The sequence below is a fragment of the Lissotriton vulgaris genome, chromosome 1_1 (genome assembly GCF_964263255.1).
Source record: "Lissotriton vulgaris chromosome 1_1, aLisVul1.2, whole genome shotgun sequence".
NCBI lineage: Eukaryota > Metazoa > Chordata > Amphibia > Caudata > Salamandridae > Lissotriton > Lissotriton vulgaris.
In genome coordinates, this window is record NC_141685.1 from 1,584,595,965 (window position 1) to 1,585,601,330 (window position 1,005,366).

Here is a 1,005,366-nt window from a genome sequence, read left to right on the forward strand (position 1 = left end):
GTGTGTGGGTGGGGTGGGCTGGGGGTTGGGGGGGGGGGGCTGGGTGCTTGAGCGCGATGCATACTGTGATGGCTACGGTTAAATTTTGTACCTGGAATGTCAGGGGCATGCACACACCCTCACGTAGATACCAGGTGTACTCATACCTTAGGCGACATCAGGTCCAGATTGCACTACTGCAGGAGACACACCTAGTCGCCGCTGAGGTGGCCGCACTTCGCCGTAGGTGGAGGGGGCAGATATACGCCACGACCTTTTCAGCGTTCGCGCGGGGGACCCTGATCTGGGTCAGACCTGGGGTTCCATTCGCACTAACACACAGCAATATCGACACCGAGGGACGCTACGTCTTCATACAGGGCAGACTAGACGGACAGCAAATTGTCATAGCCTCCATATACGCACCCAATGTGGAACAGGGGAAATTCTTCACGCGCTTGTCGGCAGTAATTGCGCCCTGGCCAGACGTACCCTTGATGGTGGGCGGGGATTACAACTGCGTACTAGATGTTTCCCTTGACCGCTCGTCCCCCCCAGCAGCGATCGCCCCAGCGCAAGCGACTTCCAGGGCCCTAACCGATTGGGCGACACAATGGAACCTGCACGATGCCTGGCGAGTCAGGAATCCCACCGCCCGGGTGTATTCCTATTACTCGGGAGCCCATTCTCTGCATGTTAGGTTGGACCGATACATGCTGTCCCGCGACCTGATTTCCTCCGTGACTGACGCTGACTATCTGGGACGGACGCACTCGGACCATAACCCGCACACACTGGTCTATGGATGGCGGCGCCCACGTCCGCCCGTACCCACATGGCGCTTACAGCCGGACCTCCTACTCGACCCGCCATTCCGGGAGGAGATGTCCAGGAGAATCATTCAATATTTTGAAGACAACACCGACTCGACCTCCTCCCCGAGACTTGAGTGGGACGCCTTCAAGGCGGTCACCCGGGGAGGCTGCCTCAGTGTTCAGGCGGGCCTGCGAGGCCAGGTGGAGAGGGATCTGATAAGGGTGGAGGAGGCGCTACTGGATAAAGAACGGGAGGCGACGGGAGGCGATGATTCCCAGCTGATCTCGACCAGGGCAGATCACGCTGCGTTGATGGAGCGCCTAAAGAACATTAACTTCGCGGCCCACTCCGCGCGCACTCACAACGCGGGGGACAAACCTGGCAGACTGCTATCGTGGCTGATACGGCAGGACGCGCAGTCTGCGCCGGTCCTATCGATCCGTACGTCCCAAGGCGTCGAGGTCTACACCCAGACACAGATCCACGAGGCGTTCACGTCACATTACAAGTCCCTGTATAACACACGGCTGCAGGCCACCGTGGTGGAGATCGTGGACTATCTAACGACCCTGCAGCTCCCAACAGCTACTGCTGCCCACCAGGCGGAGCTGGGTGCTGCAATTACCGGTGAGGAACTACGGGACGTGATTTTCTCCCTTTCCAATAGCAAAGCGCCGGGCCCTGACGGGCTCCCGGCAGAGTTCTACAAAGCCTACTCACTGGTGCTAATACCAGAACTGCTGAGAATGTATAAGGCGGCATTGGAAGATGCTGAGCTCCCAGCGTCCCTAAACGAAGCTAACCTGGTCTCTCTGCTGAAACCAGGTAGGGAGGCGACCGAACTTGGCTCATACAGACCATTGGCACTCCTCAACACCGATTATAAAATATTAGCCGCGACGCTCGCCCGGAGACTTGCACCGCTGGTCCCCACGCTGGTGCACGCTGATCAAAATGGCTTTGTGCCCACCAGGAGCACGTCCTACAACCTACGCCGGTTTTTTAAGATCCAACGGTATGCAACCCCTACCTGGCCGCGTTCAGGGTGCATCGTGCTCGATCTGGAAAAAGCGTTCGACTCGGTGGAATGGCCGTATCTCCTCCGAGTCCTTGAGAAATACGAACTAGGCGAAGCCTATATCCAGATGGTGGGGCTCCTCTATCAGGCGCCCGAAGTGCGTGTCCGGACTGGGCGGTTGTTTTCCGACAGGATCCGCATTGGGCGGGGTACCAGACAGGGCTGCCCCCTCTCCCCTATGATATTCGCCCTGGCGATGGAGCCATTGGCGGAACTGCTCCGCACCTCCGGCACCACATGGGGCATCCCACTAGCGGACGGCATACACTCGGTGTCTCTATATGCCGATGATCTACTACTGTATGTCAGAGATCTCACATGCATACCCGAGGCAATCGCGGACATCTTCCGTACATTCGGAGATATGTCGGGGCTCCGTGTTAACTGGGCCAAATCGGGAACCTACGCATTCAGTAGCGAGATGCCGCAATGTGAGGTGCGCATGATGGGGGAGACGCTCCGATGGCACCCGACGGTATTCAGGTACCTAGGGATCTTGATATATCGAGACCCCGTGGATCTCCTGGAGGGTAACCTGGTGAGGGCTATATCCTCACTCACGGCCCAGGTCACGTTCTGGAACTCCCTCCCGCTGAATGTGCCGGCCAGAGTGGCACTGACCAAAATGATACTGCTCCCCCGGCTCCTCTATTATTATGCTAACCTGCCAGTGTATGTGCCAGCGCGCATATTCAGAGGGCTGGAAACTCTCACCAGGCGCCTTATTTGGAACAAAGGGAGACCACGGGTAGCGTTAAAGACTCTATATGCGGCCACGGACGCTGGAGGCTTAGCCGTCCCCAACCAGGAGCTATATTACTTAGCAGCCCAGCTACAATGGGTCGCTTACTGGCTGAGCGGCAAGAACCTGATAGACACGGCCACGGCTGATACCACTCTGTCCCCCGTGCAGGTGCTCACACTCTTCCACCCCCTAACGCAGGGGCGACACCCCACACAAGTCCATGTGGCGATCGCGAAGCGGTGCTTTGCGCGGGCCCTCAGACTTACCAAAGGCACAGTGCCCTACGCTCCGAACCTGCCACTACTGGGAACTCCCTTGGGCACTAGCATACTTTCCTCGACTGCGCTACGCAGCTGGACGGCGGCAGACCTGGACGACCTGAGCGGCCTATATAGCGACGGAGTGCTGCTGCCCTTCGAGACCCTGACCGCAGACACCGAGCTGCCAGTGGGTCAATTCCTGGCACACGCCGGACTCCTACATGAACTGACGAAGGCATGGGGTGACATGAGCCAAGAACCGCCCACTCATCTTCTCATCCAGTACCTGCACGTGATGGGCAATGGGTCTCATATAGTGCACTGGCTGGCACAGGCACTACACACCCATACTCTATTCTCCTCCCAAAGGCTGAGGGGGAAGTGGACGACCGACCGAGGCTCCGACTGGACGGACAAACAATGGACCGCAATATTAGCGGGCGCTAGAAATGTTCCCCGAAACGCGCGATTTAAAACCATCCAATATTATATCATTCATCGAGCATATTTGTCTCCTGACAAACTGAATCGCTATTTCGGACTCACTTCGTCGGCATGTCCCAGATGCGGCCTCCTAGACTCAGACTTCCTGCACGCACTCTGGAACTGCGCCCACCTCGCCTCGTACTGGTCAGCGGTCACTGACACGCTGACGGCGGCCTCGGGCGAAACTCTCCCCAAGACGTGGGAAGTATGCCTACTGGGGCTCTACAGGAGAACCAAGCAGACCAAGCTGCGGGCACGCTTTTGGGACTTAGGCCTCATTACGGCTAAACGCCTCATTACGAAACGGTGGAAAAACGCCAACCCACCGCGCCCTGCAGACTGGCGTCGCTCTTTTGGCAACTGGGCCAGTGCGGAGAGTGTGTCACTACACAGAGAGGAGACCACTGGCCTACGGAAATACCCGATCGCCCAAGACTGGGACGCTACCCTGATCGCGTACCACAGGGCATGCGCCCGGGCCGGTATAGAATGCCAACCTGACGCGGAATAGAAGGGGCCCTGTCGCTTGCTGTCCATATAGGTCACAGAATTTGCCCCCCCCCCCACTGCCGCGTCCCCCCCCTTCCTCCCCCACTGCCGCGCCCCCCCCCCCCTCCCCCCCCTCATTCCCCCCCGCCGCCAGCCCCGACTACCGAGCTCTTGCACACCGAGCGATGTCCCCTGCCGCCCCCCGCCGCTGCCCTTCCCCCCCCCGCTGCCTCCTCCCCCCCCCCGCCTCCACCCCGCGGCCGCAGCGACACCACATCCTCGATCACCCCCGCCCCTGCGCAGCCCGTACAGGGTGCACCACACACGGCTAGGATTCAAGACACACTACCACACGCACATGCACTAGTCCAACAGTTGTTGAAATGTTTCTCCCTCCCCCTCCTCTTTTAATTCCCAGTTATACCTTTTGGTTGACACAGAGACTGTTGATTTTGTACACGCGCTAATGCTCGACACCCCCCTCCCTGTTTCCGTATCATACAATGGCAACTGGGTGTTTTCATGTACAGGCAGCGGAAGCCCAGCGATCCATGTGACGACGGGGGATATGATCCTGCTCCAGCTCGCTACTGTACTGAACAGGGAACATAACTCAATGCAATGACTGTCGGATTTCTTACAGCACCCTGGTCCTAGCGCAGTGCCATGAGCCGCAAGCGCTGCGGCACGAGACATTTCCTAGCACCGCTGCTTGTGAACTAATGCATTACCACTGGCTACTGTTTATTTTCACTCGTATTTAATTGCCATGTCATTCTGTACTGACAGCCGAGTACCGCTTGTAGTAGTGGTTTATTGTTATGACACTGTGTGACTGCTGTTTAACTCATCTGTGAAACTAAATAAAGTTTGGGACCATTGGTCTTCAAAAAAAAAAAAAAAAATGACACTACCTTTCTTGACTTTCACTACTTTTAGAGGCTTGGCAAAAGAACTTTTCCCGTCTCAACTCTCCAGGGTTTGCAAATCCTCACCACCACATCACCAACTTGAACACCTAGTTTCACTACTTTATGCAGAGTATCATAACACGTCTTGGATTATACTTAGTTGAATACCTGATTAGCAAAGTGGTACCACTTTTGGCGTGGGAAGGTTGTAATCAGTTTTTGAACCACATGGACAAATGGCAGAGGTAGGCTCTCTTCCCCACAATACCAGGAATGGTGACATAACTGGCACAGAATGGGGAGTTATTCTGCAGGGCCATATATGGTCCCTGATGGTAAATACAGCCCACTCACTTTGGCTACATCTACACTGTCTTTAAGGTACTTTATTAAATCTTTCAACTTAACCATTGCACTGGGGATCGTATAGTGCAGCTCTTATGAGTTTTATTTCATGGGCCTTGAAATATTTGGACATTACTCCTGAATTTAACTGCCCACCATTGTCATTATTTATTTATTTATCTTTTCTTCTTTTTACTATTGTTGTCCTCATTTACCGCCCATCTCACCTTGAGTGTACTTTCTGATCGTCCGTACCCACACTCAGCGAACTGAGAGGCATAGGCGGGTAAGGGTTTTACCTTTGCCCACCTACCGGTACTAAGACAAGCTAATATGTGCACTCAGAGGTCAGCCGAAATGACTCTGTTTTACAAGCTTCCAAAGCTAGATGGCCTTGTCAAAAAGGCTCCCCGATTGTACCGGAGATGATCCTAACCATTGCCTTAGAGCATTTCAGGCAGCATAATCATCGCACCCAAGAGGGGGGAAAAAAACCCTCTCCAGCTCTCCTCATGATTTCAGAATATTCCAGAAACTTCTCTTCTTTTGGCTGCCATTTCTTGATAGATCCATTTTGGAGATCGCCAGGACTGATGACTGTCATTCTAAAAAGGAAGGAGGGATAAGATCTGTCCATTTTATACAGATTTGTGTCCTAGCCAGGAGCACAACATAAAAAAGTAAAGATCTTGCACGGCCTCTGACATTCTCCTGAAGGCCAAAAAAGACCAGAGGAAAGTCAATAATAATCTGGATTTCAATGAGGTCCGTCATATACTTGCCGAAACTATCCCAAAAAGGAGCCAGCGCCAGACAGTCTTTAAACATATGCAAATCCGAAGCCAAGGCCAAACCGCATTTCTTGCAACATACGGGTGGCTCTTTGTTGATTTTTGAAAGCTTCAACGAGGTGACGTAGCCCCTATGTATGGTTTATAGGTGGTTCCTTTTCAGCCACACGGGCTTTACTATATCATATAATAGATTACAAGAGTCTTGCCACAGGGTATCACACTCTTGGCTTGGCAAAACATTCCCCATAGATCTTGAGCTAGAATAAACTCTCCATCCACTGCCTCCAACTCTGCCTTGTACCAAAAGGAGACTTCTTTCTTAATTCGTGGTCTGGTCACTAGATTAAGCTCTAATTCGGTACCTTCCCCTAATAGGCCGCCCTTAGTAGAATGTAGCTGAGCCTAAACCCAGCTAGCCAGCTGGAGGTACCTGAACCTAGAGAGACCTGACCCTACCCTATCACTCAGATACTTCCAAGTTAATAGTGTTCTATCTACGATCAGATCCCCCCAGACTTCCAACCTGATTACCTTAATGGAGCTGCCAAACTGTCCCTCAGGCATTCTGGACTCCCAGGCGAATCCCATATTGGAGCCAAACTGGAAAAGTAATTCAGAGATACCGACCTCCTCTGATCAGCCCATATTCTGGCCGGGCCCTGTAACACCTTCAGCCTAACTTTCTTAAAAAACTTGACATCACCAAACTTAAGCAAAAAGCCCCCCACCGGAAAATGTGCACCCTGAAGCATTGCTAAAAACATCCCTCCTATCCCAGTATTATCTGGCATTTTTAGAAGCATACAAGCGTGAGATAGTTGGAAGGTCCAGGCATAAAGTTGGATATCAGGCAGAGCCAGGCCCCCCTTCTCCCTACGTCATCTCAGCTTTTTCCAGGCTAGTCACGCATATTTGTACCCCCAACGAATGAATTGATCTCCCTCTGAACTTTATCAATTTGTGCTTTATCAAAGTAAAGTGGGATGCAATTGAAAAGAAATGAGAATTTAGGAAGTATTGACATTTTAGCCAAGTTTGCCCTGCCAATAATCGAGAGAGGCAACAAAGTCCAGGTCTTCATCAACTTCACACACTCTCTTGCAACCGCCATCAAATTAATTTCCGCAATCTTGGCTGTGTCATGAACTATCTTCACCACTAAATATCTCATAGTGGGGCTTATTTGATTCTAATGCTGTGTAGCCCCCTGGTTCAAAACTATTACCTCAGTTTATGCCGCATTGATTTCATACCCTGAGACTAAAACAGAAGTTTTGAGCTTGACTGATGACAGCTGGGAAGGCCCTATCAAGGTCAGCCGTGAATATTAAAATATCATCGGCATACAGGGCTACCTTCCTCTCCCACTCTCCATATCTAAAGGGCTAGATATTATTATCCTCCCTTAATCGTTGAGCAAAAGGTTCAATATACAAATCGAAAAGGAGAGGGGAGAGTGGGCAACCCTGTCTAGTGCCCCTAGATATATCAAAGGGCGCCGTAAGACCGCAGTTTACCAACAACCTAGCTGAAGGGCTCCAATAAATAGATTGTACGATGCGACACAACTTCTCACCAAGATTGAATTCTTTCAAGGCCTCCGACAGGTATAACCAATTTACCCTGTTGAAGGCCTTGGTTGCATCTAGAGTCATTGCTGCCAATGGTACGGTGTATGTGGATGCCAGATCTATTGCCCGTTAAGATCGTAAGTTAGGTGTGATAGCTGGCGGTCCTTCACAAAGCCCTTCTGATCAAAATGCTGGGCATCCCCCACCACTGTACCCAGTCGTGCTGCCATAATAGATGTAAAGATTTTATAATCAGCATTTAACAAAGATATGGGTCTATAAGGCCCACAATTGGATGCCGCCTTCCCTGGTTTCTGTATTAGTACTATAATGGCCTCATTCCAAGAATCTGGCGGGATCAGGCCTTCCTGCAAGATCTGGTTAAAAAGTTTAGTCATTGCAGGGATAACCTGATCCCCTATTACTTTATATTTCTCAGAAGGTAAGCCATCTGGCTCTGCGGCCTTACCCCTCTTAGTTTTAGCATTTGCCTCCCTTACTTCCAGACATTAAATCTCCCTATCCAGATATCTTTATTGCTCAAGGCTGAGAGAGGGAAGCGACATGCTCTCAAGCCACCTCTGGGTGCTCTGGCTATCAGCTTTGCAATCCTCACGGTAAATATTCTGGAAAATGAAGTGAAAAGCATCACGGATTTCCTCATCCGTTACGGAAATACCCCTTTCATCCCTGATCTCTCAGTTGTAGCTTCTCCCTCGGTCAGATTTACATGCCAGCTTCTTCACCACATTCGAAGTATGAAATTTTACTGGCTTCCCACCTTTAGAGAAGCCTGATGTTCAGAATGCTTTCAAGCTGGGATTTCAAATTCCTGATCTTATTAAGCTTCTCCTGTAGGATTTCGGGGGGCATTGGAGCAGACAAATCTACCTCTGCGTCTTTTAACCTATACTCAATATCTGAGATCTCCTCCTTATATATTCTGTTCTTATAACAGGACCTGTTAGTAATTTGTCCCCGTAAGAAGTCTTTCAGAGAATTCCAAGACTGAAGTGATTCGGGCTGTGCCCTCATTCATCAATAGAAACCAAGACACTTCTTGTGAGAGATAGAGTTCTTCTTTCTCCTCCCTCAGTATAGCACGATTAAAAGAACAAGTCCTATTTGGGCCAGGTCTATGGCTTTTGAGAGTCAAAAGAACACCAGAATGATCTGAGAGGTGGGGTGTCAAATATGCTACCCTCTTAACCAAACATCTTAATGAGTAGCTTACCAACACAAAGTCAATACGTGACTGATGTCTATATTTAAAGTCCCGATATGAAACCCCATGCTGCAGCCCAGATTTGTCCCTCCAAATGTCCACTAAAGTGTACCGTTTCATAGCACCCAACAGGTACTTTCGATATTAAAACAGGGCGATTGCTCTGTTAGATGGAGATTTATCCAATACAGGATCCAGAACTATTGGTTCTGGAAAGTCCAGTAAATGTGAAAATATGGTCTTTAAACTAGAGGGGTCATCTTGGTTAGGGCCATAATATCTGGTTAAAATTAAAAGGGTATCCATAACTGAGGTTTTAACAATCACCCACCTACCATTTGGATCTTTCCAATGGGAGAAAACATGGGCCCTAGCTGACTTCTTAAAAATAATTGATACCCCCAGATGTTTGCTGTTTGATTTGTGCTAACATGAGAGCCCACCCAAGAATGGAGTTTTAACAGGGCAGTCATCTCCTCTTTAAGTAGACGAGTTTCCTGGCGGACAATGACCTGTGCCGTGGAGTCTTGTAGATATTGTAAGATCTTGTCTCTCCTTGGCCTCGTGCGCAGGCCATTAATGTTCCAGGAAAGAATCTGCAGAGAAGTCATGTTGGCTTCCCCTTCTCTACCCCGACCAACTGCCGAATGTTAATTATTAACACCCTCAGATCCTTACCTGTACCTTTAATTTTAATTCCAAGTCTGGACAAATCTAAAATAGTAGAAATGAGGATTTTATTAAGAATTTTAACCCTCCTCCTACCCTCTCCCCCTCCCCCGTACCACCCACCCATGGAGAACCCTACCCCCAATCATCCGGACAGAATAGTCCAGATTATGCACCATGAGATTTCCACCCAGAACACCAATTTAAGAAAAAAAAAAGCCCAACCTGGAGTGCAAAACATAAAACCTCTACCTAGGCATCCTGCCTCCCCTAACCTGTCCATAGTGTACCTCTCAATCCCCTTACCCTAAATTCTACTGTAATTGAAAACTTAACATTCACTAAAAAGAAGGGAGGGGGAGTGAAAGGTTGAAACCAAAAATATATAAGAGGAAGATAAAGGAAAGGAAACCCTGGTCTAAACTAACCTGATCTTACTTATCTCTTCATCCTCCCCCTTACTTCCCCCATCTTCTGGGAATTTTCTGAGAAACCCCTACCTACCCTCCCCTGACCCTTTCCTAGATCGGCAAGTACTTAAACTGTTTATATATATATAAATCATCACAAATCTGGGAGTTGATCTAAAAATGATATCACAGACCGTCGACGTATGCATTAAGACGACTGTAAGTTTGCCAGTAGATCCTCAGCCTCCTGTCCCGATCTAACATTGTACATTTTATTTTTAAACATAATCGTCAGGGAGGCAGGAAATTTAAGTTGGGCCACTGCTCCCAGTTTTTTAAAATCATCCAGCTTCCTCCCCATTTCCCATTGTCGGTCAAGAGTGGCTCTAGCCAGATCCGAACGCATCTGGAAAGGAAAATCCTTACCTCTTAGCCTTTTAAGTTTAAGAGAAAGATTGAAAATATTCTCTTTTACTGAGTAAGTATGGAAATTAATAAGGATTTTCCTTGGTTTAGGATGGTTCGGATTGCGTCTAAAGGGGTCCAGGTGAATTTTTGTGATATCTCTGTCCAGCTCCTCGGCAGTGATCTCTAAATCCAGTGATTCCTTCAGGAGGTTTATCATAAAAGATTTTAGATCACTCCCCTCGCTACCCTCTGGGACATTCAGTATCCGTAAGTTATTCCTGCGGAGTTGTTCTCTACAATTTCTAGCCTGTCTCTCAATGCTCTCTCCTCTTTCTTCAAGGCTGCGAAGTCTCCTTTCACGACATTAAGCTGACCAGTTAGTGACCCTACTTCAGATTCCAGCATTTCTGTCCTTGCATTCAGAAGATCCACTTTGTTATCGAATGACTCACAAAAGCTTTTGATCTCCCCTTGATTTGAAGCTGAAACTTCAAAGCCCTTCTTTATATCCAGCCAATGAGGCCATGAGTAATTCTGAGTAGGTGATTGAATGAGCCTCTGTAGCAGAAGCGGAAACTTGAACCAGCTTCGAGGCCATAGCTGGAGCTGGAACTAAAGCTGGAGCCGAGTCCTGAGCCAAAGCCAAAGCTGGAGTATGTACCTCTGAACTTTTAGTCATTGCTCCTCCTCCCACAGTGTTAACAGCAGGACTATGACCCTTAAGTTTATCCTGGAGGTTCCCTGAGGAGACTTCACAAGGGGTCTGACTTTTAGATTCCTCTTCCACCTCCATCCTGTCAGCTCCTGCCGCTAACTCAGAGCTTACAGTGGCACAATCTCCCACCAGCCTATAGGCACCCACATTTGCTATGGGGAGGGCGGGGGTAGCTGTCTCACTTGAATCTAATGATTACTGAAGTCTGACCTCTCCTATCCCCTTCCCAGCTTCCCCCAAACACAATACTTCTCGCAAGACCTTAAAATAAGACCTGAGGGAGGGTGTGATCTTAGGCTTTAAATCTGAGAAGGGGGGACCCTTAGCCTCGCCTTTAGAAAGTTTCTCATTTTTCTTTTTAACCTCTCCTGATAGAAAGGTAGATATACACTTTATACTAACCTTCCCCCCTTTCCTGGTCTTAGCCTTCACCACCGTCCAACCCAACTCCTCACAATCACTACCACACTCAGTGTCCCCAGAGGTAAGACAGCTGGTATCTAGTCTAATACCTGGTCTAGTAACTAACACCCCACTTGGTTTGCTCAACTCCCCCTGGTCAGCTGCTTTTTTAACAGACTTTTTTAGACCTGTGCTTCCTGTCCCTCCTGTGACTCTTACTATTATTTAAAGAAGAATCAATAGGAGAAGGGACAGAGACAGGAGCAGGCACAGAAATACCCCCATCCAGCTGTTCTGACCTCTTTAACCTGCAAACCTTCGTAAGACTAGGTATCCTGATTAAGCTGGACTTGCGTCTTCGCTAGCCCCGACTCCGCTTCATCTGAATTCCGTACCTCCAGAAGCTTGGTCCTCTCCAGGTTGGCCTCTACTACTTCTACCGCTACTCCTTTAATGCCCCCCCTAAGGAGACCGCGTGCTGCCACTCTGCGACTCCTCCTCAACTCCAGGGCTGCAGTCCCCCAACACGTGGAGCCGAGCAGGGAAAAAGAAGAACAAGTGCTGGAGTCCACACAAGCAAAGCTAGGGAAGCTGGGGAAGCTGTCCCTGTCACCCTTTTCTCCTCCAATGCACATCCATGTTGGGCAGGCCTGTCTGATTGTAGAGAAAACCAAACCGAGATAAAGAAAACCAGATAGGAATTGAATTGAAGGCTAAGGCTGACCCCCAACACGCCCGAGCAATGAGGTTCCTTTAGAGTGACAATTTCAGCTGACCTGGTGTGCCCAATGTAGTACCCCTTTGGTTGGAAACGTTTGCAGTAATCAGCACTAACGGTCAATCTATTTTTGGACAATCAGGAGCATACTTCATACAACACCTGGTCATGTTGTTCAATATCTTTAGAAAACACCAACACACCATCTCACATAACTTTCCATGTCTTTAAATAAATAAAACATTACTCCCTTGAAAAAGTTATACAGCTGAGGCGCGACTGAAAGGCATATATTTATATTGATAGACACCAAAAGGTGTCACAAAGGCTATTAGTGGTCTAAATGATTCCACCAGTTCCACTTGATTGTAGGTTCTACGTAAATCAAGAGTGGAAAATACTGCAGCACCATCTAGCATTGACAGAAAATCAATAATCTTTGGAAGTGGATGATTATCTATTATTATGTTACTATTGAGGCCCCTAAGGTCCACACACAAGCTCAAATGTATACTACTCTTCTTCAGTTAGGACCATAGGAGACATTCATTTTGAAAGACTCTGTTTCCTCTATTATGTCTTTCCTTTGTAAAGCTTCCAGCACGGATTCTAATTGTTAGCGAACACTAAAAGGAACATTCCTGAGTTTCTGTTTAACTGACATAGCATTTTCTTTGAGTATGATTTGGTGGGCAAAACCTTTCAATTTGCCAATTCAGATCTCCTGAAGACCTCCAGAAAGGAAGTGATAATATTTGCTCCAAATTTATCTTCAGCGTTCATCACTACTGGCTCTTCAACACAAGCCTTCCCCTTTATTTTTAGTAACTTCTGATCTTGTCATCCCAAGATGCAAACTTCTTTCTTTGCCACTAGAATTTTGCTTTAGCTTGACTTTAGCTTCTGATGCAAGGACTCCTTGGAATGTAGTTCTGTTGTCATCAAATGTCAATGCTCTCACATCAGGCTCATGGTGTGATATTTCTTGAAGAGAATAATGTTTTAAAAGTTGGAATGATTGAAACAGGTGAGCCTGTATCTGACATCATTGTGAGTTCTATATCCCCCACAGAAAGCGTGCAGATAGAAGAAAGAGGAAATTCATCATCAACAGGATCCCTAGACTTTTGTACAACCAACTTAATACTTTTGGCATCTCCTGATACACCACTCCTTCTTCCGCTTCTGGATACTCATTTTCTCTAATATGTGCTATTTTGTTATTTCCGCTCTTATTCTTTTAGTAGCACTTTCTGACAAAGTGTTCTAGATGTGTGCAAACTTAGCACTCCTTTCACTTGCAGAATATCCTCTGAAATTTGTGAGATGAGCGCTACTACCATATGTGCAACCAATGACTCATATGCTTTGTTTATCTTAGTGGGAAAAGTATTGCAGTTAAAAGAGCTTTTATAGCACTCTCCTATTTCGAGCCTTTCATGTCTGGGTTGACATCATTCACCCAGGCCATAGACAGTTTGATAGCTTTAGCACACATAGATTATAGAAGTGGTACCGCTCCAAAGCTGTGCTAATAGTAGGCTTAAAACGCAAGTCCAATCTCAATAGTGTCTCTTCAAATGTGTCATACTCATCATTGCCCTCTGGAGCTTCCAGTTTAGGAAGAGACCAAAAAACCTCTTGTCCGTCTGATCCTAATAAATGTAACAGTACGCTTTTTCTTCTAGCTTTAGGCATTCTTTCAGCTTTGATGGCTGTTAAATAGTTTTGAAATTCTTATTTCGATTTCTTCCATTCTAAAGGGGGATTTCTCTTATTTTGTAGATTATTATTATTATTATAATTATTATTATTATTATTATTATTATTATTATTATTATTATTATTATCATTATTGAATATATTTAGTGTGAGGTAAAATGGTCAATAAACGAGAAAGTTAGGGCTAAAGTAGTTTAAGGAAAGAACTGTGAAGCCTCAGATGAGGAGTACTAGACCCTTAAAGAAGATAAGGTGGAAGATAAAAAGCAGATGGGGGAAGAAATAATTTACGTAGAAAACCAGCCATTTGAATAAAGATGTTTCTTGTTACATGTGAAGGTGGTCCTGGCACTATGAAAGGTGGTGTAATATGGCTGAGTAGAATATAAACTGGCCTAGGTTCTTAGAATTGAATCTGAGAATTCATTTTTTGAAAATGGCGCAGTTGTAGGAGAGTGTGGCCCTGACTAGATGTGCAACATGAAAGGAATAAAGAAGATCTTTTAATAAATTCCACATTTGGTCTGAGTCGTGTCTGAGGACAAGGGTTTCAACAGTAGCATCGAATTATAACTCAAAATAGCCGCACCAGCGGTAAATGCACATCCAATCTAACTCTCAGGCAATATCGTCCATGAGACATGGGCTGTGGTTTGAAATTCACCAAATACTGTGTTGAGTTACAGGACTTTTAGAGATGAGGAACAGTTACATTTGACTTTTCCATTCGTGAATTTGCTGTTTTTGAAACAGCCGATGATCACACATGTGGTGAGCAGTATTCTGTGATTGACGTCTTGCCAAGCTCCCACCAGGTGGATTCACAAACAAGGAATCATCACGTGCTCGCTCAGCTATTGTCAAGATAAAGGTCAAGGGAGGTCAAGTGAGGCCAAGACCACGCTGAACATTTTCACTAGTAATTAATCTGTGTTAAGCAGTGCACTAATGAATAGGAAAACTATTCATCATCATTTGAAGTTAATTCAAGCTGCACAGTGCACAGGACAGCTTACACATTGGTGAATAAAACAGACATGCATTCCCGAGTTACATGAATCACTGTGTTCACCAGCTCTGAAGTAACCGAACTCTGCAACAGCCGTTAGTTGGCACTGAAAGTCTATGTCTGCTGACACGTGCACGTCACGCCTAATCTCACTGGTCAGTCTCACTTTACACATAGAGACAAAAAGATGACTTGACTTTCTAACAGATTAAAAACTGTTCACTTGCACTGGCAGTTAACTGGCACTACTCATCAGTGGCGACCACAATTCAATCTTTTACAGCCCCACTAGCATTTCTGTACAGTCTAGGAGAACCACTCCTATTCTGGGAGGATTAGCACACAGCCTACTTAACCTATTTGGAAGCTGTGGAAGCAAAAAGACCAGTTCAGATATCGATAATGACTCAAACATGGAAAAGGGATCGGATCAGGCGTACAAAAAGGTCATTAAAGCATTGCAAAAAACAAGCATTGTAGTGGTACACAAATGTTTTCTACAGCACAGGTGCCTGGTGAATAGATCAGTATGTTGTAGTCTTATGCATATTGGCAGCAACATGCAAGTTCAAGGACTTAAGTGAAGACATAATAAGAGACCAATTAATCAACAGGAAATCCAGCTCAAGGATTGAAGAGAAATTGCTTTCGATCAAGGAGTCTTCTTTGGAAAAGTCAATTAGAGTGGCCAGGCGCATTGAGGACACTTTTCGATATGTCAAGTAACTGAAAGTAAAAAAAAGAGGTCTTCAAACTCAATCACAAGCCTGCAAAAGCAGAGTTGGAAGAAACACAAGGATAGTGGGTGTGTGTGGTTGCTCGTCTTGTCCTGAGGCGGAAGCCGGGACCAGTTTGTTGAATTTTAAATCTGCTGCTAGCTGTCATTTTAACGCTACTATTGTTCCCATTTGATCATTTTAACCATTGCCTATTTTGCACATTGAGGGCTCGAACCCACGCTACCTCGCCCCATTTGGCCCCGTTTTGGCCGCCATCTTGAACGAGGAGCCCTGCTGTATAAAATCCTCGTTAGCACACAGCGCCACTGATTGCTCGTGGGTGTGTGTGGTTGCTCGCCTTGTTCTGAGGCGGAAGCCGGTACCAGTTTGTTGAATTTTAAATATGCTGCTAGCTGTCATTTTAACGCTACTATTGTTCCCATTTGATCATTTTAACCATTGCCTATTTTGCACACTGAGGGCTCGAACCCACGCTACCTCGCCCCATTTGGCCCCGTTTTGGCCGCCATCTTGAACGAGGAGCAGTGCTGGGCGAGCCGTCTAGTGCTCCGCCCTCCCGCCCTTACCATCATATAATGACACCCTGGCCACGGAAGCGCAGCGGACGAGCGCAGCGGGCGCGCCATAGGCAAGCGCATCTGCGCCCGTCCGCGCCAGTCCGGGCACAGGGGCCAGGAACCCTGGTCAATTTATTACCTATTCACCAAAGGTACTTAGAGAGTTGCAGTCCTCCAACCCTCCACTACCGCCAGGCACGCTTGAGCGTATTGTACACCTGAAGATCTCTCGAAATGCACCGAGCCCATGCATCCGGAGTAATCATGGAGCTACCCGCTCTCGCCTGGAAACATCCCCACAGGTATTAAGCAATGACGCACAGCTTCAGGTGCTCTACCTTAATACTAGCTCCATGGTGAAACACCAGCTAGACCTATTTATCCTGCTCATCACGGATAAACCAGATGTCCTGCTACTAACAGAGACCTGGCTTACCCCGGACTCCCACCCAGATGTCCTGGCGGCCCTCCCCCCGGATTATTATATCCTCAACGTAAATCGACCATCGAGCCGCCCCGGAGGTGGAGTAGCGGCCATCATACACAAAAAGTTTAGATTCCTCACCACTGCGTCGCTAACTCTGCCTGGGGTAGATAATACCGTCATCAGTTTGGAAACTATCGGTGGTGCCCTCACCTTTGTATTACTTTACCGCCTCCCTCAATCGATGCCCTCGTTCCCCTCTCTCTGAGCGAACAGGTAGCTGGCCTACTCACTCATCACTCTAGGATCGCCATATTTGGTGATTTTAATTACTGGTTTGACGATGACCAAGCTGGCCCCCATGCTACTGAACTATTTGAAACTCTGACTAGTCTTAACTTGACTCAGCACATTACCTCACCCACCCATACTAAGGGTCATATTCTTGACCATATTTGGGCTCATAACCTTGCCCTGTCATGTCCAATTATTTCCCCTTGTCCCTGGTCGGACCACCACTTGATAGAGGTCACTATCACAATTAAAGGGAGGATCAAGTCCCCTACCCTTCCTGGTGGATTGTGCCACAAATTGAATTCCTATGACTCCCAGGGGTTCCTTGACTTCGCGGCCAACACCTGCCCCATTATCGACCCTAACTCAGACATCGACTCCATGGAGGGCAGGATAGCCACCTGGCTGCAATCAGCTAGCGACAGGTTTGCCCCTCTTACTAAATTTGCAAACACCAGGCATGGCAATTCTCATTGATGGTTCTCCGAGGAACTCAAAGCACTCAAACTGAAGCTACGCCAATTAGAACGCAATTGGAGGCGTGGTTATTCTAATGCGGATCGCTTAGTGTTCGTGAAGGCCCGCAAAGATTACAAAAACGCAATCACCAAAACTAAGGCTTTACATATCTCTGAAAGAATTGACTCAGCCCGCAACAAATCAAAAGAAGTCTTCAAAATTATGAACGACTTTTCATCAGATCACAGAGTGCTTCCCACTCAGGCCCCAACCCAAGAAACCTGTAATGCGCTCAACACCTTCTTTATCCAGAAAATTGTAGATATTATGAATGCTATCTCTTCTCCCCTCCCTGCCAGCCCACTAGACTCCTCCTCTCTCAATCCCTGCTCCCTTGCCCAGTTTCCAGCCATTACCACCAGTACTCTTTCAGAACTTACTACCCGCATCAAATCAGGATCTCCCAAGGACTGCTGTCCTCCCCCAGTCCTCAGAGCGGTCTTCTCATCCTTACCTGATAGTATTCTTCCCCTCCTGAACGCCTCCCTGAGCACCGGTTCAGTCCCTAGCACGTTCAAGGAGGCCATACTTGTCCCTCTTTTGAAAAAAACGGGTGCCGATCCCGCTAACCCTGCTAATTACCGGCCCATTTCCCTCCTGCCCTACATCTCTAAACTCCTGGAGGCTCATGTGACCACATGCCTGTCGGCATTTATAGAGAGCTCTGGCTTCCTGGAATCTAACCAAAGCTAGCTTCAGGCCAGCGCACTCAACTGAAGCAGTCATCCTGAAAGTTCTCGACACTCTCCGGGAGAATGCTGACAGGGGTCCCCACAGGCTCTGGTCCTCCTGGATCTATCGGCCGCGTTCGACACGGTGGATCATGACATCCTTCTCCACCGTGTCGGACAGGCTGGCATCCGGGGCCCCGCCAGGGAATGGATTAAGTCCTTCCTCTCGGGCAGAGTGCAAACAGTCCACCTAGGCCCCTTCACAGCAACACAGATGCCCACCACTTGTGGAGTACCACAGGGATCCTCCCTTTCACCACTACTGTTTAATTTATACCTCCGGCCGCTAATCCACTCATTGAGAAACTGGAAATGCACTGTCCTCAACTATGCAGATGACATGCAGATCATCTTCCCCTTATACACCCCTGATGCCGCATCTGATTTTCAGGCAGTGATGCTCCACATCCAACAATGGATGGTTTCTAACCAGCTCAAATTAAATCCGGAGAAAACGGAACTCATCCTGCCTGGTATCAGCTCGGCTCACTGGGGCCCACAGTTTTGGCCAAAAGAGCTAGGTACGCTCCCCCCAGCCAGTCAAGCTAGGTAAAAAGCTTGGGCGTCACCATCGATACCGACCTCTCTCTTAAATCCCATGTCGGAGCTACCATTGCGGCCAGCATGTTCCAGCTAAGAAAAATTCGGAAAATCTCTCACCTACTCTCGCACGATGCATTGGTGCAAATTGTCATTTCCCTTGTCCTCTCCCGTCTCGATTTTTCCAACTCTCTTCACTGGGGCATACCTAAGTCCCTGCTTCATTGCCTCCAGATGGTGCAGAACCAGGCTGCAAAGCTTATTTATAAAGCCCCAAAATGGCAGTCAGCAAGGCCCCTTCTGTCCAAATTGCACTGGCTGCCCATTGAACAAAGAGCCGCTTTTAAGATCGGCTGCCTAATCTACAAGGCCCGGCAGTGCACGTGTCCGTCCTTTCTGAAATCTCTTATCACCTCGCACTGTCCAGCCCGTAATCTTCCTTCAGTCCATCTTCACCTCCTAACCACCCCGGTGGTTAAACTTAAGAAACTGGGTGGCCCGGCCGTAGATTCAGCTATCTGGCACCCATATTGTGAAACTCCATTCCCCTAGGAATCAAGACCTCTAACACCCTACTGAGCTTCAGGAAGAGCTTAAAAACCTGGCTCTTCTCGAACTCCAACTAGCCTCTGCCATCACCCACTATCATCTTTATCTCAGCGCCAGGACACCTACGGCACCAGTGCGCTTTATAAGTGTAGCCTAACATTAACATAATCAAAAGTTAGAACATGTTCAAGGGTGTGCAAAAGTGAAGCAAGTGGGTGCAAAGTCAGCATGAATGTTTTATATCCCACCAACAGTAATAAGGGACAGAAGGATAGTGAGTGTGAAGTTGATGACTTTTAGAATTGGGGTCTCTAGTTGGCACAGCTAGGTACTTGTGACAAATAGGGACCCTCTCCTCTAGTCAGGATAGGGGGATTACACTCCTAAAATAACCCCTGCTCACCCCCTTGGTAGCTTGGCACTAACAGCAAGGCTTTATCTCAGAGGCATTGTTAAGCATTTGTGACCACACACAGTAACCCAGTGACAACACTACAAATGGACACCACACAAGGTTGTATATCAAAAATAAGTATATTTTATATAGAGTTATCACAAGACCAATAATGACAAAAATAATCCACAGTACTATTAGAAGTCAAGAGTTCTGGTTGACAAGGCTGAAATCAAGGTTCTATGCGAGTCGGTAGTCCGGACTGGCTACTGTGTTGTTGAAATAACACAGAGTCTAACAAATCCAGCGGACAGCATCGGAACGGACCCACTCAATGTCGACAAACTCAGTCACAGTACCTTTTGCTTGATGCGGCCAGAACGGAAGTGCGAGCCGGTTCGGGTGTTCGTCGCGGTGCAGAAAAGAAAGCGCTGCAGAAAGCGTTGTCCCTCGATGCGGTGCAGGCAGCGGCCAGTTGACAGAGTCGGTGGATCCAAGGCGTTCGTTGCAGGGCGAGACGGTGCTTCGTTCCGGTGCCCCCAGCTTGCGGTGCAGTGACAGAGCCGGAGTTCGGGAGCTGGCGTCGATCAGTCCGGAAAGCGGTGTGAGTCGGGCGGTGCGTCGCGAAGCGTGCCAGGCAGTGCCCAACTCCGGTGCATTCACAGGACTCGAAGTCAGCAGCAGTGACCGCGTCGGTCAGACCAATACAAGTCGGTGTAGCAAGGCGTTGCACTTCGCGGTGTCCACCAGTCGCAGTGCAGGCAATGGCTCGGTGACGGCGTCAGGACGGAGTCGGTGAGCTCAGAGCTTGCGTTGTTCGAGGCGGACGTTGGTCGATGCGGTGCCTACAGGACATCGAGCCGGTCGTGAGATTCGGTTACAGCTCCCTGCCTCTGTAGCCACTGAAACAGCATTTCCAGCAGCAATCCACGAAGGCTGGTGAAGTCTACTGGTCCGGAGACTTCGGTCAGGGGGGCAAGCTCTCTTCCAAGCCCTTGGAGATCCTTCACAAGCTGAAAGTAAAGTACACAAAGTTCTTTCTCCTCTCTTTGGCAGTCAGGCAACCACTGCAGGCCAATCCCCCAAGCAGCACTTCAGCTTGGGAATAGTCTCTCCTCAGTTTCTTCAGGTTCCTCCCCTCAGCAAAGGTTTTGTCTTGTAGTCCAAAAGTGATCTAATTTCTTGAGATCAGGGTCCCAATATTTACACCCCAAAATCCTTTGTTCTCTGAGGGGAGAAGGGCCTGTGCCCAGTCCAAACCAGTTCTGAAGCCCTCTGTTTACCAGACTTCTCCTTTCCTTTCACAGTGCAGGGCAGGAACATCCGAAGCCCAACAGGGGGTGGAGCCAGCATTGTGGAAGGCAAGAACAGCCCTGGAGCATTTTGTTGACAGTCTTCCTTCTCTTCTTTCAGTGTGCAGGGCATAGACATCAGACGCACCACAGGGGGTGGAGCCAGCACAGTGGGGAGGGGGGGGGGGGCGGGCACAGTCCTATTCAGGTCCCAGGTGGAACTCCTCCCTCCCATCTAGATGCAGATTTCTCTATTCACCACTGGGCTGACTCATTCTGTCTCCTGGAATCCCCCAACCCTGTCACTCAAACTCCAGACAAAGGAATACACAACCTCACAGAGGCAGGCTTGAAAGGTTAGGCAAGCAAATACCTACTTTCTAAAAGTGTTATTTGCAAACACAGAATGTTAAAACCCACTTTACTAAAAGATGTATTTTATGATTCTGAGTCCAGGCATACTAAACTCGAATTTCTACCATGTTCTCAGAGTCAGTTAGGATTATAAAATGTAATAATTCTAACAGCCATTTTGGCCTATGGAGAACAGATAGCCTTGCAATAGTGCAAAAAGAAAATGGCTGAAATTCACTATTAGGGCATGCCACACACATCAGGGCTTGTCTTACCTTATACTTACAATGCACCCTGCCCGTGGGCCTACCATAGGGGTGACTGATATGAAGAAAAGGAAAGGTTCAGGGACTGGCAAGTGGGTGCACTTGCCCAGCCAGCATGACAGTACCAGACTGCACGCAGGCTCTGCAACGGCAAACCTTAGACACATTTTACAAGGCCGCTTCTGTGGGTGGCACAACCAGTGCTGCAAGCCCACTAGAAGCATTTGGGTTTACACGCCCTGGGCACACGCAGTGCACTGTACTAGGGTCTGACAAGTAAACAAATCAGCCAATCATGGAGTCACTAATCCATACATCAATTTACAATAGGGAGAGAATATGCACTTTAGCACTGATCAGCAGTGGTAAAGTGCCCAGAGTCATAAAATAGCCAACAACAGGTCAGAAAAAATATAGGAGGGAGGCAAAAAGTTTAGGGATGACCCTGCAAAAAGGGCCAAGTCCAACGATGACATAATAGTGCTGGTAGTGTGAGAAACTGAACCATAACAGAATACGTGAATGAGGTTTATGAGCCATATCTGCCTCCTACTGTTCAGTAGAAGTCTGTGGGAGAAAGGTGCCAATGTGAGCAGATTCCTGTTTTCCTTACACACTTTTTTACAAAACACCTAGGATAGATTTGAAGGGCTAGACCTCTTTATGATAGACATAGAACTGAAGGTTATTGGGGTATGAAGCTACCTGTGATGGGTTACTTTACTATCACTTTATCGTACACATTAATGTACAAAGGCAGGAGGATTGAGCAAAGGTGTCTGTTGTTAAGAATGGGAAAACCTTACTGGGCTGGAGAGAATAACATGTGATGGGTATAGTATTATATCCCAATCATCCAGAGCCGGTGATGGTTTACAGTAAGGGAGAGAGGCGGAAATTAGACTTTCTCAAGTTGTTCAGCAAAAAGTTAGCTTGTTGCAGAAGGTTTACCTATCATATTGTGTTGAAAGAAACAGCGGTGCTAAGAGTTCATACATTGAGGAATGTCCTTCAGATTTTAAGGGAACTGCTAAAAAAGGAATAGGACAGCTTATGAATCGAGAATGTCATAAAACCAAAAGAGGCATTGGAGTGGCTAAGACCAATAATAATAGCACAGAAGATGGAATAAAAATATGTGTGTGTGTGGGTTTAAGAAACTTTAATCAGATTAAATGGGGGACCGGCATCGCTTGCCAAATATTGATGAAATACTGACTAGTGTGAAGGATGCAAAGTACTTTTCAACATCACAGTTACCTAGTGCGTATCACAGGTCTTGTTAGATCCGGGATTCACATTTTTCCTAACTCCAGAGGAGGTGTATCTGTTTATTTGAATGCCATTTGGGCTGGCTTTGGCATCAGCCATTTTCCAATGCTTAATGCAAATGTCACTGGGAAAGTTGGACAAAGCGAATTTTTTTTCAAGACGATGTGTTTGTTTGGGGCTATACTAAAGTAATCATGATGACATGTTGAGTATAGTGCTAAGAGCATTGGAAGATGCTTGCTTGGCTGATAGAATTGATAAGTGCAGATTTGAAGTAAATTAGGTTGAGTATTTGGGGGACATTCTGTCGTGTGACGGAGTCAAACCTAGGCTCAAACTGCTGTAGGCAATATAAAAGGCTCCCAATCCAGGGGATAAGGATCCGTTACACTCCTTTCTTGAGTTGACATAATATTATGGCAATTTTGTGAGCCTTTTTTTTTTAGAGTGAAGGCAGCCTTTAAGGGCATTATTGAAGAAAGGTAAACTGTATGTGTGGTCTGAAGAGTGTCAAAGAGCATTCCTGAACTTTAAACGGAGCAGAATTAATGAAGTTGAATTGGAGTCTTTTGATATGCATGAGTAAATGATTGTGGCCACACAAACAAGTGCGCTGTGCTTAAGTAATCAAAAGGAGGATACAAAATAGTCATTATGTTTGCCTCAAGAACCTTGAAACAAGCTGGATAAACGTATTCAACAATACAAAACGAAGCACTAGTCTGTTGGGGGGGGGATCCAGCACCTCAGGACCTTTGTGTTAGAAACCCCTTTCCTTCTGCGGACTGATCACAAACCCTCGATTGACCCATTTTCAACCAAGGTTAGTTGTAAGGCCAATCCAAGTATTTCCAAATGGAAGAACAGACTGCAAGAATACTCATTCAAAGTGGAATATGTGCTGGGCATTAAAAATATTAATGCTGATTGCCTATCTCGCTTGCCAGTGAGGACAGAAGAGGGTATGGATGATGAGGTGTGGATGTTGGTGCAGATTGCTCTAAGATGTCAGAGAGCGATAACGGAAGAAGAATGGAAGCCTAAGACAACCAAGTGTGAGGTGCTGCCAAAGGTTATGAAATTTATAATGGTGGGATGGTCCACAGATCTAGCTGCTTTAGTTGCTCACAGCAGTATAGAGCACTCTGGTCAGAATTATCAGATGCAGAAGGAATTGTGAGAAGAGGTTATAGATTGGTGGTTCCAGCTGGGTTGCAGAACAGGTTGTTAACTTTGTTGCATGAAGGTCACAGAGGTATGTCCACCATGAAGAGGACGGCAAGAGTTGACTTTTGGAGGCCTTGTATCGACTGACAGATGTAAAGGCATGTAAGGAATTACTTGGCATGTACCTGTAGCGGAAGCATAAGTGTGCAAGTGTGAAGTGAGGAATATTATTAATGTTTTAGGCATACAATCGATTTTGTCAATAAAATTCTTGACGAAGGCAATATCTTGGTCTTTGGTACACATAGTCCACAAATTAGCAAATGTAGGTATTGTAGGTATGGAGACATATTACTTGAAAGCCGAGTTAATCTATCAGTAATCACAGCTGTACATCAACTAAATAAAAACCATAAGAGGAGTTTGGGAATTATTTGAAATCGCAAAGATATCCGGGTTAAATACACTTGTTTCTCGTAATTGCCAATCGTACAGTTTATTCTTGGCTGTAAGTTATTCCATCTTTATCAGTACTTATCGTGAGAGAATATTTTGGCTATGCGTTAACATTAGTATATCTATCAACTTGGAATGAAATTCGACTAGCATTGTTAAAGAGACATGTCACTCTATCATAATTTTAATTACATCAATGTGCTCCTGAAAATGGAGACCCAAACTAATGTGTAACCCCAAGAATAAACATGAAAATTTAAGGTATTGTCACTTGCACAGAGAAAGGTTACAGGTCTTGAAACAACCCGAGTCAAACAGAGTAATATCACTTGTTGCGTTTCATCTCACCAGATACAATCAAGAATATAGAAAAACTACTCAACTCTATTAGCATGCCGTGTCACTACAGGCCTCATAAAACCTGTTTAATCAAAAGTCGGGGTGACTTCGTGGTTTAAGACCCAATATTTAAATAAGAAATACGCAGCTGTGAGAACGAGTGTGGAAAAACCAAAATTTAAATAAGAAACGCGCAGCTGTGAAATCGACTAAGGTAAATGGAGAATTTATCAAGGAAAGAAGGTGGTTGTATCGTTACCTGATTTAAATAATCAATTGGCGTGGTCTGTAAAAAGTGAAAAAGAAGGGGAACAATAGCATTAGACTCTCTCGTCCTTGCGTTTACCTTAAAGACAAGTACTGGGAACCATCATTGTAAAGTTTAAAAATTAAAGACTCACCGGTGAACCGGTGATAATTTCAACCCGGTCCTAATTGGGCTTATAATGGCTGGTATAAGCCTGGAGCTCCAATATTCCAATGTTTCTTTGTTCACAGCTCTGGCTGTGAACAAAGGCTTCAGGGAGGCTGAGGGGATTCCAATCCCCTCATGCTTCTAAAAGGCTTTGTTTTTTTTGTTAGAATATTCTGTCCTCTAGTGACAGAATGTTTTAATAGCCTTATAGCCCTTCGTAGATGGGCTATACCGCTATTAAAGTCCCTCTCCCTTGTTAAAGGCCCTCGCCTTCGGCTCGGGGCCTTTAACGCTGGAGAGGGCCTTTAATAGCCGGTATAGCCCTCTACGGCGGGCTATAAGGCTATAGTATTTTAGGTTTTGACGTAGAACAGCACTGCAAGGAATCTCGCTGCACTGCCCTACATCAAAAGAAAAGGGCATGAATGCACCGTATCCATAAGATACGATGCATTCCTGTACTTTACCCCGGCGCACAAAAGGCTGCCATGCGCCAACGCAAGCACCCTTGCACCATGCTGCAAGGGTGCCTTCATTGTGGGGCTGATTAATTTTGTGCAGGAAAGTACACTTCCTGCACAAAATCAATCAATTAAGGCGAAATACTCTTTCTATGTGTGCTGCAACATGCAGCACACATAGAAAAAGGAAAAACAAGGAGAACTGAAAACATTTCTCGTCGTTGCGCCTCCCTAACACCATCCCTGGGGTGGCGTTAGATTGTGATGCATTCCCAGGTTTACGATTTCTAGTAAATCTAGGAATGAGTCAGATTACATTTGTGGTGCGTGGGAACACCCACAGCAACACCCATGGGTCGCCCCTTTTACGCAGTTTTCTGCGTGTATGGGGCACATATTTACAATGTCAGGAAAAGCCACGTAAAGTGGCTTTATGTGACCGGGTAAATATGCCCGTGCATATTGCGCCACCAGAGCGTTGGAAAAAGTGACATTCTGGTGCCACAACAGGCCTCATAAATGAGGCCCAGGGTGTTTGGGTGTTCCAACGACATCTTTCGTAACACGTACATTTTATGTTTTGTTAGTCATGTTCAAAATAATAGTGCTCGACTCTCCAGAATTAGTATAGGTGTTTGTGTTATTTGAGGGCATTGTTTAATTTGTGGAAAATGGGATGTGTTATATTGTGACCAGGTAGAACGTAAGCTAGACCAGGTTCTTAGAGTTTGAGCCAGAAGAGAAGACGGATATTCTAATGACAATTGGAGGGGAGTGTTGCTCTGGCTGGATGTGAGACAGGAATGGAATAAAGAAGTTCTTTTAAATAACCACACCTTTGGTCCGAGTCATGTCCAGGAAGAAGGATTTTGACAAAAGCGAAATGTGTTCTTTGCCGCATGCCCAAATCAGGTGTTCCTGGACATTAAATGCTTGATAACAATCACGACGAGTTTGAGCAAATGGAGAATCTATATAAAGAAGGTTTTAAGTCTTATAATTATGTATGGATTTATTTGACAAATGAGAACAAATAGATGCCTTCTCGATGGAAGAGGCGATGAAACCTGCAAAAGGTATAAATAAAGCTCCATAAAGCAATGAAATGTTTAATTCAAATGCAATATACTAGTCACAGGGGACAGAGTGATCACCTATGAGCCACATAAGAAAGCTGCTGAACAAGGAACAGCAAAATATTCAGAAGTGGAAAGTGGGAGGCTGGAATGCTGTAGACCAGTTATAGAGGAGAAGGTTTGCTCCGCTCAACGTTTAATCTCAGAATTGATGTTTTCTTTTTACCCTGAAGAGAGACCCTTGCAAAGGACTAGAGAGATCACTAAACAATGTGAAGACAGTTTGCTAGATCTATTAGACACCTTTGACAAGGATTCTTAATAGCACAAAGGAAACTCTGCGTAGTGTTGGAAGGTAAAACATACTTGCATGTGCTGCACATCGAGGTTTGTGTACTAGCGCTTGCTGCACATGGGTTTTTGTTCCGATTCTAGAGGTGAAGGTGTGGGTAATTCACTGTGGGGACAGTCACAGCAGCGGATTTGTGAACGGGTGCAGTTCTTAAGTTCTTGGCGTGTCCACTTATCTGTATTAACTTCAATTGACACTTACCAGAATAGTGTCATCTTTAAATTCAGTGGGGGGCGTGGCCAAGTCCTGTAAGATGGCGGACGTATAGAACCTGAGCTCCTCTGCCTGGCTACATTTCGGGCAGCAGCCCTCCATAAGCTCCCACTGCCCACATTTAGAGTGACCAACTGGCATGGGTGCAAATTCAGGACAGTGAGTCTAAAAAGTCAGGACAAAGGGTCAAAATTCAGGACAAAAATTCAGGACAGAAGGTCAGAATTCAGGACAAAAATTTGGGACCAAATGAACATTTTACCGACACATCAGAGGAGGTCGCGCAATATTACATAAGTAAACAGACAACCAACACAAGTACAAATCAAAATACGTTTATATTAGATTGAGAGAACCTTGCACTGCATCTGTTGTGTGCCGGAGTGAAACTAAAATACCTGTGTTTGCATATTGGATGCACCTGGGAAACATTAGCCAAAATGAGACCATCACCCTCCAGGACTTGGCCCCAGGTGAGGTGACAGAAGCCCATAAACAAAAACAGTTTGCCATGCCCTGGGCTAACGTCATTAGGAGCTGTGGTGGTGATCCGGGGGAGGGGGAGGGGGGTTGGGGCGGGCGGAGGGGTTCTTACCTGAGAAAAGTTTGCAAAAAGAATGGGCAAATGGTGCCTTTCTAAGATTATTTGAGAAAGCAAGAAGGTTAATAAAGCAATTGTGAAAGTGTAGGTATTACATCAATAAGGAGATTTGACGTAGGGAACCGCTTATTTAGTATAACCACATAGCTGTTAGCTTGTCTGACATGGCTGCCCATCTCTCTCTTCCCTGGCTCCTCTCGAGCCCCAGCCTCTATCTTCCCTCCTGCCAAGCCCTACTGTTTTTGTGCTCTCCCTTATCTCCACCTAGTTCCTAGACAGTCAACCCCTTGTGCTGCCTGTGTTCCCTCAGTTCCAGCACATTGTGTATTTGCTAGAAGTCTCCTGTGCTATCGTTTGACACCTTTACAATGCTTGTATGCTACCTTTCCACCTGATGCTCTTTCTGGGCCATCAGCCTCCTGTGCCTACACATAGGTATGCATCCACCTATCACGGCCATGGGCCCACCATTCGCTGTCTCTCCAGGTCATATCCACCACCAACATACATGCATTCACCTCTCCACCCACACCAAGTCTGCATGTATCTGTCCAACAATACAACTGCTTTAATCTCCCCACAACACTGTAGACACCCACAGCTTTGAACTGCCTACTCACCCTTCTTTACACAGCCATCAATCCACACATTCATCCAGCTGTCATATAAAAATGACTGTATGGGCACTTATATGTGTTGTTTGACTGAAAGCATATCTAAATACATTTCTCTGCGCGTTTCTGAGTGTATATGTGCATCTTGGTATTGTCTAGTGCATATGAGGAGCTTAGATGTGTTGTTTCTGTTCATGCAGTATACAACCACGTTACTGAAGAACATTCTACACATAAACCTAAACAAGCTGTACCTATTGGCCTTGCCAGTGTTTATTGGTAGTGTGGCATAAGCAGTAATCCACCCCCCTCTTGTGATGTGTGGTGTTTGTAAGAAAGCAACCAAACAACAATGCTGTTAAAAATAAAGAATTAAAGGAATACAGTCATTTTAATAAAATGGGGAAGGAATGGAGAGTGACAAAAATCACAGGGATAATGCTAAAATATACCTACCTACACAAAAAGAAAACATGTTGCAGGTTACTAGTATGTTTTCCAGTAGATTCATGAGAAGAGTTGGATATTGCTCCCTGCTGTTGGTACGGAAATTATTCCAAGAAGCACACACACTGGTTTAAGATGTCTCCTGTTCTGGCAGAGTGCCAACTTTACATCTGAGGAAATCTCCCAGATGTCATTATAAGCAAAATATAACGTGGCCCAAGTCATCATTATCAAGACAGAGCTCTTCACACGGTTGCCCTCTCCCAAGTACAAAGGAATTCCAGTGCCTTTTATAACTGATCCAAACAGGGCATACCACAGACAAAAAGCATGTGCAATACAATAGGTTTCGCATTTACGCCTATTCACATTGTAAATAACAATGCCTTTTCTTTTTGTTTTCGTTTTAAAACATAAATATAAGGCAGTGTCATTTACAATGCCAATAGCTTAAACTAGCGTAAATGCAAGACCTATTGCATTGCAAATGCTTGTTATTCATACCGCTGCTCTTCCAGTTGTCCACTGAGTAGTAGTTCCACTACACCCTAACAATGCTGAGCGAGTCCGGGGCACAGCATAAACAGGAGTAAAAAAAGCTTCAGTGGCCCCTGATTAACTGAAGCCATTAATGAAACCCCTTAGCCCTAAAGATGAACGTGGCATTGCAGTGGCAGCTGGTAACACTCACTGAGCAATACTGTTGCACACACGATCGATCCGTGAGAAGAGCAGTGAGTGAAAGAGGAGGCCCAGCAAATGCTGTCACTGGCCCATTATCACTCTGTATGTGATAATTAGGCCAACATACAGAATGATAATGGGCCTGATGGCAGCCAGCAGCAGGCCACTGATCACAGTTGGAGCGCGAGCTGGACCCCTGCTGTGACATGCACAGGACTCTCAGACTGCTTGCAGGGGGCGGCTGAAATTACGGACAAAAGGCGTCTGTTTAAGAATCCTTCACGGACAACGGACAAGAGGCCCAAATTACGGGCAGTCCGTGAAATTTACGGACGGTTGGTCACCCTACCCACATTACGACACCCAAAGACGGGCAACTTCCTCCCACGCCCCAGGAAAGCACCATCGAGTGCACAACCACAGCGCGACCAGTGTGCGGTGTCTTGGCCTTATAGACGTGGGGAGGGACCGGAGGAGACCGCAATGCGCATGGAGTGTGGCCGTTGTCTGTTGGGCCAATCCAATCGCGCTCGCATCAGGGGGCGCATCAAGGAGTGTGGGGATTAGGGTAGACCGGGTCCCCCGGCCACATTTTTCACCTTCCCCCATTGGTCCCCCATAGTCTCGCCCATCCCCGGAGGCTGAGGCACGTGACATTACATCGTGTCTGGAGCCTGAGGAGACAGATTCGCAGGTGGGTGCCTTGCTGGGGTCTCCACAGGGTGGCCCCACAAGACTGCCTTGTCCTTCTCTGCATTAGAGTTCACCACTGGCCGGCCCGAGGGAGGGGGCCCAAGCCATGAGACCTGGCACACTCTGCCCCCCCACTGCCTACAGCCTATTATTATGATCATATATGATTTGATAACACGCACTTATCACCCCAACCAGGGTATCTCTGCTGACAGTCAACCCAAGGAAGCTGAAAGCAAAGTGTAACACTTAAAGGAGTCCGTTGGGGAGCCTGATTTCTCTCTTTCAAGCACACGCTGTGTTTGTTACAGAGAGAGAGTTTTGAAATTATCCAGTTTGTAGCACCTGGGATTAGAAGACGGGCTGTTGCTTAATTTAGCAGTAGAATGGTGTGACTTACTAGTGAAGTTTTGATAGATTAACATGATCTTATCTTTAAAGTAATCAGCAAGGGAATCGTACAATTCCTGCATAGCATGAAATGGCTCCGTACAGGCAGGAGGATGGATCTCATTCAATGGTTCTCAGCTCCACCTTTTTCAGGACCTTTTACCCCAAACCCTGGCCAGGGGAAGTGCCCTCAAACCCGCAGCGGACTTTCTTAGTTCCCATAATATCAAATACCATTGGGCCCATCCATTTAGCCTCCTCTTCAGCTGGAAGGGCAGGGCGCACACACTCACAACCCTGGCAGAGGTGGCTTGCATGCTGTAGAATCCGATGGAGGTACCAGTGGTTGGGGAGAGTTCTCCAGCCTGGGTGGAAGACTTGAACCTAGCCCCACCATTTAGTGATCTCAGCTCTTGGAACAACTTTGCAGCCCTTGGAACAACTCCGCTGCTCCTCTGACGATGCAGCCCTGTCTGGTACCTGAAGCTTGTCTGCTTTAGTTCTAGTGGGCTGGGTAGGCTCCTTCCAGATACATGCACTTGCTAACACTGGCTCCAGGTGGGAGGGCTGGGGACCCGGGAATTGTTTGACACAGCCACTGATTCTCTCTTTTCTGTCTCACTTTTGATAGTGAAACCGTCTGCTGGACCTTCTCAGAACTTGACTTCATTAATTTGTTGCTTTGTTTCTCTTTGATCTGTTGTTTATGGACATGATTGCAGTTATTGATTGAGGTTTTGGAGGGAAGAGAGTGTGGGATACACTGAAGTCTTCGGCTGCCCCATTCACTCTTTAGTTTACCGTAGGATCCCACAGCACACAACCCTTGCAAACTAATACTAATCCCCTCAATCTATGGGTCATCATTTACAACGTCAAGGGTATTAACAACCCCTCTAAACAACGCACCATTCTAGGAGAGCTCCAGACAACGGAAGTGTCCACTTGACTACTCAAAGAAACCCATATTCTATGCACTGATACACTTAGACTCTCCACTCACAAGTTCTGTGACGATTCTACTCTCCCAACCCCTACATTTCATGAAGCATGACCACAAATCTGACAAAGAGGGTAGATGGGTAGCACTTAATGGTACATAGGCCAGCCACCAGCCGGCCCCATGTATAGTTTTTGTAGATTTCCCAAATACCAGCCAAGAGGCCTTCCTCTGATCCATGCTGCAAACGATCACAGCTTTCATGCAGGGTTCCCCGATTCTAAGAGAGGACTTTAACTTGGTTCCCAATACACAAGGCAAATCACAACAGTGCCACAGAGGGACCCCTGTCCTGTCCCCAGAGGGCCACCCAAGACTCACAGATATTGGCCTTTTTAATGCCTGGTGCACACCCCTAACGATTGACTACTCTGCAGCCCATCGCACCTAAGCCGAGATAGACATTGTGCTCATAGACATGTGGCTTGAGGTTGATCTCCTCGAGGCTGACCACCTTCCTTTGACTCTCTCCAACGATGACTTTGTGGTGGTGACACTCCAGTGGAACCAATCATCTGGTGTGTCCTGGTGTCTGAATGACCCCCTTCCCCACTACACCGTTAAGACGGATGCAATCAGATCCTATCTCATTGGATATGTGTCCCTCAGTGATACCAGGGACGTAGACAGGATGATTGTCTGAGATGCCCTGAAAGCTGAGGACCAGGGGGCCTTCATCCGAGAGGCCATCGACTCAAAAAGTTGCAAGACTTCACAAGGGACGGTTTGGCTGCATAGTTGGCTGACCTCGAACAACAGCATAAATGCACACCCACGAAAAACGCTGGTGGCAGGCCTTGATGGTCAGGGGCCAACCCCACACCCTGGAGTTGGATAAGGCTAATTACCTCCTCACAAGGCTGGGGGGTTGGTATAATAAGGGGTGTAATAAAACAGGTACCTCGCAACTGGCACACCAAACTCGCTGACTCTTGGAGAAGAGCCGAGACAGTGATGGCACAGTGGACACAGCCTCCCTGGACAAGCTCCAGGCTTTTTGCTGCTCCTACTACTCGCTGTACGCTGCCTCGCGGGCACCCCAGGACCTCTCGCATGCCTACCTTAATTCGGTCTCCCTCCCTCATCTTTCAGCACCTGCTGTGGCATCTCTGAACCACTCGATCTCCCCTAGGAGATCCTGGATGGCATCAGCCAACTTAGGCCCTCCGAGGCCCCCGGCTGCTTGGCTTTACAGCGTTATTTAATAAACAGTATGCCCCTCAACTTCTCCCATCCTGACTGCACTTTTCAACAAACTAACTGATGGCACTGTAACCTCCCGAAGCTTGTCTGAAGTCTCCATTATCTTGAGCTCCAAACTGGGCAAAGATCCCTTACCATGCACTTCCTACCACCCCATCTCCCTGTTTTACCTGGACCTAAAGTCTTAACCAACCATCTGGATAAACTCCTTCCAGACCTGATCCTCCCTGACCAGGACAGCTTTGTTCTACACACTGCGATAAGACCAAGCAGGTCTTGCAGCTTATTGACAATACCAGGAAAAAGGGTAGAGCAGCAGTCTCCTTTCCCTGGATGGTGAAAAGGTGTTTGACAGGGTGGACTGGAAAATGCTCTTTGAGGTGTTACTGAAATATGGCTTGGTACTTCTATTCCAGGGCTGGATATCTGTGCTCTATGCATCACCCACAGCCAGGGTTCGAGCTAACAGACAAGCTTCACCACCCTTGCCTATCTCCCGCAATACCAAATTGGGCAGTCCCATCTCCCCCCCTTCTCTTTGAACTTTTCTTGGAGCTCCTCCTGCAGAAAATCAGAGACCACCCACAGATACAAGGTATCTCCTTCTGTTGTGACACATTTAAGGTATCAGCCTTTACAGATGACCTCCTTCTGATCGTTACCAAGCACCACAGCTCTCTGTAAACGCTTGTCCCCCTCCTCAAGAAATTTCAAATGGTGGCCGGCCTCCAGATCAGCATGACCAAGTCTGAGGGTCTGGTCCTTGTGGACAGGCGGATGGAAAGTGGTGGACTCCCTCAACACTACTACACCCTTATGCTGGACTACGTATCCTGTCTGCAGACCCAGCCTTCAGGTGTGTGGATAACTCAACTTTGATTGCCTCCTCCGCAAGGCTAAAGCCACCATAGCTGCATGGAGAAACCATTCCTTCTTTTGGGTGGGTGGGATGGATAGCTGCATTCAAGATGACCCTACCCCGTGGATTCTTTATTGTAATAATATTGTACTTTACATTACAAAAACCTTAGAAATTCACTAACAAATACAAAGGTTAAAGTGAATGTATAGTTGAGTGAATATGTCAGTTAAACACTTCCATTTTAAACTCAAAACACTAAAATTTACCAGATATATTTATCTCAAGTAACTATAACTCATGGCTGGGGGGGCGGAGCTTGCCGGCGTCCATGAAAGACGTGTGAGCGCTGAGCTCCTCGCCTGAGCCCCGTTAAACTCCATCAAAATTATCCTTTTGGCGCCTAACTAGCTCTAAAAGTTGAAGCGAACTCTCTATCTACGCTCCGGCCTGGCGGGGGGCCTTTCCCCGGTCGAGATTCGGTGTGGTGGTGCTTTGCTGCTTGGAGGACGGCGCTGTGGCGGACCAGGCCGTAATCCGCGGTCTATCTTGAGTGGCTGCCTGTGCTGCGTCACGCTACGTGCGGCTTGCGGTACTGAAGTGGTGCCGGTCTACCTATCCTGCGACCGAACATCTGGTCCTGCCTGGCGATATCACGCCCTGCTTTCGAGCGAAATTGTGGTGAACTGGCATTCGATTGTGCATTCGGAGGGAGCGGAGGTGCTGGTGTTTGCGGTACTACTGGCCCCCGAAGGAAGTTTCTAGCTGGCCGCCAACCTGTTTGGAGATCGCTCTATCTGCCTGTGCCTGGACCCTGCGCGGCCTACGGAAGGCTGTGGGACTGTGGATGTGAGGTGTTTTGGAGTGGTGGTGACCCAACTGCCCGGCTTTGGTGTGGAGTGGTTGCAGGGGAGTGCTCGACGGTGTGTCTCACTGGCGACTGGGCCTACTCGTACTGCTGTGTGATTGGCTGCCATCTTGGTCGCATTTCTTGCTGCGCAACACCTTGTCCTGTGGAGTCTGCTGCCTCAGTGCCTCCTATCTACCCTCCTAACATTTGCTAGTGGTGTATTGCTGGCGGTTGGGCACCTCGACTGGATGTCCACCAGGAACGCTATGGGGAAGGGCGACAAAACCCAGCCCAAACTGACGTTTGATCAGCGGAAAGCGAAGGGTGCTGAAAGACCGGCCCCTGATGCCTCGCCGCGGCCTACTGCCTCCGAAAGCTCACTGTGTGCGGACATTCGTGAAATGCTGGTTTCGATGGAGAAAGGCTTGCAAGACAGCATGGCGACGATTGGCACTAAAATTGATGCATTGACTTACCGGATGGACCGCATGTCCGAGAGAGTCGATAAGCATGCTGAAAGGCTGGATATGGCGGAAAGGCGGCTGACGGAGGCGGAGGAGGCCCAGACGGAATGGGATAAAGACCGCAAGCAGTTCGGAAGGCTACTTCAAGTCATTCAAGACAAGACGGAGGACTTGGAGGCGCGCTCACGGCGCTCCAACGTTCGCATTACTGGGGTGGCGGAGTCTACCAACACTGGTAAAATGGAGCTGTTCGTGGAGAAGCTGCTTCAGACCCTGTTAGGTGAGGAGGTCTTCTCCCCTATGTTCATCGTCGAGAGGGCTCATCGCACTCTGGGGCCGAAGCCGCAACCAGGACTCCCACCGCGGCCGATTATTGCGAAGCTCTTGAACTATCGAGACAGGGATCTGGCGCTTCGGCTGGCGAGGGAGAAAGGAGAATTGCATTTTGAGGGCATGAATATCTCCCTCTATCCGGACTTCACGGCGAGAGTGCAGGAGGAAAGGAAGCGCTTCGCCCCATATAAGAAACAACTGAGAGACCTTGGGCTGGACTATGCTATGTTGTACCCTGCGAGACTCCGAATTAACAGGCAGGGGCATTCACACTTCTTCACCGACCCTGCGGAACTGAAAAAATCCCTGAAGGAGTGGGCTAAGGAACAGCGCAACAGTCCGAGGAGTCAATGAGAGGACGCTGATGCGGCTTCTAACATGGACGGCCAGGGGTAACCTAGTGTATGGTCTGCTTTCTGGGTCGACTGTGCCCTACCGAATTTTTGACTCTTGTACAGACGCTGTGAGCCTACTGTGTCACAATTATGGGGTGAGATCTTTCTAGTTACTCACTGAACTACTAAGAGTGTAATGGGGGTTTGGTGGCGGCACGCTCTGCTGTCTGCCGTTTGCTCTGGGGAGGGCTCTCCCGCGCGCGGGAGTTTCGTTCTTTGATGGTGAGGATTTGAGCTGGTGAGGGCGCCGAATGCTGGTGGGGGGCGGGGTGGTGGAGTAGCTGAGATTTAAGGTCCTAGACCCAATCGTACTGTTGCCTGGCTGGGAACCTCTGCCCCTGCGCTTTCGGCTTTTGGCTCTTTTGAGGGCCCCTTGGGTCTGTAGAGTCGGCTGGTGGTTTCGGGGGGGGGATGGTGGGTGGTGGTGGGACCTGTCTGACCGGGTTGGGGTTGGTCGGCTGTGGGTGGGTGGGTGGTTGTTCTATTCTTCTTTTGTTGACCATGTTGCATACGCCAATTGGGGACTGTTGGGGGGAGGGTTTTGTTCCGCCTACTACAGGACTGTGTCTGCTGTGCCACCTGTGCGAAGTTGATTCACTCACTACTCTGCAATGGTGGACGTTGAGGTTTTAGGGATGAGAGTGGCCCCAACTCTATCAGAATGCTTACTTGGAATGTGAGGGGGCTGAATGATTTCCGTAAACTCCGGAAGGTACTGGCATACTTACAGCGCCACCGGGTTGACCTCGCACTGCTCCAGGAGACCCACTTGCCTCTATCTAGTCCTATGCTGTTGACCAGGGGTCTTGGGGGCGATTGTGTTGCTGCAGGGTTTACTACACTTGCAAGGGGTGTGCTTACGTGGGCTAATCCCAAATCGCACTTGAAATTACAGAAGATTGTTGTGGACCCGGAGGGTCGATATACCATTGCCCGTTGTGTGGGGAAAGGCCACGACTTGTTGGTTGTGAATGTGTATGGCCCCAATTACGACACCCCTTCCTTCTATACCTCGCTAGCGGACCTATGCAGACAGTATGAGGGTTCCAGGTTGCTGTGGGGGGGCGATTTCAATTTTGTGCTGAATCCAGAGCTGGACAGGTCGGCTGGCGCTTCCAAAAGCCCGGCGGCCTCGGCATTACTCATGCAGGCGGAATTGGTGAAGCTTGATTTGTTGGATGTGTGGCGTCATAGACACCCGGGGAAGGGTGGTTTCACTCATTACTCAGCCTATCATAATATACACACGAGAATTGACTATTGGTTTGCCTCCCACTCTCTCCTTAATTCAGTGAATGGATGTGCGGTATTGCCCCGCACGTTATCTGACCATTCGCCACTGCTTCTGCTGCTAGAGGCACCGGCTAGAAGGATTCCCCCGTTCACTTGGAGATTCCCCCCATATTCACTCCTGGATGAGGCTTTCAGAGGGGAATTAACTGAGGATATAGACACTTACTTCACGACTAATGTGGGGTCGGTGGATAGTGTCCAGGTTCTTTGGGATGCGTTCAAGGTGTACATACGTGGGATGACGATGGCCAAACACTCAGGGGTGCTCAAAGCTATCAGGCAGCGATTGAAATACTTGGAAACACAGCTGTCTGATCTGGAGCGACAAACGGGGGGGTGCAGAGGACACTGATACGAGTGAGAGGCTTAAATTCCTGCTGGCGGAATTCCACGATGAGGCGGATAGGGAGATACAACATATGGGGAAGTACGCCCCGGCACGTACATACGGGGAACGGGACCGCCCTGGCTCCCTGTTGGCTAAACTGATGCGTAATAGCAGACCGCCATTGGTGATTGAGGAGTTACTAACATCTAGTGGTGAGGTGGTTACTGAGGAAAGGGATGTCCTGGCGGAATTTCATGCTTATTATACCGAACTGTACAAATCACGGTCAGGTCACCTAGAGGAGGAAATAGACGACTACCTGAGCTATATCCAGATGCCCTTCCTGGCCAATTGGCAGAGAGAATTTCTTATGGCACCGTTCCAGAAAGAGGAGATTTCGGAGGCGCTGGAGGGAATGAGGTCAGGCAGCGCTCCAGGGGCTGATGGGCTTACGGTGGCCTTCTATAAGGCTTTCCAAGACAAACTTATACCACACTTGATGCTGCTTTTTGATGACATTTGCCAACAGGGAAGTATGCCGAAATCTATGAGGGAGGCACTTCTCATTACCATCCCGAAGCCGGGGAAACCCCCAACGAGTGTGGCTCGTATAGGCCGCTCTCCCTGATTAACGTAGACGCCAAACTGTACGCAAAAGTTCTGGCTGCGCGTCTGGCTCTACTTGTCCCAGATTTGGTTGCTCCGGAGCAGGCTGGGTTTGTCCCCGCTCGGAACTTGACGTATAACATCCGTACGGTGCTAGGCACCATTCAACATGTCCGGCAAGAAAATAAGGCTGTTGCTATCTTCCTGGACATGGAAAAAGCCTTTGATTCAGTGGAGTGGCCGTTTATGCTCAGGGTTCGGCGTAAGTATGGGCTGGGCGAACCTTTTTTACAGATGCTAGGGGCCTTGTACTATAAGCCGACTGCACGATTGAAGATAGGGAACTCGGTCACTGCCCCGATTGAGATCAGCAGGGGCACCGGACAGGGTTGCCCCCTCTCCCCGCTTCTGTAAGCCTTAGTGGCGGAACCGCTGGCGTGCGCTATTAGGGAATACCATGGGTTTGAAGGGATCAACTTCCCCACCTATCAGATTGGCATTTCGACGTACACTGACGATACCCTGTTATATGTTCGTGAACCAGAAGAGAACTTGGCGTCTGTCTTGCGGGAAGTGGTGAGGTTTGGAGCCCTGTCTGGATTGCGGGTCAACTGGAACAAGTCTGTAGCGTTGCCTCTGACCCCGGTGACCCTCCCGTTTGACTCGGAGTACCCGCTGCAGTGAACCACGGATTCTATCCGCTACTTGGGGATCCGTGTCCACACTGATCCTGAGATATTGGTGAGCGAGAACTACGGTGTTGCGTACTCTAGACTGGTGGATGATGTGGAGGTGTGGTGCAGGCTTCCGCTGTCCCTGATGGGCAGAATAGCGATAATGAAGATGGTGGTCCTCCCCAGGTTCCTCTTTCTCTTTGCTAATATCCCCGTGGTGCTTTCAAAGGCTTTTTTCCGGCAGCTCACGCAGACGCTCATCAGGCTTGCGTGGGGGGGCAAACAACCGAGGGTTCAATGGCAGACTTTAATGCTCCCCTATGAACGAGGGGGCCTGGGGGCTCCAGATCTGGAGCGGTACTATAGAATAGCGCAGGGGGCTCATCTACACACTTGGATCCATGGGGACCCTGACATCCCGCACGTGAAACTTGAGCGCCTCTTCGCGGATCCCACCCCGCTCCCAGCCACAATATGCTGCCCTGTTGACCGTAGGGTTGAAAATTTAGACTCCATTGCAGCCACGAACCACGCTTGGCATGAGCTAGTCCGCTCCCGGGATAGTGAGCTGCTGGATTCCCCCCTCATGCGTGTGGAATGGGCGGTATGGTTGGCCCCACTGACAGAGAAGGGGTCTTTAAGGCGTTACGGGACTTGGGCATAGAAAAGATGGGGGATTTTTTTCTTGAACGGCACGGTAAAGACGTTGCATCAGGTCCAGCAATCCCACCCTGGGAAGTCGCTGTTGCACGGTTTCCAATATTATCGGGTCCGTAGGGCACTACAGGTGTTGCTGGGCCCGGAAATGTCGGAGCCGCAGGAGGTGCCGTAACTTACATATGTTATCAAGAACCCATCGTCCAGTAAGTTGGTTACGACTCTTAAGAAATTGGGGGACCGGCACAAGCAGTACCCACTCTCCAAGGCCAGATTGGCTTGGCAGTGTGATCTTCAGTTGACGATCTCGGATGAGATGTGGCACTACTGTTGCACGAACACTAGAAAGATTTCCCTTAATAGCAGACATCGTTTGATACATTTTAAGTATCTGCAGCAGGTCTATTACACACCGGAAAGATTGCACAGGTACGGATTGCGGGAGTCGGTGGAGTGCGAGCGGTGCCACTTTCCCTCGGCTGATTTCTTACACATGTCCTGGACTTGCCCTAGTATTCATACATTTTGGCAGGGGGTATTCTCGGAACTTAGTGTAATGTGGGGGACGGAGGTCCTGCCGTGCCCGGCTCTGGCGCTGCTGGGCTGTTCCAAACCACTGCCGGTGGCAGTGCGGCGCTTGGCGGATATTGCGCTGCTGACTGCCAAGCGCCTGGTTGCGTTGTGCTGGATGAGGGGACCAATTCCTACTAAAAGGCGCTGGGAGACGGATTTACTGTATTGCTGTACAAAGTCGGAGGTGTATAATGAACTGCTTCCCCCGAAGAGTCGCCCTAAGGATTTCTGGGGGCTATATAGGGAATATCAGTGTGCCAAGGGGGGTGGAGAGTCAGAACCAGAGGGGGAGGAGCTGGATGAGTTACAGGAGGGAGGGGTGGAGGCGTCAGAGATTGACATACTACACGTTTGACTGTTCTTTTTTGTGAGGTGGTCGCCTGGTTCCTTGTTGCTGTTAGCTGTGATGTGGGGGGTGAGAGTCCCCGGGGAGGTTACACAGGGAAGGTGGTACTCGGTGGCTGCCTTAGTGGGGTCCCTTGCACCCTTGGGCCATGCGTCCTTGGCTATAGGTGCATTGTTAACGTTCAGATTCAGCAGATATAGCAGGTGGGTGGGTGGACACAGGTACGGGTAGGCTGGTTGTTTGGGGGGTAGGGGGTTTGTCAGGATATGGGTTTATTGCACTTTTCTTTAGGTAACTTGTTTAAATGGTTTCGGGACTTCTTCTGCACAGTCACACTAGCTGCAGTGTATTGCACATCACTCCGTGGTCATGGGCGCTGATGCCCGGATTATCCACTCCATTCTTACTACACGGCACAGCTATTCATGTGGAACGCTTTTTCTGTTTGCGCGGCCAGGCCTCCGGGTTGCTGGCACTAAGGCTGTGTGTGATGCTACTGACCGCTGTGATGGATGCTAATTACTGTTGCCGCCGGCCTCCGGGTTGTAGGCGATGAGTGCTGTGTGCTTACATCGAAGGTGCAATAAAGTACAAATTTAATTAAAAAAAACTATAACTCATGGCTTCCTGGCCATACCCCTCCACCTTTCAAAATATGTCATATCTTGCTAACAGATACATTTGGTCGGGCGGCTGCTCCCAGTTGGCGCAAAGATATGTATGAAATACTTTAGGGCCATTGGACTGATCCATACCCCAACCTCATCTTATACTACCACAGCCTTGCAACTTAGGTAAGTGATTGAATGGTTTAGGGTGGAATCTGATAAACAATGGCCAGATCCTGGTAGCTTGACCCTTGGGTGAAGTCCTGTGGTTTCCTTGGGTCATGAGAGGCAGGCTACTGTATATCTCCCATGTCACGCACTCCACACTCATTGTGTGGGACTTTATTGCGCTCACCTCCTTCTCGTCCCCCTTACACCCATAGTGGATAACACAGACTTCACACCTGGCACATCTACAATAAATTGCAGATATGGATATCTAGGGGCTGCTTCCACCTCCAAGACTTTTACGATAGGGACACCCTGAGGTTCTTTGAGGACCTCTGGTTGACCAGGATATAAAAGAGTTTGAATGTTTCCACCACTTGCAAATTTCCTATTCGATCACAAACTCCTTGATTTGGTCAGGCTCACCAGGTCTTTGATACAGGGGCGGCTCCTCCACTACGGTAGAGGAGCATCATCCCACTGCTTGAGAAGCAGATACATAAAATGGTAATAACTTTCCGTTATTACCATTTTATGTTTGGTTGCAGGCGGGTGGTCAGGGCTGCTCTGAGAGCAGGGGAGGGGAGGAGTGGTGTGACTGCCCACCCCAGAGTGCGCAAAAACTGTTTGGTGAGCCCCCTGGGGCCGCCCAAACCAGTCATGCACACTCTGCGTTTTCTTCATGTAGGCTGCATGCAGCCTACATGGAGAAAATGGTCTCCCCATTAGCCCCTGGCTGGTCGGCGTCCCGACCCAATCACAACGCTGCTTGGGCAGCGTTGTGATTGGCTTAGGGGACAGAGGGAGCCTGACTGCCTGCTTCTGCTTTTAGTTCCTGGAGAGTAGGAGAACAGAGAAGACGCAGGATCCGGTATCTGGCTGTCGCAAAGGTAAGTTTAATTATAGTAATTTTTTACATTTAATTAAATTAACCCCCCTCCCCACGCAACCCTACGTCCCCCCCACCTACGAGTCATGCCGGCCGCGACTGTCTTGACTCCATTTAAACATTTCCTACAATGCCTCTCCACTACACAACACTTGGTCTCACAGATATACTCTATGTTCAACAAAACACTTCCCACACATATGTTGTAAATCAACAGCGATTGGGTTAAGCATTAGCAGAAGACATGCTGTGTTTGACCATTATCGTAGCAAATGTACCGACTCCATTTTGTATTTGTAGCGGCCATTTTGTATGCCATACATCGTCATGTGCTCATCATGTGCTTTGTCCTACCTCCTTGTTAACTGCGCCTGAAGTCTGCCCGGCAACAGGCTATATTTAGCATCCCCCGCTTCCAGCATGTCCAGACATGCTCAGTAGGGTCTACGGCCGTTACTAATTACTTCCAGATAGGAATCTGTTTACTAGTTTCCGAAGACTGTTAACTCCGCCCCCTTATCGATTGTGTCTTCCAATATGTCCTTGTATGGTCATGAAACTGCTCTTGTCTTCTGTACCGCCTTCTTTTGAGCCCGCTCATTGTGTATAAAAGGGGCCATGTGCTTTAGTTCGGTGTGCTACTCTATACAATGCTGAAGGGTGTTGTGTGGACAGTAGTACCACCTTTAAAGGTTTAATAAACTTTGCTTTTGTATTTTCCAGTTTCATTGCCAACTTCTTCCTATGGTCTGAGGACTCCGTGCAGAGAAGGGCGAACCCCTTGCACTAAGGAGGCCTAGCTGAGGTTTGCTTACAACAAATTGGCGTCCGACACTTGGGGCTCATCGGCGACTCGGATGCCCGAAGGAGTGGTCGTGACAAAGGATTGGAATCTCGCTGCGGACGCGATCGCATGCCAGAAGAGACCCGAGTCTTGGCATCCAAGGCGTTTTTTTATTTCTTTCCGATCTGACCATCCAGGTGGTGCCAGTCCTCGACTGAGATCTCTTCTGTTGGCTTGCCGTGCAGTGGCTGTTTGGTCGAATTTAGAACTTGGCAGTTGGAATCTGGACGCCCTGTGATTGGTAAGAACCGTTGTATGGTACTTGCCGTGGGTTTTGGAAGGCTGGGATTGGCAAGGCAGTTTTAAGATACGCTTGCTGTGGCAATTTTGGTTTGGTATGACTAGTCAATGATGTGTATGTGTACATATAATATGTGTGTTGCAACACATATAGGCAGGTAATGAGGAGATCTTATCTCTATAATGCGATTTTGATTTGTACGGCACAACGTATTACAGATACCTTAAGTGCTACTTTGATTATAATACTGCATATTTTCCACTAGGTTTGGCATGCCTGCTCTTAGCGCACTTTGTAGGATGTACTGCTTTTGTGGAAATAACCGGTTAAGTCTTGAGGAATCGCAGCCAGCTCCCCTAGAGGGGACGCCTCATAGAGACATGTACCTAAAGTATGGTCTTTCTTCTATAATGTACAGCACATTGTGGAGGAAATACACGCAAAAGGATCCTGAGTTGTGTTAGCCAAAGTATGGGTCGTTTGATATGCGAAAGATTGAGTATGTGGAACAGTGTATGTTCAAACGAAAATCTAGACAAGACATGTTTGAGAGTGTACGAATGTGGGTGAAAGAAGTACGTGAGAGTGAGAAACGTGAGCAAGCGCTGATTGAAAAAGAGCAACGGAAGAATTTGTATGAAAAAGCGCAAGAACTAAGAAAGAAGGAGGCGAAACCATTGGAAGAGAGACAGGAGAAGGAGCACAGATTACAGATATCTGGCCAATATGCTGTTTGACAACCTCTTTATCCTGTCCTTAATAAACCGCAAGATGATTTTTCTTTGTTAGATCGTCCTCCGCCTCCGTATGCTGTTCCGTCTGCTCCATCTGGCGAAGATGAGGATTCTGGCGCGGATAAAACGAAACCTGATACCCGCTCCATGATGTCGGCCGACCGCGCGGCCGAACTTAGAAAGATTGCCCGACAGGCACTTCGGGATACTGTTACTGTTTCTAGTATCTTAAAGACTTTAAAGGGATGGCAGGATAGAGAGCAGATATATTTTACTGAGCATTTTGCAGAAGAAGTTGTTGACATGTTCCGAAAAGTTTCTGACATTCTCGAACCTGATGATGTAGCAACCGATTGTAAGCAACTGCGTGAATGTCTTTTTACTCTCCCCCAGGTGACTGATACGATCAGGCGGCTGTTTAAACTTTGAACTGAGGCGCTTCGTCTACGGGAGGAGAAACGGAAAGCTAACGCAGATGGACGGACGGGATTGGTCGACGGGAAACAATCATCTATTTTTGAAACAGATAAGACCACGATAGTACATGGAAAGCCTATGCGAGAGGCCGTGCCTTTATATGTTCCTCCTAAAGGAACGGGTACAAGTGACGATAAATTTTCTGTAGATGCTAAAGGTTAATTTATTTATAATTGGGTGTATACTCCCTGGAATAAGGCAGATGTTATGGCACTTAAAGCTGCATTGCCTGATCCGCGTAAAAATCCATCTGCTTTCTATGAGGAAGTTGAGGGAGCCATACATTCTTGTACCATGACATTAGCTGACATTGATTTATTTATCGGGCTAATATTGCCGCCTGATATGTGGAGATTCGTGCGCAAAGTTGATGATCGCGCAGCGTATGGGGCATTATGGAAGGAGATAGAAGGGGAAGATGAGGATAGGGAACCAGCGAAAAAACCATGTCAGTTGATGTTGGATCTTCCCGGTGTAATATTAGCTAAGTTGAAAACGATTATTCCCCCTAAAAAGATTGATTGGACTATTTTAGCAGCTTGTAAGCAAAAGGCAGATGAATCACTTTCAGATTTCTTTACGCGTTTCAAGGAAGCTTTTCATGATTTTGGTGGCCAGTCGCTAACGGACGATACGGGCCGACACTTGTTTGTAGATAAGTATGCGACAAATCTATTACCAGGAGTGGCTAGCCGCTTGAAAGCTAGTGAAAGCTCTTGGACTACCTCTTCTCCGGCATCCGTCCTAACGATGGCTCAATATTACGAGCGTCAGGAATTAGAAGCGAAAGGTAGCGAGGATAAAAAGTCTAAAGAATTAAAAACAAAGGTTATGTTATCTCAGGTTTATGGTCCACCTCTTCGAGGTAACATTAGAAGCGGATGAGGATTTTATAGTTCCTTTTACACTCGTTCGAATTTGGCCGTTGATCAATGCACGTATTGTAAGAAATTTGGCCATTGGGCAGATGAGTGTCCGTTGTTGCGCTCACAGCGCTATGTCCGTGGCCGAGGATCAATGAGAAATTGCGTGGGAAACTTAGGACCCAGAGGCACTACGAACGATCGTGCTAGGTTTGATTCTAAGATCCGGGTACAAAATGGGTTCAACACTTTTGATAGGCGCAACCAATACCAGATGTCTGATTATGTGCAGCCTGATTTGCATGATTCTGCTTATGCATAGGATTGCGTAGGATGGGGTAAGGAATCATCAGTTGAAGTTCCAGTAGATCAGAGGGGTCCTATGTTACAGCACATGTTTTGGGTTCTACTGATCAGTTTCTGGTTGATACAGGAGCTACTCGTAGCGCTTTGTCTAAACAATTGGTTCCGAGGGCTCCCCTGTCTGGCTTAACGATTACATCGATAGGGTTCGTTGGAACACCTTCCCTTAGCCCATTGTCACAACCACTTGCATTCCATGTCGATAAGTTTGCTGCTCCATGCCCGTTATTGCTCTCCCCAAATACACCAGACAAAATTGTGGGTCTTGATATGCTCAAGTATTTCAGAGCCACAATAAGATGTTGCCCTGAAGGAGTGCATGTGATTTTGAATGACAATTATCCAGTAACAGACAGTTTGCATTGTTCAAGAGAATACTGCATTAGCCTCCCTACCTAAAACTTTGTGGGCTACTTCAGATACTGATGTGGGGCAGATGGTTATTCCAACGGTGCATATTAGTGTAAAGAAGGGAGCTGTGTTGCCACGTTTGCCTCAATATCGAATTTCACAGGAGGGTGAGGAAGCACTTACACGAATTGTACAAGATCTTATTGAAGTTGGGGTTGTTGAAGAAATTCCATTTAACATTTGTAACAGTCCGATCCTGCCAATTTTGAAGAAAGCTACTGATACTAGGATTTATCGTTTTATAATTGACCTACGGGAGGTTAATAAGATAGTGATGCCACAATATCCAGTGATTTCTGACATCACAAATCTTCTTACTTTAGTTCCACCTACTGCAACTGCGTTCTCTGTTATAGACTTGAAGAACGCTTTCTTTTCGATCCCTATTCATCCTGATAGCCGATATCTGTTCGGTTTCACTTTGAATAATCAATCGTATAGATTTTGTAGAGTTCCTCAAGGCTATACTGAGAGTCCTAGTATTCACAGCCAAGCACTAAAAAGACAGCTTGATTCTTTTGTTCTACCCGAGGGTGTGGCGCTCATACAGTATGTTGATTATATTTTGTTGGCAGCCGATACCCCTGAACAATGTGAGAAGTGTACTCTGTCTTTGCTTTCTTTTCTTGCTTCACATCACCACAAAGTATCGAAAAAGAAACTGCAGTGTTGTAGACCAAAGTTAACCTACTTAGGTCACCGTTTGTCTAAGGAGGGGTGTGCACTCATATCAGATCGCATTCAGGCAATTTTAGACACACCAGAACCTTCCACACAGAAAGAGGTTCGAGCATTTTTAGGTCTTACTTCTTTTTGTAGGCAATGGATATTGGGATTTTCATATATTGTTAAACCCTTGTTAGCGCTTTTGACAAAAGATACTCCAATACCCCTTCCTTGGACAGATGAATGTGAGAATGCTTTTCGACAGTTACGACAAGCCCTTTGTTCAGCACCAGTGTTAGGTACTCCAGATTACACAAAGCTCTTTACATTGTACGTACACAAGAGGGATGGATGTGCATTGTCAGTTTTAGTACAGACACATGGTGATAAGCAACACCCTTGTGCATATTTTTCAGCAGTACTCGATCCTGTTGCTCGAGCGTTGCCTGGTTGTTTTCGCTCGGTTGCAGCAACAGCTGTTTCAATACGTCAGAGTGAAGGAATAGTCTTATCACAGAAGCTGTTGGTGCTGGTACCCCATGCTGTTGATGCCCTTTTGAATCAAACTAAGACGCAGCACTTAACTAGCGCTCGTCTGACAGGATACGAGTTGACGCTGTTAGCTCTTCACATTACACTGAAGAGATGTGCAACACTAAACCCAGCCACGTTGTTGCCATTTCCGACGACTCAGCCTGAGATGCAGGAAACACATGATTGTATTTTCTTGACTGAGGAACAGACAAAGGGTTGTATTGATTTTCAAAATACGTCCCTTCCAGATGTGGATGGAGAATTGTGGGTTGATGGGTCTTGTCCAAAGTTACCGGATGGTACAACTTCAGCCGCATATGCAATTACTACGCTTCACACGATAGTAGAGACAGCTCGCAAACCACAGAAGTCCGCTCAAGCAGCGGAACTAATAGCTTTGACACAAGCGTGTGAGCTTAGTACAGGATTGTGTGTGAACATTTATACAGATAGCCGCAATGCTTTTGGAGTGGCGCATGATTTTGGCCTGCTCTTGAAGGAAAGAGGTTTTCTGACATCACACGGGATGCAGATAATGCACGGAGAACTAGTTCATAGTCTTCTGACTACATTAACATATCCAAAGAAGATAGCTATAGTGAAGTGTAGTGCTCATAAGAAAGTGACTGATAAAGTGGGACAAGAAAATGCTTTTGTAGATCGAGTGGCACATGAGACTGCGATGCAGCCTGACACTACTCCCATGTATGTAGTGAAGTCACAAGCTGAGCGGTGGCACGATGCTAGGAAGGAAGTATTAGAGATACAGAGGACTGCTTCTGACAAAGAACGAGAGCAATGGTCCAAGGATGGAGAGTTGGATGATGAAGGTTGTTGGCGAAACAAACAGATGGACAGATGGAAGTTGACTATAGCTTTTGTACAACCTATGTTTCAGATGGCACATGGGCTAGCACATGTTGGAGCTTCAGCAATAGTGAAATTGCTTACACAAGTTTGGGAGCATCCAGAAACTGCTAGCACAGCTAAGAGAGTAGTACAGTCCTGTATGATCTGTATACATTTAAAAGGAAAAAGAACCGTGCCAGCAAAGTAGTCCCTGGTGGGCGTGTCTGCGTTGTGCTGTGGGCGTGTGCTGGGGGCGTGACAAACGCTGGGGGCGTGTGGTACATTCCGCCCTTCATGCCATGTCTCATATCGTGTGCTAATCCCACCCTGCTCCCTTTAAATACCCCTGCAGTACAACCACCTCAGTAGAAGTAGGTACCGCAGAGAGGCAAATATCAAAACACTCACCTTTCACCAGTTTATCCGACATTGGCAGTGCCACCAGCGTCATAAAGTGGATCGCCCTAGTTTGGGACGTTTTTGCCATTTTAGGAAAATAATAATGCAAGCCTACGGCAGAACCACACATTACTATATGCTTCATTTGCAGAGCAAGTGTAAGTCGGGGTAAGCTTGATACAAACTATGGTACCGGATGGCCAAACAACCCATTTGAGAAAACACCACACAATCTAGTGGGAGGAGAACCTTAGTGGGTCAAAAGCTCAAGTGGTGTTGGTGAAGAGGGTGAAAGGCTGAGCAGGGAATTCGATCCGATCATAGTGGAAGGTGAAGAAGAGGAAGACATTTTTGTTATGCAAATCATCCCTGTCTCTAGCATTGCAGTAGTATCACCCACGTAAGCACCATCACAAAGGAACAAGACTCAGGTCGAGATACCAGGGCAAGAGCAAACAGTGACTGACCTGCTCAGACACACATTAAGCCTATCAACGTTTGCTCTCAAGAAGTCACCTCCATCAGGCACCAGAAAGAACAAAATTCAGGCTTCTATTCCTGGCATGTTTTGGCAGGAGGGGCAGTAGGAACGAACCCCCCAACAGCATGTTTGTAGAATGCGAAGCTGGCTAAAATGTTAGCACTTGACCTCCTCCCTTTTTGTTTTGTGAAAGGGGTGTTTTTTTTAGAATTTGTGGAAGCCATTGCACAAAATGGAAGGTTTACGGATGGTCCTATTTTTCCAGAGTTGTGGTTCCAGCGCTACATCATGATGTGCTGGAACTGCTTAAACAAGCTTTGCAGCAGAGTGCTGTTCACACTATCCCCCTGACGAAAGTCATGTGGACCAGTTGTGAAGCCACTGGTTACATGTCCATCACTGCACACTGGATCTCTTTTTTTGGGAGGGGTTAGAGAAATTATATCTGCAGGTGTTAGCACTGCTGAGATTTTTAATGGCGCTCGGAAGCATGTGACAGTAGCCATGTTCACCATGGAGAAATCCCATACTCCTGCAAACAGCTTGGAAGACTATAACAACAAGGTCTTTGAATGGCTGCGAACAAGAGGGCTTAACATTTAATTTCTTGCCATGGACAATGGCAGTAATATAGATCAGGCCATGGCAGATGGTGGCTATTTCAGGGTCTTGTGTTCGGTGCACTGCATCAACATCACTGTACAGGACTTTCTCAAAATAGAAGACAGAGTCAGCGACTTACTGTCCACCTGCAGAAGAATCTGCACTCATTTCAGTCATTCTTTTAAAGCCCAGAGCAGCTAAGGGTCATTCAATGTGATAATAGAATGCCAGTTAAAGCACTCATAGAAGAGGTGCCAACGCATTGGAAGTCTACTTATTACATGTTGCAACATCTGTTTGAACAGAACAGACTGATCAATGAATATCTCATGCAAAGAAAGGATGCAACTGTGAATGGCATGATCATTGAGATGGACCAATGGGGCCTATTCCAATGCCTGACAGAGATGCTGCTTTTTTAAATTTAGATTTTCACTCTGGAAGTCAGCAAGGAGGACAGCACCAGTAGCCAAGCTAACCAGGTTTGCATATGCTAAAGGAACAGCTAAAGGAGGTGTCTGAAATGTACACAGGTGTGGATGAAACAAAAGATGTGCATGAGATGGTGGAGAGCTTAATCCTTCGCTTATCTGTTAATGCAAGGGTACAAAGAGACATTGTGTCACCAAAACTTTACATCTGTGTCACAATTCTTGTGCCACAGCACAAACCATCATTGGCCACTTTCACTCCTTTTTAAGACGGGGAGGTTAAAAAGTACAAAATGTGGATTGCTGAGCAAGCCAGGGACCTAGAAAAAAGAAAGGCTGGGAATTAGAGGCCTACTCCTCCAGGGCGGCACAGGTTCTGCTGTGCAGCCTTCAACGTCAGAGCTGGAGGGCAGTGCTGTTGGCTCACAGCACCCAAAAACAACAAACCAGCAACAACAGAAACAGGAGCATCAACACCAACATCTGCATATGATTGGTTTTAAATGGCAAGGCTTAAGTTCAGTGCAGAGATGAAGGCAAAATAGGTCAAGCAAGGTGGAGCACCAATGACTTTTGAGAGGATGGTCAAGGCCTATCTGGATGACCCAAAAGAGGTTTATCTTGATCAAAACCCATTGGTGCCAATGGTCAGTGTTCAGCAGGCTGGCAATAAACTAGCTGGCTTGCCGAGTAGCCAGTGTGTCCGCTGAGCATGTGTTCAGTGCAGCTGGTGCAGATGTCACAGTGAGAAGGACCAGTCTTCCACCCCAAAAAGTGGAGAGATTAACCATGATCAAAATGTATCAGCACTTTATAACTCCGAATTACACCATAAAGTATGACAGGCGGAGGATGATTGGTCAGACTCAGTTCATGGTAATCGTGTGTTAACTGATCTACTTCTGGGCGAACCACCTGAGTTTGAGGATGAACTCTACATCCTGACTACTGGGCCTGGGCCACCAACCATAGAACTTTCTCCTTCTATCGTCAAACTGCTTTTATGGCAACAAAAAAAAGATATAGCTAGGGGAACTTTTTTTGTTTGTTTGGTTGTGTTGACTGACTGATGCAGCACCACCGTTTTAGATACATTTTATTGCCGGATTGGAGTTGTACCAGTGTGCAGTGAAGAATCTTCCCCTCCATTTCCCTTAAGGACATTGGAGAGACAAATGTGTGCCTGCCTCCATCCCGTGCCTATCTACCCTTTCTATATTCCCCTAGCCAGACTGCCCCACATTGTTTGATTTTCAAGACTGGCCAATGTGTGTTTCGTGAAACAATTCATTGGAAATGTACCACTGTCATTGCGCTTCAAGTAGAACAGGTAAATGGCATGCACGCACCAAAGGTTGATATATATTATGAGTGATTGTTGTTTGTGATTGTGTTGAAATGATTCATGTGGTGGCAGGCAGTGAGTCTAGGTGTTTGTTTAACAATATATATTAAGCTTAATTGTGTTTGTGATAATTTACAATGTTGGTGGCCTAACAACGGGTGATCATTTTTTTCCTGAAAGTGATTTTTTTCGTTCCCCTTTGACACTTAAAGAGATTTGTTTGCCAGGTCCACGTTGCTTTGTTTTCTGCTTCACACTCTTCAAAGACTCGACAAGTCCCTTTAGCTAACAAACACAAATCTAGTCTAAACAAAAAATGACTCAATGTATCTCTTTTTGTTCATCAACAGCATTGCACTACAGGTCGATCCGTTGCATTTGATTCGGGACTCAGTCAGAACAGAGTTGGGCACGTTACTCTAAGTCAGGAGGATGATGGAAGGACTCAGGGCATGACTACTTCAACAACTGCCACCAGAAAAAGGAAGTCATCAACTTCACAGAAATCAACATTTAGTGATGGTGACTCTAAGAGACCTACTCAACTTTGTGGAGTTGTGGTGAGAGAGGTGTGTTGATTTCACTTGATTTGGGAAATGCAATAATGCTGAGTGTTTATGCTGCTGGCTGGCTAAAATTTTAAACTACGTGGTGGTTGGGTGGGGGGCTATTGTTGTAGGTAACTAGAGACAGACATGCGGTGATCACCACATTATGCACATGCTAGGCTGCATATTATTATTATGAGTAAGTAAAAGGGTTGGGATGAATTTACCCTGGGTTATGCTGGCACTTCGCCTGTTATGGTCTATATTGTAATTACAAAGTGTTTCTAGTTAGCGGGTGCTTAGGATCGAGGCAGTTATCCAATAGACCAATATACAGATTAGCTGATCCTATAAATTTAAACTAGAGCCTAGCACACCACAGTACATATCTCAAAAGATTAATTTGTCACTCAAATTCAACATGAACATTGTGAAAAGGTGTTCTTTTAATGTCATTTAAGGTGTTCTAAACCCAGCCGACACGTGTTTCAACGTTCAGGATGCTTACCCACGACTTCCTCAGGGCTGGAAAAACATATACAAATAATACAGTGTAAGCCCTATATACAGTGGGCACTTCTCACAACATATTAAAACATTTTCAAATGATTATACATACTCATGCACATGACATGTGAGGTGCCTGCCAGTGCAGGTGGCATACTCTCACTTTTAATGGTGGAAATGGAAAGAAAAAACCCAACTAAGAAACCGGAATTCAGTCCAAATTGTGCACCCGAGCAAGATAATCAATGATGGTCGTGTCCGTGAGGCAAACTGTTGAGATATGTACTGTGGTGTGCTAGGCTCTAGTTTAATATTATTATTATGATGAAGAGCATAAAAGCTGAGAGTTTGATCAGCCCTATAGTACATGTGGCCACTTGTGTGTAATTGTTGGTTGTTGTATTGCTCTCACCTAATTAATTGATTGCACATCAGTCATTAAATAAATGATTGCAAAAAGGACTATTCAATCTTCTCTCTTGCACTGCCTAAGAGTTTAACTTCTGTCCTTCTTCTTGATTTGACAGTATAATTTTTGTTTTACAATCAATAGGCTTTCTCTTCTCCTAAACAAAAGGCAAAATCTTCATAGCACTCATGCTTACCCTACCGGACTGCATCAGCCAGGCACCCAAGATTGACATACAATGCAAGAAGAATGCAGATTCATCTCTATATTTGACAATACAGTATCATTTTCTTTTAATAATCGTTTTTTAGAACTGTGTATGTTGTTTGGTTCACTCCTACATGATTTGTATTTACTATTTTTCAAACCTAGGTGACAGAACATTTAGATATATAATAATATAAGAACTTGGGGTCTCTCTGGGGCTGACAGACTGTTTGGGTTGCACTGTATTAATTTAAGTTAACTGTGTAATAATCATTCCTTAATTTCCAATTTCCTCCCTCAAAAGATTGATGATGGCTGGCTGCTTATTGCCAAGATGAATATTGTCTTTGTGTAATGCTTGTCTCTGTCACACATTTCCCCAAATCCCCTTTCCCATCCATTCATCAAACCCCTAACCCTCTCACCCTGGGCTTTGTGATTTATTGAGGTGATGGAAGGACAGCGGGCAGCTGCCGGTGGACTGCGGTGCTGGTGATGAGACTCATAGGCTAGAGGCACCGCGGGCTGGCTGGGGCCCTGGGCAGCGGCCTCCTCTTGGGCCACCAGTCATCGTTACTCATTGCATATCGCCTCCAGCTTCTGCTGGCGCAGCCGGGCTGCTACATCCTGCTGATTTGGATTACCACCACTAACAGCAGGAGTAGTTAGAAAGAAAAAAAAATTGTAAACAATGATCTGTACAAAGCATTTGTTCAAAATTATGTATTAGGTGGCAAAGTAACATTACATTGCTTGTCCCCTAGGGCCATTCGATTTGATGTGATTTGAGTCACAGCCATTACCCACACATGCCTGACACAAAATAAAAGGCAAATGCACTAACTGTCTGAGAAGAATTAAGGCAGAATATAAACATAGCACACCAGTTGAACATGTTTTTATTTTTCTTTCTTTTTAAGGATTTCCTAGTAAAAAAAAAAAACACAAATTTTGTGTGGGGAAAAAAATCAATGACCTCATTAATGAGTAAGGCATTATGCACTATGGAGTACAAGTATTCTTGCTCTTATTGTGCTAAATTAATAGAAGCATGCTAGCTCAGCTGGCAGCCTAGTCATACTCGTCACTAGTCATACTTTGCTACTCTCTGCAGTCTGCACCTGGGACAGCTGTAATAGACAATTATCATATTCCAATGGCCCTGCTCTTCTTCAAAATGCCTTTCAATCTTACCCTCTTTACAAAGCAGATTAATATTGTTACACATCACATATCAATCATGCGGACACCCAGTCTGCCATAAGCAGACGGTCTGAAAAACGATGCACTGAAGTACAGGGAATAGAATAATAGAAGGGATATGGATTGTATTTGACACATCCGTCACAGACTATCCTATCTGTAAAAGTGAAAGCAGTTACTTAGTCCCACTTTACTCCCTGACTTCACCCTCCACCACACTTTACAACGTATTCTTCCAACAAATGCATTTGCTGCAGTAAGGAAAATTAAAGAAAACTTAAATGATTCTACTGCAGGGTAAGTTAGAGGGATTAGGCTGGGTAAGTAGACATTTTACTGATCATCATCATGTGCCTAAGCTTTGATTTCTGAGTCACTGTGGTTGAAAATGTTGAAAGGGAAGAATTTGAACAGGAGTAAAATAAATCAGTTATGGAAGCCATGATAAAATATATCACTTGGCTAGAAAAATGTGGCGCATACAAAGAATGTTTTTCAAATTTTGGTGAGGCTGGAAGGACAGAATTTGGGAAAGAATAAACAAATAAAGTACTGGTAGGAACTGACAGTGTGGGCAATGAGAGGGAAGGAAAACACATTTAGTTCATTTTGCATTGCCATTCATTGAAAACATTTTAAATGCCACATTAACTACTCAAGCAGGCACATTTTGCACAGCTAACACTGCAGTGACAAATTGGACCCTGCAGTGGATAGGTCGTTATGGGTGGCACTGGCAAAATGTCATGGGTAGGGAGGAAGTTGATGATGGGTGGCATACAACAAATATCTGCTGCGCTTAAAAACATACTGTGAGTCAACGGAGTAAACAGAAATACAACCCCAACCCTTTGAATCAAAGCTTTGATAAAAACACTTCCAAACAAGTGAAGTAGGTGAGAATGCCTTTATCCAGAGGTTGAAGAGCTCCCTAGTTTTTATACTCAAGCAATTATCCATTCATTATTACATTGTTCCAGTATTACTCACTCTTGGCTTGGATACACACCATTTAAGCTTTACGTACATTCTCTCATCCCGTCTTTCACCATTGAAAACCATCCACCCATATATTATCCATCCATCCAAACATTGCTCTTAATGCACATTTCATCAACCTCCAGGCATTTACCCGCCCATGCATCCTTTCACCCATTCACCCATCCTGCTTTACCTCACCCAAGCATTCCTTTCACCCAACCAGGCTTCATCCTTTCACCCGTACCCTTTCACCGACCAAGGCAGGCATCCCTTCATGTCGTATATCCTTTACATCTATCCTTCACCCACCCACCCATGCATCGTATCATCCACCTTTATGCATCCTTTCCTTTCACCCAGGTAACTATTCACCCATGCAATCTTTCACTCATAATACATTCCATCTATCATTTCTCCTTCCATCCTTTTTCCCTTTTCTATCAACCTATTGTTGTTAAACTTCATTCACAAGGTCAACCTTTGTCTGCTGCGTTCCAGATAGAAGAGGTCATTAACTACTCAACTCCCGCTGTATCTACTAAAGCAGGAGGTTCACTAGTCAACACCCTTGCAGTGAGTATACATTACTAATTGTCAATCAGCAAGCAATGTGACTTACCACTGCCCGTCCCAGACGCCGCTGGGACCCCCCTTCATCTGTCGCCGCCGCATCCGCTCCACTGGCAGTGGCGCCCTTGCTGCTGGCTCCGGCATTGGTGTTCTGTGCGGCTAGAAAAAACATTACACATTTGATCTTGGATTCCAGATATGCCTCCCCAATTATTATCTTTTTAGCAAAATACAACCACAGTAACAATACATCACTACAGTTCGGTTACAGTAGCTTCCATCAAAACATCATGTTGAGCATTTTGTTGGTTGCCCATGTTTGAAAAGCCAGGTAGTAAAGCCAACCAAAAACATTTGGTAAGGATGGAGGGGCAGAAGTTGCTATGATGAATCCTAGTTAATGAAGCGCAATGAAGAGGTTAAATAATTGATCAACGAAAGACATATGGTCTTGGTTGTCAAATGCAATGAAGCCATCCTCATACTTTCAGCCATCCTGCTCTGTAATCAACTGCTGCTATGCTACAATAATAATAATAATACATACACAACATTGGGGGGGGGGGGGTCACCATGGCCACTCTCTCGTTTTACTGTTTAGCATGAGCAAGAATAAGAAAACCTACTAAAAATACATGTGAATAATACCTTACTTGGGCATGCAATTTTCACAGTGGAGTAGTAGTACCCGACCGAAAATGGGTTCCCTGAGTCTTACAGTACCACCAGTCCACAATATATGTAAGGCAAGAGGGAAGTCTTACTGTCAAAGCTGAAGAAATTAACCTACAGAACAGACAGACTAATACAGACAGTTTGATGTCAAGTACAGCAACTTGAACTATAGAAAACAATAGGATAATGCAGGAATAAGAAGAATTTATGAAACAAACAAATAGAACAAAGAGGAGTTGGAAAAAGATTAGGAGACAGGCACAGCAAAAAGGCAAAATAATTCTAAATGTGGTAGGCTAAAAATTAGGGAAATAATGTTAACAACAGGAGGACTTACTCGAGCCAGCAGAGCCATCTGCCGAGGCACTCGTGGAGGCAGTGGCACCTCCATTTCCATGGTCCACCTCGCTGGCTCCTCCTGGCCCATCCCTCATCTTGCCCCTGGACGCTAATGTAAGAAATACAATAAGATTAGTGGTACGGTTAATAATAATCTCCACAAAATATATTTTGGCAGGGAAAGACAGACATGGTAACATTGAACTTTTCTAAATCATATTTTCTATAGTACTACTAGTATATCAATATAAGCATATATATCATTTCCTAAACCTAACCCTATTCCAAATTTCTTGAACTACATTTTGAAACTACTGGACCAGGTGGACTGGAAACAATGTTCATAGGGGATGTGAGGAAGCGCGGAAATCTAACATGGCTGACGTCTTCGACCAAGCACCAACAAAGGCGAGCGCTCCAGCTCTCCTGAACAATGGATAGGAGACTCGCCATGCGCCTGGGAAGGGCTAGGCAAGAGGCACAAGAAGGTAAATGAGGGAGGAGAAAGACGGCAAAGAGAGACTCTAAAACGAGATGTACGGGAGTACATAGAGTCGATCAGCTGGATACCAGAGCGGCGACCGTGGTTCTTGAGGAGGATTTACCGGTCGGAGTATACAACATCGTTGACCAAGCTACGGGAGCTTCTGAGTGTCCCAGAGACACCGGAGCTGAGGAGCCTGAAGACGGGCGATTGCGCTGTGCCAATCATGGTCCCAGTGACTCGGGATGAGGCGAACACCTTAGATGCCCATACCACTGCCCAGGAGACGGGTCATGGTCAGAGGCACGTACCAAGGAACACGCAGGGTTTTAGGTGGGCCTGGTGGGACACCAAGAACTATCAGGCACATGGGGCAGAGAGAGAAGTGCATGTGGGAGTGCATGTGGATGGGAGGGGAATCCCATCACCAAAAAAGTTGTAGCCACAATTTCCTATTGTATATAAACACCCTGACTGGTGAAGGTGGCAATCTGGTGAACACTCTAGAAAGAGTACCTATTCTAATTCCTTGTTTTAGATTTCTTTTTTTTTTTTTGTTACTGTGTGTTTTAGGAGCCCTGAAAGACGTGACCCTCCCTGAAGGAAAGGAGACCGATCACTAACAACTGAAGCCTTGAGAGACTGATTTGAATCTACTCCCATCCTTTACTATTTTGTTCTCCTTATGTCTAATGAAAATATATGCAACACGAACCAAAACAGTGCATATAGCAACTTCTTATACTACTACAGGGGGCAGTGAGAGGTGTCTTGCATGAAAAAAATAACTACGCGGTGTACACAGGGCAGGGCGGCCATTAGTTGTATGAGTGTGTGATGTGCATTGTTGAAGAGGGGTTCCCGTGTTGGTGTAGTGTGGTGTCAAGCTCATGGAGGTAGACCATCTAGTGACATGAGTTGTAGGAATTGCGACAGAATGGTGTCCGACTCCTGGGATATGGGGCGATTGCGAAGGTGGCAAGCTTTCTCATACGGGAGGTAGTTTCCTTTTCTGTCCCCCATTTATGTACTGTACCCTGCAATGCAGCTAGCGGCAGAGTGGTGGCACCTAGCCATTGTAATTTAAGTGTCTGTTGGGCCAGTAGAACAGCTTACCCGGTGAACCATGTGTGTACGGAGTATTTCTTCCTTCGCTTGAAAATACCACAGGGACAGGATTCACAGGAGGAGCAGTCTATGAGTTCAATGGCCTCATGGAGTGTAGAGTGAATTCCTTGCCTGTAGGTGAGGAGGGCGAGTCAGGACCATAATATGTGTTAGAGATCTGCGTCCCCAGTGTTGCGGGGGGGGGGGGTCATCATAGATCCGATATGGAAAAATAGTGGTTGAGTTTTGCGGGGGTCAAGTATGCACGATGTAGTATATGGAACTGGATATTTTTGAACCTGTCATTTCTTTAGACACTGTGAGGAAAGGCCAAGACCTGCATCCATTCTGCGGCATTCAGTGCCCTTCCCATATCCTCTTCTGACTTAGTGGGTAAGGGCTTCAGGGAGATTCCAGAATGACCCTGGAAAGGAGGTAGTTGTGTTTGGGTGCCCAAATACCTAAACAGTCAAACCACACCAACTAGAGCTCCAACAAGTCACTGAAGAAAGGTTGAGGTGGAACCTGTTCATCTGGATGGGAGAGGCTCATTGTACCTCTGTGTTAAAAGACAACACACTTTCCCAGGAGCGTCCTTAAAACAGAGTATTGTAAGTTCTAAAGAGGAATTAGGACCTCAACCCTTTTCACTCAAAACTGAGTTTGTAGTACAGTGGTCATTTTAATCATATATTTGTATATTATGCTCCAAACTGCACCAGTGGACCTCTACTGATAAGGTGATACACTTGCTTTTTAAGTAGTGCTTCAAATATTTTCACCACATATAACTTTACCAATGTGATGTCAATGGCCAGCACCCCCTACACTGAAAATTCACAATAGAAATAAAATTAATTTCTGGCAGTTAGAAGCTGCTTAAAACGTGTGTGCCATTGTGAGTAAGCCAGGTCATTTTGAAGGTACACTAGAGCCTTCATTGTGTTCCCAAAACCCCTGCCCTGTATAACACATTCTAGTACATCTGTTCCCCTCCTGAAGCACCCATACTCTAGCATAGTTATTCCTACTTTCGAAATGCACAGACCTCCAGTTTATTCACTTCACAGAACAGTCAAGCTATGACCAACACCAAGGGCACCTATGCTCTCCCCAGTCCTTAGGCCCTAAGCCCAAGACCACCAGTTTCTTCTGATACAGATGATGCAGATTTTGGAGGATAGCTTATTGGTAGGGGTAAGTATGCACCTACCCCTAGCAATAAGGCCACCCCCGCAATATAAGGTCTAGACAAGGTCTCAATGCATTAGCCTCTGTCTCAGCCCATGGTAGCTGGCTGCGAGTGGACAGGCTTAACTCAGGAGACAGATATGCAAAGCATTTAAATATGCCAATACATTAAATAAGTAAGACACATCACATAATAAAAATCCCACACCACTATTCTCCTTTCACTGCCGGATGGGCTATTGTTGCTAGGGGGCACTTTCAATTCTGTGGTCTCGGGTAGACTGGACCGCCATCCCCCATGGACATGGGGCCATCCACTCGATGGATGCCAGACTTCCTTGATGCCCTGGTGTTAGCGGATGGCTGGAACACGTACAACCCTGAGAAAATACATCATACCTGACTCTCCGGGGCCCATCACAGCCTTTCCAGACTGGACTATATTTTGGTCCCCAGCCCGCAAATCTCACAAATTTATGAAATCAGACACCTATTCAGGATACATATACTCCTTGATCAGGTAAACGTGGGTAGAATTGTCCCAATCAATCCCTGGTATATCCGTAACCCCAAAATCCATAAGGATCTCATCAAAACGATGGATACCTATTTTGGTGAAAATTAGGGCACAGTGGACTACCCCCAGACAATCTGGGAAGCCTTTAAATCTGTAATCAGGGGTGAGACTGTATCCCTAATTTCTGGACAGAAGAAAGAGCAACACAAAGAGATCTCTGACGTAGAGGACGAGATCTATTGCCTAGAAAGGGAATTGGAAACAATGACCACACCAGAATCGCTCCACTTGCTGTGTCTTAAACAGGATGAATATAGGACACTGGTGACGGAAAAAGCTAAAACCCTGGGGAGAGAGACACTTGGTAAATTATACGACCTGGGAGATAAAGCGGGGAAATTAATAGCCTGGCTTGCTAAAAAGGAGTAGGCGAGCAGATTGGTCCCAATGCTCTGGGACGCTGACAACACGTGCGTAACTGACCCTCAAGAAATTGCAAATTGCTTTGTTAGACACTTTGCTGAGGTATACACCGCTGTGGCATCTTACACCGAAGGAGACTCCTCCAAACTGTTGAGACATAACGCTTCCCACCCTCTCCTTGACAGATCAACAGCTATTAGATAGCACCTTGACGGCAGACGAAATAGTGCAGGCGATTAGATCATTGTACTCAGGGAAAGCCCTTGGCCCTAACGGCATTCCTATCGAATTATATAAACTTAGGCCTGACAATTTAGCCACCTACCTAAAGACCATGGGGCAGATTTATGTTAACTGGCGCATCCCCAGGGATGCGCCCGTTAACGTGCGCCACAGTGCGCCACAGCTCCGCAACCCATGGTGCGCCGCATTTATAATGCACACAAAAAGGAGGTAGGCCCTTGGTGGGGCTGAGGGAGGGCTGGACCCTATATAATTATAACACACAAAAGATTGCCCCCCTCTCAAGTTATTTTAGATTGAGGACCAAATAAACTATTGCATTAAATCTGGTCCGGTATATTTATTTATACCTTTTAATCATCTTCTTTCATACAAAAATTATTTCAAATGGCAGAAAGAGAATACACAAAACAAGCAATTACTAACAAACCTATTAAATGGACAATTGACACAAAACATATCACGAAAATATCAAACAATAAACATCAATATTACATCCAACAATCAATATAAATTGCAGTGCAACAATTTTTCAATATATTAGGTCAATTCAATTATCAAAATTCTTTACATAAACAAAGTTACTACATTCCAAGAGCAAATAGAAACATGTATCACTATTATCCTGAAACACACTAGTTGTTGCAATTGGCTCTTGCTGGGGTAGCCGACGCGTTTCAAGTTCGGACCATAAGTGTCCAAACCATCATCAGGGCTGTGTAATATTCTGTTAGGATGCAGAAAAACGTAGTTTTAATACAACCAATTTGCCTCTATTGTTAAAACTCAACCGTTTGGATAAGAAACAAATGTACCTGTGTGATACTATGTAGTTTAGCCTTTGATCGCTTCTATCACTGGACACAATTCTTTTCTTCAACTATCCAGCGGGGCAACTTATTCCACAAAAAAACAGTCTGAGAAACAAACAACATATTGTCTATATTTACTAAACACAATATTTGGGGGCTTAAAACCACCTAATACTGTTTTTTGGGGGGGTTTCATACCTTAGTCTGCGCTATCTTGCGGTGCACGGAGGGGCGGAGGGATGTCGTTTTCTTATTCTTGTGATCCTAATTGAATGACACATAAGCTGCTTTTAGATACCCCTTGTCTGTAAGTAAGAATGTATAGGTACGTGTGATTACAAAACCCATCCCGTACCTTTAATTCGCGTGATGGTACCATTCAAGGGACTTCGTTTTTTCTTTTTTTCTTTAAATCCTGCCACGTCTACCTGTTTGTATAATACACTTGTAAGTGCCCAGAAAATCTCAGATTCTTATGCCACAAACCGCCTAGCTGTTACAACAGGTTACGCAGATTTTCGTACCTGTGCTTTTGGTATAACGAGGCGTCGCCTCTCGCCTCCCGTCTACCGCCCCGTCCGGGGCTGTAGATGTATCGACCTCGCCTTCTTTTTAGTATTCAGCGGGTTCCGATTAGGGCAACAAATCTCCCGTTCTGTGTGGAGAAAAGCGCATTGTCAGACACTTCGCGTAAAGCGGGTTTTTAAAAGAGGCTCTGCGCTGCCGCGTGTATGTCATTACCTGCTTATGCAGTCCGCTAGTCTTGTATTCTGCTTCTCAATCGCTCCTTGCTCAATTACGAAGCCGGCGGCCATGTTGCCGAACTATAAAAAGGCTTGCTAGTCAAATTAGTGCATTATGGGGATTGTAGTGTATTAAAAATTGGAACGCATGAATCATATATGCGTAAGTGGCAAATGGGGATTATTTGAAAGCCCATAGTATTTAAAAGGTGGAAATCGCAGGGTTGTGTCATTAGGATTCGAACAATGCGGATTTAATACACAACATCACAAATCAAGAGATAGTACTGCAGATTTGCAGATAAAGTGTTTCAATCTTAGCGAGTGCAACCGAGCAGTATGACGCAAAGTCTCAGATTCTTGACAATTCAGACATATTATTCAATCCAGTCATTGTGCAGTTAAATTTCAAGATAAGGTATGCTTCCTTTTCTAGTAGCATCCTATCAAAGTCTGCATGGCGTTGTACGTTACTCATTGTATGGAGGACAGACCACCTGAAGTCAGTTTCACTGTGTGACATCTCGACAAAGTGTTCAACCATAGGGGCTGTGAGTATTTTCTTCTTAATTCTTGACCTGTGTTGTCCTATTCGGAGGTTGACCTGCTGATTTGTTTTGCCTATATAAATTCTTGGACAAGGGCAATTTGGTCCTCAATCTAAAATAACTTGAGAGGGGGGCAATCTTTTGTGCATTTATAATGCGGCGCACCATGGTGCAAAAACGGCACGGATGCGTGACGCATCTGTGCCGGAAATGTGGCGCATCGCTGGAGTTGCGTCACAAGCGCGACGCAGCTCCAGCAAGGCTCGGGGGTGCCCCATCTACACAATGCTTGATCAAGACCTACGCCTGCTTCAAGCAGGCGCAGGGTTTTGACGCAGCATTGCCCTGAAAGTGACTGAGTGAAATCTCATAGATTTCACTCAGCCACTTTCAGGAGGCGTTTCTGTGCAGGAACGCCCCCCGCTGCACAGGAATGCCTCCTTATGGCGCAGGGCTTTACAACGTGACGCATCTCCTAGATGTGTCACGTTGTAAATAGGGCGCATTGTTTGCACCGCAGTTGCGTCAAATTAAGTGACGTAATTGCGGCGCAAGGGCATCATAAATCTGCCCCCATGTTTCAATAAGCAAAGAGATGGGAGAGCTACAAAAGGACCAACGAATAGCCACCATTATAACTATTCATAAGGAAGGTAAACCTAAAACAGACTGTACCTCATATTGACCGATCTGACTCCTTAATGCTGAACCCAAGATTCTCGCCAAGGTTCTGGCCAATCGCTTAGTTAAAATCATAACAAGCCTTGCACACCCGGACCAATCTGGCTTCATACCAGACTGGAACACTGTACTAAACCTGCGCAGAGTCCACAGTGTTTTAGGTAAAGCGGCCACGATACTGGAACCAGCCATTCTTGTGTCCATCGACGCACCCATGGCGTTCGATACTATTGAATGGCCTTATCTCCTAGCTGTGCTCCAAAAAATGGGGTTTGGTCCGGGATTTATTCAATGGGTACACCTCTTGTATAAGATGCCTTTGGCACAAGAGGTGGTTAATAATAAAAAGTCAGACACATTTAGCCTGAGTCTGGGAACCCATCAGGGATGCCACTTTCCCCCCTCCTGTTTGCCTTAGCACTGGAACCGCTGACGGCATGGATCCGAAGAGATCCAGTTATACGAGGTCTGCGTTGGTCTCCCGAATGGGAGGACCACATTTCACTCTACTCAGATGACATACTGCTCTATTTTGCCTCCCCTAGGAAATCCCCGATTGCAGTTCTAGACATATTGGCAATATTCTGCAGATATTCTGGGTTCACGATCAACTGGACCAAGTCCCACCTGTATGTCCTCCAGGAAGACCCACCTACCCTACCCTGAGACTGCCCGATCCAGATCAGTGCCACAGGATTCAAGTACTTAGGAATATTTCTCTCCTTAGATCAGGCGCTCCTCTACGATAGAAAACTGCTTCCCCAGCTATTGAGGTTGAAACAAGATATAGCCAGTTGGAAACCGCTTCCCCTCTCCTTCTTGGGCAAGGCTGCCCTTTTTAAAATGATGTTTCTTCCCCGTTTCCTATATGCCCTGCAAAACTCACTTGATCCAGTACCTATGACAAACTTTAAGGAAATTGAAAGCCTCCAGAGAGATTTATTGTGGAATGGAACGCCACGTATTGCCCTAGGCAAACTCACATTAAATTGGTATGATGGAGGTATTAGCCTCCCGGATATAAAGAAATACTATAGGGCTGCGCGCCTGGCAGCTATCAACCACGGCACCTACGGTAACCCTGACAACCTTGGATATCGTATGGATAGGTGGCTCCTCCCGGGAGGAAATTACAATAGATCCCTCTACTCGAAACCTGTCCGGTTTCACTTAACGGGCCCTACCGGCCATTCAGTAAGCGTGTGGCATGCGGCAAACAGATCCCTCGGATGGGGGAATAGACTGACGTTAGCTACCCCCCTGTGGGACTCTGAGTGACTAGGTAATCAGTGGAAATTGAAGGGCTTTGATAAATGGGACCAGATCGGTTTCTAATAGATTAAAGAAATGTGGGAAAAGGGGGGAGTGAAAACATTTGCTGCTCTCCAACGCCAACACGAGCTAGCTGACACTGAACATTTTCGCTATGCCATGCATTACACTCACTCCTTCCAAAGGGTTCCTCCCCTCCGGAGTGCTCCAAGCTGGAGGATAGGATACTGGATGGCCACCTCCTCGGGAAAACCATCTCACTAATATATAAAAAATGTATACATAACATGGATGATCCTCTTCAAGTTTTACGGAATAAATGGGTGGCAGATGGGATAGAAATGGACGAAGAGGAATGGCAGGAGGCGGTATCCTCTCCCAGAGTGGTAGCAAACCCTGCACGGCTTAGGCTGGTGCAGCTCAAAATCCTGCATACAGTATATATTAGGGGACCCCGATTAATACCGATGCGAAGGTCGGGCCTAGGGGAATGTCAGAGAAGATGCGGACAACAAGTCACCTTTAAGCACTTCATATGGGAATGCGAACATATCCTATCATACTGGAGGGAAATACACAAGGTAATAGGTGCTGTACTTGCAGTTGCTATTTGCCCGGAAGCACGTAGATGTCTCCTCAACATATGGGAACCTACTGACTTGAATGCACACCAAATACAATGGGCCACTCTAGGGTTTATGTTAGCCAAAATGAACATTGCTCAGGCCTGGGGAGCGGCGGCACCGCCCACAGTAGAGGCACGGGAGACAAACCTAGATTGATGCATGTACAGGGAAAAGACAGTGTATGTGGCCGGAGGTTGCCCTAAAAAATGGTCCCGAATATGGAACCCGTGGAACGTGTATTGAAGAGACATATGACTTTCCCCACGTAGTATTGAATTGGATGACCTGCTCACTCCCTGATTTGTCCTTACTGTGTACAATGTGAATGATGATTGTCTTACTCTGTCATGCCTATAGTGATATTTATTTCTTTGTATGACTTACTATATGTCGATGACTGTTAAATAAAAAGATTTATAAAAGAAAAAATCCCACACCAATTTATAAAAATAGGAAATATTTGTATCTTTACAATGACTTCAAAGCAACATAAATCCAATATAAGGAACCAGAGAATTTTTTTTTCAAGATTAACCACTTTATAGTGCTTAAAAACATATAGCACCAACTTGTGACTTATGGTTGCACTTGACCGGTACAAAGTCAAAGTTCGAGGCTGACTGCGATGGAGCCCTGGTTGGATACACTAAGCTGGTGTTACATCCTGTATTAAGGGACAGAATCACTCTCCATGTTAAGTTTGTGACGGGCATGGAGTAAGAGTGGTTCTGGCATGTGTTGTTTGCGAGAGATGAACGGGCCCTTGTATCCTTTTTTTTAGTCTTTGTATTGGGGACTCACTGTTGTTTTGGATGATTCTTGTGGTTCCGCACTCCCTCTCCGACTTGTTTGTCCATAGCAGAAGGAGTGTCATGGCTGCATTGGAGTTACGGAGGGGGAACACGTGATGTGAGAAATGCCATGACACCCGGAAGCAAGGACTATAAGAACTACCGTCCAATCTGAAGACTCAAGACTCCCTTTGCCTGCGAAGATGGTCGAAAAAGCCATGAATGTGACACTATCAGACTATATTGAGAAACATGCTCTTTTGGATGCCACTCAGCGTGGCTTTAGAAAACATTATAGTACAGAACTGGCACTGATCTCAGCGTCTGAACAGATTAGGCATATGATCAATGCAGGGGGTAACGCAGCACTGGTACTGCTAGACATCTCTGCCGCATTTAACACTGTCAATCATAAAACGTTATTAGATTTCCTGGAGAGGATAGGCATCAACGGAAAGACTCTTATCTTACTTAAATAATTCCCGACAGGCTGCAAACAGTTTGTGGCTCTTTTGGAATTTAAGTCACCTAATTTCACACTGCCGTGTGGAGTCCCACAGGGATCATCATTGAGCCCTACCCTCTTTAATATATATGTCGCTCCTCTGGCAAGGCTTATTAGATCTCTGGGTTTCTCTGCAATTTTCTGTGCAGGTGATACCCAGATTGTGGTTTCAGTGCCAGGCTCACCTTCAGAGACAGCAGCAAAGTTTTATAATTACCTTCACCAGGTTGGAGACTGGATGGCCACTAACTGTTTGAAATTAAACTCTGGTAAACTGGAGGTCCTACTCTTTGGCAGCAACACTAATTTGTTGTCCTCTGTGCTGTGGCATGTGGAGCTGGGCATGCTACCAATCTCTGCAAATAAGGTAAAAAACCTGGGAGTAATTTTTGGCTCCAGTGTCTCAATCAATGGCCATGTAAACGAGGTCACCTCTGTATCTTTCTACACTCTAAAATTACTTAGAAAGATTCTTCCATTCATCCCTGTCAATTTACGTAAGTTAGTGGTCTTGGTTCTTGTGCTGTCCAGAGCTGATTACTGCAACAGTCTGTTCATCAACTTTCAAACTAAATGTTTAACCGAGTTGCAGATTGTGCAAAATGCCGTAGCACGCTTGCTGTTGAACATTCCCAAGTTCAAATCTGCCTTTGCGGCGCCAAAAGAATTATACTGGTTACTGGTAAAGAGACGGATTGAGTTCAAGGCTCTTTGTATAGCATTTAAAGCAACTCATGATATAGGACCTGTATTTTTTAAATAGAACGTTCAACTATATACTCCTGCCCTCCACTTACGTTCAGCTCACGCTCACAATCTGATGATCCCCAGGTTCAGGAAAAGCTCCTGGGGTGGGAGAAGCTTCCTGGTCGGCACGGTCAGACTCTGGAATTCGCTTCCCCAGAAGTTAAAAGAAGAGACACCCTTTAGGAAGGCATTGAAGACTTTGCTCTTCAACCTTTGATTCTGGGTGAAGAACCTTCGGCATTTTCTTACATGATGAGCTAGCGCCTTGATACCCTTGGGTAACAATGTTGCGCTTTATACATTTCTTTTTCATTTCATTTTTTTCCATTCATTATTTGAAGAACGTCCTTCGTCATCCTGACACTTTGTTTTGTGATTCAGTTTCCTAGATTGAGGGTGGATTCCAAGCTCGTTGGAGCTTTGTTTTGTTTCCCACTTTGCTTGCCTTGCTGTGAGAGATTTCCTGACCCGGTTTTGTCGTGTGGATCTCTGACATTCCTGTGTTTCTTCCCTGGACTCTCATTTCTCATTCGGATTATTCCCCAGACTATTCTGCAAGTACGGAGCCTCTACATGGTGTCTGCCTGAATCTGCTGCCTTTTTGATCCTGTCATCTGGTTTCTACTAATCCTGCACTAGTAAGCCTGTTCCTTATTTTTTGGGGGGGGTGTTTTTTCTCCTTCCAAATACCTTTTTGGTCAGTGCACTGTGCCCTCTTATTGCCCGTTCCTCTGTTATTGAGCACTCATTCTTCCCTGGGTGTTGCCTACTTCGTGACATTGACAATATGGACTTTTTGCTGATTCCTTGCAGGTTTTTTCCTTTTTTGAGTTCTGAGGTGTCCTTGTTAATCTACACATGCTTATACACCTACCCCCTACATGTGAACAAACAAAACAATGTTCTTTTTTCCTGCTTGATGTCTATCCTATGATTTAATTAGGAGTTGTGTTAGGATTCGTTCCTTTGGATGAAGGGAAACGATTGAACTTACCCTTATTTGAGCTAAGGTGCGTTCTGCATGTTTAGTGTGCTTCAAAGTAATTATTAGGTGAGCACAACGTTTTTCCAAATCGTGAGAATTGGTATGCAAGCATGGTATGCTTTCTAGTCCCTATTCATGTGCGGTGTCCTTTCTATTTAAGGGTAATACACTTGACTCTGAAGTAAAGAATCCTGTTTTGAGCCTCTACCCTGGAAGTGACTATTCTCCACAATAAGAAATCCTTCCTTACTTTTCCAATTTTTTTCTCTCCCCTTTCCCCTGGTGGCTTACCGCTCACAGCTGTTCTCCAGTCAGCGTGGAGAGTTAGCCACAAGGAGAGAGGACAGACTTTTTGGTTAAGTACCTTGTTTTCAGGTGAGTGGGGACTTTGACAACAGGAAGGCCCGGTCAAAATTTTACCTTTGGATTTAGAAACTTTATGGGCGGATTTTCTGATGTCATGCGGTCCCCTCCAAGAAGTTGACTTCGATGCAATGTCTTTGGATTGCTTTTCTATGAGGCCCAAGTCAAATCCTTAAAGTCTGGAGCTCTAGAGTTTTCAGTGGGGCGAACCTTAAATCAAGGCAGGGTCGTGGTTGAAGGTAGTCATCTTAAATCTCAACGTCAGGCCGGTCCACTTATGGAGCTTTTTCCAAAAGTTCCTTCAAAATTCTGAAACTTCTTCCTGAAGTTCATTTTGACGGTTCAAAGTGTCCAAAACACTAATCCAAGGGCCTAGAAGCTCAGACATGGTCCTTGGAAAATTGGATTACAGTTGCTACATTATATATGGCCAAATTATTAGAGATCCACTGGACACATTCCAGGCTGAGGACTTATTGAGGACGTTGGTGCAATGAAGCTCTGTTAACCTGCAGCTTTAAGGGAGTCCACTCCTTAATCCTTTTTAAAGCAAGGCAAAGTCATCAGGGTTGTAGTTCCAAGTGTGCAACAGGAGTAGTCCTTCAGAGAGCAATCCTGTGTGGTGCAGACCAGGGTCCCAGCAGGGAAATCCTTCTTCTTGTAGTTTCAGGCAGCAAAATTGGTTTGCCATGCAGCTCTCACATATTTATTCAATGATTCGTGGCAACGAGCAGGGGGCATCCCTGTTCAATGAGATGCTGGTTTCTATCCAAAGGCATAAAAGTTTACGCCAAAGTGTGGCATTCTTGTCCCACAAAGCACTGCTCTTTAAAATTCAAGATGGAGATTTTCTCTCCTTTGGACTAAGAGCTGGCTACACCATCCTACTAGTGTGGCTCATTTCTATTAACACTCCCCCTCCACCTCCTGCAAATTCCACTCCCAGGCCTGCCATCTGGCTTTGGGTTTACAGGAAGAGGGCCTGGTAGGCATTCCTTATGTTAGTTATGGTATGTTATGTTATGTTATGTTATGTTATGTTATGTTATGTTATGTTAGTTTGGTATTTATAAAGCGCACAGCTACTCCCAGGAGTGTCTCGGCGCTGAGCAAAGAACCACATAACAATCACAGAGAAAAGATCGACATAGACAGAAATCAGAAGACAGATTAGAGTTGGAAAAGCCATGTCTTAGCCTTTTCCTTCATCTCAGAGCAAGAGAAGGCAGGATGCGGCTTGAATCCGTAAACACACATGAACTGGTCACAGACTCCAACCGGCTGGTGGAGATCTAACGTCCTGAAAGAAATTAATTAACTAATTAAGGTAACTTGAACTGATTTGCTCGGACCCCGCCTCTGCAGAGACTTTTTAGCATTCTGCACTTCAGCTACATACTCTGCCCCCCCCCGCCCTTTGTCCTGAAGAAGACCCTTCTAAGACGCATCATTCCCTGCGCTACAATTTGGGTCGAAACGTTGATGCATACAATATGTCTTTACACTGCCCATGTATATAAAGAACAAAATGAATTGACTCTGGGCCATATGTACAAAGTTGTCAAGACGAACCACAATTTTCTCCTCCTGTTCACTGCACTGCATTGTTGTACTGTATATAGTGTGTTTTTCATATCACCACAAGTCACCACAGTCACTTTATTCCCTTTGTGCATAACTAAATATGTATATTGCTTTAGCCTTCAATATTTGATTTGATCTTCAAATATATAAATTGAAATTTCTTTCCGGTGTGTGCTACATTGCTCTTTTACAAAAAACAGTTGAATTGTGATTACAAGCCAATATTGTTTTGAATCTTAAAAGAATATGACACACCCGATAGGACCGCTGTTTATTTTATTTTTTCCTTAGTGTGAGCATATCCTGAACCTGTCTGAGGTCCAAGGGAAGGGGGTTCTATAGACGGGAGGCAACCATCTGGAAAGAACGACCTCCAATCTGAGCAAATGAAACTTTAGGAACAGGAATCAGGAGTTGAGTGGAGGACCACAGAGTACATTGGGGAATGTAATGGAGGAATCTTTGTCTAAGGTAAGGAGCTCCAATCTGATTAAAGGCCTTAAAAACCAGAATCATAGCTTTAAAATGAATTCTTTTCTGAACAGGATGCCAATGCAGGGATGACAGAAGAGGGGATACATGAGTCCTAGGGGCTGCCAGAAAGATGGCCCTAGCTGCCGTATTTTGGATCCCGAAACAAGTCCCAGCTACAGATTGGATCTGGGACTTCATAGAAAGCGTAGCATTTAGTCTGACTCCAAGGTTCTTAACCGTAGTCATGGAAGAATTGCGGGGGGGGGAGAACAGGTTCTGCGGCCACCAGCTATGCCATGTCTCACAGAGGCAGGGGGGCGAACAATATTATCTCTGACTTATCAGGATTACAAACTTGGCCCCCTCTCACAAGTGAACAACAGCTGGGTGTCATCGGCATACAATTGAATCTTAGCCCAGTGTTGTTCAGCCAGAAGTGCAATAGGGGCCAAATATGAATTAAACAGAGTAAGGCTCAAAACAGAGCCCTGCGGGACCCCGACATTCATGGTATGAATAACAGCAGAAAAAGGGGGAGACCATATACTTTGGAGAAGGATACTGAGAAATGACCTGATCCATCTGCTTTGCCACCGACACCGCCCTCCACCAGTCCTTGCACCAGTCTATTGTGGGGCATGGTGTCAAAAGCCGCGGAGGGGTCCGACAGTATCAAGACAGCATTGCCACCTCTGCCTAGTGTGGCTTTTATAGTTTCAGCCACTCCTAATAGGGCTGATTCAGTGCTGAAGTTTGCCCTGAAACCTGACTGACTTGGGTGCAAAAGATGATTGGTCTCGATGTATTCACTCATAATGTAATTGAGATGTTTCTCCAAAACCTTGGGGAAAAAAAGGAAGCAGGAATATAGGAAGATAGTTACCAGCTACGTCGGGGTCAGCATTGTTTTTTTTTTTTAACAAAGGAAGAATTCTGGCATGTTTCCAGCAAAGAGGCATATGTCCTTCCCACAAGGCATTGTTTAGGATCCGGTTCACAGTAGGATTGATCACCTCTGCATTTACCGACAGCACTTTGGCGGGACAGGGGTCTGCTGGAGAGCCCGACTTCAAGGACTTCATAAGATTTAATGATTGGTCCATTGAGATAGCAGGGAACTGCATAAGGGAGAAATCTGAGCTTACAGCAGCACTAGGGATATCTTGATCACCTGCTGGAGCCAACGGTTGTTATTCAAGAGAGTCTTACTGCCCTGCTCTTTTAGGCCCAGTTTGATTTACCCATCCCCCGACCTGGCCTGTTCTTTGCAGCTGCAGAGCTCGCCCTGTCAGGTAACCTCTGCTCTATGCGGCCATAATCACCTCATCAAAGCAGTCTGGCTAACCCTGTTAAGAATGACCACTCAGGAAAGGCTGCTTAAAGGCTGGATTTTGGCTCACAGAAAAGTAAGTCCTATAACTTCTTTTATGTACTAGTTATGATAAATACAGTAACAAGCTGTTGGATTTATCATTGCCAATCTTTTAAGTCTTTGAATGATATTTTTAACCCCTTCCTAGCAATAGTTGCACTTATATAAACTATTCCAATGTTAGCCTATATGGAGCTAGTTATCTACAATGAGAGGGAAACAAAATCAGCAGTTTTTCTCCCACCAGGGCATATAAAACATGTTCTATAGTGTCCCTGTTTGTAGTTACATGGCACCCCACCCATAGCGCACCGAGAGGAGACCTTAGGGGTGACATATGTAAAAATAAGGTAGATTACCCCTTTGGTAGTACTTTTAACACCAAAGTTAAACTTGTATGCAGTTTACTTTTAAAGACAGTCTACAAAGTAGGGCTGCCTTTACAAATGATAGTAGGCACACAGCAGTGCATACTATAGTGAAGGAAAATCTACTGGGCCTCTAAACCCCCCTGCCTGATTACTAGGGACTTTTAGGTAGTTTGAATCCCCCGCCCTATTATATACTTACAGGGACTTACAGGGTCTGTCATTGGCAATTGTAATTATACCTAATTACCATATACCTTTTTTATCAGAGCACTGGCAATGGGTCTGGTGAGCAGAGAATGAAGTGGGAACTGAACCTTCTCGCACACGAAAGTTTGTTAAATTGAAGGTGTAACAATTCAATCAAGTAATTAGGTGCTGCCTGGGTACCTCATTCTGAGTCTTGGAGGTGGAATTGAAACTTAAAATAGCGCCATTCCAGTCGGGAATAGCGGCCCCCGACGCACACTGATAGAAAAAATTCCTTTGAACTTGTGGTTGTCTTTCAAAATGAAGTTTTATTTATAACGTTGAATGATGTAATCTTTAGTCTTTCACATGTTTCATAAATCAAATGTATAATTGGCCCAATGCATTTCGGGCAATGCTGCCCTTCTTCAGGGGAATTGATGTTCTACAAAAAGATAAAACACAACTGTAATATATTCGTAATACATTGCATGTCACAAAACATAACGGTACTGATGGTGTGCTAATGCACCTATATACAGGCATGTTTTGAATGAATTTACATCATTGATCAATGACTTCATGAAACGTAAATACACATTCTCATAAGTATACACAAGATGTTACCTCTCTTCCGGTGATAAATGCTCACACTGCTTAACAACAGTATAAAAAACAGAGTACATAAAAAACAGAGTACATAAAAAAATAACCCAATTTCCTGTCTACAATGTTAGGCAAAACCAGGGTAAAAAACGAAACAACCGGTAACTCTAAGGATATTATATATGCGAGTCTTAAGGAAGAAGTGAGTCAAACATACCTTCCTTTTTGAAGGAAGTGTTGAAGGAAGTGTATAGGTGTTATGGAGTCGGTGCACGTAAACCCAAGACAGCTAACCTGTAGTAAATGAAACGATCTTTTACAAAACGATCTATCAAAAATGTATGTGAAGTCGGTGGTAGCCGAAATAATTGTACCTGGAAATGTAGAAAAGCCACCATCAGGTTAGGGCATGATCTGTGTTGTGCTCGGGTCAATGGATTTAGTTCTGAAAAAAGAACCATATCGGTTCAGTTTTAAGCACCGATATCATAAAAAAGTCGACTCTCGATTCAACGAGATGTGAAGTTGCTAAACACTCACCTAAAGTCTCACCTAAAGTCTGGCGTTTCCTAAACACATCATGGTCTTCCTGCCGTGTGTTCGAAAAAGTGTTTGAAAAAAGTGTTTTGGCGGGGTATTTAAACCGGAGTTGGACGTGTGACCTTCTCGACCCGGAAGTAATGAGTTGAGATGAGAAACTAAAAACGGACACTATGTAGTTTCTAAACGTACTGAATTAGAAAAATAATGAAGGTTGGGAAACAAAGTGTGTGGAGTTTGTGTGAGATGTGTACACTGCCAAAGGCAACAGCTCAGATTTTTTTCAAAAATAATACAATTTTCATAAGTCAAACATATTTTCGAATGTATCACATGTCAAATACTCATAATCAATCAGGAGCACAATCGGTAATGAATACGGTTCCTCTGGTAAGAAGAGGTGAATACCTTACCAAGTCCTTAATAAAACAGCATGTGTATTCATTTTATGTACAGTCCATTCCAACACATTTGCTGTTTTTTTGAACAACGCGTTGTTCAATAAAGTTCAAACAGTGATGTAGCTATTTACAAAAAGCTATTAAGGTCCACACGTTCATTGAGCCCTTTCGGTTGTGCCGTATTCAGGTACGAAATCCAAAATATTTCTCTTCTTAGGAGATGTTGGGTATTGTCTCTGCCTGGTAGAATCGGGACTTGTTCCAACACAAGAAAACGAACTTGACTGGGAGAGTGATTATGGTTGTTAAAATGTGACGCCAGGGGAGATTTTGTTTGCTTGGTTCGAATGTTGCTTTTGTGCTCAATCATGCGTGTTTTTATTTTCCTTTCAGTTTTTCCCACGTAAGCCAAGCCACAAGGGCATTTGATCAGGTAGACTAAGTTCCGACTGTCACAAGTTGCTGTAACTCTTTTTTTGTAGAACATCAATGCCCCTGAAGAAGGGCAGCATTGCCCGAAATGCATTGGGCCAAATATACATTTGATTTATGAAACATGTGAAAGACTAAAGATTACATCATTCAACGTTATAAATAAAACTTCATTTTGAAAGACAACCACAAGTTCAAAGGAATTTTTTCTATCAGTGTGCGTCGGGGGCCGCTATTCCCGACTGGAATGGCGCTATTTTAAGTTTCTGGTGAGCAGAGCCCAGGGCACAGTCAGAGTCAATTACTACCAGTATCAGTCAAACAATCGGGGTGAAAAGGGCCAAAAAGGATGACTTTCTCACAGCTGATTTCAAGAAGTAAGACTTTTTTTAATGCTGCTACAAGAAAAGACTCCACAAAGAACTAAGGCCCACATGCATCGAGCGTTTTTGCATTCGCAAATGGCGCGAATCATAAAAATCGGCCGTTTGCGGATGCAAAAACCTTATTTGGGATGCATCATTTTATTTTCATTTTTCGCAATTTAAGAAATCGCAAATTTTTCGATGTCTTAAATGCTATGCATGATTTTTTTAAATTTGCGAATTCGCAATTAGGAAGGTGAAAATTACCATGAAGTGAACCTTCATGGTAATTTGCAAAAAGTTTCAAAAATGCAAAAAAATGCATTTTTGAAACTTACATTTTACACACACACATGCCCTTGCCGTTCCCATTGGGGCGCCTCTTTTTCAGGCACCGCCGTGGGAAAGGCAAAAAGACCGCCTGCCTGCACAAGTTGAACTCAATCAAGTGGGCGGTCTTTGTGCAGCTTTGGCGCTGCTGCAACGACGGAGAGCTGGCGCAACAGCTCCAAAGTCGTAATCAGGCCCAAAGGTAACAGCAAAGCAGCACAAGATGTTACATGGAGACAAAGAGAGAGTGCCTTCTTTTCTCATAAATAAACAGGCAAGTCCGACCTGCAATAATGTATGACTGTGGACTTTAGTAGAATTATCCTATCTACAAGTGTTACACCAACAATAAGACAAGTGGGTGCAGTATGGGTGAAGGGGTACCAAGCCAGATATAGTTTGTGCTCACTGAAAGAACAGATTGTGAAAGTATGTGGGAAATTTTATCTTTTTCACACACATCCAGTAACCTTCAAAATATCCAGCAATGACTCCTGGTAGTAGAACCCCCCCCCCCCCCCCCCCCCCCCCAGATATTTCTGCTGGTATATGCCAGAGTGGTGCCATAACATGTCAGAGTACTTCCATGGATATACATGACATTGTCAATGTTGATATTTTTGGGAGTTCTTGATACCAATAAAAATAATTGCAATACAGAGTACTTCCAGTATATATACGAGAGCTGCTTGAATATGACTGGGTGCTACAAATTATATGAACTACCAGTATGTCAATGAGCTGTTAATAGTGCCAATACAGGTTTTAGGTTGTGTCAGTTAATAACACATAAAAGTTCATGCAGCAGAAAAGAACACATTAGTTACCTTCTGTAATGTTATTTCAGATGGATACTTTGTAATACTGCAGAATACTCACCTCTTGAATCTCCTCCATGCATCATACTCGATTCAGACACTTTTTTCCACCCTCACACAGGTGGAGACGAAACTGATAGATTGACAGAATTTGCAGTGTACCAAAATGAACTCCGGATGTTCATAAAAGTCGCATGGCCACTGGTAAGGTGGAGGAACCTGCAAGTAGATGGAGTATCAGCCAGAAAGATCATTACAGAATATAAGTACCTTGTTCTTCTGATTGATACTTCTAGCAGCAAATTCCTCACTTCTTGAATTAGTACCTCAGCAATTCCTCCAAGGTGGTGAATATGAGATACAGTCAACCTATTAGGTTCCGCAACACAGTTCTGGCAAAATGACCATCCCTGTGGACTGTAGAGTTGAGAGTATAATGCCTTGTGATTGTATGGAATGAAGCACAGATTGAAGCCCGGTAGAGATCAAGGACATGAACTTCTCTGGACAAAGCCAAAGAAGTGGCCTTTGCCTCGGTGGAATAGGCACTGATGCACTCAGGAGGCTTTTTCTTGGCAAGAGCATAGCAGATTGGGTTGCAAACCATGATCCAGAAGGAAAACCTCTGCTTCTGAATCGCCTTCCCTTTCTTTGTGACAGCATAGCCAAGGAAGATCTGATAGTCAATTCAGTATCCACTGATTCTGTGAAATTGAGGGCCCTACAAGGAGCCAGGTGGTGCAGTCTCTCCTCTTTCAGTGTAAGAGGACCCAGGAAGAATGTCGACAGAGTGATACATTGACCCAAGTAACACAGGATGACCACCTTCAACAGGAAAAAGGATGAACTAACAAAACATGCAGCTTGCTTACACACCAAGCTGAGGTAAAGCAAATCAGAAACAATCTTTAAATTAAGCAGCTGCAAAGGACAACAGGCCTAGGTCCAAAGGGTGGACCCAACAAGTACCTGAGCACAAAGTTAAGGTCCCAAGAAGGCATATCAATGGGAGATGGGAGAAGCAAATGAGTCAGCCTCTTCAGAAAATGCTTAATAATAAGCGACTTAAATGACAGTTGATCTGCCAAACAAAGAAAAGCAGAATGGGCCAATAGCCTTATAAGAGACTACCTCAAAGGCAACACATCAGACAAGCGTGCCTTAAAGCGGTAAACATCTGCTTTTGGGCACCAAGAAACAAAACTGGACCCATGTCCAGAAAAAACATCTTTGGTAGAAAGGCAACGGAATTACAAAATCACATCAACCAAGAAAAGGGCACGGGACAGGTGGAGCAGATGCAGTACAACACCCGCCAAGACCAAATAGCACCATTAAGATGATATGCGCACAATCCTGACACATCTTCCTCAGAACCTAAACAATCAGAGTTTTGGGAGTAAATGGGTATTAAAGCTGGCAGTACCACCTCAGATGGAATACGCATCCCAGGGTTCCCTACTGTGGGAACTGCAGAGTGCACAGCTCTGGGCAATGTGGATTCTCATGAGTGACAAACAGATCCATCAGAGGACTGCCCCAAAGTGCAAGATGGACTGAACCACCTCCAGGTGAAGACGTGATTGGTGATTGCCAATATGGGCTGAATAAGATCTTCAGCCTGCTTGTTCTGGGATCCCACTAGATGGTTCATGACCATCCAGAAGACATTTTGAGCCTGAGATCAAGATCACAGCTTCAAGTTTTCAGGAACAGCGGGCATGAGCTCCCACCACCCTACTTGTTGACATACCACAAAATGGTCCATTTGTCAGTCAGGACTTGGACCAGTCAAACGTGGATGGAAAGGAAGAATGCCTTGAAGGCTGTCCAGAGTACAAGCAGGTTGATATGTGATTTCCGCTCCGAAAAAGCCTTTTATCTCCAATGCATTGAGATTAGACCTGGTCGGAACTCGTTGCATTACAAAAAAACTCTGCGTGATTCCGCAGGATTCGGCAAGCGAGTGGAAGTAGGCATGTTGCGTTGCTCACACTGTGATTTAGTGCTCAGAATTTATTCATGAACCACGTGATATACATAGGGTGCAGCTTCTTGAGTTTATTTTGTAGCCGCTTGAGTAGATTTCTGACTGCCAACGGTCGCGACTTCCTGCACTGGCATAATCTCACACGGTCCTTCTAGTGACGAAAAATGCTCTAGGTGACGCCAAATATCGCTCGCGCTCATCAATTTACCATTGGCGAGCCACACATGAGGGAAAACTCCACCACACAGTGGTTGGCAAAATTGGCTTGTGATGTGGAGTGGCTAAAACTTCACCAACTCCGCCAGCGGAGTGGAATATATCGCCCACCGCTAATTGAGATGACTGTCCAACCAAGGGAGGAGGCATGAATAACCACCATGGCCACTGCTGGTGAAGAACAGAAGGGCTTCCCGTGCATAAACCAACACCAGCCACCACCACAGGTCTTCGGTTGCTACCTGGGAAATCCAAATGCTGCAATAACCCACTGAGGGGTTATGAAGTGAAGAGGCACCCAGGGAGTGCAGAGACTATGTAAATGTAAATGTAAATGTAAATGTAGTTGAGCTTATATAGCGCACAGCTACCCGCAGTGGGTGTCCCGGCGCTTGCTTAGGGAACCCGTCCTGATATTCCCCTGTGTGATAGCCCCAGCGGGTATCCACAAGGTGAAAGTCAGGCATCCCGCCGCGAGGGGCCGTTGTGGAGATTAAGCAAGCTATTGCCCAGAGTCGCAGAGTGTGAACCCGTGAGTCGAGAAGGCACCGGAGCGAGAATTATCGAGTCCGTGGAATTTTTAGCCCAAGACCCGCCGAGGCGGGGAATTGAACCCTGGTCCAGGACCGATCTCAGCTTCCAGGTCTGCCGCCTCTAACCCCTGAGCCACACTTCTCCACTATATGGTCTGGGACCTCAAGGATACTATGAGGACTGCCGGGGAGCCGCACAGTCTGGGCTCAGACTTAAGAACTGTGTACTTAGGGGACGACGGAGAGGCGGTGAGCCTGGTGCCTCCCCCTCCCCCCCTTTTTTTCCTTGCGTACTTCTGCGGTGTGGCCCGCCACCCCCGACTAAAAAAAAAACGATGTTCCTGTGGCATCCGGGATGACTGGCTTGCAGACTTTGGAAGCAGTGTTGGATGGGTCACGCTAATAAACTGCCATTAAGTTCTGCTAGTGGTGCACTGGGGTCGTCTGGGTCCCAGGCTAACGGTGCAAAGCAGGGCGCCGGGCAGTCGGCTGGTAATATGCACTGAGGCTGTGCTGGGGGGCCAAAATAGCAAGACCCTGGTTGTGTGCAGTACCAGAGGTGTGGGGGTGTAGGGGCCCGACAGGCCACAGGAGTTGTTGTACCCCCTGTTAGGCAGCAGATCTCCCTCTCCCCATCCCCCCATTGCTTCAGGGAAGGGCAAAGCCCAGAGAGACGAAGGAGCTGCATAATGACTACAAAAAAGGCCACCGTGCGGCCGTCCAGATAAATATGGATAAATACGCCTACCCAAAGGTGGATGCCCCCACGGAGGAAGCTGAGGACAGGGCACCCCAAAATCCAAAACAAAACAAGAAGAGGGAGGACTTCCCAAACCGACAAGACATAATGTCTGCAATACAGAATGTAAAAACCTCCTTGGAAGGCAAGATCGATATGGTGACCACGGAAATTACTCTAATGTGGGCCGATCTACGAAACATAGGGGCAAAGGTAAAAAAAAGAAGAATGTTTCGCCGCTCTCCACATCGAGACCAAAATGCTTTGAACTCAAGTTGGAGAACTGAAAGAGTTGACAAAAGTGTTGGAAACTAGAATGTAAGATGCCGAGGGACGCTCTAGGCGAAACAATGCCGCACCCTTGGAATACCGGAGAGAGCGGAGGGCCCGGCGGTTGACCTGTTTGTTGAGGACCTAATACTTAAACATCTCCAACCCGACGCCTGTCCAAATACTTCTCAGTGGAGCGTGCCTATGGTGGGCAGGGAACTGTGCCAAGACCAGGAGATCCCTGGCGCCCAATTATAGCCTCATCTTTTATTATAGGGATAGAGATGTTATCATGCAGGCAGGATGCAGTGCCCCCCCCCCCACCCCCGATCACATGGGAAAATAGTACTGTCTTTACTCTCTGGGTCCAGAAAATGAGGCACTCATTCCTGGATATGATGAAGGCTATACAAGAAAAATAACTGAAATATGCAATGCCATTCCCTGCCAGGTTAAGGGTAGTGACTGCCAACAAGACTTGGTTCTTTGAAGCTCCTGAAGAGACATGGTCGGGCCTGGCTGGAAGGGTGGTGCAGGGTCGGTGAAGGGAGAACACCAGGAAGAAGAAACGCAGAGAAATCTGGGACCCATCACAGGAGGCCCCATGGGGACACTGCCCCAGAATGTGTGGGTAGACAGGAGCGAGCAGGGGTCGATCTCCCTAAATGAGCGTCCTCGGGGCACCAATAGAACCACATGCCTGGAAATGGTGATACCGCAGAACACTCTCTATCTGAGGAGTGTCCCCCTGGGACTCACACGTTTTGAGACCCTCAAAGTGCTACAATGAAGAGACACTAAAGGAAACCCGTTGTGGCTGGACATTTCACGGTACACTATCACAAGAGGCAGAGAAGTAATGTTCTTGATGTGGTGGGTTGGCCGATGGTAGGAGACAAGGTTATCACTCCCCAAATGTGAAAAATGTGTTTTGGGCTTGAAGGCGTGCTGCATATTTGGGGAGGCTAGCAGTTTAAAGCCCGTAGTGCAGGAAGGCAGTAAAAGGGGGATTATACTGGGATCAGTTTGAGTTGTTTGACGGTGTTACTGCCACTCAGGTTAATTGTTTTGATGACTTACTGGGACAGATGGCTTGCTGCCCTGTTCACTAGCCTCATGCACTCACAAGTTCTTAAACCCCTGGGATGGGTGTGTCCGACCCTATGCTTATGGGTGATCTACGGGTTGATCAGAAGGGGTCCTCACCCATAGTCAGATTCACACTGCCAGGTACCACATTATCCCTGAATAGAAATAAAAGGTTCAAGATACTTTCCTGGAACGTAAATGGATTGGGGAACAAAATAAAGAGAGGAATAGTCCTTCAACACCTGAAGCGGCATGCACCAGATGTGGTCCTCCTGCAGGAAACACATATCCAGTGAACACATTATGGAGCACTTACTAGATGGGGATACAAATTAATTGCAAATTTGGGCTACACTAGGGACTCTAGGGGAGTTGGTATCTCGATGTGCACTTGTTCCCCTTCACGAACCAAAAGATTATGAGTAACCCACAAGGGATGCTTGGTGACAGTCTCTGGCTGCTGGGAAGGCCAACCCTTCAATATAATCTTGATCTATATCCCTCCCAGGCAGCAGTCCCTGGTGTTGCGGAACAAAGAGGATTGCTCCTGAAACTCCTGGTGGGTATAGTGGTGATTGGGGGGATTGTAAAACGGCTCTGTCTCCGATGCTCGATCCCCACGACAACAGGACCAAGCGGGTACTACAGAGAGCGATTTTCTGTCACCAATGGGTCTACAGGACATTTGGAGAGGTAGTAACCCCAACTTGCAGCAGTACACATATCTCTCTGGAGTACGTGGTAGTTTGTCATGCATAGATTACCTGTACAAGGTAGCTCATTAATGGTGGGTGAAAAAAAGCAAAAGCTCTTGCAGCAAAATACGTTGTAACAGGACCTCCGGGAGCTGGAGACTCTCCCTGTCCTTGACAATGACGCCCAAGCGAGACACCGTCTGGAGTTCAAAAGGGCCGAATTAAGGGCGGTGGTTGAGGAGACAGCGAAAGTCAGATACCAGGTGATACAACATAACCTTTATGAAGTGGGAGATAGAGCAGGCACGCTCTTGGTGTGGCTAGATAAAAGATCACACAAGATGGGTACATGAGGTTAAGGGAAGAGATGGTGTCATAGTTCGGGAAGGGGGACAAATAGCGGACACATTTGCTGACTTCTTTAAGCAACTTTACACTCCAGCCTCCACCACTTCAATTGCAGATTCACAAGAGTTGCTGGCTACTCTCAAGAAGCATTGCCTTAATTCGGGAGACAGTGTCCTACTGGAACAAGACCTGATGAAAGCCGAGATAACTCAGGTGATTAGGGACCTAAAATCCAGTAAAGCTGGGGGCCCCAACAGCCTGCCAATTACGCTGTACAAATCAACCGCTACTAAAATAGCACCCCTTCTAAAACATATATTTAATGAAAGTTGTGATAAAGGGAGGCTCCCAAGAGACCAAAGAATAGCTAACACCGTGGTGATCCAGAAAGAAGGTAAACCCCCCAGTGGATGCGGCTCACATAGGCTTATTCCACTTTTAAACACAACAGTAAAAATCCTGTTCAAATTAATTGCAACTCGCCTGACTCCGGTGATGCATTCTCTAGTCCACCCTGATCAGTCGGGCTTTATGCCAGATCGAAACACAACACTCAATCTCAGGCGGTTGCAGTGGGTTATAGGTAGAGCAGCAACTATCCGAGAAGATGCACTGGTGGTATCCCTAGACACCTGCATGGCGTTTGATACTTTGGAGTGGCCATTTTTATATGCAGTGCTGGAAAGACTGGATCTTGGACTGCAATTCTTGAAATAGATTATGCTTCTGCACTCGGAGCCCTTGGCACAGGTCTCTGTGAATGGGAATGTGTCCAGGGTCTTTACACTTTAGAGAGGGAAAAGACAGGGATGTCCTCTGTCTCCACTACTATTTGCGTTAGAATTGGAACCACTGGCGGTATGGATCCAGGGACTGCGATGGACGCCAGAGTGGGAAGATCAAATATCACTCTACACTGACGACATTTGGTAAACCCTAATGTCACAATCCACAGAATGCTGCAGATATTTAACCTATTCTGCAAGTATTAGGATTACACCATCAACTGGGAGAAGTTGGTGATTTACGTCCTAGCAGGAAACCCTCCCAGACTCCCCAGACAATGTAAGATCCATACAGACACAAACAGGTTCAGGTACTTAGGGATCTATATTACTAGGGATCCCACAAGCTTCTATGAGTAAAATCTAGTGCCCCCATTAGACCGCCTGAAAAAAGACATCCAGCACTGGCGTTTACTGCCACTGTCTCTTTTGGGTAGGGCAGCACTTTTCAAAATGATGGCATTGCCCAGATTTGTGTATGTATGTCATAACACCAGGCTCGCAGGGCGAGGAGGTTCCCTATGAAGAATCATGTCACCTACGGGTGAGTGAGGGAATTTGTCCTATAAAAGCGAATCCCCCTCACACTCCTTTCACTTTTTCTTCTTTTGTCCTGACCCAGAGTGGGCTTTTCGTGTTATTAAAAGGTTTGAATTCCCAGGAGTTGGACAGTGTGTCGAGCGACCTAGCTGTTTACTGATAGGGCAGATGCTGAAGTCAGCCACACAGCTAAAATGAGGTCCATCAATGCCTCATTGAAGCAGAGCCAAGGTTCAACTGAGGATAATGCAGGCTGTAGAATTTCTATGACAATTTAAGCCTTGTTTTTCTCTACAGGTGAAGGCAACTCAAGTACATCTATGGCCTTGTGAAGAACAGTCATAAATGAGACAATTTTGTCAGTGGGAGGCCTAAAGGATATCCGAGGTCCCATTGGGGGAAAGAAGGTTGTCCAACATTGTGATACGCTATGGTTGGCATCTGAATGGGGTTGGAATAAGCTGCAAAAAACAACTCCAGCCTGCCAGAGTTTTCATCATGAGGCAATGGCTTGCAAGGGGACTTCTCCATCAACCTTTTTGCTTTGTATCGGGTTCTGATCAAAATGGCTTATGTGTCTTGCTAGGTTTTGTAACAAATGTAAAGTCACCATCACTGCATGGGTGAAGGAGCCACCACCAAGACCTTTGGTGAAGTAGGAGGTTCAACCAGTGCCATATCAGCAACATGAAGAGTATCTACTTTTGCCAAGAACGGAGCCACCATTGGAAGACTAATCAGTGACTCGGATGGCTCCTTGGGCCCAGAGGCACAACAGAAACAGCTAAGGTGGAGCAGAAGAGGGTCAACATTGCCTGTTTGAAAGCTGCAAACTGAATGGGGTCACTGATAGGGACTGGAAACTCTGTGATAGGAGCAGGATGCGCTTGCTCCAAAGCCATTGCTGGGGACAACTACAGTACCAGGTCTATCTTCATGAAAATAGGGTCTGGAAATTGCATTAAGACTGGGGTCAAGCAACGCTGCCATGAAGCAACCTACCTGAAGAAGTCAAAGTGTGCCTCTTGCTATGCCTTTTGCTCTTTTTCCAGGAGGACCTCTCCTTGTCCTTAGAAGCAGATCTCTTCAAGGAATACTCATTGAAACAAATCCGGAATGGGGCTTGAAGTGAGACCTGCATCTGGAATGGTGCAGAGCCCAACATTCGTACTGTACCATGAAGGAGTTTGCCCTCCCATTCCTTGTGGCCTTAGAAGGCACGAGGCCGCACTTCACACACGGCATGAAGTCAAGCTTGAGTCAAAGGCACCAGAGACAGACAGACATCATGGGGATCTGAGAGTGACTGTTTGTGTTGATAAGGTTTAAACCATGAAATTCCAGGTAGACACCTTTGAAAACCCTGCAAAAGCAGTAATTTGATACAACATATCCAGAGGAAAACAATTCTAGACCAGAACTGAAGGTCATGGAAAGAAAGGAACTAATGTTAGGGTTCTGGAGGGACACTAAAAGCAATGAGGGGTGGATCCCAGAGCCAAGACTACACCAACTATTGGCACAGGAGAGCTATTTCATGTTTCTAGATCCAGTCTGGAACCTCAGGGAGATTCAAGAGGGGAGGAACCCGCAAGTTGACATATCCATCAGAATAAAATAGTATTGGGGATGTTTAATGCACTATCAAAATATATCTGCCAGCAAATAAAATTCCATCTGTGAAGGGAATGGGAGCACACTACATCACCTCCTAACACAGTTCACCCCTTAGCAATACGGTAAATGCAGTACACTTTAAATCCTTACTTGAATGTTTGCTGAAGTGTTTCACCAAGGTTGGTGCAGGTTAGTGCTGTGAATCTCTAGATATGTGCTTCTGGGTATTATCCATCACAAGTAGAGATAAAAAACTAATTTCATCGGGAGATACAGAGAAAGCTGCCACAATCCTCTCAAGTTTCAGTACCTCTCTCTGGCACACAGGTGCATTTCCAAAAGCTCATCAGCTCAATGACTCCAGGAAGCCTTTTCAAATAAAGGGGGATGGAAGCAAACTACTTATCTTCCTAGCACAGTTCACGCCTTAGCATTATGGTAAATGCAGTCCACTTTAAATGCTTACTTGAATTTTTGCTGAAGTGTTTAACCAAAGTTGGTGCAGGTTAGTGCTGTGAATCTCTAGACACATGTTTCTGGATATTATCCGTCCTCAGTAGAGATAAAAACTAATTTCTTCAGGAGTTGCTGGGAAAGCGGACTCATTCCTCTAAGGTCTCAGTACCTCTCTCTGGTGTACAAGTGCAAATACAAAGGCTCGTCAGCTCATTGACTCATGGCAGCCTTTACAAATGAAGGGGGATTGGAGCATTCTGCTTCACCTGCCAGCACAGTCCACCCCTTAGCATTATGCTAAATGCAGTTCACTTTAAATGCTTGCTTGAATTTTTGCTGAACCGTTTCACAAACGTTGGTGCAGGTTAGTGCCCCAGATGATTTTTCTTTGCTCTGTAAAACTGCTGCTGCTCTACTTATGAAGGGCTCAATGCAGAAAGCTGTGTCTAGAGATAGACAGAAATGTCTGCACCAACTTTGGTGAAAAACTCCAGCTACTTGTGAAGTAAGCATGAACTGTGTACTGCATTTACCTGGATGCAAAGGGATGAACTGTGCTGGGATGTGATGCAGTGTGCTCCCAACCCCCATTCTATTTAAAAGGCTCCCTTGAGCCAGCAAGCTGACTAGCTTTGGAGATGCACCTGTGAGTGGTACTGTGAGCTGAGAGGAACTTGGTGGCATTTCCTAGCAACCCCAGATGATTTTTCTTTGCTTTCTAATAATGCTGCTCTCTACTGATGAAGGGATCAACACAGAAACACATATCTAGAGATATACAGCAAAGTCTGCACCAACTTTGGTGAAAAATGCCAGTTATTTTTTTATTAAGCATGAACTGTGTACTACATTTACCAGCATGCCAAGGGGTGAAATGAGCTGGAATGTAGCAGTGTGCTCCCAAGCCCCAGTCTGTTTAAAAGGCTCCCTTTAGCCAGAAAGCTGCTGCTGCTCTCTACTGATGAAGGGCTCAACCGAAAAACGCGTGTCTAGTGATATACATCTATGTCTGCACTAACTTTGGTGAAAAACCCCAGCTAATTTTGAAGTAAGCATGAACTGTCTACTGCATTTACCAGGATACAAAGGGGCGAACTGTGCTGGGATGTGAGGTCGTGTGCTCTCAACCCCCATTCAGTTTAAAAGGCTCCCTTGAGCCAGCAAGCTAACAAGCTTTGGAGACACACCTGTGCCCCTGTGAATGGTACTGTGACTTGAGAGGAACATGGCAGCATTTCAGCAAGCCCAGATGATTTTTCTTTGCTCTCTAATACTGCTGTTCTCTACTGATAAAGGGATCAACCCAGAAACACGTGACTAGAGATATACAGCAATGTCTGCACTAACTTTGGTGAAAAACTCCAGCTAATTTTGAAGTGAGCATGATCTGGGTACTGCATGTACCAAGATGCAAAGGGGCGAACTGTGCTGGGATGTGAGGCAGTGTGCTCCCAACCCGCATCCTATAAAATCCCATCTGTGTTAGGTAACAGTTGATAAATAAAATACAGACAAAATTGGAGTGCTCCTAATGATAAAGTATAGTGACTATTTATAAAGTTTAACTTTAAAAAAAGTAACAATATATATATGTTAAATATTAATGTAAAATTATTTATTTTAAATGTAGAATAAAATAAACAAATGCTGTAGCACAATTTAAAATATATATATATATATCTTTAGTGGCATTTTGAAAGGTATGCATATATTTAACATGTACAGATGGTCATATGGCATGCATATTGCACTTGGTTGTACATATTTTACTTCAGTTTTATACTATAGCACAAAAGCTTCATTTCCGTGAATGTCCAATCTTACAATAGACAATGCATATTTCACTTTGTACTTCAACTTATGTGCACTTTAGGGAGTTACTCGTGCCTATAGTTAAAGATACAATTACATTTTTTCATAGTACTATTAGTGTATAACAAACTATAATACACTTTTTGTGATATGTCTCCTGGTGTCTCCTCTGTTGCAGAGGCTATTCTCTCGCGTGCTTCTCAGTTGGGGTGGGGGTTATCTAAATCAGGATGTTGCGCCCATTGGTAAACTCAATTGTGTACGGGGGGGGGGTTGGAGGGGCTCTTGCGGGCAGTAGTGTATCTAGCCCAGGCACTCCTCTCTAGTTACTTAATGTTCATCTATGTTCTCTTTCTGGCTACTCTGGCCACGAGTTATTATTCCTCATATCCTCTTTTGTAGCTTCCCCGTCCTCCAAGTCAGCTGCATGTCTAATCTCCCAATCTCCCAGCATCTCTATCCATAGTTCTGCTAAAGGTCGTCTACAAATTCCCTGTGTATCTTCCTTTTGTAATGCCCTTAACTCTGCTATGGACCAACTGTCTACATTTTTCTCCTATGTCACTATCGAGGGAGTGGTGTGTGCCTTCCAATGTGGGGCTATCTGTCTCCTCACTAGGATCAACTCTACTATAAATCTGTTCCCTATTTTCCTAGCTTTTGGTCTAGGGAATAGGATTAGTTAGCAGACCTTGATTGTATTCGGGAGAGTGCGGGCTATTATTTACCCAATCGTAGTCAGAATCCTCTCAGCCTTACACATTCCCAAGTCATATGTACAAAACCTGCATCTCCTAGTTCACATCTGGGGCACGTCTGAGTTGCATCCCTATGCATTACGTTCAGTCTGTGGGGTGCCAAGTACACCATGTGTATATTGTTAAACTGGATCGTTTTGAAGTTGGAGTTCCTCTACACTTGCTTCAGGCTCATCATTACTTGATTCCGTTCTTTATCTGTTAGCTTTTCACTATGATCTTCTGCCACGTCCCCCGGTACGATCTTCTGCCACGTCCCCCGGTACAATCTAGTGTTTTTTTTAACTGATTCGAGTAGTGCCCTATATATCAATTTAATTAGGTGTCTAGCCGCCCCTAAGGTTATTAGCACTTGGAGTACTCTGTGTGTTTTTGGTTCCTTTGAACCTCTTCACCCCAGATCTTGGAACGTTTGTGTTAATGAGAGATTGGTCAGAAACTGCCCTATATTGAGACATAAGGTCATCTACGGGTATTAAAAGTCCTATTTGGAATCAATCACTTACTGTTGTGATCTCAGCCGCAGTTCATTCTGAAAGCTGGAGCCTCGAATATGGGGCTAATGGGATTCCGGTGAAGGGTATTTCGGGTGCATAAGGGTGGTCCCCGTTTGTGCTTCAGAGGCATCTCCTTCAGCAATAATACAGTAGTCTGGGGAGCATAATTATTTTTGAAAGTGCAATGCATGCCATCAGTGGTAACCTAAGGGAGTGCCAGGACTTTAGTGACCTAGTTATTGGGTTCAAGTTGCCTTCTCTTAGGTCTTCTAGTTCGTGTAATATTTGTATTCACAGGAACTTAAAGGAGCGAGGGGGCCATGTCAATCCCACAGGGAGGTCTGCCAGGTGTGTATGGTCATTTCTTAATGGGAAGGCATAGGTCTTGGCCTTATTAAGTGTGAGCGCTGCTCGTGCTGCAGGCTCATCCAGCATATTCAGGGCCCATTCTGCTCCCCTGCCTCCATCTTTTAGATATAGTAACAAGTCATTGGCGTAGAGAGAAATTACATGCAATCTGCTTCCCACTTGTATGCACAGGAGGTGTCTTTGTTGCCGAAAGGCTATAGCAAGTGGCTCTATTGCAATTGTAAAAAGCAGCAGGGACAATGGCACCATTATCTAGTGTGTGTGTATGTGTGTATATATATATATATATATATATTATATGGTTCCGAGATCACCCCATTGGTTCTAACCCATGCCGTCAGGTACGTGTATAATATTTTGACACACTTAATCCCTCCCTTCCTAGTCCCATTTGTTTCATCGTGACATCTAGGAAGACCCATCCCACTGAATCAAATGCCTTCTCCAGCTCTACAGATAGGATAAATTTATTTAAGAAAAAGGTAATAAACCAATCAACGCACTGTAAATTAATCACAATGAGTAAACCAATACAATTGATAAATAACAGTGCCCCAATAGGAAAGGGAGTGAAATAGCGTGATGCTGTAAAAGGAGGAAGAAGGTGAAAGGGTAGTAGTCGTGACAAATCAAAATTATCCAATTTCATTCGAAATACAAACACTCTTCAACGGCTTCAGATCCCTGAGCCAAAGTGAGGGATCATCACATATCCCATTTTTCTTAAGATTGTCTATATTGACACTGGTATAGAAATATATCCAAATTAGTGCAGGCGGTGTCAACTGAGGAAAGTAGAAAGTAGCCGTCGACGTTTAGCCCCCACGCTACAATTGTAGGCGTACTTGTTGCCTTACATCGGGGTCTTCATCAGGACAGGGTATATACAGGGTGCACTACAATTTCTGCAGCAAGGAACACCGAAAGTATGTACTATTCTTTACGTTTTCGGTCAGAAAAATATAGGACAACCTGCGGCAGGAAATGGGATCGTGTCAAGGCTGATCGCTCCCAAACGCCGTATCTAATACTTGCGTGAAATTCTCCTTAGTTCCGACCCAGCCTCTTAGTGTCTACAGTCGCCAAAGTAGTGGTTATCCCGTCATGGTAACTGAGGGCTGTGCGTCATATACGATCGCACCCAAACGCCGTATCTAGTACTGGCGTCAGTTCTCCCAAAGCGTGAGAGCAGCCTCTTCGTGTCTGTGTCTGGCAGGGATCTGAAGCTGTTGAAGAGTGTTTGTATTTGGAATGAAATTGGATAATTTGTATTTGTCATGACTACTACCCTTTCACCTTCTTCCTCCTTTCACAGCATCACGCTATTTCACTCCCTTTCCTATTGGGGCACTGTTATTTATCAATTGTATTGGTTTACTCATTGTGATTAATTTACAGTGCGTTGATTGGTTTATTACCTTTTTCTTAAATAAATTTAAATAATGGTACATCAGTTCACAGGGACCCCTCTTTTGTACATCATATAGCACCCAGGTCCCATGTGGAATCCTTTGGGTAACAAAACCCCCTCCCTTATACTACGGATAGGATAAGCGAGTCCGGGTATTGGTTCTGTTTGGGATGATGCATAACATGAAACAGCCTCCTGATGTAGATATGGTCGGCCCAAGCCTCTTTGTATATCTCTTCTAACTTTGGTGTTAATGTCTGAGCATAGACGGAGTAGAATTCTACTGGCAGACCATCTGCTCCAGGTGTCTTCCCTCTGGCTATCTCCTTGCTCTGCAGGGATTTCCAACGTAGTCACCAGACCGCCTAGTCTCTCCTGCCGGTCAGGTGCTAGGGTTTCTAGGGGCAGCGGCGTTAGGTATTCCATTAGGGTCTCCCACCTCTGCCGTCATGGATCACTGTACAGTTCTGCATAGTAAGCTCTAAATGCTTCATTTATCTCTTTAGGGTAATACACTATCGTCTCCTCTGCCAGTGTAATCTAAGTGATGGGGATCTCCCATTTTCAGGGTACACTAACCAAGCGAGCAATCTACCTGCCCTACCCCATTCTATATGTACCCGACTCTCATATTCCCGCACATCCAAACATTTCAATCTCTCCAGTGTTTCGTCATATTTTTGTTTTGTATTGCTTAGTCTTTCCTGTGCATCTACTTCTGTAGTCAGACATGACTCCCATTCATGTGAGTTTGTAGGCTTGTAATTTCCTCTAGGATTTTCCTCCTCATTCCTACTTTTTGGCCATGCAAAGCTTCCCACTCAACTGCCCTGGAATTGGTTGAGCCATGGTTAAACTGAAAGTACTAAGTAATAGCAGTGTGTAGTGATGCGAAGATGGGAATATCTTCTAGGAGGGCCAGGACTAGTCTCCAAATGGGGGTCAGTGTAGGTTCCGGTATGGGATGGACATGAAGTAGCAGTGGGTTGTGGTCAGACAGGGTACGCCCAAGGTATTTCAAGTGGGTAATGATGGGTCCCAGTCGGGTTGAGCAGATAAACATATCTAGTCTGGGAATAGTATGAATGGGAATAGTCTGAATAATCTCGCATGTTCCCATGTTGCAGTCTCCAAATGTCCCCCATATTCCATCCTTCTAACCAAGCCCGGAATCCCTTAGCTACTTTAATTACAGGAGTACCATTTAGTGAGGGGAGTTGGTCTATCCAGTTGGATTTGATCCTGATTTGGTGCATAAATGCTCTCTAGAGTAATCACTTTAGCCATAATTTGACTCTGTATAAAAAAACATACCTGCCTTCCGGGTCTATAATGGCTTTGTCTATCTCAATGGGAGTACCTGCCCTGATCCACAACAATGCCCTCCTCGAGAATACAGAGTATGTGGTGGCATATATGTGACCACGCCATTTACGTCTCAATCGGACACTCTCTTCCAATGTGAGATACTTCTCATGCAACATCGTAATGTGTATTTCTTTGCGTGTGAGGTAATTGTGAAATTTATCATTTGGACATCGACGCCATCCCTCTCACATTCCAGGATATCATTTTTACTTTATAGTAGGTATAATCATGCTCTATGAGGTTCTACCTCTCCCCCCCTTATCTCCCCTGACTAAGTCAGCAGGCAACAATGACAATCACTTGGAGACCACTAAAATTCCCCAACAGGTAACTCCCTCTCTCCAGGGCAGCTTCGCAACGGCTGACCACCCAAACCTGTTAAAACTTAAAACCAATAGTGAAAGATTGTCCCCTCTATCAACACAGTGAGGACTATCTTGTTGGGGGTGTGCAAGGTATTAACCACTGCTTATATCGCCTCTGCCAGCCTCAATTGTCTCTGAAAGGGATAAAGGTCCCCCCTGCTGTGGTTAATCTTTGCCTCACCATCCCCCCCTTGTCAGTAAACCAATTTCCCCATTGTCGGGGTCCTCAATACCTCTAGTATCAGGTTGCCTGCATGTCAGTGCATATCTTGCTTCGGGTAGAAAGAGGTGGTATTGTCTTTTTCATTCTTACCCTTTGCAAGTCTCAACCTGTGTCCAGAGAGGTGTTAAATCATGTTATCAGCTGTTTGTGGAGTCTCATCCGGAAGTACTAGCTTGCTTCTGGCCAGAATCCCCTGACTCAGACTCCTGTGCACTATGCTCTGATGTTTTCCCGGAGCTTCCCTTCTCTGTCTGTTGTGTCAACACCCCCGCCACCGATTGTAGCGCCACCTTTCTTTCGTGCACCTTCTGGGATGCGGAGGGTTTCTGCAATGGAATCCTTCTGGAAGAGTGCCTGAGTCATTTCCGTTGTGGTTTAGGTTTTCTAGAGGCATATTTCGCACCTTGAGATATAGGATCCTTCTTTCCGTTAATCTCTAACCAAGCCCACGTCTTCTTGTGAGTCGTAGAAGTGTGTTTCCCCATCCAGTGTGACTCACAGTTTCACTGGGTACAATAGGGAGTATGTGATTCCTTCCCCTCGTAGTACTTTCTTGGCCTCCAGTAAGGAAGCACCAAAGCTACATAAAGGGGGGTTGATTGTCCCTGAAGCAGCTACGTCTAATAGGGCACCATTGGTCTGCCAGAAAAAACCGGCAGTAACAGTAACAGCTCCAGTGAGTAAAAAGGGGCCGATAGAAGCAAAGTATAGAGGTCCTATTAATCCCCCCCCCCCCCCGATTGCGCTCCATACATGGGGTCTTAACCAATGTGCTACCTCTAGAAAATTCTCTGAATCAGCATCAACATGAATCTCATGTATCCCTTAAAAATAAAAATCTCTTGGCTGCATAAGCAATGAGGTTTCCCACCTGCCTATTCGACCAAATATTAACCACTAGAAGGGTAAGCTGGATTGGCAATGCTAGAAAGACCTGCAGGGGCGATTGTGTTATTGTAAATTTTAAACATCCCCAACACGTCGCAACTGTCCTGCTAAGAGCTGCTTCCTTAAATCAGGATGAGAACAGCGTATGTGCACGTCCACTTGGTTACTTTTACAGTCACCTTAGCAAAGCACCCCCTGATAATTGTGGAGGCAGACCCCTAACACCCATTCACCACTCAGTTTTTGAGGTACCAACGTTAAATAGATGTCAAGCTCTGAGTTCCCTGGATTCAAACGATTGACTCCCTCAGATGTGTGGGCCCCCCCGTGTGAGACTCCAAATAGCCAGGTTATGGTGCCTAACGAGAAGTATATAGATCTGGAACCAAACTTGACGGCTGATATAAACACTGCTAACATAAGCAGGGATACTTTAAATGGAAACCGGAGTGTGGGGGATGGCCCAATTGAAACACCTACACTGAATAACATCAGCACGAGGGGTACTAAAAGTACCAAAGGTATAACAATTATCAGCTGGAATATCGCCGAACTGAAATCTAAGGGTGATGTCTTGGGCTAGACAAACTTTATAAATACCCATGTTATTCTTTGTTTCCAGGAAACTTGGTGTAGGGAAGATATCAATTATGCGGGGTTTGTTTCTTATAACCTGTTGGCACAAGTCTCCACATCGGGGAGAGCAAAAGGTGGCCTTCTGATATTAGTTTCTATCAATCGGCGTATCCTAGTAAAAAGATATCTGACTGTGGGTGCACATGCACAAATTCTCTGGCTTCATGATGACCAAGGCCGTAATATACTGTTAGTAAATTACTATAATAATGTTTTCAACAATTCTAGGACGTTAGTAGTAAACGATTTAGCTAGCGCTGTTGAAAATTTAAGTACTGAAATGAATGTCCCTTTTGATTTTATCTGGGTGGGTGATTTTAACATCCCGTTATGTGAATTGTCAACCCAAAAAGTTTGTGGGGTTACAAATAATGCTGGTACGGATGATCTGCACTTTAAACATAATGCATATGGAGAAATATTAAACACATTTATGAGTTGTTATGATTTAGAAATACTGGGTTTCTCCAAGGATGAAAATGGACAAATCATCCCTACATTTAAGAACCGGCAGACCAGTTCAGTAATCGATCATGTGATCGTTTCCCCTAATATTATTCCCTACTGTGCTTCCCCTAGGATTGAAGTCACTTCTTTAAGTGATCACAATTGTATTATTTTAGAATGTACTATGTGTGGGGGGGGGGGGAGTATTGTGGCGGTAGGAACTACTATCATTAATGTGGAACCTCACAGACCAAACGGAGTAAGATTGAGATGGAAGCGGGAGAAAGCTAAAGATTTAACAAGCTCCATTGTTAAGGAATGCTTTACAGATATCACTCTTATACTCGATAATAACACTGACTCCGAACGGGTTTTATCTGCTTTTAACGATATTAACAGATTAATTAATGTTAGGTTTACCAGACCTAGTAGAGAGCAGCGCAGTAATGGACCGGGGTGGTTTGATCATACATGCACCACCTTACTATCCGAGTTAAAAGGTGCACTCGCTAAAAAGCCAAGGGACACCGATCGAATAATTAAATCCCGACTACAGTACAAGATAGCCTTGAAACGCAGGAAGTGTGAGCTACAGCAGCAGGCCTGGGATTCTCTCAACCAAGCCTCTGAGTCATCTAATAATATACTATTTTGGGCTACGGTTAACTCTCCTTTCCTTAAAGAGGACAATATACCCGAGTTATCCTCTAATGTCCCTAGTGATGACTGGGTCTCACACTTTTCTAAAATGTTTGGCTCAAAAAGTTGTGTGGATACAAACCCTAGTAGGTGGACCATACTACCACTGCATATCTCTGTCAAAGAGGTCCAGCTTGGCATACGTGCTAGCAAGGGGGGGAAGGCCCAGGGACCAGATGGGGTCCCTATTGATGTTTATAAATCAGCCCCAGAGTTGTGGAGCCCCCTTTTGGCCATTGTATTTAACGCTGCAGTCTGTAGTGAGGCCCCAAAAACCTGGGGAGAATCTAATGTTATCCCTATATTCAAGAAGGGCAGCAGGTCAGATGCTAAAAATTACCGCCCTATCTCTCTTCTAGACTCCTCTGTCAAGATCATAAGTAGAGTTATGTTAGTCAGACTAGAAGAATGGGCTGAGCAAGAGAACATTTTGGCCGACAGCCAGTATGGTTTTAGGAAGGGCCGAGGTACACTCGACCAGTGTATAAATCTGGACCTATTGGTTAGTAAATACACCGAAGCCAAATTTGGCTCGTTATACCTCTGCTTTGCAGACTTAAGTAGTGCTTTTGATATGGTCGATCATGCTATATTATGGCCAACTTTGTTACAGCAAGGAGCCCCGGAGGGTATAATCTTTTTTCTGGCCAGGCTGTACGAAAAGCTAGAAACATGTGGGCGCTATGGCACAAAAGGCGAATGTACTCCCAAATTTAGTGTGAATCGGGGGATTCGACAGGGTTTTGTTTTGGCCCCCCCTCCTTTTTATTTTAGTAATTAATGAGGTCAACGTAATTTTAAAGAATGTAAACGCTGATGCCCCCCAGATTAATGGTGTCTCTTTTCCGGTGTTATTATATGCTGATGACGCCGTCTTGCTTTCAAGAACTCCCCTTGGACTACAGCGCCTAATTGATAGATTCTGTAAGTTTATCAAGGATAGAAAATTGTCCATTAATAAGTGGAAAACGCACACTATGACCTGCGGGGCTAAAAGCAAATTTTCTAATGCCTTTTTTATTGAACAAGAAAAGGTGCAACAAGTGGATACATTTTGTTACCTTGGTATAACCTTTTCGAAAGACAGAAAATGGACTAATTAATTTAATAATATAGCAATAAAATGGCTAAAAACGCCTAGGGTTTTTTTAAGATTTGCGGCTAAAGTTGGGAATAGGCGTACCAAGAATATGCATTAAAATTTATCAGGCAAGATGTACCACAATCACATTGTATGGGGCGGGTGTCTAGGGCCATAGATATAATCAAATCTTGCAAATGGAGGAAAACTCCTTTTTTAAAAAGCTTTTGTGTCTACCTCAAACCGCCCCTACTGAGCTGATTCACCGGGAATTGGATATTTATTTCCTAAGTGATCTATTATCCTTAAGGCCACTTATGATTTGGCACTCTATCTGGCTTCAGGAGGAAAAGTCTTTTAACAGATCCAATATAGAGGATTGTCTATTATTGGATAATCATAGGAAAATTCCCTGGCTAAAATATGTTGTTGATTGCTTCTCTGAAATTTTTAATCTTTAATGTTCTGATTGACCCAAGAGCCGCATCTTTAATCCCTAAAGCTGAGCTGAAAAGTAAATTCCTGGCCAGTAGAACTAGGAAGCGGGCATCAGCAAATGGATCAATGTCCACTGTCGTGTTTTACAATAGATATATTACTTCGGAAGGTTTTCCTTCTTATTTATTCATGGTGACTAGGTAATCTCATAAGTTTGTGCTTACAAGACTGAGGTTTGGAGTAGCACATCATTTAGTGGCCCTACCCACCCTCAAGAAACATCCAACAGGGCATGTCTGTGTGATGGTGTACCTAAACAGAGCACTCTGCACTTTTTATTATTCTGTAAACTGTATATTAATTTCCATACTGCCTATTTAAAACCTTTGTTTGTGAAATATGGTATACGTACAGTTAATCAGGCAATGAGTTTATTATGTAAAATGAATTCCGCCGACATTTGTTTTTATACTGCTACTTTTTTAAACCAATCTATTTATGCAAGAAAAAGCATGCTTTTTTAAAAATAATCTGGTCTGTATCTCTTCTGGTATCTGTTTTAACTGTAAATCTGTAATGTTGGTTATCTTATGTGTTTTCTTGTGCTTTTATGGTCATGTTATATGTACCGAATAAAGCTTCATAAATTGAACTGAATTGAAATTGAATTGAAGTTTGTTCAACTGTCTTCATCCTATCTACCAGTTTATGGTTTTCCACCTGTAGTAGTCCCAGGCCAATGGATACTGCCGCAATGTCTTGTTGCAGTGTTGTTTTCGTGTCTGTGATGGTAGCCAATATCTTGTTGAGGTGCTTGTACAATATCTTGTAGGGACTGTTCCATTGGTCCTGGTTCCTCCATGTCTGGTTCTTTGAACACGGAACGGGTCTCCCCCTCCTCCGTGGGTGCGCCTCCCTGTTTCTGCCGCAATTTGCCCATGTTTCGCGGCTCTCTGATCTCTCAGAATCTAGTGGAGCGACTCTCCAGTTTACAGCTTAGGTTCCGATTCCTGTCTGAAGGGTCTTCAGTGTCTTAATCATTTTGATAGGCTATAACTCTGAGAGACCGTTCTATGTCTCGGAGGCGCGCTTGTGGCTGCTCCCCTCCGATGCCCCATCCCTGTCCGTCGCCGGCGCACAATCACTCTATCGGGGCACTCCCAGTGCTTTAAATGGGAAAAAGTAAGTGCAGGTACTCATTAAATTGAGCTAGGGGGGTGGCTAGTAGGCGGAGTTAGAGGCGGAGTGAGACATGCAGATTCAAAAACACTTCAATTGGCCTGTCATTGCCCTGGATAATGGTCTCAAACTTTCCGTATGTGTAAATTAACAGCTAAACCCCCAAATGAGACAAGCCATCAACCCGACTTTTAGCACTTTCAGGCTAATAATCAGTGTGCTCTAGGAGGAGAGACACTCTGGCACTTACACTGGTTGCAAGACAGAACAAAACGTGAGAAATGTATAAATCTAAACAAAACGTGTTAGCTCGTTACACAAAATGAAGGCCAAACACCAAATGATCATGTTTCCTTGTTTAAAAAAAATATATATTTGCAGCTTCTTAATATCATAACAAATCTAATGTTCCTACTTGCTTGCATTTTGCGCAATCCTTAAGTATTCAAGAGTGCACACACAAAAACAAGCATTACACACATTTCTTTTCACATACCTCCTGATTCTGTTCCTCTCTGTTTTCACATCTCTAACCTCGGAAATCCCTCCCGCGCTCACTTCTGTCTCATTTGTAGCTAATTGTGTCCAACTCTTTACCCCAATTGTATCCTATCAATCTCGCACATCACTCTTTCTATTTCTAATCTGCCCTCTCAGCGCCTCTCTACCTCTTTCCATGGATCGCTTCCCTATCTCTATCTGCGCGTAGCCCTTCTGCCTCTCTAGCTTTTCCTTCTTTAAACTCACTGCTCCTCCCCCTCACTCTTCACCTTCACTCACCCCCATTTTCCCGCCTCTCCCCTCGGCCAGGGCCGGAGAGTTTCACCTCCATCAAGGACTGAATGTCCCGGCAGGTGGGCTGGTGGGGGGTCAAGTCACAGGGGCAAGTGAGTCGAGTGAAAGACAGGCCGACCCCAGTGGGAGACTAAGTGGTGAAAATCACTTTTTAGGTCTTGCAAATTGCTTCGGCGAGATTATAGTAAGCGGGAAAGAAAAGTCTACCAAAACGGCTGCGGATCGCATACAGTTCATGTGATCTATGCGCGTGCACAGAGCCAGGCACATAACACACCACCATTTGTCTGTGCCTCGGCATCAGACTTCAAAGGCTGCCACTCCCCCGCCCCCCACGTGCACATCGCGCACCACCATTTGTCTGTGCCCCGGCATCAGACTTCAAAGGCTGCCGCTCCCCCGTCCGCCCCTGCCACAGCAATGCAGAGAGCTTGTTTCTGGATGAAAGTGAAAGCTTACCGTGTTTGTTTACAGTAACCTTGCTCCTCAAATGCTGTTGCTGTGTTGCCATCTCTCTAGGGACACTCAGCTTGAAAACACTCGACTTGCTAGCTGCAATGCTACATCCGCTATGCTTTGCCTCTAGACACGTTGATCCCTCGGAGACTGTGCTGACTCTGCCCCTCCTGATTCTGAAACTGACCAACGCAGTCACCACTCAGTCTCTTCTCTCTGTCTTATGATGTCTGCCCTGCCAACATTTACTTCGGACCCTCACTTCTCCTCACCCTCACACACCCTCGCCCTCACACACCCTCACCCCATCACCCTCACCCCCGTCACCCTCACCCTCCCTCACACACCCTCACCCTCACACACCCTCACTCACCCTCACCCACCCTCCCCCACCCTCACTCACCCTCACAACCTCACACCCTCACCCTCATAACCCTCTCACTCACCCTCACCCCCTCACACCCCCACCCTCACACACCACATCACTCAGGGACACCACCACATCACTCAGGGACACCACCACATCACTCAGGGACACCACCACATCACTCAGAGGCACCACTTGTGTGCAAACGATGAGGTGTTAGGAACGCCCTGTGCAGAACCATAAGTTGAATGAATTTAAATTTCGGGTTCCTCGACACTTTCTTTGGGAATTTGAGGATTCGTTCCCACTCCTTGTCCCTGACTGCTCTCCCTATGTCACCTTCCCACTTGTCTCGCAAAGGTTGTAACGAGGTTGCACTCCCCGTCCTTATACCACTTGTTATCCATTTCGTCAGGTGACTGCCCGATCCCATGAGTTACTGCATTGTGAGCAGTGGGTTCGTGGGTGGTTCGTCTCCATTTGGCACCCATGTCATCGCAACATAGCGTCGCACCCCGGCGTGCAAGAGGAACAGTCCTCCCGGGGTATGATGCGAGCCGCCAAAATCCTCGAAAGACATAACACGGCCGTCCGCAAACAGGTACCCCACTTGCATCACTCCCGCATCATGCCACGCAGGGAGTATCTGATTCGACAGCGGGCCCGTCCCTATTGGAAGTCCCAAGAATGGTATTGTGGGAGCATAAGAGGACGCAGGGGTCGTGTATCTCATCGCCCTCCTCCAGCAGGTAAACTAGAGTCTAAGCAGGGGTGGCGTCAACCTAAGAATCTCCACCCTCGGCAGCAACAGGGTGTGGATGACCCCCTTTGCCCTGTCCGCCTCCGCCATGCCGATTTTGTGCAAATTGCGGCCCGCCAACCAGTAGGCCAGCCACTGCAGTTGACATGCATAACTATATGCCAGCAAATCTGGGACCCCCATACCGCCCGCCGCAGTAGGAAGCTGTATTTTAGCCAGACTAATGCATCTCCGTCCCGACCCCCACACTAGTTCCGTAAGCATAGTATTCAACGTCCTAAACATAGATGCAGGGGGCATGAAGGGCAGGTTCGTGATTCGTGAAGTAATAAATAAGACGGGGTAGTACTACCATCTTAGAGATGGCCACCCGGCCCGCCACCGATAATGGCAATGCGGTCCAGAATTGCACCTTCGATTTCAGCGCTGTTATCGCCCTTCCCAGGTTTCCATCGATCATATCTTTCGCCCCTCTATATACTTGTATCCCCAGGTACCGGAATGTCGTCTCCGCCATCTGAAAAGTGTGTGCAGGGAAGGGTAACTGGGTAGTCGCCCCGGAGGCGTTGAAGCAGAACCCGTAAGACTTAGGCCCGACAATGCCCGGAAGTCCTCAAAGATTCCAGGGATAGGGTCGAGCCCGCCTCTCAGGTCTCGCAGATACAGGATAATGTCGTCCGCATATGCCGACACCACGTGAACTGTCTCGGCTCTCTGTATGCCATTATGGTGTGCTGAAGTCCGAAGCTTACACAACAATGGCTCTAGTGACAATATAAACAATAGTGGGGATAACAGACATCCATGTCTGGTTCCCTTCGCTATTTCTAGTTGTGTCGAGATGCACCTATTCGTGCGAACCCGAGCTGTTGGGCGGGTGTATAACAGCTGGACCCAGGCGGCATACTCGGGCGGTATCCCAAACTTTGCGAACGTTGCAAAATCCCACCTAAGGGAATCAAATGCCTGCTTCAGGTCCAGAGAAACACAGCCCTCCTAAACCCTCAGGCGCTTGCTCATGAAGCATGAGTTGGCTGAGCCTCCGTAAGTTCATGGCCGTACTCCTGCCAGGTACGAAACCGCATTGGTCGGGGTGTATTAGTTGTGGGATGTACTGGGCCAGCCTCGTCGCAAGGACCTTACTCAGTATTTTGTAATCTGTGTTCAGTAAGGACAGAGGCCTAAAATTACCCAGTTGTAAGCCGTCCCTGCCCGGTTTCGGAAGCGATACAATCAACGTCTGTAGGGAAGACTGCGGCAGTCCTTGTGACTTCAGCGCTTCTTGGTATACTACATGCAGGCGTGGGGCAAGTAGGTCGATGTAGGCCCCATAGAACTCGGCAGGGGTTTCATTCCGTGGAAGCGCGCGTATGGCCTGACGTATCTCCGCGACTGTGATAGGGCGTGCCAGGTCCTCACCCTGATGGACCTCTAGCCGTGGTAAGTCGAGCTCCGCCATAAACTCCTCAAATGCCTCTTCTGACAGCTTTCGGTGTGGGCCGTACAGCGTCCCATAATTGTCCCTGAAGGCAGTATTGATGTCTATTTGTGTTGTGACTTGCGTCCCTCCCTGGTCAGTGACCTCTAGTATGGGCCTAAGTACAGGATCATCCCGCACTAGAAGAGCCAGTAAAGGCCCGACCTTTCTGCTTGCCCGTGCTGTCTGCATGTGTATTCCCTATAATCCAGCACACGCAGTTCCTCCAGCAGCTCAGCGTGTTGTATGTGCGCCTCCTGCAGCGGCGTGAAGGGTACGTTCGTACCTGCAGCCTCACTTTCCAGCATAGCCAGGCGGCCCTCCACCTCCCGGAGCCTCTCTAGAACAGTGTGTCTGTCTCATGCCCACCCGTGTGCTCATCGCCTCTCCTCTTATGGACACCTTAAAGGCGTCCCATTCTATCTGCCGGGAACTAGCCGTACCAGCGTTTATGTTAAAGTAACGTGCTATGGCGTTTGCAAGGGTCGCCCGAAAAACAGTGTCCCCGAGCAAATCCAGGGTTAGGCGCCACGTTGGTATAGGCGTCGGGACCCTACCCCACTGTAATGTGACTTCCACCGGGTTATGGTCAGAAAAAGTCTTACCCATATGCTCCGCAGTGACCACCGCCCCCAGTAATGATTTAGCACAGAAGACACGATCTATCCTGGTGTGCAGTCTATGGGGCGGGGAGTAGAAGGTATATTCTCTATTCAGCAAATGTGTGCACCTCCACGCGTCAGCCAATTCCCACCCTTCCGCCCACTGCGCAAGAGCGTCAGCCTGTCTCCTACTCTCAGTGGCCTGTAGTGGTGGGTGTGACCTGTCTAGTGAAATGTCCAAGACTGCATTGAAATCCCCATCTATGAGCCAGTGATAGTCTGACCAGTCTGCCGACACTCCATTAAGGGTAGTTAAAAAGTCCGACTGGCCCGAATTCGGCGCATAAACACTGCCGATCACAACAGGGGAGCCATCCAACATCCCACGAATGAACACTTATCTACCCTCTGAGTCCAGTCTCTTTTCCACCAGCTTAAAGGGAACAGAGTTTCTGAGCCATATAGCCGCCCCTCCCGAAAACACAGAATAAGTAGTAGCAAACAACTGCCCCTTCCACTTCTTAAGCAGCTGTACCCTCTCTGCACTGTTCAGATGAGTTTCCTGAAGGCATGCTACCATGACGTGCTTCCGATTAAGTTGTGCCATAAGTCTATGTCTCTTATGGATTGACCCCATGCCTCGCACGTTCCAGGTGCGTATTTTGTATGTGTTAAGAGCCCCCATTGCGGTCCGTGTCAGGTATTTCCAACAGGCCCCGTACCAGGAAGGTTGTATGCAGCAAATGTAGTGTCCCAAGTGCCATTAAAACATGTAACCTCCTAACTTCGAGGTCACTAAGTGAAAAAACCTGAGGGCCAAACATCATCACCAAACGTGGGCAACAGTTAAACCGGAACATGACTATGCTTTGGGGGGGGTGGTACCCACTTACACTCGCCCGGGACCTGTTGGTTTTACTACAGCGTGCCCTGAGCCAGTGTGTGTCCCCATTCCCTGTCAGCCCACTCTCGTCCCTGTGCAAATCTCATACATTACCAACCAGAGTCTTCTACGGCTACAATCAAAAGTCATTCGCCACTTGGGCAGTAATTTTGGGGAAGAGCTGCAAGCTGGTAGCAGAGCCAGACACCTCTGTGCGGGAGTCCGAGTTGCTGCCCATGTCCGATTTGTTCCTTGTGTCATGGGATGCCAGTGCAGCCTCAGTCAGCAGAGCTATCTCCGGTGTCTTCCGTGCTCGAGCCGACGTTGTCCCACCGCTCGTTGCAGACCCCTTCGCGTGCTCTTCACTCGTGTCAGGCCGCTGCTCCTCTTGGCACGAAGGTCCTCCACCCTGGCCCTCCTCAAGCGGGTCCTGCGTATTCAACGGTGTCAGGGCCACCTCCATCCACTCCGCTGCCTCTTCAGGCGTGTCAAAGAAATCCGATTTGTTGCCATGTATTATTTTGAGGTGGGCCAGGAACAGCAGTGCATACTTCAAGTTTCTGTCCCGCAGTTTGCGCTTCACCCCCAGAAATGTTGACCTGGCCTTCTGCACCGCCGGGGTGAAGTCTGGATATACTGAGATGGTCTTATCCTCGTATCTCAGTGGTGCCTTTTCACTCGCCACTCTCAGGACTGAGTCTTTGTAGTGCAGAAGGCGCGCTATCAACGGTCGTGGCGGTGCACCCGGCCTAGGTGGCTTTGCTGGCATTCTGTGCGCCCTCTCCAGGCTGTATAATGGGGTAAGATCCTGCGGCCCCACGACCTTCTTCAGCCAATCCTCGACAAACTGCGTGGGGTTCCTCCCTTCGGTGCGCTCCGGAATCCCTAAAATATGCACACTGTTGCGGCGGGCCCGCCCTTCCACGTCGTCCATCCTGTCCCAGAGCAGTTTAAGCTGTTTCTCCATATGCTCTATTTTTGTGGAGTGGTCCGTCTGCTGCGGGATCAGGTCGTCCAGCGCGATCTTATGCTCCGTGACCTTTTCGGCTAGCTTGTTGTGGTCTGCCCTCAGGAGCGACAAGCCATTTGCCATGTTGTCCATACGTGTCTCAAGCGCCTCTCTGGATGCCTTTATTTCGGCCAGTATGAGGTCCAGTTTAGCGTCCTGCGTGCCCTTACCCGTCGGCGGCACGATCTCAATGTTTGAGGAGGCCAGTGGGTCGTCCGAGCCAGTGGACTGAAGGTCCGCATTCGCTCCCTGGTCTTGCATCTTGGCCCTGTTCCTCCCCATAGCTCGGGTCGTCAGGATGGCGAAGGTGAGGTCCCACTTGCGCTCCCAATGCCAGCGCTCATAGTGCATGTCCTCGAGTGCCACTCACCCACCAACTGCAGCCACTCCCAATGCTGCTTGTACGCGAGAGAGGACAGGTATAACACAACTCGACAGATCGTGTCTGATCTAATCGTCTGACCCTGCTAGTGCCACAGTCCAGCGCCTGCCAAGTGTTCCGCGGGCCCCCCAAGCGTGTGGCGCTGGTGGTGAAGTGCACAATGGCGGATCTCACCACCGGAGTCTGTCGCGCCACGATAGCCGGGGAATCGGGTGTTCGCGCCTCTCAGTACTCCAGGGACTGGCGCCACATTCAAGCAGTAGGCTGATGATCAGCTCTCCACCACTGGCGTAAGCTCCTGCGTGTCCCCAGCCACTCGTCCAGTCAGGGCACTGCAGGGAAAGCTCTCAGAGGGTCAAAGTGGATCGCACCTGTTCTTGTTGCACTCCTTATGGCACTACAGCAGTATTCCTCAGCGCTCTGATATGCCCACTACTGTCCATGTAACACTCTCGTTACTGGCCGCAGGGAGGGCTGTTCCGATCGCAGCAGAGTAATGGCGGCCGATTTCGTCAAGCCCAAGATGGTGCCTCCAGCCACAGGCAGCGTCACGTACTCCTACCGGCCTGACCATAGAGCACCCTCTCGGCGCCCGCATATACCAGATAGTGTCCTGCGGGGCTCCCGGGCCCATTCTCAGCATCTCCACAGCTCCCCCGCTAGGTCCGTGAGGCCGCTATCTCTTTGTGCGCCGGTGCGCCGAATTTCACGCACTCACGCCCCAATGATATCTCCGGGGCCGGTCTAATGCACCGTGTCGGTGCTTCACACGCCCAGTCCGTGCAGCAAGTTGTGGTATCGGGTGTAGCTTCTGCCAATTACACCGCCGCGGCAGGACACCGCACAACTCCGCCGGCCTCCGCTCACTCTGTGTCCGGCAGATCTCGCCGAGCCCGGCTCCTCCTCCAACTTTACGCCGCGGCTCGCGTCTTGGGACTAGGCCTCTCCGGCGCCGCCGCCACACTCGCCCCCGGGGGAAATCCAGGAGGCACAGCTCGAGTCTTTCCGCTCGCCTCACCCTCAGTTGTCTCGGGGCTTGAGTGGGTGTCCCGTGGGATACGGGGAAGTCAGGATAAATAGCTAATGTTCCGGGTAGAGGACGGAGCTATCTCAGAACGCGTCCGCCATGCTCGGCTCCTGGCCATGCCCTCATAATTCCTTTATCTACATATCCGAATATAGAGCAATTCATAAAGGAATGCAGGGTTAATATTGTCAAGGAACACTTATTCAAACCCTCATTTCTTATTCAAGCACTTATTCAACCCACAATTCCTATCATTCCCTTTCTCTCTCTGTACATGATCCTGATTTTTTTTCCCGTGGTGCTATCATGTACTTCAGTTGCTACACAGCGCTTTGTTGCTTCCGAGTTAGATTTCCACAAAGTAAATATTATTAGAACAGTTTACAAATTCCTTTAATTGGCAGCTATGCCTCCTACTGGAAGGATGTGGCCGTGCTCTCTACACCAATGGATTCAAGCTAGCCTGGCTGATGAAGGGTGATGCCCTGAAACCGGTCCCAGGATGCTTGTTTCCGGTTCAGGGAGGACCTGGCTGGGAAAGTTCGGGCTGGACTATTCCCATAAGGAACAGGGTCAAGACTGATTTGCATATGGCTGGGTCCAAATTGGGGTGGTGTGGTAAGCAAAAGAGTGATGGATTAAACCTAGATCCTTGTGACTTGGGGTGAATGTTTGCATTGTCCAGCATTCCGTCCATCAATTGTTCCTTTTGCCTACTTCTGCTGTCAGCACCCTCACAAGGCCGGCTCTAGGGTGGTGCGACTGGTGCCACCACACAGGGTGCTGACTTCGGACGGCGCAGTGTTTTCACGTATATTTTGATTTCAAAAGCACCTGCTACAGTGTTCCTTACCTCCAGGAAACAATAAAAGTGTCAAATTACCTCCAGTGATTAATGTTCTTCCTTGAGAGGGATCAGAGTTTTGTCTATTGGCAGTTTTCACTTATCATAGGGTAGCACAGAGGGCTAATATGCCTGCTGCAAAGTATGTGTACCATGCAGATCATAAAGTAAAAATGATGCAGCTAGATCAGTGGGTTACTGCTTTTGTCAGAGAGATCCCTTTGTTACTTGCAATTTATAGGTTAAAATCCTAAAATAGAACAGTTAGCTATTAGGTGTCATCTAAGAGCTGCATGCAAACTGCAAGGTATGGGATAGAAAGTTATGATTTTTCCCAATGTCTTTCATCATTCTAATGTTATAAAAAAGTATCATTGGGGTATAAATCAATTCTTATTAGTAAAGACAACCCCCAACGATCGTGTTACGTTTTAAATTCTGAGTTTATGCTTTTTCAGACCAAGCATTCTTAAACTATACTGTCTACCGCGATAGATGACAAGTGTCTCCTTCACCTTGTAGCCTTCTGTCTTATGTAACATTTCCTATACACTGATTTACACATTCATTGTCTCTATGTAATGTGTGTGTAAAGTGCTCTCTGACACCCTACAATGGTATGAGTGGCGCTATGAAACAAAAGAAATGCACAAGAGAGAGGGTTGTTATGGAGACTTTAAGGGTGGTGGTGAGGGAATCCGCGGAGAAAGTCATTGGGGGTGCCAACAAACATTGTTGCACTAAAGCTGGCACTGCACCCTCACTGTGGCTCACCTGGCCAAGAGAGCTGCCATTTCCTGGCGGAGTAAAGATAGATGGTCCCCCTTCTATCTCTTTCAAGTGGTTGGCAGGGGTGGAGGGGTAGTCACACAGGGGAGGGAATAGCCCCTTCAGACAATTTGGAGAACCCAGCGGTCAGATGTTATCGACCTCCAGTGGATTCAGGTGATGGTGTATCCTGCCTATCACTGGTTGCCCATGATGGTCGGAAGGCAAAAAAGAGGCTTGGAGGCAGCAGCTTCCGGGGGACGGGTGGACTGCCCCGACCTCTGGCTCCCCAATCCACACAGGTGCCGGGAAACTTGCATGCCATGGTGGTTGGGAAGGTAGGTATGCATTGTAAACTCCTCCCATGGCTGAAAAAGGAGCAAAAGGTGGACTAGAATTGGCGAGGGGCCATGGAAAGGACCTAACCGTAGTTCTTCTGTCCTTGAAACGCTCCAGCATAGAGTGCACTTTGTCTCCAAAGAGATGGGAACCATCAAAGGGCATGTCCATTAGCTCAGCTTGTTTTTCCCTGAAAAGCATGTCGTCCTCAGCCAGCCGTGTCCCCGTAAGGCCATTGAAGAAGAAACTGCTCCACCTAGCGTGTTGGTAATCTCCAGCCCACATCCAATTGTGAACTTAGCTGTGTATCTCCCATCAGCCATAGCTTGGAGGAGTATGGGCTGGGTCTCCTCTGGGACCATAGGCAGCATCTGCACAACTGAACCCCAAAGTGAGCAGGAAGGCATGCAGTATTCACAGGCCTAAGTGCCGGACTGGTGGAAGAAAACATTTTCTTTCAGAAGGTGTCCAGCCTCTGGGATTCCCTATCCATTGGAGCGGTAGGGTTGGTGGCACCAGGGTTTACTTGGGAGGTGAAGGCTTGGACCACCATGCTCTCTGGGGTAAGCCGCCCTCTTCACGATCTTAGCAAATGAGGCTTCCTCCTCCGTAGCACCGGTAGGAGGAGAGACTAAGCCAGTATTTGAGTAGGTGTCCATTTCACTGGCTTCCACCAATTCCTCACAACGTGTGCTCATTTGGGTGTAGTGACTGATATTCATAAGGGGCCGGTGGCCCCTCCCAATCTTCCCCAAGTCCAACTTCCTAAAAATAGAGCTGGTGCTCTGAACTGGAGGAAATGGCTCCAGTTAGCGCCGGAATCGGCGTTGGCCAACGCCCATCCAGCTCGGTGTCAGAGTCGGGGATTCGAATGAGGGTCCACTTGTGAATCCACGGTGCCAGACTAGTGCCAAGCATGAGCCCACCAGTGAAAGACAAGTAGGGGCCCCATCAAACCCTCTGACTCAAAGGCACTCCAGGGGCAATGGGCCACACAAATATGAGGTGAATGGGCTAAAACAATTCATGTAGTTAGGTGGGGATCGCTCTGCTCCAGGAAACTCTGGGAGGCATGGAGACAGCCCAGGTGCAGGCTCAACCACCAGTCTAGGCCTTGAGTGTCAACCCTGCCTCGTCTCTTTAGATGACTGATGGATGGTGCAAAGTCAAAGAGCTCTTCAACCTCTTTCTGTGAGACTTATCAGAGTGGGAAGACTTTGACGAAGATCAATTGCTGTGCAACCGATCCCGGGACTTTCCTCTTAACCTGGATCAAGAGCATCATGGCTTCGCACGTCGAGCAGCAAGAAGCTTGAGGGATTGCTTACTCAAGGCCTTGGGATGCATGGCACGACAACCAATGTAGGGTTTGGTGTCATGGTCATGCTCAAGACACCAGATGCAGACATGGTGCAGATCTATCACCATCCTTCTTCAGTGACAGGCCCCTCGTGGCTTCAAACCAACTTTCCTAGTGGAAATCTCTGCCACACCAGGAGATAATATTGCAATAGTCTTCGACAAAAGGGTAGAAAAAAGGCCCAAAAGTGACTGGGGTAGCTCTTCTCGGAATCTAAACTGACTAGGGTGGAAATAAAGAACTGACGTCAGCGTGCTGGGGTGGCACCTATATAGGCACCGAGCATGTCACTTCCAGTGTGGACGACGTCGACTACACCACGCAGAGCTGAACACCACCAATTACTGGTGCGCAGGGGTACTGGTCATGAAAATGTTTCTGGATCCAGTCTGATGCATGCAGTTAATTCTAAGATAAGGAATCTGTGGCTAGAAGTCTCTATCAGATACCACCATTCATTATTTATTCAACAAATGTCGGGCCATTCTAATTGTGCAAAGACTATTAACCTTTGTATGAATCAAACTGTAATAAAAGGAAAGTTGAGGTTAAAATCGTTGACTGAGTGATAACTGAGGAATGTGACTGATTAATTTGTTTTGAATAAAAAAAGATATAAAGAAATATTTAGAGAGGGTGATCATAGTGCATCCTCTTGGAAAGTAAGGATTTAACCCTATTGGCAAACTATAAGCAATACGTGTTTATTCTTGACTTCCTTAGTGGGCTTAAGGGCAGTCCCCTGCTTGGCTATGGAGCTCAATGATTCCGAGTATTACTCTTAGGGAGCTTGACAATTATCCAAGCCCACTGTGGGTTCTCCCTGTTAACTGTATTAGGATGCCAAAGCTGAGGTCTGAGGCCAAGAAGGGCACCTAAAGTCCACCCATCTTTTAGAGAGGGGCCACTGCCCTATTTACACTGGCTTTGTGAGACTGGTAGTGGTGACAGCAAAATCAACAATTACGAGTCAGACCTTTTTCCCCATTCCTTTCAGTAGAAGATTTCTGCTGGCTTCCTTTTGTAAAATGTCTGAAAGTCACCTTATCTGGGGTTCTTTACATTCATACATGCAGAGCATGTGTGGATACTGTATGTGTAGATCTGATATCTGTTTATGTTATTGATGAGTGTGAGGTCTATGCATGTGTTTGGCAGAAAGCATTATGGAGTCCATTTTGACTCCAAGAGTGAATCCCAGCCTGTACTGCCAAAGTGTTTTGTGCAAGGCTGTACATATCTTTGGTGGCCTGGAAGCAAGCACATTAGCATTACCTTTTCTCTATCTCCTAGTACAGTGTTCCAATGGGAGCTGAGGTTCAGTGTCAGTCTTTGAAGTTGCAACATATTTCACCTGGAGTACTCTCAGTTGCTCTTTGTGCCTTATCTGCATCCATGATCTGATGATAACCCCCAATACACATTCCACCTAGGCCAGTTGGGACCAGCCCATGAGAGGCTACTGTTGTCCATGGACCATACACACACTCTGTAATTGAAGAAGCTTCCACAACTCCAACATATGCCATTTTTACCACAACTTTGTTCTGGAATCTCTCACTGAAAAAGGAATGACGGAGCAAACCTGTGCATTTGAGAATTACTTTGATTCAGAGATATAGTCTTGTTTGACTGTTAACTTCTTATCAGAATGGGGACAAGACTGAACAGCATCCTATTTAAAGTACTGATGTACTTAACTGCAAGGAGTGAAACCTGATTGCTATGGAAGGCCACATTGTACTGTGCACTAAAAAAAGACAAGCCAGCCTGCCAGTTGAGTTTTTCAGCCATGCTGCCTTTGACACCCTGTGAGGAGTTGAAGTCAGGTGTGAGCGAATCCAGGACACACGATCACATAGAAGTGGGATATACAATAACTTCATTGTAACATTGCCTGCATTACCTGGATTCAGTGGAAGCGTCATTGCCTTAAGTGTCTGTTGTGAGCCTGCTTTGTCTCTGACACGGTCTGTGCTGAATGAGATCCTGTTTGTGCCTTCTGTTGGCTCCAGGATCCTTGAGCCATTACAGTCTCCTTGAGGTAGCTTAATACGGGACTGTAATGGCCGAAAATCAGTAAATTTGCCGTTACCGACCGGTATTTAGCTTTTTCCAATGTAGGTGGCTGGATAAGGATTCAGTAATTTGTAGGGAGAGTGCATTTTTGATTTAAGGATTTGTTATTTACCACCAACTACAAGTTGGTGGTAAATATCAAAAACCTTTAAAAAAGCAATGTTGTGCTTTTTTAAAAGTGCCATGTGGCAGACATACATGTATGCCACATGTGAACACATGCACGATTCAGGGGTGCAACAGGGTGTCAATGTGACACCCTGCCGCCCTTGAATGTATTCCCCCTATTACTGATTCAGTATTTACCGAATCGATAATAGTGAATGGCTTCCCATTCATTCCTATGGGCCTGGAGGCCCATAGGAATGAATGGGAATTACTGAATCGGTAATACCGAATATTACTGAATTGGTAAAATTTACCACATTTTTACCTACATACTATTTACCGATTCTTAAATACCGAATCGGTAAAATTTGGTATTTAAGAATAGGTAAGAAGAGATTACCTACATATGGCCCTTGGTCTACAACCCCTTAGTGGAAAGTCAGAGAGATTCCTGGAGGAAGTCCCCCTGAATTTGCAATAAATAAAATCAGTCAGATCGTTCCAGAGACATTCAACATTAAAACACTAAGTTGACTGTCTCCTGCAGTCCATGCTCATGAACCTGTATGCAACCCTTGTACTGTAAAATTAAAACTCAGCTTTTGGACCCATGGCACCGGATACTGCCCCTTGAGATGTGACCATTTCTTTTACTAAGGCTCTGGTTTGGCCTTTGCACTTTAGAAGAGCTCTTCAGAGTTGCTGAGGTTCTATGACAGGTTCACCCAAATTTCATAAAAATATTTCAACTGCATCTGAAACTAAAATTTGTGTTGTGTAAGCAGAAAGATCTAGTGAACCATTATCGCCTTAGAGCATGTATGGGGTTAAACTGGGCCCACCACTCCTGACACCAGTCAATGACATTAAGGTAACAACAGGGGTTTCCTCCAAACATTTTGTCTGCTTACCTCCCCTTTTAGCTTACTCTTTTTGTTGGCGTTAGGATTCTGAGCATGTTACCACTGCTGACCAGTGCTACAGTGCATGTGCTTCTCACCTAAACTTGGTTACATTTGGTATATCCACTATTGGTGTATTTAATGTATCTGTAAGTCTCTAGTAGAGTGCACTACCTAGGCCCAGGGGCTGTGAATTAAATGCTACTAGTGGGCCTGCAGCACTGATTGTGCCACCCACATAAGTAGCCCTTTAAACATGTCTTGGGTCTGCCACTGCAGAGCCTGTGTCTGCAGCTTTACTGCCACTTTGGCTTGGCATTTAACCATTTAACACCCTTTGCCAAACATTATCTCCCCTTTTATTACACTAACGTCATCCTTAAGGTAGGCCCTAGGTAGCCCATAGGGCAGGGTGCTGTGTAAGTAAAAGGTAGGACATGCACTTTTAGGTGATTACCCCCCCCCCCCCGTAATGGAAAAGAAAGAACCTCTGTTTAACTTCAAAGCCCCTACTTTGAAGTCATCACCCCCTTCAAAGGCACAACTGAGTAGAAGCACTGGGTCTCTGACGCCACCAAATCAGACACTTCAAGACCTGTAAAGAACCTCTGTCAGAAGAACTGCTGTGCTGGTAGAAGGATGGTCACTCTGCGGGCCTGCCCTGCTACCTGCTGCTCTCTGGCCCTGCTGAGGGACAGACGGACTCTGCCTTGAACCCAGAGCGATCTCCAAGGGTTTCTTGGCTTCCCTCCTGTTGCTTGAGACTCAGGGATATAAAAGTATCTACACTTGCTCCTGTGGATGGTCCACGGGAAGTGGAGTGAGATACTTGCTCCAGAGAAATCGATTCATCACCAGTCTGCATGTAGCAGAACCAGCGCATCAACCCTGTTGCGGGAGCAGAATCTGTGCTCGCACTCTGAGCCATTGTACCGCCTCGAAGAACCACGCATTGGAACCAACACATCGCCACCGCTGCAGTGTGTGAAGATTAATGTATCCCCTCGACTGCATGAAGAAACCCAGAACATCACCTATGGAACCAACCCCTCTCAACATCTTCGGAACTAATGCATCAGCACCACTGCATGAAGAAAATCAACAGAATCAACGCATCTCTTGTCTGCATTCCGCTGCTGCCACCAGGATCAAGGTAATGTGTTCAGAGGGCCTGCGTGGCTCTTGTATCTGGCCCTCTCTCCATTGCGGTCGGCCTGAACTCTTAATTTTGACCTGGTCCTGCATGACCAAATAACCCCCATTGGCGCCTATTACTTCTAAGTGCTACAGACATTTGTATTCTTTAACAATTCATATTGCGACTTTTACTCGCTTGATTTTTGTCGTTTTGGTCTTGATTCAATTATAAAACCATTCTCTATTTTTTAACCTTCTGAGTCTTTGTGGTGTTTTCGTTGTGTTACTGTGTGTTGTAAAATACTTTACACATTGCCTCTTAATTTAGGCCCGCTTGCTCAGTGGCAAGCTAACAGAGGGTGAGCACAGGATAATGTATGGTGTGTGACTGGCTTACCCTGACTAGGATTTTGGTCCCTACTTGGACAGGGTGCATACGTCTGCCAGCTAGAGACCCAATTTCTAACAGCATATGATGTTAGATATCGTCCCCAGCCACTACAGTCAGGAGAGGCATCATTGGAAAGGGGAGACTCTCCCTTTTCTGACAGTGCCTCTCCCAGGAATTACATCTGGCCATGGGGGGCATGTGTTTTTGGGGCTGTTAGTCTCCCAATGGCCATAGCACATGCTGGACAATTTTCCCTTCTCTCGGAGGATGGAGTGATTGGCCACTGGCCCCCATTTTTGTTTTCCCTGCTTGCCCCCAGGGGTTTGTGTCTTCAACAGGCAAGCATTTAATTAACAAGGGCATCTTTGGGAAAGGCACAACCACCTCCTTCCAATGGTGCCTCTACCACATGGATTTCGCCTAAGACTCTTGGTTGGGCCTGTGATCACAAAGCAGGAATCGACCACTAGGCCTCCATAGTTTTTTTTTTGGGTGGGGGGGGTGGGGGGGGTTGGCCACCTTTAATTAACAGCCAACGAATCCTTTGCCCTGTTTGCACCCAGGGTCCTTGTGCTACCCCGTGGATGAAAAGTTCAGTATCGGGCACCACTGGAAAGGGGAGTCTGTTGCCTTTCCAAAGTTGCCTCTACTACGACTCCACAATTTATGAGCAGGAATCGACCTCTAGACCATCAGGGTTTGTTATTTGAGGGTGGTCGCCCCCTTACTATAGGAGCTGCCCCCCATTAAATAATATCTTCTATTCCCAGGATGTGGGGAGTATGATAGTGCTTCCCAGCCAACTCCGATCAGCCTGCCCAGGGAAGGGAAAATAACAGCCACCTTTTGGCTTGTCTGCCCCTGAGGGCTTCCACCCTCCCTGACAAACAAAAAAGGGTGTGCCAACTCCTGCAAGGTGAATTTTGCTTAGAATTGGAATCAACTGGAAATTGACACCCTAATTGTTTATTTAATCCTATTTATAATCTGTGCAGTTTTGCATTTCTACTTCTTTTAGTATTGGGATTGTAATTGCATTTCAGATTACCTACCATGTGTGTTGCATGTATTTTCTCTTGTAGGTTGCTTTTTTCTGTATCCCAAGGGCTTTCTTGCTGGAGCTATTCCAGATAGGATTAAATGTTTGGCTGGCTTCCAGCTCCACTCTCTCTTGAATGCATTGCATTCTCACTTTCTACTTACATCACACACACAGAGTACTCTCAAAGACTCAACATTTCTAAGAGTACCTCCATATTCTACCAAGCACAGTGTTTGGGGAGAAAGGTTGTAGATGTACCATTGTAGATGGCGTCTCATTGGACAATGGCTGTCTAGGCTTTAACTCCAATGGAGGAGAGCTCCGAGGCTGATTCTGCTACTGATGCTGCATCTGAGGGGAAGGATCAGAATCTAGAAGTGATTCACATTTGGTGGAGTTCCAACAGGTGCCTCCTCTTCCAGTGTCAGTCAGTCAAATATACTTTTATTTGATTCATTAAAAAAATCATAAAAGGATGGACAACCATCATAAAACACCGTGCTTTAGAATATACATTTTTTTTTAAAACCTAAGAAGGCTTGAGGTTGGTGTCTGAATAAGGAGATACTTATTATTTTAAAAATAATGACTCTTCCAGTGATTCTGAAGAACATGCCCATGTAGCACATCAAGGCAGTTGTAATGTTTCTTTACAGGCACAACATGTGCAGTTGAAAGACACTGGCAGCGTACCCAGCAGGCAGGGACAGCGTGGAGCATGGAAGAGTGCTCACTTTGTGGCCCCATAATAGACAGATATTAATCACTATTGCAATTTCTGTGCCCATTGACTACGTCAAACTTTTTGTGGATGATATGTTCCTGGAGGGAATTATGCTGCAAACAAATTTGTTTGCTGAACAGTATTTGAGGGAGCATAGAGTGCCTCATTCTAGTGCACAGCTACATAGCCATACTTCAACTAAGAAGTTTAGAATCAATCGTTTTTATTACGTGGCATAAGATCAAAGACACAGCTCAACGGCCTACATCCACCGGCCAGCAGAGCGCATTAACATATCCAACTCACAGTGTACAGGTCTACAACCCGGAGGGCGAGCCTTTCACAGATAATGGGATTATTGTGCAAACCATCAGTACAGCTTTACCGGTCGTCTTGTAGGGTTTCGCAACACCTAGAGCAGGCACTTTTTGATTATGTACTGTATGCCAAGGTAACTCTGCATAGGCCCATCGAGTTCGGCCTGCAGTAGAACATTTCTCTGCCAAGCTTTCTGAGATTTATAAACCAGGGAAAAATATAGTAGGTGATGAGTTTTTGATCCTATACAAAGAGTGGCTGTTGTCCAGGCAGTATATATCAAGTAGAAAAGTGTATTACAGCATCGAGGTGTACATGTTTACCTGTTATACATACTGAATGAAAGTGTATACTTGGAAGGATTCTAGTTTAAATCCTACGTGTCGACCTTCCACATTAGGAACTATTCAAAAGATTGTGTGGGTTCCTGTTAATCACACTTTCATAAAAGTTTTAACCTTCATGTGGATAATTTTTATATAGGAGAAAAAGATGTTCACCAAACTACATTGTTGGCACTGTGGCTTGTGGGACAATTTGAAGTCACTGCAAATGATTCCCTCGGCACTTGTTTGTAAGAATCTTGAACAAGCATTTGCAATGCAATAGGTCTCGCAGTTGTGAGAGTTTGAGCTATTGGCATTGTAAATGGCAATACCTTTTATTTACATGTTAGTTTTTAAAACATAAATAAATGGCATTGTCATTTACAATGCCAATAGCTTAATCTCTCGCAAATGCGAGACCTATTGCATTGCAAATGCTTGTTAAAAAAGGGTGTCTCTTATTCTAGGAGGCCCAGGGGTACAGAGGCAGCCTCCTAGAGTACAGAGTTTACCCACTAAAAGTGAAAGGGGTGGGGTTAGCTCTCAATGCCCCCTGGGAGAGGCCCAGGATCCCTTTGCACGGGGCGTTATTCACTAATCACTGCTACAAGAGATGGGTTACCAGCTTCACTGCGTGCCTCCCCCGAGTGCACAAGGACTGGAAGCAACATCTGGGAAACACCGGCTCCTGTTACAGGCACTCCAGCGCAAACCTATCAATCACTCATCACCGCGAGGTGCGCCCACTCTCTGGGCAGCTACTATACCTAGACCCTCACTCCCCCGATACTTCTGTCAGTACCCTCGAAGTTCTCTCAGTAAGCGAGTGTGGGGCCCCAGGAGTGGAGAAGGAGTGTGAGGACACAGGCAGATAGAGCCGGCTACACATGTACAGTCAGAGGGCGCAGGCACAGCAAGGCAGAGCAGCACACGTACAAGTGGACAGAGCAGAGTGAGCAGATACAGGCAGCAAGAACCGAGTGGGAAGGTACAGGCAGGTAAAGCAAAATGCGCAGATACAGGCATAGAGGAGAGCGCAGAGACAAGCAGGCATAGGGGAGAGCGCAGAGACAAGCAGGCAGAGGAGCACGCACAGACAGGCAGAGCAAAACGTGCAGGTACAGGGGAGATTGGGCAGATACAGGCAGGCAGAGGAGAGTGCGCAGACACATACAGGCAGAGGAGAGTGCGCAGATACAGGCAGAGTAGAGTAGCAGTTACTGACAGGCCTAACAGAGTAGCTGAAACAGGCGCACAAAGACTAAGAGCGGGTCTGGCAGAAAGAATGCAAAACGAGCCTTCGCTCAGCTGCCATATGGTGCCGGGGAGAGAGGCCCACAAAGAGAGGTGGGAAAAAAAGCCGAAATCAAACTACCAGCAGATGAAATTGATTTATTTCCAGCATTAAAAAGCAAGGGGTGGGCGGACTGGTGGAACATAAAACCTCTCGCAGGACCGGAAGATGAGACACAGCGAGACAGACGGCGAGAAAAACAAGGTGTACAATCCCGGGCGGAAGTCAGGCAGGCCGGGGGCTGGACGTCAAGACACACCGGAAGCCCGGGCGGGCTCCCGGTGAGAGAGCCTCGCACGCACAGAAGGAAGAGACCGCCGCCGCCTGGAGACGAGTACCGGTGAGTGGGGGCCTTTACTGAGCTGCGAGGGCGGGGGGCGTGTGTGTGCGTGGGGCGGCGGGGGGCTCTGTATGTGTGTGAGCGTGCGTGCGTGTGTGTATGTGTCTTGGAGTCTGTGTGTATGCGTGCGTGTGTGTATGCGTGTGTGATGACTGGGGGGGGGGAGAGAGTGTGTGCGAGCGAGTGTCTGTGTGTGTGTATGCGCATGCATGTGTGTATGTGTGGGGATGTGCACGGCGCGGGAATTCTTGTGGATGTGGACGGAGCCGACGTGCTCGTGCACGAGGTCAAATCCACAAGTTAAAGCGCGTGGCACCCTCTTGTCCTCCTAATCCCCCCGAAGTCGATCACTATAGTTGTCGAGCTGGACTGGAGCATCCTACGGATGCTTACTCCAGCTCGACCTAAAAAGGTCAGAGCAGTGTGCGGTGTTCAATGAACTGCTGGCTTATATAGGCGAGAAGTGGGTGCTATAATTCACAATGAGAGCACTTCTCCGGTTACACTTTAAGATCAGTTGGCAGAAGTGCACAAGTTCATCTAAAATAGCGGAGTCGATAAAACTGACCCACTACTTTGATCATATGATGCAACTTGTAAAACTCGACCATGGTGTATGAAGATGGCTGTCCACCTGATCGATATGGCAACATATAATGCATATATTGTCTACCATCAGAGTACCATGGGAAAACTGATGCCCTTCCTTGACTTTGAGTTGGTCGTTATTGATACTCTTACTGCAGTAGAAGCAGTAGCTACACGTTGCATGATCCACAATTTGCAGACCTCGTTCCAGCAACTTAGAATTGTAAACCATATCACAGATGCACAGCTTGCACTATGCAAGTATAGAGGCAGGAGTAGAAAATACTACCTGCAGTGCCTTTCTTAGCCAAGCCTCTGTATTCCATCTTGCTTCAATTCATTCCACACAAAAGTGAAGTTTTGTGAAATGAAACTGAAAGAAGTGGAGCAGTCCGATTAAGTCTTGGTATGTGATCTTAAATTGCCGCGCAAAGATACATGCCTTACTTCATAGGTACTCACAAACAATTTCCTAGAGGCCACAAAATACTGTCTGTGGCGTCCCAAGAGCTGCAGCGATGCCATCAGGGCGAGGGTCGGGTTGTTGAAAGGTGGTCGTGGCGGGACGCAAAGCAGATGCATGCTAAAGATAAGTTGTGTAGGAAACATTATTTGTTTATTTTCCTTTAGTTTAGTTAACATACAATAAAAGTTTGCCTGTTTCACAGCTTTCTGAATGTTCCTGCTCTGTCACGTGAACTTCAGCCCAGAGCTGCTGTTCACCAGGGGGCTGCAATTAAAGATCAGGAAGGCCACATGCGGCCCTCGAGCGGTACTTAGAGTATCCTTGCCTTACATGGTCCATTACTTGACTTCCATATGCAATTTTTGAAATTCTAATTTTTTAATATTTCTCACCCAAAGAAGTACCATAATCCATAACGGGTTTCCTTCCTAAATTAGATTTGAGCTACGGTGCCAATCTGGACTCCAGATAAACTTTGGTCATACCTGTGGCCTGCTTTTCACTTTCATACTGCGTCATAACGTGGCGAAGGTTCCATCTGCCATAACGGTAGACAAGCCATGTGCCATGTTTTGACAGCATACCATGTCATCAAAATGATGATGTCTGTGGTCTTTCTGGAAATGCTTTTAAGGGAATTTAAGAGTGTGTGTCACAGGATTTTAGCCCACTTTCCAAATGAAGATATGCTGACACTGCCCACGTACTGGGCCACATGACACCCTTCATTTGCCTTACAGTGGAAGGAGTTGGATTTAAGCACAGTGAGGGTGATGAACATGAATGAAAGATAATTCCTGAGACTAAGCAGGCTACAATTGGGAGGCGTTAGAAAAGGTTCACCAGGTACCAACTCAGTATGAGTCAAGGCTACGAGTGAGTCTGAGACATGAATATCTAGTCAAAGCATACCCTGGGCTCGTTTTCATATGCATTTTGAGCTGGTGGAAGGCAGATGGTCAAAGTACGGTTGTGAACTCACATAAGTCATTCTTGTGGCCTGCTTTTCACCTTCATAGTCAGTCATAATAGGACAAATGGGGAAACATCCTTTACAACCCAACTTTTACCACGCAGTGCCCTTACATCGCAACTTTTACAACGCAAACCATTACAACGCATTGCGCTGGGGGGCGCTCTAGGATAGGGATTAGATTTAATTTACTATCCAACACCTTCCCTACTATCCACGGGGACTGGAGTTGGAATAGTAAATTAAACTATTCACTATCCAGCACCCCTCAACACTATGCGTTGTAAAAGCATGCGTGGTAAAAGCATGCGTTGTAATGTCATACATCCGGACAAATGGTATGTCCAATGTAAAACACGCACATTACAGACAATGTGATGTACCTAACGGTGCACAGGACATGTGCCATGTTTTGACAGCTTATCCAGTGGTCAAAACCATAACATCCAAAGTCTTTATGGAAAGGGCTTTTAGGGAACTTTAAGAGAGTCTGCCTCAGGATTTTACCCCACTTTCATATGTTGATATGCTCACACTGTGCAAGAAATAGACTACATTATATACTTGGACACCCTCTGACTACTATACAGTGGAAGGAGTTATTTAGCACAGTGAGTGTTCTAAACATACATGAAAGACAAGTTTCCCTGAGCACAAGCAGGCGGCCATGGAGAAACATTAGGAAATGTCATCTGGCACCCACACATTACAAGTCAGGGCTATTAGTGAGTCAGAGACAAGAAGCGATATTCAAAGCTTATCCTAGGCTCGTTTTCATATGCATTTTGTGTTGGTAGAAGGCAGATGGTCAAAGTAGGATTGTGAACTCACATAGGTCATACTTGTGGGCTGCATTTTATCTTCATACCGCATAATAAATTTCATATGTTCCATCCACGGTATTATAAGCATGTTATAGTCAATGCAATGCTCTCAGCCAGACCCTACAACTCTTAATCTTTCTGGAATTGCTTCTTAGGGAACTGAGGAAAGTTCACTGATGCTTCTTGCCTTAGTTTTTAAATTTAGCTATTCTCACATTGTCTGATAGATGGGTATCTAAGACATCATCTGACACCTGCAACCTACTATCTATCACACTCTGGTATGTTTAGAGCAGGGTGTGTGTTAAAGGCAGAAAAATACAAGAAGTCCTGAGCTATTGCCCTGGGGAAGTGCTAGTAAAGGTTCCCCTGACCCCCGCACAATATTAGTCAAGACCATGAGTGAGACAGAGATAAGAAGTAATAGTCAAGTCTTAGCATAAGCTTGTTTTCATAGGGACCTAGTGCATGTTGAAAACAGATTATCCAAGAAGGAGTGATGAACCTTCAGTGATGATCTTTCTGGCGGATACTCTACCTAACCATAGTTCCTTCATCTTTTGACTAGATTTGGAAACATTTAGAGCAATTCTTCTGCTGGCTGGCAGGTGCCATCATGTGGCTGCATGCCTACATTGTTCTGCTTCAGAATATGAGGGTCAATATGACCTGTAGATTGGGACCTTTTTTAGATGGAAAAGAAGGAGGTGGGGCAGTTAGTGAGGAATCTGTAGTTAAATTCAGTATACTCCAGAAAAATCTTTACTAAAGGTAAGTAAACTTTTCTTCTAATGGATACTTCTAACTGCAGATTTTTCACTTTGTGAATACACACCATAGAAGTACCTCCCAAGGTGGTGGGTCTAAGACCTTGCACAGCATAAAAAGTCCAGCAGGTCCGAGCGGGGAAAATGCCCCTCAAGACAGACCTGATAGTCGAGGCAGTAAGTAGTGCTTCACGAACGTATATTCCAATATCACTGTAGCTGCCTCACATATGTCTAGGACAGGAACTTCGCATTCCAAGGTAATGGTAGGAGCTTAGGCCCTGGTGGGATAAACCCACAAGCCTTCGGGGGGCTGCTTGTGAAACAGCGCAAGCAGACATTATGCAGATACATCAGGAGATGGTCTGTCTGTGCATTGCTTTGCCCTTTGTTCTGGAAAACAAAACTAAGATCTGAACGTCCACTTGGTGTTCCGTGGTGTGATCAATAATGAACCTTACTGCTCTTTTAGGGTCCAAGTGATTAGGTTGATCTTCCTCTTTAGAGGAATGAAGTGGAGCAAAGAATTCCAGAAGCTGGCATGAAAAGGAGTGACTATTTTTGGCAGAAATGAAGCTAAGGCCCTCAAAACCAACTTACCAGGAAAGAGGGTAGTAAAGGTGGATTGAAAGAGACCGAAGTTCACTCACACATCTAGCTGGTGTTTTGCAATGAGAAAGACTGTCTTTGATGTCAGAAGTCTCAAAGGACAACTGTGCAGTGGCTCAAAAGGGATGCACATCACAATATTCAAGTCCCACTGGGCTATGACAAAGGGTTTTGGGGGAACAAATGTTGCAACCCCTTAAAAAATCTCATCACAACAGGTGATTTGAATGAAGAAGGTGTGTCTGGCAACTACACAAAAGCTTTAAGAGATGATAGACAGCCCTTAACCGTGCCCAAGCCAAATCCTTGCTGGGTTAGGAGCAGAACAAACAATACAACTTTAGACAACTTTGCCTGTAATGGTTCAATTTGTTGGGTGCCACACCAATTCACAAAAGAGTCTCGATGACTGGCGTGCAAAGATATTGAGGAGGGCAGCCTCGCTGCCAAGATGACATCAATGTCTGAGGGTGCAGGACGAAGGAGGTCAACTGTTGTTGCTTAATCTTGAAGCATGGCGATATGAAGTGTGCATACCTGGGTACAACACCCTATCCTCCTGCTATGAAAGAAGATCCTACTGAAGTGGCAGCCTCATCGGAGGATAGGTGAAAGGGGATAGGAGCACACGTTTCATCGCCATTACCTTTTTACATATTGGTCAATGTAGAACGATGTTTAGCTCTCAGTACAAAAGTCAAAATATGATTCAGCTAATGCCATATTTTTGTAGTGTGTCTCTAGACATTGGTTTCTGGATTTCTCCTACATCAGTAGAGAAAATGTTAGTAGGTTGCTGGACATGCTGTCATTCAATTTTTCAGGCACAATTCCACTCTGGGCTCGCAGAGGCTTCAAAGCTCGGCGGCTCATGGGAGCCTTTTTAAATAGTGAAAGGGGATAGGAGCACACTGCTGACACGTCTCATTGCCATTGCCTCTTTGCATCTTGGTCAATGTAGTACGATGTTTAGCTCTCAGTACAAAAGTCAAAATATTAATCAGCAAATGCCATATTTTGGTAGCGTGTCTCTAGACATGTGTTTCTGGATTCCTCCGTCATAAGTGGGGAAACTTTAGTAGGTTGCTGGACATGCTGCCACTCAATTTTTCAGGCACAATTCCACTCTGGGCAAGCAGAGGCTCCAAAGCTCGTTGGAGGATAGGTGCTCATGCCCAAGACTTCAGGGTACCACACTCTCTGGTCCCAATCGGGTGCCACCAGGATGGCTTGGGCCTAGTTGTTCCTGATCATCTTCAGAACGTGGAGCAGAAATAGCAATGACAGGAAAGCATGCAAGATTCCCAAGTTCAACTATAGACAGAAAGTGTATCCGAGCAAAACCTGCTTTGGAAACTCCAGCACGCAGTCCTGCTTACATTGCGTGATTTCTGCAGCGGCGAAAAGATTAAACCAGTGTTTTCTCCATTGCTCATAGATAGTATGAGCCACCTCTCAGTGTAACTGCCATTTGTGATTCGCTAGGTGTCTGAGTTTGCATACCCTGGCAATTAAAGATTCATCAAGGTTGTTCACCACCAGAGACAACCCTTGGTGGTCCTGTCACTTCCATAGGTACAGAGCCTCCTGACAAAGGACACAACCCACCCCACCCTGCTTGTTGCAGTATCACATGGTGGTGGTATTGTCATGAGCAACTGCATTAGCCTTCCATCGATGGTGAGTAGGAAGGCCTTCAACACCAAGCAAGCTGCATTCAACTCCAATAGATTGATATGGAGTTGAGTCTCTGCCAGACACCAGAAGCCTCTGATCTTCACCTCTCACATATGGCGTCCCAGACCCAGCAGTGATGCATCCATGATCAATGTCAGCTCTGGATAGGGTAAGGAGAGGGGCCTGCCACTGACCCCTTCTCAGTTCAGCAGACACCAGTAGAGACCTTTCAAAGTCTCAGAAGCTATCTGGATACAATCTAATAGATTTCCCTGATGTTGTGCCCACTGGGATTTGAGGTCCCACTGCAGAGCTCCATCTGCCATCTGGCATGTTTGAACAGCAGGATGTAGGAGGCCAACAATCCCAGCAGTGTCACAGTTGTGTACGCTAAGATCTAGGAGAAAGGCTGAAACATCGGGATAAAAGCCCTAATGTCCTGGACACTCCCTTCCAGGGGAAAGTCATGAAACCATAGCATGTCCAGAATGACCCTGAAGAAAAGGAGCTTCTGTGAAGGAGTCAGGTGGATCTTCAGCACGTTGATTATGGACTGGGTTACTTCTCGCCTAGGGTGAGCCTGCCTTCAGCAGATAGTCGTCGAGGTAGGGGGTAGACTGGTACCCTTAACCACTGAAGGTGAGCTGTGACCACAGCCATTACTTTTGTAAAAACACCTGAGGGGTACTGGTGAAGCCAAAGGGGAGCACTTTCAATTGAAAATGATCCTGGTGCACCGTTAACAACAGGTAGCATCCTGGGCACCCAGGACATGGATATAAAAATAAGGCTCAATATCACCATTCAGTGTCCAGGGTTTTGGGAGGACAGGAGTTGAGCTAGCATAGGCATCTTGAATTTGTCCTTCCCTACAGAAGGCGCTGAGAGGGAAAAGATCTAAAATAGACAAAAGGCCTCCATCCATCTTCAGCACAAGGAAATAGTGGGAATAGCACACATTTCCAACATCCGGGGTCAGAACCCTCTCTTTGGCCAAAAGGGCCAACACTTCTGTCCGCAAGATGGGCAGATGGTCCTCTGTCAGTCATGGGAGTAGTAACTAGCAGCCAAGGAGACAGCTGGCAGTACTGATCTTACAGCATGGTTGGTGGAGGAGTAAATCGATTTACCAAATATCTATTCACGATGTGGTAGGGAGCACATTGGGATTGCCCTTGCTGGTGGAAGCCTTTACCTCCACACTTTCTGGCATTGGATATTATGTTGGGGTGGCATGATATCCAGGTGCAGTGTGATGGCAACAAGCAAGCTGTCTATTAACCGGGACCAGTAGCCTATAAGAGTGTCTGTATGTACTTCACTGAATGGTAATAGAGGCTATGTGGGAAAGTGAGGAAGTTGCAAGACTTCATCAGTATGTCAATTTTTACTTCCATGGTAAGCAAGTGCAAATTCAACACTCAGCTGCCCTTTGCATCACAACAACAAAAGAGGAGCTTTTCTCTGTGGCGGGGCCCAGGGGAGACTCATGGCCAGTATCAGATGAAGTAACAAGCCCACTGACATCCTGAAGCTCTTCATACCAGTTTTCCTCATCATATGGAGGAACAATCAGTGGCGGCAGGCATGTACTGAAAGGAGTGGGCAGGTGACAAAAATAAATAAGAGAGATAAATAAAATTGACTAGCCTTCCTCCGCGACATCCTCCTCCTTAGCTCTTTGATGGAAGACTCCAACGTGGGACTCAGGCAACTCCCCTAACCAATCCTGGCGCTGCTCTCACAGTCATGAGAGCAGTGCCAAGATTGGAGGGAGCGGCCTCACTCAGCGCTCTAAAGAGCACGAAAGGCCGGCACTAGTTAATGAGGCCACGCTCCTCCGCTCAAACGGAGTAGCCTCCCCTGGGAGCAATAAAGTTCCTGTCATCTTAGTTGTCACTATCTGAATCTGTACTGAAAGGAAAGCCCAACGTCTGAGCCATATCCTGTGGCAAGAGAAAAGTAAAAAAAATCTGAGGGATTGCCAAGGGGCTGCTTGCCACTTGGCGCCAGGCGTGACTTCGGTAGAGGTCATGGTGGATTCACCTCAGAGACAGATGGCACTGTGAGCTATACATCATCATCATCTGGCATTGGCGAACAGAAACAGACACCAGAGTCTGCACCAAACCCAATAGGGGTGCAAGGAGAATAGACAACACAGAGGGAAAACCAGTCAGTGGAAGTCCAACTGGAGGCAGCTACAGATCCTTAAGAACCAAAGGTGAGCCAGAGGGATCTGATTATGCAGCATACCTTTCCTGAATGCTTTAAGTTGGTGCAATGTCGCTGATGGACCTGGGAACTCGGGATGCATTGAGACCATACTCAGATCCAGGTCAGATGGAGGTTGGAAATGAAACCGGGAGGCACTCAGAAGTTCAAGAGTGGTTTGCAGGGGCCATTTCCCACTTGGATTTCTTGTGGTTTTTTTCATATTAACTGAAGAACAAGTTACTTACCTTTGGTAATGTCTTATTTGGTAGAGATTATATCTAGGTGCAGATTTATTTACTTTAGGACTATCACCAGGAGTTAGACTGGATCTGGTAATTTTTATGGAAGCAGGCCCCCTGTGTGCCGGTGGGTGGCATTTTTTGACTCCGCATGGCATCGTATGCGTCGTCTGCACTGGAAATGATGTGTAGGGTGCCTATATAGGCACCAATCCAGCATGCCGACCTCAGATTCTTTTTGTGACTTTTCACGGTTGGAGCACGGAGCCGTGACGAATATTGACCACTGGTGTGGAAAACTAGGGGCTAGCCTTGTCCCTAGAAATACGTTCACAGAGTGGGGAGGATGGGTGAGTCGGTGAGGAAGCTGCAGCTAGATAGATGCGCTACCGGATAATGCATTATTTAAGGTCAGTAACTTGTTCATCTGATGAAGTCTTCTAACTGCAGACTTCTTATCTTCTAAACATATCCAAGCAACACCTCCCTAGAGGTGGGTCTGCAAAACTGATTTACACTAGAAAGTCTTGAAGATCCGTCTGAGTAAAGTGCCTGTTTCGACTGACCTAGATGTCCAGGCAGTAATGTTTTGTGAATGTGTATAGAGAAGCCCACATTTCTGTCTGGCAGATATCAAGGACCAGAACTTAGCTCTGGTGGAATTAGCACGCAAACCCTCGTGGGGGTTGCTTTGTGGCCAATGCGCAGATGATCTTAATGCAGAGCACAATCCATCAAGAGATGGTCCATTTCTGCTCAGCCTTTCCCATCTTTCCTCTGACATACTCCACAAAGAGTTAGTCGTCCACCCGGAATCCTCTCATGTGGTCAAGGTAGAACAACAATGATCTTTTTCGGTCTAGTCAGTAAAATCGTTCCTCTTCCTTAGAGGGATGTGGCGGAGCATAAAAAATAGGTAGGGTGATGGACTGGCCTACATGGAAAGGAATGACAACTTTTGCCAGAAAGGAAACTCTAGTGTGAAGAACCAGCTTATCTTGGTAGATGTTCAGCTAAGGAGGCTTAAATGACAAAGTTTGAAGCTCAATGACATCACCACAACGTAGACCATCTTGATATAAGAGGCTGAAAGGACAATTGTGCAATGGCTCAAATATAGCACATAAAAAAATCAGGACCAGATTAGGGTACCACTCAGATATGGTGAAGGATGAAGGTGGAAACATATGTTGCAAACGTTTCAAGAAGCTATGTACAACAGGGGAGTTGAAGTGGGATGGCTCATCTCCGAACCTCAGAAAGGCTGAGATGGCAGAAATATTGCCCTTCAGGGTACCCAGAGTAGGGACCTGCTGGGCAAGAGAAAGGATAAAGAGAAGGACCTGAGAGAAGAAAGCAGAAAGAGGGTCAGTCTGTTTCTCTGCATACCATGCCAAAAATGTTATCCAATGGCACACGTATACAGTCTTGGTGGAGGGGCATCTGGCTGCAAAGATAACAGTGCAGACTTTGGATTGAATGTCGAAAGCTGGCAATTGTTGCCACTAAATATCCACACATGGAGGCAGAGCGTTGACAAGTGCAGGTGGGAATCCTCCCCTGCTGCTGTGACAGAAGAACCTCCCAAAGAGGCAGCCTGATCGGAGGACTGAAGGCCATACTCACCAGCTCGGGTTACCAAAGTCCCCATGGTCAATCCGCAGCCACAAGAATTACTTGGGCCCAGTTGTTCCTGGTCTTCTTGGGAAGTCTGAGCAGGAGTAGTATGGGAGTAAATGCGTACAGCAGCCCTGACTTCCACTCAAGACTAGAGCGTCTCAGAGCGAGAGCTGCCTTGGAAACTCCAGCGCGCAGAACTGCTGACATTGCACGTTCTCAGAGGTGACGAAAAGATCTAACCAAGGCTCTAACCACTGTTGAAAGAGATGCATGACCTCCGGATGGAAATGTCATTTGTGATCCACTAGGCATCTTCGGCTGAGTTTGTTTGCCCTAGCTTTCAGAGAGCCCGCCACATGTTGAACCACCAGCGAAATGCCCTGACTTTCCAGCTATGTCCAGAGACGCAGGGCCTCTTGAAAGAGGATCCAAGACCCCATGTCACCCTGTTTTTTGCAGTACTGCATGACGGTGCTATAGCTATGAACACCCGCACTAGCCTACCCTTGGAAAGGAAACGCTTTTAATGTCAGCCGGCGCGTCCGAAGCTCCTGAAGGTTGTTGTGAAGTCCGGATTCTGCTGGAGACCAGAGACCCTGATCATCACCTCTCCCAGATGACTCCCCCATCCCAGGAGTGATGCATCTGTTATGTTAAGGTAAATTATAAAGTGCGTGTATACCTGAGGGTGTCTTGGCGTCGGCTGAACTTAAGCATGCAGAAGTTGGAATGCCTAGTTTAAAAAAAAAACCAAGTTTTGAGCTCTTTCAAAGGAAAGGAAGGATGAAGTGGCTCTGATGTGGGCAGGGAGGCTGTTCCATAGCTTAGCTGTACTAGCAACAAAGGCTCCCCCCCCCCACCCCCCCAGTTAGCTCTCTGACAGTGGTGATCGTGAGAGTTCTGGACCCCAAAGAACACAAGGGTCTGTTGGGTGTTTGCCACTGGAATGAGCACCTTAGGAATTTAGGTTGTGAATGGTTCAGGTCTTTGTGAACCATGCAGAGGGCCTTTAATTTGACCCAATTGCAGACCGGGAGCCAGTGCAGCTTCTGGATTCCAGGAGCAATAAAGTGGAATATTGGCAGGTTAAGAATCATTATGGCTGCAGAATTATGAACTAACTAAAGACTTCTGACCAGTTCTTCTTTCAGGTTCATGCAGAGGCTGTTACAGTAGTCCAATTTGGAGAGGACTAAGGCAGTGATCACATTCTTCCTGGCCTCCTCAGTTATGTATGTGAGAATTTTCCTGATCATTTTTAGAGTGTGAGAAGAGGAGACCACTTCTGAGACTTGGCATCCAAAATCAAGCTTGTCATCAATAAGGAAACCCAGGTTTTATGCTTTGGTCACAGGTATTAGGGAGGAGGGTGAGCTAATCAGGCCACCAGGCGGGGGGGACCATGAGGGAGAAAATAATCCTACTTCAGTTTTTCCAGCTTTGAGTTTCAGACAGTGTTTTTTCATCCTGAGACTGATCGCTCTCATGCAGTCTTGAAATCGCAAAGGTCCAATAGAGTAATTATTAAAAGCTGAGACTACCAATTGGGTATCATCTGCATGGGAAGTAAGACCTAGTGAAAATGTTTGATAAGTGGGTCCAGTTCAGATAGATATTGAAAAGGATGGAGCTTAATGAGGACCCCTGTGGAGCCCCACAAGGCAGATTAAATGGTGAGGATTCAAATTGGACCATGACCAACGTTTGAGTCCTGTTTGAGAGGAAGGAGGTCAGTAGGGACAGGGCCTTGTCTTTGACCACTATAGTTGCTAGGCGTTTGATAAAAGTATTATGATCCATCCTATCAAAGGCGACTGCTATGCTGAGGAGAATGAGGGTGGCGGATCCCCCATTGTCTAAGGCAGTCATTATATCTGCTGTGGCTGTAATAAGGGCTGTTTCTGTGCTGTGTCCTGGTCTGAAATCAAACAGGTTTGGGTCCAGTAGGTGGTGTTCTTGAATAAATTTGGAGTTTTCGTCATTCATATATTTTTCCACAATTTTGGTGGTGAGGGGAAGACGTGAGATGCTGTTGTAATTATTCGAGTCAGTTTATTTTTTAGGGGGGAGGATGGAAGCTTGTTTCCATTTGGAAGCGAACACCCCTGTGGAGAATATTGTATTAAAAATGGCTGAGAGGTTGGTGGTAATCGATTTTCAGGTGCAAGCTTGAGTATGCTAGGAGAGCAAGGGTCATGTGGAGACCCTGATTTTATGCCAATCAGAAGGAAAGCCACATGATTAGGAGAGATGGGAGAGAATTCGGAAAGAGGATGGTAACCCTGATTTGTCTGAGGTATCTGGTTATTGATGCCCAAAGGATGGGAGTTGTCATATTTTTTGAAGATTTGGATTACTTTGTCTTTAAAAGTGAAGGCTAGGGTGTCACATAACTGTTGGCTATGAATTGCCACATTGTTATTTGGGGTGGCGGTGAGCTTGGTGACCACCTGAAAGATTTCCTTAGTGGAGTTGAAGGTGGTTTCAATCATTTGGTATAGTGATTACTTTTTTCTTTGATATGGAGATTTTTTTTATGTTTGGCTAGAGCTAATTTATAGGAGTGTTTTTCCTGGGCATGGTAATGCTTATGCCAGCACCTTTCCTGCCTTCTGCAGGCTTTTTCTCTAACCTAAGGGCTTCAGAAAACCATGGAGCAGAAGGTTCCTTCCTGTTGGGGTGAGAGAAGTTGGGAGGAATACGTTTAAGAAAGGTGGCGTTAAGCCAGTCCGTATAGAAAGTGGATGCTAACTCAGCATCTGGAGGGAGGATAGGTTGATTATGTGGCAAGAGTTGGGGTAGAATTTTTTTAAATAATTTATTCCAGGCTGTGTGTGTCTTGGATTCAACTGGTTTGGAGTGTCTGTCACCACTGTCAGATCAAGTTGGGGAAGGGAGAGGGGTCAGCGGGAGACCCCATTGCGGTTCGTTAACCACCACTGCATATCGTTTGTAGCACCATCTGAGATTTTGACCATTTCTGAGAGATTCCACTGATGCGCCATCAACTGGAACTTCAGGTCCCACTGCAGAGCCTGCATATGCCAGAGGGCATGTGTCACTAGCAGGAGGCCATGAGGCCCAGCAGCCTCAGAGTCAGTCTCACCGAAATCCAGGATAGAAGCTGAAATATCAGTATCATAACCTGAATAGCCTGGGCTGCAGCCAGTCAGGAGGACTTGCCCGAAACTGCACTATCTCCAGAATAGCTTGTATGAAAGTGAGCATCTGAGAGTTAGTCAGGTGTAACTTGGAACATTGGTAGTGAATCCCAGGGAGTGCAGGAAGTCCGTCGTAGTCTGGAGGTGGGAAACAACAGCTTTGGGAGAGGCTGCTTTCAACAGCCAGTCATGGAGCTAGGGGTAAGCCTGGCACCCCTGATGTCCACAGATGAGCTGCAACCACTTCCATCACCTTGGTTAACACCCAAGGGGGACTGGTAAGGCCAAACTGAAAGTGCTTGTGGCTCACCATGAACCGCAGGTAGCGCCTGTGGGCAGATAGGACAGGAATGTGTAAGTATGAGACCTGCAAGTGTTCTGTAGCCAGGACAGACAGGAATTAAGCAAGCTGGAACATTAAGAGGAATCAGGTCTAAGATAGAACGAAGGCCTCCATCCTTCTCGGGCATCAGAAAGCAGAGGGAATACCAATCACAACCTACTTCAGGAGCAGGGCTCCTCTCTATGGCTCCTTTAGCCAAGGGAGCTGGCACTTCCTGGCGGAGCAAGAAGATATGGTCCCCCATCAAGTCTGTCGCAAGTGGATGGCATGGTTGGAGGCATAGTCACAAAGGGTAGGGAGGCTCTTCAGACAATCTGAAGAACCAAGCAGTCTGATGGTATTAACCTCCAGTGGGACAGGTGATGGCGTATCCTGCCTCCCAATGGGTGCCCATGATGGTAAGAGGGCAAACTAGAGGTGTGGAGGTTGCTGCTGCTGGGGAAGTGGTGTACTGGCCTGACCTCTTGCAGCCTGACCCAAGGGGTTTGTGGGTACCGTGTCTTAGACCACACAGAGGCTGGGAAGCTTGTGTGCTGTGGTGGCTGGGTTGGTAAAGAGTGACGCATCTCAAAGCCCCTTCCGTGGTTACGAAGAAGCGAAAAGCGGAATGGGTTTGGTAAGTGGTAAAGGAAACGCCCAAGGACCTGATAGTAGGCCTGCTCTCCTTGAAGCGCACCAGCACAGAGTGTGCCATGTCTCCAAAGAGACAGGAGCCTTCATAAAGCATGTCCAAAAGCGATGATTTGACATCCTATCAAAAGCCAGTCATTCTCAGCCAGGCATGGCGCCGTAAGGCCACTGTCAGAGAAGCCATTCTGCCTAGCGAGAAAGTGGTATCCAGTACACATCTGATCACGAACTTGGCTGCACCCCCCCCCCCCCCCCTTTAGCAACACCATGAGAAAGTATGATCCGGGCCTCCTTTGGAACTATGGGCAGCACCTGCTCAAACTAGTATCCAAGCACATGGGAGTAACAGCCCAATAGGTATGCGGTGTTCACAGACTACAGTGCCAGGCTGGTGAAAGAACATTTTCTTGCCTAAGGTGTGCAGCCTCTTGGATTTCCTAACTGGTGGGGTAGTAAGGAAAGCGCCAGGATATAAACTTAAGTAGAGGCTTGGACGACCAAGCTCTCAGGGGTAAGGTGCTGCATGAGGTACTGAGGGTCCACTAGGGTGGGTAGATGGCGGAGGGCAATGGTCCTTTTCACAGGAGCCCCTGTTCTGGGCTTGGACCAAGTTCTAAGCAGGTCATCCGTGAGGGCTTCACTGAATGGTAGAAGTGGTTCTGAGAAGGTCACTCCCTGCTGAAGCACCTCTCTCAAGAGGTTAGTCTTAACTATCACTAAGGGTAGGCTAAGGCCAAGGACCTCAGCCGCCCATCTCACCTCCATAGCAAACAACCCTCCCTCCTCAAAAATCACAGTAGGGGGAGAAAGCATGCCAGTATCTGGGAAAATGTCCAGTCCACTCACCTCTGCCAAGTCCTCCCACCAGTCCATGGTGGGCTCTAGGGGCTGGTATTCCTCAGTGTTCAAGGACACCTCACAATCCTACCCAAGTACTAGCCCATAGGAATAAGGTTCAGGCCCTGGCCTGGAAGGCATGTCTCCAGTTGTCGCTGGAGTTGACATTGCGTGACTCCCCTCTGGCTAAGAGCCACAGTCGAGGATGAGAATAGCACTGCCGGTGCCGGAAGTGTTGGCATCAGGACCAGCGCCAAGGAAGGTCGAGATGGTACAACCAGCTGCAGTCCAGTTCTATCTGTGGATCCAAGGTGTCCGACTGTCGCCAGAAGCAAAACCAAGAGCGAGGGACCAGTAGGGATCCCTCCGCCCAAATATGAGGTGCATAGCCTTATAAAACTCTCAAAGTTGGTTGAGGGTCACACCGGCTCCCAGAAACTCAGGGAAGTGCAGAGCCGGCACAGTTGCAGGCTCAATCACAGAGCCAGGCCTCGAATGACGATACTCCCTCATCTTGTCTGAAGACCACAGCGAACAAGGCAACCTCTTCAACTTCTTGTTCTTCATTTTCTTGTAGGATTTACTCGAACACCCATACAACTTTGAGTGCGATGAGGATCTTGGGCTCCGTGACTGATCCCGGGAGCTTCCTCTCGACCGAGATTGAGACCATCCTGGCATCACACGTCGAGCAGCAAGGAGCTTGAGGGACCACTCCTTCATGGCATTGGGGTGCATGGTGCGGTAATCAGCACAGGTCTTCGCGTTGTGGTTGTGCTCCAGGAACCAAAGGCAGGCAGGGTGCAAGTCCGCCACCGACATCTGCTGCAGGGCTTGAAGCCGGACCAGGAGGAGATATCTCAAAAATAGATTTCAACAAAAAGTGAAAGAAGGTTAGTCAAAATTGATTGTGGGTAACTCTCTCCGGATATGCATTGACTGGTCAGGAAAGAAAAAAACTGATGTCAGCACACTAGGGTGGGGCCTATATAGGCACTGCGTACATCACGTCTGGCACATACAATGCCACACAGAGCCAAATGATAACACCTACAGACATGCAGGGGTAATCCTCACGTAAAAGTTTCCAGATCCAGCCTGACGACTGGAGATAATTCTAAGGTAAGAAATCTGCTATAAGTTTCTATCAGATGACTGATCACAATTAACAATCTGCTACGAGAACAACTTAGAAACAGGAATGGGACCTTTGTTTTGTCTTTGACTGGCTGCGGTGTAGAGTTTTCTTTAGTTTGGAAAGGAAGATTCTGGCCTCACAGACTGTATTGCCTTTGGGCTCATCTGGGTGAAGCCGATGCAGGCCCTAAATGCTTGTGGTCTAACCCCAGGCACCATAAACAGACTTTGTGAGGGTCCATCTAAAACATCTGTTGGATACAGTTCCTGGACAGCTTAACCCTTTCGATGCTGATGACTAGCTCAGCTCGTCATCACCCACGGGTGTCGTGTGCTGATGACGAGCTGAGCTCGTCATGGTGCCAGCAAAATTGCAATTTGCAGCACAGCGCAAAAATCACCGCAGCAGCGATGCGGTTAAATCCTGGCGTTTTATGGGGATGACATTTACCATGTACACTGGAAAAATTGTTTAGAAAAAGTCTGGTGAAAGACCAGGAGAAGTTTAAAGGCGCAGAAAGAAAGTAATTGACTTCAGTGCGCATGGGTCGCCCTTACATGTAGCTCTGCTAGTCACTTCCAAAGAAGAACGGCAATGGTGTGAAGCTGGGCGATGGCACATATAGACGCATAGGAGATCTGCTCTAAAAGTTTCCTGATCCAGTCTGATTCCTGGGGAATATTTACAAACAGACAAACCCATAATAGAACTAAATTTCTATAAAATTCTGTCTTTCAAATGTAAGTCAGTGTGCAAGAAAGAACATGCTTGGCACAGTGCTCACTGAATCATGTGATAGATGGATAACCTCTAATTCAGAGCTGCAGAAATAGTTGATATTCCTGACCTCAGTATCCCTGGCACATTAAAAAAATTCTTAGGTTTCTCTCATACCCATTTTTCATTTATTCAATGTTACCATATGAATTAATGCATAGTCCGTACACAATGGAAAAAATAATTAGTTGCTGCTCAGTTGTTGGCTGTAGTTATCGCCTGTTTTTGGAAAACCAACACAAGCTATATATCCCTGCAAGCAAAAGCATCAGATGGACAAACACGTCACTTACCTCCAGTGATTATATTTTTGGTGAATATGCTGTCTAGCTGCACATTCCTCACTTTTAGAATATAGCCTTCTGCAAGACTGGATTTGGGAAACTTCAACAGCAGTGCACTTGCACACCGACAGGTGGAGTAGTGCAGGCTCTGTGTAGGTTTCGTACCACCCTGGATGTTACAAACTGGCCTACATGTAAGTGCCACAGTTGCACGCGGTCAGTTTTCTGACTATTACCTTTTGTGCTTCCTCTGACAGGTAGCATAGAACAATCACTTAACGCTAAGCAAATTGCCCTCAACTGAAATATATTGATATGGAGTTGAGTCTTTGCCTCTGATCTTCAGGGTGCTATCCTCCAATGTGGGGACTTTTTAGATGTTAATGACGTCACTCCACAGAGCGGGGAAGTGGGAGGGCGTGAGGAATCAGTGGTTATATACGAGTAAAAGGGAATCACTAAAGGTAAATAACTTGTTCTACGGATGGACGCTTCTAACTAGAAGTCAAATGCTTAGAATCTCTGGGTACCAGACATTCTTGGCCCAGTCCAGGGCAATAATGGTGACTTGTGCATGGTCTTTCCTGAGCTTATTTAAAATCCAAGTTAGGAGAGGCATCGAGGGTTTTTACATTCCACTCCAGCCAGAATATGTTTCTTAAACATTGCCTTGGAGAAATCTCTTGTTACACAAAATTGCCCAGACTTATCTACAATGCTGAATAGATATAGCCAGTGCTCCCCTCAGTTTTTTAAAATGCCCTGCCCCACCTCTGGTGGTTGGTGGCCAGAAAGATATTCCGTTGTTCCAGCCATCTCCATAGGCACAGAGTATGTTGGCACAGGGCAAAGGGTGACACTTCAACCTGCTTGCTGCAGTACCACATACTGTCTATGAGAACATGCAGCAGCCTCCCTTTGATTGGAGGGCAGAAAGGGCTTGGAGGCCAAACAAATCGCTTAAAGCTCCAGCAGGTTGATGTGGAGCAGTCTCATTCTTCATTTTTGATCTCCCACTCCCATAAGTGACCCACCAAATCCAGCAACGTTTCTTTCACAACTGTGAGCTCTGAGTGAGGAAGGGAGAGCGTCCTGTTGTGGGTCAGACTGGCATCTGACAGACACAATGGCAGATTCTAAGCACTCTCCCTTGACACCCAAATGGAGTCAGATAGGCTGCCCGATGCTGAGGCCACTGGAATTTGAAGTTCCATTGCAGTACTTGCATGTGGCACTCTGCATTGTATACCAGGATGTACAAAGTCAAAATGTCAAGAAGCCAATCCCAATGAGACTCAGGACTGATTTCAAAACATCAGGATCATACCCTGAATGCACTGGTCTCGCTGCAATGGAGGGAATGCCAAGAAACGACAGGAAACTCAGATCGATTCTGGACCTTTGTGGTAGCCAAGATAGGTTCCCGCAGTGAAGTGGGAGGGGTAGAGGGGCCCATGTCCCTTCTCATGTGCTGGAAGAGGGATTTGGGTAAGTGGAGTCCCAGGTTGCCCAAAACCCAGTCCCAGAGCTGGTTGGTTCCCAGAGTGAATTCCAGGAGGGGGGGGGGGCAGTCTGTACTGGAAGGCCATCCTCTGAGGGGGTTCCCAAAGTTTCAAGAGAACTTGGAGGGGGGGGGGGGCTGTAAACAGAGTCCCACTGCTTCTGAGATGTGGGTGTGGAAGCCTAGATGGATGGGGAGGCAGTCCCCAGTGGGAGAAACAGTGGTTCAGGGGCCAGCTCTGAGGTCAGAGCCCCGAAATATGACCCTGGTGATACCTCTTCTGGTTTAAGTGGTCTTCGCGCACAGTCAGATGGGTAGTGGTAAGGAAATCAGTGCCAGGCAGACTTTCACGCAACACATGAAGAATTTGTTACCCTTAGTGGGGGTAGGTGTGCTCCCCAGGAAGTCCTGGCTAGCCAGGCACAGACACATCCACTGGTTGTAGTCCCTGGGTTGGGAGGCCAGGTTCGGGATCTAACTCTGGACCTGGAGGGAAGTTCGACTGCTAGCAGTGTCCCTACCATGTTGTCTTCTGTGGATACCACTCCAGGTGGGAGGATGCAGAACTCTGGAAGGGGATGCAGGGGAGGTAGGACTCGCTCCTGACCTTGGTTCGTCCCGTGGGTGTGGTCCTTGGGTTGGGACACCAGTTGCAGGGTGAAACCCCTGAACTGGTGGAAGAATTGTGTGGGATGGCTGATACCAGCACCCTGACAGTTCTAGTTCTGGGGGTACAACTCTTAGGAGAAGGGTGAGGAACTCCAGAAGGAGGGGTAGAGGGAGGAGAGCCTCGCCAATGACCCCTGGAAGCCCATCAGGGTATTGATTAGTTTACTTTGGCTTTAGGCAGGAAGGGAGTTGTGTTGGAACTGGACCTTTTTTCAGGGTTATCCCCAAACTTTTTGCCTTCCTCTTGTATTTTTTCTGACCTGTTTTTGTTGGTTTTATGACTCGAACCCTTTACTAATGCTGATCAGTGCTAAATTGCATGTCCTCTCTCCTGTAAACTTGGTAAGATAGGTTTACACCTGTTTGGACTATTTAATTTGCCTGTACGTCCCTTGTACAGTGGCATCCCAAATACCCAGGGCCTGCAAATTAAATGCTACTAGTGGGCCTACAGCTCAGCTTGCACCACCCACTGAAGTAGCCTTTCAACCCGGTCTAAGGTCTCTACTGCTGCAGCGCCTGCATAAACAGTTAATGCCACAGTGACGTGGCATTTAAAGTATTTGCCACGTCTGAAACTCTCCATTTACTAAATACAAGTCGCCCCCTAGGTAGCCCTATGAGCAGGGCGTGTTGTGTGGCATGTCCTGGTAGTGAGCCTATTTGGTTTCTCACTGCTGTGATGCTGCTCCTCTCATAGGTTTGCATTGGGAATTCCCCGATATGTGATTCAGTGGCAATTTCTCATAGGAAAGGGGTAGCTTGGCCATGCTTGGAATAGTAGTAATAAATTCTGCTTATTAGTGAAAGTGGATTTGTTATTACTATGTTAGAAATGACACTTTTAAAAGTGGGCATTTCTATGTGATTTGTGCCCTGTCTGGTTGTGAATTCAAAGCCTAGTTTAGACTGACAGGGTCAAGGGATGTGCATTCACTATACCAGGGGTCCCCAAACCGGTCCTGGAGGACTGGATCCATGCCAGATTTTTAAAATAACTACATGTATCTCAATTGGGATATCCCAAAAATCTGGCATGGATCCGGCCCTCCAGGACCGGTTTGAGACCCTTGCTATAGACCGTCACAAGGGGAGTTGAGCTGTGTCCTGCATTTCAAGGGTGACTCATAGTTGGGCAGGACGGGCCTGGTCAGCACTTAGAGTGGTGGGACGAGTCACCTGCACCTGAATAGGGCTGTGCCAGCATTTGACAATGCTGCACCCGCCACCCTGTAGTGTGTCTGGAGCCAGGGGTGAGGATTGAATGGGGTTGTTGTGCTCTTTTAAAGGTTATGTGCCCCCAGAACAAAGACTTTAGGGGTATAAGTACAGGGTCTGTGACCCTGTGATTTTAGACACTGCGTGGGACTTGAACCAGAAGCTGCTGGCTCTACATGCTGCACACTGCCAAGGACTATTGTGTTCTCTACAGTGCCCCGAGGGCACCAGCAGGGACCTACTGGAGTGCTTCTACCCTGGTGTACACTCAGTAGTCTGCCCGGAGCAGAGACGGGCATCCACTCCGGGGATCTTCGTTGTTAGGAATCTCCTGTGTGCCCCAGAGACCGGTGTGTCTCTCTACAGACTTACGGGATTCCCAAACATAGTTTGACCACTCTCCCTGCAGTGGGGGAGAGACCAAGTGAGGGCACCCATAGATGGAGGTGGCCCTCCAAGACGGGGGAGTCTTTCACTAGATCTTGCGCATTGTTCAGTGCGGGTGCTTTGGTAGGGGGCATATACACCTGAGTGCTACCCGTTCCCGGGGCGGAGGCAGGGTGAGATGGAGTGCTGAGTTTTGCACCGGCCCAGAGTACCGTAATCCCTGCAAGAGGCGCCTGAGGTTTCTGCATCCTACATAGTGTCGAATGTAACAAGCCTAATAGATGTGTAAGGGCGCTACGGTCTGTGTTTTTATGATTCACAGGAACGCGCCTTCTTTACCACGATACCTATAATAGGTGCGCCGGTGCTCCTGTACCCTGTAGCCTTGTGTTTATTACCGTAGTATGAGCATTTGAAGCTCAGAAGCACTGAGCTCTATGAACATATGGCGACTGATGTGCAGTGATGGGTCTTTGGTGAATATGTATTTTACTTATAACACGCTTCATGCGTTTATGATTTATGATCATACTGGGTGATGAGGTGTTTATTACAACAGGCTGCAAAGGTGTAATGTTGCCTATGATGTATGTGGACTTGCTCTAACCCAACCTGCATTTTATGCCATGATGTTATGATTAATGTAATTTTAGGCCGTGTAATGACAGACTAAGGAGTATCTTTTCAGGATCTGCTTATTATGTACAGGATGGTATTTTTATGAACCGTGCAACTTATAAATATTTACTTGATGCACTAACTGTGATGTTATGACCATTGCTTAGTAGCAAAGTGATTTATGATCTATGTGAGGTTATGACAATCGTTTCGTTGGCAAAGGGATGTATGTGATTGTGGTCTAATGTGTTGTATGTATAATCCAAAAGCTATTTTATATAACCTTGTGTAGAGTCTCTTTTTGTGGTGCGCCTAGTGTGTCACTGAGGTGCGTGTGTGTTGCGCAAACGCTTTACACATTGCCTCAAGGATAAGCCTGAGTGCTCTGCCAAACTACCAAGGGGGTGAACAGAGGTTATCTTGTGTGTGTAACTCTGTTGCCCTGAATAGAGTAGTGGGTTCTGCCTAGCTTAGGGTCATACCCAAGCCAACCAGAAACCCCATTTCGAACAGTATCCATTAGGGATGCTTGAGGCACACCAAAGCTTCCCTCCTGAGCATAACACTGGTACAAAACACTTTGCCAAGGCAGTCAGTAGGATCCAGGTCTGCACAACATCAGTTCTAGTTTGAGAATTTCTGTTTTTAGTCTCAATAGATGACAACAGCTGAACTAGCAACTCAGTGCTCCCAAGACCACTACTGCAAGCAAGGCACTTTCTTACATTGGTGGCCCATGTAATGATTCAAGCTGCATTTTAGAGGAGCGGTCTAGCCCACTGGCATTTAGTGAATCCAAGCTTAGTGCATGTTAAGATACCATCCTCATTATCATCATCATCAGAGCCATTTGGGCCCTATTTGTCTCTTTCATAGGGTCAGAGTCAGTGCCAAAAAAAGAATGAAGCCTCTGCTGTTAGTTATATCAAATCAAAGGCACCAGGTCAGAGTCAGGTTGCATAATGAACGTATGCACTTTTTAAAAATCTCACAGCACAACATCGGTCAAGCTTGGGCCTACGTCAGTGTGGGGCCCTACTTGGCTTCGGCACCTGATTATGCACTGGCGCCAATGTGAGTTGATATAGGTGTCGATCTTGGAGTTGCTATAGAAGTCGGTACCCATTTCAATAAGGGTCCAGTAGTAGGTCTCAAGGGGAAAGATGGCGTCTGGAGAGGACCCATCAGCTGCAATCTGTAAAGAAGGCCCATGCAGCACCGTGAGCCCAGAAAGTGGCTTACAGGAGGACGTAAAGGCCTCTATATACTGTAGGATCAACAATGAATTGGGAAACTTAGGAGCATCTGGAACAGCTAAAGAATCAGTACCAAAACCATGGACCTCAAAGGGGTGCGATGTTTATCTTGACTCGAGCTTTGTACATGACCTCTTCTTGTGTTTTATGATTTAAATATTCACCTCCCAGTCCGAGATCACCCTGGGGTGCATAAAGGCGTACATGTAGCACAACTAAGAGTTGTGACTGGAGCCCAGACACCAAAGACACATCTAGCGGAGGTCCATCACAGTCATCTTCCTGCAATCTAAGTACATTTTAAAGGCTGCCATTTTCGGCGGGCACAGTATTCCATATTACACCATCTCCGAATTGTGGAGTTGTTGTAAGAATGACAAAAATTGGAAGTGAAGCTCCATATCTGCATTGGAATGCAGTGAAAGTAAAGAACTCGTACTTATATTGGGTCCATTCCGTCATGCCTGTGGAGGTACAAAGCCTATGCAGAGACACATGACACCTCCTGCCAGCGTATAGGAACAATGCTTCTGAAACTCTTGAGATTCAGTCTGGCGCCTGTGGCCATTCTAAAGGTGAGGAATTTGCAGTTGGAAGTTTCTCGCATAAGTTACAGTATAATACTTTTGTAAATTGACTATAGGGGAAAAAAATTATAGAGGAGACTGGTGTCCCATTTCTATTTCTTTCCTAGTTATTTTCATTTTTTTAATTTAAACAATAAATTACTTATGGAAAACAATGAGCAATCTACACAAATGACCCCTTGCTGAATTCCGAAATTTGTTTATTTTTCAGAAATGTATAACTTTCCAGGTTCACTCATGGGTTTCACACCTGTTTCCAATACAAACTCCAGAGAAATACAAACAGCAATAACTACCACTTAATAAAATGCAATAAAGCGCTAGTAAAAAAAGATTTTTTTTTACAGCTCTGCATATTTCTGAAAGCTAGGGAGTCGGTGATCTTAGCACAGCAAACCTTTAGTTGATGCCATTTTTTGAAGGAAAAAAGCATACAATTTATGGCACAGCACTGTTTTCCCTTTTTGTTTCCAAACTACATTTTTGCTATTTTTTCGGTTCCCTCTGGGGGAATCTACAAACTCTGGGTACGTTTTGAGTCCCCAACATATACCTTTTGTAGAAAAATAGGTTTTACTGGTTTAAGAGCGCTCAGCACCAAATACCAAACAAGCACTGGCATAGCCAATAGGTCTTGCTTTTGGTATCTTGTAAGTGGGTAGTTAGCTAGCATAGTTTTTAATAGAAAACTATCTTCTACAAGGGTCAAATGTTACTAAAAATGCAATGATGTGTTGCTGCACAGTAGATGTCCCTTCACAAAGGTTTACTTGTCACTAATGAAGTGAAACTTTTTTCCTCACAGTGTTAACGTGCAAAAAGTGATAAAAGTAATACGGTTCCACATTGCACTGCAACATTTAGTCAACCCCGCTGCATAATCTGTTTCTCCCATGTTGCATAATTCCAGAGGCCCTGATTATAGAGAAGGATGATATAAACAAAGAAGAGAGTGAGTTGGAAGGAAGTAGAGGGGGATTTGAGCGCGACAACAAGGTGAAGTGGAGAGAAAGGATGGTGAAGTCAGAAGACAGGAGGGTGACACCAGCAGAAGGGATGGTGAGGTATAGAACAGATCAAACCTGTACGTTAAAACCTCTATAAATGCACAGGTAAAATTAGTAGTCAGGGCATGGCAATAGGTATGGTATGCAATGGTTGTCTTGGCGTGCACGTGAAGTTGAAAGTCTTGTCCAGAGACGATCATTAAGTCAAGCAGAGCGGCTCTCACAGGCTGCTGGCATTAGCATGAAACGAGCAATGCAGGCGTTTATTTTTTACTTAATAAAATATTGACAATAACGTGTACGTTTGAAGAGCCACATGTGTTTGTGCGCAATGGTAATAATTAGGTGAAATCTTTGGCCAAACTGTATTATCATATAAAAATTACAAAATAATGACGTTAAACTATCATAACATTTGCTACATTATGCTGCATAATTTAGTCAACCCAGGTTCCGCATAATTTGGTGCTCTCTTCTCTCATTATTCCAGTGGCCCTGGTTATGTGTCTTCAGGTTTACATCCCGGAATACAACGTCACTTCCTGGAGTAAGGCGAGTGTCCGATAGGGGTGGGCGGAATTTGCGTAATCGCGTTACGCAAATCTCCGCGAAACTGTAAAAAATCTCTGCGAACACGCAGAAATTCTGCGAACATGCAGAATTGCTTGTTCGCTGTGCTTTTTTACTGTTTACAATCGCTGTTTGCGTGCTCTGGGGGAAATATCTTGCTAACACACATTTGAGAACGCTAACAAGCAAATAATTTCGCGAAGTTGCGTAACGCAGAATTTTGGGCAATTTTGCACTCTCCGCGGAACGTGAAATTACCCAAATTCCGCGAGCGGAACGGAATTTGCCGCCCAGGCCCAGTGCCTGATTGATGGTGGGAAAGTCTCCTACTCATCTCTGCCGCTATCTCTCTTTAAGAAGAAAAGAAAGACCGGTCTGCTTGGCTAAGGAGTGAGTTCTTAGGAGCTGGCTAGGTCTTTTGGCGCTCTTTAAATTGTGAGTCAGTCCCCAGCTGAACACCTACAAGTACAGACACGTTGAAGGTCTACTTCAGAAAAGTGGTGTTTGTTCTAGCCGGTGGTTACAATAGAAGCAGTACTAGAACTGAACTGCCGCGGAGGGAAGGGACAACTCGTTTCTCGAAAATAAAGCAGTGGCTGCAGATCACAAGATCAAAGCCAGTGTTGGGAAGAGTTTATTGATAGTGTGGAAGAGGAAACAAACATCGAGGAAAGAGGCAGCGAAGAACAGCGACGGTGTTCACCGGGCTTGGGATACTTTTTCTCAGATGTGAGTCAATGCAACTGATTCATGCACATCTTTGTGAATAATTACCAAGTGCAATATAAAAATATAAAAAAAGTAGCAAGGACCCCATGGAATGTAGTTGGTGCCCGCACTGAAATGATCCGACGGAAATAAAACGGTATGAAAGTCAGAGGCGCACAGAAACTTACAGCGTGTTATCACACAGGAGGGAGATGTTCAAGATTTTAACATCGGAATTCACCTGGAACTTTGCATCCAGCACATATTCGTTATCAGTTCAATAATGTATTTAAAGTCTCTCCTGTGTGCTATTTACCCAGGTCTTCTGCAGCCACTCTGAGTCAAGCTGGGTTGGTTCATCTGGGCCGGCCTACAGATGCTTAATTATAAAACTGCAGTCATTAGTTCATTGACTGAACTCTTTCGAGTTACAACACGGACTCCGCAGCTTAGCTCCTGATCTACTCAGCAGTTGTACTTTATTTCCTAATATACCAGTGCCTCTGCTGTACTGTAGGGCTGGGGCAGTGTCCCGTTGGCCGTGAGTCAGCAGGGGGTCACTGCAGGCAGGCACTGTCTGCATTGTGATCACTGTGACCTGAAATGTCCAGAGATTATACAGCGCACCAGTACACCTCTGCACATGCCCTCTTCCCCTATACCGGAAATACACGTTGAATCTTCTGACATGTAGTGCAAGTGCTGATAGTAACTTGCCAATAACAGTCTGGCAGCCATGGCACGAGTTGCATATTCTGAACATTGGCGGTGCGACAGCAGTGTACAGTGTGCTGGTAGCATCTCCCGCTGCACACAACACAGGGCGTGTCATACCTGTACCTCAAGATGCAAGCGTAGTCCATACTGTTTGGCTGTCAGTCTCCTGCTAAACGGTATGTTCTTTCTCTTTCACTATTTTACAAAACCAATGCACATAACAAAAGCGCTCCAAGATCATTCCACCCTTCACTTGTATGTGATTAGTTTACCGGACACCGTTCTAAGTTGGATGGGATTTGTTATTTCCATAGTTGCGAGGTTTTGATCGCTGCAGCGATTGGAATTCCTGGAACTTGAGATGAACTTGAAGCCGTCCCCTCATTTGCAGAGGCTCCTCTCTCGTTTCACTAATTAGCAGCTTTGCTGGACACACTGAAGGGCAGCCGGGGTGGATGTGCTGATAGAAGGTAGCTAATTAGCAGCAGTAATTGAAGTCCCGTTGGATGACCACAACATTTAAAAACACGGGAAACACAAGCGGAAAGCAACACGTACAAGCACAAAACAAAACAAGCATCAGGGGAGAGATGGCTGCAGAAAAGGAGCGCGTTCTGGATTTGATGGTGAAGCATTTTGCTTTGTCCCAATAGTCTGTTGTAATTTTTAATGTGTTTGTTGTCTTTTGTGAAGACTGTCCCTTTTCTCTTGCTGCCGAATGCACCTTATGTGCGGCTTTGCTGAGCCGCCCTTTGAATGTGCTAGCATGAAGGGACGCCACTGCTAAATATAAAACAAAACAAGACGGTACCACGGCCGTCCGAATAACAAATGTGCGAGTATTAAGATTTTCATTGCAAACACTGAAATGACTTGTACAATCAACACTATCTTCTAGCTCTCCCGGTGATATATTGGTAGATATAATGCCAACATATATAATGCCGCTTAACCATACAAATTGAAGGGAAATAAAAATAAAAATATTGCAAGAGATAGCTCATACAGGACACAGTAGCAGAGCAACTAAGGATCACAGCAACTCTTATCCTCATACCGGTATATCCCTAGCTTTACCTGCTCTTGTATTTCCGCCATGCTGCAGCTGACAGCAGATCACGTGAGCAAATCAGGAAGAAGGGAAGCTGAGGGACATAGCTTTCGGGCACATGGGAAATGGAGTCCGTGTTGTAACTAGAACTATTGCTTGCACCCTCCGCCCCCTTTTCACACCGTCGCCATCACGCAGACTGAAGAGCTGCTGCAGAGTTAACAGCTTGTACTCTTATCGATGAGTAAACAGGATTTTGTGTGTTTGTACACGGACTCCAATCAGTAAAGAAACGGAATCTTGTGTTTGGAGGTGGAGGGAGGTGGTGGATAAGTCGTAATTCTACCAGCAGAAAATAAGAGAGGCTTTTGTAAACAAGCACAAACAAGCGCGCCTCGCGATTCACTCGCGGGTGCGATAATTGCAGCCAGATGGTGGCTCGCACTCCCGCTAGTGAATCTCCTGACGTGCAGCGTTGCCATTGATGGCAATGGAATGCCTGCACGTGCTTGGCTGAAAAGCCAAAGCGACGGGAAAAGGTCTTATTGCCTTGCAACGCATGCGCGCTGTGAAGGCAAGACCTAAAAAAGGCTCAGGGTATTTTTATGTGTATTACAAGTTTTTAGAAAGTAAAGCACTGAGATGGAGGCAATTAATTTATAAAGAGAAGCTACACAACCTCCTTTAGAAAATCTCACACTACTCTGGTTGACTAGCCTGAAAGAATCATGTGTTACAGAGTCTAGGTTGGGACCCAACGGCACTGTGGCCCTGGACACCAGTGGTAACTGAACGACCTTACAACAGTTATAGCCTAAGAAAATGGGAGTGTTGGTGACTCTCGCATCAGGTTCGCAAGGGAACCTAGACAGACACGGGTGGAGTTTTACTGCCAGTTGAGCGCTTTTCCAGCTACCACTCGACTGAGGAGAATAATCTTTACTGACCACCAGCATGCCACAACAGTTTAAGTAATGAAGGCGCCGGTATCACTGTAAACCATGAGATTTGAAGTTAAGGTATCACTTTAGCCATTATCACACTGATCTTTTGTCTAATACCTGGTTTTCTCTCACTTGTATTTTTCTATTTTATTCTATCCAGCATAATGGTTATGCTTTACATCAATTTCTTAGATCGTTATCACCAATTACAATTTTAGTTTATATACATTTTTTATCCTGCCCATCTTCTCATACATTATTTAAAATCGACGCCTTTCAACACCGACCTTGACATGAAGTCTCATATGTAAGACAAACCGGCAGATATTTAACCTTATTTTCAACATTTGTATTCCAAACGTTCCTTTATTAATGCCTACCCAACATATCCCTCTTTTTGCACCAACGACACCTATTTTGTTTAAATTCCCATGCAAAACAAATGATGTAAACAGCTACATTTTAGATATTAGAGTCAGAGTCCTTTGGTCCTCTTATGATATCAAGGAGGCCGAGGGTCCAGGAGGGGGAATGGACCAGCTTAGCACCCGTAGCCCTTTACTCTTTTGAGTCCTTTGCTGAAGAAGATGGAAAGGCAGGAGGGAAAAGCAGGAGTACTTAAATCGGCCTTGTATTGCTTTGAACTTGGTCTGACGCTTTGCCGGAAAACAGGGAAAAACAATCATAAATACAGGAAGTAATTAGGCTCTGTTAACCTCCGGCATGTACAGAGTGAGGCGTCGATGCTGCATTAGTCCTTGAATCTCATCTTCATTCACTCTTGGCATCCTGTTGCGAGATAGCAATGCACGCAGAGAAACGAAGACTAATCATACATCACCATTCAACACTTCAATACATAAGGCTGGGTAGAGCGTCAAAGCGGTTTCCAAACACATTACTCACTTTATTGTAATGTGAACTATCAAACCATAGGCCTGCTGGGCTCGGTGCCAGTCAACAGAGAAAGGATAACTGACACGGGCAACTAGGCAGCAAGTATAAGTACCACTTTCACAACACACAAATGCAGTTCTGTGGCTGGCCTACAATTAGCGCAGCAGGGGCGGAAATTGTGACTGAGGTCTCCGTGTACAAACTGGTATTTAAATTTACTCTAAAATATTATAGTAATAAATGCGTACACACAATTAAATGGATCCTTAAAATAAACAGGGCAACTTTTAAAAGGGGAATAAGCTTTATGATGAAGGTCCATTAGATTCGGCAAACACAAGAGATTTTAATGACGTGTTCTTATGCAGCCACTTCGTTCTATATTCCCCAGGAATTCCTTAAAATATTAACAAAATCTTCGTCCTTTAAGATGCCAATACTCAAACCCTCGTAGTAATCTTCAAACTGGCAGTAGGACACTTCATGGGGATCATTGCATGCTTCCTTCAGGGTTTCCAGAAGGGCATTTCTGATCTCTTCTTCCGTCGCTGCACCTACAACAATATTTCATAAAAAATCATTCATCTAAGAAATTCTGCGGCCGGTTAATTGGCGTATAAATGCAATTAAAAGCAGATAACAAAAAAATAACATGAGATGGTTCAGAGACATTACAATGAAACAGAAACGCCTGATAGGTACATGGCTTTGCTACATAGCATATTAAAGGCAGCAGCTGAATAAGAGACCACATTGTGGCACATCTTGGGAAACAATGGATGGTGACTCAGTAAACTTTTTTTTCTCTTATTAGTAACTACAGTTCTCTAGCATTGGTATCTTTCATAGAGTCACATGCTTGAATTATTCCCCGACATGAGGCAGGAAACCTTCAATAAACATTCTTAATGCTTTTGCTGGTGGATAATTTAACTGCCAATTCCTAACTTTTGGAACTCTCCCAGCTTTCAGATTGGGTCCGGAAACTCTTCCAGCAACTGCTCATGTGTGCCAAAAGTTGGTACCATTGAACCCCACGGTGACCTTGCCTGCTTCCAGAAGTGATAGCAGGGTGCCATGTGTAGGTGCCACCACTTGCCCCTGTATTCAGCTTACCATAAAGCATTCCACATCTTTAGAGGCGGAGGGAGCATCAATACCAGATTTTGGCCCAATACAGTGTACAGAATTTAACATGGGAGATTATCAAAATCTGAAGTCGGACACCTGAAGTTAAAGATTAGGCAAAATGAGTGAGAGGAATTAGTTTCTGGGTCGATACATTTTAAATATCACTATCTGAGGATGACATCTTAGTGTACCTGACAAACCCAAGAGAATATCTGCAAGCCCTCTTATCAAGATTACAGAATTTTAGCCAATCATAGGCTTTACGCGTATTATTAACAAGTCAGAGACACTATCCATCAGTATGAATGAATGAATGATATTTATTGTTTGGTTACTGAAAACCATTACATAAAACCAAAATACAAAAATAACAACATTACAAAAGTTAAAATCAAGAAAATTACAAAAGTTCAGTTTATCTAATTGCTCCATGGGCCCTGGTGATACATCGGAAAGGGATCATGGGCCGGCAGGAGCCTCTGTAATCAGACCAGTAGAAGTCATCAGCATTGCCCGTGCTTGAAAAATGAACTTTCCAAAGGCCGCCATATGCTTCACCGTGGACAGGGTATAAAGATGGGTAATCCCCTCCTTTGCAGTACATAACCCCTATTGTCTTAGTAATGGCCTAAGATAAAGACTGCGGGCCAAACGCAAGGCCGGGCAGCAGAAGAGGAGGTGGGCCAAAGACTTGCGTTTATACAGGCAAAGCCTGCATTCCCAGACTCCTGAGCTGTCCTGACCGCAAGGATATAGTTCTTTGAGGGACAATGGATGTAGTCTATAAGCCAAGATCTTGTGGAGGGCAGCACGGCCCGCGGCCTGCGTGAGATGATGTTTAGAGGTATGCAGGGTATGCGGAAAACACAGGGTCTCATGCAAATCTTTTCTTCCCAGCGACTTCAGATCCAGTTCCCGTGACCTCGCACGCACTTGTTTATTAATCACATTTTTAATGGCGGAGTATTTGACGTATTCAGGGTTCCATGAATCCATGGCAAGATTGAATTGGACCTTAGCTACTTCGAAGATGGCTGACCAGGGTTCCCTGGCTCTCTGAAGATACCGTTCAAGACTGCCTTTAATGTGTTCTCCTGTGCCGCCGTTGTTAAAAAGTAATATTTACTTAAGGCGGCCAGCTCTTCCAGGTTTTGCCGGTTGAGTGAGAACTCCAGGCGAATGAGGGTGTTTCTAGTGCACCTTGGAAGATGGAAAAGTTTCTTATATGCACTACAGTGAATCTTTTCTAATTCATTACTCAGTTTGCCTGGAAATGCCTGTAGAGCATAGTTGAGTGCGGGCATAAGCTTGGCTTTAAGTACTCTGTTGATGGCCATGGTGGACGGGCTGTATAAAGAGGCTTGCAGCTTGCAAATGGCATAGGTGATGGATTTGCCTTTAGCCTGGATTGACTTAAGATGGGCGCTTGCGCTCCCTGATTCCTGAAAACAAATGCCCAAATAGGTGTACCGCTGCGTGCTTTCCAGCAGGAGATTGCCTAGCCTCCATTTTAGAGATTTTTTCCTTGGGTAATGTCCAAAAATAATTACTTTAGACTTGGTTGGGTTTGCTACTAGCCTGTTTTTATCGTTGTATGCGGCGAGTGCCGTCAACGCCTTTTGTAGCCCCATTCTCGTGTGGTCCAAAAGGACCAAGTCATCAGCATATTGCATAAAGTGAATTTTGAACCCACCAATCTTTGGAGTAGCCAAGGCAGCCCCAGTCAAGGCCTTCTCCATATTCGCTGTGTATAGGTTGAATAATAATGGGGCTAGCACACACCCTTGTTTTAAACCTCTGTCTGTATTGATCTTGGCAGATGCGTGATCCCTAGAAAGTTTAATTCGCACCCATGTTTTTTGGTAAAGGGACTGTATCGCTCTTAACAGAACCGGATTGATGTTCCATTGGGCCAACTTGTGCCACAGAATTGCGCGCTCTACCCCATCAAACGCCGCCGAATAGTCAATAAAGCAGGCGAAGAGGGGAAGACTTTTGCGTGTCCGTGCGCGAAGAAAGAGAGAGCGATGATGTTGTCAACTGTGGCAGACCCAAGTCAAAATCCGGTTTGGCAGAGTGGAAGGATGCCTTCAGCACTCGGCCAGTCTGCGAGGTCCCTCAAGATGGCACTAGCGTAAGCTTTTCCCTCAATATCCAACAAGGCAATCATGCGGTAGATGGAAGGTTCAGTTTTTGGACCTTTTTTATGGATAGGCTGTAAAAGCGAGCCTCTCCATGAATCTGGTACGTCCCCTGGAGCCAGCATTCAGAGTACAGGTGGGTCAGATTTTTAGACCAAAAGTCGATGTTTGCCTTGAATAGATGTCCAGGGAGACCATTAGGACATGGAGCGGCGTTTTGTCTGACGTTTATGATGTTGGCAACAAGCAATTTTCCCGGTGGCGCCATCTTCTCGATGAATGGATCTAGGTTGTCTCCAGCAATAGATGTTTCATTTCGCATGTGAGCCGGGCCATCATTAGTTTAAAGTGCTTTTACATGGGCGACCCAAGTGGAGGCTTCAAGGGAATTTTCTCTATGGTTTGGGCCTCGACCCAGGTTGCATATATACTTCCAAAACTCTTGTGATTTTCCCGGGCTCAGCAAGTCAAAAATTATTAACCATTGTGCTTCGCAATGGGCACGTTTTTCTGCCCAAACCTTCTTTGCATGGCTTTTTTTGACTTCTTGTAATTGGTTCTTGTTTAGACCGGTCCGGTTTTGCGGAAGAGTTTGCGTTGCTTGTTTAGTTTTTTGGCGCTTGTTTTGATTTCAATATTATAACCATATGTAGGTAAAGGGCGCCTGTGCGATGTGCTATTCAAGCTCCCGCGAAGAATCACCGCCAGGGTCTCTGTTGTGGCATTCCAGGTTTCTATGGCGCCCTTTTTCAGTTCATCCATCAGTATCGTTCAGGAAACAGTAACAAGGCTAGAGCTGGCCTCCTCTTTTAAAAGGGGCGCCAAAACTCTAAGATATTTGGCTGTATATATTGCGGCAACCTTACAAAATACATATAGGGCCATCTTTCGCCAGTTTTGAGAAATATTAATATGGGATGTAAAAAGATTGCATCACTTGGCTCAACTTGGCCCTAACATGTCTGGGTCGAATAGCTACAGTCAAAATGACCATCCTATCAAAAAGTATTTTCTTATTTCAACAAGTATGTTTGATGAGTCCCTGGCAGTTCTGGTCCAGTAAGGGCACATTTGCGCTAACTTTACTGGGGAGAGAAAGCTAAGGCTCCCCAGGAAAGGCCAAGGAGGATTGGTGATGCCAAACGTAGAATGGTACTACTAGACTACGAAAAGGATAAACAGAACATCAATAGTGCTTTATCGACTATACTTAAGCGTACCTATCGCTCCGAGTGATCCACTCACTTTACCCCAAAGATAGGTGACATGTTTCAGAAAGGGACTATTGAACGCTTAGAAAAAATGCAAGAGTAATATTAATTACAGGAATCCAAACGCTTTAGATGTATGCAGGCATGTAACTGGGACTTAACCCGAGCGATCAAAGCTACTGACAAATAATCCTCAACTCCAGCAGAACAAATCCAACAAATGCAACTGAAGAAAACACCAAATTTCCAGAATATACTTCATTACTCAGGAAGCAGACACCTGTATAAAACAGAAATTCCTTGTCATTTAATCATTTTTTTAAAAATGATTGTTAAACAAGTTACTTACTTTCGGTATCGCTCTTTTGGTAGGGACTCTATCTAGCCGCACATTCCTCACCTTTTCAAAATTCCCCAGTTGTCAGACTGGATCTATCACCTTTTCTAGCAGTACCTTTACATACTGGAAGGTGGCGCCTTGCAGCTCCACACTGACACAGTTTGCTTTGGAAAAGATGTGCAGGGTCTATATAGGTGCAACTCTCGCGAGCTGTTGTCAGTTGCTTTCTAGACTGCCAACATCCCCAGACAAACATAAAGCAAATTGATACACAATGTGCACATTCTTAGCCTTGGGATCTTATTAATGGATAGAGTCTAATCAAAGAGCAGGGAGGGTCGGTGAGGAATCCGCAGCTAAATAGAGTCACTACCAGAAAGAGCTTAACCGAAGGTAGGAAATTTGCTTTTCTGATAGAGACTTTTAGCCACAGACTTCTCACCTTCTGAATAGATATGAAAGCAGTACCTATTTGGAGCTGAGTGTAAATTTACTAAAACCAGAAAGTATTGCAAAACCAAGCAGGCAGAATGCCTCTCTCAGCGATTTAGACTGTCCAGAAAATAGTGATTTGTGCACAAATGCAGAAACGCCCATGTAGCTGTGTAGCATTAGTCCAGGAAAAGGTCTCCGGAAGCTAATGCAGGGGTAGAAGCTTTGGCCGTAGCAAAATGAGCCCTGAGTAATCCTGGAGGCAGTTTTATATCAGTGCACAGCAGGTCTTTATGCAGAGCAGTATCCAATAAGAGATGGTTCTCTTCTGCACTGCCTTGCCTTTTTTTAGTCCAGAGTACCTCACAAAGAGTTGATCGTCACTAGGTGTTCTTTGGTACAATCAATGTAGAAGCAGAGGGCTCACTTGGGGTCCAAGTGATGGAGTCTCTCCTCCTCTTTAGAAGGGTGAGGTGGAGCACAGAACTCTGGTAGGGTGATGGCTTTATCGACGTGCAGTCATGTCACAACTTTCGGCAGGAAGGAAGCCAGAGTCCACAGCACCCCTACTAGGACGAATGTGGTTTCTGGTGTAGTACGGGTTATACTTTCTCAGTAAAACCTTGCATTTGTTGAACAAGATAAATGTCAAAACTGCCTGGGACTGAGTCCATGCACGCCATCAGAACATGTTGACTAGCTCACAGTGCACCACCTGTACCCCTAACCTAGCAAGCCAACAGGTGGTATGTGCAACCTCAGAACCTGACGACCCTGACTTCCCAAGGAAATTGTCAGAAAGATCTAAAGCCCTTTCGTTTGGTTACTTATGCATGCCAAAGAGAGACACAAGAAATATTTGAACTGGCATGTCAAACATTTAAGCAATAATTAATAGAAGTATACAAAACATAGTAATCTGAACAGTTCAACCACTGTGCTGTTACATGGATTACATGTTTGAATGCAAGTCCATATAATGCTCCTACCTAGCACTCCCTGGGGTGCCTAAAGTGGGTGAATATGCCAGAATCCCTTGGGGTGATCTAACTCCCCAGTTACCTGTTGGCATGTTTCATCTGGGAGCCCATCTTGGTGTAGAGCTGGGAACCATCCTTCTCAGGAGGTAAAAAGCTGGGCTGGAATTCCGTCATGGGGCAACCTCGATAGTGTCAGCGAAATACTCCTCTAACTAAATAAAGGAGTGATATTGTTTATATAATAAACTTCATCCATGTTACCATTATGAAGTCCCAGTCAGGCCGTCATGATTGATTCTATCCTGACAGAGGCGTCATTGAGTGAACAATAACAAACAACATTGTGCGCTGTGAACTTTAGCTTTTGTTCAAAATGTTCAAGGTTTGGATAATATGCCTACGAAGATGCATACATTTAAGCAAAGTTATTTCATGGAACATTAATTAGCCCATACAAGCAAGTGTGAGTCAAATGTCAAAGTTCAAGAAAATATGTCAACTTTAAATGTGAGCCTGTAAAATAGTGGTGTTCTCGCCGGGACCTTATGTGACCATATAACAATGGTTGGCAAAGATATGCATCCTGTCCAAGCAGGAACCACAATCCTAGTCAGGGTAACTCACAAACACACCATAAATTATCCTGAGCTCACACTAGTAGTTTGCCATACAGCAGTGTGGCTTAATTTAAAAGGCAATGTGTAAAGTATTTGTGCAACACTTCAAACAGTAACACAGTGAAAACACCACAAAAAGACTCCACAGCAGGTTAGACAATACACCTTCCTTTTAACAAATGGAACAGGACCGGAAAAACAAAAATCCAATACACAGAACTTGAGATACAAATTTTTGAAGTATAACAAGTAAAATAGTGCTTGGATGCAATACGAGCATTTTTGGGTAGCTGGTCGTGCTGGACCGGGGCAAAGTAAAAAGTTTAGGATGACCGCGATAGAGCACGGGCTGGATACACGGGCCCGCTTAACAAAAATACCTTGACCCTGGTTGCATCGATGAAGATTCGGGTTGCAGCCGAGTGATGTGTAGTGTTCCCCATGCAGTTGGGGTGATGCGTCAATTTTCTCCACGCATCGACGCATCAGTACCAAAGGTGATGCGCCAGTTCCGAGGTGCAGCAGTTTGAAGGTTATGTGTCGATCTTCATACAGTGGCAGTGATGCAATAGTTCTGATGCAGAGGTTCCGACTGCGATGCACTGGTCCTGTTCCCGCAACAGTGACGATGTGTTGATTCTGCTCTTGAAGCAGAGGATGCATCATTTTCACAGGAGTAAACACCTTAGGCCCGCTTCCTAGGGTCCAGAACTAGGGTGGCACCACTTGGAAGGGCAGACTCACAGAGTGCAGAGTTCAGGTGTGGGAGCAGGATGGATGGAAGCCTTTTATGTCCCGGAGTCTTCAAATACGGAGGCAGGCCAGTCACACCTTAAAGTCACTCTGGGATCAAGTGCTGCAGGTTCAGTCCTTCTCACCCAGGCAGGGGAACATCAAGCAACATAGCAAGGCAGGAGTCCAGCAATAGTAGCAGTCCTTCATCAGCACAGCATTCCTTTTTCCTGGCAGTCTTCACAGGTCCAGAAGTGTACTGAAGTCACGGTTGAGTACTTATACCAAGTTGTGCCTTTGAAGTGGGGAAGACTTCAAAGAAAGCTTTGAAGTGCACATTTGTCGCACTTGCTGTCTCGGCTCAAGACTCACTACGGGGGGGTATGCAGACTTTGTGTGTGGACAGGACGCCTGCTATTCAGGACTAAGTATGAGGCAGTGTCCAGCTCCTTCCATCTCCCAGAATGGCCCATCGAGTCACACCTAAGTTACCTTATTGTGCGGTTATCTACAGGGAATACACAAAGCCCAGCGGTCACCCAACCCAGACTGAACAGAGACATGTAGCAGGCACAAAATAGCTAAAGTAAGAAAATGCCAACTTTCTAAAAGTGGCCTTTTTAGAACTTCAATTTAAAATCGGAATTCACCATAAGTTGTGATATTAAATTGTGAGTCCTGAGGCACTAAACTTGAAAAGTCTAATGCTTCATGTTGGACTTGGCCCGCAGGGCAGGTTCACCCCTAGACTTTTTGCCTTATTTGTGACCCTGTGTTAGTGATTTTTCGGTCTCTGCTCACTTTTCCCTGGGTCCCAGAGTGAAAGTGCGTGCGTGTAGTATGGCTGGCCTGCCCTCCCATAGGAATGCATGGGGAATGTGTGTGTCCCTCGTAGTTCCTGATGCGTGGGGAGTGCAGGCTCGAGTTTGGTATGCTTAAACTCGTGAGAGTGAATGCTGCAAGATGGTGTCTGCGGCATGTATGTGTCTAGTTGGGAAGTGCTACTTCTGGACATTGAGATATGTGTGCAGTGAGGGTGCTGGAGCGTGATTGGCTGAAGCTGGCTGGCATGCCAGGCTCCAGGAAGTCTGGATGGGTCTGCCCGGTGGTGAGTGGGAGATTAGCGTGAGTAATGTGTGGGAGGAGTGTACCTGTGTCCTGGATTGGCTGGGTTTTCCCCACACAATGCTGGCTCCGCCCCCCTGTGGTGTGTCTAATGACCCTAGCCTCCCCAGTGAAAGGAATGGGTGGTTGGGCCATCAAGAGTGCTCCAGAACCAGCTGCGACTGGTTTTCCCCCCACCCTGCACATTGTAACAAAGGATTTACTGTATAAAAAGGGGCTGTGTCCCCTTGGAAGATGTTCTACTTTTGAATCCTGCCAGAGGGGGCTTGTGCCGCTGCTGGAGCCAGAAGGACCGCCACTTGGGGAGTCTCCCTGCCTGGAGACCCAGTGTGCTGGCTCTGGCCCAGCCTTGCCCCCCTGCCTGCCTCCAGCCCTGCTGGAGCCCTGTCCTGTCCTCCAGTGCTGGGGAGCACTGAGGACTTCTTGCCTGCAGCCTGAGAGCGCTGCTCTCTGCCCTTCAGCGCTGAAATCGCCTGCCTAGCGCTTGGAGAGCGCTGGATTTTGCCCCTAGCGCTGTGAGCGCTGTACTGTGTCCTGGAGGCGCTTTGGAGCGCCTGCCCTTCGTTGGTAGCGCTGCTAGCGCTTGGTGTGCACAGCCGGTGCCCACCCGGCATCTGATCGCCCCATGTGGCGAGTTGGCGGCGCGGGTGCCACCCCGCTCATTGCCGCGTTGTTTTGGCCCGTTTTATTGATCTACGAGGGAGCCCACTCCTCGGATCATCTGGGAAGCCGCCTGCCTGCCTAAAAGCGAGCCGCCGCGCTGCCCGCGGCGACCCGAAAGTGATTGGGAGTCCGTCCAATCACCGCGCGGCCCGGGAGAGGCCGACCGGAAGTCTCGCCTCCGTCGCCGAGCCGGGAATAGAGAAGCTGCCGGCCGGATCCCCGAGGCTCCCCGAGTGGAGAGGAGAGCCCCGGGACCAGCGGGAGAGACCCGCCTTCGCTGGAGCCCAGCGCGAAGCCGGTGAGTGCGGCAGTGCTGGAGGGAGGGGCGCCGGGACACATTGTCTGTGTCCCCCCCCCCCCCCTTCCTGGTAGCGCGAGATAGCGCTACAGTGCGAAGTGAAGCCACAAGGGCTTCAAGAGAGCATCTCCGCGTTTTTGGAGCCGCGAGGTGCCCCGGGGGCACCAGTCGAGTTAGAATCCAGTGAGGCTCTTGGCAAGCATCATTGCTTTGGGTCCCCAGAGAGGGGGACCCCACAGCCCAGCGAGGCTGCACCTTTTTGTTGCTGGAGCCCTGAGAGGCTCAGCAGCCCCCCCTTACTTGTGTTTGAGAGCCTGAGAGAGGCTCTTTGAGCCCAGAGAGGCTCCAACGTTGCCCTAACTTTCCCTGCTCCAGTTGCCCAGCACTTTGTGGGCAACTGCCACATTTAGGCCCTGACATTGGGACACCGGGACAGTCACAGGTGGTGACTGGTGAGTTTGGCGCAATGGTATTTTCTCTGCACCTCTGAATGTATTGTTTATGCGTCATGTGCCTTTACACCTCTGAATGAATGTCATGCATTGCATCATGTGTTTTGCTTTTACACCCCTACAGGTAGTGTGACATGTAGGTGGTTGTTTTCTCCCTAGTACAGGTGGTGCTAGAGAGGTCCTGTTACCAGTGGTTACTGGTTGTATGCTCTACTTTTATATTGTGTGCTACACTGATTTTATTTCTGAAAGTATTATTTTTAAAAGTGCTGATACCCTTGACAGTGGTCCAGGTGGCCCTGTCCTGTACAAATATCCCTTGTAAATTCCGCCCGTGCCTGTTGGCACAGTGTAACCAGATGTGTGTTTTATCTGATGTATATTTATTATAATACAAAGGCTATTTTTACATAACCTTGTGTGGAGTGTTTCTTTGTGGTGGGCCTTGGGTGTTGTTGCTGGGGTGCGTGCGCAGATACTTAACTTACATCGCCTCCAAGTTTAGCCTTGACTGCTCGCGCCACGTTACCTAGAGGGCGAGTAGGGGTTGCCTTGGTGTGTGACTCCCTTGCCCTGACTTTAGAAATGGCGATCCCTGACTGACCTCGACGCGAGTCTTGGCCGGCCAGGGTCCCGTTTCTAACACTTCACAATTGGGAATTACACTTAAAGGACATAATATGACTATCCCAATGTTATCCTATGGGAGAGATAGGCCTTGCAGTAGTGAAAAAAAATTTGGGGAGTTTTTCACTACCAGTGCATGTACAACATGAAATTACTTGTTCTGCCATTTAAATACATTGCACCCTGCCCTCTTGGTTATCCAGGGCCTTCCTGAGGGGTGATTTATAAGTATAAAAAGGGACTGTTTAGGCCTGGCAAGAGGTCCATCTTACCAGGTCGAATGGCAGTGTAACTGCACAGGCAGGCTTTGTAGTGGTAGACCTGAGCTATGATTAGAGAGCTACTTAAGTGGGTGAAAAAGGAATGCTGCAGGCCCACTAGTAGCATTTACTTTACATGCCCTAGGCCACTGCTTCCCAAACTGTGCGCCGCGGCACCCCGGTGCGCCGTGATTAGAAGTCAGGGGCGACGCGCCGCCGCGCACAATGAAGAAATTGGAGCCTCAGAAACTTGCAGGGCAGGATTTGAAATGCCACCCAAAAAAATGTTTTGGCCGAAGAGCGCACTGCTATACGTGCATCTGTATGAACAATTGAACATGCGTTTAGATGCGTAGTCTTCACATTACTCTGCCCACGCAGCTCAGAGAGGTTCAGTCACGTTGTTCCTGCCCGCAGTGTTGTCCCGTGCCTCGCCTCGTGGGACCCTCTTCCCAGGGAAATCGGTAAGTAAGGGCTTGTAGTGAAAAGCTAATTATGAGGGACAAATCTCACTCCGTTTAGTATTGTGCCTTGCTATGGTTGATAATTGTACTATGGGCATGAGTTTATGATATGACATGAAATCAGGTACAATCTTATGAAATACATTTTTGCATGTACTTATGTCTTATAGCACAACGTTCATGAATGAATCTGTATGCCACAAATACAGGAGGCGGTTTACTCTGTTTTTCCTTCATGAGCAAAGGTGCAGTTTGATCAGTGTTCAACAGGATGCATATATGTCATGTGCCTGTCCAGAAGAAGCATTATTGGAGTGTCTTACGATGAACCCTGAACTAAGCATGGGCGAATTTTGCGAATCTCGCGTTCGCGAATTTTGCGGATTTGCGAACTCGCAATCCGCAAAATCCGCGAATTCTCGCGAATTTGCGGATTTTTTTTTTGTGTGTTTGCGCGGGTTTCTGCCAGTTCGCGAGGGTTTTGTACAATGTCGCAAATTGCGAACTTACCTGTCGGGTCGCAAGTTTCGCGAACTTGTTGTTTCTACGTGTCCAGCCTGTTTGGGACACTCTTCTTCATCACTGCCACTCTCTGTCACCACTGCCACTCTCTGACTACTCATGCCACCCTCTGGCCCACCCATGCCACCCTCTGTTTCATCACAGCACCCTCTGGTTGTCCAGTCAGTGTACATTATTGTGGCAACGCAAGCACACCTTCCCTGCCTCAAGTGACCTGAATTAATTTGGGGCTGATTAATGTGTCACAGAATATTTTTTTAGCTGGCACCTGCTTCCTTAGTGCTTCCTGATTAGTGAACTTTTGCACTTGCTAAGTGCTTTCATTGTTGCAAAATTAGTTACAACACCTGCCCTGCCCCAACTGACAATAATGAATTAGGGGCTGATTAATGGATTTGAACTGCCAGCCTGGCTCCTGCTTGTCTCCCTTAGCTGTAATTCAGGACCTTTGTGGCATATGTGTAACTATTCTGAGGTTCAGAGCAGGGTCACATAATAGTTGCAACTGGCAACTGAACTCTGGAGGGGCCCCTCAGCAAGCACTACAGGAAATGGCTACTAATGATGAGCCTGAACTTTTGAACCTGGTAAGTAGTTTCAGTTTTGATTAGATCGTATTTCTGCAATTTTGCACTTATTCGCGGGGCGCGAAGTTGTACTGGGAAGCCGCGAACTCACGCGAACAGTGCGAGCAGTGCGAGCAAAATCCGCTGCTCGCGGATTTGCGGATTTTGCGGGAGATTCGCGAATCTCGCGGATTGCGAATTTCCCGAAAATCCGCAAAATCCGCGAGCGAAACGGATTTTCCGCCCACACCTACCCTGAACATAAAATCGCCATTATTAAACAACTATTTACTAGACTGCACACCAGCTGCAAGTAATTAGCTTACATGATTTTTTTCCTAAGCACATTTTAGCAATTCCATTTAGAGATAAATAAAACATTTTGCCTGCAATCAATTGATTTTGGTGACATCACAGAAATGGGACTAGGACCCAGGACTGCAGGTTCCAAGGTCAAAATTAAGACCTTTTGTTTCAATGCTAATAAAAAGATGTTTCTCAGATTTTGGTCCCCCAAGCCAAATTCATCTCTTACCTGTTTTGCAACTTCCCTAACCCTTCACTAGAAAAAAGGTGCCTTTCAACATTTACAAAATTGATTTTTGTGATAAAGAAGCTAAAATATAAACACATTTACAAAAAGATATTCTTGCTCGCGAGTGGCAGGTTTAAAGTATGAACTGATGTATTGTGGACTGTAAGTATATTTCTTACTTTCGCCTCTGCAAAGAAACTTACATAAAGAGATATGATTTACTCTTTCCTATTGTCTGTTATGTCTGCTTTCGTCTTCCTCATTGTATCGTTTTTCACTTAACAAGTTTTATCAAACAACTTATCTTTTTATTTTGTTACAAATATGATTATAATTCCTTCATTGCATCCCAATTAAATTAAGGAAGACAACAGGAAGTACTCCCGCGGTTGGGCTTACATCTCACCCACCCGGCTACCAGTGAAAAAATGGTGGGGAGCCACGGCCAACTGCCAATTAGGTCAAGGGAGCCACGGGTTAAAAAAGTTTGGGAACCACTGCCCTAGGCACATGTAATGCACTTTACTAGGGACTTATAAATAAAATAAATATCCAAATTGGGGATGAGCCAATATTAGCATTCTTAAGGGGGAGAGCACAAGCACCTTAGCACTGGTTAGCAGTGGTAAAGTGCACAGAGTGCTAAAGCCAGTATAAACAAGGTCAGAAAAATGGAGAGATGCAAACAAAAAGTTGGGGGAAGACCACCCTAAGGCTGTCAGGTCTAATAGACACAAAGAGCCTGAGGCTCACTCACATGTCGTTGCGAGGTGATGGCATTAAAGAATACAGTCTTGATAAGGCGCTGTCAATTTTCTAAAACCGAGTGCACATTGCATAACTTAGGACCAGATTAAAGTCTCAATGGGGCATAACAAAAGGAGGGAAACATGTTGCAGCCCTTTTAAAATTCGCATCACAACGGTAATTTAAACAAAGATAGCTGATCTGGCAACCAAAAGAAGGCCACAAGGGCCGAAAGATCACTATGAGGAAACAGGCTTTTGCAGGGTTCACCCGACTTTTTGCCCCCATTTTGATTAGAAGGCACTGGTGTAATGGTTATGAAATGCCCTGAGCCCTGTCAATCGGGACTCCGTGTATGTGCTCTGTCCCTTAAAAAGATATATGGTTGATTGGCCTATACCTAGTTGGCATAAGCAAACTTACTTCTAAGTTCCTAGTACATGGTAGTGCTCCCTCAGGGACTGCAGCACATGTTGCGCGAACCTGAGTAAGACAATGTAAAAAGTGAGTTCCAGGCTGTCACTCCAGACTGGTAGAGAAGTGTAAAAACTGCTAACTTCACTTTGCATTTAAGGCACTGGCAAAACCGAAACTCCCCTTTTTAGGTCTCGCTCTCGAGACCTATTGTCGTCGAGATGCCTCTCAAAGGAGACAGACTGGGGCACGCGCCGATTGGGGTCTGTGTACGTGCCCATGAACATGCGCATGTGCACGTCACCGCAAGCTCCACTTTCGTTTTTGTAATGCGCAGCACGCTCTGTCTTGTTCAGGGTTGCCACTTTCTGCCCCCTCAGTTCACTGCATATTACCCTCATGCTGATCCGTATTGTTCACCTTCCAGTTTGCCAAACAATGCTCGTTAAGCTCCCCAACTATCATTCCCTGCTTTTCCCACCAATCTAACTAACCTTTGGACAGTTTTAGGCAGCGGTTGCCAGGGACCCAGTTGAATCGCACAACAAACGTGATGAAATGGTACAGTCTCTCCACTACACATAATGGCGGCTTCATATACACATTCTTATACACAAAGCACCGCCTCTCGCTCCTGCATCCTGCTGTGACCAGCATCTCATCCTGCCGCCTCACCTTCTCCCTCCCCCGGGCCCGCCACCTCGCATACCCTGCTTCAGGGAGTACACCTTCCCCGTCCTTACCACTTCCCCCTGCTCGGCAGACTTGTAGACACAGGTTACGATCTCGTTATGTAGCAGCAGGAAGAGCGCCTCGTTCGCCATCTCTTGCTTGTTAATATGTGTCGCCCACAGCTGCTCAGCTCCCTCCAACATGCACAGAATATCTCCATGCGCTCAAACACAACGTTATGCACGCGCACAGCGACATCAGCAAACTCCGACAACAGGAAATGTGTGCGTTAACGTCTGGCAGCGTAATAGCGCGCCTGTTTCTATTTCCGGAGCACGCGCACAACACCGTTCATACAACTGAACATAAGTGTCTGAGGAATCGACGGCGGGCCCGTAAACAGAATGGCTCGCCTCGCAAGTAAGTGTATTATAGACCATGTTAGCTAAAAGTGTTAATCATTGCGGGGGAAAGTTGGAAATGTTCAAGATGTTTTTATGGAAGGACAGTAATGATTTTTTAACATGTCATACCAAGCACACACACCCTCACCATGGCAAATCTCACCAAGGGACGCTAGATCCCAGTAATTACCATCCCACGACCACGCCTATGGGTAGCCCAGAACGAGAACCAGAACACAGAGGGGGTTTTAAGATCCTGACCTGGAATGTTAATGGTCTAGGCTGTAAAGTAAAGCGAGGCCTGGTCAACAATTATGTGAGGAGCTCAGGGCTGATGTAGTGCTCCTCCAGGAGATACACTTGCAGGAAACAAAATGGGCTTTCCTGGCAAGAGGACAATATAGAGTTCTGGCGCATGCAGGATTTAGCACAGGCTTGCGAGGAGTAGCAATCCTGATTATAAAAAATTCCACCTATGAGAGTGGCGCAGACATGGACTGATCAACAGGGCACATACATAGGGGTACGTGGCGTGTGGGGTGGGCGGGAGTACACTTTTATTTTGGCCTACGCCCCACCCCGGCATTAACTGCCTTCAGTGTGCAGGCAGGCACACTGAAGGGAGTTTCAGACATTATCCTTAGTACATCTGACACAATACAAGTTCTTGGGGGCGACTTCAATGATGTAATGAACCTCGGGATAGACAGGACAGGCAATCGTGACAGGTCGCAGTCTGTGACACCTTTAGCCAAAACCATAACTGCGCTTGGTCTCCTTGATGTGTGGCGCTGGCTTCACCAGGAGGCCAAGGCCTTTTCCTTCTTCTCTGGTGCACACAAAGTGTACTCTCGCCTGGACTATGTCTTTATGGCACCTCTGCCCGGCTGGGCAAGTCAATTTACAATATAGTTTCCATTGTGTCTATATTTACCTTTTGACTATATCCCTCCTTGCATAGGACCGCTGTTGTCTTTACTCATATGTTCCCCGAGGTCATGTGCTGACTCGATTGGGTGCCCTTGTTGTTTTTTATAATTTATGGCACGACAGGCATTACAGGTGACGGATTCAGAGGAGTACTGTGCCCGGGGGGTGTCGGACCATTCACCATTAGTCATAACGGTGGGTAGGAGGTCGAGAGAAGGGCCCAAAATACTTCGACTGTCGGCCTGGGACCTACAAAACCCGGAAAACCCGGAAATCCTGAAGGGCTTACGTGCAGACGTAAAGGTGTACTTGGCCGAAAACGTGGACTCGGTGGAATCCCGGGTAGTCCTTTGGCAGGCACTCAAGGTGGTACTAAGAGATAGGGCACAGTGTAGACTGGCGGAGAACAGGAAAAAATTCCAGAATGAAATACAGGAACTGGAAACCCGCATACTGAAGATGGAAGGAGACCATATAATTTCGAGGGACCCTGGGAAGCTTAGACGCCTTGCAGACCTACACACCCCATATAGACACCTAGTGACAGGGGAGGCAAAGTCGCAGGCACTGGCGACCCTACGCCGTGTGTATGATGTAGGAGATAAATCTGGCAAGTTGTTAGCATGGCTTAGCAGGAAAGAGAGAGATGTTAGATGGGTGGAAAAGGTGCGAGATGGTCAAGGAAGGTGGCGCACACGGACAAAGAGATAGCGAATGTATTTGCAGAGTTATAGCACGTACTATCAAGCACGCGACCTGGGGTCCAAAGAGGAGGCACTGCAATGTATGGCGCCTATTGATATCCCGACTCTAGAAGAGGCGGATCGCTTAGACTTAGAGGGTGACATAACCGAAGAGGAAGTTAGAGTCGCTTTGACCAAGCTTTGGGCGGGGAAGGCCCCAGGCCCGAACGGGTTCCACGCGGAGTTCTTCAAGAAAATGGCGGACCTCCTGACGCGCCACTTAGTGGGCCTCTTCCGGGGGGCCGAAGAGGAGGGTCAATTCCCACTAGACCTCAGACAGGCCACTATTGTCCCAATCCACAAACCAGGGAAACCAGGAGAGGACTGCTCATCCTACCGCCCTATTTCCCTCCTGAATGTGGAGGTGAAGCTGTATGCCACAATTCTTGCTCTCCGCCTCCGACGGGTCATATCGGGTCTGGTCCATCTCGACCAAACGGGGTTTATCCCGGAGAGAGCGACTAGATATAATTTGCGGAGGACTCACAACTGGATCAGAGAGGTGGAGAGCAGAGAGGACCCTCACTGGTTCATGTCTCTGGATGCCGAAAAGGCATTTGATGCTGTTCACTGGCCTTTTCTGGAGGGAGTGATGGAGCGCATGGGATTTGGACCTAAGTACAGACACAAAATAACTCTATTATACATGCACCCGAGTGCCAGAGTTAGGATCAACAGGACTATGTCAAAGGCCTTCCCTATACAACGGGGAACAAGGCAGGGATGCCCCCTCTCTCCCCGTTGTTCGCCCTCACTATAGAAGTGATGGAGTGCGCATTCAGACAGAACGTGGGAATTATGGTTTTTCGGATAGGGGCCGCAGAGGCACAGGAGGAAAAACTGTCCTTATACGCGGACGATGTCCTACTATACATTACGAAACCGGAGACCACGATCCCAGCGCTATTCACTGAAATGGACCAATATGGCACTAAATCTGGATATCAGATCAATTGGCATAAATTGACTCTTTATGACCCCCGAGGTAGGGACAGTTGGCCCTCCTTGCCTGAGACAATGCAGATAACGGGAGAGGGATTTATGTACTTAGGGATCTTTATTACAACGAATAGAGACCTCTCTTATGACCGTAACATTGCCCGAGTCCAGCATAGCTTCAAAATTGATGCTAGCAAGTGGCAGATGCTACCCTTGACGATTCTCGGGCGGGCAGCCATGTTTAAAATGATTTCACTGCCGAGATTTCTATATGCCTTCCAGAACGAATACTTCCCTATGAAGAACACTGTTTTTCGAGACATACACGCGGATCTGCGGTCGTACCTTTGGTTGGGTAAGCACCCTAGGGTAGCACTGGCAACCCTATAGAGGCATCAATACGATGGGGGGATTTCTCTGCCTGATCTAGAAGCCTACTACTGGGCGGAACATCTGGCCCCCATGAATGAATGGCTACACACACCAGCCACACACCCCACTTATGCGCTGGAAAGGCACACCATGGGTACCCACACGTGTCTCCACTACATTTACGGGGGGAAGGGGCAGGCTAGGCTACTACCGGCTACTAAACTTACATTGAGGGCGTGGAATATGGCGCCGAAAGCCATCAGGTGGGAGCACAAATCGACAAAACAGACGCCTTTATGGGACTGCACATGGCTGAAGGAAATCAGCAAGTTAAAAGGGTTTCAGGGATGGGACGCCATAGGCATCTCTACTTTAGGAGACGTAGTCAAAAAGGGGGTACTGTAATCATTCCCGTCGCTTCAGGCGGAATTTGGACTCCACCGGTCCCAATTTTTTAAGTACATGCAATTAAGACATGCCTGGAGAGCAGGAGGGGCTTTATTAGAAGCGCTTCCTGAATACGCGCCTTGCCCTGTTGCAGGAAAGGATCCTTGAAAAGGCAGTATCCCTCACGTATTATAAGACCATTATGAACAACAGACCTAACAGGCTGGAGGGGCTCCGAACCACTTGGGAACAAGAGGTGGGGGACATGGATGACGTAGATTGGGGGTGGTATTGATGCACCCCAAGGAGGTGGCGATTAACTCGCGTCTCCGTCTGATCCAGTTCAAGATCTTGTACAGGGTTTACTTTGATAGAGTAAGATTATATAGAATGGGGAGAATACCTGACCCCAGTTGCCTCCGATGTGGCCAGTGGGGAGACTTCCTGCACACTGTCTGGTCCTGCGCAACCATTCAAATATACTGCGGGGAGGATCCTTGCTGAATTGGGAGAGGTTCTAGAGGCAGACATACCGCCAGACCCAAAGCTCGTACTCCTGGGCATGACTAATGATGTAGATGTACCCAGGCCACAGCTGATCTTCCTAGTGTTAGCCCTGGTGGTGGCCAAGAGAGACATAGCCAGGAAATGGGGGGCGCCAGATGTACCACAACTGGAGGAATGGAGGAGGGAATGGACCTTTACATGGCGGCCGAAAGGGTTGCGTATAAAGCACGAGGGTGCCTGAAGAAATTCAGAAGAGTCTGGGGTAAATGGAGACACTTGATAGAGAACAATAGTATCCAGGCAATAAGGATAATCTGGCAGAAAAGACAGTGTAGTACAATAATATATAAACACAAGTAAAAGAAAGAAAAATAACCATTGATTATAATCACATATAGAAATTTAATACCATTGATATAAATTGATAAAAATGTTACATTATTAAAATTGAACATAAAATGACGTTGAGAGAGAACGGATAAACTAATCTCTTTATCTCAAAAGCAGAGTTGGAAACTGTGATGGCTCCCACTGCTGATTGCTCGGGTCGGTGTCAACGCGTTTCGACACAAAGTGTCTTCATCAGGACCTTATCAGCACCTTATCAGCACATTTCTAAAAATATGGGAAGATAACAGGAAAACTTTTTTTACTTGTGTTTAAATAGATATGTTTCATTAAATCTGATACAATGTACTAACATTTAATGCCAGAGAGACATAATAAATAATACAGCGAAAAAGGACATTCAAGAGAACAAAATAATCAAGTATACAATCATACAGTCTTTAACAGTTTTTTGTACATATTGAATGCTGTTTGAAGACCACTATTTTTTGACACGATCTTACAGTGATCTTGCAGCAAAGACTGGACTATATACATATATGTCAGACATGAAATGGTGCATTCTGGAAAAAATACAAATACCGGAATCTAAAGGAGGCAGTAAAATTCGCAAAAAGAAAGAGGTATACTGGATTTTCACCCTCAATACTTTCCACCAAGGATTGAACCTTGAACTCCCATGGGAAAACGCTATCATATAAGAATATATCAACCTTAGTTGGGCAATAATTACATGTCTTCATAATATTATATGCTGCCAGTTCTGTCCTTTCCCTATCCGTATGTGTTACCCTCTAGAATCCGAATGAAATAGTAAGGTAATGTTTGCCTTTTCGCTAGTGGAATAGTCAAACTCAGTTTGATAAATATTAGATAAATAGTTGTTCAAGCTCTCGTTCCGTGCGTCAATATTCAGATAGGCAATAATGGTTGCGCTTAGACGCATTGGTCCTACGTTTGTGCTAATGCCTGTGATGGGTACTTTCTGTCCGCAATCTAACAGTGTATCCCTTTAAGAAAGGGGAGGCTTTGATCGGAATATCAAATGAGATTGGCGCTATAAATTCACCAATCAGTTGTGTGCTTACATTTCGTCATCTCTGCTACCGACACTATTGCCGCCATTAACCACGCCGAATCACCATCTACTAACAGGTATGCGCCCCGCGGTCCCTCTAACAATGCTGTTTGCAAGTACCTAACCAGGCTCATTCTGATTTCCGTATGTGTAACAAACTAAACGCTCGAATAACGGGCAATTTGAATGAGCGTACATAATTTCTAGTGTAGTCTTTAGGTATCATTTTTAAATGTTCTTTTCCTTTTTAAACCCTGAACAATTTTATTTTTAATGGCACAGACATGAGAATATATCTGCTGATTCTCGCCCCCCCTCTTTTAAGATTTATCGTGTTAGGGAGATATAGAAACATTGAACCAAGATAGTTAATAGAGTGAGTGGTCTCGTGCGCTGGTTTCGAGTTGCAAACCATCTGAATCACGTTTTCGTGTGTTTCGTCAATTACAGAAACCGCGCTTTCCGAGCACGTCTGCCTCGCTTGGAATTGTAGCCGCTTTTGCAACAATGTTACACGTCGACTGACAGCGGACTCACTCGACGTACGTGATTCTCTATCTAACTCATGAATATCAAAGCTGGGTTTATGCAGATATTTTAAGTAAACACGAGTCTCCTCTTTGTTTACTTTTTTATATAAAGGTAATTACACTGGAAAAACACGTGTTACACAATCGATTTTGCCGTACTCTGGAGGCTCACAAGAACACGCTTAGATTAATAGCGGAAGGTAAGCTTTTTTATGGCAGAAACTATCTCGCTTATATAGAGGCACTGTAGGATAAACTTAATTCTATACACTAATTCGATAAACTTAATTCTATACACTATATCGATTCTCCTACAGAGATAATGACTTTTCAAGAGATGAGTATTGAATATTGAAGATTCCTGATTTACTTACAGGACCCAAATATTACATTTACAAAGGTATTTTTTTGATGATATAACAGATATATTAATAACCAGGTGAACTTTGGTTAAATAACCTTTACTGTGAATATCCTATGTTCTTATTTCCCCTCCCTCTAAAGTGGAACAAACTGAGATTTTATGGTCTGCCTTTTAATCGTTTGAACTTATAAACTTTGAAGATTTCGTATGAGAAACAGCTCCAGGTATGCATTGGCTATGAATATAAACTAAAGATGTTTCACGACCAATGGGTTGGATAATTAGAATATAATACATCTCTAATCATGTTTTCATCCTTAATTAATAAAACGGAGTACATAGAATGTCCACCCTTCCCTCTTTTTGCTTAAATAGTTCTTAAATCAGATAGGATTAAATTAGTACATAAATTAGGTAGGACAACAAAACTTAGAATTCCCCCCCCATTGTTTGTCCTGTATAATCCAAGGACCAGAATATATATTAACTATCTATGCTTCTATGTGATTTGTTCACAACTCTTTTCCATAATATGTGTGTATATAGTCCAGTCTTTGCTGCAAGATCACTGTAAGAGCGTGTCAAAAAATAGTGGTCTTCAAACAGCATTCAATATGTACAAAAAACTGTTAAAGACTGTATGATTGTATACTTGATTATTTTGTTCTCTTGAATGTCCTTTTTCGCTGTATTATGTATTATGTCTCTCTGGCATTAAATGTTAGTACATTGTATCAGATTTAATGAAACATATCTATTTAAACACAAGTAAAAAAAGTTTTCCTGTTATCCTCCCATATTTTTAGAAATGTGCTGATAAGGTGCTGATAAGGTCCTGATGAAGACACTTTGTATCGAAATGCATTGACACCGACCCGAGCAATTAGCAGTGGGAGCCATCACAGTTTCCAACTCTGCTTTTGAGATAAAGAGATTAGTTTATCCGTTCTCTCTCAACGTCATTTTATGTTTAATGTTAATAATGTAACATTTTTATCAATTTATATCAATGGTATTACATTTTTATATGTGATTATAATCAATGGTTATTTTGCTTTATTTTACTTGTGTTTATATATTATTGTACTACACTGTCTTTTCTGCCAGATTATCCTTATTGCCTGGATACTATTGTTCTCTATCACTTGTTGTTCCCTGATCCAGGAATTCGACTTCACTCAGGGGGTCCCTGTTTAACACAATAAAGTAAATGGAGACACTACCATGGGATGGATGGAGGACTCTAAAGGGACTCAAACACTTTGCTTCTTGGTTGGTATAGAAGAGGCACAGGTCGTGGGTCATGTACGCATACAGCTGGCAATTTTGGGAACTATATGGACTGAACATTTGAACATTTGCTGGGTAACAGTGTGATCTTAGACCAGGAGGGTGGTGGGTGGGATAAGGGGTTGGGGTCGCGGGGATGCTGCTTGATGCTGACATGCTTGTTGTATATGGCGTTTCTTTGTTGGTAAACAATAAAAATGTTTTTAAAAAAGTGTTAATCATTTTACGCGTTGCTAGTGGCACCACCGGACCAAACCCCACGGGACTGTAGCACATGTGGATCCACTGTACAGCAGTGGCTTGCCGCACCTGCTGCTGAGTTATGTACTGTGCAAGTTTGATGAGTGTTGCACCTCCAGGCCAGGCTCTTACAATGAGCTCGCGTGGCTGCGGTAAATCCCGCGGCTGGCCCTGTCCGGAAATGCAGCTCCCGCTGGCTGCCGGTGGCCATCGCTGTAAAGGAATCTTCATTCAAGTAAGTAAGTATGTGCCAGTAGTAGTAGTAGTCCTCTGGAGTCAGGGGCAACAATGAAAAGCATTGAACACACCTGTACTCGAGTCGCAGCCACACACTTCAGACACCATGATACCTCTCTTACTCTGGCTGAGAACAGATCAACGAATGATGTAACATTTGACTGCTCTGCACTGTCCTAAACGCAATGATTGACTCGTCTTCTACTAATGCCACTGATTTTCCACACAATTAATTGCCGAGCATGCATCATTTACATTAAAAAAAATGACCTTTAATTCATGGTTTGGACAGCAGGGTGCACGCGGCGATCTCAATCTACCACAGGACTTCACAACAGATGAGACCTTCGCCCTGCTCCAACCCCCCATCACGTCCAGGTTAGGCTGAGTTATAGATGCATTTGGGGTGGCATATAATTTGTGGCAAGAGAGTTGACAAAAACTCAGTTGCCAGTGCTTAATGCTGCAGTAGGGAATTTTCAAAACGTACAGTTGAAAAATATTACGGACTCCTTTACACTCTCCGTTTATAATATACTTGTTTCCAATTAGCATAAGCAGTGCATTTTAAATAATGTTGAAACTGGACACACACGTTTTCATTCATTTTTAGGTCGAGCTGTGTTAGAAGGGCGAAGCACTGCACAGCGAAGGCATCTATTGTTAGCGACTTGCCGGGAATGTGAGACAGGGGGATGTGCACGCGCAAGCCCTCGGCGATTTCACTACGTGGGCGCGCACGCCCAGCCTGGCGCCGTGCACATTTCCTGTCTCATATGCTGCTGGGCGGTCGCGCCATCCCTCGCTCAGTTCGTATCATTTCTGGACAGCACAGGCTCCTTCATTTAGAACTACTAGCGTGAATTACATTTTCAGTCATGGCTAACTCGCCGAGATGCTGCTAGTTATGTGGTTCATATTAGCGAGATATAATCTGGGACAGTAAAATGTGCATAAATTGTGTCCTGTTCTTGTGTGTGTGAAGCGTGTCTTTTAAAAATGAAGGGGCAATCCACGCCGGTAAAATATCGTTGCCTAGAGACACCGGGAAATTCCCGCTACGTTCATACACGGAGTGTACCCGCGGCGGCGCGAGATTCACATGACTCGTGTGCAGAGGGTCTGAGCCCCTGGGCCTCCCTGCCCCGAGCAAGCTCTCACACTCTGGGCATTGGTCAGCAGAGGGAAGCTGTTCGGCTTTTCAGCAGACGTGACTCGGGCTATACCCCTCCTCTTCCTCTCGAGTCTCATCTTTCCTATCCCTCCACTCTCGTCCACATCCCTCTTGTACCTTTCTCCTTCTCTTCCACCCCTTTCCTATCTTTCCTCCCGCTCACTTCCTCTCTTCCATATCTCTGCTCCGTATACACCACCGCCCCCTATCTCTTCTACCTCTTCCACAATATCTCCCACACCCCATTTCACCTCTGCCTTTCCTCTTTTCCACTACTCTATTTTTCCATACTCTGCATCCTCTTTTTGTATTGCATAACTTCATTTCCTCCACTTCTCTTCTTCCTTTCCACCACTTCCTTTTTTCCTCCTACTCTTCCTTTCCTGTTCTTTTCCTCCTCCTTCTTTTCCTCCTCTTCCTTTCCTCATCTTCTTTTCGCCCTTTTCCTTTCCTCGTCTTCTCTTCTTCCTTTACTCATCTTATATTCTTTCTTTCCTCATTTACCCTTTCTTAGTATCCCCCCCCCCTGTTAACCGTTATCTGCATCTCCATTTCCTCTCCCTCCATTCATTGCCTCCCTTCTCCTGCCTTCACCCTCTTCCTGTCTCCCTCTCCTCAGTTCCTATTTTCAAAGTAACACGTAGTAATCACCAGGGAAACAGTCACTTGTCGCCTCAGAGCCCCCACATCCTAAAAATCTTCCCACACACTGGAAGGGAGGAGATTCTGGGGTCATCGGTCTAAAGCACTCTTCTAAAAACATTATTTCACACAAACTGTCATCCAGAGACCCAGTACCCCTGATACTCTCCTGCAGCACTCTCACCACAGTGAGACTCGTGTGAAACCAATGACGTGTCAGAGGGAGAATGACACCAAAGGACGAAAGGCAGAGGCTGCCAGCACAGATGTGAACCTATAATATGGAGAGAAAGACACACACACACACACACACACACACACACTCATACATACATACACACACCCACACACACACATACAAACACACCCACACACAAGCACACATACTTACAAACACACAAACAAACCCAAACACATAAACACACACACACATACATACACACGCACGCACACAAAGTCACTGAAAAAAAGGACCAGTTAACACTAGGTATCAATTACATTAAACAATGTTCCATGTGTAGCGCTTAACATAAAAGGCCTTTATAACTGACACCTATTACATTTTTAGGAGCAGAAAAGAATGTTCTTTATCTTCTAAAAGGCAACAAATGAATAGCCCCTGACAACTATCCAACACTGCCTGAACATTCTAGCCATCCAAGCTGCAGAATCGGCTCTTCCCTGTATACTCAACCATATTGTATAATGCTATTAAAACAGACTTTTTAGGTCGATCCTGAGCAGCGCATGTGCTGCTCTTCGAAGCACGCTGTATTCAGGTATGGACTTGTTAAGATAAGCTTGCAGTTTTGTCCTATCGCTGAAGGTTGGTAGGTTGGGGAAGTAGTGTCTGGGGCGTCCTTTAAACAAGCATTTGCAATGCAATAAGTCTCACTTTTGCGAGAGTTTAAGCTATTGGCATTGTAAATGACAATGCCTTTTATTTATGTTTTAAAAACAAAAACACAAATAAAAAGAATTGCCATTTACAATGCCAATAACTCTAACTTTAATATTGCAAGACCTATTGCGTTGCAAATGCTTGTTTATATGCGTTAGTCGCCCCCACAGAAGGCCTATCGAGTCCTAAGGCAGGGTGCAGCATATCAGAAAAGTAGAATATGTTATTAACACCTTCTAGCAGTAAAGACCCACAATAATCATTTTTAATGAGAGAAAAACTGGTAGACTCATTGGCAAGTACAGAGTTACACTCTGACACCTAGGTTCTAACTTCTGAATGGGACTACCAAAGTTGTCACTTCAAGGTATTAAACAGTTACTTACATTAAACCTGACTTGATACCCAGGATGAAATTTATGTAACTGGTTGCCTCATGCAACTTTTAGAAAGTCGCCACTCGGCTGCCCAGTTTTCTAGTGACCATCTACTCAGGCTTGCCATTAGACAGTCTTCGGCCCGTCTGGGGAGACATGTTCACTGTTCACCAGACACGTAAAAATAGACACCTGCCACTGGAGGAGGTGTTATTTCCTTCTGGCAAGAAGCCACATGGGGCGTTGGCCCAAAAGGCATGCTTCAAAAGGAGAAGCTTCCTTTGAAAGGAAAGTAGTCAAAATCACCTCACCAAGACCATGGACCAAGGAGTAGCCACAGGGAAACCCTTTTCGACTGCACAACATATTCAGCATCCTTGAGGATCTTCAGCATCCTAAATACCTTGTATCAGTATCACTCCATAGAAGTCAATGGCAAGGAGCCACTGTGCTGGAACTGGACTAAAGACTGCTTTTCTTGAGGAGCTAACTGTTTCTTTGGATCTTGCTGGTACCCTTGAATAGCTACCTGCCGGAAATGGTCCGCCAATTTAGCTCTAAGTAACCGCATTTCACCTTGACAACGTTTTTTTTAAAAACATTTCTGTAAAATTTATTGAATTGAAAAATGCTTGTTCAATGTTGAGTGAAAAGTCCTGAGTTATTGTTTCTTGTAAATCTCATACCTCTGTAGATCTTTTTATTTTGGTGTACATAAGTTCACAAACATATACTCTATTTTTATAAATTGGTGTCAGATTTCTCGGGTGCTGAGTTTCTTTCTTCTTCCACTGTTTGTGTTCTGTTTAAATGCTTTACACTTGTTTCTTTGTGTAAGCCTGACTGCTTAGAGCCACAGCTACCCAGAGTTGAGCTAAGGTTTAAGAAATTAAACCTGACTGGCCCTAAAGGTGTTGGGATGTGTATAACACAGGGAGCTCACACAACCACATCATATGATACACCCCATTTCCTCCCAATAATCCTTAACTGTGTTCAAAGCAAGGGCAAGAGTCAGAATAAATAACAAAACGCCAGACAGTTTGGCCTGAAGGGGGTCGATCTGGTAAGTTTCAAGACGAAAACCACAATTCTGTCCCAACAAAAGGGGTATACATTTTTTCCAAGGGACGCTGATACGACATCAACGACTTCCGGAGGCAATTCGAAGGTCTGTTACTGACACTGCTCAATCTCCATGCATGAAGGTGGAGGTTGCGAGTCCCGGATGCAGGTTCCTGCCCTGTTGCTGCGACAGCAGGTCCTCACAGAGGGGCAGCCTGATAGGAGGACTTGTTCTTAAACCCAGGAGTACTGGATATCATACTCTGGGGCTTAATCTAGATCGACTAGGATGATCTGGGCCTTGGCCAACCTGATCTTCTTGAGAACTTTGGACAGGAGTGGTATTCACAGAAAAGCATACAGGAGTCTCGAGTTCCACTCGAGGCAGAAGAAGTCACTGAGCGAGAGACGCCTTGGAAACTCCAACACATAGAAGTGCTGACATTGCATGCTCTCAGCAGTGGTGAACAAATGGAGTCAAGGTTCTCCCTATTCGCATAAGAGACGTTGCGCCACCTCTGGGGGTAGCTGCCATTCGTGATCCTCTAGTCATCAACACCTGAGCTTGGCTGCAATGGAATTCAAAGATGCTGCCAGGTGGTTCACCACCAGTAAAATTAGTTGACGGGACAATCATTTCCAAAGACGCAAAGCCTCATGGCAGAGTCCGTAAACCCACCCGCCCTGTATGATGCAGTACCACATGGGGGTTGTGTTGTCTGTGAACACCTGCACCAGCTTCCCCTCGATGGATGGAAGAAAGGCTGTTTATGCTACAAGAATGGCCCTCAAAGGTTGAAACTATGATGACCTGGCCAGAGCTCAGAGGCCTAGGATCTCCACCTCACCCAGTAGGCTAGCCCATGCCAGAAGCGATGCATCGGTCACCACTGTGAGAGCTGGATGGTGGAATGGAGAGGGATCTGTCGCTGATCCAATGGCGGTACAGCAACCCCCACTGCGAATTGTTTGCAGTCCCCTCTGAACTCTGAATGTGGTTAGTGAGGTCCCATTGATGTTGCGCCCACTGGGACGCAGATCCCACTGCAGAGCCCACATATGCCACCTGGCATGCTTGACCAGCAGGATGCAGGAGGCTATCAGTCCCAGCAATGTTAGGGTTGATACCACTGAAATACAGGACAGAGGCTGTCCACACCACCACCCAGTCTCAAGGGATGAGGACAGACAAGACCTAGGCCAGGGTGGAGGAAGGCATTGAGAAGGTGCAAGTCTAATATAGGCCTCCATCCTCTTTGTTATTCCCAAAACTTTCTGCTGCCCAGTCACACAACAGCACCTTTAGACAAAAGGGCGTGCACTTCCTCCTGCAAAAGGGAGAGGAGGCCCTCCATCAATTGCTGAGGGGGAGGGGGGGGGGGGCCAGTGGAAGGTGCAGAGGGGGAAGAAATGAATGGGTGAACATACCTCCTGTGATCTATCTGCAGGACACACTTATCTGAGGTGATCGCCAGTTAACCCGGAAAGAGTTGCCAAATTCTGCCTCTCACCAGGTGGCTGTGCTTCATCAAGTGCATGCTAATAAGGTGGGGCTGCTGGGAGGTGGACTGGGTGGCATGCTAGCCTTGGCCGTATGGGCAGTGGTCACCTTTGCTGTGACTGTAAAAATGGTCCCTTGAGGGAGTTGGACAGGCTGGAAGTAAGGGGTGCCTCCTCCAACACTGCAAAATGTGCATTGGACCTGGTGCAGCTGTAGGAAGAGCGGAGAGGCCCAAAGAGTGAGCAGTATCCCTACTCTATTTAAATCGTTCGAAAGCAATATCAGCCTTTTCCCTCGAAATGGTCATGTCCATCAGAGAGGACTGGACATCGCTAGAGAACCCGGTGGGTTGTAGCCATGCATTACAATGAATAAGAAGACTAGTGCCAGTAGCACACCCTATGGAATAGGTGGTGTCCAAGCCACAATGGATTGTTAACTTCACCACATCACAATGAGCCTCAATTGCTTGGGCCAGGACTGGGTGTTGGTTGTCATACAAACCAGGGAGGACTTGTGCCACTGAATCCCAAAGTAGAAATACAAAACAGAGGTTTGATCCAATAATGCCTAATAAGCGTGGAGTGATCAGGTTATCAAAACATAAATATCAAGAAACCCGACATGGCCATTAATTATTCATTAATCAGAAAGAGCACAAACACATCAATCTCATGTATCAGAGACTTTATCTAATTTTACTTATGTTCAATTCAATATATCTATTGTACTTAGATTACATATCCATCTGGATCATTCAACTGTACAAATTAGACCAATGCACCAACAATAACAGATCACAATACAATCAAATTAATACATAAAACAGAAAAACTAAAATCACTATAAATTGAGCAAACCAAAAATGTGGTCAATATGTCCAGAAGAAATCGCTCCAATACTTTTCTACCCCTTATTGGTGGCATGGGATTGTGGCAAGTACTGTGTATTTCCAAACTCAATAGAGCCCAAATGGTGCTGGTACTTTCTTTTTTTTGAAGGGAGATCAAATATTTTTAGAAATCTTAAACGGTGATTTTATCCTTGAGGTGGAACTTCCTGTCAATTCCCATATGACAGTGCCAACGCGTTTCGACCGCAAAATGAAAAGGGGGATATGTAAATCATTTTGGAGGTCATCAACAGAGTAAGCAAAAACCTTGTTCAGTTTAGGTGTAAATAAAAATGTATATATTAAAAAACAAGTACTGTTTAAAAGAACATGAACTATAAAAACCAAATTCATGCCAAGACACTTGTTCACCCAGGTAGCTTCAGGAAGAAAAATCGTGTGCCAAGTTTATAAAATGTTGTCAGAAACAGAAGACATTGTTGCAGTCCACAGTCACGGTACAGTTGTGGCAAAAGAGACATGATAGGGCAAAAAAAAAAAACACCACAGCAGTTATAGACATGCATATCACCAGTGTATAGACTCAAGAAACATCCTTCAAAAAATGTCATTACAAGGATGTGAGAGGAAACTAACCGTAACCAAACGGTTAAAGATGCGCTCGCGGTGCGTGACCGTTTTTCTGGTTGTCTCAGTATAATGGGCGCCCGAGAACAATTTTCTGGAAATAGTAGGAGCAAGAATTCAGTCTAAAAGTCAAAGACAGAAGAAGCATTTAGGAGAATTTGGGAAGCACCTATTCAATGAGAAGTACAGCGATCTTCTTACTGAGGGGTTCGCTCGTAAAATGGGCGCCCCTTTCCCGGCCGTCTCGGGGATATCAGCACGTCCGCCTGTTTGTGGCTATAAACATGGGTTGGGGAATAATAACGTGTCCAAAAAGTCTGGAGTGAATCTGGAAAAGAAGAACTGAGACATGTGAATGCGTAGTTTGTTTCCGGTTTGAGCGGGAAGAACATGAGACACATAGTCGAGTGGATTTATTGCTACCTCAGTAAGTGGTCTCCTGCATGAAATATTTCTTTTGAGAATTTGAAAATACAGCCCAATGAACGGTATGTATCTCTTTTTGGTGCTGGCCGGTCTATTTTTCCAAAAAACAGTTTCATCATTGACGAACCATTGACGAACCTTCTGTTCTGGTTGTAATGAAAATATCCTTTTTCAGGGGCCGATTTAGTGCCACAAGAGGGCGTGTTACGCCTGCTCTCGTTTATCAATCATATGTTAAAGTACCATTGGAGAGCCTGCGTCCTTGTTCAAGAAATAACTCTACCAGGTCGCAACATGATGGGTTGATAACCTTTCAACCCAACTTATGTTGTTTACACGTCTTTGCCTCCTTGTTCTCAAACACTTACTGAGGTAGCAATAAAACCTTCAACCCACCTCCACTTGACTACATGTCTCATGTTCTTTTGGCTCAAACCGGTAGTGTTAAACCTGGCACCTTGGCGTGAGTCTACCTTCCACTTTTTGCTGATGTGCCTCATCTGTTTTGCTGGTGTTAGCTGCTCAGGGCACTGTGCCACTGCCAATCAGTGCCACAGTGCAAGTGCTCCCTATGAAAAGTGTATATGTGATTGGTTTCCATGATTGGCTTATTTGGTTTACTGTCAGAACCCAGTAAAGTGCACCAGGAGTGCCAGGGCTTGTACCTCCAAAAGCTGCTAGTGGGCTTGCAGCACTGGTTGTGCCACCCACAGAAGCGGCCTGGTAAAATGTCTAAGGTCTGCCATTGCAGAACCTGCTTGCAGTCTGGTACTGTCATGCTGACTGGGCAAGGGCACCCCCTTACCAGTCGCTAAACCTTCCCTTAACTTCATATTAGTCACCCCTATGGTAGCCCCAAGGGCAGGGTGCCTTGTAAGTATAAGGTAGGACAAGCCCTGATGTGTGTGGCATGTCCTAATAGTGAATTACAGCCATTTTCGTTTTTCACTATTGTAAGGATACCTGTTCTCATAGGCCAGAATGGGCTGTTGGAATTGTTACACTCTATAATCCCAACAGGCTCAGAGAATATGGTAGAAAGTCAACGTTAATATGCCTGAACTCAGCATAATAAAATACATCTTTTAGTAAAGTTTATTTTAATATTCTGTGTTTGCAAACACCACTTTTAGAAAGCTGGTGTTTGCTTGCCTAACCATTTCAGCCCGCCTCTGCTCTTATGTGCATCTGCTGTCTGGTTTTTGTGAGTGACAGGGCTGGGGAATTCCAGGAGACAGTCTGGGCTGCCAGGTGGTGAATAGAGAGATTACACCAGGATGGGTGGGAGGAGTGTCCCTTGACTCTGAATAGGGCTGTGCTCTGCCACCTCAATGCTGGCTCCACCCCCTGGGGAGCGTCTGATGTCTCTGCCCAGCACACTGAAAGAAAAGCCAGAGTCTCTAAAACAAAGTGCTCAGGAACTGGGCTGGATTAGGCAAAGGCCCACCTGCCTGAAAGAACAAAAGATTTACAGTATAAAGATAAGAAATCAGATCCTGTTTGACCACAAAGAACCTCTGCCCGACTAGAAGGACCTGGAGAAGATGAAGGAGGAAGACTGTCCCTGACCTAGGGGACTGGCCTGCAGTGGATGCCTTGCTAAAGAAAGGAGAGGAAAAGACTGTGAAAGGCTTTGCAGAACTTGTGCTTTAAACAATCTCCAAGGGCTTGAAACAGAGCTTTCCCCCTGAACAGAGTCCCAGGATCATTGGACTCTCCACTGCTTTCCCTGACGAGTTGCTGGATTTCTGCCTGATCTCCAATGCCGCTGGGCCACGATCTGAAGTGCGCCTCGCTTCCCTCTCTGTGCAGCCTGTGCCTGGCCGCCCCGCCACATGTGACGCAGCTCGGACCTGAGCCGCGTTCGCCCCGTCCCGATGGGCCTCCAACACCCTGCCTCCCTCTCCTCCCTGAGCCGCACTGCTCTCTTCGCCGCCCCCGCCGCTGGGAATTGGACCGGAGTACTGTGCGAGGCAAGGAACGGCCCGTACGCCTGGAGCGTACCCGCCGCCTCTCTCCCCGCTCCGGATTCCCGAGATCGCAACGCACCCAGGCACCGGCCCGTACGTCCCCTACAGGCCGCCTCGTGCCGCATTGCCCGCATCCCCCCAGCAACCCTAACGGAAGGTACGGCGCGTATGCTGTATGAAGCGCCACCGCCTCCCCAACGCCTTGTTCCCTTTGGTGCGGGACTTCAACGCTAACAAGCCGTGACTAGCACCTCACAAAGCGGACTTGGCCACGTGGCGCGAAGGGCTTCACCACACCGCCCGTGCCGGATTCCACCAACAGAAAGGTACTGAGTTCTATTTGCCCTCGCAGCTGAATCGCGGGCCGGACAGAAGCGTCCGCCTTGCGCCCGTGACTCTGCAGCTCAATTTCCCATCGCAGGGCCAACACACATAGCTGCGGATCGCACAGACTGTTCTAAAATGTGCACCGTCCACAGAAATCTTGCCTAGAAAGTAATGTGGCCTATTTTTAAGCGTGATTAGTTCTTGTACTAAGTCTTCTTGATTGCATATATTGTAGCAGGGATTCTGCTCCTACACAGAACTAAGCATAGAGACTTTGAACCTCAGTGAATCAGGGTGTGCCAAAACTCACCTTAGTATCCAAAATCCCCTACCGGACTAGCAATCAGTGTCTCATTGGTTCTTACAAACCCCCAATGTTTAGACAACCCAGAAAATGGACTTAGAGCACCTCAGGTAACGTGGAACACATGAACACTCTTTCGTTATACTAACAAATCAATCCAGAACGTAGAGTAAATGATGACACTTGCAAGTTTGAAATATTTATTTCTAATGCAGTGTTCCCAAGCGCAGTATCTTATCTAATACAAGCAAACATGTTATAAGGAACAAGGTTAGCAGCATAGTTACTATTCCATAAAATACAAAGGGAGAAAGCATGTTAAAATGCTAAAGGGAAAAGGTCTAAATAGAACCTCAGTTTAACCTCCCTTGCTAGTATATTATATCTACAGAAGGTCTCTTTGGGTTTAGAAGGGCGGGCCCATACCTCTGGTCTCGGCAGAAATGGATCACATCATCTCCTGCACCAACTCTCTGCATGCGAATATTCTTCAAGTGTGTAATTCATGCTCTGTGCAGTGCATTATTAATCGCGCCTAAAACCCAGAGCTGGCCGCAGCTGTATATGTTATGTCTAGACTATGCGCTGATCAAACCGAACAACAAGCGCTGTGTTGAAATAACCTTGAAGGCCTCGGCACTCACTGTACAGACATAGCTTACCAAGCAAGGCTGATATTATGAGCAAACATCTTATTCTTGTGTGAAGCAAAATATTCTACTAGGCGAAAAGCTTTAATAACAAAATGTGCCGTGTGCAGAGGCTGCAGAAAAGGAAAATGGCGTTTAAACTTCTAATAAGCTCATGCTAACATAACACAGTGCAAAGGCAAAACCAATCCACATGACAATATAAAATATCTATTTTTACATAAAAACTAGACTGGTGTCCATTTGTGGTAGGTCAATTAATTACTGTGTATAATCATAGATGCTGAACTCATAATGCCCTGAAGTTTAGCCTTGTCTGCTCGCGCCACACAACCAAGAGGGTGAGCAGGGGTTATTCTAAAGAGTAAGTCCCTTGCCCCGACTAGAGGAGAGGGTCCCTGCTTGTCACAAGTTCTTACCTGTGCCAACCAGAGACCCCCAATTCTAACAGGAAGCTTCCAGCAGGCACGTTCTTCAAACACTGCATTCAAACGCTCCAGTTCGTCTTCTCAGATTCACCGCAGACGAATGCAGATCCCGCTTAGTAAGTGCCGTAAAAACATGTCTTAATTTGTGACTCTGCTAAGAGACGTTTTAATGCATGGGCAAAGTGGGCTCTGGCCCAGGGCCCCAGCTTTCCAGGGAGCTCCCTGACAGAGTCAGCTCAGTTCTCCAAAGTTTTGCCCGAATGACATTGAATATTTCTTAAACAGATTGTTTTACATACTGTTTTCCTTTAATCTATTGTTTATGTACCAGGTGTGTGAGTGCCTAGTACAACCATTTTGCAGAGAAATGTTGTGTTTATGTTTCGAAATATATACATAAAAAAGAGTTTTTTTGACATCAAAACAAGGCCTAACATAAGAAATGGGAGGCCATCACAGAGATTATTTGCAGTAATATTGGTGAACTGCTACTGTGTTACAATATTGAAAACACACAAAGATACCTGAATATTAGATGTAAATACATTGCTATGAGGCAGGTGTAAGATATTGATGCAATGGCGTCCTAGAAATGGCTCACTGAGTTCTCCTAGATTTGAATGCGCCACTTCTACAAGGCTTTTTGCGGGGGAATATCCACCCTGCATACATTACACCTGGCGCAGGTATAATGTGGTGCTGGGGTTTACAAAGTGACGCATCTGCCTAGATGCGTCACTTTGTAAATAGGGCGCAACATGGCACATTTTTTACGCAGCCAGTGCATCACACCGGCGGCATAAAAGTGAAGCAAGGCCTCATAAATAATGCCCTTAGAATTTAGACGAGTGTTCCTTTGCACTGTCAGGGACCTAATGAAATGAAATAGTGAATTTAATAAAGCGCGCAGCTACTCAGAGTAGAGAGTGTCCTGGCGCGTGACAGCAGGAGGAAAACGTACGTAAAAGACCCATCAGTTATTAAAAAGCCAGGTTTTTAAGTTCTTCCTGAAAGAGAGAAGGTCTGTGGTTAGTCTAAAAGACTCAGGGAGTCTATTCCACAATTTTGCACCTAGAAAGCTGAGGGATCTGCCTCCAGTGTGGGCACAGCATATTTAAGGCATGATGGCCATGTTGGCATTAGAAGATATTAGGGGTCTATATGTTGTATAGCGATTAACGCTCTTATTTAGGTAGCCGGCTCCTAAGCTATGGAAAGCTTCAAAGAAGATAGTCATCGCTTTTGAAGTCGATCTGTTCTTTTATGCGGAGCCAGTGTAGAGACTTAAGAAAAGGGGTCATACTAGATCTGGGTTTAGGTCTCAGGATGGCTCTGGCCGCTGAGTTTTGTACCACTTGTAGGCGCTGGATAAAGGATTTGGGAAGACCGAGGTACAAGCTGTTGACATAGTCAAACTTTGATGTCACCAGAGCCTGCACCACGTTCTTTCTGCTCTCAAGCAGTAACAGTGGCAGGAATGTTTTTTGCATCCAGAGTATACCAAAGCAAGCACCAGTTAGATTTTGGATTCGAAAGCACATGGAGAGTGCCTGGTCTATGACAATTCCTAAGGTTTTGACTTACTCCTTTTCCGCGGGCAGGGCGGCAGATCTTTTGGCCACTAAGAGCTCCAGTCAGGTGTTTTTGGATTACCAAAGAAAACAACTTCAGTTTTGTCATGATTGCACTTAAGCTGATTGATCTTAAGCCAGTTAAAAACCTTTGTGAGGCAAGACCTAATCATTGCCCTGTCAAAGTTGATTCCTTTTTCACATGTAAAAATCAGCTGAGTGTCATCAGCATAGGAAATAATTTTGGCGCCAGAGATGTAAGGGGGGATAGATATATATTAAAAAGGGTAGGACTGAGAATGGAGCCTTGTGGGACACCTACATTCATGGCCGAAATGGGGGATGAGAAAGGGGGGAGCCAGATGTCCTGAGATCTATTTGCCAAGAAGGATGATATCCATATTAGGGCGGTCCCCCCCCCGGCCGATGTTAGCAAGTCTCTTCAGGAGCCTCTCATGTGGGACCGTATTGAAGGCCGCTGAAAGATTGAGCAGTATCAGAACAGCCTTGCCTCCCTGGTCCAGCTTACCCGTGAGAAATTCAGTCACTTCCAGCAGAGCGGACTCCGTACTGTAGTTAGCCCTAAAACCGGATTGGGACTCTTGAAGGAGTTGCCCATCTTCAATGTGTTTTTGGAGGGCCTTGTTTACATGCTTCTCTAATACTTTGGAGAGGGCCGTAAGAAGGGAGATTGGCCTGTAGTTGGCAGGCTCTGGTGGTTTGGCGTTGGCCTTTTTTATCAGTGGAAGAATCTTGGCATTATTCCATAATTTCGGCATGCTGCCCGAGGAGAGGGAAGCATTAAAGAGCTGGTTTACCGTGGGGTTTATGGTGGGAGCTAATAGTTCAGTATATTCACTGACAATTGTCGGTAGGAGAGACAAACTTAATGCTTTGGAGAAGGGTCAGTGACTCTACAAGCTGAAACTCAGGGTTAAGTTAGTGAAGATGGAGGTTCCAAGAGATGAAATTTGCTATTAGAACTAATGTATAAGGTCAGCTCTTCCTCTGAGATGTTAGTAAAGGCTTGTTGGATCGCAGAGATCTTTTTGTGGAAGAATTTAGCTATTTCCATTTTATTTTTCTGTGCATGCTCCTTTCTTTGTGCTGGCTTTCGGGGTGGTAAAGGATTTAACTATGCTAAAGATTTCCTTACTTCTATTTGGGCATTTTCTATCTTGGTTTGAAAGAAGTTTTTCTTGGCTGCCTTCACGAGAATGTAATGAGCTTTTAAGGTGTCTTTATACACCTTCCTGTCCTCAGGTTGATAGGATTTACGCCATTTCCGTTCCATTTTCTACACTTTCTTTTACTAGATCTGAGGGAATCATTAAAACATGAAGCTGGTGGGGCAGACCTCTTTGAGGAGCAGACAACAACTGGTACTGCTGTACCCATGTTAGTTCGGAGCCTTGAATCTATTGAGAGGACGTCTGAATCGGGACAGCCAGACAGCTCCAGTGAGGATATGAGTGAGGGCATCTGCTAACATCGGGATGGATATTTTATGGAACGTTCTGTAATTAGGGACCCTCTACCCTGCGTTAGCCCGAGGGGCTGTGGCAGAGATGAATTTTAATAGGAGGTGGTCAGACCAGGTAATGGGAAGAGGTAGGTTTACTGATACGTCAAAGTTGTGAAAGATTTGGTCTAGGGTATGGCCCTTCTCATGGGTGGCCAAAAAATAAATGGAAACATGTTGCAGGCCTGCAGCGTCTCCATCAAGGAAATGATTTGAGGGTATTATCCATTGTCCATATGTATATAGAAATCTCCCAGAATGAGGCAGTTTTTGTATTTTAGGTCCTGGGAGGTGGTGGCTGTATTAAGCGAAGTAATACAATTTCCAATTGCTCCGGGAGGTCTGTAAATCAGAAAACTAGCTATGCTTTGATGGGGGATAAGGTCCAGGGGAAGCCTGAGGATTCTGCGCCCTCAATGTTTTCCATCGGGATGGGAGAGCAGAGCAGTCTAGTTTTTGATTGTGAATTATGGCGACACCGCACCCGCCTTCCCACTCGGTTGGTCCCTCCTAATGACTTTATAACCCATAGGGTTGGCCGAGGTGATAGTAGGGTTGGAGCTTAGAGCAACAATTTAAAAGGGTGGCCTTTAAGTCCTCTGTTTTTTTATTTGCGTGGGAGGTTCTTGGGTACGAGTTTCCTGGGCTGGAGAAGAGACCAGTTGCACTTATTGCATCGAAAGTCTACCTCCAAGTTCCAATCAGCCGCTTTACACTGACATAATGGTAGCCGCCTAAGGCCAAGCAGTTTTTCCCTATTGTAATATAGTGGAAGAAACTCACCGGAGGGGAACTGGGCAATATGGCCGGCGCCGGACGCCTCCGGGCGCAGACGGGCTTCCCTTTGGCACGGTAGCAGCGTGCCCGCTGGGTGCGTTCTTTTGCATCGAGAATATATAGGCTAATGCCAATTATGAAAATTGGATCGCTAACGCAGCTGAGGAAGCTGAGGAAGTCAAGTCAAGTCAAGTCATAAAATTTGTATAGCGCACTACATACCCAGAGGGTTCCAAGGCGCTAAGGAAGGGAAGGAGGATTACTTGTCAAATATCCACGTTTTAAGTTGTTTTCTGAATGCTAGGTGGTTCTGGGTAAGGCGAAGGTAAGCGGGGAGTGAGTTCCATGTTTTAGCAGCCAGGTATGAAAAGGATCTACCTCCCATGGTGGTCTTGTTGATGCGAGGTACAGTGGCGAGGGCTTGGCTGGAAGAACGTAGTTGGCGGGAGGGGGTGTAGAAGGATAGTCGTGAGTTGAGGCAATCTGGTCCGATGTCGTAGAGTGATTTGTGTGCGTGGGTAAGCAGTCGGAAAGTGATTCTCTTATTGACGGGTAGCCAGTGGAGGTCTTTCAGGTGACCAGAGATGTGTTCGTTGCGCGGGATGTCTAATATGATTCTGGCTGAGGCATTTTGGATTCGTTGGAGTTTCTTCTGGAGTTTTGCGGTAGTACCTGCGTAGAGGGTGTTTCCGTAGTCCAGTCGGCTCGTGACCAGAGCGTGGGTGACTGTTTTCCTTGTTTCGGCGGGGATCCAGCGAAATGTTTTTCTGAGCATGCGAAGAATGTTGAAGCAGGAAGAGGATACGGCGCTGACTTGTCTGTTCATTGAGAGTGAAGAATCCAGGATGACGCCTAGGTTCCGTGCGTGGTCTGTCGGGATGGGTGCTTTTCCGAGGGCTTCCGGCCACCAGGAGTCGTCCCATGCAGAGGGGGAAGTACCTAAGATGAGGACTTCTGTTTTGTCTGAGTTCAGTTTCAGACGGCTTTGTTTCATCCATTCGGCAACTTCTTTCATTCCTTCGAGTAGGTTAGTTTTGGCGGTGCTGGGGTCATTGGTGAGAGAAAGGATCAGTTGAGTGTCGTCCGCGTAAGAGATGATGTTGAGGTTGTGTTGGCGTGCGATGGCCGCGAGGGGGCTCATGTATACGTTGAAGAGGGTGGGACTGAGTGAGGATCCTTGTGGTACGCCGCAGATGACTTCAGAGGCCTCTGATTTGAATGGTGGGAGGCGGACTCTCTGGGTTCTTCCGGTGAGGAACGAGGTGATCCATTCAAGTGCTTTTCCTTGGATTCCGATGTTATTGAGGCGTTGTAAAAGGGTGCTGTGGCAGACTGTGTCGAATGCTGCAGAGAGGTCAAGGAGGATGAGGGCGACTGTGTCTCCATTGTCCAGTAGAGTTCTAATGTCGTCTGTTGCTGCGATGAGGGCGGTCTCCGTGCTGTGTTTTGCTCGGAATCCAGATTGTGAGGGGTCGAGGGATTTGTTGGCTTCGAGGAAGGCGGCGAGCTGGTTGTTGACAGCTTTCTCTATGACTTTGGCCGGGAATGGAAGAAGCGAGATGGGGCGGTAATTTTTTAGTTCGGTGGGGTCCGCTGTTGGTTTTTTCAGAAGGGCGGTGAGTTCAGCGTGTTTCCAGTCTTCCGGGAAGGTGGCGGAGTTGAAGGAGCTGTTGATGACGTCTCGGAGGTGCGGTGCTATGACGGAGTCTGCTTTGTTGAAGATGTGGTGGGGACATGGGTCTGTGGGGGATCCTGAGTGGATGGAATTCATCAGGCGGATGGTGTCCTCAGTGGAGATTGGGTTCCAGTCGTTAAGGGTGTTCACGGGGGGAAGATGATCAGCAAATGGTAGGGTGGGTTGGATTCCGGGTTGGTTGTCGAAGCTGTTGTGGATGTCTGCAATCTTGTTGTGGAAAAATGAGGCTAGGGAGTCGCAAAGGGTTTGAGAGGGGGTGATGTCGTTGGAGTTGGCTGAGGGATTGGAAAATTCTTTGACGATGTTGAAAAGTTCCTTGCTGTTGTGGGCGTTGTTGTCAAGTCGATCCTTGAATGCTGTTTTCTTGGCTTTTCGGATCAGTTGGTGGTGTATGCGGGTGGCGTTTTTGAAGGCGTCCTTGGTGCTAGTGGTGGGGGCTTTTTTCCAGGCTTTTTCAAGGGAGCGGCAGAGTTTCTTGGACTTCTTGAGATCATCGTTGAACCATGATGCCTTCTTGCTGCCAGGTTTGCTTTGACGTTTTTTCAGTGGTGCTAATGTGTCGGCGGTGTTTGATAACCATAGGGTGAGGTTGGCGGCGGCTTCGTTAGCGTTAGAAGAGAGGGCTGGGGAGTTTCGGAGGAGCGATGCGGAGATTTGGTCCGTGGTGATTTTGTTCCAGTTTCTTTGCAGGGTAGGTTGGAGGTGGATGTTGGGTTTTGGTTTGTTGTAGGTGAAGTGAACGCAGCTGTGGTCAGTCCAGAGGAGATCCGTAGTGTGGCTGAAGGAGACATGATTGCTGGATGTGAGCAGAAGTGAGGAGCCTGGTAGTTGCCCCCGTCCTCCGCATAATCGGTGTAACAGCCGCGGTGGACCAGGACTGGAGGAAAAGTGAGATGCGAATCAGAGCAGCTAAGGAGGTGGAGGCAAACAGAATAAAAGTAAAGTGCAAGTGCGCGTAGGTAGGAGAAAATGTTGAGAAGCAATTCAGCCACACATATACAATTTAAAAAGTATTAAAAACCTAGTAGATGGGCAGGAAACACTAAATCCTACCGCTGTTAGCAGCATGTGTCACTTTAAATTGGAAATATGTAGGCTAATGCCTATGATGCAAACTGGATCGCTAATGCAGCTGAAGAAGCGGAAACGGCGTGGGAAACAGGGGCTCGAATTGGACCATAAATTCAAAGCGGTTATGAACAGGGGCCCCCAAAATATGTTTGGCCCAGGGCCCCCAAAATCCTTAAGTTGTCCCTGCAGTCTCTTAATTTACACGTAATAATTCCTCACCCCGTGTTTACAGCCACAAACAGACGGGGATGCTGATATCCCCGAGACGGTCGGGAAAGGGGTGCCTATTTTACAAGCGATCCCCTCAAAAAGAAGATCGCTGTACTTCTCATTGAATAGGTGCTTCCCAAAATCTCCTAAATGCTTCTTCTGTCTTTAACTTTTATGACTTTTAGACTGAATTCTTGCTCTTACTATTTCCAGATAATTGTTCACGGGCGCCCATTATACTGAGATGACCACAAAAACGGTCACAAGTACCATGTGTGTATCTTTTACAGTTTGGTTTTCTGTTGGTTTCCACACAAATTCTTGTAATGAATTTCTTTGAAGGATGTTTATTGAGTCGATGCACTAGCGATATGCACGTCTATAACTACTGTGGTTTTTGTTTTTTTCCCCATCATGTCTCTTTACCTACAACTGCACTGTGGCTGTGGGCTGTAACAATGTCTTCTGTATCTGACAAAACTTAATAGACTTGGCGCTCAATTTTTCTTCCTGAAGCTACCTGGGTGAACAACAGTCTGGGCATGAATTTTGTTTTTATATTTCATGTTCTTTTAAACAGTACTTGTTTTTTAATATATACAATATCAATTACACCTAGACTGAACAAGTTTTTCCCTTGCCCTGATGATGACCTCCAAAATGATTTACATATCCCCCTTATCATTATGAGGTCGAAATGCGTTCGCACTGTCACATGGAATTTGACTGGAAGTTCCACCTCAAGGATAAATCACTTTTTAAGAAAATATTTGATCTCTCTTCAAAAAAATGAAGTACCAGCACCATTGAGACTGCATTGAGTGTGGGAATTCAAAATACGTTCCACAATGCCATGCCACTAATAAGGGGTAGAACAGTATTGGAGTTATTTCTTCTGGACATATTGATCACATTTTTGGTTTGCTCAGTTGATAGTGATTTTTGTTTTTCTGTACTATGTGTTAATTAGATTGTATTGTGATCTGTTATTGTTGGTGCATTCTTATTAATTGTACAGTTGAATGTTCCAGATGGATATGAATTTAAGTAGAAAGATATATTGACTTGAACGTAAGTAAAATGAGATGAAGTCTCAGATACACGAGATTGATGTGTTCGTATTCTTTCTCATTAATGAATGATTTATGGCCATGTGGGGTTACCGAATCCCAAAGGTCAAAGGAGTAATGTTCTAACAAGTAGAAGGTTGACAGAGCATGAGGCCAGACCGATGGAGGAAAAAAAAAACGCTCGTCAAATGTTTCAATGTGTTTAGATTCCCTATCAGAGGGAGTTGTAGGAAACATGTTTGAGTTAGACCAATTCGTAGAGGCCCGACAATAAGCCTGTTAGGTGAAGGATGCTGCAAGAGAAAAGCATGGTTACTCAGAGCAGGAAGAGGGGGTTTAGAACAAGGTTTGACCCTGGCCTCTGATATACTGGCCATCAGTGCCTCATTAAATGGGAGGAGAGACTCAGCAGAAGTTTGCCCAGGTTGCAGGACTTTGGTAAAAACATTAGTTTTTACCTCCATGGTGGGGAAATGGATGTCAAGAATTAAAGCCACTCTATGCATAACCTTTAAATAGAAAGCAGATTCCTCTATGGCAGGTCTGGGACGTGAAAGAAGAACGGTCTCTGGCCATTAACTTCCTACAAATCCTTTTACCAAGGTGCCATCAGTGTAGGGATGAGGAAACACATCACCATGACCTCAGTCACTAGAATTGGTGGGAAAGAGGGGGGAGTGCAAGGTGGGCTGCCTCCCTTGAAAGGCTGGAATGTCTAGTAAGGAAAGAGGCGCCTCAAATGGATCCAGGCACTACTTTAGTCGAGGTCAGATTGGCACCAACTCAAGTCAGAGAGAAAGATTGGTTTCTCCTCCTCCGGTATTGACATGTGGTTGACAACAGAGTCAGACGCAAGATGAGCTCAGAGGGTCCTATTTGAGCCAATGGAAAACCCGCCGATGGTACTCTAGATGAAGAGGCTCGTGGGTCCTTGGTCCCAGAGGCCTTCCAGAGGTACTCAGTAAGAATCCCAAGAGCCAGAGTATAGTTGCATGTAACTCTTCGACCTGAAGTGGTATCGCCGTCATCTGTGGAAACTCAGGTTGTGCCATTACTAGTTGCGGGATTGGCTCCAAAGCTGGGAGAAGAGTGGTGCTGCCCTCGCACCTGCTCAGACTAATGCGAGGGGCACAAGGGAGTGGAACTCCGCTTCGACTTCTTGTTTTTTATTTTTAGATTTACCTTTGTTCCCAGATGGCATTCAGATTCATTAACACATAATCAGTGCATGCCTTAGAGACATGGCTCGACCGCAACCATACCTGGTGAGGATCCATTGCAGATATTTGCTTCTGACAGCCCCAAAGGGTTTAAAAACCTGTAGGCTTTGGGGATGACATCCCTTGCATGCTGGAAAATATTTTAGGTACAATACCTCTGAGAGACACAGAGGGAGCTCCGGATCCGCATCTGGTAGCATGGAAAGAAAGGAACTCACATCAGCATGCAAAAGTTGCACCTATATAGACCCCTCACGTCCTTTCAGCAGCAGAACAGCATCTGTGCAGAGCCACAAGGCACCGTCTTGTGGTGCACAGAGGTATTATTGGAAAAATGTCTGGATCCAGACGGATACCTTAGGAATTTTCAAAAAGGGAAGAATCTGTGGCTAGAAATCTTTATCACATATTAGATTTTTTTCAAAAGAAGCAATGTGCCTTAATCAATCAAGACTTGTAAAGCACAGCTAATCACCCGTGAGGGTATCCAGGTGCTGAGGATCTTGCTGAGAAGGCTCAGTCGAACAGCCAGGTCTTGAGTTCTTTCCTAAATACCAGTAGCGAGAGTGAGACCCAGAGGTAAAGAGGTAGGTCGTTTCGGGGCTTGGCTGCAAGGTAGGAGAAGGAACGACTCCAGCTTCGCCGTATGAGAGGTTTGAGCAAAGTGAAGGATTCAGGAGTGAAGTTGTCTGAAGTGTTGGTGGAAGTCCAGGCAGTGGTTAGTGTAGGCTGGTCCTTAATAGTGAAGAGCTTTGTAGGTGTGGATCAGTAGCTTGAAGTGGCATCTCTGCTGAATGGGGAGCCAATTGAGCTTTCTGAGGTGGGGATGGTTTGGATCTGCTTGGTGAGGTTGAGGGTGAGTCGGGCCGGCAACTTCTGTATTGTCTGTATTCTCTTCAGGAGGTGCAAGTTGATTCCTGTGTAGAGTGCGTTCCCGAGTCCAGCCGTCTGGTGATTAGGGCTAAGGTGACGGTATGTTTGGGGTTTACCGGGAGCCATTTAAAGATCTTGCGAAGCATGCAAAGAGTGAGTAACCAGGTAGGAGACTGCGTTGATCTGGTTTTTCATGGTGAGTTTGCTGTCCAGGATAATGCAGAGGTTGCATGCATGGTCTGTTGGCTATGTGAGAGTCCTATTCCTGAAGACCACCAGGAGCCGTTCCACTGGGAAGTGTAGTTCCCAAAGATCAGAACTTCAGTTTTTGCTGAATGGATGAGGGACAACTACCTAAAACTCCAATCAGCAATGCTAGTCATATACCCGTGGAAGTTGGCCCTTGTGGCAGATGGCTCTTCTGATAGTGAGAGGATGAGCTGGGTGGGATCGGCGTAGAGATTTGTTTAGGCCATGGGTTCTGACGATGCAGACCAGGGGTTCATTTACGTATTGAACAGGGAGTGGCTGATGAACCTTGAGGGACGCCGCAAATTATGCTTTTGTGTTCGGAGGTGTAGGGAAGCAAGCAGATTCTCTGGATTCTTCCAGTAAGGAAGAATGCAGTCCACCTGAGGGCGTCTCATTGGATTCCGATGGGATAGTCTCTGAATAAAGATTTTGGGGGATATGGTATTGAATGCTGCTGAAAGGTCGAGGAAGATCAAGGCTGCTGTTTCTTCCCAGTGAAGGAGGAGTCGGATGTCATAGGTGGCAGCAGTGTTGAAGGTAGTTTTGGTGCTGTGGTTGACGCGAAATACAGACAAGGAGATGTCCAGGAGGTTGTTGTTCTACAGGTGTTACGTGAGTTGGCGGGTGATAGCAATTTAGAGGACCTTGGCGGGAAAGGGAAGCAGAGAGATGGGGGCAGATTCTTTGAGTTTGCTGGGGTGATCCAGGCAGAGAAGTACTTGACAGCCTGTTCTAGGTTGGTTAAGATGTCCGGGTGGGAGGAGATGACGGTGTTGGTCAATTGACTCTTTGATACTTTGTTCCAACTTTAATGAAAGGTGCTGGGTGTGATGGTGAAGTGGACGATGGCTTGGCCTGCCATGGTGAGTATGGTGATGTGGTTGTACTTGACTCTGTCCCTGGCCATGAAAATGGGGTCGAGTGTGTGTCCTGCGATGTGCGTAGGGTCAGTAACTAGTTGAGTAAGGCAGAGATTGTTAATGCTTTCATGGATGTTGGTGATGCCGGTGTCGTCAGGGTCTTCGCGGCGGAAAATGAGGTCTCCAAGAAGAATGTAGCGCTTGAAGTTGATGGCAAGCGGTGTGATAAATTTGGGGATGGTTTTGAAACCTGGGACGAGACCCAGGACGTCTGTAGGTGAGTGTGCCTCTGATGTTGGTTTTGCCGTTGTTGTGGAGTTGGAACTTGAGATGCTCTATGTATGAGGTTGCGTTGTCCGTGGTGGTGGTGCAGTGTATGGTATCCTTGTATGAAGGCAATTCCACCTTCATGTTTGTTGATGCAGTTTTGGTATGTTATCCTGTAGCTTTAAGGCATTGCTGAATCAATGTCTGGCACCAATGCGGGGTTGAGCCACATCCCGTCAGAGAGAAAGACATCTGGAGTGAGGGAGAAGGTGGTGTCCCAGATCTCGGTGTTTGCAGGGAGATCATGCGTTGAGCAGGAGGCACTACAGATGTTCTGGGCTGGTTGTGGTTTGTGGGGTAGTGGTTGTCATATGAGCGGGTGCTCCAGTGTTGCAGGCGAAAAAGTGTCAGCAGGCAAAAGGTCCTACTGTAGGTTGAGGCGAGGTGAAGCAGCAGTTGTTGCGGGGTCCAGGGCTCTGAGTTCGGTGGTGATGTAGCTTTGCGTGGCAGGAGAGCCAGGTTTCCTATTGCTGGGCGCGGTCCAGGAACAGATGGGTGCATACAAGCTTGCCTTTATGCACAGTTAGAGGGAAGACTGCTTCTTGGGGAAATAGAAGAGAAAGTGGTGTCATGGACCTATACGTCACTTAATAATAACGGGCCCGACACATTGACAAACCTAAGGGTAAGATGGGAAAATTAGGTAGGAAACCTGGACAACATGGACTAAGAGGCAGGCTTTATGCACCAGACGGAAGACTCAATCAAATCTAGACTTGGGCTGATTCAAGATAAGACCCTTCATATGATACCGGCACAGATTTGGCAGGGCAGGCTCCCCTAGTTGTCTGTGATAAGGGTAGAGAGGGGGTCATTCAAACACACACTGTGGGAATACCATAACATTCAACTATACTGGACTGCCATAGTGACAGAACTCAATAAAATAACGGGAGAAACACTGCCACTTGACTCCAAGTATATCCTGTTGGGTATCCCAATGGAGGTGGATGTCCACCAAGCCAAACTCCTGCTTAGTAATTTGGGTCTTGTAGTGGCAAAGTGCTAAGTGGCTAAACACTTGGGTGCCCCAGAACTCCCAACTTTCCGGGAATAGAGAACAAGGATAGATCTCAACATGGCAGCTGAAAAAGCCATCACAAGGCCAGAGGGCCTTTTACAAGGTATGGGGTCCCGGCTAAAAACACTATGGTATAGATATGGGGAACAGTGAGGAACAGACCCACACCACACAGCTTCTGTGACGGGGGATAATCAATGGGGTAATTTTTACCTGCACAGTATTGTTCACTTTGAGCACAATGCTGTTGTACACTTTGAGCTACTGTGCCTCCATTCCCATGTAATTATGTTTTTCTTGTGTGTTTCTATGCATCATGTGTTGTTTGCAAAATACCCTAAAACAAATATGTTTTTTTAAATAAAAAAAAGAAATATAGAGTGCAGGATGAATACAGTATTAATGGCAAATAGGGTACAATGTAGCAGCTAAAGTATTTGCCAGCAATCGATTACGGGTAGTGGTAACACACTGAGAATGCAAAGAAAATTTGTAGCTGGAGGCGATTAGACATATAGCAGAGAGATAGCTGGCACATGGGCCTGTTCCCTGTATAAGGCTATACAATGTGCACAGCAGGCAATATATTACACCAGGTTGGATTAAAGGCATGTCTATGAGGTTTGAAAGTATTTTGCACACAACATAGCAAAATCAATTAGCTATTCATTCAAGACAGGACAACATTTGCAAAGGAATACAGAAACTTGCACATAGTCCCAGCTAATTGCAAGCATTAGCCTTACAAGGTCGAGTAGATATAGGGCATGGGGGCCCATGGGTAACAGTGGGAGACTGAGAACACGTCAGAACATGTATATCAAATGGAAGAATGAATAAAGTAATCACTACTCGGATATTCAATGGCATACTATCTTTGAGTAGGAGGAGGAAGGGCACAGCACATGTTCAGTGAATTGAGGAGGGATGTAAAACCTTATATAGGGACACCTCATACCCTCCCCCACACCAGACTACATGCTATTTGCCTGGCCAAATCAGACAAATGTTGGCCGAATGGTGATAACAAAGGGCCCATAACTCATTTACTATGGAGCTGCCAGAAGCGAAGTAATTTTTGGGATGCGGTTTTAACAACCATCAATGAAGCCTTGGGAGTTCAGCTACCACAAGACCCAGAGACTGTGCTGCTAGTTTGGTTACCTGAGCCCAGGGAACAGACGCATAAACAGAAGGATCTTGTAAATGTCATGCTTCTAGAAGCAAAACCCACAATTTTCTCGAAATGAGGCTCACTCTATCCCACACCTACATGGCTACTATCAAAGGCTGCGGTCCGAGCTCAGTATTGAAAACATATGGATGCTATTAACCCCTTCGACGCTGATGACGAGCTGGGCTCGTCATGGCGTAGCCTCCTCGCACGCTGATGACGAACATGCAATTTACGAAAACTCAGCGCAGGAGCGGAATTCCGCTAGCGCGCATGGAGTTAAAGAGGTAAAAAAGGGTGCTTTAAAGGAAGGGTTTACTACTGGCCTCCTTTAAAAAGACTGTACAGATCTAACATGTCCAAGTACCCTAAGAGCCCTGCAAATTGCACAGCATCCTGACGCAGATACTGAGGGATACTCTATTGGTCAGCAGGGAGAATAGAAAATGAACCAAATGACTAGAAGGGGAAGTTCTTCAGGAGAATCTTTGTTGCCAATGTAGTTCACACGATTTCAACATTTCCACTGTTTTGGGGTGCTTTTGTTATTCATACTGTGTAATCAACATGACACAAAATAAATATTGAGATGGAAAACCCAGAAATCCACTTCACAGAATGGGGAGAAGAGTGGTGAGAAATGTGCAGTTACCTTCGGTGAAGCTTTCTCTGGTGGATACAGTATCTGCGTGTGGATTCCTCACCTTCTGAATTACCCCTTGAGCAGCATTCCACAGAAACTGAGGAATCCACAGGCAGATACTGTATCAACCAGAAAAAGTGTTACCGAAGGTAAGTAACCTGTTCTTGTGATGAATACATCTGCCTGTGGATTCCTCACCTTTTAATTGAATCCTCAAGTAGTCCCGATCCCGGAGGAGGGTGCTTGCCTACCTATACCAAAAAATACTGCCACACAGAATGTGCAAAGTGGCCGTGCCTCCTCATCTCTGAGACTAAGTAGTAATGCTTCGCAAGAGTGTGGTGGGAGACCCAAATAGCTGCCTTGCAAATGTCTACAGCAGGGACACAGCTAGACAAAGCCAAATAAGACGATTTAGCTGTGGTGGAATGAGCTCAAATACCTTCAGGAGGCTAATTCTTGGCAAAGGTGTAGCCAAGCTTGATGCAGAGTATGATTCACCTGGACAGACTGTGAGAATTAAACAAAGAGGTTTGATCTGGTAAGCAAAAAAAGGCCGACAAGGCAGACATGTAGCCTTTAACAGGTGCTACTGCACAAACCTGTTGAGCCAAGGAAACAGTGAAACTCTGACTATCAGATAAATGGGCATGCAAAGGATCAATTGATCTCTCTCCACACCATTTAACAAACTAGGCCCATCTACCAGAATAAATAGGTTTGGTTGAGTGTCTCCTGGCCGATAATATAACATCCACCCCAACCTGTGGGAGAGAGAAAGAACTCAGGTTACCCCGTTCAATCTCCAGGCATGAAGGTGCAGGTTCTAGAGGTGGGGGGTGTAGAACCTGCCCCAGTGTCTACCAAGACCGGAAGAGTGAGCGGAGGGTGAGGTAGGTCTGTGTACCACACTCTCTTTGGCCAATCCGGGGCGATCAGTAGGACTTGGGTCTGGTCTTGGTGAACCTTCGTCAGAACCCAAGGAATCCAGTGCATGGGAGGAAACGCGTAAAGAAACTGAGAGCTCCAATCTAATTGAAATGAGTCCCCTAACGCTCCCCGAATTGGATACTGGAGAATTCAGAATGACGGGCAGTGCACGTTTTTCGGGACTGGCAAATAGGTCCAACCAAAAAAAAAACCAGATCCTGAAAATGTGATGGACTACTTCCAGATGAAGACACAACTCGTGATTGTCCGAGTATTGCCAACTGAGACTGCCCGCACAAACATTCAGCCATTACACAAATCTGATGGTCCTCAGCCCAGGACCAGAGTCACAGAGTCTCTCTGCAGAGACAATACAACCCTACTTCTCCCTGTTTGTTGATGTACCACATGGGTCTGTCAGGTTCTGAACTGTCTGACCATGATGGGAGTGAAGAAAGGCCTTGAGAGCCAAACGTATCGCCCGCAATTCTAGAAGATTGATGTGAAACAATCTTTCCTCTGGAAACCTAAGGCCCTTGACCTCCAGATTCCCCAGATGAGCTCCCTACCCCAGAGTGGAGGCATCCATTATCACTATGGCCACAGGAGAAGGAGGTTGAAATGGCTTCCCTTGGGACAGGTTGCCTGAAACACTCCACCGTGACAGCACCACTGCAGTGTCTCTGGAGATTCTGACCACCTCCTTGAGATCTGTGTTCTGTTGAAACCACTGCCTGTGGAGGCAACACTGGGGTGCCCTCATGTGCAACGTGCATGGTTGACCAATAGTATGCACGAAGCGAACAGACCGAGCAGGCGTAGAACCTTTAGGACTGGAACAGCTGCTCCATCTTTAAACATTGTAATCATAGCCTGGATGTCTACAATCCTGTGAGGAGGCGAGAAAGCACAACTCACAGTAGTGTCCAGTACTGCCCCTATGAACAGGTTGAGCTGAGAGGGCACCAGGTGAGATTTGGGTACATTTATAGAAAAACAGACGTTTTGTTACTTGCAGATGATGCAGCACCATCTCTGGCGACTTTGCTTTGAGCAACCGGTCGTCCATATAGGAGAAAACATGAATTCAGTCTTTCTGAGATGTGCTGCTACTACCATAATCACCTTTGTGAAGACCTGTGGTGCAGATGTCAGACCAAATGGAAGGACCGCAAACTGGTAGTGTTTAGTACCCACCGTAAAACGGAGATACTTCCGATGCGACTTCAGGATGGGAATGTGAAAATACGCATCCTGCAAATCGATCGACACCATCCAGTCCTGCTGCAGCACCAGATGAACGTGAGCCAGGGTCAACATCTTGAACTTCTCCCGCTTGAGGTAAGAATTCAAGATTCTGAGGTCTAGGATCGGTCTCAAATGCCTGTCCTTTTTGGGGATCAGGGAAAACTGGGAGAAGAATCCCTGACCTCTTTCCTGCTCCGGAGCCACCTCTATCACACCTTTCTGCAGCAAAGACAGAACCTCCTGTTGCAGTAGCAACAGATGGTTCTCCGAACACCAACCCTGGCGAGCGGGGAATGGAGAGGGAACTCCAGGAAATTAAGGGAGTAGCCATTTTCTAAGAGATCCAACACCCAGAGATCTGATGTAACAGATCTCCAATTTCGTAGAAAATGGAACACCGACCGCCCACAGGACCAACATGCTCTAAGATGAGGGATCTAGAGCTGCTTCCCTGCAGAACCAGTTGGGGAATAGGAGAATAGGAGAGGAGGACGAGCTGAGCCTCACAGGAAACCTCAACCTTTCCCTATGTATGACCTATACAGTGGATTCGCCTGCTGTTGTTGCTACTGCTGTTGCCGGGGTCAAGATGATGTAGCCTTGCCAAAGCCCCAGGGTTGGGTCTGCAGGCCTAACGATCTAGCAGGGGCCCTACTGTCTTTAAAGCGCTGTAGCGCTGAGTCTGCTTTGGTTCCAAAGAGTCAAGAGCCATCAAAGGGTAAATTCAAAAGGGTGGCTTGCACATCCGGTTAAAAACCAGACCCTCTTATCCAGGTGTGACTCCTAGTTGTCACTGAGGAACCCATCACTCTAGCAACAGAGTCAGCTGTGTCAGGCCCAGACTGACTAATCTGACGGGTTGCAGCTTGAGTGTCCAACAGATCCTCCGCAAAGTGGCCCTGGACATCCTCTGGAACTTCCGAGATCACCTCCTTAGCCGAATCCATCAACGCATGAATGTAGCGACCCAGTAGGCACATTACATTTGTCGATTTTAAAGCAATACTGGCTGATGAAAAAACCTTCTTCGCCTTTTGTGAATTCCTATCTTCAGGTATGGACGGAAAAAAGCTAGTAGACTGTTTAGAAGAGCATGACGCCTGAACTACTCAGAAGTCCTCAGAAGATGTGTGTGTAGATAAAGAGGCCAGATCCCCAGGCGTAACTTTGTACCATCTTGCCTCCGATCTGGACACAGCAGGGGGGGACATGGGCTTTTGCCAAAATTCTAATATGAGCTCCGTCAAAGCCTCATTAAATGAGAGCAGAGGCTCTGTCACAGATGAAGGAGAGTGAAGAACCTCTGTCAGGATGTTTGATTTAATATCCACAGTGGGCAACTGCAAGTCCAGAGGATCAGCTGCCTTCCTGATAATTGGGTGGTAAGAAGAGGCCTCCTGTGAAGGAAGGCCATTAGGAGAAGAGAGTTCCCACTCTGGAGACGTATGTAGTCGACTATCTTCCTGAAGCCCCTCAAACTCAGGCATGGGATTAACATACTCCCCTTCCTCAGCCTCTTCCTGTTGCTCCTGGAATTCTTCCTCCTCCAGAAGCCTCTGTTCCTCCCTTCTTGATTTCAACTTGGGAATCGGCATCAGCAGTGCCAGAGTTGACGGAGGTCCATCAGGGAAAGTTGGAGGCGCCAGAGAATATTCCACCCTTTCCTCCCGAGATTGCACCGGCGTCAGGAACCTCGGCGTCAGGAGAAGCCAACTCTGGATCATTGGCGTTAAAGGTGCCTGGGCATAATAAGGTGGCTAGCCATATTTAAAAGACAGCGGTCCCATGGGGCCAAAAGGTGTACCAGTAGGGTTAGCTGCCCTTGCAAACATGCCATATATCGCATTTAAGAAATGTGAAGGATCTGTACCTGGACCCGGAAATGGTAGGTATGGATCCGGTACTGGCTGCTCAGGAACAGCTTCAGGCTATAAGACTGGTTCTGGCTTTGGCGCCGGGAAGGTCAGAAGCGAAGGCGCACTTCCCTGGGCGTCGGAGAGCCCCTCTGAGTAGCAGAGTGAGCTGGGGTCACTGGAGGTGAAGGGGAAAGTGAGACTTTATCCTTCCTATAATCCCGTAGAGCTGGGGACCCCGACTTCAGCGACTTGCCCTTAGAAGAATGACGTCTGGAGCCATAACACAGCTTCTTCTTGTGCTTCCTCAACGACTTTGATATGTGCTGAGTCGGTGATTTGTACTTCGATCTCATCCTTCTTCGGGCCCCTCTTCTGCATCTTCGCTCTGGCCATGAACAATTGGGCTTTCCTCTCTTTAAGGGCCTTTGGATTCATACACAACAAATATAACTCGACGTCGTGGTCAGACGACAGGCACCAAAGACAATCATCATGAGGGTCTGTGATGGCCATATGACCCCCCGCATTCCCTACAAGGTTTAAAACCAGATCTCTTCTGAGCAGCAATCGCACTGCTACAACTACAGATGAGCCTGTTACAATGAAACACTAAGAAATTGGGAGAGCACCGGAAAATCCGTTACGTAACGACGGTGCGAAAAAAAGGGAACTGACATCAGTACGCGGACGAGGTCTTCTTATGGGTCCAATGGCGTCTCGCGGGGCAGCGGGCGAAGCAGTTCCACTGGAACATCCTTGTCGACGTGGAAGAGCTATGGAGAAAAAAACGCCTGTGGAATGCTGTGCAAGGGGTAATTCAAAAGGTGAGGAATCCACAGGCAGATGTCTCCATCAGAAACATTGGAATCATAGACTGAATATCCTGGACTTGCTGCTCAGGGGGATAAGCCCAAAACTGAACTGTGCCCAGAACAGCTCAGATGCAAAGGAGCATCTGAGAAGGAGTCAGGTGTGACTTCGGCCCGTTTATAGAGAACCCCCAGTGAATGCAGGAGGTCCGCCGTAGTCTGAAGGTGGGAGACGACACCCTTGGGCGAAGACGACTTCAACAGAGGGATAGAGAGGAACTGCTCGGCTTAGGATCGCTGAGGCAGATTTCCCGTTAACTTACATCCTTTTGCGCTGTGTGTTTGTTTTAAAAGAGCAATTTTTAAACCTATTTTTACCTGTTGGGGACTGTGGGATTGTACGGTGGTGCCGCGCATCGATTGGCTTGTTTCCTCCAATCAGAGGCGTGCCAGGGAGGAGCCAGTTGTGCCCCCCAGGTACTTCATGCACGTCTCAGCGCCGGGATGCAGCTGGGAGAATCTGCATTACGGAGAGAACTACTCAACTTCGGATCGCTGAGGCAGATTCCCTGTTAAATTTAATTCTTTTGTGCTGTGTGTTTGTTTTAATTGAGCAATGTTTAAACTTATTTTTACCTCGTGGGGACTGTGGGATTGTACAGCGATGCCGCGTTCTGATTGGCTTGTTTCCTCCAATCAGAGGCACGCCACTTGTGCCCCCCCAGATACTTGATGCCAAAGGCAAGCCCATCAGCACCATCCACGCCTGGACGTCGCCAGAAGCCAGGTATTATGCCCATTTGACCCCCCAGAGGGTAGCCTATACTTGCGAGGCCCTGCTTGCAGCGCAAAGGAACAGCACCTCATGTGGAAACTATAGCGGGTCTCCCACCGCTGGCTCCCTACATTGCAGCCTGTGCAACCTCAGGTTTTATCATTGTTCTAGCATCCAGTTGTGCAGGAAGGGGTACAAAATTGGCTATTTAAACTGCTGCTCGTTAGCCAAGCACCATGCAGAAGTACTTGACTTGCTATCCAATCAGTCTCTTGCTATTTTATTCTTGACTGAGACCTGGCTTTCTCATGACTCTGTGGCTATCCCTGCCCTGGCTATGCCTCCGGGCTACGCCATGAGAAATATGGATAGGAGGTCGGGGAGAGGCAGGGGTATCGCAGTGATTCATAAAGATATCTATCATGTAGCTTTATCCGGGAAACTCTTCAGGACTGCAAAAGCGCTATTTTCAAAATTGCGATATCTGATCATTTTACCCTATCTGGACTACTTATTTACCGTCCTCCAGGGCCGTCCAAATCCTTAGGAGAAGCAGTAGTTAACACTGCCACCACTCTAGCTTTTAAATCAGCAAATTTCACCATTATTGGAGATTTGAATCTCTACCTAGAGTCTCATAATGACCCTGACATTCGCAACTTCTTAGGTGATATGGCAGCATGCCAACTATCTCAACTAGTTCCAGGGCCTACACACGAGGCTGGCCACCTTTTTAACGCTGCTTTTTTCCAATATCCCGCTCCTTGAGGTCCTGCTACCCCTACTTTTGACATGAACTGATCATAATCTTTTTATTGATTCACTTAGGCTCTAAACCCCAGGCACTTCGCACTCCTATACATAAACGACCTTGGCACAAATAAGACCACTCCACTCTTAAGAGACACTCTTGTCACCGTACAACCAGCACTGCCTACCATCATCAAGACCGCAAATGACCATATCAGGGGGTGGGTCAATCAGGCTCTAGACAAATGTGTCCTGGCCAAATGGACTTATCCCAAGAAAGCACGGGCCAATGCCTGGTTTGATGAATCACGCATAACAGCTAGGAAGAACTGCAGTGTCAGAACGCGCCGGGAGACACTCATATAGTTCCAAGGCTAAACTTGAATATAGAACAGCCATTAAAGCCTATATTAAACTGATACGGAAGTCTAGTGCTGCCTACTTCGCCAATAAATTCAAGGCCAGCAATAACCCCTCTAAAACTATTTTCTCTCTGTTAAAGGATATGGTGAAATCCCCTCTGTCACCCGAAATACCATATCATCCAATGCCCAATGTGAGGGAATGGCCACCTACTTTATTAACAAGGTGGAGGGCATCTAGGACAGCTTCTGCTCTAAGAGTGATACTCTGGACTCCTAAAAGATTATCTCACTGGGACTGACACTCACTCCCTTCCTGCTCTTCCCTTAATTATCATCGAAGGCCTCCAGGCCTTGTTTACTAAGATAAAATCTGGGTCTCCAGACGATCCCCTTAAACTGGGAATCTTCCTTAACTTCCAAGACTGCCTCCTACCTAGTTGCCTGAAACTTATCAATCTATCCATATCGTCGGCAGAGTGCCCGCAATCCTGGAAACATGCAAAAGTCATCCCACTATTGAAAAGGCTGTTGCTAGATACTTCTAGACCAGAGAACTACCGTCCGATCTCTTTGCTTTCTTTTCTTAGCTAAAATCACAGAATCCCATGTGAACACCATTCTGACCCAGTACCTGGAATCTTGTTCCCTATTAGATCCATCTCAAAAAACGGGGGCGCCAAGTCAGCTCATTTAGATAACAATTTCCAGCCCTCTGGTTGGCTCGCTCCGGTGCAGGACCGGAAAGGCATGCTGGAACTTGAAGTTTTTACCTCGTGTGTTTTCACCCTTCAGTGGGTTCTACCCTCAATAGTGCATGCATACAGTCATTTCTTTACCCTCCAGTGGGTCAATTTGGAAGGGATTCGATTTCAAATCACGCTGTGGCAACCTGTGGTAAAAACTTCAAGTTCCAGCATGCGTTTCCGGTCCCGCACCGGAGCGAGCCAACCAGAGGGCAGGAAATTGTTATCTAAATGAGCTGACTTGGCGCCCCCGTGATTCTGACTGCAATTAGTGAGCCAGCCCGCGAACAAGGTGCAAGAGCACTGAAACGCGTAGGGCTTTTCTCAAAAGCGGTTTGGAAAAGAAATGCTGTTTTTTTGCTTGATAAAGGACTTTGTCATGAATGATGGGGTCCTGCTTAGTCACGGAGTGCGTCTCCAAGCAAGGGAAAAACTGTTGATACATATATAGATGCAGACCCATCATTTCTGCAATAAAGAGTATGGGCGAGAATGTTTCCCGCTACATTGATTATTTCCTGCAAAGTCACGTCCAAGGTCTTGCTAGCTACATCAAAGACACTGGTGATTTTCTGTCTAAACTTGGCACAATACAATGGCAGACAAACTGGTGTATAATAACACTAGATATCGAATCATTGTATACCTGTATTGAACACTGCAAGGGTATTGAAGCCATCAGACATTACTTGGGGCACAGATCTTGTGAGTACTATGGTCACAATCAAACACTGTGTGACTTGGTGCTGTGGTGCCTCAATAATAACTTTTTCATGTACGGCAAGGATGTCTGGAAACAAATCAGGGGTGTTGCGATGGGATCCTGCTTCTCCCCCAGCTATGCGTGTTTACACATTTGGTGGGAGGAGCGGGATCTCATCGTAACACGGGGCTTCAGCAATGTCAAATATTGGATGCGATTCATTGATGACATTTTTTGCATATGGGAGGGTGATATTTCGAGTGCACACTAGTTTGTTAAAGCTCTCAACACCAACAACAGTAATTTATTTTTCACATCTAATGTCAGCAGACAATCAGCTCAATTTCTAGATATCCAAATTGATATTGAAGGAATCAACATCATGACATTATACCGCAAACCCACTGCTGGCAACAGTATATTGCACGCCAGCAGTGGACACCCCCGTCATGTAATCGAAAGTATACCTTTGGGGGAACTTCTGCGGTTGAAAAGAATCTGCAACAGCACTGAAAAATTTGATGAGGGAGCAATCCTGATGTTGAGACGTCTGAGGGCCAGGGGTTACAGTGAGTCCACGCTTTCCAAAGCAATAATTAAAACCAAGGAAAAATCAAGAGAATCTCTCCTCATGCCCAAGCCCGCTGAAGTCGAGAGTGGTGACCAATCTCCCAGGTTGATTATCCCTTTCAGTCAGCAACAACGTCAGATTAAATCCATCATTAACAAACACTGGTCTATTCTTAAAACTGACGGTGCCTTGTGCTCAAGAGTCACAGACAGACCAATCATCACCTTTAAAAGAGCCTGTAGCATGCACAGCAGGCTGGTGAAGCCAAGTCCAGAGCTGGTCAGTGGCAGTGACTGGCTCAACAGAAAAGGCTTTTACAAATGCAGTTCTTGCCGTGCGTAGAAGTTTGGGCAAAACACCACACACTATGTAAATCCTTTTTCTGGCACCAAAATTGCAATCAAAGGCAACTTCAGCTGCCGCACAGAGTTTGCTGGGTATGTTCTGACTTGCACCTGGGGCTTGTGCTATGTGGGAAGCACGAGGTCGCAGGTGCACGTGAGAATTCTGCAGCATCTCCGGGCAGTCGTAAATCACGACTCAGCCTACCCCGTGGCACAGCATTTTAATTCAACACACGACAGGGATCTGTCGTGCTTGAGTTATTACGTTATAGATGCAGTGCCTTTACAAAGACGAGGTGGAGACAGGGACAAAATGTTGAGAAAGTTGGAAACTCAGATTATCGCGTTGGATAGCAAACAGCCTTATGGGCTAAACGCGACTGAAGATCTTCACAACTTCCTGTAAATATCACCTTTACTTGTCCACTTGTAGTCCATAGTTGGTTTTACATCATAAGTCCTGGTCCTACCCGATAGGTATTTTAGAGTCAAACCTGAACCTATTAACAATAACCCATCAAGCAACACATAGGTACATATGGAGGGTGTACTATGACATCAACACACCAGATCAAGTACTGTATGTGTCAATGGATTTTTTATCTCTCCTCTTGTAAATTTTGTACATAGGTTGTACAATGTATATTTTACATCAGCCCTTATTATTTTTTCACTTCGTTTTTTCCTATTTTTTTCTCACTTATTAATATGCACATGTACAGAAAAGCACATATACTTTGAATTTTAAGTATATATAGTGTAAACAGGTCTTAGTATTTATGATGTATATAATTCAAGAAATCTGAATTTTTAATAAATATTTAGGACATGAGCTTGTGGGTATTAGGGTGGAGTACCACCACACTTATATTAAATGTCACATGATTTGATTGATTCAGGGCGGGAACAATTTTATAAATCTGATTGCTATTCAATATCAACTAGTACTGATTACTCTATATACCGAACGGTATATGCATTCATGCAGCAAAGATAAAGCACCAGTCACTTTATTAGCCCTAGGGGTATCTGCATTTACGCAGTCATGATAATTGTTGAGAATGTCAATGAGATGTGTGCAACGTTTTAAATGGGAATACATTTTTAATGTAAATTTTATTCATTATAAAATTATAAGACAGATTGTAATTTTGAAAACAAGATTGACTTGTTTCATAACTTGCATTGGTTTCAGGCAAAGAGTAATTTTTCAACTGAACATAACGTGAAATATCGTCTGGTTTTGTATTCCATTTTGTAATTTGCACCTTTTCTATGCCTATGATCAATGGTCAAGTGATGCACGTTAGGAGGTGTGGCCCATAGGAGGGGTCAAGGAAACTAAGCATTTAAAAATAACAGGCTGACCGACTAATCAGTGTGTGATCAAGAGTACACGATACTCGGAACGCGTCGCCAGAAAGGTTACTAATAAAACGCAACATCTTGCCTGAAGCCGTGGGGTCTGTCTCCTTCTTTCACCACGCCGAGCGGAGGTTTGGGGATTTTTTTTGTGTATATATATATATATATATATATATATATATATATATATATATATTCACAGAAAAAACCATAGGTTATAGTGGATATATAGTTAGGAATTTGCATTTACAAAACCTTGAAAATTCAATGAAAAAACCATAGGTTATAGGCCATATATAGTTAGGAATTAGCATTTACAAAACCTTATTTTACTCGCATAAAACCATTGAAATTCCATATATAGTTAGCTAACTATAAGCGCTAACTATATATCGCGCACCCGCAATCCACTGCTGATGATGTCACATATTACATCATTCATGACATGGTCAGTGACATCACTGATGACATCACTGATTACAACATCCAGTGACTGTATGTTTCTGTAAAGTTAAAATATGTTTCACATATTGAAGAATGAGTGGATGTATAAGTGTCTGGATGAAGAATTTAGTAGGTGCATGACTGACTGTATGAGTGAGTGATTAAATGTGTCTCACTGAGTACATGGGTTAGTGACTAAACTGTCTTAATTCGTGCATCAGTATGTTTGTTGTTGTGTAAGCTGCTGCATGTGTTGATCAGTAGCTATAAGAGTAGCCATATGGGTTATTGATTGGTTGCCCAAATATTTGAATGGGAGGCTGAGTGTGTGTGTGGGTGGCTGGGAGGTGCGTGACTCTGTGCATAGATGTGTAAGCAGTTGATTCACTAGGAGTATGAGTTCAAGAGTGCATGTGGAAACAGCTATATGAGCGGTTGACTGTGCATGGGTGTGTTGGTGAGTGAATGGATTTCTCATTGCTACATGTGCAAGTAAGTACGTATGTAAAACACAATACATGTGAGAGTTGAGATATATAAATAACTGAACATAAGAGCCAGTGAATGTGTGAGTGGCTGTATCGATCACTGTGAGCTTGTATCAGGGATTATATAAGAGAGTAAATATGTGTTATTATATGTTTGAATAAGTAAGATGTGTATAACTGTATAGTTGAGGAAATGGAGGTGTGATTGATTCTTTGCATGACTGACTAGGTGTGTGAGTAAGTCCATGGATGAGTGACAGTCTGTGAGTGTCTGTTTATACTGAGTGTATGTAAGGTTATATTAGAGTCTGAAGAGGTTCATTGTATTATCACATGAGTGATGTGATCAGTGATGACAAATGAGATGTCATCAGTGATGTCATTTGAGTTGTCATCAGTGATGTCATTTGAGATGTCATCATTGATATCATTTGAGTTGTCATCAGTGATGTCATTTGAGATGTCATCAGTGATGTCATCAGTGATGTCACTGACCATGTCATGAATGATGTAATATGTGACATCATCAGCAGTGGATTGCGGGTGCGCGATATATAGTTAGCGCTTATAGTTAGCTAACTATATATGGAATTTCAATGGTTTTATGCGAGTAAAATAAGGTTTTGTAAATGCTAATTCCTAACTATATATGGCCTATAACCTATGGTTTTTTCATTGAATTTTCAAGGTTTTGTAAATGCAAATTCCTAACTATATATCCACTATAACCTATGGTTTTTTCTGTGAATTTCATTGGTTTTTTAATAGCAAATATGAAAAGCTTTAAAATGTCAAGTACGTGATAGATAAAAACATTTTCGTATTTATGCACGCTGATGTGCTTTGAACGCTGCCCCCCCCCCCCTCCCCTCTTTTGCCTTTGTTAGTACTCTCTCTTTGCAGATACAGAAGGGTAGTTAACGCAGGCCTTTACCCCCGTTGTAATCCGTCGTACCTCCTTGTCTCTCCATTTGATTGATTGTTGTCCAAGCATTTACTGTTTTAGAATTGGTTCTCTTTGGATCATTCTCTATTTACAAACAAGCACAAAGTCGCAATACTCTGTTTAGTCTTTGCAGATAGTGAAAAATCGTGTAAAAAAATAAAAGTAATCGAGCAAAATCAGTAGGCCACTAATTGGATCTCTTTTTGACCTCGCTAAAATAGAAATATTAGGAACAACCCTTCTTGAGAAATACGAAAATAGTGAGATGAACTGAGCTCCACACCATGAGGGCTGCAAGACAGCTCGGCTCCATCACCCATCCCGCACAAAATAATGACAAACCCTATGCAAATATTAAAAATATAGACAACACACCAGCAAAGAAATAGGGTAAAACATTTTATTAAAAAACTATTTACATAACGTTGGTTTATAAGATGATGTCAGTAGTGGACCGATGTGTGAATAGATCGAAAACAGCACAAGGCTCCAAGATCCGGATAGCAAGCTCCTGGATGTTGGGTGCCATAGTTTAGAGTTCTGAATTTCAGCCTTTTTCAATGCCTGTGCTTTGTTGAATCAAAATGGCGGCTTGACACAAAGCTGACTCAAGCGTTGTTACTGATGCTATGCAGACCAAAACTGGTTTTCAGTTTGTACATTTTTCTAGATTTTTCAATCCAAGTTTGGTTGACTTTGTAGAACGATGGCTTCAGATTTTCAACATACGGTGTGGTGGCGCTGACTGGGAGGGGGCGCTTCGCTCCTGCCCCCTCCCCAAGTAAGATTTTCATACGTGAAAGTACGTTAATGGTTTTGGTCCCCGAGATGCTTCGATGTCACTACCATTCTCAAATAGCATAAGTTCTGGATGTTGGGTGCCATAGTTAAGAGTTCTGAGCAGCGCTTGTAACACTGTCTGAAGCTTATTTCCTCCTACTGCAGCTTCACTATTCTCAAAGTAAGTGAGTGTCGTTTGTGGACCTGACTGCATTAGAAAACAATATGATATGTTACCTTCCTAAACAGCTTGACGGAGGCCCCTGAGGGGCGCTGTGATGGCCATGGACTCGGAGAAGACGCTTGGCTCCGACACCCTCCCCAAGTCTTATAGCACTGGTGTAGCCTGAGATCGCCCCCGACATAGGCGGCCGGCTCCCGGGGTCCGGCGGTACTTTTTGCCTTTTGATGACTCTTCAATTCTGGACCTTGTCCCACAATCCGTTTGACCTGAAGACAAGCTGTAGTGAGGCGCCCCTTTATCGTTTTAGTTGCCATTCCGCCCGCTTTTGCTACACTGTGCCTCTTCCGCCATTCAGCTGTTTTCCGCCCGCTCTTGCGACTACAGCGTCTCGCTCACCATGTAGTTGAGATGCGCCCGCTCTAGCGGTGCAGCGATAGGCGGCTGCCACAGGACTCTCAAAATGGCGGCCGGCTCTTCGGTTTTGGGCCTGGTCCACTGAAATGGCCCTGGGACACCTTGGAAGTCGGACGCTTGTCTGCTAGGGCTTGGATCCCATTCTCGAAAAGCGTCCCCTCAGCCGTGAAGATTCTACAAAAGTCTTGGGGGCCTCCGACTCCCGCAGGCTTCTGGTGGGGAGCGGCTGCCATGATTGCTCGTGGAATGGCCACGACGGAGCTACGAGATGGTAGTGGTCTCATGCTGACGCCAGCTTTAGTCTGAAACATCCAGAAACACTGTAGACTACCAATTCGATCAGTTCCGGTAGCGCCCCAACATGACCCGGAAGAGAAGAACTTGCCCTCCCCTCTTTGACTGATGGTTCTTGTTGCCTGTCCCCTCTGTTGACATTTAACGGAACTTTTTGGACTGCTGAAAGGGGTTGTGTTCTGAACGCTGGTTGGTGGAGACATTTAGACTATATTCTTGACCTACGTTGTCGCGTAATGCGTTTTATGACACGCCGCGTTAGCGCACCCGGAAGTGATCCGAGGCGCGGCGCGCAGCGCGTAACGTAAGCATAACAGGTCATGTGACTTGTTAATAAAACTTTTCATTGGTTCATTTTACTTTTGTTAATTTAATGATGAAAAGCTTGGTCATATGACCTAAAAATTACGCTTTTTATTATTTTCGAACAATATTTTTTTTTCAAACATATGTTATAATATTCCAGGCTAATGTACTTTCCCGGAAAATTTACAACTGTCTGGCAAGTAAAATATATTCCTTTTTCGAGAAAAAGGGCGTTTCTTCCTTCCATGACGGAGCCGTTGAGTAAAAGAGATTCGGCCTGCTGTCTTAGTCGCCGATACGCCTGATTATCAGATTCTTATCGATCACTTTATGTTGCAGACATGAAAAACACAACTGCCCTTGACCATTTATCTTTACTGCGTTCCTACATATTATACCTTTTATCCGTCATGTAATTGGACTGCTTTATTTCACTTGCCTTTTACTGATTCGAAAACAGTCACTAAAAGTAAAAACTTTACAAATGAAAATACTACTACCGTGTTTTGTTTTAAAAACCTTTATTGTGAAAATGTCAGTATACAAATACGGGCCTATAACCACGTGGGCCGGCCACGGAGCAAACTCAAATCGTATATGATGAGGAGACATTTACACTGTAGAAGAACGTAACGAGCGGGCCATTAGGTGACAAGAACAAAGGTGTCTAACAGTTGCGGTATCGGTGGACGTACATTTTGTAATTAAAATACGACAGGGCCACTTACAATAACATTTTCTAGATACATTTGCGGGCAAAGAGTTACGAGTCCCATTTATACCGGCGCCATTTTGGGCGAGGCCGGGCAGGTCCAAGATATAGTCAAAATGTCTCCACCAACCATCGGCCAGACCAGAACCCCTTTCGGCCCTTTATGTTACAAGATGATGTCTTCCATTCAGAAAATATTGGTGGCAGCATTTTGAAAGGAAACAGAAACAGCCGTTCTCCTAGTGAGTTTCACATTGTTACATTTAGGAAGAATGTTGAAGAGTAGTATGTGGAAAATCTGAAGCCATTTTTCTACAAACTCTCAATCAGACTTGGATGGAAAAAAAAACCTGAAGAATGTACAAACTGAAAACCAATTTTTGTCTGTATAGCACCAACAGTAACGCTTGAGTCAGCTTTGTGTCAAGCCGCCATTTTCATTCAATCAATAGCGTCCCCCTGCACACATTCAGGGACCTGGTCGTGTCTTCAGATGAAACGCATTGTAGGAAAAGAAGCAGAAAGGAAAAGGAAAAAAGTTCCGCCGGACCTAGTGAAGCTGCAGCAGGTGCAAATAAGCTTCAGACAGTCTTACAAGCACTGCTCAGAACTCTCAACTGAGGCACTCAACATCCAGGACTTGCCATTCGGATCTTGGCGCCTTGTATTTTTGTTTTGTTTTTGATGGAAGGGAAAGAACAAAAAACAGACATTGAAAAAGGCTCAACAGTGCAGGGCGCCTTGTGCTGGTTCCGACCTATTCACACATCGGTCCGCTACTGACATCACCTCATAAACCAACGGGGCACCCCACGCCGACTTTCGGCGCAGCATTGTAGGATGGACACACCAGTGCGGCAATTTGATGGATACCACCTCGGTGCCATCCAGATCTCGGCGCGTTCATTCATTCAATAGCGTCCCCCTGCACACATTCAGGGACCTGGTCGTGTCTTCAGAAGAAACGCATTGTAGGAAAAGAAGCAGAAAGGAAAAAGCAACAAGTTCCGCCGGACCTAGTGAAGCTGCAGCAGGTGCAAATAAGCTTCAGACAGTTCTACAAGCACTGCTCAGAAATCTCAACTGAGGCACTCAACATCCAGGACTTGCCATTCGGATCTTGGCGCCTTGTGCTGGTTCCGACCTATTCACACATCAGTCCACTACTGACATCACCTCATAAGCCAACGGGGCACCCCACGCCGACTTCCGGCGCAGCATTGTAGGATGGCCACACCAGTGCAGCCACTTGCTGGACACCACCTCGGTGCCATCCGGATCTCAGCGCGTTCGAGTCACTGTGCCGGAAGAGTGACCGGAACTCAGCTGAACACGCCGTCTTTCGGCGCAGCATTGTAGGATGGCCACACCAGTACGGCAATTTGCTGGACACCACCTCGGCGCCATCCGGATCTCGGCGCGTTCGAGTCACTGTACCGCAACAGTGACCGCAATTCAGCTGGACACGCCGTCTTTCGGCGCAGCATTGTAGGATGGCCACACCAGTGCGGCAATTTGCTGGACACCACCTCGGTGCCATCCGGATCTCGGCGCGTTGTGCTGCCTTCGGCCTATTCGCACATCGGTCCGCTACTGACGCCGCCTCACGTGCCAACGGATTTTCTACGCTTTTTGTAGCCCTATGTCGCATAACAGGTCATGTGACTTGTTTATAAAACTTTTCATTGGTTCATTTTACTTTTGGTTTCCTAAAGATGGAAGGCTTGGTCATATGACCTAAAAATAACACTTTTCATTGGTTTAGAACATTTTTTTTTCCCAAACGATGAAAGCCCCACCTTGTTTCTGGATCATTCAGACTGAAGCTGGCGTCAGCATGAGAGCACCACCATCTCGTGGCTCCGTCGTGGTCATTCCGCGAGCAATCATGGCAGCCGCTCCCCACCGAAAGCCTGCGGGAGTCGGGAGCCCCCAAGACTTTTATACAATCTTCACGGCTGAGGGGACGCTTTTCGAGAATGGAGCCCAAGCCCTAGCAGGCAAGCATCCGACTTCCAAGGTGTCCCAGGGCCATTTCAGTGGACCAGGCCCAAAACCGAAGAGCCGTCCGCCATTTTAAGAGTCATGTGGCAGCCGCCTATCGCTGCACCGCAAGAGTGGGAACAACTCAACTACATGGTGAGCGAGACGCTGTAGTCGCAAGAGCGGGCGGTAAACAGCTGAATGGCCACCACCTGGGGAGGCCCGTTCACGCCGCCTCCCCCCCCCCCCCCCCCCGGGCCGCCGCACGCCAATTTTCGGAGCAGCATTGTAGGATACCAAAACCAGTGCGGCAGTTTACTGGACATCACCTGGGTGCCTGTCGTACATGTTGTGTCAGCCATGTGACACTGGACACAGACCGCTACTGACGAGGCCTCCCCCCGCACCACCCGGGACGCCCCACGCTGTTTTTCTGTGCTGCATTGTAGGATCCCTAAACCAGTGCGGCACCCAGGCGACATCACCTGGGTGCCGTCCAGAACTCTGCACGTTGTGCTGCCTTGGGACTATTCGCACAACAGACCGCTACTGACGAGGCCTCCCCCCGCCCCACCCGGGACGCCCCACGCCAATTTTCGGAGCAGCATTGTAGGATCCCTAAACCAGTGCGGCACCCAGGCGACATCACCTAGGTGCCGTCCAGAACTCTGCACGTTGTGCTGCCTTGGGACTATTCGCACAAAAGACAGCTTCTAACCATTGTTGCTTTTTGTGTTAATAAATGTTTAAATGTTTTTAGTTTTTGTTCTGTTCATTATCGTTAAAAGTTAATAAAGTTTTATAACCTTACTTTGTTGGAGTGTTATCTATTTTTTGAAAAACGGGTGAATGGGGCCTTGAATCGGGTTATTGTCATGTGTGGGCTTTGGAAGTGTGCTGCTGCAGGATCGGACATTTCAAACTCAAATGCACGTTCTTTTTCTTACCTTTCCGAAGCATGGAGCGCAATAGCAGGCAGAGAAAGGGTGATGCACGTGTTGAACACTACCTGACCTGGCAAGTTGCTGGCAGTGCCCCCCCGCCCGCTCCTGAAAGAGGGCACACACACACCGCCGCCCCGAGTACTTCAGAAATCTTTAAAAGACCATGCGCTTGTTCATGAGGCTTAAATGGTTTATCACCTCTTCTAGAACCCCTACATCGACCCTCTGACGTTTCATGGAAAAATTACCATGTAACACAATACCAAGCCCTATCAGCTGAAACCCCCAAGGAATCGTGGGGCATATTATCAAGGGGGTTTATCTCCGCTTTTTTGGCTTTAAAAACCATGAAAGCGGAGATAAAATTATTTCCCTATTATCAAGCTGTCGCTAACACCAGTTAGTGACACCTAAAAGGAGATAGCGACCATCTTGGGCCCGGCTTTGCATGTCAGTGATACTTATCACTAATGACATGCAAAGTGGCGTGCCAAGATGTTAGCGACTGGAAACAGTCCCTAACATCGCTACCTTCTATTACCAACTTTTGGAGATATTCGCACTAAGCGCGAATATCTCCAAAAGCTAACACCTGCCCTGAGCAGTTCTTAGCCATGTTATCCAATGGGAGGTGGATAACATGGCTAAGAGCATTAGGTCGATAATACATGAATATCGCTGACTTTTCTGCGATAATAGCAAGGTTTATCTGCGATAAAAATCGCCGATGTGCGGCGATAATTTTTGTCTCTAAACAAGTTATAGACAAAAATTATCGCTAGTTGTTAGTAATATGCCCCCGGGTTTTTGCTTGCAGAAATCGGGAGGCGGGAGACTAGCACTGAAATCAGTACTCACACGCCTGAATCAGGAGAATTGGCATGTCTGAATTCTCTACAGCTGGGGCCATAAACTACATCCGCAGGGGTAGGTGATAGCCTGGGACCAGCCTGGCATCTAAAATGGCTGCCGTGCACGACAAAATTGTGGCATTCGAAAAAAGGCAAGATGGCGCAGCCGCTGGAAGAGATATATCAACATATATCAGCCTCCTCAGCCACCCTCAGGAAACATAGGGGATTAGGATATGTCTCCCGCACCCCCTTATACCTAGTACTTTAATTAACGAAGCACAAAATGGCGAATTCCCGTTTCGCTACCAGTTTGCGGCCCAGTTCGCGGCCCGTGAAGCGCTTCTACCGTGAAAAATCTTTTTTTTTTTATTTTCCCCACGGGACCCTTTAATAACCCCAACAACATTCCTAGGGGGTCAAGAGGGGGATACCTTGCCCCCTTTCATTAAATTCCCCCTTAGTTTTTCACCTTTTCTTCTCTCTCGATCCTACCGAGAGACAAGATGGCGGCCGCTCCGGACTGTCACGCAGCAAAAAAAAAAAAAAAGCTCACGCACAGCCGCTGGAAGAGATGTATCAACATATATCAGCCTCCTCACCCACCCTCAGGAAACATAGGGGATTAGGATACGTCTCCCGTACCCACTTATAACTAGTAATTTAATTTACGAAGCACAAAATGGCGAATTCCCGTTTCGCTACCAGTTCGCGGCCGCGCTTCTACCGTGAAAAATCATTTTTTTTTTATTTTCCCCACGGGACCCTTTAATAACCCCAACAACATTCCTAGGAGGTCAAGAGGGGGATACCTTGCCCCCTTTCATTAAATTCCCCCTTCGTTTTCCACCTCTTCTTCTCTCTCGATCCTACCGAGAGACAAGATGGCGTCCGCTCCGGACTGTTTAGAATGTTGACAGACACCGGAGAGCCAATCAGCTTTCTGCGCGCAAAGTTCCGATAAGCGAAAAGTAAGCGGACCGGATCGCTGCCCAGAGCGCTGTTACAGATATATATCTTGGTTTGAACGTTAATTTCTCAAAAACTACTGGAGCACATATATTGAGACCTAGCAAAGGCACATCGGGCTAACAGTCCCTACAATTTTGCCAAGTTTCGTGCAAATCCATTCAGCCGTTCGAGCTAAAAGTGAGTCCAACCGCCCTATGGAAAACTCAATGCAAAAAACGCGTTTTGGGACCCCCCTTTTTTCTCAGCCCCCCCTTGACGAAACCCCACCAAATTTTCAGGAGCTGCTCAGAAACAAAATGTGCCATTTTCCTGAAAATTTCAGCCGATTCCATCCACAAACGCCAAAGTTATTAGACATAGAATTTTCAAAAGTCCCATAGGGAAAAAATTCTAACTATATATACCTACTGGCGAACGCCAGTAGGTAATATATATATATATATATATATATATATATATATATATATATATGTATTTCAATATTTAAAACTTTATTCAAAACTGGTGATGCAGCATTTCTGTGAAAGATTAATATTTCATCACCTTCTTTAGGACAAACGTACGAGTTACTTACCTTCGGTAACGATGTATCTGGTAGAGACGTTGTCTAGCTGCAGATTTCTTAACTTAGAATATCCCCAGGCGTAAGATCTCAGTTGGCAAATACTAGTGCTCTGGATGTGGGGGAGAGCAAGGAGACCACCAGTAGGAGCAGCATGACTCCCCCTGTTACTGACACCCGGAGGAGCAGCAGGCGGCATGGGGCTACCTGCGCCCACACAGCCAGTAACCCAGGACTTCCCTAATGGATGGCAACAATTGGACTGGCCCATTTGGGTTTTTGTGCACTGGCGTAGTGCCAAGATATTAAAACTATGTTGTGTACATACAAGAACTGGCTGTGTCTCCTTACTTACTTAGCAGGAGTTGCGTTTGATCTCTGCCCGTCTTTGTCTCCCATCTGTAGCTGGAGCCACTCCTGCTGTGTTGGGCTCAGTGTGTGCAAATTCATCATCATCATCCTCAATATCTGTGAATTCTACTGCTGTTCCTTTCCTAGTGGCAAGGTTGTGCAGCAAGTTGCAATGATTTTACAGCAGATGAGGGGTGAGTACTGACATGCGCCTCTGCTTTTGTGGAGGCAGCGACACCTGCTTGTTAACCGCTCCCATGCTCATGATGGAGCTGCTCCGTCATGAGCATCGGCTGACCTGTGCTCATGACGGAGCGGTTCCGTCATGGCCCTGCCGCCGCGCCTGCGCGGCGCTGATTTCGCGCCTGCGCGGCGCGTTCTATTGAGCGGGCGGGGCTATGACGGAACCGCTCCGTCACGAGCACAGCTCAACCGCGGCTCGTGACGGAGCGGCTCCATCACGAGCATGCGGCCGCCGCTCGCCCCCCCCAGACCCCCCTAGCGCTGCAGCGGAATTGCCGCCGCAGCGAAGGGGTTAACAGCCCAAAGGTGCGCTCCACAACGTTGCGTGTAGATTTGTGTGCCACGTTGTATCGTCTCTCACTCGGGGTTGATGGGTTCTGGCAGGGAGTGAGGATGAATGAGCGGCCGGCATATGCGCTATCGCCTATGTGGAAAAGAGAGAGCCATTAATCACATGCACAACAACACCTACATCTGCTGTATTTATCAGGGTGTGTCACAGTGTTTTACCTAGCAGGTATCCTTCTCCGAATTCACCCGCTTCCAGGCGTGTGTAGATCCCACTGTTCTGGAAGATGTAGGAGTCGTGGGTGCTTCCAGGGAATTTGGCCACGATGTATGTGATTATGTTGGCAGCATCACAGATTACCTGCACATTTATGGAGTGGGTGGACTTTCTGTTCCTGTAGATGTACTCAGTGGCTGCAGGTGGGCAGATTGGGATGTGTGTGCCATCAATACAGCCGATGACATGTGGGAACTGTGCCATATAGTGAAAGTCAGTCTTGGTCTTCAGCAGTTCTGCATGTGTGTCAGGGAAGCTGATGTAATGATGCATTCTCTGCATCATGGCCCAGCAGGTACTTCCTGAAGAAACGGGACAGGAAGCTCTGGGACACCCCACCTACCACAGCTATCACCCCCTGGTAACTGCCAGATGCAAGTAGGTGTAGGCTACAGAGCACCTGCACATGTGTTGGTATGGCGTGCGCCATTGGTGTTGGGTGCTGCAGGAGTGGATGCAGGTCCCTTATCAAGCCCAGGATGGTGTGGGGGTGTAGCCTGTAACTTTCATGGATCTCTGCCTCAGTAAGTTGGAAGAGTGTGATCCGCTGTCTGTAGACTTTCTCCTCCCGTCTCCGGATCCTCACTCCTGCTGCCTGTAGCCATAGCCGCCTTGCTTTCACATAGAAAGCCGCCATTCTGATCAAACTGTTGCATTTTGGGGCCTGTTTTATGGCCTGCACCTGGTTACCACCTGCTTTCGATCCATGGTAATTACCGACTCTTAAATTCAGAATTTCATGGATTTTTTAATTAACTTCTTTTCCTACATCTCTTTTATCATTTTTAGCGCTTCTTATTTTCCGAATCAGTATTTTCCAAATCGGTATTATCCGATTCGGTATTTATGAATCTGTAGATTCCGATTAGATGATGAGGAATCAGTATTTACCGATTCTTTTTCCCCAAATCGTTCCCTACATCGCGCATGCCTATTCACCGGTCGGTAATGGTGAAATTTACCAAATTTCTCCATTACCATGTAGGTATTTGGCTACCTACATATGGCCCTTATTGATTACATCTGAAGAATCAGCTCCACTTTCAACATAATAATAAATCATCTGGTGATTTGTCCATGAAGGCCGACATGGTATGCCATAAGGACTTACAATATCATGATATGATGGATGAAACATAAACATGTTTTGCTGAAGTTACTGAAAACACTAACACTTTAGCAGAGGTTGCTCAATAATCATCCTTCCCTACCAGTGGGTTCCACACAAGGGGAGAGGAGTTGGCCTAATGGCTAGGGGGGTCGACCTAGAATCTTGGCAATGACGCTGAACATCCTGTGTTTCTGGGCAAATCCCTTAATCTCCCCGTACCTAACAAAAATGAATGTGTGTCCTCATGTAACACAACTGGTGCTATGTAAAGCGCTCTGATACGCAATACAGGGTCAAGTTCGCCCTATATAAAACTTTGTTTAAAAAAAAAAGGGGCTTAGGAGGTTGCATCAGTGGCATTATGCCACTGCTGAGATGGCAGAATTTGTCTTAAGTCAATTTAAAAAACAAATTGGAGAAGTATCTGGAACCCTGTGCTTTGTCCCTATTCAAGTCACAGATGTTCAGATTATGGCAGGATTTCATATGCAACAAAGATCTTCTTCCCACAGATGGTGCAGAACTGGGATCGATCTAGTGGATCTCTATGCCTTCTATTTAAAATCTAATAGGAAACTAGTTTGGCTTTAGCCTGCACAGGAACATTGAATTTCGTGAAGCGCAGACTATCAAGCTGTGGAACATGCATACAACATCTGGCAAAGTGTTATGAGAAATTGGGTCTTTATTAGATCCTTCAGAGGGAATGTGGTTAAGGAGTGCTCTTTGCCTGGTCATGATTGTCAGCATCAGCACCCTCCCCTCATTGACTTTCACCACCATCTGATGAAAAGACATCATCTGTTACATTCATCTTTTACATTAGGATGTTCATAACATGTCCCAGGTAAGAGAGATTGAGGGTCCAGAAAGTCTAATTGACCTGGATCAATCACAGGGTCAGGTTGAGTAGAATAATTTCGGTTGGTACGGTTGCCAACTAAGTCGGTAGAAGCTTTTAGCAGAACCATAGGAGTGAATACTACCTAACTGATTCTCTAGACTCCAGTCAAATCACCCCTTCAGCATTAGATTAAACATAGCACGTGGCTATTCAAATGCATATGCATTTTGTTATGTTACAGAGGGTGGTCAGCCTGGCAGTATGGAATAATTCAAGCATGTGGAGCTACGAAACATCCAGTGCTAGAGACTGATGAAGCAAGCCCCTGGGAGAATGAATTTGAGGTATCTGTGAAACCAGGTAGCACCATTAGGGGGTAGGGAGCACTTTTAGACAGTTGCCAAAAAATAATAAAGACATGACACTGGGTGACTGGTCCATGGCAGCCTATGATGTTAGAATAGTGGGTAACAGGCCAGTTATTACACAATGTCAGAATGGTAAGAGTGGCAAAGAAATCCTGTTGTGTGTTCCAGAAGTACACCCGAAGTCAGTGGACTTACAGGTGATGAGAGATCAGGGACAAATGAGATTATCATGACAGCTCTACTTGGTGATGCACAACCTCCAATGAGCTGCTTTATATAAGTTAAGGAGAACATTGCTAATGTACACATGCTTTAAGTAACTAATCAAGATGGGTTAACTATGTATGCATGTGAAGCTATTGCCAGGCAATACGAGATTGAAATTAAGTCAGCATACCTATCTTAACATAATTTATACTACAGGGTCTGGTACACGAAAAGGATGTTCACACAGTTGAAGTGTCAGAGATGTGCAGTCACCAGGGCACATATCTTACACATGGATTCATATGACAATTTTGTGTTAAGTAAGGTCCACAATCGAATATTGGTTTCCACCCAGTCAGCAGATGGAATTTCCTCATATATTTTCTGGGAAATCAGTTAAACAGTTTTGTAAGCTTCGCTTTTGGTCTGATCACTAAGACAACAGTATTGTCAAGGAAGATGGCTTAATACGCTTTGCCCTTAAGTTGATTCACTTTAATGGTGTTGTGTCAAGAGATTTTTAATACGGAAAACTGTTTTCCTCGAGTTCTGAGCGGACTGTAACAAAAGTGAATTCCGCTTTAGACCATTTGCTCTGATCCTCATATGAGAAACCACCTTCTTTTGGAAAGTAAGGTAAAGGCATGGTGTATCATGGATAAACTGTTCCTTTGGGGGTGATACTAGCAGAGGAACCCAAAGAAGCGGCATAATACAAAGCAGTCATTTACTGGATTAACCTTGCATAAGAGTGGACTCTTACGTTCTATTTCAACATACATCAAAGTATCTGATGAAAGTATTTCAGTGAGCCATGACTTAAAAATAACAAGTTTAACATAAACGTGTTTTTCGAAGGTAGTTATCTGGGAATCTTGTCAACATGATCACTGACACTTAAAATGTTGTCATTGGTATGCGCAAGCATTACCATTGCCATAAATAGCAAGGCATTGTTACCCCTGGGACCACAATCCCACTGTAATGCTACAGGGTACTTTGGTAGATTTAAATGTACTTTTCTAGGCTTTTTGCTAGGCAACCATGATTTGTACGTAACATTAGCGAATAGGCAGATGAAAAAGATTAAAAGAAGTGACAATAGATCCTTCCCCAAAAAAGAACGAGAATATTTATAAATGTGACTTTTTTTAATATCTTAGGCCAATAAAATTCTAACACCGTCTACTGATGTCATCTAGCAACTCTAAGTCATTAATGGAGTTTAGATAAAGTTTAATCTTTGTTGCTGAATACATTTTAAAAGTTGTGTTATAGGAGCAATAATATATTACCTGTATGGACATAATTCGTTTTCACATGTTGGGCAGTTTCAATGTAACATTGGGAAAATTACATAAAATATGCATTTCCAGAAGCGTTTCCTACCTGACAAAACTTGGGGGTGCATTTTTGCACAGTAGAACTTGTTAACATCTATCATAGTCACAGTTCCAGTTTTGTTTGGATCCAACTTCATATATGCCTAATTTAAATAGATAATTCAAAATATTTTATTTTAATTATGAACTCTGGGCATGAATGTAAAGAAAATGCCATGATAACTGTTAACATATTCATGAATAATTACAACAGTTTTGAATTATAACAGAATATCATTTAGGTAATAATAAGTTGCACAGTGTACCAGATACACATCCATATTAAAACAATGATGCTGCATCAATTGATGGATGAATATAACCACCAGTCAGTTATAAGGATTACAGTGCATTTGTACAAATCGCATGCTTATCTGTATCATCAGTTTTTTTACATTTTTATTCCAACACTGCACAACGCATGTTTGTATGCACATAGGACAGAGCGCGATTTTAGCATATGGCTACAGAGCTCCTCTCATTCATGTACCATCCAGGATAGCACAGCATAGAGGATGATAACACTGTTATACATTATGCCATTTCCTTAACCTTTTGGCTGTCATGACAAAGTAGTTGCTAGAGTTTCACATACATGAAGTAATTGTGTTACCCTCTACCAGACTGTTGCATTTGCTATGCTTGATTTATTTATGAATCCTAGCCCATGCCAACTATTGCTTGCACTGCTCACAGCTCACACTTATTTAGCATATGCCACAGACAAAACATCTCTCGAAACATTCACTCACCTGTGACAGAACTAATTGCAAGGCTTTATTGTTTCAAGCTGTAGCTACATGAAACATTCTTGTTTCTACAATGCCTCCTTCCTCTTGTCAGCGGCCATCCATCCTCATTTAGAAATTATGATAAACCACACCTCCTCTCACATCATCAGGTTTGAAGCACCAGACCGCTTCCATTTCCTACACTCTCACAAAAGGTAAAGATATACAGTTTCCTTTAAATGATACCAATGGAAAAGTAAGGATAGAAAAATAGATGAATGGATGAATGTGGCTACTGAAAATATAGGGTCTGTAGCCAGCACTAGAGATCGAGGTTCTAGACTCAAATGATTTGAGTCAATCGATGATGGACACTGTTTAAAGTGAAGCAGATAAATAATTATCCATCCAAACACTTCCACAATCCCATAGAGATAACTTGAATGTTTCGGGATGCAGCGCAAGGATCTAAACCTTTGGCAATTTCATTTGTTCGGAAGATATGCACCGTGTTGCCTCATCCTAGTTTCTGAGGAAGACATGCTTTACTAGCCTCGGCTGATACACAAGAAGCAGCTGCCTTTATTCCCATATAGAGCTGGATTCAGATCGCAGAGGACAGGCTTTACTCAGTCGGGACAACTGAGTAATATTATCGGTCGCCCCAAAGGAGTCCCAGTACCCTCCATTTAGAGATGTCCCTCTGCCCTGCAGACATCTCTTAACATTGGCAGGAACCGCCAGTACAGCGGTTCCTGTCAACGTGCAAAATGTTTGACGGACAGTTCAATCAAACCGGACTTTCCGTCATAAGTTTAACTTGTTTTTGCTTTTTTCACACAAAAAAATCTCAAAGCAAGATTTTCTTTACGAAACTAATAAAACTAATGACCCTCATATGATGGGAGTTGTCTCTCATGGTTTGGGGCTAATTTAGAACATTTTCACTGTCTCTGATCACCAGGTATTTGATCGTGGACGAAAGTGCCCCTTTTTGCATGGTAACCACCCACGTTTTGCCTGACAATGATGGACTTTGACTTCATGTACCCTGGGTCCCTGCCAATCAGGTTCCCAAGACCTGCATTCTTTCCCAAAGCTGTACCTCCATACCCACAATTGGCACATCTTTGGCCACGGGTAAGGCCCTTGTAAAAGGTACCATGGGTACCAATGGCACAGTGACCAGGGAAGTCTTTGTAAATGTAAATGTAAATGTACAGGAATTTATATAGCGCAAATCACCGAGTGGTTTCTAAGCGCTTATTTAGGGAACCCGTCCTGGTATTCCCCTGTGAGATAACCCCGGCAGGGTATCCGCAAGGTGAAAGCCAGGCATCCCGCCGCGAGGGGCCGTTGTGGAGATTAAGCAAGCTATTGCCCAGAGTCGCAGAGTGTGAACCCGTGAATCGAGTAGGCACCAGAGCGAGAATTGTCGAGTCCATGAACATTTTAGGACTCAAGACCCCGCCAAGCCGGGAATTGAACCCTGGTCCCGGGCTGACCTCTGCTTCCAGGTCTGCCTCCTCTAACCAGTGAGCCACACTTCTCCAATTTAAAGGTTGCAACATATATTGTGACACCCTTAGAGACCCTGCACCTTAACACCCACACACTGCCATTGCAGGCTGTGTGTTTTGGTGCAGAGAAAAGTGTAGAGTTGACATGGTACACATCCCTGTGTGCCATGCCTCCAACCCACTGCCTATAACCTATATAAGTCACCCCTCAAGCAGGGTGTACTAGACCACAGATGAAGGTAAAGTTGCATGAGCACTGTAACCCTACAGTGTCTAAGTCCATTCTTAGACATTATAATTGCAGTAAGGCCATAAAGAGTATATGGTCTGGGAGTTGGTCATTACGTACTCCACAGCTCCATAATGGCTTTATTGAATACTAAGAAGTTTGGGAGCAAACCTCTGAGCACATTAAACCCACACTGATGCCAGTGTACAATTTAATGTAAAAAGCACTCAGAGGGCATCTTAGAGATTCCCCCTGCAAAACGACCGCCCTTGGTGTGGTTCCTGAATGGCTGCCCGCCACCACCAGACAGGTTGCTGTACCCCTGTATAGCGGGCCTCCGCTCTCTGGCTCCAGAAAGAAAGACCATCCTGGGCAGAGGTGTCATACCTCCTCCCTCAGGATGGGCTGGGTCGACAAAGGGGAAGTTTCAAAGGCCTGCCACCTGTTAGCTGACCCTGCCTTTTGCTGCCCCCAGCAACTGGCTCCCACCAGTTCTGACCCTCACTTTGGGCTGGAGAATCGGCGGGAAAACTGAGTTAGGAAGAGAGGTGTGCCACCTTTGTCAACCCCACAACTCAATGGGGGAGGCGAGGTGAAACACACATCTCAGTCCCCTCCATCTGGAAGATGAGAGGATACAGCCAACCAGAGAGAGGCTCATGCGCACTTCCACTGGGGGGTGGCATAGGAGGGGCTGTGCTCACCTATTGGTCCCAACCTGCACACCCCTGTAACACCCCTAAATTTATTATTTAGGGGTGACCCTGAACCTTGCCTCCTCCGATACGAGAAGAAGAAAGAAGAAGGACTAAAGAAGCCGTGCTGAAGGGGGAAGAAGAGGACACTAACTGTTTTAGTCCTAGTCCTACCGCTTGTTCCGACTTCAACCTGCACCCAGTGAAACCCCCGTGTGTCCAGCAGCCAGCAGTCATTCAGAGCCAGAGGACCTGCCCTGCCTTCCCCTAAATGACTCTGTCTCCAATGAGCAACAGATTTTTTCAAACTAAAGACTCCAATACACTGCCCGGATCCAGGGGGCTCTGCGGTTCTGCACCACGGCCCGAGTGGCCCAACACCAGGAGGAGGTCTCCCCAGCGATCCTGACCTGGGATCCAGTGATTCCCGACCTGCCTCGACCTTCAACCCAAAGCCTGCAGTCTCTACTTGAGGGGTCCTCCAACCATGATCGGAGCTGGTAAAAAAATCTGACACCTAAAGATACCCCTGAACCCGACACCCCAAGGCCTTGGGTGGCCCAACCAACGGTGTTCATGCATCCCTCAACAACTCAACTTACCTCTCCTGCTGGTGTTCACCCTCAGGAAACCTCCTTGACCGAGCCTGCAGCTTTTCTATCAAACCAGAGACCTCCATTGAAAACCACAGGGCTTCCAACGTCTCCTTGGCTATCTGCATCCAGCAGCCCCCATGCCGCTAGTGGTGCAGCTCCTGTGCTGCTTGTTGGCCCCTGCATTGCTGACCCTAACTGCAGGAGCTTTGCTCCCACAACAGAGTGGCCTGCTCATGAGCAGTCCCTGACCGGAAGCCCCATAGCCCCATTAGCCCCTGCACTATGCGCCCAGCCACACTAGTGCCGCTGGTGGTGCAGCTTGAGTGCCCTCTCGAACCTTGGTTCTAACCCTAAAAAGCTATTTTTGCAGGACGCAAACCTACCTGCAAACCGATAACATTCTTTTCTTCTGTATGAACCCATGTCATGATTTTCTCCCAAATATTTTGTAAGTGTTGAACTAACTTTTGTATTGAAACCAAAGTAACTGCTTTGAACACAAAATTGTCTTACTTACCTTTGTATTGTAGGACCCACGGTGTGATATCTAGACATATCACCCCGAGTAGTTGATGTAACTAAAAAGTAATCCAAAAGTACTCCAAGGTAAATTCAATGTATTTAACTGTTCTAAAAGAAAATACAAACCTGTAACCATTCCAGTTTGAACCACAATAGAATTTTTGTGGGATGTTTTGCATTTGAAAGTATATCCCACTTGCCTGTGCCGAGTCTGGCTTGGTTCTAGAAATAAAACATAAGTATACAATTTTTATACTTACCTAATTGGTTTCTGAGTGTTTGCCATCAGTCCATGCCTGAGTGAATACAATAAATGCTTAAGACATCCTCCTGATAAGCCTAACCGCTCGACTACACTACCACAAAAGTAGCCGTTAGTGATTTAGCCTCTGCTATACCTCTAGGGAGTCACTGGACTCTGTGCATACTATACCTTACTTTGGTATCGTATATATAAAGCCAGCTTCCTACACTTGGCAGTCACAAAGAGCGAATTCTGGCCATTCAGCGCCCACTCTAAATTGGGCGGGAAGTTGAATGGGCGAAACTCCAAATGTCAGTACTGTGTGGGGCTGTCAGAGCAGTATGCCAGTGACCATTCTGGAGTAGCCACCGTCACTGCCAAACAAAGTCTGTGCACCTGTAAATCAGGCAAGCAGACCAAAGATTTGGCTGAAAGGTTACACCATCATAGTTTCAAAGAAGTACCATCTCCGCCAAACTCAAAATTAGGCCTTGTTTGTGTTCTTTTCTCACCACTGAGAAAAACAAAAGGCTCGTCTGGATAAAACTCAAGAAGGGAGACCTTATAGGATGTCTTTATAAACAGGAAATACGTGCTAGTGAATGTCCCTGGATAGGAGTCTGTCAATTGTTCGAGAATGTAGACCAGTTGAAAGCCTCTGCCTTCTCTAAAAACCTACACTGGTGCACAAAGGTGAACTCACCACTAAAAGCAGGAATTGGGAGATAAACAGGTAAGGGAGGGAGAGAAAACCCAGACTGGCATCCCCAATTTTTCAATGTTAATCTTTCTCAAGGGGCAGCACTAGTCTTTATCAAGGGACGGTAGCACTTGGTCTGAATGTTATGTAAAGGGTAGCTATACACAGCTGAAAGACAGAGAAGATGCTAGGCAAAGATTCAGCCAGTAAGCAACAATATAGAAAAGGCGGAATTATGCTTACAGGTTCCAGAAAATGGAGAGCTATTACAAGCCTGAAGCTGACCAGGAGACAAGCAGAAGGCCGCTGGACACTACTACAACACATCTGTTAGGCTCAACAGAGAATAGAAAAAAGAAAGCACAACACAAGACAATACCAGAACAAGTACAAGAAACCAGAGGAACTGAAGAGGGAAGAAAAACAAACATGAGGGAATGCGGTAACAGATGCAAACGTCTATGTGAGCAAAAAAGCCAAAGCAACTACATTGAAATATGATTCCGAAGTGGGTCTAAATATCACTTTATTTCTCTTCACCCAGAACGGGAACCCAACCCAGGAAGTAAATAACTACTGTATACTAAAGTTAGCAGTCTCATGTCCCTGCCCTTCGTAATTTTCACTGAGTCATTCTCCTATTTCCTTGCAACTGCTGTTTCCCTGAGTCCTGACAGTTTTGCTTGAAGTCTCTTCCCCATAAATGCACTCCTCCCAAGCATCAGTGTTGGTTTCAATGAATGTTGCAGGTAAAACCTCTTCACTAAGCTATGGGCATGCACTAATTCTGCTGCCCCCCCAAGACCGTTGTGATAGGTCATAACCCTTACAGGCCACTAGATCTAGCAATTGGCCACAGAGATACAGAAAACAAGTATCGCTTCAACCTCATATTCAAGAGAAGATCCACCAGAATAGATGGAGATTTACTGGAAGCATCAGAGATGATTGGTTTTTACTAAGAATACATGAAATAGAGGTTGCATCTGTCACCGTGAAGGAGTGCTAACTGAAGTGCGTTTTTTCCTGTATATTCCATGATCAAAAAATAGGCACATACGGATCTTGGGAGGAAATTAGCAAGACCCAAGAATGTTTAGGTGCTTAGTGGATATAAAAACGCCATCACCCTTTTGATAATCAGGGATTTTCTGTTGTGTCAGTCTGCAAAGTATTTGTACCTTGCCTATGACTACTAAATGTTGATGAGCAACATTCTGGATTTCATTGAGTCTACTTAGCAAAGTGGTGACAGAGGGCATAGAGGAATATGAAACTTTCTGAGGCAACTTTTGAGGGTGGTAGTCATAAGAACGGAAAAAAAGGAGATCTGCCAAGGGACAAATGTGGTGAGTTGTAGGCAAACTACCAAGTGCAATCAAGAGGTTCCAGACATTTGGGCGGTCCATAAGAAAATATTTTAATTGCTGTTCCAGGGACATGTCCATTTGTTCCATCTCACCATCGGTTTCTAGGTCGTAGCTAGTTGACTTAAAATGACTAGCAGTAGCAAGCACTCTCACCTTGAGTTCAGTCTAAACAAGCAATTGCAATGCAATGGGTCTCGCATTACTGAAAGTTTGAGCTATTGGCATTGCATTATTATTTGCAATGCCAATAGCTCAAACTTTCAGTAAGGTAAGACCTATTGCATTGCAAATGTTATTTTTTCTATGTATTTATTTATTTGGCACTTGCAGCAGCGCTTGCGCTGCCTAGACGAGACCTAAAAACAAGCAGACCGGGTGGGTCAAGCGCGAAAGTGAAACTGTATGCTGGCTTGCCAGCGAAAGCGGGACAGGCGGCGTGCGCGTGGCTGGACGTGCGCGTCCACAGACCACAATCTGCGCGTGCCCCAGCAACACCCGCAAGCAGCGATGATACCCCAGAGGCTGTCCGGCACTTTGAGAACATGCAGCGCAATGTTTTGGAATAGCCCTGCACATACCAGAGGGCAGACGATGTTCCTGTGAGCCCCGCTTCTGCCACCCGTAGAGTTCCTGGAGAAAGCAGAGCAGAGGGCTGAAGGTGGAAGTTCTGAGTGGCGAGCCTGCTGCCACTGTGGTTCTTCCCGCAGGGGAAAGAGGCCGGGTTTCAGGCGTGGCCCTGCCAGCGTGAGGAGAGACTCCTGCAGCCCCATTAATGGAGAGCAACAGCCAGCTACCAAAACAAGCAGACCGGGTGAGTCGAGCGCGAAAGTGAAACTGTACGCTGGTTTGCCAGCGAAAGCGGGATAGGCGATGTGCGCTTGGCTGAACGTGCGCGTCCACAGACCACAATCTGCGTGTGCCCCGGTCTGTCTCCCTTGGGAAGCATCACAGTAACAATAGTTCTCGCTTGTGAGACCTAAAAATTAGAGAATTGAGTTCCTCGGCCTGTGATTATGTCTTCAGGTAACCCATGCAAATGAAAAATTTAAGTGATGAAAATTGCTGCTTATTTAGCTGCCTGGGGAGTTTCTTTACAGGAGATGAAATGTCCTATCTCAGTAAAAAAAAAGTCTATTACAACAAAGATAAGTTAACCCTATGAAACAGGTAAACTTTTAAAACGACACATGGAAATCTTGTTACGCAGTTGAAGTTGTGTGGAAAAAGGTTGCAATACTCCATCTGAGTCATGAGATGGTTTGCTTTTGCCTTCGAACACACACTGCAGTTCTCTACATACTTTTTAACGTGTGATCTTGTTTTTGCCCATAAAATGTCTGTGTTTATTAACAAATGCATCTTTCCCTGTACAGGGAGCCATGCAACCATTTTATAAGATGCTTCTCCATGATCATTCCTCTTTCATGGTTCCTGTAGGAAAGAAGGATCTCCTTTTATGGTTAACTCCACTTTTTGCCTTGTGTCCGTGTGCTTTGACTGTATTTTGCTGGGATCCTGTTAGTTAGGACCCTAGCATCTGTGATCTCTTTCCCTAAATGGCTTGGGTAAGTACTTTTGTACCTCCACAACTGGCTACTAGTGTACCCTTCAAAGTCATTAATCTATGGTACTAAGGTACCCAGGGCATAGGTACACCAGAGGTCTTCCATGGGCTGCCGCATGTATTGTGCCACCCATGGGAATCCTCTTCAACTGACTATAGGCCTGCCATTGCAGCATGTGTGAGTTTGCGCTTGCACGTCTCACGACAGATATACGTTTACTTATATCTGATGTCACTATACTTAAAACCTCTAAGTCACCCCATGGTAGGCCCTTCAGTCATAAGGGTAGGGTGTTGCTTATAAGTGTGAGAGTGCCCCTGCATGAGCAAGATACCCCTACGAACACCAGTCAATTCTTCAGGCTTCGTAAGTGCGGTCAGTCATTTTAAGATTTGTAATGGACATCAGTTAGTAAGAGAAGTCTAACTTTATAATTGATGCGCCGAACCGGTCATGTTGGAGTCATACCCCAACATCGATTTCGGTGCTGGCAGTATGATCCGATGTATCATGTACCCCCTTAGAGGACCACCCTGTACTCCTGGTACAAGCCTTTTAGGGTCTGCCAGCAAGCTAGAGCTGCTGCCGACCACAGACACAAGTCTGCCCTCCTGCTGTTCATCGGCCATGGGTTCTTGAGTAAATCTAGAACGTGGAACTTGGCTCCTTCAGTAGGGTGTTTCCTTGTTTACCTAGCTCCTCTAACTCTTGTGATCCAAGTCCTGCTCTTCGCCTGCAGTTTGTATTCCACTTTTTTTAGTATTTGGTTTGGTCTCTCCCTGGAGTCAGGGTATATTTGTGCTTCTTACCTGATTTCTTTTAGTATTTCCATACGTACTATTGATATCTCTGGCAAAGAAATATACAAATGTGTTAGTGATTAGGTTTGTGTAATAAATAGACATATTTTTCTAAACACTCTGTGGTTCTGCTTCATCTAAATCTACATGGTCGATTAAATGTGGTAAACAACCAGCTTTACACTCCTTTAACGTAAGTCTGAAAGCTGCTCTCCACAGCTACCACTTCGAGGGGTTTCTATGGTAATAAAAGACCACTAAATTCACCATAAGGTTGCCTGGATTGGTGCAAGGTGCATCACTTCTTACAATGTACACCATATACTAAGCCAGGCTCATACAGTTCTTAGATGGGGTTCCTCTGCCATCCGCTGTTTCTGAGATATATTCCTTTTAGATTGTCTGAATAAATGCTAGATATTTTCAGCCTGATTCATCATAGACCCGTTTTGCGAGTCTATAATAGCGATTCATAAGGAATCCCTATTACAGACTCGCAAAACGGGATTCATGTAGGAATCGCAAAAAGATTTGCGATTCCTACACAATCCTTATTTGCGATTAGCAAATTGCTAATCGCAAATAAGATAGCAATTTAAAGGGTGCCAGGGGTGTCCAAAGGACACCCTGTAGCACCCCTTAAATGCAAATTGAAACAGGTGTTGCGCACACACATGTCCAAAGGACATGTGTGTGTGCTACATGCAACTTAGAAAAATGCTTTTAAAAGCATTTTTCTAAGTTTTCGCTACTGCTGGAGCAGCGTGTGGGGCAGTACGGAGGACAACTCGGCCCGAGTTCATTGCACAAAAAAGCAATCAAGCTTTTCCCAATGAGTCATGCAAGTGCATGTACCCTGAGCCAAAAAACACTGTAGGCACACTATAGCCTATAAGTTTTGAAATACACTTAAAATAATTTTAACTTTTTGTTATTAACAAATAAAGTATATTAGAGAAACGTGAGTAAGGTGGGGAAGTTGTGCCCCCGTCCTGAAGAAGGAGCACATGCTCCGAAACATGTCGACGCACACCTGAGGTACTGTCCATAAACACGACAGACAACTTCGCACTTCACTTCTTTTAGTAGTACCAGCCCGGGGTTGTGAATAAAACATTTTCCCAATACACCCACGAGCCAGGTACTTTTTAACTCTTCACTAAATCCCACCACTCAGTTAATATATCCCTTTCACCTACACCACACGCACCACACATAGTCATTACTATCAGTGCTCCTGCGTAGTCGTAGGTCGCAGCACGCCGCATCCCGCTAGAGGGGTGCGAAGACCCCTATGATGAAGCATGGTGCGAAGACCCCTATGATGAAGCATGACACCAAGGGGCCTGTTGCTGTGTGAGGGGTATTTTAAAAACACTGAGTGTTCCCACACCCTGTTGGGCTACACCCCTCCAAGTTACTATAAGTAGGATTCCCCTTGTTTATGCATTTAAGTTTGTAGAGTAAGAATCCTACCTCTGTACTCTACCTCCCCTCTTTTGTTAATTTTCTGCATCTGGTATGATGGCCATTAGCACATTTCATACGAGTTAAATACACAAGATTTTTGTGGTCCGTCCACACTGTCATTTTATGCTGACGCCCTTCCATATGATGGCTCCATTAGGTAAAGACTTGAGGTTCTGTAAATTGCGAATTCGTTCGTGCTCAGCCTCCATTTTGTAGCCGCCGCCATTTTGTGTTGCCCTCACTCAGGCAGCACAGCGAGCGCAATGTTTTTGTCCTTTCTGCATTTACGTGTCAGGTGGCTTCTTCGCTCTTGTTTATTAACGAGTGTCAGGGTCTGGCAGAGTACACTAATTCCTGTCTGAGCCGATTAATCCCCGTCCGGACCATTTGTTGGTTCACACCATTCTTTCCTGTAGGTTATCTTATCTGCTTTCCTTCGCTACACGTCCCATGCATTCTCCTGTTTCACGACTGTCCTTCTAGAGCATACGACTGTGTTTTCTCTACTCGTAAACTGGATTGTGTGGATTCGCTTGTAATTTACTTAAGGGGTCAAGTGACAAACATAACCACGTGAACTTGGTTTACCTAAGACTCAAAGCATTGTCTATAACATTTGCTTATGCCTCATGCTCTTGTTTGTTTGTATTTTGCATCGTATTGTACCTTATATAAGCCTGTGTGCCACGGAGTTAAGTGGCAGTCTCTTTTGAACCTCGTTATATCAACGACTTCTAAGACCACTGTGCTAGCTGCAGCTAATAAATACAATCTTCTACACCAGACGAAGAGTCTGTGTCTCTGTATTTGACAAGGCAGGTGAATTCCGGGGATTTCAGGCATACCCTGCGCCGCCGAGCCTTAGGGCAACGGTTCTCCAACTGGCGCCCAACGTCGGGCGACTTCAGCGGTAGCAGTTGAGCCCGAGGGTCGTGAGGAGCCCCGCAAGAAAATTCCGGAGGAAGCGCACCACGTGATCGACCCCTGTATGTCGAAATTGGATAGAAGGTCTTTTACAGCGCGGCTACTCCTTTCTGACGGCTGCTGACGACTGCTGCCCTGACTGTCGCCCTGCCTTGGACCCTTTAATGACGTTTGGTAAAGCGAGACGATAGACGGACCTTCGCTGGTGTGGGACGATTCTTAGTTAAGTATTTGGTGGGTCGCTCCCACAAACTTTGTTTTGTTCTGTTTTTGGTTTTTATTCAGTTATTGCAATACCTGAAGCCAAGGGGTGAGTACGTTTGAGCTGTTTTTTTAATTCATACCCCTTGTTGTTTGTGAGTAGTCTAGTGAAGTAACGATGCCTGGACTAAGTAAGTTTAAAAGAATTTGTTGTTTAGGTTGAACTAGGGATTCCCAGTTAGAGGATTCATGTCCGATTCCTCCAGTTGGAACTCCCACTTATGAGCTCTATTCGAAACATGGTATTGGTCCCATTACCTTTATTGAGACATCGGTCCGATACACGGCAAATAGTGGAGTTTTAAGATGGCCCCAAAATGGTAGTTTTGACCCCGCCATATTAGATAATTTGGAAGCGATTCTGTTTAAGAAGGAAAGCCCGGCCGGCAATGTTCGACTATGTTCGCCTTTGGCGTAAGGAAGCCAAACAGAAAGAAATTAAGCAAGCGAAAAAAGATAAGAAAAAGCACAAGACATGTCAATTATACAGGCTGTGCAGCAGTTTAAAAATAATTAAGTAGATGGCGCGAATGAGATATTGGAACGACAACATCGCATGGCGATAGATAGATGCTATCCGATGTTGCCTACTTCTCCTTCAGATAAACGTAAGGAATTGGAAGAAGATTCCTTAATGTCTTGTTTATTGAATTCACCTCCGCCCTATGCCCAAACTCCTAATACACCTCCATTACTCCCTCCTGTTGCTCAACAAATGGTTGTTCCATTTCCGGTTGTTCAGCAAATGGCTCAACCTACTAATGCTCCTCTGCCTGCCTCTGCTCCGCCTTCACATTCTGTAATTCAGCCCCCACCATCTCTACAATCCCCTGCTCCTGTTCTTCAGTCGGCTACGTTTCAGTCTCTGTTGCCTTCTACATCTGTAATGCCTCCTATTCTCTTAAGGGATTCTCCTACCTCACAGAGAATAGCAGATGCTGTCTCGAACTTCTTTTCTCCTCTTCTTGGGTCTTTGAATATGTCTCCAGCTTTCTCTAGACGACAATCTTGTTGTCAACTTCCTCTTACGGATGAGAAAGTAGCTTTGGGATCTCTTGCTCGTAAATGGATTGAGAAAGGACTAGAATATAGTACAGAGGACATTATGAGTTCTTTTCATCAGTGGGTGGAGCCCACTCAGATACGTTTTTAACGTAATGTGTCAAACTCTTATTAAGGGATGGGAAGATATGGAGCTAGATTCAGTTCCTTCGGAGCTACTGAAGTTACAAGCTGATTTTGATAAAGGTTTTATTGTAGGACCGCAAGTTGCAGACGCGGTGAATAAACTTGTTGCGTTTCGGGCCATGTTTCTGTCCCTGACTCTCTTTGAGACTGATTCAGGGTATTAGGAATTATCTGATGCGTGAAGTTCCTCCCGTATGGAGAGAAGAGGTAGTTGGTCCACCACAGATACCTGGCCATTTCCAGCGTACATGGGTCCACGAACCTTGGAAAAGGTCTGAAGTATTGGCGCTTAAACAGACTCTTCCGGACCCCCGTAAAAATCCTGCTGGTTATTAGAAAGAATTGTCTCAAACAGTTGAGGCTTGTATTATGAATTTGGCTGATATTGATATGTTGTTTGGGAATGTTGTTCCGCAAGCTTTATGGGCACGAATTCGTAGAGAAAATCATGATGCTGAATTAGGTGGTGATTGGACTGCTATTAGAGCCGCTGATGCAGGTCAAGTGGGTGGTGCGAAGCCCGATGATCTGATTACTGCCTTACCTGGCAGAATAATTGAATTGATGAAGACAATGATGCCTGCGGTGCGAGTAAATTGGGATAAGCTGTCCGCTTGCAAGCAGAAGAAAGACGAAAGCGTTTCGGATTTCTTCACTCGTTTCGAAGAGACGTTTATTGACCATAGTGGTCAGGATCTGATTGTAGAGGGTGGTCAGCGATTGTTTGTGGATAAGTTTGTATATAACTTACTCCCTGAATTATCGAATAAATTAAAGAGTTATGAAAGTGCATGGGCTGTTTCTTCCCCTGCCAAAATATTGGCTACTGCACAGTATTATGAGAATAGAGATAAGGAGGAGAAAGATAGACAAGAGAAGAAAAATAAAGATCTGAAAACGAAGGTTCTTTTGCAGCAGGCTTATCCTCCACGTCCTGCACAGTCTCAGTTTTCCCAACCTCCACAGTTTTAGAAGGTGTTCCAGAAGCCTGAGTCTTTTGTACCGCGATCTTTGGTAGGTCCTAATCAATGTGCGTATTGTAAGGAAGAAGGACATTTTAAGAATAGTTGTCCGGTTTTATTGCAGCGTAATAATGGGATATCTGCTCCACGAGGTTGTGGTAATTTTCCGTCAGGATCTAGAGGTAGAGGACGAGGTGTGTCCTCTCAGGAGCAGCGTTCTTTCCCTCCATCTACTACGAATTTCTTTGACCAGCAGAGAGTCCAGTCTGCGCAGTATTATAATGATGATTATCGTGTTGAAGATAGGATTGAAGATTTCCATACTGAATAGGACAGCCAAGGACGAAGTAAGGGAGTTGTGTCGATTCCAGTAGATCAAAAAGGACCGTATGTTACTGTCAATGCTATGGGTGTTTCAGAGCCGTTTCTTTTGGATACTGGTGCGATGAGAAGTTCTATTATTCATTCTAAACTCCCTGGGGCACCTTTGTCTGGCTTAATAAATACTTCTGTAGGATTTTCTGGCGCCCCAGTTCGTAATCCAGTTTCCTGTCCCTTACCTGTTTCGATTGGTCCCTATGAATTGGATGCTTCCCTTATTCTGACAACGGGTTGTGGTGAGAACTTGTTGGGTCTGGATTTGTTGAAAAGGCTACATGCAACATTGTATTGTTCTCCTTCTGGTGTTCTCCTTCTGGTGTGCATCTTACGTTAGGGAAGAAATTGACATCTTCTATGTATTTATCCCAAGATCAGTTTCCACCTGAGTTGCTCTCTCTTCCTGAAAGTCTTTGGGCTACGGGTCCGAATGATGTGGGTCGTCTTGCGATCCCACCGTATGTTGTCACAGTTAAAGACAAGGTTAGAATGCCACACATTCCCCAGTACCGTATTCCTAGCAATGGTGATAGAGCGCTTCTGGCTATTGTTGATGACTTTATTCAGAAGGGCGTGGTCGAAGAAACGAGAGGCAATGTTTGTAATAGTCCTGTTCTCCCAATTCTTAAGAGAACCGATCCTTCACAGCCCCCTGTTTATCGATTTGTTATTGACCTTAGAGAAGTCAATAAAATTGTTGTACCGCAGTTTCCTGTTGTTCCAGACATTACAGCCTTATTGACGATGATTCCTGCTTCGGCAGCTTGGTTTTCCGTGATAGACCTCAAGAATGCTTTCTTTAGTATTCCTATTGCTGAAGAAAGTAGGGATATTTTTGGTTTCTCACTAGGGGGCCGAAGTTTTCGATTCAAAAGAGCACCTCAAGGTTATTGTGAAAGTCCCTCCATCTATAGCAAGGCTCTTAAGTCACAACTTGATGCTTTTTCCTCATTCAGTATGTGGATGATTTGTTGGTGGCTGCTGATTCGGAAGACGTGTGTAAGAGTGTGACTGTTGCATTGTTGCATCCTTTGTCTGCTTTAAATCATAAGGTGTCGCTCCCTAAGTTGCAATATGCCCGCCAAGAGGTTACCTATTTAGGTCATCTCTTGTCGAAGGAGGGACGGCGATTGACCCCAGAACCTATTCAGACTATTTCTCAGATGTCTGTACCTACTACGCAGAGAGAAGTGCGTGCCTTTTTGGGTATCACTTCCTACTGTAGACAATGGATTCCTAACTTTTCCCTTTTGACCAAACCATTGTTGGCTCTTACGTTGAAAGATACGCCCCATTTGCTCCATTGGACGGATGAATGTCAGAAAAGTTTTGTTGACCTACGTACTGCTATGTGTTCTGTTCCGGTGTTGGGTACCCCAGATTATAGTAAGTCCTTTACACTGCACGTTCACGAGAGAGAGGGTTGTGCATTGTCAGTCTTGACACAGCAATTTGGAGATAAGCAGAGGCCATGCGCCTATTTCTCCGCTACATTAGACCCAGTAGCTAAAGCTTTGCCCAGTTGTCTCAGAGCTACAGCAGCTGCGGCGATTTCTATTAGACAATCTGCTGGATTAGTGTTAGATAACACACTCATTGTTTTGGTTCCACATGCAGTGGATACCCTGTTGAATAGAACAAAAATACAGCATCTCACGAGGGCTCATTTGTCTGGATACAAGCTGACACTTCTAGCGAGTCATGTGCATATCAAAAGATGTAATACATTAAATCCAGCCACACTGTTGCCACTCCCAGATGAGAAAGACGTTCGGGAAAAACATGATTGTTTTCTTCGTACGGAAGAAGAAACGAAGGGCAGGATTGATTTGAAGGATACTCCGCTCAAGGACCCGGATGGAATCCTATGGGTGGACGGTTCTTGTTTCAAGCTTCCAAATGGGGAAACTACTTCTGCTTATGCGGTCACTACATTATGCACAATTGTTGAAACGGCACGTGTCGGACATAATTCAGCCCAAGCAGCTGAATTAATAGCCTTGACTAGAGCGTGTGTGTTGTCGAAGGGAAAGAGAGTGAATGTGTACACAGATAGCCAATATGCTTTTGGCGTTGCACATAGTTTCGGTAGATTATGGAGGGAGAGAGGATTCTTTACCTCTCACGGGACAAAGATTCAGCATGGTCAATTAGTGACTGATCTTCTTGAGTCACTTACTTTACCTACACAGATAGCGATCATAAAGTGCAGTGCACATAAGAAAGTTATAGATGATGTTGGTCGTGGAAATGCGTTTGCAGATGAGGTAGCAAAAACTACAGCTAGAGACGCTACTAGCCGAATGTATGTGGCAGATCCCGCGAATTGGGTTAGGGAAATTGGAATGTGTGAAGACACGATTGAGAGTGTGAAAACGATTCAGGGAGAGGCTACTGAGAAGGAATTGAGTACGTGGAAAGAAAGTACGGGAATGTTAGAGTCGATGGGTTGTTGGACGGAGTTGTCGGAACATCAGCAATGGTTATTACCGGACGCTTACATGTTGCAGGTTATGACTATGGCCCATGGTCCAGCTCACATTAGTGCGAAAGGCATATGTAAGCTTTTGGCTCCTGTGGGGCAGAATGAAGGAATTCTGAAATGTGCTGAGAATGTGGTTAAGCATTGCATTGTTTGTTTAATGCATAACCCAGGAAAGGGTACCCCAACTCCGGCAGGTCATTTTGCTCCCCCGTCATATCCTTTTGAGGTGTTGCAGATCGATTACATTCACATGGATCAATGCAACAACCTCAAGTATGTTCTGGTGGTGGTATGTGCCTTTTCCCGTTGGATAGAGGCCTACCCCATGAAAGATAACACTGCTTTGTCTACTGCTAAGGTGCTACTTAAAGAGTTCTTTCCTAGATTTGGTTTTCCACGAATTGTCTGGAGTGACAATGGAAGTGAATTAGTGGGTCAAATTATGCAGAAAGTGTGTTCTGGTCTTGGTATGAGACAAAAGTTCCATGCGGCAAACCATCCAGTCAGCGGGTTTAGTTGAGTGCTATAATGGTACACTCAAGCTTAAACTAGCTAAGATTCAAGCTAGCACAGGTCTTGCCTGGCCTGATGCCTTGCCCCTAGCTCTTTTGTCGACCAGAACTACTGTACACTCTTGTATGGGACTTAGCCCCTATGAAGTGGTATTCGGACGCCCAGCTAATGTTTGGGGTGTCCCTCGTCCCAGGAAGTACTCGGACATACCATATCCTTTGTTAATTGACTACTTGCATGACTTGAATGAATGAATGAAACGGTTCTTATATTGCGCAAACTTAGCCCAATGGGCGTCAAGGCGCCTAAATCAAATGTAGAAGCTAAGACCCCCCCTCTGCAGCATTCTCTCATTGGTAGGCCCTCTTAAAGAAGCAAGTTTTAAGAGCCTTTTTAAATGACTCTATTGAAGGAAGAGTTTTTATTTCAATTGGAATGGAATTCCAAAGCTGAGGGGCAACCACGGAGAAAGCTCTGGCTCCCCATCTAGCTAGTTTGAAACGGGGCACAACAAGTTGACAGAGTCCCGCAGAGCAAAGGCCTCTTGTAGGGACATAACGCGTGAGAAGAGAGCCCATAGCACTTGAGGGACCTTCTGTCAATGCTCTGTAGGCCAGACACAGAATTTTAAAAGAGATTCTGTGCTGGACAGGAAGCCAATGAAGGTCTTTCCTGGCCGCAGTGGCGGAAGAGGTTTTCGGGAGGGCCAGGACAAAGCGCGCTGCAGCATTCTGCACAATCTGCAGTCGGTGTATAAGGCTTTTGTTGGTTTCCATATACAGAGAGTTGCAATAGTCTAACCTTAAGCCCACCAGGGCGACTGCAACCTGTTTGCGTGCCTGGGGGGAAAGATACCCGCGGATTCGGTTAAGTATCCTGATCACACCCCAGCAGGTGGCCACGGTCCTGTTGACTTGTAGGGACAAAGAAAGCGAGGTGTCAAATATTACACCAAGATTTCTGGCAGATTGGGAGGGAGTGGGGCAGATGCCAAGAGAAAGTGGCCACCACTCACTCGACCAAACATCTTGGTCCTTACCAAAGATCAACACCTCCGTCTTTTCGCCGTTCAGTTTGAGGGAATTTATAGTCATCCAGTCTGCCACATACTGCATGCATACCCTGAAACTGGCGGCAGATGTCCTGACAGAGGAGTGAGCCAGTGACACCATAATTTGGGTGTCATCCGCGTAGGACACCACCTCCATCCCCTGCGATCTAACTAGTCTTGCCAGGGGAGCCACATAGATGTTAAACAGGGTCGGACTTAAGGCCGACCCTTGTGGCACCCCACACTGCAGTGACTTAGCAGGGGAGAGGTGGTTCCCAAGCATCACTCTCTGCTCCCTTTCTAACAAAAAGGAATTGAGGAGGCTCAAGGCCGGTCCCATAACACCAGCTTCCCTAAGCCGAGATGTAAGAATGGCGGGGGACAGGGTGTCGAACGCGGCCGTGAGGTCTAACAGAACCAAAACCGTAGTTTGGCCAGCGTCCACTTTGCGTCGGATGTTATCGACCACACAAGTGAGAGCGGACTCAGTGCTGTGGTGTTTAATGAAACCATGTTGCGTGTTATCAAGGTATTCAGATGAGTCAAGAAAGGAGGACAAATGAAGATTCAGATGCGCCTCGAGCATCTTAGCGGGAGCGAGGACGGGGGGCCAGTAGAAAGCCTGGTGTCATTAGAAAATACCCCGTCAAGTATATGCCCAGCCTTGTGGGTAGGACTGTTCACAAGCTGGGCGAAGTCACATGCTCCTAGAGACTCGACCAATGATATTGTGTCCTAAGAATTGACCTCATCCAGATGAAAATTAAAATCACCCAAAATGGTGAAGGCTGCTTTTCCGAAGTAGGGTTCCAGGATAGTTAGTAATTCTGACTGCTAAACTGAGTGTTATTCGCCAACAGGTACAAAGTGCTTTGCCAGAGGCTTGTACAGACCCAGGTCACACCATCTTGCCCAGCGACTGGGTCTGCGTCAAGAATTTTCAGCCAACTAAGAACTTGGAGCCTCGCTGGTCAGCGCCTAGACAAGTTCTACTTGTCACTCGCACAGCTGTGAAAGTGGTCGGCAAGAAAAATTGGGTTCATGGCATGCACTGTAAGAAAGTGCCTCTGCCATTACCCTTTGATCAGTGGATCCGCAGTGGCATAAGAGAATCTGAATCTGCAGCGATTCCTTGTTTCGTTCCTTTCAGTGACGCTCAATTTTATGGAACCCAGTCTGAGAAAGTTGACGGCGACATTCTTCAAGCCGCTGTGCCTGCTTATCTTCGAACAGACACTACAAATCCAGCGATCTTGTTTAAGGACCAGACTCTGCCGAGCAAAACACGCTACAATCCGAGGTCGAAAGTTGGCCAGAAGAATTGAACACTTTTTGACATTTTCTTTTTTCCCTTTTTCCAAAGACATTTCTTTTTGCTTATGTGATATTTAGTATTAGAAGTGCCATCCGTCTCCGTCGCAGGGTCACGGTAGGTAACCTGGTTTTTGTTCTTTTAGTAAGTGGCTAGTGCCTCAGGATATACAGAAGTGAGTAGCTGAGTGATTGAGGAAGATTGCCGTGAGCGATCTTTTTTTTAGATAAAGAGGGATGGCACAATAATTGTAGGTAGGGAAAATAGGAAGCATGAAATGAGATCGAAGTATTGTAAATTATTGCGTAGTCGTCTTGGCGTAACTTTGTGTGTTTTTATGTTTTTGTGTATTTTATTAGCTTGCGCAGGTTGGATCGTACATGTTCTGCAACAGAAAAATGTTGTTAATTCTACGACTTCTTTGCCTACTCATCTTTCTGTCCTGTCACATAAAATGCATACTCTACCTACGCATGAGCAGATAAGGAGAGCCGAATATAAGAACAATACGTTTGTCCAGCTGTTACACCAGCATCAGTTGGCTATTAATATGACTGATTGTTGGGTGTGCGGACTCATGCCACACAATACACATAAGGGAATGCCATATCTGGTTCTTCCTTTTTCATATGAGGGTTCAGCTTGGGCCTACCTGGCTATGTTTTCGGCTGCATACCACAACAGACTTAGAAGTTCCGTTAAAACTTTTGGGAATGGATTGGATTTTAGCCACAGCTCCTTGATTAAGGGTATATTGGTAATGGCTAAGATCGTAGAGAAGAACAAGATTCCATTAGATGAGAAGAGAGCTTATGAGGGATGGAATGTTACCCATTATGTTTCTAGACTTGGCGACAAAACCGACAGGGTGGGTCTTCTCCAGTTTGGACCGTACCCCATCAAGGTAATTTCTGTCTCCAAGTTAATGGCAAAAAGACTGACAGCAAACAGAGATGTCTCTATACTTACATTTTCTCGTCTCCTGACTTTCCTCCGTTGGTTCCGTCTCAAGGAACATATTTCGTATGTAATGATAGAGCCTATACGTGGCTCTTTTCTAACTTTTTTGGAACTTCTTATATAGCTTTTCTCCTTCACCCTACATATACGGCTCGGTCAGACCATCATAGAATTAGATACAGCCGAGGTATATTTGATGCCAAAGACACGGCAGAACAAGAGGGAGGAGACTTTCTTAAAGGATTTCTTCCCTTTTGGGGTCCAATGGCCAACAGCAGACACATCAGGCAATTGGTTCGCGTGGTTGAGACCACCATCAATGTTACTGCAGGTGCGCTAAGTAATATTACGGCAGAGCTTCAGGCTGACCGTCTTATGACGTTGCAAAATCGAATTGCACTAGACGTGATCTTAGCAGACCGAGGAGGTGTCTGTAGATTGATTGGGTCTAGGTGCTGCATTTATATTCCAGATGATGCTCCGACAATATACCAGGCCATTTCCAGATTGCATACCGTCTCCGAGTCGATTCATCAGGACGAAGGAGATTGGTCTCTTATGGGATGGTTTTGGGGAATATTGTCAACTTGGGGATGGAAGATCCTAACGTTCCTTGGAGCAATTTTAGCCATCATATTCTCTTGTTGTTTGTGTATTCAATGTGGTCCTGCAGTTTGTGGCCCACTGGCTACTCTATGTGTTCCACAGTCCATAACTCCAAAGACAGAGAATATTAGGATGATGGTGCAGCAACAGCTTGAGGATTTTATGAACATTGACGTTGATTCCGACTCAGATTAGCATGAGTTGGTTTGTCTTTGCCTGAGTAATGGCAAAAGGAGTGTCTGAGGTTCTGTAAATTGCGAATTCGTTCGTGCTCAGCCTCCATTTTGTAGCTGCCGCCATTTTGTGATGCCCTCACTAAGGCAGCACGGCGAGCGCGATGTTTTTGTCTTTTCTGCATTTACGTGTCAGGTGGCTTCTTCGCTCTTGTTTATTAACGAGTGTCAGGGTCTAGCCGAGTACACTGATTCCTGTCTGAGCTGATTAATCCCCGTCCGGACCATTTGTTGGTTCATACCATTCTTTCCTGTAGGTTATCTTATCTGCTGTCCTTCGCTACACGTTCCATGCCTTTTCCTGTTTCACAACTGTCCTTCTAGAGCATAGGACTGTGTTTTCTCTACTCGTAAACTGGATTGTGTGGATTTGTTTGTAATTTACTTAAGGGGTCGAGTGACAAACATAACCACGGGAACTTGGGTTACCTAAGACTTAAAGCATTGTCTATAACATTTGCCTATGCCTCATGCTCTTGTGTGTTTGTATTTTGCATTGTATTGTACCGTATATAAGCCTGTGCGCCACGGAGTTAAGTGGCAGTCTCTTTTGAACCTCGTTATATCAACGACTTCTAAGACCACTGTACTAGCTGCAGCTAATAAATACAATCTTTTACGCCAGACGAAGAGTCCATGTCTCTGTATTTGACAAGGCAGGTGAATTCCGGGCATTTCAGGCGTACCCTGCGCCGCCGAGCCTTAAGGCTACGGTTCTCCAGACTTCTAGAATCTCTCTACAATATATGGTGTCATTGTTCTCAGTAGTAAGTAGCTAGAGTTGTCTAATATTAAGCTGGCGGGTCTAAGACATCTGTTTCCATATCTCTCGGCAAAAAAACTGGCACTATAGCAAACAGCAAGAGGCATCAAGGGAAGTTGTTGGATTTCATAATACAGGGGACAACGTGAAAGACTTTAGTAAGCAAAAGGCTTCTTCTTGTCCTGAACTCCATTCAAATTTCACAACTTTCTTATTAATTGCTCAATAGGTCTTGTGAGTGTTAAAACATATTTAACAACTTTAATGTGAAAACTGGCAAAGTGAACATGAATCTCAAACTCAATCACTGTTCTAAGAGTTGGCTACCCAAGAGCTAATCCCAATAGCAGAAAGTTTGCATCCCAAAAATCAGGAATACCATACTTCATACATGCAGTTCTCTGTTTTGGCGCTGAGTGAATGTTTTTACACATGTTTAATTATTTTCTTCACTTGGCTTCAATTTTCCTTGAAAGTGGATGTATATATCAATGTACATACAGAATGCCTCATAAGATGTAGTTCCTAAAGCCTTGACAGGTAGCAGATGCATTACATAGACCACATACCAAAGCAGGGCACCCAGCATGTCCATAGCGAGTACTAAATTTAGTTTTCTATTTGTCTATAGTAAATGATATGCTTCCTTGAGATCTAATTTAGAAAAAAATCCCTACAAATTTCAGATGATCAAGGAGTACAGATACAAAAAGAAGTGAACAACGGTTTCTTATGGTGATAGCATTCAATGTTAAGTAATCAATGAATGGTAAAAATTATCCATTACTTTTTTCACATAAAAAAACAGGTACCCTGCTGCTGATGTAAAATGTTACATGAAACCTTACTCTATGTTTTTATGCAAGTCTTGTCAAAATACTGCATCCTCAGTTTCAATCAGGGAATAGATCTTGCCATGACGAATGGCTTCTCATGATATAATTTGTTCAATCTTATTTTTGAATAGTGTCTGCCTACTTCTTGCTAAAAACGTAAGAGAAGAGCAAGTTACTTACCTTCGGTAACTATCTTTCTGGTGGATACTCTATCAAACTGCAGATTCTTCACCATGTGAATATTCCACAGACATCAGACTGGATCAAGAAACTTTAAAGCAGTTCTTTTACATTCTGTTGGATGGCGTCAGGTGGTGCTGAATTAACATCGTTCTACTCCAAAAGTGATGAGTGGAGCTGTACATAAACACCACCCATGTACTCTGTCAGTTGCTTTCTAGGATGTTTGAGCCCTCAGATGTGGGGCCCCTTAGCAGATTGGCATGACCAGTGTGCAGACCTTTGAAGTTGGAACATTTATAGATGTGAAAAGAGTCCATGTCAAAGAAGGGGGAGGTGAGACGGTCGGTGAAGAATCTGAGGTTAGATAGAGTACCAATCAGAAAGATTGTTACTGTAGGTAAGCAAATATTTCTTCTGATGGATACTTATAACTGCAGATTCCTCACCTTGTGAATAGATACCATAGTAGTACCTCCTAAGGTGGGAAATCTGCTCATAGTAAAAAGTCCTACAGTTTCGAACAGGGAAAAGGGCCATCTCACTGGACGTAGATGTCAACTAGAGGGCTTCATGAACAAGCGAACAGATGCCCATGCAGCTGTCTGATAGATGTACAGTACGGATACTCTACATGTGAGCAACTTTGGCCCTGGTGGAATCAGTCAAGTATCAAACCCATCACTTTTTTTGTATACTTCGTTTGTGTAATTTATGAAATCCCAAAGAGCATGACAATAACAGCCAAGAAGATAGCCAGCATTGGCAGATCTGAGGGCCGGGCTGGTGTCAGAAAAATACATTTCCAAAATGTTTCTAAGTACTTAAATTTGCGATCAGTCAGTGTAGTACAGAAAACATACAGATTAATTTTGCAGGTGGATGCGTATACCACCAGACTCTCTGGTGCCAGGTGTTGAGTGGGATAGGGTGGGTCACAGGGTTCAGGGCGATGTCGAACAAACGGTTGGTTAACTGGCAGACCTATCAGTCGGAAAGGCTGGTCTTGAGGGTCTTCCTTAAGGTCTTGGCTGCAATGTAGGAGAAGGTTCTTCCACCTGTTCAGGCTCTGCGGATGCACAGGATTTCTGCGAGGGCGAGGTTGGCGGATCGGAGGTTTTTATGTGGAAGGAGATTCTCTTGTTGAGGTATTGGGATTCGGTGTTGTGGAGGCATTTGTAGACGTGGGTGAGTATCTTGAAAGTGATTCTCTTCTCAACGGGGAGCCAGTGTAGGTTCCGTAGGTGTTGGGAGGTGCGTTTGTGTCGAGGAATGCCGAGGACGAGTCAGGCTCCGTTCTTATGTATGGTCTGGAGCTTGCGGAGCAGAGACTTGTAGATCCCGGCATAGAGGGCGTTTCTGTAGTCTATTTTGCTGGTTATGACAGCATGGGTGACAGCATTCTTTGATTTGGGGGGCATCCACAAAGGTCTTTTGGAGGATTCGGAGTTGCATCGGCCTTTGCATCATGGCAGCAAAATAGGTGCTATCCTCTGTGGCAGAACTGGAGGGGGGGGGGGGCACAAGACCCGGATCTGGGAAGTATCCAACTTACTGGCATCTTGAAGCTCTTCTTACCAGATTTCTTCACACAGTGATCCCCTTCAATATGGTCATCATTGTCAGAGGCCCTCACGTTCTTTCTGGAGTCCAAGAATGGCAGAAAGGAGCCGATTCACACTTAACAGCTTTTTCCTGGATTTACCAAAGACTTTGACCACAACGATGATCTGCTGTAGGAAAAGGGCCTTTCTTCTTAAATCTCTGCCAGTTGCAGAATGGACTCCTCTTGTGTTTGGCAACTAAAAGTTTGGCCTCACAGTCTTGTGTGGCCATTGGGTTCAACTTGACACAGTCACTGGTCACTGTACATCTTGAAGACGTGGTCCAATCCCAGACAGCACAAACGGACTTCATGAGGGTCTGTCGCAGACACCTGTTTGTGACAGTCAGTACATGGTTTAAACCCTGTAGTTTTAGGGCATTTCTGTTGCACACTGGATACATTTAGAAGAAAGCTGATCATAAGACCAAAAGACAGAAAGAAAGGGTTAAGATGTCAGCGAGCATGGGTGGCACTTGTATGCAGTGCCACTTGTCGCTAAGGAACAACGTCGGGGTAGAGCTACAGGACTCACCCTACTGGCACGCAAGAGAAGTTCATTTCCGGATGCAATCTGACGCCTGAAGAATATTCACAAGGTGAGGAGTCTGAGGTTAGAAGTATCCATCAGAATTTAGTATGGAAGATTATCGGACATCGATGTCTCCATTTTCTATTCACTCCTAGCTGGATATGATTGTGGCACAAACTAACCAAAGGTTGCACATAACCCAATTGATGATTAGTAAGTAAATAGAGAACTCAAGAGTAACCCAATTGAGCTGTGGATGATAAATCCTCGAACCAAGTTGTTCTGAGACTGATCATAGAAGTTGGGGGTATCAGTGAGATTAAATAATATTGTGGCCACATGCCCAGCTTAAATAGCCATCAATACGGTAACAGTCTCTTGAGACAGTGCTAAAAGTCAACTCAGTAACATCAATTCCTTGAAATGCCTCTTTTTCCTTTTTCTCAGTGACAAGAATCAGACATTGAACTTGGGAAAGACTACACGTGAAGCCTCCCAAAGTCACATAATCAACCATAGTATACACTCTGATCAACACTTGTGACGATGTGATCAACACTGGTAAGGAATAATGAGTTGCCCGAACAAAGATGGCTGCCTCCCGCTGAGGCTCTAATTAGCCTGGTTTATCAACCACATATTTTGAACCATTACAGCTTTTTTATGGATATCTCTTGTGCAGAGTTCTGCTCATTTTCCCCAGCGCTACACTTTGGCAGGTTTTGGAGGATGTGTGAGACGATTTAAAGTGATTCCCTTGGTTGCTGATCTCACCAACTGCTCCGCTTCCACATAGCTGAAATTTCTGTCAGGCGGGCGGAGCTCTACTTCCAGAAAGGGCGAGGCTGGAGCCTGGAATCACTCCCATAGTTAGTTTTAGCTGCTGCATTCTTCTCTACTTGGTGAATACCTTTTATTTCTATATCTACATTTTAACTTTGGGAGTAACAAACGCAAAGAAAATATTTTCCCACCACCTGTGAAATTGAAGATTGTTGACTCAAATGAACCTTCTCTGTCTACTGTTAGAAGAATTGTAAGCTGTATGTTTAAATACTGACTTTATTGCATCAGAGGTTAAAAATATTCATAAAGACATGGCTAGTCTCTCAATGAAAATTTTAGATAATTCCATTAAAATCCAAGATAATAAAGCTAAAATTGATAGCTTCACACCTATGGTGGCACATTTTCGCCAATGAGTTTGTTATTGTTTGATTCACAAAACCGCAACCATCCATATAACCTACGTATTTTCAATCTGCCAGAAGACATGGAAGGAGATGATTGTCGGCAATATTTAGAAATACTGCTGCCAGGTCTATTAAAGCTGCAATTTCCTGAGAAATTCGAAATAGACAAAGCGGACAGAATTCCTTCTCACAGAAACCCTCGTCATAGCAAACCACGGCAAATGATATTCAAAGTTTTACGCCATAACCATTTGGTGATGATAAGGAGAGCTGCTAGAGAAATTCCATCTTTAAATGGTAAATGAAAATAAAATCTACACATACCAAGACTTTGCCTAAGAACTGTTCAACTACATAGAGAATTTACTGAAATGAGACTACAGCCACGCTCCTTGGGTTTCAAATATGGTCTCTTCGATCCTTCTACTATGAGAGTCTGGAAAGATGGTGTTTCAAAATCCTTTCAACGACCAGAAGAACTACATGCTTTCTTGGATCAACAATCAACAATGTTCATGGAAACAAAAGCTGCTAATACTTGACTTTATGAATTTATTCATTTTTCTAGATCATTTTTGTAGGTTTTGATTCTCAATCTAACTTACCCTTTTTTCAGTTTAGCTATATGGGTGCTTCTTTTTTGGCGGGCTATTCTTGGTGATGCGTGTATGTGATTCTATCACTCTATTTATGTTTTCATTTTGTCTGATGTACGTTTGTCCTTGTCTTTCCTTTTCTCCTCATTTATCTCATCTAGAGCTACTTTTGATGTGCTATCTTTATTTGGTCTGTCCTTTTCTGTTGGTTTTTCCATTGACATATGGCTAATTTCAATCATATTAAAATTGTCTCCTTAAATATTTGTCAAGTCTTACCAGAATGTAAGTAGCCCAAAATAGAAACACATATGCCACTAACCTCTCGTGTAATAGCCAGCAGAGACCACAGCTTGAAGAGGAGCCTCCCAGTTCCCGTAAATGCAGACCTCCCCGGTGTGAGAAACACAACTAAGGCAGGCTGCACCCCGGGGAAAAGGGAAGGGGACAACATAAGAAAGAACACTGCCGGTATGGCACACGTCCTAGGTTTGGTCTAAGGCGTAGGAATCTTCTTGATGCAGAAGTTACTATAAAGACATAAAGGAGAATTGGTATACAGGGACAACAGAACAGTACACATACACACTTCTCTAGGAACCGGTCACTATGTGCACTTACTCTATGCCCAGCAATGATTGTCTTTATACTGCCCTTATCTGTTCATGGGCGGTACCAAGTATCTCCAAGTAACGGTTCACCGCTGTTAACGTCACAGCTAGAAGATAGGTTCCTGTTATCACAGGAAAGTAGTTGGTGCTTCCACTATTTTGTAGCAAACTTCCTCCGTGAGACCTGTAAATAGTGTCTTTACAGGGGTTGCGTAATAGTTTATGGAATCTTCTAGCAACCTAGTGAGGGCGAAAACGGGAGTACCTTGAAAATGAAAGAATGTCTGAAACGAGTGACATAGGTATCAATAGCGCAGCCGCGCTATCTCCCAGAAGAAAATAAACAAGGAACAATCCTACCTTGGAAGCGGGAAGGAAAGCGTCCACGCAGCGGTTCTGTTTTCCGGCTTCCCTGTCCGGATCCGGTGTCACGAAACAGAGAATGAAGCCTCGGGTCCAAAAGCGGGAAGGAAAGCGTTCGCTCAGCGGGGCAGGGTCCGAGAACCAACAAGCGGGAAATCAGAGGGTGTCCGCTTCGTTGGTTACAGACGTAGAGGAAGGAGAAGGTTCGAGCGGAAAGAAACCTCGGATCCAAAAGCGGGAAGGAAAGCGTCCGCTCAATTTCAGGAGAGGTTCACGAAGACGGAGAGTAAGGCTTCGTCGAGGCCGGAATCAGGAACGATTGACAAGCACCTTCCTCTTCAATGGGAGGTGCTTATATCCGATTTACAGGGAGCCGTTTGCATTTTTCTAACCGCCAGAACCCAGGGCATTCTGGGAGTTGTAGTGTGGTGGTTCCTAGATGTCAAACAACGATGTTCATACACACATGAATACCTATCTGGGGAAGCTTTCCTACCCAGAATCGCTACAATATTAAAGGTTTGAAACATCCCGTTAAATGTGTTAAAATGTTAGATTATTTAGCAAGCCGCAAAGCCTATATTTGTTTTTTAGAGGTGATGCATATTGATATGGTTTTATCATATATGCAGAAAAATGAATTGGTACTATAGTTTCTTCACCTGCAATTAATAAGAAAAATGGAGTGGCTATTCTTTTTTCAATAAAGATAAAATTTTCAGATTTTCAGATACTGAGTACATTTTAAGATACAGAAGGTCGGTATATTATTGTTAAAATTAAGTTGGATACCACACCTATTTACTTAATTAAGGTTTACGGAACAACAAGAGATGATCCCAAATGTTGGTCCTTCTTTACCACGGAACTACTCAAACTAGGTAATGTTCCACTCATTATAGGAGCGGACTTTAATTTAATATAGTGCACATCCTGATCAATCTGGTTTTATAAAACTTATATACTCTGCAAATAATACCAGAGTGTTACTTCACGCTTTTGAGAAAGGATTTAAATCATCAGTACCCTCTGGAGTGTTGGCATTAGATACAGAAAAAGCTTTTGATAAAGTCCATTGGCAATTTTTATTCCAATCATGTTTGATTTTGGTGAGTCATTTATTCGCATGACATTGCTCCATATACCATGCCCTCCACTAGACATTTTATAAATGAACATATTTCTAATCAATTTTTCTTTTTTAGAGCTACAAGACAAGGCTGTCCTTTGTCTCCTTTACTTTTTCTTCTAGTTATAGAATCTCTGCTCACTGCTATTAGAAAATGTGCAGAAATTAATGGTATGAATATTAATGATGTTACTATAAAAACATTAGCTTATGCAGATAATTTTCTTTTGTTCATTAGTGATCCTGAAACATCCCTTCCTCCCTTATTTAAAATAATATCATTATAGTCTCAAATTTCTGGATACAAGTTAAATGCAATGTATATACCTTTAATCTCTCAATAATGAATTACGACAAAAACCCCAGAATTCTTTCCTTTAAATGCATATTGCACGCCTGATATGATATCTATTCAGGATATAATTTGGCAGAGAGACAAAATTAAGTATTTAGGTGTCCCTTTTCCCCATAGTATTATTGAAATATTCAGATTAAATTGTGATGATATTATAACTTATATCAAAGAAAATGTGTCCAAAAGGTATCCTTTACATCTAAGAAAATGTGTCCAAAAGGTATCCTTTACATCTTTCCTGGTGGTGGAAAATTGATTTAATTAAAATGATAATTGCTCACAAAATATTTTATCTTCCTGTTATTTTACCAACTCAATTCCCTAGGTCATTTTATAAAACTATTGATAAGCTTTTTTCTAAATTCATTTAAAATAATAAATCTCCTCACATCAGTTATAATACATTGAAAATGGTAAAATGTAATGGAGGTTTTGGATTACCTGATTTTGTTAATTATCATAAAGCTTTTATATCAAAACAGAGTTCTCTTTGGTTTACTAATTCAAAACTTACTAATACTCCTACATGACTTCTTATAGAGAAAGGGTTAATAGCTCCATTTCCTTCGTCTACTATAACCACATCGCTGCTTGAGAGATTCCTCTGCTGTGCTGGACAGCAATAAAAATGGGTGTGGTCAGGACGAGCTCAGCTCGTCATGAGCACAGGAGCACTGTACTGCATGACGAGCTGAGCTCGTCATGAGCATGGAAGGGGTTAATAACAATGTCTAATACATCACCATTACTTAATAAATCAGTTATTTTAAAATCCACTAAACTGATCTTCCAGGATTTTAACTTATTATTTTAATCTCCTGTCTCCCACAACGCGAAAATATCGTTATGGTATAATCCACAACTAAACCTTTCTAGAACTATACTGTGAGAAGGTGGCCTGATATGCAGTGCTCAATATTCTAGTGAACACTATGTATCAGTCCAGCAATCCTTATTGATGATTGGTTGTAAGTCAACCTTATAGACCAGCTATCCTAGTAGCGTGGATACGAGCAGTCTAAGGCTAAAGACTCGAGAGGGCGTGTTAAGCCAGCTGTTATACCACACATATACCCCTTGAACACCAAGTGAAAGGACACCACACAAGTGTTATTAAAATAAACAGTGTATTTATTAAAATCACAACAGCCATGTACTTTTTATGAGGACAGGGTACTAAGCACAAAACAAAACTCTTACGAAAATACTTAAGTTAGCACAGTATATACAAAAGCCCGAGGGGCACGGAAAACCATATTCTCTGAAAGTGGAATGCGAAATTACTAGCAGGTAAGTACAGTACTAATAGGCTTTGGAATCGCTAGGACTTGACTATAGAATCGTTAGATTACTTCTAGTAGACCCAGGGGACTCGGGTGCAGAGTGTGCACTCTCACGCGTGATGCGGGACAAAGTCTATGGTAGCTAGTAAAGACAAAGTTAGTGTTCTCGGGCGAACCCGACCTGGTAGGAGGAAAACGAAAGTGGATTCTGACCCTTGGATAGTGAGGCTATGCTGGGGCACCGAAATGCCGAAGTTACCTAGCCCAGGGGCTGCAGCTGCATAGGTCTCAAAAGACGTCGGGAATCCTCGTAGACGGACCAGGAGCCTGGAAGAAAGATGCTGGCAGGCGACCAGTGAAGAGAGTTCGAAGTGATCCAAGCCTGGATCTTGAAGATGGATGACACCTGAAAGCAGAGGGGACCAAGTTCGTGACTACTAGCCAGTAGTCAGGTGGCACCAGGAGGGCACCGGATGGTAGTCACCTCAACTAGGTGAGTGGGCGACGCTGTGCTCTGCAGATCTCACGGACCAGGAGGCGTTGTCGGCGACCAGGATGGAGGAGCGAGCTGTCCCACGATGGATGAAGCTGTCGGCGTCGCTGGACCCAGGATTGGGCAACAAAGCCTTGGCTAATTCAAGCCCACGCGGTGGACCTAAAATGGCGTCTTGAGTGGACCAGGAGGGTCCGGGGTGCTCTTCTTTTGGAAGGGAGCAAGGGCCAGTCTGGAGCAACCAGACCAGCAGCAGTGATGTCGTCGGGCGTCGTTCAGAAGGCCACAAGCCAGCGGGCTAGTAGCCAAACAACGCGGTGAGCAGCAAAAAGCAGAAGGGCCCCACGCAGATCGTGGAGATGCTGGGAGGCTGTACTTCGGTGCTGGAGCTGCTCAGGGTCGGGACTTCTCGGACCCCAAAGCACTCACCAGAGGGACACTCGGCGGGCTTGCTGTGAAGAAGTCGTGCAGTCTTGGCGATCGTCGGTCCCTCGAGGTCTCGTCACACTCACGGTTCTCAGCTTGGCTGTAGAGGTGAGTAGAGGTCAGAGGTGCCAGGGAAGCCGGGTCTCGTCGAGCTGTGTCGTCGGATTCCTGAGGAAGGACTTGCAGCAGACCGCAGTGTTCTTAAGATGGTGCCTGCGGATGCAGGGTGACTACTCTTTAGTCACAAGGGAGAATCTTGAAGAAGAAATCTTGAAGTCCTTTCGTAGAAAGTCGTGTCTTGATTCCAAAGATGATCTAATTTGGAAGGGGGCCCGCTCCTAACTTTATACTAGGAAAAGGGGCTGACCCGGCGACTAGGTCCTGCCTATGGGTGGGACTAGGAGGAGGGTGGTTACACCCCTCTCCCATGCCGGACTTCCCCCAGGCCAGGGGCTGGTGTGCCCCTGGAACTGGTTCTGACCGGCCTATGCATAGTGAGCACCGGGGTGCCACTCAGCAGTCACCTTCCTGTAAAGCCCTGCCTACCCAGGATACACAAAACCCTGTCTGGGATGGTGCTAGCACCGCCCCGGACAGGAAACCCTTTGTCCAAGCTCTCCTCGCTGGAAGGACTCTCAGCAGCAGGAGGTCAGACTCGTGTCTGTGGTGGCAGCATCCATTTTGTGGAGCTGAGGCTTCGTTTAACTTTAACCGGGGTTCACAGTCACATACATGTCGTGTCCCTCTAGAAGGGTGGAATGCTAACCCCGTCGCCAGAATTGGCGAGGGGTTAGTATTCCAATTCGTATGACACCTTACTCGACATGTTTTGATAAAGCAATACCAAAGATAGCATATAACCGCGAGGATTATAATGCACTTAAGAGTATATGGTATGCGTTATCATGGAACAGCTATTAGGACTTGGTTCCGCAAGCTGCAAACGGGCTCAGCTCATGCCAGAGCACCATTTCACACGATTCCATGCACTCTGCCTTCAGGATTGTTAAGGCCTGCCATAGGAGTGACTGATAGGAATCTGAGTGTCCATTTTTAGGGTTAAATATAGGTATACTATATCTACAGCAAAGGGTGATTACACGACTTTGCCCCAGCTGTCATGCAGCCAGTTGTGTCAGATTTAGATGGCCATCCAGGGGTGGCATAATACATGCTTCAGCCCCTGGTAGGCCCTGGGTACACCTATGCCCTGAGTTACAGGGTCTGATAAGGTGGCCCAGTTCCAATTGGAAATGTACCTAAGGTACATGGAATCCATTTTAGAGAGAGAGCAGTAGGCCTGGGGTCCTGATTGGCAGGGTCCCAGGTCGACTATGTCAGAAACCAGCTAAAACACATCTCTCAATCGCTGCTTGAGAGATTCCTCTGCTGTGCTGGACAGCAATAAAAACGGGTGTGGTCAGGACGAGCTCAGCTCGTCATGAGCACAGGAGCACTGTACTGCATGACGAGCTGAGCTCGTCATGAGCATGGAAGGGGTTAATAACAATGTCCAATACATCACCATTACTTAATAAATCAGTTATTTTAAAATCCACTAAACTGATCTTCCAGGATTTTAACTTATTATTTTAATCTCCTGTCTCCCACAACTCGAAAATATCGTTATGGTATAATCCACAACTAAACCTTTCTAGAACTATACCATTTTGGAAGCTTGGATATGTAATGGCATTTTTTTCCTTAAAGACATATATCATGATAAAGCCATTCTCTAATTTAAAGAATTGGAACAAAAGTTTGGTTTAGATTTTTCTAATTTTTCCTAATACGAGCTTTTATGAAATTCTATTTTAGACTAATTTTCTTGTAATATTCCCTCAAATAATACTTTTGACTTAGAAGTTTATATTCAAACAGGTATTACCTCACCTCATGCTGTATACTTAATGTATAAGAAGATGTTTAACTTTCAAGAGAGTAATATTAGTATGATTTCTACCGTCTGGAATAAAGAATTATCGCTATCATTATCACAAGATATTTGGCAGAAAATCTGGTTAAAGGGGGTATCAGGATGGCTTCCTGTATTCTTATATCAAACAAATTCTTATATTCTCTTTAACTGTTTATGGACTCCTTAAAAGTTATTTCAAGCTAAGCTTTTACCTTCTTCTATTTGCTGGCATTGTAAATTACATACAGGTTTGTTAAAACATATGCTTTAAGAATGTAACATTATATTTCAATTTTGGATGGAGATTTGGGATGTTATCAAACGTATATTCAATTTTTCTGAAACAATTTCATATACCACTTTTTGATTTGTAAATCTGCTGTTCTTCCTATGAATATGCCAGTTCTAGAATCTAAACTTTTTGATTTTCTAATTTTAACAGCCTTTAAATCTATTACAGCTAACAGGAAAGATTCTTCCTCACTATCAGTACATACATGATGGTCATGGATTGTGTTTACTAGAAGAGGTGCTAGTCTATCTTTATCTGGTGTTACTCATAATATTCTGAGAATTAAGGATTTTGGAAACTTTGTGCACCCGCCATACCTGTGGGAAATGGGACCGCCCGCTAAGGGTGCGGCGGTCCCGTACATCCCATTAGGATGCGCCCACCACACTGGTGGGCGCATCCTGCATTCCCTACATTGTGGCGGGCGGTGCACTCAGCACTGCCCGCCACAATGCCAGGAAGGCATGGTGTGCACTTCCATGCACAACATGGCAGGCACTGCACTGTGCCTGCCATGTTGTGCATGGAACTATAGGTACCCCCCATGTGCACCCCTACCGCCCAGAATCCCTGGGAGCCCAATACGGGCCCCCAATGTCAGAAGCCGCCTGCCTACGCCGCCACGGAAAGGCAGTTCCCTGCCTGCATGGTAATATGGATGGCAGTGTCTACCAGACCCCACCACCATGTAAACTGCTTTACTGCCCGGTAGGCAATCGGGCGGATTGCCTACCGGCGGAAAAACGGCGGACGGTCTTCCCGTCCGCCGGGGTCCCCCCGCCATGGTAATGTGGCGGGGGAAATGCAGAGTGGGCGGAGGTTTTTGGCTGGCGGATCCCCACCGCCATATGGGCGGTGGCGATCCACCCGTTATCCTAATGGGGCCCCTAGTTCGGTGCTCTTTTCTGTGTTGCTGATTTCCTATTATAAAATTCAATATATTGTGAACAAAAAAAGAAAACTGGTAAGGAATAATGTGATCTTTAAGTAACATACACCTCTGTAATTTGCAAGCTTGGCTCAGGTCCGCTCTTCACAAATGAGCAGCCTCATTTCTTGGCTAGAACATCTTTTTGCTAAATATCACTCTATTACACAATAAAAGCAGAGAACTGATTTTCTCCTTCACACAATTTTCCTCAATGGAGACTCCTCCTGGTCTCTCTTATCTCCATCAGGGTTGTTGGGAAATCGAGTCCTGAGACTGACCTTCATTCTAAACTAAGGTACGGAGCTGATTAGACCCTAAGAGAAATCTTGGATAGATTCTTGGCAAATAAATACTAAACTTATGCTACACCACACTTACTTCTTCCCTCGTACTAGACTTAGGTTCGGTACATCGGGGTAGGCGTATTTTAGAAGCACCAGTTGAGTACTTTATAGTCTTTATTTATTTATGTATGTATTTTATGGCTTAGAAACCATACCATGCTTTTACAGTATTTTTTTATAATACTCTTCTTTCTGTATGCATTATACTTTATAGCGAGTATCGCGATTGTAGCAGTTCATTTCTTCTGCATGAGAAAGAAGACTGTTCAATAAATACTTTTCTTGAAAACGCCCATCTCTCTATTTCTCTGCACCTCTGATGAAATGAAGCATGCACGAATGACTGAGTAAAATATCTATCTATTGTTAACACGACTCTGAAGATTAGTTTTATGTTGGGGAAACAAAAGTTGTCATGTTTATGCGGTTGTCTCCTCTGACCTATCTGGCACTCACAATTAAGTTTAATATATTCGATAGAAACCTAGTAGACATAAGTCCCACGTCACATCTATAGGATATATTATTCCAATGCGCAGAGCCTATTGGGAATATAGGAACTAAACTACACACCTGTCCAATGATTTTGTTGTAAATCTCTGTATACACATTACAATTAATACATATATCAGATACAAACTAATCCCATATGAGCAATTTTTGAAAATTAATGCATATATCAATAATCAAAGCAAATACATTAAAAGCAAGTTTAAACCTAATAAGCACTGACGCCAGCAGATATCTGTGACAGATTCCCACCAGGTTTGCCTGTTGTGTCTGGGTCAGGCCGTGACTTTAAGGCCTGAAGAGACTATGCTGCAATCAATCTGAAGGCCATCAGGTTGATTGCCGTGCAAGGTGAAACTTTATGTCGTCAAACGTAAGAAAATGCAGCACCGGGGTGGCACCAAGTCCTGCTCCAAGTCTAAAATCTGATCCTGATCCCATTCCAGGAGTCGTTGGATCTGCTCTAGAGGACGGTCTTCATCGTGCATCAAGTCCTCCAGTAAACACAAAAAACATAAGAAGTCGAAGCAGAGTTCTGCTCCTTCAAGCTATTCCCACTCATCTGATGAAGCGCATAGATGGCGCCAACCACCCCGTTCCCAGAATAAGCCAATTTTGGAGCGGATTTCTCAGCTGTTTCTACCACAACTTGAGTTTCTGCGCAGTTATGCTCTGGGTCTTCAGATCTCTACTGACTCTCTGGACCCCAAGGAGCTGAGTGGCCTTCCACCTGGAATATTGCTGGTGGGTTTGCCCTCGGAGCCATCTGGCCACTCCGAGCCACTTCTGTCCTTTGCTCTAAATCGAACGCAGCCTCCAGCGCCCACATGTATGCCATGCTCGGGTATATCAATACTTACCTTGCTACCCGAAGAGGTGGTCCTAATCGTCCTCTCAGAAGCTGACTCGAAGCCGGTCTGAGTACAACCGACGTAGCAAACCAATACGACAGAAGTTTCTGCACTCACTTTACCACAAGGCAGGGAACATTTTATACAATACCTTTTTGAGACAGACGTTGATAAAGATTACGACCAGGGTGATGATTTTGCTCAGCTCTAAGCTGATGATAATGGGCATGACAATAATGGGCTATACACTTCCCCCTCAGACAGACCTTTTTCCTCCTGTTGGCCCAAGCATGGAAGAATCTCCCTCCAACACAATGGTTACGTGTAGGGCAGCTGAAGTTCTGGACCTCCACCTCCCCATCATGGAGGTACAAAGAAAAGTCTTGACCCAAGTTCTTCAGCCTAGCCAGATTGCTTCTAAGCCTCTTCTTCCCTTCAATGAAGACTTAACGGATACCCTCTTAGGAGCCTGGGCTAAGCCTTGGCCAAACCTCGACTTAACAGGTAGATTGCCAGGCGTCAGCATCCTGCCCCCAGCAGCCCAGCCTTTTTGTCACTGCATTTCTCTCCTGAGTCTTGATGTGCAAGCTTGTACTAGCCGGACCAACCCCAACAATTTCCCTATTGCTGCACCAGACAGTGAATAAAAGAAACACTTATTCTCCTTGGTCCTGCCCTCAAGCAATGACTTTTGTTTGTTGGGCTGTGTTGCCAATGTCCTTTGGGACTCGGTGGCACAAGTCCTTCCCAGTTTTCCAGACCAAATTTGTCCTGTTCTTTAACAGGCGTTTCAAATGGTTGTGATGTGGCCACACTCACAGTTCGTTGTGGCTTGGACACCAGCGACTCAATTGGGCGTGTTATGGGCACCAGTGTTGCTATTCATCAGGGCTGCGATCAACTGGGTTCTAAGGACAAGTCCAGTCCTCTGTGATGCACATGCCGCGTGATGGGACTCGTTTGTTCCGGGACACAGATGACTTTGACATTCAAGGAGAGTAGGGATACTGCTTGTACTCTGGGCATCCATACCCAGCCTAACCAGCAACAATTCCTGCATTCTTTTTGTAGCTTTGGACAAAGCATTAACTGCTGCTACCCTGCTCCCACCCGAGCAAGGAACCCAGCAGTTTTTCAGGAGAGGCTGTGTTGCCCACTAACCCCAAGACCAAGGTCAACGTGCTGCTCAGTCTACCGCTCAGCCCACCACCTTCAGCAGCCTCATGTGCCAAACCTCTTTAGTGCACACTAACAGGGTCAGATGAACCTGGTGAGAAGCAGAAGACACCAAGTCTCTCTGGGTTAGCAAGCGATCACATCGGACAGGTGGGCTCTGCAGATTGTCCATAGAGGTTATGCTTGACCCTTCCTTTCTTCCCTTCTGCTCCTTCCACTGTGTACTCAGGGATTAACGGAGGACCATGTTCCATTTTGCGGCAGGAAGTGCAAGCCCTTTTGGCCAAGTGGGCTGTCGAGAGTTTTCAACTGCCTGAAGGATGGCGCGGTAGCTATTCACACTATTTTCTGGTGTCCAAGAAGGATTAAAGTCCTTCTCCTCCTATAGATCTGGCCCTCTCAATGGCTTCCTCCGGAAGAAGAAGTTCAAAATGCTCTCTCTGGCACAGGACTTGCCCGCTCAGCTCATTATCTACCTTCTGAGGGCCATCTGCTTGGTGCTGAAAGTCTTCCAGCTGTCCATCAAGGGGAGGATGGTGCAGGTGCTCATGGACAACATCAATTACGTGGTACTGCAACTAAAAGGGAGGGGTAGGGTTACGGACCCTGTGCTAGGAGGCCTTACGCCCCTGGGAAGAGCTGGACCACCAAGGGATTTTCCTGGTGGTGAACCTACTGGCAGGTTCAATGAACGCCATGGTGGACAAACTCGGTAGTCGGTGCCTACCTGCATAACTAGTGACAAATACACCCAGAGGCTTAGCTCACTCTGTTCGTCACTGCCAAGAAAACACAATGTTAGCACTTCTGGATTTTGGAGTTTCCAAGGTCTCTCCCACCTCAAGTGGAATTCAGGACCCCTGTATGCCTTTCAGCCAATACCACTCCTGCCCAGAATGCTCAAGATCAGGACCGAGCAAGTCAAAGTCATCCTAGGGCTCCGGATTGGGCACAGAGTATGGTATCCAGAACTCCTGTGCTTGAGTATTTGCCCCTCAATAGGGAGCCTGTATGAGAGGATCTGCTGTTGCAGCTTAAAGTTCGGATTTTCCACACCGGCCTACACAATCTCCCCCCGAAGGTAATTGATGTCATCTTGGCAGCCAGGCATCCCTCAACAAAGACTTATATACCTGTTGATGAGACAAGTTTGAGTTTTGATGCGTCGCATGCCAAATTGACCTCCTCCAGGCCCAATTGTCTTATATCCTGTTTGTTCTCGCTCACCCGGCAAGCTCTTGCGTTGGTCACTGTTAAAGGTTATCTTTCAAACCTTTCAAGCCTTTCTACGATTGCCTGATCAGCCTTCGATAGTTAAATCACCCATTGTGATGAGGTTTTTTAAACGGCGACAGCATATGTTTACCCCTTCTGCTTTTGCAATGGCTTTAGTGGACCTCAATATCGTCCTTACATATTTACTCTATAATCCATTCATGACAATGTACAAGTGACCCCATTCAGCTCCTAACCTTGAAAATGTTGTTACAAGTTGCCATCGTCTCCACACAGCTTGGAAGTGAGCTTCAGACTCTGTGTGTTCATCCATTATACACCACCTTTTTCCCTGGTAAACTGGCTGTGTACTCAGCAGCCTTTCTACTGAAAGTTTTGAGGCCTTCCACATTGGTCAAACTATCTCCCTGCGGGCGTTCTATGGTCCACCTCACCCAACTAAGGAAGAGGAGTAACTTCATCGCTTGGAACGCAATAGAGAGCGCAGCGTATACATCGTTCATACCAAAGACCACAGAGTCTATGGGGTTCATCGGAGGAAAAAAGATAAGGCTGTGCAGAAGCATACCATCTCACACTGGACTGTGCCCTGCATTAAGATCTGCTATGCATTGGCAAAAAGACAGCCTCTGAAGGGCTGTGTGCCCATTTCACCACGGCAGAAGCTCCTACCAAAATGCTGAGATGTGGAATCCCTGTTTCATCTGTCAGGAGGGTATGTGGATGTCACTATTGCCTAGACAGCCAAGTCTGCTGATTTATTTTCCAGCTCAGCCCTGCAGGGCTTTCAAGTTTGAGTCCATTCATAGCCCACCTCCCCTAGGCTGCTGCTTTGGTATCTATTAATAAGGGGTTAGAAATCTCTATCAGAAGAACAAGTCGCTTGCCTTCTGTAACACTCTTTCTGGTAGAGACTCTATCAAGCAGCATGTTTATCATGGACTCTCCTATCCTACCCCTTCTGTGATGAATATTATCTCAAGTCTAGAAATCTGTACACTGGTTTATCAATTTGCTTTTGGTGCTCCATGACTTGGGGCATGGCGCATGGACAGTCAGGAAAGCAACTGACCTCAGCATGCAGGATTGGTACCCAGATAGACCTGCATGTCGCATCCAGAGTGGAACAGTGTCAGTGTTGAGCTACATTCCGCATGTGTCAAGTTCTGGTGTGCAGAGGTACTAGGAAAAAAGTTTCAAGATCCAGTCTGACACCTGAGGAGTAATCAAAAGGTGATGAATCTGCCACTAGGCTAGAGTCTCAACTAGACAGAGTGTTACCAAAGGTTAAGTAACTAGTTCATCAAAACAATAACAATGATCAGCATTATGAGGTTAATGATTTTGATGTGCAAAGTTTTCCTTTCAATGGCTTTGTTCATTAGCAATCCATCTGCCACATTATTTACACAGATGCTGAAAGGTGTGGAGAAGCAACTTTGAAAATAAAGTCAGTGTCATGCTGCTCTTCATGGGGATGCAATGATTTCACTGGTGGTGATACAGGTTACTATATATATTTGAGGTTTTCACAAAATCATATTACCTTTCTCACAAATGCTTTCCGATACTCATTCATTTCACCAATTAAGGCACGAGTGAATTCACCATATTCAATATTATCACAGTTCTCCTCCAAAACGAGCCACAAAGTATCAAAAACCTAGGATTAATTAACATTAAATTGATTAATTTACAATTCACCAAATGAAATTACACTTTATATTCCATTTCACTGGAATGTAACTAGTTGATAAGGATAAATATTTAAAGGACAAAAGGTGTCTTTCTATATCATAGCATGTTACCTGTATCTGCCAGGTTATTACAAACGCATGTTTTGATGTTGAGGATACAGAATTAAGTATGTTTTCTTCTAAACACTGAAGATGATAAATGACATAAAAAACTATTTTTATTAGCAGAAGTGCTGACATTAGTGTGATTTGGGTATTCATGCAGCACTTAGCGAGTAAGCACTCCTTCCATTCACATATTCACTGTTTAAACATGACCTTATTTAAATTTCATACCACAATGGTGAGTACAAACTAGCCCTGTCAACAGTCCTGATGATGAACCCATCAACATTAAATAACCCCTTTTTGACAGGTAAAAACCTCCCTTTTAAATATTAAGTCTCTCCCTATGTAAGCCTTGTATCCCAAAAGGCAGGGTGCATGATATTTAAAAGTTGAACATGTAGAAATGTAATGTTACAGTGACTAGCACTCAAAAGCTCTATTCACTGTAGGAAGGCTGACTGGCCCATAGACAAAGCAACATTAAATACCAATACTCTATCTCGGGAATAGGACTAGGTAGAAAAAAAAATTAAACAACTTTGTAATAGTTATTGTGCAGTTTTTGTACAATAGAAGAACAAGTTACATACCTTCAGTAACTCTTTTTCTGGTGGATACAGTATCTGCCTGTGGATTCCTCACCTTGTGAATATCCCCTGCGTCAGCAACATTCGGAAAATTCTTTTATAGCTCGTCACGCCGACGTGGACGACGTCACAGAAGCACGTGATCGCGCACGGCTCCGCTGATGTCACTGAATCCATAAAAGGACCCCGTTGTCATGATGACATCAGTTCCGCCCCTTTTTCCGTGCCCTCGAGGCACACGGACGGACCGACAACCGTATATATACACAATGTACACAGTACAAAATAATCTAGGTAACCCACACAGAGTGAAAACAATGCAATACAGCAAAAAGAAACAAGACATTGCTTTAAAAAACAACATGCCCAAAAGCAATGGCAACTGTTAAAGGTATACAATGGTGGACAACGGGGAGGTGGGTGGGTCAGTGAGGAATCCACAGTCAGATACAGTATCCACCAGAAAAAGCGTTACCGAAGGTAAGTAACTTGTTCTTCTGATGGATACATCTGCCAGTGGATTCCTCACCTTGTGAATAGATACCCACAGCAGTCCCGCTCCCGGAGGAGGGCGTCCACCCTTCTATACCAAGAAGTCCTGAAGGACGGAACGAGCAATATGTCCGTCCCTCCTCACCTCTGCATCTAAACAATAATGCTTTGCGAAAGTGTAGAAGGAGGCCCAAGTTGCCGCCCTGCAAATGTCCTCCACTTGAACACCTCTAGACAAAGCAAATGTAGACGACTTTGTCCTAGTAGAATGAGCTCTAAAACCTTCAGGAGGTTCCTTACCGGCCAGAGAGTAGCATATCTTGATACACAAGACAATCCATCTAGATAGCGTGCGCTTGTGCACCGTTCTGCCGTTCCTGCAGCCAATGAAACCCACGAAGAGTTGGTCATCAATACGGAACTCCCGAGGAGGAGCTTAGCGAGCATCCAAGATGGTCGCGTGAGCACAGGGCTCCCCGGACCCTCGCCACTCCTCGCGATTTATCCTTAAGATATCCTGATTTCTTGGACAGACTCTCGAAGATGAACCTCGACTGAGTCCATAACTCTTTTCAGAATTGAAATCGGACTTGGGTAACCAAAATTACAGCACTTTGAACTTTTGAGGCCCACCTGGAGGCTGTGCCGGGGACTTGGCGACTTGTGGATCCGGGACGAAGTTGAACAACAACGGCAGTGGGGCCTCCTCGGTGGCCGTACCTCCACTTTTGGTTTCGTTTCCGGATCCTGGCAGGGTCTGATCGAGAGACCGTTTCGCCCAGCTGGGGACCAATTCAGCCTCCATTTAGTGTCAGCACTGCTTCCTCATTTTAGCTCTTTTGAGTCTAATTGTGACTTTCTCTTGGCCGTACGAGCCAGCCCTCGTGGTTTGTTGGCGCCCGGCCTGCCGGCGGCCATTTTCACCAGGTCGCGCGGGCCCCCTCGGGGCGCATCTTCCAGTATGGCGGGCTTGGGTGACGCCGAGAAGCAGAAGACCAAGACGTCTCTTCGTGGGGGACCGGTCCAGACAAACGTTATGGACCGGTACACTCAAGCCAAAGGATCCCCCGGGCTTTCCAGCCGTACCCCGGAGGACGTCAGAGACAACCCTTCTGCTCCTGTTGACTTGTCCCTGCAGGACATTATGGGCGCCATTAACGGCATGAGGGAAATCATCGGCCAGCAGTTTGAGGCTCTGGCTCGTAAAATCGACACAGTCGCCATTGACGTCACTCTGATCAGGGACGACCTGTCTAAAACTAACAAGAAAGTGAAGTCATTGGACTTGAAGACTTCCAGCCTCACGGCTGATGTGTCAGGACTCCAAACCGAACTTGGGAATTTGAAATCGGCCAATGACCTAATGTCCCATCGGCTTGAGGATTTCGAGAACAGGGCAAGACGCAACAACATTCGCGTCATAGGTGTTCCAGAAAATCCCGAGACTCACTCGGTGGACCTCCTGGTCGAAGATCTAATCCTCACCCATCTTGCCCCTTCTGGACTGAGCAAGTTCTTCGCTGTGGAGCGTGCACATCGTGTCCCGGGCGGTTAGCCCAAGCCGGGCGCCCCTCCGAGGCCTAGCATCGCAAAACTTTTTCATTTCAGAGACCGTGATGCGATCTTGCAGGCATCGAGAGTGCATGGCCCGGTGAAATTCGAAAACTCCTCTGTCAATTTTTTCCCGGACTTCACTCAACTTGTCTAGAGATGGGCTTTCAGGGGGTTAAGCGACGTCTCCGGGACCTGGGATTGAAGTACGAAATGCTTTTCCCTACCAGGCTTCGAGTGGAATATGAGGAACTGACCTTCTTTTTCGATCGACCGGACAATGTGAGTGACTGGTTGGATTCCCTGCCTGGCCGAGGCGATCGGACGGAGCACCCTGGCGGTGCCGAGGGTGATGAGCTTACACAGAAGTGACTTTTCGGTCCCTGACCTCCGATCATTGGACGTCGCGCAGCTGGGTGCTATTTCTTTTGTATATGTTGCCTTATGGTAGTCCACTCCTGGGTGGCGGGTAGGGGTTGGCCTCTTTCCTCCTTCGGGGTCTTTTTGTAGAATGGGATTGTTAGGGCGACAGGCACACTGCATTTTGGGGTGGCTTTTTAGTCTACTGCAGGGGTGCAGGGAGGGGGGAGTTATAACAGGTTTTAGTTGGGGGGTGGGAGGGGGTGTTTGTGTTTTCCTTTCTCAAGGCGGCATATTGGTTCTTTCTCTGCTTCTGGTGTCCTGCTCTTTGTGGGGAGACTCATGCAACACTTTTGGGGATGGGGGTAGTGGGTTGAAGTTCATATCTTGGAACGTCAATGGATTGGGGGATCGTATAAAATGGGGTGTTGTACTGCACTATTTACGTTGTTTGTCCCCTGATGTGGTACTCCTGCAGGAGACTCATTTGGTCGGCAATGTGTGTCACGCTATGAATAGGTGGCGTTACCGATTGGTTGCACACTCCGGGTTCACCACTGGTTCTAGAGGGGTTGGTATTTTGGTCCGGTCTTCCCTCCCTCTGGATATAGATAATGTCATTCTTGATGACAGAGGGCGTTACGCCGCCCTCACCGGTAGGTGGGAGGGCAAGACTCTTTCTTTAGTCACAATATATGTTCCCCCAGGACTCCAGACCTCTACTTTCTCGGATGTTGGTCAGATGATGCTGGGGCTCCCTGATAGTCTTCTCCTTATGGGTGGGAACTTTACGTCTGTACTGTCCAGCGATTTGGACAGCCACCCCCCCGGGACCTTCCCGCTTCCCAATTGTGGCTTGGTGGGTTCTTAGACACCTTTGGTCTGGTGGATTGCTGGAGGTTAATGCATCCGACGCTACGTCACTACACCTATCACTCCGGGGCTCATGGGAGTCTCTCCAGGCTAGATTACTTCCTCATGCCCGCTGTCCAGTCCTCCTACGTAGGGGAGGTTAGCCACTTGGCCCGGGGCATTTCGGATCACTCTCCTGTGTGGCTTCTTTACGATACGGGGCTGCACGCTGCGGGGCGGGTCGCCCCTATCAATCCCTGGCATCTGCGCAACCCCAAGACCCGCACCAGCCTCATAAAGTCCCTTGACCACTACTTCCTGGAGAATGAGGGGTCTGTTTTGTCCTCAGTGTCCCTGTGGGAAGCCTTCAAAACTGTTATTCGTGGACACGCCCTATCTTTAATAGCTGAGACCAAGAAAGCTAGGAATGGGGAGGTCGTGAGTCTGGAGGCCGAAATAGTGGAGTTGGAGGTTGACCTCCCCGGGATAGACTCCACGCCCTTAGCTTGAAACGAACAAGTTACTTACCTTCGGTAACGCTTTTTCTGGTAGATACAGTATCTGCCTGTGGATTCCTCACCTTGTGAATATCCCCCTTGCGCCAGCAACGTTCGGAAAATTCTTCGTAGCACGCCGGCGTGGACGACGTCATAGGAGCACGGCATCGCGCGCGACTCCGTCTGACGTCACCGACTCCTCATAAGGCCCCCGTCGGCGTGATGACGTCAGTTCCGCCCTTTTTTCCGTGCCTTCGAGGCCCCTGGACGGACCAACAAGTGCATATATATATATACAATGTACACAGTACATGCAACCAAAAACAAATAAAGTGCAAAACTATACAATTTCAGATATACAAAATCATAAATACATTTGCACACAAACCCAGGTATAGCAGAGTGGACAATGGGGAGGCGGGTGGGTCAGTGAGGAATCCACAGGCAGATACTGTATCTACCAGAAAAAGCGTTACCGAAGGTAAGTAACTTGTGGGGGAGGATAAAAGGATGGAAGGGTAATGGATTGTCCTAGGTGGAAGGGAGTAACCACCTTAGGCAGAAAAGCAGCCCTGGTCCTGAGAACCATTCTTTCAGCATGGATAGACAAGAACGGGGGCTTGGAACTAAGAGCCTGAAGCTCACTTACCCTCCTTGCCGAGGTAATTGCAACCAAGAAGACCGTTTTAAAAGAAAGAAGCCTCATTGGACACTTGTGTTAGGGTTCAAACAGGGAACCCATCAGATAGGTTAACACAAGATTCAAGTCCCAATGAGGCACAATAAAGGGAGAAGGAGGGAACTTATTAGTAAGCCCCTTCAAAAATCTTAATACCACAGGAGATTTAAAAAGAGAGGGCTGATCCGGCAAACAGAGAAATGCCGACAAGGCCGAAAGATAACCTTTAACAGTGGCAACAGCAAACCCTTGCCGTGCCAGAGAAAGAGCAAACAACAAAATATCAGACAAATGAGCCTTTAACGGATCAACATCCCACTCCCTACACCAAGAGACAAACTTAGACCACCTATACGAATAGATGGACTTGGTGGAGTCACGCCTGGCAGAAAGAATGACATCCACCACATCGTGAGGGAGAGAGAAAGAATTCAGATTGCCCCATTCAATCTCCAGGCATGAAGGTGTAATGTCTGGAGGTGGGGGTGTAGAACCTGCCCCTCCATCTGAGAGAGGAGGTCTGCCCTGAAAGGGAGACGGAGCGGCGGGTGAGAGTAGAGGTGGAGAAGATCTGTGTACCACACCCTTCTTGGCCATTCCGGGGCGACCAATATGACTTGGGCCCGGTCTTGGCGAATCTTCCTCAGAACCCGAGGAATCAAGGGTATGGGAGGAAACGCGTAAAGGAGCTGACCTCCCCAGCTCAACTGAAATGCGTCCCAAAATGCTCCTTGCATCGGATACTGGAGACTGCAGAATGACGGGCAGTGAGCATTCTCGCGAGTGGCAAACAGATCCACCCGAGGAGTTCCCCACATCTGAAAGATGTCGTGAACAACCTCCGGGTGAAGTCTCCACTCGTGATCGGCAGAGAACTGCCGACTGAGAACGTCCGCACGTACGTTTAGGACACCGGCCAGGTGATTTGCCATCAAACAAATCTGGTGGTCCTGAACCCAGGACCAGAGACGCAGAGCCTCTTTGCAAAGACACCACGACCCTACTCCTCCCTGCTTGTTGATGTACCACATCGCGGTCGTGTTGTCCGTCAGGACTTGGACCGACCGACCGCGAAGGGAAGGGAGGAAGGCCTTGAGTGCCAGACGTATGGCCCGCAATTCCAGAAGGTTGATGTGAAGCAACCTTTCCTCTGGAGACCAAAGACCCTTGACCTCCAGATCCCCCAGATGAGCACCCCACCCTAGAGTGGACGCATCCGTTATCACTGTGGCAACCGATGGAGGCAGATGGAAAGGCTTTCCTTGTGACAGATTGCCTTCCACGCCCCACCAAGACAGATCCGCTGCAGTTTCTCTGGAGATCTCCACTGACTCCCCGAGATCTCCGTTGTGCTGATACCACTGCCTGCGGAGGCACCACTGGAGTGCCCTCATGTGCCAGCGTGCATGGTTGACCAGGAGAATGCAAGAAGCCATCAGACCGAGCAGGCGAAGGACCTTCAGGACCGGAACAACCGCTCCATTGTGAAATAAAGGAATCATTTCCTGAATGTTGCGAATCCTTTGTGGAGGAGGGAATGCACGACATACAGTAGTGTCCAGTACCGCACCTATGAACAGGTTGCGCTGGGAGGGCACAAGGTGAGATTTGGGCACGTTTATCGAAAAACCCAACCTGAACAACAGCTGCAAAGTCTCTTGCAGGTGATGAAGCACCTTCTCGGGCGACTCCGCTTTGATCAGCCAGTCGTCCAGATACGGGAATACAGGAATCCCCGACCTCCTGAGATGTGCCGCCACCACTGCCATCACCTTGGTGAAAACTCGAGGCGCAGTAGTAAGACCAAACGGAAGGATCGCAAACTGGTAGTGTTGCGATCCCACCGTAAAACGGAGATACTTCCTGTGCGACTTCAGGATTGGGATGTGAAAATACGCATCCTGCAAGTCGATTGACACCATCCAGTCTTCTTCCAACAGCGCTTGAAGAACCGGCGCAAGAGTGAGCATTTTGAATTTCTCCTGCTTGAGATAGAGATTCAAAATCCTGAGGTCCAGGATAGGACGTAACCTGCCATCCTTCTTGGGGATCAGGAAATACCGGGAGTAGCACCCCTGACCCCTTTCCTGCTCTGGAACCACCTCTATCGCACCTTTTTTGAACAAAGCCAGGACTTCTTCCTGCAGGCGAATAAGGTGGTCCTCCGAACAAAAACCCTGGCAAGGAGGGTAATTGGGAGGGAACTCCTGGAAAGGAAGAGCATACCCATTCTCTAGGAGATTGAGAACCCAAAGATCTGATGTAACCGATTCCCAATCCCGTAGAAAATGAGTAAGCCGACCCCCCACCGGAGCCACATGATCCAGAATGGCGGATCTAGGGCTGCTTTGCTGCAGAGGGAGGGGGTTGATTATTAGAGGAAGAGGAGGAGGAGGAGGCCTGGCGTCCACGACCACGGCCCCTTTGCTTTCCTCTGTAGGTTTTATACAGAGGATTCTGACGCTGCTGCTGCTGCTGCTGCTGACCTTGGCTGTAGGAACGAAAATTGGATCTGCCAAATCCCCTGAACTTCCTAGCCGCAGAGCCCCTTGTCTGAAGACCCAAACACTTCGCCGTAGCCCGGCTGTCCTTGAATCTCTCCAGAGCTACGTCAGCCTTCTTACCAAAGAGGCCTGTCCCATCAAATGGCAAGTCCAACAAGGTAGACTGAACATCAGAAGAAAAATCGGAGGACTTAAGCCATGCGGCCCTTCTTGTTGCAACAGTAGAGCCCACAATCCTGGCAACAGAGTCCACCGTGTCCATACCACTCTGTATAACCATACGAGCTGCAGCCTGAGTATCAGCGACTACCTCGTTAAAGTTCTTCCTATCGTCCTCCGGAAGCTTAGAAGAAAGTTGTTTAACAGAGTCCATCAACGCATGAACATACCTCCCCAATAGGCAAGTAGCATTGGTGGATTTCAAGGCCATGCTACCCGAGGAGAAAATCTTTTTAGCAGACTAGTCCAATTTTTTAGAGTCCTTGTCTGCCGGCACCTGAGGGAAAGAGCCCGCAGCCCTGCTGGAACAGGCGGCCTGCACTACCAGACTCTCCGGTGCAGGATGCGAGGAAAGAAATTCAGCGTCATCAGGAGCCACCCTGTAATGCCTTGCCACTGACCTGGAAACCGCAGGAGCAGTCAAAGGTCTCTTCCAAACCTCCTTTATCGGCTCAGTCAATGCCTCCGTAAAAGGAAGTGTAGGCTCCACAATTGAAGAAGGCGAATGCAAAACTTCCGTAAGGATGTTGGGCTTGTATTCAACTGTGGGCAAAGTCAAGCCTAGCAAATCTGCAGCCTTCCTAATAACAACATGATAGGGTGCTAAGTCCTTAGATGGAGTATCTGAAACGGATGGCAAACCCCACTCAGGAGAAAGTTCCAGGCCACTTGCGCTTTGTAGGTCCTCAAAACAATCCCCCTGATCTTGCAACTCTCCTTCCTCAACCTCGGAGTCCATATACTCCTTCTCCTCCAAGAGGCGTTGTGCCCTGCGCCTCGACCATTCCATGCGGACCGAAGTCGATGGATCCGGCAACGACTCCGACGGCGCCGAAGCCGACGTCGAGCGAGGAACTTGAGGACGGGAAGCACCGCGATCCGAATCACCGCAAAGCCGATCCGGAGTCGGCGAAGCCGCGTGCGAAGTCGACGACCTCGGCGGCGCCGCACCGAGCCAAGGAGTACAAGGCGTCGGCATAAAGGGGGCCGGGGCATAAGCCTGGGGCACACCTAAATTAAAAGACAAAGAACCCATGGGACCAACAGGCGCACCAGTGGGGTACATAGCCCTCGAGTAAACACCCAACATGGCGTTTAAAAACTGCGAGGGATCCTGACCTGGACCTGGACCTGGAAAAGGAGGGTACGAACCCAACGGCCGCTCCGAAGGAGGCTGATCCGGTAAAGGTGCACCGTGGCCCTCTTGATCTTCAGACTCCACAACCGGAGTCGGTGCTCGAGGAACCTCTTCTTCATGCACCGAAGAGTGGTGCGACTCCAGATCCTGATCCTGCTCCTGCTCCTGAACTGGAGAGCCCACATGAGATTGAGCTGGAGAAGGAGACACGAAGTCCTTGTGATGTCTTCTTCCTCGAATCCGAAGACTCCTTGCCAGAGTGATGTCTGGAGTGATGTTTACTCCTCTTATGCTTCTTTCTGGAGGCCCGAGGCCGACTTGGATCCGGACCTCGACCTCCCTCTGGACCTCGACCTCTCTCCGGACCTTGATCTCTCTCTCGATCTCGACCTCGCCTTGGTCCTCGAAGCCGACCTCGACTTCGACCGCGACAACTGCCTCGACTTCGAGCGCCTGGACACCGACCTCGAAGACCTTCCGGCTTCTCTTCCCTTCACCTTCGCGAGCAGAAGCTTCGCCTCCCGCTCTCGCAAGGCCTTGGGGTTCATCTTGAAACAGGAACAACAGTTCTTAACATCGTGATCCGATCCAAGACACCACAGACAGTCGGAATGCGGATCGGTGATCGACATCATACGGGCACAGGAACCACATTGTTTGAAACCCGTCTTCCTCGACGACATCCTCGGCGAAGAAGTAAATCTCAACAGAGAAACTGTAACAGTTAAACAGTGATAAGATACAAAAGTATCGCAGAAGATCCCAGAAACCGTTAGCGTTGACGACGCGGAAAAAAGGGAACTGACGTCATCACGCCGACGTGGGCCTTATGAGGAGTCGGTGACGTCAGACGGAGTCGCGCGCGATGCCGTGCTCCTATGAAGTCGTCCACGCCGGCGTGCTACGAAGAATTTTCCGAACGTTGCTGGCGCAAGGGGGATATTCACAAGGTGAGGAATCCACACGGCAGATGTATCTATCAGAAAGTTTGATTATAAATCCCTTGTGACAGATGCTGCCAAGACGATGTACAGGAAACAGCAAGGTAGACTGTATGATGTTGGGGATAAGGCGGGTAAATTGATTGCCTGGCTCGATAAGAAGGAGAGAGCGAATCGTGTGGTCCCTGTGATTCAAAATTCTGACGGTGTGAATGTGACTGACCCTGGCGAGATTGTGGAATGTTTTGCTGACTACTTTCGTGTGGTCTACTCCTCGGTGCCCGACAGAGATGAGGACGACTCTCGTTTATTGCTGAGGGACATCGCGCTGCCCTGCCTGTCTGAAGAGGATCGGGAGTGTATGGAGGCATCGTTGTCGGTCGACGAGATTGCGACTGCGATCCGTTCCCTCCGTTCTGGCAAAGCCATGGGCCCAACTGGCCTGCCTATTGAATTGTACAAATTGCGCCCGGATAAGGTCACACCCTATCTTTGTGATATGTTTACGGATTCGCGTGATCTTGGCTCCCTCCCTTGTGACCAGCGTCAGACTTCTATAGTTGTAATTCCCAAGGAGGGCAAGCCTCTGACCGTTGTGCCTCATACAGGCCTATCTCCCTACTGAATGCTGAGCCGAAGATTCTCGCCAAGGTCCTTGCTAATCGTCTACTCACTGTTATTTGTGAACTGATCCATCCGGATCAATCTGGTTTCATTCCGCACCGGAACACTGCTCTTAATTTGCGGCGCCTACATGGCGTTCTCGCTAGGGCGGAGTTTCTGTCCGAGCTGGCCATCTTGGCTTCATTGGACGCCACGATAGCCTTTGACACGATAGAGTGGCCATATATTTGGGCCACTCTGGAGAAGTTCGGTTTCGGTGCGGGATTTATCAGTTGGGTGAGACTTTTATATACGGATCCGCTGGCTCAGGTTGTTGTAAATGGTATGGTGTCCCAGTCCTTCGCTCTTGGGAGGGGTACTAGGCAGGGGTGTCCGCTGTCCCCCCTGCTCTTTGCTCTTGCCCTAGAACCGCTCGTGGCCTGGCTCCGATGGGAACCATCGATAAGGGGCATTCAGTGGACCACCGATTTTGAAGACCGGGTTTCGTTGTATGCCGACGATATTCTCTTGTATCTCACTTCCCCTCGCAAATCCCTTAATGTCCTATTTGACGTCCTCACTTCTTTTGGCAAAAACTCCGATTTGATCATTAATTGGTCTAAATCGTGTGTGTATGTCATATCCGGCGGCCTTCCTCCCTTGCCGAATAGGTTTCCCATTCAAATTTCACAATCCGGCTTCAAGGACTTGGGGGTCTACGTATTGTTGGACCCGGCTGTCCGCTACGAGCATAATCTCCTTCCTCCTCTCCGTCGCTTGAAGTTGGATGTGGCTCGTTGGCGTAGATTGCCACTGTCGCCACTTGGTCGAGCAGCACTATTTAAAATGATGTCCCTGCCCCGATTCCTCTACGCACTTCAGAACTCTTTTGATATTATTCCGGCGACCTACTTTTGGGAGGTGGAGGGTTTACAGAGGAGACTTGTTTGGGACGGTCGCGCACGCATCGCTCTTGCAAAACTAACTCTCCCCTGGTATGACGGGGGCATCGCGCTCCCGGCCTCCCAGTTGTCCGCAATCAACCATGCTATGTATGCACCCGGTCCGAATCCGGCTTTTGAGATGGATAAATATCTGTCGCCTGGTGGCGACTTCAACAGAGCGCTCTACTCTCGGACGGCGGGGAGGAACCTAACGGGACCCACTAAGATAGCAGTGCGTGTGTGGAAGGATGCCAATGTGGCCATGGGATGGAATGATTGACTGACGCGAGCGACCCCTTTGTTTGCTTCGGAAAGATTGGGATGCCTCTGGACAACGAAAGGTTTTGAGAACTGGGATACGATTGGCATTAGTAGAGTGGGTGATCTTTGGGTGAAAGGTGCGGTCAAATCCTTTGCGGTGCTTCAGAGTGAGTATGAGCTAAGTGAGCGGGAGTTCTTCAGATATGCACAGGTGCGTCACGCTTTGTTGTCGGTCTTCACGGCCGGTACCACGGTCCCTGAATCTTCCCTGCTTGAGGACCGTATACTCGATGGTCATCTGCCCGATAGTATGATTTCCTTGATTTATAAGAAATTAATCAACAATCGGGCGGATCTCCTTGGGCGTCTTAGAGAGGCCTGGACGGGAGACGGGTTGGAATTGGATGACGAGGACTGGCAGTCCGCACTATCCTCCCCGAAAGAGGTCGTCATTCCTGCCCGTCTCCGTCTCGTCCAGCTCAAAATTCTTCACCGTGTGTATGTAACGGGTCCTCGTTTGGTTGCTATGAGTTTTTCCTCGGATGGGTTGTGTAGGCGCGTATGTGGAATGAGTGCACCTTCCTTCATATCCTTTGGGAGTGCCGTGATATCGCGGCGTATTGGCACCGCGTGCATGCTGTAATGGAGTGTGTCACTGGGGTCGCTCTGCTGCCTGAGGCTCGTAGATGTTTGTTGAATGTGTGGGAGCCGAACGACTACAACGTTGCCCAGGCCCGGTGGGCGGCACTTGGGAACATGATTGCCAAAAGGGATATTGCGCAGCTTTGGGGTTCCCAAGGCCTCCCACCGTGTCAGTGTGGAAGGAGAACATGGATTGGTGCATGTTTAGAGAGAAGACGGTATATTTGGCTAGGGGCAAGCCTAGGGCGTGGAGTAAAATTTGGGGCCAGTGGAAGACCTACCGAGAGAACATCTGTGCGCCCCCCTTCGAAGACACTCCGGGTATTTCTCTGTCCCCCTGACCCTGAGGTTCCTAGAATAATGTACTCCTTTGCTGATTGTCCTGACTTCCCCACTACCTCCCCCCCCTGGTCATCTCTATTGTCCTCCTGATTCTCTATCCGGTATGGCAGGTCTCCCCCACCGGAGCTCGACATCTACTAAAATGTTTCTCGCCTTGAGTTTTGTTCTCTTGTTTTTCTCTTTGTTCCTTTTCTAAAAAAATTAAAATATTTATATCCTGCCTACCTCCTGAGTTGTCGAACATGTATCCTGTACTTCTGCTAGACCTCTGGGGATCAGTCGCTGCTTCTTGACGCCAAGTTGTTGATCTACATACTCTAGCGCCCGGCCCCTGTGGTTGTAGGCCCATATCTGTAATGATGTTGTTTTGCACAATAAAGTTTTTCCAAAAAAAAAAAAAAAATACGGAACTCCCTGGTTCTGTCAAGGTAGAAGCTCACCGCCCTCTTAGGGTCCAGACGGTGAAGTCTCTCCTCCTCTTTGGAAGGGGGAGGGGGAGGATAGAAGATAGGGAGGGTAGTGGACTGCCCCAGATGGAAGGGAGTTACCACCTTAGGCAGAAAAGCAGCCCTGGTCCTGAGTGCCATTCTTTCAGCATGAATAGTCAAGAACGGGAGTTATGAACTTAGAGCTTGAAGCTCACTTACCCTCCTTGCCGAGGTAATCGCAATCAGAAAGACCGTTTTAAAAGATAACAACCTCAAGGGACACCTGTGCAAGGGCTCGAAAGGTGAACCCATTAAGAAAGTAAGGACAAGAGTCAAGTCCCATTGAGGCACAATTAAAGGAGGCACAATAAAAGGAGTGGGAGGAAATATATTCATAAGACCCTTTAAGAATCTTAAAACTACAGGTGACTTTAAGGACGGCTGGTCCGGCAAGCAAAGGAATGCCTACAAAGCCGAAAGATAACCTTTCACTGTCGCTACAGCAAATCCTTTCTGAGCCAAAGAGAGTGCAAACTGAAGAATGTCAGACAAACGAGCCTTCAAGGGGTCAATGGACTTCTCTCCACACCATGAGACAAACTTGAACCACCTATAAGAATAGATAGACTTGGTGGAGTACCGCCTGGCTGATAAAATACCATCCACCACGTCAGGTGGGAGAGAAAAATTATTTAGGTTGCCCCATTCAATCTCCAGGCATGAAGGTGTAAGTTCTGGAGGTGGGGGTGTAGAACATGCCCCTGCGACTGCGAGAGGAGGTCTGCCCTGAGAGGGAGACGGAGCGGCGGGCACAGGGAGAGGTGGAGAAGATCTGTGTACCACACCCTTCTTGGCTAATCCGGGGCGATCAATATGACTTGGGCCCGGTTTTGGCGAATCTTCCTCAGAACCCGAGGAATCAAGGGTATGGAAGAAAACGCGTAAAGGAGTTGTGAGCCCCAACTCAACTGAAACGCGTCCCCCAAAGCTCCCTGCATCAGATACTGGATACTGCAGAATGACGGGCAGTGAGCGTTCTCGTGAGTAGCTCCCATCCTCCAAAACTTGCTGGGACAAGAGTCAGTAACCAGGGATCATGGGTCTACACCTGTCACGTACCTTCTCAGTGCTGTGGAAAAAATGATTTTTGGCCCTCAGGATGGGGTGAATGGCCATTCCTGTATCACCTGCCGAGATGGCGAAACACAAATTCAAACATAACGTGCAGAGGATGTGGGAGTTGTCCAGAAACAATCGAGCATGTGGTATGCCTTTGTCCTGCAGCTCAAGACGACCGGAGGAAATTGTTAAAAAACGAATGGAACAAACTTGGTATTCGCACACGCCGTCAGGCTATTCTTGCATCAATGAACCCGGACAATCCACAGCTTAACATCAGGTTCACCAAGTTTGTTACAGTAACAGCAAGAAAATTTACAAACTGCGAGACCCTGTAAGTCATCAATGGTTAACTCATGTTGTATTCTTTCCGATTTGAATAGTCCTCTGTATTACACAAGAATAGCCGACAATGGTCCCGGTAGAATTGACTTGTTCTTCGCGTGCATCTCTGGAATTTGTTGAAACGTTGTATGCAGGGGGCTTACTACATAAACGGACTGTAACCCCAGGACCCCTACCACAAACTATGAACTACACAATCAAAGGTATTAATTGTTAATTCTTAATAGCAAATATCTGCATGTAGTTCGATTAGATGGAAAAATCGGAATGGAGAACCAAGGATTTCAACCTCTTTTAACAATAGGTTTTTAGGATTTTAAATTGTTCCTCTGATGAAATCTTACTTTTTAACCTCATTATGATGGTCCAAATGCAAATATTTTAACAACTATTCATGACACATGTTTTATATTGTTCGCATGTTCACCATTGTAATGATTTTTATTAATCAAACAATAAAGTTTCTACATACTCCAGGTCCACCTGAGGGTTCCCCAGGTCCGAAAGACGGGACTAACGACCTCTGGATTAAGCCTCCACTCGGGGTCGGCTGAGAACTGCAGACTGAGAATGTCCTCACGTTCGTTCAGTACTCCTGCCAGAAGGTTTGCCATCAGACAAATCTGATGGGTCATGAACCCAGGAGCCGAGACGCAGAGCCTCTCTGCAAAGGCAATGCGAACCCACTCCTCCCTGTTTGTTGACATACCACATCGCGGCCGTCTTGTCCGTCAGGACTTCAACCGACGGACCACGAAGGGAAGGAAGGAAGGTCTTGAGCGCTAAACGTATCACCCGCAACTCTAGAAGGTTGATGTGAAGCAACCTTTCCTCTGGAGACCAAAGACCCTTGACCTCCAGATGAGCACCCCACCCTATGGTGGATGCATCATTATCACTGTGGACACCGATGGAGGCAGATGAAAGGGCTTTCCTTGAGACAGATTGCCTTCCATGCTCCACCAAGATAGATCCGCCGCAGCTTCTCTGGAGATCCTCACGGACTCCCTGAAATCACCATTGTGGTGATACCACTGCCTGCGGAGACACCACTGGAGTGCCCTCATGTGCCAGCGTGCATGGTCGACCAACAGAATACAGGAAGCCATCTGACCGAGCAGATGAAGGACCTACAGGACTGGAGCAACCGCTCCATTGTCAAATAAAGGAATCATTTCCTGTATGTCGAGAATCTTTTGTGAAGGAGGGAATGACCGACACACAGTGGTATTCAGTACCGCACCTATGAACTTGTTGCGCTGAGAGGGCACCAGGTGAGATTTGGGCATGTTTATCAAGAAACCCAACCTGTACAACAACTGAGTTGTAATCTGCAGATGATGGAGCACCTTCTCTGCAGACTGTGCTTTGATCAGCCAGTCGCCCAGATAAGGGGAATACTGGTATCCCCAAACTTCTGAGATGGGCCGCCACCACCGCCATTACTTGGTGAAGACTCGAGGTGCAGTAGTAAGACCAAACTGAAGAAACGCAAACTAGTAATATTGTGATCCTACCGTAAAACAGAGATACTTCCGGTGGGACTTCAGGATTAGAATGTGGACATACGCATCCTGCAAGTCGATCAACACCATTCAGTCCTCTTGCTGCAGCGCTTGAAGAACCTGTGCAAGGGTGAGCATCTTGAACTTCTCTTGCTTCAAAAAGAGGTTCAAGATCCTTAGGTCCAGGATTGGACGAAGTCTGCCATCCTTCTTGGGAATCAAGAAATACCTGGAGTAGCATCCCTGACCCCTTTCCTGCTCAGGAACCACCTCTATCGCACCTTTTCTCGGCAACGCCAGGACTTCCTCCTGTAGGAGAAGTAGGTGGTCCTTCGAGCAAAAACCTTGACAATGAGGGTAATTTAGGGGAAAATCCTGAAAGGGAAGAGCATACCCATTTTCTACAAGATTGAGAACCCAAAGGTCTGATGTGACAGATTCCCAATCCTGTAGAAAATGAGTAAGCCAACCCCCTACAGGACCAACATGATCCGGAATGGGGTATCTAGGGCTGCTTTGATGTGGCAAGAGGGGGGTGGAAAGAGGAGGAGGAGGAAGAGGAGGAGGAGGAAGAGGAAGAGGAGGCAGGACGTCCTCGACCACGGGTCCTATTCCTGCCCCTGTACGATTTGTACAGGGAATTCTGCTGCTGCTGCTGTTGTTGTGGCTGCTTGTAAGAATGAAAGGAAGACCTTCCGAAACCTCTGAATCTCTTATTTGAAGATCCTCTGGTTTGTAGGTCCAGAGACCTAGCTGTCGCCTTGCTGTCTTTGAATCTTTCCAAGGCCGCATGTGCCTTCTTGCCAAACAGACCAGATCCATCAAAAGGAAGATCTATCAAAGTCGCCTGTACATCAGGAGAAAATTCAGAAGACTTAAGCCAAGCAGCCCTTCTTGTGGCAACAGAAGAACCCATGACCCTTGCCACAGAGTCAGCCGTATCCGAACCGCTCTGTATTACCTGACGAGCGGCAGCCTGCGTGTCAGCTAGAACCTCACTGACGTTCTGCCTATCCTCTGCAGGTAATTTTGTGACCAACTGCTTCGCAGATTCCATAAGAGCGTGGATATAACGACCCAGAAGGCATGTTGCATTCGTAGATTTTAAAGCCATGCTGGCCGATGAGAAAACCTTCTTTGCTGATTGGTCCAATTTCTTTGACTCCCTATCACTTGGAACCTGAGGAAAGGCACCGGTAGATTTCTTGGAGCAGGCTGCCTGAACCACCAGACTCTCAGGAGAAGAATGTGAAGACAATAAGTCCGGATCCCCAGGAGCAACCCTATATCTCCTTGCCACAGTCCTTGATACTGCAAGAGAAGAAAAGGGCTTCCGCCATATCTCCAAAACTGGCTCAGTAAAAGCCTCGTTAAATGGCAACATTGGTTCTACAACTGATGGAGGGGAATTAAGCACCTCTGTTAAGATGTTAGATTTAAACTCTGCAGAAGGCAAACTCAAATCCAAAAGCTCAGCCGCTTTTCTAATGACCGTGTGATACGGTACAACATCTTTTGAAGGAGCATCAGAAGTCGAAGAAAGCTCCCACTCCGGAGATAATTCGAATCCACTTGCCTCTTTAAGCTCTTCAAAAAAGTCCTCAGACTCTTGTAATTCTCCCTCCTCCATCTCCTCTGCTCGATACCTTTGCTCCTCCAAAAGCCTTTGAGCCTCACGCCTAGACCTCATCCTCGGGATCGGCTTAGATTTTAGCTATAACCAACTCTGCCAGAGCCGGCGTCTAGCTCGGATCCGGAGGAACAGTCTGGAACGTACGAGGTCATGACTGAACCGGAGCCAGAGAAGATGGAATCGGCGTCGAAGACCTCGGCACTGGGAAGTTCCAAGAAGTCGGCATAAAAGGCAAAAATGGTGCCTGTGCATAAGCCTGTGGAACACCAAGATTATAGGCCATTGGACCCATGGGGCCAGAAGGTGCCCCAGAGGGGTACATGGCTCTAAGAATACGCCGTACATCGCATTCTAACAATGCGTAGGGTCTTGCCCCAGGTCTTGAAAGGGAGGGTATGGACCCATAGGCTGCTCCTGTCATGGCACAATAGGAGTGGGGTCAACCGGACCCGAGGGCGGATCCATCGGCGTCAAAGACCCTTCTAGTAATGGAGCTTCAACCTCCTCTCGAGATGGAAAGTGTGACGGCGCCGGAGAAGGATTCGAGACCGGCGCCGGGGGAATGCTCCGGAGAAGGCTCACCTAGCGACCCCGGATTCGATGGAACAGAAGGAGATACATAGTCCTTCCGATGTCAATGCTTCGGAGACTTCGACTTCGGATCAGACTCTCTTCCAGAGGGACGTCGCGACCCATGCTTCTTCTTATGCTTCTTCTTATATCCAGAAGCATGTCCCGAAGTCGACCCCGAAGCAGACCTCGATCTCGAACAGGATCTCGAACGTCTCCTACCTCTCTTCTTCTTTATTTCCGCTACAAGTAGCTTCGCCTCTCTTTCTCGAAGCGCTTTTGGGTTAATTTTCTTACAGCTGGAGCATCCTTGGATGTCGTGGTCAGATGAAAGGCACCAAATGCAGTCCTTGTGCGGATCCGTGATAGACATCAACTTCCCGCATGCCCCACAGGGCTTGAAGCCTGATTTCCTCGATGACATGTCAAAAGGAAACCATATACCTCGAAACAAGTAACAGTAACAAAGTAACACACAAGCTGTTAATCCCAAGAAAAAAACGTTAGCGTCGACGACGTGGAAAAAAGAGGACTGATGTCATCACGCCGACTGGGTCCTTTTATGGATTCAGTGTCGTCAGCGGAGCCACGTGCGATGAAGGCTTCTGTGACGTTGTCCACGTCGGCGTGACGAGCTACGAAAGAATTTTCCGAATGTTGCTGGCGCTGGGGATATTCACAAGGCGAGGAATCCACTGGCAGATGTATACATCAGAATTGTTAATACATTTTAAGGTAAAGCAACTTTGAGCTCAGGTTAATTTAGCCACTTTAAGAGTTCACCCTGAAAAAAGGTTGTGATTATTGCTTGACGTGGGTATTTGCCCACCCCAAATAATGATCCAATTTTTTACAGTGGTCCAGATTTGTCAATTTTTGTAGCAAAATCCTGGTCTGGAGACTGTTGCCAGGGACAGAGAAAATACATTTAGACCATTCTTTAGTTAAATATTTGCTTACAGTACACTGCGTCTGTAGAGCTACTATCATCTCAAGGTCACCATAATCATGGACAAAGTGTAGTAGTCAACAGCTCTCTATTCATACCAATGAGTAAAGATTCTTAGGAACAAACCCAAAGGTCCTGTTCTCTGACATTTAGAAGAGAATTCTACTGAGGCAACGAAACTCTGCTCTCAGTGGAGTGGACAAAGACTGTATTTTCCCAAAAATTAAGTGGGTAAAGTTACTATGAACATTCAGAGATCTACTCCCAGACAGAAAAAACATTACTGAGATGAGTGGTAAATAGGTTTGAATACACTGATACAGCACAGAGTAAACCTAGCTGGAGGCCATAGGAATGCTGAACCAGGCCTGAACAGCAGGCCTGGTGATAAGAGTTCCGATTCACTGCACAAGGTGGGATGTGCCGTTCTACTGTGTGTTGAGGTAATGCGTTTGAAGAGAAAAGTAATCAATTCTTTTCTAACTGCAAGAAGGTTGGGGCTTATTTGATGTTGATAGGGTTTTTTACAGATCCTGGATGTGTAGATGGAGAAGGTCTGTCCTCTGCCTGGTATCTTCTTAGTTGCATTTCTTCAGCTCCAGTCTGCCAACATACTGGCTTCTGACGTGGGACTATTAAACGAAGGTCATTATTTCTAAGGCAGGTATTTAGGAGTACCCTATTGGGTCATACTGGGCAGCATTCGCAGTGATGCAGCTAGCTTTAAAGTTGAAGTAGACATGAATGGGGATCAAATGTAGTCCTTTGAATGTTGGACTGAAGTAAAAATTGAGCAAACCTTTGATTAGGCATGCTACTGAGTGAAGAATGCCTGTCAGGTATGCATAGGTAGCTCAGAGAGGCTATCAAGCACAGTCTTCACAAAAAAGTTGCACTGTTGTTCTTAACTCCATCTGAAAAAGGCAATTTGTCACTTTTTTCAGGAATGAGATCTGGTCAATGCTTTTTTTGCTGATGAGTTCCTTGAAGGAATGGTCAGTGTCAAAGGTGATTTTACATTAGGGGTAAAATGAGAAGCATAAAACTGCATAAGGTTGTGTCGGGCTGACAAGCTTGAAAGAAATGTTACTTACCAGTTCTCAAGCATTGGTATCTTTCCTAGATGTACATACTTGAATCATACCCCATAGTCGGACTGAGAACCCCCGGTAACTTTAAAAAATAGCAGTATATGCATACACTCCCTAACACTGACTAGCAATAAAACTTTTTCCATCCTATTCGCATTATTATACATGAGTCAAACTCCAGCCAATCAGAACTCACCACACCCATGTGTTGACTGAAGTGTTCGACTGCCATATTTTTTACATGGTAAGCTATTCATCTTCTAATTTTGAAAGCCTCATTACAAGGGGAAGTGGGTGGACTGCATGTGAATTTATGTAAGATACAAATGGTGAAGAACTGGAGTTACAGGTAAGTAACATATTTTCTTCTCCAGCATTCAATCTATTAGAGACTCACAAGCTTGAATCCAGGCTAACAGAACATTATTATCTTCCATAATGTGGAAGGCGGTAATGAAGTTTAGCATATACAAACAGATACCTGAGAACCGCATGTCCCATCGCAGCCTCATTGCTGGAATGCATGTCGATACAATAATGCTTTACAAATGTGTGAGTCATTCTCCAAGTTACTGCTTTGCAAATGTTATCAATGAAATTCCTGCAAAGAAAGCTGCTGTTGTTGCCATTGGTCTTGTCGAATATGCTTTTACTTTTCCTAACAATCGCCTTTTTATTGCTGCATGGGCTGCAGTTATACATGCTACAATCACTCTTGCAATCTTCTATTTAAATGCTACATTTCCTTTACTTCCAGATCCAAAAGCTACAGTGAGTGGATCCATATTATTTTTCTCATTTGCTGCAAGCAAATAAAGTTCTAGACTCCTCTTCAGTCTAATGAATGTGAATTCCTTTCAGCTGTCATTACTGGATTCGCGGAAAATGTTGGTGACAATCTTTTGCCTCAAATGAAATGCAGTTGGCACCTCTGGAAAGAATTTTGGATTTGACATCATTGTCACTTTATACTGTGAACAAATCAATACATGGCTCCGTACAACATAAAGCCTGCAGCTCACCAAATCTCCTTGCTGATGTTAATGCTTATGAAAAGTGGTTTTCCACATCAAATGCTCTAGGAATTGGTTTGAAAGGAACCTTCATCAAGACCGCTAGACAATATTTAGCTCCCATTCTGGCGCACGCTTTTGAGCTGGAGGACATTTTCTGAACAATCCTTTCATAAATTCCTTTATAACTGTTGGAGAATATAATAGCACCCGATTTGTTGATCTGAGAAATCTCGCTATTGCAGCTAGGTGCATCTTAACTGACACAAAGGAGTATCCTTACTCAGTTTGATGTAACAGATAAAGTATAGACTTAAATTGTTCCACACTCGTTGGTTCCAAACCTTTACTACATGCCCATAGGACAAAAGACCTCCTTTCAGATTGTACGTTTTGATCATCATCTTAGCTCTTGCCTTTCTTAGAACCTCTCTACATTTTACCAAATTACCAAACCCCAAGTCCCGATGAGCCATACAGACTGTTACATGAAGTAACTGTGAATTGTGGTAAAGTAATCATTTCTTATTCTTTTGAAGCAGTTGACCATCCGGTTTGAACTGCACTGGCTTCTCCACACAACTCCTACAGATCTCAATGCCAATGTTGGTGTGTCCATACAGGAACTACTAAAACCACCTTAAAAATCTCATCTTATGTATTAGCCTCTTAATTAACAGTATTGGAATGCATACCCAATATTCTCTGTCCAGGGGGCGTGTCTTTGGAGGAGAACTTTGAGGTCCGTTTTGAAGGCCTGGGAGGAGGTGGTGGTCCGGAGCTGAGGCAGAAGGGAGTTCCAGATTCTCACCGTTACCTGAAAAGGATTGGGCCATCGATCTTTCCTTCTTGAAAGTGGGAGGTTCAAGCAGTAGATTTTCCGCATTACATGATGGTCTAGAGCCTCCAGAGAGTTTCAGTTTATTCGCCAGGTAGCAAGGAGAGGAGGAGTGCAAGGCTTTGTGGGTGATACAGGCAGTCTTGTAGATAGCTCTAGCCTCGATGGGAAGCCAGCGGAGGGTGTATAACATCGGTGTGATGTGGTCGCTTCTTTTTGCCCCATAAATGAAACGAGCTGCTGAATGGAGAACAGATTTAAGGGGGGCAAGTGGGATTTGGGGAGGCCAGTACGAAGAGAATTGCAGTAGTCCAGTCTGGAGAGGACCAGCGATTGCACCAGGGTTTTAAGGTCCTGCTCCGTGAAGAAGCGACAAATTCTTCAAAGAAGGCGCAGTTGGTATCGAGCAGACTTTGCAATGGAATTGATGTGGGAGATTAGATTGAGTTTTTTGTCGAGTATGACACCAAGGGATTTTGCGCTATCGACAATGATGGGTTTATTGTTAATTAGATTCATCTGATCCATCCATGATTGAACCAGGGGAGGAGAGAGTGAGGAGGAGGAATTCGGTTTTGGAGGGATTCAGAATCAGTTGATGAGTTGACATCCAGTTTTGAATGGAGTCGAGAGTAGAGCTTAGGATGGAGAGATCGTGCGTGGAGGCAACCTTGAGGTAGATTTCAGTGTCGTCTGCATAGAGACTATAGTGGATCCCGGATTTACTTAGGAGATTTCCCAGTGATTCTAAATAGAGATTGAACAATGTGGGTGCAAGTATAGAGTCTTGAGTAACACCTTGACCTACCGCCACAGGAGATGAAAGACTGTTCGCTATTTTGATCATTTGGGATCTATCAGAGAGGAAGGAAGCAAACCATTTAAGCACAGTGCCCTCCATGCCCATTCTCTGTTGAAGAGTGTTGAGGAGGGTGTTGTGATTGACAGTGTCAAAAGGCTGCAGAAAGGTCAAGGAGAATTAGAAGACAGGACGCCCCCCGAATCGAGTATCCTCAGTGCGTCATCAACTACTTGCAGTAGAGCTGTTTCAGTGCTGCAGTTTTGGATGAAGCCGGACTGACAATTGTCAAGAAGATCATTGTCCTTGATATGACGAGAGAGTTGTTTCGCTACACATCTTTCTTTGATCTTCGCAAGAAAGGGTAGGTTAGTGATGGGGCGGAAGTTGTTGAGGTCATTCGCATCAGCAGTGGGGTTTTTAAGCAGAGGGGTGACCTGACCAGTTTTGAAGAAGACAGGAAGGGAGCCTTGACAGAGGGAGAGGTTGACCAGAGTGGTCCAATAGGAATGGCAATGGCACTGACGATGGGGTCCAGAGAATGGTTGGAGGGCTTTGTTTCGAGCATGCACTTGAGAAGGGCATCTTCAGATATGGGGCAAAGTTCTGCCAAATGGCTGAGGATTTGCGCTCCTCTGGAGCGGTAGGATGAGCGACCTGATCCATAAGTGATTTCACTTTTTCATCAAAGAATATAGCGAAATCCACTGCATTCTTTGTAGAATCCTCCAACTTGGAGGTTGGGGGATAGCAGTTCGGAATCTTGATGAGATCGAATAGTTTTTTGGGTCTATTTTTGGCTGAGTCAAGGAGGGTTTTGAAGTGCGACGCTTTCCCAAGGAAGATGTGCTTGTGGTACTTGGATCTTGCTGAACGAAGCGTGGCCAAATTATCGGTGGAGGGCACTTGCCTCCATTGTTTCTCCAAGAATCTTAGCTGCTTCCTTTCTTCATAGAGGGATTTGATGAACCAAGGTGCTGAGGGAGTGTGCCATATCTTTTTGCTTTTGAGTGGAGCGACGTTATTGATTTCGGCTTCAAGGACTGTGAGGCATTGGTAGGTGAGTTTGTCAACATCTAGGTTCGGGTCTAGCCTTGGAAGTGATAACAAAGCTGATTCACAGAGGGGACCGACATCAATATTTTTAGCATCACGGAACCAGGAGGTAGCCCTCTTAGGTTGGCCAAGAGTTACAAAGAGAGAATGGGATGAGGAGGTGGTCAGACCAGTCTACATGAATAGGGGTAGTGATTGAAAGCATGCCTGCTTTAGAAATAACAAGGTCCAGGATTGAGCCCTTAGAGTGTGTTGATTCTGTGCAGTGTTGGATACGATCGTTTGCAGAGAGGAAGGTGGCCAGCGAGTTCGCAGAAGAGCCTTGCGGTAAGCCCCAGTGGAGATTAAAGTCACCCACGAAGGTCTGATTGTCACTTTGCCAGTATTGGTCGCTGATGAAGTCAGTGAGTTCCTCCATAAACGAAGGGCCACTAGGAGGGGGGGGCGGTAATTGCCATGGAATCTACGGGGTGAGCGGTGGTGCAATTGAAGCTCAAGAGAAAGGCATTCAAAGGTGTGGGAGGAGCTGATAGGAGAAGCCTTAAGTTGAAGGGAGTTTGTAAAGATGACTGCAACACCTCCTCCAATGTTGTCAATTCTGTCATTCCTAAATATAGAATAGCATGTGGGTAATAGGAGATCAAACAGAGTTAGAGTTAGCGTTAGCGGTATCGTTGAAACAGGTCTCTGTGAGGAAGAGCATGTCAATATTGTGATGGGTGATGGTATCAGAGATTTCAAGTTTGTTTTTTACTGCAGATCTGCAGTTGTGGAGCAGACAGCGCAGCTCTGTCAAGACTGTTTTGGTGACGGGGGCACTAGGGCTCTGAAGGGTGATCGGGATATTGTCCTTAAGCAGGGGTGCTCAGGAGTGTTTAGGTGGATGCCTGGTTCTGACAGAGGAGATGGTCGGAATAGTGTAGATGGTAGGGTTACTAGGGGATGCAGGTTGAAGAAGTGTGGCGTTCAAGGGCTTGTGTTAGTTAATGAAGTTTGCAGACGACAGGTTGAGCTTGGCTATATTGGGGTGAGGAGGCGAGGTGCATCTCGTGGGAAGTTGGGAAGGAGTAGAGGTGCATGGAAAGGTGGAAATCGTGGAGCTTAAAAGTGAAATGGCAGCTACAAGCTGGGAGATGGAAGTGATAAGAGAGCCTAGTTATTTCCTAGAGAGAGTAAGGCAGAGCACGGAAGGTTGGTGGCACAATGGAAACAGGAGGGGGTGGAATTGGTGGTGGAAGGCAGGGAGAGGTGGGAGAAGACAGGAGGTGAGTTGGGGTATAGGGTCCAAAATTGGGGAAAGGTGGAGGTTGAGAGTGGGAGTTGGTGAATCGGAGGTGAAGGGAGAGTTGTCTTTGTTGGTATTGCAAGAAGGAGAGGAATTAAGGACATGTTTAGGGGGAGATGGGTGCGGAACATGGTGGTAGGAAGAAGGAGGGGGGAGGACTGTGTGGAGTCATTGGAATGTAGGAGGTTTGGGAGGAAAAGAGGTGAGGTGGTTGTAGAGGTGCTGTCAGCTAGGAGAGGTGGCTGTGGGGGAACGGGCATCTGGCAGAGTGAGGGGGGTTGAGAGAAAGGGAAGTTGAGGAAGGAAAGTGGTTGAGGGTGAACTTAAACAATACTTCCACACTAATAAGGGCAGAGTACAATCTCAGAGTACATTATGGGAGGCGAGTACAGCCACAATCCGAGGCTACGCTTAGGGGTTCCTCAAACACAAACATTTAACGCAGGATCAACATCTTTCCCAACTAGAGGCCCAGGCCCTTAGTCTAGAACAGAACACAGCCACGGCGGACGGAAAAGCTGAACGCCGGCAGCTCCATTTGTTAAGGGAAGAGATTAAATACATATCGCTCCAATTTGTCAAATTGTTGTGGAGGTCCTCGGCTGCCCAGTTCTACGGTTGGGGTAACAAAAATGACAAGTTGCTTCACTGGGTTGTTTCCCACCCCCTGGCCTGCTGGATAGTTCCGGAAATCTGAGATACTCAAGAACGTACCTTTCACACCCCGTCGCAATTGCACTAACATTTGCCGAATACTACACTGAGCTCTACTCAGCAGACCATTCACAGACTCTAGATTCTAGCTCATTATTTCTGCAGGATATGCCCTTCAGAGGCTGTCAGAGAGGGAAGTCCAGGGCCTGGATGAGTCCATCACAGGAGAGGAAATTCGAAAAGCAATCTTGTTACTTGCTACCCGTAAGACTCCAGATCTGGATGGCCTCTGAGAAACTCGGATCCCACGACTACACGCTTTACTTGAGGAGGCTCTGGTGAGGGGTAAATGCCCATGGTCGTGGTCATACCCAAAACAGACCCACCGCCGACCTCATGTTCCAACTACTGCCTGATCTCACTTATAAATACTGAAATTAAAATATATGAAACTTTCTCGGTAGGCGTCTTAAACCGGTACTCCATACTCTCATACACTATGATCAATGTGGCTTCGTGTCGCATCGAACCACAAGGCACTGCCTGACCCTTGGTGGTGTCTACCGGTACTTCGCCTTGGGGTGATATGTTTTGGCCTCGAGAACTTGGTCCTACTCCAACACCAGCAGCAAATGTTAAAAGCCTTGGCTTAAAAATTGACCGTGAATTTTCAATGTCTGCCCAGATCTCAACGGTAGTTGGAACCTGCATTGGCCTAATCAGGCAGCTACGTAGGCTAGTTCCCCTTCTCTCCCAGTCCATGCTTCGTACGGTGGTTTCAGCCACAATTATATCACGACTGGACTATGGTAATGTTCTTTATTTGGGCCCACCAAATAATCTGATTAATAGATTGCAGGTTGTCATGAACGACGCGGCACGTCTAATTTTTAAGCTTCCTAGAAGAACTCATGCCTCCCCCTTACTGCTCAAGCTTCACTGGCTTCCCGTGAAACAGAGGGTGGAATTTAAGAGCTTGTGTATAGCACATAAAGCACTATATGGACAAGCTCCTGCCTATATAAAGGATCGTTTGATGCCCTACAACCCTAAACGATCCCTTAGATCTTCCGATGCTCAGCTGCTGGCCTGCCCTCATTTCAAAATGACAACAAAGGGCGGAAGATCCTTCTCCATACAGGTTCCACAGTTGTGGAACAAGTTGCCAGACCTTCTTCGTAAAGAAGCTAATCTTCTGCACTTTAGGAAGCAGCTGAAAACAATCTTGTTTAGAGAAGCCTTGGGCCCCATCTAACTATATGTTAGTCTATTCCCCCTCTGGTTGGTAGAATTGTTGTGTTTTTCTTGGTCTAAAGCGTCTTGAGAACTGTAGGTGAACTAGCGCTATACAAACCAAAGTAACATAACTGTTTGAGACACCTCCATGTAGCTCTTGCTCATTGCCACCTCCTCCCCCGTATTTAGCCCTACTACTACTCGATTATGAAAAGGCCTTTGACACAGTCGACTGGCTATACTTAGTAAATGTGCTGGGGAGAGCAGGCTTCCGCCCGCAATTCAGAAAGCTGGTAAGGGTGCTCTACCAACCCATCAGCCAGGGTCCTCATTAATAGGGCACTCTCAGAGATCTTACCTATCAGGAGAGGAACCCAGCAGGGATGCCCTCTCTCTCTCCTCCTCTTTGCTCTCACAATAGAGCCCTTAGCTTGTCTCATCCGGCGGACACGCTGATACAAGGGCAAGGGCGGCGCTGGCAAGGCCTAAGTGTAGATCGCATTGCTTTGTATGTGGATAACGTCCTGCTCTTCCTTGCCGACCCAGCACGCTCAAGCGCTAGATGCGTTCAGATCCTTCAATCCTTTGGGGAAGTATTGGGCCTGAGACTTAACCCGGCCAAATCCACCTTGGTGCCCCTTCACATTTCACGAGATTTTGTAGATTGGCAAACAACAATCCCCTTAAAATGCATCTCCTTCAAATATCACTGTATCTGGATAGCCCTCCATCCGAAGTTGACCTGGTCCCTCAATGTTAACCCCATGTTTAAACGTACAAAAGACCACCTCCGTCAGTGTCAAACTCTTCCCCTCAATCCCCTCGGTAAGATTGCTCTAGACAAAATGATGGTGCTCACCCGACTCTTTTGCGTGATCCAAAACTTTCCACTCCATCTTCCCTGCAGCAGGTTCTGCGGATTAGATGGCATCATCACGGCCTTCCTATGGGGTAGCTCGAGGTCACAGCTAGCACTTACACACTGTCAGAGGGCTCCATACGACAGAGGGATACGGCTGACGACCTCTTTCTTGTTCTATTTGGCCACCCGTCTTCTGGCGATCCACGATTGGTTTAATGGTGGATGGTCTGATCCGGCCTATCAGCTGAAAGTGGAAAGTCTTGGGTTTCCGCGGGTCCAAGCCATGCTCTTTGGGGCCCCGGTTCCTCATACTCTACTGGCAATAACTCAAACAGCCCTCTTGGCGTGGCGTTCGCCCTGGGGCACTTCGCTGAGATGGCAAAATCAGAGAGGTCGGGACTTTGATGGGATTCCGGAAATGGAACTTGATAAAAATCTCACACGTAGGGGGGTGTATGGAAGGGAGGACATCTGCACTACTTCCAAGACCTACAGCAAGCATATTCCCTATACTCCACCCAGTTCTAAAAGTATATCCAGCTCCGGCATGCCATCGCTCTTCACATTCCTGAGAATACTACAATCCCAGAGTTCAGCCCGTTGAAAGCCAAGCTCCTCATGGATAACCTAGGGAAGGTGGAGTGTCTCAAATCTACCGGTATCTGATAAACAACTCCCCACCCACCGAGATTCTCTCAAGACCTGCTGGGCATAATGGCTCGGCCCTCTGGAGGAAGAGGACTGAAGGGATGCATTGATGGCGCGTCAGGTGCTCTCCATATCTGCCAGGGTTAGTCTAATTTAAATATACTATCTCCATTGCGCCTACCTTACACTGTCTGATTGCACAGAGTGGGCTTCCTTCCAGTCCTAAGATGCCTGCGTTGTGAGGCGGAACCTGCAGATTTCTATCACATGGTCTGGTCCTGTAGCTCCCTCTCAAAATACTGGGCTTCGATAGTAGCTGAACTGAGTAAGACACTGGGCTGGACGATCCCCGTTAATCCTCTTGCCCTTCTCCTAGAGGTGATGGAGGCGATTGAAGACTCCAGAGACCATAAACTGTTCCTATGGACGTCCATCATGGTGGCCAAAAGAGACATTGCAGCCACCTGGAAAGACTCTACATCTCCGTCCATTGCGAAATGGTGTAAAGGAATAGACTGGTGCGCCATCCAAGAAAAATCAGTGTACGAGGCGAGGAATTGTCCAACCAAATATGAGAGCAGAGGGGGCAAATGGCTGGGCTTGGAAACTGAGGATACACTGGCAGTGGTCAGGGGACCTGGAGGTGTAATATGGGTTCAATTTGAGTATATGATTTATGGGCAATGGCTGGGGAAGTGATTATCTATATTGTATGTCACGGTGATGCACTGTTCTATGTTGTTAATTTCAAAACCAATAAAATGGACTATAAAAAAAACAATTTTCTCTGTTCAGTTTATGTAAGCACATTTCCTTGTGTTCCTGGGCAAAACCATCTGCTCTCAAAATTCCTGCATTTCTAATTTTGATCGGTCATAAACATGTCTCAATCTTGTTTTCATGCAATGTTGCTCAGCATGCAGTGTTTTTGAAAGAAAGGTTTTTTATAATGAAATGGATAAGATGTCTCATGTTTTTGCATTGCAATTAGGTTTATAATATTTTGGCTGATGGTGTGTTTATTAATTTTTTATAGATACCCCTGACGAAGGGAAATATCCAGAAATGCATTGGGTGAATTATAAATAAAGTTGTGACATGTGGAAACATCTCCTGTTTATGGATATTCTTTTTGTTAAAGATATTTTTATTGAAAGTACAAGAAGGAAGAGGAAAGGAAGTAAGAAGAAGATAGAAACACAGGAAATGCGACAAGAGCCCTCGCAGGAGCTCATTCTACATGGCAGAGGAAATTAAATATCGCTGAAGATTGGTCCACGCGGCCACCCTAGCCAGGATGAGTCTCAAAGTCCGCCAGCTAACAATGTTGCCCCAAGGGGGGAGTCCATAGAAAGGCATCGGCTCACAGTGGCGCCAGGCAAAAGCCACCCAAGCCAGGGGCTCAGTCGACCAGTCTAATTTGCGCCTCCTCGTTTCTCCGCCAAAAGAAAAACAATGCAGCGAGGTGAAACACAAAGACCCACCACCCATAGAGATAGAAAGAACAAAACACCCTCCCCCCAAAACTCCTTCAACCCTCCATCCCCCCTCCCCCCCAGTGGTGGCAGCTAAGTAACAGGCACACATCCGAACACCCTCTCACACTTGGAACAAATGGAGTGCACGTAAAGTGGGCGGGCAGACCGCCGACGGTAAACCTTGAGAAAGGAAGCGGACTAGTGGGCCCCATCTAAAAACGAAGTTTTTGAAATCTCCTCTGAAAACATCCGCCATACGTTCCATACTCAGCAGTTTCCACAACCTCGCATACCAGAAGAGGGAAAGTGCAGGGGCCTCTTTCTTTTTCCAGGACGCCGCCAGGGTCAGCTTGGCCGCACCAATGCAGAGCCAAAGGATTTGTTTATCCGCTTTGGTCTGATGCTCCAGGAGCGGGTCACGGAGACCCAAGAGGACAAAACCTATCGAGTCAGGAACCGGGTAACCCAGCACATCTTTGATTTGGTACAGTATCTCCTCCCAGTAGGGGCGAATGACAGGGCAGTCCCACCAAATATGGCGAAAATCCCCCAAGAGACCACATCTATCCGATGTGGAGGGAAAAATCCTTTTCAACCGGGCTGGGTAAAGATACCAGTCCAACATCGTTTTCATGTGGGCCTCCCTGAATGGAATGATTAAATCTGTGCAAGTCACGCCAGAGGGGAGTCCACTCCTCGTCAGAGATATCCCGACCCAGGTGCTCTTCCCACAAACTCATATATCTAGGGCGAGGCGCGATAGCCGTAGCAAGCAGAAGGCCATAGAGGAATGAGATCACCCCTCTCATGGACGTGGTGCGGGTGATAAAGGATTCAAAATCTGTGGGAGGCCTTGTCACTGCATCCCGCACCTCCGGTGACAACGCCCAGTGTAGCATTTGGGCATGCCGGTAACGCTTGGACGGTAACACCGCATAGTCACGCATGCAATTATGGAAGGTGAGTGGCTCATATCCATGAAACAAGTGCGTGAGCGCGTGACACCCTCCCGCTCTCCACCCATCAAAGGGGCCCTCCACGAGAGCCGGTGGATAGGCCGGGTTAAAATGTATAGGGGTGAAGGGGGACGGGAAGGAAGTCCACCTCTCATCGCTGGAAACCGAGTCCCAGACCTTCAGGGTGGTACTCGTGGGAGTGCTAATATAGGCGTTCTGATGGCGATCCCCCTTCGCCTTCCAGACCAGGTCCCATATCGACCTCCCCGCCACACTCCTATCCATATGCAACCAGTGCTTCTCCGATCCCATCTGGGTCCACTCGACCAGCACTCGGAGTTGCGCCGCCTTATAATAAAGGTGCATATCTGGGAGGCCGACCCCACCCTTCTTCAAAGGCCTTCGCAGCGTGAGGAAGGAAAGTCTAGCGCGACCCCCTTGCCAAATGTAGTGTAGGATCATGGTCTTGATACGCCTAAAAAAGCCCCCATCCAATGTAATAGGGAGTGCTTGAAAGAGATACAGGAGCTTGGGGAGTATCGTCATTTTGATAGCATGGATGCGGCCCGGCCAAGAAATGAACATGGGCTTCCACCGATTAAGCTCAGTCTGTATCTGGGTCAACAAAGGTGGGAAGTTGGCCGCATACAGAGTGGTGACGGACGAGGTCAGCCGGACCCCGAGGTACTGTATAGAGGAGCTGGCCCACGACAGGGGCGTGAGCGGCCGGATGCGGTCCACCTCAGCAGATGGTAGCGTGAGGTTAAGGATGTAGGACTTGCTAGGATTGACCCGAAAACCCGCCACTGTTTCAAACTGAGAGAGTACCTCCTGTACCCGTGGAAGGGAGCTTCCCGGGTCCGCCAGTGACAGTAGGACGTCATCAGCAAAAAGGGAAATTGTATGTTGCTCTCCCGAAAAGGGGAGACCGCTGATGTCCGGGTCCTCCCGCACCCTAAGAGCTAGGGGTTCAATGTTGAGCGCACAGAGTAGGGGAGATAGGGGACAGCTCTGCCGCGTACCCCGGGAGTGCGCAAAGAAGGGTGAAACATGGCCATTAACCATGACCCTTGATCCAGGACTGTGGTAGTTGGCCCGAAGCATATCCATGAATTTGGGGGAAAAACCATAGGCCGCCAGCGTACCAAAGAGAAAGTTCCAGTCTATTCGGTCGAACGCTTTTTCAGCGTCAAGGCCCACCAAGACCGCCGGGATCTTGAAGCGATTGGCCTTCTCGATCAGGTGAATCAGCCTTCTGGTGTTGTCGTGGGTCTGGCGACCCTTTATGAATCCCGATTGATCGGGATGAATGAGGGCAGGCATAAAGTCCTGGAGCCGTGCAGCCAAGATGGAGGAATATAATTTGGCATCCACATTCAGTAGAGCTATGGGCCGATAGGACTCACACTTCGAGAGGTCCTTCCCGGCTTTAGGGATAATCGAAATCATCGCCTCTGCCATGGAGCCCGTAGTTTGACCCGCCTCCCTCATGCCATTAAAAAGTGTCACCAGGAAGTCACTCAACTCAGAGGCAAAGGTCTGATAGAAGGGTGCCGTGAAGCCATCCGGGCCAGGCGCCTTAAGTGGCTTGAGGGACTTAATTGCGGCCAACACCTCCTCCCTAGTAAAGGGGGCCTCCAAAAGGTCATTCCACTCCTTGGAAACCTGCGGGAGCGGATGAGTCCTCAGGTACTCCTCCTGTTCCTCCGGCACCAGGCTATCCGCCGAGTACAGGGCGGCATAGAATTTGCCGAAGAGCTCCGCCTTGGCCGCGTCTTGGTGCTCCAAGGCGCTGAAGGGCGCCCGGATGTCACCCACATATTCTCTCTCACGCTTATCGCGAAGCTGTCGAGCCAAATGTTTCCCCACTTTATTGTCTTGTGCGTAAGAAAGACGTCAGAAGCGCAGGAGGGTATACTCCGCCCGATTATTATAGTGGGCCCTGAGTTTACCCCGCACTGCCGCAAGCGGACGGAGCGTCCTTCGAGAAGGATTCTGCTTGTGCGCAGTTTCAAGTGTCGTCAGCTCCGCCTCCAGCGCCTCCCTTTCCTCACGCCTAAGTTTGTTCAGGGCGGAGTTCAACGCAATGCACGTGCCCCGTGTCGCCGCCTTAAAAGAGTCCCATTGGGTGAAAACGGAGGTGTCCCCTTCTTTATTAAACTCAAAGAATTCACCATTGGCCGCCCTGAGTGTTGTGCACGACTCCTGATCTTGTGTGAGACAGGGAAGTACCATTTGCGGTGGGGAGACGTCCCTGGGGCCCAAGTCAGGCATACTGCCAGGAGGCTATGATCTGATACAGAGAGCGGGAATATCCTACTTTCCCTCAGGTCCCCCTGTAACGACTGGTTCAGAAAGATGTGATCAAGACGTGAATATGTGTGGTGAACATGGGAGAAGAACGTGTAGTCTCTAGCGTGGGGGTGGAGGGCGCGCCAGCTATCAATGAGACCCAAGCTTTCCATAGCGTCACGCGACTCGGAGGAGAAGAGGCCTGCCTCCGTCCGCTGTTGGTGCGAGCAATCAAGGTCTTTGTCCCAAACCAAATTGAAATCCCCCATCACTACCAAAGCACCCTCCCCAAAATCCCCCACCTCCCGCAAGAAAGCCTCAAGGAACCCATTTTGGCCCGTGTTCGGCGCATAGAGAACCACCCACGTGCAGAGCTTGCCAAGGAGCATTCCCTTCACCATCAGCCATCTACCCTCCTTGTCGCTACGCACACCCATGGGTTGAAATTGCAGTGTAGAGCGGAACAGGAGTGCCACCCCCCGGTGCTTAGTGGCAGCCGAGGACCTGTAAATCAGTGGGTATTGCCTATTCTTAAGCCTGGTTTCGTCCCTACGGGCCAAATGAGTCTCCTGCAGTCCCACCACATCCAGATGATGATCTATAATATATTTCCACACCTTCTGACGCTTTTGGGGGGAATGAAGGCCTTTAACATTCCATGAACCTATCGTGACGGGCATCATTTAGACATTTCCCTCCCCCGCCCGCTCCACATAGTGCACCCTGTAGTGCCAAAAACAGCCCGAACACACCCGCAATCATGTCAAATCCACCGCTACCACCAACGAGCCCATTCCAAAACACCCCCCCCAACCCACAGGAACCCCAAGACGCTATACAGAAAAAACAGTCCCAGAACCGTAAAGAGAAACAACAGACCAAAAGAAGAAGCAGCTGGACATGACCATAAGGGTCGGGGGTAGAAGACCCGGGTAATGCCCCCCTCGAGTTGAGGGTCGGGGTAACCCTCCAGTGGAGCACGGTCCTTTAATGTACCTGAGGTGGTAGAGCCCCTCCGGCCCCACGGGCCGACGTTTGGGGAGCTTAGGCTGCAGAAGAGCTGTCTATCCGGCTCGAATCAGTCACCAAAGCCAACGAGGCAAGGACCTCTCCCCTCTCACTTTGGCTCGCCGAGGGAGTCGGGCCTTCCGCCATACCAAGGCGGCTTACTCTCTGCCATGCTGGGGAGTGGGAACGGTGTCGTCTTCTTGGGGAAGCGCTGGCGCCAGCCGACGCGGCCTCCTCCTCCATGCCCAGAAGGTCCCTGGCAGCCACCAGGGATCGTATTTGCACCAGTCTGTTCTGCCATCTAAAGATGAGCCGAAAGGGGTGGCCCCAGGAGTAGGACACCCCGTGCTCTCGCAGGAAAGCCGTGACTGGGCGGAAGTCCTGCCGCTTCTTTAACGTGGAGGCCGCCAAGTCCTGAAAGAGCTGGGGGCTGTGTCCCCGAAATTGTAGGTTGTTGGTATCCCTGGCTTTTTGTAGGATCCTCTCTTTCAATTGAAAGTCGTGGACACAGACTAAAATGTCCGGCGGCGGCGAGCGCGCGCCACATGGCAGCCCAACTCGATGCAATCTGTCCATGCGGATCTCCGAGAGGTCCGCCTCCGCTAGAATCTACAGGAAAAGGGCCTCCACATACTCCCGCAAGTTTTCACCTTCTCCTTCCCAGGGCACAGCTCGGATTCGAATGTTATTACGGCGGGATCGATTTTCCAAATCTTCGCAGTGGGCTTGAAGGTCCAAATTTTGCTCCCGGAGCCTGAGCATGTCCTGCTGTAACTGGTGGACATCACCAGTAAGGCCCAGATCGTGCTCCTCCAGGGTCGCCACCCGCTCTCCGATGCCGTCCACATCTCGGCGGACCTCGCGCAGATCGGAGGCCAGCTGTGACTTCAGCTCCGTGATGTCGTCCTTGATGGACGCAAAGAGTTCGATCAGGAAGGCCTTCGTGACAGGGCCATCCCCATCTTCCTTCGGAGGGGACTTGCTGGTACCGGGGGGCGATCCAGATGGACCCTTACCAGGACCGTCCTTCCCAGGCCTGTTCATGCGGTTCCTCGTCGTCATGATGGGGAGCCTCGACTAGCCCTCGCGCGCTCCGCGATTGCCAGGAGCGTCCCGGGATATCAGGCCACGCTCCCTCGCACCCCCCGAGACCTTCGTTTCGCCGTCACCGGGAGGCCGGAGCTATCAGAGGACTGCAATCACCGCGCACACTCAATGTTCGTCGAGTCGCCAACGGGCTATAAGGGTTAGGGTCGGATCAGCACCTCCTCTCCTCTCGTCCCTCTGCGCTGTCCAGCAGCCGCCAGACAGGTCGGCGCCTCCCCGCCACCTTCTTCCAGGCGACGTTAGCCAAGATGATCCACAGGGGGTAGATTAAGCTTGTGACGGTCCCAGTCAGGGGGCCCTGTATTGCGATTGTTCTTCTCCGCAAGTCGCTGTGACCCAGGGTCCCCCGGGTAGTGGCAGCCGATGCTCTCCGGGCGATGCAGTGCAGGCCGCGCTAACTTTTGTGCGTCGCCGCCTCATCACCTCGGCTAAGTCCGCCGTTCCTGTTCGTAGCTCGACGGGGAGAGGCTCAAAAGCATTCAGGGCACCTCAGTAACCCCAAGAAAGTCGATTCCGGAGCATAGATCGCCCCAGGACAGCTATACAAGGCGATGAAGGGCTCGAGCGCCGGAGGAGCTCGCAGGCACGTCCTACTCCGTCGCCATCTTGGCCACGCCCCCTTATGGATATTCTTGAATATGATATGGAAAAGGAGTATAATAAATTGATGAAAAATGAAAAAGGTCAAAAGCGATTGACTAAACAAGTGGATGAACTGAAGAATAGAAATATGAAATTGGTTTATTCGATTCATTTGGAACGGACATGGCTGTGCAGCTGGATAGGGATCGTCTTTGAAATATTAAGTTAAATCGTTTGAAGTCTACTTAACATTTGTGTGTATCCATATAACACCTGATCTACCTCTTAGTTGTTCTGTCCTGGAATGTGTTCCACCATCAACAAAAGATTGTTGGAGATCGCCAATCTCCTTACTTGAGAGCAGCATCAATCTCGTTTCTTCTTGTATTTTTGATATAATACATTGTTGTTGTATTGTCTGTCCTGACCAATGACGGCAATCCTTCATTACAGGCAGAAGGAGTTTAGAATCATTCTGACTGCTTGCAGTTTGAATTTGTTGAATAACTGCTGCTCTTCTTTTTATCACAAACCATTACATGCATCATGTGTAGATGCTTTCCCCATTTTACCATAGAAGCATCGAATGCAAGCAGACTTGCGTTTCTTCTGGTTGTGGCGCTTAGTCTTTGAAAACATTCTTACCTTCCACCCACCAAATAAACACCTACCTTCATAAGCAGTGGTATTAGGACTATTTTGTCCCATCCTCTGTTTACATGTTGCCATTGCTTGCTTAACTGTTCCTGAATTAATCTAATCTAAAGCCAACAATTTGGAATGAACTGATTGCATGTACACATAGTACCTAGAAATGCCTCGAGCATCCTCACTGAAACTCTTTCTTTTCATAATAAAGAAGACATCTGCTTCATTCATTGCCTTTTTCCTGAAATGGAAATACCATCCCCTCTGATGTTTCTATCTTCGCACCCAAAAATACAAATCTCTTCTAAGTTGCAGGTTAGATTTCTTCCTAGTGATAGTTAGGCACAACTTGAAAAGCACTTTTTAAAAAATCTTGCTGGTCCTATGTTGTAGAGTGCTTTGTAGGCATGTGTCAGGAGCTTGACGGTGATTTTTCTTGTTGACTGGGAGCCAGTGGAGTTGATGTAAAAGTTACCTTCTGTAACTTGATATCTGGTAGGTACACAACCTAGCCGCAGATTCATTAACTTTTGAATTCTCCCTAGGTGCAAGTTTGGATCGGGAAATTTTTCAGCAGTACCTCTGCGCACAGGGGAACAGCGTTGTACAGCTGTGTGATGAAGTCGACTCCGGTCATGACGTTAGTGTAGCCATATAAGTCCCCTCTGGCGCACGGACTTCAGTTCCTTCTGTAAAACCTCCTGTGCAACAACTCAGATAGAAACTGGTTGTGGAAGCAGTGTGCCAAAAAGATTTCAAAAATCTTTGAAACATTAATAAAGAAGAAACATCAAATGGTATGTTAATACCAGACATGGTTTCTAAAGAAAATCTCCAAAAGAATCAATGAAGCACAGGGCTCCGTGAATCCTTGTGCCTTGGTGAATAAACCTCATGTAGGGGAGGAAAAACCTTGCACTCTATAGCCCATTCATCAGTGGTAATGAGTGACAAGGTAATAGCAAAACAAAACCTATAAAAAAACTTCAAGCAGTTTGTTGAATCATACCACTACGTGACATACTGAAAGTGCCAAACAGTGTATGAAGATACCAAACAAAGACTTTCAAAGAAAGAATAGATAAAACAATACTGCCCACTGCTGTGTAATCCAGTGTGAATAAGAACCCCCCCCCCCCCCAAGCCTACCGACCACACACATTTAGAAATGGATTGGATGGCAGCTTCTATACAACACCTATGTGGACAGGCCAGCTGGTTTGTTGAGTCCCAACATAAGTAGAGATAGTGATCATCAGTATATAAAACCAGTACTGAAAAAAAGTATAGCTCTTACCTCATAGGTCATTCGCAGAGGCGGGAGAAGGGGCAAGGAGTTAATAAATCTGCGGCTACACTGTCTCTACCAGATATCATGTTACCGAGGTAAGTAGGTTTTACATCAGATAGAGACATCCAGCCGCTGATTCCTAAACTTTTGAATTAAATACCATAGCTAACCCCACTGGAGGAGGGTATGTGAACTATTCCTAAAAAAATTCTCCAAGAGAACCAGCCAGTCAAAACCAACAACCAACCAAATGTACTTATGAATAGCAGAACAAGACCTTGGCTCTTAATAGAATCCATGATCCTGGTCACAGAACATATAAATAAATAACAACCATACAGGCCCAAGAGAATCAGCCCTTGAACGAAAAGGGGTAAAATACCCTAAAGAACCAACTGTCAGTTATCAGACATTATCCTCTATCCTCAAGGGAAAGAGAACTCGTTGGCCAATAGGCCAGAATGCAAAACAAAATTCATGTAATCAGCATTCTTTACAACAATAAAGAGATATCAGAGAAAATAACTGTCCTGATAAAATCCAAAGACGGACTCTCAGAACTCATTCCGTTATACCAAGATCAATGAACACCAAAAGAAAGATTAACCATAATACCTCCATGGTATAGAATTCTGTTTGAACAAAATGACCACTCAAAGGTTACATAATGCACTGTAAAGAGACTAAAAGGACACTGAATAGATCTGAATCGGATATACTGATTCATCAATTATGCATGTTGACCAAAGTCGCCTGGACAGCCTCTGAGAAACCCGAAGTTGCCAACCAAGCAAGACACCTTAACGCCACAGCCAATGCCACGGCGCCACCTACAGAGTCCGTACTAGCAGCCTAGTGACCAGCTCTAGTCAAATATCTAATCTCCAAATAGAGGTTATCAAGAAGAGATTGAAACATATTCTTTAGTAAATCCCATAAAGCATGGGAATATCGCCCCAGCACACAAGACGTGTTTGTGGATCTCAAGGCTGAGCTTGCAGAAACAAAGATGTGTTTACCACATACATCACGAATACTAGACTCCTTACCCACAGGAGTCTTACGTATAGAATCTACATCCTGTGATGATCTCCAAACTTGAGCCAGGAATTAGAATATGCCCTCATCTGAGCCATTGATGCCCCGGCTCCCGGAAACATGAGGCGAAGCGGTGTGGAGTTGCATACAGCCCCCTCAACAGTCGAGCAGGAGGAGACATGGGAGACAGAGTCCTCACGCAGTGAAGTCCGAGAATGCCACGACTTCAACCGACCCTTACCTTTTGACTTCCCCAGAGAACAACATCGGCTCCTAGGCTGACCCCGCAAACGCTCTTCCCGGGACAATGAAGACTGATGCTGGGAAGCCTCCGAGGACCTTGACATACGAGCCACCATCAACTTCAAACGCCGCTCCTTTAGCAACTTTGGCTTCAGTTTCTGGCAGGAGCTGCAATCCTCGGTGTAGTGGTGTCTGCCCAAACACCACATACAAATTGCATGCGGGCCCGTCACCGACATATGTCGGCTACATGACCCACAAGGTTTAAAACCCAGAGATATAGACAAAGGCCGACAACAAAATATCGAAACAGGTCAATCAGTCAAATCCGGCTTTATTCAGTTAAAAGTAGTACAACCATAAAAGCATCTTAAAAATAATAATGAACATCTTCACATTTCATCACAGTCGGTACATTGAGACACATAAAGAGTTAAAAATTATTCTATACATGAACGCAATGGGGATGATACAATAAAAGTGAACACAGGAGATAATTTGTACATAAAGTGCCACATGCATAATATATGATACGGCATCAAACTACAACCCTGGACGTCATTAGTCAATATGCGTCCTGTCTTTTTCATAAGCTAGGGCCTCGAGATGTTAGTTATATTATCTTGTTCCAATTGCCATCTGAATGTCAACCGCCACAACATTACAAACTCTGTTGTTTTCTAAATTTCTGATAAAATCAAAAGCAGTATTATAGGTGAACAATATTTCCTTTAAAAATAATGGACGTAAAGTGCTCCTCCTAATATCTCTATAAAATTACAAAATAAGATAAAATGTAAAGTTGTCTAGTCAGATTTTCCATCACAGGGGCACTTTGGGAGATTTTGTTTCCATTTGCTCATGGTTGGGAAGGTTATTAAAAAAATTAGTAATCCCCATTCTTAACCTACTAAGATAAAATATATGTTTTATGTTCAGGACCTGAAGTAGATATCATTATGTCCGTGGTCCAATGGGACTATCGCAGTATGCCCTGGTCAGCTGCTTTGAGTTTGCCTCAACTTCCCTTAGCCATTTCCCCGGTTCTTTGTGCCCGGTTTTTAGTACCTTTTTACTACAGTTAAGAATTTGCGAAGGATTATTAAAATCAATGTTCTCGGTGCATTCTTTTAAAAGGAATTCTTTTACAATGCTCAAGGGTGAGGCAATCCTTAATGATTTCCTGGGTAAATTTGGTTCCCTCCGTACTCCATATCCCATACCAGACAGTGAGACCTGCTATACTAATAAAATCATCGAAATAAGGGGCAGCAAGATCTTTGTGCACACTATATATAGGGGTAGAGTTGGGAAAAGCTAACAATCTTTTCAAAAAGATATTTTCTTGAGTCTGGAGGATAGCATGGTTGGCCGCTTCCCAAAGCACAGCACCATAATAAGTTCCAGTAAGACACTTACTCCTTTAAAGGGTCAACATTTCCCTAATTGGTTTATTCCCCATTTTTTTGAGAAACGAAAAATTGCCTCTGTAGTCCCTGTAAACTTTAATTTACAGTAGTCAATATGGAGTCCCCAATGACCTTTTGCAGTGAATAACAGTCCTAAATATGAAAATGAATGTGTTTCTGCGACAGGGACACTTTTTACATGGTGGGCCCTAGTCTTTGTCTTCCCTTTTCCACACACCATCGTAAATATTTTTTTCAAATTAAGTACCAAATCCTTTTCCTGCATATATTCTGCAAACTTCTCAATTAAGCACTGGAGCCTGTTAGCTGTTCTGGATAAAAGGACTGTGCCATCCGCATAAAGCAAGGTGGGGACGGCACAGATAGCAATTCTCTGGGGAAATCAGCATTTAGCTTTTGCAAACATTTGTCTAATCTGTATATACATAAAGAAAACAGGAGTGGTGCAAGAACACATCTCTGCCTTATTACCCGTGTTACTCTGAAACTGGTGGTACAACCCCCTTCTGTCCCATATCGAACTCTTGTATTCAATTGTTTATACATTTGTGACCGATAAGCAATATCATCACTTGGGGCACCCATGAGAGCCAGGGTTTGCCATAATGTCACATGATTTACTAGGTCGAAAGCACTTGTGAGTTCGACAAAACACCCTTTTTTACAACTATATATTTACTGATTATTAAGTGAAGGTTAATGCACTGCTCAATAGTCCCTATCTCCCTTCTGAATCCATACTGTGTTTTTCTAAGGATTGAGTTTTTCGAGAAGGGAAATGGGGCAATAGCATTTGGTGTCACTACTATCGCCCTTCTTGAAAGTCGGGACTATGATACTTTCTGCCCAAGTTCTCGGCACCAGACCACCTGCTTCAGCATTACAAACTTTGTAAAATTGGGGCTCACAGACCCATATCCGTCTTAAAAAGGTCTACTGGGACCCCAATGGGTCCGGGTGCCTTCCCAGTTACACATCTGTCTAGGGCCAAGGTGACCTCATACAGGGTAATAGGGGCCAAATTAGGGGGATCCAAGGTAATAAAATCTCTATTATTTTTTTATTTTTTTTTATTTTATTGATTTTATGCAAGGAGCAAGCAAGATACAGAGAAGCAAACAAAAAACAAACAAAAGACAATGCATTACAATACAATCCATCACAATAGATCGGCATGAACAGAGTATATATATGTAATAAAGTCAATTACTCAGGAAAAAAAAAAGAATATATGTATGATATAAGTCAGACGTATGGAAACACCAGAGAAAAAAGTAATAGTCTGCAAATCAAGAAAAGAAGGCAGCCAACTTTCATTACTTTAAATCCAATCAGTAATTGGGCCCCAAATTTTTAGCCCTCTGACCCTTTTTCGAATAGTCTTCGTTTTAAATATAGCTACTTCAAGATTATACATAGATAACAGCTGTGCCCTCCAGGAAGTAAATAGAGGAGGTTCAGCAGATAGCCATTCTTTAGTGATACAAGCACGGAAGACCGCCATACATAAAAATAAAAAGGCGGAGCGATCATTTGATCTAGATAGAGCTTCGGGATCAGTGCCAAATAAAACATCCTCCGCTGTCAGGAAAATTGAAGGATCAAAAATTTCTTTCAAAAACTCTCGAATAGATGTTAAAAAACCTGCCAACTGAGGACATGAGAAGAACATGTGTTGCGTGTCTGCTGCAAAACAGCCACATCTGCTACAGCTAGTACCAGTGCCAGTACTCCATTTAGAAACTTTCCTCGGTGTGTAGTACATATCTTAAAGGACCATGTAATGTTGAGCCCGAATCCTACCCGAAATCAGTACATCATTGGCTAGTGAAATCGACGACTGCAGATCGATTGTCTGAAGATTGAGTTTTGCTCTCCATTTCTCTTGACGTTGCTCCAGATTATCTGAGAGTAGGGGAATCAGTTTAGAATAAAAGAAGCCAATTGAAAGCCCCTTTCCCAACCCTTCAAGCAAAGGAAATATCTTAAACCGAGTGTCATATTGACCCAATTGTCCGTAATAGCTGCGGATTTGTAAAAACTTAAAGAAATCCTTCTTTTGTATACCAAATGTATGTTGTAATTCTGTAAAAGACAGTGGTTGGCAATCGTGAAACATGTCTCCGAGGCTAGTGATCCCAAACTGATACCAGTTTCTAGTCACAGCATCACGAAAAATAGGAGGAAGAATTCCCGCTGCCTCGAAAGGAGTATAGCGGTTTATTTGTGGTAGGCCTAGAAACCTCTTAATTTGCTTCCAAATTGAAAATGCTGCTAAAAGAATCTTAAACCTAGTTTTTTTGTAGTAACTTGGTTCAAGTATTTTCAGAAGACATCCATCGGCCTCTTCTCCAATAGCGAATCTATATATAGAGGGATAATGACACGGTAAGGGCCAACACTTTTTGCCAACAACTAAAGGGAAAATAAATTGCAAGGCTGATGCCCAATAATAAAATAGAAAGTATGGGATGCCCCATCCCCCAGAAGATCTAGCGAGCACCATTTTTTAGTAGGCCCTTCTGTTCCTTTTAAAGCCCCACAGAAATCTTGAAGAGATGTTTTCAAGTTTTTTAAAACAGCCAACGGGGAACTCTAATGAAATCGCTCTGAATAAATAAAGAAATTTCGGTAGCACCATCATTTTCAACACATTTGATCTTCCATGTAGTGATAGATGCAGGTGATTGAGACGCTCTGGGGTAGATTGGACTTTATCTAGGACTGGGTTGAAGTTGGTTTCTGGAATATTACTAACTGGAGAGGAGATTTTGATACTGAGATAAGTAGCCTCTCTTGCAAGGACTATACCTGGCGGAGGATGAGCACCCACATACAAAATTTGAGTTTTATTAATATTCAACTTATAGCTGGAAAAATTACCAAATTGCCTTGCAATAGCTTCCACGGCTGATAATGCAGACTGTAAGTCAGTAGTTGTTACCACAATGTCATCAGCATAAGCTAATGCTTTATATTCAACCTCAGCAGTGGTAATAGGTTTCATTTCTCTGCATTCCGTTAGTTTAACCAAAAAATAATCAATATATATGGCAAATATAAGAGGGGAAGATGGGCAACCTTGCCTAGTGCCCCGTAGAATCGGAAAAAAAGCCGACTCGTTCCCAGCAAGGCGTATAGCTGCCATTGGCACCGAGGACATAGTCTGTACTGACTGAAGGAAAGGAGGCCCGAACCCCTTCAGACGATGGACTTCCCAGAGATAAGGCCAGGCAACCCTGTCGAATGCCTTCTCGGCATCCAACAGGGTCACACCTATAGCTGTTTTAGTCACCTCTGCCCAGTCCATTAGGGCAATGACACGACGCACGTGATCCGTCATGTCCCAGCCAGGAATAAACCCATGTTGCAACTGGGAAACTAAAGAAGAAATCAAACCGGAAAGCCGAGTGGCTATGATTTTAGAGTATAGCTTACTGTCAGCGTTTATCAAGGATATTGGTCTGTATGAAGATGGAGAAAGCGAAGACTTATCTTTCTTTAAAAAAATCGTGATTATAGAATTCTGCAACGAGGCGGGAGATATGCCTTCTTGTGCTGTGGTAAAAACTTTCAGCATATAGTCCTTCAAGACTGAGAAAAATATACGAAAAAATTCCATGGGGATCCCATCGGGGCTCACAGCTTTCCCCACGGCCAAAGAAGAAATCGCCTCTTCAAGCTCCTGCACTGTAAATTCCCGCTCTAGCATTTCCCTCTGGGAATTAGTTAGTTTTGAAAATTCGCAATCACCAATAAACTCGGCAACCTCCTCAGCAGTATATAAAGAGTCTTCGTTTAGGTATAAATTACTATAGAATTCTCTAAACGTATCGAAGATTTTTCCCGGTTCAGTATGTGTTAAACCACTAAAGTCTTGTATAGCCTCCACCTTCCTAGCAACAGCCGTCTGTCTTAGCCGTTTGGCCAATAGACGTCCTGAATTTTCGCCCATCTCGTACATTTGCTATTGTGCAACTAATTTCTCGTCTAGAACTTCATCAATTTTAATTCTTTGGACTGTCACCTCCTTCAATTTTTGTTCATAAAGTGGACTTGAATTAATGATGCGGGCTAGAGCTAGTTCTAAAGAGCGTAATTTGGACAATTCCGTAGCTTGTTTGACCCTGATGCTGTGTTGTTTATTTATAGAGATGCTTAACGTCTCCCCCCGCACTCCGGCTTTGAAAGCATCCCAGACAATGCCTATCCGAGCTGAATTTAAGTTGAACTCAAAAAAATCTGGTATCCATTTGACCATGTGTTGTATGTAAGTCTGGTCAACTAATAGCGGACGATCAAAGGTCCATGATCTCTTATTAGAATATAACCCATTATCAATCACTAATTCAAGAATAACCAGGTTATGGTCTGATATTATCCTAGGATAGATGTTGATTTTGGCATTAGTTAGTAATTCTGAGTCAGCAAAGAAATAATCAATACGCACATGCTTTTGGTGGGGAGCTGAATAGAAAGTATACCCAGGCATGCCAGAGTTTTTCAGTGACCAAACATCAACTAAGCCAAGCTCCTTAACCATCCCCCTGGTGGCTTTAAACACCTTGTGCTTTCTACCTGAGTGAACACCATTGTGACGAATATCAAAGTCTGACGGTAAATGGAGATTAAAATCTCCACAGACCACGAGAGGAGCGGGTCAGAAAGCAAGCTCCATGCTGATCTCATTAAGCATTTTCCGGGTCATCAAAATTAGAAGCGTATATAGAACAAATAGTGTAAACAGAAGTATTGACCTTCAATTCAATAATAGCCCACCTTCCATAAGAGTCTGCCTTAGCCCGTTTACACTACCCCCCAACCAAATTTTTTCAAAATCGCAACACCTCTAATAGTTGAGCCTTGCTTTGTAAACACCAAAACTTCAAGCCCTAAATCCCTCAGACAGTTGCCTGGACACACAAAAGCTGAACCGCCATATTTTTTAAGATCAATGCCATAACGCCCCTTTTTTTCCTGTTATTGAGCCCACAGACGTTCCAAGAGCAGATACATATCTTAGATATCTTAGCCATTATCAAAAAAAAGAACAGAAAAGAAAGATAATGGAATTTTATTATTGCAACACCCTGCTTGAATTCTCAAATCCTTAACTACTGTCCATGCCCCCCAAATAGACTACCTCTGCATCTGCTGTTCCTTGCCCCTCTACCCCCAACCCCACCCCACCCTCCCAACCCAGAAATCCCCTTGCTACCCCCCCATCCCCCAACAAACCCACCTCTCTGAGGCTAAGGGACTGAATGGTCCCTCTAGTGATGTAAAGAAAGGTGTGGACGCTCTCCTACAACCCCTGATCCCCCCTGCAGTAACAGTGACTCCTCTATGTACAGTGTTAAGAGTAGGTGCAGAAAAGCAAAAAATGGAGGTGCCACTAAAATATCTGAAAAACAAGACATGAGAAACCTTACAGCGAAAGAAAAGAGAAAGAAAAAAAAATGTGCCCTACATTAGAATAATGATCAGCTGGTTAGACCAGAAACCAAAATGATAGGAATTTTGATAGGCATAGCATGAACACCAGCTGAACATCACAAAGTATTAAAGAACTCCTTTGCCTTGATTTCAGAGGTGAAAAAGAATGTTTTCTCTTTAGCAATGACCTTCAACTTAGCAGGATTTATTAGAAAGGCTTGTGCCCCCTTACTTTGAAAATTGGCAATAAGTTGACGAAGATGCCATCTTTCCTGTACCGTTGCCTGACAATAGTCAGGACGCACGAAAAACTCACAGCCTTTGGCCCTACGTTTACGGTCGGGGCGAGCAAGATCGTATAACTGCTCTCGTAATAAAAAGTTGTTAAGGGAGATAAGAATGGCCCTTGGCTTACTCTCCTCACCCCTATGACCTGGCCGAATCTGAAAAGGGAACCTATGAACTCTTTGCAGCTCCCTCTCCCACTCCCAATCTTTTAGCTCCGGGAACGCTTCTGTACAAAGATCGATAAGATACTGACGTATATTTTGTCCCTCCTCCCCTTCAGGAATACCCAGTATTCGGAGCTTATTCCTCCTAGCCCTGTGTTCCATGTCACTGAGTTTCCAGTTAATGTCGTCTCGCAAAGAATGCAGGGCTGACACCTCAGCTTTGCAGGAGGAAAAATCATCTTCGATAGTAGATATCCTATTTTCAGCCTCCGCCACTCTAGTTGAAAGTTCTGCATTGGTCTTAGCAATCCGCCGAACTGAGTTCTGTAGCTTACGTACTGCACCATGGATACGGAGACTTTCCGCTTTGGTCTTCTCCATATGTGTCATAACAGCCTGATCAATTATAGCGAGAGTATGAGGAATGCTGCTAATTGGATCTTCAGCTGAGGGTATTTTATTCATAGCTGCATCGTTAAGACTAGATTCAGTAATGACCTGTGATGATGGTAGCGCAGCACCAGACACCAAAACAGTTAATACAGAATTATCACCCCCAGGTGAACTCAAAAATTTTCCTCTTCCTCTTTCCCTAAATGACTAGAGCCAGCTAGACTATGGTCGTCAACCCAGTCCAGATCAACCTCCGCATGCTCACCTTCAAACCCTGCATTTTCATCCTCAGCCTCCCTCTCAGAGACCACTGATACATCGGACATGGAAAGGAATTTCCCCCCTGAATCACAAGAGTCCAAATCGTTTGTTATTTCCTTTTCTTTTTCGTGAGAGGGGAGCCCAGTTGGCAACAGCGATAAAGTGACAGTTATAGGATCAGTATGGACAACAGATAAGGCAGGTCAAGGCTACATGGAGCAGTGCCGAAGGCAGTGGGGGGGATGGAGTTCAGTTCTAACACTCTGGCGTCCAAAGGCTGTTCTGGTATTTGCTGGTCTGTTAATTTATCTTCCTTTGGCTGATTCCGTTTCTTGTTTTTATTAAAGATCGATGGGATTATAAGTTTGGGTCCTTGTAAAGACTCATCAGATCCTGCTGAGGAGACGAGAGGAATTGTGGATGTATTCGTCAGATCTGGATTCATCCCGTCCTCCCCACTAGTAACAGTGCAGGAGTCGCCTTCCTTTGCCCTCATTGTTCTCTTCTGGACCCTTGAGATCAGACTCTGTACTTAGTGTTGACCCCCCAGGGGTGTTAGCCGCCGCGTCCGCCCTCGTGGTTGCTCCTTTAACACCTTTAGCACCAGAATTAGAATGAACATTCGTAGCCTTCAGCCTCATCCTTGCAACTGTGACACTCCGCTCCGGGTTTTGCAGGGAACAATCCAGGTGCACACTGGTCCCGGGAGCTGCTTCCCTCACGTTGGCACACTTATCATCAAAATCTCTATTATATGACGGTACAAATATGTTATTATCTGGGTTAAAAACCTGTCCAAAATACTTTATCCCTTCCGAGTGCTGGCCCAATCTCTCAATCTTTACTGCGGAATAGTCTTTAAAATTGGGGCGATTCAATGTTTTCCAGAATAGGTGGGCATCCTTTGTACTAGCCGCTTGAGTTAATTTTTCCCATGCCTGATCTTGTATCTCCCTTTTTCTTCTAGTGAGCGTCTGTTTATATATGATCCTCTGTGTTTTTAAAAGTTCACTATCTCTAGGCCTAACCTTTAGGGAAATTTTTAAACCTTGTTTGGCCTTAGTGCAATGGCAATCAAACCAACTGACATATTTAGAAATCTATCATTGTATTCTTAATTTTTAAGCCCACAGACATTGTAGAGGTAATATTACAGAAAGCCCCAATGATGTGACAGTCAGAAGAATCCTCCTTTTTACAAATCTCAATATCATATTGACAGTTGTACATTAATCTATCTAGAAATTCAACTGAGTTAACACCAGACCATTTAATAGTGATGCCATTCTCTCCTTGGGTTGATATGGTAGGGGCATAAACAAGACCACTCCTGGGGAGTCTCACTGAGTCTAAGAGTTAGGAATAGCGGATGATGATCACTAAAGCAACTTTCTGTCACCTCCATTTTCACTATCTGTCCTCGTCCATATTCTGAGATCAATATGTGATCAATGATTGAGGACTGTCCATTGCCTCGTAAGTTGGTAACTGGGGTTGTCCTTCTGCAGTCGGCTGATCCAATCATTCGAGATTATATTTATGCATAGCCCCGTTAATAGTATCTCCATATAAAATGTGTGGGAAGTGGGAATAATTTTCACTATACTCGTTCCAATACCCATTGTATTTCCCTTCCAGAATATCACATTTCTTACTGTTCAAATTCCCAGCCCAGATAAAAAAGAAGTCACTTCTAATGTGTTTTATAAATAAGTCTAACTTCTTCTAGAGTGACATTATGATTTCTAGTATTATCAAAAACATTGTTGTAAAAATTAATAAGTACAAAACAATTATTATCAAAAGTTAAAAACCACAGGAATTGAAAATATTGTGAGTCAGTATAAACTTTCCCAAGAATTAAAGGGCATGTAACGGAAACTAAAACAACTAGTCCTCCTTTAGCCGTTCCGTTAAGGAGTCGCTGAGGTGTCAACCGTGGAAAAATCATCAATATGAAAAGGTTCCGTGTGCCAGGTTTCTTGCAAACAAATGATGTGACAATTTCAAATTTTTTTTATACCTGCAATATTCCATGTTGCTAACATCACATTTTTGAGTGGTAATACTTCGATCGAGTCTGGTTCTTGATTAGTTAAATCATTGATATTTTCTGCAATAGTAGTAGAACAGGGATTGTATTCTACAACCTGATGTAGTCAGTCTGGATCACTGCATCTTCTAAGAGGTGAAAATCTATTGGTCAATGTAAATGGTATGTGCCAGTCCACTGGGGCTGGTCCGTTTACTGGACCGCTAGAATGTTCTATGCCTGGTTTATACAAGAACCCCAGGGGTACTTCAATAATAGCATCATCTAGAGGTTTTGTTGGCATTGCCCCTCTAGTACGTAGCTCCCCAATCAATGTTCTAACAATTTCTGGGAAGAGAAAAGTTACGACAATGCAGTCCCTTTCACAGAGTTTTGGAGATTTCCCCATCCAGTTTACTCTTCTTACCATAATATTATTTTGGGCAAGAGTATTCGGATTGTAATGACAGTGTCTAGAAAACCAATGTACGACCTTGTTCTTTAAGTGCCCCAGTCCTCTTTAGTCCCATCTATTAACTTTGGCACGTTTTTCAAAATGATTATATGGGGTGTTGCATCAGGTGGTAAATGATGGTTCCTTGATGGTTGAGGAGTGGGAGGAAATGTATCCATATTTGTTTTTTTGGTTATTATCGAATTTGTTCACTTTGCCACTGGATTCAAGCTAGCCTGGCTGATGAAGGGTGTTACCAAGAAACTGGTCCCAGGATGCTTGTTTCCAGTTCAGGGAAGACCTGGCTCGGCAGTTCAGGTCGGACTGTTCCCATAAGGCACAGGGTCAAGGCTGATTTGCATACAGCTGGGTCTGAACTGAGGTGGCGAAGTGAGCTAAACAATGATGATGAATTCAACCCATATCTGTGACTGGGGGTGAGTGTGTGAAAAGTTTCTGCACTCCGTCAATCATCTCCTTGTGCTTGCTCTATTATAGATTTTGTTCCACTAGAAGTCGGCAACACAGAAGGCCTATTACACTTATCCATAGTGTTTTTTTGCTTGGCCGGGTACTGCTGAACCTGATCAGATATCATTAGCTGTAGCCCGTTGGTTGTGTTCCACAACAATACTACCAATTGTGGCCTTCGAATTGTTTGCACCAGAGATTTTTAATGACTCTGTAATTAATTTTGCAATCTGGGCTACATCGCTCTTAATCTTTATTATTTCAGACAATAAGTTCCTTTCAATTGTGTCAATTTTCCCCTGTAACTTCTTAAACAAGGATTCCAGATTTTAGAATAGTCGGGAATTGGTATACTCACTGGGCCCTTACACAGTTTCTTGGGCTGTGGCTGTTTAAGAGGCTCATTTATTGTGGTTTTCGATGGTTGTTTACTTTTTTTTGCAGGGGGAGTTATCAAGTCTGTACTATCTGTTAAGACTGATATTTCCAGTGGTGTGATCGATACACAAGGTTCTTTAGTAGTGTATTGCCTTAACAACGTTGTGCCCTTTGGCGGAGAATTTATATTTAATTCGGACTCCAAAGACTCAGATCTAGTTTCTTCAGTAACTGCAGTTAGGGCTGTCTTTGGAGCTGCTAGGTGCTCTTCTACATTAACAATCTCGCTGTTGATTAGTCCCATTGCAGTTTTTACATAGTTGGTTATTGGGGTGCCTAGTTTAGCATTTTTGTTTCTGATGCATGATGAAGTGGCTGCAAGTTTACATTTTACCATGATTAAAAAGAGAAAAGAAAACCACTTAAAAACTATTAAAATGGCTGTACTAATATGTGATGAGTATATTTCCTCTTACCGTGGCTCAGAAGTTCGTGTTTGGGAGCTTAGAGGAATGGGCCAGCCCTGCCTCGGTCAGCCATGGACTGGCGCAGATGGGCCCGCTCTTTTCCCAGACACACCCCGCACGCGTCCCGCGATGCCGGGGCCCAGACGAAGATTATATGCACCTCCGGGCGCAAGATGCAGGCGTGTGGTGGCGGCGAAATCAGCAAAGAATGCCAGGGCTTGTGGTACTGCCCCCTCCTGCACAGAAATAGGTCCCAGCGCTGCGTGGGCCCAGCCAAAGATTATATGCGCCTCCAGGTGCAGGCTTCAGGCATGTGGTGGCGGCAACGGCCGCAAAGAATGTCGGGGCTTGTGGCCCTGCCCCCTCCTGCACAGAAACCAGTAAAAAAAATAGACCTGAGGAACCGCTTCTTCGGATCTGATTTATAGCACAGAAAAGCAGCAACTGACGTCCGGAGGGGAATTATATGGCTCCACTGACGTCATGACAGGAGTCATCTCGGAGACGTATGACCGCATCCCGCTGCACGCAGAGGTATTGCTGAAATTTTTGCAGATCCAGAATGGCGCCTGGGGAGACTTAAAAAGTCAAGGAATTGGCGGCTAGATGATCTCTATCATATGGAGGTGTTGCTTGATGTGGCTGTGGCAGGGGACCAGTCTGGCGGCGGAATTTTGAACGTTCTGTCGTTTCTTGAGCTGTTTTTGGGTAATGCCGGCATAGAGAGTATTGCCATACTAGAGTCTGCTGGTAATTAGTGTGTGGGTGACAGTCTTTCTAAATTCTGTGGGGATCCATTTAAATGTCTTTCAAAGCAGACGGAGTGTGTAGAAGTAGGCTGAGGAAACTGCGTTGATTTGGTGGTTTATTGAGCGTGATGAGTCCAGTATGATGCAGAGGTTGAGTGTGTGGTCCGTAGGGGTGGCAGGGGGTCCCAGAGCAGCTGGCCACCAGGAGTCATCCCAGGCTGATGGGGTGGGACCCAAGATGAGTACTTCAGTCTTGTCCAAGTTGAGCTTGAGGCATCTGTCTTTCAAACAGGTGGCGAATGCCTTCATTCCGCTGTGGAAGTTGGTTCTGGCGATTGTGTGTTTGTTGGTGAGGGAGAGGATCAGCTGAGTATCGTCGGCGTAAGAGACTATGTTGAGTCCGTGGCTTCTGATGATGTCTGCGAGGGGGCCATGTAGAAGTTTAAGAGGGTGGGGCTCTCAGCAGTTGATCTCTGTAGATTTTGAGAGGAATGAGGGTAGTCTAACTCGCTGTGTCTGGCCGGTGAGGGATGAGTGGATCCAGGCGAGTCCCCTGTCGCGGATGCTGGCATCATGAAGTCTCGTGATTAGGGTGTTTTGAGGGACGGTGTCGAAGGCAGCTGAGAGGTCCAGTAGGATGAGGCTGCGGTCTTGCCCCAGTCGAGGAGGGATCGGATGTCGTCAACGGCAAAGAGGAGTGCGGGCCCCTGCTGTGGTTTGTTTCGGAAGCCGAATTGGGAGGTGTCCAGGGCGTGGATTGCTTTGATGAACTCAGATAGTTGGGCATTAATGGCCTTCTTGATGATCTTGGCTGGGAAGGGGAGGAGGGAGATGGTTCTGAGGTTATTGAGGTCTGTTGGGTCTACAGAAAGCTTCTTCAGCAGGGGGGTGATCTTGGCGTGTTTCCAGTCATCGAGGAAGGTGGGGGTTTCGATGGAGCGGCGAAGCTGGGGATGATGACTGCTCTGTGGAAATTGGTATGGCAAGGATCCGACGGGGCTCCTGTATGGATGGCATTCATGGCCTTAAGTGTGTCTTCTGGTGGGAGCGGGGTCCAGCAGAGCATGGTCTGTTGAGGTGCACTGTGGTTGTGGGTGGTGGTGGCAGGCATAGTGCCAGGGTTTGGGGTGTCGAGGCTGTTGTAGATCTGCCTAATCTTGTGGTGAAAGAAAGTGCTAAGTTTGTTGCAGAGGTTTTGGGAGGGTGGAACATCTGTGGTCTCGCTGCTGGGCCCGGGGAACTCCTGGCAAAGAGTTCTTTGCTGCTGTGTGCGTTGGGGTTGATTCTGTCTTGAAAGTCTGTTTTCTTTGTGGCTTTGAGGAAGAAGTGGTATGAGTTGATGGCGGATTTGAAGGTCGTGTGGGTTTCAGGGGTTTTGTTCCTCTATCTCTTCTTGAGTCATCGGCACAATGGTAGACTCACATGTGTAGCCCGCACTTGCGCACACACACACGTGCTCATATATTCATGTGTAACTAGCCCATAAGCTCTTACCCTAGAAGCAATTTCATCTCAAAACAAACACTGATGGCTAGCACTCGCAATCCATTTAACATGAATTTGGAGTGAGGCTCAGGCAGTAAAACTTGCTTACAGTAGAAGCCCAAAACCTGGGTAGTCAAATACGGAAAATCCAGGGGTGGTAATGGACGATGCATTAATTTTATTATAATTTATTATTTAAATTGTCAACCCGGCACTCAAATCATCTGTCTGTTGGTCTCACATAGGAAGTTCTAACACAGACTAGCACCAGCGTATGGAAATGGATGGCTAATAACTTCCTCAAATTAAACCCATCAAAGACCAAATTATTAATCATACAAAGAGTGAGCTAGAAAAATTGAATCTGCTTGCTGACTGTTGGAAAGTGGAATATTAGTAGGGTTAAATATGTATCTACCACTGGCAATAAGGCCACTAACACAATATAGGGCTCAGAATAGTTCTAAGAAAATTATATACATGCTCAACCCGTGGTAGCTGGGCTGCGAGCAGACAAGCTTACAGGCTTAACTTTCCAAACAAGTGTGTAAAGCATTTAAAAACACCAATTCAATAAATAATTAAGACACAACAAAAATCCAACACCAATTTATAACAATGGGAAATATTTGTATCTTTAAAATGACACCAAAATAAAATAAATCACATGTAGGGACTAGAGATATGATTTTTTAAAGATTAAACACTTTCTGGTGCTTAGAAACGAATAGTGTCACTTCTGGACATTTGACTGGGACAAAGTCAAAGTTTGAGTTCGACCACGATGGAGCCCTGGCCGGATACCCTAAGCGGGAGGCACCAGTCAAGATTTTACTTTGGCACTTAAAAACGTTTCTGGAGCATTTCTCATCAGACATTGTGCAGCCTCCTCCAGCAGTCCAGATTCAGTGAGTGTTCAAAGTGTCCAAAACAAGGGTCTGGAATCTCCAAGATGGTCCTTGAAAGGTTGGGACCAAAATGACCCCAATGCACCTAGACAACACCCTTAAAAGTCCACTGGATACACTCCAGGCAGGGAACTCTTGGTGTAGTTGATGCTGGTTAACCTGTAGCTTGCGTGCAGGGAGCCCGCTCTTTATTCCTCTTGAAACAAGGTACATCCAAGGGGCTGTAGTTCCAGATAATGCAGCAGGCGCAGTCTGTCAGAATCCAGGACCCGATGGTGCAAATCAAGTTTCCAGCTTGGCATCCCTTCTTTATTCCTCTTGAAGCCAGGTACATCCAAAGAGCTGTAGTTCCAGATAATGCAGCAGGTGCAGTCTTTTCAGAGTGCAGGGCCCGATGGTGCAAATCAAGTTTCCAACTTGGCAATTCTTCTTCTCTCAGTTTCAAGCAGCAGAACTGAGAGGCTTCTCCCCCTCTCAGATACGTATTCCAAGTTCTCTGAGTCAATCATAAGGGCACTCCTGTCCAATGAGGAGCTGGGAAACATCCCAGATTCTTCAAAGTGTGGCACTATAGTCTCCCAGAAAACACAAAATCTCAAAAATTCAATATGGCTGATTTTTCAGCAGGCAGGAAGAGCTCACTAAACCAGCCTACAGGATGGCTCATCTACATAATTTCCCTCCCTTTTGCATCTGCCAATTCCTTCTCTAAGCCTGCCATCTGGCTGGTGGCAGCAAGTAGAGGTGTAAATGAAACATGTTTTTCCAGCATGTTCCCTCCTTCTTTAAAGAACATTATTTACTACCCCTCCTCCTGGCTCTGGCATTCCTATGCCCGGCACCTTCTCCTCCCAGAAAGCCTTCCTGATGCCAGAGGTCATTTATCACCTCTTTAAAGCAGCCTCACTAATCCACCTAACTCTGGCTAATCAGGTCAAAGCACTAAAAGGCTGCATTTTGGCTTACAGAGAAGAAAGTCTTAGAACTTCTTGTCAATACATTTTAGGATAAATTCAACAATAGCATATTGTTGGATTTATCAATTCCTTTCTACTGAGTCCTTGAATGGTATTTTATCACACTCCTTTCTTTAAGTATTAATGAATAACTTCTTGCCATGTTAACCTAAGTGGCTGGGAATCTGCAATAGGGAAATTGAACTGGGCAATTTCTCCAGCACCAAGGCTTATAAAACATCTATAAAGACCCTGTATATATCCACAGGACCCCTCACCCCTGGGAACACCTGGAGAGACTTTACCGGTTCTGAATATGTACAAATTTTGCAGATCCTCACTTCACAGGGCTCCTAGCACAAAAGTTGATTTTGGGAAACACAAACACGAACAACACTCCACTACCGACCACCGCCGATAAGCAGACCATCACTTCCTGGGAACCCGCGACCTCAAATGCATCACAGCTACCATGAAGAAACCCCACTCTGAAGCTCCTACAGACCCCTACCCACCACACATCTTCCACAGGGTCGCCACCGTCATCACATCTGAACTGGGGCGCACCATCAATGCATCCATCAGATCCGGCATCTACCCAGACGACTAGAAACGGGTGGAAGTAAAACCCCTCCTCAAGAAACCATCAGAAGACCATACGGACCTGAAAAACTACAAACCCATCTCTCTCCTCCCCTTTGCGGCCAAAGTCACTGAGAGACTCGTAAACACCCAACTAACCACCTTCATAGAAGAAAACTTCATCCTGGACAGGATTCCGCAGCAACCACAGTACCGAGACCGCTCTCCTCGCCGCCACCAACGACATCTGCATGCTACTCAACCAGGGGCACATTGCGACCCTCATCCTTCTAGACTTCTCCGCAGCCTTCGACACTGTTTCACATCGCACCCTAGCAGCCAGACTACACGACGCAGGAATTCAAGGAGCCGGCCTCGACTGGATCCAATCCTTCCTCTTAGAGGATCAGACTCCCTCCCTTCCTCTCCGAACCCATGGAAATCAACTGCGGAGTACCCCAGGGATCTTCGCTCAGCCCCAGGCTCTTCAAAATCTACATGGCCCCCCTCGCCGCCATCATCCAGCAGCATGGGCTCAGCATCGTATCGAACACCAACGACACCCGGCTCATCCTCTCGCTCACAAAGAATCCAGGCTTTTTAAAAAAAAACTTTCTTTATTATTTTATCACAAACAAAAAAAAACATTTAAAAAAATTCAGGATACAATTCTAACAGTTGTCATCACAGTATCCTTAATCATATCATCATGCAATTACAGAAATCAAAAACATATTACATTGCATCACATCGCTGTTACATTTCTTGTCTACCAAATCATCCAATGGTATACATTCGACCCTGTGGGCATCTCATACCAGAGTGCTCAATAACACTTGATGGGTACATCAGTCCGTTGGCACTATCTGCCTATATACAGAACAGGTAAGTCATCAGTTCAAAAGCACTTTGCATGCAGTACACAGCAAGTATTTGCAACTCTTCACAACAAGCCCCTATGACCTGTATACACTATGTTCACAATCGTTTATGGAGGAATTGGTCTCTATGGTGCAGCCAGCTAGGGTGCACGCGGGTGTGCCAACAGGTAATATGTAAGTGGTGACCAAATATCTCTGGGTCTGGAAGCACTGGGCAGCAATTCAGCATAGTTGGTAAGTTGTTCCTGACAGTAAATCATGTCGTCAAGCCAGGTCTTGAACTTGGGCGCCCTTTCCCTGCCCCACCTACAGGCTACTCGTCTTTTGGCCATGAGCAGCTACATATTTGCGATGCGTAACTTGCACATGTTTAACAAACCCCAGCAGGGCCATCAAGGGTGTAGGCTCAATGTGCGTATTTGTCATCAATGTTAAGGCCTCGAAGACATGCCTCCAAAAGTCACTCACCCCTGGGCAATCCCAGGCCAGGTGCAGGAAGTCAGCGTTCGGAGCATGACACCTGTCACACCTGTCTGGTCTCGTAGCTTATATCTGTGCATCCTGGCTGATGTGTAATATAATCTATGCAGGTATTTGTAATGAAGTATATGCAGCATACTGCTAGCCAAAACCCGCTCAGTCTGCGAGCAGCAATATTCCCAATGCTCATCCATCAGGGGGAAGCCCAGCTCCTCACCCCAGCACGCACGGAACGGCGTGGTCAGTACAGTGCGATATATGGACGAAACAAGGCATTTGGCCGTCACATTTGGAGGATTAGGTGTAGTGGTGCAAGAACCCGGGGTTCAGCCGGGGATTCCGGAGCTAGAGACCTGAATCCCTGTCTTAGCCTTATGTATAAGACGACGTCAGACGGGGTCTGCTGTATGTCCTGAAATATACTCTCAGAATCTAAAAACTGCCCATCCCGGTACAAGTCACCCCAGGTACTAATTCCCACTCGATCTTTACAGTTAGGAAATATTGCTTCCTGGAGAAGAGTAATCTCTGGGTGATACGCAAGAAGCAACAGCGGAGAGTAAGTCGTAGGGGTGTTCCGCATTTGTCCAATGCGTCACCACGCTGTAATCGTAGCATTAACAGTGGTTTGTGTCTTCTCCAGTGCACCTGGAACTGCATACAGTGCACCTTCTATCGGTATTGGGTGTGCAAGCCAAAGTTCAGCCGCCACTTGTGGCATATATTTTGGTTGGTTCATCCAGAAGAATCCATAATCGGCCTGCGCGCTAAGATAATAAAGTTCAAAGTCTGGAATTTCAAACACCCCCTTCGGAGAAGGCATTATCAGAACATCCCATTGCAATCTTGGCTGCTTACCTCCCCACACTAGCCGTATCAGCTCCGTTTTAAGATCTGCAAAGAATTGTCTCCCCGGATAATATGGAATAGTCCACTATGCGATTTAGGGCGGTTCCACAATTAAGACGCGTCAGCTCGTCTTTATCCCTGGTAACCCGGATACCTAGGTAACGCAATTCATCATCACACCACTCCAGCGGATAGTCTAGAGAAAATCGCTCGACAGCCGCCGTCAGCAGGAAGAAACAGGACTTTCCCCAATTTATTTGGATCCCAGGCAACTTCCCAAAGACAATTAACTCCAGAAGGAGTGGGTTTAAATTATGTTTGGGGTCTCTGACATATAGAGTGATATCATCGGCATATAACGAGATTAGTTTCTGCCTGATGTTACATCGTAAAGCTTTGTCATTGTGACGTTGCCTCAGCCGTGCCGCTAGTGGTTCCATCGCTAAGGCGAAGAGTAAGGGGGACAGGGGGCACCCTTGTCGGGTACCTCTGGTAATCGGGAAAGCATGAGATGTGTGTCCTTTCATGAGGACCTTAGCACCTGGCTGGTGATACAACAGTCGGATCCAAGACAGAAAAAGTGGTGGGAACCCCATTCTTAACATGACTTCAAAAATATAATCCCAATCGATGGAATCAAAAGCTTTGGTGGCGTCTAGAAAGACGGCCGCCAAAGGTCGGTCTGGGGAAACGTTTTTTAGAATAGTAAAGAGTGTTCTCAGATTGTGGGAAGTGGCCCTTCCTGGGACAAACCACGACTGATCCGGGAGGATCAAGTGTTCCAGCAACAAGCGAAGCCTGTTAGCGACGAGCTTCGCCAAAATGTTGGCATCACAATTGAGGAGAGATAGCGGTCTGTAGGACCCGCATTGTTGTGGCGGTTTCTCCAGTTTCAAAAGAGAGCTAATGAGAGCTTCTCTCATGGACGGCGGAAGGCAGCCCACTTCCAGGGATTCCTCGTAGACTTCGCACAGGATGGGACCCATCAAGTCTATATAGGTTTTGTAAAATTCTATCGGAATGCCATCTGTGCCGGTAGCTCTCCCAGATTGCATTTGCATGATGGCTTCCCTAACCTGGTCTAATTCAAATGGGGCACACAGAAATTCAAGATGCACATCGCTCAGCCATCCCAGGGACACTTCCCCCAGGTATGCCTCGAGGTCCAGGTCATCCTCTCTGGTCGTTGTATATAGCTCGGTATAGTGACGTGTAAAAGCCAGAAGGATGCTCTCGGTGTCTCGACAAGTTACCCCATCTGGACCCTCCAGCTCTACCACATAATTTGAGTAACATGGTTTCCTAATGTGTCCACTAGTGCTCTGCCAGGTCTTTCGCCCTCTCCGTATCGAAGAGCTACCCAGTGTTTGCCTCTAAATCGTGCTTCCCTCTGTGCCACGTCCATGTACTCTGCAAGTGTCTCTCTGAACGTATGTTGTGTAGCCCCATCCGGACCCAACTCTAGCGCTCCCCCTAGTTTCTTAAGCTCTGAAGCCAGCCTACGGAGCGTGTTGGTGATGTCTTTGAGTACCTCAGCTCCTTTAGATAAGCAAAACCCACGGAGCGTAACTTTAAATGCTTCCCATATGGTCTCTACATTCCTTACCGTGCCTTTGTTTTGTTAAAAAAAGTCCCAGATCTCCTCCCTCAATTCCTCCTGGACCACTACATCCAATAGTATACGCACATTTAGTCTTCATGTACACCGTGGAGGGCTAAACTGTGCCGATGAAAGTGTAAGTTTAACTGGTGCGTGGTCCGAGTAGGTCCTAGCTAGGTGCTGCACTTTATGTATAGCTGGACCCAGCCCCTAGATATAATCCAATAATCAAGTCTAGCACACAATGCAGCCTGTGCTGTGTAATTTGTACCTTTGCGTTTCAGGGGATTGGCTTGCCTCCTTGCATCAAGCAATTGGTATTCAGCTAGTGTATTTTGTATAGAAGTGCGCGCTTTGGTACAGTGGTGAGGGGCAGGGTGAGATCTGTCCATGTCTGGGTTATACGTAACATTAACCCCCCCCTTATCCCCCCCCCCCCCAGATGATATGATTGGAGCCTATCGCATTGATCTCAGCCCACAATGAGGTAAAGAACTCTGGGTCGTCTGTATTGGGCCCATACAGCATGCCAGAGTTACTGATTCAGATCCCAGTCACCCCCATGCTAGGCAGTATCTTTCCTGAGCATTACAAAAGGTTCCAACTAAATGGAAGGGCACTTGTTTTTTTAATCAGTATTCTGTACCTCTTGCATAGGATGAATAGCTGGAGAAGCCCCTAGTTCCGCCCACCTACTCGCGAACGTGTTAGTCCTCTGGGGAGTGAAGTGAGTTTCTTGCAGCATAGCTACATGTGTCTGTTGCCTGTCTAAGTATGCCAGGACCTGTCTCTTTTTTCTGGGATCCCCCAGCCCTCTGACGTTCCATGTAACTATATTCAAATGCGCACGGTCAGTGCTAGCCATTGAGCCATTTCTGCAACAAAGTCGGATCTTGCCCCCCGAACGTACTGTCCGGCAACCATATGTGTGCATTGCATATTATTATATTGCATGTCAAGTGGCCCGCCTGTTGCCACAATGTCGATCCTGTCAGCTGGAAAAAACCATTCTCATTACATATGAGATACAAACTCGAAATAACCAGGTCACCTTTGATTCCCTTCCCCACCCACTGAAGGAGCCACAACTTGCCAGAAAAAATATCCCGCACCCCCTTCCATTCTCCCATCTTGAGCATGAACAACCAACAATCCCCGCAAGAATCTGCAGTGATCAACAGTGGGGGATACCCATTGGCGGCGAACCATAGGCTACAGCACAATTACCTCCCTCCCCCAGAGCCCTTCACAGATGATATGCCTGGGCTCTATAGGATAGAGAGTGCCTGGCGTTCTGTGATTCAGCTGAGCATTGCCTACCAGTTACATAGGGTGCGTGTCTCTTAAGGTAGGTCTAACTGTTCCATATCCATCCCCTGGGGTCGCTAGCTTCAAAAACATACTTAAGTGATCAAACAGAAACAACAATAATCAGTGAGAATAAGAGGGACTACTTCACTGTGAGTCATCTTCCGCTCCCGTCGAGAAGGACTGCTGTGACGCTGATGCAGGTCCAGAAGCGTGATTAGTAAGCGTCACATGTTTGAGGAACTCTTCCACCTGCTGTGGTTTGGTAAAGAACTGCTGCTTCCCTTGGTGGGTGACCCGACGTCTTGCAGGATATAACAACGAATAGTCAATCTGAGCAAGCCTCAATTTGCTCTTGACATCTATAAATTTGCGTCTTTCCTCTTGAACAGTAGGGGTGAAGTCCGGGTAAATGGAGAACTTGTTACCATCGTAAGACAATTGTTGTTTGCTTCGTGCCACCCGCAATGCCACATCTCTATCCCTATAGTTCAAAAGTCTCGCAATTATAGCTCGTGGGGTGTTGCCAGGTGGTGGCCTCGGTCCCAGCGAGCGGTGAGCTAGTTCTACTATGAACTGATTGGATAGGGATTCCTCGCCTATCGAAGACAGTAATAGCTGCTCCACATACTCCTCCATCTTGCCCGTGTTGGTCGATTCTGGAATCCCCACTATGCGAATATTATTGCGCCTGCTGCGCGCTTCTAAGTCCTCGTTCTTGGCAGCAATCAATTTCATGAGCTTATCCATCTGAGCAAGTTGCATCATGGCCCTGGCTGTCGTGTCTTCGGTGTCCGATATGCGCCTTTCTGCTTCCGTCAGTCTATCCTCGTGCCCTTCCAATTTATGAGCGATGGCATCCATCCGCGAGGACATTCTAGCTATCTTATCCACAATGGTGGTGAACCCCTGGCGCACCTCTTGTAAGATACTTTGGACATCCGATGCCTAAGTCGCCACGCTCGCCTGTGCTTCTTCTCTCCTGTCGCCATCTTGCTCTTCCTGCGAGCTTTTAGCAGTGCGTCTTGTCGCCTCAAAGTTCAATTTAGGTTGCCTTGTACCTGGCTTGCCCATAGTGCCTCTGGGACACACTTCATCCTTAACCGGTCGGTTCCGCACTGCGCTGCGGCGCTGGTGCCTTCTTTCTTCGAGTTGCTCAGGAGCAGGCATGTATCACAGCAAGAGGAGCAGTATCTTCGCGTACCCCACCTACGAGGTCAAGGCTAAGGGCACCGCAGGCCTTCCAGCCAGCCCTGTGTCAAATACCAGGGCCCATATGTCCCAGCTAATATGCCTTATTTAAATGTTGGGATTAGTTCCCCATGCACTCTTAAGCAGGTCTCCAACTCATCAATGCCTTATGTCTCTAAAATCGCCTTGCACACTCTTAGGGTATTAGCACGAGGAGCTTGAATGTCATTCTTTTGTGCAGTTGTGTCGGAAGGCCACTCCTGTGCCCTTCTGCTACTCTCTTCAGTGCAGGCCTCAGGCTCAAGTCAATGCTGCAAGCGGCCGGGTGGCCTCTTTCGTGCAAGTCTCACACATAGGTGGGCTGTCTCTCAGCCCTGCCCGCCGTCTCACAGCCCAGCACAGCCGACGTCCCTCGCTCCAGGCCACAGTGGTAGTGGCCGCTTCCCTCTCGTGCCCACGTCAGCACTCAGAGGGGGCTCGCCAGAGGGGCATGGATTCTCCGCGCGTATCGCCTCCAGACAGACACAGGGCAGCGCTGCTTCAATGCCGGAAAAGGTGTAATGCGGGCCAACACAGTTTGCTATGAGTGCCAATAACGCGCTTCTAGATGCAGGGTGTCAGCGCATTGCCTTGAGCAAGGACAGCTCGCCACCCCCACTCATTTGCAGCAGCCGCCGGTGGGGTATTCACAATGGCCACCACCAGGGCCGGTGCTAGGCATGGGCAGTGTGGGCAGCTGCCCAGGGCCTCGCACTCAGCTCAGGCACATGGGGGCCACTTTATGTGTGAAAGGTCGCACTTCCTAGTCAGCCCACCTGCTCCTTCAGGGCCCCCTTCCCAAAGCAATCACTCTGCTAATATGTTTTCAAGTGAGGTGTCTCGACTTCGACTTCCCTGCTCACGGCGTGGGGTCATTCATAGAGGTGCAGTCGTGGGGGGTGGGAAAGACTGGGTATAGGAGGTGACAGCAGCAAGGCCAGCAATTATGCCTCCTCACAGGCTAAAGGGCGGGGCAGCACCTCTGTTAAAAACCTGTCTGCCCTTTGTGTATTCTGTTTACCCGGCAACAGAAGGCTCTTTTGTTTTACGGAATAGCTGAACATTAACAAGTTAGGAGAGGTGGCTGAGGGGAGGAGGGAGAATCCAGATCAGACTGGCAGGGCACACGAGGGCAGTGTTTAGCAAAGTGTCTTGCTAATGCTTTGAGGCACAGGGGATGTGTTTTCCATCCCATGGGCCTCAGCCTTGGATCAGGCTACAAGGTCATCTGTGGGGGCCCCTTTCACTGGGACTTGCGAAGCCCAGGGCAAGTAGGCCTCACAGAATTCAATTAGGCTGCAAGGTCCTGGTGTGGGGCCCCCTTTGTACGACCTTGTATCCATTATGTAGTGCTGGGAGGCCCAGGGCAGGAGGGCCCTGTCCTTGGCCTCGCAGCGCTATACTGTGAGATCACTACATTTTATTCCACAGAGGGACTAGTATGTTAGCTTCCCAGAGCATGCCACCAGTGCTAGAATTAGAGGGCTAGAGAGGTAATGCAGCTAAGTGCAAAAAACCTGATAACCACCCAATTCCCCAGCAGGGAGCTCTGTGGCCCCTCTTCTCATGATTGTAGCAGATTAACTGCTCCATGACACACTTTGAGTTCTCCGGCCCACTTATGTCCCAGGGGCTGTGAATGAGTAATTTCTTGTCCATATAATCACTTGTAGGAGATTTCATGATACAGTTTTGACAGCCCATGGCGAGTGCTGCTCCTGGGTCTTGTTTAACAGGGCAGTGAGGGTGCGGTGCTGGGGTAGACAGAAAGGATCTGCTGTAGCTAGACAAGGTTTCTCGTTGTGGAAGAGTGCGACACGCTGTCAGACAGCAGCCACGAAACCTCGCTACCTGCCTTTTCAAATGTAGAAATAGCAAGCATCTTCCTTGATATGATGAGTGACCAAGCACTGATTGAGTCAACTTAATCAGTGCCCCTCCATTGCTCCGGATATCATTGAGGTACTGTTCTGTTTAACTTTTAGCGCCCTGCAAGTAGAAGGCATGCGACTGGCATAAACATGCCCAGCAGGACAAAGAATTGCAAAGATTTATTTTCTATAGTCAAGTTTCTTTTATTTTGCCAAGTATTCTTTTCTTAATTTGCATTCATGCTTTCTTTTGTATTTGCTTGTGGACACTGTTCTCAAAATATAAGGATTATTTTATTGCAAAGCACAACATGTCTTATGTGTATTTTCTGAAATTATGCTTTGACACGTAATTGTGCAGTACACCCCAATCCGCCCCATTCCAATCCACCCCACCCCACTTCACCTCACCTCACCCCACACCAATCCACTCCACTTAATACAATCCACACCAAACCAATCCACCCCACTCCACCACATTCAAATCCTCCCACCCCAATCTGTCCACTCCAATTTACCCCACTCCAATCCACAACAATCTGTCTCTGTCCAATTTACCCCACTCCAACCCACAACAATCTACCCCTCTCCAATTCACCCCACTCCAATCCACTCCTATCCAATCTGCCCTACTCCAATCCACTCCTATCCAATCTGCCACACTCCAATCCACCCCACCTCACTACATTCCACCCCACTCCAGTTCAGTCCACCCCACTCCTGTGCACAACACTCCACTCCAATCCACCCCACCCCATTTAAATCCACCCCTCTCCAGTCCACCCCACCCCATCCCACTCCTGTTCACTCCACTCCACCCCACCCCATTTTAATCCGCCCCACTCCAATCCACCCCAATCAGTCCACCCCACTGCAGTCCAATCCACCTCAATCTGCTCCAATCCACCTCACTCTACCCCAATCTAATCGACCCCACCCCAGTTCAATCCACCCCACAAAATCCAATCACTCCAGCCCACCATATTCCAATTCACCCCAATCCAGTCCAATCCACCCCACTACACCAGTCCAATCCCCCTCCTACCGTACAGTCCAATCCACTCCCTCCAGTCCACTCAAATTCACCCCACTCCAAACCACCCTACTCTAATCCAATCCACCAAAGCCAATCCACCCTACGTCAAACCAATCTAATACACCCTACTCCAATCCACCTCAATCCAATCCAACTCACCCCATTTCAATCCACCTCTCTACAATCCAATCAAGTCCATCCACTTCAATCAACCACACTCCACTCAATCAAACTCACTCCACTCAATCAAACTCACTCTACAGTCCAATCCACCCCTATCTTCCCCACTCCACCCGATTCCAACCCAACCCACTCCACTCTACGGCACTCCACTCTATCGTACTACACTATACGACACTGCACTCTTCCACTAAACTCTACACCCCTCTACTCAACTGTATGACACTGTACTCCCCCCTACTCCACACTGCAACACTATACTACAACAAATCCAGTCTATGACACTTTACTCACACCACTCCATTCAAGGGCACTCTGTGCCACTAACTTTTAACCGTGCTGAACAGCAGCCACGCTAGTGTACAACATGCCAAATACACATTGCCAAAGCCAATTGCTCTCATAGGCGAGACCTATTGGCTTTGCCAGTGCTTGTAAATGGCGATGTTATTCTGAGCCTTTGCCTGTCATTTGAATTACCACTACCATATAAAAGTGTTTCATTCCACTTTTTCTAAGGAGTTGCTATTATACTATATAATGACGCTCAGATAATGGACCCTGCAAGGATGATTGTGCATCACATAGATTCAAACTACTGATCTGTAGTTATACAGCCAGGGTGCAACTCACTCAACTATTCTGCTACCATCTGTGAAGAAAGAGAGGCCTTTGCTTGCCTCCTCTCCAGGCTTTGTTGGTCAACAGATTTACTATCCAATACAATTACTCAATTATTAGCAACCACACACAAGGATCCAGGCCTTGCACTTATTTAGCCTTGTTTGTTGCATGTACAGAGCACAAACACACTTTACGGAGTGGGGGAGAGGAAATGAAAAAAAAAACACACTTACCTGTCTGCCGCTCGCCATCACCGCCGCCTCCTCTCGGTCTTCTTCCCGCTTCCAGGGCAGGAAGCAGGATGCATCCCGCTCCCAGTCTCCTGATGGCCAATCCCAAAGCTACAATGAGCGTTGTGATTGGTCTGAGCACCATGGATCGGCGCTCAGACAGATAATGGGAGTCTGGGCATGTTCTCCATGCAGGCTGTAATGCAGCCTGCAAGGAGAACTTGCAAAGTACGCATTAATGTTAGGCCGGCGCTAATGGCCTGCCAAACGTTCATGTGCACGTTAGGGAGTGCAAAGCACTCCTCCAGTCCCCTGTTTTGTCAGCTGAGCAGCCACGCACCGTCCCTCCCGCAAAGCTGCAGTAATAATGAAAAAATTACATAATAACTTAGCTATTATAATTTTATTTTTCCTTAAGTGACACTGCCTAAAAGCAGTGGGGTGACCCTCCTCCGCCACTGGATGTCGGTTTTTTATGATGTCACTTCTTGTGATGTCACATGCAAATTAGAGGGGTCTCGCATCTTCCATCTCGCCCAGGGTCCCACAATTCCTAGGACCGGCCCTGGCCACCACCGCCACTCAGGCATAGGCAGCTTCAGCGGTTGTATGTTGGAACAACGAGTTCCCCAACCACGACTTCCCTAACAACGAGGTGGTAACCATGAACCCGTCTAACCCACAATTTTTTTTCACACACATTCTTTTACCACGAATTTTCTTTGTAAAGGAATGCGTGTTAAAAAAATGTTTTCCAACTAGTACCCTGACCGGGATACTGTCTGTACAGTCTAAAACTTATGCCTTATTAAATGCCGAAACCGGAAGCTCCTTGAAGCAACTAAATTCTATATTTAGTGTACACAAAATAGACATAAATCTACATTATCATAATTCCTTTATTTAAAACAGGACTACAACTTATATTCATGCAGCACGGGCTCCGTACCATATTTTTCAAAGACTCACCGCACACAGATATGCTCGCATTTCTTTTTGCCATGAGTGGTCCACAACCCCTTTATTAATATCTTTCAGCCGAGCCCAGACTCCAGGCTAGTATTGCTAAGTCATCAAGCCATCATATGACATAATTATATGTTCTCAAGGGCGATATTACTGCTGCCTCACCACAAGTTACAAAACGATGGTACCGCCAGGCCGGCTCAAACAAGCACTTAGATTTTTTTCAAAGAGGTTATTGTTTTTCTCAGCGACTCCTTGTTGTCCAGAAATATTATTTCACTTGCAAATACTGAATGCCTCGCATGTTTCTGTCCATCTTCAACAGTTTTGACCGCGCAGTGCCATCTAGTGGTCATTTTTTACAATGTATCTTGATGACAGAAGGCAGAAGCATCTATTAAGCTTCGGTGTTAACTGAAGTCGTGGTTTAGGCAAGTCGTTAAGATTTTTTGTTGTTCGACTTCGTTGTTCACGTAAGTAGTAATTTAAACTTCGTTGTTAAGGTTGCTTCCCGCTTCATCGCCTCCCACCAGTCTCCTCTCCCTCGCCCTCCGCTGCTATTCTCAATATCGGGCATCTTTCTCTGTAAGCAGCCGGCAGTCAAGTCCCCCGCATTCCTCTTACTGCTGTGCACTTGGACGATGTCCTCTGCTCATCGGTTCTCTCCTATGTAGCATGCAGGTTCTTCCCCGCGAGGCCTCATCAAGATTCGCTTACAGTTGAATGGCTTCTTCATTGATATCTCCGGTTTTTTGGTGTTCTTAAAATTCCGGCTACCATTACCTTTTTGAAACACAGTTATTTTGAAACTGACCTCCGCAGGGCGATTCAGGACGTCCAATTTTGGGATGTATATACCCTATTCTGATACTGAAGGGTTGAATCTTTGACCAAGCATCCTTTTTGCTTTGATCTTCAAGTCATCCTGGTGAAAATCTCATTCTGGATTCATCCAAAAGATTTCCAGCTTTTGACCGAAAGTGACTGTTACAAGGAATAGGACAATCCAGCACGACTACTCCTTTAGAATAAACCGCCCTGAAGAAGTCCCTAGTGGACGAAACGCGTCGGCTGTGCAATCCTTTTTTTCACGTTGTTTGGAATAAATAAGAATCGAAACCAAGGAACTCCACTTTTGTGATTATTAGACTTGCAACTGCTTTTACTGTCTTACATTGTGTTGTGCACCTGTGCGTTTATGTACTCACCAGTGAGGGTCTCAAGGCACTGAGTGGGGAGGGTGTCAAAGAGGCAGGTGTTCAGTAACCCCGGGTGGAGTTTTGCCTACTCTGCGCTCCGTTGAGAACGCGGAGTTCAGGCAAAACTCCGACTCCGTAGAGGAGTTAGCTGGCCCCTCCACCCTCATAATTTAATTATTTTGTTATACATAAATTAGGGAGGGTGGAGGGGAGCGGAGCATAGTTCCATAGAGATTTTTTCCAACTCCATGGTACTCTGCGTAGTGGCACTCCACCAACTCCGCCCAGGCTTAGCCTTGAGGTCCTTCCTGAATTGTGGCAGCGAAGGTGATTGCCTGAGCAGCAGAGGCAGGGAGTTCCAGGTCTTCACAGCAAGGTAGGAGAATGATTTTCCTCCAGCCATGGTCTTGCGGATTTGTGGGATAGTGGCCGGGGCTAGTTAGGCAGAGCAGAGATGTCTGGTGGGAGTGTAGAAGGAGGGTGGTGGTTGAGGTATGCAGGTCCAGCATTTTGTCTGGCTTTGTAGGCATGCACGAGGAGCTTGAAGGTCATTCTTTTGTTGATAGGTAACCAGTGTAGGTCTCTCAGGCTGCGGCATGGGATGTTCAGGATGAGTCTGCCAGAGGCCTACTGGATGTTTTGCAGTTTCTATTGGAGATTCTGGGTGGTGCCGGCATAGAGTGCATTGCTGCGGTCAAGTCTGTTGCTGATGAGTGCATGGGTGACTGTTTTCCTGGACTCGGTGGGGATCCGCTTGTAGATCTTACGAGGTGGAGCGTGTGGAAGCAGGAGAATGAAACGGCTTTGATTTGGCGGTTCACTGAGAGCGAGGAGTCAAGGATGATTGCAAGATTGTGTGCATGGTCTGTGGCTGTGGAGGGGTACCGAACGCCTTGGGCCATCAGGAGTTGTCCCAAGCAGAGGGGGTGGAGCCCAGGAGGAGGTCTTGTCGGAGTTAAACTTGAGGCAACTGTCCTTCATCCAGGTGGCCACTGCCTTCATTCCATTGTGGAAATTTCTCTTGGCGATTGTGGGTTCATCTGTGAGGTAGAGAATCAGCTGGGTGTCGTTGGAGTAGAAGATAGTGTTGAGTCCGGGGCTTCTGACGATAGCGCTAAGCGGGCCATGTAGATGTTGAAGATGGTGGCGCTCAGGGAGGATCGCTGAGGCACTCCATAGCCGATTTCTGTGGGTTCTGAGTTGAACGGTGGAAGTATGACTCTCCGTGTTTGGCCAGAGAGGAAGGAACTGATACATTCTTGGGCTTAGTTGCAGATGCTGGCGTCATGGAGTCCTGCACAGAGGGTGTGGCAGGAGACCGTGACGAAGGCGGCTGAGAGGTCCAGGAGGATGTGGGCAGCCCTTTCCTCTCTGACGAGGAGGGTGCGGATGTTGTTTGTAGTGGCGAGGAGAGCGGTCTCGGTACTGTGGTTGCCTCTGAAGCTTGATTGGGAAAGGTCCAGGATGTGGTTAATTTCGATGAACTTGGAAAGTTGGGCATTGATGGTTTTCTCAATTACTTTGGCCGGGAAGGGGAGGAAAGAGATGGGTCTGTAGTTCTTGAGGTCCGTTGGGTCAGCAGAGGGTTTCTTCAGCAGAGGGTGGATCTCTGCTTGTTTCCAGTCTTCCGGGAAGGTGGCAGACACGATGGAGCTGTTGATGGTGCAGCTTTGTTGAAGATGTGGTGAGGGCAGGGATCCGAGGGGACTCCGGAGTGGATGCTCTTCATGATCCTGAGGGTGTTGTCAGGGGTGAGGGTGGTCCAGTTGGGCAAGGTCTGCTGGGGTCTGGAGCCATTGGGTGCATTGTTTGCTGGAGGGGTGGGTGGGTCTTAAGTTGAGAAGCTGTCATAGATATCCTTGATCTTTCGGTGGAAGAAGGCTGCGAGGTTGTTGCAGAGGTCTTGAGAGAGGGGAAATGTCTGCTCTCTCTGTTCTGGGTTTGGGGAATTCCTTGATGATGGCGAAATGGCTCTTTACTGTTGTGTAAGTTGGTGTTGATGCGTTTCTGGATGGCTGCTTTCTTTGTTGCTCTGATGAGGTGGTGGTGTGCACTGACGGTGTATTTGAAGGCTGCGTTTCTTGAGCCATGTGCAAGTGTGCCTGGAGTCGTGGAAGGCGGGGCAAGTACCAACAGGAGTTTCTGTGAGGATAGCAGAGGGTGTGGTGGCAAACGGTGGGTTTGGTGAAGGAGAAGTGTACGCAGTGGTGGTCCGTCCAGTGTGGCTCGGAGGTGTGGCCGTCAGAGATGTTGATGATTTCAGAGAAGATTGGAGTCGAGCATGTGTCCTGCTGAGAGGGTTGGTGTTGTGATAAGTTGTTTGAGTCTGATGGTGGAGAGGTTCTCCAGAAGGGAGGAGGTGTGGTGGTCGTCAAGGTTGTCCAGGTGAAAACTGAGGTCACTGAGGAGGATGTAGTCCATTGAAGTGAAAGCGTGGTGAGTGATGAAGTCTGCTATGGCCTCGCTGAAAGGGGGGTCTGGGAGGTCTGTAGACGAGGGTGTCACGGAGGGTGGTGTTCGGGTTAGTCTGGATCTGGAAGTGGAGTTGCTCTATTTCGGGTGAGCGGTCATCGGAGATGCTTGTGAGGCAGAGGGTATTTAGTGAATGATGGCGATGCCTCCTCCTTCTCGGTTGATGCAGTGCTCGTGGATGATTCTGTAGCTGTCTGGAATGGCGGTTGCGATATCCAGGCTGAGGTGGGGTTCATCCAGGTTTCTGTAAAAAAGCTGACATCGGGGGAGATGGAGTTGAGCAGATCTCTGCAGCATGTCTTTTGAGGGAGGAGGTGCTGAGTAGGATGCATTTGAGGGGGTAGGGCTCGATGCTTGAGGGTCGTGTGGTTGGTGGCTCTGGTGTGCGGAGGCTGGCGAAGGTGTCGTTGTGGTAGTTGAATGCGCCTCAGTGTCCTTTGGCGATGAGGTGGCAGGTGTTGGAATGTCCAATTTTGAGGGCATGGTAGGTGCTAGAGTCGTATCGGTGGATGGTCTGGGAACCAGGATCCCTGGTTCTGGGTATGGTCCAGGCGCAGACGGACTTGCCTTTGTTGCGGCTGCGCAACGTTTGCCATTAGTGTTGGGAATGACTGGACAGCTGGGAGGCGGGAAAACGGAGCCGGAGGGGAACGGGCCATGGGGGACAAGCAGCGGCAAGGGCACAGAGGGGGGGTGGAGGCACAAAAGAGGGGAAATAAGAGAAAGTGAAGAAAGCGACAACAGATAACAAAATCAAAAGAGAGATAGATAAGAAAAACAAAAAAGCTGAAAACGAAGGTGACAAAAGAGCAGAGGAACAAACAGGCAGAAAGCAGAAAACAGAGGGCAGAGAACAGCAGCAGAGCATGAGATGACCACCAGAGATCAGGGCCCTCGAAAAGGGTCAGGGGACAACAGCTACCACCAGGTGGACCCGTCTGGCGAGGGAAGCAATTGACAAAGTCAGTAAGATTGACTCACAGTGCTGTACCATTCAAAAACAGGATAGGGATTTAGGAGTAGTAGGATTCCAACCGAATGCAGGGCTTAACCCTTTTCTAATATTACACACAAGCTTCCCTTAAGTGTATGGGGTAGAATCAACACTGAACCAATCTATACCAGGTCAAACATCACCTTGAAGCGAACAGTTTTCTAGAGGTTTGTGAAACAGAGGTAGTTGGATGTTGCCGTCACAGTGGGATTTACATATGGGTAAAACAATTGTTGACAATATCCCATATAGTACCACTGATGCTATGCTATGTATGACTGAAAACATTATTTATGGGCTTGAAAAATTGACTTGAACTCTATGTCTTGATCAGAGTCAGTGAGACTCATTAGGAGGCTGTTGAGTAGCCCACCAGTCCTCCGGTTTGGTGGCCTCACATAGTGGGATCTCAATGTCAATTTCATCAAAGTTTAATGCTGAGCAGGCCACCTTATTTTGTACAGCATTTTTTTTGATGTACAGAAACACCCAGCCAAAGTCAAAGGGGGGAAGGGTGAGGGGTGGGAGGATAAACATTTCAAACGGACTTTGCTTTCTGTGCATTGGGCATATTGTTTTCCCTACCCATGTACACCATGTTTATTATGGAGGAGCCTAGCAGGCAAATCACTGGTAGTGGACCTACCCAAAACAAGGCAGGGCTATTGCCACTGTGACCCAGCATTTCTATGGCTAACAGGCTGAAGGCTTTTAAAGGCACAGCCAGCTGAGGTTTTGCCATTGGCAACTTGGTAGTTCCCCCACCTATAAATGACAAAGGAAACTAAGTTAAGCGAGGCAGGAGCCCCACCTATTTCTCTGAAGCTCATTATTTGGCCTCACATCTGCAAAGAACAAGAGGCATTGAAGACCCATGCATTGAGTGCTTTCAAATGAACCCTACATAGACGATTTCCTTCCAGGGCTCACGTATGATAAGAGCACTAGTCTATTTCTGGGACATAGTAGAACAGGAGGTGTGACTGCCACAGGAGCTCTGGTCGTGGATTCCGGATGCACCGGTGACATTGTTAAATATGGAGGGAAAACGGAAATTGGTACCTAACATTTACAAGGTCCTCAGAGCAGATGTCCCTAATCCTGTAGTTCGAATTCAGGCCATATAGGAGTAAGCGTTCGATGATCCTATGTCCATAAAGGACTGGGTTAAAGTTCATGAAGGTGTGAAAATAGTCAGCACAAATGACAGATTTAAATTAATACAATACAATTATGTTCATCATACCCATCTCTCACCAAAAACTTTACATGCTATGTACACCACCCGCAGCGTAAACTGCCGCAGTGTGGGCACACAGAGGTAAATTTTAATCATATTGTTTGATCTTGCCAATCCCTGACCCTCAATTGGGAAGCCATAGTTGAGAACATCAACAGAGCTACTGGGTAGAGCATTCCCTTTACAATGGAGCAAGTACTATTGGGCTTGATTCCCTCTGCCTCCCGAAAAAAACTCAGCAGGAAGTTTATTCTCCTCAGTCTATTACTCGCTAAGTGTCAGTTTTCTATCTGATGGCTGAGCTCGATTCCCTTAAAATATACTGACGGTTTAAGAGATGGTATGGAATGGGCAACTGGGCTGAAGAGACCCATATGAAACATCCATAAAGATGACAAACTAATGGATGACCTGCAGGAGTGGGCAGCTCCGCTCACCGATTTCAAAGAACCCACAGGGTCACCCCCATGGTAGACAACCCTACAAGTGGTGCTGTTGAGAGAAGGGCAGGGGACACAAAACAGACAATTAACTCGTATTACCTATGTAGTGACCCTACACATGGACAGCGGGGAAATAGGGATGGGTTGTTGTTGGAGTTGACTGTTTTATTGATCTTCGATCTTGAAACTAATACGTTGGAATGTTCTACATCCTGATAATGGATTCATATTGTCTTGTCTCCTAACAAATCTTAATAAAGATCATAATAAAATTACAAAAAATAGTAGAACAGCAGGTGCGGTTTTATTTTTTAAAATTTGAGAATCAATAACAATGCAACAGACCAATCAAAAAGAGAGCTCTGGAAGCACTCACTAGATCAAGATGGCCGACCTAGGTTCACCAGAAGGTGAAAGGCTTTCTCTTTTCTTTGTACGCAACTCCTACTCTGTACTGGAATTCCGGTTAGATTTCCAGAACTGGATGCAGCAAAAACATGGTCCACACTTAGGATGAAGACTTGAACATCTAATTGACCAAGTATGGCCAACATGCATTTTATGACAGCTTAGATAGGCTACCACTGCAAATAACTCTTGTACAGAACTGGGGTGCATACTTAGGTCAATATGAGAGACAATGCATTGAAACGAATGGTCACTAATAAAAAACCTGAAAACTTCTGGTGGTCTTCCAAGACTGGGATACTGAGTAGATGTTTTTGCAATGCAATGTGCAATCCAGGTTTCATCCTGGTTGTTGAAGTGGAAGGTACATGTCTAACGTCTGCATATCATGTATAGATTACACATTTAATGTTTACAACCTCCTTTGAACTTTGTTGGAACCAGCACAATTGTACACCAGTTGGAACTTTCATCAGTTCAGTGGTTTCAACTTGCTACTGGGGTCATGATAAAGGGGACTGGTGAAGCTTTTAGGATGGAATAATGTGTCAACCAAGCTAAGCTCCAAAACGTATGACATTTCAGGTGGGCGACATATGGCAGAAATTGAAAGGACGTGTTCGAGGGTCAATAGTGGGCACCTAACATACATTTTATTGCTTCTGCAAACCAATGATTTTCTGTAAACGAAGAGGAAGAAGGAATGCGGCAGATGTCTCATGGGCATCATGTAAATTTGAGGCTGGATTTGGTGTTTCTGTACAACTATTTCCTTAACCTCTATTGATAAAAGAAAGAATAGAAATCACTCTCTAATCTTCCCTGTGCTTCATTTCCTGGACAAGTATCTTCTCTAACATCTTAAGTGATGTTAATTATTGCACTTTAAGTATGACCTTGCAGATTTTAACCTTCTCTAAGAAGTCTTTAGGAATCGCCTGCCTAAGTTTTTCAAGCACACAGATTCACAGACCACAGTTACTTGATTGACATATATGATGAGCATGTAGAAGATTTGTATGAATGTGGTAGGACACTCACCACTGGAGAAAGGCCTCCAACTGGGACACTTCATATGTCTCTTTTATGGGAATGGGAACCCCCAACCCCCGACTAGTATAACTCCTCTATTTAAATCTGTTAGGTGAGCTCTCCTTATAAACACACCTTATAAATGTATGTTCTGCCACTAGCAGTGGTACTACAGACATCTAGTTGCAGGACTTTACTGTTGTGAAGACTGGGGCATAGTGACCCTACTAAATGCTGTAAGAGACCTGAATAGGCAGAGATATACTAAAGTCTGGTAAGAGGGCTATAAGATCTTCCCTCTGACCTCGAGGTTAGAAGGCAAACATAACTGTTTCTTAAGGATTAGACGTTTTGCAAAGACCCCTTGCAGTACACTTCTTTTTCCAGAGGAATCTGAAGGCAATCACTGAATAGATGCTCCTATTCGGAACACAACGGTGGTAACAGTAAACGCAAACTTTGTGAGGGTAAGCAATGTCAAGTCTTTCAAAATGTTCTGCTGTTAACCACTTACAGAAGAAGGAACTGCAGCAAGATGACAACTGGAAATGCTATATGCACAGATTATTTATAATGAAACTGGCACAGTGATACTCAAATTTTAACACACACCTCATTCTGTCTGGCCAGTGATCAAATGGAACTAAAGTGTGAGACACACAAGGGTGGTTAATTGGCAGGACCAGAAGTGTACCGAAAAATCAAACATGAGTTCATAAGCATCATGTACTTTAGGAGTCACATGCTGCAAGCAACACTAGCCGGGTGCCAAAGTCTTTCACAATTTGTGAATGATGTGGGGGCATAAGCAATATCAAAATAGACCCACATGATGTGTAACAATAATAATAATACCACATTTTTCGTGTTCTTGCTCTTTAACTTTCACCCCAGACAGGGAGTGGGGCCTGGAAGCAGGTAGAATTCTAGCAGTGTTTGATAAACTGATGGGGCTTCAGATGCCACTGGAGGTGCACAGTCCTTTCTAGCCCACACAGCACAATGGTTTGTGTAAACATGTGTGATGTTGTGCGCACCAGAAAACTAGCCACATGTACATGCTTCTAATAGGTGTGTCTACACATGGTAGTTAGTTTTAAACCAGCCATAGATTCTTATATACTCTGTAAGTACCTATTTCAATTAGGAAACATCTGCAGAACTGAACCATACGTTACGTCTTTACTTACGGTTTTACTATGTCAGTGTCTCACTAGGAAGCACTTTAAGATGTTTTGAAACAATGGAAATGTTTGTGATTCTTCAAAACTGCATGCAGTCGTGTAATTACTGTGGCTTTCAGAACAATGTCCGTGACAAAAAAAATTGAAAAACATGTTTATGATAAAGAAGGAATTCTATATGAATTCTTTTAAAATATGTGTATTTTCCTACTGCAAAAAATAAGTAGTTCTTGCCCCAGTTTGTTAATTTGGGGATATTAACACCATTTGAGCAAACATCTAACTTCTTTATTTAACGAATGTACCAATCAATAGAGGAAACATGACCAGGTAAAATTTGTACACTTTTTGGTGCTCCTTTATTCTGTACACTGGAAGCAGCGTGTAAAAACATTGTTATGTTGACATCTGCAAATTATGCAGTCAAGCGTGGATTAGGTGGCAAGTGTACTAAATCTATAACTGTGTAAAACACGGAGCAGTGGCTGCATAGTTGTATATATCCACTGTCCCTGCATATAGTCTCGCTACCATTTTGATGTACACTTAGGACATACATTTATAAGAAGCGTAATTGGAATTATGTAGACAAGTGCGCTTTTTATGCAGAATTGATCGATTTGACAGTTCCATCCCACCAGGGTTTATGAACATCATCCCTGGCACAGAATTCAGCTATGGGTATTTCATATGAGGACAACACCACTGATAAATGTACGGGTATATGCTGTTGTAATAGTTCAAATGCCTCTTTTTGAATATGAAACTTGGATTTCAGAGATAATAAACATACCTTTTCAGGAATTTCCAAGTGGAAATATTTCAACGCATTTTTGTATTCTTCCTTGTCCAGAAATACCGCTCCTTTTTTGTCCAGCTGTCGGAAATACTTTCCTAATCCTGTTAAAGTGCGCACACCTCTTTTACTCAGTCTGTCTTTCACTATATCTAAAAATTAAAATTGGAAGACCATAACAAGGTCACAATAGCAACATATTTAAATACCAGCAGTCAAGTAGTAAACGTTCTTTTAAGCAATACAAAGCTTTTTCCCTGGAGAGATGTCCTTACTATAACACTTTGAAAACTATCATCATTGTATTAAAGAGAACAAGAAGAACGTAACTTTCTTCATGCTGACAGGCTTTAAATGCATTTCAAGTATCTGATGTACATTTTCAAACATGTGGCCTTACTCCACTAGCCCTATAATCTAAAAAACAACTCCACAGATGGAAGATGGGACATCATTTTGGGTTAGCCAGTAGTAGTTTACCCTTTGTTGTTGCCTGCAATCATGTGGTTTGCTTGCCAAACCTCCTCAAATCTCTCCCTTTCCCTCCCCTCGCATTTTGCCTTTTTAATTACTGATCATTTAAAAAAGTAGACGGTGTTACTTTCAGCGTTTTGTTACTCTGTTATCCGTCAGTCTATTATAAAAAGTACACGGCTTTCACAGAAGATACAGTTGAGGGGTTTCATTAACTATCAAGTAAATACGATCAAATGCCACGTGAGTTTGATTTTGATATGTTTAGGATTGGATTCATTTTGCAAAGGCCTATTTGTATGCGGTGAACTCCGAGGGGCCATCCAAGAAAGTCAAAAAGTCCTGTCTCAATATGAAAAAATGCATCAATGATGACATCCAGAAGACGCACCTATCAGCTGCGCAGTCTGCTAAGTTCAAATGAGAGTGGGTGAGGAAATTGGTGGGCTTGCTTGCAAATGGCAAATGTGGAATCTAGATGTTAGATAACAAAAGACTTGGTGCAACAGTCTTATCTCAGGACTCAGATAGGACAGCAAGATAAGTGATGCTGTCAAGAACTCTTTCTTCTCAAACATATACACTATCAATTTCAAGCACATACAGAACATGAAGTACCATTCGATAAGATTGGCAATGCCCATCATTGAGTACATAACAGATAACTATGGCTAAAGTTGCTCATTTCCCTTTTGTTGCCTGTTGCCGCTGGACTGATTCCCTGCCATCTTGTCCCCACGAGTGAGTGAGTCTAAAGGAAACTACATTTCCCAAGCGACGTGTTCGCCGCCAACGTCATCGTACGTGTCAGGAGGCGTTCAAATAGCGGCCAGGGCACCCGCAGTGTGTGAGCTTATTTCCTTTTGTTGCCTGTTGCCGCTGGACTGATCCCCTGCCAGTTTGTCCCCGCGAGGGAGTGAGTCTAAAGGAAACTACATTTCCCAAGCTGCCAAGCGGCGTGTGCACCGCCGTCATCGTACACGCCAGGAGACATTCAAATAGCGGCCAGGGCTCCCGCAGCATGGGAGCTCATTTCCTTTTGTTGCCTGTTGCCGCCGGACAGATTCCCTGCCAGTTTGTCCCCACGAGGGAGTGAGTCTAAAGGAAACTACATTTCCCAAGCTGCCAAGTGGCAAGCTCGCCAACGTCATTGTATGCGCCAGGAGGTGCTCCAATAGCGGCCAGAGCTCCCACAGTGTGGGTCACGTGTGCCCTAGACGCACCCGGGCAAAGCCCGGGCCAAGGGCAGGCCCGTCTGCGCCTGTCTGAGACCAAAGGAGGCCAGGCTAGGCCATATCCCTTGTTCTTGCGACTTGAATATCTGATAACCGGTAAGGGGCCTGTTGTATCATAAAAATACTTATTTGAGTGTATTTAGAAAAAATGGGCATGAGAAAAATGACATCAAGCAAAGGGAAGCCTGTGGGCAAAAATGTGCCAATGACTATTTATTTGAAAAGTGTCATGGGCCTCATCAATAATGAGATAGTATAAGTGGAGGAGCAATTGGCAGCTACAAAGACAGCGCTAAATGCAGCCCAAAAGGAGGCAATGCCAGTTTTGGAAGACCACGGCCCTGAATCTGTGTCTGGAGTTCAGGACACAAGTAAAAGTAAGGAGGGTAATAGTCCCAATATTATTAATTTAGACTGCCCGGCTACATTGGGCCCCTGTGTATCGGTACTCCCGCTTGAAATATCTACTGTACCGGACATCTCTGAATTGATTTCTCCACCAGCGAAAAAGAACAAACAGCATATAGTAAATACAAAAATCAGCTCCCAAAAATAAAAATCAGTAAACTAAACAAAAAAAGGGGAAAAAAACTAAACCGGATGTAAAAGGAATCGGGCTTGGAGAACCATCAAATTATATGCAAGGCACTGACACTTTGTTAAAAAAATGACATGACAATATTGAAAGACGAGTAATGACAGAAATCTAACTAGTGCAAAAAGCCATTACCCATCTAACTGAATGGGTCACAAATTTACTGTCCTCAAAAACGTATCAGAAGGTAATGGCTAGTAGTAAGTCGGACAAGAGAACTTAAGTTGGACATATCCCGATAATTGAAATGGAAACGGATCACATTCACCCGACATTGGTGAGCCATATAGAGGAAGCACCCAGAGCATACCCTGCTGCAAAATCAAGGGGCAATTACCTACAAAATAACTTAAAAAATAAATTCAATTCAGCAACAGAAGGACTTCCGCGACCTACGAGGCACAATGAGGTTTCTCTCAATCTACAACCTCAGACTACCCCCTATGTTGTTGTTTTGAAAACGTTCCAAAATTGCCTGACAACTTCACAGAATCTGGGGGATCGTTGAAGAATCGGGTTGTACATTGGTTCACCTAAAATTCTTGTTGTAGTACAAGAACTCTCACCCAGGAAATATGTTAAGAAGAGTGAGGTGGGTGGGTAGAATGGAAAAATCATGCGAAGGGGATTGCGTTGTTGTGAACTTCCGTAGTCCGCAAGTGGTGAGTTCTTGGTTAATAGAAATATCAGCAAAAAATACCTAGGCATTTAATCGCTCTGACAACATTATCACTGATGTTCCGCTTGGCTAATTTTATAGACCAAGAAATGAGCCCCTTTATAGATTGGTAGAGACTACTACAGCACGGTCACACATATGATACAGACCATGCCGAATAGGTCTGCCCCTTTAAGAAATTGCAGTGAGATTGATTGACTGGGTGAGGAAGTAGCACAACTGAAGGATTGTAATCATACCACCACCCCCAACTAGCACTATTGGCATTAATTCAATTAGTTGCCCATTACAGGGATTAATAAAAATTATGTAATGGAACGTTGCAGTTGTTAAAAATAAGCTACACAATAAGGCATGGTTCAAAAGCATACAGAATTGCACATTAATTCTAATGCAAGAAACTTGGCTCACAGAAACATTTTTTATGAATGGTTTTATAAACTAATTTTACTGAAGCAATCCCGTCAAAGGCTGGGAGAGCAAGAGGAGGCTTAGCAGCCCTATCCTTGGTGTCTTCTCCATTGACCCTAAAGAAAAAGTATACAAACTCCCTGTTTTTTCAGTTTTCACTATTTTGTGTCAAAGGAAAGCAGTATATTGTAGTGATACATTTTTACAACAATATCTTTGATAATACGAGACATGGGGTGATTACATCAATAGAAGAGGAGTTGGATGCTTTCCTAAAGGGGATGGGGGGTGAGTATATAAACTAATCTGGGCTGGTAATTTTAATTGTGAACTATGCAAAATCCCAATAGGGAACCAATGTGGTTATGGAGATGACTATGGCGACCGTATCTTTTATTTCCCATATACTTATTACGGTGAAGCAATTAACCATGTCATGCACAAATATAATTTAGAAATGATGGAGCCAGGCGAACACAAGGGAGAAAACGTTACTCAAACATATGAAGGATGAAGGGGCTAGGTCTTCGTCGTGTATTGCGTACAAAACCTTGTGGGCACAAGGTGGTTAACCTGAGCACTCCTATGTGCTGAATAAGCGAAAGGTACTCAATAGGTATGATGATTCAAAGTTTTATTCACTTTGTCACATTCAATTGGTTTGATGTGTAATCACAAATTGTAATCCAAATAGTCTCCATGTAGAAGAAAACGAAGCAAGAGTTTTTATCACATGATAGTGTCCAAAAATTCCATAAGTGGCATCATGTACATAGTTCAAATCCCCAATGCATTTAGAGCTGGTAGCTCTTCGTCAGGGGGTTAATACTGTAAACAAGTAAACAGAAGGTACATCAGTCAGGGGCCGAGTGTAATGGAAAGTAAAAAAACTAATAAGGTCAAGGGTAGAAACCGATGCTGGATAAGAGGGTGTATCAACATGCGGGTGGGAGCCCAAAGAGTTGATAAGGTCGATAGTATTTGAAAAGTAATGGCAAAGCAATCTCCGTGTAAAAAAATGAAACAGCTTAAGAAAAAACGTGAAATAGCGGTTTGAAAATCGTGCATCGAAAAACGTATAAGAGAGATACCAAAGCATGCACCCGAAGATGAGAAAAGAGTGACAAGGCGTCGGAAAACGTATGTGAGAGATACCAAAGCGTGCACCCGAAGATGAGGAAAGAGTGACATGGCGTCATACGGTGGAGACTCAAGGTCCCCATGCAAGCGTTCACACAAGTGAAGTTGTCACAAGAACAATATACATTTTCGGCTATGCAAAAGTAGTGTGATGAACAAAAAGTGCTTACCAAGGATGTCAGGGTTAGTTGGTAGAATTACGGATGAAAGACGCCATCAGGGAAACGCGGTAGTGGTTAGTGACTCGGCGCGTGCGTCTTAATGTGATAAGCGAGTGATAGTAGAAAACGGACTAATTCCGGGAGGGTGCAATGAAAGAAATAGAAAGAGGAGCATCTGCGAGTGAAGACGTAAACAATGTAACGCAGGAATGAAGTAAAAATATGTTAGCGAACGATAGAAGAAAGGAAAGGGAAATTAGAGTAGAAGAGTATGTAGACAAAAGTCAGAGTGCTGAGAGAAAAACCATGGAAAGGTTGATAAATGATAGTAAAAATGATGGTTGAAAAAATATAGTGGAAAAAATATATATATATGAAAAAAATTAATAAGAGATAGAAAGTTATGAAATGTGGAAAAATATGTGGTGTGAAACAATATGAAGGGGTTTACCAAGCGGGTAAAAAGGAAAACAAGTATATACAAGGATCTACAGCAGTATTCAATATGTGAATGAAATGCATATAAATATGCATGCACAAAATATTGAACAACCAACAGACAATGTATCAATCAAGTGTGTAATGCTTTTCAAAGAAAGCTGCTAAACTCCAGACGTTCTTTGAGTCCTTTTGGTACGGTGGTACCAAGATTAAAGATCCAGAATAGTTCTCGTTGAAGTAAATGTTTTTTGGGGTCAATGCCCTCAGGTTTATCAACCACTTCAAGAATAAGAAAGCGAATTTGGCTGTTATTGTGGTTTAACTGGGTGAAGTGAGCGGACACACAAGATCTGAGATTTTTGTTTCTAATGTTACTCCTGTGTTCATTCAAATGAGTCTTTATCTTGCGCTCCGTTTTCCCTACGTAGGGTAATCCGCAGGTGGTGTCACAAGTGGCGTTGGTTTTGAGTGGAATCTGTTTGCCAGAACTGGGATGGTTGATGTTGGTCCCTGGAATGATGTTGTGACAATTGTGACAGGGAATAGTTCCTTTGTATATTGCAGGTTCAATGGTGCGTGGTTTTATTAGTGACCGTAAATTCTTGGAACGTTGGTAAGCAAAAATGGGCATGTCATTGAATAGATTGTTGAAATCAGGTTCTAGTTGTAGTATTTGCCAGTGAGTTTTGATACTTTTTTTGATTAGGTAGCTTTTGGTAGAAAATTTAGAGACAAATACATTGGGTTGTGTATCAGACCTTGTTTTCAATTTGGTTTTCAGTAATGAAGAACGGTCAATGGTGGTCACTCGTTGGTAAGCTGCTGCAATGATTCGTTGTGGGTAACCCCTTTTGGAAAATGTGTTCATGATGTTAGTGCTGTCCTGTGTGAATGAATCTTCGGTAGAAGCTATTCTTTTGGCTCTTAGTAGTTGTGAGTAAGGTAGATGAGTTTTAAGACTGGGTTGGTGAAAGCTGGAGTAATGCAGGTAATTGTTCCGGTCTGTGGGTTTGATGTATATGGATGTTTCAAGTTTGTGATCCTTCATGGTGATATTTACATCCAGGAAAGCTATGTTGGTGTGGTTGAAATGGTGCGTGAATTGAATTCTTTCATTAACGCTGTTAAGATGACTGATAGCAAAAGTCAATTGTTGTTCCTTGCCAGTCCATATTAGGAAAATATCGTCAATGTAACAATAGTAAATTTGAAGATGGTTTTTCCAATGTGGTACAGACAAAATGTGTTCTGTTTCAAAGTCCTGCATAAAGAGATTGGCATATGATGGGCAGCGCAATTGCCCATGGCTACTCCAGAAAGTTGACTGTAAAATTTGTTGCGGTATCTGAAATAGCTGTGCATGAGAGTAAATTCAATGAGTTCCATGAGGAAAACTGGCAGGTCATGAGGTTTGTTGGTTTTGAGTAGCGCCGCCTCCGCGGCCTGAATACCTAGATTGTGGGGGATGGAAGTGTACAGAGAGTTCACGTCTATGGTCCACAGCAAAACAGATGTTTGTGGATCAACGGTAATGGAGCTGAGTTTAGATAGGAAATCTGTAGTATCTTGAAGGTAGCTGGCCATTTGTTTAACAGAAGGTTGTAGATGACGGTCAATGTAGGTGCCGATTGGTTCGTGAATGGAGTTACATGCACTGACAATAGGTCTGAATGGAGGTTTGATCGGATGTTTGTGGATTTTGGGAATCATGTACAGATATGGAATGCTGGGATGGGATTTGATAAGGTAACTGCGATCTTTGGTGGTGATGGTTCCTGTGGATAAGGCTTTGTCAACGAGAATCTGGAGAATGGCGGCATATTCTTTGGTAGGGTCGGAATTAATTTCCATGTAGGCGTTGGCCGCTGTCAAATGTTTATTCACACTATCAAGGTAGAATTGGGTGTCCATGATAACCAAGGAGCCGCCCTTATCTGCAGGGCAGATCATGATGTCTCTATTGGTGGCTAGTTGATTCAAAGCAATTTTTTCATGTCTGGTTAGGTTTTGTTTGTGTAATAAGAGACATGGGGTGATTACATCAATAGAAGAGGAGTTGGATGCTTTCCTAAAGGGGTTGGGGAGTGAGTATATAAACTAATCTGGGCTGGTAATTTTAATTGTGAACTATGCAAAATCCCAATAGGGAACCAATGTGGTTATGGAGATGACTATGGCGACCGTATCTTTCATTTCCCATATACTTATTACGGTGAAGCAATTAACCATGTCATGCACAAATACAATTTAGAAATGATGGAGCCAGGCGAACACAAGGGAGAAAATGTTACTCAAACATATGAAGGATGAAGGGGCTAGGTCTTCGTCGTGTATTGACCATATTTTAATAAAGGAACTGTAGACTCTTGTTGAAAAATGGTATATACAGGCTAGCTTGCTTAGTGTCCACCAACCTTTGCTTTTAATATTGAATTCTAGCTTGAGAAGGCGTGTGTCTGTACAGTAGATATCAAAACACAAGGTGATAATGGGATTTTCATTTAGTGGTCAGGCGTTAATTCCACAGTTTTCATGGAAAATACAGTCCTAAAAAATGACCACCATATAAATATACGTTTTGACAGATCCTCTACTAACGCCAACACTGTAAGTGCATTTCAAAATATTGCTGCTGAAATCTCCAAAGATTTGAAAATTAGAAATAAGAAAAATAGGGATCACTGCCCTAGATGGTTTAATCAGCAGTGCTCCAGATTAAATAAGGATTTAAAGGAAGCATTAAAAGTAAAACCTAGGAACAGTGAAAGAAGCTGCATCCTTCTCAATTGTTATAAACAAGCCTTAAATTCAAGAAAAATAGAAATCCCGGAGACTACTTGGGACAGACTGATCCAAGCGGCCGAGAATAAGGAGTCTATCTTATTTTGGAAAACAATAGACCAACCATCATTCAAAGATAATTCATCTGCCAAGGTAGAAACATTAGTGACTCAGAAGAATGGTTGACACACTTTTGAAAATATCTTTAACCCCACACAAGAAATCACTGAAACGGATGATAATAGTAATTTTATCTTACTGAATATTGGTAAGATGGAATCTATTAATACAGAGGAGATCAAAATTGCTCTAAAGAACAGTGCAAGTGGTAAGGCCGTGGGACCAGACGGGGTGGGGTTCCCATTGATATCTTTAGGTATAAAATTGACTTTTGGTCCTCTACTTTAGATAATTTTTTTAATGCTATTATTGGAGGGGTGCCATCGGCAACCTGGGTGGAAAGTACAATTGTCCCTATTTTTAAAAAAGGTTACAGAGGAAGCGCAAAATGCTATCGACCAATATCCCTCCTTGACTCTACATCTAAACTAATGGGCAGAAATATGCTAGACAGATTGGAATGTTGGGCAAAAGAAAAAAACATCTCAACTGAAGCCCAGTACGGATTTAGAAGGGGTATTGGAACAGTTGAGCAGTGTGTTATTCTCGAGCTGCTAATTGGGAAATATACCATTGTCAAAGAAGGTCAACTCCACCTTTGTTTTGTTTACCTTATCAGCACGTTTGATTTAGTTAATCACGCCAAGTTACGGCAAACGCTGGAAGGGATGGGCGCCCCACACAATATAATTGTTTATCTATCACAGATACATGCTCATCTAATTTCAAGGAAACGCTATGGCACAAATGGGGAATGCACCACACATTTTAGAGTCACTCACGGGGTTAGACAAGGCTGCGTTCTTGCACCCTTTTTATTTTCGTTATATATTAATGGCATCGATCTTTTATTACATAGTTTAAAAGCTGATGCCCCTATTGTTGGCAAACATGGAACTCCAGTATTATTATATGCAGATGATGCAGTCTAATATCTAGGACTGCTAATAGCCTCCAACGTTTGATAAACAATTTCCCAAACTGCATGACTGGAAAAGATCTAAAAATAAATTTGAGTAAAACCCTAGTCATGACTTGTGGGAAAAGTAAAGCTAAGAGTTAAAGTCATCATGTGGAAGGAGCATCCATTGAAAGGACATCTACATTCTCATATTTGGGGATACTTTTTGATGGGAATGGATCATGGAGTACACATATCAATCTATGTAAATTTAAATGTATAAGATCAAGTGAGGCCATCTTTAGATTCTCTAATAAAATAGGTAATAAGCCAGTACGTGAAATCCTTAAGTTATATGGAAGTAAGTGTATTACAGGGGCATGCCATGGTGGAGCACTATGGGGGTATAGCAAATATTCCATCACTACAAACCCTCGAAAAGAAATTTTTAAGAAGGGTGTTATCAGTACCCAATGCAACCACTTCATATATTGCCCATCAGTAGACAGATGTACCGTATATTAGTGATTCGATTAGCATGTCTGCCCTTACACTCTGGCATAGAATCTGGACCAAAGATGAGACAATTTACCAAAGATATAATTCTGGATTGCCTCACACTTGATCATTGCAGGAAAATACAGCGGCTACAATATATTTATAGCCTTTTAATTGAGTACAACGTGGTAATTGATTTTTATGATCCCAAGTCTACTCAGACTTATAGTAAAGGGGAGCTAAAAAGGAGATTATTACATTCTAGGGAATCTATAGGAGATGCTGATTTGAATACAAAATCAAGCGTTAGATCTTATTGTGAAGGCCCACTCTCAGCGGATATCCAGTCACACCTTGTTTTTAAAAGAAACGTACAACATAGATTCTACTTAACAAGGCTAAGGATGTGCACCCTGCACTTCCAGATTGCATTCCCTAGGATGGGTAAGTGGAGTTCTAACCTACCTAACTGCCTGTGTGATGGAAAATCCCCCCAGACCACATTGCATTTTTGACTTTTTTGTAATTTTTATAGGGATATCAGAAAATCAATTTTACGATCCTTATTTATTGCCAGTAGATTGTATACCTACAAATCCGCTTTTTGTCATATTTGTAACTTGGAAAATGTAACAACATGCAATGTGGTTATTCTTTTTATCCAAATGGCAATTAAAAGAAGAAAGGATCTTTCACATTTGGAAATATTGAGATATGAAATTGAATAGGTCTCCTATTTTGATGAATAGCCCACTGTATCTTTATTAATCCAATATATTTTCTGAGTTAAGGTGATAGAGCTATAATATGCAGTAATTTGTGATTCAATCTTTTTATGAATTGTTGTATGTATTTTATTCTTTATTGTTTCTCGTGAGAACATGGTAATAAAATTATTGTGCACTGATTAAATCTTAAATGTTTTTTTCTAGATATTGTTTAGGGTGAAAACCTTTTTATGGGAAACTTCTACTTGAAATGTTAATATGTAAATCATTTTTAAAGTAATGTTATCTTGGAGAAGGGATTTTTGTGTAGAATGCTTTTATAGTTATATACTATATACAGAATAAAGCTTGATTTGATTTGGCTAGAGGATTCCACTGAGGAAGGCAGGGGCCTATTTAATGCACAGGTTTTTCTTGAAACATAAAGAATACGGTATTAATATCCTGCATCATTTTATGCACAGATAAAATACATCATGCTGTAGAGTGCAGGAATATGCCTATAGTGTAGCCTTGATGTAATTTTGAGGCTATAATTGCTCAGTAGAAGCTGGATCAGATTGACTGGCAGATACCAGCCAATTAAGACCTAGCTGGTCCAATCCAACAAATGGCTTATATTGAGCCCATCCGTTTAGCCAGCCTTCTTCCAACAATGTTATGCAGTAAATGCCCATAAGCAGCAAGTCACCAACTAGAAACAACAGGAACTAGATAAGTAGGAATAAGCTTCCATGTTAAAAGGCATCAATATTAAACAGAACGTTCACGTCCACAAGGCATTTTCTGGAAGCCCTTCACAAACTAAAGTTAGAGTCCTGAGCATGGGAGCCCCATTTTCAATGGTGTTTTGAAAGGTCTTGCTAAGCCCCAATGCTGCAATGCCCATGCTAAGTGCATCAACATGATCTGCCATATTAACTCTTTCAAACCTTTTGTACTGCATTGGTATTTGAGCACATATAGAGTAATTTCTGGAAGCAATGCCAGCACCAGTGCAGTATAAAAGAATAAGTGCCAGGGCTCATAGTTTTGCCTAGAGTCCCCCAACTGGTGCTTCCGGTCCAGGAAAGACATGGCTTGGCAGTTCGGGCTGGACTGTTCCCATGAGGCACAGGGTCAAGGCTGATTTGCATATGGCCATGTCTGAACTGGGGTGGTGTGGAGTACAAAAAAACGATGGATTTAGGCCCAGATCTCTGTACTGGGGTGAATGTATGACATTGTTCTGCATTCTGTCAATCAACTGTTGTTTTTGCATCATGATAAATATGTACACAAACCACAACAGAAATAGTGAACCGCTCAGTTCGCCTGATGACCAAGCTACTCACGCTAGGGAACACTCTCTCTGGTGGATACTCTATGTAATCGTACATTTCTCACCTTTAGAATTTAAAGATTTAAACAGCATTGCTCTGTGCCCTGGTTGGTGGCATCATGCAACTCCATGTTGACTTTGTTCTGCACCGGAAGAGACACTAGAGCCGCATATACTGTTGTGTGAATATCCATGTATATCACCACCATCCACCTTTCTACTTGACATCCCACATCTGGTGGATCGTCTGCAACATAACGCTCTGTTTTTGTCCCTGCAAAAAGCTTACTTGAATGGCTTTTCTGGAATGAAGTTGCTACCCGGATGTTGCCGCAGACTGGTGAGCGGAGTCAGAAGCTCTAGAATCTAGCTGATGCTGTGGCCAAGTCGAAGGTGACTCACCTTCATGCTTGCTCCAGGCTTATTGCGGCGGTGATCCCAAGACAGGAAAGGGAGAGCTCCCCACCACCCACCAACGTTGCAGACACCCCGGAGCCGCTGCTGGCGTGAGGGTCCGTGCTGCCCGGGGTTTCGGAGACCGACCACTGTTGTTTAGTCTGGGCTGTTGCCGAAGCCACTGGGTGACTCTCCTTCCTGCCGCTTACCGCACCCGGTTTGTTGCTGCGGCGATCTGCAAGATATGGAGAGCTCCCCACTGGCTCGAGGGCCCGTGCCGCCTTGAGTTTCAGGGATCAAATGCTGATCGGAGCATCAGGCTTGCACCCCTAACGGAGCGCTGGGCAAGTGAGTGACTTCATCATTACACCGAGTCATGGTAGAAGCACAACTGCCGCCCGTGTTCCCTCCGAGGAGTTGAAGAGCAATTTCTACAACGAGGTTTACAGAGAAAGCAGCAATTGTAACGGAGTGTTGTCCTGAATGCCTGCTACTGTAATGGCATTTGGCTTCTCGTCTCATCACTAAGGTATTCCATTTCAGCTGCCGCCTGCCTTATGTTCTTAATGCTCAGGCGCGCACTAGTTTTAAGCTGCCTGACCCTAAGATGGCGTCCACACATGCAGCAATGTACGTGAGTGCTTTGTGAGTGCCCGCTACTAAAATGCCTTTTGACTTCCCTTCTCATCACCAAGCCTACCATGTTCTTAATGCTCAGGCTGCACTAGTGTCTCAAGTTGCCTGACCCTAAGATGTCGTCCACTCAAGTAGCGCTAGGAGTGCTTTCACCTTCCACTGCGGAGCTGCGCGCTGGAATGCTCTAATCCTAACAACTTTTTCTTATATTGCTGCCTAATACTCTTTAGCAGCGTTTTATTACACAACTAATCTCTTCTACTCGACGCTCATGTCGGCAGTGCCTGACCCTAAGATGGCACCCGCGTTTGGGATCCTGCGTCCTAAATAAGTGTTATGTCTCGTTTCGAACTCAGCTTCTTGACTGTCTCTGACTATTGCCGATTCGAAACCTATTGTAATCTAGGAGCACTTCTTGGTAAGGCTGTCGTCCTCACAACGGTGATCTTCATAATTCCAATGCCTGTCCCTAAAATGACGCCCGTGATCAGAACGAACCTCATTTCAGTAAGTGGTATCGCAGTCTGTCAGGCTGTAATCTTGATTTTGGGACAACCACTTCTCCTTTACACCAAATTGGAGGACTCTTCTCTACTCCACCTGTTTCCTTTTAGTCCAGCCTGAAGAGTACTGGTGCCCTCCACAACCATCACACAGCTCTCATACAACTCAGTTTCCTTTGTCACTGCCTACTTTGGTCAGCTGCATATGTTTTCAGTCTGAGGGTTGGCTCCAGCGCCAGAGGCAAGAAAGCTGGGCGACCTTTCTACGACTATCCGATGTGCGCACCCATCTCCTTACCCACTACAGTTATTCACCACCGACCAATGGGCCACAAACGTCACAGCGATAGTGTTAGACCCGTCTAGCCTGCATCACTCACTGTCATTCGCCGCATTCCAGCATAACTATTTGAGACAGAGGATAGAATTCTTCTCGGTACCAACCGGAATCACTCTCACCAGCATGGTATTACCATGCCTGAAAGCTGCAGGATGCAACTCTTTCAACTATTTCTTACCCCCCAACCTATCCAAGTCCGCCTCAAAAACCTTCAAACACAATCTCCTGAGAAGACACCCTGAGACACTGATTTCCGGCCCGTACTTCAACCAGGATAAGGGCACCATTGTCAACGACCTAATATTTTACACCAGGAAAACTGCACCAAAATTATGACTTCTCCCTCGCAATACCTCAGAGCTGACCTCAACATCACAATCTACAAAAACAGCACTAATCTGATACAAGCCCCTTAAAAGGATCTTAAAAAATGTGCTTTACATTTCCCCACCCTAATAGGTCAGATGCTTGCATCTGTGTCTTCCCTTCAGCACAGGACTCAGAGTAGCGTCTCCCCCAAAGCAAATAGTCCACCTCCTATCTAACCACCTCAATCTTCCAATAATTTCATTAGAGTACCACCTACCTCACCAACTCAACCCATCAAAAAGACTACGCCTATTATTACACCTTCAGCTCTTCGTCTCTATCCCACATCCCTCGCGGAAAACGCTCGGACCATCCAGAATTTGCAGGCCCCCCCCAAAGGCCGTCCTACTTCCATGCATAGCACAATAGGTCCTCGACTCACCTCTCCACACAGAACCTCAGCCAGCCGGAGGCTAAACTCAAAGTCTCTCACCAGGATCCCCGACTATTACATTCCAAGCCTTGACTCCTTTTCCCTTTCTCCACTAGTGCACATGTCACTAACAGACCTGGAAGCTGTGAACCTCTGAAAATGGCAGCCTAGCTCAGTGCATAGTTAGCACACCTCTGAATAGATGAACCTCCTACTCTCTACTGAACACTCACTCGCTGAACTCAAACATAGTAATCATGCAGCACCCTGCCCGCATACTAAGCCTCACACTCAACCACTGTCGCTGGCCTATAGACAATACCGCCCTCGCAATCAACTTAACTGTCTATCAGAAGATGAAACCCTAGCTCTTCTTCAATCCTACGAGGAAACCCCTGCCGCCCTGAATCCTTTCTAAGGAAGTCAAACACAAGATTGATACGATCTCAATCAACACGAAAAGATTCACCAGCTTCGTCAACAGAGGGGTAATCAGCAGCAACCTAAAATGAATACCCTTATCCACCCCTACCCACGACTTAACCCTGGGGAACTCTGCTTCTCCGCTCTTAACTGCAGATCAGCAGTGAAGCATGCCTCAGACATTGCCAAACTCATCTTCAGTCAAAAAATTGACGTGGCAATCCTCACGGAACCCTGGCTCAATGAAACTTCCTCACCCTGCATGGACCTTCTGGTGCCTCCAAACTAAAACATTATTAGACTTGACAGACAAATTAAAAGAGGGGGAGATATCGCTTGCATCCATCGTGACGACCTCTCTGTTACCCAGTTCAGCTCCGACCCTCTGGACTCCTGCGAATACTTCGCACTCTCCATAAGTGACGACTCAAAGCACTTATGCAAACTGCACACCTTCTACCACCCACCAGGTAAAAATTACCCATTCATTGACCACCCTACAAAAGTATCCACTGTTCATTTTGAAACTCTGTGAGATTGTCTAACAAAGAACCACTTCCTCTACAAAGGAATTATCAGCAATGCAAAGGCACTTCAATGGGTGCACATGTTTGCCCCTAACCGAGCAAACCTTTATGTAGATCACTTTGAACAACTTTTTATTTTTAACCAGTAACAACCCCTTTGAACTACATGTGAAATTTTGGAAGGGTTATATCGATCATATTTTCATGGTATCGGAAGGACCGATTACCACTCTGGAAGGTTTCTTTAAATATCTTAACACCGAACCCCGTTTCAGGCTCACTAGCAACTATCACACTGACCCAATACATTTTCTATTTCATCACAATAAGACATGCAGAAGATTAGCTGTTCACCAGCCTCTATAGAAAACCCACGAAAAGAAATACATCTCTTAAATACCAAAGCTTTGATCCAAGGGCCCTGTTTGATGGATTACCCTTTAGTCAATTTATCATATTAAGGTATAACTGTTGTGGCGAAGTTGATTATTTCTATGAGCCAAATGTTTTGATAGTTAGGTTACTTGATGGGTCTATCCACGCAAATTCATCAAGGCAGAAATGAATTTAGGCTGGTTCTCCCAGAGGGAGAAACTCCTAAAACAAAAACTCAAGAAGGCTCTAGATAAGATAATGTGTATGATGACTTTCTCTCCCACACTAACTAGGTTGCAAAAAGCAGTAAGAAATACTGGTCTGTCGTTCAGTGATTAAAATGTCATTTGAACTGCATTATTCTCAAATAAAAGGGGTAAGAACCTAAGAGATCACCTTGTGCACTCAGGGGGCAAACAAACCCAGCAAAAACACACACTAGAGGACAGTTCGGGAATGTCAGCAGTAGTGGGACATTTCAAATGTTCCAATTGCTTTCCCTGTATGTTTAGTATAAACACTAAATTGTTTAAGCATGGCACTGTGCATCAAAAGCTGAGGTTTTGGCAATTGAGATTCTTTGAATGGTGTGTATCGCATATTGTGCCCCTGTGAGTTGATTTACATAGGGCAAACAATGCAGCAGGTAAAGAAGCGTATATGCCAAAAGAGAAGTAGAATCAGATGCAGAGTTGCCATCACCCCTCCTTGTGTAAGATGTCAAGTAAGTAACCAGGCCTCACTTCCAGATAGAGGAGGAAACCTTTGAGCAATCCTGCAATGTCTAGAATGGCAATGGTTAGCTAGACCAATGTGTCTATTTCAAAAGGACTGAATTCCATGAATAAACTACATCTCATCTTCCAGTAAATGGACTAAGTGCTCCACCTGTCAAGGTACTCTTCACAATCAGTTCAAGAACATTTGGGGACTATTTCATGGCACATGTTTCGGGGAATCACATTCCCTCATGTAGTATGCATTGATTGGAAACTGATGTACTACACACTGCCTTATTTTTAGAAGTGCTGTCCTTTCTCTGCCCCTTAGATCCATATCCTAAATTGTGAATTTTATTTCTTATTCATTAGTTTGACCTCTACTCCCCAAGTCCTTTACAAATAATTGTGCCCTTTTGTTTACTACTGTACTGCAACTGTGATTTATGGCAAATAGTTTGGGGAATCCCATTCCAGTGTATTATACATTGAATGACTGCTTTAGTTTCTTATTTTCAAAATAACTACATGCAAGTCTTTTCTCTACACACATATCATGAAGGGTGAATTTGTCTTCTCATTCAATAATCCTATTTTTAGCCACACTCTCTTATTCAAGGCACCTTTATCTACAAATATAATTTTTTTCTTTTTATGGATTTCAGTATTATACTAAGAATGGAATGTCCACTCTCGTTGTAAGCCTTGATCTCAAGTGCAGCCATCTTTAAATACTTCAGCTTATCCAAGGCATCAATCTAGTGTGATCGGAAGAGCTGACAGCAACTGTGCTTCCCGCAAATATAGTGGCTGACAGTCAGGGCGGAAAGTAACACCAGGAAAGAACAGTCGTACAAAAGTACCGGTCGGCGCTGGTACCTGCGTCGGTTGACGCTGGTCTGCCTCCATGTCCAAGTCAGAGATGAGGCTGGGGTCGACGCCAGTTGGGGGTACAACCGACGTCAGGTGCATTGTCAGTGAAATCGGCGGAAGGTACCGTGAGGTCGACCGGCACCTATCAGGATCCAGGTCTGAATCCTCTGGGGCCCTCCAGTGCCGGAGCCAAAGCCACTAGCCTCGAAGGCCCAGGGCCCACAGCTGAGTCCGTGGGGCCCAAACACTTCGGTGTTCATGGCCTGACAGTGGGAGCACAACTTCGGGTCATGGTCGAGCTCCAGGCACCAGAGACACACGAGGTGAAGATCTGTGACAGACATCAGCTTGTGACAGGAGTCACGAGGCTTGAAGCCGGTCCGACGATGGGACATTCCTCGGGCATCAGGCGTCGAAGAACTCTAAAAAGATGTCGACAATGTCAAAAAAGTTTTTGTCAAAAAGTGACTAAGGGGAACGCTCTCTCCAGATCTGCACAGGCTGGCGCCGAAAAAGAAAGAACTGGCATTAGGGTGCAGGGGCGGCATCTTAGTTGACATGCAACATCATTCCGGTGACCACGACTCAGACAATGGACGCGGAGTTGACCAACGCAACCTACTGACGCGCCTGGGTACTATAAGAAAAAATTTCTCCGGATCCAGTCTGAAGCCTGGGGGTAATTCGAAGGTAAGGAATTTATAACTACAGTCTCTTTCAGATACCAAACAAAAAATCCTCCTGCTTCTTGGTATAATGAATTCCTAACAAAGAAAATATCCATATGTAGGAAGAATGAGTGGAAAAGGAGAAAATCTAAATTAGCGGAGGATAGAAAATGGCATTAAGGAAATATCTAAAAATATGCAACACTGCAAGACGGACTGACATAGTGGACAGAATCAATTCTGCTAAAATCTCAGCTAAAGAGCTTTTTAAAATTCTAAAAGATTTCACTAATCCGACCGACTGTAGTTCTAGCATCCCAGCATCTCAGACGCTATGCGATGATCTGGGAGCTCATTTTGAACAAAAGATTAATAATATCTATCTCTTTCAAATAATATGGCAGTGACAAAACTAGCCTCCTCCGAAATTTGTGTTAACTCCCAGTCTTCAAACTTGGAGTGTCTTAATTCCGCCATCCCGGATCAAGTTTTGGACAGATTACAGGGGATTAAATCTGGTTACCCGTTTGATCCTGCCGCCCACCCCCTTATGTCATTACTACTCAGGCCCCAATATTCTTGCCCCCATCACAGATCTATGCAATCTCTCTTAAGTTGGCAACTCTTCCATCAAAATAGAAAAAAATCATGGATCAGACCCATTCTTAAAATAGGGTCATTGTAGAAATGTGCATTCCTTATAGGTGTAACTCTGATGCATGCTGGGACATGTAGTATTGATGGATGTTGGAGAGGGAGGTTTCGGGGAGAGGAACGATGTTTTTTGAATAAAACACAAGTGTGGCTCATAATGAAGGGCTTAGCCAGAGCAACAGCACGCATTTAGAGCAGGCTGCAAGGTAAAGCTTAAAAGCAATGAAGGCGCATAAAAGAGTACTTTTAACATGGTCAGCAGCGCTGGGAAAAGTTGAAGTGAAGCCGAAATGAAGTACGGGGTAGCTAGGAATAAGGAGTCACGGTAAGCATATTGTGATTTGAAGAACTGAGAAGTTTAGTTGGTGAGTTAGAAGCATGCAGGGTAGGAGGGGTGAAGGGAGAAATCTGGCGTAGTGACTATGTAGTGGGAAAACACGCAGGGGTGCAATAAGACAGTCTAGGAAGTTGCAGTTCGTATATGCTCTGTACTGAAGTATTGTTCTGGTAAAAAGGTGGGCATACGACCATGATGCATGTTGTGATTGAATTATGAACACATTCGGTAGAGGCTGAAAAAACACGTAGTCTTTACGTTTGGTAATTGGGTGAGAAATACAATATTAATATTGACTGTCTTTTCTGTAAATTTGTATTTATAGATATCCCTGACGAAGGGAACATTCTCGAAATGCATTGGATTTTAATAAATTATCGTGACTGATGGAAACGTCTCACTCTTCTGAATCTTTCCAATGGGAAGCCGAATGAGTAAAATGAATTGAAAATATGGAGTAAATGGTTGAGAAATGTATGGAGTGAATTATTTAAAAGACAAAATAAAGGATTAAAATGAAGACTTTGATTCATTTGATGCACCCATGGCTGTGCATCTTGTACAGGGATCTAACCCGGTTCAGTTTTGTTTCGATGTATTTCAAGTGCACTGGGCGAGGCGCTATCAAGGTTGCACGCTGTTACTGTGATGAAGAAAGTGAGCATTCAAGTAAAGAGGCAAACATTAAGCACAAAAAGGTGTGCATTCCACCACCTAAACTGAAGTACAACACAGAGTCAGCCCTAATGGAGGTCACCAACACATTCAGACTCGTGTTAGACCAGGGGAATTCAGCTATGCTGATTCTCCTTGATCTATCAGCTGCTTTTGATACCATCTCCCACAACATTCTAATTCAAAGATTGGAGAAGATTGGTATCAGTGGCAAAGCTTTGAAATGGGTGGAAAACTCAGAACAAACCCAGTGTACATATGGATTCTTATCACTCAAAGTCCATGGCCCTCGATAAAGGGGTGCCACAGGGATCAATTTTGAGCCCTACTCTCTCTAAAATATATGTGGCTCCCCTTGCAGGCTTATCAGGTCTTGCGGCTTTGACATAATCTCATATGTTGATGACATACAACTGGTCATCACCATGGATTCCAATCCAGAACTTACCAAATTCAAACACTGTTCAAAATTGCATCATTGATGGTTGCCAAACTCCTTCAGCTCAACTCTAGTAAGACGAAGGTCCTACTTCTTGGGAAGGCGCATTCAATCTGGTCTGCCGACTGGTGGCCATCTGAACTTGATCACCCCGACACCCAGAAAATTGGTTAAAAATGTGGGTATCTTTTTGGACGACAATCTCTCTATGTCAAATCCATCTCTGGAACCTGTTTTGGTCTGATGTGCATGCTCAGTAAGGCTTTTCATTGGGCTACTCCAAATGCTGGGAAAACCCTGGTCCAGGAGTTAATAGTGAGCCGCCTGGATTATTGGAATTCCCAGATGGTCGAAATGAATGAAGGCCTTTTCACCAGACTTCAGGTGGTACAGAATATTGCAGCCCGCCTTGTCTATAATCTTCCTCCACAAACCCCATCTGAACCTGTGTTACACTTCCTTTATTGGCTTCCCATTAAAAAACGTGCACTCTTTGTTTTTTTAAGCACCACATGGGAAGGGACCATCTTATCTTAAAAATAAACTGCAGCCCTATATCCCGGCATATTGGTTCAGCTCCAGAGAGCTCCTACTATTATGCCCTAAACGTATCCATGAAGCCAGATATGGTGGCCGCTCCTTTCTTGGCACCAAAATTCTGGAATCAGCTACCCCTGCCCTTTCATTCGTGGTCAGACCTAATCCTTTTCAAGAAACTCCTGAAAACATGGTTGTTTGATCTTAAATCACCTTATTGAACTGTGATCTGCATTTGACGGCCTCAGCGCCAAGAGATCCCCGCGGGGATGATTTGTGTGCTTAACAAATATAATACTATACAATAATATATCATAACAACCCAGTCTATGATGGGCAGACCTCACTTTGGTGGGGACTTATCTCACTCTACCAGATGCATTGCAGCTACAACTACTACCTTTGCAGAGTTGGCCTATAATGAAATCTACGCAGTGGCAACTTGGAGGTTGACTTGTAACTTAATCAAGTATTACTGCCTCAATGCAAAATTCAGAGCAGGAGCAACAATGGGGCTAATGGTACTTCAAAACTGGTTTGAACAACATGAGACTCCTTTCTTTCCTTTCACTGTGTTTCTGATTATGCTTTGCTCATTTTAATTCAAGCAGGAGAATCAGTGAAATATAAAATGCTGGAGAAGAAAAAAGTTACTTACCTGTAACTATTGTTTTCCAGTGTTGGAGTATTTCATAGGTTCAAATGTGGTCATCCTTCCCACTCAGAGGCTCCTGTATGCTCATAATAATGATGAGCTCTGAAAATCTGGCAGTTTGAAGCTTCTGCTGGTGTACAGCTCCAAACCGCTCCACATCATTTAACCTAGTTGGGGTCATAAAATGAGATGGACAGACTACCTAAAGTCGAAGGCTGACATCCATGTTATCAAATGCCTCTATGCCCAGCTAGGTCACTGACTACTGGGGGTTCCAAGCTGACGACAGGGAATCATTCAAGCATGTGCAACTATCAAGATCCAATAATGGATCTCATTCAGAGGAGCACAACTATTAAAACACTGCAATTAATAAGAATTTTTTTAGATGTTCTGAGGAACATAAAAAAATATAAGAACACGTGATTAAGTGAAAAATATGCAAAAGAGAAGTCCTTCCTCCAAACTCAGTAAGACTTTATGCGGATCACTTAAATCGTAAATCAAATGAAATACAAGTAACCAAAATAATTTCTGAACACAGTGGAGATGTGTATATTGTTTCATATTAAGAAATGAGAACCCTGGTAAACATAAGAGGAGAGGAGACTGCTTTGGGTTGAAAAGGTCTTGTTAAACAAATTAGGAAAAGATTCTACATAATCAAGTGTTGAAGCATGAGTGCCAGTGAACAAATTCATCTCTATCTTCCCAGGCACCTCAAGCTGACACATAAATTAAGTTATTTAATAGCATTTGAGGTAGAGCTGTAAGAAACCAGGAGTATTGTGCATTTTCAAGGCCACTTTATGGGCCTCAAAACACCCACCAATATCATCCATAGCTACTAAACTATGGACCAGGTCGTTGAGAATGTGGACCTTTCTACACCCTCTAGGCATATCTGTGTCTTTGCCAACATCTCCATAGTAGTCTATGACACTCCTGACTTTCAGGTCCACTTTTTTCTGTCCCACCTCATTCGGCCAGCTTATTCTCATCCATAGGGAAAGTGGCCAGTTGCAGCCTCAACTCTCTTTAAGCTCTCCTGTCCTCCAACTCTTTAGGGTTCAGACTGAGAAAGTACACTGCTCCTGGCAGGGCACCCCACTCCAGTGGACCCTTCTCTGGTGCTGAGACTATTGGTAGAATATTCTCTCCATCCTATTCTACTTCATCCCTCCCCTTTTGCACATTATCCTGCTCCTGTGATGTAGCATGCAAAACGTGGACCTCTTCCCAGGCTTTGAGCGCTAGCTTCTACTCCAGCTACCTGGAGTATTTTGCTATGTTCAGGCACTCTCTACACACTTTTCAGCTCTGCTACAGTGACACTTTCAAAGTAGCTGAGATAAATCTCCATTCTTGCAAAAATTACAGGTGCAAAATATTAGAAAAGGAATAAAATTAAGGAAAGAAAAAATGGCAAATCAAAAATAAAGGAGAATTTAAAAATCAAAAATTGATTTTGATGTCAGATTATCAAGCGATTTTTGGTTTCACACAAATCACTGAGTGGCAATGCACAAACACAAGTACAGGATCCCACTGCTGAACGCTATTGTAAGTAATTAGTTAAGGGGAGGTGAGAACACACCTCAAATAATAATCACAGTCTTCGTTGCGGTGAATGACAAAGCTCTAAAAAATAAACTGTGCTTAGCCCTCTGGTGGCTTGGCACACAAGCTGTCAGGCTTAAAGTAGATGCAATGTGCAAGGTATTTATGTGGTACTCAAAAAGTAATAAAGTGTCAAAAAAACACAAGAAAAATACCAAACCAATTTAGAAAAACAGAGTGAACTCTAGAAATAAAAAACAAAGAGGTTTGAATTTTTTAAGTTTAAGATTCAAAGTAGCGCCAAAAAGCAATAAGTCAATCACAGTGGTCTGGGCGTGCTACACCTGGCCAAAGTCAAAAGTTAAGGCAGACATCAATGGAGTGTGGGTCAGATACCAGGTATGTTACGGTGAAAAGATTCCCTTCTGACTTAGTCTCTGGGATGGAAGTCAAAAATCCTCAGAGGGGGCAAGACATCAGACTGTGGCCGAAGGGGGCTCAACATTGTCCGATAGCTGCCAGACAAGGTCTCAGTGAAGCCTTTACGGTTTGAAGGGAAAGCTTCAAGCAGGAGCCCATAAAGGTCCCTTGCTGGCCGGATACTTTCCATACCTTTGCCTGGTCAATATTTCTACATTTTACAACGTAGTCACTTTTTTAGAATCTTGGATTCTTGCAGTGGGGCAATGCTGCAGTCTGTAGCCGAAGAAGACTTCACAAAACTGGATACCTTCTTCGCGAAGTCAGCTGGATCATCATTTGCTGCGGAGGAGGAGAACGTAGAGGGAGCAACCTGAATCTTTGGCTATGATAATGGGCAAATCCTTCTTTATAGTCCTTCAAAACAAGTTCTCATGCAACCTCCCCTCTCTCAACTGGGTTTGAAGCCAAGCTGAATAAGACAACAGAGGGATACAGGCCGAGTTGTGAGCTACGTTTGCCAGTGACAGGGTAAGGGCTCTGAAGCTCAGGAAGGGGCTGGCACAACCCCAGACTATCCTGCTCAAGAAAGAAAAACACCTTTTCACATCCAAGCCTCAAGTCCATAGTCTGGGAGTAATAGACATAGCACTGTAGGAGAGCCATTAACAGTCTGGTGACCCTGGACACTTGCAGAAAGGCACATTTGGCTTAGGAAGAAAATGACAGCATTCTAAAAGGGTATTTTTCAAAATAGTAATATAAAATCTAACTTTACCATTAAGTTAAATTTAAAAATACTAATAAATAAGTACTTTAATCCTTTTTCTAGCTGTTCCGAAACCGAAATTATGTATTATAAGGTGCCATGATGAAGTCCAGTGTTTCCTTTGGGAGAGCCAGCCTTGCTACAGTGAAAAATTACTTCAGAGGCATTTCACTATGAGGACATGTAAAGCTTTAGTTATACATGTCCTACTTTTTGAATACCATGCACACTGCACTGTGGCCGCTTGTCAGTATTAAAAAGGAAGCTCAAAATGTATAATTTGCCATGGCGAAATGGTAGTTTATAACTCACCACCCAGGCTTCTGGGGGTGAATATTTGATTGGATCAGCATTCCGTCCATAATTTGTTCTTTTTGCATTTGTTGCCCTAAGTGGACGAGGTATGCCCAGGCGTGGGTCCCTTGCTCACTGTGCCACTGGATTCAAGCTAACCTGGCTGATGAGAGGTGATACCCCGAAACTGGTCCCAGGATGCTTCTTTCAAGTCTATGGAGGACCTGGCCTGACAGTTCGGACTGGACTGGTCCCATGGGGAGCAGGATCAAGACTGATTTGCATATGGCTGGGTCCAAATTGGAGTGACGTGCAACGCAAAATAAAATGGATTAAACCTAGATATGTGACTGGGGGTGAATGTTTGATTTGTTCAGCACTCCATCCATCATTTGTAGTTTTTGCATCCAGGCTGCAATGGCAGATCTGTGGACATGGTTATAGTGCTTCTTTAGTGGGTGGCAAAACAAGTGCTACAATACACTAATAGCATTTAATTTATAGGCCCTGGCTACGTGTTGTACCATATACTAGGGACCTACAAGTAAATTAAATGTGGCAATCACAGATATGACAATTTTATTATGTTTAAAAGAGAGCGCACCCACACTTTACCACTCTTTAGCAGGAGTAAAGTGTGTAGAGTCCTATGCCCAACAAAAATGGGTTCAGCTAGATAAGGCATAAATCTGGGGAATACCATGGAAAAGTTGGTAACTTCCAACAAAAACAATTTCCATATCTTCATCTTTCATACAGGTTTTGTTTTCATCTGTCCTTTCCTCAGACTCTGGTTTTAAGTCTGGTTTCTTATGATATAGCAGGGCAAAGGTTTGGACAGACACACAAGAAGCAGTATGGCCCTCTGCTACTTCCCATGAGAAGACTAAACCTGATGTGTAATTCTCTTAGCCCCTTCTATTGACTCAACATTTGGCTCCGAAACTGGCTCTGAATCAGACAGCTATAGTAACAGCTGAGCAAAACATTCTGGAATAACAAGGAAAGGGTCAGGTGTAATATGGGGTCTACAAGAGGTACATAAGCTGAAAAAGGCACCAGGGACATTGCAGCTTGAGGATTTATTTTAGATAAAAGCTCTTTTAAAACAAAATGTGCAAAAGGATCTCAAAAGCATGCAAATAAGCTGGGCAACACTGAGCGAATCTGAGAAATTATTTGCTTTCATAAACTAAAGTGTTATTGTAGCACATGATGGCTCTATACATCACATGTACATTCTTCAGGCACAAGTAAATAATATGGATTACCCATTCCATGAACCATCAAGGCCCTTAATGAAGTTGAAAGTGACTAGAGGGAATCTCCAATGGAATGGAGTGATATGTTAGATCTCAGTTTTCTAATTTCCATGAATGATTTGGATTTTACTAAAGGAACATTCATATAACAGTGCATTGCACCACACAAACGGGGCTTGAGTACCCATGACAAAAAAAGCAGTATTGCTGCACAACAATATTTGCTCCTCTTAAATATGTTTCACTCGGTCCCAATAGCTTCTTCTATGTATGAATTACCAATTCAATGCACAAAGAAAAACATATATTTTGAAATTCAATGACACTTTCCTTAAATGCCTCCTCCTACATTCGTGCACATTTATGAGTCTGTACAGCTTTAGTCAATTTTCAACATGCACTTTCTCAACATCAAAAGGTCAGCCATGGTACCTCAAAAGACATGGGTTAAACTTGTCTGGCTGTTGGGCAAGACCAACGGGTCAATAGTTTTAGGAAATACCCAAATTACACCAGCATACCTCAAGCAAGCTGTAAATGAAGCTAGCCACCGGTCTTCCCTACTCTCAATAACATGCATGTAACTTGCTACAAAGAATCAACGGGTGTTCTATAAACAAACCGTACAGAAAAACATTATGAGAAAAATATCACAGAAAAAATATGAAAAAGTTCAAAACAGTAAAAAAAAATGAGTATCCTTCAAAAAGTACTGCATTTAGGTTACGATTTCACAAAGTGGGATCTAGATGAAATTGAGAGCTTTCAATTTACATAGAAGGACACGAAGCTAAGGAAATCGGACAGTGGTGGAGAAAATGTAAATGAAGATAATGCTTCCATTCTCACAACAATGCACATATTTTTATAACAGTGGAAGGAAAACGGCGACCAAGAACATAAAGAAAGTTATTGATGATAAAGTAAGGAATCAGTCAAAACCTATGACCATGAAAGAAAAATGTTTACCACTCATAAACAAGCACCATGAAGGTTTAAGCTAGCAATGAATGATGCACATACACTGACCTTGAATTGACAAAATTATATTCCTGTCATCAGTCTCGTCCTGTGAGAGTCCTTGCAGGTTTCCAATAAAGTTTTTTCTGAAAGGGATTATAATTCTGAAATTAATCAATCAATACAGATATGATACTGTATATTCTGAAAGCCAAGCAAAAGCCTTTGTCCATACTGCAATAATGTCTGACACCATTGATTCAGTTTCTCTCTAGATTGTGAGTGACATAAAGCATGGCAAGATAAAGAAGATTGGAGCTCCAGTGAGCTATGTAGCTGGTTTCTTTCCCAATAATTATTCCATTTTGCACGTGTGTGTGTGCGTGCAGAAGGGGTGTTAAGTGCAAAATGCTGGATCTCTGTTTCATGGTCTGAAAATGCCGCTACATGAAAAGGATAAGAAAGTTTTGCAGAACATTACTGTGGAGAATAGTACATCCCTAGTGGGCAGTAGGAAATTAAGTACTGGGAAGGAAACCAGCTAGATAGCTCTCTGAAGCTCCCATCTTCTGTACAATTTCCCTTACCAGCAGTAGTAATCTCAGACAATGTGATGATGGTTCAAGCAAGTTGTACTGAATAAATGCCCAGTTGCACAGGGCGCTCTGCTCACTAGGGCCTGACACCTGCACAGCCATTCTGCCCCCCACTCCAATTGGGAGTCTGCCTACTTAGGCTGTATTTATGTGCAATTGAATATATGTGTGTGATTAGCTCTATTAATTGGTATCCTTGCTGCACTGCCATAGAAAGCATGTCACCCACAGAGACCTGAGTATGAGGCAATTATGATGTTTGCCTTTATTGGACTCTTTGCCAACGTAGGCTTGTTTTCTGTACCTTTGCATTATTGCGACAATAAGTGGGATATATGTTCAATTATATATTGCATTCATACATAACATATGCAAAAAGAACAACTGATGGACAGAATGCAGAACAATGTCATACATTCACCCCAGTACAGAGATCTGGGCCTAAATCCATAGTTTGTTTGCTCACCATGCCATTCCAGTTTGGACCCAGCCATATGCAAATCAGGCTTGACCCTGAGCCCAATGGGAACAGTCCAGCCCGAACTGCCAGGCCAGGTCCTTCCTGGACTGGAAACAAGCATTGGGCTTTTAGCCCTCATCAGCCAGGATAGCTTGAGTCCAGTGGCATGGAGAGCAAGGGACCCATGTCTGGGCATACCCAATCCCACTCGGGGTGACAAATGCAAAAAAGAACAATTGATGGACAGAATGCAGAACAACGTCATTCACCCCAGTACAGAGGTCTGGGCATAAATCCATACTTTTTTTGCTCACCATGCCATTCCAGTTTGGACCCAGCCATATGCCAATCAGGCTTGACCCTGCGCCCAATGGGAACAGTCCAGCCCGAACTGCCAGGCCAGGTCCTGGAAACAAGCATCCTAGGACCGGTTTCGGGCTTTCAGCCCTCATCAGCCAGGATAGCTTGAGCCCAGTGGCATGGAGAGCAAGTGACCCACGTCTGGGAATACCCGTCCCACTCCGGGTGACAAATGCAAAAAGAACAATTGATGGACAGAATGCGTAACAATGTCATGCATTCACCCAAGTACAGAGATATGGGCCTTTTTGCTCACCATGCCATTCCAGTTTGGACCGAGCTATATGCAAATCAAGCTTGACCCTGCGCCTAATGGAAACAGTCCAGCCCGAACTGCAAGGCCAGGTCCTCCCTGGACTGGAAACAAGCACCTACTAAAGGTGGATTTGTTGTTCCTAAAGGGACTACAAGACCCAGCATGCGTCAAGGCAATCACACGTACTTAACATGGCCCACTAAGGGCAGGAAAATATAATAGCATTCAGCTGTACAGGCGAATGGGACTACCTGCGAGAGAGTCATTGAACAGTAACCTTTGAGAAAGAGGCAGAAGCCTCGAAACGCGTAAGGTTTAAATGAATTGTAACCAAGGAACAAGCACGCAAGTTTCTTCTTTTGGGAAAACCGGATGGTTGATTTGCTTTGAGTGCGCCCTCAGACGCTTGGGCACTTTGTTGGAATTTGAATATATATATGTTGCAAACTGATATTGTCAGGGCATTACTGAATGCACAAACTGGTCACTGAACTGGAACTCGCGACGTGGGACTGCCTACATGCCCCATTTTTGTGAACTTCTCGGACTGCAATGCACTGTGGGGACTACATCTACCAGCAACCTTAGCACATGCTGCACACGGATTGGAATATTCAAGCTCCAATTGGAACACAACTAGCAGTACGTTAATGCCCTGTGCAAACCACAAAGACAAAACACAAAGCTGGCAATGATTAAGGCATTCGCCAAAACGCGTCTGCCAGGAATTTTTCTTCCGGATGGTGGTAAATAAATTCCCCTGAAGAAGTTCCAAGCATGTATCGGACCCGTTCTTTATGGAAAGGCGGGACTGGAGTTTGATGTTATTGCAGCAGTCGGCGCTGCATTCCGATGCGCCTCTCAATCTGGAGCTCCGCTGATGGCCAACATCTTTCCTGGTGTGACGTGCTGAATGCACACAGCAGCGTCCCCCACCCCCGCCCAAGAGAGTGTTTTTGGTATCGGGGAGAGAGCAGCAGATTCCTGCTGATTGGGACACCTTCGGGAGACGATCGCCACCATATGTACACGCAACAGAGAGTGGGCGGACTTGCAAGCTGACATTGTCAGGGCATTACTGAATGCACGAACCGGTCAGTGAACCTGAGCTTGCAACGTGGGACTGCCTACATGCCCTGTCTGCGCCTCTGATTTGAATATTCACGCTCCACTGAGAACACAACTAGTAGTATGTTAATGCCCCGTGCAAACCACAAAGACTAAACACAAAGCTGACAATGATTAAGGCATTTATCGAAACGCGCCTGCCAGGTGTTTTTCTTCTGGATGGTGGTAAATAAATTCCCCTGAAGAGGTTCCAAACTTGTGTCGGACCCGTTCTTTAGGAAAAGGCGGGACTGGTGTTTGATGTTACTGCAGCAGTCGGCGCTGCATTCCGATGCGCCTCTCGATCTGGAGCTCCGCTGATGGCCAACATCTTTCCTGGTGCGATGTGCTAAATGCACACAGCGGCACCCCCCCCACCCCCCCGCCCTAGACAGTGTTCATGGTACAATATTTACAAATGCTAGTGGTGCTCTAATTGGTATTCCATCACTCTCTTTGTGCATCATATATAAACATCTAAATCTTGGTTCCCTTCAAGGTAAAAAAGATCTACACCCCACTAACTAAGGTGTCTAATCATTATGGCCCAAATGGACCCAGTGAAAAGGGTGAACAAGTATATAAACCTCGGCACTCTATTCAATTTTGTGTTGATTCATACAATTTTTCCATGCAAGTCAATTTGAAGTACCAGCAGGACATAATATTTTTTCTTGCCACATAAATTTAATATGAGTATAAAACAGAGTTTTGAATCACAAGTTTAAAAGCAGTAACATTGTAATCCAAGAATAGAAAGCTTGATACAATAATCATGCTTTCAAGTGTTGAACCGGCAGCCGACACGTGTTTCGTTTCATAGAAACTTTTTCAAGGCTGCAAATAATGCCATGAGAAAAAAAACATTGTTTATAACCATACAATATAGAACATCAAAGGAAACAGGAAAAGCAAATACTTATTCATATAAAACAACAAAGAGATAAAAAAAATCTACTGTATTGGTACAATGTGAGGACTTGCTTATTTAACCCCTTCGCTGCTCATGACGAGCTCAGCTCGTCATGCAGTACACTGGTCGTGTGCTCATGACGAGCTGAGCTCGTCATGAACAATGGGAAAAATGTAAAATCAGCACATGAGGAAAATCTCCCTAGCAGCGATGGTGTTAAGAAAAAGATAGTAAGAATAGACCAAAAGTCACCCATAGTGAAAGATGCACAAAACATGCAGTGCTCATGACCCAAGATATAAGTATTCCATCAAATAAATAGTTACTAAGTATAGCCCACCAAGTACTGTATAGGCCCCGTCCAAATAAATACCTTCAATAACTAGTCAGGATAAAAGCGAAAAGTTGTATAGGAATGGCCAAGTCTTGTAGTTGGGAGTCGTCTGTCCCTGATAGATTGTCAATAAAAAAAGGAAAAAAGAAGAGAATATTCTAAGCAAGTTCTAGTTTAACAATGGAAAATTATTTAATCATATAAATTAGTGGATTTAAAATGATGAGTATACCTAAAAGCATTAAAGTTCTTTATCGGAACAAAAATCACGTCCCATATTTTTCAATTGAATCCACTAGTGAGTTACCTGTAAATTCAAAAAACCAAAAGGTCAGTTTGTCTACAAGATTTAGTAAAGTGGCCACTTAGGTTTCACGGTTTATGCAATCACACTTGTTGGTGTGAATAGTCTTCTTTAATTTCTTACATTACGTTTAAGTCAGTTTTTCTAAAAAAACTGCGTATTGAGAATTATGTAATATATTCCAACCATTAGACGCATTAACAACTGCCCATTACTATTTCTATAATATCTGCAACAAAGTAATTCGCAATACCTGAAAATTGTTCTGGACAAAATTATTTACCACATCGGTTTTTGTCAGAGAACTAACAAAATATAAATATAGGCAAGCCCAGAGATTCGCCTTTAAAATAGCATGTCTGATAATACAACAATCCTAAGTCAGAAAAACTTACAGTATTAATGGATGAAGCGTCTAGGGCTATAATATGCCCCTAAAAAGTGTAAGAAGAAATAAGTATTAGAAAACAATATTACCAATAAATTGTGTGATATATTAACCCACTACTCAATGTAATTATGATATCCCTATTCTATATACCTATTTGGTAACATTCCTGAGTAAGGACGCTAGCCTGCAGAAACAACTACTGGACCCAAGCCCATATTGTATTAAAGACAGAAAAGAGTCACGTCCCCTAAAAGTAGAAGCCTTAAAACAGTCACTATCTAGTTATTTAAAAAAGATCCCCAAGCTACAAATAAGTAAGTCACAAACCTATTAACCGGTACTGTACTGCTATAAATTATCGACTGGATCGTTACTATGTTACGATCAGATATTCGTGTTATCAAAGCGTATATACATACTAGTCACAAAAAAATCCAAAAAAGTGTTTCATCTATTTTCTTAGCAAAAGCCAAGACGATATTTTCTTTGGCAGTGTATTAAAAAGCAAAAATAGCACTTAAGTAATCCTGAATAACAGCAGTATAAACTGACCTGTAGTGATCATGTCACCCTCACGCCGTGGTCGTTCCGAATGTATTAGACAAACACGACCCCAGTTACCGGCACTCTTTTTGAAGCGTTATCGTCAGTTGTCATGTACAACGTCATATCACAAGGCTTACTCCTTCAATTTTTATTCATTGTAACAGAAAACGGACTATTGTTGCCAGGGTGCTCTCTATTTCAATATGACCACAGCAGCCATTAGTATATGATGTTAGTTCAACAAATTGTGTTGTCTGTGTGTCCCATTGCGATACTTTATCCCTATGTAATATCAATAAATTAGTAAGTACATGTAAGACAACATATCCAATTATCTAAAAACTTATTAAAGAATTACATATCGTGTTTTATACCAATCCTAAATATGTGGGTTTCGCATGTTAGGGTTTTAGTTGCCGACACTAGAGCAATGTTAGAGGCAAGTCTATCAAGTTTTTTTAACCCTATTGATGTTAGTATGTGCTCAATAAATCGAAGGAAGAAAGAACAGGTATTTTTCAACCAAGTTTCATGAAACATTGTAATCAAACCATTGTTTTGTATAGATTACGATATCTTACAATTTTACATTGACATTGTAACATATTATTGGCTATATTACATGCTACACTTATATTGAGTGGTATTATATTCCCAGTTTACACAGCAGAATTCAAAGAGCAGTGCATATCATGTAAGTACAGGTATACATGGCAGCAAGATACCAAGTCAACATAGTTTGAAAATTCCAAACATACACATAATCAGCATTTCCAAAATTCTCTCAGGTAAGGCAGCAGATTTGTTGATTACTACTAATGGCAAAACATTTTTTTTTAATTATTTCTGATATCTCAGTTCAAGAGTTGATATCTTAACGGTCAAAGCCATCTAATCCTTTAGGAAGACAAAAAGCTCCTTGTCGATATTAAAGCCCCTCTCTACCGCACGAAGACTTATAATCCATTGTGCTTCTGCCTTTCTCAATATTAGTGCACTATCTACACCTCTGGCATCAGTTTTCATTTCAGTAATGCCATAGAAGCTCAGACCTGTCAGGGTTCTATTAGGATGGTCACTGTTGAAATGTACAGCTAGAGGGTAACTACAATCATTATTTCTAATGGCCCTCATATGTTCTTGGATTCTCTCCTTTAACGGTCGAATTGTGCTGCCTATATAAATTAGACCACATACACAACCTATACAAGAAACAACTCATCTGGTATTGCAGTAAATGAACTGGCGAATCTGGTAGATTGTGTTGGTGTTATATTTAAATTCCTTCAATTTATTGCATGCAAATTGGCACACATTGCAATGTGCACATTTATAGAATCCATATGGTTTTTTTAGACAGCCAAGTCATGTCAGTTTGTTTAGGGGATACGTAACTTTATGGAAAGGCGGGACTGGTGTTTGATGTTATTGCAGCAGTCGGCGCTGCATTCCGATGCGCCTCTCAATCTGGAGCTCCGCTGATGACCGACATCTTTTCTGGTGTGACACGCTGAATGCACACAGCGGCGCCCTCCCGCCCAAGACAGTGTTCATGGTATCGGGGAGAGAGCAGCTGATTCCTGCTGATTGGGACACCTTCGGGAGACGATTGCCGCCATATGTTTACGCAACAGAGAGTGGGTGGACTCGCAAGCTGACATTGTCAGGGCATTACTGAATGCACAAACTGGTCACTGAACCTGAGCTCCCGACGAGGGACTGCCTACATGCCCTGTTTGTGTGAACTTCTCGGACTGCAATGCACTGTGGGGACTACATCTACCAGCAACCTTAGCACATGCTGCACACAGAGGTGAAAACACCGCGCCTCTGATTGGAATATTCACGCTCCAATGGGAACACAACTAGCAGTAGGTTAATGCCCCGTGCAAACCACAAAGACTAAACACAAAGCTGGCAATGATTAAGGCATTCGCCAAAACGAGTCTGCCAGGTGTTTTTCTTCCAGATGGTGGTAAATACATTCGCCTGAAGAGGTCCCAAGCATGTGTCAGACCCGTTCTTTATGGAAAGGCGGGACTGGTGTTTCATTGATTGATATATATATCTCCTTCCGTATACTCTCTTGCGTATGCCGCTGTTTCACCAAAACGAAGGGCGCGTCGTCTGGCGGACCTCGCAGAAGTTGGTCCGAAATAAATTGCTTCGGCCCCTTGAAACATGGATGACAAAGCTGTGTTTGGGTGCTTTGAATTATTTATTGTCAAACCGCCATTGAACGCCTTTCGGCTGATCCCAGCCTTGCTAACCAATGACGAGGCGGAATTTTCAGCAGTCTTTTAGCTATTTTCAATATCACGTGTAATACTCTAGTGCAAACAATACTGACGACAGACTGGTAGTTTCTTGCATGCAATCCTAATTCTATGCAGTTTGTTATTGTACACATTACATTTTTCATATACATTAACATCGCTCCTTGGGTAAGATTCAGTAATTTACCCCATTATACTATTACAATATTGCTGCTCATTAGTATGGGTAATTCCGTTCATAACATGTGTTTCTATGGTACACCATTATCTACGGATGTAAACATGAATTTCACCATAGTGGATACCCGTTACATTTACTATGATGCTTTGCTGTGTTTTTGCCCATGTGGGCTTACCCAAATAACTGTTGAACCTCGTTTCATGCCCAAGTGGGCTTTGATCCTCAAGGAAAACTATTCTAGCATGCCATTTATCCAGTCATATACAGAAAGGGAGTGCTTTAAATCCATGTTTCGTGACAATGAATATAAATTATTGATGTTATTAAAAATATTTTTGATTTTTTAAATAAATAGAAATTTGAAAAAACGAGGGGGAGGAATGTTATTTATTCTGCTGTGAGAACGGGAAAATTGCATCTGTTACACATGTGTGTCAAAGATGGTTGTGCATGTCTTCTCCAATATTAAGGCCACTTGGGCACATCGTATCGAGCTCTATTATATATCTGGATTCTAACTGCCTTAGGCTTTTTTCTCCGTTTCCTCCCCTGGTGCTTGGTATTACTGCATCCACTACAAAAATATGTAGGCCTTTTGTATCTCTATTGTGATGTTCATCAAAGTGGCGAGCCACTGGGTAGCTTTTGTCACCATGTTTGATGGTACACAAATGTTGTAAAACAAGCTTATGGACTTCCGAGATGTACTGCCCACGTACCGAAGTCCACATGGGCATTGAAGTACATTAACAACGTATTCTGTTTTGCAAGTGAATCTTCCTCCTATTTTCCTAACTTTAGGTACTAGCCCTGATGTGTATGTCTCTGTGTTCTTTGGTTGGAAGAAGAAGTCCCCTTGACTGCTGAGGGTGTCTTTCTGCTAGTTTCTCACCTTTATCTCACTTCTTTCTGCTCGTTTCTCACCTTTATGTTGCCTCTTTCTGCTCATTTCTGAACTTTATTCTGCCTCTTTCAGCTCGTTTTAGGTCTTTACTTTGCCTCTTTTTTCTCTTTTCCCCAGGCCGTAGGGTGTGCCTCAATGCCCCCGTGGTCCCAGCTGACTCCCTGCCACCTGCGGGAGCAGGTATTACTGCTGCATGAAGGGAGCTGCTGGAAAGGGATACCCCTCCATGCAGGAGCTATCTGTTTCATCTCTGTGCCTGCCTGCATGTCTGGGGGCAGGGAAAGATATACAACCTCCGCTTCCAGCTGGCTTGCACACTTTGACAGCTCCTACTCGCTGGAACCGGAGTATTTTGCTTTACCTTGGCGGGAGTTGCCAAAGCTCCCATCATGCGAAGGCAACAGCTATGTGGCATAGCAGGAGACGCCACTGGAGGGTGCCGGCCCAGGGCCACGCATGGCTCCAGGAGTGGGGGGGCATGCAAGCCTCCTCCTTTCATTTGCATGGACCAGCCCCGGGGAGGTGGTGTTCCCCGGGGCTGTGTATGGCCCAGGATGAGGGCCGCACGGACCCCACTCCCTCTTCTTTTTAAAGGAATTTACCCCAGGGAGGTGGTGGTCATTGCGGCAATATTAAGCCCTAGGAGGGGGGGGGGGGGGTGGCGTGCATCCTCTAATTTTTTAAAAATAGAAATGCCCACTGGGACCCAGCCCACCCTAAGGCTCTTACCAAACAAGCACAGGAGCCCACTCTTTTTTTATTTTTGCTGCGGATTTGCAGTTCCATCGCATTTAAACAGCAATTTGTTTTAAGGTTTTTTTTGGCCCTGTTGGATCACAGGGGGACCACAGTTAAGGGGTCAGGGTGTTCCTACCCTGCTGCTTTTCTATTTTTCTGACAATTTTTTTAGGGACTTGGCTGAAACAAAGTCCCAAGATGGCTGGTTGAAATGCTGGCAGCCAATCGCATTTCAACACAGAGGATCCTCAGAGGATAAGGGTCCCTATATAGACAAATGTGGATTTCCCTTAATATTTCCAAAACTACTGAACTGATTTACACCAATTTACAAAAAGGTCGCTTTCTGGACCGACAGCTACCTTACTGACAAATTTTGTGTAATTCTGTTGTGTCTAAAATCCATATGGGAAATTGCATGGGAAAAATGCGGTTTGGGACCCTTGCTTTTTCTTGGTCCCTGCTGGGCCAGTTTGTACCTGAAACCTTTGAGACTGCAGCTGAAGAGAGTGGGAAACAAGTTTTAAAAAGTTTGCAAAGATTCATCAAACAGTGCCAAAGTTATTGGCAAAACAAGAAACGCTCTGTGTATGGAAACTAGGTCCTAACTTTAAGTACTTACTGGTGACACCAATAGGTAACATACATATGTGTGTGTGGGTATATATATATATATTTAGATCACACATAATTATTGTGTCATCCTTATGCTGCTATTGGATATTTTGATATTTGAGCTATTGTTTTTAAATTTTTACACAATAGGACAAATTGGATCTCAACACCTAATATTGTACATAGATGAATTTATTTACCATGTACATATTTGTATGTGTTTCTTTCCCCTGCCAATCTGTGTAATTTAAACATGCTCTATTTTTTCTTAAAATCTGTAAATTTGATTTTATTTAAATGTGTAAATTGTTCGGGTTAAAATTTTGGTGTCCCACTTGGGCACTCTCGCTTTCGATTTGCACAAATGCAGCAAAATACTATGTGTAGTATTTTTTCTATTACTATGACACGATCCAATGCACTGTCACTTTAAAAGTCCCGCTTGATTCTCGCAGTTTGTCATGTGATCAAGCCTCCCTGGAGGCGAAACGCGTCATGGCGGCAGCGCTGGCTATATTGGAATAAATCACCTTTCACCAGCACTTTTTGGGTCGGCTCTTTGTTGCTATGTATCCGGACATCCTGTGTTCTGAGTGACAAGTTTCGCTATATATATATATATATCTATATATCTATATCTATATCTATATCTATATATATATATATATATATATATATCTCTGAAGAACTTGCTGTGAGCAGCCGCTCACCCTCCTTCCGACGCCGGTGCCTGCAGTGGTCACAACACCGCTAAATATATTTCCCACAAGGAAGTCTTCTCCAAGAACTCTGAAAAAACTCCCAGCGGCACACCACAGGACGAGCACAATAGAAATGTATTTTCTCACAAACCAAACAGAACGACGCATTTCGGCGAAGCCTTTGTCAAGTTGAGGACCTGTGCCTAATTGCCCTTAGAAATAAGGGTCAATGTTCATAGACAGTGAGAAAACATTTTCGCTTTACACAACAATCACAATAAATACCACAATTTGTTTCTTCCAAAATTATTTTTCATAGGGGTCACATAAATTGCATTAAATAGCACATATAAATCAAACTGGATGTGAAAAATTAATCACAAAAAAAAATGCAATTATTTCTCAGCGATCTGCACAGAGCGCATGTGAAGTACTCGGTATTCTCTGCTGTGATATGTGAATACGCATTATGAGCGTATCCAAGCTGATATATGCATCAAGTTCCCATTTTTTATAGATATCATGTCTGAACCAATTCATGCATGCGCTGATGCGTTTTATAGTCATTAAAATCCGTTATACAATCAAAGGAGAATAATCACTGCAGACATAAAAGATTTATATATATATATATATGGGGAGAGGGTTATGCGGTGCAGGGATGTAGAGTGTAGTGTTGTAAAGTGGAGTGTCTCAGAGTTGAGTGGCGTACAGTGGAGTGACAAACAGTGGAGTACCAAGTAAAGGGAAAAAGGTACCCCCTATCTCAATTTTTAGCCTCAAGAGCCTCTAGGAAGCCGTATATAAAGAAATATAGATCTGACAAGAGTTCTCTCTTACAGGACATATAGTGGAGTACCATACAGTGGAGTAGCATACAGTAGAGCAGAGTGTTGTGGAGTGATGTACAGTGTTGCAGGCAGGGTGGCATACAGTGATGTAGAATGTAGAGTGGAGTAGAACATTGTAGAGTGCAGTGCCACAGAGTTGAGTACAGTGTTGAAGACTGAAGGGGCACAGAGTGTCAGGGTGAAGTACAGTGTTGTATAGTCCAGTAGAGTGAAGTGGCATATAATCGATTGATGTAGAGCATTGTGGTGTACAGTGTAGTGCTGTACAGTGTTGTGGCGCAGTGTTGTGGTGTACAGTGTCATGGACTAGAGTGGAGTGTTCTAGAGAGGAGTGATGTGTCAGAGTACTCTGGTGTGGCGTGGAGGGGCTTGTCATACTGTAGAGCGGATTGGCGTGTTATGTAGTGTGGTCTCAGTGTGTTAGAGTGAAGGGGCATAGATTGGAGTGGTATGTCAGAGTGTAGTGTTGACTTGGCGTGTCATACAGGGAGTGGCATGTTACAGTAGAGTGGCATGGAGAGTCAAAGTGGATTGGAGAGTCGTACAGTGCAGCAGCATTTTGTAGAGTTAAGTGGCTTGTCAGACTGGAGTGGCCTCTCAGACAGTGGAGTGTACTGCAGGGGCATACAGTGGAGCAGAGTGTGGTGCAGTAGAGTAGAGTGGTGTATCGTACAGTACAGTGGAGGCGAATACCATAGAGTGGAGTGTCACAGAGAGGAGTGTTGTGGAGTGTAATAGAGGAGAGTGGGGGAGAGTATTGTAGAGTGCAGTGTTGCACAGTGTAATGTCGTACAGTGACATGTTGTGGGGTAGAGTAGAGCGGAGTGGCATACAGTGGAGAATAGTGTTGTGGAGTGGCATGTCATACATTGCAGTAGAGTACGGTAGGGTGTAGTGGCCTAGAGCGGTGTAGAATGTAGTGGTGTAGACTAGAGTGGAGTACTGTGCCATACAGCAGAGTGTATTACAGTGTCAGAGTGGCATAGAGCGAGTTGCGTAGAGTACCACAGAATTGCAGAGTGGAGCAGAGTGGCACAGAGAGCAGTAGAGTGTCACAGAGTGGAGTACAGTGTTGTATAGTCCAGACGAGTGGAGTAGCTTAGAGTGGAGTATTGTGTTGTTGCATAGAGTGGAGTGGTGTATCAGAGTATACATATAGTAGAGTGACATGTTATATAGTGTGGTCTTGTAGAGTGTTTTAAAGTGGGGGGCATAGAGAGGAGTGGCGTAGAGTGGAGTGGTATGTAGTAGAGTGGGGTGTCATAGTGGAGTAGCGCAGATTATCAGAGCAGAGTGTCGTACAGTGGAGTGGCATTTTGAAGAGTGGAGTAACGTATCAGAGTTGAGTAGCATGTCGTAAATTGGAGTGATGTGTCATACAGTAAAGTGGCGTATCATACAGTGTTGTGAAGTAAAATAGTGAAGAGTATAGGGGCATACAGTAGAACAGAGTGTGGTAGGTGGAGTGGCATGGAGAGGAGTGGGATGTCATACAGTACAGTGGAGTGGTACACCATAGACTGGAGTGGAGTAGAGTGTTGTAGAGCGGAGTGTCTTTGAAGGGAGTATTGTAGAGTAGGGGAGAGTGTCAGAGTTTAGTGTCAGAGTGTAGTGTCATACAGTGGCGTGTGGTAGAGTGGAGTAGCATAGGATGTCGTGGAGTGGCATAGAGTAGAGTACTGGCGTAGAGTGTAATAGAGTGGAGTGCTGTGTCCTACAGTAGACTATAGCAATGTGGGATGGAGCGGCATGAAAGGAAGTGCATAGAGTGTCATTGAGTAGAGTGGCACACAGTTAATCAGAGTGTTGTAGAATTCCGTCCCATAGAGTAGAGAACAGTGTTGTAGAGTGTAGGGCCTCGAAGTGTTGTAAAGTAAAGCACAGTGTTGTGTAGTCCAACAGAGTGGAGTGGTATACAGTGGAGTGTTGTAGAGTGTTGTGGTGTACAATGCCATGGACGTCAATGTTGTGGAGTACAGTGGCATGGCATAGAGTGGAGTGGTGTAGAATGGGAAGGCGTAGAGCAGAGGGCCATACAGTGGAACAGGTAGAGTGTCGTAGAGTGTAGCACAGTGGAGGGGCGTAGAGTGGAGTATAGTGTTGTAGAGTGTGGTGGAGTAGCATGCCGTAGAGTGGAGTGGCGTATCAGATTGGAATGTTGTGTTGTAGAATGGAGTGGTGTGTCAGAGTTTTGCATGGAGTGTTGTGTCAGAGTTTTGCAGAGTGGAGTAGTGTGGCATACAGTGGAGAGGAATAGTGTGTTATAGAATGGCGTATAGTGTAGTGGTGTGTCATGCAGTTCAGTGTGGTCACATGTTATAGAGAGGCGTGTCATAAAGTGTCTTGGAGTGGAGGAGCATAGAGTGAAGTGGGATGTTGTAGAGAGGAGGAATATAGAGTGGGATGTTGCAGAGTGGAGCGGAGTGGAGTGGCGTAGTGTAGCATGTGGTAAAGTGGAGTAGCATGTTGTCGAGGGGTGCTGTGTCAGAGTGGAGTGCACAGTCAGAGTGGAGTGGTATGTTCTAGAATAGCGTAGAATGGAGTGGTATGTTATAGAGTGGTTTGTGGTACAGTGTCTTAGAGTTGAGGGGCATAGAGTTGAACGGTATAGAGTGAAGTGGGATGTCCTACTGTAGAGTGGTGTACAGTGCAGAGGCATGGCATAGAGTGGCGTGTCGTAGGGGTGGAGTGGCATGTTGTAGGGTGCCATAGAGTGGAGAGGACGCAGAGTGCCTTAAAGTGAAGTACAATATCATATAGTCCAGCAGAGTGGAGTGGCATACTGTGGTGTGGGGTAGAGTGCTGTATCCGAGTATCGTGGTGTAGAGTGTTTTGCTGTACAGTGCTTTGGTATATTGTGTTGTGGCGTACAGTGCCAGGGCAGTGGGTGGCGTGGAGCAGAGTGGCATATAGTGGAGGGGAATAGAGTAGAGTAGAGTGTAATGCAATGGCATGCGGTATAGTTGTGGTAGAGTGGAGTGGAGTGGGTTGTGGTAGAGTGAAGTAGCGTGTTGTAGAGTGGAGGGGCGTGACAGAGTGGAGTGGCATAGAGAGGCATGGCATAGAGAGGAGTGGCATAGATTGGACTGTCAGAGTGAAGTGGCATGTTTTAGAGTGGAATGGCATGGAGTGGAGTGGCATACTATATGGAGGCTTGTGGTACAGTGTCTTAGAGTTGAGGAGCATAGAGTTGAATAACGGAATGAAATGAGATGTCAGAGTAGAGTGATGTACAATGGAGTGGCAAGGAGAGTGGCGTGTGCTAGAGTGGAATGGCGTGTGCTAGAGTGGCATGTCAGAGTGGAGACACGTGTCAGAGTGGAGTGGCATTCCGCATCCGAGTGTTGTAAAGTGGTGTACAGTGGAGGGTCATGGAGTGGCTTAAAGTGTAATGGTGTGTCATACAGTAGAGCATAGTGGCATGAGATTGCATGCTGTACAGGGTCTTACAGTGGATGGGCATTGAATAGAGTAGTGTAGTGTGAAGGGGAATATTGTAGAGTGGTGTAGGGTTGTGAGTTGTAGAGTGCACAGGCATTTTGTAGACAGGAACGGCATAGAGTGGGATAGGGTGTCATACAGCAGAGTGGAGTGACATGTTATAGAGTGGGGTACAATGTCTTACAGTGGAGGGGCATATAGTGAAGTGAGATGTTGTAGAGTGGCGAGTCGCGTAGTGGAGCGGTGTGTCAGAGTGAATGGTACTGTCATGGAGTGGTGTTTCATACAGTAGAGTGGTGTATAGTGGAGGGAAATTGAATGAAGTAGATTATTCTGGAGTGCCATACAGTGGAGTGTCATGTGGTAGAGTGGAGTGGGGTGTGGTACAGTGAGGTGGTATGTCAGAATGAAGTGGCATTTTGTAGAATGAAGTGGCATGGTGTGTCAGACAGAGTAGAGTGGCGTGCCAGACTCTAGTTTAAACAGACGTAGTGGAATATTGGGTGAAAGGTTTCAGATTAAATTTGTCGGGATTATAGATTATGGGGTGGAAAGGTTCATTTTTGGCAGTGTACCTAAAGTGGTTCAGTATTTTTACAGGTAAAAGGTACAAAAACGTAGTGATATATTGTGCTGCAGTATACTGCAGCAATTTTGTGGTATAACGCAGTACTTAGCAATGACAAACCAGTATGATTAGGGCAAAACCTTATCAAATTTAAAGGCAGCCATGTTATTTTTACCACACTTAGTCTGTGTTGTGGGATGTGAAGGGAAATATAGTGTATTTCTGTTTTAGAAGTTTATAGGTAGCAATAGTGCACTTTAGCGAAGTCTGTAAAGATAGGTTAGATATTGTTTTCATACCTAACTATAATGTCCCTTCAACCTTTGGTTTGTTCAGTGAATTTCTATACCTTTTTTTTCTTTTTTTTTTTTTTACAGTAAAGTAAGATTTTCCTACCATACCCAACTTTGCCAATTCAACTGCCCCTGGGCAAATCGGGTTGGCTGCAAAGCCTGGTCTGTGACCAGGTTCTACATCCAGTCGGCCCCCTGCTTGGGAATGGCCGCAACCCCATGCGGCCGGCCAACCTGTGTGTATGGATTGCAGCGAGAGCTTAGATGTGTGTGTCTGTGAGAATGCAAGTGTGTAGGGAGTGTTGTGTGTATGCGTATTGACTCTGTGTGGATGATCGCTGTGTGGGTCAATGCGTGCAAGTGTCTGGGTTTTCAAATGAGAAGGTGTCTGAGTGTTTTGTACCTTTATGGGGATGTGGGTGTCTGTATTGGGAGGGGGTTGTATGTGTCTGTGAGTATGCAAACCTGTCTGTTCCAAATACTGCAAAACCTCCATGCAACCTCATGGCGGGCCGTACTCAGAGTCGCAGTTTTACTGTGGTACAGTGTTACAGCAGACAAAAAAAAATATTATTTCAATTTTTGATATTAAGGGGATCACTCTGAGACCCATCCCTGTCAACGCCCAGGTGGTCAAAGTACTCCCTACCGTGCCCCATTTATGCTTTATTTTTTATTTGTTTTAAAGATGTTGGGTCCTAATCCCAAAGTCCTAAAATGGCAGCAGAAACATTTCTCTTTATGTTGTGGCCAGTCAATCACACTACGAGTTCTGACCTTGTGGCACTGCGGTACTCCGCTGCAGTACCGCAGGATTACCGCAGCATGAATTATCTATACATTATTAACTTTAATTTCTCACAAACTACTGAACAGGTTTACAATGTTATCCAACGAGGGATAGGAGACCTCTGGTTGGTGGCTGCTGATGAGCAGGCCACTTGGTTGTGGGAGCAAAGCTCCTGGACTTTAGCTCAGGGCAAATGGGGAAACAGAGTAGCACCAGAGGTGCACCATCACAGGAGACACAGTCTTTGTGGTTGAAGGCAGGCAGGTCCTCCGGGGTTTTCGAGGTTGCTGGCTGCAGGACACATGGGATTTCGCAGGAGGAGGTTCAAGGTGGCAAGAGGGCAGTAGGGCTGGGGCCAAGTCAGTGGGCATCTTTCTCTTGTTAGCTTTGGCACGGCTGTTAGGTCCTTCCCTGTGAATCTCTGTTTCCCCTCCTAATTTCTCCCTGGCTCTGTGCTCAAACCTGTATGTTGAGCAATCCACCCCCAGGTCCCATTTTGTGTTAGCAAGTGAGCGCTCCCCCTTACCCCCTAGCAACAGGGATAATCTACATCAGAGAGTGAACAGAGGGTGCTCTGAGACAGCAGTAATCTGCTGCGAGCTGTTTAAGATGTCTTTTATAGGGATTGAGGACTGTTTTATTGCCTAGGAGAGTGAGTAAAGTTTGATACAAACAGTATTGTTAGAGGACAACGTTTATTAGGCCATTACCTGCATAAGTTCAAAGTGTGGATTGAGTCGGTCTGTCTCCTAGGAGATTCTGAATTGAGGAGCAGCTTCCAACTCCCTGGCCAGAAAACCTTGTCTGAGGTCGCTGGGACCTTGTATAGTCTGCTATTGTTAGGTACATGTGTGCACTGGTTTGTGGTTGTATCTTGTGTTTCTATTGGATTAGGGTTAGTGTTCTCATTGGTTGGTTTTTTGAGGGTTCTCATTGGTTTCTGGGTCTGTGACTCAATCAATGGAGGGTTGGGATTAGGGTTAGGGTTAGGGTTAGGATTTCTATTGGAAGTAGGGACTAGGGCTTCTTGTGTGATTGGTTGCTGGGACTAGAGTTGGGGCTAGGGCTAGGGTTAGGCTTTCTATTGTAAGTAGCGATTAGGGCTTCTATGTGATTGGTTGCTAGATTAGGAGTGTGACTAAGACTAGGTTTGGGCTTTTTATTAGAAGTAGGGACTAGGGTTTCCTGTGTGGTTGGTTGCTGGGATTAGGCTTGGGCTAGGGCTAGGGTCTCTATTGGATGTAGAGATTAGGGTTTTGAACTTGATTGAGTGCTTGGACTAGGGCTATGATTGGCTGTAAGGTCCTGGTCTCCTATTGGTTCTAGATATTAGGGCTGGTGTTGTGAATGGACAGTGTTAGGGCTGCGGTTCCCATTGGCTAAAGAGGTCACCTAATTACTAGGGCTATAAAAGGCCAAGGCTTAGTGAGTTTCAGCCCGGGTGTTGAAGCTAAGGGCGAAGAGGACAAGGGCAGTTGCCTTTTGAGCCTGTTCGAGACTGGACGGGACTAGGGCCAGAAATGCTGCCCATTTTCTCATGCAGGAATACCAACCCCACACACCCACATCCACAAACAGACTAACACATTCACACCAAATGTACACCACCCGCTTACTACTAACAAACCCTATGAACAAATCAATGTACCAGCATACACTACAAAACCACATCTATACACCCTTCTATTCCAGCTACCACACATTTCCACCATCACCTACAAACAGTACACAACTCTGTCCTATACCCAAACCAATCCACTCATCACTAACACAACCAAAATCCATACCATACTTAACTACAACCCACCCAGACACACACTCCCCCACTCTAATTACTCCTAACAGACCACCTTTTATCATTAACAAGCCCATACTCAGCATTCCATCATTCGTCCAACCAACACCCTCCTCTTCATTCTACTACAATACCACAAGAACACAACATTTACATGCCACAGCACCACACATTTTAACTCTTGCAGCAAACAGGTCTAAAACAAACAGTCCTAAATCTACTTCATACCCTCCTGCACACAACTTACACTCTACTCACAAACACATCGCCGCCCCCTTTACCTTAGAACTTCAACTCACAAACAATACTATACAAACAAATCTACCTGATAAAACAAATACACCAGCACCCCTTTTCCCTACTCATCAAAAACAAAAATCATGCACATCAGCAAAATAAAATCTCTCAAACACATCTCATAATACTTGCAGTCACAAAATACAATCATACACCCAACTTTCAAACTACACAAATGAACAAACTCCAATGTCAAGTTCTTTTTTTTTTTTAAACCTTTATTGGAAGACAAGCAGGAGACAGCAGTGGCGCATATACAAAGCATAAACAAATTCAGGGACAGTGCAATGCAGCAGTTGACAAGAGAATTTCAGGTGCCATGTCCAGGTATAGTGCAGTGCAGACAATTATGAACACAGAACACCTGTAAGCTATCAGAGTATAATACATCTGCTCAGAACAGTCATTGGTCTCGGGAGCACGGAACCAACGCAAATACCCGCCAACGAGGGGCAACAGCATCAACACAGTGGTCTCTTAACCATAGCTCAGCATGTGCTTGGTTGGGGAACCCCCATCACCACCCCAAAAGAGCAGTCATTGGCCCAACATCTTCCCCCCAGCGGCAGTACAGTGTAACCCACACAATCAGCATAGCAGTAGAATATAGAAACATCTCCAGTCGCTGCGGTACCCGGTGTCCGGTAGGTATAAGTGCATTCCAGCAAACGTCACACCGCTAACCAACCCCTACCCGATCCTCACTCTCCGATTCAGAATCCTGTACAGCCCTAGTAAGTAGGTACACCTGCAACGGGCTCCAAAAATCTCTAGGCCTACAGCGCACAGGCATCATGTCGGCATACACATTGTACTGGTCCTGACAATAAATGACATCATCCAGCCAGTCCTTGAACCGTGGCACCCTGCCCCGACCCCAACAGCAGGCCACTCGCCGTTTTGCCAACAATAAAGCCACGTCCACAAATCTACGATAAAGTGCCGGCACTTCCTTAGTATAGCCTAATAGCAGGACCACAGGGTCGAACAATACCCCATCCTCAGTCATGACCTGAAGGGCGTCATGGACCTGCACCCAGTATTCTAAAACGGCCCGCAATCCCATGCCAGGTGAAGAAAATCGGCGCCCGCCGCCCGGCAACGAGCACATCTATCGTCCTCCGCCAACCAGAATCTAAGTTTCCTGGCTGGAGTGTAATAGAATCTTTGTATGAATTTATAGTGTATGATTTTCAAACGGCAACTAGAAGAGATATTGGCAGTCACACCACAACAGTACGCCCATTGCTCATCAGAGATAGAGATTCCGAGCTCAGCGTTCCATTGTTCACGTACCCGACTAGCCGGTGTAACCCGTTGCCTCCTGATGGCTCCATACAATTTAGAAACTAAATGACGCCCATCGGAAACCAACATCACGTGGAGCGGTAAAGCTACGTCCGGCTCCTTGGGGAACTCAGGCAGTAGTGTCCGCAGGCCTTGTCGTAAACGAACATAATAAAACATCTCCAAAGGGGAATACTCCACACCCCCAAAAAACTGGTCACGGGTACGAAAGGTGCCCTCGCAAAAAAGGCCCCCCCACATAAGTGTCCCAAGACGCCTGCACATACGCTGAAACCCTGTCTCCTGCAATAAGGACAGTGCAGGATGATACGCTAGAGGCAGTGCGGGCGAGTAGAGGAACGCAAGACCCAGGGTCTTCGCAACCCATTTCCAAGCATCAACCGTGCACGTTACCGTAGTCTGGTGTGTATCCACATCACCAACATTACCCATTACCATGCCCTCCAATGGGAGAGGATGAGCGACCCATTGTTCAGCAGCAATTTGAGGCATAAACGGTGTGGGACGCATCCAGTGGTATGCATAGTGTGCTTGAGCGCTCACATAATAAAGTTCAAAATCAGGAACGTCAAAGCCACCATTGACATAGGGCAACGTTAAGGTAGCCCACGCCAATCTTGGTTGTTTACCCCCCCAGAACAGACGAATCAGCTCCGAGCAGAGACGTTTAAAAAAATACGCTCCAGGGTGATACGGAATATTCTGAAACAGGTATAAGAAGCGGGGCAAGACCACCATTTTTATCAGGGACGCTCTACCTGCCATGGACAGAGGTAAAGACATACATCTCGTAATGTTATCCGCCAGTTTAGTGATAGCGACGCCATAATTGAGCCTAATAGTCTCCTCCCTGCACAGAGATATCTCAATACCAAGATACCGTAGCTCTGAATCACACCACTCCAGGGGGTAGTCCAGCGGGAATCGATGAACCGCTGCAGTGAGCGGAAAGAATTGGGATTTCTGCCAATTAATATGTACTCCAGAAATACCTCCGAAGGCAACAAGCTCTCGCAAGAGCGCGTTCAGATTCGCCTGCGGATCTCTCACATATAGCGTAACATCATCCGCATACAAAGAGATTCCTATTTGGCGCTGAAAACAATTAAACGCACTCTGCTGATGTAATTGGCGAATCCGACATGCAAGAGGCTCTATGGCAATGGCAAATAGGAGGGGAGAAAGTGGACATCCCTGCCTGGTCCCCCTGGTGATTGGAAATTGGGGGGAGAGCACACCATTCACGACCACCCTCGCCACCGGTTCAGTGTACAGCAATTTGACCCAGGAGATAAAGATCTGAGGAAACCCCATTCTACATAAAACATCTATCAGGTAACCCCATTCTACTGAATCAAACGCTTTCGTAGCGTCCAAGAAAACGGCGGCTACCGGGAGCTCCGGAGCTATCGTCGGGATCAGAGAGAACAGTGTTCGAAGATTATGAGATGTCGCCCGGCCAGGTACAAACCCGGACTGATCAGGTAAGACGATAACGGACATAAGTTCCGAGAGCCGCGTCGCCAACACTTTCGCCAGTATCTTAACATCAGAGTTAAGCAATGAAAGAGGCCTGTAGGACCCCACGTCCAGGGGATCCTTATCTGGTTTAAGTAACGAGGTGATAGCGACTTCCCTCATAGACCCCGGTAACTTCCCCACCTCAAGGGACTCCTCAAAGACCTCCCGGAGAACTGGAGCCATAATATCCACATAGCATTTATAAAATTCGGCGGGGAGGCCATCCAGCCCGTAGCCTTCCCGTTATTCAGAGACATGATGGCACTTCTGATCTCCTCCACCTCAAGGGGCCTACCTAGGAACGCCCTATGATCGTCCGATAGCCAGCAGAGCGCCAGATCATCCAGAAATCCCCCATACCTCACATCACCCGATTGCTGTGTAGTGTATAACTGTACGTAGTGGTGCATAAATGTCTCCTGTATCTCCTTCGTGTCTCTACAACGTGTGCCATCCGGCAAGACCAGCTCTAACACATCCAAACTATACCTCTGATGTCTCGTGAGTGTGGCAAGTACTTTCCCAGGCCTCTCACCCTCGCAGTACCTCCGCGCTGTCCAATATTTCCCCCTGTGCTTCGCCTCCCTGGCCGCCTCCTCCTCCTCGTACTCTGACAGTTTGACCCTGAACTGGTGCATGAGGTCAGGATCAGAGCCAGCCTGCATCCTGCGCTCCAGCTGTTTTAAGTCAGCCTCTAATCCTGCGAGAGTGCGAACAACAGTCCTAAGCACCCCACAGCTCTTAGATATAGTGACACCCCGAATTGTAACCTTAAATGCCTCCCATATCATCTCCACACTATCTACAGAGCCTCTATTCCGTGGAAAAAAAGCCTCCACTTCGTCACCAAGTTCCGACTTAAAAATGGGATCCAACAGGGCAGAAGGGAAGAGCCGCCAGGGTGGCCACGGTCTGTGCAGCCCCGGCATCGATAACATAACCTTAACCAGATGCGAGCCTGTGCCGTAAAGTGCGTGCCCTCTCTATCCGTCGGGTGAGCATATCTCCAACTATCAATCAGGCCTGCTTCCTCCACAATGCCCTGCAAGACATCCCTGGCTTGTACATTGTACTGTGAGCTCCCCTCCGACCTGTCCTCCAGAGCCCGCACTGCTAAATTGAAATGGCCCCCCACACAATGTGTGAGGCTTCCACAGCAAGGACATGACCCCAAAGTGTAAGAAAAAAAGCAGGTGTATCAACATTCGGGGCGTAACAGTTCACAAAGAGTACATTGACCTGCCCAAGCCTCCCCCACAATAACACATATCTCCCTTCAGGGTCCACCCGTGTCCCCAGCTCCTGAAATGAAAGTGACTTCTTGATCAATATAACAGCCCCACGTGCGTACGAGGAGTATGATGAAAACTTCCTCACTGCGGCCCACTTCCCTCCAAACGTAGGTTCAGGCGTACATCGCAGGTGCGTTTCCTGCAGTAAAGTTATCTGTATTGCATGTCTATCCAGATATTGTAGTACATTCCGACATTTCCTGGCATCATTAAGCCCACGTACATTCCAAGACAAGATCGATATCCTATCCACAACATTAGCTGACATCACCCATGATCAATGTGAAACGGGGCAAGCGTAAGCACTGCACAATCCCTCATCCTCAATTCCAAGCAGTGGGCAGTCAACGTCGCACACACCATCCCCCCTGCCAACCCCACACCACATTCATCCCTGCTATCTTCCATCCACAGAACCAGAAACCACCCTCCCATCCCAAAACAACAACAACCGTGCAACAGGCACGCAGTCAGCCCAGAAAACAACGCGCGTCCCACACATCGTGTCCCACCAGCAAAAACAATGACCGCATCAGGGGGGGCTCTCCCCCGTCCAACCCCCCCTCGCAGCAATGGTAAAAATGAGCGGGAAAATCAGGCCCCCCTCCATGTGCAAGAAAACAATGCAGGCCCGATACGGCCGAGGACAAAGCAGAACAGCAAGCCCAGGACATCGCCATGACAGCAGTGTCGCTGCAGTCAACATCACCCCAACCACAAATATCAAGTGGAACACGCACTGCCAGCGCAGCGTCCCCCCCCCCCCACCCACCTGACCAACCCCAACCTGTCAGGACCCCTAGTCACCCTCCCCCCCCTCCCTCCATCCATCCATCCAACCAACAAGTCAGTCGCACAAAAAAACTCAGCAACAGTGGGGCATTCCCGGTGGGGTGCCCACCAGAGGTGCACATAACCACCCCCTCACACCACGCCGTACTCCTTACCACAGGGCGTATACACGGCCCAGGCGCAGTGTGGGGGTGGGTGCCCGGAGCGTATCAACATCATCAACCATCGCCCCCTCAGTGACCCTCAATAGCGGCCACTCGGACCAATCCGGTGACCTTCACATCAATCCCCAACAGTACAAGGCCGGGAGAGTCCAGGCCCCCAGAGCAGCCATCCAAATGTCCGTGCAAGGCGTGCACCGCAGCCTCCGTGCCGAGAGAAACGGATTCAAGGGTCCTCCTCCTCCCCCGCCGAGCGGTGGCCGTCTCGGTCCTCCACATCCTGCCGGTCGTTCGCAGTCCGCTCCCTCCTGAGGCGCTTCACAAAGTCCTCTGCCTGTTGCGGAGTCGTGAAAAAATGCTGCTTTGCTTGATGGGTCACCCTCAGCTTCGCAGGATATAGCAAAGCATAGTCTACCTGCAGTTCTCTAAGTTTTTTCTTAACCGCCAGGAATTTACGCCGTTGCTCCTGTACCATCGGAGTGAAGTCCGGGTATATGGTGAAGCCGACCCCTTCAAAGGAGAGCGTACGGGTAGAGCGAGCTGCCCGAAGCGCCGCGTCCCGGTCACGATAGTTCAGGAGGCGCGCAATGATAGGGCGCGGTGCACCCGTTCCACAATGAATTGCGTAGAGAACGCCTCCGCTCCAATCGCGCCAACCAGGAGTCTCTCTACGTACGTCTCCATCTTCCCCACATTCGTCGTCTCCGGCACACCTACCACGCGTACATTATTACGCCGACTTCTTACCTCCAACTCCTCATTCTTAGCGGCTATTACCCGCAGGATATTGTCCATTCTCGCCAGTTGAGTAGTGTGAGCGGCTGTAGTATCGTCATGATCCGAGATGCGCTGCTATGCAGTGGTGAGGCGCTCCTCATGCACATCAAGTTTTTGCACAACCGCATCCATGCGCGAGGATAATTTGTCCACTTTATCCACAATAGTGGCAAAGCCTTGCCGCATTTCCTGCATCATCTGCTGGAAGTCCGGGGTGGCAGGCTGCGGAACAGCGTCAGTGACAGGTGGGGGGGGGGGTAGCGAACTCCCAGCCTCCTGTGCTAGACGAGCACCCCTCCTGGCTGCCGTAGAATCAAAGGACAGCTTAGGCTGTTTATTGTCAGGTTTCCCCATAGTATCACTCACACAGAGTACGGCAGCTCCCACAAAAGTGCACAAGGAGGGGCAAAGGGAATGCAGGGTCAAAAGCCACGGACTCTAAACGGTGTGTTTCACCAGCCAACACACGCAACACATCCAAGTCCCAGAAAGGGTTGTAGCGATCAGCGAACCACTCAATATCGTGGCGTACTACTGAAACCAACCCCCCCCCCCCCGGCAGTCCCAGAGGCAGCCGCTCCTGAAGCAGTAGAGGATAGCCCTTAGAACAGTAGGCGAAATAAGCTCGAGGGAGCACAGCAGTAGCCCATCAGATCGCCTAATAGCGCAGGAAGGTAAACGCCACTTAGGGGCTGCATCAGAGGGTGTTGCGTATGAACCAGCACCAGCGATGTCTCCAAAAGTAGCAGAACAGTACACCCAGGACCATGCAGCATGCGATTCAAAGCAGGAGGCAGCAATCAACAGTACAGGCAGGTGGGCATGGAGCCACCATGCACAAGTAAAGCTGCCGCGCATCAACAGCAAGCGCCAGCGATCGTGGCCGGCTCCGCCATCCAACAGCTGCTGTGGTGAAAATGGCGCCAAGTGAAGACCAGGCAGCGCCTCAGCATTGCGGCCGGCAACCTCCTTCAACACCCGGACCTCACACTGGCCCCACCGCTGCACGTATCAGCCAGCTCCCCAGCGGACACAGGAGTACCACAGGCGGGGGCACGAGCAGGCGCGGACACCCCGCCACTCCCGCCTGCGCTATGGCCGCCACTTACTTCGGTACGCAGGACGGCATCTTCCTCACGCTCCACCTCCGGAGCCCAGCGCGGTACCTGCTCCAGCGCCCCTCGCAAGCCTTCACAGGAAACGAGCACCGGCCACAGCCGCCCACTGCGGCAGAGCATCCAGCCGCGAAAAGTCTCTGAGGGGGAGGGGGTAGGGCCTCCACTCCACGTGTGGCGCCGCGGTCTAGAGTAGGCAGGGACGCCGGACCATGGAGCACCAATCCTCCAGCGTGTCCGGCGGGGAAAACTTCAGGCCTCCGTATCTCCGGCCAGCAAGCTCCGATCTCCACAGGAGCTGGACCGAGTGCAGGTGGCAGCTCCCCCAGCTAGAATCCAGGGTCAGAGTAGGGATCATCGACAGTGGAAAGGATCAGTGGACGGATGAAGGCTCCGGGCGGCAGGAGCCTCACAGAAGTGCAGCCTTGCTGCAGTGCGCCCTCTAGCGCCCCCCCCAACTCCAATGCCAAGTTTTCTCTCTTCCACCACACCTAACACACATACAACAATACAGCAACTGTCTTCCAACCACCCTCTTATCCATTGGACAATTTGGAACCTCACTGCATAACCCACATGCTGAACTACAACCACTGACTCATACACCTTCCACGTTACACTTATGAAAACAATATAAACAACTTTGCTTCTCCATGTCTACTGCACAACAAGGTTACACCACAAAAACAACACAGCACACCAACTCACTCTCAAACACCGCCCCCCACCTACGCATGCAGACGTATCAAAATACCTTCTTAGCCTGCTGGACGAGGAACACATTACAGAAGAAAACAAGTTACTTACCTGTAACTTTAGTTCTCCAGTATTGGTATCTTTCATAGATTCACATGCCTGAATCATTCCCCGTCGTCGAGACGGGAGTCTCCGGTATATAAAAAAGCAGTGCTTAGTAGTATAGCAAACTGAAAAGAGGCCTAGGCCCATTTCCCTTTTGCAACCCATAGCCTTTGTTATGTAAAAAAGGCCCAAACTTTTCCCTGAACCAATCAGAGCTCCTCACCCTCTAGAACACTCCTGAGAGAACCTTCTGCCCCTCAGATTTTTCGCGCACTTGTGCATATAACACACTTCTTGTGCTAAATCCGAGGTGAGCCTCTCAGGGGAGGAGGGTGGGTGCATGTGAATCTATGAAAGATACCAATACTGGAGAACTAAAGTTACAGGTAAGTAACTTGTTTTCTTACTCCAGTATTGGATCTTTCATAGATTCACATGCCTGAATCAGAATAGCGAGCAGTGAAAAAACAAAGCACATTTTCCTGATACATTACATAATCATGCAATACCATTAGAAAATGAGGCATAATCTCATATACACATATACATACTTATATAAAATGTGACTTTGTAAACAAGAGATTATGGATGGAGGGATGTAAGAAAGGCTCACCGTTACTGGATGGTATTCCGCAGTACCGCCTCTCCCACTGCCGCATCCGATTCTGCGGCTGCCTCCAAGCAGTAGCGCCTGGTGACGGTGTGCGTAGATGCCCAGGTTGCTGCTCGGCAGATATCCTGGATTGGCACTCCTCCAAACAGTGCAGTGGATGTGGCCACCGCCCTCGTGGAATGGGCACGGACTCGTGCATTTAAAGGCTTTCCAGCATCGTGATGACAGTAGACAATCTCACTGGAAATCCATCTGGCAATTCCCCTCTTTGACAGAGGGAAACCTTTCCTGGGTGCGCTGAAGGCGACGAATAACTGGGAAGACTTGCGGAACGCCTTAGTTTCTTTCAAGTTAAATTTCATACATCTCTAAACGTCCAGCGAGTGCAATACTCGTTCTGCCACTGTCGATGGATGAGGAAAGAAACGTTTCAACACCAATGGTTCGTTCAAATGAAAATCAGTTGGCACCTTCGGAATGAACTTCGGGTTTGTCCTGAGAATCATTCTATCCTCCTGAAACTGTAAGAAAGGCTCCTGAATCGTGAGCGCTTGTAGTTCACCTACTCTTCTCGCTGAAGTCAATGCACTGATAAGAGCAACTTTCCAGGACAAGAACTTCAGGTCTGCCCAGTGTATCGGCTCAAACGGTGGTTTCATCAATTGAGAAAGTATAACACTCAGATTCCATAATGGTGGTGGGGAGGCTTTACTGAAGGAAAGACTCTAAATATCCCCTTCATAAATTGTTTGATAGTCCTTGAGGACCATAAAGATGGGCCTGATGATGACCTCCTGTAGCGGGATAACGCAGCCAAATGCCCCTTGATGGAGGCGTGTGCTAATCGTGACTTTGCTAACAGCAGAATGTAAGGTATAATTTGATGAGGTGCAGCAGTAAGATTATGAACATCATGTCTTTTACACCACTGACAAAACCTCTTCCATATCATCCTGTAGGTTTTGTTCGTACTCTCCGCTCTGGCCTTGGACAGGATCTCCCTACATTTGTGTGATATGTTCAGATGGCTAAACTCATAGTGTTTAGGAGAAAGGCTGCTAATCGCAAAGATTTTGGGTCCGGATGGAGCACTTGCCCCTTGGACCTTGTTAGAAGCGATGGAATAAGGCGCAACCGAATTTGACGGTCCTCTGACAGCAGCAGTTCCGTGAACCAGTGTTGTCCGGGCCACCACGGTGCTACTAGGATCAGCCTGCACGGCTCTTTCTTGATCTTCACCAGTACGCGGGTGGGAAGAGGAATTGGAGGAAAACCATAGGCCAAGATGCCGGACCATGCCATGGAAAACGCATTCCCTCAAGATCCCTTCTGGGGAAACCAGCTTGCGAAGTACTGGCATTTTCTGTTTTCCCTTGTAGCGAAGAGGTCTACTATCGGTGTTCCCCATCTTCGAAAGACGCTGTCCAGGATCCCCTGGTCTAGCTCCCATTAGTGGCAGGACAATGTTAGCCTGCTGAGAGTATCCACCTTGACGTTTTGATCCCCCGGGAGGTGGTCTGCTGCCAATGATATTCCTTGCTGAAGAGCCCATTCCCATATCTCCTGGGCTTCCTGAGACCGGGAGAGAGATCTCGTTCCCCCTTGCATGTTCACATAATGTATTGCCGTAGTGTTGTCTGTTCTTACCAACACCGGCGAACCTCTTATCCTTGGCAGAAAAGCCAGTAATGCCAAGCGGATCATTCTGAGCTCCAGCAGATTTATGTGTAACTGCAGCTCCTGTGCCTTCCAACGACCGCTGACTTGAAGGTCCTGAAGGAAAACTCCCCATCTTTCTAACGACGCATCCGTCGTTACCACTAGCGGAGCCGCTCTTGCCAGAAACGTCAGTCCTTGAGACACATTAGCTTTTTGTGTCCACCACTTTGCTGCCTGTATCATCACTAGTGCCACCCGTATTGCATCGTCGAAGGATCCCTCCTCCTGATGCCATTGAAGATCGATCTGTTTCTGCCATAGTCTCATCCTTAGCTTGTAGCAAGGTACCAGGGGAATACAAGAGGACATCGTGCCCAGCAAGGATTTGTACCTGCGGACTGAAAGAGACTTTCTTTTTACCAACTCTTGGAAGAGGGACACAATCCTCAGTTGTCTTTCCTCGGAGGGAAACGCTTTGTTGCATTCCGTGTCCAATATTGCCCCCAGAAATGTCGCTGGAGTCAGACACTATATAAAGATTAATGGTCCTCCGGCTACTGCCAATCGAAGATACAGTTTAAAGGAAGGATGAAGGGGAAGTGAAAAATAAGCATCCTGTAAGCCTAGAGTGGTAATATGATCCCTTGGGTTTAAGAGTAGCCGAATGTCTAGGGACAGACTTTAGAAAAAATTGCTTCTTATGGTAAGTATTCAGAACTCTCGGGCCTAGAATAGGGCGCTATTGCAGGGCATTCTTCCGAACTGGGAAGAAACACAGGAGTAAAAAACCTTTTTGTTTTTGGAAGATCGGCACTGGTTCTATTGCTCCCTTTCGGAGCATTGTCCGAATCTCCAAACGCATCTGAGTTAGATGTTTTTAGTCTCTTGACTTGTCTGCAGTGTTGGAAGGAGGGAATTGAGGAAAACTGAAGAGTGTGTGAATTTTAGTATATTGAAGCCCATCTGTCTGCTATCTTCTGTCCACAATATAGATGGGAAGCAACTCTCCCACCCATGAAACTCATGGAGAGGAAAAGCAACATGCAGCCAGATCCTGGAGGTTGTCATTGTCTTTAACCAATTTTTTTTTTTTTTTTTTTTTTTTTCTGATGAACTCCTAGTCCTCTAGGAGCAGACTTTGTATAGTTCCTTGTTTGTTGTAACTCCTATTGTTGACAATATGGTTGTGATGATGAGGAATAACAGGGGTTATCTTCCCTTGTTGATAACTCCCTTTGTAGGATGATTGGCCTCCTTTCCAGTCGCCTCGGAAAGGCACCTAACGGTATCATAGTGTACCCAGGGTATTGGTATTCCCTTTGATACCTTGAAATGCCTCATCCACCTGTTTCCCAATAAACCTTCTCCATCGAAAAGGAGATTCAGGATCCTAATTTTGGACTTCTGGTCTTAAGGCAGTCGACCTTAACCACGTCTGACTCGTTAGCACCGTCGCTCGCCTCATGTCTAATGTTCTCTAGGAAGAGATCCAGGTTAGGCGCCATATTGCACCATATATGCTTGTATTAACTGCCCAGAATAGCAAGGGCATTATCTGCTTAGCCTAAGAGAACAGACATGGATGAGAATCTCTGTCTTGCGTTGTCCAAGCATCTCCCCTCCCTGTTCGGAGGTGTTGATATAGGTGCAGAGGGATTCTTAGATTCCTGTTGCGCCACTTGCTAATACACGAAATAAGATTTTGGATGGTTTTGAATGGCTACATGAAATCGTATAAGAAGCAATCCGTTCGTATTGTCGACATAGGAAGCTAGAATCTCTCGCAGCTGTTTCCATTATATTATGGAATCTGCGGAGAATCCACCCGTCCTGGTGAGGGAGATGCGGGAGATGGATTCAAGCAATCATCCCATTTTTTGTTGGGATCTGTTATTTCTCCCTCTTCCTGGTCATCCTCATCTGTGGTGACCGGATTCTGGTGGTGTATTATTCGAGGAGTTGCCAGCCTACCTTCTTGTTGTGACGCCCTGTTTCTAACTGGAATTGTAGGGATGGGATTTCCTGAGCAGCTGGTGCCGGCGGAAACCTCTTTCCATAGTCTGCCAGCATAAACTGCAGATCTATCATCATGAAGCATGGCATTCCAACCATTCCTTCCTGGCACTCATGGAGATAGTGCTGTTGCTGTGGTACTCCCCATATCACTCCTCACAGTCCTTCTTCTCATACTTCACATGTAATTGTGAGGGACTAATAGCGTATTCCAAAAGGTTCTTTTCCTATGAATCCTGCTCTTGAAGCAGTTGCTGATGATTTCTAATCTTGGAATTTTCCTCGGCGAGCCCGTTGAGGAGATTGTCATCGTCGACACCAGGTATAAAGAGCTATCCGTCGTCGACGACATAGTCACCGTTGCTGGTGACCTCGTCCTCGACATAGTCGTCGTCGCTGCTGTCTCGTAGACGACCACCGTCGTCGACGGCCATCGTAGACAGCCATCGTAGACGACCACCGTCGTCGACGACCCTCGTAGACGACCACCGTCGTAGACGACCCTCGTAGACGACCCTCGTAGACGACCACCGTCGTAGACGACCACCGTCGTCGACGGCCATCGTAGACAGCCATCGTAGACGACCACCGTCGTCGACGACCCTCGTAGACGACCACCGTCGTCGACGACCCTCGTAGACGACCACCGTCGTCGACGGCCATCGTAGACAGCCATCGTCGTCGACGGCCATCGTGGACGACCACCGTCGTCGACGGCCATCGTAGACGACCGCCATCGTAGACGACCATCATAGACAGCCATCGTCGACGACCACCATCGTCGACGACCATCGTAGACAACCACCGTCGTCGACGACCATCGTAGACGGCCACCGTCGTCGACGACCATTGTAGACGACACCGTCGTCGACGGCCATTGTAGATGACACCGTCGTAGACGACCACTGTCGTCGACGACCCTCGTAGACGACCACCGTCGTCGACGGCCATCGTAGACAGCCATCGTAGACAACCACTGTCGTCGACGACGATCGTAGACGACCACTGTCGTAGACGACCACCGTCGTAGACGACCACCGTCGTAGACGATGCCGCCGTTGACGGAGAGGCTGCCTTAGTCTTTACCTCAGAGGTATAAAAGACTGCTTCATGAAGGGTTCTTTGACCAGAGGAAGTGATTTTGACGGCTCAGAAGTCGTCTTTTTAACATGATCTTACCCCAAAAGCATGTCCTTTCTTCTCCTTTTCCACAGAGTGAGGAGATTTTGAAGGACTGCGCCCATAAGACCCATGAGTGGTCTTTTTGAGGGCCTTCTCAGGACGTTCCCCTGAGGAATGAGTTTGAGGAGATTTTTATCTCTTATGAGATCTCCTACATGTTGAGGACGCCGCCTCATCACTGTCACTGGGGAAAACCTCCTTTCTGGCCTTAGCGTTTGACACCCTATTAAAAGGCGCCCTCCACGACCTCTCAGAACTTACTTGAAAAAATGCGATATATCTTGCGGTCTGTGGCCTGCGGGTATAGACAGTAAATTTAGTCAGTGTGAGGTTCATCGGTGTAGTGCAACCTCTTGGAACAAGTTGTACAGGCTCTAAATGATCCTTTCTTCTCCTTTCCAGACATTCCTTAAAGAATGTATTTGAAGATAATCCATAGTAGAACAGAATCCAGAAGAATTCCTAAGAACAAAGTTCTTTAAAGAAGTTAAAAAACACAGAGTTTGAGCAGAGCTCAAAGGAGACTCCCTAGCACAACGTGCGGTAGAAAAATCTGAGGGGCAGAAGGTTCTCTCAGGAGTGTTCTAGAGGGTGAGGAGCTCTGATTGGTTCAGGGAAAAGTTTGGGCCTTTTTTACATAACAAAGGCTATGGGTTGCAAAAGGGAAATGGGCCTAGGCCTCTTTTCAGTTTGCTATACTACTAAGCACTGCTTTTTTATATACCGGAGACTCCCGTCTCGACGACGGGGAATGATTCAGGCATGTGAATCTATGAAAGATCCAATACTGGAGTAACAGATACATCATTACTATCCTCATACAGCTAATACCAGCACTAAAAACACACCTGCTACTACTAACCCATTCAATACCGATCACTCTTCTACAAAACAAAGTCTCGTTGGCAGCAAAACACATTCTCTAAACTGTCTACTAATAAATGCTCAATCGCTCTCTAAAAACAAACATCACATCTACCACCTTCTCACCGATGCAAAACCAGACACACTATTCATGGGTGGGAGATGATATGGCTCCAGTCTTGCATGAAGCCATTCCCCTAGGCTATCAAACGATCACCCAAAATCGTATAGGCATAAAAGGAAGTGGTCTAGATGTTGTGTTTAAGCAAACATTACATATCACTAAAGATGACAACATCTCCATAAAGAATTGTAAGGCTCTTCTAACAAGATGCAATCCTACACCGTCCTCCTGCTGTAACTTCCTGCTCCTTAAAACCTCCACCTAGCATGGCGATATTCCCAGACGCACTTCTAGACACAGTTTCAAACCTGATAACAATACACTCTAACCTATGTGTATTGGGTGACCTCAACGTTTGGTTTGACAAACCCAATATGACCCATCCAAAAACATTCACAGGCCTAGACACACTGAACCTGCATCAGATTGTCCACAAACCCGCACACATCGCTGGACATATCCTAGATGTAATGTTTGATAATACCGAACTAGTTACCTTCAAACACTAACTTCGGTCACATGGTCAGACCACCATTTGCTTGCTTTCAAACATAAAACCACACTAAGCGACTCACCTAAAACCACCTTAGGTGCATCCACCTATCGACCGTGGAATAAACTCAATTTGGAACACTTCGAAACAAAACTAACATCCAGTACAGATCTGGAAACAATACATTCTGTTAAAAAACGATATGACTGGCTACAGGAAGCTTTTGATATCCTGATACCACTCAAAACCAAACAGAACAAAAGAAAACAAGTACCTTGGAGAAATACAGAGATAAAAGACATAAAAGTACAAATTGGAAAGCTGCAACATGCCTGGCTCAAAACAAAAAACAAACAAGACAAACTTCACCTACAGAAAATTAAAAGATTATACAAGTCGGGTATCAAAAAAGCAAAGAAAAAGTACTATACAGACAGAATTCAAAATGCTAAATGTGCAAATAAAGAATTCTATAAAATACTCAATCAAATTCGTAAACCAAATTGCCTAGAAGGAACTCATCCCATTACTCAAGATTTCACTGACAAACTGGCAAATCATTGCATAGACAAAGCAGACACGTTGGACTCGTACTTAAAACAGAGACAAAGCACAAGCACAAACACTTTTACAAAACAACAATCCAAGAATACTCTAACTCAGGCTCTACGTTCCTTCCAACTCATTTCACTCAATTAATTTAGGGACCTGGTCAAATCAAGCAGACCTGCCAGCAGCCCTTCTGATCCATGCCAACCACAAACCTTCAAGTGTATTCTTCCAACAACCTCTGCTGCAACCGCAGTAAGAAGAATCATCAACGATTCTTTAACTACCAGAATATTTCCATAAGAACTCAAAAAGTCATACATACACCCTTTACAGAAAAAAAAACTTGGACCTGCTGAACCCTGACAACTACAGACCCATTACTAATTGACCTTTCCTGGGCAAACTGATAGAAAGAGCAGTGTTTGCTCACATGTCACAATTCATTGAAGAGAATACCATACTTTCAGACTTCCAAACAGGATTTCATCCAGAAAAAGGCACAGAATCTGCCCTCCTTGCCATCTGGGATGACTTGAAGAATACAGTTGACCACAACGGGGTTGCTGCACTACTCCTCTTGGACCTCTCAGCAGCCTTTGACACAGTTGACCATGACACTCTAATACAAAGACTCTACGAAGCCGGCATAGAGGGGACTGCTTTAGACTGGATCACGTCCTACCTTCGAAGCAGAACTAATGTCATCCATACCCCACCTTTCTCATCCAAACTGGACTCTACAAAAGCTGGAGTCCCTCAAGGCTCTATCATCTCAAGCCATGCATTTCAACATTTACAGGAAGTCATTACGGGTACTGATCAATCAATTTCAACTCATGTGCTATAACTATGCAGATGACACGCAAATACTCCTTCAACTAGAATGCCCCAAAGACAGTGGAGACTCGCCAATTTTAAGTCGTCTCAGAGCCATGGATCAATGGAGGACTTGGAGCCTTCTTAAATTGAATGTTCCAAAATGGAAATACTCACGTGTGGAGATTGGAAACATTATGACCTGCTTGCCGCCTGGCTTGATGAACTGGGATCCCCGCCTAATGTATCAAAGAAAGTAAGAAACCTCGGCATGACCATGGACTCCAAGCTATCGATGAATGCCCAAGTGGACAAACTAGCAAGATAAAGTTTGTTACTATAAAAACTCTGTGACAAATCTTCCCCCATTTGGGATTCCCACACAAGGTCCAAGCTATCATCTCCCTTGTTCTGTCCAAACTTGATTACGCCAATGGCCTTTACCACGGATCACCTTTAACAACTATAAAAAGACTACAACGGATTCATAACTCGACTGCCAGACTACTCTTGCATATCAAACCACGAGACCACATCTCCACTACCTTGAAAGCCCTGCATTGGTTACCGGTTGCCAGAAGATCCACGTTCAAGCTGCTTTGTGTCACCCACAAAGTCATACATGGAATGGGACAGCTCTTCATCAGGAATAAAATCACTTAACACATTCATCATAAGAAGCTCCGCTCTAGAGTGGCACCTCGTCTCATAATCCCAAGATACAAGAAAAAACCATGGGTGGCACATCTTTCTCTGTTCAAGCAGCCAAAATATGTAACTCTTTACCCCCCTAACATAAGATCCACCGACAACCACCTTTATCTTCATAAAACTACTCAAGAATTGGCTCTTCCCCACATAAGCACCATACACAAACAGAAATATACGCATATCCCTCTGTATATAAGCATTTCTTGAACTATAGTTATGTACCTAAATCTGTGTATTGCTTTGTATTACCATGTAGAATAATTATGTTTAAAAATAAATGAATAAATGTTTAAGTACAACACTTCAAAACCAGAGTTTATCAAATGCATCTTTAATCTACTTATACTTACTCCCTTTATGCATCTATATACTTTCCATGTACTTGGATCTATAGATGTATTACTTTCCTACAAAAGAAAATAATAATATTTTATGCACTACCCTATTTCTGACCCTATACCTCTATCAATATCTTTAATCTACATATACTTACTTCCTTTATGAATCTATACACTTTCCATGTACTTATGGATCTATATTTTTATTACTTTCTTCTAATTTAGCATATCTAATGCACTACCCTATTTTCACCCTATACCTCTCTCAATATATCTTCTACCTCAACTCTCTGACTCCTCTCAAACCTCTTTCTACTACTCTTTTCAATGCACTAGCCTATTTCTCACCATATACCCCCTATCATATCCACTACCTCCACTCTCTCATTCATCCCAAACCCCATATCACTACTATGATAACCAAAATAGCCCTTTCTAGACTCTCCCTTACTCCACCCCTCCTTGCACCACCTGACACCTTTTTTACTCTACTAATCCCACAAAACAAGCCTTTCTTAACTCTTCCCTCTGACTCTTCCCCTCAACATCCCTTTTTACTTATCCCAACCCTTTCACTACTGCTATGGCCTCCAAAAAAAAAAAAAAAATAAGTCTAAAGCCTTCACTTCACTCTTTTATCCCTCCACTATCCTCTCCAATCGAAATACCTGACTAACATTTCCACTCCTCAAATTTCATATTTCACTATACTAATTCGCCACTAATCCTGTATGGCTTCTGGAGTAGCGTGCTACTCCCTGCAAAAGCGCTGCAACAGGGGTAACAAGCGCAAAGTTAACTAAAAACTAACAGTGCTGAAGAAGTTCTGTAGTCTTGTGTGTATGCAAACCTTTGTCCCTCTTTTATACCTCTACTACCCTTCTCAATCCAAATAACTGACTAACATCCACCACTCAAATTACTTTTATTTTTCACTATACTAATTAAACACTAATCATTTAATGGATTCTGGAGTAGCGTGCTACTCGCCAAGAAAGTCCTTCAACACCTGAATAGGGGTAACAAGCGCTATATAAATGCTAACCTTTTTTCCCTCTTCTATCCCTCCGCTATCCTTCTCAATCCACATAACAGACTAATATCCACCACTCAACTTTCATATTTCACTATATTAATTCACCATTAATCCTTTATGGGTTCTAGAGTAGCATGCTACTAAGCGATTTAACACCCCATCGGTGGTAACAAGCGCTATATAAATGCAAACCTTTCTCACTCTTCTATCCCTCCGCTATCCTTCTGAATCCAAATAACTGACTAACCTATCCACCACTCAAATTACTCAAATTACTTTCATATTTCACTATACTAACTCAACACTAATCCTTTATGAGATCCAGAAAAATCGCTTCGACGCCTCATCAGGGATAGCAAGCGCTATATAAATGCAATTACAATTAATCACATAAGAGCACGTTTTCTGGGTAAATATATAACTTTCTGACAAAATTGGTCTAATTCTGTTCAGCTGTTTTTGTTGAAGCGCTGTTCAAAATTCCTATGGGAAATTGTATCGGGAAAACAGGTTTTGGGATCCCGCCCCCTATTTCTCATATGTAACTTCCGAACTTTTTAGGAAGAAGCAGAGGTGGATGAATGTTTTTTTGGAAAGTTTGGTTAAGAGTCTCAAACGCCACCAAAGTTATTAAACTCTCCTAGACCTTGACTGCTGTGATGCTAAGAAATTAATGAGTCCAGCAATTTTGACTTTTCTGCATGAGCTCCAAAAAGAGAAATCCCTGAAGTCAGGCCAAAAAAGATCTTTGTGAAATATCATGCTGTATACTTCTTTTACCCATAGTATCAAAATCATGGGGAGTAACAGTTAGTGAGACCCTTAATGAATCTCATGACTATGGAGACTTAAACAAAAAGGGTTGTTTTGGTAAGCAAAGAAAGGCTGACAGGGCAGACAGGTAGCCATTACCAGGTGCTACTGCACAACCCTGTTGGGCCAAGGAAAGAGCAAAACTCAGAATATCAGATTAATGGGGCTGCAAAGGATCAATTGATCTCTCTCCAAACCATTTAACAAACTGGGCCCACCTAGAAGAATAAAAAGATTTGGTTCAGTGTCTCCTGGCCGATAAAATAACATCCACCACATCCGGTGGGGGAGAGAAAGAACTCATGTTGCCGTTCAATCTCCAGGCACAAAGGTGCAGGCTCTGAAGGTGGGGTTGTAGAACCTGCCCCTGCGACAGGAGGTCTACCCTGACAGTGAGACGGAGCGGAGGTTGCAATGTGAGGTGAAGTAGGTCTGGGTGCCACACCCTTCTTGGCCAATCCGAGGGGATCAATGTGACTGGGCCCTGTCTTGGCAAACTTTCCTCAGAATCTGAGGAATCAAGGGTATGGAGGGAGAAGAAAATTCTTTATTGTATAGTTAATTAAAACTGTTACAATATACCAAGTAATAAAACCACATTCCTTTATGCACTATATACATAAAATACAGATTATAGAACTACCATTAATAGAAAAATTTAAAAAAAAGCTACAGGGGACTTCCTATTTAAATTAATAACTTGTGTAAAGTAGTTTATAGATTTTAAATCAGCCCAAGCAGTTCGCAGTATCAGAGTTCAAAAGTTCGGGTTCGTATGACCTTTAAGCAAATTTTCAAAGTTGATAACAAATTTAATGATTCTACAAATGAATTGAGGATCTTCTAAGTCCAGCACATTTAGTATCGCTGAACGGCATGTACGAACACCTTTTGCGTTGAACTTTTCCCTAAGTAGACTCGGACGATCTTGCTCTAGCATTGGGCAAATGCAAATCAGGTGGATTATATCTTGCACTATCTTGTTACAATCCTTCGGGCCAGGAGACCTCCAGCCTGGCTGATCGGCGTTTGTTGGTAATTTTCCCATACGTAGCTTCAAATACTTTATTTTTAAGTGTGAAGGGAAAGCGAGTCCTAAATAAGCAGCTGGAGCCGGTCTTTTATCGGAGGGTATTATTATCCAAGCATGCGCACGACGTCTTAATGTCAATTTGTCTTCAACCAAAGAGTACATATTGGCTGCTTTTTTTACAAGCTGCTTGAATGCTGATGCTGGTAATTTCTTTTGCCAAACAGATGTCAACTCTGTGCTTGTCAGGGAAGACTTTAGGTACTTTGCATAGTAAGATTTTGGGTTGTTTTGTAGGGCCTTCCAAATGGCAGAATTAATTTCTATGTCGCAATTGTGCCAGATGTTGTACCAAAATTTGATTGACTCATATTTTTTGTGCAGTGTTTGAGACTGGAGTCCAAATTCGAGGCGTACCTGTGAGGGTGAGGCGTCACATGGTAAACTGAATACGCGTTTGTACACTCTTGTGTGGATTTTATCTAGTAACGGAGCACTTCTTCCATTGTGTACCACACTACTGTATGCTATTGTTGGTAGTAACTTAGCTTTAATAACTGTAAGAAGGGGAGTAAACAAAGGGCCTTTTAACTGTTTGATAGGCTGCAGAATGCATGCAATAGAGCTGCTCCCCTCTTTTTGATGGCCTCGAAGTGCGACGAGAATGTAAACCGTTTGTCCAAATGTATCCCCAGATATTTTTAACTGTCCACTACTTCCAAGTTCATGTTGTTAATTGTAAAATTCCGCTGTTTAGAACGACGATGAGTTATAATCATGACCTTTGTTTTTGTGCTGTTTATTTCCATCAGATTAGTTTTGGTGTATCCGGCCAGCTCTTGCATGAGGCGTTGCAGCCCTATTTTCGTTTGACTGAGGAGGAGAATATCGTCTGCGTAGAATAAATGCGTGAGGGCCAAAGTTCCTAGCCGTGGAGGATGTGCGTTGACCCTGTCTAACCTTGGCGTCAGATCCGCCATAAATAGATTAAAAAGGTAAGGGGCCAAAACGCAGCCTTGTTTCAATCCTTCACTGGTTGCGATGTGAGGTGAAGTAGGTCTGGGTGCCACACCCTTCTTGGCCAATCCGAGGGGATCAATGTGACTGGGCCCTGTCTTGGCAAACTTTCCTCAGAATCTGAGGAATCAAGGGTATGGAGGGAGAAGAAAATTCTTTATTGTATAGTTAATTAAAACTGTTACAATATACCAAGTAATAAAACCACATTCCTTTATGCACTATATACATAAAATACAGATTATAGAACTACCATTAATAGAAAAATTTAAAAAAAAGCTACAGGGGACTTCCTATTTAAATTAATAACTTGTGTAAAGTAGTTTATAGATTTTAAATCAGCCCAAGCAGTTCGCAGTATCAGAGTTCAAAAGTTCGGGTTCGTATGACCTTTAAGCAAATTTTCAAAGTTGATAACAAATTTAATGATTCTACAAATGAATTGAGGATCTTCTAAGTCCAGCACATTTAGTATCGCTGAACGGCATGTACGAACACCTTTTGCGTTGAACTTTTCCCTAAGTAGACTCGGACGATCTTGCTCTAGCATTGGGCAAATGCAAATCAGGTGGATTATATCTTGCACTATCTTGTTACAATCCTTCGGGCCAGGAGACCTCCAGCCTGGCTGATCGGCGTTTGTTGGTAATTTTCCCATACGTAGCTTCAAATACTTTATTTTTAAGTGTGAAGGGAAAGCGAGTCCTAAATAAGCAGCTGGAGCCGGTCTTTTATCGGAGGGTATTATCATCCAAGCATGCGCACGACGTCTTAATGTCAATTTGTCTTCAACCAAAGAGTACATATTGGCTGCTTTTTTTACAAGCTGCTTGAATGCTGATGCTGGTAATTTCTTTTGCCAAACAGATGTCAACTCTGTGCTTGTCAGGGAAGACTTTAGGTACTTTGCATAGTAAGATTTTGGGTTGTTTTGTAGGGCCTTCCAAATGGCAGAATTAATTTCTATGTCGCAATTGTGCCAGATGTTGTACCAAAATTTGATTGACTCATATTTTTTGTGCAGTGTTTGAGACTGGAGTCCAAATTCGAGGCGTACCTGTGAGGGTGAGGCGTCACATGGTAAACTGAATACGCGTTTGTACACTCTTGTGTGGATTTTATCTAGTAACGGAGCACTTCTTCCATTGTGTACCACACGACCGTATGCTATTGTTGGTAGTAACTTAGCTTTAATAACTGTAAGAAGGGGAGTAAACAAAGGGCCTTTTAACTGTTTGATAGGCTGCAGAATGCATGCAATAGAGCTGCTCCCCTCTTTTTGATGGCCTCGAAGTGCGACGAGAATGTAAACCGTTTGTCCAAATGTATCCCCAGATATTTTTAACTGTCCACTACTTCCAAGTTCATGTTGTTAATTGTAAAATTCCGCTGTTTAGAACGACGATGAGTTATAATCATGACCTTTGTTTTTGTGCTGTTTATTTCCATCAGATTAGTTTTGGTGTATCCGGCCAGCTCTTGCATGAGGCGTTGCAGCCCTATTTTCGTTTGACTGAGGAGGAGAATATCGTCTGCGTAGAATAAATGCTTGAGGGCCAAAGTTCCTAGCCGTGGAGGATGTGCGTTGACCCTGTCTAACCTTGGCGTCAGATCCGCCATAAATAGATTAAAAAGGTAAGGGGCCAAAACGCAGCCTTGTTTCAATCCTTCACTGGTTGCGATCTTCCTTGTTAACCTTTGGCCATTGTCGATCTTAACCTGCATCCAGGTGTTGGTATAAAGGTCCATAATTGGGTTTAGGATCGTGTCCGGCAGGCCCTGTTGCTTTAATTTGGCCCATAATGTCTGACGACTTACACTGTCAAAGGCCGCCTTAAAGTCCACAAAGCATAGATATAGAGCATGATGGTTTTGTAGGCTTTTTTCGGCAATCAGACTTATTGCCATGACGTTTGCCACTGTGCCTATTCCACATCGAAACCCCGACTGGTTTACAGGGATTTTGTTATTTTCGTCGGACCATTTTACCAGATCGGCTAGAACCAACGAGGCATAATATTTAGCCTCTGCGTCTATCAGCGCGATCAGGCGATAGTTTGCCGGGTCCTTACGATCCCCGCCCTTATATATCGGGTTAATGATCGCACCTCTCCAGCTTTCCGGAATACTACTGGCAACATTGATCATCCGGAACAAGTTGTTAAGATTGCTGGCTCAAAAATGTGGATCTTGCTTGTAAATTGCCTGAGGAACACCATTCGGTCCTGGGGCACTGTCTTGCCTACTTTTCTTTATAATTCGCAATAATTCCATTTCTGTTTTATCTTGAGTGGTTTGGCCCCAGTCTTCGTTTTTCCTATCCAGTAAATATCTCGAGTCGGTGACAATTACAGCAGTTGATCGTTGTGTCATGGGGTTTATTGAGAATGTATCAATTAGATGTTGGACCCATGCCTTCTCTGAAACGCAAGTCATGCTTATGATATTTGAGGTTCTATTCATTGAGTTTATCTGTGACCAGAATGCTCTAGTGTCAGATTTGTTTGCATCATATACTATTTTCGTACAGAAATCAATGTCCGCATTTTTTTTTTCAATCCAGTTTTGTTTCTTGTATAATTTCTTTAGAGAGCGTACATCCTGCCATAATTTGGAATGGGAGTTATGACCTTGAGCTCTCCTCAAGGACTGTCTCAAGCGTCTTCTCAAGGCACATGATGCTTGACTGAGATGGATGTTGTTGTTGCCTTTCTGCATCCTTTTAGTGTTAATTCCTACTTTTGGTAATTTATTCAGAAAGGTGGTCCAGGTTTGAACGGTCGGTTGGTTTTCTGGGGAGAGCATTAACATTAGATTTTTTGCGTCTGAAGCTATTTGTGGTAGTGTGGCAGACGTCTACCTTAAACGTTTCAAATTTATCGCCGAGGTTTCCCATGCTATTATGGTGGCCTCCGGGTGTTTCTGAGGAGTTATTTTACCTTCGATGTGCTGGGCAGAATGATCGCTATTAGGTGTATATTTGATTTCGAACTTCGTGGTTAACCCAAGGAGGGGAAGAGCGACGATGGTGTAGTCCAAGATTGAGCTCGAACTGGGGCCAATGTGAGTGCAGTTGGCAGGTCTATCCGGATTTATTCTCTCGTTTAACACGCGCATGCCTAACTGCTCAAGGTCCCACATTAGTTGCCGACCCATTTTATCCATTTGTTTAGCCAACGGTATTATCTGCGTTTCTACTGCCAATATTTAATTAGCAGTAATGATGTTTTCTTCCTCTTCGGGGGCATGTAATAATTCGGAATTAAAGTCTCCTGTGAGAATTGTTTCCCAGGTAGGATGTTCGAAGGGAAGTTCAGCTATGGCAATGCTGACTTTTTTAAAAAGCTCTTGTTTTGTTGTTCTTTTCAGATGCGCATATATGTTAATTAGTATGATTATATCTATATCAGCGGATGGGCCCATTTCCAGTTTTATTATTTGCATGTCTGGGGTGGTCGTCGTTAGTTGAGTAGACTTGATTTTTAGTGCCGTGGAGATATAAACTGTCAGACCCCCCTTGGCTCGTCCATGTAGCTGGGTTCGAATTGCACTAACGTGATGACCTATTCTACCAGGCACTTCAACAGGTGTAGTTAGCCATGTTTCTTGTAATACAATTATTTCATTCGAGTCCCAGAACTCAGTCTTGCCTTTATCACTTAAAATATCTTTTGCTCCAGCGATGTTCCAGGATAAAATTGTTATGGGGCGTGATCAGTTTTGTCGCCCAGAATCTGGTTTCATTTCTCTCTGGTACCACTGTGCGTTCTGTGCTGGTGATCAGATTTTAGATTTTCCGCGCCCATGGCACCAGGCAACACTGAGTATATGATGTCTTTCTACTGTAATTTTTTCTGGGCGGGAATGCGTAAGGAAGCTGAGCGCACCAATCTAACTGAAACACATCCTCCAACGCTCCCCGCATCCGATACTGGAGACTGCAGAACGACGGGCAGTGGGTATTCTCGTGAGTGGCAAACAGGTCCAACCGAGGAACCCCCACATCCTGAAAATGTGATGGACCACCTCTGGGGGAATTGCCACTCGTGATCAACCGAGTATTGCCGACTGAGACTGGGCACGCACATTCAGATGATTAGCAACTAAACAAATATGATGGTCTTGACCCCAGGACCAGAGTCGCAGAGCCTCTCTGCAGAGACAATACAACCCTACTCCTCCCTGTTCGTTTATGTATCACATAGCGGGAGTGTTGTCCGTCTGGACCTGAACTGACTGACCGCGAAGGGAGGGAAGAAAGGTTTTGAGAGCCAAAAAGTATCACCCGCAATTCTAGAAGATTGATGTTAAACAATGTTTCCTCTGGAGACCAACGGCCCTTGACCTCCAGATCTCCCAGAGTGGAGGCATCCATTATCACTGTGGCCACTGGAGAAGGAGGTTGAAATGTCTTCCCTTGAGACAAATTGCCTGGAACACTCCACCATGACAGCTTTGCTGCAGTGTCTCTGGAGATGCTGATCACCGCCCTGAGATCTCCGTTGTGTTGGAACCACTGCCTGCAGAGGCACCACTGGAGGGCCAGCATGTGTCAGCGTGCATAGCTGACCAACAGTATGCAGGAAGCAAACAGACCAAGCAGGCATAGAACCTTCAGGACTGGAACAGCCGCTCCATCTTGAAACATTGGAATCATAGCCTGGATGTCTAGAATCCTCTGAGGAGGCGGGAAAGCACGACTCAAAGCAGTGTCCAGTACTGGCCCTATGAACAGGTTGTGCTGAGAGGGCACTACAAAAATTGGGAGTCTAGAGGGAAAGACAAATAGAACTAGGACGCCCTCCACTCTGAAAGCTAATAAACAACACAAGTCCTAGTTCTCATGGCAATATTCATTTGCTGCACTGTAAACATCCATAGTAGAAATTCGTTATCTAAGGGACCTCTATAGTCTCAAGAAAGTCCTAAGATGTTTCAATCTATTGCCTCTTTAAAACAACAACCGCTCTGATTGATACAGACAGGACAGCACAGACAAAAAATGTGTGAAAAGCGAGATGGCACCTCACGGGCGCACCACCAATGGGACCCCTGGTTGGTACTCACCAGGATGGCCCTGTTCTCATCATCGGTGCCATCAAGCTAAAACCAAAAAACGTGTCTCGACCCTCAAAAATAAAGAGACAGTGAATGGTGCAGTGGACACAACTTATATGTGACAAAACTAACGACATATAACATATAAGTCACTGAGCAACTGGGACCATAAACTTTACTTTTATTCCCTTCTCTGTTGCACAACAGTGAACACACATATACTAAAAAAGGAGAGAGTAAATACTACCTATCGATTCACTCTCTACTTACAGCCGACATGTTTCATTGCCTTGGTTTCTATCAGGCAATTTCTTCAGGGCAATACACTTTAAATGCCACTGCAAGAGACACTGAAGCTTGGGTGTCTGCTTGCAGTTTTGAACCTCATACCAGTGAAGAATTTATGCTAAAAATCGGAATCCAGCTCCCTTAGGTGAGCATGGTCCATACTCCCCGTTCGAGCAAGTCACGGTATCAGAGTAGCGGTCGGCGTCCTCTCAACCCTCGAGCCAACGGGGAGTATGGACCATGCTCACCTAAGGGAGCTGGATTCCGATTTTTAGCATAAATTCTTCACTGGTATGAGGTTCAAAACTGCAAGCAGGCACCCAAGCTTCAGTGTCTCTTGCAGTGGCATTTAAAGTGTATTGCCCTGAAGAAATTGCCTGATAGAAACCAAGGCAATGAAACATGTCGGCTGTAAGTAGAGAGTGAATCGATAGGTAGTATTTACTCTCTCCTTTTTTAGTATATGTGTGTTCACTGTTGTGCAACAGAGAAGGGAATAAAAGTAAAGTTTATGGTCCCAGTTGCTCAGTGACTTATATGTTATATGTCGTTAGTTTTGTCACATATAAGTTGTGTCCACTGCACCATTCACTGTCTCTTTATTTTTGAGGGTCGAGACACGTTTTTTGGTTTTAGCTTGATGGCACCGATGATGAGAACAGGGCCATCCTGGTGAGTACCAACCAGGGGTCCCATTGGTGGTGCGCCCGTGAGGTGCCATCTCGCTTTTCACACATTTTTTGTCTGTGCTGTCCTGTCTGTATCAATCAGAGCGGTTGTTGTTTTAAAGAGGCAATAGATTGAAACATCTTAGGACTTTCTTGAGACTATAGAGGTCCCTTAGATAACGAATTTCTACTATGGATGTTTACAGTGCAGCAAATGAATATTGCCATGAGAACTAGGACTTGTGTTGTTTATGTGCTGAGAGGGCACCAGGTGGGATTTGAGTACATTTATCAAAAAAGCCAAGTCGAACAACAGCTGCGTTGTCACTTGCAGATGGCGTAGCACCATTTCTGACGACTTTGCTTCGAGCAGCCAGTCGTCCAGATAGGGGAAAACAGTAATCCATGACCTCCTGAGAAGGGTCCCTACCACTGCCATCACCTTAGGAAAGAACCATGGTGCAGATGTAAGACCGAACGGAAGGACCGCAAACTGGTAAGGCTGAGATCCCATCGTAAAACAGAAATACTTCCGATGCGACGTCAGGATGGGAATGTGCATCCTTTAGATCGATTGACCCCATCCAGTCTTCTTGCTGCAGCGCCAGAAGAACCTGAGCTAGGGTCAACATCTTGAATTTCTGCTGGCTGAGGTAATATAATAATTCAAGATCTTGAGGTCTAGGATCGGCCTCAATCACCTGTCATTTTTGGGGATAATGAAATACCGGTGATTAGCATCCCTGACCCCATTCCTCCTACGGAACCACCTCTATTGCACCTTTCTGTAGCAAAGTTGGAACCTCTTGTCGCAGGAACAACAGACGGTCCTCCAAAGACCAACCCTGATGAGGGGGTAAAGGAGGGGGAAACTACTGGAAAGGAAGGGCGTATACATTATCTACAAGATCCAAAACCCAGAAATTTCCAATTTCGGAGAAAATGGGACACCTGACCTCCCACAGGTCGAACATGCTCTGAGAGGAGGGATCTAGAGCTGCTTCCCTGCAGAACCAGGTGGGGGAGCAGGAGAGGAGGAAGAGACTTGTTGGTGATCTGAGCCGTGCAGGCGACCTCTACTTTTCCCTCTGTGTGATATATACAGTGAGTTCACCTGCTGTTGTAGCTGCTGCTGCCGGGCCCGAAATGGAGTAGCCTTTCCAAAGTACAGAAATCTTTGGCAACCAAAGCACCTAGGTTGAACCAGCAGATCTAGTGATCTAGCGGTGGCCCAACTGTCTTTAAAGCACTGAAGCACTGATTCGGCCTTGGTTCCAAAAATACAAGAGCCATCAAAAGGTAAATCTAAAAGGGTGGCCTGAACATCAGGATAGAAACCAGACCCTCTCAGCCAGGCGTGCCTCCTAGTTGCCACTGAGGAACCCACCACCCTAGCAACAGTCAGCTGTGTCAAGCCCAGATTGAATAACCTGAAAGGCTGCAGCTTGAGCGTCCGACAGCACCTCCGCAAAGTGGCCCTGAACATCCTCTGGGAGCTTAGGGATCACCTCCTTAGCTGAATCCATCAACACATGGATGTAGCAACCCGGTTGGAATGTTGCATTTGCCGACTTTAAAGCCATAATGGCCGATAAAAATACCTTTTCGCCGATTGTTCCTTGATTTTTGAATCCCTATCTCTAAGTGTCGTCGGAAAAGAGCCAGAAGATTGTTTCAAAGAGCATGACGCCTGAACCACCAAGCTCTCAGGACAAGGGAGCGTAGGTAAAAAGCTGATCCCAAGGCGCAACTTTGTACCGCCTTGCCACAGATCTGGACACATCTGGGGCAGACATAAGCTTTTGCCATACTTCTACCATGGGCTCAGCCAAAGCCTCATTAAATATGAGCAGAGGCTCTATCACCAATAAAGGACAGTGAAGGTGCCTGGGTATAATGAGGCGGTAAGCCCATGTAGAAAGGCAGCGGTCCCATGGGACCAACAGGCACACCAGAGGGTTAGCCGCCCTGGCAAGCATGCCATACATTGCATTTAAGAAAAGGATCCGTACCTGGAGCTGGAAAAGGTGGGTACAGATCTGGTACTGCCTCCTCAGTAACAGCAGAGGGTGTAAGTCTGGATCTGGCTGCGGCGCCGGAAACAATGGAGCTGGGGGTGGAGTGGCCAGAGACAAAGGCGTTGCTTCCTTGGGCATCGGAGAGCCCCTCGGAGTCGAAGAATGAGCCGTAGTCACCTAAGGTGAAGGGGAAGGTGAGACTTCATTCTTCCTGCAACGCCGTAAAGCTGGGGACCCCGATTTCGGTGACTTGTCCTTAGAAGAGTGATGTCTGTATGACGACGCTGCTTCTTCTTGTGCTTCCTCAACGACTTCGAGGTGTGGGGAGCCAGTGACTTGGACTTCAATATTGTCCTTCTCCGGCCTCTCTTTTGCTTCTTCACCCTGGCCACAAACAGTTTAGCTTCCCTCTCCTTGAGGGCCTTCAGGTTCATATGCCCACAAAAAGAACATCCCTCGACATTGTGGTCATACGACAGTCACAAAAGACAACCATCTTGGGGGTCGGTAATGGCCATATGACCCCAGCATTACCTCCAAGGTTTAAACCCAGACTTTTTCTGAGCAGCCATCACGCTGCTACAATTACAGATGACTGTAACAATGTTAAACTACTTAGAAATGAAGAGTCTTAGAAAAACCATTACACATTGACGATGCAAAAAAAGGGAACTGATGCCAGCACCCCGACAAGGTATTCCCTATGGCTATGATGTCACGCAGAGTCGCAAGCGGAGCCGTTTCATTGTGATATCCTCGTCCACATGGGATAGCTATGAAAAAAATTCTGTGGAATGCTGCGCAAGGGGTAATTCAAAAGGTGAGTAATCTACAGGCAGATGTATCCATTCGAAATGTACTGTGCAAAGGTGCAACACAAGGAAGGGGGGCATGAGTTTTGAGGATTAGGTAATCACACCTCTTAGAAAGGCCTCAACCAGGTCTGCAGTAGTTCCATGCGAACATTACCCAAAAGAGTGGGATAAAACTCTGACATGCACTGAATCGCCACTTGACACCGGTCTGAGAGGCTGCCTCCCAAACAGCTATAATTGTTACCTGAGATACTGATGTACCAACTAGAGTACCCTTTGATGACTATCTACATTATTGTGTTGTTTTTTAGAAATACTTTTAAGTCTATAAGTAAAAACACTGGCTGGACATTGATTATTATAGGATATTGGATGTTCTATGAAGATCTGAATCTCTAACCCAGGGTAGCATCAAAACTTCCAGCTATTCAGCAGACAGTAGCTCACCACACACTGAATGTGCATTCGTGTGGCTGAGATGCTACAGCTGTATTTTTTCAGGAGTAAGTGCTTTCACACAACCAGAGCTTAGAGCAGCATGGTAAGAGTAAGAAAGACATTTGATGTAACCTCTAATGTAGGAGGGGCTATGAAATACTGCTCAATAGGGCTAAAACTAGGGGTTGTGCCCAACCAAGATGGCCGACAACACATCTTGAGCTGAGGCTCCTCAAGCTCCTGGAAGAGCCTCATGCTTCCGGAAATTCTGTGTGGTGGGGCGAGAGTCACAGAGGAGCATCTGATGACCATACTGTTGTAGAGAAATGGCAAAATCAACATCTCCTGGAGGCTATTAGGCAATGGGGCTTGCCCGTGGGGCCTCCACTTAAGATGGCTAGCAGGCCACGCTGATGGCTGTTTGAGATGTCTGTGCCTCCAATAAGTCCCAGAGCTGCTACTGGTGACTCGGACAGCTTTAGAATGGGCGGTCGCTCATTTGCTTATCTAGCTCCATCGCTGTGGAATTCTCTTCCTCTCCCCCTGCGTACTTAACTTAGCTACCTCAAGTTCCGCAGGAATGTAAAAACTTGGTTATTTATCCAATAGACCTCCCTTTTCTAGTCTAATCTTGCCGGTGCTCTGCCCTCAACCTGTTCTTAGCGCCGGGAAACCTCTGGGTAGCTGTGCGCTCTATAAACTTAAATATAATAATAATAATAATAATAGAGCTGCCCCTGGTGTATGCGGAGGGGGCATGATCAGTGACAGTTGATTGCTGAAGCTGGACGAAAGAACGGTACCAGCAAAGAAGAGGAATTTAGTCCTTACAATGAATGAGCCAGGAGTAGCTTTGATGTGGAGCAGGGTCGCAGATTGAAGAAGGGCTGCAACAGTTGCAAAGGGAAGCCCCTGCCCTGGCATTGACCTGGAGAGACTTTCCTGGTTTGCCTCCTCTGTAAGCAGTCAGCCTGCAGAGAAAACGGGGCACACAGTTGACACTGGATTGTCTTGCCAATTAATGCAGGTCAGGCAGACATAATCGGAGAAGTGCAGTCACGAGTCTACATTTGCTTGGGGTGACCTCTTACAAATGTGGGGGAGGGCAGGTGAGAGGGGGACATTGCTGAGATGAGCTGGGGCTTCTCTCCTTCATGCGTCCCAGCCTTCCCCCTTCTCTGTACATCCCTGCAATACAGTGAGCTCCGGATGCTGCTCTGATGCTCCCCGGAAAGTGGCACCAGCAAAAGGATGAGCCTGTTACATATTTAGACAGTGACAAGTTCTTGGCCCCCTCAATAAAGAACATTGAGACCCAATGAGACCGAGTGGTGGGCCTAGGCACTATACACTTTCAAAATGCTAAATGTAACTGAGTTATTCCACACAATGGTGGACAGTAGGGAGGAGAAAAGCTAAATGATAAGTGGTCTCTGGGCCCCAATCCCTTCACAGGCAGTTTGAATTGCGGCGGCTGGGCTCAATCACCCAGGCCATGGAAGAGAATTTATCCCTGGGAAAGAATAAAAGCCAAAAGAGTAGCAGCAGAACCTTCTGAATGTGCAACACAAGCTTAAGCCGAGATAGTTTGGTCCCAGGACATGCAGGAAATCAGGCATCAGGTGAATCCAGAGATCACATAAATCCAAGAGGATTCGGAGATCCTAAGGAGAGCCAGAGATGCACGTATAATCAAAACTTCCTCTCTGCTCAGAAACTGAGATTTTGGCCAACCTGAACAATTAACTCTCAGTCAGTATCAGTAGAATATTTATCAGAAAGGACGCATATACAGTCAGCTATAACCAGCTCAGGTGGTGGACTACAAATATCCTGGAATTGGTTGCCATACACTCCTACTCCGATGTGCGCAGGTTGACTGTAACATGGGGCACAACATATCATTTAAAGCTTCCCACAAACTAAGATGGACCAATTTACGTGGGCTGGACAAGGGCATAAGCGAAAGAAAGATAGTAGAGAAGACTTATCCCCGTCAGTTGCACCAGGACCATCTGGTACTCCAATCCTGGCAGCCATCAAAGATTTCAAGCAAGAATTTGAAATGAAAATGGCCACTGAGGTAAACCTTATGAGAGATGACCAAGGGAAAGTTAAGGAGTGTTATGTACAAACGGAGAAGAATGTAAGCAATCTGACCAAGGGTAGTGGAAGGACTTCAGGCCATATAAATCATGGCAAAATATCTAGAAAAGAGACTTGAAGATGTGAAGGCTAGTTGCAGAAGTGTAATCTTCACTTTGTAGGATTCCCAGAGCAAATGAGAGATGCCTCAGAACTCTTCCTTGAAAATCGGATAAAGAATGTAATGGCCCCTAATAATTGGATGATTTTTTTGTCATTGAAAGAGCCTATAGGGCATTGACCTCCTCGCCCCTGTGCCAGTCCTCAGCTGGGATCATCGTCGAGAGACTTGGCCCCAAAAACACTCAACTACAGGGACAGAGATGGCATTCTGCAATGGATCCTGCGACAAGGGAATCATTGGCTTGAAAGCCATGCCATCAGATCATTTCCAGAATGTACAAGAAAAGGGTAGGCCCAAAGAAAATCTTTCCTACCAATAAAAATAAATTAAGAAACTTAAATGAGAAAATGCCTCTTTTTTCATGATCACACCCATTTTTTGGGGCTGATGCTGTTGGATTTTTAGACTCTTTGCTCTCACACTTGCTAACTAGGCCCCAGTGCATGTGCTTTGACACTTAAACCCTTGTCAAACTGTTTAAAAATTATGATTTGCACATTTAACTTACCTATAAGTCCATAATATATGGTACTCAGTAGACTCAAAGGCTGTGAGTTAAATGTAATTAGTGGACTGCAGCCCCTATTGTGTCACCACTAAAGTGACAATACAAAACATGTCTTCAGGCCTGCCCCTGAAGTCTGAGTACAGTTTTAAAACTGCAAATTCGACCTGGCAAAATAAACTATTTGCCAGGTCCACACCTTTATTTGTAGGCCTCGCACCTAGCGTTGCAGTGTGCAGCACTGCACGCGCAGCCCGAGACATCTAGTAGGTAAAAATGGGGTTTCAGAAGCTGACCTAGAAATGTCACACGCACGAGCGTGCCCCTTTCCTTTTGGGGCACGCTATTGGGATTTGCGTGCGTGTTTTTACCAAGAGAGCACGCAATAGGCCAAAGGCGGGGGGTTTGCTCCACCCAAGGCCTATTTGTGTCTATTAATCGCACTTTGCTGACATGTGTTTTCAATTATCATGCCCAGACACGGACGCAATAACTGAAAACACATGTCTCGCTGTGGCGCGCGTTTGCAAGAGCGATCACTTTCAATGCTGCTTTCTCCATTTTCTCACTCTGTTCCACAACTGGCGTCTGAAATCGTCCCTGCGGAGCTCAGGTAATGTTTGTCCTGAAGTGTGTGAGTGAGTTGTTGTAACTGACAATACGGGCCTCTGACCGAGTAACGTGATGCGTGGGTCACAGTGTGCCTGATGGGAATTCAAGTGGCCTTTAGCTTGTTTGTTCTGCGACGTCACTGAGAAAGGAGTGTTATCGAGTTTTCTGTCATGTATTGCATTTTGTACAAACCCAGGCCAACTTGTGCGGTGAGTGAATCTAAGGCACAGCTTGTTTAGTTTGGGGTGATGTGTTACAGGTATTGTGTGCTGGGCATGTTCAGGGGTCTGCGCCTGCGTCATATCAATTGAGCCGCGCCTGTGATTTTTGTGAAAAAAACCCCCAGAGGATTTTGCAAATTTTCACACATTATCTGGAAAGTAGATGCGTATGGACCTCATTACGAGTCTTATTTTAACCCGCCCCCTCCAGAACTTTCAAGTTCCACGGAAACTCCAGGAACAAACGAGGCATCATGACCAGAATGACTGGTTCCCCTGGTCATTCCTTATTTGCAAGGAACCCTCGGGGTCTCACTTGTGATCGGCCACCCGTGACGTCACCAGTACCCGCCGTATGGGCACCACCGTGGAGGCGGTGTTACTTGCTGGGGTTGCGTGGCATTCATAAATAGGCCTTGTGCTGAATGCCTGGGATGTGTGCAAAGTGTTCTATCTAAGATTCTGTTGTAGGTGATTGGAAGCCACGTGAGACAGTTTGGTATATAGCATACATTGGCTGTGTTTGATGTAAGGAAGCGCTGTGCCTAATGTGTTCCGCTGGACCTTTCCCATTTGTTCTGTACCATTACATGCTGTTAAGTGGCAGCGTTTGGTTTTACCACATGTACACTTATTCACCTACATAGTGCAGATTCAACCAGACTGACCCACTGTAGGGGCCTGTGTGTGACCTCCTGGTCACTGGTTCAAATCCCGAGGGGTCCACTCATCCTTCTGAGGTCGATAAAATGAGCACCATTGAGTTGGGTAACAATAAACATCTGGCGTTCAGCGCCAAGATACCCTTATGGGTGAACGTGTGTTCACAGATAGATATGTTATGTTTGATAGGTTAATGCCCTGACAGAACAAGACTCACTGATCATGCCTGGGTGGTATCACCCACATATGAACATATGGCGTACAGGGGCCATACTTCTAATACATTTCAGAGGAGTTAATATACCCCTGCAAGGAGTACTGTTGTCACGTGACTGGCAGGTCATAAACCGTACGCCAGCCCTGTAGAGGGTACCATGACCAGTCACGTGCGGTGCATGGAGTGCGCCGTCTTCTGTAGAGAGCGGTGCAGGCTTTCACAAAGTTTCTGCTGTTTGCAACTCACTAAACACTTGTCAAGGAGGTGCACGGACAGTTAACACAACAGCACACCATGGAATGTGTTTGTTTTATTTAACTTTGAATGGTATTCTGGGATTGTTTTTAGCTAACCCACCAGGAAATGATGGAAAGTGCTTAAGGTTGACCTTTGGGATCTGCCCCACCCCTACAAACCACCTCCACCTTCCCCAGCATTACTCCCCGTACAGCGCCCCTCATCCCTACCTGTGCAGCACATCAACCCCTGGTCCACGGTCTCCTCTGCGCCACCGTGGACGCCGCGGTCACCCCCCTCCACTGGCCCCGCAAGGATGAAGGCCCCCAGTGAAACCCGACCAGGGCTAGAACCGCCATCAAAGACACCTGCGGCTTCAGAGTCCTCTCCCCATGAGAGTGCGCCAGTCCGGCAATCACCCAAGGCGGAGGAACGAGCACCCTCCCCCAACGTCTGTTTTCAGCAACAAGACCCCCCCGCCCCTCTGACAGCAGCGCAATCTGAGGCGCGCCCTCCCCGTGCGCCCCCCACTACTCCAGGACCAGCACGTCTTCTCTTTCCCTCCCCTCCCTCCTCCACCCCCACCCCACTCTCTCTGCTGATCCTCCGCTCCCTCAAGTGCTGTGTGAGGTGCAACGGCAACAGCTTGGTATTTAATTATTAATATATTTTTACTCCGTGAACTCGTGAGACTGCGAGTCACCATCACTGACAGTTTGCAAATGTTCCCGTTGCACAAATCATGTTCCACAGTGTAACTGTTGACACTGAGTGCAATTTTGCCGTAGAGCCCTGATGAACGATAATGTCAAAATAATCACATCACATTGGCCATTTCGTTAGGGAGATAGAAACGACCAAACAGTAAAATTTCATTTTGCCTGGTGCTCCAAAATTCATTCTTCTGGCTCTAGTTGAGGAGCAAGGCAAACGAAGGATGACTGGGGAAGGGTACTTGTCAATTGCATTTGTTTTATGGTTTTCTGTTATCTGCGGAGGTATGCTTAACTAAGGTTCAGGCAGAGATCACCAAGGCATCTGCTTTCCAGGCCCTCACGCGTGTCTTCTCTTCCCCTCCCCTCCCTCCTCCACCCTCACCCCACTCTCTCTGCTGTTCCTCCGCTCCCTCAAGTAGTAGATGATGGATTATGTGGCAGATGCTGCAAATCTACAAATATGCAAAAAAATGCAGCTGTCGCTCAATCCTAGTATAATGCCCTTCTTGAATAGGCTGCATTAGTAGTTACCCGCATAAAGTACTGTTATGAAAATGAAGTCACTGGAGGAGATGCCGTTTGTGTTGCTAGTTGTGAATTCAAAAGGCGTATACAGAAACTGCAGAGCAAATGGCCAGTACTTTTGTTACAGCTTTAAAAAAAGCCTATGCATTCACAGATACTTTTTTGGATAGTTGATAGCATAAGGTCTATCGTGAGTTAAAGATTGCGTGCATTAGCTTTCAGGGTCACACAGATCTTATGTTACCAGTATTTGTATAGGGCACATTTTGCCTCGCGCATGGGCCTCATGGCACTTTTGACGGTTCTGTGAATTTCTCCATTGTTCTGGAGTTTCCATCACAGCAGTCTGTTTTTTTTTAGCTTGTGGTGATGTGTTACAGGTATTGTGTGCTGGGCATGTTCCGGGGTCGGTACGGTTTACCATTCTCATTTGGCCCATATTCACACATCTCCTTTTATTTTCATAATACATAATACACTACACTCTATAGGTCTCCATTACAAAAAATTCGAGCTATTAGTGTTGCATTATTATTTGCTACGCCAAAAACTCAAACTTTTACTAATGTGAGACCTATTGCATCGCAAATGCTTGGTAATAATTATAACATATCCCTAAGGTAAGCCCTAATTTACTATATGGCAGGGTGAGTGGTATTTAAAAAGTCAGACATATGTACCTAAGTTTTACATGTGTTGGTAGTGAAAAATCTCTTAAGTTGTTTTTTACTGTGGCAAGACTACATCCCCATAGAAAAGCACAGGGTTACATTAGAACACCTTATCATGTATACCTTCAATTTAGGAAGGAATGCGTTACTTATCTCTAACTGCAGTTATCCAGTATTGGTATCTTTCATGGATTCACATGCCTGAATCATTCCCCGTCGTCGGGATGGGAGTTCCCGGTACATAAGTAAAGTAATGTCCCAGTAGACATAGAGAGTAATAGGCCTAAGGTCTCACATGAGTAACATATCCAGGTCCTTTTGTAATAAGGACCAAACTCTTAGAGAACAGCCAATCAGCTTTCACCACCCTCTAGAACCTTCCTGGAAGGAGCTCTAGTCCCTCAGATTTTTGTAAGCACAGTGCTATATAGAGGTGCAACTGAGAGTACTAGGTGAGTTCTTCCAGGAGAGGCGGGTGGGTTGCATGTGAATCTATGAAAGATACCAATATTGGATAACTGCAGTTACAGGTAAGTAACGCATTCCTTATTATTATTATTAAAAATTTTTATAGAGCGCGTAGTCACCCTGAGGTATCCCAGCGCTAAAAATCCCTACACCAGTGGGGGCGGGGGTGAAAGGAAGGGGAGAGCAAATTTAAAACAGAAGCAATTATAAACAGAAGTAATTTCAGGTAGAGGTGGTTGAAAGTTGTTAAGGGAATAAGTGGGTTTTGAGCCGTTTCCTGAATCGCAGGTAGTTCGATTCTTTCCTCAGGTCTCGAGGGAGGGCGTATCCAGTATTAGGGTTTTCTTTCATAAATTCACATGCCTGAATCAGAATAGAAAGCAATGATAAGCACATTTTGTTTCGTACAGAATGCACAAATTCACCAGATAATAGAAAATGGAAAGCAATAAATTGCAAGTATAGTAAAAATCATAGAAATGACAGGGAAATGTCTGTCTGAAAAGAAAAGGTTATTGGGAAGGAAGGAAGGCTCACCTCTATCAAAATAGATGACGTAACATCGTCTGTCCCACTGCAGCATCCTTCATAAGTTCCGTATCCAAACAGTAATGCTTGGTAAATGTATGCAGCGTCTTCTATATTGCCGCTCTGCAAATGTCTGTGATAGGCACATCTGCAAAGAGTGCCATAGAAGTAGAAACTGCCCTAGTGGAATGGGAACGAATTCTCGATTGTAAAGGTTGGCCAGCTTGCTGGTGACAGGAGACAATAGCACCAGAGATCCATCTAGAAATATTTTGTTTAGTAAGTGGAAAACCTTTCCTAGGTAAACTGTAAGCCACAAAGAGTTGGTTGGATTTGCGGAACGCTGGTCTCCTGTCAAGGTAGAATTTAAGGAAGCGTTTCAGATCTAATGAATGTAGAGCTCTCTCGGCTGTTGTTTGAGATTTGGAAAGACGGTCTTAAAAACAATAGGTTCATTAAGGTGAAAGTCCAACTGGACTTTGGGTACACATTTTGAATTAGTCCTAAGAATTACCCTATTGTTCTTGAATTGGAGAAATGGTTCCTGTATTGTGAATGCGTGAAACTCAGTTACTCGTCTTGCAGATGCAAGGGCTAGAAGAATTGCAATCTTCCAGGAGAGGAACCTGAGGTCCGCTCTGTGTATCGGCTCAAAAGGATGTCTCATAAATTGAGCAAGGACTGTGTTGAGTTGCCATGTTGGAGGTGGGGACTTTACGGGAAGGAAAGTCCTAAATAGACTGATAAAACAATTTCTCAAAGGCCTATGTGACCAAAGAGACGGTCCTGTAGAAGATCTCCTGAAACGGGATATCGCTGCCAGGTGAACTTTAATGGAGGCGTGAGCGAGACCTGAGGTTGCTAGATGGAGAAGATATGGTAACATTTTTCTGGAGAGGAAGTGAGGGGATGCACCTTAGCAGATCTACACCAGATACAGAATCTTTCCCATTTGAAGGAATAAGTCCTGTTTGTACTATCCGCTCAAGCCCGAGCAAGAGCTGCTCTACAGTCTGGAGGAATGTTTAGACCATGACATTCTTGGAACTCAGGAGCCAGGCCGATAATTTGAGAGATGCTGATCTGGGTGTTAGACTTGCTTCTGATCCATTGTGAGGAGAGATGGAAATGGCTTCAACGGAATTGGAGGTTGCAGGGAAAGAAGATGGAGCTCCGTGAACCAATGTTGGCGAGGCCATGTTGGAGCTATTAAGATTAGCATGCAGGGCTCTGCCTTCATCTTCCTGAGGACCCTAGAAATTAGGGGAATCGGTGGAAAGGAATAGGCTAATGCATCGAACCATGCTATTGAAAATGCATTCCCCAGAGATCCCCGTTGGGGATGCCAGCTTGTGAAGTGTTGGCATTTGTCATTGTGCTGGGTGGCAAGCAGATCCAACAGTGGTTTGCCCCATTGAGAGAAGATGCTATTGAGAGTATGCTGTTTCAATTCCCACTCGTGGCAGGTTGTCTGCAGTCTGCTTAGTGAATCTGCCAAAGTATTGTCTTTTTCAGGAACATACTAAGCTCTCAGGGAAATTTTGTGCTGAAGCGACAAGTTCCAGATTTTTTGAGATTCTTGAGAGAGTGATTGTGAACGAATTCCTCTGTATGTTCAGGAAGTGCATCGTCTTAGTGTTGTCTGTTCGGACGAGCACTAGGGAACCTTTGATCCTGGGAAGGAACACCAGGAGGGCTAGATAAACTGCTCTCAGCTCCAGGAGGTTTATGTGCAGGTTCCGTTCTGAAGATGACAACTTTCCGCTGATCTGTGGCTCTTGAAGGAAGGCTCCCCAACCTTCTAGAGATGCATCCATGGTTATCACTTGGGGAGAGGCTTGAGATAGAAAAGGTAGGCCTCAAGAGATATTTTGTGGAAGAGTCCACCAGTGTAGAGTAACGACCATCTGAGAAGTCACCTGTATGATGTAGTTGAAGGATCCGTTGACCTTAATCCACTGAGTGGAGAGAGACTCCTGGAGAGTTCGCATAGGGAGGCGACAGTAGGGAATTAGAAGAATGCAGGATGACATAATTCCGAGGAGGGATTTGAATAGGCGCACTGAAAGTGATTTTCTTTCCTTATGCGCTCTGCTAATTGTATACGTTTTTGTTGTCGCTCCTGAGACGGGAAAACTTTTTTCAGGACAGCTCCCAGAAATGTTATTCATTGAGAAGGCTGTAAGACTGATTTGTCTGGGTTGAGGCTGAGACCCAATTGTTTGAAAAGCCGTAGAGAGGCTCTGGAAGATCTCCTCGCGCTGTCGAGAGAGGGTGCCTTGACGAACCAGTTGTCGAGATAAGGAAAGACTTGGTGATGTTGCTGTCTGGGGTATGCAGCCACTGGAGAGAGACATTTTGTGAAGATGCGTAGGACTGACTTGAGTCTAAAGGGCAGGACCTGGAACTGGTAATGTCTGATGGCCACAGCGAACCTCAGGAATTTTTTGTGTCTGTGGATAGGAATATGAAAATAGGCATCTTGGAGATCCAAGGACTCCATGTAGTCGTTCGCATTGAGAAGTTGCAGGACTTCCTGATTGGTGACCATGCAAAAAGAATTTGTTTAGGCTTCTCAAATCTAGTATTGGTCTCCATTTGTTCTCCTGTTTGCGTACCAAGAAGAATCAGGAGTAAAAATCTTGTCCTCTTTGACGAACTACAACCTGTTCTATAGCTCCCTTCTGGATCATTGATGATATTTCCAGGAGTAAAAGGGGTAAATGCTTGTGATCCAAAGGTTGAGGAGGTGTTTGTGGAGGAGTTTGCACAAACTCCAGCGAATGTCCAAATGGCACTAGTTGGAGAACTCAACGGTCTGTTGTTATTTGTTTCCAATTCTGTAGATAGTGGGATACTTTTCCCTCTACTTTGGAAGGCGGAGAGGAAATGAAGATTGGCAGTAGAGAGAAGTCATTGGCGTTGGGTGGAATCCTTCTGTCGTCCGGCTCTTCCACGAAAGGAAGACTTGTTGTATGAAGTCTGTGCTTGTTGCCTCTGCTGAAATTGTAGCCTGTATTGTTGGTTTGAGGAGGAGTAAGAAGATCTATACTGCTGGTAGCCTCCTCTGTTGCAATATTGCCCTCTACCCCATGAGCCTCGAAAAGGGGTACTTTTATATTGAAGGGTACCCAAAGCTCTGGCTGTGTCTGTATCCTTCTTTATTCCTTGAAGGGCTTCATCAATATGAGTGCCAAAGAGGAGTTGACCATCATAGGGCATGTCCAGAATTTTTGTCTGGATCTCAGGCCGGAATGTTGTTGCCTTAAGCCAACCCTGGCGTCGTAGGACCGCCACCTCTACCAGTTGGCGGAAACCAGTAGATGCGTTGTCCATCGCAACAATCGATAATTTCTGAAGCTGATCTTCTGCCCTCTAATAGTACTTTCCTTGCCTCCTCTTTAGACTCTTGCGGCAGGGTCTCTAGATAAGGTGCAATGTCTGACCACATCTGCCTGTTGTAGCGCCCCAATTACGCCAACGAGTTAGACGCTCGCACCGTTAATGCCGATATGAAAGAAAAACATTTTCCAATATTGTCTAAGCATCTGCCCTCTTTATCCGGAGGAGCTGAAAGTGGAGCAGAAGGGTTTTTTGACCTCCGCTGAGCTGCCTGAGTAATCACTGAATCAGGCTTGGGATGGTCTATAAGGCAGGCTGGAGCATTGTCTGGAGCTCTATATTTCTTGTCCAGTTTTAGCAAGACTGGGGGTACTGTGGAAGGATTTTGCATTATTTTGATGCATTGATACCAGATATAATCTATGATAGGCATAGATCTTACCGACTTCTTGAAAGGTTCCTTGAAGTCATAAAGGAAACAGTCCTGTTGGTGAGAAGGCATATGAAGTTGGAAGCACCTTGCCGCTCTTTCCAGGAGATTATGGAAGCCTCCGATATCTTCTGGAGGCGAGTCCACTTGAGGAGGCAACGATGATGCTGGAAGAGGGATAACAGTCGTCCCATTCGTCATGATGTGACTGAGTATCCTGAATTTCCCCTTCCTCTTGTTGTTCCTCCTCCTCATCATCTGTAGAGGGGGGAGGTGACACAGATAAGTCAATGGTAAGAGGCGGTGGAGGTGGTGGTAGAACTTGCGCCCTCGGAGGTGGAGAGAGAACTGGAGCAGGAGACTGGGCAGAGGTAGGGAACCTCTTTTTGTAGTCTGAAATCATAAATTGCAGGTCAGAGACCAGGGCTGAAGGAAGACAAACCATCTGTGGCTGCTGATGATGGCTTTCGTCCTGATTATATGTCTGTTCTCCATATCTTCTTCGTCTCAGAATCCTCCTGATATTTGACATTAAGTTCAGAGGGACTTCTTGCAGCCCTAAACATGCTGTCCTGGTCCGAATCCTCATCCTCGTCCAAAAGATGAGATGGAAGTAATGATTGGACCCTGCTGGGTGATGTAAGGGAAGGCAACAGCCTTTGCTTTGTAAATTTCTGTTGAAAATATGTTATTTGCACCTTTGCTTTAGGCGTCGTCGACGAGGCCATCGTCGGTATATTCGTTGTCAACGAAGAATCAAATGAGGAAACTTGTCGACGATGTCGTCGACGACGGTATAGTCTTCGTCGATGTGCGTATCAGCGATGACGAACCACTCGTCGCTGTGCTCGTCGTCGAGTGCTATCTTTGATGTTGACAACGATTTCTTGATCTTAATTTTGAACGTTGACGACAGAGGGGTATGTGTCGTCGACTATGACATCGACAAGATGGATGCCGACGAGACCGAGATTGTAGAAACGGTTGTCGACGACGTCACTCCCAATAGCTGTACAAGGAGATCTAGTCGTCGTTGAGGCGATCAACGAGATGGTAGTCAACAGGGCTGAAGAAGGCTTTTTAAAAGAGTGTATTATCCTCGGCGGAGGAGTCAGAGGGCTAGAAGCTGGTTTCTGCGAACCTTAAAGGAGAGGAGACTCCCTGGTTGGTAAATTCCTAGGTTTTGAAGCCTCTGAAGACTTTTTCTGAGTCTTCTTTTGAGGGTGCTGCGAAGAAGGACCTGGACCGTTTTAGAGGAGGATTTTGATGAGTTCTCACTCTCCTCAGAGGACAAGAGGTCTTCTTTGTCCTTAAGTCTCTGCAGCCAAGATTAAAGCCTTCCCTCACGGTCTTTAAGTGTTTTAGTAGAAAGGGTACGACATACCTTGCAGTCCTTAGGTGATTGGTCTGGATAAAGGCAGTAAAGGCAGTCCTTATGCTGGTCATCGATATGTAACCTCTTCTTTTTGCAGGTACCACAGGGCCTAAAAAGGCCTATTTTAGGAGTGTCTGACATGAAGACAGATAGGACTTCACTCAGACAAAGATAATCCTGAAGAATCCAAGAAACAAGGAAAACCTGAGCAGAGCTCAGTGGAGCACGACGTGCGGTAGAAAATCTGAGGGACTAGACCTCCTTCCAGGAAGGTTCCAGAGGGTGGTGATAGCTGATTGGCTGTTCTCTAACAGTTTGGTCCTTATTACAAAAGGACCTGGATATGTTTCTAATGTGAGGCCTTAGGCCTATTACTCTCTATGTCTAATGGGACATTACTTTACTTATGTACCGGGGACTCCCATCCCGACGACGGGGAATGATTCAGGCATGTGAACTTATGAAAGATACCCTAATACTGGATAATAGCTAGAACTATGATTCAATGACTCAAACTAATAGTAATTTAAAAACAAATCTAATGGTCAGGATGGGTATTAAATTACTATGTTAACAATGCCACAGGGCACCCCTGGGATCTTTTTCCCCATTGGTTATGGAGTGGTCAAGAGTATACCCCACTCACAGGCTGGCACTGGACATACATTTAGAACCCTCAGTACCCCCTTCAGAACACGTCTGGACTTGTGGAAGACAGAAGAAGAACTGGGTCTGCAGTTGAACCTGTGGAGAGAGACTCCAAGGGCTGGCCCTGCTCCCACTTGTACCTAGGACAAAGAAGACGACTGCAAGGGACAGTTAGCTGACCTCCTGTTAAGCTACAGGGAAACAACAAGCTACTAGAAGCCCTTTTTCTGAAGAGTCAAGACAGCCAGTTTTAAATAGAGCTGCTCTAAACTCTGATGGCAGAGTGTTGCCCTCCAAGTGCTATTCCTGAGATCCTGGGACTTTCGCTTGTGTCAAAGTGTACTCTTTCTAACATCCTGAGAAATCTGCAACTTAGAAACTTTTAGCTTCAAAGACATCCAGAGGGCAGGGACATACTTGCAATTCGACAAAGGTTTGCTTGCAGCTGGGCCAAGCAGTCAGGTACTCTGAGTTTTTCCACTGCAGCAAATCCTTTCTAGGGGATGTCATGCAAAGGGTACCTGTCCTAGTGAAGCCCTGTTCGGCTACAACTTGCAGCCTTGCCCATCTGTAGGAATCAGAGCTCCGAAAAAGTGGCTACGTCCGAAGATAGAAATCTTCACCGGGACAAGGTGGCAAAAATATCTGAACAGCAAGGGATGTTCTTTGGGCATGAATTTTGATTTTCTCCCCTTCAGCAGCTTTACAGGGACTTAGTCTTATGGGACCATCTAGGCCACAGCCTGCTGCCTTGCCACGCTAAGGATTTTTTACTTCAATTTCAGAGAAAGTAAAACTTCCAACAGGGTCGAGCCTGGTCCCTTTAGCTATCCAGTGCTCCATCACGGTCTGCCTTAAGTTTCAACTTTCACCCAGTCTAGCATGAACAGTTGCCTACTGTAAGGAAATGCCTCTTTTTGTAAGGTCACTCCTAAAGTTTTGGACTGATGCTACTGGTTTCTCGACTCAGAGTGCAATTAGGCCTGCTAATCAGAGAGTGCCAGTGCTCTGAACCTTAAACCTATGTTTGTTTGTCCTATACTCTATTGTCATAGGCTAACATATTCATAATTTCCTGATAAATAGTACCAGGATTACCCAGGGCCTGTAAGTTAAGGTTTCCCCTCAGGGACTGCAGTACAGATGTCATCCTGAGTAGGACAAGGCAAAAAGTGTCTCCTAGCCAATGCAGACTGGTAGACCAGTACAACTGCTAACTCAAATTTGCCGTTTAAAACAGCAGCAAAGCCCAAACTACCTTTTTTATTTAATGTATGTAAGCCACCTGTTCAGCAGGCCTATCAAGTCCTAAGGCGGGGTGCAGCGTATTAAATATAAGAACATGTGTGTTACATGTTCTGACAGTAAAAACTCGGAGTTGTCATTTTTACTGTGAGAGAAACTGGTAGTCCCTTTGCCCAGTACTGACAACTCAGCTGTGCTAACTTCTGAATGGGACTACTAAAGTTGGTACATTTAGCCCATATTGATGCTAGAGTCCAAATTAAGGTAACTTGTTACCACATGCAACTTTTAGAAAGTTGCCACTCTTTTGCTCAAGTTTTTTGAGCGGCCACTTGCAGATGCTGGTCATGAGACAGCATTTTGTCCACCTTGGAAGACATGTCAACGGCTCCCAGGGCAGGTAACAAAAGAGGCATGCCTCTGGAGAAGGTGTTACCTCCTCCTGGAAGAAAAGCAACACTGGGTGCTAGTCCAAAAGGCAAGCTTCAAAGGGCAGCCTTTAAAGGACAAATAGTAACCATACTCAAGAGGGGTTGCTCTTTTGTCTTAGTAGACAGACAGGGAGGGGGACACACCGGCCAAACTTTTTTTTCATGGGTGTGTAGCCCTCAGGTAACCATACTTCTAAGTTGGGCGACGAGTTCCACACCGCAAGAGAAGAGTTCTGCCATCTTATGAGTGGACAGAATAAAGCAGTCTGAGATAGCTAGATGCAACTATAAAAGAGTGTCCAGCTCAGTCACTTTTGCTCATGTGATTTGTAATCTGTACCCTTTTTAGAATACAGTCTTTTATGTAAATTTACACCTGATTAAGTATACACCTGTGTTGAATTGTATATCTCTGTTGACTTTTTTTGCATTTGATTCGCTGCATAATTTATTAATTTATTTTTGACATTGGTTGTGAATAGGCCACTATTTGGGATTATTTAATTCATGTTTTGAAATTACAGAAAGCTCAGATCTCAAAAAGAATGCCTTGAGGGCATCTTTACCTGAACTTTCAAAAAGTGGCATCTAAAGAATTGTAATCTGACTACACCATTAGTTAGGATTTTAAATTTGGATTCCGGAGACACCAGACATGAACTCGTTATCTCTTCACAATTGGATATTACGCTTATAAATTGGAATAACACAACTCCAAGGTGGTCCTATGTGAGAGATAGGCCTTAATACAGTGCAAAAAAAATGAGTTTTTCACTACCAGGAAATGTCAAGCAAAAGTACATGTCCTACTTTTTATATACATTGCACTCTGACATCTGGGCTATTCAGGGTCTACCCTAGGGGTGACATTTGTATTAAAAGGAAGCTTTGGGCCTGGCAAAAAGATTTATTTTGCCAGTTTGAAATGGTAGTTTAAAGCTGCACACACAGACTCTGCAATGGCAGGCATGAGACATATTTAAAGGGCTACTTAAGTGGGAGTCACAATGAATGCTGCTGATCCCTTAGTAGCATTTAATTTACAGGCCCTGGACACAAGTAATGCCAATTTACTAGAGACTTATAAGTAAATTAAATATAGCAATTAGGGACAAGCCAATTTTACCTTGTTTTCAGGAGAGATTACATGTACTTTTAGCACTGGTAAGCAGTGGTAAAGTGCTCAGGCTCTGAAGGCCAGCAAAAATGGAGGAGGAAGGCAAAATGTTGGGGGGGAAGACCACCCTAAGGCTGACATGTCTAACAGAGCCTTAAAGAAGGGCATGGGAAACCTTGCTTTTCCGGCACAATCTAAGAGAACAGAAGACCTGCCAGACCCCTTATCACAAGGGGACTGGAGCAGAGCCTGTGCACAGGTATGAGAGGTGTATAGCAATGTTTAGTTCAAACTTACACATTTCTACATACTGCACTGCACCTATTTCACACCAACAAGGCTTCCCAAAAGTTATATGGCTAGGCCCAAAGTATGTCCACAATTTGGGTTAGTGGTTTCTGGACATCATTTGGGGCTACACCATGGTGGAGGGAAATAGTTCAGAGAGTGAGGGAGGTGTCAGGCATTATAAATAGAGACATCAGTCAGGGACTGCATCTTGGATGTTATCCCCGCCCCCTTCAATTTGCTGCACTGAAGTTGTTGCTGGCAAACAGAAAAACTGCAATACAATGATTGTCCAATAATGGACCCACTGTACAGGCATGGATTAGGCACATAATCACAAAATAGTAGGTCAAGGCAACAAAGTCCAACACCAGTTACAGTGACTTGTTGTAGCTACAGTGTTGGAATTAAGCTTAGGTGCAAAGAACCCAAGACGCGACCCTCATACATCCCGAAGAGGGTGGGTACACCCACCCGTCACAATTTTTGAACCAGAAGGGGTAGTTTCTTACCTGTAACTCCAGTTCTGAAGTAGGGGTATCTCTGTTATAGTCATAATCTAGTGAATAGTCCCGCTCATGTGCGGGGACCCCGGAGCAATCAAAAATAATCTCTTAAGCTGTCTTTTTGTGCAGTCCTGCATAAACACTTAAGAGAGAATTTAAAGACAAATAATGCAGCCTATACCTGCTAGGCTACACTGTCCAGTACTTCAACTAGATATTCCACCACTACCACATTCAGCACTGCCTGCCAAGTTTCCTTCATAGAGAAACTTCCCCTTTTACCAAGAAAGCCTCTGGAATGATAGAGAGGAAGGGGTGGACAGACAAGCCCTATAGGCTGCCATTATGTGGCTCAAAAAGGGATACTGTGCCTTTAAGAAAACTTTCTAGAACTCTCAGTATCCCAGAATGCATAGCAGGTCCCCTCCACTTTCAGTTCTTCTTGGAGGCGTATAAAGCTAGACCTGTAGCATTCAGTACATGAACATCTTTCTCCACCGGGGAGGAGGGCGGGCGCTTATGACTAGAACAGAGATACCCCTACTACAGAACTGGAGTTACAGGTAAGAAACTACTCCTTCTGTAGTAGGGGATCTCTGTGTATAGTCATAATCTAGTGAATAGAATGGAAAGCCCATCCCCAACTCCAAAGCGGTGGTGGAGAAAAAGAAAAAACAACACGACTACTGTGCGAACAGATTTCGCAACGAAGCCTGCCCAACCTGAGCATCTGCCCTGGCATCAGAGTCCAGACAGTAATGCTTAGCAATAGTATGGACTGACTTCCAAGTAGCAGCCCTGCAGATCTCTGGAATGGGAACATTACGGAGCAAAGCTGTCGTAGCCGCTTTGCCCCTGGTGGAATGAGCCTTAGGCTTACCTCCTAAGGTTCTGTTAGCCGTTTGGTAACATAACTGGATACAGGACACAATCCACCTAGAGATGGACTGTTTAGAGGAAGCAAGACCAGTCCTGACTGAGCCATAGTTGATAAACAATTGGTCTGACCTACGAATAGCCTTGGTTTTATCCAAATAGAATTTCAACACCCTTCGGACATCCAGGGAATGAAGAGCTCTTTCCGCTGGAGTGGAAGGATTCTGAAAAAAAGTAGGCAAAGTTATAGTCTGGTTAACATGGAAATCAGAAATAATCTTAGGAAGAAATTTAGGGTGAGTACGCATCACAACCTTAGCAGCATGAAATACAGTATAAGGTTCTTGGCAACACAATGCCTGAATTTCACTCACCCTGCGGGCTGATGTAATGGCCACGAGGAACGCCGCCTTCCAGGACAGGTGCTGTAGCGAAGCCTTATGAATAGGTTCAAAAGGTTCCTTCATCAGTCTGGACAGCACCACATTCAATTCCCATGAAGGGGAAGGAAGACTAACAGGAGGAAACACTTTCTTCAAGCCTTCCAAAAAATCCTTTATCACTGGAATCTGGAAAAAGGAAGTCTGCGAAGGGCTTTTCCTGTAGGCAGTCAGAGCATCTAGATAGACCTTAATGGATTGAAAATGAAGGCCCGACTGCGCCAAATGCAAAAGGTATGGAAGGATGACATCTTCCTTACATGTCGTCGGATCATAGTTCTTGGACTTGCACCAGATGCAGAATCTCTTCCACTTGCAAGCATAGGAAGTCCTAGTGGAAGGTCTCTTAGCCTCCTTCAGTATGTCCATACAATCTGCGGGAAGATTCAAATGGCCATATTGCACTATCTCAGGAGTCATGCTGCCAAACTCAAAGACGGTGTACCATTTGCCCACCGAATTTCGTGAGAAGGTCCGGCCCACACGGCAGCCGTATGTGCGGAAGGAGAGACCGGTGAAGCAGGTCCATGAACCACCACTGTCTGGGCCATTCCGGGGCAATTAGGATCATCCGCGCCCTGGACTGGAACAGCTTGATGAGCACCGCCGGAATCAGGGGAATGGGTGGAAAAGCGTACAGAAAGCTGTTCGACCAGTTGATCCAAAGCGCATTCCCCAGCGTTCCCTGCTGATTATACCTGGATGCGAAGTCTGGGCATTAGCGGTTTTCGGCGGTGGCGAACAGATCCACGTCTGGAGTGCCCCACCTGGCGAAGACGTCTCCGAGTACTTCGTCATTTATGACCCATTCGTGGTTTTCCTGAATCAGTCTGCTCAGTGCGTCCGCCTGAACATTCTGCACACCTGGCAGATGGGTAGCCGTTATCGTCAGTCCTCTGGCTAGCAGCCTGTGCCAGATCGCCTGCGCCTGCTACGACAGTGTGTGCGATCTCGGACCCCCCTGCTTGTTGAGGTAATACATCGTGGTCGTATTGTCTGTCTGTACAAGCAGAGAGTTGGTCTGAAAAGACGGTTGAAAGGCCTTCAGTGCCAAGTGAACAGCTCTGAGTTCCAGGAAATTGATATGATACGTGGACTCCGTCGGAGACCACTGTCCTTGTATCTGTAACTCTCCGGAATGCGCTCCCCAGCCCTGGAGAGAAGCATCCGTCACGATGGTCTGAGTGGGAATGTCCTTGTGGAAGGGAACCCCTTTGAGGAGGTTCTCCGCTGAACACCACCATTTCAGAAACTGTAGAGTATGCAGAGACAGTCGTATCTTGTCATCCCAGTTCCCTCGCCTCTGGTCCCACTGATCCTCCAGACACTCCTGCAGTGGTCTCATGTGTAGCCGTGCGTGTGGCGTGAGGAAGATACAAGAGGCCATCGACCCCAGTAGAGAAGACACCGTCCTCACTGTTGTAGATGGAACTGTCATAAGAGCCTGAGCCTTCCGAAGGAGTGATAACCGTCTCTCCTCCGAAGGAGACACGCTTGCTGACAGCGTATTGATAGAGGCTCCCAAGTACTGTAGGCACTGGACCGGAGTTGGGACAGACTTGGACATGTTGCTGTGCAACCCCAGCTTGTTCAAGAGAACGGACGTCTTCTGGAAGTGTCCTTGAGCTTCCGAGAAGGAGGATGCCTTGATCAACCAATCATCCAGGTACGGGTAGACAAACACCTTGTTCTTTCTCAGGTGTGCCGCTACCACTGCCATGCATTTTGAAAAGGTCCTGGGCGCAGACTTCAGCCCGAACGGTAGTACTGTGTATTGGTAGTGATTGGCACTGACTTGGAATCGCAGGAACTTCCGATGTTTCTGTGCAATGGGCACATGGAAGTATGCATCCTGTAGGTCTATCGCAGTGGTTCTCAAACTTTTTTGACCCGTGGCTCCCTTGACCTACTTGGCAGTTGGCCGTGGCTCCCCACCATTTATTTTACCGGTGGGCGGGAGGGGGAGGGGGGGTGTAAGCACGACCTCGGGAGTACTTCCTGTCAGTTTCCTAAGGTAATTAGGATGCAATTAAGGTATTATAATCATATTTGTAACAAAATAAAAAAATAATAGTGGCAGGCTTGTGGCAGGTGTCTTCTTCTAGCTCACGACCAAGAAGGCATCTTTGGAATGAGTGAGCATCCTTTGGTAAAATGGCCTGTATCCCAGAGTAGGGGGAATGTTAATGGGATAGATCCCTGGCTCCGAGTGACAACTGACTGTGACGCCCGTACTACTGGAATTAAGATGTTTTTTTCTCTTTTTCACCTTGTCACCCCTAATTAGCAAGCCATAAATCTAACGCGCTGGACCACCGTTCACGTACACTCTCCAGCCTGCAGCCATGTCCTTGAAGTAAGGGCCAGACGATGGACCATTGTTTACATCTTTCAGAACTCTTATATATGATTAGTTACATTTTTAGCGTGTAAATTCAGTCAAGTTTCTTTTTTTATACCAGTCATGATACTAGCCTTTGTATCCACACCCCCTTTCTTCAGGTGCAGTCATTTTCAGACATTGAGGCACCTAAAAGCTCGTCTGGTCCTACCCGAGTAAAATGAGTTAGGGGGGTGTGTATGAGGCAGCTCTGCTAACAGTTTGCACATGGAGCTGAATCAGAAGGAGGCACTCGCCTTTCATTATTTATTTAAAAGCTACAGACTCCTATTGCACCCAGGCCTAAAAGTTGAGTTTTTGAAGCCTCACAACTTCCACCAGTTAAAGATGTAAAACAACACCCATTACAAACTCCTCAGGACACTTGATGATAGAGGTAGAGGTGAACTGTCAGATTTTAGTTGTCAAACAGAATTCAAAGGCTCAAACAACACAACAATGAAATGAAACAACTTGAAGGGACCGACAGTCCCAGATGCAACATATTGAGAGTATGGAAAAAATGTATTAGCATAGAAATAGAAGAGAGACCTGTCTTTCAAGTTGAATTTACATTCACCATCAAGAAATTTCGGACTATGTAAAAGGATAATAAAAGCATCATGATGCCTTGGATGTCATTTAGGGGTCACCAGAAGCCGTAGCTGCGAGCCCTGTCTTGCCCTTTGCAACCCCTGCCACTGCCTTTTCAACCCCTGGCCTAAATAGGTGGCAAAGTCAGTGCCTGAAATACAGAAGCATTAAACAACAGGGGGTGGTGATGGACAGTTTCTGAATTAAGCAGAATACTCTCACCCAGTCAAAAGATCAGGGCTTAATCCAACACCGTTTTTTAGCTCACTGCACCATCCCAGCTCAGAACCTGGCTATATGCAGATTAGTCTGTCCCTGGCCCAGTGCATCATGGGAACAGGGCAGACCAAACTACCAAGCCAATTCTTTCACTGGGAAGGAAACAAGCTTCCGGGGACCGGTTTCTGGCATTTCAGCCGTCTTCGGCCCGACTTGCTTGAATCCTGATGGTGCAATGAGCAAGGGACTCACGTCTGAGTATACCCTTCCACGCTTATGGTGGACAAAATAATTAAACAACAGGGGGTGGTGATGGACAGAGTTTCTGAATTAAGCAGAATACTCTCACCCAGTCAAGAGATCAGGGCTTAATCCAACACCGTTTTATTAATCAAATGCCATCCCGATCTTCGCACAACCTCCGTTTTACACCCGTATGTAAAACCGAGGTTGTGCGAAGATCGGGATGGCGTTTGAATAATAATTGTTCTGTAAAAAGGCGGGCTCCACGGAGTGAGTGTTAAAGATTAACTCGCGCTCGCTGGACATATGGGAACATTTAGTGTTAGGATTTGCATTGCTGGCAGTTGTTGCGGGGAGGATGCCACTGAGGGCTGCACTGGGCAGCTGTTCAATAAACTTCACTTTCCCACAACGTGAGTGCGGCGCCCCTGGCACCTCATAATGGCGCACCGGGGTGCTGCGGCACACAGTTTGGGAACCACGGGTCTATCGCACACAGCCAGTCTCCCCTTTGCAGTTGAGGGTAAATCTGATGCAAAACCTTTCCCTGCGAATCAAATTGTTTGCTTGTCGCAAATCCAGAATGGGCCTGAACTCGTTCTTGTCTTTCTTGCGTACTGAGGTGGCGGAGGCGGAGTCGGTGGAAGACTATGATGATGAGGAGGAGGTGGCGGTGGCGTCGGAGGTGGCGTCGGAATCTGAGGGGGCGAATCCTTTGGCAACGGAGGCGGTGGTGAAGGCGACCTCGGTTTAGGGGGCGAGTATACCACAGAGTAGACAGAGCCTGGAGATTTCTCCACTCTCCTCTTCTTCCTCGCCTGACCTGACTGGAGAGACCGAGAGGTTGGGCCCCCTGTCTGTGAACGACGTCGCCGCCGTACCCCTGGAGGAGCTTCTGGTGTCAGAATGTCTCCTGGAGGACGATGCCTTCCTATTAGGCTCCGAGCGCCTCTTCAGCGTCGAGGAACGCCTTTGCGGCGCATATGATCGGCGTCTCGACGTCGATGATCTAGGTCTCGACATCGGAGTTCTCCTTCCTGACGTCGAAGATCGTCGCAACTTCGAAGCTCTACGTCTTGACGTCGATGATCTTCTCGACGTCGACAATCACTTCTTGGACGTCGAATCGACGTCGACCGGCGTTGTCGCCTCGACGGCGAGCGCCGCCGCCGCTGTGACCTCTCTCGACGTCGATGACTCGACGACGACAATGAATCTGCATTTGACGTCGACCTCGACGGAGGTCTCGTCGTCAGTCCCCTCGACGTCGAACGTCGACGCCACTTCGACCCAGAGCCTTGGGGAGACGGGGAACAGACCGTGGTCATTCCTCTTGACACCGACGTCGAGGCTATCGATGTCGACGGAGACCAGTGGCGTTTTCTGGCCAACTTCTCACTGGGGAGCCCCCCAGAGGCATCAGCACGGGCATATGAAGCAGTTCCAGCATGCCCAGACCCACCTTGACCTTTCTGTCTTCTTTGCTCCAGTCCTTGGAGCCTGATCTTCTGTCTTTCCTTCAGGGTCCTGGAGGAGAAAGTCTGGCAGATCTCACACTCCTCAGGAACATGTGCAGAAGGGAGACACAGGATACACACCTTGTGTGGATCAGACTTGGCCTTCTTCCTAGAGCACTCAGGGCATTTATCAAATAAGGGCAGGCATATTTGATAAATGAGGGCTCAGAATTACCAGAAAAGCACCAGTAATTAAAGAAGGCACAAAAACACGTCGAGTGAACACACTAACACTTTAAAAGGGCAAAAATAATTAAATAAACCCTAAAAAAGGAGAGCTCAATGCCCTAGGGTCCTGCTAAAGAACTGAAAGTGGAGGGGACCTGCTGTGCATTCTGGGATACTGAGAGTTCTAGAAAGTTTTCTGAAAGGCACGGTATCCCTTTTTGACCCACATAATGGCAGCCTATGGGGCTTGTCTGACCACCCCTTCCTCTCTATCATTCCAGAGGCTTTCTTGGTAAAAGGGGAAGTTTCTCTATGAAGGAAACTTGGCAGGCTGTGCTGAATATGGTAGTGGTGGAATATCTAGTTGAAGTACTGGACAGTGTAGCCTAGCAGGTATAGGCTGCATTATTTGTCTCTAAATTCTCTCTTAAGTGTTGATGCAGGACTGCACAAAAAGAAAGCTTAAGAGATTATTTTTGATTGCTCCCGGGTCCCCGCACATGAGCGGGACTATTCACTAGATTATGACTATACACAGAGATCCCCTACTACAGAAATGGTCTTGCACTCTAGAAACAACAAAATAGGTGTGTAGTAGCAGCTATTAGTGTCTAAAGTTCAAACACAAATATGGAATTATAAAGTACAGTAGTAGATGTAATTTGATTTCAGACAACGATTGCTTTTATTCTTTTATTTCTTGACAAATTTCGTAAAAACACATCACGCTATTTACAAGACTGCTGATGCGTTTCGTCCCCCTTGGGACTTTTTCAGGGCTTGATAAGTAAAAGACATAAATCGCGTATTCCCTACAATGTAGCAAATTGTTGATAGATCAAGTAGGTGGATATAGGTGTCTCCCTAAGGTATTCCAAGTGGCGTCCGGTTCGGAAAAATTAAAGGATTAGGCACATGTCAGAACAGATATTCAGAGACAAGACTCAGGAGGAAGGAAGGGCTCATGATCGAACGATAAGGGTGGACGTATTGCAGGAGTTGGTAAATCTCACAATGGTAGAGTCAACCACATAGGGCCTTAGTGCAACCAAATCGACCTTAAAGGTAGAAATACCTGAAATGCGGAATGAAGGACCCCGAATTGGCAGGGAGGCACATTTGAACCTTAATATGGTAGAGGATGAATGGTTTACATGCTACTAATTATTGTATCCAGATTTATAAAGTTGAGGACATTGATGTTCGCAGTGGCTTGCAATACACTGATAACTTGCTATAGGAATGAACATCAAAAGCAAAAAATTTGATTTTGACATTTTCAGCCCTGCTGCCGGTTTTGCGTTTTTTAGGGCCATTTGCAAGACAAGGTTTGTACCGGCCATCTGGAAAATTTAATGAAATGAAATGAAGATTAAAACAAATAATGGTAAAACTGAAATTAGTGTTATGCAGAGGCCTGCAATGCAAGTTGGAGACATAGTTTCAGGAAATGGGAACAGTAGGTGAGCACAGGTCAGTATGCAATCTACAGTCAATGAAAGATGTTCTAAGATCTGCTCATACTACATCCTTTACACAAATAGAAGGCAGCACATTTTGCGCTGGAGCTACACTTAGGTGTGCAATCCAAATGGCACTTACCCAATACATGTTGAATATTCACGTATTATTTTTGTGAATTAGCACATGTGCAAATGTGCTTTTTTCACACAATTGTCACACTTGCAGATTTTTAATAAAACATTTGCGATTCTGGTGCCAGCTTTTGTAGTCTTAAACTCCACAGAATCTTCAGTTTGCAGGAAAATTAAGTAGATCTTTAGCACATTTATTTTTCACTGCTGAAATTCTTCTTACAACTGGTGTAGTACCTGCAGAGATGGTTTTCTGAAAGCAACCTTTTGTGAACTTTTGCTGAAGCTGGACTTGCTGCTTGGCAACAAGTACAAGAGAAGAAATCAGTATCCCAAGGAGCTTTGTGGAATGTTTAGACTCAGCCTGTTCAGAACATCATGTAGAAAGGATACTCTTCAAAAGGATCAATGATTCAAGAAGGCAAACATGGTTCCGATTTATGGCCTGGTGATTAGATGTAGCGCCTGTTAGGGTTTTGGAAATGGGCAGGTAGATTGTTCTACCTCATGTAGAATTCCCAGCATAGGTTCTGCTTGATAATCCTTTGTAAACTGCTTTGCAACATAGATGAACTATCTAAAAGCACCCTTAAAGCACATTACCAGCGATTCAAGATGTTAAATATGCCTGTTCTAGATAACAGGGGATATGCAATGTGCCTTACCGAAATCCCTAAACTTACCATTATCAAGCTTTGGGCATTCAGCTGGGGGCATTGGATACCACATTCCCAACCAGTCCCAGTGGAGCGTCATTGTTTCACCAAACTGAGGTTCGATGATTTGACTTGGTTGGTAAGGATTTAGGACAGAGACTAGACTCATGATAGATGGACCAAAGAAAACATTACTGAGTTTGCTCTACTTGATCAGGATGGCAAATCAGAATTCAGGCTCTTAGTAGTTTCCCAACATAACCTATAAATATAAGCACTTGCACAATTAAACAGATAAAATCAAGCTTGCTTGCTAACATCACTACTGATACCTATTCTACTTCTAAAACCCTAGGTGAATATTCAATACGCACGGAACTCTAAAAGAGAGCTCTACTTTTAAATCAACCCACAGCACTTAGTTACATTTGGCCTGTGACTCGGATTCTAACAGTCTCAACTTTATATAATGCTGCAGTTGAATCATACAGTGAATGACAGATAATGTGATTTGTTCATTTACTAAATATCTGATCAGTTGACAGGCATACGTCCAGAAAGTGATTGTGTGCAAATCGCTCTTGATAAAGACACTTTCTGTGGCATTGATTACAGTAGCTTCATTAAATAACATACATCCTCAAACTTATCAGCATGAATTCTAACATACCAAAGTTACCAGTAGCTGTAGTTACGCAATCTTAGGACGTTCATAATAGTCTTGTCATCAGTATTTTAATAGACTAAAGAAAAGCCACCAGGACAGCTTTCTGGGTTCAGAAATGGTTTGTGGACCTAAGAGAGCATATGGACCTTGGGTTCCTACCAATCAGGCATAATTAGACGTTATTTTTTTAAACCTTTTTTTAAAAGTTTAAGTGCTGAGTCACCGAAATGTATCACAGCACTTGTCAAAAATTGACTGATGTGCACACCAAATAAATGTACATTGTCACCAACTGCAAAATATTTATCCACTTACCTAAATAAACAGGCTTAGATAGCCCTTCTGAATTTTAACAGATTAGCGTATTCACTAAATTGGATTGAAAGCTCACAATTTGGGCGCCAGGACTGAAAAAGATTTGCCTCCTAAGGTAGCCCGTACAAAGGTAGCAACACCTAAAAGCCCCAGCCCAGTCTGTAGTAACATTCTCTGTGGGTGATATGAAACAACATGATCTTGTTTAACAGTCATAAAAATGTTATGGACAAGGAAAAGCATCTTAAATTTCACTCTCTCTGCTACTGGCAACCAGTGAAGTTTCTTCAAATCTACCGAAGCTGTTTGTTTCAAATTCTAAATCAGCCGAACTGCAGCATCCTGGACTAGTTGTAATTTCCTAAGCAATTTCTGTGGAAGACCTGGGTATATCGCATTTCAATAGTCCAGCCTGGTAGAAACAAATAGATTCACAATTTGGATTTCACTATCAATTTGGAAGAATGTTTGGGTATCAGCAGCCTACATAATCACGGAAAAAGCAGATGCTTCGATCACTCAAGTCGCGGTAGTACGCAGGTATTCAATAAAAGAAGGTAAAGTACTAATTACTGGGGGAAGCCACAGTTTGTTTTGCAGCGATTAAAAGTTATATGGTTGATCTGTGCATTTGTTAGATCAGTGTTTACCTGCGTTGTAAGTCCATACAAGTGAGCCTGAATATTAAGTCACTGACGAACAACAGGCTACTTTGGGTGAAATGTAACTGCCTATTCTACAGTCCACCATCAAAACACAACTCAACTCCCCAATACCGAACAATTGTGAGCATGCCTTATAACACCCCTACCCAGAGATCCTGTTATGATCAATTAGCCCTTTGTCAATGTGCCAGGCTACAAGCTCAATAATATTATGAATGGGCCAAACAGGTGCACCCCTTTGTGTCATCTTTGCCTATAGGGTGTATGTTTTCAAATGATGCTGGTGACTCATTTGATGCACAGTGTAGTAGTGCCATACCACCTGTTACAACATGATCAACAACATTGTGAAAGTCGCTATACAGCGACCCACTCACATTCCTTGCCTGCAGTAGATCACACTTAGGGCAAAAAGTGTTACAGCAAACAAATAATGGATAGAATGCTGACAATGCAAACATTCTCCACCAGTCAAAAGATATGGGTTAAATCCACTGTTCTTTTGCCCACTACGCCACCCCAGTTTGGAACCAGCCATATGCAAATCAGTCTTGACTCTGTGCCCCATGGGAACAGTCCAGACCGAACTGCCAGGCCAGGTCCTCCCTGGACCGGAAACAAGATTTCTGGGACCGGTTTCAGGGTATGTCACCCTTCATCAGCCAGGCTAGCATGAATCCAGTGGCACAGTGAGCAAGGGACCCACGTCTGGGCATACCCATCTCACTTAGGGGGAAAAGTGTTACAGCAAACAAATGATGGACAGAATGCTGACAATGCAAACATTCTCCCCCAGTCAAAGGATCAGGGTTAAATCCATCGTTCTTTTGCCCACTACGCCACCCCAGTTTGGACCCAGCCATATGCAAATCAGTCTTGACCCTGTGCCCCATGGTAACAGTCCAGACTGAACTGCCAGGTCAGGTGAATGTATGACATTGTTCTGCATTCTGTCCATCAATTATTCTTTTTGCATTTGTCACCCCGAGTGGGACGGGTATGCCCAGACGTGGGTCCTGTGCGCTCCATGCCACTGGAGTCAAGCTATCCTGGCTGATGAGGGCTGAAAGCCCGAAACCAGTCCTAGGATGCATGTTTCCAGTCTAGGGAGGACCTGGCCCGGCAGTTCGGACTGGACTGTTCCCATTGGGCGCAGGGTCAAGACTGATTTGCATATGGCTGGGTCCAAACTAGAATGGCATGGTGAGCACAAAAATGATGGATTTAGGCCCAGATCTCTGTACTGGGGTGAATGTATGACAATGTTCTGTATTCTGTCCATCAATTGTTCTTTTTGCATTTGTCACTTCGAGTGAGATGGGTATGCCCAGACGTTGGTCCTGTGCTCTCCATGACACTGGAGTCAAGCTATCCCGGCTGATGAGGGCTGGAAGCCCGAAACCGGTCCTAGGATGCTTGTTTCCAGTACAGGGAGAACCTGGCCTGGCTGTTTGGGCTGGACTTTTCCCATTGGGCGCAGGGTCAAGACTGATTTGCATATGGCTGGGTCCAAACTGGAATGGCAAGGTGAGCAAAAAAATGATGGATTTAGGCCCAGTTCTCTGTACTGGGGTGAATGTATGACAATGTTCTGCATTCTCTCCAACAATTGTTCTTTTTGCATTTGTCACCCCAAGTGGGATGGGTATGCCCAGACGTGGGTCATGTGCGCTCCATGCCACTGGAGTCAAGCTATCCTGGCTGATGAGGGCTGAAGGGCCGAAACCGGTCCTAGGATGCATGTTTTCAGTCCAGGGAGGACCTGGCCTGGCAGTTCGAGCTGGACTGTTCCCATTGGGCACAGGGTCAAGAATGCTTTCCATATGGCTGGGTATAAACTAGAATGGCGAGGAAAAAAATTATGGATTTAGGCCCAGATCTCTGTACTGGGGTGAATGTATGACATTGTTCTGCATTCTGTCCATCAATTGTTCTTTTTGCAGTTAATTCACCACACAGAGGATGTTACTTTCTTCTGCCCAATTAATTTAATTATCATGGCAAATTGTTATCAATGTATGAACACTAAGGTATATCATAACAAGAGCTTACTGTTACTCAGGTCTTGCTTATAAGCCTTTTTCTGAACCAGGACAAGGAAATAATCTTAAATGATTCAAAGAAAAATGCTTGGCTCTGCCCGAAATTGCAGGAAACATTATAGCCACTATAGAGGTCGACCCTCAGATAAAGGCTCTAGAGATTTGTTCAATCACTTGTCCAGGCCAATGCAACATAGTATTTTTGTACCTACACATTTAATCAAATATTAATGTTGAAATATGCCTTTTTGAAGTATTTTAGCAATTACATGTTAAGGAGTCTACTGTATTCTCCTATGTACTGAAGAGAAATGTGAAACATAGACAGCATTTGAATTCATCAGTAACAGTCTCAGCGGTATAGTAGAAGGGGAACTGTTGGAATGTTATCATTGATGAGAATCCATTACAGCTAGAACTGCATAGTGCGACAGGCAGTCACATAGCGAGAAGAGATGTGAATAAGAGACCAAATGCCCAGATGGGTAGGACAGTCTGCAGGGCATTGAGATGTTGAATGACTGGGTAGCAAATTGTATATGCAATGCTGATTAATAAATGCTAATAAAATATGCTTTAAAAAAATCTCAGAATGGGTTACTTTAGTGTACCCCATTCTCTAAGCCATCAACTTCCAGTTTTTTTAACCTTAATTGTAGCAATTGAAATTAGTGTTTCACTTTGTTAAAAAAGTTTAAGAGACTGGCTTTTTTTGGGAAATCAGTTCTGGTCTTCCTAGTATGAAGAAGTAATACATCTGCTTGTCTCATTGTTCATAACTTTCCTCCCCTAGATAGTCAAAAGCACCATACCAGGTGGGAAATGCCATGGATCTAGAAGCCAATATTCTAATTATAAACTGGTTGTTCATTAGGTTGTTTCTGGCATCTTCCTAGCTGCAACCACTTTACTAGTTACTCTACTCTTCCTCTTCTTCCGAGTCAGATACTGTAACTCTGGCTCCCTATTACCTGACAGATATAAACACCAGGAGACACACTGCTCTGTGACTCAGCTTTGCGTCTGGAGTTTTCAACACCTGTGCAAATGACAGACCATCATTATCCAATTTCTCATCGACTATAAACCTCCAGCAACAATCAAATATGTAATAACTGATGCTTCAAGTTCCCTTAGAGGAAACATGTCCACCAGCAACCCTCGATGGCTGTCCATAAATATCTCAAAAGATTCATACACTGATATGTTTGAAGCTATTTACTTCAATGAGTTATCTGATTTCATTCTCTCTGCTGTCGGACCTGTTGGCAATAAGAACCAGTTCTAGTTAAGGGTAGAGTTGAGAGCCAGTAAAAAAACACCAACACTATCTAGATCTGCAAACCTGTCATTACAATATTCATCATCTCATTTAACATATGCTACATTTATAGGGTCTAAGAAAAAATACTCACTTAAGGTAATCCAAAGCTTCTTCATCAACACTTACAATACGAATAGTTAGAACATTTTGTTTCTTAACACTTTCTGAAAGGCTAACATGATCAACAGTCGAAAAGGTCAGATTTGAACCCTGCGTGGGATATCAAAGTAAAAACAAATAAATGTAAGAAAATGTTACAAAGCTGAACACTATCATTTCTTCACAATCCTTATAGATTTACTTTTTTTATTGTTATAAAAATATTTTTTCGATGCTTTTAAAAAATATTTCCATGCTTACATAATCGGGGAAGGAAATACAGGGGAGGAGAGCACAGACAGTAAAAAGAAATTTTAATCAACAGTTCATTAGAGATCAACATCCATAACGATAGTAGATCAATTAATGTTTAATATTAATTAGTACGAAAAAGAGCACAGGTGTACATAGTTCATATATGTTGAATATAACAGCTGAAAATGCAAATGAGTGAAATGCCCAGGGGGTTATAACAAACAGTACCAAAACCTGGCTTCAACATCGCCACATTCTTAAAGTTCTAGATACATGCCTTTGCATGAATTCTAAAGTTCTTAAAAGGTCACACAGCAAATAGTAAATCATGTTAAACAGTTCATAGAAGAACAGTTCAGTGCCTGCAACCCAGACAGAGACATTTTGGATAAGATAAATTACATATATGCAGGATTCATAACTTAATAGGCATACAAATACTGAGACAAACATCAAGTGCCAAAAAGTGCAATGCCCATGTTATCAAAAACTGATATCCATGTCTTAAAATGTCTTTTAAAATACTATAAAAGTGCAATTGCTTGAGGTATAAACTGTTTTAACCATACAGATATCTGGTTATGTAAACCTTCCAGCAATATCCTACGAGGGGTCCATCCCTTCAATCAACTTTTAGACTGGCCTGCTGGTGGGAATTTGTCCCTTCTGAAAGGGGCCCCCAGATTTTCTTTCCGTTCCTCCTGGCCTTCCTTCCATTACACTCATAAAGCTTGGTCTCCACGTTAAAAACTGAGAAGAAGCTCCCTTGTCACTGTACTTGTTTTGCAGTTTGACCATATAAATCTAGAGGCCAAAGCACCCATTGTTTTAAACCATAAGTTTTCAAACTAACGGGATAATGCGGAAGAGATATAGCACCTTCGGCAGGAATAGCATTTTCACAATATTGCACCAACCACGATGGATAGATGAAGGTTATTCCATCTCCCACAATCGTGTTTTGCTTTTCTGATTATTGAGGAAAAATTGGTCTTAGCCAACTGATCAAGTTTTGCACAGATACCAATATCTAGACATACCGCCTGCTCAACCACCTGCGAATCCTGAGTGATAATTCACAGCTTCACCACCAATTGCGTCATATGGCTATTCAGTGAGTTCCCCTGAAAAAATGCCCAAGTTGGAGGCATCCTCCTCCACTACCAGCAGGGTGGCATCCAGATGTGCAGCTTCTACTGCAATGTTGTCGGCATAGGCTAAGAGTTTTATCTCAGAGTCGCGACATCCTACTTATGATATGCTGGATTAGCCTCTAGACTATGAATGAAGGGGTCAATATAGAACGCGGATAGCAGGGGAGAGCAAGGGCACCCATGTCTCATTCCTCTTTCAATATGGATTGGCTCAGATTGACCTCCCATCATTTGTAGCCGGGCCACAGGTTTGTAGCACAGTGCCTGCACTGCGTTAATATCAAATATCCCTAATCCAAAGGAGCCCATGAGTTTCCATAGATATTCCCACGTGACCATGGTGAATGCTTTTTCGGCATTCACCAGGGGCACTACCATGGGATCATTTGCATCATCAGCTGAGTCAAAGAGTTTTATCACCCGACGAATATGGTCGGCGGTATCCATCAGCTTCTCTGTTGTACCGATCCTCTCTCCCTCCAACCTTCACCGTGACTACACCCTTTTCTGCCCCTACCCTGCTGCTCCACCTACTGTGACCTACCCAAACCCCTGTTACCCAGACTCTCCTCCCCCTCTTCCCCCCATGGCCCACCCCATCCCCTTCCTGACCCCGCACCACTTTCCCGCCACCAACCACACCGGCCTTTGGCTCTTGTGTGTGCACCTGCAAGCTTTCCCAGCTCCCAATGTATATACCCAAGTGTTAGAACTAGCTATTTCTGGTTGGCTAAGGCTGACGCCAAAGCTAGGCAGAAACCACCATTCTAGTCAGGGCAAGGGAGTCACACGCCAAGATAACCCCAGCTCACCCCCTTGGTAGCTTGGCACGAGCAGACAGGCTTATCCCGGAGGCAATGTGTAAAGCATTTGCGCACGCACACAACAGCAACAACATCCTAGGCACACCACAAAAGGAACTCCACACAAGGTTATATAAAGATAACTTTTGTATTGTCAAAACACATCAGATAGAAATCACACATGTACATTGTGCAAACTGGCACGGGCAATATTCACAAGGGATTATTTACAGGACAGAGCCACATGGGCCACTGTCAGAATCAACACTTTTAGAACTAGAAATACTGTTAGAAATAGCACTTTGTAGATCGTAGAACAATGAGAAGTTTCACACATGATGCATAGAACATTCAGAGGTGTAGGAAAGACACATGATGTATAAACATACATTCAGCGGTGTAAGGAACAAGGCACATGACGCATCAAAACACATTCAGAGGTACCGGAGAAACACATGATGCCTAAAACATTCAGAGGTGTAAGCGAAGAAAAAACACATGATGCATAAAAACATTCAGAGGTGTCACAGGAAAACACATGATGCATAGATCACATTGAGAGGTGTCACAGGCATAATGGCATGGCACATTACGCATAACTCACATTTGGGCCTAACCAGTAAAAACTACAGTAGGCAATCTCTCACTAGTCTAAAGACATTAGACTCTACCCCTAAGCATAACTCACACTTAGGGGCGTAACTCACATAGTAAAATAAACTCTCACTAGCATAAACCTCCATAGGTAAACTAACTTCATAATCACATTGCGCAAACATCACCTTAGCAATTACTATCAAAACATAAAAATCACATTGCGCAGAAATCACATACCAGCCCCTGGCCAACTGGCCATCCAACAAGGGGACTCAAAAAGCCCTGTGTTCAGAATGTCAGGGCGTGCTGCCAAAGCAGCGCAAGTCATGGGTGCGCTACCGGCACAAACCTAAACGTTGCAGCTGCCCACTAATTGCTGGGCAGCTGGGAACAGTCACAAGGCCTAAACGTTGCAGCTGGCACTAAGTGCTGCGCAGCTGTAGAAGGCCTGGCACCACTGTGCCATCTCTGTCCCACACAGGGACTCACTCACATTGCGCCGAAACGGTGCAGCTGCCCACTAATTACTGGGCAGCTGAGACATGAGTAAAACTGTGGCAGGGCCCTCACTGGCCCTAGGTACAGCACTGCGCCAACATGTAGGAGCTACACAGGCTCTGGGAATTAATGGGGGCGAGGGAGCCATCTAGCTCCTTAAGGCAAACATGCCCTTGAGCCTCTCAAGCTCCTTAAAACAAATATGGCCCCCTTAGAGCTTCGTGGGCTCTAACAACACAAATATGCTGCCTCACGACGATGGAGCCCCTCACTGGGGAATCAACAACTAATGGCCATCGTGGGAGCCACGGGGCTCTGAAAAAAAACATGCCCCAGCTCTGGAGCCCTCTGGGCCCTTTTATCAATACTGGTTACGTTGGAGCGGGCCACTGCAGGACGGGGCGCTCAGGAGCACACGTCGCCCTGGGCCCTGATCAGGCGCCATCTACATTCCCCACGGAGCCCCCTCAGCCCTTCCTCACTCACCGGGCTGATCGCTGGGGGGCTTCTCTTCACGGGGATAGCGGCACCTCTCGCGACAGTCTCCTCTTCACCCGGGCCCCCTCCTGGGACCCGGGGCTTTACAGTCAACCGCATGCGGGGCTACCACCAGCACACAGGAGTCCTGCCCTGACAAATGCGTCGCCCTTCACTGCACTTCCGGGGCTCCCTCTATCGCATGGGAGCCCCGCACCACTCGCCCTGCGTCCTCTCCCCTCGGTGGCGGCCCCGGGGCTCTCCATGACTCACCGGAGCCCCGGGCCGCGAGAGACCAGCTGCTTCTTCCTCCGGCTGGCGGCGGGCGGGCGGGCCTTCCCGTCAGGCCGCGCCGTGATTGGCCGGCCGTGCAGACACTTCTGGGTCGTCGCAGGCAGGGCGGCGCCCGGCGGGGAGAACAAAGCAGCAAATGTCGGGTGGGCACCGGCCGAAAAGATAAATAAAGCGCTCCCTGCGCTATCGAGAAAATAAAGCGCTCCCCGCGCTATTGGGCATAACTAGAGCGCTCCCAGCGCTAAAGGACATGAAAGCGCTCCCAGGCGCTTAGAAGGAAAGTATAGCGCTCCCAGGCGCCTTGAGGAAAATCCAGCGCTCCCAAGCGCTTAGAGAAGCAAAAGGTCCAGCCACAAGGTCCTTCAGGAGTCCAGGGGCTGGGCAGGGCCCAGGGAGGCAAGCCTTCCCCTGGGTCCAAGCAGCAGCACGCCCCTGGCAGGATTCAAGTCAGAAACATGAACATTTTGTAAGGGGACACAGCCCCTTTTTATACTGTAAAATCCTTTGTCTAGCAGGGTGCAGGCAATGTGAGAACCAGCTACAACTGGTTATAGGGAACTCCTTTCACAGGCCAGGTTAGGGACATCAGACGCACCACAGGGGGTGGAGCCAGCATTGTGTGGGGAAAGCCCAGCCCTATTCAGGGCCAGGTGCACCCTTCTCCTCACATCAATATGCTAATCACTCCATTCACCACCGGGGCTGACTCTCCCAGACTCTTGGAGCCAGGCTCACCAGCCAATCACACGCCAGACACAAATTACACAAATATGCCAACTTCTAAAAGTGGCACTTCTACACTAGACACAATCATGCCGCATATATCATTGCACAGCATTCAATCTCACGAGTTCGCACATACCAAACTCGACCCTGCACTCCCCAAACATAAGGAACTACCATGGGCATACATATTCCCAATTCAATCCTATGGGAGGGCAGGTCACTCACCACACATACAGAGAGCTCACGCACCTTACACAGTACCACAGTGAAAAAGTGCGCAGAGGCCTAAAATCACGAACACCAGGTTTCAGAAACAGGCTAGGAAAAAGCAAATAGTTTTGGGGTGAACCTGCCAAAAGAGCCGGGTCCAACACCAAGCATGTATCAATTAGAGGAGAAAACAAAAAGGGGAGACAACCCCTTAAGTCCTAAGGGTTCTCAATAGACAGAAGGGGAAACCGAGCAGAAATCAATCCCAATAAAAAACGGAACCCCTCTCTGTTACAGTTCTTTGCAGGTCCAGTCTAGTGCCTGGAGAGTATTCTAAAGAAATATATTTGATTGAGTGTGTCAGATGGTGTTTGGAGCTGAAGAGAGAAGTCAGATGATTTTTGGAGCTGAAGAAAGCAGTCAGAAGCAGTTACTTGTCAGAAGGAGTTGTGATCAGTTGGAGCAGGCAGTTAACAGCTGGAGTTTGGAGTGATGCCTTTTGGAAGAGACTGAAGTTATATCGTGGATTAGTCTGTGGGAGAAGCTGGAGTGAGTTGGACATTGGAGCTGGAACAATCAGACAGAGTGAAGAAGCTAGTGGAGCGAACGGTTATCAGAGCGGCAGAAAATATATCATTAGACTGAAGTTGAAAGGTGAAGACAGTTGGTAGGGGAGAGGAATCCAGTGCAGAGTGATCAGCGCAGGCGTGTGTCAAAGAGTGCAGGGGAGAATCTGAGATGAGCCATGGCACAGACGAGAGAGGAACCCAGATGACAGCTAGAACAAGACTTCATACTAATCAGGTGATATCTGTCCTGTTATATTAGTGTATATATATATATATATATATATATATATATATATATATATATATATATATATATATGACGATGAGGACCACTCGGTACTAAGTGATCACAGGACACAGCAGGGATGATTGAGGGAGCCCTTTATTCACTGGAAGTTGCGCAGCATGATGCATTTCGGCGTTACCGCCTTCCTCAGACGCCGCTCACAACAGGTAAGGTGCCTTCTATCCCCTTGAAAGTTCTACGGTGCTCCCTAAGTAGGAAGCACAGCTGACCCTGCTCGATTGGATACAGCTGTAGTCAGGTCCGAGACCACAGCTCCCAGAATGCAGTATCCTGACGGTTGCAAAAGCAGGGTTCAACAGTGTGCGCTGTAAATACCGTGTCAAGGGGAGCCGAATGGCGGCAGGCATCTTTCCAAAATTACAATGTCCGGGTTCCCTCAAGTCCCCACACGCCCCATCCACGATTGCAGGACACGTCGGGCCACGGAGAGGTCTGTGTTCAGTCTTCTCCCCCGTGTAGTTCACGGTCCGCACCCAGCAGAAACACCCTGTGTGTCCCGGTCTCATGGAGGCCCTAGGTATTCAATACCTTGATGAAGCAGAGTTTGTTGCCAGAAAGCTCCCAGGGCTATACATACATTAATCTTGTCTTTTATTTCCTAGGCTGGATTCCCTACTGTATTGTTATACTGATTTATCCCTTTTCTTTCAGCGGTGTGCAGTCTGTTATAATCCATTTCCCTTTTTAGCTATCTACAGTTCCTGTCAGCTATATGTGGATGTGTTAGTAATCTGAGCTTTCTTGTTAATAAAGAGACCCCGCAGATCTGTGTATTCTTTAGATGTGTCTATTCCCCTTTATTCTTCAGGCTATGTCTAGATTGCTAGTTATTGTGTTGTTATAATTTGAATAAAGGAACCCCAGTTCTTAGTGAACAGCTGTGCAAGTGTTATTATTATTGATAAGACTAACCTTTCTTCTAGCCAGATGCTGTAATGGTAACTGATGGATCAAAAGGGAGAAGGAGCGCCTAAATCAAGGAATAACCTTTGCATATAGTAACCCCAGTTCTTAGTGAACCATTGTGTAATTGTTGTTTTCTTATAATAAAGTTAACCTTTCTTCTAGTCAGATGCTGTTATGTGGACGGATGCGCCTCCCGTCTGGGTAAATGGTAACTGAGCAAGGGAGTAGAGGAGCACTTAAATTAGGAAATAACCTTTGCATATTGTAATTTGGCCATTCTTGTGTACCACATAAAATATAATGAGGCATCCCCAGTAGATATTAGGTATATAGAGAAACTTCCCAACAGAGAGAGAGAGAGCTGAAGGTATTCATAGGACAGTGATCGTCGTTGTGTAGCGGCGTTAATGAGAGCATTGATTGTGATCAATGTGTATACCCACAAGATTGTGGCTTGAGAGAGCACTGATTGTGGTCAGTGTGTAATGAGATCGCCGCTAGGGAAAGTGGCGTTAATGAGAGCATTGACTGTGGTCAATGTGTACACCCACAGGATTGTGGCTTGCGTGAGTACTGATTGTGATCAGTGTGTAATGAGATCGCCGCTAGGGAAAGTGGTGCTAATGAGAGCATTGACTGTGGTCAATGTGTATACCCACAGGATTGTGGCTTGCGTGAGCACTGATTGTGATCAGTGTGTAATGGTAAGTAATCAGAACTGCCCCCTTCACTATGAGTAGGAGGGTAGCATAGTCTGGGTCTGAGTTGCCGTGAGACTATAAGGTATGAGTGTGGTGTAGAGCATGGAAGTCTTTAGTAATCAGTGAGTATTCCTACTAATCCTATAGATTTAGTGGTGTTTTCGATGATATGAGCTTGTATATTGCTAATTCCCCATCCTCAAGTAGGTACCCAGGTGCCTGGATAAATAGGTCCTGATGAGGGAGATGGTTACGTTTCGGCTGGATTGGTGGTGTCTTGGTGAGCTGATTCTATCTGGTCCGAAAATCCGGTCGTTACACATGCACATGGAGATTTCAGACGCAAACCATTTGTAGCAGGTAAACATGCACAAATAATAGGAAACCATGCACTTTTGGACTAGGAGACATAAGATATGACAAGTAAGCTATCTCAAATGGGTCTCTCAAAGTCGAAAAAAGGTCAACTGAAACACGTAGAAATACTTTGGGTCTGGGAGAGATAGAGACAGGCAGAGTGGGTTAAGGATACATGAAACACTCTCTAGGATAAGATAAGTCATGTATAATCATTGCACACACAGTTTTGAGAAAGGTTGGAACGGCAGACCAGCCCATTTATGCCCACAGCGTTTGTAGAATCCTCAATGTGCAAGACGCAGTCAGCATGGCAAACGTGAAAACACAAACGTTGAGGAAAGTTTAAAGAGCAAACCACACCATAGAAGCACCAAAACAGAGAACCCCAGACCAGCAAAAAGCAGTCTGTCTTCCGTGATGCCAATTATTAAGTTGCTAAGAAATCATGTATAAACAAACACTGAACAATGGAAAAACAGCATAACACACAAGGAAAATTAACATTTAAAATTCATTACTTAATCAACAATTTGGTACATATAAAGATGGTATCTTCGACGCGCGTTTCGACACAGACGTCACACACGTCTGTGTCGAAACGCGTGTCGAAGATGCCATCTTTATATGTACCAAATTGTTGATTATGTAATTCATTTTAAATGTATAAATGAAAGTCAGCAACTGCTGTTTTTAACTGCTAATATCATCATCTGAAACAATTAAAATGTATAATATTTTTATAATTTTTGTCTGAACTCTTTCTTCACATTGCTTTTGTCACATATTGCCTGGGATTGTTAATTTTCCTTGTATGTTTTACCCTGTCCCAGGAATTGTATCCAATTACAGGGGGTCCTTGATATTTGCAAGAAAACAGCATAACACAACATAAAACATACACACATTCCTAAAAAATCTACTGATGTTGAGCCAAAGATGACATGCTTTAGAATACAACACTTACAACGTAGATATCTCTCAGTTCATACTGCTTTCCTTTTCGCCTTCCACACCGATGACTATAAATGCCCTTCTGGATAATAGGTAGTGCGCTTGTTCTTTGGGAAAAGTTAAGATGTGCAAAAGTTAAGCTCAATAATATACAAAACAGATCTATTTGTTAAATGCAATGTTTTTTGCGAATTCTTCTACTTGCCTATTTTTTCCAAATTGTCTATATTCATAAACAGTTAGTGACCCGTCATATGCAAAAAAGAATCCAATGAGCTCTTTACATGCATCCCGTCCATTCCTGCAAAAAAGTTAAATGGTATTATTACTATGTTTTCTTATCCACAAGCAAATGTTTGATCTATGACTTTACAAGAGGTATGATTAACTGATTTCAATATTTGCAGAAAATCTGTTCAAGGCTAATGACAAAAGAAGAAAAGGTTAATGCGATACAAACGGGCGCAGGACAAGTGCCTGTGCTACCCGCAAACATAACGCATTTAAATGTAGACAGATAAAACACTTGGCGAATTTCGGCCTTTGCGAATGCGAATTAGCTAAATGCTATGTATGTAACATGTTTGATGCAAAATAAGGAATCGCAAAATTTGCTATTTCTTATTTTGCGATTGCACTTAAGGAATCACAAATTTTGCGATTCCTTAAATGCAATGTATCAAAGAAAAAATATTCCAAAAATGTCATTAAGGATTCGCAAATTACCACCAACTTCTAGTTGGTGGTAAGTTGCGAATTCTTTTAAAAAAGCTTTTTTCAAAAAACCCAAAGGTGCCATATGACGCTCATACATGCCCTTAGGGCATGTATGTGCGCCATATGCCCCCAAATGTCATTTTCAGGGGTGCAGCAGGGTGTTCTTGTGACACACCTGCACCCTTGAAAATATTCCTAATTTGCGATTAGCAAATTGCTAATCGCAAATTCCCCCTTCATTCCTATGGGCCTCCTGGCCCATAGAAATGAATGGATAATTTGCGATTAGCTATTTGCTAATCGCAAATTAGGAATGGTAAGGAATCGCTATGAAACAGCGATTTTGTACATACATACCGTTTTGCGAATTCCAAATAGCGATTCTTAAAATTCGCTATTTGGAATTCGCAAAACGGAACTATGATACATATGGCCCTTGAAATCAAAACTCTGACTGAATAATGAATAATTACGGAGGGAAACAAAAGTTACTTATCTGTAATCTAATATTTTGTCTTGTATTGGAGCAGAACTCATGTTTATTCCAGAATGTTCATAACAAATGAGTCTCTATAGGTCTTCTTAAGTTTCCGGATCTTTTATTCCCCTGCCATAAAAACGTAACACTCACACCAAATGCACTGCTCTTGACCTCACACTGGTGGAGTTACATTTCATCTTACCATTGACACTATGAATGATATCTCTATGATTCTGTTATTTACTGGCATAAGCATTGTGATTGGCATGCCTATATCCATTCAGAGATGATGTTTAACCAGGTTTATCCAGGCAAAATGCCAGAGTCTCCAGGCATATGTGTACAGCCATGTTTAGCCAAGGAACATGCCAAACCCCACAGCTGGTTGAACAAAATGTGCTCGAAGTAAATGAAACACATCTTACATCTGGAATGTAAGGGCAAAAATTGTCTCCTTTACATATCTGCTTTACTAAGTGATGGTTCCTATATTATTGACGTCCTCGTGATGATGTTAAACTATCCATATTCTTATCTATGTGTTATATGTTCTTAATAGGCTTACTCTCCCCTCCGCGAGCCTTATTAGGCTCCAGGGACCCCATACCCTGGGTCTGGGCGTTTTTTTAAAAAGAGGAGGTGTGCAGCCCAGCCCCCCTCCTAGAGCCTTCATAGGCCGTTGGGACCCCATCCCCTGCAGTGCCCCTTTCCTCGAGTCTATTATTGCCCTGGGACCCCATCCCCCGGGGCCTCCATTAATAATAGGTGGGTGTCCCCCCGGTGTCCCCCCAGGACACCCACTAAATCCCATGTTGGGGGCTGTGGTGCCAGCTGGTTCCACGCAGGGCACGGGAGCCGATATTGCTCACCACACAGAGGATGCTGCTACGAACTATTGTGTCCCAGTGTTGGGCTTCCTGGGACATACTAAGTGTGCTGGCCACGAGAAATGGGGTCCTATAAAGGCTTGGGGGGGTTGCATGGCCCCCCTCCCTTTTAATCAAAGTTACACTCTGGGGAATGGGGTCCCCAGGGTCTACGTAGGGTCATCTGTTTAACAAAATCGACTCCAGGGGAACAAATACCTGAGGACACCACTGAGCACCCCCTCCACTCAAATATTCCTGGCCCCGGTGGACAGGGTCCCCAAGGACCTAAATTGGGGCTAGGGAGGGGGGCCCATCCGATGCCGCCTCGGCCCATATACGTACATTACAGAAAGAAGCTACAGTTATTGGTGAATTAAATTGCCCTTCCATTTATCTTTGCCCCCACCCCCCAAACGAATCTACTAAAAGCCGGACATTGTTTCAAACGTAACCGTGCTAGTGGTTGACCCTTCTCTGCCTTGTTTATAGTCTGACCACTTAGCCATTCCCAGTCAGGTCCCCTTGCACAAAGCTCATCTCTGTGCAGAAGTTTAGATCAAGGAAATGGGCCAAAGCTTCTTCATCTAGTTTTACTAATGCCTTGGTCACACATTCTCCTAAACTCGACAACTGTGTCCTTACTGCTAATTTACAAGTTGGTGACTGGATTTCTGGAGCTCTGAATCGTATTGCACCCATAGTTGAGAGGGTAGCAGGCAGAACTAAACCCTCAGCGGACTGGTTTATGGACGAATTAGCCATGCTTAAAATTAATTGTGAGCATATTTGGCACTGAGACGGTGATCAGGCTAGTAAGGCTAAATACCGTTCAGCCTTATAATCTTATCATAGTTGCATTAGTCATGTGCAATGGGAATCGTAAAATTGAACTGGCTCAAAACTCTTCTAGAGAGATTTTTTCTATTGTCAAGACTTTATCCTTGATGGATTGAGTTTCCACTGCTATTCCCCCTTCGGAGGACAGCTGCAACACTCTCGCTGAATATTTCTCTGACAAAGAAGCAGAGATTTATTCTTCTCTCCCAGAGGCAGTTAGAAATGCCCCCTGCCTGAATGTCTGGTTCGAGCCTTCTCTAACACAACAGAAATTCACTTTTCCCTCCTAAAATATATATATATATATATCGTGGCATATAATCAATCTACAAAATACCCTGGGGGCCTTAACCAAGACAAGGAATTGAGTGTACATTTGCATGACCACTGATCTTTACTTTGTTACCTAAGCAAGTTTAGAAAATTCAGATGTATTATGTTCAAGGTTTTCTAAATATAGAGTGCGTAGGTAACAACTGAATATATGTTTGATGAGGATATAGCATGTTACAACGCGTGCTATTACCACGCAATAGGTGACAACGCAGTTGTTACAACGACCGCGCAGTTACCATGCGTGGCTTTAAATCGTGAGTTATTTCTACGACTTGCGCTAGGAGGCGCGCTGGATTTAGGAATAGTAAAAATTACTATTCCTACTCCTGTTAGCGCAACAGCAGGGAAGGTGTTGGATTTTAAATCCAACACATTCCCTGGTCTTGCACACCTCCTAGCGCAAGTCATAGAAACGACTTGCGATGTAAAGCCACGCGTGGTAACAACCGCGTATTTACCTACCTGCGTGGGAATAGCAGGTTGTAAATGCTGTTTCCCAATTGAAGAACAGTTGTGTGATATTTATGCAGAATCAGTTTTTAATCATAACCATTACACTAATGTATGGTTGTTTTCTTTCTCTTTTTTTTTAATCACAGGAGGAAAGGATGGGGAAGATTCTGGTGTGAATTTGTGGTTCTCCCCTATCCTTGTCTTTGGCATCACGGAAAAGAGTGATGCAGGATGAACTCGTTACATAGTACAGATAAGAGAACCCTTTGTTCCTAATACCGCAATTTGTGTTCTATTCTGTATATATTATTATGTAGAAGTGATTGTAATGGGGATAGAAATGCACTTGGTGATAAACAGCTTGTTATATGTTTTGTACTTCACAATGTTTATTTCTAGTTTGGGTGAGAATCTGGGGACAGTCTTCAACAGTAAGTGCATGAACTAGATGGTTTATTGGCCACGAACAGCATAATATATGGCACTATGTCAATATCAGAACCTACTTCTTATCCAGAATAAGAATGCAAACAGTAATATTATAAACAGAACACTATGTCAGAAAAAGACATCAATATGTGTTAATGTTGGCTACAGTGAAGAAACTGTGTGAAGACTCAATAGCATTCCAAAATGGCCACCATGATAATGGAAAAAACAGGACTACCTCGATTAAGTCTGTTTTCTGTTTCTTGCTTTGTGTATTACACATTATATATGTTGGTCTGTCCCACAGCTCAGTGAGCAAGCCTGCTGTGTCAGGTGAAATTCGTTATCGACTGAAAATTAAACAACTAGTGGTGGAAAAAACCTCTTTGTGCCCGTTTATATACACTCAAAAACTTTTTCAAAACTGATGCTGCCGCGTTTCTGTTAAAGATTCATATTTCATCACCTTCTTTAGGACAAACGTACGAGTTACTTACCTTCGGTAACGATGTATCTGGTAGAGACGTTGTCTAGTCGCAGATTCCTTAACTTAGAATATCCCCAGGGGTGAGACTGGATCCGAAATTGTTTTGCAGCAGCACCTCTGCATGCCGGGGGACAGCGCCACACGACCCCGTCCTGACATTGTCTACGTACGTGACGTGAGCGAGGTCATATGAGTCCCTCTCGGCGCGCTGACGTCAGTTTTCTTTGGAGAAACCTTTCGGCAGCACAACGAGGAGCCACCAACCAAAAACTGTCAAAGTATGGGAACAGTGTGCGAGGGATGAAAAATCTGTGAATAAAGAAGGAGGATGTGGAAGACACCATCTTAAAGACAGAATTAGACACTGCCTACACGTATTAGTGGAAACTGTGAGAAAGAGCCCCGCAAGCTAAGCGAAGATCCCTCCCCGAGTGCAACAAGGGAAGAACATCTCAACAGACAGAAATAGACTGATAGTGCCATGTGGAATTGTGCTGTCCACTAAGAACGGAGCACAGAAAGAACAACAGTCCACTGTAGGAAAGAATGAAAAAACTGGCCTTTCCCTCTAAAAACAGAGGTAGGAAACAGAGCACAACTGACCGTCAAAGAGGATGACCTTGAGGAGACCAGGACCCCGAGGTAGTAGAGAAGATGGAAGGAAGGGAAGGGATCTGGAGAGGAAAACAAATCTTGTGAATCAAAGGCACCATATAACAGAAAGGAAGCCCCTCAGCAGAAGTTAACTGTATAAGAAAGCACCCAGGGGAGTGCAACAATCTGAACCTCCTTGAGATATAACCCAATGGCAACTGAAGAGGCCAGTGGAGAACACCACCAGACATGGTCCTCGCAGAACGGGGAGGCTGGGTGGGCATTAAGGAATCTGCGGCTAGACAACGTCTCTACCAGATACATCGTTACCGAAGGTAAGTAACTCGTACATCTGATAGAGACATCTAGCCGCACATTCCTTAACTTAGAATAGATACTACAGCCATACCCCAAAAGGGAGGCGGGTCTGCGACAACAACAGAAAGCACCAAGCATCTGATCCGGCAATAGAGTGACGGATAAAGGGGAAAGCTGTGGCAGAAAAGCCAGACAGCAACCCAAGTAGCTCAAAGAGCAGAAATAACAGGATAGAAGTTATCCGAAAAACATGCTAGAATGGCGCCATACCATACCCGTATAATAAATGACATGTAGAACGGCATGAGCCCGATACCAGAGCAAGAAAGAGAGAGGAAGAAGGACCATTGTCAGCTCAATGCAAAAACAATTGATGGACAGAATGCAGAACAATGTCATACATTCACCCCAGTACAGAGATCTGGGCCTAAATCCATCGTTTTTTTTGCACTCCACACCACCCCAGTTCAGACATGGCCATATGCAAATCAGCCTTGACCCTGTGCCTCATGGGAACAGTCCAGCCCGAACTGCCAAGCCATGTCTTTCCTGGACCAGAATCAAGCATGCTAGCACCGGTTTCTGGCTATCAGCCGTCTTCAGCCAGGATAGCTTGACTCCAGTGGTGTGGAGAGCATGGGACTCACGTCTGAGCATACCCATGGCACACAATGAGTGCACTGACCCAAGCTCGAAATTAACTTGAAGAGATGCAACCAGCGCCTAACAGACTAGCCTATTGAAGGAAGCTGAAGGAGCCGGTGTCAAGAGCTCAAAGGCAAGAGCTAGAACCTGAGCAATGCATTAGGAATAGCCAGCGGGACAAGAAACACGCCAAGTGCACACCCAACCCCAAAAAGGGTAATGAGGGGCAATTAGCTTCAATCCCCAACCCACTGAAGCAGGTAGAAATATGCAGCAGGTAAACAGCCATAGAGACCTTAAAGTGGATTACACAGGAAGTGTAAGAGTGCCCGACCAGGCAGCATGAAGCCAAAGTGAGAAAAACCCACAATGTAGGCTTGGAGGTAGTAGTCAATGACCACTGCCATGAGAAAAACTGTCCCACAGGCGTAGCTTTGTAACAAGAGTAGGTGATAATTTGGAAAAAGGGCATATCTGAAGGGAGGTGCCAAAAACACCAAGTTAACTAATGGTAGCAAGAGTCTCAGAATCTGAGACCAACACTCCAGAAAAGACACGTCACTCGTCGAACACCAAAAAGGGAGCATATATCAATTTGGGAAATAACTCCAGTAAGCGGAAGCAAGGATGCCCTTATGGCAACTTGCAACACCTCAGAAAAGCTCCCCCACACATGGAGATATTGGTCCAGACCTCACAGCCTCAACAAGAAGTGGCGACGTAGGAAGAGGATACCTAGGCAACCTGCATGTATACATAAATGTAGAAGCATATAATTATGTAGAAACAGAACTAGCCAGGAGCATAAACATGCCCATACAGGATCATACCTAGTGCAGTAAGAGTAGGTAGGAGCCATTTTTGAAGAGGAGACCATGAAACCTCCCGAGGAGGCGGATCACCAGGGCGTAAGCAAATGGCACCAGGGAAAAACATAGAACACCATACAGCGGACCACCAAGCGTCGCATGGAGCCCACAGGATCTCCAGGCCCAGGTGAGATAAGCAAGGCTATATAATAGCGTACAAATAAGCCAGGCCAAAAGAACGCAGTAACGAACCGAACCCGTGAACAGAGTTCGGAGCCGTAATGACATTACCGAGCTGAGCTACCGGCTGAATACCACAGTCAGAGGACACAGCAACCTATGGAACACATCCACAGAAGGCCACCAGGCAGCTGAAAGATAAACGCATCCAAGGGATGCCAATAAAAGGGTAAGTACCCTTGACCACAGAAAAAAGAAGACATAAGACTCGCTGCCCATGTTAAACACAGAGGGCATCTAAAAGAAGCGAAATGAAAAAGTACCACCACAGAAGGCAGGCCTAAAAGGACCTAAGTGGGAGGACGAAAGCCCGCCAGAAGCCGGTGAACCGCAGATTCGGCGTGAGCATTAAGCAGAAAAACCCCCATCAAAGGGTAAGTGGACCAGTTGCTCCCGGATATTTTCAGGGAAGACACTATCTCGCAACCAAGCCTGACACCTTAAGGCAACAGAACCCGTCATGGCTCGGCCCAAAGAATCTGCAGTATCTAAGAATTGTGAATTCGGCAAGGTTGCAGCCATCCCAGACGAGGTAAAGGAGATCAACGCAAGCACCTTCAGAGGTGGTAGGAAGCAAAGACTCTGCCGGACCCAGGTACCCAAAAGGGTATCATATAGGGAAGCCTCAAAAGGCGAAAGCGGCTCCGCATTTCTGGACCCAAGGTGGAGGACCTCAAGCAAAGAGTCCAGAGACAAAGGGGCAGAGCGGGGTCGCACATTTAAAATGCGGGTGGCTAATGAGACCACTCTCAAAAAAGCCGCAACAGCCTCAGTAGCCCTCCGTACAGGGGACAATAGCTAATCAGTGGGGGAGGGTTGTAAGCTGGCCCTCCCAAGACACTGAGGGTGCGCCCAATGCCCCATGGAAGAATGAGGATCCTGACGGGGCTTCTGTGGAGGTGAACAGCCTGCCAGATCTGGGAGCTCCTGAGGAGGCTCCACAAATTCCAAGGGGCGCACTGGTAACACTAGCTTCTGTGGCTCTCTTCAGAGGCCTCTATAGAAGAGTCCAGATCTCGGCATCGACACAGCGCCAATACAACGTGCGTCGGCGCCGATCGTGCCTCGTCAGACCAACTTGGCAGCATCTGGCTTGTCCAGTGCAGAAATTATGACAAGCTCCCTCTCTGAAGGAGAGGGCACCGGGCCAGTGAGGCAAGCTTCCGGCGCTGCTCCGGTGCCGGCTCCGCCTCATCCAGAACAGGCTTCGAGTCCGTAGAAAGGAGCAGAACCGAGGAGGTGCTCCGGACAGGCGGCCGCCTGCCTGGAAGTCTGGGGTGTGCTCAAGTCAGGGCCATGAGCACCGGCAACCACCTGTGGCGCCACGGGGAGCCCCGTGGGGCTATGCGGCGCGGCAGAGGTGCTATGGGTGTAAGAGGGGGACCAAGCTAGGCCGTGCCCTAATGACTCCATGTGGACCGTAGAGGGGGACCCAACCGGGCCGCGCCCTAACAACACCACATCTCTGATGTTCCTGGGATGCAAAGTCTCACGTGGTGCTGGGGGCAAACCCGCCGGCGAGTCCGTCGGAGACCCCACAAGAAGCGGAGGTCCCGAGGACGCCCCAGGAACGGGAGAGGACCCAAGAGAGACCTGCAAAGCCGTAGCATATGCCTCCATTTGGGAGAGAACCGCCCCCACACCGATAGATGGGGGACGACCGTTGGGAGCGCATGTCTGGGAACCTGTGCCCCTGACAACAAAAGAAGGTGAGGTCGAAGACCTAGGCGACAAGCGCTTCGACTTACCAAGTGGAGAATGACGGCCCGGATCCCAGAGGGCAATCGGCGGCTGAACCGAACAGTAGAGGCGCCTGCCATCGAGGAGGAGGCCGGGGGCAAGACGACTCCGACCGGGACAGCCGTGCCGAGAGAAGCTTCATACGGCGCTCCCGCCAAGACTTCTGTTTCAGACTCTGGCAGGCTTCACAGTCCGTGGAGTCATGGTGCTGGTCCAGACACCACATACAAATAAGATGCAGGTCCATCACGGACATCTGCCGTGAACAGGTATTACAAGATTTAAAGCCCGAAGGCATTCCACACTGGTCCCGACGTGACGCGTCGAAAAGGAGGCCTGAAAAAAGGCCAGAGGAACCGCTCACTCCGGATCAGCGTTGCACGCGGAAAAGAAGGAAACTGACAACTGAGCGCCAGGAGGGACTTATACGACCTCGCTGACATCACGTACGTGGACGACGTCAGGGCGGGGTCTTGTGGTGATGTCCCACGGCGCGCAGACGTGCTGCTGCATAAACTTTCCGGATCCAGTCTCACACTTGGGGATATTCTAAGTTAAGGAATCTGCGGCTACATGTCCCTATCAGATAAAATGTTATCAAACAATTATCACTATAAAACAAAAAATGGATAAAATGGAATAGTACTTAAAATTCAAAATACAAGACATTTAATTAGTATGTTCACTTGTTTTTACAGGATTATATAAAAACTTATATTAATAATTCTTTTAAAATTATTGCCCAAATTGCTGTGAGGTAAATAAACAGCAATGAAAAAATTATATTCAGCAATATTATTAAAAAGTTGTTAAACTAAGGTGGTCCTCCTATATTACCATCTCTGCTAATTGACATCCCTAAACATATTATAGTTGCATACTGAACATACCTTTTCAAATAAATTATTTTCCGAAAGAAAAAAGGGGGAATGCCTATGAAACCCCACGTGCATGTAAAGCCCGCAAAGACTGTGATGAGGACACTGAAATATCAAGTTCTTTTGAGAACATGTGGCATGTGTTCCAAATTTTTTTATCTGTTGCACAAATATTAAAAACACTGAATTTAGTCGTGCCCATAGTGTATTATTGGCTTACATTGTAAAAAGAAAAACAGAGCTTACTTTAAAATATAATTATACGTTGATTTATATAGTCCATTAAATTGGTCTTCATGAAATAGCCCCGATTTTGGTACTGTAAAGTTCCTTTCCCTATCCATAGAAAATGAAATAAGGAAGCAGGGTATTGTTTATCTCCAGAATGTCAATATTCTGTACTAAGAACCAGTATTATGTCTAACCTCTTATACTGTAGGTGACTGAAACCTACGGATTATTCATTAATGTCCCCGATCCTTTAGGTTCAATTTAATTGATTTGCCTTGGGTACAAAATGTGATTCTAAAATGAGGATAAAAATACTATTTAAAAAACTGTTTAGAAAAAAAGAAGACACTGTTTTTGTGAACAGCCTTTCTGATAACCATTTAGTATGTATAAATTCGTAAAAATGAATGACAACTAAACTAGTTGTCCGGATAACTTCAAGATCCTTAATGGAGCTTGGGACCAGTAGCACAAGTTAATTACCTTGGGTAATGATATATCTGTAAGAGACATTAGTTAGTGATAGATTCCTTACCTTAGAATTACCCCCAGGCGTCGACTGGATACTAAAAGTTTTCATCAGCAGTACCCCTGCGCGTCGGAAGGTGGCATTGTGCGGCTCCGCGTCCGTCGTAATCGCAGGGATGACGTTGTGGCAGCTACATAGAAGCCGCCCTCGCGCCCTGACGTCAGTTCTGTACAGGACTTTCTGCGCCAGGAACCCAGAGCCATGCAAGATACTGACCACTGGTGCTTTGAAACTAGGGCCCTGAAAGGGATGACCTTAACCCTAGAAATCAGTTCGCAGAATGGGGAGGATGGGTTGGGCGGTAAGGAATCTATCACTAACTAATGTCTCTTACAGATATATTGTTGCCGAAAGTAAGGAACTTGCGCATCTGAAAGAGACACGTTAGTGATAGATTCCTTACCTTAGAATAGATACCCCAGCAATACCAACCCCAGTGGTGGGTGGGTCTGCTAACCAAGATCACACCAGAAAGTCACAGAGAACAGAACAGCCAAAGATGCCGTCTCTCAGGACTTGGCTGTCAAGGCAATAATGCTTAGTGAAAGTGTGCAGCAAGGCCGACATGGCTGCCTGACAGATGTTTTGCAGGGGGACACCACGTGCAGATGCAGTAGTAGCTGCTGTCAACCTGGTAGAATGAGTGCGTAGCCCCACCGGAGGTTCCTTTTTAGCCAGAGAATAACAGGATTTTATACACAAGACGACCCAGTGGTAGATAGACCTCTTGTGTACAGCCCGGCCCTTTTTGGCACATACATACCAACAAACAGCGGGTCATTCACCCGGAACTGTTGTATGAGATTCAGGTAAAATGAGAGAGCAAGTTTTGGGTCCAGACGGTGGACCATCTCTTCCTCTCTGGAAGGGTGCAGAGGCGGAAAGAAAGTTGGCAAGGTGATTGTTTGCCCGATGTTGACGGCAGTAACAACCTTTGGCAAGAAGGAAGGACGAGTGGGGAGCACAACCTTGTCCGGATGAACAGACAGAAAAGGAGGTTTACAGGAAAGAGCATGGAGCTCATTCATGCGCCTGGCAGAAGTGATGGCAACCAGGAAAACAGTCTTTAAAGTAAGTAAACCAAGAGGACAGTTGTAAAGCGCCTCAAAAGGAACACACATTAAATAAGTAAGAACCAGATTCAAGTCCCACTGTGGCATCGAAAATGGAATAAGAGGGAAAAGGTGAGTAACGCCTTTGAGAAATCTATTTACGACAGGGGACTTGAAAAGAGAGGGCTGATCAGGGAGCCTGAGAAAGGTCTACATTGCTGAAACGTAGCCCGTAATAGACCCCAGATCAGAGCCCTGCCGAGCAAAAGAAAGAAGGAACAAAAGGACTTCTGAAAGAGGGGCAGAAAGGGGAGCTACAGTCTTTGCTGTGCACCATGCCACAAATTTGTTCCACCTGCAGGCGTATATCGATTTAGTGGAGGGATGCCTGGCTGCCAGAATGATATCACAGACTTCAGGAGGAAAGTCAAATGGAATCAACCGTTGCCGCTCAATCTCCACGCAAGGAGGTGGAGGCTGGAGAGGTTCAGGTGGAGGACCGTCCCTTGCTGCTGTGACAGAAGATCCTCCCGAAGAGGCAGTCGGATCGGGGGATTCACGCTCATACTGAGTAGCTCGAGATGCCAAACTCTTCGAACCCAGTCCGGGGCCACAAGAGTGACTTGGACCCGATCGCTTCTTATCTTCTTCAGCACTCTGGGTAGAATTGGTATAGGCGGAAAGGCATACAATAGACCGCAACTCCACTTGTGACAAAAAGCGTCGCCAAGCGAGTGCCGCCTTGGAAATTCCAAAGTGCAGAACTGCTGACATTGCGCGTTCTCTTCGGTGGCGAATAGTCTAACCAAGGCTCTCCCCACTGTTGAAACAGACCTTCCGCCACCTCCGAGTGAAGACAACATTCGTGATCCATCATGCACCTGATGCTGAGTTTGTCCGCCCTGGCGTGCAAAGTGTTGAACCACCAAGGAAATGCCTTGACGTTCCAGCCATATCCAGAGACAGAGAGCCTCCTGACTAGGGCCCACGACCCCACCCCGCCTTGCTTGTTGCAGTACCACATGGCAGTGGTTTTGTCTGAACACCAGCACTACTCTTCCCTTGACAGACGGAAGGAATGCCTTCAGTGCAAGTAGGATCGCCCGGAGCTCCAGAAGGTTGATATGGATCCTCGACTCCGCTGGACGCCAGAGGACTCTGATCTCCGGCTCTCCCATGTAGCTGCCACATCCCAGGAGGGAAGCATCCGTCACCACTGGGTGCTCCGGTTGGGGAAGGGAGAGGGATCTGCTGCTGACCCAATGCTGGTTCGTGAGCCACCACTGCAAGTGTTGTGCAGTGCCCTCCGAGATCTGGACGTACTCGGACAGATCCCCCTGATGCTGCGCCCCCTGGAACTTCAGGTCCCACTGCAGAGCCAGCATATGCCATCTGGCATAATTGGTCAGCAGTTTGCAGGAGGCCCAGCAGCCTCAAGGTCATCCTGATCAAAACCCAGGACAAGGGCCCAATGATCGGAATCATAGACCGAATATCCGGGACTCGCTGTTCAGGAGGATAAACCTGAAACTGCTCCGTGTCCAGAACCGCTCCGATGAAGAGGAACTTCTGAGAGGCAATTAGGTGCGACTTTGGCACGTTGATGGAGAACCCCAGCAAATGCATGAGGTAGGCCGTAGTCTGGAGGTGGGAGACGACTGCCTGGGGCGAGCCCGCCTTCAACATCCAGTTGTCGAGATAGGGGAAGACTCAAACCCATGACCTGCGCAGATGAGCTGCGACCACCGCCATCACTTTCGTGAACACCCGAGGGGCGCTGGTAATGCCAAAAGGGAGCACGGTGAACAAAGTGCTCGTGGCCTACTGTGAACCGCAGGTAACGCACTGTGGGGAGCCTCTACTGCCTTACGCAACACCACTAAATAAGTACCACCGTCCTCCGTAGCCATGGTAGAAGGAGACAGTGTGCCAGGTTCTGGTGAGAAATCCAGTTCACCCGCGTCCCCCAAATCCTCTGCCCAGTCCAGGTCTAATTGGCATTTGGCTGCAAGAGGGTCTTCAGACCCCTCCCAGTCCTCCCCGAAAGCGCCGGCAGGGTCCGACGGCACAAAGAGGCGGGCCATGGCTGACAGAAATTCCTGCAGCTGGGCTGGAGTCGCAGATGGACCCAGGAAAGGGGGGGTAGGCCGACGGTGACTGCGGGGGAGGCACCACCCGCACCCTGAGCCGTGTCGCGGGACAGGCTAGGGGAAGACGTAGAGCGACGTCGGTTCTTTGACTTCTTGTGCTTCGTCTTACCTGACCCCAAGAGCGAAGACTTTGTCGAACGATGATGACGGCTCCGCGACCAGTCCCTTGACCTCCTACAGGACCGGGACCTTGAACGGCGCAGAGCCGACTCCCGGGTCTCAAGCAACTTTCGGGACCGCTCCCGCAATGTTTTCGAGGCCATGGTCCGGCAGTCAGGGCACGATGCAAGGTTGAGGTCGCACCCCAGGCAGTAGAGATACTTGCGGTGCTGGTCCGTCACCGACATCATGCGGGGAAAAACCTCACAAGACTTGAAACCAGGAATCCCTATACACCAGGAGTCAAAGACTCGAATGTACAGAGACAAAATTCCAAAAAAACTCAGTCAAAAATTGACTGGGGGTACCGCTCTCTCTGGATCTGCGCTTGCTGGCGCGGAAAAAGAAAGAACTAACTTCAGCGCGTGAGGGCGGCGTCTAAGTAGCTGCTGCGACGTCATTCCGGCGATTACAACGCCTACGACGGACGCAGAGCCGCACAACGCCACCTTCCGACGCACAGGGGTACTGCTGACGAAAACTTTCCGGATCCAGTCTGACACCTGGGAGTAATTCTAAGGTGAGGTATCGATCACCAACGTGTCTCTTTCAGATCCATAAAATAATACGGTCACATCCCTAACACTAATCCACTAATTGGGCTTCTCACATAAATATACTTTATCACAGTGCTCCTTATATATATGTATTGTTCATAACCACAGGAGGTCTCTAATCCGATAATGGTAAGTATCAAGTAGCCCAATGGTTGTTGCAGTGAAAAAAAATCTAGAGTTAAAAAGTGCAGATATTCAAAACTCTCTACTTTAATTTCTTACCATTTGTCTTATGATGCTCCGCACATAATTTGTTTGTCCTGAAGGTGATGAAAAATTCATCTTTCACCAACAGTTTTGAATAAAGATTTAAATATTGAAATGTGGATTTTTTTATCCAAATTGTGATAATTAGACCTGATGGTCAAAGTTATTATCAATGAATATCAACAATATAAATATGCACATTTTATAATGTATTTATGTTTATGATTTTAATAATGTTTATGCATTTCTTATGTATTTTTGAATACGGTTATTGTAACCATAAGAATTAACATATTGTGCTTTTAATTAATATCTTTTTTAATGACAAAAAAAGTAAAAATATATATATCAACATATAATTTTGTTTTATGTTCAACGTTTTCTTGATGTACTGCATTGCAGCATGTTTATGTTCACTTGTTTTCAAACAGATAACCGTTTTTTTCTGCCCCTTTTATTATAAAAAAACGTTTTATATATAGAATATATTTTGGGAGGGAAAAGGGAATTTCTGTTGGGTTAGATTTGGTACTACCCTGTCCCTTTTTTCTTTATTAGGGTGACTCTCCTGTGCTTTTGATTCGAGCCTTCTACAGACTCTGATAGATTGATTCTATTTAAACCTATTGAGTTCTCTGATCTACAGTCTTGCAAGTCATCAGTCAAGTCTGGCACTCTTCTCGATCCGGCTGCTCCCGGTATTCTGGAGAGTGGAATGGATGATGTTCTCCCTGTATCTAGAGATCTTCTCAATAATTCTTTCACAGTGGCCCGGGTTCCTCTGAGCTGGAAGCACCCTTCAGTGATCCCACTGCTTAAAAAGTCTTCTCTGTATTTCTCTAAACCAGAGAATTATAGGCTGCTTCCTTTTCTGTCAAAAGTGGCAGAAAAGTAGATTAATCAGCAGCTCTCAGGTTCTTTTGAGAAAAAGAATCTTGTGCACAGAACTCAGTCGGGCTTTCACCCTTGGAAAAGTACGGAGTCTGCTATTCTTCTCACCTAAGAGTCCATTCACCAGGTTATGGCTAGAGGAGACCCTGCAGCATTTTTGCTTCCTTTGACACCGTATCTCCAAGCTGCTTACATGAGCAGCTGTGGAGCTAAGGGGTCGGCAATAGGGCCCTAAAATGGCTGGTGGGCATCCTTCTTGCAGGGCCATACTTTTCAGGTTCTACAGAAGCCTCTTCGATCACAGGTTGTTCCACTGGCACAGGACTCCTCACTGAGCTCTACCTTATTTAATATCTACCTGAGCCCCTGGCTAAGGTCATCAAGCATCAAGCATCACAGCTTTGAGAATATATGGTAAACTGATTGTCACCTTATCTCAGAATTGTGCTTGTGGGGCTACCTCATTGAGGGCCTGTCTGTCAGTGGCGGCCAAATGGATGGACCTCAACTGATGGAAATTAAATGCAGGAATGACTGACGTACTCATCCTGGGCAATCAGCCTACCATTTGGTCTCCAGATTGGTGGCCAGCACCACTTGGCTCTTTTCCATCACCAAAACCTAGGGTTAAAAACCTAGGCATTTGGCCTAATGAAAATCTTACCTTTGATGGCCAATTTACGTCCTTGGCAGGCAAGTCCTTTGGGATACTCAAATCTCTGAGAAACGTCATTGGTCTCCTACTAGTATCTGCTCAAAAGACAGTGATCCAAGCCTTTGTTGTCTCTCAGCTGGATTACTGTACCATCTTATATCATCTCTCAGTCGTGGCTTATTAGACTTCAATGGTTACAGAATTCTGCAGCTCAGCTGCTATTACATCTTTCTAAGAGGTCTTCCATCGGCTCAGCAATTCTCAAAAAGATTCTTGCTTTTAAAGTTCTCCTCTATTGTTACATAATTTTCAGGAAGAGTGGTGCGTCTATCTGAATCTTCTCATTGCACCTTATTCTCCTTTGAGACATCTTAGGTCTTCTGAGGCCTTGTTACCTTAGGTTCCAAGAGTGAAGAATGTTCGCATGGGTGGGAGGTCTCTTTCTTGCACTCAAGTTATGGAACTCTCTTCCTCTTCAGCTGAGGCAATACAAAACAGAACTCCTGTTGTGGAAACATCTAAAAACCTGGATCTTTAAACAGGTGTCTGTTTTCCTCAGGTTATCTATGATTTCTGTCTGGAGCTTGACCTACCAGCACTGGGATACCCCTGTCGGAGTAGCTATGTGCTTTATAAGCTTCTTTATTATTATTATTCAAAATATGAAGCTAAACCAGATAAACATTAGCCAACGTTTTTGTGGGTTCATCAAACAGTGCCGAAATTATTAGATGAACATTTCTTTCAAACACAAATGGTATCCCTCTCCCAAACAGGCCTGCATGAAATTGAGAAAAGTGAGTGTAGGCTAAACATGCTAAGCCAAATTCAAAATTAAAAGGGTTTTCACCCACCCATACCATACCCCCACCCTCACATCTGCACAAAACTTGAAATACATGCACTCACTGTAACTTGCTGAGTGATATATTTACTGCAGGTTAATCACAAAGTCTTAGTTATAACCAATTTAAAATGTTATCGCCCCCTCTTTAACACAGGACATTGACCCCAATGGCTTCGTACAACACTTGTGGAAAGAGACTGCAGTCTCTTAGGGATCCGTATCTGATCAAAGTGGTGACACACAAAGTTGTATCTAGGGTTGTATCAGGATCGACAAATTTACAATTTCAACAAGGTATATCAATATCTGGCATTTTAAAACATGATTTCAATTCAACAAAAGAGAATGTTGGGACAAAAAGGTTTATCTAAACATTTCTCCAGAGTTTATTGTGTATTTCTGTTACAAATCATTAAAAAATTCACATTTATTAAAAAACATTTTCATAAATTAAAAAACAATATGACAATTCCACAATGAAAAATATGTCGACGCGGCGTTTCGGTGATATAGATGGTCACCTTCTTCAGGACAATTTTTCAAATTTAAAACCACTGAATAGATTGCTACGAAGTCGCTTTGGTCAATGGCCGATTTCGAAATCTGGCATTTGTTCCATCCTTTCTTGTTATTATGAAGGTGGTTCAAAATGTCAGTAGGTTATTTCTTTTCTTCTGTTAATTTACAGACCCACTGGGTGAGTTCTCAATCCTCACTTCCAAGTTCCTGTCTTTCTCCTAAGAAGGACGGCAGTTTACTGTTCACTACACCATATCGGATTCTCTTGCTGGCATTTTCCGTATTTGCAGTAAAGTTATTCACAGGCTTCAACGTTAATTAGACTGCACTGTTCCTTGTAGCGGTAACTTGTTTCCTTTGCAGTTCTTTCCGCAGATGAAGACCTCCCGGACCGTCCTTCAGGGCTGTATCAGATACGGATCCCTAAGAGACTGCAGTCTCTTTCCATAAGTACATGAAAAGGGATTCCTTATATTTGTCTTACAGTAATTAACCCCTCCCTTTTCATACAAGGGTTTCTCCTTCAAAGCTTTTTCATTGGTACAACACTTGACATACCAACCAAAAACCAACCTTTCCAAGTATCTGCCAAATTTGAAAAAATTCACCACACATTGCCTGTTAGACCTTACATCCTTGGTGTTGTATTCCCCCAAACATTTTGCCTTCACTCACCTTGTGTTGCTGATTTTATTTTTGTTGGCTTTAGGACTCGTGTTCTCTCCTTCAAACATGGTAAAATTGGCTTACACCCAATTGCCACATTTAATTTACTTTGTAAGTCCTTAGTAAATAGCGCGACAGGTACCCATGGTCTGTAAAAGTAATGCTACTAGTAGTCGTGGAGAATTCATTGTGCTACACACTGAAATAGCCTTCTAAAATGGATCTCGAGCATTCCACTGCAGCCTGAAGTGTTATATTAAACTATCATTTCAACATGGAAAAAAATAAACCTTTTTCCGGGCTTAAACTTTCCTTTTTAATGCATATTAGTCACCCCTAAGGGAAGACTCTAAAGGCTCATAAGGCCGGCTGCATCATATTTTTAAAAAAGGACATACGTACTTAAGTTTTACATATCTTGGTAGAGAAAAATCCCTAAAGCTGTTTTCATTACGGTAGGGCCTATAAATTATTTATTAAGCGATCAATTTTAATTGGGAGCACTACAGGTATGCTACATACACTCAAATTATTGTTACTTCATCAGCATCTTACATGGTAAAGTCAGATTTTAAGTCATAATTCTGACTTTTATAAAGTTAGCATTTTCTTGTACTAGCCTGCAGTGCCTTCTGCCTGTATCCTGGGTTGCATGACTGTGAATAACACTCCTGTTGGGGTTTGTGAATTTCTTCCAGAGAGTGACACAAAAGGGGATTAGGTGTGGAGAGGCTGGGCAACCCTAACAGAATGGCTGGGGCAGTCCTGCATGCAGCCCCACTTACATTTCAAAAGTTTTCTATTGTTGCGCACACAAAGGAACCTGGAACTAGTCTTTTGTCATGTCTGACATCTTAGAGCCTTGAAAAGGATAAAGGAAGAAATTTCCAGAACAAGTTGTGGAAGTTGTATAGCTAATCCCCCACAATTCAAAGGTTGGCACCAGTAATAAATATTGGACCTCCAGAGCCACTTTTAGTTCACTCCAGGACCTCTAGACATTTCGGAAGAAGAAAGCTCTTGTTTACCACAAGACTGCCCTCCTGCTTGAGGCTAGCCTAGTTTCCCAGAGGACTTCCCTGCTGCTACCAGAAGACTGCAACAGACAGCAGCATGGCAGTCCCCAGAGGACTGCCATGCTGCTACCCGAGGATTGCCATGCTGCAACCCGAGGATTGCCCTGCTGCTACCAAAGGATTGCCCTGCTGATTGAGGACTGCCTTGACCCCCAGAGGGCTGTCCTGCTGCTCAACGGCTTCCCTGCTGCTCGAGGTCTGCCCTGCTCTTTGGAAATAAAGACCGAACCTTTTCTCTTCATCCAGGAGACCTAAGTGACTCCAAGGGTCAGCTGGCTGATCTATCTGAGCTACAGGGACACAACATGCTTCAGAAGCCTTTCTGTGACTGCCCAGATGAACTGCTGCACTGGATTTGCCTGCCCCTACTCAAACCCTGCTGATCTATGCTACAGTTTAACCCTGATCCCCAAGAGTTGTCTTCCCAAGTCATGGACTCTTGGATGGCATCAGAGTGCACTCTTCTACAAGAAAATCTTTAAGGTTTGGCCCTTTACAACCGTGAGTGGGGTCGTTCGCCCAAAAACTCTGGCACTTGCGACAACTACGAACGCAAAGCTCCAGTGAATCTGACTCTTTGTACTACAGCGACTGTCAGCGATGACGGTAACGCCAATTCGCGCAACAGTTAAGACAGCCAGCAGTGACTGCCAACATGGTGCTCCAGCAATAACCTCCTGCGATACACTTTGTGCTACAGTGTAGACAGCCCAAGCCGCCTGGCCTGCCCTTCCTACTACAGTGACTATCATCTGCAAAGTTCTCCATGCTCCTCGCGAACTACTCCACCGCAAACAGAACCCTTTGCGTCTGAGTTGAGAAGGTACACAAAAGAAATTCTTTACCCAGCACTGCCTTCGATACATTATCCTAGGCTGCTGCTTGCACCCAAGTACCTTTAACATAACCTAAAGAATGTATAAATAATCGCAGGAAAAATAGCTTTGTGTATCAAACATATTTTCCTTTTTTAAGATTTTTTTAACGGAAAAAAATGTCATGTTAAAAAAAAAGGTATTTAAAAAAGAAATCATTTTACCTGGAAATAATTCTACCATCAAAGCGCAGTTTGTTTGAAAGCATATTTTCCGTTATGGCCGCACTAGTCTTTATCCTGCAAAAGGAGAAATTTCATATATTAGCTAAGCACATTTATGGAATAATATCAAGATACTACTGCTCAAACATTCTGTGCTGTTAGATAACCCTTACACCAATGTTCCTCCTCAAATACCCAGAGCTCTTATGTTCATATGTATGATCAAATGCATGTAGCAGATGTAAAACATGCTACCTAAATCAATTAAAAAGAAATTTACCTTTTTGTACTTTTATATAAAACTGACATAACACATCCACAAATCTGAGCACTTTTGAGATTACTCTGCAGGGTAGCCACCCTTCTGCATTCTCCCCATAAGTCACTGGATAAAATTCCCTTGCCACTGTAAATCCTCCACCAATGCTTGTCTTCATGCTATGTAGCCAATAACTGCTTGTAGATCCCTCAAATTCATCAATGGAGGTTGCATGAAAAATGTTTAAAAATGACCAGCCACTTAGATCATTTCGACCTACAGCTTTGTGTCAACGTCACAGATATCAAAATAGGTGCAGAGAAAAAGCATGGCCTAGACCAATCACAATAAGAACAAGCATTGGCATAGCCAATAGGTCTCGCCTTTGAGACCTTATAAGTGTTTAGTTATCCAGCACAGTATCCTTGGTGCAACAACATCAACGGTTTCATCGCTAAATACTTATAAGATCCCAAAGGCGAGACTTATTGGCTATGCCAATGCTTGTTTGCTCTTTCCATTTGTGCTGCATTCTGGAGCACACATAGAAAGAGGAAACACCTCTCAGGAGTGTTTTTGTGCAGTAAGGTGCCCCTAGCTGCACAAACAAAATCCTGCCTACGCTGGCACTAGGCTGCAGAAACGACACCAGCACAGGCAAAAATGTCAGGAAAGCGTTTAAATACGGTACATCTCTGCGTTTTCACTTTGGCATAGGGCAATGCAGCAAAGTGCCTTGCTGCGCTGCCCTATGCCAAAATGCTATAAATTTGGCCCATGGTGCTTTCCAAACTGTATGCATGTCCTACAGTGCTTCGACGACATGGATGACGACACAAATGATGTTGAATGAAGAGAATAATCAATTAGGTAACCAATTGGAAAGCATTTTAACAGTTAACGCCAAGGTGTCACAATTCATTTGTTACAGATGTCACAAATCTATTCTGCAACAGCATCAATGACATATTCATGAGAGCGTTGCTTGCACTTAATTGGTTAAAAAGCTGTCTATTAATTTTAATTGCCTTAATAAATAAAGAAATTGTTTACAGAAATCTACCAGGTGATCAACTCGCAGAGGAGATTCAGAAACAACCATAATAAGGCACATCTAGTGACCACATGGCAACGTTTTGGCTGGAAGCCCCTGATGTCAGACTGCCTCTGAAACTGAAGTGAGGACCGAGTGGTTGGCATAGCTCTTATAATATATTGTCTTCTGTCAGTCATACTCATGAAGATGGCGCCCCAGCTCATCATAGGATAGCAGACCTGCAGCTGCCAATCAACGACGGCATTTGAGGATAAATACTGAACATGCAACAACAAGGGTGACAGCAAAGAACAGCAGATTCAAGTTTTAAAATTGAAATACAAGGATTAATGTGTTAATAGATGAGCAGTTATGTTTTTCGTGAAATAAATGAAAGCATCACTAATTTTCTACTGTGGCATAATTTAGAGAGGCAACCAAAGTTTTTTGAACCTCTCTTAAAATAAACAATAAAAACGCAAAGCAATGTTTAATACATGTGTTAATAACACGATGAAAGTTGGTGAGTAGGAGACAAATGCAGAAGTTTGTGATACATGCCTAATACTACAGCAAAGCTACAACAATAGCAGACCAGAAATAAAAACAAGGATAAGGGACGAGGCAGGGGATGACGACGAAGGAAAGAAAATGAAGGAATTAATAGAGGAGCAGAATGGATGACAAAGAAAGAAGTGCGACGAAAAGATGAAAGGCAAAGGGATATAAAAAGAAGGAGCTTGAGAAACAGGGCAAACATTATAAAAGAGGGAAATAAGATAGAGGGAGAATAGAGATAAGGGAGAGAAAGAAGGAAGCAGGGAAAGAAACGGGGTATTTAAATCACCAGAGAGTAAAGGCAGTGGATTGAGCGAAACAGTATGAGATGGCGGGTGGAGAGGGAAGAGGGGTGGGGACTGGAAGTCCAGATACAGCAAATCGGCTCAGATAAGTGAAGAGAAAGCTCCCCGGGGACGGGCTAGCGCCAGCCTGATTGCAAGCAGCACCGAGAGAACAGAAAAGGCTGCGGAGTCAGAGACACCTCCGTGTCGGGCCAGCCGAGGCCGAGCACAGAGGGGGCTGGCAGGGACTGTGTTCAGCCTGGTGCTGAGCAGGTGAAGAGGCTTGGCTTGGATGGTGGGCATATGAGGGGGGGGGGGGGGGGGGGGGGGGGGAGCCTGGGCTACTGCTGTGCCTAAGCAAACCTGGCCAGGCGACACGAGCTGCTGAATAGGCTCCAGACAGTAAGGGTTTACATTAGGGCGCGCTGGCATCTACGAGCGTTTGACACATGAAGTCAGTCAAGAAGAAAAAAATGGTGCTTAATAGAAGGAGGGAGAAAGTAGGCAACAAAAATAATTGTTACGGTCATGGAGCGATTGAAACTAAGTTTTTTAAAAAAAGGATACAGCGTCCCGCGAGTGGTGCGCTGTAAGTTTACCAAGACGTACAGCCGCGACCGGGAGTTGTGTGTGAGCGCGCGCACAAAAGGGAAAGTAATCCACAGCAGAAGTGAAAGTGATCGCAAACCCACATGGCCGCTGCGTGCGTGAACGCAAGCTTGAGGCCAGCAAAAGCCTCTCTGGTAGCACTTTGAAAACGCCCTTACTAAATGTCTCGCAGAGCAGCGCATGCGCTGACTCAGCAAGACCTAAAAATGGTACTTACCTAATAAGTATCTGTTCATGGTATGCTGTGCTGTAGATTTACATGCTGCGTATTATCGTGTCAGCTGGGCCTGGATGTGTGCAATTGTTTTTCTTCTAAGAAAATCTTTCAAGTAACGAGATGCTGCAACTACCCCTCTTGCCAATGGTCATTAACTCCATTGTCGGATTGTTTTCCTGCACAGCAGGTCAGGATGGAAACTGGAACGTAGCTTTTTATAGAGAGATGAACGTGAAAAGAAAGAGGAAAATGAAATAGAAAGGTAATTGTAACAGCTACAGGAGTAGAGGAGGGTGGGTGCATGTGAATCTACATCACTACATGCCACAAACAGATGCTTGCTGGGCAAGTAACATTTTCCATTCGAGGCATGTGTGGCTGTAGATACACATGATGTGCATAGGCTGTACAGCAGTCTTCCCATAAAAAGCGATGGCTAGCCAGTGGATGTTACAGTGGTTTGAAAAAGTGTACGTAGAGCTGCCTGGCCAACACTGGCTTGTTGTCGGGCTAGTACAGCTACACACCAATGATTTGTATGTGGTAGGGACCATGTAGCTGCTTTACAGATGGTCATCTATAGGAAGGCCGAGCGGCTCCTTCGGCCCCCACCCAAACCACCCCCCTGAGTGGAGTGGCTCTGAAAGAAATGGGCAGGATCCTTTCCTCTTTAGCATAGCATGTCGGGATATATTTAAAAATCTGTCTTGCAATGCCTGATTTAGAAAGGACCTTCCATTTGTGGGCTTTAAAGAAAGCAACAAAAAGCTGTTGTGTTTTCCTAAAGGGCTTAGTTCTGTAAATAATGTACATGCGGGCTTGTTTAATATATAAGGCCCTGAGAGCCCATTCCACAACTGAGTCAGGTTGAGGGAGAAAAACAGGAATGTGGAACTGTGAGACCACCTTTGGGAGAAATTTGGAGTTGGAAACCATTAGTGCTACTTTCCAAGAGAGAAACTGGAGAGGGGGCAGTAATAAAGGAGTTTGAAAATAGGGTGCGTAACTCTTGTTAACAGAACGTTAAGGTTCAATGGCTGGACCCAAAGAGGTTTGTCTCTTTCAAGACCCTCCATAGAGGCTTTGATAACAGGGATGCTAAAGAGAGAAATGTGTTGCCCGTTCTAAAAGTAGGCTGCTACAGCAGTCAGGTGTAGTTGGTAGCAGACGATATCTTGCATCTTTACTTGAGTCTCCTGAGGCGGAAGCCGGGAGTTACGCTAGAGAAAATTGTACTTTTCTGCTTTTTAAAACTGTGACTAATTGCTTTTAAATCACTTTGCGCCCACTCCCAAGCACCTACCTGAGACTCCCCAAACAGCCGATATTAACGCTGTAAGGGGTCAGGAATCACTCGCACGCCGCCATTACCGGCCGCGAGGAGCCACGGACACGCCCACCCCGTTTGGCCACGCCCACCACTCACCAAGCACATAAAGCGCGCCCTGAATGATAGAGCTGCACTTTACTTGAGTCTCCTGAGGCGGAAGCCGGGAGTTACGCTAGAGAAAATTGTACTTTTCTGCTTTTTAAAACTGTGACTAATTGCTTTTAAATTACTTTGCGCCCACTCCCCAGCACCTACCTGAGACTCCTCAAACAGCCGATATTAACGGTGTAAGGGGTCACGAATCACTCGCACGCCGCCATTATCGGCCGCGAGGAGCCACGGACACGCCCACCCCGTTTGGCCACGCCCACCACTCGCCAAGCACATAAAGCGCGCCCTGAATGATAGAGCTGCACTTTACTTGAGTCTCCTGAGGCGGAAGCCGGGAGTTACGCTAGAGAAAATTGTACTTTTCTGCTTTTTAAAACTGTGACTAATTGCTTTTATGTCACTTTGCGCCCACTCCCCAGCACCTACCTGAGACTCCCCAAACAGCCGATATTAACGCTGTAAGGGGTCAGGAATCACTCGCACGCCGCCATTACCGGCCGCGAGGAGCCACGGACACGCCCACTCCGTTTGGCCACGCCCACCACTCGCCAAGCTCATAAAGCGCGCCCTGAATGATAGAGCTGCACTTTACTTGAGTCTCCTGAGGCAGAAGCCGGGAGTTACGCTAGAGAAAATTGTACTTTTCTGCTTTTTAAAACTGTGACTAATTGCTTTTAAATCACTTTGCGCCCACTCCCCAGCACCTACCTGAGACTCCCCAAACAGCCGATATTAACGCTGTAAGGGGTCAGGAATCACTCGCACGCCGCCATTACCGGCCGCGAGGAGCCACGGACACGCCCACCCCGTTTGGCCACGACCACCACTCTAACGCCCGAGGACCGCCTATAAATCATGTGTCAGTTCAGGCAGCACAGCGGACGGGCGCAGCCGGCCCCAGGCCCTACCACTATGCCCATTTCTGCCAGGAAATGCCGGTCTTACTCTTGCGACAAGCTTCTAGCCTTAAACACCCAGAAACACCCATCCTGCACGCACACCCTGACGGATGACAACCCGTTTACCAGGTGCAGCCTCTGCAATCCTGCCGGCCCGGATCCGGCACCCAGTGGACTCCAACTAGGCCTACTCAACTGCAGGTCGCTCGTGAAGCACGCGCATGAAATTAACCTCCTGATCGCAAACCACGCTACTGATATCCTGTTTCTTACTGAAACTTGGCTCACTCCCTGCAACGGCCCTGACATAGTCTTGGCACTCCCTCCCGGATACCTTATATGCTCACTGAATAGACCAGAGGGTAGAGGAGGTGGACTAGCCATAATTTACAAGGACGTCTTCACCTGCAGAATCTCGGACGGCAACGTCAAGGGATGTGAAAGCTGTCACTTTGCCATCCAAATCTCCCCAGTGACTTCGCTGTCGGGAATGCTGGTATACCGCCCCCCTGGCCACCTGGCTGAGTTTCCTAGCAAACTCATCGATCAGATCACTACTGAGTGCACGTCTTCCCCCAACTATCTTCTATTGGGGGACCTCAATGTCCACTTCCTGGACCCGGTCGACAAGCAGGCGATAGAACTGCTACAGGACATCACCTCCACCGGCCTTGACCTAAAAAACCCACACGCCACTCATGAAAGAGGGCAACTACTCGACCCCATATTTACAAACATCCAAAACCTGAAAACCCTTGATCACGTCCCTCTCCCTTGGACCGACCACTTTCTGGTCCCCTTGGAATGGGCCATCAACATTCCGCCTCCTCAACCCCCCAAAATCAGAACCCATACAAGACGATGGCATAAACTGGTCCCAGACGAATGGGAAGCCAAATTAAGGGAAAATGTCCCCCTCCCCGCTCAAGACACCATAGCCGCGGATATGGAATTCAATACGTGGGTCACCCAATCTCTGGATGTCATCCTTCCGAAAACCAGCACTCTGAAACGTATTAAGAAAGTCAACCCGTCCCCCTGGTATACCCCCGAACTCAACCTTTTGCGAAAGGAATGCAAGAGGAACGAACGCCTTTGGAGGAAGGAAAAAACAGCAGAGAAAAAAAGACATTTCGTACCTCCGTAAATGCCTACAAAAGGGAACTACGTAACACCAAAATCGCATTCTATGAAGGGAGAATCAAAAACGCCGCCTGCTCGGCCCACGAAACCTTTGCCGTTCTCAAGGAACTCCTTCACGCCCCTGACCCCCCCCGTCAAACCACTGGACCCCAAAGCAGCGGAAAGCAAATGCACTAATCTCGCCACCTTCTTTGACGGGAAATACAAAAAATTCTCTCGGCCATTCCCCCCTCTGAACCTAGTCACATGGATCGGGATCCTGCCATTCATCCCATCCATCTCTCCCATCCGCCTGACAACCCCTCACCCTCGCCTTCCCTGAACGCCTTTGGTCCAGTCTCCACGGAAGAGGTTGCGGCAACATTGGCCTCAATCAAAAGTGGGTCCCCCCTCGACCCCGTCCCCCTCCGCTTCCTGAAAAAAGTGACCAGCACCATCACCCCCCCCCCTCACGGCATTGATCAACTCCTCCCTCTCGCAGGGCCTAGCCCCCCCCAGCTGGAAAGCGGCAGCGGTCAAAGGCCTACTAAAAAAAACCTCTCTAGACCCACAGGATCTCTCCAACTATAGACCTATCTCCCTTCTCCCAGGAAATAGTAAGATCACGGAGAAGTTAGTGAATAAACAACTCTCACTATTCCTGGAGAACAACAACCTACTAGGGGTCTCCCAGACAGGGTTCCGTCCAGGCCAGGGCACTGACATCGCCCTCCTGGCAGCAGTGGAGAAGGCCAGAAGCATTCTGGACACGGGAGGATCAGTGGCAGTGATCCTCCTGGACCTCAGTGCGGCCTTCGACACTGTGGACCATCTCACCCTAATCCAACGACTGGGAGATCTCGTAAGGGGTACGGCCCTGAAGTGGCTAAAATCCTTTCTAGCAGGCCATTCCTTCCAAGTCTGGGAGAACGACAGCCACTCACCCGTTATCCCCCTCCGCTGTGGAGTACCGCAGGGCTCATCCCTGAGCCCAACGTTATTTAACGTGTACATGGCCCCACTGGAGAAACTGGTCAGTCCGTTCGGCGTATCAATCATCAACTACGCCGACGATACCCAGCTGGTGGTAACCCTCTCACACCCTCACCATTCCCCCTCTGACCTCCACAGTTGTCTCACGGAAGTCCACAGTTGGATGAACTCCTCCTCACTAAAACTAAACGGTTCAAAGACCGAGATATTGATGCTCGACACAAAGGGCCCTCCCTGCCGCCACACCTCTGGCCCAACTGCTTGGGTGACCCCCCTGCTCCCGAGAAAGAGGTCAAGAGCTTAGGCGTATGGATTGAAAACGACCTGAGCTTCAGAACACAGGCAAAAAAGACGGCAGGAATATGCTTCGGACTCCTCAGAGCCTGCAGAAAGATCTTCCCCTTGCTTCCTGCGAACGCCAAGAAACTCCTGATTCAGGGACTCATCCTGGCAAGATTGGACTACTGCAACGCAATCTATCTGGGAGCTCCCGAAGCCACCCTCAACACCTTGCAGAAAGTTCAAAACGCCGCCGCCCGCCTACTCACTGGCACACCTGCAAGATCTTCGGCAAAGCCAGCTCTCAAGTCTCTCCACTGGCTCCCAGTCAGAGAGAGGGTCGCCTTCAAGGCTCTCTGTCTGGCCTACAAGACCCTCAACAACAATGGCCCTCCCCTCCTCAAGGAATTCATCATCCCCTACAAAGCGGAAAGGGCCCTCCGGTCCAGCGGAGAAAACTTCATCACAGTCCCCAGAGTTAAAAAAGCCAGGTCCGGTGGCCGCCGCTTCTCGGTCCACACGGCCAAACACTGGAACAACCTCCCACGCAGACTGAGAACAGAACCCAATCTCCTCCAGTTCAGGAAATCACTAAAGACCCTTCTCTTTCCTCACCCATAACTCCCTCCTTTGCTGAACCCCCCTTGAGATTCAGGTCTAGCGCTGGGATGCTCTAGGGTTACTACGCGCTCTACAAAACCTTTAAATAAATAATAAAAAATCTTGACTGCTAAGGTGTAAATTTGTTTGGAACTACAATAGTAGGCATATCTCTTCCACTAGGCAGCGTGACAGGTATGAGTAGTTGGCTGCGACTCTCTTTTAAGAGTATTCATGCATTCGGTGGAAGATTAGGGTACCCAAATTCTAGAGCTTCAGGAGCCAAATCACCAGATTGAGAGACTGAGGTCCATATGCCTGATTTCCCCATTGTTCTACGTGAGAAGGTCCGGCCTTTTGGGGAGTCTTGGGTGGAACCACTGAGAGTTTGAGGAGGGTGGTGAACTAAGGTTGGCGTGCCCAGATGGGTGCCACCAGGATGGGGTGAGAGATCTGCCGAAGCCTCCAAACCACAAACGAAAGTAGTGGTAGAGAAAGAAACATGTAACAAATATCCTTGACCATATAATCAATAGTGCATTTTCCCTAGACTGTGGGTGTGGGAACCCCCCCCACCCGGGTGATGCTTGGGCATTTGGCTGCGGCCGTGGTGAAAAGGTGTATCTCTGGGAGCTCTCAACGCTGGAAGTACTGGAGGAGAACTTGCAGGTGGAGTTCCCACTTGTGGACTAGTTGCTGCATCCTGCTGAGGTTGTCAGCAAAGTCGTTGTTCACTACCGGCATGTATTCCGCTAATAAATGGCTCTTGTCTAAGAGGGCCCATCATGAGATCTGGCGCCCCTTTGACCACGGAGATAATAAATGTCTGTCATGTTGTCTGTCTTGATGAGGACTACTTTGCAAAAGAAATGGGAAAGGAAAGCTTTCAACTCAAGGTGAATAGCTATTCCAGGTAATTGATGTGGAGACTCTATTGTCAGGTTTCCTCCTAGCTTTAGACAGTCAAATGCTATAAGTGTGCACCCCAATCCGTAAGGGAAGCGTTAGTTGTTATTGTGCTCTGTGGAACTGGGTCGAGAAAAGGAATCCCTTGCAACAGGTTGTTGGTGTTTGACCATTGATGAGAGTGATGTCATGGGCAGCTGATCAACACTAGATTGTCCTATTGATTCTCTTCTTGGGAGCAGACCACTGGTGCACCAAGAACTCCTGCAAAGGCCGCATATGTGATCAGGCTTCAGGTACTATGGCAATGCAAGAGGCCACCAAGCTGAGGAGGCCCCATAACTGCCCAGTGGCTTGGTGGTCTGGTTGAAAAAGAGGGATTGGTGTCTGAAAAGTCTGTATAATGGAAGCATGTGGTTAAGCCATGCCAACTTCTGATTTGAGGATTGCCCCCCAGGTAGGGTTGTATCTGGAGGGGTTAGAGGTGGGATTTTGTAGCACTGACAGTAACACCTAGTCGGTGAAGAAGGTTTATTTGGAGAGGAGTGTGCTCGCAACAAGTTTGGCAGGTGGCACTTTAGACAACCAGACAGGGGGACACCCTGTCTAGGCAGATGAGCAGCTACCACGAGAGGCACTCAGTGAATACCCTGGGTGCCGTAGTGACCCGGAAGGGAGCACCTTGAAATAGAAATGTTTTCTGCTGACTACTAACCTGCGATACTGGAAATGTGCCTGGTGTATTGGTATATGAAAGTGTCTTCTATGTAAAGAGCTGCCATCAAGTCACCTTGCTGTGGCAGCTGGATGACATCCTGAAGATTAACCATATGGAAGTGCTCTAAATGGATGCATTTGATTAGGTGCCTGAGGTCTAGAATGGGCCGGAGAGAACTGTCTTCATTTGAGAATGAGAAAGTACATAGAATATACTCCTGTGCCCCTGCTGATGGTAAGGGACTTTTCCATAGCTCGCTTGAGAAGGAGTGCTTTGACCTGTTCCCTGGGTTGCTTTGATGTACTTGGGACAGTTTGTGTTTGTGAGATGGAATGGTAGGTGGTGTGGAAGTGAGCTCCAGACAATAACCATGCAGGACAACATCCAACACCCTCTGGTCGGAGGAGAGGTACTGCCAAGCGGGAAAGAACCTTTGCAGGAGACCCCCGACAATTGTTAAATAATCTTTGGGGAAGGATAGGCAAGCCAGGGTTTTGGGAGAGCTACTTTTGCCTCTACCTTTTGATTTGTTGACTCTGTAGGACCCTCAAAAATAGCCTAGAAGAGAGTACTGTTGGGTGTGTGACCACTGGTACGAGTTAGAAGTCTCAGGGGAGGTGGTATTTGAGCCTCCACAGTAGAGGGTGCGGCAAAAAGAGCCGAGAAGAGTTGATGTTTGAAGGGCATCCATGGATGTTACAGTTTCTATATCCTTCTATATCGTTTTCAACAGCTGGTCAACCTAGTGTCCGATCAGGTGTTGCCCTTCAAAGGGCAGGTTGAGCAAATTCTACTGTACTTCCAACTTGAACCCAGAGATATGGAGACAGGCATGTCTGTGCAAGAGGACACTGGAGTTGACACCTAACCCTTGCAGCAGTATCCACAGCATCTAATGCGCAGTGCCTGGTGGTGATCTGCTTTCCTCAGAAACAATTTCATAACTACTTTTCCTGTGGTCCTCTGGGAGATAATGGAACAGCTCCTCCACTTCATCTTAATGGGCATGGACCTACCTATAAATTAGCCCAATTGAACTGACAATCCGCCAATGGCTGGCCGACTGCACAATTACCCCCTCACCTGTAGCATTTATTGGTTTACTCTCTTTATCTGGTGGAGAGGCATCACAATAGTCTGAGAATTAGCCCTTTTACAGGTGGTAGTGACCACTAGTGAGCCGAGTGGAAGCTGACCACAGATGTACTGAGGGTCAGTAGGGGAAGCTTTATATTTTTTGTCCATCCTTGGAGTAACAACTCTGGTGTGGATAGGGTCATAAAAGATGGGTGAGATGTGATTGAGCATGCCTTTAAGCTTGGGGAGGACAAGGTCTCGTAAAGGAAGACGTTCTCTAAAGACTCCGTTTGGAGATCCACCTTGTGGAAGGCGGCAGCGTACCAATAAGTTCATGGTAGGAGGTGGAATAATCAGGAGGGGAGAGGTGGGTCGGGCACAGGTAGGAATCTATGTTTCCTGGTGGTTCAGCTTCAGAAGTGTCCTAGGAATCCCCCTGCGGAGGAGGGTCGAATGTATCCACTCCTCCCTGTCCTCCAGGTCTGAATGAGGTGATCCCTGAGGTGTATAGGGAACAGACTTACCCAGTGAAATGGGTGGGGAAGAGTGACAGGTAAGGGGCTTGTAGGCATGTCCACTTTCCTGGGCCGCTTTGATTAAGGTGGCATAACCATGGTTTCCTCGAAAGACAGTTGCCATTTGAACCGTTAAGCCGCAGATCCCGGTGGGCGGGTTAGTATCCAGACCGTGAGGGGATGTATCATGAGGTCCGGGCGTCAATTTCCCTCTGAACTTTATGGGGCATCGTCTTGACTGTCCCCAAACCATGTCCAGACTTGCTGGTTGGCACCGATAATCTCTGCTCTGACACAGATTTCGACTATGATGCTGAAGTTATCATCTCCAACAGTTGGCTTGACTCTGAGACAGGAGCTACGGGTGCTAAAGCAGTTGGTCTCAATGATTTCTTTGGCAAAAGCTGGAGCTGGGAGTTGCATCCAAAGATGGTGGGCAGTGCCGACCATGGCCCGAGGGCAGTGACGGCCAAGCAGTCTGTCTCTGTTGCTTCAGAGTAGCTGGACAAACCTTTGGAAGGGGTTGCTCAGCATAGGACCAGTGAGTGTCGAGGTGGTGGGAGAGGGGTACTGTACTCACGACTGGCTGCACTGGTGGAAGATATTTAATCTACAGATCAGAGATGGAACTGTTGTCGGGGGAGAAAGTCTCTTCATCTGCGGCTGATGTGTATTGATGGTGTTCCCCCCTCAATGTCATTGAGGTCAAAAAGGTCCAGGGTGTTATCTCTGCTTATTTGTGATATCTTGCTATCGAGCCTAGCGATCATGGAATATTTTCTTTGAACTGAAGGAGCAGCAGGTGTCACAAGCAACCTTGTAGTGCTCAGGAGACAGACGCAAATTACATACCTGATCGGTTCGAGGATATTTCGAGTGACAGCAAGGATAATAGCGAAAAGCCACCCATTCCACCACCAGGAGGACATGGTGGGGGGTGGGGGAGGGCAGTTGGAGACAGAAGGAGGCCCAAAGAGAAAAGGCTCACGTAGGCCCAAGGTTGACGGATAGATTCCAGTTGAAGCAGAAATTGTCAACTTGAAATGAAGGGGAAAAAGAAATACGATCGAAAACAATACCAACGGAGGGAAGAAGCCTGTGTAAACCAAAACAGTGCACCACGACAGTGTCGAACAGGAGAATGTGAGCACACCCCAAACCAGACGGCAAAAAAACAAGCATTGGCAAAGCCAATAGGTCTCGCCTTTGGGACATTATAAGTGTTTCGCTATGTAGCACAAACGAATGATCAATGTACATCACGTTCCCGATCTTACGTGGCCTCGGAGTTCAGAGACGCGTCTGGGTGACTGCCTGGACTGTCTAGCGACTCTGCCTCCAGTCTCCACAGTAAATAAACCCTTCACAGACTGGCATTAGACCGAAGCTTAGTAGCAAAAGTTCACAAGAAACACACAGACCTCAACTAATGTTAGCCTGCGCGTTGCAGCTTGTAAGAAGGGGGCTAGGGTGTCGTCGTCTAAGTATAGAGTGAACGACCCTATGTTAAAAGCAAATATCACTTCAAGCTTGTATGTTGTTTTGTATGTTTTGTATTGCAGACTTATGGAGCGCGAACTCGAACCGAAGTTATTGGGGCGCTTTACATGAGCACCAGTTACGTTACACAATTTCAGTTGTGCACCGATGGCAGAAACACAAAAGAGCATGTTTGCCTTTCTTGAATGCAGCTCTCACACTTTTGTTACCCCGCACACTGGTATGTGCTGCAGCATGTCTCATGCACCCTTCTATATTGATGAGGGCACAATATTATCAATAGGTACAAACAAACAAATAAACACATTACATTCTTAAGAAAAAGCTTGTTTTTTACAGTACAAAGTAAAGTGACAATACCTTGTTGGTATTTGGTAAAGGAGAATACGCTGAATCACCTTTGTTTACAACACACCCTCAAGAAAGCCATTGTAGTCGCTGGATTCAGTAGTGGTCCGCACAGCATTGGCGCAAAGTTACCAACTGTTGGGGAGCAGAAACTCTCCCAATGGCTGCAGGAAGGGTAGGCAAAGCAGACATGTAGCCAGAGAAGAGGAGACAGGGGTTGCACTTACTTCTACGCTGTCGCCGTTCCTTGAAGGGCTGCCCACTGCAGATGTATTCCAAGCAGTTCAAACTAATAAAAACCGAAGGAACGAGTCGCACTTGCATAGTAACCCTGTGCACGGATCTCCCTCCAGTGCGCTGTAAGGCGGCGCAGGTCCCTCCTGTCGTGTGCACCCCCGGTCCCCTCGGCAGGTCAGGCTGAGTCCATCAGGGTTAGCAGGGGCAAGGCAAAGGTAGGGAAGGAAGCCCAGGGAGTGTCAGCGAGCACCATGCTGCTCTGAGCTCAGGGGGGTCCAGGGCACTGGGTGCGGGACCAGTGTGGTTCTGTGTCATCGGGTGTAGCGACCATCTGGACGCACTCAGAAGAACTGATATGGCCAGGGACTGCCGGAGGACTCCCACCCTTCCGTTAACCAACTTTATTAACCAGGACATGAGAGGGATATGTTTGGAGGCGGGGGGGTCGTACACCCCCCCGGCCGTATTTATTAAAACATACAAATAAATCAAAATTTGAAATAAACAATATTTACACAATTACGCAGAAAACGTTCCATGACATTCTTTTACAATTGATATATACAGATATCAGATGGCTAACCTTAACATACTTCTAGTACAAGGTATTTCCTATCCGAATCGAACGTATCAGTCACATTATACAATATTTCTTTTCTGCGTATCCTATTTGGGCCTACGGCAAGGTCACTAACTGTTGTCAGATCCTTATCACTTAAACCACGCCCTCCTGTCGGAGAGCGCATGGGCACAGGGCCCCGTTTACCGTGGGGGTACTCCCCCCCCTCTCCCCCCCCCCGGTTACCCAGTACGCCCTATTAACCACACCCTTCCGTCGAAGTGCGCATGCGCAGAGGGCCCTCTTACCCTGAGGGTACTTCCGCCCCCCGGTTACCCCCGTACGCTCTATTAACTCCATTAAAAGGGGCCCTTGCATCTCTGCGCCGTTTACTGGCGTCATTGTGCACGTACGGGGTGGCCAACCAGCCTAGAGAAAGAGTGACTCTCTCCTCCCCAGCACCCATGTAGCCAACAGGCTGTAACGGCCCCTGGAGTTTTAGGAGAGACCACTTGTCCCTCCCTTTGGGATACCCTATTCAAGAATGGCTCTGCCCCCTAAGGACCTTAAATTAACTGCTCACCAATCACGACCTTACCGCCTGACCAAGGAATAGCAATAAATACGACGATTGAGGACCTGTAAACGAGGGTAAAGTTCTAAGGAACAAAAACGTATTAGTCAGAAACTCTTGTCATCTATAAACATTTGTAACGAAACTGTGCAAACCTTCAAAAGACACAATACCCATCATCTGCTTCAGGGGATGGTGGGTGGGGAAAAAGAAATTACAGCCTCCTAGAGGCTGGAGGGGCAGGCCGTGGCGCGCGGAGACAGAGAGTCAGACTCCTGCGCTCCACGGCCTTTTAACCCCTCATCTGCAAGGCCGGATCTAACCGGCCTGGCCTTTGTTCCATAGTGACCTGGAAGTGATTTAATCACTTCTGGGTCACTAGGGGACCTGGGGTCCAATCCACGTTGAGGCGCCATGTGTCATCGAGTGCAGCCACCATCTGGACGCACTCAGAAGAACTGAGGTTTCGCTGCAAAGTGGGGCGGGGGCGAACACGACTCCATGGAACCTCCGCTCGGTCTGTCCCCTGAAACGCTGACTCCAGGGATAGCCACTCAATCCACTTTCGCAGAGACTCGAGGCTGGTAGGAACGAGGGGCACTCCTCGTGCTAAGGCCAGACGCAAAGGGGAGGGGGCAACGAGGTGGCTGCAAGGGGCGCTCAGAGGGAGGTATGCCCAACACTACCGGTGGTTTCTGCTGTCCAGGAGACTATCTTTCAGAGAGTAAAACTTGCGACCAAAGCTCACTCCAAGAGGGCAATTTGACCAGAGTGTGGTAAACTTTACAGATCTATTAAAAGGTGGGATCCGAGAAGGGGGGTGGGGGAGTAGTACCCCAGCATCTCTCTGACAGTGCTGGTGGTGAGAAGGAGTTGTGCTTCAAAGCTTCGATCAGGTAGTTTTTGTGATGGGGAGAGAGGCGTGTTCCACAATGACTCCATGCTTCACAGTGGTAGTGTTGGGGGGTCAGCTGGGTTGCACCTCTGCCGGTATGGGAGGTGAAGTGAACCTGTACCCCAGAGCGTCGTCTGGAAATATTAGACAGAGGGTAAAATATGTCCCAGTGCTTCGTCCTGGCAATGTTAGAGGTGAGAGGGAACTGTATCTCTACCTCTCCTAGGCAAACCCAGACGTGGGCTGGTACCCCACTCTAAGGAATGAAGGTGTCGCACTGTGTTGGTACTGTGGACTGCTTCGCACTGATTTATCTACAGAAAGCAATTCAGCTTCTCCCTTTTTTCGCACTCTCTCTCTGAGGAGGTGCACAGAAAGTTTGCCAGTCTCAGTCGTTCTCCCATAAGCTTCCCTGCTGCTGCGAGAAGGGGGTCTGATGCAGGGCACACGTTTCCTTTGTCTCTCGCCAAACCCACCTCTCATCTGCGTAAAAAAATACAAGCATCAATCTCTTATCTTTATGGGGCCACGTGTTTCTAATTAGAAACACATGGCCCCAAAAGATAATAAAGTGCTTTGCGACAGCAGCAAAGCAGGCAACCGAGACCGGATCGGAGGAGAAAGGGCGTCAACAAAAAACCCTAATTTCCAGTGGCAGGCCACCGTTTAGCATAAACGGTGACGCAAGCCAATAGAAATGAGGGGCGGAGCTTCCAGTCCCTTTCTGAAAACGTTCTCATCCACAAAATCTTTTGCAGAGCGAGCATCGATTTGCGCTGCAACACCAGGCGAGACCTAACAATTAACAATGCAGTCAATGACCATTCTCATTACCAGGAAGCAGAGGAGTCCCATTACCTAGTGACTCAAAATTCTTTCTTCGAAGAAAAGCAACTTGCACACATCAAGCTCAAACACCAGATGGCAGGATTATACAAAGCATGTTTATCTTCGGACACACATGCCTCAAACTTTATTTTTCCAAACTTTACATCCTCAGATCCAAATTAGAGGATAACCCATCAATTAAGTGTCCAGATATGCTTACAATTAGTTCTCCGGAAGGAGTGGCTGGCAGTTAATGATGGCAGTTACCTCTGCCTAGTTACCGCAGCTGAGCCCTGTGCACCTGTTAAATCTAAAACTTTTTTGATAGCCCTTGCCCAACAAAACAGCTGAAAATCATGGAAGCGGCCCTCCATGTCAGTCGGTTGCCAATTTCACTGGCAGATGTCAAATTTAGGTCTGGGGAAACTGCAGTCCTCTGGCAAAGCAAACAGTATGTGCAGGGCCATAAAAATCAGCCCCTCGCTACTTCCTAAAGAGGTAGATGTGGGGTCTGCTGAGGGAGAATCCCTTTTTAGTCTAACAACAACAGTAGGCTAATTGAAAGAATGTTCTGTTATACTCAGGTCTCTGCTTTGTATGGGGAACCAGAGACAGCAGTAGAAGTAGTGATTACTAAATTATGCAAGGACTCCTGAAAAGATCCTCATTCTAGCCCATGTCAAATTCCTAAATTAAATTAAAAACTACAATTTAACTGAAATTATGGTTATGATGGTTATGATTTTCAGTCAAAGAATACTGAAACTGTCTAACCCTTTGCTGGCCCTGCTGGGTGGAAGCAGTCATACACACCTTGGACCAGGTATAGCTGGACAGCGACCTGAAACCTTCCAATCAATTGAATGAGGAATTTGGCCTCCACCCATGACAGGCCTGCTAGTACCTACAACTGCGGTGTTGCCTGGGTCCCCAGCATGGTCCTTACAACCCTCGACGGTGGTGGAATCTTGTTTATGTGCGGCCGGCATCAGAGCGTGATGTCTGGGCTTCACAGCACATTCATAAACCACCTCTTTTCACAACCCTTCTCCAGCAACCTGCATACCAAGTGGCAGGGCCGTCTTCAGATTACCATTGAGGAAAAGGGCTGACCTCCTACCATATTCGAACTGCTGGAGGTGTTCGGCTTCCCAATGCAACCTCACCCATATCCTATGTGATTGCCCTTCAATCAAGTCCTTTTGGGCTTATGTAGGTGACACACTGAGGGCATCCTCTCCAGCTCCCCTTTACTCCCTTCGTTATCCTCCTACATGATCTCAAAGGCTCCACCGACAGCAGCACCGCCAAGCCAAGCTCTGCATCATTCGCCAAGTGGCGTTCGCCGTACCCCCTTCGCAGGAAGCCTGGATGGTGGCAATGATACAGACGGCGTGCCATCAACGCATCATCTATGGTATGCAGGACCAGGCCGAGGTGTTCACTCAGAACTGGGCGCCCTTCCTCCAAGATGCTCCCTAACGTTGATCGCACTGACACCGCCTCCCCATTCCAGACATGCGCAGAAGGTAACCCGACCCCCAACGCAGTTGTATAGGCTACTTCCTTCCAACCTTGGTTGGGATCCCAGCCACCATACCTGCCCCAACCTCCCTCACTTACCCCTCCTCAATCAATCAATCAATCAATCAAAGCATTTATATAGCGCACTACTCACCCAGAGGGTCTCAAGGCGCTAGGGGAGGGGGGTCCGCTACTGCTCGAACAGCCAGGTCTTGAGTTGCTTCCTGAAGGCGAGGTGGTCCTGGGTCAGGCGGAGGTTGGTCAGGAGGGAGTTCCATGTCTTGGCGGCGAGGTAGGAGAAGGACCGTCCCCCTGTGGTGGCTCTTCGGATGCGGGGGACGGCGGCGAGGGCGTGGCCAGTCGATCGAAGCTGGCGTTTGGGAGCGTAGAAGTTGAGGCGGCTGTTGAGGTATCCTGGGCCTTGGTTGTGTAGGGCTTTGTGTGCGTGGGTGAGGAGTCGGAAGGTGATTCTCTTGTTGAGCGGGAGCCAGTGCAGGTCTCTCAGGTGTCCGGAGATGTGGCTGCGACGGGGGATGTCCAGGATGAGTCGTGCTGAGGCGTTCTGGATCCGCTGGAGTCTCTTCTGGAGTTTGGTGGTGGTTCCGGCGTAGAGGGAGTTGCCGTAGACCAGACGGCTAGTGACGAGGGCCTGGGTGACCGTCTTCCTGGTCTCGGTGGGGATCCACCGGAAGATCTTACGTAGCATGCGCAGGATGTTGAAGCACGACGAGGAGACGGCGTTGACTTGTCTGGTCATGGAGAGGGAGGAGTCCAGGATGAAGCCCAGGTTGTGTGCGTGGTCTGTTGGTTTGGGTGCGCTGCCTAGGGCGGGGGGCCACCAGGAGTCGTCCCAGGCGGAGGGTGAGGATCCCAGGATGAGGACTTCCGTCTTGTCAGAGTTCAGTTTCAGGCGGCTGTTCTTCATCCATTCGGCTACCTCTTTCATCCCTTCGTGAAGGTTGGCTCTGGCGGTGGCGGGGTCGTTGGTGAGGGAGAGAATCAGCTGGGTGTCGTCGGCGTAGGAGATGATGTTGAGGTTGTGCTGGCGTGCGATGTCTGCGAGGGGGCTCATGTAGACGTTGAAGAGGGTTGGACTGAGCGAGGAGCCTTGAGGAACGCCGCAGATGACACCGGTGGCTTCAGATCTGAACGGGGGGAGGCGGACTCTCTGTGTCCTTCCGGCAAGGAAGGAGATGATCCACTCCAGTGCCTTCTCCTGGATTCCGACGTTGCTGAGTCGCTGCACTAGTGTACGGTGGCAGACAGTGTCGAAGGCCGCGGAGAGGTCTAAGAGGATGAGGGCTGCTGTTTCTCCGTTGTCAAGCAGTGCTCGGATGTCATCGGTGGTGATCAGCGCAGTCTCGGTGCTGTGGTTGGCCCGGAAGCCAGACTGCCAGAGGTCTAGGGATCCGTTCGTCTCGAGGAAGGCGGCCAGCTGCTTGTTGACGGTCTTCTCGATGGCTTTTGCAGGAAACGGGAGCAGCGAGATGGGGCGGTAGTTCTTGAGGTCGGTGGGGTCGGCTGATGGCTTCTTTAGTAGAGCGCTGAGTTCGGCGGGCTTCCAGCTCTCCGGGAAGGTAGCGGTGTCGAAGGAGGTGTTGATGATGTCCCGCAGGTGGGGTGCGATGACAGCGTCGGCCTTGTTGGAGACGTGGTGAGGGCAGGGGTCGGTAGGAGATTCGGAGTGGATGGAGTTCATCGTGCGGACGGTGTCTTCGGTGCTGATCGGGGTCCAGGCGCGGAGGGTGGTGTTGGGGGGCGGTGGTTCGGTCGTGGCGTGCGTCGGTTGAGTGCTGTAGCTGTCGTGTATGTCCGCGATCTTGTTGTGGAAGTAGGAGGCGAGGGAGTTGCAGAGGTCTTGCGAAGGGGTGATGTCGTTGTTTACGGCGTTGGGGTTGGAGAGCTCTTTAACGATGTTGAAGAGTTCCTTGCTGTTGTGTGCATTGTTGTCCAGTCGTTCCTTGAATGCGGTTTTCTTGGTGGCGTGGATGAGTTGGTGGTGTTTTCGGGTGGCGAGCTTGAGGGCAGTCATGTTGTCCGGTGTTGGGTCTCTGCGCCAGGTTCTCTTGAGGGCTCGGCAGTTCTTCTTGGAGCTCTTGAGTTCGTCGGTGAACCATGGGGCTTTCTTGCTACCGGGTCTGCTAGGCGGGGTCTTCAGAGGGGCGAGGTCGTCTGCGCAGTTGCTGATCCACTTCGCAAGGTTGGTGGCCGCCTGGCTTGGGTTCGTTGCGCTGGTGGGAGGGTTCATGCTCAGGGAGGTTGCGAGCTGGTCGGCTGTGATCTTGTTCCAGCTTCTGCGTGCAACCTGTTGCTGGTGGTGGTGGATCGTGGTCCTTCTGAAGCTGAAGTGGACGCAGCTGTGGTCCGTCCAGTGGAGTCCGGTGGCGTGGCTGAAGGCGATGTCCTTGCTGGATGAGAAGACGGGGTCGAGTGTGTGTCCGGCGTAGTGGGTGGGGGTGGTGACCAGCTGCTTGAGTCCCAGGTTTGTGAGGTTGTCCAGCAGGGTGGTGGTGTTGCGGTCGTTGTTATTCTCCAGGTGGAAGTTGAGGTCCCCGAGGAGGATGTAGTCAGCGGAGAGGAGGGCGTGCGGGCTGATGAAGTCGGCGATGTCTTTGCTGAATTGTGTGCGTGGTCCCGGTGGTCTGTAGAGGAGGGTGCCTCTGAGGGTGGTCTTGGGGTTGATGTGGACCTGGAAGTGCAGGTGCTCGGCGGGTGCGAGGGTGTCGTCGGTTTTGGTCGTGATGCGGATGGTGTTCCTGTGGATGATGGCGATGCCTCCTCCGGTCTGGTTGATTCGGTCCCTTCGGATGATCTTGTAGCCGTCTGGGATGGCGATGTCGGGCGCTGAAAAGGCGTTCCTCCAGGTTTCCATGAGGAAGGCGACGTCTGGTGTAGTTGTGTCGAGCATGTTCCAGAGCTCGACGGCGTGTCTGTGGACGGAGCGGGTGTTGAGCAGGATGCACTTCAGGTGGCTGCTGCTGTTGCTCGTCTTGGTCTTGGTTGGTGCTGGAGTAGTGCAGGTCCGGATGCAGGTGAACTTGCAGGAGTTGCAGCAGAAGGGTCCGTGGGTGCGTCTCGGGGTGGCTCGGTAGCATCCTGGGATTCGGCCTGCGTTGAGTGCGTTGAGGGTGGCGGCGTCGTACGTCCGGCGGGTGGGCTGGGGTCTGCGGGGGGCCAGGGGTCCAGGCGCGGACAGGCGCAGACGGGCTTACCTTTGGCGCACCTTCGGCGCTCAGTCGGCGCTCCCGCTGCACGCGTCCGCTGCGCGGTCGCTCTGGGGGCGTCATAAGAAGGGGGACGGGAGGGCGGGTCAGCTGGGCGGCGGGAGCGGCTCGGCCAATGGGCCGGGGGGTGGGCGGGGCCTGTGGCGAGCTGCAGCGGGAAACTGGCGAGCGGGCGGCTCTGCTGTGGCTGGGCCGCTCGGGGGGCCAGGGGGGCGTCGGCGGCGGAAAAAGGCGGCTCTTCACCCCTCTTCATCGCCCTGAGCCATTTTCCCCTCTCTCTCCATCTCTATGTCCCCTCCTCCATCCCTATCCCTCTGACCCCACCTTCTCCTTTTCTCCCCCCTTGCTGGGCACGCTGATGTACGGATCCTCCCCTCTCTGCAGGGATCTCCGACATCATACATCTGCACACTCATGTGTGCCCCCCTTTTTTCAGGAACCCTGTACGCACCAAAGAAACGGTGGCCTAGGACCCCCCGGTCAGCTCCCCAGACCCCCATGAGCCCCCCCCTAACTGCTACACCTCCCCCCGTGGCAGCATTTTTTTCTTGGTAAGAGCCTGTGGTCCACCTCACCTTGTGGCATAGACAGCCTTCCTCCTCTCCGGCCTGCTCTCTCCCCCCACCTGCTCTGCGTGGAGATCCTCCCCAGACACCTACTCCTTTCTCCCTCCCCCTCACCTCCAGAGGCATCACAGCACATGGGCCTCAACGCTGATTGTATTAGGAGAAATGCTTAGGCCCACTACAATGCTGCCGTCGCCCGGGGTCCGGCACACAGCTATAGGGCGAAAGGTCAGATACTCTGTCTCCACTGGTGACCTGCACACTTCCTCTTACACTCCTGCCGCTCCTTCCCCATCCCGTCTTTCTTCCATTCCTGCCCCTCCCCCATTTCTTTCTTTCTGTACCATTCAATGTTGTTCACTACTGCCTTTATGGCATTGAAATCCTGTTGTACGCTTTTACTCCAATGAAAAATAAAAACACAAAAAAAAAGAATACGGAAATGGAACAGCTCTTGGTAGCTAGGCACCCCTGACTCACCCCCAATAAAATGCCCATGACATCACACAAGATGTCACATAACACCTCATCAATGACATCACTATGTCTGTGCAATGACTGCTTTGTTTGCTCTTTACTGATATTGCTTTGTTTGCTATTAACTGATATTGCTTTGTTATTTACTTTTGTTTATTGTAATAAAGTATTACCTAACCTTTAGTTCAGCTTGGGGTCTACTCTCCGCGTATGGACATAACCCACAGTGCATGACCTTGGCATGTGCACAGAAGGGTCTGGATGAAGGGAATAGCTTTGGCTAGATCAAGCACACCTTTGATCAAGAACAACATGGAATAAGTGAAAGTTACTATCCTCCTATGAGGATATACCCCATTGAGTAGTGGGGATTATGGTCATGGCCATGTAACTGTGCTGTTTCACAAAAAATAGAACATGCATTTCTGTAATAGAACAAGATTATCTAGCATATTCACTATTTGATCCCATTCCTGCACATATACCTGACTTAAAAGATAGGTACCTTAAAAATAAACTAGCTCTTCCATGGTATAGTAGAAAAACCAGTATGTTCACCTTATCCATGAGTCCAAAAGTATGAGACTTATATGCGCAAGTCCTGAGCCAATCAGGCATTTATGCAATGTATGGGTTGCAGACATGTTGAAGTCAGTTCTGTGTACCTAAGAGACCCTTATGTATAATTGAAATGTGGCTGCTCGTACGCCTCTCCTGAGTGCAAGTAAGTGCTATAATTAAGACCAATTTTAGTCCCAAGCCGCTCATGGATGAATACTTAGAGAAAGCAAAACTGCTAACTAAGAAAGCTGATCGCCCCTTCATCATGCACTAGCTATACCCATGGAAATTAAATAAGTTATACCATGTGAAATCGTTGAATTAATTAAACCACTTAGGACATCTGAAATCTTATTTTTGCCAGAACACTGTGCATGGTACAGTGGTGAGTAATAGTTAATATAGTGTGGCGCGTGAGGTGACAAGACAGTGTGCGGAGGTACGCAAGTGATACTAATTCAAAAGTAATGCGTAAGTATAAATGTGAGTTATAATTATGACATAGTAATTTGAAAGTGGCTTGTAAATGATGAATTTAACATGTGACTATAACTTTTGAATTTCTAATGTTTGTGCAGTTTGAGTTGGGTTTGTATAACAAACCTAAATAAAGCTTTCCTAATTAGAATGTATCTTAAACCTTTGTTTTTTTGTCTGAATTTTAATGCTTTTTATAATGTTAGTAACAAATTTGTAATATACTTATAGTTTAGTCTTATGGAGAGGAGGGTTATTAACTGGCGTGTGGTACAATATGGTGGAGGATAGTGCAGTAAAGTCTACTGTGGTACAGTATATTGGGGTATAGTGGAGTGGTGTAAACTGGAATGAGGTAAAATGGGGTGGCGTACACTGGAATGACATACAGAGGAGTGGCACTGGGTGGGGTTGCACACAGTAAAGTGGTGTGTAGAGTGAACTTGGTTATGGCAGAGTGGCGTATATTGGAGTGTCGTAGTGTCGTGGCAGGCAGTGCAGTAGGATACTGTGGGATACCATTCAGGGGATTGTGCTAAAGTGGAGTTATGTCCTTCAAAAACTGTAGAGTGTATTTGCGTACAATGCACTAGAGTACAACGAAGTGCTATGCACTGGAGTGCTGTACAGCATAGGGCATATATTGGAATATCGTGTACTGAAATAGGGTGCAGTTGAGTGATGTTCAGTGGAGTGCTGTACACTGGAATAGTGTACATTTGAGTGTAGTACAGAGGAGTGCCATACATTAGAGTGGGGTACAGTTCAGTGGTGTACAGTGGGCGTACGTAAAGTCAATTGTGGTATAGGGTAGTGTTGTAAAGTAAAAATGCCTACGGTGGAGTGTTGTATATTGGAGTGTCAAAGTGCAATAATGCAGAGCAGAATAGCATACACTACAGCGGGGTAAAGTATAATAAAATTGAGTGCACTAGCGTAAAGTTGAATAGCATTAAGTGTAGTGACATACAGTGAAGTAGAGTAGAGTTGAGTAGAGTTCAGTGTAATAAGGTAGAATGTAGTGCTGTTAAGTGTTCAGCATGTAGGGTGCCCTACACTTCAATAGGGTTAATTATAGACACGTAGAGTCTAGTCATGTACAGTGAAGTGTTGTTCAGTTGAGTTGCACAGAATGTAGGCTTGTAGTGAAATAGCAGAAAGTGGGTTGTGGTGCAGTCCAGTGGTGTATACTGTATTACGTTACAATGGAGTAGTGTAGAGTTGAGTAGCGTACAGTGGAATAGTGTGCACTCCAGTAATGTAACATCAAGTCAAATAGTAAAAGTAATGTTAAAGTTATATAAAACGTAGTTACATATTCTGCTATGGTATATCTTAAGTTCACGGTATACAGCGATACATGGAGCTGAAAACTGTTTATGTGATTAGTTGATTGCTGTGTGTACAAAAGGTAAAAATTAGCCATGTACTTTTTATCACAATTTTGCATTATTGTAAGGTCAGCGTTTCACAGCATTTTGGGCTACGGTCTTATATGTAGTATGAGGCTTTATTGCTATTAACAACCTACTAGAACTTCATCAAAGTGGTAATAGGTTTCATTTTTTTGTTTCAAAATTTGCATACATTATCGACATCAGGATTTTAACCTACTTTGTCCCTTCATAACTTTGCTCCCATTTCAGAAATGTCCGCCACATTTTTCCAACCTGTTGCACCTGTTTTAATGTGGAGGAGTAAAAGCTTTCCAGGGTTTGATCAAAGGACTGCAAAGAAAAACCAAAAAGGGGATCCCAAAATGTTCTTACATTCAATGTATTTTACATACACTTTTGCAGTTAGGATAGCGCGAAAACCTTTCTTCGGGTTTTGTTAAAGTTTGGCAGGATTATGGTGCGCACATGAATATTTTTTGTAGTGCAGGTACGTATTTTAACTATTTTATACGTTTTAAGGTATTTAAACTTAGTGATATCTGTTCTTGCTGTACTTTACAAAAATGTGGGGGGATCTCACAATATTACCACAATATATCGTGATCATAAGTCATGAGCTGATTGGCTAATCATTTGGTTTACAAAAGCTAAAGGCAGCTGTGCTGTTTTTAGGTACACTTTTCCCGTTTTCTGCGTTACACCTTACAAAGTAGGTAAGTATTAGATTTAGTATGTTTCACCTATCATCACTTTAGTTAATAGGTAGAGCAAAATATTGGTAAGTTTTGATATATTATTATTTTTTTAAATTCAGAGTAGCATGATTGTAACATCCGGTTCTTCAATGAGTCCACGAAGGCAGATGAAGTAAAATGGTCTTCTTTATTACTCAATAATACACAGCACAGTCCCAACACATTAGCCTAGATCAGAGGTATCAGCACACCTGCCTAACCTCAAATCCTTAGCTGTAATCCCCCCGTATATTCCATGACAAAACAAGTGACCACGGAAACAGAATGCAAACAAGTAGAATACAACACAACACATTTTCCCCTTTTCCACAAAGAAAAACAAAACACAAAGAAACACAAATGATAACATTAATTGTATGTTATACTTAACATAATAGGGAGCACGTTTCCTTCTTTGGCTCTACACAAGGATTAGAATCTGCAATAACACGATTGCTATCTTGTAACAAACAGGAATTTGAAAATGCAGAATCAGATACCGAACCATTTTCATTACCAGTATCCTGAAGAACTGTCGAGCCACCACCGGTGTTTTGAGGAGACAATTCAACCGAATGACTGGAAGAAAAACCATCTGGTAAAGAAGAACCAGAGTACGTGCAAGGCGTATCATATACACTGCTTTTTTGAGCATTGTTCTTCACTAAAACCACACTCCTTTTACTCCACCATTTTCAACCAAAACTGCATGTCTGGACACTTGTCTCTGAGGATAAAACTTACACTTATGACTTTTAACTCCAACTGGTCTTTTAACTTTGATAAAATCCCCCACTGAAAGTTGTATATCTTTTGCTTTCTTGTTAATGTCATAAAATTGTTTCATTTTAGATTGTGCCTTTTCAACAGAGTCATGTAATTGTTTGACATCAGGTAACTTGTCAGAACATTTTATTTGCTCCAAAATCCAATTTGGACTGAGTTTAGAAGAACCAAAATGCCCTTTGAGCAGCACAAAAGGAGGAACCCCAGTCACAGAGTGTGGAGTATTGTGGTAACTCCACAATCTTTCTTGAACAGCTTTTTGAACTGATTCACCATGAACAGAAGCTAATTGAATGGTATCTTTCAGCATTCTGTTCACTTTCTTTACCATACCATTTCCTTGGTGACTATAGAGAGCCCCATGTTGGTTGAAAATGTTTCCATGGCATGAGACTCAAACTGTACTCCAGTATCTGACACTAATTACTTAGGAATACCTTCTCTACAAAACAAATCATTCAGCATATTGATTACTGAAATGGTAGAAGGTTCAGATAGAAACCTACATTCCACCCATTTTGAGAAGTAATCAACCATGACCAAAGCAAATCTCATGTTAGATTTGAGATTGTACATTGGCCCAATAAAATCTACCCCCAAGTTTTCCCAAGGTCCCTTGGGAAAGTCAACAGGATGAAGAGGAGTGTTACGAACCTTTAATGATTGATCAGCTTCAGAACAACTGATACAACGCCCTACAAAATTTGATAACACGCCCTACAAAATTCTCCACTTCAACATCCATTCCTGGCCACCAATAGTATAGACGCAACCGTTTTTTAGCACTAGTTATACCTAGGTGACCTTGATGAGCAAAATTGATCAAACTTAACTTAAGCTCACTAGGAGGAATTAACAAACTTCCCCTCATAATGAAATCATTTTCGATGGTGGAATCATCTTTTACTTTGTAAAATTGGTGCAAACCTTCATCCAAGTTGCTTTCATCAAGCCAACCATTGATAATATGAGTCTTAATCAAATTCTGTAAATTATCACGTTTGACACAATCCAACGATTCTGGGCTACTGATTGCTCCATTTAAAACAAATAAACCATCTACAAAACCAACAACACACTCAGGATCATCACTAAAAGAAGTATAATTCTCATCATGTATGGGACATCTACAAAGAAAATCAGCACAAGCATTTTTCCCCACGGAATAAGTTTGTTTAAAAAATTGAATTAAAAAATCCTTGAAATGGGGCATGACTAGCAGCCGACGGTGATGGCCGCAGCCTAGGGAGGCTCCGTACTCCCAATACCGATCCCACAGATCCGTCCATTGACCCGCTGGATTCCCCGACCCAGCCCGGGCGCTGTGGCAGTGGGGGAGGTGCTGGACCGAGCGACCCGGTCCCGGAGAGTGAAAGCTGATCTCCGGGTCTGTACAGACTGAGGGCGGCTCTGTGGCCTGGCATGGCAGGCAAGGCCGGGGCCTCGAGAGTGAAGCCCGTCCGTGGACGTCTGCTGCCGCGCGGAGTCATGAGCTCCACCACACCGCGAAGAGGCCGTTACCTAGCTGATGCCATAACCTGATCCCGATCTCTTCAAGGGTCCGACGACGCTCTTGTGAGTGCCTCACCAGCCCCTCATTGCATCCGGGACCTGGAGGAGGCCTGCTGACGGCCGCGCGGCGGCCATTACAGATACGCCCGGCCCGCGCAAATTAAAGTAGCCCCTTACAAGATTCAGCGCTGCACAGCGCCCAGGACCCGCAAGACTAGCACACCCCGGCCTGGCCAGACTTCAATAATTTCGGCCGCTTTCTGGGGTGCCAGGAGTGAAAAGAACGTGAGGCCTGGTTTCTCATGTGGACCCGGGACCTCGAGTTGGCTGGTGGCCCGCAAACTGCATAGGTGGTGCTGGGGACGAGGAGGAGAGTGTCGGCCCGGCTCTGGGCTCTACTTTCCGCAGCTGAGATAGATTGGCGGCACCGCGAGGGGATGCCCTGAATTACCCCCTGCTTGGGAGCTGCTAATTAAGGTTGGCGTGCATAGAAGGCGACAGGTGACTTGTTGGGTGGAAACTCCTGAAATACCGCAGTGGAACAGACAGGATAGAGCTCCATCCCAACCTTGGCTGTCGCTGAGGGACATTAATGCTAGACGCCATCCCACTATTTGGAGAAGTACAATGTTGTGACCGTATCCCCAGAATCATCTTTTCCGAACACAGCCATGCTCTCTGTGAGTGCCCACCAGAACTCTTTAGTGTACACACGCTGCTGAACACGATGAGTGGTAGAAACACCAAAAGTTCCACCCAGGCGAAACTTGATCAAATCACATGTGCGAAGACACAGATGAAGACGCCCGACAAGGGGACCACATCCTCCCAGGGCGGAGCGGGCGGAGACGAACAGGAGGTCACCCTACGCCACATTATGGCAGCCTTGAATAAAGTGGACTCTCGTATAGAAACCCTTGCAGTGGATCTATCATTAATCAGGGCTGACTTCGGTAAATTAACAGCGAGGCTGACGGATGTCGAAACTGTCTCCGAAACTCTAACCACTGATACCACTACTCTTCAAAAACAGGTGAACCACCTTCTGGCTGAAAACAGACTAATGGCTGCCAAACTGGAGGACCAGGAAGGTCGCTCCAGATGAAATAACATTCGCCTTATAGGTGTGCCGGAGCGGACCGGGGGGGCCGGCCCTTGACCTCTTCGTGGAAGAGCTTATAACAAACCACCTGCAACCTAAGGGCTTGTCAAACTATTTCTCTGTGGAACGCACGCACCGGGTTCCTGGTGGTAGAATAAAGCCTGGGGCGCCACCACGGCCAATTTTGGGCCGTATTTTCAACTTTAGGGACAGGGATGTGATACTACAGGTCGCACGCACAGCCCCCCTGCTGAAAATAGACGACGCCACCGTGACGATCTTTCCTGACTACACTGCTGCTGTCACAAAGCAGCGGCGAGGCTTCCTGGACATCAAAAAGACGCTTCGAGAACAAGGTATCAAGTACTCAATGCTCTTTCCGGCCAAATTGAGGGTGGAGGATGCAGGTAAAACACATTTTTTCCTCACTCCGGATGAAGCGCTGGAATGGCTTGAGGGATGGCGGAAAGTTGAACGTTCTGGTAGACACCAGGACACTGGAAACTGGAACCATGACTGTGAGATGAATGACACACGTGAGTGACATTGATGCTCTAACTGTTTTTCACAGGTACTGTTTCCATCACGTCGGAGAGGTGGCTGTGAGTATCAGTGTGATGAGGACGAAAGGCTACGAAGAATCCGCTGGGGCCTGATCTTCCTGAATCAGACATGTTAGAGACATTTTTTTGCTTCTAATGTTATGGTTATTGACCTGCTCTTGCAGGCTTGATGACTCTTGATTGATCTATCCATGTGTTACAGTACAATAGATATATTCTTCCGTGAGATAACGTTTCGGGTCTGACAAGGGGGATGGTGGGGGGTATCCATGAACCTAATGATCGTGTTGGGGTCGGGGGTTTCGGATGCTCTCACCCCTGTTCAATGTATAATGGGATGGGCTTTAAGCACTCTGCTCAGTTGGGGAGGCGGGCAGTTCTGAATCCGTCAGGCAGGGAGGGGGGGGGGGGGGGAGTACTGTTCTCGCAGATTTGTTTTTCTTTGTTTGCATTGTTTACAAGGGCGGATATGACAAACCCAGAAATAGCTGTCAATTCAGAGCTGCAAGGTGCTGCTGTGTTCACAATGCTGCACTTTTCCTATGTCACAGATGGCTACCCATGATCACCATGACACCGCGCAACAATTGACTCCGTACTCCCCGGGGCTTCCTTTGATCTTACTCACTTGGAACATGCGAGGTCTGGGGGACAAGGTAAAGAGGGGCCTGGTGCTGCAGTTCATAAGACGTTGTGCCCCTGCAGTGGCATTACTACAAGAGACGCACCTGGTGGGCTCCAAGTGTAAAGCTTTAGATAGGTGGGGTTATAAAAAGGTGGCGCACTCTGAATTCTCGTCCGGGTCTAGAGGTGTGGGTATACTCATCAAAAAACAGTTCCCGTTAATAATCCAGCAGACGAGGGTGGATGACCAGGGCCGCTTTGCGGCCATCACATGCCAATGGGAGGGAAAGTTATTTAATATAGTCTCAGCTTACATTCCACCCTCCCTACACAAGATAGCACACCCAGCCCTCACAACGTTTTTGTTGGCTCTGCCGGCGGCAGGGATTGTGATTGGGGGTGACTTTAACGACATAGTGGATGGTACACTGGACAGACACCCTCTAGACCGGGTGTATCGGATGGTCATCGTATATGCTGTTTCCTCGGTGCCCTGGGCCTCACAGACACCTGGAGTTCAAGCACCCGGGTGCACACCAATACACTTTTCAGTCTGGGGTACATGGTAGCCTCACACGCATTGATTATTTTCTGGCTTCTGCAGGGACCCTGGGAGGGGTGACTGGAGTGGATATCCGCCCTAGAGGAATATCTGATCACTCACCGATATTGCCGACGTACTCACTCCAACAAACTGTAAGACGATGCGTCTTCCCCATACATCCACACTATTTACTACTACCCGAAGTGCTTAAGAGTATCATTGGTGCCTCAAAACATTTTTTTCATGACAATGAGTCTTCGGTGCGTACCCCAGTATTTCGTGGGAGGCCTTTAAAACGGTGATGCGAGTACATACAATAGCGTCTATTACAGGGCACAGACGGCAGAAACGGGCAGAATTAGAGAAGTTAGTGGCAGATCTAGAGGAGGCGACCCTACAACATGCAGAATCCCCTACACACCAAACTTCCCAAAGGCTACGTATCGCACAGTGTAAATGCGTAGCGTATCAGAGAGAGATGGTTATGACTAGACTGCAGGTTACTCGACATAAACTGTACGTATTGGGGGATAAGGCCGGTAAACTGCTGGCCTGGTTAGATAAAAAAGAGAAGTAGAACAATTGCCCAGTTATCGACTCATAGCGCGATAGTAGATACGCTGGCCGACCACTTCGAACACATACGCCTCCGTCCCGGTGTTTACGGTCGACGAGGCCCATGACTACATTAAAGATTTAACTATGCCCAAACTTACACCGGAAACGGCTTTGATCCTTGACACTGACTTTACGATTGAGGAACTTCAGACAGCTGTCGGCTCATTAGCTTCTGGTAAGGCAGTGGGGCCCAACGGGTTCCCCGTTGAATTTTATAAAAAAACAATAGATTTGACGGCCCCCTATCTTCTGAATATGTTTCCAGACAGTCTTGAGACTGGCGTATTACCACACGATCAACGGCTGGCCACCATAATAGCGATCCTTAAGCCCGGAAAACCCCCTGAACATTGTAGTTCATATCGCCCGATCTCGTTGATCAACGACAAAGCTAAAATTCTTGCCAAACTTTTGGCGCTACGACTAAGCCCCTATCTGTCGTTACTGATACACCCTGACCAGTCCGGGTTCATGCCACACAGGAGCATGGTCTTCAACCTCAGACGGTTGCAGGCAGTCATGGCCAGCTGATCCTCTCATTAGACGCCATTATGGCATTTGGCGTGGTAGAATGGCCATATCTACTTGCTGCTCTGCGCCATTTGGGCTTCGGACCAAAATGTTTTGCCTGGGTCAGTCTGCTATATACCAAACCAATGGCTCATGTGGTGGCCAACGGACACATTTCACGAGACGCGACAAGGATGTCCATTATCCCCCTTATTATTTGCGTTTGCCTTGGAACCATTGGCGGCATGGATAAGGTGGGAACAATCCATCCGTGGGCTGCGCTGGACTGATACTTAGGAGGATCGCATATCACTCTATGCAGATGACATGCTCCTATACTTTACCTCTCCTAGAAAATCGATCCTAGAACTTCTGAACATATGCGATCTGTCTGGATACACTATTAATTGGTCTAAATCTGTGCTATACGTGTTGCGAGGCCCACCGCCGCTCCTGCCCTCGGACTGCCCGCTGCGAATTACAGATGAAGCCTTTAAATACCTTGGTATCTATGCTACGCCTGACCCCGAGGACTTCTATTTGAAGAATTTGAAACCTCCGCTAGAGCGTTTCAAACGTGATGCCCTGGTTTGGCGTAGCCTCCCCCTCACACTGCTGGGCAGGGCTGCACTTTAAAAAATGATGATGCTGCCCCGCTTTCTTTATATCCTTAAGAACACCCCATTCCCAGTCCCACAGACCTACTTTAAGGCAATAGCAGCTGAGGCCTCGGGCTTGATATGGGGAAACATGCCAGCGCGCATCGCCCAAGACAAGCTGGTGCGTGGCTGGTACGATGGAGGGATAGCTCTTCTGAATGTGCAGGTATACTACTGGGCAGCCCACCTTAAAATCATCAACTATTGGCTGCACACCTCGCAGGATGAAGCGGCATATCGGGGGGATAGACATGAGCTTGGGGAGAATGGATTAATGACCGCATTATACAGCAAGCGTAGGCCCCTCTCCTTAGTCGGCCCTACTGCCCACATGATCCACATATGGTACCGGGCACAGGCGCGCTTGCACTGTTTGGGAACCATCACACAAATGACACGACTCTAGGACTCCCACAGAGGCGCCTGCGTAACAGCAAGGGATTCACCAATTGGGACAACATTGGAATTACCACGGTTGGAGATCTTTGGAGAAAGGGTGCTGTAGTGGACTTCTCCTATCTGGAGACACAATAGGACATGGCGCAGACAGAAAAGTTTAGGTACATGCAAATTAGACACACACTTCAGGCGAACCTCGCACCGGGCACGGACCTACCAGAGGCCAACCCATTAGAGGACAGACTGAACATATGGTTGAGAGGGCGACGTCGTTCACTTATCGTAAGTTAATTAATAACATGCTAGATCCGACGCTTAAGCTCCGACAAAAATGGTCCCAAGATGTAGGTGACTTTGATGATTCAGAATGGCAGGAGGCGCTGTCTTCCCCGCGGGAGACGGCCATGCCTACGAGGCTCAGATTGGTCCAACCAAGTATTACACCGCACCTACTACACTAGGACGACACTCCAAGCCATAGGGAAAGCCCAAGACAAATACTGTTTACGGAATTGTGGGGAGGAAGGTACATTTTTCCATACACTGTGGGAATGTCCTCTTGTGGCTGCATACTGGTTCAAGGTGATGCGCACTATCTCCCAAGCTGTAGAGGTCTCCCTACTGCCTGAACCCAGAAGATGTCTGTTAAATGTGTGGGAGCCCAACAACCTCACTCATCGGGAACAAGATTGAGCCATGCTCGGTATGGCCTTTGCTAAATGCAACATTGCTAGGCTGTGGGGGTCAGGCGATGCACCTACACTCCGGTGTACGGACATGGACGAGGCGATAACTGAGAAGACGGTCTTTATGCACCGTGGATGTCCACGAAAATGGGTGCGGGTGTGGGGAGCATGGAATAAGTTCCGAGGTTATATTTGTGAACCACCTGAAGTTGAAACGAATGATGTGTCCCCTTGATATGACTGCTTTCCCCCAGGGTTCGATTCACGAGTCGAAAGTAGCATGTATTGTGTATGAGAAAAGGGGTAAGATAAGCGTTGTACTATCTAAAGCACTGTTCGTAGCCAATCATGATTGTATTTGTCTATGTACTGTTTGCCCCGATTTTCAATTCAATAAAAAAAAAAAAAAAAAAATTAAAATCCTTGAAAGTAGTCTTACCAATCTGGGACTGACCTTATCTTGATCTTTTCTGGATAATAGGAAAACTAGAGTTTTTTGTGTTCAGTAACCAAAAAAATCTTCTACCCCAAAGAAACGTTTCAAAATGTTTATTAGCCCACAGACAGGCTAGAGCCTCCCTTTCAATGGTGCTATATTGGCATTCTGTTTGAGATAAGGTTCTAGAGGTAAAACCCACTGTATGCTCAACACCTTCTACCAATTGGGTAAGAACTGCGCCTATCCCAACTCCACTGGCATCTGCAGTAACAATAGATTGTACATTATCCCTGAAAGAGTGTAAAGCAGGAGCATTCACAATAAGATTTTTTAAATTACTGAAAGCTGCAGATTCAGTTTCCTTCCAAGTACATTGTTCACCATTCCTAAGTAATTTCCTTAAAGGTTCAGTTTGAAAAGCAAACTTATCAATGAACCGTGAATAGTATTCACATACTCCCAGAAAAGATCTCAATTGATCTTTGTTCTCCGGATAAGGACTTTCAACAATGACTTTGACCAGGTCAGACTTGGGTTAAATACCAGACTCAGAAATGTGATGATCTAGATAATCAATGTCTTTGACTAAAAATTTACATTTTTCTTTTTTAACTGTAAAGCCATTAGACTCTAGTATTTGTAATACATTAAACAACTTTTCTAAATGTTCCTCAGTATTTTTTGAAAACACAAGAATATCATCCTGATAAGCACGAACATTTTTGCAATCATCAAACAACTTATAGATTTGTTTCTGAAATACAGAAGCAGCCGATGCCAGGCCGAAAGGCATTCGCAAAAATCTGAAAGCACCAAAAGGAGTGTTAAAAGCTGCGAGGAAGCGGGAATCTTCAGCAAGCTTCGAGGCACGAATAGATTTTAGCACCTCCCAACTGGGCTAACATTTCTTAGATTTTGGGCAAAGGAAAACAGTTAACTAAGATGTTATTGTTCAAAGATCTTAGATCAATGCAAAGTCCGATGTCCTTAGAATCTTTCTTCTTCACGACAACAATCAGAGAAATCCACTCAGATGAATTGATTGGCTCTATGACCTTATCAGAGCAAAGATTCTCCAAATGTTGTTTTAGCTGATCTCTGATGTATAGTGGAAAATTCCTTACTTTGTGGATGATAGGAACAGCATTGTTCTTTAAAATTATTTTGTGTTCAAAATCATGCACCAAACCTAATTTATCATTAAATAAGGAATCATGTTTAAGCAGTAGCTGTTGTAAAGAAAGATTTACATCTGGTATATCCACTAGAGGAATAGGACATGAAGTACCTGGCCTTAAAACCATGCCTAAGATGTTGTATCCTTTTTTCGCCACTTATACCTTAGTAAAAATTACTCTGTCTTTAAATTTGACACTGTCGAGAAAAAACCCTAACATGCCGATATTATGACCCCCAAAAGAAATAGAGCGAATGTCTGGAGGAGAAAGTTGGATTGAATTCCAATGCAAACACATCAGTGACAAAAGTAACCAGAGAACCAGATTCTACAGTTACCTGAATTTCCACATCACCAATGGTTACATTACATAAAAGACCCCCATCATTTAAATCAGAATCAATTGAAAGGACAATCTTCTTAAAACTTTTAACAGTAAAAATATTATTTTCAGAAGAATCCTCTACATTTTCAAGGGTCGCTATTTTCTGAGGAATCTTACACAATCTTGAAGTGACCATATTTTTTACAGTTAATACAAAGTTTACCAAGAGCAGGACAATTCTTAGCGTTAGCTAAATGTGTAAGAGATCCACATCTGTAACAAGCACTTTTTACTGTATTTGGGTTTAGAAAACAGATTTAGGTTTAGTTCCAATTGCATTAACTGGTTCAGCCACAGGATCGATTTTAGATTTGTTTAATTCTCTCTGTGCAACAACTGATCTTTCAATGCCTCTGGCTAATTCATGAGTGTCAATTAAGGATGGATTCCTACAACAAAGTAATCTTTCTTGTACTTTTTTTTTAAACAATTGACGATTACCTGGTCTCTTGGGTAGGAATCAATATTACCATCAAATTCACAGGTAGCAATTAAAACTCTTAGTTCAGCTACAAAAATGTCAATGGATTCGAACTCCAAATGACGTCTGGTTTAAAATTTGTTTCTCTCCACTACCACGCTGGTGTCATCCTTAAAATGATTGGCAAGCCTGCAAACTGCCTCTTTATAAACATCCCAATCAGTTTCATCAGATCGAGTAACCAGTGGCAAGTGATCAAAAATAGGTTAACCTTCAGATCTGAGATTATTGTGCAGGAGAGCTAATTTCCTAACAGGCTCACATTTTGCTCCATCCAGAGCTATTATATAGCTTGCAAAACCTTGAAACCATTGCTTCCATTTTGTTTTAGGTATACCTGGTTCAGGTAAGAAATGTGGAGGACATGTAAAATGTTGCATGTTGGATGATATACAGGAGGATGGTATTAGTAAAAATAAGCAAAATGTTGTTCAGAGAAAAATCGAAAATTAGCACTTAGAATGCATGACTGCCCCTCCAACTTAAAACTAATGAGCCAGAAAAATATAAAGTTTATCTTTAAGCTGTGACACACTTGAATAGTAGACACTCTGAAAATAGGTGTGCGTGTCACCAGTTGAAAGTATGACATAATCTCTCAGATGCGAATTAATAAAATCAGGTGTGCGCATCACAGATTTCCATCACACCATGAAAGTTGCAGTGAAACTGAATTTAATCAGAGGTGTGCGCATCACTTATCTTCATAAATAAAGGTATGCACAATTAAATCTCAGCAAACTTGACTGGTGTTGCCGTCCCCACGCAGAGAATGCCGAAAAGTTGATGCCTGAACTCAAAATGGCGGCACGTTGCATGACCTCGCTTCACTCAGACGTGAATCGTGACGTGAGCAATGCTGGAACTCGGGGAGTAGAGAATGGCCAGAGAGGAAAAGAATCTTCAGTGAGGAAGATTCCGAATAGCGCATGCAGGTATGGGCGCTCGCAACAGTGGCAGTTGAAGAGATGGCAGGCCTAAGTGAAAATATTTCAAAGAAAAATATTTATATACGACCTGTCGCCTTCTGGTAAAGTCGCTTCAGCACCTCAGTCCACACAGTAAAGAACGCTGAACATCACATGTGTAAACATCCATGAACCTAACTCCCAAAGCAGTTAGAAAAATGTTGTAAGGTGTACAATGAGATCCCAATTGTCGCCAATTGTAACATCAGGTTCTTTAATGAGTCCACGAAGGCAGATGAAGTAAATCTGTCTTCTTGATTACTCAATAGTAAACAGCACAGTCCCAACACATCAACCTAGATCAGAAGTATCAGCACAACTGCCTAACCTCAAATCCTTAGCTGGAATCCCCCCGCACATGACAAAACAAGTGACCATGGAAACACAATGCAAACAAGTAGAATACAACAATGGTACTACCACTGTAGCCCACATTTTTTTTCAGTTAAAAAAAAAATCTATATTTTGGGGATTTTCAATAAAGCAATACAACACAGCATTCAGTGCATATCAACTCTGCAGTTCAATAACCCTCCAACCCATCTACCACTCACCCAACTCTGCTCAGGAAGTAACAATATTCCATACACCAAGCCTGCAAGCAAGAAATTGTATACAAAATAGTCATCCACACAAGGTGTCCCCATCAACAGTACCGGTATTTCTGTTCCGATGAGTCCACAGACCATTTCTAACCAGAGTCCGAATCCAGAGACCCACTTGTATTAAAGTTACAGGGGCTTTCTCATCAATGTGGGAAATGCGTATATAATGTTCCTCAGCAGTTTCCTATTCCAAAACATTACATATCCACAGTTCTACACTCGGTACCCAGCTCTCAATGCAACCCACAGCAACTCTGCTCTTCCCTAGAAGAAGCGTAAATTGTAGAAATTTTTAAGAAACCTTAAGTCAGCTAGGTTTTCATTATAATCTCCAGCAAGCATACCGTAGGCGTCCAGGGAGTTTCAATCCCTGTGCCTTCCCATACTCTGGGGAACCCCCTGCTCCAGAATTTCAGAACTTACGCATAGGAGCCAGGGGAAGAAAACTCACATCATACTCCACACAACAAACTCATTGCATTGACTTAAAAGGATTGTATCCTCTGCAGCCCTATGTAGGTTTGATGAAAGTAATTAAAGAGCAGCAAATTGAATCTAGGATTACAGGAGACTCTCTGCACCAAGCTGCATGCAAGGACCCAGTTTTCATCCTCAAATGGTTCACTTACATCCCCCTCCCATGTTGCCCTACTACGGTATGGAGATGCAGCGGTATCCTCCCTAAGTTCCCTATAGAAAAAAGTGACAAGATGTCTACCCTCCCCCCATCTAATTGGCCTCCGAGCATGTGAGGCAGGTGGTGCAGCCGGATACGTATTCCATATTTCCCTGACCATGTTTTCCAACTTGGCGTAGTGGAGAAACTGCTGCTGCGCCACCTAAATCGATATTTCTATTTTATGCCCTTGTACGGTTATAATCAATAATATCCCTATAATGGCATAAGTATCATATCAATATTTAGTTGTAGCCCATGCAGTCACATTAAGAAAGGCTACTTCCCCGAACTACTAGAAAGCACAACGAGTTCTCTAAACAAACCAAACCTCCAGCAACCTGGGAAATCCCCGTTTGCTTTTGTTTTGATTTCGTCTTAGAACTCCTGTGAGGCACTCTAAGAACGGCCTGTTCTTAGTGACATCTTTATTGACGTCTTATGTCCAACCTTACGTCAAACCCGGCACCTTTCAGGTATAAATATACCAACGTTGCCTTAAGCAAACACACGGTGGTGGTTTTGGAGCCGAGCAGCTATCTACTTGCCAGAGAGCCCAGCTGATGCGAGAGCCCACGTGCGCTGCCCCTCCCTTTTGACACACTGAGAGAGATGCTGTCTTTCCTCCTGCCGAGAAATCCAGCTCCGGTGTTCTCAGCCGCCTTCGCGGGCCACTGGGATATCGAGTCCTGAAAGAGAGATACCAGACCTCCTGCATTCTATTACCCAGGTACGGAGCTGACTAAACCCTTAAAGAGAATTCTTGAGTCAGATTCTTGGCAAAACCAACTTAACTTAAACTGCTACTTACTTACTCCTTCCCACGTATTAGCAATAGGTCAGGTACACCGGGGTAGGCGTATTTAGAAGCACCAGTTGAGTACGTTAGTCAATGTATATATGTATGTATATATTTTATCCATTTTAAAGTATCTTATAGCTAAGAAACCATATCAATGCTTTTACAGTATTATTTCATAATACTCCTTTTACTGTACGCACTTTACTTTACATTAAGTATTGCAATTATGGCAATTCATTTCTCTTGCATGAGAAAGAAGACTGCTCAATAAATTACACCTTTAATTGAAAACGCCCGTCTCTCTTTTCTCTGCACTCTGGTGAAACTAAGTACGTACGATTGACTGAGTGAAATAGCTGTCTATTGTTTTCACACAACTCTAGAGATACACTCTTATTCTGAGGGAGCAAAGTTGTCATGTTATATGGTTGTCAGAAGCTAATCCCTTCTTGTCTATCCAGGGAGGTTAAACTCCTCCTCGTTTATTCGAGAAAGTTTCTAGTGACCTCTGAGCTAGCTGGCAAACCTTAAGTCTAATATAGTCAGTAGAGACCTAGTCGACCTCAGTCCTGCGTCTACACTGCTGAATATATTATTCCAATGCGCAGAGCCTATTGGGAATATAGGAACTACACTACAGAGTCCTGTGCGTTTTTAAATGTAATGAAATGTTTCCCCAGGAAAAGCTCACCGCCAGGTGGCATCCCCCCTCTTTCCACCTCGCCATGGACATGTTCCGTTCTATGGTTGTGAAGGATTCAAGATCCTGGATACACAGTTCTCTGTCGAAGGAGACCCTACATAATCATTTTTGACCGCCTGTTCCCAGACCCTAGCTGTGTTCCTCACCAAATAGGGAACAAATTCATCCAAGCCTCATAAGCAGACATAGTAAGGTGCTCTCATCATTCGTACCCTTCAATAATCGCTTCTCCCAGTTGTCAGTCTGTGACAAAGAGAGCCGGCCGATAAAACAAATCCCAGACAACTGTTCCTACCCCTGCGTCACCTTCTGTTCATTCTCCACAGGACGAGTGGAGCTGGGATACCACTCCGATAATGTTACCCAGCCAGGAAGAAAATATGGACGGTGCCTTTAACTGGGTGTTCCAGGACGATGAAACCACTCCCCCTCACGACGTAAGCACAACACTATTGGTTAAGAAGAAGGAAGAAGATGAAACAGGGTGTGACGACACCGGAGGAGTGAAAGAGGAAGGCGTTTTCACAGCGTTTGGAGTTAACTACCAGGGACGAGAAGCAGAAGAGAGCGAGGCGAAAAGAAGACTGGCTCCGGGAGAAGGCCTGACACTGCCTGGAGGCCAACGTCACCACGAGCCGTTGAGCCACGTTCCCGGAGGAGCGTGGCTGAACCAGGTACGAGCCAGGTTCACGGGCTGGGTAAGGAGGCGGGGAGGCCCTGTGGGGTAGTAGCGTGAATAGCAGGGCACCTCTCCCGCGTTGTTCCCTCCTTAACACTTCCTTTGTTTCCCCCCTCCTCATACACCAACCCTCACCTGTGTCCCTACACCGTGCACGGTCAAGCAAAGAACATAATTTACACATACACAAGTGCATCGTGGTGACCCTCGCACCTCCCGATTCCTTGGGTACAAAAACAGTAGTTTGAGGACAGCGTCTCTGACACAATCTCTCTCTTTCTCCTATGTAACTGGCTGAAGGCAACTACACCTGGCTGTAAAGAAAAGCAACAAGGAAAGTCACGAGGGAGTAAATGAAATCAGGACTCTACCGCCGCCACCTATCCAGCTCAGCAGACCAGAGAAAGACTGAGTAGTCTCGCCAGAAAAGTGTTTAAGAAAATAAAACCCTATCTAACACGACCAGGTCTCCGGTCCCTTACTTCTACCCTGCCACACAGTCTCAGTCAACCATCGAACAGCATGCTGGAGATGTGCCACATAATAAAAAAGCTGCAGGTCCGGCAGTACTAAACCGCCCTCCTCCATGTCTCTTTTCAATATTGCTAAGGCAACGCGACTGCGCCGGCCTGCCCATACCAGAGGAATCAGTAAACTATTTAGGCGCTGAAAGAAGTCCCTTCTGAGGGGAAACAATGAGTTCTGGATAAGATATAGACAACAGGTGAGAAACATCACCTTGGCAATGGCTGCATGTCAATCACCGACAAAGGCAGTGTCTTCCAGAGGCAATAGACCCAGCCAAACATATCCGCACTCTGTCCACACTGAGGCGTCTGTTTATGTCCCCCATGTGTGAAACCCACAGCGTCAAATAGCGAAAGCCTATTCTTTTCCAATGGATCCCAAGGTCAGGTAAGTGGTTGGGCATCGTGCTTGGGCATCACCGAAACCAATCTCTCAAATGAGAACAATAACGTCTTATCAATATTGACTTGCAGGCCAGAGACGCAACCAAACACCCTCATAAACTCAATCAGCCACAGAACCGATTCAATGGGTGTGTGAAGATAAATGAGCGCATCATCTGCATATAAATAAATATGTTTACGTCCACCGACCTGATCCCACCCCCACGCCAGCACGAACAGCATCCCTAGGTCATCGGACTTCCTCTCTTCACCCACAGGATCCGCTAACCATTGACGACCCGGAACCCGACAAACCGGAAACCGGAAGTGAAGTCCCTACTGGTGACCCGGAACCCGAACCATCCGGAAGCGGAAATGCGTCAACTACGCTCCAGCAGGAACATAGAAAAGACGGGATAGCAGTCAAGACCTCGTTCAGCCCAGCGGACTCGTGGCAGGAGAAAGCGAACGGCGCGGAACCCCCGACGGAGAGCGGAAGACTAGAGGAGATCGTAGAGAAGGCGGAAAGCGGAGAGGAGAAGGAGGAAGAAGACCTGTGGTCGGAGGACTGGTGGCGACCTCCGGAGGTGGCTGGAGAGCGGCCGCAACTCGGATGAGAGTTGCGGCGGGGCATGTGAGTACACTCTATCCTTTCTCCGTGTCCCTTTGTAAATATAGTGTAAATACCTGTAAAACCTGTATATAGAGCGTCACGAGCACCCTGCACTGTCCGTATAGATAAACGAAGTATCACGAGCACCTTGTATATATCACTATCCTTGCACTGACCCGGACACCCCAGCCACTATACCCCTCCCGCTTGCATTCGACCTTATCCCCCTATACCCTTCCCACCTCCCACACGTTTCCTTTCCTGGCCAACTCACTCCCGGTGAAGGCGACAGTACTCGGTAGTCCTCATCGGACTGGACTAACCCCAATTTGTTCTCTCTCTTACATATCTCCGAGGAGACCCATCACCCAACCGTCACCTGATGACAACAACCTACAGAGTACCCGGGACAAGACGTCAACCCTACAACAGAACCCACCCGTCACGACATTCTCTCCGGACTTCCTCCCCTATACCTCTGTGGAACACTACTGTCTGTGCCTTACCTGTGAATAAAATCCGAAACCATAGCTCACTACATCCGGCCTCCCAGCCTGTTATTCCGGTCCGCTCAACCCACAACTCCACAGGTGGTGTCAGAAGTGGGATCCGCCGGAAGCATGGAGGCCGCGGTTAAACAGCTAGCGGAGAGCCAGAAGGTGCTTGGAAAAATGATGGAGCGGTTCCTCAAGACCGCCGAGGATGACCGTGGCCAACTCCACGATGTCCTTAAAGGACAGGGGACTGCTCAGGACCAAGCCCTCGAGAAACTGACCACCGTCATGGGGCAACAAAGGCCCACCACCTCCTTACCCTCAGTAGTCCTCCAAAAATATGTGTCGGGTGAAGACCCCGACTATTTTTTCACAAATTTTGAGCGCTTGGCGCAGGCTGCTGCATGGCCTGCCGATCGCTGGAGCCACTACCTTGGTCCACTGTTAACAGGTGAACTACAGGCCGCCTATCAGCAGGCCAATATCCAGGGAGTGACCCCCTACCAAGACGTCAAAACCTGCATTCTTGAGAGACTGGGAATCGACGACGAAACGTACAGGGTTCGTTTGCGTCAGGCCAAAGAGGGCCCCCAAGAAACGCCACGTGCTCTCTCCTTTCGGATACAGGACTTGGCAAACAGATGGCTAAAACCGGCCACCGCCACGAAGGAAGAGATCCTTGCAAAGATATATTTGGAACAGTACCTGGCGTCTCTTCATCCAGCCACCCAGAAATGGGTGAGACAACACGCCCGCCTGACTTTGGACAGCGCGGTGGAAATAGCCAGTGCCTACAGTAGAGCCCAAGAGTCCCAACGAGTCAAAGAAGACCAACATCCACGCATTCCCCATGGCAACCACTCACGGCCCCAAAGACCACCAACCCCGGTCAGAAGACCTGATCCCGTTCCCCTGATGCCATACCCAGTCTTGCCTCGACCTCCCCCACCCGGTCCACAGTGTTATCACCGCGGAGGATACGGACACATAGCCCGGGTGTGTCCTCAAAAGGAGGAGCCCATGGACATAGGGATGGCACGGAACTATGTATGCCTCACCAACGAAGTCACCCCACCACCTTTTCGCTGCCCCGTGAGAATTGATGGACACTGTATGATGGCCTTGGCGGACACGGGGTGTAGACATAGCGTCCTAAGACCCCAGGAACTACCCCATCCTGTCGGACCCCATACTGGGACTGTTGCTATAAAATGTGTTCACGGCGACACCAAGAGCTATCCAACGGCCCAAGTAAGGGTACAACAAAACGCAGAGATGGGTAGCATGTTAACAGTCGGGCTGGTTCCTAATCTCCCTGAACAAGCCATATTAGGCAGCGATTATAGCGGTCTTCCCCACCTACTGAAAGACACTACAGACTCCCTAAAGAAATGGTGGGCGGAGGCCCCGTTTCCCCATGGATCTCCGACCACGGACTCTCCCTCAAAACCCGGAAAGACTAAGAAACAAAAGAAAAGAGAAAAGAGAACATTTACAGGTGCATTCCCTGCTCATGTCGATGATCATCCTTGGGAAACGGACCGCGAATTCCGAGCTGCCCAGCAAGAGGATCCCGTATTACAGGAAGCATGGAATCGTGCCCTGGACAATGAGGACCCACTGCACGTAGGTCCTTACTTCTTTCGCAAACATGGACTCCTCTATAGAAAAGGGGGGCCCCAGGACCCCACACAGTTAGTTATCCCCGGACTGTTTCGGGACAAAGTCCTATACCTGGCCCACAGTCATTTGCTGGGAGGACATTTCAGTGATCTAAAAACCGGCCAAACTATCCTCGAAAAGTTCTACTGGCCGGGCGTTCATGGCCAGATAAAGCAATACTGTAGGGAGTGTCCAGTATGCCAGAGAAATAGCCGGTATCGACCCCCCGAGTGCCTCTCCAACCCCTTCCTCTTATTGATGTCCCTTTTTCCCGAGTGGGTATGGACCTGATAGGACCCCTGTTACCCTCTAGGTCGGGTTGTAGGTACGCCTTGGTGTTAGTAGATTACGCCACAAGGTTCCCGGAGGCCATCCCTTTGAAACAGCCCACTACACAAAACATCGCTAAAGCCCTTATCTCCATCTTCAGTAGGGTAGGGTTCCCTCGTGAGATCCTAACAGATCAGGGTACGCCTTTCGTGTCCTCCCTCATGCGTCAAGTATGCGCCAATTTGGGTATCAAACAGATAAGGACTTCGGCCTATCACCCCCAGACAGACGGGTTGGTGGAGAGATATAACGCCACCCTAAAAGCCACCCTGAAAAAGCTCCTGGGCCTTGAAAGTAAAAGGTGGGAGGAGATGCTTCCCCTCGCCCTCTTCGCCATTCGGTGCAAAGTGCAAAGCAGCACTGGGTATTCCCCATATGAATTGTTATATGGACGTGCCCCGAGGACCCTGTTAGACATGGCTCGCGAGGCATGGGAAGCTGAGCCAGACCGTACCCGCCCTCTCCCCGAGTATGTTGATAACCTCCGAACCCACTTGACCCAAATCAGAGAAATAGTGCGGCAGAATCTGACAGCTTCGCAGGTCACTCAAAAGCAGCAGTATAATAAAGGAACTAAGGCCCGTTCTTTCAACCCAGGAGACCTGGTGTTGTTACTCCTGCCATCCTCCGACCATAAACTGTTGGGACATTGGCAGGGCCCCTTCCCTATCTTGAGACAAGTGACTCCCGTCACCTATGAACTGGAGTTGGATGCCAACCGAAGTGTCACCCAGATCTACCACGTCAATCTGTTAAAGAAGTGGGAGGGACCCCTCCCTGTCCTGACAGGCTCACTCTCTCTGCCCTTTGAGGGCTGTATAGACCCTGACCTCCCTGAAATCAACAAACAGGACCTTAAACGGGCCTTGTCCTCGGTCCAAGCAGTGTTTTCCTCCCTACCCGGACACTCCACCATAGTGGAACACGCAATCCACACAGAAGCAGGGAAAATCGTGCGACAAAGGCCCTACCGGATCCCTGAAGCACGCCGAGCAGTTATAAAAGATGAGACCACCCAAATGTTGAAGATGGGTATAATCGAACCATCTAACAGCAGTTGGAATTCCCCAATCATGTTAGTACCCAAACCTGATGGCTCCACCCGTTTCTGCATAGATTTCAGGGAGGTGAATAAAATCTCGGCTTTCGACTCCTATCCCCTGCCTCGAGTGGACGAGATGGTGGAACGGATAGGCAAAGCTAAATATATCAGTACCCTTGACTTGTGTAAAGGGTACTGGCAGATCCCTTTAAAACCGGAAGACAAACCTAAAACAGCATTTTCAACCCCTGAGGGTTTGTTCCAATTTAAAGTGATGCCCTTCGGGCTCCATGGGGCCCCGCCGACATTTCAAATGGCTATGAACCTGGTCTTACGACCCCATGCCAGCTTTGCCGGGGCGTACTTAGATGACATAGTCATATACAGCGACAGCTGGGAACAACACCTGCTCCATTTACAGGCAGTGGTGCACTCCCTGGGTAGTCATGGTTTCACCATTAACCCCGCCAAGACGACCTTGGCGGCCCAAAGTGTGAAGTATCTGGGGTATCTCTTAGGGGAGGGGGTCATTCGTCCCCAAAATAATAAGATACAAGCCATACACTCTATACCCTTCCCTCACACAAAGAGAGAACTCCGTGCCTTTCTCGGATTACTAGGGTATTACAGGAGGTTTATTCCCCGGTTCTCCCAGATAGCCGCTCCCTTGATGGACCTTTTGAAAAAGACCGCCAGAACCGAAGAGAAGTTGCAACAACCTGGAGTTCTGGACTTTTTGGTTCCGTCCAGAGGTGTCAGGGAACAACACCCAAAGACCCCGGAGTTCCACCTGCCTTGGTGCACAAATGAACAGAAACACGGGCTTCTCGATGGTGGCGTCAAAGACCAAAGGTTTATTACTGCAGGGACACAGAAGTCACAGAAACTACGCATGGGCAGTAACTAGGAGCCTGTTCGAATTGTACAAAGAGGGTTGCTCCTTATATACTAAATTTTGGCCTTTAGGCGAATTCTTCACATGTTAGTACATTCCCAAACCTTTGTGTCATGATCAATAAATATTTGGCGTACACAGGAATCGTCGACAATATCTGATGTCAAAACATTACGAACGAGGGGTTCCCACTTTTCCATCATAATCCCATGTCAACTTTTCATTCAAGACCCGGACCGCCTCATCGTAAATTTCGTTACCTCCCCCTAATAAAGGCCCAGAAGGAAAGGAGCAGAGCCAGGTGCAGAAGATAGAAAAGCAGGATAAGGGATGTTTGTGGGTTGTAAATGGGCAAGGCTACCGGCTTCGGCCGCCTAATCGTGATCAGGACAATGGACACGAAGACCAGTTTAGCTGGACTGGCCTCGGGCAGAGGAGGCAGCCTTTGTCGAGTCATGCAGCTACAGCGTGATCTGGTTTAAGGTGTACGTGTCATGAAAAAGGTGAATCTCCGGCTAAGGCTACGTGTCCTTAATCGAAATGAAGTGATCAGAGGTTATTGCGTATGTGAGGGCAAGTAACACAAAATGGCGGCCATGATCTAAGATGGATGCCGTGGGTAGATCAGAAAATGTGTTTATAAAAGGAGTGCTCTTGCTCGTAGCGTAGCGAAAACACCAGGATATGCTAAATGGATCATTTGCGGTTCGCTGATACCAATATTATGTATTTCCGACAATATTGAAAACACGGGTTCAAATCGTCACAGAACCTCAGACCCTCCTTTTGCCCTTACATAGGCAATTACTCAGTCTATGTCAGAGTCTAATTCTATGTTCATCAGGTCAGTGACATGCTGTTGTATCATCATCCTTTCTCGTGCCTTTTCTCCAAACGCAGGTGGTTTCCTAAAACAAGTCGCAGTACACAGACTACACAGAGCAGGACCACACTGGATAATCAGGCAACATGAGAACAGGAATACTAAGATGACACCAATGACCATTAGAACCTTCCATCCCCACGTCGAGATCAGAGTCCAAAACCACTCCATGAAGGACCAGTTACCCTTATCTACGTGAATAGAGTCGGAAATTTTGTGTAGCTTCGAGATCGCCTCATAGACTGTTGGAGCATTATTAGGAATAAAGACACAGCAGCTCGATTGGATCATTCTGCATACCCCACCTCGATCTGCAAGTATAACGTCTAGAACCATACGGTTCTGCAACGTCATGAGTCTATCCGCCTGAAGCTCAGCTGTCAAATTGCTAAGGGCACCAGCAGTTTCGGTAATAGTAGATTCAACTACCCGTGTTAGCTGACGTATGTTTCTACTATTGGCCATAGGCCCCCAGAACGGAAGGAAGCCTTTGAAGAAGTCTCCAGCTTCCTGACCAGCAGTATCTTCCTTGCTGAAGACACCTCTCGCTACTCTGGTTCTGTGGTAATCAGATGAAGCAGTGTATGTCGGAGGCAACAATCGAGCAATATAGCATGATCCTGAAAAGTCGGCAGGCAACCATGTATAAGCTCTATCTCGACAGATGAAATAGGTACCCCTAGCAGTAAGAAAGGCAGGGGAAGAGTTAGCCGGAAACACATAAGTCTCTACGCACTCACTCCTCCCTAGCTGAGCTCTCGGATTCCTCCCATTCCCTTGCAAACAGACCTGACCTCGGTGAGGTACGACCCAGATTGGAGTTGAGCTTTTACGCTTGCTTTCTCCTAAACTAAGGCGATACTCTGAAGTATTCCAACTTAAATACACTCGCAATTCGTCTCTAGGGTATGATGGAGTATTATTGACGTCCTTGACCATGTCAATAATTCCCTGGACTAAAGCTTTGTTGGCAGAGTTATATTTAGTGGAACGTGGTGGACGCGGAGGATAGGTTTCAAGGGCATAAGCAAAGATGGTTTGAAGGGCCTGAAATGATCCATTGTAGCTGAAAGGCAAAACCAGATAGGGAATACCTTTATCCATAGTGTGGGGTATCAAGCCACACACCCAGCAGTCTGTAGTGTTAACTACCAGTTGGTGTTGGTGCAAGAGCTGTACAAAAGTGTTGTTAATGAACTCTGAGCGTCGGGCTTGCTCATGTTCGGGAAACAAATGAAAAGAATGTATAGAAGAAACAGTAGAAGTAGCAGGATCAAGGGGAGGTACTGTAGTAACTGGCACAAAAATCAAATTTATACTGAAGACGATTCCACCCACCAACGTTATCAAAATAATCAAGAATGTAATGACACATTGCATCAAAAAGCATTTGCTATGAAGAATTCTATAAAGTCTGTTTCTGCGAACATAAATCACATTTTCTCGTTGCAGCGCAGGAAGCTCCATCTTCTACAATCCGCTCGCGACCACTGATGATGTGTACGTAGATGAAAATGCCTCTATCAGCTCTGGGAGTTCCCAGAACCAACAGAAAGATCGACCTTGTGTCAGACCCCTGCAAATTCAACTAGGCACACAGCCACGACCCTACGGCTACCCAGACGGCAAGGCAATTTAAAAATAATAAAACAAATAGCAAACTTCCTGGCTGAAGGCAAAAGTTCAAAATTTCAAAATATCACAATAGGCAGTTGCCTGCTTTATTTGTCCATTTTACGGTTTCGTAAGTTATATCTCTGCTTCGCAGGTACTGTCTGATCAGCAAATAACGTTTCACTGGTGGCTGTTGCAGTGTTCAAGTTCGCAGATGACAGAGTTCTTTCTGATGCAGGGGACAAATGTTCAGTGTTTAAAAGAGTCTTTTCTGGAGGAGAGTCAGAGCTTGGAGTGTCAGTGATCAATTCGGCATCGCTGAAAGGGATGAATTTTGGCGTGCTTTCAAATTCGGAGGAACCAATTCCCTTCTTCACCCAGTCGTCGTAAGGAAGTGGCAAAGGCACACGCTTTACATGGGATGCATGCACCCAGTGCTTGCGTCCAGCCACACGAACCGCTGTCCTCGTTGCCAGTAGGATTTGGAAGGGGCCGACAAATCCCGGCTGAAGGTTCTTCGTCCTCGCAAAGTTTCTGATAACAACAAACTCGCCTGGTTTCAGCTGATGCCCTGGACTCTCCGGAGGTTTTGGCAAAGCATCGAAAACCTGTTGGTGAATAAGACTCAATTTAGCAGTCAAGTCGTAAAGGTAGTCTATCAACATAGGATATTCTAGAGAACAAAACTTTTTAGGCCTTGGCACACCCCAAATATTTGCCGGGCGGCCAAAAACGATTTCGTAAGGGCTAAGCCCCACTCTAGAATGTACCGTTGCTCTCGTGGATAACAAAGCCAAAGGAAGTGCGTCCGGCCAGGCTAAACCTGTGGATGCCTGTATTTTAGCCAGTTTTAGCTTAAGGGTGCCATTATAACCCTCCACTAAACCAGCAGACTGGGGATGGTTCGCACTGTGGAATTTTTGTTTCAGCCCTAGACCAGCACACACACTCTGCATAACTTTCCCTATAAACTCACTTCCGTTATCTGACCATACAATCCGTGGCATTCCATACCTAGGGAAATATTCTTTGAGAAGAATCTTGGCAGTTGATAGGGCAGTATTGTCCTTTAGTGGATATGCTTCGATCCACCTGGAAAAAGCACAAACTACCACTAGGACATATTTTAAATTATTACAGCGATCCATGTGAATGAAATCTAACTGAATCACTTCAAAGGGACAGGAAGGAGGAGCGAAATGACCAGCTGGAGTTGGAGTTCCCTTGCCAGGATTATGCATCAGGCATACCATACAATTTTTCACCACTCGTTCTGCACACTTACTAATCCCATCATTCTTCCAGACGGGAGCCAACATCTTACAAATTCCTTTAGAACTTATATGCGCTACTCCATGCGCCATTGTCACCACTGCAAGCACATACGCGTCAGGCAACATCCATCGCTGCTGTTCTGTCAAATCAATCCAACATCCATTCGAATCCAACTTGCCCATACTTTCTCTCCATACACGTTTTTCCTCCTCAGTTGCTTCTTTCTGAATCTCTTTCACACTTTCCATAGTATCCTCACACATTCCAGAGTCAGCAATCCATCTTGCAGACGTAGCAACATACATTCTGCTCATCGTGTCTCTAGCTGTCTGTTTAGCGATTTCATCAGCAAAAGCATTCCCACGACCAACATCATCCGTGATTGCTTTATGAGCACTGCACTTTACAATCGCAACTTCAGTCGGCAAGGTTAGAGATTCCAACAAGTCGTTAACTAGCTGACCATGTTGGATCTTAGTCCCATGGGACGTAATGAAACCTCTTTCTCTCCACAAGCGGCCAAAACTATGGGCCACGCCAAATGCGTACTGACTATCTGTAAAGACATTCACTCTCTTTCCCTTAGCTAAAACACACGCTCTTGTTAGAGCTATTAATTCTGCAGCTTGGGCAGAATTCTGACTCACTCTTGCAGTCTCCACAATCGTCTTCAAAGTCGTTACTGCATAAGCAGCAGTCACATCACCATTCTCCAATTTAAAACATGACCCGTCCACATACAGCGTACCATCTGGATCGGATAACGGAGTATCCTTTAGGTCGATGCGTCCTTTTGTCTCTTCCTCCGTTTTAAAACAACAATCATGTGGCTCGGAATCACTCAACTCTTGATCAGTCGGCAACAGCGTTGCTGGATTCAATACATTACATCTTTTGATCTGAATATGACTCGCTAGTAATGTCAGCTCGTAACCAGATAGTCTCGCACTGGTAAGGTGTTGTGTCTTCGTTCGATTCATGAGTGTATCCACTGCATGAGGAACCATGACTACTAGCATGTTGTTCATCACCAAACCAGCAGATTGACGAATGGAAGCCGCAGCTGCCGCTGTAGCTCTCAAACAACTAGGTAACGCTCTAGCTACTGGATCTAATGTTGATGAAAAATACGCACAAGGGCGTTGTTTGTCACCAAACTTCTGTGTCAGAACACTCAACGCGCAACCTTCTCTCTCGTGAACATAGAGCGTGAATGGCTTACTGTAATCAGGTGTACCCAATACAGGAGCTGAACACAATGCTTTTCGTAACTCAGAAAAACTTTCTTGACATTCATCAGACCATGGCACCGGACTCGGAACATTTTTCCCAGTCAAAGCTACCAACGGTTTTGCTAAAAGAGAAAAATTTGGGATCCACTGTCTACAGTAAGAGGTAATACCTAAAAAGGCACGTACTTCTCTCTGCGTGCGAGGAACGCTCATCTGTGTAATTGCTTTTATTCTTTCTGGGGTCAACTTCCTTCCCTCCTTTGACAAGAGATGACCTAGGTAGGTCACTTCTTGGCAGCAGTACTGCATTTTGGAAGGTGATACCTTGTGATTCAAATTGGACAAATGATGTAATAACGAAATCGTAGCTGCTTTGCAAGTTTCCTTGTCATCGGCAGCCACTAGAAGATCGTCTACATATTGTACTAGAGCGGAACCAGGAGGAAGGACAAAGGAATCTAACTGGCTTTTTAATGCTTGACTGTAAATAGATGGGCTTTCACAATAGCCTTGTGGAGCGTGTTTAAATCTGAAACTGCGACCCCCTAGACAGAAGCCGAAAATATCTCTGCTTTCCTCGGCTATTGGAATGCTGAAAAAGGCATTTTTCAAGTCAATGACTGAAAACCAAGTGGCTGTAGCAGGAATTAGTGTTAACAAGGCAGTAATGTCTGGTACTACAGGAAACTGCGGGACCACAATCTTATTAACTTCTCTAAGGTCAATGACAAACCTATAAACTGGAGGCTTTGTAGGATCAGTTCGTTTCAAAATCGGTAGTACAGGACTGTTACAGACATTTCCTCTCGTTTCTTCAATCACACCTTTCTTAATCAAATCTTGCACAATCAATAGAAGTGCACGTTCACCTTCACTAGATATTTTATATTGAGGAATTCTTGGAAATTTTACATTCGCTTTTAAAGTTACTACATACGGTGGTATTTCTAAAAGGCCTACATCGTTAGGACCAGTCGCCCAAAGAGAATCAGGGAGTGAACGTAGCTCTGGCGGGAGTGCATCCATTGACAAGTACATCGGAGAAGTGATATTTTTACCCAACGTGAGCTGTACTCCTTCCGGAGAACAGTACAATGTCGCATATAGTCGTTTTAACAAATCTAAACCAAGCAGATTTTCATTACAACCTGTCGTCAAAATCAGGGGTGCTTTCAATTGACACGGTCCAACAGAAATAGACAAAGGACCAGATATCGGGTTGTAAACAGGGGCGCCTGAAAAACCTACAGAAACATTTGTTGAGCCAGACAAAGGTGCGCCAGGGAGTTTCGCATGAATGATAGAACTTTTTGCGGCACCAGTATCCAACAGAAACGGTTCGACTACACCTGATGTTGCTACTGCGACATAAGGCCCACTCTGATCCACTGGAACTGATACTACTCCCTCTCTCTGTCTATGGCTGTCCTAGTACCCATTTTGCTGAAATCCCTCATCCACTTCACAATAATCTTCAACAAGATATTGTTGAGATCTATTTTGCTGAGTAGACTGTCCATTTCGTTGATCAAAGTGATTTGAAGGACGATCATTCGTTTGTGGAGGCATAGCACCTCGCCCTCGACCTCTAGAATTTTGCACAAAACCACCACGACCTCTCTGAGCTGCTGCTGCATTATTCTGTGCTAAGATCGGACATTCATTCTTGTAGTGACCCTCTTTCTTGACAGTACGCACATTGGTTCCACTGATATTGAGGCCTCGATGTACTATAGTCTGTTCTTTGATACGAACCCTGTTGCGTATTAGTCTGATTCGTGCGAGGCGGATACGCCTGCTGTAAAAGAACTTTAGTTTTTAAATCCTTCGTTTTCTTCTCTGATTTCTCCTTTTCTTCTTTATCCCTGTTTTCGTAGTACTGTGCAGTCGCAAGTATTTGCGCTGTTGTGGACACAGCCCACGCACTCTCTGAATCTTTCAGTTTATTGCATAATTCAGGTAACAAATTATGCACAAATTTATCGACAAACAGTCTTTGCCCTCCTTCTGTGCTCATGTCCTGACCACTATGATCTACAAAAGTCTCTTCAAACCTCGTGAAGAAGTCGGAGACACTTTCGTCTTTCTTCTGCCTGCATGCTGATAACTTGTCCCAATTAACACGCAATGCGGGCATCAGAGTCTTCATTAAATCAATTATTCTACCTGGAAGATTAGCAATTAGAGGTTCGGGTTTTGCACCACCTACTTGCTGACCATCCGCTGCAGTGATAGCTGCCCAATCACCACCTAAGGCAACTTGATGATCCTCTCTACGAATTTTAGCCCATACTGGTTGCGGAACTACGTTGCCAAATAACATATCGATGTCCGCTAAGTTCATTATACAAGCCTCGACTGTCTGTGTTAATTCCTTGTAATATCCAGCAGGATTCTTACGCGGATCTGGCAAGGCCTGCTTCACTGCTAGCACTTCAGCTCGCTTCCACGGAATGTGTATCCACACCCTTTGGAATTGCGCTGGAGCGGCTGCAATATTATTCGGTGCGTCAGCTTGCACAGCTTCACGCCAAATTGGAGGAACCTCCCTCATTGGATATTGGCGACTTAGCTTCGTCTTGCTTTTCTCCAAATCTCTTGGTGAACGAAGTGATGGATCATTCCTATAACTTAAAATCAGTTCCATTGCTTCTTCTATATTATCACCCACTATCATTCCAGCAGCAAAGTCTTTCTGAACCTTAATTAAGTCTTCTAAATTTGATTCAACATCGTCTTCTTCTATTTCTTCACGTAACAACGAGCACATCTCGTCAAAGACGTACCGTTGCGTTGGTTCTTTCCACTGCATAAACGTATCTAGCACATCTCTCGTACTATATCTTCTATTCTTCGAAATCCATCTGAGAGCCGTGGAATCTAGAATTCCCCGTTCCTCAGTACTCGGAAGCTGACTACGTCTCTGAACAGCGTCAGGAGTAGGAGTCTTGATTAAAGTTTTATAGAAAGGAGACAGAATGTTAGATACAGAATCAGTGATTCTTCGACGAACAGAAAGTGGAGTCAACATACTCGCAGATGCAGAAAACACAGTAGAGGTAGGAACAGATAACGGAACAGTAGAAGTATCAAGGAAGATAGTTTGTGGAACAGTAGGTGTAAGCGAGACAGATACAGGTATAGAAGTCGGCAATCCAGGAGGAGGAGGAGGAGCCGTAGGAACATTTACATTGACCATAGGAGGTACAGGAGCTTGATTCTGAGGGACAGGAGCAGGAACACCAGGTTGTCCAGCAACCGGCAATTGTACATTCGGTAAAGGTGGAGCCGTGGCACCTTGTGCATACGGTGGAGGTGACCGTAACAAATAAGATAGCAGAGGATCGTTCTCGGAGTCCTCTAGTATCTTAGCTGTTTTCGATGGCAAGGCTGGATAGCACTTGTCAATCGCTAAATTGTGCTCTCTAATGGCCACCTCTATGGCTTTCTCACACTCGTTAGCTTGCAACTGCTTAGAGGGTTGCTCCAGAGTTAACTCTTCTTGCTCTTTTCGTTCTTTTTTTAACCTTTTCATTTCTCTCTGTTTGGATTCTTTTCGCCAGAAACGGAAAGAATCAAACATTGCCGGCCGGACTTTCTTCCTAAACAATTTCGCTTCTAAATTATCGAGAATTTCGGTTTCAAAACTACCATGTAGTGGCCAACTAAGGACACCATCTTTTTTAGTGTAACGGACCCACACCTCATTATAAGATATAGGACCCACACCATATTTACAATACAAGTCATACAGGGGAGTCCCAATCGGAGGAACCAGACATGAGTCCTCCAATCGTGAGTCACTGTTGCAACTAAAACAAGACAACATACAGTTTTTCCGACTTACCATTTTCAGTCCGGAACACAAAACAAACAAAACACGAAACAAATATGTGCACTCGAACCAAGAACTTAGGCCTACCAAAACGAACTGATGTATCGATACCCAAACTAAACCAAATAGATTATCGTAACCAGAACAACCAGTGATAATCTTACGAAACCAAACCAAACCAAGAACCGATCAAGGATTTTAGCAACCCTCACAAAGTAACCAGCTAGCTATCACTAAATACTTAACTGAGGCACTGAAGACGTCACCAAGGAGAAACCCGTCACGTTTCGCTGTACTAAGGACTGCACCTCGGGTCCAAGACAGGGCGACGGTCAAGGCAACGGCCCACTGCAGCCGTCCTGAACGGGAACTCTCGTGGAAGAGAACGTCGGGCCACTTTTGCGATATGCCGGGATCGATGAAGTGGGGCGCCTCCCTCAGGAATCTTCACACGAAGCTTCTCGAACTCTTCAGGCTTTTGGACCGGTACCGAATGACGTCGCCCCACGTTGGGCACCAATTGGAGTTCTGGACTTTTTGGTTCCGTCCAGAGGTGTCAGGGAACAACACCCAAAGACCCCGGAGTTCCACCTGCCTTGGTGCACAAATGAACATAAACACGGGCTTCTCGATGGTGGCGTCAAAGACCAAAGGTTTATTACTGCAGGGACACAGAAGTCACAGAAACTACGCATGGGCAGTAACTAGGAGCCTGTTCGAATTGTACAAAGAGGGTTGCTCCTTATATACTAAATTTTGGCCTTTAGGCGAATTCTTCACATGTTAGTACATTCCCAAACCTTTGTGTCATGATCAATAAATATTTGGCGTACACAGGAATCGTCGACAATATCTGATGTCAAAACATTACGAACGAGGGGTTCCCACTTTTCCATCATAATCCCATGTCAACTTTTCATTCAAGACCCGGACCGCCTCATCGTAAATTTCGTTACCTCCCCCTAATAAAGGCCCAGAAGGAAAGGAGCAGAGCCAGGTGCAGAAGATAGAAAAGCAGGATAAGGGATGTTTGTGGGTTGTAAATGGGCAAGGCTACCGGCTTCGGCCGCCTAATCGTGATCAGGACAATGGACACGAAGACCAGTTTAGCTGGACTGGCCTCGGGCAGAGGAGGCAGCCTTTGTCGAGTCATGCAGCTACAGCGTGATCTGGTTTAAGGTGTACGTGTCATGAAAAAGGTGAATCTCCGGCTAAGGCTACGTGTCCTTAATGGAAATGAAGTGATCAGAGGTTATTGCGTATGTGAGGGCAAGTAACACAAAATGGCGGCCATGATCTAAGATGGATGCCGTGGGTAGATCAGAAAATGTGTTTATAAAAGGAGTGCTCTTGCTCGTAGCGTAGCGAAAACACCAGGATATGCTAAATGGATCATTTGCGGTTCGCTGATACCAATATTATGTATTTCCGACAATATTGAAAACACGGGTTCAAATCGTCACAGAACCTCAAACCCACTCCTCTCCTGCTGCAGGCCTTCAATCTCCTCAAGCAATCCCTGTTGTCGGAACCCGTGTTGATCAGTCCGGACTATTCCCGACCTTTCATCCTGCAGACTGACGCCTCCGATCAGGGTTTGGGGGCGGTCCTGTCCCAGAAAGATGAAAAAGGGGTCGAAAAACCGGTCCTGTATATCAGTCGGAAGCTCTTTCAGCGGGAGCAAAACTATGCAGTCGTGGAGAAAGAGGCTCTGGCGATTAAATGGGCAGTGGACAGTCTCAGGTATTATTTAGAGGGCCGGGAATTTGTCCTATACACGGACCATGCACCACTTGAGTGGATGGCACGCAATCGGGGCCACAACGACAGGGTTCTTAGGTGGTTCCTATCGTTACAGCCATTTCGTTTCAAAACGCTACATCGAAAAGGACTAGACCAGGGCAATGCTGATTACCTCTCACGTTATCCAGCACCCTCCACCCCTACTAGTAAGACAGCTAGGGAAAGGGGATGTGGAAAATCAGGGGTCCCTACCTCATCAGAAGGGCGGAACCGACAGGGGTCTCCCACCCCCACGCCAGCAGGAACAGCATCCCTAGGTCATCGGACTTCCTCTCTTCACCCACAGGATCCGCTAACCATTGACGACCCGGAACCCGACAAACCGGAAACCGGAAGTGAAGTCCCTACTGGTGACCCGGAACCCGAACCATCCGGAAGCGGAAATGCGTCAACTACGCTCCAGCAGGAACATAGAAAAGACGGGAGAGCAGTCAAGACCTCGTTCAGCCCAGCGGACTCGTGGCAGGAGAAAGCGAACGGCGCGGAACCCCCGACGGAGAGCGGAAGACTAGAGGAGATCGTAGAGAAGGCAGAAAGCGGAGAGGAGAAGGAGGAAGAAGACCTGTGGTCGGAGGACTGGTGGCGACCTCCGGAGGTGGCTGGAGAGCGGCCGCAACTCGGATGAGAGTTGCGGCGGGGCACGTGAGTACACTCTATCCTTTCTCCTTGTCCCTTTGTAAATATAGTGTAAATACCTGTAAAACCTGTATATAGAGCGTCACGAGCACCCTGCACTGTCCGTATAGATAAACGAAGTATCACGAGCACCTTGTATATATCACTATCCTTGCACTGACCCGGACACCCCAGCCACTATACCCCTCCCGCTTGCATTCGACCTTATCCCCCTATACCCTTCCCACCTCCCACACGTTTCCTTTCCTGGCCAACTCACTCCCGGTGAAGGTGACAGTACTCGGTAGTCCTCATCGGACTGGACTAACCCCAATTTGTTCTCTCTCTTACATATCTCCGAGGAGACCCATCACCCGACCGTCACCTGATGACAACAACCTACAGAGTACCCGGGACAAGACGTCAACCCTACAACAGAACCCACCCGTCACGACATTCTCTCCGGACTTCCTCCCCTATACCTCTGTGGAACACTACTGTCTGTGCCTTACCTGTGAATAAAATCCGAAACCATAGCTCACTACATCCGGCCTCCCAGCCTGTTATTCCGGTCCGCTCAACCCACAACTCCACACTTGCACAATACAATCACAATGGGCTCCACAGCCAGGACAAACAAGAGAGGCGAGGGAAGGCAGCCCTGCCTGGTGCAACTACCCAGAACTCAGAAAGCTTACCGCCCCCACCTGCAGTCTCACCTCGGGGTCCGTCTCAAACAGTTGTATCTAACCCAGAAACATAATGCCGAATCCCATCACCCCAAGTACTGCCATGAGGTAAGGCCAGCTAACAGTATTGAAAGCCTTCTCTAGGTCTAACAGCACTAAGGTCATATCACAGTCACTGCTATCGATTTCATGCAAGACATACGTCAGTCTCTGGAGATTATGGTTTTTACTACCAGTAGGCATAAAGGCTCATCACGCAACCGGTTCGCATGTATTTTACAGAGTACCTTACATCGGAGTTGATCATATTCAGGGGATGATCAGAAGACTGATTCTCATCGGGACCCACCGGCTTCAACATGAGACAGATGACACCCTCGTACATAGGAGAAGGCAGGACCTCAGCCGCCCTCGTTCCAAGAACACCTCCAACAATTTCTCCATCGGTTCCACGGAACATCTCTGTAGGAATATAGTAGAAAGGTAGGCCCCCCAGGTGCCTTTGACGCATTAAGCTGCTTGAGTGCAAGCCTTAGTTCCTCCCAAGTGACAGCTGACTCTAGTCATCCCCCAGCCTGTTATACCGCCTTAATGTGCTCTACCAGGACCCAAAGTACCTCCTGATGCCTTGTCACGTATCGACCACCAGGAGCCACAAAGCACAAAATAGTCAGGATCTCACATTCCCGTTTTAATATTCAGGTTAGCATCTCCCTCCCTATGCATACGCCTACAATAGTCAGTTAGAGTGTGATGGTCTGGGGATTCCTAATTTTCACCCGAGCTGCGCTGGATAGCCAGTATGTTTGTACGTGCCTCTTCTGATAATGCTTCCCCCACCTCGAGCGCACCCTATCTAGTTTCGCCAGCTGTGACGTCCGCAAGCAATTGCCACTGCACCCCACAAGTAACGTCTATGTAAATACCGCGAACTACTGCCTTAAGTGCATCCCATTCCGTGGCTCAGGATGCAGCGCTGCCCCAGTTACCCTCCAAATATTCATGTACAACCTTTGCCAAAGTAGATCCGAGGGCAAGCGCCAAATCCGCACCACATGTGACCTCCGTCCAAGAAGGGGCACGGCTAAAGAGCCGTTGAGGACGGACGCGTGAGCCAGGAGCTCCGCGCCGACCCCACCGATTATCCTGTGCTGGGAGACGGTGGTAGCCTACCGAGGGCCTGGGACAACATTTACTGACCTTGTGAGCCCCAGGCGGGGGTTATAGAAGGGATCAAATCTCAACTGGCGGCTGGAGGCTGAGCGAAACGGGGAGCCCGGCCCGCACGCCTTCAATATGTCACTGGAAGCAGCGGTTCAGCGCCAGTAAAGCGGACGGAGGATGGAACTGAAAAGAACCCCGGTGGTCGAGGGAGCCCTGTTGAGTGTGTTGGATTGTACCCACCTCTGTCCCCTGTGCAAGTTGAGCGAGGGCTGCAGAGTCACGAAGGCTGGCTTGGCTGTGAAGGGGCTCGAAAGAGCGGCGGAATGCAGTGAGGAGAAGAGGGGTGGAACTAGCGGCCCGCGGCAGCACTGGCGGATATCGTGGGGGGGCGGTTGGCCCCTCTCGTATCCGGGATCCGATTTGTTGTCTTTGCTGGGGGTACCGAGAATGGACTTGGCCGCCATTTTGGCTGATCTGGCGAGTGGCAGTCTCCGCAACTGGGCTAAAGCCTAGCGGCGGCTGCAGTGGTGGGTCTCCACTGAGTGCGTCTGGCCAAAGCCCCCTCTGTTGCCGGCGGAACCCTCGGAGTGCGACCAGAGCGGGGGCAGCAGAGCCGCCTATGCTGGGAGTGCTGGCTTGACCGCGGGGTGCCCAAGAGTGCAGGAGCCACGGAGATAAGAAGAGTGAGCGGAGGAGCAACCTGTGGCAGCCCTGGGAAGCAGTGCCTCCATTATTTGAGACCCGGTTGGCTGCCCTTGCTGTAGGCGCTGCGAGCGGGCTTGGATGCCATTTTGGCTGCACCAGAGGCCGGTGAGCACCGCAATTGGGGACAAGTGGCAGCGTATCGCCAGCGGAGGTCGGGGTGGCCCTCCGAGGCCATCGCATAAGGGGGTACACATATTTCTGGTGTGAAGCTGCGGGAAGAAGCGCCGCGAACCCCCTATCACTGCAAGATTTAAATGGCTGGCTTAGGGTCACAAGGTGAGTGACACTATCGGGCAGAGCCTTGGCTGAGAAACGCTGCCCTCAGACTGTAGATCTTACTGCCCTGCCTCACTGGTGAAGAAGAGTGGACCGCTGGAGGGGGAGTTGCCGACTGGAGGTGCCCTATAGATCGCTCATACACTGCGGGTCCCTTTCAACAGCCTGGACTGTTGAAAACACTGGGGACTGGGGGCTACCTAGAAGAGGAAAAGTGATTCCCCTGAGCTAGCCAATTATAGGCAGGAACTGAAGGAAATTCTTGCTCTGCCCACGATACAGAACATCCCGTGGTTTAAATATCTAAAAACTGAGTTTGCCCGGCTGGGTCTCCCTACCCTCTGGAGTGACCCTGAAATGGCCTGCCAAGGTTTGTCTCGCAAAGACTTGGTGGCAACCTTTTATGCTTGTAATCTTGCATCCCATACTCAGGGTATACGCCCAGACTCCCTGGTTAACACCTTTCTTGGGGTGAAAGACTTTTACAAGTTTGAACCAGTCTTTGATGATATTTTCCCGAATTTGGCCAGGAAATTATACTTCCAATGGCGGTATGGCACCCTTCCGCTTAGAGCATTAACAAGTAAATGGAAGCTCCACACCCTGGAAAATTGTCCTGGCTGCAATTGCGGGCTTGAAGACAAATTGCATTTAGTCTTCTTCTGCCCCGCCCACAGTGCGGCTAGAAGATTCTGGATAATTCCACTATGTAAGAACCTAGGGTTTGTTAAATGCACTGAGGCCTTTAGAATTCTCAAGACTGATCTCTCAAAAGCAACTGTTTTTGCGATGGCCAAATTCCTTGAAGCAGTATGGCACAAGAGACGGCTTTTAACTTCCAGGATATCCCATCCCTGATCAGATCATGTACTACTGAGTGTGCAACCCTTTTCCATTGGACACTTTTTTAAATAGAATTTAAATTTTATATAAAATTGTCCTGTTTTTTACTTAAATAGATTGTCCAATAACTAAACTAGTGGTCTATTTATTGTTTTTATACTATAGGATGCTATGTATTGGGGCACTTTCTTCTTTTACTTGTATGCTATTTCGCTACTGTTATAAAACGGATGTCGAATCTTGGTTGTATGTAATTTTATGTTTATCTTTTATGGAAATTGCCGAAATAAAGATTAATGAAAGGAAAAAGGAAAAGTGATCCTCTGATTAATATATGCTTGAAGGGTGACCTGCCATTAGCGTTGACTGGGATAGGCCGTGTGCATCGCAAGCTCTCCCTGAAGCTCAGGGCTGACCTTGGCAGATTGCAGGGTTCCCCATAAGGTCGAGCTGGTGGCGGGGCCACTGAACGCCATGGGGAAACCAAGAGGAGTATCTCCGGACCCTGAAGATTCAGCGGCGGATCACGGGAAATAGGAGGCCACGGAATCGCAACCCGAGGCCGTGATGCAGCAGCAAGAGGACCTAATATTGAAGGCCATTACTGGCATAAGGAACGGCCTACAGCAGGACATTGCGCATGTGGCACTAGGCCTGAGCCTCCTTCGAACGGAACATGCTAAATTGACTGATCGGGTGAAGCATTCAGAAATGACGCTGGACGTTCTGGAACCGGCCCAGAAGACACTGGTGGCTCAGGTTGGGGATGTCACACATCGACTGCAAGCCCTGGAACGGAGAGCTGGTGATGCCAAAACCGCAGGAACAACATAAGGGTGGTGGAGCTGCCGGAAGGAGTGCAAGGGGCCAATATGGTGGACTATTTGGAGGACTGGTTGAGAAGTGAAGTCGCAACGGAAGACCTGTCTCCATTCTACATTCTGGAGAGAGCTCATCGGGTACCAGCACGTCCGCTGGCGCCCGGAAGGCCCACTAGGCCGTTGGTGGCGCGACTACTTTATTATAAAGATAGAGACCTGCTGCTGCACAAAGCCCGATCAGCAGGCCCCTACAAGGTGAAAAATGGCAATGTGTCACTTTTCCAAGAATACACCCTTGAAGTACAATGACGTTGGGCTTCTTTCTTGGCGGTCAAGAAGGCACTGCGAAATGAGGAACTGCAGTATTCGTTGATGTTCCCCGCGAGCCTGAGAATAATTCTGGACGGTAAAACGCATTTTATTGATAGTCCTGAGGAGGCATGGGCCTGGCTGGAGTCTTATCAAACAGGAACGGGAGAAGCAGGGCGCCGTATGACACCGACTACGGAAGGACCGTGCCCTCGCAGATCGCAGCGTGTCAGACGGCGTCGTCCTGGCTTAAGGGGGCCCACAGTAACCCAAACGGAGTTGGAGATATCAGTAGCGCTGCATGCCATGTCTGAAATTTCCCAAGAAAGGTTTCTCAATCGGTGATTGCCACGGAATCGGGGAAGGGCTCGGAGGGGACTGAATCGGATGGGACTGAGACGGGAAGTGTCCCTCTGCCGCATGTAACACCTGGGACAGCGGACGAGATTGCTGATGCTTAATGTTGTAAGGGACTGATTAGACAGCTTCTTAACAAGACCTCGTCTGGTTGCTCCGCTCTCCACATTGGAGTACTCTTGCAATGGTTTTATAGTGGTAATAGTGGCTGTCAGGTACTTATGATACCTGGGAATTGTACTGTGACGGCTCTCACAGTGATGCGGCCCCCTGAACCAACGGGCTTAGCAATTAATGGGGGTATGGCGCCCGATAGTGGCAACACTACAGGTCTGGTCTTCTTGGCTTTTGGCTGCCTCCCCTGTCATTTGGGTTTGTTGTTCCTCGGTAGCCACTAGAGGAAACAGTTTGGTTGTTAGTTTGGATGGGAACTAGAGTTTTAATGCCTGTTCTGGGGCGGGGGTTAGGGGTTGTGTTGGGGTAGTTGGGTCCACCGGTGTGTCCAGATGGAGAGTGCAGTCATTCTAGGATACCAACTGCAATATGGGGACATTATGTGACAAAGTGCATGCCATGGAATGTTAGGTGGTTGTATACTATGCCGAGATGGCACAGCGTCCACGCTTATTTAGTAAGGAGGGGGATTCAGATTGCTTTTCTCCAGGAAACACATATTAGCCTTGTAGAAGAGTTGGCATTGCAGCACCGCTGGAGAGGGCAAATTTATTGCACAACACACTCCGCATTTGCACGGGGCGCGTTGGTATGGTTTAGGACTGGGGTCCCTTTTCAGCCAACACAGCATTTAGTGGACCCAGAGGGGAGGTTTTTGGTAGTAGGGGGTCGCCTTAATGGTAAAGATGTGGCATTATGTCGCATGTATGCACCTAATATGGATAAGGCAGCATTTTTTTCATCTCTCAGGGAAGTTAGCACCTCATTTGACTGACCCGGTAATTATGGGTGGAGAGCCGGACTGAGAACCAAAACCAGCCCTGGCAAAGTGCTCGGCAGGCCCCTGGGGGAGGGGGGGGGAGGGGGAGTGCGGCCGATTTTGTTACAGGGCCGATTATGCTGCATAAACGGCCCTGTAATAAAAACAGCCCCCAGGGGCCCAAAACCGGCCCCCACCTTTGCGGCGCACCGAGGGATTGCCCAGTGCCCACAACGGCCAGTCCGGCCCTGGCGCCCATACACAAAATCTCCAAGGCTAGAGAAGACTGGCAAATAGATGGGGGCTGATAGATACATGGTGCACGCAACACAAGGGGGAATGGGATTATTCCTTTTTTTCTGCGCTACATGAATTACATATGGGCCTGGATGCGATATTATGCACCCCAGATATACATGCGAAGGTGGGACACAGTGAATATCTCACAAGAGCACTTTCGGATCACAACCAGTTATTGTTGAGAATCCAGTGGGCGCGGGAGCGGCCTGTGGTGCCGACCTGGAGATTGCGACTGGAGGCACTGGAGGATCAGGTCTTCCGGGAAGAGGTTGGGACAGGAATACCTCAATACTTTACTGAAAATGAGGGCATGGCTTCGTCGATGGCAATTGAATGGGACGCTTTTAAAGTGGTAGTGAGAGGACTGTGTATAACTAAAATGGTGGGGGTACGGACGACGTTATTACAGGAAGTAGATGCGGCGGAGCAGCATTTGCAGGCAGCAGAAAGGGCCCAAAAGCCCAAAAGAGCAGGGAGAGTTGTCTGATGCCAGGGAAGCGGTGGCTGTACAGGTAGAGAGGCTGTGCTGTTTCGACCATAAAAAATACTTGGTGCATGCGCACGCGGAGCAAGATAAAGCAAGCACTCTGCTGGCATGGTTGGCCAACTCGACTCCCCGTGGTTCGACTATACTAGAACTGGAGTCCCCGACAGGAGCCCCCGTGTACACCCATCAGGGGATTAACGGGCTGTTTTTGGAATACTACGCAGAGTTGTATCGGAGCAAGCTACGGGTTAGCAGGGACTCCATAGGGGAGTTCCTGGCAGATATGGGGCTGCTGCAGCTAGAAAAGATGCAGGCCGACTTACTTGGATAGGAGATTACACTGGGCGGAATTCAGAGTGCAATGATTAAACATATGTTGCATAACAAAACGCCTGGAACAGATGGATTGTCAATCGAGTTTTACTCAGCGTATGTTGACCTATTGGCTCCTAAGTTACTAGTTTTTAACAAAGCAAAAAAGGTTGGAGTACTGCCAAAGTCCACACTAGAGACTGTTATTATTCCGCTGTTGAAACCTGGGGAAAGCACTTCTGATAAGGCGGATTATCGCCCCTTATACTTGCTTACGTCCGTTTATAAAATTCTGAGTAGAATTCTTGCCACTCGATTGCTTCCATATATGGTGCAACTGGTCCATCAAGACCAGGTGGGATTTATTCCGACTCGGAATACGGCTACCAGCATGCGGCGCCTGCTCCGTATATTGGGGGAGGATTTGTGTTCTACTGCCTCCGCTGCAATTGTATCAGTAGACATTGAGAAGGCGTTTGATAGCCTTGAATGGCCATACTTGTGCCGGGTTATATGCCACGTTTGGTTTCGGCGAACCTTTTGTGGGGTGGACAGAAATTTTATACAAAGCGGCACCGGCTCGGGTTCGGATGGGGGCTGTGATCTCCTCCTCTTATGTAGTAGGGCACGGGACAAAACAGGGGTTCCCGTTATCCCCCTTGCTATTCACACTGGCCATAGCGCCGTTAGCGGCGCATACTAGACTGGGAAGGCGAAATACTGGGCTTGACTTGCGCAGGGATGCACAGTATATCTCACTTTATGCCGATGATTTACTTAGGTTCTTAGCTAATACAAAGGAGGCATTGGATGGCGCAACTACACTCCTTTGTGAGTTTGGTAGGGTTTCTGGACTTGGGGTGAACTGGGCGAAGACTTGCCTGTTCCCGGCCGCCCCGTCGGACGCAGGTCTCTCTCACACCAATAGCATAAGGTGGAAACATCAGTGTTTGATTCATTTGGGCACCCACATCTACCATGCACCCACAGATTTGTTAGACAACAATATCGTCAGAGCTGTACGAGGACTGCGAGGTAGCCTGGCATTTTGGGGCACCTTGCCGCTTTCGGTGGCTGAGCAAGTGGCGCTATTCTAAATGGTAGCACTTCCCCGCTTGTTGTACTACTTCAGGACATTGCCGATTTGGATCCCAGGATCGATTTTTCTGCAGCTTCGCTCAATGGTTGGGGAGGTTCTGTGTGTGAACGGCAGAAGGCAGGTGGCTCTAGATATGCTGATACGCCGGAGAGCGGATGGGGGATTAGCGGAATTCGAATTATACTATTTGGCGGCCCAACTGCAATGGCTTACTCAAGGAGAGGCGTTGGAGTTTTGGGGTACAGACGGCCCTGGGGGACACTGGATTCAGAGACACATACTGTCCTCTATTATTCTTCAGCAACAGCTACGTATCGGGACGCTACCTGGCAAGGTGCGGACAATGCGGCTGTGCTGGCACCGGAGCCAGCGTCGAGCTGGATTTACCTGCCAATATGCCCCGGAGATACGTTTGTCTATGTGTGAAGCCCTCCCGCATGGGGGGGATTGGGCCGCGCCTACCAAGTGGGAGACACTGGAGATTCAAGTAGTGGGGGACTTATATGAAGATGGCGCCTTATTACCCTATCAGGCACTGCGGGATAGGTATGGACTTCCTCTGGGTGATTACTTGCTACATTCGGCCCTAGTTGCTGCAATACAGCGACATTGGAGTGGGGGACTATTGGAACCAAGGAGGGCCGCGGTGTTTCAGTACGTAGTGATGGCAGCAGGAACCTTCATAGCAAATACATGTTTATACAGACGCATGATAGGTGAGGCAATTGAACCACTGCGCGACCTTCAACGAAAGTGGGAGGGAGATCTGGGTAAGACATGGCTCAGCTAGTTAGAAGAGCATGGAAAAGTATCGGAAATGCAAGATTCCAACTGGCTCACTTCTTTATATTACACAGGGAGTTCCTCACTCCTGCCAGAATTAATAAGTATTTTAACAAAGAGACAGAGAGGTGTCCACACTGTCATCTAGAGGGGGTGGAGTTTAACCACATGATGTGGGATTGTCTACACTTCGGAACATATTGGGAAGAAGTGGTCAAGCTGTGAGGTTACGGAATGACTAATAGAACCTGACATGAGTACCTGCTTACTTCACTGGTTCCCCCACATGACTAAAACGAAGGTAACAAGCAAGTTTCTGGATTTGGGATTGTTGCTGGCAAAATGAGATATCACAGCACACTGGGGGGCCGCACGAGGCCCCAATGTCAAGAGTTGGAATGCGGAATTAACTAAAAGGGCAACGAGCAAAAGCATAGTCTGGCTTCAAGCTGCCAAGCAAGCCTATAATGATAAGGAGCTAGAGGTCGCAAGGGCTTGGGAGGCCCTGGTTGTGCAGCTGCATGAGCCCGAGGAAAGTTCGGATGCAGCTTGAGCTTGAATGCACAAGCGGTGTTGCCCTGAATCCCAGGGACAATATGAAATCCACAGTAAAAGATGCTAAATGGCTAGAGTAGCAGAGCGATTGGGGACTAACATGTACTTCTCTAACATTCTCATGTCGTACAACGCTGAAAACAATGTCGCACTGTATCCTACAGAGTGACTTAGTCAGACACACCAGGGGACGAGGGTGGGCGGGGGGGGTGGTATGCGGGCTAGCCTATTTTTGTTGTTATAATACTCAGTTGGGGTCGCAGTCACACCCCGATTTCTAGTCAATGTGAGCCCTTAATGGATCGTATGTTGTACTGGCGGTATATGAGTAGTTGGTACTAATTTGAAGGGTGTATACAGGTTCCACTGGCTTACGAAGATGAAGCATAGTAGAATCTTTATTTGATGTGGGTTGTGGACTTGTTGGCTACTGAGCAACTTTTATTCTGTATTATCTGCTTGCTGTTGGGGTGAAAAGGTAATAAAAACAATAAAAATGGGACCTCTGTCCCAGCGGAAGCTCAACAATACTGGCGCATTATTGGACAAAAATCTCCTCAAGATGTTCCACCATATGAATCATCTCTGAATCCACTACCACAAACAACTGTCGATACAATCAACTGTAGGTGTCATGTGTCAATGAACAGCATGTAAATTCATTCATACTCAGATAAAGTGTGCACCAGATATCTATAAGTGAAGAAAAATAAATTCGATATAATATAATGTTGGCCTAATGTATCCAATATATATTCGTATTACCTTGAGAAACCCCTTGTAAATACATTCGAACCATGCATACGTTAAAATCGGGGCCTTGACTGGACAAACGCCATTTTGGTTTCATCTCCTTGTCTCTCTTTCTTGCGTTAGGAAAACACGTGACCTGCCTCTGTGTAGAAGCCTGAGAGGTCGGTCTGGGCTATGAACGGACCCCTGGTATCTAACTTGGGAAACTCAAGGTCACATCTGTCTTTCTTGTAGGAAGAGCACATTCTTGCAGGAGCCATGCCTGTACTCCCGTGCCCCAGAACTAAAGGGAGGCACCTTCACTGATCTCACTGACCTACCCCCCGGAATAGTTAGAGCTGAGTTTTGAATCAATCAATAGTGCCTTATATGGGTTTTCCTGTTGGCTTCACAAGAAGTGGTACTTTTCCATGTACGGGGTTTTCATGAGGTATGCTGAAAGTATATATGCACTGTTTTGAATGTAAGCCAGCAGTCTCCACTGCGCACCTATGAGACTGAGGGCGAGAGGGTGGCTCCCCTATATAGGGCTCTTTTGCAAAATATACGATTGAATCTTCTCCATTGCCGACTGACTTATGATTGGTAAATGAGGTATATGGGCTATTGGTAAGTATAGCTCCGTAGGATAAAATTTCAGTACTTCAGTTGGGGACTCCGCGATAGGGTTGTCCCCTCCTGTAAACAGGAGTAGAAGGGACAGGGAGGGGTTCTGGTCGAGTGGGTGGATTGAAAAAGGATCCTAATTGAGACACCAGTTTGTGATACAAAAAGAAATTCCACTCTTGAGCCCAGTGACCTTCCCAGCTGCTAAATAACCCTTCGCCTGAGTCCTTCGGGCTTAACCCAGAACAGCTGACCAAGTTGGTCTATAAGGAGACGGCAGTGGAGAACACGCAATCAGACCTGAGTGCACCAGGTGAGTGAATTGTATTGTTTGTATTTTGGAAGTCTTTGAAAACAAGCACTTTGACTGCACGGCAGATGCCTCACGGACTTGGCGATTCATTGAGACAACATCGGACGCCTTAGTGTTGCATGGGGGGTGCTCACTCGGCGGGGTCCTCTTCGGAAAAGCCCTAGGAGCAACTGGGTAAGCTTGGGTTCTGGAGCTACGCGCCCAGCCGCCCGGCCCAACCAGCACAGGACTATGGGATGGTCTGTAGGAGGGTCTGTGGTTCGCCTGTCTGATGATCTCAGAGCAGTCTTTGGACTGTCTCTTTTGTGAATTGTATGGTCTGGAATCTGGTGTGATCGATTCCCCGAACAGGAGTCGACGGGCTCTGTTCGATTCAGAAGACATGTCATTTTGTATTTTGGAAATCGTTGCTTTGTATCAAGAACTGTGATGGATTTGCATTTATCGACCTAATATTATAAAATTCTATGTACAAGTGGCAAGTGAGACGGTATGATTTAGAAGTGAATGAGTGTGAAACAAGTGGACGCGTCCATGTGAGTAAGTCTAGTTGAATGGTATGAGCTATTGAATTAATAAAAATGCCGCGTTTTAGTAAGTTATGTTTTGGATGTTGCTGTTATCGGAGTGGACAGCATACACTAAAGATAATTCGGATCTGCAATGGCCTTTAACGTGGTCCTTTGATGAAAGAAAAATGTATTATTTACAAAATAAATTGTTTATGAAGAAGAGCAGTCAATCATTGTTCGAATCCTTGAAGCTATGGTTAAAGGAGGCGAAACGACGGCAAATAAGAGAAGAAAATTTGGGGAAAATTAAAGCAGGGCATACCGTTACCCAAAAAGCTGTAGCGTATGAAAAAGAAAAAGTAGAGAAAAATATTGAACAAACGAATAGACAATTTCGACTGCAAACAGATAAGAGCAATGTGACCCGAACCGAGGCTGAAGATGAAATAGAGGATTTATTAGAAGCACGTCCACCACCTCCATATGCCACCAAGGGTTTGTATCCTCCTCAAGGTCCAATAACCAATTTACTCCACCGCCGTTGCTCGGTATGTCACTTTTTACATTACAAATTCAGAGAAGATAGAGATGAAGGATATGTGGGAGAAGACTTCTGCAGAAAAGAGTATCCAAGAGATTGTACTGTTGTATTTCTATCTAGGACCCTAATTCGATATTCCCGATTCATGCCCTTATGTGGTTATAATTGATAATATCCTTATAAAGGCATAAGAATCATATCCATATTTAGTAATAGCCCATGCAGTCCAAAACACTGCAAGGCTACTCCCATAGACTCCTAGAAAGCACAACGCGTTCTTTAAACAAACCATGCCTCCAGCAGCCCAGGAAAACCCCCTGCTTTTGTTTTGATTTGCACAAGAACTCCTGGAGTCCAGAAAGAACTGTTAGTTCTTAGTGACATCTTATGTCCAACCTTACGTCAAACCCGGCACCTTTTAGGTATAAATATACCAACGTTGCCTTAAGCAAACACACAGTGGTGTGGAACAGAGCGGCTATCTACTTATCCGAAGCCCAGCGGATTCGAGAGCCAGAGGAAGCCGCCCCTCCCTTTTTGACGCGCTGAAGAAGCTGCCTTTCCTTACGCCGAGAAAATCCAACTCCGGTGTTACCAAGTTACCCTTGCGGGTTGCTGGGAGATTGAGTCCTGAGAAGCGAGATACAAGACCTCCTTCATTCTATAACCAAGGTATGGAGCCGATTAAAACCTTAGAGAGAATTCTTGATTCCGATACTGGGCAAAAAACTTAACTTTAACTTAAAACTGCTACTTACTTACTCCTTCCCACGTATTAGGCTTAGGTCAGGTACACTGGGGTAGGCATATCTAGAAACACCAGTTGAGTTTGTTAGTCAATGTTTTTATGTATGTATATATTTTATCCATTTTAAGTATCATATGGCTAAGAAACCATATCAATGCTTTTACAGTATTATTTCATAATACTATTTTTACTGTACGCACTTTACTTTACAATAAGTATTGCAATTGTGGCAATTCATTTCTCTTGCATGAGAAAGAAGACTGCTCAATAAAATAACACCTTTTTATTGAAAACGCCCGTCTCTCTATTTCTCTGCAATCTGGTGGAACTAAGCATGCACGACTGACTGAGTGAAATAGTTGTCTATTATTTTCACACGACTCTGGAGATACACTCTTTATTCTGGGGGAGCAAAGTTGTCATGTTATATGTTTGTCAGAAGATAATCCCTTCTTGTCTAAATCAGGACGGGTAACCCTTTCCTGAACATTCGAGAAAGTTTCTAGTGACCTCTGAGCTAGCTGGCAAAACTAATTAAGTCTAACATAGTCAGTAGAGACCTAGATGACCTCAGTCCTACGTCTACACTGCTGTTTATGTTATTCCAATGCGCAGAGCCTATTGGGAATATAGGAACTACACTACAGTACAGTAGCTTCAGTTTGAAAATGCTTTCCCATTGGGAGATGGGCTCCTATGAGTGTTGTGATTGGGTTAGCTCAGACAGTTTGTTCTGAAAGTCAAGGGAATTGTTAGGGTAAGTCTAGGCCTTGCAAGCATGTGCAAAGGGTAAATAGGGAGCTGAAGTCTTTCCCAGAAATTCAGTATCTGGCAGAATTTGATCCACAAAGCAGAGATATTGTCAAGTCAACTGTGTTGGATATGTACTATCCCAGAAGAAGTCAACACCTGAATATCATGTGCCCATATGAAGTACTTCAACACTACAGATTGTAAAGGAATGTAATATAAAACATAGAGGCATGGAACTATGCAGTAATTGGATGTGATGTTTTATTGGTGAAACACAGAAAACTTAAATACAATTAACCACAGAAAACTGAGTTGCCAAACTGCAGACAGAAGAGTGTTTTTCTATTTGGATCTTCTCCAACTTTTCAAACTTTGGCGTGCTGAATTGGAACTTCTTGGAGACTACAACTGCTAAGAAGACTCCTTCAAAGCTGTAAAATACATAATTCAGTGTCCAGTTTTTTCAAACTATTTGCAAATGTTAAGAGATTTAACAGGAAGAAACCATTGCTGCTGAGATAGCTAAAGAAAGTTCACAAAACAGCCAAAGTTCTAGACTACTGAACCAAGATCCACTTGGACAACTAGTTATTCAAAATGAAGCAGCTATAGACATGTCCGACAAGGAGCCCAGCCTGGCTTCCCCACGGTTGCATTACAGAAGTAAATAACAGGAGACGACCCGGATGCATTCCTCCTAAACTTGAAAGAGCATCCAAAGCCTCAGGGTGGCCCGAACAGAAATGGCCTTTCTTTTTGGCCCCTTTGTTGAGTGGCGAGGCCCAGACAGCATACCAAGTGGCCAACCCATTAGGAAAAACACCCTATAGTGAGGCCAAAGAAATCATTTTGGGTCACTTGGGTATGGATTCGGAAGCTTACAGAGTACGATTCAGGAAAGAGAAAGGAAAGTCCGGAGAGAATCTGAAAACGTTTTTCAAATTAAAAGCTGCAGCCGATAAGTGGCTGAACCCCCAGGACAATTCAAAGGAGGAAATAATGTCCCTGATATACCTAGACCAATTTATGGAGGCTCTTCCCAACGCAGAGATGGCTTAGACAACATATGAAACTCAAAGTAGAACAAGCGGTAGAGATGGCCACTACTTACTCTAGAGCCTAACCAAGAATGCCTTCTTGGGAGATGGATAGGAACGTGCGTCCTAATGTACAGAAACCTGAAAAGAAATACATTAAGCTCACAATAGACCCACCAAAAATCTGCACCCCTAGACCTGAACCTTTGCTATCAAAGGGTCCTCAATGCTTTGACTGCAGGACTTGGGGACACATAGCATGCTTCTGTCCACATAAGAAAAACACAGATTAACCCATGGACATCAGCTACCTTCCCAGACATGTCTTGTACACAGAGGAACTGGGTTTATGTTTTTATATAAGTTTGGCGATAAACGGGGTGTATTTATAAACATTGTTATATTTAGGTTGTTGACAATCTATTATCCAAAGCACACTGGTAACCCCAGAACACCTCCTCAAGCATCAACGTGTACCCATAAGGTGTGTACACAGAGACGTCAAGTCGTACCCAGTAGGCCAGGTGATGGTACGGTTACTGGAAGGGAAAAGTATACAAGAGTAGGGGTGTTCCTCGGCTGCCCAGAGAAGCTAATACTGGGGACAGACAGCCCTCTGTTTTTGAGACTCCTCCGGGGAAAGATGACGGGCTCCCAAGGCTACTATTCTGTCCTTCTTACCCACGCTCCTTGGCTTGATGGCAAAAATTTCAGAGATGCTCAGAAAGATGATCCAACCATCCAAATTGCATGGCAACACGCTGCCTCCCCCTCATCTCCTGCCAACTCTTCTCCTTCCTTTGTTGTGGGAAAAGGACCTCCAATATAGAAAAGGGAACCCTTCAGGTCCTAAACAATTACTAATCCCTCAGGGGTTTCGAGAGCAGGTACTGTTCTTTATCCACAGTCACCTGCTAGCCAGACATACCGGAGCCCAAAAAAAACAGCCAGATCATTCTCGAGCACTTCTATTGGCCAGGAATACATGTGCAAATCACTAAGTATTGCCAAGAGTGTGAAGTATGTCAAAAAAGACCCCCTATCGACCCCCTGCAGTTTCACTACAACCCCTGCCTATTATCGGGAAGCCTTTTGAGAGGGTAAGGATAGATCTTATCGGACCACTACCAAAGTCCAGAAAACGGAACCAATATGCCCTAGTCCTAATTGACAATGCCACCCAGTATCAGGAAGCCTTTTTGCTGAGAGCCCCAAACACCACCAACATCTGCAACAAACTCCTTAACCTTTTTTCTTGTGTTGGACTTCCCCGGGAAATCCCCACAGACCAAGGCACACCATTTGTTTCCCGTGTGATGGGTCAAGTATGTAAGTCATTAGACATATCCCAGATTAAGACTTCGGTCTACCATCCTCAGACGGATGGCCTATACGAACGGTACAATGCTACTATCAAACTAACTCTAAAAAAGATGATTACGGCAGAAGGAAAGGACTAGGATGCACTTCTTCCCTTATTTGAAGGCAAAGATAGGGAACGATCTATCAAGGTTTAAATATTTCCAATTGGTGTCCTGGCATACAGCTAAACAGGAGGAGATGGGGAGTAACGAGGTAGTTGAAAGGCTTAGCCAATCCCCCACATTGATACCAAAAGAGATTTCAATATGGTATAAACATTTAGTAGAGGGAGAAGACATGGGGACACCACCGGCAGAGGAGATTTGGAACAACACTGTATTGGCCTTGCAGGCAGAGGTCATGCTTGAACTATCTTTGAAGCTCCTATATAAATATATGAAGCCTGCTTGTTTGAAGAAGAATCACTTTTTTGTGATTAATAGGCTTTACTACACTCCCTATAAAATCGGGAAATTCGCCCCTAGCCCCACACCGAAATGCCCAAGATGTCAGGAACTGATGGCTAACGACATCCATATGTTTTTTAATTGCAAAGAGCTGGATCAATACTGGCAGGAAATTGGTCAGGTTTTGTCGGGACTTTTCAGCACCACAATTAAAGTAAACTCTTCATTAGTCATCTTTGGGGATGACGAACGGTTCTACCAGCAAGCTACATGTCACGAAAAAGGGCTTCTCCTATATTTGATACTGTTGGCAAGGAGGGAAATATGTAAAAGATGGAAAGATCACCTCCCCCCGAGCAGTGAGGACTGGTTAAAAGCATCATTCAGTATGGCTCGGCTGGAATATGAAAGGGCAGAGGAGAAGCCTCTAATGAGGTGGGGTAGAAACCTAAGAATCATTCAGTCACTCCAATGATTACACCATGTCCCCGATACTAAGGGGGAGGAGGTCCGGCGACCCAAGTAAAGTGTGGTCAGCTCGGTAGCGCACAGTGAGAGAGTATGGCTGTAAATGTTCCACAAAGACTTGACACGGTGAGATGAGGAGAGTAAAAAAAAAAAAAAATGACCCCCTATCGACCCCCTGCAGTTTCACTACAACCCCTGCCTATTATCGGGAAGCCTTTTGAGAGGGTAAGGATAGATCTTATCGGACCACTACCAAAGTCCAGAAAACGGAACCAATATGCCCTAGTCCTAATTGACAATGCCACCCAGTATCAGGAAGCCTTTTTGCTGAGAGCCCCAAACACCACCAATATCTGCAACAAACTCCTTAACCTTTTTTCTTGTGTTGGACTTCCCCGGGAAATCCCCACAGACCAAGGCACACCATTTGTTTCCCGTGTGATGGGTCAAGTATGTAAGTCATTAGACATATCCCAGATTAAGACTTCGGTCTACCATCCTCAGACGGATGGCCTATACGAACAGTACAATGCTACTATCAAACTAACTCTAAAAAAGATGATTACGGCAGAAGGAAAGGACTGGGATGCACTTCTTCCCTTAGCCCTATTCGTCATTCGCTGCCAAAAACAGAGTAGCCTGGCGTGTTCCCCCTTTGAGCTCCTGTACGGGAGGCAACCGCATACCCTCCTAGAAATGACCAAGAAAGCTTGGAGACAGAAGAAACCAGACGAGAGCAGAACCCTTTTGGGTACACCCAGGGTCTGAGGTCCCGCATACACAAACAACGTGAATTTGCCCATGCCAACCTCGAAAAAGCGCAAAGACGCCAACAGGTCTTTCATATCAAAAGAAAAAAATGGCGTCACCTTAACATACTTGACTGGGCGTTAGTCCTTTTGCCATCCTCCCTAACAAAAACCCGAGCAGAATGAAAAGGCCCTTATGAAATAGTCGACAAAATCCGGCTGACTACTTACCGCCTTCAACTCAGTAGGAACAAGACACAAATATTCCACATCAACCTCCTGAAGAAATGGTTAGGAACCCCACCTACAAACTGTTTCTTGGTGACCCCGGAACAAAAAGAAGCCTTCTTCACGCTAAACCTGCTCAATATTAATGAAGCCCTTTCGGAAACACAAAAGAGTTCTCTACAAAAAGTACTCACTCATATTTACAAACTCCCTGTGGTGTTTATCAGCAGGAAACTGTTCCCCTTGGAAAGAAAATACCCCATCATCGAGAAAGAATGTTTAGCGGTCACATGGGCTGAAGATAAACTGTATTATTACCTGGAGGATTCCCCATTTGTGATATACACTGACCATGCTCCCCTTCAGTGGCTGTGCCGCAATAAAGGAAACAATCCCAGTGTCCTGCAGTGGTTCCTGTCCCTTCAGCCCTTTTCCTTTGAGGTCCGTCATCGGAGGGGTATCAACAATGGAAATGCGGACTTCTTGTCCTGTGTTGTTTAGTTCCCCGACAGTGAACTGTCAAGGGGGGGAATGTGTCACGACGTACCTGAACGGGATCAGGAAGAAGGGGAGAACTAAGAGGCATTCCCCCCCTTATGTCTCTTCTATACTTTATTTACAGTCTCCCTTTGGTCAAAGTGCGGAGGGCTGTACCAGTCCTTTTAATCAGCTACATTTCCTGGAACCAAGGCCAACCCATGTGACACCATCATATGCACCAATAGCAGCCATCGAGGTGGAGAGGGAGGTCTTTAGATTCGGCGAGAGGGAGAGAAACCTGAGAATACAGCAGGACGAGGAAACCAGGACGGAGACCAAGTGCGGAGGGAGCTTCGAACTCAAGGACTCCGACAAAGAAAACTCCACTGATGACGTACAGAGGACGCCATCTCCTACCCGAGGAGTAAAGAGCCAGGGATTCTAGAACCATAGGGAGCCGGACCCTATCCGGTACCATGTGAACACCAGCAACGCTCCTGGAGCAAGGCCAACTCAGCCGCTGAGACATCGTTAGCAAAGGAAATGGAGGGCTGAGAGCTTTATAGGCATCCATGGCATGCATGGCAGTAAAAAACCATAGCTGCCTACTGCGACACAGCTGGTGGTAGTGGGTGTTGGTGCTCATCCCACACTCCCCTCCCTTAGCTTAGCCAAAGCAAGTATCAGACCACTTGTCCTCAATCCTCCTCCTTTTTCGGTCGAGATATTTATAACTCGAAACCTATTGGGGCTAAACTAAGAGCTAAACTAGGCTCTCAAAAAATGCGGTTTTCAAGAAGTGCATGTGTCCCGTGCACGAGATTCTATCCGCCTGCCTGCCTCGCATCACCACATCAAAGCCAGCCATCTGTTGCTTCCCCAGCGTGGTGCCGCCAGCAGCTTGACTTCAAAGGGATCAGTTCCGCCCCCTGCTGCATCAAAGGCTTTCATTTCGCGGCCGCGTTTATTTACTTTCATTTCGCGGCCGCGTTTTTTCTGCCCCTGTTAGGCTCATTATTTTTGTGCCTTTGCCATCTTCTTTCATCACATATTCACCATCCTGACAAAATGCATCCACAGGCACAGACATCAATGGGTCACCCTCTTTTCGAACCTTTTATCTCCCTCTTAAAACTGTCCATTTGCTTTCAGCTTAAAGGGATATCTCTCTCTTATACTCATGACTAACCCCCCCAGCCCCCACCCCCCTTCATCGGAAAGTCAACAGATTGTCAACTATGCTGATTGGTGGAGGGAGAGCTCATTTTATACTGGCGTGTTTCTATTGCATGCTTTTCACTGTATTTCTTTCAACAAGTGTCCTGCCCAGACGGTGTGAGTGGATCATCGAATATAGCGCATCGATGCCTGCCTTCTCGTGTTTTTTCCAGTCGGCATACAGTAGCATTGTTATTTTCCTGACGCGGGGTCATTGTAAGCCGCTGCCAGGGTAAAGCTGTAAATTATTCAGCCTAAACGCCGCGTCTTCTGTCTCCGCAGTGGATCAGCTTAAAGTGACAGATGGCTCGCAGCAGAGAGGCCGGGCGGGTCATTGTCATGCACTGCTCCTCTGCCCCAGTGATGAGAGGACTCGCAGCGGACCGCATGCTTGCTGTGCTCTTCCAGTGCTCGAGGCATTGCTTGTTGACACTTGCATTTCTCGTGAGAGAATCTCCCTCACTGACAACTCACTGGATATTTCTGTTTCATTCAAGAAATACTAATGGCCAAAACAGACTGGATAGTGCCCTAAGCGGGAACACATATTACTCCATTGCCTGCTGTTGGTGAATAAAGTAATACTATTAATCAAAAGAGGGTGCTCCCTTTTGGTATGAATAAAGTAAGGCAGCACGGGGAGTCGAGGGGGGGGCTGTCTTCAGAGGTCAGTCTTTTATTACTTCCGAGCAGTAACTGGCTCTGAACACAAACATCTGTACAAAGTCCCCCAACTCACTTGTTACACTCACAACTTAGCTGTCAAGTTGTTGGGAGGAAGTGTGTTGGCGTGTGGAGGCACTGAGGCAGGGTGAGAGCGAGATCGGAGGGGCTGATAGTCTTAAAAACACCCCATGAGACATGTTTAACAGTGAATCAAAGCGTTGCACCTTAAACGGAATCATTGGTGCTAGGTCTACACGGGCGCACAATTCAAAATACGTTCAGCAACCCAAATAAATGAATGTCCAGTAAGATACTTTCTGTTATGACAAAAGTAGTATTTGCATACGAACACAAACAATACGTAGTCTTCTTAACCCCTTCCATGCTGGTGACGAACCCCAGCCGTCACGCTCTGCGACGCTCGTGTGCGGATGACGGCTGGGGTTCGTCACTGCCCCGCCCTGTTCTTTTGTTTACCGCACAGCGGCGGAAACGGCCGAGCATGGAAGGGGTTAATGCTGTCAATTTGATGTTGTCCAGATGAGGTCTTGAGACCCTCTTCCCTGTCTACTGGCAGTGGTTACGCCGTCTTTACGCGAGGCTCCGGTAGTGAGTCAGAGACTTAGAAGTTCTTTGAATGCTTTTAAGAAGTCCGAGTGTCCCAGCAACCTAGCACTGCTAGTCAGAGTAAGCATCCACATGCAACAGACATCCACAAACATCAGACATCCACAAGTATCAGGCATCAGACATCCACAAGCATCTGGCATCCACAAGCGGCAGGCATCCACAAGCGGCAGGCATCCACAAACATCAGACATCAAGCATCAGACATCAACAAGCGTCAGGCATCCACAAGCATCAGACATCCAAAGGCCTCAGGCATCCAAAGGCCTCAGGCATCCACAAGCGTCAGGCATGCACAAGCGTCAGGCATGCACAAGCGTCAGGCATGCACAAGCGTCAGGCATGCACAAGCGTCAGGCATGCACAAGCGTCACACACCCACAAGCGTCACACATCCACAAGCGTCAGACATCCACAAGCGTCACACATCCACAAGCGTCACACATCCACAAGCGTCACACATCCACAAGCGTCACACATCCACAAGCGTCACACATCCACAATCGTCACACATCCACAAGCAACAGACATCCACAAGCAATAGACATCCACAAGCATCAGGCATCAGACATCCACAAGCATCTGGCATCCACAAGCGGCAGGCATCCACAAGCGGCAGGCATCCACAAGCAACAGACATCCACAAACATCAGACATCAAGCATCAGGCATCAGACATCAACAAGCGTCTGGCATCCACAAGCGACAGGCATCCACAAACATCAGGCATCAGACATCCACAAACGTCAGGCATCCGCAAGCATCAGACATCCAAAGGCATCAGGCATCCACAAGCGTCAGGCATGCACAAGCGTCAGGCATGCACAAGCGTCAGGCATGCACAAGCGTCAGGCATGCACAAGCGTCAGGCATGCACAAGCGTCAGACATCCACAAGCGTCAGACATCCACAAGCGTCAGACATCCACAAGCGTCAGACATCCACAAGCGTCAGACATCCACAAGCGTCACACATCCACAAGCGTCACACATCCACAAGCAACAGACATCCACAAGCAACAGACATCCACAAGCAACAGACATCCACAAGCAACAGACATCCACAAGCAACAGACATCCACAAGCAACAGACAAGCAACAGACATCCACAAGCAACAGACATCCACAAGCAACAGACATCCACAAGCATCAGACATCCACAAGCATCAGACATCCACAAGCATCAGATATCCACAAGCATCAGACATCAAACATCCAGAAGCATCAGACATCCACAAGCATTAGACATACACAAGCATCAGACATACATAAGCATCAGACAACCAGGAGCATCAGACAACCAGGAGCATCAGACAACCAGGGGCATCAGGCGTCCACAAGCATCAGGCGTCCACAAGCATCAGGCATCCACAAGCATCAGGCATCCACAAGCATCAGACAACCAGGAGCATCAGACATCAGACAACCAGGAGCATCAGACAGCCACAAGCAACAGACATCCACAAGCGTCAGACATCCACAAGCATCAGGCATCCACAAGCGTCAGGCATCCACAAGCGTCAGGCATCCACAAGCGTCAGGCATCCACAAGCAACAGACATCCACAAGCAACAGACATCCACAAGCAACAGACATCCACAAGCAACAGACATCCACAAGCAACAGACATCCACAAGCAACAGACATCCACAAGCGTCAGGCATCCACAAGCGTCAGGCATCCACAAGCGTCAGGCATCCACAAGCGTCAGGCATCCACAAGCGTCAGGCATCCAAAAGCATCAAGCATCCACATGCATCAAACATCCACAAGCAACAGACATCCACAAGCATCAGGCATCAGACATCCACAAGCGTCTGGCATCCACAAGCTTCAGACATCCACAAGCGTCAGACATCCACAAGCTTCAGACATCCACAAACATCAAGCATCAGACATCCACAAACATCAGACATCCAAAGGCATTAGGCAACCACAAGCGTCAGGCATGCACAAGCGTCAGGCATGCACAAGCGTCAAGCACTCACAAACGTCAGACATCCACAAGCGTCAGCCATCCACAAGTGTCACACATCCACAAGCAACAGACATCCACAAGCATCAGACATCCACAAGCATCAGACATCCACAAGCATCAGACATCCACAAGCATCAGACATCCACAAGCATCAGTCATCCAGAAGAATCAGACATCCAGAAGCATCAGACATCCAGAAGCATCAGACATCCAGAAGCATCAGACATCCACAAACATCCAGAAGCATCAGACGTCCACAAGCATCAGACATACACAAGCGTCAGGCATCCACAAGCAACCAGGAGCATCAGACGTCTACAAGTATCAGACGTCCACAAGCATCAGACATCAGACAACCAGGTGTATCAGACAGCCAGGAGCATCAGACGTCTACAAGCATCAGGCGTCCACAAGCATCAGGCATCCACAAGCATCAGGCATCCACAAGCATCAGGCATCCACAAGCATCAGACATCCACAAGCATCAGACATCCACAAGCATCAGACATCCACAAGCATCAGGCATCCACAAGCATCAGACATCCACAAGCATCAGACATCCACAAGCAACAGACATCCACAAGCGTCAGGCATCCAAAAGCATCAGTCATCCACAAGCATCAGTCATCCACAAGCATCAGTCATCCACAAGCATCAGTCATCCACAAGCATCAGACATCCACAAGCATCAGACATCCACAAGCATACAAGCATCAGACATCCACAAGCGTCAGACATCCACAAGCGTCAGACATCCACAAACATCAGGCATCAGACATCCACAAGCGTCAGGCATCCACAAGCGTCAGGCATCCACAAGGGTCAGGCATCCACAAGGGTCAGGCATCCACAAGGGTCAGGCATCCACAAGGGTCAGGTATGCACAAGCGTAAGGCATGCACAAGCGTCAGGCATGCACAAGCTTCAAGCATTCACAAACACTATGCGCTGCCACAGCATCACTGAACGCCACAGCATCACTCGTCGCCACCACAACATCACTCAGCGCCACCACAGCATCAATCTGTGCAACCATTCAACAACAACTGGTTCAAATATGTCCTCTCATTGTTTCAAGCTTTATTACAAATGTCACAAAAAGTTGTTAATATTTCACTTCTGTTCTTGTTTTTTTACCTTCCTCTGACTTGTTTGGGCAGGAGTGAGGGTGAAAATGGCATGCTCTTTGATCTTAAGTGCCCCTGTTCCCCTAGGTACACCTGACACAGGACCAATAACATTTAACTGGGGTTCCCTAGTCCTGATAACCATTGTGTGTATATGTGTTCTTTTAAAATGCAGGCTATGGTAGAGAGAGGTAATGATGCAAACCGTTGCCACAGTTCAATCCTCGCTAATTGCTGTCTTCCTCAAAAGAGAAAATACGTAAACCATTACAAACGTTCGTTTACAAATGCTTTAATTAGTAATGTGCTGAACACTCTAAAAACAAGCATTTGCAATTCAATAGGTCTCGCATTATTAAAGTTTGAGCTATTGGTGTTGGATTATTTAGCAATGCCAATAGCTCAAACTTTTTTTCCCCTCCCACCCTTCCTTTGATGTCCGCTACGCGTGGCCTCTGCCTGTCGCCTCTCCGTCCTTCACAGCCCCTCTCTGTCGTGGAATCTCAAATTTGGGGACTACATCTTCAAAACAAGCCTGTTCATGTTGACACTTGCAATTAGAATCCTTTCTTTCTTTCCTTTCATCCCTTATTTTCTTTCCTTCCATCCTTTCCATCCTTTCTTGCCTTCCTTTTCTTTCTTCCATTCCTTCCTTCCTTTCCTCCCTCCCTTTCATTCCTTTCCTTCCTTCTTCCTTTCTTTCGTTCTTTCTTCCTTTCTTCCCTTCCCTTCCACATTATCACTCAGCACCACCACAGCATCACTCAGCACCACTCAGCACCACCACAGCACCACTCACCACCACCACAGCACCACTCACCACCATCACAGCATCACTCAGCGCCACCCCAGCATCACTCAAACCCACCCCAGCATCACTCAGCGCCACCACAACACCACTCAGCGCCACCACAACATCACTCAAACCCACCCCAGCATCACTCAGCACCACCACAGCACCACTCAGCACCACCACAGCACCACTCACCACCACCACAGCATCACTCAGCGCCACCCCAGCATCACTCAGCGCCACCACAACACCACTCAGCGCCACCACAACATCACTCAAACCCACCCCAGCATCACTCACCGCCACCACAACACCACTCAGCGCCACCACAACATCACTCAAACCCCCCCCCAGCATCACTCAGCGCCACCACAGCACCACCACTCAGCGTCACCCCAGCATCACTCAGCGCCACCCCAGCATCACTCAGCGCCACCCCAGCATCACTCAGCAGCACCACAGCACCACTCAGCGCCACCCCAGCATCACTCAGCGCCACCCCAGCAACCCTCAGCACCACCACAGCACCACTCGGCATCACCACATCAACACTCAGCGCTACCCCAGCATCACTCAGCACCACCACATTATCACTCAGCACCACCACAACACCACTCAGCACCACCACAGCACCACTCAGCACCACTCAGCGCCACCACAGCACCACTCAGCGCCACCACAGCACCACCACAGCACCACCACGGCATCACTCAGCACCACCACAGCACCACTCAGCACCACCACAGCATCACTCAGCGCAACCCCAGGTTATAGGTGTCACATTTGCGAAAGTTATAACTATTGGCATTGTAAATGACAAAGCTATTAATTTAGCTATTTTCAAAACCAACACATAAATAAAAAAAATGTCATTTACAAGACCAATAGCTCAAACTTTCCTAATGCGAGACCTATTGCATTGCAAATGCTTGTTTATTTTATTTTCATGTACAATAACCTTGGTTTAGTTGGACGACGACATGCTGCTGTAGAGTACCCAACCTCTGAGTGGAAGACGTGGGAAAACAGAGTATTGTTGTTCCGGTGAACCAAAAGACTTTAAATAAACCCTTTGTGCATAACTCATACACGCTCTGGTGTTCATTGCCCATTGAAACGCTGGCCGCACGAATTATGATACTTATATTCTACTAAAGCTATTCACACTGTTTTGGCCCCATTCCAGACTTCAGAGACTGTTAAACTATAAGATAAGATCTCTTCCCAGGGAAAACGCAGGCAGTTTCTAACAGTATGCGGGAATACTTGCTTTCTTTTATACTTTGTTGTGTAAAGCAGATGCTTTAGCCTTAGACCGTTTGTGGCATTTCCTATTCATGCACTTTGTAGGCATTATCAGATCATTTTAATATTATACAGACAGTCACAATTGCATTTAAAAGGACCTTGATTTTAAGTGCTGGAGCAGGTACAGTGGCACTGGGTCCAAAAGGTGTCCGAACTGCACTAAACACCAAATGTTGCTATATTTGCAACTAAACAGGCAGTCATAAGTGCAGTTATCTAGTAGACACTATGGCTATGATTTCAATGGGTCAGCAGTACCTGGACCAAAAGCTCTAGGCACACCACTAAACACGGATTATTACTATATTTTATAACTAAACAGGCAGTCACTAGTGCAGTTATCTTTCAGGCACTAGAGTCATGAATTGAATGGTGCAGCAGGTGCAGTGGAACTGGGACCAAATGTTGTCAGAACTTCTCTAAGCAGCTAATATTGCTATATTTTACAACTAAAGAGGCAGTATTAAGTGCAATTATTTAACAAGAACCAGTGTCATGATTTCAATAGTGCAGCAGGAGCAGTGGCACCAAGTCCAAAAGCTCCAGGCACCCCACATTATTGCTATATTTTACTATGAAAAAGGCAGCCTTGCAGGCAACAGGGTCATTATTTGAATGGTGCGGCAGGTGCAGTGGCACTGGGCCTAAAAGTTGTCAGAACACCTCTAAACACTTAATATTGCTATATTTTACAACTATACAGGCAGTCACAATTGTACTTAAAAGGGTTTGATTTGAATGGTGTAGCAGGTGCAGTGGCACTGGGCCAAAAGCTCTAGGGAACACACAAAACGCAGAATATTCCTACATTTTACTACTAATCAGGCAGTCACTACTAATCAAGTGCAGTTACTAGCAGGCAGGCCGGCTCTAGGGCCGTGCGACCGGTGCCACCGCACCGGGTCCTGACTCTTTCGGGGGCGCCGCATTTGAACGTTTTTTATTACTCTAAAAGCACCTGTTGCTGCATTGCTGGCCTCCGCAATTTTCATACAAAAATAAAAATGTCAAGATAACACGGTGATTAATGTTCTTCCTGGAGAGAAAAGGAGTTTTGTCTAATGGAAGTTTTAACTCATTTTATGGTAGCACAGAGGGTTAAATTGCCTGCTGCAAAGAATGTGTACCAAGCAGATCACAAAGTGCATACAGTGTAAATAGGTCAGTGCTTTTGCCAGAGATCCTTTTCTTACTAGCAGTGTAGATGTTAAAATCCTATCATGGAACAGTGAGCTAATAACGGTCATCAACGAGCTGCATGCAAACTGTAAGGTATAGATTGAGGCACATTGATGTTTTCCTCCAGCTTTCATTATTCTAATGTTTCAAAAAGTGTTCGTTTCGGTAAAAAAAAAAAAAATCCTTATGATTAAATGTAACCCTCAACCATGGGGTTATGTTTTAAATTCTGAGTCTGCGCTTCTCCAGACCAAGCTCCCTTAAACTATACGGTCTACCAGTATGGATGACATGTGACTCACCTTGAAGTCTTCTGGCTTATGTAACATTTGCTATACATTATTTACACACATATGATTGATTGTCTCTGTGTAATGTGTGTGATGTAAAGTGCTTAGACACCTTACACTGGTATAGGTGGCGCTATATAACTACTTTAATACATCTGAGAGAAAGTGGTTGTGGAGACTTGCCGACTAGAGATTTAAAAGGAGTGAATTAAGTATTCTGTCTAATGTGCATTAAGACAAAAGGCCTTATTTCGAGTGTGGAAGATGCCCCGTCCAACCTATTTAGTATGCCTACAAGTACTGTACACATCTAGTCAGTTGCTTCATTCTGACGGCTTTACAGTGGATTTGTTTGGTACGGGCTATGTTAGAGGCCCTGGAGGGGTCACTGAGCAGTGTGCACAATGTGTGTGGGAGGAATAAATGGATAAGGTGTAGTGGGGTGTTCATTTGGGGAGTGCAGGTTTCTAAGAGGGTGAGTTGTGTTCTGTATGCTTTCGTAAGAACGTGCTTGCTTGAAGCCAACTTGGTTAAAGTAAAAAATAGGGTGAAACTTGTGAAATGATGGACAGTTTTGGAGACGTTGATGCCAGGGGTGCGGGCAGTCTTTGCACGGATATCACTGCGAGTCTGGCTGAGCTGCCGTCATGTGCTCGATAGGATTCTCTCACTATAGTGACCAACTGCCTAAAGATTCATTTTTTTCAAGTAAACTTTGATCTCAGATCAGGACAGCACCCACAACTCCATCTCTTTCAATAAATCACAATGTAATGCATGGGAGCCAGCAATCCCTCTATAAAAGCATGTTGCTAATTTCATGTGGCATCCCTAGCGGCCAGTAGTAATGGAGTAACATAGCTGCTCAACTGTAATACGTTATTACAAGTTTACTTCTGACGTCCACAATACCTGCTATTGGAGCCAGCAGCTAATATGAAATGCAGGTCGTAGTATAATTACAGCTGCAGTTTAAACAAAGAAGCTAAGAGGAAAATTTGATTTATATTGTTCTAATCTTTTTTTCTCAAACCAAGGGGGATAGATATGAGACCGTGTTTATTTATTTCACAATAAAAGTAAATGAAGGAAAATTAGACTTCCTCTGCATTTATCTGCACAGTTTGCACGTCATCATTGTTTTAATCTGACTTACATTAAACCGATTTCAACATTTTTGGTAACAGATTACTAATAGCTGTAGGTTTTCGAAATAATTAATTTCGTACTACAGTCTGCTTGTATTCCTCGCGTCTGCGACGTGGCTATTTCTTTAGTATAAAAGAGCAAGGCATCACTTATTTACGCGGTTTGAAGTAGGGTGATGGTGTGACCATGTAATAGGAGGACCAAAATACCCCCTGTTGTACTTTGCAAATCACCTAGGAGTTTCATAACCTTATAAAGGCACTCTCGGTCCTGCGCATACAAAACAAATGAAAGACGAAAGGCACTGCATGCAGTACACGAGTGGGGGCGAGAAACATCCTCTCCAAGGTCATTTCGTGCCAGAATCATTGTCAAGGACAATATGTAACAATTGAAGGAGAGAAAAGATGTGAAGCATGAAAACAAGGAGACATGAGGGTTAATTAGACATCAGTGCTTTAATTGCTTTCTCAACACGATCCCGCTACCCAGGGCAGGTTGTCATTTTTGTTGGCCTTCATTTGGATTACACTGAAAGTTGTAACTGCCTATTTGGCTCCAGGCTTGAAGCCTTTCAACAGAGATAAGCCGGGTCCTGCTGCCTACCTCAAGTTTTGTCTGTAAGATGTAGGGCTAAATAATTGCTTCCTGGAATCAGATGTAGTGTAAAATAGTTTTCTGGTGTACGCCTCGCTCACTGCGAATGGCTGAGGCTACAAGGGTTCATTGCCAAAGGACAATGTCTTAGTACTGGTGGGCTCATGCACTCTGTGCTAGGTAACTATGTCTCGAGCATGGGCACAGATAGAGATGTGACTGCATGCTTCCTGTGCCAGTAAGAAAGGGGAACATCCTTTACAACGAAACTCTAACAACGCGGTACCATTACAACGCAGGTTTTACAACGAAAGTCGTTACAACGACTTTCGCTGGAGGGCGCTCTAAGATAGGGAGTAGTTTAATTTACTATCCAACACCTTCCCTACTATCCACGGGGACTGGAGTTGGAATAGTAAATTAAACTATTCACTATCCAGCGCCCCCAACGCAAGTCGTTGTAACGACTTGCGTTGTGAAACCTGCGTTGTAACGGTACGCGTGGTAATACCACGCGTTGTACCGTCATACTTCCGAAACTCATTTAAGGTATTATCAAATTCTAAGATGAAGGGCACAGTGATTGATGAAAGTCACCAGTGTGGGCTACATCGAATCTCGGCAGACTCCTAAAGGCATTCATCCCTGATCGTATAGTCCACTCGGACGGAGCCTCCTACTGTTACACTATCAGTATTAATTATATGTAAGAGACCACTTTGCAGTAAGGGTACAGGGTGTCATCCACTAAACACCAGAAATACAAAACAAAAATGGCAGTATTCATATCAGCATATCGTCATCCTTCCAAACGCTGACATGAACATTTTTGCAGGACCATGGTAAGATGTTTACAAGTCGATTTTAACCAACTGATGAGCAAGATTCGAGCTGTTTTTTTCCGTTAATGATAATCGTCGAGTACAGACGTTGATGTCCTATTTCGATGTGTTTTCTTATTTTATTCGTTTTCAGATTGATTCAAATTGTGAACTACTTTAAGTGTCTTTGGCAGCACCTGAAGAAAAGTATACACTCAGAAAAGAAAGTTATGGAATACATACCAAGGTGATAACAAGAGACCAGTCTATATTGAACATGACAGGCTCTGACAACCAGACCTCTGACTTCGAAATAGGGAACAGCGTTTGTTAGCGTGAGGATCCGGTCATTTTCTGAGTGAGCACCTAGTATTCTACAGATTTCTGCATTGGACACATTATATGTAAGGGCTTCAGTATAGTTTTGGCCCATAGCATTTAAGCTCATGAGTATTTGAGACGTGAAAGTACAGCTGTATATTTTCAACAATGGTTAATATATGTTAGAGAAAAAAGTGACGATGCTCAAAGTTCTGCTCAGAAGCCAGTGGCATTAAATGTCTGAATGCCAAGGATGGGTGAACTTGAAATCACTGCAGGCCACTTTAATGCACATCTAATGTACCATATGATACAAGGTGGGGGGGGGGGGCTAATCTGTGTTTAGGGTGCGACTAGTTCTAGTATTAATCTAGGACAGGTGTCTCCAACCAGTGGATTGTGAGCTTCCAGTACCTGGCAGAAACTTTCAGAGTAGTCTCAGCCTTCAGTTCATTTTTGACTAAGAACCGCAATAAATAAGTGTTGCGTTTTCCTTTTAAAGTTAAGGGAAAGCTACGTTTATTTTACATAGATAGCCAGCCTGAAAATGAGCAGTGCTTCGCTCAGATTTATACCCCAAGTGGGTCAGAGGTTCACAACTGAGGCATTTAACTCTTAAATAAAAGTAGTTCTCCCTCATCATTGGAGCAAGAGAACTAAATGATGTTTCTGAATGCTTTTAAATGAGAGAAAATTCAAATGAAGAGTTAACCTAATGATTAAGTTAACTCTTCACTTTAATTGTCTCCCTTTTAAAAGTTTTACATTAACAAGCAAGAGGGATTTTGCTTCCACTGGCTGGTAGACACAGTGTAATATTTATAATTGAAAAATACTGTCATTTTCGTTTAAATGGGAACATTTTAAAGTGAAGAATTTTTTTTCCATAAAACATTGTCAATGTTTTCTCTACTTTAAATTAAGCCCTAATGTTTTATGAAGCAAGTTATTCCTCACATTTAAACGAATTACTGCATTTTCCTGTTACAAATATGGCACCGCATATTCAAGCCACTGTGAGTAAAATGCCTGGTGTTTGTAAAAACACTGTGACATGGCAGAAAAATAAAATGGTGAGTTTTATGTAATTCATATAAACAAAGTTACCCATTCAGTTGAATGTTCTCCCATTTCAAAGTGTCACATTTACACACTGCAGGCATCTTGCTCCCAGTGGCTGGTAGACACACAGCCATATTTAAAAAGAAAAAAAAAAAATCAGGGTATGAGGCAATTTGGGACTGCACTTATCATAATAAGGTCACAGCTGTACGTTCCCCATGCAAACCAAAACGCACACTGGCTGAAGCACCAGTATAGAGACGCCTAAAGAAAAGAATAATGTTCGCGTCAACTCCCATAGCCTCAAGGACCGCCCACAGTTTATCGTGTCTTACGGAGTTGAAGGCTGCAGTTAGGTCCTCAAATGCCAAGAACAACCTTCCCTTTTTCACTCGTGTATTTTCCCATCAAGATAGACAAATTTAAACTTTGTTCGATTGTTCCCAGCCCTTCCCGGAAACCATACTGTATACCAGATAGGACCTGTCTTTCCTCCGACCACTCTTGCAGGCGTTCTAAGATTACGTGCCCTGCCGCTTTATCCATAGAGTCAGGTAAGGAAATTGGCCTATAACAGCCAGGGTGGTGATGGTCCCCTTTCTTAAAAATTGGGACGATAATAGACTCAACCCAAGTCTTAGGTAGGGTCGTATTCGCAAAACCGTTTCTTATTTCGTGGTCTGACAGCCGTATTTAAATACCCCAAAGCCTGAATCACCTGCACATTCTGGAGACACACAAAACCACAAACCTGCCTGACGACGTACTGCAGAAATAAACAACAAGAACCTTGTGCGCTGTCAGACCACAAAATAAGAAACGGTTTTGCGATTGCGATGCAGGTGACACGTTACAACTCGATAAAGTTGGAATGGGATAGTACCCATCTCCCATGCCAGATTTTGGCTAAATAACATCAACTGAACAGAATATTGGTCTCTAAAAAGATATCGACTTACTCAGGAAAAGACTCTAACTTGCCAAGGCTGAGACAGCAAAACAGCATTTTATAAGTAAACGGGCTACACGCTAGACAACACCTACCATAGAAGGCCAATACACCTTCCTCGCCCTGAAGCAGTCCGAGAGGACGAAACGCGTTGGCTACGGTTTTATCTTTTTATGAATTAGAATTCACAAATAAAAGAAAGATTGCTGAATCAGTGTCTTTTCATAACTATGTGATACATTATTGAAAACTGTAATAGAGTGCTGGACTGTAACACGGCGTGTGTGTGTGTTATGTTTTTAGAAAAGCAGGTCCAGTCCCAAGGGATGGAACAAAAGTGCAAGTTGAAATCTACATAAAAAAGGATAAGGTTCTCATGTTAGCAACCACCAAGGAGTGATCGACAGCTTTCCTATGCATAGGAAGGAACCAACACCTGAACAAGTTCAGAAGAATATTGTGCAAGTGTGTGTCTATTTAGTATTTAGTTACATTATGTGAGGCACACATCTCGACAGCCTCCCTTGGTCCCCTTAGAAGGAGGAGAAAAGTGTGCCTCACAAGAAAAAAGGGTTCAAAATGAGATGCTTAAGACAAGGAGCAAATCTTTAAAAAATAACATACCATGTTTAGACCATTTGAAATAGAAAGCTACCTTTAATGCATTGTCAGATACTCCGTGCTCCTTTATGTCACTCTTGTAGGTTTCTTGCCTTCTCCCTATGTGACGGTTTGTCTGATTTCTCTTCCTCCATCTTTCCTCTTCGTGGGTTATCTCCCTCCTGCTCTCGTAAATATGTGATGCAGAAAAATAAGTGCAGGTCCCCAAAAAATGAGTGAGTGTGGCCCCCACAGGCAATCCCTGGCTCAAACTAAGCCTTGATTTGGGGTCCTCTCGTGTTAAGATATTTCGCTCGAACTGTCAATTTTCAGGATTAGGGCTTAAAGTTTCTTTGCCTGACTGACAATTAAAAATACAATACATCAACGTACACTTTTAATTTGAAAGAAAAAATCGCAAAGAACTGAATTTTATTGGAGATTTCCTTGACAATAGATTTGATCCAGGAAATAAAAAACAGGTTCACTGTTGGAACATGAGAGGTTATGTACAACCAAAGTGGCTACAAGTATTGTTCAACTATGAAGAATGTTTTCTTTTAACATAGTTAGGAAAGCAAAAAATAATTGCTAATTAAAAAAAATGCCTTTATGGTCTGAAAGGACAGATGTTCTTTTCCCACAATCTAAAGGTCCAATAGGCCACAGCTTTAGCATCTGACCTCAGGTTTTGTATGTGCAGGACAGCGCCATTGCTCTGAATTATCATCAATATTCAACTTGCCACTAGCACAATTATCTCAACACTTAAATAGGTTATGTGTATTTGTAAAGGGTGTTATCACCTGTGATGCGCTGAGCAGGTGTGTATGCCTAGCCAAGCCTAAGTTAGCCAGGTTTTCAGCTTCTTATGGAGGAGGCTCTGATGTTGAGTGGGAGGTTGTTTCACACTTTAGGAGCATTGTAAGAGTCAGTCCTCCTGATCTTGTTTTGTGTATGCGCAGGTTGTGTGCAAGTAGAATTCCTAGAAAGAGGGGGTATCTGGCGGAAGGAGATATATCTGTTCAGGAAGGTGGGGGGAGGGGGAGTAGTGAGAGTTAGAGAGAGAGAGAGAGAGAGAGAGAGAGAGAGAGAGAGAGAGAGAGAGAGAGAGAGAGAGAGAGAGAGATTGTGCATGTGTATATATATTTGGAATTGAGTGCATTTGTGTATCTGAAGGCAGTGTATTTCCCTCCAGTGTTTTGTCATGTGAGTTCTGTGTGGAATGTTTAGGGTGAATCTGGCTGCTGAGTTTTGAATGGTTAGTAGTCTTACAGTTAGTTGCTTGGTGATTCCAGCAAAGAGAATGTTCCCATTGTCCAACTTATTGGTGACTAGGCCAGGAAGGACAGTTTTTCTAGTGTTGCTTGGGAGACATTCGTAGATCTTCCTCAGCATCATCAGGGTGTGGAAGCAGATGCTATGACGGTGTTGACTTGTGCTGCCATGTCCTGTTTGCTATAAATGATTATTCTGAGGTCCCTGGTATGGGGCAAGTTGGGCGACCACCAGTTTGAGTCCCATCGTGAGGTGTTTTTGCCGAAGATCATTGCTTCTGCCTTATCGGTGCAGAGAATGAAAAAGTTGGCTTTCATCCAGTTAGTGACTTCAGTCATGTAGTCTACCTATTTGAACTCTACGCTCTGTAACTATTTATTTTACTATTATTTTTGTATTTAAAGTGTTTATAGAGCGCAAACATGACCCAAGAGTATCAAAGAGCTGTACGCAAGATTGGAAACAGAATCAAAGACCTGCAATGTAAAAACACATACCATACAACATACAACATCAAACTTCAAACTTGAAGGGAGCTCTCCTGACCTGTTGGGGACCATATCTCTTGCCCTTTACCTGCTGCCTTACGTCCCTGCACCCAGCGTAGGTCTACCCCACCGCTGCCAGCACACCGCAGCACGGCCGCGGGGAGGGGGGGAAGGGGGAGAGGGGGGACTACAGCCCCCAAGATCCTTTGCGGCTGGACGCCGACCACAGCCATCACTGTGCGCCCGGAGGCGCTTAAAAAGAAGGACAATCCTCCGCCGCGCAGGCAGCGCCGGGAGAAGCCCGGGACAAGGGCGGGACCGTCTGCGGCAGGACGAGGCTGGGCTGGGCCACCTCATTAACATCAAGAGACAAAAACTGTAAGCACTTTTCTGACTCTTTGCCTTATTAGTGGAAGCTCATGACAAGCTGAAATGGATTCGGTAGACAGGGGGGGAAGGGGGGGGGGGGTTGGGGAGAGTGTTACGGGAACGCTGGATAACTTTATTGAACGAGCCACAAATGTTCTCGAACACGAAATTGCGCTCACTGAGACTGAGAACCGCTATATTTAAGACGGTCTTCCATGGAGGTGATTGAAACTTCTACTACACCCCAGCGAGTAAGAGTGAATACTAGGGAAACATACCTAGCACTCAGTGATGAGGGTCCCCCTTCAGTTACTATAAATTTAGTTAACTCGCAGGGAAGTGACTGTGGCCAGGAGCTCGAAGAGTCCTGTGATGCAAATGGGGTCAATGATACTAGTGAAAATATACCACTCCCAATGACTAGATCGAAGTCCAAAAATATCACCAAAAACTTCCCAGTATAAACCAACTGTTGTTAACAGCCCGCAAATAAATAATAAACGTAGAGTAAAAACAGCGTAAACAGGGAGAAAACGAAAAGCACCTAGAAGGGTAAACACAGCGGTGCAGACCTCACGTATATTAGAGCAAACATCATCCATAGCCACTAATAAATTGACCAATTCATACACCATTTCGCTAGGGCATATAGCTCAGGGGAAGGCAACAACGGAAAATAGTCAGGATTTCCTCCTTAAAATGGAACATTTGGTTAAATCACTTATGCTCCCCCTCATAGAAAGGATAAAAGCTATTGGTGAGAGAATACAAAAACTGGAAGAATCGACATTGGCAAATACTGAGATGTTGAAGGCATACTCTGAACCAATATTGGCCTTAAGTACAATGAATCCACCTAACATCCTGAGCAACACTAAGGTAACAACTCCAGCGTTATGCACAAGAGAGTCCGACCATATAATGTTACCAGCTAATAGAACAGATCAGGGTAGTATCTGCTCTGTGAATGGGTCCTTATGTATACTAGGGGGGGAGAGGCAGGGTTTAGTACAGATAAATGGACAAGGAAACAACAGGAACCAAGGTAACACACTAAACCAAGGGACAGAGGTGGGCAGAGGAAAGGGTATACCGGCTAAAATTCCACGACCAAAGAAACTTCCACGCATTGACCTACCGCCAGAATCATTCCAATACACAGTTGTTTTAATGGGGTTCCAGAACTGGAAGAGGGCAAATCAGAAAGTTACCTTGAATTAAAGAACAAAGTCAGTCATTGGCTGAATAGGTATAGACCAATTCCCCCAGTTCTGCACGGTGAAATTCTGCATGTTTGCAGAATACGCTAGGTGGGACATAAATTAAAGGATTATCAAGGGGACTGTGTCCTAGTCAACTTTAGGGACAGAAGGGTGGTGAAATATATCTGCGGGTGGAGATTACAAAGTTCCGAGAGTGGAATACAAACTGCAGATTTGAGGTATTTTTATCCCCCACCACCCCTACCCCGCCCCAACATATACTCCGTTGGCTTGCAGGGAGGGATTTGTAGGGACCTACATAACAATTACTTTAATGTCCCTACCTCTGACCGCTTTGACATCCTTTGTGAACAGGAGGGCCTTGAGGGAGTAGATTGACTTTGTCAGGAAACTACTGCTTTGAGCGCGCCTATTGTGTCCCCCCATGAGTAATAGATTGCTACCTGAGATAAATAGTGACTTAGAACAGTGCCCATCGACTACATTAATTACTAATGATCGGGCTTATAACTCGGATGAGCAGATAACTCTGTGGGATGGCTTGATGAGGCAAAATGGACAAGTAGAAAAAGTGATGACTGTAGCCGATGGTCCAGAATGTACTGAGATAAAAAGTGACTTAGAACAATGCCCATCGACTACATTAATTACTATTGATGGGGCTCATAACTCGGATGAGCAGGTAATTCTGTGGGATGGCTTGATGAGGCAAAATGGACAGGTAGAAAAAGTGATGACCGTAGCCGATGCTCCAGAATGTACTGCCCCTAAGAATGGAACATGGTCAATACTGTTCTGGAACATCACAGGTTTAAGATCGAAGCAGACAGATGAAAACTGGTCTAAACTGGTAAATGAATTTGACATAGTTAATCTGCAGGAAACATGGGCAAAGGTGGCATACCACCTTACCGGGTATAAAACCATTTTTTCCCCGGCCCTAGGCTCAGTTTCCAGCAGAGCTAAAGGAGGTGCATGCACCTACATATCAAATTTCTTGAAATGTGAGAAAATAGAAGTCCCAGTCACTAATAAATACTATCAAATGGTACAGATACACATTAACAAGAAGAAGTGCCTTTTGATTGCTTTGTTGGGTGCGGCGAGGGTGTGTTGCTGCTTTGTCGGACACCTACCGGCGGACTACTTGCCTGAATACAATCCCACTTCTCGCGGCCCCCGCTCCGTGGGCGCCGCTCGTGCAGACATCTGTGTGGGTGTGCGGTTTTGGACTATTTACACCAGAGGCAGTGTGGAACCTAGCCCAGAGACTACCCTGCAGACGCCCAGCGGGACTGCGAGGACCAGCGCGCTGTGCGGCTGGGATCTGCCACAGCTGGTCCTCTTCCCGCCCTTCCCTGCAGTTTAAAATCTTTGGCAGGACTTGTGTCTTCGGGTGCTTTGTTTGGTGCGGCGAGGGTGTGTTGCTGCTGTGTCGGACACCTACCGGCGGACTTCTTGCCTGAATACAATCCCACTTATTGCGGCCCCTACTCCGCGGGCGCCGCTCGTGCAGACATCTGTGTGGGTGTGCTGTTTTGGACTATTTACACCAGAGGCAGTGCGGAACCTAGCCCAGAGACGACCCTACAGACGCTCAGCGGGACTGCGAGGACCAGCGTGCTGTGCGGCTGGAATCTGCCACAGCTGGTCCTCTTCCCGGCCCTCCCCTCATCTACTATTTAGTCCTATGTCCGTCCGCGCATGCGGGACGCGCGCGGGCGTGCACCGGGCTAAGCCCCGGCAAAGGGCAGGCAGTCTAAGGCCGTTTAAGGCCGGGCTGGGCCACCCCCCTTAAAACTGCTATACGGTAATGAGTATTTATGATTACATATTAGTTTGTTAGATTCCCATTATTGATGTGACCCATTCTTTCACTTATTCCTTGTGTGCCTTTCTGTAAAAAGCATTTGATATGTCTCTACGGTCGGGAAAGGAGAGAAATGTAACTCTTACATCCATGGGGGGGGGGGGGTGGCTACGGGAACTTTAGACCAATTCTTTAAAAGGGCAACGAAAATCTTAGACAAAGAAATAGCCCTCACCGAGAAACGCTTCTCCCTAGATCTAATTACAGGCAAGCGCTCATCTTTAGGTCAAATTGCCGCGGCGGTTTCTCCTAAATCATCAAGACCATTAGACTGTCCAACTACTCTGGGTCTTAGTACTAGCCTTACTGTAGAAGATAATGATGATATAGAAGGGTCTCCCACTGTAAATCTTTCTTCAACTAGCACACCTCCTAGTACCCCCATTAATAGGTCCTTAAATTCCCCCTTACAGTATACCCCGCCCCAAATAGTAAAAAAATCAGGGAACATCAACGAAAACTATACAAAATAAACGAAAAAGAGGGGGTGGCCGTCAGAAGGGTGGTTTGACAAAAATACAAAAGACAAATAACAATATCCCTGCTCCTGATGTTATTTTGCACCCACATAGCCCAAATAGGGTTACTTTGGACCCGCCGTTACACTATCCTAATTGTGGTATAGATGATGCTGGGCTGCTGGGAAAAATAGAAACACTAGACAAATCACTGATGTTACCCTTGTTGGAGAGAACCAGGATGATAAATTCTAAATTGGATCAGTTAGAGAAGCTAGTCAAAGAAAACTCCAGTACATTGGACAATTTTGTTAAAGGGATGGACAATTCAAAGCAGCAGGCCGTTGAACGGCAAGGTGTGGAGAATGGAAACATTCCTAGGGAAGTCCGACAACCTACCACAGATAATGCTTACACTCAAACGGGGCAAAAAGATAAAGTGAAGCTCCCTACACCAAAAAACCCTTTAGGTAACACCAGGGATAAGGGCCCGATGGCAAGTGCGGAAACGATAACGCAGTCCATACCACGCCCCTTAGATGGACAGACTAATAAACAGAAAATCACGGATAGATATGACGCCGATCAGAGTAGACTTAAGAGTACTACTACCCGTATTGATCTACCACCTGAGGCAGCCCATTTTGTAAGTGTACTGTCAGGTGTGCCTGAGCTTCCTATTGGAAAAATTGAAGGGTATCATGAACTAAAAAACAAAGTAGCCTTTTGGCTAAGCAAAAACAGACCGCTTCCACCGAATATCGATGGGGAAAATCCTAAACGTTAGAAGGGTCGGGTGGTTGGGACATATGACTAAGGACATGAAGGGAGACTTGGTCATAGTAAACTTTAGGGGTAAACGGGTGATTCCCTACCTTCAGAGTTGGTACACCCAGATTACTGATGGAGGAATAGTCACATGGGAACTAGGTGACTTTTATCCCAAGCCACCACATTGGAAAACACTCAGGCTGGGAGTACCTTAGTTCCCACATTAAATGACTATGCCATCCCCACATTTAACCGGTTTGACCTATTCTCAGGCTTAGAAGCGGTTGATTGACATAGTAGTAATACTTCTACCTTCCCTGTTAAACAAATTCTGGCAGGAAATGGGATAGATAAGGCAAACTCAGAAGTATCTTTGCCTGGTGCTGTTTGATCAAGTATATCCCCGAAATTAAAATAGTAAAGGTAGGAGATTGCACTATATCGAATAAACTACCTGAAATGTGCGCTATGGCGAGTTTAGACATCTCCGTAACACGGTTTTCTCCCCAGAGTACTATTACTAGTACTGACAAAAAAGGAACCTGCCGCCTCATTTTTTGGAATGTGGCAGGACTAAAGTCTAAAATAAATAATAGTACATGGGGAAGTATTGTAAATGGGCATGAAATCATCTGCCTACAGCAAACTTGGTTAACAGAGCCTGCGCACATCCCAGGATATAAAACCTTCTTCACGTCAGCAGTACGGGGTACACATGGTAGGGCCAAGGGTGGCCTGTGTATGTACATTTCTAACCAGCTTAAATGCGAGAAAGCTAAACTGTTATCTTATAATAGCTATTATCAGCTGGTGAAGATAGTCACAAATAAAGATGCTAGTGTAGTCATCATAAACTTCTATAACAATATTGCAATGATAGATATTGTTCAGACCATAAAAAAAAAGTTGGGTGATAATTTAAAGCATGAACTGGACATGAACTCAAAAGACGAAATGGTGATTTGGGGGGGTGATTTTAACTGCGCTCTTTGTAAACAGGGACAGCAAGGTATTCGTGGCCTGATGTTGGACCAGGATATTAGCCTCACACATTTTGAGCATACCACATGTGGCGATTTGTTAAACGAAATCTTGTTCTCATGCGACCTGGGGTATGCAAACGAAATTGCCCAGATAGGATCCTCCTTTGTCCCTACTTTTATTTGTAGGGGAGCGGCCACTATAATCGATTTTATAATATGCCCACCAGGTATGGTGGCCAGATCAAAAAATTTGATACCCTTGATGTGGCACTAAGTGATCATCGACTGTTAATTTTAGAGATTGAAAATCCCTTTCGCGATCTAAATAGGGAATGTTCGGCAAGACAGCTGGTCCCAGATGTGATACTCGGAAGGCAAAATGGCTACTCACTCAATTGGAGCAAATTGGTTCTAGATACATTCTTGAAAAACTTGGTAACTAAATGTATAGAAAGTTTCTTGATTTGTTTGGATGAGCAAGTAGATAGTCTGTCCATAATTAAACATTTTAATTATATTGCATCTTCTATCAGGGATGCCTTGTGGGGAGCGTCAAAGAATAGGGGGAAAAGAAATAGAAGATGGTTCGATTCAGCGTGCACAAAGGCACTTTCAAACCTTAAAAATGCCCTCCATGAGAATCCTCGTGAAGTTTTGTTGATCAGAGAGCTTAGAAAAACCTATAATGAAGCACTCAAAAATCGGAAAAAGGAAATAAGAAGTGAGGCTTGGAAATCCCTCTGCGAGGCCTCGCGCTCAAAAAACTCATCTGCTTTTGGGAAAGTGGTAAATGCTCCCTTCCCTTACGACGTAAATAAGTCACGCATAGAAATTGCAATAACTGAGGATGAGTGGGTCTCATACTTCTCCAAGCTGTATAGTCCTGTAGAAGGGACATATCACCTGACACCTGATACATCTGGAGGAGAGAACATTAAGGACATAAATCTGGCTGTAACTTTGAAAGAAGTTATGGCGAGTCTTGGAGCAACTAAGGGTGGAAAAGCGGCAGGCCCGGATGGTATCCCTGCAGATTTGTTTAAAGATAATACTGAATTATGGGGCCCTATGTTAGAACAACTTTTTATTGCCGCCTTTGTGAGGGGCTTAAATCCATCTTGGCCTACCTCAGTAATTGTCCCAATATTTAAGAAGGGCGACAGGCAAAATTGTGCATGCTATCGACCCATTTCCCTCCTTGACGCATCAATAAAAATCCTTGGTAGAGTGATTTTAGGCAGACTACAAACCTGGGCAGAGGAAACGGGATAATCAGTGACTTGCAATATGGATTCCAGAAGGGAGTCGGAACAATAGAACAGGGTTTAAACCTATTTATTTTGCACCAAAAATATGTTAGGGTAAAGGGAGAACGCATATATTTTACATTTGTTGACTTAACGTCAGCTTTCGATTGAGTCTCCCATAGTAAACTCTGGGAAATTTTAGAAAAACTAGAAGTGGATGAAAACATTATCTGCTTTATAAGAGAATTATATTCTGGTGCCACAGCAATTGTCCGTTTCGGGAAGGACGGAGAATGTACTAGATCATTTAGAATTGGCCGTGGTGTACGCTAGGGGTGCGTTTTGGCCCCCTTTCTATTCTTAATATATATTAATGACCTCGAAAAGATACTGCTGCAGGAGTGCAGGGATATGCCCATGATAGGTAAAAAGGCAATCCCTGCACTCCTTATGCAGATGATGCGGTAATAATGGCACAAACGCCTTTTAATAATTTTATGTCAAACCTGGATCTAAAAATAAATTGTACAAAAACATTCTCTATGAACTGTGGCACAAGGAGTAATAGCCAGAGAAAAATGAGGTTTATCAATAATAGCCCCCTGGATTTCACTACAACTTTCCCTTATTTAGGTATCCTGTTCCATGAGTCGGGCACATGGACAAGTGCAATAAAAGCGAGAAGCCTATTGTTCTCTAAATCAATAATGGCTCTAAAAAAATTTATTAAGAAAATGGGTAAAAAACCTATCAGGGAAATTCTAACAATTTTCAACGCAACTTGTATATCAGTTGCTCTCTATGGCTCAGGACTCTGGGGATATGCCAATACAAACCCTATCCAACTAGTGGAAAATATGTTCCGGAGACACATCTTAGCAGTACCTGAGTGTCTCTCGACTTATATCTGCCATAAGGAACTAGGTCAGCCACATATTGGAGACATAATTAAAATTCAGCCAGTATTACTCTGGCACAGGGTTTGGACTACAAACGAGTGTGTATTAAACCGTGCATTTCTGACGGACGTTTTAAAGTTAGAACATATGAATAGGATCAAATGGCTTGAGTTTGTAAAATGCTTTCTTGCTGAAATAAATTGCCAAAACTATTTTGATGATACTCTTTCAATGATAAATGTCCCAAGAAAGATATTGAAAAAACAATGCATGGAGCTCCTTGAAGAGAAAAGAGCTAAGTAGAAGAAATGAAAAAGACTGTATTTTCACACCAACTGATATTAACGCAGGACAAACCACAACCATATTTAACTCTGAATATGTCTAACTATGAAAGATTTGTCCTGACACATTATAGGTTGAACATACTTTTTAGACTTCTGAGTTTCCCTGTTATGAACAGTTGGTCTCACGATTTAGTTATGTGCCCATGCGATGACTTTTCAACCCAATCGGATATTCATATTTTCATTTTTTGTAAATTTTATACACTGCCACGTAGAAATCTGATTATCACGATTTTAAAGGAAATTAATGTAAACCGATGTCGCCCAGCATTTTTAGAATTGCAGAGATTAGATACAGTTTTAACTGTTGTAACTATATCTGAATTTCTTTAAAAAGTTTTTAAATTAAGAAAATCTATTTGTATGGACGAACTTTAATAGCTTGCTATGTACAAATCTGCCTTTTTATGATATGTAAAGAGATGTCTCTATAATGATTTTATGTTGTGTACTTTTATGGTTATTGTTGAATAACCGAATAAAGTTATAAAATAAATAAAATAAAGTGCCTTTTGATTGTAAACTTCTATAACAACATACCAACTGAGGTCCTGGAGGCCGTGATGAAACAATTTTCATTAGACCTCATAAACATGATGTGTTGGAAAAATAAGGAAGTCCTCACAGTCTTGGTAGGGGACTTTAATTGTTTAATATGTAGTAGGGGAGAGCAGGGGGCATGTGGTACCAGCTTGGATAGGTAAACATGCTTATCACATTTTGACCATGTCGGTTGCGGAAACTTACTAAATGAAATTTTGTTTTCAAACGACATGTGCTTCGCAAACAAAGCATGCCAACCTGTGGTTAATTTTCGTCCCACATTTAATGGGAGAGGATCTTTTTCCACTATTAATTACATTCTGGTTTCATCTAGACATGTAAATGAAGTGTCTAATTTTAAAACCTTAGACACACCAAAGAGCGATCATTTTCCACAAAGTCTAGAAGTAATAAATCCTGATTATATACATGACAGAGGCAACTCGAATGGGGAGGTAGTCTATGATATCACCTTACGGCGCCAAAACGGATATGCTTTGAAATGGTCCATGGTGGTCCTGGAGAATATCTTGCGAAACTTTATCAGGCAATGCAAATCGAACTTTGATAAATGCCTCGACATTAATACCTCAGATACCGCGGTTATTAGCCATTTCTTATCCATAAATCTGGAGATTAAAAATAGTCTATGGGTAAAGATGAAAAATGAGAAAACTCGGGACCCTAGATGGTTTGACACACCTTGTTCTAAGGCCCATACTAAACTGAAACAAGCCCTGAAAGATCTTCCGCGAGAGTATGATTTAATTAAAGAATGTCGTAAGGTATATAAATCTGAACAGAAACAAAGGAAGGGAACCATAAAAAGTGATGCATGGGAATCTTTGTGCGAGGTTTCCCAGTGCGGGGACGCAGCAGCCTTATGGAAGGCAGTCAATGCACCTTTTTTTGAAGACAAAGGTAAAGCTAAAATCGGGATAGCCATAAGGGGCACAGAATGGGTGAATCACTACGAAAGTTTGTACAGTATGGTGGGTCCTGTGGAACATTTGCATCAAATAGTAGGACAGGACACGCTCAGTAAGTAACAACATAGATCTAAATATAAAACTGAATGAGGTTATGGCAGGCATAAAGGAAAGCTTGGGGCGGGGAAAGCTCCTGGCCCTGACAGGGTTCCTGTCGACCTTTATAAACACAATATGACCTTATGGGGTCCAATTCTCACCAAACTTTTTAACGCATCCTGTTCAAATGGATTACTACCCTCCTGGTATGAGTCAATCATAATACCTATATTTAAAAAGGGAAACAGATCAAGCTGTGCTTGTTACCGACCGATATCCCTGTTTGACTCTACCATTAAGATCTTTGGGCGGGTAATTCTGAACAGATTACAGGTTTGGGCTGAGGACCAGTCTATAATCAGCGACCTCCAATACGGTTTTAGGAAACACCTAGGTACTATAGAACAGGGCCTTAACTTGCACATTGTGTTAGATAAATATGTAAGTGCAAAGAAAAACCGCATATATTTAACGTTTGTCGACTTGTCATCAGCATTCAACTGTGTAACCCATAGTAAGTTGTGGCTGATTCTAGAGAAACTTGAGGTGGACGTGAATATAATTAACTTCCTGAGAGAGTTATACAAGGGAGCACCGGCCACAGTAAGACTTGGTAGGAATGGGGAATGTACGTCATCCTTTACAATAGCTAGAGGAGTACGGCAAGGGTGCGTACTCGCCCCCTTCCTATTCACAATCTACATCAATGAACTAGAAGAGGTACTACTTAGGGAGTGCAGGGACATGCGACAAATAGGCATAAGATCGATCCCTGCGCTAATATACGAGGACGATGCGGTTTTAATGTCCAGAACCCCGCTGGCCATGCAGCAGATGATTACATCTTTTGCAAATTACATGGCTAATCTAGATCTGAGGGTAAATGCCTCAAAGACTTACTGTATGAATTGTGGACCTGGGGCACTAAAGAATAAGAAAATTATGTTCATAAATTCAAAACCCCTTGAATTTACCCAATCTTTCCCTTACTTGGGCATATTGTTTGATCAAACCGGCCAATGGAACACAACAATTAACACACGAAAACTGTTCTTTAGTAAATCTATTATGGCCGTACAAAATTTTGCAAGACAAATGGGCAAAAAAACGGTTAGGGAACTTTTAACCATATATAGAGCCACTAGTACTGTAATTGTCACATATGGTGCTGGTATATGGAGTTATGCTGATGTTAAATCATTACAATTAGTAGAAAACTCCTTTTTGCGAAATCTCCTAACAGTCCCTGATTGTGTGTCCACTTATAATTGCCATATGGAGCTGGGATTACCCTATATAGAGGACTTGCAATGATCATTGAAAAATGGAACAAAATAAGATGGTTGATGTATGTAAAATCTTTCTTAATGGAGATTGGCCATCAAGAATATTTTGATGATACTCTTCTTATGTCCAATGTATCTAGAAAAGATTTAAAGCACACATGTATGTCACATCTGGAGGACAAAAGATCCGGTATGGAGAAGAAGAAAAGTATAGTGATAGCACACCATTTGGTGTTGATCACAAGCGAAACCCAGCCATATCTGAAATTTTAAATGAAAGGCTTTGAAAAGTTTTTATTAATTCGTTTTCGCTTGAACATTTTATTCAGATTTTTAGCTATCCCAAAATGAATGACTGGACCAAGGATTTAATTAAATGTCCTTGCGATGATTTGTCCACACAATCGGATATGTACATTTTGCTATTTTGTAAATACTATGTTGCCCAGAGGAAAAGATGGATTGTCCCGCTATTAAGGACAATGGGTCTTAATCAGTGTCGCCCTGCTCTTTTGGCTATCAAGAAATTAGATCATGTTTTAACCGTTGCTTCAGTTTCTGCCTTTTTTTAAACTGCTTCTAAACTTCGTAAATCAATTCTTAACACTGTGTAATATAACAGTAGAATTATAATGAGGACTGTATATATATAGGTGTGGTTTGTACTAATTGATTGTGTTTTTATCTGATTGTATATATATGTATTTTTATTGTGCTTTTATGGATATCTATTAATATCCGAATAAAGAATTGATTGAGATTGATTGAATAAGATAGGATATGCTGCATCAGAACTAATATTAAACATCCGCCACTCAGTTTTGAGGCACCAGGACAATTCTCAAAGATGGCTTTCTGGGGGTCCGGGATAATTCAGTTTCGGGTATCCGGTTGAACAGTGTTTGTGTGCAGTTTTACTGGAATGGATGTGCCTCTACCCTATTAGTAGTATTAGTGTCGTTGTGGCGCCCTTGGAGACAAGCTAACTAATACTTTGTATGAGGAATGTGCTCATTAGGATCCTTTTCCCCTCTTTTTTGAAAATGTGGGTCGATGGGTTTGACCGAACCTCGGGATGTGGGGAATTTCATATCCTCGGAACCGATCCTGAAACGAGCGTGCATAGATCTTTTGTTCTGTGAATGTGCGGTGTTCTAGCCTGAGGGAGTTTGCACTCCAGAAGTAGAGGCTACCCCCGATATGTAAACCTTTTCAGCCAGGTTCCTAGGTTCATTATAATGCATGGCTTTGTCAGTGAGGCAACTATATTATTTTTAATCTGAATTTCAATCGGCCACATTATTAGCAACATGGTGTATTTTCATACCACGATGGCCATTCCTCACCTTCCATTGTTGTTGCTGTTACCAGATAGGTGCACTCGTTATTCGAATTACATTTTTTTGATAACTTGTCTTTATTGGTCTTCATGACCAGAATGTACTCGCATAGCTCAATAATAGCTTTAATACACGTGCATTTTCTGAAGCAGGAGCCCGTCAACTCATTTTCTGGTAATTGCACAAACACAACACACAATTTTGAAGGTTGAAATAATAAAAAAACCAAAAAGAAAATCATTCTCTTATTTGGAATTCCACGTTTAAAAAAATAAGAAATAGAATAGTATCCTACTTTGTGTTGTGAAGGGTTCTGTTCCTGGAGCGCAAAGGCGTAGTCCCCAGACGTGGAAAAGGTTTCTCTGGTTGACAATCGCCCACAATATTCTGCTCAGGATCACTAATTACTGCCCTAAAGAAAAACACATAATGGGAGCTGGTGACATAACCAGTACTAATTGCACGTGAAATAGCATTTATCTACTAACTGTAGTTTTAGGATTGCAGAAATTCTACAAACCAAAACACACTGGCGCTTTCAGAGTGCTGCAATAAGGGTAGAAGTGTGAGTCTAAACTAGGGGTGGGCGGAATTTGCGTAGTCGCGCTACGCAAAGCTCCACGAAATGGTAAGAAATCTCGGCGAGCACGCAAAAGTTCTGCAAACATGCGGAATTGCTTGTTCAGCCCATCCGCGAAGCTTTTTACCTGATCGCAAACGCTATTTGCATGCTCGGATAGAAATATCTCGCAAACACGCATTTTGAAAGCGCGAACAAGTAAAAAATTCCGCGAAGCTGCGGATCGCGGAATTTTGGGCAATTCCACGTTCTCCGCGGAACGTGAAATTTCCCAAATTTCACGAGGGAAACAGAATTTACCGCCCAGGCCTAGTCTAAACACACACTTCCGTAACTAGTTACTACTAGCAAAATGTCAGAGCAGTTACAAAAAAAATGTACAAAGTATTTGCAACATCCACAAGGTATTTTCGTGTATAGGAAACAGCCTAATTTTGTCACCGAAAACTCAACTTTGAACCAGATCATGATGGTGCTGTAATTCTATTGAATTACAATTAGTGCGCAAAGCACAGATGCTTGTGTCTGCTAATTGTAGTAGGTAAAGGCTTCTGCGAATAGCATCAGCAAATAGCACTAGAAGCGTAATTCGGAATGGAGAGTAAAATGCGCTATTTCAGCATTACGCCACATTTCGAGGTGCCCAACTCCTAATCAGAAACAAACTGGGCACCTGCGATATGCAAAATTGGCATGTGCACAACCTGCACCCAATTTTTGCAGTCCCATTTGTTATCGGCTCTACATTAGACTCTAACCTTCCTAATACTTTGACCCTTTCCTGAAGCAATAAGGGCATCCTACCTATCAAAGCCAAGTCACGTCAAGGCCAGGTATAGCATTTAGTGCACAGAAAACCATCAGAAATGTGTTATTTAATATAATACTATATTGCGTACTGTTAAACCTGGCATCCTTTGCATGGTTTTCCCTATCTTTTTGGCCTCTGCCTCCTGTATTTTTGCTGTGTGTTGAATTTTGTATTTTCTGGTGTAGATGTTTTGGGCACTTTGCCATTGCTGATCAGTGCCAAAGTGTAAGTGCTACCTGTCTAAACTGTATTCATGGATTAGTGTTTCCATGATTGGCTTATTTAATTTACTGCTAAGACCCTAGTACAGTGCACTGTGTGTGCCCAGGACCTGCAAATCAAATGCTCCTAGTGGGCCTGCCACCAACACAGGCAGTCTTTCAAAGGTGTCTCAGACCTGCCACAGCAGTGCCTGCGTGCAGTTTTTACTGCAATGTCAACCTGTCAAGTGGACCTACTTGCCAGGCCCTACGAGGCGCGCAGGCGGCGTAAGCTGATTTAACGTTGCAGAGGGCTGGAATCAAAATAAAACAAGGCTCCCCTGGATACGTATGCCTCCACCCACTTATTTATATATGCCAAGCTGACTACTGAAAAGCAATAATTTAATAGTGTGGAATCTTGGGTGGCGCCGCTGTGAAAAAGACACCGCGCTGTAATCGCACGTTCTGGAGGACGGCTGGGAATCCCCACTGTGCGGTGAGTGATTGCCTGCGCAATACCGGAGCGGGGGAGAAGAAAAACCTGTGAGGTGCGGTGGGAAAAATCTCCATTCGAAGTGTAAGATGCGGCTGTGGTGTGGCGAGGCGTCCTTCCCCCTTGCGCCAAAGCGGAATACCACGCTTCACCGGACGGGCCAAGCTCGAGAAAGAAGCGAAGAATAAACATACACTGATGGGGCAGGAGGCATGGTTCTAAAGATTTCTCTTTTCTATATGGTTCGTTAGAAAAGATTCCTAGGATAAGGGATGGGTAACTTATATGAATTTAGAAACTAGGGTTTTTTGGCGAAGAAAGCTAGGGTTAATGCTGTTATGGCCCTCGATTCCAAAACTATCTGCAGGGGTCTAGGAAAGTAACTAATCTTATCTTATGATTCATTTTTTATTATATAATGTTTTTAATTTAACATGGGTCTTAATGTGTACATATCTGACAACTGTGCTTTTTATGTTTTGATGAACTTTAGGGTTTTTAAAATAACGATTACATGGAATGAAAAATGAACTTAGGAGTTTTTCAAAACCAGAACATGCAAAACTTAAAAGTACATGTCCAACTTTTTAAATACACTGCACCCTGCCCTCTGGACCGACTTTAGAGCCTACCCTAGGGGTGAGCTGTATGTATTATAAAAGAAGGCTTAGGCCTGGCAAAAGGTTTATTTTGCCAGGTCGAAATGGTAGTTTAAAACTTAACACATAGGCTGCAGTGGCAACACTGAGACATGTTTAAAAAGGCTACTTAAGTAGTTGGTACAATAAGTGCTGCAGGCCCACTAGTAGTATTTAATGTACAGGTCCTTGGCACATTTAGTACCATTTTACAAGGAACTTACAAGTAAATTAAAGGTGCCAATTGGGCATAAGCCAATTCTATCATGTTTAAATGAGAGAGCTCTAGCACGTTAGCACTGGGTAAGTAGTGGTAAAGTGTGCAGAGTCCTAAGATCCAACAAAATCGGGTTCAGAAAGCGTGAGGGTGAAGGCAAAATGTTTGGAGATGACCAGACCCTGCAGAAAGGGCCAAGTCCAATAATCACCCTCCATCCTCTAGCGCTCTGTCCTCAGAATAGCATAGTTTGAACGTAAATTAATCAAGCTTCAATACAAGGCAGGGAAGGTTATAACAAATCAATACAAGCACAGGGGCAAAGTGTATGTAAGTGAGCAGCAGGATTGGCCTCTTCAAAAGCAAACCAAGAGTGGTTAATTATACAGAGAGGAAAGCTACAGTGAATTAAGCAAGCAGCACACAGCTAGCAACAGATACACGAAGCGTACATTTCTTTCTTAGATGTTACGGAAGTAATTATTGTTCTACATCGCACAGAATACTTTACTCTTGCTTACCTAGATAACTGATCTAGCATCACCTGCTCAACTACTGCTTGCTTTCTTCTCTCCGCAGCTAACTCTTCCTGTAAAAGTAAATACAATTATTCTAAATTTCAAGTACTGTGAGCGGAACCAGAAAAGTTAGCATTATTCAGAAGGTCTGCTATACATTTGCACAAATAGCAACAATACATAAGTGTTGCAGCGAAACAGCAAGTTACAATGAACTCATAAACAATACTTCTGTTACATCTCCTCGTACACTGTAACTTACCAGCTAACAATCAGGTATACTGGAAGCTGATGCACAACTAACCTTAACGTTAGAAACATACTGCACACTAAGGGACCTTTGTTTCTAGTAGAACTGCTTCTGCCTACAAGTGGGAGATGCTTGCAGCTAGGAAAGACTCTGGGCTCCCAGGAACTCATTACAGACAGGTACAACTGGTTGGTCAGAGAGGCCTACTATCGGTTCTGAGAGACAGGGATCAACATCCCTGATTCGGTAATTCCTTACCTAGTCCAAAGTCGTGACCAGCCCAGACTCTGCAGGACTGACATGAAGAAGGCCAGGTGAAAGCCACAAGACCGGTGCTATATTGTGGGATAAGTTGTAAATGCTGCAGGGCTAAAACCCAATTGGTGTCCAAGTTATAGAGTGAGTCAGATGAAGACAACAGAAGTAAGGACGTCTAATTTTATACGGTTACGTGATGAAAGAAGAAGTGCACTTTGAATGAACAAGGATTTACTGAGAGGTGATATTAGCTAGAAGAGAGTTCCACATGCTGACACCTAGAAAGGGTGCAACTTTTTCTGTTTCCCTCCAAAAGTGCATGGATGACCATGGCACTAAACACGCGATCTTATGAACTATCACACAAAGATCATGAAGTTAAAACAAAGAAGTGGTAACCCAGGCCAACCGGGCGCTCTGCAAAATAAGGGTGTAATGTTAGTTCCAAAGTATCTAACTGGTGCTTCAGAGGAAAGGTGTGGTTACCAACACCCACCACAACCTAATTGGTAGGTCTTAAAACTGAATGATTCTCCCCGAGCACTCAAAATATTCAATATTCAAAATTCAAATTCAAGTTCAATAAAGTTTGTAAGTTGACACAGTCACAGGTTAATAGTCCAAGTATTGGTAGTGGATACTTATGAATTTTGAAGAATAAGAATCACCAAAGAAAATAAAATTATCCTTGATTGGAAGGACTTGAGTTGATGACCAATACTTGGACTATTAACCTGTGACTGTGTCAACTTACAAACTTTATTGAACTTGAATTTGAATTTTGAATATTGATTATTTTGAGTGCTCGGGGAGAATCATTCAAGATCATGAAGTTATCAGGCTGGCTTTAGATAGAGAACAATGTCAAATCAGGACACATACTCCAAAGCCCTTAAGCGAAATACAACATTGTTCAAGTTGTTTGAATTCATTGTAGAGATTAATATTATTGCTTTAAATAACTACCTGGGATATTTAATATAAAAGATAAACGTTATTCAAATGAATGCCCTGAAAATATTTATGACTGATTAAAAAAACTACACATTACGTTACTCAAAAATCGAAAGCCTGCTAATGCATTTTCAACATTCGACAAACTCGTACGATACCGCAAACCGTACGTATCAAAATCAGCTTTACACCTATTCAATAGGAACATGGGAATATTACATGAAGGGTACAATTCTCTCGACAGCCATGCGGTGAGTAATTGTGATAAAACAGATGGTACGAGGTTACACCAACGCTACTCATTAATGGGGGGTGTGGCTTCTATGCCCAACGCCCGGGACATACTGGTGTCAAAGATAACACGTTTTTTATGTGTATTTTGGCCACTGGGGAATGAGACCATCACCCTGTAGCAAAAACTCTTTGGCCACCAGTGCCCGAGTATAGAACAGTTAAAGAGGATTCCATGCAAATAACATGATATCTGTAGCCATCTACACAAACTATACGGACTTATATACATGGTTCCTTAAAGAAAAAATTATTATTGGGGTGAACTCTTTAAGGACATGTTGTGAGGTCGGCATGCATTATTGACAGTAGTTCCAGAAAAGAAACGCATATACATTTGTAATATTTAACAAGGCAAGATTGCTCTCGGATTATATGCATATACATACAGGAGCCAGAAAGCAAGAGGCGATTACTAGCTTTCAAAAAACGAGCACAAAAATATGCAACTTAATAAAAAAAAAAGCTACACTATTTTGAAATTTTAGATTCTATTTCTTGAGCCATCATTTATTAAAAATGGATGATGCATTCCAAAAAAGAATAACGGAGAATCAGCATAACACCAATATGGGCAGCATGAATATACACTAGGAACCCGATTCTTAAAGAAGATCACAAAAATGCACCTGCAGGTATACAACCTTGCATTGGTGCAGAATTAAGACTTTCAGGAATTTACAACAATTTACCGAAGTAGGCCTGGAAACCGTACTCTTGAAAAGAAAACTGTGATTTCAATTTTTACATGAGGAAATATATACATTTATATTTGCTCATGTGAAAATCTGCGGAGCTGCTTCAAATTCACTTCCTCTACACCTGCTTTATTCCCAACCTGCGAAAAAGTCTTATCACAGCACTGATATAATGAGAATGCTGCCATAATTTCACGGCTCAATGCATGTCACCAAAAATGATAAGTTGATTTGTTTATAGAACAAATATATTTAGGAAGCATCCTATCCCACGGACAAGCAGATATTTCAAAAGATTCCACACCCTTGATGTGGATGAGGAATACATTTAGCTGTTATACATTTTAGGTAATCAGAATCAAAATAGTTCATTTTTTTGCATCCAGCACGGATACCCAATATCCTAAAGATCTTCCGTAGTTGACTAAAATTTACTAATAGATTATTCATTTATTTATTTGGGCGTTTTAGCTAGAGCTGGCTAGACAAGAGGGTATCAGAGCGCTCTACAAGATTAGAAGACATAGCATTTATAAAAGGATTCAACATAGTCAACCCAGAAGGGATAAAAACAAAGCAACATAGTATATGAATCTCAATGAGAAACAGATAATCTAAAATTGTACATCAGAGGCATTAATAATGATAAATTAGATGCTGAATTGGGGCAGATGATCATATCGAATGATCCTGTGGGAGTAGTAGGCTCACGGTGACGGGTTGCAGTATTTGTTCAATAGTAGAGTTCTGAGATTCCATTAAAAGTAGGGATAGGAAGGGTTGTAGCAAAAGTCTTTCGGAAGTGAAGTCCATATTGATGGAGTGTTACCCGAGAAAGAACATTACAAGTAAAAAAAAAAAACTAGTTTAGGAGGGATGAGAAGGAGTGAGTAGGAGCTTCTTAGAGCCCCAGTTCTACCCGCTCTTAATAGTTTATTTTCTAAATATTTAGGATTTGCAGAATGGAGGGCTTTGAGGCTGATACAAGCTGTCTTGAAGATGGATTTTCTTCAATGGGGAGCCAATTGAGACTCTTGAGAGCAGATGAGATGTGGTCAAATCTGTTGGCGCGTGCGAGTAGTCTAGCAGCAGCATTTAGAGTTGTTCTAAGAAATGCAAGGTGGCTCTTTGGGGTCCCGCTGATTATGGAATTGCCCTAATTAAGTTTTGAGAAGACAAGTGATTGCACTACAGTCTTTAGGTCTATAAGGGCGTGGTACACCCATTTGGCTGAATTATGAATGTGTTCTTTCAGTGACATGTTTTTGTCTGGTGTGATTTCCAGGGACTTTACGGAGTTGGAGAACAATTAAGAGCGGTAATGCTCTTGAGCCATTGTTGGATTGGTGATGGTTTGCCATTTGGTGAAAAGAGTAATAGTTCAGCTTTATTGGGGTTCAGTTTTAGGTGACTGGTGATTAGCAAGGTTTATATCTTGTATAGTGTGGTATTTAGCTGGCAGCTTTCGCTATAGGATGATTTTTTGTAATAAAGTTGTGTGTAATCAGCATATGGATGATATTTCACACTTGCCTGTTTCAAGATAATTGTGAGTGGTTCCATGAAGATGTTAAAAAGGGCAGGGGCGTACCCAGTACCCCCATCTTGCTTCAAGGCCATTTCGGAACAGGTCTCTACTCTGCTGTGGTGTAATAAACAAGCGCAAATTGCGCAAGTCAAGCTAGTGAGAGGATGGTATGATGGTGGAATAGCGCTCACCAATATACAGCTCTACTACTGGGCGGCACAACTGAAATAATTAATCAATGGATACAAGTCCCACAGTCTGATCCAGCATTCAAGTCAGATAGAGAGCAATTGGGCGTGAGGGATATGCTTACTCCCCTATATGACAAGAAAAGGTCCTTGGCACTGCTGGGACCACTGAGTCATACAATAGCGTTGTGGCACACAGCTCAGGCCAAATTAGGATGGAGTGGGATACTGACCAAGCTTACTCCATAGTGGGATACAAAATGTCTAGGCAGACTTCGGAATAGTAAGGGATTTGATCGTGGGGATGATATTAGAATATCCACTGTGGGAGATGTTTAGCGGAGAGGGCAGATGGTCTCCTTCGAGCGTCTCCAGCAACAATACGAGTTGGCCCCCACAGAATTGTTTAGATATACACAGATAAGACACGCCCTGATGTCGGTGCTGCCGCCCGGCTGCGAGGTTCCGGAGGCATCCCCTATGGAGGATAGGTTTTTAACAGACTATATGCCGAAGAAGGCCACCTCCCTTACATACCACAAATTGGTAAACAACCTGCCCGACCCGACGGGACCCCTGAGGGATAAATGGTCCCAAGATATTGGTGAGTTTGATGACTCAGAGTGGCAAGAGGCACTAGCATCCCCAAGAGAGGTGGGCATACCCTCGCACCTCCGGCTAGTGCAGATCCGCATCTTACACCGATCATACTACACTAGACATACCTTGCATATGATGGGGAGGGCTGAACACCCCTTCTGTATGCGCGGCTGCGGGGACGAGGGAACCTTTTTTCATACCATGTGGGATTGCCCTAGGATAGCGGAATACTGGGAAGTAATGAGAACTATGTCTCAATCAGAGGGGGTATCTCCTTTGCCGGAACTAAGAAGATGCCTGTTAAATATATGGGAGCCGAATGACCTCACGCGCAACGGGCAAAGCTGGGTAACAATGGGAATTATGGTTGCCAGAGGTACCGTTGCTGGCAGTTTGGGGAAGGGACATGGATGCAGCCATGGTAGCCGAAAGGGTAGTGTTGAGTTGTAGGGGGTGCCCGAAAAGCAGAGTAAAATATGGGGGGCGTGGAATAAATATAGGGGTAATATCTGTGATCCACCACCGGACCAAGAGAAAGATGACACAGACGCTGATGAAGAATAAGGATCCAAGATCAGAGGGGTGGGGTCCGGTTTATGTAGCTATGAGTTTGCTAATCTGTGACTTTGTAATACTTGTCGATATATATGGTGTTACCGTGAGGGGCTGTATTGCCTTTTTATGGATTATATTGTTTTCATGTTTTGCAGAAACGGAAAAAAATAAAAATAATTAAGAAAAAAAAGGGCAGGGGCAAAGCTGGAGTCTTATGGAACTCCTTGTATAACAGGTGAAGGTTGTGAGAGGCAACTACAGATTTTTATTTGCTGCGAACGATAAACCATCTCAGGACCGTGCCCTTGAGATCAGTGCAATTTTCAGGGTCTCAAGTAAAGCTTGGTGGTTAAATGTGTCAGATGCTGCTGATAAATCGGGTAGGATTAGGAGGCAAGAGTCGCCTTTGTCAAAGGTTCTGAGAATGTCATCTGATATATTGAGCATAGCAGTTTCCGTGCTACATCCTATTCTGAATCCTGATTGGACGGTGTCATGCAGGTTGAACTTCTCAATATATTGATTGAGTTGGATCAAGACATTTTTTTTAATGCTTTTGCTAGGAAAGGAAGGTTAGTGACATGTCTGAAATTGTTGAGGTCCTTAGGATCTGGGCCAGGCTTTTTTTTTTTAGAATTGGTGTGAATTGGCAAATTTGGAGAGAGTCAGCCATACAACCCAAGGAGAAGAAAGGATGGTTGATTTTGGTCCAGAACAGCGAGATGATGTGATTCAGGTTCTGTATTAGGGAGGATGGGAGGGGATCGGAGGTATAGGATGTAGGTTTCAAGTTTGCAATTATCTTGTGACTCACCTGTCAAAATGTAAACTCTGATCAATTTGCATAGTTCTTTGATAAGTGAGGCTCCTCCTTGGTTTTGGTTATTTGTGTGTTTCTTGGGTCTGAGTTAGGGTCTGTGGAAGGAGTTACCATGGAGATGGATATGTCGTCAGAGCAGGGGAGCGGAGTTGTCAAACTTACAACATGGATATGACATTGTTCAATTTTTGTTATTGTCTCAGAGAAGTACGCTATTTCCTCACAGTGTTTATTAGTGACTATAGGTTCCTGTTGGTAGGTGATGGTAGTTTGTTGCTTAATAATGTTGTAAAGATCCCTCGGTCTGTTCTTCACCCAGTCAAGTTGGTTGCAAAAGACAGCGGCCTTTTCTCTAAAAATATGTTTCTTGTAGGAGAGGCGTGCAGATCTGAGGCAAGATGTGTCCGTGTACGGTTCTATCTCCATAAGCTTTCAGTCATCTTGAGTTGACTTCTCTCTGTGCTGGGATCAAGATTGAACCAGGATCTTGACTGTATCTTTCTGAATCGCTTGAGTTTGACCGGTGCAACTTGGTCAAGTAGGTTTGTCATTGTTGAGATATAGTTGTCGGTGAAGTCACCCACCGTGTGTAGATGAGGGTATGAGTGAAGTTGGGTGTCGATTTTGGATTCCACAGGTGAATTTCCTGGATGTTCCTTGCCCAGTGTGTGCGTTTATTGGGTGTATTTAGGTAGAGTGTGAGGTTGGCCTTAAGTCTGAAGTGTACGAGGTGGTGATCCAACCAGTCAATGGGTGTGATGGATTGAAGAATGGCGAGGTCACTTTTGGTAATTATTGCATCTAGGGTACCGCCCCTGTTGTGAGTCTGTTCTTTGCAGAGTTGTTTGAAGTCACTGATTTCAAGTAAGATAATTAAGTTACAAATCATGCTATCATCTCTACAATCCCAGTGGAGATTTAATTCTCCTAGTAACATTTTGTTTGTGTCAGTTAGGATACCCGTGTTATCAGGTCAGATAGTTATTCGATATCGGTTGAGTGATTACCAGGTGGTGATAGATGGTATGAAGTTTGATAAGGGATGCATCTTTAGTTAGGAGTTCAACTCCGAGGTATTCAAATGTGGAGTAGTCCGTGGTCTCAAAGGTTTTGATGCATATCACATTTTTGTAAATGATGGCTATTACGCCTCCTGTATGTCCTGGTCTGTCCAGTCGAATAACAGAATAGCAAGCTGATGCAAGAAGGTCGAATATTGGGGTGGAGTACTCACTGAGCCAAGTTTCAGCTAGGAATGTAATGTCCACTCAATGCGTTAGTATGGTTTCAGCTAATTCAGTTGCATGCTTTACTGCTGATCGGTAGTTCAGGAGCAGACAGTTTAAGGGGTAAAGGTTTTCCTTCTTTGGTGAGTGGAGCGTTTGTATAGTGGTGTACTGAGCTGGAGGTCTGGGCAGTTTGTTAGTTCGGGGAATTAATTTTGTGCCGTTGACTATTTAGATGGCTTGAGGGTCTTTTGGGGTGCTTTTGTGGAGTAAGAAGCACTAAGTAATATTGTTTCAGATGAAGATAGTGTGTTAAGGGTTCAGTGAGGTCTGTGAGGTAAGCGAACAGGGGGGATAGAGGTCTAGGCGGTTTGCCCGATGTCGCTCTGGAGCTCTTATAGGGATTCCCTGTTGTAGAGTTGGTTTCACGAAATAATCTGGTCTGGTTTCTTATTTATGTGCAAGATTTCTTTGGCAAGGGCATCCATTTTGTTTACTATTTGGTTAAAGGTTTCGTTTAGTAGGTATGGGAAGCTTATCCTGCCATAAGAAATTGGACAGGTGATGGGTTGACTGTATGCAGCAGGCGGATGAATCATATTCATAGTGAGGTATGGGGGTTGGTACTGGAGGTTTAATGTGTTAGATTTGGTAGGGTAGGGTCGCTGTTGGGGATCATGTTTGAGGTGTAAAAAGCGGGGAGAGTACTGTGGAGTTCTCCGGTTTGGGGCAGGCTCTGCCCTTGTCTTGGTGTATGATGGTATTCCTGGTTGCTGTGTATCTAATAGGGCTCCTGAGGAGGACGGATCTGGAAGTTAAGGTAGGGGTGCTGTCTTGCTGGCGAATTGGTGCTGGGTTGTGTTTCATGGCAAAGGAGATAAGAGTTGGGAAATGTCGGTCAAAGATGGTAAGGTGCTAGTATTAAAATGCTCCCATTCTGAAGATTAACAAAAAAGTGGTTCTGTTGGGTAGTGACAATATTTGCTTTAAAGGAGGCTGAAGACAGCTCAGAAACACAAAACAAGCAAAACTCTCTGAAGGCAAAGTTTTTATATATTAAAAACAAGGATAAACAATATACTGGAATTACTTCATTCCGCTATATTACTAATAAATACTTCAAATTCGTGAATAGTGACTGTGGTGAGGAAAAATGACTAGTGCAATGCATATAGTGACACTTATATACAAAACATGTATTTACAATAAAACCACAAGGGGGGGGAAAGGGGAGGGAAAAACGAAGTGTTTTCTGTCATTGTAAGGCCAGTATTGTGAAAGTAAATATTCCAAGGAAAACAAATGGTTAATATCCAAGTTCCTGGAGCTATCTTGGCCAAATAAGAGCGTCAACGTTTCGACCCTAGTTGCGCCCCAGTTGGTGGTCGCGGCGGGTCTTTATCAAGACAGAGGGGGCTGAAAGGAAAGGAATAGGTATCAGAGAGGTGCTTGTAATTAGCGTCAAAAAATGACGAGAGTCGCTCAAGGTTACTTACAAGGGGATCGGTCAATTGGTGAATGATTTCAGAGGGTAGCCAGTTGGTCAACCTAAATGGAAAAAGAACTTTTAGGACCATGTGGTGTAGAATTGTTGCAACCACATTGATGTAGAGCATTGCTCAGGGGGCATTTATTTAAGGTGCCTAGGTGGTTATAGATTCAGAAAAAGGGGGTGGTGATGAACAGAGTGTCTGAATTAAGCAGACCACTCTTACCCAGTCCAAAGATCAGGGCTTGATCCATCACCGTTATTTAGCTCACTGCCCCATCCCAGCTCAGAACCTGGCTATATGCAAATTAGTCTGTCCCTGGCCCAGTGCATCATGGGAACAGGGCAGACCAAACTACTAAGCCAATTCTTCACCATAAAGGAGACAAGCTTCCGGGGGCTGGTTTCTGGCATCTCAGCCGTCATCGGCCCGGCTTGCTTGAATCCTGATGGAGCAGTGAGCAAGGGACTCATGTCTGAGTATACCCTGCCACACCTATAGTGGCCAAAAACGATTCAGAAGAAGGGGGTGGTGATGAACAGAGTGTCTGAATTAAGCAGACCACTCTTACCCAGTCCAAAGATCAGGGCTTGATCCATCACCGTTATTTAGCTCACTGCCCCATCCCAGCTCAGAACCTGGCTATATGCAAATTAGTCTGTCCCTGGCCCAGTGCATCATGGGAACAGGGCAGACCAAACTACTAAGCCAATTCTTCACCAGAAAGGAGACAAGCTTCCGGGGACTGGTTTCTGGCATTTCAGCCGTCATCGGCCCGGCTTGCTTGAATCCTGATGGAGCTGGGATGGTGCAGTGAGCTAAAAAACGGTGGTGGATCTAGCCCTGATCTCTTGACTGGGTGAGAGTATTCTGCTTAATTCAGAGACTCTGTCCATCACCACCCCTTGTTGTTAAATAGGTGGTTATAGAGCAAGGATCAAATAACCATTCTTAAGATTGACATGACAACCTCCCCTTTGAAGCTTCGGAAGGGGGCAATGGCGAGTTTGGTTACATAGAGGAATTTTGGTTGTGTTTGTTACATGTAGATGAGCAGATTTGCTGGACGTTTTGAGTAGAATATGAAATCAGTCTTTTTATTTATTCTTGTTTGTGCCACGGTAGATGTCTACTATTAGTTGTTCCAGGAGTTGTTTCAGTAGATTATGTTTGAACTTTTTCACAGCAGTTTTAGAGAGCATGTTAGGCTAATTAATGCTCCAGGAGTTGGGACCATATCTCTTGGTGATGGTGCTGTGAAATTTGGGATCAAGGCCAGACATCATGAAGTTCTTTACGACGTATATGCATGCACGGGTCTAGTGTCGAATATGAGAGACAAAGGTCAGGGCTAGGTGTCCGAGACCCAGTATAACTAGACCTGGATAGAGGTCTGTGTTTAAAATACAATTGATGGCTGCTTATTAGGGTGGCAAATAGGCTGTTAGGTCTCCCTGGAAAGAAACCTTATCAAATGACTGCCACTCATCTCGACCTCTGATGAATTAACTCCTTCCCTCTCAAGAGTGGTAGCCTTTGGATAATCCTTTTTCTGTTTCTAGTTGGAGGAAGTCACTTCCCCTCTTTCTAGAATAGAAAACTTCATGTAGTCCTTTTTCTATACTTATTTAGTGGAAGTAATCTTTTGTTGTCCATTGATGGTGGGTCTCTCCTTCCATCAGCATCTACTGTCTGGTAGTCTTCTTTCTGATCTGTTTGAGGAAAAGTCCTCTTTCAATGTCAACTTGTGAGAGGGGGAAGCGTCCCTCTCCCTTCAGACAACTATTTATGGACAACTAGACATATAATAAAGGACTGATTTATTTATGGAATTTATGGACAACTAGACATTATAATATGATCATTATAATAAAGGGATGATTGGCAATTCATTAAGAATTACAACATGCCATCTTATAATTATGGCAGATATCAAACCTCACAAATGGAGCAATTGCAATTTTCTACATAAAAAGAATCTTCCTCAAACACAAACCAAATAAAAGCAGGATATAGGCCGACAATGCACACTATAATGTAGGGCAGGTTGTCACTAGCAAAAGGTGTCAATATATGGAAGTTCTTAGCATACCTAATCAAGCTCTGCTGAAATGTACTTGGCCAAAGTAACCAAATGCTCCATTCTCAGTACCCTGCCCCAACCCAATAATTGGGAAGTTCAGAAGAAAACAACCAATAGAAAAAGAACTGATGCCCTGTACTGAACCGGCTGCATGCCTGTTTGTAGCCTTAGATGATGAGCCAGGGACACCTTCAGCTAGAAACAACTATTTTGCAATGAAAAAGGAACACATATTGGTTTAACTCATGTAAACTTACCCACTGCCTGAGCTTATAATAATGCGGACGCCATTTACAAGGGTGGCTCACTGTCATCTTGAAAAGCTTAAGCAACAAGTTTAAGGTAAGGGTAGTTATTCTAGCTTTAAAACAACAGATATATGATGCCTATCAAAAGTAATGGCACAGTCTTCCAACCAGAATCTGAGGGGGATCCTGAATAGATGGACTGCATAATTCTGGTGTTGTCCTCTGTGGTAAGTGGGCTCCAGCTTTTAAGAAGGTGGGTGCTCCAGGTGATGGTGGGGGGATGGTGGTTGTGTGGTGATGTCCTCAATGGTGGGCTGAGGTGCGAAGTAGGAGCAGATCTTGATCATTTTGTTGAGGAAGAAATCCGAGAAGTTGTTGCACACAATCTATGAGGGGAGATGGTGTTTGTGGGGGCCATTGTGTTGCTGATATTAAAGAGATCTTAGTCAGTGTTTAAGCAAGAGTTGAGCCTGATCACAAGGGCTGCTTTCCTGGCTTCTTTGATCTGTGTGTGGTATCTTCTGGAAGCAGATTTGTAGCCGTCTCTGAAAGTGTTGTCTCGACTGGGCATCAATCTTATTTCCAGCTCCTTACAGTGGTGTTTGGAGCCTCTGAGGTCCTTGGTTTTCCAGCATGCTTGAAGGCAGGTTCTGGAGTGTTGATTTTTTCATGGGGGCCAGGCTGTTGGTGCAGCTTGTGAATCCGTTGTAGAATGTGGGTAGGTCCTTCAGTAGGATGTCAGTGAGGGTTGAATGGTTGGATTTGAGGGCGTAGGTCCAGTTGCAGTTGAGTTTGATGGTCAGTATGGGTGCGTTGGGCGGGCGCTCATGTAGAAGCGAATGATGAAGTGGTCTGTCCACATGAGTGGGGAGGTGTGGAAGAGTGTGATCTTGTTGCTGGATGTGAAGATAGGGTCAAGTGTGTGTCCAGTAGTGAGGGTCAGGCCCTGAACAAGCTGCATGAGGCCCATGTTATTGAGATTTTCTAGGGAGGTTGGTGGCGTTTCAGTCCGAGGGGTCTCCAAGATGAATGTTGAGGTCACCTAGTAGAGAAAGTCGTTGAATCTGATAGCGATGGGGTTGAAAAGTCATGAGCAGACTTACAAAGGAGGTGCGCGGTTCTGCCCATCAGTAGGCAGGGGTGCCTGTTATGGTCGTGGAGTGGCTGATCTGCAGGTGTTCCATGAGCATGCTAGGTTCGTCAGGAGAGGTGGTGCAAGAGATGGAGTCCTTGTGGATGACTGCGAGTCCTCCTCCAGGTTTGCGAGGCCCGTCAGACAAGAAGATGGCATGGATAGAAGAAAGGTTGAGTTAGGTCTCGAGGAAGAGGGTGTCACGTGAGTGGCAGTCAATGAGATCCCAGATCTCAGTGGCGGGCTTGCAGAGGGATTTGATGTTGAGAAGCATGCAGGCGATACTGGGTGGGGTGTGTGTGTGTGTTGCGGGTGGGGGAAATATTGCAGGTGAAACGGAAGTGAGCGCATGAGAAGGGCCCTGCCATATGGTGCAGCTTGGGGGGCCAAGGTGGTGGTGGTGGTGTTTGGTGCTGCGCGCTAGCAGGTAGGAGAGGGGAGTAGGGAAGCAGGCAAAGTGTGGGGGGAGCACAAAGACAGAACAAAACGGACAAGATTAACAAAAAAAACAAAAAAGAGAGTCAAAAAGTAGTATAAAAGAGAAAAGGCAAAATGAGCACAATGGGGCCATGAAATTAGATGGGCGACATTTATGGTACCCCATTGCTTGCCCCAAGATATGTGATTTACATTAGTGGCAGATGTAAAATTAAACGAGGTGGGCAAGAGACTCTTGACTGCCTTACTTCTGGAGTAGGGTGGACAGAGCTGGGAACTGATCACTAAAGTGGTGCTCAACTGGCGTTAAGGTGTTGGCATCAAACTGGTATTCACATTTCAACGCAATGAGTTTTCATCTGTTGCTGAGTCTTTGTGATGTCAGATGCCACGTGTCGAGTGGAAACTCTCTTTTCCGTTTTCGTTACATGTCACAATTTGCTGATAAGCAATGCTTCTTTACTAAAATCTGTTGACCACCTTAAATGATTATCCTGCTCCTGCCTCGTCACCTAATCAAACAATGCAGCTGAAACCAAATATAACTGCTTCTTTTACCAACATCCACTACTCTGTGGCAAAATGGGAAAAATTATCCTAAACAAGGGAAGCTCATCTTTGAAAAAATGGCGCCAATGGCGGTTTCAAAGACTTCACCAGGGAGACAACCAAGAAAGGAGAACCAGAGATGAAAGCAATTCTGTGAGAGATCAACTCTAGCCTAGTAGTCATAGATGGCAAGATAGATTGATTTATGTTGAGACTAGATCACATGAATGAAAAGAGAGACAAACATTCTTCAAGACTGGGCATGGCAGAAAATAAACATCAAACATGGAAGATGATGCAGTTGTGTCCAAAGGGAAATTGTTGAAAATTAACAAGGCACTACAAAACATCCATATTAAAAATAAGACCTAGAAGGGTACTCTAACTATAGTATCAGCCAAATGCCTGGTTACCAGGGACAACTGCCACTAGAATAAATGTTTATTGAAAAAGTATTACTATCACTATACGGACATAGATGCCTACGCAGAGATTTTTGTATTTGAACCAGTGCATAGAGCACTTACATCAATACCTCGCCAAAACAAGCTAAACCACTCATCATAGCGAGGTAATTACATTACCATCAAAACACAAAAACCGTGAACAATTCTCCACGGTGGGGAACCTGAGGCTTGGGGCCTCAAGAGTGAGCTGGCCTTCAATATAATCCTGTTTCACACAAAAAGGCACCAGAGTGTGATAACGTATATTTAGGACTCCCAGGGTAATGGTATTTATTTTTTAAGATTTCCGTCTGTATTTATCCATATTTACTTTATGACCATCCTATTGGTATTTATCCATAATTATTTTATGTCTTGAAACTAAATGGAGTTGTACAATGGTGTATTTCCACGTTTATTTAACTGATAAACATGCACTTATACTTGGACACCCACCATTTAGGCAGCAAATAAAATGCAGTCAATTGCAGCCACTCTATCTCCATGATGAACGTGTAGAATGCCTACGTTCGGGTGAACGACCCTATCCTGATGTTGAGACAGGAGATCCTCATGAAGTGGCAGTCTGATCGGAGGACAGGTGATCATGACTAAAATTCTGAGTAATACAATCTCCTGGCCTAAACCGCTCGTCATGATCCAGGGCAGAGCCTGAAAATAGGATCACAGCCTGAATGTACTGACCTCAGCTCACTTCTGCAGAGGAGCCCTGAACTCCACAGCGTCCAGGATCGCCCCATTTAATAGAAATCTCCACTAAAGTATCAGGTGGGACTTTGTTTTGTGTACAGTGTACCCAACGATATCAAGATGTCCTTGACGGACTGTGGTGTGCCCACCTTCAGCAGCCAGTCCTCATAGTATGGGAATACAGGTACTACCAACCTCCAAATAAGGGCAGTGCCACAGCCATCAATTCTGTTAACACTCGATTGACACTGGTGAGGCCGAAGGAGAGTAAGGCAAACCCCCATCTCTTTCAGACTCTTGGGGAGTAAGAGGCACCCCCCCCTCCCAATGGGCTAACTAGCCAAGATGGCAGTCACACATTGAAGCAGCTCCGCATCATGGACCTATTATCCGAAAGGATATCATAGTTACTGGTGTCATCTCACCTCCTAAATGTGATTCCTAAGCAGCTGGTACAGGCAAGTGGTGGCAGACTGCTTGTGTGACGGCCCAGGCGGAATTCTGGACTCCACGGGCACCATTCCCCGGCTGCTGGAAGCACGGTAAGCGGAGGTCCTCCCGACAGAATGGAACACACTGGCTGGATGACCAGAGCTGCAGACCTTTGAAAGTAAATGTAAATGTGTGTGTCTTGTAAAGCGCACTGCTACCCGGAGGCGTCCTGGCACTATAGACCGCTGGGGAACCCGTCCTGGCTTTCCCTGTGAGAGGTTCTCTCCTGGGTATCTCCAAGGTGAAACCAGGCATCCCCGGCGTTTGTGGGGGGCCGTTGTGGAGATGAGGCAAGCTAATGCCCAGAGTTGCCGAGTGTGATCCCTGGTTAGAGTAGGCACCGAGGCGAGAATTATCGAGTCCGCTGACCCTGGTTCACGACCGTGCCGCGTCGGGGATTGAACCCTGGTCCCGGGCCGTCCTCTGCTTCCGGGTCTGCTGCCTCTAACCAGTGAGCCACACCACTCGGTGCAACACACCAGTACGGGTGGCGAGCTGTGGCAGCGATTGTGCAGGGAGACTGCCACCCGACTTGGAGTCCGATCAACGGTAAAGGCAGCGCCGACCCGGCCTGCGGCCCAGCAGACAGTGAGACCGGCTGGTGCTAGAGGGGACGTGGCGACAGTGGGCCGCACCACCCAGACTGGCACAACGCTGCTGCACAAGACTGCACATTTCCCCATGGTGGCTCTGACCCTGACCGGTGCCCCCCTTCTTACTGAGGCGGGCACACAGCAACAGCAGTGAATCAGGGCACCCCAGGGTGCATGAACCCGGTGCCGGCGAGGGACGCCCTCTGACGTGCAGGCTGACTGGCAGACTCCGGGGGCTGTTCTGAGCCTAGATCCATTCGTAGGAGTCCGGAGACGGCCACCCGCAGGGGGCTGCTCGCTAGAGTGGAGGACGGAGGCAGGACCCCCACTGTTGGTGGGAAGCGAGCAGCAGCGGGCTGCTGGTACAACAACTGAGGAGAGGCGCAGGGTGGGGGAGCATCTGATGTTGACTGTGAGTTTGTTCCAGGCCTTGGCAGTGACCTAGGAGAAGGCTCCTCCACCCATTCTGCGCTCTACCAACTTTGCAGTAAAATGAATTCTTAGAACAACGACTTCACCCTGTTTGTCTTGCATTAAGTTGCACAGGGACTCAACTCCTCTCCTGCCTAAACTAGCCTTTAGGCCTTGGAGTCACCTTTGAAATCAGGCACTCTGGCCCCCGTAGCTCCTCAAACCGTACCAACAAGGTCCCTCTGACTATACTGATATCCATTAGGCATCGACATACTACGCTGTGCCCTACCAGGAATTGTTGAGCCTCATTCAGGCTTTTTGAGTAGTACGTGCTCACAATTCTGTCCTGATGAAGATCTCTAATTATTGAAATCAAAACGCTGTCGACCCGTTTCCAACTAAACTCGTTTATTCTTAAAAAATTGTTGTAAGGAGTTTCTCTTTTTGTCAATACGATGTATGTTTTAAAAAAAAAAACATTTCTTCACTCACCACATCACGTTCCTTTTCACTGTTTTGTGAGCACCGGATCTATAATCCGCTTGTAATGATAAAGTAAATATTGTTAAATAAATGAACCACCTTATTATGCTTACGTGAGTCCCTTCCTAAAATTGCCTAGAAAAGTGCCTTATGCCATAGGCTACTGGATTAATTTTCGTTCCTTGAGATAATGTATCTCTTCTAGGACCTATTAGTTTTATCAAACAGAACAATGGTTCATACAAGGCTATCTAAAACCCCAGGTTCAAAGATTGGGGTTCCTTTGATATGTAATACATCTCTATGGGAGACGGCACACATGCAGTTTCCCTGTATGCAGACAACTTAATATATCTCTGAAACTCCCTGACACCGTGTATAGAAATAGAAAGTGCGTTATCGGAGTTCACGGTTTGTGTCGGGCTCCATGTCAACTGGGGGAAATCATGCCTGTACCCATTTGCCAGGATGACACCTGACCCAGCCTTAGTGATCAGCAATACCCTGGTTTGCTGGCAGCGATAGGCATTTCGTTACTTAGGGATCCGAATTTACAGAGAACCAGGGGACCTCCTAGAAGGTAACTTTACACAAGCCATAACAGCAGTCAGATCACAAATGATATTCTGGCGCATCCTACTACTAAACACCATGGGCCGCATTACGCTTCTAAAAATGGTAGTGCTTTCCCAGCTCCTTTACTACTTTGCAAATTTAACCCAATACATTACACCCGAGTTCTTCCGTACGTTTGAGCGGGATATGCTGCAGTTCATATGACACTAGAAACGCAGCAGAGTAGCGCTGACTTAGCTCTACTTACCAACTGATCATGTTGGGCTGGCAGCGCCCCAGATGGAGCATTACTATCTAGCAGCCCATCTGCAGTGGGGGAATCGCTGGTTCAGCGGCATGCACCTAACCGATACTACTACACATCAGCCCGGCTGCACCCATACCCATATCATAGCATTATTCCACCCTGAAAGGAAAGGTGTAGCACCAACCCAACTAATGTTGAAAGTAGTATACAACTGCTTTCTCCACGCTCTACAACTCACGATAGCAGTGGTCCCATAAGCAACTTCTCTACCCACACTTGGCACACCCAGACAGCACCGCACAATCACTGCCACGAAGCTCGCTCAATGGCATATAGCAGTTATTAAAACACTCAGAGACCTATATCACGACACGCAGCTTATGCCGTTTTGCACGCTAGCTGAAAGTTGCGATTTGCCACATGGTCAGTTCCTACTACATGCAACTCTAATGCAGACATTGGGGTCACAATGGGGAGATTTGACGCAGGAACTCACGACTCACCTTACAACACAGTATCTCCATGTAATGGGTTCGGAACAACATCTCATTAGGTAGCTTGATGATTCACTACATGGGTATGCGGCACACTCGCTGACTTTGCTCAGGCAGAGATGGGACATAGATTTACAGCCTTAGAGCACTGAACGCGAATGGGCAGCCATCCTGGAGGGGCCTACACAAATCCCTAGAAATGCCTGGTTCCACCTCATACAGTACTACATTCTGCAAAGAGCCTACATGACTCGGCTAGGATAAACCAATACTTTGTTTGAGATCATGCAAATTTGTGGACAGTGACCTTTTACACATGTTGTGGTCCTGCCCCGCACTCTCCATCGTAGGCAGTACATTGGTTGTCATTACAATGAAAGTAAATACTGCCACATTTACAGCCAGTCAACACATTGGCAGAAATAAGCCCCCAGGCAACTATTATAGGTGGGGTTTCTCACGCATAAGCATATAAGTCCAAATCCAGATTTATGAAAGGATAGCTTAAACAGTAGGCAGCAAATGGACACTGAAAAGGGGGCATATTACGAACATAAAAATGCAACTGAAAGCTTGCATTATTATGGTGCTCCATGTTACATACAGGGGTGACTGGTGTTAAGGGGCGAAAGGGCATTGCCCTACTAGCTTCGGGACTAGCATCTGGAGGAGATAAAAGAGAGAGAGACTGTATGCCATGAGGCAGCTTCAAATGAAATGCTCACTGCTGCTTGTGATTACAAATTCAGCCTTTTTTTTTTTAGAAGGGATGAGGTCACTATTGCTCGCCCTCAAAGCACATGAGAGAACAGTGATGTCAGCCTGAAGGGAGTGTCAGAGAAAGCGCCAAATGGTTAGTTTTAAATGGGGCGCTTATGCTGCGGCCAGGCGATTTTGCAGCGCGCAGTTGAAATAAATGGCAAAACAACACCCTTTCAGGCATAGAGTGACGCATACTGGGTGCTCCCTTGTGTCTGGACAAAGCTATACCTCTCTGAAGAGCTCTAATTAGAGCGAAACACTGTCAGGGGTTGCTTTTACTCATTTTAGGTTGGCTTGAGTTGGTATTTTACCAATTCAAAGCTGTAATATTGTGCCTGGAGTGGTAAATGGCTTTTGTCATTTTACAGCTTGGCGAGGACAGCACTGTGCTAGTCCTATGTTTAAAGACTTTGCTGTAGAAATGGCAAAACACGTTGTCCTTTTTTATCTCGCCGTGGATGGCACTTTGCTAATCCTATACTTTGATAGAAAAACAGACATTTGAGGTGAGCAGATCTAGAGTGTCGCTGGTGTTGAGAGTACTCTAACAGGAGCTGCTTTCCACCTAAACTTGAGACCTACCCAGAGTTCTCTCCTTTTTTGCATAATTTATGCGTCACTATGCCTGAAAGGATTTTGTTTTGATATATATTACCTACTGGCGGTCGCCAGTAGGTATATATAGTTAGGATTTTTTCTCTATGGGATTTTTGAAAATTCTATGTCTAATAACTTTGGCGTTTGTGGACGGAATTGGCTGAAATTGTCAGGAAAATGGAACATTTTGTTTCTGAGCAGCCCCTGACAATTTGGGGGGGGTTTCATTAAGGGGGGGCCGAGAAAAAAGGGGGGTCCCAAAACGCGTTTTTCCCATGTTAATTTCCATAGGGCGGTTGGCCTCACTTTTAGCTCGAACGGCTGAATGGATTTGCACGAAACTTGGCAAAATTGTAGGGACTGTTAGCCCGATGTGCCTTTGCTAGGTCTCAATATATGTGCTCCAGTGGATTTGGAGTAATTTAGGTTCAAAAAAAGATATATATCTGGGCGGAGCCTAACCACACATCTGATCTGATTGGCTGTCAGCACTTCATCCAAGAAGTGTTGGCAGCCATCTTGGGACCAATATACATGATAGCACCTCATTAAAAAGCATTGTAGTTAATAGAGGGTTTTAGGACTTTAGTTACATTATAAATCATTTGTTGATGGTACCATACTCGTTTAGGAATTGTGGTGGGTTCTAAGGTGATTTTACCATGTGAAAAAACCTTCTGCTGTGATATCATGAATATTGTTTGAAAGAAAACTAATATCTCATGATTTTCCCACAGTGGTTTGGAAGGGGATCTATAAGCTACACTGAAAGCATATTTTCTGTAAATTCACATTATCTTTCTCAGTCATGTGAAAATGAAGTCTGACATTCTCAGTAAAACATGTACATCCAACAAGGACAGAGACTGTCAGTTGATTCCTTTGTGTTCTACTGCAGCCTCATAGAGTGTTCTAAAGAACAACTAGAGCGCTAACAGTCCTACTTATTACAAAGGTATGGCACACCTGAAGCCATCTTGATTGGAATAAAGTGGTAAATCTTAAAACATTTAATTTAAAAAGAAACAACATGAGGGGGTATATTTTGCCATAGAAAGTATGATTAGTGCTGCAGAATGAAAAATTAGGGCACATTTTGAGTGACTTCTCAAATCCTTTTCTATTTCATTAAAACATTCTGACATGCAGTCTCCCAAAATGGCCACCAGAGACAAAAGAGCCCAAATGTAGCCCAAATATCACCCAGATGTAGCCCAAGTATAGCCCAATGACAGAATGTCCCAGAGTGTTCTAAAGAACAACTAGAGCGCTAACAGTCCTACTTATTACAAAGGTATGGCACACCTGAAGCCATCTTGATTGGAATAAAGTGGTAACTCTTAAAACATTTAATTTAAAAAGGAACAAAATGAGGGAGTATATTTTGCCATATGAATTATGATTAGTGCGGCAGAAAGAAAAATTAGGGCACATTTTGAGTGACTTCTCAAACCCTCTTCAATTTCATTAAAAAATTCTGACATGCAGTCTCCCAAGATGGCCACCAGAGACAAAAGAGCCTAAATGTAGCCCAAATATCACCCAGATGTACCCCAAGTATAGCCCAATGACAGAATGTCCCAGAGTGTTCTAAAGAACAACTAGAGCGCTAACAGTCTTCCTTATGACAAAAGTATGGCACACCAGAAGCCATCTTGATTGGAATGAAGTGGTAAGTCTGAAAACACTCAATTTAAAAAGGAACAACATGAGGGGGTTAATTTTGCCATAGAAAGTATGATTAGTGCTTCAGAAAGAAAAATTAGGGATCATTTTGAGTGACTTCTCAAATCCTCTTCTATTTCATTAAAAAAATTCTGACATGCAGACTGAAACATGCACTTTGAATACCAGCAGCAGACTTCCCTGGTGAGCAGTAGCTTTACTACAGTGATCTAATGTGCAACTAGAGTGCTAACATTCAGAATTTATGGCAAATGTGTGACACATCTGAATGCCTTCTTGATGGAACCAAAGTAAACAAGCATTGAAAATGCAATAGATCTCGCCCTCGTTTAAGTTAAAGCCATTCTGTTTGTAATGAGGTGGCTTTTTAGCTTTGCTTTTATTAGTGTTTTTTCAACTTTCATGTAAATAACATGCATCTGTATGCATATAAGTATATGTATGCATGCATTTATGTTTGTATTTATATAGATATACAGATGATATATGTTTATATATGTATGTATATATATATATATTCACTGAAAAAACCATAGGCTATAGACCATATATAGTTAGGAATTAGCATTTACAAAACCTTGAAAATTCACTGAAAAAACCATAGGTTATAGTCCATATATAGTTAGGAATTAGCATTTACAAAACCTTGAAAATTCACTGAAAAAACCATAGGTTATAGACCATATATAGTTAGGTATTCGCATTTACAAAACCTTATTTTACTCACACAAAACCATTGAAATTCCATATATAGTTAGTTGCACTAACTATATATCGCGCACCTGCAATCCACTGCTGATGATGTCACATATTACATCATTCATGACATGGTCAGTGACATCACTGATGACATCACTGATGACATCTCAAATGACATCACTGATGACATCACTGATGACAACATCCAGTGACTGTATGTTTCTGTAAAGTTAAAATATGTCTTACATATTGAAGAATGAGTAGATGTATAAGTGTCTGGATGAAGGATTTAGTAGGTGCATGACTGACTGTATAAGTGAGTGATTAAATGTGTCTCACTGAGTGCATGGGTTAGTGACTAAACTGTCTTAATTTGTGCATCATTATGTCTGTTGTTCTGTAAACTGTTGCATGTGTTGATAAGTAGCTATATGAATAACTATATGGGTTATTGATTGGTTGCCCAAGTATTTGTATGGGAGACTGAGTGTGTGTGTGGGTGGCTGGGAGGTGTATGACTGTGCATAGATGTGTGAGCAGTTGATTCACTAGATGTATGGTTTCAAAAGTGCATGTGGAAACAGCTGTATGGGCGGTTGACTGTGTGCATGAGTGTATTGGTGAGTGAATGGATATCTCAGTGCTACATGTCAAAGTAAGTACATATGTAAAACACAGTACATGTGAGAGTTGACATATATAAATAACTGTGCATAAGAGCCAGTGAATGTGTGAGTGGCTGTATGGATCATTGTGAACTTGTATCAGGGATTGTATAAGAGAGTAAATATGTGTTAGTATATGTTTGAATAAGTAAAGTTTGTATAACTGTATAGTTGAGGAAATGGAGGTGTGATTGAATCTTTGCATGACTGACTAGGTGTGTGAGTAACTCCATGGATGAGTGACAGTCTGTGAGTGTCTGTTTACACTGATTGTATCTAAGGTTATATTAGAGTCTGAAGAGGTTCATCGTATTATCACATGAATGATATCATCAGTGATGTGATCAGTAATGTCAAATGAGATGTCATCAGTGATGTCATCAGTGATGTCATTTGAGATGTCATCAGTGATGTCATCAGTGATGTCATCAGTGATGTCACTGACCATGTCATGAATGATGTAATATGTGACATCATCAGCAGTGGATTGCGGGTGCGCGATATATAGTTAGTGCAACTAACTATATATGGAATTTCAATGGTTTTGTGTGAGTAAAATAAGGTTTTGTAAATGTGAATTCCTAACTATATATGGTCTATAACCTATGGTTTTTTCAGTGAATTTTCAAGGTTTTGTAAATGCTAATTCCTAACTATATATGGTCTATAACCTATGGTTTTTTCAGTGAATATATATATATATATATATATATATATATATATATATATATATATATATATATATATACACACATATATATATTACCTACTGGCGGTCGCCAGTAGGTAGATATAGTTAAGACCTATTATCCATAGGACATCCGCAATATTCTATTTGGAATAACTTTGGCGCCGACTGACGAATCTTCGAGTAATTTCCAAAACTTTTGGCCAGCTCTGGTCCACTCCTATCCTGAAAAGTTCCATGGTGGTTCATAAAACGGGGGCCGAGAAAAAAGGGGGTCACAAAACGCGTTTTACCCCTTGCAATTTCCCATAGTACCTTTAGCTGCAGCTACAGTCCGAACTGCTGAACGGATTTACACCAAATTTGGCAAAGAGGTAGGCCTTAGTTCAGATTCATGCCTTTTGCTTAAATGGTGTAAATCTGTTTAGTAGTTCCTGAAAAATGACATTTAAAAGTACATATAGATCTATGGCCTCAGTGGGTCCCCGTACCCTAAGCGCAGCCTAAGCGCACCCTGATACGCACGAGCTGTATTTTAATTGGCTGTCAACACTCCAAATCAGGAAGTGTTGGCAGCCATCTTGTGCCTCTGTAGAACTGAGGCACAAGAAACCCCCAAACAACGTTGCAAAACGCGAAAAGGGGGCAGGGTAGAAACACCCTGACCCCCTAGGCCTGCCCAGGGGGTCCCACAAGGCCCAAAAATGTTTTGTTTTTTTTAAACGGGAGGATGAGAACAGGATCCTGCCGATATAAAAAAAAAAATATGCGGTCTCCCACTCTAAATATGCTAATTTGCCCCCTGGAGCATCATCAAAAAAATAGTGTAGGGAGGTCCCAATCCCCCCCCCACACTGCCCCAGGGACCTGCACCCCGGGGCTTCTTCAAAATGTGGTAAGGGGGCCGCGCAGCCCCCCTTCTGGAGCCTTGTCTATGCCCTGGGGACCGCCACCCCCCATAGCCGGCTCCTGCAGTGTCCTGGGGTGCCCACCCCCGGGACACTCTAGTTTGCAATGACAGGGCGGGAGCCTTGCGGCTCCAACCCAGTCTTTGCAAACTGCTTTCCTATTTGAAAGAGAGAGCAGGAAACCTGCTCTCTCTTCCAAATAGGAAAGCAGATTGCTTTTCCACAGGATCAGCAGCATGTTAGCTGCTTCCAATGTGGAAAAGCAATGCCGGCTCCCGCAGAACACGGGACCGTGGGCGGATTGGGAACCCCCCCATGGCCCCCAACGAAGAGGGCCAGCCCCGGGAGATGGGGTCCCTGGGCCTAGTAGTGGGCCGGGAGGGGGTGCCACGTGGCTTCCTCCTAAAAAAAGAAAAAAAAAGCATTACAAAAAAAAACCGCCCTGGGGGATGGGGTCCCTGGCCCAGAATTGGCCACAGGAGGGGGGCAAAGCAGCCCCCCTCCAAAATATTTTTTTTTAAAAAGGCCATGCCCCGGGAGATGGGGTTCCCGGGGCTAATTAAGGCCTCCGGAGGGGGGACACGCGGCCCCTTTCCCGATTTTTTTTTATTGAAAATTAGGGGCAGACCCTGGGTGATGGGGTCCCCAGGGCCAATAAATTTGAAAAATCTTTTTTTTAAAAACGGGATCGGGCCGGATGCCACGCCCCCTCCTTGCACCACTCTGCAAGCGCGCCCCCTGGCGCGTTTGCAGAGGGGGAACGAATTCCCCTTGAATACTGGGGGCCAACTAGCCCACCAGGAATCTCCAGTATGCCCCAAGGGGCTGCGTTGCAGAGAGGTGTTCAAACGCTATGCCCCTTTTTACACCTCTCTGCAATGCAGCTCTGTGGCGCTTTCTGGAGGTACCTGGTGGGCTAGTTGGCCGCCAGGGGACCTCAGGATTCAAGGGGACTTAATCCCCCAACTTAAAACGCGCCACGGGGCTAGTAAACTAACGATAACAGTACTTGCCTGCTAAGTGAATTTTCTGCCACTTATTTTAATAGTAAATCTATATTGGATAAGAGTCATGTAGATTATCTTTGCATCAAGTGTGGTAGGGACTAGTTCATAATATTTTATTACAACTTGCAATGTCCGCCTTACAAAGTGAGAGGATTCTCGTTAAATGTCTTAACATAATAGATTATAACTTTTCAACTTTATAAAGTTTAAGCAAGGCTGCAAATTGTTTTATTTTAGAATGTAGCTACATTTAATTGTATTATTTTGGACTTGGCAAATCTCTATTTAAGCATTAAAGAACTAAGGACATCACTTCCTTTCCCCTAAGTAAATGCTTTTGTATGTGTGTCTGTATATACTTGTGTGCTTGTGTGTCTGCAGCAGCCCTGCAAAGACAAATTAGGCCTGCTTTGGCATAGCCAGTCCAGGTTTTCTTAAGGATCATCCATATAATGTGCTTCTCTCTTCAAGTCTGAAACCTGCCTAATGCCTTCAGTCTTTGAAAATGTTCATGCCTGACTTACTACGTGGCAGGGGACAGACTTATAAAGGCCAGCTAAAATGTATAAATTCATTTTGAATAATCTGGCATAGGTTCTAGGATGCTGTCATGTGTTCGGTACATGGCCCATTGTAGTTTTCCCTAGGTAGCCTAACTGCGCATGATACAGGCCGCATTTGATTTGCTCATGTTACTATATAAACATGTTTATCTCTGTGCCACATTGTATTTTCACTCAGAACTTGCAGCTGTTTCTGCGTTCTTTTCTTTCCAGGGATTTAGTCTGAACACAGTAGACAAGGTCAAACAACAGTGTCCCTTGTTATTTTGTTTTAGTCAGTCATTAGCATCTAAACACAACACGAGTGCAGCTGTTGTTTGTGAACATTTGTGCCTTGTCATATAGGTCTGCACCGTAATGTGACATACATAGAGAAAGAGAGAGGCTTTTCAGAGGGAAGGTCACAGCTGTATGTGAGATGTAGAATGTCCACCTGTGTATGCTAAGGTACGGGGCCTGCTACTAATCGCAGAGATATTTGTTGTATAATCATTCTGCTTCTGTAGAAGGGGAGGGGGGCTAGGCTTATCCGTCTTATAATATGGCAGGGCTAATACATGATTTACTAACTATGCTAATGGTATTTTTGTTATGCATTTGTTTTCTGATTGTGGCATGAAGACTTCATTATAGAGCAAAATAATTTAAATAAACATTACAAACCTCCTTCGTGTCTCTGTTATATCTTATTGTAGATGAGTGTGAGAGCGAAAGGGGGTGTCCTGTTACCGCGAGCCCTGAGAAGGTCGGGAGTGTTGTGTTCTAGGATGTCAATTTACTTGTCTCTCTGGGTATGGTTAGGAGGGCAAGTGAGACACTATAGTTAGCGGACCCGGACTCAAAGGTGCTGAAGTGGTAGGGTGACTCAATCCCTATTTACTAACATTCTGTGGTCCCAAGCATAGTTCTGATCTTGAGCAGAATACCTGCAACAGAAAATGCAATAGATCTCGCCTTTTATTAAGTTAAAGTTATTTGCTTTGCTAATGGTATTGTATAGCAAAGCAAACAGCTTTAACTTAATAAAAGGAAAGACCTATTGCATTTTTAATGCTTGTTTTCTTTGGGAGGACTGCTCATCAGCAAGGTTGGGGGGTTGGAGAAATCAAATTCGAATCTAAGAACTGAATATGTGTGCGTTGGGACATGCAGATGTATGGCTACCTTTACCAAGCAGACAGACACAGATTATGGATACATACTTCTTCCTTCTGATTTCTCAAGGTGATAGTGGCACCCGTTCAACCTTTAATTTACTAATCTGGAATGTTTAGGGACTTAACCCAGGAATGCGAGACAACCCCTGGTGTATCTTCACAGACACAAATCACATGCAGGTATATTACAGGAGACACATATTCGACTTATCTCACGACTCACACTTATTTTGCCATTGTATGCAGTTCCCAAAAATGTTTCTCATGTTCCAGAGGAATACTGATTTTAATTCCTAGGAACTTGAGATTCCAGACACAAAGATGTTTCGCAGATAGTCAGGGCAAATACATTATAGTAACTAGCTGATTGCATGCAGAAGTGATCACATCTATAAACACATATGGCCCAAATGCTGACTTCACAGAGTTTCTCGATGACATCCTCTGTAAATGCCATGAACGTCAAGTCACTAACATAGTATGGAGCTTTGATTTTAATACAATAATGGGCCTATTCTTAGATGGGCATTTTCATAGGTTAACTAAAATGGTCTGTTAAGCTTTGCATAGTTGCACAATGTTCCAATATCCAATTCTGCAGGCACAAAGAGCAGCCATCTTTAGAACCCATAGGCAAAGATCTATCAGTCAGCCTCAACAGGAAATCCAGTGTAGAGAAATCAAATTTCTCTCGAACCAGGGTACAATTGCTGGAGGGCTTTTGTAGAGACTCGTACTTCATAGCTCTCCAGAAGTACGTTTTCGAGAGAATTTTGGGTTGAAAAAAAATATGGGGACTTTCACAGTGGTTTCTATCACGTTTGCTTATTATACTCAACGGGATTTACAGCCATAGATCGTAAACTTTTTTCCAATTGTCTGCGGCCAAACCTACCCCTCAGTTTTGTTTCTCGCATCTCCAGCTGAACCAGATGTTGTCCACCCTAAGCGTGGAAGGGTATTCTCAGATGTGAGACCCTTGCTCATTGCACCATCAGGATTCAAGCAAACCGGGCCGAAGACGGCTGTAATGCCAGAAACCGGTCCCCGGGAGCTTGTTTCCTTCCCAGTGTAAGAATTGGCTTTTGTAGTTTGGTTTGCCCTGTTCCCATCATGCACTGGGACAGGAACAGACTAATTTGCATACAGCCAGGTTCTGAAACTGGGATGGTGCAGTGAGCTAAAAAACGGTGTTGGATCTAGCCCTGATCTCTTGACTGGGTGAGAGCTTTCTGCTTAATTCAGAGACTCTGTCCCTCACCACCCCTTGTTGTAAATATTTTTGTCCACCCTAAGCGTGGAAGGGTATTCTCAGATGTGAGACCCTTGCTCATTGCACCATCAGGATTCAAGCAAACCGGGCCGAAGACGGCTGTAATGCCAGAAACCGGTCCCCGGGAGCTTGTTTCCTTCCCAGTGTAAGAATTGGCTTTTGTAGTTCGGTTTGCCCTGTTCCCATCATGCACTGGGACAGGAACAGACTAATTTGCATACAGCCAGGTTCTGAAACTGGGATGGTGCAGTGAGCTAAAAAACGGTGTTGGATCTAGCCCTGATCTCTTGACTGGGTGAGAGCTTTCTGCTTAATTCAGAGACTCTGTCCCTCACCACCCCTTGTTGTAAATGTTCTCCTCCAACAGCATCACATTAATTACATGCTTTTAAATGTATGCACCCCTGTACATAGATGTTATGCAATTGTATTGTTTTATGGCTTTATGCTCAGCCGGATACCACAAATTGTGAGGCTCTCTGACTTTGCGAAGTCTATTTACCACCTATGTGTTTTGTATTTATATCAGATTTGGGTTTGCGTCTAGTTGAAGGACGTTAAGAACTTGTGAGGACAACATAAGACCAGCATATCTCTTTGAGATATGAAGTACTGTGAAGCCCGTTTTTGACATCAGAACGAATGGGAATTAGCGTCCAAGAGTAATAACAAAACCAATTGCCAAAAGTCACCAGTCATCCATCAACAGCATTTTCTCTCTGACTGTAAACACTTCATTCTTCTATACTTTCAAAGCTCGGCATGTCCAACCAAAGTAACTTCCTGAAACTGATGTTTCCGTCCCCTCTAATTCTCCACACGCACATAATTAGCTTTGCAGTTTCGCAATGCCACAGAAATGTAGTCAATTACCTAGAAAATCCCAAAACTGTTGTAATACAGAGAGTATTCAGGTCGCTGGGAGGAGCACAGCACTTGAATACAGTGGATGTCAGCACATGGGATACTCAAAACTTACAGCTTCCAATTTCCTTGCACTGTTCTGCAGGCTGGAGGTGGAGGCCTTGCTTGTGTAGCACTGCTGCAGGAGGGCCTTCTGATCAATAGAAGTGAACTCTTCATAACCGTCTCCAGACTATGAACCATGAACAGAAATGAAAGACAGTTAGACTTGTGAAGCCAGGTCTGATCCATCAGGGGCAACATTCAGGAAAGTAGAAGTCAGCTACGTTCTACAAAATAAAAACAAGGCATGCCATGTGCACGGGTGTGTCAGATTATCATGCACAAAAATATAGACTGGCAAAACATTGCGTCCTAAATATCGTTTACAAAAATATCGGTCCACTGGGTGTAGATTTTCTAACATTAACCCAAATGGGGCGATGTTTTGCACACCATATTTTGGAGATGATATTTATTGTAGACGAAATCCTGGCCACGAGGATTCGATCACAAATCACGTTGATAACAAAACAGTATAAATTCGAAGTGAAGCCTGCAATGAACCCACATCATCTCCGCCTACCTCTTCCAAAAATGAACTTGAGACGGACATGCTTCATTCTGTACATCACATTGTATTTCCCATTTTAGCCAACACCTTATCAAGTCATTCAAACATATTCAAGAACTTACAAAACGCCCTCCACGATGTCCATGCCTTCCACAGTCAAATGTCTGAAAAACCTGTAAATCATCACCTCAGGTTAACTTGCCAATGGGGCATTTTAAAATACCTTTAGGGCGGTCATGCAGACGAGCCCAGCAGCACCTCACCAATGTTTCCCTTCCCAAGAGCATTTTACACCCGTGAACCCAGCCCAGTAATTTATATCTATCCTGATTCATCTCCTTGTTAAAAATTACAACCATATAGGTATCATAATGAGAATCAGGCAACATGGTGGTTTAGAGATCTGGCTGTAAATCGTGTAGCATGTATTTAAACCGAAACATCAAATTTTGAAGGTAACGAATTGTGTCTGGATGTCTTTGGAAAACTACTTTACACATATTTGGATCAAATGCCCTTTATGTTTTCTTATGACTGCAAAAGGCAAAAAATCAATTTTGATTTCCAGTAGGGAAAACTTGGGGAAACGTATGGAGGGATGAGGGACAGAAAGAGGGTCTGTCGTTGAGTACTGGACATCAAATTGGGAAGAAAAAACAGACCTTGTCAACGCTTCTGCTAACTGTGGTGGTAACACATGCAATTTCAGTACATCTAGAGATGCTAGTGCCTGCACTGATAGAAGCATCAGTATCACTCGAGTGTGGAAGGGTTCTCTACCAACTCCTAAGAGCATGTACAAAAGCATCATATTCACAACTGTCCGAGAAACGTCAGTTTGCTCTCAAGTGTATCACTAGAAAGAAATATTATTGTTAGAATTACTAACATGTCAGCAATATGTATCTTAAGACCACAACCCTATTTAAATGACGACACTATAGGGAAGCAGTTGTTCCCAATCCTGGTGTGCACTCTGAGGAGCTTTGGATGAACCTTGCACAAAGACTTGAGATCCACATAGGTTTCATAAGATCAACCTGGCAAAGCAAGAAATCGCTATTTACTAGTAACTACAATTTGCAAGTAGTGGTATCTTGCAAAGATTCACATGCTTTAAATAGTACCTGTCATCAGGCTGGGAAGCCCAGTACACTTCACATTTCGGTAATAAAAGAAGAACTTTTGATATTGTAGCTTATTTATTTCCGTCAGGATCTGTCTGTCTCAGCCAAAGAATTGGAAAGGTCCTAAGCTAAATACCTAGATTCTAAAGCATGTGTGCCAATGTTAAATATTCACCTCATGGATGAGGAGACAGAGGACATGTGACTCTATGAAAGATAAAAGTATAAGTGTAGCAACAGGTAGGCAACCTTTTCTTCTCCAGCACTGGAGAATGGTTTTGAGATATGTTACCCCTTTCACTGACCTACTGACCTACATATACCCAATTAAAGGGAATCCACAGGATGCGTTTATGAAATATAGTTGTATCAATGGAGGAAAAAGTTCCCTATGCCTCCTGTTTTTACATTTAGTTTTTGCCAAGATGGTAGTTAACATCCTTAGCTGTCTGGGATGAGTGGAAGACGTTTGCTGGATCCTAATCACTTCTTGACCCTGACAAACATCTTAATGAGACAGCTCCGTGTTCAATTTCGGCGTGCCTCATTACATGCATTTTCCATAGCCCCTCTTTGGTTCCTTCAAGGATTCATCTGGTGCACAGAGCAATGGATGGGCTGAAGGAAGCAATTACTACAGTCAGTAGGAGTGAGGGCAGGAGAAGAAGCCAGCTCCTCCCGCAGTGTCTCTCACCAACCTTACTGCATCACCTACACCACACGAAAACAAACCAGGTAGTGGGGATAGGAAAGGTTTCGACTATGATTATTCCGAGTCTCTCTCCTTCCAATGACCACATCCCGATTCAGTTTCAGAGAGCCTCTTTGTCTCAAAGTGCTTCTCTGCCCAAGAGAAGTATTGAGAGGGCAAGAAGCTGCATGTCTATGCCTCAGAAAGGAGCCAGGCACTACTTGGACTTTCTTTAGCCTAGGAAATTAAAATCAAACAGTGTCTGACTTCTTTCTGAGGTACACGTTTTGCACGCCAGCATGGAGTCAGATGATATTTTTTAAATTTCTTTTCCTAACAAAAAAATCAAACACTATCTTGCACCGTTCTGGGGTGAAGACACACAAACCTGAATGCTGTTTGCAAACAGCACCTGTTGCCTAGCTTCGATGTAGATGGACACATGTCTGCACTCCAGCTAGGAGCCCGGACGCTATGTCTATTTTTTTCGGAGGATAAGAAAACCAGTGACAATACACCCAGTGTTTTGCCTATGGGTCCTCTGAACAGACAGAACAAAAACAAACATGTCTGGTAGCCTTTGATCAGATCCACTGGAGGACCAACAAGGGGGTCAAGCCTTGGCAGGGAAACGTTCCAGTGTGAAGAAAACAGGAGGAATTACAGTGTTCTGAAAAAAATATTAAACATTGACAAAAGTCATGTTCAAAGTGTTTCCTTGGCCAGCCACTCAGGGCGAGGGAGGTCTGGCTTGCACCAACAATTCTTAGTTCCTACATAAGTCGTAAACAAATAGTTTCGATACTCTCCACATACTTTTGAGAAATCGGTCCTCAAATTAATAGTTCCCCATAAATGGTGAATCTGCTACAATTCCATGATCTGTGCTAATATTACAGAAATTATTATGTAGACTACCTTCCTTCGGAAAATACACACATTTTTAGTTTAGTCAGACTCCAGGTTTTCGGGGCAAAGTTCCCTTAGTTAGCATTCTGGGATTTGGCCATTTGAGAAATGCAACAAAATATTCACTATTGAAAACATATGCACGGTTTTATATGTTCGGGCAGTAGTGAAATACAAATGTGTGATTTGCACCAAGACATAGCCCTGAAAAAAGCACAGTCTTTATGGGTGCACAAAGAGACTAAAGAGGTACATGTACTTGAGCAACCTAATAACTATTTTTTAAACAAATCTCTGCCACTGAGATAAACAAAGAGCCCAGCAGTGGGTTTATAATTCATGTGCTTTGAACAGAATGGCATGCAGTTCTTAAAGGGCATTTGGTGAAGATGGAGGTACGCCTTCTTGAAATAGGTTTGGAGCACCACCTGCTCCACACCTTTGATTCTCATCGCGATTTGATGACAAGGCAGCAGTGCTTATAATTAGCACAAATGCTACTTTACACATTTGTTGCATTACAACACCTGCAGGTAAGGCTGTGAGGCTCCTACCAGTCCAGCCATGAAGGTTTATTATTCCTTCATGGAGTAGTCAGTTAACCTTGACATCACACATAGGCTAATGCTTTTATTAATGGTACCCAAGTCAACAAATAACAGGTAATTGATTCCTCGTTCTATTCACACAGTCAGGCTACAATGTGATACTGCCAGTCGAGTCAGTTGTGTACGGGTCTGTTGGATCAGACAACAATATAAAATAATTATCAGAAGAAAAAGACAGAGTTAGAAAGTGAAAGAAAAGGACAAAAGCCATAAAAGTAGCAAAAGAACAAGTTACTTACCTTGGGTTACGCTTTTTCTGGTGGATACAGTATCTGCCTGTGGATTCCTCACCTTGTGAATATCCCCCTGCGTCAGCAACATTTGGAAATTCTTTTGTAGCTTCGCGCCGACGTCACAGAAGCACAGCATCCCGCGCGGCTCCGCTGACGTCACCGACTCCATAATAGGCCCACGTCGGCGTGATGACATCAGTTCTGCCCTTTTTTCCGTGCCTTCGAGGCACACAGACGGATTAACAACAGTAGATATACACACCAAGTACATAGTACCAAATAATCAAAACAACACACACAGTGTGTAGTCCATGCAGGAAAGCAATTATAATAACACATTTCCTTTGACAATAAAATATTAACATTACAGTAAATCAGGTATAGAAGAGTGGACAACGGGGAGGCGGGTGAGTCAGTGAGGATTCCACAGGCAAATACTGTATCTACCAGAAAAAGCGTTACCAAAGGTAAGTAACTTGTTCTTCTAATGGATACATCTGCCAGTGGATTACTCACCTTGTGAATAGAGTCCCACAGAAGTCCCCACTACCGGAGGAGGGTGTCCACTCTCCTATACCAGAAAATCCTGGAGGGCAGAACGCGCAAAGTGGCCGTCCCTCCTCACTTCGGAATCCAAGCAGTAATTCTTCCCGAAAGTGTAGAGGGAAGCCCAAGTCGTCGCTCTACAAATGTCCTCTACAGGCACACCCCTAGACAGAGCAGATGTAGCAGACCTTGCTCTAGTGGAATGAGCTATTAAACCTTCAGGAGGTTCTTTACCCACCAGAGAGTAGCAAATCTTGATGCACAAGACAATCCACCTCGACAGTGTACGCTTGTGCACCGCCTTGCTTCTTCTGGCACCAACGAAGCCCACAAAGAGCTGATCATCCACTCTGAACTCTCTGGTCCTGTCCAGGTAGAAGCTCACCGCCCTCTTAGGGTCCAGGCAATTAAGTCTCTCCTCCACCTTGGAAGGGTCAAGGGAGGATAAAAGGTAGGAAGGGTAATGGACTGCCCCAGATGGAAAGGAGTTACCACCTTAGGCAGAAAAGCAGCCCTGGTCCTGAGTACCATTCGTTCCGCATGATTGGTCAAGAATGGGGGCTTCGAACTAAGAGCTTGAAGCTCACGTACCCTCCTTGCCGAGGTAATCACAATCAGGAAGACCGTTTTAAAAGACAACAGTCTCAAGGGACACTTATGCAAAGGTTCCAAAGGCGAACCCATTAAAAAAATAAGCACAAAGTTCAAGTCCCATTGAGGCACAATAAAGGGAGTAGGAGGATATTTATTCGTGAGACCCTTTAAAAAACTCAAGACGGGGGCGTGGCCAAGATGGCGGGGTGAGCGGACGCTTCCTCCCGTAGCTCCTCCGGCCCAGCTCAGCTCGAGCCCCGATTCCTGCGCTTCTCTCCCCCCGCGGCTGCATTGCGGGCGAGAGAACTGTGCCGGAGTTCTTGGGGCACATTTTGATACCACTTTGACTCCTGTTGCCCCGGGGGAAGTGCCCGGGAAGCTTGCTCAACGATCGGTCCGAGGAGTGGAGCCTGGATCGGCCCGAGGAGAAGAGCCTGGAGGCGGAGCGTGTTGCGGCGCTGTCCGCGCGCCTCGGCCGGGCCGAGTGCTGAAAGCTGTTGATCCAGAGGGAGCGAGCGGACTCGACGGACTCCGCGGAGTGCGGAGGCTTCCTGGCTGGCGCCCTTGTGGCCAGAGTCATCGCTGGACGACTGACCCCAGACCTGCGTTGGCGATCTACCCCCTTGCCATGGGTGTTGGTGTGTGACGCCATGCGGACCCCGAGCCTGGAGGAGGGGGACGGCGGAGTCTGACCGGCGACCGATCTGAGTGTACTAACCGATGCGACCGGGGGACACTGGTTTTGCACCTTCCCGACCCATGGCTGTTCGAGGGTCGCCCACAGACTTGCTGGCCTAGGCTGCCCTCCCGGGTTCCGCCCTTCCGCCATCTTGTCACTGAGAGACTGGTACTAGCGACCCTCGCCCTTGTCATACGGGCGCCTCAGTCCATCCTGGCGCCTACGCCTATGCCATCCTCCCTGGAAGTACACGGCTGAAGGACTCCGGCCTGGCCCCTGATCACCGCCCTGACTGGCTCGATGGTCGTCTCGCCCTGGCCTGTGCCGCCATTTTGTCGCCTGTAACGCACCGCCTTTGTCTTCGGCGAGGCCTTCACATCTGCTGCCCACGAGCGGCCGGCTCTAAGCTTTACCCACCGCGGAGGCCAAGATGACTGGGAGAGGAGGCGCGAGACGGGGGGATCGCACTCTGCCGGACATGCTCAGCAGGGCCCAGCAACTGCGAGACAGGACGCAGCCGTCCCCGGGGTCCTCCCGGGCCTCAGCGGACGCCACCGGAGGCGAACCACCAGTCACGAGGTCATTCATGGAGGACTTATTCAGCTCCCTCAAGGAGGAACTCCAGACTCTCAAGACCGAGGTGGCCGGAGAGGTCCGTGAAGTGCGTAGAGAAATCGAGGGCCTAGGCGAGCGGGTCGACACAGTGGAAACGGCGGCCCAGCGTCGCGATGAGGAGATAGTTCATCTCCAGCAGGACGTTCTCTGCCTACGGGAGCAGTGTGTCGAGCTCCAGGCCCACTCTGAGGACCTCGAGAACAGGTCCAGGCGGAATAATATCCGGGTGCGGGGCGTCCCGTCCGCGGATGAGGGTGCGGACCTGGTGGCCTATCTGCAGGACCTGTTCCGAGACATCTTGGGAGAAGGAGCGGACTTCCCGATCCGCATCGACAGAGCGCACAGAGTGGGCCGCCAGCGCCAGTCATCGGCACCCCCACCTGATATCCTGGCATTCCTGCCGGATTTCCCCCTAAAGGAGCGCATTATGACGGAGGCCCGCCGTGGCGCTCTATCAAGATCTGTCCGCCATCACGCTGCAGGTCTTTCCGCATCGCTACGGACTTTCTGCGGGAGCATGAGACGGCCTATTCTTGGGGTCACCCCTTCCGTCTTATCTTTCGATGGAATGGGGTGCTACACCAGCTGCGCTCCTTACAGGATGTCTGTGGGGTGCTGGGACTCACAGCTACAGAGGAGGAGGGGGCGACGCCCGCATGGAGGCGCCCCGAGCGACGGGGCCGACGGAGATCGAGGAGGCGCCAATCGTCGGCGACGGCGAGCCGCCCTGACTCCCCCACCATCAGGGCGGATATGGCGGAGGCCCTGAGGACTGCGGCCAGGAACTTGCCTGACTCTAATGGCGTGGCCCAGACGGCCTAACTTCACTCCGGGGGGAGAGACTCTTAGCCTCTACGATGCTGGGTTGGGGCTGGGGGTTGGGGGGGAGAGGTTGGAGGTGAGTGGCTGGACGTCCACTTGACTGTTTTCTACGGACTCGCCCGCTTGGGCTAGACTGAGACAATGGGGTGTTTTTTCCTGTTTTTGGTTTTGGCTGGTTGCCATGGGTTGGTTTTGGGGGGGTTCAGGAGTTGGTCTGATGTTGGGGGGGTCCCGTCCGATGTTGTCCGAGCACATGCGAGGCCGCCTCTGGCCTTCCCCGCGCCCCTGCCCCGCGCGCCCCCTCCACTGATCCCTCGCTTGCTACATAGCGCTTTGCTTCCCTGGGAGCGATGCCGTCCTTGAAAGTAGTGACCCTTAATGTTAAGGGTCTGAACAATCCTGTGAAGCGTAGGGCGATCCTTTCCCTGCTAGAGGGTTCGCAGGCAGACATCTGCCTCCTGCAGGAAACCCATTTACTCTCTAAAGATTGCCATAGGTTGCGCTCTGCCAAGTTTCCCACGCAACTCTTTTCCTCGGCAGCGACTAAGACTGCGGGGGTAGCCATTCTTCTGGCCAGCTCCTTTAGGGGCGAGGTGTTGTATAAACATGCCGAGCAGAAGGGGAGGCTCCTAGTGTATCGCATGCGGCTGGGAGGTGTTGCCTTCACGGTTGGCTCCGTGTACAGCCCGAATGACCACCAGGATTGTTTCCTGGAATCTGTGTTGGTGGACGTCACTGCCTCGCCCGATCGCCACGTTATCTTGGGGGGGAGACCTGAATATGGTCTTCGACTCCGCCTTGGATAGGTCTGCCCAGCGCTTTCCGCAGACGGGGGAGCTTTCTAGAGCGGTGCAGGACCAGATTGCAGAGATGGATCTGCATGACCTCTGGCGCACTATGCACCCCACCGATAGGGACTATTCTTATTTCTCCCACGCACATCGTACTTATTCGCGGTTGGACTACCTCTTGGTGAGCGGCCCGCTTCGCTCGGCCGCCACGGCGGCAGACATCGGAGTCTTGTCCCTGTCCGACCATGCACCGGTTTCCGGAGTATTTGCTTGGCCGGCGGCCCCCCCCTCCAGAGGGATGTGGCGGCTTCGGGACACGCTTCTCCATAAGAAGTCGGTGGTGAAGCGAGTGGGGGAGGTCATTCAGGAGTACCTGACCCACAATAACAACTCCGACACGTCCCTAGCAACGCAATGGGCGGCCTTGAAAGCGGTCGTCAGAGGGGAGTTTATCTCCATTTCCTCGGCGGAGAACAGGGAGCGGCAACGTAAGAGGGATGAACTGACGGCGCAAGTCAGGGAACTTGAACAGGTTCACCGCCGGACGGGGGCTCCTCGAGTTTGGAGGCAGCTGAAGGCGGCGAGGAAACTCCTCTCTGCGCTGGACCTGGACCGGGCGGAATATGCGGCGTTGCGCCTGAGGCATGCCTTTTACACCGGCGGGGACAGATGCGGTAAGCTCCTGGCCCACCGGCTCAGGGCTGCGCAGCAACGCAACGTAGTAAAGGAGCTAGTAGGCGCAGATGGGGTCCCGGTTTCCGGTGACGCGGAGGTGGCGGATTCCTTCCGTGCCTTTTACGAGGCGCTGTACGCTGCAGAGCCCTCCCCACCGGGAGAGGCTGAGGCCTATCTGGAGTCAGTGACCCTCCCGGCCTTGGATCCCGCCCAGGCGGACCACCTGGAGAGGGACATTCATGTGGAGGAAGTTATCTCCGCTATTGCGCGGTTGAAGCACGGCAAGGCCCCGGGCCCGGATGGCTATACGGCCTTGTTCTACAAGACCTTCTGTCCCACTGTCGCGCCTATCCTGGCTCGCTTGTTCAATTCCTTCTCTGAACCGGGGGCCATCCCACCGGACCTTCTCTCGGCGACTGTTTCGGTTATTCCGAAACCGGGGAAGGATCGGACTCTGTGCGGCTCATATCGGCCCATCTCGCTTCTAAATGTGGACCTCAAGCTTTACACGGGGATCTTGGCGGCCAGACTGGGACTGCACCTACCGGGCCTGGTGGAGGCGGACCAGGCTGGTTTTGTACCCGGTAGACAGACGGTCGACAACACCAAGAGGGTGACGCACGTGCTAGAAAAGGCCTCACGCGTCCCGGGGGAGCGGATGCTGCTGTCGGTCGACTTTTGATAGGGTTCATTGGCCGTACCTCGAGCTGGTTCTCGGGAAACTGGGGATCGGCGAGAAGTTCCGCACCATGGTCTTTAATTGTTATAGGAGGCCGTCAGCATCGGTGCGTGTCAACGGACACAGCTCCAGCAGCTTTGCCATTGAGCGCGGCACGAGACAGGGCTGCCCCCTTTCACCGCTCTTGTTTGCCCTCTATATGGAGCCGTTTGCCCAGAGGATTCGCGATAATCCGGACGCTATTGGGGTGAAGATGGGTCAATACACTCATACAGTTAGCTTATACGCGGACGATGTCCTGCTGACCCTGGATGACCCCAAGCGGTCGCTCCCTGCCTGTGTCCAAGAATTGAACGCCTTTGCCCGCGTGGGGGGCTTCAAAATGAATATGTCTAAATCGGCCGCCCTGGATGTGTCACTCTCTATCGACACCAGGCGGGACCTCCAGCGTCTCTTCCCTCTGCAATGGTCCTCCTCCACGGTGCCTTACCTGGGGATTTTGCTTGCACCTTCGCTGCCTGAAATGGTCGCAGCTAACTATTCCTCCCTGGGCAAAAAGATTAAAGAAGAACTCGGCGGATGGAGCAAGGGCCTGCTCTCGTGGCTGGGCCGTATCGCAGCGGTGAAGATGACGATACTGCCTCAGATCCTGTATCTTTTTCGCGCTCTACCTCTCCAGCCCCCTGTAGGTTGGATACGGCAGGCGCAGGCTGACATCTCCCGCTTTGTGTGGCAGGGCCGTAAGCCTCGGATGAAACGGGTTCTCTCCACGCTTGCCCCGGAGGCGGGGGGTCTCGGTGTTCCGGACCTCCGGAAGTACTTTCAGGCGGCGCAGCTCCGATACTTGGTGGAGTGGAGCCGGTGGGAGTCGGACAAGCACTGGCTCTTTCAGGACCAGGCAGTGGCGGGCCGTACCCTCCAGGAAGTCCCGTTCCTGCGGCGCACTCATCGCCCGCCTAATCTCTACGCCTCCTTTGTCACCCGGGTTCCGCTGCGAGTGTGGGATGCGGTATGTGAGCTTCGCGAGCTAACCACTTTTCCATCACCGTTCACACCCATTGCTGGCAATCCGGACTTCACTCCGGGTCTGGAACCGGGAGCCTTTTCCCACTGGGTGAGCGCGGGATGTAGGGCACTTTTTCAGATCTACGGGCCGGAGGGTGTGCTCCCTTTCCAGCAGCTCCGACAGGAGTTTGGCCTGACGGAGGGGGACAGACTGCGTTATATGCAGGTCCGCCACTGGGTTCTTCAACCCCCAGTGCGCGATGTCGCTGCCCGTTCGATCACGCCCTATGAGCGATGGCTGGTAACCCGGACCTCGGATGCCAAGCTTATTACCGACTTATATAAGTTTCTCCAGCCCCCGCCGTTTCATTACCATAACCCAGGGAGGGAGCGCTGGCACAGGGAATTGTGCAGGACCTTGAGCCATAAGGAGTGGGACAGGATCGCGTATCGGGCGAGGCACTCTGCGTACCACACTGGGCTGACGGAGACCTTTACTAAGGTGTCCACCTACTGGTATTACACCCCGGAGAGGCTCTACGAAATGCACAAAATCAGCGATAAGGGTTGCTGGCGTGGCTGCGGACAGGAGGGTACTCTAACGCACATTCTCTGGGCGTGCCCGGTACTGTCGGCCTATTGGAAGGAGGTCTTGGATGAGGTGGATAAGCATTTTGAGATCGAACTCCCGCGCTTCCCGGCGTATGTTTTGCTAGGCCTCCCCAATGACTTGATGTACCCGCTGAAGTCCCGCAGGGGTAGACAGATTGCGATTGCGCTAGGCTCAGCGGTTCAAAACATCCTCGTACTTTGGCGCACCCCCACTGCCCCCTCTATCACTGGCTGGCTACACAGGCTCTGGCAGGTGCTGGGTATGGAGAAGATGTCGCTTACAGTGGCTGGGAATGTAGACCAGTTTGAAGAGCTTTGGCACCCCTTTTTAGCACTACTGTCCACGGAATTCCGCGAGCTCACATGTCCACGGTACCTACGACTCCTTCGGCTGACGCCGCCGGCGGCTCCAGCGGAATGAGAGAGGTGGGATCGGGGGTTTGGGGGTGGGGGGGGTGGGGGGGCGGGGTTACATACTTCTAATGTTGACCTTCGGACGGGGATGTTGGGGTGTTGTTTTCTTCTCTTTTTTTTTTCCTTTGCATTTCCTCTTTCTATTTTTTCCGGGGTAGGGGGGCTTGGGGGGATGGTGTATTTTTCACTGGGTTGCGGGACGCTACTCAAGCTCAGCTTTGATTGGGGGGTGGGGGACTACTGGAGGGTCATTCGCACTACCTTATTGCCTTATGACTTATGCCTTGTACCCCTCCGGGGCTGCCTACCTCCCTACTTTTCTTCAGAATCGATGCAACGTCTAGCTTTTTGTACTGTATGTTAACTTGACCTCCTATTCCCTTCCCCATGTCTTTTTGTGCCTTAATAAAATGCTTTAAACCTAAAAAACTCAAGACCACAGGAGATATAAATAAGGATGGCTGATCAGGCAGACAGAGAAAAGCCGAAAGATAACCCTTAACCGTAGCCACAGCAAAACCCTGCTGCGCCAAAGAGTGCAAATTGAAGAATATCAGGCAATTTAGCCTTCAAATGGTCAAGAAACAAACTTAGTCCATCTACAAGAATAAATAGATTGGTGGAATCACGCCTGGCCGATAAAATGACATCCACCACATCATGTGAGAGAGAAAAGGAATTCAGGTTGCCCCATTCAATATCCAGGCATAAAGTTGTAAGGTCTGGAGGTGGGGATGTAGAACCTCCCCCGCCATCTGAGAGAGGAGATCTGCCCTGAGAGGGAGACGGAGCGGCGGGCACGAGGAGAGGTGGAGAAGATCTGTGTACCATACCCTTCTTGGCCAATCTGGGGCCATCAATATAACTTGGGCCCAGTCTTGGCAAATCTTCCTCAGAACCCGAGGAATTAAGGGTATGGGAGGAAACACGTAAAGGAGTTGAGTCCCAACGCATCTCCCAGAGCTCCTTGCATCGGAAACTGGAGACTGCAGAATGACGGGCAGTGAGCATTCTCGTGAGTGGCAAACAGGTCCACCCGAGGAGTCCCCCACGTCCAAAAGACTTGACGAACCACCTCCGGGTGAAGCCTCCACTCGTGTTCGGCTGAGAACTGCCGACAGAGAACTGCCAACTGAGACTGTCTGCGCGCACGTTCAGAACCCCGGCCAGATGATTTGCCATCAGACAAATCTGATGATCCTGAACCCAGGACCATAGACGCAGAGCCTCTCTGCAGAGGCAATGCGACCCTACTCCTCACTGCTTGTTTACATACCACAGCGCGGTTGTGTTGTCCGTTAGGACTTACACGGACTGACCATGAAGGGAGGGAAGGAAGGCCTTGAGTGCCAAACGTATCACCCACAACTCTAGAAGGTTGATGTGAAGCAACCTTTCCTCTGGAGACCAAAGACCCTTCATCTCCAGATCCCCCAGATAAGCACCCCAACCTAAAGTGGATGCATCCGTTATCACTGTGGCCACCAAGGGAGGTAGCTGAAAAGGCTTTCCTTGAGACAGATTGCCTTCCACGCTCCACCAAGACAGATCCGCCACAGCTTCTCTGGAGATCCTGACTGACTCCCTGAGATCTCCTTTGTGCTGATACCACTGCCTGCGGAGGCACCACTGGAGCGCCCTCATATGCCAGCGTGCATGGTTGACCAACAGAATGCAAGAAGCCATCAGACCGAGCAGACGAAGGACCTTCAGGACTGGAACGCCCGCTCCATTGTGAAATAAAGGAATCATTTCCTGTATGTCGCACATTCGTTGTGGAGGAGGAAATGCCCGACATACAGTTGTATCCAGTACCGCACCTATGAACAGGTTGCGCTGGGAGGGCACCAGGTGAGATTTGGGTACATTTATCGAAAAACCCAACCAGTACAACAACTGAGTTGTAACCTGCATATGATAGAGCACCTTCTCTGGAGATTCCGCTTTGATCAGCCAATCGTCCAAATAAGGGAATTCCGGTATCCCTGACTTTCTAAGTGTGCCGCCATGACAGCCATCACCTTGGTGAAGACTCGAGGCGCAGTAGTAAGACCAAACGGAAGGACCGCAAACAGGTAATGTTGCAAACCCACCGTGAAATGGAGATACTTCCTGTGCGACTTCAGAATGGGGATGTGGAAATAAGCATCCTGTAAGTCGATCAACATCATCCACTCTTCTTCCAGCAGTGCTTGAAGAACCTGCGCAAGGGTGAGCATCTTGAACTTCTTCTGCTTCAGGTAAAGGTTCAAGATTCTGAGATCCAGGATTGGACGAGGTCTGCCATCCTTCTTGGGGGATCAGTAAATACCGGGAGTAGCATCCCTGACCCCTTTCCTGCTCCGGACCCACCTCTATCGCACCTTTTCTTAACATTGCCAGGACTTCCTCCTGCAGGAGCAGCAGGTGGTCCTCCGTGCAAAACCCTTGGCAAGGAGGGTAATTTGGGGGAAATTCTGGAAAGAGAAGAGCATACCCATTCTCTACGAGATTGAGAACCCAAAGGACTGATGTAACTGATTCCAAATCTCGTAGAAAATAGGTACGCCGGCCCCCCACAGGACTTGCATGACCCGGAATGGCGAATCTAGGGCTGCTTCGCTGTTGTAGGAGGGGGTGGGTAGAGGAAGAGGAAGAGGAGGAGGATGCCCGACGTCCCGAGGATGAGCTCTTTATCTGCCCCTGTATGATTTATACAACTGATTTTGTTGCTGCTGCTGCTGCTGCTGTTGTGACTGCTTGTAGGGACGAAAATAGGATCTTCCAAAGCCCCTAAACCTTTTGCTCACAGATCCTCTAGTTTGCAACCCCAAAGACCTGGCTGTTGCCCTGCTGTCTTTGAACCTCTCCAATGCAGCAACAGCCTTTTTACCAAAAAGGCCTGAGCCATCAAAGGGCAAATCCATTAAAGCAGCCTGAACATCTGTAGAGAACTCGGAAGTCTTCAACCTGGCAGCTCTTCTGGTGGCAATCGAATACCCCATGACCCTAGCCACTGAATCCGCTGTGTCCATTCCGCTCTGTATGATCTGCCAAGCAGCAGCCTGAGTGTCAGCAAGCACCTCATTAAAAAATGTTCTGTCCTTCAGGAAGTTTAGGGGTCAATTGCTTTACAGTATCCATCAAGGCATGGATATAACGACCCAGGAGGCAAGTGGCATTCGTATATTTGAGGGCCATACTTGCTGATGAAAAAAACTTCCTTCGCAGATTGGTCCTGCTTTTTTGAATCCTTATCACCAGATACCTGGGAAAAAGCACCTGCAGATCTTTTAGAGCAGGCTGCCTGTACCACTAAACTCTCTGGCAAAGGATGAGAGGACAAAAAGTCTGGGTCCCCAGGAGCTACTCTATATCGCTTTGCAACGGCCTTAGAAACCGCAGGAGTCGTAAGAGGCCTACTCCACACCTCCAGGATAGGATCCGTTAAAGCATCAGTAAAAGGAAGCATAGGTTCCACCACAGATCAGGGAGAATGGAGGACTTCAGTCAAAATATTTGATTTATACTCTGTGGTGGGCAGAGTCGAATTCAGCAGACCCGCTGCCTTCTTAATAACCACATGGTAGGGAGCCACATCTTTAGAAGGGGCATCCGACACCGAGGCTAAATCCCAATCAGGGGACAGTTCCAGTCCACTTGCCTCTCTTAAATCATCAAAATAATCCTCAAATTCTTGAAGCTCACCCTCTTCAAACTCAGCTTCCCTATATCTCTGCTCCTCCAAAAGGCGCTGGGCTTCACACCTCGACCTCTCCTTCCTGAGCGACGTCGTCGGATCCGGAATCGACTCCGAAGGAGCCGGAGCCGGCGTCAAACACGGAGCCGGAGCCTAACTCTGAGTCGGAAGACCATGCCAAAGATTTCGAGGTCGGTCAGGAGCCGGTGATGCAGTAAATGGCGTTGATAACTTCGGCTGCGCTGATAGATGCCAAGGCGGTGTCTGCGCCGGCATAAACGGCAAGAACGGCACCAGAGCATAAGCTTGGGGGACTCCCAAATGTATGCCAACGGACTCATGGGACCAGCCGGTGCTCCAGAGGGGTACATGGCTCTCGCATAAACACCATACATGGCATTTAAGAACTGCGAAGGGTCTTGTCCTGGACCCGGAAAAGGAGGATACGAACCCACCGGCTGCTCTCGAGGAGGCTGCACTGGAATCGACTCCTCTTGTTCCTCAGGTTGGTGAGCCGGAGTCGTTGAGCCCTGAGGAACGGGAACCTCTTCCTCCTCCTGAACTGGAGACCGAGACCGAGAGGGATTCGACACCTGAGCCGGTGAATGCTCAGGCGACTCCAAGGGCAAGGCCTCACCTTCCGGATCCCGTGCCGGAGAAGGAGATACCACATCCTTTCGATGCAGTCTACCAGGCGACTTCGCTCTCGAATCAGACTCCTTTCCTGAATGGTGCCTTGATCCATGCTTCCTCTTCTTATGTTTCTTTTTCGTTGATCTTGATGCATGCCCAGATGACGATCGAAGCCAACCTCGACCAGGACCTCGACCGCCGCGATCGCGACCTCAAACTCTTCTTGGCCTCTTTACCTTTTAATTTGGCAACCAGGAGCTTCGCCTCACGTTCACGAAGAGCTTTTGGATTCATCTTCCTACAGGAATGACAACCCTGGACATCGTGATCCGAACTCAGGCACCATATACAGTCATCTTGCGGGTCCGTGATTGACATCATCTTCCCCGATTCAACGCACGGCTTGAAACCAGTCTTTTAGTCGACATCACGACAGGAGATAGAAACACTGGAAAAGACACAGAAAACCACAATAGTAACAAAGTTTTTATCAACGCTACAGAGAATCCCTCGAAAACCGTTAGCGTCGATGACGCGGAAAAAAGGGAACTGATGTCATCATGCTGACGTGGGCCTATATGTCAGCGGACCCGCGAGCAATGCCGAGCTTCTATGACGTCGTCCACGTCGGCGCAAAGCTACAAAAGAATTTCCGAATGTTGTGGACGCAGGGGGATATTTACAAGGTGAGGAATCCACGGGCAGATCCATCCATCAGAAAACAATAACTATAATGCCATGTCGGTGCTTCTAACTAAGGGGTTTGAGATCACCCAAGCAAATTGAAAATGGAACAAATACACAGTATATTGTCACTCATTGTCCCCAAGAAAAACATGCAAAACAATATGGTTTACAGGCAGTTATAACTTCTGACTCTTAAAATCCTGTGCTGCGGCAATAAACGATGGATGGAATGCAGAATGAACCAAACATTCACACCCAGTCAGGCAATATGGGTTAAATCCATCGTTCTTTTGCACACTACGCCACCCCAGTTTGGTCCCAACCATAGGCAAATCAGTCTTGATACTGTTCCTTATGGCAACAGTCCTGCCCGAACTGCCAAGCCAGCTTCTCCATGTAACTGGAAACAAGCATCCTGGGACCCATTTCGGATAGCCAGGCTAATTTGAATCCAGTGGTCCAGCGAGTAAGGGACCCACGTCTGGGCACACCCAACCCCCTTAGGGTGAAAAGCGCTGCAGTAACAAATGATTGACAGAATGTTGAATGAATCAAACATGAATCAAACATTCACCCCTAGTCAAGATATTTGGGTTAAATCCATCATTCTTTTGCTCACTACGTCACCCAGTTTGGACCAAGCCATATGCAAATCAGTCTTGACACTGACCCTCATGGGAACAGTCCAGCCCGAACTGACAATCAGGGTCATCCCTGAACGGGAAAAAAGCATCCTGGGACAAGTTTCAGCGTAACAACACTCATCAGCCAGGCTAGCTAGAATGCGTTGGCACAGACAACCAAGGGATCCACGTCTGGGCACACCCATTCCACTTAGGGAGTAAAGTGCTGTGGTAACAAATGATGGACAAAATGCTAAATGAATCAAACATTCACCCCAATTAAGAGATCTGGGTTAAATCCATTGTTCTTTTGCTCACTACGCCACCCCTGATCGGACCCAGCCATATGCAAATCATGACCCTGTTTTTCATGGGAACAGTTCAGCCTGAACCAGGGCTGTTTCTAGGTGTTTTGAAGCCCTAGGCGAGAATTGAAAAATGCTGCCCCCTCCCTTTTACTACCATTACTCTCTCCCCATGTCATCTAGGCTAGAGAGGCACACCCTATACTGCCGAACCCTTCTATGTTACTCTCATTTACGATCAGGAAACACGATCACAACAGTCAGTCCTGCAAAGGACCTCAACAAAAGGCCCAGGCTAGACTGTTATGGTAGCCATACACTCACAGAACTATGTTCACTGATGCCGAATAGAGCCTTGTGTTTAAATACTACCGAGGCATCAAGTGCAACTCGTTTTCAAAATCAGAAGCAACAAAATAGGAACCTGCACAATCTTCCAAGGCCAGACCTAGTGGTGTTGCTAAAGCTTGTTTTTTTTTTTTACTGAGGCACCTGAAATAGTTATCATCTACCATTATATCCATTTGATAGAGGTTGATCACAACAATTAAAAGATTTCCACGTCAGGGAGATCATAGTTCATGATGCTGAAATCTGCGCTAATCAGAGACTATGGCAAGATGTTAATAAAGTTTGGCGTACAACACGGAATTAACTGCTTCTTGGGCTATGAATAGAAGTTATTGACAAGCTTGTACATGGTACCGCTATGAGAGTAATCCTGACCATAATTTGAGCCGGTGCAAGGCAGAATGCACACACTACACCATAGTAGACAAGTGGTTCCTTGTTGTGGAGCACCTTCAACCGATCCCAGGTTTGCGGCCACCTGTGCATTACATTCTGGGATTTGTAGTCTTACTTTTAATAGAGTAAGCACTGGCTCAAAAATCCCAGCGTGGACATTGACGTTGGCTTAAAGAGTCACTACCGGATGACGGTATCGGGCATGACAGTAGAGTAGGCTAGTTGTCAGTTCTTTTTTTTTTAACGGAGTTTTATATAGCGAAATCTTGACCCAAAAGTATCAGGTATCAGGTATCTGAGCGCTTTACACGAGCACAAGTTGCGTTACATCATGAAGACACATTCATTTTTGTTACGCAAGAACAGTCTATTATAATGACAACCGGCGCAAAGTTCACTGAGCTGCCAATATTTTAGCCCAGAATTCCAAAAGAGAATACCCATTTTTAGGTCGAGTAATTTATTACTCGAAACTATTGTGTTAGAACAAACTCTCTTGACCAAGCGGATTTCTCACAATGCATGTTGTGTACTGGAGCGTGAAGCTTCCCCAGGCGAGTGCTTGGCCTCATTCACACCCCATAAGCCTGCTCCCCCCCACCCCCCACGCCTCGCACCAGACTTCATTGCGCTCCGTGCATTCTCCCCTCCCTTTCAGCCCATCCCTTTGAAGTCTGCTCGCATTTCCCTCCTCCCCCTTCTGGGTCCTTGGCTCCTCGGCATTCCTCCTCCCTTCTCGCCCACGCTTCTTATTAATTAGGTCGAGCCTGACCCACCATCTAACATGCTTCTGGTATAAAAACACGAGTTTAAAGAAACTGCTAAAAATCTCTTACATAAACCAAAATGCATCCAAAGTCATTGTCATCCTTTTGAATACTATAGTTTTGCTGATAAACCATTTTTTCTCCACCACCACATACCCGTTTCTCTTCATCCAAGTGTTTTGATGAGAAACCTTTTACATTCCATAGTGATGCTGGTGATAATTCTTCTGCGCAAATGACTTGTTTTTATTTGTAACCCCTCTTCATAGCGGGTGATGTGACCACTGTTGCATCTAGCTAGTGCTGTGCAGCTCGAACGATACGAGCTAAGAGACAGCGAGCTATAAAAACACACATAGCATGTGGGACACTCGGTAACCTGTCCTGTGATTCTGCAGACCACATGCGCCACTGCCTGCTGAAAACATGCCGCATGTACTCCAGATAGAGTAGGCTGGCATAAGGGCCTCCCTCCATCTTGTTTAGTTGCTTAAGACAGCCAATCGGCTACTCCCTCCGCCCGCGACCTGTGCTGCCCCCCGCCCCCCTACTCACGCGCACTTACTGCCGTTGTAGTTGAACTTAAAGGAATTTATCTCAGATTCTAATTCTGATTTTCCCTTTCCTGACTTTTTTTCAAAGCCTCCCTAAATTGTCTCTGTCTTGGCCTCTCCACTCTTCCTCTATTTCTGTCTCACTCTCTCCGTTTCACTCTCTCCTGCCCCTTCACGGTCTTGGCCTCTCCACTCTTCCTCAGTTCCTGTTTCACTCTCTCATGACCCTTCACTGTCTTGGCCTCTCCACTCTTCCTCTATTTCTGTCTCACTCTCTCCTGCCCCTTCACTGTCTTGGCCTCTCCACTCTTCCTCAGTTTCCGTCTCACTCTCTCCTGCCCCTTCACTGTCTTGGCCTCTCCACTCTTCCTCAGTTCCTGTTTCTCTCTCTCATGACCCTTCACTGTCTTGGCCTCTCCACTCTTCCTCTATTTCTGTCTCACTCTCTCCTGCCCCTTCACTGTCTTGGCCTCTCCACTCTTTCTCTATTTCTGTCTCACTCTCTCCTGCCCCTTCACTTTCTTGGCCTCTCCACTCTTCCTCTATTTCTGCCTCACTTTCTCCTGCCCCTTCACTGTCTTGGCCTCTCCACTCTGCCTCAGTTTCCGTCTCACTCTCTCCTATGAATACGGGTTCAAAAACATCGCCGGCGCAGACCTAACGCCGTGATAACTTCCACCAGTGAGTAGCCAAGCATGAGGAGGTGCTCGCCCTCTCCTCCGGGATGGAACTCTGCGCAGAGCTGATGAGAAGTTCCCCCATAACTTTTTAAACCAAGTTGACCAACTCCATTTTATTGCAGCTCCTTGGGGAAACAAAATCGAAAGTTCTCACACCAGGTGGCAACGGTACGTCCTGAACGCCAACTGAAAGCGGGAACTACCGCCCATCAGAGAAAGAAGAGAGCGAAGTTTGGTTAGCAGAGTCCGCCCTCCCCTTTTTTAATTGCACTTTTTTCAGCAAAAAAGGAGCCAGTTAAAGTGACAGTAATGCAAAGAGCACACAATGACCCGAAGGGACCGGGCAGCTGGGCATCATTTCTAGACCAGAGGCGGTGTTTATTGTTGTACCATGGGCGCTGGGGTCGCGTTCTAGGGGCTGAACAAAAGGAGGTGTGGGGGCGGAAAAACAAAGCAGGTTTTCATTAAACTGAACTCCGCAGTGAATTGTTGCAGGACGAGAAGTGCCCTGAACTGCGGTGCCGGGTCCCTCATCAGCCAGGCTAGCTTGAATTCAGTCCTTGACAAGGAAAATAACAATCATAATAATTATAGGCCGCAATATGCACTATAATGAACAAAAAGTCCAGCCGGACTTTAGAATTTATTCAATAATTAAATATATTGATTCTGGCGAAAAACAATGGAACAGTGGGACACAGTCCTGCATCCACAGTGCTACACGTACATTTAGACAATACATACATATAAGGTGTTTCAGGCATATGAGGGAACGGGAGCAAAAAAGCAGTATTTACAGTGTATTTGCTTCACATATGTGGGAAACACATCATTTTAGGCACATAATAGTGAACTAGTGTTTAAACCACATATTGTGTCGACGGCGTTTCGATCCAGTTAACAATAATGGAGCATCATCAGGACAATCATTGCCTGCCTGAATTTTAAAACCTGTATGGACAGGGAGGAAGGGGACATATGACAATACATTAATCAACTGTGTAACTCTTAGGACAGTTCTACAGTGAACTCATACCATGCTTTAAGGTGTTACTTGGTCATTCTTGTGAGAGAGGTGTCAGGTAACATGTGCTAGTCATCCACATCGCATTGTGATCAATTCATGCCATGGGGGGGTATTTGTGTCGTGTCGTGACCATCATGTATCAAGGTTAGTGCCTATAGCATGCCAGAGTGATATATATCACTAATTTACGGAGGGTGGTGGGTCGTCAAGGGAGAAGCGGATAATTGCAGGGGATAATCACATGAGCGCGGGTATTGGGAGTCAGGCGCAATGTCCACTTGTCGTCTGTGGAGGACTGGGATTGTTCAGATCGGTGCAGTAGGACGGTTGTTAAGGCACCTGTGGAGGGGGGCCACAAGTTAGAAGGCGTAGAGGTGCCAGTGGACAGCTATGGTACGGATGCCATGGGTGACTAGCTTACCTTGCACCCTGGTTGTAAGGTAACCAGAGAGGAACCACATCCGATTGGTATATGGTGGGGTTGATCTGGGCGCAATCGCCTTCAAGGGACATATGATCTGGAAGGTATAAGAATAAGGTCTATTGCGATTGCCCTGTATCGAGGTAATAAACACTGGATAGGCCAGTCCATATGGGTGCAGCATAATAACGAGGACCGTTATGCGGTGAGAGCCGGAATTATTTATAACCTGGATGACAGCAGCTATTGCTGGGTTATGAATGAGTCAATGCACATAGTATGCGTTAACCGCCGAACCCGTAACTGCTTACCTATAGATATCGAGAATCGGTTGGAGAATTGGAGACGGCTCGTGTGACGAGCAAGGTAGCCTAAGATGGGGCTCCTGGAAGGGGTCTGGTTGGCAGATATTGGCAATTGACCCTAAAGCCGAATGAGGAAAATTATAACCAAAGGTACAATTGTGGCCGTAGTGAATTGTGACACCCAGCGGGTGGAGTGAGCTTGAAGCGTGGGCATCTTACCTAAAATTGAATAGGCGGCTTCCAATGCGGAGCACACTCGCCTGTAACGGGGCTCCTACAAGGGGGAAAAATTTAGACTATAAGCACCTGGACCCAATTGGGAGGAATTCCGGTCAGGGGAATAGGAAAAGCCGCTTACCTTGGTTCACGATGGAACTGAGAAGAACGTCCCGGTGCACGATCGCGCCGTGGAACGTCTGGCTGTGGGCGTGCTTGAAAGAAATAAGCGCGTCGGCCATGTTGCTAGGGGAATTGGCAGGTCGTGGCGGCCATGTTGGTGGTGGCAGAGACTCAATTGGGAGTTTGACATGTTGTAAGGGTGACGGAATGGTTGATACCAAGGGGGTGAAGGGACAATAAAACGGAGAGGTGATTACACGGGCATGCAGGTGTCTGAAGTGACATTTCAACCAAATTTCCTTGTTTGCAAGTATTGGTTTAGTTTACATAATTATAGAAAAGGAAGGGGGAAGGATCCCAACATTATGTTCTGCAATATGCTGATAATTTTGGAGACAAGACAGCTTATTATCATAGAGGTGGGCAAGGGTCCCAACATTATGCTCTGCAATATGCTGATTGTTTTTGAGTCAAGGCAGCTGATTTTCATAGAAGTGAGGTCCAATCCTCATTTCGGTTCAAGCCACTGAGTATACTGTCAAAAAGTAGGATCATTTTGAGTTCTTCTCTGTTAAGTAATAATCCGATGTCGCCTCCACGTGGTGGTAGCTTCACAGTTTTAAGGACAGTCCATTTCAAATCATTGTCTGTATGTCCTTTGGCGGTGAAGTGATCCACCAGTGGGGCGTTGGGAGTTTTACAACGAATTCTACTCCTATGTTGACAAATCCTTGTCTGGACTTTTTGCCTTGTTTGACCCACATATATAAGTTTACAGGGGCAGTGGATCAAGTAAATCACATCACTACTGTTGCAATTGGTGAAGTTTTTACATTCATTGGTGACTTTATCAAACACAAAAGATTTGCCTTCAATGGTAAATTCACATACATTACATGAACCACATTTGACATGCCCTACTAATGGTCCATAGGGAGTTTATTGTGCTTAAATTTGGAGGATTGGGAAGAGCAGCACGGACCGAATGATCTTTCAAATTAGAACTTTTTTTGTAAGCAAACAGAGGGCGGTCATAATGCAAAATGCCTGCATTGAGAGTGGGCCAGTGTCTCAGTATACTTTTTTTCAGTTTGTTGGATGCAGGAGAGAACGTGGTTACGCAGGCCAGTCTTGTGGTGGACTCTTTGTCTTTAGGACAGAGAAGTGCTTCCCTGGGGTAATACCAGGCACGTTTGACAGCTGTTCTTACTAGTCTATTTGGGTAGCCCCTGTGTTTAAGTTTGTCTGACAGTACAGCAGCTTCTTTGAAATAATCTTCCTTGGCATAGCAATTCCTTCTTATGCGGAGGAACTGTGAGTAGGGTAAGGAGTCTCTAAGGGCTCTGGGGTGATTACTGTTATAGGATAACAGTGTGTTCCTCTCTGTAGGTTTGCGGTGCAACCTAGTGTGTAAGTGGCCATCGAGGTGATATATGTTGAGGTCCAGAAAAGGGATGGATTCGGTATCAATGGAACTAGTAAATGTGAGCCCACAACAGTTATTGTTTAACCAATGAATAAATTGATTCAAGTTGCCTACATCACTGTTCCAAATTAAAAAAATATCATCGATGTAGCGCTTCCAAATGAAGATATCTGATGAGAACGGATTGGAAGCTGTTAGGATGGAGTAAGTCTCTATTTGATCCATGAACAATATTGCCAGATTGGGGGCAAAAACGGCCCCCATGGAATTGCCTTTAACCTGTTGGAAATACTGCTGGTCAAAGGTGAAGACATTTTTAGTTAGGCAGATTTCCAACAGTTGCAGTTTAAAGACTGTTGGGACACGATGAGGTCTAGGCCTGGTGTCAAGGATGTCACGTATGACCAACAGGGCAGCAGTCTGGGAAATATTTGTGTACAAGGACTCTACGTCCATTGTACACAACAGCTGGTCGCCTACAGTAAAGGGTAATTCCTCAATGAAATTGACCATGGACATGCTATCCTTAACATAACATTGAGTGTCTGGTACGAAGTCCTTGATAAAAAAGTTTACATATTTGCCCAAAGGCTCAAGGATCGAGCCACAACCGGATACAATTGGGCGTCCTGGCGGTGCAGTAATGCTCTTATGTATTTTAGGCAAGGTGTAGATTCCAGGCATGCGAGGTGATTTGATGTTAAGGAATTGGTGCTCTTTTTGGTTAATGATCCCTAAATCAAGAGCTTCTGTGGTGATTTTCAGAATGGTTGTCTGTAGTTCTTTCGTGGGGTTGGTAGGGAGTCTCATATAATGGTCAGTATTGGAAAGCTGTCTCAAAATTTCAGCAGTGTATTCATCTCTGTTCTGTAAAACAATACCACCTCCCTTATCTGCACTTTTAATGACAAGACTTCCAAGGTTTTTAAGCGAGTTAATAGCTTTCTTCTCTACCAGAGGTAGATTGTAGGGGATAAATCTTTTTCTATCCTTCAAAGTGTTAAGATCATTAGTAACTAATTTTTCAAAAGTAATCACCTCTGGGGGCACCATGGCAGCCGTAGGAAGAAATGTAGAAGGTGGTCTGAATGGAGTGTTAGACACAGCCATTGGTGTGTGTAGGAAGGGGGGGTCTCTAGTTGGCGCAGTGCAGCACTAGCGACAAGCAGGGACTCTCTCTTCCTCGTCAGGGCTGAGGGTTACCTCCAACAACAACCTCTGCTTACCCTCTAGGTAGTGTGGCACAAGCAGTCTAGGCTAATCTCTGGGGCACATAGGGTTAAACATTTGCAATATTACACCATCACCACCAACCCACCACACAATGACACCAAACTGTATTTGTAAAAATATATATTCTTTATATACTCTCAAAGCAGGCTTGTGAATACAGTCTTTAAACTTTAAATAGCGGTTCCAGTTTACTTGGGTTTAAGTTGCCACAGTTCTTTTTAGCAATAAGCAATCTTTTGGGCCTTCTGCCCAGGTTTGGCAAGGTTCAGTGTTTTATAGCGCCTCAATGCGCTTTCTGCGGTCTCTGCTCGCTTCCTCGGAGAAAATCGGGCCCGGCTTGCCAAAGCTCACGCTTCCCGCGTGGGCCGCGAAAGGCACGGCCGGGTCTGCGCTGGCAATGAGTCCCCCTTCGGGGCTCGACCCGAGGAGAGGGGGCCGCGGGCCACAGGGAGCGTCAGGCGGGGCCTCAGGGGCCAGGAGCAGTGCGAGCCTCTGTCTCAGGGGCGGCTCGCGCTGGGAAGCAGACAGCAGCTGCGAGGCTCCCGGGGCGCCCGAGGACACACAGCGCGGTGCGAGCTCAGATTGCAGGACGCTCGCACCGCGAGGGCAAAGACACAGTACCTCTGAATTCTGAAGCGGATGGCTTCAAGGGGAGCTGTCCCACGTCGCGTTGCTTCCCGGGCGGGCGGCGGTGCTCGATGGGGTCACAGGCCCTCTTCTCAGGGTTCGCTTTGGTCCTGACGGCGGCGGCTGAGTGTGGCGCAGTGGCAGTACGGTCCCCAAGTGCGGGACGTACCCAGCCAAAGTGCCGGTCGCGGCGATGCCCTTTCAGCGGGGCAGACGGGCAGGACGCTGTTCGAGGGAGAAGACAAAGGGCGGCCGTCCGTCTTTGCGGGGAATCTACGGCGCTTGAGCCCAGTAGACTTCGATGCTTGGACCGGGCGGGTCCTCCGTTACTTTGCTCTCGTGGGGCCAGGTGCAGACGGAGTCACGGTGTTCAGGCCAGCGGCGGGCTGGGCCTCACGTTGCTATGGCGATCTGCTCACCCACGGTCACGGTGTGCAGGGGGGCTAGATGCTCTCGTCCTCCTCAATCAGCGCTGCAGCGATAAGCAGCACACACAGCTGATGCCTTGGTCAGGGAAGGTAGCGCCCACTGTTCCTGGGGCGCTGGTCAGGGGGCAAGTTCACAGGCAAGCCCTTGGAGATCTTTCAGCAGAGTTTGGCACAAAGTTCAATAAAAGCAAAAGTCTCTTGTAGTCTCTTCTTTTCCTCTTCTGCAGCAAGGCACCAGACACAGTCCAGAGACAGCACTCTTCCTTGTAGTCCTTCCAGGTCCTTCTCTTCGGGCAGAGTTTCTTCTGTAGCGCAAACAGGATCTAATTTACAAGGAGCAGGGCTCCTACTTTTATACCCAGTTTCTTTTGTTCTTTCAGGCCAGGGGGGCCTTTGCATAACTGTTCTCAGTCCCTGAGCACTTGTGGTGGGTACTTCTGCTTCTGCATTCAGTGTGAGGGGAGGCACATCAGCCTCTCCCCAGGGGGGCGGAGCCGGCATTGTGAAGACAGGGGCAGCCTGAGCACTTTGTTGACAAGCTTCGGTCCTTCCTGGGCCAGGTGCAGGCTGAGTCATCAGTCGCTCCCCAGGAGGGCGGAGCTAGCATTGTGGAGGCAGAGCACAGCCTGATGCATCATTCAGGGGAAACTCCCACCCACCCACTAAGGTGTCATCCTGCTATTCACAACCTGTCAACTCCCAGCCCTGTCACTCACACACTCAGACAGTCAGATACACACAAAAGCAGAGGCGGGCTGAAATGGTTAGACAAGCAAATGCTAGCTTTCTAAAAGTAGCATTTGCAAACCCAGGATATTAAAATAAACTTTACTAAAAGAAGTATTTTATTATTCTGAGTTCAGGCATACTAAACATTAATTTCTACCATGTTCCCTGAGCCTGCTGGGATTATAGAGTGTAATAATTCCAGCAGCTCATTCTGGCCTAAAGGGAGCAAGTAGCCTTGCAATAGTGAAAAACGAATTTGGTTGTAATTCACTACTAGGACATGCCACACACATCAGGGCTTGTCCTACCTTACACTTGCAATGCACCCTGCCCTCAGGCCTACCATAGGGGTGACTAATATGAAGTTAAGGGAAGGTTTAGGGGTGGGCAAGTGTGTGCACTTGCCCAGCCAGCATGACAGTACCAGACTGCACGCAGGTTCTGCAATGGCAGACCCTAGACACATTTTAAGGCTGCTTCTGTGGGTGGCGCAACCAGCGCTGCAGGCCCACTAGCAGTATTGGCATTTACAAGCCCTGGCACTCCTGGTGCACTTTACTAGGGACTAACAGTAAATCCAATGAACCAATCATGGACATCAATCACATGTACACTTTTCAGTAGGGAGAGCATATGTACTTTAGCACTGGTCAGCAGTGGTAAAGTGCCCGGAGTCATTAAACCAAACAAAATAGGTCAGAGAGAGTATTGGAGGAAGGCAAAAAGTTTAGGGATGACCCTGCCAAGAGGCCCAGGTCCAACAGTGTGGGATTCATTTGAAAAAAGGCATCCAAGCGCACCTTCCGATAGAATCTGAGAAGTTCGGTTTGGAGCTCTAAAAAGTCAGTGCGGATTGTGGGTAAGAATGAAAGGCCTTTGCTAAGCAGTGAAGATTCAACACTGGAGAGATTGTGTGCAGACAGATTGAATATGGGGATAGATTGGGAATCATTCATTGTGGAATCACCTTAGAACTGTCCTAAGAGTTACACAGTTGATTAATGTATTGTCATATGTCCCCTTCCTCCCTGTCCATACAGGTTTTAAAATTCAGGCAGGCAATGATTGTCCTGATGATGATCCATTATCGTTAACTGGATCGAAACGCCGTCGACACAATATGTGGTTTAAACACTAGTTCACTATTATGTGCCTAAAATGATGTGTTTCCCACATATGTGAAGCAAATACACTGTAAATACTGCTTTTTTGCTCCCGTTCCCTCATATGCCTGAAACACCTTATATGTATGTATTGTCTAAATGTACGTGTAGCACTGTGGATGCAGGACTGTGTCCCACTGTTCCATTGTTTTTCGCCAGAATCAATATATTTAATTATTGAATAAATTCTAAAGTCCGGCTGGACTTTTTGTTCATTATAGTGCATATTGTGGCCTATAATTATTATGATTGTTATTTTCCTTGTCAAGGACCTTTGTTTCTTTAGTAACTGATACCCCAGGTCCTTGCTTACCTAGAGGGTTCCCTTGTCTTTAAAAATAGCTTGAATTCAGTAGCACAGCGAGTAAGGGACCCATGTATGGATGAACTGGCTGCCATATATTTCAATATCAATAGTTCCAATTAATTATTTTTTTTGCGTCTCTAATCTTGCCACAATCTTATCAATTATTATAGAACTTTATCTCATAATTATACTATCAGCGTTTCATTGCTGGGAGATCAAACTGGTGGAACCAAGTATCCTGGTAAATAACAACATCTACTCCACTATTACATTACGCCCCATTGGGCTTTATCACTCACACTTATTATATAGCGTTACAATAAATGTTTCACAGTTTGGCCAGCTGGCAGCAGATTTTGATGCAGAGTGCGATCCATCTGGAGATGGTCCATTTCTGCACTATTGGTATCATAGCCTGAATATCCTGGACTCGCCGCGCGGGAGGATAAGCCAGAAACTGCACTGTGTCCAGAACAGCTCCAATGAAAGGGAGCATCCGACAGGGAGTCAGGTGTGACTTTGGTACGTTAATAGTGAACCCCAACAAGTGCCGGAGGTTCGCCGTAGTCTGGAGGTGGGAGAGGACAGCCTGGTGCAAATCTGCCTTCAGCAGCCAGTAATCAAGATAGAAGAAGACTAGCACTCCTGACCTCTGCAGATGAGCCGCAACCACCGCCATACCTTAGTGAACACCCGAGAGGTGCTGGTAAGGCAAAGAGAAAGCACAGTGAATTGAAAGTGACCGTGGTCAACCGTAAACCACAGATAGCATCGGTGGGCGGGCAGGATGGGAATATGAAAATAAGCATCCTGCATTCCAACCCTACCATCCAGTCTCCTGGGGTCAGGGCAGACAAGACCTGAGCTAACATGACATTTAGAATTTCTCCTTTTTAAGGAAGAGGCTGAGAGTTCAGAGATCGAGGATAGAGCGAAAGCACTTGTCATTTTTGGGAACCAGAAAATAGCAAGGATGACAGCCACATCCTACTACTGGCACCGGAAACCTGACCATGGCCAAGAGAACAGGGACCTCTTCGAGGAGAAGAGACAGATGATCCTCCGTATGCCAGTCGTGAGATGGTGGCCTAGGGAGAGTAGCTACTTCAGACAATCTGCAAAACCCACTTGTCCGCTGTAATGGATTTGAGTGGGGCAGATGATCCTGCCACTAAATGTGTGCCCATGGCGGTAAAGTGGCAGACTAGGAGGCCTTGAAGGCTGCTGCTGCATATGGCTGGCTTCAAACTGGAATGGTATGGTGACCAAAAAAAAATTAGTTCTAGGCCCAGATCTCTGTAATGGGGTGAATGTATGACATTGTTCTGCATTCTATCCATCAATTGTTGTTTTTGCATTTGTCACCCCGAGTGGGACGGGGTATGCTCAGACATGGATCCTGTGCTCTCCATGCCACTGGAGTCAAGTTATCTTGGCAAATAAGGGGTGAAACCCTGAAAATGGTACTAGGTTGCTTGCTTCCAGTCCAGGGAGGACCTGGCCTGGCAGTTCGGGCTGGACTGTTCCCATTGGGCACAGGGTCAAGACTGATTTGCATATGGCTGGGTTCAAACTGGAATGGCATGGTGAACAACGAAATGATGCCTTTAGGCCCAAATCTCTGTACTGGGTTGAAAGTATGACATTGTTCTTCATTCTGTCCGTCAATTGTTGTTTTTGCAGCAGGGAAGTTGGCAGACTGATTAGACCGCTTGCCACCTGACCCACAAGGTCTATGTGTATCGTGCCCTCGGCCACGCAGAGGCAGAAATTGGTGCAGCTGGAAGCCCTTACTCCCTTGTTTCAAATGGCGTGGTGATGCATGTAGATAGGGTGAGAATGTTGTGATTGTTGTGAATGTGTGATAATGTTGTGATTGATTGTTTACTACCAGGGGTACAATGATTTATGTGTAAATTTGTAAGAAATTAGTTTTGTATATAGCTAAGCATTATATGTATTTTACTATGCCTTCTTCTTTTCACTTTTTTCTCTACTTTATTTAGAAAAAAGTCTATGTATGAAAAAATCTATTTTTTTTTAAAAATGGTAATTTTCTATTTTGTGAAAAATTGGTAAAGAAATTTCTATACATGAAAAGCAATGACAATCAAAGAAAAAAATGAAATAAAAATTATATCTTTTGAAAGAATGTAATAGATTGTTGAGCTTTTGTCACCAATATCTTATCATAAATTTGAGACATATTAGCATTAGATTTGTGTGGCCGGTAAGGGAAATCTGTTTTCATCTTTGTGTTATTTCATTTTTTTTTTCTTTTTTTTCTTTTTTCTTTTTTTAAAGACGTTTATTAATGTTCAAAGGTACAGTACACATAGCGAAGCCTACAACCCTGCGGGCCGGCTGCAAATGAACGGTGAATCGTGGGGGTGTGGGCCATCATAAAAAGGGCATGTCATTGCGTCCCTTGTGTCCCCGGTGTGCTAGGACATGGAGAAGATAGTCACATTTTCTTAAGTCAAGAAAGGAAAAGTCCATAAATGACGCCTTATTTTCCATTTTTTTCTAGAACTGAGCCATGAAATCGGCAAACTAAACAAAACAGTCCGTATCTGTATGTCCCAATGTTCCTATCGCGGTTTCCCCACTCGAGGTCCGTCCCACTGGCGCGGTGTTAGTAGGTGCCACCTCTGAACGGTGTGATGCTTGCCGATGCTGCTACAGTGCAACCGGAGGTCAGAGGTGTGCGTGCGCAAGTGTGCCTGAACCTGGAGTGGGACGGCCCCTGCGGGCCATGGTGTGTCATCGGTCGCCGGCCTTGTTAGTGGAGCATGTGGCATTCAGGTGGAGGAGCCTCGCTGTCGGTGTGGCTATCAGCGTCTACGCCAGCAGTCGCCATCTGTAGTGCCGTCAGCGGCTTCTGCCCGCTTCAACACGAGGGGTCAAAGAGGCCACCGTCCGTGAGCAGGGGTCCGATACTGCAAACATGTAAACATATATGTGATAGTGGGTGGGGGGGGGGGTGGAGTGTGCTTGCGGGGGCGATGTCAGCAACTTTGTTCTTCTTTGTGTTATTTCATTCCCCTCCTTTCCCTGGCCTGATTAAGTCTTGAGGGGGTCCCATCATTTTTGCTACTAGCAGCTGTAAGCCCTTTCCGTAGCCGCAAAAGCCAGATTGAAGTGGACTTAGGGCAGCAGAAACCTTGCCGTAGCATGGGAATCCTAAAGGAGCTTGAAAGCTGAATCTGCCAGGTCTCAGAGGAGATGGGTGCCATCAAAGGGTATTTCTATAAGGAATGCTTGGACATCCCCCAAAAAGTCGTCAGTCATCCTCAGCCAGGCATGGTGCCTAAGGGCCACTGTTGTGGAAACCACTCTGCCCAGAAAGTCGTCCGCATTGAATAGTGAACTTCGCAGCGTCTCTCCCGTCAGTAACAGCTTGGGAGAGTACAGCCCTGGCCTCCTGTGGCAGCACTTGCACAACTGTATCCCACAAAGTGTGAGGATAACGGCACAGAAATCATGGGGTGCTCAAGGACCGCAAAGCCTGGCTGGCGGAAGAAAGCAGAGTCCAGCCTCTTGGATTCCCTATCAGGGGGAGCCATTGGGAAAGCTTATTGGGAGTTGGAGGCTTCCACCACCAAGCTCTAGGAGGAAGGGTGTTATGTGAGGACATTTGGGTCCTCAGGAGCGGGCAATACCAATGGGCAATCATCTTATTCACAGGAGCCACTATACTGGGTTTAGACCGGGTACCCAACAGGACATCAGTGAGGGTGTCATTAAATGGAATAAAGGGTTCCAATGTGGAGACACCCGGTTGCAGTTCCTCTGTCAAGAGATTAGTCTCGACTGCCACCATGGGTAGCCGAATGTCAAGGCCCTCAGCCGCTCTCTGAATCACCATTGGGTAGGAAGCTCCCTCCTCTGTAGCCATGACAGGGGGAGAAAGCAGGCCAGCACCAGGAGATGTATCCAGTCCGCTGGCCTATCCAGATCCACACTTTGTTCTTCCTCATAGGGCTGGTATTCTAAAGGGTCCAACGACACCTCCCAGCCTTCTCCAAGGTCCGGCGGATTTTAAAAAAAAAATGGCTCTGGTCTAGGAAACACGGCTCCTGCCGGCGTCAGACTCTGGGTCGGGTGACATCCTTCCGGCTCCGTTTCAGAGTCAAGGATGTCAATGGGGAGGGTGCCTGGAGCATCTTCACCGGGGAAGGTCGAGATGGCACGACCAGTGTCGGTCCAGATCCAGGAATGGATCCCTGGAGCCCCACCAGTGCTAAAGCCACCAGCGCAGAACCAAATTGGGCCCTGTCCAACCTCCGGGGGCCGGAAGGCACATTGATGAAGTTGGGTCGCCCAAATATGAGGCGCATGGCCTTAAAGAACTCTTTCAATTGGGCGGGGGTTGCTTCGGCCTTTGGAAATTCAGGGAGGCACCGATTCGTCCCGGGTGCAGGTTCAGGGGAACGAGGCATAAAACGCAGAGGCTCCCTCATCTTGTTGGCCAACAGACGAGGAGAAGTCAAAGAACGACTTCTAGCTCTTCTTTTTGTGCCTCCTGATTGTCCTGAGGACTTCGAATGGGACGAGGAGGACATTAGGCTTCGCGAACGATCCCAGAACCTTCGCCTTGGCCAGGATCTCTACTTCCGAGGAGACACATTCCAGACCACTAGCAGCTTCAGGGACCACTCCCTCAAAGCCTTTGGAGCCATGGCCCAGCAATTAGAACATGCCTTGGTATCTCGTCACCCTCCAGACACCACAGACGAACAAGGTGCGGTTTAGTCACTGATATCAGTCGGTGACAGGCGTCACAGCGCTAAAAACTTGACTTGCGCAAAGAAATTCCTCAACACATCAGGATGCAAACCCTAAAAATAGTCAACAAAAATAGTCAACAAAAACGTCAAAACGTGGCTGTTTTAAAAAAAATCAAGAGGGGTAGCTTTTCTTCGAATCAGCGCTGGCTGCTGCGGAAAGAAAGGAACCTATGTCCGTGGGCCTGGGTGGCACCTATATAGGTACCACAACGTCATTTCCGGCACAGGCAACGCTGACAACTGACGCGGAGCAAATCAACGTCACCTGTCAGCGTGCAAGAGTACTGCTCACAAAAAATCTTCCAGATCCAGCCTGACGCCTAGGGAAATACTAGGTAAGGAATCAGTGGCTTGAAGTCTCTATCAGATATTGAGGACCAGGATTGACTGTCAGCCCCACTTGCCTTGCAGGCCCACATGGCAGCCAGTCGGGTCTTCCCATTTCTTAGTTACCTGAAATAGAGGGTTCTGCCTCATGAGGATTGCCGTCCCTCCCCCTTTGAACCTTTAGAAAATCTGGCATTTGCCATGGACATATGGGGGCCCTGCTAGAGACACATACAGTGAGATCCCACTAAGTACATTTACTGCAGGAGGACTAAGGCCGGGGCCTGACTGCAGATATACTAAGCAACTACTCACCTTTTGATTCTATTGGGCAGGCCACTAACATTCCAAGAGAGTATTAGTATTTTTATGACAGTGAGTTCCACATCATGGTTTGTAGTCATGGTGGAAGCACATCAATTTGGGCCAATGGAGTATTTCCATGCCTCCTCCTATTTGTGTTAGTCGGTACACATGTAGCAGCGACAATCTTTAATCTAGCAAGCTGAAACAAGAATCCCAAATGTTCCCTGTTGGAAAATGCCACTTTTGGACATGGTTAACCCACACTTTTTCTCTCAAAAATGATGTAATATTGACTAGAAGTGCAGAGGGTCCCTGCCACACAGGTCCCCTGTGCCAGAGCTCCTTCCCTTAACTGAACTTTTTGTTTCCCAGTTAGCAGTACTTCGGGGCCTCATGTAAGACCGTAGTAATTGGTACCCCTGGTACCTAGGGCATTGGCACTGAAGAGCGACCCCTAAGGGTAGCAGCACAAATTGTGCCACCCCTAAAATTCCCTTACCAAGGCCCTGCCCTGCCAATTGCACACTGTGTGCCTTGGTGAAGACAAAATTAAAAAGTTGACATAGCACAAATTCCTCACAGACACAGTATGGGATATAGGTAAGACTCATCTCAAGCAGGCCTCAGCCTTAAGGCAGGGTGAACTATATCTCCTGGGAGGGCATATCTGCAAAAGCAGTTATGCCCCTGCAATATCCATGTGTATTCCTGGACATTGTAAGTAACCAGGGAAGCCATAGTAAGTACAGAGGATAGACACTCGTAATTTACCAGTGCCCCAGCTCCATGATGGTGTCACTAAAGTATGGGATGTTTGGTACCAAACATCTCGTCAAAATAAACCTGCACCGATTCCACTGTCAGACATATTAAAAATTGGACACAGAGAAATTCTTAGAGGGGTCCCCAGAAACCTAAAAACATTTAGTGTGATCACCGACTGGCCTAACCCAGCCTGCTACCACCGGACAGTGTTCTGACCTCACAGGGTGAGCGCCTTTGCGCTCAGAGGTCGAGAACAATGCCTGTCCTGGGTGGAGGTGTTTACACCTCTCCCTGGCCAGGAAGAGCTATCTGTGGCGGCTGGCTTCAAAGGCCTTGTAATGCGACCCCAGCCTCTCCTGTTAGAAGGAGCAGGCCCACTTATCTGTCCTCACCCCCTTTTGGTGGTTAGACAGGCAGGAAAACTCAGCAAGAATAGGAAGTGTGCCCCCATTTGCCTACTCCACCCCTCAGGTGCTGGAGGCGAGGTGAAGTTCACTTTTCAGTACCCACCATTTTGAAGATGGTGGGACTTATCCAACCAGGCTAGGGCTAGGGCTATGTCCCCATCCCCCAGGAGGTGAGCATACTAGAGGGTGTGGACACCCCAGGTAATGGGCCCATTTGCCACTACCTGTCCCTCCCTTGTACCGCCCCTAAATCTAGTATTTAGGTGGCATCCCCAGACCCTGAACTTCCGTTCCTAATGACTTAAAAAGAGCTGGACACCACAGAGCTGCAAAAAGAGAAAAGGCTGACTTGGCCCCAGCCCTAATAGCCCATCTACAACCCTCGACGATCCTGTGCCAAAGACAACTCATCCTGCAGCCCAGTGACCTCCAAAGCCCTGGGAGGACTGCCTGCCTTCACTAAAGACCAAGATCTCCAGAGAACAGTGGATCGGTTCACAAGCAACAATCTTCCAGAAAAGCTGTAACCTGAAGAATTGCGTAACCTGATCCCCCTGTCCACCTCTGCACTCGACATCCCTGGCCAGAGTCGAAGTGGCCCACAAATTCCAACAAGGTTCCATCCCCAAAAAAGTTAGGAGACTAGCATTATTGGGACTCCTGCTGGCTTAAAGGGAAGTCACCATTCACTGGGACAGGTAAACCGCTCCTAAGTTACAAGATTGGCTGAGGAGTTTAGTGTATGGCAACACCAATGCTGAGATATATGCCAGTCGTATGCCACCAACATCAAGTCCCAAAGACATATGGGGGCAGCAGAGGGCCTATTTAGACGCCGCCAAGCAGGCTTCCAACACACAGGCACACAACAGCCTAGTACCAGAGGGGGTGGGCTGAGGGGGAAATTCTTGAGCCCCGGAGGTTCTTCTCAGTACATCATGATCCGGGGGATAACCAGTCGATTCGTTTTACTTGAGATGCACTGCTGGCCGTAATGTCTAACAACATGAAATGGGATTGTGGGAGGGGGTGGGGGGACGTGTTGGGGACAGTTTGAAGTACTATCGGAGACCACTGTACAGATTGCTATCGTAACCACTATCGTAATGAAACTGTCAGGAACGACTTGCTTTATTTTAAAGTGATTATTTGCAATGCTATGTGAATCCTATTCTTTATTTGCAAAATAAAAGTGTTTTAAAAAAAATGCCCACTTTTGTTATTGAAAAGTATTTCTACTGCAAAAACAAAGTTCTGTGGTTCTACTAAATAAATATAACCAAGTATTATTTTGTATAAATTGGTCTCAGATTTATTTATCGAGTGGGTGCCTCATTTATTGCCACTGTGTGTACAACAAATACTTATCACTGCCCTCTGATAATCCTAACTACTCGCACACATCACCACAAAAGAGAGCATTAATATTATCTACCTTAGCCTCTGTAAAGCCTCCAGGGATCCACTGGACTTTCTGCACACTATACCTCTTTTTGGTATAGTATATAGAGATATAACCACAATGACCAGACTGATGCAATGTAAGCCAATAACTCACCACCTTTTACGATGTAATGTAAGCCTATCACTCTCAAACCCGAGTTTATACTGAATGGTTGTTGATATTCAAGTAACAGAGTACAAATCTGATAAGTTGGATGTGGGTTGAATTTAAATTTGAATCGTGATGAAAATCGTAGATAAACACCCAGTATGTCTGTACTTATATTAACACGCCCATGGACATTGAACTCTTTCAGTAATTGCAACACAGAAAATGTGGTCTACCTCCTCACGTGCCCTTGTAATCTCAGGTACGTGGGGATGGCAACAAGAAAAATCAAGACACGCATTAATGAACACCGCAGTACAATACGCTGTAAGAAAAATAACACCAAACTCACCCGACACTTCTTGGAAAAGAACCACAAAGACACAGATCTAAGGTGGACTGTCCTAGAGGTTATAAAGAAACACACTACTGATCTTAGTAGGCCACTGCACATCCAAGAGCAGAGGTGGGTGTATCGGTTGCGGACCTGGAAAGAAGGTCTCAACGACCATATTCTATGGCTTCAACTTGGTCAATAAATTTAGCACATCCTTAAACACTCATTGGCCACCCTCACCAACCCACTAGAATAATCTTTATTGTTACATATAAGTACGGACATACTGGGTGTTTATCTACGATTTTCATCACAATTCAAATTTAAATTGAACCCACATCCAACTTATCAGATTTGTACTCTGTTACTTGAATATCAACAACCATTCAGCATAAACTCGGGTTTGAGAGTGATAGGCTTACATTAGATCGTAAAGGTGGTGAGTTATTGGCTTACATTGCATCAAAAAAATGTGTGTGCTTACTGACATTTACTACCATTTATTACCTCCATGAGTATGAATACTAATAATGTCCTGTATAATGTTATTGTTTAGCCTCATAAAGTACATCTAACTCTGTACTCCATCCATTCTAAAAAACAGCAATTAGCATGAAAATAGGCGCTCTGATAATGATACTACTATTTCACAATGCACTCATGAGGTGATTGGGTGTTTTCAATTTTTATACAGGGTTTCGCCTTCCTCTTTGATATAGGCGCGTGTGCATTCCTTGGCATTTCGACTTTAATTAGCACCGCCACGGCGCTTGCCCTCTGTACTCGCGCTTATCTCGAGTGAAGCCTATGCGCATGCGCAATGGAAGAACGCTGCCGATAACATCACCGCTTCGGCACTTGCCATATACACATGCGCGGCCTAATGCTTACGATTATGCGCAGGCGCATTCGAAGCATGCTTTAGACACCAGCCCTGCTCCGGCGGCGCTCTCCTATACCGGATGTAATTAACTACGTGGATGCCCATATTTAGGCAGCTAGGCATCTCGACCAGCCTATATTGAATGGGGATCGCGGACACCGGAGTCCCCACAGCTGCCTGGTATTTCTCAATTTATTACTTAATTTCCCGGTCACGCTGCCTATAAAAACAAACTGCGAGTGTGTCCATTTATCGTCGAGGAGCGGAGGCTTGCAGACCTAAGTTGAAAGGCGGCGATCACTGCAGTTACCAGTAAGAGGTTGAATGAGAGAATGAATGAGTCGTGTTATTTCAGGCTACATAGCTTGTACATAACACAAGGATGCTTTACAAATATGGTGATAGGTCCTTGATGGCCTTGCAAGTTATAATGTTCTGCTCTTTCTCCATGCCTTCCTTTTCTAGTTCCAGGACCTAAAGGGTCCATCTGCCCTCCCTCCTATGAGGCACAGTTTACCTCATCTTAGGGTAAGCTCTGAGGGAAAAAGTCCTCTATATGTAGTGCACTAAGAAAATTTCTTTTAGTACACTAATGGCACCAAGAATAATTCACATTAGAAATTGGGTGACTTTGGGTTTTTTATTGGTTATCTTGTACGCTATTGTAAGTAAGAGTGTGATGAGGTTTGAATTGTTTTTGTCTTTCAGAATCATTTAAACCTATTACTACAGACAGTGGAGTGTGAGTATTGATCACCCCACCAAGTGGAACGCTCTCACTAAAATTTGGTAAGAGTAGAGCCCTTTATATTATGATCCTGATGAATGCCGCGGACCCAGCTGGGCCTATAGGCAGAAACATGTTGATCTCACATACAGCGGTGAGGGGACACTAATATCCCCATGGCACCGATTACTTTATTTTAAACTACCATATGGATGTCGACACTATTAAAATTAAGTAGACACTCATAATGGCTTTTTAATTCACTGCACATTTTTCTTTGGGCCCCCACTTAGTTTAGAAGTGCATCCCTGTCGTCAGGTGTATGCCCGCCCTCTATCAAACCAAGTTTTTAGAGGGCGAGGACTGGTCAATGATGAAGCATGACACCCGGTGGTGTGTGAGACCAGTCCTTCACTTTTTGTGAGATGCCAGCACTCACAAAATAACACTTCACTTACACTAGTTACATTCCTACTGGTAGCGGTTCATTGTGGTAAACAACATAGTATATAGAGACCCAGCTTCCTACAGTCCACCCTTCACACATTTTATGATAGTGGTCTCAAAGCTGCCCACTCCCCCAACTTCGGGAAAAAGGTCTGTTACCCCTCAATCACCCGCCCTCCAACCTCCCAGCACTGGGCGCACAACTACTACTGTTGTTTACAAGGCCTACAAAAAGCGAACTCAAACAATCAAATGAAAGATATAATAGAGAGATAAGGGGCGGCATCCCCCAAGCTTTTTCCAGTAACAGGATTTCTACTACATTGAATCATTCATCTTCCTACCATTACACCTGGTCAGCGGATGAAGCCTTCTATTGTTGCTGCTGTTCCAGACATATACTGTCTCCCAGCATGTCCACTGTCCTCACAGAGTCTTTCGCCTCCACATCTATCCTAGTGGGCCTTCCAACTCGGATGTGCAAGACTAATTCCTTCTACTGGTCACAGCAGCCTGTAGCAATCCTTCCATGTCTCCGTGGTCCATGCAAGGACGGGTGATGTCCATGCCAGACAAGTCTGGGGTGCCTCCCCCTTGCTTCCAGCTTGCTCGAGAATTCTGCACCTACTGAACCAGTGTGTGTCTGCTCTAGGAGCAGTATTTTTTTCTCCAGGAGGTCGCCGCTGGTGGCTTGTATATTTTCAGTGTTCTTGTATTGGAGTCATAATTAACCCTAAGTCTGGCTTGGAACAGGAGCATGTGAGAGAGATTCAATCCACAAAGTTTCCGTTTCATCACCTCAAATAATTTCTGTTACTTTTGGAAGTGTCTGGTGTAGTCCGGAAAGATCTTTATACAGGAAGATTAATAAACTAGTTCCCCTTTTTACGCGCCTCTCACAGTATAACATTCCTGTCTTGAAAATTAAAGATGTGGGCAATTACGGGTCTTAGGAGTGTGCCCGGGGGAGTCCTGTATACCCGTGCCCTATGTGCTCTCTTTATCCCACACCACCAGGCAGCACTCCACTAGGTATCCAAGACACAATCCAGACTTCAAGGAATATATCTAGTGGGGTGTGGCTGATAGTCTCTGTGAACCCACCAAACCTCAAGTTGTTATGGCTGAACCAGTTTTCAGGATCCTTTGCTCTTTGTTCCAATGTTTTGGTGGTCGCGAATAGGTGACATAGGTCAGTCCAGAGGATAGTCAATCCACCCTTCAGAGTGAAGACCTGGCCTTCCCCATCTGAGACTCTCCACGCCACATTATGGAGTTCTCGGCGCAGGAGCAAGACATCCGCTCTCAGTAATTTGTTTTTCACCGGCTATCGGGAGGTCCCGATTTCTTGCAGGATCATGGAGATACTGTTGGCTTCCAATGACTGCGTAGCTGAGGAACCATCAAGTCCCATACTCTGTGGCCACGTCTGGGATGCTGTGTATCTGTCCATTTTTGTCTGCACCCCCCCCCCACCTAACATTGGAGCCATGTCTCTGCTAGTACAGCAGTGGAGGAACTGTACCCTCTGTTGTGTAAAGGGGGGCCCAGCACTCGCAGTTCCAGAAGTAAAAGAACGGCCAGTCTCCTTTAACGGGGCTCAGTTAAACTGCGGGTAATGATAGATCACTCAACTTGAGGGTTGAGGAATGGGAAGGGTGTGCTTGTCAAGGCGGCACCTTGCCTGCTTGCACCATCTGCGCCTGTTCTATGACGGGCAGCATGACTGAGACAATTCCGTCTTCTTTTAATACTGAGCAGGATTTGAATACCCCCATTTCCTGTTGGTTGACGGATGCAGTGACTGCTCTTGTCCCTCGCTCCAGTGGCAAATGTAGATCCTTGCGCCTTCCAGCACCCTGGTTCTCTGATGAGTTGAAAATCCAACGTGCTAAATGTAAAGCCCTGGAGAGGAAGTGGAGGATGTCATACTCCGCTCCTTCTAAGGTGATTTACAAAAAAGAGCTGAAATTCTATCATGCAAATTGCAAACGTGCCAAGGCTTCCTACATTGCCTCTACCATTACTTCAGTGCAAAACTGTCCTCGGATTCTGTTTGCTACTGTAAAGAAACTCACAGGAGCGGATACCACTCCCGCGCTGCCGGCTTTGGATGGTAGACAATGTAATGCCATTGCAGACTTTTCTATATCTAAGGTTGAGGGCATTTATCAATCTTTGGCCTCCCTTCCACTACCAACTGATTTCCCCCAACCTGGTCTTTCCTGCAATGTTTCCTTTTCTCCCACTGAGTTCATTTACAACTGGTTACCATTTGACGATTCTTCCTTCTTGTCTTGTCTAAACAGCATCAGGTCAGGTTCACCGCGGAACCCAGTCCCTATGAAGATTCTAAAACAACTAGACCTTGAACCACGGAGATTCATAATGAGGCTATTAAACATCTCTCTTATTGAATCTCGGGTGGCACAGGAATGGAAACATGCCATGGTCGTACCTTTGCTCAAAAAATCTGGTGCTGACATCACAAATCTCGCTAACTTTCGGCCTATATCCCTGCTGCCAGCGTGCTCCAAAATATTGGAACGCCATGTCAACACTCAGCTTAATGAGTTTGTTGAAAACGTGGGATACCTCCATCCATCCCAATCAGGCTTTTGCGCTAACTATTCCACCAAATCTGCACTCCTTGGGGTGACCGAGCGACTCCGACACGGTATCGATAGCGGTGAGACCTTTGCGCTTATTCTTCTTGATTTAAGCGCTGCTTTCGATACCGTGTCTCATTCCACCCTTCTGGAGTCCCTCCGCTCCCTTGGTGTTGATGGATCAGCGCTTGCCTGGGTGGCCTCATTTCTCAATGAGCGCACCTTTCAGGTCTTCTCAAACAAAGCTGTATCTGCGATTCATTCCTCAGCTTACGGCGTCCCTCAAGGGTCTATATTGAGCCCTCTGTTGTTCAATATTTACATCAGACCGCTTGCTTCCATCGTAGAGGACGCCGGTCTGTCCATATATTCATATGCAGACGACACGCAGATTGTGTTTTCTCTTACCAGCAGCAGGGTTCAGGAAATTTCTGCCCTTAAAATTGGCCTATCTCGTGTTGCAGCTTGGATGCAAGCCCACCTGCTGAAGCTCAACGGAGATAAGACCGAGGTTATTATACTAGGCAAGCACAAAGATCTGTGGGGCTCTAGACACTGGCCCTGTGATATGGGTCCGTTGCCTACCCCTGTGCCTGTTGCCCTTAACCTCGGTTTCCTGATCGACGATAAACTTTCGATGAGGCAGCAGGCAACCAAGGTCGCTGCAGTCTGTTTCAACACCTTACGCTGGCTGCAGAAGATCATATGGATGTTGCCTGAGTCCACTCGAAGAACTGTCGTCCAGGCCCTTGTGCCTCGGTTTCCTGATCGACGATAAACTTTCGATGAGGCAGCAGGCAACCAAGGTCGCTGCAGTCTGTTTCAACACCTTACGCTGGCTGCAGAAGATCATATGGATGTTGCCTGAGTCCACTCGAAGAACCGTCGTCCAGGCCCTTGTGATGTCTCGCATCGACTATGGCAATGTGCTTTATCTTGGAGCGGATAAAGCAACAATTAATAAACTTCAAGTGGTACAGAACTCAGCCGCTCGCCTCTTGCGCAATGTTCCACGAAGAACGTCCGCAATGCAAGCTCTGCGTGACCTACACTGGTTAAAAATCTCAGATCGTGTGATCTTTAAAACTATGTGTTTCCTGTTCAAGTTCCGTCAGGGTGTTGCCCCCATCTATCTTCACAACCTTGCCCAGCCTTATCTACCTGGCCGCTCCCTTAGGTCATCTAACAATGGCAATCTCTTGATTCCAAGAATTCGACTGACAAAAATGGGAGGCCGTTCATTCGCATACCTTGGACCTAAGATGTGGAATGCTCTCCCGCTGGCGCTAAAAACAGAAACTAATCTTCTGGCTTTTCGCAAAAAACTGAAGACCTTTCTGTTTTGATTTTCCCTGCTGTGATCTTTCTCTCTGCACCTGCTTGTCTTCTTCTTCAGTCTGTCCCTAGCGCCGGGAAACCCATTGCGGGTAGCTGAGCGCAATATGAATTCAATAAAATAAATAAATAAATAAATAGCTGGGGCAGTTTACGCCCAACATTAGAGAGGCTTGCTCCATTACCCCCAGTTCACACTCACTCCAATGTTGCCTCTAAGCTGATACAGGAGGGGGGGAGGGGGGGGCACGAAGAGCACCCAATTGCCCTTCAGTCCAGGAGAGGGGGTGAGGAAGAACAAGTCCACTCATCCTGCTTGCGCCATCCACTATCCCAGGGATGGACAGCATGACAAACCAGAAGGTGTTAGCGGCCGCTGTCCCGGAGGCCCCAGCCTCCCCAAGGTCCCCAGAGTCAATTCCCCACCCCCAACCCTGGTAATGTTAGTCCGGTTTCGAAAGGTCCAAACTCCCCTTTCTCTCCTGCGCCAAGTGCATCCATACTCTGTTGCTCAGCCGGGTGATCCCCAGGCCTGCTGCATAGATGGGCCGGCTCGCCCTAACTAGGAAAGGAGGATCATGAAGGATGGAGGGGAAGCCCACAGGGTGCAGTTACAATGCACCCACCATGTTGCCTAGCTGGTCCACGCCCTCTGATTCAGTTTTAATTTGACAGTTGGATGAGACTTCACAGAGGCTTCAAGTCCATACTTAGCCTGTCCAACCTAATCCTAACAGTCTCAGAAAAGAATATTTCTTTATCAAGTTTCTATTCGTACCTCACCTTACCACTCCTAGCTCACCACTCTTTCTTCATCGCCTTCCCTCTGCATCTTTATGCACCTAAGTATTCTCCCTCTCAACTTCACTTATGTCTACCTCAACTCTGCTGCCCAGGTGACCTGTCTCTACCACACCTCTACTTTGCCCTGATGTCTACACCTTTCTCTATCTCTCTCTGCCATTCTTTGTGCCTACCTTTTTTTAAGTTTAACGGTATTGTACATAATAGGACAGAGTCAAACTTATCTATCTTAGAAGGATGAAAGTCTTAGACATAATCAGATTTTAGCATGCGACCTTTAGGATGTTTGCGTATTACTGTTGTGACAATATTAGCTTGCTGTGTTCAGAGGGCCAGTTAGGTAAGGACATCTGTTACAGAGATCCAGCAGGCCTTAGGTTAGCATAGTACTAAAAATAGCTCAATTGGTTAATGTATTTGCAAATATGTGAGTTAATTAATCCCTCTCAAAATCTACACCACTGTTCTCTACTTCCATTTTCTCTTTTCTTCGCCACTCTCTCTCCACCTCATTGCTCTATTTCCATCTCTCATCAGTAGCGGTGGGTGAGATTTTAAAGTGGTGGGGTGCAAACTAATTAGCATAGAGCACCGTAGCGAGCGAGCGCAGCGAGCGAGCCCGAACCCCAAAAGGGGGGTTTGGGGGGATAACCCCCCCCACGAAAATTTTGAAAAAAAAGAAGAAAAATCGTGCATTTTTAAGCAAATTTGATAAAGCAGGAAGGTCAATAAAGCAATTGTGAAAGTGCAGTTATTACATTAATAGATGGCATAACATAGGTAGCTGCTTATTCAGTAATACCACAGAGCTTCATACATTCTGTCCTATTATGCTCAGGTGCTGATTCAGACTAAGACTTTCATGGAAATCTCAGCTCTAAGAGTAGAAGAAGTTGCACAGCAGTGTAATGGTTTCCAGGCTTGTTCCGCAGGAGCGTCAGGAACTTGAAGAAAAGTCCACAGTCTTCCCCTACGGCCTTCCGACTCTATTAGACTCTAGAGTAACGAATGGCACGCAAGGGGAAAACAGGGAAACAAAACAAGGAAAGGCGGGGGAAGAAAAACAGTCTTGCAACATACTGAATATTAGACTCTAGAGTAACGAATGGCAAGCAAGGGGAAAACAGGGAAACAAAACAAGGAAAGGCGGGGGAAGAAAAACAGTCTTACAATATACTGAATATAAAAGAGGCCAAGGTTTCATCATTGGGTCTGCAAACAGCAAAGCAACCAGGCCTTTAGTGGGCAGGGTCACCGACAGTTCTAAAATAGTAGATGCTGAGTCGGGCCACTATACGGCTCTCCATTTTTGCTCTCACCCTCCAGGTATAAAGAAAAAACTCTGGAGCACCACCCTTTCCTGCCTTTGATGTAACTTCGAAGTACCTCGCCTTTCATAATCTCATCATTTCAGAAGTGAAGTATTTTCAATATTATATACAACAAAACCAAAGTTGTTGCTTATTTAGCTCATGCAACTAACAATTATTGGCAAAGCCAATGGTCCTGGCTTGTTGTAGGTATAGCGTTACATGCTGAATTATATATCTGGATGCAATGACAGAATCAGCAAAATACCAGTCTATTGCACTATTCTAAGCACAGGTTTTTAGCTTAGGTGTCTATAAGTCCACCATTAATTACACAGACCACGCCCCTTTGAATGACCCCCTGTATTTTCATTCCACTTAAAGCCATGGAAGCAACAATAACGCGCTAGAAACTGGGGTTCGTGTGCCTCATAAAAACACCATATTAATATAACATTTCAAACAAAGCTCTTCTGCATCTCTAGACCCAATACGATCCTTCCTGATGTTCTCACCTTATTCCCCCTCATGACAGTGAAACAAGGAGTAGATCCATGACAATATTGCCAAGTTATCCTGGGTACAGAACACAAGGCACAGAAATAGGAAACTAATTGGGCAGAAGAACCGATACAGACAGGGTGAAGATTAAATATGCCCTACAGATGGGATAAACACACAGGAGCAGACAATACTTTGAAATGCGTTGGCATAGAGACAACAAACCAAATTGACCCATACTCTCTCAAACTTACTGACAAATCTTTTGGAGAAGGGATCACATTAGAACCATGCAGATTCAAGGAGTGACTTGTACAGAAGTTTTGAAGAAGAAAATTCCACCTTACATAACCTATTTCATAAACATTTGCTTAGGACTACTCACTTGACCATGCTCACGTGTTGAGTAAAGTGAGGCAGAACATCACAAGAAACAACCTCCTTTACAAAGCACTCTCCATTCCAAATGACAAACCCTCAAAATACAGCCAAATGCCTGCACCTCTGTAACGGGGTCAAGTATGTTGCACAACTTCCGATGCAAAAAATGCATGACATTACAACATACCTTACCAATAACATAATTGTATCACTATATTATCAATATACTTAGAAAAACAGGTATCTTCTAGAAGAGACAGATAGGGCTGCAATCACGTGAGCCATTACTGGAGCAAAACAAGATTACAGGAACTCTAATTGAAAGTGGCATCTAAAGCCAATAGACACAATCTGCAAGTCCTGCAATATTCTGTAGTAAGAACAACAGTGCTTAACCTTTCAAGCCGGGCACATGTTTTTCTGGAGTTGGAGATGTACACTGGTTACAGAAAAACGAATAGCACACACATTGGACAGGCCATATTCACAAGCTGATACATAGACGTCTTTAACTTGCACAACTTTTGACCAATAACATTGGGTTTACCTCTAAGTAATGGTACATGCCCAGGTTCCTCATGACTAGGATGAGTGTCTCATTTCCTTGAATGCATATCTAGTACTGATCCCCTTCCAGCATTACCGATTCAATCCTTTACCCAGACCAACTATCAGTGTTCCCTCATCGTTATCATTATCATCATAATCACCATCATCAGCAACGAAATAATCAAATTGTATTTCTAAAACAATATATACCAAGAGCATTCATGGATCAAAGACATGGGGCATTAGTACATGGGCATTATAGACTTTGGCATTTGTAATGCCACATATGTTATGTATCCCGGCCGTCAAACTTTAAATGAGGCCTATAATGTTTTTGTAATCCTGCTACATTGGAGTAACTGATCATTGAGTTTTAGATGGTCTGGTAATAACTTCGACAAAGTGAAAGGCTAGGCAGGAAATTCTCACTCACTTGCAGAGGCCTTCTTTATACTGGGTGGAGCTAAGAAATCTGTACTGCTAAATCTTAGGGGCTCGAAGGATGATAAATGTATAAACTATTTTTCAGATAGTCAGCAGTTGCACTGTATATTATTTGATGGGCCAGGATTTTATTCAGATTTATATAGCACAAAATCAGACCAAAGACATTGGGGTGCTTTACATTAGCACCATATTACTTTACACAAGATCGATTTTTTTTTTTGAAAGGCACAGGGAGAGTAAGTGATTTGCCCAGAATCACAGGATGTTGAGCCGAACCTGGGACTCGAACCTGGTGACCCAGTTTCAAAGTTGTCCACTCTGGCACTTAGGCCACATCTCCTATCACCGTCTTGGTCGACCACAATATAGCAAACATAAATGCTGCGAAATCACTAGATTCTTACTACAAAGAAAACTCAATCAAACTCGTATAAATGTGTTATCTAATAGGGCCTAATAACATTTGAAATCAGATTTTAAGCACCTCACTCAGGGCTGACCTAAACTGCTAAAGACCTCAAACAGTGTCCAGACTTGTCACGTGTATAGATCATCTCAAACCTCCACTTCTGCACCACACACTAAAAGGAATGCATATTGAAGCTGAAACTGAGTCATTTCACACTGCACTGCATCATACCAGAGCTCTCCATGGCGGCTCTCCAAACTACTTTTCCTTTAAACTAACCCGCTCTGCCGGTCAGCAGTGTCAGAGAAATGCCAACAGGTAAAACCTTCGACGCTCAGGCCTGTACATGCATGGTAGTTCCAAAAATCGTGCGTATTAGTGTTAGTGTAAGAGAGACTAGAGAGACTGTGTGGATGGAATTTGCAGGTTTTCCTTTCCACTTTGTTTACTCATAAGTATGTGTTTCACGTTTTCAGTATTCTGGTCAACCTGACAGGCCAAAATATTAATCCACTTGCTGTACATTGCCCAATCAGGCTGTGCGACATGCTCAAACCTTACGAAACATGGAAAAACAACAGTCGAGCTTCAGGCACATTTAATGAGGGGAATTCCACCTGTTGGCACAATACCCAGAGGTGGCAGAGCTCCAGATCCATTGGAGTGGAATGGTACTGTTTAATCCTCCAGCATGAATTGACGTGTTCCTGGCATCCCCAAATGACACCCAATACCTTCTATAAATCATGAGTATGTAACATTTTAAGTAGTACAAGTAAACTAAACCACTGCAGTGGAACTTGAGGGTTTATCATTCAGTAAATGTCGACAGAAACTTCCATTAATTAGTAGCTTTGAAGTTCTCTTATTGAATATATATGCCATGTCAAACTGAAACACTGCAGTGCAGTGGACTGAAACATTCAAGTGCTAATGCGAGCGCGAGCACCTTAAACACAAATTCCTAAAACTACGTACTGTGTTGCTGTGCTCTTCAATAATCCCAGTTTGCAAAATACATTTATGTAAGCGAAGAAGAAAACATTTCTAAGGCTAAGAGAATTTTGAGGATGAGGCGAAATATAATACAATTATTTTGACAAATCTTGAGACATTTTTTTCTTCGTTTTCTTACAAAGCATTTTTAACATTGAAAAAACAGCACTGTTGTTCAGTGTTCGCTCTAAAGACCACATTTTACCAAGAGCATTGCTAAAGGGCTTAGCCACTTCAGAAATGCCCTACTACACCCCCTCCCCCACTCCCTTCATCTCGTCATGCTTGCGCCAGCTGGACACCTTTGTCCCTTGGCGCTGTTAGTATTTATCCCAGAAACTACTGCTAACTTTGTAAAAATATATAAATAAATAATACTAAGACAAGTCCAGGGGTCTCAACGTTTTCTCAGGAGCAAGTCGCTGGCCTGCTGAACTCCAAGGTTGCCGAATACCGAACTGCCTAGTCGATTTCACGCACACCCCCCTTCTTCCTTAGGCTTTACCCTACACATAATGTCACTTTCCTAATTTCCCTGCCCCTGTGCCACCATTTCCCTATATTTCTCTTGAGTCTTGAGCATCCTATTCGATCGATTCTCCCTTTTCCGCCTTTCTCTCTGTTGGGCTTTGAAATCAGAGCCGGTGCCCACCACCTGCTACCAAGGGGTCTAAGCAGCAACAATGGGCAGAAGGGAGGGAGAACAGTACAGACCCAATGATGGTTCTCTTTTAGTAACAACTAACAACAAACATGGTACGGTGAATTCGGGGGGGGGGGGATTTCCATGCTGGCATTGGCGCCCATGGTACGCCACTTCTGCAACCACCTGCCCAATAGTTATTGCCAATAACTAAGCAGTGCCTGAAAGTGAGACAGTTTTGCCCTACTGTGGCGCTCGCATCACTGAGGCCGCGGCGTGTCACTCTGCAATCTGCATGCAATAAAGTCAACTTGAACTTCCTTCCTGAAAACAATTTACACAACCACATGGGAAGGGAATTCAATTGTTTGTCACTCACCAGATCCTGTACGACGTACGATGGCAGGCTTGGCAGCGCGAACAGAGGGATTGGAACTCTTCTTCCTTCTGAATCAGACGGCGAGGCGAGTGCGACTGGTCTCGTGTCTCACAGCAGAGAGAGAGGGTCGGGATGATTCCAGAACAAGTAAACCGTCACTTCAGTGACGTCTTACAGTTACACTAACGGCGGCGCGCATGGCCAATCACTGAATGGCTTCATATGCTGAAGTCACAGTGATTGGCCAGCAGGATACAGTGCTGAGCGGCCTGCCTGAGCCACCCACGCGGCATCCAATGATGTCCTTGGCGCGGTTGACCAGCCAATCCTGGCGCTAGGAGGGCACACACAGCACTCGCCCTCTCGCCTTCTAAACAACGGGGCCGGCTAAACGCGCCCCCCCCACCCCCCCGCGCTCAGGCCAGCATCTACATGACGCTGACGCGCATGCTCGGGTAAGTTTCTGCCCTTATTGCGCATCTCGCCAACTCCGACTCTCAAACTGGTTACTTTCTTTAAGTTTAAATGCCGCAGCCAGCCAGCCAACCAACCCGGCCCCACCCCCTGCGCACTCCCTATTTCAGCGGGTGTGTCCCGGCCGGAACCCCCGCTGAAAGCGTTTTTATTTGATAAGGAGCTCGTTGTTGTGCTGCTCGCAGCAGGTGCGTCCACCAGGCTTAGTGGGGCTACGCCCCTACGCCCCAATGGACGCACCGCTGCTGTCTCTCATTCCTGTACTTCCCTTCCATCCACTTCACCATTTTTTCAATCTCGTCTCTCATAACCCATTTACCGTAGCAGACATTGTGGTGCGGGCGTTCTGAGTGGGCGGGCCTGCGTCGGCCAACGGTCATTCACAGCACCCGCGAGGTTGTGCTCGCGTTGGGGGTTAACTTCCAGGGGCTGTAAAGCCCACACACTCCCTTGTTCTTTACATTTCCTTCTCTGTTTACAGCTCTCTAACTCACTCGAAAACCTTACCTTTCTCTCTATCTCTCTTTAGCTACCTACTTCACTCTCTTTCTAATCCTCTGTTTCTTTTTAGCTATCTTACCTTTCACTCTTTATCTTTTATCTCTCCCTCATCTAACGCTCTCTCATTCCAAGTTGTATTCACCTCCATAGCTTTACCGTTCTCTGTTTCCTTCTTTTGACTCTCACGCCCTTCTGTTTACTCAACAGAAGTGAAGGTCACTGTCTAGCAAGGGAAGTGTACACATAGAAAGAAGAGATGAAGGACAATACCGGGGAAGAGAATTAAGGAGAATAACGTCAGATTTTATTGTGAATGAAATGGTGAAAATCCTTTAAGCAGTGCTTGGATTTTCACTGCTGCGGCAAGAATGTCAGTAGTGAAGGGGGACTTTATATGGGATTATGAATATCTGGCAATTAAAGTTACAATTTCAAAGGCAATAAGCATATTAATTATTCTAGTATTATGCACACTACCACTGACATCAATACAGTTGCGAGATCAGGAGTATGGTAAGACATTCAATTACACACAAAGCACTACTGTTGCAAGAAAAAAATCTAGATCCAAAGACAAAAACAAAATGGCTGTATCGATGCGTGTTCAAGCAATCTTTTAGCACTATCTGGCTGGTGGACACTGGCCATCTTCGGCTTTTGGCTCTTTTTGCATGTACCCTTTTATGAACAAACAAATGTAATGTTTAATTTAATATTGTTTGACATCATAATGGATTGGATGAGCTAAAAATAGTCACACATTTAAATTGTTCTAAACAGGGGGCCCTATAATATGTATTACCTGGGTCTGCTGAAGTACTTAAGCTGGCAATGCCAAAAACACATAGTTGTGCATGTTGGTGACTTTCCATTTCCTCCCTGTGTCCTGCTTATCAGACTGCCTGGGCCAGGAGGTGAGAAGGTACATCTACTAAAATTGACACTTTCTGATTCTTATTTGGTACCTTGTGCCCTCAGGCCACGTTTGCTACTGTACAATGCCTATAAGTAGTAATGCGAAAGTTTTTCTTCTAATGGAGGTCTGCGTCCTTAGGGGAAATACATATCATACGTCTTTAATCTACCCAAAAAACGCCCTAAATGTACAGAACAGGTTCCAATTATAAGCGCCCCTCCCCGGAGCCTCCTGCGAACCACAGTAGGGACTTGCCGCTTATGGGTTCATGAAGCTCTGCTATTTAAGAACAACACGCGCAAATAAAAAAATATATATATCAATAGACTATCCACTTTGCATTGCACACCTGTAAGGTTATGTACATAAAACAAAGGAGCACGGCAAAATATTCCAACTGTGTACACAATCTTACACCGTTCTCTTTACTTTTGTGAAAAGCTCTGCAGATGTCCGGCTAGCTTCAAGCTTTGGAAGTCTCAGTACAAACGTACGCTACAGTAAACACACTGGACGTCCTTTACCTCTTTCTGAGGTGACAGCCTTCCCGGTGACTGTGGCTTTGGCTGTGTGCTTGCTTTTGTACGGTCTGCTGCTCTTTGTGTGTACTGCTTGTATCCTTCTTTCATATCAGCTTCATACTGCTGATACTGCAGTTTGTATTTGTTGGGTGGAGCCGGCAGATTTTCAGGTACTGTTTTCTCTTGCTCTGAAGAAATCTAGAAGGAAGCAATGGGGATTGTAGCGGATAACATAATGATCTACAACTTTCAAAAGAGGGAAATTATTCATACTCTAAGCACCATTTTATATTAATGCAATCAATGATGCCTGGCAGAAACTGGAGCCGCTCCTTAATTACAACAGCTACTCGACTGCAATTATTCTTCGGTTTACAAGGTGCCTTTGCTGGAAGCCAATCTGAATATGGATTAAGTAAACTGGAAACAACCAATTTAAAAACACCTGAAGCATAATACATACTTTGTATAACAGACAGTTATTACTGGATAATCTTTAATTTGAAATTATGAGCATTAATACGTGTAACTAATTATTCCACAAGTTAAGTGCAATTTAAAAATACCTGTGTTTAACACAACAAAAGATCGAGGGTATAGGCCAAAACATGTTATGAACAACAGTAAAAGCAGAATTGTAATTTTCCACTGAAGCTGCATGTGAAAGATTTTACTATACCAACTAACCTCTTACTATTGTCTTAACTTATTCTTGATATTATTTAGAAGGACACAATACTAAAGACTCCGTAAGTACGAAATGCAAACTAAGAGACGAGCTACGAAACAAAATTAAACAAAGGCGCTTGCAAAAACGCATGTGACATATCGATTTATTTTTTAGATGATGGGATGTTGGGGGCGTTTCAAGTGCGTCTGGTAAGAAATTCCAAGGAATTGCCTTCGAACTTAGAATCTCTGAACACCAATTGAGCGGGATCAGAGCACACAGGCGACCAAGAGAATCTCTACAAATGTTTACAATGACAGTATAATAAACTCACAGTAAACGAGAGCAGCGAGTCAGCCCACCCTTCTCGAGGACATGTGAGGTTCCGTGACAATCGTAAGTGGTGTTTTCGACTCGCACGAATATGGTCGAGTCTGGTATCTATGAACCGCAAATGACGAGTTTAGTAAGTGTGCGCAGTTTCGCTGTGCTAACTTAAACCGTTCGTTTGTTATATGGGTTTGTCATCTGTACCCACGGGTTCCATCTTAGATACGGTATCCATTTTGTCTCTTGCCCTCAAGTAGCCAGCGAACGGACGTTGTCCGCTTCGCGACCCTGGGACTCCCAAGATATTTGCGGAAGACACATGTTCTTTGTGAGTGTCTTTATGACGAGGGGGATGCTACTAAAGCAGATGGTGCCGCTCGAGGCTCATCTTGCCGCACAGACTTATTGTCTCAGCCGTGCATCTCATTAGGCACGTCCCTTTGATGCCTGTATCTCGTGTTTCCCGATACCTCCCCTTTTACACCCTTTCCGATCTCCCCACTGTCTCCGTCTTCCTCTGCACCTATCTTTGTTCCTATTTCGATCTGTTTTACTGCTGATTGGAATTTGCTAAATGTTGGGAAGATGGGTTTTTACAGTTGGGAACCGCCAAATGTTTCCGCACTCATGTTCCGGACCTCATGTATTTCAAAGTGACCAAAGCGACCCCTCTGGGGGATAATGGTGGGAACCGGGTTGTAAACTTTTGTGTTCAATGTAACTCTATGGGTAAAAACTGTATAAAAGGAGCGATCCACAGAACCAATTTGAAGCAGTCTCCCCAAGTTGCACGTGGTGTACTTGTCGTGACTTCTGTGTTCCCTGCAGCAAATAAACCTTGAATCTTTGACGCCGAAGGAAGTGTCCCGTGTCTCTGTGATTCGTACGCCGGAGCAGGTTACCCACGAAGGTTTCAGGTGTTGTGCCCTGGCACCGCTGGGTCTTAAAGAACCCAGTCCTTCAGTTGGCGCCCAACGTGGGGCTGCATCAGTGGTACCGGTCCAAGCCCGACGATCGTGAGGAACTTCGTGTGAAATCTCCGAGGGAAGGTGCACTCCGCTTCATCGATCCTGTTGTCGAAATAAGTGGCCCGAAGACTTTTCCCGCGAAGATTCCCGCCTCCTGACGGCTGCGACGGACTGCTGCCCTGACTGTAGACCTGTTTTGGCGCCTGGCGTAGACCTTGGTATAGCGAGACGATTGACGGGCCTTCCTGGTGACGCCATCGATCTTTGAGTTAAGTATTTGTGGGTCGCTCCCAGAGTTCTTGGTTGTTGACACTTTAGCAAGTGTTTTTGTTGTTGACGCTGTGTGAGTGTTTTTGTCGGTGACACTTTGCTAGCGTACTTTGTTGTGTTGTTTGACGACTGCAGCCGCCAAAAACCGAGGGTTTTGTTCTTTGCTGGGACTTGGTAAATCCCGTAACCCTTGAAGTTTGTGAAACTCGGCTAGTGTGCAAGATGCCTGGTCGCAGTACTTTGTTTAGTTGTTTCAGACCTTGTGGTACGGATTCCCGACTGGAGGACTCATGTCCGATACCTCCGGTTGGAACTCCCACTTATGAGCTCTATAGTAAGCATGGGCTAGGCCCAATTACCTTTAACGATTACTGGATTAAATATACGAAAAAGGACGGCGACCTTCGTTGGCCACCTCATGGTAGCTTCGAGGCCCCGATCCTAGATAATCTAGAGATTAAATTGTTCGAAAGAAAGTCAAGGCCGGCCATGTTTGATGCCTTTCGGTTGTGGCGCAAGGAAGCCCGACAGAAAGACATCAGACAGACTAAACGCAATCAGCGAGATAATGTTGCTACCATAGTGAAGAAAGCAGAGCAATTCCAGCATGATAAGGAGGTTAAGGATAAGGAAGTGTTTGACAGATTACAGCGTATGACCGTAGATAAATGTTATCCCGCTTTGCCTACGGAGCCGGAAAAGAAGGAAGAGCCAGTTGAGGATCCTTTAATGTCTTATCTTATGAAGTCGCCACCTCCGTACGTACAGGGTACCACAGCCCCTGTGATTCCCCCTGTTCCTGTTCCTGCACCTATTCTTCCTCCGCCTGTTCCTCAACCTGCACCCGTTCTTCCGACTGTTCCTGCTCCTTCGTCTGTTGCTATTCCTACTGCTCCTCCGCTTCCATATACTCCTGCTCCCGCTAATGCTCCTGCTACTGCTCCTGTTCTGTTAACTCCTGCTGTTGCTACTGTTTCTACTCCTTCTCTTATTAATCCTGTGTCTTATTCCTCTCCCTCTACTCGTAGTCGTAATTCTCCTCTTGCGGCTAGTTTTTTTCATTCGCTTGGACCTGTTCATGGGTCCGCTGGTTCCGATGGTCCTCAGAGACGTAGCCAGCTTCCTGGAAACAGAGAACGTGTTGCGCTATATAATATGGCGATGGGTTGGATGGTAAATCCTCTTAGAAGTCTACCCCGTGTTGTCCTCGAAACATTTTGTCAATTCAATATACCAACCCAGAGATATGTGTTCAACGAAATGTGTAAGTTCCTTCATGATCAGATAGCGGCCGATGCGCCTGACGAGGTGCTCACCGCTCTGTCTGATCTCCAGCTTCAGTTCGCAAATGGACTGATAGTGGATACTAACGTTCGACGTGCTGTTGAGCGGTTGCTATCTTTTCGTCCCGCTCCAATCCCTCATGCATTGTTTGTTGAAGATATTGAAAAACAGCCAGAAGAGTCTGGCCAATATCCCATGCGTGAGGTTCCACCAGTGTGGATGCCAGGCGATCCTACTGCTAACCCCATTATTCCTCCATATTTCCAGAGAGTATGGATACATCTCCCATGGAAAAGATCGGAAGTGTTACAGGTGAAGCAATCTCTGCCTGACCCTCGCAAAAATCCTGCAGGGTATTACAAAGAATTATCGCAGCTCGTAGATGCTACAATCATGAATCTAGCCGATATCGATATGTTGTTTGGCAATGTCGTACCGCAACCGGTATGGGCTAAAATTCGTCAGGAAAATCACGCAAACGAACTAGGTGGTGATTGGGCGGCCATTGTAGCGGCGGATGGATTGCAAGTTGGTGGTGCTAAGCCTGAACAGTTGATTACTGCTCTTCCTCAGAGAATAATAACATTAATGAAAACTCTTATGCCAGCTATGAGGGTAAACTGGGACAAATTATCAGCTTGTAAGCAAAAGAAGGACGAGAGTGTTTCCGACTTCTTCACGAGGTTTGAGGAAGCATTCATCGACCATAGTGGACAGGATATGGGTACTGAGGGTGGTCAAAGATTGTTTGTGGATAAATTTGTCTCGAATTTATTGCCCGATTTGAGCAATAAGTTAAAGAATTCGGAAAGTGCATGGGCCGTTTCTACTTCGGCTCAGATATTGGCTACGGCGCAATATTATGAGAATAGAGAGAAAGAAGAGAATGACCGTGCTGATAAAAAGACGAAAGAGCTCAAAACTAAAGTGTTGCTTCAGCAAGCGTATCCTCCACGTTCGAATCAGAATGCGTCCCAACAGAATAGATCGCAGCCGCAATCGAACAGATCCCAAACTCGTAATGACTCCTCCCAAAGATCCTCGTTAGGGTATAATCAATGTGCTTATTGTAGACAGGAGGGACACATTAAATTCAATTGTCCTGTTCTGAATGAACGTAATAATGCTAACTCGTCTAGAGGAGGTCGTGGTGGTTCGCAGCAGGCACAACGTGGTAGAGGTCGTGGTGCTCAGAATGATCGCTCAGATAACTCGTCTAATTCTAATAATTGTTTCGATCAACGTGGATCATCGCAAGGACGATCTGCGCAGTACAATGTAGACGATTATTACGTCGATCAGGGAACTGACGACAGTAATTACTAGGACAGCCAAAGACAAGGAGAGGGAGTGGTATCAGTTCCGGTTGATCAGAGAGGGCCTTACGTCGCAGTTGCTACATCGGGCGTCGTTGAGCCTTTTCTGTTGGACACTGGTGCAGCGAAAAGTTCTATCATGCATTCGAAACTCCCTGGCGCACCTTTGTCTGGCTTAACAAATGTTTCCGTTGGATTCTCTGGCGCCCCTGTTAGCAATGCAGTTTCACGCCCTTTGCCCCTTAAAATTGGGCCACGTGAGCTAGAAGCTCCGTTGATTTTGACTACGGGTTGTGGTGAAAATCTTTTGGGCCTGGATTTGCTTAAACGTTTGTACGCGACTTTGTATTGTTCTCCTGCGGGGGTAAAGCTTACGTTAGGAGAGAGGGTTGTCTCTCCTATGTATTTGTCCCTCGATAAGCTCCCACCGGAATTGAGTTCTCTTCCTGCGTCTTTATGGGCGACGGGTCCAAACGATGTGGGCCTACTTGATATCTCCCCTTATGTTGTACAGTTGAAATCTAATGTGCGACTGCCACGTATTCCCCAATATCGTATCTCCCTTGATGGTGAACGAGCACTGTTAGCGATCATTTATGATTTGATCGAGAAAGATGTTATTGAAGAGACTCGGGGAAACGTGTGCAATAGTCCTGTGCTGCCCATTCTTAAACGTACCGATCCTTCAAAACCGCCTGTTTATCGCTTTGTTATCGATTTACGGGAGGTGAATAAAATTGTGGTTCCTCAATTCCCCGTTGTGCCTGACATCACGGCACTACTGACTCTGATTCCAGCTTCTGCATCATAGTTTTCGGTGATTGACTTGAAAAATGCGTTTTTCAGCATCCCGATTGCCGAGGAGAGCAGGGACCTTTTCGGTTTCTCTCTTGGTGGACGCAGCTTCCGGTTCAAACGCGCTCCTCAGGGCTACTGTGAAAGTCCATCTATTTACAGTCAAGCCTTGAAGGGTCAACTGGATGCGTTTAGGTTGCCGGTCGGTGCGGCCTTGATCCAATACGTCGACGACTTATTGGTGGCTGCTGATACTCAGGACATTTGCAAAATTGCTACAGTGTCGTTGTTGCAACATCTCTGTGAGTTGCATCATAAGGTGTCCCCTTCTAAACTCCAATATTGTTGTCAAGAAGTAACCTATCTAGGTCACTTATTGTCAAAGGAGGGAAGGAGGTTGACCCCAGAGAGAATTGCAGCAATTGCGCGAATGGCTGTGCCAAAAACCCAAAGAGATGTGCGTGCCTTTCTAGGTATCACGTCGTACTGCAGGCAATGGATTCCTAATTTTTCATTGCTAGCGAAACCATTGGTGGCTCTTACGTGCAAGGATGTTTCAACTCCTTTACCATGGACGGAAGAATGTCAGAAAAGTTTTTCTGAACTACGTGATTCATTGTGTTCGGCTCCTGTGTTAGGTACCCCTGACTACAGTAAGCCGTTTACGTTATATGTTCACGAGAGGGAAGGTTGTGCTTTGAGTGTTTTAACGCAACCTTTTGGTGGTAAGCAGCGTCCATGTGCATATTTTTCCTCGACCTTGGACCCGGTAGCTAGAGCATTGCCGAGTTGTTTACGAGCAACAGCGGCAGCCGCGGTCTCCATCCGACAATCAGCAGGATTGGTCATGGATAATATGCTTACGGTGATGGTTCCGCATGCAGTCGATACTCTTTTGAATCGAACGAAAACTCAGCACTTGACGAGTGCGAGGTTGTCTGGGTACGAGTTGACGTTATTGGCAAGCCACATTCAAATAAAACGTTGTAATGTTTTGAACCCGGCAACTTTGTTACCAATTAGCACAGAGTCAGATGAAGTAGCAGAACATGATTGCTACTTGAGGACTGAAGAAGAAACAAAAGGTCGAGTGGACCTTAAAAACACCCCATTGGAAGATCCGGATGGTACTTTGTATGTGGATGGGTCATGTTTTAAGTTGCCGAATGGCGATGTGACTACTGCTTATGCTGTTGTAACATTGAATACTGTTGTTGAGACTGCTAGGTTGAATCAGAATTCTGCCCAAGCTGCAGAATTGATTGCTCTCACTAGAGCATGTGTGTTAGCAAAAGGGAAACGTGTGAATGTGTTTACCGACAGCCAATACGCGTTTGGCGTCGCTCACAGTTTTGGACGATTGTGGAGAGAGAGAGGTTTCTTGACGTCCCACGGTACGAAGATTCAGCATGGCCAGCTTGTGAATGATCTTTTGGATGCATTGACGTTGCCTAAACAAGTAGCGATTGTTAAATGTAGTGCGCATCGTAAGGTGACTGATGATGTTGGTCGTGGTAATGCGTTTGCGGATGAGATTGCTAAGGAGACTGCCCGGAACCTTAGCACTCGGATGTATGTGACGAGTTCGGTTAGGTGGCCTACAGAATCGAGTATGTGTGAGGACACTATTGAGAGTGTGAAAGTAATTCAGAACGAGGCCACCGAGACTGAAAAGATGAAGTGGAAAGAAAGTACGGGAAAGTTGGATGCGAGTGGTTGTTGGATTGATTTGACTGATCAGAAAAGATGGATGTTACCGGATGCGTATGTGCTGGCCGTTGTGACAATGGCGCATGGGTTAGCACATATTAGCGCGAAAGGTATTTGTAAGTTGCTGTCCCCTGTATGGAAGAATGATGGTATCACGAAATGTGCTGAACGTCTGGTGAAGAATTGTATGGTGTGTATGATGTACAATCCTGGCAAAGGAACCCCAACTCCTCCTGGCAGTTTTGCTCCCCCTTCATGTCCCTTTGAGGTGATTCAATTGGACTTCATCCATATGGAGCGATGCAATAACCTGAAATACGTTTTAGTTGTGGTTTGCGCATTCTCCCGATGGATCGAGGCCTATCCTCTCAAAGACAATACCGCTTTGTCTACTGCGAAAATCCTACTGAAGGAATATTTTCCTCGGTATGGAATGCCTAGAGTTGTGTGGTCAGATAACGGAAGTGAGTTTGTGGGTAGTGTGATGAAGAGTGTGTGTAAGGGCCTTGGAATTAATCAGAAATTCCACAGCGCCAATCATCCCCAGTCAGCTGGATTGGTTGAAGGGTACAACGGCACCCTTAAACTCAAGTTGGCGAAGATTCAGGCTACGACTGGTCTTTCGTGGCCTGACGCTTTACCTTTGGCATTACTGTCAACTAGGGCGACTGTACACTCCCGAGTAGGGCTTAGTCCCTATGAAATAGTGTTCGGCCGTCCTGCGAATGTGTGGGGGGTTCCTAGGCCAGGAATGTTCTCTGATCTTGAGTACCCAATGTTGATCGATTATCTACACGACTTGACTGCTAAACTGAGGTTAATTCACCAACAGGTTTACGACGCATTGCCGACGCAGACGGAGGGTCCAGGCCACCAGCTCCAGCCCGGAGACTGGGTGGTGACGAGAAATTTTTCACGCAAGAATAACCTGGACCCGAGGTTTACCGGACCCTATCAAGTGCTCCTGGCCACGAGGACTGCCGTTCGTCTCGAGGGACGTAAGAATTGGGTGCATGCCACCCACACCAAAAGAGTCCCCATTCCTTTGCCGGCAGACCCGTGGGTAAGGAGAGGCATTGCGTCATCTGAAACAGAAAGATTACCGGCGTTTGTGCCTTTTAGCGACGCACAGCTTGTTGGAGAATCCTCAGCGCAGCAGAAAGACACTGTTGAACAATTAGCATCAAAAGACTCAAGACCAGAACATTCAACTGATCAGCAGGACGCTGTCTCTTCAACGGATCCTTTGTTTGACGAGCAGACACGTCCTGGGAAAACCCGATACTTTTTGCGATCTCGCACTAAGGACAAATAAAAGATCCTGTTTTTCTGTATTGACAACTGTATTATCCCGTTTTCCGTGATCAGTTTTGAACATTCATATTACTGTAATTATTTCTGTATATATATTGAGCTTCATTCCTTTTACTTTTTGCTTCCACAGCTGAGAGACTTTGTTTTTGCATATATACAAATTGTGTATTAAAGGCCGTAGGGCCGCGCGCGTACTTCCTTCTGGATAGTAGGTCTTGACGCTAGGTTAAAGGCCGTCGGTTCCTGGGAACTCCTGGGGATTGACTTTTGCTACACAGAACGAAGTGCGTCAAGAAACGTTGCGGACGGTCATAGGGAATGGCATTCTCGAAGCTGAATGATTTGGAGGGAGCTCAGGTTCACAGATTCAAGCTGCAGCAACTCAGTCGTACCAAATGTTTTATATTCCAACTGTTTGTATTGTTCTTGACTGCTTCTGCATTATTGGCGGGTGGGGTATATTATACGATGTCTTACTTCTTGCCTTCTGCTACACCTACTCCTACTCCTGACCTTAAACTTACCTCCACTGTTTCTCCCCATTCCTTTCACATGCTACCGGAACACGAACAGGCTAGACGTGTAGAATTCCGCAACAATTCCTTTATTCAGCTCCTTCATCAGCATCAGTTAGTAGTTAACACTACTAATTGTTGGGTGTGTGGGTTGATGCCACACACTACGGATAAGGGAATTCCATATCTGGTGTTACCGTATAGTTCCCAAGGGTCAGCTCGAGCATTTCAAACAATGTTTCGAAGCGCACTGGGTTTCCACCCCATTCGAGAACCACGTTCCCCCTACTCTGGTCCTACCTCGTATCAAAAACCTTTGTCGATAGCAATAGAGGATTTAGATAGTGATATCTATGATCCCTCGCTAATTCCCGAAGAAGAGGTACAGGCCTATAGGGTCCTAAGTAGAGGTGAATATAGTGCGTTCACTAGCGAAAAGCAGCTTAAAAGCTCGCCTCCGATATGGGTCGTACCCCACACTGGTAATTTTTGTCTCATGGGTCGTGGTCGAAGATCACAAGCCCGACTTGGAGCAAGTGCTTGTACCGAAAATTACATACTGCCGATGGTCTCGTCCCCTGTGTTTCTGGCTGCCAAGGGTACATACTTTATCTGCTATGATCGTGCATATGCATGGTTGCCCGCTGACTTCATGGGCTCATGCTTTATTGCAAATTTGTTGCCTCCGACGTTCACTGTAGATGCCGATTATCATAAGACTAGAGTTGTACGAGGCGTAATTAGCGAAGAGGATACTGCCGGTCAAGAGGCAGGAGACTTTTTCAAGGGTTTCCTCCCGTTTTGGGGACCTATGGTTAATAGTAGGAACCTGAGACAGTTGACTCGAGTGGTAGAATCGACAGCTAATATTACTGCCAGTGCCCTTGGTAATATCACCACAGAACTTCAGGCGGATAGACTTATGACGTTACAAAACCGTATGGTTTTAGATGTCATCTTAGCAGATCGAGGTGGGGTATGTAAGGTGATCCATTCGAGCTGCTGCATTTTCATTCCAGATAATGCTCCTACTGTCTATCAAGCCATCTCGAGGTTGCATAAGATCTCCGAATCCATACACGTGGAGGTAGGGGATTGGACGCTACTTGGATGGTTTTGGGGCCTGATGTCGACTTGGGGTTGGAAGATTCTGATAATCATCAGAGTCGTTGTAGTGTTCCTGTTCACGTGTTGCCTTTGTGTGCAGTGTGGTCCTGCCTTATGTGGCCTCTGTGCTACAACGTGTATAAGACAACCACCTGTTACCAAGGGGACTCGATTGGACAGAGCTATGCTACAGCAACATCTCGATGGTTTGATGAATATCGAATATGATTCCGACTAGTGCTTGCCTACATGAGGGCAAAAGGAGCGTCTGAGGTTCCGTGACAATCGTAAGTGGTGTTTTCGACTCGCACGAATATGGTCGAGTCTGGTATCTATGAACCGCAAATGACGAGTTTAGTAAGTGTGCGCAGTTTCGCTGTGCTAACTTAAACCGTTCGTTTGTTATATGGGTTTGTCATCTGTACCCACGGGTTCCATCTTAGATACGGCATCCATTTTGTCTCTTGCCCTCAAGTAGCCAGCGAACGGACGTTGTCCGCTTCGCGACCCTGGGACTCCCAAGATATTTGCGGAAGACACATGTTCTTTGTGAGTGTCTTTATGACGAGGGGGATGCTACTAAAGCAGATGGTGCCGCTCGAGGCTCATCTTGCCGCACAGACTTATTGTCTCAGCCGTGCATCTCATTAGGCACGTCCCTTTGATGCCTGTATCTCGTGTTTCCCGATACCTCCCCTTTTACACCCTTTCCGATCTCCCCACTGTCTCCGTCTTCCTCTGCACCTGTCTTTGTTCCTATTTCGATCTGTTTTACTGCTGATTGGAATTTGCTAAATGTTGGGAAGATGGGTTTTTACAGTTGGGAACCGCCAAATGTTTCCGCACTCATGTTCCGGACCTCATGTATTTCAAAGTGACCAAAGCGACCCCTCTGGGGGATAATGGTGGGAACCGGGTTGTAAACTTTTGTGTTCAATGTAACTCTATGGGTAAAAACTGTATAAAAGGAGCGATCCACAGAACCAATTTGAAGCAGTCTCCCCAAGTTGCACGTGGTGTACTTGTCGTGACTTCTGTGTTCCCTGCAGCAAATAAACCTTGAATCTTTGACGCCGAAGGAAGTGTCCCGTGTCTCTGTGATTCGTACGCCGGAGCAGGTTACCCACGAAGGTTTCAGGTGTTGTGCCCTGGCACCGCTGGGTCTTAAAGAACCCAGTCCTTCACATGGGAGATTATTTCCCCTCTAAGAAATGGAAAAAAACCAGTCGGGCCAAAAGAACCTTTTGTCCATATATGTTGGATAACACCCATACGTTTTACAGGTAGTGTAGGAGAGCAATGCTTTCATACTGCAGTATCTGCTGTATACCTAAAATCATGATTCCTCCAAACTGCAAGTCACATATGGATTTTTCTGAAAGATTTATTCCTCGTAGAGTCATTTGCTGTGCAAGGGACATACGCTAGTGCAACATCTAAAGCTGTCACTAACTAGTAGTGTGTCAGGAGAAATACCAATAAGATGAAGATTTTGTCTGAAGGCAGGCCCATCATGATTTCTCTGCCACTTATGAACACATCAAAATTCCTGTGTCAAAAAAGAAAATACCATTGGAATTGCTGTTAAAACATGCCAGTCTGTTGTCGTAATATGCCATGTGCCTTTAAAATTAAGGTGCTGCCGCAATGATCCAGGATGCTAATATTACGTGTGGTGCTTACAACGTCAAACTATTATTGTGCTATCTAAATCGGTCAGTATGCCTCTCTAACAGGCATGATTCTGCTGTGGCATGTCCACAGATGAGATGTGCTGATCAATATTCCAGTGGTGATGTTTGCGGAGCCCTGCGCCTTCTAGAGAGAGCCATTCAAGCCCACATCTCTTGTACAACTCTTAGGTACAGGTAGCCACTGGAGGCTTCTTATGGGAGTTGGCACGGAAAAGAGGATAGAGAGGTTCTAAAAGAGCCCCAATTGCTCCTTTGTGGCTAATGAGACCTCCATGATGTAAGTCCAGCAGTTCGACTACTGAGCAGAGGCGAAGCAGCTGATTTAGCCTCGTGATAGCTACACAAGTTACAAATTAACTCAACATCAATTGAAGAAGTCTATCTAGTCACATGAATATCTTAAGTTAAGCAACAAATTAAATTATCTTTCTTGAATGTTCCTACATACCTATGCATGGCTGGAGATAAAGGTTATAAAAATGTAAATTTACTAAGGAGTAGCTTCCTAAAAATAATTGAACTAAGTTATTTTCCATGAAACCTCTTGTACTGGTAGTCCTTTTATCCACCTGTGTCCAGGCTCATGGTTTGCATGAGTCACAGGAGAAGCACCAGGGCATTTCTTGCCCCTAAAGGTTATCTTTCTTTGGGATTAATTTGTATGTCTCATTCTAGCCCTACCCCTTTACTCACCAACCAGCATCCATACCACAGCGTTATTGTTTTTGCATACACCTATATAATCCAGACTAATGTGGGAAAGGTTCATATGAAGCGAGAATAACTGCACAACTATCAGCAAATGAGTCCCGGCCTATTGTGAATAGATTGCTCTCATTGGTATGTCCACTCCTTCTTTCTTGGACGCTAAGGAAGACTGAAGAATATGACAATTTGTAAGAAAGGAAGACGCTTATGTTATCAGCCACTACAGCCGAGGTAAATACTTTTCGTGGCAGACTGTGGCCACAGCTTGCAAAACACAGAGTGGACATTCATGGTAGTAACAGAATGCAAGTCAAGAAGCCCATGCAGCTGCGCTTCAGATTAGTCGAAGGGGGCATATTGTAATAACTTAATAGATGTTGTACTGGGCCTCACATCCTGCACATGAACGTTAGCTGCCTGGAGAAAGCAGATTATCAATTCTGTAACATTCCGAATTCATAACTACACACAATTAACAACTGTTTTGGAGTCCTGTTTCCCACTACATAAGTCGTCTTACATGACAAAAAAACTGTCGGAGGACCACGGGTCTTTGGTCTTACCCAGGAAAAAACATCAGACACCTTCTGATACTTTGGGCGCACGTCATTATCCCAGCTTAATAGCTGTGGAAGGAGGAGGCTAGCACAATTTCCTAGTTCAATTTTATTTTCATTTCCTTACCCTCTGTGACAACTCCCATCTACCATCTGCTATACTGGAGCAACAATTATGAGATTCTATTTGCCATTCAAAGACAAAGTGCTGTAGCAGTGATCAAACTGTGAAAACAGGTGTTTTAGACGCTGCTTATCCAAGACTTGAAAGCAGAACGGATCTTTGGTCCTAGAGTCATGGCTAGTTAATTATCCCATTCTGGGCCACTGGCACTTCAATGACTGGGTGACCTCTGCATTAGACTTTATTGCAACAGATAAAGACATTTCAGGGGATTTGGGGGACGATTCCATTGAGCTAAAACAGAGCTTAATGTGACTTGAGTATTTGTGGCTGTTTGACTATTCAACAGCTGCCAAGGCTCTAAGGGTTTTAAGAACTATAATAAGGAAGTAAAAAACAGTACTTATTATTTTGCGACATATTACTGAAGAAAACTTCTCTCTAGGAAGTCTTTAACATTCTTCTCACGTAGATGTTGTTCATCTACTGACTCTCCAGAATTTGTGCCAACTTCTTTTTTTATTGATAGATTAAACGTATTAACACCATCAACTCTTATGATTTTCCCCCCCTGCGCTGAAAATCTGTAAATCCCATTGTTCATGACGAGCTCAGCTCGGCATGAGTGTACGAGAGGTGTACCTCATGACGAGCGGAGCTCGTCATGAGCGTCGAAGGGGTGAACTCATGTGTACCCATTAAGGTAATATCTTCAGAACGGTCGTCGGCACGATCACTTATATGTAGACTTTATGTTCATAACTTGAGAATTTGAAATTGATCAAATCAGGCTCTCGACTTGAGTTTTGCCATGTGCAAAATATCACTAGCAATGAACTAGCTGAAAAAGCCTCAGAAGACCCTGTCACTCCATGGAGTAACAGGCATATCTCTTGGATACCTTTTAATAGCAAAAATTACAGGAAAAGTGTTAATTACACAACTGTTCTTATTCATCATCACGAATGAGATTTTAGATCATATCCAGTAATGGGTTCATCCCATATCGTAGGCATGAGGCATCCTAAAATACTATGAACAATGAGTTGAGGTTCGTCATGAACCAACACTGGATAACTTGTTTCCAGACCAATCGCACCTAAGCATTTTCTATTCTTCACTATCATTCAATTACCAAAACAGTGAAATGTGGTGTGCCACAAGATTCTTCCCTAAGCTCAAATCTATGTGTCACCTTTAGTTTATTTATTTTATTTTCGAAATTTTTATAGAGCAACAAATACCCGGGGGTGTCTCGGCGCTTGTGGAGCTACTAGAAATCAGCCGTTAACTTACTGGTTGAACAACCATGTTTTTAAGAGCCTACGAAAGCTCATCAGGTTCGGGGCAGTTTTAATAGCCAGTGGCAGGAGATTCCAAAGTTTTGGAGTGGCCACCAGAAAACGCCTGTCTCCCCAGGTGGCAGTTCTTGTACGCGGTACAGGGAGGAGACAGATGTTAGCCGATCTTAGTTGCCTCTTGGGGTGTACAGCTGAAAGGCTTCTGTGAGGAACCTGGGTCCAACGCCATGTTCTGCCTTATAGGCAATGCAGAGGGCCTTAAATTTGATACGGCTCTCGACTCTCAGCCAATGGAGATGACGAATGGCAGGAGTGGTAGGCTTGCGATGAGGAATGTTAAGAAGAATCCTTGCAGCCGCATTCTGAATAGACTGCAACTTCGTTAGGACACGCTTCTGTGTGTTTAAAAAGAGAGCGTTCCCATAGTCTATTTTTGAGAAAACTAAGGTAGAGACCAGGGTCTTCCCAGCTGAAGTAGGGAGGTAAGGCAATAATTTCTTAATTTTTTTCAGAATGAAGAATGCTGAAGAGACAACCTTGTTTGTATGGAGGTCAAAGGACAGTTTACTGTCAAAAATCACTCCCAGGTTTCTGGCCTTTTCTACTGGGACAGGTGGTGGGCCCAGCTTTTCAGGCCACCAGATCGAAGACCATTCAGGAGAGAGCCTGCCGAAGGTCATGATCTCGGTCTTGTCAGAGTTAAGCCTCAGACAGTTCGAAGCCATCCAAGTGCTGACCTCGAGCATGGCTCTCTGGAAGTTAGCTGCCATAATAGGACCATCTCTGTGGATTGCCAGAACCAGCTGGGTATTATCTGCGTAGGATGTAAGCCGTACCCCATGGGCCTTTATTACCCTCGCTAAGTCCGCTACGTAGATGTTAAATAGCATAGGACTTAGCGAGGAGCCCTGTGGGACTCCACAAGGGAGTGCAGAGATAGGGGAGTAGAAATCTCCCAGCCTCACTGTCTGGGTAGGGTTTTCCAGGAAAGATGAAATGAGGTCCCTGGCCATACCATTTATCCCCAGAGCTGTGACACGGTGGACCAGAATAGCATGGTCGACCGTGTCAAAGGCTGCAGACAAATCCAGAAGGATCAGGACAGCCGCCCCTCCCTGGTCCATGATAGCTGGCATGATTACATCTTTTGGTATCTCAATTGTGTCATAAGCACATGGGACAGTTTATTTGGGGATTGGATGGAAACCGAGAAAAAACGCAATTTTCATAAGTGCTTAGAAGAGGTTGCCCAGTGTATGAGCGACAACCTTCAAACACTGATTTTGGATGAAAGTAGTTCATATGGTTGAGGGGCACGTGTTCTTTCTAGGGTATTAGTACAACAGATTAATAAATCATCGACCTGTTACTTTTCCTTCAAAAGTTTGATAAAAGTTCTCATTCTTCATCCATCGTACTGTCAGTTTTCGATACATGTGGCAATTAGTTCTAGTCTGCATTACTTTAATTCCCTCTGTTTATGGCTTTCACTTTATCTGCTTAATCCCTTACAGTTAATTCAGAACACTGACTTGGTTGTTAGTTGCTGATCCACCTTCCATGCCAATTTCTGGCCATTTGACTAAGCTTCATAAACTACCAGTGGCTAAAGATAACCTTTTTTTAAGTATATATGTACTTGCCACTAAAACCATTTATCACAATGGCATTTTCTTCTTCGGTATCTTTTGACTCCATATATACCTCCGCGAGATTTGAGGTCAACCAATGCTAACCGTTTTATTGTATCCAGGACCAAAAATGCACACTACAGTTGCAGACCCTTTACTTTCCTTGTAGCTAAGTAGTGGGACTCGCTTCCTTTCCATCTGTATTGTAAAACTTTAAAAGACTGGTTTCTTCTCTTGGTAACCCGGTCCTCTGGCAATCCTGTAACTGCTGCGGCATGTGTTATGTTATAGTTTTTTTAAAGCATATAGCTACCCGGAGGCTTCCCAGCACTGAGAGCGAGATAAGTGGGATGATTTAGTGGTACTGGTGAAAGATCCAAGTCTTCAGGTTTTTTCTGAAGTTTGATTCCACTTCCAGGATTCTTAGTTCACGAGGTAGGGTGTTCCATAGCTTAGGAGCCAGACGCAAAAAATATCTACCTCTCTATCTAGTTCTTTTTATTCTGGTGGTTCTTAATTGGCGCTCAGAGTCAGACCTTAATTGTCTGTTGGGAACATATAGCGCTATCAAGTCTCTCATTTTTTGGGGACCTCTATTATTAATGGCTTTATGTGTTAGGCATAGCGTGTTGAATTTTATTCTAACCTCAATCGGTAACCAGTGGAGTGCTTTGAGATGTTTTCCGGCTATTTCCTAAATTGGCACCTTACACAGCATTCTAACTGCAGCATTCTGCACAATTTGATATTGTTTAGTAACATATTTTGGTGCACCTAAGTAAAGGGAGTTTCCATAATCAAGGCGTGAGATGACCAATGCATGTATTACTGTTTTCCTTATATGGGTAGGCATCAGCTCCAGAACCTTAAGGAGAATTCTAAGTAGGCCAAAGCATAACCCTGCTAACTTCTTTGCTTGAATCGCCATTGTTAATTTCTTGTCCATCCAGAATCCAAGGTTCTTGATCGAGGAACTTGGGATTGGCGACTTGCCAAAAGCAGCTTGGCGACTTGCCAAAAGCGGCTTGGCCAGCTAGACAGAGATCTAGGGACAACTTTGTTTCCCAGGATCATTAGCTCCATCTTGTCTCCATTCAGCTTAAGACGACTGTTTGTCATCCACTCTACTACTCTTTCCAAGCACGGCACTAGTTGGTCTGATTCCATCTTGGCGCTAGAATCAAATGAGACTACAGCTGTGTGTCATCTGTTTATGCAATCATGGAGATGCCAGAATCCTGTACTAGGTAAGCCAACGGCCGCATACAGATATTGAATAGAGTTGGGCTGAGGGAGGAGCCCTGTGGCACCCTGCAGGTCAGTGGCATTTTATTTGAAAGGAAGCTAGGTTCCTTGACCTGAAAAAATCTGCCCTTCAAGAAAGATACCAGCCAATCCAAAGCTTTATGCCGTATACCGCTATGTCTGAGTGTGTTTTGTAAGATGAGGTGATCCACGGTGTTGAATGCCACGCTTAGATCTAAAAGTAGTATGGCGGCAGAGTTCCCTTGATCAAGAGTATTTTTTAATTCTTTTGAGACTACCAAAAGAGCCGATTCCGTGCTGAGCAAGAAAGCCCATCTGCCTGGGGTGGAGGTAGAGGCTGTTTTCCAAGTACTCAGAGAAACATGTAAATGGGGCACTATCTATCAGCTTACCAATGAAGGGTAGAAGCGAGATAGGCCGATATTTAGTAAGTTGGGAAGAGTCCAAACTGTTTTTTATTTTTTTAACAGTGGTCTGATAATTGCATGTTTCCATGGGATCGGGACTTCTCCTGTCTCCAAGAACTGATTCAGTATTGCCACTATCGATGTGCTCACCTCCTCAGCGACTTTATGAAGTATATGCAGTGGAGCAGGGTCTAGTGGGATCCCGATTTGATATTGACCATAAAAGTTTGTACCTAATTTTTATTAACGAGAGGAAACGGAGTGAGGGCGGGCATGTTAAAAACCCGGTAATGGACCCTTTCCCGACTTGTTACTGCCCCTGTTCCTCCCTGAAGGAAGCTATAGATATCCATGACTTTTTTGTGAAATAAGGTAGCTAGGTTATTATTAAATTTTCCCTCCGAGGACTGGGAGGTGAGATTATCATCATTTAAAGTTGTTAAGGATTTCACTACTTTAAACATTTCCTTGGGGAAGTTCTGAGCCTGACTGATCTTGTTTTAAAAAAATATCACCTGGTCTTCAGCGCTGATGACAAAGCCAGCTCGTCATGGGCATTACCTGCGCTGTGTTTATGACGAGCTGGCTTTGTCATGAACAATGGGCATCCAGGATTTTCAGCACCCAGCGGGAAAACCCATAGCACCCAAGGTGTTAATGTTGTCATGATAAGACCTGATAGCCACCTTATATCTAGGTCTTAGATGTGGATCATAGTCCTTCCTCCATTTCCTTTCCAACTTTTTACAATTCTTTTTTAAGGACACTAAATGAGCATTAAACCAGGGCGCCCTTTTGCCCTTCATTTTTGGCTTAAGGATCGTTTTCGGGATCATCATATCCAACGAGTGGTTGATTCAGCTTTCCCAGTTCTATATGCTTTCTCCATATTTCCCTTTAAATTGGATTTCATAGTTCCCCCCAGGTTTCCAGGTTAAGCTTTGCCCAGTTCCTTGATGGATTACTAATAGTAGGATGATGATTTTTTATTTGCACTCCAATATTATGTAATGCAAAGGGACTAAAGTAGTGGTCTGACCACGGCATAGTTTTTGGGGAGGATAAAGAAATTTCAGGATCATTGGAAATTAAAGGGTCAAGTATGTGACCTTTGATATGAGTAGAAGAGAAAATGCATTGAGTTTGCTGTAATCCCTCAATTTCCTGTAACAACCTTTTGACATGCAGGAGATTCGTATTATCCAAATGAATATTTAAATCCCAGAGGATAGAAGTATGAGATTTCTTCACTATTAAACTAGCCAAATTGTCTATTAGGATATCCAGGAACTCAGCACAAGGCACTGGGGGCCTATAAATTAGCAAACCTGAGAGAGTATATGTTGGGGTATAAGTGATCGTGAAATGAGAGTTTCACAACCTAATATAGTGAGGGGGCTCATAACACATTTAAATTCATCTCTTGCCAGGATAGCGATACCGCCTTCCACCTTTCCAATCCGATCCTGTCTATATATCTGGAACCCTGAAGGAAGGGCCATAGGATATCTGGGATGGAGCAGTTGTGGAGACAGCTTTCTGTAATAAACAAAACATCAAGGTATTCCCCCTCCAATAGCAGTCGGATTTCTGTTTTGTGCATAGGAAGGGACCAACTATTAACTAATACAAGTTTCCAAGACTTGGTTTCTGCTTGTGTAGTTTGATTTTGTGTGTTACATTTATCCAATACTCTTAGCTCATATTTACAGTGGGTGCAGACTTGCACTCCCCCATACAGCTATCGACTTGCCTACTTTGGTCGCTGAGTTTTCCACAGGGAGTCCTAAATGCCAGTTGTATACTGAATGGGTTTCTGCTGGATTTGGGCAGGGTTTCTGGTCTCTGGTCACTTCGGGCACGGCAGGACGCAGACAGGCTTGCCTGTGGCGCACCAGCAGCGTGCCCGTTGCGCAAGTTCGCTGCCCAGCCTTCATTTTATGTGTGAGGCGTATGCAGACTAGCACGCCAACCTCTAGCACCGACATGTGCACTCTATGGTAGAGAGGGGTAAAACTATCTCTCTACTACTCGGTACCCGTGCGCCCCGTTAAAATGGCTGCAGCTGCGCGGGTGCGCCGCAAGCCCATCTGCGCCTGTCCACGCCTGGACCGCGCCCAGCGCCAGAACCCCTGGACCCCGCGAACGCCACGACACCAGACTCCACTACGACGCCAGAAGCCTCCACACACTCAACGCCGGCAGAAACCACACCTGCTTCCAGGCCACCCCGAAACGGACCCACGGACCATTCTCCTGCTGCACCTGCAGCTTCACCTGCGACAGAACCACCAAACCTCCAAGGACTGGGGACTGGACACAACCACCTCTGCTGCATATTCCTCAAAACCGGGTCCGCACTCAAACATTTCGTCGAGCTCTGGGATCTGCTTGACACCTCCGCCCCAGATGTGGCCTTCCTGACCGAGGCCTGGTGGAACGACTCCTCGGCGCGCGACATCGCCATAGCCATCCCAGACGGCTACAAGTTCACCCATAGGGATCGCCCCCCACGGAACCGGAGGAGGAATAGCCATCGTCTACATGCCCACCCTCAAGGTCGCCACCCACGCAGATGACACCCTCAACACCGCCCAACACCTGCACTTCCGGATCCACACCGACCCCAAAACCACCCTCAGAAGAACACTCATCTACAGACCCGCCGTACCCCGGGCACAGTTCAGCGACTCCATCGCCGACCTCGCCAGCACCCACGCACTCGCCTCCACGGACTACATCTTCCTCAGGGATCTGAACTTCCACCTCGAGAACAAAGACGCCAACTCCGCCACTCTGATGGACAACCTTGCCAACCTCGGCCTCAAAACAACTTGTCACCGCACCCACCCACGCCGCCGGCCACACGCTGGACCCCGTCTTCTCCACAGGCACCCATTTCGCCTTCGACCACACCACCGAACTCCACTGGACCGACCACCGCTGCATTCATTTCACCCTCAAGAAACCAACCACGCACCATCGCACCCAACAGCTGCCTCGCCGCTGCTGGAGCAAAGTCACAGAAGACCGGCTGATCACCACGTTCGCCCAGAACCCACCCACCTACCTCACCAACCCAGACGCCGCAGCCTGCAGCCTCAGACAGTGGATCAACGACTGCACGAACACCCTCGCCCCGCGCAAGAAACCCTCCAACAGCCACCCCAGCAAGAGAACCACCTGGTTCACCGACGTGCTCCAGACCTCCAAACGCACATGCCGGAAACTGGAGAAAATATAGCTCCACAAACGCACACCGAATACCCACGCAGCCAACAAGGACGCCACCCGCAGACATCACCACCTCATCAGATTAGCCTAGAGACCCTCCTTGAAAGACAGCTTGGATAACAATGCACACGACAGCAAAGAGCTCTTCAGCATAGTAAAGGAACTCTCGAACCCCAGCGCGAACGCCAACGACATCCCACCCTCACAAGAACTGTCCGACTCACTAGCCATCTTCTTCCACCGCAAAATCGCTGACATCCACGACCGCCGTGACTACGCCAGACTCCACCTCCCCTGTGAACACCACCAGCACCATCCGCCTGACCTCCTGGTCCAACGTCAACGACAACGAGATACGCAAGGTCATGAACTCCATCCACTCAGGATCTCAGTCAGACCCGTGCCCTCACCACGTATTCAACAAAGCAGATGCAGCCATCGCACCCCAACTACGGAAGGTCATCAACATCTCCTTCAAAACAGCGATATTCCCGAAAAGCTAGAAGCACGCCGAAATTAACGCCCTCCTCAAGAAGCCCTAGGCGGACCCCAAGGACCTCAAGAACTTCCGGCACATCTCCCTGCTCCCGTTCCCGGCAAAGGTCATAGAGAAAATTGTCAACAGGCAATTGGCCCACCACCTGGAAGACAACAACATCTTGGACCCGTCACAGCCCGGATTCAGACGAAACCTCAGCACCGAGACAGCCCCCATCGCCGCCACAGACGACATCAGGCGCCAACTATACAACGGCGAAACATCAGCCCTCATCATCCTAGACCTGTCGGCCGCATTCGACACGGTCTGCCATCGCACTCTAAAGACACGTCGCCTAGTAGCCGGAATCCAAGAGAAGGCCCTTGACTGGACCACGTCCTTCCTCTCCAGCAGAACCCAGAGCGTCCGCCTCCCACCCTTCCGATCCGAAGCCACCGACATCATCTGCGGCGTCCCCCAGGGCTCAGCCTGACGCTTTTCAGCATCTACATGGCCCCCCTCAAACAAGTGGCCCACCATCACAACCTCAACATCATCTCCTACGTCGACGACACCCAGCTCATCCTCTCCCTCACCAAAGACCCACATGCCGCCAAAACTGACCTCCACAAGGGAATGAAGGCCGTCGCCGACTGGATGAGGAGCAGCCGTCTGAAGCTGAACTTGGACAAGATGGAGGTACTCATCCTCGGACCCACCCCCTTAGCCTGGGATGGCTCCTGGTGGCCGACCACACTGGGAACAGCACCAACACCCACAGACCATGCACAAGACCTAGGGTTCATCCTAGACTCCTCTCTCTCCTTGTCCAAACAGGTCAACTCCATCTCCTCCTCCTGCTACAACACTCTCTGCAAGCTCCGCAGGATCTACAAGTGGATCCCGACTGAAACAAGAAAAACTGTGACACAGGCCCTCGTCAGCAGCAGACTGGACTACGGCAACGCACTCTATGCAGGAATCCTGAAACAAGAAAAACTGTGACACAGGCCCTCGTCAGCAGCAGACTGGACTACGGCAACCCACTCTATGCAGGAATCCCAGCCAAACACCTACGACGACTATAAAGCATCCAAAACACCTCCGCCCGACTGATTGTCAACGTCCCCCGCTGCAGCCACACGACCCCCCACCTGAGAGAAGAACACTGGCTACCCGTCGACAAGAGGATCACCTTCAAGCTCCTCACCCACACACACAAAGCTCTCCACAATGCCGGACCAGCCTACCTTAACAGCAGACTCAGCTTCTACACCCCCACCCGCCAGCGCCGCTCCGCCAGCCTCGCCCTCGCCGCTGTCCCCCGCATCCAACTAACGACCTCCGGCGGCAGATCCTTCTCCTACCTCGCCGCCAAGACCTGGAACACCGTCCCTACCTACATACGGCAGACACAAGACCTACTCGGCTTCAGAAGACTCCTCAAGACCTGGCTCTTCGAGCAGTAGCACCCACCTCCTCCCCACAGCGCCTTGAGACGCTCACGGGTAAGTAGCACGCTCTACAAGCACTCTGATTGATTGATTGATTGATAGAAGGCTCTTGTTTTCGCCATCACTCCCCAAGACTAGTAAGTCTGAACAGTTAAAAATATTTTTAAAAACTTGAAAAGGATTGGGACTGCCTCACGATGACCAAGCAAGTGAACGCCGTCTTATCATCCTGTTTCAACACCCTGCGCATGCTCCGAAAGATCTTCCGATGGATCCCCACGGAAACCAGGAAGACGGTCACACAGGCCCTCATCACCAGCTGTCTGGACTACGGGAACACCCTCTACGCTGGAACCACAGCCAAACTCCAGAAAAGACTCCAGCGTATTCAGAACGCCTCAGCACGACTCATCCTGGACATCCCCCGACGTAGCCACATCTCTGCCCACCTGAAAGACCTTCACTGGCTCCCCGTCAACAAGAGGATCACGTTTAGACTCCTCACCCACGCACACAAGGCTCTCCACGACATGGGCCCGAAGTACTTCAACAGCCGCCTCACATTCTACTAACCCGCCCGCCAGCTCCGATCCGCCAGCCTCGCCCTCGCCTCCGTCCCACGAGTTCGGAAATCCACCGTTGGAGGAAGATCCTTCTCCTACCTGGCAGCCAAGACATGCAACTCCCTCCCCACTCTCCTACGGCTGACCCAGGACCATCTCTCCTTCAGGAAACAACTCAAGACCTGGCTGTTCGAACAGTAGCGACCCCCCCTCTGCGCCTTGAGACCCTCACGGGTGAGTAGCGCGCAATATAAATGTTGATGATTGATTGATTGATTAATAAAAACAGCGTGACAGCCTTTCAAGTAGTGATACTTCTCAGCCTATTCAGAGAACACTCACCACACGTTTACACACAGCAAAAATAGAGAAATTATGTGCATTTTAACAGCAGTGAACAAAGGATTCGTGCGAAGGATCACGTAGTCCTTGTGGAAGGCAGAAAAGGGCTCTAAAAAGTACATAATCTTTAAATCATTTCACTGGGAGAGGTAAGGTAATCGAAAAAAGAAAAAGAATGGTCCACATTACGAGTTTAGTATCATAAGTGATTGTATGCTCAAAAGTTGTCAAAGACAGAAAGCACAAGATGTAATTCTACATAGAGTCTTCCAGGCAAAAGGACACAGACTCAGTTCTTGTAGGAACCCTTCAGAGCATAATATGACCTGCCTGAATTAGTTTATATTACAAAATAAACCAGCTGGGAAAAAAATTCTCACATAAGCACCAATCCAGTTACTTGATGTTTTTTTTTTATTTTCCATTGGCCATTGACAAATTGCAGGATAGACATCTTGTTGATATCCGCTTACACAATCTGGGATTTTTTTTTTACAGCACATGCTTCACATATTAAATTTTATCTACCCTCCCACTTCATGGTTTGTCGACCAAGCTCGACAAAGAATTCAAAATATAAATTGTCATTAAAATCTATGGCTACGGGAACATTTCAATATGTTCATATCTGCAATATAAAAATGTCAGATTACCTCCATTTTCCTCTCACTGGTTTTTTTTACCCCCTGCGGAACCTTTGAAATAATAAAGAAAAATGAAATCATTTAAAAACTTCGGTCATTGACACATTTAATTTTGCATACAATATATATATTTTTGTTACAAAAAGCTGTTTGAAGTAATTATAAATATTAAAAACAACCACTTTCCCTGCCTTCCAAACAGTTGCGCTGAATGACAAGACAGAGGCGAAAGGTTAGGTATAGCTCAAGCAACAAAAATATTGGTGACTTGAGAATAGAAGTTTGTGCAACTGATGTAGAATTCATGTACACTCTACCTCCTCATGTATTTCCTTAACACGTTTATTCTGCAAAGGCAATTTTGTATGCATCCATAAATATTTGATTCATTAATTCCAACTCAAACCGAACATTAGAAAATCTTACTATTTATAAATGTAACTAAACACCCATAAATCAAACTGTGAAAAACTGAAAAATGTTCTCTTCACAAAACATCTAATTTAAGACGTTCTTCTCTAGCCATCAATGTATCTTAAACTAGAAGTCCCTTTTTACTCTTTCTTTTATCCATGACCCTACTCCTCATCTAGTCTCACTTTATTGTATAGCACCACCCACAATGTATTTGAATGTTGTAGCTTATTATATGGATTGGTAAAGTATATCCACTTCACCATGTTTTATGTACAGTCTACTGATACCTTCCAGTAGACAGTGTTCTATATGAATGCTTTAGTAAATAAATATACCACACAACGTTGATGCTTAATCGGCTACATAAGGAACTACACATTACAATATATATTTCAATAGCTTAGAAGTACCGAGGTCATCTATTTTTGAGGATTCTAGCTGACAGCTGTTAATTGATGAGTTGCCACCTCTGATTATGAAGAGTTATAAAACAAAATGAGAGGAAAGCAAAGCATTTGATTTTCCTACGGAGGCCTTTTGCCCTTAAATCCATGGGAATGGTAACTTTAATCTTGTGCAGCGTGGAATGAAAAATGTATCAGCTTTCGGCAACATGGGGATTACATTATGATCCAAGCACATATCCTCTAATGCACTGAGTTCCATGTAGCGAGAAACTGCATATATATCCAATATATCCTTTGTAAAATACATATCTGGAACAGCATTAAACACCAATAGATCTAAATAATGCATATGTAGAAAGGACGTTTTGACTTTTGAGTACATTTCGAAACTCCACAAAGTAAAATACCACTTGTTATTTAAAGACAGCACTGGGGAGGGAATTTGACAAAGGAATATGATGTTGGGTCACTTCCAGTTCGGATTTTTAGTTAGCCACTTGCCACCAAACTTACCCAGAAGCCTCTGAGCTGCAGCGACCATTTCCTCAGAGGAGATTGGTGTAGCACCACAGAAGAAGCCAGAAAGCCCTACACACTGAGGCCACCAGGCCTGGGCTAGTGCCTGCAGGAGAAGCGTGAAAGAGTACAGGTTGTCCAGGAACGAAAATGTATCCATATATGGAACTAATCACCATAAGCCAGCTGATGAGATGAGTTGTAAGGAGCAAGTTAATTTAAGGAGGTAAAGAAGGCCACCAGCAGGTGAAGTGCCTGCGCTACCTGCGTGGCGAGCAGATCCCACATATGTAGCATACTGGTAAGTGGCCAGGCCAGCTATCATGCAGATCAGATACCCATCTCATACGGGATGAGGGATCTACTGGCTACCTCAAATGATGTCAATACAGTGGGTGCAGTAGATGTGAAAGCTTATCAAAGACAGTTCTGTAACACTTCCCACTCAATACCTTTTGTACACGTCTGGTGTTTGGATTTGAAAAGTTATAAATAGCTCTGGAGTTCCTCCTACCAACGAAAGTGAGGGGATTTTAGGGAGTAGGAACAAACTGGAAGGTGGGCCGATAAGGTCAGAGCCACCCCTCATTTCTCAAACTCATTGGGTATGGAATGAATCCATAGAGGCTATTATTGCCCATTGCATAAGGGTGCAATAGTGCTTCAAAAAGACTACTAAATTATCAAGAGTATTGAAGCATTGTTGTACCTCATTAAAGTTAGTCAATGGAATGGCAGGTCCAAATTAGGAATCAAAACTGCACTGGAAAAGTTAGTATGAGACATTTATTACACGAGTACTAAGTTTCTATCTGACCAGGGCAGGTAAACCACGTTTACCACAAAACTTTTTCCCTGCAGGGAATTACAATGCTGTAGTTACAACGACCACGTTTTAATTCCGCATACCATTACTCCGCAAGTTGGAACAACGACTTGCGGAGGGGGGAGAAGGTGTTGGATTTAAAATCCTTACAACAAGGGGCAGTGAGATAAATAACGGTGATGGATCAAGCCCTGATCTTTGGACTGGGTAAGAGTGGTCTGCTTAATTCAGACACTCTGTTCATCACCACCCCCTTTTCTGTATCGTTTTTGGCCACTATAGGTGTGGCAGGGTATACTCAGACATGAGTCCCTTTCTCACTGCTCCATCAGGATTCAAGCAAGCCGGGCCGAAGAGGCTGAAATGCCAGAAACCGGTCCCCGGTAGCTTGTCTCCTTTCTGGTGAAGAATTGGCTTGGTAGTTTGGTCTGCCCTGTTCCCATGATGCACTGGGCCAGGGACAGACTGATTTGCATATAGCCAGGTTCTGAGCTGGGATGGGGCAGTGAGATAAATAACGGTGATGGATCAAGCCCTGATCTTTGGACTGGGTAAGAGTGGTCTGCTTAATTCAGACACTCTGTTCATCACCACCCCCTTTTCTGTATCGTTTTTGGCCACTATAGGTGTGGCAGGGTATACTCAGACATGAGTCCCTTTCTCACTGCTCCATCAGGATTCAAGCAAGCCGGGCCGAAGAGGCTGAAATGCCAGAAACCGGTCCCCGGTAGCTTGTCTCCTTTCTGGTGAAGAATTGGCTTGGTAGTTTGGTCTGCCCTGTTCCCATGATGCACTGGGCCAGGGACAGACTAATTTGCATATAGCCAGGTTCTGAGCTGGGATGGGGCAGTGAGATAAATAACGGTGATGGATCAAGCCCTGATCTTTGGACTGGGTAAGAGTGGTCTGCTTAATTCAGACACTCTGTTCATCACCACCCCCTTTTCTGTATCGTTTTTGGCCACTATAGGTGTGGCAGGGTATACTCAGACATGAGTCCCTTTCTCACTGCTCCATCAGGATTCAAGCAAGCCGGGCCGAAGAGGCTGAAATGCCAGAAACCGGTCCCCGGTAGCTTGTCTCCTTTCTGGTGAAGAATTGGCTTGGTAGTTTGGTCTGCCCTGTTCCCATGATGCACTGGGCCAGGGACAGACTAATTTGCATATAGCCAGGTTCTGAGCTGGGATGGGGCAGTGAGATAAATAACGGTGATGGATCAAGCCCTGATCTTTGGACTGGGTAAGAGTGGTCTGCTTAATTCAGACACTCTGTTCATCACCACCCCCTTTTCTGTATCGTTTTTGGCCACTATAGGTGTGGCAGGGTATACTCAGACATGAGTCCCTTTCTCACTGCTCCATCAGGATTCAAGCAAGCCGGGCCGAAGAGGCTGAAATGCCAGAAACCGGTCCCCGGTAGCTTGTCTCCTTTCTGGTGAAGAATTGGCTTGGTAGTTTGGTCTGCCCTGTTCCCATGATGCACTGGGCCAGGGACAGACTAATTTGCATATAGCCAGGTTCTGAGCTGGGATGGGGCAGTGAGATAAATAACGGTGATGGATCAAGCCCTGATCTTTGGACTGAGTAAGAGTGGTCTGCTTAATTCAGACACTCTGTTCATCACCACCCCCTTTTCTGTATCGTTTTTGGCCACTATAGGTGTGGCAGGGTATACTCAGACATGAGTCCCTTTCTCACTGCTCCATCAGGATTCAAGCAAGCCGGGCCGAAGAGGCTGAAATGCCAGAAACCGGTCCCCGGTAGCTTGTCTCCTTTCTGGTGAAGAATTGGCTTGGTAGTTTGGTCTGCCCTGTTCCCATGATGCACTGGGCCAGGGACAGACTAATTTGCATATAGCCAGGTTCTGAGCTGGGATGGGGCAGTGAGATAAATAACGGTGATGGATCAAGCCCTGATCTTTGGACTGGGTAAGAGTGGTCTGCTTAATTCAGACACTCTGTTCATCACCACCCCCTTTTCTGTATCGGATTTAAAATCCAACACCTTCCCTACTGTCAGCATAGACTGGAGTTGGAATAGTACATTATACTATTCCAACATCCAGCGCCCCCCCCTTGTGGAGTAATGGTATGCGGAATTACAACGCGGTTGTTGTAACAACCGCGTTGTAATTCCCTGCTGGGAAAAAGACAGCATGATAACGAGATATATTCGTCCAGGGCAAACAGATACATTTAGGACATAATATGTGCAAAGCTCTATGTAACCATAAATCTACTGTGAAGGCAGGAGTCAGAAAAGGTACGACTGAAATTTTTGGGACTAAAATCCCCCATTTATTAGGATATTCTAGTCTCCAGGAAACTGCCTGCCACTACTAAAATGAATTTGTTTGCAATGGGGCTAATTTAAAGCGAGTCCTAGGTCACACAGTGTGTTGCAAATCAAATTAAGAAGTCTTGGGATGGCCTTACTCAACCAATTTCCAAAGTAAGGATATGTATTTATTCCACTGAGTTTGTACCATGAAAAGGACTTTTTTTAGTATCTTTATTAAGCAGCAAAAGAACCTCATCCAACAAACCCACCTCCCACTCTCCCCCCACCCCCAATCCCGGCATGACTACATATGCGTAATACACCTGGTGATAGTACATTGTGACACATGACATTGCTCTTTAACGATCTCAGCTTTCCCACCACATATAGACAGCTCGTTATTACAAGAAGTCACTGCATGTCTAGATTCCCAAGGAGGTACCCCGTTAGAGAGGCCCAGAATTCCTTAGGGCACGAGGCCTCGGGAAGCTCCTCCACGTAAAAATCCAACTGATCCCTGCAGTATAGCAGGTCGCGGATCCACCTCTAAACAGTCGGAACAGATTTCGCTCCCCAACACTGCGCTACGGCCCGCTTGGCGAACAAAGTGGAAATGGCCAACAGCTGCCTATTGCAGGGTTCAAGCTTCTGTACCCAGCCCCAACAGGCATATAGCAGGCACACACTCAACAGTTTCCATTACAACATCTGTAAACACGCGCGTGACCTTCAACCAGAAGTTATATATTCCAGTGCAATTCCGGGCAAGATGCATAAAATCTGCATCAGCCTGCCCACAGCACACACAGCGTGCATGTTCACGCAAGCCAAACCTTCGCAATTGAAGCGGTGTAAAATAGAGATGATTTATGTATTTGAAATAAATTATGTGAAGGTTTCGGTTCGCCGTCGAGCACCCAGTTCATGTACAGCAGAATTTTCAGGCATCTAACAATAATGTGCTGCACAAGACAGCATTCCAATTGTTGTAGGAGGGGTGTCGCTGAGATCAATCTCCCTAAGAGACGCGTTGTACAGTTTGGTGATCAGGCCCCTGCGTTCCGCACTCGCCAGCCCCGCCCGCGGTGCCAGAAATGTACGTGGCTCGGCCAGGTATGCTGGGTAAACATCGCAAATTGCCTGCCGCACCCGCACATACGTGAAATTCAGCATCAGCACCAGCGTCGCTTCCGCCCTGTAGGTTCGTCAGTGACCAGAAATGGCCCTGGCTATACAAGCCACCCAGTTTGGTAATCCCCACCTTTCCCAGTGCCTTCAAGGCCGCCGGTTCTTGTGCAGCAGAGATGCCAGGGTGTGTTGCTAGTGGCAACGTTGGGGCATATAAATAATCCAGATGTACTCTCTTAGCTAGAGTTTTTCATAGCCAGGCTGTGCAGTGCTCGCGCCCCCCCCCCCCCCCCCCTGCCACCTGTCAAGGCTGCCGCAACCAGAGGCAACGAGAGCACTGAATCCGCCTCAACAGCCGTATGTGGCAGGAACATCTGTGGATAGTACCAAAAATGCTCATTCTGCGCCTAGGCGCATAAGTAATACAGGCGCAAGTAAGGGGCCTCAAAACCACTGTGCTCAAACGATTGCACCTTTTGGGAACAAAAGGGGTTAGGTCCTTTATGTGGTGAGGGCTAGACCTAATATCAATAGTGAACAACACAAAGTACCCAAACCACAGTGACTCAATACGTTTTTTTGATACAGGGTAAGAAACCAATTTATTGTCGCTTCCCTAGACACCATTATTTTGTGTCAATCATTTTGTATTTTTTATATTTTCAAAGAATTGCTGATAGAAAAAGACATGGATTGCAAATATTTACAAGGCTAAACAAACTTTAACAAACATTAAAGGCAAAGACTATTTACACATTTAGAAACCATTATGTCACACTTTAGAAAGTATTCTCACATCAGACATTAAATAAAACAATTATTGAAAAAATAATACAAACATTTTTATCACAAATAACAAAAAACTTGCAAACACTGAATGAGAGAAACTAGGGGTTGGGAGGATAGAATATAAGTAATTAAATGACTTATATATATTTTAATGCTGGACCAGCCGGTCCTAGCTTTTGTACAACAATGATACTTTGTATCTCCCAAACAACACTGCCGACGCGTTTCTAGACCAGACTGGAGTCACTGGTCTGTCATCAGGGGTGTATGTGTCTTGTACCTGTAGGATACTTAAGCAATGTTTTGCTTAGTCTAGTGTGTGGGCTCCTTGTTACCATGAAGTAGCTATAATGACGGTGTGCGCTACATACCAAGGCTGCTCAATGTAGAATTTCAGAGGAGGTCTTTAGGAGGTCCGTTTAAATGAATAGCGTGGCCGAACAGAGAAGCCTAGAAAGATTTTAAGGATGTTTTTTAATTACATGATTGATTCATTCAATATGCTAGTGGCGGAGTCAGTTTGGGGAAGTGAAAGCGTACCTTTTACTTTGGGTAGTGCCGAGTGCTGGCTGGATCCATTAGGAGCGGCGTAACCATCAATTTGGATTCTGAGATATGGGAGAGATTGGCATTCCGAGGCTTAGCGGCGTGCAAATGGTGTTTCACACTCGCTTGGAGAATTCGAAGAAAGGTTGCCTACCTTGATTTCATCTCTCGTTTGCGCATGAAAGGGGTTGTTAATTTCAGCGTTCTAAAGGGAAAAACAAAGCGCGACCTTAGTGGGATGTTCTTGCTAGTTTAGCGCTAGGCGAGCGCGTGTTAGTGCAAATGGGGCAAATACCTGTAGCTGGAGCTGCTGCTCTGTGCTGCTGGATTCAAATTTCTCTCAATAAAGATGGCCGCCGCTGTTTCCTGTTTGTTATATGCAGAAACTGTGCTGATGCATTATGGGGCATGTAGTCCCATAAATCGCAATTACTTAAAAAAAAAATTGTTATTGTCAGAAAAATCATGAGTAGGTGCTGGGCATATTATCGTCAACACCTTATCGTAGTTTGGAAGTAATGGGTATATCACTCCCAAATATTTGATGTATTGTTTGTTTTAAGGCAAAGAATGACTCTGCTAGGATGTGCTAGCGTTTTGGGTATTTTACAGAACAGTGGTCCCTACTTATGAACAAAATAGGTTTCAAGCAAATAATCAAAACACCTAATAAGTGTAGTGTTTATTGTCCAGCCGGACAAAAAGCTTTTAATTAAGCGTATTAATTCAAAATAGACCAAAAATGTAAGAGCAACAAAATAACAAGTGGGCACAGCCGTGACCCACAACATATAAGACAGAACAACGAAAGCAATGGCCACAGGGCAAAGCTACAATAGGTCTGTGAACTTGTATTCAGTAATTACAGACATGAATTTTTCAAAAAACACAACCTTGCTTTTTTACAATATTTCTGTATCATATTGCATAGGGTTTTTTTTAGGTGGCTTCTCGGGGCCAGGGACCTATTCTCATGAGATAGAGGACCAAGACCAGCGGGCAAACAAGGGATGTCTAACCGGTGCAAATCAGGACAGATGTGATTAGATATGCGCTATCTCAGACAGGTTATTCAAACCAGTCTGTGCACTGTTAAATTTTAAAATCAGATACGCTTCCTTTTGTAACAGAACGCGCTCGACGTCGTGGCATTTTGACCTGGAATTCATAGTGTACAGAACAGGCCATTTGAATTCTTGTTCATTGTGGGACTTCTCACAGAAATGCTCCATCATTGGAGCAGACATCACCTTTTTCTTAATTCGCGATCGGTGCTGGTTTATTCTTTGGTTGACTTGCTGACTGGTTTTTCCAATGTAAATTAATTAGCACGGACATAGAATCATGTACACAACGTTCTTTGTTCTGCAATTAGAAAATTCTTTGTGCTTCCACTTGATCGCATGATGTAAAAACTCGTCGCCTTCTATTGTGCTGAAGCAGGCGACGCAGTTACCACACTTGTGGTGGCCCTCGATAGGCTTGAGATTCCATTGCGCCAATAAGTCGCTCTTGGGCTTAGGAATAACCACATCAGCTCGGATGAGTTCCTGGCGAATGCTGCGTTTTTTTCTGTAGGCAAAAATGGGTTTGGGGAACGGGCAGCTCAACCCCTCCAACAAATGCCAATTTCTTAATACAGCCTGTCTTAGTTTGTGTGTGTCCGGGCAGAAGGTGGTGACGCACACAAGTTTCTCCAAACTTGCGCGCTGTTTGATTTGTAATAAACATTCTCTAGGCGTATATTTGGCACGCTTAAGAGAATGTTTGAGGAGCTTCCGTGGATAACCAAGCTCTTGCATATCACAGCAAAATGCTTGGGCATGCAGCTCATAGTCTTGTATTTCTGAGCAATTCCGTCTTATTCTTAATAATTGCCCATAGGGTAAGTTAGCTTTTAGACTGCGGGGATGTGCACTCCTGTGGTGTAAAATCGTGTTTCTGTCAGTGTCTTTCCTGAACAATGTTGTTGTTCACAAACGGTTGCACCAGCACACTCCAACTGCAGTGGGATCTATTACCCCCGCCTCAGACAAACGTTAGCAGGGTCGACTGCAGCATATTAAACATACACGACATTCAAGCGAATGGCAATATTAACGAACAAGTAAAGCAGCTCGGGTAAAAAAGTCATTTTTATGACTGCTATGCGATCCGCCCAGCGCGCAGCTTCTTCGGAGATCGTGTTAACGGCACGGCCATAATTATCAGTGATCACTACCTCTGGGTCGCTGTGTAGCCATACACCCACGTGCTTCACCAGGTCGATTGAACACTGCAGGGGAAAATCTAGTTCCATCTCCCTGGCGCCAGCTGTCAGCGGGAACACAGTGGACTTATCCCAGTTGATGCCCAGTCCAGAGTATCATTTGAACTGGACATACTCACACAGCAGTTCCAATAGATATATGGCAGGTTCGCAGACAGAGCAGCATATCATCTGCATACATCGATACCACTAAAGGCCGCTGTCAAAACCACTGCATGCCCTGGTATGTCCCTGGCGCAACTTGCACGCCAACGGCTCAAGGGCAAGCGCAAAGAGCATGGGCGACAGGGGGTACCCCTGCTGCGTGCCACATTTGATGGGGAAGGCGGCAGATACTCAGCCATTCACACGAATCCGGGCGACTGGTGCCGTGTACAGAAGATAAATCCACTTTTTAAAAAAAGGTGGCAAGTCCATCCGCAGCAGGACGGTAAACCTATACTCCCACTTGGGAGTATCAAACGTATTGGTGGCATCGAGGAACACTGCCACCGCCTGACAATCCCCCTCGAAATAGTGTAATGTAGAAAAGATAGAGCGGAGGGCACGAACCCTGGCTTGTCCGGGAGTACAAGATTGAGGGCTGAAGTCTGGTAGCAATCATCCTAGCCAATATTTTGGTATCGATATTGATAATTGATAGGGGTCGGTCAGAGTCGCAAGCATTTGCCGCCTTGTCAGGCTTCAAAAGCAGTACTAATAGGGCCTCCGTAAGGGAGGGAGAGAACCTGAGTCATACGCCTCTGCAAAGACATCCATCAGCGGCGGTACCAGGTCATCCACATAGGCCTTATAAAACTCGCTGGGGATTCCATCCAGGTCTGCCGCTTTGCAAGTGGGGAGCGATATAAGTCCAGCACCACCCTGCAAATTCCTGAGGTGTCAAAGTGTGCCACTCCCGCCCCGTCCAGCAGTTCGGTGATGTAAGTCTGGCTACGCAGAGCCACCAATTTCTGTGCCAACGAGCAGCTAGGTCGTCCCCCCTCCCCTTAATAGCTAGCAGTGCTCGGACGAGATCTGTGCACCATTTCTTGGGTTCACTGTCTCATTATGTTCCGATACGATCTCACAGATCTTAGATAGTAGTTCGGAAACAGGGTTCCGAATGTAATCACGCTCCAAGGCGGCTATGTCCGCAGCGAGCCTGTCGATTCTGCGACACAGATCTTTTAGGACTCCAGCTTGTGCTCCAATACATACCCTCCGAATCTGGACCTTAAATGCCTCCCACAGAACTCCCACGTTTTCAACCGTACTGTCATTTTCTGTGTAGTAGTTATGAATTGCTTCACCAACAGTATGTTTAAAGACCGGATCTGTCAAAGATGACGGCTGCAAATGCCATGAGAACGGAGGTCTCTCGTAATCAGGCACCCTCATCTCGAGGAGTATAGGGGAATGATCAGAAAGAGTTGTTGCCAAATACTGAACATCGACCACCTAGGGGCACACTGCCTCCGAGAAAAGCCAATAATCCGAGCGGGACCATGTGCTGTGAACAGTGGAGATAAAGGTGCCTTTCCTGGTGCCAGGATGCTGCACGTGCCAGATATCATGGAGATCACCAGCGTCCAGTATTTCGAGGAGTGCATCTGTGGATAGCCTGTGTCACCCAGCCCCTGAGCCCTCTCTATCCACATTAATTTCCAAGCATGTATTAATATCCCCCCCCCCCAAAATAATTTCAGCAGTAGGGAAAGCAGAAACGCGGCACCACACATCTGCAAAAACGGAGTGATTGTCCACATTAGGACCATAAACATTAACCAAAAGCACACTTGTGCCACCAATCTTCCCATGTACAATAGCCAGTTGGCCCTGCTCATCCATTTCTGTGCTATGGACTCGAAATGGTATACCCTTCTTAACGAGTTTCATCACCCCTCCCCGTGAGTAGGTGGAATAAGAGGAGTCTACCTTCACCCCGCCCATCTCGTGCCCACGTTCTTCTCAGAGAGCTTAGTAAGGTGGGTCTCCTGCAGCAGGGCTACCTGGACATTCATTCTGTCCAGGCAGTCTAACACAGTGAGGATCTTCTTGGGATACGTTAAGCCCACGGACATTCCAAGTGAGGAATCTTAACTTATTGCCCATGTGTCATATAAAACATCAGACGCATAAAGGTGCATGATAAATGAGGCAAAGCAAGTCGCCAGGGTGCATACAGAATGCATTCAACACATGCCAACTATACCAAACAACCCCACCCCCTCATACCCCCACCCACTTCGGCACACTCAACTTGCAAAAGCCATCCCAGTCGTGACTAAACACAGCCCAGAAAGAACAACAAAAAAATAGCATAGTGTGGGGATCTCCCATTCAGGGGGCGAAAGAGTGCTACTGCGCTCCCACTTCCTAGGAGGTGGCTGATCAGGTCTAGTACCTGTGCTAAGATCCAAGAGCAAATACTTAAACGTAAGGCATCCAATCCAGTTTACATGTAACCTAAAAACACTCACCCTGACCATATATGTGAGCAGTGATCATAGAGTCATGAGGCAGAAAGTGAATCCAACCAACAGGAGGAGCCACAGAGCAAACACAATAACAGCCCACCATTAATATCATTATTCCTCCTCTTAATGCTAAGTCTTGCGTCGGCGTCTCTTCAATTGTTTCGCATGCTCCATCGCCGCCTTAGGAGTCGAGAAGATTTTGAAATTCACCTCTGGTCCCACATGGAGGAGCGCAGGATACAACATGGCGTGAGAGGTTTTCAAACGGAAGGAATTTTTTAACTGCACCAAACTCACGCCACGCAGATTGGACTGCGACAGAAAAGTCAGGCCTGATGACAAATATTGCCCTTATCTCTAGCCAGCCGTAAGATGACATCACGGTCCCAATAGTTCAATAGCCGAGCTATTATGAGGCAAGGCGGAGCACCAGGGATCGGTTGCGCTGCTAAAGAATGGTGTTAAAGAGAACAAGGGTCCTCAGAGAATTCAATAAACAAACAAATAAACTTATAGGCCACAATCAGTACTATAGTTCAGCTACCTAGCCCAGCCGGACGAGGAATGTTTAATTTCGATTTAGAAGAAATTTTATTGACCTAAAGAGGGTCACATACAAACATTTAGATAGGGCACAATCCTGTACCTATCCCAAGAATTAGAAAGACCATAGGGTAAAGAAAGTAAGTGAATCAAAAGGAAAATTTGTTACAGGCAAAAGAAAGTTTTTGGAGACAACTGTCGCTTGCAAATTAATAATCAATCTTAGCAAGTTTCGACATACAGTGTATACAGATTAATATACAAATTGATTTCATGCAACACTGTTTTAAGCGCCAACGTTTCAATCCCCTGGCTCCTAATGAACCGGGATCATCATCAGGACTGTATTAATCACTGCCTGTTTCCATTATGAACGACTGTGGGAGTAAAGGGAAGGAAAATGAGAGAACAGCATGAGGCATCCGCCTGAAAAAGTGACTTAAAAACATTTGTGGTCGCGAGGTCAATATGTGGCTAATTGGCAACTCCTGGTCAGAGACAATATCTTGGGTTCATAGTTCTATTTGAACTGTGTGGAATAATTTCATGCAAGTGGGGGCCAACTCAGGGCTCCGTGGAAGTTGCGTCACATCAGTATAAATAATATTCCGTGAGTGAAGAAATTAGGTAACCAGAAATCGGCGCAGTGAGTTGGTGAAATATCAGTGACCGATTAGCCAGGTATCAGGATAGGCTAGTGAACGGAGCAGGGAGTCAGCAGGGGGTTGACAGTATGATTTGTGCACACGGTCATTGTGAATTTTAATTTGCGGTGCTCGTGAGAAAAGTGACGAATTACTGAGACATTAAGTGGTGGCGCATTCTGTCCATTGGGTATTTTGCGTCTTGATCGCCATTGCGGCGGACGTTTAAAATGACTAATAACATGCGTGCCGGTTTCGTGAGGGCCAGTTCGACCGGGTGGGGTGAAATCGGCGATGGCTGTGTTCATAGCCAAAATTAGCACTGACCTGCCAAGTCTCTATGGTTATTTTGGCCAGGCGCAGCAGGGCATTAGGGGTACTGCCAAGTGCCCAGGATTTGAAGGTGCCTGGAACCAGAAAATACATTGTGAAGGATAAAAGCTAAGTCTGGTGTGAGTGCCCATAACGAGTGCCGGGGCAGAGCCTTTACCTTGTCAAGAATGACTTGGTTGAAAGGGCGTAGTTCCACGAGTCTTCCTTGTGAATGGGGCTCGGATTTGGGAGTGCGTTGCTCCTTGGCGAATGTGGCCGCTTTAGTATGGCGGTCTCGAAGGCTGGATTTAAAAGGAAAATTAAGTAAATAAGGCGCAAGATTACGGCTAGGGTTATCAACATTGGCCATATTTGTCCAGCTTTTTGGGGGGGCCAGGGCCGGCATTTACCTTAGTCGGCGAGATGCTCGTTGGTGGGTTGAAGGTGGAGGCACAATGGTCTCTCTCCTCTTCTCCGTCAGCGTGAATCCGCTGCACCAGTGTTGCTCGGTTCGTTTCCGGGTGGTTTAAGGCTGGTGAGCTGCTAAAATGGAGGAAGGACTAGCCATTCCCACTGTATTTGCGGCAGCCATTATGGAATGGTCTAGAGCCCATTCCGAGGGAGGACTTACCAAGGTACAGGGATAGAAATGGGGCAGCCATTTTGGGAGGGTCTGAGAATGGCAATAATTGTGATAACGCGAGTGTGATTTTACTACGCGACCCGGTGATTAAATTAGAGGTGATAAAACGAGTGAAGGTACGTGCTCATGGAGGTGAAGGGGCTGACCAAAGGAGCCCGGCCATTATACACATAGGACTATTTACACAAAATTGTCTATATAACACTTGTATAGGACTATTTACACAAAATTGTCTATATAACATTCGTAGCCACAATACATTCATAGCATTAGACTCACTCTTAGTTTGTATTCGAGAACACATATGTACTCCATCAATTATCCAGTTGTGAAGGGTGAGCAATTGGTCATGAAACGTACATTTAGTAATTGTCATTGTTCGTTCAAATCTGCATATGTTTTGACGGACATGGTATGCAGAGAGCAGTGCCTGACTTAGAGGAGGGAAGTCCAATCCTCTGTCCGGTTTAGTCCATTACGGATAGAGTCCAGCATTATTATGCACTTCAATTCCTCTTTATTTAGTAGAATGGCCATGCTGCCTCCTCTTTGGGGTAGCTTCAGTGCCTTTAGAACAGTCCAGCGGATATCATCCTCATCATGTTTTGCTTCCGTGAAGTGTTCTACCAGCGGAGCGTTCGGTGTCCTGCACCTAATACGGCTTCTATGCTGGCAGATGCGGGTTTTGATTTTTTGTGATGTTTGGCCCACATAGATTTTATTACAGGGACATTGGATGAGATAAATAATATTACTTGTATTGCAGTTTGTAAGAGTGTTACATTTGAACGTGATATTATTGAACACTAGTGTTTTGCCTTCAATGGTCAAATTGCATACAGTACATCCCCCACATTTCACATGTCCAACAATGGGGGACAGACCCCATGCCGCTTCAAGAGTAGAAGAATGGTTAGGACTGGGGAGGGCTGCTCGAACCAAGTGGTCCTTAAAATTCTTACTTTTTTTTAAAGCGAATAAGGGGAGCTCAATTTCTAGAATCCCTGCATTAATCACGGGCCAATGTTGTAGAATCATTTCCCTCAGTTTATTAGAGAGGGGGGAGAAAGTTGTTACACATGCTATTCTGTCCATGTTTTTCTTTGGGTTTGGGACCAACAGTGGGGGTGGTACCACGCCCTTTTCAAGGCGTTTTTTACAATTTTCCTGGGATAGCCCCTATCTGAGTTTAGTAGCCAGAATGGCACTTTCTCTGAAGTAATCCTCCTTCTTTGAGCAATTTCTCCTAATCCTTAGGAATTGAGAGAACGGTAGTGAATCCCTCAGGGCCCTGGGGTGATTACTAGTGTATTCTAACAACGTATTTCTCTCAGTAGGTTTTCTGAATAACCGTGTGAGGAGTTCACCTTCCTGATGAAAAATTGGGAGATCCAAAAAGTTTATGGAGGACCTATCAGATACGGAGGTGAAATTAAGGCCCGAACAGTTGTTGTTAATCCAGTGCATAAAGTGGCGTAGAACATTGATATCCAATCTTCATATCATGAAGATGTCATCAATGTATCTACGCCACATAACGATACCGGTGAAGAAGGGGTTAGATGGTACCAGAATGACATGTCTTTCTATTTAATCCATAAACAATATGGCCAAGTTTGGGGCAAAAATCGCACCCATAGAAGTTCCCTTTATTTGTTGGTAAAAGAGGCCATTAAATGAAAAGAAATTTTTGGGTAAGGCAAAGTTCCAATAACTGACAGATAAATGTTGCGGGGATAGCATGAGGGCATGGTCGTGTATCTAAAGTCTTCTGTATAACATGAAGCGCCGCAGTTTGCGGGATGTTAGTATACAGAGACTCCACGTCCATGGTACACCAGGTACACCAGGTATCAGTAGTGGGGTTGAAAGGGTGGTGTTCAACCAGATTGATCATGGACATGGAGTCTCGTACATAGCAAGCTGTCAGGGGGACAAATAAAGGTTCTAGGATGGAACCGCAAGCTGACACAATAGGACGGCCTGGTGGGGTGGTCATACTCTTGTGAATTTTAGGTAGTGTATATATTACCGGGGTCCTGGGGATTTTTACATTTAGATAATTGAATTCTTTCTTTGTCAGGAAGCCCTCTGATTTTTTTTTTTTTGTTAAATATATTTTTATTGCAGGAATTAGTCAAAATTACATATTGGACCAGCATTATAGGCTCAATCAGGAAGAGTAAAACACATCCCATCTCCCTTTGACAAGTTATATGTGTACACAGCCATTCAGCCCACAACCCGAGGGTCGGGCGGCGAACACCAGTGGGGATCCGATAGGAGGTCGGAGCTGGTCCGGATGATCCATAAATCTTCATCTGCTTTTCTAAAACATCCTACAAAAAAGGGCAAAAGAAACCCCCCCAACAACCCAGTGAATTAGGTAGAACCCCCCCCAACCCTGCCATCAGTGTGTGGAAATGCGTGTAGGAAGACCCATGGGAGATTTCCCCGAGAATGTTACAGATGTTTAAAGTACAGTTGGCTATCGGGATTCGGGTTGTGCTGCATCATCACTTTCGGAATCGCTGGAAGCGCAATAATCCCTGAGGGCCTGCACCAACGTCTCCCATTCTAATGCCGCCTCCTGCGCTTTCTCGTTGTGCTGCCTCCTAGCTAATTGGTATCGCAACGTGCTCTCCCCCGCCGCCCATTTCAAAAGTTCGCCGTGCCACCTAACCTCTGTTGGACCAACCCTTGCCTTCCAATTCCTGGTCACCTCCCGTTTAGCAAGGAGAAGCCCCAGATCGATAAATTTACTAGAGATCTTATTTTTGGGGGTGTGCGGGAACCAGTGTAGGAGCCCTACCGCCGCGTCAACTGATAAGGACCTCCCCGTTACCCTATTCAGGGTGTCTCCCACTCCAAGCCAATAGGAGGACAACGCCGGGCAAGACCACAGCATAAGGAGGAGGTCCGCCTCAGGCGCCCGGCACCTGGGGCATTCCGCCGAATCCGTGGCAAAGTACTGTTGGATCTTCGCCGGGGTCAAATAGGCCCTGTGGAGTACGTAGAAGTGGACTAATTGGAAGCGGGCGTGGCGTGCGCCCTTCCAGGCCCACCTCATGAGTTGTGACCAGGTCGTCTCCGGAATCTCCTTCCCTATGTCTGTCTCCCAGCGGGTTCTTAAGGTGGTGAGGGGGGTCAACCCCTCACTAATCAGTCTGCTATACAGGCATGTGACCGTCTTGACCGTTCCCGCGGACATCATAACATACTGGCACACCGGGGACATAGGCGGTTCCTCCAGGCCGTTTTTCCAGTGCGCCTGAATCGCTCGGATTAGGGCCGTGTGCAAGAGGAAGTCGCCACGAGGAATGTCAAAGCGGTCTATGAGCTCTTGAAAGGGCAATAGCACCCCGTCCTCGTAAAGGTCTCCCACCAGCTGCAGTCCCGCGCCCTCCCAGTTCCCAAGGCGCGACCAATCACCTCCGTGAGGCAGGGCCGTCAGCATACCCAGTGGTATTTCAGGTGCATATGGCAACCGCAACGGTCCCCGGGCGTGGGCACGGTTCCGACATAAACGAATGGTCTTTTCCTCGAGCGTCAGGTCCTGCAAGGCCAGACGTTGTCGCAACGCAATGAAGGAGATAACATGCCTAGCCATCCCGGTGCCCCTCTCGGTCTCCGGGCCTCGGAACTCCCTGGCGACCTCCTGGGTGAAGGTCTGTAGCTGCGCTGCCAAGTAATACTTCTCGAAATCCGGCACCGCAAGACCACCCTCAGCTTTCGGCCTCATCAGGGTCTTGAGGGCCACTCTCCGGCTGCCCGAACCCCAGAGGAATCCCACCACCATAGAACGCAATAGACGGAAGGTGGCCGGCGGGATCCAAATCGGCAGCGCACGGAAGTAGTATAGCAGCCGGGGGAGTGCCACCATTTTCAGCAGGGCGATCCGCCCTGCTACCGAGAGCGGCAGGGTAGCCCAGAAGTCCATGCTGCCACGCAACGCGCGAGTGCAGCGAGGTATGTTCTCATCCAGGAGGTCAGTCGGGTCATGGTATATGTACACCCCCAGGTACTTAAAGCAGTCAGGTTCCCACCTAATCTCCCTACTGATGTCGGGGCTGGGCGTCCCCCTGCGAACCGTGAACAGGCAGGTCTTGGCCCAATTTACCCGAAGGCCCGAGACTTCCCCAAAAGCCGTGAGCGCCGACGCAGCCCCATTCAAGGCAGCCACCGGGTCCTCAAGGAAGAGCAACAGATCATCAGCGTATAGCGAGATATAATGTGGGCCCGATGGCGTCCGCAAACCGCTAAAGTGGACCCCCGACCAGAGCAGTAGCACCAGTGGTTCCACCGCTAGCGCGAAAGGCAGCGGGGATAATGAGCAACCTTGCCTCGTGACTCTCTCCACCGGGTATTGCGAGGAGATCAGCGGGCCTGCCCTCACCCTGGCCGACGCCGATGCATACAGTACCGTAGTCCACCTGACAAAGCCCTCTCCCAGACCGAACCGCAGTAGTACACTGCGCAGGTAGTCCCATTCCAGGCTATCAAAGGCCTTTTCCAAATCCACTGAGAGGACTACCAGACATGGGGCTTCCGTGTGCGGTTCCCCCAACAAACGAAACAGCCTGCGAATATTCATGGTTGTGTTTCGCTTGGGAATGAATCCAGCCTGGTCCTCATGTACCAGAGAGCGCATGTGCCCAAGCAGCCTTGATGCCAATATGCTGCTCAGTATCTTATAATCAACCGTCAGCATCGATAAAGGACGGTAGGACGCCGGGTCGGTCGATTCTCTTCCGGGTTTGAGGAGGGGAACCACCAAGGCCTCACACATCGAGCCGGGGAGGCGTCCCAACCGCTTCGCCTCTCTGTAAACTATCAGCAGCCTCGGCGCCAGGAGGTCAACGTAGGCGGAGTAAAATTCGACCGGGAGGCCATCTAGGCCCGGGGTCTTATTCCTCGCCATCCCTTTAATGGCGCTGCGGATTTCCCCCAGTTCAATGTCGGAGCCCAGAGCCTTCGCCACGTCCGGCTCCAGCGTAGGTAGCTCCAGGGGTTGCAGGTAGTCCTCAATTAGGTCGGGGTCCCTGGCAGAGCTACTGCGGTACAATTGTTCATAGTAACGCAGGTAACAGCCCAGAATCTCAGGTTGAGTGTGCACTTCGGCCCCCTCCGCCGTGCGCATGGACGTCGTCAGAGAGGTCTGGCGTGTAGGATTAGCTAACCACGCCAGCAAAGCGCCCGACCTATCCCCCTCCGCGAGCGACCTAGTAGTATAGGCCTTGTAGTCGAAGCAGCGCAACCGCTCGACCTCCGCCGCCACCGCCTCCCTTGCCGCCGCCGTGCGCTCCTGGAGTTCAGGACGCCCGGGGCGGCGAAGTTCCAACTCGCGGAGCTTCCGATCAGCCGCAGCCAAGTCATCAAGGATGACTCGCCGCATGCCCACTTTTTTAGAGATGCAGTAGCCCCTGACCACCACCTTAAAGGCGTCCCATTCCAAGGCCCTCGATCCCGCAGTACCCCCATTGGACGCGAAGTACTCCGAGATTTTATCCTCCAGGTCCGACTTAAAGACTATGTCCTCCAAGATCTCCGGGCGCATTTTCCAGGTGGGCACAGCAGGAACCCCGGGAAACCAGCGGAGGTCCAGCAGGAGAGGGTTGTGGTCTGAAACAGTCCTGGTCAAATATTCAGACCGGATCGCTGCGGAAACTAACTCCGCGGATCCCAGAAACCCGTCCAGTCGGACGTGCAACTCATGCAGGCCCGAGAAATAGGAGTAGTCCCTAGTGTCGGGGTGCTGTGCTCTCCAGATATCCGTGAGCCCCCAATGCGTCTGCCAGTCCCTCCTCCCTTTTGCCACCCGGCGAACTGGGGAGTCAGGGAGGGGGGGGTGTGAGCGGTCGGCCTCCACGTCCACTACTGAATTAAAATCCCCTCCGAGTAGGAGGGGTCCAGAGAAGAAGTGGGCCAACGAACCCGATAACCCGGAGAGGAAGGCAAGCTGGTCCACATTAGGTGCATAAATACAGCAAACATTCAAGTCCCTCCCCCCCAGTGTGCCTGAGAGAGCCAAGCTAGACCCTCGGGATCCCCCACTGATTTCGTAACCTGAAAGGGGACCCCAGCTCTGATCCAAATTAGTGCCCCCCTGGCATACGCTGAGTACGAAGTATAGAGGACCTGCCCTCTCCATCTACCCTGTAGCGCCGCCCCTTCCGCCTTGTTGAGATGTGTCTCCTGCAGCCGAGCTATTTGCACCCCTCTACGCACTAAATAAGCGTGAACTTTGTGGCGTCTAGACATAGTGTGAAGCCCCCGTACATTCCAAGTGATGCATTTCACATTAGCAATATCAGCCATTGTCCCATATCGTTCGTTCCGGATCTCTCCACCACGGTTCCAACAAAGAAAGAGCAACAGTCAATTCAACACTGATGGCGGCCATTTTCCCCAACAAAAAAACAACAACCCTTGTTCGAAACAACCCCCTGCCCACCCTCCCCAGAACAGGACCCAAATGGTGCCACCTAGTTCCCATCCAAACCATACCCCCAACAATCCCACAATCCCCGACTAATCCTGCGGTCGCCACCGCAGGAAGGCCTTAAGGGCTAGGTGCGGGCTGGGCGCCGGTAATGGGCCCTCGATTCCCGGGCTGCCGAGACTGGGTTGAGCCCAAAACAAAAGGCTATGTCACGATCAGGGCCCCCCCCCCCCTTTCACCGGAGTCCATAATCAATCGTCTGCCCCTACCACCCCCGCTGCAGGCCCCCACCCAAATGGAAGTAGCTCAGCCCGTCATCCCTGTCCATCCAATATGTCCCCAGCCGAGTTCGGAGTAATCACCGGCATGTGGACACTGTCGGACTCCGACTCCTCCGTGTCCGTTGGTGCCCCTTCGCCTTCAGGGTCCGTTTCCTCGATAATGGGGCCACCTCGTGCACCAGACATCGTAGACAACATCTTCAGCACTCCCTTCCGCTCCGCCGATGTCTCCACAGTCGAAGGCCTGCCTGTCTTGTCGCGGCGACTCCGAAGTCTTTTGGACCGCCGTCGCTGCCCAGGTTCTACGGCCAGCTGGGATGACGAGCTGAAACCATCTTTACCAGCTCTATAGAGTTCAAGCCAGTTGCAGACATCCTCCGGGGAATCAAAGAACTGGGTCTTGTCATCTATGATTATGCGGAGCCTAGCGGGAAAAAGGAGCGAATACTGGATGCCCTCGCTCCGGAGTTCGCGCTTGATCCCCAGGAAAGAGGCCCGTCTGCGCTGGGTCTCATACGTGTAATCCGGGAAAATGTTCACCTGGCTGTTCTCCACCTTATAAGGACCATTGTGCCTGGCGGCATTAAGGATGAGGTCTCTGTCCCGAAAATGCAGCAAACGCGCCACCACCGGTCGCGGGGCGCGGGTGTAGAAGGAGGATAGGCCTTCTGGGGTCACTGTGTCCCGGAGCCAAGTTTCCAAGTAGGCCACCATGTCGCCATCCTCGATCTTTTCCGGCAGGCCCACCACTCGAATGTTGTTCCGCCTGTTACGTCCCTCCGCATCCTCCGCCCGTTTCTCCAAAGCCTCAATCCGGGATAGGGCATCTCTCATCGTCGCGGCCAGTGTTTTCTGTGCCGGCTCCAAGGTCTGCACTGAGCTCTCCACTTCCTTGACTCTATCCGAGAGCTTGCCGTGGTCCGCCCTGAGGAGGCTCAGGCTCGTCGCAACCTGGGCAATGTCCTGCTGAAGGGCCGAGCGCGTGGTCGCGATCGCTTCCAGGACCCGGTCAAATTGTTGTTGTAAATGAGGACCACCAGAGCTCTCCGGGTCTCCTCGATCATCATTGTCCGGCGCCTCCGAATCCGAGGCGGCTGGGGTGGTCCCCTTGGGTCCCCTCGGCTTTCCCATGTCGATTGAGTCTCGCGGTGGAAAGTCCGTCAGAGGCACTACCGAATGCGGGCGTCGACTATGTCTCTCCCGGCACGCTGTCGTTGAGCCGAGGGTCGTCGATCGCCGTCTCCAGGACCCGCAGCTCTTTCGCAACCTTGGGCCGCGCCACCACCGTGGTCAGGAAGCCCTCTGATACTGCATCTGCTGTTACTTTCCGTATCAAATCCTGAATCTCCTTGGTAGGGTTGGATGCTAACCTAAGGTAGTGATCTTTATTGTCCAACTGTCTATGGATCTCTGCAGTGTAGGAGTCAAGTTTCTGTATAACAATCCCACCACCCTTGTCTGCACTTTTAATAACTATGGAGTCATTAGATTTGAGGGAACTGATGGCCTGTTTCTCCTTTAATGTAATGTTATAGGGTATAAATCTCCTTTGTTGTTCCAAGTTTGAGAGGTCTTTAAGCACCAATTTCTCAAACGTAATCACTTCTGGTGGTACCAATCCAGTGGATGGTAAGAAGGTTGAGGGAGGGCGGAAAGGAGTATGTGCCTTGATTTCAGGTGACGGGTGAATTTGGAAGAATGCCTTCAGGCGAATACGCCTGAAAAAACGTAGGAGCTCTGTCTGAACCTCCATGAAATTAGGTGCTATCGTTGGGACAAAGGTCAAGACCTTGTTGAGGAGGGAAAGTTCGTCTTGTGCCAGCAAGTGATTTGTAAGATTGAAGATGGGGATTATATCAGTCTGTGAGGGGCCAGGTGTTACCATTGGTAGTAGTTGTTCCTGGTCCTGCGCTCCCCAGGAGGGTTGAACCATCTCTGAGCTTTCTTGACCCGCCCTCGTTGTGGCGGTTCTTGCTGGCCTCTCTGTAAAAAAGAGTTGGAGTTCTGGTGTGCGCCCCCTCGTCTCGATGTGCTTGAGCCTTCGCCTGCGTCTGAGTTGTCAGATGATTTGGCGGAGGTATCGGAAAAACCCACCAGGTTCTGTCGTCTATTGTATCTTCCCCAAGGTCTATTCTGTTGGGGATTGGTATATGACTTGTTGGTATAGAAGTCTTTCTGCAAGTAGGGGTAGGTTGTTTCAATGTTATAAGATTTTATGTCTTTTTTGACTTTATTTGATTTTTAATTCTGCTCAATTCTGTAAAAGTCTGCAATGGTCTTATCCACCTGTTCAATGAGTTTTTTGCTTTCAGTTGTTGTATTAGAATCCTTAATTTGTTTTAGGATATCGGCGATTTCTGTCTCTAGTGATTTTAATGTTTCGGTTGCGGTATCAATACCTAATGCCAACCAATGGCGAGAGCAGGTGGTCCCTATGTAGCTGAAGCTTGATGTGTACTTGGGGTTATCTGTAAAGATGCCTGGTATGTTTCGAACCTGAAGGCCCAAGGGAATTACCTCTGCCTTAAGGTAGTCCGTCAGCATCAATACCATTAGTGGCAGTCGGACTTGCTTCTTCCTTCGTTTTTCTAGTTGTTCTGGTATTGAAGTATTGATCTGGTTGGAAATATCAGCATTATCTGAAAGCAACTTCCACGGAGCCCTGAGTTGGCCCCCACTTGCATGAAATTATTCCACACAGTTCAAATAGAACTGTGTGTGATATTGTTTCTGACCAGGAGTTGCCAATAAGCCACATATTGACCTCGCGACCGTAAATGTTTTTAAGTCACTTTTTCAGGCGGATGCCTCATGCTGTTCTCTCATTTTCCTTCCCTTTACTCCCACAGGCGTTCGTAATGGAAACAGGCAGTGATTAATACAGTCCTGATGATGATCCCGGTTCATTAGGAGCCAGGGGATCGAAACGTTGACGCTTAAAACAGTGTTGCATGAAATCAATTTGTATATTAATCTGTATACACTGTATGTCGAAACTTGCTGTGATTGATTATTAATTCGCAAGCGACAGTTGGCTCCAAAAACTTTCTTTTGCCTGTAACAAATTTTCCTTTTGATTCACTTACTTTCTTTACCCTATGGTCTTTCTAATTCTTGGGATAGGTACAGGATTGTGCCCTATCTAAATGTTTGTATGTGACCCTCTTTAGGTCAATCAAATTTCTTCTAAATCGAAATTAAACATTCCTCGTCCGGCTGGGCTAGGAAGCTGAACTATAGTACTGATTGTGGCCTATAAGTTTATTTGTTTGTTTATTGAATTCCCTGAGGACCCTTGTTCTCTTTAATAGCATATTACCCATGGTCCAAAGGTATCTCTTGGGTTCCCTTGTTTCCATAAAAAATGCTAAAGAATGGTGGGCACGCTCTACAAAAAAACATGGAGGACAAGTGCTTGCGGCCAAATATTTCCTTAAATAGTCTCAATGAAGTGCTCCATTCTGCCAGTCTTCTTAGATTCTGGAAAACCAGTAATTCAAAAGGTATTTCTGCAAGACCGGGCCTCTCAGTCTTTGTTCTTGGTCTTTTCCATATTGAGGGTCTTGCTAGTAACATCGCTGAGTCCATTCTCCTTGTTGGAGACCCTCTGTTTAACCGCCCCCATTTTCGCATTCTGCTTTTCCAATTGCGAAGACATATGGTCCAGCCTATGATTTATAGTCGACATACTACCCTTAATAGCCTGGAGACTTCTTTGCATTGCCAGCAGCATAGATTCCAGATTGGGTGGGGTGGGGGTGGGCCCTCTCCTTGTACATCAGATGTCGCTTCTTGTTGGAACTGCCTGACTTTCACGCCTCAAACGTGAGGTAGGACTTTGACTTGTCCGGCTTCTCCATAGTGAGTAACGGAGAATGCAGGTGATAAACAATAGTCCCGGCAGTATGGCAGCTCCCGTCAAATGCACCCGTGACACTAGATCCAGCAATAAGCGCGATGTAGGACTCGAACAGTGCAAAGAACTCTCCCTACAGCAAGGGAGATATATGCCTTCCCAGACACACGAGCAATCAGTGCCAAGCCGGCGCAGTAGACCGTGAGAAATGTGACTGCGCAAGGCACTACTATAATCTTACAGTTGTTGTTGCTCCCATTAGGCCACTAATGTTCGTGCAATGTACACAGCCCCACGCTCCAGAGGCTCAACGATAACAGATTGGCAATTACAGTTCCAGGTGCACTTCCACCACAGAGCAAATCCTCCCGAAAGCCCTTGTGACACAGTTCCCAGACAGCAGGCAAGGAGTAGGTTACTTGGCAAGGCAAGGAGCTATTAACATGGGAATCTCCACCTGCACACTTAAATGGTACGCAGCCCTGTGCCCCTACGATCAAGACTGGGCCAGGCCCAAGAAGCGAGAGACAGGTAGCAGGAGTGAACTGTTCAGGTAGTGTGGCAACAAAGTCAGTCCCCACAACAGGCCGCAAATATACACCACAGGACAGACACTCCTTTCCACAGAGGCACGGAGAGGTGGTTTGGCTTCCGCAATCCCAGGCACTCCACTCATGAGTGTGGTGTGACAATGCAGTCGGCCCTCCGTGTAGGCCACAAAGATGCACTTAGTATAGAAAGCTGTTCAGACCAGGAGGAAAGTGCCCGAAACTGCTATCTCCAGGGCGGCGGATATAGGTGAATCCAAGATGTCAGGTAAGGAAATGTCTGGGCTGTGAATGGAGGGCACACAGAGACCAAGTCTTCTGCCATTTAAAACATACAAGGCCCAGTTAAGGTGCGCACTCGGTCGGGGTAATCTACTGCAAGGCCACTCATGCTGATGCAATGTAACAATGGAACCAGTGCAGAGCTTGAGTAGTTCATGAGGGAACACATGACGTTTACTTCGATGAAATTCACCTTTCCTCTGCTGGTTTTATGGGCGAGTTCGTATTTGGGGCCAGGGAGAAAGTGATCACTCTTTAAACACATGGGATGCTCTTACAGCAAATGCCGCCTCACAAAATTCTGCGTGCTTGATATAAATGAAAACAATTTGTAAACGAATGTCTTTTTCCGGGGTTAAACTAATCGAGTTAAATTTGACAAAAATAAAAGGCGGCATTATGTGGCAGGCAGAAAGCCACCTAAAGCTGGACGCATGGTATTGCACACTGGTCACAGATGTGGGCCGCTCTTGGCGTCTGAAACTTTGCAATGTCCACTGACATTTTTAGCTCATACAAGGTCTCCCTTCTGAATACCCTATGCCACAGTCTCCCCTTTTCTTTATGCCAATATCCTTCGCTCTCACTACACTGTATCCTATAGCCATGTTTTAAACAATTACTGTAATGCACTTTAAACATCCACCAATTGGAACTTACAGTATGTTATATATGTAGAAAGTGTTTCACATATATTCAAAGATCATTGTAACTCTTTTTAAAACTTATCATGATTTAATAAATAATAAATATTTTTGTACCCAAAATTTTGGTTAAGATATATTTTCTATTGTCTAATGTCAGTCTAAGTCCATAATTCAACCTGTTCCTAATTTATCGTATTCTCAATATCCTTCGCTCTCACCATGGCTTCTCTCTCAGCTGGTGCCCACACTTTATATATGACGGCTGATAGCCAGAAACCGGTCCTAGGATGCTTGATTCAGGTCCAGGAAAGACATGGCTTGTAGTTCGGGCTGGACTGTTCCAATGAGGCACAGGGTCAAGGTTGATTTGCATATGGCCATGTCTGAATTGGGGTGGTGTGGAGTGCAAAAAAAACGATGGATTTAGGACCAGATCTCTGTACTGGGGTGAATGTATGGCATTGTTTTGCATTCTGTCCATCAACTGTTGTTTTTGCCCACACTTTATATTCCAATCTTGCCACTGCAGCAAAACAAAAGACTCACGTCCCTGTCGATTTTATAGACTTAATCTTGTCAAGAAACGGGGTATGCTCACATTTTCTGCTCGTTCCTTTGAGCCTGTACTCTATTTGTTTACATTACTCATCTCCTATACCCTTAAATCGCCCTCGCCGTTAACAGTGCTATGGTGCTGTGCTAAATGAGCAAGGCCACTTGAATTAAGCGGGAGGTAATCTCCAAATTGTGCAGCAGGGCTGACTAAATTATGCGGCTACAAAACGAGAATTATGTCGCTCAATGCGTGACATTTATTTTGAGTTTTACTTCATTATTTTGACACCTGTACACGGAGGAGCGCATAGATGCTGTTAAATCCGGGGATTTATACCAGCAGTTTTCAGTGTTGCTTTATAAATAAAGTCGAAGGAGTGTGCAGGGTGTTAAACCGAGTGCAGAGTTCTTGGCAGGAGAAGGTGTAGGGCAGGGAGAAATGATCTGGACGAGGTAAGTGAGGCACTGGACCTCTGCACCTCCTATGTGAGAGATTTATTCGTTTTGTAATTTGTAAGTAGAATGGGTGGAAATCCGTCCACTCATGGCCCTTTTAGCACGCCTTCCTTCTTTCCGATTCTAATATTTTTTTTGTTTCTACGCAGTATTTTCCAGCGTGTTAGATTTCTATCCATTTTCACCACCTACACCCTATTCTTCCTCGTGCATTTGCACCCTGTAGGTCCACTCTCCACTTCTGCTCTCTGTACTGAATCTGCTTTTTACCCCGCGTCCACCTGTCCAACTCGGCACTCTATACATCCAATTTCTGCATCCTTCAACAGCCGCACATCCACTCGCTACATCTACTCTCAGCCCTCCATGTACACTGCCACTTGTTTTTTACACCTTGGATAGATACTTTTCTTTGTATAATTTGCTGTACAAACTATACATCTGCTGTCCACCATGTTAACCATACCCCCACCCTCTACTCACATATATTCTCAATCCCTCCACTTGCGCTTTATTCTCCGAACATTCCATTCACCACTGTATAAATAAACGTTACATACTCCACATCTGCTCTCAATCCTCCATATTCTCTCAACATCAACTCTCCAAAATCCACATTCTCATTCTACTACCTGCTCTCTAATATGCACATCTCTCCACCCCAGACATCGTGTCTACGCTACCCCTTTTCTCTACATCCTCTATTTACAATCACCACCCTATTCATCCTTTCTTTGCACATTTTCTCTCCTCCCTGCTCTGGTGCTTTCCACTCTTACCATCCTCTCTCCAACTCTATCCACGCTGCATATTACCCCCCACATGCGCTGCCATCACCCCCCCACATGCGCTCCCCTCACCCCCCCACATGTGCTCCCCTCACCCCCCCCCCACATGTGCTCCCCTCACCCCCACATGCGCCGGCCTCACCCCCCACATGCGCCGGCCTCACCCCCCACTATTAACATAACCATTTTCACTCCAAGCATGTTCAAGAGCCATTCGCCTCTGCTGCTTTACTTCTAAGGAATTACGCCATTCCTCTCAACAACTCTTATAACTTGCCTGGCTCACTCTCACTGACTCACTCTCCCACTCTCTCTCTCACTGACTCACTCTCACTGACAGACTCTTTCACTCACTCTCTCTCTGACTCACTCTCTTTGACTGACTCACTCTCTCACTGATTGACTGACTCACTCTCTCACTGATTAACTGACTCACTCTCTCTCACTGACTGACCCACTCTCTCTCACTGACTGACCCACTCCCTCTCACTGACTGACCAACTCCCTCACTGACTGACTCACTCTCTCTCACTGACTGACTCACTCTCTCTCACTGACTGACTCACTCACTCTCTCTCACTGACTGATTCACTCACTCTCACAGACAGACTCTCTCTCACTGACAGACTCTCCCACTCTCTCTCACTGACAGACTCACTGACAGACTCTCACTGACAGACTCTCACTGACAGACTCTCCCACTCTCTCTCGGTGACTAAGCCACTCTCTCTCTGTGACTGACTCTCCCACTCTCTCTCGGTGACTGACTCTCCCACTCTCTCTCACTGAATGAATCTCCCACTCTGTCTCACTGACTGACTCTCCCACTCTCTCTCACTGACTGACTCTCCCACTCTCACTGACTCACTCTCTCTCTCACTGACTCACTCTCTCTCTCACTGACTCACTCTCCCACTCACTCTCACTGACTCACTCTCCCACTCGCATTGACAGACTCTCCCACTCTCTCTCTCTCTGACTCACTCTCTCTCACGGTGACTGACTCTCCCACTCTCTCTCGGGACTGACTCAATCTCACTGACTCAATCTCACTGACTCAATCTCACTGACTCACTCTGACTGACTGACTCGCTCTCTTAGTGACTGACTCACTCTCAATGACTGACTCACTCACTCTCAATGACTGACTCACTCTCTCTCAATGACTGACTCACTCCCCCACTCTCTCTCACTGGCTGACTGACTCTCCCACTAACTGACTGACTCACTCACTAACTCACTCTCAAAGACTGACTCACTCACTAACTCACTCAAAGTCTGACTGACTCTCCCACTCTCTCTCTCACTGGCTGACTGACTCTCACAATCTCTCTCACTGGCTGACTGACTGACTCACTAACTCACTCTCAATGACTGACTCACTCACTAACTCACTCAAAGTCTGACTGACTCTCCCACTCTCTCACTAACTGACTGACTCACTAACTCACTCTCAATGACTAACTCACTCAAAGTCTGACTGACTCTCACAATCTCTCTCACTGGCTGACTGACTCTCCCACTCTCTCTCACCGACTGACTCTCTCTCACTAACTGACTGACTCACTCACTCTCAATGACTGACTGACTCACTCACTCTCAATGACTGACTGACTCACTCACTCAATGACAGACTCTCTCTCTCTCACTGACAGACTCTCGCTAAAAGACTGACAGACTCTCGCTAAAAGACACAGACTCTCCCTGAAAGACAGACTCTCCCTGAAAGACTGACTCTCGCTGAAAGCATGACTCTCTCGCTGAAAGCATGACTCTCTCGCTGAAAGCATGACTCTCTCGCTAAAAGCATGACTGACTCTTGCTAAAAGAATGACTGACTCCTGACTGACTCTCGCTAAAAGGCTGACTGACTCTCGCTAAAAGACTGACTGACTCTCGCTAAAAGACTGACTATCTCACTCACTGACTCTCACTCACTGACTCTCACTCACTGACTCTCACTCACTGACTCTCACTCACTGACTCTCACTCACTGACTCTCACTCACTGACTCTCACTCACTGACTCTCTCTCTCATTGACTGACTGACTCTCACTGACTCACTAACAGACTCTCACTGGCTGACTGACTCACTCTCACTGGCTGACTGACTCACTCTCACTGGCTGACTGACTGACTGACTAACTCACTCTCACTGACTGACTCTCTCACTGACTCTCTCACTAACTGACTGAGCTTCACCCTCCTGTTATTTATGCCCCCCATAACCAAAAAAAAAGACGACAAATAACCATTGGGACAGGCAGATACAAGTTGCCGGAATTGAAAGGACAAAAAAAACTCAAGACAATATTTTTAATACTTTTTTAATATGGTCGTTCAGTTGTACATAATGCTTTTTTAGTCATATCTAAGGTAACAAAAATGCTTCTGCCACTTCTTTATTATAACTTTTCAGCATGCTGCAGAATCTGTACAGCACAGCTTAAAGACATAGGTAAAGTCAATATCTCTGGCTAAACACTTATAAGTTCCCAAAGGCGAGACGTATTGGCTATGCCAATGCTTGTTATTATTTAGTTGTGTAAACCAGTTGCTTTATCCTTAGAACATTTGTGGCATTTCCTATTCATGCCTCCAGTACTTTTCTTTGCACTTCGTAGACATTACGTGATTGATTTTTTTCAACTTAAGCTATTTGATCATTATGATCATATTCTAAATAATGTAATAAACACTGGATGTTAAAAATAAAGTTAATACATAAGAACTATGCTATATTTTACAACTAAAAAGGCAGCCACAATTGCAGTTACCTTGTAGTTAAAGGGGACTTGATTTGAGGGGACTTGATTTGAATGGTGCAGCAGGTGCAGTGGCACCAGTGCCAAAAGCTCCAGGGACTCCACTAAATCCAGAGTATTGCTAACATTTAAAACTAAATAGGCAGTCACAATTGCAGTTACCTTGCATGTGAAAGGGGCTCGATTTAAATAGTGCAGTAGGTGCAGTGCCACCAGGGCCAAATGTTGTCATAACTCCACTAAACACCAAATATTGCTATATTTTATTACTAAACAGGCAGTCACACGTGCTGTTATGTAGCAAGCACTAGGACCACGATTTTAATAGTGCAGCAGGTGCAATGTCATCAGGACCAAAAGCTCCAGGCAACCTACTAAACACCAAGTATTGCTATATGTTATTCCTAAAGAGGCAACCACTTGTGGTTGCCTCTTTAGGAATAACATATAGCAATACTTGGTGTTAGCTTGCAGGCAACAGGGTCATCATTTCAATGGTACAGCAGGAGCAGTGACACCGGGTTCCAAAACTCTAGGAACCCCTTCAAACACTAAATATTGCAATATTTGACTACTAAACAGGCAGTCACAAATGCAGCTACCTTACCGGCAGAACTCCTCTAACATCAAATATTGCTATGTTTAACTACTAAATAAGCAGTCACAAGTGATGTTACCTTGCAGGCATTAGGGGCATGATTTGAATGGTTCAGCAGGTGCAGTGGCACCGGGCCCAAAAGTTGTCAGAACTTTACTAAACACATAATATTGCTATTACATCATTTAATTCTATTATTTTCCTCTTTCCTTTTTCAAAAGTTTGCTATTGCTTACCAGCACTAAACCACTAGTAACAGCACAATATTTTGCCTTTTTGTACATAAATGAGTCATACTATATAACTTGCACTGCATAACTTGAGCAAAACTGATTAAGTTTCTTAAAAGGAGAATAAGTGGGTCTTCCCACTGAAATATGGACCTAGCATCTTAGTTAAAAGTTAGTGTCTTTGACATCTAAAAGAAGAAAAAAAAATACTGTGAATTCTGGTTGGCAGTAAACAGAAAATTGGTCAGTAGGTTTCGAATTTTGAGATTTAATATGAGCAGAGGCTGTGATATTATGATACAGTAATAATCACGCATCCTGGTGGCATTTCTTGCCTTGGCATTACCAGGTCTTGTGTTCTTTCTTTAAAACAGTAAATATGACATTTTGGCCCTTTGGCGCACATCGCAGGTGCCATCTTTTCAGGGATCTCAGGGAAGAACAAGGGAAACCCTACTCACAACGGAACCAGGGCGTCATATTATAACAAAGAACAACGGTTCCTGTGGTATGATATTTGTATAAGTAATTCAAATATTTGCTTAATAGCAATTTAACATGACACAGAAAGGTAGATGTCGAAAAGAGGTGCAAGGACAAGTTACAATCAGTCTCAGTAATGTTTATATTTCAAAACATACGTTGTTCAATTATACAATCAATAGATAGTTTGTCACAAAAACATGTGAAAAGCACAACACAAACTTTACGGGTGCACAGTGTCCCAAGTGTATACATATGAAACCAAAGAAAAATGTTTTAGACAACACACAAATAAACATACAATTAGCGGTTTCTTATAGGATAACTAATTAAAGGAAAGTGACCTAAATATTGATAGAAAGTTTTAACTAGTGACTATATCTAGTCATAGACACTGTATTGTAGGTTCAATTCCTTATAGCGTCGACGGCGTTTCAACCCTTGAGAATATGGGTCTCATCAGGACAGGACAAATGGGGACATCTGTTTCGAGACTTGTAATCACCCATGCGTGGTAGAAAGGATAAAATTGACTTACAGGTAGCCCAGCCGGGTACACTGTCGTGGTCAGCGATTCTGGGTAATGAATTCCGCTCTTCAGAGAGTCTTATTTAATTGTGGTAGGTTACAGGACAATGCCTGGAAAAATGCAAAAGCACCCAATGGTGCTCGAATCGGCAGCAAGGTACTGGGTTCTTGTTTCCTGCAGGACGATGCCTGAAAAGGTCTGCAACAGCTCGATGGCGTCTCCGTGAATCGCTACCGATTAATAATTAAATAAGACTCTCTGAAGAGCGGAATTCATTACCCAGAATCGCTGACCACGACTGTCCCCATTTGTCCTGTCCTGATGAGACCCATATTCTCAAGGGTTGAAACGCCGTCGACGCTATAAGGAATTGAACCTACAATACAGTGTCTATGACTAGATATAGTCACTAGTTAAAACTTTCTATCAATATTTAGGTCACTTTCCTTTAATTAGTTATCCTATAAGAAACCGCTAATTGTATGTTTATTTGTGTGTTGTCTAAAACATTTTTCTTTGGTTTCATATGTATACACTTGGGACACTGTGCACCCGTAAAGTTTGTGTTGTGCTTTTCACATGTTTTTGTGACAAACTATCTATTGATTGTATAATTGAACAACGTATGTTTTGAAATATAAACATTACTGAGACTGATTGTAACTTGTCCTTGCACCTCTTTTCGACATCTACCTTTCTGTGTCATGTTAAATTGCTATTAAGCAAATATTTGAATTACTTATACAAATATCATACCACAGGAACCGTTGTTCTTTGTTATAATCTTTTCAGGGATGGCTGGGCCGCATTTGGTCAGTTTTGGGGATGGAGAAACTTTCCTTGGTCCAAGCAGGTGAAGGGGCCAGGTATGCGGAGCTATGGAAACCATTCTCGTCTCTGTTGGCCACGGAATTCAGAGAAGTGACAAGCCCCCGTTACTTACGTCTGTTGCAACGGTCGTCGCCTGATGTCTGATTTGTTGCCAAGAGAATGGGTGAGTGCTGGGTATGGAGTGATGGACCTGGAACAGGGTGATGAAGGTGGGTAGGTCACGGGGTAGTTGGGGTTCCGGGGGGTGGGTGTGGGGGGGTTCCCTTGTGTGGCTCTCTCCCTTTTGACTCTGGAGCAGATGCTGCTGCGCTTTGTTCAGGGGTCTAGCTGGGTGTATACACCCTTTGGGACAATTCGATTCGATGTTACCACCCTGAATCTGGGTCCAATTGTCTACGTTGTATATTCTGCTTGTCTCTTGCATTGTCTGAGAGTCTTTTGTTCAATAAAAACATTTAATACTAAAAACAGTAAATATGGCACTAAAACATTTTTTGAAACTAAAGCAACAGTTAACTACTAAAGACTAAACTTTATTACTAAGAAGAGTTTGTGCTCTGGAGTTTGAAACTTGGAATTTTTGGAACTCGGAAATAAATGCTTAGAATGAAGTCTGCTGCAGACAGAAATGGATGGCTGAATTATTAAAGTATCCTTTCCCAGTCATCTTACACTTTGTTAGGGTGTATAGAAGAACCTCGTCCAGTGGCTCCACACTAACGAGGTCTCCTCCTTGGACACTGCTGGATGCCTTGCTCTGCTGAACTTTACAGTCTCAGACATTTTCCTTCAAAAATTCTTTTAAGTCCAAAGGTAAGCAGAGACCGGGCCAAACCCATCTCATGTACCCAAACTATGCTTCACAGTGGTGAGTTATAACTTTCGACTTTACAGAGGTTTAGTGTAACTAGATGTTCAGGGGTGGTGCAATGATCTTATAGGTGCTAGTTCTTACCAACAATTTTAAACATTCACAACTCCGGTTCTACTGATTATATTTTTGTCATTTTGGTGTCAAATGATTTATTAACTCGTACTCTAATTTCTATATTGGTGAGGGTCTTTTGTTTTCACTTTTTTTACTGCTCAAGTACTGCATAACTACTTTACACATTGCCTATAAATTAAGCCTGACTGTTTTTGTGCCAAGCTACGAAAGGGTTAAGGACAGATTCATTTAGTGACTTTTTGTGGTTCATCCAGATAGAGATTTTGGTTGTTACTTGAGGAGAGCTCACACCCACTGAACCAAAAACCTAACTTTTTACAGCGCTGTTCAGTGGTGAGATGGTGAGATCCAGTACTTGTGTTTGTGCACTGCCATACACAGATTTGTGTAACAAAAATCCAAAAGAGTAATTGGACATCAAATTCGATTTTCCTCCAAATTCTCCATGATTGAGCTCTTTTGCATGTTCCAAATTCTGCCTGCAAGCATGGAGTATGAGCTCTGCAAACTGGAGGGCTACACTGCAGCTTAATTAACAGGATTCTGCTAGGAGACAAGGCTTCCAGCAAGTATGAGCTCCAAGAACAGGATATCCAGAAGGTCCTCAGGGATTGGGAGGAAGCTCACCAGTTGCAAGCCACAGCAGAGGAACGGGAGGAGGTGGTTATGGAGGAGCAGGAGGAGGCCCTTAATGCAGGTCCTTGGCTGCAACATTCAGAGGAGGAGGAAAATCCACCCCAGGAGTAGAGCTCCTTGCCACAGCAGGGAGCAATATGTCTTCCCGTAGTCTGTCTCCAGAGGAGCTGGAAGACAAAAAAGAGGAGAGGGTGTTCAGGTTGCAGCTAGCCAACTTTAAATTGGAGGCATCCAGGGAGGAGGCAGCAGCCAAGAGGTCCCTTGAGGAAAAGAACCCAGCCCTGGAGGAGGAGAAGGCAACCGCAAAGAGGGCTACAGAGGATGCAGGGGCACAAGGGCCCGTGAGGAAAGAAACTGACCCTGGAAAAGGAGAAAGAAGAGGGTGAGAGGGTTTGGACTAATGAAAGCTGGTCTTGGCTAATAAGGTGAGCCAGAAGGAGCTGGACCTTAAGGCCAGGCAAGCAACAGGATCCAGCAGCATTGGTGGCAGCAATCCAGTGTCCAAATGAGAGGTGAAGGTCCACATACCCCAATGACTGTGTGCCTAGTTATGTATTGAGGATGACATAGGTAAATGGTTTTCTGCCCATGAGGTAGGCCTTAGCATGCACAGGGTCCCAGAGTAGGATTGGGGAGCAAGCTTGTGAAAACTCATGCCCACAGTGAGGATCAATACCCTTATGATACTAGAGGTGGGGGATCAGATGTAGCATTCTCCAATGAAGGCCATTTTGCTCATCAAGTTTGGGCAGACTCCTGAGAAATATCACATCATGTTTCTGCAGCAAACTACTAAACCAGTCTTAGGTGGATTTCTTGGACTACTCGTTTAAAGCAGGAGTGGTTGTGTGAGGGGCAGCAAATTGAGTTATTTTACGGGGCTATACTATCCGATTTTGAGGGGGAACATGCCCAGTACATGATTCACAGAATTGTGCCAACGCCTGTTTGATAGCAAAATAACTGACCCCAGGGAGCTTGCAAAGGCAGTGGACCTCTGCGTCAGCACCAGTGTCTAAGAAGGTACCTGGGAGTGACTCCAGAAGAGTGGTCCAGGCTTCCCCCATGAGAGTGAAGGGGAGATCCAGAGAGACACAGACAAGTCCCAGAATAAGAGACTAAGGGAGGGTTTGAATGCCCCTTCTGACAATCAGGGGTTGGTTCTGATGGGTGGAGGCCCATAGCACCTCATTTCCAGCCCCAGTGCTTTGACTGTTCGGAGTCAGAACACAAGGAGGGAGGGTTCCATCTAGCCTAAGAAACCACCCATTGGTGGGATCTATAAGTGGGTGGGCAAAATGGCCTTAGTGATAATTATCTCCAGAGCAGGTGATAGAACATGCGTACCCTACCATAGTCGGAAGACAGACTCAGAGGGAGGGATGTTGATCCTGAAGGTGGAAGTTGTCCCTTCCACCAGGGCATAGTGAATGGCATCCCTGTCCCTGCTCTGAGGCATAACAGTGCCAGCTACACCATGGTAGTGGAAAGGCTGGTTTCTCCAAATAAGAACCCTGGGTAGGTGTGTAGGGCGACGCAGGCCTATGAGCAGGACATATACACCATATTGCTCGTGTCCTTGGAATGAGGTGGGGAAGTGACCCAGAAGAGAGTCATAGTTAGTCCCCAGATGCACACTGATTGCATTCTGGGGAATGAGTTGCCACTGGTATTGGTAGAACTGGGACGGGCAGCTGCCCAGGGCACCCTGACAGCTTAGGTGTCTGGGCTACCACTCCCATACAGAGGGCACAGAGGTCTAGTAAGGGAAAGGGGATGATAAGGCTTACTCTGACCTCTGTTCAACCTTAGGGTACACACCCTGGCCTGATTGGCTAGTCTCAGACTACTACCCCGGAACTGGAACTAGTAGTGGGAGAGTAGAAGGGTACATGATACCATACCCAGGGCTGTCGCATTCGACTCTGAGAAACCTCAAAGCTCAGAGAACCCCTAAGAGCAGTTAGGGAACTCCTTACCAGCACGAACGCTGGGAATTGAAGCCTGCCCTAGGTTCGCACTGGGAGCCTCCATCTTAGAGTGGATAGCCTGGGGTCTGGCTCTTGATGTTGACAGCTGCCAGTGGCCTCTAATTGTTGTTGTCCTTATGAACAGTTTCCTTGGATTGGAGTCAGAAGTCTGATCCAAGGGCTGGAATGGGCCACATCTCTTTGTTGGCCAAGGTGGTACTGTATTTGTACTGAGATGTATATGTGACCAAGCTAAGATTAGGTGCTTCACAGTTATGGTCCACAAGTGAGAAAAAGGTTTCCCTATGGGTCGGTCTAGTGTCTCAGAAGAGTGTTGACAGAGGGATCCAACTGTGTTCAGAAATGGATAGACCTAGCTTGGGTCTCTGAATTGAAGGGTCATTGTGCAGGTTCTATCACATGGGCAAGGAAGTCCATCAAGGTATTGATTACTCTACCCTGGCTTTAGGCTGGAGTGGTTTCCCACTGCACACTCACCGCCAGACTCCACAACGCCAGAATACAGGGAAGGGCCCTCGACTGGATCCGCTCCTTCCTCACCAGCAGAACCCAAAGAATCAGACTGCCACCTTTTCTCTCCACACCCACAGAAACCAACTGCGGAGTACCCCAAGGCTCGCCACTCAGCCCCACGCTCTTCAACATCTACATGGCCGCCATTGTCAGACACCACGGACTCAGCATAGTATCCTACGCAGACAACACCCATCTCATCCTATCCCTCACCAAGGACCCCATCACCACTAGGCTCAGCTTCCAGGAAGGAATGAAGGATGGTGCATCCTGGATGAGCAGCAGCTGCATGAAGCTCAACTCGGAGAAGACAGAAGTCCTCGTCCTCGGACCCTCCCCCTCCGCATGGGACAACACCTCGCCCCCTCCATGAACATTTTCAGGGAAGCACTCAAGACCTAGCTCTTAGACTGATCAGAGCTACACAAAGCCCACCCCCAGCGCCTTGGGACCCTCACGGGTGAGTAGCGCGCTTACAATTCACCCGATTGATTGAGTGGTTATGTTTGGCCTGGCCCTCACTGCACTTCAGCACTGGTTCACTGCAATTTACCACTGTTAACCAGTGCGAAAGTGCTTGTGCTCACTCTCTGAAGCACAGTAAAATAGGCCTACACCTAAGTGGCAAATTTTAATTGACCTATAAGCACCTAGTAAAGTGGTAAAACATGTACCCAGGGCCGAGAGCACTTATTGTGCCACCCACTCAAGTAGGCTTTTAAAACATGTATGAGGCCTGCCACTACAGCCTGTATGCAGTTGTAAACTTTTAAGTTGACTTGGCAAAATAATCCCTTTGCCAAGCCTAAATCTTCCTTTTTAATCCCCATAAAGCAACTCCTAAGGAAGGCCCTTAACAGCTTGTAGGGCAGGATGCATGGTAGTTAAAAAGTTTTACATGTCCTGGTAGTGAAAAACTCATAACTTCGTTTTTCACTAATGTGAGGCCTACCTCTCCCATAGGATAGCCTTGGGTTAACTTGTTACATTTAATAAGTGTTAGACCTGGCAACTTTTGGTGTGGTTTCCCCAGTTTTTTTGCATCTGACCTCTGGGTTTTATCTGTACTGCATTTCGTTTTTGCTGATGTTCGTGATGGAGCAAGGACTCGTAGAAAAGAGACTTGCTCTGATGCCTTCCTCTCAAGTAACTTTTAACCCTGTATTAACCTCGCATTGTGAAAATTAATATGCAAAAGGTTACATTTACAAGAAATAGAAGCTTGTCAATGTGTCTTACTAACCAAAAACTCGAGTGTGATTCTAAAATGGCAGCTTACTGAAAATCTTTAGTACGCATGCGACAATTTCTCTACGTAGTATGGCGTACTTTTGCTTGGATGGAATTTCTTGTGCTTGCGCAGTTGCTGACCAGTTGGCTGCTTTGAAACTCACATGCTTGGTAGCTGCTTTACTGGAAACTAAAAAGTTATTTTACTAACGCTAACGCAGGGAAAGTATTAATAAATAAATGGGGTTAGAATAGAGATAGGTGGTATACAGTGGAGCCATTTATTTTTGATTTTAAAATTTGTACTTTTGACTCTTTTCAATAGTGCTTATTATGGGCCTTTTCACATGAACCATTTCGTTCCTTCCTGATTGCTGCACATGTGTATTACAATTGAGCTAGAAGATGCAATGTCATCTTGAACACCGTCCTAGGTTAAGAAGGGATACTTTTCCTGGGAAACGGAACAACAGTCCACTGACATTGATGAGAACCTGTGAACCTTTATAATATGTGACAATTTTTTATGTGAATGCGGGTGGGAATACAGACTTATGAATAACGTTTGAATAAAGAATTAAGGGGATGGGTTTATTGACAAAGGGCTAACTGAAAAGAATGATATGTAAGCATGGTGAGAGGACCACCTCCCCTTGCCGATCAATCAGAATTAGGAGTTTCATGATATTGAAACATTTTTGGGAGGTACGTGAATATTGTATATTTTAGGCAGTTCTTAGTTAGTTAGATAGCATTGAGAAGCACAGAGCCTGAGACCGGGATGCTCTCGGAGTGACAAGAGATGCTGAAGAAGAATCAAATTGCAGAACCATACATCTTAAGCTAATAAATTTAGAAGATCGCTTAAGAATCTCGAGGAGGAAGAGCGTGTCAGAGAGGGGTGCTACACAAGGGTCGGTGATTGAGAGGTCATCTGCCCTGTCCTGATTTCTGTCCTGAAGACTTTGGTCGCCAGATCCTTCCTGGGGAAACCTTTCCAGCCCCTTGGTCAGGGGGTTGGTTTATCACACTATACTTGGTAATTATAATTATATGTCTGTTTATGTGCCTATGTCCTTTTCTCTCTATCCCCACTTTTCATGCATAATCATTGCGTAGTAAAATGTTATGTATTTTATAATTGATTTATTGATTCATCCTTTCATGAGAAGACGGAGACTGTTTTGTACTTTTAAAAATGATTCACATGAAATTAATTTCTTAGATAAAGATTTAAAACTCTTCCAGACTCTGTGATCATTTAAAATTTGCCAGTAAGTTGATTTATGTCATTTCACCATAAACTAGTTCAACTAATGGTCCATCGACCAGAGGAAAGAACTTTTTGATCAGTGAAAGATTAGTTAGGAACCAGAAATAAATAATTTTGACATGGTAAGAAATTCATAAAACATAACCCCAGGGGTTATTACCAGGTTGTTGTGAATTGTGTGTATGGGCCCAGGTGAGTATATAGTGTTGGATTATCTGTTACTGGAAACCGCTTGATCATTTCTCTGGTAGCAGAGCTATGGTTATTAATGACTAGTTTGGTGATTAGTATTGATTATTGATGTGATTATTGAATTATGTTTAACAATAAGAGTTTGCGTCTTGTTTGATGTGGTCTAGAATTCCCTGGAAATTGAATAGCAGGTGACGATAGAAACCACACTGCAGTGAGGTTACTGGTCTGTTGGAATAGCACGGAGAAACTATGCAGGGCTGGCAGTGTCAAATTAGGGACTATTTCGTAATAAAAGTGAGAGTGATTGATAGCAGAGAGTTTGCTAGTGAAACTTTGGTCTTATATCACCTAGTAAGGGTAACACCGAAGGAGTAGCAGGTTCTTCTGAGCTTGATTGAAGGGTAAATGGAAAGTTTTACACTTGCAGTGTATGAAAAGTAAACGCAAGGTCTTACTCAGAGAAGGGAGCGGAAGGTTTTACTTGCAGTTGAAAGAATGAATCTATCCATTGAATTGAGTGGAACAGACAGAGTAGCAAATGTATTTATGTTGTTAATAAAGGATTATTTTGAAAGAAAAGTAGAGAAAGAAGTTTCTCATATTGCCTTGTAAAGAGAGGGTCAGGCGCCGGAGCAACACTGGCGTCACAGTGACACGCGCTGGGATAGGTGGAAACAGTGGGTGTGTGTCTGGCGTGAATTTGTAAAGGAGGGGTCAGTAGTAAGAAGCATAACTGACGACATCCGAAAGGCCGCGCTAGCATTGGTTAGACCACAGGAGTGACCTGAAACTTGATTGGAAGCAGAGGAAAAATCTGAATTTGGATTGGTTAGAGTTGCCTAAACAAGAAACTTGAGATTTCTACAAATTATTGAACTACATATCGAGTGCCCAAATGTACGGAGAAGGGAGAAAAATGTAATTTATAAAGAAAATAAAAAGTTTCTTTAGGAAAGATAAACCTGTTTGACTAGAGAGGGAATTCCTACTCTGCCACTAAACATGCCTGCTTCATTTATGATGATGGAGAGGTTATCATACATTTGTATGGATGGAAAATTGGATGAAGTATACAAATGGTGTTTTAGCTTTTCCAGAGCATGGTACCTTTAATGGAAGAATTTTACAGATTTTGAGGACGCGGATGTATGAATTAGAACCAAGGCCTAGATTAACTCAATATGAGGCATTGGGAGAATGGGAAACTGAGTGACTTGAGAGAGAGAAAGGTAGAAGAGGAAAGTTTACAGATTCTATACAAGAAGAATGAATGGGATGTGTGAAGAACAGAATAAACAGTGGAGAAGAAAAATGATATCAGAAGGATTTTATCCCGTATTAATGGCTGATGAACAAACCGGGAGTAAGTGTAAAGAAAAATGTAAACACTTAAGTACAACAGGGTATGGAGAATCAGAAGATGATTTTTTGGAGGATATTTTGACTAAAACCCTCCACCGTATCAAGAAGGACCAAATAAAATTACCCCAAATGCACCAGTATTAGGACCACCGTTAATTCCACAGGTATTACATGATCAGCCAGTTATTAGAGTATTATATGATAAAGAAAAAGCACCATTGAACAAAAATAGAGAAGAACTAATAGAGAAAATTACTCAGCTAAATGTAAACCCTGAAGCATTGACAATACCAGTAACTATAGGTCCTGTTGTCACTTTGTATGGAGACAAGGTAAATTGTCCAAAACCACACGTTGCAGCGACTCCTTTGACTAATCCCAGAAAGAAATTTTAATTACTGATGACCAAGAAGTGAGTGTGTTTCTGTAATTTCATTAATTGATCTGCCAATAGGAGACACAGTGGGTAAAACCCCATAGAGAGGTAAGCCTCGTAGTTGAAAAGAAGGAAGGTCTGTAACATCTTCAGGAGTCAGAAGTGCCACAGCAGTAACTCCAGAAGATTTAGAAGGATGGGCACAAGGGATAGAGAAACAGAGTTAACCTTCTAAAATATTAGACATTTATAAATTAAAAGTGGAATTGGAAGAAATTATAGCTCGAAATGTGGGAATAGATAGATTAAACACTTACAATAAAGAATAATTGTTGTTTATATTCAGAAGTATTACTAGAAATGTGAGATTATTTCATGAGAAGTTAACTGAACTTGCATCTGAGATGGGAATAGACATAGGGAGATCAAAGGGATTACAAAAACCCTGTTTTCAGACAAAGATTTAGAAAATATGAATGTGTCTGGAAGGAAGTTACAAGTGAAAGAATTGTTGAATATTTTACAGAAATAGGGAGACATTGACAAATGGAGAGTAAGGTGGTTGAAGAAAAAGTAGGAACCACAAGCAAATGAAGCATCTACTGCATATCTAATGGAAGAAACGGGTAAAGTAGAAAGATTGTGTCCCATGAGAGAGGTACCTGGTGGAGGATATGTTCATGTTCCATGGAGTCAACAAGATATTTTGTCATTTACAAATGATTTTCCAAAATTGAGAGAAAAGCCAGCTGAATGGTACAAACAAGTTGAAAGATTTGTGAAAGTTTTGAAGGTTCTGTTAAAAGATTTAGATGGTTTGTTTGACATAGAAGTGCCTGCAGATTTATGGACAGAATGTAGAATCACAGTTGATTGGCCTAGCGTTGAATATCCAAGAGATGCGAAAACAAGAGCACCGCCAGATGACGTAATGATGAAATATCACCAAGCAATTACTTTCTTGAAAGGGAAAATTCCTCCAAAAGAAACAGATTGGGTAACGATAGACAAAACCAACACAAGAGTCAAATGAATCTGTTCATGCCTATTATGAACGATTGTTACAGGTGTTTAAGCAGTACAGTGGGTTTGAGAACATTGGAGACAAGAATATGGGTCATTATGTGTATCGACTTGAATATGGTTTGAAACCTGAGATTAGTCAAATGATTCAGCAACATATGCTTTGCTGGCAAAGCAAAAACATTGAAGAAATTTTGAAATATGCCAATTATAGTGGCGATAATATTGAGGCTAGACATAAGAAGTTAAAAGAGAAAATGATGTAAGCACAAGTGAAATTGGCAATACAGCAGGAAAACAAGTTAAATGGTCAAATGGAAGGTCAGGGAAAGGAACAGAATAAGAGTGATAGTGTGGCAAGTGGTGGTAAACAGAAAGGACGAATGAGTAGAGAAGATGCAAAGAAAAAGTTTCCTTTTCATGGATGCGGAAAGCTTGGACATTGGAAAAACAAGTGTAAAAATATTCAGAATAATAATGGCCCAACTCAGAATTTAAATCTACAGAGGCAGAATAAGGTGTTTGTGAGTGAATTGCAGCAGGTAGTTAATCAGAAGTGTCAGTTGCCACCTGCCCCTAAGCAAAATGTTGTGAATCAGACACAGTACAGTGCGGACGCCGGATTTCAAGGAAGTGGTAAGAAAAATTCTGTGTTTTCACAATATTTTTGGCTGAACAATAAAACAGAAAATAATTTCATGGAATGAGGGTGCCTGAGGGGGGAGGAAGATGAATGCTTACTTGGCGCATCCTTGCCTGTAGAACAGTCAGGTCTATTTATTGACGGAAAAGTGGAAGGCAATGATATCACTTTTCTTTTGGATACTGGTGCTACCCGTTCTACTGTGAAAACAGCAGACATCCCAAACCTACCCCTCTCGGGTGAAGCAATCCAAGGAGTTTCCAACCAGCAGATTAGAACCCCACTTACAAAACCTATGAAGGTCAAAATAGGAACATTCAAAGATATGCATAAATTCATAGTTTGTGATTCTAGTTCTGTGAATTTATTAGGTAGAGACCTTCTGTGCAAAATGAATTGCACAATATACTGCACACCAGATGGTGTTGCTATCCAGACCCCAGATGGAGACATGATGTACAAAATAATGTTAGCTAAACAAGGCACCGAAGTTGATGAGATATATACTCTAATGACAAAGAACGATTTGCCAGAAGAATTAAAAACAGTGAATCCAGAAGTGTGGGACTTTACTGGAAGGAAATGTCTAATGGCAGGTGTAGACCCAGTGAAGGTAACAGTAAAAGAAGGTGTAATTTACCCTAACACCCGACAATACAAAATGAGACCAGAAGTTAAAGCAGGAGTGGCTACTGAAATTGACCGGATGGTTAAACAAGGCATTCTAAAAGAAATAATGAGCAGCCCTTGTAATTCGCCTAGACTTAAAAAGCCTAGCGGAAAATATTGGATGGTTCAAGATATAAGAAAGATTAATAAACTTTTAGTACCATGTTGTCCTGTAGTACCAAATCCAGCAGTAATTCTATATCAGATACCTTGGAACACTGGATGGTTTACTGTAATTGATTTATGTCAGGCCTTTTTCTCAATTTCTTTACACTCTGACAGCCAGTATCTCTTTTCGTTTACATTTGAAGATCATGTTTATGTATGGAATCAAGTCCCTCATGGGGTAACTGAAAGTCCTTCAATTTTCAATCAGATTTTGAAAAAGTGTTTAGAGAAGCTAGTTAAGCACCAAAATTGTGCCCTAGTACAATATATTGATGATCTGCTCATAGCTTCAAAATGTATAGATGACTGTGTACTGATTCAATTGCATTATTAAATCATTTGGCTGATGGAGGACACAAAGTATAACCAGAAAAATTGCATTTTTGCCAAACAGGAGTAAAATATTTAGGTCAGCACATAGAGAGAGGTGTGAGAAAAGTGACCACTGAGAGAATAAGAATAATCAAGCAAATGCAGTTGTCCCAAACTCAGAGAGAGATCAGAATGTTTCTTGGAGTTGTGGGACACTGCAGACAGTGGATTGTGGGTGTTTCCTTATTGGCGAAGCCATTAATTCAGATGACACGAAAAATAGTAAAAGATCCAATAGTTTGGGACGATGAAAGTGTAGAAGCATTTGTGAAATAATGAAACTGTTTATGTGAAGCCCCAGGCTTAGGTATGCATGACTATATGAAAGAATTTGCTATATTTTGCTGTGAAAGAGAATGTTGTGCACTCTCAGTCTTAACACAAAAACTTGGACTGAGCCGACGTCCAGTGTCATATCTTTTTGCTACTTTGGATCCAGTGGCTTCAGCATTACCTGGCTGCTACTTGTATGAGCATAGAACAAAGTGAGTCAACTGTAATGGGACACTGAGTGAAGGTGTATGTTCCACATTCAGTGGAAATTCTATTAACAAGAACTAGAACACAGCATCTTACCCCATGTCGGATGACTAAGTATGAGAGAATAATTCTGGGAGCAGAAAATGTGAATGTAATTTCGTGTACCATGGTAAACTCAGCTACACTATTGCCAGACTCAAGATGTGAAGTAAGAGATGAGGTAGAACATGATTGCTTAGATGTGACAGAGATGTGCACAAAGCCCCGACCTGACATACAGGAAGAGCCTCTGAAGGAGCCTGACCATGAACTATTTGTTGATGGCTCCTGAGGAAGGTGGATTGAGTGCAGATAATAATAATCCACATTTGTAAAGCGCGACAATCACCCGTAAGGGTCTCTAGGCGCTGGGGGCCGTCAGGAAGATTAAGCAAGCTATTGCCCAGAGTCAAATGGTGCTGGGCAAACCTGCCGCCGGAGCTGGGGATCGAACCGTGATCCCCAGATTCCAGCGGCAGTCGCCCTGGCCGCGGTGCCACACCTCTCCCTTATGCCGTATGCAAATTAACTGGAGTTGTTGAAGCATCATGTTTACCTGGAGTCAATTCTGCACAAGTAGTGGAATCGATTGCTTTAATATAAGCATGCAAAATTGGAAAGTGACCATACTTACTGATAGCCAGTATGGTTACGGGGTTGTGCATAGCTTTGGCCAACTTTGGATGCAGAGGGGATTTATTACTTCATCAGGATCCCCTATAAGGAATGGGAAATTTGTAAAAGAACTGTTGGAAGCAATACAATTGCCAAAAAAACTAGCAGTGGTGAAATGTGCTGCTCACAAGTCAGGAAATGACTATGTGACAGCTGGTAATACATCTGCTTACCAGGTTGCTCAACATTGCGCTAAGAATAGCATGTATATAAACAGAAGAATGGAAACAAGTTGAATCAGATGCCAACGTATGTCATTTTCAGTTATGGAAACATGGGAAGAGGTGAGACAGTTGCAGGATTAAGTGGAAGAAAGTGAAAAGGAGAAATGGATAAAGCAATGTTGGGAAAAGAGGGCAGAAGATGAAACGTGGGTATACCATGATGGCAAACCAATAATGCTAGATTGTTTGCTCTCACAAATTGCGAGAATGTACCATGGAGAGACACATGTAGGCAGGGATGCAATGATACAGCTATTCAGACAAAATTGGTACAATCCAAGGTTTAAGGTAGTCGCAGAGAGCCTTTGTCAGATATGTTTGATTTGTCAGCATATAAATCCAGGTAGATAAACCGTGGTCAGTTAGGCAAAAATTGGAAAAGCAGGACCTTTCATAAGGTTACAGCTAGACTTTATAACATTGCCACCATGTAGGGGAATGAGAAACGTCCTTGTGATAGTATGTTTGTTATCAAAGTGGGTGGAAGCATACCCTAGCAGGAAAATGACAGTAAGACAATTGACAATTTGTTGTTGAGGGAACTAACTCCACGTTTTGGTTTTCCAATAACTTTGGAATCAGTTTGAGGACCTCATTTTAATAATGAAATAATTCAAAAAATCTGTGAAGCATTCAACATGGAAAAGAAACTGCACTGTGCATACCGCCCAGAGGCTTGTGGGGTGGTAGAACAATTGAATGGATCAAATCAAGACTGGCCAAGGTGTGTGCATCCACCTCGATGAGTTTGCCAGATGCATTGCCTCTTGTACTGATGGGGCTCAGAAGTATTACTGACAGGAACACATAACTGAGTCCCCATGAGATTATCATGGGAAGAGCAATGAGACAAGCATATATACCAGGACATAAATTGCTGAATAAATCTGATGATTTGGTATTATTGCAAAAGATTGGCTGTCCTAGTGCGTTCTGTCTCTAATCAGGTTGGAGAAGACGCAGTGACCAGGCAGCCGGATCAAGCACATGATTTGAATCCAGGAGATTGGGTGATAATAAAGAATGACACCCGAGAGTTGTGCCTAGCACCAAGGTGGGAGGAACCAAGGCAAGTCACATTAGTCACCACCAAAACAGTGAAGTGTGCAGGTATACCGAACTGAATTCCTGCCAGTCATACCAAAAGGGTGCCAGGCCTTGATGAAGAAGCACCAAAACTAACTCAAACAATTGGGGCAGCTGAAGGTTGTACAGTTGAAGCCTGCACAAGATTCAAGGGTGATGAACACAATGTATATCCTGAGCTAACATAAATAAAGAAGTGTAAATAAACAGTTGACAAGTCTTTTTTATTTTTGTTTTTTTGCAGTGATCCTTCTTAAAAAACTCTAGCCGTTGCCAACAAGTGTTTCGTCTTTGGTGGTATTGGACCACAGACTTCTTCAGGGCTAAGATACATTTCAGATCTTTTTCTTGTAACCCAAGCAATGACGTGCTTGACAGTATAATCTCAATAACTCAAAAGTATGTGTTTGCCGGCTCCGTGACACCGCAATTTTAAATCAGAATCCAAACTCCAAGTGTGAGGAGCGATCATATGTTCTTCTAACAGACGGAGTATCGTCTCATGCGAGAATGGAGAACTGGCGTCTAGATTCAAGGGAAACTGACAGAGAGCAATCAAGCACAAGTCAGGAGGAATGGATACCAGTGTTTGACATACCGGCAGTGTTTATCGAAACAAGGAGCAGAACCAGATTAGAGGAGCAGGAGATTAGAGAGGACCAATTAGGCATAGAAGAACACGCTCAGGAAAAAGAGGACCAAGAAAATAGCGACCCTGAGCAGGACCAGTAGAATAAACTCAGGTACACCAATCAGCGAAAAACCAGTGCAGGGACAATCCGGTATAGAAGAACACGTTTAGGCGACAGAAGATCAAATTGCAATAAGACCTGCACAGCACCAGTCAGGAAAAGAAGTAGTTCGGGAAGAAGAAAAACAGATTAAGAAAGTACCCGAACCGGAACAGTTAGAAAAAGGAAAACAAGTTCAGGCAGAAAAGGCCATACAAAAAAGTCCTGAACAAGGAAAGGTAGAGAAGAACTCAGAAATCAAAGAAACCCAGGTTGTACCACAACATAACAAGAATAAGAGAGCTCGTGAAAGAGACGAAGAAGGTGAAAGTGCAGTACAATTTAAACGGGTCAGAAAAGGTGATAATTGGCCTGGGGGAGTCAAAAGGTTGAACTATCGCCTGAGAAAGACAAATGAAGATCCAGAATAAGTAAATGAGGTTACCAGCCAGACTCAAACTGAGCAGTCAGTTACTAGAAATTTCCGAACAAGTCCAAGATTAAACATCTTGAATAGCAAATTCAAAGGACCCAAATGGACTTATGTGATTCTTGAAGAATTCGAGAACCTAGATTTAAATGAAGAAGCTGATGAAGAAATAAATGCTGAACAGATTAACGAAAAGGAAGTGAGGCCTCCTTGAAGTACTTAAAGATTTTAATCCGAAACTAAGAAAAAAAGAGAAACCTTCTTGAGTCCAAATGGCTGAGAACAGAGTTGCAGAAAGACCAAAACAAAGTTGTATAGAGAAATGTTGTAGAGCTTGCATGTGTAGTATATTATTAGTGATTTTAGTATGGCTATTCTTAACAATAGCAATTCATTATCTTATGATAACGGATAAGAAGAATGACGCAAATACTAATGAAAAGAGTGCTAACCAGAAGGGAGCTGGAGTAGAATTAGAAGCATTAGATGAGGCCGATTTACATCACACCATAACAGATAATGACACTTCATTAAATGTATTTACAAAGGTATTGTTTTAGTATATAGACACAATGGAGATTAGTGATTGTTATGTTTGTAAGAAATTACCTACTTCAGTAGCTGAGGGAGTTACGTACCATCATTTACCTTTGACATTTGGTCTTTCATGTACTATATTGTCAAGTTTATTTTATAGAACAGGAAAACTGCAATAATATCATTCTAATATAGATGTAGTATTTACAGAAATTCCTATTCGAAAACATATGAATCCAGTAAACAGTAGTTTCGATGCACAGTTTATGGGTGAATTTTTCTTAACTATGAAGTCATTAGATATAGAAAAGGCACATAAAAACAATATAACATGCTCATTACGTGAAGCAGAGAAAGTGTTCTTAAATTTAGTTGAAGAAAGGAGACAACATTTTCAAAGAAGAGCTGCTGAACAGAAACACCATATTCCCCCATAGGCTGAGAAAGAGGGAACTTCTGCAGCTGGCAAGGCTGATACTGCGATGTCCCTAGACTTTGTGAAGACAGGAAAAACATGTCTCCATAGATTAAAGACAGATTATAAGAATTAATTCATTGGTTTCAGTGAATGTGAACATACCTTCCTAATTTTGAGAGGTTGGGGACTAAAAGGGGGAACTGATCCAGTATTTCCTGGAGTCTACTAAGTGTATGGGAATAAAGCTTATTATAAGCTGCCTGCACGGTGGTACGGGAGCTGTTATTTCGGAAAATCTATTGTGTAAAGAGAATCACTGGAAGCAATGAAAACACTAATGAACTAACACTGAGAAAGAGAGCTAGTTTTTCAGAAATAATAGGTGATGTATTTAGTGCATTGAAACCTTCAGTGGGAGTGGTTCTAAATTCCCATAGAATCTGTCAGTTGTCAACAGTGGTTGACCGTCTTTCGACTGATACTGCTGGAGGTTTCTTGATGATTAATACAGAAATGGTTGCAATTAGATCTATGGTCTTGCAGAATCGACTTACGCTTGACATATTATTAGAAAATGAGGGGGGAGTCTGTAAAATATTGAGAGTGCAACATAGTTGCACTTATATACCAGATAAAAGTACAGAAATTAAAGGATCTATAAAGAATATTACAAAAATACATAAAGAATTAAAACCACTGCAGGTTGAAAGTGTATGGGAAAGACTAACAAAAAGCATGTCCAAAGTAGGGACTTGGTTTACTAATATAGGGAAAAGTTTCCTTGGACAAGTTGTATTTCCCTTAGTAGGAATAGCAATAATAGTTTTGTCAAAAACAATATGGTGTAAGTGTTGCACTAAAGTTGAAAAGAAGGAGATATGAAATAAATGCAAAGGGAGCCAAGAGAAAGTATGATGAGATACAATTAGAAGAATTTCCTAGAAAGCGTGACAGAAAGTTTCAATTCTATTAAGGACTCAGAGGCGAGGATTATGCTTTTTCTTTCTTTACTTTTGATACAGCAGCCATTTTAAAGTCATAAAAACAAACAAAACATTCCCATGAACCATCGGGAATAACAAAAACAATAGAGTGTCCATGACCGGAATGTCCTCAGTCTTCTGCACCAATCAAAGGGCCCAGAGGTGAGTATAATCATCTTTCACTCCCCAATCTTCCTCTTTCGTCGCTGAAGGCCAGCCAGTCCAGAGACTTCACAAATCCTGTTTACCCGAATCGCCTGAAACGTAAGACAAAATGTAAGCGACAACCGTGGCTAAGGTTTAGCCTGCAAAGAAGACAGCAGAGCGGAGCTTACACCAACATCAATTGATACCAAAATCATTGAGAAATGCTAGCAACATTAGAGGAAATCATAACATCAAAATTCGTTACTTCCCCTAATACGTGGGCGGGAAGAAAGCAAAGAGACCTTGTACCCTGGGTGGATTAATCCTCGCCTCAGAGTCCTTAAAAGAATTGAAACTTTCCGTCACGTTAGCTAGGAAATTTTTCATTTTATGTCAGGACCGGAGGCGAGGATTATGCTTGTTCAAGCTTGCTCATGACCAAGTGAGCCATGTCAATAACCGGTTTAAAATAAAACAGCTTAAAGGTAGAGTCTAGGGAACAATCTACTGCATTCAGAATGTCTTCCAGATGAGCTCACAGGGTAAATGCCTTGGAGGCCATCGCTCCTCTGGCCGAGTGAGCGCCGAAGGCTTGAAGACTAATGCCTGCCTCCTAGATGACCCATCTTCTCCAGTGGGCAATGGTGGGTGAAGAAACCGCTTTATGAGGCTTCTTAAGTGCAATGAGCAATTGCCTCTCTCCTGGAGGACGAAACGCCTCGGACATTTCTTCGTAAGCTTTGCGGCACGCCACTACACATAACTTTGGGGAATCCGGGAACGCCGGATAATATATGGAACGGGTCCCACACTTTGTACGTCTGAGAATCGTGAAAGTGACTCCTGTGGGAGAGAAAATCCTACCGGTAATATCAAGGGCTCTGACGTCCGAAACCAGTCTGCTTGAGATAAGGCAGAGAAGCATTGCCAATTTCGCCGATAATTCTTTCCTGGAGAGGAATCTATTCAGCTCCAAGACAGAAACAGGTTTAAAACCAGGTTAACAGGTTAACATCCCAGAGATGGCAATAACGAGGTTCAGGAGGTAGGGAGAGACGGATGCCTTGCAGGAGACGACAAACCCAGGGATGCTCACTCACCGGGGATCCGTCGACCATGGTGTGACCCACCGAATTGGCTGAACAGAAGGCATTGGTTTTCCTATAAGCCAAGCTCTATTCCGTCAGGGAGGCTAAGAAATTCAGAATAAAGGTCACATCTGCTGCCACGTGGGATCAAGATCCTGTCGCACACACCAACACCACCTTCTCCAGGTAGACCGGTACCACTTGACGGTACTGTCGGCTCAAGCCTTGGACATGAGCTCTTCAGCTTTTGCTGAAAGGCCTAGGACCGCCTAGCGTCCCCTGTAATCCTCTAAGCCATGAGAGCGAGAGAGCCCTGCTCTATCAATGGATGAGGGACTCCGTCCGGATTGAGGAGATGAGTCAGAAACTGGGGGAGTGGGATTGAAAAATCCCAAGAAAGTTCCAGAAGAACTGGAAACCACACTTGAGACCGCCATATCAGCGAGATGAGAACCATGTCCGCATTCTGATGCCGCACTTGGGCTGACACCCTCGTGATCATGGCAAGCGGGGGAAAGGCATAGCCCAGTTCGGACTGCCAATCCTGGAGAAATGCATCCGTCCGCGCTGCCAGGGGATCCGGTCTCCAACTGAAGAACCGGGGCAGCTGGTGATCCAGGCGAGATGCAAAGAGGTCCACTGAAAACAGACCCCAAAGAGATTGAAGATCTGCAAAAACCCCTGGATGCAGTTTCCAAAGACTGCCGTTGTAGAGGTGACGAGACTGAAAGTCCGCTACCTGATTGTCCCGGCACAGAAGATATTCCGCCGTCACGGACACATGGTGGTCCAGACAATACTTCCCAAAATTCGCTGCCATGTCCGAGAGAGCCCTTGAGCGCGTGCCCCCAAGGCGGTTGATATACCAGACGGCCAAAATGTTGTCCATCTTGAGCAGGACACACGATCGTACCGAGTCTTGGTCCAGCACTGGATCGCAAACGACACCGCCAATAACTCTAGACAATTGATATGCAACTGTTGTTCCGTAGGAGACCACACACCGCCTGTTGTGAACTCGCCACACCGTGCGCCCTAGCCTGCCCTGCTGGCGTCTGATTCGATAACAATATCTGGCGCGGAACCAAAAATCGCCCGACCATTCCAGGCTTTCATTTTGGAAAGCCACCATTGAATCTCCTCCCTGGCTTCTGGGGAGAGGGACACCTTCCGAGAATAAGAAAGGCCTTTGCGAGGTGTCGGGCTTTGAGGCGCTGTAAGGTCCTGTAATGGAGTGGGCCTGGAAATATAGCCTGTATGGATGCAGACAGAAGACCCACTATGCGGGCAATCACCCGTAGGGAGAGCTGATGTTGGGTAAGAGCTCTCCCCAGCTCGTGATGGATTTTCGTCAATTTCCAGGCCGGAAGGCTGAGTGTAGCCGCGACAGAATCGATGGAGGATCCCAGGATGATTATGTTCTGAGATGGCACGAGCACGGATTTTGCCACGTTGATCACTAAGCCCCGGCTTTGGAGGAGGTTGACCGCTGTGCAAAGCTGTTGAGTCAGGGCTGTGGGACATTGCGCCATGAGTAAAATGTCATCTAAATAAATGATGAGACGCATCCCGGACGCACGCTGACGTTCGATCACCGGATGCAGAACTTTGGTGAAACACCAAGGAGCGGAGGAAACACCGAAAGGATGTGTGGTGAATTCGTACCTTTTACCTTGCCAGAGAAACTGCAGAAACCTCCGATGCGGTGGAAAAATTGGGATTGTCAGGTATGCGTCTTTTAAATATAGACGCGCCATCCAGTTGTTTGGCCTGAAAAGATCGCGAAGAAGATGGATTCCCTCCATCTTGAAGTGGCGGTAAACCAGCCACTCATTGAACTCGTGCAAATTTAAGACGGGTCGCTGGCCCCGTCCACCTTGTCGACCACAAACAGATTGCTGATGAAACCTTGAGCATGAGACGTCGTCTGCACCACTGCTCCCTTGTGCAAAAGAGACTGGACCTTCCTGTCAACCAAAGCGTCGTCTACTTCCGAGAACACCAGCGGGCACGCCGGGGCCGGTTGGACAGGCTCCCCGTTAAACTCTATATGAAAACTCCGTACAGTTTGAAGCACCCAAGCATCGCCCGTGACATAAGTCCAGGCCTGGAAAAAATGAGCCAGACAGCCCCCCACTCTTAGTTGGGAAGAAGGTAGAACGCTCACCTGAAGAACTAGAGATGCCGCCGCCTTTACCACCATGGTTCTTTCCTCGTCGTCCCCTGGTCGGGTGGAAGTTGCCGAACCTGGCCTGGTCCTGATAGCCTGCTTGGTTGGAGCCTCCTCGTTGTTTGTTAGGACGGCCGGACGAGCGGCCCCTGCCTCGACTGGCCCCCCTGAAAACCCATGAGTGAAAAACTTTTTGAATAGAAGTCTGCGCCATGTCCAGGGATATGAATGTATTCACGAAGCGTCCGAGTTCCTTCATAAAGGGTTCGCCAAAAAAAAAACCCTGGGCAACAGGAACCGCTTCGGAATCCGCTAGATCCCCAATTTTGGGATCCACCTTTATCAAGAGGGATCTGTGGCGTTCGGTTGATATAGCGCAATTGGCATTCCCTAAGAATACCACTACGCGCTGGGCCCAAAAAAAGTGGGTTCTGGGGAGATCAAGGCTTCCGATGACTTGCCGTCCTCCGCCAGATCAAGGATTTTCATTATGGGCCCCAGAATGTCAAGAAGCTTGTCCTGACAAGCCCGCCAAGACCTATTGGTCCCCTTTTTGGGGTCCTTTACAAATATCTGTAGAAAGTCGCCATGCGAGGGTCTATTTCAGGAGTTGCCGCCACCTTCCCTTCTAAGGAGGGCGAGGACATTCCGCACTAATACAGTTGCGCACTAAGGCCTCTAACCGACGGCGGATGTGGCTGGCGACGTAGTGGGAGACCTTATCACAGGGTGCCCAATCCGAGGACCTCGGGTGTAAGATATCATCGGGGTCCAACATATCCACGCAGAGATTTTGCTCACCTGCGTTAGGAACAGGGGTGGAAGTTTCTGGGTGCGAAGGACGCCAGGGACGTGAAGGACCAGCTTCCTCATCATCCCCTTGAGCAGGGTCATCAGACTTGGCGGGCGCAGGGGGAGAGGGCTTGCTAGCCAAGAAATCTCGCTTAAGGCGGGCGAAAGCATCAGTGTCAACCCCCGTGTCCTTAGCGCGGTTGGCCGGAGGAGGTTGAGGGTCAGCGGAAGCATCGCTAGTAGGAGTAGAGGCCGGAGTGGCCTGAGCTGCCTTAGCCAAATTATCACAGGCTGGCTCGATTTTGCGGGAGAGGCGCTCTTCTAAGGGGAAACGACACAAGATGATGGACGGAATGTTGCACAATGGCAAATGGCAAAACATTCACCCCCAGTCACAGATCTGGGTTTAATCCATTGTTATTTTGCTCACCAAGCCACCCCAGAACAGACCTGTCTATATGCAAATCAGTCTTGACCCTGTGCCTAATGGAAACAGTCCAGCCCGAACAGCCAATCCATGTCTTCCCTGGACCGGAATCAAGCATCCTAGGACTGGTTTCTGGCTATCAGCCGTCTTCAGCCAGGATAGCTTGACTCCAGTGGCGTAGTGAGCAAGGGACCAAAGAGACTTGCTCGGACGCCACCCTCTCAAGTAACCTTAAACCCCGTATTAACTTTGTATTGTGAAAATTAATATGCACAACATTACATTTACAAGTAAGAGAAGCTTGCCTCTGTGTCTTACTAACCAATAACTCGAGTGTGATTCAAAAATGGCTGCTAACTGTAAATCTTTAGTAAGCATGCGTCATGGATGGGAACCTGTGAACTTTTATAATTTGTGATGCGGGTGGGAAAAAAGACTTATTAATAAAGTTTGAATAAAGAATTAAGGGGATGGGTTTATAAACAAAGGGCTAACTGAAAAGAATGATATATAAGCATGGTGTGATGACCACCTCCCCTTACCTATCCAATTAGAATTAGGAGTTTCATGATATTGAAACATTTTGGGAGGTACATGAATATTGTAGGGTATAATTGAGGTAGTTCTTAGTTAGTTAGATAGCATTGAGAAGCACAGAGTCTGAGGCCGGGATGCTGTCGGAGTGACAAGAGATGCTGAAGAAGAATCGAATTGCAGAACCATATATCTTAAGCTAATAAATTTAGAAGAAGATCGCGGAAGAATCTCGAGGAGGAAAAGAGTGTCAAGAGAAGGGTACTACGCAAGCATCTGTGATAGAGAGGTCATCTGTCTTGTCCTGATTCCGGTCCTGAAGCCTTTGGTCGCCAGATCTTTCCTGGGGGACCCTTCCCAGCCCCTTGGCCAGGGGGTTGGTTTTCACACTATACTTGGTCATTATAAATATGTGACTGTTTATGTGCCTATGTCCTTTTCTCTCTATCCCCTCATTTCATGCATCATCATTGCATAGTAAAATTTAATGTATTTTATAATTGATTTATTGATTCATCCTTTCTTGAATAGACGGAGACTATTCTGTACTTTGTAAGTGATTCACATAAAATGAATTTCTTAGATAAAGATTTAAAACTCTTACCGACTCTGTGATCATTTAAAAGTTACCAGTAAGGTGATTTATGTCATTTCACCATCAACTGGTTCAACTGATAGTCCATCGACCAGAGGAAAGAACTTTTTGATGATTGAAAGAATACTTAGGAGCCAGAAATAACTAATCTTGATATGGTAAGAAATGCATAAATCATGACCCCCGCAGTTATTACCAGGTGGTTGTGAATTGTGTGTATGGCCCAGGTGAGTATATAGTGCTGGATTATCTGTTACTGGTAAGCCGCTGGATCATAACAGTCTTTCACTTATGCGAGGCTTACCTCTCCCATAGGATAACCTTGTATTAACTTGATACATTTAATAAGTGTTAGACCTAGCAACTCTTGGCGTGGTTTCCCCTGTCTTTTTGCATCTGACCTCCGGGTTTTAACTGTGCTGCATTTCAATGTTGCTGATGTTAGGACTCTGGGCATTGCACAACTGCTGTCCAATGCTAAAGTGCAAGCTCTCTCTGTCTAAAATGTAATGATATTTAGTTGCTCCATGATTGGTCTATTTAATTTACTAGTAAGACAGTAGTACAGAGCACTATGTGTGCACAGAGCCAGTAAATCAAATGCTACTAGTGGGCCTACACCACTGATTGTGCCACCCACATGAGTAACCCTGCAAACATGCCCCAGATCTGCCACCACAGTGTCTGTGTTTGCAGTTTTAAACTGCCATTTCGGTATGGAAACCTTCCCTTTTATTACATGTAAAGCACCGCTAAGGTGGGCCCAGAGTAACCCCGTGGGTAGGGTACAGTGTATTTAAAAGGTATGACCTTTAATGTTGTGTTGTACATGTCCTGGTAGTAAAATACTGCTACTTTCGTTTTTCACTAAAGTAAGGCCTATATCTCCCTTAGGTTAGCAATGGAGCAGACTTGTAACATCTTACAAGTGTATCTGCTAATCAAACATTGGAGTTTGGCGTCTCTGGACTAACAATTCAAAACATATCTTTTAGTTAAGTTGGTTTTTAAATTGCAGTTCTGAAAATGCCACTTGTAGAAAGTTAAGGGAAAAAGGAGTTAGGCCCAGGGGATGAGGTGCAGGCAGGGGCGTACTATTATGTTCAAAAAAGGGGAATGAGCTGTACCTCACATTCTTTTTAAGCATTACTAATTTTGCTTTGTGGCCAAACACATTATTTTTTGTTGGTATCGGTATTTTATTTATACTTTTTTCTTTTACAAATTATTTGTATTCTTCTTCATTAGTTATTTCAGCATGAAAAAGACAAGTGTCTAGTCATATCTATATTCTGCACATAACTGTTTTACAAAACACTTTGAATACACATCAATGATAAAACATACTACACAAAATACACCACAATCAACATTTATATGAAAAAGGACGGAAAAGACATCCAGTACATAGATACTCTCACACCAAAGTTGGTGGACACACTGAATTAATGATCCTACACTTCCTTCTAATGTCTATATCAGGTATCAGTAGTTACACAGGGGGAAAAAAATGTCTTTGGTTTTTCTGGAAGGGGGATTAATCCCTCAATTCACAAGCTGGAATTTAATTCATCATTCCTCTGTGTTTTTGTCATGTGCCGACGCGTTTCGAATCCTGGGCGTTGAATACCAGGATTCACGTCAGGGCTTTTGAATTTTCTGAGAAGTGGTGGTTATCTTCTCATCAAATTTGTAACAACCGCAGGAGGAGCTACCTCTTGTTTGAAGGGCTTTCTTTAGATCTTCTCTTTCTTTCCCTCGCTGATTTATGCGGCAGGGTACGTGTATACGTTCTTTGTGCAGGGCGTTTCTTAACAAGGCCGCTCATTCCATTGAGTTATTTATTGACGGTTGCCATTTTCTCTATTAGCTGAGTTCGCTGGCGCTCATCCTCCTTACCATTAGCGATATCTCGCTCATGTTTTCTCATTCGAAAATGTGGTTTAGCTGCATCTACTGTTGGTTACCTTCATGGATTCCGTGGCAAAAAATGTGCCACCCCCTGTAGTGTGTCTGGTGCCAGGGCAGGGAAAGGCAGGGTCTTGTGCACTACAAAGGTTTTTCGTCAAATTTTGCCTACTTCAAACTTTGAAATGGGTATAAGCACTGGACCTGTGACACTATATACTCAGAACACTTCTTGGTTGAAGACATTCTGCCAGCTGTAAGGAGGGACTGCCACTTTGCTGTTTGCTTTCCTGTGTTGGCCTGCTGCTTGTTGCTTCAGTCCGGGGAGTGAAAGGACTGGACTTTGTTTGCTACATTCTGCTTCCAAGGTTCTCCAAGGGCTTGAGTTGAACTTACCTCCAGTTCAGAAGTCCCAGAGCCATCAAAGACTTCACCTACAACCCCTGGGCCTATCTGCTGAGGAGTCCTGCTGCCAACTGGTACAAATTCCAGTACCTGGGCTCTTGGGAGTGAGCTTGGGATGATACTAAGAAGAAACCAAGGCATCAACACCGATCAAATTTGGAACCGGCAGCCGTCTACAAATCTGAAGCCATGCTGTTGATGCACCAGGGCTGCGGTCTTGTTCAATGTGCTAACTGCGACTTTCACCTTGGGCTATGATGATGACTCCGTAGCACTGCCACTACACAAGTCTTGAGCACCATACCACCGAAGTCTGTAGCACACCACTACGACTCCAATAGCTGTGGCCTAGTCCAACATTGATGCCGTGTAAACTGAAGACTCACAGCTTGACTCTCGACAACTCATCGACGCTACTTCACAGTAAGGAACTAACGCATTACCTCCCCTGCCTGGCAGTAAAGAACCAATGCATCACCACACCTGCAACAGTAAGGAACCAACTCTGCACAGGCCCTCGCGACGCCTCACCTCCTCTCTGTTTTCCAACGCTTTTGCTTTCAACAACGCCTCCAAGATACTATACAGGGGTCTGTCCGACTCTATATCCGTCTGTTGCTTCATAGTAGCCAGGAAACTATCAGAGTGCAAACTTAGAAGTGTATACAGAAAATACAAGACAACAAGAGCTTTCATCTAATCACCCAGAATCTGGAAGATTCCAGTATTCATTAGGACCACCCCAACGATGTTCCAATTCAGAAAATAGTTGAAGATTCACCTATTCAAAGACCACTACATCACAATGCATTAACCATTCATAGTTGAGCTTCCTCTCCTATTACTCACTGACTTTGACCATGTACAGTGCTAAGCTGCACTTTGGCCAAGTTTGTCCTATTTAAATAACATATACATACATACCTCACAAAAAGGGAAATGCATCAATGAAAGTGATGGAAACGATTTGCCAAGTACTTTTAGACTTTTTAGTCAAAGTGTACACATTTATTGCACACTACCGCAGATTACTGAACTCTTTTATACACATTTTACATTACTTGTTTTACACTATTTTTTTGCATGCCCAAAGATACTACACTAACAGTCAACACGTTTATAAATCAATTTGGAGAAAGAATGATCCCCGGCCATTAAAGATTTAAGGTATCATCTTTAAAATGTTACACTGTGGGACATCCCAATAATGCTGATGCAATCAGACACATGAAGGTAAATCACCAACTTCATGGCACAGCAACAAATTTACAGGAACACGTTTTGAATATTTCATTGTGTATAGGTCAGAAATGTTGGTAGGTTTGAAACAGTAGAGTGATGGCCTAGCCAGCAACTAGTACCGCTGTCACAATGGCATTCAAATGGCCAGACCACACTAAAACAAAGGAGTTCAGCACAATTTATTTATCCTGAATAATTAAGAACAACCAAATAGAAATATTACCCATAACAAACTGGGCTATTGAGGAGTACACAGACTCAAGAGAAAGATACTTCTAAATAATAATAACATTGTATATTTATCTAACAGTTGGCATAGATCATTCATCGGGTAAGGCCAGCTGTAAAACAGCATTCTTTTTTGGGCTTAAAATAGGTAAAACAAAGTAAAGGTAGAACGCTGAACGTTGAGGAGCAAAGCATGAGAGGGGTGCATCACTTGCAATACAAGTCTAGAATTCAACTACCAGCATGTGATTTTCCAAGAACAAGCAACTCTAGTCCCCCGTGGCACCTTTATGGCAAAGCAGAAAGTTTTAAACACTGGTCTGATGGACATCATATAAAGTGGACATGAAACTAAAGTGGAGCACATAAGTTATACAACGCCTGTCTCTCATCAAAACAAGACATGGTAGATGGTAACCCAGAGTGAAACCATCCTTTTGGCACGGATTGAATCTGCACAGAACAAATTAGGAATGAAAGAAAAAATGAAATGATAATTCATTTGGAGGGTTCTTAGTCCATTATTTCAGCCAGACGGAAGGTTAGAAAGCAACCTACAACTTAGAGAGGAATTCTTCAGAAATTTTTTACTTTGGACAAATGAATGCCATGAATGATGAATGTAAGTTGTGTGGATGAGTCTGCATCTACGAGTTCTCCCAATAGGTTTAGTAAAGGACGTATTCACTGTAATTCATAATTTACGTATTAAATTACCAAATGATATTAACGGCACAAATTAACAAGGACAATGAATGTGTGTAAGTACCTTCTAATGCAATTTATTCTGAAAAAACGAACCTGCTGACCCTGATAATGCTGTGCATATGGGGTTTGCATTGGTGATCCCCAGCTTATGGTTGAAGAAGAATCTGGAGGCCCCAAACGGGGATAATTTTGACACAGCGGAGAATAGAGATCCTGTTGAAATACATGAGAAAAAACAGAAAGTGATTATAAATGTTTGGTACATACGGGCAATAAAAAGATAAGGAGTTACGCCCACCTGCAGACGAGATTTCCAATATATGTAACCACAATTTACAATCTACCCCTAACACAAGGTATGACGACGAGGGAAAACTTAAATACCATATAGGCCTTGGGATACATTGCCCCATCAGTTGTTATCTTCAGAGATGCAAAATCATGTAAACTAAAGCTTTCTTTGTGCCTGGATCCGGGCAATGGATGTAGTGGTACCACGAAATAACAACAGTTCTTGGGAAATCAATTATTGCAGGTGAAAGTAAGTCCCAAATAACACCAATTACATGGCATTCCCTACTTTACCGGTCTCTCAGAGAACTACCCAACATCATGAAGGGACTGAGAATGAAGAGATTTTAAGGCCTGCCTAACACAACCAAGCATTTGACCTTATTTCACAATTCACAATGAAGCATGAACAAAAGGAATATGCAAAAAAAGCCATGTTGCAGTGTTGTATTTTTCCAACTGGGGTTTTCGTGGGGAGTAGCGATTGGTGTGATTGTCTAAGACTCTGCCACTTTGATCTCCTATGACGGTGGTTGCTCAGTAAAGGTTACATTGTATTCTAGATCACTACATTTAAACAGTTACATTTTAGGCTCCCTTATCTTCATGCCCTTCCATGAGTAAGACATTGCGAGTCTGAGATAATTGGAGCACTGTGTGACTTCTCTACATATTCACGAAGGCAAAGAATTTTTTTAAAGATCTTTTTATTGTAAACATAACAAGCAATAGGCAGATAAGCATCACGTTACATGCATCATAAAACAATGATACAAGAAGGAAAGCACTAGTCATACAGCATTCCAAAGAAATCACCGCACCACCCTACCGCCTTTCTGCTTCTTAGATAGTAGCCAGTGGAATGGAACATGTAGATGGCACTGACCCAGAGACAGTTCAAGAGAGGGGAGCAGAAAGAACAGATATATAGTTATTCCATTTCCCCCAGATTTTCGTCCATTTCTGAGGACCGCCACGGCATTCATATATCACTGTCTCAGCTAACATGCACCACTTCATCATGTCCTGCTTCCAATCCCTCAACCTCAGTGCCTGCGCCACCCCCGTTGTCGACCAATGTTGCGTTTCGGCACCGCCAGGCCCAGGGTCATCCGGGTTTGCTCCATATGGATTAGATCAGTTACCTCCCAGATATTTACACCATTTTGCGGAAACTGTGAGGGTACTCCCATACAGGTCGTTCATGCAAGCCACCACTCTTCCCAGTAGTGCTGTATCACTGGGCACCTCCAAATTATGTGTAAGAAAATACCCTGTTGTCCGCATTGTCTATGGCAGCTTGCATCAGTTGCCCTCCCCATTTTTACCATAGTGGTGCATGCAAAGTATTTTCAAATGAAGATGGTACTGATTGCAACCTCCCTCGGGGACGCTAGGGCTTCCGGCCATTCATCATCTTCCATGCCCTCCAAGTCTCGCTCCCATTGGTGCCTCAAGTGCAGGAGAGTATCTGGTGAATTATTAATATTTTTTTTTTGTATGTGAGGGAAGTCGCCTTGTGGGGCATGGGGTTGTCTCCCTTGGGTAATGCGGCCTGAACTGCATGTCACACCTGGAGGTAGAAAAAGATCTCAGTCGGAGCAAATTGGTAGTCTCACTGTAAGTCAACACTTGTGTCCGGAGAGCTCCCACCCTGGAGATGCCAATAAGATCCCATTTATCAAAGCCGGATTGTGTCCAAAGAGAGCCTAATAGTTCAGAGTCTCACAAAGGAGTGGCCTAAGTGATGTTTGTCTCTTCAACGAAGCATGCAGAGTGCTTTGAGCCAGATGGCCACTGTTACAGGCTGTGGGGCCCCTGAGGTTGGCGTGACATGGATTAGTATCGAGCGCCCTAAAGTGTCCCCCCAGCTGCATAATCCCGTCTATCCATTCGAATTTCATGTGCATCAGCGGTGGTGTGTGCCTAGTGATAAAAGGTGTTAAGTTGCACTGCCTAGTAGTTGTTTTGGATGTCAGGGAGAGCAGTTCCTCCATCTTACCCTTACCTTTTTAATTTATTGATTGCTATGCATACCGGAACCCCATCCCAAAGTGGTGTTCTTATTTTGCTCTCTATTGCTTTAAAATAAGTCGCAGGGACCAGGTAAGGTATGTTATGTACGGCATAGAGAAAGCGGGGTAGGGTCATCAATTTGAAAAGTATGGCTCTGCCCAGGAGTGACAGCGGCAGGGCTCTCCGGTGCTGGACATCCCTCTGTAGCTGTTTAAGCAGTGGCTTCAAATGTATTCATAGAATGGGTTTAGGTCAGTAATGACGTGAATTTCGAGGTATCAAAACTGGTCTGTAGCGATTTTAACCTCACACCCCTGGGGCAGTCACTGTGTCCATCAGCACAGAATGCAGATCAGGGATTTTGACCAGTTAATTCGTGTAGCCTGAATATCAACTGAACCGGGTAAGAATTGGAGTATTCTGTCAAGAGTTAAGGCAGGTCCTCGGTTTGGGCCCCTGGCTTTTCTGGAGTTTAAATCTCGTATAGCCCTTGTAATTTTGTCCTCAGTGAGGTCCGCTTCCAGAAGGTCTTGGACCTCACTAAAGAGGACTGGAAGCTGTATGTCAGCCAGGAGTTAGTGGGATTGCTCCTCTGTAGCGGTCTCAGCTGAGGAATAAATCTGTCTGTATTCTGCAGCAAAGCCCTCTGCTATTCCCTGTCTGTCTCTCTCCTGTTCACCCTTTTCAGTCTCAATTTCCAATACCCCGTGGTTGGTGCGCTCGCTCTCGCCTGTCCAGCCATGCAATGGGTTTCCCAGCTTTATATACTACTTCATAAAGGCAGTGCTGAGTAGCGCTATGTCTTGCGCTGGCGGCCTAGGATGCTACGCCACTCTAGCCAAACTCCTAGAAAAATGTGTCCAATATCAACTCTGTACCCACATCGAGAATTTCCATCTCCTGGACCAACAACAATCTGATTTTCGGAGTGGGCATAGCACCGGATCAGCACTCACTCACGTTATGGATGACATTTTAAAAATGCTTGACCAAAATGAATCCTGCCTCCTTTTCCTTCTGGACCGTTCCTCTGTGTTTGACACTGTTAATCACGACAAGCTCCTATCCATTTTGGAGCACAGGATGGTCCTCTCTGGTTCGGTGCTTCAATGGTTCTCGTCCTTCCTCCACCACAGATCCCAAAGAGGGAAGGCGAACCACACTCTCACCCAGCCATCACAAGTATCCATGGGGGTCCCCCAATGGTCCGCCTTATCTCCCATACTCTTCAACTTGTTCCTGGAACGGTTAGCTAATGCACTAAATTCCGCTGACATTCTCTTCCATATGTATGCGGATGATACGCAACTCTATCTGAAAATCTCCTCCCCGGATAAACTCATATCACTCAACAATACCCTAATAAATACTCAAAACTGGTTAACTGAGATCAACTTTTACTCAACACCTCCAAATCAGAATTCCTTCTCATTTCCCCCCGAATCACATCCCCAAGTTAGACCTTTGGATGAACCACCTCATTGCCTTCAACTTCTCCCCCTCATTATTGACTCAAATCACTCGGAATCACCCTGGACAAGCATCTGAACATGAAGAATCATATCAGCAATATGTGCAAGGGAGCTAATCCCCTGATGAGGATGCTCAGAAATCTCAAACTGTTCCTCCCACAAGCTGACTTCAAGCATGTGGTCCAAGTGCTTGTTGTGCCAACGCTAGACTATGACAGTGCTACACTATGTGGCCTCCCCAAATATACCTTGGCCCCACTAAGGGCTTCACTGAATCCTGCGGCCAGATTGGTTACGGGTACCAAAAGAAATGCGCACATCTCCCCAGTCTTAATAGCCCTAAACTGGTTGCCCTATAAAGCAAGAATTTAGCTAAAGGTTGCCTGTCTATCTCACAAAGCCCTACATTTCAAAACCCCCAGTTATGTAGCGCAAAAGCTAGAATTATCCAGAGGGGGTAGACCTTCTTGGAGTGCTAACTCTCTCCTCCTGAAACCACTGATCTTTCGCAAAAAGAGAACATGTTACTGAGCTTTTTCCGGCTCTGCGACAAATATCTGGAACTCTCTCCCACCGGAAATACGCATAATCTCATCAAAGGTTACCTTCAAATTTGAAGTAAAAAGATTTCTCATGAACAAGTTCTTACCTTAAAAGGTTCTCGGATCGTCTGCTCTAATGCTTTGGACCTACACCCTAAGCCCGCGCTAGGTGTTCCTCTTCTTTAATAATCATTGGCTCCCCTCCCAGTTCGCTATGTGGAGAAGTGTGGCTCACTGGTTAGAGGAGGCAGACCTGGAAGCAGAGGTCAGCCCGGGACCAGGTTTCAATTCCTGGCTCGGCGGGGTCTTGAGTCCTAAAATGTCCATGGACTCAAAAATTTCCCCCGCCGGTGCCTACTCGATTCATGGGTTCACACTCTGCGACTCTGGGCAATAGCTTGCTTAATCTCCACAATGGCCCCTCGCGGCGGGATGCCTGGCTTTCACCTTGCGGATACCCTGCCGGGGTTATCTCACAGGGGAATACCAGGACAGGTTCCCTAAGCAAGCGCTTAGAAACCGCTCGGTGATTTGCGCTATATAAATTCCTGTACATTTAGATTTACATTTTACATGTACCAGTTAGTACCCTACTCTTTGTTGCTCCCTATCGATTGTAACTTTTTTTTGTTTGGTATGCCTATTTGATTTGTATGGGTTGGTATTCCTTTTGATGCATGTACTGCAACAGTTACCTTCCTTTCCTTCAAACTGTAAGGCGCTCTGATATCCTTCTGGATCATGTTCGCGCTGTATAAAACTTTATAAATGAATAAATATATTCCTTTTGCTTAAGGCTTAGGGTGTGTCCGGTGTCCCCCTGGCCCTCATCAGTCAAGATGTTCTAGAAGTTCTCTCTCTCTATCACCTCCAATTTGGCCCTGGTACTCAGGTAGAGGCCCTGCCCTTTAATGACCTCTTTATAGGCTCCCCATGGGGTTTGCGCAGAATCCTCAGAGGCCCCATTTTCCGTGAAGTATCGGTCCGTGGCTACTAGGAGGCCTTCTCGGATTCTGGGGACTTTAAAGTACCATGGATTAAGTGTGATTTCACTTTGTCCCGTGCAGTCATCAAGACCATACATGGCCCAAAATGGGGAGTGGTCAGTAATGCCTCTATCCAAGTGTCAGACCTCCAGAAATCTAGGGAGCTGTCCCGCCAGAGTAAACACATGTCAGTGCAAAAAAGACTGCCATGAGCCCCTGAGTAAAAAGTACAGTGCTGTCACGTAGGATTAAGTGAGCGCCATGTGTCTATTAGAGCCAGCAAGTGAGCATTGCTGGGAGGTCATCTGTCTGGGTGACCAGCGGTCCTTATCATCACAGAGTGATATGTTTAAGTCCCCACCTATCAACATTTCCCCATTTGGCAGGTTGAGCAGGACCGTGCTCAGGTCTGGGAGCAAGCTGTTGCAGAGTTTTGCAGAAAACAAACAGAAATTATATTAAATGTTGTACCCTCCCAAGTACCCATTATGGCCACATACCTGCCGTGTATGTGTCAGACCAGGTTTGGTGAATGGTAAGCAGCAACAAATTCTTGAGCAGGATCCCCACCTAGCTAGAGCCAGTGGTGTTTCCCACATGTGCAACCATTCTGTATCCCCACCTGTCCAAAGTATAGTAGGCAATACCCATAACATGGGTCTCTTGGAGGAGTACAATGTCTGGGGAGTGTCTTTTTATGTATTGCAATACTACTCCTATCTTAATTTAATCCCCCAGGCAATTAACATAGAAGAGCATAAGGCAAATGTGGGCTTTATTTAGTGTAGTGGCCATATGTGCATTCATGGCTCGGGTGCCACTCCTGTACCCCACTGATTAGTGTTGATCAAAGGGCGGGCATTGACCCCACCCACTGGGCTCCATCAAGTCATAACCATGATTGTGTGCTGTGAACTGCCTGCCGCGAAAAAACAAAGATTAGAGACAAACTAAACTTCCAAACAAGCCCCCCACCCTGAATCCCAGCATAATAAACTTGAAACTGCCCGCCTCCCAACACTGCAGAGTGCCTGTCGTCCCAAACCTTAAACTATAGGTGATAATGTTAACCCCGAGATGCACTCCACCCATCCCCCAAATCCAAACAGATCAAGTATTCCCAGAATCTGCCATCTTTAGTCAATGGACATGTGCCCCTTACCACCACGGTTTCTCATAACCAGTCTCGGGGACGAGGCCCCATTTGTTGCTAGCATTTGGAGTGTTCAAACCCAGCTGTTGTGGGATCACCCTCATCCGCCTACCTCAAATCAGTCTTTTCGGGCCTCCTGTTGACTCACTCAATCACTTGGGCTTTGCACCAGGGTGTGCTGCTGACGCAAAACGTGGGGCTTGTTGATGGCGGGTGTTTGCACAGTTATCTCGTCGCTGCTGTCACAAAGGGTTTATTGACTTCATCCCTCCCACCAGTCTCCAGCCGTCTAGCCATTCCCAGGACGCCTCTGGTGATGTAAAGTGCCAAATCTTTCCATTTGCGACCACTCTTATTTGTGCCAAAAACATCATAGAGTTTTTAAGTTTTCTTTCCATCAGGGACTTTTTAACTTCAACAAAGCTTCTGCGTAATGTTTTCAACTCGGAGCGTGAAGTCAGGGAAGAAGGTTACAGTGGAATTGTCCAATTTGACAAGTGGGGCACTTCATGCGGCCTGTATAATCACGTCTCTGTCACAGTAGTTAAAGATGCAAGCAATAATCCTATGAGGTGGGGCCCAGAGTTTCGGAGGGGCCATCCAGCACTTGACGGGCACATGCAACTGAGAAGTAGTTGGGAGAGGTACTTGGGTTGCAATTGCTTTAGTACAAGATCTTTAACAAAAAGGTCTGCTGCTAGGCGATTCAATCGCTCTGGCACCCCAGTTATATAAACATGACTTCTTCTCAAGCAGCTATATCGGATCGGAGTGTGGAGAGTGGGTCCTAAGCTTCCATCGCCTGTGCTTCCGTATTGCACACGTCTGCCCTCATCAGCATGACTTCTGTGGAGACTGAATAAATGTTTGCCTCCAGGGAACCACAAATGCCCTGCAGCTCTGTTATACTGTATTTAAGGGTGAACCCGTCACCATCAGATGATGCCTGGTGAGGGGGTTGCACTGCTCCTCCACTGCCGCAGCGCTTGACCGTTAGGAACAGTAAACGTATCTACTTTCGTTAAAAGCGCTTGCGCAGTTTTAGGTCTCGCCTAGCGACGTAGCGCACGCGCTGCTCGCTTGATCTATGGTCGTCTATTTTGCTTTGAAAGCGGGGTGGAGCCTCCACCCATGCTTCTGATTAGCGCAGGTCCAAAATGCATGCTTTTCATTGGAAGGGAGGCATGTTTTGCTCCCTTCCTGTCACCTGTTCACCGTGCCTGCCGGACAGAAGATGTGTACACATACTTTAGTTTGCATTGTATTTTCCCCAGTCCCGCGGGCGTCTCTTTTCATCACAACGTGCGCATGGTGCCCTTTCACTTTTGCCCGCTCCCACTTTCCTTCGCCTTGTATTTTCCCCAGTCCCACGGGGGTCTAATTTTCAACACAGCGCGCGCATGGCGCGCTTTCACTTTCGCCCGCTCCCACTTTATTTTGCATTTTATTTCCCGAGACACGCGGGCGTCTCTTTTCATCACAGCGTTTCAGCACAGTGTGGCCCTACATACTTATATGCCGTTGCTGGTTATGCCCGGCGTGACTATAAACAGACGCTCGCCCCTTGCTGCGATGGAAGAGCTGTGCTTGCTCCTGGTGGTGGGCAGGAGACGAGCAGCGTGTTCTGTTCTCTGTGCACAGAATAAGGATAAATGCTGTGATCTTTCTCCGCGAGCCTCCAATTTCCAGTGCTGAGAATAAAATGGAATAAGTCAGTATCAGACTTTCTCCAGGTTCTACTGTGAGATACACATGGATTTTAACTAACGGGATGTTACCCATTCCTTTCCCGCCCCTCCCCCTCTGTGCTGTCCCCGTGAATGCTGCCCAGGCACAGAGCATGCCAGATGGATGGGATATTGCAGACTCTGTTAGCTCCTGCTTCACATATCTGAAACTACGGAGGTCTAAACGGGCCTCATGTTTGTCTGTTACAACATTTGTGCAAAGCGCATAGTTATACTCGCAGAGAACGTGTCTAGAAATCTTCCTTATCAGGTGTGAAGGAAGTGTCCAGCCAGTCCCCTTTTCCACTGCGTCCTGGTATTTATAGTCATGAATTTAAAACAGGTTAAGTAAAAGTCACCGTATGCGAAGAAAAACAGTGTGATTGAACCCAGATAGATACCTTGTGCTCCATGTTTATAATCAGTAAAGTATCCCAACCCATCCCCAGTTCCCAACATATTTGGTGTTGACAGCTCTTTCGCAGCATTAACAATTTTACATTGTTATGGTCCGGTGTCTGTGGTGGCTTTTGACAAGGAGAGACCAGATTCTGCTGTGACTCTGGCTGCCCGCCCGGGGTAATGGAGTGAGACAGAGCTAATTGCGTGTGGTTCCTGGGCTGCAGGTATTTGGTGAGGTGTGCCTGCACTTTCCCCATCTGTGGTGTGTGTTAGTGAGTTGAGAGATGGCTCCAGGTTGGACGCATGAAGTGCTCTTACTCACACGTGTTACGTGCAACAGGCAAATTGGGAACAGGGTGAGTGTGCGGTCCCTTTCAAAGGAGCTTGCTGCAGTCGTGACGGGTCAAGCGAGTCCTCACATCATCTGCGCGGAGTTGGAGCAGATGGGTGCCGGTCCAGAAACCCCTCGACTACCCTGGTGTGGTTTAGGCTCCTCCTCCCAGACAAGCAGATCAGTGGATGTACGTGGGTGACTGGATCCTGCTATGTAGGTGACGTCAGAGGTGCCCAGTGATCTCCAGTTGCCTCCTGCTTGCATGAGTAGTTCATCCCAATTAATGCAATATAAATTTAGTTTGCTCTTATCAGAATGCAAGGGAAATCGAACATCAAAAATACTGTTCTCGTGTTCTTTTTTTACGATAGTAGTACGCTCGCCTTGCGCGAGGCAATTGAGATCTACATGTGGGGACTAAAAATTGCCTCCAACTAACAATATCTTCAGGGGTATCTGCTGTGTCCTGCTTCAGAAATCTCAAGGTGCTCTGTGACTGACGTGGGCTGCCCCTGCCATCCTGCCTTAACGTTGTGTCTGGATAGTTCTAAACAGATCCCGTTGCACATACAGGAATGAGATAAACGGCTGAAACAAAGTACCCGCTGGCCACTATTACAAGACTTTCTAAACAGCGAAAGTCTGCCGAAATATCTCCTTTTCTTAAAGGACAATAATGACTAATGTTAGGAGACTCCATCGGCATTACTGGCGCGTTCTTGATTATTACTAGTAACATACAATTTTATGCAGTGGAAAATTGCAGGTTTTCAACGGAGACTGGATTGTAGGAAGGATGTTTGGGAATAAGGCCGGTGGAGCGCAGGAGCCACTCTAACAAGCGGGCATCTTGTTCGCCAGTTGGTCACGCCCCCCGAAGATGGCAAAGTTTGTCTGTGTTATCCTGGACAATCATTATTTCAAAGAACTGTCAAAAGTGGCTTCTTAGCAAGAAGCATAATTCTGTATGCCAGCCTAATTAAGTGCAGTGATCACATATACTCCTGCCCATCAGTGATGCAGATGTGCAGGAGTCCAAATCTGATTCATGCTTTTCACAGCTTTGTGCACAACAATAAAAAGATTTCAAAAGGGACATCAGAAGGTTGGATGCTTTCTTGGTAGTATTAGATGTGGCTAAATCTTAAAACTAATCAAAATCACAGCATTGCAAAAAGTTAAGAGTTACAAGACTGTCACTTCTGGAGATCGGAATGGTGTGCTAATGGACAGGTATACTTTTGCACCAAGTACAGTTAGTCCCATTCTTGAACTGCTTACTAGAAAATGATAGACAGACAGATAGCTTTATAGTTCATGAACTGCGGAAGGCCCACAAACAATGCTCAGTCCTTTCCAAATTTAAGGGCGAGAGATTTTTTTCTAAAATCACTCCATGTTCATTTCTCCCCTTTTGAAATTCTGATTGGAGTTGGCATTCACTTAAATGCTTGAACTATTTCCTTTATTTTATGTCCCAATGAAGAAAAACTATCATTATCATGACTGCTATAATTCAGAATCTCACATTATACCAGTATGAGTGCTGTGCATTATTTGTAAGTTCCCATTATTGTTAACATTATTATGAATAATGATATTAACACTAATAATAAGATATTGATGTCGCAAATATATTACAGACAAGTGGCAATAAAAATACAATGCGTTTAAAAACTGATCAAGCGGCTCACAGTCATGCTGTACAAATAAAAATGATTACAATGCTTCGTGGGAAACAAGTAGTTATCCTAAACACCATAAACAAAAGTATGTAATTTAAGGATTACCTCATCGTCTGAATCTCCAAGCTTTCCCAAGTCAAGATGTGGTACTCTGCAGAAGAAAATGTAAAGTAAATGAAGTTCTTCTATCAAACTTTAAAATTAAAACATGTACTCTATACATGAGATTGTATTTTTCTGTTTCATTCCACTGAGTATCCTTTTGAATTTAAGGAAATTAAAATAACCTATTTAAAAAAACTCTTGTACAGTAAGGTAATCACTGCTTACCAGTAACTATTTGTTGCATTTGAATACAATGTTCTGTGTTTTGATATTAGTTCACAATTAAAATGGGCAATCTTACTTTATGTGCAGGAAAATGCCCCTTTTTGCCTGGTTCCCTACTTTTTTCGGTAGATTTTGTTAATGTTTAAAACAAATGTTTTTACTATGTACTGAGACACAGTTAGCTATATTCCTAATTAGGATATTTTACTTACCTGCAAGTCAATAGTACATGGTACAAAAGTGTATCCGGGGCCTGTAAGTGAAATGCAACTAGTGGGCTGCAGCACATATTAAGCCACCACTAATTCGACTTGGTAAAATAAATCTGTTGCCAGGACTAATCCTTCCTTTATAATACTTATTAGTCATTTCCTAAAGTAGGCCCTACATGCCCACAGAGCAGGGTGCATGGTATTTAAATAGTAAAGCACATGTATCTTTGCTTTACATGTTGTGATAGCGAAAAAACTCCAAAGTCATTTTTTACTGTGGTAAGGCAGGCTGTCCCGTAAGATAATTCTGTGTTACATTATAACAACTTATAATGCTTAATTTCACTTTGGGACTATCTGGAACAATGATTCAAGTACTTTTAATAGTAACTTAAAATTCAACTTCATGGTCAATTCAGATTTTAGATTACTATTTTGAAATGGTACTGTAAGAGTTCGGTGTTTGGCTCCCAGACAGTGGACAAAGGGCTTGGGTGTGGGGAGATATATTTGTCCCTGACAGGATTGCGATCTAGGTTGTGCGCAGGAACTTAATTAACTCCGAGGAGGCCTACCCTGTCACAGGCAGATATAGCTCATGCATTCGCCGGCCCCATCTATTTTCCTGCTGGCTAGAAAGGCACCAATCCCTGGACTGTTTTTGAGGGACCACAAGGAAGGTTTTGCTCAATTATGATAGCCACACCTCTGGGTTTGAGGTTCCGCATCAAGAACAGACTTTTGGTTGAGCAGAGGAGATGTTTGAGATTGGGCAAGCTCAATCACGTATATCCACAAAACATTCTCTGATCACCTTCCTATAATACTATATTTGGACCTCAACAGAAACACATGTGCACATAGAATGTGGTGACTTCATCTCGCTATGCTACTATATAGACAAATCCTATGCACACGTTCAAAGTAAATACATGAAGTTACATTAAATATCACAATGAGGCTAGACTTCTCCATGGGGCTTGGACAACCAGTCTTTCTGGCCAGGGAATGCCCGCGTAAGCACTACAAGATATGGCACAGGTGGGCGGATTACCCGGGGATAGACCTGGACCCGCCACAGGAGGTTGATGCACGCTTGCCGACCTGATACATATACATCCTTCATGGCTGGACAGGGGTGGGGCGGGAAGACCCTGAGGGATCGTGATTTCTGGGTGTGCAGTGACGGCATGGATGGCTGTGTGTGGCATGGACGCAATCTGGGGGGAGCGGGGTTTGTTATATTGTGGTTGTTTATTGCACATAACAGTCAAAGTCGATTGAAAGTGTATTGGATATGTGCGGTAACCTCTGGAGTACAGGGGCCTGCAATGTATGCAACACTTGACAAATAAAATTTGTTTAAAAAATATATATATATATCACAATGAGGCTTGTCTTTATATTTTCAGATGTCTTTAATTCAAGATCTTTAAGCCTTCTTAGCCAACACGTGTTTTGGCGCTGTCACAGGGGATTACCCTGCAAGTTCTTCAGAGTTGAGGTCCTCAGCCTTTTGACTTCGGGCTTTCCGACTTGGAAAGGCTGTCGGAATGCGACATTGGGGGACCCCAAGCAGGGCCCTCTTCCCCCAGGCCCTCTGTAGCTAGGCCTATGGTACCCCGCTGGAAATCCCTGCACCGGGCGTAAGGCACCTTAAGGTGCCTGCCACCCAGTGCAGGGGTTTTCACAAACTCCTGTTTCTCAATTGGAGCATGTGCTGCAGGCAGTTTCCACCCACAGCACAAGATCCCATAGAGAAATGGGACTTTGCATCGTAATTTTTAGTGTGGAACCGCCGACCTACGGTGGGGCAGTTCACTTACCGAAGCGGTGTAGGTCAGAGGCAACTCCGACCGGTATCGTAATCTTGCCAGATGTGTCAGAGAATCCCATCAACGCTGAGGCATAAAATTTGGATCCTGGAGGACCTTGGTGTCAATGTATTCTGATGATATTCTCCTGTTTGTTCAAGAACCAGAATTCAATTTCAACCCCATAATAGAGGAAACCACAATGTTTGGTGGGTGGTTGAGCCTCAAGATCAATTGGTAAAAATCAATGGTGAACCTCTGACTAGAACCACTACTGTTCCCAACTTTGTTTTTTCAACTCAATGGCAGGACAAACCCACTACAATATCACTGGGATATAGTCCTTATTATACTGGTAAACAATGGTAAATGTTTGGCTAATATAGAAATAGAGCAGATTCTAGGCCTCGAGAAATCTACTCTGCCACTTGCAATTTTTATCAGGGAAAACTAATATTAGGGACTACTGGTCTGTTCTGGTTAAAGAACAGGTGTTCTGTTCTCCCAGAAAGTGTGTGCAATAAAGATGCCTTTAAATCTTGTTTTTAACTGGTCACAAATGCTCAGTGATCACCAAGGTCAATTGTCAGCTTATGTCTTCGTAAGATTTGCTGCTTACTTTATCCTGGAGATTTTGTTTACTGTTCTTTCTCGGACTACAAAGTTAGAGGAGTTTGTACAGTAAATTTTGCTGTACAACAAGAGAAAAATTGAAGGCTGTGAAATGTCAGGTTTTTTTCTAACACACAACATTTAATAGCTTTCAAACTATACAAATATTTCACAATATACTTCAGTAGTTAGGAAAACATTTTTTTTTTTAATTTTGTGTGAATGGAACAAAGATTTTATTAGGATGAAATCAAACCAGAACACTTTACTTAGGGATGTGCAAATGATAAATATGTTGCTGAAACCCATAAATTATTGTTCACTGCACTCTAGAATATTGTCCCATAATGCTTTGCAGGGCCTTTGGTTGGGATTGTATTGTTGCCTATAACTGTGATTGGGGTGGTCCTAGGAGGATGGACCACCGCCGAATCGTTCTGCATGATGTGCTCTTTGTGTTCAAAGCATCTGCTTGGTTCTCTCCCTATGTTAGGGAGGACCCCAAAATTATCACCTCTCTCACTGCTTGCTATATTTGAATTTTCACTATTGTGAGATGACTATATGCATTTTAGCATGTAAAGATATAATTATTTGTTGTTTAACTAAAGGTACTGCTTAATATACTTTCATTTCTGTGAGATGTCAATATATATTTTAGCAGGCAAAGTAGATATTTGTTGTTTTACTAAAGGTATGTGAGATTACTGTATTATTATTTCTGTTTTATTAATACTCGTTACATTGAAAACATGGAATTCATGCAAAACTCTGGAGTAAGCTACTGCACCCACAACCCTTTGATAAAACAACTTAACCTTTACATGCTAAAAAGCATATTTTCAATTCACAAAAGTGAGCTTTGAGAAATATCAGGCAATGAGAGAGGAGATGATTTTGGGGTCCTCCCTAACCTAGGGGGAGGACCAAGCAGAGGCCTTGAACACAAAGAGCAGATCATGCTCAACAATTGTGGTGGATGATCAGAGATATAAATACCTGCTTTCTAAACCATTACAGAAGGGACTTTTCACATCCTGGTAACTAGTATAGTTAAGGTTATCTACCGGACTGCGTGACATTTTGTACTTAAAATACCATTCTGCTCAATACCTTGCATGTCAAGTGCCTAATTTTCTTAAAAGTATAGATAGGTAAAACTCCAGCAGTGACATCACCACAACAAACATATTACATTTCTGAATTTTTCCACAGCACAGGGATGTCCTCCATTCAAAACAGTCACCTAATCATACCAGGAAACCCCAGTGTAACAACAATGCCATCATCATCAAAAAGCCAGCAGAAGGATGGTGATCAGTGATGGAACTGTGAAAATACTTCACAGCCATTAAGAATTTGTTAGAAGGCTACAAACAACAATCAAACTCAGTATGTTACGGAATGTAAACAGCACTTGTGCCTTGTATTCACAGACATACAATTAGCAAGTGTAAATGAACAAGCAGCCACTGGGATTCTGTCCCATGACCAAGTGCTTAATCCACTTACTTTATACAGTCAATGACTCTGCATTACATCCATGGGTCTGTTGTTCCCTCTATAGCTGTTCTTTCCATCTATCACCCTGCTACTGCCCCAACCAGTACATTTCACAGGCGGTATCCATTACATTTGAATACGAGGGGTATCTGGTCCCAACGTGGGCATCTACAAAAACATTGCATGACAAAATATGGACGATATCTTGAGCCTAAGCTACACAGTGCCAGAAAGAACAAATAGTAAATCATACATGATCTGACTCATAAAATTGCCACAAGCGTTTTGAACGCCAGCTGCAATTTGGAACACCCAACATCATATAAGGGAATCACCCTAGACAGCAACTAAACCACCATGCCCACTTCTAAAGTAGTTGAAAAAGACACCTTGCTGATTGGCCTGTCACGAGGTTTAATTAAATCAGTCAAGTCTCATTATAACATTTTCCTGGATCTCTGTTGTACTCTACTTTTCTTTCTGTCTGTTGTTTTCTATCTTCTAATTCTGAATGCATGTCCCCTGTATGCCTTAAACTCTAGCCCTATAAAATAGTACATCAGCTGATCCACGGAATGGGGTTTGGAGAGGGGATTTGTACTAATATAGTCCGATAAGGACTAAAAATGCAGGAGTAACTGCAAAATACAGTAAAGTGTTCTGTTATTACTTACGTTTTCTGATGCCTTAATACCACCATTCAGATCTTCCAAGTATTAGTGCATTGCACACAACCACACCTAGTATTGCAGCTAAATTGCCACTTCCAATGCCATGTTTCTTGAAGATTATCTACAAGACAGCCATATGAGATTTCATACCAACCATTTTGTAAACACTATGCTATGGTAATAATCTACAGAGCTGAACCCAGTTCTGATTAATCTCTTCTATAAATTGTGTTTGCCTAGGTCACATTTAATAAGGGTAGCAGTCAGTCTTTGAATATCCAATTTTTAAAAAAATCTATGACTTTGTCTCATGTGGTCCTCACGTCGTACCATCACTTCTGCTGCACTTGATGTTTGAGATGAAGCAAGATCACAGCACTTTAACAGCATATTGAGTCACCAAGAGTGTGGCTTAAACGATTCATAGCCATTTTGGTTTTTAGTGGAATTTGTTTGGTTCTGTTATTCCCAGGGGATCATTCTTGAACTACATCCTAATGAAGTGACAATGGGCAAAGGAACATTTTTTAATGTGTTCCATACCTTGGCATTATAAAGAGAATTCCTAACTTTTAATGGTGCAACCACTGGGCAAACTCTTTACATTCCTCCTACTTTCTCCGCAGATGAAGAAGTCAAATCCCATGATGATTTTCTTTCCTTGTAGTGAAATTTCTGTTGCCACTTCTGGTCAGAAATGCATGGCTGCATGCAAAGAATGGTGGAAAACCAAAGCCCTGAGGAGTTCTGCTTTAGATATGGAGTCCCAGAGGTGAGTCAGGGTACTGGCTGGATTCAACAGTTAAACGCCTTCTGGAAGCCTCCTTAAAAAGGCTACTCCTATCCTCCCCCTGCAGGTCTTAATTGACTGTGTTATGTCAGTACAAAGAATGATCTATCTATTAATTTCAAAATGTCGTGGTTTGCCAGCTCTATGGAAAAAAACCAGTTAAAAGTCACAAGGCCAGAAGAGTTGCTAGGATGAAAGTGTCAATAAAAAATTAAAAGTCCTGCACCTCAGGAGAAAGCAAACTCATCTCATAGATTAACAGATTTGAACTTAAAAAGCGCAAAATAGATTTCAATAGTTAGCAAATAAATCTCTCGCACAGGAAGGACAAGCACCTAGAATGTACAAATGCTAAAGCCACATTCCAGTCACACGACTAACTGAACCTCAAAAGTAGAGACATGGCACAAAATTATGAGGAGATAACCTCAAATGTGGTTAAAAAAATCCTGACCAATCTATATTTTAAAAAAACACAGAGAAAGCCGGTGAAAATTAAAGTGGCAGATACTAAGGGTAAAGACAAAGTAGGAAGGATGTCTGGGTAAAAAAGATAATCTTCATATTAATTGTTTTATATTCTTTATAGTTAGTGAACGTTTTTGAAATACAGACTTTTTCCAATCCACTTAAGAAAGTTCAAATAAGAACAAATCACACCAATGAAGAATACAGATGCTTACTCATCTGGACGAGGGTCATGGGAAGCTTGTGATTCGGATCGCCATCCCTGAAAAACAGAACACGTATAGTTTCAATAAATACTGGAACGAATTGTATGCTTAAAAGTATACATAAAACACAAAACAAATTACATTATTTGTTAGTGTGTTTCGCCTTCAAAGTATCTCACCACTTGTCATACCGGATATGAAATCTACTGATCTGAACATTTTCCTAAAATAGGGGACTAAAAAATGAAAAAAACATGTTCAGTCTTGATTGAGAAATTAAATGGAAAGGTATGCGTCTGTTAACAGGAATGGCTTCGTCCACAAACCTGGCTGCCTATTTAAAGGAACTAAGGTGCTGTGGAGAACTCTATGACTTGAACTAGGTATTTCATAAGGTGCTGTACTTGTCCCAGTCGGATTCAAAGTCATTGTAAAAGCTTCATACACCAATTACCTACAACTAGACATTCACATTTTCATTTTAAGGAGATTGTTAAGCTAATCTAAGTACACCAGGCTTGAGGTCCGGCTTGAATTCGGCTTAATAAATGAAGACATAGGGAGAATGTATGCTACAGTAAAAACCTGGTACTGGCTGAAACAAAATGCAGCCACATCACAAATTAATGACGCCCTATGGACCGAAGTAAACGAGGACAGAAACTCTCCTTTTAATCAATACCTGTGCAAATCCCTCTCAATAAATTGTACAACTGACTTATGGAACAAAAATCTGCTGGATCAGTCTTTCAAACAAGCCATAAACAAAGTAGCTAAAACCCATTCAGCACAAACTGACAAAAATATCTTCAGGTTAAGGTCGCATGCTTGGATGGTGATTAACAATTACAAGTCTCTTGCACCTACGTCATACTTGAACTTGACATTTTCAATTGACGTGAAAAAACAACTAATGGCATTACGTTTTGGAAAATTACTATCCATTGCAGACCAGCCAACCTGGGTGCATTCTGGCCCGAAATCTTGCCGGCTTTGTGATTACTACAAAGAAGACTTCATTCATGTAATTTGCACTTGCAACAAACTGTACAACGAACGAGCCATTTTGCTCAGACAAAGCTTTAATGTGAGAGGCATTAGGTCCTGTAGAGCTGCTATAATTGCGTGCCTAAATCCATCAGACCCACAACTGAATGGTAGACTAATCAAATTCCTCAAAGTTTTCTCAAAGCTTTTGTTGAAAGGGTCAGAATCCAGGTAAAAGAAAAATGGTCAAACATATGGTCATTGAATTTTAACAAAGAAATGTTATGAGTGTCAAGTAGCAACAAAATGGACATTGTTTAATTCTTTTTTAATCTGTTTTGTATAATATAATGCTTTTATATTGTTATGGTTTTAGTTAACTAAACAATAAACATTTACTTACTTACTTACTTACAAGTACACCAGTAGGCTTCAGGAGGACCCAAATGAAGCATGGTGTAATGTTTGCTTCTTTAAGGAAGGAAACGATAACGTTACAAATCTGCCGCGTCCCATTTACAAACCAACGAAACAGGCTTTGGTAGTGTGAGTGGTTAAAAAACCATGATTGAACACCTACTTTATGATGAACTATTATATACCCCTGGTTTAATGTAAGATTCAAGCATTTTTATCAACATATAATGACTGTGTAGCAAACAACAGTGACACTTTGTACGATACCACTGACATTTGGAAAGCATGATGGATGCAGCAGGTTCACTGCAAAGTGCTCAGCAGCGAGACAGTCAAGGTCACGAATTGCGGTATTCATCTGGCTGAGATTAGATTTCCAATCGATGCATTAAAGATTGACCATATAGGAAGTAGGCGACTGTGAACCGGTGCCCACCAAACAGGGACACTATGGATAATCATGGAGGGGGAATAGGGCATATAATCATAGCTCCCAGAATGCGGTGGAGGTCTCTGATCCAAGGACATTGTCCCCTGCTCATGGTAAGTAAATTTCAATATGGGTTATGGCTAATTTAAAAATTTATTAAATTGGTACAATCCTCAGGGAACATTTTTCACTTTTGGCTCTTATTTCTAAAGGATATTTTAGAAACATATTTTTATGCACGAAGCTGCATTATCATGTTGCACAATGTAGCTGTTGCCTCCCATAACAGTCTGGAATACAGCCAGACTACTTTAAACACAAGCAAGAAATCTACAGACTTCAGGATCCCTTTCACATCCGAAATGGATCTGTGATAATACTATCCCATTCTAGAATTTAAAATCTAAACAATAAATCTGCATAAAAATACATCTAAAACGCAGGGATACTGCCCACGTTTGGACAAAGAATACCAGAAGCAAGCACAACAGATTAAAATAAAGAGCAACATGTTCAGGGAAATCTGTCCGTTAAAAAGAAAGCAATTCGGGCCCAGTTACTCAAACTATGTGTATGTCTACTTTTAACTTACAGACACAGATGTCTTGATTAAAGATTGCAGAATCATGCTTTGAATTTTGAATCCATGAATTTACACCGGTGAATCCAATTACTCTCATGGGTATGGTGTAATATTACTTGAGAGTAAATCTGCTCACAAGGGTGGAGGGCGAAAATTAAAGACAGGAATGCCCAGGAAGTTTTGCGCAAGGCTGTGGATATTCATTAACAATTTCTTGGCTAATTCCCACCCTGGAAATGGGAAGGTTACTCCAGTCCAGGGACGGAGTGCATCCATTTTCAAACCTAGGAATAACCAGGAAACACACTGAAAATTGGTGGGGGTGCAGAGGGATTTTCTTCATGAAGGAAAGTTATTTTTCCCCAGGGGAATTAAAAGAAAAACATTAGGAAATGTTTTTTTCCCACAGCTATTCACACAAATCACATTGACAAGAGTTCCAGGAGAATTCCTATGAAAACTGTGGGCGTCGCAGCTTCCAAGTAGTATCCCTAAAAATCTTTGCGCATTTCAAAGTCAGACATTTACTCTAAAACCTAGCTCTAAACTTACTGGAATACATTTCTAAATGTCTTTGTGGATCAGAGCAGCTCACTGCTAAATACACCAAAGGCACACAAGAGAAACATTTCTTTACATATTACTTTACAAATAGGCCTTCGGTCCAGAATAGTAATCACATAGTGTCAGATTCATTTACCTTTGGACCATGTTAAATGCAGTAAGTCACATGCTGCAGTGGACTAACACCAGAAACTGCAAAAATGATGAACAAGTAAATGAGACCTCATGTTTCTCAGAAGGTTTCACAGAAGATAATAGTCACTCTTTAACCAAAATACTTATGTGTCAAGAAAAGACAGCAGCTCGTAAAAGATAATCAGGAAGCTTCTGTGACACGAACTCAAGCGTAAAAACAACAATTGATGGCCGGAATGTTGCACAATGGCAAAACATTCACCCCCAGTCACAGATCTGGGTTTAATCCATCGTTATTTTGCTCACCACACCACCCCAGTTCCGACATGGCCATATGCAAATCAGTCTGACCCGGTGCCTCATGGGAACTGTCCAGCCAGAACTGCCAAGCCATGTCTTTCCTGCACTGGAATCAAGCATCCTAGGACCAGTTTCTGGCTATCAGCCATCAGCCAGGATTTCTTGATTCCAGTGGCATGGACTGTTCCCATGAGGTACAGGGTCAAGGCTGATTTGCATATGGCCATGTCTGAACTGGGATGGTGTGGAGTGCAAGAAACGATGGATTTAGGCCCAGGTCTCTGTACTGGGGTTAATGTATGACATTGTTCTGCATTCGGTCCATCAACTGTTGTTTTTGCATTTGTCACCCCGAGTGGGACGGGTATGCTCAGACGTGAGTCCCGTGCTCTCCACACCACTGGAGTCAAGCTATCCTGGCTGTTGACGGCTGATAGCCAGAAACCAGTCCTAGGATGCTTGATTCCGGTCCAGGGAAGACATGGCTTGGCAGTTGGTGCTGGACTGTTCCCATGAGGCACAGGGTCAAGGCTGATTTGCATATGGCCATGTCTGAACTGGGGTGGTGTGGAGTGCAAAAAAACGATGGATTTAGGCCTAGATCTCTGTACTGGGGTGAATGTATTGTTGTAAATGAATCTAGGACCCTAGTATAAATTTTCCCGATTCATGCTATTATATAGGTATACTTTATCATATCCTTATATAGGCATAGAAATCAGTACGATATTTGGCCTGAGCCTTGCAGCCCAAATACGGCATGGCTACTTCCACTAAGTTCCGAGAATCAACAACGATTTCTTGGAAAAACCCGCCTTCAGCAGCTAGAGACTGCTCCCTGCTTGAATATGGAGTTCTCCAAGAAATCCTAGAGTTTTCAAAGAATTTAGCCTTTGTGTGACGTTATTAAGTCCAATCATGCGTCAAACTCGGCACCTTCAAAGTATAAATATGCGTAGGTTTGCCCGGACAAACACACAGTAGTTTGGAGCAGATCGACTATCTACTTGCCCAACGCCCTGCAGCAGCAAGTGCCGAAGGAAGTCGACCCTCCAGCTGATGCACTGAAAGAGACGCTGTCTTTTCTCTTGCCGAGAAATCCAGCTCCAGTGTTTCCGGGCTACCCTTGCGGGTATCTGGGAAATCGAGTCCTGAGAGAGAGATACAAGGCCTCCTTCATTCTAAAACCAAGGTACGGAGCTGATTAGACCTCTTGGAGAATTCTTGGAATAGATTTCTGGCAGAGAACTACTAAACTTAGGCTACTCCTCACTTACTTCTTCCCTCGTCCTAGACTTAGGTTAGGTACACTGGGGTAGGCATATTTTAGAAGCACCAGTTGAGTACTTTTAGTCATTATTTATTACTGTATGTATTTTATACATTTTATGCACTTTTATGGCTTAGAAACCATATCATGCTTTTACAGTACTACTTTATAATACTGTTCGTATTATATACATTGTACTTTATGACAATTATTACGATTGTAGCAGTACATTTCTTATGCTTGAGAAAGAAGACTGTTCAATAAATACCTTTATTGAAAACGCCCGTCTCTCTATTTTCCCAGCACCTCTGGTCAAACGAAGCATGCACGATTGACTGAGTAAAATAGCTATCTATTGTTTCCTCGACTCTAGAGATTGATTTCTTATTCTTGGCAAACAAAGTTGTCATGTTTATGCGGTTTCAGAAACTAATCCCTTCTTGTTTATTCGAGAAAGTTTCTAGTGACCTCTGAGCTAGCTGGCACTCACAATTAAGTCTAATATATTCGGTAGAGACCTATTCGACCTCAGTCCTACGTCTAAACTACAGTATATATTATTCCAATGCGCAGAGCCTATTGGGAATATAGGAACTCCACTACATGGCGCCCAACATTTGGTAAGGCGATAATTTAACGCTAGATACCAGAGTAACTCAGTCGTGCTTTTCACACAGACCCCTTTTTTTCAGTGAAATACTCCAATAGACGTCTGGAGTGGGTAAAAGGTTAATATCCGCCAAAACTGAGTAGGACGAAAATCCGATGTATTAGTTGTTAGTTTATTCAACGTTAAGAGGACACAGTGTTCCAAAATATTATGCACCTAATCTTTGTTTCCGTGAAACTTGTTCTGCAAACTTTCATTAAACAATGTTGAATAACGGCGACAACAACGCAACCGGTGGAGCTGCAGTAGCTGCGAATCAACCGGCTTTAGACGTTACAGGGTTTAATTAAGAGGACGATAATGCTATAATCATCCCGGCAGATATAAGGAAAACCATAACTATGTAACTTATAGAAAATGGGGTATCATCGAGAGGTGGTAAAGTTATATTTGTCATAGAGGCACCATGAATATCGGCAGACAGAGGTATTCTATTCATGGATTACTTTTCCACAAGCAAATCCAGTAACACAGGAGTTCCACTACTACAAAGCAGAGGTACCTCCAGCGGAATACTTTCCTTTCGAGGACGTTGAAATTCCATTAACTTACCAGGAGCATCAGATCTGGTTTAATGGTGCCCTACAACATCAAAATCACATTACCAGGCTCGGTCCACTAGGTAGACCAGGAGCTACATGGCCGGTACTGGCCAGCTACACACCACATCCTGACATTTACAGAATGACAGGTCCAGAACTGTTAGCTCAGCTGAAACAGTTAATTAAAATACACAGACAATTGATTCAATATGTCATGCGGACTTTAACAGTCCAACCTGCTATAAGGATTCCACAGCACACCCCTCACCAGGGAAACACAAACAAAATTACACCACAGACTATACAATCAGTCATTGGTAAATTACCCGCAAAGAGGGAACAAATTCCGTTCTGGTTAGCTCAAAAAATTACTAAAATAAAGGAAGTATTCCCTGATAGTACACCTCATGAGAAACACAGAATACTGACAATCTGTTTACCAATGGGGATAGCACCACATGTGGAGGACTGTGACACTTGGGGTACAGTCTTTGCTTCAATCTACACAAAAACACATGGTGTACCGTCCATGGCGGGAATACCAGACGTTCTGAGACAGATTCAAAATGAATAAGGTCCAGAAATGGCCTTAAATCTAGGTATGAAATTACTGAAAGATTTCAAACAGGTCTCGGCTATACTATTAGCTAATATTAACGGTGAAGCAGCATCCGTGGCAATCGCCAGAAGTTAAAAGAAACAGATATAACAGACCGTCCATATGAGCTTGCTAGAATTATTGAACAATCTTATGAAGAATTAGGAAGAGATAGTTTGGGTGGAAAACCTGTAAAACCCGAATTAACTGAAAATCCTGAAAAAGTTTATTAAAAATAATCTCACTACTGCTAAAAATAAGTGGGAAAACATTAAACAGACTCTTCGGAGAGAGAAGCGTTCTCAGTCCAGAGGAAGATCTCCCGAAAGGGGAGGTTGGTCTCCTCAACGGGAGCCCTCAAAAGGTATAACCTTAGGAATAGGGATAATTTGAAAAAACCTGACAGATAAAGATAATAATACACGTCCCTCTCGATCTTTTCGGACTTCCTCGCAGAAATAGGAAAGAAGAGGAAGGTCAGAACACAAGGAAGAACGCGTCAAGTCCAAAGAGAAAGAACCCATTCACCAAAGCAAAAAAGCTAAATTTTCCAAAAAGAAGGTAGCAAGCATAAAGATCAGACATGCCGAGGATCTTGAGGACACAATTTAAGAACGGGGAGTGGGCTCAGACTATGCTAGAAAGCACAGCAGAGGTCACCATAGTTCGCAGGATCCTGAAGGATCATCTGGAGACAGTGGACTTGAATAAATCCATTCAAGTTGAATCCGCAGACACCAGGGTTAGTGTACCCCACAAGTTATATGAAGTAACACTCCGGATGGAGAGGGACATAACTAGAAAAATAAGAGCACTCTTTTGAGAGAAGCTCTCTAAGGGCTATGACATTCTTCTAATTGAACAAGACTGGCCACCTGAAATTGTCAGGGAGTGCCCACATGGGGAAGAGATAATTATGCCAGCCTTCTCAAATCACATTCCAATTCATAAAACATACACATATGCCAGAAAATGGGCAGTGGCCCAGGCTCCAGCATTATATAAAAATCATGGATGGGATGAGGACTCTCCTCACCATAAAATCCAGTTAAAAAAAATCAACCTACTGCACAAAGGCAGTATCCAGTTAAGCAAGAAGCTAAAAAACAAGTCAGGGAGATTTTAAATCAACTTGAATACCAAGGGGTGAAAGAAACATGCACCTCGTCAATGAACAATCCTTTGTTTCCTTTCTCCAAACCAGACAATCCATATCATCTAGTATTGGACTACAGACACTTAAACTCTTGTTGCAAAACTTTTGCAGTACAAAATGCACACAGTGCAGCATTGATGAATAACATCATGGGGAAAAAATATAAAACCACATTAGATATTTCAAATGGGTTTTTCTGTCAAAACATTGCACCTGAAAGCAGGCATTTGACCGCTTTCTCAATTATGGGGATACTGCTGCAATTTTGCTGTCTCCCCAAGGATTCAAGAATAGTCCAGGGTTACTTTCAGCCAGGGTAACAGAGTTACTACAAACGTACGATGATGAGGCATTATCCTATGTCGATGACATCTATCTTATAGACGACGACTTGGACGTACACTCGAAAAGAGTGAACACCATAATACTTGGGTTCGCATCTGAAGAGTATAAATTCAATTTAAAAAAATCACGAATTGCCCACCTCAACGTCCTATTTTTAGGCTAAGAGTTATCAAGTGAAGGCAAAAGCCTGGCAGCTAACTTTCTAGAGAAATGTGCGCTGCTACAACCTCCAAAGACGCTGAAAAACTTACAGTCAATTCTAGGTTTCCTGAATTTTGGAAGAACTTCTGAATTACGCAGAAAGGGTTAAACCTCTCTACGAATTAATCAAACCTGATTTCAAACCAACTAATTGAACTCAAACACACACAGATATTCTGCGTTCAGTCCAAACAGACATGTTAGTAAAAACACAATTACAGACACGCGAAAACATGCGCAACCTTGTGATCCGAATCATCCCAGGGAGATGCGGATTCACGTACCTGACCTTTACTGAGGGAGAAACGGTACCAATTGCTTACAAATCACACTTGTACACACAAGCAGAAATGAAATTCACTTCTACTGAGAAAATTCTGACAGCAGTTAAAACTGCAGTAGCAAAGGAGAGAGCCCTCGCGCAGGGTAAACGCATAATGATCGTTACACCTCTACCTGCCTTAGAGGCAGTGACAAAAGCGAGCATTCCGAATGCAAAAGCTGTACATCCAAGATGGATACAATGGGTTAACTCTCTTGCTGCAATAGACGTAGAATATGTGTTTGACCCATATTTGAAAACACAAGAATTTCTCCAATACGAACACGAATGTCCTCTGCCAACCGAGATTCTGCCTCTAGAACATTACGGATGTATAATATATACAGACGGATCAGCACAACCCCAATTGAGGGTAAACAAGCCCATAGTGCTGCATGCGCGATTGTTAAAGGTCGCTGGCGCGAAGGCAAATTTAGACCTATGGTCACAAAAACTCAATCACTCGGAGACTGTACAGCTCAGCGAGCTGAACTACAGGCTTTTAAGATGGCGCTTGGAAATACCAATCGCGAATTCCCCACACTCACAGTGTGCGATTCGTATTTCTGCGTTGAATCTTACAACAAAAATGTGCAGAACTGGGTTAAAAACGGCTTCAAAAATTCAACAGGTGGCAAAATTAAGCATAAAGAACTACAAAAGACTAACGTGATTCATACACTGAGTCATCAGCGTGATGGCGTTCACGTTGCAGGGAATTCATTGGCTGATGAAGCCGCGAAGGCAGCTGTGCAAACGGCTTCCGTAGCTACAATCGCTCGCTCAAAAAGAGTAATAGACGGTGAAACGTTATTAGCAGTAAAAGCCTCAATGGAAGGTAATCATGCAGCGTTACCTTTAAACTATCCACTCACGTATACATAAATAATTGATGCAAACTCGGTTCCTTTTGCTCAAATCCCTGGAGTGGGGGACAGAGTAATTCCAAACAGGAAGCGGAGAGCTTACTTGGTTCAAGAAGCACATATGGGAGAGGGTCTGACACATCAAGGGATTTTGAAATCTCTAATAGAATTAGAAGAGATGTACTGGGGGCCAGGAATGAGTGTCCAAGTTTACAAATTTGGAATAAACTGTGACACCTGTTACAGATATCATAGCTTTGACAACCACCAGATACCCGACTACAGTGTAGCCAGCCCAGTACAGATACCTTTGTTAGACAGCATTAGACTATCTACACGCAGACGTCACCATGAACAGATGCGATCCCACAACTACTAGGACAAGATTTATTTGGATATGGCCCCAGCGCTCGGCTGACGCCAGAACTGTTATAAAGGATTTGCGAGTCTTTATCGGCACATACGCAATCGGCATGCTACATTCTGACCAGGGAACTGCGTTTAGCTATCGAGCTTACAAGGAGGCTATGGTCAGCTTGGGCGTTGCATTGCGGTATTGTAGTCCCTTCCATTCTGAGGGTAATGCGATAGTGGAAAGAAAAAACCGTGACATAAAGCAATCCATAACAGCTAAGGTATTAGGTTCAGGTGATGGGTGGGTCAAACATCTAGTGTCCAACGTAGTCTTAACAATCTGCCAAGAAATTCTCTGGTGGAGAATCACTCCATATGAATTACTGTTTGGTACTAGAATGATAATCGAAGACCTCGATTGTCAAACTTCAGTGGTGGAACAAAAACCCTTTGATGTCAAAGATCTTTTGGCTGTTTTACAGGACTTAAATGAAACAAGAAGAAGTCTGAGTAACACGATACAAAAGCCAACTGCCACTGAAGAAAAACCACCTGTCCCAGCAAGACCTGTCTGGATTCCAAAGATTGGGGATCTAGTCAGGGAAAAGATAGCGGTGAAGAAGGAATTTGAGCCTTCTCACAGAAAAGCAGTACCTGTCTTGGCAATCCAAGGAACAAGATCCATAGTACTACCGCCCCTTGCTGGTAAAAGGGAGAACAGAGTAGTCGGCCAAGTGGACTCCCAAGATGTAGCAGAAGACCAAATCTTGCTACTATCCAAGAAGTTCAAACTGATAAACCTGCAGTAAGAAAAGAAGGACTATGCAACAAAGCAATGGAACTTGTGCCTCTTGAGACCCAAATAACAGTTCGTCAAGAAACACCTGTCTACAATGATGTAGCCTCTGACTATACCAATATGACAAAGGAAGAAGCAACTCCAAAGATTAATAAAAATCCTGATGCAATTCCAACAATTGACAGAACTGCCTCTGGCTATTTCATCAACTTTTATACATTTTCTGAGGATCCCAGTGAACCCGAAGAAACGCCAGCAAATAAAACTCTCAAAGAAAAAACAACAGAACTCTTTCATCAACTTGAAAAAATATATCTGGTTTCACCATGGATTGAATTTTGGATTGGTTTAGGTGTATTTTTCCTCCTGCTCTGGCTAATTTTAGTTTTAAGCTTGGGACAAATGATAGATGGAATATACAGTACAATAGACACAGACTGTCATCAGTAAATATCACAGCCGTTCCTATACCTGGTGGTATAGCATGGGACAGAACGGATTATGACATCTATGGCCCGGTAGAAATGCTGAAAATTGCAAACCAGTTCAAGGGTTTTTTTAAGTGACTTTGTTTCACCCAGCGCATTTTCTGATGATTGGGACTTTGAGACTTAATAATATGATGTCAGATTTAGAAATGTCTGCAAAATTTACTGAACATGACTATTTAGAAAGGTCATCAGATTATGAACAAATGTATTGTTTTAATCATTATGGTCACCACTATTTGCACAAATCTGCAAGTCCTAGGAATGTTTTGACATATAATCAATGGGAACATTGTCCAACGCCACCGAAAGGCAACTCAAAAACATTTCATAAAAAGTTTTCGTACTTCTCAGGGTTTAATGTTACAAATCCAGAAACGTTTTATTTCAAAAATTTAAATAAGACGGGAATGAAAACAATGCTGACCAATACTAAACAAATTTATTCTGCAGATTTTTATGCTCAGCTGTCTACATTAGGTTTCGACTTTTGGAAAGACAACATTGAGACAAAAATCTGTCTGGGGCACGAAAGACTGGCAGGTACAAGGTTTAGAAGCCTTGTTCAGAGCCTGCATTATACCAGAACAAATGATGTTTTTAAATGACACTGTTCAGACTTCTTGTCTTGGCCTGGCTAAGATAAAAGATTTAAATAAACCGTCTTTACCTTAACCCACTTCTGAGAGTAATGATGCTACAGAAAAGTAGGTAGACGTACCATACATTTTAACACAAAACAGAACTAATCCTGATTGGAAAAATTGGTTAATCTGGCCCACAGACACCAATAACTGTCAAGATAGAATCCTGAACAAAACACAGGGGTTAAAACTGAACAGGCCACATCCAAGATACTCCCAGAGACAACATACAGGGATAGTAACAACATACAGTGTAGGAAAACTATGCCTTGAGTGGGTAAAGACATCCACACTTCCGGAAATCAAACAACACTTATCTTTACTTAAAGAAGGCAATGATTTGCGCGATTTCTTAATAGGGCCTCGCAAACCACAGCAAAAAACGTTTCATATACGCCGGTATATACGCTGCGTACAACGAAGCTTGGAAACTAACGCAAATGGAAACTGCAAAAAGAATACGAGAAATTGATCGTATTAATTTAGAGAAAGCTCTCTCTGTAGTGGACAATGGGTTAATGACTGTCCTCCAGGAAATATTAATTGGAAAGCATTGTATCCTCTGCAATTGACATAATGGAACAGCACTTGCTAATGTTACAACATGGCCAGTCTCAATTACGTTCTATAATGCAGTTGGGCTGGACGTTGCAAAATCTTCGTTCAGGCTACGTGCCATGGCATCTAATCAACACAACGTCATTGTTTGCTGTATTTAACCTTACAGATAAACAAATCTCTTAGGCACAAAGAGGAGCAGACTATACGGTGCAGAGCATTGAAAAACTGGAAAGATTACCATTGACAGTTTCTGAGAAACCGGTCATTGAATGGCTAATTCATGGCACCATCATGATACCAGTGACGATATTCCAATTTCAGTATTGTCTACAGCATATACCAGCAGGCCTGTATGAAAGGTTGAGTAAAGAGTACATTAAGTCGGCATGGACTTTACCTTACACACACACACAAATGTTGGAACAAGGGAAAAGAGGTATTCCTTAGTGGTAAAAATTGTAAGAACTCACTAAGTGGTACACTTTTGTGCAGAGGTATTAATTTACATGGAGCCTGCGACGGTTCTGCAAATAACCTCTCTTTCCACCTGCACGGTACACCCTCCACAGTGATAGAACCCATTTTCAGGCAGCTATCCAATGGCAGTTACGTTATGTTGAATAATCACAGCTGCTGTGGCATGTTGCCAGGAAAACTTTATCTCATTAGTGTGTCGTACATGGTCACTTTTTGTATGCAAGTATTGTATTTAACGCACAAGACAGACAGTGGGACGGCATTATGGCCCTCACTGAATATCTCTTCTATACGAATTGATACTTTAAGCAGAATAAAAGCCATTCTTTTGCAAAAATCTGTGCCACTGACCTTGTGTAAAGAAACGTATGATCTGCAAGTTGCGAGGACATCTGCATAGATACATGCATTACTATCAACAAACTGCCCAGTACATTTCACAGAAATGTTATGTCAAATCTTAAACATGTCTGATACCAGTGGCATCGCACATGTATTTAAGACGATTTTTTCGGGACTGTTAACACCATTAGAAGCAGTCCCCTGCATTTTTCCAAACTTCGTGCACTCTGTGTTTGGCGGTCTGCATCTCATCTTGGGACTCGTAGCAGGAATTCTATTTTTATTCCTTCTGCTCCGATATGGCAAGTCCGATAACAGACAATACCCAGACTACCATGGAAGGGACCCTCCTTGCCATGATGTATCGTGAGAGACTTACACAGATTCTTGGCTTGGCTCGTTTAAGAGATCTGAACACAACCTGGTTTCTTTCACTCAGACCAATCTGGCAAGATTGCATCTTACCTGTTCTACGATGCCTGCTTTGCGGAGAGGAATGCGTGTTGGACATTTGTCTTACACTACCATCAGTCCTGCCATCGGATGTCGACGCCTTGCTAGGTCCGGTAACGACTCATGCATCGTGTTGTCCCCAACAGCTACCAATCCTGATGACGGCATTCAATGAGGTCTCACCAGTAAGTCTAACTGAGGGGGCGATACGAGAATCAACAGGCACACAGGTACCATCTGATATGAACACTGCTAATGCGGCACCTGGTGCTGACGGCAATGCTTCTCATCTGTGCACATTTGATCTGCTTGATCAAGTAGTTCCACTTTCACCTACTATGGTAGACGATTACCTTGCCAGCATAGACGATCTGATGTTTTCTCCTGACACCGAGAATAACCTGATTCATGCACACAGCGTTCCCTGAACTCTGAAATTCAGCCTTCGCTTTTTCAAAACTAAGACTTCTAACTTTGGAACTCAATTTTTTCACAACCAATTGAATTTTTTCTCTCCAAAACATTGAACTTTTTGGCACAAACAAATCTGGTTAAAGTAGAACTATTCTTAGAGAACAAGAAATTCTTTTTGAACACTTCCTAGAGAAAATATTTGGCCTTGTCCTCAATACTACAACTATTGATAGGCTATGTCATGATATGAAATGGTCTCAACCTTTTTTCTGTATTTCAGAGCCATTTTCATAAATGTGATTATATGATTCATTCAGTTTGCATTTTATGTACAATACTTTATGCTTTGAATGTCATCACTTCCTTAAATGCGTACTGTAGAAATGCTCATTTTCTCGTGTACAACTAGTTCAAATGCATCTTCATGTATTTTGGGATGGGATTGTAAACACTAGCTTTAGATATGTTCAGTTCTTATACGTTTAGCTTTATTGAACTTAAGATCATGGAGTGGGTGTTGTAAATGAATCTAGAACCCTAGTGTAAATGTTCCCGATTCATGCCCTTATATAGGTATACTTTATCATATCCTTATATAGGCATAGAAATCAGTACCATATTTGAGCCTTGCAGCCCAAATACGGCATGGCTACTTCCACTAAGTTCCGAGAATCAACAACAATTTCTCGGAAAAACCCGCTTTCAGCAGCTAGGGGCTTCCCCCTGCTTGAATATTGAGTTCTCCAAGAAATCCTGGAGTTTTCAAAGAATTTAGACTTTGAGTGACCAATCATGCGTCAAACTCGGCACCTTCAAAGTATAAATATGCCTAGGTTTGCCCGGACAAACACACAGTGGTTTGGAGCAGATCGACTATCTACTTGCCCGACGCCCTGCAGCAGCAAGTGCTGAAGGAAGCCGACCCTCCAGCTGACGCACTGAAAGAAACGCTGTCTTTTCTCTTGCCGAGAAATCCAGCTCCAGTGTTTCCGGGCTACCCTTGCGGGTATCTGGGAAATCGAGTCCTGAGAGAGAGATACAAGATCTCTTTCATTCTAAAACCAAGGTACGGAGACGATTAGACCTCTTAGAGAATTCTTGGAATAGATTCCTGGCAGAGAACTACGAAACCTAGGCTACTCCTCACTTACTTCTTCCCTCGTCCTAGACTTAGGTTAGGTACACCGGGGTAGGCGTATTTTAGAAGCACCAGTTGAGTACTTTTAGTCATTATTTATTACTGTATGTATTTTATACATTTTATGCACTTTTATGGCTTAGTAACCATATCATGCTTTTACAGTACTACTTTATAATACTGTTAGTATTATATACATTGTACTTTATAATACTGTTAGTATTATATACATTGTACTTTATAAGAATTATTACGATTGTAGCAGTAAATTTCTTAAGCTTGAGAAAGAAGACTGTTCAATAAATACTTTTATTGAAAACGCCTCTCTCTCTATTTTCTCAGCACCTCTGGTGAAACGAAGCATGCATGATTGACTGAGATTGACTGAGTAAAATAGCCATCTATTGTTTCCGCGACTCTAGAGATTGATTTCTTATTCTTTGGAAACAAAGTTGTCATGTTTATGCGGTTTTCAGAAACTAATCCCTTCTTGTTTATTCGAGAAAGTTTCTAGTGACCTCTGAGTTAGCTGGCACCCACTATTAAGTCCAATATATTCGGTAGAGACCTAGTTGACCTCAGTCCTACGTCTAAACTACAGTATATATTATTCCAATGCCCAGAGCCTATTGGGAATATAGGAACAACACTACAGTATGACATTGTTCTGCATTCTGTCCATCAACTGTTGTTTTTGCATATGTCATCCCGAGTGGGACGGGTATGCTCAGACGCGAGTCCCATGCTCTCCACACCACGGGAGTGAAGCTATCCTGGCTGATGAGGGCTGATAGCCAGAAACCGGTCCTAGGATGCATGATTCCGGTCCAGGGAAGACATGGCTTGGCAGTTCGGGCTGGACTGTTCCCATGAGGCACAGGTTCAAGGCTGATTTGCATATGGCCATGTCTGAACTGGGGTGGTGTGGAGTGCAAAAAAACGATGGATTTATGCCCAGATCTCTGTACTGGGGTGAATGTATGACATTGCTCTGCATTCTGTCCATCAACTGTTGTTTTTGCATTTGTCACCCCGAGTAGGACGGGTATGCTCAGACGTGAGTCCCGTGCTCTCCACACCACTGGAGTCAAGCTATCCTAGCTGATGATGGCTGATAGCCAGAAACCGGTCCTAGGATGCTTGATTTCGGTCCAGGGAAGACATGGCTTGGCAGTTCAGGCTGGACTGCTCCCATGAGGCACAGGGTCAAGGCTGATTTGCACATGGCCATGTGCTACAACAGGGGGATTTAGGGCTGTTAATGATTAATGGGGTCAAGGAGATAAGATCAAGAATAATTGTCTGATTAGGGGATTACAGAGTTGGACATTTCTTTTGTGTTTATATCTCCAATTGACAGCCAATACTGTACTGTAAACTGCAACTGACATATGTTTAATAAAAAGATGTATATACAAAGAAATAATAATGCATTCAGGTTTTCTTTGCAACCACTGTATTTTAGGGAGAACGGTTGATGAGAAGTTGCAAGGGGACAACTATCGTCACATTTTGTGGAACAGACTATCAAATTTAGGCCTTTCAAATAAACATTGTTAAACATCATGCTAGGAACATGGGGGATTCTTTGAATGCTGTGGATGAGGAGATAGAGAGAAGCCTTCAAGGCAGAAGTGGTATGAAGACTGAGGCAAGTTTTATGTTAAAGGAAGATAAACAACCACATCACAGAAGTAACCTTAAGAGGAACGATACTGTTGGTTGCAGTTGTGTCGAAAAGGGCTCATTTACAATACTGTTTTGGGTATTCTGTTTACATTGTAAAACACATTTGTTTAGTACCAAGATCTAAGCTGCAAAATTGTGACTGCAGAAACTATTAGCAAAAGAACAGTCACAGTGGAAGAATGCTATTAACAGATCTGTGGTCTAACTCATTCAGAACGTTCTCATAATCCAAAAGATACCATGGTAAAACAGGTTAACTAATGCAAATAAATTCTGAACCATGGGATTATATCGGACAGTAAAATAGAATACTGAAATCTCCATTTTGCTACTAAGATGTACTGACTCTTGCTCATCCTAGAGAGGGTCTGTGCATCATTGGTGGGGGGGAAATGAATCTGGCATAATCACAGTTATCTGAATATTTAACGAGCTCCCGGATAACGATAGGTTCAATAGTATAGTCTCTGTTTTTATTTCTATTATGGAATGGGCACAAAGTATTTACAAATGTTTTGGTAGCAACTGAGAAAATAAAAGTGCTATGGTCTCAAGGATTCCAGGAAAAAGAAAGAACGTAGCAACAAGTGTGCACTGAGGAACCTAATTTAAACAGTCATTTTATTTACTTGGCGTACAAACTGCGACATCCAATTAAACCATCTTAATTTCCGCTATTTACAAGTATCTAAAACATATTTATGCTATTTGTGCATACTGCCTTTCGGCTATATTGAAATGAAGATCTTAAACTTAGAATCCTATTTAGAGGGAAATCATGTATATAGTTTTTTTTCACTCTGTATCCTTGTTACATATATTTGAAAGACTAGAATTGTGGAATATACGAACTTTGAAATTGACGATTTTCTTAATAATAGTATGCTTACTCACAAAACTGTACTACCACAAATCAGTCTTCTGTGGTCATTCTATGATTCTGCAACATCTTCTACTGTACGTGTCCATAAAGGTCATACATATAGTACTTTGGATATGCTTCACATCTGGGGTCTGAATTAATTTTAATGTATTACTCTGCTCCAGAAACATATTAAAAATCAGTTCTGAAAGATTTGTCTGAGCACGTCTTAAGGCGCCCCTCCACATGTGCTCTCAAACTGACCATCGAGAATCTACTCCAAATGACTATTACATATAAAGTTTAAAGCAGCAGCATAGTGCTTCTTTTTACTGGCACCCAACAGTTTATCTATGGATTATATAGCACCTCTAGTTTGAATATTCAAGACAAATGCTCCATTTGGAAAGCCAAAAAACGGTCTATTTAGAATCAGGAGAAATGGTTCAGTCTATACAAAGCGTTCACTTAGTTTACAAGGCACAAATTAAAGACTTGGCATATGCAACACAAAGTGAGAGCTAAAGCAAAACACGCTTGAATTTACAGTTTACTGCACCTACCTTGACAGACTTCTTCCCTGCAAACTGAGCTTGCCCTCTAGGAGTTGCTGCTGTGCCCTTGATCTCCAAATCCATTATTGTAGGATTATAATCTTGAAAAGAAAAAATTACCCCAATGATCATTACATTTCCTATTTAAGCTTTTATTATCAATACATATAAATAATGGATGTGCCCAAAGGTAAACAATATCTATGTTATTAAAAGAAGAAAAAGGAAAGTTAGAAGTGGAGATTTCAAATATATGCGCCAACACAATCGCAAATATAATCTGGGAGAATGCAAATTAATCTATGTATAAACACAATTTATGCAATAAGTGTTACATTGGGTGTCTGCCTTGCACTAAGTGAGACATGGCGAAAAACAGATTAATTGTCAGTGGCATTTACCACTGTTGACATGTGTAGGCCCCAACGGGGGTTAGTAGTCCAAGACAAAGGTGAATCAATGCAGGAGCCTACTGTGAAAGTGTAAAATGGTCTCAAGCAGTCTGTCTACTATTCCGAATCTGACTTTTACAATCAGTAGAAATCTCTTATTTAATGTTGTATCTCAGGGGATTGGTCGAGTATAGCCATCATCATCTTGTGCTCGTTTGATCTTGAGGCTTGCTGTCCTTACAGATCTTTGTACAGAAAGAACCCCTAGACGCAGGCAATCAAACTAGAAAGATGAGTGGCCTGTAATATACGAAGGTCTAGGTGAGGCACACAAGTGCAGTCAATTCAGGGACCACAAAAAGCATGGTTTCCATTTGTGAATGTATGTCCTGTGCATTATGTTCAAACCTATATAACCAACTTGCGCATGGATCCACAAGGTAAATCAGTAAGCATAGGATTTATATTTGACAAAATCTTCGAGCAGTTCACAGTGTTAAACGAATGAGTTTCTTAAATGCTGAGGATTTCGCCCTCTCATAGAGCATCCCCTTCCCGTGTGTGTATTATTATTTTTTTATGTTTGGGGTCGTTCTGCTTAAACCTTCACTACTTTTTTACAACCGGTTAATAATTCCAAAGAAAGGTTTATGGATTCCCCTGGAAGAAAAAGGTTTTTTTTTGGGGGGGGGGGGGGGGGGGGTATGGGACCAATGTGCTGTGTTAAGCTCTTTTTCTAAAGATGACATCAACAAAAGGTTTGCTCTGCTAAGATCACACACTTTCCAGATTTCAGGGAGAGTAGTAAATTATTCTTTTATCAGTAAGTAAATAAGTACATAGATTTTAGGGTTTAGTTAATTAAAACCTTAACAATTTGAGCACAATTACACATAGAACAATTATCATTTAATAACACCTCTGTGTAAAACACCGTTTTAAAATCATTGCAAAACATAGTGCATCCAGTTATCTTCTAAGATTCGGATTAAGGTCGGATTAAAATGTTAACCTATTAACATGTGCCTAAAGACAGATCTTCTTGAGCTGCCCTCAAAATCCTGTTACTATAGTTCCTTTAAACGCTGAATGTTCTTCTAGTCCAGAGTGCCTTGGTTGTCATTCTTTTTTCTGGAGTTGTTCTTCCCCTTTCTTTCTTAAAGTATTTCCTGATGTGTTGTTCTAACCATGAGATCATGCAATTTTAAATATTTTATTAGTTGGCAATTCAGCTGCGAGTCTGATGGGTCCAAAGTTTGTACAATTGCTGCTCTACAATCCTGGTCCCTTAAGCAAGAAAAACCTTTTTTCAATAAAGTGACACATGCTTTCTATAAGTGTGGGCAAATGCAGATTAGAAGAATAAAAGCCTCTTTGGGTCCACTGTACAGTCTACATACTATGGACCCGCTATAATTCCAAGATGGTTTATCGGCAAGTGATGGTAGTTGACCAAAGCGGATTGCCATCTGGTGTTTTTTAGTTCTAGTTGAAAAGGTGAGGCCTAGATAGGTTGCCAGTTAAACACATTTGTAATTTTTGATCACTATCCAACTATGAGATCTAAAATTTAAGGTATTCTTTTCCAGTAGTATACAAAGAAGTTTTGCAACTTTTTTAGTATACATTTAAATGTTTCAAAGTAAAGGTTTTTGTTCCAGAGCTCTACAGAGTTGATTAATGCTAATGCATTGAACAGATCCTGGTTATATGTTAATTTTTTTTTACTGTTTTTAACTTCTTCCCATAGAGCCTCATTGATTGAGCTATGAACCAAATTTTGTTTTATTTTATACCAGTACTTTATTATAGAGTACAATTTACCTACGGTTTCATTAGTCAGGCCAAATTCTAGACGTACCTGCGATGGTGAGGCAGACTTAGGCAGTTGGAAAAAACGTTTATACGTTGTAACCAGAAACGTATTTAAAAGTGCAGAATCTTTTCCGTACTGGATGACACTCGCATAGGATATTGTCGGTAAAAATGTTGCCGCTATTACCGCAAGCAGTGGCTTATATAATGGTCCATTTAATTTTTTGGCCAGTGTGGTAAATGAGAATAATAGTACACCTGATTTTTGCGACATGTAATTTCTTTGCACTTGATACGCGAGTCTGCTGTCGATGTAAACTCCCAGGTACTTTAGCTGGTCACTTCTTCTAACGCCTTCCAGTTTAATCAGATATTCAATGGGGGAGTTGGACGATTACAAATCTGCATGGTTTTCGATGTGCTAATTTCAAAGTTATTGGAGATATCGTGGTGGTATCGGTTTGATAAGTTTTATGCCCCATGTTACAAATTGCTAGCATATTCCAGAAGGCATTGCTCTATTTCTTCTGTTTGCCCGGGTGTGCGGGTACATTCCTTGTGTTTTGGTCATCCGTTGGGAGGAACTCTACTGTTAAGAGATTTGACGATGCTAAATATTTTAGTGCTGGAATTTCTGCTGTTAGTTTTAAAATGTTCCCCCTATTTAGTACGTTGTGTCGGCCCTGCGAATCGTAATATGGTTTTAGTAATAATTTATATATTACTTGTTGTTGAATAATTAAGTGTTCCTGTTTTTCATGTGAATGCGGAACGACTTCTCCAAAGTTTTGCATTTTGACATTTTTAATGGCGCTCTTCTGATTCCATACTTTCCTTTGTTTGGACAGTATGATTCCAGGGCAGCTTCAGTGTGTCAGCTTCTAATTTCCCTGAATAGTCGGGGACCGCTCTTATTGCCTTATTGTGCATCTGGTGTCACTCTTGTATGTTTTTGGTGGACTACCCAGGATAGTAGGTCCTGCAGCACAAAAGTCCTGGGGGATGGTGCAGGTAGCTCCTTGTCTGTTTCCCAGTGCATCGTCTTTTTTTGGAGGATGTCGCTCGGTTGCTCCTTTTTCCATTCTGCATACTGTTATTTTACTGAAGAGTGTTTCCCGGTTTCCGTCAGCTGTGATCTCTCCAGATAGTATTTAGTTAGTATCCTTTACTACTGTTTGGGCGACATTTGTCACAATGTTTTTTTTGTCTGAATATTCAGATCTTCTAGTTGTGGGAGATCCCTTCCTTGTCTTTGCAATAAATATGCATTTTCTGGTGTGTTTAACTCCATATTGGTTTGTTTTGAATTATTCGAGGAGTCATATTTGGGTCTACCATTCAGAAGTTATTCAAATATAGGATCTGTTTCCAGTGTCAACAGTTTTGCTCTGTAGGATGATCCAATGTTGGTTTTACCACTGAGGATTGCTCAGTCAGCCCTTTTTGAGTCACCTTGTATTGGGGTTACTTACTTCTTCCTTTCTCTGCAAGGAATAAAGGGGTGCCATTGTTGCTCTATATAGACGTTTAACAAGTTGTCTGGCTTGACAAATGAGCTGTTGGCCTGATTGTCCTTTTTATGAGAAGAATTTGTTCTAACATTGCTGGAAGGAAACTTAATTCATAAATTATGGGACCACATGGGCAAGTTTCTTATGGAGGTGAATGAACTGATTGTGCTCCTATTATTGGATCAGTTAATTTTTCTAGCCTGGTGTTTATTTCTGCAATGTAAGAAGCTGTGACATTCATTAGTTCAATCTGAATGTCTAGTTTATCAGATTGCATAGAGTTCCTCAGTCGAGAATTGTGGCGTATGAAGTAATGTATTGAAAATGTCACTCTGACTACACCGTTCACTATCCTGCTGCTGGTATATATTTTTTTAGATCCAATAAGTGGAAGCTCCTTCATGATTCAGAACTGGTGAATTATCAGATTGCTCATGAGGAGTGGTGTCGAGGAAGTGTCGGGCTGACTTGCGGTTTTGTCTTTCTTAAACAATCATCAGAGTCCCTACCACATTCACAGCGAGCGTATCAGGATCTGCTTTTCTACTATTTTCTTTATTACTCACCAGCTGCAATGACGTTTTGCCTGTAACTTTGAAATGGTCCTCGTTGGCGAAAGGGTGAGTGATCTCAACCATGTGTTTTCAAAATTGCGTTGCAAAAAATTGTTAGGGACCATCAGGTTCCCTAAATATGTCTGATTTTAAAATCGTTCTCGGGGTGGAGTGAGGAGGGTTTAACTTTTCCTCTGTATTTGAGATCAATTCGGAGTTTGAGTTTTCATTTATATCCTCTTTATCTTCATAAAGCATCTGATCTTCCAAGGAGGCTCTACCGATTGTTTCTGCTGTAGTTGCTTGAACTAATTCTAGGACTGAGGCTAGAGGGTATCACCGACCTATTTGATTTTTTTTTGTGTATCAAAGCTTCTATAGTTGTTTTTAAAGTTCGTTCACTGATGCTTGTTAGCGTAGTTCCTTCTATTTTTAAGCTGTTGGGTGAGGTATTATGTGGTTTCTCAGTACATTGATTGCTATTGCATGCCTGGTTACATAGATTTGTTTAGTTGCCGCACTTCTTGTAATTGAGAATGTAATATTCTCTGCAGAGCTAATGGAGTTAAAAGACCAGTTACATCTTCTAGCATTGAATATATTGCAGCTCCTGGGTCTTTAACAAACTGAAATTTAATACACTTATTTCCTTTATATTTTTGTTACAAGTCTGTTTTATTTTGGAACAAAAACCCCCGACAGGGGCACATAGACACAGCGTTAAGCCTACAACCTCTATCTGAGGCCGGCCGCAGAGGATATGCAATAAGGCCCTACATGTGCATAGACAAACTAGTTAACACAGCGCCTTGCCTACAACCCCAAGGGGGCCGGCCGCGTGGCTTGGGAGAAGCTGGTAGAGTTATTCAGCGCTTATAGAGCCCCAATGCCAGGTCAGTGAGAGTAGGTGGGCAGGCAACAAGCCCAACACTTAGAAGCGACCCAACAGAGTCCAGAAAACACAGGAGAGAGCTATGGAAAAAAGGAAGAAAGAGAAAGAGAGAAAGAAGTCGGAGACAAGAGATAAGAGGGATAGCGCACTGGCAGGGTGGATGTGTTGGTCCGTGGGCGAGGGGCGGTATCAGGCAGCAAAGGGAAGGCTCTAGAACTCACATGTCATGAAAGAGGTCTATGGGAGCAGTCTAGCTGGGTCTGCAGGGACAACAGCATCCTCAAAGAGACGTCCGGAGCCTAGTGGGCATGTATCGCGCATGTTCCATTGAGCAAAGGTAGCGCACCAAGGGCTTCCAGGCTGTGTCAAAGCGGGTATTACGCAGCTGGAGCCACGCAGTGAGAAGCTCCATTGCCAAGACGTGCCACAGCCGCACAAACCAGGAGGCAATGGGAGGTGCTTCAGTCTTTTTCCAATACAAGGCTATAAGCTGCTTGGCCGCACCTAGCATTTGCAGTGTTACAATCCAGTCGTTACGGGTGAGGGCCTTGAGGCCTAGAGGCCTAACAACCAGCAGGATCGTGGCTATGGCTTCAGGCAAGGGGAACCCCAACACCCCCCTAATGTGGCTAAGGACCTCCTTCCAGAAGACAGTTAGGAGCGGGCACGCCCACCATATGTGCACGAAGTCCCCCGTTGCAGCCCGACACCTCCAGCACAGCGGCGAAACATTGGGGAACATCTTATGGAGCCGCACGGGAGTGTAGTACCATTGAGTTAGAAGCTTATAAGCGTTTTCTCTCTGCGGGATACTCCGGTACACCTTGGGGATGTCTCTCCACACTGCGTCCCACTGCGAAGGTTCAATGTCCGCATTGACCGTTGTCTGCCATTGGCGCTGAAAGGGGTGGATCGGTATAAGTGATGGGTGCTGCAGAATGTGATAAATCTGGGAGACCAACCGCTTAGAGCCCCCAAGGGAGCTTGCCAGTCTTTCGAAAGGGGTGAAGGCACGCGTGGCAGCCTGATACATGTCCCCATCAGAGACCCAGTGTCGTAGTTGGGCATATTGCAGCCGTGCCGCAGGTTGCACACGGAACTCCTGGCGACATTGGTCGAACGATTTAAATGAGCCCCCATCAAAAAGGTCGCAAATCACCCTGCAGTCCCCCTGTACCCAGGTCTCAAACGCCCTAGTTTGATAGGACGGCGGGAAGTGAGGGTTTGCCGCTATGGGAGTATGGGAAGACGGAAACGTAGTGAGCCCCCTGGATACAGCAGTGACATCCCAGATGTCCAGCACCGTTTTCATGGGTACTGCAAGGTTTGCACTCCTGGAACGGGCCGTCCGGTGGTTCCACGGTAGGTCCCAAATGGTATGTCCCATCACCGCCCTGTCCATATGCAGCCATCCTTTTTCACTCTCTCTCACCCCCCACTCTATCACAAATCGGAAGTGCGCAGCCCAGTAGTAGGGGACCAAGTTAGGGCAAGCCAGGCCTCCTCTGTCTATAAGTATTTTTTGGGAAAAACGTGATCGCTTACCGCCCCAGACAAAGGATGTAAGTTTGCGTTGTAAGCTTCGGATGCAGTGGAGCGGGATCGGAGTAGGGAGGCATTGGAACACGTAAAGGATTTTGGGGAGGATCGACATTTTGACAGCATTGAGGCGGCCTAACCATGACAGCATCAGGGATTTCCACCACCGCAGATCTTCCAAGACCTCCTTTTGGCAGTTACGGCAATTGACAGACGTCCAGTCATCCAGGGAGGGAGTCAAGGTGAGACCCAGGTATTTGATATGGCGCTCAGTCCACTGGTAGGGCACAATCCCTTTCAAAGTGGAAAGATCCTCTGTTGGGATAGTGAGATTAAGAGCCCAGGACTTATCATGGTTAATCTTGAGGCCAGAGGCTCTCTCAAAAAAGCAGAGCAACCTATGAACAGCCGGTAAAGAGTCCCGCGGGTGCGTGAGAGTAAGTATCAGATCATCTGCGAACAGTGCCACCTTGTTGTCCCGGCCACCGTGCGTTATCCCGTGGATGTCCGAGTCACGCCGTATCAGTTCTGCGAGAGGTTCCACTGCGAGGGCAAATAGAAGGGGCGAAAGGGGGCACCCCTGTCGAGTGCCCCTATGTATTGTTAGTGGCAGCGTTAAGTCACCGTTGACCCGAATTCTAGCCTGGGGCCCTATATATGGAGCCATAACCCTAGCAATCATCTTCGGACCCAGCCCAATTTTATGAAGCACCGCTCTAAGGAAGGTCCAATCCACCCGTTCAAATGCCTTCTCCGCATCCAGGGAGAGAAGGCAGGCCGGGGTTTGCCAATGATGTACTTTCCCTACAAGGTGTGCAAGTTTGCGAACATTATCTGCCCCCTAACGATCACGAATAAATCCGACCTGGTCAGGGTCCACAAGCCATTGCATAAACGGGTCTAAGCGTTTGGCGAGGAGCTTGGTGTATATTTTAAGATCTGTATTGAGCAAGGCGATAGGGCGGTAGGACGCACACAATGTGGGGTGTTTCCCAGGCTTCGGTATTAGCGCTATCTCTGCCATGCCCATGTCAGGGGATGGTCCCACATCCTCGGAGAAAGAGTTGAACAGTCGAAGGAGGTAAGGCCTAAGCTGGGTCTGAAATGTGCGATCGAAAGATAATGGCAGGCCATCCGGGCCCGGCGTTTTCCCCAAAGGGAGGTCGTTAATCGCCGCCGTGATCTCTTCCTCTGTAATGGAGCCTTCCAGCTCCGTCGTCCCACCAGCAGATAGTGTCGGCCCCTCATATCCATCTAGGACAGCCGCCATCGCGTCCACCGAGACAGGTTCCCTCCCGTACAGAGAGGTATAGTAGTCCACAAATGCAGCCTGCTTGGATTTCTCCAAGACTACTTTCGACCCATCCTGCAGTCTAATGCTAGTGATGTGAGCCTTGGCGGCGCGCACTCGCAGCCTTCCCGCCAGCAGTCGGCCTACCTTGTCGCCGCCTTCAAAGTACCTTTGCTTCAAGGCCAGTAGGGAACATTCCGCCTTGTTGGTGCGTAGGAGCCGAAGTTGCCCTCTGAGATTGGCCAATCTCCTTCTAGTGTCTCGTGACGACCGCTCCCGATCTTGCACCTCGGCCCTCTTAATGTCCGCAGCCAGATCAGCCTCTAGCTTGCAGGCAGCGCGCCTCCGTGCAATCGCCAGAGAGGTGGCGTGTACCCGGATCGTGGCTTTGAAGGCGTCCCAAACCACCGGGAAAGGCATTTCCGGGGTATCATTAGTAGCAAAATAGGCGTCTATGGCCTCTAGGATGCTATCCACATCATCAGCATCTCGAAGGATGCTCGGCGGGAAAGACCAACGGGCGGCACGCATGGGACGCACCGCCGGGTCCTGGAGGAGCATTTCCACATGGGCATGATCCGACAGAGAAATGTCTGAGACGGAGGCTCCAATTGCGTCTCGAAGCAGCTCCAGCGACACAAAAAGGAAATCGATACGGGAGTAGGATCTATGGGCGTGTGAATAGAATGAATAATCTCTAAGATCCGGGTTGTGATAGCGCCATGCATCTAATAGTCCTAAGTCTGCAATCTGTTTGCGCAGCGCAGAGGGCTTCACCCCAGAGGTGTTGGAAGCAACGCCACAGCGATCTATGTCAGGGTCCCACACTAAGTTAAAGTCCCCTCCCAGTATTACGTGCGGGTCTCCACATGGAATCTGATCCCTCAGGAGCGACTGAAGATATTGGTCCTGCAACTGATTGGGTGCATACACGTTGCACAAAGTGAATCTGCGCTTCCCCGCATATACTGTGACTTTGAGGAAGCGCCCATCCCCACTCTTATAGGGTCCGGAATCTCCCCGCCTGAAGCCAGCTCTGCATAGTATGGCCACCCCCTGCAGTTTTAGTGTCCGCAGCTGCTCAGAACTGGAGGGGGTACTTGTGGTGGGCCATGCGGTGTGTGTCCCCCTGTAGTAGGTGGGTTTCCTGGAGAAAAATAATGTCAGGTTGCTGTTGGAGGAGATAGCGCCAAACCTGCTTGCGCTTGTTAGGGGAGTTCAGGCCCTTAACGTGGAGTGTCAAAACCTTCAGGGTCCTAGGTAAAGGCGCAGCCATGGCATGTAGCGAGTAGGATCCGCCCACGCTCCCCGCTCCCACCAGTGCAGGGAGAGGTGACCAGGAGAGCCCCCCCCCGCCCATCCCCCCAGGCGACAGCTGCCACCCCAACCCTGTCCCACCACCCACCGAACCAGAGGAAAGGAAAGAGAAGAGTTCAAAAGGAAGAGAAGGAGGAGGAGGAGAGGAAAAGAGGGAGAAAGGGACCAATAAGAGACCAACCACGTCTCGTAGTTATCAAGGACAACAAAGGCCAACAGGGCCGTTTCGGACTACCCCAGTCACCGGGCATCCTCCCCCCAAGGGTTTGGATGCACTCAGGAATGTCAATCCCTATGGGGCAGTACAGGGGGTACCCACGTGTAGTGTAGAAGGCCTCGACTCCACTGGCCCCGCTGCTCGAACCGGAGTCAGGGGCACCAATGCAACTGGACGGACCAGTCAGGCATGTCAACGGTCAGCCCTCAGCCCCCAATGCAAACCAGGCACTACAATCCAGGCGGGTCCCCTAGAGTTTCAGGCCCACCACATGAATGATGCCAGTAGGGGGCCGTCTGCGGAAGCCGGTGGCAGTGCAACTCCAAGCACAGATTAAGCCAAGACGTCCCGGGAATGCAGGTCATCCGTGCTACAGGGAGATCAGCGCCTCTCTCGGCGACAGCAGCTGAGGGTAGGAGTCCAGGCACCGCGAGTGGCGCCAGCGCAGCCAACGGGCCAGTACAGCGTCGCAGGTCAGTGAACATGAAGATGCCCCACATCAGCGGCAAGAGTCACAGAAGAGCATGTCACGTCGAGTTCCAGGTCACGGGGTAGACGGATGCGAGGACAGGCCTTCCCGGTCGCCCTCGAGGGAACGGATGTGCACTATGATGTCCTGCTTAGCCTGCGATGAGGATTTCTCATCCACCGGAGAGGAGCGGCGATGTCGTCGAACCTTGGTCCAGTCCGGGCGAGCAGGGACCCTCTCCTGTTGTTGCGATCTGGATGGGCTGTGAGCCGGCGACTCCGGCATCTTGAGGAGTTGGGCCGCCTCTTAGTAGGATCAGATGACCCTGCGTTTGTCCTCCCAGTGAAAGATGAGTGCGAAGGGGTGGCCCCACTGATAGGCAATGTTGAGAGCCCTCAACTTCTCCGTCACCGGCTGGAAAGCCCTCCGCCGACGCAGGGTGTTAGGCGCCAGATCCTGGAAAATTTGTATTTTGTGGCCCCCATAGGTGAGCTTGGGCTTGTCCCGTGCCGCTTTCAGGATGGCTTCTTTTTCCGTGAAGTAGTGCACCCGCGTTAAGATGTCCGGGAGGAGGCCCGCTCTGCCCGCCGGCCCATATACTCGGTGGGCACGATTCAAAGTCGGGGGGGAGGCGTCCTCATCCCCCCCCATACCTCATGTAGGAGCTGCGCCACATAGGTCAGGATGTCCTTCCCCTCCTCATCAAGCGGAACACCTCGGATTCTGAGGTTATTGCAGCGGCTTCTGTTCTCGAGGTCCTCCTGCTTAACCTGCAGTTCAATGTTCTGGACCTCCAGGGCCTCCACCCTCTGCCACAGCTGCTCTTGGTCTTCTGTGCGCGCGTCCACGAGCTTCTCCAAGCCATCCACTCTGTCTCCCAGCTCGGTGACCTTCTTGCGCAGCTCCTTGACGCATGATTGCACTTCCGAGCGTAAGGAGCCTATCTCCGTCTTAAGCTCAGACATGAAGGAGGCCATAAAGGCCTGGGTCACCGGCGGCGAGTCTGTAGCCGTCTGTGAGGGGCCGTCAGCCGACGCCGCCGCTCCAGTCTTACCCCACATAGCCATCACCGACGTGTCCTTAGCCGCCACCGCCGAGTCCGGCTTGCCTCCCTTGGATCTCGTCATCGCCAGATCGGTAGGTGGCAGCCAGCAGCACGTGCCACTAGGTGTAAGCCGGGCGCAGTCCAGCGGGCTCAGGGGGGTATGTAGTGGGAGGGGGTTCCACGCCGGGCTGCGTCACCGCAAGTCTCTTCACCCCCCTATCAATACAGCAAGGGCCCAGACGCCCCAGGCGGCAGCAGCCCAGGGACCAGCGGCCCCGACCCCCCGTTCACCACCGGGCCATGGTGGAGGGCACGCCGGGGATGCGCACGAACAGTACAGGCAGAGGACAGGGCCCGGCAGCGTAAAGGGATGGTCAAGACACCGTGGTCAGGGGCAGAGAGGCAACAGATAGAACACACACAATGTGTAGAGGCAAATCCCCGGGGAAGCAACGCCTCCAACACCTCGGCAACGCACCGTGGACCGCTCGAGCAGGCCAGGTGTGGACCACCTCCACCACAAGGGCCCAGGTCTGGCAGCGTCTTAAGTCCCCCCGGCCAGCTTTGCCGCCCAGACAAGCCAAGGCCCGTGCCACCACTCAAAGTGCAGGGTCCCCAAGTTGCAGTGTGTAGGGCAGCTCCCAACGGCAGACAGCACCTCCGTCCACCCGCAATCAGCCCCCAGCGACAGGCCCAAAAGACTGCAGGGTCTTAGCACCCCCCTGCCAATTTCACGCTGTCAGCCAGGAGGTCAGGGCACAGTCAGGCAAGGCCCAGTCGAGCTCGATGGTGCGCTGTAGCTTACAGCAGGGTAAGGACTGTCCGGCAGAGACCATCACATACCCCAGGGGCCCCAGTCTGAGTCGCCCGTCCCCCGAGAGAGGATTACAGTACCCCACCGCTCCTCACCTTGCAGGCCAAATCTTGGGGCAGTTCGCCGGGGTTTCGCGCCACCAAGGCACACAAGGGGGGCGGCCAGCGGGCAGCCGAAGATGTAGCTCCACACCGTGTTCTCGGCTCCAGAGGGTCGCCGGGTCCCAGCACTCCCACGCCGATCGCTGCTTGTAGGCCAGGCTCAAGCACGTAGGGGGGCGGAGGGGCGCAGGAGTACAGGTTGCAGCCCGCCAAAACTGAGCCGCCACTGATACCAGGGCCAGGGGGGTGCCCCCCACGCCCAGCTCCAACCGCCGTAGCCCCCAGCAGGTACAGCTCCCCTCTGCCTCCGCGCCGTTCACTCAGGGCTCCGTGTCCAGGCAGCGCCGCCACCACTCGCGTCCTCCGCGCCGGATGGGTGTCCAAGATGGCGGCTGGTATGGACTGTCAAGCCCGTCCCGCTCTCCAAGCGCCGCGACCCCCAGGCAGGCCAGCACCAAGGGTCCCTGCTCTCCCGGGCCTCCCCACCTCTCACAGGGGAGCCCGTCTCCGGAGTCAATGCTCGCCACAAGGACCGATGGTCGGTCCGACCTCGGGGCGCCGAGGTCATCACCGCTCTGGACCGCTGCAGAGCACACCAGGCTCCGGTGTCGCAGGCCAACAGCAGAGATCTTACCAGGGCCGCCTTTAGATGTCTGCCAGCTACTGCTCGGGAGCCACCCAGGCCCGGGGGGGGGAGAGTTTGCCGCCAGCCGCACAACCAAAATGGTGGGCGCGACTGCTCGCCGGGACTCCGCCGTCACTGTACAGCTCCTCCGTCGCCCTCGCAGCACCCCAGTCTGCCAGGGGTCTCTTCAAGCCTCGGAGACGGTAAGCAGCCCCCAAACTCCGCTAAAGATAGCCTAAATAGGCAGCGGGGCACCGGAGCTCACCGGAGGCACAACCTACTCCATTGCCGCCGAAGCCACGCCCCCTCCTTTATATTTTTAATATGCTTTATCGAATATGGGAAATAATGGACAAATTAGGGAGTCCCCCTGAAAGATTTGGGCTTCCACTCCTTTTGCTTACTTAATTGATTTATATAAAGGGTTGTTTTTTTTGTAAAATAAAGGTTTTTTTTTTGATCCACGCCTTTGGCAGAGCCCTTATGCCCAGGGTTTGTCTTATTTTTCCTGATCACATTTCTTCCTTTTAGATATGATCTTAATGATGATGTGGCTGTTGACTTAAGTCCTACTGCAACAGTGCAGCGCTGTTTTTCACAAAAACACAACGGGACAGGCGTAGATGAAGAAGGGCTGGAAGGAGCACCAGAGGGACCTGGAATAGTGGCAGGATTATGCAGCATGGTGTACCTAAAGGCCTCGACTTGCTACAGCATCACTTATGGCCCGGGGAACTCAGGCGTACTGGAATAAACTGAGAGATTGGCTCCTCAATTGGAGATCAGGAGCAAGATCTTGTGGCATCAGCCACCCTTGCAACTTCTCTTTTGATAGAGTGTTGGGATAGGGCCAGGCCATGGTTAATACACAAACTCATCATTAGGAAAAAATCATGAGATAAATGAAAATATGGGATGCTTTACCCTGCAAGGCTCCCGATACTAGCCATGCTGCCTTTCCACTCCCAGACTTTGTTTAACTGCTGTTATAGTTGAAATAAAAAGAAAGCAGGTGTGAAGGGAAACGGTTTATCAGTGCACGCAAATTATAAAACAGTGACAATGCAGCTTTTATAAAAATAAATATGAAAACTCTGCGCCTTGAAAACATATCTATGGGCTGCATCAAAAATGCAGAGAGGCAATGTCACGGTTTGCACTCTAGAGGGAACAGTGAGGACAAGTGAATGAAGCCTGCTGCTCTACAGGACTGACTGTATTTGTGGGTCTGGTGTTCGCCAAGACTTACTTACTTATATGAGCTTTCAGTCAGCCTTCTTCATCCATTAGTCTGCTGTAGTGTCATTCAAATTTTGCTTTCACTCACCACTTCATACGGCACAGGGTCATCCCACTATCGCTAGTTGCTTACCTGAATGTGAGTGATGGCATTCTGCTCTTACACAATACCCACATCTTCACAGTAAGTAGGCCTCTTCAGTGGCAGGTGTGTGTGTGTGTGTGTATATATCTATACTACTATTATAAAGGAAGAACTTTGAGGCTTTGATGCAGGTAAACTCGGGAACCACAGCGCCAATCCACACACCCGATACATCTATGTAATCCTCAGGGTGTGCAAATGGACATAGGCTATATAAAGTAAAAAAAAGGCGCTATATTTAAAAAAAATTACATTAAAAAAAAAGTAGTCCCTGAGAAGTAGCGCCGGCCGCGACCTGCGTGCTCACGTCAGGAGCGCGAGGAGGAGCGGCGGACATGGTGCGGGGGAGGAGCGGTGACGAGCGGCCGGTGAGGAGCAGCAGACCGGGCGGACATGGCGCGGGGGAGGAGCGGTGACGAGTGGCCTGTGAGGAGCAGCGGACCGGCGGGAAGAGAGGTGAGCTGCGGAGCGGTGAACTGAGGAGCGGCGAAGAACAGAGGTGAGCGGCGGAGCGGTGAACTGAGGAGCGGCTGCAGGGGACAATGTCGGGGCAGACGGGGGACTCAGAGCACCTCAACACAGACAATGTCGGGGCAGGCGGGGGTCGGGGCAGGCGGAGGACGGGGACTTACGCACATTCTGTTGACAGACCGTGGTAGAGGCCTTTGCATAGTGGTAAGTCAGTCACCCAAGCTGGGCTGCGTTGATGGGTTCACCGGATTTCGAAAATCAAACACCGGAACATTGCATAAACAAGGAAGTAAGACTGCAATTTATCATCAATCAGTGGGCACAGAATGACTTAACCAAAACTGATCAGCATCATAGAAAACACGAACAGTGACTCACTAAAAGGAATTAAATGCAACGTTTACACACAGTGTCCTCTGTTTAATACTGCCATAAATGTGTACTTTTCAGCATTTAACAAGGTAAGGCTCCGGGGGGACAATGTCGGGGCAGGCGGGGGTCAGGGCAGGCGGGGGACAGGGCGGGTGGGGGCCCAAAATGCTGGACAATGTCGGGAAAGGCGGGGGACGGGGAAGCCTGATTGCTCCAGGACAACTTCGGGACGGGCTGCTAATATATTACCTACTGGCGGTCGCCAGTAGGTAGTTATAGTTAGGATTGGCTACCATAGGAAATTACGAACATTCTATTGGGAATAACTTTGGCGCCGATTGAGGGATCTACCTGTTATTTTCCTTGAAATGCTCTCGCTGCGCTCCGCTCCTTCCCTGAAAGTTTCGGGGGGATTCGTGAAGTGGGGCCTGAGAAAAAAGGGGGGGGTCCCAAAACGTGTTTTCTCCATGTTAATTTCCATAGGACGGTCTGACAAGTCTACTGCCCGAACCGCTGAACGGAATTACGCCAAACTTGGCAAAATTGTAGGGACTGGTACGTAGATGTGCCTTTGCAATGTTCGGTGAAAATTCCTACAGTGGTTTTTATGAAAATTAACTTCAAAAACACATATATATCTATAGGCGCGCTCCGAGCGCTTACTGGTGCGCGTACCGGGGAGCGTACCCGGCGCGCTACGGGTGTGTGCGAGCGGAAAGCTGATTGGCTGTCGGGTGTCTGTCAACATTCTAAACAGTCCGGAGAGTCCGCCATCTTGTGTCTCAGTAGAATCGAGACACAAGAGGTGAAAAAAGAAAGGGGGATATAATTAAAAGGGGGCAGAGTAGACACCCCTGACCCCCTAGGTTTTCTGAGGGGTCCTAGAAGGACCCTAAAGGGCAAAAAAACGTTTTGTTTTAAAAAAGAAAATTGCGGGGTAAGAGCTGGGTGCGTTCCCAGGTGCGCGCTCCGGTACGCGCACCTTGAGCACACCACGGGGAAAACAGAATTGTAAAATTCGGTCCACACGGCCAAACATTGGAATCACCTACCACGAAGACTGAGGACAGAACCGAATTACCTCCAGTTCAGGAAAACTTTAAAGACTCTCCTTTTCCCTCAAACATAATCTCGTTAGACGGCTGAAACCCCTGGAGAAGCAGGTCAGCGCTGGGATGCTCATTGAGTTACTACGCGCTCTACAAAACCATTAAATAAATAAATAAAATAATAAATAAAATATGTAAAGAATACAGCTCTTTTTTGAGAATTGGAGGTAGTTCTGAAAAGAACTTTTTTTTCTTCTTTTTTAGAACAAAAACAAAAACAGGGAATGGAAATTGCTCAACAGGAGCAAAAAAACGAAACCAATTTAGGGCTGGGAACGGCAGCGATGGTTCTCCAATGCTCGAACCATGAGCAGAACACTTTGTTCCCCATAGCAAAGTAGCTGATCACAGTCTCTGCATTTAAGAACACCTTTATTAAAAGCAGGCTAAATGATAGGAATCAGCTCTTGCGATCGCCCCCTTACTGAAGTAGTTGCTCCTCCGGTTGAAGTAGAGGCCCCATCACTGGGAACTTCTTGTGCCAGAGCCCTGACACTCTCCCGGGCAAAATTCTGGGGGTGCCTCCTCTCCACATGGCGAATCATTGTGTAGTTTCCAAAAGAATATTTCTTGGTGGGGTCACCACGTGACAGGACAGTGTGACAAATCCTGCACTCCTCTTTTGGAGCATTTACTTTCTTCTGGTCATTAGGAATGGAAAAAAGCTTCCATATGAAGTGTTCTTTTACTTTCGGCTGAGGAACCTCTTCATCAAGAAATTCATTGGAGTCATCTTCACTGCTGGATGGTCTGGCAGCCATGGTAATCCAAGATATTATTCCAACAAAGATCCGACAGCAAAAAGCCAGATCTTGCAGTCACAAAAGTGAAAGAAGAAGTGAAGAAAATGGGAGGGGATTTCATTCTTTGTAAAAAAAAATGTTAGCAACCAATTAAAAGAGTTATTTTAAGGTCACATGACTTGACGCGCTTACGCTGCGCGCACCGAAGCGCTTCCGGGGGAACTTACGGGGCGCGAACGTAAGCGCTTCCGGGGGCGCTTACGCGGCGCGAACGTCTGCGCTTACGCGGCGCGCCTAAGTGACGTTTCGATAGCTTTACGGAAATGCTAAATCATTTGCATTTCGAAAATCAAAAATACTGCTTTTATAAGTATGATACTAAATGTCTTGCGTTATTATTTACTTTTCATACTTTTTTTTAACGAACACAGAACTAGCGCTATCGGTGCGCTCTCGGGAGAGCTTACCGGTGCGCACAACCTGAGCGCCCCAGGAATACATGATTAAAAATAAAAAATTTGAAAAATATTTCAAAAATAAATTATTAATACTTACACAAAACAGCAAATAAAAGAAAAAAAATCGTAGGTCACAAACTCGATATAGAAAGGAATTAGCTTTTAAAAAACCTAAGAAATTCAGTGAAAAAACCAGAGGTTTCACAATCGTTATAGTTAGGAATTAGCATTTAAAAAACCTTTGAAATTCGCTGAAAAAAAACATAGGTTTAACACTAGTTCTAGTTAGCTGGACATTTTACTCATACAACACCATTGAAATTCAGTGAGGTCATCAGTGATGTCACTGACCATGTCATGAATGATGTAATATGTGACATCATCAGCAGTGGATTGCGGGCGCGCAAGTTATAGTGAGTCCAACTAACTATAACGTGGGAATTTCAATGGTTTTGTAGGAGTAAAATGTCCAGCTACCTATAACTAGTGTTAAACCTATGGTTTTTTCAGTGAATTTTAAAGGTTTTTTAAATGCTAATTCCTAACTATAACAAATGTGAAACCTATGGTTTTTTCAGTGAATATATATATATATATATATATATATATATATATATATATACACACACGTGGAGCTCAATCCAGATCGCCGAACCCCCTATTCAAGAGGCATCACGAGGACCAGAAAAGAGGAGATGACCACAATATGAAAGTGAGCAGTACTGTCTTTATTTAAAAAGAGCGCCCTGCCAGCATGATATCCATATATATATATATATATATATATATATTTTCACTGAAAAAACCATAGGTTATAGACCATATATAGTTAGGAATTAGCATTTACAAAACCTTGAAAATTCACTGCTGATGATGTCACATATTACATCATTCATGACATGGTCAGTGACATCACTGATGACATCACTGTTGACATCATCCAGTGACTGTATTTTTCTGTAAAGTTAAAATATGTCTTACATATTTAAGAATGAGTGGATGTATAAGTGTCTGGATGAAGGATTTAGTAGTGACTGTATGAGAGAGTGATTAAATGCGTCTCACTGAGTGCATGGGTTAGTGACTAAACTGTCTTAATTTGTGCATTATTATATCTGTTGTTCTGTAAACTGCTGCATGTGTTGATCAGTAGCTATATAAGTAAATATATGGGTTATTGATTGGTTGCCCAAGTATGTGTATGGGAGAGTGAGTGTGTGTGTGTGGGTGGCTGGGAAGTGTGTGACTCTGTGCATAGATGTGTGAACAGTTGATTCACTAGATGTATGGGTTCAAAACTGCATGTGGAAACAGCTTTATGGGTGGTTGACTGTATGCATGAGTGTATTGGTGAGTGAATGGATATCTCAGTGCTACATGTCAAAGTAAGTACATATGTAAAACACAGTACATGTGAAAGTTGACATATATAAATTACTGTGTATAAGAGCCAGTGAATGTGTGAGTGGCTGCCTGGATCATTGAAAACTTGTATCAGTGATTGTATAAGAGAGTAAATATGTGTTAGAATAGGTTTGAATAAGTAAGGTGTGTATAACTGTATAGTTGAGGAAATGGAGGTGTGATTGATTCTTTGCATGACTGACTAGGTGTATGAGTAACTCCATGGATGAGTGACAATCTGTGAGTGTCTGTTTACACTGAGTGTATCTAAGGTTATATTAGAGTCTGAAGAGGTTCATCGTATCATCACATGAATGATGTCATCAGTGATGTTGTTAGTGATGTCATTTGAGTTGTCAACAGTGAGGTCATCAGTGATGTCACTGGCCATGTCATGAATGATGTAATATGTGACATCATCAGCAGTGGATTGCGGGTGCGCGATATATAGTTAGTGCAACTAACTATATATGCAAATTTCAATGGTTTTGTGTGAGTAAAATAAGGTTTTGTAAATGCTAATCCCTAGCTATATATGGTCTATAACCTATGGTTTTTTCAGTGAATTTTCAAGGTTTTGTAAATGCTAATTCCTAACTATATATGGTCTGTAACCTATGGTTTTTTCAGTGAATTTCAATGGTTTTTTAATAGCAAATATCAAAAGCTGTAAAATGTATTCTTCTTTTAAAGGAAAAATATATTTTATATGTTTTTAATATAATTTTTTTATGCATCTGCCAAACACTGACCTCTTAATAGTGCACTGTGGTGGAAATGATTTTGGCACTATGACTGGGGTTGGTCTGGAAATGCTTTTAAAGGACACCTTTCATCAATTGATGACACTTTTTCCCCAAACTGCCTTGGTATATTCCAATATATGCCAAAGACAGAAATGGAACTGTTCCAACCAATTTTGTCCACAATTTGAGAAAGCACGGAAACATGTGAATAAATCTGTTTCTGCTTACACAAGAGACTTTGGAATGTGTTCAATATACAACAATAACTTGCGTTACAACATGCAAGACATCTACAGAGGAGATGGTGTGCACTTCTCAGATGAGGGGAATAGAATATTCCTCCTGAATTTAAGACTGTGCATTGGAACCTACTTGTAGGTACCTAAATCAGCCACAGAACCCAATAGCTCTTTTCAGAGCAGCCCTACCTCTGATCATTCAAAACGTTTATCTTTTTCTAACTTTTTTCACTATTTTTCACCAAAGTACGCTCACCGGTAGGCCGAGAAAAAAGGGGGGGTCCCAAAACGTGTTTTTAACATTGAGTTTTCCATAGGGCGGTCGACCTCACTTTTAGCCCGAACGGCTGAATGGATTTCCACCAAACTTGGCAAAATTGTAGGGACTGGTAGCCCGATGTACCTTTGCTATGTCTCAAGATATGTGCTCCATTGGATTTTGAGTAATTTAGGTTAAAAAAATATAAATATCTATGGCCGCGCACCGGGGAGCGCTCCGGGCGCGCTACGCGACTTGCGCGCGGAAAGCTGATTGGCTCTTGGGTGTCTGTAAACATTTGAAACAGTCCGGAGCGGCCGCCATCTTGTGTCTCGGTAAGATCGAGAAAAAGAGGAGGCAAAACAAAGGGTGAAATGACCATAAGGGGGCAGAGTAGACCCCCACTGATCCCCTAGGTTTGATGTGGGGACCATAAAAGAGCCCCGCGGGGCAAAAAAAAAAAAAAAATTGATTTGCGCGGGGGGAGCGCCCAGTATACGCGCACCGGGGAGTGGACATGGGAGCGTACCATGGGGAAAAAAGGACAGTTTTTAAAAAATGTAGCCTTTTTTTTAATAAATTGGAGGTAGTTCCAAAAAGAACTGTTTTTTCTTCTTTTTGTTGTTTTATATTTTTTGAACATTTTTTAACTTTTTTTGGCTTTTATGAACTATTTTATTTTTATGGGGAGAAACAAAAAATGGAATTCAAAATGGCTCAACTGGAGCAAAAAAAATAAATCAGGAAAAAATTAGGGTTTTTTGGGGCAATTGTGGTTGTCACGAGCAAGGAGGATGAGCTTTATGCTCTGCTCACCATAGGAGATGGTCTTACCACAAAAAATACATGTAATTCTGAATTCCCCAAACCGTGGTTGTATGCAAGGGATCGTCTCCCTTGTCTCTGGTCCCGATGGAGTGGGTTGCTTTCTTTTGGAGGTGGTGGTTGAAGATTGGGGAGGGTTACTGGCCAGCTCTCTCATCTCTGCAGCAGAATAGTTGTTTGGATGCTTGCGCTGCATGTGTCTAATCATGGTATTATTACAAAAAGAATAATTTTTGTTAGGGTTCCCCCCTGAAAGTTCCATGCCACAGATTAGGCAAGTCACCTTGGGCGCATTGACTTTCTTCTTGCCCTCTGGTGTAGAAAAAAACTCCCATACAATGTGCTGCCTTGGCTTGTATGGGGTATTGTCTTCTTGCAGCCACCTTCTCCCCTCCTCCTCCTCCTCTTCCTCCTCCTCCTCTTCTTGACCACCAATGTAATGTTGTGGTGGTCCTCTTGGTGGTGGTGGTGGCGGGTCGCGTCGCGTAAGCACGTCGGATGTTTACGTTGCGCGATCGTATTCGCTCGAGTGCTTCAGAGTGTGCTTACGCCGTGCGTATCACGCGGACGCGGCTACGCGATACGTCACGATGATGCGTGGCAAAAAACTGCGCTTTCCGGTGCGCACACCGGGGCGCGCACCGGGAGCGCACCAAGGCAAATATATATATATATATTATTAAATAAGTATACAATATAGGATTCCTTATAAAAAATATTACATTTCAGAGGTTTGAGGCCCTATATACAGTTAGGAATTAGCATTTAAAAAACCTATTAAATTCACTGAAAAACCATAGGTTTCACACCAGTTATAGTTAGGAATTAGCTTTTTAAAAACCTTTGAAATTCACTGAAAAAACCATAGGTTTCAGACCAGTTATAGTTAGGAATTAGCATTTAAAAAACCTATGAAATTCACTGAAAAAAACATAGGTTTCACACCAGTCATAGTTAGGAATTAGCATTTAAAAAACCTATTAAATTGTCACTGACCATGTCATGAGTGATGTAATATGTGAAGTCATCAGCAGTGCATTGCACGCGCAAGATATAGTGAGTCCAACTAACTATAACGTGGGAATTTCAATGGTTTTATGCGAGTAAAACTTCATGCTAACTATAACTGGTGTGAAACCTATGTTTTTTTCAGTGAATTTAATAGGTTTTTTAAATGCTAATTTCTAACTATAACTGGCGTGAAACCTATGTTTTTTTCGGGAAAAAAAAAAAATATATATATATATATATATACTACTATTATAAAGGAAGAACTTTGAGGATTTGAGGCGGGTAAACTCGGGAACCACAGCACCAATCCACACACCCGATACATCTTTGTAATCCTCAGGGTGTGCAGATGGACATAGGCTATATAAAGTAAAAAAAGACGTTATATTTAAAAAAAATTTACATAAAAAAAAGTAATCCTTGAGAAGTAGCGCTGGCCGCGACCTGCGTGCTCACGTCAGGAGCGCGAGGAGGAGCGGCGGACATGGCGCGGGGGAGGAGCGGTGACGAGCGGCCAGTGAGGAGCAGCAGACCGGGCGGACATGGCGCAGGGGAGGAGCGGTGACAAGTGACCGGTGAGGAGCAGCGGACCGGCGGGAAGAGAGGTGAGCTGCGGAGCGGTGAACTGAGGAGTGGCGAAGAACAGAGGTGAGCGGCGGAGCGGTGAACTGAGGAGCGGCTCCGGGGGACAATGTCGGGGCAGGCGGAGGACGGGGACTTCAGACCGTGGTAGAAGCCTTTGCCTAATGGTAAGTCTGTAACCCAAGCTGGGCTGCGTTGATGGGTAACATTGCATAAACAAGGAAGTAAGACTGCAATTTATCATCGATCAGTGGGCACAGAATGACTTAACCAAAAGTGATCAGCATCATAGAAAACACTAACAGTGAGTCACTAAAAAGAATTAAATGCAACGTTTGTCGGGGCAGGCAGGGGACTCAGAGCGCCTCAACACGGACAATGTCGGGGCAGGCGGGGGTCGGGGCAGGTGGAGGACGGGGACTTACGCACATTCTGTTGACAGACCGTGGTAGAAGGCTTTGCATAGTGGTAAGGCTGTCACCCAAGCTGGGCTGCGTTGATGGGTTCACCGGATTTCGAAAATCAAACACCGGAACATTGCATAAACAAGGAAGTAAGACTGCAATTTATCATCAATCAGTGGGCACAGAATGACCTAACCAAAACTGATCAGCATCATAGAAAACACTAACAGTGACTCACTAAAAGGAATTAAATGCAACGTTTACACACAGTGTCCTCTGTCTTATACTGCCATAATTGTGTACTTTTCAGCATTTCACAAGGTAAGCCTCAGCGTCGGGACGGGCTCCTAGTATATGTGTGTGTATATATATATATATATATATATATATATACACACACACACACACACACACGTATATACACACATATACATATATACATCAAAACAATTCCCTTGCAGGCATAGAGTGACGCATGAATTATGCAAAAAAGAAGGAGAGAACTCTGGGTAGTTCCCAAGTTTAGGTGGAAGGCAGCTCCTGTATAGCGCACCCTCAACACCAGGGACACTCTAAATTTGCTCACCTCAAATTTCTGCTTTTCTATCAAACTTTTTAAGCATAAAATTAGCACAGTGCTATCCACGCCGAGAAAGAAACTGACATATATATACTGTAGTTATGTCAGAGTATTTTTTTTTGGTTTGGCACCGTTTGACAAATGCTCACAAAACCATGTTTTTTTAAGGGGTAATCCACCTCAGCTCCTGCCTAGAAAGTTTCTGAGTGATCCATCAAACAGGGGCCGAGAAATGAGTGGTCCCAAAACATTGTTTTTCCGTGTTAATTCCCACAGGAAATTTTTAGAAGCGATACAGATTAAACAGCTGAACCAAATGACACGAAATTTGTCAGAAAGGTAGAATTTTACTCACCAAGATTTTTATTTTTATTTTTTTGGGTGTAAATCCGTTGAGCTGCTAGAGATCTTTGCATTTAAAGAGGTGCTTAGGTTGGTCATGAACATATTAAAAAAAATAGATGTCTGAACGGTTGGTTCACTCCTGCTGTACCATAAATGTAATAAATAGTGGCATCTGATAGGCCGAGAAAGCTTTTTATTCTGTCATATAATTCGGGCCCACCGCTAACCTCTACAGGTCTTGCAAGACCATGCGATCTGACGGGTTGGCTCCAGAATGAAGAAAAATGTTGTGAATACCGTAACAGTCCCTGTGTCCTAAACTTCAAGTAAAGAAAACATATAAGGGTTCAGGGTAGCATGGATGTCCCGTGATGTACTACAGGAGCTGCCAAGGAAGTGTCACCTCCAGTACCACTGGACTCTGCAGGAGTCCTGTGTACCACAAGGTGACGTTTGAGCAGCCGTACTGTGAGAGCATTATGGTACTGCAAAAAACACTAAAATAATATTACAAAAAAGTGTGGGAGGGGGGGGCTTTTCCATATTCCAGACCTGGGGTCCAACTCCACGTACTGCATGGCCAAAGGATGTGCGATGAGGGGGTTAGGTTTTGGGGAGGACTGGCACCCGAAGGTCTCTCGCAGCATTGGATGACTGAAGGGCGTATACTGCTCACAAGGGGTTAGAAATGGGCGTGGCCACCGGCCAGGCCCTGCCGTTGTCCCCACATTGTGCACAGCAAAAGGCTGTATGCGATATGGCTGACCTAAGGGCCCGGCCAAAAGCCAGGCCCTGCAGCCAACCCACTTGTGAGCATGTCCTAAAGCTGTTTTTTGCAGTGGAATTAGGTTTATATGCACATAAAAATAACAGAAATCCTGTGAAAAACCACAAAAACGTAAGTAAGGTCTGAAGCAGGGCACAGTGAAGGTGCAAATTATAGCTAGCTCAGTAAACTATAACTGATAAATCTCAATATTTATTTTTATTTTTTGCCTGAGTCGGACCTGAAGTACCTGCAGGCAATTGGATGCCTCTCTTGCCTCCATCGAGCGGAAGCTCCTACATTGGGAAACATTGTTGACCAGACATCCCGAGACGTGAGTGAAGCTGGATAATCTGCAAGCAAACTGGCTAGAACTTCTAGAAGAGCTGTGCTGTCGCAATTACCTACCCCACTCTGCCTATACCCACTCCTCATCGGACAGGGCGGGTAAACTGCTTGCTTTCCTCATCAGACAGGAACATCCGCACCATCCCATACAAGCCATTAGAAATGAGCTGGGGCAAATGAGATACACATAGTAGGATATACATGAGGCCATGGTCAAACATTACACTGCACTTTACGCATCTTGCATGCAAGGAGACCCTGCCATAAATCATCTGCATCATAGACTGTCACTTTCTTCGCTTCCTTAGGAACAACACGACAATCTTGTTTAGACATATTTGGGCACGTCGTGTTTGGACCTCCTACTCTTATAGAGCAGCAATAGCCCGTCACTCCTCTCTTTTTGATACAAAATGCAAGGAGACTCCCATCACTTAGCCTGTTTCCTTGACTCTGCTTAGCTGCCTACCCTCTCCATTGATCAGTTCCTAAAGTTGGATTCCACTTTGTCTGTGAAGGAGGTCCAGGAAGAACTTTGTCACTAGCATTGGGTAGAACAGCTGGCCCAGATGGGTTCCCTACAGAGTTTTACAAGACATACGTAGACACCCTGGTATCACGCCTATGTGCCCCCTACACATCTGCGCAGGACAACGAAGCCCTCCCTCTCTTTGCGCAGCTAAAGTGGTATCCTTATTGAAGCCAGGCAAGGATCCCACGGCTCTCGGGTCGTACAGACCCCTAGCGATCCTAAACACAGATTATAAAATCCTGGAGAAAGCCCTTGCTAACTGACATGCCCTCTGCATGCCCTTTTTGGTACACACTGACCGAAACGGGCCGGAACACCTCGACGCTCAGGCTGCCTAGTGCTTGACCTCGAGAAGGCATTTGATTCACTTTAGTGCGAATACCTTTTTGCAGTATTGCCGAGGTTTGGCATAGGCCCTTCATTCCTCAACATGGTCCGGTTACTATATAAACATCCAACTATCCATGTGAAAACTGGACCCTATATCTTGGACTCTATCTGTGTGGGCCGTGGGGCTCGTCAGGGCTGCCCGCTTTCCCCGGTATTCTCCCTGGCGTTGGAACCACTAGCAGAGTTCATTCTGGCCCTGGTATACATGGTTATTCCCCTGGGAGACTGTATGCATACAATCTCTTTGTATGCCAATGACATCTTGCTGTATGCAATAGACCAATAGACCTTCACTCCATCCCCTCACAGCACTGCCGCGATTTGCAAGGATCTCAGGGCTGAGGGTCAATGCAGCAAAATCCATTCTCTTCCCGGTCTCGACGTCTACCCCAGACCCTAGGTATGCGCTGAGGGAGGTCCCAGTGACGTGGTGCACTGATGCCTTCCACTACTTAGGTGTTTGCATATATCGCACCAAAACCGACCTATTCAACTGAACCATCACTAGAGCCACCTCCTCTATTCACTCGCAGATGGCATTGTGGAAAACACTTCAGCAGTCCATCTCCGGTAAAGTGGCCCTTGTGAAGAAAGTAATCCTCCCATGCCTTCTATACTATTTCGCTGCCCTGCCTCTTTACATCCCTCCCCCTACTTCAACAAGTTTGAAGCAATGGTCAGGGGCTCTCCCTGGGGAATGTCTAGGCACAGGGTCTCTATTAGGAAACTTTATTGGCCAGCGGGTCAGGGCGGGCTCGCACTGTCCAATTTCGAGAACTATTACTTAGCAGCACAGCTGCAATGGGTGACCAGATGGTTAGCTTCACATTGTTGTGTGTCGATTTAGATACCGTATATAGGTTTCCCGATTTATGACCATATATAGGCACAATTCGCATTGCCCATATTTAGGCATGGAAATCCTACCCTTATTTAGGCATTATCCATGCTAACCAAATACAGGCATGGCCACCTAAATCCATTTATCTATGTCACAACGAGTTCTTGGAAAACCAGACTCTTAAGCCTTTAGGACTTCCCCTTGCTTGGATATTGATTTTCCCAAGAACTCATGTATTATGCATGAACATCTAATCCTTAGGGGTTCGTTCATGACGTTCTTCTGCCCGACTTTTACGTCAATACTGGCATTCCGAAACACCTTCAAGGTATAAATATACCTTCACTAACTATGGCAAACCACAGTTTGGCTGCCTACTTGCACGACGCAGCTCGCCAAGTCAAGTCCCCCCCTGACACACTGACCAGACACTGGCATCCTCCTCGCAGAGAATCCAGCTCCAGTGTTTTTGACTCCTCTTGCGGGGTGTTAGAGATCGAGACTCGGAAAGAGATTCCAAAGTCACTCATTCTAAGGTATGGAGCAGACTAGAACCTAGAGGGACTTTTGGCAACACCAATATAAACTATAGCCCAACAAGACTATAGACAAACAGCTCCTACTTCTTACCTCGTACTACACTTAGGATAGGTACACTGGGGTAGTACTAGCTAGAACCATCAGATGAGTATTCACATATTAGCCTGTGTTATTTATATATGTATTTTTATGAATATATGTCATAGCTACAAACCATGCTATTGTAGTATTATTTTACCTTACTGCTAACGCTGTACGTATTATACTTTGCATTCTGTCTTACAATTTTAGCAGTTCATATCTCTTGAACGAGAAATAAGACTGTTCAATAAACCCTTTTTTACTGAAACGCCCGTCTATCTATTTCTGTGTAACTCTGTAGAAACAAAGCATGCACAATTGACTGAGTGAAACTATTATCTATGGTTTCCACGATTCTGAGATTGTTCCGATTCTAAGAGAAACAAAGTTGTCATGTTTATGCGGTTGTCAGAAATACCTTCTTGTTTAGTCGACAAGGTTCTAGTGACCTCCGAGTTAGCTGGCACACACAAGTAATTAAGTTTAATGTACTCGATAGAGACATACTGACCTCAGTCCTTTGTCAAAACTATAGTGTATATTATTCCAATGCGTAGAGCCTATCAGGGCTATAGGAACTACACTACAACGTCACAAGTCAGGCACAGCCACGCTGCGACCACAAATGGGGCTTCACACTCTACATGTTTCACCCTTGCGCAAAGCCCAGGAAAACGGTATCCCTGCTATTTTCCACAGCGTACAAATGTTACTGCAGAAGGCTATGCATCACCTGTAGCACCACGCCGTATGGCCCGGCTATTCCTCTATTTGGAACACCAAAGGGTGGGTCGCCTGTCACAGCAGCGGAGTTGCGTGGATGGGAGGCTGTGGGCATCAACGAAACAAGGGATCTTTTTAGGGAAAGTGCTTTAATCCCACATGAGGATCTCATCTCGGAGGATGGTCTACCCCCGGGGCATTTCCTATTACATTGTGCGCTTATAGCTTCACTGTCATCTAGGTGGGGTAGCTTAACAACGGAACCTCCCACACATCTCCTAATAGAATACTTACATATAATGGGCTCAGGGGGACATTTGATACGTTGGTTTGCTTCGTTCCTCCGTCAGCACACAGCAATCCCACTGACCTGACTGAGACAGCATTGGGAAGAGGACCTAGGGTTGGCCCTGTCAGTGAAAGAGTGGCTGGCGATGCTGGAAAGCCCTACACGAATCCCTCGTAACTAGCGCTTTCAGCAGATTCAATACTTCATTCTCAATCATGCATATCTCTCCCCCTCCCAGATAAATAAATACTTCCACCTCGCCGATTTTAAATGCCTCAGTTGCCGTCTGCCAGACACAGAATTCCTGCACATGCTCTGGCATTGCCCTGCCCTGGGAGGGTACTGGCCTGACATAGCGACCACTTAAGCCCACTGCACCAAGCATGATAACCCTTTCCATTGGGAGGTGTATATCTTACACCTTTTTAAGAGGGGCAGGAAACACAAGGTCACCTCATGGTTCTTAGACCTGGGCTTGGTCACAGCGAAGCACCGGATTACTAAAAGATGGAAAGCACGAGTGGCACCCCATGCATTGGCCTGGCACTGCTCCTTGCTCAACTGGGCCAGGCAAGAAGGCGTGGCCCTACAGAGGGTAGACCTGCTAGGGCTTCGTACGTTTTCCATAGTCATCGACTGGGGGACCATTGTAAGCGTATTGAGGATATTAGATGCACCTGCTGAGAACACACAGGGGGAGTCAGAGGCCTAATTAGCCCTGATGCCCCACACAGCTGTCACCGCTACAAGGCCCAAGGTAGGACAGTGTCCCATAATCTCTACTCAGCCAGGTGTATAACAGGACCCTAATAAACATACAAGCAGTTGCTCAATTGATGTAACACCTGGAGGCCTTAGGTCACGGGCAGTTACCCCATTGCCTTTATAGAGTTATTTTTTCCTCATTTTGTTGTACCCTCAGTCCATTGTTCAGAAATGCACTGCACCACGCATAGATCAGCAATGAACAGCTCAACTGAATGGCAAAGCATACACTGGCGTCTTCACTCAAGGGCCCTAATGATGCTGACTTTTTAATCTCATATGTTGGTCATTTTACACATGCGCTATCACCTCGGAGTACACAACATATGATTTGCTATTGTATTTACTCCTGACGTGCGGCGTTGTTGATCTATTGCCGTACTGCATTGTTAAAAATTGTAAAAGACAATAAAAAGATTTAAACAAAAAAAATGCCACAGGTGACCAATATGCTAATAATGACCTCTAGTGTGACAGGGCAAGCATTTTGCCAAGTACGCCCTTTAAGCCAAGAATTATTTCCATGTTACCAGTGTAAGCATGTTGTCATGGTTGCTCCCATAATCAAGGAATTACCATGAGTATGCCATGACCTAGCAGTTCTCACTCCTACTCCCTCACTCCACAGCACTCATTCTGACGCACTCACACTTCCTCAGTCAGTCATACTCACACAATCTCACACAGACACTGTTTTTGAGTCTCACTCACAAACACACAATCACACCCCTTTCACACTCACTGAATGTCAATCACATCAACTCACTCTCACACAATCATTCACACACTCAATCTAACTCTCTGATTTTCACTTATTATCACACTTATTCACATCCTCACTGATTCGCACTTAATCTCATTCACTCACATGCACACAAACTCATTTATGCAAGCTCTCACCATCAAATATGCAAGTAGCAGCGACGCAGATTTTTTTTTACTTGCCTCGTTTCCTCTTCTGATGACACCTAGTCCAGGATTCCAGTGAGGGACATAGGAACCAGCAAATCATAATTTCTGCACTTCAAAAGAGGAGCCGGACTGCGCAAGGTGGGCAGGATGAAAGAGAGCAACATCTGCCTCGTGCCCTTGTCCAGCTCTGATAGGGTTCGATGCACAGACCTATCAGAATCTGGAGCCTGGCTTGAGATCATGCACCTGCTGCTCTGATTAGCATCCGGATAGCATAATGTTACATCCTACGCTGCGCTGCCCGAGACATGAAAGTATGTCAGCAAAATAATATGGATTGTGCCTGTATGAGGGACACAGCTTTATTACGCCCCTCACACATGCACAATCCCTACACCCATTTGCACAGTGCTGTGTTCTTAGCACTTTGCAGATGCACCTTGGCTCAATCCCATCAGCCGGCCCCTCCTCCTAGTCATAAGGAGTCTGGAGAGGACAAGCACCTGCACACTGGCATCGGTTGTGAAAACACAAAAATCATGTTTTCATGAACACTGCTAAATGAAATCAACGGCTGTGAACTGAAGACAAGGGCATTATGTGGCAGCTCATATGTGTCAGGCAACTGCCTAAATAGCCCTTGTCACGACACCATTGTTCAGGTTGCAAGGGAAGTTCGTTCCAAACAGTCAGAGGGATAACGTATGAAGGAAAACCCTCTGTTGCGAGCACCACAGAATTTCTCTGCTCTTGGTGCAATGACATCCAAATCCTTTGCACAGTAAATGCACGTGGAGTACATAAAGATCGCATGCTCCAGACTTAAGAGTTTTTATTAAGAGGGGATATAAAAGCAAGGCGTGGCACCTCAATAATGCGTATCATAGATTCAGAGAAGTCGCATGAATCGTGGTAAGTGTCTGAACAAGTTTCCTTTGCTTTTTGGAATTGCAAAGGCAATTGACCAGGAGCCGTATTACAGTAACTGCACAATGCCCGCATTTGCAACCACCGCGCAACCAGGGACATTGCTCCCCATTACTGATAACGTGCTTCCACATTAGTACAAGACGGACTAGCTGATTAAAGCGCGCTGCTATGCCTTTCACGGAGCCGGTGGCACCCGGCCTGCACTTTCAAGAGAGAAAGATCCCCTTAAGTGAGCGTGGCACACAGTGTGCCACCTGCGGCCTCTTTGCCCCTGCACCCATGTCCATAATACAGCAAGGGAGCAGGTGCTACGGATTTCCCTCCTTTGCATGGGAACACACTGCCATGCAAATAAAGACACGCTCCTTCAGGATAGCATCGGCGCTACACATGATAGTACTATATGTATTACAAAAGAGGCTGCACAAGCATCTACAGCCCCTTCTGAAATACCAACCCGACCTGAGGGCACAGAAAGTGGGCACACACGGTCAGTTGCTTGCCTGGGGTACTTCAAACAATACGGCCTCTGTACTAGAAGATGGTTTAGATGTCCAGCATCATTTCTCAAAAGCATATTGAGATTCCTCGGATTTGATCTCTGAAGCAGGACTGGCAGCGATTGTTTGCCCAAAGGTATTTTTAAACCGTCTTGTAGAAGCAGATGCATTTTAATTCAATTCAGAATAATGGTAGCATGACAATCGCATAGATCTTACGTTCTGTTCCCATCTATTGATGCTGCAGGATGTGCTTGCAGTACAGTTTTTGGACTGCCCAAGTATGTGCTGTGTCGCAATTATTGGAAACATGATGTGGTTGCGTTCAAACTAATTGCTTCAGTTGAATATTTTATGATTTGTTGAAGATATCGAACGCTCCTGCAATCTCAACCTTGAGCTACATAAGACAAGTAATCTGTCCCGAAAGTAATTGCCTGAAGCTGCAGTCAAGTGTCACGAGCATAAGTAGTCTCAACATGGACTGAAACTCTGATTATCATGCTTTAAATGATAATTTTGACAAATGAAATTAGGCTCGATACCAGATCAGAGGCTCGAGGAGAAGCAGAGTCAAATCAAAGTACATGGTTCTCGTGCTCTCTGTGTGGGCCTAGACGGTTGTCCCTTTAAGCAGGACAGGCCTTTATGCTACCGAGTTTAGGGCAAATACCACTGTGAGAGGTCGAAGGGGCCTAGCATGGCCTTTAATGGACACATTGGAGTATCACATTTCCAACTGAAAATACAAATTAGCATTCATGAAATATTTTTATTGAAAGATATGATCAGATAAATACTGAATCTACCAAGTTCAAGTTCAAAAGACCTTTATTCGAATTTCATAAAATTCATAAAAGTACCGAATACAGCAAAAACACACATTTACATGTAATACAAACAATTATATAAATAACATTCCATAATATCATAATAATTCATACAGTGATTGAACAGTAGATTTCATTTCCTTATAAAATTTGTACAGTAGTGTCATTATGACTAGTTTCTGATTTCAGGGATTTTCCATTGTCTTGCGCGCACGTATGGCTAATCTTAGAAAAGTGCTAGTGCGAAAGGTCAGTTCATCAGTATCCAGGGTAAGCAACAACGTATAAGATTCTTGGAGTGTGAGAGGTCTATATTTTCTGAAATACGGAGTTAAAAGCCATTTGATAAATCTCACATAAAATTTACAGAAAAATAAAAAGTGCAGGTCATCTTGTGTGCTCATACCATCACAAGGGCATGGAGTAAGGTCTGCACTATGTCGGTACCCCATAGGAAAAGACAGCAAAAATTTCACAGTTCCTGCCCTTAAACCGAACAATAGAGATCGCTCCCAGTTTGACATAGGGAGAAAAAGGTAGGGCGGCAGAATTTGCATACAAAGACCATTTCCTATGTATTTCATGACCCTTGATTTCTGAGATTCTCTTCCTATGCGCCCATTACGATAAAGTGCATAAAGTGCTTTTTGTACCTCAAGTTTGTCCTTTGATTCAGTTGTCATTGGGTCAGTGAACAAAGTACCTCTACCAATTTCATTAAGTGATTTAAAAACTTCTTTAAACCAAGGAATCTGCATACCATATTCACAATTTAGGCAGTTCTTAATGATGTTTTGTGTAAGGACAGCAGCATCATTCCTCCAGATTCTAATCCAGAAGAGAGCTGGTCTTGCTCTGATAAAATCACTTATATAGGGGAGGTTAAGTTCATTGTGACAAATAAAATCAGATGAGGAAATCGGTGCACCCAGCACTTTTCTACAGAAGCGATTTTCCTCTCTTTGGATACAAATGCTGCTGTCCGACCCCCAAACTTCAGCACCATACGTAGCGACGGGTGAACACTGTAATTTAAAAATCTTTAAAATAGCCTTTGTGGCACCAATTTTCTTTGGGCGAGGGAGACTCAGAACAGAATTGTTGGCTTTCGAGAACTTGCTCGTGGCGTGGGCCAAATGCCCACTCCACGAGCTGTTCGCAGCGAAAACCAACCCCAAATAAGGAAATTTATGAACAGATTCTAATTTATCCGTACCAATTCGAATTGTACGAAGTTTCCTTTTGCCCGGCCCACAAGACATAATAAAAGACTTTTTAAAATTTACTTTCAAGTCCAGTCCCTCCATAAAATTTACAAAACTATGTACAAGCAGACGTACAGCATTAGGTGTGCGTGCCATAAGCAGAGCATCGTCTGCATATAAAAGCACAGGTAGGGGATTGCCTAAAATTGTTGGGACATCAAGGGTGGCTTTTTTTAAACAGTTAGACAGGCCATTGATATAAAAAACAACAGGGGTGCTAAAACGCACCCCTGTCTCACCCCCCTCCCTATCTCAATAGCTCCCGAGACCTCACCGCCCATCCCGATACGTACCCGTGCTTTCAGGTCGGTATGGAGATAGGCTAAAAATCTGACGAGAGTGACATCAAGGCCCTTGGACAAGAGGATTGACCAAAGCTTGGATCTGTTCACAATATCAAATGCGGATGAGAGATCCATAAAAGCTAGGTAGGCAGGGGATGAGAGGGCAATGCAATATTTATCGATTACTGAATCTATCTATTTTCAAGCAAATTCAATTAATTAATACACAGGAGATCAGTATTGAGATATTGAATTGTGTATTTTATATTTAAATATGAACATCTAGGTTGCTACTTTAAATAATTTCTATACGTAGTTGCATTCACTTCAAAATAGTGGCTTGAACGCAGATCTTAAAGTGAGGCAATGGCCATTTAGCTTAGTGGAGCAATACGGTTTCCATTGTGTCAACTGTACTCCCACCGCGATACAAATTAAATATCAACACAGATATATAATGGCGCTCCTCTGCTATCTTTCTTGGATCACTTAGTAAATAGCGACTCTTTTTGGACCCACTTTGGCTGTGGAAAGAGTCACTAGGCAGAACTCTAGGAAGTGTCTCCAGAAAAATGGACATAACCGGAAGAAGAGTTAATTCACATACCAAATTTACGTAATTAAGGAGTTTATAGGCTCAGCAAGTACTAGCAAAACCTGCTTAAAATTAATAGGGAGGAGCTGACAAGCCCCAAACAAAATTCATGTTCACGGCAGCAGACAACAAACTTAAGTCTAAAAACAACGGATTCAAAGGGAAAGAAATATAAATGCAAAGGGGGCGAAGATAGCAAAAGGAAACAAGCATTTACAATGCAACGGTCTCGCCTTTGCAAAAGTTAGGGCTATTGGCATTGTAAATGACAACATTTTTATTTATGTGTTGGTTTTGAAAACAGATAAATAAATGGCATTGTCATTTACAATGCCAATAGCTTAATCTCTCGCAAATGCGAGACCTATTGCATTTGCACCCACAAACACATACAGAGCAACACACAGAGCCACATGCACCCCCACACACAGAGCCACACACAGACAGCACCCCACACACACACAGACAGAACCACACACACACACAGACAGAACCACACACACACAGACAGAACCACACACACAGACAGAACCACACACACACACAGAGCCACACACACACAGAGCCACACACACACACAGAGCCACACACACACACAGAGCCACACACACACACAGAGCCACACACAGAGCCACACACACACAGAGCCACACAGAGCCAGGATGCGTCACGTCAGATTACGGGCCAGCGTCCTCGAGTCAATCAACTCTGAGAGACAGCTGGGGACCCCAGCCTACACTCCACTGTGCTCCCCAAAAGGACAGTGGCCACCTTGTGATAACAGAGCACAGCACCCAGAACCAGGTCCCGCCTCAACCCTATCAGAACCCACATCACCAAACTGGGCTTAATTTGTATACAAAAAAAAAAATACAGTTGCCCAAAATGTTTGTTAGGAGGCTGCAACTAATTCCCTCCCAGTTCACAATGCCAGCTTCCTTCTAAAGGTCATTTCCCACTTCTCCCCACTGGCAGGGCCAGCTCTAGGCTCATGGTGGCCCTGGGCAGGGAGCGTAGGTAGGGGGCCCGGAAGAGGGGGTCCGGGCGGGGCGGAGTGCGCAGGCCAGTAAAGAGGGGAGGGGGTCAGGGAGTTTAGAAGTGGAACAGAGCCGGAGGCCGCCAAATCCCTGCCAGGGCCACCACGCAAATATGTATCCATCCTCAGAGGATTAATATATTAAGGATATATATTGCTGTGGTGGCCCCTGGGGTTTGGTGGCCCTGTGCAGGTGCACAGCTTGCACATGCCTAGAGCCGGCCCTGCCACTGGCACCACTCACTTCTGTATAGAGAGTGTCAAAGCCAGATCGCAGCCAGCAGGCCAGCTTCCCACACAGTGTGAGCGTATGTGTGTGTGTGGGGGGTGGGGCGCAGGGGGCAGTTAGGGAGAGTTAGACACATGTTCCCATGGCACTTTCCATATTTTAAAAGTTGTGCAACTCCTTCACAAAGTTTCCCATAGAAAAGTAATTACAATAGGCACACCTGACAATAACTCTGTATGCTCTGCAAAGAGGCCAAGGATTGAATTTGCACTACTGAGAATCTTTATGGCAAGGTGACTTTCGCTAATAGACACTCGCACTGCCTTCCCTCATCCTAAACTACAGAGCTCTTAGGCATGCTATCATTACCACTCATCCACCTCTGGAACTCACTCCGAAACCTAAAGGCGGCTCAGTTTGCAGTATGTGCTGTACAAGATTCATATGTTAAAGGAAAAACAAAACTGCAGAAACACATCATCTGGGAAAAGAAATCACTCTCAGGAAATAGAAGTCCACATACCATGCATTCGGCAGTAAAGCGTGAAAGTCTCACCGACTTGAATGAACATAAGGGTTGTTGCACATATTGTTGAGAAAGAAATCATTTTCTTTCCTTTAAAACACAAGGGCTTTAAAGAAAGGCCCACTTTCAAAGTTTGTTTTTAATTTAAAAACTGTTGGTGCTAACCACCACCAATCCCCATAAAGCTGTCTCACACACTTCCACACACTCACATATTCTCTCTCTCCCTCCCTCTCTCTTTGTCACTCACTCCTCTGTCTCTTTATCCCTGATTGCAATGACAGGCATCCCAATATGTCTTAATAAATAAGGTAGCACAAGTTTCTCACTATTTACAAAATACTAGTGTGCAGTCATAAATCATTGTTTAGTATCAAAAGAGTCGTCCTCCCCTACAATAGGAACCAATGAGCAGAGTCCAACGAGGGGGGGGGGGGGGGCAGGAGAGTAAGCACAACCAAGAAGGCGGGGGGGGGTCTGGAGAGCAAGCACAACCAACGAGGGGGGGGGGGGGTCAGGAGAGCAAGCACAACCAACGAGGGGGGGTCAGGAGAGCAAGCACAACCAATGAGGGGGGGGTCAGGAGAGCAAGCACAACCAACGAGGGGAGGGGGCAGGAGAGCAAGCACATCCAACGAGGGGTGGGGGGGGCAGGAGAGCAAGCACAACCAACGAGGGGGGGGGCAGGAGAGCAAGCACAAACAACGAGGCGGGGGTAGGAGAGAAAGCACAACCAACGAGGGACGAGGAAGGGGGGGCAGGAGAGCAAGCAGAACCAACGAGGGGGGGGGCAGGAGAGCAAGCAGAACTAACGAGGGGGGGGGCAGGAGAGTAAGCACAACCAACGAGGGCGGGTCGGGAGAGCAAGCACAACCAACGAGGGGGGGCAGGAGAGCAAGCACAACCAATGAGGGGGGCAGGAGAGAAAGCACAACCAATGAGGGGGGGCAGGAGAGCAAGCACAACCAATGGGGGAGCAGGAGAGCAAGCACAACCAACGAGGGTGGGGGAGCAGGAGAGCAAGCACAACCAATGAGGGGGGAGGGGCAGGAGAGCAAGCACAACCAACGAGGGGGGGGGCAGGAGAGCAAGAACAACCAATGAGGGGGGCAGGAGAGCAAGCACAACCAACAAGGGGGGGTCAGGAGAGCATGCACAACTAACGAGGGGTTGGGGTCAGGAGAGCAAGCACAACCAACGAGGGGGTGGCAGGAGAGCAAGCACAACAAACAAGGGGGGGGTCAGGAGAGCAAGCACAACCAATGAGGGGGAGCAAGAGAGCAAGCACAACCAACGAGGGGGGGCAGGAGAGCAAGCACAACCAACGAGGGGGGGTCAGGAGAGCAAGCACTCAACAAGGGGGCACGGGGTGGAGGGAGAGCTTACCTGCGTCATCAAAGCTGCAGGCCGCGACCAGGAGAGACTCCACACGACCGCATTTCTCCGAGGCAAAGCAGAAATGCCTCGGAAAAACGACCCGTGATTTACGGATTCAGGGGCGTGGTTTTCTTTCTCTCCTCTTCCCATTGGCTGGAAGGTAAAATTCCAGCCAATGGGAAGAGGAGAGAAAGAAAGTAAAAAACACCCCCCCCCGAATCCCAAAAAGACGGAGCTTAAACGGAGTGACGCCCCTCTCCTCCAATGGCTGGCCTCCATTTAGGAAGCCAGCCAATGGAGAAGAGGGCAGGTTTATGCCCCTTACTGAAAAACATAAGATCTCCCATGCAAGACTGCGCAAGCGCAGCCTTCGCAGGCAGAGAGCTAAAAAGGAGACCAAAACTTTCCTAATGGACAAATTCTTCGCCAAACAATCACATTACAATACCTCAACGACATGTTCCACCCTCCACTTCGCATTATCCAGGGCTTTTACGGGTGATATCTACCCTGCACTCCTGGGCACCCCACGCAAGAGTTGAGACTGCATGCATTCGTTCATAATGTATCTACATGGGGTTTTTTTTAGCCCAAATATATCCGGGACTTTAGACTGGGTGCTTTTTTTCTTGTATAATGTATCTACCTATTTTTCCCAATTGGTTCCCTCCTAACACTTTTGTATACCACCCTCAATGCTGTAAAGCGCTCTGAAACCCTCACGGGTCTAGTTTGCGCTCTATAAAACTATGAAATAATAAAATAAATAAGTACGCGCTCCAAGTAGCACCATGTGGGCTTCTTATGCCAGAACCTAGGCACTGAAATTCCGGGGCAAGAACAGTGTAGGCGAAGTGGCTATGTAAATGGCCACTGGAGAATCAAACCAAATTCTTAAATGTCCACAATGATGCAATGTCTTTTGCACTTCCAGAGCCAGTGTGGCCCCTTCACCAAAGTGATATTCAAGCCTATAAACATACTTCGCGTTCGGACTTTTTAAATAGACTCATCTAAACTCTTCGGTTTACGAAGGAACTTAGATGTACATGGGAGGAACATGTTGTTCAGGCACTTAAGACTATTGTTTTTCAGCTGATAACTAGCAACACGCCTCTTTAGTTAATGTTTTATTGATTGAGAATCCCATTTCTCAAAGATGAACTTCTGTGAATTCAACCCCCACTTCCTAAAATAATATCTAGATTTGACATAATCCATGAACATTTTCCTCCAGTCTTATTTGTAAATTCCTGTTTTAGCCAGAAAGAACCCTCACATAATTTGAAGGTAATGTTTGATTTAGATTACAGACTGTTATTGTGTTAATCTTAAAGAGCATTTAACACCCTACTCATGTCTGTTTCTGCAGGGGCCGAACTCGTTACATTTGCCTGTGGTTAGCCAAGAAAAAAGAGGTTAAAAGCAGTTATTGCTTGTTGAATGGTAACTTGTATACTGACACCAGCAAATCGTGGGGTAACCGTGAAGGCAGATCCTACTTTCTTGCACGTTCTGTGCCGGGCGGCTGTCCACCGCAGCCAATGGCCCTGGACCATGTTGTGGGTACTGTACTGGGCATCTGTCGTACCCTTGCTTCATACCATGATGTGAGTACGGTGCTGGGTGGCTATCCACAGTATCTCAGGGCTGTGTACCATGATGAGGGCACTGTCCTTGGCGGCTCAGCTCAGGCCGGGGTCCCGCTAGAGGGGGGTAGAGGTGTGGGGTGCGTGTGTCTATCTATGTGCCCTGCACTCCTGCAGCACCCTTACAAGTGCCTTCCTGCGGGTAGAGTGTGAGTGAATGCAGGAAGTGCAGCCTGAAAGACCCACCTGTGAGCGTACATGGCTGTTCATATGCTGGTCCTCCCCACAGACTCCCCCTGCTTTGGTGCGCTTTATCAGACTATGAATGGCGAGGTGAGGAAGGGACAGGAGGGGGCGCACGCCCTGCCACCCGATGGGTGATATTCCCCTTGGAAAGAGTCACCCTGCCCTTCCTGCCCGACAACAAGAGCTGGAGAGAGGGGGTGAAGGAGGGGGCAGCGATGAAAGGAGGAGAGAAGGGGAGACAGATGGTGGGGGGGGCGAGTGGGCAGGAGGGGGGTTGTCACCGCCTGACACATAGAGCTTTGATGCTGGGCACGGAGGCCCTCGCCTGGCACACACATGAAAGGAGCAGTGTGCCCAACACAGCCCTGGCACATGTGGGGGCAAGCCATGCCAACAAAGCTCTGTGGAGCTGCAGGAAGCATGGGTGGAAGGAAGCAGGGGGGGTCATGGAGGGGGAGAGGCAGTCTGAGGACAAGGGGGAGGGAGGGAGACATTGCGGAGAGACTCTGAGAAGAGACACAGGGGGGGCCTGTGTGGGATTCAGAGCAGGGTGCGGATGGTGAGACAGGAAGTATTTATTTTTTTCTGCGTTTTTCTATAGCGCGGACTTTACCTGAAGGTGTCAGAGCGCTTCACAATAGGAACAGAACTGATACAAGAGAACATTACAAGTGAACAAATTACAAAAGCAAATGCTATGTTACATGAGGCAATAGTAACAATTGTGAGCAAACAAATACAAGAGGAGCAAACGGTGCACTACAGGAGGAACAAGGCTTTGGGGGGCTTGAGGCCCCAGTATTTTTTTAAAATAAATACATAAATAAAGATGGCCAGGGTGTTGGGGCTTGAGGCCCCGTTTTAATTAAAATAAAATGCACCCAGAGACCGCTTCCCTGCGTGGTGCTCTGAGGGGATCGTTGCTGCAGTTGTGTGGGGCACGATTATTAAAAAAAAAAAGGTCCCAGAACCCTCGGGCCAAGTGAAGGGCTCCGGGACTTGTGCTGTGGTATGGTCGGTGTGGTTCGAGGTCCTTTTTAATAAAAATAAATGCCCCCAGAGACCGTTTCCATGCGTGGTACTCTGGGGGCTTGTGAGGCCGCGCTGGTGTTCGAGGCCCCGATTTTTAAAAATGAAGCCCCCACGTGCCCGCTGCGCTTCATGCGGAGCTCCGGGTTTTTGTGCGGCTGTGGTGGCTCCCAGAGTCCGCTATGTCCTGTGCCCGGCTCGTGGGGCTCCTGTGGGATCGGGTGTGGGGCTCGAGGATCCGTTTTTTAAAAATAAAGCCCCCGGAGCACTCTGCAGTGGTGCGGAGCTCCGGGGGCTGGTGCAGGATCCGGGGTATTACGGGATGGCTTTGGGCGGCCTGGGGGCTCGAGGCAATGTTTTAAAAGTGAAGCCCCCAGATCCCGCTTACTGATGGCGCTGCTCTGGGGGCCGATTGCGGCATATACATGGATCTCACGTGGATCCCGATGGCGGCGGCTGCAAGGGACCAGGCAGCTCCCCCATCGTGACTGCAAGGGCAGTGCCCGCCCCTTCCGTGATGTCACAGGGGACACCCCTGACATCACGGAAGGGACGGGCCCCACCCTCACAGACACGAGGAGGACGCTCCATGCAGGGGGCTCCCATGTGCCTGCTGTGGCTTTTGAGGTACTTGCAGACCTAAAGGGGTGGGGCTGCCAATAAATAAATGTTAAAAAAAACAGTGGCAGGGCAACAGGGAGCTTCCTAGCAGGCCATGCCAGAGCATGCCCCGCCACCTCCGTGATGTCAGGGGTGTCCCCGGTGACATCACAGTGAGGCGGGGCCTGCCCGAGCACACGCGACGAGGAAGCTCCTGGCCGAGCTTCCTACATGCTGGCTGTGACCCAAAAGGGGCATTCAATAAATAAAAAATAAAAACAAGCACTCGATTCTGCCCCACAACGGCGAAGGCACGGACAACGGGAGGGAGGGCGGGGGATAAAGAAGGCACAACAACGGCACAGTAACTCCTTGTGGGCGTGTTTTTCGCCCTCTCCCCTTCCCATTGGCTAGAAGGTAAAATTCCAGCCAATGGGAAGAGGAGAGGGCGGGACTTAAAAAAAGACAGTGAAACGCCCCCGAATCGTGTTCCGACGGGGAAAGAATGATTGACAGCCACTCTCTTCCAATGGCTAGCCTCCATTTATGGAGCTAGCCAATGGAAGAAGGGGCGGATTCAAGTCCCCCATACTGTAAACAAAAGTTTTCGCCTGGGTGGAGCACTGCTTCGCAGTGCTATGGCCAGGCGAAACCTAAAAATACTTCAAGATATTGTTACATGGCCAAGAGGGCGACATATATACATCGGGGGTGCCCAAAAAAATGGGGAAGAATATGGGGCAAGTGGAACACTTACCGAGGGAACATTTGTGAAACACCCCAGGTGGGATCGCCAGAGATGTCGAGTTGAATATTAAGAGTGTAGCACTGTATCAATCCAATTTGCACAAAAATGTACTAGTGTCACACCTAGACCAGAGTGGATAATATTTACGGAAGTATGTCTTAATGTACAAGATGTTATGAAACGTCAAATTGTTATTGTTATTTATGATTGAATAAAAATAATTTTTTTTAAAAAGACATTGCGACATGCAGAGGCAGAATCAATGACTCCTTTATACACTCGTACCCATGATAAAGACCTATCTGGAAGAGGGTGGCACAGCGGTGCGTCATGACTGAATAGATCTTCCTATTTGGTTTTACACTAGGCGCACCATCCTCTACTGGGCCTTTAAATGCTATGGAGGGATAGAAAGTACCTGTCCACGACAGTTCTAATAAGGGCCAATCATGCAGGCAGAGATGCCAGGAAAACGTCACATGCCTCTCTGTGAGGGTGTAGCACAACTGAAAACTTGTCAAAGACCACAAACTGCTCTTTTGTATGAGAGCTCCGTTACCTTGAAGTCAGACACCTCCCTCCAACTCAGTTTTTGTCAAAAGTGGTAGGAGTTTGGAGAGCACAAAATGCACGGGCTATATGGGCTCCCAGACATGGGAGTACACCATTACCATATTGATATGGACATCATATATGACTCCAAGCTATCAACAGGGCCGGACCGGGAACTGAAACTGGCCCTGGCAAACTGCTCGGCTGGGCCCCCCTAGTGGGGAGGGAGGTGCAGCCGAGCGGTTTGCTATGGCCGGTTTCGGCCGATTTTGTTACAGGGGGGCAATTTTTCTGACCGCCGGTAACAAAAACGGCCCTCAGGGGCCCAAAACCGGCCCTCACCCCGGCGGGCCACCGGGGAAACGCCCGTCGCCCGCTACAGCCAGTCTGGCCCTGGCTATCATGAATACTTCTGGTGAGCCACTAACCAGTTCAAAAAAACCCTTTCACTGTTTGACTAACTTAGACCATGCCACTATATGCAGATTGCTAGTTTGCTAACCTTCACGAAGCTGACGCAAACAAAATGAAACATTCTGTACATAAGTTCCTAAAAATCTCAGCTTGGGAAGTTACCGACACAACAAAGCAAGCATTGGCAAAGCCAATAGGTCTCAGCAATGCCCAAACTACTGGCCTTGTCAAAGTGAATGTCTTTTAGTTATGTTGTCTAGCAGCACATCTTCTGTTCAGAATGGCGCTATATAAAACTGCACAAAAAAAGGCATTGCTGCCTATGTAAAGCACTCCACTACCTTGGGATGGCATTGGCGCTATATAAAACTGCACCAAGAAAAAAAAAGAAAGAATCACATTGTTAGGCTGGTTTACACTAGTGAGGAAATACAGCGAATCGGCAACCACATTAAAAGGGCTACTTTAGCCATGACTCTGAAGGGCAGGCAGATCTTGATAACATCAAGACTCAGCCTGGCTGTATACATTGGGAAGTGTTATTAGGTATATCCCTGTCCAGAATATTGCTGCCAAGAGACTGGGTGCATGTGGTGGATTCCCTCCCATAACAGAGCACTCTGACCACTCCAACATGGCGCCTGCTGAGACCCCAACCTGAAGCGGACGATGCATTCCAGCAGGACATGCCAGAACACCCTACATCCAATTTGGAGGAGCTGTGGAACCGCCTCAGCCAGGGCGGAAGCTCGTCCCAACGCGAGGAAGACTGCAGTAAAGTTGACTGCTCCAGGAGCAACGCTCACAAGTCCGGGACTCCAGCGAGGGAAAGGGAGGCTGCGACTCCCCTCCCCACGGCCCAGGAGTGTCATGGGTTCAGGCAAGTGCCTGGGTTCTTTTCATTTAGGGGCTGGTGGGCAGGGATACAGGGCACCTCACCCCGAGTCACCTCAAACCCCTGTCCACACTTAGGCAACTCACGTTGTCAGAACGCAGGTGACAGGAGCACTATACCTTCCAAATTTCCGCTAGGAGAGCGGCCTGACACATTTTCTTTTGTTCTATCCGGTTCCATCCTGAGGAGAAGAACGGAGGCTTCCTTTGAAAGAAGAACCTGATCTAGGATGAACACCGACCAGGACAGACTCCCTACAGTGACTGCCTCGATTTCTGTTGTTTTATTCCTTTGTACAATTCAATTCAAACAAACCCTGTCCCTGGACGATAAAGATAGGTATCCATTTTCAACAATAGAAAAGCTACATGTCAATTTCTACTATTGTTCCACCAGACGTTGCCAGTTTAATCTTCGGGTGTGATACCATGTCTTGTCCTATTCTAAAACCTAGAGAGTTTCCTTGTGAACTTTCAAAAAGACAGTCAACACGAACACAAAATGATGTCAGAATTCACAATTTTCACAGTAAATCAGCAGTCAAACATGAAAAACGAAATGACCCCTCACGGGCACACCACCCTCGTGGCCACTGGCAGGTACTCACCAGATTACACCCCTTTTATCATCATAGGTAGTCATTTTGTTCAAGAAATACCAGTGTCCAAAATAAAGAAAAACAAATATGTGAGGTGCAAACGAGTAAATAATATTCACTCCTTTTGTGACAAACAGTGAATTGTTGGGGAAGTTTGCAGTTATAAAAAAATTAAATGATTGTACACATCTGAAATACAGATCAAGGGTAGCGGGCGAAGATATAAGTGTCACTTATGGGTCCAGCTGAAACTCTGAGAACTGAGCTATGCCACTATTGATGGAAAGGTTTAAAAAATACACATATGACATGGAATGTAAATGGGCTGGGCAACAAGATCAAACGTACCCTAGTGCTCCAACGTCACTCCCCAGCTTTTGTTCCAATTCAGGACACACACCTAAAGGCAACCATTATAAAGCATTGGACCGTTTTGGATATAAACTTCTGGCTCACCCGGGCTACTCCACAGACTCACGGGAAGGGCATTCTAGCCAAAACTTCATTACCATTCGTAGAATCTACAAAGTGGAGCGATGCCCATGGCTGCTACGCCACCATCACAGGGGTGTTTAAGGTCAACGCTGGGTTTTCCGCCTGAGTACTCACATGTCTGGGCTGAACGATGCCATTCCCTGGGGCCAACTGAAACCTTGAGCTATCCGCATGAGAAAAACATATCCGTGTGTATCGGCCTGGATTTACAGCCATTGTAACTCCCCATTTTTGAATTCTAACTATTTTTGAATCCGAACAATTACCGTATAAAGAATCATAACATACTGAGCCCAGTACACTCCATAGTGAAAATTGGGTAAACTTAGTCGACAGACCTATTGTGGGAAGTAATAGACCAAAGGATAAGCTAATTTCTTTAATTTTACTGATTTTACTACCTTTTACTTATTTCCCACTGACCTGACTAAGTATGTCACAACCTTATCGAAATCGGGCTAACCCGTTTTTTTTAGGCAATCTTTTTGTCAAAATGTAATATCTACAGCACAGTAGACACAAACCCTATTCCACTTGGAAAAGGATTAGTGCAAGTACAAGCTTGTCCGGGCATGCGCGGCGAAAATCAGGACCTCGGAACCCAATGCGCATACGCTTCTCTTAGTAAACAAACGACCGCGCATGCGCGGTCGCGTCAAAAGCAGATAGAAAGCCTCAATTACCGGCAAACCAAATACAGGCATACCCGGTTCCCCAGATTGCCAATAATTCAATTAGGGGCGAGTCACAAACAGTATAAAAGGGCTCTTTGCAAACACCACGGCACGGCACAACCAACGGAGCCGGCGTAAGGGGCAGCGAAGAGGGATTCTCCTCATAGACTCGTGAGTAATACAAACCCAACAGAACCATCTTACTTCCCCTACGAATATGTAAGTACCGGGCAAAGCAGTATTTTTGTTTATTCCTTACAGGTAGCAAGGAAGCACGAGTAACCCCTACGTTAACACAGTTTCAGGGAGTAGTAAACTCCTGACAAAACAGTATGTTATGCCCACTGTGAGCTTCACAGAATTTTCTTTTTCCCACAATGAGTTTATGACTCAGTGAGAATCACAGGGGCTGACTACAACCCAGAATTCGCCTAAAAATAGAGTGCGTGTTTTATGTTACATGTGTGTCTGTCTAGTATTTGTCTTTTTTTATATATATTTTCACTACAGGCACGTTCTCCATGTGTAGAATGACACTAACGTGTCTAGGAATTCGAACCACACCTTTTTATGACTGTATCCACGGGTCAACACGCCTATGGTTTTTTAAGGAACGGACCACCTGAAAAAAATGTTTGTCCTTTTCCTTACAGGTCAGCTAAATAGCGGTTATCCAGTAGGTACATTATATTACCTGCACTTGTAAATTTCACTTTTTTAGCATATAAAAATTCTGAAAAAGTAGTGAAACGCGAGTACGGTGGGGATTTGTGTACCCCAGTCCTGAAGAAGGTGTTTTTACACCGAAACATGTTGACACACACATAGGAGGTGGTGCACATAGGTTACGCCAACACGTCCTCTCTCACCTTTTTATTAGTACCAGCCCGGGGGCCAAATAAAGTTTTTTTGTTACCCCACGAGCCAGGCACTTTTTAAACTTCACTCACTATCAAACCCCACCACAGCACTCACTTATAAATTCCCTCACCCACACAACACACAGCCACTGTAAGTGCTCCCACACAACCGTAGGTCGCAGCACGCCGCATCCCGTAGAGGGGTGCGAGGACCCCAATGATGAAGCATGACACCAAGGGGCCTGTTGGTGTGTGAGGGGTACCAAAAAACAACCAGTGTGTTTCCAACCATCGTAGGGACACCCCCTTCCACCTTTCTAAGGGATTCCTTTTGTTTATAAAACTAACCCAGGGAGAACGAATCCATTTAGGATAATTCTCTCCTTCCCCCTTTTGTTAACATGTGTTTAAGGTCACGCCTTGAACGTATGCTCCGTATATATACCCTCAAGACTTCATAGTGGGGTCCTCTTTAGACTGGGAGCTCTTCTCTTGGAGCTCCCGATTGGGACACTACTGCTGGGGGGTGATATGAATGCCATAATGGACCCCGCCCAAGATAGACTTGAGGTGTCACAAGGCCACCCAGATGGGGAGTTCCTTCAGACCTTTGTGTCAGCAATGGGAATGACAGACCTTTGAAGACTCCATAACCCCCACCAGTCTCATTATACACTTTAAACGCCCCCATGGCTCCCTTTCACATCTTGACTACCTCTTTGCCCGCCGCGATCAGGTGGGATGTTTTACAAATGCTAGGCACTATGCACAGGGAATATCAGGCCATTCGCAGGTCGGAGTCATTCTCAGGGCCACAGATATAAGCCAGAACGCCTTTCCCAGACTTGATCCCTGGCATCTACGAGATGAAGAGAGAAGAGAAAGTTATGTAGATCCGCAGAATTATGTTTTGTTAGAAAACCAGGGATCAGCATCATCCCAAGACTGGGATCCGGCCCAGACCTTGATAGGGGGAAAGAAGAAGGATGCTGTGATTGTGTGTGGAGACATTGAGCAAGATATCCTGGCCCTCGAATCGGAGGTGGCGAGGGGTGGTGGCCCAGAAGTGCAACACAGATTGCGATTGCGCCAGCACGACTTGCGGTCCCTAGCCGATAATGCTGCAAGCTCCTAGTCAAGTCAAGTCAAGTCAAGAGATTTATATAGCGCGCTACATACCCACATGGTCTCAAGGCGCTTGAGGCAGGGTGGGGGATTACTTGTCGAATATCCAAGTTTTAAGTTGCTTTCTGAATGCTAGGTGGTTCTGAGTAAGGCGAAGGTGAGTGGGAAGTGAGTTCCAGGTTTTAGCTGCCAGGTAGGAGAAGGATCTACCTCCCATGGTGGTTTTGTTGATGCGAGGTACAGTGGCAAGGGCTTGGTTGGAGGATCGCAGCTGACGGGAGGGGGTGTAGAAGGACAGTCGTGTGTTGAGGCATTCGGGTCCAAGTTCGTAAAGTGCTTTGTGTGCGTGGGTTAGGAGGCGGAAAGTGATCCTCTTATTTACGGGGAGCCAGTGGAGGTTTTTCAGGTGACCAGAGATGTGGTCTTTACGCGGGATGTCTAGTATGAGCCTGGCTGAAGCGTTCTGGATGCGTTGAAGTTTTTTCTGGAGTTTTGCGTTGGTACCGGCGTATAGGGTGTTTCCGTAGTCCAGGCGGCTCGTGACCAGTGCGTGGGTGACCGTTTTTCTAGTTTCGGTGGGGATCCAGCGAAATTTTTTTTGAGCATGCGAAGGATGTTGTAGCAAGATGATGAAACGGCGTTGACTTGTCTGGTCATCGAGAGTGAGGAGTCCAGGATGACGCCCAGGTTCCGTGCGTGGTCCGTCGGGATGGGTGCTTTTCCAAGGGCCCTCTGGCCACCAAGAGTCATCCCAGGCGGAGGGGGAGGTGCCTAAGATGAGGACTTCTGTTTTGTCTGAGTTCAGTTTCAGACGGCTGTGCTTCATCCATTCGGCTACTTCTTTCATTCCTTTGTGTAAGTTGGTTTTGGCGGTGTTAGGGTCTTTGGTGAGTGAGAGGATCAGTTGAGTGTCGTCAGCGTAGGAGATGATGTTGAGATTGCGTTGGCGAGCGATGGCCGCAAGGGGGCTCATGTATACGTTGAAGAGGGTGGGGCTGAGTGACGATCCTTGTGGCACGCCGCAGATGACATCAGAGGCCTTTGACTTGAATGGTGGGAGGCGGACTCTCTGGGTTCTTCCGGTGAGGAACGAGGTGATCCATTCCAGTGCTTTTCCTTGGATTCCGACGTTTCTGAGGCGTTGTAGAAGGGTGCTATGACAGACTGTGTCGAAGGCAGCGGAGAGGTCAAGGAGGATGAGGGCGACTGTGTCTCCATTGTCCAGTAGAGTTCGATTGTCGTCTGTTGCTGCGATAAGTGCGGTCTCGGTGCTGTGTTTGGCTCGGAAGCCGGACTGTGAGGGGTCGAGGGATTTGTTGGCTTCGAGGAAGGTGGCGAGCTGGTTGTTGACAGCTTTCTCGATGACTTTGGCCGGGAATGGAAGAAGCGAGATGGGGCTGTAGTTTTTGAGTTCGGTGGGGTCAGCTGTGGGTTTTTTCAGAAGGGCGCTGAGTTCTGCGTGTTTCCAGCTTTACGGGAAAGTGGCGGAGTTGATGGAGCAGTTGATGACATCTCGGAGGTGTGGTGCTATGATGGAGTCTGCTTTGTTGAAGATGTGGTGAGGGCATGGGTCAGTTGGGGATCCTGAGTGGATGGAGTTCATCAGGCGGATGGTGTCCTCAGTGGAGATTGGGTTCCAGTCGTTGAGGATGTTCAAGGGGGGTGAAGGTCCTGCAGAAGGTTGGGTGGGTTGGTCTCCGGGTCGGTTGTCGAAGCTGTTGTGGATGTCTGCGATTTTGTTGTGGAAGAAGGAAGCTAGGGAGTCGCAGAGGGCTTGGGAGGGGGTGATGTCGTTGGAGTTGGCTGATGGGTTGGTAAATTCTTTGACGATGTTGAATAATTCCTTGCTGTTGTGGGCGTTGTTATCTAGTCGGTCTTTGAATGCGGCTTTCTTGGCGGACCGGATTAGTTGGTGGTGTATGCGGGTGGCGTTTTTGAAGGCGTCCCTGGTGCTGGTGTTTGGGTCTTTTTTCCAGGCTTTCTCAAGGGAGCGACAGAGTTTCTTCGATTTCTTAAGATCATCGTTGAACCAGGAGGCGTTTTTGCAGCCTAGTTTGATTTGACGTTTTTTCAACGGTGCTAGGATGTCGGCGCTGTTAGATAGCCATTGGGTGAGGTTAATGGCTGCTTGGTCAGGGTTTTGGGAGTGGGCAAGGGGGTTTTGAAGAAGCGATGAGGAGATATGGCCGATGGTGATTTTGTTCCAGTTTCTTCGCATAGTAGGTGGAGGATGGTTGTGGGTTGTGGTTTTCTTGTAGATAAAGTGAACGCAGCTGTGGTCCGTCCAATGGAGAGCTGTGGTGTGGCTGAAGGAGACATGTTTGCTGGAGGTAAAGATAGGGTCGAGTGTGTGACCTGCAGTGTGGGTGGGGGTAGTGACAAGTTGTTTGAGTCCGAGGTTGGCGAGATTGTCCAGAAGGGTGGTGGTGCTGCTGTCATTGCTCTTTTCCAGGTGAAAATTGAGGTCTCCCAATAGAATGTAGTCCTCGGAGGGGAGGGCGTGTGGGGTGATAGTCAGTGATGTCGTCCCTGAATTGTGCACGGGGTCCTGGAGGCCGGTAGAGGAGGGTGCCTCTGATTGTGGTCTTGGGGTCGGTGTGGATCTGGAAGTGGAGGTGTTCGGCGCTGGCAAGGTTGGCGTCAGAGCTGGTTGAGATGCGGATGGAATTCTTATGCACGATAGCGATGCCTCCTCCTGTTTGCTTGATGCGGTCCTTACGGATGATCTTGTATCCTTCCGGGATGGCAATGGTGATGTCTGGGGCCGAAGAGGCATTCATCCATGTTTCTGTAAGGAAGGCGACGTCTGGTGAGATGGTGTCTAGTAGATTCCAGAGGTTGATGGCGTGTCTGTGGACCGAGCGGGTGTTGAGCAGGATGCATTTAAGGTGGTTGGTGTCAGGTCTCTGTATGGTGGTTGTGGATGTGGAGTTGGTTTTGGTGCCGTCGAACTTGCAGGAGTTGCAAGAGAAGGGTCCATGGGTGTGTCCAGGAGCGGCTAGGGCGCAGTTGGGGGATCGGCCGGGGTTAAGGGCTAGGAGGGTGGTGGCATCGTAGGTGATGCGAGTGGGCTGGGCATTACGGGAACCAGGGGGTCTGGCGCTGGGCGCGGTCCAGGCGCGGACGGGCGTACCTTTGGCGCACCTTCGGCGCGGCCGCAGCGCGTGGACGCTGCACGTTGAGACATTTGGCATTTAATGGCTAGTGGAGGGGGCGGAGCGTGGGAGGGTCAGCAGCTGGGAGGCGGTAGCGGGGAAGAGGGGCGTGCCTGGGAACAACAACACAAAACAAAATGGAGGTCAAAGGGGAGGCGAGGCAGGGGCAGCAAATCGCCTGAGGCACCGAGAGTGCAATCGAAATACTTGCAGTTGCTGGTAGAAGTAAACATACACAGTCGCTTACACAATGCACTGTGCACAAAGCAGGGCGGGCGGCGCTACAATTCCATGCGCTATGAGAGCAGGTCAATTACAATGCGGAGCCTACGTTATTTATAACAGCTTCTAAAATATCACTACGCTAATATTACTAAGCGCAGGCGATACCGTAGTGTCCAGTTAGGGGTGCGATGTTCACCAAGGACAGGCAGGCAGCAGCAATGGGAGAGGAGCGAGGAGGGAGCAACAGCTCTGTCTCTATGATGTAAGAGACAAGGCCTCCAAATTACTAGTCGGACTGGCAAAAAGGGATAAAGACAGGATATGAGTAGTGGGGGGGATCAACGACAGGTCGGGAGTCCTACAAACAACGAATGCCAATATAGCTTACACATTTGCCTCCTACTTCACAACTTATACGGTCTAATCAGCAACAGAACGAGAACAGACTGTGATGAGTTTCTAAAAGAATTTTAACTCTGGGCTCTCCCCAGTGAGTTAATGGAGAATTTTTAAGCAGACCATACAACCAAGGAGGTAACAGAGGCCATTGGAGCTCTCCAATCTGGGAAGGCAGAACAAATGGGTTGCCAGTGGAGCTTTTTAAAAGTATGACAGAGACAGTGTCCCGTTTAATGTTAGAAATTGGGGGCTAAGGAACTGGGGCGATTGCCGCAGGATCAACGTACAGCCATAATTGTGGTAATTCACAAAGCTGGCAAACGTCTGGAAGAGTGCAAATTCATATAGACTAATTTCTCTGCTTAATGTGGAGGCAAAGATTTTAGCCAAGGTTTTGGCAGAGAGGTTGACTCTGGTCCTTTCCTTGCTCATTCATATAGACCAGTTCGGTTTTTTGCCCCGCAGAAGCACCAGTCATAACTTACAAAGACAGTACGGAGTCGCGCACAAGACAGCTCTACCGCAGGCATCACAGTCGGCGCGGTTGACGCCTGATGCGTTGATGGTATCTGACAGTATAGAGTGGCCATACTTATTTGCAGTCCTGGCTAGACTGAGGGAGCATCAGAAGGGATGCAGGCACCCAAAAAGGAAACAAACAAACATATGCTCAGGCAGTTGTTCTTCGTGAAAAGGGGGGGTTAAGGATTAGTGCTCCACCACCACTACTCTACTCGTGAAGTGCCTAGGGGAGGGAAGTTACAGTGTTTCAAGGCGAACCAACTCTTTAATGAAAACACAAGTGCAGATAGCACTTGCCTGTATCCACAACCCTGTGAAGGGAGATCAAGCCTCCTTACCCTTCCCAGGGCACTGGTCTCTATCGCGGTGCACTCTATGAGGTTCTCGCCACTCCTGTCCTCTTATGTCTTACGTGGAATATTCCCGACTTCAGAGGATCCTTCTCCGGTCTCTCCCGCAACTCCGACTCTGGCTCTGGCTCTCAAGCTTTCCTCCACACCTCCATTCTCCTTCGCCCTCTCAGTTGTCTTCCATCTCCTTTTCTCCTCCTCTGCTACGTCAGCCTTATGCATGTGGACAACTAGACCGTGTCCCTCTCTTCCGGGTTGATTCGGAACTGCCACCATGTTGGATTCGTTGCAATGCTCATGACAGTCACAGGGGGACTCCTCACATTGTCCCAGCCGTACTTCTCGATTGCCGTATCCTACACATTTTGGACTTGTTTGGGAGCTACTCAGGTTACAGAATTAATTGGGCTAAGTCAGTGGTCTTCCCCCTGTCGGGTCCCCCCCATAGGTTGCAAGCACAATGTGAGGCTCCAGTTGAAGTAAACTTCAGAAACCTTGGAATATTCGTGACAAGAGATCTGTCTCTATTCCTAGAGCGTAATCTGACCCCTCAACTAGAAAGGCTTCTATTGGATGTGTTGCACTAGCGTACTCTCCCTCTATCCTTACCTAGGAGAGCGGCTCTATATAAGATTATGTCTCTTCCGAGGTTTCTCTATGTTTTGCGAAATTCGCCTTATCGTATCCCCCCCATCTTTTTCATACAGGTAGAGCAAGAGATCTGTATGTTACTATGGCAGGGAGGCACACCTCGAATCACTCTTAAGAAACTCCAAAGTGAGATCTATGATGGGGGTTTAGCAATCCAAGAGGTCAAAATGTACTATTGGGCCCGCAATTTTTGGTGATTAACGACTGGATATACTCAGGCTAGGACAAACCAGCCTATAGGGTAAATAGAGAGGCAATTCACCAAAAACAACTACAAAACTATTCTATATACTGGAAAGGGAAAGGAGTGTGTCACTTTGCACACTGCCACAGTGGTGAGATGCTGGACCGAGGCTGAGAGACATGCGGGAGAATGATATGCACTGATGGCCATGACCCTCCGCTGGACCGAGGCTGAGAGACATGCGGGAGAATGATATGCACTGATGGCCATGACCCTCCTCTGGCACAGTGATAGACTGATAGAGGTATCCAGGCTGACTGGATTCTCAAGGTGGGCAAAAAATAGGAATTGAGCATCTTGGGAATATATGGAGAAATGGAGCCTTTTTTCCTTCAATATCCTAAGACAAGAATTTGACTTAGCAGTCTCCCATTACCACGAGCTGGGACACGCCCATAGGACACACATCCAAGAGGGTACGGGCCTGCCGGACTCCTCTCTCCTGGAAGATCGTCTGCTGGCGGACCTGATCCCACAAGGTGGTGTGTCAGTGATCAATAGAAAGCTAATGAATAACTCCCCAGATCCCTTCCCCAGAGAGCAGCTTGAGCAAATGATTTGGGTGACATAGCAGACGAGGAATGGGTGGAGGCACTTCAAGGCACCCGGGAAACAGAGATTAAAGTATGGTTTAGGCTAATACAACTTAAGATCCACCATAGAACATATTACCCCTGCACTTTAATTCACAAAATGGGAGCAGTGGGAGAGCCCCTATGTATAAGGGAATATGGACAAATAGGCTCCTTTTACCATATCCTATGGGAATGCCCATTGATCTGCTGATACTGGAAAGACATAGCCACTATTATGTCAAAAGTACTCTCAGTTGAAATACCACTTGAGGCGAACTGGCTGTTGTTGATGATATAAGACAGACTGGCCCAGACACGTCCAGATATGGTTGGCAGTGGGGGTGTCTAAACTGAATATTGCAAGGAGATGGGGGACGCGGTCCCGCCATCGGTGGCGGATTGGGAAAAAGAGCTGGATTGGAGTCAAAGGGTGGAGTAAGTGGTGTTTCACAGCAGGGGATGCCCCAAGAAGTGGGGAAAAATATGGGGCCCTTGGCAAATGTATCAAGGAATAGACCTAAATGCACACTAGCCTCAGGCAACTTGATAGTTCTCATTGTGGGGGTGTTGAAAAGTAAATGGAGAGCATGCTCACTGTTTGTTGTGTATTCCGTTTTAAAGGATTTGCCAGACTCTACATGTAAAGCAAGAACCTACCTTTTAGATTATATTATACAGTAAACTATCTCTGCAACTGCTATAAATGTTCCACTCTTGCATTGTGATGAGCATGTTTAATGAAAATATATATATTTTTTAAGATACTATCCTGGCTCCAAGTACAGAAAATAATTAGTCACACTCTTTGCCACCTATCACTGGGCATTTTAGAGACTGAGCCAGTTGTATCTAAAACTGCAGGAGCTATCTATAAAACTGTAAGAAGCGTTCATGCAAGTGGCAAACACTTCCCCTGTCTAGATGTGCAAAAGGGCCAAACGAAAGTTATATGACCTGAAACTAACAACCTACAGAAATATGGGTCTAGTTCTCAGAATCTAACAGAGCCACAGTCTAAGCAGGATGCATCTGAAAACCTTACTGTTCAGAAAGGCTGTCACCTGATAACATGACATGTCTCCACTCTGGCACCTTTTCAGCCAATAACCCTAATGTTCCTCCACTTACCATCCTAATGAAAGACTCATGTCCTCACTCAGTAGGACAGGAGATTGGTAGATCTATCATAGTCATTCTTCACCCCCTAAGCCAAAGACTAATGCAGAAGAGGAGCACATCGAAACAGCTATTGGCTCACATGCCATGGGATATAAATCAATGAAATAAACAACTACATACAAGTTTACCTGGTTTAGAAAGTACTAGTAGTGTTGCTCAAATGCATGCGTCCAGCGTTACGTCAATGTTTTGTGCTTGTGTTCTAATTACTAAATGAATCTGAACGAACAATTCCATTAATACTTAGCAAAATGTGAGGAACTTTTAGGTGTGGTTACTTTGGGATCTTTTTTGGCACTACCCACAATATGAACCTCATAAAATGTTGCAATTTCAAGTTCACAAAACACATTTCTTGCCTCAGCTGCATACATTTCCATAATAGTTTATTTCATCCTTTCGGCACATACGAATTGCTTTAGATAATTAATTTTCAGTAACTATTAACAAAGGAATTTTTAAGTATTTATAAATCATTTACAACCCACCTCTTTTGGCCTAGTGGTCCAATGTTTCCACATTAATTTTGTAATATTTATGTGCCTACACTTTAACTGTATGTTATTCGTGCTTTTGATGGGTTGATGTTACATTTTTAATGCCTATTTACATTAGAAAACGATTAAAAGCTCATATTTTAATTGTTTTGTCATGTCTGGCACGGGCCTCGTCTGGAACCGCTTTAAAATATTGGGTCATCTTTACCATGTTTGTATTTAAGCCTCACCCTACCACTCCGAGGGTCGTAAGTTGAACAGCTCCGCCTAACAGAGGCCCTTCACACACCTCCAGAACGTCAGAGTTAAAGTGAAAAAGAGTATGACGGATATGCTGGCAATGCTCGGCTCATAATACATGTGCAGTTGTGCTAAATGTTTGTTAGAAAACCGAGGTCTGAATTGTGATCCACAGCTCACCAGCAGAACAATGTAAACCAGTATCCCATAGAATGTAGCAATTATTCCATGAACCTCAAGGTGTTGTTTACATGTTATCTTGAGACATTTATGGAGAGCTTACGGGCTGCTAACTGCTTCGAGCTCCAATGGTTGTTGGAGTCCAGACCTGGATGTCAGTGGTTGCTAATAGGTAGACGCAATTGAATATTGAAAATAGATATGATTATATTAGCTAAACTGGCTTGCTGGTTCCCTCAATGGAAAGAAAATAAACATGATATCAGTGCTCAAAGGCCAGTGGCAGGCCTTGCATCAGACTTAACAGTGTGATTGGCAGTGCAAAACTCATAACACAGGCAATCATCAGATGGCTCAAGCTACATTGTGAATGGTGATTTCTCGACCTATGCACTGTCAAACAAACCCATTGGTAGAGGGTAATCAAGACTTCAGTGGCGGCTCCTCCGCTATGGCGCAGGAGTGTCGCCTCACTGCTTTCAAGCAGTGCAAGAAGAGGAAACCTAAAATGATAACTTTCACTTGACTGCAATGACTGCCTGGTTGGCCATCTCGGGCCGCCCAAACCAGTCATGCACACTTTCCCTGTTCTCCATGCAGTCTGCATTACAGTCTGCATGGAGAACATGCCCAGGCCCCATTCCCTGGTTGAGCGTCGAACCAGGACGCTCAAAACCAAATCAACTGTTGTAATTGGTCAGGGGAGCCTGGGTGCCTACCAATCACAACGCTGCATTGCAGATTAGTGATTAGTCAGTGGGGCCTGGCTGTGCTTCCTGATTCTTGAGGATAGCATGGGGCAGAGTCGCGGGACCCGGTGGGAAGGTAAGTAAAATTTATTTTTGTTTTGCACATACTCGTGCAAACACCCATCCCCCCCGCACCCCCCTCCCCACGATCCCACTCCTTGCGCCCGTCAACCGCAAGCCATATCGACCGCCACTGCAAGGCTTGCCATGTTTTAAGTGGGAATTAGGAGCTGACTTAAAGAATACAATCCAGATGAGGCATGGGAAGCAGAGCAAAAGCAAGACATGTTACAGCACTTCAAGTACAAAAAATCTGGAGAGAGATTTAGAATTAGTACCATTATACTCGGTCTGGTATAATCGTACTAATTCTTGCCACACCGAGGGCATCTCTGGCAGAAAGGTGACAATCTACCATATTGGTGGCTCTGGCATATAGATGGGAATTCTGGTGGAGATGTGAGCAACAACCTACTTAAAGAGTGAGCAAACAAATGAACCTGTCTTTGGGCCCCTCACTAAATGAAAGAAGCTTATAATGTACATGGAAAATGTATTCATGCATTTGCTAATTCAATTGAAATTGATTCTTTTTGTTTGTTTAAATATAAAGATTTGCAAGCACTAATGTAAATATCACCTACATTTGCCATGGGTGGTGCACATGATATGTGAAAAACCTAAAAACATTAGCGTAGTTCGTCGTGTGCTATATCAGTAACATCGAGGGCATTACAAAAAAGTTTTGGTTATATATTTTAATGAGCAGTTAAACATATGTTATTTCTTTTAGCAGTGGCTGATTCCAACACATATTTCTATCTAGTGGAAGTGCACCCACGGTGCCAAAATTACAGGCTTCCTAAAATTGGATGAGAAAACGTATGCTTTTTATTCTTAACTAAGGATTCGCAATTGTAAAGTCTTTAATATTTTCCATAATGCAGTGTGTGTAATTGTGGCAAAATCCATATTTTTCAGTGCCCCCCTACCCTACCCCTTGTTGTGTCTTTTGTAGTCAAACAAACTCAAGAGTCTTGCCGGAGCCCAGAAGTTGTTTCTTGAAAAATAATTTAAAAAAATACACAAGGAGAGAGGTAGGGAGTCTGCCTGCTCCAACTGTAGACTCAAAGCGAGATAACCCAATCTCATAATCTAGAACGCAAATGATGGATACAGAAAATTCACTTTCTAACCATGGTAGCAAGGCAACCAACAACAAGCCTTGGCAAAGGCAATTAATATTAATAATTGTAATTGTATTGCAGTACAACATCTGCCTTTCCTTGATACAAATGAAACATATGAAAAGGTATACATGAAAGAAATAAAAAAGTAGGCTGAAAGAGAACAAAATATAAAGACAACTGAAGACTAACTGAAAACGTAATCCATACAATAAAATAACCTAATGATTATAAACTTGAGTAGCATAATACTTAAAATAGTGAATTAATACAGACTGTAGCTGTTTATCTTTTGAGGTAATTTGTAACTCTTACCACACTGCCATTTAACAAGGACCCCTTCATCCATTTCCCTAGATAGATGAGAAGCACTAGGATAGATATTATTATTATCACTAGAAGTAGTAATTACATTATCACAATGGAGTACATTTTCATTGGAGTATCTTCTGTGATACATGATTTACTATCATTATCACGGTTTATAATTCGACCATGTATACCACCAATACAGCCGAATTAACCATGGTTCTAGTAGAGCTGGACTGTATCTTGCACCATTACTCATCGTCCACACTTTACCTTCTTTAAAAATATCTTTTTGATGGAGTTTCAATTTTACCACATAACATATATTCCACCAACCCCGCCACTCCGAGAACACTGCACTTAACTGATTCAGTGGACACAGAATTACCTTTATTTACTCTAAAAGTTTTCATGATCAGAACCCAATGACCTTATTATAAACGCTTGTTATTACCTACCCTAACGCAATCAAAATAAAGTTTTGAGCGTTCTTGCACCTTGCGAACTCGTTCACGCATAAAATCATAACATTTCTTTCCAGAACATCTAAGAGTTAACTTGGTGTTTGTGTCCAGACCACTAATCAACAGATTCAAACTATTTTTCAAAAACTGTTTTTTCACGAAGGCAAAGCCGTTCGAATACACTCTGTCAAAAACGTATTGGAACGTTCCAGTAAACCATTGGCAGAAGGAAAAAATAAAGGTGGGTTTTCTTGCTTAATTCCATAGAGTTTCAAAATGTAAGTATTTTAATCGACATATACAGGGCGCTGTTGAGAGTGTCGGGGCCACCTTCCTTACGAAAACCTCCTTTAAAAAAATGTGTAACTTTGTCAGTTGTGGGAAAGTCCACGAATGTGAAAGTGACTCATTTTGAGTAGTAATCGGAAAGAACATTAAGGTATTTTAAACGGGATGGTAGTGTATTAAAGGGCACTGCAAAGTCAATTGCAATCACTGCCATGTCTAAAAGGGTAAAAGGTTCAAGTTCAGGCTTTCTTTGTAAACCTTCCAATGTTTGTAAGATAAACATTGTGGACATTTATCTACAAAATTACACAACTGACCATCCATAGAAGGCCGAGAATTTACAATGGGGTTCTCCCTTGTTCTTAATAGACGAATGAAGGGTCCTCCTAGATAGTAGAGAGTACTCATTTTATTGTCCCTCTCATGGCTTCCATGTCCGCTTGGATCGCTTCCTATACCCCACTGCTGTGGAAGTATTAGTCTATAGCATTGAGTATCAAGGTAGGGACTTCTCAGATCATAATCCTTTAATCTTGCAACACAAATGGGGCAAAATACCCTTTATTAGTCCTGACCGGGCAGTTTACAACCATCCACATTGGAAGACCCAGGGTTTTGTGAACAAATTGGGGAATCCATAATTCACGATTTCTCCAGCAACAGCAGCACAGCCTCCTCCCAATTAGTAGAGTGGGTTGCCCTTGCATCAGTAGTGAGAGGGCAATGCATAAGGACTGTCACTGGAGCTGGAACAGAGCGTGACCGAGTTTTTCTGAAATGTGTATATTGCCTGAGAAAACGGGCAGCTCTTGTTGATGGCCCCTCCAAGGCACTCCTTCTGGCTGCCAGAGAGCATCACGCTCAACTGACTGAATCACTGTGTTGCACAGACTATAAAACCCACATGACCAAACCACACTCTGAGGGTGATAAGTGCAGAAGACTTCTTGCATGGCCTGTCAAGCAGGATACTATAAAGACTCCCATCTCTGCTCTTCATATCGCCACAGTTAACATTGTGCACTTCAAAAAAGGTATTCACTGTGCCTTTTTCACACCTTATTACGCCATATATGGCAAATCCAGCTGAACAATGGGAGGATATGGAAATGCCAATTACAGAACAAGAGAATCGCTGTGCTATATGGAAATTTGTGACCTTTAAACATCCGGGCTTATACGACTTTTCAATAGAATTTACAGCACCTATATGCAGCTGTTGGTCCAGAGAGTTGCTAAGTGGTATAACACAGCTACAGGAAGGTATACTATCTCCTCCTATTCCCAAACCTGCTCAGGACCCTTTAGATGTGTCCTCATGCAGACCTCTGGCCATCCTCCACGACGAGATCCTGAGTAAGATATGGTCGACCAGATTGTGACGGAGTTGGTCCACTCTGATTAAAATGACTTTAATTCCTAGCAGATCCATGACCCTCAACATTTGTCAGCGCCATAGACTACTAGAATAGGTACCACTTTAATGGCCCTTTTCTGCTTGACTGCAACTGGACCTGGGAAAAACCTTTTGGACATGATAGATATGGACAACATGTTTATTGTGCTACATAGGGCTGGATTAGGCCGCAAGATGATATGCACAATCAAATTAGTTTATACAAACCCAGCTGTCAGAGTTCGGAATGGGCAACTCACTTCCACCACCATTCCTGTGACGTAGGGTACATGACAGGGGTGTCCATGGCTAATACCAATGCAGCCTATTTGTTTATTCATGAACTAATGTATATAGATGTTACGCCAACAAGGAGGGGGGTGGGATGTAGGAGACTGGTGGGAGTTTGCATTTCAGCAATCCAGGTTCATGCCGAGAGGGCACATGTATATTCCTGTTGACCTTTAGACAAGAAAGTCTACTATGATTGAATCGAAATGATGGGCGGTAGGGACGTATAAATAGCGGTACCTGAGACTGTGAATTGTAATGATATGCACACATACCCATTATTAGGCCTTCCCCTAGCTCATCTTATGCTGTATTGCATGTTAACCTGATTGCATTATTATTTGCATATTGTATCGCAATGGGCTGCTTGCATTAAAATATTAAAAATATATATATTTTTAAATTACAGGGGTGTCCACTATCACCCCTATTGTTCGCGTTGGCGTTACCGTCTTTGGGGAGAGGAGTTGACTTAACGGCTAGGGCGGTCGACCTCAAATCTGGGGAACCAGGGTTCGATTCTCTGCAGTGAAGCTGAATATCCTGTGATTCTGGCTGGGCAAATCACTTAATATCCCCGTGCCTAACAAAAATGAATGTGTCCTCATGTAACGCAACTCATGCTATGTAAAGCGCTCTGATACCCGATACCGGGTCAAGTTCATGCTATATTAAAAAAACTCTAACTCCGTCTTTGCCAGTTGGGTCATGACTGGGGCAACTCTCTACATAACGAAACATATGAGGTGTCCTTGTACACGGACAATGCCTTGATATATTTTAAAGACATTTGTCGAGGCATATTGACTGTGGCTCAACTTTTGAGTGACTTGAAAAAAGTCTCAGGCCTGGGCTCAAGTGGTTAAAATCCAGTTCATTCCCCCTCAGCCGAAACTGCCCTCTCCTTCATTTAATTTCAAGCGAACACCTAGTCACATGGTATCAATACATATCATACTAATAAGACACGTATTTCATGTTAATTTAGGGAAAACAGTATCCATGCTTACCTCTCCAGTTATGTTTTGAGGTCTCTTTCAATTGTGGTTCAGGGCAAAGTAGTTCTTATCAAAATGATAATGTTGCCACAATTACTTTATTATTTTTACGAGCTCCTGATTCCTGTACATGGGAGCTTGTTTCAGAAATGAGATGCCATGATGAGGGGGATTTAATTTGGAATAATGGAAGATGCACGATTCCTTTAGCTAAGCTGAAACTTTCCACGGATCAGGAAAACTTAGGTGTTCCAGACTGGGAGTATTATTACCTAGTGGTGCAACTTCAATGGCTTTCCTGCTGGTTCGCTGGTCATCATTTACTTGAGGTGGAAGATAAACATATTAAATTTACTTCTGGAAATCTTTTCACCCATATCTCTCTTGCCAAGAAACTCTAATAAGCTGTTGCACGTTGCTCAGGATAGCTACTGCAGAGCCCAAAACACCTCTCTGAACACCCCATTAAATACACCAGTAATCCTTTTAAAGAGTTTCTGGACCTTCAGGAGAACCGCTGAAATATGGGAGACTTTGGGGATCAATTGTGTGAGTTACCTACTCGAAGACTTTGATCCAACTTGAGATCCTAGTCAAGCAGGCTGGAATACCGGTGAGCAAATTTCTTACACATAGATGTCATATTGAGGTAATTAGTTACCTATGGGAAATAACCGCCATGGAGCCTTCCACCCATCCATTAGCTAAAAAATTGTTTACCTTTGGCTCTGGGCAGAAACTAATCTAGCTAGTTAGAGTCAGTCCTGAGGATTCAACTGAACCTTTGGCAAACCATTGAAACAAATGAAAGGATGATGTGGGTCGCCCTTTTAACCAAAATGAGTGGGATAAACTACGTTTCCACCTCCACATAGTTTCCCGTAATGCTAGATTCCAGTACATTCAATTTAATATCTTACACTGTGACTACCTGACTCTGGCAAGGTTAGGAAAAATCTACACATCTGCTAACTCGTTATGTGTCCTTGCTGCCACGCTTCAATTGCAGACACTAAGCATATATAATGGGAATACCCCAAAGTGTGTGCATATATGAGAGAGATCTCCTATGTGTTGCCTGCTGGAACTAGTCGTTCTGCAGTAACACACTCTAGAGTGCAGCATACTAGGGTTATATTACTGGTGTAAGTTTGGAAAGGCGGTAACCAAATTCCTATACTTCGCCCTCCTTCTAGCCAGACACTCCATTACAATGAAAGGGAAGGCCTCTTCTTTACCTAGTGTATTCCAATGGCCTGATACGGTAACTCATTGGATTTGAGTAGAATCGCTCCTGCAGCATAGAGGAGTCAATGGGACTGACAAGGGCCCAATTGCCGCCTCATGGGTTGAGCTGACACTTACCTTTAAAGAAGGCATGAAAGATGAAACAAGTCTACCATGAGAGGTTTGTCTCCACATTCCCACAGATTCAAGGAACACACGATGGTACACTCGGCGCATTGCGTTATTCTGAAGCACCTTCTTGAAACTCCTATGAGGACCCAGTCATTTATCAGAAGATTCCAGATCGCCCCTACTGATCAGTCCCAATTTGCTCACGTTCATGTCACTTAGGATTGTCATTGTTTTATACAGTTATATACATAGTTGTTCTTGTTTTTTAATTTGTCTCACTGCAATATCTTATAACAAAAGTTATACGGATTGAAATTGTAAGCTCAAACTATAGATGCATTGATCCTGTGCTGTTGCGATAATTACATACTGTCCATTGTATTTTTGTACTTTTCAATGTTAAAATCTAAATAAAATAGGTCAAAATAAAGCAGGGCTCCAGTTTAAAATATTTTAACTTTTTTAATGCAGTCATTCCAGGTTGTTCATTATGTGCGGTTTTGATTAACTTCACTCTTAAATTTACAGGAGAAACAAAAAGCCCCAACAAGTTTTCAAAAATTCAGATGCAAATTATTGATAAGGTACAATAGCTGTATCCAACACTCTGACACGAGCCCAACCCTCAACAAGACGCCTTTACTTCCTTCAATACTACATCTTTCTCATATTCCTGTAACTGTTGTTTCCCAGTTGTAACTCCCACACATACTTTTATGCCATCCCACACATACTTTTATGCCATCCACAATGTTAGAAATGGGGTGACCAATTCTACGGGGGTGATAAATGCAAAACAACAGTTGATGGACTGAATGCAGAACAATGTCATACATTCACCCCAGTACAGAGACCTGGGCCTAAATCCATCGTTTTTTTTGCACTCCATACCACCCCAGATCAGACATGGCCATATGCAAATCAGCCTTGACCCTGTGCCTCATGGGAACAGTCCAGCCCTAACTGCCAACCCATGTCTTTCCTGGACCGGAATCAAGCATCCTAGGACCGGTTTCTGGCTATCAGCCGTAATCAGCCAGGATAGCTTGACTCCAGTGGTGTGGAGAGCATGGGACTCACGTCTGAGCATAACCATCCCACTCGGGGTGATAAATGCAAAACAGTTGATGGACAGAATGCAGAACAATGTCATACATTCACCCCAGTACAGAGATCTGGGCCTAAATCCATCGTTTTTTTGCACTCCACACAGCTATCCTGGCTGAAGACGGCTGATAGCCAGTAACCGGTCCTAGGATGCTTGATTCCGGTCCAGGAAAGACATGGCTTGGCAGTTCGGGCTGGACTGTTCCCAGGAGGCACAGGGTCAAGGCTGATTTGCATATGGCCATGTCTGAACTGGGGCGGTGTGGAGTGCAAAAAAACAATGGATTTAGGCCCAGATCTCTGTACTGGGGTGAATGTATGACATTGTTCTGCATTCTGTCCATCAACTGTTATTTTTGCAATTCTACGGGGGTAGCATGGTGCAGAGCGGGCAGGCCAAACTCCTGTGGACATGTGTGAAGCATCCACGCAGTACACACAGACGACACACAAGGCACACCACAAAAAGAGACACAACACCAGTTCAGATGGAAAAGAATAACTTTTGTATTGTCTCAAATATGCAAAAGCGAACACAGTAATCACAATGCTGCGCCAACTGGCGCCAGGGCAATATATACACAGGGGATTATTTACAGGGTAACTGCAAAAGGTAAGTCCATCAGTTTCCAGGCTGTAGGGAAAAACATAAAGCAACATCACATGGCATAGAACATCAGTAGACATAAATCCTGAGTCCTTACACTGAAATGATATTGAGGCCCAGGAGCATCAGGCCTAACCTAGAGCAGCCTACTAGGCCTTGCAAAAGCATAAGTATCCTTAACCGTGGGCATCACCCTTAGGACAAGCACATTAGGTAGATCAGTGTAGGCACAAACCATGAATCTCAACCACCCTGGGCATTACTGCGAGTGGGGAGCACTTCTCAACAATCAGGCAATATGACTGTAAATCCCTCGCTGTCCTGTATGAGCAAGCTAGGCAATAACATAGCCCACTAAGAAAGGCGTCAAATGGGATGGATCAATAAAAGGCAACACTACCATTACTCAGGGGCACATTTCAGGAGACCCCCTAAAGCCTCAACATGGCGCAGTAACAACTCCCCTCCAGGTTCGTTAAATTGAGCTTTCCCTAGGACTAGTTGCACTGTAAAACATTTCATAGATCACTTTCAACATAAAACATTCCTTGTATCAGGGGAACTTTGCGATAATTCAACAGGAACCCAAATATTGCAACAGAATCATGCCTAGCATGTGCCCGGCATCCTGAACAGGGTCTACACCCACATTTGTTAGTGCCAACCCCTAGGCTTCATATGTCCACCCTCAGAGGAACTTCTTAAACATGCATCTCTCACATCCGAGTCACTATGGGTAAATCACCCCTTAACTTGCTGGGCAATGGGTTGACTTTTGGGCTCCTCGGGTCCCCAGGAGGGCCTGGGGACGCCTCCGTCTCTTAATCAAAGGGGGCCTTTCCCTGGCACAGCCCCACGCCCCTCGACTCACCCGATTGGCTCAGGGCGCCCCTGTCCCAGTCGGCCCGCCTCTCAGCTCCTCTCGGGCTTGGGCGGGGCAGGACTGGCTTCCTCTGGGGGCTGCTCTGGGGAGAAGCCACACGCTAGGCTCCCTTTACCCGGGGACCCCCTCTCAGCTCCCTCGGGGTCCTGGCCCGATCCAATTGTGGTTGCCAGGGGAGCCGGCTGCAGGTGCCAATGGAGATAAGGCTTTTGGTGGGCGCGGCTGCGCCCGCCAATAGCAGCGCGGCGTTCAGGGGGCGCGGCCAATGATGCGGCTGGCACCCTGATAATCTGACGCCTCCCATGCCGCCTTCACGGGCCCAGCGCGGCCCTCCTTAACTCGGTTAGCCCTCCCCAGGCCTCGGGGGCCGCGGTGGAGACCTTCAGCGGGGCTTCTTCCGCCGTGCGGCTTCCCACACGTCTCCCGGGCTGCAGCGGTGATCCCGGACCAAGGCGCTTCACTGGAGCAAAGCGCGGGTATGCAGGTCCCCGGGACGCGGTGGTGAGTTCAGGCGGCAACGAGGGGTAGGCTCCCTCTTACTCCAAGCAGCACCACATCGCGGCACACACGTGGGGTAGGCTCCCGCTTCTTCAAGGCACACCGCTTCCGACAGTGCAGCGCTTCAGGGCAACGATAATTTCCAGAGCCACAACGCTTGGAGGGGCACAGCAGGGATAGAGCTTTTAAAACAGCAGTGCAGGCAGTAGCGCTTCCAACAATGCAGCGCTTCGCAGGGCAACAGCGTCTTCCCGGCACAGCGCTTCCAGCACACCTGCAGCTACCAAGCGCTTAGGGGATATCACTGCAGGAGCCCAGCGCAGGGGCCACAAGTCGGGCAACAGCAATTCATAAAAGTCCTGGGCCAAAATAGCGCTTTTAGCCACACACAGCACTTTAGGATTATAGCACTTAGGGGGGCAGACAGTCCCAACAGCAAGCCTCAGGGGACCCAGGGTAACGCTCCTCACCTCCTGGGGGGTCCAGTCCAAGGTGCTCCTTAACATTCAGGTCCAGTGCTCTTCCCTTCCAGGCGCTAGGGAGCAGTCAGGGCCCCAGGGGTAGCGCTCCTTCTCTCTTCAGGGGCCAGGGAGCAGAGCAGCAAGCACTACTGGGCAAGGTCAGCAGTCAGTGGGTACTCATCAAGACAGGGCGGTAGGCTTCAACCATCCTCCACTGTAGCGTGGCACTCCTGTACAGCAGCCTGTACTCCTGCAGTGGGGCTTCCACTAGCCCTGGGGACAGTAGAGGGGTTTTGGTTGGGTGCAGGGCCCAGCACACAGGTCCAAGTGGCGGTATCCCTTGGCAGCAGGTCCCCTCATGTTCCTGTCCCTGCTCTGTCTGTGCACATGGTGGCACAGCCCTCTTATTTATGCACCCCTCACCCCACCTACCGAGCCGTGCCAGAAGCTTCTAGAAGCCTCGGGGAAACTAGTTCTAACTGGCTCAGGGGGTGGGGGGGCGGGAGTAGAGCACCCTTGGTGCCAGGCTTTCCCTCCAAAAGCTGGGATGGCTGGGTACCAAACAACTAGACCGCTAACCCACTGCAGTCAGGTGGCACAACACACAGACATGGCATCCATTTTAAAAGCGTCATTTCAGTAAGGTCCCTGTTTACAATAGGGGTATTACAGGTGCGCACACCATTGCGTCACATTACACTTGACATCTCACTCCACACATGGCCTACACATTTCTTCACCATGAGGGAGACGTCCTAAAACAGGGGGGGGTGAAAAGCGAACATTTTTGGGAAAAGGGCCAAGTCCAACACACAACATACACTAAGCAATCATAGCCTTCAATTTTACAATCTTCCACACTGTCTGCTTGGTGCATAAGTGATGAGCACGCCGCACACATCTCCCTACCTCCAGGAATATACTTGATGTCTTAAAAATGCTCCTGGAGCATTGAAATTAATCACACCAACCTAGCGGATGCTTTACTTGTACTGTTAAGATTCTTTAAAATGACAAGAGGTTTGTAGTCGGTAATGAGATCAAATAGGTTTCCCATAGGTAATTTGTATTCTTTTAACTGTCCAAACACAGGCTACATCCTTGTGTTCTATTGTACTATAACGTAATACTGCTCTTTTAAATGTATGTGAAATAAATCTGTGTTCTTTGTTTCCCTGCTATTGTGTCAGCACAACCCCGAGTTCGGATGAGTTAGCATCCACAGTAACCGAGCATTTGGCATTAGCGTCAAATAGCTTAAGAGATGGTGCAGATACAATTAAATTCCACACAGCAGCAAATGCCTCACTGTATTCAACACCTGTAGTACTGAAAATTCTGGACCCGTGTTATAAACATCGTCGCATCATGACGATTTTGGCATCAGCAGACCGGTAATGGTTTGAGTATTATGCACACGTATTTCCGTCATGATCGAGTGACGAAATCACCCAGAAATCAGCATTTCCGTTCCGAACCCTCGGGTTCCATTTTGTGAACGGCATCCATTTTGTGATTGCCCTCACATAGCCAAATGACTGAAAGCCAAAACCCAGTCCGAAGGACACGTACACCTTAGCTGACTCCTCTGTGACCTGGGCAAGCTGACTCCACTGCCCGAAGCCAAACCTGTTCGGCCAGGTCCTCTCCCAGTGGCCGAGCTAGATCTGTATCAAGGCACAACATATCATAAACCTTTCATCGCACACAAACCATGCCTAATCTTACACACACCTGTCCCTGTTTCTTGCTTAATGACTTGCTTTACGAGGAGGAGGTGCCCGATTTTATTGGGGGTCCATCGATATCTGATGAAAATACTGGGCCTTGCCGGGTAATCAAATATGGGCAGGATGAACTGAAATGTGGACTTGTCATCATGACTCTGCTTTCTCTTTGTAGTGAAAATATGTGAATGGTCAACTGTAAAATAAGGAATGTTTGCCCAAAGCATATTATTTTGTATATAAGGAGAAGTCTGGCTTTGTAATTTTGAGCAGTCTCCTGAGAACATACATGCTGTTGTACTTCTAGGATACCGGTTACTGGTTGCAGCCAATAAATACGATCTTTGACTTCACCTAGAAGACTTTGTGTTTCTGTAGTCTGAAACAGGAAGGACTCGGAGTTTTCAGGTGTGTTCCCTGGCACCGCCGGGTTCTAAAATACCCGGTACTCCACACCCCACACAAATTTTTCCTTCAATGATTTTCTCAAAGGTTTAACTACCACAGCATACTCTAGAGCAAAGCAAGAATTATATTCACTTAAACCCAAACATTTTTTAGGTGAAGCTTTCAACGTTTGGGTGGTAATAATAGCTTCAATTAAATTCCATTTGGGTTTGATACCATCAGCTGTAAAGTACGCCCTAAATAATTGACCTTAGATTTTTAAAATGTGCGTTTGGGTTGAGAAAACAGCCATGTCCTTTTGGTACAAGACCTGTAACATTTTAGATAGAGAGATGATATGTTCTTAGGCAATTTTTGTAAAAATCAAGATAGCATCTTGAAATGCCTGACAACTTTGAGCCCTTTAAATAGTACATCCATTATTTTTTTTAAATGCTAGCAACAGATGCTAGTCCAAAAAAAGTCTAGGATACCTAAAGACACCACTAAAGAAGTGAGAAAGCTTTCTGATGATGTGCTGATTAAAAATATATGGAATATACTTATGTCCACCAACAGTAGCAAGTAATTTCTAAATACGTTGCAACAGTCTACCACAGTTTCTTATTTAGGAAAGGTAGAATAACAAACAGAGAAATATCCCATTTTTGTTGGTGATTACCACTGCTGAAACCCATTCCGACGAGCAAAAAGTTGTAGAACGCCCTCAACACATAATTCATCTAAAAAAAAATTAAAGATCATTTTTGTATACTAAGAGGTCAGGTCTTATTTTATGTTTAAAAGCAATGGCATTACTTTTACGTTTGAAAGTATATTCAAAATGTTTAACTCAACCTACTATAGGTGAAAAAACGTACTTATATTGACTCACAATATTTGTCAAATTAGCAACAGTATTGGGATTTTCTGTACCCGGTTTAAAAACGATCCCTAGTCTACCAAGATCACACCATTCTATGAAATTGTGTCCTTATGCCAGCAACATAAATCCTAGTGGTAATGGTATGTTCCATAAACTCCAACGCATCTTTAAAATAACCTAGCATACAAATACCCTGCTTGCCAAACGCTTTGAGGTGGACATCTGACTTGTACAAGAGCTTGTCTTTCCAATTCAGATTAAAGAAATTGTCAAAAGGAATTATAAATGATATGCACTACATATACAGTCCTTTGCTTTAAAAAGGTACACAGACAATTATAATAAATATAATAAAATATAGATTAAAAAGGAAAAATACCAAGATAACTTATTATTTAGATTAAAAGTGATAATATATCTCATATGACATGCTTTCAAAAGAATTCATATTTCAACTACTGTAAATTTCATACATATGTTAGATCTACTAAAATTAGTAGAATAAAACTATAACATCAATTCACCCCACCCAGTTACCCCTAATCAAGTAAACCAATCATACATAAAGTGCGAAAAAATTCCACATGGACATGTATCACAGAAGTACCCAGTAATACCCAGTGGCAGCTCGCATAGGGCGTGCTGCGAGGCGGTGTGGTGGGGGAGGGGCAGGGTGGGGGGGTAGTAAACTCAGACATATGACGGAACGGAGGTAAGTTCTTATTACGTTCCTCCGTTAAGTCGTATGTCAGAGTTTACTACGCCCCACCCTGCCCCTCCCCCGCCTCACTGCCCCACAGCATGCCAACTGCGAGCTGCCACTGGTATTACCCAATATATCTGTGCTAAACTACGTGTCTCTTCTTTTACCGGCAGGGACTCAGTGGGCTATTAGACAAATCTGTGTCTGCTTCCAGGGCCAACAAACTATCCACAAGGAATTCCCACTAAAGTGACAACTAGAACCTGATGTAAAAAAAGTATTTTCATGGTTGCAAAGGTTACATTTGAAGCTTTGCGACCAAAAATAGCTTTTTATAATGTACAAAACCCAAATTGTGATTAGGTAACACACTACCAAATCGCAATTGGGGGTTCGGAAACACACTACTGAATCGCAAATGGGGTTCAGACAAAGTAGAGAATCAGTATTTTGAAGAGTGCGTAAAGGACATTCCTTCCAAATACTAATTTTTTTAACTTATGTATTAATGTTTTACGACCAAAATCCAGTGCAAAACATTAATAGTTTACCACTAAATCCAACTTGGTGGTAAGCATTCGCAAACAGGAAGGGGTTCTTAAGGGACCCCTAGCCTATTGGGAATATCAACAAAAATACTTCTTTGGAGCAGACAGTGATCAATGGAACCACTGCCTGCTCCTAAAAATGTTTGTAAAATTAATCTTTGTTGTCTTTTTTTTTAATGGATCCTGGTTTACGTTTAGGGGCTGCATTTAAAAAAAGATGGCTTTATTTAAAAGCAATAACAGACAAGTTGGTCTGCTGATCCCGGCTGGCCACCATGCCTGCGACTCTAACCTATCGTAGTGGGTCTCAATTTGACACCTACCTTATGTGGATCAATGTGATAGGTCAAATTGCGACCCATTAACAATCGTTTTTTGATTAACCAAATTATTAATACATAGGTTGGTACACGAAATACCGCTGCATAACGTCGAAGTTTGTGAGCAAATTGTATCCACTTCTACTGAATCTATTTTAGTAGATTCCTAATAGGAAATTGCTTATTGTTACTTGATGCTATTTACACTTTCTTATTAGAAATCTTTGCAAATCAATCCCCAGAACAATAACCACTTCCTGTTCTAACTGTTCAATACGACTGACTTTCGTATTACTTAAGTCCTTAGAACTTCTTAAATCTGTTTGAAAGTGTCCTATTTTTTACATTTAATATGTGTGCAGGTAGCAGAACATGTAGGTGAATTACTCAAATGTACTTTTGAAGCACAAGTGTAACAAACACTATATTTCCTAACCACAGATTTTAGTTTTTTTCCTCATCTACAATGGCATAAACACTACTTGATAGAGGAATCACCCGTTAACATTTTAGCTGTTAAAGTAGAACATTTGATAACTTTGGCGATGTCAAGCACCTCATCCACAGTAGAATTTCTACATGCAAGTAACCTTTCCTGAATTTTCACACTTGGAGGCTGCAATTCCAATAGGGATTTGTGAACCAGCTGTTTCCTTTTGAAGAATCCATCTCTTTCTACCGTGAAACTCGGTTCCTCCGTGAAATGTTCTCTAACTGCGCAACAGCCGTAGCGTGTTCATTACATGGCACAAACCGCCTGCTCTATTTCAGGAAAGTTGTCAAAGATTTCTCAACCACTATCCCAAAGAAGACTGAACAATAATGCCCTTTTCTTTTCTACTGAGAAATGTTTCCCATCAATTGCAACAAGGTAGTTTTCAAATTGTTTCTATTTAAAAATGTGCTTTACAGTTTTTTGTAAAAATAAACTTGATTGAAGAAAAAAAGCAAATGCCATGTTAAGGGCGAAACAGCTAACAAGAAGTTGTTTGTAAAATAAGACTCCATTCTTCAAAAAAGGAGCCAGGATATAAGCAACATAAATGCAACTGATGGCAGGGAGAAGTTTGTAATGTGTTTTTAAACCGGGGTCGAATGCTCATCATTACAGGTGGACATGTCTGCTGTGCCTTAAAACTCCAGTAGGACACGAAAAAGAGAAAATCAGGTGTTGTATATGAATTTAGGACCCTAGTAATTTTCCCGATTCATGCCCATATATGGTATAAATCACCCTATCCATGTATAGGCATAGAAATCATAACCATATTTAGACTTAGCCTATGCAGTCCAAATACGGCATGGCTACTTCCACTAGTTCCGAAAATCCACAATGATTTCTTGGAAAAACTCGCCTTCAGCAGTCAGGGACTTCCCATTGCTTGAATATTAATTTATCCAAGAAATCATGGAGTTTTCAAAGAACTGAGCCTTTGATGACATTATTATGTCCAACCTTACGTCAATCTCCGCACCTTTAAGGTATAAATATGCCCACATTTGCCCAGAAAAACACACCGTGGTCTGGATCAGTTCGCCTATCTACTTGCCTGACGCATCTCGCCGTAGCAAGTGCCGAAGGATGCCGACCCTCCAGCAGACGCACTGAGAGAGACACTGTCTTTTCTCCTGCCGAGAAATCCAGCTCCAGTGTTTCCAGGCTACCCTTGCGGGTTGCTGGGAAATCGAGTCCTGAGAAAGAGATACAAGACCTTCATTCTAAAACCAAGGTACGGAGCTGATTAGACCCTTAAAAGAATTCTTGGATTGATTCTTGGCAAAAAATACTAAACTTAAGCTACACCTCACTTACTTCTCCCCTCGTACTAGACATAGGTTAGGTACACCGGGGTAGACGTATTTTAGAAGCACCAGTTGAGTACGTTATGGTCTTTATTTTATTAATGTATGTATTCTATGTATTTTATAGCTTAGAAACCATATCATGCTTTTACAGTATTATTTTATAATACTCTTCATACTGTATGCATTGTACTTTGCAACCAGTATTATGATTGTAGTAGTTCATTTCTTCTGCATGAGAAAGAAGACTGTTCAATAAATACTTTCATGTTTATGCGGTTATCAGAAACTAATCCCTTCTTGTGTATTCGAGAATGTTTCTAGTGATCTCTGAGCTAGCTGGCATTCACAATTAAGTCTAGTATATGCGATAGAGACCTAGTACCCCTCAGTCCTATGTCAAATCTATAGGATACATTATTCCAATGCGCAGAGCCTATTGGGAATATAGGAACTACACTACATGGCGCCCAACATTTGGTAAGGCGATAATTTAACGCTACTTACTAGAGTAACTCGGTTGTGCTTTTCACACAGACCCCTTTTACCGGTAGAATACTCCAATAGACGTCTGGAGTGGGTAAAATGTTAATATCCGCCAAAACTGAGTAGGACGAAAAATCCTATGTATTAGTTTCTGGTTTGTTTAACGTTGAAGGATACAGTGTTCCAAAAATATTGTGCACCTTATATTTGTTTCCTTGAAACTTGCTCTGCAAACTTACATGTAACAAAATGGCGGATAGTGAAGAGGAGAGGGAAAGAGCTGCAGCAGCAGCTCGAGCAGTTTTAGACGACACAAGTCTCCAACAAAACGACCCTGTTGCTATAATCATCCCAGCAAATGTAAGAAAAACTATAACTATAAAACTTATAGAAAATGGCCTATCACCCAGAGGTGGTAGAGTTATATTTGTCAAAGAGGCACATGAATATCGGCAGACAGAGGTATTCTATTCATGGATTACTTTTCCACAAGCAAATCCAACAACACACGAGTTCCACTACTACAAAGTAGAGGAACCTCCAGCGTAATACGTTCCTTTCGAGGACGTTGAAATTCCACTAACTTACCAAGAGCATCAGCTCTGGTTTAATGGCGCCCTAAAACATCAAAATCACATTACCAGGCTCGGTCCACTAGGTAGATCAGGAGCAACATGGCCGGTACTAGCCAGCTAAACACCACATCCTGACATTGAAAGAATGACAGGTCCAGAACTATTAGCTCAGCTAAAACAGCGAATTAAAATACATAGACAATTGGTTCAATATGGCATGCAGACTTTAACAGTCCAACCTACTATACAAATTCCACAGCACACCCCTCATCAGGGGAACGAAATTACACCACAGACTATACAGTCAGTAATCAGTTAATTCCCCGCAAAACGGGAACACATTCCGTTCTGGTTAGCCCAAAAAATTACTCAAATAGAGGCAGTATTTCGTGATAGTACACCTCATGAGAAACACAGAATTCTGACAATCTGTTTATCAATGGGAATTGCCCAAACACTTGAAGGATTGTGACACTTGGGGTACAGTCTTTGCTTCAATCTACACAAAACACATGGTGTTCCGTCTATGGCGGTAATACCAGACGTTCTAAGACAGATTCAAAATGAATACGGTCCAGAACCGGTCTTGAATCTTGGTATGAAATTACTAAAAGATTTCAAACTGGTCTCGGTTATACTATTAGCTAACATAAAAGGTTAAGCAGCGTCTGTGCCAATCCGCCAAAAAACGAAAAGACACTAATATAACAGAGCAACCGTATTAACTTGCAAGAATTATTGAAAAATCATATGAAGAACTAGGTAGAGATAGTTTGGGTGGGAAAGCAGTAAAGCCCCAACAAACTGAAAATCCTGAAAAAGTTATTAAAAATAATCTCACCACTCCTAAAAAGAAGTGGGAGAACACTAAACAGACACTTCATAAAGAGAAGCGTTCTCAGTCCAGAGGAAGGTCTCCTCAACAGGAGCTCTCTGAAAAGAGGTATAACCTCAGAAATTGGGATAATTTGAGAAAACCCGACAGATATCAAGATACTGATACAAGTTCCTCTCGTACCTTTCAGACTTCCTTGCAGAAATCCGAAAGAAGAGGACGATCAGAACTAACGAAAGAACGCGTAAAGTCCAAAGACGAACAGCACATTCCAAAAAATAAGAAAACTCAATTCACCAAAAAGAAGGTAGCAAGTGTAAAGGTCAGAAATGCCGAGGATCTTGAGGGCACAACTCAAGAACGGGGAGTGGGCCCAGATAATGCTAGATAGCGCAGCAGAAGTCACCATAGCTCGAAAGATCCTGAAGGATCATCGAGAGACAGTGGACTTGAATGAATGCATTCAAGTTGTAACTGCTGACACCAGGGTTAGTGTACCACATAAGCTATATGAAGTAACACTCCGGATGGAGGGGGACATAGCTTCTCCCAAAAGAGGGCTTTTATTTTCTAGTTATCTAAGGGTTATGACATTCTTCTACCTGAACAAGACTGGCCACCTGAATTTGTCAGGGAGTGCCCACATGGCGAAGAAATCATTATGCCAGCCTTCTCAAATCAAATTCCAATTTATAAAAAATACACCTATGCCAGAAAATGGGCTGTAGCCCAGGCTCCAGCATTATATAAAAATCATGTGGGATGGGATGAGGATTCTCCTCACCATAAAATCCAGTTAAAAGCTCAACCTAGTATGCAAAGGCAATATCATGTTAAACAGGAAGCTAAAAAACAGGTCAGGGAGATTCTAAAATCAACTTGAATATCAAGGGGTGATTGAAACATGCACCTCATCTATGAACAATCCTTTGTTTCCCGTCTCCAAGCCAGACAATACATATCGTCTAGTTTTGGACTACAGACACTTAAACTCTTGTTGCAAAACTTTTGCAGTACAAAATGCACACAGTGCAGCACTGATGAATAACATTGTGAGCAAAAAATATAAAACCGCATTAGGGGGGTCATTAGGATCGCGGACGGACTTGAGTCCGTCCGCGACCCCAGAGCATGAGGGAACGTCCGCATGGGCTGCGGCGTTCCCTCTGTGCAGATTAGGATGTGACCGCCAGGGTGGCGGTCACATCCTCTATTTTTAACATTGCTGCGGGTGGAGCTTCAAGCTGCACCCGCAGCAATGTTAAAAATGCATGCACAGCATTTGCGTGCACAAAGCGGCAGGCACCGCGCGGTGCCTGCTGCATTGTGCACGCAAATGCAGGGGGGTACCATAGGTACCCCCCATGTGCACCCCCCACCCCCCACTACACCTAGGGGGCCCGCAATGGGCCCCTGCAGTGCAGTTACACATGCTTTTCCACGGCGGAAAAGCCGCCGCGGAAAAGCATGTTTCCATGCACATCCTAATCTGGCTGAAGGTGTCTAAGAGACACCTTCACCATTTTAGTGCTTTTCCGCCGCGGTTGTAAGCCAGCCGCGGCGGAAAAGCTGCGGACCTAAACCATGACCCACCAGCCATCCTAATGTGGCGGTGGGTCCTGGTGGGTCCGCAGAGGATTTTCCGCATCCTCCGGGCCGGCGGTGGCTTCCGCCGGCCCGGAGGATGCGGAAAATCCTCCATCCTAATGACCCCCTAGATCTTTCGAACTGTTTCTTCTGTCAAAACATTGCACCAGAAAGCAGGTACTTAACCGCTTTCTCAATTATGGGGACACAGCGACCCTTACTTAAAGACACAAAAATTTGTACAATACGAACACGAATGTTCTCTACCGACCGAAATTCTGCCTCTAGAACATTACGGCTGTATAGAGACGGTTCACCACAGCCCCCAATTGGGGTTAAACAAGCCAATAGTGCTGCGTGCGCGATTGTTAAAGGTCGCTGGCACGAAGGTAAATTTAGACCTATGGTCACTAAAACTCAATCACTCGGAGTCTGTACAGCTCAGCGAGCTGAACTCCAAGCGTTCAAGATGGTGCTTGAAAATACTGATCGCGAATTCCCCACACTCATAGTGTGCGATTCATATTACTGCGTCCAGTCTTACAATGAATACCTGCAGAACTGGGTTCAAAACGGTTTCAAAGATGCAAAAGGTGGAACAATTAAACATAAAATGCTTTGGGAACAAGTAGTTCTTTTACAAAAAGAACAACAAAAGACTCAATTGATTCATACACTGAGTCATCAGTGTGATGGCGTTCACGTTGCAGGGAATTCATTGGCTGATGAAGCCGCGAATGCAGCTGTGCAAACTTTCCGTAGCTGCAATCACTCATTCAAAAACAAAAATCGACAGTGATATAATGCAGGCTGTCACCGCTTCAGTATAAGACAGTGGTAAAACACTCCCGAAAGGTTTTCCGGTAAAGTACTCATATATAACTGATGCAAATAATGTTCTTTTTGCTTGAATCCCTGGAGTGGGGATAGGTCAATTCCAAACATGGAACATAGGTTAGGACTAATCTTAGCAGCACATGGAGGGCTTGCCTCTGCGCATGCAGGTGTATCAGCCACAGTATCATTGTTAAAACAAAGATATTGGTTCTAGAACGTGAAATCTGCCAAAAAAGGAAAGTTTCGACAGTGAAACGACCTGCACAGACACCCCTTCTAATTTCAGATAAACCGTTAGCATGTGTTTACCTGGACCACTGTGGTCCCTTACAAAGGGATGGCAACTATAAATATATCATGGTTGCAGTGGATTTATGCACAAGATTCATTTGGATGTGACCTCAGCGCTCGGCTGACGCCCAAACTGTTATAAAAGATTTGCGAGTCTTCATCGGCACATACGCAATCAGCACACTACATTCTGACCATGGTCCTGCGTTTAGCTCTTGGGCTTACAAGGAGGCCATGGCCAGTTTGGGCGTTGCATTGCGGTACTCGAGTCCATTCCATCCTGAGGGAAATGCGGTAGTGGAAACAATAAACCGTGACATAAAGCAATCTATAACAGCTAGGGTATTAGGTTCGCGTGACGGGTGGGTCAAACATCTAATAAGTGGCTAACGTAATCTTAATAATCTGCCAAGAAATTCTCTGGGTGGAATCACTCCATATAAAATGTTCTTTGGTACTAGAATGCTCATCCAGGATCTCGATTGTCAAACTTCAGTGGTGGAACAAAAACCCATAGATATCAAAGATCGTTTGGCTGTTTTACAGGAATTCAATGAAACAAGAAGAAGTCTGAGTAACAATACAGAAGCAAACGACCACTGAAGAAAAACCACCTGTCCCAGAAAGACCTGTCTGGATTCCAAAGATTGGGGATCTAGTTAAGAAAAAGATTGCGGTGAAGAAGGAATTTGGGCCTTCTTACAGAAAAGCAGTACCTGTCTTAGCTATCCACAGAACAAGATCAGTGGTACTACCGCCCCTTGCTGGTAAAAAGGAGAACAGAGTCGTGTCCATCCACTTGGTAAAACCGCATTATGTGGCCAATAATAAGTAGTAGGCCCAGTGGATGTAGCAGACGACTGAATCTGGCTACAATCTAAGAGGTTCAAACTGAAAGACTTATCACCATTGATAAACCGACAGTGAGAAAGGAAGGACTATGCAATAAAGCCATGGAACTCGTACCTCTTGAAACCCAAATAACAGTTTGTCAAGAAACACCAGTCTACAATGATATAGCCTCTGACTATACTGATATGACAAAGGAAGAAAAAGCCCAAGCGATTCCAAACAATCCTGATGCTATTCCAACAATTGACAGAACTGCCACTAGTTATTTCATCAACTTGGCGTCATCCTGGATTCTTCACTCTCAATGAACAGACAAGTCAGCGCTGTATCCTCTTCCTGCTTTAACATTCTTCGCATGCTCAGAAAAACATTTCACTGGATCCCCTCCGAAACAAGGAAAACTGTCACCCACGCTCTAGTCACGAGCCGACTGGACTACGGAAACACCCTCTACGCAGGTACCACCGCTAAACTACAGAAGAAACTACAACGAATCCAAAACGCCTCAGCCAGGCTCATATTAGACATCCCACGCAACGAACACATCTCTGGTCACCTTAAAGACCTCCACTGGCTACCCGTCAATAAGAGGATTACTTTCCGACTGCTTACCCACGCACACAAATCACTCTACGACATCGGACCGGATTGCCTCAACTCTCGACTGTCCTTCTACACCCCCTCCCGCCAACTTCGCTCTTCCAGCCAAGCCTTCGCCACTGTACCTCGCATCAACAAGACCACCATGGGAGGCAGATCCTTCTCATACCTGGCTGCCAAAACATGGAACTCACTCCCCGCTTACCTTCGCCTCACCCAGAATCACCTAGCGTTCAGAAAGCAGCTCAAAACGTGGATATTTGACAAATAATCCTCCTCCCCTTCCTAAGCGCCTTGAAACCCTCTGGGTATGTAGTGCGCTATATAAATTTTATGACTTGACTTGACTTGACATACATTTTCTGAGGATCCCAGTGAACCTAAAACTACGCCAGGAAATAAAACTTTCAAAGAAAAAATAACTGAACTCTTTCATCAAATTGGGAACACATATCTGGTTTCACCAAGGGTTGAATTTTGGATTGTGTTAGGTGTACTTTTTCTCCTGCTCTGGCTCATTCTTGTTTTTAGTTTGGGAAAGATGATAGATGGAAAATACAGTGCAATGGACACAGCAAGTAAGAACATCAACTTGCTCCTGAAACCTCACAAATCATCTCATCGTGAGCGAAGAGACCTGTCATCAGTGAACAACACAGCCGTTCCTATACCTGGTGGTATAGCATGGGACACAACTTATTATGACATTTATGGCCCGGTGGAACTGTTGAAGATTCCACACCAGTTTAAGGTTTCTTTGAGTGACTTTGTCACACCCAGCACATTTTCTGATGATTGGGACTTTGAAACTGTTAATAACATGATGACAGATTTAGAAATGTCAGCTAAATTCACAAAACATGAATACTTAGAAGGTTCATCAGATTATGAACAAATGTATTGTTTTAATCATTCTGGTCACCGTTATTTGCACAAACTGCAAACCCTAGAAATGTTTTTACTTCTAATCAATGGGAACATTGTCCAACACCGCCAAAAGGCAGTTCAAAAACATTTTATGAAAAGTTTCCTTACTTCTTAGGTTTTAATGTCACTAACCCAGAAACGTTGTATTCCAAAAATGTGAATAAGACAGGAATGAAAAACATTCTGACCAATACTAAACAAATTTATTCTGCCAACTTTTATGCTCAGTTGTCTGCATTAGGTCTTAACTTTTGGAAAGACAACATTGAGACAAAAACTATTTGGGGCACAAAAGACTAGCAGGTACAAGGTTTAGAAGCCTTATTCAGAGCCTGCATTATCCCAGAACAAATACTGTTTTTAAATGATACAATTCAACAAACATCTTGTCTTGGCTTGGCTAAGATAACAGATTTAAACAAACCGTCCTTACCCAAGCCCTCACCTAATGGTAATAATACTGCGGATGAGGAGGTAGACGTATCCCATATCTTAATACAGAACAGAACTAATCCTGATTGGAAAAAATAGGTAATCTGGCCCACAGACACGAATCACTGTCAAGATAGATTCCTGAACAAAACACAAGGGTTCACAGTGAATAGGCCAGATCCAAGATATTCCCAGAGACAACATCCAGGGATAGTAACAACTTATAGTGTAGGAAAGCTATGCCTTGAGTGGCTACAGAAATCCACACTTCCAGAAATTGAACAACACAACTTTACTTAAAGAAGGCGTTGATTTATGAGACTTCTTACTTGGACCTCGTAAACCGCCTCAAAAACGTTTCATATACGTCGGTATATACGCTGCTTACAATGAAGCATGGAAAGTCATTCAAATGGAAACTGCAGAAAGAATACGAGAAATTGATCGTATTAATTTAGAGAAAGCTCTCTCTGTAGTGAACAATGGGTTAACAACTCTGTCCTCCAGAATTTATTCTTTGGACAGCATTGTATCATCGGCCATTGACATAATAGAGCAGGACTTGCTAATGTAACAACATGGCCAGTCTCAGTTACGTTCTATGATGCTGCTAGGCTAGACATTACAAAATCTGCGTTCAGACTACGTGCCATGGCGTCTAATCAACACCACGTCATTGTTTTCTGTCTTTAACCTTACAGATAAACAAATCTCTTTGGCACAAAGAGGAGCAGACCATACAGTGCTGAGCATAGAAAAACTGGAAAGATTACCATTAACTGTTTCTGAGAAACCAGTCGTAGAATGGATAATACATAGCACCATCACTATACCAGTGACGATTTTCCAATTTCAGTATTGTCTACAGCACATACCAGCAGGCATGTATGAAAGGTTGAGTAAAGGATACATTAAGTCGACCTGGAATTTACCATACACACACAAATGTTGGAGTGGGGGAAAGGACGTGTTTTATTGGTAAAAATTGTAAAGACTCACTAAGCGGTACACTTTTATGCGAAGGTATTAATTTAAATGGAGCCTGCGAGGGTTCTTCAAATAACCTTTCTTGCCACCTGCACAGTTCACCAGCAGCAGTGATAGATCCAATTTTCAGGCAGCTTTCCAATGGCAGCTCCGTAACGCTCAATGATCACAGCTGTTGTGGTATGGTGCCAGGAAAAGCGTATCTAGTTAGTGTGTCAGCCAGGGTCACTTGTTGTATGCAAGTATTGTTTCAAAAAAGCAAGACAGGCAGGGAGTTGGCGTTATGGCCTTCACTGAATATCTCTTCTATACGAATTGATACTTTAACCACATCGCTGCTCTGCATTTTCCCCCCCGGTGCTGAAATCTCAGATTTACCATTGTTCATGACGAGCTCAGCTCGTCATCAGCACAGCTCAACCGTGCCTCATGACGAGCTGAGCTCGTCATGAGCATGGAAAGGGTTAAGCAGAATGAAAGCCATTCTTTTGCAAAAAACTGTGCCACTGACCTCGTCCAGAGAAACGTATGATCTGCAAGTTGCAAGGACTTCTGCAGAGATACATGCATTATTAACAACAAACTGCCCAGCATATTTCGCAGAAATGTAAGGTCAAATCTTAAACATGTCTGATACCAGCGGCATCAAACATGTATTTAAGACGATTTTTTCGAGACTGTTAGCACCCTTTGAAGCAGTCCTCTGCATTTTTCCAATGTCGTGCACTCTGTGTTCAGCGGCCTGCCTCTCATTTTGGAACCCGTAGCAGGAATTCTATTTTTGTTTATTCTGCTCGGATATGGCAAGTCCAGTCACCAACGATACCCAGACTACCGTGGAACAAGCTCTCCTAGCCATGCGGTATCGTGACAGGATTACACAGATTCTTGGCTTTGCTTGTTTAAGAGATCTGAATACCACTTGGTTTCTTTCGTTCAGACCAATCTGGCAAGATTGCATCTTACCTGTTCTACGATGCCTGCTTTGCGGAGAAGAATGTGTGTTGGACATTTGTCTTACACTTCCATCAGCCCTGCCAACGGATGTTGACGCCTTGCTAGGTCCGGTAACGACTCATGCATCGTGTTGCCCCCAACGGCGACCAATCCTGATGACGGCATTCATTGAGGTCTCACCGGCAAGTCTAACTGAGGGTGAGATACGTGGAACAACAGGCACACAGGTACCACCTACTGCGAGCATTGGTAATGTGACTAACGCTGGCGGCGATGCTTCTCATCTGTGCACATTTGATCTACTAACTGAGGTAGTTCCACTTTCGCCTACTATGGTAGACGGTTTCTTTGTCAGCCTAGACGATCTGATGTTTTCTCCCGACACAGAGAATAACTTTTGAAATCTGCACACAGCGTTCTATGAACTCTGAAATTCGGCCTTCACTTTTCATAACAATCCTTCCAAAGATTTGGAACTCTATATTTCTACAGCTAATTTTGATTTTTTTTTCAAAGAACTTGAAAAACAAAGATGAATGGAATTTTTTTGGCACAGAGTAATCTGCTTAAAGTAGAACTATTCTTAGAGAACAAGAAATTCTTTTGAATACTTCCTACAGACAATATTTGACCTTGTCCTCAAAACCAAAACAGTATATTATTCTGCTATGGGATGGTCTCGACTTTTTTTCTGTTATTAAGAGCCATTTCATGAATGTACATTTCATTACTGATTTAGTTAGTATTAATGCTTTCATGCTTTATACTTCGTATGAAAACACTATTCTTAAATGCGTACTGTACTAATACTCATTTTTCGTGTACAAACCATTTCAAATGCATTTTGTGTATTTTGGGTGGTATTGTAAACTCATGCTTTAGATATGTTTTAGTGCCTATAATTTAGTAATGTTAAACATAATAAAGTGGAGTGGGTGTTGTATATGAATTTAGGACTCTGGTGTAATTTTCCCGATTCATGCCCATATATAGGTATAAATCACCCTATCCTTGAATAGGTTTAAAAATCATAACTATATTTAGACTTAGCCTATGCAGCCCACATACGCATGGCTACTTACACTGGTTCCAAAAATCCACAACGATTTCTTTGAAAAACCCGCCTTCAGCAGTCAGAGACTTCAGCTTGCTTGAATATTAATTTATCCAAGAAATCATGGAGTTTTCAAAGAACTGAGTCTTTGATGACGTTATTATGTCCAAACCTACGTCAATCTCGGCACCTTTAAGGTATAAATATGCCCACATTTGCCCAGGCAAACACACAGTGGTCTGGAGCAATTCCACTATCTACTTGCCTTACGCATCTCGCCGTAGCAAGTGCCGAAGGAAGCCGACCCTCCAGCAGACGCAGTGAGAGAGATGCTGTCTTTTCTCCTGCTGAGAGAAATCCAGCTCCAGTGTTTCTAGGCTACCCCTGCGGGTTGCTGGGAAATAGAGTCCTGAGAAAGAGATACAAGACCTCCTTCATTCTAAAACCAAGGTATGGAGCTGATTAGACCCTTAAGAGAATTCTTGAATAGATTCTTGGTAAAAAATACTAAACTTAAGCTACACCTCACTTACTTCTCCCCTCGTACTAGACCTAGGTTAGGTACACCAGGGTAGGCGTATTTTAGAAGCACCAGTTGAGTACTTTTTAGTCTTTATTTTATTAATCTATGTATTCTAATTATTTTATGGCTTAGAAACCATATCATGCTTTTACAGTATTATTTTATAATACTCTTCATACTGTATGCATTGTACTTTGCAACCAATATTATCATTGTAGCAGTTAATTTCTTCTGCATAAGAAAGAAGACTGTTCAATAAATACTTTTATTGAAAACGCCTGTCTCTCTATTTCTCTGCACCTCTGGTGAAACGAAGCATGCACAATAGACTGAGTAAAATAACTATTTATTGTTTTCGCGACTCTAGAGATACATTTCTTATTCTTGGGAAACAAATTTGTCATGTTTATGCAGTTATCAGAAACTAATCCCTTCTTGTGTATTCGAGAAAGTTTCTAGTGATCTCTGAGCTAGCTGGCACTCACAATTAAGTCTAGTATATTCGATAGAGACCTAGTAGACCTCAGTCCTACGTCAAATCTATAGGATATATTATTCCAATGCGCAGAGCCTGTTGGGACTATAGGAACTGCACTACACAGGGACGAAAAAGTAGAAAGCAGAATGCGCAAGCCAAAAGTTGACATACTAGAAGACACTCTGTGATTCAGGTCGCTGAGAGTCACAAGAAGTCATGCACGTGAGGCTCTGCGTTGGCAGTGACGAGAGGAGATTCACACAGGCTCTACTTGAACCTATGCTTGTAGTGATGACCGGCAGTATAGGCTGATTAGAGAACGAACAAGAGCTGAGATAAGATAATGGTTGTTCATGGACATCACATACCATTATAAATTGAAAGTAGTGAAGCAGATACCTTCCTCGAACATTTTGAAATTCAGTCAGGATACAGCACACAAGACAAATGCTGTAACAAAATAGTCCCAGGCGAACTTCAGCAAAGACCAGTGGAGCTTATTTGTAGCTCAAACCATGGCGGGCCCAAAATCCTGCAATCAGACCCCTCAGACAGCTCGTCACCAAATTGTTGTGTTATAGATGAGTCAAGAGAATTTTAACCCGAATCTACGAGTCCTGTATCCAGATGATGCATACACAACAATCTCTGTACCCAGATGATGCATACAGAACAATCTGCATTATATCCATGGCAAGAAGACAAGCAACAGACAATTTCGGCAAAGGCAATTAACATTCTAATAGAACACCCATTTATTTTGCTTCAGACATCCAGCGTTTTGATTTCTGCAGTGGATGAAGCCTCGTAAATATGCCTTAGCCACATTTGCTTTGTCTAAGTGGAAATGTAAATCTGGGAAGACAATGGTATGTGCACAGCACCCCGTCCTACCTTACCTTCAAAGTAAAACCTAACACGATTTCCCACCTACAACGAAAACCATAATCTGATTTTAATTATTTTAAAAAGGAACCCAAAATTTAAAATTCACGTAATCCTTAACACATTAACTTTCAAAAGAAAGGAGATACTAAAAACAAATTGCAGCATACAGACAAACTGGCCTAAAAGACTAGTACAGAGATCAAATCTTATTAAATGTTTATTAAAACTTTCTTTTCAACCAGTTCTGCAATATAAAATCTTTTCTGCTGGAGTTCAACTGAGTTCATTCCAAAAATATCACATTTTGGTCTGGGATTACACCGGCTTCGCACCTTTTGCCATCTGGTACTTCAAAATATTGGGCAGGAAATAGCCACCTTTGAGAGCCGCCAAGTGCTTGGTGTTGGATTGGTTTTGAATGGTGGTACAGAGGTCGATATCCTCAGCGTAACATACAGGTGGTCAGACTTCTCAGAATGGCACTATCAGCAACAGTGAGCACGGCCGCCCAGTGGTTTTGGTCACCTTGTAGAAGGGAAGGACGACTACCAATGAAAGAGTAGCTGTCCGTCAGTAAATTGCGTTTTTGTCAATGACTTGCCACATTCAGAATTAAATTAGGAGAAGAAGGAACAGGGGCTACTTATCACAAGACCTTTAAAGGTAGTAATATTTAGAGGACAGTAAAAAGTAAAAAGATATGCTCGACCTGCAACGGTGAGACCAGTCTTGTTTGCTCTTATACAACAGGACCCCGATAAAAGATCTAAGGCTCCGACATCTGGCCTGCAAGTGCCGCCTGTATTGTGTGAAATACAGATGAAACAGACCCAGATCAGACAGATAGTGCTACCACTGAGAGTTGTGTGACTTATCCAGACACAGGAATTCTGCTGGACTACCAGAAGAAAGCTTTGAATTGAAGAGCCATTCTCTGTGTATGACACATGAAATGGAGGATGTTAGAGTAGAGTATGGGTAACTATAACATGAGGCTGCAAAAGAATTGTGTGTCTGTCAAACTAAGGACGCAATCTTTCAAGACTGGGCATATCACAAGAGACTTACAGTCACCCAGGAGGACTTTACCACCCAAGAGTGGCTACTGTGGACCCTAGCCTCAGACAGGAAGGACAGAACAGTGTTCCAGAGATTCATTAAGGAGCTCACAGCCCACCCAAGACTACTGTGGTAGACATGGACCATAACCCTTGGATGGGCTGGTGAATGTGTGGCTCATGGAAGGCTTGGAGTTTCTTTTGTAGTTGTGAACCAGTATTCACTCTTAGATCACCTCCTAGATGAGTGATGGGAAAGAGCTTTGTCACACATAAATAATAGTAAAAGGTCTGAAAAGTTTCATTTTTCAGTGTATTGGGAGAAATACAGAAGTCAATCGCCGTTTCAACAGAAGAGCTGAAAATTCTGACACCATTCCTGGCCCTTGGGACCGCCGCCCATTAATTTGCTAACAATGTACTTTTTAGGTTGCACTACAAAGACATTTCCAACTTGGATGGTCCATTGGGTAGGCTCCAGGTATCGACACCTCATAATTTTCTTCTGATTAACTATCATCTCTTCTTAAACATTGTATAATTTCAGTGAAACCCCATTAGTTCTACCCTCGGCAGAATACAAACTCAGAGTGCCTTCATGTGAAAGTGCCTCCTATGGCCCCTTCTATATATGTCCGATTAAGCACTGCCATATCTAGCATACCTCATTGGAAGGGGTGTTCCCAGAAGGTGCAAGAGGGCCAAATCCATTCAATGTCTTAAGAATAACCACTCACAAAGGAGCAGGCGGAACGCTGGGTGGAACAGGTGAGAGATGCGGAAGGGGTGCTGGTTACCGCAGATGTATGCATTGCCGAGACCTTTCCTACGCACTATGAGGGTTTCTACACGGCTAGAGAGCTAGGTTTGTGCGAGGTTGCACTTCAATATATGGAACAGACAGATCTTCCATTATTGGACCATGAGGCCCTAGAGATACTCGAGACAGACATCACGACGGACGAGATCTCGGTAGCCTTGGCTAGACTGCAGTCTGGGAAAGCTCCGGGACCAAATGGTTTTCCGGCAGAATTTCTCAAATGCACGACAGATATCCTAGCTCCCCATTTGAGGAACCTCTTCCTAGGGGCATATGAGGAGGGGAGGCTCCCCACGGATCTTGCCATGGCGACAATTATCCCAATTTATAAGGAAGGCAAACCAAGAGAAGACTGCGAGTCCTACCGACCAATCTCCCTCCTGAATACTGAGGTAAAACTTCTCGCGACAGTCTTAGCGCTCCGATTGAGGTCGGTGATTCCGGACCTAATATACTTAGATCAAACAGGCTTCCTGCCATACAGGGCTACCAAGCTAAACCTTAGACGCACACACGACTGGCTACAGGAGTTGAGAGATAGAGACACACCACACTGGTTTCTTTCCCTGGACGCAGAGAAAGTCTTCGATGCGGTCCACTGGCCATTTCTGGAAGCAGTCCTACAAAAATTCGGCTTTGGTCCCAAGTTCCGGACTTGGGTCCGGCTTCTGTACACAATGCCGCAAGCTAGGGTAAGAGTAAATGGGAGATTATCACGTGAATTCCGGATACAAAGAGGGACACGCCAGGGCTGCCCCCTGTCGCCCCTCTTATTTACGCTCACCATCGAGATACTTGCAGCTAGAATCCGGCAAAACCCGGAGATTACTGGATTTAGAAGAACCGAGACAGATTTAGGCCAGGAGAAGCTATCCCTCTATGCGGATGACATGCTCCTGTACATCACCAACCCGAGGGCCACTATCCCAGAGCTATTCCTGGAGCTAGAACAATATGGTAATTACGCCGGATATAAAATTAACTGGCATAAATCGATCCTTTACGACCCGGGGGGAGGTGACCGCTGGACGACTCTGCCCGAGCAACTGATTAAAACAACAGAGGGCTTCCAATACCCCGGGATTTACATCACCCTAAACAAGAAGCTCTCGTTACAAAAAAATATAGAGAGAGTCATGTCGAATTCTAGTGCTGATATGGAACGCTGGAGACAGCTACCGCTCACACTCCTGGGTCGTGCGGCCATGTACAAAATGAATATTCTCCCAAAATATTTATACGCCCTCCAGAATGAATACTATGCACTCCCGGAGACGCTGTTGCGAAGGATCCATGCAGATCTCAGGGCTTTTCTCTGGCTAGGCAAACAACCTAGAATTGCGCTGACCACCCTCCAAAGGCACCAATATAGTGGGGGTATCTCACTCCCGAACCTAGAAGCATACTACTGGGCAGAACACCTGACTCCAATTAATGACTGGCTACATGCCCAAGCAGATCACCCTACATACGCCCTAGAGCGCCATCATCTGTCCCCACACAATTTACTTCATTACCTATACGGAGGCTCAGTACGGAAGACAATGCTTCCAGCGACTCGAATAACCCTACGGGCATGGAATATGGCCATGAGACGTACAGGTTGGGTGGAGACGCCTACCCGGCAGACGCCCCTATGGCATTGCTCGTGGTTAACCGAACTCAACAAACTTAAGGGATTTAAACGGTGGGACGACATTGGGATATCGACCATCGGAGATGTGATCGCTAAGGGGACATTAAAATCCTTTCAGGCTCTGAGATCAGAGTTTGGGCTCCAACACTCACAGCTCTTCAAGTACACTCAGTTGCGCCATGCATGGAGAGCACAGAACATACACGTGCCGGGACTCCCAGAATATGCACCATTGGAGGGTAGGCTCCTGCAGGAACAGATTCCAGTGAAGGCAGTCTCACTCACCTACAAAACACTAACCAACAATATGCTGGGGGACCTGGCGAAACTTAGAAATACATGGGAGGGTGATGAAGGAGCACTGGACGACCTAGATTGGGACACAGTGTTGATGCACCCTCGAGAAGTGGCGATTAAGTCCAGGCTCCGCCTCCTCCAATACAACGTGCTCCATAGAACTTACTATGACAGGGTGAGACTCCATAAAATGGGAAAAATAGAGGACTCCAGATGTATCCGTTGCAATAGGGAGGGCGGAGGTTTCTTACATATAATATGGGCATGTGAAGTGATTCAAGTATACTGGAACCACGTCTTCACGGAACTGAGAGAGATACTGGGGTTCCTGCTAGCGCAGGAGCCTAAGCTGGCGTTACTAGGAATGACTAATGATGTGGACCTCCCGCGACCCCTACTGATCTTCCTGGTCCTGGCTTTGGTGGTAGCCAAAAGAGACATAGCAAAACATTGGGGGTCACCGACTCCCCCGGAGATCGAAGAATGGAGAACAGGGCTGGACCTTTACATGGCAGCCGAAAGAGTGACATATAAATCAAGAGGGTGTCCTAGGAAGTTTTGCAGGGTTTGGTCCAGATGGAGGCATTATCATGGGCTGGATGGGGGACCGGGTGAGGGATGAGCACGTTGCAAATTTAAAAGGTCATGAGGGCACCGGAGGGAAAGTGTGGGAAGGGGAACTGAGGGAGGTCTGTTTATCGGGAGATGGGTCATTGCACAGGTATTATTGGATTTGTACTAGTAAAACTCGATTGTGGAGGGGCAGGAGCGGGATAGGGGGATGAATGTTGCTAATCACATGACTGTACTGTTGAGACATATTCAAAATGCAAATAAAAATAATTTTTAAAAAAATTTAAAAAAAGAATAACCACTCACTATATAAAATGAGCTGCATAGCTTATGTGGATAGCCTTAAAACATAGTACAGCCCTGACCCTGTTGAGCCTATACTGAATACACAAAAGGTAACCTCTAATTATACACATCTTTATTGAATTGGGAGCCCAATAAACAATGTAATTTGTTCAAATAATTTTTTGTTTTAATTAAGACATGTTACTGTAGCATCTGGTTTTATCCTGCCATATCTATGTAAACACCCGGAAGGGCTGCTGCTCAGCACTCACTGGGACCTGGTATGCAGTGTTTATAACGTGCAATAGAGAAACAAAATAGTGTAATTGTAGTCTTTTCAATTGTATATTGAAAACATTAGAGGCACTTCTATCAACAGAAACAGCAAGTAAAATAGCCACTCCCTACCTACAAGGGAGTAAAGTGAGCATCACTAGATGCATTTGTATTGGGGTCAACTCATTTCTCCTTTCCCAAGTTGATTAACTGAATACTACTGAGGCTTGTAACATTAGTGTAAGACTATCCAAATTTCCAGGAAACACCTAGCATGACTAACATTACTGAGGAGGGGAAAAAAACAAAAATAATTTGCAAAAAAAGAGTAAGTGTAGTGTTCTAATGGTCGTATGGAATGTTGGAGGCGATTCTGGTCATTCTGAAGTCGAAGATGGGCCTATCGAATCGCCTTTTCTTGGTGGTTGTTTAAGTTGCTTTTGTACCAAATAAACCTACTTAACTTCTATTCTACGCGTGTCATCCTCATCTTTTCATGAATTTGGCTACGACCGGGAATGAAGGCAGCACTTATCTGTTCAAGTGTGTAGCAGGTGCAGGGCACTGGAGAGTGACAGCTCGATCTACCGCTGTGCCGTATCCGGTTTCCACATCTTCAGGAGTATTGTGTGTCCCCTAAAGGGAATTTCATTCAATATTCGCTGACGTTTATGGTGACAGTTGGCAGCGGATTAGCGTGTGCATCGGAGCGTGCGCTGTTTATTGTTACTCTGCACTCTCATCATATTGCGTTTGTGACATTAGCACATTATGGTCACGTTTTGGTGGCCATTTTGGATTGAGCTGGTACGCTGGTCCGTATTTCTCTCATCCAGCAATTTTCCTAACTATTAACAATACTTCATCTTGCTGAAAATTTTCGTGAGTACTGTGCCTCATTTTGAAGAAAGTTACTGTATCTACACCATTTTCTCGTTTGTTTTTACAAATACTGGCCTGCACTTTCGGTGACAGGCACACCTTCGGGAATAAAAGGTTCTCCACCCCATTTTCGGTGACAGACACACCATTGTGACTTATGCAACTTTCCACCCTGTTTTGTCAGGCACACCTTAAGTAATAGTAAGAATTATTCTGTATTATTTATATTCTGTGTGGTCATTTGTGCTATTGTTTGGTGCAATTTTCACTATGGCCAACATTATGGCATCGTCACATTTTTTACAGGTGGCAGGTGAGCCCAAAATGGAGCGGGAACTATGGTTTCCTTTGTTCTTAGCATATGTAGAAGTCCATGAGAAAGAGGACTGTCCTGCTACAAGGAAACTAGCACTACTAAAGCATTGTCTGGGAGGTGCAGGTTTAAAGGAATTTAGTAACCTTCCTTCCAAAGAGGAGATGGATGTTTTTGAACAGGCAATCAAACTGATAAAAGTCAGTTTTGGAAAGAGGATTAATGTAGTGATGGGAAGCTTCGAATTGTATTCTCGCTCACAAAAGAAAGAGGAATCATTAGAAGACTATGTATCTGCATTACGTACTTTGGCAGGATTGTGTGCTTTCGAAACTATTACCTACAAACAAGTATTAAGACATCAAAAAATGATGATGAAGACTAAGAGTAAAAAGATTCAAGAAAGATTATATCTGGGTACTGAATCTTCTCCAAGTGCAGTGGTTAATATAGCAAAAGGAATTGAACAGTCAGAGAAATTGGGTACTGAAATTAGAAATCAAAATGTCAAGGTTCAAAATACTGAACCTGAAGTCTCAGTGGTAAGGAACCAAATGGGACCAAAGACGAATTTGACTATGCCCGTCAAGAAGGATACTGAGGGAATACCATCAGACAGTACATTTTATGGAAGGAGAAGTACCATCATTTGCTACCGGTGTGGTAGTTTGAACTATGTATGAAGTTTCAAAGGGTGTCCTGCCTGGGACAAAATTTGTGTCAAATGTAAAAAAAAGGTTCACTTTGGTAAAGTGTATAGATCATCTCAAAGAGTCAATCACATCACATATGATGAGGAAGAATCACCTTCTGATTTAAACTCATTACTATGTGTTGGTGACATTAATTGCAAAGGTTTTCCCAGATGTACAGTAGTAATTGATGGTTGACCTGTATCTATGATGGTTGGCTTAAGTGCTTGGTATAGTATTACTGGAAAAAAAGTTGTTTAATGAACTTTGGGATGGGAAAAAAATATTTTCACCTGATATTCAACCTGGTGGGTACTCTGGTCACAAAATAGATTTGGAAGGTTTTATATGGGAAGATTTAGAACTATTTGGAGACTAGCATTCACCATCCTGAACCCACGTTTTCACCCACACGCGCTGTCGAGTGTCGAACTACACCATACACGGCACCACCTGCCTACGTACATCTCTTCCCCAGCACAACGACAATCGGTGGGTTCTCCCAAGTAGTTTTCACAAGTAGCTGGACCGACGTATATGATGTAGCCATCCGTCCATTTCCGACACTTGCCGTGTCCCCAACACCACTGTATAGTGTATTTTTCACCTCTTCCCGCACCGTTAGGCGTGCTTCTTTTGACACTTTTCACACTTTATACCCTCACTCATCATCGATAGCCATTGCCTTATGTGATCACTCACCGTTTATCCACGTCACCCTTTTTGCACATGATGCTGAATGTGCACATACATTATTTTCTCACTTAGTGTTGTTCGCTGTTTTCACTTTCCTGATTGTATATTACAACAACAAATATATGTTTTACAGCCCTGATGATTCACAGGCTTCGTCCTGCTTGATGAAACACGTGTCGGCTGGCGTTTGTATATTCAAAAAAGAACCACATAAAGTTTAAATCCTTGGACTCACCAAACCAACAGTGTCATCTTTGTTTGTCCATGAATACCATCATACCAAATTGTATATTTGACGTGTGCACAGTACCTGTTTGTATATTTTCATAATGTTCAGGAACCTCATGCCTAAATATTAGTTAGAGGTTACGGGGTTTTCCTCTGTACTGTCAGCAGCGTTTCACTAGAGTTTCACTCATTTCCATCACCACACCTTATCCGCACTGTTTGAGCGCCATATACCTGTACACTCCAAACCCACAACTGATCATACATACATGAGTTAATATCTATGCTATCTGGCGCTTCTGTTTTCTCCACAATTGATTTAACAAGTGCCTACCACCAAGTAGAGTTGCATGAGGAATCTAAACGGTTAACAGCTTTTGTAACACTAGAAGGTATCTTTCAATTTTTGCAAATGCCTTTCGTTTTAGCAAGCGCTGCCTCTGTTTTTCAGTATTTAATGAAGGATGTTTTGGAAGGCACTAAGGGAGCTGTTGCTTTCCAGGATGACATTTGAAGAGCATGTGAAGAGCATGGCAAAAATTTGGAAGAGCATGTGAAGAGCTTCGCAAAAATGTGGAAGATGTATTGAGAAGGGTGCTAGATAAAAGGTTGACTTTGAAATATTCTAAGTACAACGGTTAAGACTATTGTTAAAGAAAAACGCACAATTTGTATGGGGAAAGAACAACAAATGTCATTTGATGTACTAAAGAGAGAAATTGTTTCTGCTCCATTATTAAAATCTTATGTGATTAGAACTTTGTGGAAACCTCCAATGCCCTCCACCCTGCCGAATCGGGCTTCAGGGCTGCCTATAGCACTGAGACTGCGCTGGTGGAGATGACTGAGGAGATCCGGGACTGTCTAGACGGAGATGGCAGAGCGGTCCTAATTTTATTGGACCTCTCTGCCGCGTTCGATACCGTCCCCCATGAGCTTCTCCTCGCCAGGCTGTCTGCTATTGGTATCGGGGGAGTTGTTCTGACCTGGTTGTCCTCTTTCCTTTCCGACAGGTCTCAGCAGGTCTGGATGCCTCCCCACGCTTCTGAGCCTAAACCACTTCTCACCGGAGTCCCTCAGGGATCCACTCTTAGTCCCTTACTGTTCAATGTTTACATCACCCCCCTGGTTTATCTAGCGGAACAGTATGGGGCTAAGATCATAGGGTATGCAGATGATACCCAACTGCTGCTTACCTGGCCAGACGACAATCTGGATACGTCGGCAGTTCATTTGTGTTTGTCCTCTGTATTTCGCTGGCTAACCCAGGCCCAGCTGAAATGCAACGAGGACAAATCCGAAGTGCTTTTTTATGGTTCCTTTCCCCCCTCGTTCAAGAACACACTGTGGCCCCCCAACATTCCCAGCCCGAAAGAGATGGGGAGACCTGCGAAAAACCTTGGCATCTGGTTTGCAGAGGACCTCAGATTCGAGGACCATATTAAAAAGCTGACAGGCACCTGCTTTGCCACGTTGAGAATGCTCCGCAAATTTTTCCCTTTGCTCCCAAGGGATGCCAAGGAGACGGTTGCTCGGGCTCTCATACTGGCAAGGCTGGATTACGCGAATGCACTGTTCAGTGGCATTCCGGCCTACCTGGTGAAACGCCTGCAAATTATTCAGAATGCGGCTGTCCGCCTTCTATTTAACATCCCTAGATGGAAGAGCGTACGCGCTGAGATGCGCACTTTTCATTGGCTTCCTGTTGCGCAGCGCATTCTGTTTAAATCTCTGGTGCTCGCGTTCAGAGCAATCCATGATCAAGGCCCCCTGTATCTGAGAAAAAGATTCACTTGCTATGCCCCCGTACGTACCCTCAGATCATCCACTCTGTTCAAACTGTCTCTCCTCCGTTTTAAACGAGCTAGGCTCAGCGGCCAATCGATCTCCGTGATCGTGGCTCGTGCCTGGAACGCTCTCCCTCTCCACCTGCGTTCTATGCAAACTGTGGCTCTATTCAAGAAAAACCTCAAAACACATTTATTCAAGAGTGTAATCTAAGATGCCTTCCTGCTGTTTTGCTTTCTGCCTCTCCCATACTCGCGCCAGGATACTCTCAAGTAACGGAGCGCGTTACAAAATGGTTTATACATACATATATACATACATTAGCAAGAAATGTATTGTATCTGTGGATGCAAGTAGTATGGGTTTGGGTGCTGTACTCATGCAAAAGGATAGTTCAGGTGAATATGTGGTATCATATGCTACAAGAATGCTTCGCGACTCAGAGTGCAATTATTCTACTATTGAGAAGTAGTTGCTCGCTTGTACTTGGGCGGCTCGACATTTTTGTATTTTTTTTAGGGGGAACCAAATTTCGGTTAAGAACTGACCATAAGCCATTGATTAATACGCTCGCAGCTGGTGGAGGTAGAGCATTGACAGCATGCTTGACGAGATTGGCTGCCAAATTGCAGGAATACCGGTGTATGGTTGAATATGTTCCAGGTCGGGTGAAGGTTCATGCTGTTTGTATGTCACGTCTACCTTTAGTGGATGCTACCGAGATTAAGGACGAAGAAGAATGTAATGTGGCTTATACTATAGATGATGTCAACAGGAACCTGGTGGAGGAGCATTCAGCTAAAGCCATTCCTGAGAAGAAATGGAAGGAAGCTATGAAACAAGCTTATATACTGAGTGAAGTTTAGAAGTTTTTGCACAAAGGTTAGCCTAAAGAGAGGAAGTTGAGAGGTGAACTGGTTTCGTTTTTCAAAGTTTGTGAGGAGCTTATGTTTTTGCATGGAAATGTCATGAGAAGGGACAAGATTGTTCCGCCACAGAAACATAGGGAGATGATATGTGCTTTGGCCCATGAGGGTCATATGGGAATGTCCACTACTAAGAGAAGAATAAGAGTTCTACTGATAGCCTGGTATTGAGGGCATGGTTGACAAATGGGTCAGGGAATGTTCTCCTTGTGCTCGGAGTGACAAATCTGGCAAACCATTAACCGTTGATGTTACGCCCATCAAATATGCTCAGGGGCCTTGGAGAAAATTGATTGTTGACATTTGGGTCCATTTGGAACACATATTGGTAAGGACATGCATGCTTTAGTACTTGTGAACTATTTTTCAAAATGGCGGAATTGAAAATTGTGGAAAAGATTACATCTAAGCAGGTGATTGAGTTTCTTGATGACATTTTTTGTTGTGAAGGATTACCGGAGGAACTAATTTCTGATAATGGTCGACAATTTGTAAGTAAAGAACTAGAATTGTTTCTCAAAAGATGTGGTGTCTTACATAAGAGTGTGTCTAATTATCATTCTCAGACCAATGGTCAAGTAGAACGTTTCAACAGAGTTGTTAAGGAGTCTATTCAGCTAGCTATTAAAAGTGTTATGCAGTGGGGAAAAGCTTTACGGGCAACATTACAGGACTTATCGTACGTCACCAAACTCTATCTATTGGTTATCTCCTTTTGAAATGTTGCGAGGCAGGAAGCCTGGATCTAAACTTTTGCCTTGGTGGTCGAAAGAGAAAAATTTGTATGACACAGTTTTGGAATTTGCTAAAGTCAGGGATCATGTTAAGAAGTACGAGAAAAAGATGAAAGGTAACATTTCCAAGAACCAATCTAAGAAGTTGATGTTGAACGTGGAGATATGGTCCGTGTCAAATTGGGGGGACTATTTAACAAGAAGTTGTCTAAATGGTCTGATCCCGTGCAAGTGATCGACGTTTTTAGCAAAGCAGTAAGAGTAGAAGGTGGGAAAATATGGATTTTTAGACGTATTTCAGTCCGCAAATTTCAGGTTGGGGAGAAGCTACATGGGTTCACGAAACATGATTGTACGGAATTTTCAAAGGACAGATTGTGAATGGATTGCTGGTTCTGATGTCATGATTGAAGGTCCGAATACTCAGGGTTTGAGTGAGTCTTTTGTTAGTGCGAGAAAGATTTGTGTTGGACAGGGCTGTTTCAACTACTGATTTAGATAATCATGTGGCACAAGGTTTTGCTGTGGCACAAGGTATTACTCAACCTATGGGTGAAGAACACGTGGTGGGAGTGAGGAGAAGCTCACGTGTTAAGAATGTGCCCATGAAACTGAAAGATTTTCTTCATTATTAATGTATTTTATGTTGATGTTATTCTTATGTATTATATGATCTACTGTGTTAGTATAGAATTACTTTCTATGTTTTAACTTTTATTAATTTCTTCTTCTTTTTATTATTTTTTGTGTTTTTTTTATTAAGGGGAAAGGTGTGTAGTGTTCTACTGGTTGTGTGGAATGTTGGGGGCGATTCTGGTCATTCCGAAGCGGACGGTTGACCTATTGAGTCGCCTTTTCTTGGTGGTTGTTTAAGGTGCTTTTGTACAGAATAAACCTACTTAACTTCTATTCTACGCGCGTCATCCTCATCTTTACAGTGAGCTGTAGAGGACTGCCGAATCCAGCTGCATTTGTTTATGGGAAACCTCTTTTAAAGCCTCCTACTATGCATTATGTAACCATTAATAGGGTGCAGTCTGGAGAATATTTGGTGGTGTGTGCTGGTCAAAAACCTCAATGCCTTAGTTCAGTACTGCCTCTCATATTTGGGTCACTACGATGGAACAAGTCGAGGGTGGATGTAGGTGTACAGTGTCCCCCCACTATTTTTTAAACAAGGACTCAGTTCCCCGTAGCCTGAGGCTCAGAGATGTAACCTTGAGCCCGTAGCACTGCAAGTGCTTACACTGTATTCATTTAACTTGGCTACTGAATGTTTGTAAACCTCCATCCCACTGGCAGTATCTATTTTACTTGTGAGAAAGGACCATAAGGGGGTTTTCATCTCTTATCTTAGGAACAAGAACTAGAAACTAATAACCATTCGGTTACTAACCACAAATGTGAAGAAGTTTGGTGCTTTGAAGCTGGAGAAAGAATCCCAGCAGGAAACAAACATGCCAGTTTAATGTATTTTTTTTAAAACCACATCCAGTAAATTTAGTTAACTCGCTAAAAGCTGTTTAAACATATAATCACAGGGGCGTTGCCAAGATGGCGGCCGGAGCGGACGTCTGAACGAGTAGCTCCTCGCCCCGAACCCCCATAGCACCCTTTTATAGTTAAGCTGACCCCCCCCCCCATTTATCCCAAAAGCGGCGTCTCCTGAAACCGCAAGCACTTGGCCCCTCTGCAGCGAGCGGATTGCAGCGAGCGTGGCTCCTGAGGCCGGCCCCGGTGGCGTGTATCGGGGCGGGCCGGTGAGGCTCTCGGGAGACGGCGGGACTGGCTGGTTCCCCCTGGTCGGAGTGCCCCCCATTCCGAGGCTGGTTGGGACCCAGGCGGGGATTGCCCTCGCGGCAGATCGCCGCCCGAGTGGAAACGGGACGGCCCAGAGGGCGAGCGGTGCGAGAGCCCGCCAAAACAGATCCGGCGGAGGAGTGGCGGTGAGCAGGCCCGGAAACCACTACCTGAGGCCCCGGCTCAGGCCTACGCGGGAGCTGGAGCGGACCTCCCAGCAGACAGCACGACGGCCGGGAGATACGGTGGGGCGCTGGCCAGGGGGGCCCCACAGAGGTGAGGAGCAGGATTTGGGACTAGCTCGGGGGGCTTGGAGATCGAGCCCCCGGCTGGAGGAACAAGGGGGCTCACCCGACGCTAGGCCTGAAGCATCTTGACCTGGCAGACACGGGCGGCTGATTGCTGCGGAGGCGAGTGCCAAAAGGGAAGAGTCCCCGGGGGCAATTGAGTGGCGAGGCGAGGTAGCGCTGGGTCTCCACGGAGCCCCGGAGCGGAGTTTGGAGCTCCACCCACAGAGGTAGCGCGGCCTCGGGAAGCGAAAATCGGGCTCTCGGCGCGGGGCCTAGCAAGGCCGGCTCGGCCCTGATCACCAAAACCCCGCGGCGCAAACTGAGGCGGGACCAGAAGGGAGGCCTGAGGGGGCACGACGGCAGGCGCGGAGGCGGGTGAGCCCTAACAGCAGGCCCAGGGGACGGAGCACCCCCCTGACACATTGGGCGACAAGACTGGAAGCACGGGCTTCGGCGATACTGACGGAGCCCTGGGACAGCCAGGAGCAGCAGGCGGAGCTCACGAAATAAGGGGATCAATCAGCCGGTAGACATCACACCCAAATTACCGCGCCTTTTACCCAGGCCAAATCCACCCCAAGAAAGTCCCCCCTGGCGTTGTCGACTAGAACCCTGCTGTTTTGGGGATCCCTGCTACCGGGAGCGGCAAGGCTAACGTGGGACGCAGGAACAACCGCACTATACCAGATATGCTCGGCAAAAACACCCCAAAAGGAGGGAAAACTCAGGCGCCCCCCCCCCCACGCCTCCAATCGACGCCACTGAGACACAGCGAGGGGACTGAGAAGCGCCCATCACAAAGATTTTCCTGGAATCCCTCTTCAACACCCTACGGGACGATTTCCAGGCATTGAAGCAGGACATAGCTGGTTAGCAGAGAGAACTCCGTAGGAATATTGACGGGCTAGGGGAACGAGTGGCCGCGGTGGAGGACGCTGGCCATGCCCGCAGTGAGGAGCTGGTTCACCTTCAACAGGAGGTCCTTCGCCTACAGGAACAACAAGTGGACCTACAGGCGCACGCAGAGGACCTCGAGAATCGCTCCCGGAGGAACAACATTAGGGTCAGAAATGTTCCGCTCAAAGCAGAGGGGAAAAGCATCACCTGTTACCTGCAGGACCTCTTCAGGGATGTACTGGGGGAGCCATCTGACTTCGTCATACGCATTGATCGTGCACACAGAGTGGGCCTGGCGAGACGTGCGCCGGCCCCGCCGCCGGACATCCTGGCATACCTCCTAGACTTCCCCCTGAAGGAGCGGATTTTACAGGTAGCCCGTCAGAAGCAGCCTCTGCAGTTCCGAGGCGACTCCATTGCCCTGTTCCAAGATTTGTCGGCCATCACGCTAAAAAAGGACGAGCTTTCAAAGTGGTCACAACATTTCTACGCGACAACGAGGTGCCATACTCATGGGGTCATCCATTTCGCCTCATCTTTAAATGGCAGGGGAAGCTGCACCAGCTCCGCTCTCTTAGCGACACATGTGCTCTATTGAACATTGACTTACCAGAGGGTGAGGAGTCCGGGGGGGGCCTCACCACACAGGTCACAGGATGGGCCTGCACAGCATTCCCGCGATGGTTGGCAGCGGGTTCGACGATGGCGCCACTCCAAAGCTCGTCTCAAACCTGACCCCACGACGATGGCCCAGGAACGTGAAGCGGCTGTCCAGGAAGTGGTCAGAGATACCACAGCTTCTTCCTGAGAAGCCTTGCATGGGGGGGGGGGGCAGCTATTATGCTTTGATTTGATAGGAGGAGAAGGGCGGGGAGCCAATAAGGGCCGCCACTGCCACGTTTCCCAACATGATGACTTACTACGGACCTGAACTTGGTCACACCAGGCCCGAGACTATGGTTTGCATTCGGGGTTTTCACGTTGGAGTGAGGGAGGGGAGAGGGAGATGGGAGGGAGGCAGGTTGGGGATGGGGGGGTTGTAGAGGACTTTGCAGTTGGGGTTAGGGTGGGTTCTGGGAGAGGACAGAGGGGGGGATTGGAGGGAGGGAGGGTCGTCTAGTGCTCCACGCAGGTTTTAGCCACCCGGGAGGTGAACCCGCACCCGGCACCGCCCAGACTAGGGAATAGCGTTGTTGACTTCACTGTCCCACATGCCACCCACAGCCTTTAAGATTTTGACCCTTAATGTAAGGGGTTTAAACAACCCAGTCAAACGGCGCGCAATACTGTCCCAATTAGAAAGCACCCAAGCTGACATTTGTTTGTTGCAAGAAACTCATCTACTGCCCCGCGACTGCCACCGACTCCGCTCACACAAATTCCCGACTCAACTCTTCTTCTCTGGCAACAAGAAGACGGCAGGGGTGGCGATCCTGGTAGCAAGGCAGTTTAAGGGGGAGGTCCTACACAAATGCGCCGAACAAAAAGGGAGACTACTGGCGTACCGATTCAGGATAGGGGGCCTCACGTTCACGATTGGGTCCCTATAGAGCCCCAATGAGAACCAAGAACACTTCCTACAATCAGCCTTGACAGATATCACAGCCACATCGGATAGATACATGGTAATTGGGGGGGACTTTAATATGGACTTTGACACGGTCATGGACAGTTCCGCACAGCGCACTCCCCAAACCGGGGCGTTTTCGCCTGGGTGTAAAGACCGGATAGCAGAATTAGGTCTTCACGATCTCTGGCGTCGCACGCACCCTCAGGAAAGGGAATATTCGTATTACTCAAATGCGCACAAAACATACGCCAGGCTGGATCATCTCCTGGTCACGGAGCAGGTGTGCGCCTTAGCTACTTCAACGGAGATGGGAGTTCTTTCCCTGTCAGACCACGCGCCAGTCACTACTACGCTCTAACTGCCACCTACATCCTACCCCCCCAGGGTCTGGCGTCTCCGGGACACCTTGCTGCATAAAAAAGCAGTGGTGAAGCATATTCAAGACACTATGTGCGATTACCTGTCTCACAATGGCATCACCGACACATCCTTAGCGACACAATAGGCGGCCATGAAAGCTGTTATTGGGGGCGAATTTCTGGCCCTCTCCTCAGCGGAAAATAGGGATAGGCAATGCAAGCGAGACGAGCTCACCCAGCGAGTGCACAAACTCGAACAAATGCATCAACGAACGGGGGCTCCCAGAATTTGGAAGCAACTTAAAGTGGCAAGGAAACTCCTGGCAGCCCTGGATATGGATCGAGCAGAGTACGCAGCTCTACGTCTGCGACACACCTACTATACGGGAGGAGACAGATGCGGCTGACTTCTGGCGTATAGGCTCCAGGTTGCGCGCCAACAGCAGTTGGTGAAAGAGATTGCTGAGCCTGATGGTGCCTTAGTCACAGAGGATGCCCAAATCGCGGATACCTTCCGCGACTTCTATGAGGCTCTTCACACCAGTAGCCCTCTAGACGATTCCGCGGCGGAGGCATACCTAGACTCGGTCACTCTACCCTCGCTGGCCCCTTCGCAGGCGGAGTATCTAGATAGGGATATCCGCATTGAGGAGGTGATCTCAGCCATTGCCAGGCTTAAACATGGCAAGGCCCCAGGGCCGGATGGCTACACGGCTCTTTTATAAAACATTTTGCACGACGCTGGCACCGATCCTCACCCGCCTTTTCAATTCCTGCTCAGCACCAGGCGCTATCCCGCCGGATCTCCTGCGGGCCTCCCTAACAGTCATCCCCAAACCAGGGAAGGATAGGACCAAGTGCGGCTCCTACCGGCCAATAACGCTTTTGAACGTGGATCTTAAGTTTAACACTGGGATCCTGGCAGCTCGGTTGGCCCTCCATTTGCTGGGACTCGTGGAACCGGATCAGGCGGGGTTTGTCCCCGGACGACAAACGGTGGATAATACCAAGAGGATTGTCCATCTCATAGAAAAAGCCTCCCGGGTCCCCGGGGAGAGAATGTTGTTGTCAGTAGACGCCGAAAAAGCGTTCGACCGAGTCCATTGGCCATACTTAGATCGGGTCCTGACAAAAGTAGGTATTGGAGAGAAGTTCCGCTCCTTCATATTTAATTGCTACAAATTACCCTCGGCAGTGGTGCGCGTGAATGGGTACAGCTCGCAGAGCTTCACTATTGAGAGAGGCACGAGACAGGGGTGCCCGTTGTCGCCCCTACTCTTTGCCTTGTACATGGAGCCCTTCGCCCAGAGGATCCGACAGACTAATGCAGCGACAGGGGTAAGGTTTGGCGGCTTTACCCACACCATCAGTCTCTACGCGGATGATGTTATACTGTCGTTGGAGAACCCACGAACGGCCCTACCGGACTGCATCGCGGAGCTGGACACCTTCTCGAGAGTTGCGGGTTTCAAGATGAACATGGACAAATCTATAGCTTTGGATTTGTCACTCGCTCCTACCACCAAAGCCTACTTACAAGACTTCTTCCCCTTGCAATGGTCGTCAGACCTAGTGCCGTACCTGGGGATCCAATTGGCTCCCACTTTGCCAGCCATGGTGAAGGCCAACTATGCCAAGCTAAGCGGGAAGATACGAGAAGAGTTGGGTCGCTGGTGGCGGGGTACCCTCTCTTGGCTGGGTAGAATAGCTGCGGTCAAGATGACTGTCCTGCCCCAAATTCTCTATCTATTTAGAGCTCTGCCGCTGCAGCTCCCTATGGGGTGGCTTCAGCAAACACAAGCAGACCTTTCGCGGTTTATTTGGCAAGGTCAGAAACCTAGAATGAGGAGACCGCTGTCTACTTTAGCCCCGGAGGCCGGGGGGCTGGGGATACCGGATCTGAAGAAATACTTTCAGGCAGCTCAGTTGCGCTACCTGGTGGAGTGGAGCAAGTGGGAGTCGGATAAGCACTGGCTTTTCCAGGACCAGGCGGTAGCGGGACGCCCCTTACAGGAAATAACCTTTCTGGGCAAAGCCCACCGACCCGCTAATTTGTATGCTTCCTTTATCACGAAAGTCCCCCTGCAAGCGTGGGACGCCACTAACACCATACATGAGCTTACCACCTTCCCCTCCCCGCTGACTCCACTGGTTGATAACCCAGATTTCACCCCGGGGATGGAAAAGGGGGCCTTTACACACTGGCGGCCTGCGGGGTGTCGAGCTCTATGCCACATATATGGTCCGGACGGCATCTGTCCCTTCGCACTCTTTAGGCAAGAATACACACTGCCGAAGACGGAACGGTTGCACTACATGAGAGTTCGCCACTGGGCACTGCACCCACAAGTAAGGGACACGGCTGATAGAAAACTGTTACCCTATGAAAGGTGGCGCCTAAACCGCACATCAGACGCGAAACTGATATCTGATCTCTACAAAATCTTACAACCACCACACACACACCTCCACATCCCGGGTAGAGAATGCTGGGAGCGGGAATTGGGTAGGACGTTGAGTCATAAGGAATGGGAGCAGATATCACACAGGGCTGCATACCACACGGGGCTCACAGAGACGCTCACCAAGGTGACGACCTACTGGTATTATACCCCAGAACGCATACACGAGATGGACCGCAGCAAAGATAACACCTGTTGGAGAGATTGTGGGCAAGTGGGCACATTATCGCACATCTTCCAGGAATGTCCACGTCTGCACTCCTACTGGAAGCAGGTGATAGATGACATTGACACACACTTTGGGACCGAACTGCCCCGATTCTCTGCATACATTCTCCTAGGGCTCCCGAACCGATTGACATAGCAATCTGTTGCCCCCTGCGGGAGCGCAATGGGTATCGCCCTGGGCTCTGCGGTACAGAACACCCTCACACACTGGCGCACCTCCACCGTCCCCTCCCTTACAGGGCAGTTACATCGGTTGTGGCACGTACTGGGGATGGAGAAGTTGTCCCTTACCTTAGCTGGTGATATAGATCAGTTTGATGAACTTTGGCAGCCGTTCCATTCCTTGCTGGTCACTGAGTTTAGGGGAATCACGTGCCCGAGATATCTTCGTCTATTACGGCTTACTGCACCTGAGGAGACAGATGCAGGAACGGACCTCGGAGGAGACATTGCTCCTGGGTGGCGGCTGGGAGAAAAGGGGTGGAATGGAACTAAGCACTGGACGGAGGGTGGGAGGGGTTGGTGGGTTGGGGGAGTTGGGGGGTTGGAGGGAGGAGTTATCAGGGAGGGGGTTACATACTGTTTTGCAACACTTTATATATCTAGGTCACTCTGCTGGCTGGACTCATATAGACTGTCGTCTAAGACTTCAGAGCCCTGCACGCGCCTCTAACCATCGCAGAAGTGTATCTCATATGCAATGTACGTTCTGTTTTCTTGTGCTGCTGCAATAAAAATGATTTAAACCTAAACATATAATCACTATGTTCCTCTGGTCTGATTAAAAATATTGTCACTTTCAGCCATTTCCGAGATCAGTTACTTTGATATTCAGAAAAGTACATGGTATTTATTAAAAGTAAAACCTAAGCATGTTATTTTCACTTTTTTTTAAATAATTACGTAAATATGTTTTTTGTAAAATAGTCTTTTTACCTTTAAGGGAGGATTATTGTAAAGGCATGAAATCATTTCTTGTGACGCAATTTCCTTCAATGTCACTGTGAACTGCATATGATAATTAGTCCGCCAAATATTTTCCTTAGGACTTGTGCTCCGGTCACCCCTCTTTATATTAACAGATCTGCACCACTGATGAGAGATTCTTAAATGCTACATTGTTCATAGGCGAGTGTTGGGTTCTTCTGAGCGGTGAAAGAAAGGGAATCGACACTCAGTGTATGTAGACAACTAGATTTATTTCTATCCAGACAGCACAATGACAACCCTCAGCTCCAGGAGTGAGCTAACAACTGACAGACCTGGAACTTCGTTCAAGAATCACCACTGTATAACAACCACTGCATTCCAAAAGGAACCCTGACTAGATAAGAAACATAACACATTTAACACATACCGCTAAAAGAAACTTAAACCCACCCCACCAAGAACGAATACAGAAGAAACAAAACACCAAAGACAAAAATAACCCAAAACAATAGCCACGAGACAACACAAAACAATGAGGGCCACCCTATAAAACTAAGTCTTACAACAGAAGGACAACAGGAGCCCCGGAAAAAGACCACAGGTGTCCAGAAAGGAACACCTCACTCCAACACATGATCTTTCAAATAATTGAGGAGGACGCACCCTTCTACGATTCTCCCTTGCAACCACAGGCTCCTTCAGCCTTTTGTCCTGCCCTTCAATCAACACTCCACCAGCCCCGCCTCCTTCACCTGAATTCAGCATATGGTTCTCACCCAGGCAATCCTATAACAGCATTTCGTCTCCTTAACCTGAATTCGGTAATAAAGTGGATTATAAAAAGAAAAATGAATTTGGCAAGCGGTTCCCACCCCAACGATTCTGGACTGGCATGCCAGAAGCATTCTGCTCAAACAAGTGCCACTCTTCCGTCCCTGAATCCTCACAGCCATCATCCACTAGAGCCTTTGTTCCCCACTAAAACCACACTTCTCTTGCTCCACCATTTCTCATTCTCCACCAAAATTGCTTGTTTGGACCACCTTAGCAATGAGTGTCTTAGGGAAAAACTTGGAATTGTTCTTCTTTATCCCCATTGGTCTTTTCACTTTAACAACATCACCCACTTTAAACTGAACTTCTTTCCCTTTCTTATTATTATCATAACTCAGCTTGGTTTTTAATGAAGCTTTCACTACCTTGTTACTCACGTGATGCAGGTCAGGCATTCTGGCCGCACTGTGCATGTGCTCCAACACCCAACTGGGACTCAACTTGCAAGATCCATATCGTCCCTTTAACAGCACAAAAGGTGAAACACCAGTGAGAGTGTGTGGAGTATTGTGTTAACTCCACAATCATTCTTGCACAACTTCAGACATCCTTGCACCCGCCATTTTAGCCATCTGAATCGCCTCCTTCAACATCCTGTTTACTCTCTCCACCATACCATTGCCTTGAGGACTATACAAAGCCACTGTCAAATACTTGACTCCCATCATCTTCAAAAACAATTGAATCACCAGTGACTTAAACTAGACACCACTGTCCAAAACCAAAATCCAGGGAACTCCCTCCCTGCGAAACATATCACTCAAGAGTTCCACCACAGCAGTGGTGGTAGGGTCTCTTAAAAAATTACACTCAAACCACTTTAAGTATTATTCAACCAGCACCAACACATACCTCCTATCCGAACTAAGGTAATATATTGGGCCTATTGGTCCATACCCAGCTTCTGCCAGGTACCATTAGGAAAACTCACTGGGTGGAGGGAAGTGTTTCGCACACTGACAGTTTTATCTGCATCTTGGCAATTCACACACCGCCCCACATATGTCTCAACTTCAACATCCACCAATAATACTGACGCAAGATTTTCTTCATGCCGGTCATCCCACGCCGACCCTGATGGGCAAAATTAATTAATCTAGATCTTTGTAATATTGTACCAGTACATTTCCTATCATGATGGCATTATCTCTACTAGTCAACTCATCCTTAACCTTCTGATAGGACTTCAACCCATCACGTAGGTACCTCTCCTCAAGCCAACCCTTAAAATGAAATCCTTAATCAACTCTTGATAATTATCACTTTTGGAGCACTCCATCCATTCATGTTTGCTTATTGCCCCATCCAGCACAACCAACCCATCAACTACACCAACCACACATCCCACATCTTTTTCATACTGATTACTCTGAAAATCGTCCGTGGGACATCTGGACAGAAACTCTGCACGAGAATTCTATCGTCCAGGAATGTGCCCAACTGAAAAATTAAATTCAAACATTCTGGATAACAACCTCACCGATCTCGGACTGACTTTGTCATGGTCATTCTTCAACATTAAATAAATAGGAGACTTGTTATCAGTAACAAGGACAAATTTTCTTTCCCACAAAACGTTTCAAAGTGATTGGTCGCCCAAACGCAGGCTAAAGCCTCCCTTTCCATTGTACTGTACTTGCGCTCCGTCGAAGAGGGACATTAAAGCTAAACCAACAGTCTGTTCCCTGCCCTCTACCATTTGTGTGAGAACAGCACCAAGGCCCACCCTGCTTGCATCTACTGTTACAATGGATTGCACATTATACCTAAACGCATGTAATGTGGATGCTTTCAGAATGAGATCATTTAAATTACCGAACGCTGATGTCTCAGGCTCTTCCTACATAAATTGCTCTTCCTACTTCAATAATTTTCTAAGGGGCTCTGTTTGAAAGGCCACATTAACAATGAATCGTGAATAATATTCACAAGGTCCCAGAAAAGACCTCAATTGGTCTTTGTTCTACGGTCTAGGACTGTCAACAAATCACCTTGACAAGGTCAGCTTTAGGTTCAATCCCTGCCCCAGATAATCAATATCACCCACTAAAAATGCACATTTTTCGTTCTGAACTGTGAATCTGTGTTTGTCTAGAGTGCCCAAAACACCACTCAATGCAAGCATGTGCTCCTTAGTATCTTTTGAGAAAATCTGAATGTCATCCTGATATGCTAGAACGTTCTTACACTCCCCAAACAGTCTGAATATCAACTTCTGAAAAACAGAGAACACAGAGGCCAGACCAAAGGGCATCCTCGAGAACTTGAAAGCCCCGAAAGGAGTGTCAAAAGCAGTCAAAGAGGTTGATTCCTCCGCCAACTCCACTTGATGGTAAGACGCTTTCAAATCTCTGCATGAAAAGACCTTGGCACCACTCAGCTCAGCAAGCATCTCATGAATCTTTGGCAAAGGGAAGCAATTGATTAAAATGTTCTTGTTCAGTGACCTTAAATCAATACAAAGTCTGATATCACCCATTCCCTTTTTCATCGCGACAACAATGGATAAATCCATTGCAAAGAATCAATAGGTTCAATAACTATATCAGCACACAACTGCTCTAAATGATGCTTTAACTGTTCTCGAATACTCAATGGACCATTTTGTACTTTGTGGATAACTGGCATGGCATCCTTTTAAGAACAATTTTATGTTCAAAACCTTGCAGCACGCCTAGTCTATCCTGAAATAGGGCATTGTGCTTGAGCATCAACTGCTGAAGAGCACCATTAGTTGCTGGTAGATCCACAAGGAAATTGGACCTGCTGTGCCGGGTCTTAAAACCAAACTCAAATTTCCCTTCACCTTTCCATCCTAAAATGTTGTATCCTTTCTTTGCAACATATACTTTAGTAACAATTGATGTGTCTTAAAATGTAATATTATCAAAAAAGTAGCAGATCAAATCTATATCATGCTCTCCAAAATGAACTGTGCGAATATCCGGTGGAGACAATTGAATAAAATTCCATTCTTTGTAATATAAATCATCAGTCACTAACGTGATCGGTGAACTAGAGTCCACTGTTACTTGGACTTCCACACTACCAATCATAACCATTCAAAGTGGATCACCGTTGCTTTTTACAGATTCTATAGACAGAACTATTTTGTTGGTACTTTGAAAAGCGCATATCCTGGAGTCTAAATTCTTATTGTGTTATTCAAGTATACCAACCCCTTGAGTATTCATCCATATTTGCGTAAAATGTCCAACCTTAATCCACTTCATGCAAGGTTTACATGTAGCCGGGCAATTTTTGCATTAGCTAAATGTGTGATCGACCCACATCTAAAACAGTAACCTTGCTTTTTATTTTCTGGAGTCTCGTGTGTAACAACTTTAGTTTTGGACAACACTGCATTAACTGATTCGGCATCAGATTTATTTTAGGTGTTCCTTTGAGGCTACGACTGATCTCTCAATGCCTCTAGCAATTTCCAGTGTCTCATATAAACTGGGGTGTCTGCAACATAGAAGTCTCTCTTGTTTTCTTGTTAAAACAATTCACAACGAATTGATTCCTCAAATAAGAATCAATACAACCATTGAATTCACAAGTAGCAATCAATACTTGCAATTCAGCTAAAAAAGCGTCAATGGATTCATGTTGTAGCAGACGCAAATAGGTGAGAAACAGAACAGCAAACTTGTCGCAATAGCGAGAATTAACAATTTTGAACTCCATTTTCACTATTTATGTTTCCATCTTAATAATATGCTAGTTCACTCCGTTATCTCGAACACAAGAATGGTTTCTGTACTTAAGATTAATTTACTCGACCTCAATGATATGTAATGCACTGTATGCTTTCTTGCTTGCTATTTAAATATTTACTTACATTAAGTTTAAGTTTAAAAAAAAATGATTTACTATCTCCATACAACAACAAAACAAGTTGCCCCCTCTACACACAATTGAACTACCCGAGATAGTATTTAAACGCACTGCATTTTATATGTTAGAGTGTTCTGTAGCATATATACGTGCAGATGCTCTAGAGCAGTACAACAATCACCGAATGTAAATAAGGTACATTTAAATTAATTATTTGTAAATTAATCTTCTATAGCTATCCTGAAAATGTGGCAGGGATCTGACCCTCCGGGCCGACACATATGGGCTAGAATCACAGGAATTATTGTGTATGTCTGAACATCGAAAGGAGGCAGATACTTAGGGAAAACATAAACCTAGGTTCCGCGCAGTGTATGCTGGGAACATCGAGTCCAATATGACAGATTCTCTCCGTTTGAACAGATTATCTCTTCAAGCTTAAGAGAGTTTAACCACTCATGATAAGATTGTGACAGAAGGAGCTATGGGATGGGATGGGTCACAGGACAGCGTGACAAGCCTAAAGCACTCTGGCCACTATACACCTGTCAAATTACTTACTATGCTGGCCACGTCTGTGATGGTTGTCCAGACACTGCAGCTACTTGCTATCTCTTCTGCAAGCTGACACTGCTGCTCTGAAGTTCTCTAGCTGGTTATTCATTCCAGGTCATCGTTGACATCACAGAGGTTCTTTTATCCATTGTCACTACGGAGCTCTGATTATGGTTGCTGGAGCTGCAGTGGTTAAGTAGTCCACCCCTTACATTAATCTCCTCCAAGCAGCTGGAGGTCCAGTGGCCCTTTACTCTCAGCTGCTGATGCTGGCACTTAACATCCTGCAGTTTTTTTGTGCAGATGTGGCAGTCCTCTTCAACATTCTCTCCACTCTTTCTAGCTGCACTGTAGGACCCTTTAGCTTTCTCTTGCACCACATACAGCAGGTTAACAGGCCTCATGATTTTATCTTCGACAACAGCATCACTAGTCACTCTTTGCCACTAGAATTCGGTGTCCTACATCCCCTCCCACCACCCTGTTGCAGAATGTATGGAAATACAAACTCTAACCAACAACTATAACAGATCTCCTTCAACGCCCATCCTCAACAATTGTCTGCTGCCAGTGGTCCATAATAACATGCACAGGAAACTCTGTGGCCTTCCTGCTCTTCATACAAGTTAGCCATTGTCTCCATCAGTCTGTTCCAACTGTAAAAGCTACCAGCAAAGGAAGCCTAGTGCAACCTATTCTTGTCCACCATTGGCAACAACATCAACATGGGGATATGTGTTTCCTGATTTCCCTCCACTCGTATTAGACAGGGTCTCTTTTTTCCATCTGTATATGGAGAAGGCCTGGAATTCAAAAGATCATTTAAAAAGTTATGCTCCTCATCTGAATCTTGGTTTTGTTTTTCTCTGCCTCTCTCATCAGTTTTCTTTTTATCTGTCTTTTCTTTGCCTATTGCGGCAAAAACTCTTCCTCCATCATATCCTCCCTCCAGCATTTTTCTTGTCGATCCCACTTGCCTTGAAGCCAGTGACTAAATGAACCCTTCACCTGCTTCTTCATTCTCCAGCACCCTACAGCGCAAGTCGTGGTAACGACTTGCTGTAGTATGTGCTTTGTTATTAAATTATACTATTGTGTATTTCCCTATAAGCATGTAGTTATACTCCCTGCCTCGCCCAGTCGTTTTATTGGAATTGTTGCTAGCGCCGGCGGGCGCCATCTTAGGTAGGGCTGGGGGTGCGCTCTAGTCGCGCCGCCCTCCCACCCTCCTAACACTCTATAAAATGTGTATTCCGGCCAGAAGGCGCAGCGGGCTGGCGCAGCGGGCGCGCCGGATGCGCCCGAAGCCGCGCCTAAGCCAAGCCCGTCTGCGCCCGTCCGCGACCGGACACGGCCTAGGGCCCGAACCCGTGCCCCGACCAGCAGAATTACTTGGAGCAGGAATGAACTTGTAAGTTACTCGTTCAATGTGTGTACTCCAGGACTCCACACTATGAGAGTAGGGTTGAATGAAGGGTGCCGTCACTGCCAATTTCGTTTCCACACAGGGAAAGTAGATAGCAAGACTAGTAATTTTTCCTTGTCCTGCGGCCTCATTTTCGTGAGATCGTTGAGTTGTCATAAATATGATGTACATGAACTTCTCACCGATAAAAACCTTGACCTACTGTTCATGACAGAAACATGGCTTGATCCCAACTGTGACCCTGATATTATACAGGCCTTACCAGAGAATTATCAGATGGTCCGCCTGGACAGACCGAAAGGCAGAGGAGGTGGAATTGCGATCGCCTTTAAACAACATTGGGCCTGTAAACTTGAATCAATCTGTTTGGCAAGTTGTGAGGCGGGCTTTTTTACCATAACAATTGACGGTAATATAACTCTAAAAGGCTTGCTAGTTTACCGCCAACCAGGTCCTATGTCCAGATTCAAAGGTAATCTGCTAGAGTGTATCACTGAAACAGCGTTAAGAAGTGATAAGTTTTTGCTGCTAGGTGACTTAAATACACATCTAGAAGATCCACTAGACAAGGGAGCGATGGAGCTCTGTGAGGAATTGAATACCCTACAGCTAGAGCTCAAGGGTCAGCTTCCCACACATAACCGTGGGCATCTGTTAGATCCCATATTTGCTAACTGGGAGGATGTCCTGGCTGCACCCCCAGAGCCCCTGCCCTGGACAGATCACTTCCTTGTCCCGTTTGTCATTCACCTGCCTAAGTACAAAGCTCATGCTTCCGCCCCTCTCAATTACCCTCGTCGAAGGTGGGCAACATTCTCCCTGCCAGAGTTTAATAGGGCTCTCATTGCGGAAGGGCCTCCAGGAGGCAAGGATGTGACAACAGCAAACAAATTGCTTAATGACCGCATCATAGCCGCTCTGGACTGTACAGCCCCATTGGGTCAGCCAAAAAAAGGTGCCCATAGACAGACAACTGCTCCCTGGTTTGGCGAGGCATTGCGTCTCGCCAAAAGGGACTGCAAGCGGGCAGAGAGACAATGGAGAGTGGCATATGATGACTCGCTGAAAGAAGTCTATCATATCAAGAGACGCATCTATCATAATAGAATCCGTATTGAGAAAGCTACATACTATGCAGACAGAATCCAGAGGGCAGAGAATTCCGCCAAGGAACTGTTTAGCATATATAAGTCTCTAGCCACCCCTAAAACTGCAAGTCTAGATAAAGATCACTCAGTAGCAGCATGCAACCACATCGCTACTTATTTCGGAGATAAAGTGTCTAAAATCTACGCTGCTTTCCCCGAAATACCTCATGCAGCGGAAGAGCCAATAGACCTAGCAGCAGAGGAAGATGATCGTAATCGGTTACTTAACTTTATCACCCCTTCACCGGAAGAGCTAATTAAAATCTGTAGGTCTGTTAAATCTGGTTCTCCTCGAGATCCCGCACCCCCTAAAAGATTGAGTGACAGTTTGGAGACCCTGGAACCCTACATCAGGCATGTGCTAGATGTCTCCTTCCGATCCAGTTCAATACCTGAGGACTGGAAACAGGCTGTGGTGCTTCCCCTCCGCAAGAAGCCCAACATTAGCTTCGAGAACTTGGACAATTTACGCCCCATCTCCTTTGCTGCCTTATCTCTCCAAGGTAGCGGAGAAGGTGGCAAATAAACAGCTAATGACATATGTGGAGGAAGGCAACCATCTTCATCCTACCCAATTCGGGTTTCGGCCCCGTCATTCGACGGAGTCCGCCCTTCTGAGGGCTACCGAAGCCCTCAGGCAGGGTGCTGACGAGGGACAAACAATGGCGCTAATTTTATTAGACCTTAGCGCCGCGTTCGACACTGTAGCACATTCCATCTTGCTACAGTGTCTGGACAAGGTCGGGGTGAAAGGGGCAGCGTTGAAATGTATCTATTCATTTCTCACTGGCCGGGGTTTCCAAGTGAGGCAGGGTGACTACTACTCGGAGCGAATTCCTTTGGACCAGGGGGTGCCGCAGGGCTCGTCCCTGAGTCCAACACTCTTCAATCTTTATGTCGCTCCGATTGCCACCTTAGTAGAGAGTCACGGCCTCAGCTTGGTGTCGTATGCCGACGACACGCAGTTGGTCATCTCCCTATCGCGCGCACCCGGTCTTTCGGCGGACATCTTCAGAGCATGCATGCAAGACCTTGCTGCCTGGATGTCCGCCAACTGCCTCAAGCTCAACGGGGGCAAGACCGAGGTGCTGGTCGTGGGGGGCTGCCAGTCTGCGTGGACGTCGGCATGGTGGCCATCTTCCCTGGGCCCAACACCTATTCCTTGCCAAAAAGCAAGGAATTTGGGCATTTGGTTTGATGCCGCCCTCACCTTTGGCCCTCAGATCAATCAGGTGGTCGGACTATGCTTCGGGACCCTTAAAAGCCTCAGGAAGACGCTGAAGTTCTTGCCTGTGAGAGCCCGACAGACCTTGGTACATGCACTAGTCACATCGAGGATGGACTATGGCAACCTTCTCTATTTAGGCACCCTGGAGAAGAATCTCAGCCGCTTACAGGTCCTACAGAACGCCGCTGCACGATTGGTGCTTAGATTACCCAGAAGAGCTGCTTCTGCAGCGGCTCTCCGGTCCTTGCACTGGCTCCCGGTCAGAAGCAGGGTAGAATTTAAAGCACTTTGCACGTGCCATCGGATCATTAATGGGAGATCCCCTCTCCCTCTACAAGGACTCTTGACACCTTATGAGCCTCCCCGTTCTCTGAGATCTTCCGGCTCTGGACTCCTGGTTGTCCCTAAGGTATCCAGAGCACGGATGGGGGGGGAAGATCTTTTAGATGCCTTGCAGCCGCTAGATGGAACAAGCTGCCCATGGCGTTACGACTAGAGCCATCTGAGTCTATTTTTAGAGCTAAGCTCAAAACTGCTCTATTCGCTTAGTAGGTGTGCCGCTTCTGTATGGTCCAGTAACAAAGTAGCTCCTCAGCGCGGGGACACGCCGTTGTTGCGTCACCATGCGCTTTACAAAACCCCTAAATAGAAAAAATAGAAATACTCATTTGAATTGCTAGGTTCTGTGTTCTATCGGTGTTCTAATATGTACTCGTGGATTCACTGGCAGGCAGTTCCTGCAGACAGCTGATGTATTAGGACGTGCTCATTTGTTTGGAATAAACCTTCAACTTAGATTAACTTGAATTCATTGATTATTCAATCACTCCAAAATTGGCGACAATCGGGATCCTTAGTAGAACAAAGACCCAAGAACTATTTTTTTTTTGGTCTATTTAAGAAGATTTCATACGATTTTAAGAAAAAAGAATTCTCTTCTAATGAGACCGATTCTTCGGACTATGATTCTGATTTTAATAATTCTCATATTGCAGGAAAAATTCATTGTAATATTGTTTTGAGTGTAGATGAATGTGTTAAAAGTAAACCTTTATGCATTGTTAAATTTAATGGCATTTCAGTGCAGGTTGAAGCGGAGTCTGGTTCACCGTTTACAATCATTAACAAGGACGTAAGGGAGAAAGAATTAGTTAATGATTTAGGTCCTCACCTTGAACCTACTGATGTGTCACCAGACAGTTTTACCGGTAACAAAATTGAAATGTTGGGATTTCGTTCTTTAATGTTTGAATTTAAAAGTCGTTTTGCTTTTTGTAAATTGTTTGTTGCTATTTATGGTCCTTCTGTTTAAAATGGAGGGATCAGAAATCGCTGCATATTATTCTTGATCCCAACAGCCCTGAACAAGTCCTGGTTACTGGTGAGGGTGTGGATACAAAAAATTGGGTCCTAAAAGAATTTCCAAAGGTATTTTCAGGTAAGATCGGTAAATTCAAAGGATTTTCTCATCTTATTAAATTAAAAAGTAATGCAATTCCGAAAATTCATAAAGTTCGCAATATTCCTCTGATTGTCAAGGATGAAGTCAGAAGTGAATTATTGAAATTGCAAGAGAATGGTATTATTCAGCCCATCGAATCTGCTGAGTGGATTTCTACATTGGTCGTTGCGAGACGTGCCAATGGGAAAATTCGCTTATGTGTTGATCTTTGCAATTTAAACAAAAATATAATCATTGATCAGTATCCTTTGCCCAGGATTGACGAAATGTTGTCATTAACTCGTGGTGCGAAGTATTTTTCTACACTGGATCTATCCTCAACGTACCACCAAATTTCTTTGTATCATTCTTGTAGAGACTTGACAGCATTTTGTACTACTTTTGGGTGTTTCCGTTTTCGTCGAATGCCGTTTGGTTTGGCTTCCGCCGCCGCGGTGTTCCAAAGACTTATGACACACCTTTTTGGAGATTTGCATGGTGTCATCTTTTTTCAAGATGATATACTCATCATGGGGAAATGTTCTGCACAGCATGACTCGAGATTGAGGTGTGTTTTACGTATCCTTGATGAAAGGAATCTTACTGCTGAGATTTCAAAATGCAAATTTTCTGAAAATAAGGTGGTATATTTAGGGCACGAAATCGGGGAGCAGGGCATTAGACCAAAAACTAAATTAGTTAAGCTATCTTGGATGCTCCTTCTCCAAAGTCCAAGGACGATTTTAGATCGTTCTTGGGTTTGGCAGAATTCTATTCTAAATTTGTTTCTAATTCTTCTGAAAAAACGTACCATATGAGGAGTTTACTAAAGAACAGAATTCCCTTTGTATGGTCTCAAGAATGTCAGCAGGCGCTGGAGTTTATTAAAAAAAAGCTGTTTGCTGTGCTCCAAATCTGCAAGGTTTTGATCCAGCTGCCACCACATTTGTTACCACTGATGCTAGCTCAAAGGGATTAGGAGCAGTTTTGAGTCAAATTTCTGAGTACGAACTTGAAGTGATAATTGCTTTCGCCTCTAGGTCTTTGACGCCTACGGAAGAAAAGTATTCCGTGATTGAGAGGGAAACATTAGCTGTTGTGTGGGCATTGAAACATTTTAGAAAATTTGTGTGGGGAAAATTCTTCTATGCGAGATCTGATCACAAACCACTTACAAAGTTATTGACTACTGATGGTCTTTTTAAAGCAACTGCTAGGATAGCTAGGTTATCTATGTGCCTACAAGATTTTTTGTTTGAGGTTAAGTATGTTCCTGGTGCTAAAAATGTCATTGCAGATTTTTTGAGTAGGTTTTCATTACCTATTATAGAAGCTGATAGGAATTCTTGGAACGATTTTTCTGTTGCTAATGTCTCTAATGACAAAGTTTTTGATTCCATTTCTTTGGAGCAATGGATTAAAGCGGATTCTGATGACATTACTCTGAGCATGGTCAAGTCTAAAGTTGTGAATGGTTGGAATGGTTTTTCTAAACTGAATTTAGATGATGTTTTAAGAGGTTTTTGGGAGGTCAGGGACGAACTCTCTTTATTGGATCATTTTCTTATCAGAGGTGATAAAATAATTCCTCCAGAGTCGTTAAGGGACAGAATTGTACAGTTGTCTCATGAAGGTCATCCGGGGATTTCCCGTACTAAGGGGACCATTAGGATCACGGACGGACTTGCGTCCGTCGGCGACCCCTGAGAAGGAGGGAACCTCCGCATGGCCTGCGGAGTTCCCTCCTGTGCAATTAGGATGTGACCGCCACCCTGGCAGTCACATCCTCTATTTTTACCATTGCGGCAGGTGCGGCTTCCAGCTGCACCCGCCGCAATGGTAAAAATGCATACATTGCATTTGTATGCAGAAAGCGGCATGCACCGTGCGGTGCCTGCCGATTTCTGCATACAAATACAGGGGGGTAACATAGGTACCCCCCATGTGCACCCCCCAGCCCCCCTTCACCCAGGGGGTCTGCAACAGGCCCCCGCAGTGAAGTTCCACATGCTTTTCCACAGCGGAAAACCTGCCGCGGAAAAGCATTTTTTTAAACACATCCTAATATGGCTGGCGGTGTCTGAGAGACGCCGCCACCATATTAGAGCTTTACCGCCTCGGTTGTAAGCCAATCGCGGCGGAAAAGCAGCGGACTGAAACCAGGACCCACCAGCCATCCTAATGTGGCGGTGGGTCTTTGGTGGTTCCGCAGCGGATTTTCCACATCCTCCGGGCCGGCGGTGGCTTCCGCCGGCCCAGAGGATGCGGAAAATCCGCCATCCTAATGAGCCCCTAAATCCAGAGTAAGGGATCAGTATTGGTGGCCTGGAATGGATAGTAAAATTGAGAAATTTGTCAGGGCATGTGTTAGTTGTGAGACATCTGATAAATCTGAGAAAACTTTTAATCCACCACTAGGGGAAGTGACTTCTCCAAGTCTTCCCTGGGAGGATTTGGCGATGGACATTATGGGTCCTATCAATTGGTTTGATCAAACAGTGAAATTTATCATTGTTGTGGTGGATTTGTTTTCAAGGTGGTTTGAGTTAAAGGTGGTTGAAAAGGCTAATTCTGTTAGTGTAATTGAATTTTTTGAGAAAATGTTTGTACAAGAAGGCTGTCCTTCATCTATTCTTACAGATAATGGTGCACAATTCAAGTCTAAGGATATGCATTTGTTCTTTGTCTCTAAAGGAATTAAGCATAAACTGTCTCTGTTGTATCATCCTTCTTGCAATGGAGTTGTAGAGAGACTCAACAGCATTATTAAAAGTACTTTGCAGTTGTGTATTAAATCTAAACTTGAGTGGAAAAGTGAGTTGCTGAAAATGTTATGGGCTTATCTTGTGACACCCCATCCATCTGTGGGTATGAGTCAATTTTCTCTTATGAGATGTAGGAAACCATTGTCAAAGACTAATCCTAGTTGGATGAAGAAGAATGAAATGTGCTTTTATGACATTGATGATGTAAAATCCAATCTTGTTCTGTCACAAACTAAGAATAAGATTTATTTTGATGCCAAACATGGATCTAAACCTGTTAAATTGCGTGTTGGGCAATGGGTTTCTATAAAAAATCCTAGGAGGGTTTGTAAAGGGCAGATTAAGTTTAGTTCTCCAAAGAAAATTGCTAAGATTCATCAGAATTCAGTTACCTTGGATAATGGTGAGAAATGGCATCTTAGTCGTTTAGCCTTGACACAACCTTTGGTTGTCAACAATCCTGGTGATTCTGGACAGATTTCCACGGACGAGTCTCGTGGACATTTTTGGTGTTTTGACAAACATGAGAATGATAAACAGGATGTGTATGATAATGAGAATCATTTTAATCAAGATTTGCCATCTAATTCTTTAGAAGAGAATGTAATTGCAGAGGATTATTGTATTAATGATGATAGAGACAAAAATGTGATTATTGATCCTCGTTTGGAAGAACTGTGAAGAAACCAATGAAATTTAAGGAGTTCCTAGTTTATAAGTAATTTTGTTTTTTGTTTTTTGGGAAAAGGGAAGATATGTAGTATGTGCTTTGTTATTAAATTATACTATTGTGTATTTCCCTTTAACACCTTGGCTGCGCAGGATATCCCCCTCCTGTGCTGGGCCATAATGATAATGGGTGTGGTCATGACTAGCTCAGCTCGTCATGAGCACACGAGCACCATGCCTCATGACGAGCTGAGCTCGTCATGAGCACCGAAGGGGTTATGCATGTAGTTGTACTCATTTGAATTGCTAGGTTCTGTGTTCTAATATGTACTCGTGGATTCACTGGCAGGCACTTCCTGCAGACAGCTGATGTATTCGAACGTGCTCATTTGTTTGGAATAAACCTTCAACTTGGATTAACTTGAATTCATTGATTATTCAATCACTACACTTGCATTGTAAAAGATGCGTTGTGATGTACCGCGATCTAAAAGATCGCGTGGTAACATCATACAACCCTAGGTAGGACTCATGGGAATCAGGAGCTGCACCAAACCCCCTCTATCCAGCATCCGCAGTTGATTCTTCCTTTCAGGCTGCAACAGTGTCTCGTTGTCCTGCAGTCGCCATTCACTGGAAGCTGTTGGGCCACACCTCCACACAGGTTTGTGTTCCTCCCAGGACATAGGCTCTATCTCCAGGGGCTGGGCCACATCACTCATGGTCAGACAGGGACAAAGCCAGCAGCCACAATACTATTTGTTCCTGTGTTTCTACCACCATGTAAACCAAGCAGTAACTGCAAGTCACAGATTGACTGCAGGTGCTGAATTAGATTGGTTCTGATCAGTGTCTGTAGGTTGAGTATGACGATTCCAAGTCTGCAACTTGTGCTTTTATGTAACCACCCAACACAGCTTTCTGGTGGTGTTGGAGATTTGTATCTATTTATATTTCTGTGCATCATTAACAATGTGCAGTATGTATTGTCACACGTGATTACACATGTATACACTCACATAGTACTGTTGCTTTTGCAACACATTCTCTATGACGTGTAAAAGTGTGCTTGTCTAATCCTTGTTAAATAGGCCTCAATTGAGCTACAAATGCCATCTTGTCCAAAATGGAAGTCCCCTTTGACATGTCTAGCTGCCTTTTGTTTCTGCAGCATGTAGTGAAGCAGATGAGTATTATTATTTTATTTCCATCGTCGTCATTCCTGCTGACTTTGATGAACTTCCTCGGCTCAGTCAAGAAACTGCAACTATTTCTTCAAGGTCTTTCAGCTAGATCACAGTGTCCTGTTCATGCATATAACATGCTGTTTATTCATGTATGTAGTTTGTTGTAGTATCACCGGATGACATTAGCATAGAGGGGCAAAATAATTATTCATGTAGTCTGGTCACACTATTGATCCTAAAAGTACAGAATGCTGCCACCAGCACTCTCCGTACTTTACCCACAATATCAATAGTAGTCGCCAGTCACAAATGAGGGCACACTTCTTCACCCCATCAGGTCACAGCAGCAGCGGATCCTCAGTTATGGGGGAGGAACATCGCCCCACTGCCTTAACAGCATAAAAACATGTAATATAAAATTATAATAAAGCAGTTTTATCATCATCTTATTTTTCATGACACGAGCAGATTCTTGGTGGCGGGGTGAAGGCAAGAATGGAGGGCACTTCAAGTACGCATGACGGTTTGCCCGGTTGTCTTAGGATGGCCAAACAATCATGCACACTTCGTTGTTCCCGCCAATTGCACTTAGAAGTCTCCGGGCTATTGCTGGAGAACAGCAGGCACATCTCCCAGTCCCTCAGGGAAAATAAAACCAGCTTGCTCCGCCCAATCCCAGTGCTGCTCTCATGCTGGGTAATAATATTACCAGCATGAGAGCAGCGTCTGGATTGGCACAGGGGAGTCAGAGAGCCTGTGATCAAGAGAAGAGCCCTGGGGCGGCATGCGGCGAGGTGGCATGAACGTTTTAATTTCAATTTATTTATTGCCCTACGCTTCCCCACAACTTTTCCCTCCTGGCAGCCGTCACTAGGTCACAGGACAAGCCCTGGACCTCTCATAGCCAGGGACAGTCCTAGGCTTCTACCCACACACTTTGATTAGCGTAACGTCAGGGCCAAAAATGAAGTCAGGACACCATATACTCACAGTCAGAAACTCTGGTCTGTGGAACATTCCTGTTTACCAAGTTTATCATCCCAACAGCTTGGCATGTGCTCTGGTTCTTAGAGGCAAAATGTTCCAGAGGCATTATTAGGCCAGAGCCCAGTCTTAGGAATTCAATTAGCAAGGGAGAAGCACGTTCTGACCCACATCGTTCAGGATAAGGAAAAAAGAGGGAACTGGCGAGAGCGCATTTAAATTTGGACAGGGTTTATCACATAAGAAGCACTCATATGTGTACAATACAAGTGCGGAATTGCCCTGAAATTAACACTTACAGATGTATTCACATCACTAGGTGGCATGGCCGAGTATAACTACTATTAAAGTAACCTGCAGTAACCCTTATCTCCTGCTTGTTGTAAAGCGCTCTGATGCCTTAGTGCCATATCCACATTATAAAAAATTGCAAAAATAAAATAAATAAAATAAATGTGCATACTGTACAGCTGTTAGACTGTATTTTACTACTTGGCTATAATGAAAATGCTGTATACTGAAACAATGTGTGTCCATTAGCATCATGATAAATGTTGTAAAGCGCTCTGATGCCTTAGTGCCATCTCCGCGCTATATAAAATTGCAAAAATAAAATAAATAAAATGCATTTGCATTTGCATTCCTTACAGCTGTTAGACTGTATTTTACTTCTTGGCTATGATGTAATGCGTTCCAGTACCTTTCCATCGAGTTAACCAAATGCCTAAATAAACAAACATTAGCAAATTAGCAAGCTATGGCTCAAATTGTCCTGCTGGAAGATCCCCAGTAAACTACTGAAGGCAATTATGTCATAGAGTACCAACACTTGGGTTAGAAACTGGCAGGAGACACGGTCACACACAAGCTGCCAACTGACCAAGAACTAAAGGAGGGCTGCGTTATAGCACCAATACTCTTCAACCGTTACACTGCAGACCTGAAGAAAGCCCTCCAAGGAGTTAGTTTGGTAACCCCGAAAATCGGACAGCAATGACTACATGTGCTCCAGTATGCTGATGATCTGGTAATTATCGACCACACCAGAGCATGTTTGCAAAGAGGTTTGAACGCATTAAAGACCTACAATCAGGTAAACTAGCGTGTGGCTAATCCCAGCAAAACAAAAGTTGTGGTGTTTGGTAAATATGTGAAGAATGACTGCTGAAAGTGGAAACTGGGCAGTAATAACATAGCAACCGAAAGAGCCTACCACTACCTAGGAGCGTGGCTGAATGATAAAGGAAAGACAAACTTGCCCCAGGCTAAGACGCAAGCCAAAATATAAGCCACCAACTATGCACTGTGCAAGCCACAAGGTAAATTATACAGCCCTACCACGGAACCTATAATGAGAGTATCAAATCTGCTTGCTGTCGCTGGGTATGCATCACACGCATTCCCAGGTAAGATGGAAAAGATGATGGAAAAAGCCCAGTGTAGGTGTCATAAAAGGCTTTTCGGGCTCCCTAAATATACACGAAACTCCTTGATCCGGCTTGAGTTTGGCCTTGTAGAACACAAATACGAATGCAGGAGGACCTTGGTAAAATTCTGGTTTAAGACACTAAAAGCCCACAAAGGATACCTTAAGGAGGTATTGAGAACCATATTTGAAGGGGGGACCGAACCCATGGCAGAAGTACTGCCTGGGGACAGTGGCTGAGTTGGGCTTAACCACGGCGTCCTGGTCCCAAGAGGAACTACATTTTCCAGTAATAAAGAGGCCGTTAAATAACCAAATCACCCAGGTATCAAGGATTGTAGACATAGCCAGACTCAAAGACATCAGAGGTTTGGTCAGCCTAACGAAAGCACGAGTCACACAAAATTCAGCCATACATTAACAACCCTTAGAAAGGAAGTGCTTGAGAGAAATTCAATGGGCGCGCCTAGTGCCTCTCTCTACGAAGGAACTGAACGTGGGTTGGAAATCGCAGAGTAATATAACGAGATGCAGGCTGTGAAACTACAGTGCAGAATTATTGGTACACCCAATATGTTGGTGCCCTGCCCTGCCCTACTTCAACACCGCCGAAAATTGTAAAACTAATGTGTAACAGGGGCAGAAGGGAGAGGCAGGAGACGAGTTTTTGTAATAGTATGAAGTGGTTTTATTTTGGACAAGAGTTGGTCAGTACACGTTTTTCTTATTCCCGGCTTCCTGGGAGAGCGACTTCTTTCTGTTCGACTCTTTGAAAGGACGCCTTCCTCTCTTCGTTTGGTTAATGTCCTTCTTCGTTCTCCCCCTTCCGACTCCGTCTTGCCCTCGTCTCGCGGAGCCACGCCCCTCCGGGGGAGTGGCTGGGCGGATCGCGGTGTCGGTGGCCTCCCGGCTTCGATGTCTCCTCAGATCCCGCTCCGTCTGCTTCCTCCGCTTTCGCCTGTAGTTCCTCTTCTCCGGATTCTCCTTCCAAGGTGTTTGCTTCCAGACCCGCCTCCGGTTCCTGCCTGACGTCGGGGTATACCGCCTGTTGTCGGAACTCTCCTCGCAGACCTTGGATCTCTCTTTGCGTCTCCTCCTCCGTGTTCGGATCGTCCTGTGGGTCTCGTTGCTGCAGTCTCCACTCCAGCGAATCTTCTTCCCACCACTCGCCGCTTTCGTCCTGCTTGCTCCACGCCTCGCCGCTCCTCCTGCTGACCGCTCCTCCGGTGTATAGACACACCTGGTTAGGCGCACCTTCTTCTTTTAAGGCGGAGTCGGGCCACTCCTCCTCGAGTCCATGTAGCCAGTTAAAGGGGGCGCTGTCCAGGTCCTCTTCATCGCAACTGTAGCGCTCTTCCACTCGGTGCCAAGAGGGCGGACCCTGGGGCTGTGGAAAGAAGAGGGGGGGTCACAGGTTACTTGTACTCCAGGGGGCCCCTCAGGCACCCCCTTACACACCTCCCCCCCTGAACTCTTCCGTTCGGGAAGGGGATAACGGGATAGAAAGTCAGCCCCCGTATTGTCTCTTCCTTTTTTGTGTCGCACCGTAAAGGCATATGGCTGTAGGGCCAAGAACCAACGCATAACCCTTGCGTTGTTTGCTTTATTTCGGGCCATCCATTGCAGGGGGGCATGGTCTGTATATAGGGTAAACGGTCTGCCCTCCAGGTAATACGCTGGTTTGTCCACCGCCCACCTGATAGCTAGACATTGTTTTTCTACTGTGGAGTATTACAGCTCCCTGGGGAACAGTTTTCTACTGATATACAGTACCGGGTGATCCGCCCCATCCTCCCTCGGTTGGGAAAGCACCGCCCCTATCCCATACTCGGAGGCATCGGTGTGCAAGCAAAAAGGCTGTGTGAAGTCAGGGGAAGACAAGACTGGAGTGGAGGTGATACATTTTTTTAGGGAGGCGAAAGCATCCAGCATTTCGGCCGTGGGGTGTCGTAGGGCCTTCTCCGGGGTTCTACCTTTCAACACGTCTGTGAGGGGGGCCGATATCTGGGCAAACAGGGGAATAAACCTGCGGTAATATCCTATCAGCCCCAAAAACGCTCTCATGTCTTTTTTTATGTTTGGGAAAGGGGTATCGGCTATGGCACGGACCTTTTCTATCTGCGGTTCGATCAGACCGTGACCTAGAATGTATCCTAGATATTTCACCCTCTGATAAGCAATTCTGGATTTCTTGGCATTGACTTTCAAGCCCGCTTCTCTCAGAGTGTCGAATACGCTGTGAAGGTGAGTTGGGTGGGTATCCCAATCTGGGCTGAAGACCACAATGTCGTCCAGATAGGCCGAAGTGAAGGAGGTTAACTCCTTTAAGACGTTGTTCATTAATCTTTGGAAAGTGGCATGGGCGCCGTGTAGTCCGAAGGGTAGGACAGTGAACTCATAATGTCCATCGTCTGTTGAAAAGGCGGTTTTGTGGCGGTCTTCCTCGTTGAGGGGTACTTGCCAGTACCCCTTCGTTAGATCGATGGTGCTGATATACTTGGACTCCCCCAGTTTCTCTATCAGCTCGTCTATTCTTGGGATCGGGTAGGCGTTGAATGTGGAGATTTCATTGAGAGCGCGAAAGTCCATGCAAAAACGATGTGATCCATCAGGTTTGGGGATCAACACTATAGGACTCGACCAGTTGCTCTTCGAGGGGCGAATAACGCCTAACTTTAACATGTCCTGAACCTCTTGCTTGATCCCTTTTTTTCGTGCCTCGGGTACTCTGTAGGGCCTTATTTTTACTGTTTTCCTTGGTTCGGTCTGTATGTGATGCGTCGCCAAGGTGGTTCTTCCTGGTATGTCGGAGAACACCCCAGAGTGCTTCTGTAGAGTTTCTCTCAGCTCTAGTCTTTCTCTGTCCCTCAGGTTGTCGTTCACGACGAGTTGATCCAGGGTACTAGGGGCCCCCTGGGGAAGTGCGTCCTGGGGAAGTGCGTCCGTCATATGTATCCCCACGGGAGGGGGACCCAGCCATTTTTTTAACAGGTTGATGTGATATACCTGTACCTTCCTTTGGGTTATTTGAAGTTTGTAACTCGTATTTCCGATCGTGTCCACGACGCGATAGGGGCCTCCCCATTCGGCCCTGAATTTATGGGTGGATGAGGGCATGAGCACCAGAGCCCAATCTCCAACATGCAGGCGTCTCCATTTTTTTCCTTTGTCATAAAAGGTCTTTTGTTGTTTTTGACTTCTTTCTAGGTTGGCATACGCCAATTCTCTCAGTTTTCCTATCTTGGATCTTAGGCTCCTAGCGTATTCCAGGGTCTTCAGGGTCTCTTCTGAGGTTTCTTTCTCCCAAGCTTCTTTGGTTATCTCCAAGAGGGACCTAGGTTGCCGACCATATAACAATTCAAATGAAGAAAACCCCAAACTGCTTTGCTTCTGTCCCCTGATTACGTACAAAGCCAGGGGTAACACTTGATCCCACTCAGCTCCGTTGATCTCCAACATTTTCCAGAGGGTCGTTTTCAGGGTTTGGTTATACCTCTCTACGAGCCCGTCGGTTTGGGGGTGATATACCGCCGTTCGGATTTGTTGAATGTGTAGGAGCTGGCAGACCTCCTTCATTAAACGGGAAACGAAGGGGGTTCCCTGGTCCTTGAGTATCTCTTTAGGGAACCCCACCCGTGAGAACAACTCCAGCATTTTGTCGGCTATCTGTTTGGTTGTGGTCGCGGTCAGTGGGTATGCCTCCGGAATCGGGTGGCGTAATCTACCACTACTAAGACGTATTGATATCCCTTCCGGGTTTTGGGTAAGGGGCCTATCAAGTCCATTCCTATTCGTTCGAAGGGAGTCCCTATAATGGGCAGGGGTTGTAGGGGTACCGCTGGGGGGCGCGTCATGTTCCGCCTTTGACACACCTCGCACTCCTGACAGTACTTTATAGTGTCCTTATATATACCGGGCCAATAGAAGTGGCGGAGTAGATTTTGCTAGGTTTTTTCGGCTCCAGTATGTCCTGCTACTAAATGAGCATGGGAATAGAACAACACCTGCTCTCTGAAGGACACCGGTACCAGTAGTTGTTCCGGATCATCCTTCTGACCCTGTCGGTAGAGCAGGTCGTTTTTCACAAGGAAATGAGGATATTGTATGGGGTTTTGATCCTTGGTTCGCTCCGCAGCCTCCCACGCGTTGAAGAGGGTAGCATCATTACTCTGGGAGAAACGGAAACTGCGGTCTAATACCCAGGGCTCCGCTGTCACTAGGGCTGGTATATGTCCCTCTGGGTTTCTTGCTTGGACATGGGGACCCTCCATGAGGAGGCTTTGATTGAACATTCCTAAAAAGTCAGGATTGTCAGTACCGATTATAAGGTCCTCCAGGAGGGTGGCTAGTACCCCTACCCTTATCGTGTGGGGTCTGCAAACTTGGGGGTTGATGGGCAACATGGCAACCGGGTAAGACCTAACATCCCCATGTACACACCGTATATTGACCTGGTCCTGTCTTACTATCTGGGAGGGTCTCACGTATCTGGATTGGACCACTGACTGGCGACAGCCAGAGTCTAATAGGGCCTGGAGGGAGGTGCCGTTTACCCCAACACTTACTCTAAACGCCTGTCCCATTTCACTGGAGTACAACACCGCTCTGGGAAGATAGCCCACTTCCATCGGTTCTTCTTGTTGTTTCCTGCGGGGACAAAGGCGGGCTATATGTCCCCACGTGCCACAGTCAAAGCATTGGGGCCCATTAGACAAGGGCCCCTCCGTTCTCCAGGTTCTCGGCCTGGTGGTCTCCGGAGGGTTTACCGGTTTCTTCTCACACTTTCCGAGTGTTTTATGTCTTTCGGTTTCCCAGGTCTGGGAGAGTCTTGGTTGTACCCCGGAAAAGGTAGTTGCCATGTCGACTGCTTTGGCTGTGGTGAGATGGTGGTGCTGCCGCAACCACCTCTGAGTGGCGTAAGGTAAGGCCTCTAGGAACTGCTCCAGATAGACCCTATCCATAATCTCCTCCTTTGTGCTGAGATTGGGGGTCAGCCACTTGTCTGCTGCCATTTTTAACCGCACAAACAAAGTCTTTGGGGATTCCCCGGGTACTCCTCTTTCCTTTCGGAACCTTAGTCTATAGGCTTCTTGATCAAGGCCCAAATGATCCAAAATGATCCGTTTCACTTCTGCATAAGCAGTATCACCAGTCGGATTAGCCACCTGATATGCAGCTTGGGCCTCGCCTACTAACAGGGGAGCAAGGAAGAACGGCCATTTGGGCACAGGCCACCCACAGGCTCGAGCCGCCCGCTCGAAGTTAAGCAAGAAGGCGTCCGGATCCTCCCCCGGCTGGTATTTCTGCAAGGATACCCCGCTGATATGGGGGTTAGTTAGAGATGCTGTTCCCGGTCCTGCTATGACTGGTGGTTCCAGGGCCCTGGCAGTCACTGCAGCCTTCATTACTTCTCTGTCTGCTTCGGCCGTCAGGATCTGCTGCTGTATGGCCCACTCAAGCCGTTCCTGCCCCTTGATCAGGTTTTGCACGACCTCTTCCATCTTAGTGAGACAGATGGTCCCTATGCCCGCATTCTCCACCACTGTAACAGGGGCAGTAGGGAGAGGCAGGAGACGAGTTTTTGTAATAGTATGAAGTGGTTTTATTTTGGACAAGAGTTGGTCAGTACACGTTTTTCTTATTCCTGACTTCCTGGGAGAGCGACTTCTTTCTGTTCGACTCTTTGAAAGGACGCCTTCCTCTCTTCGTTTGGTTAATGTCCTTCTTCGTTCTCCCCCTTCCGACTCCGTCTTGCCCTCGTCTCGCGGAGCCACGCCCCTCCGAGGGAGTGGCTGGGCGGATCGCGGTGTCGGTGGCCTCCCGGCTTCGATGTCTCCTCAGATCCCGCTCCGTCTGCTTCCTCCGCTTTTGCCTGTAGTTCCTCTTCTCCGGATTCTCCGTCCAAGGTGTTTGCTTCCAGACCCGCCTCCGGTTCCTGCCTGACGTCGGGGTATACCGCCTGTTGTCGGAACTCTCCTCGCAGACCTTGGATCTCTCTTTGCGTCTCCTCCTCCGTGTTCGGATCGTCCTGTGGGTCTCGTTGCTGCAGTCTCCACTCCAGCGAATCTTCTTCCCACCACTCGCCGCTTTCGTCCTGTTTGCTCCACGCCTCGCCTCTCCTCCTGCTGACCGCTCCTCCGGTGTATAGACACACCTGGTCAGGCGCACCTTCTTCTTTTAAGGCGGAGTCGGGCCACTCCTCCTCGAGTCCATGTAGCCAGTTAAAGGGGCCGCTGTCCAGGTCCTCTTCATCGCAACTGTAGCGCTCTTCCACTCGGTGCCAAGAGGGCGGACCCTGGGGCTGTGGAAAGAAGAGGGGGGGGTCACAGGTTACTTGTACTCCAGGGGGCACCTCAGGCACCCCCTTACACAATGATTTTAAGGCATGGGCTCAGAAAATGCATTGAGGCAGTGGCCTGCTCCAGTCCTGCACGGAGCCCTCGGACCTGGTTAAATTTGGTCCATTCATGAGCATGGCACGATGGGTGCCAAATGAAAACAGCACAGATGAAAATTGTGCGGTCGCAACTGTTCTGACTCCTGTTGTTCCCGAAGGGGAAGATCGGTGAGGCTCCCACTCCAGAAAAAGGTCCATGTGGGCCCCATAAGATCCGCAACGCACCAAGTTGACCTTCTTTGCCAAGATCATATAAGAGATTCAGACATTTCTAAACATAATTTTAACCCACATATTTCAGGGTACAACCCAATTTCACAAATGGTCCAAGACAGGTGTTCAAATACTATTTTTTATTTTTTGATATACGATTTGATAGATGTATTAAAATGGTGTAAGATACGTTTTCATACATTAATTTTTATACCGTACTGTAATTTTGCAAAGATTTTAAATAATTATGCAAATAAATTCATTCATTTCAAAGTCTACAAGTCTGGGTTTAATGTGTCAATGAATGTAAACACAGCTTTCACAAATGCCGTTTGCATTCTTTGCATGCAAAAATACTTTTTATTATAGTAAAGCCTGCTCTACTGATTTTGCCAACAGCTATGGGAAAAAACAAGGACTGCTTTGCAAATAGATTGCATATTGGACAAAAAAACTGAAAACGACAAACAGCAATTATTATTGAGTGTACGTTTCTGATGTAAAATAGTCCTTCAAGTCTTTCAATGAAAGCGCTTGTGGAATGCTACATCAGTAAACAACAACATGAGAAGTGAGACCAACACTACACAAGGCAGAGCCAAAGTCAACTTTATGTTCATCTTAAGGAATTAGTAACAATATGTTTCTCAGACTAAAACACCATCAAGCCAAACCCCCAAAAAATAAACAAACGCTATAGCTTATTTGCTCTTGTTGAACTATTTCTACTGTATAAAACTCTCAGAATTGCCTACTGATGTTGCAAGATTCTCCTCAGATATTCAGGATGGTGATCTGATTGAAGTCAAAGGGCGAGGAGTGTTGTGGTACGGCGATGCGTATTTACTGGAAGAGCGAAGATGAATCCAAGGAAGATTGTACCGTGCAAATAAGGGCGAGCAGAGGCGAATGGTGACATGTATGGATGCTTTCAGAGTTGAATTCATTGCACAAGTCAGGGGTACAGGGGGTCCACCCACTATTTTTACAGGGTGGACACCGTCCCCCCTGCAAAGAAGTTGGGCCCCACAGAAATATGTTGAACTTGTCCTGGTGTAATTTTGAGACACCGGGACACAGTTCTTGAGCTCCTGCACGTTGTCTGCTTTCACTTCCCATCAGCAATGTGCGAACAGCAGAGGGGCTTTTTTTTCACCTCCAGCTGGACAACGATAAACACAGAAGTTAAGGGGCCATCAGGCCTCCTTTTGATGGAGTATGGGACTGGAGGCCTCCTGGAATCTCACAATTGCACACCAGCAAGGAAACAAAAGCACACAGCTTGTTATCTCTTCACAGATACTTAAGAGATGCAGCTTTTTACTTTGTATACAAGTGTTTGCACTGTAAGAATGTCAGATGTGGACACAAAAAAATTGTCTAAACGTACTAACTTTTTATGGGGAAAAGAATAAAATGTATAACACGGATCTTTAGAGTTCAATTTTCCCCATACATTAACTAACTCATGATCATTAACTAAATGACATAAGGCTTTAAATACACAAGGTTTACGACCTTTGTATCTTTGCGGTCCATCCAATAACTGTTGATTAGTCAAATTAATATTTATATCCCCACATATAATCAGAGGTCGTCTCCAAGTAGCTAGCTCTAAATTCAGTTCCTCCAGGATTTCTGGCTCATCTAAATTAGAGCCGTAAATGGTACAGACAGTAAATTTACTCTCCCCAGATCCACATTCAACAATGGCCCAGCGCCCTAAATTATCAACCATCAATCTACCCACAGGCTGTATATTTGTTTTGGCTAAAATAGCCACACCACGAGTCATATGAAGTTGCTTAGAGGCCACAAGTAATGAAAATCCCAACTCTTTTAAAATGAACCGTCTGGGCCAGGGTATATGTGTCTCTTGAAGACAAACCAGGTCTGGCTGAATGACTCGCAATTCAGCAGCTACCCTCTTCCTCTTGCACAAATCATTAAGACCGGAAACAATCGAACATATTTTTATCCCTCTAGGAATCATAATAGCTAAATAATAATGACATCTCCCTTGCACCCCAATGTATTCCTGTTACAACCATTTTCAAAATTTTTATTTTGGATAATATATTTCAGAGTGCTTTTGACTGTGGATTTTTTCCTATTTTTACCCCACCAAGGTGCCCAACCCAATCCACCCCAGCCCCCTCCACTCCCCCACTTCCCCCCTTCCATCCCCAATAACGAGGCTTTGGGACCTCTCCTGGTCCTGTAGATGCAAGCTCCCGTGAGTCTTCTGCCTTCCCTGGCGAACCTTACTCATCAAATACAATTGTATTAAATTCTACTAAATTATATGAGAAGTGGAGAAAAAGAAAGAAATAAAGAAGCACACTTAAATTTCTGAATCCTTACATGACCATCGGACTCACGCTTACTAAATGGATCCCAAAAACTCTTTAGCAGACCCTATGTTGGCTATGTTGGTAAGGAAGCGAGTACGCCCTTGAAAAATGACATTTAATTTTGCCAGAAACATTAAATACGCTTGGGCCCCCTTCAACTGGAATTGCGCAATCAGCTGTCGCAACTGCCTTCGGAGCTCAACACTATGTTGACAAAGATCCGGCCTCGCAAAAAATTCGACATCCCCCCAACTCGCTTTTTGTCGGGTCGAGCCTTCTGAAACACTTCTTCTCGTGCCAAGAAATTATTGAATGAAAATAAGATGGCTCTTGGTTTAGGATCCCCTTGGCCAGCTCTGAGGCGAATATTAAAAGGATACCGATGAGCCCGCTCAATTTCTCTGTCCCAGTCCCACTTAGTCAATTCAGGAAATGCTTTTTTGAGCAGATCTATAATAAATCCACGTGGGTCCTGCCCTTCCTTCCCTTTTGGAATTTGAAGTAATCGCAAATTATTGCGCTGCGCTCTGTTCTCCAATAAGTTCATCCTCCAGATTAGAGATCCGATTTTCAGCCTCATTAAATCTTGCGATAAAGTCGCAGTGAGATTTTGCAATGCGCCTTACTGAGTTCTACAGTTTACGGCATAGATTTTGCACTCTTTTGCTCTCCTCTCTGGTTTTGTCACGATGGATCGGAGCTAAAGAGATTTCTCCTCCATCCATTTGAGCATTTAATTGCTCCTCCACACACTGTGCCTGAACCTGTTCATGATCCCCCTTGCTAGACTTAGCATTCAACTCCAGCCATTTTCGTACTGTGCGAGGCCGATTCAAGAAGCCGTCCCCAGACTCCTCCAGCAAGATACTACTATGATCACTGCCATCTGCCATACTCATCTGTGTAGAATAGTGTATAGTCAAGTCTTCACATGAAGACATAGACTGTTCGGGGAGGGAATAGAAATCCCCAGATCCAGGATCCGTTGTGAACAGCTGCTCAGAGCCCTGAAGATCTATTGATAAGCTAACAGCGGGGGCACCCCCACAGGCACCCCGGACCACACCAGCATCCATTACCACGTCTTCTGAAAGTCCCAGAGGAGGCTGAGTCGTACTAGAAGCCTTAGAGGTATGACCCATGTTTCGTAAGGTTACATCCTCTATGGAAGTAGGGGCAGGAACTGTAGCTGTATCTATAACTGTAGCTGTATTTAAGTTATTATCTCCTCCATTCACAGCCCCCTCACCATTCAGCTCTCCCACATCTATTACTTTTTCAAATGCAGGTTCCCCTTTTTTACCTTTTCGTTTGTCCTTTGCAGCGGAAAAGAGTTCAGGAATTTTCTTCCCGGCAGGTCCCCTTTTAGGTTTAAAAACTGCGGCAGCTCCGTTCTTATCTAAGCCATCGAGGCTGCACGGGCTCTCATCTCTCACCTGTGCCCCGTTAGCTTGTTAAACTTCCCTCAGTCTCCCACGAGTGCCTTTCGGAGACATTTCTCTCAACACGGGTCCGGGCCTCCAAGTTCACAAAATCAGAGCCGAAGACGAGTGCTCCCACAGGTGAGCCGCGTACAGCAGTAAGCAGCGGCAGCGGCAGCAATATGGCAGCAACGCCCACCAACGGGAGTAGCGGTGAATCGGACCTGAAAGCTGCGTTTCAACCTTCAATTACCGAGACCAGCTGCACAGTACATTTTCGTTAGTTTCCTCAGCACAAATGTTCCGTTTACTCAGCGCATCCAAACACTTCAAAAAATAAATCCTCCTTTTTTCAAAAAGTTACAGGGCGCAGGTACTCGTGTTATCGTATTCTCCTCTACCCACAGAAAGATCCGCCAGGTCCAGTGAGAAGCGGTCAGCTAGGGGTCCGCGGGCGCCATCTTGCCTTCCCCAGAGCCTACTGTTAGTACGTTTAGACTATTTTTATGCGTCCATCACGCTCTTAGCTGGGGCTTCAGTTCAATTATACCCTAGGATCTCTTCCGACCATGCCCTACTTGTCCTGGAATTGTGTATATTAGGGGGGAAGATGTTGCCCAAAACTTTCTTGATTGACCGGAAACTTTGTTTTAATGGCGAGTTTAGAGAATATATGGGTCCTTGGATAAAGGATTTTTTTTCTTTTTGTTTTTTAAACTTTATTGTGCAATGCAAATATAGTTACAAGTATGGGCCTACAACCACAGGGGCCGGCCGCTAGAGCATAAAAAGTAGTCGTGGAACATCACAAAGCAGCGACCGATCCTCTAGAGGTCCGGCAAAGTACAGGATACAATTCGTAGCAACACAGGATGGAATCAGGATATAGTTATTTTGTTTTTTTAGAAAGAACAAAAAGAAAAACCAGACAAACAAATCACAAGGCGGAGAGCATTTTGGACCAAGTCGTGCTCCAACGGGGAGGACCCTCAATAATGGATAGATAACCAGGTAAGCAATGGAGATGGCCGGGGAGGGGGGGGGGGGGGGGGGGGGGGGGGAGTCAGTGGGGAGGTCAGCAAATCAGGAAAGAGAGTAGATTTTTCCAGGAATGTCAGGATCAGGGGGATAGAGAAATGTCCGGATTGTCCTCAAACGGGGGTGTACAGATGTTCCCTCGATAAGCGTTCCATTGACCCCTGATTCTATTCCACGCCCTCGGCTTGCCCCTAGCCAAATACACAGTCTTCTCTCTAAACATACACCAGTCCATATTCTCCTTCCATACTGACAATGTGGGGGGCCGTTGGGAACTCCAAAGCTGCGCAATATCCCTCTTTGCGATCATGTTCCCAAGGGCTGCCCACCGGGCCTGAGCGACGTTGTAATCATTCGGCTCCCACACATTCAACAAGCATCTCCTAGCCTCAGGCAGCAGAACGACCCCGGTGACACACTCCATTACAGCATGCACACGAGTCCAATACGCAGCCACCTCCCGGCATTCCCAAATGATATGGAGGAAAGTAGCACTCAAACCATACCCGCGCTTGCATAACCCATCCGAGGAGAAGCCCATGGCAACCAAACGAGGACCAGTAACATACACCCGATGAAGAATTTTAAGTTGGACGAGACGGAGACGGGCGGGAATGGCAACCTCTTTCGGGGAAGACAGTGCAAACTGTCAGTCTTCGTCATCCAACTCCAACCCGTCTCCAGTCCAGGCCTCCCTGAGACGCACAAGGAGATCTGTCCAATCGTTGATTAACTTCTTATAAATCAATGAAATCGTACTATCGGGCAGATGACCATCGAGTATACGGTCCTCAAGTGGGGAGAACTCGGGCACATTAGTGTCTGCAGCGAAGACCGACGTCAAGGCATGGCGGACCTGTGCATACCTGAAAAATTCTCTTTCACTCAACTCATACTCATTCTGAAGTACCTCAAAGGTCTTAACCGCGCCTTTCACCCAAAGGTCACCCTCTCTGCTTATACCAATCATCTCCCACTTCTCAAAACCTTTCGTTGTCAAGAGGCATCCCAGTCTTTCCGACGCATACAAAGGGGTCGCTCGTGTCAATCGATCGTTCCATCCCATGGCCGCATTCGCATCCTTCCACACACGCACCGCAATCTTGGTGGGTCCCGTTAGATTCCTCCCTGCTGTCCGAGAGTAGAGCGCCCTGTTGTAGTTACTGCCCGGCAACTGATGCTTGTCCATTTCGAAAGCCGGATTAGGGCCGGGTGCATACATTGCGTGGTTGATTGCGGACAACTTGGAGGCCCAATAGTACCTCCTGATATCCGGGAGTGCCATGCCCCGTCATACCAGGGGAGAGTTAGCTTTGCAAGAGCAATACGTGCGCGCCCGTCCCAAACGAGCCGCCTCTGTAAGCCCTCCACCTCCCGAAAGTAGATTGCCAGAATTACGTTCTGGAGTACGTATAAAAACCTAGGCAGAGACATCATTTTAAAGAGTGTGGCGCGGCCGAGAGGCGACAACGGCAATCTACGCCACCGAACCACGTCTAGTTTCAACCTTCGGAGAGGAGGAAGGAGGTTGTGCTCATAGCGGGCAGCTGGATCTAGCGATATAAAAATCCCCAAATATTTGAAGCCGGATTGAGAGATCTGAATGGGAAATCTACTTGGTAATGGAGGAAGGCCGCCCGAGATGACATATACACAAGATTTGGACCAATTTATGATCAAGCCAGAATTCCTGCCGAACGAAGTGAGAACGTCAAACAAGGCGTTAAGGGATTTACGAGGGGAGGTGAGGTACAAAAGAATATCGTCGGCGTACAACGAGACTCGGTCCTCAAAATCGGGGGCCCACTGAATGTCCTTTATCGACGGCTCCCATCGGAGCCAGGCTGCAAGAGGCTCTAAAGCAAGAGCAAAGAGCAGGGAGGACAGCGGGCACCCCTGTCTAGTACCCCTCCCGAGAGTAAAGGACTTGGACACTCGACCGTTGACCACCACCTGAGCCAGCGGTTCCCTATATAAAAGTTTCACCCACCCGACAAATTCCGAACCAAAACCAAATTTCGCGAGGGCGGCCCAGAGATAAGGCCATTCTATTGTATCAAATGCCATCGTGGCGTCCAAGGAAGCCAAGATGGCCGGCTCCGGAAGAGGTCCCGCCCTCGCAAGAACACCATGTAGACGCCGCAAGTTGAGAGCAGTGTTCCGATGTGGAATAAAACCGGATTGATCCGGATGGATCAGGTCACAAATCACTGTAAGCAGACGATTGACAAGAACCTTGGCAAGAACCTTCGGCTTAGCATTCAACAGGGAGATGGGCCTGTACGATGCGCAGCGATCCCGAGGCTTGCCCTCCTTGGGAATTACCACGATCGTTGCCAAACGCTGGTCACAAGGGAGGGTGCCAAGGTCACGTGACTCTATAAACATATCGCGAAGATATGGTGCGACTTTGTCCGGGCGCAGTTTGTACAGCTCAATAGGCAAGCCGTTCGGGCCCATAGCCTTGCCCGAACGGAGAGAACGAATTGTGGTCGCAATCTCGTCTACAGACAACTGAGCCTCCATGCACTCTCGATCCTCCTCAGAAAGACAGGGCAGCGCAATGTCACGCAGCAATGAATGGGAGTCGTCCTCATCTCTATCAGACACCGGGAAGTACACAGCACGAAAATAATCCGCAAAACACTCCACAATCTAATTCGGGTCAGTCACACTCTCCCCATCCAAAGTCTGAATCACAGGGACCACACGATTCACTCTTTCCTTCTCGTCAAGCCACGCAATCAATTTACCCGCCTTATCCCCAACATCGTACAGTCTTCCCTGCTGCTCCCTGTACATCGTCTTGGCAGCATCCGTGACAAGGGATTTATAGTCTAGCTGCATCAGACCAAGGGCGTGGAGTCTATCATGGGTAACGCCTGAGTCTAGGTCAGCCTCCAATTCCAATATTTCCGCCTCAAGACTCACCACCTCCTGATTCCTAGCTTTCTTAGTTTCAGCTATTAAAGATAGGGCCTGTCCACGAATAACAGTCTTAAAAGCTTCCCACAGGGACACAGAGGACGAAACAGACCCCTTGTTCTCCAGGAAATAGTGGTCTAGGGACTTCATCAGACTATTACGGGTCTTAGGATTACGCAGGTACCAGGGGTTGATAGGGGCGATCCGCCCCGCAGCGTTCACCCCAGTGTCCATGCAGAGCCACAATGGAGAATGATCCGAAATGCCCCGGGCCAGGTGTCGGACCTCCCTAACGGAAGAAGACTGGGCAGCGGGCATAAGGATGTAATCAAGTCTGGAGAGACTCCCATGAGCCCCAGAGTGAAAGGTGTACTGACTCTGTGTCGGATGCATTAACCTCCAGCATTCTACCAGACCAAAGGTGTCCAAGAACCCACTAAAATAAACATAAAGAATCCAACTCAAAGGAAGGAAGGGGGAGGAGTGATCAACGAATGTTGGAGCACTCAGTGTTCTGTAAAATACCCCTCACACACCAAAAGGCCCCTTGGTGTCATGCTTCTTTTTTTTTTTTTTTTTTTTTTGTTTTTTTTTTCCTTTACACTCATGTGCCAGGTACTTTTTAATCCTTCACCACATCCCACCACTCACTTATAACAACATACCCCACACACCGCATACCACACATAGTCTTTTCTATAAGTGCTCCCGCGTAGTCGCAGGTCGCAGCACGCCGCATCCCGATAGAGGGGTGCGAGGACCCCGATGATGAAGCATGACACCAAGGGGCCTTTTGGTGTGTGAGGGGTATTTTACAGAACATGGAGTGCTCCAACATTCGTTGATCACTCCTCCCCCTTCCTTCCTTTGAGTTGGATTCTTTATGTTTATTTAAGTATCATTGTGGAGCAAGAATCCAACCCTTCGCTCTACCTCCCTCTTGTGTTTTTTGACAAGAACCCACTAAGCCATGACTGGGAATTAGGAAGATCCCTGGGGGGGTAACGATCCATAATGCCAGAAAGCAAAGAATTAAAATCCCCACCCATAAGAAGAGTGCAATCAGGGAGCTCCAGAATCACACGGCCCACATCTGAGAAGGTAGAGGTCTGGAGACCCGGGGGAACATATACAGTGAGCAATGAAAGAGTCTTACCCTCCCACCTACCAACGAGGGCGGCATAACGCCCTCTGTCGTCGGGGATTACGTCATCAATCTCTAGAGGGAGAGAAGACCGAACCAGAATACCCACCCCTCTAGAACCAGTGGTGAACCCGGAGTGTGCGACCAGGCGATAACCCCACCTATTCATAGCATGACACATATTTCCCACCAAATGCGTCTCCTGCAAAAGTACCACATCAGGAAACAAGCGACGCAGATACTGCAGTACAACACCCCGTTTTATGGGATCACCCAATCCATTGACATTCCAAGATATTAACCTCAACCCACTACCCCCATCCCAACAAGTGATGCATGAGTCACCCCACAAAGAGCAGGACACTTGAAGTATAGAAGAAACCAATACGTCGCCTTGAGAAAGAAAAACACATTTACAAACACCCCATCCCACCCCCCAACCAACACCCGTTACAACTCCCCCCTCCCTGCACCCCTGCAGTAGACTAAAAAGCCACCCCAACATGCAGTGTGCCTGTCGCCCTAACATTTCCACTCTACAAAAAGACCCTGGAGGAGGAAAGAGGGCCGTCCCTCCCGCCACCCAGAGGGGATCATCAGTGAAACATAGTATGCAAAATAAATAGAACCCAGTTGAGCAATGTCTAGTATTCGGAGATCAGGGGCCGAAACATCACTTCTGTACAGGCTCACCACCCTCGGCACCACCAGGGTGCTCAGTCCGGTCGTTCCGGCCAGGCAGGGAATCCAGCCAGTCACTCACATTCTCCGGCCGGTCAAAAAAGAATGTCCGTTCCTCGTACTCCATGCGAAGCCTGGTAGGGAAAAGCATTGCGTACTTCAATCCTAAGTCCCGGAGACGTCGCTTAACTCACTGAAAGCCCATCCTTTGTCTCTGGACGAGCTGAATAAAGTCCGGGTAAAAGTTAACTGTGGAATTCTCAAATTTCACCGGGCAGCTCACTCTCGACGCCTGCAGGATGGCATCACGATCCCTGAAATGAAAGAGTTTGGCGATGATAGGCCTCGGAGGAGCGCCCGGCTTAGGCTTTCCAACCGGAACGCGATGGGCACGTTCCACTGCGAAGAACTTGCTCAGTCCAGAAGGGGCAAGGTGGTTCAGGACAAGATCTTCAAGCAGGAGGTCAATCGAGTGAGTCTCGGGATTCTCCGGAACACCTATGACGCGGATGTTATTGCGTCTTGCCCTATTCTCAAAATCCTCCAGACGATAGGACATCAGGTCATTAGCCGATTTCAAATTGCCAAGTTCGGTCTGAAGTTCCGACATATCGGCCGTGAGGCTAGAAGTCTTCAGATCCAACAACTTCACCTTCTCGTTGGTCTTGGACAGGTCGGCTCTGATCAGGGTGACATCAATGGCAACCGTATCAATTTTATGAGCGAGAGCCTCATACTGCTGGCCGATGGTCTCCTTTATGTTGGTAATGGCGCCCATGATGTCCTGCAGGGACAGATCAGTAGGAGCGGTTGAGTGTCCTTGGCGTCCTCCGGGGTACGGCTGGCGACTCCAGGGGATCCTTTGGATTGAGTGTACCGGTCCATAACATTGGATTGGACCGGTCCCTGCCATGCTGGAAGATGCGCCCCGTAGGGGCCCGCGAGACCTAGTGAAAATGGCCGCCTGCGGGCAAGGCAACAACAGTCCACAAGAACTGGCTCGTGCGGCCAAGACAGAGACACGACTTGATCCAATCGGCGTAGATGGTAAAGCCTCACTCACACTGAATAGAGGCTGGACAGATCCCCGACCAAGCGGAACCTTCTCGCAATCAGATCACGCCAGGACCCAGAAACGAAACTGAAAGTTGGAGTAGGGCTACTGGGGAAGACCCCACTGCCGTTGTTATTCAACTTCATCCCGGCTTCACAATTCGCCAAGTCCCCGGCTTGCCGCAAGGTGGGCCTCAAAAGTTCAAATCGATGTAATTTCGGTACCCCGAGTCCGAATTAAAATCTAAAAAGAGTTATGAAGTCAGCCAAGGTTCATCTTCAATAATCCGTCCAAGAATTCAGGATGTTGTCACGATAAGTTGCGAAGAGGGTCCGGGGAGCTCTGTGCTCACGCGGCCATCACGGATGCTCGCGTAGCTCCTCGATAAAGGATTTTTTTGATAATAATAGACATTTGACTCATATTGCAATAATTTGGGATACATTTAAAGCTTGTTTTCGTGGTGAAGTTTTTAATTTTGGACTTCACCAGCAAATGTAAATTAGGTCAAGGCTACACGGGTTATTTGATGTCCTGAGAGAAGCTGAGGGTAATTTAACTAGAGAGATTATTCAGCAAAGCAACAAAATCATGGAGCTAGAAAACTTGGTTGCAAGTGCCCAGGCTAAAATTCAAGGTCTTTGAGAATGCCAAAAAGTTTCTAGTATAGAATAAGGAAAGTCATGAATTTGGAGAAACAGTGGGGAGATATCTAACCTTACGCTTACGTATAAAAGAGGCATATCGGTCAATAATGTCTATGAAGGATGAGAATAGTCAAATATGTCAGGATCTTCAACTGATGTAATCTATTTTTCAACAGTTTTATTCTCATTTATATACACAACAGGATATGGTGGGGGTTAATGACAGTACATTTTTAGAAGAAGGAATATCAGGATTAGATCCTCTTGCAGCAGACTATTTAGACAGTCCAATTACAATGGAAGAAGTAGAAGTGGCTGTGCAAGATCTTGCACTTGGAAAAGCAGCTGGTCCTGACAAAAGATTCCGACTGAGGATTATAAAACTTTTTTTTCAATTTTTAAAGGATGAAATGCTGAAAATTTTTCAAGCTGCTCGGAAAGGTTATGCCCCGAAATCATGGGCTGAAGCCACTATTGTAGTGTTCTGTAAGAAGGACAAAGCTCCGGAGCTTGTTGGATCATACCGCCCGATCTCTTTACAGAATTGTGACAGTAAAATATATTCTAAGATACTGGCAAATCGCTTATCTAAGGTTATTAGTTCTTTAGTTTCCGTAAACCAACATGGGTTTATACCTTCTCGTGGGACTACTATCCATGTAAACAAAGTAATTACATTGTTTGATATTGCCCATACGGAAAAACGAGATCTAGGATTAATTTTATTGGATGCAGAGAAAGCATTTGATCGGGTGGAGTGGGGGTATTTATGGCACTGATGGGAAGTATTGGTTTTAGAGAGAGATTCTTGACTGCCCTCAAGGTATTATATTCTGAACCAATAGGGTGAATTACTGCTATGTGATGATCGTCAGATGTTATTAAAATTACTAGAGGTACCAGGCAAGGATGCCCTTGCTCCCCACTTTTGTTTGCTTTATACATTAATCCTTTTGTTGAACAGCTAGCCAATAATCCTTGTATCAAACCTTTTTTTGTTAATGATATTCCTTTTTCTGTATTTGCTTATGTGGATGACATCGCAATGACTTCTTCTGATCCAATGCTTGCGCTTCAGAAGATTGAGCAATTAACAATAACATTTGGCCAGATATCTGGCTATAAACTTAATGTGACAAAAACACAAATACTTTGTTCAAACAGAATTGTATCACAGGATACAAGAGTATTAAAAGAAGTGACTTATTTAGGTATTAAAATTAGAGCCTTAATGGTAGAGGTGGTTGATGCTAACTGGAATGCGTTGATAAAGAGTGTTTAAGAGTCACTCGATAAATGGGCACAGTTACATTTTACCTTAATTGGTAGAAGTAACATCATTAAAATGAACATTTTACATAAGGCTCTATAAATATTTAGATCAATTCCTTTAGAGATTTCAGGTGCTCAGTTTCAACATCTTCAATCTGTATATACAAGATTTCTTTGGGCCCCTGGTAAGCCAAGACGAGCTAGTAGGTTCATGACCCTCCCTGTAGAGAGAGGTGGCCTAGCTATACCGGATTTTACTTTATATTTTTATGTATGTTTTTTGCTAAAGATGCGTATCTTATTGACTGGGGAAGAAACGGCAAATATATCATAAACCCCCTCAATTTTTGACATTTTGTTAAGATCCGCGGCTCAACAACGTTTATTTAAAGAAATCGATGGAAGTTATTTTAAGAGAACAAGATTTAAAGTTTTGGAAGGCACTTTTAAAGTATGGAAACGAATACGGAAATTTTGTTCATTGGAGAAAGTATCTTACTATACACCTATGAATGCCGAAAAGATCCTCCCTCCTATTTTTTGGGATAATGTAGCTCACATTTGGAGGAATAAAGGTATCAAAATATTAGGGGATTTTTTTTTCAAGGGAAGGACTCATGTCTTTTGAAGAATTAAGCGGACTGTATAATTTATCCAATCTTCAGTTTTTATAATTTCTCAAAATTCGGGATTATATATCTCGTAAGAAAGTTAATGTGGCACCCAATTCTCTTGTGGAGGCAGTAAGACGGCAGGAAAAAATAGGGGGTTGTATATGCTAATGTTAACTTATAGACCTGTTGATTTAGGGAAGCATAAAGCAAAATGGTCTAATGTTTTAGGAGAACAGAATATAGATATCGAGGAGGCTATTACTACATGTCGGATTGTGTTAATGTCTGCTAATTTCAAAGTACAATTTTTCAAGACTGTCTTTGATTTGTAATACACCCCTGCCCGCATGTTTAAGTGGGGGGGAGTTTATGATGGGAAATGCTTCCGCTGTCGGGCAGATAATGCTGATAGTTTACATGTTTTTTTTTAGTTGTAGTAATTGGTTTAGATTTATTACGGATATAGAGAAATGTATGAGTATAATCATTGATAGTCCGTTGAGGATTACACCTGCGATAATGTTGTTAGGGATGGGGTCGGAAGTTGAAAAATGTACTTCATTGTATAAACATCGCTATTTGATTTTTGTTGCAATCATTGTCGCTCGACTGTGTATTGCCTCTAAGTGGCTTCAAATTGAACCCCCCGCATTTGAGGTATGGCGGGCAAAAATGTATAATTTGTTTAATTTAGAATTTAGTTTATTTTCTGTTAAGGGAGTTTAAAAAAAGAAGATTGGTTTGACTATTTGGGGCGCTTTTGCTGGTCATGTATGAATAAGTGCTACTGCAATGAGTTGTATTTTACGAGTGCTTTTCTGTGGATCAATAAAACAAAAAAGAATGTTAGATGTGTTGGTCTGTCTCAGTATTTACCCAAATAATAAATTAAATAGCACTATTTTATTCCTTTTATAGCGCTACTCATCCCAATGCAGAGTGTTGGAGCGCTTTACATAACATACACATTATCCAATCCAAAAAAATAATGTAAGTGTGTAAATTGATGTCCAAAATGTGTTATATGAGACAGTCTGGGTTACAAGGTGTCGGAGTCAAATACACTTCATAGCTCACTGTGGTCTACTAGAAGGATTACATTTTATTAACTGCAAGTAACACAAGGATCTCTGTGTTCAAAGCTGTAATCTACTTACCTATCTACATAAAATAAAAATCTGTGATCTGCATGCATGTCACATGATGTGTTTTGCAGGAGACGATTTAAAAAATAAAAAGTTATTGCATTTTCAGTTGGCATTTATTACAACATACACCTATCAGAGCATCACTTCCGGCGAGGTCATTTCCTGTGATGCCACAGTGGAATGTCACGCGTCATGACGTCATGTGCTTTGATAGCACTCGTCCTGATGTCACTTGCATACTGCCTGACTTGGTCAGTCAACCCCCACATCTTTTTGTAGGACTTGTGCCTTCCCTGAATTGCTAGATAAACTAGACGCTGCCAGGCCCCTCTGCCCTCCACTCGGACGATATATTATGTGCGGTGTCACCCTCCTTCCAAACATCTTCACTTTCCAAATCCGTAAGAATACTTCCGAAATTTGAATTTATGACATTGCCTGCAAATCGCTTTAGACCTCAAAAAACGTTCCGCTTAAGCCTTCATAGACATTTAACAGCATCTCCCTGCAAACCGCCCTAATTTCACCCTCCTTGAAATCCCCAGGGCGCACACTTACCGGTCTGTTTAAACTTGACATGTGTGTGACCTACGGCAGTTTGTAATTAAACAGGACGGAGAGCACGAAATTTCACTCCCTCTCTGTCTCCTCCCGTGGCTATGCGTACCTCATAAGAAGCAGAAGGGTTGTAGTCGAGCGTATGTCCACGTCTGGCACTGCACGCACACAGGAGCAGGGCTCCTGTTTCCCTGCACAGCAGCAGCAGGTGGATGCACCGGAAGGAAACACCTGTTGCCAGGGTTTCAGCTACAGCTGAGCGGCAGCCGCTGGAGCTCCCGCCCTGCCTTGGTGCGAGAACACTGGGGAGGAACCCCCGCGTCTGTGCACGAGAGGAGGCAATAGAAACGTCCCTGCCGTCGTCACCGCTCAACACGCCCACCCCGTTCAAATAATAAAAAAAAAACAGCAGAAAAGTTCGTCATGAAAGCAGAAACTACTACGAGACGAAATCGAATCATGACATTTGCCTTACATGTGAAAAGTTAATTAAGAATTAACAAAAGACGAGGCACGCATAAATATTCTTTGCATTTTATTCAGCCGTAAACAGTAAACAAGCATTGGCAACACTAACATGGATGGCATTTTCTTCTTAACAAAAGGGAAGTGCCTCCTCACTGATTTGCGAGTTTTTGTGCGGGGTTGTGAAAATGGGTAAGTAGGTGAATGTGAGAAGGAAATAACGCGTGGATTGAGCGAGTGCATGGGTGAATGAATTGACTGAGAGCATGAATAGCAAAGTTAGCGCATAGGTGGATGAATGGGTCAGTGAATGATGGATGCAGCCAGATCATATCAATCTTAAGTGTAGTGGTCTCAGACAGTCAGGGTCAGATAGGGATCACAATTCGGCCTGGGCACCCCCAAAAAGTGGCCCACATTCCCAGATCACACCCGTTCATGAAACAGTACCTGGCTAGTCTCAATGGGCTCATTTTTGAAGAACTGTTTGATAAATTATGCATTTAAAAACTCATGGAGTCGAAAACATTGATAAAAACTAGAAGCAATTGAAGGGTTGGGCGTGCGCAGGTGATGAAGTCCAAGTAGTCAATATTTAGTTTTTCAAATGAGTCTTTATTTTCAATCAGTTAGTTTTCACAGAATTGGGATTTTACCGTCAGCCAACGCGTTTCGTCCTCATGACTCAGTAGGTGAGTATCATTCCTTTGAAGTAAAGAGTAAATATTGAGAATTCCGCACTTCAATGGTACACTAGGTAAATGTGGCCTAGCTCCAACGTGACCTTTCTTGTAGAATACGAATAAGCAATCCCTAAACCAAGTTGGTGTTCCAGGTAATTATTCTGGAAACACTCAGGATATCGCAGGGCCTCAGTCGGCCTATGTAGCAAATCTCATTTGGATTTACCTAGTATACCTGTGAAGTGCGGATTTCTCAATATTTACGAGTATTTCAACACTCCATCCATCATTTTACTTTGCGATGTTGCTATGTGCCCCCTAAGTGGCTAAGGGTATGCCCATACCTGGGTCTCTTGCTTGCTGCGCCACTTGATTAAAGCATCTTCTATAGCAACAAGGGACCCCAATTCAGTCAGCCGGGGACCTCGGGGATCAATTTTATAAAGCAACAACGGTCCCGTGCATGAATCAATTCTCAACAAATAAATATAGACCAAATCAGCTCTATATTTCAGAACGACATGCCCAGCCGGACAGAGGTCTTCCAGGTTTACTGAATAAACAAAATTTTTCAAAATAAATCAAGAATACCTTCCACAAAAGCCCCTGTGTGGTACACAAGCCTGTGCCCAACACTGGCGGGGTGATTAAAGTTGGAGAGAACAGGAAAGGTTTACAGGCAAAACAAGCATTTTTCTGTTTACATATGCATTGTACAGAAAATATCTAGCAGCACCGTTACAACAAATTAAACAATCAATTATTTGTATAGGGTGCATGAGCAAGTCGACGGCGTTTCGGTTCCCCTAAAGGGTCATGGGAACCATCATCAGGACAAAAAGTTAAATTGCCTTTTTACACTAAACCTCAAATTGCCTATAGGAAAAAGGTAAGAAAAATACAGATTTTGAGAAACAAGGTACATATATGTAAGAACAATTAACGTGACTCTTTGTGCAACGTGCACATGCTCATTGGCCAGGAGGTGAAATTCTTGCCGTGGGTGGAGAGGCGGTGGTTATATGGTGAAGCTATTTGGTCTGTGTTTTCAAGGCATGCGTTACGTTTACCAATCAGTGCCTTATGAACCATAGTGGTTGCGCAGACTGATCATGGTGGAGCTATTCGGTCTGTGATTTTTGGTTTAGGGCATGCATCAAAATTACTAAACCGAGCCTACAGGATCAAGGTGGTTGCGCAGGGAAGCGGATGGAGTGCCTGTGATAACGAGTCATTTCATAATGAAAGTGATGTCTCATAAACGCTCGCCCAATTGCGTGAGAAAAAGTCTCTATGTGGAATAACAGGCTCGCTCTGCTTACCGAGGCAGTGCGTGTAAAGTCCTTAGCACGAGTCGATGCTCAATTTAAGCCCGGACCAACAGCCCTAAATGAAAGAATAGTCTACATATTAAAAGGGGAAATTACGAGTGACTCTAACCAGAGTACGCCATGCAGGAGATCTTACCCAATTTCGAGTGGTTGCCTAGTTACCAAATCGTAACCGGACGACGCCAGGGTAAGCCTGAATAAAACAGACAAACGTTTACACAATGGAATGAAAGCCATGGATCACGGAATGTAATCACACAATGCTTGCTTACTCACCGATACGCACGGTCTATATTTATTTGTTGAGAATTGATTCATGCACGGGACCGTTGTTACTTGATAAAAGCAAGCCTGGCTGATGAGGGGTGATACTCCGAAACCAGTCCCAGGATGCTTGTTTTCAGTCCAGAGAGAGCCTGGCTTGCAGTTCTGGCCGGATTGTTCCCATGGGGAGCAGGATCAAGACTGATTAACATATGGCTGGGTCCAAACTGGAGTGATGTGTAAAGCAAAATAACGATGGATTAAACCCAGCTCTTTGACTGGGGCGAGTGTTTGAAAAGTTTCAAAACTCCGTCTATCATTTTATTTTGTGCTGTTGCTATTTTTGCCACCTAGACATTTTTTCAAATGGCATTACCAGTATTTTAATGTACTGGCCAGTACGAAAATGAAGAAAATCACCTAAAGTTGGTATTTCCTCCTCTTATCAATATGTACTTTAAACAGTAAATGTAAGGTGAAAGCAGTTTAAAATGTGGTCTAAAGCTGCCTTAATAACCGTGACTGATAGTTCAAACTAAACAAAACCAGAAAATCAATGTTAAGAAGGAATAGGGATGTTTTTATTATTATATAAAAAATATCCTCTTTCATTATTATGTTCCAGCCTTTACAGACTCTTAAAACATGAGCAAACAGAAGGTTATTTTTTATTGCAGTTTTATATAGCATGAACTTGACCCAAGGGAAGCGATTATATGAGCACCAGTCACATTACAGAAGATCAAATTCATTTTTATTTTAGGCCTTGAGCAATTGTCATTTGACAAGAATCTCAGGATGCTAAACCAAAGCTGGGACTCAAACTTATTTTCATAGTTTTACATTCAGCAGCTCTGACCCTATCATTACATCCTTACAATTTTCCTCTCTAAGAAAGGTGCCTCACAGTGAGGCATATGCAAACATACACCCCACCCCACCAAAGCTTGAAAGATACTGGCACCAAGATGCCATCAACAGGCCCTCAGCAAGGCCGCTTCGTTTACTCTCCCTCCTCCCCAGCCAACTCCAACTATAGCCTCAGGCGATGGCCTGGCAGGGAAGGGGTGAAGAAAAGCACAGAGCTGCTGCTGCTCCAGGGGGGCTGAGGTAATGATAGCCCAATTGCTACATACCCTATCCTCAGCCAGGCACATCAGTTTAACAGCACAGAAGGGCAGTCGGACACTGCTTCTGGACCAGTCCAACAGAGACAAAACTAAAGTCTGGAGCGGCCAGCACATCGACGGTGACCCTTAGGCACCGTCGATCACCCAATGCCCGACTGCCCAGCTTACCAATCCGATGCTACAGACAGTAGTAGTGTTAGTATTACTAAATGGAAAGCATACTATTACAAGTGCAGGCATTTTGCCAGAGCAGGACATTGTCATAATGCATGCAATATATAAAGAATTACTACTGTTAGACCAATAAAGGGAATACACCAGACTTGTGCCCCACTGTGCCAAGAATGGCCACAATACGGGGAAAAATGACTACCAATATGCATGTTCAGATAATTCCCATCACTCAGTCAGCCTTAGTGGATGTTCAGATTTCCACCACCTTTTGTTATGTTTGTTCGTGTTTACACTTGGCAGATTTGCACTGCCACTTCGAAAACCTAGATGCATGGCGGCACTTGCATCATCACTGAGTATCCTACTCGGGGGGCGTGGTTTGGACGCCGATCGGGATGGCGGCGTGAGCTTGCAGCTCCGCGCAGGGTCCCGCTATTTCTCCTGTAAACCGCGCCTGGGGCGACCCCTGGTCGGCGCAATTTGTCTGCGAAGTGTTGGGGAACCACTGGTGAGCGGAGGAGACCTCCTTGGGGTCCGCTAGTCCCACGGAGACCTAGTCAGACGGCGTCCGAGGTGTTGCCCGGAGTGCGAAGAAAATGGCGGCGGCGAGGGTCGATGGTCTCTGAACCGAAACTGAGCGGAATTGACATCGGCTGGCGGAGTGGCCCGCCTGTGCGAGATCGGAGTTGCAGGATCTGCAGACACGGACCTGAGGAGCGGGGGAGATTGGTGGTCACCGTTGGATTGGACTACTGGGGGCACTCACTCGTCTCTACTTCCCCCCCTCCCCCTCCGCCGCGGTTCTGGCGACAGTGGGACAGACGGCGCTAGAACTTTTGGTCCCTGGCGTGTCGGGCACTGCAGAGACTTTCTATCAAGTTTGTGGCTGAGGCGCACGTCCCCTGGGCAGAGATTATCGGGACCTGGTGAGGTCCGGGCCTGCCCGTGTAGCTGCGACATAGACACCTAAGATGGCGGCTGAAGGTGGAGCGGCCATCACGGGGCAGAGCCGGGAGGATTCGGCCGCGCTATCTCAGGTTGGCGAGGCCTCCCCGCCGATGATGGACCAGGAGCAGAGACTGAATCGGCGCCTGGATGCTATTCTGGATGCCATCACCTCGACCAAGGAGGCATTGCAGCAGGGCATTGCGCAGGTCGCTACGGGGCTGGGGCTCCTACGAGCGGATCATGCCAAGTTGTCGGATAACGTTAAGGACCATGAACAGCTGCTGTTGGACCTGAAACCGGCGGTGGTGACCGCGGAACATAAGATAACGGACATTCTGGCCCGGCTGGACTCGTTGGAGCGGCGTGCGGAGGATGCTGAAAGCCGCAATAGGCGGAACAACGTGCGGGTCGTAGGCCTGCCGGAAAGAATTGAAGGGGAGGATGCGGTGGCCTATGTGGAGGACTGGTTCCGGACAGTGGTGGCGCCGGAGGGACTCACTCCCTTCTTTACGTTGGAGCGGGCACACAGGGTGCCGGCGCGCCCACCAGCTCTGGGCCGCCCCCCAGACCGATGGTGGTGAAGCTCCTTCATTACAAAGATCAGGACCTCCTCATCCAGAAAGCTCGGGCCTCGGGCCCGTATGAGGTGGAGAACAGCCGAGTCACGATCTTCCCGGAATACTCAGGCGGTCCAGAAGAATAGGGCATCCTTCTTAGCGGTGAAAAAGGAGCTGCGGGAGGAGGGCATCCAGTATTCCTTGCTCTTCCCGGCCAAGCTGCGGATAATCCTGGATGGGACCACTCATTTCTTTCAAACTCCGGACGAAGTATGGTTGTGGCTGGAATCATACCGAGCTGGTACGGACAGGAATAGCAAGAGTCAGCGTGCGAGGCCTAAACCGCCTCAGGTCCGAAAATCTCAGAGGATTCGCTCCCGCACTAAGCTTCAGCGAGAGAAACGAGAGACTCAAATGGCTGCGGACAAAAGAGAGGCGCTGGCAGCGACGGCGGCCATTACGAGATCACATCGGGAGAGTGACTTGGCGGCTACGGACTCTGGGGAAGACGGTGGCAGGACTGGAGAGGAATTTTCGGAGGCGGAGAGCTTGAAGGGGCCGGTGGTCACCCCCCAAACGTCTGATGAGATTTTTCATGGCTGATTCTTCTATGGGACTTGGGACACTGTTTCTGGTAGGGTGGCATCCTGTTGGCGCTGGGTGGGTCGCCTGGTAGGGTGCAGCACCTGTCAGAGCCAGACTCCGCAGGATCCGATTGTAGCAATATGGGTTCCACCTCCTGACCTCACCAACACCCCCCGCATTACACAGGGTGTTCGAGTGATCAAGCGAGGGATAATAACAAAACAATAACCAGGAAGGGAAGGAAGGGGACAGCTGGGAAGGGATGGCTGAAATGAGAAAATACACACCGTTAATACACAGGCATTAATCCTACTCTCATGTCATTCTCGCTATCCTCCCTTCGTCCTGTATTCACCTGCATGTTTGGAAAACACTGCTCCACTCTTTGATTAGTACCTCGTACTATCACGAATAAACAGCCCCCTATATGAAAATAAGACAATTATTACTGTTATGGCCAACATTCAAAGGGGTATGAATAATGAAGACCACACCATGAACCACACCTACCATCCTGGTTTGTTTGAAGTGTGCTAACGTGAATATTCCCAATGTATATTTTCCACTCTTTTAAAAGGCAGTTCCTTAGAAATGATAAGTGCTTCCCCAACAATATCGTGCTCCAAAAAAAAAAACAAACAAGGGTTCCAAAAATAGAAATCAATGCGTGTCGCCACACTCTGTACACGGTATAATGTAGCCTCCTACTACAATCATCCGTGATTCAGTTAAATAGAATATCCAAATACTCCTCCGATTATGATTAATCCAATGTTCCAATATTACCAAACACGGCAGAATGTAGGGCGCTACCCCACTATCCTCCGCTCTGGCAAAAGTGAAGTCAATTCCTCCCTTCGTCCTCGGAGACAATATACGACGGTCTTATCTTACCGTATCTCTCAGTGCAAGGAAGGAACAGTTCAAACACAATCACAGCGAGCCCGCTGTAACCTTCTCAACAGAGGTTCCTCCCTTCGTCCTGCTCTGGCGGAACGAGACGCCAAATAAAGCGTGGCTGTTCCAAACACAGTCAGCCCTTCGGTATCTGATGGCAGTTGGCTGAAACTCCTTTTTACACAGCCAAGGGAATTCTGCTCCGTTCTCTGAAGTCGCTCTGGATACAGCGACACAACCTTCTTCCAGGAAACTCCAGCTAATACAAAATTACGTGCAATGTCTAAAGGCCACGCCCCCTCTTTATCCCACTACAAGGTACAGGGAATTCTGGGCGATGTAGTTTTAACATTGGGCAGGCGCGTTATTATTTCCAAATCCTGACAGTATGTCCCCGTCCCTAGCGCCTCCTAGGACCTGGCTTATCCGGACAATGCCAATGGAAGGATCTCACAGCTCTAGGGGCATGCACATTGGACCAGGGCTCCCAGGAATCATCCTCCACACTATATCCCTTCCAGGATACCAAGTACCAGAGCACGCCTCTGCGCATTTTGGAATCTCGTACACCCCCAACCTCATACATCACTGGGTCTGTTGAAGCTATTGCCTGCACTTCCACCTCTTTTGATACCTCTGGTAAAGTCCGTCTAGACTGCGCACAGACCCGACAGGTAGGTACGTTGGCCCCAAATACCAGATCCATACCACCCTTGTCCTCCTGATATGGGGGCAAAGATACTGCTTGTGTTGTACTGTAAACATCCTTCTCGGCTGCAATGGCCACAAAAAACGGACTAGCCAATACTGCTACATGAGAAACCACCCTGGGAACTAAGTGCTCATGGCAAAATTCAGGCAAGAAATGAATCGTTCTGTTTTTCCAATCTAGCGTAGGATTGTGATGCTTCAACCAGGGCATACCCAGAATGATCTCAAACTGAGGGGCGTCTATAATGTTCAATTCCAACAACTCAGAGTGCCTCCCCTCTTCCACCTCTATGGATACCAACAACTCCGCTGTTTTTTCAGTGATGAGTCCAGATGAAATTGGTAGCCCATCAACCGCCAACACTTCCTCTGGATAATCCCTGAGAACCCTTGGTAATCCTAATCGTGAGACCAACCCGTTATCTATGAAGTTGCCAGTGGCACCAGAATCTAACATCACTAAGACTGTATGAGTTCTATGTTCACCTTCGACCAGCATGTTAAATACAAAATGTGCCTCTGTTTCACTTATCCCCTTAGTGGATAAGGAAGTAAGCTTCCACTGAGAGTTTTCATCTTCTCCTTTGTGCGGGGAATCCCTACCCTCCGACGCCTGTACTGTAGAATGGACTGCCATTTTCCTGTTCTTATCCCAACTGTTAACACCCTTATTTCTCACTGGACACTCCCTGACATAGTGACCTTTTCTGCCACAATACATACACAAACCATGGGCCCTCCTACTTTCTCTTTCATCTCTGGACAAGGGGGCCCTTAAGGCACCTATTTCCATGGGTTCTGGTTCTGGGTCTGTTGTACTCCGTATCTTGGGGGAATAATGGTCATAACGATAACTCCCCTTTTCCCCTCTCCTCCTATCCCCACTTCTATCAGAAATTCTGCTATCCAATCGTAATGCCAAGTTTATCATATCTATACAACAAGTGGGTTGAGGGTCTATCTGAGCGACCATATCCTTGATCTCATCTCTGAGCCCTTGATAAAAGAGAGACATACGTTTTCCTTCTGGCCACTCAGACTCTGCCACCAGGCGATTAAAGGATGTTAAATAAGTGATTAGTTCTCCTCTACCCTGTTTTAACTCCATTAATTCTTTGTCAGCACTAAAGGTATTTGCCCTCCGGTCGAATACCTTTTCGAATTCAGTTCTAAATGCTGACCAGTCGGAGAGTATAGCATCATCATTCCTAACCAGAGCGACTTCAGAGAATGGAGCAAAACTTGAGTGAGAAACACCTGTATTTTAAGGGGATCCCCTGCATACCGCTCGGGAGTAGCCAAAGGAATGGGGGGGGGGATAGTGACTTGAACTTGAGCTGGACCGGAGGAAAAAGGGTTTTTTGACAACTGTTCTACCCTGTCCTTCAATGCAATAGCCTCAGTCTTAGATGCAGCCAATTCCTGCTGCACCAACACTAATGCATGCAGTACATCCTCCAAGGTGGCCATATCGGCAACAATCGAACCAGGCGGAGTACAATTCGTGGGCACGTAATTCTGTCAGAGCCAGACTCCGCAGGATCCGATTGTAGCAATATGGGTTCCACCTCCTGACCTCACCAACACCCCCCGCATTACACAGGGTGTTCGAGTGATCAAGCGAGGGATAATAACAAAACAATAACCAGGAAGGGAAGGAAGGGGACAGCTGGGAAGGGATGGCTGAAATGAGAAAATACACACCGTTAATACACAGGCATTAATCCTACTCTCATGTCATTCTCGCTATCCTCCCTTCGTCCTGTATTCACCTGCATGTTTGGAAAACACTGCTCCACTCTTTGATTAGTACCTCGTACTATCACGAATAAACAGCCCCCTATATGAAAATAAGACAATTATTACTGTTATGGCCAACATTCAAAGGGGTATGAATAATGAAGACCACACCATGAACCACACCTACCATCCTGGTTTGTTTGAAGTGTGCTAACGTGAATATTCCCAATGTATATTTTCCACTCTTTTAAAAGGCAGTTCCTTAGAAATGATAAGTGCTTCCCCAACAATATCGTGCTCCAAAAAAAAAAAACAAACAAGGGTTCCAAAAATAGAAATCAATGCGTGTCGCCACACTCTGTACACGGTATAATGTAGCCTCCTACTACAATCATCCGTGATTCAGTTAAATAGAATATCCAAATACTCCTCCGATTATGATTAATCCAATGTTCCAATATTACCAAACACGGCAGAATGTAGGGCGCTACCCCACTATCCTCCGCTCTGGCAAAAGTGAAGTCAATTCCTCCCTTCGTCCTCGGAGACAATATACGACGGTCTTATCTTACCGTATCTCTCAGTGCAAGGAAGGAACAGTTCAAACACAATCACAGCGAGCCCGCTGTAACCTTCTCAACAGAGGTTCCTCCCTTCGTCCTGCTCTGGCGGAACGAGACGCCAAATAAAGCGTGGCTGTTCCAAACACAGTCAGCCCTTCGGTATCTGATGGCAGTTGGCTGAAACTCCTTTTTACACAGCCAAGGGAATTCTGCTCCGTTCTCTGAAGTCGCTCTGGATACAGCGACACAACCTTCTTCCAGGAAACTCCAGCTAATACAAAATTACGTGCAATGTCTAAAGGCCACGCCCCCTCTTTATCCCACTACAAGGTACAGGGAATTCTGGGCGATGTAGTTTTAACATTGGGCAGGCGCGTTATTATTTCCAAATCCTGACAGCACCAGCATTGCGGGATGGAAGGCGCGGGGTGCGGGCTCCGCCTGCCCGGGGTCGGCGGTAACTCACCCCCTCAGGGCCCTTAAAGCCTTCTGTGGTGGCGACCACAGGTTAGTCGGATGTGTGTGTTGTTTGAGGTTTGGATCGGGGCTCACACTGGGTTTGTAGGCTCTGTCCTGGGGAGTGGGGTTTGGGGAGTTTTTCTTATGGTTTGTTTTGGGGAGGGCAACCGCTGTGATGTGGGCATTGAATGGCTATACCTGAACTGGATTGCTCAATGTTGGTATGGGGACGTTACCTAACTTGAAATGCCTAACGTGGAATGTCCGAGGACTGCGAACTATGGTCAAACGCCACAAAGTGCACGCTTACTTGGTGCGGCGGGGGGTTCAGGTTGCCAGGCTGCAGGAGACTCATCTAACGAAACAGGAATGCATCGCACTACAGAAGAGGTGGCGGGGTCAGGTCTTTGGCACTACTTACTCCGCGTTTGCTAGAGGGGTACTGATATGGGTGCGGGCGGGGATACCGTTCCAGGTGTTGAATCAATTGGTGGATCCTGAGGGCAGATATGTGGCGGTGGAGGGGAGGTTGTATGGCCGGGATGTGGTTTTCAGCTGCATATACGCTCCAAATGTTGATCAGGCCCGCTTCTTTGAGGGTCTATCTGGCTCCTTGGCCTCTTTCTTAGCGGGGCCTCTGATACTGGGGGGGGGGACTTCAATTCGATCACAGATGTGGCCTTAGACAGATCCCACCCGCCACTCGTTGATTCCCCTGTACGTAAGTTAGCCGCACACAGGAAGGATTGGCAGGAAAGATGGGGATTGTTGGATGTGTGGAGGGAACAGCACCGGGATAGCAGGGACTATTCTTTTTTTTCAGCCCTCCATGCCTTGCATGTTAGGATTGACTCGGTACTATGCAGCGGGTCCTTAGCCCCATTGGTCTCCCATACGGAGTATCTAGCCAGGACCATATCGGATCATAATCCTCTGTTGGTGCATGTCCAATGGCAGAGAGCGCGCTCCGCGATTCCAACATGGCGGCTCAGGCCCGACACCCTGGAGGACTCGGTGTTCAGTGAAGCAGTCCATCGGGGCATAGAACAGTATTTTGGTGAGAATGAGGGGACAGCTTCTTGTAGATCCACTGAATGGGACGCGATGAAAGTGGTGGTGAGAGGAGTATGCTTGGGGAGGTTCTCGAATGCTCGAATGTCGGTGTTGCATGCGCTTGCCAGTGCGGAGGAGAAATTGAGGGAGTTGGAGCGGCGTAGGCCAAACCGACCGGATCTACAGACCCGGCTACTGGAAGCTAAGGAGGTGGTGGCCACCGAAACAGAACGGCTACGGAGTTATGACTACAGACAATATGCCATTAGAGCGCATGCTGAGAGAGATAAGGTGGGCACGTTACTGGCTAGACTCGCTAATCCTGAGCTCAGAGGCTGCCCGGTCTTGAGCATCAAAAATGATCTGGGGGAGACGGTCTACTCCCAAACGGCGGTACTGGAGTGCTTTAGGGCCTACTACGCTGAGTTGTACAAGAGTCAGTCAGGAGTGGAGGTGTGCGAAATAGCGGAATATCTCGAGTCAGTGCAACTTCCGGTGCTTGATGACGACGATGCTAAGGACTTAGGTGGACCTGTCACGCTGGCCGAGATTAGGGCGGCCATTAAACATATGGCGAGGAATAAAACACCCGGGGTGGATGGCCTGCCAATAGAATTTTACCAGAAGTATGCTGATAGCCTGGCGCCCAGACTACTGGTGGTATACGAGGAGGCTCATAGGCTTGGGGGTCTGCCCGGATCGATGAGGGAGGCATTGATAGTACCGTTGCTAAAACCCGGCAGGGAAGCGACTGATGTGAGGTCTTACAGGCCCCTTTCCATGCTGACGGTGGACTATAAGATACTGAGCCGGATCTTGGCCACCAGGTTGGCCCCACATATGACCAGCCTGGTGCACAGGGACCAAGCGGGGTTTATCCCCACGAGGAGTACGGCATTAAATATTCGCCGTCTGATAGGGATACTGGATGGCACAGTAAATACGGACGGTACCCAGGCGGTGTTGTCTGTGGACATTGAGAAAGCTTTTGATAGTTTGGAATGGGTCTATCTGGATGAAGTCCTAGTGAGGTTCGGCATTGGTGAAGGGTTCCGCAGATGGACGAAGGTGTTGTATTCCTCGGCGACGGCGCGAGTGCGACTGGGCAATCTGGTGTCAGCGGCTTATCCTGTTGGTAGGGGGACGAGACAGGGGTGCTCCCTTTCCCCTCTTCTGTTTGCACTGGCGATGGAACCATTGGCGGTACGAGCCAGGTCGGGAGACATGTACGCAGGGATTGCAAGAGGTGGGCAGTTGCACTACATATCATTGTACGCGGACGATCTACTACTGTACATGGAGGATACGGAACGGGCTCTGGAAGGGGCGATGGAGATGCTGTCTGAGTTTGGCCGGTTGTCGGGCCTCAGGGTAAACTGGACGAAGACGTGTGTCTTCCCGCTTAGAGCGAACACGCCCTGCCCCGCCCGTGATATAGGGGTGGTCTGGGAGCCATCTTGCTTCACTTATCTGGGAGTCCGTATCTACCACGAGGTCGCGGACTTATTAGAGGGCAATATTGGGCGCTGCGTACGGGCGCTGAGAGGTTGCATGTCTTTCTGGGCGTCCCTCCCCCTGTCGGTGTTGGGTAGGGTGGCTCTGCTGAAGATGGTGGCGCTTCCGCGGCTCTTGTACTATTTTCGCACGCTGCCCATTTGGATTCCCCAGAGGGTCTTCAGGGATCTGCGGACGATGATCATTGGCTTCCTTTGGGGGCACGGCCGCCGTAGAGTGGCATTAGACACGTTGCTCCGTCCTAAGCTCGAGGGGGGATGGCCGTTCCGGACTTTGAGTTGTATTATTTGGCCGCGCAGCTTCAGGTTCTCACACAGCATGTGGCTAGGGTGTTTAGAGGGCCGGAACACGAACGAGAGCAGGGGATACAGCGCCATGTCTTGGCCTATATCATTATGCAGCAGAAGCTGGAGTTGCGAGGCCTTACTATGGAGGAGCGGACGCTCAGGTTATGCTGGCAGAGGAGCCTGAGAAGGGCGAAGGCGGCCCGGCCGTATGCCCCAGAGATACCGATAGGCATGCTGACTGCGCTGCCGCATGGGGGCGACTGGTCCCCATTATTGGAGTGGGAGGAGCTGGGACTGCAAGTGGTGGGGGACTTGTACATTGATGGAGAGTTGGTGCCCTTCCAAACGCTACAAGAACAGTTTGGGCTGCCGGAGGGGAGCTTCCTCTTGCATGCAGCTGTGGTGGCGGCCATGCAAAAGCATTGGAGAGAGGGGCTCATTGAACCGGGCACGACTATGGCTTGCCAGTATGTAGTGATGGCCGCTGGCACCTTTAAAGCGGTGACCTGCCTCCATAATAGGATGTTGCATGAGGGGTTGGAGCCGCTCCTGGGCCTGAAAGCGAAATGGGAGGTGAGCATAGGCAGGCCCATTCCAGACACGGTGTGGGGTCATATCCTTAAGCGCACGTGGAAGGGCACGAGGAACGCGCGCTTTCAGCAGGTGCACTTTTATGTTTTGCATAGGGCCTACTTGACGCCGGAGAAGATCAAACGATACTTTCAGGTACAGGAGGCGCGGTGTCCGAGGTGCATGGCGTTGGAGGCGGATCTGGATCATCTGTTATGGGGCTGCCCGAAACTGGAGGCCTACTGGGAGGAGGTTGGGGGACTCCTCAATGCAGTGACCGACAGGGAGGTGGAGTTTGACATGGCGGCGTGCTTGTTGCTCTGGTTCCCACACACAAAAAACACTAAGGTGACAAGCAAATGTATTGACCTGGGGCTGATACTGGCGCAGAGGGAGATCACCTGGCACTGGAAGTCCAGGGAGGGGCCGTCGGTGAGGAGGTGGACGAATGAATTGCTGAGGTGGTCTGAATACGAGAGTGTGCTCCGTATGAGACAAGCAGTTAAGCTTGACAACGAAAAAAGCCTGGAATCAGCGCGGGCGTGGGAGTTGATAGTGCAGGCTCTGCGTGATTCTCTGGTGGACGATGAGGAATGAATGGATGGAGCATGAGGACTCTGCGAGGCTCACGAGTGTGGAGGTATAAGTAGACCTGTAGCGGGACCCATACCGGAATCAGGGGCACGGCACACATCATCAGCGGTTGCTGGGGGGGAGGGCACGGGTGTTGTTCTAGGACTGTTGAGGGGTGGGTTGGACACCGGGATCTAGGTTGGGAGCGGAGGTACTACCGGGCCTGTGACTGCCTTGAGGTTCGTGGAACATGAACAGATGGCGGAGCAGGGGCAGGGGCACGTGGCACTGTCGTGACAGGGCCCCATAGGGTCTGGGGGGCGGGATTGCAGTATCGCCATGAGACCGGGCTGTTAGCTTATGATGGACGGTGTTGGGGTTGGGTTAAGGGTTGGTGGGGTAAAATGCAGATACATGAAAAGATTTCGGCCATTGTCCCTCAGGGATGCACACTGAGATGTCTTGCTGGCAATCTGGAACATTATGCCGCCCGGCCCCCGGGATACGGGCTGAATGGCTGTGTATACACTATGTTATTCGAACTATGCAGGGGGACACCTTGAGTGTGCTGGTTGATCTATTGTATGCAATGGTTTCTAATTCTGCAATAAAAACAAATTAAAAAAAAAAAATCACTGAGTATCCTACTCCGTTGTCAGGCACATCCCGTTGCTCAGTAATTATTACTGTATGTTCATATTTGTGCATCACTCTAACCCCAAAGCATTAATCCAGATTTGCACTACAAATCAGTAATTATCAGTGCATGCTGATATTTGCAATTGCATACCATCACTTTTAATCATCTAATGACAATGCTGTTCTAGTGACAGCTTAGACCTGTTTTGCATTCTATTAAAATCATTATATTAAAGACAGGGTCCTGCAATTATGTAGGAATGGAGGGACAAAATTTGTGGCATAGTTCACTAACCTAAGCGGTAAGATAAAGGCAATTCACACAGGATTTTTCTGCACTTTCTGTGGCTTTAGTATCTGCTATTTTGACATTTTAAGATAAATACTTAGAAAAGGAATCTCAACATTATAAAAAATACTAAGGTTTCTTGAGAAAGACATTTACCAGATGGTTTCAAACTGTTCTTAAACAAAAATGTATGCTTTCTCTTGCTTAAAAGTCGAGAAATACCATTTATGTACACTGGTTCCTCTAACTCACAATTGCTATGTCAATTGCCAGTAACAGGTCATTATCCTTGCAAAACCTGTAGTGCCTGTGCATCCACCTAAAACACCAAGACATTGCAATTGGGGAGTTCACATGGGAACAAAGACAACACACAAATTGTAACAGCAAAAATTGTGTGTACCTCATCTCTTGCTGTCATGATTGCAGTCAGAGTGTCCAAGATGGTGGCTGGCTAATGTGCATGTGCGAGGAGGTCAGGCAGGCTTAAGAGCCTGACTTCCCTCCATCAACGCGTTTTGCGTTCTAGCCTTTGCGATGCTTGTTACTTCCGTTTAGCGGCATTTCCTATTCCTGTTTCCTGAACTCCTCCGTTCTCCGTGATCCCCGTGTTTTCGGTGGTTCCTGTTTCCAGGGGCCTTTATTCTCCGTGGCGCCATTAACTCCCAGGGCTTCCCCGCTACGCAGCCCCTGTAGCTTTAAGTCTGTGAGCTCTCTGCTTTACGGTATTCTTGTGTCCCCGTGGGCCGGACTCCACCTGTTTGATTCCGAGGGCCGGCCGGACCGTTTTAGTCAGGTTCCGCTCGTCGGCCGGACTTGTTGTTCCGTCGACCGGCCGGACCTGGGCTTTGCGGTTCCGTTGGTCTCTGGAGTCCTCTCAGCCATGGAGTTTCGCCTGTACCCTCTTGATTCACCCCTCATTATTTCCCTTACGTTTGGCCTGATTCCTGAGCAGCCTTTATGATCCTGTTTGCTGGGTGCACTTCTACCAAGCCGGGAGGTCTTTAAAGGACGGGTAAACAGCATGTGGCGCTGCTTTTTTTATTATAATCCATGCCAATGTTAGTACATCCTATAATCAGTTTTTTGTTTCTATATGACGCTTAGACAGTCTACGCTGAAGAAATACTGCATGGTTCCATGGTTCCATATGGTCTTTTATGCACAATCCCTTCAGTCAGTCCTACATGGTGAGCCATGGGTCTGGTGGGGGTAATGGAGCACTAGCGAGACAGAGTACACCAGAAGTTTTCATAGACTGTCTTTTCTTTTTCCTTATTGATTTTTAGGAAGCATTAATAATCTTCACGCATACCACTGATTGGGCATAGGAAGCATTAGTCATCTTCACGCACACCACTGATTGGGCATTAGAAGATACTCTTAGGTAACTAGACATACAGCATATAGTTCTTGTGCACCCACCGCTCTACTGCCTTGTAACCTGTTTCTTCCCTTACAGTTCCTGCCAATCTGCACACCAGCCAGTAGAGGGTATCGCTCCAAGGATTTCTTCCCCAATCTTTTCCTTGTTTGTTTTCCCTTCTTCCCCCTCAAGCACCCCCGTGATCTAGAGTTTGATAGTCACGGTGGTGTTGGTGGGAAGTAGTGGACCTATCTTCAGCTCCTGGATGCTCCTGCGGAAACAACGGTGAGATCCTTACACTTGCCCTTGTGAACTCCTTTATGTAGGGATGACCACCAGTACAACAATCAAAGAGGGGGTAGAATGGACCACTTGTACTGTATAACCAGGGTCTTTGTTTGTGTGGGAACCATCATAAAAACCCTCATACAACTTCCCAGGCCGCCAGCTATATCTTGATTCTCCACCTAAGTGTACTGTTTCAGCATCATCATAGGGTCTTTTTCTTTGTAAATACACTGACCTCCACCTGGAGGAAGACCGACTGTTTTGTCAGTAGCGATCAGGAATGAAAAAATAAAAAAGAGGGCATGCTCGTGCTCTTGTGTATTGAATTAAAATTCCCTACACCACTTTTATCATAGGTATTTATTCGGGAAGTAGTGATGTGGGAAATTAAAAACGATAGTGGTGAGTTTGTAGATCTAGTTACTAATCTATCGCACTCCTAGGGTCAACATGTTTCAGCCTCATGGAAACTCTAGAGACTTTCGTCAGGACCGAGGTGTATCAATAGGAGTCCATTATGACTCCTAAAAGGGAGGTGTACTTACCGCCTATGCAGTATGTGGTCAGATCTGTAGTATCTGTACCTAAAGGGAAAAAGAAATGTGCAGTTGCATTTTGATATCTTACACATTGGTACTATCATGCTAGAATCTGCGTGTGAATCGCTGGAAACAGTGGTGGCAAAAAACTCAAATCACCATACTCGGGATGATATTATTTGCGTCTAAAGTGCGCATTAGATGAATACAACTAGACTGGGCTTAATCAAGCGTAAATAGCAGGAATCAGTGCATAGTTGTTGCCATATTAATTAATCATTAGTACTCGTAGACATGTAGAGTTCCTGTCTAGGCCTAATTTGTATTAGTACATCTAGTTGGTAAACGTACTGTCATTGTATATTAAATGAGGGAATTGACGCGCTTGTGACCGTTACAGTGGCTACTAGTCTCCAAATCATAAGCGCTCCCATTACCTTGTTAGCGTAGTGCTGGGCCTCCTCAGGGTGCCGGTGAGCTAAGGAAACCAATTCTGTAAGGATGAAAGAGGATGGTTATTTACATCTTACTGAGAATGCCTGCAGTGCCGTCGGAGTCTATTTGTGGTTTCTCACCGGTTCCTGCAAGTTATTTGCTTGTACTGGCTCTGTACGCAGTGCCCCGGGTGACGTGGGCCCATCCAGAGCTTGTTTTTACCTACAGCGAAAGTAAAAATCGAAGTAGCACTCTTTACAGAGTCAGCGATTGGCATAGTTGGTTGGCACTCTCTGTTGAGGCAATAGTAGAAAGACTACCATTGAAGATCACAGTTAGTTAGTTAGTTAGGTTTAGTTCAATAATTATTAAATGGATTGCCAAAATAATTTATCCAAAACATTCTTTTCTGGTTATTGAGGGAAACATACATGAATATTGAAAAAGTCCAATATTCTAAGGGTCAGTGAAAAGGCACAGGGGTGGATAAGGTGCTCATGCTTATTGTCACAGTTCATAAGTTTATTACTTTATGGGGGCATGGTACTTGTATCATGCGTTTTGGTTCGTTCTGCTTCAGTATTCAAATGTGAAATGTTAGGGGCGATGGTGTCACTCCGTTTCGCTCTGTTGGGGGATTTCACAGGCGATAATATTGTGTGTGTTCACTTCTATGCTCGCAAATACGTTGTTTGATTTTGCAGCACGCCATCTCTATGTATTTTCGTCCACAGTGACACACAATCATGTAAATCACATGTGTCGTGTTGCAGTTTGTGTGGTGACGCAACGTCCATGTGAAATTAGGTAATAGTTGTAGAGTCTTGGTCATTTTGGTAAGTTTACAGACTGAGCAAGAGCCACAAGGATAATGTCCTACTATTGGGCTTAAGTTCCAAGCTGTCGTTAAGGTTTCTCTTTTTGTAATGGGTGCTGGTCTTATGTGCACAAGAAAGTCCTTGATGTTCCGCGTGTTTTGTTCGTGAATCGAGGTTTGGGCCACTTCAGGGTGTTCGATGTGAGAATCCTCCAGTTCTTGTTGATTATTTTCTTCACGGTGTTTGTGGATGTACTGTATGTTACACAGGTTAGTAGATCCACAGGTGATTCCCATGGGATGGTCTCCAGTAGGTTTTCTCTGGGCTGGTTCCTAGCTCTTTTCTGGCACTTCCTTATTGTTTTGATGGGATAGTCTCTCCTTTTAAGCTTATGTTTCAATTCTTTAGCTTGCATTTTGTAATCCTTCAGTTTGCTGCTGTTTCGTTTTAGGCGCAAGAATTGACTATAAGGTCAATTATCCCTCAGTAGGCGGGGGTGAAAACTGTTGTAGGACAGAATACTGTTATTTGCTATGGGCCTATAGAAAGTTTTTGTTTAGAGTGTGCTGTTTTCAGTGTAAATTGTGACGTCCAGAAAGTCTAGTTGTCTTTTATCTGATGAGCATGTAAATCTCAGACACTCATCCCTGGTGTTTATCCATTTCAAGAACTCCTATAGGGCTTCCTGAGGGTCTTACCAGATCATAATGATGTCTATGTATCGACGCCAGAATTTCATTTATGTCAAGAAAAGGTTGTTTGGGTTCTGTATGTGTTGTTGTTCAAAGCTACTCACATGCAGCCCGGCCACACTCGAGGCGAAAGTGCTGCCCATCGAAGTGCCATGGCATTGTTCAAACAGAGTTCCCACATATTCAAAATAGTTCTCAGTGAGAGCCAACCTGCAGCATTCCAGCACAAAGTGTCTGGGTGTCCTGTGGTTCCAGTCCTCGGAGAAAAGAATGTCCTCCAAAGTGTCTAAGGTTTTCTGTTGTGGTAGGCTCGTGAAGAGACTTTCTACATCGAGTCCTACCAACAACATCGTTCTTTCATCATAGGTTTGGCCTTCCAGTAAGTTAAGGAGATCTCTCGTGTTTTTCAGGTAAGTAGGTGTAGGTCTTTGCACTATGGGTCTTAGGAATTGGTCCGCTAATTGTGATTGGATGCCCACCAGGCCAGTCAAAGTCAGGATTGGTGAACACAAGAGCACCATATGATGCAGACGCATCTCAACCAGAATGTGCAATCACTTTATCGAAAGCAAACACTCTGCTGATGACATCAAGTGGACTATCATAGAAGCCAATCCAACTTGAAGCGCCATAGCCTTTCTAAGACGAGAAGAGCGATGGGCCCATCACCTTCAAACTCATAAGAAGGGACTAAATGACGACATCCCATGGATAGGACTATGACCCACTAAACTGGGACTATGGCACCTTATAGACCAGCATTCAAGACACTATAATAGTTGATTGAGTGTCTTCCGCCTCAGGTCGCTCATGCTAAACGACTTACCCCACATGAGGTCTTCCATCCACATACCATGCGACACACAATTAACTACAAAGGAAAGCACATCAGTCCCTTCCACTACACGTGGTCTAGCATATGTACATACAGTACATAGGCCTGGGCACTCTACACATACTTGCCTTCTGTACAGAGGCCCCTTTCTAGAGCCGTTTCTATCTCCATGCACTATATATTCTGAGACAAGCCTATGCATGAGGGCTTGCTCAATCTGAGATGCGGATCCTAATACACCGCACTCTTTTCACGACATACCCCATGGCATTCTTGACCACTGCCAACGTGATCTCAAATACAGCCTATGAATATGGCCTTATTCAACTTATGTTGCGGACCACAGCACTTTACTGACTACTTACCCCATGGCACTCTTTGCCGCTGCCCACATGAATACAAGATTATACACCCATAGCTACTGTCACCTACATGGCAGCCCGAGTGTGATCTTCATTCCGTACCTTACACTTAGGACTATTCCAATATGTCTCTCATCTTATACTCAGTTCACATGCCCGTCTCTATAGGACACGGTTTAACACTACAAGATGGTGCCCGCACATGCATGTTAGATTGTAGACATGCCTACCGGAAGTCAGGCAACTGGACGCCAGGCACACGGCCTTATGATGGGGGCCGGCAAACACTCTGACCAATATGCAGGTACGAATGAGAGGGTAGGTGTTGCAGAACAGCGCACCCAGCAGAAACCGTGAGTACATTACCTTTGGCTCTCCACTGGCAAATACCGGGAAAGTTTGTCTGAACAGCCACTAACTAGCTGTCCCCAGCATAGCCCCTTCAATACCATTTGTTCTTCTCTCTGTTCCCTTCTGCATCCATAGCCCGTTACGGTGCGGGCGGACATGCAATAGCCTATGGAGCGATCTGAACTTTACAAATAGGTAAGAATGCATGGTATGTAGCAGCTTAGGTTATGTGCAATACCCCATACCAACAACCTGTCATTATGATTATACTTATCACTAACTTATTTAATGAGTGTGAACTCCATTTGGAAACCCTGCGCTGACCCAAAACCGTGAGTGTCTGCACAGAGTGAATGTATTTGGCGCTCTTATTTTACACCCTATTTGGGCGCCCACAACACCTCTCTCCTGCCTAGCAAGAGAGTACATGATTGGGATGAGATGACATCCACCATCTCACCATTGAGAACTATACAATAACTATGTTTTCATGTCTGTCTATGTATCATCTGTGTGTTTCTTATCTTCGCCTGATTTTTGTAGGTCGCAACAAGAGCAGTTATAATGAGCTGACACCACCCTGTAGATTTTACAAGAGGGACCGCTCTTTGTCTTTTAATATAGGGGTTATTTATTTGTTTACTTGATTTTCACATCTTTAAATGACCCTTTTTGGTCCAGATGAAGCTCCAAGGATCGTTTTGACCACTGAAGGGCTTGAAACATGTTGACCTCATAGTTACTTGGGTACATAATTACCCAGTGAGTAACCCATATCCTAAGGGTTTTTTTAGCCTGTCAGGGCAACCAACATATTAAAAAACCTTTACAGTATCCCCTAGCCAGTTTTAGTCATTCACTCAAAAAGGTCAAAAAGGTCAAAATAAGCTTTATTCGATATTACAAAAGAATATCATATAAGCATACAATAACAGAAAAAATAAAACAATACATTTAATCAATTTCATTCAAATAGATGTATGGAAGAGTATATGTAAAGAAAAAATAATTATCATTTTAAAAAGGAGAATCAGGAGGACCAGTGTCAACTTAATAAAAGTCTAAAAAGAGCAGTATATTTAGGTAGAACCTTGCAAAGTTTTCCTAAATTTGATCGACAAATTTAAACATTTATGGGAATTTTCAACCAAAAGCTTATTTCAATGTCACTCCCTGATAGCAAAGGCCAATCTAAAAAACCAAAAAACCAAAAAAACAGCATTAACATAAATAGTTCTTTTCCACCCCAGGGTTGAGATGGTAACATAGGGGTTAAAGTTAGTTAATACAAAACCAAGTGTTTCATGATGCATTTTATGAGTCCGACCATGTAAGGTATGATTTCTGAAAAGGGGGAGAACAAGGAATTGAGGGATAAAAGTCATATAAGTCCCATATAGATATTGGGCCGTCTCTCTCTTGAGGCGGCCAGATTTTCAAGTAAGGGACGATGTTTCTGGCTCTAAATCTCACAAGTACCAGGTCCCCTGGGACATCCTTAGGAAGGGAACCCAACCAGTCCACCCTCCTGACGCTCCTTATTGCTCCATATAAGTGAAGAGGCAGTGGCCTATTTTTTGACAGCCAAAATTTGGTTTTATTAGCTAAGTCATGTTGACTTTCAGTTTTGCCAGGTGGAAGAGCAGGGACGCCCGCAAGAATGCACACGTATGGGGCCGCTTCCGGTGGTAAATGGATAGAGTTAGCCTTATTATGAACTACTCTAGGTGCGGTCAACTGGGAAGAGGAGACTTTGGGAGGGTGTTTAGTTACTTTTTGCCCTACTGTACTAGGGCCAATTAATTGTATTTGGCAGCTTTTATCCCGCACAAGTGGTTTAGAGCCTTGGTGAGTAGGAGGTGACTTTAGATGGTTGAATGTGTCACAGCATTTGTCAGCCAACAGGTTTGACTTGATGGCTGACTCTATTCCAGTGAGCCTATCCCCTAACATGTTAATTTTTTCCAACAACGGGGCTATCAGAGAACTAAGCAGTTGTTCAATGAGCGGTAGTATATGCAGGTGTGGAGGAGGGGTTAAGGCATCTGGGAGCTCAACAATCGGTGGAAACATTGGGGAATTAACAGTGAGTGAGCTTGGGCACAGTGTTTGAATCCTTTTCACAGATGAAACCTGAGGGGGTGCAATACCTGGAGTGTTCAGACAGCAAGTTTTGTTGAGTAATGTCGGGTGCTCTGAGAGTGTGGCCTTATCTGCTTGTATGATATCGCTTTTGGGCGGAAGGGGAGTTTCTGATAAAGCATAGGTGGTTTGACATAAGGAGTTTAACTCGTCTAACCAAGAGAACTTTTGCTCAGTACCTGCTACACTGGCTAAGTGATCCACTTTAGAAGTCATGATGATAAAGGGATGTAGGGCAAGACCATAAATATAGAGACAAATGGGTGAGAAAAGGTATTTACCTTCTTAATGACCTACAATGTGACAGCCAAGGGGGGTGGCCCGTCCCGTCCTTATACGGCCTTTGAGGGCCTAAGAGGGCCCGCCCTTTGCCCTGGCTTCGCCCCGGGCTATATCCCGCGCGCGTCCCGCGTCGCGGGATATGGATCGCGATTTATTCACTGCAGGCGGGGGGGGGCGGAGCGCCGAGGGAAGAGGCAGCAGCTGTGAAGCAAAGAGCCTGCTGGACCTCGCAGTCCCTCGGCGCCAGGTGCAAATCAAGTCCTTTTCCCCACAACAGAGCCCACACAGAGTGACAAGCGCTATCAGAGCGCAGGCGGAGCACAGGAATCCCACGTCGTTCTTCCCGGGACAGCAGCAGTCAGTGAGCGGCACCCGCGGAGCGGGTGCCGCGATAAGTTTTTCTATTGTCTAGGCGGGGGGCGGAGCGCCGAGGGAAGAGGCAGCAGCTGTGAAGCAAAGAGCCTGCTGGACCTCGCAGTCCCTCGGCGCCTGGTGCAAATCAAGTCCTTTTCCCCACAACAGAGCCCACACAGAGTGACAAGCGCTATCAGAGCGCAGGCGGAGCACAGGAATCCCACGTCGTTCTTCCCGGGACAGCAGCAGTCAGTGAGCGGCACCCGCGGAGCGGGGGCCACGATAAGTTTTTCTATTGTCCAGGCGGGGGGCGGAGCGCCGAGGGAAGAGGCAGCAGCTGTGAAGCAAAGAGCCTGCTGGACCTCGCAGTCCCTCGGCGCCAGGTGCAAATCAAGTCCTTTTCCCCACAACAGAGCCCACACAGAGTGACAAGCGCTATCAGAGCGCAGGCGGAGCACAGGAATCCCACGTCGTTCTTCCCGGGACTGCAGCAGTCAGTGAGCGGCACCCGCGGAGCGGGTGCCACGATAAGTTTTTCTATTGTCCAGGCGGGGGCGGAGCGCCGAGGGAAGAGGCAGCAGCTGTGAAGCAAAGAGCCTGCTGGACCTCGCAGTCCCTCGGCGCCTGGTGCAAATCAAGTCCTTTTCCCCACAACAGAGCCCACACAGAGTGACAAGCGCTATCAGAGCGCAGGCGGAGCACAGGAATCCCACGTCGTTCTTCCCGGGACAGCAGCAGTCAGTGAGCGGCACCCCAGTCATTCACTCACTCACCCTTTTTCACAATTCCTTTTTTTCACTGAAATATCTCAAACCCTCACACATCAAACGGCGTAATTAAAAGATCTCTGACAAAGTGACCCTTCGGGGGACCCATAGGGCATTGCAGCACCGGCCCGATGAGGAGCAACGCCCAATGATGACGCATGACATCCTTTGGGATGTGTGAGGACAACAAGTGACAAAATCTGTGATTATCTCTATCTGTGAAATCAGAACCTAGACTCCTCTGTTCTCTTCCCTTCCTTTTCTGTATGGAAATTAATTGTGTCACTATAGGAACAGTAACCCACTTTTTGGATTTATACTACTACATGGAGCATGGGTACTGGACCTTGACTAGCTCCTAGTCCCCCATCCCTCTCCTTTGATTAACATTTACACGTGTGTGCCAGGTACTTGCTGATACAGGTCTCACTCTAAAAACAGCACAGTGTGAGTTTCACAAGACCAAATTCAATTTCTTTGGGCACATATTCCCTGATGGGGAAATGACTCCTAACCCAGATAAAGTGAAAGCACTATCAGCCACCTGTCCCCCACAAGATGTCACAATGCTGCAATCCTTCTTAGGTATGGTAAGTTATTGCTCAAGGTACATTTGTGACTTTGCTACTCTAAGTGCCCCATCGAGAGACAAAACGAGATGTCCCTTTCCAGTGGTCTACTGAATGTGATCAAAGCTTCAAAAGAATAAAGGATTAATTGAAAATAAAACAGAGATGGCTAATTTGACCCCAAGTTACATACTAAGATCAAGGTCGATGCAAGCCTATTGGGGCTGAAGTTTCGCCTAACAGGAAGACTTGGACGTGTTAGTCAAGCCAAGCACCACGTCGTGACGGATCAGGGCTGCATTTGGCTTGTAGTGGCGCTTGGTTTGACTAACACATCCAAGTCTTCCTGTTAGGCGAAGAATTCACATTCCCAGCAGCAGAAAATACAGAGGTGTTTGACTCTTCACCCAACTCTTAGCTGAAACTTCAACGATCTACAAGTCACTATGCAGCCTTGAGTTTCCACGACGTTGCACCTGGGTTCCATCTGTCTTGTTTCGGAATAGCATTCGCCTCCCAGTGCTTAACTTATTGTTGCTTGACTGCCTACCGCCGACATGGCAGAGAACCCTTGAGCACCTTGGAATCCCCGGCCTCTTGTAATTCACCTACAGGTTACCCAGACTTTCAATCAATTGGACCTTACCCTTAGTTACTCTCCCCAAGGCTCTGGGCTTGAGGTTTACCTAAACCTCTAGAAATTTCAGGAGTACCGGCTGTCCATTTTGTTTGTTTGTCCTGAAGAAGACCCGCGTTCACATCTTTAATTAATGCAGATTGTCAGGGTCGAAATGTTGACAGCTTTTTTGTCCATGCATTAGGTCCCCTAACAGATTAGTTTATGTAATTCACTTACCAAGCTAGGGCGACCACCATTATCTGATGTGGAAATTGGACCTTGTTTTTCAGTATCCCTCTGTGTAATTAGTTGTACAGTATTTGTTCACATTCTTGTACAATACCCAAATTTTGTCACTTTGTCACTTCACTCACCATGTCACTATAATCACGTTCACATGCGCCGTTTTTTTGGTCTCCCACCTGCGACGCATCGCGAAGCGATGTCGCAGCGAGACCTATAGTCGTGGAGTCTGCTTTCAAGGGGACAGGAGATGAGCACGCGCAGCATGCCGTAATCGGATCAGGTCGCCACACGTTCACCATCTCCTGTCTCCCTTGAAAGCCTCCAACACACACAGCCACACCCCCCCCGCTTTCTCTTCGCACACACACACACACACACGAGCGCACACACAGAGACACACGCATGCACACACACGAGCGCATATACACGCACACACACACACACATAAGCGCACACATACAGAGACACCCCCCCACCCAACGCCACCCGCCACCGCCGCCACCCCCAGTACAAATAACCTCACTCACCGCATTGGCACCACTACGGACTTCTGCAGCCTTTGCGGGGCACTCCCTCGGGCATGGGAGCCCCGCGTCACCACTGCTCCTCTGGGCCAGCCACTCCGTGGGCGCGGGCTTCCCACAGAAAACGGAAGTACCACCCCACAACAGGTATCGGTTTTACAGTGAACTCCAGGTTTGAGCAGGAACGGAAAGCCCCCAGAGGGTGTTTGTAGCACTTTCCTGCAGGATTTAAAAGCCTCTGCACACGAAAACGACAAACGAGTTTAAAGATGAGCTGCCACAAGGTGACGTGTACAACAGGGGGAGTTGGTTGGGGACGCATCTTGGCTGCAGAAATAGCTCCCAACAAGGGACACGGGGTTGTTGCAGGCACCATGACCTGGAGTATCCGGCGCGACGGCCCTTTACACGGATGTCTTTTTAAATACACAGATATATATATGGCCTCAAGCTATTTAGCTGGGCGTCTGGGGACATGAAGCAAACCTGCCTTGTGGAACGATTAGAATGTGTTAAGCCGAGTCCTTGTTTATAAATGCTGCGCAGCGCGGCCAAAACATAGTGGCGAATGCGATAGATACGTTCAAAATTGGACAACTATTGGCATGGCCAATGCTTGTTTTGTTTTTTTAGATGCCGTGGGAGGGGGTTACACTTTTGCCAGCGCTACACTTCACTGTGAGATCCTTACTTGGCGCTTGGCGCTTGGCACCTCCTGGCAGCTTCTTGGCACACTAGAAACCACCGAGAGGTTCGCACAAGCTTGGTGCCCCGGCAGCTGTCAGTCTTGTCCACCTGGCGCACGGACCCGTCTCCGATCAGAGGCACATGTGCCCCCTGGCACCGGCCTTGATCAGCCCCCACCTGCCCGCTCGTGCTTCCCAGCCTACACGCCTCCCGCTCATTTCCGTAACACGTTCTGATCGGTGTTTTACTTCAAGCATCTCTCGGTGACGTGGAGGCATACTGTGCTTGTGCAGACCCGGCCCCGCAGGCTCACGTTAATGAATGGGCATGCTTAGTGACATATGCACATGCAAACGTCATCAGGGTGGGCCGCTGTAGTATCATGACGCATCCATGTGTGTGTCAAGAGGCATATGCGTGTGCAAGTCATAGCTCTTTGTTTTATTTCTTTTTTTTTAAATATTGCTTCTTGTTTAGACTTAACAGTAGGGGCAAAGAAATGTCAGAGCCAATATACTCGAAAAGTATACATTGGGGGTTAATAGAGACATTTTGTAACACGTCTGTCATTGGATACTCACTCTAATTGCTTGCAGTATTTCTGTAAATGAACATGTTCCAGAGCAATAAATGGTACAATGTTGTAAACTTGGAAACTAAATGTGCTACGATGCATTTCTCAAAGTAGGCTGTCATCGCTGTAAATAAAAACGAGTTCAACTAGCATAAGCACATTGTGCCTGGTTAACTGCAGTTTTTGAAATCTTGGCGAGTTTAACTAAAGTTTTCGAAATCTTGGCGACCCACCTCGCAGCCAGAAATCATGCAACCTATACTTAGAACACACCCTCTCACCCTCACACCCCCTCTCACCCTCACACCCTCTCACCCTCACACCCTCACCCTCACACCCTCACACCCCCTCACACCCTCACCCACCCCCTCACACATCCTCTTTCCTCACACACCCTCACCCTCATACACCCTCACCCCCGTCACCCTCACCCCTTCACCCTCACCCTCACACCCCCTCACCCTCACACACTCACCATCACACCCCCCTCACCTTCACAACACCACACACTCACCCTCACACACCCTCACCCTCACACACCCTCACCTCACACCCCCCTCACCTTCACACCCCCTCACCCTCACACACACCCTCACCCTCACACCCCCTCACCCTCACTCCTTCTCACCCTCACACACCCTCACACTCCCTCACCCTCACACCCCCTCACCCTCACACACCCTCACACACCCTCAGAAACCCTCACACCCTCACCCTCGAACCCCCTCACACTCACACCCCCTCACCCTCCGACCCCCTCACACCCTCTCACCCTCACACAACCTTACCCTCACACCCCCTCACACACCCTCACTCACCCTCACCCCCACACCCCCTCACCCTCACAACCCTCTCACCCTCACAACCCTCACTCACGCTCACACCCCCTCACCCCCTCACCCTGATACCCCCTCACCCTCACACCACCTCAACCTCACACCTCCTCACCCTCACACCCCCTCACACCCTCACACACCCTCACCCTCACCCTCACACCCTCACCCTCACACCCCCTCGCACTCACCCTCACACACCCTCACTCACCCTCACACCATCACACCCCCTCACCCTCACAACCCTCTCACCCTCACACACCCTCACCCTCACACCCCCTCACATACCCTCACTCACCCTCACACACCCTCACTCACCCTCACACACACACCCACACCTTCACCAGCATAGCATAACAATACATAGCATAACAAAACACAGCATAGCATAGCATAACAAAACATAGCATAACAAAACATAGCCTAACAAAACAAAGCATAGCAAAACAAAGCATAGCATAATAAAACACAACAAAACATAGCATAGCATAACAAAACATAGGATAGCATAACAGAGCATAGCAAAACACAACAAAACATAGCATAGCATAACAAAACATAGCATAGCATAACAAAACAAAGCATAGGAAAGCAAATCTAAACATAGCATAGCATAGCAAAACAAAGCATAGGATAGCAAAACAAAACATAGCATAGCATCACAAAACAGCTTCACATAACAAAACATAGCATTACAAAACACAACACATAGCATAACAAAACATATCAAAACACAACAAAACATAGCATAGCTTTACAAAACACAACAAAACAGCAGAGCAAAACAAAACATATAATGTCATAGCAAAACATAGCATAGCATACCAAACACAACAAAAGATAGCATAGCATAACAAAACATAGCATAGCAAAACAAAGCATAGCATAATAAAACACAACAAAACATAGCTTATCATAACAAAACATAGCATAGCATAACAAGCATAGCATAGCAAAACATAGCATAGAATAGCATAGCAAAACATAGCATAGCATAACAAAACACAGCATAGCATAGCATATCAAATCAAAGCATACAATAGCAAAACATAGTATAGCAAAACAAAACATAGGATAGCAAAACAAAACATAGCATAGCATACAGCATCACTTACCACCACCACAGCATCACTCAGGGGCACCACAACATCCACTGCGCTACCACAGCATCACTAAACGCCACATCTTCACTCGTTCGCCATCACAATATCACTCAGCACCACCACAGCATCAATCTGTGCAACCATTCAACAACAGTTCCTAATTTCACCCCCTCAGTCCAGGAGGCCAGACGCAAGTTTACAGGGGTTAACCCCTTCGCTGCTAATGATGAGCTCAGCTCGTCATCAGCCACGGTGGTCGTGTGCGGATGACGAGCTGAGCTCGTAATGTAAAGCTGCTTTTCATAATTTGCCGCACACAGCGGGAAAAGCCGCCGCAGCGATGCGGTTAAAAAGAAATTTCAAGCCCAGGAGATCCCATACGCCATGCTTTACCCAGCAAAATTAAAAGTGTTGCATCACGGCAGGCAACAACTTTTCCTGAATCCGCAACAAGTTGAACACTTTCTCAAGCAGCACAGAAGGGAACAGGCCAGAGACGAGACGGAAAGACAACGCTGCAGGTCACAATCACCGATCTCGCAACAGGACTAAAATGACATGTTTGGCCACTAGTAATCTGGACGCTGATCACATGCAGTCGGAACACTATATGTCCCGGTGAGGTACTTGTTCTAATTTACTTCTCACCTATCTATGTTACACTTGAGTGCTTGATCGCCCACCTCTGCCCCGCAATAGCCGACTAGGTTATGCCTGGTTGCCTGTGGGTGTAAGTGAGGAGGTGGATGGCAGGCCTGGAGCCCCTAGACTCTGTCCCCAATTGGTGATCCCCTAGACACCTCTTCCCTCCTTAGGGCAGAGGCATATGTAGTTCTCTTTTTAGATATTAGGTATGTTTGGGTGCAGGATGGTTGGTTGGGGACTATTTACCCGGCCAGTTGGGGTTGCCGGTGTGGGTGGGCAGACACTCCGAATTAATACTGTCGCAATTAAAATGTCGGCCACACGTGTTTGAAGTAAGCTGAGCGGGGGGAAATTGGGATGTACTGTGGTTGTATTGAAATTCTTTGCTCCATTTTCCTGGATGATGCATTTATATGTTACACAGATTTGTATAGGTTTAGATGGGTGACGTAACAGGCGCACGGCTGACACAACAGTTTCAGCTGGTCTCATGGAATATTCGCGGGCTGAATAACCCACGTAAGAAGAGACAAATTCTGGGTTACCTTGACAGGCAGGGTGTGTCAATTGCCATGCTCCAAGAAACACACCTATTGCCAGAGAGCTCTCCTATGTTCGCATCTAGATGGGCCTCATGCAAGGTGTTCTCCTCTTATTCGAACTATGCCAGGGGGGTAACTATTTTAGTTAGGCGAGGGATGCGCTTCACACCTACTGGGTCCGAGGTAGATTCGGGTGGTAGATATTGTATGATCTGGGGGAAATTGCATTCACACACTGTACTTTTTGCATGCTACTATGGCCCCAATACGGATGATCCCTCTGCGCTTCTCACTATGTGGGGCAAAATTCAAACATTGGGCATAGGTCATGTTATATTGGGAGTGGACTTCAACACAGCCTTGCAACCAGGCATGGACAGGTCTCACCCCCAAGCGTTACATTACACACATACCCAACGTACGCTATTGGCCTTGGTTGAGGAACACCATTTCATTGATGCCTGGAGACACTCGTACCCATCCATAAGACAGGGCACACACTACTCTGCGGTTAACTCCACCTGGGCACGCATAGATTATGTGTTCTTGTCGGCTGGCCTCACCCCCTGGCTGGTTAATACCATACATCTTGCCAGGACATTCTCGAACCACTCACCAGTTCTCATATCGCTTCGCATTCCCCTTGACGCCTCCCCATATCTAAGCTGGCGTATTAACCCTGCACATCTCACAGATTCGGCCTTTAAGGCAGAACTTGGCCAAGACACACAAGACTTCTTTGAGCGCAACATTGAGTCGGTCGACAGCTTCACAACGGTATGGGAGGCCTTTAAGGTCACGGTAAGAGGGTGGTGTACTGCAAAAGGAGGTGGCGTCCTTAAAACTCTGCGGGGCACGTTACACAAACTAGAAACCGAGATCCGAGACTTGAAGCGAGACATGACACATACTGCTCTGGGACATGCAGATAAAGCTCGACTCAGGGAAAAACTAAATGAGTATGCCGAAGAGGCGGAGAAAGAGTGTAAGTTCCTGGGGAAACCGTATACTGCGCGTATTTATGGTGAGGGAGACAGACCCGGCAGGGCACTCGCCACCGCTGTCAGACCCCCTAGGTATAATAGCTATGTCGCGACTTTGCTAGACGAACACAATGTTCCGCAGAGGGACCTCACAGAACAAATTTGCATCCTTAGGGATCACTACACTGCCCTATATACCTCCCAAAGATCGACACCTATCAGCTTGAATACGTATCTAAATGACACTGCAATTGCTTGGCTAGGCCCCTCAGAGCAGATGTTTCTCCATCATGAACTCGAGATAGATGAAATAAAGGATGCGATCATGTCAATGAAGTCGGGCAAAATGCCCGGATCGGATGGGTTGCCAATCGATTTCTATAAGGCCTATATTCACCTACTCGCCCCAATACTGAAACAAGTGTATTATACTGCCTTGGAGGAGGGTTCTTTGCCAATTACTATGCGTGAAGCCCTTATAACATCCCTGTTAAAACCCGGCAAGCCGCCAGAACAATGTGATTCATATAGACCTTTCTCATTTTTTAAATACCGATGTTAAAATATTGGCGAAAGTACTAGCAACGCACCTTAATCTATTGATGGAGCGGTTAGTCTTGCCTGACCAGGCCGGTTTTGTCCCCAACAGGGCAACATCACATAATCTGCGTACCCTTCAAGCGGTGCTGCAGGATATTGACCCTCGTTGTGAGGCAGCTGTGGTTATTCTAGACGCCACGAAGGCGTTCCATTCCCTCGAATGGGATTACCTTCTGGCCCTTTTGGAACGGATGGGGATACCGTTTAACTTCCTTGATTGGATCTGGCTGCTGTACTGCAAGCCGCAAGCTTCAGTCCTGCTAAATGGCTCCCGTTCAGTCCCCTCCGAGATTCGCAGAGGCACCCGGCAAGGCTGCCCGCTCTCTCCGGTCCTCTTCGCGATAGCCATTGAACACCTGGCTGCAAAACTCCAGCAACATCACAACCACCACTCTTTAATATACCCAGAACGTCAGCTGCTCATTGCATTATATGCAGATGATATGACTCTGTATGTACACAAACCGCAAGATAACCTTAACCCTCTTTTGCAGGAGATCACAAAGTTCGGGGCCATTCGGGGAATCAAATAAACTGGTCTAAATCTGCTTTATTCCCCTTGACAGACAAGACCCAGCACTTCCCTTTAGACTACCCTCTAATATGGGAGTCAGATGCGATAAAATATCTGGGCATCAAGGTGATAAGGAACAGGGAAACCCTTATTACAGCAAATTATGGTACCGTTCTTGATAAATTGACTGACACCATCACTAAATGGATCCATCTCCCACTGTCAATGGCAGGACGCATCTCCTCAATTAAGATGGTGGTCCTCCCCAAGCTGCTATATCTCTTTACTAATATTCCATATAGTCCAGGATCATATTTCTTTCGTGCCCTCAACTCCCAACTATCACGGCTCATCTGGGGTGGTAAACAGGCCAGGATCGGTCTGAAAACTCTAATGTTACCCTATCATCATGGCGGTTTTGATGTTCCTAATTTTCAACGCTATTACGATTGTGCCCAGGGCTATTTTGCTGCGTACTGGCTTCACCCTCCTCCCTTAATGGCTCATCTAGTGGTAGAGGACGGATACATGAGATCCATACAACGGTCGGGTTACCTATACTCTGAGGCCCGAATATCGGATCGTGACCCCCACCACCTGATTCCCCTCTTCCAGTGGTATAAACCAGCCAGAGCGCTACGATCAGCTGAGCTGGGGCTGGCTGTCGTCCCTAGAATCAGGAAAGTACGCTGGGGAGGCAGAAGTCTTTCCCTAGGCGCCGCCAAGGCCTGGAACGCGCTGCCGGCCTATCTGAGACAGATCCCCGACCTACTCAAGTTTAGGAAAGCTCTTAAAACTTGGCTTTTCTCTCGCTAATGCCCCCGCTCACCCCCTCTAGTGATCAGCCAGCGCCAGGACACCTCAGGGTAACAGTGCGCTCTACAAGTGTCAAAATAAATAAATACTGTTGTCTGCACGGTACGAGCTTGGAGGCGACTGGCTAGCAATAGGGGGGTCGAGTTCCTATACTCACCGTGCATGCCCCTTGCACATGACCCCAGATTAAGTGTCTCCTGTGAGGAGATCGACCGTAAAATGCTCATGAAACTGGCGTTCCATAACTGGGGCGATCTATATCTCCAGGGGCAGTTTCGGACGTTGGCTCAGTTCTTTGGGGACACTACCCCCTTGGTGATGGAGACATTCCTGTATGTCCGGTTCCTCAGAGTGTGAAAGCGGTCACATCTAGCTTCCCGGATGAGCCAGACGTTATGGCGCCCCTGCATGCCCTTATTCAAGCGGACGTGCCAAGACATGTAGTCTCCATGCTATATAAACATGCTCAGGCCGCATCGTCGCCCCCACCACTTAGAGCACGACACGACTGGGACAGAGATCTAGACTCTCCATTGTCAGACGACCAATGGGAGGAAAGCTGCCCACATACCAATGCTGTGACTGGCAATGCTCGTCTCAGAAAAGTACATTTTAAATTTGTACATCGACTATATTACACCCCTGCCAAACTGTGCAGTTTTGGACTTCGGGATTCTGATAGATGCCTTAGATGCAAGAGCGAAGGTGCGGACTTCTTCCACCTGGCGTGGACATGTCCCGCTGTAGCGGCATATTGGGATGAGATATTTAAAGCTCTGTCTGAAATGATCGGGGTAAGTATCGCGCCCTGTCCGAAGATTGCCCTACTAGGACAGTCGAACCCAGCGATAAAGGTACACCGGAAATTTTTCGCACTAAGCCTTCTATTAGCCAAACGCCATGTGGCGTGCCGTTGGGGTCGAGGACGGGCGCCCAAATTCAAAATTTGGTTGACTACAATGTCCACTTGGCAGGATCAACTGCACAGTTATGCTGACCTCTTGCCTCACCGGTCACGTCACAAAGACCTATGGGGTCCCCTCACTACTTATCTACTTCGTGTGCGGGGCGAAAGCTCGCCTGTGGCAGACGGTACCGGATAGGTAGGTTAAATTAGTCCGTCCACCTTGCATGGCCCTGGGTCTAGTCCCAACACAGCAACGGTTTTGCTTCATCCCTCCGCCTCCATACCTCGCGTCCCTTATGAGTCAATTCACATAGAGTACCCTTGGGAGGTGAACATGGGATACTCATATGGCACGCGAACACGTAGACAACCCAAATACATGCCACACCAGCAGGGATAGCCCAGCTACTGGCCAGCGTCCAATCCGTCCCCATACTGAGATTGTGTACACATAACAATAGCATATCATAGGTAGTATAGCATCCAAGGAAGTTACATACTGTTAGGCGCACTGATCGGAACATAGACCACGTCTCCCCCTCCTCCCCCTCCCATATCAGCTAGAAAAACTACAACTGGTGTGGAGTGCCACTATTCCCGAGGCTGGTTATACATTGCCGCAGAGGACCACGCTCTGCTACTCTACACCATCAGATCCTTTGCGCCACATACAAAGTATGGTGGGAAATCGTGGGAGGGGACAGATATTGTTGAAAGTTTATGTAAGTTATAAAAGATAAAAGAAACCTCAAATGTTTCATCGTTTTGACGAGCCTTGTAAAATTACTTGCTTGAACATGTTATCTTACACAGCTTAAGACATTTTATATCGCGGCCTGCCCGAACGGGTTGTAGGCGGCATGCTGTGTTAAAACATTTGACCACTCTTTCCTCTCTTAGAGGAACAACACATTTGATGTCGTCTTTTGACTTGGCTGCCGGCCTGTACATACAGGTTGTAGGCGTGAAGCTGTGTACCCTTTATTTTTTGTCACCAATAAAGGTTTTGAATAAAAAAAACATTCAACAACAACTGGTTCAAATATGTTCTCTCAATGTTTCAAGCTTTATTGCAAATGTAACAAAAATATGTTAATATTTCACTTCTGTTCTTGGATTTTGGTCACAATAAAATACACTGAACATAATCTTCACAAAAGTTATTTACAAAAGTTTAAGCTATTGCCATTATAAATTACAATAACTTTTATTTAAGTATTAATTATTAAAAAAATTAAAAGCCATTGTTATTTGTAATATCAATACATGTAAGTCACGTAAATACAACACATTGCATTACAAATGGTATAGGTGTCACATTTGCGAAAGTTATAACTATTGGCATTGTAAATGACAAAGCTATTAATTCGCTATTTTCAAAAACAAAACATAAATACAAAATTTGTCATTTACAATACCAATAGCTCAAACTTTCCTAATGCGAGACCTATTGCATTGCAAATGCTTGTTAATTAAGTTATCGGGCAGCCTTCAGGTCATGATAATATTTGTCTTGGTTTCAAATTTTGCAAATATGAAGTAAAATATCTTTTCTAATGAGATTAATTTGTTTATTCTCTACTGGGTTCAAGTGCACTCTTTATTTCAATTACTTAATTTGCATTGTATATTGAAACCCACAAAGAAATAGATAAACCCGACAGAACCAAATGTTACTTGTATCAGGCTTATTATCAGAGGCAATGTGTAAAGCGTTTGTGCATAACACTCACACAGAAAACACAAAGAATACCCCACCACAGAGACTCCACAAAATATATTGTGCATATAACTTAGACCAAAACGATATGAATCATAAAAACTGTGCTTACTATGCAAGTCTTGAGATGTTACTCATTATCCTAACAATGCAAGGTAAATCAACATACAGTATGATATCAGTACCTGAAAATGCAGCAGTTTAGTTAGTATGAAAATCAATATTCCTAAGAGGCTTTTCAGAATGTGCACCCTCTCAGATAGTACTTGTCATCCTAATAAAATGAGACCAAAAACAATATGAGCCACACTAACTGTGTATAGTATGCCAATAGAAATTGTTTCCCTGATAATGCAAAAATGACGCATATCATACAAGGAGTATATGTAATGCACGTTAGATTTAGAACAAAAGCACATGAGTTATCATATCCCCATACCACACATAAAGCGCAGTGCTCCTACCAAGTTTCATCCGGTATTCGAAATTTGCCTAGCTTAGTGACGGTAAGTTTCAATTCTATTAAGGACACGGAGGCGAGGATTATGCTTTTCTCTCTTCGCTGTTTATTCACATAAAACCACATAGCAGCCAGAAAAGCATCAGGACTTGAAAATTTTTTCATTTATATCCCCAACACAGGGATAATCAGAGAAAAACATAATAACAACATCTTCTTCGAACTACAACTCCCATTAGTCCAACACTCGGTAGTCCTTTTATAGTGTCCATAGAGCTAAGGTAGAGCGTCCATCTCGTGAACTCCTCCTCTTTCTTCGTCGCGAGTCACGCCAAAGTCTCAACGATCCTGTTTCGCACCATCATTACCTGGCGGAAAAAAGAACAGCGTGAGCGTTGTCACATCCGCCAAAACCTGAAGGCAAAAGCATCAAATGCATCACAACCATCCATTGAAACGCAACCAAAGAGCAGTATACACTGAATCCAATCCAGAAAAGTGTTTACTTACAGCAGTACGGGCGGGATCTCCGCAGGAGGTATGGGTGGGATAATCCTCGCCTCCGTGTCCTTAATAGAATTGAAACTTACTGTCACTAAGCTAGGCAAATTACGATTCTATGTCAGGACCGGAGGCTTCGGATTATGCTTGTTCAAAGCTTATTCACCACCAAACTAGCAATATCCACCACTGGCTTGAAATAAAACCTTTTGAAGGTGGAATCTGAAGACCAATCCGCAGCTCGCATTAGGTCTTCTAAACGTGCCCCAAGGGAGAATGCTTTGGAGGCCATGGCCCCTCTGGCTGAATGAGCTCCGAAGTTTTTGGTATCAATACCAGCTTCTTGTAATACCCACCGCACCCAACGGGCTATAGTGGGGGAAGAAACAGCCCTGTGAGGCTTCCGTAACGCAACCAGGAGCTGCCGCTCGCCCGGAGTGCGAAGTTCCAATGTAACATCCTCATACGTTTTTAGACACTGTACAACACACAACTTAGGGACGTCCGCAAAGGCCGGATAAGAAATAGACCTTGTAGCGGACTTCGTGCGACTGCCCACGGTAAAGGTAACCCCATCTGGGGAAAACACTCTCGCCGTGATATCCAAGGCGCGCACATCAGATACCCTACGACACGACACCAAACAGAGGAGCATAGCCAGTTTGGCGGACAATTCCTTTAACGAAAGGTACTTGTTATGTTGCCATGAAAGAAAAAGGTTCAACACCACATTGACGTCCCAGAGGACAGAATATCGCGGTTCCGGGGGTAATGAAAGCCGCACTCCTCTGAGGAGCCTACAGACAAGGGGATGTTCCCCGACGGCAACTCCATCCAACTTCGTATGAGCTGCTGATATGGCAGACCGTATCGTGTAAATAGTCCGGTATGCTAACCCGGCCGTTGACAACTCTGCCAGGAAATTCAGGATGGGAACGACGCCTGCGACCATGGGATCCAAGTCCCGTCGAAGACACCAACAAACCCACCTGGTCCAAGCCGATCTATACCTTTTTGCAGTGCTACCTGCCCAGGCTTTGGACAAAAGGTGCTCAGCCGATTCCGAAAGGCCTGGGAGTGACCAGCGTCTCCGGAAAGCCTCCATGCCGTGAGGCGGAGAGAACCCTGCAGGAGGAGGTGGTGAGGGTTCCCGTCCGGATTGAGGAGAAGACGAGGGAGCCGGGGGAGTAGGACTGGAGAATCCGAGGAAAGTTCCAGAAGAACTATAAACCATACTTGGGATCTCCACACGGGCGTCACCATCACCACTTCAGCCATTTGTCGGCGAATTTGGGCTGCAGCCCGTACTATCATGGAGAAAGGCGGGAAGGCATACGGTCGTTCCTGACTCCAATCCTGGAGGAACACATCCGTCCCCTCCGCCAGAGGATCCGGTCTCCAGCTGAAAAATCTCGGTAGTTGAAAGTCCAGTCGGGACGCGAACAGGTCTATGGAAAAAGGACCCCAACTCGTTGCCAGCCAGTGGAACACCTGAACATCCAGCTTCCACAGGCTGGAGTCCCGCAGATATCGCGAGTGCCAATCCGCTACTTGGTTGGCCGGTCCCGGAAGGTACTCTGCCGTTACCGAAATCTGATGGGCGAGACAATAGTACCAAAAATCCTTCGCCAGATCCGCTAGCGCTCGTGATCGCGGACCCCCCTAATGGTTCACATACCGAACCGCTGAGACGTTGTCCATCGCAGATACAATTATAAGAAAACTGAGGGTATGGTGGCGTTCAACGTGCCAAATATGGGCTAACCGGAGGCTAGCAACGTTTGTATGCCGGTGGAACCTGGCAGTCACGAAGGCAGCACCAACCTCCACAGCGCGCCGACTCTCTCACAGAGACCGGGTCACACCGCCTCCCAGCGCGCTCAAGCGGGAAAATACCCCAGCAGTGGCAAAGCCGTATAACGGTGCTCAAACCTGCCCGTAGGCGTCAGCGTGGTTGAAACCGCCGATACAGACCCCATCGGGGCGTTCAGAAAATGGGACAATACAACCCAAGAAGGGCGTCAGGGTTAGGCGGTAACAGGGCTCCGGCGCGACTCCTTCTCCCCAGCGCGGCTCCAGACAGCGAGACGGAACCACGCTAGGGCAAACGAGACGCCACGGCGCCCTCTAGCGGTATAACAGACACCGCTGCACACACGGGGACATCGCGTAAGGGGCGAAAGCGTCCCCACGATGAAGGGGCTCTGTGGAAGGAAAAAACCCAACAGAACCCACCAAAAGCACCAATAGCAAAACCCTATGCAGTATAGAAGTTACACATTACAAAGAAATCTCCATACATCAATCTGTGAGAGAGAGGGAAAAAATAGCACTTAACTGGCTGCGAAGCAGCGAAGAAAGAGGAGGAGTTCACGAGATGGACGCTCTACCTTAGCTCTATGGACACTATAAAAGGACTACCGAGTGTTGGACTAATGGGAGTTGTAGTTCGAAGAAGATGTTGTTATTATGTTTTTCTCTGATTATCCCTGTGTTGGGGATATAAATGAAAATTTTTTCAAGTCCTGATGCTTTTCTGGCTGCTATGTGGTTTTATGTGAATAAACAGCGAAGAGAGAAAAGCATAATCCGAAGCCTCCGGTCCTGACATAGAATTAATAAATCAGGTAATAATTAGCACCGTAGTTCACAGGAGCCCCTGCGCACCTACTATCTGTAATGTTATAATTCTGGCAAGTTACTGCACAACACTCAGGGCCTTTGTCGATGTTTCCCCATACTCCCCAAACCATACAAGGGCCCCCAAAGTATGTGTAAACATGAAGGAGGGGGCCCACACACTGAAGGATTCACTTGGGGAGGCCTTGTTCAGTTCTCCCTGCTGTCAGGATAGCAAAGAAAGACAGCCAGTGACCACTAATGGCAGGAGATCCCTGGTGGGCCCCAACAGCACGAGTGCAGGCAATTGTCAGAGTGGGATGGCTGAAAAACTCCCAGAGGCCTGACTCACCCTCTGTGCTCCTGGTGGGGATGGGCCCCCCTGTAGTAGGCCTGACTTACCCTCCGAGCTCCTGGTGGGGATGCCCCCCCTGTAGGAGGCCTGACTCACCCTCTGCGCTCCTGGTGGGGATAGCCCCCCCCCCCTGTAGGTACCGAGTGCGATTTTAGCAATCCCGGCGTCCCTGGGAACCCACTCTATGAGATGACGGAAGGCAACAAAGGAAGCGATTTTCTCCCAGCACTGCAGCTAACTCAGGGAAGGAGGCCCCACTGGGGGGTGTGGGGTGGCGGGGGTCCAGAAAGTTGACCAAGATCCTCAACAAGTGAGTTGCTGTCACTGGACACCACTGCTCCCCACTAGGTTATTCGCTGTGGTCCCCTCGATGGGGAGGGGGCATTCAGGGGAAAAACATGCCACTTCTTTCTAAGTTAAATTGCACTCCAAACGCACTCCTTGCCCCTCAGTTCCTAAATGGAGAAGCATTCTATTACACTATTGGCACACCTGTACCCACAACTGGCACATCTCTGGCCACAGGTAAGCTCCTTGTAAAAGGTTCCCTGGGTACCAAGGGCACTGTGAGCAGGGAAGGCCTCTGAGGGCTACAGCACCCATTGTGCTAGTTAGAGGCCCTGTACCTTAACACCCACACACTGCCATTGCAGACTGCGTGTTTTGGTGCAGAGAAAGGTGAAGAGTTGACATGGTAGTCATCCCTGTATGCAATTCCAGCAATCCACTGCCTGTGGCCTAGGTAAGCCACCCTCTCGCAGGGTGCATCAGACCACAGGAGAGGGTAGAGTTGCATGAACACTGTATCCCTACAGTGTCTCAGTCCATTCTTAGGCAATGTAAGTGTAGTAAAGCCATAACGAGTATATGGTCTGAGAGTTGGTCATTACGAATACCACAGCTCCATAATAGCTTTACTGAAAACTGGGAAGTTTGGTAGCAAACTTCTTAGCACATTAGACCCACACTGATTCCAGTGTGGGATTTAATGTAAAAGGCACTCAGAGGGTATCTTAGAGATGCCCCCTGAAAAACGTCCAGCCCTGGTGTGCTTCCTGAATGGCTGCACACCATTTGCCACCACCAAACTGGTTTCTGGACCTCTGGGTAGGGAGCCTCCGCTCTCTGGGTCCAGAAACAAAACCAATCATGGGTAGAGGTGTCATGCCTCCTCCCCAGGATGGGTCGGAAGGGGAAGCTTGAAAGGTCTGCCGCCTTTGTAAGCTATCCCTGCCTTTTGCTGCCCTCAGCAACTGGCTCCCACCTGTTCTGACCTCCACTTTGGGCAGGAGAATCGGTGGGAAAACAGAGTCAGGAGGAGAGGTGTGCCCACCTTTGCCAACCCCACCCCTCAGGTGGGGAAGGCAAGGTAAAGCACACATTTCAGTCCCCTCCATCTTGAAGATGAGGGGACCCAACCAATTAGGAAGAGGCTCAGAACCCCCTCCCACTGGAGGGTGGCATATTAGAGGGTGTACTCACCCCGAGGAAGAGACCCATTGGTCTCGACCTGCATGCCCCTAAATTTAGTATTTAAGGGTGACCCCGAACTTTGCCTCCTCAGATTCACGGAAGAAAGAAGGAGGACCAAAGAGCTGTGCTGACCAGGAAGAAGAGGATTCCAACTGCTTTGGCCCCAGCCCTACCAGCCTGTCTCGACTCCGACCTGACTACAACAGAAACCCAGGCATGTCCAGCCGCCAGCAGCTCCCCAGAGCCTGGATGATCTACCCTGCACTCAACTTAAAGACTCTGTCACCAGTGAGCACCAGATTTGCTCAGCAAAGACTTCCAACACAGAACCCGTTTCCAAGCGTCTCCGCGGTTCTGCACCCGATACCCACGCCTCGAGGTCAAGTGGTCCAACACCACATGGAGGTCTCCCCAGCAATCCTGACCTGGGATCTGGTGATCCCTGACCTTCCTCAAACTTCGAACCAACGCCTGCAGCCTCAACCTGAAGGGTCTCCTCGAACGCGACCAGACCTGGTAAAAAGGCCTGTGCCAAATGACACCCCTACACACGATGCCCCACGGCCTTGGGTGGCCCAACAAACAGTGTCTATGCATCACCCAAGAATCCAACGTACCTCTCCAGTCAGTGGTCGCCTCCAGTAAGCCTCCCTGACCGAGTCTGCAGCATCACTTCCAAATCGGAGATCTCCATTGATATCCACAGGGTGTCCGACGTGCGCTTGGCGCACTGCATCCGGCTGCCTCCATGTCACTGGTGGTGCAGCTCCTGTGCTGATTGTTGGCCTCTGCAGTGCTGATTCCAACCCCAGGAGCTCAGCTCCCACAACCGAGTGGCCTACTCATAAGCCGTCCCTGGCCCTTCTTAGCCCTCATTGGCTAACATTGGGGCCCTGCACTCTACACCCAGTTGCCCCAGTGCCAGTGGTGGTGCAATTTGAGTGCCTAACTCGACCTTGGAGAACCTTGGCCCTAACCCACAAAAGCCATACTTATAAGTTGTTTACTTACCTGTCAACTGTTAACACTCTTTTCCCCCTAGAAACCAATGTTACAAGTTTTGTTCCTAAAAAATGTCTGTGTTGACCTGTGTTTGTATGGAAGAAAAAGTAACTGTATCTTAAAACCTGAAAAAGTCTTACTTACCGTTGTATTGTAGGATCCACTGTGTGATATCAAGGCATATCACCCTGACTAGTTGATGTAATCTAAAAGTAACGCATAAGTAATCAAAAGTAATTTCTATGTAATTTAAACTGTTTTTAAAGCATATACCAACCTGTAACAATTGCAAATCCATTCCCAATTACATTATCTTGTAAAGTTTTACAATTGCAAGTACATTTTACCTACCTGTAACAAGTATTGCTTGGTTCTAGAAATAAAACATAAGTATACCTTTTTTATACTTACCCAATTGGTCTGGATTCTGTCTCTGAGTGTGTGTAATCAGTACTTGATTGAGTGAATACAATAAATGCTTAACAAACCCTCCTAATACGCCTAACTGCTTGCCCACACTACCACAAAGAGAGCTGTTAGTGATTATCTGATTTCGTTTCTGCTATACCTCAGGGGATCCCCTGGACTCTGTGCACACTATATCTTACTTTGGTAAAGTACATACAGAGCCAGCTTCCTACATTGATAACCCTGCAAAAAGGGCCAGGTCCAACATGAAGGCAGTGTGATTGTATGCTGAGGAATAAAGACGTGCAATCCAGAGCTCTCTGTGTAGCGTATTGCCTTGCATGCTCCCAGGGCTGGGGAGGACTCTACACCACCTTCCACATGTCCTTGCAAAACAGGGCAGAAATGTCACTGAGAATAACTAAAGCAGTTAGATAGGAATAGCCGGCTCTAATAGTGATTACCCCAACTTCCAGTTGCTCTGATCCTCTTGTTTGTCTCCAGAAATGCCAATTTCTGTCTCCTGGCCAATCCAGTAATGAGAGGCAAACGTCAAAGGGGAAGCCCAGGTGGCAGCCCAACAGATCTCATAAATGGAAGCCCCCTGGATTTCAGTACCAGAGGTCGCCATTGACCTAGTGGAGCAATCTTGAAACCCCAAGCGAGAAACATGCCCAGCAGATTTGTAAGCCAGAGAATCAGAGTTCGAACCCACCGACTCAAGGAAGAAGTGGAGGGACACAACCCCCGATTCACTGACCCAAAATTCACAAAAAGGGAATCAGAAAGACGAACGGAAGCTACACGGTCCATATAGATCAGGAGAGCCCTCCTGACATCCAATGAGAACAGCCAAACCTCAAATTCAGTGAAAGGAGAATTAGAAAAGGAAGGCAGGATCAGCTCTTGGTCCCGATGGAACTGGCAATCAACCTTAGGACGAAAGGAAAGGACCGGTCGTCAAATGATCCTGTCATCAAAAACCCTACAAAAGGGATGCCTGAAAGACAAATCGCCCAGTTCACTCAAACGGCAAGCCGAAGAAATGGCCACCAAAAAGAAGGTCTTAAACAACAAGAAACGTAAATCCACAAACACCAGAGGCTCAAAAGGAGCCAACATCAAGGCCTTCAAAACTAAAGACAGATCCCAAGAAGGCAAGTGCTTCCGAGGGGAAGGAAGAATATTACACAACCCCTTGAAAAGCCACCCAATCAGACCATCAGGATCAGACAGATTGTCCAGAAAGCCATAATCGCAGCCTACTGAAGACAAAGAGAGGCAACTGTCTACCCCAGAGAAGCCCCATCCCGGGGAAACAACAGCACATCAAACAAAGAAGAGGAAGCAGGATCCAAACCCTTACTGCAACACCACCTACTGAAATGTATGCCAGTGCCATAAATAAGATTTTTTGGTAGATGAGCGCCTAGCTGCCTGCTGAGTTGAGGTCAAACGAGCCAGAACCTGATTATGCAGCAGCCCTAAGTGTTCAACCTCCAGGCCACCAAGCGCATCCGGGACAGAACATCCAGCTGCAACACAGGGAACATCAAGGGCGAGGGAGACAGGGGCAATAACCACTTCAACTTCGACATCAAACCCACCAGAAGAGGAAACCAATAGGCTCGAGGCCAAGCCGGGGCAATCAGGACGACCGACACCCCCAAAGACCGGAAGACCGGACCCAGAGAAGGAACTGCAGAAGCAGTGGAAAAGGAGGGAACACGTACAGAAGACCCTGAGGCTACAGGCAGGATAGAGAGTCTACAGCCCAAGCCAAACTATCCCGATACCAAGATCATAATTTGGGCACTTTAGCATTGACAACACTCGCAAAACGGCCCACCACCGGAACACCCCAGCGTACTGTCAGCTCCACAAACAACTTCAAACTGAGGCATTGACGGCTGGATGGCCCTGCTGATAGCATCTACCAGAGAATTGGACACTCCTTGAATATGAATCACTGATAGTGCCAACAGATGGGACTCAGCCTAACAGAACAACGTCTCCGCTAGCAGAGCCAGAGAAGGGGACTTGGTCCCTCCTGCCTGTTCACATACGCCACAATAGTGATGTTGTCTGTCCTGATTAGGACCACTGAACCCCTCAGCAACCATGAGAAGGCCCGCAGAGCCAAACGATTAGCCTCCAACTCCCTCCATGCAAAGCTCTCCTGCTCTGAGACTGTGACCGATGAACCTCCATCCAGGCCTCCCACTCGGAGAGGCTGGTGTCTGTGGTGACCACTAAAGGGGCAGAAGGGGAGAGAGATACCCCCACAGCAAATGAACGCAAAACACCCACCAACCCAGGTCCTCCCTGATTTGAGTGAAAACCGGTATCGGAGAAGAGAGCGGGAGTCAATGGGGAGACCAATGAGCCAGAATGTGTGCCATCCGTTTGTGCAAATTAAACCGGGCACATGGAACCAGAAACACTGTGGCCACCAGATTCCTCTGAACCTGGAGCCAACGAGCCGCCACCTGTACTTGCCTGGACACAAGATTCAGAATGTGATACCGGATCTTGGAAACCTGAACCCCGTGCAACGCTACCACCCACAAATCTGTAGGAAATCTTGCCCCAATAATGAGACAGTCCTGGGATGGAACAAGGGTGGATTTTCTCCGATTGATAAGAAAAGCATGCTCCTGCAAAATGTCCAGAACCACCCCTGTGTGACTGAGGACCAACATGAAGGAGGTAGTGTGAACTAACCAGTTGTCGTGGGAGGGATGGAGAAAACCTCCCCTGATTATGCGTGTTAGATTTGGAGGTCTCTAGTTGGCACAGGTAGGTACTTGTGACAAATAGGGACCCTTGCCTCAGTCAGGATAAGGTGATTACACTCCTAAATAACCCCTGCTCACCCCCTTGGTAGCTTGGCACGAGCAGACAGGCTTATCTCAGAGGCAGTTTGTAAAGTATTTGTGACCAAGGGGGGCGCTAGAGGGCGCACTGCAGCATGGCCGCACTGCTGTGAGGCTCCTGCAGCCTGGAGCATTGATCCGACCATTGATCCTTATTGATCGTCGCCTGTCTCTACTCTGACCCCGGATCCTTGGAGGGGGTGCCGCTGTCCGCACTCGGTCCGACTCCTACGAGAATCGGAGCTTCCTGGCCGACGTTACAGGTGGTTGTGGATATCCCCGACGGACGCTCTGGAGGAGAGGTGCTCTGCGGTCCGGCGTCCCTGCCTACTCGAGTCCGAGGCGCCACACGTGGGGTAAGGGCCCTAACTCGTGTCTCTCGGAGAGACTCCCTGGTGAGGCGCTCTGCTGCGGACGGCGGTTGTGGCCGGCGCTTGGGTCCTGCACGGGCTTGTGCGGGGCTCTGCTGAGGGTGCTGCGCTGTGCTGAGGCGGAGACGGCGCATCGAGGACACCGGACTGCCGGCCGTTGCGAGTGGCGGCCATTGTGCAGACGGGAGTGGCGGGGTGCCTGCGCCTGCTCGTGCCCCCGTCTGTGGTACATCGGTGCCCGCCTGAGAGGTTTGCTGGGCATATACGGCGGTGAGGGCGGCGGTGATGGACGGCGCTGAGGGGGACTACCGGCCATACCGCTGAGGCACTGCACAGGCACTAATTGGCGCCATTGTCATCACTGGAGCTGTAGGCTGGTGGAGACGGCCGTGGGGGATGGTCTTTGCTGCTGATGACCTTCATTTGTGAGTGTGCACGCTAGAACACTAACTGTTTGCACGGACTGCCGCTTGTCTCATCCTGCTCTCTCTTACATGCTGCTTGTTCTGGGGCATGTTAACCTGACTACTAGGCAGCGTCGCTACTGCTGGTGTTGGGTCCTGCACACTGCCCTTGGTGCTGCTCGGAGATGGAGCTTACTTTCCTGCACTATTGCGTATAGGGCTGGTTTGCTGTTGTGCCCACACAGGACTACTTCACCTGCTGCCGTGGGGACTATCCACTGCTAATTAAGGAGCGGCCACTTTTGGGACTGCCAGGGGGGGCTGTTCCCTGTGGAATGAGTCTGGATTGTGCAGGGGCCTGATCACTGCAGCCCGGTTTGGGACTCTTGTGTGCTGTATTTACTGGCGGGGGGACGGAAGACGCACCGTTTGGATCACGTGGCGGTCAGACCTGAAGTCTCTTTGATCCTCCATGTGGACCTCTGTGGGTGCTGCTGCAGTCTGCAGGCGTGTTGACATGGGGAAACCGGACAATAAACAGCCTAAACTGTCCTTTGATTCTATGGCGGCCAGGAGGGGTGCTCGTCTTGCACAGGAGGCCGGGAGCTCGCGATCCCCTCCCCCGCCTGTCGCTGACGCTGCTCCGCAGCCTGTTGCCCCGGACTTCCAGCAGATGATGCAGGAAATGCGGCAGGGATTCGCCACCATAGTGGATAAGGTGGATAAATTATCCTCGCGAATGGACGCAGTTGTGCAAAAACTTGATGTGCATGAGGAGCGCCTCACTACGGCGGAACAACACATCTCGGATCATGATGATACTGCAGCCACTCATACGACTCAACTGGCGAGAATGGAGAATATCCTGCGGGTGATAGCTGCTAAGAATGAGGAGTTGGAGGCGAGAAGTCGGCGTAACAATGTACGCGTGGTGGGCGTACCGGAGACGACGAATGTGGGGAAGATGGAGACGTATGTGAAGAGACTCCTGGTCGGTGCGATTGGAGCGGAGGCGTTTTCTACGCAATTCATTGTGGAGCGGGCACACCGTTCCCTTGGTCCACGGCCAGCCACAGGTGCCCCACCGCGCCCTATCATTGCGCGCCTCCTGAACTACCGAGTCCGTGATGCGGCTCTTAGGGCGGCTCGCACTGCCCGTACGCTTTCCTTTGAAGGGGTCAACTTCACCATATACCCAGACTTCACTCCGGTGGTGGAGGATCAACGGCGCAAATTCCTGGTGGTTAAGAAAAAACTTAAGAGAGCTGCAGGTGGACTATGCTCTGCTGTACCCCGCAAAGCTGAGAGTAACCCATCAGGCAAAGCAGCATTTTTTCACGAACCCACAACAGGCGGAGGACTTTGTGAAGCGCCTCAGGCGGGAACGGGCTGCGAACGACCGACGAGCTGAGGAGGGACAGGAGGGGTTCCAATCGGCGGAGGAAGATGCCTGATCCTGCCTCTTTCTGTACGGTGGCTGCTGTGCACTCTTTGAACGGATATGTGGATGGCCGCTCCCGTTGACTGTACTCTCCTGGCCTTGTACTTTTGATGGTTGCTGAGAGGGTTAACGGATTGGACCAAGTGAGCGCTACTGTGGGTCGCTGGAGGGACGATGGCTGATGATGGTAATACGCTCCAGGCACCCACCCCCCCACTGCGCCTGGGCCGTGCATACGACCTGTGAGAAGGAGCACGGCGTGGTGTGAGGGGGTGGTCATGTGCACCTCTGGAGAGCACCCCGAAGGGAATGCCCCACTTTTGTTGAGGTTCTTTTTGCGAATGTCTTGTTGGGTGAATGGGGGGATGGGTGGGGGGTTGAATGGGGGTCCTGACAGGTTGGGGTTGGTCAGGTGGGAGGGGGGAGGAGGCACTGCGTCAACAGTGCGTGTTCCACTTGGTACTTGGAGTTGGGATGATGCTGGATGCAACTGTACATCGGTCATGACTGCCTATTGGGACTGCTGTTCTGGTTCGTCCGAGACCGTACTGGGTCTGGATTGTCTACATGCGCATAGGGGGGGTCCTATGCCTTCTGCTCGTTGTTGCCATTGCCGTGAGGGAGGAGGTGGTCAAAGGCGGGGTCCTCCTGATACGAACATTGTCAATGCCGGTAGGATACTATATGCAGTGATTGCATTGTTGTTGGGGCTGACTGCGTGTCTGTTGCAGGTGTGTTGTTGTTTGGGGTTGGGAGGGGGGTGTCTGGTTCTGGGGATGGAAGATGGCAGAGATGGATGTGGTGTGAGGTCGAAATGGGGGGTGGTGTATGTGACTGTTACGGTCAACTGCTCTGGGCCGGGGGCGCGGGATTGTCCAATGGTTACGTATGTCCCGTTGCACATTGATCACGGGTGAGCCAGATAATATATTAGATAGGATATCGATCTTGTCCTGGAATGTGCGTGGGCTCAATGATGCCAGGAAATGTAGGAATGTACTACAATATCTAGATAGACATGCAAAACAGATAGCTTTACTGCAAGAAACGCATCTGCGTCGGACGACTGAGCCTACATTTGGAGGGAAATGGGCCACAGTGAGGAAGTTTTCGTCATACTCATCATACGCACGTGGGGCTGTTATACTGATTAAGAAATCACTCTCATTTCAGGAGTTGGGAGTGCGGGTGGACCCAGAAGGGAGATATGTGTTATTGTGGGGGAGGCTTGGGCAGGTCACTGTGCTCTTTGTGAATTGTTACGCACCAAATGTTGATACGCCTGCTTTTTTTCTTACACTCTGGGGTTATGTCATTGCTGTAGAGGCCTCGCACATTGTCTGGGGGGGTGACTTCAATTTAGCAATGCGGGCACTGGAGGATAGGTCGGAAGGGAGTTCTCAGTACAATGTACAAGCAAGAGATGTGTTGCAGGGCATTGTGGAGGAGGCAGGCCTGGTAGATAGCTGGAGATATGCTCACCCGGGGGATAGAGAGGGTACGCACTTCACGGCGCAGGCTCGCACCTGGGCGAGGCTGGACTATGTGTTTCTGTCAAGGGGACTTGTAGTAGGATTACATGAGGTGGTACATCTCCCCAGAACGTACTCTGACCATTGCCCGGTTAAGGTTATGCTGTCGGTGCCGGGGCTTCACAGACCGCGGCCACCCTGGAGGCTCTTTCCTTCTGCCCTATTAGATCTCATCTTCAAGACGGAGCTTGGGGAGGAAGTGGAAGCGTTTTTTCCAAGGAATAGGGGATCTGTAGATAGTGTGGAGGTGATATGGGAGGCGTTTAAGGTAACGATCCGGGGTGTCACTATCTCCAAGAGCTGTGGTGTGCTTAAGACCATTGTTCGTACTCTTGCAGGGTTGGAGGCTGACTTAAAACTACTGGAACGTAGAATGCAGGCTGGCTCTGATCCCGAACTTTTGCGTCAGTTTAGGGACAAACTGTCCGAGTATGAGGAGGAAGCGGCCAGGGAGGTAAAGCACAGGGGGAAATACTGGACGGCGAGGAGGTACTGCGAGGGTGAGAGGCCTGGGAAGGTACTTGCCGCGCTCACGAGACACCAGAGGTATAGTGCAGATGTGTTGGAACTGGTCTTTCCGGATGGTACACGTTGTCGGGACACGAAGGAGATTCAGGAGACGTTTGTGCAACACTACACGCAGTTATACACTACACAGCAAGCGGAAGAAGTGAGATATGGGGGATTTCTAGATGATCTGGCGCTATGCTGTCTATCGGACGATCATAGGGCGTTCCTTGGTAGGCCCCTTGAGGTAGAGGAGATCAGAAGCACCATCATGTCCCTGAATAATGGAAAAGCTACGGGGTTGGATGGGCTCCCTGCCGAGTTTTACAAATGTTATGTGGATATTATGGCTCCGGTGCTCAGGGAGGTCTTTGAGGAGTCCCTTGAGGTGGGGAAACTACCAGGGTCCATGAGGGAGGTGGCTATCACCTCATTACTTAAACCGGGCAAGGATCCCCTAGACGTGGGGTCCTACCGGCCTCTCTCATTGCTTAACTGCGACGTCAAGATATTGGCGAAAGTTTTGGCGACACGGCTCTCAGAGCTTATGCCCGTCATCGTATTGCCGGATCAGTCCGGTTTTGTGCCTGGGCGGGCGACTTCGCATAATCTTCGAACGTTATTCTCCCTGATCCCGACGATAGCTCCGGACCTCCCTGTGGCCGCCGTTTTCCTGGACGCTACGAAAGCGTTTGATTCAGTGGAATGGGGTTACCTGATAGATGTTTTATGTAGAATGGGGTTTCCTCGGATCTTTATTTCATGGATCAAACTGTTGTACACTGAGCCGGTGGCGAGGGTGGTCGTGAATGGTGTGCTCTCCCCCCAATTCCCAATCACGAGGGGGACCAGGCAGGGCTGTCCTCTTTCTCCCCTTCTATTTGCTATTGCCATAGAGCCTCTTGCATGTAGAATTCGCCAATTGCATAAACAAAGTGCGTTTAATTGTTTTCAGCGCCAAATAGGGATTTTTTTATATGCGGATGATGTTACGTTATATGTGAGAGATCCGCAGGCGAATCTCAATGCGCTACTACGAGAGCTTGTTGCCTTTGGAGGTATTTCTGGAGTACATATTAATTGGCAAAAATCTCAATTTTTCCCGCTCACCGCAGCGGTTCACCGATTCCCGCTGGACTACCCTCTGGAGTGGTGTGATTCGGATCTACGTTATTTGGGCATTGTGGTGTCTCTGGACAGGGAGGAAACTATTAGGCTTAATTATGGCATTGCTATTACTAAAATGGCGGATAACATCACAAGATGGATGTCTTTGCCTCTGTCTATGGCGGGTAGAGCGTCACTAGTAAAAATGGTGATCCTACCCCGCTTCCTGTACTTATTTCAGAATATTCCCTATCACCCGGGGGTGTATTTTTTTAAACGTCTCAGTTCGGAGCTGATTCGTCTGTTCTGGGGGAGCAAACAACCGAGATTGGCATGGTCTACCTTAACGCTGCCCTGTGATAGAGGTGGCTTTGATGTCCCTGATTTTGAAATTTATTATGTGAGCGCTCAAGCGCATTATGCATATCACTGGATGCGTCCCACGCCATTTATGCCTCAGATAGCTGCTGAACAGTGGGTTGCACATCCTCTGCCATTGGAGGGCATGGTGATGGGAAATGTCGGTGATGTGGATACGCACCAGACTACGGTGACTTGAACGGTCGATGCTTGGAAGCGTGTTGCGAAGGCATTAGATCTCGCATTCCTCTACTCGCCTGCGCTACCCCTAGCTTATCATCCTGCCCTGTCCTTGTTACAGGAGACAGGGTTTCAGCGCATGTGCAAGCGTCTTGGGACGCTCACATGGGGGGATCTGTTCCGCGAGGGCAGTTTTCGTACCCGTGAACAGTTCTTGGGGGAATGGAGTCTTCTCCTTTAGATATGTTTTATTATGTTCAGTTACGGCAGGGCCTGCCGATGCTGCTGCCTGGATTCCCCAAGGAACCGGGAGTGGCTTTACCGCTTCATGTGATGTTAATCTCCGACGGACGTCACCTGGTCTCTAAATTATATGGCACCATCAGGAAACAGCGAGATGCACCGGCTAGTCGTGTGCGCGAACAATGGAACGTTGAGCTCGGCATCACCATATCTGATGAGCAATGGGCCTACTGTTGTGGCGTGACTGCCAATATCTCGTCTAGCTGCCGTCTAAAAATCATACACTATAAATTCATACAAAGATTCTACTATACTCCGGCTAGGAAATTCAGATTCCGATTAGCGGAGGACGATAGATGTGCTCGCTGCCGGGCGGCGGGGGCCGATTTCCTCCACTTGGCATGGGAATGTGGGGCCATTTATGAATATTGGGTACAGGTCCATGACGCCCTACAGGTCATGACTGAAGATGCGGTGTTGTTTGACCCCGTAGTGATGCTTTTGTGGTATACTAAGGAGGTGCCGGCACTTTATCGTAGATTTGTGGACGTGGTTCTACTGCTGGCAAAACGGCGAGTGTCCTGCTGTTGGGGTCGGGGCAGGGTGCCACAGTTCAAGGAATGGCTGGGCGATGTCATTTATTGTCAGGACCAATACAATGTACATGCCGAAATGATGCCTGTGCGCTGTAGGCCTAAGGACTTCTGGAGCCCGTTGCAGGTATACTTACTGACCAGGGCTGTGCAGGATTCTGAATCGGAGAGTGAAGATCGGGCTGGGATTGGTTAGGAGCGCGACGCTTACTGGAAAACCAGCTATACCTATCGGATAACATGAATCTCAACGGATGGGGCTGTTTCTATGCCCTGCTAATATGATGCTTGAGTGGGTCATGCTGTATAGTCACTGGGGGTATGGTGATCGGCCACTGAGTGCTTTTTTGGGGGTGCTGGGGCTACCTCAGCCGAGCAAGTTTCGAACTGTGGGTGGACATTAACTACGTTGGTACTAGTGGCCTATATTGATGTGTGCATACTTTAGATCCGCATTACTGTGGTTCCTAACTGTTCTATGCTGATGTGTTGTACACCGCTTGCTTGCAGACTATCTGTTCTTGCATTTGTCTATATTGTACTGTGCCCAGGCATGGAAACAAGACTTTTAACATCTGCTGCTGTAATGTATTGTCCCTGTAACTACGCCTGATTTGTATATGCACCACTGATGTCACCTGCTTTTTCTTCCAATAAAGGTTTAAAAAAAAAAAAGTATTTGTGACCATATACAGTAACCCAGAGACAATACTACAGATGGACACCACACAAGGTTTTATATAAAAAAAGTATACTTTATATAGATTTACCACAAGACCATAAACGACAAAAATACACAATACTGTTACTTTAAGATGGTAGATTTACCTTAGTTTAGTTCAGTTCTTAAGATGCAACACTTTGCATCAATGTACCTTACGATGTGTTGCGCTTCCACAACAAGCAATGTCGCAGCGGGGGAAATGCGGCAAAGTTTAGGTGCAAAGAAATAAAGAAGTGAAGATCTTCAAGATGTGGCACTCTTCTCCGGGGATGCGAGAAGTTCTCGGTTCGATGCATGGACTGCAGCGTCGACACCCTTGTTCAGAAGTGAGACTGCAACAGCTCCAACTGCGGCACTCTTCTCCCACGACGCGTGAAGCTTCCACGCAATGCGACAACTACAGTGGCGACATCCTTGTTCAGAAATGCGACGGCAGCAGGCTCGACGGCGGCGCGCTTCTCGGGGATGCAAGGCGCTTTTCTTTGATGTGGTGCAGTGCAACAGTTCCAGCGGCGACACCCTTGCTCAGAAGTGTGACGGCAGGCACAGCGATGGCGACATGCTCCGACCTCGTTGCGAGACTCTTCTCTCGATGCGGTGCAGTGCGACAACTCCAGAGGCGACAACCTTATTCAGCAGTGCGATGGCAGCAGCAGCGACGGCGACACGCTTCAATCTCGTTGCGTCGCGCTTCCAGCTGCGACACGCAGTTCCTCAGAAGGCCCAAAACAGCAGCAGGCACTTCCACAAGAACTCTGGGGAGCTGGGGGTTGAAGTCTGTTGTCCCTGAGACTTCAGCAGGAGGCAAGCTCTTTTCCAAGCCCTTGGAGATCCTTCACAAGTTGAAAGCAAAGTACACAAAGTTCCTTTCTCCTTCCTCTGGCAATAAGGCAACCACTGCAGGCCAATCCCCCAAGCAGCTCTTCAGCTTGGGAATAGTCTCTCCTCAGTTTCTTCAGGTTCCTGTCCTTAGTAAAGGTTTCTTCTTGTAGTCCAAAAGTGATCTAATTTCATGGGATCAGGGTCCCAATATTTATACCCCAAAATCCTTTGTTTTCTGAGGGGAGAGGGGCCTTTGCCCAGTCCAAACCAGTTCTGAAGCACTCTGTTTACCAGACTTCCCCTTTCCTTTCACAGTGCAGGGCAGAAACATCAGATGCCCCACAGGAGGTGGAGCCAGCATCGTGGAAGGCAAGTACAGTCCTGGAGCACTTTGTTGACAAGACTACTTCTCTTCTTTCAGTGTGCAGGGCAGAGACATCAGCCACTCCCCAGGAGGTGGAGCCAGCATTATGGAAGGCAGGCATAGCCCTTTTCAAGGTTCTGGTGCAACTCCTCCCTCCCATCTAGATATAGATCTCTCTATTCACCACTGGGCTGACTCATCCTGTCTCTTGGAATCTCCCAGCCCTGTCACTCACAAAAATAGACAAAGGAATACACACCCTAGCAGAGGCAGGCTTTGGATTGTTAGACAAGCAAGTAGCTACTTTCTAAAAGTGGTATTTGCAAACACAGAATGTTAAAACCCACTTCACTAAAAGATGTATTTTATCATCCTGAGTTCAGGCATACTAAACTCGAATTTCTACCATGTTCTCTGAGTCAGTTAGGATTATAAGATGTAATAATTCTAACAGCCCATGCTGGCCTATGGAGACCAGGTAGCCTTGCAATAGTGAAAAAAGAAAATGGCTGTAATCCACTACTAGGACATGCCACACACATCAGTGCTTGTCCTACCTTATACTTACAATGCACCCTGCCCTTGGACCTACCATAGGGGTGACTGATATGAAGAAAAGGGAAGGTTTAGGGACTGGCAAGTGGGTGCTCTTGCCCAATCAGCATGATAGTACCAGACTGCACGCAGGCTCTGCAATGGCAGACCTTAGACACATTTTACAAGCCTGCTTCTGCCACTGATTAACACATCAATTTACAAAGGGAGCACTTGCACTGTGGCACTGGACAGCAGTGGTGCAGTGCCCAAAGCATCTAACACCAACAAACATACATGAGGCAACATTAAAAATGGAAGGGAGACCCACTCCAATGGTGCCAGGTCTAACAATGAGCCAGAGCCACGAACAGACCCAACAGCTATGTGAAGACCCGGGGAGTGGCCTTCAGCCAAATAAAAAGACAGCAAACTGGAAGTGGCAGCCCCCTATCACAAAACGCAGAAACTTCTGATGCTCCTGTGTCATGGAATGTTAGATCTGGGGGTCTCTAGTTGGCAATGGTTATCACCTTTGTCCAAATAGGGACCCTTACTTCTAAGTCAGAATAAGGGGATTACACTCCTTAATAACCCCTGCTCACCCCCTTGGTAGCTTGGCACGAGCACACAGGCTTATCTCAGAGACAGTGTGTTAAGCATTTGTGAATATACACAGTAATACAGTGATAACACTACAGATGGACACAACGCAGGTTTTATAAAACTAAGTATTCTTTATATAGACTTAAACACAAGACCACAAACGACAAAAATCCACAATACTACACTTAAGATTACTTAAAAGACGATCAAAGTCTCTTAGTTCAAGTTGATGGGAAATGCGACAAAGTTCTCAACAAAGTACCTGGATGCGTAATCCAAAGTGAACAAAAGGCTCGCAAAATGGGAGATGCGTCGGTTCTGTGACCCGGGGGAAGGGTTGCGTCCTTCCTCAGTACTTGCGCAGAGAATGGGACTCGTCGTGAGCCTTACCGGTGCGGAGGTGATCCGTAGATTCTCGGCCTGTGGGCCTGTTGCGGTGCGCAAGATGGCGCCTTGATGCGATGCGATGATCCGGTTGCGATGCGAGAAGATGGCGCCCTTGATGCGGCGATGCGATGACGATGCGATGACGCCCTTGCAGCCTTGCGACGACTCTGTACTTTGGAGCCACGACAGGCCCTGCGACATGCTTCTCCGGTGATGCGATGGCGACTCTCTCGATGGCATCCGAAGTATTATTATCTGTTGGTGCACAGCCCTTAAGGGTCTGGTGAATGTCTTAACTGAAGTTTAAGTGCTCCACTGGTGACGCCTTCAGTCCTATGGCGACTCTCTCGATGGCGTCACGCTTCTCCGGTGATGCGACAGCAGGCAGCTTCGATGAACACACGCTTCTAGAGAGATGCGACGAAGGCTCGCTTCTCCGGCGTTGCGACAATTTCAGCTGCGGGGTGACACGCTTCCTCTCGATGAGTTGCACTTCCAGCTCCCAGCGGCATGCAAGTGTCTGGAGTCAGAATCCCCACAAGGAAATTCAGGAGGGAGCTGGAGGTGAAGTCTTTTGACCCTGAGACTTCAACAGGAGGCAAGCACAGTTCAAGCCCTTGGAGAATATTCTGTAGATGAAAGTCCTTACAAAGTTCCTCCTCCTTTCCCTTGGCAATGAAGCAACCACTGCAGGCCAACCCAGCAAACAGCACACTGGCAGAGGGGCAGTCCAAACTCCTGCAGCTTCCTTGGTTCTTCTCCTTGGCAGAAAGGTTTCTTGTTCCAGAAGTGACCTACATTCTTGGGACCAGGGTCCCAATATTTATACCCCAAAATCCTTTGTTCTCTGAAGGCAGATAGGCCTCTGCCTAGTTCAAACCAGTTCCTGAGCACTTTGTTGACATTACTCTCTTCTTCCTTTCACTGTGCAGGGCAGAGACATCAGCCGCCCCACAGGAGGTGGAGCCAGCACAGGGGAGGAAAGATACAGCTCTGGAGCACTCTGTTGACATGATTCCTCCTCTCCTTTCACAGTGCAGGGCAGAGACATCAGACAAGCCACAGGGGGTGCAGCCAGCATTGTAGAGGGAAGGCCCAGCCCTATTCAGGTCCCAGGTGCACTCCTCCCTCCCATCTGGATGTAAATGTCTCTATTCACCATTGGGCTGTCCCAGCCTGTCTCCTGGAATTCCCTAGCCCTGTCACTCACAAACCCAGACAAGGAATACACAACCCAGCAGAGGCAGGCTTAAATGGTTAGGCAAGCAAATACCTGCCTTCTAAAAGTGATATTTGCAAACACAGAATATAAAAATAAACTTTACTAAAAGATGTACTTTATTATTCTGAGTTACGGCTTACCAATTTCGAATTTCTACCATGTTCCCTGAGTCAGTTAAGATTATAAGAATGTCAGAATCTTAACTGCCCATTCTGGCCTATAAGAACAGTTAGCCTTCAATAATGAAAAACAAAAATGGTTGTAATTCACTATTAAAACATGCTACACACATCAGAGCATGCCCTACCTTATACTTACAATGCACCCTGTCCTTGGGCCTCCCATAGGGGTGTCTAAAATGAAGCAAAGGGAAGGTTTAGGGACTGACAAGTGGGTGCACTTGGCCACGTCGACATGGCAGTGCTAGACTGCACATAGGCCTTGCTTCTGTGGGTGGCACAACCATTGCTGCAAGCCTACCAGCAGCATTTGATTTACAAGCCCTGGGCACATATGGTGCACTGTACTAGGGGCTGACAGATTAATCAAATAAGCCAATCATGGAATAACCAATTAGTATATTCATTTAACATAGGGAGCACTTGCACTGTGGCACTGATTAGCAGTGGCACAGTGCCCAAAGCATAAATCCAGCAAAAACATATCAAAACAGAGGAGGCAATCCGTCAAAAATGGAAGGGAGACTCACGCCAATGATGTCAGGTCTAACATGGAAACATGGAGATAAAAGTACTGGGGGTCTATGGACGTCATAAAGTCCTGGACACCAACCAATGGAATTATGGACTGTAAAGTCACCATCTTGAAGTGAATGGTCCTGACCCACCCATTTACACTCTTTAGGTCCAGAACTCACCTGAACCCCTCCGGACACCTTTGGAACAAGAAAAAGGATGGAATAGCAACCCATTCCCTGTTCCTCCAGGGAGACAGGAAGGATCACCTTTTCCAGAAGAGCCTGATCCCCATCCAGTAGAGCCTGCTTCTTCCCTGGATCCTTGGGAAAAGGACTACGGATGGCGTCCCAGCTGGGAGGCAGAGCGACGTGGTCTATATGATAGCTATTTCTGACAATGTTCAAAGCCCAAAGATCCCTCACATCCTGACTCCAAGCCTCCATAAAACACAACAGTCTCCCACCCACACGCAATGAAGCCGCCCGCAATCATTGTCAGGACTTCTGCTGAAGGAATCAGGTTGACCCTTGGTTCCTTCCAAGGAAGAGGACTTCTTGGGCTGGAACTTACGCGGACGGTCCGAAATGGGCTTAGAGGGCTGACCGGAAGAATTAAAGGAGGAGGAGGAGGAAGAAGGAGTGTGAGAAGCTCCCTTAGTATATGGTGCACACGTATGTAAGAGGCCACCCTGCACTAATCCAGACCACCCTTATTGTGCTTTTAGTGGTCTTAGACAAACTTTAGAAAGCTCTCTAAGAGGGTAGCTGTAGAAAGCAGCCTTCAGGCTTAGTCCAGAAGGAGTGTAAAGCAGCTTATTTTACCAGAGCATAATCTTATTGGTATAGAGTAAGTGAAAAAGAACCATCAGTGTATTTATAAAAATATGTATTTATTATAAGACACTCACTAACACATACAAATATCTCCTGAGCAGAGATATACACAATGCATACAATACTTTGCAAATAAAACAGGTAAGTAGCACAAATACACAGTGGTCTCCAGGGGGAAACTAAACCTTATACTAAAATAGGGGTATGCGAACCACGACTTGAGTAAAGACTATACCCAGAAGACGTAGAAGTGCCCGGGACCCAAGGAACCACCCATGGTAAGTAACCAGGAACCCCACAGAGGCTGTGTGCAGAAAGGGAACACGACCGCTGGCTCAATACACGTCAACGGGTAAGTCGCAGTTGCAATTTTAAAGAAGAAGGACCCTTCCGAGTGGACCCTGGAGAAACCCTGTGGAAGATCGATGGTTGAAGAGCCACTCCACATGTGGATACCCTAGGTACCAGCAAACCTACACCAGGGAAGCCGGGTGCATAGGTGTGAAGTGGCGTCGGAAACTGCTGTCAAACTCAATGGAGGACTTCAGGAAGATGCCGCTGCTGGATAAGACTAAAGTGTCCGGTGGAACCCAAATAAGGATTCAAGATGTAAAGTACCTGCAAGCAGAGGGGACAGAGGCTATCCCACTCAGGAGTGACCAGGAGGCACAGAAGACGAATGCCCACCGATGTCGCGTTCTGCAGGAGAGCTGACAGTGAACTTGGAACTGCAGCTGTGTGGACCAGGCAATGCTGTGGAAGACCAGTAGCTGTTCACAAGCTGTCCCACATTAGATGTCGAGAGTTGAGGGGTCGGTGCCCATCAGGAGCACCAACAAGCCTTGGCAACTGCAACCAACTTGGTAAGCAAAAAAGGTGTAGTGTCTGGACCAGGAAGGTCCAGGTGACTCGCCACAAGCAGGGGTGTCAGAGCAGGTCCCAAGCAATTAGGGGAGCCTGCCAAAGTTGAAGAAGACCATCAAGAGGACCCAAAGGCTGGAGGCATTGGAGTCGCAAGAGGACCTTGTGCAGCTCACCAAAGATGCAGGCCCACAGCGCAAGTGACGCAGTGAGGATGAAGATCTTGGTCACAGGAAATGATGGTGGTTGGGGCTACTGAGTACCCAAAGATCTTGAAGGAAGAAGCCAAACAAGTCTTTGCAATGGCAAGTCGACACTGTGCACAGGGGTTCAGTTCCTGTGGTTCCACCGAGGGATACTGGTCTCAAACTTGGTGAGAGGACAGGGCAGACCTCAAAGGATGTGAAGAACCACCACCTGTGTTGCTGAGCTTTTCGGAGTCTGTGGGAGCTCAGGATCAGTAGACCAGTCAGCTTCGGTTCGGTTCCTGCAGATGCAGGAAAGTGACTCCTTCACTTCAAGGGAAAATCCTTCAAGTGTATTGGATGTCCACAGGCCTTGGAAGGTACCTGTATGGAGCACGGACACAGATATTGCAGTGCAGCAGACTTGCAGGATGATAAGACCAAGAGCAGCAGGAGTCTTCTCAGTTGCAGTCTCGGTGCCCAGAGCGAAGTCCAACGAGGTCCAGAGTGCCCAGATGGTTGAAGAAGAAGTGGTGTCTTGATATAAATGTTGTCCAAAGACTAATCTAGGGCTCACCTACAGGTAAGCCCTTAAGTACCCTAAGGAAAGGGTTGGGACGATTCAGAGTTCCCTCTCAGGGGAGAGGTCGGACAGAGGGGAGGATAATCCCATGTCCTTTGTCCAGTTTTGTGCCACAGCGGGAGCCAAATGCTCCCTGGACTGGTTTGAACTGGACTACGCATGGAGGGCATCAAATGTGCCCATCAAGCAGACTGAGTGGTGCTGGCAAGCCCTCCCACCCGGGCCCAATACAATAAACCCTGTCTGGGAGCTGCCAGGATACCCATTGTTCTGCCTTTCCCTGCTCGAGCTTGACTCAGCAGCAGGAGGGCCGAATCTTGTCTCTGGTCGGCAGTAGCCATGTCGTGCTGTCCGGGTCTAGAAGCCTGGTACTGGGGGCCTTGAGGGCCTCCGGGAGGAGCATTATAGTGCATGGAATCATACCTCCCTCACTGTTTACAGTGTGGGGGCATGATTCCAACATGTTTGATACCACACATGCCAGGGTTTGATACAACCAGTTTAGAGATGGTCATCGTGTAATGACGCATGGCCACTCTATGTATTTTAATGGCTGATGTACTTACAACCTGGGAGAATGGACCCTGAAGGTTGTAGGGGTGTTCTGCTTATGCAGAGGCACCCTCACACTTAAAACCGAGCCCCCTGCCTTCAAGATTGAAAGGCCTGCCTTTGGGGTGACATAGGTTTTAAGGGCAGTGACCCCAGATACAGGGAAACCTATATCTGTCGTAGTGGTGCTAGCACCAGCTTGCACAGGCTGCAATGGCAGGACCGTAGTCACAATTTGAGTAGTCTCACATGAGTGGCATAATACATGCTGCAGCCCATGGGAGACCTCTGGTGCACCTTTGCCTTGGGTACCTAAATACTATATACTAGGAACTTATAAGGGTACACCAGTAGCCAATCTGGGATGCACCTAAGTCATCACCATTGTCAAGGGAGAAACCACAAAGACTGGGGTCCTGGTCAGCAGGATTCCAATCAGACTAGTCAGAAACAGCAGAGAACCAGTCAAAAAGTGGGGGTAGCCATAAAAACAAATCCTACTTTCATACAAGGAGAGTTCCTAAAGTGATGAGAGTAGGAAGACGATTAAGTCTTCCCCTTGTAGGGAAGCGCATGCTTTCGATCTTTGAAAGCTTTGGTAATCATGCTGTCCAGCTGCTCCCCAAACAGCATTTTACCCACAAACTGAATTTTTAAGGAGAGAAGATTTTTGGAGAAATCTGTCTTCCAGTCTCGCATGTACAGATTCCTCTGTGCCAATATCATAGAACCAGATGCCATGTCAGAAGACCCGAGGACATCCAAAGAGACGTCCGCCAATAACTTCGCCTGTTGTTCCATGTGAACCAGTAAGTCAGAGCAAACTAGTCTCCTCCTGAATTGCCGTGGCCAGTTTCTCAAAGATACCAAGGACTGAGCAGCATAAGCAGAATAGATACTTGCCTTCAAAGTCAAATTTTCCGCAGAGAAAGCCTTCTTTAGAGCCCAATCAATGTTATTGTCCATAGCATCAGTAGGAGAACAATCCTCAGGATTGATTGCCATACGACCAGTCAGAGTATCCAACATAGCGTCCACCTTGTCAGAGTGAGGAAGAGAGTCCGCTCCTTCTTCCAGAGAGTAAAGATTTTGAAGAAAGCGTGGAACTAATGATCATTCCAGGTCACGCCACTCACCAGCTATCAAGTTCTTGATTCGACCATGAAATGGATTAGCAAAAACAGGGGGCTTAAGATACTGGGGAAAAAATGCCTACTGCACCCTCTGATGATGAAAAAGGCCCAAACCCCATGTTCTCCCAGATATGCTGCAAAATATCTGGAACCTCCTCTCTATGCACAAATTTCCCCGTAGAGGTAGATGAACAGCTAGCCTCAGACGCCGATGAGTCGTCAGAAGGTGAATCAACCAGACCCACCGCAGATTGAGAGCCCTTCTTTTGGATGGAACCCTGGACTCCAGAGCACGAGCCACAGCAGCCTCAATCACAGCCTGAACCTCAGAAGCCAAGAGTAGGGCAGAAGAATCCACCGGACTCCTGGACCTGCTCCGGACAGCAGGAATGGGCTCATCATCGTCAGAGGAGGACAAGAAACACTTGCGCTTGGAGCACATTTCCCCACCATAATGGCACACAGTTTTAATACCCCACGAGGGAGACACCTAGATATAGATAATCCCTCCCCACAAATTGACCAACCAGGATAGCATATACAAACTGGGAAGGAACCTCAGCCTCCAATAGTCAATGGTAAAACAATCACCCAATCCATATTTCCGCAAAAAAGGATAGCAAAAACGATAAACAACGGCCTCTTTCGAGGCCCTTACTGTGCACTGAATCCATAAGCAGACAGCCGAGGAGCCACGCTGTCCCGAATGCTGCCGCTTCACAATCCGGCCTTCAACAGGAAGTTCAGCCCCAGCCACACCAAAGTTGGTGACTCCGTCATCCGGACTCAGCCCGCTCAGTCACCAAGAGCGCACCATGACCCCATACGCAGTGAGGGAAGGCCACTCTACAGACCATGCTGGCCCCGCCGTCATGCCCGATCCAACATTGAGGAACTATAGAACAAAATCCCATAAACGACCACAGCACCGCACACCGCCAGCGTGTGGTACGTGCACCTCCCATCAGGTGACACAAGGAAAAAACAGGATGTTGGAGGTGTGTTGGTTTTTTTAGAAGGATTTTCATCACGTGGTAGGGGCGTCTGGTGAGGCAGGAATGCCTCATGTGTGTAAAGAAGGGAAGCAAGGGAGGGACGAGGAGGTAATACAAAGTATTACTCCCACTCTGTGTGCTCTATAGTTTGATTACAATGTATGCTAGCTCCTTCGCTGTAAAACGGCCTCCAAGTTCCAATTCACGTACTAACAATTTCCATTTTTTTTACTATTGCAAAATCCACTCAATAAAGACAACATTTGTTTGAATAGAAACATCAGGGCCCAGGCTCATGGTGGCCCTGGGCAGGGAGCGTAGGTAGGGGGCCCGGAAGAGGGGGTCCGGGCGGGGTGAAGCGCCCAGGCCAGTAAAGAGGGGAGGGGGTCAGGGAGTTTAGAAGTGGAACAGAGCCGGAGGCCGCCAAATCCCTGCCAGGGGCCACCACGCAAATATGTATCCATCCTCAGAGGATTAATATATTAAGGATATGTATAGGTGTGGTGGCCCCTGGGGTTTGGTGGCCCTGTGCAGGTGCACAGCTTGCACATGCCTAGAGCCGGCCCTGGAAACATAAAAGTAGCTAATTGAAAGAAAATGGGGCAATTAATCTGAAAAAAATGCTTAGTTTCTTTTTTTTGTGGCATTTATAAAGACAGTAATCACAATTTAACAACAAGTAATCAACGGACATCGCTCGGTGCCATCATGACAGTGGTGTTATGTTCTCCAAGCTCTTATACAACATATAACAGATATAAACAGTATCAATACATCACATTATTGTTACAGTGGCTATCATATTAGTCCATATGTCCAGTCTAGACAGTAAGTAGGGGCAGTAGGACCTCGTCCCTAGGTGGCAGTTAGCTATTATTATCCTGTAGGCACGTTAAAGGTCGTCTGCGTTGACTGTGTTCAGGCAGTGTTCAAACGGCTCTCAGATATCCCGTGGGCGGGACAGTGATGGCATCAATTCCTAATATGTCTCCAGTCGCGCTTTACAGTATGTTACACTGTTGATCCAGTTCTTGGTGGTCGGCGGTAGGATTGCCTTCCAGTAAAGGGCCCCCTGGCGTTTGGCCATAATTAACAGCATAGCGATCAATGAAAATGATGTGCGAAGCTTTCTGCACAACTGGTACTATAACAGGTTATGGGACTGTGAACATGCCCACACCACCGAGTATAAGGGGGGGAGGGTTTTAGGGGGGAATTGGTGTTAACTTGGGGACATGTTTAACGGATATGGATGATGTGGTAACTGTTTTACATTGTATGCTGGCACAAAATCCAATAAAATATGTTTTCAAAAACATAAATAAATAAATAAATAAATTAACAGCATAGCGATTCATTTTTTTCTTTTGGGCGGAATTGCAGTGTTGTCGCCCAGCAACAACGGCAACGGCGTGCAGGGCAGTTCGTGTCCTGTCATGTCGTGTATGTGTTGCAGTGTACGTACTCAGAAGTTAGAAAAACCAAAGGAAATGATGGATGGAGCGTTGACAATACAAGCACTCACCCCCACTCAACTGATCTGGGTTTAATCCATCATCCGTTCTTTATCCCACTATGCCACCCCAGTTCAGACATGGCCAAATGCAAATCAGTCTGACCCTGTGCCTCATAGGAGCAGTCCAGCCCAAACTGCCAAGCCATGCCTTCCCTGGACCGGAAACAAGCTACCGAGGACCGGTTTCTGGCATTTCAGCCGTCTTCAGCCCGGCTTGCTTGAATCCAGTGGCAAAGTGAGCAAGGGACTCACGTCTGAGCATACCCTGCCAACTTATGGCAAACAAAGAAAAACCAAAGGAAATGATGGACGGAGCTTTGACAATACAGGCACTCACCCCCAGTCAACTGATCTTAGTGCTTGAATCCAGTGGCAAAGTGAGCAAGGGACTCACGTCTGAGCACACCCTGCCAACTTATGGCGAACAAAGAAAAACCAAAGGAATTGATGGACGGAGCGTTGACAATACAAACACTCACCCCCAGTCAACTGATCTGGGTTTAATCCATCACCGTTCTTTAGCCCACTCTGCCACCCCAGTTCAGACATGGCCATATGCAAATCAGTCTGACCCTGTGCCTCATGGGAGCAGTCCAGCCCAAACTGCCAAGCCATGCCTTCCCTGGACCGGAAACAAGCTACAGAGGACCGGTTTCTGGCATTTCAGCCGTCTTCAGCCCGGCTTGCTTGAATCCAGTGGCAAAGTGAGCAAGGAACTCACGTCTGAGCATACCCTGCCAACTTATGGCGAACAAAGAAAAACCAAAGGAAATGATGGACGGAGCGTTGACAATACAAGCACTCACCCCCAGTCAACTGATCTGGGTTTAATCCATCACCGTTCTTTAGCTCACTCTGCCACCCCAGTTCAGACATGGCCATATGCAAATCAGTCTGACCCTGTGCCTCATGGGAACAGTCCAGCCAGAACTGCCAAGCCATGCCTTCCCTGGACCGGAAACAAGATACAGAGGACCGGTTTCTGGCATTTCAGCCGTCTTCAGCCCGGCTTGCTTGAATCCAGTGGCAAAGTGAGCAAGGGACTCACGTCTGAGCATACCCTGCCAACTTATGGCGAACAAAGAAAAACCAAAGGAAATGATGGACGGAGCTTTGACAGTACAAGCACTCACCCCCAGTCAACTGATCTGGGTTTAATCCATCACCGTTCTTTAGCCCACTCTGCCACCCCAGTTCAGACATGGACATATGCAAATCAGTCTGATCCTGTGCCTCATGGGAACAATCCAGCCCGAACTGCCAAGCCATGCCTTCCCTGGACATAGGGGATTCCCGCTGTGTAGTGTTATATATAATGGTAATCAGCTTATGGCAGTGGTCGATTGTGAGCACGTTTTCTAGTGCTGGTAGAGCGGGGGGGGGTTGGAAATGTGTCATATCGGCTTCTGCAGGAGGAATTCTGTTGATAATAAAGTAGCATGTCTGTAGCTGACGGGCGCCTGTCCGCACATTTGTTGTAATGTTAGGAAAGTATCTTTGCTCTCTTGTAACCCTGTCCATGGCCATCTTCGCGCTTTAACTGTGTTCACTTCGTCGCATGGCCTCTTATATGTGTGAAATATGGCAGTCGCGAGTGGCGCCGGCGCCACCCTGTCTGTTTCAACGGACACGTGCGGTTGAAATGATGTAGGGTGCACCCAGTAGTGTAGGAAGTGCGCATGTGCACTGTAGGCATATAGCGCAAAGTCGGGTGCGGCCAGGCCTCCCTGGGCCTGGGGTAGAGTGAGCACCTCCCATGTTATTCTGGGTTGTCGCCCCGCCTACACTAGTTCAATCATGAGGGAGCCCAATGTTTTTAAGAAGTGTGTGGTTAGAGGAATGGGGATATTAACAAAGAGGTACAGCAGCTTGAGCAAGATGATCATTTTTTCCAGCGCGACTCGTGCCACCATAAACAGGGGCAGTGTTTTCCAATGGCGTACCCTATCTGTAATCCAGTCCACCACCCTACCGTAGTTTTGGGACCATAGTTTGTTAAGGTCGTTGCTTATCCATATCCCAAAATAGCATGTTGGTCCTGTCGCATCATTGCTCTGATGTCATCATCTCGGTCAGAGTCTATTTGTGTCTCAGGGACTACGGTAATCGGTATGGTAGTGTGGTCTTGGAGACGTGTTGCTTTTCTTTTAAAGGAGATTTTTAGTTGCTTATTGTCAGCCTTCCCCAATACAGTGGTTTATTCTTCTGCCACCACGGTACTTCCGGGCAGCGCGCGTAGTGGCCTGTTTGTACTGCTGTGGTGAAGTTGGACAGCTAGCTGGATTGTATTGTGTCTGTGTTCAGTACTGAGCTTGCGTTGTCTACGCGTGTCCCCCTTCCTGCATGTCGAGTTTCACTCTTTTCTTGGAGTCGGCCTCCCAACTGTATTCAAGTTGTACTCCTGTAATGACCGGATTTTTATACCAAGTTATCAGTTCATCAGTTATAGCACACCCAGCCACCACGTACCACAACCCTTCTCAGGACCTACAAAACACAGCATCTAAAATATCTACCTGAGAATGGGGAAAATAGCAATAAACAGGCTTGCACAGTTAGAAACACTACTAGAATCTGGGGAAATCCATACAATACCTCATAATTACCACACTGCACTGATTTATAGTCTCCCGACTGTACTTATTTAACGTCTTCCGACGGATTTAGAGTCTCCTGACTATACTTATTTAACGTCTTCCGACGGATTTAGAGTCTTCTGACTATACTTATTTAACGCCTTCCGACTGATTTAGAGTCTCCCGACTATACTTATTTAACGTCTTCGCACGATTTATAGTCTTCCGACTATCCCTACAATTTAGGCATCCCTGATGAGTGCCGATTTCCCTTCTATGGAGAAAAGGGGACCGACCTTCCCAAGCAAGAACTGTTAAGTCAAATCATTCCCATCTGCAATTATCTCTAATCATGAGCCATGCACCTTCCTGTCATCAGTTACCTGTAAGAAGGGAATCGCACTTCCTTCTATACGTCAGCACCTGGCTAAAAAGACACTGGGACTCCTTCTTAGAAACAACATACAAAGGAAACTAATGCACACTGGGGTCTCTTTATTACATAATGATAGAATGACAAGAAAGGAAACAATTAAGTAGTACAGTAATAGATCATTTGCATATACAGATACATATACATAACCTAGAAGCAAAAATAAATGGTTAAATGTTATAAGCTAACTTGGAACACCTCACCAATGTTCTACTCATTCCGGCATAGGCAGTTGAGCTGGTCCCTCTCTCTCCCTCTTTAGTTCATTCAGGGCTCTGCTCTGCAATCACAGATACACATCTGCACCGCTCTGCTTCATTGGACTACCATCACTCGAACTACAATTCGAACTCCAACAGACTAACTCTCTGAACTCACTGGTTCCCTGCCCTTCATTAATATCGAAGGCTCTCTCTCATGGAAATTTCCAGCAAGCAACCTGCCTCCCACCAGATTCCTGTACCAAACTCCGCGCTCCCTACGCACCCCAGTGGCCAGCTGTTGTTGCGTCTGGAGCACAGAAAATAAGCACATTCCTCTGATAAGAACCGGTCCTCACTGGTTTCTAGCTAGCGAATAACAAGTTATAACTAAAATACCACCCTTCACCTACAAGCGCTTCAGAGAGTCAGGGCAGGAAGAAATATGGCGTTTCTCAAGTGTACCTTGCATCCCAGTACTGAACCGCAAAAGTAATCCTTACCGGTTTACTAGTAATCTGTATTTTCTCCATAGGAACCCATTGTCTGTTTTTCTATGATATTTCTTCTAAGTGCCTACTTTTGAAAACTTGAAATATTCTTTAAAAATCATACGAAATACTGAAACGCAATTACCTACCTGTTTTATGTTCAGACCCCAGTGCTGGCCCTAGAAGCCCAGTACTGGATTACAAAAGTAACGCGATCATACTTTATCTGCAACCTGAATTTTCTCCCATTGAATAACATTGCCAGATTGTCATTGTAAGTGTGAACTTTTAAAACAGCTTTATATTCATGAAAATTCACCACAGTAACTAAAACGTTTTTGCTAACTTGGTTTCAGCTTAGACCCCAGGATTGAATCTAGGATCTAGTCCTGGAATTACTAAAGTAATCTGTACTGTAATCAACTGTACTTTTATGGTAACAATTCATTGAGCTCAATGCTAAAGTGTGTCTAGACTTGAGTTACCTTCAGCAACTCCTGTACCTATTTTATTCACCAACTTCATTGCTTCCTTGCAAAGTAATTACATGAGAGTTCTCATCTCTAGCAAAGTATATTTTTATGCCTGTTGGTTCTAAAAATAAAACAACTATATATTTGGATATAACAACCATTGGCCTGGAGTTCAGTCTTTGAGTGTGTGAAATCCTTTGCTGACTGAGTGTGGAAAACAAATGCTTTGCACTGCCCTCTGGTACTGCCTTACTGCTCGACCAAGCTACCACTTTTGAGAGTAAGGTCAGTCCTGACTTTATCCTCTGTTATACCTTTGGGGTTTGTGGACTCTATAATCACTGTACTTCATTATTGTCCAGTATATATATAGAGCCACTTTCTCACAGGGGCCGGCCACAGGTTCACCACAGACTGCCCCAGATGAGCAACCCTTGAGGCCTGCACAGTTGCTCCCACCTGTCGTGGCTTCACTCACCACATTGGTTGCATCTGAAGCCTCCTGTTCGTTTCTGCTAAGGCTTGGGGTTCTTAAGCAGCGGGTATCAGAATGTTTGGGCCGGTCCTCGATTAGTCGCCTCCGTTGTTATCCCCTACAGGGGGGGGTTCGCGATCTCTAGCTCTTTGCGTGTGGCCCCTGTCTCTGAGTTGTCCACAGATGACGCCTTTCGCAGCGCGCCTCTAATGGGCCTATTCCTGCTGAACATCCGCTTCTCACATTCGGGTCCCGGGGGGGCCGGGCACTCCTCCTGCACCACTCGGTGTCTCCCACTGGCCTTCAGCGCGTCTACTATGTGCTGGATCCCCATCCATGTCTCCTTTGCGTGCCTCTGGATAACCCCCGATATCACAGCGAGCGTCTACTTTGACGGGGACGCAGTCCACCGCTTTAACATGCTTGAGTCGCAGGGGAGTTGAGGCGAAGTTCGGGTGTGATAATGTTGTAGGCCCCCTTACGGTCCTGCGCCAGGCATCACAGTTCTCTGCGGTGGCTTGTCCTCGGCAGTCTCGGGCCTTACGCCGCCGCGCTCGCCTGTACTCTGTCCGCTCGCCCACTCCGGTCAAGTCGATTCTGCTCCCTATTATCCTTGGGCTCCCTCCACAGCTTCTACACGTTGTCTGGAGGGGGGGGTGCTATTCAATTGACTGTTGCCGTTAAGTGGATTCATTTTATGGGAAGGATCATATCCACAGCCTCCCCGAGTGTAGCTGTTAGTTATCACCCGTGGATTAGTAGATGTAAGTGAGCCACTGAAAGCTCGAACCAGGCTCGAGGCTAAAGCCCAGCTCTGGGTCAACTCTAGGTCCTGTTGGAACCTTGAGGCTGTAACGAGGCAAGCTTCATTAAACTTCCTCCTTTCCTGTACCCGGGCCAGAACTTTTGACTTCAGTACTGGGGAGCCAAGTTCAAGTCTCAGCTCAACATCCTGTGATTTTGGACAAATCACTTAATCTCCCCCATGCCTATAAACAATGTATGTAATGAAACTGGTGCATGTGTAAAGGTCTCTAATTCCTTCAGTTGGAGTTTGCTCTATATAAAAAAATGCGCAAAGTAAAAACAAAGCCTTAACAAGAGGAAAGAAGACAAATGGACACCCATTTACTGGCTGATTTGTGTAACGTGAAACCAGAAAATCTGGATAAATCGTAGCTTTCCTACTTAAATTGTGTGATTTTAGGCAAATATTTAATTTCACCAAAACTCTTTTTAGGTCTCGCCTGGCGATGCAGTGCGAAATCGCTGTCGCCAGCGAGATCTATTGTTAGCGACTTGCCTGCGAAGTGGTACAGACCAGGGCACGCACAGGGCTTTGGCGATTGGGGTCTGTGGATGCGCCCGTGAACACGCGCATGTGCACATCTCCCTTCCATCACCACAAGCATCATGTTATTTCACTTTCTTTTTCTAATGCGCACGGGCGCTACAAGCGTAGCACGCTCCGTCTTGTTGTATTCATCGGGGGCCCTGCGTGTGATCCGGTAGGTTTCTCATTCCACCAGCCGCCATGTGCCCTTCACATCCAGCCCACAGACGTTGGAACAAGTAGTCGTAGGTGTTACAGCTGCAGCACCCGCCTTCCTGTATTTGAGGGATTCCAGCAAGCTTACATTGTGCAGCTTAAAAATAATCGCCACTAAACACTGTATTCCTCTCTCCCTAGCACCATCATCATAGCAGTCCAGTTCCAGGCCCTCAACCCTTCAACCCTTCCACTGCTCTTCCCTCTAGAAGAGCAGTGGAGATCACCCTCGCGCGCTCCCCTCCCGCCGCTATTTAGGAGTAGAATCTCCCAGTGCTCCACGCCTGCAGCTGACCCCATTTATGGCTTACCGTGCCCTTCTCGTCCTCGCTCTGGCACCTCTCCCCGTACTCTCCTTCCACAACCAGGCAGAGGTTAAGGTCCAACCTGCAAGCCCCACAGAGCGACACGCCTCCCGGTCCCTGGACAGCCTGCTTGTCCTCAGCCCTCTCGCAGCACCGCCCTCCACCTGCCTCTAGCTCTCCATCAGCGGCTTCTCCCTCCCACCGGAAGAGCAGCCTGACTACACGAGACCCGTCTCCTGACTGACGGTGGCTCGGGCCAATATGGGCACCAGCCCAGTGCAGGGGCTGATAGAAAGTTGGGCGGATGCTCTGCCAAGAGGGTGCAAAATGCTTTGCAAAACAACATATAAAAGCCATCAGGGCCCGGCACTGCGGAGAATCGACTGAATAGCGATGGTCACCTCTTGAGAGGTGGTTTGTCTCTTAAAAGCTAATAAATGTTCAAGCTGCCCACCTTTTTTATAATCCTTATCTCCTATGAATAGGATTTTGTTGGCTGTCTCTCTAATTAGAACCTGTTCCAATTCACCACTAGTTTTACAGAGGGATTGGAAGGTACGAGGAAGACAATCAACCTTGTGTTGTTGTTCAAGTGCACAAATCTGTGACTCAAGCTCTTGTTTCCTCTCTTTCGCGAATCTCTGGAACGTAGCTGTATCGGAGATAAGCTGTCCTCGGAATCCCAAACCGTGGGAAGAGGGAGTTCACCAGTGTCATTTCATCATTTCATGAAGCTTTATTCGGTTCATATTATACAAATAACCATAAAAGCATACAGGTAAAAACATATTTTTAGGTGATGACATACAATTAAAAAGCGAGATGCAAGGTTTAAAATGTCATACTTTTCCTAAAATGAATAGATTTACATATAAAAGTAGCAGTAAAAAAACATTTATCCGACGAGTTCACGTTATAAATCAACTTCATTGCCTCAACACTATAAATTCCATATTTTATAAACATTGGTTTGAGGTAGGCCACCCTGAGATTCAAAAATAGGGTACAGATTAACATAAAGTGCAATGTGCTTTGTTTCGAATGCCCATCACATGGACAAGGGCCAACAGGATGCTTCTTAGGGTTGGGAAAGGCCACCAAAACGTGAGGCAAACCAAATCTAAGTCTTGTGAGAACAAACCTGTGGGCTGGTCTGGTTACCTGGCTCAGGTATACTTGAAAGCCTTCACAATCTATATATTTGTTGTAGAGGTTGACTGTAGTCAGGTGGCCATTGGTAACTAGACGCTTTTGTGCTCTATACAACATAAATTTGTTTTTCATTTCCTGCTTAGGAATATCTCCTGCAGCACACGGGTCCACTATTATATTGAGACCATAAATAGCCTGAAAACTGTCTACGATGTACTTTAGCTAGGGGATCTTAGTATAGTTAACCAGGTCAAGACAATCCTTAAAAACGTGTTGGTTGAAAACTGTCTCTTCCTTGTGCCAAATGGCACGCCAGATCATTAAAGGCCTTAGTGAAACAAGGTCAACTAAATAGGCAGCCCCACTTCCTTATGGATCAAATCGGTTGGTGCAGAGGTAGGTAGGCAGAGGAGGTTTTTAAGGAAGACATTTTCTTCCATTTGCAAACTGCCTACGTTGGAATAACCCCACAACCCGGCCCCATATAATGCAATCGAGACACTCTTTGCCTTATAAATCTGCATCATATCACCGATTCGTCTGTCGCTGATTTTAGAGGCAAATTTAAATATTCCATAGGCACTTTTTGGCATTTTTGACCTTACATTTACGAGCTCCTGGGACCAACTACCATCCCTCGAAAAGGTCACACCCAGGTAACAAAATGTTTCGACTTGCTGCACTTTCACCCCTTCTATAAAAAATGTATGGCTTTTGTTAGTCCTAGCACCACAGATCATCGTATGGGTTTTGCTCTTATTAATTAATAATTTCCTTTCTTTTATAAAAACAGAAAACCGGTCCATCAGGCGCTGGAGACCTATGGGAGTCTGTGATAAAAGCACAGCATCATCTGCATAAAGCAGTACTGACACTCCTGACCCATTTACCTGAGGCGCATCAGCTTTAACTGTTTTTAAAATTGTGTCAACAGCATTTACAAAAAGAGTGAATAGCAGAGGGGCGAGAACACAACCCTGTCTTATTCCATGCTTTACATTAAAATTAGGGGTACATTCCCCGCTTACCCCGTAGCGCACACAGGCTTGCATCTTTTCGTAGAGTCAAGCTAAAAAAGAAATAATTGCCTCTGGTGCACCGAGATCTAGCAGGACTGGCCATAAAATAGAGTGGTCGACCAGTTCGATTGCACTGCTTTAATCAGCGAAGCAAAGATATAAGGTGCTGTGCTTGGCCTTGGTGTATTTGCCAATTAGTAATTCTAGATTTAAGAATTGGTCTAATGTACCACGGCCCTTCCTAAAACCAAACTGCGAGGTCGCCAGAAGCCCCTTCTCGTCAGCCCTCTCTTCCAACCTGGTCAGCAACACTCTGCTCATGATTTTCACTGATGAGTCGAGTAAGCTGATTGGGCGGTAATTACATGCTGCTGACTTGTCCCCCTTCTTATGAATTGGGACAATAATGGAGTCTCCCCATGTTGGCGGAATCATGGTAGTTACTGCTGCATTAAGAACCAAAGTAAGTATGGGGCCCCATAACAGCGGGAGAGTCCTATAAACATCAATAGGAACCCCGTCCGGTCCCTGGGCCTTACCCCCCTTGCTGGCCTTAATACTGCATTCCACCTCGGCTAAAGTAATGTCCAATGGGACTATAGGCCATGATCTTTGTTTTACACCATTTTGGCCGACAGCTTGAAATACAGCTGAGAAGTGAGTAACCCAAGCCTCACTACTGACATTGGACGCAAGATGAGGGGCTTTATCTTCCTTAAGAAAGGGGGAGTTAACCGTGGCCCAAAACAGGCAACAATCGGAGGTATCCGCTGCCTGCGCTAAATTGTCCCAGGCTTCTTGCTGCAACTCCCTCTTCCTTTTGGAAAGTACCGTTTTATAATCATGTCTCAAAAGTGTTACCTTATTCTTGTCCCTAGGTCTATAAGCTAAAGCCTGTTTCAATTGAGAAAGGAGGGCTGTACAAGCACGATCAAACCATCCATTTTTATGGGCGGTTTTCCCTTTCCCGGTCCCTGTAAATTTGGTGTCTATAGTCTTATTAATATTAATAAAATTATCTAGAATAAAAGCTGAAGCACTCCCTGGTGTCAGGATACCATTTATATCTGCCATAGATTTAGATATAATTATGCTCATTACCTTCGCAGATTTTTCCCCGTTTCACCTTAACCTTGTCCCGTTAGATCTATGTGGTTCAACGTTAACTACGATTCTGGACGTCCGCAGTGTACTACGTTTCCAGATCTCAGTTCTCATTAAAATACAGTTGTGGTGACTTAGGGTGGATTCCTCGATAACCAGGGTCAAACAATATGACAAAATGCTTGATGAAACCATAACATGGTCAATATGAGAATTACTATTCCTGCCTGTATAGGTAGGAATTGTTTGGCCCTTGGCATCTTTGGCAGGCTGTAAGAGCTCTAAATCATAAGTTGACATTAAATGGTTTATTGCCTCACCATACTCATTATGTGGGAAATGTGGTGTATTATCATCCCTGTTGTTTTGTACCCCACATGCCCTGGAAAACGACATTGGGCAGATCGAAGAGTTAAAATCACCTAACCAAATAAAATCAAAAGTAGTTTTTGCCTTTAGTACAAGCTTCAGTAGGGCACTTTCTAATTCGCCTATAACTTTGTGCTGTGTGTTGTCAAAAATATTATTATAGAAATTCATTAAAAGCACATCTTGGCTTTCCTTCTCACATATCAATAGGATTTGCGAATGTGTCCCTACAGTTAAGTGTTTAACAACGGTCAGCATTAAATTCAAAGATAGTAGAATAAGCAAACCACCTTTAGCTCTACCATGCCGCGACTTTAATGCTTCTAAATGGTAGCATACAAACCCATCAAAACTCGGCTTTGTAGAACACCAGGTTTCTTGAAAACACAAGATGTCATGTGATGTGATCAAATCGGCCCACCCCAACATTTTTTCCTTAGATGCCCAGCCGGCTATATTCCAACTAACGATTGATATTCCCCTCATATTGCAACAATTGGACTGGTCTTGAGCAGTGAAACAATTAATACCATCCCCTCTGTGCTCCACCTCGTCTAAACCAGCATTTATATTATCTAAACCTGTGAATCCGTGGTCGTTTGCCACCCTCTCTATAGTAGGGACAAGTTTGTGCCCACTGCCATTAATCATATCTAGATCGTCCTTCGGGGTTAGCTCCGAGTCTATGCATTTTTCACTTAATTCGTTCACATGGTTATTAGGAATCACACACATAGGAGACCCATAATCCTGTGTATGTCAATCATTTGAATCCAGGGAGCTCAGGGCTTGATATCTATTCTGTACCGGGACCTCGAAAATTGGGCGATGAGTAGGTGTAAAAGGCCTACTTCTATTGTTAACAAGGGGTGCTTTAATAAGGTGACTGTAGAAGTAGCCAAGTGGGCGCACACATACACTGTTCTCATCATAAGTTATGGAGGCCGCTCTTAACAAGACAGTTGCGACTTGTTGGGGATGTTTAAAGGTAACAATGATACAATCGCCTCTGCAAGTCTTACTTGAATTGCCAATCCAATTTACCCTTCTGGTAGTAAGTATTTGATCAGAATAGGTAATTGGGAACCCGCATTGCTTATGCAACCAAGAAACTGTCTTATTTTTAAGGGATTCGTGTGATTTCTGCTGAGGCTGGGTCGGATTTAAATCAGAAGTTGGTACGTTAGTTAAAACGACTACATAAGGTGCACAATCGTGTGGGAGATTGATAAAACGACTTTTCTTTACTGCTGCTGCCCCCGTCTTACTTTCTGGTACTATTATTGCCTGTTCTTTCTGACGTACTATTGGCAGGGGGTCAGACGTAGCTTCTTTAGTTATGCTTAACCTCCCATTATGTGACTTTGATGCATCATTACTAACTTCAGGGCCCTTATCCACAGCCCTACATCTTTCAGCCATACCAATGTGTGCATCCAGAAGTCCACCTCATCTTAACACTTCTGCTGAAATCAGATCAAGTTTAACTACTGAGGGTTTAATGATCTTTTCTAGCTTGTCCTCTATAATACTGACTAAAGAATCAAATTGCTCAATGTTCATATTAACTGTACCATTCTTGTCGTTTAAATCCACATCACATGCGGTACTTTTGGGTGGTATTTCAACTCTTCTTTTGTTATGGTTCCCCTCACGTTTAGGTTGCGCTTTCCTACGTGTCCTCAGTGCTCTAGGGGCTGGGGAGCACTGTACTGCAGTGTTATGAGATGTATCCAATATATCCTGATTGGGCGCTGGTAAAACTGCCACTTCCGTTGTTAAAACATCAGGGTCACATCTATCATCCAATGGTAATGCGATCGTTGAGGTAGGAAGTGTAGGAGATAAAGCAGGGGGGCTCCCCCGACCTAGCGATTTTCGCTGTTCATTATTAATTTTATTAACTACTTTCACTAAATAGTTATCCAGCGTGGCTTTCTGTTTGGACATAGTTGACACTAGCAGCAGGTCCCAAAGTCTTTAACTATAAAGGGCTAAGGCTGCTGGATACGGTAATGTATGGTTTATATCACCTCAGAAAGACCAATAGTGATGCAAATCAATTAGTCAAATTGTCAAAGAACAAGGTCAAATAAATCATAAGACTCACTTGGCATGAGTAGGTAATCTGTATTGCAACGACAAGGGTTCCTGGCCCAGCCCAGCCTCTTCCTGCCCCGGACTGCCACAGACATCCCGCCCTTGTCCCGGGCTGCTCCCGCGCGCTTCTGCGACGTGGGTACTGATGCGATGATTTATGCGACTCCTGGCGCGCTTCCCCCGTGTGCGGCTTCCGGCCGCTAAGACTGCTGGGAGTAGTAGTCCGCTGTGCCACAAGCTCTCCCCCTCACAGCGGCCGCTCTGGTGTTGCGGGAACGCGGCGGCGGCGGGGGGTGAGCCGGCAGAGTGACACAGGGCCACGGGACCGGCAAAGGATTCGGCCTCAGCAACAGGTGCCCCCAAGATTGCAGGTAGGGTCACAAGGGTTCGCCACGGAATTCAACAGAGCCCCCGCTCCACCGCTGCTGATGCGATGATTTATGCGCCTCCTGGCGCGCTTCCCCCGTGTGCGGCTTCCGGCCGCTAAGGCTGCTGGGAGTAGTAGTCCGCTGTGCCACACGCTCTCCCCCTCACAGCGGCCGCTCTGGTGTTACGGGAACGCGGCGGCGGGGGGTGAGCGGGCAGAGTGACACAGGGCAACGGGACCGGCTAAGGATTCGGCCTCAGCAACAGGTGCCCCCAAGATTGCAGGTAGGGTCACAAGGGTTCGCCACGGAATTCAACAGAACCCCCCAGTGTCATTCTCTAAGACGTAGTGCGTATTGGAGTCCACTGTGGGTTTAAAGGAAGTGTCTCCAAATGCCATCTTGTTCTTACTCCATGTTTTATTTATTTATTTATTAAGCGCTGCACTAATCCCGAGGGTTATCAAGGCGCTGGTAGCAAATATCCTGGTACGGCTACGGGAGTGGGAATTAATACTTGGGGAACAGATGAGTTTTTATTTTTTTCCGAAACATTATGTAATTGGAAGTAAGCCGAAGGTCCAGAGGTAGGTCATTCCACTTCTCAGCTGCCAGATAAGAGAATTATTGCCCTCCGGTTCTCACTTTCCTGATGCGCTTGGTTCTAGCCAAAGCTAAATGAAGTTACCGAAGGCTCCTAGTGGGGACATAAAACTTGATTTTCTCCTGGAGTATTAAAGGGCCCATCGATACAGAGCCTTATGTGCGTGACTGAGCAGCTTGAATGCTGCTCTTTGTCGCATGGGTAGCCAGTGCAAGATCTTCATGCACGTAGAGGCCGAGCCTAGCCTGCTTTTGCTGCAGACAAGTTTGGCGGCAGCGTTCTGAAGCACCTGGAGTTGCGTGAACAGGAGCTCGTTCATGCCTACAAATAGTGCTTTCCCATAATCTATTTGACTGACCAGCAAGGCTTGAGTGACAGATGTCTGAGCAGTAGGAGGGCGGGGCAACCCAAAGCCCAGAGATAGCGCTACCGTTATATGATCCTGATCTCTGCAGAAACCTCTAGTCAATGGCCAGTCTATCATTCAGAAAGAGGAGCTGGCTTTAGGACTCTGGATTAAAAGGTGTAATCTTTATTGGGCTCAAGTAGGAAACTTAAGGCCTCAACATTGTCCAGTGATTCAAAGCCTTCCGATAGCGCCTGGGGTGTTGCATATGTACCTTGCCTTAAGATGCATCTTTAAAATGTTTCACCCAAGATGACAATAAGTCCTCTCCTATGATCAAAAGACACTTGGAAAAAAGTTCCACTCTGTGAAACAAACATCAATAAAATTCATTTTAATCTTAGCTTAGCAATAGATTTTTTAAATGTTGCAACAAGACCTATTCACCAAAGTCCACCCACCAGCTTTGCGAAGATTCGGTGTGCTACGTTGCTCCTTGGGTAATGTTTAGAGATGGGGTGTTTCTCTCTTATGTCTTGTTTTAATAGATAAAGAATTGTACTCATTTTATCAACCTCGGAAGGATGAACATCCTAGTGCTGCTAGCAGGCGCAGGGCCTCGAGGCTTCAGTGAACAGTAAGGTGAGCCTCCCCCTTCGTCAGGGAGGGCACAAGCTGCAGGGGTGTCATTTGTCTGCAGCACACAGACCCTTGGAGAGCAGGCCCGACGCCTCTAGGCGCCTGTACTGACGGAGCCACCCGGCCCGTCCATACACACACGCACGCACGCACACAGCATGGGGATGGGTCAGCCCTCAGGTATAAATAAATGGGCGCGAGACCGCTCGTGGTCATCGGCCCCTAACTGAGAGCTAGTGTCTGTGTGCATCATTGGCGCCACGTTGTGGCATAGATCTCCACTGCCCCTGTCAAACACTACACT

At 46.0% G+C, this 1,005,366-nt stretch overlaps 1 protein-coding gene across 2 annotated transcripts; it reads right to left on the reverse strand.

The window, feature by feature from the left end:
* Positions 1-145,934: 145,934 nt before the first annotated feature.
* Positions 145,935-926,233, reverse strand: CAPS2 (calcyphosine 2). 2 transcript variants are annotated; one of them, XM_086918127.1, is made up of 19 exons: positions 925,870-926,026; positions 782,575-782,666; positions 764,414-764,460; positions 757,904-757,949; positions 747,284-747,403; positions 686,884-686,925; positions 662,196-662,390; positions 610,699-610,815; positions 581,954-582,021; positions 578,786-578,902; positions 473,551-473,625; positions 453,345-453,440; positions 453,153-453,246; positions 444,324-444,442; positions 364,557-364,633; positions 338,236-338,390; positions 261,217-261,333; positions 220,742-220,838; positions 145,935-147,048 (listed from the first exon to the last, which is right to left on the reverse strand). In XM_086918127.1, the coding sequence occupies exons 2-19, from the start codon at positions 782,647-782,649 to the stop codon at positions 146,873-146,875; spliced, it is 1,833 nt and encodes a 610-aa protein (XP_086774253.1). In that variant the 5' UTR covers positions 782,650-782,666; positions 925,870-926,026; the 3' UTR covers positions 145,935-146,872. The 2 variants fall into 2 exon arrangements, with proteins under 2 accessions (XP_086774253.1, XP_086774248.1); XM_086918122.1 differs by having other exon boundaries at positions 145,939-147,048; positions 925,979-926,233.
* Positions 926,234-1,005,366: the final 79,133 nt, after the last annotated feature.

What these genes read in the sequence shown, in the direction of transcription:
- CAPS2 (XM_086918127.1), bottom strand. Translation starts at nt 782,649, where the DNA reads ATGGATTTGGAGATCAAGGGCACAGCAGCAACTCCTAGAGGGCAAGCT. An exon ending in TTGGAGATTCAGACGATGAG is followed by an intron (nt 747,404 to 757,903) that starts GTAATCCTTAAA and finishes GTATTTCAACAG; the next exon opens with GATCTCTATTCTCCGCTGTG. An exon ending in GGCTGTCACCTCAGAAAGAG is followed by an intron (nt 610,816 to 662,195) that starts GTAAAGGACGTC and finishes CATGGTTCATAG; the next exon opens with TCTGGAGACGGTTATGAAGA.